At 41.3% G+C, this 1,071,958-nt stretch overlaps 1 protein-coding gene, 1 long non-coding RNA gene and 1 other non-coding gene across 29 annotated transcripts; 2 read left to right on the top strand and 1 right to left on the bottom strand.

The window, feature by feature from the left end:
- Positions 1 to 135,244: 135,244 nt before the first annotated feature.
- KCNMA1 (potassium calcium-activated channel subfamily M alpha 1) lies at positions 135,245 to 986,712 on the top strand. 26 transcript variants are annotated; one of them, XM_073353195.2, is made up of 33 exons: positions 135,245 to 135,657; positions 367,694 to 367,858; positions 582,847 to 582,908; positions 701,465 to 701,558; positions 704,008 to 704,119; positions 745,882 to 745,957; positions 757,325 to 757,400; positions 761,534 to 761,704; positions 763,351 to 763,442; positions 791,669 to 791,779; positions 796,325 to 796,430; positions 797,690 to 797,772; positions 798,870 to 798,939; positions 801,026 to 801,181; positions 813,854 to 813,963; positions 825,209 to 825,277; positions 837,429 to 837,440; positions 845,901 to 845,987; positions 852,737 to 852,813; positions 863,137 to 863,310; positions 891,572 to 891,665; positions 911,545 to 911,668; positions 917,110 to 917,334; positions 920,510 to 920,702; positions 955,333 to 955,446; positions 956,123 to 956,206; positions 958,587 to 958,717; positions 969,270 to 969,464; positions 972,841 to 972,959; positions 974,981 to 975,205; positions 976,562 to 976,642; positions 977,064 to 977,092; positions 985,295 to 986,712. In XM_073353195.2, exons 1-33 carry the CDS (start codon positions 135,337 to 135,339, stop codon positions 985,444 to 985,446), a joined length of 3,990 nt encoding a protein of 1,329 aa, XP_073209296.1. In that variant the 5' UTR covers positions 135,245 to 135,336; the 3' UTR covers positions 985,447 to 986,712. The 26 variants fall into 26 exon arrangements, with proteins under 26 accessions (XP_073209296.1, XP_073209295.1, XP_073209307.1 ...); XM_073353194.2 differs by having other exon boundaries at positions 985,292 to 986,712; XM_073353206.1 differs by having other exon boundaries at positions 976,567 to 976,642; positions 985,295 to 985,382.
- LOC144930742 (uncharacterized) lies at positions 882,460 to 886,949 on the top strand. Its single transcript, XR_013636068.1, has 3 exons — positions 882,460 to 882,532; positions 883,142 to 883,192; positions 886,861 to 886,949. It is a non-coding gene; the product is annotated as an uncharacterized LOC144930742 (long non-coding RNA).
- A 16,363-nt stretch (positions 986,713 to 1,003,075) lies between the features above and the next one.
- On the bottom strand, positions 1,003,076 to 1,066,864 carry LOC140914699 (uncharacterized). 2 transcript variants are annotated; one of them, XR_012159955.2, is made up of 7 exons: positions 1,066,655 to 1,066,864; positions 1,045,429 to 1,045,613; positions 1,028,310 to 1,028,460; positions 1,028,088 to 1,028,212; positions 1,017,136 to 1,017,230; positions 1,010,402 to 1,010,495; positions 1,003,076 to 1,004,648 (listed from the first exon to the last, which is right to left on the bottom strand). It is a non-coding gene; the product is annotated as an uncharacterized LOC140914699 (transcript). The 2 variants fall into 2 exon arrangements; XR_012159954.2 differs by lacking the exon at positions 1,010,402 to 1,010,495.
- Between the last annotated feature and the right edge of the window lie 5,094 nt (positions 1,066,865 to 1,071,958).

The raw sequence follows: 1,071,958 nt of genomic DNA, 5'->3' as shown, positions 1-1,071,958 counted from the left end.
AAGAAAATTATGTGTAGTCTAATTCTCCTTAAACAACATCAAGTTTTTCCTAGAAAGGTTATGGATAATTAATTTGCACCATTACAAGTACCATATGCAAGTCTGGGTTGTGTGGACATGAAATTTCTAGGATGCAAATATGCTCTGCCTATACCAGAGTCAGACCTCTATATCTGTCATTTGCCATTGGGTGCAGTTCCTGCAGATGCTAGTGTTACTAGGTAAATGTTTGCAGAACACAGTTTTCTTGTATTAACTGTATACCCAAGTAATTTTACAGTGTATGGTATTTTCTTCTCTTGTTGATGTGATGCATATAGATCCAGCTGTCATAGGTTGTATCGTCTTCTGAGTAAAGACACTTGGACAAGACTTTACCACTAAACATCTGTTCTGCTGGAGTCCCCCCTAGAAAAGTGATGCCAAACAAGCATCAAGAGGCAGAAGGTCCCGACAGAAAGACATTAATTACCTTGCACCCTGGACAGTTTATATTTCTGTACGTGAGGCTCCCAGCTCCTTGCATGCTGGACAGCTATTAGCCATTGGTCCTGTAGAGCTCCTAGGCAAAGTTAATAGTGCTACAAACCAGATTATGTTTCCACACCCATTTCTGCTGACATTTCCTCTATTTTGGAAGAGAGGGAGTCCACCTTGATCAGACCCCTTCTAGTTGCTCCCTAACCAGTTTCCTCTGGAAAGTTGCAAAGTCACATGGAGTCAGTAGCAGAGCTAGGAAAAGAACCAGAATCCGGTGCTTTAATCATCATTCTGTACACACAGATTGGTTTGGGATGTACTGTATTTCATGCTCTTCCTTTCATAATCTTTATTCTCTGGGAATGACCAGTGCATGTTTTACCCTTGATAGGTCTGGGTTTCTTTTGTGGCTTAAAATAATTTCTTTACTTTTGTACTGGGGATGGCAACAAGTGGTACACGCCATTTTTCAAAGCTACTTACAGAAAACAAGGTTGCATTTTTCTTAAAGGGAAATTTATTTTGTTTGAAACATTTTCTAACTTAAAAGCAGCACCTACAATAACTATACCAAAAGTTTGGAGATGAGAAGTATTCCGGTTTTTCCCCTGTTTGTTTTCATGGTGAAGTTGGCAGCTGTTGGAGTTGAGTCAGTTTCTCAGTTCCCCCTTTCACACACAAAACGGTTGAGAAGGAGAACTTTTAAGTGTGATTGTAAAACCACAGAATTTGGTGGGAATCTGGGACAGGAGCAGCACCTGTGAAACTACGTTAAAAACATTGCCCCAAATTGACTAGATTTTAAACTGTCCCTTTCCTAATCCACTATCAATCCATTCACAAAACACTTGCTCCCTTGTACACTGTCCACATTGGCCTCAATTATGTGGCAAGTTCTCAGTGGAATCAAAATTTACTGTCCAGAGTGTCTGCCAGCCCTGCCACCTCAGACGAAGACCTCTTTTTGGTGTCTGGTGAGTGTGGCAGGTATTGTGGTACCATTAAAAGCAACTAAATATCAAGGCCCAAAAATTGAGACACCCCTCAGAATGCAACAGATATATTTCTAATTTTTTTTGTAATGATTCACAAACAAAACTGGACTTTGAATGTAAAAGGTCTTTGAAAACCCATGTTTAAATATGATAAATCTTGACACAAAAGGGTCATCCATGTTTCCATAACTCCCCCTCAAATAGGTTAAGGAGGTATGATCTATACATACTGAATGACACTGAAATATAAAAATGGAAAATTGTTAATGGTAAGGGTAAAAACTTTGATAGCTATGTTTTATATATATTTATATACCCACATTATAGATAGTGAATGAGTTTAAATGAGGTAAGTTGTTAGGTCCAGGCCTTGCTGGCATAAGTGCGATTTCCCAATTCTTTTACATAGAATTATGATTAGTTTAAAATGATGTTATTGCTGACAGATCAAAGGTAACATGTTGTGCTAGAAGTTAAAGTAAAAACACAACAGCAAGAAGCCCTTTACTGGGAAAAGCCAGGGCCAGAGTGGCACAAAATGACATGACATAGAAACGTCAAACAAAAAATGCAGAAGCTGGGTAAAGTGAATCTTGCACATGTGTAATATACGGCTTACATAAAAAATAAATGGGTAATGTGCTAAAAGCTGAGTGGGCAAAGTTTAAGTAATACAAAATGTGGAAATGTATAAAAATTCAAGTGAACAGGGCCCTGGAGAAATGCTGAATAGAAACTGCAGGATGGGGCTGAAGGACCGGACCAGACCAGACGAGGCAACAACAATCATGGAAGGTGGAAGAACTTTCTGGAATGTGGTAATTTGGGCCCCCTATCAATTCAGTCTTGTCTTGCTATTGTCTGGCATACTTATGGGTTCCGACACTATGTGACAATTCTGACTGAAGGCAAAAATTGATTAAGGCTATATTGCATGGACTTCACTCAATTTCTCACTTTTAACCCCCAACAGCATGCAGTTTGATGTCTATCTCCACAATCCCTCTCAGTAGATGTAGCCAGCTATGCCAACAATTGCCCAAACCAGTCTTGGAGCAAACTTTGCTCGTAGCAGAAGTGAAGTCCCAAACTCCTGTGTATCTAGTCTCTCATGGTGCAAGTACAAGCTTGCAACCTTCCCATAAGAATTACATTTGAGGCTCCATGACAAGTTATAAAATCTACAAACACTATTCAAATCTCAAGGATCATCAACTGACACGTGGCCCTAACGTAGTGGAGATGCCCATGATTGGAAGGTGGGAGTACAGGTTATAATGTCATACAATTAAGGAGGCTGCTGTCAAAATTTAAGTACTTAGCAAGACAGACTTGTTTGTGACAGCTAGTAAAGATCCTCCACCCATAGGCAGAAGTTTAACAATGAAGGGAGTGTCGTTGGTATCTTTCTGCAAATTTCTTCTAGTTTGTGTTAAGAGGTTTGAGGGCGTTTTTTGAATAGCCCACATTTTATTTATGTTCTAAAGGGAATCCCAACCTTCATTCTACATTAAAATTATTTTGTTTAGAAAATGTTTGGGGATCCTTTAGGTGTTATATCAAGATACTGGTGTTGACAGCCAAGTTTTTAATCCTTTAAATGGAGCTGTTTTTCCTGCTGTATTCAAGGAAATTGTGATTATTTCATCAGGCAACTAAATGACTGAATCTGTAGACTATACTCATGTGGATATAAAATAGTTTCTGCTAATACAAGCTAGACACAGAATTATGTGAATCCAGAAAGCGAAGTGGATGGGGGAAATTTTACCGCTTTACTTGAATGAAGTTTGGAGTAACCAAAACAGGTGACTCCCTACGTAACTGAATGAGAATCATTGTCCATTGTGTAATCAGTTAATCACTGGGTCTGATCATACAAACCCTCATAGTAAGTAGGTAGCCCTTACGCAGGTGAGGATCCCACTATTCCATATTATTTAATTTACAAAAGAAATCACCTGCCATTGCCAATTCTGCCCTGAGGCTTCTCCGCTCTAGCAGCTGCTTGTGGGAACTAATCTAGTTTGTGCGGTGCTGAAAACTGCTGGCATGAGCACCCAGCCACATGATAGATCCCAGAATCATTAACATCATCAATGGCAGGACAAAAGATATTTATTTTACTGGGCCTGCTTTCCTGGGTACAGGTTTGTCACTAGTATTTCTATTACGAGACCATTCACTTAACGTAACTGTACATGAAAAATGTACAATGATCTGGGTGAAACATTCACACCATTTTCAGTATTGAAAACCTTTACTGTGGAAATTGGTTGCATTTCAAAAATAAGATGTGCTAGTGTCTTCCAATTTTTTGGTCTGGAAATTAGGGTGAGTGAAAACCTTGATTTTTTTTTTCCAGTGGAAAAAAATGGACCATTTAAGTTTAAACTACATTTTCCAAAATTTAAAAATGCAAAATTTCAGATAAATCAATTCACACAAAACCCATGGTATTTTACAAGTTTTTTGCCGAAATATAATGAGGGACATCTCTGGGCTGTGAAATAGAATGGAGAACAGTGGCAATTCTTTAGAAATTTTGCACAGTATTATCATCAATCACTTTATATAGTATTTTGTGCCTTAATCTAATGCTGATAAAAATGTAATGAGAAGTGAAATTAACCCATAAATGTTCATGTTCAGAGGGATGCTGTCAATCTGCACCATCTTGAAAAATCTCACTCCTGAGCATTAAAAGGCGCCTACGGAGGATTTTGTAAATTGATTGAACTTGTGCTCCTTTTTGCTTAGACACAAACTAGAAATACGTTAGAGCTGGGGGCACTTTCTCTGCTGGAAAAGAAATATCAAGTATGGCCTTCCCTGTTTCTCCACCCTCCTGCCCCAAAAGAGCTTCTGGATGTTCAGAACGTGTATTGTGAGCTCTTGCACTTTATTGAAGGGACAGGAATGATGATTCTTCTTTGAGTAAAAAGAAAAGGAGGACTTGTGGCACCTTAGAGACTAACCAATTTATTTGAGCATAAACTTTCGTGAGCTACACCTCACTTCATCGGATGCACTTTGAGTAGTGTCCCTATGGGTGCTGCACTGTAGGTGTTCCGTTGAGCCCATGCATGTGCCCTCCCCCCCTCTTTGTCTGCCTCGAGGCTATTTAGCACTGCAGGGGCGAACCCCCCTCACTTCCTTCTCTACTGCCTTTGGCCTCAGACAGAACCAGCAGTTGTTCTTTCCTTATCTGTCATTAGCATAAGTAGTGTTTATTTTGTTACCTTTGTTCTCCTTAAAGTACTCTGTAGTAAAAGACTCCACTCCGAAATCCCAGCCTCCAGTGGTGGGTACTGCTTGAGAGTCACCTACGGTGGAGCACCCACAGGGACACTACTCAAAGAAGAGGAAGTTACTCACCTTGTGCAGTAAAGATGGTTCTTAGAGATGTGTCCCCCTATGGGTGCTCCACAACCCACCCTCCTCCCTTCCACTTCAGAGTTCTCTGTAGGGCTCTGTGGTAAAGGAGGAAGTGAGGGGGGCGGGGGTTGCTGGTGCAGTAATAAATAGCCTCGAGGCAGACCACAAGGGAGGGAGGGCACATGCGCGGGCTCAACAGGACAGTGCTACCAAAAATCTCTGATTAGAGGTGCAGGGGCACACATACACCTACAGCGCAGCACCCATAGGGACACACATCTCAAAGAACCATAGTTACTGCATGTCATAAATATAAAGGGAAGGGTAACCACCTTTCTGTATACAGAACTATAAAATCCCTCCTGGCTGGAGGCAAAACCCTTTCACCTGTAAAGGGTTAAGAAGCTAGGATAAGCTCGCTGGCACCTGATCAAAATGACCAATGAGGAGACCAGTTACTTTCAAAGCTGGGGCGGGGGGAAACAAAGGGTCTGTCTGTGTGATGCCTTTGCCTGGACCAGGTCAGGAATGCTCTTCAGAACTTCTGTTAAGTTAGTAAGTAATCTAGCTAGAAATGCGTTAGATTTCCTTTTGTTTAAATGGCTGGTAAATAAGCTGTGCTGAATGGAATGTATATTCCTGTTTGTGTCCTTTTGTAACTTAAGGTTTTGCCTAGAGGGATTCTCTATGTTTTGAATCTGATTACCCTGTAAGATATTTACCATCCTGATTTTACAGAGGTGATTCTTTTACTTTTTCTTTAATTAGAATTCTTTTTAAGATCCTGATTGCTTTTTCATTGTTCTTAAGATCCAAGGGTTTGGGTCTGTGTTCACCTATGCAAACTGGTGAGGATTTTTATCAAGCCTTCCCCAGGAAAGGGGGTGTACACCAAGGGGGGGATATTTTTTGTGGGGGAAGATGACTCCAAGTGGGCTCTTTCCCTGTTCTTTGTTTAACACACTTGGTGGTGGCAGCATATAGGGTTCAAGGACAAGGCAAAGTTTGTACCTTGAGGAAGTTTTTAACCTAAGCTGGTAAGAATAAGCTTAGGGGGTCTTTCATGCAGGTCCCCACATCTGTACCTTAGAGTTCAGAGTGGGGCAGGAACCTTGACACTGCACAAGGTAACTTCCTCATATTTAACAATGAATTCCCTTCTCAAAAATGTTCTTCACTGAAGTCAAATAGGCATTGAACAAAATAAATAAAATGAAATTACCTGACTAAAAATTCCTTCTCTCAGTTGCTCAACTTTCACTTTGCATGGTCCAGTTTGCTACTTAAGGCATCTGTTGTGGCCAGACAAAACTTGAATTTCTAATGTTTCAAAGAAAACCCCCACAACAGCTTCATGTCACTGACTGTGCTCTTCAGTAAAAGTGGCCACTTTTGCAGCACATCTGCTTATTGCCTTTGCTTCAGGATTTATAACTGAATTATTTTTAACTTGCAAGGGTCTCCTCTGGTCAATTAAAAATCCTTCATCAGCTTCTTATTTACCCTCTTTCTAAATAGAAATGTATGCTCCTCTTAAGTAAAACCAGTTTAGTACCAAGGTTGAATTGCTCAGTTGACGTTGAAAAGACAGTCAGGATTTTATGTGGATATGCCATTCTCATTTTCAGTTGGACAAAAGTAGTTTTGAAATGTTTGTTTTTTCTGATTTTACTTTCCATCACCATTTAAACCAAGACACCTTGATTTTTCTAATGCCAGCACCACACATATGGAACACAGAATCCAACACTAAAGTAAATCAATCATGTACTGGTCTTGGGGGGGGCGGGAAGGATACTATCAAGGAATTAAGTTTGATATGAACAACATTCACAGGAAAGCTCCACAACCCCTGTCACACACAACTAGGTACTTTAGAACATTATTTCAAGAGATTATGCTATGGTTTTAAGATAGAAGTTGTAGGTTCATGTCCGAGTCAGTCTTTGTATTTCAGTGCTATGGTCTGAGGTAGCTGGGTCTTGGTTACCACCATATTGGTAGCTAATATGTTTGTGATCCAAGAAGGACTAAGTATACCCACTTAGGAAATTACATTTATGGGTCCTGTTTCCAGGAAGGCGATGGGAGTTGCAAGTTCTCAGCACTTCTTAAGGTCAGTCCTATAGTTAAAAACGTGCATCACTCAAGTTTGGTGTCTTCCACTCTATTTGTCTTTACAGCTTCTCAAGAAGTCACTACAGAACTTTTCTTGCATCTGAATCATGCAGAGAACGCTCATATTTTATACTGACACCTACTGTGACAAAGAATTTGTCTTTAATAGCTGCAATTATGGGTGAGCTGGTAAGATGTGCTATGACTGAGATGCAGTTCAATTATTTATAATTCATTTCTCAGGAGTTGTACGTTTCATTTTGTAGCACTTGCTGATAAGTGATTGTCCTGCGGCTAGAAAGTAATTGCAGTGGAGCTGGTCTAGAATCTGTTTTTCTCGCCCCCCCGCCCCCTTTTGTGGTAGTGTAGTGAGGCGGAGTGGTGCCCCACCATCCTGCAGAGGGAAGAACCTCCCCAGATACCAAAGTGGGCAGAGTCAGTGGATCCTGCACCTGCCCACCAGAGGTCAAGGCACAGGACAGGAAGCATAAGAGCCCAACCCCAGAGCTCACTTGGGTGGCAGCCACCAGAGAGGCCAGACACCTGTGGCCTGGCTCCGGCTTGGGAGACCCTGGCAATCTGCAGCCAACCCGAGAACTGGCCGGACCAGCCAATGCCTAATGCTGACCGGTGCATGGAGGAGATGCCAAGCCTACCCCTCGCCAGCTACCCGGAGGAACCTGGAACCCTCTAAGAAACCATCCTGACCCAGGTACCCTAGGAGGGGGAGTCCGGAAGTAGCCCGGGGGCAGCCGACCCTAGTCTGGCTGCAACACTGCCAGAGCCAATGTCAGTGTGTTGCGGCCAGGATCCCCACTCACACAGCAGCGGGTCTTCTGCCGCTGCCAGGGCCCCAGGCTGGGACGCAGTGGAGTGGGCGGGCCTGCGTCCCCCCTGCCACCCACCTCGCAGGTGGCAGTCTCCCCCTCTCCCTGGTCACTCAAAGCCAGGAGTCTGGGGTTTGCCGTTGAACTATTTGCTCAGTCCCGGCCTGAGGGCCTGAGCTTCTGTTTGCTGCCCCACCCTGACACAGGGCTCGGGCTTATATTGAACTATTAGCTCAGTCCCTGTCTGAGGGCCTGAACCCGTGACTATTTGTTTGCTGCCCGCCCTGACCCAGGGCCTGGGCTTATATTGTACTGTTTGTGGGGCCCTGTCTGAAGGTCTGGGCCATAGACTGGGTATTCCCCAACCAAGCTGAGAGGGTGTAGCGAGGCAGTGTTGTGCCCCACCACCCCGCAGAGGGACGAGCCCCAGCGAGTCCTCCTACAGGTAGCATTTCTGCTCCGGGGCTAGAAGATTCTACCCAATGGCTTTGACCCCTCCCCAGTGCTGACACAGCATACTGGATACCAACAACCCTTACCAGATATTGACACAACTGGGGATGACCTGGATACATCCCCTGCACTGGCACCTGGGAGCAGGGATGACATAGGAGCCACACTGGCAAATCTGTAGCTCCCACTTTACCCTAGTTGCTTAAGCTCAATTCAAGGTTGCTTTGCATCAGAGAGAGAGAGAGAGAGAGAGAGAGAGAAACTGCTCTAATGTATTGGAGGATCTGGTCAACCTAACAGCAGTTCTCCAACTGTGGGTTGGGACCGCAAAGGGGGTTAGGACCCCATGTGCCGTCACCAGGGCCAGCATTAGACTTGCTCAGATCCAGGGTTGTGGGGCTCTGGCTCTGTCCCCCCACCTCCCAAGGTCATGTAACTTTTGTCAGAAGAGGGTAGGGTGGCCAAATTCCTAATCAGACAAAACTGAACACCCTAGCCCCGCCTCTTTCACAAGGCCCCTTCCATGAGGGTCCCCCTTCCCCCCCCCCACATACAATACATTCCTGCTTCCTCGGTGGCTCGCTCACTCACTTTCACTGGGCTGGGGCAGGGGTGCAGAGGGGGTGAGGGCTCCAGGGTGGAGCAAGAAATGGGTTCAAGGTGTGGGAGGGGGCTCCAAGCTGGGACAGGGAGTTAGGGTGTGAGCTCCAGTTGAGGGTGCAGGCTCTGGGGTGGGGGTGAGAGGTCTGGCATGCAGGAGGGGGTTCCAGGCTGCGGGGTGGGGCCAAGGGATTTGGAGTCCAGGAGTGGGCAGCAGGGTGAGGCAGGGGGTTGGGGTACAGGATGGGGATGAGGGCTCCTGATGGAGATAGGGCCAGGATGAGGGGTTCAGGGTGTGGGAGGGAGCTCTGGGCTGAAGCAGGAGGTTGGCATACAGGGAGGGATGACTGCTCCAGCTGCGGGTGCAGGCTCTGGGGTGTGATGGGATGAGGAGTTTGTGTGCAGGAGGCGGCTCTGGGTTTGGGGGGCACTGGGGCATGGGGTTGAGGCTTGAGGTTGGGGCACGGGCTTACCTTGGCAGCAGGGCTAAGGCAGACTAGTCCCTGCCTGTCCTAGCTACATGCTGCACCCCAGAAGCAGACAGCAGCAGGTCCAGCTCCTAGGCGGAGGTGGCGTGGGGGTAGGAGGCTCTGCGCACTGCTCTAACCCACAGGCAACCCTCCAGCTCCCATTGGCTGCGGTTCTTTCCCTCCCCCCCCCACCTAGGGGCCGGACCTGCTGGCCACTTCCGGGGTGCAGCGCGGAGCCAGAACAGGTAGGGACAAGTCTACCTTAGCACCACCAACCAGACTTTTAATGGCCCAGTCAGCAGTGCTGACCAGAGCTGCCAGGGTCCCTTTTCGACTGAGCGTTCCAGTTGAAAACCAGACACCTGGCAGCCCTAGAAGGAAGGGGGTCGTGGTGCAATGAAGTTTGAGAACCTAGCAGATTCTTACCAGTCTTCAGGTGCTCCAGCTGGAAGCTTAAAGCAAATTAAGACTCAGTGCCATTGATTCCAAAGCAATTCTAGGATGCAAAGATTTCTGTGGGAACAATTATTGCTGCTGTTTCCGTTACAATCACTACACTACTGGTATGTAGCTCATTGCTTTGCAAGTGCTTTAAGAACCTTTGCTTTGCATGTGAAAACTGTTCTATTTTAATGTATAAACTGTACTATGGGTCTATTGCAGACCTTCCCTCACTCTGATCCCTCTACTCAGCTACCATAGCACTGGTTTCTTCTGTCACATCACAGACACGTCACTATTAGCTTAAGAGCCTTCTTCAAAACAGCCTCTACACTTTAGACTAGCCTTCCTGGATCACGCCAACTCATTGATCTCTGCCTAGTTGTGCGTCTGTACTGGAAGAGATTTTCTTCCTTGCTTATGCAGTCTCATCTCCCCCTCTGCTGTTATTTAACACTAAAGTATTTTGGTCCTGTAGTAAAGATGTTATGCAAACCCAAGGAATATTGTTGATTTTGAAGCCTGAGGGAACCAATATAAATTAATGGTCCAGACATATACCATTGTGGAAGCTATTGTGTGAAATCCATTTTGTTCCATAAAATGGTCCATGTCGAACTGATTTTGATTTTCTATACTTGATATAACATTCACTCAGTCATTTTAGCGACTGATCCGTCTGAACAGCCAGCAGCCTAACAGTTAACTTTGTAAAGTGGACTCGTTTAAAGTGATGCCTTACTGAGTTTGCAGCACTAGCAAAAGAACCCAGCTGATAAACACAACTTAAGAAAATACACCTACCTGCCTCTGAAGGAACATGTGACCTATGCTGACTTTATATAGGCTGCCATGTTTGCATTTAATTTTGTTTTCTGCCTACACTACTCAGCTTACACAGCACCAGTATAGCCATGACTGACTCATTACTGTGACTGAAATTCAGAACTGGCATTTGCCCTGCACTGGAAATATAAGAGCTAGTTAGATTTTTAACCTTGTTTGTCCTGTTTAACCTGTGAACAATGGCTAAACCAGGAGTGTAACAAATCAGTTTGTGCAAGTACAGATGTGGACTGCTGAAGTCATCACAGCTAACCAACTCCCTCAATTCTTGTTTATTTCCCACACTGGTCTGGCATTATGTGCTTTGTATTCACTCTACCCGCTTCTGCATAGCTGGACAGTCTTGAAAACTCGAACAGTCTATGACTTACAGTACTCAAAAGGAAACAGAGTTTAAGCTGTTGATGAAACCTGTCATAAAAATAAAGGGAAGGGTAAACCCCTTTGAAATCCCTCCTGGCCAGGGGAAAGCTCCTCTCACCTGTAAAGGGTTAAGAAGCTAAAGGTAACCTCACTGGCACCTGACCAAAATGACCAATGAGGAGACAAGATACTTTCAAAAGCTGGGAGGAGGGAGAGAAACAAAGGGTCTATGTGTCTGTCTATATGCTGGTTTCTGCCAGGGATAGACCAGGAATGAAGTCTTAGAACTTTTAGTAAGTAATCTAGCTAGGTATGTGTTAGATTATGATTTCTTTAAATGGCTGAGAAAAGAATTGTGCTGAATAGAAAAACTATTTCTGTTTGTGTATCTTTTTTGTAACTTAAGGTTTTGCCTAGAGGGGTTCTCTATGTTTTTGAATCTAATTACCCTGTAAGATATCTACCATCCTGATTTTACAGGGGGGATTTCTTTATTTCTATTTACTTCTATTTTTATGAAAAGTCTTCTTGTAAGAAAACTGAATGCTTTTTCATTGTTCTCAGATCCAAGGGTTTGGGTCTGTGGTCACCTATGCAAATTGGTGAGGCTTTTTATCCAACATTTCCCAGGAAAGGGGGGGTGCAAGTGTTGGGAGGATTGTTCATTGTTCTTAAGATCCAAGGGTCTGGGTCTGTAGTCACCTAGGCAAATTGGTGAGGCTTTTTACCAAACCTTGTCCAGGAAGCGGGGTGCAAGGTTTTGGGAAGTATTTTGGGGGGAAAGACGCGTCCAAACAGCTCTTCCCCAGTAACCAGTATTAGTTTGGTGGTGGTAGCGGCCAATCCAAGGACAACGAGTGGAATATTTTGTACCTTGGGGAAGTTTTGACCTAAGCTGGTAAAGATAAGCTTAGGAGGTTTTTCATGCAGGTCCCCACATCTGTACCCTAGAGTTCAGAGTGGGGGAGGAACCTTGACAAAACCATATCTTAATTGTCAAGAGAGTAGAAATTTCCCATAGTTTATAAGTATTATTTACCCTTGCAGCTGAGTAGGGGAGATGGGAGTGCTGATTTCAGGACATAGAGCACCCCTTCAACTTTTGTTTTATAGTAAGGGAAGTGAAACATAATGTGACAAGAGTACAAAACAATTGCTTTCTCCTAATACTGGAGAAGGAAATCTATTAGAATAGTGAAGTTTCTGTTTACAAAGTATTTACTAGCCCTGCTATAGCCTAATCTTGTGTTTTAAAGATTGAGAGACTGTTTGTTATACTTTCTTTGAAGTCTTAAAGGAGTCCTTTTGTACTGGAGCCAACTTTCAAGTACACCAGAATTAAACTAAACCTGTCATGTAGAGCTCTGTGTAAGCTCGAAAACTCTTATCAACAGAAGTTGGTCCAATAAAATATATTACCTCACCTACTTGTCTCTATGTATTTAATGGTTTTTTGTTCCCCTTCTCCCACTTGTCAAAAACTTAATGTTTAAACAAAAGTTTGTTCCACCATAGTTCATCTGTTCCTCCTGCTTCATGTCATGAATTTGTAGTGTCACATTTATGCTACACTATAAGATCCTTCCACTGAGTCACAGAAGATAGAGATGGACGAGACCTGTTAGATCATAGTCTATCCAATGTGGGATTTCCCCTAGACTATATATTTTTGGGCTTCACCCAGTCTTATTGTAATTGACTCTAGAGATGGGGGTTCCCTGGGAGACTCTTCTACAACACTGCAGACCCCAGTCTTGCATACATAGTACTATGCAGAATACTTACTGGAATTCTCATCTACACACATAGCAAGGGGGAGAAAAGGGACGTGATAGTCAAACTAACCTCCTGATTCTATCAGTGTTCTCTGGTTTTGCAATTACCCTGGTGTTGGAGAGCTCCTCCTCAAGGGTCCAGTTTAAACAACTTAATAAGCAAAACTGTGGTGCTTCATTGCTCAGGGATCCTGCTCTTGGAGAATTTTTAGACACCACTCTTGTGCTCACATAAAGATATAAGGACCAAGAGATAACGAAGGACCAAATTTGATCCCCTCAGGTGAGCACATACAACTCCACTGGAACCATGCATGAATCCAGGGGCAGAATTTGGCTCTGAGTCTCTGGGCCTGATATTCTCCATCATTTATTTTACCCTGGTGTAACGCCACTGAGTTCAGTGGAGCTACTCCAGAGTGAAACTGGTATAACAAAGAAGAGAATCGGGGACCTAACCTTATTCTTCAGACTCTTATGTTGAGGTTTTTCTATGCCAATATTGGAAAGTTACTACTGGAAAGCCTGATCAAGCCACAACGTTCCCTACAAAACATGTCACAGGTTCCTTTAAGGGTGACTGAAGCTCAGCTGACGGTTAAGATACCAAATATCTCCTTCCCTCCCCTTTCCAGCTGAATTTTTGGGAAACAAATTCCTAGCATCTCTGTGGTGTCTTAAAACTGCTGCACTGATCAACAGTGTGAAATCTAAGTGGCTGAAATCTAGACATTCATTTAACCACTGCTAAAAATACCACAGTGGTGGCAACCTTGACTGACTGACATCTTTAACAGATCGCAGTCTTATTTGCTTCTTTTCCCCACAGCGTCTGATCATTCCTTTTGATAAAGGGAGGCAGTGGGAGAGAGACCACACAAATCAGATTGTATTTACTAGTGGCTGGATTTCTGTGTGGGACTATCCTATCTACCCTTCCCTCATTTATCTCCTTTTTTTCGTTCTAATCAGATTCTTCACCATAAATGTTAGAATGTTTCTCAAAAGGGACTAATAGAATTTGTCAAAAATTTTCATTAAAAAGACTCTGAACAAAAAAAAGTCCCTTTTTTCTTAATAGAATTTTTTTTCCAAATTTCAGTTTAACAGAAAGCAAAATTCACTGGAAAAAAATTGGTTTTCATTTTTTCCTCATGGCAAAACTGAAAACTTTTTTGGGGAAAAATGAAAATTTTTTCATCTTTCAATTTTGTGTGTGCGTGCCTGCATGCAGAAAGTGTTTTCCACCCAGGTCTAGTAACCATATTGAGTATCTCAACCTTAAAGGGGTTGGATATTTTGAGGGCAGGTGCTCAGCACTTTCTGAAAAACCCAGGTGTTGCAAGTCAGGTACTCAAATTTTTACAACCACTCGTTTGGCTTTGGTCTCAAGTGCAGACAAAGCTACATGAAAGCAGAGCTAGGGAAAAAATCATTCTGTTGCTGGGGGAGATAAATTTTGATCTTCAGCTTAATGTTAATATAGAAATAAAGGAAGCTGTTTCTGTGCATCAGGATGATATGGGAAACAGATGGGTATCACCCAAAGATTTATTAAGCTACCTTTTAAAATTTGACACTCTTGCCTCCATGCAAATTGATACATCAAATATTTAGTTCTGACATTGCTGTCTATTTCACACAGTTTACGAGGCTTCTCTTACCATCATTTTATGCTGTCTATGCCACTGGCTGTTTTTTCTTGTAGGATTAAGAGCAAAGACTTAAATTGTCATCCTCAAGGTCATAGGTCTGATAGAAAATAGTTCATTTGCTTTTGTAGCACATAAAGTACATAAATAAATGAGAGGCGATCCAGACACAGTCAAACTCAGACCTACTAAGGGAAAAAAGGGGTTAATTTTCTGTGTCAACATCTTTAAGATATAATATACCAGCAAACAAATCTTGGGAACTCTCAACCTCAGTAGAACTTGGGAACTCACAACTCTCACGCTCACAGAACCAATCAGCAAAACTACTGAAACCTCAGATATGTTCATTGCTGTCTATAAAAGCACAGTGCATTTGGGCTGTGGTGATGGTAAATCTAAAGGCCATAAGCATGTATAGAAACTTGAAGCTATCATTTTCTAGCACAGCAAGTCAATACCATACCAGTTATGAGCTTGTTCTGTAACAATGATCCTAAATTGACTAAGAAATAGGTTAAGACAAGCTAAACCTTATATGGCAATGAGCCTTTAGTTGAGACAGACAATAACTATCCAGCCTTTAAAGTATGCAGGAAGCATGAGGGATCACTGAGCTGACTGGCCTGGTGTCAAATTATACTCATAAAAGGTATGACTTTGAAAGGAAAACCTTTGTGGCAGACTCCTCTGACTGACTCAATAGGCACAGGCAACAGAGATTTATAGTCACGTCTCCATGAATACACATGCAGAAGAATTGGCACGGAGGCCCATTCAGCCACAGTAGGGAGTGGACCTGTCCTTTTGTTTAGCCAAATAAATATTTTCAGACATATTTAACTAGTTGTAATTTACGGTTCAACGTATGGTTACCGTACAAAGAACCAGATGATTGGTCTTCATGAGAGTGTTTTTCTCAGAAAATAACTTTGCCATCCTGAGTTTGCCCTCTTTGATTATTAGACCACATTTCCTCCCACGTACAGAGAAGGGACAGGCATACAAGATGTCTTTGGTTCTAAAGCCACCTCTACCACTGACTCAATGCAAAACTGTTCAACCTGCCTAAATATGGATTCTAATGTTAGGTCAAAACCAAAGTGCTCAGCATTTCCTGAAAAATCAGGCCATTTACAGAGGTGATTAAGTATGGATTTTAGACACCCACATTTGATAACTTGGGTTTCACTTCCCAATCCTGGATTCATTGAAGTCAATGGGAGTGTTGCCACTTGTGATAGGAGCAAGATTGGAGCCTTAACCTTTCTCTGGGTACATTACTAGCTACCTGCATAAGACCTTTAGTTAGGCCTGATTTAATGGGTGCATACAGGGGCAGCAGGAATAATAGGCCAGGGGAGGCTCAGCCACTGCCCATGGGTGTATAGCATGTTGAGACGGAAGCTACTTTTATAATAACAGTACTTTGTGGTTAGAACTCTAAAATCCCACTCTAGTCTGATAACAAACAGGCTTTTGCTCTAAGTTTTTAGACTGGATCCTGCTTTAACCTACAATCTATTTTCAACCTGAGACACTCACTTATAAGCATTCCTCCCCACACCCCAAAGTCAAAGTGTACTGCAAACATTATCTTGAAGTTGTATTGAAATGGTCTTTGGGAAAAGTAAACTTCTAATAATCATGAATGTTAAAGTACCAATATTCAGTTATATTGACTTTGTCTGAGAGCTATAAATATTAAAGGTCCAATATTCTGTGATATTGACTTGGTTTTTCTAAGAGTTATAAATAATGTGGCAGAGCTCTGACCTTGTCCCCGTGAGTCCCACGCTTCCAGGCGGTTTATGCTAGCTTCAGAGGCTCACTGCAACCCTCCACATAGCCCTTCTCTCTCTACGGCCAGGGATACAGGCTACTGAGCCTTTTTCACCATAAGCTAGCAAGGAGGTTGGTGAGAGAATTCCCACAGTCTCTGTTGCTCCTACAGCCTTATACCAAAAGGTGTTTAGCCTCCTGTCCTGACAGGGACCTGTTTTCCCCTCCCAGGAGGTATTTCTGTAGTGGCGGGTTGGGGAGGCAACCCAGGCCTGCACTCTACTCTGGGTTCTGGCCCAGGGACCCTAATGGTAGTAGCTGTTGGCAGCCAATCTTTCACTGCCAGAGTTGCTACATTTCCCTGGCCTACTTCCCCACCACTCTCCTGCTTCGCCCTTACCTTAGGGCTCCCTTACTAATGACTTGAGGGTGTCTTCATTAACCAGCCATGTTTCCTCTCCTCTGACTCCCTGGCTTTCATCTCCTTGACTGGAGTGAGCCCTTTTATTCACTTAATGACCTCACCTGACTCTTTGCAGGTTAATTGGAGTTGGTGTTCTTATTAGCCTGGAGCAGCCCCTGCTTTGGTTAGTCAGGGAACAGAAAACTGTTAATCCAGTGGCCAGTACAAGTTGCCTTCTGCTCCTCTGCTGAACCCAACTGGCTGGAGGGAGGAGAGAGACTGCTATTGGGCCTTGGGCTCTTGCTGCTGCTGCTCCCCTGGCTGGACCAGACACCACCCACCCCCCTTCTCTGCTACCTGATTGCTGGCTAGCTGCTGGACCCCCCCACCCTTGGGTGCTGCTACTACTCCAACTGCCGCCCCTTGGGGGAGGGCCTGCTTCCCAGAGGAAGGGAATGAGGGACCCCAGCTCTAGCCATTGCTACTGCTGTGGACACCATCACCACCACCACCTGTGAAGGGTCTTTTCTGCCTGCCTAGCCACCAGACTGCCATCTGGAGCTGCTGCTGCCCTTGCTGCCCAGGAGCTGCTGGACCCTAGAGGAGGAAGACGAAGAGGACTTGCTGCTATTGGGGAAGCGTGCAGAGATTCTACAGACCACAGTGGAGGGGGCCATGAAGAACTGAGTAACTTTCGAACTGTGCTCTTGTGGGGGGGTTTTGACTGTGTTTGTGGGGACACAGGGGGTGTGGTGTGGAGCTGCCCCCCCCCGATCCATCTGTGTCGCTCCCCCCCCCCCACCACCACTGGCTGTTTACCACCTGCCTCAGCTCCTGCCTCTGGACTCAGCTGCTTGCTTGGCTTGCCACGCCCTGTTTCCACCATTTGGGCCAGAAGCAGCAGCAAGCGCACATGGGCGCATGTGCCCTCCCCCCACCCTCGGACTTCCCACCCCACAGCTTTGCCCCTTGCTACCTGCCCATTTTCCCCTTGCAGCCTTTTGCCCTCTCCTTTGCCCTAGCCCCCTAACTAGCTTCGGTTTGTTTGCCTGCCGTGCCCCTTTCCCTGTGCAGCCTTGGTTTGTTTGGCCCGCCCCAGCCTCTGAAGCTAGCCCCTTGGTTTCCCTGTCCTAACTCCAGCCTGCTTATCCCCTCTCTGTGTGCCCATGGCCCCTCCCATGTGCTTGTGCCATTCCCCATTTTAGTTTGAACCCCCTTCATTGAATCCCCCCCAATGCTGTTGTATCTCCCCCCCCCCTCCCCTAGTGCAGCTAGAGGAGCCGGAATCTCACCCTGTGTCGGTGATTGACCCCTAGCCCCTGATTTGCCCCCCCCACTGTCCAGCCCACCCCTTTTGGCGCCCTCCTCCCCTGCCTGCAGCCTAGCGGGGAGGAGCGGTCGACCTGCTTCCCCTTTCCCCTCCTCTCTTTGGTGTTTTTTTCCCCTTCTGTCCAGGCTCATGATGGTGGAGGACAAGGCTGGTGGAACCCTCCGGCAGTCCCTGCCGCCCCTGCTGCCCCATTGCCCCCCTGAGCCTCTACCTCCGCTGTCGCAGCCGAACCACCTGCTACTGCCCCTGCTGGGGCACCGGCAGCGGTGGACACTGGGGTGACGTCTGCTGCTGCCACATCCCTTCCCCCCGCTGACTCCGGGGAAGCCCCCGCAGCTGGCAGAAAGGGCCAGGGTAAAAAGAAGGGGAAGGGCCATGCAAAAAAGATAAAGCCCTCCATGGCAGGGGCTGCCCCCACCGCGGCGTCCTTCCCTGCTGTTCCCCCCCCACCAGCTGCGCAGGTGCCCCTCCCCCAGCCCCCAAGGCGTATGCCTAGGTGGCGGCAGCCCCCTCCCCCGCCGCTACATCATCTCGCCTGCCCACCACCTCCCCAACCATCTGCAGTGGCTGGGCCCCCTTCCTGCCCTCGACCAGGAAGCACAGTGTCCATTGCCTCCTGGTACCCGCCTTGCCCCACGTAGAGAGCTACGTGCGGGCATGGCAAGGGTGGTGGGGCCCATGGCCATTGTAGTGGCCTCCAAAATGTACGGAAAGGTCGTCGTCTTTTTAGCATCAGAGGCCGCTGCCCAGGAGGCGGTGGAGAAGGGCAGTGCGGGGGGGGCGGTGTTCATCCCCCTAGAGCTGCTAGAGGACTTGGGCGTCCATCTGGTCTTGACCTCCATCCCTCCCTTCCTTCCCAATGCCGCCCTATTACCCACTCTCTCTACCCTGGGGAAACCCATCTCCATGGTCAGTCCTCTCCTGTTGGTCTGCAAAGACCCCTCCCTCCATCACGTCCTCTCGTTCCGCCGGGAGGTGCAGCTTCAACTGCCGCCGCTGGCATGTGACAGAGAGGCGCTCGAGGGGTCATTCCTGGTCCCATACCAGGGGGCCCATTACGGGTGCATTACTGTACGGGGGAGGCCTGGTGCTACCTCTGCCGGGCAATGGGGCACGGCCGGAGGGGCTGCCGCCTGGCCCGGCAAGGAGGGCATCCGGGACCCCCGAGTCCCGGCAGGGCACCGGCCCCGTCCTCACTGGCTTGCCTGGCTGCCCAGAGCCCAAAGCCACCCCTCCTCCTTCCCAGCCCACCACTGCTCCCCCTTGGGCCGAAGGGGCACCTCCCGCTCTATGCCCAGATGAGCGGGAGAGCCCCGCCTCTGCTGCATACAATCTGGCAGGGCCTGTGGAGGAGGGTGCAGCAGGGACGTTGCTGGGCATAGAAGAGGGCCTGCCCCAGGGGGAATCTTCCCTTCCTTATGTTGCCCCACCATTACCTCCCCGAGTCCCTAAGCCATCGTCCCTGACCCCTGACCTGATCTCTGTTAACCAGCCCCCAGATGATGCCATGGAAGGCTGGGCCCTAGTACCGGGGAAGCGGGGCAAGTGGGAGGCTTGAGCCCCACTCCTTCCATCAGATGTGGAGGCCCCCCGGAAGACCAGGAAGGGAGGCACCGATGCCAAGCCTTCTGCCTTGCCCACAGGTGCGTTCCATCCACCGGTGCCGACTGGGGAAGACGTGGCAGCACCAGAGGGTCATATTGCCCTCCACAGGAGTCCCTCCTTTCTGAGGCCCCCGATGGAGCCCCTCCTGCCCCGGTACCATCCGAAGCCCCTGTGAGCCCTGAGGCGACTGTCATATCAGGTGCCAGCGGGAAGAACCCTGGGGTGGTGGAAGGTGATCTCCCCTCCATATATGAGGAGATTGAGGCCCTGGGTCTGACCCTGGTCACCCAGGGGGAGGACGACCCTTTACCAGCGGGCCTCGATCTGGGTGACCTCACTCTGGCCCCCTTTTCCCCATGCTCCCTCCCCCTAACCATTGCCTCTGCTCCCGCCTTCGAGGAGCCCCTGGACTTTTTTCCATCAACCTGGCTGCAGAAGGCACCCCGCTGACGGCCGCCGAGCCTGTTGAGGCAACGGCCAGTGCCACATGACCGGGACCCGAGCCACCAGGGGCCCCCCTCGTTGGTGTAGAGCAATTGACTTCCTTCCTGGGTGGGGGCCCTATAGAAAACAGTCCACCTCCTGATGCTGTGGCTGCCAAACCCACCATAGAGCCTGCGCCCAGCATCGCTGAGAGCCTCCTCCCTGCCCCCTCAACCCTTGAGCCTGACCGGAAAGTGCCACCACCCCCAGTTGCTTGACTTCTGGAGCCCAGAATTTCACCTCTGCCCCTGCCGCTGACCCCGTCCCTGCCCCTGCTGCCAACTCTGTCCCTATCCCCTCCACCTCCCGTGATGTTATTGCTGCCCCTGGAGCTGTCTCCTTCCCCTTTCCAGCAGATGACCCCCAGGGAGCGGCCTTTGTGTTTCCCTGTCCTGACCCCCTAAGGGCTGTTATCTTCCCTCCGCCGCCCCCTATTGACCCAGCGTTTGAGGTGGGCCGTGTGGCGCCAGCCCATAGGGCGCCACGTTGGGGGTCCACTTCTTGTCTGTCCGTCTCAGTGGGCCACGGGGCTGTGTCAGGGACCCCACCAGAGGATGGTCAGGAGTCAGTAATCCCACCCCCGCCCGTGCGCTGCGAGAGGAGCTGCGGGAGTTTCTTGAAGACATCCACGGCTCCTGCAACAAGGGACAGCTTGCTCTCCAGCAATGTGGGGGACTTTCATCAGATCCTCCGGGCTGCAAGGGCCCTTAAGGAGGAGGATAAAAGGACTGGGAAGCAGGCCGCCGCAGCCTACCAGCGGGTCTGTGGCTTCCTTGACTCGTTACTCACCTATGGGGTAGGTCACGGTTTGCTGTGAGGCCCAACGGGGGCTGCGAGCGTCCCTGCTGGTGAGGATTCCCCCCCAGCCCTCCTCATGGCACCACTCATCATCGCAATGTTGAACACCCGGGGCTGTAGGATGGGTCTCTGCAGGTCCCACGTGCTCTCCTTCCTTCGGGTGGGGGTGTACTCTGTGGTTTTCCTGCAGGAGACCTATACGGATCCAGCTGTGGAAGACACTTGGCAGCTGAAATGGGGGGACAGGCTCTACTTTAGCTATCTCACAGTTCGTACGGCTGGAGTGGTGACCCTGTTCTCCCCCGACCTACGGCCCGAGGTGCTGGGGATCACCGAGGCTGTGCCGGGCCGTCTGCTGCACCTCCGGGTCTGTATGGAGGTGCTCGTGGTCAATCCTGTTAACATCTATGCCCCAAAATCGGGCCCAGAGTGGCTACGATTCTATCTTCAGGCGTCCGCCTTCCTCGGCACCTTGGATCCTCACGAGTGCCTGGTCCTGGGCAGGGACTTTAACACCACCCTCGAGAAGCAGGACTGCTTAGGGACTGAGCAGTGCCTGGCCACCGTGGACGTCCTCCGGGAGACAGTCGAACACAACTTTCTGGTGGACATCTGGCACGACCACCACCCGGACAACATTTCGACGTTCACCTTTGGCCGGGTGGAGGCCCATCAGTTGCGCCACTCCCGGTTGGACCGCATTTATTTATCACGTTTCCACCTTTCACGTATCGGAGGGTCCACTCCTCCAGCATCCAGCCAGCCCTGTTCTCTGATCATCATCTAGCCACAGTGATGGCCTCTCTCTACGTGGAGAGGCTGGGGCTGGCCTACTGGCATTTCAACAACAGCTTGTTGGAGGATGTGGGCTTCGTGGCACCCATCCGGGAGTTCTGGCTGGCCTGGTGAGGGCAGCGGCATGCCTTTCCCTCAGCACGGCAGTGGTGGGACCTGGGGAAGGTGCAAGCTTGGCTCTTCTGCCGTGACTATACCCGGGGCGCCAGCCGACGGAGGGATGTGGTGGTAGAGCAATTGGAATGGGAGGTCTTAGAGCTGGAGAGGCGTCTGGCCACCAGCCCCGAGGATCCATCCCTCTGCGGAATGTGCTGGGAGAAGTGGGAGGAGCTCTGGACCCTCAAAGATCATCGGGCCCAGGTTGCCTTTGTTCAATCCCGCATCTGTCTCCTTCGGGAGATGAATCACGGCTCCCACTTCTTCTATGCCTGGAGAAAAGGAGGGGGGCCAAGAAGCATGTCACCTGCCTTCTAGCAGAGGATGGCACCCCCCTCACGGATCCAGTGGAGATGTGCCAGAGGGCCAGGGACTTCTACGCAAGTCTTTTCTTCCCGGATCCGACCAATCCTAAGGCTTGCAGAGCGCTCTGGAAGGCGCTCCCTTCGGTCAGTGTGGGCGACCAAGACCGGCTAGAGCTGCCTCTCCCTCTGGCCAAGTTCTCGGAAGCCCTCCACCACATGCCCGCCAATAAATCTCCGGGCATGGACGGGCTGACCGTGGAGTTCTACCGCATTCTGGGATGTCCTCGGCCCAGAACTAGTCACCATCTGGGCCGAGTCTTTGCAGAGTGGGGTCCTCCCTCTTTCATGCAGGCGAGCCGTGCTTGCCTTATTGCTGAAGAAAGGGGACCTCTGCGATTTATGAAATTGGCGTCCCATCTCGCTCCTCAGCATGGACTACAAAGTCGTAGCAAAAGTCATCTCGCTGTGGCTCGGGTCTGTGCTGGTGGACGTGGTCCACTCAGACCAGACCTACACCGTCCCAGGCCGCACCATCCTTGACAACCTGTATCTGGTCCGGGACCTCTTGGAACTTGGGTGTAGGGATGGTCTGTCGTTCACCCTCCTGTCCTTGGATCAGGAGAAGACATTCGACAGGGTGGACCACAGGTAATTCCTGAGCACTCTGCAAGCGTTTGGCTTCGGACCCCAGTTTGTGGGTTCTCTCCGGGTGCTGTATGCCTCCGAAGAGTGTCTGGTCAGGCTCAACTGGACCCTGACCGAACCAGTCGGCTTCAGGCGAGGAGTATGGCGGGGGTGTCCCCTCTTGAGCCAGCTGTATGCTCTGGCGATCGAGCCCTTCCTCTGTCTCCTCCACAGGGGGTTGACGGGTTTGGTGCTGTGGGAGCCGGAGCTGCAGCTGGTCCTGTCGGCGTACGCTGATGACATGCTCCTCATGGTCCAGGACCCGGGCGACTTGGCATGGGTGGAGGCTTGCCGGGCCATCTATTCAGCAGCCTCCTCCGCCCAGGTCAACTGGGTCAAGAGCTCTGGCCTGGTGGCCGGGGATGGCTGGCAAGTGACCTCCCTTCCACCCATGCTTCAGGCCATCCGGTGGAGCGTGGGTCCGCTGCTCTATCTCAGCATTTACCTTTCTGCCACACATCCCTCTCCGCCGGAGAACTGGCACAGTTTAGAGGGCAGGGTGATAGAGCAGCTCCAAAAATGGACAGGACTACTCCGGTGTCTCTCCCTTCGGGGGAGAGCGCTGGAGCTTAATCAACTAGTCCTGTCCATGCTCTGGTACTGGCTCAACACCCTGGTCCCGGCCCCGGGTTTTCTGGCCAACCTCTGGACATCAATTCTGGAGTTCTTTTGGTCGAGGACTGCAGTGGGTCCCTGCAGGGGTTCTCCATCTACCTCTGGAGGAGGTAGGGAAGGGCCTGAAGTGTCTGCACACTCAGGTCCATGTCTTCCGCCTCCAGGGCCCTGCAGAGGCTCCTTTATGGTGCAGGTAGTCCGGCGTGGAGCACTCTGGTGCACGCCTTCCTGCGCTGCTTCCGAGGGCTCCGATACGACCGGCGGCTCCGATACAACCGGCAGCTCCTTTATCTCCATCTGAGAGGTCTTCCGCGAAACCTCTCCGGGCTGCCAGTCTTCTACCAGGACATCCTCCGGACCTGGAAACTGCTTTCAATGAGCAGGTCCACGGCAGCCACCGAGGGGGCAGATCTCCTCGCGGAGCCCCTGCTACACAACCCCCAGCTCCACGTGCAGGTGGCGGAGTTCCCCTCGGTGCGCCAGAGGTTGGTCCTGGCAGAAGTCACCAGAGTCGGAGACCTCCTGGACTACGACTGGGGAGACTGGCTGGATCCCCTGCCCCTTGCTCAGCACATGGGGCTCTCCAGACCTCATGCTCCCTGGTGCGTACTTCAGGAGGTGACGGCCGCTTTGCCGCCCGCTGCTCGGATTTACCTCGACCGGGTCCTACATGAGGGTGCACCCTGCCCACCCCCCACCCCAGGCCTGCCAGACCTTTTCATCGGGCCCCTGCCCCGTGGATCCAACCGACCCACCAGCCCCTTCACCATGAACCAGCTGCACGAGCTGCAGCTGGTCTGCTTCCAGACCATGCCAAGGAAATGTCTATACACGGTCGTGCTCCACACCCTTCACATCCTCACCCTCGCGTCCTGCCCCAATACGAAAGGGCGGGACCTCCTGCCACCTCTGGAGGGTGAGGAGCCCCGGTGGGCCAGCCTATACTCCACCTTGGTCCCGAGGCCCACCAGGGATATCAGTTGGCTGCTCCTTCATGGAGCATGGGCACATACTTGGCGTGGTTCACCCCTATCCCAGACACCTGCCCCTTTTGTGGTGTAAGGGAAACCCTGGCACACATATACTTGGAGTGTGCCAGGCTGCAGCCCCTATCCGGCTCCTCACAAATATTTTGTTGTGCTTTTGGTTACACTTTTCCCCTCAACTTTTTATTCATGCACTCCCTATCCGCAGCCCCACAAAGTCATGGGACCTCCTGGTCAACCTCCTCCTGGCCCTGGCTAAAATGGCCATCTATAAAACCAGGGTGAGGAGGTTGGCCGATGAAGTCTCCTGTGACTGTGGGGCTTATTTCCAGTCCTCTGTCCATTCATGCATCCGGGCAGAGTTCCTCTGGGCAGCGTCCACTGACTCCCTTGACACCTTTGAAGAGCAGTGGACACTGTCCGGGGTTCTCTGCTCAGTGTCCCTGTCTGGTTCCCTTCGTTTGACCCTTTGACCAAACTCCTGTCCCTGTTATTTCATTAGTTGTCCCCCGTAATCATTTGGTGTCCAGGTCCTGGGGATCCCCCTCTTAAGCTGGGGGGGATCCTTTAGCAGTGGGCACTTCCCGGATCCCAATAGGGCTACTCTGCTGTACCCAATTGTCTATCACAATATACATGTACCAATAATCAGAAATACTGACTTCAATTTTAATAAGTTCCTGTCACTGGAGCAAACTACAAACTGGCATCTTCCTTTTGTTTAAGTACCATGAACTTGACCCTTTTGTTCACTATGTCTACATCTGAATGGTGTTGAATTATTCTGTCAGGTATCGCTGCTGTATACACACTGTGCATATGTACCTAAATACATATGGTTAAAAGTTGTTATCCTCAGAGGTTTATTCTTTTGTGATCTATGTTCAGAGCCTCTACCTTGCAGTTATATCATTGATCAGTTGTATCACAGTAGCCCCATTGTGCCAGATGCTGTGGTGTGTTTGGCCTGTCCCCAGCTCTGGCCTCTGCCTAGGAGTTGGTCAAGCACTCCAATCCCTCTCTCTCTGGGTATGTTGGTGGGAATGGAACTGCTGCCCCAGGCCTTTGCTGGCTTAGATGTGCTTAGATTGCCAGTTTCTTGGGAGGAGTGGGGCTATGGCTCTGCTTCCTCTTTATCTCTCAGTGCCCCCGGGGGGGAGGTGGGGAGCACGAGTAACTTGTGCGCTCAGGGCTGCTGGAGGGTGTCCTTCCTGTGCTCTTCCCCCAGACTCAGGACTACTACAATGAGTAGTCCTTGTACATGGTCGTCTCCTTGATCCTTTGCCATTGCACACCAACACTCGGGCCAGGGACATAGAATCATAGAATTGTAGGACTGGAAAAGATCTCGAGAGGTTTTCTGCTCCAGTCCCCTACGTCATGGCTTCTACTGTAAAGCTTATTTACTTTGATTAACAGCTCTTCGGGGCAGGGACAGTTTTTTTGTTGTGTGTTTGTATGGTGCCTGGCACAGTGGGGGTCTGGTTCATGACTGGGGCTCCTACATGTTAGTGCAATACAAAAAATAAAAACATACAAGTGACACCTCTGAGGCCTGGGACTCTGTGCTAGCAGATCAGATCGCAAGATCAAGGCCTGACCATGCCTTCTCGGCTCGTTTCATGGCAGGAGGAATGCCCCCTAAACATTTAGTATCAGACAGAAATGTTTTTAGAATGAAAAATTATTAAAATTGACAAATGTGCCTTAAGTTTACACCTTTTCTAAGTATAATAATAATTCCTAGTGTATTCCACAGAGCACGGCATAAAAAGCCAGAGTTTCTTGGTGCTGCTGATTTCAGTGGTTCACTGGCAGCAAATGACTTTGCTCCGGAAAATGCCATCTGAGCATCTCACCCTCTTGTAATTAGCTGTTCTTTAGTTTACACCCCAAATCACTGTGTCTGTTGCCTCTGGACTCTTGTTAAGTGCATCCAGCTTCAAGAGCAACTTCTGCCAGTATCCATGGGCAGGGTCAGATTTACACCTTATGCGCTCTCCGTCACAGCATCTTCAGTGCTCCCCCTGCATACAGCTGACCTTTGTGTTTTCTGTAAAAAAATGAAACTAAAAGGCGGGCTGACTCGGACACTCACCTTACTTCAGCCCCACATGCTGGGTGGCCACCAACCTGCGCCAAGAGCCCAGACACTCATAGGGGAGCTGTATGTATTAACTTTTTAACTTTAAACCCACTTTTAGCTTTTAGGCGCCCCTAGAATGCTGGTTCCCCTACACACGTGCCTACTGTGTCTAATTGGAGATCTGTCCCTATCCCTGAGGATTCTCCTGCAGATTCAGGTCAGTGTACACTCCTACCTTTGTCGTGGTTTAACAGCAAGTAGATCGTCTAGCTTAGAGGAAAGAGCAGCAAAACAAACCGAGGAAAAACCTGGCGGTACATCTCCAGTTGTTTTAATATGTGGAGCTATTTATATGATCAGCTCACAATTCCCATGCTGCTTGAAGCAAGCATGGTTTCTGAGCCAGCCTGAAGATTGCAGTGGTCTGCTGCATAACATTAGAAATTACCATGGACTCCAGTTAGATCTGGAAATTACAACCAGAGAACTCAGCCTTCCTGCAATGAGATGTAGAGATGGGCATGAAAAATCAAGATACAAAGATTGTTTCCTTCTACTCTGCTTTTTCCTGGAGGAGTGCTAACATGGTTAATTAAAGTTCCTGAAGGCCTGAGGGCTGGGCTGCATTAGTACCAGCAATACTAGTCATTTATAATCCTTTATGCTTATGTACCACCATTTCACTCAAGAAGGTTTCGAATCATCACAGGAGTGAAATTCTGGAACAGCCTTCCAAGGGAAGCAGTGGGGGCAAAAGACATATCTGGCTTCAAGATTAAACTCGATATGGATCTTTAATCTTATGGAGGAGAAAGTATGAGGGGATAACATGATTTTGGCAATTAATTGATCTTTAACTATTCATGGTAAATAGGCCCAATGGCCTGTGATGGGATGTTAGATGGGGTGGGATCTGAGTTACCCAGGAAAGAATTCTCTGTAGTATCTGGCTTGTGAATCTTGCCTGCATGCTCAGGGTTCAGCTGATCGCCATATTTGGGGTCAGGAAGGAATTTTCCTCCGGGGCAGATTGGAAGAGGCCCTGGGGGGGTTTCGCCTTCCTCTGCAGCATGGGGCACGGGTCACTTGCTGGAGGATTCTCTGCACCTTGAAGTCTTTAAACCATGATTTGAGGACTTCAATAGCTCAGACATCGGTGAGAGGTTTATTGCAGGAGTGGGTGGGTGAGATTCAGTGGCCTGCATTGTGCAGGAGGTCAGACTAGATGATCATAATGGTACCTTCTGACCTTAATATCTATGAAAGTTCTACCTAAAGCCTCACGTCTATCCCTGTTTCCCAGTGGGGGAAACTGAGGCACAACAATTGATTTTTCAAAAATAGCTGAGCAGCCACAGATTCCCTGACCTTCCATTGGAACTGTAGGTGTTCAGCACCTTTGTGAAAGCAGGCAACATGGGATTTGCCTCAGGTCACAAAATAGTTGACTTGTTAGGAAGGGAGTCCTAATTCCTAGTTCCCTGCTCTAGCTAATAGACCTAAAACAGCCACAAATGAAGGTTTTGGTCCTGCAACCGTCTCTACACCTGAAGACCCCTGCAATCACAATAGGTGGCCAAAGTTTCTAATGAAGGGATGCCAGCAAAGTAGATTTTCCCCATCGCTGTTTTTGTTTCACTCCAGCTAGTCTGTTTTTCTTTAAATTTCTGGAAATTGTTTGATGTAAACCTGTTTGATTTTTTGGCAATGAAAAAAGCAGTCCAACTGGGCCACTCAACTGCCATCACAGACCCTGCCAAGCTTTTACAGCCTGTACCTACCCACAAACACAGCTGCATAGTGAACTGAACAGTGTAATACAATGCAGAAGTGCCAGCCACTGGTTCAAAAAATAGACATCAGCTCCAGGAAAACATGGTTGCAAAGCTTAATGAAAATATCATGCTAAACTGTGTGTGCACGCCAACATTCTACAATAGTCCCAGCCTCACATAATAAAACATGTAAGCGAACAACAGGGGTATCTGCAGAATGGGAAAAGGAAGACAAGACCAGAAAAGTATAGCAACCAGAAACACAAAGCGCACTCAGCACTGAGTTGGATGCCCTGCTGTGATGATAGTCTGAAGTTAACAGAAACCTTTTCCTCTGCATCACCAGACACACCTATGAGCCGTACAGACGCTGCTCTTTTTGTTTTACTGGCTTTGTTCTACTGATGAGAACTTGCAAGCCTCACTGCACGTTTAGCTGGAGAAATCATCTGTTCAATACACACTTTATCCAAGCAAGGATGTTTTCTGACAAAGGGATCCCTCTCCAGTGTCTTCCCTATATGCATCCCACATCTTCAAAGGCTCCTGAGCAGGTGATGGGGTTACATAGAGTATCAGCTGTCCATCAATAAGCAAGGAAGGTGAATACTCCTCCCAGTCCTATCCCAACACCTGTACAACAACAAAGAATAAAAGATATGTGTGTGCTGGAGATGGGCCTGAGCTGCAGAGCTGGGATCCAAACCTTCAAAAGTGTTTGGAGCCAGGGTTTTTGTTCAGGCCCATCTGTAACATATTCGTGTACAATAAACAAAACTTGAAAGATTTACCAGGCAGCTACTAGCTAGATACTGATCTGACAGAGGGAGAATCCCACTAGTTAGGACCAAATCATTGGGTAGAAACCTAGAGCCACCTGTGGATCCTGCTCAATGGCTCTGTCCTTCATATTGGCTTCTGACGAAAAGGCCCTGACTGATCTGTAGCCCCGCTTCTCACAATTGTTTCTTGCAGCTAGAAGAATTCTCTTTTCCCCCACTCTTCCCTCCCTTGCCCCCACTACTATAATCCTCCTCCTGGGTGATACAAAAGACCTGTCTGCTCACTAATCCACTAGAGTCCTCTTCTCCATTGGATGCTCGGAGTTTAACTAACAGAGGGAAGCTGACATGAGCCTCACTGGTTTTATTCCTGCCGCCAAGGTTTTCAATAATTTAAAGCGAAACCTGAGAAAACTGTGCTTTATTTCCATGTTGCGGCAGCTTTGCACATTTGAGCAGTAGCAGAAGCACTGGAACAGTCTGTCTACAGACTCGGGTACACACCACTGCATTGATTCCCATGTGGTTCATATTCAGAAAAGATTAACTCCATGGCCATATGAGCTAAAACCTTAGCTAAAACTCTTATAAGTGAGAGCTTAGATTTTTCAGATACAAACAACCCTTTCATTTCTAAAGAGATATCTTTGCATAGCAGATTTCATCCTAACAGCCATTAAAACCCAAATAGAAATCACTTCATCTACTACTGAAATGTAGCAAAGCAACAATGTCCATTTATATGTATACTGAGAAAAAGAAGAGATATATTAGGACAAAAATTACAAAGGATATAAACCTTCATGTTTCAGAGCAAGATGGGGTGAAGGAGCCCAGAAAAACTTTTCCCTTACGGCAAGGCTATTTGATAACTACCCATTCTGGAATTCTTGTGCCTTCATCTGAAACTGGCGCCTGCTGAAGATGGCCTTGCTGAATCACTACTGTTATCCAACAGGGAAAGTAATTCCTGTGTTCCTTCACAAACAACTTGGTACAGGAAGTAGTAAAAAATATTGTATCAGTTGGAAGTGGCATTTAGGTAGGCAACTTAGAAGGAGGCCAGGATGCATGTAGTATTTCTCAGTGGGCACCATGGCAGAGTCTCATGAAGGGTTGGAAGAACTAACTCCTTGCTGTACTTGATGGATTCTCTTCATTCACAGATCTGATGCTGAAGTGATGAACTGGAAGCATTTCCCCAACAACTAACAACAGGCCATACTGAACTTGCATTTCAACTTACAACTCGAGGGCGGGGGCGAAGAGAAGAGGGTGTTTTTTAGCAAGAAAACCACCACCAAAGGAAGTAAGATTAAGTGGAAGGGGGCTGTTTTATTTTACACACTCCAAAACCCTCTTTTTGGTTGAAGTCTCCAGCAGGCCCACTCTGACCTGCTTCCTCCCCCTACAGTTGCCTTCAGCAGCTCCATCATGGCCCAGGAGGGGAAAACTGCATCTTGATTGCATTCCCTACACTGCTGGGGGAGGCGACAAGGGAAAGGGCTGCCCAATTCTTCGTCCTCCCACCTTTCCTATGAACTACATGCGCCTTGGTGGATTAGTATGCTCCCCAAAGGGTCATCTACCTGTCCCTGTAATGGGTTCACCCACAGCTGCCTGCTCAGTGAGCACAACAGCACCTCCTAACGTCCAGCTGGAGAAACTGCAGGCTGCTGAGCCCAAATTGCTAAAGGGCAGGCAGCCTTTAAAAATGGCCTAAATCTCCTTGTATATATAATATGGTGAGTGTTAGTAATCCCCTCTTTAGGTCAGGACAAAGCCACTGCCATTGTCATCTTCCGTATATGGGTGTCAGTGACACCTGGACAAAAGCTCAGTGTATTCCAAGGTCAAATGATTTAAATACGTAATCACAGCTGCTTATGCTTACCTATCAATTATTAAAGGTTTAGGTGCTGCATTCCTTGTGCAGATGCTTGCTTTTAATTAAAGGAGATGTGTGTGTGACGAGGACCCAGTGGAAATGGCTCCTGATTTTCATCTTTAACTCAATTTCTTAATGCCTTCCCTTTACACATGAACAGCAGCTCATTAATTTCCCACCCAAATGGGATGTGTGCATTTCCTGAATGTGCTGAACAATGCTCTTCTGCATTTGTACTTAATTAATGTCATTAGAGACTGGCCATGCCAGAGCGCAATGTTAGGCAGCCATCCCTGGCTTATCTTGTTTGCGTGTCTCTATTCAGGCTTTGGTACATATTTTTTCCCCCTTCTAACTTAGTTTTCTTAATGCCTGCCTCTCTCATATTTTAATAAATCTATGCAGCTTAACTCGCCTCATAGCAGGGAATGTGATGCTTGTAAGACTGATTTTCTCTGCCTAAAATAGTCCCCATTTTCATCGACAACCTGCTGTTGAATTCTCGAGCTTCGAAGAACAGCATCTGCACGCTCTCTGCCTGTGTTTTGTCACTGTCCATATTATTTTTTATTTGCTGTGGCATGTGTTTACTGTAGCAGCAACATCATTTCTTGACACAACGTTTTTTATGAGGTTCGTCAACGAGGCATTTGTGAGAAGAGTCTCATTGCATCTCTCTCGGTTTGCATTAATGTGCTGTCTTTCGGCAGCCTCCTTGTAAGATGTGTAAAATGAGACTCCCAGTTGAGAGCAGCTCAGAATAGCTCCTGCTGGCTTGGTCAGAGAGAAACTCACTGGGAAAGCAGATGCCTTTTTATTTTAATTTCATAAGCTTAAAAAAAAAGACTTGTGACGTATATGAAAAAGAACACCTGCAGCCACACTAGCTTCGGCGAAAGAGGACAACGGCTATGCATCCTTCTGCTTTGGGGCATACACTCACTCAAATGTTCTTTCCCATAACTATGCAATTGGCCAGGTGCATTCAGGGAAGGGGTTTTTCACCTTCTTCTGAAGCATTCGGCGAGGCTCACTGCCACAGAGCAGGATACAAGACTGCATGGACCAATGGAGTAGAAGAGAGTTGTTCCTTATCTATGCCTATTGGATGTACGGGGAGCACCCAGTTACCATGGTGCTGGCAGCCACAGAAATGAAGAAGGATGTTCTGATCTGGTGGTTAAGGCCCTGGACTGGGACTCAGGCAATCTGAGCCTTGTTGCTCTATCTCTCTCTGACTTCCAGCGTGACATTGGCTGTTACCTGGCCCAAGATTTTTAAAGGGGCTTAGGTGCTGCTGCGCTCTGTGTTACACCTAACTGATTTAGGAGCCAAAGTCTCATTGTCAAAAGGGATTTCAATAATGTGTTTAGTGAGAATTTTCAAACACTTACGCAATTACTTAACTTTCTCTCTGTGTGTCTACTCAATATTTTGCCTATAGAGAGAAATAGAATAATAGAATCATAGGACTGGAAGGGACCTCAAGAGGTCATCTAGTCCAGTCCCCTGCACTCAAGGCAGGACTAAGTATTATCTAGACAATCCCTGACAGTTGTTTGTCTAACCTGCTCTTAAAAATCCCCAATGATGGAGATGCCACAACCCCCCTAGGCAATTTATTCCAGGGCTTAACCACCCTGCCAGTTAGCAAGTTTTTCCTAATGTCCAACCTAAACCTCCCTTGCAGCAATTTAAGACCACTGCTTCTTGTCCTATCCTCAGAGGTTAAGAAAAACAACTTTTCCCCCTCCTCCTTGTAACAACCTTTTACATACTTGAAAACTATTATCATGTCCCCTCTCAGTCTTCTCTTTTCCAGACTAAACAAATCCAATTTTTTTCAATCTTCCCTCATAGGTCATGTTTTCCAGACCTTTAATCATTTTTGTCACTCTTCTCTGGACTCTCTCCAAATTGTCCAGATCCTGAAATGTGGTGCCCAGAACTGGACACAATACTCCAGATAAGGCCTAATCAGCGTGGAGTAGAGTGAAAGAATTACTTCTTGTGTCTTGCTTACAACACTTCTGCTAATACATCCCAGAATGATGTTCGCTCTTTTTTGCAACAGCATTACACTGTTGACTCATATTTAGCTTGTGGTCTACTATGACCCCCAGAACCCTTTCTGCAGTACTCCTTCCTAGGCAGTCATTTCCCATTTTGTATTTCATTGATTGTAGGGAAAGCATGTGCCATTTCAATCTCCTCCAATAAAGAAATAGAATTTTTCCAGGAGGCACAAAAAAGTTAGTCAGCTGTTAAGGAAAAGGATTACCCAAAGGCTAATATACCCCATCTTGGACATGACATGTTAATCTGACAAACTAAACAGGGTTTGACCAGAGTAGTACTTGGCAGGGGAGGTCTCCTCTAAAGAAAACTGCAGAGAGTAGAGTGGAGGGTTTCAGTAGATAGCACTTCTTCCCAATCATTACTGAACTAATCCACAATCATGGCATTAGTTACAAGTCCTGGGTGCTGGAGGTTCCTCCTTTAAGAGGACTACCTGCATTGATTACAGAGTCTTAGCAGATCTGTAAGAATTATATCGTACCCTGGCTAAATTCTAACTGTGATTACTACAGTCTGCCTAAATTCCCCGTATACTGAGAGACTCTTCGTTTCCTTTCCTAAACTGACCACTGTGCGTTTTCAAGCAATTTCCATATTTCACCCCAAATGTGGTTGTATCGCAGTGTTGAGTGAAGCAATACCTATCTTTACAGCTCATAAAGCACAGTGCAAGGCACTACATGTTGTATGTGTAGGACATTGTATAATAAATACTTAGCCTGTTCAAAACACTTGTGATTTTTAACTTGCCACGTAATAAGAGAACAGTGATTTGTAAAGACAAGCACTAGTGGATAACTTGCTGTAAAAATGCAGATCATTTTTCACAATAATTTAGGACGCTTTTTCTTGGAGTGTCAGAGAAATGCTAGTCTGAGGAGGTTATGGGCTTTTAGGATCAAAGAAAGGGTTGTGAATATGCTGAGTATTTGATGTAGGCTTCCTACATGCTGTAAAAGTTGGTCATTGGGGCAGCAGAATAATGTTATTAGCGCTATAGCAGCTATATGGGTGAAGAGAGCCATAGGACTTCCTTTGGAGCAAGTTTATTTTACTTGCTAGGTAGTATACCAAGATGGACAGTTCAATATCAAGTAAACTGCTGTTTGCTGTAAATTCATTTATTCTGCTCACACCTACTACTTCCTGGGTTAGGTTATTCAAGAATCTACTGACCATCTCCAAGAAAAATTCTCTAATCTCGAGCCTATACCTGACGCTTCTTAAATTCAAATCCTGTCCACAGATTTCCCTCCCCTCCCTTTCTAGGCACTTAGATAACATGGCAATAAGCATACTAGAAAAACCCTGATAATTTCTAGAGTCTGAATAAGATTGTCTATGGGTTCTTGTAAGGGTTTTTCAAGTATTTGTAAATGATGAGAGACCAAGACTTTGATCCAGTACCATAAAGTCCATGTGCTTATGTGACTCTTATCCAAATCGCGTTAGTCTTGAGAAGCAGAAATGGGTCCAAGACACAAAATTCCGATTTGGATTTTGAACTTCCCAGAAGCTGGGAGAGTTTGGATTCAAGATTTTGGTCTGATCTCCTCTCTAATAAGAAAAAATGATTTTGTGTACTACCTGCCTCTGGTTTACTAGAAATATTGCAACAACAGCCTTATTTGTAGTTGTTTAGCATTTCCACTCTCAGACCAGGCTAGAACCAGGCAGTGCATTGGGAAACAAACAATAACAAATTTTTTGGGCAGAGAAGCAAGAGGGAAGGTCAGGAGAAAAGTAAACAAATATTTTGAAATCATAGACTGCAAGGCCAGACTGTCATCATCTAGTCTGACTTTCTGTATAACACAGACCATAGATCTCCCCCAAAATAATTTCTTTTGAATTGATATCTTTCGGAAAAACATCCCATCTTGATTTTTAAATGGCCAGTGATGAGGTTAGCTGACTGAATGGCTGACTGAATGACCCTGGATTATTTAATCCAATGGTTAATTACCCTCACTATTAAAAATTTACATCTTATTTCCATCTAACTTTGTCTAGCTTCAGCTTCCAACCATTTGATCTTGTAAAACCTTTGTCTCCTAGATGGAAGAGCCCATTATTAAATATTTTTATTTCCCATGTAGGTACTTATAGACTATGATCAAGTCACCCAATAACCTTCTCTTTGTTAAGATAAATAGATTGAGCTTCTGGAGGCTATCGCTATAAGGTATGTTTTCTAATTCTGTAATCATTCTCATGACTCTTTTCTGAACCCTCTCCAACTTAACATCCTTCGTGAACTGTGGACACCAGAACTGGACACAGTATTCTAGCAGCAGTCACACCAGTGCCAAATACAGAGGTAAAATAACTTCTCTACTCCTATTTGAAATTCCTCTGTTTATACATCTACAGATTACATTAGCCCCTGTGGCCACAACATCAGATTGGGAACTAGTGTTCAGCTGATTATCTACCACAGCCCTCAAATCTTCTCAGAGTCACTGCTTCCCGGGATAGAGTCCCTGACACAGGGTGCACCAGGGTCAGAGGCTCACTGCTGGAGGCCTCGTGGTCTCACCACGCCCAGCCCAAGGAAAGAAAAGTACAGATGAGTTCTTCAGGCTGCCTAAAGCAGCTGTGAGAACAGCCAATCAAAGGCTCATATAAAAGGAGCTGCTGGACAGAACAGAGCAGTTGTTAGCTGGAGCCAGGGGAGCAAGGACAGTGCTCCTGGCTGGCTGCTGTGCTGGACAGAGCAATTGCTGGCAGGAACTGGGGGAGCAAGGAAGGAGCTCCTGCCTGGCTGCTGGAACTCAAAAAAGACTTTAGCCCTGGGGCAGCGGTGAAGGTACTGGGGCCATGGGGAAGTGGGCCAGAGAACAATAGCAGCAGAACACAGTGAAAAGGGAAGCAGCAAGCAGCTGCTATTTATAAGGTCCCTGGGTTGGGATCCGGAGTAGTGGGCAGGCCCGAGTTTCCCCCCCCATTAGCCACTAGGTAAGTGTCTTAAGCCCTGAGATTGGAGTAGTCCAGGAAAGGGGCTGAAGATGTGCAAGAGGGTCAGCCTTTGTGGGACTTTGATCTCCCCTGGAAGGGGAGAGACTAAAAGGAACTAGTGATTCAGCTGGAAAGCTGCGGTCAGGAAGGCTCGCTACAGAGCAAGAGTCTCCAGGGAGGAGGCCCTGGGGGCACTGCTCCAAACCAGAGCAGGGACTGTTTGAGAGAGAGAGCCCAGAAAGGCCTGAGAGACTGTTAGAAAGTTAGCCCAGGAGGGGCTATAACCCAGATACTGTGATAGGCCCTGTTGGACTGATTAAGGACTGAGCCCGCGGAGAGCTACAGGAAGAGATCAACTAAGGCTACTGTGATAGGCCTTGTTGGACTTGTATCCCGGAAGAGGTCTATTTTGTTTTGTTCACATATGAACTGTGTCTGACTTGGCTGGGGGGCGGAGTCACCAAGGATCCACCAGACGAGGGCGGTAGCTTGTGGAAAGCACCATGGGCAGCGCAAACTTGAAAAAAGAGAGCAGGCACATGCATACCCGATAAAGGGCACTCGTGGGTGCATGGATTTGGGGATACTTGGTACTGGAAGAGCTGGGGTCACCCTGCAAGGAGTAACTAGGTTGGTGGAAGCCAGGGTGAGATGTCACATTATTTTTGAGGGCTGGCTACTGGTGTCAGAGCTCTGAGCCACAGCAGCATAGCATTAGGCCCCCAGGTTACAGGGCAGGCAATGACAAAACCCCTAACTGGTCTGGGTGATTCTTGAAACGTCACTAGTCTCTCTGTGCCTCCATTCCTCATATGTGAAATGGGGACATTAGTAATTACCTACCTCACAGGAGAGTTGTGAGGCTCTGAATGCTGCAGACTACAACCATAATGAAGGCTATGATTTAGTCATGGGTATTTTTAGTAAAAGTCATGGACAGATCACGGGAAATAACCAAAAAGTTGCTGGCTTAGGGGTGGGGTGGGGGGCACTTCCGGGGATGCTTCTGCTCTCGGGGAGGGTTTCCGGGGGACACTGCTGATCCTGAGGGGGCACTCCAGGCCGCACTGCTGCTGGGGTGGGAGGGTAGCCCCGGGCCCCCCTACCACTGCTTCTGGGGAGGGAGTGCCCCCACCAGCACTACTGCTCTGGGTGGGGGACAGCAGCCCAGGGCCTCACTGCTGCTCCCAGATTGCTGCCCCAGGGCAGCACCCGGGACCAGCTGCCTGGGGCCGCCTGAGCAGCGGCCAGTGTGACTGATCCTGGGGCCATCCCGGCTGCTTGGGTGGCCCTGGGGTCAGCTGCACCATCTGCTGCAGAAGTCTCGGAAAGTCATGGAATCCATGACTTCCGGGACCTCCATGAAAGACTTGCAGCCTTAACCATAATATGTATTTATGAGTTAGCTGAAAAGATGTGCTAACATTATTGCAGCATAATCCATCACCTTTTGCTACTCTTTCAACAACTGGAGAGCCATAATATTTCTTCAACAAACTCAGGATCTTTACTTGTGCTTTTTTTCCCTTAAAGTGTCACTCTTTGATTACAGCATTGTAGCTGTGTTGGTGCCAGGATCTGAGAGAGACAAGGTAGGTGAATACTTTTCTCAGACATGAGGAAGAAGAGTTTTGTAGAGCTTGAAAGTTTGTCTGTTTGAGCCACAAAAGTTGGTCCAGTAAAAGCTCCTTTCCTCACCCACTCTTTGATTAGTCTATTGAATTATTATTCTATTGAGTGCAAATGGAAGCCTGAGCTGAAATTTATTTTGGTGTAGGCAAGAGGGCTGAATATACAAGGGAGTAAAGCCAGAGCTCAGGCAGTAAGGAAGGGGGCTTGGTGAGTCTGACATTTTCAGATGTATAGCTTTTTCCCAGCTCTTAGGCATGCCAGCATGGTCCTCTACTGCGGGGAAGGAAGCAAGACTAGAAGAGGGGATGCTGTTCCCAGCCACATCACAAGTATGTTTGTGTTTTTCCTCCTCTTTTGCACTGTGTGGATCCTTTTCAGGGTAGGTCAGCCCAGCTTGAGTATTTTATGGAGCTTTCACCATCACCATTTTATGGAGCCATCACCCCAGGAGATGGAATCTTTTGCCAGCTACCAACATTTAAAGCCATATTTTGAAGGAAACACTCCAAATAAGCCCAGGGCAGAGGAGTTGCTAAGCCCTTCTGCAAACTCATTTTAGGTTATTGTTAGTGATCAGATTCCTGTAGTCCAGCCCATATTTGAAGAGCCCCTTGCTCCATGGCTACTCCACTGACTGGAATGGGACTACCCATGGAGTATGGTCCTATTCTGTCACAATGAGGGTACCAGAATCTGTGTGTAGCACTTGACAGGGTCTCAGAACTGATGAAGCTGTCAACCTCTCTTTAAGGTCTGCTCTCCCACCAGTGGAAAACTTCATCAAAGGCCTTAAGGTTGCTAGGAGTCACACAATAGGTAGTGGTGTATTGTCATGATGATACAAGTTGGAAAAACACCTACAAAACACATCAGCATTACAGCAGATACTGAAACTAGGAATGGGAGAACCCCAAGACTTGGAGGAGCAGCCTAAACCTTAGATGTGCATCCAAAAACAGAGAGGCTCCCTTCTAGTACATAGAGGGGGCAGTAGGACTTCAGATTGATACCAGACAATTATTAGTCAGAGGCCAATTCATAGTAAAGCAGGATCCAGGGGCAGCACCTAGCTAGGTATCTTCCCAATAGGTCTATAGCCAGTCAAGCTCAAGTGCAGAGGCCCTGTGACTATGTGAGGCAGATGCTACAGTTTTTGAAAATCCAGAGGCAAGTTCCTGCATTTTAGAAGATTTTTCAAACATTACAAAACAAAAGAGTGCCAGAAAAACCGAAGGGCAGAGCTGCTACTTAACTGGAAATTTGTGTTAGGATAAACTAAATATGGGAAGTGTGGTTGGGTTGGAACACCAAAAGCCACAAGTCTCGTCTCAGACATTTTCCATCAGATGCATATAGAAACTATACAGATAATCAAAAAGCAAAATCACCACCATAAAACAACAACAAAACCCAGCATAGAAACACAGCAGTGTATTCCTTTCCCTGTATTTAGGAACCCTTTTGCTCTACTTCTCATTCACAGGCAGATCTGCCACCTCTACCCCCATACCCCACACTACCACCACTTTCATCCTAATGCTCCCTGTCTTCTGCCCTCTCAGTGATAGTTACAATCCCATGAAGACTAAGTGCATTGTTTAAATGTTATGGCACCCCCTTTATGAGACAATACAATTAGCTTACTGTCTATCATCACTTTCTTTACTCAGTGTTTCTCCTCCCATCACTACCTCTCTTCCTCCCGATCAACTCTACTTTTCTATCTTTCCCTTCCATCCAACCCTGTTGCTCCTATTCTTTCCTATGTTCATTGCCCCCTTTTCTTCCTTCTACTCACCCAGTACTCTCTCTTTTTCTCTCTATCCTAGGACCCCTCTTTCCTTCTTAGGCCTCCTCTTTCCCCATCCTTTCCTTCCACAGATCTGTCTCTCTTCTGCCTGGCTTTATCCAGAAGGTGGTTCTTCCTACACGGATCTGTTGGTAGTGTAATGTCACATTTAAGCACTGTGGATGGAACTGATCCCTGTTCTGGTGCAGGGATAAAGACCTCTTGAGCCTGATTCTGGAGGTGCTCTAATCCACACCTGGCTGCAGCATTGCAGCAGCCCTGGAATGTACAAATTCAGTAAACAGTGAGCTCACTCTTGACCTTCCATTCACACCAGCTGCTTGATGAGGGACCCAGCTGCCATGCCCAGCTGCCTAATGCCTCCCTCTTCCCTCATGTGCAGCACCCCCATGGAACTTTGGACTCATTCTGTGATGGCGTTTCAGAAGCTGTGGCAGAGCTGCCTGCACTGCATTGTGCTTTATGATTCAGACTAATTCCCTCATCTGCTTATGGAACATTAAACATCATCATGATATTGAAAACGAAGGCATTGCAAATTTGAAGGGGGAATCTGCTTAACTAAAAATAGCACTAAAACAAGTCCTGGCCCTCTGTGCTCAAGGGCTGGCTGGACAGCTTTCTACTGTCTTCAGAATCAGGCATAGAAACAGAAGGGAATGCTGTCCAGTGGTTAGGGCCAAGAGGAATCCGACTCGCCTGAGTATGTTCCCAGCTCTGCTGCTCCTTTGCTATGTGACCTTGGTCCAGTCACTTGGCTTGTCTGAGTCCCAGGTTATCCATCTGTAACATGGGTATAACATTGCTTACACACCTCGCAAGGTGCTGTGGGAAGGAATGAATTTACCTTTGTAAAGCACTTTAAGGTCTTGGCTGACAGTGCTACCCCTGAACAAAGGATTATTAACATAGTATTCAACTCTGTATTTGGAAAAGGGAAACTGAGTTTTCTCAACATCTTAGTGAGAAATAAAGTTCAAATAATTCCCTGTGAAGAATATTTCTGTGCCACGGAATGAAAGGTTAAGGCAGAGAGCTCTAATGCAGTGAGCACCAATAACAACTCACCCTCATTCCGAGTCCCCACCTTCCACATAGCCCTGCTAATGCTCATTTTATAATACTGATACATTCTTTATGGCCCTTGCAAAAAGCGACCCATGTGAGGATGTTTCATCTACTCACCAACATGAGGAACCACCAGTGAGGGTTCTGGTCTCATGTCTACTACCAGACTGGGTGACACTGGGCCATTCGCAGCCAGGTTTCCAAAGCAGTTGTTGATTTTGGATGTCTTCATTTCTCAGTGTACATAATCAATTTGAAAATTTTGGCCTACCAATCGCACATTGCCTTGGCTTCCTTATCTGTAGAAATTAAGATATAAATGCTGCTCAGAAGTGTTTTAAGGGTTAATTAATGTGTAATTAATAGATGCCTGGACAAAAGAGTGACAAGAGAGAAGCGCAAAGTATAGTTATTTATTATTCCATACTCTCTGGCACAATGTCTCTAAAGATACAGGTGAGATGCTCTGTACCTCGGAGGAATACCCTGCACCCCCATCCTTATGATTGTGTGGTATCTAATGCAAATTTTATCATGTTGGGTGTCTGCGGAAGGCTCATGATGCACTGAGCATTGTTGTTATAGTGATGTTATAGTAAAGTTATAGGTTGTAATTTCATGTACATAGTTATGAGGCTGAGAATGTGTCCTCATGGCTTAAAGCAAGCCCAGGCAAAAACTCTCCAAGAGCATAGGGGAAGTTTACACCTCATCAGGACATGTATGGGACAAACCCAGCCCAGCCTCACAGGAACAAAGGACACTGGCCTAGGCAACAACAAAGGATCTGTTGGACTCTCGAGTGAGTCACCCCACTTCCGTTGGTCAGATTGGGACTGCGATGAGGTAATGCTCACCTGATTCTGAAGGGGTGGGCAAAGCCAAGAGGGAAGAAAGAACATGATAAAAGGGAGAGATGTTTGCTATCCTCTTCCTCGCTCTTCCACCTCTATCTACAGACATCACAACCAAGCAACTGAATCACTGATCAAGGGGAGAGTCTGGCTGAAGGGCAACCAGCCAGCCTGTGTTGAGAAGCATCTAAGTTTGTAAGGGCATTGAAAGTGTTAAGATCAGCTTAGAATGCATTTTGCTTTTATTTAATTTGACCAAATCTGACTTGTTAATCTTTGACTTATAATCACTTAAAATCTATCTTTCATAGTTAATAAATTTGTTTGTTTAGTCTACCTGAAGCAGTGTGTTTGGTTTGAAGCATTTCAGGGACTCCCTTGGGATAACAAGCCTGGTACATATCAATTTCTTTGTTAAATTGATGAACTCATACAAGCTTGCAGCATCCAGCGGGCGTAACGGGACACTGCAAGACAGAAGTTCCTAGGATTGTGTCTGGGACCAGAGATATTGGCTAGTGTCATTCGGTTGCAAGTAGCTGGGAGCAGTTTACATGCCATAGACTGTGCGTGAACAGCCAGGAGTGGGGGTTCTCCCATCAGAGCAGGGTAAGGCTGGCTCTCAGAGTCAAGGATTGACGTGACCTAGCAGATCACTGGTCCAGATAACACAAGGGGAACGTCACAACAGGTGTGTGGTAAGTGTGGGAACTGCATTGAGTGTTAGTGTTGCCATAGGTTCCAGCCCTGCAAGCCGTTACATGTGAGGAGACCTTGTCTACATTGGGGTTTTGCCCCAAATATAGCCATCGCAATCAGGAGCCAGTTTAGCAGTTCGTGCAAATCCTTGGCATACGTAGGCAAAGCTGCTGTTTGCACTCATAGAATTTACCCTTGCTTGAAACCAGGATTAACTGCACAGATGCAAATCATGGCTGACAGCAATTTACCTTATCCACACTAGGGGTTTGCACTGGTACAGATATATCAGACATTGTACTACAGTGGCTGAAAATAAGACAAATCCCCACTGCAAATAAATCCTTTGGTGGCTATACCTCAGCAGAATAGGTCAAAACAAGTCTCAAAACAATATTTCAGAAATAACTGAATGTGTTTCAAAGCCTCCTTTTTATAGAAACTAAGCATGTATCATGATTGGTGGAACTAGAGTCAATGGTCCCAGGTTCCTTGGAGGGACTGTTACTGATGGGAACCAGTGAAACAGGAAACATGGGGATTTAGGCTGGAAGCAACCCAGCTACATGGACAGAGCAGTCCATAGTTCTTAATAAAATTCCACTTGTTTAACTTAACCTGCGTTCAGCTTCATGCTTTTGTGAATGAAACATGGTGGCAGCATCTGAGCGGTGAGTTCTCTGCAAGTACAGCAGCTAGCATCATGAGACATGGAACTTGGTCTTGAAGCCCTGGATTTTGCAGACACAAACCTAGCCCAGTGATGGACCCGGTGGAAGGAGGAGTTTGAGCTGTACTGTGACAAAGTTCCTCCTCTGCCTTGGTGGGTCTTATGCTTTTTTGGCGGATTTGCTTACCTCAGAGGATCATGGCAGCCCTCAGTTTGGCTGCTTCTGCTAGAGGCTCAAACCTGCCATTCAGTCAGCTAACCTCATCACTGGCCAGCATGGGGGAAATGGCAGACAATCTCCACAGTGTCTGTTGTTCCACCTAGTGGGTCGGGGACAGGCCAGATCCCTTTCCAAATTAGACCTTCCCTTCTGGTGTTGCTCTCAAACCAGGTCAACTCCTCCTGTATCCAGTCAGGAGATGAGGGGAACCCAGGCCCACCCTCTACGCTGGGTTCCAGCCCAGGGCCTTGTGGATAGCAGCTGTCTGTCTCCTGTATCAACTGCATGACAGCTACAGCTACAACTCCCTGGGCTACTTCCCCATGGCCTTCCCCCCGCAGCACCTTCTTTCCCCTCACCACAGGATCTTCCTCCTGAAGCCTGATCATGCTTGTATTCCTCAGTCCTCCAGCAGCACACCTTCTCACTCCCTGCTCCTTGCACACTCCCCACTAACTGATGGGAGGTCGTTTTTAAACCAGGTGTCCTGATTAGTCTGCCTGCCATAATTGATTCTAGTATGTTCTTAATTGGCTCCAGGTGTCTTAATTAGCTTGCCTGTCTTAATTGGTTCTAGCAGGTTCCTGATTGCTCTAGCGCAGCCCCTGCTCTGGTCACTCAGGGAACAGAAAACTATTCATCCAGTGGCCAGTATATTTGCCATCTACCAGACTCCTGTACCTCACTGGTCTGGGTCTGTCACAATACACAGACCTGACCATGCAGACAGATGACAACAGCAGGAAAGTAAAACTTTTACTTTACCTTTTTGGGGAACCAGGCAAAGAGATCTGCACAATGCTGATGCTCACCACTGCCTCAAGCCTCACAGGAGCCCCACGGACCTATTGCTCCCCAACACACAACAAATCTGTGGTGTGTCACAGGTTTTCCACTAGAGATCATAGATCCTTATGTTACTGCCTTATGGATTCTGGCTGCTATTTTGGGGACTCAGACTTCCAAATTCGGGACAAGAGAGTCTATGGCACTTGGGATCACCACCTGCTCTGAGAAGACACTCTCACATTAGGCGGAGAGAAAGGAAGAAAGCCCTAAGGGGCACAACGCTGCCATAAGTATATGTAGTGGGACACCAGCAAAGAAGAGCAGTTGCCCAGGGTTCCATTCCCATAGTGAGATTCATTTACTGTGGGAGGCAGCATGAATGGGTAAAGGAGAAGTGGTCCACACTAGGAAAGGCTTGCAAGGAATGTGGCAAGTTAACCCATTTTAGCAGTGTATGAAGGAGCAGTGGAAGGTCCCAGAAAGATTCGGTCAGATTTGAACAAGAGGGGGATGGCACATCAGACAGTGGTGATGACATCTTGACTCTTTCCTTGAGTCCTGGAGCATATCAGGTTCCGGCTGTCTGCACAAGAAGACAACAACGGACAATAGCAACCTCTGTACATTCAAAATGAGGGTTAGTAGGGAATGCTAATAGGAAAATGCCCTGTGTGATTTCAGCTGGATAGTGGGGCTGGGTGGACAGGACTGGAACATACCCATTACAAAAAGCGAGTGCAGTCTAGTCATTTACAATGAGATCATAATGCAGCCTGTATGAAAATGTGACCTCATAGCAACTAACCTGAAAAATAAGAGATGGCACCAACTGAAGTTTGTGCTGATGGATGGTAAGCCCCACAGACCCTTCTTGGGGAATACAGCCATACAAGCCATGGAGCTGATTAGAGTGCAGAATCACAATTTTACAGCTGCAGTGTAAGAAGAAAAAGGGGAGTCCCATGGACAATGGGACACAGTTTTAAAAAGCCTATGGGGATATTTTCAAAGGCAAGCTGCGATTGAAAGTAGGCTCCACAGTGGAACCTGTGTGCTAACCATGAAGGAAAATTCCAGTGGCACTATGTAACCCAGTAAGCAAGGAACTCACAAGTCTTCACCTGTAGGTGACAGTACAGCCTGGGTAAGCAGCGTGGTGGTGGTTAAGAAGCCATCAGGCGAATTACACATCTGCATAGACCCCAAGCCACTGAAAAGAAACCACTCTCCACTGCCCACAATTGATGACATCTTGCCAGAACTTTCCAAAGCCAGAATCATTACAGTTTGTAATGTGAGGAATGGCTTTTGGTGCACAAATCTGGGTAAACAGTTCCATATGCTGTGACAACCTTTGCAACACCATTTGGTCCCTACAGATGGCTGCGCTTGCCAATGGGCATAAGCCCAGCCCCTAAGGTGTTCCAGAGAAGTCTCAACCAAATGCAGGAAGGGGTGCCTGGGGTGAAAAAAATTGGAGATGATATCCTCGTTGTTCACTTTACCTACAATGTACAGCAACTCAGTGAGACCATGACAGACAATTACAATCTTTTCTACAGTGATGCAGAGACAAGAACATAAAACTCAATTTACAAAAAATGTGAGTGAAACAGCATGAGCTCAGCTCACAAAGCACGATGTTGAGTGGAACTGGACAGGTCCCCAACAGCAAGCATTTGATGCGCTGAAACAAATGACAGCTGATGCCCTTGTCCTGAAGTGCTATGAGCCACTAGCACTCCAGTGTGATGGACTGGAGGAAGAATTGAGTGTAGCTCTTTTGTAGCAGCAACTGGTCACTTATGCCAGCAGAGCCCTGTCAGAGACCAAACAGTGTATGTCTAAAGAGAAAAGGAGCTTCTGGTTGCAGCATTTGGAGTGGAGCAATTCTATCAGTATGCATCTGGCCACCCAATAATAGTGTCAAGAGACATTATATACACAGCAGTGTATTTTCGTCCCTTCTCTTTTATCTGTCCACATTTAGAGCTGGAATGGCCTTGTGTAAATGATTGGTTTTCTTTTTGCAATTGTCATTTGCAATGCACTTGCCGTTGCATTTTTATTGCTATAAAATTAAAATAGCTAAGAGGCCATGCTTCATTTTTTATTCCCTTTTGCTACTTGTTCTGTTATAGGTATTTCTAAGACATCTATCAATGCTGGCAAAGCCATAAAATAGAGAGAGAAAGAAAGGGGGAGGCAGACTACAGAAGAAAAATGTTTCCAAACTCAAGGAAATTAGGTTTTTTCCTAGCAGCTGACTAATACAACTCTCTCTCTAATTCACCCCTGATAATGAATCTGGGACTACATATGTACACTATACCACAGCTGTGAGCTGAATTGCACACAGGAAGCAGTGGGGATACAATCCATGATATTCTGCTTCAGAAAAACTGAGTTCTCTACCACTTGAGTTAAAGGAGAATCGCCATTAGCTAAACTAGTTTTAGGGGATATAACCTTTTTGCAGGCCAGCAACTAGAAAGGGAGACGGTACCATCTCTGTGTGTGTGTGCACATGCACACACACATACATGCAGCTCTGACTCCATCTACCAGAGGTTCACATACACAACATGAACTAGAACAGCATGAAAGACATGCACCTGGCCAATCTCAAACTCATTCAGGCAGAGTCCTGGGTAAAAAAAGCCAGTCCACAGTTCAAACACACTGAAGTTATGGTAGCATGGGCTGAGTTCGCTTGCATGCTTGGGGAGCCACTTAACTTCCTTTGCCATAGCTACGCCCCCATGTCATGTGCCCCGAACAGCCGTTACCTCCCAACTTCAGCAAGACCAAGGGTGGGGGAGTTGGATGAGGCAGACTTTCTAGTTTCTGAAGAAAAGCCAGATTGGTCATTTAAAGTGAGAGTGGTGGAGGGAGAGGAGATATGGAGGTGTTCCCCTTGGATATCCAAATTCATATTAGTAATCTCCAAGTGAACCAGCAGTTCGTCTGCCTTCAACCTCATTTCCAAACTGAATCCTGCAGATGTTTGCACATCTCTAACCACTACCCCATCCTTTGTACACATATAAGTACTGATGAGAATTACACATGCATATAATGGGAAAATAATCCCTAACATGCTTCATTACTATACATAAAATCTATAGTCATCAATGTACTAAAATAATTGCTTGCTGCCTGATGTCAGCAGCCATGTCATTTTGATGATGACGTCAACGCTTTATCCTATTACAACATCAAAATCTTTGTATACTGTATGCAGTCATTAAAAGGCTTGCATTGGTAAAGCTGTGAACATCTTACCTAATGACAATAGCTTTTCTTAAGCGCCTCAGGCTTGTTGAGATTACTTATTCTAGCTGTCTGGGCACAGTGAGCACATACCTTATTAACGAGGTTGAATAAGAATAATGAATCTTTGTGATGTTCATGTTTTACAGCGTCGCTGAGTGTTTTTCCCCTTTTGGTTAATGTTACCTCTTGACATTTAGATAATGGCATCATTACAAGGGATGGCCCATGTGCAGCGATGCTGTACAATGAAAAAGGACCACACAGGTTTAGCCTTTCATCATTTCCCAGTTATCTCTAAAAAGGATCAGCTCACAGGCCTCTGTGTTGGCCCAGACAATAAAAGAAGCTGAGGTGCAGGCACATGTAGGGTTTTGATGTTTAACACTGGAATCTTAGAATGGGGAAAATGGATTGCTTGGTTTGACAAGAGGGGCTTGACATAACTGGTGTCTTGGCGGGACACTAAAAACTAAAGAGTTCTGGTGGTTCTTGGGTACCAGGGTTATATGAAAGGACAGGTTAAATCACAGATAGTGTGTTCATATGGAGAAGGGAAAGAGGCAGGACAGAGTTTCATAGATTCATAGATACTAAGGTCAGAAGGGACCATTATGATCATCTAGTCTGACCTCCTGCACAACGCAGGCCACAGAATCTCACCCACCCACTCCTGCGGAAAACCTCTTACCTATGTCTGAGCTATTGAAGTCCTCAAATCGTGATTTAAAGACTTCAAGGAGCAGAGAATCCTCCAGCAAGTGACCCATGCCCCATGCTACAGAGGAAGGCGAAAAACCCCCAGGGCCTCTTCCAATCTGCCCCGGAGGAAAATTCCTTCCTGACCCCAAATATGGCGATCAGCTAAACCCTGAGCATATGGGCAAAATTCACCAGTCAGATACTACAGAGAATTCTTTCCTGGGTAACTCAGATCCCACCCCATCTAACATCCCATCACAGGCCATTAGGCCTATTTACCATTGTAGGGAGCCAAGGTGGCTTCCCTCCGAACCAGAGGGTAAAGAGCCACCCTCTCAGCCTGAGTGGGTGGGGCCAGACCAAGTTTACGCCAATCCCCGGAAGGGGAGGGGTGGGACAGGAAGTAGAAAGGGCGGGGCCCTTTGCCCAGTGAGGAGAGCACCAGGGAGGGAGACAGACACAGGCTGCTGGCTGCTCCCTCGCGATCCTGCTGCCAACCCAGGGCAGGCCCTGGGCCTGACCGGGAGGAAGGCCGGTGGCAACTGGGACTGCAAGCCGCGGAGTACCCGGAGAACCTGGAGGGGCCCGGCTGCAGCCCGGGCCAGCGTGAGTCCGACACAGAGGGGGAGCTGGAGCTGCCAGCAGTGGAATACCCGGACGAGCTGGAGGAACCGGAGAGACCCGCTTGAGAGACCGGGTAGGAAGTAGCCCAGGGGCAGAACTGCACTGGGGGGGTGGGGTGTTTGGTCAGTGGGTGTGGATGGCCCCCCGCTGACCGAGCGGCGGGACCTTCGGCTCCCGCCACTGTCAGGGCCCTGGGCTGGAACGCAGTGGAGTTGGGTGGGCCTGCGTTCCCCTACCCCGGCGCTCCCCTGCCTGAGGGGCGCGCTGCAGACTCCGGCCAGCACACCTTTTCCCGCTAATCCCCCCATGCCCGAAAGGTGTGACTAAGGCCCGCTGGTGGGACCATAGCTCTCCAATCGCCCCCTAGGGGCTCGGAGGACCGATTGAAACCTGTCACAACCATGAATATTTAAAGATCAATTAATTACCAAAATCATCTCCTCCATAAACTTATCAAGTTTAATCTTAAAGCCAGATAGATCTTTTGCCCCCACTGCTTCCCTTGGAAGGCTATTCCAAAACTTCACTCCTCTGATGGTTAGAAACCTTCATCTAATTTCAAGTCTAAACTTCCCAATGACCAGTTTATATCCATTTGTTCTTGTGTCCACATTGGTACTGAGCTTAAATAATTCCTCTCCCTCTCCAGTATTTATCCCTCTGATATATTTATAGAGAGCAATCATATTTCCCCTCAACCTTCTTTTTGTTAGGCTAAACAAGCCAAGCTCCTTCAGTCTCCTTTCATAAGACAAGTTTTCCATTCCTCGGATCATCCTAGTAGCCCTTCTCTGTACCTGTTCCAGTTTGAATTCATCCTTCTTAAACATGGGAGACCAGAACTGCACACAGTATTCCAGGTGAGGTCTCACCAGTGCCTTGTATAATGGTACTAAAACCTCCTTATCTCTACTTGAAATACCTCTCCTGATGCGTCCCAAGACCGCATTAGCTTTTTTCATGGCCATATCACATTGGTGGCGCATAGTCATCCTATGATCAACCAATACACCAAGGTCTTTCTCCTCCTCTGTTACTTCTAATTGATGCGTCCCTAGCTTATAACTAAAAAGAAAAGGAGTACTTGTGGCACCTTAGAGACTAACCAATTTATTTGAGCATAAGCTTTCGTGAGCTACAGCTCACTTCATCGGAGTTATTTGTGATATTTGTATTACTTTTTTGTGTTACTACTACAGACTATTTAGCAGTCCTGTAAATTTGTTTAATTGGCGGAGTGGAAAGACTTTGCCACTGAGTTTTGTGCCCCCTGTAACACTTCCATTCTGACCTGTGTTGTCTTGGAGTAGCAAAGCATAGCTGATGCCACAACACTCTGGCCTGTTGAGACTAACCAATTTATTTGAGCATAAGCTTTCGTGAGCTACAGCTCACTTCATCGGAGTGAGCTGTAGCTCACGAAAGCTTATGCTCAAATAAATTGGTTAGTCTCTAAGGTGCCACAAGTACTCCTTTTCTTTTTGCGAATACAGACTAACACGCTGTTACTCTGAAACCTAGCTTATAACTAAAATTCTTGTTGTTAATCCCTAAGTGCATCACCTTATACTTCTCACTATTAAATTTCATCCTATTACTATTACTCCATTTTACAAGGTCATCCAGATCCTCCCGTATGATATCCTGGTCCTTCTCTAAATTGGCAATACCTCCCAGCTTTGTATCATCCGCATACTTTATTAGCACACTCCCACTTTTTGTGCCGAGGTCAGTAATAAAAAGATTAAATAAGATTGGTCCCAAAACTGATCCTTGAGGAACTCCACTGTTTGTGTTTATAAATAAGGAAGGAAGCCATGGATACTACTAACAATTATTCCAGGGAAAAGATAAACAAAGGATGGGTTTTATTTGGTCATGGCCCTAGGTTTTACTAGGCAATAAGTGAAGTAAGATATGCAGGGCCTCAAGCTGAAATTTATGACCTACATAGCACATATGGGGGTGGAAGAATTCCACAAGTGGTTCTGTCAGGGATATTTATATCTCTAGGGCATGCAAAGAGGCTTTAGCAATTGGGAGACAGCAATAAAGGTGTTTTTCCATTGTGGGGAGGGCAGGAGAAAAAGGGGGATCAGAAAGGATTCATCAACTAGAAGGGGGAGAGGAGACGAGGAAGGGTTTTGGCAGTTGGGAAGGGAGTTTCCACTCCCACACTAGATCTTTCAGTGTGTGTGTGTGTGTGTGTGTGTGTGTGTGTGTGTGTGTGTGGATGGTAGCAGGGTTGTGATAGGCCTTTGGGTCTGAGAACACTTAACTCCATCTGTTACACTCCCAGGCCAGAGTGTTGTGGAATCAGCTATGCTTTGCTACTCCAGGACAACACAGGTCAGAATGGAAGTGTTACAGGGGGCACAAAACTCAGTGGCAAAGTCTTTCCACTCCGCCAATTAAACAAATTTACAGGACTGCTAAATAGTCTGTAGTAGTAACACAAAAAAGTAATACAAATATCACAAATAATCCATACATGTCTTTGGCACTATCCAGCTGCGGTGACTATAACTAGTTTAAAAACTACTCATTCTTAAGACATTGCATTTGTGTGCAGTAGCTTTTTGCTGAGGCAAAAAAACCTATCATTTTACAAATGCCTGGTGTGGTCTTATCATTTCTATGGTTGGTACTTAAACTATCACAACTCTAAATATAATCATCACAACAATGAAATATTAACAAAACGAGGACTGCAATACCTGCAAAGCAAAAGAAAGCCCAGCAGAGTATGGAAATGTTGCACAAAGCTCATCCCTTTGTTGTCAGACATCACCGGTGTGGTGCTCTGCTCTATCCAATGCTGATAACAGTCAACAGCGTAAGTGTGTTCTCCCGGTGTACTGTCTCAGCTCTGCACAGATAGCTGACACAGCAGATCTCGAGCGAACCGCCCAATGACCACAGACTCCGATAAGGTACGAAGGCACCCAGCCAGGTTTATTGCCAGATGAAACACAGTCTCTTGCTCCCCAGATCAGATGTCTACACTTCTGCTAGTACATATGTGCTCCCTGACAATGGACTGGCTCAGTTAGTGGCAGGATTTACCACTGTCCCCTAGGCCAGACCAAGACAACTCCTCAGGGGTAAATTCTTATACACAGGTACAAACAAGTTACACATCACTCCTGAAGTATTGAGGTGCAACCCCTCTGCCCCATATCTTGTACATGTTGGTTCAAACAAAACAACTCAATCCATCATATTACCTTTCTGCCGTCTTTAGGATGGGTCAGCCTGTTCCTTGTTATCTGTGTGGAATGTGCAAGCATCGGAGTGTTCTGGTACCTTTTAGGTATGTGTATTTTTGCAACATCAGACAGCTTCTGTAAGCAGGGCCTGCCTCTGGCTCACAGTTTAACTTTGCTTTATGTTAACAAAGTATTGACCACTACTTTAGTTCAGGCCTTTGGCCTCATACCAGGCCTCTGATACAAGGGTTTATGTTTCAGGGCCTCATCTTACCACATTCCCCCACTTTTTGTCTTTTTATGGGGTGGATGTTTACCCATCGCCCCGGAAAAGCATAATGAATGGACTAAAGATAACCCAGTGGGCTAAACACTGTTCTGTGGTTCCCTTATTTTACCATCCATACACTGCCCACCTGTCTTTAGTCTGCACATTCCTTCGTACGACTGATTAGATTTTATTATCCAATTATTTTTAGTTCCTTATGGTGAGACTGGGAATGGTAGGCCTGGGACCATGACTGAGGAATATAGTAGTATAATTGAGCCTTAAAGGCACTCCCAAATAATTAATTTATATGAATAATATGGATATGGCATATATATTTGTAGCGTATATGGGCATATATGTATAGTATGTAAGCGACACTACAAATGAGGCCTTTATATATAAATGTCTTGTAATTAGTTACTACACAGTACTGCCCATTTATGTTATAGGTTACAGTCACCTCTGGTAAGCTTTGCTGGGCAGGAAACAGGACCTGCTAGCTTCTCTGTTCCATGGATTGCATTGCTCTGTGATACACCAGTAGTTGGCATAGATCCAGTTGTTTTTTATGGATGCTGTCTTTCAGATAACCCACTGAATGGACACTAACCAATTTATCAAGTATTGCTGTGTTAGGATTTAGTATTGGTATCCAGACACTGATCAAGATTGTTTTGAATAACATGTGCCTCAGTTAGGTTGCAGTGTCACTCACACAAATTATGACTGGTACTAACAGGCAATTTGTTTACCCAATTTGTAGTTACAATGTAGCTTTTTTTTTTCTTACCACTTTGTTTTTTCCTTGCCTTCATGTTGTTTGCTGCCATTCATTTGTTAATTTTTACCTGTGTGGTGGTTAAACAGATTAGCAGTGTTATGTACATTGTAAATGATGTACAGCAATAACACAACAATATAGCACTAATAGAGGTGGTTTTACATAATAGCCAAGTTTAACTTACCAAACAGTGGTTTTTGGCTGATTGCCAACTTAATTGTCCATCTATGGTAGACTGAAGTGTATTTGACCAGTCTCTTATTTATAAAGCACTTTGTTTTTCTTTTCTTGTTGCTTGGGGGTTCCTTCACTGTATAATGGTATCTTCTAGTGTCTTTGTGGTGTGATACCTTCTGGTGTCTTTGGTCTGTGGAATGCAACCTTAAACAGCTTAAGTTAGTTAACATCATAAAGTTTTTGTTTGTTTTTACATTTCTCTTGTTTTTAGTAACCCAAATTTAATACACAGATTAATTTAGTGTGTTTACAATGTAATAGGGACCAAGTCTTTTATAACACAAGCTATACTTTTACAATTGTTGTGTAGACATTCATTTTCACTTGAGGTGCATTACTAATATTTTATACTAAATGTATAACGGCTACTATAGATGCTCACAATCTTCCATGAGAGGGTGTATTGCTTTCCCTTGCTGAACACTTTGTTTTAGAAACGAGTTAGTAACATAATTTTAACAAGCTTTTTAGAGTTAATTTGCTTGTGATACCAATTTCACTTTTGTTTAGAAGCACAAACATTAGCAACCACTTCTTTCCTTTAACATAACTTAAAAGAGAATAAAAATTTAAATTCATTTTGGTTTAAACACAGGATGAAGCAAATAATTTTAAGATATTAAAGTTTTCTGACACTTGGTTGTGTTTGGGAGACAAAGGTGGAAGCGTGCTGAAAAGGTGGAAACCTGTTGAAATTGTTTGGTTAGCTTTATGCATAAATTGTTGTTTAAACATTTTTGCTATGACATTTTTATCACTATATTTAAAAGTGCAAATAAGTTTATAAAAACCCAAACAAGAAATTAATATTTTGTTAATATTACCTTAACGTTAACGTTGAGGTTTTCCATTACATTTTTCTTTCTTTGAATAAAAAATAAAAATAAAAATGAAAAACAAAACTGTGATTAATACAAGGAAATTCTTTTTGTTTGCAATTGCATTATTTGTTGAGGCAGAGATATATGTACATATATTTATAACTGAGACCTTTTTGAACTTTTAAAAAAATGGTTGTAATATGATGGTTATACCCCAACCATAATCTTAAAATAGCGTGGTACCACTTATATAATTGATATAACTGAATTCAAGGGCTTAGTAGGATTTTAAAAGATATTTAGGCATATGTGGCTAATGAAAACATATGCAGTTACATTGGATAGGATAATTTTGTTTTAATAAGGGATATAAACCTTCATGCTCCATGCCATAAACCCTGGTATGTTATGGGCAAGAAAGAAACTCTCTTCTGGGTCCATAACTGTCCACTGGTGGGACTTTGTGCACCTTCATCTAAAGCAGCTAGTACTGTACTAGCCCTTGTCAGAGATTAAATACTTGACAAGAAGGACTGCCAGTCTGATACTGAATGGAAATTCCTATACCACCTCTGGCAGACCTATATAATCTCCATAGTACATTTGAGGGTGAGAGATTTGGCAGCTGGTCCTGTCAGGGCTGCTTTAAGCAGTAATATCTTTTTCAAATTTTCTTACTCCACGCATTTATTGCAAATATTTGCAACATGTGTTATTTTGCTTAACTGTGGTGATTGGATCAGCATGCAAGCATATCTAGTAAGGATGTGCCTTAGTGTCTGTCTACACATAATTTTGCTCATAAGTAACAAAAGATCTGGATTAAACCCAAGGTAGTTCCATGCAAGTCTATGTGTAACCATTGTTATTTTGGAATAAAGGTAGTAATGTTGAGTTAGCTTGTTATTGGCCTTAGCTAAAGATAACGTTACTACTTTTATTCCAAAGTAAGAGTAGTGTCACATCAGTTTCAGATTACACCATCATTATTTTGGTGTAAATCTGTGTATAGGTTAGCCCTTAGAAAGGAGAGAAAACACAACTGAAACCAAAGTGTGTTTATAATGCAGATGCAATCTAGTATAGCTTGCTAGCTGCGTGCATCAGAGGGGGAATCAAGCACTTTAAGAGTCTGGACACTTGCTAACAGCTGTTGATGTAGCAATGGAAAATACTATGGGTTCCAGAGATTACAGGGCTATAATTCAGCCTGCAATGAAAGTAAGCAGAAACGCTCACTAAAAGAGGCCAGATCCTGTTGCCATTGAAGTCAATGGGGATTTTGCCATTAACTATAACAGGAATAACCTTGGGCCTCTAATGCTTTTTGTGATCATTATTGTCTCAACAGTATTTTTTTTTTAAAGTTATATGCTCATAACAGCATATATACTGGCGAGAGTGTCAATATATTTCTTCATCCTGTTAGCATATTATCTAGTGAGTGAGAAATTTCTAATAGCATGTCTTAATTATACTGAGGATATATAAAAATGTTAATTATATTAAATAATATTTTTGTTTTGCAAATCAGTAGAAGCACCTTCTATTCAAAGATGTCGGTGCTTTACAAACTCCCATTAACATGTCCCACTGCTCCTTTGTGTATCGTATGTAAAACTGAGTCTTGTTAAGAGGCAAAAGTTTATTCAGAATGTGCTTAACCTTGCATCCATCAAGGTCCATGGCAAAACTCTCATTTGACTTCACTGCGCAGGATGAGACCCTATAGCTGAAGCATAACCAACAGCAGTAGTTAAGGTTTTCTGAGTTTTTCAAGGTATTTGAAGTCACCTGTAACTTTCTGAAACTTTGTGAAAATGATATTTCTTTAAGTTCAAACCAGTCCAGATGTTTTTGAATATAATAAAATATAATATAATATATATAGTATAGTAATATAATATACTAATATAGTATATAATACTATCATATATAATATAGTAAATATAAAATTTTGAGTTATAAAATCATTGCTGTGGCATTTTTTTGAACATCTCTGCAGACAAAACTGCTGGAGTTGGTCAGTTTTAATTTATCAGGAAACTAGCCCACACCTTTAAGAAGTACCTTTAAGAAGTACCTTTTCTGGGGAAAACAGGGTTGGATTTGGCTCAGTTTGGAGACTTTGAAAGTCAATTCCACACAAGTGTGCAGCAATTTTTTAAACAAAGATAGCCCTGTGTTTAGAAGGCAGGTAGGCTGGTGCATGCTGATTAACATGGCTGTGTATTATACAAGCACATCTCGTTAGATGGCTCCATCACAACCCTAATTCATTCAGTATGTTCTCTTGAGGTACACATTTCAGGAGGCTGTGCTTCGTGCATAATTACACCAGTTCAGAATGTGTTCAATGAGACTTCTCACATGCTTGAAATTAGGCACTTGCATATATACGTTGCGTAAACTGGGCCAATATGCAGGACTCACTTTCACAGCTCCTGTCAAACTGATCTTAATACCTTTTTTAATTCTAACAAGTGGAATCTGAATCACTAAAACAAATACTCAGGCATTAAGTTATTGTTCTGCTGGGGATTGGGTGAAACCTAATTGAGGCTGGTGGGTGTAGCAGCCGCCCTTCATTAAGGATAAATGAAAAAAAAACAATTTAATTCTAAGTTTATGGAAGAGACAGCTGAAACAATAGAAGCCACCACTCAAAACACAGAGAGAGGGGTTTTTACTGGGGTCTGAATGCAAATACAGGGGGCTAGGTATTGGGTGAGGGAGATATGTGTGAGTGACAGAAAGGAGGAGTGAGAAAGAGAGAAACTACAGAAGCACACAAAGAAGGCAGCAAGGAAGCCCCAGAGAAGCACTTATAGCATGACTGTGGGAAAAAAGTGAACAGGGAGCATGTTTGGACAGAGTGCTGGCTGGAAAGAGGCTTGGAACTGTGAGCAAAAAAACTGTCTCCTGCTGTTTGATTCATATTATGTTCAGAGAAACAGGACTATATGTAAATAAACAGGATTGCACCAAAGAAATACCTGGCTTCATTATTCATTATTCCTTCTCATGGAAACAACCTACAAGACTGGCTAACCATTTGGGTCAAAGGATGTAATGCTATTTGAGGCTACGTGTACACGAACAGCTAGGGGTGGAATTCCCCTGCTCATGTACACCTACTCGTGCTATCTCTCATCAAAACAGCCTGAGCATAAATAGCAGTGTAGTCGTGGTACCACTGAGAGCGGTAGAGGAGGCCTGGCTGAGCCATTCCGAGTATGTACCCACAGGTTTCAGATGGGTTTGTACTTGGTATGGCTCAGCCATGTCTCTGCTGATGCTATCCATGCTACCATGGCTACACTGCTGTTTATACCCCTGCTACCTCGGAGAGCAGCAGACTACACCCCTAGTTTGTAGAAGCCATAGGCTGGGGTGACAGCACTACCTATTAGTAAAGTTGCCTGGCACTTCCTATTATAAGATTCTGTTTTCAGTTGCTTATAGCTGATCAGGCTGAAATTTCTCAGGCTCAGTGTCTGCTGCAGGACTACCTTTGTCCATGTTGAAAAATTCTAGTGCCCCATCTGAGAAGCTCAAACATCCCCAGGATTTGGAGCAAGGTCTTGAAATTTGGCAGGGAGTTATAAGGGTTCAAGAGTTTTCATCAGCCCTCCAGTATGGATCCATGAAAAGTTTTTCACCATTGAGGACTGGGATTTGGCTCCACAAAACTACCGACACGTTGGTCCTTTCCTCATCACCCAGTAAATTAACCTGGTCACATTCCACCTCCAGCTTCTCTTCCCGTGAAGTGAGTACACCCTGTGTTCCATGTCTCCCTACTGAAAAAACACACCCCCAGCTCTGCGCTGGGATGAACGCAGGTCCCTTCTCCTCTAGTCATTGTGCAAGGTCAGGCAGCATACCTCGTGAATCAAATCCTCGATTCCAAGATCCTCGGAGGGAAGCTCCGATATCTTGTAGATTTGGAAGGTTATGGTTCAGAGGAGCCCTCATGGGAGCCAGCATGCAACATCTACGCCCCCGACTTGCTCTGTGAGTGTCACCAGTCCCATACCAACAAGTCTGGTCCACGGATGCCTGGGAGGCGCCTTGGAGAGCTAGGGGTGGAATTCCCCTGCTCATGTACACCTAGCGTGCTATCTCTCATCAGGACAGCCTGAGTATAAATAGCAGGTGGGTGGGGAGGTAATGTGAAGCAAATCCACAGCCAAACCAGGGCTGCTCGTTCTGCTACCAAAACAGGGGACCTCCGCTACCTTCAGAATTGGCACCCTGTCTTGCACCTCAGCATGGACTATCCGGCCATAGCAAAGGCCATCTCACTACAGCTGGGGTCCATGCTGGCGGATGTGGTCCATCTCAACCAGACCTATACGATCCTGGGCCATACCATCTTTGGGGGAAAAAAGCAGATGCTCCTTTATGGTGCAGTAGTTCAGCATGGAGTGATTTGGCACACAACCTTCTTCTGCTGCCTCCAAGAGCTCCAATACAACCAGCAACTCTTTTACCTCTATTCAAGGGGTGTTCAGTGAGACCTCTCCTAACTGCACGTCTTCTACCAGGACCTCCGCCAGACCTGGAAGCTGGTCTTGGTAACCAGTTCCATGTCTGGGGGAAGATCTCCTCACAGAGCCCCTGCTACACAACCCATAGCTCGGTGTGCAGGTGGTAGAGGCCCTCTCTGTGCACTGGAGGTTGGTCCTGGCAGGTTCCATAAAGATTGGAGACCTCCAGGACTAAGACTGGATGGACTGGATGAATCCCATGGTGCTTGGCCAGCGTATGGGACTCTCCACCCCGTTGTGTCCTCTAGCATATACTCCAGGGGATGAGGGCAGCCTTGCAGCCCATCTCTTGGGCCTTCCTTAAACAGGTCCTGTTGGAGGTGCTCCCCACTCACCCCGGCCCTCTGGACCTCACCATCAGGCCCCTACCCCACAAGCCCCTCTAGCCATCCGCTTCACAAAACCTGAGCTGGCTGTGCAACCTGCAGCAGTCCATTTCCGAACCACACCTAGGAAATAACAGCTGTACATGCTTGTGCTCCATACCCTTCATTTCCTCACCCCTGTGTCCTGCCACAGCTCCAAGTGGTGGGACCTCTGACCACCTGTGGAGAGTGAGGAGCTCCGGTGGGACAGTCTATATTCCACCTTGGTCCCCGGCCCACTGGGGATATTAGTTGGAGGCTCCTTCATGGCTTCCTGTTGAAGGTTACTTCCCTCCCGAACACTTGTCCCTTCTGTGGTGTGAGGGGGACCTTGGCACAGTTTTTGTGTGTATAATTTTTTTAATAAACTGTGCCTTTAACTCTCAAACTTCACAGCATATTGTGGATAGGATCCCATCAAAAAAAGATAGAACCATTCATTCCAACATTTGAATGGACTCGGAGGCCCAATCTTGCAAATTACTCTTTTCCAGGAAGGTTCATTGGCTCCTGTATGGAGTCCCATTAATCAGTGGGGCTCCAAAGGAGGAGAGCAATTTTCAGGACTGGGGTCTTAATTACTTACTATATGTGGGAAATTCAAGTAGAATGAAGCACGAAAGCCCCACTGCCTTTTTAACCAAAAGACATTATACAAAGAAATCCATGCACTGAATTTATGCGAAGCTGTATTCAATCATGTTTGAGTACCAAACTGTACCTGTCTAAAATGAATGTCACAGGTGTGACCCAGAAGGAAAACATCTGGACTGGAGCTCACTATTGTTCATTCAATAGGTTGCTACACCTCACTGGCAATGGTGTTTAGGTCTTTACTTCTGCTCTTGGAATTGCACCTTACAGCCAATTATTGCTAGCCCAGATGCCAGAAAAACCGTCAGATTTTTATACCACAATGTTAAAGTCCAAGTGGAAAGAAGTCTCCCTGCACCATGTTTTATGGTTTAAAGCTTTCATCTGGAAAGGAGACCAAGAAATGACTACAGAAATTGAGCAATGCTTTAAAATGTGCATATGCTATGGAATCATATAAAGTGAGATCTGTGGCGCTCAAAGACCAGAGACAAGATTCCTACAGGGCGGTGCCACAAAAGGAGGAACCAAGAAAATACCTAGAGAGCTGTTTATGCAATTGGAGCATGGCATCTTAACGTCACATGTTCATTCTAGTGGACTGGCAGATTATAATTGATCAAACCACAGTGCATCAAGTAGTTGTCCATTATTAAAAACCATTATTCTACCCATGACTGTAATGATATTAACACTAATTCATATGATGAAAGGAGTACTCTCAAGGTGATTTTCAGATTATGCTGTTAAGGGCAGAAAGGACCACCGGAGCATCTAGTCTAATTTCCTGTATATCACAGGCCACCAAACACCCATACACCAAACCCAGCCACCAATTTGTTACAGCCCACAGAAGACTAGACTATTATGTATCATAGGGAAGAAAAGAGGAGGGACTGACGTGCACCAATCGCAGGTAATTAAGTGAGATATATCCAGATAATCCTGGCAAGTGACCCACACCTCATGCTGCAGAGAAAGGTGAAAAACCCTCAAGGTCACTGTCAAACTGACTTTGGGGAAAGTCCTTCCCGACCCCACATATGGCAATCGATTATGAATGTTTATATCTGTGTTACACTGTGCTATATGAAAGGTAATCAAAAGATAGGAAAATTATAAACTGATCATTAGAAAGGCTCCACAGACAGCCAGAGAAGGAATGGTTTCATAACCATTTCTTTAAAACAGCTGTTTCTTCTTCTTCTATGTCCTCAGTTGATGCTTATTTTGTATCCTTCATATGAAACAAGATCTGGTGTCAGATCCCTGCAGCTGTCTTAAAGCTCTACAAGACATACACATTCTCTATCTCTCACACCAGCTAAGCATTAAGAAAATGGTTCTGCAATAAAGAAAGTTATGGCTACCAGATTTTCTTTATAAACAGAAATTCCTCCAAGTGGAGCACTGGCTTTCATTAGCAAAGCAAAGGACACAGACACAAGTATTTCTGTCCTGTCGAAACAGCATAGGGCAAAGCAGCACTAGACAGCAGCTCTTTGTTTCCCATGTTCACCCTTCCTGTATCTGCCTGAACCAGAGGTTTAGTACTTCTCAGCCACAGCAAGGATTAAGGCTAAAAATACAGCAAAGTTTTCAGCAGCAAGGCTCAAAGGGAAAGAAAAGGGACTAAAGCAGATGAGGAAGACTTTCATTTTTAAATGTCTTCTGTGCTTATTATCCTGCTATATTTCAGATCTCAAGATCACTCAACCTTCACACAGACATGATCTATCTCTGAGGGTGACATTGCAAATGCTAGTCTTTAGGTGGGATCTTTTGAAAACACATTACTCTAGGTCATAGGTATAGTTTGACTTCTATATTGGGTAGATGGAGGGGTGGCTCCAGTGGGGCTGTGTGTTTGTGTATGTGGGGCGGGGGGGAAGGGGGGGCAAATTCTATGCCTGCCCACAGGGGTGCCATTTCAGATGGGGGTGGGGGAGCCCACAACTTTAACCATGATTCCAGGGGCTACTTAGGCAATTGAAAACTCTAATGTTTTTGCAAATAATAATTGAGACATAGCTGACAGGAGCATTGTATCTAATTCCTATATCAAGAAAGAAAATAAATATTAGACCCACTCAGCTTTAATACTAATGTGTTCTGACATCTTGTGGCAAGTCACTTAAGGGGTGCTGGTTAGGTTTAACATTATAATGTATATTTTTAGATACTCTTATTAAAGTTGGAAGGGACCATCATGATCATCTAGTCTGACCTGCAGAGTGCAGACCACAGAATCTCACCCACTCACTCCTGTATTAGACTCCAACCTCTGGCTGAGTTACTGAAGCCCTCAAATCACCATTTAAAGACTTCAAGTTCCAGAGAATTCACCATTTACACTAGTTTAAACTTGCAAGTGACCCCATGACCCATATTGTAGGAGAAGTCAAAAAGCCCCCAGGGTCTTTGCCAATCTTACCCAGGGGACAATGCCTTCCTGACCCCAGATATGATGATCAGTTAGACTCTGAGCATGTGGGCAAGACCCACCAGTCAGATACCTGGGAAAGAATTCTCTGTAGTAACTCAGAGCCTTCCCACTCTAGTGTCCCATCTCCAGCCATTGGGGAGTTCTGCTACAGGCAGTCGCTGATGGATGACATGCCATTGTAGGTAGTCCTGTCATACCATCCCCTCCGTAAACTTATGAAGCTCAGTCTTGAAGCCAGTTAGGTTTTGGCCCCAACAGCTCCCCTAGGAAGGCTCTTCCAGAACTTCACTCCTCTGATGGTTAGAAAACTTTGACTAATTTCAACTAAACTCGTTGATGGCCAATTTATATGTATTTGTTCTGGGGTCCACATTGATGCTTAACTTAAATAACTCTTCTCCCTCCCTGGTATTTATCCCTTGGCTGTATTTATACAGAGCAATCATATATCCCCTCAAACAAGCCAAGCTCTTTGAGTCTCTTCTCAAAAGATAGGTTTCAGAGTAGAAGCCGTGTTAGTCTGTATTCGCAAAAAGAAAAGGAGTACTTGTGGCACCTTAGAGAATAACCAATTTATTTGAGCATAAGCTTTCGTGAGCTACAGCTCACGTCATCGGATGCATAGAGTGGAAAATGCAGTGAGGATGTTTTATACACACAGACCATGAAAAAATGGGTGTTTATCACTTCAAAAGGTTTTCTTTCCCCCCACCCGACTCTCCTGCTGGTAATAGCTTATCTAAAGTGATCACTCTCCTTACAATGTGTATGATAATCAAGGTGGGCCATTTCCAGCACAAATCCAGGGTTTAACAAGAACGCCTGAGGAACACTGGGGGGGGGGCAGGGAGGGGTAGGAAAATACAAGGGGAAATAGGTTACCTTGCATAATGACTTAGCCACTCCCAGTCTCTATTCAAGTCTAAGTTAATTGTATCCAATTTGCAAATGAATTCCAATTCAGCAGTCTCTCGCTGGAGTCTGGTTTTGAAGTTTTTCTGTTGTAATATCGCAACTTTCATGTCTGTAATCACGTGACCAGAGAGATTAAAGTGTTCTCCGACTGGTTTATGAATGCTATAATTCTTGACATCTGATTTGTGTCCATTTATTCTTTTACGTAGAGACTGTCCAGGTTGACCACTGTACATGGCAGAGGGGCATTGCTTGCACATGATGGCATATATCACATTGGTAGATGTGCAGGTGAACGAGCCTCTGATAGTGTGGCTGATGTTATTAGGCCCTGTGATGGTGTCCCCTGAATAGATATGTGGGCACAGTTGGCAACGGGCTTTGTTGCAAGGATAGGTTCCTGGGTTAGTGGTTCTGTTGTGTGGTATGCGATTGCTGGTGAGTATTTGCTTCAGGTTGGGGGGCTGTCTGTAGGCAAGGACTGGCCTGTCTCCCAAGATTTATGAGAGTGATGGGTCGTCCTTCAGGATAGGTTGTAGATCCTTGATAATGCGTTGGAGAGGTTTTAGTTGGGGCTGAAGGTGACGGCTAGTGGTGTTCTGTTATTTTCTTTGTTAGGCCTGTCTTGTAGTAGGTGACTTCTGGGTACTCTTCTGGCTCCGTCAATCTGTTTCTTCACTTCAGCAGGTGGGTATTGTAGTTGTAAGAATGCTTGATAGAGATCTTGTAGGTGTTTGTCTCTGTCTGAGGGGTTGGAGCAAATGCGGTTGTACCGTAGAGCTTGGCTGTACACAATGGACTGTGTGGCGTGGTCTGGGTGAAAGCTGGAGGCATGTAGGTAGGAATAGCGGTCAGTAGGTTTCCGCTATAGGGTGGTGTTTATGTGACCATTGCTTATTAGCACCGTAGTGTCCAGGAAGTGGATCTCTTGTGTAGACTGGTCCAGGCTGAGGTTGATGGTGGGATGGAAATTGTTGAAATCATGGTGGAATTCCTCAAGGGCTTCTTTGCCATGGGTCCAGATGATGAAGATGTCATCAATATAGCGCAAGTAGAGAAGGGGCATTAGTGGATGAGAGCTGAGGAAGCGTTGTTCTAAGTCAGCCATAAAAATGTTGGCATACTATGGGGCCATGCGGGTACCCATAGCAATGCCGCTATTTGAAGGTGTACATTGTCCCCAAATGTGAAATAGTTATGGGTGAGGACAAAGTCACAAAGTTCAGCCACCAGGTTTACTGTGACATTATCGGGGACAGTGTTCCTGACAGCTTGTAGTCCATCTTTGTGTGGAATGTTGGTGCAGAGGGCGTCTACATCCATAGTGGCCAGCATGGTATTTTCAGGAAGATCACCGATGGAGTGTAGTTTCCTTAGGAAGTCAGTGGTGTCTCAAAGATAGCTGGGAGTGCTGGTAGCGTAAGGCCTTAGGAGGGAGTCTGCATAGCCAGACAATCCTGCTGTCAGGGTGCCAATGCCTGAGATGATGGGGCGCCCAGGATTTCCAGGTTTATGGATCCATCCACAGCCTCAGAAACAACTCTGACATCATAATCAAAAAGGCTGACAAAGGAGGTGCTGTTGTCATCATGAATAGGTCGGAATATGAACAAGAGGCTACTCGGCAGCTCTCCAACACCACTTTCTACAAGCCATTACCCTCTGATCCCACTGAGGGTTACCAAAAGAAACTACAGAATTTGCTCAAGAAACTCCCTGAAAAAGCACAAGATCAAATCCGCACAGACGCACCCCTGGAACCCCGACCTGGGGTATTCTATCTACTACCCAAGATCCATAAACCTGGAATTCCACCATGATTTCAACAATTTCCATCCCACCATCAACCTCAGCCTGGACCAGTCCACACAAGAGATCCACTTCCTAGACACTACGGTGCTAAATAAGTGATGGTCACATAAACACCAACCCATACTGGAAACCTACTGACCGCTATTCCTACCTACATGCCTCCAGCTTTCGCCCAGACCATGCCACACAGTCCATTGTGTACAGCCAAGCTCTACAATACAACCGCATTTGCTCCAACCCCTCAGACAGAGACAAACACCTACAAGATCTCTATCAAGCATTCTTACAACTACAATACCCACCTGCTGAATTGAAGAAACAGATTGATGGAGCCAGAAGAGTACCCAGAAGTCACCTACTACAGGACAGGCCTAAAAAGAAAATAACAGAACGCCACTAGCCGTCACCTTCAGCCCGCAACTAAAACCTCTCCAACGCATTATCAAGGATCTACAACCTATCCTGAAGGACGACCCATCACTCTCACAGATCTTGGGAGACAGGCCAGTCCTTGCCTACAGACAGCCCCCCAACCTGAAGCAAATACTCACCAGCAACTACATACCACACAACAGAGCCACTAACCCAGGAACCTATCCTTGCAACAAAGCCCGTTGCCAACTGTGCCCACATATCTATTCAGGGGACACCATCACAGGGCCTAATAACATCAGCCACACTATCAGAGGCTCGTTCACCTGCACATCTACCAATGTGATATATGCCATCATGTGCAAGCAATGCCCCTCTGCCATGTACAGTGGTCAACCTGGACAGTCTCTACGTAAAAGAATAAATGGACACAAATCAGATGTCAAGAATTATAGCATTCATAAACCAGTCGGAGAACACTTTAATCTCTCTGGTCATGCGATTACAGACATGAAAGTTGCGATATTACAACAGACAAACTTCAAAACCAGACTCCAGCGAGAGACTGCTGAATTGAAATTCATTTGCAAATTGGATACAATTAACTTAGACTTGAATAGAGACTGGGAGTGGCTAAGTCATTATGCAAGGTAACCTATTTCCCCTTGTATTTTCCTACCCCTCCCTGCCCCCCCCCCCCAGTGTTCCTCAGGCGTTCTTGTTAAACCCTGGATTTGTGCTGGAAATGGCCCACCTTGATTATCATACACATTGTAAGGAGAGTGATCACTTTAGATAAGCTATTACCAGCAGGAGAGTGGGGTGGGGGGAGAGAAAACCTTTTGAAGTGATAAACACCCATTTTTTCATGGTCTGTGTGTATAAAACATCCTCACTGCATTTTCCACTTTATGCATCTGATGAAGTGAGCTGTAGCTCATGAAAGCTTATGCTCAAATAAATTGGTTAGTCTCTAAGGTGCCACAAGTACTCCTTTTCTCAAAAGATAGTTTTTCCATTCCTCATATCATCCTATTAGCCCTTCTCTGCACCTGTTCCAGTTTGAATTAATCTTTCTGAAACATTGGCGATCAGAATTGCACACAATACTCCAGATGACATCTCACCAGTGCCTTGTATAATGGCAATAACACTTCCCCATCTCTGTTAGAAATGCCTTGCCTGATGCTTCCTAGGATCACATCAACCTTTTTCACAGGCGCTTCACATTGATGGCTCGTACTGATCCTGTGATCAACCAATATACCCAGCTCTTTCTCCTCCACTGTCACTTCCAATTGGTAAGTCACCAGCATATAGCAAAAATTCATGCTGTTAATCCCAATGCATGACCTTGCACTTTGCACTATTAAATATCATCCTACTTCTATTACTCCAGTTTACAAGGACATCCAGATCTTCTTGTATGGTATTCTGGTTTTCCTCTGCATTGGCAATACTAACTTCGTCATCTGCAAATTTTATTAGCACATGCCCACTTTTTGTGCCAAGGTCAGCAACAAAAATGTTAAATAAGATTGGTCCCAAGACTGATCCCTGAAGATCTCCACTAGTAACCTCCCTCTAGCCTAAGAGTTCACCTTTCAGCATGACCTGTTGTAGTCTTCCCTTTAACCAGTTCCTTATCCACCTTTCAGTTCTCATATTAATCCCCATCTTCTCAAATTTAGCTAATAATTTCTCATGTGGAACTGTATCAAATGCCTTCCTGACATCCAGGTAGATTACATCTACTGCATTTCCTTTGTTTAAAAAATCATTTATCTCAAAGAAAGATATTAGTAACTTTGTTACCATCTCTTGAATACAACAATTATAGAAAAATCTACAATTACTTTCTATCGTTTAGGCTACTTTTACTTTTTGCAGTTAACCAAGCCTGGAACAGATCATTTAACTTTAGGAAACATCCCAGCAGCCCTTGCTTATCTCAATCACCTGTTAATCACTCTGTTTATAGACAAAATTCAGACTCCCTGCTTCAGGAGTGCAAACTGGGAATAGCAGGTCTCCTGTATCCTCTTCAGAACTCATTGCACTCTCAGGCTGCCTGCCTGAAGCTTGGGGGAGGGGTGCAATGCCCTCCTCTCCACCCCCAACCCCAAATTCCGTCTATACTCTAGGTTATGGCAAATATTCAGCATCATTCTACTCCCACCACAAACAAAACACAGCTCTTCTTCAAGCTCATCTCAAATGTTGTCTTTCACAGTGGAATAGACTAAACAGGACCTAACACTCAACTGTACTCAAGAAGACCTATAAAATCCATGTAATCCTAGAATCATAGAATCCTAGGACTGGAAGAGACCTCAAGAGGTCATCTGGTCCAGTCCCCTGCACTCATGGCAGGACTAAGTATTATCTAGACTATCCCTGACAAGTGTTTGTCTAACCTGCTCTTAAAAATCTCCAGTAATGGAGATTCCACAACTTCCCTAGGCAATTTATTCCCGTGCTTAACTATCTTGACAGGAAGCTTTCCTGGTGTCCAACCTGAACATCCCTTGCTGCAATTTAAGCCCATTGCTTCTTGTCCTATCCTCAGAGGTTAATGAGAAAAATTTATTCTCCTTATTATCTCCTAGGAGTTTGCAAATTGATTGCTTAATTATTTGCTCCATTATCTTTCCAAGTGCTAAAGTTAAACTGACTGGTCTGTAGTTCTCAGCCTTGTTCTTATTCCCCTTTTTATAGATTTGCACTATATTTCCCCTTTTCAAGTCCTTTGGAATATTTCCCTCAAATTCCATGACTTTTTGAAGATAATCGCTAGTGGCTCAGCCCCCTCAGTCAGTTCCCTCAGTATTCTAGGATGGATGTATTTCAGCAGGCCCTATCATAGAATCATAGAAATGTAGGTCTGATAGGGACTTCAAGAGGTCACCTATTGCAGTACTTAACAATTCTTATAGTTAGAAAGTTTTTCCTAATAGCTAACCTAAAGCTCCCTTTCTGCAGCTTAAACCCATGACTTTTTGTTCTACCTTCAGTGGACATATAGAACAATTGATCATCATCCTCTTTGTAACAGCCCTTAACATATTTGAAGACTGTTACCAAGTCCCCACTCAGTCTTCTTTTCTCTAGACTAAACATACCCAGGTTTTTTAACCTTTCCTCACAGGTCAGGTTTTCTGTATCTTTTATCATTTTTGCAGCTTTTCTCTGGACTCTCTTCAGTTTGTCCGCATCCTTCTTAAAGAGTGCGGCCCAAAACTAAATACAGCATTCCAGATGAGGTCTCAACAGTGCCTAGGAGAGCCAAACAATTAGTTCCCATGTCTTACATAAGATACACCTGTTAATCCATCTCAGACTATTAGCCTTTTATGCAACTGTAGGTAGCCTCTACGAGATGGGCCTCTGACCTTAATTGGGAGTGTTCCATTTTGGAAGATGCTGAGTTCTGCAGTGCAGCCTTGGAGATTACAACTCCCATGATGCCTTGGGGAAGAGAGAGACTTCCACTTCCAGGGATGCAGAGAGAACATGTGGTGGGATCTTTCTTCCAGGGAAGCGGAGATCCTGGTCAGGGGACAGTGGAGGCTGCTTTGTGGAGCTATGTCCAAGCCAGGAGCTGCTGCTAAACTGCTGGGGCTCTGACCAAGCACGGAGCATCAGAGGTGGTTGGTGGCTTCATTAGAACCAGGCAGACACTGATGCTGTGCCCAGAACTGACTGAGATTGGCCTGCAGTGAAGGTAACGTGAGTAAGCACTACCTTTGTTGTTTGGAAAAGTGCTTGCAAGGAAAGGGGGATAGCGAAGAGACTGTAAGAGCTTGCCTGAATCTGAGAAGAGGCGAAGTGGTCTTATTGTCTAATTAGAATCCAGCGTTACTGACCTCTGGTTAAAACAACTCCAATCTTGAGAGGGGTTGTACAGCTTGGAATGATCCCCAGTTAGAATTGCTCTGCCCCTTGTTGCCTTGGCTGAACTGTTTTACAGGACCAACAGCGTGCTGTCCCCAGCTTCAAGATCGTCAATCGCGCCCACACAAGCACGTGCCTAGAACTCTGAAATTCAGTGGCGTGCACACTCAGGGGAGGGGTAACTGGTGACAGTGTAAATGCAAGTTGGCTAAGTTCCATTTACTTCTGTAGACTGCATTTATTAACTAAAATGTCACAAACACTTAAATAAATCAGTTAATCTTAATCTGTTATATCATGTTTTTTTAAATTGTTAAGTAAAGGTGCATTAACTCTAACTGTAAACTGGTTGTATATTGTTTATAATTGGTATTTTGAGTTAGACCTATTGCATAGATTAGCTGAGGTTTATTCCTGGAGGCTCTCGAGGCACCCAGCAAGTGTGTACTGGGCCCAGCCAGGTGCAGGCACCACCAAGATTAATTTCCTTTACAAGTAAAAGGACTGCAGCAGAAGAGTGGATAGAGGATTCCCCTCTATCCAGCATCACCACTGGGATACTCAGAATCTCCTTTACTGTTGACATCAGGGGCCCAGGCACACAGCTGAGTGTTTGCTCCTGAGTAATACAAGGAGGAAAGTGGGGGGTTACACAACTGCATCACGTTGTTGGTTCATGCTCAATTTGTGATCCACTATAACCTCCAAATTCTTTTCTGCAGTATTGTTGCCGAGCCACTTATTCTCCATTTTGTAGTTGTGCCTTTGATTTTTCCTTCCATGTAGTACTTTGCACTTATCTTTATTGAATTTCATATTATTGATTTCAGACCAATTCTCCAATTTATCAAGGTCCTTTTGAATTCTAATCCTATCCTCCAAAGTGCTTGCAAGCTCTCCCAGCACAATATCATCTGCAAATTTTATAAGCATATTTTCCACTCCGTTATCCAAGTCATTAATGAAAATATTGAACCGTAATGGACCTGGGACAGATCCCCATGGGACCCCACTAGATATGTCCTCCCAGTTTGACAGTGAGCCATAGATAACTACTCTTTGAGTACAATTTTTCAGCTAGTTGTGCACCTACATTATAGTAATTTTCACCTAAACCACATTTCTGTAGTTTGCTTATGAGAATATCATGTGGGACTGCTTCAAGAGCATTACTAAAATTATTAAAAGATAAATCATGTCTACTTCTTCCCCCCCATCCACAAGGTCAGTAACCCTGTCAGAGAAGGAAATTGTGTTGATTTGGCGTGATTTTGTTCTTGGCAAATCCATGTCGGCTATTTCTTATTACCCTATTATCCTTTAGGTGCTTAATATGCATCCTTTCTGACGTCAAATAAGGTTTTCCCACATGCACAAACTTCAACAGAAGGTTGGATGAACTATTGAGACTAGGAAGAACACTTGCTTCAGTCATAGTTCTATGCAATTCAGTAAGACTTTAGTGGCCTGACAAGCAATCCAAATGTTGCCAAAGTGAAAAAATCCCACAGGTATTTGTCAGAGGTGGGTATGATCCACCCTGGATGGGGTACACACCATGTTTAAGGTTTGATTACTTATGTCCAATTGTCATTATTGTACATTCTTGATCTTGTAGCACACATTCCTATACACATAACATACAGAAATATTTAGGAAAAGATAGAAGACTTTTAGAGAGAGGAAGGATGGTCCAGTAGTTAGGGTGCTAGCTAGGAATGTAGGAGATGAGGGATCAATTCCCTGCTCTGTCACAGACATCCTGTCTGACCTTGGGCAAGTCATTTAGTCCCAGTCAGAGATATTAGATGTCTAATGTCTATTGATTTTAATAGAAGTGAAGCACCTAAATACCTTCCGTGGCTCAGTTCCCCATCTGTAAAATGGGAATAGCACTTCCCTACCTCATGGGTGGGTTGTGAGGATAAATACATTAAAGATTGTGAGGTGCTCAAATATTTTGTTAAGGGAGACCATATAAGAACCTAAAATGAACAGATAACTCAAGAAAGATGGAAGTTAACAAGTTTAGCTGAAGCACATATTGTTAACAGAACAGCAGATAATAGTTAGACTTGCCCTTCTGGATGACCCTTCAGGACTTCAGGCTTCTGGAGAAAAACTGTTTTATTAGAAGAACTCTTCCTTGAACTACTCAAGCTTTCGAACCGTCTCTTTTCTCCATGTTCCCTTACACTTTGACTTTGGTCTGCTGAAGTGTTTATCCTAGGAAAGGTTCTTTCTTTATACTGCACTGCAGTACTGTGTGATATATAGCAGAAATGAAAACTTAATACACTTCCTCCCATTGGTGTTGTAGTCCCTACCAGATCTGATGTGAAGCCAAAAGCTAGTTTTTAAAGATCCCAGATGCGTATTGTATGGCTGCTTTAATGGCACAGTGTTGCTTTATCTTAGCTCTACAGGGGAAAAGCAGGGGGAGAATTAAAATAGATTTGAGGGAGATACTGACTTTCACCTTAAGAAAACAAGTCAAGCATTATAAAAGTGCAGGAGGTTTTGGTTCTTTAGCTGAGCGGTTCTGCAAGTTCAATGAAACATCTTTATAAGACAACAGCAATGGAATATAGAGTACTCTATATGCCCCATTGTTTCTGAAGTGTCAGTTAATGGGGCCAAAACAAAAGGCATGAATGTATTAATGCAAGTTTTCCAAAAAATGCTGAGACATAATCACACTTAGAGAGACATTCAGCTCCTAAGTTAAAATTCCCCTTTTGGTTATTTCCAGCTCCCCAAAAGTTCAGTTTGTTTTCTTAAATGTAAATACAGTAAAAGCCGTGTTATCTGGCACTTTATCAACCAGAAAGCTCTATTAACCAGCATTTCTGATATCTCCCAGTACAAATCTTCAATCTAGTAACCAGGATTAGTATACTGCCTGGGAGGTTATGCAATTGCACATTCTGCACTCTACTTTTATGCAAAAGAGGCAGAAGACAAGTAAGCAAGCTGATCTCAGGGATTTATTCAAAAAGGGGGCTTCCAGGGTGTGTCATAGGGTCATTACAGATTCAGCCCAATCTTCTACACTTTCTACATCTACAATGATAATTGATGTTGATAATGATGACCCTGATGCACTGCAAGATCCTGAAGTGCCTTCTGAATCATCAAAGAAAGATTAAATTATGTTCAGTAAAGTTTTAGTGTTAAGTGTATTTTTAGTGATCTGGGTGTCCGCCATGCTCTGCCCATAGTGATATGTAGTATCGTAAGATAATCTACTGTACAGAAAACTTTACCTGTATACACCTAAGTGCTTCAAGAAACCAGCCACTCTGGAGTGCAGTAGTACTACTGGATTGGTATGTACTTGTGTACTATTTTATACTTCATTCATTTTATTGTATTCTAATTCTTTGAAAATTGTTATTCCATTGGTAAGTATAATTCTTGGTTAACCAGAATTTTTGACTGACTGACGCTCGCTGTTCCCCCAACATGCCAGATAACAAAGCTTTTGCTGTATGTAAGGCTATTAACAGCTTGGAAATATGTTGCAAGGTCACGTTTGCAAACTGTTGCAAGCTGGTGGGTCTGCCTTTGTCGCCTCATATCGGTACTTTCTCTTCAGGCTCTAGCTGAAATCAGGAATAATACTTTGCCACTCACATGTAAGGATTTTGAAGTATGCGTTTGAATTTCACAATATACCTCCTAGGTAGGTAAGGAGTATCAGATCCATTTTACAGGTGAGGGAATGGAGGCAAAAGAAAGTTAAGTGACTTCCACACATTTGCATGGCATGGTTCCGGCTCTTGGTTCTTACCACCAAACCGTACTTCTAGCCATGAGAGGTGGCTGGAAATAGAAAGATAAAAAGTCACCGGAACTTAGTTGAGTCTCAATACAGACTCAAATTGGGCAAAAGTTCAGGTCAATTCTAAACCTGTTCTTCTACCTTTAGGGCCAGATTCTGCCATCTTTACTCATATTATCTTATTCAGTATATAAGTTGGGGTGACAGAATCTGGTCCTTAAGTATTAGAAGAAATCCCAAATTCAGGGATACATTTTGGCTTGTCCTGTGCTGCGGCACTAGGGCCGGGTAGTGGAAGAGGGACCTTAGAGCACATAGATGCAGGACTTTAGGAAGCTCGGCAGGATACCAGCGCTAGTACACCCAAGCACAAGTAGAGTCAGCTGGTACACCTGGAGCTACTCCACAGCTCCCAAGGAGGAGTACCAGCCGCAATGGGGGAGTGAATCTTTTCCTATTAGCTGCTGGCAGCAGATATTGGGGAGGGAGCGTGGACGTCACACCTTTCATTAGGGGGTGTAAAAAGTGCTGTGTAGGACACTCCCCCAGTGCTTCCTGAGACTTTGCACCTGTGTCTGCCCTGTACAAATAGAATGCACTTCTGCTTTGTTACTGGTGCCAAGACAACTCCAATACATGCTCACTCTTAGAATTTCCCATTATCAGCATATGTCATAACCATAAGGGTAGCCTAAAATTCCTCCTTACCTGTAAGGGGTTAAGAAGCTCAAATAACCTGGTTGGCACCTGACCAAAGGAACCAGTGGGGACAAAAGATACTTTCAAATCGGGGGGGAGGAGAGGCTTTGTTTTGGGTTCTTTGTTTCCATGTTCGTTCGCTCTTGGGACTAAGAGGGACTGGACATCAATCCATGTCCTCCAGACCATTCTGAACCAGTCTCTCATATTACAGAAATTGTACATACAACCAGGCAAGGCATATTAGTTTATCTTTGTTTTCTCAACTTGTGACTTTTCCTTTTGCCGGAGGGAGGTTTATCCCTGTTTTGTTGTAACTTTGAAACTAAGGCTAGAGGGGGTTCCTCTGTGTTTTGTTCATCTTTTGTTACCCTGTAAAGTTATCTTCCAGCCTGATTTTACAGAGGGGATTTTTACCTTTTCTTTTTTTTTTTAAATAAAATTCTTCTTTTAAGAACTGATTGCTTTTTTTTTTAGTGTCCAAACATCCAGGGATTTGGGTCTGTGTTCACTTTGTAACCAATTGGTTAGGATATTATTCTCAAGCCTCCCCAGGAAAGGGGGTGTAAGGGCTTGGGGGGATATTTTTGGGGAACAGGAACTCCAAGTGGCCCTTTCCGTGATTCTCTGTCTAAATCACTTGGTGGTGGCAGCATACTGTTCAAGGCTAGACCATTGAGCAGCTGGGAGCACAAAAGGTGGAATTTGTGCCTTGGGAAAGTTTTTAACCTAAGTTGGTAAAAATAAGCTTAAGGGGTCTTGCATGCGGGTCCCCACATCTGTACCCCAGAGTTCAGAGTGGGGAAGGAACCCTGACAGCATAAAAGGATTTCCCAGATATAGTGTTCAAGCTGAATTGCTTGCAAAATGAAATATAAAGAGAATTCCCTTGCTGTTTTCCATACGTTATCAATGTAGTTGATATGGGGAAATTATTCCCCAATTACCACCACTGTAGTTCCGTAATAACCATCGCTGTCATGATGCTCATTGCCCTTTGGCTAATATACAAGGAAGAAAATTATGTGTATTTTCTCTGGTGTTTATTGAGTGAAAAAAGTGACAGGGTCTATTTTTGTATGCATACTTTCCATTACAAGAAATGTATATCCTCTAGGTTGCTCAGAAATCCATTATCTCTCTAACTGATTCCTTGGGAGTGACTTCTCTTCATCCAGCACAGTAATATGTTAGCTACCATCTTTGAAAAGTCTTTTAAATGAGCCAGACAAATTAATCAGATTTTGTTATTTTTGTGTTTTGTGTTTACATCATTCTTTCTTGGCACTGCACTTAGGTCACCTCTATGCAGGCAACTGTTACTGACACTGGTTCAAGACCAAAGATGTTAGCAAAGTGATACTCAAACTGAGGTTTGTGATCCACAAGTGGCTCTTCAATATGTCTCCTGTGGCTCTTTGTAGTACATGATATTAAAACACTGTGTGATTTAATTATTAACCAATCAGGATGCTTTTACTATATTATTAACCAATTGTAGTTGATAAAATTATATATATTATCTCACAGCAAAATGACTGACCCAGGGGTGTGTGTGTCTGTGTGTGTAATATATAAATAGTAAATGAAACAATTAATTCATGCTATGTGGCTCTTTCGGGTAATGTTGATCGCTAATTTGACTCCTGAACCCCTGAGGTCTGAGTATCACTGTGTTAGCAACTTTGGGAGCCCTAGTGTAGACAGGCCCCGACTGCTACTGCTACTTTAACCAATGCATCAATTAGCCCTACCCTGGGGGTCCTCTGATTCATTAACTTCTATTTGTTAATGGGTTTTTATGTTTAAAAGATTATTTTTCAATCAAGAAGCAGAAATCCTAGCAAGTGACTGAGTTGACTAATCACACACCATCAACAGTGAATAGCAAATAATCATACCATCCTAATTGTCATTTGCACTGAGCTTCCTGTGTACCACTCTGTAAAGGAGGCTGGAAAGTGGGCATAAACTAGAGGTGGTCAGGAAAAAATATCTTTGAAATTTTCCACTGAATATTGAGTTTTTGGTGAAAAATAAAAAACTGAAATATTTCAGCTGAAAACTGAACTACTTCTATACTGAAATGCCAAAGTGATGCCTCTATGCTTCCATTCTCCTCTATAATCCAGGCTCCTTGCTTAGACTACATCTTCTATGATGCACTGTTACCAGGGATTCTTTCAAGCCGAAGCTCTTGGTAACTTTACTTTGTGCGAGGTGGTGTCAGGAAATAAATCAATAGAGACACGGCTGTCCAACCGATAAGATGGCTAGCCCAAACAAGACAAAAAAAGAGTGCTCTCACTTAAAGCTATACTTTACTTAGTCTCAAACACTTACATGCATCTGCAACAGGTTAGTAACCCCAACCCCTTCCCCCAGATTCATATTTACCCACGGTCTTGAGGCATCTCAAGTGGATAACTGCATGTGTCCAGTGACCAGCCAGCCATCTGAAGGAGAACTTGAGAGGTGTCCAAGCATTCAAGCGTCTACCGAGCTCATATTTATTCCTCTTTTTATATCCAACTTGTTGGTTTTATATCCAACTTATATTACATAGCTTGTTCATTAACAAAACTGCTGAGGAGAAGCTAAGTTAAGGGTGGAGATTTCCAGCCTATCAGTTAGGCAGGGGAACTTTCCATCAATTAATCAGCTGTATAGCAATAGTATACTTTCCATCTTGCAAAACCTCATGCTTTGGAAAAACAACTCAACTCAAGAGGGCAGAGGGTCATGTTTACTCCCTGAGGTCACGCACTGCACCCTCCCCTCGTGGTCTGGTACTTGTGCTAAGGTTTCCGAAAAGCCTCCTTTTAGCTGTGTTCAGCAGTAAGCATGACAATGGGTATTCCAGCTGCTGGCAATGGTTTAAACATGTTACTGGGCTCTGGGCTATCAAAAATCTGCTCCTACAGCACCACAATCTTCCTCTCTTGGTGAAAGCAGGCTGTGCATCGTGGCAGTTGCATGGCCATGGTGTATCATGGGAGATGTAGTCTAGCAGGGATCCTGGTCCATTGAAGGGAACAAGACCATGTGGCACCTTAACTAGAACTCCTGTGAGGCACTAAGGCAGCATTGAAGAATCATAATATTTCAGTTTTCGGGTGTTCGTTTTTTTTGATGAAAAATCAAAATTTCCTGCAGAAAACAGACATTTCCGCCCCACTCAAAAAATTTGTTGAAATGAAACCCAATTTTCTGTCAAAAACAGTTTTGATGGAAAACTTTCAATCCGCCCTAGTGGAAGCCTGTTTACTCAGCCAGAACAGTGTAAAAGGGCCTTCGTGTAAATAAGAATAAGGCCAAAAATGAACATAGGCTAAAATTTGTTTACAAAAACTTTTTGGTGAATGGTAAATATAATAAATGCATTTGTGGCTGTAACTGGGTGGTCTGCCCCTTTAAGGCCAAGGAGGTCTGGGACTAGCCACCTCTGTTCACTTATCAGCTAGGAAGGGACCAAGTGATAATAAAAGCCAGCAAGTGGCTCAGTTGAAGAGAGCTGTAAGAAGGAAATTGGCCCCCCCTAAAGCTGACCTTGAGTGCGGGGGAGAAAGGTACAAGGGAAAAGGCTTCTGGCTCCCTGTGGCCTGTTTGGGACAGGGAAATAGCTTTGTTTTGGTCTACATTTGTGAGCCTTGTTATGTCTGAAGAATGAGACTGTACCCTGAAGGAAGTACCAGAACAAACTTTGGGTGTGATGTCCTTCCTGGCTGGGGAGTCAGGGGATCTGCCTACAGTGGAAAGCAGGATTGGTCTAAGACTGACTCGCAAACACATAAGAAGCCTATGCCTATATTGTCAATACTTTATTTGCAACAAATATTTCTCCCAGTGATTGCAGGGAGTCAAGGGTGGGAAAAAGAGATAAAGAAGCAGGTGGGAGCACAATGTGTCTTTCTACCCAAACCGCTCACCCTTCTTTGGCGATTGAGGTGTTGCAATGACAATTCACACCCTCTTCTTTGTGCCTCTGTAATTTTTACAAAGGCACAAATGGACACCAACATAATTGTCTAGTTTTCCAAATACATTCCCCTCTCAGTAATTTCAGAGGGATAGAAGGATGAAGGGCCATACAGTACAATGGCCAATTGAAGATTCTGCTTTCATATGAGCACAGCTTACACTGAAGTTCTCCTCTCATAGAAAAACCTACAGACATATTTGTGTAAAGTAACCAGCATTTAAGAAAGTTAATAAGAGGATCTTGGCAATAGATCCTGCAAGAATATGTTGTTATCTGTGGAGTTCCATCAGCCTATTTATGTTTCCTTCCAAGAAGAAATTCTTCAAAATTAACATATAGTATTTATAACTCATGCTCAGAGGTGCTATGTCACATGCTCTATAAAGCTCTTCATTTATATCTGATGTGAAATGTTTAAACTTCCATTAGGCTACAAAATGATCCCTTAACTGTGGTGATAAAGCATCACTCACACCCACACAAACTGTATTCAATAAATATGTAAGGGGAGTGTTCTTTTTTGCCAGTGAGTGGGGTGGCTGTAATAAATCTGTGTGTGACCAAAGCTAGACTAAATAGAGTTCTGAGAAGCCACAAGATTTTGCCCCCTCTTTGAACAGTCCCAAGATCTTCCTGGCAAGAAGACATTGATAAGATTTCCTAGATAACCTGTCAAACAGCACTTCCAGTTGCTACCAGCCACCAGGAGCAGATGCTGAACATCAAACTCCAACTGTGTGTGCTAGCTCAGAGAACTATTTGTAGGCAAAAAGAATATTTTTTATTTAAAGCAATTTTTCTCCGAGCTGAGTCCTTTAATTCCTACCGAATAGCTTTCTGGAAAAAGTAAAAGCCAGAGGCTATAGAATTGGCACTGCATGCTGATCTGTATTATTGTGGCTGATGCCTAAAACTAAAGATTAATATAATTACCACTTGTGGATATTATTAACATTTTTCTGTAGTGGTTAGTGTAAATAAAAAGAATTTGAAATCCACCTTTCCTCCTTCCCTCACACACCCTTTACTGACTTTCTCCTTCTTCTGCGTGACAAACAGGAGCTAGTGTAGGGTGACCAGACAGCAAGTATGAAAAATCGGGACAGGGGGTAGGGGGTAATAGGAGCCTATATAAGAGAGAGACCCAAAAATCGGGACTGTCCCTATAAAATTGGGACATCTGGTCACCCTATGCTGGGAAACTGTTAAATTAGAGTTCTGGTGTTTGGGTTTCCATTATTGCATATCACAATCAAATTTGTACATGGAGAGGTACAGGATTGCTTGTTGCACTTCTACTCATTTGTTAACTGGATGACAATTGGTTTAATGGGAAACTAAACATAAGCTTCAGAATTAACCTAAATGACAAAGCCTTTGCTGGATTTCCTGTTCCTGGTATTCTTGAATGCTGCGTGTTAAATGCATGCAAGTGATGCATGCAAGCCTTTTTCCTCCTGTGATAGAGGACTTCCCATGATATTAGCAGGCCCATCCTGCTGCATTTGAAAGGTATTGTAGTGATATATGTGGGACAAATCATGTTGTATTCAGGGAAACAGTCAATGCAGGCTGGAATCCATGGATATCAGCCAGAATCCATGGATATCAGCAGGACTCTCGTGGTATTTATAGTTCTTGTAAAAGCCTCAGCTCTGTACTTCTAGTGATCTTCATTGTAGACTCTTTGTTAGGCAAACAAAAGTGAGGTTTTGGGGAGACAATAAATACCTTGAAATGTGTGGAGGACCTGGGCTCTGGAAGATGTCCTGATGAATTGGTCTTGTCAATTAAGCTTGTCCTAATTAAGGGGGTTCATACTATGATCACTGTTATCAAAGCCTATAATATGTTGTTTTAATTTTACCTGCCAAGAAGGACACATGTTTGAACAGATCCCAACCATTCAGAAAATATCCTTTGTTTATCCTACTTGACCGTTAGTGGCTACTGAAAAGAATTCTCCCAGTTCAATGTAAAATGGTAAATGGTCTTGGTCAGCTCTCCAACCAGCAATTCTGCAATAACTCATTGGCATACACTGGCCTCAGCTGTTAAAAGTTACAAATAACAACTGTGAACTACAATAACCATCATAAAGCATTATGATAGACTTACAGATTGGCACAACGTTTGATTTACTCTGGCCTACCGGCAGACTACAATTCAGGAGTTCTGTATTTCTGTGCAGTACAAGGTAAGGTTCTCAGTTCATTTCTCAGAGAAGTTGTGGGGTTGTGAATTACAACAGCGACTCTTTATCTTGAAACTCCAGGCAAATGAATTAATCCTCAAAGCAGCTGTATTCCAGGGGAGTGGAAGAAAGGAGCATTATCATCGCCTGGTAGCATCACAAGTGGCTGGATGAGTTACCATAAAAATAGGTCATCTCTACTGGGAAAGCCAGAGGAAACCAATAAAAAGGAAAGGGATAAGAAAGTGAGAAATAAGAGCATGCAACTTGGAATGACACATGCCTTTAAGTATGGTAATAGCACTATGATGGGTAATGACATTGTCCTTATCAGATTTGCCCTATTACAAAGCAAGAGAGGATTTTTCTCAACAAACTCAGCCAGAGATTTGAGGACTAAGCTGTGTTCTTCCTGTCTCTTACAGAATAAAGATCTTGCTTGTGAGCTAGCTGACAGTTTGCTGAAGATGTGAGGCAGGCCAGAATCCAGTCTGCACTTGCCCTGCTGCATTGACTTTGAGGTGCTGACAGTAGTAAAACTTCCACTGGCTTCAGAGGTAAATTGCTAGAGTAAAGACCGAGTAAGGCTCTTAGGGTTTAGCCCTATCAGAGGACTCCATTCAACATTGGGCCTGATTCTCCAGCCTATGACACCACTTTTAGAAGCCTCTGGAATTACGAAGAAGACATTTAAGTCAATGCAGTTACACTGGTGTAAACAGAACAGTGAATGAGGCTCATGATGTATAACTAAATGAGATGCTTTGCTAAGTTTTCTTTGAAATGATAGCAGCTCTTTCAGATGTGCTTTGGTAGGACTTGATTGTGCAAGGTGCTGAGTGCCCAGACACCCAGTCAAATGAATGTGAGGGCGCTCACCTGCAGGATCTGCCACTGCATGAAACTTCCAGTTCTCTTCTCCCCTCCTGCAGGGGGCAGCACTGGAACTATGGAGTATTAGGTAATCTGTAGAGCTGCCCAAGTTAGCCATAGATAGTGCACTATGACACCTTTTATTGATCCTACAAATCCCAGGATTTGCTTCATATTGCACTCTGCTACATGTTCCTGAGTGCCATCTACTGGCACCTTTCTAGTAACTAACTAACTACGTATATACAGTGCACATGGAGGGCTACGTCAAACACTGAACTCACATCAGTGGATCATCTCCACAGCCTGAAGAGAAGGATTCCTTAACCTCCCCTTTGTCAACCTGTAGAGGTACCGAGTGGGCTACGCAGGCTGAATGCTGAATCTCTAGATATGGTGTTTAGTGTAAAGAGGCCCTGAGAGTGGTACTAAGTTAATTTTACTTCCTTTCTCTCTGACTTTTCTAACACATTTAATTCTTTTCAATGGGGAGAACGTCTTATTTACCCAGAAACACATCCCTTCTGGTGCCAGTTGTTTCCTAAATACACAACAGAGAGCAGGTCCATGAAAGTCCCTATTTGTAACTTCACTCTGTCTCAGTCAGAACTGGCTTTGTGGAGGGTTTTCTACTAGATATGCAGTAACAAAGATCTGCGTACTCCAACAGATTAGCAAAATGTGATGAATAAATGTTCTTCAACTGACATTGAAAACTCTAACCTGCTTAACCAACCCCAAAAAGACTGCCAGAGAGACAGAGTGCTATAGAGAGGGACAATATGGTCTTGTAGTGAAAGCAGGGTGGCTGAGACAGGACTCCTGGGTTCTATTTCCAGTTCTACCACTGACTTGTTGCATGACCTGATATTTCTGTGCCTTTAAGAATAATAATTGCCTATTTCATAGCTGTGCTTTATGGCTTAATTAATGTTTTTAAAGTGTTTAGAGAGATTTTAAGGGTGATATAAGTCTCTGCTTCCTAGTTTCTACCTATTGCAACATTTTTGTACAAGCAGTTTTCATTCTGCTGCATTTTCTTGCACACAATGTCAGAAAGAATTAAGTAAAATGAAAAATATCACCCAGAGCAGAGAAAAAACCCACGTATCCTATATAGATCAGTGGTTTATGGATTCATAGTACTACAGGGAGTGCTAGATTTTACATGTGGATCTTAAAGCAAAGCAAACGTCACATATAGCCAGACAGCGCCGTATTGACGATACATCTGTGGAGACTCAAGAGCTCTATTTATTACAGTAAGGACATAGAATAAATTATGGTGAAGAAAGTTAGTTGTGGATGGTAGAATATTTAAAGCTTGAGTGTTCAACCAAATCCTCCCCCTTTTGGCCCCACTGCACCTCAGGAGCGGGAAATCAGCAGTCAGAAATGAAACAATGACAGAAATCTACCAGTGAGGACATTCTGCACATTGCAAGGATGTAGGCTCCTCACAGGTATTTTGTTGTCTTCTAGAAAAATCTAGGTCTTCTTGGACAAAAGGTTCTAGTCTGGCAAATATGGTCCTTGCAATGTACAGCTGGAGTCAGACTGAAACAATAGCACTCAGGGTGAAATGCTCATTGAGCTAGACCAAGTCCCCAAGGCTAGAGAAATGGGAACCAAAAGTTTTCTCCATTGAGCCTCTCTCCTACTTTTCACCTGTGCAGAAGGTCTGAGTGGAGACTGAAAGCCTTGTTACAAGGGCAAGGTTACATCCACATCTGAGGGGAGTGAAGAGGCAGAACAATAGTAGCAGCTGCCCACTTTATCTCTTCTCCGCTTAGGTGGGGGAAGGTGTAGCCGAAACAATTGTTACAAAGATTATGTACTGGGCTGCCACATGCGCTTGTCACAGATAAGTTCTTCAGGCAGCTACTTACAATTAACAGAGAAGATGGAATTTAGTGAAACACACAGAGAAAAACTTTATTTAGTACAGACAACTATAAATGAAATCATAGGAAAGGATCAATATACCTAAATATAAGAATAAGATAAACACGGTAAGGTGGTTTCCTACATTGTGCATACTTACAACATATGGAGACTATTGGAAAGAAAGATGGAAGAGAAAGTAAGAGGTCCTAATTCAGTTTACACCATTTTGGGGACCCAATGAATCTGAAGCAATGGGAACTGAGTGTGGTATTTTATACCCTATATTAGTAGTATGGATATATACTATCTTGACCCTTTATCCTGATTATAATAAGGTCAATTCCTGCTCCTATCCATATGTTGCTGTTGGGGTGTCCATAATGAAGCATTAATATTCATGATTTATATCAATTATTTCTTAATTATTCTTATACAAAAATGTGATCTAACTGCTTAGACACTTCATAGCAATCTAATTGCTAAAGCCTCCCAAAACTCCCTTCTTTTGATGTTCTGTGGTGTACTGGACCCATTTGTGGTTATTTGTTTGTATCTCAGAATGAGAGTGCAATATATCTGACCTGAGGTTATGTCCTTAGGCCTATGCTATTCAGCTAAATCCCAGCTTTAGCATAACTACTCCCACAGGGCCTCATACTGATATAACAGGCCTTTAATCAAAGTAAGCCTGATAACCCAGTTACTTGTTCTCATACTTGCTGTTACAGCTCTCATAACTTCAACATGCTCAGCAAAGGAATTATATATTCCCTAAACCTATAAACCTTCCGACATCAGATAAAGGGTCAACAAAGAAGAATGGGAATATGAACAAAAGCTGGTGAGAGACTGTAGACCTGATTTTCAGAGTGGCTGAGCATTCCTGTCTCTCACTGACTCCACTTGTAGTTATAGGTGCCTGGTTCTGTTGAAAAATCAGGCCTTGTGCATCTGTGTAGGACAAAGAGGCTGAAGCTCTGAGGTGGCAGGTTAGACCCTATGGTCAGACCAGGCAAAGAGATGTTGGCCATCAACAAACTTAATGCTGCCCCATCATTTGCCTGAAGTGCAATTTACAGCAAATTCCATAGTACATGTCTCACAGAGATCCATGTGTATGGGATAGCAACACACTAGGTGAGTAAAGAGAACACAACTGGCTCTGGCTCTGCCCCTCTTCTTTCTCAGCATGTCTCCCATGTCCCTCCTTATTCTGAGATGGAAAAGAGTGCAGAGCTCTCAGTGTGGCTGCAAAGGAAGCACAGCATGCAACTGGCAGAAGTAAGCTCCGTGCAATCCTCTCTCTATAGGCTACCCACTATGAGATACAACAGAGGATACCAGCAGTACTGAGAACTATTTATGCAGCATTCCAATACTAATTAAATATATTTTCGTTACACATAGCTAGAACCTAACCAGCAGTGACATCTCACTTTAGGGAGCTAATAACTTCTAATTGCCGTGTGCCACTTTTCACAGTTAAAATGACCAGTCTGTTTAATAAATCCAGCAAAAAAACAAACAAGTATTATTAGCTCTTTCCCCACCCCCCCCGATGAGCTAGATATTCTGAGAATTGCTTACTCTCCTTGTTTCATGAGCAATAAGTGATGCGACACACATGGAAGATCTTAATAGAGTATACAGGCAGGCCAATGTGATCAGCTGAGAGGTCTGTGTCTGATACCAGCCTCACATCCATTTTGCATCTCTGTGCTTCGGTGTCACACCAAACTAGGCCCTTCCTGGAAACTGTCTTGCTTTCCCCTAGTCTACTCATCTTCACCACCTACTCCTGTATGCTGGGTCAGGTTTCTATAGCCTCTTCAGCTCTCCCTGTATTTCCTTTACTCAGTACTGAAAAAATAAAATTAATACAAATGTGATGCACCTGGGTGCTGTTCTCCAGCCCCCCACCACCCCAGCCTTCTTAGAGAGTAAACCACCACAGGCATCCCCTTTTCTTAATAAGCCAGTGTTCCCTGGAGCAGGAATTTAGTCTGAAGTGGGACCTGGATTACAAGGTACAGTTTTTCTCCTCCCCCAGCTTAATATTCCCTCTTTAAATTACCACACAGAGTCTCCTTCAGCCTCATTGTATCTGAAATGCAAACTTGACTATGTTTGTCAGCTTCTCTTGAACAGCTGAGTCCCCTTTTCTCAGCCTGCGGGAAGAGTAAGGATTTGCAGGTAGTTGAGGGACTAACTTTGTGAAAAACAATAGGAAGCCATAGAGGGAAGGATGTTGGCTGGCTAGCCAGAGAAAAGTAACAGAAAGCAAAGCTTGAATAGTGAATTGTTTAGAAGCCAGGGTGCCCCTTGCTCCCGGTTTGTCTGGCCAGGCTTTTAGGGGAGGGCTGTAAGAGACTCTCACCCAACGCATACTAGTGTAAACCCCATAAACACAAACAGGGGAAAGGAAAGAAGGAATCCCACTTACCTCTATAGGGTTGTTTAATTGAGGAAAGCCAAAGAAATCTGGGTGTGGCTTAACTCCAAGGCACCAGTGACCCAGAGAGTGAATCTCTCCCTGTTTTGGTTTGCAGTTTGGCTGGGATGGAGAAAGAAATAAGGAATCTCTTGATTTGATCCTCCTCCCAACTTCCTTGTCCCTTATAATGTTGCATCTTAATGTATAGTAAGAGGAGGGACAAGGAGAATAGAAATAAAAAATCTAAAAATAAGTTGGATAGTCCCTGCAGGGTTTGGTCAAAGTTCCCCACAGATTGTTATATATTTTGTTATATTCAGAGATAACCAAACAATGTGATCACTGCTTGAATTCCAGCCTTACAGTTAGGCATTATTAATCTCTTTTACCTTCATGTAGAATAATTATTTTTAAAAATGTAAATCTTGTAAATTATTTCTCTCAATAAGTGAATGAAATGAAATGAAACAAACCTAAGGAGGACCTTAAACTAATGACTCAGGCTTTAAGGCCAGAAGGAGACCTCAACTAGTTTGACCTTCTGCACATCACAGGCCACAGAACCTCACCACCCACTTCTGAAATAGGCCCACAACCTCTGGCAGAGTTACTGAAGTCCTCAAATCTTGATTTAAAGATTTCAAGTTATTGAGAATCTGCCCTTTACGTTAGTTCACACCAGCAAGTGACCTGGGTCCTATGCTGCAGAGGAAAGCAAAAACCCCCTAAGGATCTCTGCTAGTCTGACTGGGGCGGGGGGGAATTCCTCCCTAAATATGGTGATCAGTTAGACCCTGGACAAGACCCACCCGCCAGACATCTGGGAAAAAATTCTCTGTAGTAACTCACAGCCCTGCCCCATAGTGTCCCAGCTCCGATCATAGGAAATATTTGCTAACAGCTATCATGGATATATAGCTCTCTATTAAGAATACAAAACTATTGGGGGTTTTCAATATTTTCCCCAAATACTACACAAATTTATGAATGGCTACGGCTTGTTGTTAGTATCAAAGCAGAGCCTACATGCCTAAACATAGACTGGTGCTTCATTGTGCTGTAGTACAAACACATAGGAAGGGTCTGTCCTTGCACTGAAGGGCTTACAGTCTAAATGGACAAAACAGATAAACATGAGAGGTACAGAGAGCGATAAGGTGGAGGTCCCACACCTAGTCAGAGGCAAGGCCAGGAATAGAACCTGGCTCTCTTGAATCCTATTATGATGCCATATCCTCTAAACTGCACTGTCTCTGTGGGCAGCCGCCATATAGCATGTGTCACTACATGTAACCCCTCTTCCTGCTACACATATTAAATTTCTCTGATCAGGATAGCAGAGTGAAATAATTTGATCTTTCTTAAAATTTTCCTTACAAATTTTATGTGCCTTCAAATCATTCCATTGTGTCCTTGCAGCTCAGTTTCCAAATTTATGACCCACGAATGACTAGTGATCTCTGGGTCACTGGTTGCTATTCCATGGATAGCTGGATGGTCACATGATACAGTACTTGCTCTTCTCTTTGTTTTCAAATGCAATAAAAGACGCTTGTAATGCAGAAATAACTTTCTGGTGTGCATTTTATGTAACCAATTGCCGTAGTTGTTACAGGGATGTTCCATGGTTGTGCATAGCAGGGGAGGTAGTCTGTGCAATTGTGAGTAGGGTTTATTGGAAAATGTCTATTTTCCTTGCAGTGTGAAACTTTAGAAATTTTTTGAGGAACATTTTGGTTTTTCAATGAAAACAAAAACTGGATTTATTTTTTGATTTAATGTAGTTTTTTTTTCTTCTGCTTCTTTCCGTTTGTCTTTTACCCCAGGTTTGCTACTCAAAAAGAAGGAGAAGGACGAGAGAGAGAGAAAAATGGCCATGAGTCTCTCTTGGTGTGGTCCACCCTGTGAGAGACCTACTTTAGCTAGCTTCTTTGTAAAAAGCCATTGTGATTAGGAGTTTCTGTAAAATTAACACTTTTCTACAATGACATAAAACAGCAGACTCTCCAGTAAACTTGATTTAATTATTTTGACATCATGCTTCCAGATTCAGCACATTTTTAAATATCTATTTTGTTTCAAAGGGTGAAGTACAACCTTTCCTTTGTTTTTGTTCTGTTGTTAATGGTGTTCCCATTGTTTGGAGTTTTTCCTAATAGAAACGAAACCTTTCAGTTAATAATAGATCACTCAGTGATTTGAGGCTTGTGAATCCCTTTAAACAGTCTTTCCTCATTCTTATATAAATATATGTAACTTTTATATATATATATATATATATATATATATATATATATATATATATATATATATATATAACTTCATTCTTAACAGTATGGTCTAGCAGGTGTTCCGAGGCTGAGATTTTGTTTTTTAAGATTGTCTGTGAACAGCGTCTGGAGAATCTGAATGATTTCAGCTTGCTCAACTGAAAGGAAAGCTAAGGGTGGTGATGCATCTTGGCATCCTTTGAAGGCTGTGTGTGCATTATGAGAGACATCTCTTCTTTAACATTGATAGGATGTGGCAGGAGATCTATTAAGGTTATCTCTAGCAGTGCAGCTGTACTGAATGAAAGAGTCTAATGAGGCCAAGTCCTCCATGTGATGGGGACCTAGGAATCAAATATCCAGTCTCCCACCCAAACACCCCCTGACATTTCACATAAAACTTGAGTCAGATTTAGAATCGTAGTGGAGGAAATATTAAATTTTAGAAGGGTGGAGAGTGTGCTATATGCCCTTGTAAAGATTAAAGGACACTTTCCTAACAGTGAGGACTATTTAAGAGTCTCCCCTAAGAAAAATGCTGGAATCCATATGCTTTAGGTCATTTAAAACTAGATTGGACAAAGCACTCAAAAGCATACTATAGAGAACAAAAAGAAAAGGAGTATTTGTGGCACCTTAGAGACTAACAAAGTTATTTGAGCATAACCTTTTGTGAGCTACAGCTCACTTCATCGGATGCATTCACTGGAAAATACAGTGGGGAGACATATATATATATATATATATATATACATAGAGAGAGAACATGAAACAATGGGTGTTACCATACACACTGTAACAAGAGTGATCAGGTAAGATGAGCTATTACCAGCAGGAGAGCTGGAAGGAAAAAACCTTTTGTAGTGATAATCAAGGTGGGCCATTTCCAGCTGTTGACAAGACCGTATGAGGAACAGTGGGGCGGCTGGGGGGAATAAACATGGGGAAATAGTTTTACTTTGTGTAATGACACATCCATTCCCAGTCTTTATTCAAGTCTAAGTTAATTGTATCCAGTTTGCAAATTAATTCCAGTTTAGCAGTCTCTCGTTGGAGTCTGTTTTTGAAGGTTTTTTTGTTGAAGAATTGCCACTTTTAGGTCTGTAATCGAATGACCAAAGAGATTGAAGTGTTCTCCGACTGGTTTTTGAATGTTATAATTCTTGACATCTGATTTGTGTCCATTTATTCCTTTATGTAGAGACTGTTTGGTTTGGCCAATGTACATGGCAGAGGGGCATTGCTGGCACATGATGGCATATATCACATTGGTAGATGTGCAGGTGAACAAGCCTCTGATAGTGTGGCTGATGTGATTAGGCCCTATGAGAGTGTCCCCTGAATAGATATGTGGACACAGTTGGCAACAGGCTTTGTTGCAAGGATAGGTTCCTGGGTTAGTATTTTTGTTGTGTGGTGTGTGGTTGCTGGTGAGTATTTGCTTCAGGTTGGGGGACTGTCTGTAAGCAAGGACTGGCCTGTCTCCCAAGATCTGTGAGAGTGATGAGTCGTCCTTCAGGATAGGTTGTAGATCCTTGATGATGCGTTGGAGAGGTTTTAATTGGGGGCTGAAGGTGATGGCTAGTGGCGTTCTGTTATTATCTCTGTTGGGCCTGTCCTCTAGTAGGTAACTTCTGCGTACTCTTCTGGCTCCGTCAATCTGTTTCTTCACTTCTGCAGGTGGGTATTGTAGTTGTAAGAATGCTTGATAGAGATCTTGTAGGTGTTTGCCTCTGAGGGGTTGGAGCAAATGCGGTTGTATTGTAAAGCTTGGCTGTAGACAATGGATCCTGTGGTGTGGTCTGGATGAAAGCTGGAGGCATGTAGGTAGGCATAGCGGCCAGTAGGTTTCTGGTATAGGGTGGTGTTTATGTGACCATCGCTTATTACATCCGCTTCCTGGACGCTACGGTGCTCTTGGGTGGACTGGTCCAGGCTGAGGTTGATGGTGGGATGGAAATTGTTGAAATCATGGTGGAATTCCTCAAGAGCTTCTTTTCCATGGGTCCAGATGATGAAGATGTCATCAATGTAGCGTAAGTGGAGTAGGGGCATTAGGGGATGAGAGCTGAGGAAGCGTTGTTCTAAGTCAGCCATAAAAATGTTGGCGTACTGTGGGGCCATGTGGGTACCCATAGCAGTGCCGCTGATTTGAAGGTATACATTGTCCCCAAATGTGAAATAGTTATGGGTAAGGACAAAGTCACAAAGGTCAGCCACCAGGTTTGCCGTGACATTATCGGGGATACTGTTCCTAATGGCTTGTAGTCCATCTTTCTGTGGAATGTTGGTGTAGAGGGCTTCTACATCCATAGTGGCCAGGATGGTGTTTTCTGGAAGATCATCGATGGATTGTAGTTTCCTCAGGAAGTCAGTGGTGTCTTGAAGATAGCTGGGAGTGCTGGTAGCGTAGGGCCTGAGGAGGGAGTCTACATAGCCAGACAATCCTGCTGTCAGGGTGCCAATGCCTGAGATGTTGGGGCGTCCAGGATTTCCAGGTTTATGGATCTTGGGTAGCAGATAGAATACTCCTGGTCGGGATTCTAGGGGTGTGTCCGTGCAGATTTGTTGTTGTGCTTTTTCAAGGAGTTTCTTGAGCAGATGGTGTAGTTTCTTTTGGTAACCCTCTAATCCCACTGAGGGTTAATGGCTAATAGAAAGTGGTGTTGGAGAGCTGCCTAGCAGCCTCTTGTTCATATTCTGACCTATTCATGATGATGACAGCAGCTCCTTTGTCAGCCTTCTTGATTGTGATGTCAGAGTCGTTTCTGAGGCTGTGGATGGCATTGTGTTCTGCACGGCTGAGGTTATGGGGCAAGTGATGCTGCTTTTCCACAATTTCAGCCCATGCACATCGGTGGAAGCACTTTATGTAGAAATCCAGTCTGTTGTTTCGACCTTCAGGAGGAGTCCACCCAGAATCCTTCTTTCTGTAATCTTGGTAGAGAACAAAACTCTGGTGGTGGTGGGTTGAACAAGGTGACCTAACAGGTCTTTTTGAACTTTAATTTTTATGACATAAGCCCTGGAAAGAGAAATTGTTTAAGCTTTAGGGAAGCTGCGCAGTCTCAGAGAGGAAAAAGGTTGTAATTTCCAATCACAGATGATCCACTGATTCTGTGTGTGACCATTAGGAAGTTTTTTGACCTTTTGGCGCTTTAGTCAACCGAAAAGGATAATAGGATAGAAAGCAGAACCATCATGGAAGAATGGATGGTTCATCAGAGCTGAATTTTCCTAGGTTAAATATACTGGTTTTTTTAAAAAAAAAAAAAAAAAAAAAAAAGAGAGAATCCAGACCAGGTAAGTCTGCACACATTTCTGATGGAAACTTTCCAAAGCTACTTTCCTATGCTGTCACCTTGACATGAGTTGTATGTTTCATAGCTTTCTCAGGAAAGTGTAATGCTGGAAGTCTGTGTATATTCTTCGCAATGTTCTCTGTTAAGAAGAACCCATCTCTAATTCCTCTGGAAAGGGAGTGTCAATGAGCGGTCTTCATTCTTTGTTCGTACAGCAGATGGTTCATCTGATAAGCCTGGCATGGATGGCTCAGGGGCTTTGGTAATGGGGGGATGGCACCTGCCACTTCTAAGTCATTAGTTCAAATCTGCTCCACACATTATCATATGAGGTTACTCCTTTTGATTTATTTGTTAACCTTTGAAGGCTGTTTTGTTTGTGCCTTGCGAAATGACATGGTGGTCTTAGTTCATTTCCCAGTGGACAAGTATCTACATCACAATAATTATCAGCACTAATTGGCATCTTTGTTGCCAGTCTCAGAAGCAAGGCCAAGGTTGGAATGGGCTGGTAAACTGAACCACTCTCTTATATGTACAAGTTGTTGTTCCAGAGAGTGGACATCTTGAAATAAGAAAGCTTGTCTATCTGTGCAGTATCTCTCCAGTAGTTAAAGAAGAGATCTCAGCCTTGGCATAGATCAAATAAGTCAGCATGCATGGTGTTTATAATTCACTTTTAAAAATAAACTTGGTTGGAAATTCCATTGTGGATATTATGAGCTAGTACAATTTTTAGCTTGCTAAGGAAAACCAAAATATATTTTTTTAAAAAGTTCACCCCTATAATGCTAATAGATCAGAAGTAATATTAACAATAGCTGCATCCATGGACTGTCTCTAAACTAAACTAGTGAATTTTGGTATATGTGAAATCATCTCTTTTTGTCTCCTCTGTCTCTGGGATCTTTATTAAGTAGAGTGTGACTATCATGCAAGCGGCACAGTACTCTACCAATGAAAAATTCCAGCCCCTGACAACTAAGAGCTGATTATAAAATGGGGGTGTATGTGGTTGTACCAAAATCTTCAAACCTTTCCTGTAAAAGTTATGCAATTTGCTATGCCAAACTGAAGAAGTTCCAACATTATTGGTTCTCATCTATAGTGTGTTCCATAATTTACTGTAATATTCTGTGACCTATGGTGGGAATGCATAGTTTCTGCAAGTGAATGTGAGTGCCTCTGAATTATTAAAATTTGTAAAGTAGCAAACTAGAAATTTCTTTTAAAAAGCAAAATCACTTAAATCGAGAAATCAGAATTGAACTTGGCTCTAGTACATGAAAAGCCAGAGGTTTTAATTCACTCAGCCATCTAACTGTCAGTACCCAAGCTTTCTTATTAAACATGACAGTCATGAACACAGTCATCTCTAATAGATTACAGCTTTATGACTTGCAGCCAGATGCTCACATAAGCACTCAAGAAAAAAGTTTTACAAAGTGCGTTTTTTGATGAGTGAAGTGACACCTTTCTGTTTCCCATCTAGTCACATATTCCATCTTTTTAGGTCTAGTCATATTTTCCTCACTTTTGCTGTCTCAAAACAACTTTTCCTGACAGTCTGTCCTGCAAGTTAAAAAACAATTTGTCTGCCTCCGAGATCATTTCCAGGAATCTATTGCAAAACGAATGGAGGCAAGAGGAGGATTAATTCATACATTTTCTTAAAGAACCTAGGAAATGCTTTTATGCTTATGTTAGGGCTCTGCACTTCTAGTCACTGATTTAAAAAACCCTTTCAGTTTGTATTATAAACTGTCAGTACAAGCAGATACAACCACATTTTGTTTAACAATTTCACAGTGGTGTGCCTTGTCATTAGCTTGAGACTTGTTTTGTTTTGCAGTTCCTATAGTTTATGTTGTGCAACTGAAGACTTGATTAAACTTGGTACAAATTTTTTTCTGAAACTATCATGTTTTGAAGGTGATGCAATCGATATCTGGAAAGAAGTCATGTGGCTTAAATGCAGTACTTGCCTTGCTTAGTAAAGAAATTTGCTCTCTCCTCTTGGTTAGAGGGATGCAGGAAGAAGTAAACAGATTACAAAAGGAGAAAGCTAGAGAAACTTCATCAAAGACCACGTAGCCAGAGGCTAGATCTTACACTGGGAACTTGAGGTAATTCTGGCCAGGCTAAGCCAGAATGGAGCTACTATACAGTTCTATAAAACTTAAATGCTAGAGCTAGATAATCTTCCAAGTGCAGCAGTTGAGGAAAGAATAAATGATTAGGGTATATAAGAAGGCCTGATGCTTCCACTCACAGCCTTGCGAAGGTATATGTCCAGAGAACAAGTGGGGAGCAATGTATCAAAAGTTTCTGTGCTATCCTGGGGTCCTGTTAGTGAACATCAATGCTAATGTTGTGTGTTAACAGCCAATCTATCACACATGTGACACACTAGCACTAATAGTTTAGAAGCTTGAGCCCTAAAACTAGACAGTCTGAACTTTAGTTGTAAGCCAAGTATCATTCATAAAATGTTTGTTCTGTCTTGAGTGTGGAATGAGGCTGACTGATGAATTAGCGTAACACCTTTTTCCCAAAGCTATATGGTGTTAGGCTAGCATGTCTTCAAAGCCAGCAGAGGAATAGGACAGGATTTCCATTCTTATTAAAGAATCAGCATGAGACAAATGAAACCATGAGATACTTACAAGGAGCTGAAAATCGATAGGACAGGATCAGAAAATTATCGGCTAAAGTGGAGAAAAAATGATTTCATCTCTAAATAATTCCCAGTTGGTACAATGGGACTGGGTGCACAAAGCAGGAATCCTCAGGGATTCTGTTCTAGTCTGGGTGTTTTTACCCCTTATACTCTGCTCATTATTGTGCCTGATGGGTATTTCATTTGGTAGAAACTGTTTTTGCTCTGATGCATGGTTGCACAAAGACAATTAAAACTTTTAAGCATGCACAGTATTTTTTAGGGACTCTTCAACCCAAAACTAAATCAGGGTTAAAAGGTTGCAGGGAGGACAGCTTGCCACAGACATTTTTAAAGAGATACAAATGAATGAAGTCAAATTCTGACACCTCCCCACAACAGGGGAACACTGGGAACTGGAGCCCCTGTTCAACTGGCACTCTTTCCCCCTCACTGCAGCCCATCCACAGACAATGCTACCAGGGTTCATAGAATAGAATATCAGGGTTGGAAGGGACCTCAGGAGGTCATCTAGTCCAACCCCCTGCTCAAAGCAGGACCAGTCCCCAATTTTTGCCCCAGATCCCTAAATGGCCCCCTCAAGGATTGAACTCGCAATCCTGGGTTTAGCAGGCCAATGCTCAAACCACTGAGCTATCCCTCCCCTATCCTCAGTCCATAGTGGTGCCAAATCATAAATAGAAAGGCAGCCTGCAGTGTCCTGGTAAGGCTTTTTAGTGATTAGAGCAGACTGAAAGGGGGGGAGCTTTTGTCATACCAGCCATGAAGGCAGGGAAGGTGTCCTGCAGTGCTGCTTTTATAAGCAGGGAGTGTCTCTTTTACTCTCTATGGCAGATGCCTCAAAAGATAGATTTTTAGTGCAGGACTTTTGGTCTCTACCTCTACCCCTCTCTAAACCCTCAGAGATGGAAATCCAAGAGGACTCCCTGTAGAGGAGCCTCTGCAGAAATGGGTAGGTGTAAAAGAGCATTCTGCAGAGGGGTGACTCTCCTCTTTCTCACCCTGCCATCAGCCTGCCCTCTGCTGTTGAATGAGGAGATGAGAAAGGGGCCTTGCTTGTTAGAGAGAGACGGAACCCAAAGAGTGCTGCTTGGAGCAAGGCCTAGTCAACTTGGACAGGATTAGTGATGTTATCATGGGGATCTCCAATATTCATGTGAAGGGACTGAAACTACCAAAATTAAAAAAAAAAAAAATCCTCATGGTTGTTCAGAAAAAGCCAAACATTTATAATGATTTTGGTGAGAACATTCTCATTTTTCCACTCTTCTCTACAAGAAGAGGTGACATTCTTCATTTGGCAGTTCCCAACACAAAAGACCAAAACCTTACAAATACTACATGGTAATTGGAACAAGTGTTCTTGCTGGGGTCCTGCACTGGATCCACTGCCAGATGTCTCTTGGCACCAGGGGAGGAGGAGTTAGGACTTCTCCCTAAGTGAAGAATTTACTCCGGGGCCCAAAGCCTGGTCTGCGTATTCCCTCTAATTGAAAATGTTATTACATTCAAGAGGCAAGGGCACAGATAAATGAAGACGTAGGCCAAGATATTTAAAAGTTATTAGTGATTTTGGGTGCCTCCATTTTTGAGCACCCAACCTGACACTTTTACAACCCCTAATCCTCTTCAAATCATCTCAGTTGACCTCCAAAGACAGCAGGATTTTGATGTTTTAAAGTAGAAATTCTGTAATAATTTGATACAGCCTCTCAACACAATCCTAGAACTAAATGGGGCAACAAAACTTCACCATGTAAAAAATGTTACTGACTACGTCTTGCATTTAGGGTACCAGGCCTGGCAACTACGTCTCCTTCACTTATTATGTATTATGGGCCAAATAAAGATCCACTTGGAGATCCACTGAAACTCTGTTGCCACTATGTTGCCATGTAAGAGCTCTTTGGCATTTCTAAAACAGCAATTCCAAGTATCAGAGTCAAGGCTTGTCTCAGTTTGTCTTCCAGGTCAGTCATCTGGTGTTACAGCTGTCTCTTAAGTATCATAGAATAGAATCTGGAGATGAATCTTCACTATGGGAATTCTCCCCCAAAGTGTTCTGAGGCACTTAGCAGCTCATATGTTCTGAGCAATGCATACCAGGAATGTCACACTTGTAAGAAGCCAAAGAAGTCTTGACGTATGAAGTTGACTTGTTCCTGTAGCTGATGAAGAATAAATTGTCAATATTCCATATATCTAATAATCAGTAAAATATGCTAATGTAACTTATAGGGAGGCACAAAGTCTATTAGGCTAGAGTATGGAAGTGGGAATTGGTATTCCTAGGTATTTATCTTGGCTGTGATGGTGACTCACTCTGTGACTTGGGGCAAGTCACTTACCCTACATCAGTTTTTTCTCCAACCATAAGTGGGGAATAATAACATTTACCATACCTAATTATTGCCACGTTGTGAGGCATAATAAGTTAAGGCCTAATTTTTCAGAGGTGCTAAGTGTTCAGAGCTCCTATTCCATCCTCTCCCTTCTATTGAGTAGCTTCCTTTGCCCCTGCCCCGCCATCCCTACCCCCCCAGGAGCCTCCGATATAGCAACTTTTCTCTGTCATCTTCCTGGGAAGTTTGCTCCATCTTCAGTGAGAATCTTTTGGTCTGTCAGCTGTTCTGACTTCAACCGGAGTTTTGCCTGAAGGACGTGCAAGATCAGTCCCTAAATATGTGACTATTTTGTTTGGGTGAAAAAATTAGCAAATTGTAAAAGAACAAATTGGGTGAGCGAAATGACTGCTTAGCTCTTCTTCAATGACCATACCCAAAGTTCCAGAACTATGTTCTCCTTAAAGTATCCCAATCCAATAATTGTGGGGATGCTTCTTGTGCCTAGAAAACCATTAAAATTCATGGAATGTTAATAATCACAACTGAATTTTTAAGATCCCCAAAGCTGACATGCCTGGGTGCTATATATTTGAAATACAGTAATAATACAATTAAACATAATAAAACTGTATAAAAATCCAATAAAGGCAAAAAAAAGCATCAGCATAAAAATGTTTTCTGAAAAAATATGATCATCCCAATATAGTTCTGTAATCATCATGTGATACAACTTTCAAAATGCAGCAGTCCAATCAAAAGTTTTATTCAGGGAAAGCTTATTGTGAAACTAGTTAGAAAGTGAGATGGATGTTTTCACTATTATCATACAGGCTGAAAATCACCTCTGAGCAGAGGACGTCTAGGCAGCACACAAGACCAATTAAAACTCTGTTTTGGGGGCTTAAGTAGGACATAAGCCCTGTACTGGATCTGCACAGGTGTGAATTTGGGTAACCAGATAGCAAGTGTGAAAAATCGGGATGGGGGTAAGGGTGGCAATAGGGTCCTATATGAGAGACCGCCCTGAAATCTGGACCATGCAGATAGTATCAGATGTCTGGTCATCCTAGGTGAATTTCACTTGCATTGTATGAAAACCCAAACACTCTTATTTCAATGATGCCAACTGCCAGTTATTTATCTGGTGCACGTGTGGACAAATTCTGCGCCCTTCTCTGTGGGAGTGGTGAGCCCTCTCACCATTTAGCGCAAGCAGGCTTTAGGGAGCTTTAGTGGTGCTAACTGCATGGGCGGTGAGTAGCATAGGCAGGGGAAGGCTGTGCCTCCCCAAACAGCCTGGCATGGCCCCACCCATGCTCTGCCCCCAGGCCCCCTCCTTCCTGCTTCCAGTTCCCTTCCCACTCTTCTGTGGCTGAAAGCCTGGGGCCGGCAGGCTGGGGCCGCTGTGCAAAAGGCTTGGGGCTGGGTGGTGCTGGGGCCATGCTGCACCACCTAACTGCCCGGTGCTCGGACCACACTGCCGGTGGGGTCTTGGGCGGGTGGGGGCTAGTCTCCCCCAATGGGGCATTCACCCACTGCCCGTGGTGCTAAGCATGGCTCAGGAAGGGCTCTCTGAGTATTGCAAGGTGGGAGAGTCTGCAAAAGGGGAGACTCAGAGTGCATGAGCTGACATTGCCATTATTACGAAGGTCCTGCAGTCCTCCCTTCATCCACTTGCAGAGGGTTGTTAGGACTGCAGATGCTGCTCCAATCGTTAGGAGCAAAGAATGGCTGCAGAGTAACTCCATGGAATTTGACCAGTCTTCAACCCCCTTACTTGGCCGGGTGCTAGTGCGAGGATTTTGGCCTATCTACTCAGGCTAATTAACTTGGAACTTAATTAGGGCTAATCATCCTGTGAAGCAAGGGAGAGCAAAATAAATATGACATGTACATTTTACCATTTACAGTACAAGACATTTCTCTTGTTTTGGTGACGTCTATGCTATGGTGACTACACCAGCTTACCTATGTCACCATAGCTATGCCAGCATAACCCCATAGCTGCAGCCGACACAGACAGAAGGGGTTTTTCTTTCAGTGACCAAATAATGGTAGCTACATAGCTGCGTCTCTAATGGGAAGTAGGTCAGCAGAGTGACCTTGGTATGGGGTGTGGTTTTTTTTTTTTTCACTTATCTTTTAAGTGTAGACCAAGCCTTGGATTGAATTGTGCAGTTGATCTTATCCAAATGACTGCCACTAGTGCATGTGAATGTTTCTAAAGCCAATCAGTGCCTGAACAGCACAACTTTGAATGGTTATATTGTTACCAAGGATCATTCTTGGGCTCTCTTCCATCTCAGTCAGAAATTTTTCCATCCTTATTAATTAAATGACAACCTTCTCTAGCCAGCAATTGAATTATCCTCCAATAGCTGCTTAAATGGATTAAAATTAACTATTTTTAAATTGCTTCCCTTAGGATTTTGATAATGTAAAATGGAGGATCAGATTAATCAATGATTGTTAGGAAGGGGAAGGATCTACTTTCAATGATGTAACTTTAATTTTAAATGTAACTTTAATCTTAAAATGGATCCAATGAACATTAAAAAATAAATTGTGTGCTGAGCAGCATGAAAAACGGAGTGCCTGACACATGCGCTATAGAATGTATGACCTTAACTATGGCCAAGTTGGATTTGGCTTGGTTACAGGATATGAAAAGAAATGTAACTTGCTTTCAATAACTCTATCCTTGAAAGCTAAGCATTACAACTATGTTTGAAAGATGTCTTTATTACTAACAAGTAATGGGTGACCAAGGCCCAATAAAATAAAGATTGCCCATCCCTTCACTCCAATCTTGAGTAACACCATTTTTTGGCATCTGAAAAGGCAGGATTCACATTTTCCTCCCATATTTTTCGTGCACGTCTGCACTTGCTAGTTTTTTGGATAGAACCAGAAGTAGAAAACCTTTTGCAATACCAAAGAGGGGGTATTTGTGGATAGTTCTAATCTGGATGGAACACAGACTTCTCAAAAGTTTGCAGGAAAGTTTTTGCTCGTGACAATTTTCTAATGACTTCTAGACTAAGTAGGTTTAAATATATTCAGACAAGCATTGAAATGTATCCAGACCTACATGGGAGGAAGGCCTGTCAAAACTTGGGCAAGTCACTTAATTTCTGTGTAGCTCAGGCCTGATCTACACTACAGTTAGGTCAACATAAGCTGCCTTGTATCAACCTGGTTGTGCATGTGTCTGCACTTAAATTTTGTCTCCCACTGATGTAAGTGCCCTCTCCACCCACCCACCCACTTCCTGGAACCCAATAGGATCACTCTCCTGTAGCCATCTGGCCTGACCCTGTCACAGTGGATGCTGTGGACATATAGAGACCAGTGTCAGAAAAGAGACTACTCCAACTACTGCAGCAATGCAGTAACACCACCTTCCTGAGTGGCATTGAGCTACGGTTGATGTACTAAGGTCAACGCAGCACGAGAGTAGACACTGCGTTATTTATGTCAAACCTAACAGTCCGTCAGCAGCTGTCCCACAACGCCTGACACTGACTGCTCTGGTCACAATTGTGAACTCCACCACCCAGAGGTCACAGAGACTGGAAGGACCTCTCCCTTTTAAAGCCCCTCACATTTTTGAAATGTGTTTAGCTGATTGTCCAGCTTGGCGAGCACACCCAGTGGCTCCCCATTGTTATGTGCAACTTCCCAGCTGACCATGTGGGCTACGTGCTCCAGATGTGGTCTGGCTTGGAGTAGATGGGAGATATTGGATCTCCTGGGCCTGTGGAGAGAAGAAGCTGTGCCACCATAGCTACAGACCAGACGCAGAAACACGGACATCTACAAGCAGATAGGGCATGACAGGGATCAGCAGAAGTGGTTCACGAAAGCAAAGGAACTGCATCAGGCATGTCAGAATGCCAGGGAGGCCAACAGTCAACCTGGTGCCGAGCTGCATGCCGTACTTGGCGGAGATCCATCACCACCCCACACACCACCATGGATGCTTCTGAGAAGCCCAAGTCAATGGCCCCTGGCCTGAATAGTGAGGAGATGGAGGAGGAGGATGGAGAACATGTGACCAAGGGGTCTAGCTATGCTCTGAGCCAGGATCTGTCTGAGACTCCACCACAGTCCAGTCGATCCTGGCTGTTGAGCACGGGCAAGTCCAGTGCAGGGGAAGGAATCTCAGGTATGTGTGTCAATGTCTTTTCCCATTACAATGATATACTGATGGCACCCTCTAACTTAACAGGTCATAGCTGTTCACTTTTCATTAATTTACTCATGCTAAAAGAGGTAGCAGTACAACAAAGAGAAGTAGTATTATCTGCTTTCCTCTCCCCTGTAGACTTAGGCAGAGGGAGCCATGCAGAGCAGTTTGTTTATGTATACAGGGATGTCTCTTGAATCCTCCTGAGAGATTTGGATGAAACTTACATGGAGGTACTCTGCATCCTGCTCTGAAGGCTTCTAGGGATGGCTGCCTTATTTCTTCCTCAGCAGTAGGACATTTTCCCCATGCTAGTCAGCAGTACACAGGCAAACAGCATACGGGCCCAGGTAGCTTTGGGATGCCAGAAACACCTATGCTCTCTGTGCTAGTGTTACCTTCAGGAATGAGAGATCCACTAACATCACCACCACCTGTGCAAAATGGTGCCAGTATTCAGTGCCAGGCCCTATACTCAGTTTCATGCAACTGAGCAATTCCCTCCTAATTTCCCTTACCCCTGGAAGCCCATACTCACCATGGCCGGTGCTGTGAGTGGCACTGTGCACAAGCACTCCAAAGCGGAAGTGTCAGTAAGCATGTCTTGTTGAAAACTTTAGGCAAGCAAAGGAACAGAGTTCCGAATCTTAACTTTCACTTTCCATTGTGGCTGTGTTGACAAGGGTACCTCTGTGTATTTTATCTGTAACTGATACCATTGTGGCCTTGAGGGTCTCCCCCTCACACCTATGGAATGCCTGAGCCAGAGTTGAAGAAAGAAGAGGACTCAGAATGATATGTTCAATGAGATCCTGCAAGCTGGTGCTTCTGCATCAGACCATGAGCACAGGGCCTAGAGAGTGAATGTTTCAGACAGCCTAGAGAAGAAAGAGTGGACAGAAGAAAGGCCGAGGAGCCCCAGCAGGAAAAGAAGAGGGAGATGCATCAGGACATAATGGGTTTCTCTGACAGCAAACACAGATTCTGCAGACTCTTGTGGACCTACAGATTCAAAAATCAAGGGGCTTGCTTCCCTTTGCAGTCCCTGGAGAACTCATTACAACACCTCCCTATATGCCCCATCAACATTCCATGTGATATCAGGGGCCACATCCCTAACCCGTGCCACTCCACCCCAGAGGACAGTAAAGATAACCACAGCTTCATGTACACTGACCTGGGAAAGTCATGTTTGCTGTAGGTGTAGGTAAAATGGACATGAATGTTCTTTCCTCTTAAGTTCTGTTATGTTAATCTATTAAGTTTGTAATGTATTTGCTTTTAAATTGCACAGACTTTTCTTTGCACTGTTTTTTTCTGAATAAAATTCTATTTGGAAAATAATTAATCTTTATTAATATTTCAGAGTGCCTAGCAGATCTGAAAGTACCCGCTAACTAGTTACTATACAATGCGACACAGCTAATAGGATCAGAGACAGTGTAATAATCCTAAATGCACTGCAAAATTAATAGGTGCATTTACAGTGTTTATATTCAAAAATATACACCAAGCAACACACAATCGGTACCAGGGCCAAATAGAGCCCAGTACACCACAGTGCATTACTGTGGCTCACCATTAAAGTGCTTTTTCAAAGCCCACCCTGAACTGTATAGCTCCACATTGAGGTCTTCTAATAACCCTTGTATCTGGCTGGTCAAACTCAGCAGACAGCCCCTCCATCCTGGTGGCAACTTTTGTTTCACAGATATTAGGCAGGACACAGCAGGCAGCTGTAATCATTGGGATGTTTTTTCACTGAGATCCAATCTTGTGGGTAAACAACATCAGTGTCTCTTTAGTCTACCAAAAGTACATTTAACTGTCATTCTGCTCCTGCTGAACTGGTAGTTGAATCTTTCCTAGCTGCTGTTGAGGTGGTCGCTGTACAGCTTCATGAGCCAAGGAAACAAGGGGTAGGCTGGGTACTCCGGGATCACTTTTGGCATTTCAGCGTGGCTAATGGTAATCCACTGGTCTGGGGGAAAATGTCCCTGCTTGTAGCATTATGAACAGTCGTGTGGTCTTAAAGATGGGCGCATCATGCACCTTCCCTGACCAACCCACATTGATGTTGGTGAAGCATCCCAGATGATCCCCTGATTCTTGCATAACTATAGAAAAGTAACTCTTTCTGTTGGTGTGGTCTGGTGCCAAAATAGGGATATGTATGCTGCCTGTTGCTCTACAGCTGTTTAGGAGCCCTATTGCTGCTGAGAGTCACAGTCCTGCATAACAAGAGACAATTAATAGACCTTCACACTTGCATGACAACCACCCCCTGCAGTGGATTTTTTCCAACTCTAAAATGATTTCCCACTGACTGATAGCAGACCGGCATCACAAGTTTTCACAGTGCAACACCACTCGTTTCTCCACTGTCAGTGCAGCTCTCAGTTTCCTGTCCCTGTGTTAGAGGGCTGGGGTGAGTTTGGCAAATAAATCCTCACACATCTGAAAATTCTGAGGCCACTGCTCATCATCCCAGTATTGCATTACGATGTAATCTCACCAGTCAGTGCTTGTTTGTCAGTCCCAAAAGAAGTGCTCTGTCATCTGCAGCTGCTCCTTGAACACCACCAACAACTTTGAATTAGTTCTCTCTATGTCCTGCAGTAATCTGTCCGCCAAGAAATCATTGTTCCCCACCGATTTGGTTCAATACTTGTCCTCGCAATGCTTATGACAATAGTGCAGAGCTGGGCAGGCTCCATGCTTCTGTCAGAGATGGCAGATAGAGAGGAGGACTGTGCAGGTTTGTGGGATTTTTAAAAAAAGGCGCAAAAATTATGCGATGTAGATGACCTTATGGGATGGAGACAGTTGCATGCTGGGAAGTTGACCCCTTGCTCCCCGTCACCTGTGCACAACTGGTTTATGTCCTACCATGCAATGACAACGCTTTCCAAAAGACAGCACTCTGGATGGTGGCAAGTCGCATGGGGTGCGGCACAGATACCTACCCATAGTGCACTGCACTGCATTGATGCAAGCATTTCTGGTAAGTACACATGGTGCAGACGCAAGGAGTCAAATGTTCACATGAACAAGTGTGGTACTAATGGCAGTGGCTTTACATCTGCATGACCTGCATTGGCCAAAATTTGTACAATAGACATGGCCTTATTCTCCCACCTGTGAAATGGGTACGAGGATAATACTGCCTTACTTCACCAACATATTATGAGGCTAAAGTCATTGGACCTTAGTTCTCTAATACCCTGCACTTTGTGTCTCAGCACACCCTACCAAGTGAATGTACAATACTACCAAATCAGGATGATAGTAATTTATTTTTTTTTACAAGGCAATGGAGAATCAAGCCATTAATCTTTATGGAAAAACTCAGATATTAATTTTGAGCTCCATAGAGGATACTACAGATAAATAAAATCCTAACTACTGGATGTTTTTCAATTTAATCAGATTATCTGTCATTTATTTATAAAAAGAATAATTGCACTTTGAATACACAAGGACCTCCTAGCAAGAAATGGAGATACAATGTATAACTCTTTGGCATGGTGGCTGTTTCTTATTACATGACTGTATAGCACCCAGTACAGTGAGTCCCAGATCCTGATTAAGACCTCTGGGTGCCACCAGAATACAATTAAGCAGTGATGTGGCTGGAAGGAATGCAAGCCAAGGGGAAAGGAACACAAGCCAAAATAGGCAAATCTGGTTAAAGAATATTTAGATAAATTAGGTGTTCAAGTTGGCAGGGCCTGGTGAAATTCATTCTAAGGCCCCTAAGGAATTAGCTGAAGTAATCTTGGAATGGTTAGCAATTTTCTTCAAGAACGCATGGAGGACAGGTGAGGTCCAAGAGAACTGGAGAAAGAAAAACATAGTATCTATATTTAAAAAGAGGACCCAAGCAATTATAGACCAGTCCACTTTGAAGCTTGGAAAGAGGATAATAGGGTTAAGTGGAATAGCCAGAATGGATTTGTCAAGAATAAATCATGCCAAGTCAACCTAATTTGCTTCTTTGGCAAGGTAGTGCCTTTGTGGATGGGTGGGAGCATTACACTTAATGTGTCTTGATTTAGTAAGGCTTTTGACAAAGTTCCATATGACAGTCTCATTAGTAAACTAGGGAAATGCAGTCTAGATTAAATTACTATAAAATGGGTGCACAACAGGTTTAAAGACCATATTCAACCAGTAGTCATCAATGGTTCACTGTCAGCCTGGGAGGGTATATCTAGTGGGATCCCACAGAGGTCAGTCCTGGATCCAGTACTAGTCAATAATTTCATTAATGACTTGGATAATGAGTGGAGAATTTGCTTACTAAATTTATAGATTACATCAAAATAGAAAGAGTTGCAAGCACTTTGAAGGACAGGATTAGAATTCAAAATGACTGACAAATTGAAGAATTTGTCTGAAATCAACAAAATGAAATTCAGTAAAGACAAGTGCAAAGTACTACACTAGGAAGGAAAAAATCAGATGCACATCTACAAAATTGGAGACCACCTGGCTAGATGGTCATACTTCTGAAGAGGATCTGGGGGCTATAGTGGATCACAAAATGAATGAGTCAACAATTGATGCAGTTGTGAAAAAGGCTAATGTCATTCTGGAGTGTATTAACAGGAGTGTTATATGTAAGACATGGGAAGTAATTGTCCCACTCTACTTGGCACTGCTGAGGTCTTAGCTGGAGTATTATGTTCAGTTTTGGGCACCACACTTTAAGATGTGGACATGCTGGAGAGAGTCCTGAGGAGAGCAACAAAGATGATAAAATGTTTAGAAAACCTGACATACGAGGAAAAGTTAAAAACATATTGAGTGTTGAGAAAAGAAGAGTGAAGGTGGACCTGATAAATCTTCAAATATGTTAAGGGCTGCTATAAACAGGATGATTGTCAATTGTTCTCCATGCCCTTTGAAGCTAGGCCAAGAAGTAATGTGCTTAATCTGCAGCAAGGGAGATTAGGTTAGATGTTAGGAAAAGCTTTCAAACTATACGGGTCTGGAATAGGTGTCCAAAGGAGGTTGTGGACATAGGTGGTGAATGAATCTTCCATTTGGGGAGGTTTAAACGTGAGTGCCGGAAGCTCCCTAAAAATGGTGGTGGTGGGGGGCTACCAGTGCCAGAACTGTGGCCCCACTCCGACTTCACCTCTTCCCTGATGCCTCGCCCTAGCTCCACCTCTTCCTGCCCCTGCTCCCTCCTCCAAGCCCCCACCTGCTCCTCTCTGCCTCTTCCCCTGAGGTCCCTGCCCACCCACCTCTTGCTTGCTCACTCCTCTCTGTTGCTTCCCCTGAGGCCTCTGGAGAGGAGCAAGCAGTGGGTGCAGGAGGCCTCAAGGGAAGAGGTGGAGCAAGGACAGGGCCTCAGGGTGGAGTATGGGTGGGGCTACAGTCTGGGCGCCGGTGGCCCCCTACTTTTAGGGAGCTTTGCTTCTGGCACTCCAAAGGCAGCGTGTCTCCAAAGGGCGGTGACGCGCACCATATCTGTAACATTTGCCCTCCTGCTTGACCAGCCTTTTTTGGGGAGGCTTAACTTCCCCCAGCCTCTTGTACACCCTGCCTATGGTTGTGGAATCTCCGTCACTGGAGGTTTTTAAGAACTGGTTGGACAAAACCCTGTCAGGGATGCATCTGATGCAGTGAGCTGTAGCTCACAAAAGCTTATGCTCAGATGAATTTGTTAGTCTCTAAGGTGCCACAAGTACTCCTTTTCTTTTTGGGGATGATCTAGTTTATTTGGTCTTGCTTCAGCTCAGGGGGCTGGACTAGAGGACTTCTCAAGGTCCTTTTCAATCCTACATTTCTATGATTCTATGTACTACCAATGAATTTTTTAATAAAGAAGCTAACAAAAAATCCCCATCCCCAGATGGTGATTAAACCCCATACACCAGGGGTTCATAGACTTTAAGGTCAAAAGGGACCATCATAATCATCTAATCTGACTTCCTGCACATTGCAGGCCATAGAACCTAATCTACCCACTCCTGTAATAGACCCCTAACCTCTGGCTGAGTTACTGAAGTCCCCAAATCATGGTTTAAAGACTTAAAGTTACAGAGAATTCACCAGTTACACTAGTTTAAACCTGCAAGTGACCCATGCTCCATACTGCAAAGGAAGGCAAACCTACCCCCTCCCCTCCAGAGTCTCAGCAAGGATAATGAAAGATTAAGTAAAGCTTTTTTGAAAACTTTCCTGTTTTAAAGAAAAAAAACAACTTACCACCGTGACCAAGTAGGCAGGCAGCAACCCCATCTGACATGCAAGCTTAAATATATATTGAGTTTACTTGCTGGAAAGATTTAAAAATTTTATTCCTGAAAGCTATACTCAGAGTGTAGCACAGCATTCTTCTTAAGCAATTCTACCTGGAGGTAGATGGGATGAAGGCCAGGGATCCACGCGGGCCCTGGAAGAAAACAAAAATTAAGATCTCCTGTACTTCTTTGTGAATCTGCTCCTCTCCAAACTAAACTAAAATTCCACTTTTATAAGCCTGAGGGATGGTTTAGCAGGATCCAGAGAGAATTTGAGCTCTATTTAGAGAAAGAAATCACCCCAGCTTTTCCTTCAATTTGTTACAAGGGGCTCCCATGAGCTTACTCTGTCCTATCATCGTAAATAGGATAGAAGATATTTAGCAGTCATCTCTTTCAAATAGCCCGGACCCTTCCCAGATGGTTATTCAACAGCAGGCTTTTCAATTCACACTGCTGTCGTGCTGCAAATGATTTACCACACACTTCTTAACCCAGAACTGACATGTTCATATTTCATTGTTTGCGATAAAATATCTGATGCATTTGGAAATTTCTAAATGGTTGAAGGCTGTGTAATGTATACTTGTTTACATGGCATTATAATAATGCATATTTTTATTAAACAAAAAATGCTATTTTAGTTGGAGCAAGCAGCTACAGCATGTGTTGACCTGGAACTAACTGAAAGTTACCTATGTGAATGTATCTTCCTGAGAAGTACTACATGTACGTTTAAATAAGCGTAGTATATTTAAATGATAATAGCTTGGACAACTTGCAAAATAAATAAACCAAATTATTTCTTCTGTGCAGTTTCATATGCACATAACTGGAAAAAACTAGTCCTCCATATAGTGGATTCTAACATTATTAGTTCAGAAACAAAAAGAACTGAGTTGGATAAGACAGCAGGCAAGAAATGGTAAAGGAAATAATCGGTGTGCCTAATACATTTGGAGGAATTGCTCGAGAACATGTTGTCCTTATATACAGATTGCCCCTGTAATGCTGCCAGTGTCAGCAAGACTTTGGGTGCATCTGTCATGCAAGTGACTGAAGATGAGTTAAGCTTTTTTGGAAAGTTCTTGAAACTTTTTTGCTCTTGTGAATTTATTTCCTTTGTTTAACACATCAGATCGTATGGTGATGAGCATCCCAATTCAGGCCCAAAAACAAATGTGGCAGGAAGTTAGTTTTTATTGCTGATTAGTAAAAAAGTGTGGCTCTTCTATCTTCAGATCTGCTAGTATCTTATTGGAAAATAGGATTTCTATGCAAAGTCAGACTTGTCTGAAAAATATCAATATGATTTTTAATAGCATCTTGAAAGGAATAGAGGAAATAGAATGAAAGGGAGAATGAGTATCTGGAGACAGTGAAGTCTTTACTTTAAGATGGATTAAAGGAGATAATGTAGCTATGACTTCTGCTTAGACTATTATGAAGATAACAGGAGACAAAATAGGAAAAGTAATCATTACTATAGGGAGGTTCATTGTCCAGAACTGAGAGATTAGAGGAAAAGACAGTGTTTCTGGGAGTGAGTTGCTAAATTGTTCAGGTCATAGATGAACAGCTGGAAAGCGGAATTCCATTATTTGATAACATTTTCTGAAATTGTTTCTGAATTAGTTGTGTGTGTTTCATGGCTAGTGTACTAGGGCTTATACTACTTGACAAGGTGTTGGAAGCTTTTGGGCTTATTTCTTATGCAGTCACACAAATAGGTAAGTTACATTTCTCCCTTTTTACTCTTGCTCGCTAACCCTGCTATCCTTCTATTGTTTCCTACACCCATGGCTCCTTGTGAAACACTTGCATGTATATTTCCAGATTTTAATCTCAACTACGTTTCTCACACAAAGCCTTAAATGTTCCTGAAATGAATAAAGAAATGGAAGGATTCTTCTCATTAACCTAACACAAGTGAAGACTACAGATGGTATTACATGTAAATTGCAAATACCCAGCAGAACAGAAATATAGTACCAAGAGAATTTTGGATTAGAAAACTGGACAGAAAATAAAATGTGATTCATATTGGAAAAATATGAGCTAATGTATCTATAGGGAGGAGAATAATCCAAATAACAAAATTAATGGGAGAGGGAAGCAATAATTCTGAATAAGAATTCGAAGTAGTAATAAATGTCAAATGGGATATGAGCTTGCAATATGATGTAAATCAAACACCACTACAGCGCAATACACAAAGGTGTCACATCACAGAGCAAGGAGGTTATAACCCCTTCTCTGCATGGCTTTTGGTGGTGTGGCACCTGAAATAGCATGCTTAGTTGTTGGCACCTCACCACCACAAAGACAAACTGCAGGGAATTCCGAACAGCTACAAAAATGAATGGGGAACTAGAGGAAGAGGTGCTTTATAATTATGTAGAACTTCTCTAAAACCACTATGGGGGGAATGTGGTAAGTCTGCAAATACTTAAAAGATGTAAACTGCAAGGGAGGGAGAGGAATTGAGATTAGTACCTGGGAATATAGCTAGGAGTAATATGAAGAAATTAAGGGTCTGATCTAAAGCCCACTGAAGTCAATGAGAGTCTTTCCTTTGACCTCAGTGGGTTTTGGACCAGGTCAAGTGAGAGGAAAATTTTAAGATGAATTTCAGGAAAGTCTTGCTGGCTATGACATCCTTTGGACTGTGACAGTCTGTTAAAGGAAGAGGTGGAAGCCTATCACTTGGGACATTTACAACCATCCTTGACATAATATTATAAAATATACAGCAGGGAACAACAATTCTGCAGGCAGGGAGATGGACTTGGTGACCTAATGGGTTTTTTTCCAATCCAACCTCTGTGATTTAATTAAAAGAAGATAAATAATCTTTCAGTGCAGTCCTATTTCTTAAACAGACATGCAGCTGCAGAAAAACACCTGGCCTCTTTTTAAGAGAAACTTAGAGCTGGGAAGAGCAACGTGGAAAGTTTTTTGTGATCAATGATATGTCATGAACAGTGTGCCTGGAGTACTAAGTGCTTGTATTCCAAAAGGGAATGGAGGAAAGCAGAGTGGTAAATGGGGGGGAGGGAGAGGGAAAAACCCACTGCAAACCCCCCTTTCCCCCCGCAACTGTAAATATTTCCAAAAAGGAAACTCTGAAACATGTTCTTTTAGAAAGATGGGAGTGTGCAATTCTAATCAGAAGTAAGTGTTGGGTGTGGTTATCCATAAACTTGGCTCCACATGTAACATTCTCTAATTCAGAAGGACTGGAGAGGGAGACTGACTGCTTCTGACCAGCAGACTCCATAGCTTTGGAAGGGTGCAAATAACAGAATCGTAAGTTACATGAACCACACAACCTCCAAGCCAAGTTGGTTCACTTCCAACCTCTGCAAACCTATTGTCCAATAGCAGCCTGGGGTGGGGGTGAAGGAGGGGAGAGAGGAGGAGCCCCTTTATGAACTAAACCATGAAATTTTTACATAGCCCACCTTGCCACAGATTGTGTCATTCAGTAAAACTACTGATATGCTGAATCAGCAGAGGTAGAGAAGAAACCGAATCTAAACATGGAATTAGGAGAATTTCTAACTAATAACTTGGGCTAGCCTCTGAGTCACCATCTCAAGAAGATGGCATATGCCCTTGGTTAGCCCTCTCAGTGACAAGGAACCCTCATATCTGGAACTTTCACCTCAAAAAAGGGAACTTTATTCAAATAGATGTCAGTTATTGAGATTGCTCAGTGCTATATTATCATAGGGTGGCATGTTAGGTCTGGCATTTGGTAAACCGGGACCGCATTCGTCAGTCAATTGACCATCCAGAATAGTCAAACAGGCTATGACTTGGCATTGTTTAAGATAGAGGAGGAAGAGGTTCTCCTTTTTTACAACTGAAGATCAGATCCAGTAGGTGTCGAAATGACTTTGTGGATCCAGAGATAATCTTCACGGACTTATCCCAGCATACTGTACAAACTTTTTCCTCTTTCATTTCTTCCCTGCTTCATCTGGACACATAGCACCTGTATCTCTGTGCCTTACTGACTCTCCAACTGTTTTCATAATTTGTGTACAAAGTATATCTTTCTCCTCTGCTCATGGGCCTTAAAGCCTAAAACAGAGGGGAGGAAGGCATTAGGAATGATGCTTTAATTTATTCAGCATACAAAGCCTTTATACAAAGCCTTTCAGCCACTGCCTGTTGCATTTCTTCTCAGGCCAGTTCCCTTCCCTCTAGGGAAGTTTTCCCACTATTTTTGATGGCCCTCTCTCTGGTTCCAGTAAGCAGCCAGATCTTGTTCCACTTGCTTTTGCTGGTGATGCATCTTTAGCTCCACTGATGCCCATCTAGATTCTCTGCTGGTGAATATCATCCAGCTGCAGGGCCAGTACAGATCACTGTGTCAGTTTTTTAAAAAGAGATCTGAGTGTGTGTCTGGTTCTAGCTGGTCTTCCTCTGACTGACCTGTTCACGACATACTAGGCAATATGCTTCCCTCTCAAAATGTTCCCACACTAGAGAAAATCTTCCCCACAGATTAGCCATTATGTAATTTCCCCCCCCCCCTTCACCTTACTCTTCTATAAATCCAAATTTAAAAGATGGCTACAAATTGTTGTAACTTTGCATGCCAGAAATGGACTTTTTAATTTTTCCAAATTGCAAAATGGAGGCTGGTGAGTCAGATATGCAAAGATGATGTGAAAATATACTAAACTTAATTAAAGAAACTTCTGTGTCTGCTGTCTGAGAAACATTTTGCCATGTCATTTGTATGAAAGACACTAAACCAAATAAATTTACTTAAAGCTGCATTGTATTTTTTTAAGAACTAAATTTTCCTCTTTCATCTAATCTCCATTGCATTTTCTGTGCTACGTTCTGTACACAGAGCATCCATAGCTCTCAGTGGGAATTCCACACACTGGATAAGGGTGGGAGATGACAATAAAGAACAGTCCTAAAGATAAGAAACTCATTGCAAAGTGGGGAGGAGAAGTTTGGAGTGTGCATAAAGATTCTCTTTTGTCCATCAAACCCAGTCGCAAGGTGGAACCTTTATCATGACGAATTTCCTCTGCATGAGAGTTTGTGTATATTGCTTAGGCTATTTTTAGCATATTGTGCATCTGTTCAGTGAATAGCCAATACAAGTTTATCATGCTAATAATAATTTCTGAAGGATTAGCCCACTTATGTAAAACTGTCATTTGGTACAGAATATTTGTTCTTCGCTGGTGGTCTGCAACAGCAATTTAATTAGTTCTGTATTTACTTGGTCCAAGTTAAACAGCATCTCAGTTTTATCTGTGTTGTATATGTTGACTACTTATAGCCTAATAGTGTCTACCTGCTTGTCCAGGAAAAGTTAAGATTTAGAATGTGCCCATGTCTGTCCTTAAAATACCTATATATTCAGGGCCAAATTGAGATGTTTTACAAGTGGGTGCAATTCCACTGCCTTAATGTTGCCATAGCTCTTTCAGTTAGAAAGTCTACATACTACACAACATTACATGATCAGCAAAGTCATAGTTGTCTAAACTTGAGTGTGAAAATCATTTGAGATAATTTCCTCTTGTAAATCTGTTTTCAGGTGAAACCATCCAAAAAAGGCAGCAGATTAACTATCTTTCCAAGTAATTTTTCTTCTCTAAAATTCAGTTAACTCTTTTTCTCCAGACTCTTTCTTTGCAGTGTACCCTTTCATGTTTGCATCCCAATTGGTATTCACACCCACAGTCTGACTGCAAAAGCTGTATATTCTCCTGGGAAATTTTTCTCCTATTTGTTTTACGTGTTCTGATCCAGCACTGAAAATTTCACTCTTTGATGCCCATTAAAGTCACCCTCTCACCCCAGTTCTGAATCTGTGCTTTATGATCCTGTAGGTATAAGGTATTAAAGTCTCAAACCTCAGCAATGTTCCATGAATTCCCAACTCAATCTTAACACGTACAATTTTAAATCGTGTTCATGTCACATCAGCAAATATCTCTAGGGTGATATTTATAACAGCCCCAGCCAAATTGAAGGTATCTTGTGCTCCAACAATATGTATGGTACTGTATGCAATTTAGGACTGACACTACAGCATCCCTGGAAAAGTCAAGGATTAGCTGATCTTTCCTACAGTGAATTGGGTTTCAGAGCGAGAACACTGCAATTCTGAAGGGCAGCTCCACTTTTGTAATATGTAGAAAAGTTACATCAACAAGTCAGCAACTTCTACATAAAAAGTCATGCAGTTATTCACTTATTGTAAGTCCCTGTTTGTCAACTACATTTTATTATCAAAATGAAAATCTTCAAGAGTTATTCCCCCCCCCCAAGGATTGAGCCCCTTTGCTATTTGTAGCTCATTATAATGCAATTCAATCTCTCACTGAATGTCACTTTGCTCATGGTTTCAGTGTAACAGAATATAGTGGCTCCCATCATTTCTTAATCTTGTACTGGTATTCAGGCCATTCTGAGAAGGTGACCTAGTATCATTCATCCAGGCATTCAGCTAATATGGTAGCAAAGAACTTTAAAGAGTACCTGCTTTAGGCTGCTTGATGGGAGAAGAACTTCAGCTTTGTAGAAATATGCATCCAGCAAAGGGATTTGTATCTGAGACTTAAACTGGAATGATATGTATATAATAATAAATACTTTGCGCTTCCATAGTGCCTTTCATCTGAGGCTCTTGAAGTGCTTTATAGACGTTAACCCACACAACATCCTTTAGGGAGAACTAAACAAGATGCACATGGTAGTCATGTGATTTGCCCAAGGTTACCAAGCAAAGTTTGTAGCAGACTCCTAGCTCTAGGACCTGCTCTAGTCAGTAGACCACAGTCCCAACCACTCAGAAAATAGAAACAAGGAAAAAACAAGTTTTCAGTCGTTTGTTATGATGGACTGAAAATGAGGCAATAGTTAAGAAAAAAATTACTAGCTGTCTGAGGTACTTGTGATTTCAAATGTGTAAAGTTGAAACTGACTTTAATTTTCTATGACTACTGTAACAAGAGTTAAATGAGATTGAACTTGAATGAATAACAAGCTCTAAATTGAGAAATGGTGTGATGATGTTTTCCAGAGTTCAATTAGCCAGCCATCTCTTACTTTTTTTTTTTTTCCTGACAGTTACATTGCCTGGCTTAGAAGCGATTCAAGCCAATAATAAACCACTGTCTAATTTTAAAAAATTCATACACATTATACAAAAGATGACAGGCAATTTGAGGACAATAATGTGTATGTTAGGGCATCAGGGCATCTGAGTTTAGTATGAAGATAAATTTTGTATTCAAGCCATTGGAGCTGGACTAAATCTTCTGGATAAAATTTAACCTGCGACTGCACTGTTCTTCTCTCTTATAACTTTTGGTGTTGAGTACCCATGAATATTTCAAACACACCTATGTGGAGAAATTAATCTCTCACTGAACCTATTATCTTGTTAAGCATCTGTTTCCTGTAATTTGATACATTTTGGCTTGGTAAGGTAAAGCCTCTTTATAATTGCCCTCTCTTCCTTTTTAGAAGCACTCCAATGCAATGGCTCCTAATGAATAGTTTTATGGAGGGATTGGTTTGTTTGTTCAGATGAATTCTATACTCTATAGCTTAAGTCAATGAGCTGCACTGTTATGGTGAAGTAGGCTATAAGGTAACAAGCTAGAAGGATTTAACATGATGAGGGATTGGGAATCCTTCATTTTGCCTAGAGTGGGATGATAAAGGAAGGATTTTCTGTGCTGCTGAAGGGTATGTCTGAGCTTGGGATCAGAGAACATAGAAGTGATCAAGTTGGAGTGAGCCCTGCAGTGCAGGACTGATGAGACTATTCACGTAACAATTTTCTCTATCTGGCCTTAAAAGTTAAGAAGGAAATGAAATAAAAGTTTCAGATCAAATTTTATTTCACAAGAAATTCTGGGTTTGGACTTTCTCATCTAAGCTTCTTGGAATACTGAGAAAGTAAAAATTTGTGTCTCAAGATTGCAAATGGCAACTTTGAGGTTTTGGCAAAGGGGAAGAATGCTATTCCAAATTGTTAGAAGAAGGGAAGATGAGCCCCTGGGTGCAGAGTTATTTTTAGGCAATGTTCAGCAGCACTCATCCTAGCATATGGATAGAAAAGACAGCCAGAAACCCCTTTTCTTTAGTACATGCTCCCAACAGGTGCCACCTTGTGTTGGCATGGTAAACAAGTGGGCTAGCAAGACATAACCAAGAGGGAGGCTAGATAACTCAGGAGAGCGCTTATAGGGCAAACTCAATCTAGAACAGTAGTATTCAAAAGGCCCAAGGACTTACATTTGACGCTTTCCATTACAGAACGTCCCAAAGAGAGTTATAGGATACATATTGTGGCACTGAAATGCTACTACCTCTGGACAGGAAGCTTGCAACCAAATGGGGAAATTTTGGCCTAGCTAACCACTACTCTTGTGAAAAGTGCTATGGTATTTTTAATGTCAATGTAGATTACAACCCCATATACTAAATGGCATGAAACCCCTTCATCTGCAGCAGAAGAATGAAAAGCTGAGTAAACCCTATGTTTCCAGGGGGACAAAGGGCCTAATTCTCCTCGCTCACCTGCAGAAGTTTTACACTAGAATGATTCCAGTGGCCTCTATGCAGTTACTCAAACTTACACCAGAAACAGAATCATGTGCAAGGTTTTTCAAATCTGAATTCTACACATCGTGGCTTCTTAGTGGTCCATATGAAATGAGGTGGTTGCACTCTATACCTACTGGTGAGGTGTCCACATCTCTCTCTCTCAGGCACACGCACAGCCAACAGAGTTGACACTAACTGGCAACCGTTTTGGGTCATGGGTCTGAACACCCCTCTAACTCCTAGAAGTGGCCACTCCACATAGCCAAGGTAGTGTGGCAGCATAAGGAAAAATACACAGATGCTTTCCCTGCAGTACCTGTCCTGTGGACAAAGAGTGGACTAGCCTCAAGGGCTCCTAATCAAGCCTGACTTTTTTCCCAGAACAAAAGTTCACTTAACAAAATACTCTACAAGAGACTCTAAGGGTGGGGGGACAAGTGCAATTTCTTGAGAACTGGCCACTTGGTACTGGCCCAAGCAAGAACAATTTTCCTAGTCTTTTTCATTTCCTAACACATTTTGGATTAATAAGAGACTGGGGAAAGTTAGCACAAGAGACGAGCAATGCAACTGAGTCTTTGCAACTACCTTCCCTAGCAAAGATCTAGATATTGCTATTTAACTTACTGTGGTCCCAAGGGATACCAGAGGTAATGAAAAGCTTTGGCTCAGAATAAAATAGTATATTCTTGCTGTATGAATATATGCAGAAGTCTCCCACAGACTCTATATTGGAATCCAGCACTGAGGAATCTGAAAAACGGAGCAGGACTCTGGAGGGGGCAATAACAGAAAATGATGGTCAAAGCTGGATGAATATATGATGAGGGACAGAAGCTATCAAATAAACAGGTCTTCAGATTAATTTTAGGACCCAGCTGCATTCAAACTGAAAGCTTGAATACATTTTACACACAAAATTCCCAACTCAGAGTGATGACATGATAGTGGCTTTATATTATGGTGGCAGTCACCAGGTGGTGCTGTTCAAGTCCTTCAGGTTCTTTTTTCTTGGCATGTGAGTGCTGCTCAGTCTTTGAAGCAGTGCTTGAAGTATTAGTTTTGTTAAGATACATTTTCTTTTGGGGGAGCTGTGGCAAGAAGCAAGGGAGTTTGCTTTCTGCCTTAATCTTTCTAACTAGAGTCTGTGTTGCTCCCTGAGAACTGGGTATTGCAGTTTGGGCTAAGATTCCTAAAACAAGGGACTGCCTGCAGGCTGTTTTTTGACTATCTGTGTTAAAGGATCAGTGTAGATAGTGTACATTTAAAAAGTTGCACTAAAAAAACCCCACATTCCATATTACTGATTTCTTTTTTCTTCCAAAGGGAGGCTGAGTTGCCAGACCCCAACATCTGTTACTGCTTGGCAGATGAGTAACAATGTTCTCACAAGGCATCCTGGCCACTGCTACCTCTCCAACTCTGCCTGCTTACCATAGCCTATGTCATCACTCTGATGATAACTCTCTAACCCTAGTACTGCGTGATGTTGCAATACATAAATCAAATGTATTGAATGGATGGGCCATGTCATGCAGGGTTTAGAAGCATCCGACCTGGCTGACACTGATTTGCATAAAGGGGCACTGGACTGTTGAAGGAATAAACAAATTCCTAAGTAGATAACATTGTGTTGATCTTAATATTACATGGTCCTTGATAGGAGTTTATTGGTCCATATTTGTGATGTAGCATGCATTTAGTAAATATTAAACATGGTAGGGAGTTATTAATGGAACCAAAAGCCAGAATCACGTACCTTGAGCCAAATTCTAATCTGTTCCCTCTGTGTGAATCTGGGTTAATTTAGTTGATTCCTAAAGCTACTCCAGAATTACTTCAGGATAGCTGAAATAGGTGTCTGGCCTGATATTTCTATATGTTAAATCTAGCCATGACTTCAGGTATATCTATGTGGGGATAAAAAAAAACCCTGTGTCTGGCCCAGGTCAGCTGACTCGGGCTTTCGGGACTTGGGGTCTGGAGCTGTGTAGCAGTTCATGTTAGGGCTGAAGCCTGAGCTCTGGAACTCTGCAGGAGTCTACACAGTGATTTTTTTACCCCCACCCTGCAGCCCAAAGCCTGTGAGCCTGAGGCAACTGACCTGGGCCAGCAGTGACTCTGCTGCAAGGCTTTTTATTGCCATGTAGATATACCCTTAAAGACTTACTATTGTTTGAACACTGATTGCGTTTTAAATGTAGATTTATAAATCTTTCCCCAATTCTGCATTTCACTTATCCTCCCAGTCATGAACACACAAACTTGTAGAGTTTCTGCTGTGGAGAACATGTAGAGATGCAGCAACATTTCTGGTTTAAACACTTTTTACTACCAAAAGGCAGTATTCTGACCTACTGCATATATGAAAATTTGGTGTGGGGGGGAAATCTCATGATGTAAAGCTCAGAGATAACCTGTAACAGTAAAATAGAAGAGATATAACTTAATCATGTAAATGTAAATTAATGATGCAACAATTAAAAATATTGTAATACTAAATTTGCTCACTACCATGTGTGTTTAGAATTTCTCTACACTGAAGGAAGATAAACAGTAGTTAATGCCATCTGTATAACAACATAGTTTCTTGCTAAACCAGGAAGCACTGGGGAAATCTGGCATGTGAGATAAGGTAGCAAAAATACCAGATGTTGACGGAGACTTTGAATGAGACTTGAATGATATGATGAGAAGGTGGTAGGTTTGGGATGAGTATCTCCTGTTTTTCATGAAACTTAATATTTCCTTGCCCCAAAACCAAAGTAGAATTACTATTTTTGGAGGAAATTTGCTTACTAGATAGAGCATAGGACTGGGACTCGAGACCTGAGTTCTATTCTGGATTATGCCACTGGACTTCCGGGTGACCTTGGGAAAGTCATGGCCTTTCCTTGTGCCTCAGTTTCCCTTTGACATTGACTGATGAAAAGCTCTATATAAGAGCTAGTATTATAATTATTACTATCATTTTCATACTACCTACAGGATGTCTGTATTAACTTCATTTCATCAGAACATGCAGGAATGATGTCAAGTAATCACTGTCCCTATCATTCTTCCAAAAATCTACCTATTAAAAAAGTACGTCATGATACCAATATGCCACTGGCTAGCAAACTATGATAAAGATACTTATGAAAAATATATCTGCAATCTTTTAATTTTCTTTTTGAATAAAGAACATATAGTTCCAAATAGTAAAGGGTATCCTAAATGATATCAACTGTGGAACTGATTGTTGCCTCTCGGTACTCACTGGCACATAAAGTGTTATGTTGGATCATATTGGATCATAAAGAAGTTCTGTATTAAAATCACAAATGAGTTTGATTCCCCATAGTTTAAATTCCAGGGTATTCCTATTTAAGAGGTCTCTTGGTTTTTGGTCTCTTGTTTTTACGGTTTCTCTCCCTCTCTGTGTGAAACTTGCAAGCTGCTAATTGTGTCAGTACATCCTAAGACAGAATCTGTTCTCAAAGCAATACTTTGTAACAACTACTCACACAGAGACTCCCCACCCTTTTGTTGTATTTATCTCGCTTTGTTAACAATTGTGATTAAAATAGAGAAAGAGGACATGTGTGGATAATAAATGGATGATCAGGGAGGTACCAGCCTAAGAATCCAGTGTCCATCGGCCGAAGAAGGCTTCAAGTAGAAACAACCAGAGGACCCCCGGAGGGCAGACTGGAATCCACCCAACAGCCTCAAGGATGGGAGAACCGAAGAACAACACAGAGCCATCAGGAATATGCCATCTGCTGATTGATTCAGCAACAGCATGATGAAGCAATTCCCATAGACTGGCATAGGAATAAATTCCTATAAAAATGGACTCTAGAAACTGAACTTTGCAGTCTGATTCTGCAAACCCACTTCCAGGAGCGTCAGATGTGCATCAGACAAGGCCCTGCTTCCTCCTCATGTCCAGGCCACCTGGCCAGTGGCTTGGAACGAGCAACTCTAAGGTTGGTAACTATGATAACAACCTTGTGTGTGTGTGTATGAATGAATGTGTGAATACATATGAAATTGAATGGAATGTTATAGCTATAACTAACTGCTTACTATGATTCTTTCTGTATTCACAATAAATGTGGCATTTTGCCTTATTCCCTTTAATAAGATCCTGCTGGTTTTTATTTTATTGGTATAACAAAAGCACGGTGAAAATAAAAAGGTAGTTTGACTACTTGCAAGTCCCATGCTTGGTTTAAGTACAAGTAAAGTAAGCACCCAGTGAAAGCTGCAAATCCTGTGTCTATTCTGCAACTCATGAAGAACTCAGTTGTGGAAGTCCCTAAGCACTCTTCTCCCAGTCCAACAAAGCACTTAACTTTAAACATGTATAGTGCCATTGAAGTCAATGGGTTTACTCATGTGCTTAAAACTAAGCACATGCTTAAGTGCTCTGCTGGATCAGGCCACGAATGCACAGCACCTTGCAGGATTAAGAGCTAACTGGGCCTGAATCTTTTTTGGGAGCACAGTTAGATTTTCCCAGATGTCTATTCAAGCAGTGGGACAAAGGAACTTCTTGTCTCCCTTCTGACAGCGTGGAGCTGAAATGTATTTTTAAGCCACGGAGCAGTAGCTAGATGCAAAAGTTAAAATAGTCCCTCCCTTTATTTAACAAATTTTTAAAAAGTGCACTTGTATCTTTTGTTCCAAGGCTCCCAATTAGTCTTTGCCTGCTCATGTGGTCCAGAGAAGTAATCCAAAATCTTGCCCTTTCTGAAGATATGTTAAGACTAGTCTTCAAAATGAGCTCCAAGATATCTAGGTAGTAATGTATCCCAGGGAGAAAAAAATTATAGGCATCATAGTAAACTGCAAATAAATGGACTTGAAAGCAGATGGTTTCCCCTTTATATTCTGAGTATGTCTGATTGATTATAAAAGCTAAGCAGATTTACACCTGGTGGGTGGGAGAATAGCTGGCATTCCAGGTTTGTTACAATGGATGTTTTTAGTATATGTGTTTGTATGTGTGTGTATATATATATTTTTTTTCACAAGTTGTCATCCTTTTTTTTAAAAGATGTTTTTATAAAAAGCATATATGTAATGGAAGCATTCATATGGGAGACAGAGCTTTGATTCCTACTGCTGTTACTGGGGTTCTCAACTTAATCAGTTAAATTTGTAAATATTCAGTGTACACAACAGACTTTAGGACCCTATAGAATCCTTAGCCTGGCAGCTGACTTCAGAAATGCCTGGCAGTGTCCACTGCAGTGGATTCTGACAGCAGACCCTCTGTGTAATCGACATGCAGTAAAATTGACTGCTGGATTTGAAATGGGATTGACTAACAAACAGGTGTTTCTAAACATGTTGTTTTTGATGAAACTGCTTTTTCCTCCTACAATAAGTTACATTTTAGAAGAGCTGAAAGCCAAAGACAGGCATGCTGAACTGATGGTTTCCTAGAAGAAGGAGTTAGAGGTTATGACTCGACATGGTCTTAGAGTTTCTAGTGCACTGGTTTAAAAAAAAATTAAAAATTCCTGCAACATTTGAACAGATAGGACAATGTAATAATTCTACTCAGCCGTTCATTAACTTGGAACAAGTGATTTATTTTTAGGATCAGTGAGTTAAAAGAACATCAGTATTTTTCTTTATCATCACCATAAGGGTGCGTGAGTGAAGATTTTTGTACCCATTATTATTTGCATTATACTAGTGTCCAGATGCCCCAGTCAGGATTGGGGCCCCGTTGTGCTAGACGACTATACAAAAGACATGTGAAGACAGTTCCCTCCCCAATGTTTGCAAGATGGTTGCACACAGCTGTTTCAAAAAATTTTGTTTTACTCTTTCATGTTCTTTCATGGGCATGTCCACTCAGATATGAAGGAAGGATTAAAGCAGTGGTACATGACCCTGAAGATATCAAGGGTTCCTTCCTAAGGGTATGTCTGCACTATGAAATTAGGTCGATTTTATAGAAGTTGATTTTTAGAAATCGATTTTATACAGTCATTTGTGTATGTCCCCACTAAGCGCATTAAGTCGGTGGAGTGTGTCCTCAATACCATGGCTAGCATCGCCTTACAGAGCGGTGCACTGTGGGTAGCTATCCCCCAGTCTCCACTGCTCATTGGAATTCTGGGTTGAGCTCCCAGTGTCTGATGGGGCAAAAATGTTGTTGAGGGTGGTTTTGGGTACATGTCGACAGTTGCCCTTCCCTCTCTCCATGAAAGCAACGGCAGACAATCATTTTGTGCCTTTTTTCCTGGGTTACCTGTGCAGACGCCATACCACGGCAAGCATGGAGCCCGCTCAGCTCACTGCTGCTGTTGTGAGCATTGTAAACACCTTGCACGTTATCCTGGAGTATGTGCAGAACCGGGCTACGAGACGCCAGCACAAGGATGATTGTGATGAGGACATGGACACAGACGTTCCTGAAAGCACAGGCTGCGCCAATTGGGACATCATGGCGGCAGTGGGGCTGGTTGATACACTGGAACGCCAGTACTGGGCCCGGCAAACGTGCAGTCCCACCAGTCTGTGCTTAGTGTTGCAGGTATGGGATGATTCACAGTGGCAGCGAAACTTTGGCATGCATAAGGCCACTTTTCTTGAACTTTGTGAGTTGCTTTCCCCCACCCTGAAGCGCAGGAATACCAAGATGAGAGCTGCCCTGACAGTTGAGAAACGAGTGGCGATAGCCGCGTGGAAGCTTGCAACGCCTAACTGCTACCCGTCAGTCAGGAATCAATTTGGAGTGGGCAAGTCTACTCCTGGGACTGCTGTGATCCAAGTAGCCAATGCAATCACTGACATTCTGCTATCAAGGGTAGTGACTCTAGGAAATGTGCAGGTCACATTGGATGGCTTTGCTGCAATGGGGTTCCCTTACTGTGGGAACCCTCCTCTGTGTGGTGGGGTGATAGATGGAACACGATAGAGCTCGTTTGGGATTCTGTGCTGCTGAGCTCGCCACGCTGACCAAACAGGAAATTAAATTCAAAATTTTCCTGTGTACCTGGCTAGTGCATTGGAGTTCAAAGCGCTGTCCACAGCGGTCACATTGGAGCACTCTGGGATAACTCCCAGAGGCCAATACCGTCAAATTGCGTCTGCAGTACCCCAAATTCAACCCAGCAAGGTCGATTTTTAGTGCTACTCCCCTTGCCGGGAGGAGTACAGAAGTCAATTTTAAGAGTCCTTTAGGTCGACGAAACGGGGTTGGTTGTGTAGGCGCATTCATTTTAAAATCGACCTAACACTGCTAAATTCAACCTAACACCATAGTGTAGACCAGGGCATAGAGTAGAGTTTCAAAGTAACACAGGCTGAAGTCCTGACGCTGTTGTGTGCAGGTGATACTGTCATCCCATCTTGGTACAGCAGCACAATAAAAGCACCACAAAACAATGCTAGAACATCATACTATGATGATCCGGTGGCTCTTTACAAATGGGATGACATTCTCTCTCTCTCTCTCTCTTTCTCAGTCACTCCTGGGAGAGATGGGTCTGTTTCTCCTCCCTTCCCAGCAGCTGGGTGGGAAGGGTATCCCTTCTAAGTATGAAGGGACAGAATTTCAAAGGTATTTAGATAGGCACCTACTGGGATTTTCAGTACCTGCTTAGGTACTCTTGAATATCCCAGCAAGCATCCCAGCAAGCACCTTTGAAAATATGACCTTCAGGGCCTGCTTCAAAGCCCACTGGAGTTAGTAGAAAAACTGTCACTGCTGGGCTTTGGATCAAGCGACTATACTGTCCTCATTGCTGTAGTTTCTATATTCCTCACTCTCACTGTCTCTTACTGGCTGCAGACAGGAATAATAGCAGTTCCAATCTAATCATATGCAGGTCTTCAGAGGCATAGACAGAGCAAGAAACAAAACAGATCAATGCATGCCATGTGAGTTGCATCAAGGGTCTTGCTGAGCTTCGCACAGCTTTGCAGCCATATGCTGAGCTGCCTGAAGCAATCTATTATTTATTTATTTTATTTAATTTGTATTTCAGTAGCAACTAGAGACCAGATATTGTACAAGCATACCAAAGAAATGCTCCCTGCCCCAAAGGGGTTGCAATCCAAGTAAAAGACTATAGACAACAAACAGATGGGGGTTGGGAGCACAAGGAAACAATGAGACAATGCTAGTCACCATGATGAGCAGTGGTCACGCATGCCAGTTGCCTAATTTATTGATGAGTTTGAAGGTTTTTCTTTTGTTTTTGTGTATAGTCTTTCTGGTTTGTTAAGCTGTGTTGTTTCCTTGTTTAATTGCTTGTGTATTTGGCTTTCTCCCTGTGTTTTTCAATAGTGGCTGTTTTTATTTCTATCTTTGGTGTAATTGTTTACTTGTCTGACTTAAGAAATCATGGGGGCACCCCTAAGAGAGTTTGGGGCCTGTATACCAGTACTTTAGGGCCCTAACCTTCAGTATGCGATTCTTGCTCATATGCACAAGGTTGAACAGATTACCCCGTGTCTCCAAAAAGGGTAATCTTCCCCCAGGGAAAACTAACAGAGGCCTGAGGATTTTTCACCTTCTTTTGAAGCACTTACTAGTGGTCATCTGGTTGGTTTGCCCCATATGCTCTGCTTCCTGGAATGCAAGAATGGAAAATTGATGGACCCCAGCTCTTCCTGTTTTTATTCCCGTATTCTTTCCAGACATAGTGATCTTTCTTTTCCATACCACAGAAGCAGAAAGTCACAGAACTGAGTTGCATGGTAAGAGAGATCTAGCAGAATACCTGTCAGGCCCACAGAAGCCCTTCTACTTTCTTTGTCTGACAGTGGGCTTCCCAGGTCCATGCTGGAATGGAGACTTGCATTCACACTAATGGAAGGACTCTCTTCAGACCTGTGGTAGTTGCTGGACTTCCCAGAATCAGACATGCTTTTCTTAGGTGTGCAGCTTCATATTACTATTTTTTATTAAGTGCACAATATAAGACACCAGTCTGTACAAGGTGGCTAACTTAATGTTGCTGCTAAACCTTAATTTCGGCTGCTCTTGACATTTTCAGATTTTAATTGAATCCTCAATGCTACATCAATGCAGGGTTGTAGTTAGCAAATACTATATACATTTTCCACTGGGTGAGGGCTGATAGTTGTCTCTCACAGGTGAGAATTGGGACTCCTGAGTAATTCCACTGAATTGAACACAGCTAAACTGGTATTTTGTAAGAGGAACTCCAGGGTCTACTTATATCATTGTTAAAGGACACGTACAGTGTGTGATCAATACATGTAAGAAGACCCAATTGAAAAGGAAGGATGTAAGCAGAAGGCCGAGGGAGATACTCCACAGATGCAGACATGAATTTTTATTTAGTCTATATGGGTATTTTCTGGATTGACATGTACAGAGCCAGTTTTTTGTTAGATTGAGCTTGTAGGTTACAGCATCTTTGAAGATAGTTACCATGTGTGGTAGGAAACCTACTCAAACCATTCTGCTGAGATACACTGCTGTCCGGCTAACAAGATCCAGCCAGGGGGAGAACCAACACTTTCTGACAGATTCCAATACTAAAGTGTTGATGATATTCTTGCTTGTAAAGTGGGGATAATACTCACTTATTGTGTTTCACAGGGGTGTGATGAGGCTGAATTCTTTAATATTTGTCAACTCCTTTGATGGCTTTATAGGGAAGGCATTATAGAATTACAGTGTATTACCAGGCTAAATATTTATTTCATTCTCTGAACAGGGATTGGAGAAGTACACAATACAGTGGACTAACTCTTTAGATGATGTCAACTGGTATAGTGCCTCTGCAGTCTATAGAAGGAACTAATACTGGAGATAATTGTTCACTGGTTAAATACACTTTCTTCTTTCTCTCTCTCAAACTAGCTCTGCATACGGAAAAATATACCCCAATCACATAACTAATATTTTACACTTTCAAAGCTCTGAAATCCTCAGCTGGTGTGAAGTAGTGCAGCTCATCAAAGTCAGTGTTACACTGATTTACACCAGCTGAAGATCTGGCCTGTTTAAGAAAGCAAACATTTGACATGTTTAAGAGTTCTATCTGAGAATTATTGGAAGTTAGTTTTTCTGCTTCTGTAGCTGTCTACACTAAGCTTTTTCTTTCTTTCTTTGGAAAAATTTCTCACTGTTATTAACATCCGTGCAGTTCTCTTTGAATCGGGCGTAGGCTTTAAAATGTGGAATCAAGGTTCTGGCACTGGACCTTGTATTGCAATAAAAATCTCACTGAAGTTGATAGAGATTTTGCCTGCATAAAGATTAAAAGGTTGAGTGCTTTTTTGTGCATATCACAAGAACAAAACAGAAAGGTAGGAAGGCCAAAAAAAAATTTGAAGAACAGACAAAGACTCAAAAAGTAATAGCAACATTTTTTTTTAAGTCCATCAGAAGCAGGAAGCCTGCTAAACAACCAGTGGGGCCACTGGACAATCGAGATGCTAAAGGAGCACTCAAGGATGATAAGGCCATTGTGGAGAAACTAAATGAACTATTTGCATCGGTCTTCACAGTTGAGAATGTGAGGGAGATTGCCAAATCTGAGCCATTCTTTTTAGGTGACAAATCTGAGGAACTGTCCCAGATTGAGGTGTCATTAGAGGAGGTTTTGGAACAAATTGATAAACTAAATGGTAATAAGTCACCAGGACCAGATGGTATTCACCCAAGAGTTCTGAAGGAACTCAAATGTGAAATTGCAGAACTACTAACTGTACTCTGTAACCTATCATTTAAATCAGCTTTTGTACCAAATGACTGGAGGATAGCTAAGGTGATGCCAATTTTTAAAAAGGGCTCCAGAGGTGATCCTGGCAATTAGGGGCTGGTAAATCTGACTTCAGTACTGGGCAAACTTGTTGAAACTTGAGTAAAGAACAAAATTGTCAGACAAATAGATTAACATAATTTGTTGGGGAAGAGTCAACATGGTTTTTGTAAAGGGAAATCATGCCTCACCAATCTACTAGAATTATTTGAGAGGGTCAACAAGCATGTGGATAAGGGGAATCCAGTGGATGTAATGTACTTAGACTTTCAGAAAGCCTTTGACAAGGTCCCTTACCAAAGGCTCTTAAGCAAAGTAAGCTGTCATGGGATAAGAGGGAAGGTCCTCTCATGGATTGATAACTAGTTAAAAGATATAAAAAAAGGGTAGGTATAAATGGTCAGTTTTCAGAATGGGGAGACGTAAATAGTGGTGTCCCCGAAGGGTCTGTGCTGGGCTCAGTCCTATTCAACATATTCATAAATGATCTGGAAAAAGGGGTAAACAGTGAGGTGGCAAAATTTGCAGATGATACAAAACTACTCAAGATAGTTAAGTCCCTGGCAGACTGTGAAGAGCTACAAAATGACCTCTCAAAACTGAGCAACAAAATGCCAGATGAAATTCCATGTTAATAAATGCAAAGTAATGCACATTGGAAAACATATTTCCAACTATACATCTAAAATTATGGGGTCTAAATCAACTGTTACCACTCAAGATAGATCTTGGAGTCATTGTGGATAGTTCTCTGAAAACATTCATTCAATGTGCAGCAGCAGTCAAAAAAGCGAACAGAATACTGGGAATCATTAAGAAAGGGATAGATAAGACTGAAAATATGATATTGCCTCTATATAAATCCATGGTATGCCCACATCTTGAATACTGCATGCAGATGTAGATGCCCCATCTCAAAAAAGATATATTGGAATTGGAAAAGGTTCAGAAAAGGGCAACAAAAATGATTAGGGGTATGGAATGGCTGTCATATGAGGAGAGATTAACAAGACTGGGACTTTTCACCTCAGAAAGGAGACGACTAAGGAGGAATATGATAGAGGTCTATAAAATCATGACTGGTGGAGAGAAAGTAAATAAGGAACTGTTATATACTCCTCCTCATAACACAAGAACCAGGTGTCACCAAATGAAATGAATAGGCAGCAGGTTTAAAACAAACAAAAGGAAGTATTTTTTCCACACAATGCACAGTTAACCTGTGGAACTCCTTGCCAGAGGATGTTCTGAAGGCCAAGACTACAACAGGGTTCAAAAAAGAACTAGATAAATTCATGGAGGATGGGTCCATCAAGTGCTATTAGCCAAGATGGGCAGGAATGGTGTCCCTAGCCTCTATTTGCCAGAAGCTGGTAATGTGTGACAGGGGATGGATCGCTTGATGATTACCTGTTCTGTTCATTCCCTCTAGGTCACCTGGCATTGGCCACTGTTGGAAGACAGGATACTAGGCTAGATGGACCTTTGGTCTGACCCAGTATGGCTGTCCTTAAGGTAGCCATCATAGTAAAGGCAAAAAAATAACATTTAAAAATGGCCTCATTTACTAATGCAAGAAAGGGATGAGATTAATATAAAGTTAGCTTAATCACATGGGTGTGCATTTAGAACATGATCTATATCTTTTGAAGTCAAAGGCAAAGTTCACACTGACTGCAATAATAGCAGGTTAGACCTTAACCAGTGATATAGGCCTTTAACCAGTCAATATCATCAATATTCGTATAATTCCTTTCTTTAGTCTTTTGATTTTTGATCAGTTTTGTGTCACACACACAATATAAACCTTCAGCTTGTCCCACAATGACAGCAGAAATTCAAAGTGGGGAATTGGTCACAAATTACTCACTCACATGCGTGAAACCATGACTCGAGGTAAGAAAAGTGTATGCTGTAAGAAATCACACTGATGGTAACCCAACCCTTGCTGCTGCATCTGGACTCTGCATACCTAATGGTTGCATCACTGACATGTTTTATGTTGGAAAAATATTTATTTATAGAGTACCTGAGGTGCTTGGTCACTATTGCTATTGTACCCTTACTCTCATTTTAAATATAACCTTTTGGAAACTTCCATGAAGCAAACAGTTGTGGCATTTGTGGTTTCATAGGATGTCCTAAGAGCCCTTTGGCTTAAAGCACTCTCTTCATCTTCCCTGTGTGTGGTAAAATGAGACTGGTTCTACTCCCCCGCACTCCTGACTTCAAGTAGGCCAAAAGAGAGGCTGGCTGAAAAACAACAATTTCATTTTGTGAAAAATGTTACTGTTCTGACATTTGTTTTGGTCCAATGCATAACGAAAATGAGACCTTTCTAAATGTCGAGAGAGAGAGAGAGAGAGACTGCCCCACCCACCCTAGAACAGCCTGGTGGTCAGGATACTCATGTGGGATATCAGAAATCCACATTCAAGTCCCTGCTCTTCCTGATTTGGAGTGGGGTCTTGGCTCTCACTCTCCAGCATCCCAGGTGAGTGCCTGAACCATGGGGCTTTAGAGTCAGTCTCTCTCTAGCCCAGTGAATACTTTTAAAACAAAGTGGAACCTTACCCTTCCCTTGTCCTTTTTTGGCAGGAATCCCTGGGAATTAGCCAGTTTCCAAAGTGTTAAGGTGTGTAGTATTTTCTGTAATATAAACTTCTTTGTATTTACTGTGTTGTTTATTTTGTGTTAAATTATAATTACAGAACATTTTTCTACACTATTCACAATGTCCAGGTATTTTCCTATATGAAGATATAATGCTTTGCAGCTATATAGTACTTATGATATTGAGCATTTTGTGAACACTATTAATTAAGGCTCCCAGCATGTATGAGAGACAAGGAAGTATTATTCCAGTTTTACAGATTGGGAAACTGAAGCAGAGGGCCCCAGATCTATAAAAGGGACTAGACATTATGACACTGAGCAGCATGGCACCTAGACAATCACAGAAACAACGTTGCAATCCACGAAGCCTGAGTCAGGCACTTAGGCTTCCTGTACAATGAATGGGGAGAGATAGGTACCTTCGAATACGATCCACAAAGCCAACATGCTTGGTGGGGAGTTGCTTAAGCCAATGCCTAATGGAAGATGCCAACAAGAGGGCTGTGAACTAATCCCTGCCCTTCTCCTGAAGTTTGGTGATTATCTGTGCTATTGATTTATGAAGCTGGAGAAGAAAGGTGTTTGGCCACCTAAGTCGCATGCAGGACCCAATCCAGAGGCTGCTCACTGCTTCAGGCCCTGCACAAAAGTTCACACAAAATACCTGGGGGGCGGGGAGGAAGAAGGACCTCCCTCATTACCTTTAGCCCAGTGGTGGGAGCCCCTTGATTCAAGTCCCCCTCTGTCTGATGAGGAGAAGGGATTTTGAACAGGGATGTGATGGGGTGTCTACCCTGTCCTGGAAGGAGCAATGGAGGTGAGTCCTCCAAGCAGGTTGTGCTTCAGGCAACCTCTTTGGACTATCAGGGACGAGTTCCAGGGAGCAACCAATCCAGGCCCGGCAGGCTCTGCTAAAAAGGAGCTGCAGGGTACATATAAGAACGACCATTCTGGGTCAGACCAAAGGTCCATCTAGCCCAGTATCCTGTCTTCAATGGCAATGCCAGGTGCCCCAGAGGGAATGAACAGAATAGGTAATCATCAAGAGATCCATCCTGTGTTGCCCATTCCCAGCTTCTGGTAAATAGAGGCTAGGGACACAATCCCTGCCCGTCCTGGCTAATAGCCTTTGATGGACCTATCCTCCATGAATTTATCTAGTTTTTTTGAACCCTGTTATAGCCTTGGCCTTCAGAACATCCTATGGCAAGGAGTTCCACAGGTTAACTGTGCATTGTGTGAAAAAAATACTTCCTTTTGTTTGTTTTTAAACCTGCTGCCTATTAATTTCATTTTAATTCTCTAGTTATGAGAGGGAGACAGTATCTGGGACAGTTCCTCAGATTTGTCACCTAAAAAGAATGGCTCAGATTTGAGAATCTCCCTCACATCCTTAGCTGTGAAGACTGATGCAAGGAATTCATTTAGTTTCTTCACAATGGCCTTATCATCCTTGAGTGCTCCTTTAGCATCTCGATTGTTCAGTGGCCCCAATGGTTGTTTAGCAGGCTTCCTGATTCTGATGTACTTAAAAAAAACTGGGTAGAGTAGGATCAATTGCTGCTGGGAACCCAGGGAGTAAAGACTGTGCCCCTGCAGGGCTGAAAGAACTGTAAGCATCTTGGACATAGCAGGGGCTGACTCCAGGGACTGAGCAGCTAAGTGCCTTGAGGTGAGGATGAAGAAGGTGCTGGAGCCATGGGGAAATGGCCCAGGGATATAGAGCAGCATTGACAGAGGTTACAGAGGAGCAGCAGGAGGCTGCTATTTACAGGGTGTCTAGGTTGGGGTTCAGAATAGGGGTGGGCCTGGGTTCCCCCCACTTGCCACTGGGGAATTGGGGCTGGATTGTTGGACAGAGATTGCCCCTCCCCTCCCCAGGAGGGGGAAACGCAAATGACCTAGCCAGAGTACTCAGTTGGAAATAGGATGCTGTGGTTCTGGGAGCTGAAAGAGGAGCTTTGGTGGGAGTAGAGACAGAGTGCAAGTGTGCAGACCACAGACATGGGTGTTAGCCTTGAGCTAATCCCCAGCATGATTAGGAGGAGGTGCCATTCTGGTGGTGAGGACTGCACCCTGTGACAGGGGACTTGCTACCTCTCAGTGCCCTAACCACTAGGCTCTAGAGTCAGAAACGCTTCCCCAGGCCCAATCAATATTTAACTATTCAAGTATTTATTTACAGTGGAACAACTTTAATAGGAAAGACTGAGGGATACACATGTCAGAATATGCCATTGCCTAGTGGTTAGGGCACTCGCTTGAGAGGTGGCAGATCCCTGTTAAAATCCCTTCTTACCAGGCAAAGGGGAAACTTGAAGCAGGGTCTCTCCCATCCTGAGTTCCTAACTACTGGGCTAAAGGCTGTAAAGGAGGTCCATCCCCAGCCCCAGCTCTTTTGTGTGAACTCACCTGTGGAGCCTGATCTGCTGGGTGGGCTCCTGAGCACACCTACCAGATTGGGACCCACACATGACTTGGGTGCCTGAGCACCTATCTTTCCTAGTCTGTGAATAGCTCTGGAATTTAGGCAGGAGACAGCAAACAGATGCCTAGAGGGAGTCTGCAGTAGGCGTGTTCAGTGGCAGAAACATAGGCTCCTAGGGGACTTTTACTGCAAACATTTAGGCATCTAGTGAATTTAGAAGCCTACAGGATTAGGCAGCAGCCACGTGGGAGTTACATGGACCACAGTGGCTCCTAAAACCAGTATTTAGGTGCTTAAATACCTTTGTGGATCCCACCCAGGGAGACTAAATGACTTGCCTGATGTCATAATGTGGTATAGATGGGAATAGAAACTAGGGGCAGATCCACACTGAACATTTACAATGGTGTGGCTGTGAGAGAGCTCTCCCATCGGCTTAATAATTCCACCTCCGTGAGAGGTGCGAGCTATGCACTGACATAGAGCTGTCTACATGAGGGGTGGGGCATAAGGTTGGTATAACTACATCGCTTAGTGGTGTGGATTTTTCATAACCATGACCGATGTAGTTATATCAAAGTAAGGATGCAATGTAGACCAAGCCTAGGAGTCCTAGCCCCAGCTCCCATACTTCAATCTCTGATTAGGTAAAATTTGGTTCATATTTGGGTGGATAACAAATGTAAAGGGTCACACTTGCTTTCCCATTTACCTATTTCCTTGTTTTTTCCTAAACCTCTCTATATACAGTAAAAATTAAACTGTAGAGAGCAAAATATGACATTTAAAATTACCTTTCCTCTAGGTGTAAAGATTGTCTTCGGCAGGCCGTTGCCTCAATTTTATTATTTTATTTTATTTTAAATAACACCAGGCTTATTTAATCTCTGGCATAACTTCATGGACACCGATGGGAGTTATGCCAGGCATGAATTTGGTCTTTTTGGTATAGGGAGTTCCGCTTGTTCACTCCAGCTCAGTATTTGAGTCTGGGGGTGAGTGAGAAATCCACAGTCACATTCCAAATTCTTGTATCTATCATCTCTATTGTATATTTTTCCCCTTCTTTCTTTTGTTCCCACCATTGCAATGTGAAAAAGCTTCTTTCCTATAAACATAAGACAAGAATGTTGTAATATATACCTATGCATGGCTACAGTCCTTCAGCTGTTTCTGGCTCTTGCTTGTGTTGATATTTGTTTTTCTAATTAGTTTAATAATTAATGATATATGAAGAAATATTTAAAAGCAATATTTCTACTAAAATAGGCTGGTTTGGTTTCCTCCACTCTTTCTCCTGATCCTATATACTTAAAGCCTAAGAAGAAGAATTGTCCTGTTTGCTGGGAACATCTCTAATTTGGATTTTGGCAGGTTAAAAAAAAAAACAAAACTCTAGCTTTTGAGGAATACTTTAAATACTTTCCATCTGAGATACTGTACACAGAATATCCACAAGAGGGAACTGTTTTACATAAAGAAGACTTGTTTTCTGGCTGCTACATTATTGCTTTCCAAAACCAGACCATCTTGATTTATATCACCCTGTCAGGATCATGTCCCAGATCTTATTACTTGGTAGCCGCAGACAGAGTAAAAAAAATACAGTATTCATTAGAGATGTTTACGTAACTGCTAGTGTTTTTAAACAAGTTTTTCAGGTCATCTTTGTTGAAATACTAAGTAAAGGAACTTATATATGGGTTTATGTTTACTCAGAATAGATGACTCCAGAAAATGTAGCCTTAAATACCTTGTTTGCTTTGAATACAACTTCAAGTGCAGTTGTTAACACAGTCAATTAAGCTTGCAGCTTCTGTACACTTTTTTTTTTCTAAACGGATTATATATTTTTAAATGTTTCAAAAGAAGTGGCTTTTCTTGATCTAAAACTGGACAGTCTGAATAATTCATTACAAATTTTATTTCTATGCATTCACAGATCCGTGAACTAACTGTAAAATTATCTGATTTATTTGTGGTTTGCAATACTCATAAGTTTCTTCATACCTAGTTCTTGTTCACAGATCACTTATGGAGAATTCAAAGCAAATATTCAAAATTAGCCATTTACTCTGTTAACTGATTACCTAAATCAAATCATTTGAAGTCAGCTGATTTACACAGAGGGTGAAGTTTAGCATGTGCATAAGTCTTTGCAGTATTGTGACCATATGTAACTAAACAGCAGGAAGGATTTCAACCTGGATATCAAGTATGAAATTACAACTTACAGTTCCCTATGCACTGTTCTGTTAGTTATGTTATATGAATATTTGACTAGCAGAAGCCTAAAATTAACTTTTCACAAGTATTCACAATGAACTGCGTCCTAGAATATTCATACAAAGAAGTTCAAAGGGAGTGTGAATAGCCTAAGGAAATTAATGTTTAAAAACCAACTTTAATTAGGGTTTAGTGCCTGTTAAGATCTATCCTGATCCCACTCTTTTAAAAAGAGGATTCTTTGTAGGTGTGGGAACTGCTGTTTAGAAAGACCAGGCCAGTCTGCACAGCACATTCCAGTGTTCAGGGACCTTCATTGGTAATCCTCTGACCCGTTTCCAAAGGTGTTGGTGACCTACAGTTTCCACTTACACTTCTGAAAAATCAAGTATGGAGGAGTAGCTGTGCACTGGTACGCAACCATCTCTGCTCTACTCCATAGGTAGTTGCTTTTTCCTGATGTGTATAGGGATTCCTATGTATGTATAACCCCTGTTAAAGGGAGCTCTCTTCTTCATCTCTAACCCAGATGCCTCTGCCAATTGAGTTATTATCACGGTTCTAGTCCTAGTTCAAGGGTGGGATTATCTAATAATTACATCATTGCAGCACCAGCTGTCCCCTCTGTGGTTTTTTAAACATCTGTGAGCAGTCAATAACTGGTAAGAAAGGGGGAAAGCCACTGTCACCACCATAATCTGGGGCTGTGTGTATCAGGGGAGAGCGCGTCACAACCTGACCCACTTTCCAGCCAGAAGAACGCCCCCTCTTCGTCCTTGTCACAGTAATCCTTGCTAATCCTCTAGTTCCCAGGTGTTAAATATCTGTCCATTAGCCAGTTTCCTAAGGGGCCAGGTGAGTAGTACTTCCTAACGACCTCTGAATTTATCGTGACGACCCCTCCTACATACAGAAGAAAGTTATCAGACTACCAGTGAGAAGAAGCCACCTCTCTGGTTGAATATGGGAGATGTACAGGAGCAAACTACAATAATACTTACCCCTCTGGGCCAAATTGCACTATGTATTTTAGTGGTCAGGTAGTGTGTTTTTCAAAAGCAACCCTGTAGAAAAGCTTAATGCAGTCTTCAAATGTGGTTATTTCGATTTTTAAAAAGTCTCCATGATAGATGCAGAAACGGACACCATTACGGTCAGAGGTTAAGTAATGATTATTTTATAATGGTGGCTCTATACACGACCAATAAACAGATCTGCTGGGGAAATGTCATGCATGCACAGACTTCGGTGTTTTAGCCTTGGAGAAATGACAGCAAAATCTGCCTAGCACGTTGTGTAGACAACAGGGTGAGCGGAGCATGTGTCGAAGGGGGATTAAAACCATTTTTTAAACCTTGAATTTCTTTGCAATGGGCAGACGAAAAGCGTCAGGGTCAGAGCAGATTTTGTTGTTTCTTTTCTATGAGTGGCGCTAGATTACATTCATGGAGGCACCTGGGCAATGCAGCCATTTACAATGTTTGTAACGCATGGGAAAGACCTCTCTCTCCCTCTCCCCAGTTTCCCCATGTTCAATTCACTGGGTTTTTTTTTCCAGCGAGCTTTGGAAACAGCAACTCCTCCTCATATCTTCTGGCACCTGCTGCTGCAACTCAACCAGCCCCTGGCGTTTGGAAGATCTGTTTCTCTCCCTTCTCTGCCCCTCCTCCTCACACATAACCCCTTCCGCCCCCCCCCCCCAAACACCTCTTAGCTCCGGATTAAGATTCTGATTAGATTAAACAGGGCAGAAATCCTCGCTTCTACTCCCGCGCCCCCTAGCAGGATTAACGCCCCTACTCTCCCTCTTAGTCTTGCTGCGCCTGGTTAATTGCCCTGGCCTCGCTGCTTCCAGGGAGGGAGATGGAGGAATAAACAGGAGGAATGGCAGCTGAGCAAGCTAACAGCAGCTCCGCTGCCCAGTCCCATCTCTCTCTCGGTGTGTGTCTCTCTCTGCCCCCCATTTCGCATTCCAGTCACTACGATCTGCTGTACAGAGAGAGGATGGAAAACATCTGTATTGGAAATATATCGCATTAGCCGAATGGGGGGCGGGCGGGGGGAGCAAGACACAGAGACATGACAGGCACCGTGCGTTAGCCGGTACGTCACGGCAGTCACCAAACCAGCCAAGAGCACATTGGCTTTTAAGCGTGGGGGGGATTTTGTTTGCACCCTCCCCATGCTCCCCCTCCCTCCTTCTCTCCATCCGTCCATCCCCATCTTGGCTCAGGCGATCCGCGCCCCGGAGCTGGGGAGCGGGCAGCAATGGTCTCGGCTCGGCGAGCAGGACTTGTTGGGCGGGCAGGGCTCGGGCTGAGCGTGGCCCCGCCTCGCTGCTACCTGTAAATTGTGTCTCTCTCGCGCCTCATCCAGCCCAGTCGGCGGCTTCACCAAGGCGGGGGCGCCCGGGCCAAGCTGGAGAGCGGAGCGCGCGGGAGAAGGAAGCTCGGAGGGTGGAAAGCGCCGAGCCGCAGCCGCACCGCGACCACGGGGAAGCGGCAGCCGCAGCTCTCCTGAGCTCAGCATCCTCTGCTCCAGCCGCCGCCGAGTCCCGGGCGGGGGAAAGCCCCCCGGGGTCCCCTTCATGCGCTCGTCACCCCGCGGAGCCCGGGCCACACGCGTCGCAGCGGCTGCCGCCGACAGGTAGAAGAGGAGCCGAGAGGGAGGCGCAGACAAACCCGGCCGGGGCAGCGGGGGGCTGGTGCGTGGCCGCGTGCCGGGCGGAGCAGCAGCCGCCGCCTCAGCCCTGGAGGAGGACCCTGAAGGATGGGAGAGGAGGAGGCGGCAGCAGCAGCACGAGCGCAGATGGGCAAGTGGAGGATGAATTAGGATCCCCAGGAGGCTGCTGCCAGGAGAGAGTGGGGAGAGGCGCGGAAGGGGCTGGACTTGGAGGAGGAGGGTGTGTGCGGGGGAGGGGGTTGATTATTAATAATAAACAAGTTCAAGACTGCTACCGATAAACCACCGCCGCGGAGAGCCGAGGCAGAAGCTGGAAGAGACCCACTGGGGGAGGGGGAGTGCGGCTCTGGGTACCTTGGAGAAGGCGCGGGTGGCTCGCAGGCATTAGCCTGGTGGACGTGGGGGTTGCGATTTGGGGGGTGGGGTGGGGGCTGTGTATCTGGGAGGAAGAGGAGGCAGGGGGGCCGGGCATCTCCTCTCCACAGCAGCAGGAGGAGGGGGACATTTGGCATCGGCCCGGGGGCCCAGGGACTGCGCGGCATGGCTGGTGAGGGGTGTTTGGGGGGGCGCTGGCGGCGGGGGGAGCTCTCCGGAGCTCCCGCGCGCCCCGCTCGTTGTTAGCCATGGCAAATGGCAGCGGCGTCGCCAGCAGCAGCGGCAGCAGCGCCTCGGGAGGCAGCGGCGGCGTTAGAATGAGTAACAGCATCAGCGCCGGCAATCTCAACACGGACTCGTCCTCGTCCCCGGTCAGCGTGCCCAAGATGGATGCGCTCATCATCCCGGTGACCATGGAGGTGCCCTGCGATAGCCGCGGCCAGCGCATGTGGTGGGCTTTCCTCGCCTCGTCCATGGTCACGTTCTTTGGCGGGCTCTTTATCATCCTGCTCTGGAGGACCCTCAAGTACCTGTGGACCGTCTGCTGTCACTGCGGGGTCAAAAACAAGGTGAGCCCCCCTCCCCCTGGCGGTGGGGGGAGGGTGCCCCGTCTGTGGGGGCGATTTCAGGGGGTCTCCAAGGCGCTGGGGAGCTGGGAGCGAAGGCGAGGGTTGCTTGGTGTTTATTGTAGGGTTGCGCCCTGAAGCGTTGATCGAATGGCGGTGTTGTTGTAGGGTCGCCTTTTAGACTCCGTGAGAGGAGCAGCGGCTGAGTATTGTAGGGTGGCTCTGTTCCGTGTCACGTTAGGAAATGTTTCCACAGAGACGGCTCCATCTTCAGCGGCTGGTGACAGGAGAATTCCCCCCTGCTGTCTGCCGGCCAGGTCAATGCTGCCTTTTGACATAGCGGGACAGTTCCGCGGAGGTGGCCCCTAAGATGACTCTCCCCTCGACTAGAGAGACCTCTCAGGGGGAACGATAGTTTGGTGGTGCTGGTTGTTCTTTGCTGAATTAAGTTGTTTTCTTCCATGGCACCAAGAAGGAAAAACTTGGTAGAATTCATTTCTCTTGAGGCTAGGTCCATAGCACCAAGTGCCTCTCTTGGGCTTCTCTTTGGTGTGATAAATGTAGATGTATTTTGTGAATTTGTAAGTAACTGCACTGGATCAGATTTTCTTCTATAATTTCGCCAGGATGTAGCACTTAAAGGTGCATTGGAGTCCTGCCACCATTTACACCTTACCAAATGGGAAGTAGTGCAGTGAACACTTCAGCTTCTCTGAGGTCGTCTTCAAAACCCAAACTAGGATCCTGGCTAAACACAGATTATCCTGATCCCCCCCCCCTTTTTTTTTTATTTGAGAGAAATGGGACAGAAAGTGTTAAGGCTTTGAATTTGCTAAAGTGGATTTTGACAGGCAATTTAAGACCCCAAAATAGACTGGCAGCTGGAGTTTCTCCCCTTCCCTTTTCACATTTTTTGGATTACACATGGAATAATATCTGCTTTAGTTATTCCTGGCACACACATACTCACAAGAACACACACACCTTTTAATATATGGTTGCTAACTTGCTTTGACTAGTGTGCTGCCTGCCCTCCCACCCCCCATATGATCTGGCACAACCTGGCTGCACAAGAGGGTTTTTTGTCTTTTACTGGAAATTGGAAAAAATCATAAAGTAAGGTAATCATGTAACATCTTGGGAAATGTGATACAGTTCATTAATATCTTTCTTGGGGTGTTCAGGTAGTTTATGGTAAAGTTGCATAAAGAAGAATCTCTTAATTTCAGTTGGAAATAATTTGGGTTTATAATAATTGTGCTATCAGTGGAAAATGTGGCAATTAAATAGATGGGGTAAAATAAAACTTTTAACTCAGGTCTCACAGAAAAAATACCAGACAGCGGAGATACTTTTATTAAACAAGAAATCTACAAGGTAACTGAAATGTGAGCTTGTGGAAGAAGAGATTTGCCAGATGTGCTCATAGAGCTTAGTTGTATTTTATGACAATAAACATGTGTTTTGGAAAATACCGGTTCCTATGAAAGGAAAAACCAAATTCCCAAGAGAGGGGTATCTAGTTAGATTTGTCTGGAGTTTCCCCTCTATATTTTTAGTCTCCTTCTCTGCTTGTGGTGATGAGCCACAGAAGGCACAAAGGATACAGAAAATCCTAAGAGGTGATTGACTTCTTCACCCATGAGATTCAAAAGCTAGAGCAAGCCACCTTCTAGCAAATTGTTTATTATAGTGCATTCATAAATGTCCTTGAACCGACAATCTGTTTTTTGGAGATGGTCAGTTAAAGCAGCTCATGTATCTCTTAAGGAAAGTTAGGAAAGGCACATCTAAATTGTCTTCTAAACATCCATTTCAAACAGGCCAAATATGTTTATTGAGTTAAATAATTGTCTGTTACCACTGGTCTGAACCTTTTATGTTTGAGTTGTCTCAGGGCTTACTTACTTACTTGTGCAGGACAAATCCTCATCCAGTAGCAAGCCAGGAGCTTACACATCTTGGAGCTAAAATAGCCAGCTCTATGACGATCTGTCTGTGGAAGAGGTTAGGGAGGACAGTAGAGGACTCTGCAGGCAGGGGGAGATGTGCACCTTTTTTAGGATGCACCTATTAAATTTGTGCAGGTTTTCTAGTATTTGGTAAAGAATAATTAGCAGGGCCTCAGTCCTGCATTACTGGCACATTCAGTAGTCCTACTGATTTCATTGAGAGTTCTGAGTGCACAAAGAGTGTGTGATTGTACCGCAAATGCTAGAAAAGGAACCTGCAATAGATACCAACTGAAATGACAAATGAAACCCCCTTAAACTTCTGCACAAGCCATATGCCCCATGGCCACTTGGCAAAGGCTGTTGCAACAGACGTGTGCTTATGCACACATTCACATGTATATTATGTCCTCTACTTTGAACCCCTAGCAGAGGTACTGTTTGGCATGAGAAGCAACTGTGCTGAGACCTTTCCTTCCTAGTATGTCCTCTTTCTTTCTCCTCTGGTGCGGCAGAGTTAAAATATCCTACTCCTTGCATCTACAGAAGGAGTGGTCACAGTGTTCTAATAAATCTTTTTCATCTCTGACTTCTATGACTTATACCAAATAATTTGTTCATGTATTAAAAGTCACAGGGAGCAGAATTACTTTGTCAGCAGCTGATCAGTACATTAAGTTCATGCAGATTCCAGGAATTCCATCACCTGTTATTCCAATAGCAGCAAATGAGTTACCGTATGCTTTTCCTTAGAACCCCAGCTTAAAGCCGTGTACTTAATATTCCTGCAGGACTCTGTCAGATTCACTTTGTGGATCTAGCTCTTTTTAGCAGATGCATTGTATGGAGCTACAGTTCTTTTTCTTGCTTTTTAATTTTTAACTGCATTGTGGTTATACTTGTTTTTGGACTTTAAAAAAATATTGAATGCATTGTATTTAACCCTTTAGGTGATACAAAATGTGTTGCGGCTACATTTTACTTTTCTTAGGGATGGTACAACAAGAGAGAAGGGAATGATAATATCCAGTAGAATGCTTTTCAAAATTCAAAACTGTTGCATAGTAATATGAAATTAATACTCTTAATTTTTGCTAATAACTCGTGAAGTTACAATTTATTTTGGACTGTAACTTATTTTGAAAAATGGCAAAATTTATTTATTTCTTACTTTTTTTTCCAGTCTGCCAGAGAGCATGATGTAAATTCTGATCTGTGTTAATCAGTACTTCAGACAATCTTAAAGTCACTTGCAATTTCTGGCCACTATTTTTGTTTGTTTGTTCTGTATCTAACAAGTTACACATTTTTAATTTTAATTTTGCAACAATGCCTTTAGTCTTGTTTTTAGAGAGTTGTAAAATGCTGTTTGTTTCTCAGTGTCTTGTGTTTAGCGCTCCATCTTAAGTAGTAAGTAGCTGTTTTCTTATTAAGAATTAGGATTGGTTCTTGAGTATGGTTTGCTTTTTCTCTGTCTTCTTTGGCAAACCTGTTCAGTTCCTAAATTAGTATTTAAAATGGGAGAACATGAGATAGGAATAAGGTGGATTGGACTCTGGTCATTTTACTTGCTATTATGTATGGCAATACAATAAAAAGATTCTAATAAGAATTACATTTGTATTGTGTAGTTTACATAATTACATTTGGTGGGATTAAAAAAATAAGGGATATAATCCCTTGTGCTTCATGGCATAAAGTGATCACTACCCATCTGAGGTTAGGATGGAACCACCTCCTCCATGGACATAAGTGTCCATTACAGGTTTTCTTGGAACTTCTTTTGAAGCATCTGGTACTGGTCACTTGATAGATACTGGATTAGATGAACCTGCTACTGGCAATGCCTGTGTTCCTGAATGACACTACTCTACCTTCAGAGTGTTTGGTTATATACTAGTTAACTTACAAACAAGCTAATCAGACAGACTGGCTGGCCCTTGCACAGGTTTGCAATGGAAAGAGAGGACATGTAGAATGTCTTTCCCACAGGGATTGCATGGGTATGCAAGACAGTGAGTGGGCCCAATGGGAGTCCTTTTGTGGAGGTGGCCAGGCGCAGAGTGCCCTCTAGAAGGCTCCTTTTTCTGTGCTCCCTGGATCCCCAGAGGGCATTATTGCCTTAGTTATTATGTCTTCCAGAGCTCCTTCTGGTATGGCCCATCTTTGTGACAGCCGAGTCCTTAGCATTGATAGCTGTTTCTCTAAAAACAGATGTTTTGGGGAATTTGCTCCACCCACATATGACTACTATAAATAGCAAATCGCTGGGGCATCGATTGAAATTATTAACTAACCACTAACTATAAAACACCCCTTTGCAATTAACTTAGGCCACTTATTTCAGTAGATTTTTTAAAAATCACATAGTGTTAGTTTGAAAAAAATTCTGTCAACTGTTTTTGATGGGCAAACTGGATTTTCAGTGAAACTAACATTTTCATGAAGTATCTGTTTTCCTTAAAAATGTTAGAATGTTCATCCACAAACCAAACCTTAAACTGGAAAAAGTTTTCCAATGAAAAGTCAAAAATTTCTCTGGAAGGGGAAGCCCCATTTTTGGATCAGCTCTATGTAACATATAGACAGACATTTTAGCTTTTTAGGTAGTGACGTCTGAATCTGTAGACACCCCTCTAGAAAACCCAAATATCCAGATATATCAGTTGTATACCTTTCTGTCAGATATGCACATATCTGTAAGGTGGGAGCGTCCTTGGTTCAAAGCTGCCTATACAAAGCTTGTCTTGCCTCTCTTTTTAATATGCACTAAACAGAAGCAAATGAACAGAAGAGGATTGGATGGCTCATCAGATTAATAGTGAACTACAGAGCATTTTGCTTTTAGGTCAGAGGTCAAACCTGGCCAAAGTTGGTAGTGACTGAGACATTACCATCTTCTGGTTGACTGTATGAAACTACCTGGTGAGTCTGAGTTCTGTTTCTAGTGGGCAAGTTTCCAGTTGTGATGTGAAGATGTCATCAAAGAGGTCAAGGAGGGAAAGGGACTTGAAGGTAGAACTACCTTCAATCCTTTAGCAGTTCATTCCAGAATAGCAATTAGGCACCTGCATTGAGATGCTTACTGTTGCCCAGGCCATACATCTGCTGTGGAGAAAAATGTGCTTTCAGTCTCCATAGCTCCTAATTCATTACCAAATTCATTTCAATTTTAAAAATGTAAATGATAAAAATAGACACAAATCCAAAATATAAAAGATATGGATAGTGCTTTAAAAGGCAAACAAAAAGCCCTTTAGCGGGCCTTGAGTTAATCACTATTCTGACCGAGCACCATCCACCGGCTTTTGCAACAAATATGTTTGACAAAGAAAAAAATAAAAAGCAAAATCTAAAGTGACGTGCTCTAATATAACACTGGATTACCCCATCACATCACATACATGTAAGTGTTACTATGGAAACCATTAGACATCACACTTTTTCCCAGTGTAGCACAATTGAAGCAACAACTGTGATAAGGAGCTTTGTGCTGTTTAATATTGATCCACATACCCAAGGTTGATGCCTGTGGGATTCCTGCATGCAGTATATAACCCTAAATGTAGATTCCCCGTGAAAATTTAGAGATTTCACTAGGTCTAAACATAACCTCTCTCTAACAGTTGCATGTTGGTCTGCAATAGAGAAGGTGTGTGAGGCACTACTGTTAGTCCTCTTTAAGGACCTTTTAAATCAATCTAGCTTGTAACCTAAATTTTCTGAACAGGAAAGTCCTCTGTGGAATCCTACACTGAAAAACATAGACACTCTTGTAGCCTTTCAGTACAATCACAGGAAAGTGGATTATGAGTTTCTCTCATCAAAGCTCCTTATTTCAGAATATGGAGCACGGGGTGACCAACTTGCTAACTGTGGAACAACAGTCAACATTTAATGTCCTGATCCTGATCCTTGTGTCCCAAATGACTTCAGCGAGGTTCTGTGTGAGTTTAGAGTAACAGCCATGTTAGTCTGTATTCGCAAAAAGAAAAGGAGTACTTGTGGCACCTTAGAGACAAACCAATTTATTTGAGCATAAGCTTTCGTGAGCTACAGCTCACTTCATCGGATGCATACTGTGGAAAGTATAGAGGATCTTTTTGTACACACAAAGCATGAAAAAATACCTACTCCCACCCCACTCTCCTGCTGGTAATAGCTTATCTAAAGTGATCACTCTCCTTACAATGTGTATGATAATCAAGGTCGGCCATTTCCAGCACAAATCCAGGGTATAACAAGAACATCTGAGGAGGGGTAGAGGGGGTAGGAAAAAAACAAGGGGAAATAGGTTACTTTGCATAATGTCTTAGCCACTCCCAGTCTCTATTCAAGCCTAAGTTAATTGTATCCAATTTGCAAATGAATTCCAATTCAACAGTCTCTCGCTGGAGTCTGGTTTTGAAGTTTTTTTGTTGTAATATTGCAACTTTCATGTCTGTGATCGCGTGACCAGAAAGATTGAAGTGTTCTCCGACTGGTTTTTGAATGTTATAATTCTTGACATCTGATTTGTGTCCATTTATTCTTTTACGTATAGACTGTCCAGTTTGACCAATGTACATGGCAGAGCGGCATTGCTGGCACATGATGGCATATATCACATTGGAGGATGTGCAGGTGAACGAGCCTCTGATAGGGTGGCTGATGTTATTAGGCCCTGTGATGGTGTCCCCTGAATAGATATGTGGGCACAGTTGGCAACGGGCTTTGTTGCAAGGATAGGTTCTTGGGTTAGTGGTTCTGTTGTGTGGTATGTGGTTGCTGGTGAGCATTTGCTTCAGGTTGGGGGGCTGTCTGTAGGCAAGGACTGGCCTGTCTCCCAAGATTTGTGAGAGTGTTGGGTCATCCTTCAGGATAGGTTGTAGATCCTTAATAATGCGTTGGAGGGGTTTTAGTGGGGGGCTGAAGGTGACGGCTAGTGGCGTTCTGTTATTTTCTTTGTTAGGCCTGTCCTCTAGTAGGTGACTTCTGGGTACTCTTCTGGCTCTATCAATCTGTTTCTTCACTTCCGCAGGTGGGTATTGTAGTTGTAAGAATGCTTGATAGAGATCTTGTAGGTGTTTATCTCTGTCTGAGGGGTTGGAGCAAATGCGGTTGTATCACAGAGCTTGGCTGTAGACAATGGACTGTGTGGTGTGGTCTGGGTGAAAGCTGGAGGCATGTAGGTAGGAATAGCGGTCAGTAGGATTCCGGTATAGGGTGGTGGTTATGTGACCATCGTTTATTAGCACTGTAGTGTCCAGGAAGTGGATCTCTTGTGTGGACTGGTCCAGGCTGAAGTTGATGGTGGGATGGAAATTGTTGAAATCATGGTGGAATTCCTGAAGGGCTTCTTTTCCATGGGTCCAGATGATGAAGATGTCATCAATATAGCGCAAGTAGAGTAGGGGCGTTAGGGGATGAGAGCTGAGGAAGCGTTGTTCTAAGTCAGCCATAAAAATGTTGGCATACTGTGTTGCCATGCGTGTACCCATAGCAGTGCCGCTGAGTTGAAGGTATACATTGTCCCCAAATGTAAAATAGTTATGGGTAAGGACAAAGTCACGAAGTTCAGCTACCAGGTTAGCCGTGACATTATCGGGGATAGTATTCTTGATGGCTTGTAGTCCATCTTTGTGTGAAACGTTGGTGTAGAGGGCTTCTACATCCATAGTGGCCAGTATGGTGTTATCAGGAAGATCACCGATGGATTGCAGTTTCCGCAGGAAGTCAGTGGTGTCTCGAAGGTAGCTGGGAGTGCTGGTAGCATAGGGCCTGAGGAGGGAGTCTACATAGCCAGACAATCCTGCTGCCAGGGTGCCAATGCCTGAGATGATGGGGCGCCCAGGACTTCCAGGTTTATGGATCTTGGGTAGTAGACAGAATATCCCAGGTCGGGGTTCCAGGGGTGTGTCTGTGCGGATTTGATCTTGTGCTTTTTCAGGGAGTTTCTTGAGCAAATGCTGTAGTTTCTTTTGGTAACCCTCAGTGTGATCAGAGGGTAATGGTTTGTAGAAAGTGGTGTTGGAGAGCTGCCAAGCAGCCTCTTGTTCATATTCCGACCTATTCATGATGACAACAGCACCTTCTTTGTCAGCCTTTTTGATTACGATATCAGAGTTGTTTCTGAGGCTGTGGATGGTATTGTGTTCTGCACATCTGAGGTTGTGGGGCAAGTGATGCTGCTTTTCCACAATTTCAGCCCGTGCACGTCAGCGGAAGCACTTTGTGTAGAAGTCCAGTCTGCTGTCTCGACCTTCAGGAGGAGTCCACCTAGAATCCTTCTTTTTGTAGTGTTGGTAGGGAGGTCTCTGTGGATTAGTATGTTGTTCAGAGGTGTGTTGGAAATATTCCTTGAGTTGGAGATGTCGAAAATAGGATTCTAGGTCACCACAGAACTGTATCATGTTCGTGGGGGTGGAGAGGCCCCGAGATAGGACAGCTGCTTCTGCTGGGCTAAGAGTATAGTTGGATATGTTAACAATATTGCGGGGTGGGTTGAGGGAACCATTGCTGTGGCCCCTTGTGGCATGTAGTAGTTTAGAAAGTTTAGTGTCCTTTTTCTTTTGTAGAGAAGCAAAGTGTGTGTTGTAAATGGCTTGTCTAGTTTTAGTAAAGTCCAGCTATTACCAACAGGAGAGTGGGGTGTGGGGGGGGGAGAAAATCTGGATTTGTGCTAGAAATGGCCCAACTTGATTATCATACACATTGTAAGGAGAGTGATCACTTTAGATAAGCTATTACCAGCAGGAGAGTGGGGTGGGGGGAGAGAAACCTTTTGTAGTGGTAAACACCCATTTTTTCATGCTTTGTGTGTATAAAAAGATCTTCTATACTTTCCACAGTATGCATCCGATGAAGTGAGCTGTAGCTCACGAAAGCTTATGCTCAATAAATTGGTTAGTCTCTCAGGTGCCACAAGTACTCCTTTTCTTTTTGTGTGAGTTTAAGGGTTTGCCTGATCAGGCAGTAAACCAGCAATGATTACATATGCTAGCGTCCGAGGTTGTAGGATGGAAGTCCTAGAACCTACCTAGATCCAGGAATATGACAATATAGAGTATTCCAGCAGGACACTAAGGGCAAGAAGGAGAGGATCCTTTGAGCGTTGATGAAAAGTTGTCTGTCTGGAATTGTATGAAGATCCTGGAATTTCATGAAGCTGAATATTCAGGTTTTCAGATTCCCAATTGAAATTTGTCCAGGGAAAACTTAAAAAGCTGCACTCTGAACATGCATTTGGTGGAGTTTCTAGTCAGAGGAAATATAGTGTGTGTGTGTGTGTGTATTCTCCTGCATATTTGAATTCAGGAACTGAAAGGAAGGTGGGGACAAGAGATAATGTGTTGCAAGTAGAAGGGCATTTACAGAATTGATTGTTTCTCTTTTGAGTTCATACTCTGCTGAAGTATTTGAGATCAATTCTTCACTGCCTCATACCTTTTGTTCTCATTTACTCCAGTGCAATCTGGGTGCAAAACTCTACCGGATCAGAACAGTAACATTTTACACCTATTACGCCTGTCATTTGCACAGGGATAAATGATGACAAAAGGTGTAGGGCACTGGAGAATTGGGCCCTGTATGCTTGTGTGTTTGGGGGGTGGGGGGGGGGGAGGGGAGGGGCTAAACACAGAACCAGCCCAGCTGGTTTTGAGCAAAATGAAGACTGGAGGTACAGCAGAAGCATCAGTTAGTGCTTGTGTTTCTGAAGGGGGAGATTGGATTTGGGTGAATTTAAAAAAAAAATTAAATTTGTCAAATTATTCATGCATATATTAGTCAAATAATTATCCCAGCTCTATACCTGGGTGAATAAATTATATGCACACACATGGAATAATGTATTAATTCACCTTATTTGACCAACTCTAATGGAGTTGTATTGCTATGGAAGGGCCCATTTTGAAGTCTAGATATTAATAGTCCCAGATTATATGCCAGTTTCAGATCAATGAAAGGAACACTTTATTCCCATAGATAGCATATGTGATCCTGTTTGAATGAATGCAATGCTGTAGGGTTCAGTTTGGTTTGGCCATGTTGCTTTTTGATGATCTGTGATATGTATTTGTCAGTTTGGTCACTCCAGAAACTGAGAGCCTTAACCAAAACCTGTTGAATTTTATGGAAACAGTTCCACTGACTTCAGTGGGCTTTGGTCCGGACCCTGGATAAGTATTATGGACTTTAAAACATTTTAAAAGATCTTATCTGTTAACATTTTTGATGATTAAAACTGAATTTTTAAAAAATCGAATCCAGTTTTTATCATTCATGCCATTAATGTACTTTTTGTATTTTACTTATCTTGGACATATGCTAGCTTAGCCCTTTACTGTTATGTTTGGGTTTCTAAAGGAAAAAAGTTAAAAACTTGTGTGTGTGTATGTGGGGGGTGGGTCACATTAAGATTTTTAACTATTTCTTGGCCCCTTTGAAATGAAAATCTAGGTGCTGAAACTGTATTGACAGTACATCTACCATGGTCCATATCCTGCACAGTGATCATCATCGGTAAGCATCTGCGCTTTTGCGGAGCCACACTGAATTCAACGGAGCCATGCATGGACAAAGGTCTCCACTCACATGGATCAGTTTGCAGTACTAGGGCTTATGTTTGCAGCTAGGTCCCAAGCCTGCAAATCCTTGAGCATGCACCTCACTTTACTACTGTAAGCAGTTCTGTTGATTTAACTGGGACTTCTCCCACTAAGTAAGTTAAACTTATGTAAAAGTATTTGCAGGATTGGGGCCTTAGTTTGGTGCATTTGAAATACAGCATTTCACGTATCCTTGCCGATATTTTAATAAACATGGGTACTAGTTGTACATGTCACTTCTCTGTTCCTCAGTTTCTCCATCTGTAAAAACTAGTAATAATAAAACTTTTTTTTTTTTTTGTAAAATGCTTTGAGATTTATGGCTGAAAAGCATTATATAAAAGCTAGTATTGCATTTATTGTGCATAAAGTGGAATCCTTCTTCAGGCTTTTATGTCCTTTAATTGTGTGTATGTAATGGCATAAAATAAATTATACTCTGTCAAGTATACAGTATTCATGGAAAAACTGGAATTTATATGCAGAACTGAATATAAGATACATGGGCAAACAATATGACCTCACTATTAATATATAATGGGATAAACAAATACCCATTAATACCAGGTCATAATGCCACTGAGGAGCTATGGTAAAATTATAAACCAGAAGAATGGAGCTTGAATGGCTTGTCACTAAAACCATCAGATAAAATTCCACCATGTTACACATTTATTGTTTGGTTTATTAATGTACAGAGAAGTAAGTTTAGAATATATATATATTTCTCCTGGCCAAAAAAATGATGGCTAAATATTTGTCTTACCTTTTTCTGTGCACTTTGCCTTTCTACACACTATCTACTATGCATGAAATACTTTAATACTTAGATAACTCTTTGATAGCCGTTTTGTTAAACTCAAAGGGAGACACATTCAAAGGTTGCTATTGATGAGTTAAGAGCATCAGTGATGCTGTAGTTAATTTCCATTCTCTATATAAGGAAATATTATTGTGGTTCAGATACTCTGTAGTAACTATTTGTAAATGGTGGCCATTGTATTTCAAATAAAATGGTTCAAAGTATAGTGCTTTTCCTAAACATCTTAAGATTTTTTTTTATGAAGAGCGATGCTGATAAATTTATTTATTTTTGTGAATTTGCACAAGTATTTCATTGGGCATAAATGATTGAACTGTTTTACCAGTGGCTGGAGAGTTGTCTTATTTGGACTATGTGGGCCATGGGTTAAGATTTTGTCACAGTTATTTTTAGTAAAAGTCCCAGACAGGTTGCGGGCAATAAACAAAATTCATGGAAGCCTGTGACCTGTCTGTGACTTACTAAAAATAAGGAAGGGGGCTGGGTGGGGGTGGGGAGCGGAGAAACTAACAGCTCCAGCCCCTATCACCTGTAGGCGGCGGCTGAGAGGTGAGGTGCCCCCTGCCGCCATGGCACAGGGCTGAAGCTGAATGAGAAAATGTCACAGAAGTCTCTGAAAGTCGCAGAATCTGTGACTTTCATGACCTCTGTGACAAAATCTTATCCTTAGCCATGAGTGATACAAGTCTCTTGTCAGTTGTTCTCAATTGAGTCCATTGTCCACAAGTGATTGAAGTCACTTGAATTACAAAGCCTATTTGCTAATCATAAATATATGCTTCTACTGGGTTGTGGGGTTACAGTTTGTGGGTTATGATCCTGCAAACCTTTCTCATGTATATAATATCATTTAAATCATCTAGACTACTTATTCACAGTCCGTCTCCCCCATTACATAAGTGTCTGGCTCTTAGATTATATGTGATACAGACACTCACCTCCACTCCTTTTGACTAAGTGATGATTTCCTGCATTTCCTTAATTTTTGTATAAGTGAATATTTCTAACATTCTGTTAGATTATGCAATTGCACTAAACTGTTTTTATTATGTGGCACGGCCTTTAATTTTAGATTCTGGTTTCCCTGTATTCCATGTATACTTATATTTGTTAGTGTGCCAATTTGTATCAACAACAGAAACAACAGACTGCTATTAACCTTAGGTTATTTTCACATAATTTGAGGTTCCTTGCTATAATAGATATTTGTTTTTGTTTTGTTTGTTTTTTTTCATTTATAGGACTATAGTCCACACTTATTCTTTAATATTTTTGAGAGAGGTGTGAATTATATGTCCAAGTAGTGAAGTATTCCGGTAGGAATAGTCTGTCTTAAAAAAAAAAAAAAAAAAGACATTCCTAGCTTTGGTGCCTGTTATATTGACTAGATTTTGGGATCTGAAGGAGTCATTGGCTGATCCTAACTCCTGTTGATTCCAAGTGAAGTATGCCAGTGATGAAGTTAGTCCAATGGGCCTAAAATATGCAAAATACTTCAAATGAATGAAATCCTAACAGTTAAATTGTCTGAAAATTTTGTGTAGTGTGCCAGATTCTTAAACATTCCTCTGGGAAAAGTTACTTCATCTGTTAAGTTATAATAAGGCAAAATCCTCTTCCCCTTAATTGTGCAAGTAATGGCATTGGTTTTGTATAAGTAAAGGGAACAGGATGTTTACCCTATGTCTTACCCTCCTGAAAGATCACAAAGAACTTTACAAACTGTCTGCACAGAAATCACTTAGGATCAGATTTTTAAAGGTATTTAGGTTCCTAAAGAACCAGGTAGGTGTTAATTTGGATTTTCAAAAGCCCCATCTATATCTTTAGGTGCCTAAATACCTTTAAAAATCTGACCCTTAGTGCATTGCATGAAGAAGAATGGAACACTTAATTCCCCTGATATTTAAATTAGTAGTTGTAACAGTATTATACTTTGCACTAATATTATAGCACTCTTACATTAATTCTGCTAAAGTATGCATGATTTCTATGGGAAATTGTGCATCATGTACCACATGTGCTATTTTTGTTGACACATGGCACTTAGGCCACGACTTTCAAAAATAGATGCTTGAAGTTAGGCTCTTCAATTCATATTTAGGCACCTAAATAAGTGGTCTGATTTTTCAAAAGTGATGAGCACTCAGCAGCTTCATTTGACTTCAGTGGGAGGTGCTGGGTACTCAGCATTCTGAAAATTTGGTTGCTTATTGAGATACCTGAATATGAATCTAAGACCTGAAGTTTAGGCACCTTCTTTGAAAATGTTGATCTTGCAGTATTCTCTGAATTTCACTGATTTATGCATAAATTCAACATCCTCCCCCTGTCGTGCACACCTCTCTCTCTCTCTCTCTCTCTCTCTCTCTCAGGAGAGCTATGTGCTATTAGCTTATGTACAATTTTACAAATGCTTCAAGGCAATAAGCTCTGGTACATTAGCCTGCAGTATTTATACATGTCTAGCCCTAAATTTCTTCCAGCCTAAGAGGCTGAGGTATGGCTCCCACACAAACAAGGGTTTTGTTTAAAGCCGTTTGCTTTTCAAATAAGTTTAATAGTGTGTTACGTGAGGAACAATGCATTTGTTTGGTATTTTTTGGTACTTTCCATTTTCTTGAATGTGTGGGGATTATTCCAAACAGAATATGACATGGATGGCTACACTTATTCCCTATAGGGGCTGTAGGGGATTATTCATGCACAGGTGCTTTGTGCGTGTGGGTGTATACAGTCTTTCAGTGTTTCCTTTAAAGAAAAGCAATGGCTTAAATATAGAAGACCTACATTCAACTCCTATGCCATAAATAGAGAGGTTTTGTACAAAACTAGAATACATCTCTGGAACTGAATGTATAAAATGCCTGCAGAAATAAAGACACTTCACCATTAATATACGATAGGAAAAGAGACCTGTGTAATACCAGGTTATAAAAACATTGAGAAGTTCTGGTAACATTGTAAACTTCAAAAGTGGAACTTGCGTGGCTTGTTGCTAAAACCACAAGATCAAATTTCATGGGATTGCACGTTTATTATGTTCTTATGGATAAAGGAAAGTAAAATGTTTTATTTTTAAATGGCTAACATTAATTTTTGAAACAGGTCAAGGGTACTGCAAAAAAGTGGCAGACTCTAGTACATTGGGTATAGGAATGCAGGACTCTTGTTCAGTCACCACAGCTTACTTGTTAAAACCCTTCATTAAGATTCAGGGTGATTATTGCTTAATCATGCTAACGGATGGATCACATTATCTCCAGCCAGGACATATAGGGGTGGGAGTGTCCTTTCTGTCTAATGGGAATTAGTGCAGAGGGGTGGCCTATATCGGGCTGATTTTGAGTTAGTAATAAATCCAAACTCCAGGAAGTGTTTGTTAGCTCACATACCCTGAATTAGAATGCTGTGTTGAGGAGGGGTTAGGGACTCAGCCTATTCACAAGCACTAATAATATTTCTGATACTAGTAATGGATTGCCAACCCTCCAGGATTGTCCTGGAGTCTCCAGGAATTAAATGTTATTTTAAATTAAAGATTATGTCATGAGAGGAAATCTCCAGGAATATGTCCAACCAAAACTGGCAACCGTACAGTGTGACAGGGTGTCATGCATGGAGTGCTTCCAGGACTGGGGAGAAATTTCTGCCCATTGAGTGCCTATAGCAAGGGTGGGCAAACTATGGCCCCATGGGTCGGATCCGGCCCCTCGGGGCTTTGGATCCGGCCTGCAGGATTGTCAACCCCATGGTGCCATGGGCTCCACGCCGCTCCAGGATCATGTCCCTGTGGCCCTTGGGGATGGGGGGCAGAGGGCTCCACACTGCACTTGCCTGTGGGAACCTCCCATGAAGCTCCCATTGGCCAGGAACGGGGAACCGCGGCCACTGGGAGCTTTGGGGGAGGTACCCACAGGTGAGGGCAGCATGCGGAGTTCTCTGCCCCCTCTCCCCCAGGGGCTGCAGGGTCGTGGTGCCAGCTGCTTTCCGGTGCGGGGCCGGGGCAGGCAGGGAGCCTGCCCTGGTGTTCGCCACTGCCACCCCAGAGCTATTCCAGGTAAGTGGCGCCGGGCCAGAGCCTGAATCCCTCCTGCACTCTGCACCTCTCCTCCACCCCAACTCCCGGCTGCACCACACACCCTAACCCCCTGCTCTGAGCCCCCTGCTGCCCCCTATGCCGCATAACACGCAATCTATAGCCTATATTTATTAACATGTTCCTGTCCTGTCTAATAAGATATTTTGCACAGTGCTTGTCTAACCCAGAGATCTGGGATCCACTTTTCATGAGACATTCTCACTAGCAGAGAATCAACCCCATAACTGGTAACATCTTGGGCCCTTTCTCCCTCTGTTCCAGGGTCCCAGACATTTTGTCTCCTTTCAAAACCAGGGCATTTCATTAACTTCAGCTCAGCCCTGGAGGTCCTTTGGTTGGAATAGTTTCTTGGGATTCTCTTGTCTTTGTGAATGATTAGACCTGTGCCTGGTCCAGACTGTGAAAACAAGGCTGGGCCGGGTTGAAAGATGTTGAATGTTCTCACTCTTGATTGCGGTAGCCGAGACTCCCTCCACTCATCTCTGACAGTTTCAGAACATAATATTCTACATTTTACATATTACTTAAAATATTTCCTATACAAACAGCTTGTAATAACTAAGATGATCATCTAGTTCCTAGCAGAGAACAGACATGACCCCCTTCAGGGAAGTATCGTGAGGATGGTTGGACACAGGTATAATATACCTGTCTGGATACCTCTGTGTTACGCATATCCAAGTCCACCCAGCAAAGTCGAAATTTGAATGCAGATTCTCTCGCTCAGAGGCCACTGTAATATCAGCTAGACCCCTCTCTATCTGGATGGCAGGTTATTATCTTCATTTTACAAAGAACTACAAAGTGTTAAAATTCACCAGAATGTACATCCAAGCTCCCCTCATTCTCCACCCTGGTGGACTCCTTTCTTTTTACAAAAAACAAATCATCTGAGTGTTTTATATCTTAAAAAATTTATATCTCTAACCCTCCTCAAAATTCTCAGGAGAGCCCTAAGCACATGGGACAGGAGGTGGTTACAATGGAGTAAAAGATTCTGGACACCCAAAAATGCAAATCTAGGCAGAAGCCACGGGAAGTTCAGAGGGTGTAAGTAATGCAGAACTAAGCTGCTAGTGGAGTAACATCACCACCTGTTTGATACCAGCAAGTGCAATGTTGTACTGAAATTAGATACTGCTAATAAACCAAAAAGGCCTATAAAAATGACTAAACCATTAAAATTCCTATTTTTGGCATAAATTCAGGCTTTGGTTGCTGTAGGTTATGAGATTTAATCTATTTACTTACAAGGAGTCATGAGCTCCTCAATAGTTCTGAGTCATCTTTTATTTCATAAGAAGAGATTCTGTGTCACAAAGCCATGCATGTTGTACAGTATTTGCTGTCTATATATGTAAACATTCTTAGGATGTGCTTGGATGAGCACTGCTCTACTGCTGTAATAAAAAGACTATTCATATTGAAGAGAGTTCTTGAGCTGTCTTATATATACAGAGTATCTGCATAAATAGGTCATAACACCATGTAAAAGTATCTAACTTTTTCCCTCAATTGGTAAAGGTATTTTTTTTTCTTATAGAAAGTAAACTCTTTTTTTTCTTTTTCTATTTGTCAGATCTCTCAAAGGAGAGAGTTGATTCCTGTGTTGTGAAAAAGGTTTGATATAACGGTGTATAATATTCATTTCTTAAAGCACATGGACGTTTCCAAAAAAATAATGCTACTTCTAGAACTTGAGGATTTCCAGTTAAACATATGCTTGTTGATTATATTACTTTTAGTTCCTTCGAACAACACATGCTGTTCCCAGATATTACTTGTGAATGTAGTATTCTGTTCTTAAGAGGAAAATATCTCAGTGTCAAGGTTCCCTCTTTGTAACCAAGAAAGGAAATATTCAGGGTGCCTGTCAATGTTCTATTTCTTTGAAAGCCTGGGAGACCAGGCTAGAGATAACAATTAATAATACATGAATTGTATCTAAAATGTACCCATTTGACTTTTGAGCTGATGCTAACAATGATGGGGGAGGAGAACAGGTGAAATGATCTGAGCCAAAATAAACATGAAATACATTGTACACCCGTAATGTCATTGTGTGATATATGGCAGATGATAAACAACCTAGCTCAAAAATCAGTCTGCTTTTGTTCAGAGCAGAATTTATAAAGGCAAATGGACTTCATGTAATATTATGGTTTAACACTTGGCATTATTATTATAGTTTATTTTAAGAAAACTTGGGGAACTGTATCTTGTTTGTAGAATGGATTAAATACATTTAGTGTATTAATGATGCATTGGAAATAACAAAGTATCTTAGATAGTTCATAGCAAGTGTCCATCTGCATAGAATTTGAAAACTTGTTATTCAAGCGCAATCCTTTTGTAGTTTTGAATTGCCCATTTAGATTATTGTAAAAACATTTTCTATTGTTCTTAGGCTTTGTAAAAATAAATAAAAATCCTTTTTCATAATTTCTCTGGGCAAGATTATGGTGTTCTTAAAGAAACAGGCATCCCCAATCCCCAGTGCTTCAAAATTTGCGTTACAAACACTGCGAGGGAAAGAGATTGCTTTTGTCCCTATTGGGAGGGGTGCAAAAATTAAACAGCATACATACTGGAAAGTTGTAAAAAATGGTTATTTGTACCTACATAAAAGAATGGGGGTATTTCCAATACATTCTTTCTAATTTTGATGGTGTCCCGTAATATTTATTCTAGTTTTATTTTTTACAGATCAAAGTGTGGTTCATATATCGTTGCCTATAATATTCAGCATCTGCTAATACCAGGTTTCTTAGATACAAGCCAGCGGGTGATGTTGCTTCCTCATAGTTAGAGTGGGTGACTGGGAGTCAGAGATTTTTTCAAAGATGTTGCGGTAATTGAGCCACACCAGTTCCTGGTAAAATTAACAGGATTAAATTAATAGTGATTAAATCCCCTGATTACCTTGGGAAATGCTGACCCTGGTTTTTACTTCCAACTCTGCCAGTGACCTGTTGCTAAGTCACTTACCTTTTTATTTCAGAGTAGCAGCCGTGTTAGTCTGTATCCGCAAAAAGAAAAGGAGGACTTGTGGTTAGAGACTAACAAATTGTTTTGAGCATAAACTTTCGTGAGCTACAGCTCATTTCATCGGTTGCATCACAAAAAGCTTATGCTCAAATTAATTTGTTAGTCTCTAAGGTGCCACAAGTCCTCCTTTTCTTTTTACCTTTTTGTGTGTCTTTATTTCTCTCTGCCTCATTTTGCCTATCTATAAAATTAGGACAAAAAGAAAAGGAGGACTTGTGGCACCTTAGAGACTAACCAATTTATTTGAGCATAAGCTTTCATGAGCTACAGCTCACTTCATCGGTGCATCACGAAAGCTCATGCTCAAATAAATTGGTTAGTCTCTAAGGTGCCACAAGTACTCCTTTTCTTTTTGCGAATACAGACTAACACGGCTGTTACTCTGAAACCATTCTTAACTCGGGTTAGCTTGGGTTAAAATGTCCATGAAGACACAGCAACTCTGCTTCTAACTCTGATTATTGGCTCGAGTTAAATTTTTATTAATCGATAATGTTGATAAAAATTTATTAATCGATAATGTTGATTATGGTGGAGTCTAAGGAGCAGCCAATAATGGAGTCCCAGCATGCTAGGCACTGCACAAAGACAAAGTAGTAGGTGGTCCCTGCCCCAAGGAGCTTGCAATCTAAATGGACAGACAGACCCAGGGTGCGGGAAGGCGTAGAAAACACAAGCAGAGTGAACAATGTGACTGCAGCAAATGTCACATTAGTTCCATGAAGGTTTTTTTTTCCTTTTTCTTTCTTTCTTTTTGGAGTGGGTTTAGTTCAAAGGGGATGAGCTAATGGGAAAGAAAAGTGAAGGGAGACGGGAGAGCGGGACAGAGCAGAGGAGAAGGGGGTGAAAAGGGCAGCTGTGCAGTGAAGGTGAGGTAAAGAGACTGTGGAGGGGTGGGAGCAAACAGCCAATTAGCACAGGGCAGAGAAAGTCCACTCAAAATTGTAGAAAGTTCCCTGAATCTCCAGATAAGAGGTCTCTGCTTTGGCTGCTTCTGCTCCTACTCTCTGGAGCAGTGGTTATCAACCTGTTTACCATTGTGGGATGCATATGCAATTCTCTATGTGTTATGTGGGCTGCATTCACACAATATATATACTACTTGTATGGCTCTGAGGATGTCATATGGGCCACAGCTGTATGCTGATTGGGCTGCAAGCAGGACATGGGTTGAGAACCACTGCTCTGGAGTCTGGCTAGCTCCTCACTGCAGTTTTCTCCCATAGGTTGTGGGAAGGTAAAGCCTAAGGTTGTACTTGAGCTGCTCAACATAGTTGCTGTGTCTTCACTGCTGTTTTAACCAGAGTTAGTTAACCTGAGTTAAGAACATGCTTTTTTTTTTTTCCTTCTTCTTCAGTGTGAACGTACCCTAAGTGACTGCAAAAGCTGAGCTCTGTATTCAGTATGTTGCCTTGGTTTTAATTAACAATCTTTCCATTTTCATAACTTTTAATTCTTTGTCAGGAATTTTCTGTGGCTTATTCGCTGAAGTGGCTGTTCTAGCATATGCATATGTAAGAAATCAGATCATAAGGAACTTAATTTTATTTGTCCAAATAACTTTATGGTTGTCCTAGGAGCTGGACTGTATTTTTATTTTTTGTATTCTGTTTGAAAGACAAAAGTAGTTTCTGTAACACTGCATATTAAATATGAAGGGCAACATGTTAATTGTTTTAGACATTTAAAATGTACCATAACTGCAGAAAAATGTATACTAGAACATTTTAGAACAGAAGCTTTGCAGTAACACCCTTTCTGACTAAGTTGGTTAAATTGGGGCTAATTGAATTGCTATAATACTTTTGACACACTGATAGAATCTGTGGAAAAGAATGAATAAAGAGCTAATGTTTGCTTTTAAAAATATGATTATTGGTGGAAATTGCTATTAGAAATTAACAGCGTAAAAGATATAGTACTTTTCAATTAAAAAAGCAGTGTAACTGAGGTTTGTTTAAAACTGTTCCTTGTGAGCTTGGTTAGAACAAGAAATACTGTATTTTACAAAATTTTACTACAGGTCCCTGATAACACGTGATGAATACAGATCATGAAATGGTAACTTGTCAGCTACCCTGGGTTCAGATGTCACTGTATGGAGTGTGCTTGGATTATGTCATTAGCCAGGAGGCTTTGCAAGCAACCAGGGGCTTTTTTTGCTTTCTAAATAAGAGGGCAATTGTTGTCTTTTATAGTTCTGAGCATGGGGTCAATTTGTGAGGGTGTTTTATTTCTATTAAATACTTTAGTCCGTATTCTGTCATCCATGTGTGGACAACCTCCATTTATGTCAGCCGGAATTATGTGTGAGGAATGTGTATGTACTCATAATTATGCAACTACGAAGAATAGGGAAGGATAGGGAAAAGATAATTTGATGCCAAGGGTCACCAAAAAAGCCCTCAAAATAATATAAAACAACTTCAGCTTCAAAGCAAATACCAATAACTGTAATTACCTTGTAGAAGCCTCCGAGGGGACCGTATTTTATTGGCACCATATGACAATGAGATTGAATGCTTCAGGTCAAAAGGGCAGATGCTCTGGGACACTGTGACAGGGAGATAAATTAATACAGTGAAAACTTCTTCTAGCAAATTCGGATACAGCAAAACTGTTCAGAGTGAAGTAGAATGAAAGTTCCTGTATGCCTCTTTGTGTATGATGTCTTATTTAGATTGCAAGTTCTTTGGGGCAGGGACTGTGTTTTAACATGTCTACTCAGAGTAACATTTTCAAAAGTGCCCAGATGATTTAAGGCTTGTGGTGAACTGGAGTGTAAATATGCCCTGCCATAGCCTGCCACTCATTAAATGTCCCTGTGGATCCCATTGACGTGCATTGAAAGTTCCATAGTGTGCTCTGATCTATTCCTGTTTTGAAATGGGACTAGCTCAAAACGCACAATGGAACTTTCAGCGTGGGCCACAGGATTCACATGGACACTTAGAGTGTGCAGGCTATTGCAGGGTAGATTTATACCACATCTTGCTGTAAACTAAGTGTTCGTGTAGACATAGCCTTGGGCTCCTACATCATTTAGCTTTTGAAAATGTTAACCACAATATCTAGAGAAATCTTGACTGGGGCCTCTTAGCCCTACCAAACAAACAGGACACGCACACCTACTCACCCACCCACCCATCATCGAGATTAATTTAGATATGTTAATATTATTTCATGCCTTTTTTCCCTTGTACTTTCCTCTAAATTATGGTACTATAAAGATCTGATACAGTGTATAAAGGATGCCTTATAAAAATAAATGGTATTGTATTGCTTCTGTATACCCCTCACTAACTGTTTTATTTTTCCTGTCTTAATGGCAAAACAATTCATTCTTTTTCTTAGTCTGATTCATTTTCCAATAAGATACTGATGTCATCCTAGACCTAAAAGCTCTGCAGTTTGTGCAGCCAAGCAGCAATTAGGTTACACATCCATTTCCCCTCATTTTTTCCCTCTTTCTTTTCACTAAGAAGAGCCATTCTTTGGCTTAATGAAAAGACTTGTTCTAGTGGTCCCGTTGTTGTGTGCCTTTTCACTAGGTTATGTTGAACTACCTACACACAAGCCAGAGTCGGTGCATTACAGCAATAATCCACTACAATGTGGCACTTAGGATCAGTTCCTAGATGTCTGAAAGACTCTCTGGGATTCAGCTAACAATGTTGGATTACCTCTCTCCTATCAAAATATTAAAAGGCAAAGGAATTTGCCTCCGTAAAAATGCCTCCGTAAACAAATGCCTAATATTTGTTCCAGTTTTAGTTGGAATTCTAGTGCTTTGAGAGACTAGAACCAAACAAAGGCAAAGCAGCTCAGGGTCAAATAAACATAGCAATGTTAGGAATAGTATGACAGTCTGTGCCTAGTGTAACAAACTGTATGATATACAGAAGACTGTAACATCCTATCTCTCCCTGCTCTCAGACTGAAATTAATTCCTGTGCAGAAGTCTTCAGTGAACCTTAAGTGGTGCACGGGGTCTCAGTGCATCTAAACCTATACATGTATTGCCTGCCTGTTGATGAACTGTACCAAGGCTAAATTTGGCAGTATGGTCCACTTCTGCCAGGTTCTGAGGTCCAATTCTGAGGTCCAATTCTGCCAGGTCCCTCAGCACTTCACAAGGTCTCACCCTTAGTGATTTAACTATACCCTCTGTTATGGTTGTTGGTAGAAATGGCCCAATACTCCAGACTTGGGATCCAGATTAGGAACCAAATTTCGGTTCAGCTCTAATTATTAGTGAGTGTGACTGATCACTGGCCAGAAATATGCCAGTACTCCAGCTCCAAAACCATCCATTGTCAGTGTTGTGTGATACAATGAGCTACCAGCATTTGAAAATCAGGTTTTTAGTTCATTAAGTGTTATGCGTCTCTTGGTAACAGCTGTGTAAGCTGGGGGAGAGGTAAGGAGTTTAATAACAAAGGAAGGCCTGGGACATTATGATTTCCCAAGTATACTGTTTCCATAGATAAGATTATACTTACAGGAAAGTGAATCTCAATTTTGCCACTGAAATTCATACTTAAAAGAAGAAAAAAATCCTAGCCTAGGCACTGAATTATGCCTTGCAGGGACTCGTATATTCTGTAGCACTAGAAATATTGTAACTCAGTGTTTTATTTTTTAGCAGCATAAGGTGCCCTGAGGGCAACAGGGGCATTATATGTTTTTGAATCTTATTTTTTGCTCAGGTTTTCAAATTGAACCCTGTTTGTTTTTATTTTTCCTTATTTGCCTCTAAAGTCATAGAAATGAGAAAATATTTCCCATATATACCAAGGCAAGGCAGCCTGAAAGGTAAGCTCATTTTGTAAAACTTTTTATTTTAGTTTGTACAGATTCCCCTCAACAGGTCTTTAAATTAAGAAGCCATAGAATTGTCACTTTCAAATTTCCCCTCTATGCTGATAATCAAAGGAAAATAATTTCCCCTGGATTTATGAATTTATTAATAATAGGCTACAGTACTTTTTAAATAGTGACTTTTATCCCAGTGGATCCCAGAGCACTCTTCAAATTGAATAATATATATAAACTGAATAATATATATAAACCTATATATAATAGTGAGAATATGATGTAGCAACCGCCAAAAAAGCCAATGGATTACACTGGAAAAGGGAGTTAATAGAAGAGCTGAGCGATAACAGAATTCAGAGAAAAGTAAGTGTGTGTGTGTGTGAAAGAGAAAGAAATTACTTGAATAACATTGAAGCACATCCACCATTGAGGTAGAATGCAGCATCTAATTAGCAGCACATGGAAACAGGTAGACAGGTCAGGTCACCAAAGTTAAAATCCTTACTCATATAATTAAATATAAATTGCACACATACACAGGCTCTCAGATCTTTGATAAACAAGAGATCAGAACCTCAGTTTTACATCTCCATGGAAGGATTTCCCTTGTAGCAGCACAGTGGTCCCTAGCATCACTGTGGGGGATTGATTTTAGTACTGAATCACCAACACCACTTCCTTCAACACTTGTGTGTTTGGAGATGCATCATCCTTGCACACTCTAGAACCAATGTTGCCTAGCTTTTCAGATGCCAATCTGAGATCAGATTACTGCATTCATCTGCTAGCAAATAATACTTTAACATTTAGCTGTGTATGCCCTAAATCCTGTGTATAATTACCCAAGCTAGGCCAGCATGACTTAATAACTGTTCAGAGCAAGAGCACAAGAGTTTCCCACCTGTCGTTCCCCATCATACCTATACTATCCTCTCCAGTACATACAATAAATGAACATTCCTATATACACAGACGTGGATAAGACTTAAAGGCCAGAGACCATGTGGCTAAACCAATGAGTGAAGACAAGGAATATGTAGAAAGCTCCTGACAAAGGAAGCTGGTAGGTGAGGCAGGAACATGACTGGGTTTAGGAGCAGAAAATACTGTCATGTTTACTACTTGGTTGGTGGAGAGACTTAGCAAATGGTGGAAGTGAGATAATTGTTTTTTGAAGGCAAAAGCAAGATTACTTTGTCTCTTAGCTTCCTGGCTGGAGGCTTTATAGGAAAGTGGTAATGCTAGCAGACTGTTGAGAGTGAGGCTGGAATAATAATAATAATAAAAAAATTGCATTTGTGATGGGAATGGGAAGAGCCTCCAAAATTTCACAGTGATGACTGTTTGCTATGCCACTCCTGCATATATCTGGTATCCTGCCTCTCTTCTGCACATCCCATAGGTTTTCCCCATTTAACTCACATTGTTGCTTCCTTTGTCTCCATCTCACACAAACATCTTCATCTTTTCTCATGCTATCCCTATGCCTGCAATATGTTCCCTGTGTCTGATGTAACTTCACAAGAGGAGAGGGACCATAGAAAATCTACCTATGGATAACAGCAAATGCATTGGCATATGCTTTCAAAGTAGAGCAATGACAGGCATCCAGGCAAAGGAAGTGGATGACAGAAGATGAAGGGGTAGATGCATCAGATGTGTAGGTTGTAAGTAATGCATGGAGTAATATCCTACTTTATCCCCATTATGTAGTAACACAAAGTACTGAATGGGCATCACAGAAAACTGCACAAAAATGTTGCGAGGTTTATTTGAACCTGGGAATATTAGGAATAGTATGACAGCCAGTGACCCACAAACTGTATGATATACAGAAGACTGCAACATCCTTTCTGCTTTCTGCAACTAGAAAAGGGCAAATCAAAATTTCAAAGAACAGTGAGAAAAGAATAGCTGCTTTTGAAACCTCATGTGATGGAAATTTTTCCTTGAAGCATTTTGTCCTAAAAGACTAGGAGCAGAGAAGGGGAAAAAACAGCTGGGCCCATATCATACAGTATGATTAACTGTGGCACAGAGGGAGGGGGATACTGGTTGACTGCTGGTAGCTAGTTGCTAAAGAACAGAATGTTTATTGATTTGCTTATTCAAAGTACCCCTTTCATCCAGTGTAAATAGGAAAAGATTGGATCACTATTACTACCAGCATATGGGCCAAATTCTAATTCAGTGGGAGACTTGCATATCTATCCAACAACAGAATTTATCTTGCTGGCATTTGAAAACTCTTTAACCCCTTAAATAAATGTACTGGCAATCTATTAAGGTATCTTGAAGACTAGTGGACTGCAGAAATAGCCTGTGAAAGTGCTTACCTTGATCTTTTTAAATAAAAGTTGAGATTCTCCCATAATCATATAACTTTGGGACCTGAAGAAAACACCAAAGATCATCAGAGTGGATGAAATTGTGAGGAAAGGAGGGGTTTTCGGTTGATGTGCTTGTTTGTTTTAAATCACTGGCTTTCTTAACCAAAAGGCTTGAATTAAACAAATGAACTCTTTTTGTTTCTGAACTTTGGGAAGAGAAGTTTAAGAGTGTAGTGAATTGCATTAGCTGAAGCACAGGAGGAGCCTGTAGAATGCCAGAGCGTAGAGATGTTTCTGGTTGTAGGTCTTTCACTTCTTGCATAGCTTTATTCAAGGTAAGGGAAACAAATAATCTTTATAGCCCACTAGTTGGTATGGTTGTAATCCCACTTTCCTACTTAAATGAAAAAAATATGATTCTCTCAGTGTCTTTTTCTACTGTTAGCCCATAAATGTTTGTGATTAAATTCTCAAATGAAATATCTCTCTTAAGCAGGGCTATCCTAAGAACATAAGAACTCCCTCACAAAACTCCCGTTAGCCGCTCCTGGTTGCTAGCTCCTCTGGTCTCTTAGGACCGGGCTTTTTAAAGCCCTGGTCTTCCTGAGTAGTCCCATCCCTGGTTAAGGGTTGATGAGTGCTAAAAGGTTTAAGGATCAAAGCCTCGTTAAGAAGCTCTCAGCCTTGCCTAGCAGGCTGTTAGGCTCAGAACACGGTCTCCCAAACAAACAGATCACACGGTATATTTCAGTCAAGCAGCAGTTACACCACACACACTGCAGACAACAAACTTACCCCAAAGGTCACATAATCGCTCCTCCTTCACCTGGAGAATTCCCTCGCAAAACTCCCCTGTGAGCTGCTCCTGTCCCACCCAGCCCCTGCACACAGTGCTTGCTGGCACTGACGCAGCCTGCTGAAATCCCTGCTGGACCAGCAGGGTTTGTGGTGCGCAGAGCAGTGCTGCAGCTAGGGAATGGCCGGGCTTCCTCCCTGCCTCAGAGCCACCCCGTTCCCCCGTCCCCAGCCAGCTCACGGGACAAGCTGGGGATGTAGCTGGGGTTTGCTTGCACTGTGATGCTGAGGGCTAAGGATGGGGGTCTGCATTCAGCTGGATGTTAACACGGCTGGTAGTTTACACCTCACCAGAGAAGGGGGGAAATGCTTGTCAAGATTACTAATCCCCAGAAGGCTGAGCAGCAGCAAAGTGACTGGGGCTATTCCCAGCGTGTGATCTTTGCCCACAGTCATGAACCATAGCTTGTCTGTTCTGCTGGGTGATTCAAATAATTTGCCCACTCTTTAGGTAACTGCCACAGAGATTGGCTAGATGATTTAATGTCCTTTCTATCTCAAACTTCTGGGATTCTGTGGTGCAGGTGTAGCATTCAGGAATTAAAATACTAAATAAAATCCCCAATCCTGCAAACACGTGCCCACCTAAGTATTTGCAGGAGCAGGGCCTAAGAGATTAAAAATAAATGATATATTTTAAATGAAACCATCGTGCTATGGATAAATCTTTGCTAAATAAAATGACCATTATACCACCCTCCCTCCTACCCCCAATCCCACTGCAGGGGACTGGTCCATGGTAGTTCTTGGGCTAGGAGGCGGGGACAATTCAAACACTGGAGCTCTAGATGATATGAGGTGTGTGAACCAGTTTGACCCCTTAAGAAAGAAATTTCCCTTCTCTCTGAATCTACCTACTGTGTCACTGGACATAAGACCCAGTTCATTTAGAGCTTTGAACAAGAAAACTAAAACTTTATGATCTTGGAGCTGTAAGTTCTTGGTATCTTTGGACATCAGGTGGTTCAACTCATGTTATTTTACCAGCGGGTGGCTGGTAAACAGAATCCCTATGCCCACCTTCAGCAACAACACATTTCAGCACGGTAACAACCAACTGTGTGATTGAGACCAAAAGCTATACAAATGTGAGCACTCTTAGCATACATAGCTCCAAGTGACAATCTGTTATCATGTGAAGAAAGGGTAGTCATGTGAAAACGCATGGCTCCATCATGTTCTTTCACATAGTACAGCATGTGACCATACAAAGAGAAAGTTAATGGCTGTAGCTTTTAGCAGTGGTATTTGATGATATAATAACGTATTAGATGTAAGAATAAAGATGCAACTGTCATATGTTGCCTGTATTGCACTCAATTTAAAATATACAGAAATTAGTTGCAACACCTATACAGTATACAAAAACTAATTTACACCATGTCACTTACTGAGTTATGGATTTGCCCCTTTGTTTATGCAGAGCAAGAATGTTCTTTTGTGTGATTTGCATAAATATGGGTATAACTGGATCACAGTGTTGTGACCTTGCTACATCAGAGTGGATGACTTGCAGCTTTACTACCCCGAAAGCAGCACTTTCCAGTGGAGGCTAGTGAGAAAGCAGGAAGACAATACAACATGTACAGCTGTGTTTGTTGCCAATATACAGCCAAGAGTAAAGCTCACTCTGCAATGTAACTGCTTCTACTAAGGAGCTTTGATTGGGATCTTCCAAATTTTCACATAAAAACTTGGTTTAAAAAGAAAATTTACAAAAAAGTCTCGCTTGGGGATTAGAGGAGAGACAAGTTGTAATGCAGGTGTAATGTAGCAGGAATGATGGTTCTTTCTAAGTTCCTATCAAAGGGAAGGCAAATACAGTATTATGCTATCAGCAATAGTGACAAATGGTAGAAGGAAGGGGAAAAGGTTTGAGCCAAATGTTGTTTGCATGTGCAAAGCTCTAACTGACTTAAAGAAAGAGGGGGCCCCTTGTTTTCAGCTATTATTTTATTTTAAAAGCAACCTAATATGGCATTGCATGACATAGTGAATGGTTGTGATCGACACTTAAGTCTCTGTCAAGAAGAATTTGCAGTCTAAACCTGCAAAGGGCATCCCTAGTCAGAATTATGCCTTGTAGTCCTCCCCCCATATTCTGTGCAGTAGCAGCAAATCTTTCTGATTTTGAGATAACTTCTTAGTATTAATTTAAATTCCATCAGTTCAACTGTTATGAGAATAGCAAGGGGCATCTTATGCTAAGGGGCAAGAGGGGCAGTTTCCCCCTCCCTCAACTTTCTCATAGCTGTACATGTTCCATGATGTCTTCCACTTTTAGCCCACTTTGTGTCTCCCACCAGACTTTGCAGGTTATAATATAATCACATATATTGTTCTATACACTGACACAACTTTGCCTTCTCTCCCCCCTACCCCCACACACATTTTTCTGAAATGACATCCCTTAGAATAGAATTCAATCTCAACAGAGAGGGGAAGTTTCATCAAAGGAGTAGAATAAATAACACAGCGGGAAAAAGCCAATCCCTTTGGGCTCCAAAGGTGGTCTGTCTGTGGTTAATTCAAGGAGGATGATTAATTAGCTTGTGGCAAACAGAAGTCCCAACTCAAGTTCCAGATGTCTCGTCTCACTGATCTCTCCAGATGTCTCGTGTCACTGATCTCAGTGTCTTTGTTTCAAGAATACAAATGGGATCAGATTCAGTTATACACCAGATTGGTCTAGTTAAATACATGTGTACTTAGAATAACGTATAGAATATGTACATCTACATAATATATGTAATAGTGTTGCCCCATCCCCTGCAACTGAATTATGACCTTTATCTTCTTGGTTTGAGGGAGATTTCATATGATTATACTCTGTTTGTAATGTTATAAACAGGGGATCTCAGCAAGGGCAGGCTGCTGTTTTATCAGGGACCAGCTCAAAGAGACCTGGAGGAGTGGAGAAAAGCTCAACCTTCTATCAGAGGGCCAGAATCTGCTCTCCTGACTCATGTTGAGTAGCACTTTACTCTGTAACTAGTTTCAGTGGGGCCTCCCAAGGAATAAGGGAGTAGAATCAGGCCCATAGTGTGTACGGGGTTGGATATCTCTCCACTTTTGAGAAGGAAGGAGGGAAGCGGAATCTGGCCAGTCCTCTCCCCCTTCTCTCTCCTGTGTTTTAACATGAGTACAGAGGGCTGGGTGCTCATGAGAAAGAAGCCAGGAAGCCATACACAGCTGTACTCAGAGCAAAAGAGCTTTGGGTTAAGTGTCTGGATCGTGTGTGTGTGTTCAAAGCCAATATATAATTATGGTTTCCTCAGAAATGAATCTGCTGTAGGCTGGTGAGCTCACTCAGACCACAGTGTACAGTGACTAATATTCATCATTGCAGGAAATTTCCACATCTTCAGAATCAATCTCTTAGCAATAAGTAATGCTGTCAGGAGAAACTTATTGTTGGATGCTACATTTTAACTTGGCCACATTCCAGCTTGGGTAATAACATTCTGCCTGTCATACCTGCATTGAAGTTGGCATTATAAACTTGCTATCCTAAACTATTAGGGTTGCAGTGCATTGTTATGTTTCTGTTGCATGCACCCCACAGGTGGCTGCACTTCAGCTTGCCAGAATGGTTCCTACAGTTATGGCTGTCCAGTCTGTTGATAAAACACTTTGGAATTCATTTGGATAAAAGTTGTTGCATAAATGGAAGCTCATTGTCCACTTTAATGATTTCACCTGGCCTGGCACGAATAATAGTGAAAATCGCACAGATTAATTCCTGCTTCTTAATATGCCTGGGCCTACACTATTAAAATCTGTTAGCCAATGACCTAAACTCAGCAAAGAGATTGTTTAAGGAACTGGAGAACACTTAAGAACATCTATCACATGTTCCAATAAATCTATTCACTTCTTACACTTAACCAATAAGCCTTTCATAGGTAATTTTGGCTATCAGTGATATTTATGCTCAAACAAAGACATTCTCTTTCAGTCCTCTTGTTCCTTTGTACTTGATCCTGCAATGAAATCATAATGCTGATGCTAAGGAAGAATGGTCTTGTTTTTCAAGCACAAGGCTGGGATTCAGAGTGTCTTGTTCCTTTTTCAAACATCCTGCCTTTGGATGTCTTTCTAAAAGATGTGCTGTAGTTCAGCTACAAGTTATTGGGCATAATGCAGTAATGATTGGCCTATCTCTGGCCTGTGCTATGCAGGTGGTCAGACCACATGATCAAAATGGTCCCTCTGGCCTTAAAATCTATTAATCTAAAGTACCCATTAGTATAGCATCTATATTTGGTGATCTTGGAGCTGTCCAGGCTAGAAGAGATACTGCTCATATCTCCAATTCCTTCTGTTTTAGGAGAAAATCCAAACAAAAGTCATGCAACTACTCAAACAATTACTATGCTTCACTGCTCAATTTCTCTGTCTGGGTCCCCTCAGTTTCCCTTTCTGTGTTTTTATGCTGTTGTGTAACTAGATTAAAAACACTTTAGAGCAGATACCTGGCCTTCTTAATGGTTTTTAAAGTGCATAACTCACTGTGGATGTATCCAAATATTCTCTTTTTACCTTGGCAGGCCTGGCTGCATGGGATGCCTTCTCTCTGGCCCTCCAGGAAGGGGACAAACTTAACCTTATGCAATCAGGGCTTTAAAATATATATTTTTTATACTGAAGGACATCAATTTCTGGTATTTTATTGGTATAGTTTTATTTATGTTTATGTTTAAACAAATTTTTGATTTGTTTAATTGGTGTCTTTATGTAAAGTGCCAAGAATTCCATGGCAGATAGGGGCTTAGTAAATAAAATGTATTATTAGGGTTATTTTTGTGGCTGCTCTTTAGGATGTCATAAACACAGGCTTTCATAAACATAAAGGGAAGGGTAAACACCTTTAAATCCCTCCTGGCCAGAGGAAAAACCCTTTCACCTGTAAAGGGTTAAGAAGCTAAGATAACCTTGCTGGCACCTGACCAAAATGACCAATGAGGAGACAAGATACTTTCAAAGCTGGAGGGTGGGGGGAACAAAGGGTTCTCTCTCTCTCTCTCTGTGATGCTTTTGCCGGGACTAGAGTAGGAATGCAGATCAGAACTCCTATAAAAAGTCAGTAAGCAATCTAGTTAGATATGTGTTAGATTCTGTTTTGTTTAAATGGCTGATAAAATAAGTTGTGCTGAATGGAATGTATATTCCTGTTTTTGTATCTTTTTGTAACTTAAGGTTTTGCCTAGAGGGATTCTCTATGTTTTGAATCTGATTACCCTATAAGGTATTTACCATCCTGATTTTACAGAAGTGATTCTTTTACTTTTTCTTTAATTAAAATTCTTCTTTTAAGAACCTGATTGCTTTTCATTGTTCTTAAGATCCAAGGGTTTGGGTCTGTGCTCACCTATACAAATTGGTGAGGATTTTTATCAAGCCTTCCCCAGGAAAGGGAGTGTAGTGCTTGGGGGGATTTTTTTGGGGGGGCAGACGTTTCCAAGTGGGCACTTCCCCTATTATTATTGTTAGAAACTTTGGTGGTGGCAGCATTTAACCTAAGCTGGTAAGAATAAGCTTAGGGGGTCTTTCATGCAGGTCCCCACATCTGTACCCTAGAGTTCAGAGTGGGGAAGGAACCTTGACACAGGCCTATGACTTTGTCTTCATGAGAAGAGCCAGGAAGAACTTTCTGTGCTTGGATTCCAACACACATTCTGTACCTTCAGTAGCTGGCCATGGGAGCAGAGAGGACTGTGTGGAAAGCTCATTGCCTTTTTAGTATAACAACATCTCTTGTTTTTCATGACTATTCCTAGGTGAAAAATCTCACCTGTCAACAAAATGTTTGAGACTTACAAATGTATCTCTGCTGTTAGAAACAAGATATATTTTTAGCTATTTAAGGATTAGATGAGTGTTTAACTTGTCTAATGAGTTTTGCTTTTTAAATGTGAAATGTTTGGATGGAAATGCAAACTTTCAGGCTCTGCTTCACAAGTTGTGTTGGCTGTTTACATGAGCCATCGGTTCATAGCCTAAAAAAAACATTCTTCCTTAGCATTTGATGTTAATGATTTGTACATGTTTGGAAAGTCACTCTAGCACTGGGAGAGTGCTCATACATTGAATCTTTTCTGAGTTTACTTGAAAAATAGAAGTTATTTCAGAAAGATCAAACACCCCTGTTTTCCTTTCTATTGAGTCACTATGAAAATATTTATAAGCACTCATACTTTTCAGAATTAATGTGCTACGTAGGGGTGATTTGTCTCTAACCTTGTTGAAACTGGGGCATCCAGGCTATGCAGCCCTGTCTACAATGTATCCTACTCAAACTCCATGTAAGGGTTTGTCCTTGCAGATAAATGTTTGCTATATTGTGTGATTTACTTGAGTAAACGACAAAGGCCCCCCAGGGAAGATCTTTAGATGCATTCAAAATATACTAGGAGAAATGTAATGGATGACCCAGTTTAAGAATTGTTGTATATTCCATCAGAGAGAAACATTTTACATTGCAGCAGATACATATGACTGCAGAGACCTAGTCTACAGGAAAGGTGCATTAAACCATTTATGTTGCCCTGTGGGGCTGAAATTGCACACCGCTTTTCAGGATTGAGCATACTTAATCAGTCCAGTGTAATAATCAATATTGAACAATCAGCTTTGGTACTCTGGATGTCTTGATGGTCACATATTTTATTAAGTAATGTCAGAGGCAAACAAAACTATAAAATACAGCAAACAAGCAAGAGCAGTTTAAACAGTTATACAAATAAAACATAACCCTAATGGCATGCAGAAAAGTGTAGAACTAAATTTACAGTAGACCTAAAACTAAAATGGGATTGGACTTCAGGGAGCCTTCTAATATACTTTAAAAAAACCTTATTCCTGCAACATACAAAAGGGTCTTCACAGTCGTAGAACTCCTGACATTTGGGGGGGAGGGGGTACTAAAACGAAGCCAGCAGGAATAATTTTGACAAATAAATGGAAGTCTTCTCCCTTCCCCAAAGTGGGAACAGCTGATTCCAGGAGGTCTTGACCATCTTTTTAATAGGAAAATTGCAATGAAATTTTCTAATCACTTGGTCTAAGGTAAAATGTGGCTAAATCATTACTACTATATCTGTATAAACATCTGAATATGATATAGTTAAGCAGGAATCAGCCATGTTGTCAGCTAGATGTCTATCAAGAATCCAGGAATATAAGAGCTGCAGGCACAGACGCTGGGAACAGCAGGGTTTTTTGTTTGTTTGTTTTTGACAGACTTTCTCCACTTCTGCCTACTCCCCCACTTGAAATTTTGGTTTGTGTGTACATCTGTGTAGCACTTACACTCCTTCCGAGAGCCAGAACTCTGTGGGGAGTGTGTATCAGATCATCTCTGAAGACTCCTGGGGTGAAATTCTGGGCCTGTTGAAGTCAATCTCAAAACTCCCATAGACTTCACGCTTGCTGTTCTTTTGTTCTGATTCTCCGCTGCCTTGTACCTTATATAGTTATTTACATGGGTAAAGTACTATCAAATCCAAGATTTCCACCTACTGATATATTGGTGGTACCATTTCACATCCACTGTGAGGAGGTGTAAGTGACTACACACGGTACTAGCTATTTCCTGTTGGAATTACTAGGGGAATGGTAACCTCTAGATTTTACACAACGGCCTAGTGAATCAGTGGGAATTTTAAAATGCTGCTCTGAAATTGCCTTGTTTAGCGTATGTAATTATGATGAAGTAAATTTCTCTCTGTAGTCATCTGAAAAGGCAAGATTTAAAAAAAAATCACTGCAGGTTGCATTTTAAAATGATTACATTAGTATAATATGTTCCCCTTTCATAACCTTTGCTTAAAAAGATTTGGGGAATCGCTAGTTTATTTCTCTCTCTCTCCTTTTCTTTGAACTGGTCTGCAGTCCTTGCAAAATCCTTTCCATTCTCCTCGCCCATCGATGGAAATGCAGGATTTCATTCACTTCAGTGATGCACTAGACATGCTATTGGCACTCCCAGAACTCAAAATAAATGCTGTTATTACAGAGCCAGTTTGTGCATCTGGTGCTATAAGTAGCATTGCCAGCTCTTGCAATTTTATTTCAAGACTCACAAATTTTGGTGTGTTCCTTAATGCTGCTGGAGGCAAGTGATTAAGTAAAAAATATCTGTTGTACACTTTTCAAAGAAGGAAATAATGTCTGGAAGGAACTGTGAAGATGACAAACTGGAGAAGGATATGAATGGGACATTCAATGCCAGCAGCTTGGGAAGAGCGGTGGGAGAGAGAGGGAGAAAGGAGTATGGATTGGGGAGGAAGCATTGGGGAGCCATGCAGGGATTTTAAAAGTGGGATGAAGAAGTATGCACTTGTTGTGGAAAGTAAGAGGTAACACACAGGCGGAGGAATCTGAAGGAGGGTGTGAAGTAGTCAGAATGGTGGGAGAGGTAAATGGTTTTAGCATTTTATATAGATGACATGGGTAAGGGAGACTTGAAATGAGGAGGGTGCAGCAGTTGATCCAAAAGAGCTGTCATGGCCCCTGGATTTTAGGGTAAATATTGGTGAGATTTCAGAGGAAGAAGTGATGAGGTGGCTAGAGTTTGGATAAAGGGGAGGGGGAGAGACAGGAATTGAACTTATGGAAGGGATGATGACTCTGTGAACAAGGATGGGAAAGGGAGAGAGGAGAGAGTTTGGCTGCAAAGGTATAAAGGCCAGTTTTAGCCTTGCAGAGTTTACAAAGACAGTGGGACATCTGGGTGCATATACCAGAGAGGCAGCTAAGGATGTAGGGAGGAGAGGTCAGAGCTAGAGGATAGATTAGGCAGTTGTCACAAAAGGAGAGATGGCAGTTAAAGCTGTGTCAGTAAAGGAGTGGGTGTCATAGCCATAGGAAAGTGTGTAAAGAAAGAAGAGGAGGGGACAGCGGGATAGGAGAGGCAGCATCCCATGCTAAAAAGACAAGGGAAAGGAGCCAGATCAAGAGGGAGGAGATGGGACAGAACTACTGTCTGGGTCTCTTCCGACAAAGAACTAAAATCCTTTGGCTCTATTGATATTTGGGCCCTTGTTTTGGTTTTTATACACCAGAGAGAGAAATATTGGTGCTTGCCTGCAGCATTATTTGCTTATTTGTATAATTTTTAAATGCCAGTTGTGGTTTACATTCTTTTCACCTGATGCTGTTAGCTGCTTTTGTGCATGGAACTTCCATAAACTTCAGTGGGAGCGCTGTATGTAGAGTTGCTATGAATTTGATTCCTGAGGTCACAAATACCGTGCAGTGTAGACTGTGCTATGTCACATGTAGGGCATGATATTGCTTCTGCTGAAGGAGAGTCTCCTGTTGAGCAGAATCAGGCCCATAACGTTAGAACTTGGTCACTCAATAGAATTGTGCAATAAAATAAACCGGTCAAAAATTGTAAGCCCTAAATTCAGGAACATTACAACAACACTATGAGCACTTGCCTATAAATCCAGGAGAGCAGAGCTGGTATGTGCAAAGATAAAATGCAGGATGTGTTGGTTTTTGCCTTTGTGCTTCACACAATAGCTATTTCATGTCTTGACCTAGTTACTATGAGTAGCAGATTAAAAAGATATTAATGACCCAATACATGAGTATCTTGACAGTAACTAAATGAAGCCCTATTTAAACTATTCATTGGGTTCACCAAAGGATACAAAATCTGTATCTTGCTTTAAAAGAATGTCTGAATAAATGAATTTTGTTCATTGAAAAAAAAAATTGAAACTGGTGGTCAGAAAACAAATAGTTCTAGCCGTTGCTTTATTTCCATATCCACAGAAAACAGGCACATCAGAATAGAGCAGAGCTTTAGTTTATATACAATAGATTATTATTAGGACTACTCAGCTACTTTTGAATTTTAACAAATGAGAATACCATTAATTCAGAGATTTAATGTCATTAATGTTGTAACAATAATAATAAGGAAGCATATCTTTTAACATTTCAGCTGGGATTACATCAGGTCTAGCAGGCTAAATAAGGTTGTGGACAGTCAATACTTGGATGGGAGACCTCCAAAGGAAGAGCAGCATTGGTAAATCTGTAGGTTGCATTGTCCCCCCGGAGTCCGTACAAAGCCAGGCCAGCGCCAGAATCTATTTGCTTGTAGGGGGAAGTGTGCTTTTAGAGGTGCCATCATTAACATCCGAAATGGAATGGAGGTTCTGATCACTAGTGACCATTTAAAAATCATATGGCACGTCTTCACATGGCAAGTGGTGTGAGCTTCAGTGTTCCAAATTGGGGACTTATGATCTGCTTCAGCTTATCTAATCTGCTCCCTACCTCCCCATCTGCTTTTTTAGTTTCTGTTGGGTACACTATTTTTCTTAGCTTCCTGTTCTAAACTTTTTATAGTGTGTTGTGCCATATACTGAATCACATACTTTAAGTTCATGGTTAAGGCCCATTGAAATCAAAGGGACTTAAACATGTGTTTAAGAATTTTACTGAATCAGGGCCTTAGACACATGTTGTGACACACCCCAGTGGCTTACGTTTCCATGGTGGAAGAAATGATTCCTGTGTACTCTGTATGTAATTTGTAAAGTGCTGTGGGACTAAAAGAGCCATATTACGTTAATTGATTATGATTAAATCTGCATCTCTGTGTCAGTAGGAAGCTGTGGCTAGCTTTCATAATTACACTTTGATTTAAACCTTTTAACCATTCAAAATATTTTCAGGCTTTCTATTGGGAAGACCCTTTTAGACCTGCCTGCTTCCCCACACATACTGAGTGTCCCATCCTCAAAGGTCACACCACATGAGAAATCTGTGTAGGAGGGAGGGCTGTGTCAAACTTCTATTGAACCCCCAGAAACTCTTCTTTACATGCCAGGCGGTGTGGGTCATTTAAGAAGGATTAAAGATGCTCCATGTTCACTTTACAGTCGATCCAAGGAGCTCAAAACACAAGGCCTGAACTAAAGGCCATCCTTATGGGTCCTCTGAGTAAGACTATTTTAATAACAGAAATCCCTGTGAAAATGTTGCACACTTCATATGCTCAGCTTTTCATCCTAACTATAACAAACCCCATTCTGTCTCAACCAAATATTGTTTTTTCCTGCTCATCAGACAACCAATCCCTGACAGTAAGATTCTGTTATTTAGGCTCATATGCATTTTTTTCTAATCAAGTTACAGGCTGGTGAAGTGGGATATTTTAGTTTAACTCATAATGGAAAAAGTTGTTATATATTCAGTTGACAACGTGCTGAAGTTAAAATGAATGGGCACAGACTGGTGAATCACCAAGTACTCCACCAAAAGGCTGTGACTACATAAAAGGGTGTGTGCTGGTGAGTTACCAATTACTCCACCAAAAAACTGTTGTGCTGTTTAACTTCTGTGGAATAATGTGAACTGAATATTGATGGCCAGAGATGTAGCTGTTGTAAATTGATTGAAGTCAATAGATTTACAGGAACTTAGAATCTGGTCCAGTGTTTTTAGCTGTGGTTAAACTGCTCTGTCTAGCTACAGTGAAATATTCTTGCAACTTCAGGTTACTCTTCAGTTCCTAACACTGTTGTGTAGTGTTCCAGTGCAGTTCAAATAATGGCCACATTCCATTATGAAACCATTCCACCCCAGCGTTACTGCATTACAGGGGTGGGTGAAATGATAATATAGTTGAACATTTGTAAAGTAATTTGGGATCCTTTGGTGTGAAAAGTGCTATAGGAAATGTAAGATACTTTTTTGTTCTCCTTTACTTTTAGGCAGCAGCCAATTTTTTGGTTTCACCCAACCTAAGAAAAATTGCTATAGGAATACAGACTAGCATTTTAACAAAGGCTTCTCTTAAACGTGATGAATCCGAATGATGTATTTACTGGAACTATAAAGTAGTATGTTTAGAGACAATGGCAATCCTAGACCCTGCAGAAACCACCTTCACAACCAGGGGTGGTGAGTTATATGGACCTGTGGTGCCAGGGACTCTCCCCCGGCCCTGCCTGCTGCCCCACGTGCCTCCCCTGGAGTGTCCCCCAGCCCCACCTGCCGCCTCCGCACACCTCCCTTGAGCATCTCTGCCTGCCTTGAGCAGTGGGCGGCTGCCCCCTGCAGCTCCGCACTGCACTCCCTTGCCGGCCACTGCCAGCTACAAGGAAGCAGCACCGAGGGCAGGCTGAGGCGGCTGCTCTGCCTGTGGAGGGAGGAGGGGAGGAGGTGCATGGCAGGCCCCCACCGCTCCAGCAAGTGACTCTGTGGGGGGAGGGGCTTATTCTGGCTGGACCCCCTGAGCAGCAGCCTGGAGGGGGGGCTTGGGTGAGTGTGGTGTGTTGGGGGGGGTCGGGCCCTCCCCTGGAGCTCACTGCTGCTGGCGGGGAGAGGGCTGGGTGGAGTCCTCCTCTCTGGCCCCCAGCCCCGGGGCAGCCTGCCTGCTGTACCCCAAACTCCTAATTCCTGGTCCAGTCCCATGCCCTACAGCCCTCCTGCACTCCAACCCTCTGTCCCAGCCCAGAGCCCACACCCAGCACACAAACTCCCTCCCAGAGCCTGCACCCCTCCTGAAACCAAAGTCTCTCCCGGAGCCAGTAGCCCAACCCCCTCCTGCACCGAGCACCTCAAGCCCCCTCTTGGACCCCCTCCTGCATCCCAACCCTGTACCAGCCCAGAGCCTGCACCTAGCACAAAAATCCCTCCCAGAGCCCGCACCCCTCCTGCACCCAAACTCCCTCCTGCACCCAGCACCCCAAGCCCCCTCTCACATTCCCCCCTGCACTCCAACCCTGTCCCAGCCCAGAGCCTGCACCCAAACTCCATTCCAGAGCCTTCATCCTTCCCGCACCCAAACTTCCTCCCAGAGCCTGCACCCCAAATTCCCTCCCAGAGCCTTAAGCAGGTGTGTGTGGGGGGGGGACTTGGACCCCTTCTGGGCACCACCAAAATTATCCGAACTGTCACCCCTGTTCACAACTGGTACTAACTAGCTACATTTTTGATAGTCTCAGCAGACAGTCCAGGGCTTGAATGGGAATTAACTCTTTCTTCATCTTGAGAAGATGGTCTCTCCAGGTCCAGGGGGTGTTATGTTCTTGGCATGCAAACAGAATTTAGATAAAAACATAAAGTACTGTTGCTGAAAGTTTGCAGTATAACACTACTTTATTTCTTAAACTTCAGAATGATAACCCAAAACCAGAGATAGACAAAGCAGGCTGCTCCCTAAGGCAGAGAAAGGCAGAACTCAGCCCACCATTTTCTAGGCCGGATACTTCCAGACTGATCAAATGCTTCCCAATAGAGGTCCCTAGGCTGTAGACAGGACAAGGAAAGCCCCATAAAATTTAAAATGAGGACAATCTTAACAGCTTTCAGTACACCATAGGGTAAGGTACATTGATAGCTAAGTGGAGGGGAAGTTTATAATATCGCTGGCTTTGCCAAACCTGTTCTGTGGGTAGTGGGGAGACATCAGCAGCTTGTCAGTCTGGCACATTTTGCCACTAATTCTAATTATACCTAACAAAATAAAAATGGATTTTTTTATAAATTGCAACCATTGTGATGATACATGCTATAAACTGCAATTTAAATTTAGTAGCTAAAGTAGCTGTTATAAGCAGTGTTTCAAAGCAATTCACTTAATTACCTGTCAGCACAGACTGTACAGCCAGAATTAGATAGTAAAATAAAAAAAAGCTCTGCTATACAAATAATCAAAATCCTTCCCATCATTTCAGAAAACTGTGATATTTAACACTGTCTTTAAGCCTATACATTTACCCTCTGTCCTATGGTACATGTTGAAAACTTTGCAGAGCGGTTACTGAAGGCCTATGGAGGGATTAGGGGAGAGACTGACTTATTGGAGGCCAGGGGTGATGTGTACAAAGAGGCCAAATTTAGTGGGGATGCATAAGAGAGATTTGCTTAGACTCCACTAAGTGTCTAAGCTTCACCATTTTAGACTGTCTTATCAAGAAGAATAATATTAAAGTATGGGGGTGGCCTACTTTAACTTTTGCCAACTGTATCATCATAAGTTGCACAATGTTTGGTATTTTTCTTAAAGCTACCACTCCAGTGAATACGTTAGAAACTTAGTTTTTTAAGTTAAGTTACTTGCTCTCATGGTTATGGAGAAAAGCTTGAAAACATAAAATGCAAAGGCTCAAACCCTCGATAGCATACTTTTTATTATTGTGAAATCTTGTGATTTTTTTAAGCCAATCTTTCATAATTATTTTAGTCCTGACTAATGATTTTTGAATGTTTGGGGTTGGTAGGTTGGCCATAATGCTGTCTCCTGTTTGTCGCTTTCTTTGCTATACTGCTCTCTGCTGGCTTCAGGATGGGTGTTACACCAGTTTATACTCTGTCCGGGAATTGTCATAGAGTTAACAGAAAAGCAATTCTGGGTGTAAATCTGAGAGCCAAATGCACCAGGAGTCTACTGGGATGTGCTGAAATGAAGAGTCCGTCTGTCCCCACTCCAGCTCTCGTGTTGACTAATAAGAGTCTGGTTTTTGGTTGCAGTCTTACTTCATCCCCCATCCCTCTTGCCCTGGCAAGCAGCAGAAGGCGCATTCATGCAGGAGGGATGTAGGTACTTAATTTCATTCCCAAATCTGCATCCTTCTTCATGAGCCTCCCTCTCTTTGAGTCTCACTGTCCTCAAAGGAACAGAAGAAGGGATCCTGCTAACTGGTCCATGGCTAGCAGAGAAGAGCTCAATGGGAAGGGCTAAGACAGCACCTGATAGTGGGAGATTTCCCAGGCCCCAGCAGTAGGGCAGACTGAGGGAGTCAAAGAGTGGAGAATTCCACCTGCCAACCCAGTAGTTGATGCATGCCCCACAGAGAACCTAATGAGAGAAGTTGTGGTGGGAAGGACATGTGGAGACTCACTGAACCTTCCTTCTGGCTCTATTGAGAGAAGCGGCCAAGAGGAAGAGAAACCGGGAAGGTGGTGAGGTAGTTAGCAACTCTCAATCTCCCCTTCCCCACCACCAGACTCAACAAACTCCTGTTTTACAACAGATGCTGAATTCTGGTACTGATTTCCCCCCACCTCCATTTCAACCACAGCTTTGATTCCTTTAGACTCAGTGGGGCAAACGAAAAGTTGATATGTAAGGTGTGATTTACACTGTAGGAAGTGTGTGTATGGAAGGCTAGAAGGAATCTAACTTGGTGTGACCTACATGGTGAAGTGGATTAGAAGAAGGTGCAAGTTACACTAAATTAGACTCCCTCTTGACTCACTTAAACAACTTTTGAATCTGGGCCAATGTGTTCATTGTCAACCTTAGATGCATCAGTATCCTATGCAAAGATGAGTTTCGTGCTCCTCACACAACTCCCACAAACCCCGTATTTGTTTGCCCCTTCTTTCCACCCCACATAACAGCTTCCTAACTGTGTTTCCTCCTAGTCATGTACGGTGGACATCTTTAGTTCCCATATATATATTGCAGAAATCTTTGCACTGGCTTCAATAGTGCCATACAACACACAGGATTTTTGAGTACATCTGAGAGACACAAAGACATTCGCTGCACACAAATGAGCAGGGGATGGCAACACCTCTGCGATGGGCAGAAATTGGATGTCTGGACAGGAGTGGCCTCTTAATGAGTGGCCACAATGACAATGTACCCCTCTCCCTCAGGGGAGCATTCCTGTAGCATGTTAAATAGACAAAACGAGTTAGCTACCTTTAAAACCGAAAGACTGTCCTCTGATACCATAATAACAAAAACAAATTGCTGGGTTTTTCTCTATGGGGGGAAATAGTCTTGGACATATGAAACTTTAAGTATGTCCATTAACCAATGTTAAATTCTAGTGGCCCTCCTCTGGGGCTCTGTCTGCCATCCATATCCATAGAGAGAAATTCATGAGGAAAAGTGATATTACAATAAATTACAAATGTATCTCATGATGAGAAAATTAAATTGTCCCCGCAAAACAAAACAAAAAACTTCCAAACATGAAATATGAAATGAAGGATGAAATATGTTTATTTTTAGCCTAAGTGCTATACAGGAAGGCAAAATTCAGCACAATAACTTTCCTAATTTGGAAAAGCTGTTCGATGAATAAGAAAAAGTGGGCTAGGTCTGGCTTGTGTGTGTTATTTCTAGAGCCAGAATGACCCTGTAACTGGACGGGTAATGAGCTCCGTGTCAGGTAGGAGGGAGCATCTTACTTTGCTCTCAAAGACTGGTGTCCTGGCATGAGAATTCCCACGACACAGGGTCAATAGGGACGAGTAAAGGGGAGAAGGAATGCTATAGGGTTTCCTTTGTGAGTCCACATTCTTCCTCCCCCCCCCCCCCGCAATCCCATTGTTTTAGTGGAGGGCAAGAGGTGTTGATAAGTGGTTTGTGTTACATTCAAAGAATTCTGACAATCAGGCTAATCCCAGGGGACTGTGTGTGGTAGATTACCATAGCCTACCTCACAGCATGAAAGGCTTTCAGCTGCTGCTGTTTTTAAATGAGAGCTGTCATGAGTGTTTATGTACAAGGCTATGAGAGATACAGCTGTGGGAAAGGAAGAAGATATACACTGAAGGGGTGCTGTATCTTGGCAAAAAAAATGTGGCGCACATGCTACCCCTTCCTCTCTCTCTAGCATAAATGAAGCCTATATCTTGATGATATAGTTGTGTTTCTCTCACATGCACGCTCACTTACCACCACCAAACAAGGCTCTGTGCAGATATATTTATCATTTAGATGAAAGCCTCCTTCAGCCTGGGAGAAACCTGTTTCTGTTCCTACAAATTAGTGCTCCCAGCTCCTACAGCACCTGTGGTCTTGTGTAAACTGATTCTAGTTTCAGACATGAAGCTAAAAAGAATTAGCAGAGAGCTTCTGGATCTTGTCACGTCTGGCAAGTGGATTACGATTTAGGACGCATTGACCTTTCCCTTCTGTCTTGATGTCCACGTGTATCAAAAGGAGGGGGTGGAGAAATGGCAGAATGATGAATATATTTCCTTAAGGTGATTCTTCAAGTACTGAGCTTTTGAACAAGCTGTTCTTAATGCTTGAGTAGTGACCCTTAAATAATTGCTTTTAGATAAAGACTGAGATGCTTAGTTTATTAAAATAATAATAATGTGTGTGGGTATCTCTTTTTAAAAAAACAAAAGGGTTCTCATTAGCATTTTTTCTTTCCTCTGGTTCTCTTCTGCCTCTCCCAACCCCAGTAGAGGATTTTGCTTTTCTTCTGCACTAAACATATATAGGATAGAGATGTAAGTTGTCATAAAATCTTTTTTGGCACAAAAGCCTCTCTTTTGTTTCTTGTCCCACTTTCCAGTAAACACATGTAAATATTAACCAAACCTTTTAAAAAATACTGGAAAAGCCTTTTCCAGTCAGTAGCACAGTAAATCTCCAGCACTTCATTTCATAATAAAGCATAAGTTACTAATGCCATAGGAAATACTTTTGTCTTGATACAGCCTTCTCTCACAGTGGTTTCTGAGGGCCTTAATGGTGTGTATGTTTGGGGGTGGGGGTGGGAAATGTCTTCTTAATAAAATTTCTATTGGAGAGGCAAATAACGGGAATGAAAGGGGTAAGAGTCATCTGTGTAAAACTCCATTGGGGGGCTTTCTGTGGAGCCTTAATCTTGTTCTGAAAAATATCTGCACAAGTAATTTGCAGCAATTTGGGGTTGCAGCATCAAGATTATTGGGCCTGATCCTGTGCCCATTGAAATCAATAGCGACGCTTCCATTGAATTCAGTGGTGCAGTGTCTGTCCCATAATGAGCAGTTGCAGAGTTCAAAGAAAAACTGCAGTTGCAGAAATTGAAGCATATTCCTAAAATACACATCCTAGAGATCAAATGAATGCCTGTTTTAAAGATGCTAATAGAAAGAGGGTAATAGAATCATAGAATATCAGGATTGGAAGGGACCTCAGGAGGTCATCTAGTCCAACCCCCTGCTCAAAGCAGGGCCAATCCCCAATTTTTGCCCCAGATCCCTAAATGGCCCCCTCAAGGATTGAACTCACAACCCTGGGTTTAGCAGGCCAATGCTCAAACCACTGAGCTATCCCATGTGCTTTCAGCAACCTTTGCCACATGATCATGCTTTGATTCCACATTGAAAAGTTCTGTGCAAATTTGAGTTGCTGTGTTGAATCCTCAAAGGAATTCTGCTGTTTCCTTTCCCTTTGTGGTTCTTGACATAGGTGCCAAATTGACAGATCAGGAGACCAGAAGCCCAAAACCACTGAGACAGCCAATTATTGCCTGTTGTGCTGGTCATGTGTACACTGTCCATGTGGGGGGACCACAGCGAAACTATTAATTCATTTCACATAGCCATGAGGCAGCAGATAACGTTCATCATTCACTCGGACTAGATTTGAACTGATGATTTAGTGATTAAAAGTGCTTTATCTTATTCCCTGATATATGAATCCTTGTAACTCTGGATTTTTTTGTAAAATATGAATGATGGGGGAAACCAGGTGGCTTCTTTGAATTTTAAAACAAAGCAAACAAATTGGTTTAAAAGCTCAAACTTAAATATCGACAAAAAAATTCAGACCTTGCTGAAATTCAGACCATACTAAGTTGGTATGACATTGTTTTCCAGTGCCTAAGCTCCATCAGGGTTGGATTTTTTTTTCTTTTCCACCCAGCTGTGTTCAGTTTTCCTGCTTTTAACCCTGGTATTTTAATTTAGCTTCACTCGAAGTGTAACTGTACTAATTATATCTCTGCTATCCTAGTTTAGGATTATATGAATAGGATGTTTGGCACTGGTGCAATTGCCATCTCCATTCTGTTCCACTCCACTAATTTGGCGCTTGAGGCTGCAGTGCAAGTTGGGGAGCAGAAGCTTTTTTATTAACCCTAATTATTTTTGGATTCCTACCTAGCAGTGGGAATTGGATGTACCCAGATTTTATTGGAGGTTCTAGGGCTAATGTTGTGCATTGGAACAGGAGTTAAGACCTTTCATTGTGGTCTGTTCTCCTCTACACAGGCATTAGGGGACATTCTCCTCTCCCTAAAGGAGTTTTTGGTTGCAGGATCTCTTCTCCTCTTGGTGTTGCAGAGCACAGGGTCACTTCTCTCTCTGGTGAGAGCACAGGTGTGGGGAGGAGTCTGTTAGCCCTTAGATGCCCTTGTACAACGGTGTTTGACATGAGTTGAAGTTTGTATATGCACCAAAGGGGAGAACTGCCCTCTGTCTCTCTGTTATGCTGTTGCATTGCTCAGAGTGCTGGTTGGCCTTGTGTTTAAAGCACTGGAGTGAAACTCAGAGATTTGGGCTTTGCTACAAGACTTCTTGTGTGATTTTAGGAAAATCAATCTCTCTGTGCCTCAGTTCCTATTTCTAAAATGGGCACAATAGTACTTTACAAGGGTGTTAAGAGACTAAATTGTTAAAGTTCATGAGGTGCTGAGATACCATGATGACAGGGGGTGGGGTGGGCGATGCTAGTATATAGTTTGAGTTGCTCTGTGGCTTGTATTTATGAGTTTAGGAGGAAGTTAAAAGATAACACCATTGCAGTGGTGGCGGTCACAGGGAATCTAGCCTGTTTCTCCCTCCACTGTGGCAACAAAGATTGCTTGCAGAAATACTTACTCTAAATAACCCTCCAGCATGTGATTTCTCATCAACTTAATAATAAACATTAGCATGGACTATACAGAATGAACGATCAGTGGCTTTACTTAAAAAAAACACCTAAACTCAAATCCTGTTGTCAATTATTTCACTGCTAGACCTATATCTTTGATGTGGGATTTGCCTTCATTAAGAGGGATTTGGGGAACAGCAGAATGGATCAGGTTCACTCAAAGAATGCACATTTGCTGATCATATGTTGTGTGTTCTGAGCATTAAAAAGTTAATCTGGCTGGCTAGCTGGGTTACATGCACTTGCTCCATATCTGTTGCAGTGTAAATTATGTGCTGCAGGTCCTATCCCTACTGTCATGAAGGAAAGTGAGCAAGTTACTGGCAGCCTAATAGACTAAAGTGAAAGACAGCCAGCCAAACACAAAAGTTACACCCAGGTTGCTTGTGAGCTGTGCCCTGCATGAGGAAAAGGTAGTATGTACATCCAAAATGGAGTCATGATCAGGATGCGTGTGATCCTCTCCAAAATCAGCATATAAATTTAAGTAAGAAGCAAGCAACTTAAAGCTGCTCTAGGCAATTATAAATTGATCCTTTTCCCCTCCTCACTTGTGACTGGGACCATTCTGAGGCTGTGGTAGGAGGGCACTGCTTCTGGAATGAGGAAACACTGCATATTTGGAAAATAGATCAGTGTCAAGTTGTGAGTGGATGGGACAGGTTTAGCGCACTTATAGCGTAAGCCGACATTGCTGTAGAGCCATCGATGATGGGCATGTATGCAGTTGGATTTGGTCCAGCTCTGTCACATCCAAATTGATCAGGAGAGGAGGATTGCTAATGGACTGTCATGCCCATCCAACACATTTCATTGTGTTATGAGAGTTAAAACCTCCATCACAATAATTGGTGTTTGCTATAAGAGCACTTTCTTGGAATAACTACCTGCCAGTCAGAGACCTCATTGGTAGCCATTCTCTTCCTTGCTTAGAATCAATTCAGAATGTTAACCGGGGTTATCAATCCACAATACAATGTGTGGGAGGAAAAAGGGATACACAGGTATTGGCCAGGTATTCCATAATGATAAAATTATGGAAATTTAGATATCAGAGAACGCACGGGGAATGGTAATATACCGGGGTGGGCTTATTTTCAACTAGCGCATTATATAACAAAATCAGAGGTATCTGAAGGAATTAGGTGAATCCGTATTGTCTAAAAATCCACCCAGCTTTCATCCAGCTGAAGCCCTGACATAGTAACATCACCTGCGCCACCTACAGCTGGCAATGGGTGAAACTTCCCACCACAAGAATACTTTTTATTCAGTCCTATTCCCTCGTCGTCTTTTTCAAGCCCCACCCATCTCCAACCCAGCCAGCAGGGGATGGGTAGCCAGCTATAATGTCAAATAGCATGTGGAAGCCTAAGTTTCAGGAGACTTTTAATGAGTCTAGAAGCACTAATTATGGCAAAGGCCATCTCAGAGATTATGCCATTATGTATGGTATTATGCATCGTTACTGGTAGAGCTAGGAGATAAGATTACCTTTATGGAAAATGGGAAAAAGGATCTAGAAACAGATATCACTTTGTCAATGGGAAATATCGGGAGGAAGGCCAAAACTATTTTATTTTTGTAATCCATTAAGGAAAATTACTATAACCTGCTTTTATCAATGGTAACTCTCTCCATTTGAGATCAGGATATTATATTAAAATGAAGTAATAAAAGCTGGAGAGGATGTGGAGGAATAAGGACTTTTCTGCATATATAGTGGGAATGCCCTAAGATGATGATTTGGAGGAAAATAACAACTAGAATTTTCAAGATAACTACAGGGAGGTTGTCTACAGAACCCATACTGGTTCTGCTAGATTGGAGTCCAAAGGAGATACCTCCCTTTTAGAAAAGGATGGGTCCCCCAACGTTAGTGCCATGATGGAATACATTTTTCAATGGGGAAAAAATGGCACACAACCTTAAATCAGAATCAGTTAGACCTATAATGTATGGTTACCATTTTAGAACTTTGAACATAACAAATACACAGATAATGGTATGGTGATTGACCAAACACAAATGGGCCTTTTAAAGGTAACAGATACATCTAAACAGCTGATGCTTTTCCATACTGAGAGTGTTGAGAGAGCACTCTGTCTTTTTTAAATGATTAGAAAAATCCTATTGACTCAGAGCAAATAAAACCTAGGCTGGATAAGTGAAATGTGATTGTTTATTGGCTGTTGGCTATGGACCAGCAATGGCATGGTGGTTCTGACCCAAGGCTGAGAATTGAAACCATGCAAATTGTTTGTTTCTTTGTAAATGGTTCTGAATAGCAAAAGAAATGGTGGTTCTCTCCCCTACCTGACTCCAGTGTCGAGCAGCTGCACCCCATACTGAACTCTGGGAAGTGTTTCTAGCTAATGCATATAGGTATTAAAAATACATATTATGACAACTCTATTTTCTTGTCATGCACTAAATCAAACTCTAGATCCTGGTTTTCCTTGGACAGGTCACCTAAAAATAGAATGATACCAGGCTGGCAAAAGACCATCATTTGTACAAAGATTTGAAGGAATAAAAACGCATTATCAGATACTTAGATAAGTGCTTAAACAATAGTGACAGCACTACATATCTGCCTTAACTTTTTATGTAGCACCTGTCTGTGTGCTATCTGTGCTGTGCAAAATTAAAAATAACAGCAACAAAAAGTTGCTTATCAGCCTTAGTTCCTCAGAGGTAGAGGAACATGACACTACGTGTATGTTGACTTCTTTTGGGTATCTTTCATTACAAATCACGATACCTGAACATATGCAAGGAGAGTCAATAGTGAATGTGCATTTGAGCCTGGTGATGGTCAACGTTCCATCCTAGTTTTTCAAGAAATAGCCTCCTCCTCCTCACCAACCCAAAAACCCAACAATCAAAAATATTTAATCACAACGGTGTACTTCAGAGAGTGTTCTTGCCAGTTTCAGCACCCTGCTGACTCTCAGTAAAGGAGCTGGCAGGGAGAGCAGAGCAAACAGCTCAGTGTATGTGCACATATCAAATCAAAGGTAGAATTATTAGTCACCTGGAATGAAGAGCTGGTTTTCCAACATTGTGCCAGCCCTTGTTTTGGCCAGACTGATAGATTTTATGTTTTTGGGGATGCAATATTGTGGAGGGCTGTTCATAATTGCTGGGTCCAAGGGGTGGCTGCATTACAATGGTAGGTGAAATGATTCCTTTGTGAGAGTGTCTCTCTCTAATCTGCCTATGGTATTAAATGTATAGGGTTATGTGTAAAGGTGGGTTAGGATCCTTTAGGATGAAAGGTACTTATAAATGTAAAGTCGTAGCCCTTTAAAACTGTTCCTATCCTGCAGGGAGGGAGTTTCTTCTTTTACTGGTTTTCAGTACTGTATAATGGCACTCACCCTGCAGACAAGAAATCCTCTGCAGAGAGGTGGAATTATTATTTATTTATTTATTTATTTATTATTATTATTATTATTATTATTATTTTTAAAGGCCAGCACTACAGAAAATTACATTGTGGCTTTAAATAGAAGTCATAGGTAGAGACACAAGGAAAGAATCACAGAAGATTAGGGTTGGAAGAGACTTCAGGAGGTCATCTAGTCCAACCCCCAGTGTTGTAGAGAGTGTTCTTTGGGGTTGCAGGGTCCACTATTGGGTACCAAATCCACAGCTTGAAAGTAATTTTGTTTTCCTTGTGGATTTTGTCCTTTTCTATCTGCTCTCCCCCCCCCCCTTGTGTTGTGAACTGAAATGAGCAACTGTGACCGCTTATTTACTCTGTAGGGTCTCATCGTGCCACAGCATTTTTTTTTCATACAGCAACATCTTTTGCTGTCAGTCAGCATAGCTCTGGAAATTCAGTAGGGCATTTTAAGGAAATAATCAGTTGCTTGCCAGCAGGGGGGTGAAGGGAGGGGGACACTCAACTTTGTGTTTCTGCAGGTGCTATGGAAATAGTGGTTATTCAGAAATATAAGCCTGTAATAACTCAAAGACTGATTGACTTCTTATGGTCTCAGCCACTGCGTAGGCATTTTGGACAGGGTGAGGAAACAGCATTTTTGCTTTTGGAAAGCTACCTGAGAGGAGTCAGTCCCAGCTCACTTCCTGCTGCTAGGATCCTTCTCCTCTCTCCCAAGCCTGCTTTCCTACTGTGCTCTTCCTTTCTCTGCTGCTGGTGCCTCTTGTGACTTTTCCCTCAGACCTGGGACCATCAGGGAGGAGGCAAGTCACTTTGGATACCAGTGCAGGGAAGAACATGCCTGGAGGCAGCAGTGAAGGAGATGAAAGGCAGGGCTGGTGGTGGAGGTGAGCAGTGTGAGGGTATCATCCTATTGGGTAAGGGATGTTCTGCCATTTGGAGAGGAAGGGTCTTAGTTTGGGGGAGTAGGAAGAAAAAGTAGAGTGGGAAGAGACCAGGAGCAGGGAGGGAAGCAGATAACACTGGGTGGCTTATTAGCATTGGTTTAAAAAAAAGTCAGTTGAAACATTTTCCTCTCAAAATATTTTTGTGGAAATGTTCATTTTCACTGGCATTTTGCAGGTTTTCGTTGAAACCAAAAAGAAAACCTCAGATGTAAATGTTTGGGGGTTTGTCAAGAATACTTCACGTTTTCTATTCAAACTTGAAAAATGTGGATGAAAACAGTTTTGTTTTAATGGAAGCTTTTCCAAGGGGCAGGGAAGGAGAGTAGTTTCCCAACCAGCTCTATTATTTAGTGCTTTAAGACATTCCTCATAGCACAACTCTTTAGGTCACGCCATGCCGCAAAACAGAAATCTCAATGTCTTTTAAAACATTTTTCATATAACTAGCTGCTGTTTTTTTGGAAAGCTTTTGTTGTAATTAAGCAGTCAAAAGATACTACGGGGTCTTTGAAATGCCACCTCCCACAGCCTAGATAGAAAAGGGAAGGTTTTAATCTACTTCTAAACGTTGCCATTTCACTACAACCTCTGTAGAGACATAGAGATGTTTTCCTTTACTCTTCTAACCCAGCTGGGAAAATGCCCTCCCATTACTCATTTAATTAAATTGTTCCTATAAATTAATCAGGATTAATTGTGTTTATATGTGCCAATAATTCCTCAAGGGACCATTAAATGCTGAATGGTTAAAATATATTTATTTAGAAATCAATGGCAGAGATTACAAGTTACCCACCAAGATGGATGTTGATGGCTGCAATACAGCACTTTCGGTCAGATTAATTGCAAATAGTTACAATAAACCAGTGTTGTATTACTAATCTTGTTTACAGTGATTAAAGAATAGCATCCATGTTAGAGGGTTGACAATCTAGCTCAGGCTATTATAAATCTTAGCACTCTGATTCTGAAGATCTCACGAAGTGCGTAAGTATCACATTCCTGCTTTGTAGGGGAGGAAGCTGAAGTTGTTTTATCCAAGATCACACCAGCAAATCAATGTCAGTTGGGATTAAAACACAAATCTTCTAACTCTTGGCTGCAGGCCTTGTCCACTAGACCAAGGCTTGGTCTACGCTACCAACTTCTGTTGGTATAACTACATCGCTCAGGAGTGTGGAAAATCATGCTGACCTAACCCCCATTGTAGACATTGTACACACCCCCATTGTAGACAGCATTCTGTTGATGGGAGGGCTTCTCCTGTCAACATAGCTACCTCCTCTCAGGCAAGTGGAGTACCTAGGCCGAGGGGAGAAGCTCTCTTATTGGCATAGGTAGCATCTTCACTAAGTGCTACAGTGACATAGCTGCAGTGCTGCAGCACTGTAAGTGTAAATCAGCCCCAAGTTGGCTCTGCTGTGCAAGAGCCCTGATTTGTTTTCCTGTTTGTACTTTGGCTTGTTTTGGGTCTTAAGGTAATGTAAGGTAAAAATAAGCGTGTAAGCAGTCACTTATTTTTGCCTTTACCAATTTTCCCTTTAATAACTTGAGGTGCATACCAAATTGATGTGTGGTGGTGGGAGGAGAGGTACAGGGAAGAATAACCCCCTGCTGAGGGGATCCTGGGGAGATTTTAATGATTCATAGATTCCAAGGCCAGAAGGGACCATTCTCATCATCTGGTCTGACCTCCTGTATAACATAGGCCATAGAATTTACCAAAAATATTTCCTAGAGCAGAGCTTTTAGAAAAACATCCAACCTTAATTTAAAAAATTGTCAGTGATAGAGAATTCACTGCAAGCCTTGGAAAATTGTTCCAATGGTTTACTCTAACCACTAAAAATGTATGCCTTATTTCCAGTCTGAATTTGTCTAGCTTCAACTTCCAGCCATTGGCTTATATTATACCTTTCCCTGATAGATTGAAGAGGCCATTATTAAATGTTTGTTCCCCATGTAGGTACTTATAGATTGTAATCAAGTCACCCCTTAACCATCTCTTTGTTAAGATAAATAGATTGAGCTCTTTGAGTCTACCACTATAAGGCATAGCTTCTAACCCTTTTAATCATTCTCATGCCTCTTCTCTGAACCCTCTCCAATTTATCAACATCTTTCTTGAATTGTGGACACCAGAACTAGACACAGTATTCCAGCAGAGGTTACATGAGTGCCAAATGTAGAGACAAAATAACCTCTTTATGGCTACTCGAGATCCCCCTGTTTATGCATCCAAGGATCGCATTAGCTTTTTTGTCCAGAGTTTCACATTGGAAGTTCATGTTCAGCTGATTATCCACCATGACCCCAAATCTTTTTCAGAGTCAGTCTTTGAGCATGTAAGCCTTGGCCACTGGAAACAGAAGTGGGCAAATTTAGTAAGTACTTTGGGTATCTCGTTTAATACCCAGCCTCACCCTAATTTGCATTACTGCTCCATCGTCTGATGATGTCATGAGGTTATGAGTTCTACAGAGTTTACTAGACCCATTCATCCTTTCCCCTCTGCTGATTGGCTTCTTGCTCCAATCTCCACCCATCTCCTTCACACAGACTCTTCACTTTGTGCTCACTCCATCGTCCCTTCCATTCCTCTTTACATCCTTTCCCTCAATGTCCCTCTTCCTTCCTTTGTTCTTTCCTTTAGCTAATCCTGTAGTCCTATAATTCACTCTGCCATTCAGTAAATGAAGTAAAATAAACTAAAACCCACCCAGCATTATTTTTAAAATGATGGAACTGACATGATGTCGCCACTATTCATTCTGCTTGTATTTTATATCCCTTTCTCTAGCCCTATGCCTGTTTCATCTTTTTAGGTTCTGATCTTGTGTCTAGTGAATAAAGCGGAGATCTGGGAGTTGGAATCATGGGTTCTTTTCTTGGCATAACCCTAGACTTCCTGTGTGACCTTGGACAAGATCCTTCTGTCCTTCTGCTTAACCATTTTGAAATGTGAATGTAGTTAATATTGATCTTGCTCACTTGAGTATTGTGAGGTCAGAGGTGAAAGTAAGCCGGTCCGGTCCAGAACGGCTCGCCAGCAAGAGCCAGTACGCCCTGCCGGACTGGACCGGCTTCCCCAGGCTGGCGCTTTAAAGGGCCCCAGGCTTCATGCAGTGGCCGGAGCCCTGGCCCTTTAAAACGCCACCCGAGCCCCACTGCTGGAGCCCCTGGGGTAGCGGTGGCAGGGCTCCAGCTGCGCTTTAAAGGGCCCTGGGCTCCAGCTGCTGCGGGGAGTCCCAGGCCTTTAAAGTGCCCCCCCCCCCCCGAGCCCCACTGCCAGAGTCCCGGGGTAGCAGCAGCAGGGCTCCGGCCGCACTTTAAAGAGCCCAGGGCTCCGGCTGCTGCGGGGAGCCCCGGGCCCTTTAAAGCACCCCCCGAACCCCGCTGCTGGAGCCCCTGGGGCAGCAGGGCTCCGGCCGTGCTTTAAAGGGCCCGGGGCTCCAGCTGCTGCGGGGAGCTCCGAGCCCTTTAAAGCACCCCTGGGGCTCCCCACAGTGGCCAGAGACCCCGGGCCCTTTAAAGCTCTCCCTGAGCCCCGCTGCTGGAGCCCTGAGGTAGTGGCAGCAGGGCTTCGGAGCTGATTTAAAGGGCCAGGGGCTCTGGCCGCTGTGGGGAGCCCTGCGCCCTTTAAAGCACCCTGCCCCCAAACCCCCGGGGCTCCCCACAGCGGCCAGAGCCCCCGGGCCCTTTAAAGAGCCACCCGAGCCCCGCTGCCGGAGACTCGGGGTAGCAGCGGCAGGGCTCTGGTGGTGATTTAAAGGGCCCAGAGCTCCGTTGCGGTAGTGGCGGCCAGAGTCCGGGGCCCTTTAAATTTCCCCTGAGCCCTGGGATTCCCAGCTGCCTGTGCAGCTGGTAGCTCGGGGGGTGATTTAAATGCCTCAGGACTCCCAGCCGCAGCCGGAGCCCTGGGGCCTTTAAAGCTTGATTTAAAGGGCCCAGGTATTTAAATGCCCCACCTCTTCTGGTTGAGGCCACGCCCCCTGCTCAGGACTCCAGAGTACCTGTAAGTCCTTTAAGTTACTTTCACCTCTGTGTGAGGTTAAAATATATAAAGTATTCCGGGAAAATCAGACACAAGCCTACTATTATTTGGCATCGGGAAGGAATTTTCCTGCTCCTTGAAGTCTCTGCTCCTTGAAGTCTTTAAACCACGATTTGAGGACTTCAGTAGCTCAGACATAGGTGAGAGGTTTTTTGCAGGAGTGGTGGGTGAAATTCTGTGGCCTGCATTGTGCAGGAGGTCAGACTAGATGATCATAATGGTCCCTTCTGACCTAAATATCTATGAATCTATTAAAATAACGTTTTTAGGTAGGTTTAAACCCAAAATTCAGGCTTCATCCACAAAAATAAACATTCAAAAATCTAGTATTAATAAAAATATTTTTGCAACATTAAAAAAAACTGACAAAAACACCTATTGGCTTGGGTCTCACCCTGCAAACGTTTTTTGTTGGGCATATTGCTTAGTGTGTCTGGAATAATTCCAAGGACAGTCAATAGGACTAAATGTTATGCTCATTAGTGTTTGTAGGATTACGATCCTACTGCATGATCCAAAGCCCACTGAAATCAAAGGGAGTCTTTCCATTGACTTAAATGGGTTTTAGATCAGATGGATAGTTTGGATTTAAAGGTCTTCTTGCATTGTTTGCAAGCAGACATTATACTGCTGTATGAGAACTAGAAAATGCAACTGCTTACAAACAGAAGAGAAATGAGTGGTCTATTTTTATTGTTCGGGCTGAATGGTACACAAACCAAGCAAATGGTGACGAGAATTTTAAAAATCTAGTTACCTTAGATTATTAGAACTAAGTAATGAGCTATGAGGGTTTTTTTAAACTACAAGATTTTTAATCTGACTGCCATTTTAAGTACAAACTGTTATTTTAATTACTGTGTTTTATATATTAAAAATTAGAAAAGTTCAGAAAGTAATTAATATAAGAAAATGCTTCAAAGTCAGTGATGATGGTAGTATTTTAATTTACTACTTACCTTTGTCTATTCCCATCTCCCAAATCTTATCTGGAGGACAAAAATCCTATATTTAAGAATATAGTATTTTTTATTACTTATGACATTTCAAACATAAGCTTGATCAGAACAGAAATTGAAAATTAACATGGGGAGTCTGATTCTGATTTTGCTTACACGGGTTTGACACTGATCTAATTCCTTTGACTTCAGTGAGGATACTCCTGATTTTATACCAGTACAAGTGATCTCGGAATTAGGTCCATTTTACTGGAAATTTCTGCATATGTGTCTTTTTCCTTTGCTTATTTGTACTACTAACACACATAGATAAAAATAAAAAAGGATTGGCCCAAGTTAGCCAGACTTCTAAAAACAGCAGAATACATGACTATTGCCACTTCATTAGGCATTAAAACATGAATTAGAGCCGAGCTGTGCCCTCAGATGCACACACGTGGCTCACACTGAAATTGGTGGGAGGCACATGAATATATCTGAGGCCAGAATTTGGCTTTCTGCCCAAGTTTTTAGTAGATCAGTGTGTAGTAGGGTCTGGGAGCTAGAAGATCCATTCTTTATTTACAGTAGATAAATACAAGGAGAGAGTAATGTTTCATTCATGTATTGTCACATAAAACCTTTGGATAGATGAAAATATACAGAACATACAGATTACTGAGCAGTCTTAAAAAATAGAGATATTAAAAGAAAGCTGTGCCGATTTTATAAAGGATTTGAGGATCTTTTTAAGATGTTTTAAAACAGCATGAAAGCAGGATGGCAAGTTGTTTGCACAGTTAGACACTGGACTCCCACTCTATCAATGTCATAAATAGTCACTTTCCTCCAGCAAGATAGATGCTGCCAACACTAGGCTGCTCTAGAAATGCCAATTGTAACCAGAAACTTTATTTTCAAGTTAGATTTCACAGCTTCCTCGTGGTGAGAAGTGCGTCTCACCATGTGAACTTTTCAGATTGCTGGGCGGAGCAGAATGGCTGGCGTTTAACTGTTAGGTGAAATTGACTTAACTGATTTTTGAACAAGAGAGACCTATTCATATCAAATGGTTTAAGAATGCTGGAGTATGTTTTCCAGTCACTGCACATCTGTAACTCCCCTTAATGCGAAGTGGAGCTAGGTTCCCACCTCTAGGGGAGAATATAAACCTCTCTGTGTGGTTCATACATCACCTGGTCAGACACTAAAGATTTTCTTTTTCATCCCGTATATTGAAAAGAGGAGTTTCATTTTTTGTTTTTTTTTCCCAGTGCAGTGGATTTCATCATCCTTTCTCAAGCAACAAGGGAGTGTCACAAACAGAGAGCTGGAATTAAGTTGGGGGGTGAGGGAGGGGAAGAGGAAGGGGGGAAGAAGCACTATTTGCTGTTTTAGCATAGGATTCTCTCAATAACTATTTGTGAAGTCAGATGGTGATCAGTAAATCAAGCCACCAAATCCCTTACTGTTGTGTTGGATTGCCTCCTATTCTTTCTTGGTACAGTTTCTATTTGGATGGGGCCTGTCCTGCATCCTGCCAGGCAGACTTGCAAGGCACTAAAATTGCCTTGAATGACCTCTAGGAGGTGATGGATGCAACATTGCAGCCTGCAACAGCATGACCATGTTAAGATCCAGTGTGGTGGCACTTTGGCCGGTGTGATGGCTGCATCATTACATTTCATGCTGCTGCAGCTGCTGTTGTATTACAACACAATGATGCAGTGTCAGGAAGTGATACCATGCTAAATTAGTTGTACAAGACAGACTTGTATAGGCCACCTACTCCCAGGACTGTGTCTCTGTGGTTGAGTGAAGAGGAACACTGTGCAAGGATGTTAGTCTCATTACGGGCTTCAACAAGAAACAGATTTCATCCTGAATGGCATGAGTCTTCAGAGTTCTTAACTTCAGGAATTTTCCCACACATCTTAGTGCTGGATACAGCAATGCCCTAAAAATTAAAAATAGAAATAACATCTTAAAGACTGTCTGTTCTGTTCATTCCCTCTGGGGCACCTGGCACTGGCCACTGTCGGAAGACAGGATACCGGGCTAGATGGACCTTTGGTCTGACCCAGTAGGGCCATTCTTATGTCTGTCTGTCTGGCAGCAGCATGCATGATTTGTGTGCATGTCAGGGATGGTCTAGATAATACTTAGTCCTACCTTGAGTGCATGGGATAGATCACCTCTTGAGGTCCCTTCCAGTTCTATGATTCTATGTTTGGTGACAACTATTTTAATTCCAGGAGAATAAACCAGATAATAAGAACTATGACTTGGTCTTTCCCCATTATTTAAACATGTCCCTTCCCATTTATTTTTATTATTTCATTGCTCCCAGTATGATTTAATAATTAAATTTAGGTTTGATAGAATATCTGTCTGTGGAGCTGGTGACCTACTAGTCAGCTTCTCTGTAGCAGAACGTTGGCAGACTCTGCTGTTTGACCTCTGGGGAGGTGCCCTCCAACATCCCTGCTTTGACAGGATCCAGAAAATCCCTTTAAATAGTAGTCCCCTTCCATATTATTCTGTCAGCAAGGTGTCTTGGGAATCAAACCACCTGCGGTCATGTTAATTCCCTCACCCCAACTATCCTTTAATTCAACCACAAATAAATAGCGAAGGGGTATTTATCTTAGGTCTCTCATTGGTGGTTTCATCAGCTCTGGCTCAGCATGCTGAACAGAAGTTGCATGCCTGCTAAATGGCGGGGGTGGATTTATTTATTTATTATTTTATTTTGCATTAGAAACTTCATCCGTTCAAGGATTTAATACAGCACACTTTCCTTGTAGGGTTATTTTTAAAAAGTATAGAGCTGCAGAATGTAATTCTGTTCTTAGGAATTTAACCTGTCATTGGATGGGTAGTAAATATGTTTGCATCCTTATAATCAGGAATGTAAAAGTCTGTTCCTTGATAGGATTTACCATTCCTATAATCGCTGATTACTGTTGGACTCCCTACCCCAGAACTCATCTTCAAATGTAGGACTATTGACTGTAATCACATTTTACTGTTCCAGGGTCTCTGTTGCCTGGTACAGAATTCTTGACTGAGGTCATGCTCATGGAGCTGAGATGAACGTATGGATTGGAACAATATCCAAGTTCTTACATATTTATGACTTTAAAGTTCAATCATGATCCTGCTAAAGTAAATGAGAATTTTGCCAGTGATTTCGACTGGACCAGATTTAGTCCTTAATATGATTGTGCAAAAGGGCAACACCAGGAATAAATTCTTCTTAACATTCCTTCTTGATGTGTTAGCAACCTTTGTAGAAAAGTGGGAAACAACAACCTGGAAAGTATGTGAGCCTGTACGTGTGTATGTAAACAGCATATAAAATCTTGTATTATTTATTAATAAGCTTTGAAATGCTAATGTATTTTGTTTATAGTTAGCCAAGAATCAGCATGGGCTTTGCAACCATACCACACTCCTTTTACATTCAGCTCTCACTGGGGTGGAATACAATAGTATGTCAACAGTGTGTATCAACACTATACTGAAGTTTGTGGTGGGGAAGTGGTGAAGAATATCATCTTCAATTGAAGCTTCAGTGGGAATGTAGCCAGGTGGAATCGAACTATCCATATTGAAATTTGGCCAGGCTAGTTGCGAGGACGTTGTCATGTTAATATTTTTTTTTAAATGTTATTTTGTGGAACTAATGACATCTTAGATTTTTAAAACTGAAATTATTTTAAAAATCTGATTTCTTTTCCCTATATGTGTTGTCTATTTTTTTATTTCTTCTATCCCATTTCACTTTCAGGGTCTTATGCAGTAGCATACCACTTCAGCATTCCTTAGCAGAGGAAGAGGTTTTTTTTAATGCAAAAGTTTTCCTTGGAATTTTTTTTTAAAGGCATGGAAATATTTCTGTTGTTGTTAGGTTTTGTATATATTTGTTCTTATACAGAGCCTGCAGTTTGGGCACAAACTGAGCAGGAAGCATTTCTTGGAGATTTCTGCTCTCATAAAAAATGTTATGGAAACTTTAATAACCAAACCGTCTGATCTACATCTTTGCTGATTGAGGTGCAGATAGCAATGCTCCCTTCATGCTTGCAAGGGGAGGAGTGCCACCTACTGAATCTGTAACAATCTCAATGTCTCTGATGCAAGTACCAATCCAACCTAAACCACTTCTCCTAAGAACAAGATGATATAACTGCAGGTCGTGTTTTGTCTTCCTCGAAAGTATCAGGTTTTGGACTGTGGCTGGCAGCAAGATCTAGAACAGGAATTCTAAAGAAAGATACATGGTGAATTGCATGTAACTAGAAGCAACCAATTACCAAAATTAAAAGTTGGATATTGAAAACTATGCTGAAATTATTGTTGAGTGTCTGGAAGATTAGATTATCAGGCAGATGATTAATAAGGACAAGGGTCAGAATTTTATACCTCCATCTGGCACTTGACAGGGTAACACACAAACGGATTTTCTCCCCCACTCACCGCCACATAGGCTACATTTTATTATATCTGTACTAACAAAATATGGTTAAATTTTTAAACCAGATGTTGCCGTTCCTAATCATTTGATTTATTCATGTTCACATCTCTATCAACTTTAAATTTAGACCCCACCTCTTACATGTTGACTTCACTTATTTCTAAAGCAAAAAACAAAACAACCAGAATTCCGCAATTTCCAATGGGAATGTTTTGCATCTGAAGTTAATTTGTGAGAATTTAAACCACCAGCATAAAATGTAACTGTTCCTGATATCATGTTCATTGTATTACAGGAGTAACCAAATAGTTTACATTCAGAGATGGCATTGAATGTGTTAGTCTTACAGTGACTTCAGTTTATGAATGTACGGCATTTCTGTTCAAACAAACTGAGCCTTGTAAAATTGTAGCCTTGTAGCGGCTTTTCCACTTTCTGTCCCATTGATATTTTTACCTCCAACCAGAAAGATCCATCATCTATGATAATTAGGGAGAATTCAGTCTCCCCCTAGTCGATGCACTGTGTTATAGGCAGATCCCTAGAGTATCATTCAAAAGAGTATGTACTTTGTCATTTTCATGGTTATTTGGTCACTGTCTGTGGCTTATGACCCTTTTAATTTGTCTAAGCTCAATAAAATATATCTATTAAAGCATCCTGTCTCCTGCTAGCTGCAGAATAGTTTCCTTTGAGTAGTCTGCATGCTGAGCAGTTGATAAATGAAGTGGTTTAATACCATGGAGCATTGTCCACAACTACATTTATGTCCTCAGGGTTGGTTTAAACCGAGGTATACTGTTTGCTTTAAATTTACTATGGATATGTTTATAAAGTACAGCTGGAGAGGAATTATGCAAAAGTTTGCACGACCATATGATTTTTCAGTCTGCTCAGAGAACATGGTTCATAGCAGAAGCCCTTACTTCTGGAGGTTATGTAATAAGATATGTTAATTAGTAGTGATTCCATTTCCATTGCAGTATGATGGGATTCACCAAGGAAGTAAAGTCCAAAGTTGGTAATGTGTCTTCAGGATCCCAGGCTGAAAATTCAGACAGTTCTGTCACTTGTCCATATACACACATACATTGGTTTGGGATTCAGCAAGTCTAAAATCTCCCTGGATCATGGACCAGCAGTCTAAAAGGAAAGCTATTTACTGGAGTGAATTTGCTGTTATTGATTAATGAATGCCCCACATTTTGTAAGCTGTGTGCACATATGTTCATGTCTTCTGTCTTCAGTTCATGTTGAAAGATGGATGGATGGTATTCGTTTACTAATTGAGGCTTTTTTCCTGCTTCTTTTTATGTTTTAAGATTCTATTAAATGCTTAAGCAAGGCAATGTCCTGACAGCACAGGTGATTGAAGGAGACTGTCCACCAAACAAGTACATCAGTGGCAAATCGAATTTCCCCATGTGACTCTGTCAATTTGCCTCAACCTTTGTCCATGGAGATCACTTCTGTCAGCATGACAGGAGAGTGAAGTCTCCATGCTCATTCAGCCTCTTTTCTGAGGCCATCAGTTAGTTAGCTCTAACATTAAGGTAGACACCAGCTCACTGGCAACTAGACTATCAGGTCACTTCACATAGGTTAGCGAGATGGTAACAAACTTTGTTCCTTGCCGTTGGAGGCCAAATACCTCTCAGTCGTCCCACATTTTGAGGGATGTCCCCTGTTTTATTCCCAAAGTTATTTCCATTCCACACAAATTGGGCTTGATGCTATAAGGAGGTAGTTTTTGTATTTCATGCATGTGTATATTAGATGTGCACCTAGGATATATTTCAGAGTAACAGCCGTGTTAGTCTGTATTCGCAAAAAGAAAAGGAGTACTTGTGGCACCTTAGAGACTAACCAATTTATTTGAGCATAACCTTTCAAGCATAAGCTTATTAAGCATAAGCTTTCGTGAGCTACAGCTCACTTCATCCAATGCTTTTTCATCACGAAAGCTTATGCTCAAATAAATTGGTTAGTCTCAAAGGTGCCACAAGTACTCCTTCACCTAGGATATAGAGTGTTCAAAATGGGTTTTATATGCTCCTGACAAAGCTATTCCCAGTATCGTGCATCCACCCAATCTTCCCTGCTTGTAATGGAAATATTGCTTTCAGAAAATAAAAATTACTGTGGATGAAATTACAGTACTAGAAACTTCATTTCAGGTATATAATTCCTGGACATAGAAGACCACACTTTCAGAAATATGCCTGCATTTTTGCAATCAGTGCACACTAAAGACTTATGCATACAACCCCTGAATTTTGTGTGCATAAATGTATGCACAAGCTCGTGTTAGTGCTTGTACAGTACACTCTTGTATTCATACTTTAAGACCTGGCCTACCATCTACAGGAGTTGTTACTTGCATCTGATGAAGTGAGCTGTAGCTCAAGAAACAAAAGGAGGACTTGTGGCACCTTAGAGACTAACCAATTTATTTGAGCATGAGCTTTCGTGAGCTACAGCTCACTTCATCGGATGCATACTGTGGAAACTGCAGAAGACATTATATACACAGAGACCATGAAACAATACCTCCTCCCACTCAAGAAAGCTGATGCTCAAATAAATTTGTTAGTCTCTAAGGTGCCACAAGTACTCCTGTTCTTTTTACTTCAGGTAGTGACTGTAAGAAACAAGGTAGTGTCCCTGACAGTTAATTGCAAAATTACCAGCCTGCTAATGGGTTGGTGATGATACCTCCTGTTTAAAAGACTCTGACAACATGCTAGAGCAATGAAAAAACTTTCTGAAATAGAAATTCCACAGATGGGCTAGGTCTGTAAGTATGTAATGTACAGTATGTGTAATGCACCATTTCTTTCATCTGAAGGAATCTTTTAGCCAAAGAAGGATTTCCTTAGATAGGAGTTATATACCTACTCATTCACTTCAGCATGATGCCCTCACAGGTTTAATCATAGGACATATTTTGGGCTTGTGTCCAGTTACATTTATACAAAATTCCGGGAAGAGAATAAAAATCCATAATTGTCCAAAATATCTACTCTAAAGAACAGGATTTTCATCCTTTAGGAAAAAAATTAGAAAGCTGAATTTATAAGAATTAAAGATCTTACCTACCTGACATTGTGTGTTGATGATTAGTATAGAATTTCCTGCACAGTTGGATGATTTTGTTTGAGCAGGAAAAGAAGTAAAGGAAAGAAACATTCTTTTTCTCCAAAAAAAAAAAAAAAAAAAAAAAAAAGCCAAGTGGAGGATATTCCTATTTAACAGTGGATAAACCAATAATGTCACGCTAAATCTCCAAATTTAAGTAGCTATGCAATGCACCTTCAAACCTGAAGTTCATCCAGAATTGCTGTGTGTGTTTATTTCCACTAGAAGGCCAACCAACAGCATTCTGTCTTAGCCCAAATCTTCCAGGTCGTGTTTCGATTCTGGATCTGCCACGTGTGGTGATCCTTGTAATGCGGTGGATGAAATGCCAGTAATTACTAAAAGAACAGGAGTACTTTGTGGCACTTTAGAGACTAACAAATTTATTAGAGCATAAGCTTTCATGGGCTACAGCCCACTTCATCGGATGCATAGAATGGAACATATAGTAAGAAGATAGATAGATAGATAGTGGTAAGCCCAGGACAAACAGCTACAAAAGGGGGGTAGTAATTAGTTCCAGGGGTTTAAAAGACCCATCCCTATGCACTGAGGAGAGAGAACCAGGGGGCAAAAAGGTTCAGCTGGAAAAGGGGTTGTTAGGGAACCAATTAGGTTCAGCTGACTCCAACTACTTGGGACCTTTTTAAATCCTCCCCGGGTGGTAGGAGGGGGAGAGTGAGGGAGTGAGAGGAGCAGGGAAGTTGCCAGTAGGCTGTTTGCAGCAAGACACCATGCCTTTCCAGTAGGGAGGCTGCACTCGCTCCCCAGAGGGGAAGGAAAATAAGCATAAGGGACTGACTGAGGAGAGGAGTAGCAGGACCCTGTGCCACCTATAAGGATTCGCCTTGCCCCAAACCTGAGTCTCCAAGGCTAAAAAGGACTGAGCCTACTGAGGTGAACAAGGTATTGCCACACGAGATATATACACATACAGGTAAGTTGGAAGTTGCCATACAAACTGTGAGAGGCTAATTAGTTAAGATGAGCTATTATCAGCAGGAGAAAAAAACTTTTGTAGTGATAATCAAGATGGCCCATTTAGACAGTTGACAAGAAGGTGTGAGGATACTTAACATGGGGAAATAGATTCCATATGTGTAATCACCCAGCCACTTCCAGTGTCTATTCAAACCCAAGTTAATGGTATCTAGTTTGCATATTAATTCAAGCTCAGCAGTTTCTCATTAGAGTCTGTTTTTGAAGCTTTTTGGTGGCAAAATTGCCACCCTTAAATCTTTTACTGAGTGGCCAGGAAGGTTGAAGTGTTCTCGTACCAGTTTTTGAATGTTATGATTCCTGATGTCAGATTTGTGTCCATTTGTTCTTTTGCGTAGAGACTGTCCGGTTTGGCCAATGTACATGGCAGAGGGGCATTGCTGGCACATGATGGCCTATATCACGTTGGTAGATGTGCAGGTGAACGAGCCCCTGATGGCGTGGCAAATGCGATTAGGTCCTATGATGGTGTAACTTGAATAAATACGTGGACAGAGTTGGCATCGGGCTTTGTTGCAAGGATTGTTGTTTGCTTCTCTACAAAGGAAAAAGGATATTAAACTATCTAAACTGCTACATGCCACAAGGGGCCACAACAGTAGTTCCCTTAACCCACCCAACAATATTGTTGATCTTTCCGGCTATACTCTTAGCCTGGCAGAAGAGTCTGTACTATATCAGGGCCTCTCCTTTTGTCCCTCCAGGCCCACGAACATGATACAGTTCTGTGGTGACCTAGAATCCTACTTTCAATGTCTCCGACTCAAAGAATATTTCCAACACACCTCTGAACAACATACTAACCCACAGAATCCTTCCTACCAACACTACAAAAAGAAGGATTCTGCGTGGACTCCTCCTGACGGTCGAAACAACAGACTGGACTTCTACATAGATTGCTTCCATCGACGAGCACGGGCTGAAATTGTGGAAAAGCAGCATCACTTGCCCCATAACCTCAGCTGTGCTGCACACAACGCCATCAACAGCCTCAGGAACAACTCTGACATCATAATCAAAAAGGCTAACAAAGGAGGTGCTGTTGTCATCATGAATAAGTTGGAATATGAACAAGAGGCTACTAGGCAGCTCTCTAACTCCACATTCTACAGGCCATTATCCTCTGATCCCACGGAGGATTACCAAAAGAAACTACACCATTTGCTCAAGAAATTCCTTGAAAAAGCACAGAAACAGATCTCTTCAGTCACATGCCTAGAATACCCTGACCAGGGGTATTCTATCTGCTTCCCAAGATCCATAAACCTGGAAATCCTGGACGCCCCATCATCTCAGGCATTGGCACCCTGACAGCAGGATTGTCTGGCTATGTGGACTCCCTCCTCAGGCCCTACGCTACCAGCACTCCCAGCTTATCTTTGAGACACCACTGACTTCCTGATGAAACTACAGTCCATCGGAGATCTTCCAGAAAACACCATCCTGGCCACTATGGATGTAGAAGCCATTTATACCAACATTCCACACAAAGATGGACTACAAGCTATCAGGAACAGTATCCCCGATAATGTCACGGCAAACCTGGTGGCTGACCTTTGTGACTTTGTCCTCACCCACAACTATTTCACATTTGGGGACAATGTATACCTTTAAATCAGCGGTACTGCTATGGGTACCCGCATGGCCCCACAGTATGCCAACATTTTTATGGCTCACTTAGAACAACGCTTCCTCAGCTCTCATCCCCTAATGCCCCTACTCTACTTGCACTACATTGATGACATCTTCATCATCTGGACCCATGAGGAATTCCACCATGATTTCAACAATTTCCATCCCACCATCAACCTCAGCCTGGACCAGTCCACACAAGAGATCCACTGACCACTGTACTTACCTACATGCTTCCAGCTTCCATCCAGGACACACCACAAGATCCATTGTCTACAGCCAAGCTCTAGGTTACAACCGCATTTGCTCCAATCCCTCAGACAGAGACAAACACCTACAAGATTTCTATCAAGCATTCTTAAAACTACAGTACCCACCTGCTGAAGTGAAAAAACAGATTGACAGAGCCAGAAGAATACCCAGAAGTCACCTACTACAGGACAGGCCCAACAAAGAAAATAACAGAACACAACTAGCTGTCACCTTCAGCCCCCAACTAAAACCTCTTCAGCGCATCATCAAAGATTTACAACCTATCCTGAAAAATGATCCCTCACGCTCACAGATCTTGGGATTCAGACCAGTCCTCGCTTACAGACAGCCCCCCAACCTGAAGCAAATACTCTCCAGCAACCACACACCACACAACAAAAACACTAACCCAGAAACCTATCCTTGCAACAAAGCCCCATGACATATCTATTCAGGGGACATATCTATTCAGGGGACAGCATCATAGGACCTAATCACATTTGCCATGCCATCAGGGGCTCATTCACCTGCACATCTACCAATGTGATATACGCCATCATGTGCCAGCAATGCCCCTCTGCCATGTACATTGGCCAAACCGGACAGTCTCTACACAATCGCATTTGCCAGCCAAAAAGCTTCAAAAACAGACTCCAATGAGAAACTGCTGAGCTTGAATTAATATGCAAACTAGATACCATTAACTTGGGTTTGAATAGACACTGGAGTTGCTGGGTCATTACACAAATGGAATCTATTTCCCTAAGTTAAGTTTCAGAGTAGCAGCCGTGTTAGTCTGTAGTTGCAAAAAGAAAAGGAGTATTTGTGGCACCTTAGAGACTAACAAATTTATTTGAGCATAAGCTTTCGTGAGCTACAGCTCGCTTCATCAGATGCATTCATCCACTGAATGCGTTCGATGAAGTGAGCTGTAGCTCATGAAAGCTTATGCTCAAATAAATTTGTTAGTCTCTAAGGTGGCACAAATACGCCTTTTATTCAACTATGATAATTTTGAAGAATATAAGGTGGTTTATTTAGCTTCCAGGAGTAGTTTAAAGGAGTGGTTGTGTAATGTGACTTTGTGGTTACAGAAGTGGTTCAGAAATGTGGAAAGCGGGGGAAAAAAAGCTTGTACTGGCTTAATGCAGTTTGTCCCTCCAGGTCAGGGCTAAGGCATGTTGTTGCCTTAGCTTGTGCTGCTAGTATCTGTGCTGTACCTGTGAGGTGATTGGTCTCCAAGGCACCTTCCCCTATCTTCTGCAGCACAGTGCTCTACAGACCCCAGGAAAAAGCACAGCCCCTGCTATGAAGAACTCACAGTTTAATGAGACTGAGATGCAGTTGTAGGACAACAGTTCAGAACAGGGGTGGATATGAAGAAATCAACACTAAAGATACTAGTGTCAAAGTGAATCTGAAAAAGTGGGTTTTAATGAAGGCTGTGGGGAGTGTTTAAATGCTTGTTGGCCAAGAAGTGTGATATTGTTTCAAGCACATGGGTGAGCAGAAATGAATTTATTCCTAACTTGTGAATGAACCTTTGTTATCTCTTTTGACCTGTCTCTCATCATTCCGATATATTAATGTACCCAGGTATATAATATATAGTTTCTATATGTGTTTAATGCTGATAGTCAGCAATTTAAATGTTTTTTGAGATTTTTGTAAGGTTAAAGAATTTGAGAAGCTGTGGGTCACTGTCAATGAGACTGTAGTATTGAAGACTTCTCTCTCCAACTCTCTGCAAATTCATCCATGAAGTTTGTTTAGTTTCATTTATCTTTGGAAAAGCCCCCTCCTGTACTTCTCCCTGTTCTACAATTGCATCTCTTTCCTTTCCAAACACAATTATCTTGAGTTATTTATATTAACTTAAAAACATCCCCCTGGGCGGTGGGGAGGGGGAGAGAAACAGACTAAGTACAAGTAACTAGGATTTTAGTTTTTGCAATGGTTGTTTCCCATGTGTGTGTAAGGTCTCTGGAATATGATCTGCGGAGATAAGATATGCTTAATGTATCACTGGCTCTTTGTTACACTGTCAGCCATAACACAGGAACTGACTTTTTGGCCTTGGAAGCTTAGTTGAATAATAATTAACTTTTTTCATACTGCCATATGGTTACCTTTTTGATGTATCTCAGATGGGGGGAGAAATCACTAGTGGCTCTATGCCATTCTAATAAAGGTGGAACAGGAGGAATGGTTGAAATCCACTTAAATGACATAGGTGAGGCATGTACAGATCATAGGAAGGATAGACTAAAAGATAAAATTGCTAATTTGTTTTTTAAAGTTACCGAAGAGCTTTTGGCCGTAGTTTCTCTTCAGAGGTTCTGGAAATGCATCAACGAGATAAAATGTCAACTAGGAATATCTCTAAATCTGCCCTATTTAGATGTCCCTACCCTTAGGAGTCAGTTATTTGTGAATAAGAGGAACTGCTTAGTGGTACGTGTTCAGAACAGGGCATGGGAGATGAATAGACTTCAGTCCTGTGAATAAATGCCAGGATTTGTTAGTGTACCTTCCCTCACACGTGCGATAGGGAATGTTTTGTTAACTATTTCACTGATGCCTCTATAAAACAAGGTTACTTTCTGTATAAGGTACCGCTAACTTACACCCAAAGAGAACAATGATTTCAGAATGTGACAACTCAAAACTAAATGAGACTGTGTTTTAAGGGAATCCTGGCTTGTAAACCCAAGTGAGACACTGTGTGACCTCAGGCAAAGTTATTTGACCTCAATGGGCCTTAGTCGAGCCAGCTGGAAAATTAAAAGTGGGGAGGAATTGTGAACTAGGAATTGTAAACTAGGAAATAGGTCACCTATTGTTAGGGCCATTTGGGATCTGTCTTGTATTAGTGTCTATTTTTCATAGACTTTCTTGTTTCAATAAGTCATTTATGGAGGAAAAATTTTGCAAGGGCTTTTTTTCCACACTGCATTTCCACCATCCAAAAAGTGGAGTAGAGCTGTGAATATGTAGCTTCAAAATCAAAAACATACATACTGTGGAAAGGCTAGGTCTTTTGCAGTTTTGGCCACATGAAGAGTCATTTTAAAGGGCCCTTGGGAAATGCAACAAATGAATAGAAATACTGCAGTAGCTTGTAGGTTATGGTATGGTCTATTGGATGGCATGGCAGATATCCAAGATGTTTCATTTTATTATCCTCTCAGTCTTCACTGATTGGTTCACATCATCTTGGGCATGTGATAATAACCAGATACGCTCTCTGCCCACAGTGTGGGCTGAACTACTATGAGCAGAAGAAATGGAAGCAGAGTTGTTTTTTCCTCTGAGTTATTGGTGGGAGTGTGTGTGAAAATCCCTTCTTGGCCTTTTTAGTTTCAGACATCTTGCAAAGTATGATAGAAACATTTGCAGAATTATGTCAGATCCATGACAATAAACTAAAAAGTTCTATTTGTTTCTTTAAAAAACCCAAAAGCTAATCACAAAATATCTGAAGCCCTGAGATCTTTTGCAAATGAGGAGACAGCAGAACTGGAGCCCAGCTCATAATTTCGTGGAGTTTGTGATTGATTAGGTTGCAGTGGTTCTGCATTCTATCATGCAGTTCACATTACTTTGCAGTTGAGTTTGACCATCTAAGATGTATGCCTTATGGTGCTCTCAATAGGGTGGAAATGAGACTTGCTCATCTTCTGGTTGGTTTGTAATTATGTACTGTTTGAAGTCCTCCAAAAGACTATAAGAATATAAGCGCTCCTATGACTCTTGGAAAATTATCTCAGAGAGTTGATTGGAGCAGAAGGTTTTGTATGTGCTCCATTCCTCACACCCACATGTACAGTTTTATGGTTCACTGATGGTGTCAGTTATTCATCTTGCCACTACTTCAACTGGGTGCAAAGCCAGGAATTTCTCTTCCTATATGCAATAGGTATGGCTGTATAGTTTGGCTGTTTATTTAATGAATGGCTTACAGGGCAGAAAGGGGAAAACAACTATCCATTTTGCTTAGATCAACCATCTGAGAATGGAGCCTTTGATGTTCAAGTTCTCTAGCACATACTATGAAGACATTAGTGTTTGAATATTCGACATGGGTATGTGTCTATCTTGCCCAGATTAATTATTGAAGAATAAGGAAGACATTTTAATTGCTCTACTGTTTGTACTTTCTGGGTTATTCTACCCTTTGGTACATGGATGTGTACTGCCATTTAAACCATCTTTTAGAACCGCTGCTGTGCAAAATAGTTCACTTCAGGGATTTTTTTTTGAATATACTCATCAATACAGCCTTACACATCTTTTAAAGTTCAAGGGTATCATAGCAGACTGCAAAGAATTAAGTCTCATGATTCCCCTGTCAGGTAGGGGTTAGGGTTAGCGTCTCTCAACTCCCTGCTAGGGTAGGGGTTATAACTATACCCATTTACAGATTGACAAACTGAGGCACTAGAATGTAAGTGATCTGTGCAGTTCACGTAAAGATTCTATAGCAAAATTAGAAAAAAACCCAGAGAGTTGTGGCTCACAGTCTTATTCTTCTGGTCATTAGGCCATATTTCAGAGGGCAGGTTTGAATACTCACTTTTCAGATTGCCTCTGAGCTAGACATGTGTTCTCTCAAGAGCTTTATATTGAGTTTTCCTCTGAGGCTATTTTCATGGTCCCTGTGCCATAGAATATGTTTGAAGAAAATAAATTAAAAATGGCATTAGGCATTTCCTAATTTTCCTGATGTAATCATTTCCTAATGATGTAATGTTGTACATCATCATTAAGACAAGGATTGTGCCTAGAACACTGGGTTTTTGATAGTGATCTTAGTGAGAAAGCAAGAGGTAGAAATTGCACAATAGAAAGACAATGTATCCAACATCAACATGTTTTTATAACGATTTTATCTTTAGAAGCAAACTTTATTGCTTTCTGAAGATAAACTCTCAAAGCATTTTGCTAAGACCTGCATTTCATCAGACCCTGCCATAAAGTCCATGGACCCACCAACCCTATTTCTTGAATCCTATTAGCAGCCGGATGGTGGTGATTCCTACCCTGGGGCAAGAATCATACTGAAGTTGTCTCTGATGTTACCTAAGAAGTTATTCAAAGGGCTAGAAATGTGTATAACCCTATTCTACCTAGGTTTTGTTGTAGAGTGAAGGCTGTAAGCATGCATGTAGCTTCCCGTGGTGGAGTTCCTTTCTAAAAGGGCCAGATTAGCTAAACCTGTCATAATGCACGTGTTCAGCCAATGGGCCGTCTTCTGAGTCACAGAAGCAGACAAAAACTGGAACCTCGTGGAAGGGTGACTTTTGCTGGAAAGGGGACCGCAGGCCAGAGGAAGTTTAACATCAGACTGAGTTTGATTTTTTTTCTGGTAACTTTTGGTTTGGGGTTATTATTTTGTTTTGGTTGCTGCTGCTTCATGAGGAAAACAATTTTTTTCTCAGCCTGACTGGTCTGGAATGTCCTTGTTATAAACTAACCTAGCTGCTCCCATCTTCGTGACAGTTCCCCTTTGAAGTGTAGCTGGAGTAACTAGCTTTGTTCCATCTGTGAAGACAGTATGACCTGCTCCCAGGATCCCAAGATTGTACTGTAACTAACCAAAACGAAGCATTTGTAAGGTTTTTTTTTTTTTTTTTTTTGTGTTAATTCTCATGAGCATTTGACTGGGAGGCCTCCAAGGATCTGAGGTATTGCAAGACTTAGTGTTAGTTACTCGGTGGAAAGCATTTTTCCTTCTGTGACAGTACTAAACCTACTCTCTACTATTGTACTTGAGGGCACTATATCAACAGAGATGCAGACTTTAAGGTGAGATGCAAAACTGAAATCTTGACCACTTGCAGTCATTAAAGATCCCATGATGCTTTCCCCAAGAGTGAAGGCATTGAGGGATCCTGGATCTATTCAAGAGAGTACCCTTTCTCTCAAGACGCAGTGTATCATCTTTTGGGGAACCAAATTTGTCCTATAAACATGCTGAAAATGAAGAATAAACTTAGCAACTGAAGCCATCTGCAGGTATAATATGGAAAGGAAAAGTTATAGCTAACTGTAATCAATAACTGTTTGCGTTCCTGGGGTGGAGGTGTGGGGGTAAGGAAGAGGCCAAAGACCTGAAGGTTTTTTAGAATGTTTGTGTGAGCTTTATTTTTTCATTTTCTTTTAGTGCAGTTGCTGATCAGAAATGGATGCAGAGGCCCTGTCCTTGTAGGGAGATCAAAGTCCTCCTGTCTAAACCAGATGTTTGCAAGTTAGTGTTAGACTCTACAATCCGGGTCACTGACCCAGACTCATTCTTTCATTTTTCTTGTTTACAGAAGATTTTTAATGAAACAACTTTGTCAGAAAATGGATGGTGAATAAAAGGGATAGGTGTGACATACAGGGATTGCAGTTCTTTTGAGCACTTTTACTAGTGGAGAGACCCTTACTTTAACAGTCTCCTCTCCAGCACCAGAAAGTTTATTGCATTACTGGAAGACTTAGTTTCACTCCTGGGGACTCATTTCAGTTCAGCATCTGAGGAGGCACAAGGTTACTTACTTATGGATTGGAGTAGGTTTGAAACTGCCACCCCTATCGTATAAATAAGGATTATGAGCCAATTTCTCTCACCCTTAATCACATTGAATGGTAATTTACCCAAGTAGCCTCACTGGGATGGATGACTGCATTCAATGAGACTACTTGGGTACTATTCAGTGTGAGTAAGGAAGGCAGAATCTGGCCCTATATGTACAAGAAACATCTGTATCCAATTCATACCAGCTAGAAGATGGTAGAAATGAAGCACCTGGGTTAGTATTTTGTGGAATATGCTGAACGTGTGCTGGGAAGAAATGAAACATTGAGTGGGCTGCACGCAAAATAGAAATGCAAACAGCCGAGCTGTCGTATGTTAAATGATTATGGTTCCAGTTGTAAGGGATTTTTCCCCAGGCCTCTAAGTGTATTCTGTTTCCTAATCTAGTGTCTGTCTACTGCCAGGGGGAAGTGCTTTCTTTGTGGTAAATAGTACTTGGTTTGACTTCACATTTTTTTCAGAGAAATTCTGTACTCGGAAGAGTCTCCTTCCCAGATCTCTAAGAGAGACAACTGTGAAAATAAACCCATTAGTGTGGGGAATTTCAGAAGTGTTGCAGGAGGAACTGCTGGTGAATAATTCAATGGTAGTACCTCAGTGGACATAAGATGCATTTTATGTACATTATTCTTCAGGAGTTCAATTAACTACACTGTGAAGGCATAGTGTGGTGGATACCAGGTGACATGATTTTGGAAGTGTCACCAACTCCTGTCATTATTTAAAACCTGCAGGTGTGGTCCTGCATACTGTCCAGCCTTCGTAATCTATATTTCATAGTAACTCAGTGTCAAGCATGGTGAATATTACCAAAAATCAGTACTGAAAATAATCTTTTTTTACTGTAAAATCTTCCAGTTTTGTCCTAGAATCAGGACTCTTTTTCCTTATTAAATAATGTGAGCAAGTGGGTGGGGAGGAGGGGAAGTAGGAGACCCTGATTGAAATTAAAGGACAGCACATTTAAAATCAATAAAAAGAAATGCTTCTTTACACAACGTGTATTGGAGTTGTGGAATTCATTGTGATAGTAGGTCATCAAGGCAAACCGTAAAAGGACTACGGTTTGAATAGCTGGTAACAGCATTTATAGCTACGGTATGATATGGGTATTTATAACTCAAGCTACAGGAGGTGTGGATTTTGCCTGCAGGTGTCCAAAAAGAAGTTTTTCTTTTATGTTCAGCATTATGTAGTTGTACTGAGGTATGATGCAGTTGTACTGAGGCATGATGTGGTACTTCCTTATTATTTTTATTTCAGTAGTGCCTAGAGACCCCAATCAGGGTTCCACAATTTTAGGTGCTGTACAAACATATAGAAAGAGGCAATCCCCACCACTAAGAGCTTATAAAATAATTAAGAATGGAATGCAAAAGATGGATGTAATATGGGGGAGAGGGGAAGACCATGGTAACAGCACTCTCACCTTTCTTTGGATCATTGAGTAATTGGCCACGAATGGGGCCAGGATGGCAACTCCAATGTTCTCCCTTGGAGAAGGGTCCACCTGCATTCACTGGGGCTGTGTCTTGACCTATCATTTGTCTCCTTTTCACTTGTTTCCTCAATAAGTGGCCCAACTGCACCTGAACGGTCTTGTCACGAGAAGTGCAGATTTTTGTTTTTTGAGGCCTCCATGCATGCTGCCATGCATCAAATGTCAGCTTTAAAATACCCTGACATTAATGGAAGGTAGAGCAATTGTTAAACATAACATTGCTTCAGTTTACACTCCTTTCTTATTGTAGCTGCCCCTGCTGTAGATTTCCTTGGCCAATCTCTAATGGCATTCCCACTGGCACAAGAGAGTTTAGACTTGGTTCAAAGCTATTGTAATTTAACCTACTGCAGACTAATGACATTACTGCATTTTCCTTAGTGTTCAGGGGCGGCATGTTTGTATAATTTTTGGTGGTGCCCAGAAAGGGTCCAAGTCCTGCCCCCCAAACCCCGCACCCCCCCCCCGCCTTGTAAGCCGGTATATATTTTTTAAAATAATGTAAAAATGGACTGGAAACAGTAAGTGTTTAATAGTTTCCCTATATTGCACAATGTGTGTGCATGCTCTGGCTGTGAGTGAGGGCTTTGGGGTGGGGCCAGGGATGAAGAGTCTGGGGTGCAGGCAGGCTGCCCCAGGGCTGGGGCCAGAGAGGAGGACTCCCCACCGCCCTCTGCCCGCCGGCAGCAGTGAACTGCAGGGGAGGGTCCCCCCTCTCCCCTCCAGCAGCACACTCACCCCGCACCCCTGTCACTGCACGTGCTCCTAGGACCCCTCTCGGGTTCAGGAAGCCCCTTTGCCTCACCTGTGGTGGGTGCCAGGGCAGGCTGCCATCATGTGTGTGCCTCCTCCCTGTGCCGCAGCCTCAGCCTGCTGCCAGTGCCACTTTCTCTTGTAGCCAGCAGCGTCAGTGGCTGGTGAGGGAGTGCAGTGCGGAGCAGCAGGGCAGCCACCTGCTGCTCAGGGCGCAGGCAGGTATTCTCCGGGGGAGACGTGCAGGGGCAGCAGGCGGGGACGGGGAATGCTCCGGGGAGGCGTGCAGGGTGGCAGATGGGGATGGGGGAGAGACATGGCCCAAACATTGGTGGAGCTGGGCCCCAGGGCCCTAAATATTGCTGGAGCACGGGCCCCACGGGCCCATATAGCTCGCTGCCCCTGTTAGTGTTCACTATGCTGGAAGTCTGGAAAGTGCTAGCACTCTAGAGGTTAAATGCAGAAAACATAATGTACTCGATTCATTAAAACTTAGAGTCCCATGTTTGTTTTTGTTTTGATGCCCTATTGTGGCTGGCTAATAGCGTTTCAGCACTCTCAACAGGATGGCTCTGGCTTATGCTAATATTTTATTAGAATTTAGAGTACTCAATCTGACTTCTGGACAGCTGAGACTGCCATCCCTAGAATTGGAAGATTCTATTTCTGAAGGAGAATGGAGCAACATTTAGTGATTATTTCATATTTTCTTTTCAAATGGTTGTCCTGTAGGGAAGGCTGTTTTATTTTTGATGGAAGAACTGTTTAAGATCTCAACTCAGTAACAGAATGGGTGCTGACAAAGATGTAAATGGTGGGATTTTCAAAATCACTTTGCATTTGTCTTTCTTGCATCTCATTGAAGTCCATGGTTAAAATTCCATTGATTTCAACAGAAGCGAGGCCACTTAGGTCAATACCAAGTACCTTCGAAATTCCTACTGTATACTTAAAGTGTGCAACCAAGTATTTACAAATCACTTCCCTCCTTTATTTACTTGCACAGTTCCAAGCTCAGAATCCTTAGTTATTGTTGCAAAGTTAGACTATGTCACAAACTTACTGTAGATCAGAAAACTGCAAAGTACTTTTAGGAGGCAAAATATTTAAAAAAAACTAAAATTGAAGGCATTCTAATAACCTGTTCAGGATCCGACATCTGTCTGTCTTCATGGGAGGTAAGCCCTGACAGCAGCTCTCTGGAGGCTAATAGTACAGTTCCTTATATATTATGTTTTGTGTATGTAATTAAAGACCTTACAAAATTGTTAGGGTTCCCAGTCTCCCTCACTTCTATATATTGTGTTTAAATATACATATTATGGAGGCATCTATATTGGCTCCATGATTAATGATGCATCAGATTCCATCTTTGAAATTATTTAAAAAATTTGAAGGAATGAATTCTAGCAGCTGTATTTGCATGATGGCAATACAAATGCTCACATATTATATCAATCTTGCAGAATGGTCCTGAAAATTTGCTAGCCCATGTACAAAATCCACGTGTCTACTCTTCATGTCATCATGATGATTGATGAAAAAAATGATAATTATTCATCTGTAAAGAAAAAATACTTCCACCTAGGTAAATGGTAAGGTTGAATTCCACACACTGAACATACAACATTTGTTACCTAGGCCTTATACAGCTGATTTCTTACTTCTTCCCAATAAGGCATAATATGTGCATTGTTGGCACCATTTTGGGGTTCAGTGCGGTAGCCAATTGAAAATTTTTGGAAAGGACCTTGTCGTATAATGAAAGGTAGTGAGAAAGAAGAGATAAGGGAAGGGTGTAGTGTTAACAGTGACAAGAACCATTAAGAGAAGAGCCCACAGAATGGTGAGATACTTGTTCAGTCTGTATCAGGTTGGGTCCCTCAGTATATCTGAATGTTGCTGACTAGAGTTCCCATCTGGATTGATAACTTGTTATGTGTATGCCTTAAGACTCGGTGGATAAGAAGGTGCTACAAAACAGGAGGACTGGCCTTGATCGATGCAAATCAGGAGAATTTTGTAGTTAAAACATGAGTAGATGTTGGAATTCTTTAATGAGGAGGTGTGGCCCACAGAAAGACGAGGTTCCAGAATAAGAAGCTCCATGCTGATTAAACCAGAGGCTGTGGTGAAGTTAAGTGAGTGGCCCTAAGTTGCATAAGATCTGTGGTAGAGCTGGGAATTAAACCTACACACGTAGAACTCTCATTATGCCTTAACCAGAAGTAAATTTTTCTTCCTGGACTTTGCATTTCCTATCATCCCAAAGAGGAGACAAGGAAAACAGAAGTGAGAGTTTTTAAATTGCCAACTTGTTTTTGCTGTCCCATTGTATTTGTGGAACACTACAGAACCACTGTTTACACTCTACCAAACCTATATGTTCATCTCAGAATTTACTGCAAGAGCCTGATTTGAATGAGGGGACTTTAAGCAGTGGACTGCTCCCTCATTGGAGTTATTTCAGTAAAATGATTACCTGACCACTCCCCCATTCTCATCTTCACAAATGAAATTTATAAAGACAGCATCACAATGCAACCGTTATTGTCTATTTAAAAGTTTTCCCTAAGAGTTTTAAGTCTTTATTTTAGCAGTCCAAAACACAACAACAACAACAACAAAACAACCCCAAACATACTGATTTCTTATGTTCAAGAGTGTGTGTGCATATGCTATATATACCTACCTGCTTCTTACTGTGCTGTCTATATTCTGATCTTGATTGTTTAGAAGCCAACTTGCAAGGGGCACAGAGGGGGCATCTAGAGGTTACAGGAATCTCCTGAGTCTGGTAGGTATATTCTAGCTCACCAAAGAACGTCAGGCAATGTCTCAAATAAAAGCCGGTGTCACACTGATCAGATCAATGTAATTGTGAAATGTGTGTACGGATGTTGTGTAAGGAATTATGTATTGTGACAAACCAGGGTACAATCCAGACTAATGAGCAGCTCTGTCACCCCTGGGTTCCTTTCAATGCTTTGCGGAAGTAATTACCACCCAGGCCACTCACAAACAGTCTTCCAGCATGCAAGCAAAACCCTGAGTGTCTGTGTGTAACTGTAGCCTGCTAGCCACATTTGGGTTATACTCAGCTCTCATCAGCTTTGTTTATACTTCAGGGTGACCCCCAACACACCCCCAGTCATAGATTTCCCCCAGAAGTGTATGTCCTGTAGTTCCCAGGCCTCTCCTGAACAATACAAGTTATATCAAGTCTGTTATTTCTTTAAAAGAATACTATGCACACCACTTATTACCCCAAATGGAGTTTCCCAGACACTTAAATTAAAACACACTGGGTTAGATAAAACAATAAACAAGTTTATTAACTACGAAGAGATATAGTTTAAATGAGCTCAAGTAATGAGACATAAAAGTCAGAAATGGTTACAAGAAAAATAAAGATAAGATGTTTACTAATATCTAACTTAACAAACTATATCAGATTCAAACAAAGTTTCTCATCACATATTTTCGGCAGTCTTACCGGCCAAACCCTATCGGTCAGGAACCCTTCTCCTACAGTTCAAAGTAGGCTTTCTTTGTTGCTTCAGGTGCAGTGAATGCAATGGGCAGGGAGAGAAAGAGGGGTCTCCTTGGGTGTTAGTTCCTCCTTTTTATAGTGTGAGTCCCTCTGTTGAAGAACATTTCCAACTGGGCACCGGGAGACAAAAAGTCTATATGGAAGGATGTTCCCTGCCTCTTTTTTCTCTCATGTGTTTGAGCTTTCTTTGTTTTTCTCCATGCTTGATGACTGTTAACTGCTTAAATGAAAATCATGCAGAACACACATTCCTTTGTTTAGGACAGACATCTTTGTCAACTTCTGTTTGGGCAGGGCTGTGGGGTTGGGAACATGTGTTAATAACACCATATAGGGGTATCTTATAACTTCACATGCAATTTTGCCACACATATTTTACCAAAACAATAATGACCAGCAAATGATGAGTTTTCTAACGATACCTCACAAGGCAAACTTTGTACAAAAATTATTACAATTGTGTGTAGGGTGTGAATACAGAGGTATATTTTTGTCACGCGTATATACAGTGAAAATATGTTCTTAAAGTCTGTGTCGAGGTAGTGGTCACCAGCAAAGATGAAAAAACAGGTTTTCCGTAAGACAAATATGTTTATCCATCTATCTGTTTATTGTAATTTGAATTCACATATTCTTGTTCACAATGAGTCTTCTATCACTAGTCTGAATTGAATGCAAATGAAGGATAATGAGAACTTCAGAAAGAAACTAACAAAAAGAAAAGAACACTGTGTAGGGAGGAGCTGGGGGAGGGAGGAGAACCTTATCTTGAGGTGTACTTCACAGATTTGCTCCACTGTATTTGGGGGGCAAAGACAATACCCTAACATCCCTCATCTAGGACATAAATGTACAGCTAGTTTGCTTCATTAAAATGGGTTCTCAACCAGGATTGACTGAAAATGATGGAGAGAACTTTGGGTGAGATAAACTTCTTCAGACAGGAGCTTAAACTGTTAGTTTAGTTTCTAAAAAGCATGTTACGAATTTTGTTTTATATGTAACCATTTGTTTCCGGTATTCTTAGTTGCTATCACTTGAATCTCTATTCTTTTAAAATAAACTTATTCGTGTTTTCACTATAAGTAGATCTAAGTGCTGTGGTATTAAGCAAAGTGGTGATCCTGAGTTGAATGTTATAAGCTGGTGTTGCTGTTCCTTTTGGAACAGCAGACCTGGTAATGCTGTGAGTGTTTGCTGCATAAGAGGCTAGACCAGGGGTGGGCAAACTATGCCCTGTGGGCTGGATCCAGCCCACCAGCCATTTTAATCTGGCCCTCGAGCTCCCACTGGGGAGTGGGGTCTGGGGCTTGCCCCTCTCCAGAGCTCCAGCCAGGGAACAGGGTCGGGGGCCGCTCCGCACAACTCCCGGAAGCAGCGGCATGTCCTGCTTCCAGCTCCTATGTGTAGGGGCAGCCAGGGGGCTCTGCTCCAAATGCTGTCACCGCCCCAAGCGCCATCCCCACAGCTCCCATTGGCTGGGAACCATGGCCAATGGGAGCAGCAGGGGCAGCGACTGAGGACTGGGCAGCGTACAGCAGAGCCGCCTGGCCGTGCCTCCATGTAGGAGCCAGAGAGGGGACATGCCGCTGCTTTCAGCAGCCGCTTGAGGTAAGTGCTGCCCGCAGCTTGCACCCCTGAGCCACACCCCAACCCCCTGCCCCAGCCCTGATCCCCCTCCCGCCCTCCGAACCCCTTGGTTGCAGCCCAGAGCACATTCCTACACCCCAAACCCCTCAGCCCCAGCCCCACCCCAGAGCCCGCACCCCCAGGCGGAGCCCTCACCCCCCCCCCTGCACCCCATTCCCTCTACCCCAGTCCGGAGCCTCCGCCCGCACCCTGAATTCCTCATTTCTGGCCCCACCCCAGAGCCCACACCACCAGCCAGAGGCCTCACCCCCTACCACACTCCAACACCAATTTTGTGAGCATACAATCTCTATACTTAAATGTGGCCGTTGGGCTGAAAAGTTTACCCACCCCTGGGCTAGACACTGCAGGTAATGCTCCAAGTATTCTGTGTTTGTTGCGTGCACATCACTACCTGTACAGAGAGAGTGAGGCCCTGTGGAGGCCTGGAAGGCAGTGCTTGTGCTCCCAGATATTGATCGTTTCAGGGAGCTCATCCACGGCAGGTACAGACAAGACTGGTTCATGCCAAGGACAGGTAGGGGTAAGGTGCTTCACAACCCTGGGTATCCCTGGGGTGAGTCACACCTACATATCTGTTTAGTCATAATGTGTCAATCTTAGGGTACCTATCCTGATTACTTTAAACAATTTATGTATCACTTAGAGCAGAATAGGCCTGAATTTGAATTTTGTGTTAAGTCCTACAGCAGCAGATTTAGCACTGAAATGTAGATTTGTCCTGTATTTAATGCTTAGTGCTTCACTGTTACTCATGGATTCATTATTCATACATTTTAAGGACTAAAGGGACCATTTTGATCACCTAATCTACCCTCTGTATAATATACATTATAGAATGTCACTCAATAATTCTTCCACTAACCCCAGTAACCTGTAGTTTTGTGATTTCTGAGATGCTTATTAATTTTACTTATTGAAGGGTTAGCAAATCCAGAAAAAGTTAATGAATTTTACCAGAAAATGTATGGGTTTGCTATTTGTTGTTCACTTTTCATTATTTGTTGTTCTTTTTTAAAAGTTTCAGATAGACAATAAAGAAGTACAAACAACATCATGTGACATAAATGACTAATCACACATCACAAATAAAGAACAGGAAGTAGCCAAAATGCAGTTGTGAACATCCTTCATGCTGACTTACTTTTGTTCCCGTAAGCTGTTTGGTGAATACTTACAAATAACTAATATGTTAATAGAAATTGGGATTGGTTTGTGAACAGTTAATGAATAGGAAAGTATAGGATACCTTCCTGTTGCTAACAGAATTATATGGAGGTCAATGAGGTTGCACAGGTGTAACTAAAACCTTAACTTGGCCCAGTATGTATGTACATACATATGTATATATAGCTCTGTATGTGTGCGTAGTGTTCCTCAGGATGACAGAACAGGATTGACTTTGACACCTACATAGGTTAATACTGTCCCTTTAAGCCCTGCATTTTCTTTATGTAGTTCGTTCATGGCACAGTGCATTACCCTCGTAGCCTTCCTTTCTTCCAGGAGTGCCCTGAAACCATAGGGGTGTTTTATAGTGAGTGCAGATAAAATAAATGCTATGCATCTTCTGATGTGTCATGAAATACACTCATGCTAGTCTGTGAAAATTGATATTTATGATTCAGAGTGGTATTGTTCCAGATTTAATGGGATACTAAACTTAACTGAATGTTCCAGATGGAGGATGGTGTAAAGTAAAATAAAGCCAGTCTTGATCGTTTGGGGCTGGTTAGAGCAGCATGTCAATCTTGAGTAAGAGGCGGAAGGTGGGAGATACTTATCAACCATTTCAGTGGGGGGGGAGTTAAGGGGGAAGCAGGAGTGGAGACAGGTAGGAATTAAAATAGCCTCTCCAAAGAGTTGGGGGTTGTGGTTTAAATAATATATTCTAGTAGCACAGTAACATTTTACTATAATCCCTAATATTTAGGCCTTTATATGGTGGCTGTAAACATTTACTGGGACTTGAATCACATCTCCTTAAGTCCATTCTTAGCTCTGCCATTGATTTTCTATGTGAGCCTCTCTGATCTGTGCATGCCTCATTTTTTCCATCTGTAAAAAGGAGATAATGCTTGCCTGCCTTCAGTCTTTGGATCAAAGATGTAATAGAACAATGTGTTACACAAGCTTAATTTGCATTAAAGTAAAGGAAATTTTAAAGAAATATCCCCTGTAGAATAATTCTTGCATAATTGTCCGTTATGAGGGATTTACAGATATAACAAACACAGCTGAGCCACTCACAGTAGCCACAATATAATTAAGTTCAGCATCCTCAGGAGAAGAATCATATAATAAACTTAGCACTGTGACACTAACATTTAGAAAGGAGAATTTCAGAAAAAGGAAGACACTTGTTTTAAAAAGGCCCTAACTCCAGACGGAAGGAAGGAAGGAAGAAGACGTGCATACCCTTAAACAAAGCAAACAAAGGAAGCAGGAATGCAAAATAAAAACCCAGTGTGGTTACATGACCAGGTCAAGAGTTTGTTAAAGTCAACTAGTTTTTGTTCAGAAAATGGAAATCCAGCTCTCGTGAAGCCACAATAAAATATTTGTTGTTCTTCGAGTGATGATCCCTATCTGGATTCCAGACGTGGGTGCGCATGCACACCATGTGCCAGAGCTGGAACTGTTCAGTTGTGTCCATGGACCTGCACGTGCATCATGCGTCGGACACGTGGTGTGTCCGAGGTTTTAAGAGACTGTGCAGGTTGACACCATTGCTGTTCCCTCTTACTGCTGCATGGCCAGAGTCGGAACCCCTGTTCCTTGAGCCTCTTAGCTTGCTAAGAGACCTCTTGTCCGTTCCTTCTGTAAATATTTTTTCTAGTTATATATGGTAGTCTGCCAGTTTTTGGTCAGTTAGGGCTCCCCTGTTGGACTTTTTTTCCCTTTGCAGGGCACTCCTCCATTCTGGGGACTACTCCCTGAAAAGCTGGCTTCAAAAGCTGTGCTTTGTGCCTGTGCTTCTTCTCTGTAAGCAACAAGCACCAACGCTGTCTCTATTGTCTTGGCGAAGCCCACGTACCTGGCCCCAGACCCACCCCCAATTGTGACCCCAGCCCCTTTACCCTGTCCATGTTCCGCCCTCCCAGAGCATGGCCCCGCACCTGACCCAGGCTCTGGGGGGCAGGGGGGCATGGACAGGGAGAAGCAGGGTGCACAACCTCAAAAGTTTGGGGACCACTGTTTTAGTAGCACAGGCAAGTAGCACTGTAACATTTTCACTACACTCCCTAATATTTAGGCCTTTATATGGTGGCTGTAAGCACTTGCTGGGACTTAGGAAAGTTTTAAGGTTTAGAGGACTGTGAATCATGTCTTCTTGAGTCCGTTCTCAGCTCTGCCATTGATTTTCTGTGTGAACCACTCTGATCTGTTTGTGCCTCACTTTCTCCATCTGTAAAATGGAAATAATGCTTGCCTGACTTCAGTCTTTGGATCAAAGATGTAATAGAACAATGTGTTACACAGCACCAATGCTGTCTCTATAGTCTTAGTAAAGCCCATGTCGTTGCCCGCTGCTCCATCTGCCGCTCGTTCCTGCCTTGAACTTGGGAAACTAGGGAACTTCGCTTCTGCAGACCCCTGATAGAGAAGTCTATGTGCCCACATGTGCAATTGGATCCAGCATGGAAGGATTTGCTGGAGTGACGCCCCATCACCGACGGTGAATGCCTTCCAAACCCTTCCTGTACAGCATCAGAGGAATTGATGCAACACGGGCATGGGCATGGGCATAAGGGAGGCTCGCTGATGGGAAACCACCTCTACACACAGCATTGCTTTCCCAAGCTGCTCTAGGTCGCTCTGACAATGTGCTTATCCTGCTTTCCCTTCCCCTTCCCTCCAAGGACCATAGTCCGTACCAGGACATACTCGAATGCATAGGTGTGGCTCTCAGTCTGCCAGTGGAAGATGTTAAGGACCCACAGAACCAGTTCCTGGACATCTTGTAGCTTCTGGGACTTCCCGCATTTCCCTCCCTATCCACAAAGCCACCTTGCAACCAGCTCAAGCAGTCTGGCACACCCAAGCTTCCTGTGTCCCTACCCTGAAGTGGGTGGAACACCGCTACTTCATGCATCTAACAGTATGGACTACCCATTTACTCCCCTGCTTCCCAACTCATTTGTGGTTCGTGCAGCGACTGAGTGCGCCTGACACCTCAATGTCACCCATCCTGATTGGGTGGCGAAGAAGTTTGATTTGCTGGGGCGCAAGGTCTGTTCCTCTGTGGGCCTCCAGCTCCACACTGCCAAGTACCAGGCCATCCTGGCCAAGTATGGCTTCCTATCTTACTCCACTTCGGCAGAGTTCCAGGCCTTTCTCCTGACAGAGAAACAGCAGGATTTTCAGGCCACACCTTTTTCACTCGCTATGCCATTGCCCCTGCAGCACTGGTGGATGCGTCATACAGACTGTGACTTCTTGAGAGCCCTTTCACCTGTCTCCATGCTGAGCACTGTTCACTACTTTCCCATGTCTAGAATCCATATAGGGAGCATTATTTGAAGAAGAAGAGGTTACTTACTGTAACTGGATGTTTTTGAGATATGTGGTCCCTATTTGGATTCAAGTACCCTCTCTCCATCCCCTCTGTTGCGGGCTCCATTGCTTGCTGGTAAGAGGGACCTGGGATGGTGGTCGACCCATGTAGCCTCTTAAAGCCTCGGACGTACCATGTTGCCGACGCATGACGCATGTGCGGGTCAATGGACACTACTATGAACAGTTCCAGTTCCAGTGCATGGCACGCGTGCGTACCCACATCTGAATCCAATTAGGGACCACACATCTTGAAGAACCTCCAATTACAGTAAGTAACCTCCTCTTTCAAAACTTTCTGCAAGGAAACTGAAGTTTTTAATTGGATTGAGATTTTCCTGTGAAAAATTTTATTTTCAAAAAGTTGTGTTTTTCTGTGGGAAAACTTTCCATTTGAAAAATTTTGACCAGCTCTGCATATCTATTACATTACCTAGTAACAATAATGGAACAGCCCCTTACTCTCTACTACAGAGTTAATGTTGAACTGGAGCTTTATTGTAACTGTAGTATGAAAGAGAACCTACTTCTTGAAATCCAATATATAAATATGTTAATGTAAACTCTAAAGTACACAGATACACCCCCCCGCCCCCGTTTTCTAGGTACAGCTCCCTCACAGTGACAATTTTGAAAGGACTATCTTTGAACAAATTTCAGTTAAATAATCAACTAATTATTTTGAGAACTGCTGTCACTATTGATAATTTTAAAAATATTATGTTTATATTGAAATGCTTTATCTGTCTGCATTTTCAGTATTAAAAAAAAATAATCCCTATGAACTGCACAGGCAGCTACTGAAGTGGATGGGAGTAATAGCAACAGCACCAAGAGGTCTTTGGTGGATATTTCTTGACTCTTTTATCCTTCTTTTGAGCGTTAAGATCCAGAAACCTGCTACTAAATATATCTATATCTATATCTTAGGTGCTGGGAACTGAATGGAACACTGAGAAATAGTTTGGTTTAATGTATCTATTTTAGCCATTTAATTAATTGAAGCCTCACTGAGACTTAACACGCTCTTTTGGGAAATTGCAGGGTTAGCATAAGGAAGTAAACATTATGCCACTTTGTCCCCCCCTCCAGAAATTCCTGTGTGGGAACTCAACATCTTAAAATAAGTCTTGGGAGGTAAATACAAATTTTAAAAATTGGTGATGGTAGATGTGTGACAGAGAATAGAAATGGCTAGAATTTGGTCTAGAAAACTGAATTTGTAGCATCCAGCACAGTAAGGTCCACAAATAATCTTGAATTTATTTCCTGGAAGTATTTTTTTCCAGCCTCCCTAAAAAATAAGATACAGCTATGCTATCTAGCACAAACAAATCTTAAATACTGGCTGTCAAAGCGGCTTTAAATTTTCTTCTGCCTTTTTAATATTCAGTATATTTTAGTTTTTGCTTGTACTTAGGTGGCAGCAGTTGATTCTCTTTTAGAGGCTAGATGAACACTGTATCTGATTGTTCTACATTATAGGCATGTGATTGAAAGCATAATTCTCATCCGTGTGTGTGTTATGTGTTATATTATGTATGGTGTATATTTATCTGTATATACCCTAATGGAAAAAATCTGTACAAAGATAACTTTTCTCTAAGTTTTTAAGCCAGCCTAGAAGATTTAAAATTTTTTAATAGCTGAGCAACAAAATTATATAGGAAGAGTCTTGGTGGGGGGGGAAGAAAGAGAGGATTTCATTCATTTATATTATATAGGCTTCTAGAATAATTTCTACAAAACACTATTCAGTTTCCACAAGATCCTATAGGTCTCACCTGTCACCTTTTCACAAATGGGTTTTGTGTGTGTGTGTGTGTGTATGTAAAATATCTATTATATATAATTTTCTTTTCATCTACATGCACCCACATGGAACATATTCCAGGCTGAGTCTAAGCTGCACGTGGTACAAGAGTAGTCTGCATACCAAAAAGGCTTTAAATTGAGGGGGCTCTGTAGAAAATAAAATAAAATAAAATGGAGCCCCAGGCTGCATTATCCTTTCTGTGGATTCGCTGCCAGTTACATGGGGGGAGGATAAGACATGTATGACAGCCCCCAGCTCTGATCCTTACACTACCACAAAGTCAACATGTCACAAAGGGTTTTCATGGGGTCTCGTGATGGGGGGAGGTCCTGGGGAGTGGGTGTGATAGACTTCCCGCACAGACAGGAGAAAATCCTGCCAAGTGTTAGATATGCCCTGTAGGTACTCCTCCCGAATAGCAGCTTTGCTTCTCCCTGGCAGCCTCTCCTCCACTCTTGTTTTCCCCTACAACCAGTGGAGAATTGGGGGAAGAGAAGAAGATTGGAGTATTAGCTGGTGTAGTGACTCCCAGAGAGGCAGGTCAGAGCTGGAAAACTGTTAGGGTGGGGGCAGGAAATGGAGGGGATGGAAACTGAGGAGAAGGGAATTGGTAACAAACTGTTAGGGCCCTACCAAATTCAAGGCAGTGAAAAACATGTCACGGACCGTGAAATCTGGTCTCCCCCGTGAAATCTGCATAGTATAGGGTAAAAGTACACAAAAGACCAGATTTCACGCGGGAGAGCAGCATTTCTCAAACTGAGGGTCCCAACCATAGGTGCTGGAGCACCCACATCCACGGAGAAAAATTGGTGGGTGCTCTGCACCCACCGGCTTCTTCCCGCACTGCCCCCCTGCCCCAGCTCACCTCCGCCTCCTCCCCGAGCGCACCACATCCCCGCTTCTCCCTTAGCTCCCAGCACTTGGTGCCACCAAACTGCTGTTTCATGGTGGCAAGCGCTGGGAGGGAGGGGGGAGGAGGGGGAACGCAGCATGCTTCGGGAAGAGGCGGGGCCGGGGCGGGGATTTGAGGAAGGAGTCCAATGGGACAGGGAGGGGCGGAGTTGGGGCGGGGACTTTGGGGAAGGGGTTGGAATGGGGGCAGGGCAGGGGTGGAGTCGCGGTGGAGCTGGGGGCAGGCACCCACCAATGCCAGGAAAAGTTGGTGCCTATGGTCCCAACCCAAAAGGTGTCTGCGGGGTGGGGGGTTGCAGTCTTGCCACCTTTACTTCTGCACTGCCTTCAGAGCTGGGCGGCTGGAGAGCGGCGGCTGCTAGCCGAGATCTCAGCTCTGAGGGCAGCAGCACAGAAGTAAGAGTGGCAATACTGTGACACCTTCCCACCATACACACATGCAATAGCCTTCTGACACTCCTGCCCCCGCAACCCCCTTTTGGGTCAGGACTCCTACAGTTACAACACTATTACATTTTAGATTTAAATAGTTGAAATCAATGAAATTTACAATTTTTAAAATCCCATGACCATGAAATTGACCAAAATGGACCATAAATTTGGTAGCCTGTGCAAATTGGGGAGAAAAGCATTTTTGGATAGAGCATGACAAGGTGTGAGAGGGGAATGGTGCGGATTGGAGGGGAACCTTGAGAAAGGGAAAGAAGCAACATAACAATTCGGCCCTTCCCACCAGGAGGCATTCTGCCTTGCCCCTCAGCTCTGAATGAGTCAGAGCAGTGTCACTCCAGGAGATCCTCACAACTTGGCAGTGCACATGAAGTTAATGGAAACAATCGGTGCACAGGTGAAGACTATTTTTGTGAAGTATAATCATTTTGACCTGATGGTGTCCCTTTAAATTGTCTCATGCTCCCTCAGCACTGCACATCAGTTTGCAGAACTTTTTGTTCTTCTGAAGATGCCTCCTACTTTGGAGAGATTGCAATAAATAGAAAGCTATTTATAGTAGAGCTGTAGCAGACTCTCTGTATGTTACTTCAGACAAACTACAGAATTAGTGGGAAAGTAGGGGGGGGGGGAGGTTACCTTTGCAGATAATATATTGCAGTCAGTTCCCACGAGTATGAAAAAACTTTGCAAAGGTCCTTACTTTATGCCATATGGCTCATTGTAGGACTCAGTCCTTGAGGATTACTCAGATCAGTAAGGATCGCTGGATCAAGCTCATAATTTCTGGCTTCCTTTCTGTAGCTTTGTCTTGGTGATCACTACTGAATTATTAGCAATAAGTTAATTATAAGGAATAAGGGCTATTATTTTCAATAGGTCTTTTAAATTTGGTGCAGTAAGTGCCATCTCTATTTGTTGTTTGTCATCTTTTGTGCGTGATGACCACTTTTATTATGGACAACTACCAAAGGTCTATATTTACAGGAAACTAGAAAACTAGTCCAATTATAGTTACCAGCTCCATTTGTTATTTTTAAAGGACCACTTTTTCTTATAAATGAGAAATGCCATTTATTTTGACTCACTCCGCAGTGAATTCATGGGAGAATGGGTCTCTTAGTATGCTAAGCATCTATTATTTATGAAAATTTTTAGTTGGTGGTGAGAAAATCCTAATTTGGATTTGTACCGTGTCTGAACAGCTTTAGTTTACATTGATTTTTTTCCCCCCGAAGACAAAAGGTTATCATTGCAGATGTTGTTGGTGAGACATGATTTACGTGAACAGTATTACAATGGTGCCCTGCAAAATATAAAGGGTTTGGCAAATGCATCCAGTACTCTCTAGTATAAAAACTTGCCTCCCTTTTGCAAAACTAACTCTTGCATCTTTAACCTATCCTACTATTTGAATTCTCTGAGTCTTCTTTTTTTCTTGTTCTATTACCATTTGTTTTGGCTTCAAAGCAACAGTAACACAAAGGTATGCAATTTAGTAAGTAGTTAGGCAGTTAACCTTCAATATATGCTATGCAGATAACAATGTTAGCAGGAAGTAATACACAGGTATTAACAGTCCATTATTTCACTGGTAGTTGGAAGTCAAGCTGGGACTTGGTGAAATAAACCAATTTCTAACCAAGCAGTATGCAGACGTGAAGGCTTAAAATACAAAATATACACAATAATATTGATTTCTTAAGAATGGATTCAATAAAGAATAAGCGATAACTGAGGGCAAAAGAGTAAACATTGAAGTTCATAGGTCAGGGGAACATACACTAGGATGAAATTCAGCTGTGTGAACCGGAGGTATATGGGGGGAATGCGAGGATGGGAGAGAACAGAGCAGCTCTGCACATCTGTGTGGTGTGGAGAGGGTAGAGGTGTTAATGTAAATCCAGTGCCCCCCTTCCCCACCTCCCTATCCTCTGCTGTAACAGCAGGCTCAGAGTTGTAGGGAGCTGCTCAATAACCCCATAGGTTTAGGGTGGATTTGATTTTTTCATCCCCTCCATGCTCCTCCATTACAGAGCCTAGCTACTTGGGCTCTGTGTGGGCAGAGTGGATTTAACTACCAAAAAAGGATCAGCAACCACCAACCATAATCATTATAGCAGTAGGAAAAAAGTCTTTATCACAGACCCATTATTTGTTATGCACTGCAGCTTGCTATGGAAAACTGTATACTATTGCCTGCTGTCTTTCCCAGCACGAAGATCCGTCAAAATGCATGGGAGTTTTGTTGGTCGATAGATAGCAGGATACGGTCCTTTCCTAAGGTCACCCTCAGATCCATAAAAGTGTCCCTCATTGATTTCAGAGGGAGCACCACATGTAAAAAAAGCTGGCCTCTTGCCAGCCTCTCTGTTACAATAATTTTCCTGAATTATGCAGTTCTTTGTCAGTGCTCCCTTCTCAAAGGTTTGTTGTTAATTATTGTCACCAGTAATTATCCTGCAAAGGATTACTCACTGGAGTACTCCTTATTCACCTAAGCAATCTCATTTAATTTAATGGGACTAGAAACACAGGAACTGGAATACTGGTTCAGACCAGTTGTCCATCTAGTCCAGAATCCTGTCACCAACAGTGACTATTAGCAGCTTTGCAGAAGAATTGCAAGAAATCCTGCAGTGCAGTCATGGGGAACATGGCTCCTAGGAAAACTTCTTCTTAACCCCCAATAGCTATAAATTGGCTAAGCCCTGAAATATGAGGACTTTTAATTTTCCCCAAATCTTTTATTTTTAACATTTATTGTTCTAACTCTGGAAATTCTTGTCATCTATATAAAGGTCTAAACTCTTCATTTTATCTTGTGGCAAAGAGTTCCACAGGCTAATTGTGCATTGTGTGAAGAACAAGGACTGTTTGTGTTCATAAGGATAATTCACATTAGTGGGTTTTTAGGATCATGCCTGTAATTAATTATTATTTCTGTTTTAGTTATATTAAATTTAGATTAAAGTACTCTTATATTTTGTTTCCTTTAGGATCTAACCTAATCTTAAACCCCTCTAGGGATGGAGCCTTATCTCTTTCCCTTTAGGCAGATTATTCCATTGCTAAATTGCCTTTGCTATTAAAATTTTATATCTAATGTCTATCCCAAATATTTCCCTTAATTTTTTTAAAGTAACCAGCTATTGTACCTTCTTTTACAGTTCCCAGCCATTGTAATCTTTCCCTTCTCCTGTATATTGTTACCTCTCAAATATTTGTAGGCATGTTTATCAGATCTCCCTCATCTAACTTAAATTAGAAACACAATATCAGAGATACCCAGTTTTCTCGACTGTTTCTTGAGTAAGCTTCTTATTTCCACTTGGAATAGCTGTAAAAGCTGTAAAAAAAGATTCCTGGCAAGCTGGTTTATCATGTACTATTTCTTCCTAGGTTTCAGAGTAACAGCCATGTTAGTCTGTATTCGCAAAAAGAAAAGGAGTACTTGTGGCACCTTAGAGACTAACCAATTTATTTGAGCATAAGCTTTGTGAGCTACAGCTCACTTCATGCTGTAGCTCACGAAAGCTTATGCTCAAATAAATTGGTTAGTCTCTAAGGTGCCACAAGTACTTCTTTTCTTATTTCTTCCTAGTTTTTTTAAGAGCAAAATTCTTTAAGATCCACACAGCAGACCTCTACGCAGGTATTTTACAGTTCTTGTGTGTGAAGTGGAACACTGGGCTACATAGCTTCCATGTTGCTCAGAGACAAGAATTTTGTTCAGAATCTTTCTTTATTCAGGTTTATAGATGTTATTATTCCTTTCAATAGTAGCTCAAACACCGAACCCCATACAAAGCAATGCTTATACATTTAACAATTACACTAGGTACTCATAAGTAAAGTTGACCAGAGTGGTCACTCCACAGTGGTGTTTTGTGGCAACTTACATACTTTCAAAATTTTGTTTTTGTTCCACACTGGAACAAAACCAAAACTGTGTGTGCCTTGCCATCTACTGGGGGTTAGGGCACTGGCTTAGAATGTGGAAGATGCAGGTTGAAGTTCCTGCCTCTGCCTGATTCAGAACAGAGTTTTTCTTCGCAGATCACTCAGAATCAAGCAAAAGCAGGGACTTGAACTTGTGGGCCTTCTACATCTCAAATCAGTACCCTAATCAGTAGTTTATAGAGTGGGAAGGAGACTAGTGCTTTCTCCCCCTCTTCCTTTCTGACAAAAGTGAATGTGCCACATCTCACAAAACATTTTGATTTCCACTGAAATTCACTTAGCAGTGGATTCTTTGGCTTCTCCCCTGCATGTTATCTTGCATGGAGAAGGGAATGCGTAGAGAAGATATGTACCTCACAGGCAACCCTTCCATGCACCTCCAGTAGCCCTCTTCTGATGGCAAGGGTGGTTTTGCTGGCCTTATAGGAGAGTTTGGATTTTGCATCAGTGCAGCGATTCCTAATGAATGCATTTCTGGATCTCTAGACTTTGGAGAGAAAAGTAATTCTCATCAGTAATAGATGCTCAACATTCTGATAGATACAGACCTTGTCTGAAAGCTAGTTACAAGTTTATTATTTAATAAAACACTCACATCTATGGTTAAACAGAGAAAACCACTACAAACAATGTAATTAAAATGTATTAAGTTATACAAGAGCTGTCTAAATGGAGAACATTTTTTAATAGCTGGCTTTTTTGTTGTTAATCATCTAAAAATAACTTAGCACTTTTTCTGTTATTGAGAATAGGTGTTAGTTATGAGCTCTGTGTGAGATTTACAGACAGTGGCCCTGGATAGTAGTGTAATAAATATATCTCCATCTTGTTTGTTATGCCACCACGCTACAGACCTCTTGTTATCAAGTTGCTGCCTCCTTTTCCTTTTCTTGTTGTACCTCCTTTTCTCCCTTTCAGGACAAACTGCTAAATGGATATGCAGTGTGATATACTGTAAACACATCTGTTTTACCTTGTGCAATTAGATCATGGATAAAGGGATTTGAAAGGGGGAGCAAAGGGGAACCTGAGGTCATTGTTTGGCTCATTTGTAACTTTTAGGGTTCTTGACACACAAGCTGTGACATGCATGGTGGTCTGAACTAACATGTGTTGCTCTAATTATGGTGCTTTCCTAGTGGGACCCACAACATAGAATCTTCACTTGTTGTTTCATGTCTTAAGTTAGTGTTCCAAGTTTAACATCAAGGTCATTTTGTGTCTGGTGCTTTTGAAATGCTGTGTAACAAACTTACTGAAGAAAAACCACAAGAGAGCACCAAATAAGTAAATACCTTTTGTCCCATGTGGGTTTTACTAGCAGATTATGATTTACAGCTTGCCTTTGGGAACCCAAGAAAGGTCATGATGGAATCCAGTCGGGAGACTGAATGAAGCAGTAAGAGACTTTTGAGCTGAGGTCTATGAACGTAATGAGCAAGAGTTTCCTTTCCTGTTTGGAGTGAAAAGAACAGGAGTACTTGTGGCACCTTAGAGACTAACAAATTTATTTGAGCATAAGCTTTCGTGGGCTACAACCCACTTCATCGGATGCATGCAGTGGAAAAAACAGTAGGATGATTTTGTATACACAGAGAACATGAAACAATGGGTCTTACCATACACACTATAACGAGAGTGATCGGTTAAGGTGAGCTATTACCAGCAGGAGAGGGGGAAAAAAACACCTTTTGTAGTGATAATCAAGATGGGCCATTTCCAGCAGTTGACAAGAATGTGTGAGGAACAGTAAGGGGGAAAAATAAACCTGGGGAAATAGTTTTACTTTGTGTAATGACTCATCCACTCCCAGTCTTTATTCAAGCCCAATTTAATGGTGTCCAGTTTGCAAATTAATTCCAGTTCTGCAGTCTCTCGTTGTAGTCTGTTTTTGAAGTCTTTTTGTTGTAATATTGTGACTTTTAGGTCTGTAATCGAGTGACCAGAGAGATTGAAGTGTTCTCCGACTGGTTTATGAATGTTATAGTTCTTGACATCTGATTTGTGTCCATTTATTCTTTTACTTAGAGACTGTCCGGTTTGGCCAACGTACATGGCAGAGGGGCATTGCTGGCACATGATGGCATATATCACATTGGTAGATGTGCAGGTGAACGAGCCTCTGATAATGTGGCTGATGTGGTTAGGCCCTATGATGGTGTCCCCTGAATAGATATGTGGACATAGTTGCAATGGGCTTTGTTGCAAGGATAGGTTCTTGGGTTAGTATTTTTGTGGTGTGGTGTGTGGTTGCTGGTGAGTATTTGCTTCAGGTTGGGGGGCTGTCTATCAGCTTGGCCTGTCTCCCAAGATCTGTGAGAGTGATGGGTCATCCTTCAGGATAGGTTGTAGATCCTTGATGATGCGCTGGAGAGGTTTTAGTTGGGGGCTGAAGGTGACGGCTAGTGGTGTTCTGTTACTTTCTTTGTTGGGCCTGTCCTGTAGTAGGTGACTTCTGGGTACTCTTCTGGCTCCGTCAATCTGTGTCTTCACTTCAGCAGGTGGGTATTGTAGTTGTAAGAATGCTTGATAGAGATCTTGTAGGTGTTTGTCTCTGTCTGAGGGGTTGGAGCAAATGCGGTTGTAACCTAGAGCTTGGCTGTAGACAATAGAATGTGTGGTATGGTCTGGATGAAAGCTGGAGGCATGTAGGTAAGTATAGCGGTGAGTAGGTTTCTGGTATAGGGTGGTGTTTATGTGATCATTGCTTATTAGCACTGTAGTGTCCAGGAAGTGGATCTCTTGTGTGGACTGGTCCAGGCTGAGGGTGATGGTGGGATGGAAATTGTTGAAATCATGGTGGAATTCCTCAAGGGCTTCTTTTCCATGGGCCCAGATGATGAAGATGTCATCAATGTAGTGCAAGTAGAGTCGGGGCATTAGGGGACGAGAGCTGTGGAAGCGTTGTTCTAAGTCAGCCATAAAAATGTTGGCATACTGTGGGACCATGCAGGTACCCATGCAGTGCTGCTGATTTGAAGGTGTACATTGTTCCCAAATGTGAAATGGACACAAATCAGATGTCAAGAATTATAACATTCAAAAACCAGTCGGAGAATACTTCAATCTCTCTGGTCACTCAATTACAGACCTAAAAGTCACAATATTACAACAAAAAAACTTCAAAAACCAAGAGACTGCTGAATTGGAATTAATTTCAAACTGGACACCATTAAATTAGGCTTGAATAAAGGCTGGGAGTGGATGTGTCATTACACAAAGTAAAATTATTTCCCCATGTTTATTTTCCCCCCCCACTGTTCCTCACACATTCTTGTCAACTGCTGGAAATGGCCCATCTTGATTATCACTACAAAAGGTGTTTTTTTCCCTCTCTCCTGCTGGTAATAGCTCACCTTAACCGATCACTCTTGTTAATGGTAAGACGCATTGTTTCATGTCCTCTGTGTATATAAAATCATTCTACTGTATTTTCCACTGCATGCATCCGATGAAGTGGGCTTATGCTCAAATAAATTTGTTAGTCTCTAAGGTGCCACAAGTACTCCTGTTCTTTTTGCGGATACAGACTAACATGGCTGCTACTCTGAAACCTGTTTAGAGTGAGTAATTTTGAATTTTTGTGTCTGCAGTGTTGTCTAATCCATTATATTTAAGGGCAAAATACCCTAGAAACATTAAAAAAAACTGGAATATAATATAAAAATGATTCTAGAGTCTGTTCCTGTTCTCTTTGAAATTAACAGGAGCAAGGTCAAGCCCCTACTCTACATCAAATTGCATAGAAGAAAATGTCACTTTTTGAAAAGCGTATTAAATGTAATAAAAAGGGAAAAATAATGAAAATGAAACTGTCTCGACAGTTTCCAGGCATTGGGCAGTTCTGCAACTAGCAAAATTTCCACTGAAATCAATGAGACTTTGACTCACAGCTGGAGATGTGGGGAATGCAGCTTTCAGGCAGAAAACTTTCAAAGCCTTTCTGACATAGTTTCTATTTTTAAAATGTCTAATTTATAATAAATTCAAACCATGAAAATTAACCAACATTTTTTTTTCTAAAAGAGAATAGCGGTCACTTTGTGACTTAGTCTTCTGGTCCAGATTTTCAAAGTGCCTAGTGATTTTTGGATGACTCCATTTTTAGGTGACCAGTTTTGATATAAATTAAGGCAACTAGATTTTCAGAGGGCAGGTGTTCAGTACTTTTAATTAGACATCTTTGAGGTGTCTGAAATCAGGCAGCCAAGATCATAGCCAGTTAAAAATCTTGGTTCCTGCCTTTTTCATGCATTCAGTTACAGAACTGCATTTCCTGCATCTCCAACCACATCAGTAGACTGAATTTGAACTGTAAGAAATATAATAAAATGGCAGCTTTCACTACAAACCGACAACGCTTACATTTATGGTGAGACTGGAAGAGTGACATATACTTTATTTAATTAAAAAAATATAAGGTAAATAAGAACTGGGTTATGTCTGGACATAAACACTCCCTTGCTCACTTTGCTACCTAATAATGCAACACTGAGCTAGCTAGTGTACGAAAACCAGAAAGCAAAATTGTCTGATTCGTCTGTTTCAGTAATACAAGTTGAGTGAAATGCACAATAGCAAACCTAGCATAAATAGTGAAAAGTAAATTGCATTTTGAGATTTAAATGGAGAGCTCGAACAATGGAAGATGTTCTCAGTGATGCAGTTGTACACCACAGGTATTCAGCCCAAAGTTGCCAACTCTCACTGTGGTGTTGTGAATCTCACAATATCTGCTAGTGCTTCTTTTCCTTAAAGCCTCAGCTTCTGTAGTGATGGGATCACATGAAAATCTTTCTTTCTGTCTTTTGTAAATTTCTAGCTCTCATGGTTGTGAAGACGAGCTTGAGCACATGAACCCTAAATACTAAAAAAACCGAAGTTAAATAAATGGAACTCAAACTGTTATTAATATTAAAATCTCATGACTTTGAAGCCAATCTTTTGATTTTTGTGGGGGTTGACTCATGGTTTTTGAATGCTAGGGGCTGGCACTAATGTCTGCCTGTGGTCCACTGAGAGCCAGCTAATCACAGGGTCTTTCCTCTTTATTACCAGCTGCTACATTGCATTAAAAGGCACATTAATTGAATTAAAAAGCTAAAACACATTAGATACCTCCCAAACACTACTTTTCCATGAAGGCAACTGATGCAGTTGCCATAGGGAGGTTCTGCAGTCATGATTTTGAGTGGACAATCTCTGTTAATATGTAGTATGTGCTTTGGAAAATATGAGAACCCTCAGTATACATCTCTTCTAATCCTGCATAGAGACACCAATAACAAGTCCCATAGGAACACATACAGTAACTCCTCACTTAACATTGTAGTTATGTTCCTGAAAAATGCGACTTTAAGTGAAACGATGTTAGGCAAATCCAATTTCTCCGTAAGAATGAATGTAAATGGGGGGGGGGGAGGTTACGTTCCAGGGAAATTTTTTTTTGCCATACAGTACAGTACTATAGTTGAGAGGTGCCCCTGCCTTACCCCACACAGGCACAGCCCACTGGCACTGGAGACAATGAGGCAGGCAAGGAGGCTGAAGATGCTGTAAGCTAGGAGAAGCACATTGCACAGCAGCAGTGGCGGGGGCCTCGGCCCACCCACTCCACCCCTTTCCCCAAGCCCCCACACTTAACCTGCCTCTTCTTCCCCCCCTTTACTCTGCACGCCATGTCCTAGTTCCTCTCCCCTCTTTCCCCTCCCTCCTGCCCGCGGCAATCAGCTGGCTTGTGACGTTCAGGGGGCAGGAGGGTGGGGGGAGGAGCGAGGACTCGGTGTGCAGCCTCCCCCTTCCTTCCCTGCCTCCTGCCTGCAGCAATCAGCTGATTTGCAGTGTTTGGGAGGAAGGGGGAGCCTGTGCGCCGAGTCTTCGCTCCTCCCCCCTCCCTCCTGAATGCCGCAAGCCAGCTGATTGCTGCGGGCAGGCTAGGGGGAGGAGGAGGAAGGCGCTGATCTGCGGGATCTGCTGGTGAGCGGGAGATGCTCTGTGTGTGAGGGGGCGTAGGGGAGCTGATAAGGGGGCTGCCAGCTGTGCACAAAGCAGGCAGCCAAACGGTGTTATAGTGAAGCATTGCACAACTTTAAATGGAGCATGTTCTGTAATTGAGCAGGGACGCAAGATCAAGACAATGTTAAGCGAGAGAACGTTAAGTGGGGAGTTACTGTACTGTCTGAGATCTTATCTGAATTTTGCTACAGAAGCCCTACTTACCATCACTTGTCCATGAGCCTTATTGTAGTCACTGGATGTGTTCATGTTATTTTATTACCTTATTGACAATCCAGATTACATTGTTCAAAATAAGCAACACATTCAAGGAATCAGTATGGTAGTAGGTTTTGAAGGTCCAGCTTGTCAAATCCCTGGCTGGGATCATTTAGTTGGGGTTGGTCTTGCTTTGAGCAGTGGGTTGGACGAGATGACCTCCTGAGATCTTTTCCAACCCTGATCTTTGTGTGATAGTTTCTTACAGGAACATTTGTGTACAAAATAATGCTAAATGAAAATATCTTGTAATTTAGTGAAGCCTAAATACCATCTATTCAAATTATAAGAGAATGCAGAGTAAAAAAAAAAAAATCCAGTCTGCTCTAGACCGTATTTAAAAAAATGCTTGAGGTTCTTCACAGTAATGTAAATATAAGAAAATTGACATACATTTTTTTAACTGCTTTATAAATGATGATTTCTATCTTTACATATTCAATTTTTAGTCAGGATGTGTTGCCAGATTTTTAACCTCCTAATTCTGAACATCAATAACTATTGGAACACAGAAGAGGTGCAAATTGATAGCAGTGGTCATGGTTAGTTGCAGGTGAGTAGATGTAATAAATATTGTCAGTGTTGTGTAACTATTGTAAATCTTAAGGAATCCTTTTCCATTTGTTTCTAGTGGCAATAAGACAATAGTCAGAGTACTGACTCTCAAACTGCTGGTAGAAGAACTTCTTCCCACTTCATTCTCAGAAATGCAGAAAATTTCACTTAGGCCTGGTCTACACTGGGTGCGGGGGTGGGGGGGGGGGGAGAATTGATCTAAGTTATGCAACTTCAGCTCTGTGAATAACGTAACTGAAGTTGACATACTTAGATCTACTCACTGCGGTGTCTTCACTTTGGTGAGTTGACTGCTGCCGCTCTCCCGTTGACTCTGCCTGTGCCTCTCACGGTAGTGGAGTACAGGAGTCGACGGGAGAGTGCTTGGGGGTCGATTTATCGTGTCTAGACTAGACTAGACGCAATAAATCGAGCCCCGCTGGATCGATCGCTGCCCGCCGATCAGGTCAATAGTATAGACATACCCTTACTAATGGCACGTCTACATGACGGGTGCTAGTAGCATCCTGCAGTGCTACAAGTGTGCTGCTGTAGGCGCCGACATTAACAGAAGGGATTTTTTCCCAGCTGTGTCCATGCCAGGGGTTAGGTCGGCTTATCTATGACGCTCAGGGGTGTAAATTTTTCATACCGTTGAGTGGTGTAGCTAGATCAGTCTAAATTTTAAATGTAGACCAGGGCTTAGTGATTTTTGGGGTAGAGGTGGGGAGAGGGAGTTTGCAGTCTGCCATTTATGTGGGTTGCTGAAGTAACCTCCAGTCATGCTTTTCTCTCTCCAGACTTAACCTCAGCAGATAAGCAGAGGATGAAGGTTTGGGGTAAATGGGATTAGGAGTCAATGTACTATGCAACTATATTTTGTAAAGATGAAGTGCATACACTTTGTTATCATGCCTTCTTTCCAGGCTGTGAGGCAACCCATTCAAATAATCTTCCTTACATAATCATTTTCATAGCTCAAGGACAGCCACAGTTCAGAACAATCTAATTTCTTCCTTATGCTCTGTATTACATATGATGCTCACTAACTGAGGCCCAGATTTTGGAGTCTTGACTCAGGCAAAGATAACTTTGGCCCAATGTACATAGTTCAGTGAGCTGATGATAGTTGTTGGTGCTGAAGAACAAAGCAGTAAAACACTGCTACAGATACCAAAGTTTATCAGCAGGCTGATGCAACCCAAGTAGTAGCTGAAGATGAACTGGCCCTGTATGAAGGATGGAAAGGAGTCTTTTCAAGCAAACATATTATTAGTTTTCCTTCATGGGAAGTTATGTGCTATTTTTCTGTGCCAAATCACAAATCTAGTGACCTTGCTAAGAACGACTTTAGATCTAAACATACTTTGATTTTCACAAGCAATCGCTTTCTTGGATTTGTATCTGCACTTTGATAATTCTGGATGAGGAACATAGTTACTGTGCTTTGGAAAAGACAGACAACTCAAGAAAATAACAGGCGGGACGACAGTGGTTTAGCTAAACCTGACTTTTTTGCAAGAGCACTGAACAGCTGGCAGCACCTACTAATTTTGTTTGTATTTTGTCAATGAAAACACCTGCATGTGACTATATTTGCTAGTCTTATCCCCTTGTTCCAGGCCACACTTGCACTTGCCAGCACTTAGTTAGATAAAGCCCTTTGTTCTTTGCATATGTCATGTTTTGTGCCGTCTGAAATATTGTGGTAACCTAATTCCTTCTGCTGATCAATACCGTATATCAGGGTTATTCACACTGATCTGGGTTAAGAGACCTAAGATGTTTAGCTGAGTAGGGTAATAGTTTTCAACAAGATTGGAAAGAAATGGAACCTTTTTTTTTTTTAGTTTTCTCTAAGTGCCACATTGAGAGAGAATTATTTTCAGTGGATTCCTTTGGAAACCTACTGTAGATCAAGAAAAGGGAACTTAAATGTGGGTAGTGGAATTATGCAATGTTACATTTAACAGAGTCAGCAAACAGACAAAAATGTTAAAAATGAATGGTGCTATTCCAGCATGATGTAAAATGCTTCTTAAACTTCAATACCTACAATATTTTATAACCTTTAAGCTATAATTGACACATGGATAATTAATTTGCAGTTACCTCTGGCCTGACTTCCAGCACTGGACAGAGTTCCCCATTCATTAGCAAGAACTTTTGTCTGTCTCTGACCAGTCTCTGAACTCCCTCTCTAAGACACAATCCCATATAATATTCATATTTCCCACATTTTCCACACCTATTGTGAGCACATTTCCCTTAGTCAGCTGACTTTCTTCTTATCTGTTAACTCCATAGTCTCCACCATCAGCTGTGCCTTCTGTTCCACACTTGACAATTCCTTATTCTCATGCTTGCACATAACTCCAGGGAAAGCCTAGGGACTGTACAGACTTCCATGCTCCAAAAGGTACCCTTGCTGAAATAGTTACATGATGGAAAACCTGGTGTATGGACTTGGGCTACATTGTGCTCTTTATCCATGCACAAAATTCCCCTTCATATCCATGGGAATTAGCTTGTAGCTCAAGGGGATAAATGACTCTGAATCTGGAGGATTTAAGGAACTTACTGCAATGTCAGGCCATGCATCTGGGGGAGGGGAGAGAGTTTATGGGGAGAGGAGGCAAAAGACTTTTCAGAAAAAAAAGTCAGGCATATACAGATAACCTAATGTCTGTGGCAAAATGGAGTTGAGTTGCTGAAGCAGTGGAGCTCCAGGAGGTGGGTAGTCTGCAGCTAATTGATTTTCCTGCCTGCAGAATGACTAAAGATAGGAATGGATAGAACTCCATTGGCACCATCTGTGATTCACAGCCATTTCAGAGCATGCTTGTTACAAACGTGGGAGTATACTCAAGTTGGCAATTTTGCATGTAAAAGTGGCTGTGATTTGAGGGCTAATGCAATAAATGTGAGTCAGTTCAGCTACATAACAACAAATGGCATACAGTTGCTGGTTTTATCAGAAAAGAGGCCAGAATTACTCTCTTCATTCTCTAATGACTACAGTTTACCAGATTATGCATTTTGTATGTTACTAGTCCAATTGAGACTAGAATAAATTAATTGTAAATACATCTTGTTGTCTCCATAAAGTCTTAGATATTCTAGGATGTTGTTAAGGGATTTTTATCTTAAAACATCCCTCTAGATTTAGCCTGATTCCTGTTGTCCATTTTGCTGGTCTTCAATTCCTGCATTTTTCAATCCTTAGTTTGGAGCAGTGCTCTTGGAATGGTGTAGCACTTCTGGCCCCAAAACTCTGCCAGGGCTGCTATGAGGCTGTAATAGTGCTGACGAGATCAGTTCCGTTAGAGATGCATTGTGGCACGTCCAAATTTCAGTAATTCCCAAAACATCGAATCAGAATATGCCTGGATTTTATTCTCACTAAATCCTACTCAAATATGATGAATAAACTTATCTTTCTGCAGGAAAGATACTAGAGTACTGAACCTTCAAGTTGACAAGAGGGTCATGAGCGTTCAAAACAAGAAGGGATGTAAAGTTCAATTAACTGGTTTGTGTTTATCGTGGATTTAGTGCAGGTGCAATATCCCAGATGGACAGCCCTAGAGAAGAGAGGACTTCTGTGCACACAGAAAAGAAGTAGCGCCAATGCAAAATTCCCAAGATGGTTCCGTCAGTGTTCTTCAGCCATATTCTCAAGCCCTGCTCTTGGTGTGTGAGGGCAATTCATTCTCTGTGCTTAGTCAGCGCTTGGCCTTTCTGCCAAAAAAGGTACCAGTTGTGATGGCGGGTAATTCTGAGTTGTGGTCATGAGTTCATTGTCCACTGTCTTAGTCTGATTAGCCAACAATCCGTACACTTCACTTTGGCCATTGAACAGTAATCAGCTGGTCACTTTGAAATCATGTGGTGCTAGATTTAAACAATGTAATGTTTTTCTGTACAAGATCTTATTAAAATCATTTTATTCTAGCTTTCTAATAAATGGATCATTATCTGCCGAGTAATATATTTAGAAATACTATTTCCATGTTTAGACTTTTCTCAGTTGTGTTTATGTTTTAAACTAAATGTAGAAGCACTGAGTCTATGATCCTCCACTAAAGATTTTTTTGGTCCTTCTGCATTTTGGATATTTAGGAGCAATTTTCCTGTTACCCAAGACAGAATATTCAAGTACTGACCAAAGAGTGGTGAAACTGCACAACCCATGGTTAAACCAGATTATTCTGAATAAACTAAGTGTCTGGCAGCAGCTATGGGTGTTAACTGCAGTGTAGGGGCTACTTAACCTACATAATAATCCAGAGTTATTCCTGTCACAGCTAGCCAGACAGTCATATTTTTCAATAAAACTACTGTAGTTCAGAGAAGTCCTGAAATATACAGAAGAAATGCAGGTGGAAAAATGTATCTATTTTTCACATAGAGGAAAATAAAATAAGACACAAAAAGTAATTAAGATAGTGGAGAAAAAATGTGGAAGGTGGTAGATGCTGCAGTTATTTCATATGTATTATAGTCAGGTAGAGATAAGTTAGTGACTCTATCTTCAGGTTGGGTTCAGTTTTTTATTTAAAGGAAAGACTGTGTTATATGAAGGATACAGCATATCTCCCCCAAATTTATAGCACATAATTTTGGGGTAAAGGTTGAGTTTTCTGAGAATTTTCAAATAAATAAATAACTTTTTGAGTTAAGAATGAATTTTAAAATGGTAGCGTTAAGACATTTTCAGTGTCTTATCCTTTTCTGTGACCTTGTTGCTAACACATGGCTTGTTTGCTATCACTCACACTTTCCCTATAGTTAAAACTCATGGTCCACAATCTTCAAATGTATATTTCAAGAAATGAGCTATTAACTATTATTTTGCTGTCTTTCCCATGACATTCACAATTTTCCTTTACTCAAAGTGGCTGCCAGTGGGACTGAAGCTACTCAGTGGGTTTAAAGCCAGTCATGACCTCAGTAATGCTATATTTACATTTTTTCATATTTATAATAACTGCCATTTCCCATAATTTACAATGTGATTGAAACTACCCATGACTCCATTACCACCTTCCTTCTTTGTTCTACAGTTAAGGGAAGACACTACACGTAACACATTTATCTCCTTAACAGTAATAAACACAAGTCCTAATTATAACCTCATGCTTCACCCCATAAACAATCCTAAATAATCACTGATGTTCCTGAGATTGTAATTAAGGTTTTGCATTATACTGTGAGGGACATTAAATTGTTAAGGGGCAGAGTCCATTACTGTAAAAATGTGCTATGTAGGCATTAGGTTCTGGTTTAGAGGTGTCCCATAGGTTGGCCTTTACATGAAACAGTTTCTCTAAAAAACATTAAAACAACCTTAACTTTTTTTTTTAAAAAGAAAGGTGTTTTTTGTGAAATAGTGTAGGGGCTAGTTTTACCCTGGCCAGTACTTCTGCTACTCTGTGTTGCAGTGATGACTGACCTTAACATTTTTGGATAATCATCCAAAATTCAAGTTTTTATGCAAGCCTCTCAGGTCTGCAAAACGGGTTTGAAAATCTTACTCCAAATCGTGATTACCATGCTTACATGAGAAGTCCAAGTGGGAACAGATTTTCTACCAATATTTTTAGTACTTCCTGCTTCCATGTAGACAACACATACCACTGGAGCAGATGTTTAATTTCAGAACTTCTCCTTCTAGATGAAACCAGGTGACGCAGAAGTATGGAAAAATGAAGGGAAAATAATTCATATCACTTGCTAAATGAGTTAAAACCAACCCCTTTATTATATAGATGAAGATTTAGCTGCAGCATTTATCTTGTTATAGGTTGGGCCTTCCCCCATGATATTGATTCTTATCCTTTTTCCCTCTTTTGTATGGTCCAAATATTGTGAGAAGATTCAGGTCAATTCTTATTTTTATCCAGTCCAATTCTGAACTGGTTTACTCATCCCTCATCAATTTATTCTGAAAGGAACAGTGTTCCTCCCCCATCTCTGCCCAAGTAGACGCGTGAGTACACAATTATATTGGTCTACTGGGTAGCAGAAATGTGCTATAAAGCATAAGGGTCTTTAATCTGGAGCAAAAATGAAAAAAAAGATTTGATAAAGTTAGAAATCCATTTAAAATGCCATTAATTTGCTTTAGTGGCTTGCTCAGTTTAATGACAGTGCCATCATTAAACCTGGGAACATTTAATGGGGAGGGGAGCAAGACCACTTCAAGGATGTTGATAATTGGGGGTGGGGGGAGGAAGAGAAAAAGATCTAGTAAGGGATACAATGTTATCTCAGTGGTTAGTTTTGTAATTCAGTATTGCAGTGACAGAGCTTTTGGGCCTGCTGCCTCTTGAGCAGGGACAATGTAAGCTTCTTGGCAAAATTTAAAGAACAAATTTGGTCCTAAAGTTAGTCTCATAAGCTCCTATTCAGGCACTTAAATATGTTGCCTGATTTTCAAAAGGGGTGGTCACCCTGCATTTCCCTTTAGGTCTGTAGGAATTTTCCAGGATTGCAGGATAGGTCTTGAAGTAACTATTGCTGTAATAAAACCAAGGGTCTCAGTACAGGCTGACATACCAAAGAAGGAACAAGGAGAGGGACTGTGCTTATGGGCCTCCCGCGACCCCACTCCCAGACACTTGAAGTACCCCAGTTCACTGGGGGAATGTGCAGACTTGTTCCCCAGGTGCACCCTGGCTTCTTCTGCTGCCTAGCATGGAGCTCGTGGTTCTGCTTCCTTCCCGCCATTTAGCATGCTTCGGACTCCTGTTGTCTGTGGCCTTGTGTGTGGTGCGGAAGGTAGGGGAAGCTCTTTTAGATAGACACAGCAAGGACCAGTGGAGCAATCTGTCTTTAAGACTGAAGGCACAAGTAACCTACCTTGAAATTAGTTTGACTACATTAATTTCCCTCTGTTTGGATAACACTGTGGTGATTAAGGATGGTTCCCTTCTCTCACCTCTTTCCCCACCCCCATTTTTTATTATACATTGGTGATAAAACTGGCACATTCTGTAAATAGTGAATTATAAGCCAGTCTTGAATATTAAAGATTTTGAAAATGAAAGAGTTTTGACATACTAATTACTTCTTCACAACTGGTCGTGGAACAGCCACTGGGGTAAAGTACATTTAGACCACAGCTCCTTCTGGTGTCTGGCTTCTTTGAGGATGCTGTCAATTCAGGCTTTCAGGAGTGAATGGCTTCAGTGAGCAGTTTAGGCTTTTATTGATGACATTATCATTTTCTATGCATAAGTGGGAAGTTTTAAGTGGGATCATTGTTAGATTTCCTCGCTGGCTCATGACCGGTTGTTGCTAAGAGATATTCACACGTATTAGCTGTGTGAAGGAGTTTATCTCTGCTTCTATGTGGATTTTGATAGCAGAATCCAGCAGAGATAAATATGTGAATGTTTGAGCAGTGCAGAGTGGGGAATGACATGGTACCAGAAAATCCTGCACAGTTCTTTTCTGTCAGTACCTGATTTCTGTCAATACAATGCAATATAAATGTATACTGTACATGAGGCTGTTCTCTTGTATGTGTTTCTTTTCTCCATCCAAACAAGTCTTTTCAAACAGTGGCATCAAAAGGGTCAGGGGGATGGCACATAATATAGAAGCCTTATGTCATCCTGAACTTGTGAGGAACTGAAATCCCAGAAGTCCAGGTGAAATTCCTGGCACTGAGGGTCTTCAGCACAGGTTTGGATCAGGACCTCCATGTTTAGCGTAGTGCCAAGGACTGTAAAAATGTAAACTGTATGGGTTTTGAGAGAAAGGGTCCAGAAGTTGGGTTTGACTAAGCACCCAAAAGTCTGAAATCTGCCACAGACAGCTCCTATCTTAATTCTGATTGGGCCAGAATTTCCACAAAAACAATTTTCCTGCTGGTATTTTGACATTTCTCCTTCTGCTTCCGGCCAGAACCAGGAACTGCAAAGACATGCAAAAATAAAAAGCAAGTTATCCAAACTCTTTTATTGAACCTCAAGAAATGTTTTAGTTCAAGATTTGGAAGAAGGTTCAGGTTAGTTCTTGCTTTATGTGGACCTTGTTCATCCATCCTGATCCAACTCCCATTGACTTCAGTGGGAGTTGGATCAGGCCCTTAATTAATAGGTACCATGCTGGGATCGGACTACATCCATCAGTGGAAGATAAAGAGTGCTGGAAGAAAAAACCCCATAAAATAGAGAACTGATACAAGTTCATGGTAATACTTGAATTGGGAGGTGGATCATACCCACTTCTCTCTCTTGCCAGTTGAAAACAAGTTGAGAAGAAAGTTGAAGCCACCATAATATTTTTAAGGGCATTTCTGGACCATGATTATCTTATCTCGAAGAGGGGTGATTGTATTTAGCTCTTTAGAGCTAATTATAAAATTGTTTGTTTGGACTGGAATGAGTTCCCTGCAGAACATGTCTTTGTAGCAAAAAAGCTAATTAGAGTGAACAGTTGTTTCATTTCCCTTATGACTATTGGGGCACGTAAATGCTGGTGTCAGAAGAATTTAAAGAGAGATGGTCAAGGTTTGTGGGTCCCAAATTAAACCTACCATTACCCTTCCCTCACCCACTGCTTGTGTTTGCTAAGTCTTTGTAATCCGTTTATGTGCTTCTTTTCTTCCTTCATTATAAATGCTTCAGTGCTGTTGTTTATCAGTATAAATAAATTCAATTCCACTAGCCTAATTCTCTGTAACAAACTAGTGTCTTTTTGTGTTTGTTTGAGATAGAGGAAATAACATTTCAGTGAGGAAACTGGTTTCAGTTTCAAGCTTGTAAGAACTTATGAACAGTACCAATATTTTTTTAATTATGAAAAATTACCTTGACAGTGTGTCCTTAATTATTCTCAGGATGTAAGACAGATAATGAACACTTCACTACTGGCACAAAAATAACTTTACATTTCTTTGGGTGACTTTGAAATATTCTGGAAGTACTTTGGTACTTCTGGAAATTGGCCAGTCGTGCTTTGACTACCGATACAAGCAATAGGGGTCACTGATGCCATAGCCAATGAGTGACCCACAATCATTTCAGAGGTAATGGGAAAAACAAGATGAATTATGGACCAAATGATTGATGTTGTTAGGCTAGAATAGAGCTTTAGGCTCTTTTAATGGACAGTCAGTGCTTTAAAAAGGGAAGGGTAATTAGTTCTACAGGACTAAATTAAGATAAAATCTCCAAGCTGAATTAGTTAAATTGTTTTTTTCCTAGTGAGAATTTACTTGTAAAGAGAACCATCCTTTCAGGCTGCTGAAAGGATGGCAGGCTGAGGGATCTTGCTGCTCTCCTGTATATTGTTGATTAATGGAAACTTTCCAATGGAGATACTAAACTCCATGACCCTGGTTCAGGAAAGTACTTAAGCGCATGCTTTTAGCCCCATTGACCTCAATAAGACTTAACACATGCTTAAGTGATATCCTGAATAAGGCTGGTTTCCTGTATCTGGGCATTAAATTGTACAACATAGTATTGCTTCCTGTTAATCTGAAGGACTAGGTTGTTTGGCCCTTGATGTTTGTTGTCTCAGACAAACATGAATATAATAGTGTAATAATTAATATATGAATCTCCTCAGACAGTGTGGCTGAACAGAAGAGCTTGACATTGTTCCCTAAAGATCCATAGGAGAAGTCAGTTTAAGAGTAGAGTGCCCTCCGCTGAAGAAGGGGAAGAGTGGGGGAGATTTTTAAAGGCGCAAATGGTGGTTAGGGGCCCAACAACCATCTGAGTCTTTTAAAATTTCTCCTTACGTTACTACTAGAAAAATCCTGACATCTGCACCTTGGTATATGTAGTAGATGTTGAGGGGAAATTGCCCTGAATATCTCTGTCAGGGTGGGCTGAACTCCAGAAGTGCCATGATGTCCAATTCAAACTCGTCTGTAGTGTCTTACATCACTGGAAAGTTAATATCACTAATAGAGATTGTCAAACAATTCCAAATTTTTAAATTTTTCAAGTGGGGGGCGGGGGAAAGGAAAATTTTTCATGAAAATGTTCACAGTCCTCCCTCCCCCAGTTTTATTAGCTTCTCTTAGTTGGCTTTATTCAACACGCTCTGCCTGTCGTTCATAAGGAACAAAATTGAGGCTGTCACAATGTGGTTTTGTTGCTGCATGGTCAGTGCCTAGCATTGGCTCCTGTTTGAGAGATGCCTGAGGCTTTACATATTTTCATTGTCTAGAAAATGAGTTCCACGAGACAGGTTTTTTCTTCATCTTAAGTTGCAAGTGACACATTTCTTTCTTTAGCTTCCTGCAAGAATTAGTATTGTTCAGCATTCTAGCCAAGGTTTATGAACAGAATTTGATGTCTGAGTAAAGAAAAAGCAAGGGCTGCTAATAATGCATTCTAAGTTGTTCAAGAGATCAAGTCAATTGGATGGGAAAATGTTCACTCTGAGATGCATCTAATTCATAAGAATATAATGCTTGCACATTTTAGCTTCTATCTCTGTCTGTACTCAGTATGGTATCTGCATAGCCTGCAGGACTAATTTAAAAAAAATATTTTAGTAAATGTAAGAAACATCTGATTTAAGGTTGAATGTTCAACCTTAGCTGTTGCATTTCCAAAGGTTTGAGTGCTTGACTAGGCACCCTTAACATAATTTTTGTATTTTATTGTCTATATCAGAAGGAATAAATAAAGTTCCCAGTTGTGTAATTAGAAAGTACTCACTGGTCAAAACCAGCCTGTGCCTGTCCCCATCAACAGTAATCATACATACATACTATACTTAACGGGAATCAGTTAGGCCAAAGTGTGTCTCATTGGTATTGCAGGCCTAATTTGTATCTTTATACCAGGGCTCACATATCTTATAAGTGCACAGTTTAAGAAATACTTAAGGCAGATATGTACCTCCCAATGCCTTTCCCACCCACCACCGTCAGCCCTTCTGCCTTCCTGCTGTGCTCTCAAATTGTGTTTTTTCTTGTTTTTGTTTTGTCGTCCGTCCCGTCCCCCCACCATTTAAACAAATCTAAAGCATTAAAAGCTGGTTAAGGCTTAGGATAGGTTTAAGCTGTTTTAGCTGCTTCAATGCTGTAGCTAATTTTTTGTACTCCCTGCCACTGCAAAAAACAAAGAACACAATTTTTGGGGTGGACCCCAAGGTTAGCTGGCTAGTGGATGGGAAGCTTAAAGAATGGTCAAACAAAACCAAGTTGCTGATGCTGCTTAAACATATCCTTTCTAAGAAGTGTGTGCATCTATCTTTAACTGTACATTTTCCAGTCTAATGAAAAATATACTGAGTTGCATCCTATTGGCTAAAAATTGTTTTCTTTAATCAATTTTAAGTATGTGATTTAGCCATATCAAAGTGGTATTCCATCTTTTCAACTTTTTTAAAAAATATAATAATTGTAATAGTTTAAAGGAACTAGTAAATGCATACATTGAAAAAATATTCTGTGTTTGCTTAGTATATAATTTGTAAATTCTTCTCCATTTTAAAAGCCAAATAGTTCCCCTGCTCTCCTTCAAATTTCTGAGGGCTGTGTCGACTGGGAGATTGGGGGTAATAATCACAGATGTTTTTGCATGCCGTCCGGGTAATGAAGAACCAGACTTGGAACAGGTGAAGAGAGGGAAGGGGTCAAGATTGTACTAAAATGACAATCACTTGGTACTCTGTCTTGCAGCAAAAACATGAGGCTGTTGTTTTGGCATGTCCCCTATGTGAGGGCCACGATTGTCAGAGTATTCTAGTCTTTAAATTCGAAGCTGTTCTTTACAAGGATCTCTTAAGTTTCCCATGTCAAATCATTATAATGGAATATGACTTCTCTAGAAAATGAACAGATTCTGTGTAAAGCTTCAGAGAGCCCATTGCATTAATGGTGCTAAGCTGTTGCACAGCAGTTAAGCAGAAAAGGGCAGGAGCCAGTAGTGGCTTGGTGAGCTGTAGGGATGATATTTAGATTCTGTTCTACTCAAGAGACAAATCCACTTGAATAAGGTCATAACAGCAATTAACCTTAGGTTCCTGGATCAGATGGAGGACAGAGTCCGTGTACGTGAGGGGTGGAGAAGGATGTGGGGGACAAGGAACTTGTTGCTTAATTTCCCTCCAAGAAATATCAGGATGAAAGGAAGGGACAAGGAGTAAGAAGGCAGAGCTGGCATTTATTTTCAGATCACATGACTGGTATCCTTAAGAAAATGCTGTTTCCTCATTGCACTGTTTTCACCAGTGAACAAATTAAAGAATACTTAGCACTTATCCATTTATATCTTCAGAGCCTCCCATAAATATTGAGCCTGAGTCTGCTCCCAATGAATATTTTGTCACTGGAGTTCAATGGGAGCAGATTGGACTTGTTAACTACTACTAACACTTCTGTGAGGTAGGTGTGATTAATGTAACTATTACATTCTGAGACGTTTGTATTCTGTGTTCTGCACTTTTTAATATTAAGCCTATGCAGAGACGGCAGCCATTTTCTTCAGAGCTAATGTACCCTTATACTGAGGTCATACATGTGCATGTACACCCCTCACTTCCCCCACAGACTTTATTCTTTCATCAGAAATTAAAGTGAGTTTTTGCAAAAAACAAAACAGTAGGCAAATAAGCTGTATTAAACTTTAGTTTACAGTTGGGAAACTGAGGGGCAGAGATTTGCTCAAGGGGAGATAGCGAATTGGTGACTGAGACTGGATTAGAATTCAGGAATTTTTGACTTGTAGTCTCATGCTCATTCCTCCAGCCCACACTGCTTCTCAGATGAAGAGGTACTGCAGAGAAACAAAATATGAATGAGGGGGGGAAACCAGATGTGTCATACTTTTATATAAAGTAGCCATGCAACCTCTGACTCTGTTCTCTTAACCTAGACTGGATCAGTTTCTAAGGTGGAGATGTCATTCCAACAGACCTTTTCTACCTGTGACTAATATTCTAGTTTATAGTTGTTACAATTCTAGATTTTTTTTAAAGCCTCAGAATAAATTGCTTACGGGATTTTGGACTTAATTATCATCAGAGAGAACACAAAGAATGATCTGGTGCTGCAGGAAATGGGACAGTTAATTCTGTAGGTGATACTATTTTCTTTGAGTGAAAATCAACCCCCCTGTATTATATTGTACTCTAGGAGGCACACTGGCCACTTATAATTAAAAATCTCTGGGCATTAAACCCCAGTGTTATGCCTGGGAAATGACATAAGATGTTCTTCACTGTGTACAGTTATAGAGTGCTGCTGTGCTTTGGATAAAGGCTGCCACCTTCCAGCGTTGGAAATGTGTGCACTTCAGTGATGGATAAAATTATTTCTTGGTGGTACTATATACAGTACAGCTTGAAATGTTTGAATGATGTGAGATCCTTGGCTGAATGGTGCTATATAAATATTGCAGTTTTATTGTTTGTTTTTGTAAACAGTCATGTTTGCTTAATCAATTATCTCCATGCATACATAACAGGAGTTCCTGCCTGTGAATCTCTGATAGTTGGAATCACCTCTTCATTGGCATGTTTCTGTTTCTATTAGGTTGTCTCAAAGTTAGAGGGATTCTGCAGAATGTCAGAAATATTCTTTGTGCAAAATCAAAAATGTGCTGATTTGCTACAGTTGAACACCTCCAGTTTGTATTTTTATCATAAACAAATGAAAGACAATGAGACAAGATAAGTGCTTCAGAATATTAATTAAGACCGCTTATAATGTAATGCCTATAAGAATCAGGGACATATAGCAACATGTGTGAATGCTGAAATGTAGTCACTGAACTCTTAGTAAATTACTTTAAATTCTAATTATTACTAGCTCTTGTAGTTTAGTAGCCAATGAGAACTAAAGGTTCAAATAAGTCAACAATATTCATGTTGGTTGCGAAGCCTCCATAAGGGTTTCCATGGCTCCAATCCCATTTAGACTCATTGTAATTTGAAATCCATATGTTTTTGGGTTCTCCCAATAACAAAGTCATACTCAAAGGTTTGGCAGCCTCTCCCTTTTGCTACAGTGGAACATGAAACTACCTCCTACCTCTCCATCCTTTGGATGATGACTGGAGGGCTGATCTTAGACACAAGCAAAACAAATGACCACTTCAGTACCTGCTCTGTTCAGAATCCCTTCATTTTATGGTCCCATGAAATCTCTTCTTCCAGCAATGGTAACAGAGGGGAAGAAAATAACTCCCTTCCAGATTGCTTTCCTATAACAGCAGGACTGGAGGAGGAGGAGCAGCAACTCAGGCCTGATCCTTATCTCTAAAGACATAGGGCCCTCAGAGTGTAAAGCCAGCTTTCTGTGGCCTGCACTATGGCCACCAGTGATTCTGCTGAGCATGCTTAGAGGGAGTAACATGACATCCAGGCAAGAGAGCTTCCTGAGACAGACTAATGACCCCTCCTCTTCTCCCCATAAAGAATTTAATGTGCAAGTGCAGTCAGAGAAGATCTGTGTAAAAATAAGTGACTCTGTGGTGTTTAGGGGCGCCAGTTCTGGTTGGTCAAATTCCTGGAGGTTTCATCACATTACATAATTTTTAATTAAAGATTAATCTTTAATTCCTGGAAACACCAGAACAATCTTGGAGGGTTGGCTTAGTATTCCCCATGCTGCCTCACTGACTTCCTGGTCAAATTTGAAGCCCCACACCAGCTCTGCAAACTCCATCCACATTCTAGAAGTCAGATAAGATTCTTCTTGCCTATTACACACCATTACTACTAATAAAGACACTACAGTTAGGAATCAGCTGGCAATATGCTTGGAACACGAGGCAAAATAGAATCCAGGTTGCTCTCCTATTGCAGTGTTGACACTCTAGAGCTAACAAAAATAAAACAGAAAAGATTGCTTTTTATCTATCAAATAAATAGAACTGGCTTGTAGAAACACAGGGAACTGATGTTGCTAGTTTTCCTTTGGCTCAATCTTTTTTTTTTTTTTCCCTGACCATAATCTCACTTTAAGGAGAATTATAGTTTATGTCTGCCTGAATGCTTCTAAATTAGTATTTACAGACTTATTTTCATGTTAATAGCAGACCATTGTATCTCTTAATATATCTCAAACCATGTAGGGTTTGGACCACTTGGTCTACCCTATGTATTCTCTGCTACAGCTATGCCTACATATCAGAATAGAGCCATAAGCAGAACAAACTGGCATGAGGTCAGTATTCTGCCTTTGTGATACTGGTGATAGCACCACCTGCCAGGCTTCTGAGCACTAAAGGCTAATCTTTACCTGGTTGCTGCCGATCATGGCAAGAACTGCGGACATGAATACAACTGGATTCCCTGTTCAGTGGTTTAACTTGTCTCCTACAGGCCTTTTCTAACTTGCTATTGTCTGCAGGCAGCATTCCCCTGTTATGTGTACTCTGGTGACCCAAGGAATACAGATGGATTTCTTAGACTGTATACTTGCAGATGCCAATCTTGGTGACATCTAAAAGAGCCAATATAATCTACCTGAAAAAATGACCAATGGACTGTGTTTTCCTCACAGTACAGCTATCCTTTCATTCCCACCCAAGAGTGATACTAATGAGTTGTGCCTTTACAGAGAAGGGACCACACACTGAACAGATGGAATGTATACCATTGTGCAAACATTGTGCAAACTTTCCAGATTATGTTGGGCTATCCTCTCGCACTGAGGTTACCTCTCCAGGGCAGGGAACTCCAATCATTAGGAAAAGGCAGGTGTTGTTAGTAATGGGAGATTCAATCATTAGAAACATAGATAGCTGGGTTTGTGATGACCGGGAGAACCATATGGTGACTTGCCTGCCTGGTGCAAAGTTTGCGGCTCTCTCGAGGCATCTAGATAGACTTATGTGTAGTGCTGCGGGGGAGCCAGTGGTTGTGGTACATGTTGGTAGCAATGACGTAGGGAAGGGTAGGAGAGACGTCCTGGAGGCCAAATTTAGGCTGCCAGGAAAGAGACTGAAATCCAGGACCTCTATGGTGGCATTCTCAGAAATGCTTTCAGTTCCACATGCAGGGCCAGGTAGGCAGGCAGAGCTTCAGAGTCTCAATGCTTGGATGAAACGATGGATAGAGAGGAGGGGTTTAGATTTATTAGGAACTTTTGGGATAGGGGGAGCCTATACAGGAAGGATGGGCTCCACCTCAACCAAAGTGGATCTAGACTGCTGGCACTTAACATTAAAAAGGCTGCAGAGCAGTTTTTAAACTAAGAGATGGGGAAATCCGATTGCTGCAGAGGCACACGTGGATCGGACAGAGACTTCTGTTAGAGGAGAGTCTATTGATGGAGATTCGCTAGGTTTTAGTCGGGCGGAGAGGATGGAAGAGGATAAAGTATGGGCCAGATCAGATGAGAAACATTCACATAAAGAAGCTGACACATCAGAAAAGGGCAGACAAATAAACAGTGATAAGTTTTTAAAGTGCTTGTACACAAATGCTAGAAGTCTAAATAATAAGATGGGTGAACTAGAGTTGCCTCGTGTTAAAGGAGGATATTGATATAATAGGAATCACAGAAACCTGGTGGAGTGAGGAAAATCAATGGGACACAATCATTCTGGGGTACAAAATATATCGGAAGGACAGAACAGGTCATGCGGGGGTGGGGGGGAGTGGTATTATATGTGAAAGAAAATGTAGAATCAAATGAAATAAAAATCTTAAGTGAATCCACATGTTCCACTGAATCTCCATGGCTAGTAATTCCATGCTCTAATAAGAATATAACAGTAGGGATCTATTATCGACCACCTGACCAGGACAGTGATAGTGATGATGAAATGCTAAGGGAGATTAGAGAGGCTATCAAAATAAAGAACTCAATAATAGTGGGGGATTTCAATTATCCCCATATTAACTGGGTACATGTCACCTCAGGACGAAATGCAGAGACAAAATGTCTTGATACTTTAAATGACTGCTTCTTGGAGCAGCTGGTACAGGAACCCACAAGGGGAGAGGCAACTCTCAGTCTAGTCCTGAGTGGAGCGCAGAATCTGGTCCAAGAGGTAACTATAACAGGACCTCTTTGAAATAGTGACCATAATATAATAACATTTAACATTCCTGTGGTGGGAAGAATATCTCAACAGCCTAACACTGTGGCATTTAATTTCAGAAAGGGGAACTATGCAAAAATGAAGAGGTTAATTAAGCAGAAATTAAAAGGTACAGTGACTAGAGTGAAATCCCTGCAAGCTGCATGGACACTTTTCAAAGAGACCATAATAGAGGCTCAACTTAAATGTATACCCCAAATTAAAAAACACAGTAAAAGAACTAAAAAAGAGCCACTGTGGCTTGGCTTAACCATGTAAAAGAAGCAGTGAGAGATAAAAAGGCATCTTTTAAAAAGTGGAAGTCAAATCCTAGCGAGGTAAATAGAAAGGAGCATAAACACTGCCAAATTAAATGTAAAAATGTAATAAGAAAATCCAAAAAGGAGTTTGAAGAACAGCTAGCCAAAAACTCAAAAGGTAATAATAAAATGATTTTTAAGTACATCAGAAGCAGGAAGCCTGCTAAACAACCAGTGGGGCCCCTAGACGATCGAGATCCAAAAGGAGCACTTAAAGACGAGAAAGTCATTGCAGAGAAACTAAATGAATTCTTTGCTTCAGTCTTCACGGCTGAGGATGTTAGGGAGATTCCCAAACCTGAGCCGTCTTTTGTAGGTGACAAATCTGAGGAATTGTCACAGATTGAAGTGTCATTAGAGGAGGTTTTGGAATTAATTGAGAAACTTAACAGTAACAAGTCACCAGGACCAGATGGCATTCACCCAAGAGTTCTGAAAGAACTCAAATGTGAAATGGCGGAACTATTAACTGTGGTTTGTAACCTGTTCTTTAAATCAGCTACTGTACCCAATGACTGGAAGATAGCTAATGTAATGCCAATATTTAAGAAGGGCTCTAGAGGTGATCCTGGCAATTACAGACTGGTAAGTCTAATGTCAGTAGCGGGCACATTAGTTGAAACAATAGTAAAGAATAAAATTGTCAGACACCGAGAAGAACATAAATTGTTGCTCAAAAGTCAACATGGTTTCTGTAAAGGGAGATCATGTCTTACTAATCTATTAGAGTTCTTTGAGAGGGTCAACAAACATGTGGACAAGGGGGATCCAGTGGACAGAGTGTACGTAGATTTCCAGAAAGCCTTTGACAAGGTCCCTCACCAAAGGCTCTTACATAAATTAAGTTGTCATGGGATAAGAAGGAAGATCCTTTCATGGATTGAGAACTGGTTAAAAGACAGGGAATAAAGGGTAGGGATAAATGGTAAATTTTTAGAATGGAGAGGGGCAACTAGTGGTGTTCCCCAAGCGTCAGTCCTAGGACCAATCCTATTCAACTTATTCATAAATGATCTGGAGAAAGGGGTAAACAGTGAGGTGGCAAACTTTGCAGATGATACTAAACTGCTGAAGATAGTTAAGACCAAAGCAGACTGTGAAGAACTTCAAAAAGATCTCAAAAAACTAAGCGATTGGGCAACAAAATGACAAATGAAATTTAATGTGGATAAATATAAAGTAATGCACATTGGAAAAAATAACCCCAACTATACATACAATATGATCAGGGCTGGCTCCAGGCACCAGCATTCCAAGCAGGTGCTTGGGATGGCAATCTGCAAGGGGCGCTAGTCCGTGTGCCGTTAGAGTGTTTCCGCGGCAGCGGCAATTCTGCGGCAGCCTCTCTCTTCAGCCGCCCGTGGCGGCAAATCAGTGGCAGCTTCTATCTTGAGCCGCTTGTGGTGGCGGCAATTCGGCGCGCAGCTTGGGGCGGCAAAAATGGTAGAGCTGGCCCTGAATATGATGGAGACTAATTTAGCTACAACTAATCAGGAGAAAGATCTTGGAGTCATCATGAATAGTTCTCTGAAGACATCCACGCAGTGTGCCGTGACAGTCAAAAAAGCAAACCGGATGTTAGGAATCATTAAAAAAGGGATCGAGAATAAGATGGAGAATATCTTATTGCCCTTATATAAATCTATGGTATGCCCGCATCTTGAATACTGCATACAGCTGTGGTCCCCTCGTATCAAAAAAGATATACTGGCATTAGAAAAGGTTCAGAAAAGGGCAACTAAAATGATTAGGGGTTTGGAACGGGTCCCATATGAGGAGAGATTAAAGAGGCTAGGACTTTTCAGCTTGGAAAAAAGGAGACGGGGGGGGGGTATGATAGAGGTCTATAAAATCATGAGTGTTGTGGAGAAAATGAATAAGAAAAAGTTACTTACTTGTTCCCATAATATCAGAACTAGGGGCCACCAAATGAAATGAATGGGTAGCAGGTTTAAAACAAATAAAAGGAAGTTCTTCTTCACTCAGAACACAGTCAACCTGTGGAACTCCTTGCCTGAGGAGGTTGTGAAGGCTAGGACTATAATAGGGTTTAAAAAAGAACTGGATAAATTCATGGAGGTTAAGTCCATTAATGGCTATTAGCCAGGATGGGTAAGGAATGGTGTCCCTAGCCTCTGTTTGTCAGAGAGTGGAGATGGATGGCAGGAGAGAGATCACTTGATCATTACCTGTTAGGTTCACTCCCTCTGGGGCACCTGGCATTGGCTACTGTCAGTAGACAGGACACTTGGCTGGATGGACCTTTGGTCTGATCCAGTATGGCTATTCTTATGTCTGTTTAACCTGATTATTCTTTAGCACTAAGGGTGAGAATCCAAACATTGTCTGAGTGGGCACTGTGTCCTCCAAACAGGTGAGCATGATACTAGACAATTAGTCATCAGTCCAGTCCTGGCACACACAATTACTTCTCTTTTAAACACTTTGGTATAGTAGCAGGAACTTGGCTGTTGTTGAAAGTGGTCTTGAGGTGGTGGTGGTTGTTGTGTTTTGTTTTTTTTTTCATTTTATCTGAGAGATGGGCCACGCAGCGGTAATTTGTTGCACATACCACCATTTTAGAAGTCAATTTCTCTGGCACATTTGGGAATCTGGTGAGCTGGGCACCTCATAAACACAGCTTGGTACTGTATTCTGGAGGTTTTGAAAGGGAGCTCCTGGCTGAAGCACTGATTTTTAATGCTTTCGTGTGATGACAACCCATTTATCAGATTCCTAAGAGACAGTTCTGCTACAAACATTTTTTTCTCCCATTTCACTTTCTTATTTTCTGTAGCAATTGGTCTGTACCTGGCAGCTTGGTTAGGGCACTGCTTTAAATGGGGACACTCCACCTGGTGGTCCTCCTATGCATGCCAATGACACTTGCAGCAAAAGCAGTTACAGATTTCTATCTGTGAGATACACTTCTACACTGGCTTCTTTATTCCATGGCTCAGTTTCAACCAAGATCCTGCTCCTGTTGGTGCATTTTCAGCATTGTTTACCATGTTGCTTTTTGCTGTTAAGGTGCTGAGAATACTAGGTCTTCTAGCAAGGAAAGCAATAGTGGTCTTACGAAATCACCATTCATTTGAATGAAGATTATCAACGTACCCCCTCCAGAGCCTGATTTCATTGTAACATTACATGAAAAAAATCCTGGAGAGAATTGATTGTACTTCAGCCACTTTTTTTATCTCACAGACCTCTCTCATATGCAGGGCATTAAAAATAACCTGGTGGCTAACAACAGCCTCCAAATAATGGTCAGGAAAGTATTAAGAAAAGATGAAATGGTAACTAAAATTAGATTTCTGGAGTTACTTGTTTATTGCTGATTTCCTTTACCCTCTGGAATGTTTTCTGCTTTATGTTTAGTAATCCATGTACATCGAAGTGTATTAGGTCTATTTTATCCAACTGTAATACAGTATTTATCAGGCTGGGCCTATATTTTTCATAGTGTTATATCTAGCTATCTGCAAAGAGATACTGTAGCTCTGCATTATGTTTATCATGTTGTAAAGTACTTTGGCCAAATTTTTCAAGCATTCCATATATTTTGGATACAGCCTTCAGCACATATCTTGTGGTAATTTGTGAGTGAGTGTCTTATTTCATGATTGTGTTTGCGTGGTAAGCATTTTAAGCTTTTGGTATGATCCAGTTTTATTCAGTGCCGATGCAAAATTGTCCCCAAATAAAATGGAAATCTGGATTGAAAATGGAGCAAACAGACTTTAAATGCTGTTTATTTAATATATTATTTTCCTATAAAGTGTATTTTTGTGTGAAAATATTAACATGAAAACCAAGATATATAAATTATTGGGAAAGTCATTTTATTTGTTGACAGGTACAATATTGACTGGAAAAAATATTTTTTTTTAAAGAAAATGTTATTTACCAAATTACTTAGTGAAATTAGCTTGAAAAATTGCTCTGAAAAAAAGCTAAGCACTATAACATCAGAAAATATTCTTCTATCCAAGAGACAAGACATACCGTACAAGTACTGTGAACACAAGAGAAATAGAGGAGTCTGTGGGAGGAAACACAGTGTTGACTTAAACTCTTATTGTTTCCCACGGTAGTGAAAAATAACCAAGCTTAAAGACATCTTGCAGTAATCACAGAACATACTCAAATGCTATCCAGCCCTTGGATGGAATCAAGATACCCCAGAAGGGAAATGGAGATGCCTTATTTTCCAGTTTCTCCCTCTCACACAGTCTCAGAGGCACCGTAGCAAAGTACATTTGAGGAATTTATTCACCCTGTGTTTTCTATTTACGAAGACCATTCACAGTCGTGGACTAGTGGTGTACAAAAGGCCAATTTACGACAGCTGCCTCTGAAATGGATGTATAGGCACAGAGTTAACTTTGGTAATAACAGAAGATAAGAGATGATACTGTTGTACGTGGTTCTGCATTTCTGTTTCTATATGAGCTAAGACACATTTTCAATAGTACATTTGTTTTCAGACAGCCTCTGATTCTCTAGGTGCACCTGCTGTTCACCTTTCTGATGGCAAAGGAAGTTTCCTGAGCATGGCCATGAGGTTTCTATCTGCAAAAGGAAAGGACAAAGAGAAAATGAGTCTAGTACACCAAAACAAGTACATTGCAAAAACATGTTTGCTCTATGGTGCAAATGACTTCTTGTTTCTGCCTCAAGATCCTTGTCCAGAAAAAGACTGACCTGATCTTAGGACTGTGTAGTAACTGAGTGAAAACCATAACTTTCAATTAATCATGGGACATAAAGAATGAAACTCAGTTAGCAATTTAAATATAATAGTATTTAATAACATGTAGTACAGATGACTTGTTGGTATGTGTAAATCTCAGGATGCTTTATAAAAGTGGGTCAGCATTATTATACCCAGTACATAGAAAGGGTAACTGAAGTCTGGAGAGATTAACTCATGGCTTGTCCAAGGTTATACAGCAAATCAGCTTCATAATCAGAATTAGAAATTAAGTCACCTGCCTATTATGTCATCTCTCTCTCTCTCCCCTAGAGAGACCATTCTGTCTTCATTTTCTCCTTGTCACTATCTGAACTTTATTAATTGTCTGAAAATTAGTGAGAGCTGAACCTCATTAACAAGGTGATGTGCACATATATTTCATGTCTGGGGCATATCATTTAAATCGACATAATGTAGATGTTTCATAGCTTTTTAGGGAAGGGGGGGAGAGGGAGGAGGAAGAATGATAATGATTAGAAAGAAATTTTCAGCAACTTTCTTCCTAGACTTTTCGTGGCTTGATGTTTCAGCGGTGCTGAACACTGAAGTCAGCTGGAACAGAGGGTGCTCAGATCTCTGAAAATGAGGTCATGGTTGTATTAAAGGCAAAAACTTATTGAACTCTGATGCCTTTCAGTTCCACTTGCTACCCTCTGATTTTCCTCATGAGTCACATGGCACCGTTATGCAGACCTGGCATTTAGCTGGCATTTTTGCATTTTGTTCTCAGAGAAGCATAAACTAACATTGTAAAGGGGGTAGAGGTAGAAATGGAGCCTGAATACTTCCTCTGTCAGCAATTGAAAATTGAAATGGACTCCTGGGCCAGGTAGTGGCTGACTATTGTTAGCACCATAACCTCTGCTGACAGTTCCCTTTGACTGTCTTATCTGTTGTGAGGCATTCAGACACCACATCTTTTGTTAGGAAGAAATCTAGAAATGGAATTGTCAACCCTTTTGAGTGATAATGTGATTAGTCTCCACCCATGTAACTCTTCTACTCTGCTTCCTGTCAGACAGCCCAACCATTCGGATTGATTAACAAGACATATGTAGGCAGTTGTTATTGATTGATGGTATCCATTACTTGATAAGTGCAAGCCGGCCCAGTCTACCAAGCTATGTCCATGTAGTACTTATGTTTAGAAAATTAAACATAATGTCATCAAATACCACTTATGCCTGTTGGGTTGCTTTCTGCTTGGTAACATGATGAAATAAATGGTTGCTGGTAGATAGCTTTCTAAAGGACATACTGCTTCCTCTCTAATTTGAAGGCACTTACAACAAGAGCTATTCCTGGTGAAAGGTACCTGACTGTTAGCACTGGAGGTTCATGTCTCCTGTTTAGCCACAACATTTTTATAGCACAGGCAATGGCAGCCACAAGCTGCACCCATAGTACTTTGCCAATGTGTCTCAAGCTATCACTGTAGAGACCTTTTCTGGGAGTGCAAGGTTCATTCAGATTCTGCGCCCATTCAGTACTTCAGCTGAGACTTACCGTAGAAACGTTGAATGTGTTTTTGTTTTTTTTCCCCTGTGGTGAGGACATATCTGCTAGGAAGCAGACTGGGTTTATCAAATATGTTAATAAGCCACCAATGAGCTGACCAATGGTAGCGACTCTAGATGAATACTGATCTGAGCTGGATTGAAACTAGCAACTGAGAGTTGAAAATCTCCATTGCCCAATACCAATTTCCTAAATTATCCAACTTTTCAACATGTCCTTCATCATGCCCTTCACATTGTAACCGTTGTGGAAGATAGCAGGGAATTCTATTCTAAAATTTAAAAAACATTCGAGTATGGAAGTTACTATATCCCCCTTCATTATAACACCAACTATTCTCTAAAGTCCTAGTTTTTAAAATGATATTCAAATCACATATGGCCTCTGTGTTATTTCAGTCTCTAACTTTACAAATCACCTAGCAGATAATATTAGAAGATATATTAGTTAACCTACTTTTCTGTTAACCAGATTGGCTTTTTTTTCTCCCATTTTTAACTGGCTGAGTTTTGAAATATGAAGTGGTACAAGGCTCATAAACTATCTTTCCAACCAAATGTTTCTTTTAATCACAGTTTCCATGAGCAAACTCAACAACCTACATGTAACCATTGCTTCCTGTTTGTAATGGACTGTATTCCATCTGCTTCAAGTCTGGGTTATAGGGAATTTAAATTTTATGAAGTTTCACCCTATGATAAAATCTCCCAGGTCTGGATTTCTTTCATGTTAGCTCAGGGAGTGCAACCATTCTGTTTGCTTTAGCTGCATCATCCCTGGCCCTAAACATGCTATTGATAAATACTGAATAATTAAATGGAATTATTCAATATTCCTGGATCTATTTTGACACTATCAAAGAGCCAGGGGAAAATGGGGATGCAGGTGCAGGGGGAAAGAAAGAAACCCTGTGTAAATATACTACATACCAACACTAGAATTGCCTGAGTGTCTCCTTAAAGTTGCTAAGCTAATAGTGCTCTTGATTTTAAGTTGGAGAGTGCATGTGTATCGCTGTCGGCGGGCAGGATCAAACCTGGGACCTCTGGAGCTTAGTGCGTGAGCCTCTACCACATGAGCTAAAAGCCAACTGGCTGTTAGCTAAGGCTGTAGATCAGACTCATTTTATCTCTCTCTCTAAGTGGTCTCCGTGCCACTAGATGCGACAGAACACCACGCTCAGAAGGTGTGTGGGTTACACATAAATGGAGATAAGATAACTCATCTCTGGCTTGAAAATCATCTTTGTAAAAGTATTAAATGATGCAGCTATAACAGTTACAATGCCTGTAAGTCATGACCTGATTTAAATAGCTTTAATCCCAAACAGGAGTTATAGCATTTTAGCTTAACAAATGAAAACTATGGATATTTTATCTGTGACGACTCCCAGCAAAATGGTCACATAGATACTTAATGTCATCACCTAAGTCTTTTTCTCCCATTGGAGTACTATAAAATACCTGGGCGTGTATGGCACAGCAGTGTCTTTACATTCGAGTGCTTCGTGGAGATTCTACAAAAAGCCAGGCATTTTACGTTCTATGACTTCTTACTATTGAGATTCTCAAGGTCTTAGCAGCCTCACCAATTATCACTCTTCAGGGCAATAATGTGCATCTCACAGGATGGAAATATGCCATCCCCTCACTCCACATCATGTAGCTGGAGTCAGTCACAAGTCAGCCTAATTGGGTATATACATAATTGTAGTTAAATGAATCTTAAAAAATAATGGGAAATATTTTGTTAATCTAAATTAATAATTTAAAGGAACTGCTGTCAAGATAAAGATGATAAATCATTATAAAGTCCTTACCTGTGTAGCTGGAGGACGTGGTTTAAGGGCTTGATATATTTCTGGAACTACAAGATGTTGTGGTGGTTGTTTATTTCTATTACTTAAGCATCTGAAAGCCCCAAACACGGAGTGGGGCCTCCATTATGCTAAGTGCTATACAAACAGAACAAAAAGATGGTCCCTGCCCCAAAGACCTTATAATCTAAGTATAAGACAAGAGGCAACAGATGGATATGGACAGATGGGGAGTATAAGGAAACAATGAGACACCATTGACTAAAAAGCTAAGACAGACACAGGGTGGGGGGAATCATAGAACTATAGGGTTAGGAGGGACCACAAGGGTTATCTAGTCTAACCCCCTGCCAAGATGCTGGATTTGTTGGGTTTAAACCACCCAAGACCGTGAAGGAGCTTCCATAAAAAGGCTAATGATATGTTAGGAATTACTAGGAAAGGGATAGAAAATAAGACAGAAAATATCATAATGCTATTATATAAATCCATGGAGCTCTCCCAAACCTTGAAACTGTGTCCAATTCTGGTTGTGATAGGCTCCCCTCCGCGGTGTCACCTGGAACTGGGGTAATACTGAGCCCTCTGACCCACCAGTCCGGGCTCCCTCTCACCCTGTACTGCTATGACAAGCTGCAAAGCCCTCCAGCCTGCATTTTCACCACCAGCATACATATAGGCAGTGGTGAGCTGGAGCCAGTTCGCTAGAACTGGTTGTTAAATTTAGAAGCCCTTTTAGAACTGGTTGTTCCGCAAGGGACAACCAGTTCTAAAAGGGCTTCTAAATTTAACCGGCCCAAAGTGGCGCCTTAGGTGCCGACTCCATGGGTGCTCCAGCCCTGGAGCACCCAAGGGGAAAATTTGGTGGGTGCAGAGCACCCACCGGTAGCTCCCCACCCCACCCCTGACCCCAGCTCACCTCACCTCCGCTCCGCCTCCTCCCCTGAACGCGCCGTCCCACTCTGCTTCTCCGCCCCACCCAGGCTTCCCGCGAAACAGCTGTTCACGCGGGAAGCCAGGGCAGGCTGAGAAGCAAGCGGCAGCTTCCTGCTCAGGCCCAGGGAGGCAGAGTGGAGGTGAGCTTGGGCGGGGGGGGGAGGCACAAGGAGGGCCGCCCGCGCCGCAGCAGGTAACCCGGGGGGAGGGGGGCGCAGGGGAACCGCTCCCCGCCCCAGCTCACCTCCACCACCCTTGGCCTGAGTGGGAAGCCGCAGCCTGCTTCTCAGCCCTCCCAGGCTTCCTACTGAACAGCTGATTTGTGGGAAGCGGGGGGGGGGTTCGGAGAAGCAGAGCGGGGCGGTGCATTCAGGGGCAGAGGTGGAGAGGAGGTGAGCTGGGGCTGGGTGCAGTGTGGGGAGCTGCTGCTGGTGGATGCTCTGCACCCACCAAATTTTCCCCGTGGGTGCTCCAGCCTCAGAGCACCCAGGGAGTCGGCGCCTAAGACACCACTTTTGATGTGATCAGTGAGGGGAGAGGCCGCTCCCCCTGCTCCCCCCAGCTACGCTCCCCCACCCGTAGGAGCCAGAGGGACCTGCCGGATGCTTCCTGGGAGCTGCCCTAGGTAAGCACTGCCAGGACTCCCCACCTCGCAGGTGCCTCTGGCTCTTAGGGGTAGGGTGGGCACCCACTACGGTGGCCCACGAGACCCTCCTGCCCGGTTCTGGGGGCAGTCAGGGGACAGGGGAGGAGGGTGGATGAGCAAAGGTCCTGGGGGGGGGTGTCAAGGAACGTGGGGGGGTTGGATGGGGCAGGAATCCCGGGGGGGCGGGGATGGGCAACGACCCCCTCGTGGCGTGAGGAGGGAACCCGTCAAGATTTTGGCAGCTCATCACTGCATATAGGTGGGGACACACCCAGATGCAGTTACATGCAGGCCCTCTGACCAGCCCCTGCATGGGAAGGCTACTCCCAGCTCCTCAGGCACGCATACCCTCTGGAGTATAAACCCAGAATTAGACCATCCACAAAACCGTACAGTTTAAGCTCATAAAATCTGCCCCCTCCCTCAATGTGGAGAGGAATATGCAACTACCTTTTGCCCCTGAGTTACGATTCCCACACACTTCACTGCAACTCACTGATTTAGATAAAGCAAAAACAAGTTTGTTAATTACAAGAGAGAGATTTTAAGTGATTATAAGTGATAGCAAACAGATCAAAGCAGATTATCTAGCAAATAAACAAAAATGCAAACGAAGCTTAATATACTCAATAGATTGGATAAGAATAGCAGATTCTCACCCTATGAGAGGACATAAGCAGACTGCAGATTCTTAAAGGGAAGGCTGCACTTCCTTTACAGGTTGGAATTCCCAGGTGTTTCATTCACAGGCTAAAAATCACTTTAGCCTGGATCCAGCACTTCCTTCAGTTCAATCTTTGTTCCTCAGGTGTTTCCAAGAGTCTAGAGACATGTGGTCACATCACATGTCCTTACAGAGCCATAGCAGCCATTACTTGGAAGCTGTCTGTAGCGTTCTCAGGAAGCCTCCCCAGGTGGGAGATAAGCTTCTCCTAAGGTCTATTGTTTTTTTTCCTAATGGCCCATTGCCCTGAATAGGCCTTTCCCCACCCACTATCTAGACTGAAAGCATCTTGTCTAGTGGGTGTTACCCAGATGTAACTACATTTGAAATACAGATACATAATTAATATTCATAACTTCAGATACACAAGGCCATCCCTAGGGAGATGCGGGACCCGGGGCGGAAGTGACGGATTCGTCTTCCGGCTCTGCAGATACAAAAATGATACATGCATACAAATAGGATAATCATATTAAGCAAGTCAAAACTTTTCCAATGACACCTCACATGACTTATCTTGCATAAAATACATTATAATTATGTCATAATCATATTATTTAATATTACTGCAAAGAATATGGGGTGCAGTGTCACACCGGATATAGTGGAACTGGAGGAAGTTCAAAGAAGGGCACCCAAGATGATCAAGAGTATGGAATGGCTTCTGTATGAGGAGACACTATAAGATTATGGTTGCTCATCTTAGAAAAGAGAAGACTAAGGGGGATATGACAGAGATCTATAAATCAGGAATGGTGTGGAAAAAGTGAATAGAAGAGTGTTGCTTACCCTTTTAAGCAATACAAAAACCAGGTATAACTTAATGAAATGAATAAGCAGTAGGTTTAATACAAACAAGAGGAAGAACGTTTTCACTCAATGAATAACTAACCTGTGGAACTCATTGCCATGGGATGTTGTGATCGCCAAGGTATAAGGTTCAAATGTGATCACCAAGGTTCAAAAAAGAACTGGATGATTTCCTGGAAGATAGGTCATTAGTCAGGGATGCTACACTGTGCTTTGGGTGCCACGAATGGAAGATGGGGAGATCACTTAATATTTGCCCTGTTCTGTACACTCCCCCTAAAACTCTGGTCTGGGTCACTGTCAGAGAAAGTATGCTGGGGAAGATGGACCATGGTCTGTGACCCAGTATGGCAGCTCCATTGTTCTTATGTTCTTTAACACTATCCCTCGTTTCTTTTCCCTTTACCTGGAGAGAGTCTAGGAAGGAACTTTAGAAGGAACTCATTAGAAGGAACTCTCCCCCTACCCTCGCTCGACAGTCTCTTAGATGAAATCATAGATGGTAAAATATATCCTTTTTGGGGAAAAGAGAAGAAGTTAGTTGATATGGTCTGGAACTGTGGTTATTGCTGTTGTTAAGGTCTAGTCCTGTTTCCTAAAAGGCAGAACAAGGCAAACATAGGGGAGAGCCAGTAACAGGAAAGATAGAAAATGTAGTTTCCGTCTCTGGTATTGACTCTCACTTATAACCTCATTGCTGGAAAAACGCAGGCACAGGTCATAGTCTTATCAGCCACTTTGAGACCTGTCAAACTTGTACCAGCATTGGGATGTTTAGGACATTGTGTTTTGTTGCCTCTCTGGTCACAGGCTCACAGCAGTGTTGCAAAATATACAGTCTTGGCCAGCTAAGCCATTCTTATTAGACAGAAGGCAAAAAGGAGGCCTGGTCTACACTGGGGGCAAGGCAGGGGGAAAAATTATCTAAGATATGCAACTTCAGCTACGAGAATAGCATAGCTGAAATCGACGTATCTTAGATCGACTTAGAATCACTTACTTCGTGTCCTCGCGGTGTGAGATCGATGGCCGCTGCTCCCCCGTCAACTCCGCTTCTGCCTCTCGCCCGGTGGAGTTCCGGAGTCAACAGCAGAGTGATCAGGGATCGATTTATCGCGTCTACACTCGACGTGATAAATCGATCCTTGATAGATCGATCACTACCTGCTGATCTGGCGGGTAGTGTAGACATGGCCGGAGAGAGATAAGAAAGAAAAGAAATAAGGTTGGGGAAGGAGAAGGACACACCGGGGGGAAGGTGTGCATGAGACAAAGTGGTATTCAGGATTTAGCCACTGCCAATAGAATTCTGGGTTCTTTTCTCTGGCCCAGTCTGGTCAGGGTATCTCTCAGGATCAGGATAATGAAGGCCTGGAGACAGTAGGGGTCAGCCATGGTGTTGAAACTCACTCCATTAGCCAGTTTTTCTCCCAACATCTCTTTCTTTAAGAACCCCAAAAAACAGTATTGGGTGGAATAACCCAACCCCTCGTTGTTTTGTCTAGCAGTTAGGCCTAATTTCTGGCACACCAGTTTTGGTTAATTGATTTCTGGTCTGACACTGGTCTTGTTTACCAAGCATGATCTTAACACAGTCCTTGAGTTATATCAGTTGGCCTTTTAGTTTGGACTAATACAGTCTTGTTTTGCTTTTGCACCTTTTCCCTTCAACATTTGTTGTTATAGGTTATTGTGACATTTTATGAACTCTCATAATCTCTTCCCATAATTGAGCTCACAGTTAGGATAGATTTGTAGGCCCAGTTATTACAGCAGTCTACACTAGGTGCCAGTTAATGTTTAAAACCAGTTCCCATTGTGGAAAAAACTGATGATCTGACCTTCAGTATACACTCACTTTTGGGTAGTTTATTGCAGCCTTACCTAGTGCTGCTGAACCAGTTTTAAAACCAGGTAGTGAGTTTTCTCAGTGTAGACATGCCTCTTGAGGATCCCCTCAGCTTTGTGAGCTTGTGCTGTAAGGCCTATCTGCCTGCTTGGGCTGGAAGGGAAGGGGCAGGGAAGAGGGAGGGGAGTTTTACTAGGAGCAGATTAGATCTTAGTTTTTATTTTGTCGTTTATTTGTATAACTATTGCACAACCCCAACTGAGATCCGGGCCCCATTGTGCTAGGCTCTGTACAAACATATTGAGGAGCGGTCCTTGCCTCTTGTATTTTTATTGTATGTAAAAGGCACCTTTTTTTGTATACATTGGTAGAAAATTCAATAAATAAATGGAGACCATGATTGCATTGTCTTCTTGAAGCATACTGATTACAGTGTCCTCCTCTTGGAGAGGTACTGGAGAAGAAACTCCCCTTTCCCCACCCACCCCAAAAGACTCTACCCTCTCATCAGCAAGAAAAGCACCAAAACAGGAAGCTGAAATGAATTCATAATTAATTGTTGCAAAACGGTGTGGGTTTTAAAGTTGGATAAGCAAAATTTGAATTGTCCCCTCGAAGGGCTTGTTTAATTAGATACCCAATTGGTAGTGTGGATGTTTGACTTATTACTGCCTGGAGAGGACTGAATGATGAATGGAAATCACTTTTAATGTAAATTAGCTTGTAATCTCACTAAATCAGGTTTTAACCAATACAGATGGTGCTTAACTGACTCTATGGATGGCACATGTTCATTTTCATTATAACAAGTCTCATGAGAGTGGTTCAGTAACCTGGGAAAGTTGCTGTAGGCAGGACATTTTTCACACCTTGCTTTCTAATGCCTCTAATCTGCAATAGCAATTATTCATCATGAGGAGCCTAATGACTCTTTTGTGTGTTAAAGTCATGAGATAAAAGATTGATTATGAGATTGGTCAGTGACACATATATAGCATTGATAAATACACATACTGACATGGGGTTAGTGTATTCTCTTTTCACTCTCTTGACTTTGAAAAAATAAACAAACTTTCATCAGAATTAGGCCTTGTATTCATGAAAAAAATTGTGTTCTTACTCAAATTAACAAACACAGGGTAAAATTCTAGTGATGACCAGGTAGTTCGTAGTTTTCACCTGAGTTAGCAGGTCAAACTAAACCCCAGAATGCCCCATTGTCTTTAACTTGACCTGCTAACTCAGGTAAAAACTACAAAGTGCCTTGTCTTCACTAGGATTTCACCTCATGTTCGTTGTCTTGAGTTAGTGGTCTCCAGTTAAGAACACACCCCTTTTCCTAGTGAAGATGCATCTTTAAAGAGAGGCCCAACTCACATCTTTCAGATACAGATCTGAGCTTCCTCAAAGTTTGGAAGTGTTTTGATGTAGGGTTTTGGTGTGGCTCATTATGAGCTCTGAAGTTCATATCGGGGTCTGAATACCCCGAAAATTCGAGGAAGTTCAGATTCATGGATTGGCTTCTTGTCTGTGCCTGGTCACAAGTGAAAATAAGATGGTATCTCAGTGTAGATCAAATCACTGCAGTTTGCTTCATGACTGGGAGTTTCTGCTCAAACTGCAGATCCTACATGAAGGGCGGAGGGGAAACTTGCACATAGAGCTGGTTGGAAATTTTCCAGTGAAACAGAGTTTCATCTGACAATGAAAATGCCAGTTCATCACACCTGAATTGTTTCATGAAAAAAGTCTGGGTTTGATGAATTTTCATTCGCAGAATCTGGTTCCCTGCCAGCTTGCCTGGCAGGCTGCAGGTAACCTCAGATTTCAGGGTCTGCAGCTCTAGGACATCCCTGCTTCATGGACTGCCTGGGGGCTAGAGACCCAGAACTTCCAGGGCTGCTGTGCAGCTAGGAGCCTGGAAGCTCTTGAAGTCCACCTGAAGCCATGGATCTAGTAGGCAAGAAAGCAGACTTAACAGCAGACTTGTTTAACTTAATGCACACTTTCTACAAACATGCACATCACATGTCATTTGAAAGTGTATTATGGCTACTTCAGGATAACATATGCTGTGGAGTGGTCAAGTGGTGCCATTACCACAGAAACAGGGACAAACAATAACACCATCAACATATTAAAATGACCACTTTGAAATATTTGCATTTGTTTGTTAGTTTAATGACTGGGTGTATTATTTCAACACATGAAGTTGGATTTCTTTGTGACCTCAAAACATCACAACAACAATCTAATAATAAATTTGTACAAGAATAATTTAAATGTAATAGCACTGGTGAGATTCCTAATCAACATCATCATTATCATTTTGATCTGTCGAGATTGCTTGGGTTACCGCAGTCTTTATTGCCTTGGTATGTACTCAGTTCAGTGCAGGGAAGATTGTTCTGACTAGAGGTACAGTTGATTGTGCAGTGACCCTTACTGGTACAGGCACAGATAAGGTCTTGTAGAAGGTTAAATGGTCTTGGGTCCTTGAAGAATACAGCAAATGATTTATCATCCCCATTTTTCCATTTATGTTGCAATGGTAATCTAATATCCAGTTTACCAAAGACATCCAAATCTTTGTTTGCCAAGATGCTCTTTTGACATATTCTTCAAAACTGTCCTCACATGATGGGAGTTTGGCCAATGACTTGTCCTTTTTGATGGCTAGATTGAGGCACAAACAATTAAGGTCTCTGTCTCCTTTTCTTTCTCTCTCTGGTCATACAGCACTGCTACCAACTTCCTTACTGCAGAAATTGTGGCTTGTCCCAATTTGGCAAGATCTCTGAAGCAGTAAACAACTTCTTTTAAACAACATTAAACACAGATTTTTTTCTCAATATCGAATAGGGATGACAGCAAGAACTTTGTTATAGAAGTGAGCGCATCTCAAATTGCATGCATAGGTATGAAGTGATGGTTGTCAGTTATGCTGTGCCTATTTCAATCCACAAATTATCTATGTGTTCCAGTTTTTGAAAGTAGTGAACAGCAAGGACCAAAACATCTGTATCAGCAAATGTCACTGGAAATTATAGACAACTATTATAATCACTTGTGTGTGACTTTGACAATGAAGATTATGTCATGTGAAAATATGACCCTTTTGGAGAATTGCCACGTGTATACGGGTCTAGGCTTCTGGTACTGCAGCAGGAAGCCTGGAAGACTCTTCGGCCAGCTGGCTCCCCAGGCTGCCCAACTTTTGGGGCAGCTCTCTCCTGAAATTGAAGGAGTCAGCAGCCCAGGCATCCAGCTGGCCTGGCAGTTTGGGAGCCTTGACACAGATCATGTCAGTTCACTGAGCTGCTGCCGGAGATCCTGGGGACATATTTTGTTTTGAAAACATCATGTTTCCCTGCTTCCAAAATGAAATTTTTTTTAATGCTCCCTCTAAAGTGGGAACTTTAAAAATGTCAGAATTTCACATGAACCTGAAATGCTGAGTTTTTGGTATCTGCCTGCACTTTTCTTGGCTCAAGCCAGTGCTCTGCCTTTGATCTTTTCTTAAAAAATGAATTCAAAATTTGCTCAGTTTATTTCCTTTAAAAGTGCATCAAAGCTGTTAATATATTTATACCTCACTTACTCTTGTTTAGTGTTTAACATAAATGCTAGATATAGCTACATTGGATTGTACAGATAATTTTTTTCTACAGACGGTGCTGGAGGCCTCATTCATTTGTCTCATTTTGGAGTCTACTTAATAACTTCTTTATTAGTGTTATGGAAAGATAACAGTATAGATGGAGTCCTTTATTTAGGAAAACAAAAGGAGCAGGCACTCAGGTAGCATGTGCCACAGATCAGCAATTCTTACGATCACTAAGTATCACTAGATCCAAGGAGAAAATTCAGGTTTATGGTCTAGACTTATCCCTTGGATTCCCCTGGGTTGCAGGTCCCCAGTGGCAGACAGTCTATGAAGCACAATTTCAGGTAAATGTAAGCTTTATAGAAGCTGCATTTAAAGTGAGATCAAAACTGGAAATGGTTTGTATTTACCTGCTGAGACCTTGGTATCCAACAGCAGAGCTGTGTGAATAACTGAGTTATCAGTTCAGTGGCCAAACCGGCAGGAGTGGGACTTGGAGGGGATAGGGTTTGTTTCAGCTCAACCAAAATAAAAAAGTTTTGAATTTTCTGGTGAGTCAAAAAAGACAAATTTTGTTTTGTTTTGAGTTTAACTTTGTAAAATAAAATTCAAGTAAAAATCAGAACACAAGGTCATTTTGAAATGAAAAATTGACATGTTTTGAAAAATCTCAACAATTTTGAAAACCAAGAATCAAAAAAAACCAGAAAACATAAGACTTTGTTACTTTGCTCTGCAGGTTTGTGAAATAGGATTTTGTTCTTTACCCTCAGAATTTAGAGAGTTACCACTTCTCATGAGACACACCAATAAAAGTTGCAAGGTGGCCCCACTGTTCAGGGCATGGGCTCACCTTGTTATCATGATGCACTGAAGGTATGTAGCTTAGCTATCACACTCCATGCCAAATTTCTGTATTCTATAAATGAAAAAAATACGGATACCACATAGGTATTAAATTCTAGACATATCATTTAATTGGGATGCCCTTAATTAGGATTGCTGAATTATTGCACTGACTCTTAAGAAACCAGTGAATGCTTAATTATTGGGACAGTTTTAATATGAGTGGGGTTTAGCTAGTGCCAAGGGGTTAAGTGGAGCTTAACCAGATGTTAAATATTGTATGAATAATAGATGTGTGACAGTTACAGAGCTAGCTGCACCTTAGTCTCCTTTTCATTCTCTCTGTGTGTACGCCCCAGGTGTTAGGCCTCATGCCTTAACTTACCTTGAGGTGGAATTTGCAACCCTCCTACTCCTAAACCAGCGTCTGGTCTTCAGTATGCTGTGTATCAACCATATTTGCCCTGGAGATCCAACTGAGTTCAGGCACCTGTGGTTCTGTCCTTTGGGAATCTGTGACCACTAGTATGCAGTGGTTAGACAGCCTTCTTAAAAATAAAGTATTGTTTATGTAGCAGAAGGAAGGATCAATGCTTCTGGAGAGAAAAGGGATTTTAAAACAACAAATAGCCTAAACACTTCAATCTCACCTAGAAGCTCCCTGTGCCCTCATGATAATCTATGCAGTACTAATTTAGTCAAACACCACCAGCTGTTCCCTGTGTCTCCTCTGGTTCACCTGAATAACTACTGCCTCTCTCTGAGAGAATGTCCCTTTTCATCCTGCCAGAGTTCTTTTGTCCTTCCCTGTTTATGGGGCTTTTTCTATCCTGGTCCAAGCACGTTTAAGTTTGCTGGAGAGGAGGCAAAACTAGCAAAACTAATGGTTCTAGCATTGTCCCTTAACTGTTTGCTGAAAGGTGGCTGTTGTAAGCCATTCTTTTCCTTCTGGCTGTTTTTCCAGACTCCTGTTGTGTTAAACCAATAGTCATATAGAAAAACTCCTAGTAATCAGGCCAACCTGCAGTATTCATAAAATATGACAGTCCAAATCTCTCACAATGTGAAATTTTGAACCCTGGCTTTTCATAGAGAAGCTAGCAGATAAAGACAAAGACAAAGTTGAATGCATTTATTCTTGCATTTGATTTAGTACAGTATCTTATTTCATGTATACTTTTTTTCTTCAAATTGTTTAAAGGTACCCTGACTTAAGTAGGACGGCTGCTTAATTGGGCTAATAGGCCATCCACCACGGTGTCTCAATTAAGAAACTGTGTCAAGCTTGTAACATAATGGAACAGGTCTATAATGAACTTGGGATATGAGCAAATTCTCTTTATATTAGAGGTGGCTGTGAACCAGGAAATCTGATCCAAGCACTCCAAACTTTCGAAAAGTTTTGATCCATATCTGTGCATCATGACTGAGGCGTATTTCTTGTCTACAGTGAAGGAGTCATACACCTCAGTTCTTCAGTTTCAAATACAGTAATTGTGGAAAAATATGTGACCATGCCATGGGCAAAATTTTCAACTTGAAATCCTCAGTTGTGCATGTAGAATTGTATGTGCCTGTACTTTGCAGATACAAACATCTGTGCAAGTGCACAGAAGGTGTTAGAATCTGCACCTGCAAAATGGATTAGGCACCACTATGTTTTGCAGGCATGAATTCTGTCATGTGCATGTGAATTATTAAAGGCATGCCTAAGTTTGTGGGCACAAATATATGTATGTAAAAGGATGTGCTTGCACAAATGGGGGCTGGATAGGGGGCTGGCTGAAACCATATCCTTATAAAAGACTTCTGTAACTGTTACCTATATGTATTGAATTTTGCTGCTGGCACTGAAAGACACAGAGTAGCAGTATGTTGTATCAAATGGCTCCTGCAGAGGTACATTTTATTCATATAGCACACAGCATGTCATAGTTTTACTGTATTTTTTTAAAATATGAGATGTTATAGTGATGTAGAAATACATCTCTAGTGTAGTCTAGTCAGCATCCTGGGTTGGATTCATCCCTGCGGTAATTATCTCCCTTGAAGTGGGAGAGTTTGGTCAATTCTCTTTTCTGTTTGTAGTCTTTAGAATCATAGGATCCATTGATCCTGGTCCTGAACCTTCACTGGGGATCAGAGCAAAAGAGGGAAACAGACACCTAGCGCGATGAGGATACTGTGAGATACCTGCAGTTTAAATAGGAATTTACCATTAACAGCCCCAAGCCTATGATGAGAGACAGGCTGTCATTTTTCTATCTCTTAGTTGCTGAAATGGGCCCACAAGTTTATGAAGTGAAAAATTGAGTCCAGCTAAAGCCCCTCAGTAACTTAATGACTAATTGAGTCAGAATGAAAAAAGATTGAGTTAACTTGCCTACTAGCCACCCAGCAACGAATGTGTATTACAACTAAAAGAGCGATGAATAAAAAGAAAAGAATTGCGGCGGGGAGAGAGTGGTTTAAAAGACATTTTTGATGCATCATTATCAGTGCATCCAATTAAAAAGAAATTAAAGTGTAAATCTCTGCTGACTGCCTGAATTAAAAAAAGGTTCCTCTTTTGGCCTCTCTAAGCACTTGAGCAAATTAATTAGATATGTGCTGAAAGGGGTACCAGTGAAGTTCACCCATCTGAGAACATCAGACACCTACCTCTTCCTGCTGCCAGATGAATCTATTCTGGGACTGAAATGAATGCCACTTTCAGAGACCAGAAATAAGGCTAAGTCAGGAATTGCTTTAATTTTGGTAATTACATTCATTTCATCATTAGGTTTTAATTTGCACTGATAACATGGTGGATTGCCATATTTGTAGTGGACATAAGGGCTCTACATGTGTGGTTAGTGGAGGCATGGGTGTATGTCTGGGGGAACAGGTAAGAGAATATAACACCTGTAACTGCAATAAGTTGAAATAGAGTAAAAACTTGAGAGGGACATATTCCCCGCTGCCCTTAGTGATTCCACATATGTTATGCAGGAGACCTGGAGTCAGGACTCCTATATACTGATCTTGGCTCTGCCACTGACCTAGGGCAAGTCGGTTAACTGCTCTGTCCATCTGTTTTTTTGGGCAGGTCTACACTATGGGGTTAAGTGGACCAAAGTTACACAACTCCAGCTACATGAATAATGTAGCTAGAGTCGATGTAGTTTAGGTCAACTTATTGCAGTGTTTACACTGCGCTGGGTTGATGGGAGAAACTCTCCAGTTGACTTACCTTATGCTTCTCATTCTGGTGGAGTACCAGAGTTGATGGGAGAGTAATCTGTGGTCGATTTAGTGGGTCTTCACTAGACCCACTAAATCGACCCCTGGTTGATCGATCGCTGCACTATCAATCCATGGTAAGTGTAGACATACCTTAAGTCCACATAATGGGAACAAAAATGCTTCATGAGGTATTATGAAGCTTAACTAATGCTTGTAAAGCAGTTTGAGATGCTTGTCAAAAAGGTGTTACAGAATTTTTGTGTAGGCAGCCATTGTAAGTCCTAGAAAAGCAGCCCTCCTTATTGGACATTTGGGAGTATGTATATATAGTTGCTTGGTTTGCTGCTTTATTCTCATGCTGCTTACTACTCTCAGGTACTCAGCATTTGGAAGTAGCTGAATTTTCCTCTTATTATTTGGGGTTGACCTTTGATTCCAGCTGATAGTGTAGAAATGGGGAAGACACAGGAAGAGCTATTGCAGTTCATTATATTATAAAAAATTAAACCCCGGGTTATCAAATATTTAATTCATTCTGATGAATGGACTGTATAAAATCTATAATGAATTCTTTGCTTTGATTAAATAAAATTGAGGGACTTAAGTATTCATTCCAACACTCTGAAATAAATTGGTTTTGGATTGTCATAATAACCTCAGTGCACACAGTGGTTTTGGCCTAAGTCCACTGGCAGTGAACGTTTTGTGCGTATGCTTTAGACCAGAATTATCTGAATTAGAGCTGAACTGCTGACCCATTCATGGAGGTCATTATTGCTACCATAGTCTTGACTTTATTATTTACTATGGAATAATGTAGTCTACAAGAAATACAGAAAACACTAAACTCTGTTTGCAAAAAATGATATACAATTTATTCACATTATAGTGTTGGAGAATACACTGTTATTTTAATTCCTATTCTAACAAGCAGAGTGGGAAATAAAGGCCCCAATTATGTAGCCATTGGTGAGGATGTGCTTCCTCATGTGGATAGTTCCACTGAGTTAAACGGGACTACTTGCATCACTGTGTCCTCACCAGTAGTTATATGGGATGCATAATGCAGCCCATAAGGGTTAACATTTCTATGTTTAGATAAAGCTTAATGCTGATGAATTACAAACATGCATTGAAAAGATAATAGACCAGGTAATGAAATCAAACAGTTAAACATAGACATTTCAAGGGGATTGTTGTTCTGATATGGTGCCATCAGTCCATTTCCTAGTGCACGAGTTTCCATGTCACAAAACCACCACCACACCCAGCCCTCTTGCTGGCAGTCTCAGCAGAAAGGCTAAGGACTAAACTGGAATGAAATTGAAATATCTTGTCACTGTACCATGTGTTTTCCCCCTACATTAAAACATATTGGAGAGCTGGCAACAGGAAAGCCTGCATGTATCTCCCGGATTATGGGGTAACTTCTGAGGATAACTATAATACTATGACCCGATAGTGCAACACTGAACTCAGTGGGACTTTTGCTATTGATGTACAGGGGAGCAGGATGGAGATCTTGATGTCTCTCTGGCATATTTCACCAGCACTGAAATTCACTGGCATAGGAAAGTGAGAAAACAATCCTAAAAGAGTTCAAGACAGAGTAACATAAAAATAGCCTTCAAAGGAGACCACAAAGGGGCCCTAAGATGATGACCTTTTAAGGGCAGCTAACATAGGCCATTAAAGTGGCAAGTGTATGAACCCAACACTACTTATAACTTTGCCCATTGCCTGATCACAGCATTCTATTATCCTCATGTGAATTTGATCCCCACCGGAGGAACTTAGCTGTTAATTGCAATTGTGCGTTCTTTTCTTTCTTGCAGACTTTTACAAAAGAAAAAAGGGAAAAGAAATGTGGTGTAAGGCTTTATGAGACCATTTCCAATCCCCCCTATTTTGTCGTGTTAATAATGGTCACTAAGGAGTTTTGCAGCCATCCATAGTGTCTGGATGAAAGAAAAAAATCAAAAATTGTTCTTGCTAGACACACACACACACACACCCCTGATGAGATTAAATTATTTTTTGGCTTAGTGAGTTGGCCTCCCTAGGCAGAGACTAACTATTAAATCTCTATTTACTGAACACTGCAGTGTAAATCAATTGATGCTAACTATTTTAGTATCTTGAGTTATCCTTTTTAGCTCTATTATCCGTGCAAGTTTATTCTGTTGTCCAAAGTAGTAAATGATTTTCCCCAGATTGCTTTAGGAAACTGACATGCGGAAGTAATCTCAGTGTTAATATGCTACTGTGCTTGGGGGACAAAAAGGACTTAATCAATAACACATACTCCCGGTTCTCATCAGCGAAGTCTTTCATTTGATGGACTGTGTGACAGAGGGGAAGGCTCCAGGCAAGGACACTCTGACAGCAGAAGCGCTTAAGGCGGGATGTCAGGAAATTTGGAAAGCTCTCACACAAAGGTTCAACCACTACCTGGAAATCCAGAAGATACCATCCAGTTGGAAAGAGTCCAATTCCATCTTGCTGCATAAGAAAGGCGATCGAGAAAATCTAAAGGACTATGGCCCGATCTGCCTGCTTTTGCATATCTATAAGTTGTTTACTAAAAATATAACAAATAGACTGTCACAAAACCTGGATAAACAGCAACCTAGGGAGCAGGCTGGCTTTCGAAGGAATTACAGCATAATAGACCACATCTTCACTCTAAACCAACTACTAGAGAGTGTTCAAGGAAATAAAAGTTCCCTTTGTGCATTGCCTTCGTGGACTACGATAAGGCGTTCAACAGTGTAGAGACTAACGCCATTCTTGAAGCTCTTTCAGAGCAGGGCATCAGCATGAAATATGTCATATTACTAAAGGAAGCAAACTCTGGCTGCAGCATGGACATATTGCTGTTCAATACTCCCCTCCGAATCCCCATTGAGAAAGGTGTGAAACAAGGAGATAAAGTTTTACCAAAAATGACAGTTTGTCTTGAATTGGTTTTTCGACTAGCAGACTTGAAAGGCAGGATTAATATTAACGGTGAGTGGCTAAACCATCTCAGGTTCGCAGATGATATAGTGCCGATAGCCAAAAATACAGCCCAGCTTGAGAGAATGCTTAAGAACTGAACGCAAAAAGTAGTCAAGTCAGATTAAAAAATGAACTCATCTCATGTATTTCATTTTTGACCAGATGTTCTTCCAAGAACCCAAATAACTCTTGCGGGAGAGCAGATCCAAGAGGTTGATAAATATGTTTATTTGGGCCAGGAAGTCAACATGCACCACGATCAGAAAGGTGAACTGTCCCACAGTAAAAAAGCTGGATGGTGTGCATTCAATGACATCAAGAACATCCTCCAAGGAAAGATCAGCAAAACAACTTGTGCAAATCTTAACTCGACTGTGCTTCCAGTGATGTTATATGGCAGCGAAACATGGTCGCTGACAAAGATTGAAGAACAGCAATTGTCTGTCACGCAGAGGGTGATGGAACAAACATTTCTGGGCATTTTGCTCCATGATCACATCCCTAATGAAATAATTAGGCAGCAGTCTGGAGTGCGAGACGTTGTTGTTAAAAGCAGGCTCAGCAAAATGCAGTGGGTGGGACATGTGGCCCGACTCAGCGACAACAGGTGGACTGCAGTTATATCCGAGTGGTATCTGCGAGAACAGAAATGGCCACGCGGTCGGCCTCCAAAGAGGCCAAAAATGATTTCCTAGCCAGGAGATATGGACAAGCATGGCGAAGGATGGCCAGAGCGAGAGAAGATTGGAAGAAGCGTTGTGATCGGCTCAGTCTCAACTGATGGAGGACCACCAGTCTACAGTCTACATGCAAAGAGGAAATGCCAACTCCTGGGAAGTGGCATTGCTGGGGAATGACATGGGTCATATAGATGAATCAAAGAGCCTGGCGTTATTCCGAGGCAAAGGTCTGAACAGTATTATGGAGGAGACAGGAATGGGAAGTCTAATGAGTAAAATGTTCACTGTATGAAAAATGTTGCTGACAACAGCTGAGTTGAAAAATACCAGTTGAGTTGTTTTGGTTTTGAATTTACAATATGTATTACTTTTGTGTCTGCCCTTTTGACATGATATATATTAATAGCCCTTAAATGTATCAAGGGCTTCTAGTGTTTAGAATATAGAATAGCAGGCTCCCAGCAGTCCCTGTGAGGAGGTGTGCTTGACACAGAACAGCTTTTCTTTTGAATTCAGATTGAATTCAATTCTTGAATTCAAATTGAATTCTTTTGAATTCAAAACATTGGTTATAGGTGCTGTGACCTTTCTGGGGAAAGCCAAGACCATACGTCTTTTAAGACTAACATAACAAGAAGTCTCCATGGCTGTGAAATCCAAACATTTTACATAAGAGGAAGAGTTGTATATAGAAAGAGCAAGATCAAAACACAAAGTAGCTGACACAATATTCTGCTCTTTTAGTGATTTTACAGCCTGATCTTGAGATGATCACTGCCTGACCTTGACATCACACCCCCACCCCAACCCCAGCACTTTCCTTCAGAAGGGAGATAAGGTGATTTTTCTGCTTTGGTCCAAGTCCCTCTCCACAACCTTCCCTCTCCTCCCAGTGATCATTCTTCATTTTAGCTCCTTGCCTTTTAAGGACCCCATAATGGGGTTTCTACCCTTCTTTTTCTCTCAGGTAGTTCCAGCCTGACTAGTTTGTTGAAATTGTACAGGTGTCTAGGTTTCTCAGTCAAATGTGCTCAGGAGCACCTTACTATGAAAGAGCATGCACAGGTTAACACAAGTTGGCTGGCCTGAAGGATGGAGGCCTACACAGCCTGATAATAAAAACTACTTAAAGGTGACCTGCAAAGAGAGAGAAAAATGGAGTTTGCACCCCCCCACACTTTTTTTTTGATGCTATATTTTATAAGGTCTGGAAGTCCATGTTTTTTCTTTTCTGTTTTTATTTCTAATTTTTGTGATCTTTGAATTCGTGAATATCCCTTGGTTTGGTACAGGATGTAGAGTTTTTGAGGTCTATGGCTTTTACTTGAATGCTGAGGATATTGAATCTCTAACAAGACATATTTTCTTCCAAATGTTCCTCAAACATTTGAATTAAATGGGTGGGTTGGTTTTAATTTACTTCCTGAGTATTTCTGATGTTATCCTAACAGTTGTCTGGACAGATGTTAGGTTGGTTTCATGATTAGTCTGACTCCAAGAGCAATGTAACTTGACAATAAATATAGAGTTTTGAAAAAGTTAGCATCAGTTTTTATGGTGGAGAAATATCGGCCAACTTCCCTGTTAGCATGTACATTGTAATAGTTCCTATTTGCTAAAATTGATCTGTATGTGAAAGTGATATGGTTTCAGTAGCTACTAGTGGGAACTTTCCTTCCACCATTAAAAAGAAATAAGCACGTCTCTATTCACCCATCTTAAAAATAGGACATGTCGGTGAAAACTCAGGGCATAAATACTAGGACTCAGTGGTACAGCTAGCTAATTCAGTAGTTTCATGAAGATATGTTTTGTAACATGCACACAAGCAGAAGGAATACTGGACAGCGCAAGACAATATAATTTTGGGTTTATACTCCAGAGGGTGTGTGCAGCTGAGTGCTGGGTTATTCCCTAGCTGAAAGCCTTCCCATGCAGCACTGGTTTCAGTATTGGTGTCATTCTGCAGCTGGGTGTGTCCCTACCTCTGTGTATGTGTGTGCGCACGCACACGCACAGCAGGACAGGGTGAGGGAGCCAAGACTGGTGGAATGGGCAGGATCAGTGGAACCCCAGTGCATCACATGGCACCCCAGAAGGGGGGGTCCAACCCATCGCAGTATTAAGTTAATTTTTTAAGAGGGTTGGTTTAGCTTGTGTCTCATCTCTGATTCTGGCCCCACTAATGTTTCCAGCAAAAGTTCTTGTGGTGCGGGAATCTTTTTCCCCCTGCTCTGCCTGATCTATTCTAATTTATTTTAAATAGAGATAATTTACCTTGTTAAAGGATACATTCAAAAGTGAAGGTGACCCAGTTCTGGCGAAGGAAAATCTGAAAGTACCTGCAGGCTTTTAGGAGGGAAAAATCTCATCACTCTATGTAATGGCAGATAGCTAAGTACCAAAGATAGGCGGAAATTATTAATAGAATTTAACAGAGATTTGAGGTGAATTGGAAGCAGGAACTTACCATATGTTGGTTCTTTTCGTAATCTGTGACTTGATAATGTGAAAGAAAACCTGACCAAAGCCCCTTGTGTACTGTATCACCAGACTTTCATCTGGAAATCTCTTTAGAGGAATGCTGGAGCATTTAAAGTAAGATGTTAGCCTCCCCATAGATAGACTTGGGGATATAGCTTTATCTCTCAGGGATTTTTTTCTTTTAATTTAAGCCATTGATAAGAATTATCTGTATTTCTGCAAAGTGGCACTTTCCTGTCCTCCCTTCTTCTCTACCTGGCAGGCAGCTAAAGATAAGATTGGTGAGGAAGATAAAATTCTAACTGAAGGTCAATCAGTAGGATTGCTAGGACTGCCATAAATGAGATTTGAGAAAGGAGTGCCATGTTTTGAGGAGTTTGCTCTGTGTTTTCTGGAACTGGTCACAAGCTAAGCTTTTATCTTTAGAAAGCACTATGTTTCTAATTAACCTGTCACCAATGGAAGTGTGCTAAACAATTCATTTATTTGGCTAGTTTACCCTCTCTGCAAATTTGAATGTATTTGTCTTAAACAAGAGCCAGAAAAGATGTGTATTGGTGAAATTTCCAAGGCCAGATCCTTGCCAGCAGGTGACAACCACTGATCCAGCAGTATATTTTATCGTATTACAACTTACTCTAGAGTATTTTAGGTTAATATTAAAGAGCAAGAAAAAATGTCCTATATCAAAATGTAATGTAGTAAATTGCTTTCTTACTTTAGTACTGGCAGCTGCGGCTATATGGTTGCTATGTATTTTTAAAAAATTCTGCCGTTCTTCATTCAAGGTGTGTTTGAGATAACTGATGAGTTTGAGTAGAGATTTGTTATTACTACTAATGCATGGTTTTAACAAAGTACTTGAGGTCCTGGCTAATCTGGTACTGAGGTGACCCAGTAACTAGATAGGTTTCAGAGTAGCAGCCGTGTTAGTCTGTATTTGCAAAAAGAAAAAGGAGTACTTGTGACACCTTAGAGACTAACCAATTTATTTGAGCATAAGCTTTCGTGAGCTACAGCTCACTTCATCGCTGTAGCTCACAAAAACTTATGCTCAAATAAATTTTAGTTATAGTTAGTCTCTAAGGTGCCACAAGTACTCCTTTTCTTTCTAGTAACTAGATAGTTTCATGAAGTCCCTTTAAAGCAAACGGTGGAACTGCAAATCCAGTGCATTGTTCCAGAAAGCAATGACCAGCTGTATGGTATGTGATCATAAGCAAGAACGGCAATTTAGACAGCAGTAATGTGCATTCTCAGTAATTGGGGACCCTTCCAAAAAAAGTGTAGGGATTTCCAGTTGCTGTCAAAATATAACCACTGTCTGTAGAATATTTTGGTGGGCATATTTCTGCTTTCACCTTCAGTCCCCAACTAAAACCTCTCCAGCACATCAAGGATCTACAACCTATCTTGAAGGACTATCTCTCACTCACAGATTTTGGGAGATGGGCCAGTCCTTGCTTACAGACAGTCCCCCAACCTGAAGCAAATACTCACCAGCAACCACACAACAAAAACACTAACCCAGGAACCTATCCTTGCAACAAAGCCCGTTGCCAACTTGGTCCACATATCTATTCAGAGGACATCATAGGACCTAGTCACATCAGCCACACTATCAGAGGCTCGTTCACCTGCACATCTACCAATGTGATATATGGCATCATGTGCCAGCAATGCCCCTCTGCCATGTACATTGGCCAAACCGGACAGTCTCTATGTAAAAGAATAAATGGACACAAATCAGACGTCTAGATTTATAACATTCAAAAATTTTAACAGAACAGATGTACAGAGTACAACTCAGGCAGATGTAGTGCAAGTTGTTCAGCATTGATCTAGCTGCATACCATCCCTGAGATGGAGGAACAACCTCTCTGGGCTGTAGGGGCATTCAGCCTCTGCCAGTTCAATCATCTGTCTCTCTGTTGAGACAATAAGGAGAGTTCCAATTTGTGCTGACGTAGCTGCGAAGTTACAAGCTAACTGACTGATTGCAAAGCAGTTGTCCACTGGAACTCCCTGAACATGACCCTCATGTGGGACACACGAGCTGTGGATGAACTAAGGAGCTGGAGATGAGTAGCTGGTTACTAGCATGATTCAGGGTACTAGTCTGTGTGGTGTTCTGGGGAATGAAGCAGTATCCCCTTCCCATCCACATGCAAGAAGTATAGGAGCCTTGCAAGAGAGCCTGTTCTCATGAGACTTCTGGCCCAAGTCTGAAGACCCAAGCACTTAATGAAAGATTTGGATGTGTCTTCCCCTTGGGTGCTTATCCCAACCTCTGAGCCTCTTGATATTTACCCCAGCTTGCAATTTGATTTACCTGGTAGATTAAAACATTTAAAGTGTTGGATCTGATACTTTAAATCTCACCAATCGTGTGCAAAAATGTCACCTATGACCTTCTAATAGGATTAGACTGTTTCCAGTTTCAGTTCTTTCCTGGGTAAGGATTACACTGGCTGCCATTTCAGAATGTCAGTTTCCAACATTTTAAATACGTTTAATTAGGAGGAAGGTTCTGAGACACCTGTAAAAGGGAAAGGGCTTTGATCATGTCTCCCTTAAAATATTTATGTGAAAGGAAAACCTTTTTTTAAGAGAGATTGTGAATCACAGAAACCAAGATCTCAGTGGGTTGCCAATTATACCTCTCTTGAACTGCTTTCCTGTTTGCCATTTGGCCTTGTTTATGACAAGATAGACACACATGCTGCTTGGTGAATAAGCAGTGTTATTTTATTTATTGTGCAGCATACATAATTTGTTTTACATTAGAGTTATTGGGAGCAAGATAACCAGCAAATGAAATAGAATACTGTTTTGTGAATACACTGCTGAACTTGGAATACACAGCCACTAATACTGACAGCAATTTAGACTTGTAGCATGTTGAGAGACTCTATAGTCCTGTGTAAATAACTGTGCTTAGAACTTCTGTAAGGCATTTCACCTGAGCATTGTACATATTTATCTACAGTGCTTTACAGGGGTGTTTGTGAGGCAGTCAGCTGTACAAATTGTCCAAAGATACACTTTTCTGTGGTGTAGTCAAGAATAAATTCAGAAACAAATTCAAAAACACTGTAGTATTTACTCTAATCACTGAGCCAATATGACACTTTCAAGAGCTGAATTAAAGTGTGTCATTTTCAATATAAAGGGTTTCCACCATCCCTTTATTCTGTATCAACACTTTGACCGACCAAAAGTGTTTAGTTAGCAGATAATTTTTTTTCTGGCCAATAAAAATGCATCGCTATCCATCTTTTATATCACTGGATTTACCAGTCTGGATGTTTGCAGACTCCTGCATTTCTCTGAGAGATTTAACGTTGATATTGTATAATGAGTGTTTTTTGGGAGTGCCACTGTGTCTCTCTTAGGTAGTTCATGAACTACTTAGCTGCATATGAAGAAAGGGGGAACCTCCAAGGAAAAAATATACTGGGGATTGCAATCTAGCTTGCTGGATTTGGCTCACCCAAGCCAAATTTCTTGTCATGTTTAGAAAGTCTCTTTGCTGTCCATCATATCTGTCAATTCAGGGTAAGTGCCTTGAGAGCAATTTGGTGAAGGCATAGGGAAAAGCAAGTGAGAAATTTGCTAATACATGATTACCTATATCACCTTTTATAAATTGCTATCCAAAGAAACCCTTCAGATGCCAAATAAAATCATACATCCCTAGAGAGTTGGATGGGGTGATCTAATAGGTCTTTTCCATCTCTGTAATCCTGGAAAAAAAAAAAGCAGGAATATCCCTTGCTCTACATTGCTGTCTGTCTGATCAGGTTTTAAACACCCCAAGAAGTTGGGTTTCCAAATTTTCCTAAGGAGACTGATCCATCACAGCCGATCTCACTGTCAGGAAGTCTGTCTTGATAGCCTACCAATTTTTTCCCCCACTTTCTTAGATTCACCCGATTACTTCTATTTATACCCCCATATGCCACATTAATTTACATCATCTGTCTCTTAGCGTTTACACACTTCAGCGACTGGTAGATTATCCTGCCTCCTTAGTCATCAGCAAAGCTGCACATATTTTGCTGCTTTAATCTTGCCTTAAGCAAATCCCTTCAACCCACTGATCATTTTTATTGTTCTTCTCTGAACTACCTCCATTTTTAATGTAGGGCAGGTGTTTGGCACTTCCTGAAAATCAGGACTTTAAGTGTCTCAGGGCGAGCATTCAAAAAAAAAATGGAGGAACTCAGAATTTCTAGTCACTTTTGAAAATCATGGTCAAAATTCTTGTTATGAAATAAACAAAGCTTACCTCTAAATCCTGAAAACTCTGAGAGTGACCTTCACTAGAAAAAAGGTGTATTCTTACTTTGTGTTAGCGATCATGGTAACTAACACAAGGTAAAACCTTAATGAAGACTGGGCATTTTGTTGTTTTCTAATGCATTAGCAGATTGAGCCTAGGGTTTACCTTGACCTGTGAAATCATATTAAAACTACAACTGCCTTGTCTGCACTAAGCTTTTATCTCATGTTAGTTACCACATGGTAGCTGACATGAGATAAGAACACACCTTTTTTCCTAGTGAAGTCTGGGCCTGGAGGTATCTGATTAACAACCAGGCCTGGAAAACTGTGTTTCAATATTTCAGGTTTTTTTGTGCTTTTTCAGGAGGAGGAAGGTCTGCAGTTTCATCTTCCTTCTCGTGGAGGTTGCCAGATCAGAACAGCAAGTGTTCTCTGCTGACTTCCTTGCAGAGGATTAAGCTCAGTACCTGCTGTATTGATGCTTGCAAGGAGAACTACTGCCAAAAGAAAATGTGTACTAAACTCAGTGGAACTCTGATGAAGTGCACCTTGAGTGCCTTCTTGCCGAAGGAAAAGGTTGTCAGCATATTAACTCATTGTGAAGAATTTTTCAGAAACCAATTTCACTAAGTATTGCAAGACCTACTTAACATGATTAGACTGTAATAAATGAATGCGGCTTTCATTTTGTAATCCATGAATGGTTGGTAACTTACAAATGGTATGTGAAATTATTTAATGGTTTTCCATTAAATATAGCATTTGTTTTATCACCGATTAAAGAAGCAGTAAATACTTTAAACATTGCTTGTGAAATAAGAATGTATAATGCCCTATGGGTCCGGTTCTTTTCAATATCTTAATCAGTGATTTAGATAATGGCAAAGAGAGTACATTTATAAAGTTTGTGGACGATACCAAGCTGGGAGGGGTTGCAAGTGCTTTGGAGGACAGGATTAAAATTCAAAATGATCTGGACGAACTGGAGAAATGGTCTAAAGTAAATAGGATGAAATTCAATAAGGACAAATGCAAAGTACTCCACTTAGGAAGGAAGAATCAGTTGCACACATTCAAAATGAGAAATGACTGCCTAGGAGGGAGTACTACAGAAGGGGATATGTGGGTTATAATAATGAGTTAACAGTGTAACACTGTTGACAAAAAAGCGAATATCATTCTGGGATGTATTAGCAGGAGTGTTGTAAGCAAGATACGAGAAGTAATTCTTCCACTCCACTCCGTGCTGATTAGGCCTCAACTGGAGTATTGTGTTCAATTCTGGGCACCACATTTCAGGAAGGCTGTGGACAAATTGGAGAAAGTCCAGAGAAGAGCAACAAAAATGATTAAAGGTCTAGAAAACATGACCTATGAGGGAAGATTGAAAAAATTGGGTTTGTTTAGTCTGGAAAAGAGAAGCAGGGGTGTGTGTGTGTGGGGGGAAACGAGACATGATAACAGTTTTCAAGTATGTAAAAGGTTGCTACAAGCAGGAGGGAGAAAATTTGTTTTTCTTAACCTCTGAGGATAGGACAAGGAGCAGTGGGCTTAAATTGCAGCATGAGAGACTTAGGCTGGGCATTAGGAAAAACTTCCTAACTGTTAGGGTGGTTAAGTACTGGAATAAATTGCCTAGGGAGGCTGTGGAATCTTGATCATTGGAGATTTTTAGGAGCAGGTAAGACAAACACCTGTCAGGGACAGTCTAGAGGATACTTAGTCCTGCCATGAGTGCAGAAGACTGGACTAGATGACCTCTCAAGGTCCCTTCCAGTCTTATGATTCTGTTTTCAAAAGGAATAGTATTTTTGAATCTGACTGAAGAATAAACACACACCTCTGAAGTGCTTTATAAAGTAAGTTGGACTCAGTTTCTCTGTCTATACTGGTGTTGTAATACCTTAAATTCATCCCATTAATTTCTTCAAAAACTTTCCTTTTCTAGACTTGTGCTGTTACCCGGCATTCTTTCTTATGGCCAAGAAAAGAAACTGTGATGGATGATGCCATCCAGTAATTACTTGAGCCTTTACTTTTATCAAATATAAGGCCAAATCCTGCAGTTTGTACTTGGGGACTGATTCTATAATACCTGCTTGCTTCGACTAGTACATTGTGTGCATATTGCTATTCAAATTGTGTTATACTCAATCTTTATTTCAAACTTTTGGTGAGCGTTTTGACTATCTAAAGACTTCAGAATTTGACTCCTTTGCTGCAGTATTTAATTCCACAAACATAGGAACCAAGGACCTGAATGGCTTGGCCCTGGGAGAGAGAAGGACTTTTGCAGTAACAGAGTTCCCCTGGGGATTGCAGTGAGCGGCCAAAGGGGCGGAGGAGTCTGCAGCTCGACCCTGGCAAAGAAGTGGTGACCTCGAGAAGGGCTGGCACACTAGGGGTTCTCCCTGGAAACTACGGGGAGCTGAGAGCACACAGGCCTGCGAGTCCACAGCAACTTGGGAACAGCAGAGTGATGGCCTATCACCATCTCCTTAAAAAGGACATTGTAACCGTGTGCAAAAAGAGAGGGTTGAGCATTGGAAAGTTCACCAAAGCACAGTTAATCGTGCAGCTGAAGGAGGATGACCGGTCTGAGGAACAGATTCCTGCCCAAATGGGGCTATAGCAGGATCTGGGAGCGGCTGGAGTGGTAGCCAGGCATCCCCAAGACTCCTGTCCCCGACCAGACAGGGGTCTTCATGATTGGGTTCCCCATCCGGGGATTGGAGATGGACGGGATTGGGGCCGAGTCCGAGAGAGCAAGAGGACAGAGAGACAGCAAGAGCCCGAGAAAGAGCTGCAGAAGCAGCAGCAGCATGAACTGGCGATGGTGGAGCGGAGAGGCATAGGGGACCTCCCAGAGGTGAGTGGGGATAGACCCCAGGGTGCCAGTTCCGCAGGGAACCTCAATACTAAATTGCTGCCCCTGGTTAAGGAGCGGGGGGATGTGGATGCCCACCTCACTGCCTTTGAGCAGGCTGGTGATCTGAACCAGGGGGACCCTGCGGAAAAGCCCTGGTGTCTAGCTCCCTTGCTGGGTCCCAAGGCCATAGACTCAGTCAGCCAGATGGGTGGGGAGGTGAACAGGCTCCCACTCCTGACCCCAACCTATATGTCTGCGTGGAGTTTCCTGGGATCAAGCCCCTCGGACCTCCAGTAAAGCTTCAGCTAAAGTCTCCCATTTAATTGTAACACACCATGATTATGTTTTTCTAGCTACTTTTATGCAGTTTTTGTGAGAACTCTAACAACTAAGATTTTTATGTCCCGTCCCCCCCATTCACAAACCTATATTGATCCTGTATATGTTTTTGGTTCTGTAGGGTTTAAATTGACTCATTCTTAAACCAATCATGTAGAGTCTGAAATATCAAACTCCACAGTCCTAATTTATTTTCTGAAGTAATGTTTCCTTGGGCTGAAGCCACTAAAGAATAAAAGCTGAATGGAGAGAGAAAAATGGAATTACATGAATGGAATTACATGACCTGACCTAGTTTTTATAGACTGCAGAGAGCTGAGTGGCTGGGGTAATTGTATTAAAAAGAAATCTCATTCTGATGTGTAGCTTATATTTAATTATTTAGTTTAAATATCTCAAAAAATCATTTAACAACCAGTCTTGTGTTTAGTTTATTTGTTTACTTATGGCCTCTTTAAATGTAGAGGTGATTCCTTTTAATATCCCAGATATACTCCCATGTGTGCTTCAATATAGACCTGGTGTTAAGAGACTATCCCCTTCCTGTGGTCTTTATTTTACTTCTGCATTATGGCCAGAACTGCAAAGCAATTACATTCCCTGAAACCATTGTTAATTTTTTAGTAACCCATCATATTTAAATGAAATAGGAGAGAATGAAATCATCATTTGATTGCTTGGTTGCATTGGAATGGAAAGAATCCCAGTGGGGGAATGAGAGAGAGAGAAAGAGAAAAAAAAATCAATGTATGTGTTATGCTATTATGTCTTATTGATATTGTGAGTTTTTTTTAAAAGAAAGAATGACTGGGATAAGTACAGCCGAGGCCAAAGAGGTTTGTAGGCCTGTCAGAACCAATTTTACCTGCTTGACCTCTTAAAACACGGGAAGTTGTTGCTGCTATCTTGTAGTATTTATATTTTATTTTTATACCTTCTGTAAGTATCCTCATCCTTTCCCCACTGAAACTGGTGCTTCTAGACATTTTATAAAAACCAAAGCTGGAGGAGTTGGAAATTATGGCAAGGTTTTGGTGAATAATTAGGCATTTGGGGGACAGTTCATCTTTGACTGATGGCGGTTGATGCAGAGAGAGAATTGTATTTAAGATGATAATACTTTGCAGTTATATTAATATTCAGAGTGTTGATGGTGCTGCTCATCTGAGGATTTCAAAGTAATTTATGCAAATTAACATGTAACCAGTCTGTGTCAGAGCCAGGAACAGAACCTAGAAGCCTTGACTAATTGTTAGACACATTGCTTCTTTGTGACAAAAGGTGTTTTAGCCATTACACACTTAAACATTCAGTCCAGCTGTCTAAAGGCTTGCTTAGGAAATATAGGGGATCTGCTGTCCAAAGAGAATGCAGGAGTAGTACCTTCTGTTCCACCATCCCAAAGCTCTGTTTGATAAGCAGAATAGAAAGCCAAACAGAGAGAGCCAAACAGCATGGCCTAGTGAATAGGGCAAAGGATTGTGAGTCAAGAGACCTGGATTATGCTCCCAGCTCTGCCACTGATTTACTGTGTGACCTTGGGTAAGTCACTTAAGGTGTATCTACATTGCATGCTTCTTTCGGTGGTGTGTCAAGTACATACATACATAGCCCCCTTATCATAGCTTAAATAACAGTGTAGCAGGTGAGGCATGGCTTAGGTGAGTAAATGCATGCCTAGAATATGTGGGTATGTATGCATGCAGGTACATACCCTAGATACTCTCTGCTAGCCCAAGCCATGCCTCCCCATCTAAACTGCTGTTTCAGCAGTGTTGTGTTCTGCTGCTCCCCCACTGCAGGAAAAGAATGCCTCAGTGGGGAAAGGCTCTGGCAGAGTGAAGGCAGTGGGGAAACTCCCCTTTGCTGGAGCCCTTTCCCATTGCAGGGAAAGACTCTGGCAGACTGGAAAGGCTCCACCAGTTCCCTGGCTTTTCCCTGCTTTCTCTGACATGTGTAGTTACACATCACAGTGTGGATGCAGCAGGTTTTTCACTGCAGCATGTAGCTATGATCACACCACTGGCAGCGGTGTGTGGGGTATAGTGTAGATGTAGCCTTTGTGTAGTAATTGCTGTGCTCTCCCTCAGAGGTGATGGCATATCAGGATTGGGAGAAGTGGTCCCTTACTTATCTCAGGGATGTGGTGAGGAATAAGTTATATTTGTAAGAGCTTTGAGCTCCTCTAATGAAAGCACAGTACAAGGCTACTTTTGTGACAAAAAGAAAAGGAGTACTTGTGGCACCTTAGAGACTAACCAATTTATTAGAGCATAAGCTTTCGTGAGCTACAGCTCACTTCCTCAGATGCATATCGTGGAAACTGCAGCAGGCTTTATATATACACAGAGAATATGAAACAATACCTCCTCCCACCCCACTGTCCTGCTGGTAATAGCTTATCTAAAGTGATCATCAGGTGGGCCATTTCCAGCACAAATCCAGGTTTTCTCACCCTCCACCCCCCCACACAAATTCACTCTCCTGCTGGTGATAGCCCATCCAAAGTGACAACTCTTTACACAATGTGCATGACAATCAAGTTGGGCTATTTCCTGCACAAATCCAGGTTTTCTCACATCCCCCCCACCCCCATACACACACAAACTCACTCTCCTGCTGGTAATAGCTCATCCAAACTAGTTTTAATAAAATCCAGCCACGAGGAAGCTTGTGTGGAAGGTTGGTTTTTTATGAGAGTATCCATTTTTGAGAGCTCATTGTATAAATGTAAGATTTGATAGATAACAATATGCCAGTACAACATTTAAGATGTATTTCCCCCTTTTCTCCACCATTATTTGCTCTTTAGCACTATTAGCAGATGCAGATCCCTGGCTGGTATTTCTAAAGGATTGTGTTCAGACATTCTAAAAAAAAGGTTTCAGAGTAGCAGCCGTGTTAGTCTATATCTGCAAAAGGAAAAGGAGGACTTTGTGGCACAAATAAATTTGTTAGTCTCTAAGGTGTCACAAAGTCATCCTTTTTTTTTTTTTTTTTGAGCCTAGTATCCTCCAGGGCACTTAGTATGCTAGAGGCTAAGCTTGCATTAATTTTTTGCTGGGAGTGTAATTATCTTTTACTTTGTCAAATTAACAAATGTGGTCCCTCAAAGTAAGACACTCCATGTTAACAATGATAATCCACTGTACCATAGCACTTCCTAATAAACCTAAGGGATTTCTTCCCCTCAGACACAAATTCCATTGCAGTATGTGAATTGCTCCTGGCAGTGACAGCCCACATTAAAGACACTGAAGTGAACACTAGTTTCTCCTCTGACTTGTGTTGGTTTTGTTCCAGTGTAAATCCAATGGCTTTCAGTGGAGTTACTCCAGATTTGCACAAAAAGGAAATCTGCAAAAGGGTGGAAACATGGTCAAACTGATAACAGCACAACCATGTAGGGAAAAAGTCAGAAAAGCTAAGGCACAAAATGAGTTACATCTGCAAGGGATATAAAAGGCAAGAAGAGGAGGTTCTTTAAAGACATAAAGAGGAAGAGAAAGATGAAGGAAAGTGTAGGTCCTCTACTTAACCAGGAAGGTGTGCTAATAACTGATGACATCAAGAAAGCTGAGGTGCTGAATGCCTGTTTTGCTTCAGACCTCACGAAAAAGGTTAATGATGACCAGATACTCAACCATGGGGAAGGAATGCAGGCCAAAATAGGGAAAGAACAGGTTAATTAATATTTAGATAAGTGAAATGTATTCAAGTCATCAGGGCCTGATGAAATTCATCCTAGGGTACTTAAGGATCTAGCTGAAGCAATCTCAGAACCATTAGCAATTGTCCTTGAGAACTCCTGGAAGACTGGAGAGGTTGCAGAATACTGGAGAAGGGCAAACATAGTACCTATCTGTAAAAGGGGAACAAAGAGGATCCTGAGAATTATAGACCAGTCAGTCTAACTCCAATACCTGGAAAGATACTGTAAAAATTAACAACCAACCAATTTAAAAGCATCTAGAGAATAATAGGGTGATAAGGAATAGTCAGCATGGATTTGTCAAGGACAAATCATTCCAAACCAACTTAATTTCCTTCTTTGATAGGATTACTGACCTAGTGGATGCGGTGGAAGCAGTAGACGTGATATATCTTGCTTTTAGTAAGGCTTCTGCTACAGTTCTGCTTGACATTCTCATAAACTAGGGAAATGTGGTATAGATGAAATTACTATAAAGTGGGTGCAGAACTGATTTGAAGACCACACTCAGAGTAGTTATCAATGGTTTTCTGTCAAATTGGGAGGGCGTATCTAGTGGGCTCCCACAGGGTCAGTCTTGGGTCTGACTATTCAATATTTCCATTAATAACTTGGATAATGGAGAAGAGAGCATGCAAGTTTTACAAGCAGATGACACCAAGCTGGGAGTGGTTACAAGCACTTTGGAGGACAGGTTTAAAATTCAAAATGACCTTGACAAATTGGAGAATTGTTCTGAGTTCAACATGATGAAATTCAAAAAAGGCAAGTGCAAAGTACTTCACTTAGCAAAGAAAAATCAAATGCACCACTACAAAATTGGGAATAACTATCTAGGTGAGAGTGCTGATGAAAAGGATCTGCAGGTTATAGTGGACCACAAACTGAATATGAATCAGTGTGATGCAGATTCAAAAAAAAAAAAACAACCCCAAACAACCCCCCCCCCCGACTAATCTAATTCTGGGTTGCATTCACAGGAGTGTTGTACTTAAGACATAGGAGGTAACTGTCTTGCTGTACAAGGCACTGGTGAGGCCTCAGCTGGAGTACTGTGTCCAGTTCTGGGCACCATGATTTAGGAAAGGTGTGGTCACACTGGAGAGAGTCCAGAGAGAGCAACAATGATAAAAGGTTTAGAAAACCTGACCTATGATGAAAAGTTAACCAAAAAAAACTAGGCATGTTTAGTCTTGAGAGAAGAGGCGCCGGGAGGGCTGATAACAGCCTTCCAATATGTTAAGGGCTGTTATAAAGAGGACAGCGATCAATTGTTCTCCATGTCCACAGAAGGTAGGTCAAGAAGTAATGGGCTTAATCTGCAGCAAGGGAGATTTAGATTAGATATTAGAAAATACTTTCTAACTATAAGGGTAGTTAAGCACTGGAATAGGCTTCCAAAGGAAGTTGTGGAGTCCCCATCATTGGAAGCTTTTAATATCTAGTTGGACAAAGACCTGTCAAGCATACTCTAGGTTTACTTGGTCCTGATACAGCACAAGGGGCTGAACCTGATGACTTCTCTAAGTCCCTTCCAGTCCTACATTTCTATGAGTGTAGGCAAGTGCATAAGATGAAAAGGAGGAAAAGGCAAAAAGATTTGAATTTTTTTTTAAAAAAGTACTTTTCTATGCATCCTCTGCAAATCTCAGATTCAGCCCTGACTGAAGCTTTCTTTAGGATAAAACAAAGTTTCCTTGACACTTCTAAGGAAGAAATGTGCAGCCAGAGTATGTGGGAGAGATATGAGTGCCAACTGTCCCATGTTGGCTGGGCCTGGGACTGTCTCACATTTTAAATTCCATCATGTGAGCCTGCTTCTTGACTGCCTTGCATCACAAACAGTAATTTTACACCTGTGCAAAATGGATGAAAACGCTACCAAATCAGAGCACTTTGTTCACTGCCACTGGTGGTCTCATTTTACACCCAATTTGCATGCTGTACACAAAATGCAAGGTAGAAAAGAAGCAGGATTATTAACAATCCTGGGCAGCTGGCTGAGTTTAAATATAACTAAATAAATAAAGCTGGCTTATTGCCATTAGAGTGAGGAAAGGCTTTGATGAGAACCTGTTGAGGTCACTGAGAAAATGACCTCAGCAATGTTGCAATCCATCCTACTATTTGGAGTTTGTTTTAACAGTTAAAATGATGGCAGTGATATCTGGAAAATTGCTGATCACAAAGGTAATTTTTTTAACATCAAGAATCAGTCACAGAAGTGACAAGTAAGATGCAACAAGAAATAAACATGGTTCATTCTTCCATCTTCCTGTAGCTCCTTGTCCTCCACTATTCTCTAGTGAATACTTTTGTTTAAAGAATGCTCTGGGCTTTCCAAGAATCACCCATTAGCTATCACTGTTTTTTAAATATTAAAAGTTGCAAGTATAAAAATCTACCTTGAGTATGTAAATGGAGGTATATTTATAGTATCACTTTAAATCCAGCTTGGATTTGGAACAGACTATGTCTCCATATGTGCCATTTTAATGGCTTTGTCAGAATTTCAAATAAAAGGGCATTCTCAAACATTCAGAGCTTCATGATTCAGGTCTGATAAACTATAACTATACCAGGACTTGTTTAGGCTGATCATTTCTTGCTTCTATGTTATTTTTGAAAGCTACAACCTACGGCTCTAATTTGCTTCGTTTTGCTTTATATCTTTTTAAATAATTCAAAAACTAAATGGCACTACATGGATCTCTCATTCAGATTATGCAATTCATTCTCTAGAATTCAGTTTTGCCAACTGTTACTATTTTATCACAAGTCTTGCAATATTTTCTTGTGATTGCAGGGGACTCAGCTTTAATTTTAAACAAAAGTAAGTTTCTAGCTTTCATGATTGTGGAGCTTGAAAATATGAACACTCAAAGCTCAGCAACAAGAAGGCAAATAAAACAAAACCCTCAAATGTATTGTTTTAAAAATCTCATGATTTTGAAGTCCATCATGGTTTTTTGGGCCTGACTCAATACAAGGTTTAGCTGTAGAATCTCTCTGCTCCTTAGTTTCTTTATCTATACAATGAGACTGTCATAAACATACAGCTAAGGGTAACATAAAATCCCTCGTTTGCCAGTAAAGGGTTAAGAAGCTCAGATAGCCTGATTGGTACCTGACCAAAAGGACCAATAAGGGGAGAGGATACTTTCAAATCTGTGGGGGATGGTTTTTGCTGTGTGCTTTTGTTCTCTCCCGAGACAAAGACACCAAGCAAGTAATCCAGCTCCTACTGAGTAATACATCAAAAATTATAAAAATAGTAAGTAATAGCAAGGAAATTACGTTAGAGTATCTTTTGTTTTAGTTTGTGAATTTTCCCTATGCTAAGAGGAAGGTTTATTCCTGTTTTTTTTTATAAAGTTTTAAAACTTTAAAGTTTTGCCTAGAGGGGAATCCTCTGTGTTTTAAATCTTATTACCCTGTAAAATTATCTTCCATCCTGATTTTACAGAGGTGTTTCTTTTACTTTTCTTTTTTCTTTATAATAAAAGTTCTGTTTTTAAGAATCTAATTGGGGTTTTTAGTATCCTCACCTTGTTTACTCTCAAGCTCACCTTATTTACTCACCTTGTTTACTCTCAAGCCTCCCCAGGAAAGGGGGTGAATGGGCTTGGGGGGATATTTTGGGGAAACAGGAACTCCAAGTGGTCCTTTTCTTAAATCTTTGTCTAACTCATTTGGTGGTGACAGCGATACCGTTCCAAGGACAAGGAAGAATTTGTGCTTTGGGGAAGTTTTTAACCTAAGGTGGTAAAGATAAGCTTAGGGAGTCTTCATGTGGGTCCCCACATCTGTACCCTAAAGTTCAGAGTGGGGAGGGAACCCTGACAGAGACTAATAATACTAAAACTCCCAAAGGAGTTGTCAGGCTGAATTTGTGAATGTTTGTAAAGATGTGTGAGATCCTGAGATGGAAAATAGAAGTACAATGTACTGTAGAAGTACAATATATTGTTAGACCATCACCAAGCTGCCCCAAGCTCCTTTAATATGCATGGCCAACTCTTTCAAGAGCTTATCCCTACCTTGGCAACTTGCAGGGATTTTAGTTACATCCTTCTTGCAAAAATTTATCCAGTCTAGTCTCTTGTAGGCACAAGTAGGTTTCAACATCAGGCAAGCAGGTCTTAATATTCCCACCTGTTTTTTTTTAAATTCAACTCACATTCATTTATAGCTATTTTAAATGAAATTTCAGTGTCTGTTAATATGACTTTTCCTAGCCTCTTATAGATTCCCAGGGTAAATAATTCACATTCCTGTCTTAGTGAACTTCATGTCTGCCATGCAATACAGCAACATGTAATGCTTACTGTTCCTTGTCAACACAATCTCTTTTATGTCCTAGACTATAATACAGTAGCCCACAGAGGCCTCAACAAAGATCTGAGTCCAGTTATGGTAGGCACTATACAGACACTTAGTAAAAGACAAGTTCTTTCCCCACAGAGCTTACAATCTAAATAGACAAGAACTACAAAGTGTGGGAAGGAAAATAGGGACACAGAGATTAAGTGAATTGTCTAAGGTCACACAGCAAGTCAGTTGCAAAACAAGGAATAGAACCTACGTATCCTGAGTTCCACCCTAATTCCCTCTCCACAAAACCACACTGCTTCTCTACCTGCTATTTCAACTTCCATGGGAATCTTTTTTGGACTTGTACTTCTCCTTGCACTTTTCAATATAATCATTTTTCAAATATCTTAAGGCAGAATAAATGCAAAAATCCTTAAAAATAACATCACATTAAATTTGAGATTGTAATTACAAACATTCAGTATTAAGGTTCTTACAGTAACTTTACCCATAACTCTAACTCTCGTATATGTTCATTACAATGGGGTATTTAATGACACAATCATACAACATCCAGAAATGTGACATAGCGTTCAGTGGACAATACAATTTCTAACTAAAAAGAAACATTAAAATGGGATTACATTTGTAAAAATATAATGTGTAAGTTGGTCCTTTGGCACCCCTTAGAGCAGCCCTGGAGTCATGATGCGGCCCATGCCACTGGTAACCCTGGAAAGAGGAATAGCTATGATGTGAAGTGGCATGGGACCTTTGGGGTTAATTCCCCTAGTCCTATCTGCACTTGTGATAATCAAGTGAGCTTATCTAGTTTCAGCTGTAGAGCAGGGGTGAAAGTAACTTAAAGGACTTAACAGTAAACTGGATTCCTGGGCAGAAGGGCGGGGCCTCAACCGGAAGAGGCAGGCCCTTTAAATCGAGATTTAAAGGGCCCGGGGCGCTGGCTGCAGTAGTGGTGACTGGGAGCCCCGGGCCCTTTAAATCACTGCCAGAGCCCCGAGGCTCCCAGCCGACGCTGCTACCCCGGGGCTCTGGCAGTGGGGCTCTACCGGCAATTTAAAGGGCCTGGGGCTCTGGCTGCTTCTGGGAGCCCCAAGCCCCTTTCAATCACTGCCCTGGGGAAGCTGCCCCCTGCCGGTATGGTCGGCTGTGTACCAGTTCTTGCCAGTACACTGTACCGGACTATACCGGCTTGCTTTCACCTCTGGCTCAGAGCCTTAAGAAGTGGCTATGCTCCTTCCAAGGGATAGCCAGTTTGTGTTTTAACTCAAAGCCAGAGTGGGAGAGTGGGGAGCATGAGAGAGTGCGCTGCTGCTTTTTATTTTTGTTGGGTGCTTCTTCCAGCTTTGTTTAGCTTCAATGACAGAAATGTGAATAGAGATGTTGCTGGTTTGGTTGTAGCTGAATTAAAAAAACAACCTCCAAAGTGGGGTTTCTGCCAGCCATATAGAACTCCTGTGGGACTTAACTTCAGCTGTGTTCCCCCTGGCTTTTTTATGTTATTATTTAAGGCAGCTCCTCTGAAGAGAATGTCTGTTTTGTCCAGAAATACACAAAGTTTGCTTGTTAGCTCAAAGTGAAAGCTAAACTTAAACTGCAGAAACAAGAAACCAAATACAGAAATTCACAATGAAGGCTTCCCAAACACTGCTCTGTCCCTAACCAGCCCTTCATCCTACATATCTTGCATGGCAGATGGCATCAACAAAATGTCTCCCATTTTGAAAACCTGTAGGTTTGGACATCTGAAATTGACTTGGTTTGCATAGGTTTTGCATATCATAGCCTATATATTGTGATAAAGCTCCAAACCTGTATTGGTGGGTCCTGCGCTTCCAGGCAGATTCAGTGGCCTCAGAAGCTCGCTAAGGCCCTCAACATGACCTCCCTTTCCCAGTATGGCAGCAAAGGTAACAGCTTATTAAGCTACTTTCATCACAGGCCAGTATGGGAGGTGGAATACACACAGTCTCTGTTGCTCCTTAGAGCTCAGTGGGCACAGTTTGCTTCCCCTCTCAAGGGGATCTCTGTAGAGCATGGGGGGAAAGGGGGAACCCGGGCCCGCCCTCTACTCTGGGATCCAGCCTAGGGACCCTAATGGTAGCAGCTGTTGGCGGCTTTTCCTTCACCACTGGTGCTACTTTGATTCCCTAGGCCACTTCCCTGTGGTCCCCTTTTCTAAGCTTCACCCTTACCTCAGGATTCCTCTACTCTAGCTCCTTGCACCTGGGCTGCTTTTGAGAGAACTGGAAAGGAGAGCTTTTAAGCAGTATGAATCATAGAATATCAGGGTTGGAAGGGACCTCAGCAGGTCATCTAGTCCAACCCCCTGCTCAAAGCAGGACCAATCCCCAATTTTTGCCCTCATTCCCTAAATGGCCCCCTCAAGGATTGAACTCACAATCCTGGGTTTAGCAGGCCAATACTCAAACCACTGAGCTATCCCTCCCCCAGGGAGGGATGAGTGGGGCCTTAATTAGTTCCAGCTGTCTCCATTAGCCTAACAGCCTTAACTGACCCTTTGTCAGTTAATTGAGGTCAGGTGCCAGCATTAGCCTAACCACCTTAACTGGGTAAATTGGTGTCAGGTGTCTTGATTGGCCTGGCGTTGCCTTTGTTTTGCTATCCAGGGAACAGGGACCTGCTCATTCTGAGGCTGATATACCAGCCTTCTACTGCTCTCTTAGATCCTACTGGTCTGTGTCCATCACAATATATAAGTGTGATCCATAACAAAGAGGACCCTACCAGTCTGTATTTCCCTTAAAAGGTTCACGGCCTCTAATACGGGAGCTACGCACCTATAAAGTCTCAGTATCTTAACAGTGGCAGCCCTATCTGTTTTCAAAGAGGTGTCCAAATGATTGTTCTGAATATGACTCTTAGGCCAGGTCTATACTACAGAGTTAGATCAACATAAGGCAGTTTATGTCTTCGACCTACCTCTGTAAGTGTCTACACTACAGCATTGCTCCTGCCGATGTAAGTTCCCCACTGCACTGAACTAATAACTCCACCTCCACGAGAGGTGTAGTGCTTAGCTTGATGTAATTAGGTTGGTGCAGTGTCTGTGTAGACACTGCATTACATACATTGCCTGTCAGCACTGTGCTGCCTGGTGCTCAGAGCCTGGACTTTCAGCTCTGTGCGGAGCTCCCAGCTGGGAGCCCAGGTACCCTGTACTGCCCACAGAGAGCTGACAGCCCGGGCTCTCATCACTGGGCAGTTGGGCTCCCAGTTAGGAGCTCCATACAGAGCTGACAGCCCCAACTCCCAGCCCTGCAGAGCTAACAGCTCGGGCTGTCAACCCCCCAGCACTGCCCCACTTAAGTTGGTGCAAGTATAGTTTTTCAGCTACTTGTGCACCCACTTTATAGTTATTTCATCAAGACCACATTTGTTTGGTTTGTTTATGAAAATGTCATGGGAGACTGACTGTGTCAAAAGATTTATTAAAATCAAGATCTATCATATCTGCTACTTTCTCCCTATCCACTAGGACATTAACACTGTCAAAGAAGAAAATTAGGTTGGTTTGACAGGATTTGTTCTTGGCAAATCCATATTAGCTATTACTTACCGCCCTTTATGTGTTTACAAATTGGTTGTTTAATAATTTGTTCCAGTATCTTTCCAGCTATTGAAGTTAGGCTGACTGTCCACCACTGCCCAAGTCTTCTTTGTTCCCCTTTTTAAATTTAGGACCCATGTTTGTTCTCTTCCAGGGTGAAACTCAATTGAAAGTGTTAAACATGCCATACAGTAACTGCACCCTGAGAGTCATGAAGGGTATTGTGTGGGCTAAAATTCTTTTGTCTAGCAGTTGAAGCTCCAGTGTTCCTTGATATTGTGGAACAGCTGCATAACAGGAGGAAAGTTCGCCTTTCCAGATCTTATGGTCTCCATGAGCAACCTTGGACTACGGGTTTCCCCGGTGTAAAATTCAGGGACTGGGGACAGAAAGAAGAGACTGGAAAGAGAGTGAAGCCAAGATAGCTGATTCTGGGTCAGGTCAGAACAGGGGCAGATTTAAGGGACAGAGCATGGACAGCAAACATTCACCATGGGACCAACTGAGCATGCCACCTTAGGCATTTTTAAATATAAAAAGTTAAAAATAAAACAAAAATCACAGGCCTACACAAAAGTGAAATCTCACCCAAATTGTGATGGCTTGCATATGTCCAGTGGCTGGAAGGTTGCACCACAGGAACACTTTTCCTCAGCAAATTGTTCTGTGGTGCTGTCCAGCTTCAGCCTCGCTATTGCATCTTTCTCAGTTGCAAGCAGAGAAAGATCACTCAGCTATGTCTGTGATAGTGTTGAAAGCATGTCGTTTTTGACACGTCTTAATTTGTTCATGGTGTGATCAGCACTAGCCACTCCAATTAGAGAGAGAAAAAGTTGACACAGTATTTCTATTTTTGATAAAACATCATCAAAAGAACTTGGCGTTCTGAAACTCAAATAGCTCTAGACTCCAAGTGACTAAATGAATACCACTGTGTTCTTTGTAAAATAATACAACTCAAAAGACATAATCTTGTGAGCCAAGTCTAAAGAAAATTATTAGTATTTTCCCATGAGTTTAAGAACTTTCTTCTTTAGTTCTTTTAAAGTTATATTTTGAAGTTGCCTGGGATGGAGGAAAACAAATAGAGTAGCTACCTCTTGAAATCTCTCATACTGTGATTTTAGTTCCCCAATCATATTGTCTAAAAAGACCATGAAATATTTCCTTTGATGGTTATCCTTTCCGTCTAACACAGAATCATACCTAAATTCATCATCCATGAGATGCAAATGTCCCACTGTGGCTTGGATAGTTTGCATTTTCTAAAACTTATTGCTTCCTATCTGTTCTGAGATTATTTTACAATTTCGTCATACTTTTCTTCATATCTGAATTTGCTGACCTCATTTACTGTGCTCTCAAATGTCTGGCGGACTTGGAACCGGTCAATTTTCTTTGACTGAAGGATTCCAGAGGCTGCAGCCATGATAACTAAGGTCCTATGCTACCATAACTGATTGAGTTAGAACATCCAAGCCATCCAAGAGAGGTTGCTTTTTGCTAGACATGCGTCCTCACTATTCCTTATTTGAGTGACAGTTTCATCTTCTAAGCATTTAATTATACTCTGAAAGTTTCCTATCATTGCCACAATAGCTTTCATTCGACCTGCCCATTTAGTCTTACAGATTGCCTTTAGGTGTAAAGGTCTCCTTCATTCTTCAAAAGCCTGATCAATTTCATCTGCTGCATCAATCCTGTCAACTTTTTCAGGGGCCTGAAATGCATCATCAAGTTTCCTTTCCCTTTACAAAACTATACTTCCTCAAGCAAGAGTTTCAAGATAAAGATCATTTTTAGATTTAATCATTAGCTTTTTCCATTGACAGAGTTTGTGAAAAATGTATATACTTCCTGCAAAGATGCAAAGAAGACCTTCATGACTGGATTGTACTTCCCTTCAACAGCATGCACCAAAGCTAGGTTAATTTGATGTGCTGTACGATGGATGTATGGTTCATACACTTTGTCTCCTTTGCCTGAAAGATATTCTCTCATTTTTACTTGCAATCTCCCACGAGCTCCAGCCATAGAATCATAGGACTGGAAGAGACCTCAAGAGATCTTCTAGTCCAGTCGCCTGCACTCATGGCAGGACTAAGTATTACCTAGATGATCCCTGATAGGTGTTTGTCTAACCTGCTCTTAAAAATCTCCAATGATGGAGATTCCACAACGTCCCAAGGCAATTTATTCCAGTGCTGAACTACCCTGACAGTTAGGAAGCTTTTCCTAATATCCAACCTAAACCGCCCCTGCTGCAACATAAGCCCATTGCTTCTTGTCCTATCCTCAGAGGTTAATGAGAACACATTTTCTCCCTCCTTCTTGTAACAACCTTTTATGTACTTGAAAACTGTTATGTCTCCCCTCAGTCTTCTCGATTAAACAAACCCATTTTTTTCAATCTTTCCTCAGGTCTTCTAGGCCTTTAATAAATTTTGTTGCTCTTCTCTGCATAATCACTGCAGAGTAGAGTGGAAGAATTACTTCTAGTGTCTTGGTTAGACCACTCCTGCTAATACATCACAGAATGTTGTTTTTTGTGTTTTTGTGCGCAACAGTGTGATACTGTTGACTCATATTTAGCTTGTGAGGCACTATGACCCCCAGATTCCTTTCTAGGGATCCCTTTACTCCTTTCTAGACAGTCATTTCCCATTTTGTCTGTGTGTGCAACTGATTGTTCCCTTCCTAAGTGGAGTACATTGCATTTTTCCTTATTTAATTTCATCATATTTACTTCAGACCATTTCTCCAGTTTGTCCAGATCATTTTGAATTTTAATCTTATCCTCCAAAGCACTTGCAACCCCTCCCAGGTTTGGTATCCTCTGCAAACTTTATAAGTTCATAAGGGGTGAGCAAACTTTTTGGCTCAAGGGCTACACTGGGGTGCAAAACTATATGGAGGGCCCAGTAGGGAAGGCTGTGCCTCCCCAAACACCTTGGCCCCCACTCCCTATCTGACTCCTCCCACTTCCCACCCCCTGACTGCCCCCCCCAGAATCCCCTCCTTGTCCCCTGACCGCCTCCTCCTGAGACCCCCGCCCCTAACCGCCTCCCCAGGACCCCACCCCCTATCTAACCTGGACTTTAGGGTTCCATTGACTTGAGAGAAAGGGAAACAAACCATACAGGAGCTCCATGCCTCATTTTTATATAGTCCAGTAATTTAATAGCTATATTGAGCATAGTTTGACTATAAGCCTGTTGAGAACTTTTTGGCTAGGTTCACAACACTGTAAATATCACATTAAACTATCATTAGCATCAGTAAAGCCCTAGGCTATATTAATAGCATCTGTAATTATAACCCTTTAAGCGTGGTTTGCCGTCAGACAGTTGAGATTTATAATACAGTGATACAGGGTACCTTTTATGCTTGATGTCAATAAGGGTGTCTTAAACTTGGACTTCCCCACTCAGCACCCTCCTACCTCCAAAAAACAAAACAAAACGAACCAACCAGCCACCCCAACAGCAAAACACCCAACACCGTCAACATATCTTTAACATTTGGCAATTTTAGCTGTGCAAACTATAGACCATTGCCTGAAACAGCTACAGAAGACTCTGAAAGTAAGGAATGTAACTTGACAAGAGTTAACTCTGTCTGTTCATAGAACTTCATGGTCTGTAGCAGTGAGGTTTGTACTAAAAGATATTTAACAGCTTCCTTTCTCAGCCCCTGTGTCCACTCACTCAGAACTTTCTGGAAACTTGCATCTTTCAAGATGAAATTGTCTGTGCTTGGCCTCTTCCCAAAGATGGTTTTATGTATTTAATTTATTTTTGAAAAGTTCAGCTATTGAACTTTGAGGGGAAAGAGAGAGTATGGGGCCAGGGAGAATTTTAAAAATGTTTGTAATGAAATAGCAATTTGGCAATGAAATAGCCCTCACTGCCAGGCAGTGCTCAGATTAGTTCCATAGGAAACTGGATTTGGCTTACCTACATTTATGGTATGATAAATCTGCATATTGTGTGAGCACAGGAAATATTTTATGCTATTATTAAGTATGCACCTGAAGAGTTTAAGTGTACATGAATCTTCTTAACTGTTGGCAGATTTTAACCCAGATCTTCATACTAAAAACCTGTTTATGCTGCAAACTTTAACCATTATAGCTCCTCTTCTCCCTGGCATCTTCCTGGAACACCCCAGCTTGCCTGGTTTCTTCTTGAATCCACTTGTCTACCACTCTTCATCTTTTAATGACCTTCTTAATTGCACAGAAAAAGAGCTTCCTCCTGTGAGCCTAATTTTCCATTAGGAAAAGAGGGAAAATTTGAAACCATGATATATAGCCATACCAAAAAAAAAAAACCAGTACATAAAACAAAACAATAAGATTGTTCACTTAAGCCCTCTGGAGCGAGGAAATAGAGACCAAAGTTGCACGTGTAACTTTAGCTCTTTCCCTTATTGTATTTTCACATAAGTCTCAAACAATACAATTTAACATGATATTAACCCCCATTTCCAGAATTTTAAATATACTTGTGAAGCATCTTGTGCAATAGTTGCTCCATTCTGAGCATGTCAGACAGTCCTTCAAAGTCCTGTTCTTGAAAATACAGAGTAAACAGTGACAACATACTGCAGATTAAGTGTAACAAAATAGTGAAAATAAGATGGTTCCTAGCTAAGTTATCATCATAGATAATCATCTCCTCTTTTGCACTGGGGCTCAGGAACACTGTACTGCTAAATGAAAATACTTAGTACATAGCTGCTGATTGAGGGCTGGATCCAACACTCAATGAGGTATCAGGGAAAGGGCTTCCACCACCTTTGTAAAGAGACTATTTCACAATCTAGAAAACCATTTGGAAAGGTTTCCTGATATGCAAATTGGTCTTCTCAGTTTTTGGTATAGAAAGGGGTTCGCCTGAATTAGGACCATCAGAATTTGGCCTGTTAAATTTATTTTTGCTCAGATTCATCCCATTTATTCCTGCTCTTATTTTCTCATCTCCCCCCATCCCAACCCTCCAGTTTGGTTTATTCTAATCATGGGATCCAGTAATACTTAGCTAGCCTTGATAGTCAGACAATTTATGTGCCCTCCACTTTCTGCTTTAAATTGGTGGTGTTGGGCATGCTGCTTTGGTATCAGTTTCTCCAAATTATTCAGACAGCAGCCACAGCTGTAATGTTTTCCGGGGTCCTCTCAGGAGTCCAGCACAGCCGTATCTTTATCACAGACAATCTTTAGTGCCAACTCCAAATGAATTGGAATAGCAGCACTTCCTGTTTCCAGTGGGATTCAGAATCTCAGTTTGAATTTATAATCTATGATATGCACTTGCAGTAGCTTTTTTCTGCAGGATTTGTTTATCCCACTGAAGAGAAGAGGGTTGCAATTCTCTTGAAGTTCCATTGGATGTATACTGCAACGTGTCAATCAGGGATTATTTGCAAAAAACAAAAAGACCCCCACCAAATAAACCAAGTATCCCAAAGCCAGTAACAAATATGTAGTGGAATAGTTCGTGCAATGAAAAGGATTAAGCCAGTAAATAAATACATTTTATGGTATATGCAGGGAACAAATGTAAGATTGTTTTGAGCATGATAAGAGGAAGAGCTAAAACAGGTGATGGTTTTAGACCACTTGAAACAGAAATAAGAATTTTGGGGGGTAGAATATCTTGCAAACGAGGTGGAATACATAATTAGCCTACTTGTATAGCGTACCATAGCTTCAGCTGTTGCTATAAAGAAGCAGTATTAGAGCGTGAAATTAGCAGTTAAACACATATGCCATAGCCAAAAGCTAAACAATTAGTTACATGGATCCACAGAGTTTATCTACTGATTCTGTTGCATTTTCAGCTCAAAACTTGTTTTTTTCACTTAATGAATAATAAAGGCAGTAAATAGAATCCATTTGCTGCAAAGTCAAAGTAGTATTTTTTTACCCTACAGCAGCAATAAAGCCCTGTAATTTTCAGTGGATTTTACTATGCTTTTGCATCTGTAGTGAGAGGTAAATACTAGAGAGAGAACATGCAGTGTTTTTGTTTGAGACATAAATACCTTAACTTCTGTTGAAATGAACAGAAATTTTACTTGCATAGAGACTGCAGGGTCAAGTCTCATTTCCAACATGAGCCTCTTAGTTTGTATATGCTTTACAGATGGACACTGATCACAAAATTTGAATCTGGAATTTGAGTCCAGAGTTCAGCATTGACACTTGTTCTATTTTAAACACATTGGAGAAAGAGAGAAAGATCCTAAATTGTTAAATTCTGAGCTCAGTTTAAATACTGCAGTCCTTTCTTGTGCAAAACTTCCATTGGATTCTAGAAAGTATTAAAATTTCTGTCAGTGGAAGCAACCCTTTTTCCTTTCCTAGCTTCTCTGCTGCACCTCCTCCCCCCAAACTTAAACAGTAGAATGAAAAGTAAAGAAAAAGCCGTGAAATCTGACGGAAGTGTTTATTTTGGACTGAAAAGAACTTCTGTTTGTTTTGAGTCATCACACATGTTATACAGAACCACTCACCAAAAATATATAAAATAATTGACTGCCTGTGATAGACAGATTTCCTGACGAGTCACTGTACTGTTCATAGTTTTTGCAAATTTTAAATAATGGGTAGGGAAATACAGTGTGCAAAGGTGTTGCACACAAAATATTTCAGCAAATATCCATTTACATTTTTAAATGAGTCCTCCTCAGCCATGTTTGCACTTCCTTTTGTTCTTGCTTTTCATGATTATTCACACAGCTGAGTTCTACTAGCACAGTTATATAGAGAAAGAAAATACTTGTGGAATAATTTCCATGAGCATCTGCAGCAGAAATTTGGTCCTAAGACTTGCAGTTACTGTCAGGGCACAGAAACAATCTAGTAATCACAGGTTCCTCACTATATGTATTGATCTCATCACAACAACATCCATATGACGATCAAGTCTAGCAATACATTTAGTCCTCGTAAGAGCCAAGTAAAGCTGGTTGGAAATTTTTCATCAACATTTGTGCAAGGAAAAAAAGGGGGAGGGGGGTGAATTTAGATGAAAATGTTCATGAGAAATGTTTCATGTTCTCCAACCAACTGTGAGGCCAAGAGCCCTCCACTAACACTATCTACTACTTCCGTTTGTTTACAGTACTCATGGAGCAGCTTGCTCTTAGTTAAGAGAGCTGACGCTGACCATCAAGGTCACATCTATTTTATTTTCTACAGCGCACCAGAAAAGTGGACTGCCTGCTACACTCTGCATCATGCCATGTTTTGTGTAATCTACACAAGATTATAGAATCATAGAAATATAGGGCTCGAAGGGACTTCAAGAGATCTAGTCCATCTCCTCCCCACCCCCTGCACCCCAACTTTCCCGTACACAGAGGCAGGATCAAGTTTACCTAGGTCATCCCTGTCAGGTGTTTGTCTAATCTGTTCTTAAACCTCCAAGGATGGGGATTCCACAGTCTCCCTTGTCAACCAATTCCAGTATTTAACCATCCTTATAGTTAGAAAGTTTTTCCCAATATCTAACTTAAATGTAGCTAGACATAGTCACCTCCACTAAAACAGATAAACAAACCTGCTCCTTTGTCAAATGGATTGCCATGCAAGAGAGAGTATGCTATAGCCATGTTGGTCTCAGGATATTAGGGAGACAAGGTGATGTCTTTTAGTGGAACAACCTCTCTTGGTGGGAGAGACAAGCTTTTGATTTTACACAACCCTGAGTGATGTAGCTATGCTGACCTAATCTCACTGTAGACAGAGCTATGTTAATGGAAGAATTCTTCTGTCAATCTAGCTACGGACTCTCAGGGAGGTGGATTAACTACAGTAATGGGAGAACCCCTCCCATCGCTGTTGTGAGGATCTCCACTGAAGCAGTACAGCGATGCAGCTCCAACAGTGCAGCTGTACTGCTGTAGCATTTTAAGTGTAGACAGCCCCTCTCATTTTATCTTTCATTTTCCCTTCTCTTTTTTACTCTACTGGTAAGTTAGCTAAGGTATGGCATGTGTTCATTGAGAGTCATTCAGCCAGATGATAATGCAAAATAACTTTGCCCTCGTCTCATTTCATGTTTAAATTAAAAGGTCCTGAAACTTATTTTACAACTAGTAACAGATGCCTTATGAGCAATGAGTCAGAGAGCTTTCTAGTTCTCCCCTCTGACATGGTGAAGCAGCAGCAATGGCTGGTATTCAGTGGCCTTTCTCAACCTTGAGATATTAGCATGATGATAAAGGCAGATGGTGAGAAGCCTGTTGATACAACTGTTTAGTGACTGAATTTCCTCTACTCCAAGAAGTTATTTCCTAAGGGCATATGAGAAGCTATATTGCTAGGTGTAAATTGTTCTTAACTTGCTCTCAACCCTCAGTTCAGATTTCAAGGCTGTGCATGTTTTTCTTCTGAACTCTATCATCAAAACTGCAGTCTGACCACTATGTTCCATGGGATGAGGAATGTATATTTAGGAACTTTGATTTCAGAAAAGAATCCTGTAAGATTTTAAGTTCATATCAACTTGGGTGTGGGGATAGTGAATGGGGAGGTGGTCTAAATGTTTCCGAAGTAGGAGTTATACTACCACATATTCTATTAAGAGATCTGTAGTATAATTGAATTATGGTAATACCAAGAGGCCCCAGCTGAGATCAGAACCCTCCTGTCTTGGCAGTGTGCAAATATAGTGAAAGACAGCTCCTTCCCTGAAGAGCTTACAATCTAAATAGACAAGTCAAACAAAGGGGAGGGAGGAGAAGCAGAAGTGCAGAGTGGTGAATTGACTTGCCAAGGTCACACAGCAGGTCAGTGATTGCAATCAAATCTGAATTGCTACAGTTCCTCTGCTTAGAAATGATCCGAGTTTTAGTTCTCTCAAACAAATTGATTACTGAAAAGATGCTTGGCCTTGCCTATCTATGCACAGTGTGTTGTAGGTCAGATTCTGGGATGGTCTAAATCAGTGCAGTTCTGAGGCCTGCCCAATATTAAAGAAAGCCCTGTGTTTGTAGTTTGAATTCACTTAGTACATGTCAGAGCATTTAGTCTTGGATTTTCCTACGATGAGCCTATAAGAGAGTGGTTGCTTAAAGAAATTGTCCTAGGGAAAAAGTAAGGGTATCCTTCTGGGTACCTGGCCTGCATGACTTGCTTCATGGCTTGAGTCCAGTTCATTTATCCATATTTATAAAAGAAAAAACCCTCTACCACATCTGGTTCTAATTGGCATCCTTGTTGGCAATTTCAGCAGAGAAGCTGGACAAAATTTGCCCTAAGAATAGGCAGAATTGATAAATACATGCACATAGTCTCCTGAAAGTGGTTTAAAATAGTTATAGACTGGATTCTGCCACCTTTCCTGAATAGTACTTTATTCTGAAGGCAGTCCTGATAGATCCCTATGATTTCAATGGGGTTACTTGCATAGTAAGATGCTGTGATGGGTTGGACCCCCGTTCTGGAATGCCACCTGATGTACTGGGATTTCACTGAGCCTCCCCTACTCAATCAGCCTGGGTTCCCTCTCCCTGCTTTGCTGAATTAGGCTCTCCAGCCTCTTGCAGCACACACATACACAGGTGGGGCCACACCCTGCTGCAGACACAGACTGAAGTCAGCTCCGTGTAAGAGGACTCTCCCCAGCACTCATGTGCACACCCCTTTCAGAGAGATAAACCGAAAAATATTGTCTTGAGCTGTATAGAAAAATCTGCACCGTGCAAGCTCATAAAAATCTACCCTCTTCCTCAATGTGAAGAGATGTGCACAGTTCTTGCCCCCCAGTTAGAAATTGCATAAACTGAGTATTATAAACAAGAAATAAGTTTATTTACTACCAACAGTGGATTTTAATTGAATAGAAGAGATGACAGAATAAAGCAGATTGCGAATTTGGTTTCATTTGATTAGTAAACTAAGCTAATTTCACTAAAGAAATTGGTTACAAATAGCATTTCTCACCCTAAATATTGTTGCAGGCAGATTACAGAAAGTCTTCAAAGGCAGCTACATTGGTCTCCCTCTTGAGACCTCAGGTATTACTCACAAGCTAGATGCCCTTCCAGCTTGGGTTCAACCTTTCTCCCCTTAGTTCAGTTTTTGCTTCCAATTTTGTTTTCCAGTGTCTCTTTGGGTGGGGAGGTGGAGGAGAACCATGCTGATGTCACTCCCCTGTCTTATATCGCTCTTGTGCAGTGGTGGGCAAGCGGCCTCTCAGGGTAATCCACTGGTGGGCCGTGAGACAGTGTTTACATTGACCTTCTGCAGGCATGGCCGCCCACAGCTCCCAGTGGCTGCAGTTTGCGGTTCCTGGCCTATGGGAGCTGTGGGAAGGGGCGTGGGCCGCAGGGACATGCTGGCTGCCACTTCCCGCAGCTCCCATGGGCCGGAAACAGTGAACTGCGGCCACTGGGAGCTGTGGGCAACCGTTCCTGCAGACAGTCAGTGTAAATACTGTCTTGCAGCCCACCAGTGGATTACCCTGATGGGCTTCAGGTTGCCCACCACTGCGCTTGTGTAAGTCAGAAACCCTGTGTCTTCTAGTGGAAAATCATTGGCCTTCCAAAAGGGGATGAGGGGTATCTAGTCCAGGGGACTCAGACCCATGTGTCTGCATGGCTGTGGCAGCCATTGCTCATAAGCGGTCTGCAGGGTCCACAGGAAAACTAAGCTCTTTCACAGTCCATTTTCTCTGCTAATGGTCCATTACCCCTGTCTGGCTTTTCCATTGTTGTACCTGAAGTGCTGGTTGGGGGTGACACTTGAAGTAACAAAGTTGAAATACAGATATATAGTTAATATTCCTAACTTCAGATACAGAAATGATACAGGCATACAAATGGGATAATCACATTCAGTAAATCATAACCTTTCCAATGATATCTCGCATAAGCCATCTTGCATAAAGTATATCTCAGTTATGTCAGTCATATCATAAACATCTTTTCATAAAGACAATGGAGTGAAACATCACAGGTGCTACTTAGCATAAGTAAGGGTGACAATTCATCCCTGTGTTAATAAAATAATGATAAGAAAAGTTCTGTATAATAAGGGTCCTCTGAACACAAGACTGAGAACTAGGAAATCCTGAGCTGTAATCTCATTTCCAAGACTAACTCCCTCTGTGACCTGAAGCAAGCCATTTAACTTCTCTGGGCCTCAGTTTCCCCATCTGTAAATGGAGTGTTGTGGTGATAAATTAATGTTTGCAATTAATGCATGTTGAAGGGACAAAGTCCTGTCACGCTGTCTCGAATGGCTCACTATTGTGAGAGACTATCTCACGGCAGACTGTCAGAAAACAAGGGCAGACATCCCAACCTGGTGGTATGTTCTATAATTAGATTTCACCAAGCCAGTAACAAATGTGAACTCCTGGATCAGTATATCAGTTTTACCATGAAGTCAGAGTCAGTCCTGTTAGCCTCTCCAATCTATCTTGCCACCCAGACAAACCAAACTTTGTGATAAACAGTCACTTGAAGCTAAAATCACACCACATCAGGTTTCTCCCAGTCCCAAAAGACCAGTCACTTACCCCAGATCAATTGATACTCCAGATCTTATACTTAAGACAACACTGGCAGCCAATTCTATAGTAAAGAAACTATAGGTTTATTAGCTAAGAAAAAAGAATGAGTTATTGAGAAGTTAAAGCAGATAAAATATATGCACTGGTGAGTTACAGCCTATAATTCCAAATGGTAGCAGTGATATAATAAACTGACAGTTTCCCAAAAGTCTCTCAGGGCTACCCAGAATAACTACCCAGAGCAACTTCTCGGGTCTCCAATTTCTAGTTCAGTTATTCTGCAGTGTTAGGGTATGTCTACACTACGGAATAAGGTTGAATTTATAGAAGTCGTTTTTTAGAAATCGGTTTTATATATTCGAGTGTGTGTGTCCCCACAGAAAATGCTCTAAGTGCATTAAGTGCATTAACTCGGCGGAGCGCTTCCACAGTACCGAGGCTAGAGTCGACTTCCGGAGCGTTGCACTGTGGGTAGCTATCCCACAGTTCCCGCAGTCTCCGCTGCCCATTGGAATTCTGGGTTGAGATCCCAATGACTGATGGGGCTAAAACATTGTTGCGGGTGGTTCTGGGTACATATCATCAGGCCCCCGTTCCCTCCCTCCCTCCGTGAAAGCAAGGGCAGACAATCATTTCGCGCCTTTTTTCCTGAGTTACCTGTGCAGACGCCATACCACTGCAAGCATGGAGCCCGCTCAGGTAACCGTCACCCTATGTCTCCTGGGTGCTGGCAGACGCGGTACGGCATTGCTACACAGTAGCAGCAACCCCTTGCCTTGTGGCAGCAGACGGTACAGTACGACTGGTAGCCGTCATCGTCATGTCCGAGGTGCTCCTGGTCGCCTCTGTGAGGTCGATCAGGAGCGCCTGGGCAGACATGGGCGCAGGGACTAAATTTGGAGTGACTTGACCAGGTCATTCTCTTTAGTCCTGCAGTCAGTCCTATTGAACCGTCTTATGGTGAGCGGGCAGGCGATACGGACTGCTAGCAGTCGTACTGTACCATCTTCTGCCAGGCAGGCAAGAGATGAGGATTGCTAGTAGTCGTATTGTACCATCTTCTGCCAGGCAGGCAAGAGATGAGGATGGCTAGCAGTCGTACTGTACCATCTTCTGCCGAGCAGCCATGAGATGTGGATGGCATGCAGTCCTTCTGAACCGTCTGCTGCCAGCCAAAGATGTAAAAGATAGATGGAGTGGGTCAAAACAAGAAATAGACCAGATTTGTTTTGTACTCATTTGCCTCCTCCCCTGTCTAGGGGACTCATTCCTCTAGGTCACACTGCAGTCACTCACAGAGAAGGTGCAGCGAGGTAAATCTTGCCATGTATCAATCAGAGGCCAGGCTAACCTCCTTGTTCCAATAAGAACGATAACTTAGGTGCACCATTTCTTATTGGAACCCTCCGTGAAGTCCTGCCTGAAATACTCCTTGATGTACAGCCACCCCCTTTGTTGATTTTAGCTCCCTGAAGCCAACCCTGTAAGCCGTGTCGTCAGTCGCCCCTCCCTCCGTCAGAGCAACGGCAGACAATCGTTCCGCGCCTTTTTTCTGTGCGGACGCCATACCAAGGCAAGCATGGAGGCCGCTCAGCTCACTTTGGCAATTAGGAGCACATTAAACACCACATGCATTATCCAGCAGTATATGCAGCACCAGAACCTGGCAAAGCGATACCGGGCGAGGAGGCGACGTCAGCGCAGTCACGTGAGTGATCAGAACATGGACACAGATTTCTCTGAAAGCATGGGCCCTGCCAATGCATGCATCATGGTGCTAATGGGGCAGGTTCATGCTGTGGAACGCCGATTCTGGGCTCGGGAAACAAGCACAGACTGGTGGGACCGCATAGTGTTGCAGGTCTGGGACGATTCCCAGTGGCTGCGAAACTTTTGCATGCGTAAGGGCACTTTCATGGAACTTTGTGACTTGCTTTCCCCTGCCCTGAGGCGCATGAATACCAAGACGAGAGCAGCCCTCACAGTTGAGAAGCGAGTGGCGATAGCTCTGTGGAAGCTTGCAACGCCAGACAGCTACCGGTCAGTTGGGAATCAATTTGGAGTGGGCAAATCTACTGTGGGGGCTGCTGTGATGCAAGTAGCCCACGCAATCAAAGATCTGCTGATATCAAGGGTAGTGACCCTGGGAAATGTGCAGGTCATAGTGGATGGCTTTGCTGCAATGGGATTCCCTAACTGTGGTGGGGCTATAGACGGAACCCATATCCCTATCTTGGCACCGGAGCACCAAGCCGCCGAGTACATAAACCGCAAGGGGTACTTTTCGATAGTGCTGCAAGCTCTGGTGGATCACAAGGGACGTTTCACCAACATCAACGTGGGATGGCCGGGAAAGGTGCATGATGCTCGCATCTTCAGGAACTCTGGTCTGTTTCAAAAGCTGCAGGAAGGGACTTTATTCCCAGACCAGAAAATAACTGTTGGGGATGTTGAAATGCCTATATGTATCCTTGGGGACCCAGCCTACCCCTTAATGCCATGGCTCATGAAGCCGTACACAGGCAGCCTGGACAGTAGTCAGGAGCTGTTCAACTACAGGCTGAGCAAGTGCAGAATGGTGGTAGAATGTGCATTTGGACGTTTACAGGCGCGCTGGCGCAGTTTACTGACTCGCTTAGACCTCAGCGAAACCAATATTCCCACTGTTATTACTGCTTGCTGTGTGCTCCACAATATCTGTGAGAGTAAGGGGGAGACGTTTATGGCGGGGTGGGAGGTTGAGGCAAATCGCCTGGCTGCTGGTTACGCGCAGCCAGACACCAGGGCGGTTAGAAGAGCACAGGAGGGCGCGGTACGCATCAGAGAAGCTTTGAAAACCAGTTTCATGACTGGCCAGGCTACGGTGTGAAAGTTCTGTTTGTTTCTCCTTGATGAAACCCCCCGCCCCTTGGTTCACTCTACTTCCCTGTAAGCTAACCACCCGCCCCTCCTCCCTTCAATCACCGCTTGCAGAGGCAATAAAGTCATTGTTGCTTCACATTCATGCATTCTTTATTCATTCATCACACAAATAGGGGGATGACTACCAAGGTAGCCCAGGAGGGGTGGTGGAGGAGGGAAGGAAAATGCCACACAGCACTTTAAGCACAGCACTTTAAAAGTTTACAACTTTAAAATTTATTGAATGACAGCCTTCTTTTTTTTGGGCAATCCTCTGTGGTGGAGTGGCTGGTTGGCCGGAGGCCCCCCCACCGCGTTCTTGGGCGTCTGGGTGTGGAGGCTATGGAACTTGGGGAGGAGGGCGGTTGGTTACAGAGGGGCAGCAGTGGCAGTCTGTGCTCCAGCTGCCTTTGCTGCAGCTCAACCATACACTGGAGCATACTGGTTTGGTCCTGCAGCAGCCTCAGCATTGAATCCTGCCTCCTCTCATCACACTGCCACCACATTTGAGCTTCAGCCCTGTCTTCAGCCCGCCACTTACTCTCTTCAGCCCGCCACCTCTCCTCCCGGTCATTTTGTGCTTTCCTGCACTCTGACATTATTTGCCTCCACACATTTGTCTGTGCTCTGTCAGTGTGGGAGGACAGCATGAGCTCGGAGAACATTTCATCGCGAGTGCGTTTTTTTTTCTTTCTAAGCTTCACTAGCCTCTGGGAAGGAGAAGATCCTGTGATCATTGAAACACATGCAGCTGGTGGAGAAAAAAAAAGGGACAGCGGTATTTAAAAAGACACATTTTATAAAACAGTGGCTACACTCTTTCAGGGTAAACCTTGCTGTTAACATTACATACATAGCACATGTGCTTTCGTTACAAGGTCGCATTTTGCCTCCTCCCACCGCGTGACTACCCCCTCAACCTTCCCCTCTCCCTGTCGCTAACAGCGGGGAACATTTCTGTTTAGCCACAGGCAAACAGCCCAGCAGGAATGGGCTCCTCTGAGTGTCCCCTGAAGAAAAGCACTCTATTTCAACCAGGTGACCATGAATTATATCTCACTCTCCTGAGGATAACACAGAGAGATAAAGAACGGATGTTGTTTGAATGCCAGCAAACATACACTGCAATGCTTTGTTCTACAATGATTCCCGAGTACGTGTTACTGGCCTGGAGTGGTAAAGTGTCCTACCATGAAGGACGCAATAAGGCTGCCCTCCCCAGAAACCTTTTGCAAAGGCTTTAGGACTACATCTAGGAGAACCGCAAATGCCAGGGCAAAGTAATCCTTTCACATGGTTGCTTTTAAACCATGTATAGTATTTTAAAAGGTACACTCACCAGAGGTCCCTTCTCCACCTGCTGGGTCCAGGAGGCAGCCTTGGGTGGGTTCGGGGGGTACTGGCTCTAGGTCTAGGGTGAGAAACAGTTCCTGGCTGTCGGGAAAACCGGTTTCTCCGCTTGCTTGCTGTGAGCTATCTACAACCTCCTCCTCATCATCATCTTCTTCGTCCCCAAAACCTGCTTCCGTATTGCCTCCATCTCCATTGAAGGAGTCAAACAACACGGCTGGGGTAGTGGTGGCTGAACCCCCTAAAATGGCATGCAGCTCATCATTGTTTGGGGCTCTGACCCAGAGCGGCTGTTCGCCTCTCTGGTTTTCTGGTAGGCTTGCCTCAGCTCCTTCAGTTTCACGCAGCACTGCTTCGGGTCCCTCTTATGGCCTCTGTCCTTCATGCCCTGGGAGATTTTCACAAAGGTTTTGGCATTTCGAAAACTGGAACGGAGTTCTGATAGCACGGATTCCTCTCCCCAAACAGCGATCAGATCCCGTACCTCCCGTTCGGTCCATGCTGGAGCTCTTTTGCGATTCTGGGACTCCATCATGGTCACCTGTGCTGATGAGCTCTGCATGGTCACCTGCAGCTTGCCACGCTGGCCAAACAGGAAATGAGATTCAAAAGTTCGGTTCTTTTCCTGTCTACCTGGCCAGTGCATCTGAGTTGAGAGTGCTGTCCAGAGCGGTCATAATGGAGCACTCTGGGATAGCTCCCGGAGGCCAATACCATCGAATTCTGTCCACAGTACCCCAAATTCGAGCCGGCAACGTCGATTTAAGCGCTAATCCACTTGTCAGGGGTGGAGTAAGGAAATCGATTTTAAGAGCCCTTTAAGTCGAAATAAAGGGCTTCATTGTGTGGACGGGTGCAGGTTTACATCGATTTAACGCTGCTAAATTCGACCTAAAGTCCTAGTGTAGACCCGGGCTAAGTGTACCATCAGTAACACAAATAAGTAACATGTATGTTTACACATACATTCTAATCTTATGGGGGTGATCCTGCCAACTTCTACTCATACAAGTTGTCTTTACTCACACAAATATTCCCATCAAAGTCACTAGGACCAATCGTGTGAGTAAAGACTATTCACATGAGAGTAAGTCTGTAGATCAAACCAATGGCAAAATCTTTTATAGTCACATAGTAACTTTCCTCAATGCTGAAGTTCAGTATAACCTGAAGTGAGATTTGCACATAGCAATTTACTGAAACAATTTGGGACTTTCACTCCAATTTACTGTAAATGGAGTTTTTATATAAAGGAGAAAAGAGGGATATATAATTGAGGGACAGGAATTTATCTTCCTAACAAACACCTTATGAGGCTACTACTCCATTACAGATGGGAAACTGAGGCACAGAGAGGCTAAGGTCCAGATTTTTTAAAGCATTTGGGTGCTCCTATGCTCAGCATTACAACTCCTAACTGATTTAGGAGTCTAAAACTTTTCAAAAAACAGAATTAGGGGCCTAAAGCCCATTGACTTTGAAACAGATTTTGGCTCCTAGGTGCCTAAATCCCTTTTGAAAATGAGATTAAACACCTAAATCAATTAGGCATTGCACTGCTGAGCACTGAAATGACTCAATATCTTTAAATCTGGGTCTAGGTGACTTCTCCAAGAACACAAAAGAAATCTGTGGCAGACCGGGGAATTGAACCCTGGTCCCGAGTGCGCTAATGACTAGACTGCCCTTCCTCTCCTTAGTACAATATAAGCAGGTTCTATTGCACAAGGTATTTATCTTGTGTTCCCACTGACTTCAGTGAGAGTTTGATCAAGCTCTTTGACAGTGTCCTTGTAAAATGACTTCACCGGATTGTGTGTTTGGTCGAGTGTGTATAAAATATATTGGTTTAATAGAAGTCCTGATCCTCTGACAATATACTCTTCTAATTGGTTTCCACTGTGCTATAAAGTGGAGGTTTTTCAGGGCTGTAAATTTAGCCCATGCCCTCATGTTTCCCCACCCCCTTTAAAAGAGAAAAGTTAATTCTAATAATAATGAAGTTAGTTGCTATCCAAGCTTTTTTAGTCTTTTTGTCAGAAGTGGTCTCATCAGAAGAAACCCCGCAGCAAAGTCTCTGCTTATTTAACTGATCACCGATTATTTGATTAATTCCTTCTCCCTACCACCACCAGCCTGATCCTTAAATATAATAAAAATGAAGGCAGACAGGCAGGACAGGAGTCCAGCCAGCAAATTTGTGTAGATCCCTGTTGATTATTCCAAACAGGAGGTTAGCTTTATCTGGCATCCTGCCTATATGTACTTCAGACATTTAGAATTACAAACTGAACTCAGAAACAGTGGGATTAGCCTGCAGGGAGACAGGTAACTAATCGGTTCTTGCCAATTCTTCTCTTTCTCATCTGAGTGCACCTTCTTCCACATGAACAACATCCCTCAGGAGAACAAACTGGAATCTCCAGAGTTATGGAAAATATGTTTCACCTCTTGGAATCTCTGATACAAAGCACTGAAAGGAATGGAAAAAACAAACTCAGCAGAGCGCCTAACTGGCTAAGGTAGAAGAAGGGCTCCCCTTTTGGTTCACCTGTAAGAACTGCTTTCTAGGCTGGTTCAAGCAAATCTGGGGCCGCCCTATGCAAAGTGGCCCAGGTCTGCAAAGCCCAAGACTATGTGTAACTTTCCATCTACTTCCTCCCAAATAACTATGCCATTGGTTGAGAGGGAGATGTGTTCACAGGGAAGTAGATGGAGAGAGTATAAATAATGCATCCAGAACACGTGTACATGTGTGTTCAGGAAGGGTGTTGGAGAATACCAGCTGCTTGTTTTCTATTAAAAAAGAAATATGGAGATCTGAGTTCTACCATGGTCCTGGAGGGGCCGTGGTCAGAAGGGGAGACTTCCTGATTTCCCATGGGGCTCAACTTATCACCCAAGAGCTGTGTCAATACAAAGTGGCTCACATTTCATATCACTAAGTACTAGTGCATGAACAGTGAACATCACAACAGCATAACCCAGATGGGCCCTGACAGCTGCATGTTTGGCAACATAATCTGAACCAGCCCTGACTGTTGTACACTTTCCGATCATAAGGGCCTGCTTTTTGCCTCAGCTGCACTAATATGCAGGAATCAAACACAGCAAGTCCAGCAACCAAATAGGGGATTCCTCCCACTGATTAAGCATAATATAGTGTGTGGTCATCAGGTAACAAATAGAACAATTTGTGTATACACCTAAACAACATAGAAGCAATCATTATTTCAACAACTCTAAGGCCAATGTTTAACTGTGGGAAACCTGGAAACCTACTTTGCCACCTTTAAAGCATACCTCCAGAATTTACAATTAACCAACACTTGGCAGTTGTTTAACAACTACTAAGTTTACCTTAACAAACGAAAGATCTGTGTAGATTTTTGCAAACAGTCCTTTGAGATCTATTCAAATAATATTTAACAATAAGCCTTTTGTCAGGTACATGTTCCTCACAATCAATGGTAGACATCATTGCTCATCATGGTAGCCCTAGTCACAACCCCTCCTCTTTCTCAAAAGAATTAGTAAATCATATCATGGATGAAAGTCACAAGAACTAAAATTTAGGGCTGTCGATTAATCGCAATTAACACACCTGATTAACTCAAAAAAAATTAACCGTGATTATTTACAGTTTTAATCATACTGTTAAACAGAATACCAAATGAAATTTATTACATATTTTTGGACATTTTCCCTACATTTTCAAATGTATTGATTTCAATTACAACACAGTATACAAAATGTGCAGTGCTCACTTTATATTGTTATTTTTATTACAAATATTTGCACTATAAAAATGGCAAACCAAAGAAATAGTATTTTTCAATTTACCTCATATAAGTACTATAGTGCAATCCCTTTACAAATGTATTTTTTTTTTGGTTACATAATGCATACAAAAACAAAACAATGTAAAACTTTAGAGCCTACAAGTCCACTCAGTCCTAATTCTTGATCAGACCATTGCTCAGAAAATAACTTTGTTTATATTTGCAGGAGATAATGCTGCCCACTTCTTGTTTACAAGATCACCTGAAAGTAAGAACAGGTATTGCATGACACTGTTGTAGTTGGCCTCACAAGATATTTATGTGCCAGATGCACTGAAGACTCATATGTCCCTTCACGCTTCAACCACCATTCCAAAGGACATGTGTCCATGCGGATAACAGGCTCTGCTCAATAACCATCCAAAGCAGTGCGGACCAACACATGTTCATTTTCATCATCTGAGTCAGATGCCATCCAGCAGAAAGGTTGATTTTCTTTTTTGGTAGTTCAGGTTCTACAGTCTGCATTGGAACGTCGCTCTTTTAAGACTTCTGAAAGCATGCTCTATACCTCGTCCCTCTCAGATTTTGGAAGGCACTTCAGATTCTTAAACCTTGGTTCGAGTGCTGTAGCTATCTTTAGAAATCTCACATTGGTACCTTCTTTGCATTTTGTTAAAATCTGCAGTGAAAGTGTTCTTAAAAGGAACAACATGTGCTGGGTCATCTGAGGCTGCTTTAACATGACATATATGGCAGAATGCAGATAAAACAGAGTAGGAGACATACAATTCTCCCCCAAGGAGTTCAGCCACAAATTTAATTAATGAATAACTTCTTTTAACGAACATCATCAGCATGGAAGCATGTCCTCTGGAATGGTGGCTGAAGTATGAAGGGGCATACAAATTTTTAGCATATCTGACACGAAAATACCTTGCAATGCTGGCTAAAAAAGTGCCATGCGAACACCTGTTCTCACTTTCAGGTGATGTAAATAAGCTGCCCCCATTATCTCCTGTAAATGTAAACAAACGTGTTTGTCTTAGCAACTGGCTGAACAAGAAGGACTGAGTGAACTTGTAGGCGCTAAAGTTTTACATTGTTTTATTTTTGAATGCAGTTATTTTTTGTACATAATTCTACATTTTTAAGTTCAAATTTCAGGATAAAGAGATTCCACTACAGTACTTGGATTAGGTGAATTTAAAAATACCATTACTTTTGTTTTTTTTACAGTACAAATATTTTAAATAAAAAATAAAGATAGAGTACTGCACTCTTAATATTCTGTGTTGTAACTGAAATCAATATTTTTGAAAATGTAGAAAATATCCAAAACTATTTAAATAAATTATATTCTAGTATTGTCGAACAGTGCAATTAATCACGTTTAATCACTTTTTTTATCTCACGATTAATCACAATTAATTTTAATACTAAAATTATATTCCAAAACTTCCCTGTAAAGAACAGAGATACAAAATAATGTCAGTTGGGGGTTAGATCAGTCTTTATTTATTCTCACATTCAAAGTACAGACTATTTTTTCCAGTGCCTAGATGAAACCAAGAAAAAAAAAATGTAGCCCTGTTAAACAAAACTACATTTGCTGAAGTCTGGTTCCTTGTAAACCCTACAGGTTAGAGGTTCAAAGCTTAGATTTCCTGTTGAAAATTAGGATGAATATTTTTATATTTGTAATGTTTGCACTCTATTAAAAATATGTTATAAGCTAGGATAGCTGGTAAATACACCATTGTTAGAACTCCTTTGATCTGCAAAGGGATGGAATAATCATTCTTGAAAAGTGCCTGCAGAACCTTTTCAGTGCATCTTTAAATGGTGGGGTGAGTGCATTCCTAGGCATTATCGTGCAAAATGGCTCAAGAGACCCCAAGCTTTGGGGAACCCTGCCACATCTTAATGACACAACCCATTAGGGATTCTGCTGTAACTGAAATTTACCGTAGCTTTCTCAAAATACATTTAATGAAATAAGACACGTAGTGGTAGAGAGTACTACTCAGTTACCTGACTTTGCTTGTTTTGGAGTGCTTTGGACTTTACATTAATTAGATATACCTGGAAAGAGTGTTTAGATCATACATAAAAGCATAGAATGAAGATCCTTGTGATAGGGATAAAATTACATTGCCTGAAATTGTTTAAAACTGGTTTAAATGGATGATGATGATAACTGATTCTACAGAGTTTTGAAGCACACCTCTAACAGAAATATAGTTACCTATTAATAAATTCCCTAGAATTTTTTTAAAAAAATAGAACTCTCAATTAAAAAGCATCCAGTTTTTAGAATAATTTCCATAGAAATAAATTCATATCATCCCTATTAAATTCTGCAAAATAACTCATAAAGTGCAGACTAGACCTGATAGTTCCATGTTTAAACAAAGTTAGCACAAATCTGTCTCTAACCAGGCTTAACGCTGGTTCAGGTAACTTGTTTTTTAGATCAAATGGATTAGGAGATAGAAGAAGATTTTTTGAAAGCAGAAAATTATGTACCACCAATCCTCAACAAACTAATTCCTCAAATTCTCTTCTTTCCTCATACATTGAATACTTCAGAATGTGAAACTTCACCTATCCAGTTCTTCTAGAGAATGTTTGGATTTAATGATAAAAATACTCAACATATGACAAAAAATTCTTCACACAGAGGGAACTTAAGAAATCCTTCTTGGATTCCATGAATACCAATATGCAACATACAGAACCTAGAACATGCCCTGTCACCAATGCAAGCATCCAGAAATTAAATCTTGTACATCCTGTCACTCATCAGAAAACTTATGTAGTGTTATCTTGATTACATTCTCCCACTCATTAAGCAAGTCAAATATCAACATATTGGAACCAAACGACACATCTATAAATATCAGAATAAAACAGTTATGTAGTTTCCCAAATTCTGCCCAGCATTTGCCTAAGCGATAAAGCAAGGTGCTAGTTTGCAGAATGTCAAATCCTCCCCCGCTAAGGACTGACTACTTATTTTGAGTTTGCCAGCAGCCACTGTTCTTAAAGTGCTTCAGCTGCTTCCTCTGCATGTATAGCCCCCCGGGAGAACACCGTGAACAGCAGCTTAATGTAATTGTTTCATTTGCCATAAATGACCAGCTAAATCTGAATTGCTACAATAGGAGAAAATCTGAACATAGTTATGCCCCCACTTAAAATGAAAACACATCCATGTGAACAGCTCCTACAATACAGGAATCCACATGTAGTCCCAGGGTTAAGCCAACACAAGCACGCACAAAAAAGCCTGCTGAGTGGACTTGAGCAAACAATTAATTTGCAGTTCAGACAGCAAACCAAATAATCTCGGGAAATATCCAGATTGGTTAAAAAAAAATGTTTGGAGTTTGTCTGTAAATTGAAAGGTTTCAGAGTAACAGCCGTGTTAGTCTGTATTCGCAAAAAGAAAAGGAGTACTTGTGGCACCTTAGAGACTAACCAATTTATTTGAGCATAAGCTTTCGTGAGCTACAGCTCACTTCATCGGATGCATACTGTGGTAAGTGTAGAAGATCTTTTTATACACAAAAAGCATGAAAAAATACCACCCCCCACCCCACTCTCCTGCTGGTAATAGCTTATCTAAAGTGATCACTCTCCTCACAATGTGTATGATAATCAAGGTGGGCCATTTCCAGCACAAATCCAGGGTTTAACAAGAATGTCTGGGGGCAGGGGGGGTAGGAAAAAACAAGAGGAAATAGGTTACCTTGCATAATGACTTAGCCACTCCCAGTCTCTATTCAAGCCTAAGTTAATTGTATCCAATTTGCAAATGAATTCCAATTCAACAGTCTCTCACTGGAGTCTGGTTTTGATGTTTTTTTGTTGTAATATCGCAACTTTCATGTCTGTAATCACGTGACCAGAGAGATTAAAGTGTTCTCCAACTGGTTTATGAATGTTATAATTCTTGACATCTGATTTGTGTCCATTTATTCTTTTACGTAGAGACTGTCCAAGTTGACCAATGTACATGGCAGAGGGGCATTGCTGGCACATGATGGCATATATCACATTAGTGGAGGTGCAGGTGAACGAGACTCTGATAGCGTGGCTGATGTTATTAGGCCCTGTGATGGTGTCCCCTGAATAGATATGTGGGCACCGTTGGCAACGGGCTTTGTTGCAAGGATAGGTTCTTGGGTTAGTGGTTCTGTTGTGTGGTATGTGGTTGCTGGTGAGTATTCGCTTCAGGTTGGGGGGCTGTCTGTAGGCAAGGACTGGCCTGTCTCCCAAGATTTGTGAGAGTGTTGGGTCATCCTTCAGGATAGGTTGTAGATCCTTAATAATGTATTGGAGGGATTTTAGTTGGGGGCTGAAGGTGACGGCTAGTGGCGTTCTGTTATTTTCTTTGTTAGGCCTGTCCTGTAGTTGGTGATTTCTGGGAACTCTTCTGGCTCTATCAGTCTGTTTCTTCACTTCTGCAGGTGGGTACTGTAGTTGTAAGAATGCTTGATAGAGATCTTGTAGGTGTTTGTCTCTGTCTGAGGGGTTGGAGCAAATGTGGTTGTATCGCAGAGCTTGGCTGTAGACGATGGATCGTGTGGTGTGGTCAGGGTGAAAGCTGGAGGCATGTAGGTAGGAATAGCGGTCAGTAGGTTTCCGGTATAGGGTGGTGTTTATGTGACCATCGTTTATTAGCATTGTAGTGTCCAGGAAGTGGATCTCTTGTGTGGACTGGACCAGGCTGAGGTTGATGGTGGGATGGGAATTGTTGAAATCATGGTGGAATTCCTCAAGGGCTTCTTTTCCATGGGTCCAGATGATGAAGATGTCATCAATATAGCGCAAGTAGAGTAGGGACGTTAGGGGACGAGAGCTGAGGAAGCGTTGTTCTAAGTCAGCCATAAAAATGTTGGCATACTGTGGGGCCATGCGGGTACCCATAGCAGTGCCGCTGATTTGAAGGTATACATTGTCCCCAAATGTAAAATAGTTATCAAAACCAGACTCCAGCGAGAGACCGTTGAATTCGAATTCATTTGCAGATTGGATACAATTAACTTAGGCTTGAATAGAGACTGGGAGTGGTTAAGTCATTTTGCAAGGTAACCTATTTCCCCTTGTTTTTTCCTCCCCCCGATGTTCTTGTTAAACCCTGGATTTGTGCTGGAAATGGCCCACCTTGATTATCATACACATTGTGAGGAGAGTGATCACTTTAGATAAGCTATTACCAGCAGGAGAGTGGGGTGGGGGGGAGGTATTTTTTCATGCTTTGTGTGTATAAAACGATCTTCTACACTTTCCACAGCATGCATCCGATGAAGTGAGCTGTAGCTCACAAAAGCTTATGCTCAAATAAATTGGTTAGTCTCTAAGGTGCCACAAGTACTCCTTTTCTTTTTGTAAATTGAAAGACTCCATTTCAGGCCAGCAGAGAGAGAGACATTTTACAAGTCTTTAGCCCAGTGGTTAGGACACATGACTGGCATAGGGGAGGGAGACCCAGGTTTGAATCCCCACTCTGGAGCAGAAACTTGAACCAAGATCTCTCCCCTCCTAGACACCCCCTCCTCCCCCCAAGTTATAAGCTATTCTAGCATGGGTTGCTCTCAGTCTCTCCTGTTGAAGCTGTTTCACTTTTGGCAAGTGAATATTTAAACAGAAAGAGAGAGAGAGAGAGAGAGACTGAAAATGACTCATCTTTTCTCTGCCTGATTCAGAAGAGGGATTTGAGTCTACAGCTCCTACCCCCCAGGTGAATTCCTTAATCACCAAACTGTAGAGACATTCTTACTACCTCTTCTTGGTCCAACAATTACTGTAGTTATACAGCATGGAACAGCTTCAACAGGAGATGCAACCCACCCCACCATAGCCTGGTAGGCAGGGTGCTCACCTGGGAGGCTATAACAGGGTGGACACCCACTCGGGCCCAGAGGGGTTTAAGATAGCCCTGGGAGAGGGCTGGGGCAGGGGAAGAGCTGGGCTGATTGGCAGAGCAGCCGCAGCTGGGGGCCATGCCCCAAACAGACCCAGTGGGCCTTATAAAAGCCAGGGAAGCCAGAAGCAGAAGAGACATTCTCTCTTGCTTCTGAGAGGGAGGTACCTGGCTGTAGGGACCCAAGTAGAGTACCCAGATTGGAGCAGAGCTGGGGAGCTCCAGCCAGGAAAGCCCCAGGCTGTGGCCTAACATTAGGCCTAACCGGTACTGGGGTTGCAGGGGACAGCCCAAGGTTAGACAGAGGTAGCAGGTCCAAACCCAACCTTGCCTGTGATGAGTGGCTCATACTGCAGTCTGCCCCAAGGCACAGGGGCTCGCTGGTGACTGGCAGGAGCCTACGACTGAGGTGAGGTAGAGATAGTGGGTGGGGGGTTCCCCTGGGAGAGGGAGACCCAGAACTGTGGGGTATTGCCAGTGGGCAGTACCCAGTGAAACATTTTACACTCTCCCATGGGAGAGCTGTGTCTTCCCTTCTAGCCTGTACCCACACCTTGCATTTTCAATTAACATGACCACTCTCAGAGAATTGAAGCCAGAAATCTTTTGTGCATCCACAGGGCATAACTCAAACACATTTTCAAAAACCTATGTATTTCTGAAATATTATTTTAGTTGGAGAACTTGAAAGCTGTATTTCACACACATCCAATCCTAGAGGGATGCACCTAGTTTTTGAAGTAGGGGGAAGGATTTATTTTGGTATTACATACATAGTTGTTGGATCATTAATACACCATGTATTTGTTTTCTGACATTTAAAATGACATCAAAATAATTTTCCTTGGAAATTATTACAAGGTCCACTTGCTTTTTTTCTTGAGTGAATATGGGGTCACATGGTCAACTATAAAGGCACAACTCTTGAAATGTGGCCTGGAAATGAAAAGCCAGCAATCGTGATTCAGAAGAATAAATAATCTAAAGCAGTGCTCTCTAAAAAGGGAAAGAGAATGATAAACTGGCTTGTTAATATCATTACATCTGCTGGCTCATAACCACTTGATGATTCTGCGTTATGAAATGTTGCCCCCCTTTGTGTTTATAATAATCATGCATTGCTCTGTATAATCAAGAGCTCTACATACACTGAAAAGGACTTTTTTAAGCCTCAATGAAGCTAGTGCAGATGAGAAATTTCATACATATGTGCAGTTATATTATTTTAAAGATTGTAAATCTTTAAGCACACAAACTTATTTTTATTAGTAAAATAAACTTGAACATAAGGTGCAGATCTACTGAATTAGAAGGTATCATTTTTACTAACTCAGTTTTCTGGCCATTTTCATCCTACAAAGACATACCAAGGCAATGCTCAATACATTCACAATATTTCCTTATTTCCCTGTTGGAAAAGTGGTTTGACCTTGAAAACTTGCAACATCTCTCAAACTGTAATCTTTTCTCTATTCCCTAAAGATCTGTTTTACTTCTAAGTATATAGAGGTTAAAGTAGATGTTTTTGGCAGTAGCTTTAGATTTTTTTATGCAGACAATTGATACAAAGTTCTCAATAGGAAAAGTTAGGATAATATGGATTTTCTTGTATTTGCTCCCCTAAATGCCATGCCCGTCATGGTCACATTGATATGGGTAACTCAGTCATGTGCTGCCAGTCAGAGTGTGCACTTAAGGTTTCATCCTGCACCACTGTAATCAATGGGAGTTTTGTCATTGACTTCAATGGGTACAGGTTTGATCCCTTTTAGGCACTGGAGTCAATTTGTTTGCTTTCTCTTTACCATAACCAAGGAAGGAGGCAGCATCACTTGGAAAACAAAAATTCACTGCAAATATTTACACTCAAACTCAGAAAAATATACTGAGTATATTGATATTAGACAATGGGGATAAGCAGGCAGGAAGACTGGATTTGGGGATCTTGATCGTTTCTTTTTTTGCTATTTTAAAACCAAAACAAATGAACAATTTTAAAATGTTCCTTGTGTTTTTCTGAGACCAACAGGTAAATTATATGTGAAAGGGATGGTTTTGCAGTATCCAGCAGGGATGGTGAATTCCATCAGAGGCAGACAAATTATCCCAGCTCTAGGTTATGCTGAGTGGTTCTACTTTAAAAAGGGTTCCTGTAAGCCGCATTACTGAAACAGCCGTAATACCTTCCAAGGAAGCCAAAAACAAGGCAGGATTGCAAACACATCACTGCAGTTCTCACAGTTTTATCACAGACTTCCTTGTGGTATAGTCAAATATTTGTTCTCGAGCGTATGCCAAGTGCAGACAGCCATGTATGCAGCAGTTGGCACGTGAAGAACTATTTCAGTAAACAAGTTTCATTTTGAAAAGCTACAGCCTATGAAATGCTTTGGGAGGGATTTTTAAAGTGCTCATAATTGAACCTAATGCCGTTCCCATTCAAGCCAATGGGAGTTTTATGCTTGATTTCAGTGGGAGCAGAGTTCTCCCAGAGTTCCTCAAATGCTGAACTGAAAAATCCCACCTTTTTATATTTAAATTGCAACCTAAACTCTTTCTTAAAGGATGTTGAAATTCTAGTCGCAGCCAAAACCATTCCTCTGATAGCAATCAAGTTTATCATTTGTTCATTTAAAAAAAATCCAAAACGTGCCGAGCATGATTGTATTTCAACATGTTGCTGTCTAACTGATGGCAATACAGCTGCAAATGTTTCAAAGCATATTTACTTCAGAAATATCTCAACCTCCTCCAGATACAGAATTCTCAGAAATTGTGTCAAAGAGGACATTGGTTAAAGGTTATAGTAAGAACCCCCATTTCAAATACTATAAGCTCAAATAACTATCACATTTGGGGTCTGAAAGCTTCCTACAACAATATGATACCGTGTGGGCATGTAACCTGACAGTAAACACACAGATACATTTATGAACAAAGAGGTCACTTTGTGTGTGTGTTTATATATTAAAAAAAAAAAGCATGTGTGTTAACAAATACTCCTTTTTTTTCGGTTACAAAGATTTAGTAAAATTAGTAAACGGCAGCAAAACTTGAAAGGCAGAGAAATAAATTCATTAGGCCAAATTATCAAGCACTTCCTTAGTTTTAACTCCCGTCCTCACTCAAGGAAACTCCTATCAAAATGGGAATTTTGCTTGAGTAAAGATCACAAGATTCAAGCCCATAGTTATCCAATTTTATTGATGTAAGATGTTTAGCAAACTAAAATTGGGCAAAAGCTAAGCTAATATAAGTTCTGACATAACTGAATACAAATACATATGTATAAAAGGGCAGATGGGAAGCAATTTCCTATTGTGTCTGAATATTCCCTTGTGGAACTGGTTTATGTAGTTAAAAATATTGATCTGAAAGCCTTAAATATTTCTGTATTACTGAAATAGCTACTGCATCTCTAGAGGCTGTATACAAAGACAAATTGAAATTTCTGTGCTCTCGTGTGGAAAAATTAATGCCTTTGTTCATCGTTGCATGTTATTATAAAATACAAGCTTTAAAAATTACCTTAAATTCCCTGATTTTTAGATTTTTGAATTAATAAGCATCTCACCAATTAACTTTGCCCTAAACTTTATCATAATGTTTGTAAAAAGAACAGGAGTACTTGAGAGTGGTCACTTTGGATGAGCTATTGCCAGCAGGAGAGTGAGTTTGTGTGTGTATGGGGGTGGAGGGGTGAGAAAACCTGGATTTGTGCTGGAAATGGCCCACCTTGATTATCATGCACATTGTAGGGAGAGTGGTCACTTTGGATGAGCTATTACCAGCAGGAGAGTGAGTTTGTGTGTGTATGGGGGTGGGAGGGGTGAGAAAACCTGTATTTGTGCTGGAAATGGCCCACCTTGATTATCATGCACATTGTAGGGAGAGTGGTCGCTTTGGATGAGCTATTACCAGCAGGAGAGTGAGTTTGTGTGTGTGGTTTTTGGAGGGGGGTGGGGGGGGTGAGAAAACCTGTATTTGTGCTGGAAATGGCCCGCCTTGATTATCATACACATTTTAAAGAGAGTGGTCACTTTGGATGGGCTATTACCAGCAGGAGAGTGAGTTGGGGGGGGGAGGGCGGAGGGTGAGAAAACCTGGATTTGTGCTGGAAATGGCCCAACTTGATGATCACTTTAGATAAGCTATTACCAGCAGGAGAGTGGGGTGGGAGGAGGTATTGTTTCATGGTCTCTGTGTATATAATGTCTTCTGCAGTTTCCACAGTATGCATCCGATGAAGTGAGCTGTAGCTCACGAAAGCTCATGCTCAAATAAATTGGTTAGTCTCTAAGGTGCCAAAAGTACTCCTTTTCTTTTTGTGGCACCTTAGAGACTAACCAATTTATTTGAGTATAAGCTTTCGTGAGCTACAGCTCACTTCATCGGATGCATTCAGTGGAAAATACAGTGGGGAGATTTATATACATAAAGAACATGAAACAATGGGTGTTACCATACACACTGTAACAAGAGTGATCAGGTAAGGTGAGCTATTACCAGCAGGAGAGTGGGGGGAGGGGGAAACCTTTTGTAGTTTGTGATACTGACAGATCAGCTCAGGCCAGAGCCATAGGCAAATTTAGTTGTGGGTGAATATCAAAGAATTGTTAAGTATATTAGCATGTATTCAAACTAATTCACTCATATGCTAATAGAGATCTAAAGAGATACTAATGTTATGTTCACTTATCTGTAACTGGTTGTCTGCTATTACATTACAATTACATTGCATATACCCCTGTAATTACATTTACATTATGGGTACCTCGGTAATTAAGTAACACTAGAGTAAAGTGTGTGCGAATATGAGAATGTATTCAGGTGTTCAATTCATGAAAACTAGTGAAATACTTTGTTTGCTATTACAAGCATTTGCATTTGTATATAACCCTCTAACTAAATTACTCATTAAAGAAATCTTGTGAAATGCTAATGAAGGACTTAGGGACTGTAACAGGAAATGATAATTGCAAAGTAAGTGACCATTGTTTGAGCAAAAACACTTATTGGATTGGTGTCTGGAGAAGAAGCTATAAGTACTGATTCAAAGGAAGATCCCCCTCTTCCCCCCATCCCCCGGACTGTTTGGATTCTAAGCCCTGGTCTACACTAGGACGTTAGGTCGAATTTAGCAGCGTTAAATCGATGTAAACCTGCACCCGTCCACACAATGAAGCCCTTTATTTCGACTTAAAGGGCTCTTAAAATCGATTTACTTACTCCACCCCTGACAAGTGGATTAGCGCTTAAATCGACGTTGCCGGCTCGAATTTGGGGTACTGTGGACAGAATTCGATGGTATTGGCCTCCGGGAGCTATCCCAGAGTGCTCCATTATGACCGCTCTGGACAGCACTCTCAACTCAGATGCACTGGCCAGGTAGACAGGAAAAGAACCGAACTTTTGAATCTCATTTCCTGTTTGGCCAGCGTGGCAAGCTGCAGGTGACCATGCAGAGCTCATCAGCACAGGTGACCATGATGGAGTCCCAGAATCGCAAAAGAGCTCCAGCATGGACTGAACGGGAGGTACGGGATCTGATCGCTGTTTGGGGAGAGGAATCCGTGCTATCAGAACTCCGTTCCAGTTTTCGAAATGCCAAAACCTTTGTGAAAATCTCCCAGGGCATGAAGGACAGAGGCCATAAGAGGGACCCGAAGCAGTGCTGCGTGAAACTGAAGGAGCTGAGGCAAGCCTACCAGAAAACCAGAGAGGCGAACAGCCGCTCTGGGTCAGAGCCCCAAACAATGATGAGCTGCATGCCATTTTAGGGGGTTCAGCCACCACTACCCCAGCCGTGTTGTTTGACTCCTTCAATGGAGATGGAGGCAATATGGAAGCAGGTTTTGGGGACGAAGAAGATGATGATGAGGAGGAGGTTGTAGATAGCTCACAGCAAGCAAGCGGAGAAACCGGTTTTCCCGACAGCCAGGAACTGTTTCTCACCCTAGACCTAGAGCCAGTACCCCCCGAACCCACCCAAGGCTGCCTCCTGGACCCAGCAGGTGGAGAAGGGACCTCTGGTGAGTGTACCTTTTAAAATACTATACATGGTTTAAAAGCAACCATGTGAAAGGATTACTTTGCCCTGGCATTTGCGGTTCTCCTAGATGTAGTCCTAAAGCCTTTGCAAAAGGTTTCTGGGGAGGGCAGCCTTATTGCGTCCTTCATGGTAGGACACTTTACCACTCCAGGCCAGTAACACGTACTCGGGAATCATTGTAGAACAAAGCATTGCAGTGTATGTTTGCTGGCATTCAAACAACATCCGTTCTTTATCTCTCTGTGTTATCCTCAGGAGAGTGAGATATAATTCATGGTCACCTGGTTGAAATAGAGTGCTTTTCTTCAGGGGACACTCAGAGGAGCCCATTCCTGCTGGGCTGTTTGCCTGTGGCTAAACAGAAATGTTCCCCGCTGTTAGCGACAGGGAGAGGGGAAGGTTGAGGGGGTAGTCACGCGGTGGGAGGAGGCAAAATGCGACCTTGTAACGAAAGCACATGTGCTATGTATGTAATGTTAACAGCAAGGTTTACCCTGAAAGAGTGTAGCCACTGTTTTATAAAATGTGTCTTTTTAAATACCGCTGTCCCTTTTTTTTTCTCCACCAGCTGCATGTGTTTCAATGATCACAGGATCTTCTCCTTCCCAGAGGCTAGTGAAGCTTAGAAAGAAAAAAAAACGCACTCGCGATGAAATGTTCTCCGAGCTCATGCTGTCCTCCCACACTGACAGAGCACAGACAAATGTGTGGAGGCAAATAATGTCAGAGTGCAGGAAAGCACAAAATGACCGGGAGGAGAGGTGGCGGGCTGAAGAGAGTAAGTGGCGGGCTGAAGACAGGGCTGAAGCTCAAATGTGGTGGCAGTGTGATGAGAGGAGGCAGGATTCAATGCTGAGGCTGCTGCAGGACCAAACCAGTATGCTCCAGTGTATGGTTGAGCTGCAGCAAAGGCAGCTGGAGCACAGACTGCCACTGCTGCCCCTCTGTAACCAACCGCCCTCCTCCCCAAGTTCCATAGCCTCCACACCCAGACGCCCAAGAACGCGGTGGGGGGGCCTCCGGCCAACCAGCCACTCCACCACAGAGGATTGCCCAAAAAAAAGAAGGCTGTCATTCAATAAATTTTAAAGTTGTAAACTTTTAAAGTGCTGTGCTTAAAGTGCTGTGTGGCATTTTCCTTCCCTCCTCCACCACCCCTCCTGGGCTACCTTGGTAGTCATCCCCCTATTTGTGTGATGAATGAATAAAGAATGCATGAATGTGAAGCAACAATGACTTTATTGCCTCTGCAAGCGGTGATTGAAGGGAGGAGGGGCGGGTGGTTAGCTTACAGGGAAGTAGAGTGAACCAAGGGGCGGGGGGTTTCATCAAGGAGAAACAAACAGAACTTTCACACCGTAGCCTGGCCAGTCATGAAACTGGTTTTCAAAGCTTCTCTGATGCGTACCGCGCCCTCCTGTGCTCTTCTAACCGCCCTGGTGTCTGGCTGCGCGTAACCAGCAGCCAGGCGATTTGCCTCAACCTCCCACCCCGCCATAAACGTCTCCCCCTTACTCTCACAGATATTGTGGAGCACACAGCAAGCAGTAATAACAGTGGGAATATTGGTTTCGCTGAGGTCTAAGCGAGTCAGTAAACTGCGCCAGCGCGCCTGTAAACGTCCAAATGCACATTCTACCACCATTCTGCACTTGCTCAGCCTGTAGTTGAACAGCTCCTGACTACTGTCCAGGCTGCCTGTGTACGGCTTCATGAGCCATGGCATTAAGGGGTAGGCTGGGTCCCCAAGGATACATATAGGCATTTCAACATCCCCAACAGTTATTTTCTGGTCTGGGAATAAAGTCCCTTCCTGCAGCTTTTGAAACAGACCAGAGTTCCTGAAGATGCGAGCATCATGCACCTTTCCCGGCCATCCCACGTTGATGTTGGTGAAACGTCCCTTGTGATCCACCAGAGCTTGCAGCACTATCGAAAAGTACCCCTTGCGGTTTATGTACTCGGCGGCTTGGTGCTCCGGTGCCAAGATAGGGATATGGGTTCCGTCTATAGCCCCACCACAGTTAGGGAATCCCATTGCAGCAAAGCCATCCACTATGACCTGCACATTTCCCAGGGTCACTACCCTTGATATCAGCAGATCTTTGATTGCGTGGGCTACTTGCATCACAGCAGCCCCCACAGTAGATTTGCCCACTCCAAATTGATTCCCAACTGACCGGTAGCTGTCTGGCGTTGCAAGCTTCCACAGAGCTATCGCCACTCGCTTCTCAACTGTGAGGGCTGCTCTCGTCTTGGTATTCATGCGCCTCAGGGCAGGGGAAAGCAAGTCACAAAGTTCCATGAAAGTGCCCTTACGCATGCAAAAGTTTCGCAGCCACTGGGAATCGTCCCAGACCTGCAACACTATGCGGTCCCACCAGTCTGTGCTTGTTTCCCGAGCCCAGAATCGGCGTTCCACAGCATGAACCTGCCCCATTAGCACCATGATGCATGCATTGGCAGGGCCCATGCTTTCAGAGAAATCTGTGTCCATGTTCTGATCACTCACGTGACTGCGCTGACGTCGCCTCCTCGCCCGGTATCGCTTTGCCAGGTTCTGGTGCTGCATATACTGCTGGATAATGCATGTGGTGTTTAATGTGCTCCTAATTGCCAAAGTGAGCTGAGCGGCCTCCATGCTTGCCTTGGTATGGCGTCCGCACAGAAAAAAGGCGCGGAACGATTGTCTGCCGTTGCTCTGACGGAGGGAGGGGCGACTGACGACACGGCTTACAGGGTTGGCTTCAGGGAGCTAAAATCAACAAAGGGGGTGGCTGTACATCAAGGAGTATTTCAGGCAGGACTTCACGGAGGGTTCCAATAAGAAATGGTGCACCTAAGTTATCGTTCTTATTGGAACAAGGAGGTTAGCCTGGCCTCTGATTGATACATGGCAAGATTTACCTCGCTGCACCTTCTCTGTGAGTGACTGCAGTGTGACCTAGAGGAATGAGTCCCCTAGACAGGGGAGGAGGCAAATGAGTACAAAACAAATCTGGTCTATTTCTTGTTTTGACCCACTCCATCTATCTTTTACATCTTTGGCTGGCAGCAGACGGTTCAGAAGGACTGCATGCCATCCACATCTCATGGCTGCTCGGCAGAAGATGGTACAGTACGACTGCTAGCCATCCTCATCTCTTGCCTGCCTGGCAGAAGATGGTACAATACGACTACTAGCAATCCTCATCTCTTGCCTGCCTGGCAGAAGATGGTACAGTACGACTGCTAGCAGTCCGTATCGCCTGCCCGCTCACCATAAGACGGTTCAATAGGACTGACTGCAGGACTAAAGAGAATGACCTGGTCAAGTCACTCCAAATTTAGTCCCTGCGCCCATGTCTGCCCAGGCGCTCCTGATCGACCTCACAGAGGCGACCAGGAGCACCTCGGACATGACGATGACGGCTACCAGTCGTACTGTACCGTCTGCTGCCACAAGGCAAGGGGTTGCTGCTACTGTGTAGCAATGCCGTACCGCGTCTGCCAGCACCCAGGAGACATAGGGTGACGGTTACCTGAGCGGGCTCCATGCTTGCAGTGGTATGGCGTCTGCACAGGTAACTCAGGAAAAAAGGCGCGAAATGATTGTCTGCCCTTGCTTTCACGGAGGGAGGGAGGGAACGGGGGCCTGATGATATGTACCCAGAACCACCCGCAACAATGTTTTAGCCCCATCAGTCATTGGGATCTCAACCCAGAATTCCAATGGGCAGCGGAGACTGCGGGAACTGTGGGATAGCTACCCACAGTGCAACGCTCCGGAAGTCGACTCTAGCCTCGGTACTGTGGAAGCGCTCCGCCGAGTTAATGCACTTAATGCACTTAGAGCATTTTCTGTGGGGACACACACACTCGAATATATAAAACCGATTTCTAAAAAACGACTTCTATAAATTCGACCTTATTCCGTAGTGTAGACATACCCTTAGGATTCTGATCCTGCAAGACATTTCACGTGAGCTGAATCCCACTGATTCAGTGGTCCCTCCTGTTCAAGCATAGAAATCTGCCTATACAGAGCCGTTTGTAGGCCTGGGGTCTACAGTAGTGAAACTGAAATCATTTTTTTAAAGCCTGTTTTCTTCTTTCCATAAGTTATGTTTTTATGATTTGCATGTTGCTCACTATGTATAAGAAAATAACATAGTCAGTTTCATTATCTGTTCATAATCAGTTTCCCTACGCAGTTTTTCTGCATTAGCACCATTCTGTTTGGGTTTCCAGCATGTCACGTAAATGTTTGCACTTAAGAATGAAAATGTATTTTTATCAGAATTTTGTGACTATGTATGTGTATAAAAGTAAATTTAAGACCCAGACTAGTTCTTACTGTCCTTTTAAATATATGCCTTGTACAAAAACTATTCTACTAAAAACACTAGCTTTTTACAGAGAGGAGGGTGCCTTATGTGTTTTTCTCTAATTATATTTTGCATATATATGGCCACTTATGAAAATAAATTCTTGCCAACAGTTTAGTACCATCCTCCCATTCCATGTACTAAAAATAATCTAAAGTTACACGAGGAAATTATTTCTATAGCTTTATTTTGATTTTGATTTTGATTTTCCTGTGCCTCTGTTTGTATAAAAACTGAATAAATTCTATGAGCAGACAGAAAATAGAACAACACAGGATAAAATGAACTGTGGCAATAGGGCAAAGAAATTTGTCCCTACTTCTGTTACATGAATATATTTTCTGTATCCCAAACGCATTGATCCCATTCTTGTTGCTCATGAAACCAGAGGATTCTACTAAAAGATGAGACCTGTTTACCTTCTCAGATTTATGCAAAATATTGTATTACATATCAAAACAGTTTCAGCTTATTGGAAATGCTTTAAAACTCTCAACTTCTTGGCAGCTGCATTTGAATGTGGGTATCCTGAAAACACCACTTGTGTAGGCACTCTGAAATGAGGGCTGTTATTTCTCTATATGAAAGGAGCAAACAGATCCATGAGGACGCAGTATGTGATTCTTCCTGTCGTCAGTAATGAAAGCAAAGGTGGTTCCTGAATTTTGCACACAGAGGGTCTGATCCAAAGCCTGCTAAACCCAATGGAAAGGAGCCCATTGACCATCAATAGGCTGTGCATGGAACCCAAGGAGTATGCTTAGAGTTGAAGGTGCTATATACAAAAAACAAAAGGTTTAATAGCTACATTCACCATGATGGGGACTTCTGTGCTCTGATGTAATTTTCAGCACAAGTTCCTATGCATGCTTACACATTATGTACATTGCAAATCAATCGCAGTTTTCTGATGTTGCATGTTTGTTAATGGGAGCACTGATTTCTAGGTTGATGTGTGAGCATGTGGGAGGCAAAAAGTGGGATATTCCAGGGTCTCAGAACCTTGCTATATAAATTCAGCTTTTTGCTACTTTCCCAATGTTAAATATGATACTATAGTTCTCTGTGCACATTATATGAGGAAGGATCTAAAGCGAGGTGTGTTTTCAGTTTCTTTTTTAGCCTAATTTTCTCATTCTTTCTCGGTCAGATTTACACTAACACAATCTTAAAAATTAGTCATTTTTGACACTCCACTCCCCTTTAAGGGTTCATGGTTGAAGTAACAAACTGACAAACACCTGGGCCTGTCGATGTCTTTGGCAGCTCTTCTGCCATGTGTATCCTGCAGCCCCAGTAACTGGCTCACGGAAGGTTATGTAACCTACTCTACAACCGATCACTGTGTACTGAAAATCTCTTTAGAGTCCAAGGCCAGTACTAACATTGCTGGCTCTTCAATTCATTCTGGCTCCGACAGAAAGATATATCTGAATTTTTGTTTTTTTCTTCCCCCCCCCCCCGCCCCGGATTCTAAATAATTGACTGTAGTTTTCTATATTTCTTATTTCTCAGTCTATCTGCATGTCTTGGGATGTACAATATAACTGAACCCTTTTCTGGATGTCCTGATGTGATTACCAAGAACTGAGTTAATGAAAAATGATGGATCAGCTCAAACTTGCCTTTATAAGAAACAATACTGAAATGTCCTACAATAATTACCCTGAAACACCTGAAAACTATTGTAAGCAACAGTGTCTCTTGATTCATTATTTTAGTATTTTTGTAAAGTCATTTACTTTCAGCTGTGATGAGAATGAGAATTGGACATTAAGGTTTCCAATACAGACTTTTAAAGCTTTGGTTTTATGGGCCTTGGATAGAATGGCATGCCTATCCCTGGATTGCAGTGTTTCCTCAGAGCTAATGCATGCAAATAGCCTAAGATACCTAATTTCTGATATGAGCAGCCACATGTGGAAGTGTGCATCCTAATTTTGACCATTCTGATTCATATTTATACTTTGTATACTTCTTAGTTTTTAATTAGCTTTATTCAAAGAAAAACATACATATCAAAATAATGCTAAATATTGAGCATAAGGCTGATAGCTAATAAGTATGTCATAATGCCTGATTTATTTTATACACAGTACCATATACAGCTGCAATAATTGTGATGGCTACCAATAACACTTTCTAACAGATGCCACGGATATGTTCTGGTACAAAAGAAAGTGCAAGTGGGGAAAAAATGCAGTTAATCATTGTCATATATGAGTCAGCGTTCTGGTCACAGTTCAGTATCATTGGTTTTCTCTTCTTTTTGTCCTTGCATAGAGAGAATAAAACAGAGAGGGAGGTATGAAGATTTTTATGGTAGGTCGATATTTTGGTAACACAAGTGCTAATATAGTGCATATTTATCCATTTTATAATTGTGTATCAGTAGGTCATGTTACAAGACAAGATACATTGAGAAGACAGAGATTTAAACTGTGGTTTTAGTCTGAAAAATGACTTAAAGCAAAAAAAAAAAAAAAGCATTGTGATGTTCCATGTTTGTTTCTCACTGATTCCACATCAGATTTGCTCAGTTCTAAGTAAAGATTCTTTCCTACCTGTCAGCCTTAGAAACATATCTTGGGAACTTAGTCATGCATCGCCCACAAAAATTCTACAATTGAAACAGTCTGTTGGCACACTACCTAGGTTAGAATCCATTCTCTTTCAGAGTTGAATTGGTATGGAGTGCTAACTGAAATACAAAGGAGTAAAAACTTAATTCAGGTCCTGCTTCTGCAAATACTTGTCCTAGGAAGCACTTCTGATTCTCAGAAGGTGGGAGTGGACGACAGGTAATTGTCTATTCTGTTCATTCCCTCTGAAGTACCAGGCATCTGCCACTGTTGGCAGACAGGACACTGGGCTAGATGGACCATTGGTTTGACCCTTCTTAATCTCTTTGATTGAAATACAGTGGATATGAAACTTCTACCAAATTTTACCAAATTTAAATAGGTTAATTTTCCATGTCTTTACACTTACCATGACCAAAAAGAGAGACACATAGAGGAAGGACTGTCACAATTTTAAGCATAACACTGCTAATAACAGCCAGTAACATTTTCAGTGAAGCAAGATAATAGCATTAGTAATAGTTCACTAATTAGCTATTCATAGAGATGTTTTCTTATGTAAAACTGTATGCACAGATGAACTTTTCTAGATTATAATTCACTAGCAACCCTCTATTTTTATCTTCTAAAGGCAGCAATCATTCCCGTACCACCTTATCACCAGAATTGGCTTTTGCACATTGGATCTTTACTTATTGGTATTTATTTAATGATCTACAACTGTTTGAGACCCAAAGATTAATTTCTACCTGTTGTGCGAATTAACAATACACCCAGACATGCTCTAGGAATTTATTTGGGGAAGTTCTATAGCTTTCGTTATATGGGAGGTCAGACTAGATGATCATAAGTGTTCCTTCCGTCCTTAGAATCTATGAATTTGTACAGTAACATGCACAGACTGCCTGTCTTTCATTGTTGTAATGTAGTTGGAAAGTGGAAGGGGAGCACACATCAAAGCAGTCAAGTTGGATGGGGAGTCATGGGGATGGGGAGGGAAGAGGATGCTAATTCCCCAAGCTAGGGAGAAGAAGAGTATTTTTCTTCTGTTTTAGCAGAGGAGAGGAGAGTTGCATTCCTCCCCCATCTCTTTCTTGCTTTGACCCCTCTTGATATCTGTGTTGTACATCTTTATCTCTTAAGGAACATCCATGATGCATTAGCCGTACTGGAAAAATATACAGTAAAATAAAGCTATTCATCCTTTCCCACTCATAAACAGAAGATAATATGCAGGCAGAGAACAATGCTGTTGCTGGGAAATACAGAGCTAGTCATGAAATGTTGTTAGTGAACATGTTGTAATAATTCTAACCTACACTTAGCAGCAAAAACATCATGCAGATCAAAGCTGAAAATTCTTAACATGGTTTGTCTAATAGTCTCATTCAGAAGAAATATTGATGGGGGACTAAGAATGGGGGGGGGAAGACTGCATTAAAATTGTGGTAGAATGAGCAGGCTACTATGGATCAGAAAGTAACCTTGCATGTATTATAATTCCTGCTGTCATCCCAAAATGCATTAGAAATTGACTGCTATCCAAAATATATACAGGGTTCATTTAATCACCACTGAAACTGCAGCCATTTCTGGGATGAAACGCAACCCCACATACCCTGACCTCTTTTTAAGGCCGCGTTCAGCAAAGTACTGAAGCACAAGCCTAACTTGAGTGCATGTGTAGGCCCACTGACTTGAGGTTTAACACAGCAAACAAAATTACATATACATTGCTTCTAAAGTTATATCTACACTACCATTTCTGATGGTAAAACTTATGTCCCTCAGAGCTGTGAACTCTCTCTCCTCCCTCCTCCCCTCCCCCCCCCCCAATGATGTAAGTTACACAGACATAAGCATCTATGTGGACAGTGCTATGTTGGAGGGAGAGCTTCTCCCACTGACATAGTTACTGCTGCTCATTGCAGATGGTTTAATTATGTCAACAGGAGAGCTCACTCCTATCGGCATAGAGCAACTACTCAAGAAATCTCACCAATGGCTGTGCTGCTGTAAACTCTCTAGTGTAGACATGGCCTAAATCAGTGAGTGAACACTTCCCTTTTCCTATTGCAATGGCTGAGTGAATATTGGTAGGCAAAATTTCAGAGTTGGAATTGGACCAGAGCACTAGAGCTAACACCCATACACTTGCAAAATCATGGGATCTTTAATAATTACAGAGAGTCAGGATTGATTTTTGTTTCATCTGAAAGACAGAACTCTGCTCAACAGGATTTACACACCATGGTGATGATTGTCTTAGAAATCCTAAGGTAAACAGCCGGTGTCTCTGAATGCCAAATTGCGACCTTGGCTCTGAAGGAGGACTGCTGGATGACCAGTACCAGTACTTGCAGCATCTAGGTATTCATGGGTCTTTCTCATCCCATAATAACCTGACACTTGTTAGCTCAGGAGACCTGGTAGGATTGCAAAACAAGGCATTAGGACTTCAAAAACCTACCCGCAGTATAAGTAAACTATTGCGTAAAGAAAAGGTATATTAAATGAACATTAAAGTTACAAAGCCAAGCACTTAGAAGCTTGGAAGTGCCAAAATTAAAGTTGCCTGTGCCCTTATTCCTGGAAATGACTGATTTTCTGTTTGTTGAAATGTTCCAAATCTAATTCAGCTCAGACAGAGACCTGCTATGGAAAACTGTGGCTCAAACGATTTAAGGGGCAAAGTTATCAGCAAGTGAAAGCACATCTTACAATGGAAAGTAGCAGGCAACCTTAACTATAGGTATCACTACTAGCACTGCTTATAATTGACTATGAACAGAACCAGCTCCACTCTTTCTCAGGGTAGATAATGGACTCCTTCATGAAGGATCTTGCAGCTGTCGCTCCTGTCCTGCAAAGGCGGGCTTCCTTGATTAAGAATAGCACAAAGATCAGCCAATGCTATTTGACTGGTTGTATACAGAACCAGGGCTTCCAACCCAAGTAATAGAAACTGGAAAAATAAACATTTACCCAAGCTTCTGTGAATCAGAACCACCTAGTTTTGCACAATTCTAATTATGGACCGAAACCTGCAAGTCACCCATGCACATGGATCTGAATGGGAATTCTGTAGATGGAAGGCTTGCCAGGCAGGCCAACTATTTCCACTCAAGTCACATGCCATTCTTGGATGTCTTCATAATGCTAAATATAAAGTAATCAAAGTCCTCATGATGTGAGAGGAGGGCTCTCCACCAAGAGTGAGAAATTTCCTCATACTTATTGGGGCCTTTTAAGAGGTCAGTTGCAATCTAAATTCGCAGCATGCAAAAAAGGGATATTGGCTTTTCCAAATTAATTCTCTGTGGGCCCAAACATAGCTAATGAGTAAAAAGTAATTTTGCCTAAGTTTGAACATCTAATTAGATCATGTCCTTAAGGAATCCTTTGAGGGCCAAGGCAGGTCACTGTCTAATAAGACTGTTCTTTTTCTTTTAAATGTTTTTTTAAAAATACTTATTAAAAGTGCTAGATTAACATCCCTGGAGGATGAAGTCCTCAGTTTGTTTCTAGAAGAGGTACTGCATAGACAGTGGCAGTGCTGTCTTTCCTGCTTTGCACTGCGAATTCAGTAGGTTCCAAGACTAACCTAGGAAGCCAGCTTCTTGGGAAAAGAAGACTGACCAGTCTTTGTCCATTCAGCCTCTCTGCTGAAACAGCCCATGGTGACAGTGGGTATAAAGTATAGACAGATGTACAGAGGGAACTGACGTGAAGCAGCTAACTCACTAGTTTTCCATATGCCACTGAGCACCTGTGGGATAGTTAAAACCGTTAGCTACTACTATTGGCTGAGCCAGACTGGAATCAGTAAGATTATTTTGAGCAGTGACAAAAAGTCACATTTGACTGAAAGTGCTTTTTAAAAATTCATAATCAACATTTTTAAATGAATGGCAGTTTTTACTTAATCTCCGACAGAAGCCCCAATTCTGGATAACTCTAAATTTTGGGAGGGTTCAGATTTGAATCCAAACTCTGTGGTCAAGTGTTTATGATGATTTCTGAAGAGCAAACACATTTCAGTAACTAGCTTGCCAAACCCTGTTTTCACAAGGACTCTCTATTTCCAGTCTGAGCACCCTAGCCATTATAAACTAGTATGTCCTAGTGCCACCAATCAGAAATATGTCTTATTTCTTATTGAGGGCAAATGGTAACATTTTTGTGTGTGTAAATACATTTAAATTCCTCTCATGTTCTGTTTCAGTAGTTCCAGACTGTACTTCTCTTGTCCCAGCTATAACAGGTCTTACAGCTGAATACATTTGATACGAAACTTATTATTATTATTATTATTTTATTATTAGGGTACACCCAGGCATGTTGGTGAGCTCAAAGCCTAATTTCCAGGATTTGATGGATTATCTAGGGGGGTCTTACTTGTTTCAGAACAATTCTTTCTCTGTGGCTGCATAAACTGAGTAAAACTTCTTTTTTCTGGCTGTCTTGTATTTTGCAAAGGGAATCTAATAATGTAAAAAACTTGGTAGCAAAGCAGAAAGTTTTCAGAAGATTTTTAGCAGAGAAGGAAAAACTTTTATTCAAATACTCAAGAACTACTTTTTTTTTCTTTCTTTCACTCTTGATATTGTATATCATTGTATAACAAGATAACTAACAAATCTTACACAGCAGTCGATTAGGGGTAATTAGGTGTAAATCTTGTCTCCTCACACTTCCCCATCACAGATGTTGTGCAGAGGGCCTTGCTTGTGGTGGAACCAGTGTGGCTCTGTGGAGTGGGGTAAGATGTGTTTATCAGAATACTTGAAAGCAAACCATATATAGGTTGAATGTCCTCCATGTTCTGTGGAACCCAGCTCTGCAGAGAGTGTTTCCTCAGTGGTGAAGAGGGCTGTTTGGAGGCAAGGTAAGTGGAGCTAGTGGATTTGCAATGACCTGCCTCTATGCTGTTCATCCCGCCCTCAGACCACAGCACAGGAGCTACTGCAAACTCAAGGCTACCCAAGTGGTCATAGAGTGACTCCAGTGTCTCTCCATGACCTTGGAGAATGGTTATTGCCTTTCTTCTGCAATAACCCTCCTGAGTTCAGTCTATTTATTCAGATTCTCCATGTGGGCAGGGTTTGCCTCTTATGGAGATAATTTCTTTTCTCCAGTCTGAAGCTTCCAGTTTGGCTTGGCAGAATTTGAGTTTTACCCTTTTATAATTTTGAGGCATAGTATTGATGTTTAGTTAAAGCATTTTTTCTATTTGCATAGATTTAAATGTTCACAATTGTAGAAAATTATGGGGAGGGGGATCAGGCAATAATTATTTGATGGCAGTAGACTTTGAGATTCAAAGTGTTAAAGCTTTTATAACCATTAAAACACAACCTGACAACGTCATACGTCAAAATGTACAGAGGAAATATTCCTAAATCAAACTCTAATCAATTCCCAAGCATCATTTTTCTTACTCTGCCTAGCTGTAAATTTTGATTATTATCAATGGAAATATTCTTGTTGGTTTGAGTGTGTATGGTGAAATCAACCGTTTACCAACATTTACAATAAAAATCTGATCCTTCCAAGCCTAAGTATGAGCAAGAATTAGCCCACCTCAAGAATTAAGTTTTTTGAAAGGTTTGCAGAAGCCGACCATGTACATTTTTCTACTTCCTAAACCAATAGTGAGCTACCCCCAACCCAATCTCCCCGCTTCCTTAGTTGCCCTACCCATGACCACTTCCTCACTAAAAACTTACCTTTCGTGTCCCCTCCTTAAACCTCCCCTAGGGTCCCTGTGTGATCTGTGTGCAAAAAATGTAAAAGGGTCTCTTCCAGTTCCAGTAGTTATTCATTTTTTATTTTGGCATTGGTGGTGATTCTCCATCCTGTGGAATGGAAATTAATATTGTGAAAGGAATTCCATGGCAGCTAGTGCATTTGGAAGGACATATTTATTTTCCATGGTGTGTTTGGGGGGGATGGAGTGAGCCAGGAGGCCATGAATGCATGCTAAGGAAGGGGAAATAAATGTGTACGCAGAGAAGTAAGGAAGTTGTGGGGCTAATGACACTTGACCCATGTCTTGGGTGCCCCTGCATGGTGTCTATTTTCACCCTTGAGAAATTTGCAAATTAATTGAATGTCACAATGCAAATTGTGTAGGGGTGTGGCATAATTATTAATTCAAGATGCGATGGGTGATTTAAATTTCATGTTTAGATATTACCATTAATTGTGTCAATTAAGAGTGGTTTTGGAGTATATTCAAAATACATAGTAAACTGAGAAATAACAGATGTTGATGAGACACAACATAGGCAAGCAAAATACTTAAGATAATTCATAGAGCCATATGGCAGTCTGTATCACCCTGTCCTGGAGGAAACACATCCTTATACTTATTAGGCCAGATCATTAACTGAGGCAAATCAATATAGTTCTATTGTCTACTTCATTGACTTTGGTCCTTTTCTGTGAACAACAACCCTTTGTTGTGCTAAATGACTGGGGGTGTTACATTGTATTTCCTAGTAATCAGGAGCTGTGCTGATGTCTCTAAGGGCATGTCTACGTTGCATGTTTACGCTGCAATTAGACATGCATGGCTGGCCTGTGCCAGCTGATTTGGGCTCCTGGGGCTCAGGCTGAAGCCTGAATCCAGAACGCACTGCAATGAAACAGCCCCATAGCCTGAGGCCCAAGAGCCCAAGTCAGTGACATGGGCCAGCCACGGGTTTTTATTTGTATTGTGGACATACCCAAAGACCACTTTCCTTAGAACTTCTGGAAGCCATCTGATCACAGTACTACTTTATCCAACCTTAAGGAAAGCAATGCTATTCCACTACGCCACCTGTTTGTTACTGACTCTTCTTCCAACATCTCCTTGTATCAATGACATCGCTGTGCTTGAGCAATGAGCAAGGTTTATGAGGAAGGGAGCCATTCAGAATTCTCCAGAGATGTGTCCAGGTTTTATAGGTGCCACGGGGTTATTTAGAGTTATTGAAGGCAATGTTGTATGCATGTCTGAGTTTATCTGGACAGTTGTTTGGGCACAAATAATAATGAAAGCATGAACAAACTCCTTTTTTGAAAATGATGGCTTTGTCACACCATGGATATTGATATAGCAATAAAGTTTTATTGGTTGCAGTTCTAATTGTCTGTGGGAAGCCTGCAGGGATCTTTATCACAACACAGTCCAGCTCTACTGCCTGGTGGATAAATAATGGGATTGATGACTCATGTTTCCAGAATAGTGGTTCTAAAACTCAAAGAAAATAGCCTGTGCCCAATACAGCTGTGTGCTGTGATCCCCTTAGCTTCCACAGACCAAGCAGGATAGGAGTTGCTATCCTGTCCTCTTGGATGAGAGTGCTTTGCAGAAGGTGCTGCAGCAGGCACTGTCAGTGATTCAGGAGGAATACTTTCTTTCTGAGACATTACAGAACTAGTACCCCATTATGGAGTTAAGGGTCACGTGTTGCCATTCAGAAGAGATGTATAGCTGAGGTCCCTTCCACTTGGGATTTTTAATGGGACTCACATGGCATTCTGTTTAGAACAGGGATGTTTTAATCCAGGTGGTTCAATGGGATGTAATGTTCTGTACGTTTCCCCCACATGTGTGTGCACATACACAGATTTTTCTTTCCTGTCCTAGGTGGCTACGTAGTGTTGCTCAGGCTAACCACAAGGTGGCTGTATTTCAGATGTTGATTAAAGTGATCTCTGAGCATAGTTCATATATCAGACATTTTTTAAATTTGTAAAGCATTTTAGAATTCTTCACAACGGAAGTGGCTGTATGAATGTATGATTAGACATTACTACCAAGGGTTAAAAATGGTTTCTTTTGAGCAACCTTGTTACATATCTGCATGGGACTTTGTTGCAAGTTGCAGCTGATTGTGTGTGTAAAAAAAAAACCCTTACTCTATATTCTAAAGATTCCCTTTATTTTGCAATTCTCTGCTGTTTTGCTCTAGCCACCACTACTGTTCCTTAACTACAGTCTGAGTCTGGCTTCCAAGGGAGCTGACATTCATATAATTGATCTGACTATGTGGATGAAAACATTTTTGTGCAGGAATTCTAGCAGAACCTGTTGATTTCAATGAGTGCAGAGCACAGCGGAAAATCATACATTTTTTAAACTGTGTCCTTTCTAGTGACTGAGCATCTTACTAAATATCATGATTGTAGGTCTGACTTATTAAGCTGTTTTCCTGAAGGTAGTTTTTGGAGTACACCAAGGTGGTGGTGTTATCATCAGGGTTTAGGTTTTCTGATGTCTCTCTAAATATTAGGAGAAACTGACTCCTGCCAGGGTCCTAGTAAGCTCTGAATGAAAAGTAGAAAGATGTATACATCCTCACTAAAACTTTCCCTTTGGATCATTATTGGTTTGTTCTGTGTACAGGCCTGGGAGCCAGAAACTTCAGACTTCTAATCATAGCTCTGACATTTACTCTCTGCATAACCTAGGGTGAGTCACGTAACCTCTCTATTTCAGCTTTTCCATCTGTGAAAAATGAGAATGATGATACTGCTCAGACATATTGTGAGGATTGATTAGTTCTGTCTATCTCGGCCCTTATATGGTCACAGTGTTTGTAGTATCTGAAATCCTAATGAATGTTCTGGTAGTTCTTTTGAAGATGAATGCTAAGTATTATTTTTAATGAAAAAACTATGGTACCTGAATTAACCATTAGGCTGTGCCACAAATTAAGAAGGAGAAACTCTTCCCAGCTAATGATCCAGGTCTGTCTTTAACTGTTGGAGTACAGTTTCTAACATAGTGACATAAATTGCCCCTATGACACATACAACAAGGTGAATGCTTATGGAAAGAATGCACATGATATACAAAAAGTCATTTCCTGGATCTCAGAATGAAGTCTTTATTCATGGGGACATAGTTTAGACACGCATATCTACAACTGCTCCCTTACACCTAAAGATTGCAGAAGAAATAGGGGAGGAGAATCCAAAGAAAGCTCAAACTGACAAGTTCAAATCTGAATCCTAACACGCTACCTTCAGAAACTCATTCTCTCCCACCCCCTCCCCCTTGTCCCTATAAGGTGTGTGTCAGTAAAGTGTGGTGTACCTCATCCCCTACACTCAGATTGTAACACTGAAGCTCAGGAATTTCCCAATGCCCCCACACTTCCAAATTATCAACCAAGGCAATAAAACATTCATATGTCACTAGGCATTTTCAGGTTACTATGTCAAGCAGCTTCTGTCATTCCAACAGCCCAGTTCTAGTAGCTTTGCCAGTCCCACTGAGAGTTCAGGTCCTGCTTAAATGGGACTTCTTTTTGTTGGTTTTGTTCTGGCAATCAGTACCTGTGTGTAACTTTTTGTTACCTAGGCATGTATCCTCCAACAGAGGTCTGGTGTGACTGGCTGTTGGGCCAGGACGTTGTTCCTGCTGTCAGACTTCCTTTCAATTTCTGGGCTCCTGCCCTGTGATAGTATTGGCTCTTAAGAGAGACGAGAAATAACAGAAACATCCGTTATCACCGTAGGAGGGTGGCTGGCTGGCTGCGTTTCAGCCACTAGGATGTGTTGCTGCTGTTGATAGTCGCTTTATCACTCAGTGTCTCCACAATCAATGAGAATCACTGCAGAAGCTCAGGAAGACAGTGGGAGCAGTGAAACAAACTTGGAAACAACAAATGACCAAATACAATATTTTATTATATTAAAAAAAAAACCCAAGCAACTGGAAATTTATGCAGAAGAATGGAGAAGCCTTCCCATCTCTTCAGTAAATGTCTTGGAGTGGGAATCTTTCCTCCCTCTCCATTATGAATATCATTTCCCTTTTGCCTTTAGGCTTTTTCCGTTGAGCTGGTCAGAGGCTCATCCTGCACTAAGAATCTTAAAACTGTCAGAGCTGACAGAGCAGGGCAAGCTAGGCTTTCCAAAGGACTCCATTAGCGAGAAGGCTAGGAGATTAGTCCACAGGAAAAAACCATGAGCACTTTTGGTTTCCCTCTGCAAGGTAGCTGAACAGCATAGGATTTCTATAATAGTGCACTTGTAGCCAAAGTGCTATCACTCTTGTTCAGCTTAGTGGCATTAAATGGCTTTTAAATTCTGATCTGCATAACTGAATGTTTCTTCTTCCAGGCTGTGGTCTGTGGACCATTGATGGTATTCACAGTGCTGGCTCTGGCTTTTTTCCTTTGTCCTGTCTGCTGTCTCAAACTAAATAATGGCTAAGGAAACTCTACATACTTTTCTATTTAAACATTTGATGTAGCTGCTGCAGGAATGTGCATTAGGCCCATTCCTCATGGGAAATATGTCCAGAGGCACCTCTGCAGCCAGAGTGGAGGGCTGTGATGGGGTGCTGATAGGCATGAGATTGATCTCCCAGTTATACCCTCCCCTTTCTCTCCGTTCTTCAAGTAAATCTGCTTCCAAGACATTGGTGAGGGAGGGGGAGAAAACTGCTAGGCAGTGTGGCCGCAAAGGGGTCCCTTGAGTCTACAGAACAAGGAGTAGGAGAAGGGGGCACCTGGAGAGGGGAACCCATACAGGATTTTTCTTGGGTGTTGGGAGCACTGAGGCTTTATAGTCTCAGTTGCTCCAGGCAACAGACACAGGGCATCCTTTTCCTCCCCTGAGAATAGGGAGCACTTGAGAGTTGAGGTGGTCTAGAGGTGTTCCTTTACCTCATCTTTAGACTGTGTCCTATCCAGATACAGACTTCGTAGAGGAGTACTGAAGAGAGGTGACAACACCTGGTTCTGGTCAGCTTCCACTGGCAGGCTGCTGTGTGGGAGAAGTGCTGAGGTGCTCTTAACACCAGCCCTGGGATGGGTATTTGGAAGGAGCCAAACACTCAGGACACCATCTCCACTTTCTTCTACCAAGAGGCTGGGAGTTTTTGTTGGTGGAGCCTTCCCTGATTCCTGAGCTTTCTTCTCCTCCCAGTTTGATAATATATTAGGTGGAGGGATCCTCCCTGTCTTGATGAGGCACTAACTGTGTGTCATTGTGAATTGGTGCATGAATGTGACATTAGCAAAAAGGTTTTAGCAGCCAGTCAGAACTTGGCTTTGGACAGTCAGAGTCCCTATCCAGAACCCTAATGGTATTTGGTATCAATTTCTAGCCTTTTTGTTTCCCAATATTGGGACTAAATTCTGTTGCTTGTGCAAGACAGAATACTGCCCATATTAGACCTTGGGACTGAGTAAAGGGAATGTTACTCAGTTGTGGGGTTTTTTTTGTTTTTGTTTTTTTAAGAAAACAGCTCTTTGAAGAATCTCAGATGTTTGGAATGTTAGACATAGTTCTGGTTGAGATGGATTAGTGTCAGAGGACAGGTGAGGTCATCAAAGGGTGCATAAATTTGTCTCCTGGCTCTGCCATTTTAGTTGACTCTCAGATTTACCATCACAAAATATGGCATGTGGCTTGTTTATATATTGTCTGGGTTGTTAACCCTGAAGACTAAATTTATCCATGGAATAAGTTCAACACAGCTAGTGTTTGTGCCTGACTGCCCACCGACCTGGAGAAGCTACTTGTAGAGGTGAAAGGCTGTTCATCATTCATATACACTGAATTTAACTACTCTGCTGAGACTGTCAATAAAAATACCAAGTGTATCTGGACACCACTAGACACTGGATTGGAAACCACCAACCTCATTTCATGCATCCAAGACAGGTACCTTTTGATAATAACTGACAGTTACTACCATCCTAGAAATTTAAATCTCAAAAAAGAATTGGTAACCAGCAACATTCAGTGTGTCTGGCAATCAAGTGAGACATCCTCAGTGCAAAAGAAGGAGTTTTAAGTGATAAATCTGTGATAAACCTGCTGTTCTGTGACTGAAGGTCCTAAAACTCCAGTCTTGTTCTTTTCATTTCGCATGTAAATCGCTCTGAGAGAAGACGCTCCAACACTATAAATACCTGCAAATGTTCAAGTAAATATAAACTCTATTGCTACTGTCAGTCCGTTATGCTTTTCATTACTTCCAAGTTGTGTTTTTATGTGAGCTACATTTGCTTTAGACATTGGCTTCTTTCTCAGATTATTGAGCATCTCCTCATATGCCTTGCTCAAACTATGAGTACACTCTTCATAATTTACTTGTGAACTAGATTCATACGTCTGTCTATGTGAAGCTAAAAAAATATACCTTTCTTACCCTCTCTGAGAAAGGGGCTTAAATTTGGACCAAAGGGAGGGAGCAGTGACTGAAAACATTAGTTATTCAGCTGTCCTACATTAATGAGCATTTATAATATATCCAGATGAGGAAGTAATCCTTATTATTAGGGAATGCATTTTAGAAGTTAAATTTAAACTAAGGGAGAATAATAATTTTTTGAAGACTAAAGCCACTGAAATAAAAAAAACATGTGGCACATGGGAGGATTACAGAAATTGCAGGACAATGGAAATTTATTGGGCTGTATTTTTTTAATTTTGAAGAATTAGTCCTTTTGTTGATTTTCTTGTAGGCACTACTTTTTCTCCTCATAATCTAAAACACTGGTTCTCAATCAGGGGTACATGTACCCTGGGGATAAGCAGAGGTCTTCCAGGGGATACATCAACTCATCTACATTTGCCTAGTTTTACAACAGGTTACATAAAAAGTAGGGCTGTCAAGTTATTAAAAAATTAATCGCTATTAATCGTGCTCTTAATAATAATACCATTTATTTAAATATTTTTGGATATTTTCTACTTTTTCAAATATATTGATTTCAATTACTACACAATGCAAAGTGTATGTACAGTGCTCACTTTATATTTTTGATTACAAATATTTGCACTATAAACAAATATTTTTCAATTCACCTCATACAAGTACTGTAGTGCAATTTCTTTATCATGAAAGTTGAAATTAAAACTGTAGAATTATGTACAAAAAAACCTGCATTCAAAAATAAAACGTTAGAGCCTACAAATCCACTCAATCCTACTTCAGCCAATTGCCCAGACAAACAAGTTTGGTTACAATTTGCAGGAGATAATTGTGACAGGTTCAGTCAGAGACCCCTTTGGGACTGTCACCTGATGTGCTGCGACTACCTCTGAGCCCATTTTCTCTGCCAGTTTGGGCCTCCAGAACCCTGCCTTGTTGATCCCTGCTGCAACACAGACCCAGGGTCTGAACCACGCTCCTAAAGCTGTAGACTTAACTTGAAAATGGCTTAGCAAGTGCTCCTGTCTCTAGCACCCAGAGACCCAGCTCCCAATGGGATCCAAACCCCATGTAAATCCGTTTTACTCTGTATAATGCTTACACAGGGTAAACTCATAAGTTTTCCACCCTCTATAACATTGATAGATATCCACAGCTGTTCACTCCCTCAGGTATTAATTACTTACTCTTGGTTAATAAAATCACTTTTGTTTATTTATTAAGTATAAAAAGTAGGATTTAAGTGGTTTCAAGTAATAACAGACAGAACAAAGTAAGTTAGCAAGCAAAATAAAACAAAACACGCAAGTCTAAGCCTAACACATTAAGAAACTGATTACAGGTGAAATCTCACCCTCAGAGATGTTCCAATAAGCTTCTTTCACAGACTAGACTTCTTCCTAGTCTGGGCCCAATCCTTTTCAGACCAACATTGTAGTTTATGGCCTGGGTCCCGCAATCACTCACACCCCTGTAGTTACTGTCCTTTATTTCTGTTTCTTTCAGGCATCTCTTTGGGGTGGAGGGGCCATCTCTTGAGCCAGCTGAAGACAAAATGGAGAGGCTTCCAGGGGCTCTTGTATTCTCTCTTGTGGGCAGAAACTCCTTTGTTCTTCTGTGCAAAATCACAGGAACAAGATGGAGTTTGTAGCCACCTGGGCAAGTCACATGTCCATGAATGATTCAGCTTTTTGCAGGCCAACAGCATTGTTTGTTAGTTTGAACGTTCCCAGAAAGTTCAGATGTGGATTGGCGTCTCCCAAAGTCCATTGTTGAGTGTAGGGATATCTGAAACAGTCCAGAATGAAATAATAATTGTCCTAAACTCAATCACACATCCATTTTCAGATTCAAAAACCTTAATTACCTTTTTAAAAAAAATGCATGTTTGCACTTCCTGGTTTGAGAATCAACACAAGAATGGTTAACAATATTGGCATTTAATTGAACATTATGAATAAATCATTATAGTAATGAGACTACTCAGCTATTGTACATCACTTATTCAGTGGGAAATGTACTGTACCTAGAGTAGGTCACCTAAGAGTCACATAGGAAATATTTGGGTTCAATTGAAAACTTTTCTCCTCTTAACTAATTCCATCTTCACAATCATCAGCACAGTACCGCAAGGTAATCATGATCTTATGATTGTGATGACATCATTGTTTCCATATCAATAGGATATGAATGATTTCATAGCTGCATGATTAAATGTCTGGATTTATCAAAAGATTTCTTACTATAGGCCCTTAGGGTAGATATTTAGTTTAATATAATATAAATTAATTATTAAAAATGGAAACAACATTACAACTAATACTGGATTGAACATTTTTGACAAGTATCCCTGTGTTTCTTCTTGCCAGTTCCCTCCCCTTCCTTCCCCTCCCAAACCCCACACTTCCTTTCCTGGTGAAGATAAAGATTTTCAAGCTTGGAACCAATATTAAAGTCTTTAAGTTCTGTGGTGAGAAATGAGTGCCCTTAAAAAAAATTAATTACTTATTTGCTCACTCAAACAGCTTTTCAAATATTTCTGTTTTTCACACTGGAACTTAATTTCCCAGGTCAACATAGAATCACACATGGATTTATCTGATTTGAAGGTTTGTCTTTAATTCATGATTTCCTTTATTTTTAAATTTTAAACACATAAAAAGATTATGCATTAACCTTGGTTGGAAAATGGAGAATGTGCTTTAAATGACATCATTTTCTTGACTACTTTGGCAGCAGCTGGAGTATCTCCAAAATTGTAATAATTATTGATGACTCCATTTAAAGCTAAGATAAATTAAAGGGACACTATCAAATAGTTTAGGTCCAAAATTTAGATTTGTATGTCTCTTTAAAAAATATTAAAAATACACTTCTAAAATAAAATTCCCACCTTGCCTTCCTCTTCTGTGTTTTCATTAATCTGTGGATATTTCAATACAGATGTCAGTGAAAATGAGAGGCATAGCAAAGAAGGGAAGTTCACTCATATATGTTGCTGCCCTGCCAGATACCCAAATATAGGAACATTGTGCTACTACTGAACGACAAACTGAAAGTGACTAGGCCCATTCTCCCCTATGCCCAAAAAGTCTACGTAAGAGAGAGGAAAAACCTACAAATTCCATCTCCTTGAGTTTCCTAGGAGTTCGTCCTTGGAGGGAGGCTCTTCATCCAGAGGGATGTTGTTTCTCTTGTGGAAGAATCAAGGGTGTTCAGTTCTCAGAATCTGCAGATCTTGGAGGAGCCAGTGGGGGCACAAAACCCTCCTACCTGTGCTTTTGCTCCAGTTCTGTGGTGCCCTTTCCCCCACTCTTCTCTGGCTACCAGGCAGTGCAGCTATTTTGGAACTTCCAGAGAACCACTGGACATAACTGCTCCTGGTTCCCCTTTCCTTTAAAGGCTCAAAGGCTCCATAATGCAAGGGAGCTAGTGAAAGCTAATACAGTTGGAGGGTATACTAAATAGTGCTCTTCTGTACTATAGGTTTTTGGGTGTGTGGCAGAACAATCTGTAGGAAACCAGCTGCCAGCACTTCTACTCATTCTTCCTCTGTGCTCTCTTCTAACTTGACAAGCTGGAACCCAATGTAGCCCTTCTGGAGTGACTTCTGTGGGGTTGAGGAAAAGGGGAGGGGGGGAGCACATTGTGCAGGGTGGAATCTCCACTTTCAGTGGGTGTAGGCTTCCCTCTATGGATGGGAATGAGAGACAGGAACAGGAGGCTTGAAGTGAACTGACCAGTCTGAGTTTGCTGTGCAGGCAAAATGAAGTGCAGAATGTTAAAATAATTAGTGGCAGTGATAGAGATGTTGAGCGTTTTTTCGGCTTTAATAATCTAAGGATCCCATTCAGGAAAGTGTTCCTACAAGGAATATCAGCAAATGCTTATAAGTGCATGCATAAAGTCAGACACACGCTTAAGTGCTTCCCTGAATGGGGCCCTGCAATATTAGAGTTACACAGCAAAGGACATTGTTGTTTGAAACATGATTTTTTATGTTTTAGTGTCCCTAACTTACCCCTGTACATTAGCATTAAATTATTATTGTTGACCAGCATTTTAGTGGAGGATTCCTGGCAAAGAGCAGAGTCCTGCAGGCTGCATTCTTGTTCCTGCATGTAACATCTAATCCCATTACTCCAATATTTTATTATGGTAACCACAGCATATTGATCAAAGGTAAAGGGCTTTATTCCCTCAAAGTCAAGGAATATCTAAGTTGTTTTTCTGTGTCTATCTAAGTTATTTATTCACTCTTTCACAGGGGTGAAAAACACCCAAGTACTGACTGAATAAATAGTGGGGTAGGTTTTGGGAGTCAGGCATGATTCCATGTTAACAAAATGTGTTCAGCATATTATTTTAAGAAACTACCCGTAATCCTCTATGGAATTCCTAACCATTTAAAATAAACGTTAGTGGATGGCTAATTCACTTTTTTTTATGAATTTGGAAATTTGACACTGTTAATACTTCACTACAAATTGCAATAATAAGAATTCATTGTGCAGAGTTATTGTTTTAAGAATAACTTCATTTTGGACTGTGGGTTATATTAATGGCTTATGCTCAAATAAATTGGTTAGTCTCTAAGGTGCCACAAGTACTCCTTTTCTTTTTATTAATGGCTTTGAACATGATAAAATTCATAAAAGGAATAGCCATATCAAACATGTATTTGAGCTGTATCTTGGGCAACTCGCTTCACCTCTTTGTGCCTTGGTTTCCCATCCCACCCTTTGTCTGCTGAGATTGTAAGTTCTTTGGGGCAAGTCCGTGGCAGAGCTGGGAACAGAATGCATGTCCCAGTCTCAAGCCCTATTCACAGAACCACACTGTATCTCACTCTTCCACTTCCCTTGTTTCATAGAGTCAGCTACATTTCTTTCTTGAGCACATTCAATATTTTTTAAAAAAAAAAGCCTCAGGAAATTTGGTGCTTATTGCAAGGTTTCTGCGTGACAGCTCTGAGAGGTTAAGTCCTCTGCTTTCTGCTTTTTTTTTTTAATTTACTGTTAGTATTTCAGTTATTTTAAAAATAAGTCTCTCCCAAACCATAGGTGGAGATGCACGTGGCAACAAATACGGCGTAGTGCAGGCAGCAGCAATGAATGTTTCATTGATGCTGCACTGCCAGCATGACTCACCCTGAGTTAGAGGGAGTACCTCTGCAGATAAGGGAATAGTCTGGCAACCTCTCTGCTGAAACTGCCAGAAAGATTAGTACTAAGTGCCAATTGTCATGCAGGTTTTTGATATTGAAACCAGAGTTTTTGTTAGGAATTAAACTGAGACCACCAGGTAAGCTTGGTTATCTACCTAGTGGTGAAAGAACATTCATTTTCTCTTCATTGCCAAGCGGGGTGGGAAGTGATTTCCCTCTCCTGTGACAATTTTTAATATTTTAGACATTTCCCCCTTCTGTATCAGTACATATCTGAGATTTTTTATTTATTTATTTATTTTGGCCAAAAAGTAGGGAGAAAAGAGATTAATTTAGTCAAAGCAGTGACTTTAACCTGGGTCTCCAACATCACAGAGGAGGGCCCTGACCACCAGACTATGCGGTATTCTGGGGTAGTGTGATGTCTCTGGCTTTGATCTGAAATTCCATCCTGGAACTGAGACATTTTCCCAACAAAAGTTTTTTTGTCTGAAGTGGTAAGTTTCCATGAAAAATTTCAGTTAGAAATCAGTACTTTGACAAAAGTTTAATTGAAGAATTTCCAGCCAACTCTACTTCCCTGAAACTCCTCTTGTATATGTTATACACTCTCTTTATATAAAAAAATTATCCTTCAAATTCTTAGTGTGTTAAGAAGGCTTTTTATAAAGAGTCATATTATATTAGAGGTAATAAGGTGAGGTTATTAAAGACAGAGATTAGCAGTAAGGGGAACTTTCTTTGACACACTGTGTAATCTTAGGCAGGTTACTTTAGATCTGTCTCTGTTTCTCCTACTTTAAAGGGGGTTAATAGTCCCCCCCGCTTTGTAAAGCACTTTGGATAAAAGTGACTGGAATATTGTCTTGATCATTATGTCAACTCCAAGTGTTAAGCATTACTAGGGTAAGTGCAACAATAAAAATATTTCTGACAATTATTTACCTTTATCATAATTTACCTTTATTAAAAGTTCCCCCATACATTCCCCCATATTTGTGATCTAGTATGATCTAGTATCCTCGTCCTGTGTGATATCACTTTAAGGACATTTACCTCTTTGGAAGGGTTGTTTTGCAGTGCAATATTTGAATCATAGAGCAGGTTCTCAAACACTAAACCACTGTCCTATGTAATAATTGTCTTATCTATTTAATGAACCTATTGCCACAGTGCATAGAGACCAAAGAATAATGATAGCATCCCCTTTGATTTAAATTCTGTGTCCCCATTAATCAAATGAAATGCCTGTTTTGCCCTTTTTGCTGCCACTTTATAATTGAATGGGAGCTTTGGGGAATCTCTTAATGTGCTAATGGTTCAGTCAGGAATGCTCGGACTAGTAAGGGAGAAGGATCCACAGATTTCTGTTTTTGGGCCAGAAACCAGACTCAAGATGTGTGAAATGTCTTCAGAGTAACAGCCGTGTTAGTCTGTATTCGCAAAAAGAAAAGGAGTACTTGTGGCACCTTAGAGACTAACCAATTTATTTGAGCATGAGCTTTCGTGAGCTACAGCTCACTTCATCGGATGCATACCGTGGAAACTGCAGCAGACTGTATATATACACAGAGAATATGAAACAATACCTCCTCCCACCCCACTGTCCTGCTGGTAATAGCTTATCTAAAGTGATCATCAGGTGGGCCATTTCCAGCACAAATCCAGGTTTTCTCACCCTCCACCCCCCACACAAATTCACTCTCCTGCTGGTGATAGCCCATCCAAAGTGACAACTCTTTACACAATGTGCATGATAATCAAGTCAGGCTATTTCCTGCACAAATCCAGGTTTTCTCACATCCCCCCCACCCCCATACACAAACTCACTCTCCTGCTGGTAATAGCTCATCCAAACTGACCACTCTCCAAGTTTAAATCCAAGTTAAACCAGAACATCTGGGGGTGGGGGTTGGAAAAAAAAGGGGGAAACAGGCTACCTTGCATAATGACTTAGCCACTCCCAGTCTCTATTTAAGCCTAAATTAATAGTATCCAATTTGCAAATGAATTCCAATTCAGCAGTTTCTTGCTGGAGTCTGGATTTGAAGTTTTTTTGTTTTAAGATAGCGACCTTCATGTCTGTGATTGCGTGACCAGAGAGATTGAAGTGTTCTCCGACTGGTTTATGAATGTTATAATTCTTGACATCTGATTCGTGTCCATTTATTCTTTTACGTAGAGACTGTCCAGTTTGACCAATGTACATGGCAGAGGGGCATTGCTGGCACATGATGGCATATATCACATTGGTGGATGTGCAGGTGAACGAGCCTCTGATAGTGTGGCTGATGTTATTAGGCCCCGTGATGGTGTCCCCTGAATAGATATGTGGGCACAATTGGCAACGGGCTTTGTTGCAAGGATAAGTTCCTGGGTTAGTGGTTCTGTTGTGTGGTATGTGGTTGTTGGTGAGTATTTGCTTCAGGTTGCGGGGCTGTCTGTAGGCAAGGACTGGCCTGTCTCCCAAGACTTGTGAGAGTGTTGGGTCATCCTTTAGGATAGGTTGTAGATCCTTAATAATGCGTTGGAGGGGTTTTAGTTGGGGGCTGAAGGTGACGGCTAGTGGCGTTCTGTTATTTTCTTTGTTAGGCCTGTCCTGTAGTAGGTAACTTCTGGGAACTCTTCTGGCTCTATCAATCTGTTTCTTTACTTCTGCAGGTGGGTATTGTAGTTGTAAGAAAGCTTGACAGAGATCTTGTAGGTGTTTGTCTCTGTCTGAGGGGTAAGCCTTCAGATCAGCGGCACTGCTATGGGTACCCGCATGGCCCCACAGTATGCCAACATTTTTATGGCTGATTTAGAACAACGCTTCCTCAGCTCTCGTCCCCTAAAGCCCCTACTCTACTTGCGCTATATTGATGACATCTTCATCATCTGGACCCATGGAAAAGAAGCCCTTGAGGAATTCCACCATGATTTCAACAATTTCCATCCCACCACCAACCTCAGCCTGGTCCAGTCCACACAAGAGATCCACTTCCTGGACACTACAGTGCTAATAAACAATGGTCACATAAACACCACCCTATACCGGAAACCTACTGACCGCTATTCCTACCTGCATGCCTCCAGCTTTCACCCTGACCACACCACATGATCCATCGTCTACAGCCAAGCTCTGCGATACAACCGCATTTGCTCCAACCCCTCAGACAGAGACAAACACCTACAAGATCTCTGTCAAGCTTTCTTACAACTACAGTACCCACCTGCAGAAGTAAAGAAACAGATTGATAGAGCCAGAAGAGTTCCCAGAAGTTACCTACTACAGGAGAGGCCTAACAAAGAAAATAACAGTCGGAGAACACTTCAATCTCTCTGGTCACGCAATCACAGACATGAAGGTCGCTATCTTAAAACAAAAAAACTTCAAATCCAGACTCCAGCGAGAAACTGCTGAATTGGAATTCATTTGCAAATTGGATTCTATTAATTTAGGCTTAAGTAGAGACTGGGAGTGGCTAAGTCATTATGCAAGGTAGCCTGTTTCCTCTTGTTTTTTCCTACCCCCCCCCCCCGATGTTCTGGTTTAACTTGGATTTAAACTTGGAGAGTGGTCAGTTTGGATGAGCTATTACCAGCAGGAGAGTGAGTTTGTGTATGGGGGTGTATGGGGGTGGGGGGGATGTGAGAAAACCTGGATTTGTGCAGGAAATAGCCCGACTTGATTATCATGCACATTGTGTAAAGAGTTGTCACTTTGGATGGGCTATCACCAGCAGGAGAGTGAATTTGTGTGGGGGGGTGGAGGGTGAGAAAACCTGGATTTGTGCTGGAAATGGCCCACCTGATGATCACTTTAGATAAGCTATTACCAGCAGGACAGTGGGGTGGGAAGAGGTATTTTTTCATATTCTCTGTGTATATATAAAGTCTGCTGCAGTTTCCACGGTATGCATCCGATGAAGTGAGCTGTAGCTCACGAAAGCTCATGCTCAAATAAATTGGTTAGTCTCTAAGGTGCCACAAGTACTCCTTTTCTTTTTGAAATGTCTTCGTAACCTCCACCCTACCCTGCCCATGCAATCCTAGCTTATGCTGGGTTTTGCCACAAACCACAACCTAACTCTAGGTTTGTTGAATGGTTCATTAATTGTTTCTCTCTTTTTAAGCAGACCTGGGCCAATTGATGATTTTATGTGGAAACCACACACAACAGAGTTAACCTGTGTGAATGGAAGGAAAATAATGTTGTTCATGCAGAAACCTGTGAACTGGCATAGCCAAGTTTTGCAGAGCTGTTTTCATAGAATGTTAACAATTAAAATGAGCACACATGTCTCAGGAAGATTCTCGTATCAGTAGCCTTACATACTCAAAGTAACACTCATCACAGAAAAGAATATGGTCATTGTATGATCCCTGCTGCAGGATGACATATATGGGAATGTGTTAGTTTGAACCAGACAGCAATGAGAAACCCCTCTCTGTTTTGTTATGCACTTTTTTTTTTTTTTTTTGGTGCCTAGTTGCCATTGCATAATTTGTGTCTGGAAGCATCATATTCACTTCCTATCCTACATTCTCATTCTTGACGTTTTTTGTTAGTCTCAAGGAGAAGAGAGATTAGACAATCCTGCAGTGTTCTTTTCTCCTCTCCACTATTTCTCTAACTTGGTCAGGCCCTATTTATCCTCAATTTTTAATTCCCCATTAACTTTCTTAGGAAAAATATGCTTTTTCCTTTCACCATTTGCTACAATGCTTGGAAATCCTTTTTGCTCATTACTTTACTTTTCTGTTCCTATAATTGTTTTACTAGGTTTAGCTATTTTGTGTAGTCTCTCTAATCCTCCTTTTCAGCAGATCACTTACACTGTGTCACACTTTATCACTATCCTTCACTTTTATCCTCAAATCTTCAAATCTTTCCTGAAAGCTTACTTCACGTGCCTCGTTTTTTATTGCTGATCAACTGTGACTGGCATTCTCCCATCCTAAAATTACCTAAACAGTATGCTTTAAATTACCATGAACGCTTCAACAGTTTCAAAATAATAATGTACCTTCTTTAGTTTTATCTTAATTCTAGTGCCTTCTTTCCTTATTTAAATCTTATTAAGGATAACAGGAGGTCAATGAAGGGAATCCCTCCAAATTCAGACTTCAGTTCTGCTATGAACTGGCAATATGATGCAAAAGAAATCTGAGAATAAACATGCAAATTAACATTCTACGTTGCTTCAGAATTCCCCTATTTTTACCCAGTCCAGTGGAGAAGCCAAGGAATTAACTACTGCCTGGAGCTGTCAGATGGCCAAAATCACCAACACAGCAAGCAGGACATTTTGTGAGGAGTTCATTCTGGAACTATCTATTTTCATGGTTTGTCACAGAGTACTAGAAAAGCCATAGTAAACAGTCCAGTCCAACACTTTTGGGACTCTTACTACAGTGGTAATAAACATTACACCCATGGCAGTGGTAACTCTAAATCATAGTTGAGGCAGGTAGGATAGGGTAGCTCATGCTGCCCTGTCCACAATTTAACGGTTTTGTGGGTATATAAGACTTCAGTCTCCACATCTGTCAATCCAGCCCTTTTCACCAGCATAAAATCCACTTGAAGGTGGGGTAATGGGGAAGAAAACATTTTTTCTTAATTTGTTTTCATGTAATGCTTTTTAAAAATATTTTTAGTGTATTTTTAAAGTCACTGGATTGATAACATCTATCCAAGGCAATCATCCTGACTTGATGGGAGAAAATCCCCCAATTTTTAGTGAGATATTTACCATTTTCCCAGTCCATCCCACCAAAAAGTTTCCCCATTCCTTTATATTTCACTGGCATTTAAAGAATAAGCCACATTTTTTTTCTCCTCAGATGTCCTTATTTATATTAGATTTCAAATGTTGTCTGCTATGCAGCATAGGAAATTGAAGCTATCTATCCAGCGAATATGTAGAGCATAGTGGTGGTATTAATTTTACTTTCTGTCAGCTATGTCACAGTCACTTATTATTCTATTATCCATGCTCTCTGAAGGGGTACATAATAAATTGGGTGTGTCTGGTTTGGCCCTGGTAGTTTGTGGTCTGTGGGGCCATATGCATAAAATCGTAGATTCCAAGGCCAGAAGGGACCATTATAATCATCTGTATAACACAGGCCATAGCACTTCCCCAAAATAATTCCTAGAGCAGATCTTTTAGAATCTGGGTTCAATTCCAACCTTTGGGAGTTGAAGTGCCCTCAAAAAGGAGGTGATAGGCAGAAGTCTGGGGCTTCATTAATGAATCTGTGTCATACTTTCATAACCAGTTACATCTGTTTCAGGGCAACATAATGGTTTCAGACTGGAGCTGGGCCCATGTATGCTAGAAACATTATCAAACTCAAAGATTTTATATTTGTCCCTCAAAATGGATTAAACTTGTTCAGTGTTTTTTTTTTAAACCCAAAACTGACAGAGGAACTCAGAGCATGAACTAACATAAGCCAGAATTGTTTATATGGTGAGCACTTTGGACCACAACTATGTTTATTATATGGACATACAGCACCTAGCACAATGGAACCCCATGCCTTGATCTGGGTTTGTAGGTGCTATCTTAACATAAATAATAAAAATAACTTCATCTGTGAAAAGATTTACTTGAAATGCTGCGAGCCAAAAGCACAGAATTCCACACAGTGCTGGTCAAAACACCAGGCCCTTTGTGTTATGATACAGATGCTGTACTCTGTGATGTCCATGCTCTGCTTCTTAACCAAGGTGGGAAGGAACAAGGATCTTCTAACATTCACAAATGACCCCTCTATTAAGATTTTTTGGGCTGTGTTCTTAGGCTGTGTTCTCCTCAGACCTTTGGCTGCTATAGACCTATGCCTCTGATATTGTCAGATAATCAGTTTACCTAGAGGCCATGAATGCCCACAGACCCATTCTGCCATAGGGTGGTTATTGGGATCCTCTTTTTCTCTTAACCAATCTTCACTTGCCTCTCAGGTCAACTTCTTAAATTTGTTTGCCTGCTTCTGCCACAGTCAAATCTCATGGCATGAAAGGGTGGTTGGAGGCACATATAATATGGTGGGGATTTTAGGGACATATTAGAGAAGCAAAAATCTGCGACAGTAAGTGGGTATGTGTAAGCTAAGGGAGGGAGCTAGTCGTAGGAGCAGAGAGAGTGGATTGTGCCCTGCACATCTTACTCTGTGTAAACGTAGGGACATTGTTACCTAAAGCTATCCCTTGGCTACAGGCATGGGCTTGATGCTGAGAATGTTAAATTAAGGACTCGGAGGGATCATCAGAATTCTAGCTGGATATAGAAGGAAACAAAGTAGTTAACTCCTAGCTGTATAGCTGAATTGCTCTTGAAATATTAAGACTGAAATCTATTTGGGGCTCAGGTTTTTTTAAGTTATCAAATTTGCAACAACACATTACATAGCTTGTGAATATTTTATAGAGGAAAAGCGTTTGTCTCTCGTCAGCCATGTTTTCCATGAGTCATCCTGTTTCTTTCTTCACTGGAAGGAATGTTTTTCTGTGCATCAATAATTAATGCTTTCAAACTAACTAAACCATAGGTACAGTATGATAGCTGATGTCAATGTAACTCAATAGTGACAGGACAAATTGAAAGAAGTGTGTGGATAGCCCAGTTTGTAGGGCAGCAGGAATACTTCTTAGAAGGCATTTAGTTACTTCAGCCTTTGCTTTCTTTTATCTTTAAGCTAAGGTTGACTCTCTTTTCAAAGTGTTTTGTAAATACCTTCACTGTTGTTTTCCCCCACTGCATCTTCTGCACTGATGCTGGCCATTAACATTTCCAGTCAAATCCATGTGCCTGATAAACTCCGCAGCAGAACAGGTGGTTTGTTTGTTTTTTAACCTGGGTGTACTGGTACCTGGCACATTCAGCAGCACAACAGGTGTTTCACCTGGATTTATCTGATAGAGAACATCTGCTATGCTGATGAATATCTTGCATGTACCTGGCACGTTTGGTAGCATGGCAGGTATTCCCGGTACTTTTGGCAGGTACTTTGTGTCTTGACATAGTTGGTACATTCACTAGCCGTTAAACAATTGTGTCATTTGAAACTAAGAGCTCTGTTCACAGCAATACTATTTAACTGGACCTGTCAATTTGTTGATGGAGTCAACCTTGGACCTCAGAAAGGAACTGCTCAAAAACTCCCAACCCAATATGTTAGCCTTCTGCTCCATTGTAAGAAGAGACAACATAATAAATGCAAGATACTGGCTCATCATTCTGTTTGGGACAGCATCTGATCGTGTTTTCAAGATAAGTCATTGCCTTGTAAGCAATGAAAGGGGGTAAAGAGAACTGCAGATACATCATCCCAGTTTAACAGAATGCAGGGGATGAAGAGACTGCTCTTCTGAAAGATTTTTAAATGAAATAGAAACACAGATGCATAATGAAAAACCCTTCAGAACGTAGAGTTCTCCCTTGGCTGTTAATAGAGACTAGACAAGCCACTTGCTTCGGATTCCAGTACAGTCCTGCCCTAACCTGACAAAAGGATTTGAATGAGCATGTTAAACATGTTAAAAGAGAATAGCGAATGTAAGTTGAAAATAAAAATAGACTGAGTCTGTGTTGCTGTTACATAAGAGAAATGTTGAACACATCTGGATGTGTAACATAGCTGTAGTGGTAGCTGGAGTTAAATTTTGCAAAAGTTTCCTTTCTAAGCTTCTATTTTAGTCACTCATGATTTTCTGGAACTTAGACCTTTCAGACTGAATTTTTCTAGGGCTTCAGTTTGCCAGAGGCTGACTTTTTAAGGTAACTTTAAAATTAGATGTAGTTGATTTTTTGCTTCAACAAAATGAGTTGTTCACTGTTTTTGTTGACTGCAGAGTACTGTATTTTGGGGTGATTACAAATCAAGTGTCTAAAATGCAGTTTGATTTTGTTTATCATGGAGAGAAGAATAGATATAATGGTTAATAAAATTTGCAAACTTCCTTGGTTTTACCTTTTCTTGCCTGATGGACCATCAGGCATGTGTGGGTTTTTTGTTGTTCTGAATTTTAAAAAAAAACAAAACATAAGAACTATCATACTGGGTCAGACCAATGTCCATGTAGCCCAGTATCCTGTCTTCCAACAGTGGCCAATGCCAGGTGCTTCAGAGGGAATGAACATAACTGGTAAACATCAAGTGATCCATCCCCTATCACCCATTCCTAGATTCTGGCATTTGCAGGTGTTTAACTTCTTCTGCTGTAAGTAATTTGGCAGAACCTGTCCGGTCATTCTTGCATAGGGTGCTAGACGGGGAGTCCGGACAGAACATGGTTCCATTCTGGTTCTGACAATGACTTGTCACATGATGTTGGGCTAGCCATTTCACCTCTGTCTCAGTTTGTCATCTGGAAAGTGGAGATAAATGTACTTGCTTTCCTTTGTAAAGCATGTTGTCATTAATTTAGCACTTCTATAGTGGTAGCACCTAAAAGCTGGAACCAGGTTGGGCTTCATTGTGCTAGGTACTGTAGAAACATATAATAAATGACAGTCCCTACCCCAAAGAGCTTACAGTTTGAAAGACGAGGTAGAACAGGTGGAGAAGACAACAAGCATGCTGGGTGGGATAAGGGAAACTGGGTAACATAAATAAAATAGGCTGTGTGCAGTGCTTAACCAATCAGTAGTGGTGATCACAACTTGCCAGCTGCCTAGCCATTGATTGGGTTGTAGTTTACTGTATGCTCTACAGAAGGGGAAATTAATTTAATGGGAATCAAGTTTTTGACGTTTACCAAAGAAAAATGCCAAATGAGAACTAAATATCAGTATGCATCTATTACTATTCTTAGGTCCGATACTACTTACCCCACCTGCAGTATACCAGTACGTCCCCTACTATCCTTAGCTAATGATGACCCAGTGGTGCTGCTGCCCTTCAGCTTTGCACCTGTAGAGTTAATAGATATATCAACTGCTGTTTCAGTATGCTGCTTCACAATATGAATAACTTTATTAAATCAGAGCTGTTCTCTTTTTTTTCAACCCAAGCAAAGGCACTAGCTCTTAATGAGCACTTGGTCCATGTCAAATTTAATCTTTCAAACACCAATCATTTATCTTTCAAATACCCTGACCAAAAATAGCATGGTTAGATTTCTTTTTAATCTTTGAATTGGAAAATGTAGATAGTTTCCACTCTCAATACTCAAAAAATCTGAATGGATTTTTTTGGACAAAACCTTTTCTCTTTTGGGCAGGAACAAAACCTGTGAAATTTCAGCCCAATAGTGGGACGTATCTGAAAGTTATGCGCTGTGACGATAGGGATAGAACATGGAATTCGGAATCGGACGTCCTTGATTCCATCCTCACTGCACTTACTTGAGTAGGTAAAATGAAATGCATGGTTGCACAGGAGCAATTTGTCTACCTCATAGACAGGTTGTTCCTATTAATTAATGTTTGCAAAATGCTCTGTATCCCTCAGATGAAAGGTGATATATGCAAGTGCAAAACTATAAACAGTTCAGTTACTGTGAACAAACAGACTTGCAGGTCGTCATAGAAACTCTAGGTAAAACCTGCCTTCTGTTCCCATTTTTCCTTTCTAAGCAGACATATTGTACAGAGTTAGAGACATTTTAACATAGCATTGCTTCTTTTTAAAGGCAGCAAAGGTAAATGACATTTCCATCTCTACCTAGAGCTGAGGATTTGTTTAATGAAGTCTTAAATCTCCGGTGCAATGCCCTCTTTTTTTTTTTTTTTCTCCAGGTGGCCATTACTTTCAATCAGACCTCATGTTGTACAGCATACATTAACAAGGCCATTCACATACCTCACTGTGGATATCTGCTGGGTGTTCCAAGGTGCTCCAAGGGTGAAAGTAAATTCTTCCAATTAAACAGAAGCACATGCAGTGTGTGTTAGTTTGTGGGAAAATATTATTCCTAGTTTACATAGATTATCTGTCTGCCTCTGTAGAACACACAACATTTAAGTTTATATGAGATTAATTCCTTAACATTATGCAGTTTTCCTAACTGGGTATGTATATTCATGCTGTGTGACTTTATATGTATTTTAATTATTTTAGTGAAAAATAGGCTTATAACCTTCTTGGCAAGTACTGTAACTATTTTTTCTAAATATCTGTGGGATGGATTTGAGTCTGTGTTGCTATTACATAAGAGATGTCGAACACATCTGGATGTGTAATGCAGCTGTAGTGGTAGCTGGAGTTAAATTTTGCAAGAGTTGCCTTTCTAAGCTTCTATTTTAGTCACTCATAATTTTCTGGAACTTAGACCTTTCAGACTGAAATTTTCTAGGGCTTCAGTTTGGATTATAGGCCACTGAGCGACTTTAGACATGCGGTATTCCCCAGTACAGTAATAGCCATGGTGTCTGTAGAAGCTGGACTCTAGATTGTACCAGACCAGGGGACTGGCCTTTGGGACTCTTCACTTACCTGGCAAGGCAGTAGTGTTCCTATTTGCATGTTTCTCATTATATTCTTATTATATACCTGTTACAACCCATACCAGCACAGTATATTTTCAATCGATTATATTTTCAATCCGTACCAGCACAGTAACAAGAGCTGGTGGACAGGAGGAAATTGTATAACGTGGGTGACACAGCAAAAATCCATCATGAAGACATCACTGTGTGGAATTGTACTGTAGATTTTTCTCTCACATTTTCTTGAGGGATCTCCAGACTTTGCAAGACTAGTGATTATGCTGGCAGTTTGCCAGGAGCCTGCGGGACTGCACCTACTTTTAATATAAATGCATCACAGACTAAATGCACACAACCATAATATTTGTACTTGTATTTAGCGGAAGTGAGATTGCATATTGTTTCAGCATATTGTCAATAAAACCTTGCCTTTGCTTATCTTTCTCCTCTTAAAGGGAAGGAAGTAAATAGTGAGCTACACTTTAGGGCTCCATATGTCACACCTAGTCCTTAAACAGACCATAAGCTCAAGTAAGAGGAACTTTTTCCTAGCTAAAGCACAGGAGACCTGGGTATTTTTGTTCCCAGTTTTGCTACAGGCTCATTGTATGACCTTGGGCAAGTGACTTAGGCCCACGCTTTCCAAAATATTTTGAGTATTCAACGTGAAGCACCTGGGACCCTGATTCTGAGATTTGCTAAGAACCTCACAGTTTACATTGATTCAGCTGGAGTTGAGTGGCTTCTACCTCTGAAAATCAGATATGAGATGTATGAAGTTAAAATTAAAAATCACAGAGATCCCCACATAACAATAATGTGTTTAACCATTTTTATGGTAGGACACTACTCTGTCTTGCAGACGAAAGGAAAAGCCTTCTGGGTTGGCTAATGCACAGCATATTATTTCTGTACCAGTGCCCTGTGTGTACCAATAGAAACTACATCACCCATTCAGAAAAACATCTACAGACATTTTTCTTTCTTTTCCTGTTTTATAATACAAACGTTAACCTTGGCACAGGGCATTTCCTGAGGATTGACTGACCTATCTTGGTGATATCTTGGGTCATCTGTTCCACCTAGTCAGCCTTTAATCCTCAGGGAATGTCTTGTGCCTCAATAGTAATTTATTGCTTGAAACAATGAGCTCATTTCTGTGGGTTGTTTTATGCATTTGGAATTCAGTAATTTTTTTTCAGTGCTGATTGCAATGTCTGATTCATCATATCCATATTGATGAGTGAATGAGGTCCAAGTACTCAAAGGAAAGGAAGGTGACTTTTTTTTATCTTTCCTACAGATGTTTACAAAAATAGCAAGAAAGCAATGAGTACTGTTTTAACCACAATTGATTGATCTTTAGTTAATAACACTATAATTATTTGTCCAGTTACAAGAGACATCCCATAGCACTACTTAGGGCATGGGCAAAACTAAGGGAGCAATCTCCTTGGCTAACTGAGATCCAGAGCTGTGAGAGTCTGAGAGAACAATTGATCAGCTCCACACTACATTGTTAGAATTTCTCTAATACTTTTTGTTCACAAATTCGGTATGATTGTTGTATAAGTGCAATAATGTTCAGTCTCCAGGAAGTGCCTTTGGTTTTATACCTTACTACATGATCAAGGTCTTGCGGTTATCTTACAATTGTATATCTGTTCAGGTGTGGTTTCCTACTCATAACACCCTCATCAATGTCACATATGATCGATATGTTGGGATATTCCAAAAGGAACTGATAGCAGTTGATTTCAAGCATTGCTTGCTAGGCTAGTGTGTCCTATAGGCTTGATCTTGAAAGGTACTGAGCCCTCCTGGTAGGTGCTGAGTGCCTTCAACCCTCTTTGATATCAGTGGGAGTTGAGAGTGCTTAACAGTTTGCAGAATTGAGTTATGCTGTCTCTCCTAAGCATAGCTTGTGCAGCACAGTTCGTTGAATTATCAGGTAGTCATTAGTATTATGTTGGTCTGTCGTCACCCAAGACACACTCATGACCTATTATGATCTGTTGTATATCATATATATTTTTTAAAATAATGCAGTGTAATCCAGGCTGGTTTTGTCTTTCTCTTCCTTGATTCCTCTGTGGACTCCATGACTAGCATGTAGAAGCCAGTTGTAAGAATACAGCATCCTTGCTGCAGCATTTGCCCATGATGGATATGGATTCCAATGAATGTGACTCATCGGTCAGCTTACTTAGTGCTGCGGAGACTCCTTTTTAATGTCTATCTCTTGGCTCTATAATGGCCAGCAATTTACAGATAGAGGAGTTCCTCTGACGTATCAAATAACTCCACTGAAACAATGGCTCACTGACAGCACAGCGGCTCACTGAAGATTCTCAACTGCGTAATTTGTTTCCTTCTCTTGCGATAATGATTGTCTTATTACATTGGACTCCCCATTGTAGACTTACTTAGAAAACTAATTTGAGAGATTGCAAATGAAAATTTTACATAAATTATGCTCACATTTATTAAACATCTATATAAATTAAAAACCTCAGTGTATGCTCTGCATGTGTATGTTTATAATAAATAAATGAATAAGATGGCTGCATAATTACAAAAGTCATAGTTGCCAGTTACTCTGCACACAGTACTAGGGATGGAACTCTGATTCTTTGGTGTCAAAAATGCCTTTAAGACTTGAAGTAAAGGAGAAGCTCTATGAGGTAGTAACTAGTAGTTAGGCTTTTTATAGGGCTGCCACTAGAGAGGGACAGAATCACGACCATCTAACAAGGTAGTGGACAGAGAGCATGCTGTACTAGTTCTGTTCTAGGAACAGGCTTTTGAAGTGTGACTGTTGCCATGATAAACATTCTAAATCTTCTTTTTACTTTACAGGAGGCCCAGAAGATTAATGCTGGTGGGGAAACCCAGGCTGATGGGACCTGTAAACCTACAGATGAGAAAGAGGAGACTGTCGCAGCAGAAGTGGGCTGGATGACTTCTGTGAAAGACTGGGCAGGAGTGATGATATCTGCCCAGACTCTAACTGGCAGAGTCCTTGTGAGTTTTACCCAGTTTGCTCAAATCTTCTTTAAAAAGAGTAATTGTTAATGAGCTCTTCATCTTATTGTCTCAGGAGGGCTTGGTTTTGCTAATCAGCTCTATGCCACACCACTAATTCTCTCCCTTCACAATTTCTCTTGGAAATGAAAAAGGCAGACCTGCTCCCATTGCTGAGACAGTGAGTTATGAAAGTCCTTTTTTGTTGTAGATAGGGACTGATTTTTCTATCTACACCAATATTTTTGCAGGCATAATTTTGCACGCCTCCCCAGGCAATACATGGTTCCCATACTGTGGCAGACCTGGTGAATTTCCTACTAGTTCATTATTAGTGTAAAACTGTGAGCTTATTGACTAGTGAGCACAACGTTACACTTCAAAAGTGGAGGCCAGATTGAAAATCGGGCTCAATGAGAATGGGTTTTTTTAGCTGTTAGTAGGAATGGTAGAATAGTATTTGAATGAGATGTGCAATGTGGATTATCTTGGTTCCCACAAAGCTGTGATGATATATTTTTTTTTTATCTAATCAGAAAATCCAGATAAACAAATGGGGCTGTACATCAGAAATTGAAAAGACATAATTTTGTGGTCAAAAAGTGTACTAGAAAACCAGAAAGTTTTCACTCAGTTAAATCCAGTTAGGTAATTTTGCAGTCCTGTTAACTACTGCTGCATTTCTACTGGCCTGATCTGAAACCCGTTGAGGTCAAGGGAAAATCTTCTCTGTGCTTCAGATTAGGCCCGATGTCAATGGTTTTGTGCTTAATACAGAGAATGGTCATATAGCGTGGGTTGAATTCTGTGTGCCAATCCCAGGGAAACTAAGTGGGCCATCTGTGGTAATATGGATTTAACTGAAAGCAGATTTTTGTCTTTGATTTTTAATTTTGGGAAAAGAGTTTTTATTGCTCATAGGAAGCTTAAGAAAAGATGTTGCTGCTCTTGGGCTGATATTTTCCTTATTGTCTAAGCATCTTCTCTGTGAAATTTATTAGAATTCCTTAACACATGGGGCTTTTCAGGCTTTTAGGCTGACTCACAATGCAATGTTAAGGTGATACAGACTCTATTATTCATATTGTTCTGTATTGCTTTCCACAATAATTTATTTAGATTGTTTTTCTTAATAAAATTCTATTGCTGTCTTACTTTAAGTCCTAGCCCTAGACTATTGACAAATGTCTCTCCTCTTGTTCATGCTATCGATATCTGTGGTATGTTTTGCACTCATTCAACAGAGATCTGATCTGCAGGTGGATCTAAAAAGAAAATTTTATTTGGACTCTCCTCCCCACTTATTTTCTGCTTTCTGGCTTATTAACCTGTGCAGCCCATTTTACCTGACTACCTATTGGGATATTGCTTTTAGATTTAGGGCTTGTCTCCATTTAAAATGCTACAGAGGTGCAGCTGTGCTACTGTAGTGCTTCAGTGTAGACACTGCCTAATCCGATGGGAGAGGGTTTTCCATTGGCGTAGATAATCCACCTCCTCAAGAGATAGTAGCTAGGCTGGTAGAAGAGTTCTTCTGTCCGTCTAGTGGTGTCTACACAGGGACTTAGGTCATCTTAACAACGCTGCTTAGGTGGATTTTTCACACCCATGACCAATGTAGTTAAATAGACTTAATTTTCTAATGTGGACCAGGCCTTAGTTCTGACCTTCTCTGTGTGAGCCTGACATACCAGTCATCTTATGAAGAGTGGTGTACTGGTTTCCACATGATTTCTTGACATCTCCAGCATTAAAAGTGGAAAATCTTAATGATCTGACTCTTTCCTGTAAATGTGCTGATTTCTCATGTGCCGATGTATTCCTTTGCATGTGCTGATTTATTTATCAAGGATGAAATTCACCCCAGGATAGGAATCTTACATAAGCACTTATTCCCCACTTAAACCTTTAAGGGAGTTGTAGGAATTTATGCCTGTTCTCTGAGCTGGGGTGAATTTCACCACAAATTCAAAGTTAAGGGTAAAATCTGAACCATAAAAAATGGAGCAGTTTATCTTACTAGAGTTGCTTCCAGGCATTAAGAGAGCTTTTAAAGTTGTTGTTGTTTTTTTTTTTTTCCAGTTACACTAGTTAATCATTTCATTATTTTTTGTGTTTAAAATACACCATTTCTCCTGAAAGCAATTAGTTTATTCCCAATGTTTTATCTAGAGACAATGGACCTACTTCTGACCCTTGGTAAAATTCACTGTTTCCTTGAGTATTTCAGTTAGGCAGCATATTTGCTAGAATATTTGTGGAAATTGAACACTGCTGAATCTAGATTCGTATTTTTATCTGATTGACTATTTGTTGGAAAATATTTTGAGAGATTCACCCATGAATTCCTAATGAATTAACATAGCCCACTCCGGAAAGCTATTATGTTTTTATCCAAGTACAATGTAGAAATTTCTAAAGGTAATGGCTTTACAGTGTTATTGAGGATCACAATACGGCCAGATAGAGCTGTGGCTGAAGAAATTAAAGTACCTTTTCATACTGTAGGCCAGAGTTTAACTCAAAATCAATCTTTCACATTCACTATTAAATAACCTTTAGGAACTGGTCCCCTGAATGCTGACTTGAGAGAAAAGTTGTAATTGATTTTTAGTGCAGCAGGATTGCACGAAAGCTGTTATGTAACTGCTGTCTGGATTTATTTGCTAAGTGAAGGAGACAAGTTAGCAAAGTGTGGTGTAAACATCAGTTTAAAGTGGAACCTCATTAATGTTTTCTTCTCATCAAAAAAATCTCGCTTAATCATTCTTATCTGGGCAGTCATTTCCTTGGAAGTGACTTGCAGTGGGGTGACAAATTCTGTCTGTGAAACCTAAATTGAATGTTTGCAGGACCAATTTCTACTGAAGCTTCGTGTCAGCTCTAGTCAAGCTTTCAGTTCATCTTTGCAAACCTCATGAAGTGTTTTTCCTAACTTAACAAATTCTTGCACAAGTGCTTAGAGTGGGTGAGTGTGATAGCATACATTTACACTTACTGCAGCTGAGCTATATTTGCCCCTCAATCAGCTTAAACACTGTGCTTTTAGAATGTGCCATGGGTCTACTAAGATGACTACCTATATTTCAAGGAAATAAAGAGTATAGGTATGAAAAGTACAGGGCAAAGCTTATTTTTAAGGGACACCATCCCACAATGATATAAGATCCTACACTTTTGTAACAGTGTATGATCTTTTGCTCAATTATTTACAGAATTGTTGCTTTAAACCAAACATTTAAATTCTTAGATGCCTCTTATGGCATATTGGTCATGGGTCAATAGGCAGAAAATAAGGTTCCCTAAAAATACAGGGCAGAGGGCCTTCCTCAATCTCAGTTCTAGACCTGATCAGGAATTTTTAATGAAATATTTTTTTATCAGAAAATGCTGATTCCTCAAAATATAAGCTGTTGGTTGGGTTTGATAAATTTCTCATTTTGAGGAAAATAAAGAAAAAAAGCTTTTGAAATTGTTGAAATATCCTGTTTTGAGCTTTTGAAAATTTAAAGTTCTATTTTTCAAATTGTTTAAAAAGACAAGCTAATAATTGTAAAACAAACCAAAAAAAAAAAAAGAGATCAAAAATGAAATTAAGTTTTGATTGACCTGAAGTGATTTTTTTTCAGATTGTTGGTTTGTGAAAATTTTCAAGATTTTGACTATTTGTTCTGATTCAGGATGGGAAAACATTTTGAAATCTTGAAGACGTTTCCAACATGGGAAACCTCATTTCCTACCCAGCTCTATGCAGCTTATCTGGAAGAAACTTATATAACCTCTTCTTCTTCTAGCTGCCTGGTTTGCTGCATTTTCCATCAAATTTATCTTCTGTGCATCTTTCTATGTTTTCTTGTGGCCTTGAATGAGAAGATGCAAGTACTCAGCACTACGTAAAATAGAATGTCACCTTTGTTCAAGAGCATAAGCTAAGATACTGCTGTACGAAGCCTGCCATGATCAACAAAAAATGGAAATGTGAATAATTTGATTACCTCAGAAGTTTATCTTGTTCACTGTCACCTTGCTACTGCTGTTTGTATTATTTATTTTTGGTGTCCTCCTTAAAGAGGAGATAGACTTAGATTGTGAAATGTACCAAAACATGTTGGAAAAAATCTTGGATGATCATTAGGGGTGTGATTTTAATTAAAGGTGAATTAATGTGGCTTTGAAAAATAAATAAATTAAACATGTAAAGCTGCTGTAAGACTTAGAGGTGGAGTCTAAGAAACACACCCTGACTAGCTGGAGTACTGGGTGTCTGGTGTCACCCTTTTACCATTTTGTCTCATAAAATGTTACATAAAATGTTATAAAACCAAGGGGTTTATAGAAATAAAACAGACATGTAAAACGAATGGTGCCAAAACATACAGGTATAAATGAGAATGATATCCAAGAAAATTATGTCCCCATTGTAGAATTCTCTTGGGTTGTTTAAAAATTATAGACAAAGAAAATCCATTCCCATTAAATTTAATAGAACTTTTCTTTAAGGCGTACTTGTGGCACCTTAGAGACTAACCAATTTATTTGAGCATAAGCTTTCGTGAGCTACAGCTCAAATAAATTGGTTAGACTCTAAGGTGCCACAAGTACTCCTTTTCTTTTTGCAAATACAGACTAACACGGCTGTTACTCTGGAACTTTTCTTTAAGGGTACTTTTCTTCCCTGCATATAGTAACTTCAATTGTGTTTCATCTTAAAAATAGAATTAACTGTGACTTACACAAACCTGCTGTTGTCCCATGTTTGTTTATTGTCAATTAAATTATTTACATGAAAGATGCTGTTTCAGGAAACCAAGGTTATTTGTGGAAAAGCATGCAGGTTGTCACACTTCCACTTCAGCTGGTCCTTCTTATTTAAGCTCCAGTAGTATCCTTTGAACTGGTTCTCAGATTACTTCCTAGGAAATGCTGAAGGAGTGGTGTGGCAAGTGTTTTATGTGGTGCTCCTGGAAAGTAGCCAAGCAAATCTGTTTTGGCAGAAATGGGAATTAGGGTATTCCACTTGTTACTGCTTGTACCTTTTCCTGATCTAGTTTTCCTACATAATCCGTATGTCTACATTAACATTCAAGAACAGCCTTATACTTCAAAGTGAAATTCTGTTATGGGGATCCCTTGGAGCAGTTTTTATTTTGATTTGATTGTTAAAGCGGAAATTCCCATCTTGCAACTTGAGAAGCAAGAATTAGGCATGTAGTCATCAAATTATTAAATCATTTGGTCACCATTATTTTTATTGCTGTCATTTTACCATCCTCACTGTAATTTCTGTGCTTAGTGGAGGATTATACAATGTTGTGGTGAAAATACCAGAGTATGTGGAAGCCTGGCTTATAGTAGCCTTCCCACCATTACAGCTGCAACATGGTGGGACATTTTAGGGGAAAATAAACCAAGAAAGATAAACATGCAGGACTACATTTAATACGCCCAGGCTTTTAGTTTGTGAGTACAATTTTCAAAAGCAGCTAAATCTGGTTTAAAAATGTGCCTTAGGCACTTGAGAATTTAAGGGATTTTCTAATGGGGGGTTGGGGGTTAATCTGCAGTGAGTTGACACATTTAACTAACAGTACACAATCCACACTAATAGCGTGCTATAGGAGAGCTGTGCCCTCTTTCAGTTTACTTTATTGGATATGCATGGTGGGGGCTTGTTGTGCATTAAGCATATGTATTCTTGGAGGGCATCCCAGGGTCCTTTGCTTTGTTGCTGAGCAGTGTGCATTCTGCCGTTATTGCAGCTTAGTCTAAAATGGAGTTCTGCAATGGGACAAGACTCCTATTAAAAAGGAATAAAATGTTAAAATAACAGAGGAAAGCACAGTGTTACTACACCATACTGATATGCGGTAGTAATGGTGCAGAGTGTTTTTAGCAGAGAAACATCTAAAAGTCGGCCCAAACCTACATCTGTTGAACCAAACTGAAGTTCTGAGTGAAGCTTGAGAACAGCCTTCCAAGGGGAGTAGTGGAGGCAAAAAACCTAATTTGTTTTAAAACTGAGTCTAATAAGTTTATGGAGGGGTTAGTATGATTGCCTACAATGGCATATGTCCTGTCAGCGACTGCTACTTTCAGATTTCTCAAATGACTGGAGATAGGACGCTAGATGGGAAGGGCTCGGAGTTACTACAGATAATTCTTTTTCAGCTTTCAGACTGGTGCGTCTTGCCCACATGCTCAGGATCTAACTGAGTGCCATATTTGGGGTCAGGAAGGAATTGTCCCCCACTTCAGATTGGCAGAGACTTGGGGGGGGGGAAGGGTCACCTTCCTCTTCAGCAGGGGGCACAGTTTGAATTAGAGTAAATGGTGGATTCTCTGTAATTTCAAGTCTTTAAATCAAGACTTGAGGACTTCAGTAGCTCAGCTAGAGGTTATAGAACTATTGCAGGAGTGGGTGTGTGAGGTTCTGTGCAGGAGGTGAGACTAGATGATCATGATGATACTAAACTGGGAGGAGTGGTAGATATGCTGGAGGGGAGGGATAGGATACAGAAGAACCTAGACCAATTGGAGGATTGGGCCAAAAGAAATCTGATGAGGTTCAATAAGGATAAGTGCAGGGTCCTGCACTTAGGACGGAAGAACCCAATGCACAGCTACAGACTAGGGACCGAATGGCTAGGCAGCAGTTCTGCGGAAAAGGGCCTAGGGGTGACAGTGGACGAGAAGCTGGATATGAGTCAGCAGTGTGCCCTTGTTGCCAAGAAGGCCAATGGCATTTTGGGATGTATAAGTAGGGGCATAGCGAGCAGATCGAGGGACGTGATCGTTCCCCTCTATTCGACATTGGTGAGGCCTCATCTGGAGTACTGTGTCCAGTTTTGGGCCCCACACTTCAAGAAGGATGTGGATAAATTGGAGAGAGTCCAGCAAAGGGCAACAAAAATGATTAGGGGACTGGAACACATGAGTTATGAGGAGAGGCTGAGGGAGCTGGGATTGTTTAGCCTGCAGAAGAGAAGAATGAGGGGGGATTTGATAGCTGCTTTCAACTACCTGAAAGGGGGTTCCAAAGAGGATGGCTCTAGACTGTTCTCAATGGTAGCAGATGACAGAACGAGGAGTAATGGTCTCAAGTTGCAGTGGGGGAGGTTTAGATTGGATATTAGGAAAAACTTTTTCACTAAGAGGGTGGTGAAACACTGGAATGCGTTACCTAGGGAGGTGGTAGAATCTCCTTCCTTAGAGGTTTTTAAGGTCAGGCTTGACAAAGCCCTGGCTGGGATGATCTAACTGGGAATTGGTCCTGCTTCGAGCAGGGGGTTGGACTAGATGACCTTCTGGGGTCCCTTCCAACCCTGATATTCTATGATTCTATGATGGTCCCTGCTGGTCTTTAAGTCTATGAATTCATTGTTTTGGTTATGAATCTGCACACTCAGGCACAACTAATTTAGGGGACACAGCCAAGGAGAAGGTATCTTAGATTCTGCTGGAACCTTCTACCCAGGCCTAATATTTTCTTGTTTTTCTCTGCCACTTTTTGTGTCACGTGACGATGTGACACCAAATGTGTTCATGTAGACATCACTAACGGTGTGTCTTTTTTTCTGTCATCTATCTATATGTTGTCATACACAGCAGTATATTTCTGAGCACCTTCCAGGACTCTCATCAGGCTCTGCGAATTCACCCATCCATTTGTATCACACCTCAAACTTACAGCATTAATAGCTCAGCATTCTTTTAATCTCTTACTTGTCCTTCAGTTTTCAAAGGAACCCCTCCAGGTACCACTTCACAGCTCTTATCTATACCAATTTTCATTTGCCTGGAGATGTTGAAATTACAGTTTGGGAGATGGAAGCTAGATACTTATTGTTTGCAGCTAGAAGGGTTAGAAAGCACACAGATCTGTCTATTCACCTCCCTACCCCGCACCCCTACATAAAGAAGGAAGCAGGTGTTCTCACTTGCTTTCCCATGGCCACTTGTCCTCCCCCCCCCTTAACTAGGATATCCACAGTTTTTATGGAAACCGAGAAAAGCCTCTATAGTTCTTTCAGTACTGTGTGTTTTGAGAAAGTACACCCAGTCTGCTGAACAGCTTTGTCAGCGTCAGCTGATACATGACTTCCTGGCTGGCTCCACTACAGTGGTTATTGCTCACTCAGGAGATACAATGGCACAGCAAATATTTCACTTGTTTTCTTCTGTTTTAACAAACATCCTGTAAATGTATAGCAGTGACATATGCTTTATTTTCCTTTCTGGTGTTGTCACACAGGGCTTTTATACGCTGCGTTGGCCTCAAGGAAATAACATCAATGGGAAACATGTATAAAGGTGGGAGTTACACCAGGCCCTTCCAGTTTTACTCCCTTCCTGTTTCACACCCTTCCTAAGGTCATGTGTGCTCAATGGCACTCGCAGGCCGCATTTGGGAAGGTTTATGTGCCCCGTGCCCTTTTTCTACCCCAAAACCCCTGGGGTTCAAACTGGGATCGGGTCTTCTCCCAGCGCTCCAGTCTGGAGGGCTGCAATTTGGGCTCTTGGTTAAGAGCCCCCATCTTGACCGTGGCCAGCTCTGGGCTTGGGCAGCCGCTCCCCACCTTACACCTTCCAGCTTTTACCATCAGTCCTGCCTCCTTGAGGCAGGCCAGCACCCTCTTCACCTAGGACACGTGTTCTTCCCAGGTCTGGCTAAAGACACAGATGTCCTTAATGTACGCCAGGGTCAAGTTCTCCATCCCCAACTCAGCTTGTCTAGAATCTCACCAAGCCTAGACTTGGGGTTGACATCAGACACGGTGATGGCTTTAAGCTTCCGATAGTCCCCACAGAACCAGATCGACCCGTCTTTCTTGGGGACCGGCCCCATGGGTGAGGCCCATGGGCTGTTGAACGGCTGGATCACCTCTAAAGCCAGCATGTCCTTGATCTCTCTCTGTCTCTCTCTCTTTCTCTCTCCAGGTTCTGGGCTGTTTTCCCAGTGACTCTGAATGGGGGACACCTGATGGGAGGATTGGCTCCCATCTCAGGTGAGAGATCCACCAGGGGGTCTTCCCCATTCTCCCGACTGTCCCTTACCAGGTCCAGGGGTCTCCTCACTCTCCTCCCACACAGCAACTCAAAAGGGAAGAACCCTGTGGATTCCTGGGGCACTTCCCCGTACCACAGGTGGGGCAGGTACTTGTCCCAGTCCTGCAGATGCTAATTCATAAAAGTCCTCAGCATCATCCTCAGGGTCCCATTAAAATCTCTCCACCAGCCCATTGGACTGAGAGTGATATGCAGAGGCCCAGATGGGCTGGACCCCACATTTCTCCCACAAGCCCCAGAGCAGGGCTGACATGACATTGGTCACTGGGGAGAGTTTGGGCCAGGAAGGCTCACAGCAGGGTAAAATGAAGGCTATTAAATTTACCATGTTAAAAGAAGGTAAATAACAGTGGGCGGGGGGGAAACAAGTCTTGGAAGAAATCTGGCTGATGGTGGTGATCAATTCATTGATAAATTCATATAATTATAGGTTTAGTGAGGTTGTTTTGCTATATATGGCTGCTAATTGCCAGCTTGATTTAAATCCTTAAAAACAGGAAGTAGAGTATAATGGCTTCCTCTCCCTTTAAAGGGTGGTTCTGTCTCTCAACATGCATTTTAACTGATAGGGAACTATTATCTGTCAATGATTTACTAGGATTGTGTAATGGTCTTTTTAATCTTATTGTCCTCAGCTATCAATAGTTGTGTGGCATTTTCATGCAGGCTCTAATAATAATGGCCTGTGGTTTTTTATTATGATTGTTTTTATGGTACTTTGAAATAGAAATAAAATAAAATATAGAATAGAAAAATAAAATAGAAATATAAAAATAGAAAGCACTACATTAGTGATGTAATAACCAATGTTTTTGAATTTTGGATATGTATAATAACAGCTTTTCTTTGTCTTAATACCACATGTCTGTGTAATACCAAGGAGGCTACTTTTCCACTAGCTATTTTCTCAGACTGTTGACTTTTCTTTGAAAACTTGTGTTGAGGATTTGTTCAGAATGAGTGCTACAGGACAGCTAGATTTCACACAACTGGTTCCATTTGTTTGGGAATTGAATGCAATTGAATTTGATCTGCACCTTCCCCTTTACTTGCCCTACTTAATCTCTCAGGAGTTGGAACATCAAATCTGTGAAGAAAGTAGGTTACAGTTTCTTTTTTATTGAGTTTTTGAAGAAAATCCACCAAGAGAACTGTGGTTAGAGATGGATATAGAAATCCGCTGCGCTCCTTCTCACCTCTGCATTGTTCCATGAAGATGCTCCCCTGTATCATATTTATATGTGTTATATGTTGAAAGGAGCATGACACTGTAACAAGGACATAAGTGGCCATGATGGGGCTTAATCCTGTCACCTGTAAGACAAGGGGTTAAGAGCCCATTAGTGTACCTGTGACTGTTTGTTTGGTTTTTTTCCTCCTGGCCTGGTGGGGGGTAGAGTTAAGTAAGGATCATAACATATCTGGGCCTTCTAAGGAAGTTGAAGCAACTCAATATAAGAACATAAAAATGGCCCTACTGGGTCGGACCAAATGTCCATCTAGCCCAGTATCCTGTCTTCGGACAATGGACAGTGCCAGGTACCCCAAAGGGAATGAACAGAACAGGTACTCATCAAGTGATCCGTCCTCTGTCGCGCATTCCCAGCTTCTGGCAAACTGGCTAGGGACACCATTCCTGCCCATCCTGGCTAATAGCCATTGATGAACCTATCCTCCATGAATGTATCTAGTTCTTTTTTGAACCCTGTTATGGTCTTGGCCTTCACAACATCCTTTGGCAAGGAGTTCTACAGGTTGACTGTGCATTGTGTGAAGAAATACTTCCTTTTATTTGTTTTAAATCTGCTGCCTATTAATTTCATTTGGTGACCCCTAGTTCTTGTGTTAGTAAACAACACTTCCTTATCTACTTTCTGTACACCAGTCAGATTTTATACACCTCAATCATATCTCCCCTTAGCCATCTCTTTTCCAAGCTGAAAAGTCCCAATCTTATTAATCTCTCCTCATATGGAAGCTGTTCCATACCCCTAATCATTTTTGTTGCCCTTTTCTTAACCTTTTCAAATTCCAGTATATCTTTTTTGAGATGGGGTGGCCACATCTGCACACAGTGTTCAAGATATGGGCGTACCATGGATTTACACAGAGGCAATCTGATATTTTCTGTCCTGTTATCTATCCCTTTCTTAATTATTCCCAGCATTGTTTGCTTTTTGACTGCCACTGCACATTGAGTGGCTGTTTTCAGAGAACTATCCACAATGACTCCAAGATCTTTCTTGAGTGGTAGCAGCTCATTTAGACACCATTTTATATGTATAGTTGGGATTATGCTTTCCCATGTGCATTATTTTGCATTTATCAACATTAAATTTCATTTGCCATTTTGTTGCCCAATCACCCAGTTTTGAGAGATCATTTTGTAGTTCTTTGTAGTCTGCCTGGGTCTTAACTATCTGTTAGATGGGGTGGGATCTGAGTTACTACAGAGAATTCTTTCTTGGGTATCTGGCTGGTGAATCTTACCCATATGCTCAGGGTTTAGCTGATTGCCATATTTGGGGTTGGGAAGGAATTTTCCTCCAGGGCAGATTGGAAGAGGCCCTGGAGGTTTTTCGCCTTCCTCTGTAGCATAGGGCACGGGTCACTTGCTGGAGGATTCTCTGCTCATTGAAGTCTTTAAAACACAATTTGAGGACTTCAATAGCTCAGACATAGGTGGGAGGTTTTTCGCAGGAGTGGGTGGGTGAGATTCTGTGGCCTGCATTGTGCAGGAGATCAGACTAGATCATAATGGTCCCGTCTGACCTTAATATCTGTGAATCTTTAGTAATTTTGTATTATCTGCAAATTTTGCCAGCTCACTGTTTACCCCTTTTTCCAGATCATTCATGAATATGTTGAATAGGACTGGTCCCAGAACAGACCTCTGGGAGACACCTCTATTTACCTCTCTCCATTCTGAAAACTGACCATTTATATCTACACTTGTTTCCTATCTTTTAACCAGTTACCAATCCATTAGAGCACCTTCCCTCTTATCCTGTGGCAGCTTACTTTGCATAAGAGCTTTGGTGAGAGACCTTGTCAAAAGCTTTCTGAAAATCTAAGTATGCTATATCCACTGGGTCCACATGCTTGTTGATCCCCTCAAAGAATTCTAGTAGGTTGGTGAGGCATGATTTCCCTTTATTAAAACCATGTTGACTTTTCCTCAACAAACTATGTTCATCTATACATCTGAGAATATTGTTCTTTATTATAGTTTCAACCAGTTTGCCCACTACTGAAGTCAGGCTTACGGGCCTGTAATTGCTGGGATCACCTCTGGAGCCCTTTTTAAAAATTGATGTCACATTACCTATCCTCCAATCATCTGGAACAGAAGCTGATTTAAATGATAGGTTACAGACTATAGTTAGTAGTTCTGCAGTTTCTCATTTGAGTTCTTTCAGAACTCTTGGGTGAATACCATCTGGTCCTGGTGACTTATTGCTGTTTAATTTATCCAATTTGTTCCAAAACCTCCTCTAATGATACCTCAATCTGGGACAGTTCCTCAGATTTGTCACCTAAAAACTCAGGTTTGGGAATCTCCCTCACATCCTCAACTGTGAAGGCTGATGCAGAGAATTCATTTAGTTTCTCTGCAATAGCCTTATCATCCTTGAGTGCTCCTTTAGCACCTCAATTGTCCAGTGGCCCCACTGGCTGTTTAGCAGGCTTCCTGCTTCTGATGTACTTAAAAATTTTTTTGCTATTACTTTTTGAGTCTTTGGCTAACGGTTCCTCAAATTCTTTTTTGGCCTTCCTAATTGTATTTTTACACTTCGTTTACCAGTGTTTATGCTCCTTTCTGTTTTCCTCACTGGGATTTAACTTCCACTTTTTAAAGGATGCCTTTTTGGTCTTTCACTGCTTCTTTTATTTTGTTCAGCCATGGTGGTTCTTTTTTTGGTTCTCTTACTATGCTTTTTAATTTGGGGTATACATTTAAGTTGAACCTTTATTATGGTGTCTTTAAAAAGTTTCCATGTGGCTTGCAGAGATTTCGCTTTTGGCACTGTACCCTTTATTTTCTGTATAACTAACCTCCTCATTTTTGTGTAGTTCCCCTTGCTGAAATTAAATGCTACAGTGTTGGGCCGCTGTGGTGTTTTTCCTGCCACAGGGATATTAAATTTAATTATATTATGGTCACTATTACCAAGCAGTTCAGCTATATTCACCTCTTGGACCAGATCCTGTGCTCCACTTAAGACTAAATCAAGAATTGCCTCTCCTCTGGTGGGTACCAGGACCAGCTGCTCCAAGAAGCAGTCATTTAAGGTGTCAAGAAACTTTATCTCTGCATCCCATCCTGAGGTGACCTGTACCCAGACAATATGGGGATAATTGAAATCCCCCATGATTATTACTGAGTTTTTTATTTTAATAGCCTCTCTAATCTCCCTGAGCATTTCAGTCACTATCACCATCCTGGTCAGGTGGTCGGTAATATATCCCTACTGCTATATTCTTATTATGAGAGCATGGAATTTCTATCCATAGAGATTCTGTGGTACAGTTTGATTCATTTACGATTTTTACTTCATTTGATTCTGTGCTTTCTTTCACATATAGTGAGTGCCACTCCCCCACCAGCCCGACCTGTTCTGTCCTTCCGATATATTTTGTACACTGGTATTACTGTAGCCCAGTGATTATCCTCATTCCACCAAGTTTCTGTGATGCCTATTATATCAATATCCTCATTTAATATGAGGCACTCTAGTTCACCTATTTTATTATTTAGACTTCTAGCATTGGTATATAAGCACTTTTAGAACTTGTCTCCTTTTAGCTGTCTACCATTACATGATGTAATTATTGGGATTCTTTTTTATTTGACTGTTTCTGATCAGACCCTGACTGTATTTTATCATTTTCCATCCTCTCGTCCTCACTAGGACATAGATATTCTCTATTAATAGATCCTCCCCTGAGGGATGTCTGAACCATATGCTCCCCTGCACCTGTCAGCTTCCCCCCAGCCCTTAATTTAAAAACTGTTCTATGACCTTTTTAATATGAAGTGCCAGCAACCTGGTTCCATTTTTGGTTTAGGTGGAGAGGGAGATTATATATGTTTGTTTATTAAAAAGGAGACAGGAGTTTCCTGTGGAGAGAAGCCCACAGAAAGCAGGTTGGCCTGAGAGGTGGAAGAGCAGTTAGTTCAGCAGAGAAGGTAGAAGCCAAAGACCTGAGAACCAAAGGGAGGGCATGCTAAGCACAGGGGGCTTAGCATGGCCTGGGGAAACAGCAGGATGTCAGAAGAAGCAGAGCTAGCTGCTTAATACAGGGCCCCTGGAAACCTAGAGTTGAGAGTGGGCCTGCGTTTCCCTACCAGCCTGTGAGAAAGAGGAAGCGGCATACACACACAATGGAAACAATACTGAACCGAGGGTGGGGCTGAAGACTGACCCCAAAGGACAGGCTGAGGAACAGCCCAAGGGGATGGGAGTGAAGGCTTTCTTGAAAGTTCACAAAATTTCCCAACACAAGTTGGACCTTTTTGTTCCACCAAAAAGGGGACTGAACTTCATGTGTTTTGGCCAGAGGGCTGAGCCAAGGGAGAACTGTAGGGAGGCAAATGGCCTGCAGGAGGCAATGTAGACAGAGGCCCCTTGCAACTTTGCAGCTTGACACATGGGGATGTTGCAGGTAGTGAGTACACTGCCTTACAGTGGCATTTCAAAATGCAAAAGCTACAATTCATTCTTTGGGGAAATACTTAGTCTGCCTCTGAATGGTTGTTAAAGTACTGTCTTGGGACTGATTGTTTGTTACTCATAGTCTTGATTACTTATTTTAAATGGTCCTCTGCATTCTTTATACAGGAAACAATCACTATTTCTGCTTTTTTACTCTCTTATTTAGAGCCACTGAGTAAACTTATCGACCTGATTGGTCTTGCCCCAATCTACAGTAGGGCTAAATTTGGTCCCACATTTGTAGCTATAGATAAATCATTAAATCAACCTGTGAATCCATGTGCATGCACATTCTGTTATATGCCCCACACTCTTCGAATCTAATCTATTGATTTCAATGCTGTTGGTATTCAAACAGATAATTTAAAAGAAACAGATACGTTATCGCTGTTGAATAAAGAATCCCCACGCATCTCCAATCTCTCTCATGCTTTCTCTCTCTGTGAAAATGCAAGATGGGAAGAACTGTAGAAAGGTGCCAGTAGCTCAAAGGCTAACAGCAGGAGGCTATTACCTCTGCCATTACCTCTGTTAAGGAGCTGATCTTGCAAGATATGGAGCATCTCAACTCTCACTGAATTCCATGTGAATTGAGAGTACAGAGGGTAGTTAATTTTCTCTAGTGTGGTGAAGATTTGTCATGACTCCCCTCTCCCCACAACAGAAAACTTAGCTCTGATAATAGTTAAAAACCATTAATTCCTGTTAAAGAAGGGTCTGTAACCATATGTATGTGTTCAAATATGTCAGCGCTTTCTTTGATATTAAATTTGCATACCAGTGTATAAAAGTTTCAGTCCCAGCAAAGCAATCTATTGGTATGTTTTTTGCATGTCTGTATATAGTTATATTAGAATATAGCTATTTTACTCTATGTAGCACCACAGTTGGGTGTGAAAAGATCTACCTGAGTTATTTATTCATATTTCTGTTAGAAAAAAACAAAAATCAAACAATAACAGCAACAGCTTTGAAATGTTCTTCTATTAGCATTTCTGGGTGTGCCATTTTCCAAATGGCATTCACCACTGCACTGCTAATTGGATTGGGCGGGGGGAGGGGGTTTCCTTTCCAAATGAGTACTTACTTGGCTACTGGGTAATATACATTGTATTAAGGTAAGGCTCATAAAAATGGTAATAAACACAATGGGAAGACTCTGGAGCCATAGTAAAGGCAAGTGCTATTCATGATTTCCATCTCTTCCCTCACTCCATTTCTCCAGCCTGTTATCCTCACCGTGCAAGGCCTGAGGCAACCTTGGTATCCTAATCAATGGCTGCTGTACAACCTATTCCCCTCACAGGTAGAAGAACAGTAGTACCTTATTACCTTGTACTAATCCATTGCAGCACCTATAACTGGATGAATTTAGTACTATGCTGAAAAATCCAGATATTTCAGCTGAGATTTCTAAAAGATATTTGAAAAAGTTAGGTGCGTAAGTTCCATTGACTTCAGTGGGAGTTGAGTGCCTAACTCTCCTAGGCTTTAGAAAATCTAAGCATTCAGCTTTTCTAGCTTCTGAGGCCCACTAATAGGCTATATACATGCTGTAATGAACTGTAGCTGAATTTACACTACTCTTGCTGAAGCAAGCAAGCTGCCTTCTGTGTAGATCCATGTATCTTCCTAAAATAATATGTTGTATTTGTCTGTCAACATATCATAAGCAGGAGATTTATTAAAAATAATATCAAGTAAAAGCACCCAGGAGAGAAATGAGTGTAGATGAAGCAGTGTCATACAAAATACATTTTGTAGCTTTCTGAGTAAGCTCAGTGCCCTGAGAACTCATGGAGAGTTTGGCAAAAAAAAAAAATGCAAAGTTTAAAAAAAAATCAGTGAAGTATTAAAAATATTGTGTATAATTATAGTGAATTTTCGTGTGAACATTTTAGCGTGGCTGTATATAGTAGGTATTTTTGGTTTCTTCAGATTGTTTTGATTTCTTATTTTGAGTCTCTTGCTGGGCCATTGCTGAATTTTTAAGCTCATGATCTGGAGTTAATAAAAAAGTCCAGAATAAAGTATAGTTATGCAGTACCTATAGTGAAATACAGCAACCTAGAAATTAAGTGGGGCCATTTCCTAGTCCCATTGAAGTCATTGGACTTTGGTCATTGACTTGAATTAAAGCAGTATGTGGCCCTACAGTACAAAAACTTCTCTTCAATTTTGCAGTGGACTTCAAGGGTTGGCACTTATGTCATTTTTTGTCCTGTTGTTGTCAAGGTTGTCCATGTTCCTGCAAGCCTGGCATGCAGGATAGGAGGAGAATTTTCAGGAACAAAGCAACATCATAAGAACCCCAAAGATGGACAAGAAAGTGTCGCAAGTATGGCACTCTAAATCAGTGGCTAATCTCTCATAAATTTTGGCCCTCCTTTCTTGCTCTCTATGGGGAAATATCCCAGCGTAGGCAGCCTGTCAGAACCTTATATCAGCTAGTTATAAAATGAGCACACAGTCTTTCCCCAATGCATTTGTAACCCACTTGTCAGTGTGCCTTATCCATCTGTACCTGATCCACAAAGGATAGGAGTCTATCACAGCTCTCTGCTAGAGACTCTGTGAGCGGGGGTGGGGGAGGAAGAGTTAACTCAGGTTGTAGAGTCTCATGCTTTTTTAGCTCTTGGGGTTCCCAGTTCAATTGTTGATGATGTCTTCGGAGCCAAGATGGTAGCTGTTGCCCATTGTCTTGGCCAGGGGTGGCCAACCTGTGGCTCCAGAGCCAGATGCGGCTCTTCAGAAGTTAATATGCAGCTCCTTGTATAGGCACCGACTCTGGGGCTGGAGCTACAGGTGCCAACTTTCCAATGTGCCGGGGGAGGGGGGTGCTCACTGCTCAATCTGGCTCTGCTACAGGCCCTACCCCCAAATCCACCCCTTCCCACCCCCTCCCATGAGCCTGTCATGCCCTTGTTCCTCCACCTCCCTGAGCCTCCTGCATGCCAGGAAACGGCTGATCAGGAGGTGGGGGGAGGGAGCTGGAGGCACTGATCGGCGGGACTGCTGGTGGGTGGGAGGTACTAAGGGAGGGGCGGAGGGGGGAGCTGATGAGGGCTGCTGGTGTATTACTGTGGCTCTTTGGCAATGTACACTGGTAAATTCTGGCTCCTTCTCAGGTTCAGTTCGGCCACCCATGGTCTAGGCCTTTTGGGTTTCTGCTGAGTTTAACATAATCTGCAAAATGCTTTGCCTCTTGCGTATTTTAAGAATTTATGGAATTTATCACGTGTATTGGGGCTCTCCACATAACCTAACTCTTTTTTTTTAAAAAAACAAACCAAATCAGATCACTACCAGACTTACTGGATGGCACATCAGCTCTGTATAGTCAATGTACTTTTCATGTGCCAAATGAAAATATATTTAACTGAACAGCAGGGTACTTCATGAATAAACTTGTAATACAAAGTTGAGGGCCAGAACTTTGAGATTGGCCATTGGATGGCTGGTACAGTACAGAGGAGTTCCCTTATGCAAAGGGAATTTTCAGTTGACCAGGTCAGCCTGCTTTAAGTCTGCTGTGCACCATTGGAGTGACAAAGTGCAGAGCTAACTTGGCTAGGGATCTGGTACAGAATGTTGGTGCAATAGTGCTTCACAGTCTACTTCACAGTCTTATCCTTTACAGTTACGGTGACCAGATGGCAAATGTGAAAAATTGGAACAGGGGGTGGGGGGTATTGGTGCCTATATAAGAAAAAGCCCCAAATATCAGGAGTATCCCTATAAAATCGGGACATCTGGTCACCCTAGTTACAGTAAATATTTGCACTCTTTAGAGTATAGCAGTCAAGTGACAATTATCACACAAACTTCATGGGGGGACACTATACATTCTAGAAAGCATATTTTGAAAAATCCAAATATATAATGTAGTTGCTTGGCTAGGCTGATTTGAACAGATAAAGCTCTGTGGGACAAAAATAAATAAATTCCCTCTTAATTTAAGGATCTTTTGAAATGGGCTCACAGTAATATAGTTTGCGGAAGACGTTGAATCTTAGTCACTTTGCCACGGGTTGGATATAGTTTTAGGTATTTTTACATAACTTAAAAGCCCATTTATATGAAAGATAATTTTGTGAACATTAATCAAATACTTTAAGCCACTTGAAGAGTGTTGCCTGCTCTTGTGGTCTGGAAGAAAGCTGAATTTATGATGCATTCTTCTTTGGTAATTATTTCTGCAAAAGCTGAAAAGGAACCAGCCTCTGTTTCAATAAAGACAGGTTTCAGAGTAACAGCCGTGTTAGTCTGTATTCGCAAAAAGAAAAGGAGTACTTGTGGCACCTTAGAGACTAACCAATTTATTTGAGCATGAGCTTTCGTGAGCTACAGCTCACTTCATCGGATGCATACCGTGGAAACACTAACCAATTTATTTGAGCATGAGCTTTCGTGAGCTACAGCTCACTTCATCGGATAAACAACGGAAACATAAATTTTAAAATGATAAACATACCCATAATATAAAGCACAGTGCCATTACTTTTAGGGGAAAAAGTCATAAGTATTATAAAATGTAACTGTATAGGTCACACTTCCCCCCCCCCCCACAAGTCTTAATCTATTCTCTTTTTTGCAGATGTACATAAGCTCCATTAATGTCAATGGAAGTTATGCATGCCATCAGGGTTCCTTCCCCACTCTGAACTCTGGGGTACAGATGTGGGGACCCACATGAAAGACCCCGTAATCTTATTTCTACCAGTTTATGTTAAAAACTTCCCCAAGGCACAAATTCTTCCTTGTACTTGGACGGTATTGCTGCCACCACCAAGTGAGCTAGACAAAGATTCAGGAAAAGGACCACTTGGAGTTCGTGCTTCCCCAATAAGCCTCTTCATCTCCTTTCCTGGGGAGGCTTGAGAATAATATATCAACCAAATAGGTAAACAAGGTGAGCACAGACCAGACCCTTGGGTTTTTAGGACACTAAAAACCCATCACGTTTTAAAAAGCAGAACTTTATTATAAAGAAAACAAAAGTAAAAGAAGCATCTCTGTAAAATCAGGATGGAAGGTAATTTTACAGGGTAATAAGATTTAAAACACAGAGGATTCCCCTCTAGGCAAAACTTCAAAGTTACAAAAAACAGGAATAAACCTTCCTCTTAGCATAGGGAAAATTCACAAGCTAAAACAATAGATAATCTAATGCACTCCTTGCTTTACTTAAAATTTTTGTAATCTTAGATGCTTATTTGAGGAGAGGTTTTTCCTGCCTGGTTCCTCTCTTTGTCCCAAGAGAGCACACACAAACAAAACCTCTTCCCACAGATTTGAAAGGATCTTCTTTCCTTATTGGTCCTTTTGGTCAGGTGCCAACCAGGTTATTTGAGCTTCTTAATCCCTTACAGATAAAGGAGGGATTTTATGCTACCCTTAGCTGTATGGTTATGACACATGTATACAAAGACATGAAACTATATATTTGTCTTTGGCAAGTAAATACATCCAGATTGCATGGCGAACATCAGATTCCACTGCAAGGGTTCATCCTATGTAAGTCTATAGGCACTCTAAAGTGTGGCAACATACATGCTGGGAAGAGAGTGATACAGAAGAAGGTATAAAGCCAACTTAGATTTCTTTTTCGTTGACTTAAGATCACCTTTGAATTTGGCCCAATAACTTGAATTTATCCTAAGTGTCAGAAGCACTTTCTAAGATTTATATAATGTACATCAAGATGAAAGTGATATCCTAGGCTTTAAAATATTGATGACAAACAATAAAAACAAAAAACAAATTGCCTGACTTTGTCAGAGAAAAGGTTTCTTTAATGATTTTTTTAATGATCCACCCCAAGAACACCAGACTGTTCATTCCAGTTTTGAAGCAGCTGGCAGAGCTGCAGCTGACATGGGCATATAATAGTGTTTTGGGGAAAGGGGGATTCCAGGACAAACTTGAAGTGAATTGTGAAGTAGAGGCTTACAGATCACCTCCCTCTGCTAAGCATGATTTGAGCCAGAGCTTTCATGTGTCCAAAAATTCAATTTAAATTTGAATTGGGGGGGAAAAAAACTGACCTTGATATGAAAATAAGGTCTTGGTTTGAAATAAAAGATATTGATTTCTATGATAATAGAAATGAATGATGTCTGGTTTAAAGTCTTTCATACTCAAGAACTTTCATACAGAACTTTACAAATATTAATTTGTCATTGATTCCAATCAGTGGCACACCCTCATCTTTGGATGGTAGAATCTTTTTTACTGTCTAGGTGTTGGTCATAACACCAAGGTTTTTCTTATCTGTTTAAGAAAGTCAGTGGAATCTGTAACTTCCTTCTAGACAGGCAGAAGAACCACAAATTCTCATTTCAGTCATAGCGTTTCCAGTCCTGAAGCTCCCCTCTAGTTCTACACTGCAATATCCATGTTAATTATGAAATCAAGTACTGGTGTTGGATTTGAGTCCATGACACTGTGTCCTAGAGGCACTGGGGGCTAACAGAGCCCAGTTGAACAAAAAAAAAAAAAAACACCCCAAAGCCCTGATGACTGCTTTTGGGAACTGTAGCATGTAGAATTAGGAAGGTTTTTGTGTTTGTTTTATAAAGATGATGTGCTGGACTTTAGGCAAAAGTGCCCAGGAATTATATGCTTCAGATCGAGATTGCTGACATTTTGGAAGTTATTCTACCAAAACATAAAAGGGCATATCTCACAGTGTCTGCAACCCAAATCACTTTGATCTCTGATCTTGACAGGTTTGTCAAGGCTAAAGCAGGTTTGGGCTGGGCAGTACTTGGATGGGTGTCTTCCAGGGTAAATCCTAAGAATCCAACACAAGTTTTATTGCTATGTTCCTTGAGGAAAAAGGCACTCTTCCCTCTGAGTTGGTACCAAACCATTGTCCTAGACTAGGTGCTCTTTATGGATGAGACGTGTAACTGAGGTGTTACTGGACCATCTATTGTCATTAGAATTCCTATGACACTTTAACAGGGGTAATAATTAGAGCTGTGTGTATAATTGATTTTTCAGTTCACTAGCAATTCTGGAAAGAAAATTGTTTTAAGTCAATTTGAAAACAAATTATTGTATATGTTGTTGAATCAAAAAGTCCAAAGAAATTTCATTTCCGGTTAAATGAAACATTTCATTCAGTCCAAAAGCTTTTTGTTTTGATTTAGAGCATTTTTAAAGTTTTGTTTTTCTAATAACTTTTCACTTTGAAATGTCCTTCAATTTTATTTCGAATTGGAATTTTATTTATTTATTTATTTGGAAAATGGCAAAACAAAACATTGACTTTTGAGGAATTTTTTTTTTACACTAACAATTCTGTGAAACCAACATGATTTTATAGATGTAAATGTTGCTGAATCTGCATTTTGTGCAAAAGAAAAGTTTCAAACAAATTTTGTTCAGCTCTAGTAGTAGTAGTAGTAATAATAATAATAATAGTAATTATTCATATTAAGCAATTTGTCTTTCTATAGCTTCTTCCCCCCAATGATCTCAAAGCATTATGCAGACATTGATGCATTAAACTTCACAATACCCTTCTGAAGTAGGAAACTATTTGTATTTTAGGGATGAGGAAACTAAGGAGTTGAATGATATTCTCGATGCACACAAGAGCTAAGTGGTATTTTCAAGGTCACCCAGCAAGTCTGTGACCAAGCCAGGAATAAAACCCCCAAAAGCTACCACATTCCACTAGCTACGTTTCTGTAGTTAAGATGTCAGTGTAGCTTGCTGCGTATATATAAAGAGAGTGAAATCAATCTCATTTATTCAATACTATATCTATGTATCAGAACCTGTGTTTAATATGCTTTTTGGATAGTTTGTGAGGGAAAGTAGTGTGTGTGCATTTTAAATGTTGTTATAATACTGTCTCTTTGTAGAAAACACCCTAAACAACAAGTAATTACACAGTAAGGACTGAGACTAATTCCTGAGTTAGGGCTTTTGTATTTGTAATGCTAACATGCAGAGCTGTTTAGAATGTGTAAAGCATTTTAGTGGGTTATGGTGTAACTCCCCTCTGTGCTGATCTGCGGTATTCCTAGTCTTTTTTTAAAAAAATAATAATCTGTGGAAGTCCTTGGTGGTACTAAGGATTGCACAATGCTGACTCTGACAGGTATATCCTAGATTGGTTTAATCTCCCAGGACAATAGTCTGGGCTATTTCCTAGGTTTCCATAGGGACAGGGACAATGCCTTCTCCACTGGAGTTCATCATCTGCCTGAATGATAATGGCACAGAGTACTGAGGAACTGAGTAAGTCAAGATTGTTTCTATGGTAACTGGAGCTAGCCTAAATTCAGCCTATGCATTTTCCTTTTTCATATTTTATTTCTGACCAACCCAGGTAGCATTTGCAGGGATTCCTTTTTGGATTGAAGACTGTGCTTACGCTTAGAGTACTGAGGGAGAGGAAGTTGCTTCAGCTTAAATAAATGTGTGTTTTAGTATTTTATTATTCTACACTTTGCAATGTCACTTTAGCTGTCACAATCAAATTGCCATTAGACCTGTAGGTGGACACCTGTTCAAATGTAATGAAGCTGGGTATATCTCACACCTTCCCAAGACTATAATTTTAAAAGTTTCAGACTGAATTTAATTCCTTTAAAAAAGGAGCAATAAAAATCCCCGAATCACAATATGACAGTGTCATCATGAAACCGTGTTGCGACATGATGCTGTTCAACTGCATCTAAGTGATGGTATAATGAAAGATTATTTGCCTTTTACTCTCTATGAATTCCATGCTCAAATTTCTTTCAAGATTGGGTTATGTCCTGCTGAAACTCTGAATCTCTGAGTTAAGGAGCACATAATCAGCGAAAAATGTCTTTGGATGAGCATGCAGAAGATTTACATGCCAAAATTGAACAAGAAAAAAGTGAACCATTCCAGGCCAAAGTACACCTCAATTAGCAGCATTTATAACATGTTCCATAATAAAATGGTAGTAGTAACCACCTTGAGACTTGGAGGGTAGCAGAGATGAAAGCATGAGTGTAATCCTTAAAACTGTTTCTTGCTTTTATTTTACATGTTGGGGGGGGGGGGGAGGCAGAGGGAGACAGAAAACTGTGTTTGTGTGTGTGTGTGGAATTCATCCCAATGTTATAAACCTTTCCCTGTTCCTTCTCAGCTACCAATGCAACATCTTACTACTTCTATGGCACATGGCTTTCTGGAGAGCAGAGTGCAAAACAACTCTATTCCAAATAGAAAAGGAGGACTTGTGGCACCTTAGAGACTAACCAATTTATTTGAGCATAAGCTTTTGTGAGCTACAGCTCACTTCATCAGATGCATAAACTGGAAAATACAGTGAGGAGATTTATATACACACAGACCATGCAAAAATGGATGTTTACCATACACATTGTAAGGAGAGTGATCACTTAAGATGAGCTATTACCAGCAGAGTGAGGTGGGGGGAGAGAAAACCTTTTGAAGTGATAATCAAGGTGGGCCATTTCCAGCACATTTCCAGGATTTCCATTATGCTCAAATAAATTGGTTAGTCTCTAAGGTGCCACAAGTACTCCTTTTCTTTTTGCGAATACAGACTAACACGGCTGCTACTCTGAAACCTGTCTATTCCAAATACTGACTTAAAGTTTTACCTTTTGGGTGAAATGGCAAACTCTCCAACCCAAACTAATTTGATTCCTGGATTGACTCTCAGAGGACATTGAGAGGCTCATGAGCAGTCTTCCCTGGAGACTAGCTCCATACCACCAATCTGGTGGAGAATGGGTGATTTAGGCAGTGGTTGGGGAGAAATCTGTTGCGGTTCCATCAGTGGGAATGGTGGTAGAAATGCTTACGCTGGATTTATACCAATATGTCACCTAATTCTGCTAGATGATACTGGTAGAAACTGGCAAAACTACTAGTGGAGTTTCACCAGTGGTGATTTTCACCATAAATGCTAGTATAGATACAGTCTTAGTCTCTCTCTTTCTCTCTCTTTCTCTCTCTCTCTCTCTTTCCCCGGGGCTGGCTGTATCACTTCTCTGATACATTTTGAGCTCTCAGGCACTGGAACACAATTTTTCAAGACTTGCATAAGTATAGCAGGTCTAACCACCTATGGTATTTCTACACTGCAATTAAATACCTGTGTCTGGCCCATGTCAGCTGATTCGCGCGTGGGTATGTGCCTTCCCTGGCACTGCAGCTGACTCGCTGCCAAACTGGGCCGTGGTGACCCCACCCTTCCCCGAGACCCCCACCGCCTCCTCCATTCCACCCTCAAAGCTCAGCCTGGCACTGGGAGTGGGGGCATTAGGTCCCAGCGAGGCAGGCTGGGGTGGGCCGGCTGGGACTCCTCCAGTTGGGGGGGCCCTCCTTCAGGGCTTTACCTTTTATGGGGGGAAGGCTCCAGCATGGGGGACCGGAAGGGTCTGGGCCAGCAGGCTAGCCTCCCCAAAGTGTGGGTTCACCTGCTGCCCATGCTCGTAGGGCTTGGGCTAAGGGGCTGTTAATTTCTGGGTGGACATTCAGGCTTAAGCTACAGCCCAAGCTCTAGGACAAGTGGTGAGCGTCCCAGATCTCAGGCTCTAGCCCAAGTCTGAATGTCTGCGCTGCAATTAAACAGTCCCTTAGCCAAAGCCCCAGGAGCCCGAGTCACCTCACATAGGCCAACAGCAGGTTTTTATTTGCAGTGTCAATATGCCCTTAAATAGTGCACTCTAAATACCTAATATGGATGGATAGATTCAGGTCTTCCATCTGATAGACAACTGAGCCAGGGATTTAGATCGAGAATCTACAAACTTAATCTGCAAATTTCAAAAGCAAAAAGAAGTGGTTCTACTCACTGACAGTGGCCTGAATTCTATATGGATAAAGATTTATGAGAAAGGGAAATAAAGAAACCGAGATTTCCCCATAGTACAGAGTATTGCCTTTTAATCTAAAACACCAGTGAGTGTAGGGATTACAGCATCTGATTATCTAGGGTCAGGTACTGTCCCAAGATAACTGTAGAATACGGACAATTCATTTTAAAGTGAAGTTTCACTGTGGCTGGGTTGATAAATGCAGTATGTGTACACTTGAATTAATCACCTGTAAGGAGATCTTTTTAAAGACAAGTGCCTCAGGAGGATGCTCCTGGTAAGCAGTGGAAAATATAAATAAGTAGGAAAGCTTTTGCTTGGTGTTTCCTAAGCATTGGGAATATGTTTTTTAATCTAACTCAGGTATGAGTTTCACAAAAGCACAATTTAATGTGTGATCAATGGCAGTCTTTGCTATTCAGTTCCCTTCTTTCTTCCTTGGAGCCAATAGTCTCTTTTGTCAGGGGATTCACTGAATGAAATGTGTGGGTTTTGACTGTGCCTCTGTGTATGAGGACGGCTGAAAGGTGTCCATTTCTTTTTAAAGTAGGAAAATCTGAGATATAACAGTGGTGATGGCTTCCACTGAATTGTTATGTGCTGCTGAACTCATGAATTCACCATGCATCACTCTCTTCCCAAGCTGAGCACTGGATCAGTAGCTATGGTGATGTGTATTTTAAATGCTACCTGGATTAGATGAGAGAGAGACTGAAGTTTTTGTTTGTAGAGTGATAGCACAGCAGTGTGACAATAGTTAAAAGGGTGTGCAGAGCTCATGGGGGGGGAAAAACATTTGTCCTTTAGTCACAGTGAAGAGGGTACGTAAACAGGACAGCAAACACTTGTGGGTGTCAAGTATCAGGGGGTAGCTGTGTTAGTCTGTATCCACAAAAACAATAAGGAGTCCAGTGGCACTTTAAAGACTAACAAATTTATTTGGGCATAAGCTTTCGCAAACCCACAGAGAAGTGGGTTTTTTACCCACGAAAGCTTATACCCAAATCTGTTAGTCTTTAAGGTGCCACTGGTCTCCTTGTTGTAGTTGTGGGTGTGGGATCTAATGATGGCAATGCATTAGTCCCACAGGCGCACAGAAAGATGTAACATGGAAGTAAAAAGTCTGGGGATGTGTCCTCATCACCTTATCTTCCCCCCCCCCCTTCCTCCCCCCACCCCTCAAAAAAAGTTTAGGTTTGTTCTGAGGCTTAGCCAAAAGTTTGAGTCATTTCTTACTTTATCAAAACCATTGTGACTGTCCCAAAGACACATACTCTGTGTTTAGGATGGTCAGAGGTATTTGAATAGAGTAAGGCCTGCCTCAGACTTTTCCTTAAAACAAACTGGTTCTGCTTTTATTTTCTTTCTGAGAAAGTTTGGTCAAATGTGTGGTCTTGTTTTGGGCTTTTGTTTTGTTTTGTTTTTTGAGGGAGGCTGTTTTAGGGAAGTGGAGAGGCAGGACAGTTTCCAAGTACTTCTGCAATTTCTGTTTTTGGCATGGTGCAGAAGTGGAAAAATCACCATCACAATAGCACATATTCTTATCAGGCTGGCCCTTGCATGGAAAGGAACCTCCTTCTGGGAATCCCTGAGGCAGCGGCTGGATGCAGTTGCAGTCCTGTGCTAGCCTGAGTGCAAAGTCAAGACACACGTAAGCCTGTGATATTTCCAGCCCAGACAAAATCAGAAAGTACTGGAAATCCTGAAAGAATGAGAGTTTGATCTTATACCATTTGTATGCCAAGGAGGTTTGAAGAAACATCTAGATACTTTGAAGTCTAGCCAAATGGAACTTCCAAACTTTGTAAGATTAATTCATACAGGGTCTGGTCCCATTAAATGCAGACTGCTCTCAACTACTAGTGAAATCAGTGGGATTGGAGGACACTAGCATCTTGCAGGCTGTGCTCAGCACTTTGCAGGATAGGGCTCAGAATGCCTCAGTGAAATTCCATTTCTATGTAAGTTGTGTGTACTCCTGCTCCATGGTTTCATCTGAAGTACTTGTACTTCTACAAACACAATAGGAAGAATGATGATTTAATGTGTTCTGCTAAAGCAACATTGTCTCAAAATTTTTACTACTTTTAGAAACTGTACTTATATTTTCATGTGGTTTAAATTGTTCTGTATTTCTTCTCTTCTACATCCTAGAAGCCCTGTGTTAAAGTAAAAATAGGTTGTAATGATGCCAGCTCAGTATGGTAAACATGAGAAATGATAAAAGCTTTAGAAGTACCATAGCTCCTGAAACCTGGATTTGACTTAGCTCAGAGATTGTGGCCTAGACCTACAAGGACAGATTCTTTTCTTGGCTGAGGTTTAATCTGTCCTGTCTGCACTAGTATTAAATAGTGAGGAGGTAGGAGTGATCCTTTCAAGACTCTAATTGCGTGAATAAAAATAAATTAATGATGATCTCAAAACTTGGTGTGGGTTCAATTAATGGTTCACAAATTTTTCCAGTAAAGCTGCAGTCTGTTTTGAACAAACCAGAGCCAATTTGTGCATTCATGTCAAAGCTGTGTAAATCCATGAGCTGAAACCCAAGGAAAGGCATGGTCAAAGCCCTGCAAATTGAAACAGTTCCGTTATCTGACAGCTGTAAGAAACATACTCTATAGATCCCATTAAAATCTTGACGTTTACTTCTCCATGTTATTTACTTCACCCAGTGTACTTGGGGCATTCTATAATTAGAATGATGATTACCACACATACCATGGTGAATTTAAAACTGAGTGCTGGCAACCATGGTTATGCACATATGTAAAAATTCCTCTTTATGGACAAATGAAGACCATGGGGAGTCTTTTTTCTAATTGCTATTTAGAATGTACAGTAAGATAACAAAACTGACTAAGTAAAACTCCATTGTTGTGGGTATGTGGGCGTGGGGGGAGAGGGGGATGGAGAGGAGGAATGTTTGCTGTTTTAGAAGTTGTCTCAGGTCACTGAGAATTATTATGTATAGTATGTCACTAAACAAACGGCAAATACAAGTTGGAAAAATCTCCCCACTACTACATTGCTAAAATTCAGGTAATTATAATGCCCACAAACCCATAAATTTTCCTTTCTAGTGACTTTTTTGCAAAGATAATTTACATTTTACCTGCAGGCCACTGGCAATAATCTCACAGAACAAAAGGTATGGACACAACTGTTGTATCCTGTGTACAAATAAACATGTTTGCAAAGCTCACCAGTGGAGAAAGATGGCTTCCCCTCAAGGCATCTGCAGTACTCTCAAGCACAGGGCTTCTCCATGGTGCAGTTAGTAATACTATTCGTTTAATCTTTGCCTCCCTGCCTTTAGTATATTGTACATGCATTCAAAAACAAAACACTAATGCGATAATGAACACACTTAAAAGTAGTTCTGTTTGCGTCTGGGAAGCAAGCGTCTGTAATATCTGTTACTTATTGCTTTGTGTTGTGTGGTAAGTTGAATTGGCCAATCAGCTCTTCTCTTTAAGAAATCTGCAGCACTGTAAGGAGCAAAAGATTATCAGTTTGGGCCTATGCAAATAGGTGCTCTTTTGACTGTCAGTGGCTAGTGATGTGGACTGTTGGTGACCGAACCATGACAGTGGAAAACTTTCTAATGATAGTCTTACTAGCTGCTATATGTCAGCTCCAGCCATACACAGGATGCTCCATTCCACGTCTGTCTTTCTATGTTGATTTCCTCCTTCTTAAATATTCATTAGTGATGCTTCAAAACCGGCATAATAGCCTTTGCCTTCCCTATTTTGAATTACATACAGTTTTATTTATTTGTATATCTGATGCTGTAAATATAAAACATAGAATCTGAGATAAACTCTGTTCAGTTCTATGGTATAAAGGTTGGATTCTTACTCCAGCGAAAGATTTTTGGCTGTCTGAACAATTGATTTTTTTTATAATGATTTATAACCAGGCATCATATGTCTCCTTTATTAATATCTATCGTGATGGGAATTAGTGACCTAGAAATGCCACTTCTTACAAAGTACCATAAAAATCATATGATATTCCCCATTGGATTGTAAGATAAAACATCCCTTTGATTGGATGTCAATAATAATTGTTACATAAGTATTTAAATTTACTGTTTCTATTTAAATATTAATTTTAAAACCTTTTACACTGTTTAAAATGGACAATATGAATGGTAAGGTTGTAAATAAACAAATCTACTCTCTGCAGACATGGAGGCAAGTCAGACTTAGAAGAGCATTTTTAAAAGGTGGTATTAACTCTGTCTTGTTTCCATTTAGTAAAATGTTACGGGCCATTTAATTTGAAATAGCTGAATAGTACCTGATACAACTGTGCATGATAGTTTGCTTTCATACTATGAAAGAAGCAAGGCAGATGTTACATATGACCAAACAGTAGGTTCTCACAGGTCAAGCTTTTGTTCCTCTGATCTCTTCACTGTTCTTTGTTTGTTTGTTACCTCTCATCTGTAAGTAATTAGCTCAAGATGAGGGTGTAGCCAGTTTCTTCATGGTCCTGTTGATATGCCCCTCAAAAACTTACCTGTGTGCAGTATCCAGTTCTGTGTGTTGTGATTTGGACCAGTGGTGAAGGCTGGTAATCTCTTGGAGTGGGTTTTGTCTAGGTCAGTGGTTCCCAAACTTTAACAGCCTGTGAAACCCTTTCACTAAATTGTGAAATCTTGTGAAATCCCTCCTAAAAATGAATATTTCCAGGGATTTAAGTTTTAAATTTCCTCCGCACTCTGTGAGACTCCTGCTGCTGGACCCCATTGACCATCCCGGTCAACTGAACTCCACTGAGCTTGGGCTGTAGGTACCACTGACCGCCAGGGCTCGGGCTGTAAGCCCCAACTGTCCGGCCCCACTCTCCCTGGGGCTCGGGCTGTCTGCCCTGCAACCAGGTCCCACCTGCTGCCTCCAATGCCCTGGGTCCTCTGGCCGCTGTGAGTGAAATTTTTCTGGCAAACCCCATGTAACGTTCTGCAAACCCCAGGGGTTTGCAAACCGCAGTTTGGGAACCACTGGTCTAGGGAGGGTTTCTTTATTACTTGTGGTGTTCCACTTTTAGTCTCACTCTAAAGTTTTGTGCAGACCACTGAGAAATATGGCTGGCACTACGTACCTTATCTTGGGTTATCTGGTTTGGATATGTTTCCAGAGAGCCCAAGATGGGGGGTACTGGTGGTGTTGTGTTCTTTATGCCCTGAAAGGAAATCATTATCCACCAGTTTATAAACCTCGAACACAATAAAATGAAACACCACAGGATTCTGTCACTGTGGTGAAGTGCACTAAATGGAACCCTAAAGCAGACAGAAAAATTTTACTTTTGAAAAATATGCAGGAGGAAATAAAATATCACATGAAATGTGACCTAGAAGCTGAAGTCTCATATGACTCTGCCAGATGTTTTTGGAGAGAAATAAATCCACTTTAAGATTATCTCCCTGTAGGGCGAGAGCTGGCGGCTACAGTATTCCCTCAGTTAAAAGGAAGGACAGAGCTCCCAGAAGCATTATGCCTGAGACAGCATCTCCAGGGGAGCATGGCTGTTTGCTACATTCCTTGAAGAAAAAATGCACCATATTTCTCCTCATGACAGGCCAGCACCACTGTTTGGTGCAGAGAAGGGATGGGTCTTTGCTCCCCCCGCCATCCCCTTTGGGGTTTCTAGTATTGTGAGTAGCATTGGAGACCCAGGTCCTTGCACTTTAAGCAACATCATAATTCATGGAATCACAGCCAGCTTTTAGCAGGAGGCATTTAACCAAGAGAACTACAGACACACACAAAGGCTTCCACCCAGCCTGAGATCCAGCTTTGTTTCTTGTTTATCTGGGGCTACATTGTCAGGAACTTGATACAACATACAAAAACGCTTAAGGGCTGAATAATATATGGCCAATATACAAACAATTACATGCAGAGGCATAAGGTGGGGAGGCTTCTTTTGTCTCCATCCATTCCCCCCTTCTGCATCCATACAAAACCAGGTACAATTTTCTGTTGCACATTTTCCCTTTGCCACTGAAATTAACTTTTCTGTGTATGCATCTGTATATGGGAATGGGAGGGAGGGAAATCCTTCCTTCTGAAACAAGGGCTCCAAAGAGTTTCTCCTTGACTTAGATCTTCCAGTCAAGGAAAGGTTTGTTTCCCTTTGCTCATGATCAGCATTACCAAGGAAGAACACCTGCTCCTGCTTTGTAGAAGTGCAACTGGTCATCTCTTGGATGATATGGGAGTGTCTGTGGTCAATGTGAGAGCAATCTGGAGAGCAAATATTCAGCCTAATGAGTAAGTGCATAGTTAGGAGGCCACAGGAAACACCCTATTCTATTAGAACATCTAATACTATTTGCATGTCAGCTGTTGCACGAACCGTCTTGAATAAAACTGCTGAGAACTGGCATTTGGAAAGGTGAGGAGGTGATGTAAACTGAAACTGCAAGCCAAGGGATGGAAAACAGGCATAGCTGTCTCAAACCTTAGGGGTTTTTCATAACAAGTTATGTGCAACACCCCATTACGCTGGACCCAGGACTAACCTTGGAGCTTGCTGCTTACCAACCTCAGCAGCTCTGCTTGGCTGCAGCAGTTCTACCTGGCAGCTTAAATGAGCTTCTGTGCTGCAGCTGCTTCAGCAGAGAGGATCCAAGTCTCCATCACAGTGTGTTGATTCTGCTGCAGTGCAGACAAGTTTGCCATTTACTGCTGAAAGAAAGACATGCCTTTAACCTGCAGGTTTATCTCCACCCTGTTGCTGGGAGAATAAGATATCTGTCATGGTGAAAGAGTCAAAATGTCAGCTGGTAGCATATAAGACTCAGGAATACACTGCCTAAGGAAAGAGCAGTTAGCTGAGAGCAGTGACTGGTATTCCCCCTACTGAATGGTGCTTCAAATTTGAGGCTTATCCTTTTTGCAGTGAGGGTTTGGAAGTATCTTTGCTCATCTTACAGTGATAACACCTAGTTGCCCTTCAAGCAAAAGAACAGACTCTACAGGCAACTGGGATAGCAAAGGGACAACATTGGTAGGCAGGGCATATGGGAGGATAGTGCCTTGAGACCTGCCTTCACCTGGGTTTCCCCTTTAAATTGCGGGTTTTCAGATCGTTCTGCAGGTCTACAATGATAACCCACCAGTGTAGGGGGAAACTTGCCATTCCCCATCTCCTTGGCACAAGACCAGTTGCACGTTGCAAGCAGTGCTCTCCAACAGATGTTTGAGGTTGGGCATGGGAGAAGGAAAAGGGAAACGCCAATACCGCTTTCACAAAAGAGGAGTGGGAAAGAAGGAGTGGAAGTTATCCAGAAGTTCAGAGTGGCTCTGCTCCCTCCTGCCTTTTCCCCTCTCATGAATAATGCATCAACTCCTCTCTGCTCTCCCCCAGCCCATCTTCTTCTCCCTGCAACACAGGCTTCTGGGAAGGAGAGTCAAGAGGCCCATGGTAAAGTTGCCAGGAGGCCACAGGTCTGGGAAGAAAGAGAAGAGTGGGTCGTGAAGAAGACTCTCCGGAGCTGCAGGGGCACCAGCTGGGAGGGGGCCCACCAAATTAATTGAGATTGGGCTGGCAGGATACAGAAGGAATGAATTGGTACTGGTGTGCTTGTGAGAAGCTGGAAGCCGCAGCACTGTTAGGGAACACTTTAATATAAATTTTCTAAATTTATATAAATTTAAAATCTACCATTTGTTTTATTGTCCCAGGAGTGAGCCTGGCTGCTATGCTCTCTCTCTGCATCCTCTCTCCTTCTCTGTCCCCTCAAAAGCCATTTCAGGCACAGCTTGACCCCTGGTATTTAAAAGCATGCTGCTATATGAGGAACACTAAATAAGCAGAACTGTTTTTCACAGATGGAGTATGCTTCACTGAGTGTAAACTGGAGTGAAACTAAAGACATGCACCTTTATCGGGGGGGTCCCTTCTCTCCTTCTGCATATGTGACTCATGTTGCCATAAAAGGGAACTTATCTGTCATGTCAAAGCCTTGCAAAAATGACTTCTTCAGAGGTAAGTCAACTTGAGTAGCCAGCCATTGGATTGCCCTCATACTAAATGTGATACTGTAGTGAACCAGACCACAAGCCAGATAGGAGCACAGTGGTTTACCTAGCTATTCATGGCTTATATTTGTTTGCTATTATCTATGGAAAAAAATGATTCTCTAGGGTCTGCCAGTTCATTTAAGACAGTCTTCTGAATTCTGGAGAGCGTGTCGTCATGCTTTCCCTCCTTCCCCATTTCAAACAGGAATGTTTGAAATATAAGGAAGTTGGAAGTATCTACATGTCTTTGCTAGCCACATGATACAATTTATATCTTTCATCCTTTTTGTTTTTTTAAAGGAAAAAATGCTCGTGTCATTACTGTTCTTTTGAGTCTAGCCAAGTGAAATCCTGTCAAGTAAAACCTTACTAACAGAATTCTGAACTGTATGAATCTGTTAAGCTTTTCCGGGGGAATGTATTCTGCTCTTTTAACAACAGCCTCACAGATGCTGGGCGAGTAAAGTTCTATTAATTGAAAAGATTGCTAACGTGGATGAAAGAAAGAAAGAAACATGTTGGGGGAGATTTAAATGTGCTTGCCACTTTCCAATTACCTTTACCTTAGAGTTGGACTTCAGGAGAAAAAGAGAATTGGGGGTAGCTGGGGGCTGGGAGAGGAAGCTCCTATTTACAGCTTCAAACTACCCGTTTTGATTACAGTTCAGCAACAAGCAGAGCCATCAGGTCAGTAGGGCTATATTTGTTATGGATGTCATTAGCATAGCAGAACATGTCTGAGTATTGCCATTTGTAATCTGTGCTGCAGTTTTAGCAACCACATGTAAACAGAACCTAGAATGGTTAGGTCATAAATATAAAGGGAAGGTTGACCACCTTTAAATCCCTCCTGGCCAGAGGAAAAACCCTTTCACCTGTAAAGGGTTAAGAAGCTAAGATAACCTCACTGGCACCTGACCAAAATGACCAATGAGGAGACAAGATACTTTCAAAGCTGGGTGTGCGGGGGCGGGGGGATGATGGGACAAAGGGTCCTCTCTCTGTCTGTGTGATGCTTTTGCCGGGACCAGAGCAAGAATGCAGGTCAGAACTCCTGTAAAGGGTTAATAAGCAATCTAGTTAGATATGCGTTAGATTCTGTTTTGTTTAAATGGCTGATAAAATAAGTTGTGCTGAATGGAATGTATATTCCTGTTTGTGTCTTTTTGTAACTTAAGGTTTTGCCTAGAGGGATTCTCTATGCTTTGAATCTGATTACCCTGTAAGGTATTTACAATCCTGATTTTTACAGAGGTGATTCTTTTTTACTTTTTTTCTTTAATTAAATTTTTTTGTTTAAGAACCTGATTGCTTTTTCATTGTTCTTAAGATCCAAGGGTTTGGATCTGTGTTCACCTATGCAAATTGGTGATGATCTTTATCAAGCCTTCCCCAGGAAAGGGGGTGTAATGCTTGGAGGGATATTTGGGGAAGGGGACATTTCCAAGTGGGCACTTCCCCTGTTATTTTTGTTACACTTTGGTGGTGGCAGCTTTTAACCTAAGCTGGTAAGAATAAGCTTAGGGGGTCTTTCATGCAGGTCCCCACATCTGTACCCTAGAGTTCAGAGTGGGGAAGGAACCTTGACATGGTGGCAGAGCGGTGGGATCATTTTGAACCAGAAGCAGATTTTAAAAGGATATATTGTTCCCTTTGGGCTGCTTGCAAACAGGTTTTAAGATGAAAGCAGTTAGTTTTTTGTCTCTGCCTGGGGGCCAGAGCAGAGACAAAAGGGAGCTTGCTTTTGTGAGCTGAAGTTTCTCTACCTAAAGGCAGGGTAGTTAACCTCCTGCAGGGAAATTCACAAGTTCTTCACAGACCTGAAGAGGTGGGGTTTCTTTAGTTAAGAGCAACTAGAGGGTTTTTCTGTCTATTTGCCTGGAGACAAAGGTGTTAGTTTTGTTTCTAGCTCACGAAAGCTTATGCTCTAATAAATTTGTTAGTCTCTAAGGTGCCACAAGTACTCCTTTTCTTTTTGCGAATACAGACTAACACGGCTGTTACTCTGAAACGAGTTTTGTTTTGTTTTTTAAAGGATTTTTCTGTAGGCTGACAATCACTATCAGAGAACCTAGGTATCCGGTTACAGCACAACCTATTTTTTTGGCAAGCTAAGTTTTTTTGTTTTTTGTTTTTATTTCTAACTCTCGGTTGTAAAGTTAGTTAAAAACAGAGAGGCAAACGTGACAGAGCCCAAGGCAGAAAAAAACAGAGGCTGCCCATGGGAGAGCTATGGAGGCAAGGGAAAAAGAAATGGAGGAGAAGGAAAAAGAGGAAGCATGAACTGGAGATGGAGAAGGCAAAGGCTGAGCGGAATCTACTGGATAACCCTAACCATCCTTCCCCAACAATCCACAAATGGGAGCGACTATGTCCACAGTATGATGATTCCAGTAATATTGCTGAATATTTTCTCACCTTTTGAGAGACTGTGCACTCTCCATAAAATTCCTGAAACACACAAGATGACCACACTGGTCGCAAAATTGACTGGAAGAGCTCTGGACATATTCAATAAGAAGCCTATTGATGAGGCTTCTGACTATAATAAGTTCAACGATTTGATTTTAAAGCAATTTCAAATTAAATCTGAAGCGTACAGAGTAAAATTTCGAACCCTTAATAGAGGGCCTGGACTAAATAATGTGGCTTATCTAAACCAGATGAAGGATCTGTTAGATAAATGGGCCAAGGAAGGGGTGTCACTAGCTTTGACGGAATGTGTGGTTTGATAGCTCAGGAGCAAGTCCTGAATATGTCCAAGGAGGAAATAAAACAGTGCTTATGGGATAAGGAAATGGACCCAGCAGAAAGTCTTGTTTCTTATGCTGATCGATACGAGCAGTTCCAGACCTCCAGAGAGGCGGGGCAAGCCAGAACAAAACGGGTGGAGGGAGGAGAGAGGAACAACCTTGGTCGCAGTTAGAGCGGATATCAGAAGGGACACCCTCAGACCACATCCTATTACCGAGGGCAGCCCAAGGCCCCAACTACACACCAAGGAATACTCCAGACAACTTATCGTCCTGCCACACCATTCTCCAGCAACCCACCTCGCCCCAGTGACCTGTCAGCTGGACGATATTTTAAATGTAATGAGCCGGGGCATGTAAAAGCCAACTGCCCCAAGAACCCCAACAGATTACAGTTCATTGCACCGGAATCACACCAGAGGTCTTCAGGCCCAGATACCTCCCAGATACCCTTGGAGCGGGGGGAAACTGTGAGTGTGGGCGGGAAGAAGGTCACTGCATGGAGGGACACCGGAGTACAACTGTCGGCTATCCTTGCTTCCTTAGTGGACCCCAGTTTAATCAACCCAGAGATCCAAGTGACAATTCAACCCTTCAAGTCCAACTCTTTTAATTTTCCTGCAGCCAAGTTGCCTGTCCAGTACAAGGGCTGGTCAGGAATGTGGACTTTTGCAGTCTATGATGATTATCCCATCCCCGTGCTGTTGGGGGAAGACTTGGCCAATCATGTGAAGCTAGCCAAGAGGGTGGGAATGGTCACTCACAGCCAGGCTAAGCAAGCTGTCACACCTAGCTCTATTCCAGAAACTTCTACCAGGAACCAGTCAGAGGTGATGGAACCGGACCCCAAGCCAACATCAGCAACAGCAGTAATGGATCCAGTCCCAGAGACCCAGACAGAGCCAGCCTCAGGACCAGCAGAACAACCAGCACCAGACCCATTGCCAGCACTGAATCCATTACTTACAACCCCAACACCAGAGAGCCCCACTGAACCTGAACCAGCAGCAGCTGATAACCCTACACAAGAGGCTCAGTCGGAGCCTGGACCCCAACATAGTGCACCAGCGGAGAGCGGTTCAAAGTCAACAGAAACAGCCCCATCCCCTACATCGCTTCCAGAGGGACCAAGCCTAGGTCCACAATCCCAATGAGGAACTGATGTCTTCAGAATCAAGGGAACAGTTCCAGACCAAACAAGAAGCAGATGAAAGCCTCCAGAGAGCTTGGATGGCAGCATGGAGCAACCCACCACCTCTCAGCTCTTCTAATCTATCCAGGTTTGTTGTAGAAAGGACTTTTTTATACAAGGAAACTTTCTGGTGGACACCAGGAAGACTGTCATCCTCAGAGACAGTTGGTAGTTCCAACTAAGTACTGTTTTTGTGTGGACTACCATAAGTTAAATGCTGTAACTCGCCCAGACAACTATCCAATGCCACGCACAGGTGAACTATTGGAGAAACTGGGACGGGCCCAGTTCATCTCTACCTTGGACTTAACCCCAAGGGGTATTGGGAGGTACCACTAGATGAATCCGCCAAGGAAAGGTGAGCCTTCATCACACATGTCGGGCTGTATGAATTTAATGTATTCCCTTTCGGGTTGCGGAATGCACCCGCAACCTTCCAAAGACTTGTAGATGGTCTCCTAGTGGGATTGGGAGAATATGCAGTCGCCTACCTTGACAATATGGCCGTATTTTTGGATTCCTGCACAGAACACCTGGAACGTCGACAAAAAGTCTTCGAGCGCATAAGGGAGGCAGGACCAACTGTTAAGGCTAAGAAGTGTCAAATAGGCCTAAACAGAGTGACTTACCTTGGACACCAGGTGGATCAAGGAACTATCAACCCCCTACAGGCCAAAGTGGATGCTATCCAAAAGTGGCCTGTCCCAAAGTCAAAGAAGCAGGTCCAATCCTTCTTAGGTTTGGCCGGATATTACAGGCGATTTGTACCGCAATACAGCCAAATCGCCGCCCCACTGACAGACCTAACTAAGAAGAAACAGCCCAATGCCGTTCAGTGGACCGAAGAGTGTCAGAAGGCCTTTAACAAGCTTAAAGAGACACTCATGTCTGACCCTGTGCTAAGGACCCCAGACTTTGACAAGCTGTTCCTAGTAACCACAGATCTGGGCATCCGGAGCATGGTGTGGGAGCAGTTTTAATGCAGGAAGGACCGGATCAAGAATTCCAATCTGTAGTGTTTCTTCGCAAGAAGCTGTCAGAGAGGAAAAGCAACAGGTCAGTCAGTGAAAAAGAATGTTATGTCATTGTTTATGCTCTGGACAAGCTCTGGAAAAGCTATGCCCATACGTTTTGGGGGCAGCGTTTCCACCTGCAAACAGACCATGCTGCGCTACAGTGGCTTCATACCACCACGGGAAATAACAAACTTATTTTGTGGAGTTTAGCTCTCCAGGATTTTGATTTCGACATCTAACACATCTCAGGAGCTTCTAACAAAGTGGCTGATGCACTCTCCCTTGAAAGTTTCCCAGAATCAACTGGTTACAGTAGTCCTTGAGATGTGGAAAATATTGTTAGTCTTTATATACTCGGTAGTATATTTAGAGGTACATGTGTCTTATTAACTCAGTTTTCTCCTAGAGCTCCAGGAAGAAATCACAGCCAGCGTTTCACCCTGTCTGTGATTTGGGGGGCATGTCATAAATATAAAGGGAAGGCTAACCACCTTTAAATTCCTCCTGGCCAGAGGAAAAACCCTTTCACCTGTAAAGGGTTAAGAAGCTAAGATAACCTCGCTGGCACCTGACCAAAATGACCAATGAGGAGACAAGATACTTTCAAAGCTGGAGGGGGGGAGAAACAAAGGGTCCTCTCTCTGTCCGTGTGATGCTTTTGCCAGGACCAGAGCAGGAATGCAGGTCAGAACTCCTGTAAAAAATCAGTAAGCAATCTAGTTAGATATGTGTTTAGATTTTGTTTTGTTTAAATGGCTGATAAAATAAGTTGTGCTGAATAGAATGTATATTCCTTTTTTTGTGTCTTTTTGTTACTTAAGGTTTTGCCTAGCGGGATTCTCTGTTTTGAATCTGATTACTCTGTAAGGTTTTTAGCATCCTGATTTTACAGAGGTGATTCTTTTACTTTTTCATTAATTAAAATTCTTTTAAGAACCTGATTGCTTTTTCATTGTTCTTAAGATCCAAAGGTTTGGGTCTGTGTTCACCTATGCAAATTGGTGATGATTTTTACCAAGCCTTCCCCAGGAAAGGGGGTGTAATGCTTGAGGGGATTATTTTGGGGGAGGGGGGGGAGACGTTTCCAAGTGGGCACTTCCCCTGTTATTTTTGTTAGACACTTTGGTGGTGGCAGCTTTCAACCTAAGCTGGTAAGAATAAGCTTAGGGGGTCTTTCATGCAGGTCCCCACATCTGTACCCTAGAGTTCAGCGTGGGGAAGGAACTTTGAAAGGTTAGTTCTGCTGCTCTAACCAAACTGTCTCCTATAAGTGATGTAGACAACTGAATTTTCAGTTTTTTCTTTTTAAACCAGTTTAATTTAAAAACTTAATCTAAAACAATGATTTGGAGTGCTTGAAAACAAGGAATAGGTACAGTAGGATGAATTCAGCACTAATTTTCTTAATACAATCATTTTGCTTATTTATTTCAAAAGTGCAGATTCAAATCTTTTATGATTCCATTATAGCTGTTGGGAATTTTATCACTGCTTCTCAGAGCCTGGACCTATATTCATTAATGCCATTTAGTTGCTTTATGTCAGAAGCTTGATTTCAAGGCCGGTTCAGCTGTACTTTTGAAAAACATGAAAGCCCCTTGAAGTAACAAACAGATTGTTTAGAGACAAATTGTACTTGCCAGGCTGATTCTTTCTTAAGCTGGAGAACTGTTTGAAAGTGGGATCTAGTGAGATTTCTGGAATACGAAACGGGGTTGTTGATTAATGCACTAACTTGACACCCCATGTGGAGCGTGTTCAAATCCTGCTAAAGGCCCCATGTGACTATGTTGTGAAATCAATCATTTTCATATTATAAAATCATCATGCAAATCAGCAAAAGACATTCTCTCTTTAAGACTGGCCCAGAAGTGGAAAAGTAAAAGGTTTGCACATTTACAGAGAGATGTTTGAGAATCTTGCTGAGCCCTTGTATGTATTCTAGTTGATGCTATCAATCCATCACAACGTATTTGGAGTGGGGAGGAAGCAAGATACATTTTATTGTGAGGCTATGCAAACTCTTTACTTCCTAAACTAACCTCTAGATAATCATTGAATTGTTGAGCAGTTCTCTATGGTTTATTGTTCATATTGACTTTTTTCTTTCGTTCACAGCACTGAACAATTGTTTTAGGTCTGTTGTAATAATGGGGTAGAAGACTGGCTCTTCCTTGAAGTATCAGATAGTGGTCACTTCTCAAGACAGGATACCAAACTGGATGGTCTAATCTTCTATGATCGTTCATGAATCCCTAGCTTTTTTTCCCTCACTATGCTACAACAAATTATTGTATTATGAAATTTTAATTTTATTCCATAAGGAGGCAGTGTGGTACAGTTGTAATGCCACAGGACTGGGAGTCGGAAATGATTTCTCACCCCTGCTACTGACTGTGGTGACCTGAGCAAGTCATTTAACTGTTGTCCCTCATTTCCCATATCTATAAAATAGGAATAAAAGAAATTTCCCTGATCTGTAAAACACTTTGAGATCTCTGAATGAAAAGTGCTATGTGTAATGGGTTCCCCCGGGGTGCCACCGGGACCTGGGGTACCACTGAGCCTTTGACCCACCAGCCTGGGCTCCCTCTCACACTGTACAGCTGTGATAAGTTGCAAAGCCCTCCAGACAACTCCCTATGCACTCACCCCCTCTGGATTATTAATCCAAAATTATACTATCTTCGCTGTACAGTGAACTGTACAGTGTAAGCTCATAAAGTTCGCCCTCTCCCTCAATGTGGAGAGGTATAGGTAACAACCTTTGTCCCTGAGTTATGATTCCCAGACACTTCATTTTAACTTAATGGTTTAGATAAAGCAAAAATGAGTTTAACTACAAAAGATGTATTAAGTGATAGCAAACAGGTCAAAGCAGATTACCTAGCAAATAAACAAAAAATGCAAACTAAACTTAATATATTAAATTGTCACCGTAAGAGATGATACAAGCAGGCTGCAGATTCTTAAGGGGCAAGCTTTACTTGCTTTGCAGCTTGGAATCTCCAAGTGTTTCATCCACTGGCTAAAAATCCCTTTAGCCTGGGTCCAGCACTTTCTCCAGTTCAATCTTTGGTCCTCGGGTGTTTCCAGGAGTCGTCTTATGTGGGAAGTGAAGAACCCCAGGTGATGTCACTCCCTGCCTTATATAGCTTTTGCATATGGTGGGAACCCTTTGTTCCAAAGCTTCGTTTCCCAGACGAGTCTGGAAAAATACTGACATCCCAAGATGGAATCCAGAGACATGTAGTCTGATCACATGTCGTTGTAGAGTCATAGCAGCCATTACTTAGAAGCTATCTGTAGTGTTCTCAGCAAGGCTCCCCAGGTGGGAGATAAGCTTCTCCTGAGGCCTATTGTTCTTTCTAATGGCTCATTGCCCTGAATAGGCCCTTCCCAACCAGCTATCTAGACTGAAAGCATCTTGTCTAGTGGGCGTTACCCAGGTGTAACTACATTTGAAATACAGATACATAGTCAATATTCATAACTTCAGATACAAAAATTATACATGCATACAACAATAACTGTATTCAGCAAATCATAACCTTTTCAATGACATCTCACATGACCCATCTTTCATAAAAGACATCCTATTTATATCGTAATCATATAATAATACCATTATGAATAATATGGGGAGCAGTGTCACACTATGTAAGTACTAAACAATAATACTACTAAAAGAAATCTCTCCACTATCTCATCAGAAATAATTTTTTTTTGGATCATAAAGGATTTGTCATACTCTCAGATTATTACTCAATTCCAATTAGAACTGTAAAATATGTCTAAAACGTTAGAATTATTTAATTTCCAGAACTAAGAATTGCAGAATGCTTGTTTCTATGTTCAAAAAATTCTACCTCTACCTCATTTCAAGCTCCTCTTCCTACTGTTTTTGTTGTGCACTTCTGCTTTTCATCTTCTGTCTGGGGCCAATACACACAGACAGATAAACAATCTGAATTTTTCCTTGCCATTCAATCCATTAGACTAATTTTGTACTCCCTTTTTGGAAAAAGCCTTGGGCATCAACACTAGTTGCTCATGGTGTCTTCATAACTGATGACTTGATATGATAGACCTATTTTTTAATGATGCAGTTCTTTTTCATATCCAAAAACACTTCTGTTCTATTTCCACAAGTGAATAACTCTGAGTGTAAGACTTTCTTTTCTTTCACTCATTTGTCTTGGGGTTTTCTTACAAATCAACTAGCTGAGAGTTACTCACATGAATAGTCCCATTTATAGTAGAATTACTTGAATTAGAATTGTAGATCTGGACCCCGATGTGTAGAAAAAGTGTAAACTTTATAAATTTAGATACTTCATGTGATGAAGATAACAAAACTGACTTGAAATATTGACACCTCATTGGGAAATGATCCAACTTTTTAAATCTTTTGCTAACTTTATAGGCCCAGAATGGGTGACCTAGCCTGAGAAAACAAATCTCCAGTACAACAGAGTTCTTAGAAGCAGTATTTTTCTCAAATCAGAGCTGAATTAAATTTTGGAACTCTCTCAAACTTGGATTTATTATATTGACATTTGATAGTGCAGCAGTAGATTATTCTATTACATTAGAAACCCATCTTTTGAGGGAGGTTAATATCTCATTCATGTCGGACCACATAAGGCATAAACTTGATAAATTGAGATGTCATTTGAAAAACTTTTATAGGTATTTTATGAAAACCTTATTTTTAAGTTCAGTAGCTGTTGATGCATCGAATGTGACAATTTGAGTGTCAGGGTTCAACATCAATAGCACAAGTTAGAAAATTCAAAGTTAAAAGCTTTGTAGCTGCCTCATGCAATTGGTGCTGAAGAGAGGCAGAAACACCCCCCCCCCCCCAGAATTGCCCAACTTTCCAGGTACATAGGATGTTCCATTCTGATTTCAGTGGAATTCTGTCATTCCCAAGGAACACCACCGTTTTCCAGACTAGCACAGAAACTACAGAATAACCGTCCGCAAAGCAGCTAGGTATTGCTCAAGCCCATATGCGGAGTGTTGAATCCAGATCTAGGGGATTTTGGACCCAATCCTGTAAACCAGTGGTTCTTAGCCTCTTCCATAAAATAAACCCCTGTTACAGCAGGAAAAAAAAGTGCTGCCCGGCCCAGCCATAATAAAAGGGAAGGCGGTTGAGAACCTGTGCTGTAACTGCTTCCAAGTGTGTTCTTGACTCAGTGGACTCTTCACTATAAAGCACTATGCTTGAAAGTGTTTGTTTGTAGCATGAAGAACGAGATGTACTTGTGGCACCGTAGAGACAAACACATTTATTTGAGCGTAAGCTTTCATGGGCTAAAGCCCACTTCATCAGATGCATGCAGTGGAAAATACAGTAGGAAGATATATACAAAACACAAAAAAATGGGGGTTGCCATACCAACTCTAGTCTGCCACTGACTTGAAGGTATACACTGTCCCCAAATGTGAAATAGTTATGGGTGAGGACAAAGTCACAAAGGTCAGCCACCACGTTTGCTGTGACATTATCGCGGATACTGTTCCTGATGGCTTGTAGTCCATCTTTGTGTGGAATGTTGGTGTAGAGGGCTTCTACAACCATAGTGGCCAGGATGGTGTTTTCTGGAAGATCACCAATGGATTGTAGTTTTCTCAGGAAATCAGTGGTGTCTCGAAGATAGCTGGGAGTGCTGGTAGCGTAGGTCCTGAGGAGAGAGTCCACATAGCCAGACAATCCTGCTGTAAGGTTGCCAATGCCTGAGATGATGGGGCGTCCAGGATTCCCAGGTTTATGGATCTTGGGTAGCAGATAGAATACCCCAAGTCGGAGTTCTAGGGGTGTATCTGTGCAGATTTGTTCTTGGCATTGTGTTCTGCACAGCTGAGGTTATGGTGCCACCTGGTGGCTGAACTTTATGACTTTGTTCCCACAGTATGCCAACATTTTTATGGCTGACTTAGCACAACGCTTCCTCAGCTCTCGTCTCCTAACGCCCCTACTCTACTTGCGCTACACTGATGACATCTTCATCTGGACCCATGGAAAAGAAGCCCTTGAGGAATTCCACCATGATTTTGACAATCTCCATCCCACCATCAACTTCAGCCTAGACCAGTCCACACAAGAGATCCACTTCCTGGACACTACAGTGCTAATAAGCGATGGTCACATGAACACCACCCTATACCAGAAACTTACTGACTGCTATGCTTACCTACATGCCTTTCATCCAGACCACGCCACACGATCCATTGTCTGCAGCCAAGCTCTACGATACAACCGCATTTGCTCCAACCCCTCAGACAGAGACAAACACCTACAAGATCTCTATCAAGCATTCTTCCAAATACAATATCCACCTGCTGAAGTGAAGAAACAGACTGACAGAGCCAGAAGGGTACCCAGAAGTCACCTACTACAGGACAGGCCCAACAAAGAAAATAACAGAACGCCACTAGCCATCACCTTCAGCTCCCAAATAAAACCTCTCCAGCGCATCATCAAGAATCTACAACCTCTCCTGAAGGACGATCCCTCACCCTCAGAGACCATGGGAGAAAGGCCAGTCCTTGCTTACAGACAGCCCCCCAACCTGAAGCAAATACTCACCAGCAACCGTACAACAAAAACACTAACCCAGGAACCTATCCTTGCAACAAAGCCCATTGCCAACTCTGCCCACATATCTATTCAAGGGACACCATCATAGGACCTAATCACACAGCCACACCATCAGAAGCTCGTTCACCTGCACATCTACCAATGTAATATATGCCATCATGTGCCAGCAATGCCCCTCTGCCATGTACATTGGCCAAACCGGACAGTCCCTACGCAAAAGAATAAATGGACACAAATCAGATGTCAAGAATTAACACATTCAAAAACCAGTCTGAGAACACTTCAACCTTCCTGGACACTCAATTATAGACCTAAAAGTGGCAATTCTTCAACAAAAAACTTCAAAAACAGACTCCAGTGAGTAACTGCAGAACTGGAATTAATTTGCAAACTGGACACCATTAAATTAGGCTTGAATAAAGACTGGGAGTGGATGAGTCATTACACAAACTAAAAACTATTTCCCCATGTTAATTTTCCTCCTACTGTTACTCACACCTTCTTGTCAACTGTTTGAAATGGGCCACCCTGATTATCACTACAAAAGGGTTTTTTTTCTTCTTCTGCTAATAGCCCACCTTAATCGATTAGTCTTGTTAGTTGGTATGGCAACCCCCATTTTTTCATGTTCTCTCTCTGTGTGGCCCAACTTGATTATCATGCACATTGTGTAAAGAGTTGTCACTTTGGATGGGCTATCACCAGCAGGAGAGTGAATTTGTGTGGGGGGGGTGGAGGGTGAGAAAACCTGGATTTGTGCTGGAAATGGCCCAACCTGATGATCACTTTAGATAAGCTATTACCAGCAGGACAGTGGGGTGGGAGGAGGTATTGTTTCATATTCTCTGTGTATATATAAAGTCTGCTGCAGTTTCCACGGTATGCATCCGATGAAGTGAGCTGTAGCTCACGAAAGCTCATGCTCAAATAAATTGGTTAGTCTCTAAGGTGCCACAAGTACTCCTTTTCTTTGTGTGTGTGTGTGTGTGTGTATATATCTTCCTACTGTATTTTCCATTGCATGCATCTGATGAAATGGGCTTGAGCCCACAAAAGCTTATGCTCAAATAAATGTATTAGTCTCTAAGGTGACACAAGTACTCCTAGTTCTTTTTGCCGATACAAACTAACGTGGCTACCACTCTGAAACCTTTGTTGCATGAGTGACTGAGGAAGATAGGCTGAGTCAAAGACAGTGTAGCAGCCTGAATTTAATTGTAAGGGAGAGACTTCCACATCCACTAGCCATATAAAGCCCACTGAAGTCAACAGTCATGACATGCTCAAAGAATTGTACTAGATTGTAGAGAGACTACTTTCCTTTCCAGAAGCTGTTCCAGTATGTGTTTCTCATATTATGTTGATCTGGGTGTCTTATACTATAATCTTGAAGTAAGGCTTGCTGATTTGTAACACCTAGACTAACATGTAACGCCTTCAATAAAGTTAGATACACAGTCTCATACTGTCCAGTTCTCCAGTATGCTCTGTTTTTAATAAGATGTCATATTTTTAAAATTCCTGCAGTCCTCCTGACTCTTTGCTCTTGAAAGTGTTATTTTCCCCACCATCTCCTCCTCTTTTAATTGATCAGATCATAATTTTAAATGGAAAATTACAAATGGATCTATATGCACAAAAGTATCTCCCCATACAACAGAAATAAAACCATCCCCCTTCCATCCATTCCTACTCCAATCTTGTCTTTTTGTGGGGAAGGGGGACCTCGTTTGTGACTTTTTTTGAACATCTGGAGTTAACACTGAATCCCTGACATTATTACCACAGTCATTAATGCAGAAAATGTGTATTAAAAATATGTACAGCTTAAGTTGTAAGACACCATTAGGAGTATTTTGGGATTTATTTTAGTTTTGTGCTTCATTACTTTTCCAGCACAACTAAGCTTTAGTAGTCGGTGATTAAGACAGACTTCCTCAACAGCAAAGTTAGAGAGCAGGCTTAGAACTCACAATCCAGTCAGAGTGGTTTGTGGCAATCCTGAATTCATTCCCTTGGACAGGAGGACTAATGCTGCATGATTCACCCACCCACTTACTCCTCCTGTATTTCTGTATTTAGACTGTCACAGGAAGGAGAATAGGAAGTGGCACAGAGATAAATCAACAGCCATTGATCCGTACTGAACGAATGACACCTTCTCCCCATAGAATGTGTCCTAGTGCGGTTTGTATTTGACTACGAGGCAACAGAGCAATCTTAACTTCTTCACTGTTGGTCCTATATGCCAGCAACTGTGGAGCCACATTCTATCCACGTTGACATCACAATGGAAAACTTGAATCAAGCATGGTACAAACATCAGAGCTGGAGGTCCATATGCATTTTCCTCCTCATTTTGCTCATGTGTCTCTGACATACACTAGCAAAGCTTGTAAAGTTACTTACTTCCTGCCTTCAAGACATGCACCCAACTTCTGTTTCTCTCACTTGAGAGTTTTATATGCATAGTGGGGATGGGGCAAGACAGAGGGGGCAGTTAGACTCCTATTAGATGGTTGTGTAATTATCCAACCCTTTTTAATTGGTCTTTGCAGGTCCTTTCCCTGCAGTTCTGTAATGGACAGACATTCCTTGGGATAAAATGCAGCAATCTATTTTACTTATTCACACCTTCAGATTGTTGTGCTGCATTTGCTCTCATTCAGTTCTGATGTGATAGAATGCCCTTCATATGCCAATATAAGTAATGTCCTCCTTTTATACATTCAATGAAACGATAGCCAAGCAGCACACTAGTGGCCAACTGGCCCTCTTTATGGTCTCTCAAATTTAAATTCATTTCCACTCCACTGATTTTAAAAATGTGGATAATCTGGTTTAACATCTCCAGGCATAAATGTTTCCCTATTTTTGTGGGGGTTAGAAACTAATTTTGCCACTGGAACTTTTTAAAGCTGTTCTTGGCAGGTATAAGATTGTCCCTATTAAAGAAAATGTTTATTTTCCTGCAATAATATGAGTGAGGGCTATAAATACAATACAAGACACACACTTAAAAAAAAATCTCATTTGAGAAACCCAGATTATATGTTAACATATAATTAATAGTTCCACTTTTTTGAGGTATCTTGTAATAGGAGCAGAGCACTTTTTCCGTCCATCCATGTTCCTTTGCTTTTCTTTGAGCCTCCCTCACAAAGGTTTCTAAGCTGCCTTCTCAATGGAAGACAAACTTTCTTTTGCCTTCAGGTTCCACTTTGCACCCAAAGAAGATTTTGAAAATATAAAATACACATTATGCTGACCCAAATACAAATTTAACCCCCCCTTTGAAAAAAACCACAACTTTTGATGCTTCTTCATATAATAACTAACATGGCTTGTGCGGTTTTGTGTAAAGTAGTTAACAACGTAAAGAACTCAACAACAACAAAAAGGCAATATGCCTTCTTTTTTGCTTCTTTATAGTGTATATAGAGGGCCTGGGAAGCTTTTAGATCGTTCAGTTTCTACCTTGGAAATAGCAGCAATGTCAAATCTAGTCTTCCATGTTTTTGCTAGATTTCCCCAAGGGTCTTGATAGATTAGTGTAAAAACATCTTTTTTTTCCCTCTGTGGAAAATTTAGCTAACACATTTTAACTAATGTGTTTTAAAATCCTATGTTTTGTCTTTACTGTTTTTAAAAAAAGTGTTACATTGAGATGGCTAATGCAAGGGAGGTATCTTAATCTCTGTGTAAAAAAATTTAGTGGAGACTAGGCACATATAGTCTAACTTTGAGGAAGCTAGTTGAGGTCAACCCTTAAACCCCCCTGAGCTGGGGTTTACCTCCACTAGCTATTGACGCTGGCAAACCAGATGCCAGCTCTTGCCAAGACTGCGCACGTTAGCCAAGAACTATCAAACTCATAGCTGGAGACAAGACAATTTCACATGTATTTTAAGTGAACATACAGGTTAGGTGAACCCCATTTATCCAATCCAACTGGGACCGGAACCAGATGGGAAAATCAAAAATATGGATAATCTGGAGAATTGGAAAGTGCCAGGCTGCAGCGCCATCTAGCAGCCACAGGAGAGATTGCCCGCTTCTGGACTTGGGTGTGCTAGTTGTTCTGGAGAGCCGGTTAATGGAGGGTCAGATAAATGGGGTTCTACTGTATTAGTTTTATAAGAATGTATTTAGTGGGTAAACTCTATGAAATGAATGTAAATTGATGCATGCATTAATCTCATATGTAAGGCAGGATTATGTGGTATAGCGAAATATTTACATTTTGCTTTTCAAACTTTGAAAATTTTTGCTCTGAACTTGTGGGCACAGGAATCAATCCCCACCCATCCAGAAGGACTATCAAAATAAGATGGGCCATTAAGGAATACCATAACACAAAGGATTGGTTAATTGCCCTGTTGCACCTTGGAAGTATTATGTGCAAGGAAGCTTGTCTGTGAACTTGGAAGCTGAATGAAGGAAATAAAAACCATCACAGGAAAAATTTTCGATCTCTCTACTGTTTTGAATTCTAACAAGGACAAAGGCTCTAAAATGAGGCAGATATTTCCAGGGGTTACCCCTGGCTCCGTCCTGAAAGGCATTTTGAATTGACAGATCACTACAACACTGTCACTCTTTATATAACACATTTATGTGTATGTATGTTTGCTTGCTTTAAACTGTAAATAATTCTCTTATTTTTTCCTATTTAGTTTCCTAGTAAGATAGCTATTACAGGACTGGCTACAGGCATTGTGTTTGTTGTAAGATCTAGGGGTACCAATTGATCTGGGATAAGTGATTGGTCTCTTGGGACTGGAAGCAACCTGAATAGTTTGTGATTTTTGGTGTAAGTGACCATTTATCAGTAAGTTCTGTTTGTCCGTGTGGCAAGATAGACTAGAGGGTCTAAGGGGACTGTCTGACTCCATGGTAAGACTGCTATAGTGATCCAGGAGTTCACATTTCCTACCAAATTGGTGTGTTTTATAATTAGATTTTGCCACCATTTTGGGGTGTCTGCCCTGTTTTAGACAGCCTGCCCTCAAGCAGGTACTCATAGTCATGAGCCACTCCAGACAACATGACAATTTACCTCAACTAGCTATATCATAGTAAACTACAGAGCCTTGTCTTTGCTAGGGCTATGAATCACTGTGTAAAAAGTGAAGACATAGATGGAGTATAGTGTATTTCAACATGCCTGTAGAATTCACCCCAGGCAGCTAACATGTTAAAATGTAATTTGCCCGATTTACCCTAGAGTTAAATATGTTCATTAAAATATACTGTTCATCCTAGTCTAGGCAGGCCCAGGTGTTTTGGAGATATGTACTGTGAGTTCTGACATCTTAACTAAAGAGGAGAAGGTGTTTGACTGTTTAAGAAAGGGTTCCTCTGTTGAAAATGTTAATCAAATTGAAATTAAATAGGCTGAATAACAATCCCTTCTCTCAGTTGCTCAACTTTCACTCTCTTAAATCTTGCAATGTCATTATTTCATTAGTTCTCCACTTATTATAGTCTTCCAGCCCTCATAGAATCTAGATTTCCAGTGTAAAAAAAGTAACCGGAAAGTTTAAAAACAAAAAAATATTCTTTGATGTTTATATATTCCTATCATAAAGAAGCCAAAAAAGGTAATGAACCTTTATTTTCTGTTTTGTAGGTCACTATTAAAGATTTTAAATATCCTTCAATTTAGAAGATTTTTTTCCTTGTCGTATAAATGCCGTCTGACTTGCTCCAAGTTTGCCTTTCAAGGCTGTGTCTTAAAGTTCGTGCTATAAATTGCGATCTCTAGAGGAAAAAATGTCATCCCTATGAGATCTCTTCTGTGAGTGACAAATCTCATCAACAGGATCTGAATAGTTGAGCATCATTTTCTCTCTGTATTCATCTATTTATTTTGTCTTCATGGATTTGGTAGAGAAAACCACATGAGAAACTGTCTCTTTCTTGATGACAAAAGAGGATACAAAATAGATTTTAGGAAGTGTCGAAAAGGCTATCACAAGAGGTGTGACTCTAACCATTGAAAATAAATTATGCCATAGGATTAATTTAGGCCTTGTCTAAATAAGGAAATTGACCAGTATAGCTATTGCAGAATAGCTGTTCCAGAAAAGCTCCCTATGTGGACAAACTATTTTGGAATGAGTCACTTTTTTCCTGGAACAGTGTTTACATGCAGAACTATTGCAGAATAGCTATTCTGGTCAATTTCCCCAAGTAGACAGGGTCTTAGAACAGCGGTTAGCAAAAAAGCTGCATGTCAATCTGGCAATTAAATACCCCCAAATTGTTGGGTAAGGCTACATATTTATATTAGCCTATTGGCCCTCATCAGGACATCTTAAAAACATTCAAATTGACAGACTTTTTCTGTTCTAACATTAACTGAATAGAGGACCAATGGAGTAGCTAGAATATTTCTCGCAAGAGATATATAGATTGTAAATGATAGTTATAGTTAGCAGGATTCAAAATTTACTGGAAGTTTTATGAGGTTGAGAAAGCTTGTCAAGTTCTCTGAGAGACAAGTAATATGTAAATGATAAGGACATTTATAGTTTTTTCCCCAAGGTTAACACAGTCCAGGGAGGGAGCTGAGGAACACAAGCAAAGGAAAGCCATGTAAGGCTAAGAATAAGCAAGTGGGATCAGTTGCTTTTACTCTGACTTCTTACTCGCTTGTAAACTAATTTATTTCCACACATCTGCGACTGAAGTCACAGTGGTGTTTAGGGAATCTGATTAAAACACTCCACCAGAGCGGGAAACCAACATGACTGTTCTGTGAATAAACCTAATGCACTTCATGCCATCCTGAATTTGTTAAACTATCATCACCAAAATCCAACATCATCTTGGTGTTTTCATAAAAATTCAATTAATTATGTTCCTATTCATATTTAAGGTCATTCCTAAAGAAGGAAAATGCTTTCCCTTGTTGTTATTGATGTGCAGGATTGCTGCTCAGATATTTCCAGGTCTGTTCAGATTTTAATAATGCAATCACATATTGTGTGATATTAATGGTAGTGTAATGAATTGAGGTGGGATCTGGGGTGGATTTCTGCCCAATATGGATGTGTTCTGATGCTGCAAAGCAGCATGGTGGTGATGTGTCAAGTAAGTGTCATTTATATTGTGACATCTTGATACTACATTGTGCATTGCTGCCCTGTTTTGTGCAGCTCACTGTGTAACATTTAATGTGAATTTTATGGGCTGATTTGCATATATGCAAATTATGTGCAGATAATCATAAACTTCTGTTGAAATCCTTTTGTGGTGAAAACTGAGGTCTTGAGAGCCCTGCTGAGTTAAGCCTGTTTATCTACAGGGCAGTAGCAGAGCTACTTTCCTGCATTGCTTTTTACCTTCCACAGAGCAAAATTCCACATTGCCTTCCCACATTGCCTCACACTTGATGTTGGAGGGCAAATTTCTCTAGGAGTAAAAGTAATAATTCAAACTGAGTTACTGAACTATCAGCGACTGAGAATCTGCTTGTGACTATTTGTGACTATCTTCTTTTGCACTGATAGTCTATTTCAGTTGTGTCATGCACAAACCTAGCTAGACTGACAGACAGCTCATCTCTACATCAGCTGTGAGGGATTCCCTTCCCTTTCCCTATACTGTATTATGAACTCCGAGTTGGGTTTCTCTTATGTTGTCCGCTGCTTAATAAAGGCAACGGGCATAGTTTCAGGGTAAGCACAACAAAAGATATGCTCTTTAACCTAAACAATGAGAACTTATAGGGAAGGTTCTGATTCTCTTCTCTTTACCCCTCATCTAAGTGCCGGCTAGGTGGGCCTACATCATGCTACTTTGCAGTGTAAACATGACTTTAAGCATGTTCCTCTGAAATTTGCTAAAGCCACAGACATGTCAAATTAAATTATGTTGTACCCAGGTTAACTGCCATGGTTGTAATTCTAATGTAGGTCAGACATTACAGATAAGATGCCACCATTTAAGGAGGTGGAATTAATTAGAGCCTCCTCCATTCAGAAGAAAAAATTCCTAATTATTTACGAGTAGGGAAAAATAAAGGTGAACATTTATGTTCCCTAAGGCTATGGTGTACAATATCCATACATGAACTGCTTCTGAGCTTGAGTATTTAGTCAAAGATTGCTGTGCTAAATTTTGTGAATGCTCATGTTAGCCTTAACTTGGCTTTCTTATTTGGATGGAGTTTGCACTTCTTCCCTATTTACAGTTGCTCCCTAAATACTCTGTTTTTAGACAGATAACATTATGATGTATTTGCCTGATGATAGCTGTAGGAATATGAATGGGTCAACATGACCTGTTTAAAATGCCACTGAAAATAAAGGCAACTTCCAAGCAAATGGGAAGTCAGGGAGTCTGAAATGGAAAAAAGTAGGTTTGCAACATTCCTTACGTTTTTAGGTCCAGCTATTCTATATACTTCTAACTTAGGATGTTTCATCCATTGCTGTCATCAAAACTCCATCTGTTTACAAGATGCCAGTTTACAAGATGCCAGTTTGTTTTTACAGGCCCACACAATATATACAAAATCTTTGGGGTTTGTTTGTTTTTTATATTTTTTACCTAAAACCCATTGATCATGGTTACATGACCAAAGTTAGGCAAAATTATTGCTGTGGAAGTGGATAAAGGGAATTTGGATGCAGGCCTCTGAAATGAGCAGGAGTCAGGCTAACTCTAGCTTTAATGATGCGAGATTTGTAGAAGCGGGGACAGTGCGAAGCGAGTGGAAAAGAACTGTGAAAGAGGCTGTTGTGACCTTGTATGAGAAGAATAGAATGTAGACTATAAGAGAAATTGGTGAGGAAAATAAGATATCATGAAGGAATATGTATAAACAATATGCAGCTGTTGCTTATTATTCTCTGTAATAAAGGTTTAAAAGCTTGCTCTAATTGTTTATCTTTAGAGAGACCTGCCTAGGTGCAGGAAACCCTGTGTCCTAGTGCACACTCTCCCTCTGTGCAATTGCTTGAGATAATAAAGTGTATCTGACGTGCTGCACCCAACCTGAGAGTGAGAACTGTGTTTTTCTCCGACATTGCCTTCAGGTTGGACAGTAGAAAATACAATAGAGGACCTCCAGAATAATGACTGACATCTGATGCAAACACCTGGCAGAATCCAGCACTTGCACTCATAAAAAACCCTGTCCTGGACAACTAATGGCTGTCTTCAAACACACTGGACTTAAAATATTAATAAGTGCTATGGTAATACAAATAATATGTAATAATAAATTACACACTGGTTGCTTGAAAAAAGCAACAGCAGTTTTAAAGAGATGAAAAAAAGCCTTCAAGTGAAAAAAAAAAATTCTTTAGTTGATCATATTTCCCTGAGCCTCTGTTATGGGGCAATATGCCACAACTAATTTCCCCCCTTAGGCAATATTTTATTGCTGTTGTCTTTAGATCCAAGACTTTATTGTGCCTGAAAATATACTCGTAATTGTATTTTGTACAGTAGTAATCCTCACTATGTGTTGCAGTTGCAACAATGGTATTTATTGCACCACCAGCACTGTTTCTAGTTGGAATTTCTGGACTAAGTTCTCCACCTTAGGCAAATTGACTTCAGTGTGTTTGACAGGTTGTAACCGAGAGTAGAATTTGGCTCACTGCTTTGTATAGTTAATTACTTCAAACATTATTTTGCAATTGTTGGGCCAGATCCTGCCCTCAATGTGTAGATCAGGTGATTCCATTGAAGGCAGTGCAGTTATTTAAATTTACACTGGTTTTAATAAGAAGGAATTTGGCCTGTTGTTAATTTGGAAAACTTTCTTCCTCTTAGAGGGCCAAAAAATAGACTTGTCTTCTCACCAGCAGTTAAACAGCGAATGCCTGCACATTCATATTATTAAGCTAAAGATAAAGATGGGCTGTTTCTAAAACAAATAAATAAGATTACTGAGCTCTGGATACATAACAAAAATGCTTGTATGCTATAGTCCTATAAGGAATTCCCTGCATTGAAGGCCAAATTCCATTGAATAACTTTGAGTTTCATGTCAAACAGGCCCTTCCTCGCTCCAAGACTGGGGTGTTTTAAGAATTCCAGACCATATGTGTGGATGACATTTTTCTCCTGTTTCACTAACAGTTCCATCTCAGTAATGGTCCCATTTTCAACAACAAATTAGGTGATGAGAGTTGCCTCTTATGTATTTTAGGACAGTATATGTCTCATAGAATCATAGCAATGTAGGGCTGGAAGGAACCTTGAGAAGTCATCAAGTCCATCCCCCTGTGCTGGGGGAGATAGGAAATTAGGCAGTAAACCAAGACCATCCCTAACAGATGTTTGTCCAGTCTGTTCTTAAAAACCTCCAATGATGGGTACTCCACAACCTCCTTTGGAAGCCTATTCCAAAACTACCCTTATGGTTAGAAAGTTTTACCTAATATCTAACCTAAATCTCCCTTGCTGCAGATTAAGCCCATTCCTACTTGTCCTACATTCATTGGACATGGAGAACAATTTATTACAGTCCTCTTTATAACCTGCCCTTAACATATTTGAAGACTTTCTTCAGGTCCCCCTTCAGTTTTCTTTTCTCAAGTCTAAACATGCCCCTTTTTTTTTAAACCATTCCTCACAGATCAGGTTTTCTAAACTTCTTATAATTTTTGTTGCTCTCCCCTGGACTCTCTCCAATTTATCTACATCTTTCCTGAAGTGTGGTGCTCAGAATTGGACAAATTACTCCAGCTGAGGCCTCATTAAGGCAAAGGAGACAATTAACTCCTGTGTCTTACATACAGCTCTCCTAGAATACTAGTCTTTTAAAGCACTGTATCACATTGTTGACTCGTATTCAGTATGTAGTCCATTATGACCCCCCGATCCCTTTCAGGAGTACTACCACATAGCCAATTATTCCTCATTTTGAAATTGTGCATTTTACTATTCCTCTCGAAGTCTAGTACTTTGTACTTGTCTTCATTGAATTTCATCTTGTTGATTTCAAACTAATTCTCTAATTTGTCAAGGTCATCTTGAATTTTAATCCTGTCCTCCAAACTGCTTGCAGTCCCTCCCATCTTGGTGTCATCTATAAATTTATTATATTGCTTGTGCTATTATTTTGTACTCCTTAGTTGTTTGTCCATGTTTCCACTTTTTATAGGATTCCCCTTTTGATTTTCAGGCCATTAAAGAACTCCTCATGGGGCCATATTGGCCTCTTATTATTCTTATAATTCAAACTAATTGAATGGAACTTACTGTGTGTGCTGCAATCACAAGACAGAAAAGAGATGCTGGACGTCACAGTAGGAAATTTAAAGCAAATCCCCCAATTCTTTTTTTAGGTACGTTACTTCAGACACATCAGAGGACAGACCTTGTACCGCTCACTCCCCAGTTTTAATTATAAACTATGTTGGAAGCCATTTTAGTTTGTATCAAAATCCCTGAGGGAGGCATAGAATTGACTCTTTTCCAGGTTTCAGTAAGAATTCAGTGTAAGCCAATAAATAACAGTCAGAGAAGATTGTTTTGCATGACCTTAAAACACAGTTTTCCTGCTGTCTTTGGCTCCACTGTTGTATTAAAATCGTGTCTACATATATACTATATAGACACCAACATTGAAACTAGTAGATCAGTGTGAAAGATATTCTCAGAGACTCCAGGGTTCATGATAACTTCAGTAACAGTTACATTATAAAAAAAAAATAGAAGTGAACCCTGGTTTGGGGCCCAGTCTGTCTTCCATTGACTTCATGAGAGCAGGATTGAGTCCTAAAATTCAAAACCTGTAAAATATGTCGGCAGACTTAAAAGCTTAAATGTTAAGGGACAGTGCAGTGACTACTCCTGAAAGAGTGCTTACTCACCACAACCCCCCTAACTTTTATCTATAGCAAGGCATAGCTGGCTGGTGACTAGAGCACATCACTGAGTCTGTTGACCTGGTTTCTTTCCTCCACTCAAGCTCTGACTTCATGTGAGACCTTAGCAATTTCCTTCCATGCTTCCATCCCCTCAACTGTAATATGGAGGCTATGATACCTGCTCATTTCTGTAAAACACTCTCATGTTTGAGTTAAATATGCTATGTAAGTGTTAAGTATGAACAATAAAATATTGAACAACATATGGCTAAACATCCATTGGTGCATAGAGATTTATTTAGTTTTCTATGTAATGGGGTGCTCACATACAAAAATTTGCTGGCAAAATTGTAAGCATCATCACATTTTAAAACAAGGAGTTCCTCCTTAATTTAATCCAGGAGATCAAGGCAGTTTTGTTTTTCTGCTGGAGCTGTTGAAAACACCTAAAATCTGCCCAAGAACAGGTTTTTGGGTAGTTGTGATTATTCAAACTTACACTTAATGTATATGTCGCACAGTATATTTAAAACTGATAAGGGAAAATTTGAAGGGATAACATTCTTTTAGTTATTTTTCTGCTGTTTCACACATTTCCTTGTATCTCCACATTGAGTACTTCCTTGTAGTGGATAAATAGTAAATAGGTATGTTTTTTACTCTTGAAATTTGAAAGACAAGAGAGATTGTTATGTTTTTAGCCCTGTGACAAAACTAGCCCTGTCTTAGAAGTGCTGGAAAACTGGGATTTTTTAAATGCAATAACTTTGTCTCACGGCTAAACTCAGGACTTTAAGATGTGCCAGTTTAAACTGATTGATATTACCTGTTTTCCCAGTAATCCTCGTTGTTTGACACAACCATATAGAGGCATTTATACTACTCTCTAATAGTACAAAGCCAACTGCAGACTCTAATGGAAATTTAAACTTTGTTATTTCTTTCTTTTCTTCTTCCAAAGCATTCTTTTTAATGGTTTCAGTGGCAGGAGGTTTGAGAGTTGTTTAATGAAACATATTTTTTAGTATGATCATAACTGCAGTGAAGTCCCATAGTGCTCCACTATAAAGAGAAATCAACTAGAAATGCAAAGGCTTCTCTGAACTGAAAGCATACTTCATTAGTGGAAGCTGGCAAAACTGAACAAACTATGTTTTCACTGTTCATGGTCTTTGCTGGGTCATGTTCCACCAAATTTAACTAAGTTGGATTGCAGTCCTAGGGGGAAAAAATTATGGGAGGAAACATCTTTTATACCAATGGGGAAAAAATCCTTTACTAGCAATAGATTTGGTATTCTATTAATTAGAACAGTAAATTGGAAATGATTCCTTTGGAGATGAATTTTGGAATTGTAACATAAAAGGTCTATCAATCCACTGTTAATATTATGAAACCTCTTGACAGCATAATGATTTCAATTAACTGTGGATTGGAGATTCCAAAGTTATCATACTGTAAAATACCATCCAGCAGAGAGGGAGTAGCATAACTTAACTTTCTGAAAGGCGTATATGAACAGTATCACTTCTACTTTATGTACATCAGTCACAATCTTGAAAAAATAACTTCTAGGTGGAATCAACAGCAGTTATGTCCTTTCAAGTCCACATGCATTTACAATGTTCAATGTAACTAGTTCTTTGTGGAGGCCCATACAGTATTGAGCCATCAGCTGAGACAAAGCTTCATCACTGAACATCCAAGACCCTAGTACACAAAGTGTAGTGTGTTATGTAAGGCTAGATTTGCTCACTTTAAAGCACAGAAACAAGCTTGGATGGGAAAGTGAATTGTGTTCTCAGTAAAGTGGACAATGGCTTCTCTGTTTCAGAATTCAAGGTGGCTTTGTGCTACATAGTTACAGTTATCCCTCTAAGAACATGAGACTGGCCAAACGCTGAGTCTGAACTCCACATTCTCTTTAAATCATAAGTGAGAAAGATTGGATTTAAATCTCCAGATCCAAACCTACCCCTGCATTTTTGCGGCCGGGGAAGATTTGAAACTGGAGAGAACTTATTACTGGGTTTTGGTGTGGATGTGGCCCAACTCTCATTAAAAACAGCAAGATTTTAGCATGGTTTAAATTAATCTTGTCTATACTAATGCTTAAGTCGATGTAACTTACATCGCTCAGGGGTGTGAAAAAGCCACGCCTTTAGGTGACACAAGTAACATCGATCTAAGTGCTGTCCACACCAGCGCTAAATCGGCAGGAGATGCTCTCTCCCCAACCTAGCTTCCGCCTCTCATTGAAATGGAGTAATTATGCCAATGGGAGAGCACTCTCCTGTTGGCATAGTGAGTCTTCACCAGATGCGCTACAACAGTGCAGCTAGCCCTTAAACTTCATTTGCACTCACACCTGAATCCTCAACAAATCTAATCCAGATTAATATCAGAAAATTGTCTCCTTGCTCCATCTTTTCTGAAAATTGGGAAAAGGGGCAGTAGCACTACCTTTGTGTGCTCCTGAGTTCATTGAGTTAGTAGCAGCATGGTTAATTAAATTACTTCTTTAGTTCCAACTTTGGGCCCAGTAGTTCCCAGAATATCTGAGAAAGTTTTGCTCCAAATTCAGTGGCAACATATAGGTTTGATTTTTCTTTGGAGAAGGGTAAACTCTTTAAAATTTAATAATAATTAATAATAAAAATTCAAAATAATTTCTGTCTTTTCCCTGAAAGATGGAGATGGCTATTTAAGTATCATAGAATCATAGGGTTAGAAGGGACCACAAGGGTCATCTAGTCAATCCCCCTGCCAAGATACAGGATTTGATGTGTGTAAACCATCCAAGACAGATGGCTATCCAGTCTCCTTTTGAAAACCTCCATGAAGGTGCTTCCATGACTTCCGGAGGCACAGGAGAGTGGCTCATATATTTTTTTGGTTTTATACAAGGCAGAAAGGTCAGGCCAAAAAAAAATCTCTTTGGTTTGTTTAGCTGCCTAGTAAAACCTTTTTTACATAGCTCTAGTTTTGTATGTGCTCTGAATGGAATAGCTTATTTGGTGTAATAGCCTATTTCTGATGGGAAATGAATTCCTTTCTGGATTTATTGATCCATGTAGCCATGTTGAAGTCTGATGGTATTGTTAGGGAAAAAGGGTTCCCCTCCCGTCTAGGGTTAGGAGGGTAGCCTTCCCTGGACTTCTGTATTAGCCAAACAAAACACAGAGTCTTGGCTCTTTGATAAAGTGAGGCACTTTATTGCTAGCGAATACGACAGCTGAAGGGCTCACCAATTCCTTTTCAGAGGAAAATGGTGAAGCCCCGAACAAAGAACAGGGATGAGCTTTTATAGCTTGGTTCAACATACATTGTGATATCTCTTCCAGTTCGAACCGGTTAACCCAGTCTGTTTGAAGTTCTGGGGTAGGTAAGAGCATGGAGGCTTATCTGTATAAGGAATTCTCTCCCCAAAAGCAGGGAGTGCAGGTTACACACAGTTCGTATTCTTTCTATCCATAAACAAAGTAGAAAGGACAGATAAGCATAGAAAAAAGACAGCAGCGTAGCTTTACATGATTATAGGGTCGCTTTCTGGGTTTTTTTCCTATCAGTTCCCCCCTTTGAGCCTGAAGATAATTATCTTACATGGCTCATTATTCATTGTTTAACATGTTCATGTGTTTCTCATCTTGGTTAACACCACCCTTCTTTACATATAGTATCTTTGCTGGGCTCATGGTTTTGGTACATACCCGGTGGAAGAGAGCACAACAACTGGACGCACAGCAAAACAGCAGACCCACAATCATAAGGAATCCCACTCCATACACAAACAAGGTTTTTAGCCATCCAAAGTTAGGCAACCAGCTGGTGAGCCAGCCCCACAAGTCAAAGCCCACACTGGGAGAAATAGAGGCCTGCTTATGAAAGAAGGCTGACACGTTTGCAATTATGTTAGTATCTGTGACTATGCGTCCGCTTTGATTTACATAAAGGCAGCATGTGGCATTGAGAAATGTGCACACCCCTCCCTGTGCACTTAAAAGCTGATCCAGGGCCAACCTGTTTTGCATACTGTAGCGAGCTAGTGAGCTTATTTCTTCTTGCAAAGCTTGGATTGCATCTCGAGTGGCGTTAGTAAATATTTCCATTTCGGCTGACATATTTTTTAGCGCGTATTCAAGTTGGCCCACCCCCACCCACGGAAACAGAATACGGAAGGCGCGCATACCTGTACTGCCTTCCTCGACAATAGGATTATAACTGGTATCTCGACGGGTTCGTCGGGTTGTGTCTCTGATTTCTATTAAGTCTCTACGATGCATCCCTCCTGGCCAGGCAAAGGCCACCGTGCATCTTCCCAACCACCTTGGGGGCAAGGTCTTTCCTGCCCAAGTGCCACATACCCACCATAAGTGATGATCTCCTAATACTATGCTATAGTTGCCTTTATTGCCCCCTGAGTTCTGAGATACTTCCTGCAATCGTCCCACCAGGGATGCAGCATCATCAGGATTGGGTCCTATTCCCCCCCATTTCCATAATGTAAGGCCGGCAAATTGAGTCGCATTTTCTCTGAGAATGTACCCCACATAGCCTCCAGCACGGGCATAGTTGGCTACCTCAGTACCATTGGGATACAGCAAAAGAGTAGTACTTGCATTGTTTCCCAAAATTAGAATTTTCTCACAGTGGGTTTTCGGGTATTTTCCCAGAGTAGTTTTGCCTCGGGTGCGTAGCGACCTCTTTTCTATGCACAAGGGGGCCTTAACGAGCAAGTCTGGGCGATGGTTCGGGATCCAGGTCCTAAAATCTATGGGTCCCCTTCCCCTTTTTCCCTTTTGGCCGTACCACGCCAAACCATTTTGCCAAGAATTGAGGAGCGCTGGAACCGGCAAAATGGGGAACCCTTGCAGTGAATGGGAAGAGAAGTGGGAACACACCCAACAGTCACTAACATTCCATGCGTTGGTTAAATTTTGGGCTAATTGTAGAAACGTATTTTTATCCCAACCCCCCAGGGCAGAGGTCCAGGTTAACGCCCATAGCCATACATACATTATAAACACTACCAGCTACTAACAACTCTAAAAAAAAATAATATTAATACAATATTTGTAACAGTATACTAATACTCCAGAGTTCTGTAACTGCTTCTGATTCCGCTGATTGACCGGTACCCAGTTCATGTAGAAGCGGCGGTCGTGATGGGAGTCGTTGGGGATGTTGGAGCAGGAACCTTTTTACAGTGGCTGCAGTGCACCCATCTATCGATGCCCTCGACCTTCACTGCAGTTGGAGTAGTCAGAAGGACTTGGGCCGGGGCCGACCACCTTGGTTCCAGGCAATGCTTCCTTCGATGGATTTTAACACAGACAAAGTCTCCTGGAAAAAGAGAGTGCGCACAAGTATCAAGCGGTAAAGGTTGGGCATCTTTTACTCTGGCCCATGCATCACTCAAGGCATCTTGCAACATGCGACAATAACCCGCCAACTTATCTTGCCCAGCCATTAATGAAGTTTTTGCTGGGGCAAACCCGTCTACACTGGTTAGAGGAATCGGCAAGGGTCGGCCAAATAGAATTTCGAACGGTGTCAACGAATGCTTCCTATGGGGTGTATTACGAAGATTGGTTAACACTATGGGTAACACTTCAGGCCACTTTAATCCAGTCTGCTCGCATAGCTTTGCCAATTGGGTTTTTATCAGCCCATTCACCCTTTCTACTTTTCCTGAACTTTGTGGATGATAGGGGGTATGCAAGGCTTGTTTTATGCCGAGGGCCTTTGCTAAGTGTTGAATAATTTGGGAAGTGAAATGGGGGCCTTGGTCACTTTCCAAACGAGTCATTATCCCGAAGCGGGGCACTATCTCCTTGAGGAGACACTTCGCTACGGATACTGCATCTGCCCTTCGAGTGGGGAAAGCCTCAACCCACCCTGAAAAAAGATCAACCAGGACAAGCAAGTGTTTTAGTCCTGTCACTGGTGGTAAGTCCATGAAGTCCATCTGGACCACAGCAAATGGGTACTCAGGCAGTTTGCAATGTCCCATAGCTTGTGGTTTGACTGCTCCTTGGTGATTGTACCGTTGACACAATTCACACTGTGCAGTGACGGTCTTCGCAGCTGCATGGACCCCCGGAGCAAAAAACAACTTCTCCATTTGAGCCACTAATCCCCCCTTTCCCAGGTGCGAGGCCAGGTGGAGTGCCTGGGAAACCTGAGGGAGGAGTTGTCTTGGGAGAACCGGACGACCGTCCGGGCTGACGTAGAGGTTGTCCTCATTTAGGTGGCATCCAATGGATTTCCAACGGCGAACTTCGGCCGGGGGCGTCGTCTGCTGGGCAGAGAGCAAAACGGCTGGCGTCACTGGTTGCAGTAGCAGGGGTGCCAAAAAAGGAAAAGGGGCTGGAGCCCCACAGAGGGCAGCATGACGGGCCGCCGAATCGGCTGCAGCATTTCCCTTGGAAACCTCGTCCGAGGCGCGGGAGTGGCCCTTACAGTGTGTAACCGAAACAGCTGCAGGAAGTTGAATAGCCTCTAACAAGGCAGAAATCAAGGCAACATGGGAGATCTGAGAGCCGCTGGAGGTAAGGAACCCACGATGCTTCCAAAGTTGTCCAGTAGAGTGGCATACCGAAAAGGCATATTTGGAGTCAGTATAGATGGCCACAGTTTTGTTTTCAGCTAATTGACAGGCCCTAACAAGCGCCACAAGTTCTGCTGCTTGCGCTGACTTTTGTGTAGGTAAGGCATGCGCTTCAAGCGTTGCCATCAGGGTAACAATTGCATAGCCAACTCGCAAGGCCCCAAACTCGTCCCGACAGGCGGAACCATCACAAAATAATTGGAGGTCAGGATTCTGCAATGGAATATCAGAGAGGTCAGGACGAGGCGTGGAGATCAAATCCACCACGTGGAGGCAATTATGGGGTTCCCCATCCTCAGGCAGAGGCAAAAGGGTTGCAGGATTCAGGACTTCGCAGCGGCATAGGGTAACAGCCTGATTGGCGAGCAAGGCCAATTCGTACCTGGTCAGTCTGGCTGCTGTGAGGTGCTGCGTGGATCCACGATTAAGAAGTGCTGCAACGGCATGAGGCACTTGAACTAGAAGAGGGTGGCCCAAGGTAAGCCCCGAAGCTTTCTCGACCAACACGGCGGCAGCCGCAACAGCGCGGAGACAGGGCGGAAGACCCTGAGCCACTGGGTCAAGAAGGACCGAAAAATAAGCCACCGGTCGCTGGCCAGGCCCAAAGGGCTGAGTTAGCACACCAGACGCCGTGCCAGATTGTTCATGGCAAAATAAGGTGAAAGGCTTTGCGTAATCCGGTCTGCCCAGGGCTGGTGCAGAAGTTAATGCTTGTTTGAGGGCGGTAAGGGCGTTATTGTGTAGAGTCGTCCATGGTAAGGGTTCGGGAACGGAATCCAGCAGCAAATCGGTGAGGGGGTGCACTAACTCCGCATAAGCCGGAATCCAGGCTCTACAATAGCCACTTGCTCCCAGTAACTGGCGGAGTTGCTTTTTAGTGGTAGGCCTTGGCATACTCAGAACGCTTTCAATACTGTCCTGAGTAAGTGCAGTAGAACCATATGAAATACGATGCCCCAAATATTCCACCTCGGGTTGGGCAAACTGTAGCTTGGAGAGTGCCACCTTGTGACCTTTTTCGGCCAATGCAAAAAGAAGGATTCGAGTGTCCTGTACACAGGCAGCCTTGGCTGTAGAGCACAATAACAGATCATCAACGTATTGAATCAAAGAAGAACCCATAGTCAACGAAATAGAGTCCAGATCTCGCTTTAAATACTGGCTGAAGATGGTAGGGCTCTCCCTGTAGCCCTGAGGGAGGCGGGTCCATACGTATTGACATCCGTCAAAGGTAAAGGCAAATAGGAACTGTGAGTCTGGGTGCACAGGGATGCTGAAAAATGCTGAAGACAGATCAATCACAGTAAAATAAGTAGCCCCTGGGGGAATAGCAGTTAAAATAGTTGCTGGATTGGGAACAACCGGAGCTCTCGGGATCACAATAGCATTAATCAGTCGGAGGTCATGCACGAAACGGTAAACCGGTTTGCCATCGGGGCCAGGCTTGGGTTTCTTAACAGGAAGAATAGGTGTATTGCAAGGGCTGGTAGCCTCCTTAATGATTCCTTGAGTTAAAAGCTGTTGTAGGACTGGCCGAATGCCCTCTATGGCCTCTTTAGGCAATGGATATTGCATTTTTCGGGGCAGAGGGACATCTGTACGGTAATTGATATACACCGGTTCTGCTGACTTTAAAAGTCCAGTTTCAGTGGACGCCGAGGCCCACAATGCTTCAGGAATATCAGATAACTCAGCAGGGACAAAGGGGGCGGTGGGTGTAGTGGCTAACAATGCCATTACCGTAGCTTCAGGGACCGAAGTAGGGACTGAGAGATATAGCCCCTCCGGGCTGCAAGTTATAGTTGCTCGTAGTTTACATAACAGATCTCTACCTAATAAATTTGCAGGACAGGAAGTTGCAATTAAAAAGCTATGATCCTCTGATAACGGGCCAAGCTGGACCGTTTGCTCCGCAGTTAGAGGAAGGGCGCACACGGTGCCACCAACGCCTATAGCTTTTACGGTTGCAGAAGTGGTAGGAAGGGTGGGGTCCTGTAGAGTACTTCTATCTGCCCCGGTGTCGATTAACATTGAATAAGTTTTTCCTCCCACCACAACTGGAAGCTCCGGGTGGTTTGCATCCAACTGCACTGTCCAAGAAGCGGAGGGGGTTCCTGGCGAGGGGGACGAAGCATTGTGGGTGGCTAGCTTTCAATCAGTACTTCCTTTTTCTCCCCCCCTTTCCTGTACCCTCTGGTAGGCTTGCATAAGAGGGTCAGCTGGCTGGAGGGGGTAATTTGGGCACTGGGCAGCCCAGTGTCCTTTTTGTCGGCACCGCCGGCACTCATCTGGCCCTGCCCTCCCGGGCCGTGGCTGGAAGCTCTGACCTTGTGATCCCCATCCCTGGGTAGAGCTGCCTCCTCTTCCGCCTCGTCCCCGAAAGCCTCCCCTCCTGCGGCTTGCATCCCGTCCCCGAGAGCCGTCTTGGAAACCTTGCAACTGCAGATTAAGGAGCTTTTCGGACCTCCTAGTGTCTAATTCCTTCCTATTCCTCCAGGCATGGGCTGCTAACCCCACCACCTCCTCCAGCGTTTTGTTTTCATAAGCTGGTTGACTACACACATACTTCCGAGCGAATGGTAATAAATTTTTTACATACTGGCCGATCACTTGTGTTTTCGCTACAGGGGAGGTTGGATCTAAGCCGCCGTGGTTTTTCAAAACCTTACAAAGGCGGTGGAAGAATTCCCCTGGGTGCTCATCGTGCTTTTGAACACATGCATCTACTTTTCCCCAATCATACACAGGCTTAGACATATCCTCTAATGCTTCTAAGATTCGCTTTCTCATTTTATCCCACTCTTGAACGGTCTCTGGAACATCCCAATCCATTTCAGGTTTCTCTTGCGGATAAGCCGCCCTGCCTTGCACCGTCTCTCTAGCTTTCTTATACACCGTTTCCTTCTCACCCTCGCTTAGCACTTGATTTAAAATCATTTCCACATCGTCATAATTACAATTATACATTGTGAAAATACCCTTTAACTTTTTAATAAATTCTTCCGGACACTGTCGAAATGAGGGAAAAGTAGATGACCAATTCATTAGATCCGTGCTGGTAAAAGGGACATACACCATCTGTGTCCCGCCCCTACCGCTCGGCAGTTGTCGCATAGGCATTTGGACTGCACTAGCTATTGCAGCTCCAAGAACTTTTGCCTTAGGGGTGCCTAGAGAACCATGAGACCGGGTCTTTGCAGGGGTTGCATCACTGGGGTGTCGCGGATCAGGACGTGTCAACCCCCTGGTAGAGGTGCCAGCCTCCGGATCGCCCCCCCGCTCTGCGTTAATTGTGGGGGTATCGGTAGCTAGTGGGAGAGTGGGACCGCTCCTTTCCCCGGTTGGGGGAATGGGTGCATCAGGGTCAGGCTGCGGTACCCCACCCCATAGCCAGCTACATTCTTCCAATGGTATAGGATCCCCCGCTTCTTTCAATGGGAGTTGGGGATAAATAGACTTTGACGTTTTTAGCTTCTGGTCAGCATGACTAGATTCTGGATTGTATGGTGGGGGCCGCATGGCTTTAAGTTTTTCTACCTCAGCACGTAAACTAGTAGTTACACTGGCACTTTTGCGCCGTTCGGCCTCCCTTATCCATACATCAGAATACTTAAGTTGCCGCGGTTGTAAATCATACAATACTTTTCGTAATTGAACAATGTTATGTAACTCAAATGTTCCTTCCCCCGGCCAGCGATTTCCTGGTTCCGGGTCGTCTTGCGTCATTCCCACCCAGGGACCTTGACACAAAAATATAAACTTATACAAAGCTTTGTTGCCATCCGATTGTAAGGCCTTGATATCCCTATCATAATGTTTTAACATATAGCCCAGAGGCGTAGAAGGATCAACAGTTCTACTGGACCCCCCCCCATCTTTTCCCAAAGACGGGACCCCCGGCTGTTGTCTAGACAATCACAAAGGAAAAATTCAGAACTCACCAAGTTCCCACCGGCCGGTGTTCACCAATAGGTCCGGACCCTAGTGCCTTCGGGATGCCTTATTTCGCCGAAGCGGCGGGTGGAAGCGAGACGGGAAGCCTTCAGTGTTAAAGCAACCCGGGTGCCGGCAAGAAGGATTCAGAGTCCCGACCGTCCACCGGTCCGGAGAAGAGGCGATCCCGGACGAGCCCCCAAATTGTTAGGGAAAAAGGGTTCCCCTCCCGTCTAGGGTTAGGAGGGTAGCCTTCCCTGGACTTCTGTATTAGCCAAACAAAACACAGAGTCTTGGCTCTTTGATAAAGTGAGGCACTTTATTGCTAGCGAATACGACAGCTGAAGGGCTCACCAATTCCTTTTCAGAGGAAAATGGTGAAGCCCCGAACAAAGAACAGGGATGAGCTTTTATAGCTTGGTTCAACATACATTGTGATATCTCTTCCAGTTCGAACCGGTTAACCCAGTCTGTTTGAAGTTCTGGGGTAGGTAAGAGCATGGAGGCTTATCTGTATAAGGAATTCTCTCCCCAAAAGCAGGGAGTGCAGGTTACACACAGTTCGCATTCTTTCTATCCATAAACAAAGTAGAAAGGACAGATAAGCATAGGAAAAAGACAGCAGCGTAGCTTTACATGATTATAGGGTCGCTTTCTGGGTTTTTTTCCTATCAGTATGAGATTGTAGCAAATGGCGGATGTGGGTTCCAATTCTAATATTGAAGTAGAAAGCTTCATATGCAGGCTGGCGGCGGGGGGGACGACAAAATGTTAATTACATTAAGTCAACAGATTTAAACAAACATTTCATTAGTTTCTGAAATAGATGTAAGAAAGTGTTGTGTATTATTTGTATTACAGTATCCCTTAGAAGTTCCAACCTTAATTGGGATCCTGGTGTGCTAGGCATTGTGTATGTACATTGTTAGAAAGTCCCTGTCCCAAAGAGTTTTGAGAATCTAAATAGAAAAGAGGTGAAAGTGTAGTTCAGAGAGGTGAAGTGACTTGCTCAAGGTCACACAGCAAGTCAGTGCCAGGGCTGGAAATAAAACTCAGGCTTCCTGGTTCCCAGTCCAGTGCCTTATTCACTAGGCCAGGTTAAATTCTATGTATCTTTCTAGGTTCTTATGCCGTGCCCATCACATGGTATCTGAGCACCCAAAGACTCTGCCATTGACTCTAGTAGTAAGAGTCAGTTGATGTGAAAACTGCTCCAGGGAGCTGTGCTCTCAGTATGTAGGCCCTCACCATTTGGAAGAACTCTGTGCTCTCAGTGCTGGTGATTTCTGGTCTTTGAAGATAAAGTAGAGCAGTCCTGAAGGCATTCAGTTGGGTCATTGTAACAGGGTCGCATTCACCTCTTGCAAGCGCCCTCTGGCTGAGTGTGCGTGCCTGCACACTCTCTGTTTGTGGTGGGTCTTCAGTGACTCAGCCCTCTGGCCAAGTCATACTCAGTCTGTCTGTGAGATAAAAGCAAAGCAAACTCCTTTTGGGGTACAAGTCCAACAGGGGCCTCTCTCAGTGATGTCTCTGTTTGTCCCTGCTCCGGACTAGAGCAGTGCCCCAGAGCTCCTTGCCTGGAGGCAATGTCTTCACCCTCTCAGGGCCTTTCTAGTCCCAGCTCTTTAGCTGGACCACTACAGTTCAGGGTGCCTCAAAGTCTAGGCCACTTTCCCAGTAGCTGGGGGAAGGGGGAAACCTGTGCCCACCTTCTACTCTAGGACCCAGCCCAGGGACCCTGTAGATAGCAGCCATTCACAATGTCCCTTTAAATAAACTGTGTTGCTACTCTAATTCCCTGGGCCATTTTGCGGTTGCTCCGGAACATTCTTCAACCTTATCTCAGGGCCTTGTCCTGGTGGATTCCCAGCAGCTAACTCAGAGTATCATATATTCTCTTCCATCTTGAGCAAGGAACTTGAACTCTTCTTATACTGACCTGCTGGGCCCTGATTGGCTGCTTCCCACACAGCTGCTCTAGGCAGCTTGATGGACCTCTCTACTGCCCTTATCTGGGGTGGGGTGTGGCAGGGTCACAAGGCTCCCAGCAGGGTGCCTGAGGGCCTAGTCCACCCTATCACAGTCACGTTTCCCAAACTTTTGAAAATTGAGCCCCCACTTCAGGAAAATGAAACCAGTGAAGCCCTCTTCAACCTTGCCATGTTAGCAGAACAGCACAGGGAAAAATTGCAATGCCACTGTTCTTGCCCCCTCTGGCTGCACCCCACATGGCACTGATTCCTGAGCTGGTGAAAGCTTGGCAGGAGCAAGAGGCTGGCCACACTATTGTAACATTCTTTTTTCCTAGCCGAATTAAGAAGAGGTAAGGTGAGATATATGACAGTATGTGGTTATTTTTTGTTCTTGGTGGAACAAATCAATATGCAGACTTATTGAACTGAAATTTAAGTACTTATAACAGTTTTTTCTGCTGTGAAATGTAACCTTGAACTAGGACTGTGCATCTCTGAGTCCTCTTTCTAAAATAAATAAATAAATAAGTAAATAAAATAAAAATGCTGTAGAAAATAAGAGGTGTTGAAGCAATTAGATAGGAATATACTTCACAGGTGTCTCTTCTGCATCATCTTTCACTATGCTTTAAGAATTTCATTAGTTTCCATTCTCATCCAATGCTTGTTTACACAACAGCATGAAGTGAAATTATCTCTCTATGTAAATAATGTAACTATTTGAGGATTTTACATACTTGTCATTGTGACCTTTGGGAGGAGAAATTCCAAGGTCATCTTTAAAGCTCCTCAAAGCTATCATCTCAGAATTAAATATTTTAGTGGTGCCTCCTAAAAAACCAAGTACATGACAGGCAGGAGTTTTATATGGTGAATTTAGGTCCAGTGGTATGTTGATGCAAGTATGTGGAAGGGAGAATGAGGGATATATTATATTGTCTGTGCTTTGCAGAATGCTCTTTGCTGTCTCACTGGCTTTCATTATGCAGAAGTAGTTCTTTCTTTGACTTCTGTGGCTTTTCACTCAGCTAACTTTAATCCTAAATTAATCTGCATTGTAAAAGTGAAGAGAGAGCTGTCCCACATGTTCTATCAGGTATATATGGATATAATCAACTTGTGGAATTTGAATTCCAATTTGGAGCTGGAACTCTTCTTGCCCAGAGTACCAGAGGGGGACAGGATTTTGGATTAGATTTTCGAGTTTGATTTTACTGTAGAGAAAGGCCAAAGATACAATGTTCATGTATAGAACAGGATCACAACTATCAATCCCCCAACACTGAATATCTTGTGTTATGGTGTGGACCCATCTGTAGTACAGGTTGTACAGCCTTTTGAGGTGGAGGACAGTTGCATGCATAGTGTGGCTGACTATACAAGACACAAGTGCTTTTCCTATCACTTTGGATTTTCAGTCTTCATTACTGTTTCCACCTGGAGCCATGGTTTCTGGTTACAATGGGTTATTCAGCATACATGCTTCATTACAGAGGTATCAGCATTTGTGTGTCTCCTACTCCCCCAAGGAGGTGGTTACTAGGGAACTGTTACTAAATGAGATCAGGGTGACCGGGCCAGCTGCCACCCAAGCACACCCTCATGGCCAGGGGCACACCTCTCCTGTGCCCTGCCACTGTTTTCCCCTTCACGAGAGCTCCTTCAACAAACTCCACAGTCTCTTTCAGTCACAGCCCTTCTTACAGTTTGAGATTTTTATTAAATTAACAAAGTTCTCAAACAAGCACAAAAATAGTCTTCCACCCAGGCTTAAACTGGGCACAGCCCTCCGAGGGGGTGTCCCTTCCTCAGGAACCACTGTAGAAGACCCTTTTCCCCTGCAGCTTTACTCTATAATTCTCTCACTGCAGGAACCCCCTCCCTGCAGCTTCCTGCTGCCTTTTATCCTGGGATCACAGGATTCAACCCAGGTTTGACTTGCCCTGTAATCAGGGCTGGCTTAGCCCCAGGTGCTCCAGCCCATGAGCAAGCCATCCTGTTACTTCAGACTGAATCTAAAGCAGCAAACATCTTTGTAGTATTTCTAGATTCCAGGATAAATTAAGAATTTTATAGCCATTTGGATGCTTTCAATTATATCTTACGTAATGATTGGATTTTCTCATATATGCCTCCATCACCTCAATACTTTTCATGAACAAATTAAAACAACAACAAAAAAGGGTCCATTCTGAAATATGTGAAGTATGAATATTAACATTCTGAATATATTGATTTTTAAATTCTCCCACCCAATGTATTCCTATAATGATACAGAGCTCCCAGGTACCTCAAATATAACACTGGGTTATGGATACACACCTGAGCCTTTAACAATGAAGTGACATTCAGCTTGCATATCATATCCAAAGTGACGGTAGGAAGAAAAAAAATCATAATAAAGGGAAATGTATTTTGACAAAATTGTAGTTGAGATTAAAGCAGGGCATTGGGCATCAAGACCTAGAAGTTGCATTTCTTATGGTCTCACAGACATTCTACCCTCCTTACCGGGTCTCAGAGCTTGAGCTCCAGCCTGAGTGGGAACATCTACACTGCTATTTTTAGCCCTGGAGCACAAGCTTGAGTCTGTTGATCTGGGCTCTGAGACTCGCTGCTGTGGGTTTGGGTTTTTTTTGGCAGTGTAGATGTACCCTGTGCCCTTCAGCAACTCACTTAACTTTTTTGTCCCTCTGTTTACTTAACTGTGAAAGAATGATTTGAGACATAATGCATTAAATTGCTTTGAGAAAAGAACTATTTAAGTGATATTCATCACATATTAATATCCATTGTGCAAATTATTGTGTTTCATTTCAACATTCACGCATGAGACTTGTTTTTTTTCTGCAGCTTTTGTACGTCTGTTCTCTACACTTCTATCCATGCAGTTTGTAAAGGGTTAACAGGTCCTGCCTCTCACCGGGCTGTGAGGGTTGAAACATAAAAGGAAGGGAAGTTGGGACAAAGGAGAAGCTAACGTGAAGGGTGATTCCTCTCCCCTCCTCGCTGGTTAAAGCAGGAAAAAGACTATAAGAATAACCACCCAGTGTTTCAGTCGATTTGCTTATTTTTTTGTGGAAAAATAAGGGCCTTAAAAACTAATGCTCAAATCTGTTTTCGTTCCCTGGCTGGTGATGCTGCCCAACAAATTACTGTAATGTTTATGTATTATCCTTGTTCTCTAAATAACTCTGAATTTGAAAGTGGAATCCCTTCACTGCTTTTCTAACGTCTTTAGATATAGAACATTTGACATCTTAGTTTATACAGAATTGTTTTTTCATCTGTAATATTTGAGGGGACAATGGGGTGTTTCATGAAAAATATGGATGACAGTGTCTTAATTATTCCCCTGGAAGAAATCTGTGCCTTCTTGGAATCAGTTTCATGATAAATGATCTGCTTAGTAAATTTCTTCAATTAGTGTCTTTCCGCTTACCACTGAGAGAGCCTTTGTAGTGAATTCATTGTTAAAAGAAAATAAATTTGTTACTCTCTAAGGTGCCACAAGTATTCCTTTTCTTTTTATGGATACAGACTAACACGGCTGCTACTCTGAAACCGTTCATTGTTAAACTGGAGAGCTAAATGGTTTTGTTTAACAGTTTGTATTGTAGCAGAACACCGTTGTTTGGATGTATAATGCTTCATTTGTATCTTGATATGGCTTTAACCTCATGCAAGCTTCCAGCTTCTTGGTGTTTGCCACAGAGGGACTATGCTGTGCAAATTTAATTCTGCCAAGGAATTGTTAAACTTCCCTTCTGTGCATAAAAAAAACCCATTATTCTATAGGTATAGTTTTTACTTTTGAGAGCCTGTTATATCAATCTTATAGGAATACAGAGAATGTACAAAATTTAGTGGTGCACAAATTAATCAGAGAACCACACAAGTGAGACATGGGGGGTGGGGAATTCAGGTAATTTAGTTTATTCATCTGCCAGTGCTGATTTGTTCCCTACAATCTAGTGTTTTGTCTAGTCCAGTTTCAAATGACCCGTAAGATAGGACTTCCACCGCTTCCCCTGGGAAGTGATTCCATAGTTTTTAGAGAACTTTGTGGAGCACAGATCCTCTTGGCTAACTAAGAAATACTTTAATTATTTTAAGCCTCTTATTGTTATTTTTATTGTATTAATTTCGTAGGAGCACACAAATGAAGCATTTGTAATATGTGATATGCTGAACAGGTAGCAACACCTTTAGTTAAAGTTGCCTGATATTTTCCATTGCAACCATTTGATTATAACTTCATCAAACTTTAACTCTTTAGGGCTGAAATTTTCTGTGCTGGATGTCTGCCTGATTCACTATATATCTTCCAACTTTGGCAAAAAATGAGGCATGGATCCTACAAACAACAACCTTCTTCACTGCACAACCCTGATTCATCCCTGGAGCACCACCCATCCTATGAGCTGAATGAGGCAGGGAAAAATAGTATGTGATCATGTCCTATGCACAAGAGGGGCTCATTAAGGTTGCATAAGCAATCGTAATTCTGAAATTTCTTAACTTCTGAGTCCTTAACATTCTTTTACAATCTTAACATTCTTTTAATGTAGTTTTCTGGCTGTGATATAAATATTTATAGTACATTGTAGCTTTTTGGAAGGTGTAGGAAGAGCCAGGTTGATTTGTCACCTGAAGAAATCTTTAATAAGGTGTCTATTTTAAATAAGAAACAGCAGTCAGAAACGTCAAAGAAACTTGTCATTCTTGTCTTCATCCTGCATCAGTCTGCTGAGATCTCTTGAAGAAACCTGGCAAGCTCATTTAGAATTACCTGAAGAAACAGTGGGAACTCTTGTAATTTTAGGATAGAGTGAGGTCATGAAGTTCTTCAATATCCATCCTTTCACTTGCATCGATAACTGTACCTCACAATAGTTCTTTCCTCAAATATATTGGTGATGTGAGTATGTTTAGGCTTCCACCCATTGAGTCAGACTTCCATTGGTACATGCCCCACTAGCAGAAAATCTCCAACACCTGAAAAATTTTCATTTAAAAAAAACACCCCCACCTTTAGGTCATTTACAAAATGCAGTGAATTCATTCAACAAAGATAACATTCTAAAAATAATCAAATTAATTTACAGGCAAGTGTAACAGATGCCATACATCCTTCAGCACTAAGGCACAATACAGCATCCAATTAATTACTGTAGTTAGACTCTATACTAAGCCTAGGCAGAAGGGAGGGGAGATCCTTCCCTGCATACAGGCCATCAGACTGACCACACCCCTTCTCAGTGCCAGAACTGCCAATCCTGGAGACATGTACCCACAGCTGGGACCAACAAAGAAAATAAACCCAGCTATAAAATTGCAGAGAATAGAAAGGGAAAAGGAAGCAGAAATGTCTGGGATAGCCGAAGCTAAACAGCCCCATGCCAGGCTGCTTCTAAGAAATTGACAGAGACACAAAAGGAGACTGCAAGCCCTGGAGTTCAATGACTGATTGACTCAATTTAAGTTAAGTGGTTATAGACTGGTCTAATTGTAGATGAATTGAAGGAATCCAGTGAGGAGAAAGCTGGAACCCTCAGCGAGACTGCACCAAGAGCAGGTGACAGGATCTAATTCAGCATGTGCTTAATTTCAAGCATTTGAGACCATCCCTGTTCGGCAAAACACTTAAGCACACACTTAAGTCCAACCAAAGTAAAGGTAAAGTTAAGCATATGCTTAAATGCTTTATTAATGAGAGGGATGGACTTCACACTTAAGTTTAAGGATGAACGTCTGCCTAAGTGCTGTGCTTTGAACTAGGGTCATAATGTGTGTCATTTTTATGGGGCTTGGAGAAGACAGATTTCTCCTTGTTTTTCATGACATTTTGTAACCCCTGTGTATCTGCAGGATTGTGCTGTTGTCGCAGTGTTCGAATTAGCAAAATGTCCATTGAAATTAATGGAACCAAAGAGTATCTGCATAGTAAATCCTTTGCAATAGACAAGGAATTAATGGATGTGGCTAGTTCATTTGGCAGTATTAAATGGTTACTTCTTTACAATACATGCATTTAAGTGTGTTTCAGTAAACAGCAGTTACAGATAACTTAACTAGCAGCACAGTGATAAGAACTTGCATGGAAGCACCAGGTTATGTATATTAGTGCTGGAAAAGACTTTCTGAGTCATCTAGTCCTACCTCCTACATCAGCGCAACGCTGTCCTCTACACTAATCTATTTAATCTTCTCTCAAGTGTCTCCAGTGACAGTGCCTCGGTGACCCCCCTTGGCAGTTTTTTCCAGTATCTAATTGACCTTACTGTTAGAAATCTAATTTAAGTCTTCCACATTTTTAGTTTCAGGCTGTTCTTACTTGTTGTTTGCCCATTAAATGATTCATCACCCCTTCTTTACGTTATAGATCATAATCATATTCAGCCCTGCATCACCTTTTCTCCAAGCTGCATGCCTTAAGTTCCCAAATGCTTTTCCTGTAATAGGACATGTCTTTGAAGTCTTTCATCATTTCTGTTGCCTATTTGTTTTTATTCTCTAATGTATTTTTTTTGTTAATTACTGTTGCAGCAGGGAGCCTCTGAATTGTAATATGATGTGTGAAACTGCGTGCCTTAAAATCATATTGTGTGAACCCAAAATGCCCATTTTTATGCTAGAGAAGGACGCTCATGAAGGATTTTTCAGCCACTGGAGATAGGGCAGGCTGTAGAAATGATGTCCCTTATGTCCTGGAAGGATGGGGGCAAGAAGGAGGTGGAAAATGTTTTGCTCACATGAACAAAACATGTCTGAAAATGGAGTCACATTGCTAGGGTTACACATTGCTACAAGAATCATAGAAATGTAGGGCTGGAAGGGACCTCTGTAGGTCATCTAGTCCAGTCTCCTGCACTCAAGGCAGGACTAAGTAATAACTAGACCATTCCTGAAAGGTGTTTGTCTAACCTTTTCTTAAAAATCTCCAGTGATGGAGATTCCACAACCTCCCTAGCCAATTTGTCCAGTTCTTAACCACCCTGACAGTTAGGAATATTTTCCTAATGTCCAGGCAAAACCTCCATTGTTGCAATTTAAACCCATTGCTGCTTGTCCTATCCCCCCTGGTTAACAAGAACAATTTCTCACCCTCCTTCTTGTAACAACCTTTTATGTACTTCAAAACTGCTATGCCCCTCCCTCAGTTTTCTCTTCTCCAGACTAAAGAAACTCAATTTTTAAAATCTTTCCTCAGAAGTGATGTTTTCTAAACCTTTAATCATTTTTATTGCTCTCCTCTGGACTTTCTCCAATTTGTCCACATCTTTCCTGAAATTTGGCACCAGAGCTGGACACAATACTCCAGTTGAGGCCTTTTCAGCATGGAGTAAAGTAGAAGAATTACTTCTCATGTCTTAGCCCACGAAAGCTTATGCCCAAATAAATTTGTTAGTCTCTAAGGTGCCACAAGTACTCCTTGTTGTTTTTGCTGATACAGTACTCCTTGTTGTTTTTGCTAACATGGCTACCACTCTGAAACGCTCCTGCTGGTGCATCCCAGAACAATGTTTGGTTTTTTTGCTAGAGTGTTACACTGTTGATGCTTATTTAGCTTGTGATCCTCTATAACCCCCAGATCCATTTCCACATTACTCCTTCCTAGGCAGTCATTTCCCATTTCGTATGCAATTAATTGTTCCTTCCTAAATGGAGTACTTTGCATTTGTCCTTATTGAATTTCATCCTGTGTTTTTCAGACCACTTTCTCTAGTTCTCTGGTTGCAGAATAGGCTACATGCCCTGCTCAAAACCCCTGCAGATCTCAAAGGATCTGCTGGAGGCACTGGGCAAACTGCACAGTGGAAAATGGATTTATGAAGGTTTGGGGCTTGCTAGAAGAACATAAATGGGTGCAATTCTGTTCTGCTTGCACGCAAGTTGACTCTGTCAGAGCTAGGGTGTCTTGGAATCCTTAGTTTGCAGCTGCCCCTGAAATCCTCTAAGGGGGTTTCTCCTGTAAAACTAATTCAACTTCAGATATTGTGGGGAAAGGTAATTTTCAACATGCTTCACCCTCCACTCATTTGGCCCTTCATGAGGTCTGGTCTGGGTGGGAAAGATGTTGCTAATGCTCTCCGAGGAATCCTCTGCGGGAGAACGGAAGCCTGCCTGAAGAGAACCCTTCCCATTACTCTTATTGGGACTAAATTGAGGCTGTAAACAGTCTGTGATAGTCTTTTTTTATGCATCTGGGCTACTTTTTGAATGCCACATTCACACCATTCCTATTCTGTAAGCCGTTATGAATAACATGAAAATCTTTGATGAAATCAATACAAACACTTTTTTATTGTACATTAAGAGGAATATGCTTCCTGGGCATGAGGACATTGATAACAAATTTGGCATTTAGTTAGCTAATTTAATCATAATATAGAGTCTCTTTTCAAAATGATCCACGTTTACAAGGATACTTCTTTATTTTGCTGTGAAAATGCTCTCTTCTCTGTGCATTATGTCTATATGCTCAGTTCCCTGATGCCTGTTCACTGATGGCTCTCAGAGAGAACTCCCATTAAACAATCCTGTGATCACTCCAGAGCAGAAAACAGCTGAAGTGTTTCTCTCTAGCTGAAAGAACTAACCAAAGACCATGTAATCGAGCTGCTTTGGACTATGTCTCTGAGCCAAGCAAACTTGGAAGTTCTTGGTCCGGTTTGGTTTTGATTGTGACATCCCACTCCTCAGTTAATTCTGAAAAGTGCCTCTGAGTGGAGTTCCATATTTTTACTAAAGGTATAAACCAGGGTTGTACAGGTATCCTCAGTGCTGGAAGTCACTAACCGCAGTGCCATCTGAATAGAACATTTTAAAATAAATATAGTATTTCTTCTTTCACTTTTGAAGACTGCTCAATTGATAATATAAAAAGGGGAAAACCTCGTTTTTCATCTTGTCTTATTATGCACAGTGCTGCTTTTCCTGGCTGCCTCCTCTTCATCTTCTAGAAACACAGAACTGTTGTAAGACCGTGAACATAAAAACAAGATGATGATGATAAAAATGCACTATTTGGAGTCTTTGAAGTCTTGGTGTGTCTGTTTACCTTACTACAGATTTGGTTCAGTTAATACAACAGAATTGGAAACTTAAAATAATTCAGAGTTCCCAGGGGACTTGATTATAATATTAAAAATAAAAAGTAGGAGTTTGTTCTTCTGTAGAAAGCTGTGAGGCAAACGGCTGCAATCTCTGTTGGGAGTAAGTTTCATAGAAGAGCCTTTTAACAAGCAAAACTCTATAAGGTCACTCTTAGTGGGATGAAAGAGGGACACAGAGGGTTGGTTTTCAGATAAGAACTGAGAATATGGTTTATTTGAAGAGGTTTTTAAGTTGTTATAATTGCTGTGGTTGCTTAAATTCACATCATGGTCTAAATGGAATGTATTACTGAAGAATGCTCTAATACTAAGGTAAGCAATAAAACAAAGTAATGAGGCAATTGGTAACGCTCAGATGGTAACATTTCCTACATGTAGGTCATCTGTACTGTATTTAGAGAAAGCAGTTTTTTAATACGAAGGCATCAGTCTATGGAGAGTTGAAAACCTGCTCTTGCTCCCACTTAAATAAATATAAATCAGGATTGACCCCACTGATGTCAATGGAGCTACACTAGTATGAAACCAGGCTGATATCAGAATCTGTCTGTAAATATAAAGAATCAAAAACACATTGGTGGAGGCAGGTTGGATGTATAACACTAGAAGTATCTAATCTAACCTACGTGGCTGTATTTTTGATACAGGATTTGAACCAGGAGGTGAAGCTGTAAACAGACCTGGCAATGAGATTTGGAGGATGTGATGATTCCACTTTTGCTGATTCACATTTCCCTTTTTTTGCTTTAAGCCTTTTCCAAAGAAAGTAAATCAACAGGTTGAATTATAGTAGTCCTGACATATGAGGATGTGGTGCAGAAGCAGACTCCCTACAGTGGTATAATTTGAACACCAGGTGCTCAGTAGGTGACATGGTCAGCTCTCATCATGGACAGATGTGCAGAATTGCTCATAGAGTACCCTTATCAGCCAGTTTTGAGAGGAAAAAATTGCCAGAAATGTTGAAAGTTTCTCTTCACTTTGTAACCTGTTTGGAGTACTAGCACTAACGAGAATGAAGGTGTGAAGGATAACAATGCCATCCACAGTCTAGTGAAAAACCTACAACACAAGAATTCTTAGTCCTGACCTCATGTGCCCATATAATCTAGGAAGAGGATACTGGATTCTAATACACCTTGCAAATCCATACAAGAGATGAGACCACCCCTCCTGGCAGGACAAAGGGAGAGAAACTGTGCAAAGGGATTGCATCCTCCACAATGGTCACCGATAGTTTTAGAGAAACACGGCACTTTTTTCTTTACATCTCCTGCAGAAAGTGGAAGTACTATTTTAAACTGGCCAAAATAAAGGAGCATCCTAATCTTAATAAGCATGTTTGAGTGTGGTGTATTAACTAAAACCTGCACAGTTTCAGATAGACAGAAAACCGTAGGTCTGTGCTGGTGTATCTGAAAAGACTGCACTCCGGATAAGGAAGTGTGTGAGTGCAGTGGCCTCAGGATGCAGCTTTCTAGCCTTTCCATGGTCCTTGGAAAACATCACACCCTGTCCCACTCTGGCAGCTGGTGAATCGGGAAATGAATCAGACAGGGCAGCACTTCTCCCTGTGCTTTCAACACAGGAAGAAGTTTTATTGCTTTTTCGCAGGTCAGTGTTTGTTGCTTTTTTGCAGCCTGACTTTTTCAGGGAGCCTCAAAAAATGACCACTATGAGCTTTCTCAACTTTTCTAATGAAAGTTTGACTTGAGCATGATATACTTGCATGATAAATGCTCCTGTCTGTTAAACTGATACTGGAATACAAAATTCCCCACTGCTTCTTACATTTACAGGGTTTAATCCTAACACTTGAAATAGATTTTTGTAAGGCAAGTAAAAGATACTGTATTAATTTGTGGTAAATGTCGATTCCCCATCCCCTGTTAGAGAGATAAGAATAGATACAATGTGATGAATACAAAAGGTTTTTTGGATCCATTTAAGCTCTTAAACATCTTTCAGGGGTGCAACTGATATTTAAGAGTAACTAGATATATGCACAGTAAAAATACTTAAATTCTTTGCATCTATTTTCATCTCTGCACCTGTATAACGAGGGAAAGGGCATTGGCTGGGCATTATCAAAGACTGGAAGAGTGGTGATAGAAAAAGTGTATTTGTGGAATAATGGTATCTCCCAAGAAAGCAAATATTTTAACACCAACTATATTTTTGTAACCTGAAAATGAAGTACACACATTTAAACTGTATTATTGCCTAATTGCCTATTGAGTGTGATGCAATCCTTCCAGGGTTCAACATTGGAATTCCACTCCACTTCAGATGGATCAGAAAATCTCTGTAGAATTTTTGTTGAACACTTTGTGTAAGTCTGCAGAGGTTTTTTTGACAGGATGCTTTATGGACACAGAATCCCTTGGTCCCATAACATTGCCCCGAAGCAGTGACTCATGAGATGAGATGTTAGGTAATTCATGTTAACAGGCAGAATGGAGAGTAAGAGAACCAAGGTAGGAACAGCTGAAAGTATTAGACTTTTCAGTTTGTTCTTCTACTTGTGCTTTCTAGACCTTTATAACTGTTCAGGATGTAATTTATAAGAGGTATGTTACTGATACACATTAAGGCCCCAAGCCTGCAAAAGCATATGCACCTGCTTAACTTTATGCTATTGGACTACTCACATGTATAAAGTTAAGCACATGTTTAACCTTTTGGGATTGAGATCTAAATTTAAAGATAGTGATGACTGGAGAACGCCTACAGAACTAACCTTGTTAAAGAAAACTAATTTAAGTCTGTGTAAAGGAATCATTCCTTCTGCTTTAGAAGGGAATTTTTAAGCTGCTTAGTACTGTTTCCAGTAGCTCTGCTTCCCAATCTGGGAAAAGTTTATTGTCCCATAGTCGCTCCCAATCCAAGGTATATTAACATTCAGGCAATCAACACCATCCAATAAACTCATGAAAGTTTTCCCAAGTTAGCAGTTATGAGATACTGATGGAGTGGTATACCTGGGGTGGGTAGCTGGGTGAGTGAGGTGCTTGGGAGAGGGGGGCTTATATTGGAAAATGCTAGGGCAGCTAGATTCATGATGGGAAGGACATCTCAGGCACTGGGTAGCACCCATAGAAATTGTATCACTTCCTTATTGTATGTGTTATGTGCCCAGCTTTTGTTTCTCTTTGCCATTTTCCATAGATTAACAATAGATTTTTCTTTAAATATATAAAAATTGAGAGGTTAACTAATCCCCCCACCCCTTTTTAGGACCCTATTTTGCAAGGTGCTGAATTTAGTTTGTCAGTTATTTACTATTGTACATAGAACCATCAACTTTTTTTTGCTACCTATGCTTTTGCTCTGGGTTTTGTTTCCAGGACATTACTGGTAACTGGGGGGACAGATCCACTAGCTAGGGAAGGTGAAATCATGCACCAAATAATTGCACAGTTCCAGTTTCTTTGCCCAGGGCTTTTCTTTATTAACATACCAACAAAGATTCAAAGCAACACCAAGGTAACCCAAAACAGTCTCGCTTGTCCTTGGGGTCTTGTCTTCAGGGCTTTCTAGTCTGCCCCACCTCAGGCATTTCTGCAACCAGCTTCTGATCCCTACAAGTGTCTTTCTCAGGCCAGAAGGCCTGACTGGAGCAAAGAGCCCTCTTCCGTGTCCTTCCCTTATTCTGAGTTTCTCCTGTGTGCTCCCCTGACTAAGACGCAGCAAGCCTTATATATGATTTCCTGTTGGGCAAGTAACTAGGAGCAGCAAGTATCTTACCATTGCAGCTCCCAGTTTTAAAAGGCCCATGGCCATAATAAGAGCATTGGAATGCACATGTGCGCCCCAAGGCCCTGATACAATGACATTCACCCCTTCGTGAGCACCTGCAGAAAACAGCTGGAACTATTTTAGAGAAATGAACAATTAAAATGCTACTTACGTTGTTGTTTTTAAAAAGGGGTTTTATCTTTGTAAATTTTTCTGGATTTTTATACTATACCCATCACCATGAAATGGTATGAGAGTCCTCCTTAGGCTAACATTGATCTACCTTTGATAATGGTGTCTATTAGCATATCTTTTGGGTTCTGATCAAATTTTTCCACTGAATGTGGAAAAATACCTTTCATATGAAAGGGAGTATGACCGGACTCTTCACAAGCACCTTGTATTCCTTATTAGTTATAGCTAGTGCTGCGTCCTTGGCTGCAGATCTCTAGGATCTTTGCAAATTACCCATAAAACTCTCTTTTCTAATCAATGACCGGCTTGGAGTAGGAATTAGGAAAAGCGTTTTTAGATACATGAAAGTGTTCAAAAATAATTAAATACAATGAAAAGCAAGAATAGGCTTTGTTATAGATGGGAACTTTAATGGGCTAGAATTTGTGTGCTCTTTTTTGTGGGACTTTTTCTTCAGAAAATTTTATACCATAACCATCTAATCAAAAAGCTCTTTGTGACCAATATCAAATATTTGTAGAGGCTTTTCCCTCAATATAAATCCATGCAGAACTATGTATTATTTTTAAAGCCACTTATTGCAAGAGAATAGATTTCAGAAACAATTTGATTCTCCATTTATTATTATTTTGTGGGAAAGGGGGAACTGAGTTTAAAGGCATGCCAACAGTGTGATGCCCTTCAGTAGAAACTAAGGCCCTTATCTTGCAAGATTCTGAGTGCTTTCATGCCTGTTGACTTCAGCCTGGGGTTGTAAGCACTCATCACCTTGCGTAATTGGGTACTAGGTTGGCAGCAAACCATACTGATGCCTTCTGGCACATTAGGGGATATGAACCTTGCTTGTGCTCTGTCAGTCCCTCTGGTCCTCACTGAAGCGTACAAAGGAGGCAGTCCTGTTTCATATATACATAGAGTTGTCTTTTGTAAGAATTGTGTATGATTAGGAGAAGTAAATCTAAGTCTTGGTGTCAGTTTTCCCAGAAAATAAATACAACACTGCTTTAAGCTTTGCGTATAACTACATAGATCTGACCCTTTTAGAGATTTAGAAGCCAAAGGAACTATAGATAATTTTTAACTCTTTCTCTCTTTATGTTGAAGACAGGCTGTGAGATTAAGGGGATTGTGGCTGTTTGCAGGTCCCTCCCCAGCCCATCCTCAGGAACAAGACGTTTCATGTCAAGCAATGCTTTGTGGTGAAGTGGCTGAAAAGAGCTGAAGCACTGTACTCTGGAGCTAGGCCTTAAATTCTTTTTTTCCAACAACAGAATTTAGTCCAGGTAGGGTAAAGCACCAAAGAACACATGAGAATCCTCGGGGCAGGAGGAAAGACCCTGGTTCTTATCTGATCTCAAGTTTTGCTGTTTACCATCATCAATGTTAGCATTACATTGCTGGAGAAAATAAAGGGAGCTGATAGGCTGACCCTGGATTCAGAGGCACCGACTTTCTGGTTTCCCTAGGCATGCTTTACCTCCGTTCTGCCCCCACCTCGCCTCTTCTTGCCACTTTCCATCCCCTCCCCCAAGCATGCCCTGCCCCTGTTCCTCTCCCTGTTCACCAGTGGGAAGGAGGCACTGGGGGGTGAAGGGGAGGAGCTGATTGGCAGAGCCCACTGGCAGGCAGGAGGTGCTGGGGGTGGAGGGGAGGAACTGATTGGCAGGGTTGCAACTATTTTCTTCCCATGGTGCTCCAGCCCTGGAGCCCTCACAGAATCAGTACCTATGCTTGGATTCCTCCTGTCTTGCTTAAACCAGGAGCACCTGAAACTACCTAGAAGTGGGGAGGCCACTGACACCCAAACCACTTTTAAAAGTGATGGGGCCATGGCTCCTGGCCCTCCCGTGTGTTCTGGTGCCCCTGGCTTAGACCTTAATGCTCTAATTGGAACTCATTAGGATGTCCCTTTGGTAATTTGGGAGGACCAAAAAAAAATTAAAATAGCTGAGCAGTTATCAATGTAGATAATCAGCTATTCCCTTTCCAATCACATTCTTTTAATGGGAAGGTTTTATTTCTGATTTTGGTTTTCTGACATATGCTGTTTGGAGCCTGTCTGACAAGGTATGAACAGACCATGTCCAGAGACTGGCGATGAATGAGTTAAATCCTCTCCCTGAGTAGAAGGACCACTGTGTAAGAGTTTTCAGGTTAGTAGGGCTGGACCAGTGTGTGCTCATGCCCCACAAGCAATGCTCTGTGGTGAACTGGGGAGTACACACAAAGGGTTTGTGCTGTAGTGAGTTGGTTTCTGTGCTTCACACTGAGAGTCAGGGAGGAAGGAGCTCTGGGGAATGGGCTGGCGCTAAGAGGATGATGGGGGTGACTTGCTTTTTCCTCTCTGGAAGTTGGCTGACGTGAGCCACACTTTCAAACTTTAATTTGGACTTGACTAAGCTCTGTTTTTAGTCTCATAAGCATATTAATTTTTTTATAAATCCTCAGCTCCTGGAGTCATGTGATTACATGACTCTCAGCTTTCCACTTAGAAAGTAAGTTTCTCACCCTTGAGATTGTGAAGAATAGCTTGAAAGCATGAACCCAAGAGGCTCCAATACCAGAAGGCAAATAAAAAGAATCCCAAATATATTAGTTTTAAAATATTGACAGTTTTAAGCCAATGTAATCATTTTGGGGACCTTGCTAATTATTTTTGTGTTTGGTGTTGTATTAGTGATTTATGGGTGTTTGACATATAAATATGCAAGCTGTACTTTTATGCACTGCCCTGTTATACAGTAGAGCCCAGCACAAAAGGTTTTAAACTCCATTTCTGGGTATAGCATCCTTCTCTGCTTTGAGCAGCTTGTCAGAGCATGTGATTAAATAAAGATAAATATTTTTCAATGTGGATATCTGTATTATTATGAGGGCCCACTCCTTATGATGGATTAACTCAATTGCCTACCAGTTTGCTAAGCACTGAAATAATCTGTTAAACTTTCTCAAATTAAAAGTAGTCTGTCAATAATTACTCTTCCAGCAGCTCTCATTATATTTCCAGTGACTTTTTTTTCCTTTGCTGGCAGGACTACAATAAAAAGGAAATAGAACCACAAAAATACTCTCACTTAAAATATTAAGGGGCGTGCAAGCCCTTCGGTTCATAAATGAAGTTGCAAGCCAGCACTCTGCTGTTTGGTTGCAGGGGTGGGAGCCAGGGGGTATTTGCAGGGTGGGACATTCAAGTTCAGTGATGCCCTACAGCTGCTTCTCATACCCTATTACTTTAGATGTCATCAGGGGCTCCTGGGGCTGATAGAGAGGAGTGGTTGTCAGAAGATTCCAGGTTTCCCCACTATTGGAACGCTGTCTGCATGTCTGTCTGTTTCTCTCTTGCTGACGTCTTTTTCTCCGTCACTTTTTTTTCCTTGTTACTTTCTGGCAAATGGGAAAGATCACAATTGCATGCTGGCCACGTGCCTGAATTATCATTAATCCATTTCTTCAGCTGACTGGTGGTAAAAGATGTTCTCCCAGTCTAGTAGTTTCATTTTCCAGGTAATCCCTGTGGATGACCCTGCATGCTGATTGCAGGGGGTACGTGCACATGAACACACAAATTGAGACAGGCCAAGGAAAACAATAAGCTACTGAGCCTTATTTTTGAAAGAGTAGAAGCCTGATTGAGAAATGCTGATTGTAATCAACTTTCAGATGTAAAGGAAATAGTTGAAATAGGACATTAAGGAAAAGTTTATCTGTGTATGCTTAGGTAATTGGAATGCTTCTGTTTCTGCGACATATAAACACAACTGGTTTTGCATGAGTGAGCTTTAAATTGCTCAGAATGGCACAAACCAAACTGTGCTTTCATTGTGAAGTCCCTTACTGCAGAAAGTGTCCATTACCACCATCATTTCAAGGCTTTGTTGGCTCATATTAAGGATTGCTGTGGTTTCATGTCATATTTAATTCATTTTGATAAGTTAAAGCTGTAGCATTCTTTAGGTCCCTCATAGTCTTCCAATTGCTTTTTCTGTGCTAGAAAAGTATCTAACTTAATTGGCTGAAGTGGTGGTGCCTCTTAATGCCTGAGGAACTCCAGGCTTCTATTTTGAAGTATTTTGTAATGATTCAGTGAGATCCATCACACTTTTTAGATACAGCATTAAAGTATGACACACAGGGAAGCCAGAAGCCATGCTGATCTTTCATTAACAGCGCTCCACTATTTTAAAACAGACTGAGTTTTCTATCATTGCATATTAGTAGCAATGCCGTTTTTCAAGCATCACATTATTAGTCCTCTGGTAGTGATACTGACCCTGATGAACTAACCAAAGTGCTTATGAGATTGCTACACATCCTTTAACAGGACAGTTGAAAGTAGACACACGCAAGTTTTATTCCTTGTGCAATGTGTGCATTTTCACCTGTAAGTTATGTGACTTTGCAGTACAAGTCATATGCTTTTGCTTGTATTTTTAAAAGTTACAAAATCATTAACATTATTATTGTGTGTGGTTCCAACAGTATGCTAAACACTTTACAACAAGGGGTATTCAGGTCCATTGCCACGGCACGGTATATGTTCAGGCAGGCAGTGAAAGCAGCTGAACCCAGGATGAGATTCTCCCTATTAAAAAAAAAAAAAAAAAGGGCTAGGTGATCCTGGTACTGCTGCTCTCCCTAGGGGATTTAGCTGATAGAAGATTTTAAATTTTTATGAACACTGCTATGGAGGAGTCTTGCTAGGAGGTGATGCCCATTTTGGGCCTATGCTGGACAGCTCTAGGCACGCTGCTGGAGCAAGATTTGTGGGCACCTTGCACCACCACAGCCCACTCCCTCCATATGTTCATTCTGGTGGGCATTCTTCCACAGCTCTCTCCAGTGGTAGAAGTTAGTGTGGACCTTAGAAGACCAAGGCACTTGCACTGAAGAACTAACAATCCTAAATAGACCAGGGACAGATGGATGCAACAAAAAAGTGAAGTGAAGGTGAGACATGAAATTTAACACCCATTTTGTTAATTCAGCAGTTTTGTGCACATTTATTCACAATGAGCTGTACTCAAGTCACATACACCATTTTACTTACACCTGTGGAATGAACAAACCTCACATGAAAAATATGATCTCCACTGAGAGCAGTGAAGACCATGTGAACATCTGAAATGCACATGATCCCTGATGAGGATACGTAGAGTGCATCTACCTGGATACCTTGGTAAGTGAGAGCCTATGACAAAGGGGTGGGCTCCACCATAAGCAAACTGAAGCCAAGCAACTTTATGCCCTGACCTTGAATTCCATGTTCACCTATCAAAACCTCCTCTCAAAAGAGACATACCAGAAATAAGGGTCTGAAGATGGGAAACAAAAATGATTAGAGGCATGAGAAGACATCCTCAGTAGTATGAAATATTATCTGTTATGCTTCAGGACATTGTATACCACCTTGCACCATGGGGCCCTGGTTTGTGAGTAGGTCCTTTAGGCACTACGATAATGCAAATAATAAATTGACTGCTAACTGCCTAAAGTCAGGAAGAAACTTCTCCTAAGGGGAAGTTATTCCACAATTGTTCATTACAGGAATTCTCAGAACTTTCTCCAAACCATCTGGTACTGGCTATTTTTGGAGACAAGATAAAAGGACTAGATGGACCCCTGATATGATCCAGTTATGGGGATACCTATTTTCCTATCTGAAAGAGCTGTGGCTCTACTGGTCAGATAAATGAAAGAAACGTGCATTTGAATTAAATGAAGCATATGTAAAATTACAGAAGTGCTGTAAGAAAAATGGCCATGAAGACTTAACTATGATAGATTCTTATTGTAAATTTATGTGAACAAAAAATCAGCATGAGTAGGAAGACCACCATTTTGGGTAGAAGGTCATTGTCCTATTAATAGGGAATGAATTGGTTTTTCAAATGAATGGGTCTTATTTTCAAGTTGATGAGAGGTGAGGGTACCAGGGGAAGGAACTGAGGTTGAAAGGAAATTTAATCGCAGTATCAAGAACCTTTGTCACTGAAAACACAGTGAATAGATTAATTCATTTGCAAGCTGTAATGAATCCCTATTGAAAAATAATTACCTTGAAACTTAACTCTTAAACTGAAAACATATTTGAATCTAAGAATCAATCTTCCTTTTTTGTTACCATTCCAAAACAGATTCCTTTTTGGATTTTAGTACAGTAAGATGGAAGTTTGTCTTACCATTGTTCTCCAAAGTTCTCATATTTTTGACATACATAGAGTACAAGGATAATTTTCAAGATATTTAAACATCCTTGTGTGGAAACCTACCTAGGAAATTCTAGTGGGAGATTTTAGTGAAGTCAAGAGGGATGATTGACCAGAATTTTGCACTCTCTCTATATGTAAGTAAAATAGTGAATTAGGTGAGGGAGAAGCACAAAGGTTAGTTTCCCAAATGATTTGTAATGAAGTGTAAGAAACAGCACACATGTTAACCAACAACTCCATTGAATGAATTGAAGTCACAGAGTGATATGCCATAGTTTCTCATAATATATATGTGGTGTACCACATACATAACTTGAATGTTGTCTTTTTGGTCACTACTGTAAAAGGTATATAAGTATGGGTAACAAGCTCTGAGCTTTTTCTCTTGTGCCCTAGGCCTAGAAATGTTCTTGTTGGCCTTGCAAATATTATCTAAATCCAAGAAATGGCTCCGAATGAAATCCCCAAATCCAAACAGCCCTAAACTAGATCCAAAATTTGTTACTTAGTTCTATAATAGGCTGCATCAGAACCTACTTCTGAGCACCCTTAGCTTTGGTGAAGTTTGAATCTAGATTGTGATGGGAAATGTGGTGTTCCATCTCATTTATGTATACAGGTCAATAGACCCACAATTACACCTAGCAGTGACCTGTGATGTTAAACCATTGTCATGCCTCATGATCTGAGGTTCATCTTTAAAAACAAACCAAACATTTTATTTTTAAGTGAATTTAGTGCTTGCTGTCAGGTGCTGGGTTAATAACCTTGGAGATTTAAACCCTTCATTTATGCAGAGAACAAGTACACCCTGAGTGGATAGTGGGAGTGCAAACTTCTGACATTGTTCCATTAATTTGCCTCTTCCATCAATTGGAGGGACTATCTCCAGGGGTGAGAAAGTAGTAGTTCCCCTTGCCCATATAATTGACAGTTTCTCTGCTTGAGATTGCTAGCAAGAGTATCAGTTAGGGCCAGCATCCATATTTCTCTTGTGCAATAAGAGATCAGCCAGGATCATCAACTTATTTCACATTAGCCACCAACCAGGCATAGGTGCTAAAATTTTCCAGAAATTGCCAGTGTGTGGTGTCACGTGTTCAACCCACTTGGCTGTTAGTAGTGGTTCTGCATGGTAATATACTAATGAATTTTGTAAGTGATTTTTTTAAACCTATGAGATAAGGGGGTCCGGTGGGAATCTATCACTAAAACTCCAGTTAGGCTAAGCATTGAGGTGAGATGAATATATGGAAGGAAAAGAGCCAATGAGCGGATAACTCCAGGCTTAATGTGTTTCTCAGTAAATGGCACAGGAATGCTGAATCTGTGGAATTGTCCAACTCGGTGTAACCATTTCAACTGCTAGCTGATCATCCTCCACAGAACTTACTTTACATCTCATTAAATCTGTGAATGAGATGTGAAATTAATTCCTCTGTGCTCTCAGAATGTGAGTGAGGACTGGGTAGATTAACTTCCATTTAAAGTGAGGGAGGGGAGTTATAGGTAATGGAGCAGCTCGACTCTGAGAACCTTCAATTACGGCCCTCAAAAGATCTCTCTGAAAAACATATCCCATACTGAGAGAGAGACAAGAGAAAGGGAGAGGGGGATACTAAAGTGAAGGCAGGAAAAATTATGGTGGGAGGCATGCATGAAGTGTTTGGGGTGGAGGAGAATTCATAAAAGGAGGGAAGGCAGAGACTGGTCATGAGAAAAATATGTAGAGGGATAAACTTAATTGGCAGGGAAAGGACTGTTGCATGAATAGATTTACTTTTTAAAAGAATTCTTTAAATACAAGATTTAACTTTGGTAACTGAAGAGGTACATTATGCACTTGGATAAGACAATAAAATGTGCCTCTTACCTGGAATTTCTTATTTCCTGGCTCACAGGCTTGATCTGAAAGGTTAACTCAGCCTTCCTCTTAGAATGAGTCTGGCACCCCTGTTCTAACTTTCTTGTGGAATGCAAGGAAAGAGCTGCTGTTGTCAAGGTCTCAAGGAAATAACCTACTCACTTGGAAAAACAAACACTGACCATAATTTATTCTGATGAGTTCAGTTCATTCTTGACAAGAGGTCTCACAAAGGGCCTGGTACATCACCTTACTGTGAACTTCTACAGCTGCAGCTCATTTCAGGTCTAGTGGAAAACTGAGCAAGGCCTTGTAAAGGGATTGAAATAACCCTGTGTGACCACTTTAGATGTCTTGTCAAGATATTATACTGCAGGATTCGTCACTTGACAATATTATGTAAGTTAAAATATATGACCTTACCATCCAAAATGGGAAGGGGATCAGAGAGCCAACAGTTTTCAAATGTTTTCAGGCAGAAAACCAGAAACCACACTGTAGGCAGGTTTTTCTAAATAGAATAGTCTCCAAACATTTCCATTAGACATCAGCAGGTCTTTAAGAAATGAACCTTTATCATGTTGCTGTTCTAAGGCTGATGCCACTCAAGATGCTATGTATTTCACTAGGTCCACTAACAAACCCGCGGGATATTAGACAACTCCAACCTGCATTTTTGCATCCTTGATATGTTGAATTTATGTTGGCATTTTAGTGCTAAAAATATTACCACTTTCTTGGGCAATGACTGGAGAGTGAGGAGAGAAGAGCCTTTCATACCCAGTGCCTAAATAAATTACAGCAGTGGTATTCTCATGGGAAGAAGGGGCTGAGGTAATTTTGCTATTTAAATGTGAACTTGCCTCTTGCAGCTACCTACTCAAAGCTAGCAGTGAATAGTTGTAACTAGACTTTCAATCTATAACACCTACATCCAATGTACTTCTCCTCTGTGTCTCATCAGGGATTGAAAAATGTGGTAGGTCTGAAAACAGTTCAGGGGGGAGAGGGGCTTGTTAAATGAAAAGAAAGACCTGTGGACCATGTAGTGCTTGAATTTGTCAAGGTAACCCTACTTCTCTCCTTTCCATCCTACTTCCTTTTGTATGTTTCGCTTTGGTTATACATGGGTAAACTCCACTCAAGGAGCTGTTAGAAAATATCTGTAGATGCTTGTGGTTAAACAAGGATGAAATCACCTAATCAGAGAAAAATTTCCTTTAACTCTGAGCAGAAAGAAAAGTAGAGCAAGAAGCTGCTTATTTTCTTGTTTTGAAAATGTCATTTTGATCAAGAGACCACATCCACAGAGACAACTAAAATAGAATTAAATGAAAACATCCAATAACACTGGCCTTGTGATTTGATTATTCCCAAAAATTGGGAAATTGCAGGCTTGAAGCAAAGTTGAAGGCAATTAACCTGAACTTTTGGGTGTTTTCAAATGACACATCCCTCTGGAAGGTTTCTTCTGCTTGTAGAGCACTTCTAACCTGTGGGGAGGGAAGATATCACAGCAGTATAGTTCTGGTGACAAAGTGCCACAGGACTAACTCGCTGGCACTCATTGCGGAATCAAATCAGTGTGGTTATGGATTTGTTAGGAGATGGTGAGTGACTTTTTGGAAGTTGCCCTGGTGGAAGTATCTTGTGGCATGTATGCAGCAGTGCCTGATAAGTCATATACAATATAAGGGAGGCTGAATCTCACTAGTAAGACTCATTCATATACTGCAGCTGATTTAGGTTACAGAGGTATCATATTTTCACAGATGTACTTTATTTTTTATTTGAAGAAAACTATCAGCAGGGCCGGCCCACAACATTTTGGCACCTGAGGCAGGGAGCTCAAATGATGCCCCCAGGCCTCCTCGCTTGGGCCAAAACTTTGAAAGGTCTCAGTTCTACCTTCTTCCTGTTCTACACCTCTCATGGTACTGCTCTGCTACCTACCCCAATAAAGGAGAACTAACAACTTACAATGCCTTGTGCAAAAAATTTAAGTAACACATTTGCTGTTCAGGAGTTTGAAAGTTAACTTTTCTTGTCTGCATAGTAGACACTGGCATTTTTATCTGTTTGAATAATCAAAGTGGTGCTTTCCGTGCCTTCTTGGTTGCAAAGAGCTGAACTGCTTCCTGCTGAAGGTCCACAGTCTGGACCAGCTCATGCTCTACTGAGATCGTTGCAAGGCTGATCAGCCTCTCCTGTGTCATTGTGGAGCATAGATGTGTTTTTATTAACTTCAGCTTGGAGAAGCTGCGTTCTCTACTGGCAACTGTTACAGGAAGTGTTAGAAGTATGCGCAGAGCAACAAAAGCATTTGGAAAGAGGGTGGTCATCTTATTTGTGCACATATATTCCAGAACAGCCTTTGGAGTTGATTCTGCTGAAATGTATCTTGAAAGGGCTTTCAGTTCATCACCTAAATTACTTGCATCAATATCACACATGTCATCATGTGTCACTGTCTCTGGTGCCCTGCATTGCTGTTGTAAGTCTTCTTCAGGTATAGTGAGGAGTTTTGGAATATCATACAACATCCCAAATATACTCCTGTGTTTCTTGAGCTGCTTGAAACATTCTTCAGCTGACTGTATTGCACAATCTAGCACCTGGTTAAAGAATTCAACTTTGAATTGTTGTTTGGGGTTTCTTATGGGATTATCCCGGGCCTCGTAATCAAAATGTCGTGTTCTTTTGTGACTCTTGTATTCTTGAATGGGTGGGAAAATAGCTTCAGTGTGAAGTTCCTCTGCCAACTTCTGTGCACTCCTCAGAACGTTTTTGAAATCCCTCATCTGACCGGTAAGACTGTAGGTATGACTTTGCTTTGTCCAGTTGTCCATTGCTCCAGATATATCCAGGTCAACACCTTGGAGTCTCTTGCTTACAACATTTATTTCAAACAATATGTCATGCCACAACACTAAGCCACACAGAAATTTGAAGTTATGTATGTTTTTGGTGATTCCATTTCCCTCTGCCACTGTTCTCCCACGAACAGTTCCTGTCATAGCATTCTCCTCCATAATGGCAACTATGGCATCATCTATCTTCCCAATTTGGTGTTTGATAGGCTTTATCGCCTCCACCTGACTTTCCCATCATGTGGTTTCAGTGTCAGAGAGGATGTTCCTAGATGTTGCCTCAAAATTTGCCATTGATGAGTTGATGCAGAGAAAATTACAAAGATGCTTTGAATTACATTAAAAAATTCAGCAGCCTCACTAGAAGCTGATGCTACATCACTGACCACCAAGTTCAACGAATGAGAACTGCATGGGACACAAAAAGCTTGAGGGTTTAACTCTTGGATCTGTGTCTGCACTCCTCTGTTCTTTCCTTTCATGTTGGCACCATTATCTTAGCCCCGACATCCCATGTCAGCTAGCGCAATTCCCGTATCTTCCAGCTTTTTAAGAAGCACATTTGTCATACCAGCTCCTATAGTATCATCAATGTCAATAAAGTCTAGAAAATGCTCTCTGACAGTCACCATTGCAGGGACATTTTCACTGGGTTCTGTTGTTACGAAACGCACCATTAAAGTCATTTGTTTCGTGTGGTTGATGTCAAATGTGCAGTCCAGAATATGAGAGTAATATCTTGCTGACTTCAGATCTGCCACAATCTTCTTTGACTTTTGTTGCTGGTAACTGTGTGATCTCATTTTGAACGGTTTTTCCAAGGTAGTGGTTTGTGTACGTTTCTGGGTGGTGACTCTTAGATGCTCCTGGAGTACAGCATCAAACTCAGCCATCAGCTCCACAATTTTAAGGAAGCTTCCATTGTTTGGCACGTACAGCTGATCTGAAGTGCCATGCAGTGTTAGGTTTTGGGTACCAAGCATTCTCACAATGGCCATGAGCCTTTTCAGAACATTTTGCCAGTAAAGAGACTCTGTGCAATCTTCTCTTGATGCTGATAGTCTATGGTGGCCTTTAACCCTAGTCTCATCTCAAGCTCTTTTCACCTATGGAATGCTCTCTGGTGATTTGCTGCCTTCTCATGGCATGCCAGATTTCTAGCCAGATTTTTCCAGTCCTTTGTTCCTGTAGAACCCAATGTGGCTGGAACATTAGACTGGAAGAGTTTGCAACAAGAACTGTATGCCGTAATCCGGGTTTTTGAGTACATAAGCCATGGCATCTCCACTTTGTCACATTGGGGATTTCACGCGAGTAATGTGTTGGATGGAAACTTCTATTTTCATTGTTTTTGGGGAACATGAAGCTTTTCACTTACTGTGGCTCACGCAGTACAAGGAAGTCCCTCAGGCTACTGCTCAAGTGGGTCCACAATCCTGGATCATCTAGACTTAAGGAACTGAACTCAGCAGCAGCTGTTTCTTGCGCATCCACCACACTCTTCTCTGATATACACTTTTCTTCAGGAACGTGTATGGTTACATCCATTTGAGATGGAGATATGGATGCTGCAGTAGCTGCCAGGTCACCTGCACTCTGACTAACGGGAAGATCAGGCATCTCCTCACCACTCATATCCTCACTGGGGCCGAAAGGCTTACCGTGAACATTTGTGTCTATGTATCTCAGGAGAGCTCCTTCCTGCTTAGATAGAAAAGCTTCCTTTGCTTACTTTCTTTCTTTTTCTGAATGCTGCCCCAGTGGGGCATTTTCTTCTTTCACTCATGACTGCTGTTCTGTGCCAGCTATAGTGGCTCTCAACACTCAATTCAAGGAGACAAATAAGCAGGCTGGTATCAGGGCCTGAGTGAGGAAAGATATCGGCATCTTAAGCGCCTAACTGGCTCCTACTACTTCAGTTGACTGCCTGTTCTCCTCAAGTGCATTCAGGGAAGCAGCAGAAAACAGGAAGCTCCCTGAGAAGCTGGTGTTAATCAGTCCAGGCTCCTGGGGGTGCTAGAGAGGTACATAAGAGGCTCCTCCTCCTCCTCTCTCCCTGCAGCCCCTGATGCTTTCTGTTATTCCCTCTTACCTTTTCTCCTGCCTGCCTGTTATGACTCTTGTGCCCTCCTTCCACCATCACAGCACTCCACCTTCTCTGTGCATCTCAATCAGGGAGAATATATATGCACCAGTGGCTACCCCACAGATGCAATTTTCTACACTCTGGGTCCTAGTGGTGCCCCCCTGCCCCCCCCAGTCTGGCACCTGAAGCGGCTGCCTCAGTTCGCCTCATGGTAAGGCTAGCTCTGACCATCAGATTTGAGAGGAAACACATGACCTGCATAAAGCAGATTAAAAAAAGGTCTAAAATTACTTCAGAAATGTTTCTGCTTGTACTTGGATATCTCTGTGCTCACCTGACCTCCAAAGCCTGTTGCTGGTACACATTTGAGGTGTTTGGCCTTAGGCATAGTTGAAAACTCATGAGCCACATTACATTTTATATTTCTGAATTATAACTGGAAAGGATAAGGGTATTCATTTGGTAGAGCTGCCAAAAATTACCTCCAAATCTGGTTCTGTATTTTTGTGAACAAATAAGTTGTAATCAAGGAAGAAGAAAATACCTGGAGAGAATCACAGGAAGGTTTTAAAATGTTTGTTTATTTTGTATAAGCAAATAAGCATAACTTATTTGCATATTTGACTGTTTATTCCATTTTTATTCTTGCTATAGTATAGCAAGTATAGCATTATATGCTATCTATGTGTATATGTACTATATATATATTCTCTGTACATATATAGCATATAATGCTATACTTGTAATAGTAGAAACTCACTACTGATTCAGATTAAAACACCCTAAAAAGATTTCTAAACGTGCATATATGCGCATGATGCCAGAAGGCTGTACAAGGGTAAATTTAATGTCCTCCCATCCACCTCTCACACCCAAATTAGGATGAATAGGAAGAGGAAAATCGTATGTAAAATAAGCCTTTAGATTTTCAATCAATGGATTTCTATGCTCAAGTCCCATTGACTTTAATGGAAATATGTTCCCATGGCAGCTTTGAAAATCTCAGCGTTAAAGATTAAACTTAAACAAAACAACCCCCCACATCCTTCCCCTCCAAAAACCCCACCACCCTGCTTTTAATCTCTCCTCTAAACCTCACCTCTGCTGGAAGCTATCTGTAAATTATTTCATGATGAGCGGGCAGAGAGGGTGCCTGCTACACCAAATTAAATAATTTCACACTGCTCTTTGTCTCCACCCTGTTTCTTTCTGACTTCCTATTGTCAGAAATTTAGATTTTAATGTATATTGTATTTTATATATGTACAGTGCCCAGCAAAAAAGGGTCCGAATTCCTGATTGAGGTATCTAGGTGCTACCGTATTACAGACAACAATAAACCTTGAACTACTATATCTGTCGCCCAGCATGTCCTGGTATCTGGTGATACATACACATAAAGAGAGCAAGGGAGAGAGACCAGTTACTTCTCAGACTTGCCAAAGAAAATGTAAACTGCAGTTTAAAACCTAACACAATTTAATTCTATTTGATTATCAAAAGTACTAGAAACGGTTCTAAGGCCCAGTGTTTCTGTATTTGAAATGGACAATCTTTGGGGAAATTAGTGAATGTTTTAATGTAACTCTGATATACAAGTGTTTGCGCGCACTCCATCTCCAAACATTCAAAAATCATGACTTGCCCCCTGCCCCAATCACTACATTGACTTCAGAAAATTAAGGTTTTTTTGTTTTGTTATTTAATAATAAAAATAGTGCGTTTTCTGCTTTTCTTTTTGGTCCCTGAGCCTTGTGGTACACTTCCTGAACATGTTCAAGGTCTTCTCCACAACCATGAGCGCTAGAAACATAATTTAAAAACCTCAAACAGGTTCTCATGGAATCTCTTGATTCCAGCAACTGGGGCCTTAAGAAATACCAGCTATTGTGATAGCTGTGCTAAACATTGTGAAAACTGGCAACACTGATATGATATGTCAGCTTTGTAGAATTACGCTTTTTTTCTTTTAAATACAGTACCAGAAGAGAAGCCATGGCATTTGAGAATGTGTTTTTGTAGAATTTATTGGTTCAGTAAGTGTTCAGTATACTATAGTAGTGGCTGCTGCAATTGAAGGTTTAAAGGGCATTGCATTCTAATCCCCGCTTTTAGATGCTTAAATTGTGTGGTGGCTATTTTTTAATTTAACTCGAGAATGAAAATGTTCATGCTTTGATGTCAAATGGGTGAAAACACATTTTGCTCTAATATAGTTGTATAGATCTTTTCCGATTATGTTGTTGGGGAAATTAAACAGCCCTTTTCCACAAAGTTGAGTGACCTTATAAATACAGTGTAAAGTTATTCAGGTAGTGGCAATCTACCTGTTAATCAGCTGGGATTATATCTTCCTGGTGTAAAACTAGAATCTCAGGGCAGTCCTGGCATGCTATGTTGATGTCAGCTGGCATTTTATTGTTTCCTAAAACTTATAACTGGAGGGCTGATAGCAGCATTCACATTTCCATAAAAGATGATATTTTGTGGAAAGTGAAGCAGGAATGTGGATATAACGTTATTTTCAAATATTGAAGTACATAATCTAAAATGTGAGTGTCAAATCTGTGAGTGTGTGGTGTGTGTGTGTGTGGAGAGAGAGAGAGTCGGTGTGTATATTAAGGCTGTCAAGCGATAAAAAAATTAATTGTGATTAATTGTGTGATTAATCTAGCTGTTAAACAACAATAGAATACCATTTATTATTTTTGGATGTTTATTACATTTCAAATATATTAATTTCAATTACAACACAATTCAAAGTGAACAGTGCTCTCTATTTTTTTATTAGAAATATTTGCACTATAAAAAACAAATTGTATTTTTCAATTCACTTCATACAACTACTGTAGTGCAATCTCTTTATCATGAAAGTTGAACTTACAAATGTAGAATTATGTACAAAAAAACTGCACTCAAAAATAAAGTAAAGTAATCTAATACTTTAGAGCAGGGGTGAGCAACCTGAGCCTGAGAAGGAGCCAGAATTTACCAATGTACATTGCCAAAGAGCCACAGTAATACATCAGCAGCCCCCTCATCAGGTCCCACCACCCAAATTCCAGAGCCTCCCACCCACCGGCAGCCCCCCTAATCAGCCCCTCCTCCCTTCCCACACCTCCCAATCAGCTGTTTCATGAAATGCAGGAGGCTCTTGGGTGAAGGGGAGAGGAGCGAGGGCACTGCAGGCTCAGGGGATGGGGCAGGAAGGGCCTGTGGCAGAGCTAGGGGTTGAGCAGTGAGCACCCCATGGCACACAGGAAAGTTGGCGCCTGTAGCTCCACCCCTGGAGTCGGTGCCTATACAAGGAGCCACATATTTAACTTCTCAAGAACCACATGTGGCTCCGGATCCACAGGTTGGCCACCCCTGCTTTAGAACTTACAAGTCCACTCAGTCCTACTTCTTGGTCAGCCAATCAATCAGACAAACAAGGTTGGTAACAATTTGCAAGAGATAATGCTTCCTGCTTCTTGTTTACAGTGTCATATGAAAGCGAGAACAGGCATTTGCATGACACGGTTGTAGCTAGCATTGCAAGATATTTACATGCCAGATGCGCTAAAGATTCATATGTCCCTGTGTGCTTCAACCACCATTTCAGAGGACATGCTTCCATGCTGATGATGCTTGTTAAAAAAAATAATGCATCAATTAAATTTGTGACTATACTCCTTGGGGGGAGAACTGTATGTCTCCTGCTCTGTTTTACCCACATTTTGCCATGTATTTCATGTTATAGCAGTCTCGGAATATGACCCAGAACATGTTCGTTTTCAGAACACTTTCACAGCAGATTTGACAAAATGCATAGAAGGTACTGATGTGAGATTTCTAAAAAATAGCTACAGCACTCAACCCAAGGTTTAAGAATCTGAGGTGCCTTCCAAAATCTGAGAGGGATGAGGTGTGGAACATGCTTTCAGAAGTCTTAAAAGAGCAACACTCTGATGCAGAAACTACAGAACCCAAACCACCAAAAAAGTAAATCAACTTTCTGCTGGTGGCATCTGACTCAGATGATGAAAATGAACATGCGTCAGTCCACACTGCTTTGGATCTTTATCAAGCAGAACCCATCATCAGCATGTCCTCTTGAATGGTGGTTGAAGCATGAAAGGATGTATGAATCTTTAGTGCATCTGGCAGGTAAATATCTTGCAATGCCAGCTACAAAAGTTCCATGTGAAAGCCTGTTCTCACTTTCAGGTGACATTGTAAACAAGAAGCAGACAGCAGTATCTCCCGTCAATGTAAACAAACTTGTTTGTCTTAGCGATTGGCAGAATAAGAAGTAGGACTGAGTAGACTTGTAGGCTCTAAAATTTCACATTGTTTTGGTTTTGAGTGCAGTTATGTAACCAAAAAAAATCTGCATTTGTAGTTACACTTTCACATTAAAAAGATTGCACTTCACTACTTGTATGAGGTGAATTGAAAAATACTATTGCTTTTGTTTATCATTTTTACAATGCATATATTTGTAATAAAAATAATATAAAGTGAGCACTGTGCATTCTGGATTCTTTGTTGACATTGAAATCAACATTGAAAATGTAGAAAAACATCCAAAAATATTTAATAAATTTCAACTGGTATTCTATTGTTTATAAGTGTGATTAATCGCGATTAATCTTTTTAATCATGATTAATTTTTTGAGTTAATTGCGTGAGTTAACTGTGATGAATTGACAGCCCTTGTGTGTGGGGAGAGAGAGAGATTGAGATTTGCAAGAAGCACAACACTCAGTAGTGAGATTCTCTGGGTATCAACAAGTTGTGAAGAGAAACAGGCTGCCTTGAGGTGAAGACCTCAACTTCTTTTGTGATAAAGATAATAATAGAGCAAATTTTGTTCACCTTGATTGAGTGGGTATACTTGAGCTTTTGCTTAGGAATGATCAGTCTAAACATGGTCAGACTGTCCTACCAATGTGCATTGTCCACTGCACATTTAGATTCATTAAAAGGAAAACCCAAAGCCTAAATTTTCAAAAATAATGAGATTTTAGGTTTCAGAGTGGTAGCTGTATTAGTTTGTATCAGCAAAAACAATGAGGAATCCTTGTGGCACCTTAGAGACTCTCAAATTTATTTGGGCATAAGCTTTAGTGGGCTAAAACTATCATCAGATGCATGGAGTGAAAAATACAGTAAGGGGTAGAGGTGTGTGTGTGTGTGTGTGTGTGTGTACACACACATACATATTATATATATATATATATATATATATAAAAACAGCACATGAAAAGATGGGAGTTGCCTTACCAAGTCGGGAGTCAGTGGTAACAAGGCCAATTCAATTAATTCACCTTAATTGATGCAGCCCCCCAAAATTAGACTATTTTCAGATTTTGTCCCAGACTCCTCCCTAATTTGAATCTCTACCCTGGAAACCTAACATGATTATTTTAAGGCTTCTATTGTCCATCTTGATCAAAGGATACCCTTGAGTGGCATCAAATGATTAAGTTATTAAGAAGCAAACAGAATTTATGAAGCCTGTCCAATAAGAGAGTTTACATATATTTTTAGGAGGATCACTTCTTTTCTTGCCCACTCATTAATCTCTCCCCCACCACCCCACCCCATACATTTCTGGCAGCAGAGCTATAAAGAAGGGAAATTATAGTTGCAATTGCTCTGAAGTCTGTGTAATCTGTCAAATGCCTTAAAATTGGTTGAGCTTAAAAATGACAGCTCTCTGAAATTTAGTAGAATTCCACGTTATTAAAATAGCATTCTAAATTTTAATCTTGTGCGTAGACTTCTTAATAGCTTCAACTTTCTCTGCAAATTGTGGGTAGTGCTCACAGAGATTCAATTTAAATACTGTCAAGCAAGACTGATTTCCAGTATTGCATGCAAGCTATTTTTCCCCAATAAGTAGAGAGTTAATTTTTTCAATACTTCAAATTTTAACAGGATTTTATAGGAAGCTAGATAGGAATTTCACTCCCTGCTGCTGTTTGTCCAGTTTCTTTTCTTCCATTTGTACAGAGGGCATTTAGTTTTTAGTACAACAATATAGCCCAGAAATTAATTTACTTTGTTTGGATATCTTTCATTCCTTTAGATGTAAGCTGCCATTCAGACTCTCTTCTAAACCATGCTGAGAAAAGATAATTCAGACATCACGATCATAAAAATGAGTTGTCTAATCATATCTCTGGTAAATGCCTAAAATGCTGTGTGGCATTTTGTTGTTACTCATAGTAATCAAAGTTAACTGACTTAGTGTTGCAATAGGCTTAAGAAAAAGCAGATTTTTTTTTTAATTTGAGTTAAAGCATACAGTTGTGTTTTGTGGAACTGGATGGCTCAGGCAGTTGGTAATGTGTGTTTTTCACCTCTAGGTCACCAGTTCACTGGCAGTCATTACGTATCTGATGGCTGTTTGGGTCCCTGTGAAATGAATTGGTAGCTTCAATTCAGTTTCCAAAGCACAGGTGTCCACATTAAGCAAATTACCATTACAATTTGTGTTACTTGGCAATCTTAGTCCTGAGGCTGGTGTTTGAAGGTGCATGAAGACTTGTCCCTGCATTCACCCATTGGCTCTATGCAGCTCGAGACTGAGGCATTTTACAGGATGCTTGCACATCTTGCATTTTCTGTCATGAGAGGCCTTCAGCACCTTCCTAAGCACTACATTCAGTTTTAAGGAGTCTCATGGTGAAACCCATTTTGGGTCTGAGGTAAGACAGAAATCCTAGCTTCTCTGTGATTGATTGTTGAATCACTGAGCTCTCCTAAAGGGAATAGACACTGGCTGCACACTACACATGTATGTGGGCCCAACACAGCCCACTGTTGTAGGGCCCCACCCCAGAGCAAGCCCCATGTATGCAGAAATGACTTACCAACCAATGTGCCCTTGTGGCTGGGTGTGGGGTTACTGGACCTTTCCCTGGCTTGCCTCCTTTTAGTCACTTCCATCTGGGTCTTTCGTGGCCTGGCCCTCTGGCCGTATCTCTTAAAAGTTCAATCCCCTTCTGTGGTATCTAGGTCCAGCTATGACTCCTCCAGCCCCAAGCTGGCTTTTCCCAGGTGCCTCTTCAGATTCCTTGTGCTTGTCTCCCCATTAGGTCAGTAGCATACCCCATCACACCCCCGATAAGTGGCATGGTCTGATACAAAGGGGTCTTTTTAAACTCTGACACCACCTAGTTCGGATCCTCCAGTGCTGACAGTGGCTGGAATAAAGACCAAGACAAGTGCAAAAGATACTGCACTCTTGTGATTGAAATATCTGATGGCACAGCTAAAAAGCTATGTGACAGAGTGTTACCAGCATGATCAACAACAGTGCTGCAGCCTGGAGAAAGCTTTGCCCAGCTGAGGGCAATTATACACATTCTGATGCAGGATTGTGAGCACCTGTGTAACAATCACTGGGTTAACAATGCAGTGGGGAGAAAATAGGAAGCAAAGTCAGCTCAGGAGGGCACTCAGAGTGAGCTTGGGTAGGGGAGCAAGGACTGTGGGGAAGCTTATCCTTGCTATAAGCCTGTGTTGCCTATTACTGTGATGTAAAAGGGAAACAGCCTGGTGTGTGTTTGTGACTGCAAGATCCTCTGAACTGGCCAGGTAATGAGCTTCACCAGATAGCATCAGAGATGCCCTGTGACAAGCTACAAGAGACATGATTATTTGCATACAGGTATAATTCTGCCCTCATACGTTTCATGTGATTTAAAAGGAAAATATGATGATGTTCTAGCCAATGCTGAGATATCATGGAGATAGATACAATAATCAAAATTATAAATATTGTTGACTATGCAGTTGGGATCCTTTTTTGAAATTGTATTGTGATGCTTAAACAGAACGTTTTTCTTTTTGTTACTATTTGAGAGAGCTATGCAGTACCCTAATAGAGCACATATATTATGCCACTGGAATGGTATATATTGTAAATATTTCACTATTGTGTGTGTAAGAGCAAAAAGGAAATAGGTTGAATGACTTTTCAATTGTTCCTTTGGTTTTTCATTGAAAGTTTCTGAACAGCTATACACCTGGATATAAAACTGGGGGGAGGCAGTGAGAATTACTAGCAAAACAATTTGTTGCAAAACTTTTTCCAATTTTTTTGTTTGAAATTTCAATCATTCAAAATTATCCTTTCATCTCTAATGTGTAATGTTAAGTGTGGGTAGGCTTTTAAAGTATTTACTCTAGTGTAGGTAAAAAGGATGTTGGGGTTACAATGGAATTCATCTACCTTTATCTGACCCCAAATGTACTGTGCTCTGAAATTTAGTGTGCCTCATGGGGCTGTGGGGTTCTATTAGTGATCCAAATTTGGGGGCATTTGACCTAGGGATTCTTGAGATACAGCCACCCCCTCAAAAAAGGATTTCTTAAAGCTGAGAGATGTTTGGCAACCTTTTTTGTGTTCAGCTCATAGATAGAGATAAAACCAGGGTTCAGCTCATCACAGCAGGCCTTCAGTGCTTGAGGGTTACCCCAACAGAGGGTATGGACTGCCCAGAAGTGCATGAGCTCTGCTCCCTGCCCTTGTGTATGTTCCAGGATCTGGGAGCCTCTGCCCTTCTGTCGGGGTGTGATCCCCATCTCACATCAGGTTCTGGGGGAGCTTGCTTTTCTGGTGTAGTCAGAGCCCCACTCCCTACCTTCCTGTTGGTGGGGATATGGGGCTCTCTTGCGTGCCCCCCACACAAGTGATATCCCTGCCCTGTCATGATCTGGGACCTCATCCCATCTGCAACATGATGACTCTCTCCATCCCTCATATCAGCCAGGTTCTGGGGATTGTCTACTCTTCCTTGGTGGGATGGGATCTGAGCCCCTTTTGCTACCCACCTCTGTTTGCATGTGCTGGGATCTGGGAAGCCCTGCCTCTCTGGGTGGGGAGTTTAAAAGATCTAGAACAGGCATGTTGGGACCATGCACCAAGATTAAGAACACATTGCTGAGGCTTTGTGTACACTACACAGCTTTTAGTGACATGGCCGTGTCAACATAGCCGTGTTGCTAAAAGTCGGGCAGTGTAGCCGCTGTTTGTTGTCACTTTTGCCAACGAAATACTTCCACCCCCAATGAGCGGCATTCGCGTTGTTGACAGGAGAGCTGACATTTGCTATGGAAAAACTTTTTTCTTTTGGGGCGGGGTGGTGGGGGTTAGGACCTCTGAATGACAAAACTTTTGTCACTCAATTGCCAGCGTAGACATAGCCTACGACTGGAGTGAGAAGCTGAGAATGGGTAGGCTTGACACACCTCAAAATGTCTTCAGCTTTGTCTACATTCACAAGTGAAAGACAAAACTTTTGTCCTTCAGAGATGTTAAAAGAACACCCTCCCCCACCACCAAAAGACAAAACTTTTGTTGATGATGAGAGCTGGTGTGAACAGCACTTTATCAGCTGGAGCACTTTTTTGCCGACAATGCTAATGCCACTTGTTGGGGGTGGAAGTTTTTTGTCAGCAGGAGAGCTTGGACATGAGTATAGGACGGATTTCCTGTGCATCATAGTGGCTGCTGCACCTTTTCCTTTTTTCTTATTGGTATGTTTGTTAGGTACTTGTTGTTCCCTCAGCTTTGCTAAGATTCATATGTCTGACAGTTTAAAGGGACACTGCTGAGGATAACAAGCTGATACATGGAGATATAGGATCTTTTTTTGTTATACCTGTCTGCAAAGAATATGGGAATCTTCAAATTTTTCATAACAAACATTCTGTCTTACTAAATTTAGTGCAAAGAAGGGCACCAGAAATCCAGAATCCTGGAATGAACCTGTACTCAGAAACTATCTGCACACAACAGAGGAAGCAAATTCTGTAATGAAATAAAAGGAATAATTATATTTTGCACCTATACAGCAAATGTAAGTGACCTGCAAGGTCACACAGCCAGGCAGTGATATAACCAGGAATAGGATCTAGGAGTCCTAGTCCTTGTTCTATTCACCAGATTCTTCATACCTTTTTTAAAGTTAATATTTCCTCTCGTTTTAAGATGACATTAAAATTTTAAACTCTCCCACAACAGAAATTAGATGTAGGCCAGAAATAGAAACCCTGGCTGCCTGATTCCTGTGCTGGTGTTCTAACCACTTGACAACATTGCCTCCCTGTGTATGCCAATGTACTTTTCTGTATGGTAAGGGAGTTCAGTTTCAAATGTTCAGGTAGGTTATAATGACAATTGTGTTTAGAAATCAACTACATTTATGAAACAGGCTCCTCCATTGCCAGTTGTCAAACTCTTCTTACAATTACCAGTTGACAAATACAGTGCACAGGACAGAACATCTCTATTAGTGTATCACTGAGATTAATTGTTAATCTGGATACAGTCACTTGCCATTCTTGAAAACTGGTCTGCTTGTGCTTTGTAAGTGACATGATGGCCAAATAGGCTTTGTTGTCTTAAACCATTGCAAGCCTAACTGCTCTGGGACCCCATCTGTTGTGAGGCCCTTTCATTCATTGCTTCTAATCCTTAGTGCTTTGCACTACTTCTTTTTTTTTTTTTTTTTTTTTTTTTGCTATAAACCACTCCATCTGAGCTCTACCAGAGTCTGGGGCCACTGTGATTTGATTTTGCATCTGCCAGAACCCAAATCAACTTTCGATTTTGGGGCAAAGAACTTGAAGTCAAAGGGATTGAGACCTTGAGCAGTAAATTTTCTCTGCCACTATGTACAGTTTAATAAGCATCTACAGCACAGATTATTTTATTGAAGCAACATCTATTGCAAATACACTTCTCAGAGAATGGATGATGGCCCCATTGTGCAGACAACTAAGTTCTTAAAAATAGAAGATATTTATGTTTCCCCAAGGATCAGTGTTTTATTGACTTAAGTTCTTGCAATATACAATTGCATATTGTTTGCTTGATATGAATATTATGGGGGTAAAAGGTTTGTTTTCATTCCCAACTTTAGGTGCGTTATGCTACTTTAGCTAACTGTTGTCTCCAGTGTGACTGAGTGGCTGGGGAAGACCACACTGACAATGCCACACTCAGAGCAGATTGCAAGATATAGGGACAATACCCAAAAGTGGTGACTTTATAATTAGATTAATCAAACCACTAACAAAAGAGCTTCTGCAGTACCACACAGTTAACCAGAAGCCAAACACACTCCCCTTTAGGCACTCCAGCCCTTGGGTCGTATCCAGGCAACCCAGTTGAATAGAGTGAGTGGTTATTGAGAACCCATTTCACCATATTCTTTCCTGAAGGATCAGACACATACTGCCAGGTCAGTATAAATCTTAGATCTTACCCAAATATCATGCTGTCAACCAATCCTTAGTAAACTAATTAAAGGTTTATTAATAAAAGAAGAGTTATAAATGATTAATAGATCATATACATACCTAGTTGGCAGCCGGTGTCAAGTGGAGTGCCCCAGGGGTTGGTCCTGGGGCCGGTTTTGTTCAATATCTTCATAAATGATCTGGAGGATGGTGTGGATTGCACTCTCAGCAAATTTGCGGATGATACTAAACTGGGAGGAGTGGTAGATACGCTGGAGGGCAGGGATAGGATACAGAGGGACCTAGACAAATTGGAGGATTGGGCCAAAAGAAATCTGATGCGGTTCAATAAGGATAAGTGCAGGGTCCTGCACTTAGGACGGAAGAACCCAATGCACAGCTACAGACTAGGGACCGAATGGCTAGGCAGCAGTTCTGCGGAAAAGGACCTAGGGGTGACAGTGGACGAGAAGCTGGATATGAGCCAGCAGTGTGCCCTTGTTGCCAAGAAGGCCAATGGCATTTTGGGATGTATAAGTAGGGGCATAGCGAGCAGATCGAGGGACGTGATCGTCCCCCTCTATTCGACATTGGTGAGGCCTCATCTGGAGTACTGTGTCCAGTTTTGGGCCCCACACTACAAGAATGATACGGATAAATTGGAGAGAGCCCAGCGAAGGGCAACAAAAATGATTAGGGGTCTGGAACACATGAGTTATGAGGAGAGGCTGAGGGAACCGGGATTGTTTAGTCTGCAGAAGAGAAGAATGAGGGGGGATTTGATAGCTGCTTTCAACTACCTGAGAGGTAGTTCCAGAGAGGATGGTTCTAGACTATTCTCAGTGGTGGAAGAGGACAGAACGAGGAGTAATGGTCTCAAGTTGCAGTGGGAGAGGTTTAGGTTGGATATTAGGAAAAACTTTTTCACTAGGAGGGTGGTGAAACACTGGAATGCGTTGCCTAGGGAGGTGGTGGAATCTCCTTCCTTAGAAGTTTTTAAGGTCAGGCTTGACAAAGCCCTGGCTGGGATGATTTAATTGGGTATGGGTCCTGCTTTTGAGCAGGGGGTTGGACTAGATGACCTCCTGAGGTCCCTTCCAACCCTGATATTCTATGATTCTATGAAATGATTGCAAAATCAGGTTTGTAGCAGTGAGGGAATAGACTGCTGGTTGTAAAGTCTCTCTGGTAACTTCCATAAAATTGAAAGGTCCAGGCCATAGTGCAAGATGCACTATGTATGTGGAAAGTTACTGGGCCAAGATGGAGTCCAGGATCACATGAGCATATCTTATGCCGTTGCCTGTTTTGCTGAATGACAGAGGGTGGCCATTGACTCCTTGCTGTCTAAGGCATCCTCAGGAAGAGTTATCTGGACAGGAGTAGTTTCTTTAATTGTGAGAGTGGAGTGTCCTTTATTCTATAGGCCATCCACACATAGCTGTCTAGCCCTAAGGTAAATTCTATCTGGGGGGTGTCACCTAGGAATATAACCAGGTTTTAAGATACAAGTACACAGCCAGTATTCATAACCTCAGATACAAAGATAATACATGCATATGAACAGGATAATTCTACTTAGAAACATCATAACTTTTCCATTGGCACCTTCCATGACATGCTTTCTACAAGATTTGCTACAATTGTATAACTGTGGTAGCAATAATGATACAACTGGTCATCTTTAATCATACAGCATCACACTCAGTTTTCCTCATAGGCTTGATTCACCCCATGTAAACATTTGTACCCCATTGCATCCATGGTGTATTGGAAACTGTGTTGCAATGTGAAATGATAGCTAAGACTACGTTTTAGTCATGGGTATTTTTAGTAAAAGTCATGGACAGGTCACGGACAGTAAACTAAAATTCATAGCTCGTGGCCTGTCCATGTCTTTTACTATATACCCCTAACTAAAACTTGGGCGGGGGACCCCAGGTGTGTGGGGTGAGGGGAGAGCGGAGGCGGCTGTCCGGGGGCTCCATAGGAGCTGGGGGAGGTGGCCTGGGACCCTGCTGGTGCTGAGGTGGGCAGCAGCACATGGCCTGGAACCCGCACTGGTGCTTGGGGGCAGGGAAGTGGGCAGCAGTGGGCAGCCCAAGATCCCCGCTGGGGGGAGGGGCAGGCAGGCCATAGCACGTGGCCTGGGGCCGGGACCCCTACTGGTGGTTGGGGGTCGCGGGTTGGGGGTCACAGTCTCCCTATTTGGCTCCGCGTGTCCCTGCAACTCCTAGGCAGCGGAGAGGCCAGGAGGCGCCACGCACTGCTCCCACCACAAACACAGGCTGTGAAGCTCCCATTGGCCAGGAACCACAACCAATGGGAGCTGCAGGGATAGGGCCTGTGAGTGCAGGCAGCATGCAGAGCCCTGTGGCTCCTCCACAGCCTAGGAGCCACAGAGCCGTGCCAGGGGGAGCCAGGGAGCTCCCCTACTCTGAGGTCAGAGTCCATCCCCAACCCTCTGCCCCTAGCCCTGAGCCCCCTCCCACACACCCAAACTACTGCTGCTGCAGAAGTCACAGAGGACCCAGAAAGTCACAGAATCCATGACTTCCATGACAGACTCACAGCCTTAGTGATAGCTTGTCATTTTAAATGGTTTCCAGGTCCTGCTTGTGGGCTAGGTGGGTCTGACAGAAGCCACATGATCTGGGTCCTCTGTGTGCAGTCGGCAAAGAACCAGCCTTGAGCAAGTTGGGTTGAGTTGTGGCTCTCTGCCTTAGGTAGCAGCCTGCTCTGTCTCTCTTCTGTGTTAGGGTTCTAGAATCTAAGAAATACAGTAGTGTTATACTGGACTTCCAGAAAGGGGGAAAAACCCTATAAAATACTCGTGTGTGTGTGCGCTGTTAACATAACCAGCACCCAAGTAGGGATTCACCACTAGAGGGTGTGGAGGAGGGGTAGGCAGCAATTTTGCTATCACACTTAGTAGGAGATGCAGCTTTGAATTCTAACTGGGGTTCCATATGAGTCCCATGGATAGAGGCTCGCTGGGGCATGCACTTCTAGCAGATTTTCTCTTGCTGGGGCAACCACACTCTAGCACCTCGTCTTTATTTTCCCCACTGAGTCTCTGTCTCACCAGCCATATTACTTTCTCAGCTCTGTCACTATGTGCTGCTATTCTTAATTCATTTTCTCTTTGGTCACCACTGTGTTTGTTTCAGTTTGCTGCTCATTCTAACATAGCTGATTTCAAGCTCTCCAGGAATACCAGTTGACCCCAATGGTAACTTCTGTCTATTGACTAATATAAACATCTAGTTTTGTCTTTCCATGTGCTGTGGCGTCCACTCTTATCTTCTCCTTGCTTAGCCAGAATGGTGTGTCATAAGTCTGCTTCTCTGAGTTTCACTCATGGAGGCAGACTTTGTGGGTGTCCTGAAAGACGTTTACTTAGCAAAAAAGTGAATATCTTCAGTGGATTGCAACAAGTTGCTGTGCAGTGAAAACTCTTGTTGCCTCCTGTTTTTTTTGTTTTTTGTCAGTGATGTTTTGATTCAAAACTCTGTTGGTTTGTGGTTAGATAAATGCATATCTTGAAGGCAAAGCATTGGCACCTCTATATAATTTAATATTCTTATGATTCAATGAATGTATTGGTATTGCAGCTGACCCTGAAGCCCCAGTATGCTAAGCCCTGTACAAACATATAGTGAGAGACAGTACTTGCCCCCAACAAGTTTACTGTCTAAATAGAGGAGACAGAGTGGGAGAGGAGACAGAAGGCAAAAGTGCTTTGCCAGACGACGTCAGATCAATGGCAGAATTGGGAATAGAAGGCTGGTCTGACTCCTAGTCCAGTGCCTTAGCCCTCTGACCACACGGTGCTCTGTATTATTGCTTGCCTTTCTCAACGTTCCAGTGTTCAGGGAAAGGTGAAAGGAGAAGTCTTCTGCAATGTTCCAGTCTCTGTTATCACTACAGGAAAATTCATAATGAATCAGTTTTGGTCTGTTGAGCCATCTGACTTCACTGGGCAAGTCAATGCTCTGTTTGGAGAAAATGCATATCTTTTCTCAAAGAGGAGCATAGTCCATTTCATCGCTTTGTTTAATCTCTAATGGGTCTCTGATTTGGCTAATTTCAGAAATATATATTTTATCATCTGGTGGCTTCATGGTAACGTATGTATAAGGCTACGTTTTTTTTCACGGAGGTTGCGGGAGTCACAGAATCTGTGACTTCCAGTGACCTCTGTGAATTCAGCCCTGTCACCTGGGAGCTCCAGGGTCTGCCTGCTGCAGACCACACAGCTCCCCATGGCCACGGGTCTCAGCCCCTCTTGGCCCCCCTCCCTCCCTCGAGAATTCGCAGCCGCCGCGTGTGGCGGGGCCTCAGCTCTGGGCCACTGCAGGCAGCAGGTGCCCTGCAGCTGTTAGCTGGGGAGATCCTGGAGCTCCAAGCCTTCACAGGTGATGGGGGTGGGGGGGGCCACAGAGCTTGGAATGGCCCCTGGAGCTGCCCAACCAATGCAGGCAGTGTGGGAACCCAACAGCTGGGCTCCCCATTTTATCAGGGATATTTTTAGTAAAAGTCACAGACAGGTCACAGGCAATGAAGAAAAATTCACAGAAGCCTGTGACCTGTCTGTGACTTTTACTAAAAATATCCCTGTCAAAATCGTAGGTTTATTATGTAATGACCCACTCAGTCTAAACTTCCTAGTGAGGTCACAACTCTCCCAGCTAACCTTGTTACCCATGAAAAAATCCCAGGTGATTCCCAGAGAATGAAGTACTGTCTAATGCAATAGAGGTGGGCCATAAGAGACTTTCCTTTCAATGGGAATATCACTAATGGGTGGTGATGACTCTTGCTTGTAAGGATAGGCTGGATTAACTTCCTTGTAATTGCATGTTAACCAGGAGTGTTACAGTGAGGGATACAAATGCTCTCCTCTGTGTGTCACTCCTCTCATTACCTGGGGTTAGAACTCTTTGGCTTTAAAATGAAGGGGCATATTTGAAGAGAGGGTAGAGCCAGAAAGCAGCTGCTGTTCGCATTATACTTCCTGGGCCAACCACAGATATCCGAGACAGAATCTCTTCTTCAGGGTAGTGTTCATTGATCACTTCTTCAGCAGAGAGGAAAGGTGGTCCAGTGGTTTGGGGTGCTAGTGGGATATGGAGGACTCCAGTTCAGGTCTCTACTTTGCCACAGACTCTGTGTGACCTCAGCAAAGGACACTAGTCTCTGTGCCTCCGTTCCCCATCTGTAAAATGATAATTGCACTGCCCTACCTCACAGGGGTGTTTTGTGAGGATAAATATGTTTAAGATTGTGAGCAACTCAGATACCATGGTAGTAGGGGCCAGATAAGTACCTAAGGGATCTAGGTAGGTAGAGACTGCTGCTTAGACCAACTGTAGAGGGAGGCAGTCAATGGTAATATGGACTTTAGGAGCCAGACTTTCAGGGAGAAGGGGAGGTTGGGTAGCTGAACGGTGAGGAGTATGTTGCATGGATGATGTGACCTCCAAGTCCCCTCCAATCTGCTTCTCTCAAGAGCCACAACCCATACCCCATCTGTCAAATTCCTGACCCAATTTAAACTCCAGATTTCTCTGCTGATTTTTTTTTTTAAATCCCTCTTTACCCATTGGCCCATGTTTAGGAAGCAGTCCACAAATACATGCATATTTCTAATGCTAAGATTATTATCCTCTGTTTTTTATATCATTCTAGACTTGTTTATCTCTCCATCATTACTTCCTCCTTCTGAAGGCTGCGAAGGTTACCTGTGTTATGATTACCTTGCCATAAAAGTATCCTAACACTAAATTAACTCATTCATTTTAAGATCTACTTCGTGTCTAGTCTGTGGTGTCAGATTTTACGTTCTGGTGCTTCTCTCTAGTATATTACTCTATTGAAGCATGTAGACTTGTGTGCTTTAAAAGAAGAAAAAGACCAGAACTTGGCATTCTATCATTTGTTAGTTTCATATTAATAACACCACCTCTGTAATACTGCTAATGTATCTGCTACACCAAATATGCAGGCACTTATTTATCTACAGCTGAGGGAAAGGAAGATTGGTGCCACTTTAAAGATGTATAGAGTTGTAATTACTTGATGTATATTGGTTAGTTACTCATGTGGAGTAGGAATGCTGCAGAGGGTTAGCAGTCTTAATTGATGAGACTGCTTAGAGTTAGAATCTAATCAGCATTTTTATGTTGAGGTTAGTTTTACATAGTACTTACGGCATTTACTGATTAATGGACATTGGGCCCAATTTTGTAATTCTTACCCATAGCCTATGTTACCACAGGTTATTGAGCATGATGCAAGAAAAACTGGATGAAATTCCATGACTCCATGAAATTCCATGCAGCAGGTCAGTCTAGATGATCATAATAGTTTTTTGGCCTTAAAATCTATGAACATATGAAAAAGTAGTCTCTTTGACACTACAAGCTCCCATAAAGGTTGCAGGATAAGGTCTAATACTACTGTTTTGAACCCCCCTTTCCAAGCACCAATTTCACTCAGTGTCAGGAAAGCAATTAATTGTAAGCTAAATGAGGTGAATGAGAAGACCCTCTCATATTCTCTGTGTATATATAAAGTCTGCTGCAGTTTCCACGATATGCATCTGATGAAGTGAGCTGTAGCTCACGAAAGCTTATGCTCTAATAAATTGGTTAGTCTCTAAGGTGCCACAAGTACTCCTTTTCTTTTTGAGAAGACCCTGGTTTGTCCAAAATGTTAGCCCCATGGAGCTATACAGATTAACACTGCTGAGGATCTAGCCCATTGTCCCTGTCCTATGGAGCTTATGTGTAGTGCACTGTTAGATAAGAACAGTGTTTCTCAGAGGAATGAATTATACACAGTACCTATTGTGGAATGATAGTAGACACACAATGATGGTTGGATCTCTTTGCTTTGGAACACCAGTTTTGTATACAGCCAGCAGTATTTGAATCCATGTCATCTATTGGAATTGTATTAATTGGACGAAGCTTTTTGGCAAATATGCCTGGAATGTCCTCTACTCTTTTTCAAATAATGTTGTGCTACCATAATATACTAATGGATATCTGCAGGCGCTACTGGGTGCGTGGCAAAAGTTCATTAAGTCAGCACTTACGGTGCCCATAATGATCATGGAACCAAGTCCAAGACTGAAAACTGATAACCACCTCTAGGTCTAAGTGGTAAAAAAAAAAAATACCACCTTGCTGACTCACAAAATGCAGTTTTAAGTAGTTCTACTCATTTTCCTAAGCCTATCCTGTTGCAATGATAGCACCACCAAATGTCAAAGTATTTGTAAATCTTTATTATAATGCTACAGACTCTTCTGTACTGCTGAGAACTAGTTCTAAGGGTAAAGGATTAACCATCCCCCTTGCACATGACAGAGGATTTTGGCTGCATAAGGCTAATTAATAATGTATTGCTCTGTAAGCAACATTCATAAATGTTAATACTGTCAAATGTCATGGGATATTTCCTTTACTTGGGAAGGAGGGAGGAACATGCTTACTAGATTTTTTTTGCCTGTGCAATATTCAGAAATAACTCCAAGCTCACCTTGGTATGTACAGAATAGCTAAAAGGGCTTGATGTATTAAACAAATCAAAACACTAATCCTGACAATGTTACATATGCAGGCAAAAAGAGCAGGGTGTTTCTTCTTTTATTATTTTTACAATTTTGTTTCATTAGATGCTACAATGATGGGCACTACAGAAAACCCTAAGGGAAGTAGGCATGTTCCAGAATATAGATCAGGATCTGAACTGTTTCAATATCTGTCAAGCAGGTGGAGAAGAAATCTATCCAATACTACTGTATTTCACTTTCCACTCTTCTATTAGATGTGTGACTGTCATGCTGTGTGGAGTGGCTCATGACTGAGTGCCTACCTCAGGGCAAACTGTCAGAAAACACCTCGAACAGGTGGTATGTTCTATAACTAGATTTCACCAAGCCAATAAAAGTGAACTCCTGGATCGCTGTACCATTCTTATCATGGAATCACAGACCATCCCCTTGGTCATTCCAATCTATCTGGCCACCCAAACAAATGACTTTGTGATAAAAGGTCACTTAAACCCCAAATCATACCACATAAGGCTTTTCCCGGTCCCAAGAGACCAGTCACTTACCCCAGATCAATTGCTACTCTAGATCTTACACCAAAGACAATGCTGGCAGCCAATTCTGTAGTAAACTAAGTAAAGATTTATTAGCTTTAAAAAAGAATCAGAATTATTGAGAGGTTAAAGCAGGTAAAATATATGTGCAGGTGAATCACAGTTTGTAATTCCAAATGGTGACAGGCAGTGATGTAATAAACTGCCTGTTTCCCAAAAGCCTTTTCAAGATACCCAGATTGTCTCTGGAGATCACCGCTTTATATCTGGTGCACTTCCCTGTAAAAGTCCAAACAGTTCAGAGTTAAAGTATCTTTCCATGAATTCAATTCATAGCTTCTTCTCACAGAAACCAAGCTGACAGCATCATTGCCCACATGCACTTTTCCTTTGAGGATGAGTGAGGAATGCACTTAGTCTTTTGACCTCTGACCATCATACATCATAGCCACTTGCTTTGAAATTAGCATTTCTGTTAGTCTTTCATTAGCTAAAAGACTTTAACAGCAATGCTACATGATACTAAACTGCTCAAGATAGTTAAGACTAAAGCAGACTGTGAAGAATTTCAAAAAGATCTCACAAAACTAAGTGATTGGGCAACAAAATGGCAAATGAAATTTCATGTGGATAAATGTAAAGTAATGCACATTGGAAAAAATAACCCCAACTATACATATAATATGATGGGGGGCTAATTTAGCTACAACTAATCAGGAGAAAGATCTTGGAGTCATTGTGGATAGTTCTCTGAAGACATCCGCGCAGTGTGCAGCAGCAGTCAAAAAAGCAAACGGGATGTTAGGAATCCTTAAAGGGATAGAGAATAAGATGGAGAATAGCTTGTTGCCCTTATATAAATTCATGGTATGCCCACATCTTCAATACTGCATACAGATGTGGTCCCTTCATATCAAAAGATATACTGGCATTTGAAAAGGGCAACTAAAATTATTAAGGGTTTGGAACGGTCCCGTATGAGGAGAGATTAAAGAGGCTAGGACTTTTCAGCTCGGAAAAGAGGAAACTAAGGGGGATATGATAGAGGTATATAAAATCATGAATGGTGTGGAGAAAGTGAATAAGGAACAGTTGTTTATTTGTTCCCATAATATGAGAACTAGGGGCCACTAAATGAAATTAATGGGCAGCAGGTTTAAAACAAATAAAAGGAAGTTCTTCACTCAGTGCACAGTCAACCTGTGGAACTCCTTGCCTGAGGAGGTTGTGAAGGCTAGGACTATAATAGGGTTTAAAAGAGAACTGGATAAATTCATGGAGGTTAAGTCCATTAATGGCTATTAGCCAGGATGGGCAAGAAATGGTGTCCCTAACCTCTGTTTGTCAGAGGGTGGAGATGGATGACAGGAGAGAGATCACTAGATCATTACCTGTTAGGTTCACTCCCTCAGGGGCACCTGGCATTGGCCACTGTTGGTAGACAGGGTACTGGGCTGGATGGACCTTTGGTCTGACCCAGTATGGCCATTCTTACGTTCTCGCATTTCACAATATTTCTTTGTGTATACCACGATAACTAAGGGTAGGTCTACATTGCCCACATTACAGCACAGCCACAGCTGCGCTGTGACACAGGCAGTGTAGACATGCTTTATCGCCGGGGGAGAGCTCTCCCAGCGATAAAAAAAATAACCATCCCAAATGAGGGGTGGTAACTTTATTGCCGGCACCCATGCCTCCGTCAATAAAGTGCTGTCTATGCTGAAAAGCACCAGTACTAAAACTTTTGTCACTCAGGGGTAGGTTGTTTTTTTTCCTCACACCCTTTAGTTGTTCAAGTTTTAGTGCTGAAAGTGGCAGTGTAGACACAGCCTGAATAGGAAACTTTTATATTGTTGGGTTATTTCGGCTGTGTCTGTTCATGAACAGATAAGCAAAAACAATACAAGTAACCTTCCACTAGTTTTCATGAAGTTTAAACACCTGAATACACTCTTACATTTACATTCATTTTGATCTATACTAATATACAAGCGGCAAAGAGTCCTGTGGCACCTTATAGACTAACAGACATATTGGAGCATGAGCTTCTGTGGGTGCATACATGCATCCGACGAAGTGGGTATTCACCCACGAAAGCTTATGCTCCAATACGTCTGTTAGTCTATAAGGTGCTACAGGACTCTTTGCCACTTTTACAGATCCAGACTAACACGGCTACCTCTCTGATACTTGACTAATATACAAGTGAAACTAAACAGTTTAATTTAACTAAAACTGTGAAACCCTGTGCTTTCAATGCACTGTTCATTGGAATGGACTTACATATATTCACTCCCACCTTACCCCGGGCTCACTGAGTTCTGCTTTCAATTTCAAATGGCATATATTAGAATAACTGGAAGCAAGACCAGCTGAATTATTTTATTTTGTTTGATCTTTCATCTTGTCCTTCTTCAAACTCTTTGGTATCCACACAACTTTGTAAGAGTGATCCTCTGAGCCACTGCTCTGGTTCTCAAAAGATTTAATTCTTTGGAACACCAAGAAAGCTCTCTTCAGATCACAGTTTGAGAACATCTGATCTAAATAATCTATCTAAATACCTTTAGCTATTGTAGGTGTTCATTCCTCTTTGATCCTCAAAGTATCTCAGCCCTCTTTTCAGTTTTCAATCAAAATCATGGCTGTGGATTTCAACATTTAAAAAATCAGTGATGAAAATCCCATAATAAATTTAAACATGTTAAATTATTTTGCCTTTGTTGTATTTTTGTGCAGGGGGTTTGGGAGTTTGTGCAAATACGATCTGGATATTCACTTCTTCCTAAATTCAGAAAGTTGATCATATTTTTCTTTTTTTATTTTTAATGTTATGTATTTAAACTTGCTTCCAAAGTTGCATTGGCAGGCAGTCATTACAATCAAATGTCTGTTCTGCAAGCAGTGCTGAAAAAAAACCAAGATAATATAGCACAGTGCTCAACATCTTAAAACTCTGTTACAGCCCCCGTAAAACAGTTAAGTGAATTCACTAGACTGAAAGGTATTAGCCCACTTCCTACACATGTGCTGTGGTTTCACTTTAAACCAAAGTGTGGTTTAATAGCAGTCTTATTGCTTATTTGATGCTTCACTTGGTTTGGAATTGAATATGACTTAGTGGCTTCTAAATGCTAATCACCCTAACAGACTTGAGCATCACTCTCTGGAAGATGACAGAACTGGTTTTAGAGCATTTTTTTGTTGGAAACGCATCATATTCTTTTAATAAAATTATCCTTTTACATCTAGAGATACATTTTAAACTTTTTACTGTTTATCAGAAAACTCCTGACAATAAGTAGTAGATAGCAAAAGAATATATTAACATAATGTTTTCTAAAGAATTATTAGCTTGTGTTGCCATTTGACTGTATTGTCATTTAATTATATAGTATTTGTATACTCACTAACAGTCTAATTACTGGAAAAACCTCATGGACTTCCATCTTCCTAATCATAATAAAAATTCCATTTATATAACATCTTTCCCCTATCCCTTAGTCCACTGCTGACATGCAGCCACCTCTGGCAGCTGTTTAACTCCACACAACAACACTACAGAGCTGTCCAGGACAGGAAGAGAAGAATGCAATTACTCAAACTGGATTTTGTTAGGACATCACTGTTAACACCCCAACTTACATGGAAAAAATTCCATTAGATCCTTTGTGACCACAAGCAATCAGGATCATAGTTTTAATGTCCTATTCAATAGCTTCTACAACACAATAGTGCCTCCTTATGCCATGCTATGGGGTTGATTCAGTACAGGCTCACAGGTAAGAGTGCTACCTACTGAATCACTACCACAATATTAGATTTATTGCATCTTCTGATTTGCATCAGCAGCATTTATCAGGTTTTAATTGTATACGGCTGCATGCCTTGAAACATTTTATAGGCAATCAGCAATATGTTCTAGGAATATACAATTTACAAGTTACTGCTATGGCAGAACTCCAGACTTGCTCTAATGACCAATTCTTGGTACTTCAGAAGAAGGGGTGGGGAGAACTCAAAGACCAGAAATAAACACACACAACCCTATAATACATCTAATCCTGCCTTTTCTAGTGTCACAACAGAGAAAGGTAGTTTTGCTTTTTCTGTAATATATTTCAGAATAGGGAAACACAAGTTGCTCTCTTAATATAATAATGCACAAGATTGTTAACCTCAGTTTTAGGATTAGAATTTCTTTGTTCTTTGTATATCTGTTAAACAGATTGGGATGCTCGCATGAAATCCTAGTTCATGAGAGGCTGCAGTTTCCATTGATTGATAGGAACTGTGAACAATAGGATTCAAATATTTTTATGCAGAAAGGTTTCTTTTTAATAATGGGCAAACCTCAAAAGGTTCTAAAGTTCCATATGGATAAGTGTTCAAATGTGCGTATGCTTATGACAACCTCTTGGGTCTGCAAAATTGGGCTGAAAATCTTACAAAAACAGGCTTCAAGGAGATTTACTGTAACTCCTGTTTCTAATTAAACTGGAAAAATTTGTAAGAACAAACTTTTTCTGCTTCATTTCTGCATTTAGGCCCAGTCCTGCAAGTTGTTCTGTATGAGCAGACCCCTGCGCTTGCATGGAGCCCCAGTGACTTCATGTGGGCACAGAGGTTTGCCCTGCATGGATCTAGTTACAGAATCAGAGCCAGAGTCATAGCCTGAAATTGAGAGGTCTGCAAAATTTGAAAATGGGATGTGAAAGCAGCATCAATTGTTTTTTTTTTTTTTTTTCTTCCTTTCAGTTTCAATTTCTGGATTGGATCTTATCTCACTGAATCTGTTAATCTATTCCTAATTTTTGTTTTGTTCTCCCTTTCCCGTTAAGGATATTCAGGAGTAATATTAGAAAAAAAATGGGGGTGGGGGTTAGACCTGACCTCCCTTTGTATAGGTTCAATTTGCACCTGCATTTTTTGCTCTCATAAAAAGAATTGCAGGTGCCACTCAGGGTACTTGTACATCTAACAACCTGATTTGCAGCTGCAATCAACTGCAGATGAAAAAAGGAAAAGTGTAAATTTTGTAGGGACACATTACCTCCAGAAAGAAGGCTGCCCACTCGAAATCATGGCTGTTCACAACAATTGTCAGATAAATCAAATATAGGGGTGAACAGGTTGAACAGTATGTCTGTAAAAGCTTGCATCACTGTGCATTGAAGGAATAATTGCTCTAAGTAGAAGAACTGTGGTAATACTGATATCAGTGAGCATGGTACATTTCTTCTTCAAACTCATTGATAAATTTTCACATATTAATTGTTGTCAGTAGGAGATTGACTCCATGCTGCACAATCAGGACAGTTGAGGGACATTCCCGATTCTCTAACAGAGGCAACCGAAAAGATCAGCTGTGGGGGAAAAAAACAAATCTCTGAGTTGTCTTGTTTTCCACAGAGATGAGGAGAGAAAGATTGGTTTATGACACAAATGGCTGCAGCGTATGACTTTTAAAACTAATTTTTGTGAGATTGTCAGTCAGATCTCTGCTGTTCTCTTCGTGTTGGTACCTGCCAAAAGATAAATCTTGTAGATGAATGTCATAGTTGTTTTTTGGCTAGCAACTATTCTTACCATGGATGGGATGTTCCTGATTTGCATACTTTGTTCTGAAATTTACACTCTGACAGTTAAAAACAATAAAATGCTTATGAATGGAAATGTTTGTCTTTTAGCCGTCTAATGTCTTTGCAAAGATTTATGGTTTGTTTATTTTATTTAATAACACTTGGAAGCTCAATGGTGTGTTTCCTCAGAATATCAAGGCAAATTTACAAGCATTACTTAAGCCTCACAAACACCCCATTGAATATGTAATCACATATTCATTTAAAAGATGGATAAACTAAGGCACAGAGAGGTTAAATGACATGCCAAAGGTCTCATAATCACTCGCATAGGCAAAGACAGAACCCAGGAGTTCTGATTTACAGTGGGGATTGCAACCATTAGTCCTTAGCACCAGGAACTACCAGACATTTTAGCCGCTTTTCAATTTTGGGGTCAGAGTCTGCTCTCAGTAAGCTATTGTAAATCAACAAAAAGAAAAGGAGTACTTGTGGCACCTTAGAGACTAACCAATTTATTTGAGCATGAGCTTTCGTGAGCTACAGCTCACTTCATCGGATGCATGCCGTGGAAACTGCAGCAGACTTTATTTATACACAGAGAATATGAAAAAATACAATTTTAACGTTTTCAGCTTACTTCAGAGTCGCCGGTAAAGTATCAGCACCATCAGGAATGTCAGGATGGACACTACCCACATAATTTGGAAGAATAGCACCCAGATCCATCCCCAGGGGATCTCGTCACCTGAGATAGCATTGCCCATTGATTTAACCTCCACTGCCAGATTCTGTGCCTCAGAGTACTTAACACCGGCCATATCTATGGTCTCCCCTATCTGAGTGTACCTCAGACGGCCTTCCCCAGTGTGTCTCTGGGCCTCGGCCACCAACTCCTCGATCTTCGCCTGCAGGGCCTGTAGACCCTCCTCTAGATATTTGCTGCCATAGTGCCATTCCGGATCCCATGTTAGGTTACCCGTCATTGGCGGAGTACGGTGGAGCCCTGTCCCGTCAACAGTCAGGGTTGCCCTTCAGGGGATTGTCATGCACACAGATGGATGTGTCAAGGGGCAGGGCTTTCCATTTAACTCGATGGAGTGGTTCTGGGCAGTCACACATCAGTAGGTACCATTCATCTGGACCAGCTCCCTGTGCACCTGTTTCTCAGTGACAGGCACCTCGAACCTTGCATAATGACTTAGCCACTCCCAGTCTCTATTTAAGCCTAAATTAATAGTATCCAATTTGCAAATGAATTCCAATTCAGCAGTTTCTCGCTGGAGTCTGGATTTGAAGTTTTTTTGTTTTAAGATAGCGACCTTCATGTCTGTGATTGCGTGACCAGAGAGATTGAAGTGTTCTCCGACTGGTTTATGAATGTTATAATTCTTGACATCTGATTTGTGTCCATTTATTCTTTTACGTAGAGACTGTCCAGTTTGACCAATGTACATGGCAGAGGGGCATTGCTGGCACATGATGGCATAGATCACATTGGTGGATGTGCAGGTGAACGAGCCTCTGATAGTGTGGCTGATGTTATTAGGCCCTGTGATGGTGTCCCCTGAATAGATATGTGGGCACAATTGGCAACGGGCTTTGTTGCAAGGATAAGTTCCTGGGTTAGTGGTTCTGTTGTGTGGTATGTGGTTGTTGGTGAGTATTTGCTTCAGGTTGCGGGGCTGTCTGTAGGCAAGGACTGGCCTGTCTCCCAAGACTTGTGAGAGTGTTGGGTCATCCTTTAGGATAGGTTGTAGATCCTTAATAATGCGTTGGAGGGGTTTTAGTTGGGGGCTGAAGGTGACGGCTAGTGGCGTTCTGTTATTTTCTTTGTTAGGCCTGTCCTGTAGTAGGTAACTTCTGGGAACTCTTCTGGCTCTATCAATCTGTTTCTTTACTTCTGCAGGTGGGTATTGTAGTTGTAAGAAAGCTTGACAGAGATCTTGTAGGTGTTTGTCTCTGTCTGAGGGGTTGGAGCAAATGCGGTTGTATCGCAGAGCTTGGCTGTAGACGATGGATCGTGTGGTGTGGTCAGGGTGAAAGCTGGAGGCATGCAGGTAGGAATAGCGGTCAGTAGGTTTACGGTATAGGGGACACCATCACAGGGCCTAATAACATCAGCCACACTATCAGAGGCTCGTTCACCTGCACATCCACCAATGTGATCTATGCCATCATGTGCCAGCAATGCCCCTCTGCCATGTACATTGGTCAAACTGGACAGTCTCTACGTAAAAGAATAAATGGACACAAATCAGATGTCAAGAATTATAACATTCATAAACCAGTCGGAGAACACTTCAATCTCTCTGGTCACGCAATCACAGACATGAAGGTCGCTATCTTAAAACAAAAAAACTTCAAATCCAGACTCCAGCGAGAAACTGCTGAATTGGAATTCATTTGCAAATTGGATACTATTAATTTAGGCTTAAATAGAGACTGGGAGTGGCTAAGTCATTATGCAAGGTTCGAGGTGCCTGTCACTGAGAAACAGGTGCACAGGGAGCTGGTCCAGATGAATGGTACCTACTGATGTGTGACTGCCCAGAACCACTCCATCGAGTTAAATGGAAAGCCCTGCCCCTTGACACATCCATCTGTGTGCATGACAATCCCCTGAAGGGCAACCCTGACTGTTGACGGGACAGGGCTCCACCGTACTCCGCCAATGACGGGTAACCTAACATGGGATCCGGAATGGCACTATGGCAGCAAATATCTAGAGGAGGGTCTACAGGCCCTGCAGGCGAAGATCGAGGAGTTGGTGGCCGAGGCCCAGAGACACACTGGGGAAGGCCGTCTGAGGTACACTCAGATAGGGGAGACCATAGATATGGCCGGTGTTAAGTACTCTGAGGCACAGAATCTGGCAGTGGAGGTTAAATCAATGGGCAATGCTATCTCAGGTGACGAGATCCCCTGGGGATGGATCTGGGTGCTATTCTTCCAAATTATGTGGGTAGTGTCCATCCTGACATTCCTGATGGTGCTGATACTTTACCGGCGACTCTGAAGTAAGCTGAAAACGTTAAAATTGTATTTTTTCATATTCTCTGTGTATAAATAAAGTCTGCTGCAGTTTCCACGGCATGCATCCGATGAAGTGAGCTGTAGCTCACGAAAGCTCATGCTCAAATAAATTGGTTAGTCTCTAAGGTGCCACAAGTACTCCTTTTCTTTTTGCGAATACAGACTAACACGGCTGTTCCTCTGAAACCTGTAAATCAACAGTAACTCTATTGACTTCACAGTGAAGTGATGAACACTAGTGTACAACTAACAGACAATGGCTCAATATCACCTTTACTGGACATAAACTTGGCATGGCATGGACTGTCTTGTTGCACCTGAAATATGAATAAACAAATGAGATGATGAGCCCTCATGGAAGCTAAGCAACTTGCTGATTAAATTTGGATTACCAGATTTGTTAATTTAAGATTGTAGAAGTGGTGTGGTCCAGTGGATAGTACTCTGGAATATGACTTTGCCCCAAACCTGCTTAATGACCTTGGGTCACCCACTTCGACTGTCTGTGTCCCTGTCTTCCCTCCCATCGTTTGTTTATCTGAGCTGTTTTGATCGACAGCTGCTTAGGGCAGGGAACAAGGGGCAGTATTTTGCTCCCTGTTTGTACAATAGCGCAATGGGTTCCTGATCTCAGCTGGGACCTTTAGATGCTGTTGTAATACAAACAATAAATAATAGCCTTATTGAATAATTACTATTATCTCAGTCTGGTCTCGGAACAGGACAGGTCCTATCTTAGACTTACTGAGAGGGGGGTTCATGCTATTTTGCCATTGTGTTTCGCTCCCCTATGTATCAGTGCTTTTTATTCTTCTTGTGTTTTCTGCTGTAATAAGTAATCCTTGCAAAGTAATTAATAACAAACCGTGTGGGGTTTGTTCACAAAGGCAGTAATCTGTGTTTGATGTCCATGGGAAAACCAAAGAGTTGCCTTGTGTGTTCATGAGTGTATCTCCTCATGGAGGAGAATGACTCTGAAAGCTAGCTCCTGGAAGGTCAAAGGGAGTATGACATCTTCTATACTTAGGAGCCACAGCTTAAACAGCTCTGCTCGTAAGGGGGCAGCAAGGGACCTGTAGGTACCCTGCTCCTAAAACAGGATTAAAAGCAGCCCTGGAGAGGGCTGTGGTGGGATGGCTGATTGGGGAAGCAGCCGGGCCACACCCCAATCAGGCCCCCATCTGGCCTGTATAAAAAGGCTGTGAGCCAGAGGCCCAAAGAGTCTCTCTCCAGGCTGGGAGAGAGCAGGGCCTGGCTGCCTGCCTGAAAGAGCACTGAGGGTGGTGCAGTGCTGGGAAAGGAGCAGGCTGAGTGGGGGCGCTCCAGGCTGGCAACTCCCTAGGCTGTAAGGCCTGGTCCAGGGCCCATAGAGGTACTAGGAGGCAAAGGAAGTCAACAGGTCCAAACCCCCTTGCCTATGATGAGTGACCTTTATACTGCAGTCTGCCCCAGGGAGCGGGGGCTTGGTGATGACTGGCAGTAGCCCAGACTGAGGCAAGTTGGGGATAGTGGGTTGGGGATTCCACAGAAAGGGGGGAGATCCAGAGGCAAAGTATGAGGGGTATTGCCAGGGGGCAGAACCCCAGAGAAGGGGGCACCGGTTTCTGTGAGGGACACGGGGGCCAGAGCTGTGCGGATCACCAGCCTGCAGAGGGCTCTCCAGGCTGGAAAAGAGCTAATTCCCAATCACCAGCAGGAAGCGCCTCGGGTGAGTTGCCGCTCCTTTACAGGACCATAAAGTGATCAATGCTACTCATTGTGTTAGGCCTGGACAGTCCAAGTGCTCACCTTGCTGCAAAGACTATGGTTATGCCTAGCTTTTGAATAGGAGCACAAGGGGAAGGAAGGGTAGGAAATGCCTCATCACTTCTCCTTTGTGCAGGACCTGGATGCAGTATAGCCCTCGTGATTTTGCCTTGCTTTGCAGTCACTGGTGTAACTCCCTCAGATTTGATACACACACACACACGCAATTACACTGTTTATTTCCTTTTTATATCTGAGCCTGATTTTCTTTTCAGTTCTATGACACTTGTGTGATCTGTTGGGTTTACTTTACAAAGAGAGTTGGGTTATAGGTTTGTGTTATATTTTTGGAGAAGAGTTTTATACAAATACCCATACAAGTATCTATTCTTTATATATTGTACCTAATCTAAAAAGGTTATTCACACCCATGGTAACATGCCATGATTAACAATTATAATGTCCATCACATTTGGACTCCACCAAGTCTTCTAAACAAGATTTGTTGGGTCTGTATTGGAATTTGAATGGTACCCATCATCTGTACACAGGATTGGAAAGAATGCTAGTAAATAAGATTGGGACTAGTTTGCTTGCCAGCAGATTTGACATGCAAAGTGTGTGAGAAAATCCATCCTGTCACTCTGTTGTTCGGCAGTTTGATTATTCAGTTTCTTTACTGCAAAGAAAAAAGTCAGTGGGAAGGTTCAGGAAGTTTATAGTGTCCTTTTGAGTAAGAGAAGCCTCTTTCAAGTGCACCTGACTGAATCTGACTGTACTGGCAATATAGTGATTTACTGAGCTCCAGCTAACCAAAACTTGCAGTCAAGCAAAGGTCAGTTTTGTCCTGCAGGACTGTACTGATGAAACTTGTACTTATGTGGAATCCCAAACACTACAGATGCAAAGTCTCCTCAATGCTGAGACATGGAACTTTGAAGCTCAATATGATAGGGGTGTTGATGGGAGACAGAGATGGTTTAACGAGACTTAACTGTATATCTTATGTGGGGGAAATTACTGTTGACCTGACCCCTTCCCATTCTGCGGCACAATCCATGCACTATATGCAACACATGCAAGAGCTGTAACACAAGAGGCCTACAGGCCTGTATCCTGTAAGACTTGGCCTAGCTAAAAGCATTTACATATGCTGGGCTGTGGCACTTGACCCAGATAAGGGACTAGGCCAATCTCTAACTAGAAAAGAACCAAAGGGCCTCCGGAAAAGTCCCTAGTCAAAATGCTGCCACAGCAAACCTCAGATCTTGATAATAATAAGGTGTGTCAGCACAGTGCTAATTATGAAACTGTCTTTCCATAATCTCCTTATAAGGCTTTATTAATAATGCTTGAGTGGTGAAAAATAACTAATAAGGAAATCTATCATTTGGCTTGGATTTGGACCTATATAAGACTGGTATTATAGGGGCAGGGCAGAGAGACCAGGGTGGCACCTGCGTGTGACCATCTCTGGCTCCCTCTCCCTGCATGCTTGTATTCAATAAAGGCCTCAGACTGTTTGTTTGAACCAAACGGATGGCATGACGCATTTTCCACAACAATTATAACTGGTTGGGGGGGAAATGTGCAAGAAATTTGAAGTTGTTTCCATTTCACAGGGTCCGTGATGGGCCCATTTTTCCTTTTATTCCCCCCCCAAAAAAATTATTCACCATTTTAATAAATGGTTTTTATCAAAAATGTATTGAACATGTCAATACCTATTTTAGATGGAAAGTGTAGTGGGGGAAAAGTATAATTTTGGAAAAAGTGGTAGTTTTGCATGAAATATTTTGTTTTTGGAAAATCATTTTTTACTAAAAAATTGTCATTCAAAAATATTCTGCTCTAGCCTCGATCCACTGATTTAATAGCAGAAAAAATATTTTATACACAAATCTGAGCTGAGAAGCCTTTGTTAAGCCATGTATTTTCTGGAATAAGTGAGAAGATTTAATTACCCAAACAAATGTTTGTCATTCACTATCATTTCAGTAAAATGGGAATTGCCCTGTATGTGCTGTAAGACATTTCCATATCATTACTTTAAAAAGTCTAACGTAAGAATTCATATGTGAGAGTGACGTGACTGTGGAATTAGAGAGACAAGATGGGTGAGGTGCAATGTTTCCTCTAATTTTTGACAGGCCGTGTGCGCAAAAAAAAATCTTCTGTGCAAATTTTTGTGCGTGCAGTGTTTAGGATCTGTGTGCGCGTGCACAGCTTAAAGGGAACAGCGCCTGAGGTGATATTTTTTTATTGAACCAACTTCTGTTGGTGAAAGAGAATCTTTCGAGCTTGTACAGAGCTCTTCTTCAGGTCTGGGAAAGATAACCAGAAGGCCCCAGCTCAACACAAGGTGAAACAGATTGTTTAGCATAAGTAGTTAATATATACTGTAAGAGACCATTCCAAGTGAAGTGGCCAGTTAACACCTCTGCCTGCCCTCCAATGACCCCCCCCCCCCAAAAAAAAGGTAGTGGGTTACAGATTATTGTATTAAACTATAAATCCGGACTTAATATTAAGTCCATAATTTTTAGATTCTAGCAAAATTATTAATTTAAGCTGTGAGGCTCATCTCTTGAAGGTGTTGTGTGGGTTTCCTTTGGGGATGAGTACTGAGAGGTCAGATATAGTGTGATCATTTTGTGAAAAGTGCTTTCCCATGGGTGATACAGTGTTTTTGTTTTCTACAATTTTTCAGTGTGAGTTCATTCAAGAGTGTAATGATTGTCTCATTTCACTCACATAGTTGTTACTGGGGCATTTATTACACCACATGTTATGATATGCATGTGTAGGACCCATGGATCCTGAAAGGTGTGCTGTGGGGGTATTTATCTGAAAATAAAGGTGTACTTACAGGTTTTGCACATGTTGTTATGGCATGACTTGGTGCAGCTTTGAGTTGATGTGTCCTGGTCTGTTGGTGGCTTGGCTCTGATGAGGAATTTGGTGAGATGGAGGGTTGTCTGACAGCCAGAAGAGGGGTTCAAGAAAGATTTCTTTCAGAATGTGGTCCCCATCAAGTATGGGTGTATTGTTTAATGGTACCCTATATAGGTACCAGTTTGATCTCTCTGGGTGTTTGGATAGTCTCTTCCATAAGATCTACTTCTCTTATGGAGAGTCCTTGTTTGGTGAAGGTGGTTTTAAGTGTATTAAGGTGTGTATCCCAGATTTTTCTCATCAGAGCATATTCTGTGGTGTCTCTGTTCCTGGCTATAGATAACAGATTTCTTGGTGTGTTTGGGATGGTTACTGGATCTGTGAAGATAAATGTGGTGGTGTTGGTAGGTTTCTATTGCTGAAGTTGATTGTGGTGCTCAGGATGTTGAGCACGCCCAATACCAGCATCTAGAGAGAGTTGGAAGGATGGTTGGTGGTTGAATTTGTGGTGGAAATCTATGAGGGTGTTTAGACTGTCTGTCTAGAACATGAAAGAGCATCTTATGTCTGTCATTGGTTTCATGGTGCATTTGTCCAGAAATTCTTCCTCAAGGTTGCTCATGAAGAGGTTGGCATATTTGGGGAGCCATTCTAGTACCCATGGCTGTTCCCAGGGTTTGGACAAAGTGTTTGTCATTGAATGTAAAATTGTTATGGGTGAGGATGAAATGGATGAATTTTGCAATGTGTTTGTGGTGGATAACAGAGTTTGCTCCATAAAGACATTGGTTTTATGGTTTATTTCAACAATCTTTAACCCACTAACCTCTTTTGTTTTTTGTTCTATGGCTGCAGAGATGTTAACTAGTCACTTTATCTCAAATGGTCTCTGATAATATGTGTTATGCTAAACAATTTGTTCCACCTTGTATTTAGCTGTGACATGGACTATCTTTCCTAGATCTGAAGAAGAGCTTTGTGTAAGCCTGAAATCTTGTCTCTCTCACCAATAAAAGTTGGTCCTATTAAAATATATTACCTCACCCACCTTGTTTTTCTAATATCCTGGAACCAACATGGCTATAACACCACTGTGAGCCGTGTAGTGTAACCGGTTCTTGAGTGGGGCAGAGTAACTATCCAATTAAGGTGAGCTATTATCCTGCTGATAATAACTCATCTTAATTGATCACTCTCATTATAGTGTGAATGGCAACACCCATTTTTTCATGGTGTGTGTGTGTGCGTGTGTGTGCGTGTGTATATATATATAATATATATATATAAATATCTTCCTACTGTATTTTCCACTGCATGCATCCGATGAAGTGGGTTTTAGCCCACGAAAGCTTATGCTCAGACAAATTTGTTAGTCTTTAAGGTGCCACAAGTCTCCTTGTTCTTTTTGCTGATACAGACTAATATGGCTACAACTCTGAAACCTGTATCCATAGGGGTTATTTGCAAATGTCTCCAAGATTGTTAGCACCTTGATTTTGATTTATAGCTTCATAAAGTTAGATAGAAGAGACCTACTGAGTCCATCCCCATGATTATGAAAGGAAATTATCTGCACTATATTCTGCAGTGCTTTATTCAACATAGTTATAAACTCCAATGAGGAGGTTTCCAACATTTCCTTTGCAAGACTTCTGTAGTGTACTAGAGCTCACTGGTCGGGATACATTCCTCAGAGTTAATTGACCTTATTTTCTCTTTACTCAATTTTATCCCATTATTACTGTAAGGGTTCTAATTCCCTGGACTATCTACCTAAGAAAACGAGGAATTGCTTATGCTTAAACCCTGTAGGTGTTGATTATCCTATCTCCCAGTGTAGACAGCAGTGAGATATTTTGGCATTGCACTGAGTTTGGTGGATGGCTGATAACATGACTGAATTAGTAGCCATCTTATAATTTAAACTCTCTTCTCCCAGGGTTTTAGGACAGTGGCTTTTTAATACAGGGTAAATATGTGTTAAAAAAGTTTCTGCAGGGGTCATTTTCCTTGGATTTTAATGGGAGTATTTATTGCAAAGCTAGGATATTTCTTCAGAATTGTTAAAATCTTTTCCTTCCACCCAGTTGTTTATATCATCTTGGGATTTTGGAAATAGAGATCTTTTTATTGATCTTTTTACCACCAACTTTAACATTAGCCCTTGAAGTAGCTATTTTATTTCTTTCTTTTTCCATTGCCACATTTGGATTTGTAAAGATTCACTCTCACAAATGAGCCAGGTCCTTTCATCACTTTTTATTTGTGTCAAAAAAAAGAGTTAATCTGTTGGGAAATGAAAGGCTGCATAAAAAGAAAACACATTTCAACTTTGCATTTATTGAATTTTATATGAGAAGTGCTTTAAATGTTTAATGTTTCAAATTACGTTTGGCATCACCTTTCCCTTGGCTTTAGGCAGATGAACTTTGCCAGTGTGTTTAACTGGCTCTGTAATTAGAGCAAGGATGTCAAACTTATTTTTTTTCCCCTCAAAGTTGAACTTTAATTTGGGTGGGGTTGATATAACAAGTGATGGTCATCTAACTTCCATAGTGTGCCATTAGCAAGGCATTTAGAAAGCTTAGAAAACTACCCAAGCAACATCTAGTGGGCTTGTATTTGTATCCTGTTTCTTGTTCTGCTCAGAGAATGATACCACAGCTTTTATAGTAGGAAAAAGGGAAGCTGTGTAGGATCTGCTAAATTATAAAGCATGTGGTTGTGGCCAGATACATTACTTTGTAAAACTGATACTTCCAGAGTTCAGTATTTAGACTACTACATGCTGAAGTTTTTCCTAATTGCTTGAGTTTCAATCTGTGAAGCTCACTGTCAAATTCCAAGCTGTACTCCTCATTGACTTAACCTAGAGCATCTTTATTTTCTTCAGTACACTAAATAGATCATGTGACTTTTCTAGTAAGTGAGAAAGTATGGACATTAAGACATTATTTATACATTTTTTTTCAACTTTCCTAGCCATGTTTTAGTAAAAAATCCTATTTAGACAGCACCATCATACTCTTCTGTTGATTTTATAGTACAGTTTTGTCTGGAAATATACTTTGGCGTAAACATACATTGTCTGGAAGTATTGATTTTATTTAAATGTGAATGTCAGGCTTAAAAGAACTATTTCTTAAAACTGAAAGAGTAACCATACCATCCATTACAAGTTTTTATAGGTCTTCCAAATGAATACCTCCAGCTGAATTTAGCTGCAGGATGAAAATGTCTTTATTTATCAATTTGATTGTTGTGCACCAGTTTGTCATCAAAATTCATTATGATGAATCTAATTATTTTCATCCTGGTGCAACTACTGCAAAGGAATGCAACATTATGATGGCACCTGTCCATCTACCAGGCAATTTACTGTTAAGTCAGATGTCGATTGAATAGAGATGTCCTGAGCTCTTTCTGTAATGAGTAGGCAAATATTTACAAAGTACGCTGGTTAAGATTTCTGTATTATTTGTGTGAGAGAGAGGGAGATCATTTTTATTATTGTTATGGTTATTAATAATCACAAAATGTCCTAGGCTTTCATCTGCTAAATTAGAGCAGAGTGACTAATGAAAAATTATTAGTAAATAATATATTTGAAAAAGATCATGAATTCCAAATTATTTCAGTATCAACCAGCCGTATTGAAAGTGGTTTACAAACTCGTAAGTAAGCCGTACAACAGCTGTCTACAATAGTTGCCCAATCCTATGAATTGCTGAGCACCCTTAACTCTCATTAATGGGTCATTAAGTGTGCAGGATTGGGTCCTACACAATTAATAATATCCCCATTTCAGAGATGGATAAATTGTGAGAAGATAAGGCCTTAATTTTATAACATCTGCAAATGCTGGGTGCCTACGTTTTTTGGGCTTCCCATTCCTAATACCCAAGGCCTGATTTTCAGAGGTGCCAAGTGCCCAGAACTCCCAGTTAACAAGCCTGAAATTTTCTTCTGTGATAGCTAATGGAAACAGTATAAAATACTGTCTTGCTAGATGTTAGTGCAGAAAAGCACTGGCATTTGCATAGCACATTTACAAACTTTTTAAAGTGCAAAAAATAAGCTAATTAAATGTACAAGCAATGTCTAATCCATCTGCTAGCTGTTTGGTTGGGTTACATTTACAGAGTATCTGGGCATTTTAATTTTAATATGATGCTACCCCTTTTATTTATCTAAAAATGAACAAGACAGTAAAGGTAGGTCTACAAATATTAGAGTAGAGAAGCAGGACTGCCTATAAAGGTGGCTGTTCTCTTCCTCCATCCTGAAATTCTAACTGAGGGAAAACTCTGTTCGACTGAGTAACTTGCTATGGATCAGGCCCCTAGCGCATAGACATCTCAAAGCGCTCAACAAATATTAATGAAGCCGCACAACACCCCTTTTTATAGATAGGGCAGCGGAGGCATGGAGAGACTAAGACTGTGTGTCTATATGGGCAGTGCTGTAGCTGTGCTGCTGTACCGACACAGCTGCATCACGGCAGCACATCTGGTGAAGACGCTGTATGCTGACGGGAGAGAGCTCTCCCATCGGCATAAAAAAAGCACCCCACTGACATAGCGCTGTGCGCACTAACGCTTATGTCAGGGTAACTTACGCACCTCAGAGAGGTGGGATATTCACACCCCTGAACGACATAAGTTTTGCTGACGTAGACAGTAGTGTAGATGTAGCCTTAGTGACTTGTCTAAGCTGAAATAGCTCGTAAGTGGAAGATTGTGGAATGGAACCCAAGAATCCCTACTAACTAGACTACATTTCTCCATGCTAGATGAGTGTTAAGCACAGGTCCTTGATAGGGAGTGAAGCAAAGTGATTTAGAATTTGTGGGTACTTCTGAAAGCATGGTTCTAATAGCACTAATCCTAGCCATGTAGGCAATAGCCATGTCAATTCACCACAGTGTTAACATGTTCTGGCAGTGTAAGTATGTGACTACATCCCAGTGGGGCTGGTCATGTAGTGCATTGAGGGGAAGGGAGCACAAGTATATGGAGAAATGTCCACTAGTGATCATTTGGTCTGAAGATGCTGATCTGACCGGGAAATGCTAAATGTTGAATTGATTCCAAGGCGTTTTAATCTCTTTGAGTTAGTGGAAGGGGTTGGACATTTCATTCAAATGAATGACAACATACCGAGAAGGAGCTGCAATCCAAACAGGCACATGGAGCCTCACAGTAGGAACAACACAGACAAAAGTTTACTGTTGAAGAAGTGAAGGAGGTTGACAGGGCTGCTGTTACAGGAAATTCCTGGCTTCTTGGTTTGACAGCCATATCCCTAGGCTCCCACTGAGACAGCAAAAATTCCCGATATAGTTGAGCCCTGTCAATTCAAATACAGCATCAGAATGTTTTGTGTCCTCCTGCAGCATCCAGACATAGCAGCTGACATCATGCATTTGGTTATGTAGGTCTGATGTTCAGTGCATCGTGGTACAGGGCCTTAATGAGACACTTGGTATTCAAAGCTCATGAATAAATCTGGGGCTCTTTTTTTTTCTTGCTCTTTGTGTGCGCAAAGCCAAAAAGACAGAGCTTGAGCATCTGATTATAACCAATGGCAGAGGAAATCTTTACAGATATTTGTCTCTGTCAATAAGCCTATGTGTTTACAAATACCTTAAACTTTGTGTGTATAGTACATATAAAGAGCTGATGATGGGGAAACAACAGTCAGCCATTTTTACTAGGTTCCAACTTTTTTTATTTGTAAGTGAATTTAACACTGGTGAAGAGTGTGTGATTAGTAGCTAAGATGACTGAAAACCCCAACCCAGGTATAATACTGAAACTGGCAGTACGTATTTCCCCATGATGTCATGCCACTGTGCTTCCACCCAGATCTAGCTAAGTTTTCAGGGCACTCAAGGTCCTTGGCACCTAGAATGCACCTTGTGGTATTGATACTTCTTCTCTCTTAGGAATTATAGGTGACCAAAAAGCCTTCAGATAACCGGTTCTCAGAGGTGAATTTGAACTTCAAATCTGGGATCCTAGTTGGAACTTTTCCAAAGTTTTGTGTGTTGGATCTGGGGTTTTCTCTAGCCACTACCAATCTGGGATGCATTTGAATCAATGGCCTATAGGTGAAAGACTTGCATCCAGTTCCCAATTTCACTAAGTTATACCTCGCACCTAATTTTAATTGTCTCTAAAGTGCAAATCCCTGCTCCCTCCTATACCTTGAGAGTCAGGGGAAGAGTGTTTTTAAAACAAAAAAGTAGGGATGAGCTTGAGGTGCTAGATTTGGCTCTGGATGTAAACTTCTTCCAGGTTCAGGGTAGTTAACTCTGGAAGTTTGGTTCAGGGCCTTCTCTGAAAATAGAACAAGAGAAATAGTATAAAGGAAGTGTGCAAGAAACTGTATCTTTGTGACCAGCTCTTTTGCCATGTGATCCCTTTATTGATAAAAAGTGGATATGAGTACAGTAAAACCCCTATTTCGTGAACTAATTGGGGATCTAGAAGTTCAGAAAATCAAAACATTTCTGGAATTGAGTGTCTCAGTGACAATAGATATGGGGCACAAGTTGCACTATGGTGCACTACGTCACTTTCTTCTTGTCCTTCCAATCACTGCAAACCAATTTCCAATTCACTGAAGGCATTAGAATGTGACTTGTTCTTCATTAACCTCACTTTTGTTATGTGATTTATTTTTTCCCCATTTGGAAAAAAATGGTTTGAAAAACTGCTTGTTCATAAGATTGGTGTCCATAAAATTGAGGTTCTACTGAACTTGTTCCTAGTGCAGCCTGTGAAAACGAGCAGGTGTTTGTTGCTGAAACTTCTGCAGTGCAAATATAGACTAGGAATATGACATCTTCCTAACTTGTTGGTGATCCTTCCAGGCTTTTCTAATTGAACCATTGAATATATCCGCATCTAAAACCACACTGCAATAAACGTTTCCCAAAAAATAACAGTAACCAAGCCTGAATGTGATAAGAAATTCAAACCTGTACAGTCTTAGTCTTCTAAATTGACTTATTTAGAAGGGCCAGTGGCTTTACTGACTCAATTTTACCTTAGTGCCAATTTCAAATTCCAGTTTTTGCTGGAGATAAAGCAGAATTTTTCAAATGACCTAACTGCAGTAGTTCCAGGTTTTCCCCCACACTTTGACATTTTATTTGACTTTGAATCCATCTGCTGTGTTCTATCAGTATGTTGTTTACACTCAAGTTGTTGACAATGCAGACACCTCTTAATATGATGGGAAACATAAAAGTATTCAATAAACTATAAACCTTGATGGTAGGCAGATGACTATAACAAGTCATATAATAAATTAAACTGCTTAGTATCAAGATGCAGGAACGTGGAGAAAATAAACTTTAGTGATCAGATACATTCTATGCAGTAGTATCAAATTAGAATTTAAAGAGAGATCAGGCACCCATTAATGCAAGTAACTTGAATTATCCATGGACAGCTTTTAAAGCCTCCACTAATTCATTATCTGCACATCAGAGTATGCAATGCACTTAATCATATGAAATGCTTGAACAATCACTGTCCCGATAATGTCCCTTTTTGTTGCAATATGCTGAATGTAGGAAATTTTCCTCCATTGTTTCACTATCACATTGTTAAACATTGAAATTAGGTGTTAGGAGTTCATGGAACTTTGCAGAATAAAGACAAACCCAGCTTCTTGAGTACTCTTAGCATTTGCCCAGAATTCTTTAAAGTGCAAAGCACTGTCCAAGACCATGTTAATTTTATGTGGGAGACTGATTTTTGTTTTCCTCCAAAGCAAACAAGATATATTGGGACTGAAGTTTAGAAATCAGAGAATGCTCCAGAGGTAAGTCTCCGGTCAGAGGGAATTCTGCACATTCTGATCCAGGGAGATTCATGCCAGTAGAGTAGGATTGTTACTATGAATAATTTCTTGGGTTCAGAGCTGTTTATCCTGGATTTATGCTGATTACATATGGGCAGAGCAGGTGGTTGCCTGAGGCACCAAAGTGTTTATTGGACTATTTATCATGCCAGTGATATTTGGATGGGATAGAAAGGGGTATTTCAGTTTGCCATGAGCAATAAAAATACTTGAGCTGGCAATGGTGGTGTTGTCACTAGTGGGAAGAGAGTCTGTTAATAAGTTGTAGATAAAACCAAGAGAAAATCCTATTTAAAATCTTTTCACATTATAAATCTAATCAAGGAACCTTTCCTCCCCCCACCCCCCAAACAGTATAAATATAAGTGAAGTGCTTCAGTCATCTCTTATCCAAGTATAAGATTAACATCACCACATCCTCAGCCACTCTTCAGATAGTACTACTGCTATCTGCCAGAATGATTTCATCAGTTACTTTTTAAGAATTCCATGTGGCAAACTGATCCCTCTTCCTTCCTTTTTTCTCCATAGACTTTGCTCAGAGGCATAATCCTAGGTGTAGATAATCTAATTAAAACAGTTTCTCTTCATGCTGACTTCTTTGAAGCAGACTTGTAGCACAGAGGAGTAGCTCTCCTGCTGAAAATTTGAGACATTTTCAGGTATTTCCCCCTAAATATATTGCCATTAAATACTCATTTGTTGTTTTTGGAAAGACATTAAAAGGTAATACAAAAAGGCTTTTTCTGTTAAATAAAATAGATTGTTATATAATTGAATTTTATCGAAGACCTGAATAAATTAAAGTTTATACATACCTTTGAAGTAGTTCTTTAAAATCTCTTTGTTTGCAGAATCACAGTTTTGGGATCACACACTCCAAAGAGTGATATGGTGATCAAAGGAATGGCAAAAAGAAAAGGAGTACTTGTGGCACCTTAGAGACTAACAAATTTATTTGAGCATAAGCTTTCATGAGCTCAAATAAATTTGTTAGTCTCTAAGGTGCCACAAGTACTCCTTTTCTTTTTGCGAATACAGACTAACACGGCTGCTACTCTGAAAGGAATGGCAGACTATGTACAAACATTACTAAAAAATATGAATTGGCCCTTATTCAAGACTAGTTTTGAATTGAAAGTTTCTCTGTTCCAACTCTACAAGTCCATCCAAAAGCCTGCGTGCTGGATTAAAAAAAGGATGAGAGGATTTTTCTTTTTTAAACAGGAAGCTGAGGAATACAGCTTTTCTTAAACACTCCCCATTGTCCCTGTACTCCGATCCACACCTATCTTCCCTACCTTGCTCAGTTCTGTTCTTGCATAATGTGTTATACATAGATGCATTGGAAATAACTTTGAGAAAGTAACAGTAACTGGACTCATCTGTCAGACATTGCTGATGATTCCTGGTCTGAGGCAGAGAACATGTCTCATTCAAGTTACTCTCTCATCAGCATTGTCATGCTTAGCACATCCATTCTGGTTGCACACACAGTTGTGATTTGAAGATTTTCCACCCCCCCTCTAGTAACCATGAGGGCCTTATAATCCCTAATTGAACTTAATTGAGAGGAAGTTCAGGGCTTGGCCTTACTTTCAATTCTTTTTGCTGCATTGAATGAATACACATTTAGAAAAGTGTGACTGTTATTAGAATCTGCAAAACACTGTTTAGATACATCTTTAAAGTGCATTGTAAGTTTGGATATGTGTACATTGGCAGAGTTACTTCGCCAGCAGTTACATCGCCACTCAGAGAGCGCTAAAGGGAAACAGCTGTTGTGTGTTCACGCTGTCAGCTGCCTGTACAATAGCATGTTCACACTTGCGGCACTTGCATCGGTATTCGGAGAGGTGCACTCTGGGCAGCTATCCCAAAGAACATAGTTTCCTCTTCTGCTGCTAAGAGTTGTGGGAAGGTGGAGGGGCTCGTGGGGCATCCTGGGTTCTGTCCCAATGCGCCCTGATGCATTGACGCCATCTTTCAACGTTTCATGTAATGTGTGCTCTGCCTCTTCGGTCTGCAGGAATGGATCCCACACTGTTGACCAATATGCTGCTCAATTTCACTAACAAGTCACGAGTGGCAGTGGAGTTATTCCTTAAACTACAAAGGCAAGAGGAGTTCGACATTGATCTCACCACACATAGTAGCTATGACACGACATTGCTTGTTGCATTCATGGAGGTACTGACCGCAGTGGAACGCCGCTTTTGGGTTTGGGGAAACAAGCACTGAATGGTAGGATCACATCATCCTGCAAGTCTGGGATGACAAGCAGTGGCTGCAGAACTTTTGGATGAGGAAAGCCACATTCATGGGACTGTGTGATGAGCTCGCCCCAGCCCTGCAGCACAAGGACATGAGAATGAGAGCTGCCCTGCCGTTGGAGAAGCACGTGGCAATTGCACTGTGCAAACTGGCTACTCCAGACTGCTACCGATCGGTCGCTAACCAGTTCGGAGTGGGAAAGGCTATCATTGGACTTGTGTTGACAGAAGTGTTCAAGGCCATTAATTGCATCTTGTTCCAAAAGACCGTGACTCTGGGCAATGTGTGTAACATTGTGGATGGCTTTGCACAAATGGGCTTCTCTAACTGTGGAGGTGCGATAGATGGTATGCGCATTCCAATTCTGGCTCCAGACCACCTAGCCACCAAGCACATTAATTGGAAGGGGTATTTCTCCAGGCGCTTCTGCATCACCGTGGGCATTTTCACAGACATTAACGAAGGTTGGTCTGGAAAGGTGCATGACACTCATCTTTCAGAACACTGGCTTGTTCAGGAAGCTGCAAGCAGGGACTTTCTTCCTGGACCAGAAGATCACCATAGGGGAAGTTGAAATGCCAATTGTGATTCTGGGAGACCCTGCCTACCCCTTAATGCCATGGGTTATGAAGCCATACATGGGGAACCTTGACAGCAGCAAGAGGTGTTTGCAACACAGAGACTACTGATTCAGTGATTTTAAAACACAGCCACTGTTCACATACCTGTCACTAACTGACTGACCTCAGGCAAGCACACATGAGCAACAAGACCCCCCCAAATGGTGAGTAACAGTAGGGGCAGGAGAAATCAGTGTTCCAGGGCTGTACTATACACTGGGGACATGGCTCTTGGGGAGAGCCAGCACTGTAGCGTGGGCCTTATAATCATTACTGTCCCCACATTTTCCACAGGCTGTGTTCATTATGGAAGATCTCACTGCTGAGGGTGAGCAGGGAATCAAGGGAGGGTCTTCTCCAAGTCTGCAGCTTCTGCCCTAGCCCTTGTGCGGCTTGCCTGCAGGCAGCAATGCCCCCACCCCCGAGAGATGGCAGAGTGGCCGGGAAAATTCCCTTAATGGGGCAAAGAAAGAAAGCAGCTCTGCCAAACAAACTGTGGCAGTGGATTGCCCATGAGAGTTTCCTGGATATCTCTGAGGCAGATTCCCATGAAGTGGGGGAGTCAGTCAACACTCTCCCACCCCTCAGACTAGGCATGCACTGGTATGCGCATCTGTCAGGGTTCCTTCCCCACTCCTTGGCATACCTCACAAGATCGGACATAGGCAGAAACATCCTTGCCTATTCCCTCCCAGTGAAATGACCTTCCCAAATGGTCTTTGGTCCTGTTCACCCCAGCATGGCCCCTAGGATGATCATGGGCTAAGCTCAAGAGCTTTCCCCAGTACTTAGTTGGAACTACCAACTGTCTCTGAGGATGCCAGTTTTCCCGGTGCCCACCAGAAAGTTTCCTTGTATAAAACTCCTCTTTCTACAACAAAGTGGGATTGATTAGAAGAGTTGAGAGGCCGTGGGTTGCTCTGTACCTCCATTCAAGCTCTCTGGAGGCTTTCATCTGCTTCCTGTTTGGCTTGGAACGGTTCTCTTGATGCTGGAGACATCAGTTCCTCACTGGTTGTGGACCTGGGCTTGGTCCCTCTGGAAGCAATGCAGGTGATAGGGCTGTTTCCATTGATGGTGAACCGCTCTCTGCTGGTGCACTATAGGGTATTTCAGGCTCTGGCTGAGCCTCTTCTGTAGGGTCATCTGCTGCTGCTGCCAGTGGAGGCTCGGTGGTGCCCTCTGGTGTTGGAGCTGTAGATGGGGTTGCAAGCACTGGACTCAGTGCTGGCAGCGGTTCTGGTGCTGGTTGCTTCGCCAGTTTCGGATCAGGGACTGGCTTTGGCTGGGTCTCTGGGACTGGATCCACTACGGTAGTTGCAGTTGTTGGCAGGGGATCCGTTTCCTCCATCTGGGTCTCTGGTAACACAGACAGGGCCCTGGTGGAAGGCTCAGGAACAGGGATAGGTGTGGAACTAACATTCTGGACTTTGTAACCAACCTACAAAACACCTTCCGAACCTCTTTAGTCCTTGATAAAGAAAACCTAAAAGATGCTCAAAAAGAGCAAAAAGCCTGGTATGATAAACATGCCAGAGAGCATTCCTTCAAAGTAGGGGACCAGGTCATGGTCTTAAAGGCGCTCCAGGCCCATAAAATGGAAGCATCGTAGGAAGGGCCATTCACGGTCCAGGAGCGCCTGGGAGCTGTTAATTATCTCATAGCATTCCCCACCTCCAACCGAAAGCCTAAGGTGTACCATATTAATTCTCTAAAGCCCTTTTATTCCAGAGAATTAAAGGTTTGTCAGTTTACAGCCCAGGGAGGAGACGACGTTCAGTGGCCCGAAGGTGTCTACTACGAAGGGAAATGTGGTGGTGGTGGTGTGGAAGAGGTGAACATCTCCATGACCCTTGGGCGTATGCAGCGACGGCAGATCCAGGAGCTGTGCACTAGCTATGCACCAACGTTCTCAGCCACCCCAGGACTGACTGAACGGGCATACCACTCCATTGACACAGTGTTTCTCAGCAAAAAACTGTCTGAGAGGGAAAGCAGAACCTCTCCATGACCCTTGGGTGTATGCAGTGACAGCAGATCAAGGAGCTGTGCATTAGCTACGTGCCAATGTTCTCAGCCACCCCAGGACTGACTGAATAGGCATACCACTCCATTGACACAAGTAATGCTCACCCAATTAGAGCCCAACCTTACCGGGTGCCTCCTCAAGCTAAAACTGCTATAGAACGGGAGATCCAGGATATGCTACAGATGGGTGTAATCTGCCCCTCCTGCAGTGCATGGGCATCTCCAGTGGTTCTAGTTCCCAAGCCAGATGGGGAGATATGTTTTTGCGTGGACTACCATAAGCTAAATGCTGTAACTCACCCAGACAACTATCCAATGCCACGCACAGGTGAACTACTGGAGAAACTGGGACAGGCCCAGTTCATCTCTACCTTGGACTTAACCAAGGGGTACTGGCAGGTACCGCTAGATGAATCCACCAAGGAAAGGTCAGCCTTCATCACCCATGTTGGGCTGCATGAATTTAATATGCTCCCTTTCGTGCTGCGGAATACACCCGCCACCTTCCAAAAACTTGTAGATGGTCTTCTAGCAGGATTGGGAGAATATGCAGTCGCCTACCTTGACGATGTGGCCATATTTTCGGATTCCTGGGCAGAACACCTGGAACATCTCCAAAAAGTCTTCGAGTGCATAAGGGAGGCAGGACCAACTGTTAAGGCTAAGAAGTGTCAAATAGGCCTAAACAGAGTGACTTACCTTGGACATCAGGTGGGTCAAGGAACTATGAACCCCCTACAGGCCAAAGTGGATGCTATCCAAAAGTGGCCTGTTCCAGAGTCAAAGAAACAAGTCCAATCCTTCTTAGACTTGGCCGGATATTACAGGCGATTTGTACCATAATACAGCTAAATCGCCACCCTGCTGACAGACCTAACCAAAAAGAAACAGCCAAATGTAGTTCAGTGGACGGAAGAGCATCAGAAGGCCTTTAACCAGCTTAAAATGACACTTATGTCTGACCCTGTACTAAGGGCCCCAGACTTTGACAAGCCGTTCCTAGTAACCACAGATGCGTCCGAGCGTAGTGTTGGAGCAGTCTTAATGCAGGAAGGACCGAATCAAGAGTTCTGTCCTGTTGTGTTTCTCGGCAAAAAGCTGTCTGAGAGGGAAAGCTGTCTGAGAGGGAAAGCCATTGGTCAATCAGTGAAAAGGAATGTTACGCCATTGTCTATGCTCTGGAAAAGCTACACCCATATGTTTGGGGACGGCATTTCCACCTGCAAACCAACCATGCTGCGCTACAGTGGCTTCATACCACCAAGGGAAATAACAAAAAGCTTATTCGGTGGAGTTTAGCTCTCCAAGATTTTGATTTTGACATACAACACATTTCAGGAGCTTCTAACAAAGTGGCTGATGCACTCTCCCGTGAAAGTTTCCCAGAATCAACTGGTCCAAATTGTCCTTAAGATCTGGGAAATATTGTTAGTCTTTATACAGTTAGTAGTATATTTAGAAATGCATGTGTCTTATTTACTCTTTTATCCTAGAGCTCCAGGAAGAAATCACAGCCAGTGTTTCACCCTATCTGTGATTTTTGGGGGGCATGTCATAAATATAAAGGGAAGGGTAACCACCTTTCTGTATACAGTGCTATAAAATTCCTCCTGGCCAGAGGCTACATCCTGTTACCTGTAAAGGGTTAAGAAGCTCCGCTAACCTGGCTGGTACCTGACCCAAAGGACCAATAAGGGAAAAAGATACTTTCAAATCTGGGGGGGAAGGCTTTTGTTTGTGCTCTTTGTTTGTGTGTGTTCTCTCTTGGGACTGAGAGAGGCCAGACAGAAATCCATCCTCTCCAACCCATCCTAATCCAAGTCTCCAATATTGCAACCAGTATAGGTAAGCCAGGCAAGGCGGATTAGTTTCTTTTGTTTTACGTGAATTTTCCCTGTGTTAAGAGGGAGGTTTATTCCTGTTTTCTGTAACTTTAAGGTTTTGCTCAGAGGGGGATCCCCTGTGTTTTGAAACTGAATACCCTGTAAAGTATTTTCCATCCTGATTTTACAGAGGTGATTCTCTTACATTTTCTTTAATTAAAATTCTTCTTTTAAGAATCTGATTTTTCTTTGTTCTTAAGATCCAAGGGTTTGGGTCTGTTCACCTGTACAAATTGGTGAGGATTATTATCCAGGCTTCCCCAGGAAAGGGGGTGTAGGGCTTGGGGGGGATATTTTGGGGAATGACATCTCCAATTGGTCTCTTTCCCTGTTCTTTGTTTAAAACGCTTGGTGCTAGCAGCATACTGTTCAAGACCAAGGCAAAGTTTTGCACCTTGGGGAAGTTTTTAACCTAAGCTGGTAAGAATAAGCTTAGGGGGTCTTTCATGAGGGTCCCCACCTCTGCACCCTAGAGTTCAGAGTGGGGAAGGAACCCTGACAGCATCATACAGATAGAAGTCTGCTTTCTGCAACTCTCTTGCCCCCAACAACTTGCTTCCCAAAATCAGAGCCACTTACCAGGGGCCTCCTCTCCTGGTTGCACTTTGCCAAGCTCCGACCACTGTGACTGGCTAGTCTCCTTCGGCATAGAGAAGGGCTCCTGGCTGCATGCATCTCTGACCTTTGAGTCATCCTCTACCTCTGGGTCCCCCTCCCCCCTCCACATCCTTGTCAAAGATTTCTTCCTCCTGGCTCGGTCCACTCTCGACTGGCATGCAAGCCACTGAAGTGGCCTGTGGAGTTGGTGTTGCCACTGAGTATCACGTCCAGCTCTTTGTAGGACTGGCAGGTTGTGAGGGCAGCACTGGAGTGGTAGTTAGCCTCCTGCGCTTTATGGTAGGCATTCCGCAGCCGCTTCACTTTAATCCTGCACTGCAGTGTTTCCCGGTCATGGCCCCTTTCTGTCATGGATTGTGAAATCTGTCCAAAGGATCATAATTTCAATGGCTGGAGTGCAGCAGGGACTGGACAGCCTCCTCTCCCCAAATGCTGATAAAGTCCAGCAGCACTTCATTGCTCCAAATGGGGGATCGCCTGGTGCATAGAGCAGGCATACCACCTGGAAAGAAGTGCTGAGACAACTGCATGCATCACTGAGCAAATAGGAAGGGAACTTTCAAAATTCCCAAAGAATTTAAGGGGTGGGGCTCATGGTTAGTCACCTGAGGGCAGGGCAGTAGAGTTCAAACTGATGACCAGAGAGGTGAGAACAGGCATTGTGGGACACATCTTGAAGGCCAATCGCAGCGCTGTAATCAACTGGGGTGTCTACACTGGCACCACAGCGCTGTAGCCCCGGCGCAGAAAGCTCTACGCCTCTCGTTGGGGTGGTTTTTTTACAATGCTGCAACTGTTCAGTTTCTGCGCACTAAGTGGCTTGGCAGCGTGTACACCTCGGGAGTTACACTGCAGAAAGCTGCTTTACTGTGCAAAAACTTGTCCGTGTAGACAAGGCCTTTGTTGAGTTCCCCTGCAGTGTTGGAAATGTAAATATTGCAGCACTGTGCTAATGCATGAGAACCTGGAAGATGCTATTGACTAGAAACGGAAACAGTCTAGTTTCATTGTCTTTACTGAATAAAGTGCAAGGCAGAGTCTAAATAATAAAGTAAATTTAGAGTTTTTTTACATTTTTGCTGTTGTTAATTGGTGCTCTTAATAACATTAGTAACATAATTTTTAACCTGAATGTTGCTCTTGAGTGCTCATCTTTCCCCCCTCTTTCCTAGAATAGGATCCCTTCCAAGAACACTTAAAACACTTAGGTCTTAGGCCAGTTCAACATTTTCAGGCACATAGATGACCCCTCAGCCCTCTGAATAACAGATTGTTTAGTGGTTTAATTTACTGCTGACACATGGCAGTGTCCCCATGTGGCTTCTGCATGTCGTCCTGAACCACAGGAGATCTGCTCGGTCTTTAAAAGGACCCTCTCTCTTCCTTAATGAGTTGAATGTAGAGTATAATGACCACATGCCTACTCAAAAGAAATATCACTGCTGTGCTTTTGTTACCTCTAATTTGTATAGAGGTTGAGGACCTGTTCCGGTTCTGGGTCTGATCCTGCTTCCATTTACATGGCCAGCTTTGTGAAGTGCTGAGTGCCTCATGGACACTGAGTGCTTTCAGCTCCCTTTGCCGCAAGGGAGAGTAGAATCAAACCCTAAACAGGGATAGTGATAGGAGACTTGTTAAAGAGAAATAAGGGCTTTTGTATCCTCCTTTATAACCTTTCTCTCCTGTTTTTCCCAATGATACCTCCCATTCTGCAGTACAGCTAACCAGAAAGAAGGGATGACAGGATAGATCACTCAATAATTGCCCTGTTCTGTTCATGCCACCTGAAGCATCTGGCATTGGTCACGGTTGGAAGACAGGATACTGGGCTAGATGGACAATTAGTCTGACCCAGTATGGCTGCTCTTTTGTTTCTTAGAGTGAATTGTCTGTCTTCTAAGCCTCCTTCAATGACTATTTAATGAACCCAATCAGCTGTGGAAGGGAAAATGAGAGTATGTTGGCAGCAGTACATTTCCAGGAGGCCAGACTTATTAGTTCTGTAATGACTGCAGCTCCTCCTGGACCTGGTGTCTCTGCATGGCTATATTTCTTTTGCTATGCTAGCTCATGCACCAGAATAACTTATTGAGATGTTTTCTTTCCTGATTGCGTTGGGAGTCTTGAAGGGAACAGTGATGAGCTTACACAGAGCCTGAAGTGGTGAGCACTCCATAGGTTTCCCCCACCCCATTTTAATTGCTTATGATTTATTGAAATCTCCAGGATCACGGAGTTGCTTTCTCATAGTTTAAACTGTTTTAGATGTTCCCATTACTGTGGTTTTAAAAACATCTTCTAATTCCTAGTGTGTTTTCAGTGTGGATTGCCCTTTTCTTCCGGAATTAAACATTTAATAGCAGATAAAATATTTCTAGTAGGAATACATCTTAAAGATACATTTTTCCCCAGAGAGTCAATTACTGTACAGTTGGATTCAGTGTTTTCATATTCTCCAAAGGAGAGATGATACTTTGTTGTCAGTATAGCAACTTTTCTGGGAAGGAAGGGAGGAAACAAACTCACTCAAATTAATAGGCAAAAATAACAAGGGTAAAAAAAAAAGTGCTGTGAAAGAAGGAAACTTCTTCAGTCCATCAAAGGAAAGTAAATAAATGAAGAGGCACAAGAATGGACCATGTTGCCATATTAAAATGTTTACTTAAAAATGGAAGTATACATAATTTTCTTTTAACATGAATGAAACGGATACAAAATTGTATCCAGTATTGTTGTATCTCAAAGGATAATGGTGCTGACAGACATCTGCCAGGATGGACCAGGTGTTAGTAGGACTGGACATGTCGCCCTTTTGCAAACTGGCTGATTGTAGACTTGAAGATCTTAACTGAGTTCAAAACTGTTAATTTCCAAATAACAAATTGCAAGCGAAGCATCAGTGGTGCTCTAATTAGAGCTAGTTGACTGATTGCCCTGTGCTAAATCAAGGTGTGCATCAGCTTCCTATGCACTGAAAACAAACAAACAAAATGGATTTCATCTGTAATGCCAGAACACTCCCTCCTTGAGCACAGGGTTTCATTGATAGGACTATATCATAGTTAGTTCTTCTGTTCATGAAGGGCTCTCTGAGCCTCAATAACTAGGACAGAGCCAAGTGGAGTGGGGGAAGAACAAACAAGCAGGGAGGCAACAGAGTTAAGGGCTTCTGTCACTTCAGGCTGGTAGACATTAGTGGAAAGACTTCCACTGAGTTCAGTGGGCTTTGAATCTCGCCTTTAATTCCCAAATGTATCCAGTATATGAGACAATCCACGTGTTTGAGTAATCAGGGGAGATACATAGAGGGAAGAAGTACTCTCTGCTGTGTTTCTGATTTTCATCTTTCACTGCATTTCAAAAACATAAACTTAGGGCTACTCTACAATAGAAGTAACAGAAGCTCTCCTACTGACACAGCACTTTTCACACTGGTGATTAGGTTGGTGTAACCCCCGTTGCTCAGGGGGGGTGGCTTATTTGTACCCCAGAGCAACGTAAGTTGTACTGAAGTAAATGGTAGTGTAGACCTGACCTAAGTCTTTACAGGTGCTCTGAGAAGCATAGAGTCTAAGGAGATAAGATAAACACAAGACAAAGCATGGGAAATGGGCTCAGGGAAGGAACAGTGAGGAGACTGGAATGAAGTATTCCTAGTATTTTAAGGGAGCTGTTCCAGCAGGAGAGAACAGGCTTGCTGGAAGCATAGAATATAGCATAAGAAGAAGACACAAAGATAAGAACAGCCATACTAGGTCAGACCAAAGGTCCATCTAGCCCAGTGTCCTGTCTTCCAACAGTGGGCAATGCCAGGTGCCCCAGAATAAATGAACAGAACAAGTAATCAAGTGATCCATCCCCTGTCACACATTACCAGCTTCTTTGAAACAAAGGCTAGGGACACCATCCCTGCCCATCCTGGCTAATAGCCACTGATGGACCTATCCTCTATGAATTTATCTAGTTCTTTTTTGAACCCTGTTATAGTCTTGGCCTTCACAACATCCTGTAGCAAGGAGTTCCACAGGTTGACTGTGCATTTTATGAAAAATACTTCCTTTTGTTTGTTTTCAAACCTGCTGCCTATTAATTTAATTTGATGCCTAGTTTTTGTGTTATGAGAAAAATAAGGAAGTGTTATTTACTCTAATTTCTCCACACCAGTCATGATTTTATAGGCCTCTATCATGTCCCCCCTTAGTTGTCTCTTTTCCAAGGTGAAAATTCCCAGTCTTATAAATCTGTCCTCTTATGGAAGCCATTCCATATCCCTAATTATTCTTTTCTGATTCCAATATATCTTTTTTTTTTTTTGAGATGGGACGACCACATCCATATGTAGTATTCAAGAAGTGGGTGTAACATGGATTTGTAAAAGACATTATGATATTTTCTGTCTTCTTATCTATCCCTTTCTTAAAGATTCCCAACTTTCAGTTTGCTTTTTTTGATTGCTGCTGCACATTGAGTGGATGTTTTCAGAGAATTATCCACAATGACTCCAAGATCTTTCTTGAGTGATAACAGCTAATTTAGACCCCATCATTTTATATGTATAGTTGGAATTATGTTTTCCAATATGTATTACTTTGCATTTATCAACACTGAATTTCATCTATCATTTTGTTGCTCAGTCACCCAGTTTTGAGAGATCCTTTAGTAGCTCTTTGCAGTCTGCCTGGGACTTAACTATCTTGAGTAGTTTTGTATCATCTGCAAATCTTGCCACCTCACTGTTTATCCCTTTTCCCATATCATTTATGAATGTTGAATAGGACCTATCCCAGTACAGACCCCTGGGGGACACCACTATTTACCTCTCTCCATTCTGAAAACTGACCATTTTATTCCTACCCTTTGTTTCCTATGTTTTAACTCATTACCAATCCATTAGAGGACCTTCCCTCTTATCCTATGACAGCTTACTTTCCTTAAGAGCCTTTGGTGAGGCTGTGATGGGTTCAGTCACAGAGACCCCCTTGGGATTGTTACCTGACATGCTGGAATTACCCCGAACACATTTTCCACTGACAGCTTGGGACTCCAGAACCCTGCCTTGTTGAGCTAGAGACGCTAGCCTGTTGCAACACAGACCCAGGTCTGGTCCATGCCCCCAAAGCTGCAGACTTTAACCAAAAACTGCTCAGCAAGTCGCCTATCTCTAGCACCCAGACACCCGGTTCCCAATGGGATCCAAACCCCAAATAAATCCATTTTTAGTCTGTATAAAGCTTATACAGGGTAAAATCATAAATTGTCCACCCTCTGATACACTGATAGAGAGAGAGATGCACAGCTGTTTGCTTCCCCAGGTATTAATCACTTACTGTGGGTTTACTGATAAACAAAAGTGATTTTATTGAGTATAAAAAGTAGTATTTAAGTGGTTTCAAGTAATAACAGAAAAAGACAGAACGAAGTAAATTACCAAGCAAAATAAAACAAAACACGGAAGCCTAAGCCTAATACATTAAGAAACTGAATACAGGTAAATCTCACCCTCAGATGTTCCAATAAGCTTCTTTTACAGACTAGACTCTCTTTCCTAGTCTGGGCCCAATCCTTTTCCCAGTACAGTTCTTGTTGGTTCCAGCTCGGGTAGTAACTCAGGGATTCCTCATGACTGGCAGCCCCCTTTGTTCTATTCCACCCCCTTTTATATCTTTGGAACAAGGCAGGAATCCTTTGTCTTTCTGGGTTCCCACCGCTCCTTTTAAATGGAAAAGCACCAGGTTTAAGATGGATACCAGTATCATGTGACATGTTCACATGTCCTGTGAGACTTCATTATGTCACTGTCTGGCACCCAGATATACAGGAAGGCTTACAAGTAAACAGAGACATTTAGAACCAATTGTCCTAGAGCCATCGAGATTTCAAGCCACCATTAATGGCCCACACTTTGCATAATTACAGTAGGACCTCAGAGTAATAATTCATATTTCTAGTTTTAGATACAAGAATGATACATTCATACAAATAGGATGAACACACTCCGATTATAAGCTTTGTAATGATACCTTACAAAAGAGCTTTTGCATAAAGCATGTTTTAGTTACATTATATTCACACTCATAAGCATAATTCCATAAACCTATGGAGTGCAATGTCACAGAGGGACCTTGTCCAAGGCTTTCTGAAAATCTAAGTTAGGGTGACCAGATGTTCCCATTTTTATAGGGACAGTCCCAATATTTGGGGCTTTGTTTATATAGGTGCCTATAACCCCCCTCCTCCCCCCCCCCATCCCAATTTTTCATACTTGCTGTCTGGTCACCCTAATCTAAGTACACTATATCCACTGGATCCCCCTTGTCCACAATTTTTTGACCCCCTCAAAGAATTCTAGTAGATTGGTGAGCATTAGAGAAAAAAGGTTTTGATTCTGGGCCTAATGAACTCTCTGGCAAAACTCTCATTGACTTCAATAGTGCAGAATCAGGTATGGGGAGAAGCAAACCATAAATTTCCAAGGAGTTTCACCAGATCAGCTTCCCTTCTTTTGCTTTTCCTTTGCTTTTTTTGGTGTATTGGAAAGAAAGAGAGATTAAAATGAGAACAATAGCTGTGATGGAGAATGTAAAACCTCTGTAAATGTATATGTCACCAGTATTGATGGAAAAAGTTAGAAAAACAAGCAAAATGCAGTTAGAGGAATACATTTGCTGCACTGCCATCTCTGAAGACTGAGAGGCTCTATTAATAACAAAATGTATTTTAGATGAAGAATAAATAAACTTGTTCAATGAATAAATTAGTTCTGCATGATTCTATGTTGGTGTTATGTACATGAAGCTGCTTGCTAATGGAGACCAGTTAAATGATTGAATTAACTATAACTGAGTGTGCTGCATTTTTAATAAATCTAGGTGTAGGCAAGTGTGTCCTGTGCCTTATATATAATGCATGGATTTTCAGTTTAATGCAACAGAGAGACCTTTTGGAATAAAGTAGGTCCAGAGACATCCTGTGTGTAAATACTCCTAGTGTACACCGTTTAGAGGTGGCCTGTGGAGCTTTTTAAAAAGAAACAGACATATTCTGTTTATGAATTTATTTGTGAATGGGGTCCAATGGGATTGCACAGATTTGTGTGTCAGGGCAGCGTGTGGCCAACAAATGCAAAAGTCTCTAAGATACCAAATCACCGGTTGGTATGTACAAAGACACCCAGTGATCAGTCCTCCATGAGTATGTCTGGACTAGAGTTTAACTCTGGTAAATTGCTTGCCAATTAACTCAAGTTAACTAACATTGTACATGCTGATCAAGGCACATCATAAGTATTTGTCCCAAAGCACATGTTGATGATGTACCGTAGTGGTATGTTCAGAATAGGATAAGAGGTATTTGCGGGGTTCTTAAACACAAACACAGAAAAGAAAAAAAAATGAACACCACTAAACGTATATTGGCTACCACACTTAAACTAACAAGTTTTAAAAGTGGTTTCCAGTAATAACAGAAAAAGACAGAACAAAACAAGTTACCAAGCAAAATAAAACAAAACACGGAAGTCTAAGTGTGTATACAAGCCAAGCTGTATTTTAAATAGGATTCATCTCAACCATCTAACACATATTAAAATACAACTTGCCCTATATTCACCAGAGTTTTAAAATATGTTGGATAACAAGTTTAAAACAAATTCCTTTTATACTACCTCAGCCTAGAGTAAAGCACAAACGGTTTGTGGAATGTGTAGATGAGCATTTTCAATAATGTTTGCTAACTTGAGTCGATTACCACCCAATTAACTTGTGTTAAATAAGACCACAATTTTCTAATTTGAAGCAATGCCTACACAGGACCACTCAGGAAAGCAAAGGCAAATCAACCAAAGTAATTATGTCAATGTGCATAAATTGAAGCGCGTTAAATACCCATGTGGATGCTCTCATTCAGGAGTATAACATGCTTTAACTTGTACGTATTGATATCACGCCTTTTGTTGATTTGCGTCAACTTTTTTGGGTGTCCCCATCTCAATAAGCTGCAGGTATACCCCGTGTGGCCACCTTCTGCTCCCCACATGTGAACGTTTCCTGCCCACTGGGATCCCCATAATCTCAGAGGGTTGGAAGCAATTTACACAAAACCTCTCCAATCTGGGTTATTTTCTGAAAATTCCACAGGGTCTTCTACTCCCTTCTCCCACAGATGCTTTAACACTTCTGTATGTGTGGGGAAGAAATGCCCTTTTATATATGAAACAGTGGATGTGACAGCCTGCATTTAGTGTCGTGTTTGAGATGCAAGACCTGAAAGTTGAAAGCAGAGGAGGCTGCTTGCATCTGAAAGGAGGAAAGCAAAATTGACATGTAAAGACACATTTCAAGCTCATTTACAGCAGCAGGTATAGATCATACTGTGTTGGAGTCAAAATAGGGTAGCCAATGCTTGCCCTTAGTTCACTGAGTGCAGCTGTATGCAAAATATTATCTGGAGCTTCTTCTGCTGGAACACACATTGATGGGGCTGAGTGTGCTATTTTTAAAAAAATTGGTAGGCTGGTAGACCAAGATGAGCAAGGCACGGCTCCCTTCTGTCCTGAAACGACAGCGTCGCCAATGTAAGGACACGTTACACGTCAAGCAACTTCCTAGGTCGCTATCCATTTAATGGTGTGTTTTTTAAGAAAAGAAAATGGACCCGTATAGTAATACTGTTTTCTATAGACCATGCCCATCTGCTTTTCAGGGTTCCTATAGGCATTACCTCTCCATCACAAGATAATATCTAGTCAATTGCTGGTCTCCTTTACACCAGCCTAAACCCAGAGTAACTCCAGGAAGGAAGGAAACAAATAAGCAGATGTGAATGCCAGATCACATAAATAAGAGTGGAATTTTTAAATTTAGTGGAAGGTGTTAAACAATGAACATAAATGGACAGAAGAAAAAAATCTAAGTGGCTAATTATCCATAGTAATAGTTTTCCCAGATGAAATTCTTTTTTTTTTTTTTTTTTTAAATTTCATCTGTTGATTTACAATGTAGGCTATTCACACAGGTTTTTAAGCTCTCTAATACACTTGTCGACCTCTTTCCTCTTGGTCTATTCTTTGCATTCCATTAGTTCTGGACAGTAAAGTTGAGCAGCTGATTTTCACTTGGGTACTAGACATTTTTACTTACCTTTTCTCCTGCACTAACACAATGCTTTTGTGATTGGTTTCTCAACAGTGTAAGAGAATTATATAAATCCGATTTATGTTCAGATGGGCACTGTCTGCATACAATGAGATAATTGCACGGGTGTATTTCCTTGTTGTTTTTGCTATATAAAAGCAAAACATAACACCACTAGGTTGATACATGTCTTTAAAGTACACTGGGAAAATAGATTTTAAAAAATATTATGAAATTTCAAAAACATTATTTAAAGGGCATTTCTTCCCAATATATATTTTTACACACACGTACATTTGTGTGTGTGTGTAATTTTAAGTGATATATTTTCAATTCCTGTTAGTTTTTGTAGAATTTAAGATTACATAGCCTACTTTTTGACACTATCTGGACTGCTTGTCAATACAATACAATTACAATAACATTAAATATCCTGTCTTAAAGAAATTGGGATTTGACTGTATTGCACTGTTTTAAAGCTCAAGATGTTCTACAGCAGTTTGCAAAGTGTAGAGTAAGGTGCTGGTTGTGCAAGGGCTGCATAGACAAATAGGCAGATGTTGTTGGCCTGATTCTGTGGAGATCAGACTCTCGCCAGTCTTCCTGTAGTGGGAATGGCTCCTGTGGAGAGGGCAAGGGGGTTGGTGGCACCAGGGATAGTACATCCCCCTCCCTCCAGCCTCTCAAAGCTCAATTAAAAATAAACCTGGTACTATATTACCTACCTCTTGACCCTTCATGTTGGGGATCTCCATTTAATGGGATCTCCATGGTGGGGAGGGCACAATAGCTCAGAGCCAGAATGGAAATGTGATCTCTGCACAGATGACTCTGGTCTCGTGTAGATCCCTGGGGATCCTATGCAGTTTATTCTGCAGGTCCTGAAGAAGTGACCCCTTCTTATGGATTTTACCTTCTTGTAGGTCTGGCTCCCTACAAGGTGCTGAACCACCCACACCTTCTACTGTGGTCAGTGAGGCTGTGTGTGCTGAAGAATCATTCACCCACAGATTTGGATAGTGGCACTCTAATTACTGTTAGAAGTCGTTACAGCAGGGAGATTTTCAAAGCTGTCTAAGGGATTTGATGTCCAATTCCTGTTAACTTTAATGAAAATTAAAGTGCTCCCAGGGCATCCCTTCTCATTTTGAAAAATGTCATGGGGTTTTCATTTTCGCCTGTAAAGTCACTGGCAATGGACAGTACAATCTCTGGTTTAGGCTGGAATTTTCAAAGGAACCAATTGATATTCAGTGGGAGCTGGGTGTCTAACTCCCTTAGGCTTTGTTGACATCTGTCTCATGGCTGATTGATTGTTTAATGACAATTTTTTTTTCAAATGGGGGGAAAAAAACCTTGATACTTTAAGACTGGGTGTTTTTTCTTGAGACTGGGCATTTTTAAAAAAGATATGCTCTAGTTCAAATGGGAATTAATTAAACAAAGTTATATGGCCTGAGTTATGCAGGAGGCCAGACTAGATGATCACAGTGAATTTGTGTTCACTTTTTCAGCTCAAACACTATGGAGTAATATGTATTTTTAAAAGAAAGAAAAAGAGAGAGGGAAGTGGATTTCCAAATATTTATGGTGATTTTTTTGTGAGTCTGTGAAAACTCTCTAATATCCTGTCCCCATCCATTAGAGTAGTAGTTGACTGATGGCACACACTTTATGGAGATTACCCTCCTAGTGTGAAAGCACAGACATTATTTCCAGGTCAGTGGTGCTTTTCTGGATGAGCTGCTGGTTTTCTTTGCCACTGACTTAACAGTCTAGCTGTGAAATATTTCACTACTATCTCCAATACGTTTACAGTTTATGTGTGGCAAAGCTGGGCCATGTTCCTCCCCTTTGATTTTTCCCACAGAAATCTGGTCTTTGGTTTAGTTTTGGGAGGATGAGCTAAATGGAAAGGAGAACAAAGGGGACAGGGCAGGGGAGAAGAGGATATGAGGGAGTGGTGTACAGTAAAGTGAAACTGAGGGCATGGGAGGATTGGAGCGAAGAGCCAATCAATACAGGGCAGGGAAAGATCAGTCAAGACTGTAGAAAGTTCTCCAAATGTCCAAAGTTACCTGCTTTGTCTGCTTCTGCAGCTGCTCCTATTAGATGGCGTGCACTATCCACTTGTTTTCCATGGAAAATTATATTTCCCAGGGGCTAAAATATTAAAGCCCTGTCTCCAAAGGGAGAAGTAATGGAACGCCTACCAGAGACATTTAAAATCAGATTGAACAATATTTTATATCAGTGATCTGTGGTGCCCATATCAGGTGGTGGGTGTGCAAGTAGTGACCAAGAGTGGAGGCAGCAAGGAACATGTTCAAAAAACCCAATACTCTGTCCCATGGCACTAAATAGGAGTAGCCCCATCAAAGTCTTTGTATTCCTTGCTCTGCATCTCCTCCTTCAGTTGCCGGCAGCCTTTCAGTTGGGCGAAGTGTAAGAGGTACTACCTCCTGCAGTACATCAACCACACAAAATAGTGGTGACACAATAGGTCATTAGCTCCTAATGATGTTTTACTATAGCGAACAATTCTGCACTGACAGATGGATGCATTGAATGAACCAATAGGCAGAGCCCTGATAAATCCATATAATTTGTTACAAAATCGGTCACTGATCATGGAATTTTGCAGCAGAATCTAAAATTTATTTTGCTTACTGTTGACTTGCTCTGGATTTACACTGGTGTAACTGAGAGCAGAATTGCTCTTCTTTCCCCCAGAGCAAATTCTCTGCTCCCTGTATACATCAACGAATAGAACATTGTACATACTGAGTGTATATTTTTTAGTTTTAGGTCCTAAGGTGCTGTAGGATGGATATGATTACTGGATAGTGTACAGTGTTTTTTAATACCTGGCCTATTGCTAATGGTCTTTAAACTCATCAGAAATTGGAGGTTCACCAAAAGGGTTTGCTTCCTTTAGGAAACAACTCTTGGCATTTCACGCAAAGATAATGTTCAGTCCAGCTGCATTTCTAATGGAATGACAATAAAAAGTGTCTTATTAGAATTTGTGTTACCATATGGTTAATATGTATGATGATGATTTATTTATTTTATCGTTAACATCTTGAAACCCCAGCCATTGATTGGGACCCTGTTGTGGTAGGTGCTGTACCAACACAGAACAAAATGACAGTCTTTGCTCCAAGGAGCTATTGAGTGGTCACTTAAAATTTCAATAAGAAGGGACTAAGAGTTTTAGGTGTAAGGTATTTTGATATAAATAATTGAGACACACAATATCAGTTACCTATTTAAGAATCTGGGTGGATATTTTAACTAGCTTTTATGTAGACATCTACCTGATTCAAAAGGTCCCAGAGCAGCATATGAGTTATGTCAGTAATAATGATAATCTTCCAAAGATTGATTTATAAAATTATTGCTTTGACAACTCTGTTTGGCTGTGAAAAAATAACTAGAATTAGCTATATTTGTAGGACAGAATTGAAGTGTAATACTCCCCTGTGCTGAATCTGGATTTGAAATACACAAGCAAGTTTTTGTGTGTGTGTGTGTTATAATTTCCTCAAAATTCCTCAGAAACAAGTTGTGAAAGAGTGTCAGGTGCCAGGAACCTGCACAGAAGTGAGCTATTCTGCTGGTTTACTCTCACAGCCATGACAGGTGGGTCCTATTAACTGAAGTGTAGGAGAAAAAAGAATGTACATGTCTCTTTGAAATAGGGATTTAGGGACAGTGACAACAAGGAGAAATAGGGGCCTTAGAAAAGAAAAACAAGAGGAGGAGGATGCTTAGGCTGAGGTTTATGATTTTGTTGTTTAAGGCCAAGAGCTTCTTCAAAAGTTAAGCTCATACATCCATATTTAGAAACCTAGGGTGGAATGTTCAAGGGAGACTGAGAGTTAGATGAAGTTAAGCACCTTCAAAAATCATAAAGTCCCAATTAAGTGGAATGAAGTTCAAAAGTGCTGAGCTCCCACTAACTTCAGTGAGAGGTTGCTGGGTGCTCAGTGCTCTTGAAAATCAGCCTTCTTATTTAGGAGCCTGGATCGGAACTTCGGTGCCTAACTCAAGCCTCCAATTTTTGAAAATCTTAACCCAAATTAATAATAATGCTGAACTCTGTGAAAGGTACATTTTGACCAAGGGAACTGGGGTGTTAGTATTAGGGTCAAAATACGATCTGTTTATGTAGATTATTTAAATCCTTTTCAGAACACACAATCTTAGCCAGCAACTCAGTTGCTAAGAAATGCTTAAAATAATCTCTGGTAAAAGTTAAGAGATACTACAGTTTAAATAATCTGCTTTATCACCGCTGGTGACATGCTGGCCTTTCCTGAAGAAGCAGTTTGAAGATCTGGAATTGCTTATTAGTCCAATAACACTATCAATTTAAATTATTCTCACTTGAATAGCAATGGCCTTTAATGCATATTACAGCATGCTTACAAGAAATTATACTCTCTATCATTTACTCTAACTGGAATTCACTCTTCTGTGATTTTACATCCAACCTGAACATTTTCTGGAATATTTAGTGCCCAATTATGCAATCCTTTCTCGGGCAAAAACCCACACTGACTTCAGAAGGAGTTGGGACGTAAGATTAGGCCATTTGTTATTTTGCACTGTGAATTGTTGTTTTGCGGGGATGTTAACTTTACAAAGTGATCACAGTTCATTTCTGTGCGATTGACAAACTGACAGAAGGGAAACAGGCTGAGCAAAATAATTTAGCCCAAGATTTTCAAGAGTGACCAGGGATTTTGGGTGCTTCAATTTTTGAATGCTCAACTTGATTGAAAAATATCAAGCACCCACAACTTCCGTTGATGATAATGGGAGCTGCTGCAGACACTCAGCACCTCTGAAAATCAGATTCTAGGAGTCAAAAGACAGGTATCCAAGAGTAGAGATTTCACAAGTAACATTAATTGCCATTGGTCCATGCCATCCTAATAGTGCTGAGTGCGTGCTACTTTGTGTCCAATTTCATTCCATTGGGAGGATGAATCCAGATATTGCCAGCAAACCATGTTTTCCATATCAAAATTGGCTCTGGATTTCCAGCAGCAGTACAGTAGAACCTCTGAGTTACGAACACCTCGGGAATGTTCATAACTCTGAAATGTTTATAACTCTGAACAAACGTTATGGTTGTTCTTTCAAAAGTCTACAACTGAACAGTGACTTAATACAGCTTTGAAACTTTACTGTGTAGAAGAAAAATGCTGCTTTCCCTTTTATTTTTTTAGTAGTTTGTTTAGTTTGTAGTACTACACTGTATTTGCCCTTTTGCCCTTTCTTGTCTCTGCTGCTGCCTGACTGTGTACTTCTGGTTCCAATTGAGGTGAGTGGTTGACCGGTTAGTTCGTAACTCTGAGGTTCTATTGTATTTTAGTGTAGCTCAAAGGACAGTCTTGGTTTTAATCTCTCTTAAACCACTTAACCTTGCCTTTGATTTTAAAACACTGTGACAGGGTTGGGCCAGATGGCTACAGGAGAGTAATAGAAGGCAGATATATTAGCCCCAGGCTAAGCAGGTCCCTTTTCCCTGGGTAAGGTAACACGGAAGGTTCCAGAACAATCAGGAACCTTCTGGAGACCATTAAGACAGACAGGCTGATTAGAACACCTGCAGCCAATCAAGAAGCTGCTAGAATCAATTAAGGCAGGCTAATCAGGGCACCTGGGTTTTAAAAAAGAGCTCACTTCAGTTTGTGGTGTGTGAGGAGCTGGGAGCAAGAGGCACTAGGAGCTGAGAATGAGAATGTGGACTGTTGGAGGACTGAGGTGTACAAGCATTATCAGACACCAGGAGGAAGGTCCTATGGTGAGGATAAAGAAGATGTTGGGAGGAGGCCATGGGGAAGTAGCCCAGGGAGTTGTAGCTGTCGCACAGCTGTTCCAGGTGGCACTCTAGACAGCTGCATTACCCAGGGCCCTGGGCTGGAATCCAGAGTAGAGGATGGGTCCAGGTTCCCCCCAAATCCTCCCAACTCCTGGTCAGACACAGGAGGAGTTGCCCTGGACTGTGGGTTCAGAAAAACGGCCAACCTGAGGGCTGCTGTGAAGCTCCAAGGCGAGCAAATCCACCAATAAGCGCAAGACCCACCAAGGTAGAGGAGGAACTTTGTCACAACACTAACAGGTGAATAGTTTGATGGATTTACAGACTTTAGATGAGTGTCATCAGATTATTTCACAGGACAGATACAGTGTAGGCTGCCCTGGAAAAGTGGGTTTCTCCCCCGCCCTCCCCCATTTATTTCTTTTCCCTGACTGCTACATTAGCCATTAGACATTACCATTACACTTTATTCTCCCCATTAAGCAGGTTGGCAATTGGGGCTTCACATCTATTTCTTGTCTATTGCCGTGTCACATAGTTGACAAATCACCTCATGAATGATGGAGCAGAAGTGCCATTTCATTAAATGGGTTGTAACAAGCCTAGATTCAGTGGGAGGATGGGGAATCTGAGGAATGGTTGTAAAAACAAAATAAAAGCAGCATTTCATAATAGACCTAGTTTTTCAGAAAAAATTCTGGGCTCAGAGTCCCACAATACAGTTGTTGCTGTCTTGCAATTAGCCCAAACACCACTCACATAATGACATCACAACACGCAATCCATTGAGATAAAAATGGTAGGATATGAGCCAAATTTTACCACTTTAACCATGTTTGCTATTTGGGAAGATAGTTGAATGAACTAGGTGTCATCACAAGTAATTCTGCTTATAGTCTAAATATCAAGATTTTCAAAAATTGTTTTCCCTGTAAGAGCATTTGGTACATGTGAACTCTCATACAGCTATCATTTTATCCACTGATTGACCTCACTGTAAACAGAATTGCACTTTGCAATGCACAGAAACAATTCAGAACTTTTATCTTGCACTCCACAGTACTGCTTTGTAGTTTGCCTCTATGCAAATTCACTATTCTGTAATTGGGTTCACCTCTATTTTACTTAAAACGTTTTATGCAATCTCTTAAACAGAAGAATTTGGAATACCACAGGTTGGTTAATCTGAATGCAAATTGAATAATTATGTGATTTCTTCCATAAGGCAAAGTATATCCTGCAAGTGCCAAAACTTGATATTCATGCCATGTGGGATCGTGAGAGAAAACAGATAACACAATACAGCTGTAATGCAGAATTCAGTGTTTTGAGTTATAATGTTCTAAGATACCTGGTTGGAAGGTGAAGCATGAACCAGCATAGCTAGTTCTATGTAACTGGGCAGAGCACAGCCAGTATGTCATCAGGCAAGGAAGACATTAACAATAAGAAAATCTTTCAGAATAAGATTTTATGCACACATGAACCAAGTCTGGTTTCCAGAGGTGTTGAGCACCCAGCACTTCTGGAATTCGGGTCCAAAGCAAATACAGTTTTTCTTTGAGTGATCTCTACACATTCACCACTCATGAGCTGGGTTGATGGTGGTGCACCACCTGCACATCCAATGAAAGGGGAATGTACAGAGAACATCTAAAAAGAACTCCAGTTACAGGAGAGTAACAGTCATTTCCCTGCATGATTGTTTTGCCAAATTGGAACTGTTTCCCAACAGAGAGATTTAAAAAACTCCAGTGATTTTGTTCAGCATTCTCCTCCTGTGAATGTGGAAGAACAAATGGCCTAACAGAACATTGTTTCTGAGCAAAGTTTTGCATTGCTCTGACATCTGGAACCACAAATACTGGAGAATAGGGTGGTTACTGACTAGTAAAATCTTGATAACCAGAAGGATATAGGGAGGAAAATGACCTTCAGTCTGTAAACAGCGCCACAGAATATTATGGTAAGTGTCCTATTGAACTGGATTTTGTGTCTTCCAAAACTAGTGATGGGCCCTGTAGAGTATGATGTTTGTATTAGTTACTGTTTTCTATGTACTGCATCTTTAAATAAAGGGAAGACCCTCTCCCAGCTGCCATTTTGTATTCATAAGCTGCCTGCTCCAAGGTAAACATGTATACTATGTGCTCTTCCTTGAAGCCCATTCTGTTGCTCTTTCTTAGTTTTGGTGGCTATTCTGGCTAAAGCAAATGATTGCCCTTTTTATAGATAACATATGGGTAACCTCATCCACAAATATGAATTCAGATATCACCTCTATTGTAATGACTCTCAGATCTACCTCTACTCAAGATTTTTCTCCTTCTGTCCAAACTAAAATCTTGGCCTGTCTTTCTGATGTCTATCACTCGGCTTAAGCTCAATATGGCTAAAATATAACTCCTAGCTTTCCCCGGCAAGCTCTCCGCACTATCTTCTTTCTTGATCAATGTGGACATCACCAATCCTGCCTGTCGTTCAGCCCCATAACCTGGGCATCATCTTTGACACAACCTAAATGTGAGGATCTAGAGAGTGGTCTATGTTTAAATCTTGTCACTTCTTTGTGCCTAATCTCTCCAAGATATCCCTTTCCTATATATCCACACAGCTAAAACTTTCATCCAGATCCTCCTCATTTCCTGTCTTGAGTATTGCAACAGCTTTTTCTCTGACCTGGACAAAAGTTATCTTTTTCCCACTCATACCTATTCAGAATGCTGCTGCAACGATGACACCCTTCTCTTTTCATTCCTCTACTTGCTCCTCTTTCTCTATGGCTATGTCTGTACTATGAGCAAGGGGTGTACACCTACTTGCTCTAGCTCTCATCGAGCTAGTGCAAGTTAGAGCCCTGCACAGGATTAGTATAGAGCACTGGAGCAGGAGTGGGATCATGTGGGTCCTACAGGACCTGCTACCATAATAGTAGGAGCAGATGGGAGTGGATATTGCAGGGTGGGATTGAGATCCTGTGGGTCACACAGGACCTGCTGTCATAATAGCATGAGTGGGTATTGCAGGGTGGGATTAAAAATAGTCCCACAAAGGGCTCTAGTGCAAATGTAAATATCTATGCAGTTGCAGTAGCACTGATAGCAGTAGAGGAGGTACATCTGAGCCATGCCTGGTACAAACTTGCCTGAAACTGGTGCTACCATGGCTACTCCGCTATTTATGCTCGCTCCATATTTATGCTTATAAGAGCTAGCAAAAGTATGTGTACTCAAGCAGGGGCTCACAGCCTTAGGGTATGTTTACGCTATGCGATACCTCATCCAACACAAGCTACTTGTTTTCACTTTCAGTGTCCTTCATGGCCTATCCCTACTTATCATCTCTCATTCACTATAGAGAGGTCGGCTCTTGCCTCTTGGCCCATGACGACAGCCTCCATTCCCCATTTGTTGCATTTTCAAACTAGCATCTTTGTGCTTTCTCCTGGGCTTTCCTGCATGGCTTGGGAGGAGCTCCCTGTAAATACCTGCAAACCTCACTGTCTACTTTCAAATCCCTCGTTAAAACTCTCCTTTGCTGTGATGCTTACAAAAAACTTGACAATGGTTAGAATGCTGGTGTACTGAGACCACTGCCTTTCATGCTGGCAGTATTGTCTCATTTGTTCCTTGTACCTCCCCATCTCTCTGTCTGCATCTGTTTCTTGTCTTTTATTAAGCTGTAAGCTCTGTGGGACAAGAGCCATCCTTTTGTTCTGTGTTGGTACAGCTTCTAGCAAAATGGTCCCTGACTAGTGCTTCCAGGTGCTACAGTAATTACAAATAATAAAATAAGGCAAAATCCCTGGATCAAACACCTTTGAACTTTGAAGAAATGTGGATACACGTGTAAACTTTGTGACTGAGGCTCATCTCTTTTAAAAATAGTGACATTCCCCATATTAAAAATCTTCATCCTAGATCTCTTGTTTTAATGCAATCAGATTCTAAAAGTAGGCATTGCTCTGTATTCTCTTTCTTTTCCCCCAGGACAATTACCATAATTGAAGCTTTTTACTTAATGAATATGTTCCAAAGCAGCCATCATTCTGAGATTGATGATATAAGGCTTCTCTGATTCTTCACCAGTCTGGCTGGGATAGTATGAGTTTGGGGAAAAGTACGGTGAGGAGCAGGATGAATGTGAGGCATTCAGCTTTACAGTTTTAAAACCCTTATGTTTTTGTTCTTCAGCCAGAAAGCAGAAGGGTCTGAGCATCACTTATAGTTTAGTGGTTGAAACAACACCCGCACTGGGCTTTTTATGAAAGATTGTACAATGTACAAAGGAGATGTTTTGGTCTTCCACCTGAAATGAAGACACAATTTCACCTTTTTATTATCCATGATGCAATACTTTAAAAAAATGTAATGACACACACAAGTTATTTTGCTAACGATATTTTAAATTCAGCCATTCCATAGGAAGTTCCCCTGTAAAGAAAAGATACATGATGATATATCCAAGACCAAATGAAAGCAAAATGACTCATCAATCAAAGTCTAGTGGGGTTGTGGCCTTTTAACAGCAGATATGTGCCCATGTATGTATTAAAATAAAGAAGAGAGTACCTCCTAACAGTGAGGTCTATTAGACAGTGGAGTAATTTCCTAAGCAACATGGTAGGTGCTTTTTGCTGTAGTCATTTAGTACTAGACAGGACAAAACACTGAAGAATATTCTGTAGAGAATAATCACGAACAGCAGAGTGATTGACCAGATGACCCACTAGACTTGTCCACATCTGATTCCTGTGATTCTTAAATTGACTCTTCAGGCTCTCAGCTATTTGATAGAGCCTTCCATCTGGAGCTGTCTATCACAGTGGTCTCCAAAGTGTGGTGCGCGCACCCCAGGAGGTGTGCCAGAGGATCCCAGGGGGTGCGCAGCAGGAGGAGTGCCACCAGACGGCATTCCGCCATTTTTTTTTCTTCGGCAGCAGCTCTGCACGCTGTCCCTCCTTCTTTCTTCTGCGGCAGGTCTTCCCGTCTTCTATCTTCAGCGGCATGCCTGCGGCAGGTCTTCCCCTCTCCTTTCTTCGGCAGCACTGTGGGGGTGCGCGATCAAAAAACTTTGGAGACCACTGGTCTATCACCCCTACTGGCAGGGGAAGTAATGACTTGTTGATATATTTTGAGACTTTTTCTTAATTGGGTTTATATTCCTGCTGGGCCCAAGTAAATACATTAAACTATGCTGGCACACTGCTTCTTTGCTCAATTTACAGTTGATCTAAAAAGTAACAAGTTATAATTTCTTGAAACTTTATTGGATAATGTAGCAAGGGAAAATGAATGTAAATGATTTATCATTAGCAGGAAGCAGGCAGCAGTACTGAAGGGAATGTGGGTGTATTTGAATGTGACCAGAGTTATTGTTTGTGAAAGAGATTTGATGCTTCATTAGAGGGGGAAAAAAAACTGTACCAAAAATTCTTAATAACATTCTTATTAAAAGGAGCAAACCATTTAAATGCAAGATTAGCAAATGAATTTAGAGTTTGATAGACGAATACTGGGTAGCTAGATACCTGATTCTATATTTAAGACACCACTATAATTTTTATGAAATTCAAAATCTGTTCTAGGTGGGAGGCTGGGAGTAAAGGTATTTGAATAACACTGAAAGAAAATAAGCATGGGATATATGCTGTAATTTACCAGAAGAGATGTGTTAACCTGATTGAGATCTTCAACAGGCGTTTCTAGAACAGGGGATGCCTTAGGGATGGAGAAGAGGGAATGTTCAAATATTATGGCTATGGGGCCCATAGAAGTATTATATAGCCATACCTAGTCTATACTATTTCCATTCCCTACACTGATGGCAAGTGTTTGAGCAGAACCTCTGGCTTGGGGCAAGGTGTTCATGTTGTTTCCTTAAATCTACAGCTGAAAGTATGGATCTAATCACAGGAGACTTAGAAGAGCCAGAAGGAAGTGTGTGACCACCCTTTTCTAGAAGACAATTAAATATATTTCCTCTGGACCTTTGAAAAATAGTCCTTTTGCCTTCCTCCCATGCCTTTGCATCCTAGGAAGTCAAAAGACTGTGATGGGGTTGATTAGGCCCAAAGGCCCCCTGCTGGAGGCCTCAGGGTTCTGCCACATACATCCCAGGAAAGGAGCAGTGGAGAGGTCCTCCAAATGGCCTAGAGTGGCTGCGAGGAAGCAACCAATCAGAGGGGCTACTGGAATGACCAGTCAGGGGCCAGGAGGGCCCTATAAAAGGAGAACAGAGCAGTCGTTAGTTGCTGCTTGGAGCTGGAGAAGAAAGGACTGCGTGCCTAGCTGATAGAGCAGCAGGACCAAAGACAGTTTGCTGGCAGGGCCGGGGGAGCGAGAGGCTCCTGGCTGGCTTCTAGGCTGAGCCAAAGACAGTTTACTGGCAGAGACCAGGGGAGCAATGATGTAGCTCCTGGCTGGCTGCTGGGACTGAGTAGAGATTGAGCCTGGGGAGGGCCACAGGAAGATAGTGTCTCCAGGGAGGAAGCCCTGGGTATATGACCCAATACCAGGGCCAGGACTACTTACTGAAAGAACACAGACACACCCAACCAGAGGGGGGGCCTTGTGAGAGATGGATGCCGACCCCGTTAGAAGCACTTAATAAAATAAGCCAAATAACACTCCTGTGTTCTCATACCTGAGGTGCAGATGATTAAGCTGAGGCAAAGAGAAGTGAAGTGACTTGTCTGAGGTCCCACCACCATGTGTGTGTTGCAGAGACAGGAAGGGAACCCAGGAGATCTGACTCCCAAATCCTCAGCTGTAAACATCAGATACACACACCACAAAGATGGGAGCATAACTTGACAGTTCACTGTATGTGAAATTCTCTTGTATAGAGATGGCAGGAGGTTAGAGTCAGCACCTCAGGACATACCCAAGAACACTTATCAAGAAAGTAAACACCAACCTAGATTCATGGTACTCTCTCACATTTATATAAGCACCCTTCATCTCTGAGTGCCCTGAAGTGCTTTACAAACTATTCATATAAATTGCTTTAGCCATTGTTTATATGCAGCCATAGCTCAATATAGCAGCTGTTTGACAGTGAACCGCAGTGCTGCACAACAACAGAGGCAGACAGCACACCCCCTTGAAATAAGAGGGGGAATTTAAGTGGATAATTTTGGGGGACTTCTAGTAGTTGGACAGTTGGTTACTTTACCTCTGGGTCATCCTTTATTTGTTCAGGTATTGAAACAGTCACTTCTGATCTGGGAAATGGAATGCTATTTAGAGGTACTGTAAATTGTGAGCGCCAAATCCCCATTGATGTCAATGGGGAGTTTTGCTGTTGTCTTCACTGTTTCCAGGATTTCACAATGAGCCAGGATCTCCCATGTGTTGTAGTGCACTCACTCATGCTAGCCACACCAACTGGTTTCCTACATTTTTGTTGAAACTGAAGTGGGGAACTCCCACTGAGATGTTCCATGGCTGTGTATTTTACTATTTTCTCTTCATTTTCAAAGGTAGTATAGAAACAATCACATTATTTCCCTAAATGCCATACTAAAGAGAGCATTTTTGACTTTCCTAACATAACCCAGAGATTATAATACTTAATCCTGCCTTGAGTGCAGGGGACTGGACTAGATGACCTCTCAAGGCCCCTTCCAGTTCTATGATTCTATGAATATGGTCCTTCACAATTTATTTTGTAATTAACACGTTAGTAATGAAGAAACAGAAGTCATAGCAAAGGAGATTCTGTTCCTGAATAATAATATATAACCTTTTGTTTTTGTCAGCTAACCTGGAAAATGTATTACTATATTGCAGCCTTCACACTTTTTGCTTTCAGTTTTAGAAAAGAAATACATCCGACTACGCTGATGTGTACTTGCAATATATTGAGAGTGTTCTTCTTGCTTGGATTATATCTTTACTGTAGGGTCCCTGGAGTTTTGAGTGGAAGATGAACCTGCTGCAGCAGTTTTTGCAATTTAATGGTTAGAATTGGCTGGTGATTTATCAAAATGTTATAATACTTTACTTTTCATTATAGGAAATCCCTAAAGCTTTGGAGTCCTAGGCCCAGCTAAGCACTGTGAAACCAAGCACAAAGTAACTTAAGTCAATGGAGATGCAACTGATTACACCAGCAATGAGTTTGGCACATAGATTCCCATTTACTCTGGTAATTTACTAGAAGCGTGGAACTTCAATGAAGGCTTTTACAAGCAGCAAAGGCATTTTGAATGCAACAGAGGTCTCGAAGCAGTTTGAAGTGATCTTCTTAGTGTAACATACCTCAGGTGGCACATGACCCGGATTCATCACCAAATTTGGTCCACTGTTTGAATCATTAGTTTGCCCGGGCCGGGTACTGAAGGGGAGTGTAACGTGAACGCTGATCCATGCCCTCAGGATCATAAAGAGTTATGAATGAGCAGCAAGTATTTTTTTTAAAAATGTACCAAATTGTTGACCTTCCTGAAAAGTCTTGTATGATCTGATTATGCTTTATGTATGCTGGGAGGCCTAACTAGACCTCGTTCCACAGCAGCAACCCCCCACAATTCCGTAGCAACATTAATTTGTTCTGTTGCCATGTAATACCATGATTCATTCATCCATGATTATTTTAATGGATGGACTTTTCATTATACTCTCCAGGGACCCCAGCTCCACTCTTTCTGCCCAACTCCCATAATGAGGACCCAGCAACCCAGCTCAGAAGCAAATTCCCCCAAGTGTGTAAAAGAAGTGGGGGAGCTTGTAGCTAGCTTCAGCAGCTCATTCTGCCTGAGCTGCTGCACTGTTCTCCAGGAAACTAAGTTGGTAGGCCTATATATCTGGCTCAATGACCCCCTGCAGCCAGGCTGCAAGGAGCAATGCAGGAAGCATGTATGGTAATACAATTAATTCTTCCTTTTTGGGAAGAATGATGGGAACTAGAGGGTGGACATGGAGACAGAAAAAAATTTCAGGCATCTGGCTACAGCACAGTGGGGAATTCTGTGGCATCTTGGAAAAATGCCAAATACCATTGCCAGAGATTGGCAGAATCCATTCTGCCCTGATTGAGAGCTCAGAACTGTTGCATCAGGTAGCCTGCATCCTTGGGCATGTGACCCTGCATCAGTTTTCACTTGGTTCCCAAGGTTATCCGCAATGATAAGAGCTAAAAACATACCTTAAAAAAAATCTAAGCTCAGGTTCTGGAACACAATTCTGCAGCAAGAGATAGTTCCAGGGAGTCAAGGAATGCAAAGTGCCTTGATTGTAGAGGATGAAATTGCAAGGGATTCCAATCTAATGGTGCCATTAGGGCAAACTTGGACTCTAAGTTAAACCCAGAAATGTTAATTTAGTCTCCTCTGGAACAGCTCTAGCAATGATCCAACAAGCTTCCTCTTCCAAAGTATTTCATTGTCTAAAATTGATCTCATTATGATAATATGGGGCCAGATCATAGAGCTACTCTGATTTACAATGGCTAAGGATCTGCACCATTGTTTGCTGATGTTTAACCTAAAACTATGGTATAGACACAAATACCTGTTAGAACTGCAGCTGTGTGCTGATGGAGCCCTATGACCATCATGAAAATTCAAGGTTGATATGCAGTGTGAGGTAGTGGGTTTTTTTTGTTTTTTTGTTTGTAGTGCTGGGTAACCAGGGAAATTATTGCCTGGCTAAAGCTTAAATAACTTCCCAACCAGAAAATATATTGTAGTATCATTTATTTACCTTGGTCTAAATCTTCAAATACTTTATGTAGTTTGTCTACATTTTTACCACCAGAAAAAAAAAAGAGTTGTGATTTGAGAAGAGAGGTTGATACTAAACCCAACACTCTATTGGGACTTATAAGTGTCTATTTCCATGGAACATTGGTGATATTTAAAATGATTCAACTGACATATGGGTGAATGGCATGCGATTTTATTTTTCCTCCTCCATTAACTGGGGTTAATTTGGAAGCAAAAAAAAAAGGGGGGGGGTAAATAACTACCTTGCACTTAAATCCTTCCTCTCTCCTCCCTGGAGTAAACCATAGTAGCCACTCCCCTCACTGTAAATAAAAAAAGCAGCAGTTGGTAAATAAACATAAAACCCTCAAAATGTGTAGATCCGGAGGTTGTTTTCCTCTGTGTGGGCTTTATTAAGCATTCCTTACTGAAGCAAAAGTACCATTGGCATGAGTAGGTCTAAGTAAGGAGTGTTGAATAGGATCAGTGAGTGCAATTAAGTTGCACCATCAGTCGCAGGAATTACATGTGCAGTAAAAAAAAGAATATACCCCTAAATGTATCTGTCTAGCTTGCCATGTGCTGGATTAGAGCAGTGCAAATATTGAAGCTACTTAAAGTTGGCTTCCATTAAATATGCTACTTACTGAATGAGCTCAAAAATGCTGAGCAGCATGTTTTGTAGAGAACTTGTTGAGACCGTTGCTGTTTACTTTGTACAGATACCTTTCCTAAGTGTATGTGGCATTTGTATTAGATGGAGGTTGTAGCTTAGAATGAAACGTGATTACTCGTCTAATTCTCCACAGGTAATGCTTTTAACTGTAGTTCTTTAAGTGGCTTGCCTACTCTCATGATATTTAGGTCAAGCTTTAGAGTTGCCACTAAGACATTGGGACTTCCAGTTGAAAAAGCTATTCACAACTGAAGTGAGAGATCATTAATGATAGCAGTAAATTTGATTTTAAAGGAACACCATCAAGATCAGCATTATCATACACTTCAATAATATAAGTCATCACTGTCTGTCTTTTTAAAGATGAAAGACATTATAAAATAAATAAGTTTTTACTTCTTGTAATTCATCTGTAGGACAGTGGAAGTAGGCTGTTCATTTTCCACCTTCTTTCTCTTCAATTTTAGTTGTTTCTTATGTTTTAAACATTATACTTTTGTGTTCAGGTTTCAAGCAAATGTGGTAAAGTGTAATTACATTTTTTTTATTGAAATGAAAAAAACCACAATTATGTCTTATCATACCAAGGTTTGAAAATGCTCAGTCTCCTGTTGCTTAAATTTTTGTTTAAAAATGACTAACTCCTTTTAAAAATTTTGCATTTAACTGATGACTAACCTGTGTGAACCAATTGAATGTATCATTTGTTTTGATTTTTCTGGCCACTTTGGGAGGGAAGCTGATAGTTTGATAGTTTTCACCTTTGTGTACCTCATAGAAGAGAGAGAGAGAGACCTACTGAAATCTGGAATGAGATCCTTCAGCATTAAATTGATGCCCAATTTAGTTATGATCTCTGAACTCTTTGTAATACTTAAATCAAAATTCACCAGAAACACTCTGTTGTAACTTATACAAAATATTTGTGCTTGTGTAATTTCTCCATAGCTGTCATTCATGTAATGTTTGAGGTTTGGGGGGGGGGAGCCTTTCTTCAGTAAATTTATCCTTTGAAGATTTAGGTGGTAATGGGCTTTGTAATTTTGATGCCAGAATCCGTTCATTTTTAAAATCCACCAATAGATTCATACTTTGTGTTGAGCGCTTTAAGATGGTAGAGTGAGAGACCCTATGTTAAGTGTGTGATGATATTATAATCTCTTCTCCCTTTGTCCAAGACCTCTCCAATGGTTGGGACTGCTTTGGAGTTTATTAAATGAGTCATACACCTTGTCTAATGGTTGCAAATTAAGACCATCCTATTTTGGCCTCTATTTTTCTAAATATTCTTCTTCAAGGATTAAAAATAAATAGAACTATCAACCAGAAAGTATTGCAATATCAATGAAATTTAAATGACTTTTTGTGAAATTCAGTACCGGTTCAGTGGGGGTTTATGTTGAGCATCCCTCTTGGCATTTTGCATTTGTCACTTAATTTTACAGCGAATAGAAAATTAACACTTTGTAAAAAGTGGGAAATATTATTGCTGCACTTCCTCTGGTACGCAGTATGATCATACTAATCATGATATTTTTGTAGACACTTAGACTATATGGGAATTCCAACAGCACTTAATATTACTTTACACTATAATAGGCTATATACCGAGTTAATTAGTCACATGAAAAATCTAACTCGTTTTGTGATTCTTTAGCAGCAGAAGTGTTTACATGATGTTTGGTTTTGTTTTAATATGTTAGGGATAAGTTAATTTATTTTGCCTAGTTTTGAATCCACTCAAATGTTATGGGTTCAGAAGTCTGCCTCAAACATTAATATCTTAGAATTCTATTTGGGAGGTGCTGGAATGGGGATTTGAGGTAGAGAGAAAAGTTCTGTGAAAAATATAGTAGAGAGCAGGCAGAACAGAAAACAAATACAAGACTGTGACCAAAAGAACAGAGAAGGGAAGAGAGATTCCAATTAAAAATGAATACGGTGTATACACTATATATTGTCTAGACCAGGGGTGGGCAAACTTTTTAGCCCGAGGGCCACATCAGGGTGGGGAAATTGCTTTCAGGGCCATGAATGCAGGGCTGGGGAAGGGGGTTGGGGTGCAGGAGGGAATGTGGTGTGTGGGATGGGGTGCCGTGTGCAGGAAGGGGCTCAGGGCAAGAGGTTGGGCCAGAGGAGGGGTGTGGTGTGTATGAGGGGGCTCAGGGCAGGGAGTTGCAAGAGGGGTTCGGGCTCCAGCCCGGTGCTACTTACCTGGAGCGGCTCCAGGGTGGCAGCGGCACGCACTGGAGCCATGCCATTCCGGGAAGCGGCAGGCACCACATCCCTGTGGCCCCTGGGGGAGGGGGGCAGAGAGCTCTGCACGCTGCCCTTGCCTGTGGGTACCTTTCCCGAACCTCCCACTGGCTGCAGTTCCCAATTCCCGGCCCCAGCCACTGGGAGCTTCGGGGGAGGTACCCACAGGCAACGACAGCATGCAGAGCTCTTTGCCATCACCCCCCCCCCCGCCCAATCAGGAGCCACAGGAATGTGGTGCCCACCACTTCCTGGAATGGCACGGGGCCCGCAGCCCAACAGGGGTGGCAATCCCACGGTCCAGATCCAAAGCCCTGAAGGGCCGGGTGCGGCCCGTGGGCTGTAGTTTGCCCACCCCTGGTCTAGACATTAGAGGGAACCAGTTGTACTAATTACATTACAAGGATTCTTTCCCTTCCACAAGCTTTCCATAAGATAGAAAAATATAGTTTTAATTGAATCACCCAGAACAAAACTGCAAAAAACACGGTTGTTAGTTACAAGGGGGGGAAAAGACTTGTGCACATAGAAAACAGTTTGAGATTAGATCTAGGTATTCAGTGTGGATTTAAAATTTTTGCTTAAAATAAAAGTAAATTTCTGGATAAGAGAAGGGATTTTTGTTTTATTTTTTGAGGGAGGGCTGTTTACATTTATTTTTCTAACGTGTTTGTGAATGGGGATAGATTAGAGCTCTGGGAGCTGAGCAAAGAACATAGAAAGTATAACACTGCCAGCTTCTCCACACAGCTGCTGCCAGAATATAGGAGAGACTACCTCTAATAGTGAAAGGTTACTTCAACCTCCATACTCCTACAGAACTTGGCTTCTCTGCCAAGTATGCTAGCAATGGGAGAAGGAATTTAGTGCCAGTTATGGTGTAAATTGTGATGATGGACATGAGTCCATTAGGAAATGCATTTGCACATCAACCACCAAACAGCCTTTGAATGGTAATGGCTTTTGTTCACCAGTGACCTTAGTTAGATTCAGACTTGTCACCTGCAAGTTAACGACTACAAATTTCATCACTAATTCCATTAGCTGTCCAGTCTCCCAGTAAAGAACAATGCAATCAGATTCAGAAATATACCCTTCCTTGTGCCATGCAATATATGTGCATTACAACACTTGAAACATTTTTAGTCAAAGTACTTTATAAACGTTAATAAAGTCTCACAACAACCCTGTGAGAGACAGTGGGAGGAAGGGGCTCAGGGCAAGGGGTTGGACCAGAGGAGGGGTGTGGTGTGTATGAGGGGACTGTAAGTAGTAATTTTCTATTTTACAGATGGGGTTGTGTGTGTGTGTGGGGGGGGAGAGACAGATTAAAGACCACCCGAGTAAATCAGCAATGGCATAGTCAGGTCTAGAATCCAAATCTCCAATTTTCCAGTCCACAATTCATTAGATTACAGTTAATCCAAATGTGCCCAGCTCCCCCAAAATGCAATAAAAGTATGTGAAAGCAAAGCTCTTAAATTAGAGGTTAGTCAAACTAGTCCAGGGACCTTGTGAATATTTATCCGTTATATGTGCCAGATTCTTGTAGCCATGTTTCTCATGTTACTCCTGGAAGCAGAGAGAAAGTTTCACTTCTTGGAATAAGACAGCAGTGCTGGAGGCAAGTGTTTGGCCCTGTGATTAGAACTGGGACTTTTGCAGACAAATTGCCATTAGATTGCCTGGGCGTACTTAAATATGTGAGCAGTAGCTTATATGCCAGAAGCTCCTATTTTCTAGCTGGCACATGCCCAATTTAAGTCTTTGGAACCTGGGGCATATATATTTTTCTAAAGCTTAATATTATTGTATCTCTCGCTATCATATATATTTTATTATTAAATATTTGTCCACATCTTTCTGGAAATGTCGCCCAGAACTGGACATAATACTCCAGTTGAGGCCTAATCAGTGTGGAGTAGAGCAGAAGAATTACTTCTTGTCTTGCTTACAATACTCCTGCTAAAACATCCCAGAATGATGTTTACTTTTTTTGAAACAGCGTTACACTGTTGACTCATATTTAGCTTGTGATCCACTATGACCCCCAGATCCCTTTCTGCAGTACTCCTTCCTAGACAGTCACTTCCCATTTTGTATGTGTGCAACTGATTGTTCCTTCCTAAGTGGAGTACTTAGCATTTGTCCTTATTGAATTTCATCCTGTTTACTTCAGACCATTTCTCCAGTTTGTCCAGATCATTCTGAATTTTAATCCTATCCTCGAAAGCACTTGCAATCCCTCACAGCTTGGTATCGTCCGGAAACTTTATAAGTATTCTCCCTATGCCATTATCTCAATCACTGATGACGATATTGAACAGAACTGGACCCAGAACAGATCCCTGCAGGACCCCACTTGTTATGCCCTTCCACCATGACTGTGAACCACTGATAACTACTCTCTGGAAATGATTTTCCAACCAGTTATGCACCCACCTTATAGTAGCTCCATCTAGGTTGAATTTCCCTAGTTTGTTTATGAGAAGGTCATGCGAGACCGTATCAAAAGCTTTACTAAAGTCAAGCTATACCACATCTACCCCTCCCCCCATCCCCATCCACAAAGCTTTCTTTGGCAGGGTAACAAGCCATCAGGTTGGTTTGACACGATTTGTTCTTGACAAATCCATGCTGACTGTTATTTATCACCTTATTATCTTCTAGGTGTTTGCAAATTGCTTAATTATTTGCTTCATTATCTTTCTGGGTATCCCTGGGTTGTCCTTATTTCCCTTTTTATATATGGGCACTATATTTGCCCTATTCCAGTCTTGTGGGATGTCTCCCATCTTTCATGACTTTTCAAAGATAATTGCTAATGGCTCAGATATCTTCTCAGTCAGCTCCTTGAGTATTCTAGGATGCATTTCATCAGGCCCTGGTGATTTGAAGACATCTAACTTGTCTAAGTAATTTTTGACGTGTTCTTTCGCTATTTTAGACTCTGATCCTACCTCATTTTTACTGGCATTCACTATGTTAGAGGTCCAATTGCCACCAACCTAAAGATGCTAATTTTCTGAGAGAACATAAAACAGGTAGGCACACATGGACATATGTATCCCTGACCATCTTGGCTAATAGCCAGTGATAAATTACATAATGAGTGTGTCTTCCATGAATTTATCTAATTCTTTTTTGAAACCAATTATATTTTTGGCCTTCACAACATCTGGCAATGAGTTCCACAGGTTGACAGTGTTTTTGTGTGAAGTAGTTCCTGATGTTTTGTTTTAAATTTGCTACATTGGGTGATCCATGGTTCATGTGTTATGTAAAGGGATAAAGAATACTTTTTCTCCAGACCATTCATGATTCTATAAACCTCTATCCTATCTCCCCTTAGTTATCTCTTTTTTAGGATGAACAGTCCTGTCTATTCAATCTCTTCTCATAAGGAAGCTATTTCACACTCCTCATCTTTTTGTTGCCCTTCTTTGGTCAAGGTGTGGGTGTATCATGCATTTATATAATGGCATTATGATATTTTATGTCTTACTATCTATTCCTTTCTGAATGGTTCCTAACATTTTGCTAGCATTTTGACTGCAGCCGCACATTAAGCAGACGTTTTCAGAGAACTATCCACAGTGACTTCAAGATCTATTTCATGAGTGGTAACATGAAATAATTTAGATTTCTAATTTAGACCCCATCATTGTGTACGTATAGTTGGGATTATGTATTCCAATGTGCATTACTATTTATTTAGCAAGACTGAATTACATTGGTCATTTTCTTGCCCAATCACCCAGTTTTGTGAGATCCCTTTGTAACTCTTTGCAGTCTGCTTTGGACGTAACTATCCTAAGTAATTTTGTATTGTCGGCAAACTTTCCCATCTCACTGTTTACCCACTTTTCCTGATAATTTATAAATATGTTGAACAGCATTGGTCCCAATACAGATCCTTAGGGGACCCCACTATTTACGTCTCTCCATCATGTAAACTGACTATTTATTCCAGCTTTTGTTTCCTATCTTTTAACCAGTTACTGATCCACGAGAGGACCTTCCCTCTTATCCCATGACTGCTTACTTTGCTTAAGAGCCTTTGGTGAGGAACTTTGTCAAAGACTTTCTGAAAGCCCAAGTATACTAGGTACACTAGATCACCCTTGTCCACATGCTTGTTGATCCACTCAGAGAATTCTAATAGATTGAAGGATGATTTTCCCTTTAAAAAAGCACTATTGACTCTTCCCCAACAAATTGTGTTCATCTATATATCTGCCAATTGTATTCTTTACTATAGTTTCTACCAATTTGCCTGGCAATGAATTTAGGCGTACTGGCCTGTGATTGCCAGGATCGTATCTGGAATCTTTTAAATTTTTTTGTCACATTTAGCTATCCTTCAGTCATCTGGTACAGAGGCTGATTTAAGTGATAGGTTACATATCACAATTAGAAGTTCTGCAATTTCATATTTCAGTTCCTTCCTAACTCTTGAGTGAATACAATCTGGTCTTGGTGACTTATTATGGTTTAATGTATCAATTTGTTCCAAAACCTTCTCTGCTGGGACAGTTCCTCACATTTTGTCACCTAAAAAGAATGGCTCAGATGTGGGAATCCCTCTCACATTCTCTGCAGTGAAAATTGAGGCAAAGAATTCATTTAGCTTCTTTGCAAAGGCCTTGTCTTCCTTGAGTGGTTGTTTAGCCCCTTGATCATCTGGTTTGGCCAGCTTCCTGCTTCTGATGTACTTAAAAAATTAACAGATTTGTTTTTTCGTCTTTTGCTAGTTGGTCTTTGAATTCTTTTTTGGCCTGCCTGATTATACTTTTGCACTTGACTTGCAAGAGTCTATGTTGCTTTCTATTTTCCTTCATAGGATTTGACTTCCAATTTTTAAAAGATCTCTCTTTCTCTCTAACTGTCTCTTTTGCTTTGTTGTTTAGACATGGTATCTTTTTTTGGTGCCCTTACTGTTTTTTGTATTTGTGGTCCACATTTACTTTGTGCCTCTATTATGGTGTTTTAATAAAGGTTTCCATGGCGCTTGCAGCCATTTCATTCTTGTGATCGTGCCTTTTTAATTTCATATAATTTATAATTACATTATAGTCACTATTACCAAGCGGTTCTGCTATATTCACCTTTTGGACCAGATCCTATGCTCCACTAAGCAAGAATTGCCCCTCTCCTTGAGGGCTCCAGGACTAGCTTCTCCACAAAGCAGTCATTGATGGTGTCTAAAAATTTTATCTCTGCATCCCATTCTGTAGTGACATGTTCCCAATAAATATGGGGATAGTTGAAATCCCCCATTATTATTATTACTGGGATTCTGTTTTTGTAGCCTTTCTGATCTCCCTGAGTGAGTGTTTCCCAACCACCGTTACCATCCTGATCATTTGGTCGGTAGTATATTCCTACTGCTATAGTCTTATTATTCAAGCATGGAATTTCAAAAGGATTGTGAAGTGACGAGAAGCAATTCTGATTCGTCCTGTTTGAAAGTGCAACAATATTACTGTATGAAAGAATTCCTTATTGAGTGCACATGCTTATCAATATATTAAATTTTCAGAGTTTTTAAAAGATATTTTGTTTTACAGAAAATTACATTTAAAAACTAATAAAATAAGCTCTCCTCCCTCGTTAGTAAACAGTAACATATTACTGTCTATTATTACTGCTGCATCTGGCCACACACACACACACACACACACACGTCACTGGAATGTTCATCTGGTTGGTGGAACATTTGAAGGTACAGACAATACCGTTGTTTTCATCAGTCAAATATGCAAATTGAGGTACAAGGAATCTCAATGAGGTCTAGACATCCTCTGTGATAGTAGATGAAGCCAGAAGTCAGTCCAGCTTTTGTTTGTCTGCAACCATTATAATGAAATTGTGTTATTTTGTGCCACAGTGAAACATAATATTCACCCAGTTAAATTATAAGGGAGTTCCAATGTATAACAGCATGAAATAGCAGCTCATTGAGTAGGGTTACCAGATAGCCACTGTGGGAAAAAATGGGATGGGGGGTGGGGTGTAATAGGCACCTATATAAGAAAAAGTCCCCAAAAATGGGACAGTCCCTTTAAAAACAGGACATCTGGTCACCCTATTACTGAGCCATATTCTATTGACCCAATCCTGTCATTTTAAAGACGTTTAAAACTTTCCATTGAAGCCAATGTATTATTTCACATTATTTGTCAGTGGAGACTTTGTTTGCACGGACTGCAGGATCGGGCCTTAAGTCTGCTGCTTCTGGTGCCAGTATCTATGTATTTTTTTTCTTCCAAGTCTAGTGACATTGTTGCCATGTATCAGGAGCCAGTTGAGATCAAAGCCATCCAGAGAGGGATATCTGTTCGTTTAAACTGGCAGGGAATGACTGACTGACATCTGGCTATCATTTTTTTTCTGCTGTTAAACAGGTTTACTCACTGGTTTTATGGTAAATGCTTGTCAGACCTGCTATACGGGACATACCTTTGTGGGATATGCCAGAATAGTAGTTGACCATGCCAGACGTTATTAGGAATATGCCTCTCCATGTGTTTTCTGCAAACCTAGAGTCCTGTACAAATTAATACAGTTATCCATGAGAGGGATAGAGCATATACAATAAACTGCTTGGTTAAAAATAATAGTTTTGTCTCAGAAGTGTAAATTCAGCATGGTCTGAAATGCCTTGTGAAACCAGTATTTGTCTTCAAAGGCCTTTGGATCAGGCCTTCATTACAACCGTTAACTTTAAGAATGGGATATTTTTGACAATTTTGGGGGTGGTGGGGTGGGGTGGAATTTTGGGGGTGAGTATTAACATCTGTATTAAATCAAAGCAGAACTCCTGAAATGATAGTGTACAATGTACAATTCAGATCACCCACACGCTCCCATCCCTTTGTTCTTCATTCATGACTCCACTGTTTTTAGTTCATATGCTTGCTTGGGCTGTCGGTTCTGTAACTAGTTCAGCTGTCCCCCCTCTCTGCTGAGTAGGTATGAGCTAGATGTGTTACCTCTTGTCAGCGAATGACAAGGAAGCACTGCCTCTGAAAGAAGAAAAGGAGTCCTTGTGGCACCTTAGAGACTAACCAATTTATTTGAGCATAAGCTTTCGTGAGCTACAGCTCACTTCATCGGATTGGTTAGTCTCTAAGGTGCCACAAGTAACTACTTTTCTTTTTGCGAATACAGACTAACACGGCTGCTACTCTGAAACCTGCCTCTGAAAGGTCATTTTGACATAGTTGGTGAGGGATGGACCAGTGGCTAGGAACTGGCAGCTGGAATTTGTGACTTTTAGAATCATCTAAAACTCTTAGAGGGAAAGGGGTTTTATGTGTATGAGCACGAGTTGGTGTAGAATGTAGGCCTGGAGAAAGAGAATGAAAGAAAAGACGACCAAATGGTGACAGAAAAGGGGTCAATGGAAGAGGAAATGAATGACATGCTCCCCTCCCTCTTCCTAGTTTATGAGGGCAAAATTTAAGCCCCTGAGTGTTAACCATATCTGTTGTTAAATGCTGGAGAGGGCCATTATGTGCAAAATATATCAAAGGATGGCATTTTCCAGCTTAGAGCAAAAATCTGTACAACTCCTTGCTTCTAAGGTTTAGTGAGGGACCATATGAGGAAGTTCGTGTGTTGCATAACTTTAGATGCCAGTTGTGAGGCACTTTATCATGTAGACAATGTATTTGAGTAACAGATGAAATTTTCTCAGATAATTCCTCTAGATAAAAAGGTGGCAGATCAGTCAGTGAATTTGTCAGACAGCTGAACAACACACACACGGCCTGGATGCAATTTCATTCACATAATGGAAAGTGATCATTTCACTGCATTATGCAATAATTGCCTTGCTATACTGTGGTACCATATCTGAGTTCAGGACAAGGAGCACAATTTGCTAATGTGCTCCCTGGTTTGTTACCTGTTAGTGACAATGTTTGGAGGGTTTTTTATTCCCCATCCCCAACAGTGTCTTCCAAGTGTTTTCTTTTGGAACAAAGAAGTAAACCTTTTAAAAAGGTGATTCTTAATAAGCCCCTTTGCGAAATGGGGCAAAAGTTTTAGCAAAGGCTTTTTGAATGCAGGCATTTAAAATTTGCCTTTGCTGTGAGGGTTAATTAATCAGATGTACAAAGTACTTTGAGATGGCTAGGTGAGAGCTAAAGGGCATTTTTATCATCCTCAGCGTTTTGGCTGGCTTTACTCTCTTTGATTTGAAAGCAGACATTTCTTTTTAGATACTCTTTTATATAGTATCCATGGAGCATGTGTAATGGCCTAGAAAGAGCCAGTATTACCAATATTGCACATTTAATCCCATTTTGTAAAATGACGAATGCTCACTGAATACTGCTTTCAGTGATTGACTGGAATTCTTCCCCTCTTCAGAAATCCCACATGGTTCCTTTTCCCCCACCATATATGGTGCTACATGAAACAAACTTTATTTTAAAAAAGCCTAACCCCAATCACACAAGCCTCACAATTGGCCAAGTAATATGATTTTTACCACTTTTTAATAAAAGAGACAACTATTTATCTAGTGCATCATGCTGAAACTGTTGCTGTCTTCTTTTTAATTTACTACGTAGCAAATGGAGTTGAGTTAAGCAGCCTGCCTTTTGATGTGTAATGCATTGCACTATTTTTTGGCAGTTTTGCTGCCATTTGCATCAATAAAATAGAGTCCCATATAATTTGCTAGCCTCAGCACACTGCCAGTGCTTATGTTTTATTTGGCAATAAATTAATACAGTTCATTGCCAAAAAATAGATAAATGAATAGATGTGACAGCTATGAATAAGGGAGATGACTGTTTCTTATAAACATGTTTTACATGATATTCCAATAGTTACTGGCTGGTCTTTATCATCTAACTTCATGTCAAATCAAGTGCCTTTAGGCCAAGGTCATAGTTCACTTAGAGAATCACTTCCAGTGCTTCTGGCACTGAAGGTTCTCAGCACCCAAACACTACAATCTAATGTGCTTTGTTAGTACCTAGCTTCAGTCCTCTGCACTGATGAGCCCGTTTTTTAACCTGAGCATGTAACATCAGAGAGCCTGAATCCCTGTACCAGTCCAGCCCCTGTGCACCACTCCAGTGATGTAAAGGAACCAGAAGTGGATTTGTCCAGGTGGGAATTCCCTTGTTATAAGAGAAATCCCCAGCTGGTGCAGAATTCCAAACAATGGCTTTCACCACCCCTTCATGCAGTCTGAGTATAGGATATGGCTGCGGGAAGGGAGCAGGACCAGAGCTCTTGCGGCGATGGGCAGCTCAGTGTAAGTAAGACCCATAAGACCTGTAACTTATGCCAGGGCCCAAACCTACCAACAGTTAGAGCAAGAATCTGGGGTCTGTAAAGGGTATAAGGGCCATTTTCTCTCCCACCTCAGGTCTTGCTTGGTCAGACTCGAGAACCAGGTTCAATATTTCTAGGGAGTTTTTTCCCATATAGAGAAGCTTGTTATACCAATAAAATAAAAACCAGCAGGATCTTATTAAAGAGGAAAAGGCAAAATACCAAATTTATTGTGAATACAGAAAGAATCATAGTAAGCAGTTAGTTATAGCAATAACATTCCATTCAATCTCATATTGGTTCACACATTCATTCATACAAACGTGCACACAGGTTGCTATCATAGTTACCAGCCTTAGAGTTGCTCATGCCAAGGTGCTGGCCAGGTGACCTGGACATGAGGAGGGAGCAGGGCCTTGTCAGATGCTAATCTGATGCTCCTGGAAGTTGGTTTGCAGAATGAGACCCCAAAGTTCTCACTTTCTAGAGTCCATTTTTATAGGAATTTCTTCCTCTGCCAGTCTATGGGAATTGCTTCATTATGCTGTTGCTGAATCAATCAGCAGATGGTACATTCCTGATGGCTCCCTGCTGCTAGATGTTATCTTGATCTTTGGTTCTCCCATTCTTGAGGCTGTTGGGTGGATTCCTGTCTGCCCGCTGGGGGTCCTCTGGTTATTTCCACTTGATGCCTTCTTCAGCTGATGGACACTGGATTCTTAGGCTGGAACCTCCCTGATCATTCAGTTATTATCCACACCAAGCATCCATCCACATACATCCTCTATCTCTATTTTAATCACAATTGTTAATACAACAAAAGGGCGGGGAGTCTCTGGGTGCTGTTTCTTTTGTTACAGAGTATTGCTTTGAGTGTCTCTCTGTGAATTGCTTTGAGAACAGACTCTGTCTTAGAATGTACTAACGCAATTAGCATATTGCAAGTTTCACACATAGAGGGAGAGAAACAGTACCAAAAACCAAGAGACCTCTTAATTCGTAATACCCTGGAATTTAAACTATGGGGAATCAAACTCATTTGTGATTTTAATACAGAACTTCTTTAATATGGTCCAACAAGCTCACTCTGTACTCCCAATATTGTAGGGAATGCATGCTTCTCTTGACTGTTCATTCTTCTTGGAGCCTAGACTCTAATTGTGGAGTGTTCTTTCACGTAACTAGTATCAAACTTGACATGCACCAGCAGTGAGAAACATCTATTCGAGAAGGTAGGATTTTCTATGGTGGATCAGACTTTAACATCTGAAAAAACCAAGTTCCACATCGAAACATTGCAGATTAATTTGGCTTGATCTGAAGTTTTGTAACAGAAGAAACTGTACAGAGTTGAATTCTCCTCTTTCATTCTCAGCTGTAACTTTCTATTGACTTCAGTGGGAGCTATGCCTGTGCATCTAGAAGTAGAATAGGTCTGATTATCATTGAGGCACCGCAACGTTTTTAATCCAGTATAAAGCAAATTAATTTTGCCAGTTTAGAAAATTACCACAGGAACATAAGACAACTCATGCTTTTGTACCTGTAGTAAAAAGACAGGGGACTGCAGCATAAGGCCCAATGTAGCTTAATTGGCACAAAATTGTTCTAATCAACTGTGTGAGGCCGGGAAGCAGGCATCCCCAATTAAGGTCAGGCAGGTGCTCCATTCTAGGCCAAAAATGCAAATTATTTGAATTAAGCTGAAATCGTGCACATGCTCACAATGTATAGTCCTCAGATGACTCCCTGTCTACAGCTACCTCTTAATTAAATATTCAACCAGACCAGCCTGCTGGTGCTGAGCTTACCTGGCAAAGAGGTACCTGCTTGCTCCCCATAGGCCTCAGGAAGAGATCTTATAAAAGTCAGCTTCATAGTAGCTTTCAACACGTGCCAAGTGAAAAAGGCGCCTTGCTAAATGGTGATAAATGGTAAGCTGCAGATGCAGTACTGAATGAAACATAGAAATAAAAATTATGAATCTATTCTTTTCAGATTTGACATGTATTGAATCTTCCCTGCTTGTCGTCATCTATCCTGTCAAGGGTAGAACAATTTTTTTTTAATTGCTGTCTGACCAATTTATCTTGGAAATTTTTTTTTTAAAATCCATACCCTTTTTTGTGTGTGTGGTAATCTACTTGTTTCATTGTTTTTCTTTAACCTTTAATGAAAGCATGGTATTGTCAGTTGTACAGAGTACATAATATGAAGAAATGTGCATTGGGAGAACGACGTGTTTTAGATTTTGTTTCCTGAAAAGGTCAACAGTACGGTAGACTTTACAGCTTTCATAATTCTCTTGTCCCTCATTATATATAGCTATCCTTGGTTGAAGATTTACAAAAACTACTTCTATTTGCCAAGAATTTACTTTATTGGAAAGACTCATTTTGGCTAGAAATACATTTACGATGACAAGTGTCACTTTAAATTTAGTGTACTGTATACCTGGTAATAAATGTTAACTATGACTCGAGGCTTTTTGAGACTCTTCCATACAATTAAAATAAAATCATCTGAATGATATCACATTTTGAATGCTAAGATACTTTTAAATCTTCATTCTTCAGTTAAAATAATTGCATGGAGCGCAGTAGGAGCTCAAACACCGCAGTGTTAAAGTAAGTTATGGTGTCTTGGACCATCATTATAGATGACTGTAATACTTCTATATAAGCAATATTGCCAGCCCCAAATGTTCAAAAGTCATACGTCAGGCCCTAAAAAAATCATGAGATTGGCTTAAAACTAAAGAAATTTGAAATAAATAAATTTTGGGTTCTTTTTATTTGCCTTGATGCTTTTGAGCTTTAGCATTCATGCTGATCATATGTTCCAGCTTTTCTCCATAACCACACGGACTTGAAAGTTACTTTAAAAAAATGAAAACTTGGATTCTCACATGCATCCAGAATCTGGGGGGTTATTTCTAACCCCCCCCCCCCAATTATTGGAAGAGTTTGCAACACTGTAACAGAGTAATACAAATTGCAAGGGAGACAGAAAACTCCAATCTGGATGCCCTTTCCACTTCTCTAAAATAAAAGTTGAGTAATCTATTTATTTAAACTGAACATTATTTATTATGCTGCTATTGGCAAAAACAAATATCCAACTCCTAGATAATTATGAAGAAAGAAGCTGTTTTTGCAAACTCACCAAATGGCTTGATGAGAAATTAGCTCAGGTACCACTAATCTGCACTTAATCCTCTCTCAAGCAGAGATGTAAAAGTACTAACTCCAAGATATGTATTCATGGATAATTGACTATCTCAAAAATAATAGCATGTGACTGTTCATCTGATTTTTAAAAGAGCTAGAAATGCCTCTTCAGGAGACAGTAGACATTGACATGAAGAAGTCACTTTCCCAAGCTAAGATCATTTGACATTATATAATCTAAAATAGTCTTTGAACCTTGATTACATAGAACCTCTGTGTTTTTTAGCAGACCTTCACAAATACAGGATTTTAATAAAATAATAAAGGAAAAAACAGATGAACATTTAATCAATCAAATCCTCTCCTTTTTAGATGGCTACTGAAGTAGTTTATGCACAAATTTCATAATGAAATTTTAAAGTGGAATTGGAATTAAAATATTTACATAATATAAAATAAATTTAAAGGTGTCTCTTTATTCCCTGAATTTCTAAATGTAAGCATTCCTTGGAAACTCAAACAGCAGTGTTGTCCTAATGCAAGAAAACCCAGGAGTAAATAGTGATAGAAAACATGTACCAGTACTATAAAAACAATCTAGTTTTACCATATAGTGTTAGTGAACTGCAAAAATTTCAGCAAACTGTATAAAAGCTGAAACATAAACTAGATATTTAATTTTTTTTTCAGTTTTAGCAATCAAAGATGTTTAACATTTTAGGAATATTTTTAAAAAATTGGTCTACATTTTCAAAGGTAATGAGTGAATTTGGGGCTTTCATTTTGGGGTATCCAAGTTCAAATACCCTACAGGGTGTCTTGTTAACCTCAAGCGTGTGTTTGAGAGAGCAGGAGCTCAGGACTTTTTTGAGGGGCATATTGTCCGCAAATGTGAAATAGTTGTCCTCACCCACAACTAGTCACAAAAGTCAGCCACAAGGTTTGCCGTGACTTTATCGGGGATACTGCTCCTGATAGCTTGTAGTCCATCTTTTTGTGGAATGTTGGTGTAGAGGGCTTCTACATCCATAGTGATATGTGCCAGCAATGCCCCTCAGCCATGTACATTGGCCAAACCGGACAGTCTCTACGCAAAAGAATAAGTGGACACAAATCTGACATCAGGAATCCTAACAATGAAAAACCAGTAGGAGAACACTTCAACCTCTCTGGTCACTCAGTAACTGACTTAAAGGTGGCAATTTTGCAACAGAAAAGCTTCAAAAACAGACTCCAATGAGAAACTGCTGAGCTTGAATTAATATGCAAACTAGATACCATTAACTTGGGTTTGAATAGAGATTAGGAGTGGCTAGGTCATTACACATATTGAATCTATTTTGCCATGTTAAGTATTGTCACACCTTCTTGTCAACTGTCTAAATGGGCCATCTTGATTATCACTACAAAAGTTTTTTTTCTCCTGCTGATAATAGCTCATCTTAATTAATAAGCCTCTTACAGTTGGTATGGCTACTCCCACCTTTTCATGTTCTCTCTCTGTGTGTGTTTGTGTATGTGTGTATATATATAATCTTCTTACTATATGTTCTATGCATCCGATGAAATGAGCTGTAGCTCACAAAAGCTTATGCTCAAATAAATTTGTTAGTCTCTAAGGTGCCACAAGTACTCCTGTTCTTTTTGCAGATACAGACTAACACGGCTGCTATTCTGAAACTTATTTTACAGGGTCCTTCTCTTTCCTTTCTGAAGAACGTGTGTTGTGTTCTTCTAGAATGTATTAGTCTGACTGTATTCCAAACTACCCAATGCTCTTAGCAAGCTGAGTGATTTGACCTTCATTTTACCTTCATTTTTGCTTTGCTCGAATTGCATTTCCCTGGATACAGCGGAAAGGGGAAAGAAAAAAAAAAAAGCTCAATACCTTTTGTTTTTTCATATATTAACCAACAATCACATTGTTCTTCCCTATATGTCAGCTTTGGGTAAGGAGTAGTTCTCGCATCTAATTTTGAGAGCAGCAGCACCTCTAAAACTGTTAAATTTTTTTGGCTTAAAATGTATTATGGCTAATGACAACACACAAATGAAGAACCTTGGACTGGATCAACCCCTCCCATGGTATAACCTACAATGGTACTCTGAGCAGGAGAGAAAATTTCTGTGAGGCTCCCTGGAGGAGTTCTTCCAGCATTCCACCAGGGCAATTGGTTTACCTCTCTGTGGAACAGGCTGCATTGTCCGATCTTAAACCTTGAAATGAAGTAGGCCAGGCCTTCCTTGTGGCCCTTATGCCTCCACAATGCTCTGGCCCCGGCACTCTGTGGAGGGGTAATAATGTGCATCCCCCTGGTCCTGTCCCTTCCTGGCTTACCCACTCCTGACCCCAGCCTGCCTCATCCCCACAACACAGGACCCACAGAGCCCCCTCCATGTGGTCTGGGAAACAGTGACTGGCCACCTTCTGCATCAGGATGGGAGATGCCACAATGCCTGGGGATATGAGGGTCCTCTTGCCCAGCCATGCATTTCAGCCCTGTCCTGAATAATGCTTAATGTAAAGGTAAAAAAGCTTCATTCAGTTTTATCTTTAAAACTAACCATGTGAAGAGTAGAGAGGTGGCTTCTTTTATTATCTTAGGGGCTAGGGCAATTAAGTCAGGAGTCATTTTGGCTGCAGTGCAAATATTCTAATGATACGGTAACACCCAGTATGGCTTACAGAATCAGGTGCTCATTCACCGGGGTCCCAACTTTGCAAACTTACTCATGTTTGTGAGCACTTCCCAATAGTTGTCTGAAGCCGGCCTCCTTCAGAACTGTGTTTCAGATTTTTACATTTAAACTTTAATCTCATTGGAAGTAGCAAATTTATATATAATCTATCCTGCCTCTTTTTTTTTTTTTTTTGGCATCAGTATGTGAATGTGTGTGGTTTACTTAGATGTTTACGTGAGTATATGCTCTTCTATTATTGGCCTGATTCATTCTCTGATGAATGAATCAGAGTCCACTGTTTAAGGACATCAGTTTCCACCCCTATCCCTGTAGTTGTTTATTATTATGTACCAAACACAGAATTGTGACATCAATTGTCACTAAGTGAATCAATGTAGCTGGAGTAGGCTAATTTAGAAGAAATGTGCTGACATAGTTATGATTTTAACCAGCAAAGATGAAAGAGAAACTTCTTTAGAAATAAATTAATTAAATTTTAAATCTTTAAATTTTGCTTCAATATAATAGTAGCTTTTTAACATATATCGTCTTTTGGTGGTAACTGGATGTCTAGGTTATGACCTTAAACATCTTTGTTTTTTAGTACATAGTCCAATGTTACTGTTCATGACTTAATCAGACAAATCAGTGTTTGAAGGTCATGTTTGTAAAGCTTATTTTCTTAGGTAAGTTCCTGGCATCGTACTGTCCTTCAGTTACTTAGCAAAAAATTGATAGTTTTAACTGATGGTTGAAGGCAAACCTCTTTCATATTGGGCCACTCTTTGAAGGCTGCAATGTGGCTTTTTTGATGATTAGGAATGAATCTAAATAAACTTAACCTTACAAGTGTATCTGATGCAGCAATGCACTGAAAGTGCTTCCCTGCAGTTTATTTTTCTGACTTTCTTTCCTGTAAATGTCTCTGCCTCTCACATTCAGCACTGTTTGGTTTATTTTGTTAATAAATTATCAAAATTACCAAAAACAGCAGTGGTTTTATGCATTTTAAAATAAGAATATATATGAAAACAAAGTAATTCCTTCCCTTGAATAATTGTAAGGGTTGCGCTGAAAAAGCCAGCACTGGCCAATATATTCCACACAGTTACTATTACGTCCAGTTCTAAATTGTAGTAGTTTAGATTCAGCTGTGTGGTAGGTCTTGGCAAATGCTGATTTGTAATGGCAAACATCAGGTCTGTGTGGTTTGCTTTTTTTTTGGTTTGAATCCAATAGCCTGACCATGAACCATTGCAATTACATGATTTTTCTAATGCTATTTCCTGGATAGCCTTGGAGCCAGATCTGGTTGTTTTTTTTTGTTTTTTTTTTTAAAAGTTCTTTCCAATGGTCGCTACACAGGAGTGCAGCTGAAGGAGTGGTGTGCATGGGTAAGGGCTGCTTGTGCAAGTGTTGCAGGGTGAAGTTCTTGATTACCTCCCCATCTTGATAATTTGCTCTTTCCTTAGGTAAGACAAGGTAATCTAAAGAATTCAGGATCTTACGTGAGGACATATACTGCACTACTTCCACACACGAGAGGTATGCGGTCCTGTGTGTCATAAACACACATGATGCTGTTTGCTAGAATAACTGCTGTAGGTTACAACTGAGGGGTTGATATGATACAAGGAGACTTTCAGAGGCTCAGTGCTGGCATTGTAATTGAGAACAGGCAGCTATCATCCTGAGCACAAGGCGTTTCTATTTAATTGCACATTGTACCTGGTAGGTAGATCATGCCGTGGAGCTGTTGGTTTTTTGCATCTGAGTGGTTTTGCACTGTTGAGCTAGTTCACCTTTTCAGTTTTTGGTTGCACATTTTGAAATTGCTAAAAAAGGCCTTTTGGGTATGTCTCTAAATTGAATCATACTGGACTCATTGCTAGTTGTGGGCTACAGCCATCCTGAAGGTGTGAGGGGGGGAAATAAAAGGGATAACTGTAGAAAGAATAGCTTATAGATACAGTTTTCAACATATATTTTTCTGGAGTCATAGTTTAATGGTAGAAGGGACCACCGGATCATCTAGTCTGACCCCCTGTATATCACAAGTCACCAACACCACCCATCCAGCAACCACACACCAAACTCACTATGAACCCTGGACCCAGTCCTGCTTCCAGTGGAAGTCTATGGGAGTTTCACCATTGACTTCACTGATAACAGCAATGGCATTTTTGTGATTGCTTTTAATGGGAGCACATCTAGAGCCCCGACTACTTTTTGTAATCAGAAGAAAGGACTTTTATACACATGTCAAAGTTTATATATATATTTATATGCACACCATCCACTCAGCATTTAGCAGTAGAAAATTACACATTTTGATCTGAAAGTAGTGCTTTTTTTTTAGGCTAATTAAATTAAAAACTGTTTTGGCAAAGATACATGCACTTCAATTGGTCACACTGCCAGGCATTCTCCCAACAAACCTAATTAACTTCAAACTGTGGAGCACCATTAACAGATGGGACGTTTTTCTTTGGGATTTTTCACTAATTAGTATTTTAAAAATTAGGAATCGAACAGCAGATTTTATCTTACTTGCCAATAAATCTGCATTTTTTTTCCTTAATGGTTTTTGTGTCAGTGGAAAAGTTAGGAAAAAAGAAACCATTTATGTAAAGAAAGGAAAATATAATTGAAATGCTAGTAAAGATTAGAGGCTGTGATGGGTTGGGTCACAGAGACCCCCTTGGGACTGTCACCTGAAGTGCTGAGATTACCTCTGAGCCTGTTTTCTCTGCCAGTGTGGGACTCCAGAACCCTGTCTTGTTGAGTCAGACACGCTAATCTGCTGCAACGCAGACCCGGGGTCTGAACCATGCTGCCAAACCTGCAGACTTAACTGAAAATGGCTTAGCAAGTTTTCCTGTCTCCAGCACCCAGACACCCAACTCCCAGTGGGGTCCAAACCACAAATAAATCCATTTTATTTTGTATAAAGCTTATACAGGGTAAACTCATAAATTGTTCACCCTCTATAACACTGATAGGGAGAGCTGCACAGCTATTTGCTCCCCCAGGTATTAATTGCTTACTCTGGGTTAATTAATAAGCAAAAATGATGTTAAATATAAAAGTAGGATTTCAGTGGTTCCAAGTAATAGACCGAACAAAATAAGTTAGCAAGCAAAATAAAACAAAACACTGAAGTCTAAGCCTAATACAGTAGAAGACTGAATACAGGTAGATCTCACCCTCAGAGATGTTCCAATAAGCTTCTTTCATGGACTAGACTCCTTTCTAGTCTGGGCCCAATCCTTTTCAGTCCAATGTTGTAGGTTATGCCCTGGGTCTAGCAATCACTCACCCCTGTAGTTACTTTCCTTTGTTCCAGTTTCTCTCAGGCATCTCCTTGGGGTGGAAAGACCATCTCTTGAGCCAGCTGAAGACAAAATGGGGGGCTTCCAAGGCCTTTTATATTCTCTCTCTCTTGTGGACGGAAACTCCTTTGTTCTCCTATGCAAAATCACAGCAACAAGATGGAGTTTGTAGCCACCTGAGCAAGTCACATGTCAATGAATGATTCAGCTTTTTGCAGGCCGATGCTATCATTTACATGTTAGTTTGAATGTTCCCAGGAAAGCTCAGATGTGGATTGGCATCTCCCAAAGTCCATTGTCAGTTAAGTATTTCTTGATTGGTCACTTACTGAGAACAGTCCTTTCTCAAGAAGCTGACCAAATGCTTCACTGAGGCTACTTAGAATCAAACGCATTGAGATACAAGTACATAGCCAATATTCATAACTTCAAATACAAAAATGATACACACATACAGACAGCATAATCATAACCAGCAAATTACAACCTTTCTATAGACACATTACTTGACCTCCTTTGTACAAGATTTGGTGCAACTATAGGACTTTGGTTGCAACAATGATCTATCCAGTCACAGTTCATGTCAATAACATCAGAGAGGCTTTTAAGGGACAGAACTTTTCAGAGATTTTCTTCTTTTTTTTGTTTTTTTTTTTTTTTATCCTTCTCAAATAATGGTCATTGTTTAAGCCATTTTTTGGTTTTGTTTGATACACATCTTGGTTATAATTTTCATACAAAATCATAATTAAACAGATGGGATTTTCTAGGTTTGATACCTATTCTAACACTGCCCTAATCCTGTACCTTCAGTATGCAAACTTCTTATTGAATTCAAGACAAATTCCTCAAGCTGTGCAGAAGGTCTGCTGAAGAGCTCATGTGCAACTCTACAATAACAAACCTGGGGTGAGGTCTCATATACCTATACTGGTGGGGGAGGAAAGGGAAGGAGGGAGTGTGAGTGTGAGATTTGACTTGCCAGGTGTCTTGTGAGCTAGGTTGTATTAAGAGAACACCAGTCCTAGCCTTGGTGACTTATTATGTTATATAGAAATTACAACATATTAGCTAAGTGAGCACATTCACTCACAGTGATCTAGGGTCTTGTTCTGCAAAGTGCATAGCCCCATCTCTGATGTTGTGAGTCCCAAACACTGTCTGTTATATATTTCTTAGTTCTACACCAGAGTGGTAGATGTCTATCTGTGGGAACTGAGAATGCTCAGTATTTTCTTTAATGTTTTTACTTTTTAAATTTCTGTCTTCCTGTTAAAAGAAAAGGAGTACTTGTGGCACCTTAGAGACTAACCAATTTATTTGAACATAAGCTTTTGTGAGCTACAGCTCACTTCATCCGATGAAGTGAGCTGTAGCTCACGAAAGCTTATGCTCAAATAAATTGGTTAGTCTCTAAGGTGCCACAAGTCCTCCTTTTCTTTTTGTGAATACAGACTAACACGGCTGCTACTCTGAAACCTGTCTTCGTGTTATTACTTCATATGCTGTTGAACTCTGATAGCTCACAAACTCTTTTGTTTATACATTTCTTATTTATCTTGGGAATAAAAAGAGAAATACATAAATACAGACTCATACCACAAATAGGCATTTGTTCAACACAGTTGTACTGTGTTTGTGCAGAGCTGCTTATAGAGTACAAATCATTATAGCACCAGTAATAGCACAAATAATGTAAAATCCAATTACACTTGTTTGTTTATTTATTAACACAGTAGAGCCCAGAGATCCCAGCTGACACTGGGGCTCCATTGTGCTAGGTTCTGTACAGACACATAGTGAGAGACCGTTGCTGTGGCTGCCCCAAAGAGTTTATAGTCCAACTAGAGAAGAAAGACAAAGGATGGGATGGAAAACAGAAACCTGGAGAAATGAAGTGCCTCATCTAAACTCGCACAGCAGGTGAACAGGAGAACTTTGGAAATAGAACCTATGTCTCATGCCTCCATTGCCTTATCCAATTATTATTGCCTTATCCATGCTATTACTATCCTCGCTCAATTGCATGTGAGTGTTAATTTTAAAAGGGATTGTTAACTTTCAGGGCAGCTTGACTTAGTATCTCTTGTTTTATTTGATAGATACAACTCTCTCTTAATGTTCAGATACATTTTAACTCTAAAAAGAACAGGATTACTTGTGACACCTTAGAGACTAACACATTTATTTGAGCATAAGCTTTCGTGAGCTACAGCTGATGCTCAAATAAATTGGTTAGTCTCTAAGGTGCCACAAGTACTCCTGTTCTTTTTGCAGATACAGACTAACACGGCTGCTACTCTGAAACCTGTCATTTTAACTGTAGTATCTCTGTCCAGATAGATACTCTGTCATCTTGGCCATTGAATCTCTCTGGAACAGCAAAAGACCAAATGTGTAGCCCATAAAGTCTTAAAAGGCAAGCCAAAGCTGCCCTTGCTCTGTAACTGCAGGGAGATGAACACACTGATTAACTGTAGGTTTTTGTTGCTAATTCATATAAACAAACAATTTCTAGTCATCAAGGAACATGAAAGACAGGAACAGATGATATGGTTGAGCACATTTATTTTTGAGAAAGTTGTTATCTTGCATGCGAACTTGGCATGACCTGCAGATTCCTGAGAAGTTGGCAACACGGCCTTTGAGGTCGAGAGAGTGCTTTTGGCTACTCGCTTTACTGTTTTTTGCAGAACTGACTCAGATCTAAGGCCAGAGGGTCAATAAGGGCTGAACCTGACTTCACAGAGAGTTGAGGGTACTCTGGACTTCACTACAGATGCTTAGCATCTGGTCCTGGCATGCAAGAAAGGGAAGGAATTGTGCATCCAAAAGGGCAGGATTTCTGCATGGTGCTCAATAGAGTACCTGGTTAACACACCAGTCAGCAGGCATGTCCCTAAAGAGGCATGCTAGCTAATGTCTATGCTGTAGCCAGCAGTGGGTACTAGCTGTGGAGTTTGTACTTTTCTCATGCTCCCAGGATCAACTATGCCCTGGTCTACACTAGGACTTTAGGTCAAATTTAGCAGTGTTAAACGATGTAAACCTGCAGCCATCCACACGATGAAGCCCTTTATTTCGCCTTAAAGGGCTCTTAAAATCGATTTCCTTACTCCACCCCTGACAAGTGGATTAGCGCTTAAATAGACGTTGCCGGCTCGAATTTGGGGTACTGTGGACACAATTCGACGGTACTGGCCTCCGGGAGCTATCCCAGAGTGCTCCATTGTGACCGCTCTGGACAGCACTCTCAACACAGATGCACTGGCTAGGTAGACAGGAAAAGAACCATGAACTTTTGAATCTCATTTCCTGTTTGGCCAGTGTGGCAAGCTGCAGGTGACCATGGCTCATCAGCAGAGGTGACCATGATTGAGTCCCAGAATCGCAAAAGAGCTCCAGCATGGACCGAACGGGAGGTACGGGATCTGATCGCTGTTTGGGGAGAGGAATCCGTGCTATCAGAACTCCGTTCCAGTTTTCGAAATGCCAAAAACTTTGTCAAAATCTCCCAGGGCATGAAGGACAGAGGCCATAACACGGACCCGAAGTAGTGCTGCGTGAAACTTAAGGAGCTGAGGCAAGCCTACCAGAAAACCAGAGAGGCAAACGGCGGCTCCAGGTCAGAGCCCCAAACATGCCGCTTCTATGATGAGCTGCATGCCATTTTAGGGGGTTCAGCCACCACTACCCCAGCTGTGTTGTTTGACTCCTTCAATGGAGATGGAGGCAACACGGAACCGGTTTAGGGCACGAAGAAGATGATAATGATGATAGCTCACAGCAAGCAAGCGGAGAAACCAGTTTTCCCAACAGCCAGGAACTGTTTCTCACCCTGGACCTGGAGCCAGTACCCCCTGAACTCACCCAAGGCTGCTTCCTGGACCCGGCAGGTGGAGAAGGGACCTCCGGTGAGTGTACCTTTTAAAATACTGTACATGGTTTAAAAGCAAGCATGTGAAAGGATTACTTTGCCCTGGCATTCGCGGCTCTGCTGGATGTACTCCCAAAGCCTTTGCAAAAGGTTTCTGGGGAGGGCAGCCTTATTGCGTCCTTCATGGTAGGACACTTTACCACTCCAGGCCAGTAACGAATACTCGGGAATCATTGTACAACAAAGCATTGCAGTGTATGTTTGCTGGCATTCAAACAACATCCGTTCTTTATCTCTCTGTGTTATCCTCAGGAGAGTGAGATATAATTCATGGTCACCTGGTTGAAATAGAGTGCTTTTCTTCAGGGGACACTCAGAGGAGCCCGTTCCTGCTGGGCTGTTTGCCTGTGGCTAAACAGAAATGTTCCCCACTGTTAGCCACAGGGAGGGTTGAGGGGGTAGCCATGCGGTGGGGGGAGGCAAAATGCGACCTTGTAACGAAAGCACATGTGCTATGTATGTAATGTTAACAGCAAGGTTTACCCTGAAAGAGTGTAGCCACTGTTTTATAAAATGTGTCTTTTTTAAATACTGCTGTCCCTTTTTTTTCTCCACCAGCTGCATGTGTTTCAGTGATCACAGGATCTTCTCCTTCCCAGAGGCTAGTGAAGATTAGAAAGAAAAAAAACCGCACTCGAGATGAAATGTTCTCCGAGCTCATGCTGTCCTCCCGCACTGACAGAGCACAGACGAATGCGTGGAGGCAAATAATGTCAGAGTGCAGGAAAGCACAAAATGACCGGGAGGAGAGGTGGCGGGCTGAAGAGAGGGCTGAAGCTCAAATGTGGTGGCAGCATGATGAGAGGAGGCAGGATTCAATGCTGAGGCTGCTGGAGGACCAAACCAGTATGCTCCAGTGTATGGTTGAGCTGCAGCAAAGGCAGCTGGAGCACAGACTGCCACTACAGCCCCGTGTAACCAACCGTCCTCCTCCCCAAGTCCATAGCCTCCACACCCAGACGCCCAAGAACGCGGTGGGGGGTCCACCGGCCAACCAGCCACTCTGCACAGAGGATTGCCCAAAAAAAAGAAGGCTGTCATTCAATAAATTTTAAAGTTGTAAACTTTTAAAGTGCTGTGCTTAAAGTGCTGTGTGGCATTTTCCTTCCCTCCTCCACCACCCCTCCTGGGCTACCTTGGTAGTCATCCCCTATTTGTGTGATGAATGAATAAAGAATGCATGAATGTGAAGCAACAATGACTTCATTGCCTGTGCAAGCGGTGATCGAAGGGAGGAGGGGAGGTTGGTTAGCTTACAGGGAAGTAGAGTCAACCAAGGGACGGGGGGTTTCATCAAGGAGAAACAAACAGAACTTTCACACCGTAGCCTGGCCAGTCATGAAAGTGGTTTTCAAAGCTTCTCTGATGCGTACCGCACCCTCCTGTGCTCTTCTAACCGCCCTTGTGTCTGGCTGCGTGTAACCAGCAGCCAGGCGATTTGCCTCAACCTCCCACCCCGCCATAAACGTCTCCCCTTACTCTCTCAGATATTGTGGAGCACACAGCAAGCAGTAATAACAGTGGGAATATTGGTTTCGCTGAGGTCTAAGCGAGTCAGTAAACTGCGCCAGCATGCCTTTAAACGTCCAAATGCACATTCTACCACCATTCTGCACTTACTCAGCCTGTAGTTGAACAGCTCCTGACTACTGTCCAGGCTGCCTGTGTACGGCTTCATGAGCCATGGCATTAAGGGGTAGGCTGGGTCCCCAAGGATACATATAGGCATTTCAACATCCCCAACAGTTATTTTCTGGTCTGGGAATAAAGTCCCTTCCTGCAGCTTTTGAAACAGACCAGAGTTCCTGAAGATGCGAGCGTCATGTACCCTTCCTGGCTATCCCACGTTGATGTTGGTGAAACGTCCCTTGTGATCCACCAGAGCTTGCAGCGCTATTGAAAAGTACCCCTTGCGGTTTATGTACTCGGCGGCTTGGTGCTCCGGTACCAAGATAGGGATATGGTTCCGTCTATGGCCCCACCACAGTTAGGGAATCCCATTGCAGCAAAGCCATCCACTATGACCTGCACATTTCCCAGGGTCACTACCCTTGATATCAGCAGATCTTTGATTGCGTGGGCTACTTGCATCACAGCAGCCCCCACAGTAGATTTGCCCGCTCCAAATTGATTCCCAACTGACCAGTAGCTGTCTGGCGTTGCAAGCTTCCACAGGGCTATCGCCACTCGCTTCTCAACTGTGAGGGCTGCTCTCATCTTGGTATTCTTGCGCTTCAGGGCAGGGGAAAGCAAGTCACAAAGTTCCATGAAAGTGCCCTTATGCATGCGAAAGTTTCGCAGCCACTGGGAATCGTCCCAGACCCACAACACTATGCGGTCCCACCAGTCTGTGCTTGTTTCCCGAGCCTGGAATCGGCGTTCCACAGCATGAACCTGCCCCATTAGCACCATGATGCTTGCATTGGCAGGGCCCATGCTTTCAGAGAAATCTGTGTCCATGTTCTGATCACTCACGTGACCGCGCTGACGTCGCCTCCTCGCCCGGTATCGTTTCGCCAGGTTCTGGTGCTGCATATACTGCTGGATAATGTGTGTGATGTTTAATGTGCTCCTAATTGCCAAAGTGAGCTGAGCGGCCTCCATGCTTGCCTTGGTATGGCGTCCGCACAGGAAAAAGGCGCAGAACGATTGTCTGCCGTTGCTCTGACGGAGGGAGGGGCGACTGACGACATGGCTTACAGGGTTGGCTTCAGGGAGCTAAAATCAACAAAGGGGGTGGCTTTACATCAAGGAGTATTTCAGGCAGGACTTCACGGAGGGTTCCAATAAGAAATGGTGCACCTAAGTTATTGTTCTTATTAGAACAAGGAGGTTAGCCTGGCCTCTGATACATGGCTAGATTTACCTCGCTGCACCTTCCCTGTGAGTGACTGCAGTGTGACCTAGAGGAATGAGTCCCCTAGACAGGGGAGGAGGCAAATGAGTACAAAACAAATCTGGTCTCTTTCTTGTTTTGATCCACTCCATCTATCTTTTACATCTTTGGTTGGCAGCAGACGGTGCAGAAGGACTGCATGCCATCCACATCTCGTGGCTGCTCGGCAGAAGATGGTGCAATAGGACTGCTAGCAATCCGTATCGCCTGCCTGCTCACCATAAGAAGGTTCAATAGGACTGACTGCAGGACTAAAGAGAATGACCTGGTCAAGTCACTCCAAATTTAGTCCCTGCGCCCATGTCTGCCCAGGCGCTCGTGGCCGACGTGGCCAGGAGCACCTCGGACATGACGATGACGGCTACCAGTCGTACTGTACCGTCTGCTGCCAGAAGGCAACGGGTTGCTGCTACTGTATAGCAATGTAGTACCGCGTCTACCAGCACCCAGGAGACATAGGGTGACGGTTACCTGAGCGGGCTCCATGCTTGCCGTGGTATGGCGTCTGCACAGGTAACTCAGGAAAAAAGGCGCGAAACGATTGTCTGCCCTTGCTTTCACGGAGGGAGGGAGGGAATGGGGGCCTGACGATATGTACCCAGAACCACCCGCGACAATGTTTTAGCCTCATCAGGCACTGGGATCTCAACCCAGAATTCCAATGGGCAACGGAGACTGTGGGAACTGTGGGATAGCTACCCACAGTGCAACGCTCTGGAAGTCGGCTCTAGCCTCGGTACTGTGGAAGCACTCCGCCGAGTTAATGCACTTAATGCACTTAGAGCATTTTCTGTGGGGACACACACACTCGAATATATAAAACCGATTTCTAAAAAAACGACTTCTGTAAATTGGAGCTTATTCCGTAGTGTAGACATACCCTATGTGTAGTACTGTGTGTCTCTCAAAGCCTACTATAAGGTATGTTTCCAGGCCTCACGGTTTCTGTGGCAGAGAAAGCATGGGATGCAGCATCTCTGCTCCCCATATTGGTCATTAAATGGAAAATGACAAGATATTCTTCAGTTTCTTAAAATCCTCATTTATCAGCTTGCTATTTTTTTATCATTAATTTCTTGGAAGCTGGAGATAGAAACCTGTTTTATTAGCAGGTTTAGGTTTCCTGCCCCGCCCCCCCTCGCATATTCAGTTTGTTAGTGCTGGCAGCACTACTAACTTTTTTCCTTAAAGATAAGCTAACATGTAAAGCAGTTGTTCTGAAAGCTATAAACACATATTGAACCCCGAATAACTGACTCTGCAAGCTGAAAGGAGACAAAAGGCTCTCTTTAGATCTTCTCAGGTGTTGATTAACCAGCAGGAGGGAAAGAAAGAGAGCATTATTCACAATGTCCCTTGCTTTCATCCTCTTCTCAGCTCTTTCCTTTGTCTGTCTTAGTGCACTGGCCAGGAGGGATCACAGGAGGGAAAGGGTATATGGAGCTGTCTTTAACGCCAAAGAAAAGACTGTAGATAAACTGCACACAGGCCATGACATTTCCTACCTCTTTGTCTTGCTGATGGATTTGGGAAATGAGCTCTGACCCACTTTGTTACTGGGAATGTGGTTTAATTTTAAAAACAGTGAATCTTATCACAGGTTCCTTTTTGTTTGCCAAAAAATTGTATTTTACTTTATCAGTTTTAACACATCAGACCGACGTGTATCTTGTCGGCATGCATCATTACGCTTTGCATAATTTAACATGATACAGCGGATGCAGCTCAGTGTAGTATGTCACAGTGTGATGTGTCCTTGGGACAATTAATAAGCTTCCTTTAAACAAAACAAAACAAAAAAAAGGGGTAGGGGGGCGAAACAAACCAGCAGTAAAATGAGTGGAAGCAACTTCAATTTTCAGTGTGTCTATATTTCTGTATAGCAAATAGCTCTTCTTCAACCATATCTTCCTGTGGACTTACCAAGTGGGTTCACACCCATGATAATGAATAAGGGTAAGATTTTGTCATGGTTATTTTTAATAAAAGTAATGGACAGGTCATGGAAAATAAACAAAAGTTCACAGGAGCCATGACCTATCCTTGATTTTTTATTAAAATTAATGGGGACAAGGGAGGTTGGAGGGGAAGGAATGACAGCTGGAGCCCCATGGGGTGGACTGAGACCGTGACCCCCACTGCCAGGGGTCGGGGAGATTGACAGACCCAGCCTGTCCTCTACAGGGAGTGCAGGGCAGAGCCATGGCTCCAGCCCCTGCTGCAGCTATGGGACGGGGTGGGGGAGCGGGGAAGCACGGACCCGGCTCTGGCCCCAGCCCCACTGCTGACTGCTGAAGTCAAAGAGGTTCAGTAAAGTCATGGAATCCATGACCTCTCTGACTAAATTGTATCCTTAATAATGGGTACTTTCCAGCTACCTATGGCTTTGCTTTTCTGGAGTTCTTTGTGGAAACTTCCCACTGTTACAATACCCCCAGCACAGCTCCAAACATGATAGCAGCAATGAGCGCACCAGCGTACACCATCAGTATTTTCACCACCATGTTGTTTAGACTTACTCAGAGTTCCCATTCTTGTTACCACTGCTGTAGCTGTACCAGATGCAAAGATAGATAATTTAAAAATCTGTAAGTTAAAGCAAGGATGTCCACCAAGTAATTCATATAGTCCTAAAATACATCCCACGACCACCCTCTCGTTCAAGTCAAATGGTATTAAATGCAGGTTTTCATTGCTAACAAATTCAGGAAACCAGCAATTTCTATTTACCTATCAAGGGAATACAACTACCATCCATTATTTTTGTTGAAGTTGGAACATAAGAATGACCATATGGGTCAGACCAATGGTCCATCTAGCTCAGTGTCCTGTTTTGTGACAGTGTCCAATGCCAGTTACTTTCATTCCCTTTGAAGCAACAGGGAAATTATCAACTAATCCATCCCTTGTTGTCTAGTCCCAGTTTCTGGCAGTCAGATCCTTAGGGACACACAGATCATGGGACCCTCATCATCTTGGCTAATAGCCATCAATGGACCTATCTTTTATGAATTTTTCTAATTCTTTTTTGAACCCAGTTATACTTTTGGCCTTCCTAACATTCTCTGGCAATGAGTTCCATAAGTTGATTATGCATTGTATGAAGAAATATTTCATTATCCTTGTTTTTGCTGTATATTTATTGAATTGTGTGACCCTGGGTTCTTGAAGGGGTAAATAGCACTTCCTCATTCACTTTCTCCATACCATTCATAATTTTATAGACCTCTATCATATCCTCCCTTAGTCATCTCTTTTGCAAGCTCCACGGTCCCGGTCTTTTTAATCTTTCCTCATACAGAAGCTGTTCCATACCTCTTAAAAATTTGTTGCCCTTCTTTGTACCTTTTCCAGTTCTAATATATCTTTTTTGAGATGGGTCAACCAGAACGTCACAGAGCATTTGAGGTGTGGGCGTACTATGGATTTATATAGTGGCATTAGGATATTTTCTGTCTTCTAATCTATCTGTTTCCTCATGGTTCCTAACATTCTGTTAGCTTTTCGACTGCTGCTGCACATTGAGCAGATGTTTTCAGAGAATTGTCCACGATGACGCCAAGATCTTTCTTGAATGGTAACAACTAATTTAGACACCAACGCTTTGGAAAAATATAACCCTACTATATATAGGCTATGTGCATTACTTTGCACATTGACATTTTCAATAGTGATATTTAAAATAATGGAAATTTATTTTCAAATTAGTTGGAAGCGTCAGGCTGCTGGCAAGTTCCTAATGCTGCCATTGGTGTCACTAAATTAGTGGACGCTGGACTTAATGTGAGATGTAGATTTACTATAGTAAGAAATAATTTGTGTTCTTCTTAAGTAATTCAAAATACAAAGGCTAATAAAGACAGCTTTATCTTTAAGTATTGAAAAAGAAAACTGCAGCGTTTTATTAGCAACTAAGTGTATTCATAAGGAAATTAAAGTTGTGACATTTAAAAAATATTAATAATGGACAGTCTAATATATTCCAACCAATGCAATAGGGCTTATGGTTTAGCACTGACAATGAAGACTGACACTGTAACCTTACAATAAGCAGAGTTTCAGACACAGATGTCTAAAATAATATTTCAAAGCAAGTCCACACCAGTTCAGGAATGTATCATACAGGGAATTTTTCCAGTCTTCCTAATTCCATAAAAGAATTTTTTAGATTTCCTTTCTTTTTCTATTTTCCCCAACTTTAACAGTATTAAGAACCCATTACTCTCAGATAATTTGCTTACACCTTCCTAAACTGAATGATTAAAGGAATGAATGTCTCCCGCAATATTGCTATCCTCCTCAATAGGAATTATATACACCCATCTCAGAACAGAATAAACTGTCTCAGATGCAGTAAGAATGGAGTGTGAGATATCTAATTTAAACTAGTAACTTTAGCTGGATCTGCCACTGGGATAGAGGAAAATGGGCCACATTATATCCAGTACCTGCAAGGATCAGGCAAATGGGTGGAAAAGGACAGAAGCAGGTTCTCCTTTCCCTTTGCGTCTGATGTGGGGGCTGAGCTTAATTGAAGTCTTGTCTTCATCCCCAATAGAGTTAACCATCCCAAAGGCTGTGTGGAGAAGGTTGGTTCATGGGCCCCAAAGATACCTTCAAAACTGGTGGTGCAGTGGGTCTGTTCCCTGGGAATTCTTAGGGTGGGATTAAAAAAAACACACAGGGATTAAAAAAACCCACGGCTGCTCTGTCTCAGCTGACTGAGTTTTGTGGAGCTCTGGCTCTGGGGTTGAAAAATTGCTGTGTAGATAGGCTGGAGCCCAAGCTCTGGGACACTGTATGGGTGGAGGGTCCTTGAGCGTCCTAGAGCTTGGGCCCTAGCCTGAGCCTGAATGTCTACACAATAATTTTTAGCCCCATGAGCCAGCATCAGCTGACCCATGCCAGCTGTGGCTGGGCAGCACAGCTCTAATCCCTTGGAGTCAACACTTGCCTGCTGAAATTCCTTCTCGTCACAATTTCGACGCCCAAGGGGAGAACAACTTGTTTTAATTACAATCAAACATTTGGGAGACCTGTTGTTTTCTTCAAAGGTAGCAAATTCAACAAAAATAGTTTGTTTATACATTATATCTCTCTTTAAAAGTTCATTCAAAAATGTCATGATGTAATATTATGTCATGTTGAAAAGGAAAGACTTAATCTGATTTATTGTCATGCTCCCACAAGTTTTTAGAAAACTTGACTGAGTTTCTAGGAACTACCAAGAAAGAAGAAGAAACCAGGAGAGAAACTGGGGACAAGGAGACAGAACACGACTTTTCACACCTTTGACTTAGGGCATGCCTACACTATAAAATTAAATCAACCTAACTCATATTGGCATACAGCCACTGCAGTAATCACATCACACGTGTGTTTACACTTCACTCTGTGTCTGCAGTGCACGTCCTTACCGGGAATGCTTGCACCGATTGAACTGTCAGTGTGGGACATTGTGGTATGGCTTCTGAAAGCCAGCAACAGTCTATGTAAGAAATGTAGCATCTACACTGACACTGTATTGACCTAACTACATTGACACTGACTCTACACCCTTCGTGGTATAAGTCTGTGTAGCAGGTGAGTTACATTGGCGGGAGTGAAATTTCAGCGTAGACACACAGTTAGGTCAAGATAAGTTGCCTGGTGTCAGCTTAGGTCTGTAGTGTAGACCATGGCCTAGACTTTCTTAAAATGTCTTTAGCCACCACTTCGATGCATAAACCTCTGGAGTAGTTCATAACAAGTGCTTAACAGCATTACCACCAGTGAAAAACAGTGAACTCTGGGGATATGCACATAAGCATATTGTAATCAAACTAGGATCTGGCCAGGACAAGAAATGCCATGGACTGACAGGGAATCTGTAATGACTTCAGGTTTTATACCTCATCCCAAAGCACTCATTTCTGATATTTCTATTCATGGGAAATATAATGCTTTACTCCACAAGATGTTCCATTGATTTCAAAGGGTGTCAGAATCTTGCCCAAAGAGAACACGTTCAGTAGCAGAACTCTCACTTAGAGGCATATAAATTGCTATGCTGGAACAGGTTAGTGGTCTTTCTTTTCCAGTATGCTGTTTCTGACCATGACCAATATCAGCTGCTTCACAGGAATGTTCAATAAACCAATCAGAAGATTGTTATTGAACTACCTGCCCATGAGGAATTTTCTCTTACCTCCCATTAGTGAGAGGTTGACATATGCCTTGAAGCATGTTACTTCTGAAACTTTGTTCTTTTTAAAAATCTTTATTATTATAACCCTTGATATTTTTACTATCCATATAAATGTCCATTCCTTTTTTGATTCCTGCTAAGTTCTTAGTCTCTCATATTTTGTGGTGGTGAGCTTCACAAGCTAATTGTATATTGTATGAAAAAGAATTTTTTTTATCATTTTAAAATTTGCTACTTTCATTTTCATTGACTGTCCCATGATGCTTGTATTATGAGAGGGTGAATAAGAAGTTCCTGATATACTTTCTCAATGCCAGTGATTCTTTTTTTCTCTTTTAATGTCCCCACTTATTCATCTACTCACTTTTGTAACCAGTCCCAATCTTTTCAGTCTCTGTCCATATATGCATTGCCCAATGTGTGTCTAATCTTGCCAAGGCATTGCTTCAGTACTGACTTAGGATAACCAGTGCTACCTACTGGGTTATCAGAACCATTTCATGCAGGCTCCTGGTTTTCCATGGAGGTCTCTTACCCTTATGCTCACTGGGCTTGCTCCTGAGACAAGTCATGGTCATACCCTGAAGTATTATGGCATCATTTAAACAGTGTTTTCTAAATATTCACACTTCTCCCTTTTCTGTTGCTTCATTACATCCTTTATGAAAATCTTGATTGATGCAAAGCCCTTATTACTGTCTTAACTGTGCATGTGGATACATAAACTGTCATCTCAAGAAACACAACCTAGCCAAAGCTCCTCCAAAATTGCTTAATGTTAGAAGAAAACGGATTTGTCTATAGTTCATTCACACATTAATTTTCTATTCTTTCTGCCTCAAAATATCTTTGTGCCATTTTATTGAACTCCGGGTGGTTTTATTTTAAGGAGGAATTGGAGATTGTGCAGCAGCTATTTATTTTTTTCTTCCATCAAGTTGGTGTTTATTTTTTATTCAGAAATAAGTGCTTAGTCAATGTAGCTGCTGCTGAATAATTCCACCTCCCCCATGCTTAAACAAACAGTAAGTTACTACAAGTAACAGATTCCTTCCGGATAAAAATAGCAACTATAATAAATATGTAGAAGTAGCAATATGGTGCCAAATGCATTGGAATAATAAACAGATCCAGAAAGTTTTTTGTTCCAGGTCTACTTAACAAGCACGGCAAAGCTTCCCTTGCACATCTGCTCTTTCCCACCCTTGCTTCTGGTGGCTGTGAATTCAAGAGGACCCACTCAAACTGTAGCCTTTCACCATCCCTACTAAGAAAGCAAAAGTATCCAAAAAGTAGACCTGAGACAGAATGAAGACCTTGCCAGGGACACAGAATCTAAACCTGGATCCAAACTCCACAACTGGCTCACCAGTTTATAATCAGCTCAACTAAAATCCTGGATTCAAACATCCATGAATTTAGGGATGCTTGAAATGTGGATCCAGATCCAAATTTTGTAACTTGGGCCCATTTTTACTGAACTGATTAATCTGATTTAGGGGATTTTTTGGCAGGGTCAGTTATAAGCTCAACTCTATTGAGCATCTGCCAGGCAATCTTGGCAAGTTAGAGCCCAGACTCATTTCCTGTTCTGTTAAGAGGAGGAAAAGCTCTGCCAGCAGGAGCAGAGGGGAGCACAAGTCTGATTCCTCTCTCCCTTCAACCCTTTCTGGGGTCTTGAGGCAGTGTGAATTCTAAGGCTAGCATTGTGTCTCAGTACAATGGGAGTGGGCAAAAAAGGCCTCATCTGAGTGTTTTGTTTATTTTAGGATGATAACAGGAAAAAGGCTTACAGATTTGGGATTATTAACCATGTTATTATGGTGAAGTTTAAAGTTTTAGAGTTGTCAGGATTTGGTTTAATAGAAAATGTGAATTTTATTGGAAGATTCATAGATTCATAGATATTTAGGTCAGAAGGGACCATTATGATCATCTAGTCTGACCTCCTGCACAATGCAGGCCACAGAATTTCACCCACCACTCCTAAAAAAGACCTCACACCTATATCTGTGCTATTGAAGTCCTCAAATTGTAGTTTGAAGACCTCAAGGAGCAGAGAATCCTCCAGCAAGTGACCCGTGCCCCATGCTACAGAGGAAGGCGAAAAACCTCCAGGGCCTTCCAATCTGCCCTGGAGGAAAATTCCTTCCCGACCCCAAATATGGTGATCAGCTAAACCCTGAGCATATGGGCAAGATTCATCAGCCAGATACTACAGAAAATTCTTTCCCGGGTAACTTGGATCTTACCCCATCTAAAAACCCATCACAGGCCATTGGGCCTATTTACCATGAATATTTAATTACCAAAACCATGTTATCCCATCATACCATCTCCTCCATAAACTTATCGAGTTTAATCTTAAAGCAAGATAGATCTTTTGCCCCCACTACTTCCCTTGGAAGGCTATTCCAAAACTTCACTCCTCTGATGGTTAGAAACCTTCGTCTAATTTCTAATCTAAATTTCCTAGTGGCCAGTTTATATCCATTTGTTCTTGTGTCCACATTGGTACTGAGCTTAACTAATTCCTCTCCCTCTCTGGTATTTATCCCTCTGATATATTTATAGAGAGCAATCATATCTCCCCTCAACCTTCTTTTAGTTAGGCTAAACAAGCCAAGCTCCCTGAGTCTCCTTTCATAAGACAAGTTTTCCATTCCTCGGATCATCCTAGTAGCCCTTCTCTGTACCTGTTCCAGTTTGAATTCATCCTTCTTAAACATGGGAGACCAGAACTGCACACAGTATTCCAGGTGAGGTCTCACCAGTGCCTTATATAACGGTACTAAAACCTCATTATCCCTACTGGAAATACCTCTCCTGATGCATCCCAAGACGACATTAGCTTTTTTCACAGCCATATCACATTGGCAGCTCATAGTCATCCTATGATCAACCAATACTCCAAGGTCCTTTTCCTCCTCCGTTACTTCTAGTTGATGCGTCCCTAGCTTATAACTAAAATTCTTGTTATTAATCCCTAAATGCATGACCTTACACTTCTCACTATTAAATTTCATCCTATTCCTATTACTCCAGTTTACAAGGTCATCCAGATCCTCCTGTAGGGTATCCTTGTCCTTCTCTAAATTAGCAATACCTCCCAGCTTTGTATCATCTGCAAACTTTATTAGCACACTCCCACTTTTTGTGCCCAGGTCAGTAATAAAAAGATTAAATAAGATTGGTCCCAAAACTGATCCTTGAGGAACTCCACTGGTAATCTCCCTCCAACTTGACAGTTCACCTTTCAGTAGGACCCGTTGTAGTCTCCCCTTTAACCAATTCCCTATCCACCTTTCAATTTTCCTATTGATGCCCATCTTATCCAATTTAACTAATAATTCCCCATGTGGCACAGTATCAAACGCCTTACTAAAATCTAAGTAAATTAGATCCACTGCGTTTCCTTTATCTAAAAAATCTGTTACTCTCTCAAAGAAGGAGATCAGGTTGGTTTGGCACGATCTACCTTTTGTAAAACCATGTTGTATTTTGTCCCATTTACCATTGACTTCAATGTCCTTAACTACCTAGATGGGTAGTTTAGATGGGTGTCTAAATCCCCTAGACAGCTTTGTAGATCTCAACCACCATTCTGTAGAACATAGTTCAAGTACTGTAATGAGTCTTTGCAAAGACTATGCATAAACAAAATACAGCCACATCCCTGTGCTGTAATACCATTTGTTCCAAAGTATACTGTTGGTTAGTAGTCACTGCGGGATATTATGCCACAAAACATGATGTTTTTTATAGGACATACAGAACTCAAGTCCAGATCCACTTGTAGTCCTTAGAGATACCATACATACTTGGAAGATTTTAGAGGAATTAGTCATGGAGATCTGGACAGATTTCTATTTGAGCATTTATATAGATTCCGAAGCCAGAAGGGACCGTTGTGATCATCTAATCCGACGTCCTGCATAGCATAGTTCATAGAACTGCTCTCAAAATAATTCCTAGAGCAGATCTTTTAGAAAACATTCAATCTTGCTTTAAAAATGGTCCGTGATGGAGACTCCACCATGACACTATCAGCCCCAAATTCCACCACCAGTATCAGTTGCATAATTCTTCTTTAAAATTATTGGGTAATGTTGATATAAAGTGACCTCAGTTTTTTCACCCAAGATATGGCTGCCTTTTAGTACTGGGTTGAGATCTTGTGGTCTTATAACAGTGGCTGAGTGATTCCCATGGATTCAGGCTTTAAAGTTATTATTTGTTATAACAAGAAACATGTCATTCTTTAGATACTATATTCAGTCCCCACTTTGTTTTATAGGCTGCAGGACTGAATTTTCAATGGTGGTTCACATAGGAATAACATGAATTTCCCCCAGTGGTTGAGACAAACTTTTTCTTGAAGTTTGTGTAGTTTTGGTTCACTTTGTGTGTCCTGTGTTTACTTTAAAATAATTGGTTAGTGCCTGTGCACTTAATGGTATTATTGATGACTCATAGATGAAGAGACAAAACGCTGGATCTGAATCCTTAAACCAGTGCGAGACAAAAAAATAATTGACGAGATCCAAATTTCATGGTCAAAGTGTAGTTCAGACTCCAGAGAAAATAATAAAAAATAACTGTAAATACATAAAAAAAAAAAAGATTTTGGGGTCAATTCAAAAGCGTCTGGTGGTCCAGATTTGGCCCATGGTCTTCCTATTGACCAGCTCTGCCCTAAATTTTGGAGAGGTTCACCTATATGGATCCAAGCTTTGCACCTATTCCCAATCCCTCCAACACAAAACACTGTACATTTTTTTTAATTGACTTTGGGAAATAAGGGACTATCTCTAACCAAATGTCAAGCTGACTTCTAAGTAACAGTCAAAGACTTTATTTGGTATACAAGTTCCTTATAAAAACCCTCAGATTCCAGACTTTAACCCCTTGGCACAGACTTATTAGCTTCCTTTACTTTCACAATAGGGGCCTGCTCTTTTTTCCATCGAAATCAACAGCAAAGTTCTGAGCTCAGGAGGAGCATTGAGCCCTAGTTTTCTGCACTGCATAAGGGTTAAATAGTAATACCTCTAGTATTATTGTAGCATTAAGGGTCTGATCCAGCACTCATTGAAGTCTACGACAAAGCCCCAAGACTTCAGTGGTGCAAGATGAGGCCCTGTGTCTGTGTGTTCCCAAAGTATGAAAGATTTTGTCAACAAAAAATATTGAGACGAGTTATCTCTGAAAAGTGAAACAAATCTCCAAAGAAGGTTGGGTTGATCAACCATTTGGATTTCTCAGATATGTACCCAAATAACTTTTACCCAACTCTATTTGTGACATAGCATCAGGAAATTAAAAGTTATTTAGTCTCACTGGACAAATACAAAATGATACCAGTCCTAGTCACTGTTCCTGTGGATTGTGGCCCTGCAAAGCTTCAGTGTATCCTACATAATGACAATTACACTGCTTCAGAAAGTGCCATTATGTTGCTGAGTGATGGCTAAAAGAACAGGGGTTTCCAGTCCTTTCTTTTGTTATCTCCTCCTAGAACTGACACATTGCACATTGTTCTCTGTATTGCCTATAGTAAGGCTGTCAGGTTCTTTTCTAATACTATAGCTTCAGAGATATCTTATAATAAATGTTAAGCTTTTTTTATTGTATAGACTGTGAAGTCTGGCTCTTTTAGCAAAAATGTATTTTGCTAAAAGGAAGGAAAAAGCCCTCTCCATTGGAATCCAAATGAAAAATAACCCCAGAACCTTCCAGAGTTGGTTGGATTTAATTTGCAAAGCTATTTAAGAAGTCATCTGAGAAAGAACAACCAAAAACAAAACAAAAGCCAGGTTGTCATGGCTACATCATGGGCAGCCGCACCTAATGGTGAGAGCCAGAGTCCACAATCACAAAACTGGAGTCATGAGTCAGCTGGGTTTGGATACTGGAGATCAGAAGCAGGAGATCAACTTGATTCTAGAATCAGTCAGGCCAGATCAGGAGACCAGGGAGTTAAAGGCAGAAGACAGCCTGGAGGTTAGGAACAACATGTGAGATGCCAGGAGTCAAGCTGGGCTGCGATTCCAGTAAGTTAAATTGGGAGGGGAACAGGAGCCCAGTTATTCAGACAGCTTCTTGTTCTTGCTGCTGGCTTAAGTAGGGGCAATGGGCCAATCAGCTGCTCTAGGACTCCACCAATAGGATCTCAAGGGTGGAGCCTAAACTGGGGCTGGCTTCATGGGTCCTAGGTAAGGTGGTGGTAGCGGGCTGCCAGGTCGATGGTTGGAGTGAGGCTGCACCTGTGAACTCTGCAGACCTGGGTTTGAGATCCATGAGTTGTGACCTAGTCTTTCAGCATTTTGAGATGAACAAAGGTTTTGGAGTTTGTGGAATAATAATGAACTCTGTAGCTGGAGTAAACATTGAAGAGTTACAGTGAATTGTTTCTTAAGGGGTGCAAAAAGTTAATTGTGGATTTGAGTAATAGATTGCAGAGTGATAGCCCTCCAGAGCAAATTCCGCTGTTTATGAAGCAAATACAGTGTGGTCATTAGCAGTGCAAGCTTCTCCACATCACCATATCCACCAGCCTGATCCCTGTACTAGAGGAACCATTCAGTACTTGACCTCTCAACTAAAATGGCCAACAATAGTGGAAAGTGTGGTATTTATTTGGGTGTGTACATCTAGCCACTCAGAACCGGATTGATTAAGACTATTAGTTCACTTCACATATGCCATTGTTCAGATGAAGTGTTGAGTTTTGTTCACTACTGACCTAGGTTGTATTTTAATTGGCAATCTAGAAGTCAAAGGCTGCATGTCCTATTACCAGTGCCCTGAACGGTTCAGCCCTGCGTCATCAGCTCCTTGATTTTTTTTTTTAAATGACATTGTTTCTTAAACAGTGTCTGCCAGAAGCATTAAAGGAGACTTTGTTTAGATTCTATAGCCCAGCAACTAAGTTAGTTACAAGAGAGATGATTTGCCATCTGTTTCCAATTCTTAGTGCAGCACACAGGACTTGTCTTGTTTCTCCCAGAGAGAAGTTCTTGGATATGAAGAAAGTTGTCCATTATTACTGAGTCAGTTTATGCTTTCCATTTCCAAGTCATCCAATAGATAGAATTGTTCAGAGTGCCAATAAACAGTTAGACAGCCAGGGCAAGGGATATAATCAATCTTGCTCACAATAAAAGGCCATTGCTGTGTTTATAGAGCCATTCTACAAAAAAAGACAGTGCAAGAATTGCAGTCAAAAGGGAACTAACTCATATTTTTGTATTGCCGTGATGGTGTACTGTGTGGATGTCGCAAAACTGTACCGTGCAGTAGAGTACTGATTATCTGAATAACTTGGGAAACATCTAATGTGCGATAATTTGGGAGCTAATAGTATCCCACTGCTGCTACAACGCTTTTGGACTATAAGGTGGATAGAAAGTTGGCTAGATTGTCAGGCTGAACGGGTAGTGATCAATGGCTCCATGTCTAGTTGGCAGCCGGTATCAAGTGGAGTGCCCCAAGGGTCGGTCCTTGGGCTGGTTTTGTTCAATATCTCTTCATAAATGATCTGGAGGATGGTGTGGATTGCACTCTCAGCAAGTTTGCAGATGACACTAAACTGGGAGGAGAGGTAGATACGCTGGAGGGTAGGGATAGGATACAGAGGGCCCTAAACAAATTAGAGGATTGGGCCAAAAGAAATCTGATGAGGTTCAACAAGGATAAGTGCAGGGTCCTGCACTTAGGACGGAAGAATCCAGTGCACCGCTACAGACTAGGGACCGCATGGCTAGGCAGCAGTTCTGCGGAAAAGGACCTAGGGGTGACAGTGGACGAGAAGCTGGATATGAGTCAACAGTGTGCCCTTGTTGCCAAGAAGGCCAGTGGCATTTTGGGATGTATATGTAGGGGCATTGCAAGCAGATCGAGGGACATGATCGTTCCCCTCTATTCGACATTGGTGAGGCCTCATCTGGAGTGCCGTGTCCAGTTTTGGGCCCCACGCTACAAGAAGGATGTGGATAAATTGGAGAGAGTCCAGCGGAGGGCAACAAAAATGATTAGGGGTCTGGAACACATGACTTATGAGGAGAGGCTGAGGGAACTGGAATTGTTTAGTCTGCAGAAGAGAAGAATGAGGGGGGATTTGATAGCTGCTTTCAACTATCTGAAAGGGGGTTCCAAAGAGGATGGCTCTAGACTGTTCTCAGTGGTAGCAGATGACAGAACGAGGAGTAATGGTCTCAAGTTGCAGTGGGGGAGGTTTAGGTTGGATATTAGGAAAAACTTTTTCGCTAGGAGGGTGGTGAAACACTGGAATGTGTTACCTAGGGAGGTGGTGGAATCTCCTTCCTTAGAAGTTTTTAAGGTCAGGCTTGACAAAGCCCTGGCTGGGATGATTTAGTTGGGGATTGGTCCTGCTTTGAGCAGGGGGTTGGACTAGATGACCTCCTGAGGTCCCTTCCAACCCTGATATTCTATGAATTCTGCAGACTAAACAAACCCAGTTCCCTCAGCCTCTCCTCGTAGGTCGTGTGCCCTAGCCCCCTGATCATTTTTGTTGCCCTCAACTGGACTCTTTCCAATTTGTTCACATCCTTTGGGGGGGGTGCAAAACTGGATGCAATACTCCAGATGTGGCCTCACCACTGCTGAATAGAGGGAATAATCACTTCACTCAAGCTGCTGGCAATGCTCCTGCTAATGCAGCCCAATATGCCATTAGCCTTCTTGGCAACAAGGGCACACGATTGACTCATATCCAGCTTCTCATCCACTGTAATCCCCAGGTCCTTTTCTGCAGAACTGTTGCTTAGGCAGTCAGTCCCCAGCCTGTGGCAGTGCATGGGATTCTTCCGTCCTAAGTGCAGGACTCGGCACTTGTCCTTGTTGAACCTCATCAGATTTCTTTTGGCCCAATCCTCCAATTTGTCTAGGTCACTCTGGACCCTATTGCTACCCTCCAGCGTATCTACCTCTCCTCCCAGTTTAGTGTCACCTGCGAATTTACTGAGGGTGCTAACTATCCCATCATCCAGATCATTAATAAAGATGTTGAACAAAACCGGCCCCATGACCGACCCCCTGGGGCCCTCCACTTGATACCGGCTGCCAACTAGACATCCAGCTGTTGATCCCTTTTAATTAAGTGCACATTAATTAAGTAGGAGGAATATGTTCTCTTATAGTCCATTCATCCAATCCATACTTTTTTAACTTGCTGGCAAGAATACTGTGGGAGACCGTATCAAAAGCTTCGCTAAAGTCAAGATATAATATGTCCACTGCTTTCCCCATATCCACAGACCCAGTTATCTCATCATAGAAGGCAATCAGGTTGGTCAGGCATGACTTGCCCTTGGTGAATCCATGTTTACTATTCCTGATCATCTTCCTCTCCTCCCAGTGCTTCAGAATGGTTTCCTTGAGAACTTGCTCCATGATTTTTCCAGGGACTGAGGTGAGGCTGACCGGTCTGTAGTTCCCCGGGTTCTCCTCCTTCCCCTTTTTTTGAAGATGGGCACTATATTTTCCTTTTTCCAATCATCCGGGACCTCCCCCGATCACCATGAGTTTTCAAAGATAATGGCCAATGGCTCTGCAATCACATCAGCCAATTCCCTCAGCACCCTCGGATGCATTAGATCTGGACCCATGGACTTGTACATGTCCAGCTTTTCTAAATAGTCCTTAACCTGTTCTTTCACCACTGAGGGCTGCTCACCACCTCCCCATACTGTGTTGCCCAGGACAGTAGTGTGGGAGCTGACGTTGTCTGTGAAGACCAAAGCAAAAAAAAGCATTGAATACTTCATCTTTTTCCACATCATCTGTGTCTAGGTTGCTTCCCCCATTCATTAAGGATCCCACACTTTCCATGACATTTTCTTGTTGCTAACATACCTGTAGAAACCCTTCCTGTTACCGTTCACCTCCCTTGCTAGCTGCAACTCCAGTTACCACCTAAATAACATATGCACAAACCCCTTAAGACCCCAAAAATCCAATCCTGTTCTTAAAAAAGATAGAAAATACATCTGGAACTTAGGCTTTTGCTAGATTTAAAACACCCACTTACAAAATTTAAACGTCAAGAATAACCTTCTTGAGGTCCAGCTTAAAGGTTACAAGCAAAACAAAAGCATTTGGGGTTAGCATCGAGGAGTCCACAAGCTTTACAAAATAAAAGAAATAAACCTAATCGCATCTTTCTAGACATTTCTGATCTATTTACATATCTTGGTTTCAGATAAGTAGGTTTGAGGTATGAATTGATGCTTTTTCATGTCTGGTTTTAAAGCTGCTTACAGCATTGCTGCTCTGTGTCTCCTCTTTCCGGAGAACAACACCACACAGACAAAGGAAATCTTTTAAAAATTCTAGCCCTCTCATTGGCTCTTTTGGTCAGATGTCCACTCCTTTCCTTTTACCTGTGGGCTTGTTAACCCTTTACAGGTAAAGCAAGTAGAGAACTGCTACTAAGAGGAATTTTATACTTAACTGACTGTCTGGGTGTCCATAAAAGGGAGCTATTCCTCCCCCTCCCCCCCCCACTTCATTTTCACAGAGGGACTCAAACTTCTGTGTTAGCCTGAATAACATATCCTACCGTGTCACTAAGGACTTGATCCTGCACCCGCTGAAGTTAATCGCTTCAGTAGATCTTAAGGGTGCAAGAAATTGGAGCAAGGAATCACTATTTTATTCCCCACAGGGCAAGGCAAGCTACAAATAATATTTTCTTTGCTCAGTCAATAAAGAAAATAGAAAATGTTTGAGTCAGTAGCTATGATTTGGATTAGTAATTATCTAAATCAAAATAATTTGCCAAGTAAAGTGGAAGGTTTCATTTCAAATTTACTGAGTGTATTGTTAATTCTTTAAAAACAAAATACTTTTTGCATTGGTTTATCATGTCTTGTTAAAAAGGATTTGTCAAAATAGCATGAAAATTCACGTATCCTTTTCAGTATGCATTTCTGTGGCCTGGTGCTTTCCTTAAAATTTATCCCCTGTACATCTACCTGCTCAAACATTATTGGATTTTTGTCAATGTAGCATGTGAACTTTCTAAGTTTGGCAAGCTTCCAGGCACGGTAGAGGAATTAATATTTAAACTATCCTAATTTTTAAAAATATATATTGTGTGTGTTTAACTATGGAGAATACATGACAGCACAAAGTGACGGGTAGAATAAAGGTTTTATTGGTGTATATTAGAGATAGTTGCATTAGTAGCAAAGCCATGAATGATTACCCAAATCACCCTAATAAAACATTTTATATCACATCACCCATATTCTGTATTCATTATACCATATAATTTACAGGAAAAAAGTTTTAAAAATCTTTCAGAAACCTGTTTTTATTTATCTTGTTTGTATCCCTTTGCCTATAAAGCTAGGGTCCTTGGTACAATCAGTTCAAAGGTGTCGGGCTCAAGGAGAGAATGATTTATCTTTTGAAAAATTATCTTTTGAAAAATCTGAAATAAATACAAAAGATCTGATATTTCACAACCTACTAAGCTGAAATTAAAGACCTTTAAAGTTTTAAAAAGTGGGTTCCGAGATTCTTTTCAATGGTCAAATGTACCCATTTCTAGCCTTCATAGTTTGCAAGGTATTGGATTTTAACATTGGGCTAGTGAGAGGTTTGAGTGTTGCCTGCCCGTTTCCTATAATATTAGATGAAATGGCATAGCTATGTGAAAAGAAGGAACTTATCTGCTGGAATGTTGAAAAGAGAAATCAATTATTTGAAGCTGCCTGAAGGTTTGGCATGTAAGAAACAATTCTGGTAGAGATGAGAGTATTAGTGAGTAGTGGACTGGTAAGATGATCAAAGGTGCATGGTAAAATCAAATGATCACATAGCTCTACAATTTATCACATGGATTTCACTATCACACATGTAATATTAATGTATATGCAATCTAATCTGTCTTCTCTATTGGTTACCTACAAGGTATGAGACATTTTTGCTGGAAAGCTGAAGGATAGCTCTGATAAAGCTACAATATGACTTGAATACCGTTCAAGTGGGGGAAGCCTGTCATTTAAAATTAATCAATCCACTTTGGCAAAAGTTAGGATACAGGAGCCATTTCCCTGGGATGGAAGTCAGCCTTTCTCTCCCTCTGCCCCCCAGTGAAATATATTGTTTGAAAATGTGAGCAGGGGTTAATTTTTAAAACAAATGACAGCCAAAGATAAACTGAATGATGTTTTACATATTATTTTCTTTCTCAAGTGTGAAACAATCAATGTTTCGGTCATACACTGTTGAGTGATTGTATTTTTCTTTTTGTTTTTTGCAGGTTGTCTTAGTCTTTGCTCTTAGTATTGGTGCTCTTGTAATATACTTCATAGATTCGTCAAAGTGAGTATTCTAATACATTTCCATTCCCCTCTTTTGCAAAAGCAAGTATGTGCTTTAAATTGCTTCATTCATCTACTTAAATTCAACATTTTTATACTCATCTCCTGAATGCAAAGAACTTTATAATAGTGCATAGTCTTCCAGGCTAGTTTTAGGGATGAGGGAAAGATCTTTTGTAAACTATACTGGTCTTGGTTACATTTGGTGCTAGAGAAGGAAAGGATAGAAAATAACATTTCTCTTAGTTTAGAGTATGCATACTTCAGGGAAAAAAAATTCTTCCAGTTAATTGAGACTTTAATTATCCTTCAAGGACAAAAGTAGAATAGAGGATGTAGGGAAGGGAGTTGGACTTGAGAAGTCATAGGCTTACAGGACAAATAATGTGTGTATTTAATGAGAATTCCAGGAATTCCTTTGAAAACTCATCAAAAGACTCTATGTAGTACATACCATAATTATATCTAGCATTGTTACCGATTCAGATTACCAAATTCTGAGTCTGATGGATTTGTCCCAGGCCATGCAAACTGAATTTGTAGGATATGAGTAACATTTCAAAATTTTTTGGGGGATGAACAAAATGTGGTCAAGTAGTGATGTTTCAACTGGGAGAGGTCAAGGTTTCATCATGACCCTGCATCATCATGACATATCAATGTAAACTTAACAGTCATGATGTCTTGACACAGGTTAACGTAACCTAACTTTATATCCTTCCCTTTGATACATGTCAGCAGTTCTTTGTGTAGCAAGGACAACATACGTGTGGGGCTGGTGCAAGATTACCTAGATCAATGGCCTTGCATGAGCCACAACCCTGGTAAGAAGGCAATTGCAAGGGAGTTAATAGAATGTTATTCAGTGGAACATCCATTAGGGAGCGTATTCCACTAGGGCATCAGTGGTATTTTAAGGCACTAAAACTATGTCAACAGTTTACCACCTATCTTTGGGCTTGTTTTTCCTGCAACAGTTAGCACACTTGAGTTACTCCACTTGAATTAGCTTAGCAAAAGTGAGAGCAACCACACTGCAGAATAACGCTTCAGCTACACAGAGTGATTTGATGAGCAGCACAGCGTGATTGGATTATTAGTTGTTGTTGTTGTTGTTTGTTGGATTATTAGTTGTTGTAATTCAAGATGCAGCATCCTTAGTGCATTATTAACTGGAACATCAGCAACCCTTGAGCTTGAGACATCATTCGCCCTCCACATCCCCGTTCCTCACAGGCCAGCTAACTCATGTTTAAAGTACCACTTGACTTGAATGAGGGATTTTTGTGTGTAGACAGGAGTTGGGTGAAGGATAACACTCAAGTTATACCTGGAGCTAACAGTGTGGTGAAGGCAAGCCCTTGAATGTTTGACAATTCAACTAGAGTTTTTATGAGCTTCTCAACCTCGCTAAATTCTCCTTATTGTGTCACCCTGTAAGCTGTGGCTCGTCTGAAAGTAAAAGTGAAGTATCCTTGTATATACAAACTTTACTGAAAAGCCCTGGCAATACTTATATGCACCATATAATGCTTCATTGAAATGGTCAAATTAAACAAGAATGACATGGGTAGATGAAACTGTTACTCCTGTTTTTTAATTTCAGCCCAATTAAATTCTGACTGCAATGGCTGTGCCCCTCCTGGAGCCCCTCGTCTGTTGTGAAGAAGTACAATACTATAGTATTTCTTGAGTCTTGTCTGCTGAGTTAATTCTAGGCAATGGGCCTCTATAAGTCTGTCTGTTTGGTTTTTTTTTCCCTCCAGCAGAGAGAAACTCTGACTTAATGGGGAGATTTGTAGGCGTGTTTATTTAGGCTACCTAATCTGTGTAGTATTAGTTTTATTGCCATTTCTCACCTACTGAGGATAGCAGAGCAGTTGAGCTGCAGGTTGTCTCATCAATTAACTCAGCTAATATTAAACTCAGAATTGCAGTTTTCAGCTAACTCAAACCAACAGGCTTTCTATTACTGCATTATTTAAAGGGGGTTTCTTCTTTCTCTTCCTGAGGAAAGTAACCCCTACTAGCTGAATTCAGATCTAGGAACTCCACAGTCAGCATCCTGCAGTGAAAAGGTCTGAATTAACTTGTTGCATTAAGAAGTTGATATGGTGTCCATTACAGCAATGTGGCACCACAGGGCGTGAAATATCAGTCTATTAAGACACCTAAATGCAGATCTCCAGTACTGTGTGTAGTGAAAGTAATTCAGAGTTTACATTGTGAAAACTCTACTTCTGTTCAAATAGTGAAAAGCACCAGTAACACACTAGAAATGTGCATTTGAATCAATGGTTGATATAAAAACTCTAGGGGGACTGTAAAAAAGGCAACCCAAATGGGGATACTCTGTTAACTTGCACAAGGCTAATCTTCATTTTGTGTTTGTTACACTTCTGCTCCTGTGAATAATGATCAGACGAGTCAATCAGCAGCTAAATGAGGTTGCAAACTTTTAATAAAATATGGTGTTAAACTCATTGTGCCTTTCCATTGCCTTGAACCATTTGCCCCAGCCAAAAACTTATTCAGATTTGTTAGCACATTTCATCTGCTTCACACTGACTTTGCACTGGTAGAAATGGTACAGGGCAGCAGAAAATCAGATACATCTCCTGGTTTCCAAATGACTCAGAAACTACTGCACTTTTTTTTTTTTTAACTAACTCTAAACATCTGTAGGCCTGTTACAGAAACTCAAGGTCATATTGGAGTAAATGCTATAACCAAATGTTACAAAAGGCTGGCTAAATTTGACCATTGATATCGTAACATGAGGGAAAGTAAACCTCATGCTTCAGGGTGTCAACTGTGGGAGGGTATGATGCTTCCCAAGGATACCCCAGGCTGTGAGGCATCTCACTATCACTTGTCCTTAGTGTGAGAAAGCCTTGTCTGTGTCTGCCATGGGTGAGCTGCCCACCTCCACCACCCCTGGCAACACAAGCACTCCCCTTCGAGGCCACGTAGGCCCTGCTGTCACTCTGAAGATTAGCAATTGGCATGCTCCAACCCTGGATCCTCACTTTTTCTACAATCAGCAATGTATAAGTACGTGGACTGTCATGCCTTGTGTGAGTCACTTCACCTGTTTGTGTTGCATTTTTTCCCATCTGCAGTACAGGCATGACTGTCTCCAAAGAGTGTCCAGCCCCTAGTCTGCTGACTAGCACAGTACTCTCAGATTTTCTGCATCTGAAAAAACACTACACCCCAGCTTACCAGTTCCTCCTCCGATCACTGCTCCACACAGCACTTACATAAGTTTATGGTGAAATTGAGCATTTTTATTGAACATAGCACAAATATTTAAATCATAGCAAGTAAATGCATTGAAAACAATGGTTATGTACAAAATTAAATCATCACATGCATTCTAGACCCTAGGCTTAATTAACAAGATACTCTCATGTTTTGTCGAGTATTGCTCATCCACATTCTTGCAGCGCTTTACAGCTAGAGTCCTGTGTGGACACAACATTTGGATCCACATCCATCCATGATCTGCAAACATGCTCCATGGATATAAAGTGGCTATCCATAGATTTGCAGGACTCTGTTTACAGCCAGGCTGGCTGTAACCCTCTTTTCATGAGACATGCATGCTGTCATAGGTGAAACATCCAGTATGTTGCTTTGCACTCCAAGATATCCCAGCACTATCCTTTGTCTTCATTAGTAAACAAGACATCCCTTGCTGTTTGTTTATTACTGTGAATTTCTTCTCTTATAGATTTTGCAATTTCTCAGTATGTGAACAGACACACCTAGCTCTCTGTCTGGCCACTTTTGAATTGTATGCTTCGCTATGCATGCCTGTTTACCTACTCCCTGAAAGGAACGTTTCTTAGGTATGTCACCTCCTGGTGGCCTTCCTTAACTCCAAGACCTTAAGAATGTAATTTTCAATATAGATATATAATTCCTTAAATATTATCCATATATTTTGCAATGGGTATGACAACCAGTGGACTACTGGCTCTCGGAAGAGACTTCATATGTCACCCTTCTGTGAACCGTTATGCAGATATCCAACCCAGGGGATCCCTGTAAATCCCTATGTATCCCTGTTCCCTCTTCCAGTTGGCACCAAGGGGTCCTGGCCTACACCAGGTGATACTGAATGGTTTAAAACAATACACATTGGCTGGGTGTTTTATAGGATGGTGGAAATGTCCACTGTCAGACTCATTTTGATTTATTTAATTTTAAGAGCACCTGTTGCCCTAGCAGCAAAGTGCTTTTTAAAAGATTTAAATACATCTCTCATAAGACTCCAGACAGTAAGCACCATTAAAGAACCATTGCTACAAAAATATTTGTTATAAAACCAATAAAAACACAAATCAACTAAAAGAATAGTAAACCAAGCATATCTTTCCTGCATCATGTCCTGGAGCTGTGATTGACGCAGGTTCTGGTAAATTTTGAGGAGCAGGAAATTCTAGAGGAAAGAACCTTCAGCTCAGGAAGTAATTTCTGGATTTTGTCAGCAAGTGTCTCCTAACTCACCTTGAAGTGATGGATGGTCAGAAAAGGGACTTTCAAAATGACACCTTCTCACTCAGCTGACCTGCTTCTGGGCATATTAAGAAAGCAAATATGATTCTGTTCTGACAAAATATAAGCTTTTTTTTCTATATTTTTTATATTTGTTAGAACTTCATATCCCACATTGCACTGGGAGAGTGAGCTTGATTATATTCTGACTCCAGCATTACCGATCAGTTATAGACCCTTAAACTTCAGTCAGGGGGAGACAAAGGGATGGAGTAATATTGTAAGAGCCTCAAGGAGTTCTTGAGATCTCCTGTCCAGCCTACTAGGACTATGACTTGCTTCTGCTCTTTGGTCAGGAGAAGTACTGGATCCAACAGGCTGCAAGTCATTTTGGTGAAAAGCAGTCACACCTTAGATGCGCAATCCCTGTGCTTTCCTTTGCTAACAAATACCACAAGTTCTACAGGTTGAGTCAAGGGTCAGTGAGCTTTCATCCAGACCACTGTTTCTGTCAGACACAGGATGAGAAACAAGACTATGGAATCTGGCTTCTCTGAGCTGGAGGTGAAGAACTAACTATTATCAGTATGTCAATGACATGGTGGCCTAGAAAAGTTTCTTTGTCTCTATTAGTTAGTGGTTTCACAAACACTGTGAACTGATGTGTTAATGACAGAATGTTGTGATACAGGAGGGCCAGGAAGCAGTGGTAGAGTGCAAGAGGGGAAATATATAAGGCCAAGGCTAATTAAGGCGTGGTTCCCTGTAGACTAGGGAGGGTGGCTACAGATTAATTGGGGCACCTACAGTCAATTAAGGCCCTGTCAGGAAACTAATAAAACCCTATGCTTCAGGCAGTCAGGGGAAAGGAGGAAGGAGAGAGGATTGGAGCTTGGAGGTGTGCTATGAGAGTTGAAAGATCAGAGAACTGAAGTAAGGGAGACCCTGCCCCAGCAGGGGAGGGAGATGCCCTCCCTCAGCGTCTAAGGACTGAAGATACCCCACCCAAGGGGGAAGAGGGTAAGAACCTGCAGGGGTTGAGAGGGGCTGGGGTTCAGAGTGAGGAGCAAACCCAGACCCCTCCCCCGCTTCCCTCCTCTATCACCTTTCTGGGCCACTAGTAGTGACCTTGGCGGCCCAAGAGCAGGGGCAAAGGGTGCCATCTTAGGCCCCCTGCCAAGAAAAGCACAGGACCCACCATACTAGCATCAGTCATCTTGTCACACACTACATGTGAGGTGAGGTCTTAAGAACCAAGAGCAGTTGCCCAGTATGACCCTCTTGGACCTTTTTGAGGGGAAGAAGGGAGGGCCAGTCCAATCAGTCTTGCCAGATTTTTTGTCCTGGTCAGTTAAGAGTACTCATAGCTCTAAGAAAACTGGCATGAACACTTTAGCCATTGCCCACTCTGTCACAATCATGCTTTTTGGAAAACGTGCGATTGGGAAAGGAGATTTTCTGCAGAATGAGTGATGCTACTGTCTAGAAGGGAGGCAACTGTAACTGCACCATGCAATTGTGATCAGTCAGGTGTTTGTGCCCAGAGCTGAGTCATTGATTCCCTTTCCTGAGCGGATAGCAGCTGCTCCATTCACTCTATATAAAAAAGGCTCTGTACAAAAAGAATCACAAGACACTTCATTCTTGCTTGAAGTGGCTGGAACATTATTCTGTACTCTACTCAGTGCTTCCTCTTCCCACCTGCTTATTGTCCCACAAAACCAGAGTGTGTGTAGGACCATATTCTTCTTTGCAATAAATGTGTGTAACTCCTATTGATGCCAGTGATGCATACTTTTAACTAAGGGCAGAATTTGGTCCATACACTGAGAAAACAGTAAATAGGAAAATGGCTTGACTGGGATCCTTACTAATCAAATTTAGTCTCATCCAAAAGCTCTCATGTCAGATGATCATGGTTCCACACACCCCTCTCCCCCAGTTTGCTGAATTGCATAGGTAAGACTCTGTTAATCTGGACATCAGAACTTTTAAACACTCTAAACTCAATTTAAATGTGTAAATCCTTTATCTTTGAAGTAACGTGTTCCTAAAGGACGTGCTAAAAATGTAACCAGCACAGTTATTTTAATCTTCTGGTATAATCCTAAAAATGCAAAATTTTTACTTAGAAAAATTAGCTGAGTTTCACGTCCTTTTGACGTTGTATTTTTAAATTGTGTAAAACCAGAGCTTTAAATTACAAAGGAAAAGGGGTCAAATACAATCTGCTTTAGTATAAAATAACTTAATGTGTTCTAATGCTGGTTCTTTTCCCATTCATTTCCCTTTAAAATTGTTTATGCTTAGTTCTTCAAGGTAAGATATTTAATGAAATAATTGTTTACTGTTAGGTGAACGTAGGTTCTCTTCCTATGTCCCTTAGCTGGTTCTGTAGAGTCTGCTGAACAGACTCTAATAGAATAGAGAGCACTCATGCCAAACATTTGGCAGTTTTTGTGTTTAGTCCATGCTTTTTGTATGTAGTTCCCTCTCCCTGCTAGCCTGTATTTGTCTTTCAAATAGTACTAGTATGTTGTTAGTTAAGCCGTCTTCTCAACATTTTTGCATGCAACATAGCATATTCTGTGTTTTGTTGGTCCCAAAATTAATGGTGAGTTTCTTATTTAATTTCTTATTTTCCCTTTCCACCTTCACCTACCCAACCCTTACTATTTACAGTGAGTGCACTACCAACAGTGTACAGTAGATGTTACAGTAGATGTATGAAACACTACCCAGTATAACAAACAAGCTTCCACAAAGGTGGAAATAGCATCTTAGAGCCAGAGTCAGCCAGAGTTGCAAACAAGAAAAGTACTTGCTGAAGACTGCGCAGTCCTCCATGGATTTTGTAACTTGTGGGCTCCTGTCAAGTCTGAATCCGCACTCTGTCACTCTGAGTGCAGGAAGTAGGGGCCTGCAAATTAATACTTGCCACTCCAGGCTTGTATTAAACTCTCAAGGTTACCGCTTCTCTCTGACCTTGGCTTGGTAAACTCTGCCACCACCCAAATGCAAAAACAAAAAGCAAAAACCCACACCCTTTAAACCCAGAAGGAATTCCTGAAAGTTAAGTGGGAATTCCTCACTGTGGGGTACCCTCAAGCCCTTTCACGTCCCCTCCAGGGAAGAGCTGAGAAAGAAAACAAAGGAAATTAGCTGTGGCTATCAGCTAATCAACCTACATGCACAAACCTTTTAGGACACCAAAAATCCAGACCTGTTCTTAAAACAGGTAAATTTTATTAAAAACAAAAAGGAAAAAATACATCTGGAACGTAGGCTTTTTGCTAGATCTTAAAAGGAACCATTACAAAAATTAAGCCCCCAAAACAGCTTTCTTGGGGCTTAAAGGTTACAAGCAACAAAAGCATCTGGGGTTAGCACAGAGGTGATCCACAAGCCAAAATAAGAAATAAACCTGATCATGTCTAGCTAAACATTCTGATCTACTTACACATTTGAAGTTCAGATAAGTAGTTCTAGGCAAGATCTGATGATATGTGATCATACCTGGCTTAAGCTTTACACAGCATTTCTGCTGCCTTCTGTTCCACTTTTCCTTGGAGACCAATAGATAAAGGTATGCAGAGTGTCTTACTGACCTAGATCAACCCTTGTCCCAAGGAGCTTACATTCTAAAGGCCTGTTCCTGCAGCCATTTTCTCATGAGAGCAACCTCTTTAATGGAGTCCCTTTGCTACAAGATCAAGTCCCCAGTTAGACTTTCAAAGTATGATCAATGACAGGACAGAAATAGGAGAGAGGATGTGACAGACGAATCATTTAATTCGCTTTGTATGTTCTGCCACACATTGCGGTGGTTTATTTTGATGCTGTTTTTTAAATTGAAAGACAATATTGCAAGTCTTGCTAAATGGCTATATTTTCACATTATCATGCACTTCCTTAATTAGAATCATATATAAAAGTGTCATTTGGCAATGAGGGCAAAACAGCTGGATCTAAGAATAGCAGTGACATCATGAATGGTGAAATTTATATACATGTACATATAAGGAGGGCCGGCCCACAACACTTTGGCATCTGAAAAGTGTAGCTCAAATGACGCCCCCATACCCCCTCGCTTGGGCCAAAACTTTGAAAGGTCTCAATTCTGCCTTCTTCCTGTTCTACTCCTCTCATGGTACTGCTCTGCTACCTACCCCAAAAAAGGAGATCTAACAACTTAAAATGCCTTGTTCAAAAATTTTAAGTAACACTTAACTTTCAAATGCCTGAAGAAGCAAATGTAGCTTTTCTTGTCTGCATAGTAAACAATGGCATTTTATCTGTTTGAATAATCAAAGTGGTGCTTTTCGTGCTGCCTTGGTTGCAAAGATTTGAACTGCTTCCTGCTGAAAGTCCACAGTCTGGGCCAGCTTATGCTCTACTGAGATGGTTGCAAGGCCGAGCAGCCTCTCCTGTGTCATTGTGGAGCGTAGATGTGTTTTTATTAACTTCAGCTTGGAGAAGCTGCGTTCTCCACTGGCAACTGTTACAGGAAGTGTTAGAAGTATGCGCAGAGCAACAAAAGCATTTGGAAAGAAAGTGGTCATCTTATGTGTACATATATATTCCAGAACAGCCTTTGGAGTTGATCCTGCTGAAATGTATCTTGAAAGGGCTTTCAGGTCATCACCTAAATCACTCGCATCAATATCGCACATGTCATCATGTGTCAACACTGTCTGTAGTGCCTTGCATTGCTGGTGTAGGTCTTCTTCAGGAATAGTGATGAGTTTAGGAATATCATACAACATTCCAAATATACTGCTGTGTTCCTTGAGCTGCATGAAGCGTTCTTCAACTGACTGTTTTGCACAGTCTAGCACCTGGTTAAAGAATTCAACTTTGAATTGTTGTTTGGGGTTTCTTATGGGATTATCCCATGCCTCTTAATCAAAATGTCGTGTTCTTTGGTGACTCTTGTATTCTTGAATGGGTGGGAAAATAGCTTCAGTGTGACGTTCCTCTGCCAACTTCTGTGAATTCCTCAGAACATTTTTGAAATCCCTCATCTGACCGGTAAGACTGTAGGTATGACTTTGCTTTCTCCAGTTGTTCCATTGCTCCAGATATATCCAGGTCAACACCTTGGAGTCTCTTGCTTACAACATTTATTTCAAACAGTATGTCATGCCACAACACAAAGCCACACAGAAATTTGAAGTTATGTAGGTTTTTGGTGATTCCATTTCCCCCTGCCACTCTTCTCCCATGAACAGCTCCTGTCATAGCATTATCCTCCATAATGGCAACTATGGCATCTTCTATCTTCTCAATTTGGTGTTTGATAGGCTTTATCGCCTCCACTTGACTTTCCCATCAGTTGTGGCACTCAGTGGTTTCAGTGTCAGAGAGGATGTTCCCAGATGTTGCTTCAAAATTTGCCATCGATGAGTTCATGCAGAGAAAATTACAAAGATGCTTTGAATTACATTAAAAAATTCAGAGTAGCAGCCGTGTTAGTCTGTATTTGCAAAAAAGAGTGCATTCATCGGATGCATTCGATGAAGTGAGCTGTAGCTCACGAAAGCTTATGCTCAAATAAATTTGTTAGTCTCTAAGGTGCCACAAGTACTCCTTTTCTTTTTATTAAAAAATTCAGCAGCCTCACTAGAAGCTGATGCTGCATCACTGACCACCAAATTCAATGAATGAGAACTGCATGGGACAAAAGAAGTTTGAGGGTTTAACTCTCAGATCCTTGTCTGCACTCCTCTGTTCTTTCCTCTCATGTTGGCACCATGATCATAGCCCTGACCTCTCATGTCAGCTATCGAATTCCCGTGTTGTCCAGCTTTTTAAGAAGCATATTTGTCATACCAGCTCCTGTAGTATCATCAAGGTCAATAAATTCTAGAAAATGTTCTGACAGTCACCATTGCAGTGATATTTCACTGGGTTCTGTTGTTACAAAATGCATCATTAAAGTCATTTGTTCCGTATGGCTGATGTCAGGTGTGCAGTCCAGAATAACAGAGTAATATCTTGCTGACTTCAGATCTGCCACAATCTTCTGTTTGATTTTTGTTGCCAGTGACTGTATGATCTCATTTTGAATTGTTTTTCCAAGGTAGTGGTGTGTGTACATTTCTTGGGTGGTGACTCTTCTTAGATGCTCCTGGAGTATAGCATCAAACTCAGCCATCAGCTCCACAATTTTAAGGTAGCTTCCATTGTTCGGCACGTACAGCTGATCTGAAGTGCCATGCAGTGCTAGGTTTTGGGTAGCAAGCATTCTCACAATGGCCATGAGCCTTTTCAGAACATTTTGCCAGTAAAGAGACTCTGGTGCAATCTTCTCTTGATGCTGATCATCTATGGTGGCCTTTAACCCTAGTCTCATCTCAAGCTCTTTTCACCTATGGAATGCTGTCTGGTGATTTGCTGCCTTCTCATGGCATGCCAGATTTCTAGCCAGATTTTTCCAGTCCTTTGTTCCTGTAGAACCCAATGTGGCTGAAACATTAGACTGGAAGAGTTTCCAACAAAAACAGTATGCAGCATTCTGGGTTTTTGAGTACATAAGCCAGGGCCTCTCCACTTTGTCACCATTGGGGATTTCACGCGAGTAATGTGTTGGATGGAAACTTCTATTTTCATTGTCTTTGGGAAACATGAAGTTTTTCACTTACTGTGGCCCATGCAGTACAAGTTTTAGCCATTGTAAATACCACCTTTGTTGGTGCTGATCACCTACAACTGCTACTAAAGTCAATGGGAGTTGAGGTGCTGGTGCTCAGCACCTGTCAGGGTTTGATGCTGTATTAATTATGAATGCACGTTTTGAATCATATGAGAATTCAATTTAAAACACTTTTTGTAACTTGCTGGGTTCATTATTCTTGGAGTTCTGTATTTTCTGGGACATGGTTACTGCAGATAATGGTAAAGAATCACAAAAGTTGCATTCTTCTTACACAGATCAAGGAATTTGATTAGAAAAAATAAACCAGCATTAATCCTCAAGCTACTTTCTTATCCTGTGCTTCACTGCAGAGCTGCCTAGAAACTTCCCCAGCCACCTCTTGTCCGGCTTCTCTGTAACACATTTAAGTGAAAACTGTACACATCTATCTAGCTGTTGCTGGGATAAGTTCAGTCTGAGGAACACACTAGTTCTTCATCTTTGGAATTCACTGTCTTGAGGTCCATTAGAGCCTGAGTCTGGTGGCTTCATGACAGTTGTTTGGCTTTTTGTTTATTTAAAGTAAAGCAAACCTTTGTTTCTTGTTTAGTAGTAATAAGAACTGGAAACCAAGCTTCCATGGGTACTAAGAGCTTTTTTAGAATGTACTTTGTGAAAGAGCAAGTGAGAGTGAAGGACTGAAAGGGAGCTGCCATGCTAGAGACTTGAAGCCTGGAGCAGGCCTGCTAAATGAGCCAACCAGAGGCACCTGACAAGAGGAGGGAACCATTAGAAGCTGATTGCTTATAAAAGGGCCGGGGGGGGGGGGGGGGGAGAAGGGGACTAACCTTGAGAAGCTGCAAAGGAGTAGGCTTTGGGAGGGCAGCAGCAAGCTAATAAGAGAGGTTCTGTGAAGGAACCCTTTTTGCTCATCCAGTCTGAGGTAAGAGCCATATCCTCAGACAGATTTTTGGGACTCTGAGTGATTGGGGTATTTTCCTGTTTAAGAGTAGCAGCTGTGTTAGTCTGTATTCGCAAAAAGAAAAGGAGTACTTGTGGCACCTTAGAGACTAACCAATTTATTTGAGCATGAACTTTCGTGAGCTACAGTTCGCTTCATCGGATCCGATGAAGTGAGCTGTAGCTCACGAAAGCTTATGCTCAAATAAATTTGTTTGTCTCTAAGGTGCCACAAGTACTCCTTTTCTTTTTCCTGTTTAAGTTTGTTGTGGGGACCCCCCTCCCATGAACGAGTCCAAATATCAATGAGACAAACTTATATTAAAGTTTCTTGGACTCTTATTAAAGAAAACTGCCTCACCAGATCCTCCGTGAGGGGGAGTAGTGAAACTAAAAAAAGAAACAGGTCACCCCTCCTTTGCTCTCCTACACACTGCAATGTGCAATTTTAAACACCAAAGAAGAATCTGGCTTCTTGTTGAATTCTGAGGATTCACATGGTTATTTGTTGTTAGGCACTAAATTAGAATCCAATGAGACTAGCCAAGAGATTCCACTCAAGGAATATCCTGTGTGACTGTCCCAGAAGAGAAGTATCATTAATGAGGCCAGCTCATTCTTTTGGAATAATTCATTAGCAAATGCTTTTAATCTGTGTCATTGCAGGCAATGTCCATGGACTCATTTATTCCCCTGGCTACTGTGGATGTAAAGAGATCTTTTGCATCTTATGTGACTTGCTGTAGTAACTGCTACATATTAAGACAGTTGTTATGCCAGAGAATTTACAGTCTAAATAGACAAGATACACAAAGGGCAGGAGAGAGGACTTTTATCCCCATTTTAGAGATGGAAAATGAGCCATGGATTTTAACTGAATTGCCCAGGAATTAAGTGGCAGCGCCAAGAAATGAAACCAGATTTTCTGACTCTGAGTCTAGTGTTTGTAACCACAAGAACTTTCTGCCTTTATACATCACCTTTCTTCACAGCCCAAAACCTGTTGGTGAACCTTGCCCAATTTACAGCTTTGATAAACAGAAAAACAAAATAAAACACCACACTATATGAAAGTTTGATCCTAAATCAGGTGAAACTTGGCAGTTTCATCTGAATTTTGCTTTGAGTTTTTTTTTTTTTTTTTCAAATCCAAAACTCAAACCCAATATCAGACAATGTGAATCCCCATGAAAGTATTATAAAATTATGCACTGAAACACTATAGCTTTACAGTAGTTGCAATGCAGTGTTATGAACACAGGAGCATAGAATACCCTAATATTTTTTTTATTATTTTTATATTTTTATTATTAGCAAGCTTCACACAATTCTACTTTGGATTCATTTTGTTATTTTTTTAGGAAGATGAATATTCTGGTGCATTTTATATAATGGTTTTGGGCTAATTCTTCCATTCTGTGCGGCAGTTTCTTTTCCACTCTGGTGCCCATCCTTGTATCTACCTGTCACCATTTTGTCTGCCCATAGCCATCTACTATGTCTGGATTCCCTTCTGTGGATGGGATGATATTTACCTGTAGGCAGATAGCCCACACAAATACTATACCAATTAAATCCTATTTTGAGGATTTAAGTGGGATTTAAGTGGTGCATAGGCATTGTGCTTCCCAGTCACCCCTATGAAGAGTACCTTTATCTGTAATAAAATTATTCTTTGCCTGATTGCAGTTTTGGACCTACACCAAGTGCGCTCTGGCCCATTTTTTTTTTTTCGTTTTGAGACCTGGTTGAATATTATGCTATATTTTTTCATAGTTGCAAGATTAGATATAGCAAGGATGTATTAAAATGCTGACATCTGGCCCTCTAATGTGTTTCAACAAATTATGTTATAGTTGCTCAAAATAGCTGTGACAGTGGCTGTCATTAAAACTTTTGTAAGATTTTCCTTGCTAAGTAGATACAAACATCTTGGTATTCCCTATGCTGAGATTGTGATTATATAGGAAATATCTCAGTAATATTAATTGCAAAGATAAGAACAGCCATAGTGGGTCAGACCAAAGGTCCATCTAGCCCAGTATCCTGTCTTCTGACAGTGGGCAATGCCAGGTGCCCCAGAGGGAATGAACAGAACAGATAATCAAGTGATCTATTCCCTGTCGCCCCTTCCCAGCTTCTGACAAAGAGAGGCTAGGGACACCATCCCTATTCATCCTGGCTAATAGCCATTGATGGTCCTATCCTCGATGAATATATCTAGTTCTTTTTTGATATATTATATACTGAACATGTGCATCAAAGAAATGTTTGCACCACGCTCCATGCTTGAAGGAGACTCCATCTCCTTCATATTCCTCCTTAATTCACATCCTACTCCTAGAAGTACAACGTTGATAGTCTTCCCTCTGAAACTGCCCCAACTTTCACACTTGTACTTGAATCCAGTTACATTGTGTCTGTCGATATGAGACACTTCCCTCCCAGTTCCAAGGTAGTTACAATCCCTTCACATGTTTGTAGAACACTATTTATACCTATCACACTACAAAAATTAATAATAATTTATTTATATGAAAACCATTCCATGCAAATGGTACAGGCTGAATCACTCCACCCATCCTGTCCAGATTCGCCACAGTCCCCTGAATTCAGTCTCCTTGTATTATTACCTTTGTCAATTCTAGTAGCTCGGTTAGTGCTGCAATGCCTTTTGTCTGTGACACTCTTGCCACAAATAATTGCACCTTTGAGTTGATGAATGTTGTCCATTGCTGAGCAAATTCAGTTGGATTGCTCACCATAAAGTTAATTCCTAGCATAAGCCTACAATCTCACTAACTGTACAGTAGTTCATTTGAGATACAGTAAGTGTAATTTGTCATATTCAGTGTATAGAAACTTTTAGGTTGTATGTAAATGAATCCTTGCTGATTCAGTACTTTCAAATTACTTTAAAAAAACTTTACATTCATTTTACGTTGATCCCCATAAACGTGACACACTGTTCCCACCCCAATCCTTGGACAATGACTAAGTGTATAACTTTAAAGGACTGAATCATCTTTTATATTGATTCTGCACCAAATAAGGATTTTGCAATCCTTTATCAGGCCAGATGAAGCCAATTTGATTTTCCCTGTATTTGTATTAGTTACTGCAGTGCACCCACTTGCTTGTTTAGACAAGAAGTAATGTTCTGAAAAAGGTGCCTGGTCACTCCATAGCTATAATTGTTAATTTTCTGCAGTGCGGCAAGTTTTGAACACACTGTCCATAACCAAGGCTCAGTGGTAACTACTACTGTTATAATTCAGGTCCACTGTTCATGCCAGAAGAGTACATGGTGCAATATGCAGCCTTTGCAGGTAATTAAATGCCAAAGAGAAGCAGAGCCATTTGTTAAGCATAAAAGATGTTTATTGTGAGTGAACTTCAATATCATGAAATTGTTTCTACTATATGGTAAAAGGCAAGAGAATCAACAATCCACAGCATAGAAAAAATGGAATGCAAAACTCCTTCTCTTCAATTTTTAGTGCAGTAGCAGCTAGGAGTTTGTCATAGACCAGGACCCAACTGTGCTAGGCGCTGTACAAACACAAAATAAAAAAGATATTCATGAAGTTTTGGACGTTTTTGGAAGCAGTCACTCTTCAGAGTTTCCATTTGATATGAATTGTGTGTATGGTGAAATCAACGTTTACAGACACTTATAGACAAAAATCTAATCCTTCAAAGTCTACAAATAGCTGCACACCAGACTGATGTTGAATAGTCCACATAGAATTTAGAATTATGCATGTTGGGTGTTTGTCCCCTATGTTTTCGTAGTTTACAAACTGACCCTTTGCACAATTCCTGACAACGTTCATTCCCACCTTATCTGTTTTGTAGTATTGTTGGGCAATCATGATAAATATAAGGACATATGATTAACAATTATCCTGATAACTGTAATTATTATAAGAAATAATAATTGTTGACTAAGGTCTGGTCTACACTGTGGGGGTAAGTCGGCTTAAGTTATGCAACTCCAGCTATGTGAATAACGTAGCTGGAGTTGATGTAGCTTTGGTTAACTTAATGCCATGTCTACACCACACTGGGTCAATGGGAGAAACTCTCCCATCGACTTACCTTACACTTCTCAGAGTAACAGCCGTGTTAGTCTGTATTCGCAAAAAGAAAAGGAGTACTTGTGGCACCTTAGAGACTAACCAATTTATTTGAGCATGAGCTTTCGTGAGCTACAGCTCACTTCATCGGATGCATACCGTGGAAACTGCAGCAGACTTTATATACACACAGAGATCATGAAGCAATACCTCCTCCCACCCCACTGTCCTGCTGGTAATAGCTTATCTAAAGTGATCATCAAGTTGGGCCATTTCCAGCACAAATCCAGGTTTTCTCACCCTCCACCCCCCCCACACACAAACTCACTCTCCTGCAGGTGGAGGGTGAGAAAACCTGGATTTGTGCTGGAAATGGCCCAACTTGATGATCACTTTAGATAAACTATTACCAGCAGGACAGTGGGGTGGGAGGAGGTATTGCTTCATGATCTCTGTGTGTATATAAAGTCTGCTGCAGTTTCCACGGTATGCATCCGATGAAGTGAGCTGTAGCTCACGAAAGCTCATGCTCAAATAAATTGGTTAGTCTTTAAGGTGCCACAAGTACTCCTTTTCTTCTTACACTTCTCATTTCAGTGGAGTACTGGAGAGTACTCTAAATACGCTAAATCAACCCTGGTGTATCAATCACCACAGCGTCAATCCCCGATAAGAGTAGACATACCCTAAGACTTGCTACCACTTTTGAAGAAGAGTAACAGCAATTCAAAAGCCTCTGCCAATGAGGAAAATAAACAAATATTTTGTAAGTTAGTTGGTTAAATAAGGATCTAAGTCCATATTTAGGCAGCAAATAAATGACTTGATTTTTTTTCAGAGATTTCTGAGCATTTACAACTCTCATTTGATGCAACAACTTAGCTCAGAACTTAGAGTTCAAGAAAAGATATGGATGCTTAGCACTGCTGAAATGTGGGCCACTTATTGGGGTGCCAACACATGCACTTAGATATTTTATTTAAACAGCCTAGTATGGAAATGTTGGATTTATGAAACGGCAGTTCACCTGACAAAAATAATGATCTTTAAATCCCATCGTCCAAATCACTTGCATTGTATCTTTCTAGCACCAAGGTGGGCATTATTGGTGGTGCTTCACTAGAAAGAGCAGAATGACCCAATTCTGGAAAGAAAAGTTATTTTTAAAATATAATTAATATATACCTTTAAAAAAAGAGAAGAAAATAATATACAATTGACCATTAACACAGGTAAATTGTGGCTGCCAGGTGCAAAAAGAAGAGCTAGGAGTATGGTGGCTTTATTTTCTAAAATGTTAGAATCCACCAATTACTTGCAAATAAGACTAAAGTCTGTGAAAGGTGATCTCAAGATGGATCTGTGCAAGTCCACATTTTCACCCTTTTTTACAAGATTATGATACATTTTGTATAAAGTATGCCTTGTGAGGTATCACTTAAAAACTCATAATTTGCTGGAGATGCTCCTCAAAGGGAAAAGAGAACCATAAGGAAGGGGGACAAATGCCCCCCCAAATATTCCTCCCTTTCTCTCTGCCCACGGCATCCACAATGCCTGAAGGACAAGGAAAGGAGGAGCGGTCCTGGATGAAAGCCATCCAACCAGTAAGACTGCAAAATCATGTGGTGAGAGAAATCTTAGCTTTGAATTCATTTAGCTTGTTAAGTTAGATGTTAGTTGCATTTTTACTTTTTATTTCTTTGTAGCCAATTCTGACTTTTATGCCTCATTACTTGTAATCACTTAAAATCTTTCTGTAGTTAATAAACTTGTTTTATTGTTTTATCAAAACCAGTGTGTTTAGATTGAAGTGTTTGGGAACCTCCATTTGAGATAACAGGATTTGTGCATATCATTTTCTATTAATAAAATGAAGGACTTTTCATAAACTTGTATTGTCCAGAAGGAGAGAGCTGGGCAGTACGAGATACACATTTCTGGGGAAAAGTCTGGGACTGGGAATTTGCTGTTGTTGCTCTGCAATTTAATTCAGGAGTGGCTGGCTATAGCACTCATATAATTAATCTTTGACTAATTTACATGCTAGAGGCTATGTGTGAACAGACCAGGAGTGGTTGCTGTCACAGTGAAGCAGTGTAAAAGGCACCCCAGGTTGGAGAATTGAGAGGACACAGCTGCTCAACAGTCCAGATTGTACCTTGGGCAATGTCACAGGACCTTTCAAAGAAGAAATAATCTTAAACAAGAGGAAAAACACGTTACGAACTTGTGGTTATACATCTTTGAGAAATGTGCACGACTGGTTTCTGTTTGCTTTGCAATGTTTCATGAATGGACTGTATTTCATCAGGTGACACCACGTCAGTTGTTGTGATGCAGCAAGATGCAAACTAAGCAATTATAGTAACTATAATTTATAATTTGAAGTTTAATTTTTCTCTCTCTCTCTCTCTCTCTCTCTCTCACACACACACATACACACACACACAGTTTGTAAATATACCATTTGAGTTACTGGAGTTTTATATTGGAAATAACAAAAGGCTAAGGGTTTCATCTTCAACTGTAATTTGAATATCATGCCTGATTTCTTTAAGGGATAGGTGGTGCATGGATATTGCTATTGGGATGTGACTCTTTTTGTCTCTAGTTCTTTCTTACATATTATTCCCAGGTTAGTAGAGAATGACCAAAAATCCAGTTGTGATATGGACAAGAGTCAACATCACAAACACAATAGCACCAACTGCCATGCTCTTGGAAGTCTCAGCAGGAAAGCCAAGAAACGAATGAGCATGGGTAATGAACTTCCCTTTCACCCAAAGAGTGGTACCTCTCAGATCAGGGTGGAGGCATGTTGGCAGGATGAGGCTTTCATTGTTGCTTGCCCACATTTTACCTTTTCTATAGATAAATGGAAGAATCCAGTTTCTAGTGTTCTCAGTTTTGACATCTTGAACCCAATTTACATACAAATATTTTCTCTTTCAAATTACTTTGGTTAGCAAGGCTTATATTAAAATGTCTCTGGTGCGTGATTTCTTTTGGGGAGGAGGACTATTAAAAGCGGAGGTGCTAAGGGACAACAGGAAATCTCCATCATGTCATGAAGGGGTCAAAAACTTTCTTGAACACTCAGTATGAGTGACAAGAATATAGTGACCTTTAACTGTTAGTTCCAGAATTTCAAGAGAAAGCATAATGCTGTACTGAGCCATAGACTGGTTCAGGATCTTCTATGTTTGCATATTTGTACAGTGTCTTTCTGGGATCCAGTGATATATGTGAGTGGGATGTATTTATTCTTTTGATTAATGTTTAAACTCAGCTACTTCTAGTGCTTCAGTGATGTGGATTATTAATGTTTAATGTTGGCTCTCCTTAAACTGAGGGTCAAGTTGAGGTGACTGTCCTTTATAAAGAATAGCCTCTCTAAAAGGGGGATGGTTAGTTCTTCCTATGTACAGGTGAAAGGATAAGAGCTATAGTATTGTCAGTGATAAAGAATTTCTCTGTCCTGATCTGGCCTTCCCCTTCTGAGAATCTGCTTGGATGTGACAGATGCTCACTCGGCCTAATTTTCCTGTGGGTTCTGTCTCTGGCCGGTATTATTTAGTATGATTGTTTCTTTTAAACTGACTATTTTCAGAAAACATTAAGTGTTTGATCGGGCACCCTTTAAGTATCATAGGCAGACTTTAAAAAAAAACGAAATGTTTCTCTAAAAATGTATGGATGTTTGTGTGCACTGCCGATGTTTGTCGGCTCTTCCCTTTATGGGGGCATCCAAACCATGCCACGGGTGTTTGGATTAGGCTTCAATGCACTGTATATTGGCAGCACATAACTACAACTAAATCGAAGTGACACCAAATCCAGTCTGTTGTTTCGACCTTCAGGAGTCCACCCAGAATCCTTCTTTTTGTAGTGTTGGTAGGAAGGTCTCTCTGGATTAGTATGTTGTTCAGAGGTGTGTTGGAAATATTCCTTGAGTCGGAGACGTCGAAAACAGGATTTTAGGAACTGTATCATGTTCGTGGAGGTGGAGGGGCAGAAGAAGAGGCCCCGAGATAGGACAGATTCTTCTCCTGGGCTAAGAGTATAGTTGGATAGATTTACAATATTGCTGGGTGGGTTAAGGGAACCACTGTTGTGGCCCCTTGTGGCATGTAGTAGTTTAGATAGTTTAGTGTCCTTTTTCTTTTGTAGAGAAACAAAGTGTGCGTTGTAAATGGCTTGTCTAGTTTTTGTAAAGTCCAGCCATGAGGAAGTTTGTGTGGAAGGTTGGTTTTTTATGAGAGTATCCAGTTTTGAGAGCTCATTCTTAATCTTTCCCTGTTTGCTCTGGAGGATGTTGATCAGGTGGTTCCGCAGGTTCTTTGAGAGCGTGTGGCACAAGCTGTCAGCATAGTCTGTGTGGTATGTAGATTGTAATGGATTTTTTTTTTACCTTCAGTCCTTTTGGTATGATGTCCATCTGTTTGCATTTGGAGAGGAAGATGATATCTGTCTGTATCTGTATGAGTTTTTTCCTGAAGTTGATAGATTTCCACTCCATACGGCTAAATGCAGTGCCTTGCATAATGACAGGTTTCAGAGTAGCAGCCGTGTTAGTCTGTATTTGCGAAAAGAAAAGGAGTACTTGTGGCACCTTAGAGACTAACCAATTTATTTGAGCATAAGCTTTCGTGAGCTACAGCTCACTTCATCGGATGCATTCAGTGGAAAATACAGTGGGGAGATTTATATACACAGAGAACATGAAACAATGCATCCGATGAAGTGAGCTGTAGCTTATGCTCAAATAAATTTGTTAGTCTCTAAGGTGCCACAAGTACTCCTTTTCTTTTTGCGAATACAGACTAACGCGGCTGCTACTCTGAAATCTGCAAAGACTGAATTCCTTGTTCTTTTCCCATGTGGTCAGATTAGTTATGTACAGTGAATTAGCAACATTCCTCCTTACCACTGGATGGTTTCAGAGTAACAGCCTTGTTAGTCTGTATTTGCAAAAAGAAAAGGAGTACTTGTGGCACCTTAGAGACTAACCAATTTATTTGAGCATAAGCTTTCATGAGCTACAGCTCACTTCATCGGAGAAGATTATAAATCTGTCTAATGTAAACAGTGAGACAATTCAGATCAGTTTTTAAAAGATCGGGTACCACTTGCAAAGAAACATTATACAACAAAGCAGTTATCAACACATGAGGACTAGTAGGGATCACCACCCTTCTGTGTGGTCTAGCACAGGCAATCACAGACTCATTATCGGCTTTTGAAACATGAATAGAGATGTGACCTTTCTCTCTCCCTTGCCCCCTTCTTCTTTCCCTTCCTCCTGTCAGCTTGACAAATTGCAGCTTTTGGGAGACCCCAGTAGTTGATGAGTCATTTGTGGTTAAAAATAGAATTCCTTGCAGCAAGGACACCCATTCCACTTTTGACGCATATGTCACTACTGACAGAGTCATGGGGCCAAGTGTGCCATGTTAATTAAGTAAGTGGAAAAAACTCTTTCTCTAGAGAATGCCAGAATTGGAATTGGGGCAACTCTGAAAGAAATAGCTTGGCATCTAACCATCTATGTAAACATCAGTGACTGCATTTAAGGCAATACATAAAAATATGGATTGGCTTTTAAATAAAGTATTAGCCTGACTGGTCATTTTATATGAAAATGAATGTATTCATCTAGGTGTATATTGACTTATAAATTTAGTTGTAATATTCATTTTTAAATTCACACATTTATAAATCTCTGTGTGTACCTTTTATAAAGCTGACTTACTTTCAAAACTCACTGTGTGGTGAAAAGGCTCAGTGAATGGGTCCTTTGTGGCTTTGGTCTGTGTGTGGAACAATTATTTGTGATTGCACAAATGTGACACAAGAACTGTGTCCGGAATAAAACAACATCTCTAGCTGCTGGCCTATCATAGTTACTTGGTTGGGCACTCTGGGTTTGCAGTGACAGAGAATGAAGGTGGTGGCCGTGTAAAGATGGTATACTAAGGCCTCCCAAGAGTGGTGTCAACAATTGGTTTATATCACATTTGAAAGTTATTGCATATATTTATTTAAATGGTCATTTTTTTTTGTTATGGAAGGAGTATTGCACCTACTGGTTAGAGAAGAGAACTCAGCGGTTGGACTTAATGTTTCTGTTTCTGAGCCACTCAGTGACTTTGGGCTAGTCAGTGAGCCTCACTGCACCTCAACTTACCTATCTGTAAACTGGACATAGCAATATTGCTTCACAAAGAGCACCATGAAGCCTCATTAATTAAAGTCTGCAAAGTGCACAGATAAAAGGCTACAAAGTATTATTATTTGATTTTTTTTAAAGTTGTAAGGCACTTGAAATGTGTGGAGGAATGGAATAAAAACGAAGAACAAGAATAATACAGAGCAGTGTTCAAACATTCAGCTGCATTCAGAACAAGATTCAAGCATCAGAAGAGATCCTTACTAAGAAATAGAATAGATATGTGACTACTAGAAATGTGACCACTAAATGTGGGTTAAAAAAATAAAAGGCACCACCTTGCTTAATGCTTCTGTTCTTTTGATGTCTTCATGTTAGACCTGTTTACTGTAATAACCCAAAACAATTTTTACCCCAGTTAGCTCTGCAGACCCAGTCCAGCTCTAGGAGAAAGAGAGAGCCAGATTCTATTCTGGGCTTTCCATCATCAATAACATCTGCTATAGAATTGTTATATTACTGTTGACAGGAATTGGGTTCAGAATATGAGGGTCAAGCATTTGTGTTGTACTGTTTGAGACATAAGAATGGAGTGAAAGCATAGCATTTTTACAGAATTACTCCTGGTGCCTGTACTTTTAGAAGCATTCACAAATAAACATTTGGTACTGTGCAGTGTGGTTTATTTGTGACACCCATTAAAAGATTAATTTGTAAAACCCAGAAGCTTGCCAAAACTGCAAGAAACAGTGTGATACTCTTAGGGTTTATCGGACAATGAGAGTCTGATCTGCTGATGATAATGATCCTCAGTGGTATTTCACTAGTTGATTATCTTGTTGTTTGTTACCCTTCTGGTCCTGTAAAAAAGACAGAATTCTCTTTCTACCTCATGTAATTCATTTCAGTCCTTACTAATCTTTCCTTAGGCTTTGTCTACACTGGCAAGTGAAAGACAACTTTTGTCATTCAGAAGTGTTAACACACTCCCCCCAAGACACAAGTTTTGTCAACGACAAGCACTGGTGTGAACAGTGCTTTGTTGGCAGCAGTGCTCTCCCGCTGACCATGCTAACGCCACTGGTTGGGGGTGGATGTTTTTTGTGGGCACGAGTGCCGACAAACAGCACAGCCGTGTCACTAAAAGCTGCGTAGTGTAGACATAGCCTTAATCTCCATTAAAATGACCATTTGTCAAGAGATCACACAGTTTGAGTGAGTGTGTGTGTGTGGGGGGGGTGATAGTGATGTGTGTATATATAGAAGTGCCTGGTATTTTCCCTTAAAATAAAATGAGACAATTTAAAGGAATAAAGATCCCATTATTATAATCAAACTCAAAGAATTAGTCATGAATAGTGACATTAGTCAAAACACTTTTGGTTGATATATATTAAAAAAAATCTTTGAAAAGATAGAATTGAAGTCAACAATTATTAGAATTATCTAAGGCAAATACAGGAAATTAACTCTGTGGCATAAAGGCAGTATGTCAAGGTTCCTCCCCCACTCTGAACTCTAGGGTACAGATGTGGGGACCTGCATGAAAAACCTCCTAAGCTTATCTTTACCAGCTTAGGTCAAAACTTCCCCAAGGTACAAAATATTCCACCCTTTGTCCTTGGATTGGCCGCTACCACCACCAAACTAATACTGGTTACTGGGGAAGAGCTGTTTGGATGCATCTTTCCCCCCAAAATACTTCCCAAAACCTTGCACCCCACTTCCTGGACAAGGTTTGGTAAAAAGCCTCACCAATTTGCCTAGGTGACTACAGACCCAGACCCTTGGTTCTTAAGAACGATGAACAATCCTCCCAACACTTGCACCCCCCGTTTCCTGGGAAATGTTGGCTAAAAAGCCTCACCAATTTGCATAGGTGACCACAGACCCAAACCCTTGGATCTGAGAACAATGAAAAAGTATTCAGTTTTCTTACAAGAAGACTTTTTATAAAAATAGAAGTAAATAGAAATAAAGAAATCCCCCCTGTAAAATCAGGATGGTAGATACCTTACAGGGTAATTAGATTCAAAACATAGAGAACCCCTCTAGGCAAAACCTTAAGTTACAAAAAAGATACACAGACAGAAATAGTTATTCTATTCAGCACAATTCTTTTCTCAGCCATTTAAAGAAATCATAATCTAACACATACCTAGCTAGATTACTTACTAAAAGTTCTAAGACTCCATTCCTGCTCTATCCCCGGCAGAAACCAGCATAAGTCAGACACACAGACCCTTTGTTTCTCTCCCTCCTCCCAGCTTTTGAAAGTATCTTGTCTCCTCATTGGTCATTTTGGTCAGGTGCCAGCGAGGTTACCTTTAGCTTCTTAACCCTTTACAGGTGAGAGGAGCTTTCCCCTGGCCAGGAGGGATTTCAAAGGGATTTCCCCTTCCCTTTATATTTATATTTATATAACACTCCCCCCCCCAAATCTCAGCTAGGGTGAAACACTGGCTGGGATTTCTTCCTGGAGCTCTAGGAAAAACAGAGTTAATAAGACACATGCATCTCTAAATATACTACCAAGTACATAAAGACTAACAATATTTTCCACATCTCAAGGACGATTTTAACCAGTTGATTCTGGGAAACTTTCACGGGAGAGTGCATCAGCCACTTTGTTAGAAGCTCCTGAGATGTGTTGAATGTCGAAATCAAAATCTTGGAGAGCTAAACTCCACCGAAGAAGTTTTTTGTTAGTTTCCTTGATGGTGTGAAGCCACTTCAGTGCAGCATGGTCGGTTTGCAGGTGGAAACGCCGTCCCCAAACATAGCGTAGCTTTTCCAGAGCGTAGACAATGGCGTAACATTCTTTTTCAGTGACTGACCAGTTGCTTTCCCTCTCAGACAGTTTTTTGCTGAGAAACACTGTGTCAATGGAGTGGTATGCCCGTTCAGTCAGTCCTGGGGTGGCTGAGAACGTTGGTGCATAGCTCCTGGATCTGCTGTCGCTGCATATGCCCAAGGGTCATGGAGAGGTTCACCTCTTCCACACCACTACCACATTTCCCTTCGTAGTAGACACCTTCGGGCCACTGAACGTCGTCTCCTCCCTGGGCTGTAAACTGACAAACCTTTAATTCTCTGGAATAAAAGGGCTTTAGAGAATTAATATGGTACACCTTAGGCTTTCGGTTGGAGGTGGGGAATGCTATGAGATAATTAACAGCTCCCAGGCGCTCCTGGACCGTGAATGGCCCTTCCCACGATGCTTCCATTTTATGGGCCTGGAGCGCCTTTAAGACCATGACCTGGTCCCCTACTTTGAAGGAATGCTCTCTGGCATGTTTATCATACCAGGCTTTTTGCTCTTTTTGAGCATCCTGTAAGTTTTCTTTAGCAAGGGCAAAAGAGGTTCAGAGGGTGTTTTGTAGGTTGGTTACAAAGTCCAGAATGTTAGTTCCTGGAGAAGGTGTAAATCCCTCCCGTTGCTGCTTCACCAACTGCAATGGCCCCTTAACCTCATGGCCATATACAAGTTCAAATGGGGAAAACCCTAAACTGGGATGTGGTACAGCTCTGTAGGCAAAGAGCAACTGCTGCAACACTAGGTCCCAATCATTGGAGTGCTCATTTACGAATTTACGTATCATGGCCCCCAAAGTTCCATTAAACTTCTCCACCATGCCATTTGTTTGATGGTGGTAAGGAGTGGCAACCAAATGATTTACCCCATGAGCTTCCCAAAGGTTTTCCATAGTTCCTGCCAGGAAATTAGTCCCTGCATCTGTGAGGATGTCGGAGGGCCAACCTACCCTGGCAAAAATGTCTGCTAGTGCCTGGCACACACTTTTAGTCCTGGTGTTGCTTAGAGCTACTGCTTCCGGACATCAGGTGGCAAAATCCATGAAAGTCAGTATGTACTGCTTTCCTCTGGCTGTCTTTTTCGGAAAAGGACCCAGAATATCCACAGCTACTCGCTGAAATGGAACTTCAATGATGGGGAGTGGCTGGAGAGGGGCTTTGACCTGGTCTTGGTGTTTTCCCACTCTTTGGCACACCTCACAAGACTGGACATAGGTAGAAACATCCTTGCCCATTCCCTCCCAGTGGAATGACCCCCCCAAACGGTCTTTGGTCCTGTTCACCCCAGCATGGCCACTAGGGTGAACATGGGCTAAGCTCAAGAGCTTGGCCTGGTATTTAGTTGGAACTACCAACTGTCTCTGAGGATGCCCGTCTTCCTGGTGTCCCCCCAGAAAGAGTTTCCTTGTAAAAAAGTCCTCTTTCTACAACAAACCTGGATCGATTAGAAGAGCTGAAAGGCGGTGGGTTGCTCCGTGCCGCCGTCCAAGCTCTCTGGAGGCTTTCATCTGCTTCTTGTTTGGTCTGGAACTGTTCCCTTGATTCTGAAGACATCAGTTCCTCATGGGATTGTGGACCTAGGCTTGGTCCCTCTGGAAGCGATATAGGGGATGGAGCTGTTTCTGTTGACTGTGAACCGCTCTCCGCTGGTGCACTATATTGGGATTCAGGCTCCGGCTGAGCCTCTTGTGTAGGGTTATCGGCTGCTGCCAGTTCAGGTTCGGTGGGGCCCTCTGGTGTTGAGATTGCAAGTACTGGATTCAGTGCTGACACGGGGTCTGGTGTTGGTTGTTCGGCTGGTTCCGGTTCTGGGACTGGTTCCGTCTGGGTCTCTGGGACTGGATCCACTACTGCTGTTGCAGACATTGGCCTGGGGTCCGGGTCCATCACCTCTAACCGGGTCATGATAGAAGTTTCCGGAATAGAGCTAGGCCTCACGGCTTGTTTAGCCTGGCTGTGGGTGACCGTTCCCACCCTCTTGGCCTGCTTCACATGATTGGCCAAGTCTTCCCCCAACAGCATGGGGATGGAATAATCATCCTAGACTGCAAAAGTCCACATTCCTGACCAGCCCTTGTACTGGACAGGCAACTTGGCTGTAGGCAAATTGAAAGAGTTGGACTTGAAGGGTTGAATCGTCACTTGGATCTCTGGGTTCATTAAATTGGGGTCCACTAAGGAAGCATGGATAGCTGACACTTGTGCTCCGGTGTCCCTCCACGCGGTGACCTTCTTCCCGCCCACACTCACAGTTTCCCTCCGCTCCAAGGGTTTCTGGGAGGTATCTGGGCCTGTGGACCTCTGGTGTGATTCTGGTGCAATGAACTGTAATCTGTTGGGGTTCTTGGGGCAGTTGGCCTTTACATGCCCCAGCTCATTACATTTAAAACATCGTCCAGCTGACGGGTCACTGGGGCGAGGAGGGTTGCTGGAGAACGGGGTGGTGGGACGATAAGGGGTCTGGAAGGTTCTTTGGGAGATAGGTGGGGCTTTGGGCTGCCCCCGGTAATAGGGTGGGGTCTGGGGTTGTCCCTTCTGGTCTCCGCTCTAACTGCGACCAGTTTTCTTCTTCTCTGCCACCTCCACCCATCTGGCTCCAATCTCTCCTGCCTCGATTACAGTTTTGGGCTTCCCATCTAGGATGTATCTTTCTATTTCCTCAGGAACACCCTCTAAGAATTTTCCATTTGCATTAGGAAGGGCACATCTACTGGAGATTCAACACTTGCTCCTGATATCCAGGCATCCCAATGTTTCACAATGTGGTAGGCATGTCGGGTAAATGACACGTCTGGTTTCCACCTTAGGGCTCTGAACCTCCGACGAGAATGCTCGGGTGTTATCCCCATTCTGACTCTCGCCCTGGATTTAAACAGTTCATACTCGTTCATGTGTTCTCTAGGCTTTTCAGCTGCCACCTCAGCTAAGGGTCCACTGAGCTGTGGCCTCAGCTCTACCATGTATTGGTCGGTAGAGATGCTGTACCCAAGGCAGGCCCTTTCGAAGTTTTCTAAGAAGGCCTCAGTATCATCACCTGCCTTGTAGGTGGGGAACTTTCTGGGATGGGAAGTGGTACCTGGAGAAGGATTGGTAGGGTTTGTTGGTGTATTCTGCTGAGCCTTTATCTTCTCCACCTCCTCCATATGCTTCCTCTCTTTTTCCTTCTCCTCCTCCACATGCTTCCTTGCCTCCATTTCCCTCTTGTGGGCAGCCTCCTGTACCTCCTTCTCCAGCCGCATGAGTTCTATCTGTCTTTCATGTTCCCTTTGTTTTTCCTTAGCCTGAAATTTGGCTAATTCCAGCTGTAGTCTAGCCGCGGATTTTGTCATTCTAACCTCTCTGTTTTTAACTAACTTTACACCCGAGGTTTAGAAATAAACAAACAAAACTTGGCTGTAAAATTTTGCTGTGCTGGAATAGAATACCTATTCTCTGATAGTGATTGTCAGCCTACAGAAAAAGACAATTCCCTTGTCTCTGCTCTGGGCCCAAATCAAAGCAAAAAACCTCCAACTACTTGGAAACCTGCTTACCCAGCCCAAAGAAAAAGCAAATGGGTAGATACACAGACAGAAATAGTTATTCTATTCAGCACAATTCTTTTCTCAGCCATTTAAAGAAATCATAATCTGACACATACCGAGCTAGATTACTTACTAAAAGTTCTAAGACTCCATTCCTGCTCTATCCCCGGCAGAAACCAGCATAAGACAGACACACAGACCCTTTGTTTCTCTCCCTCCTCCCAGCTTTTGAAAGTATCTCGTCTCCTCATTGGTCATTTTGGTCAGGTGCCAGCGAGGTTACCTTTAGTTTCTTAACCCTTTACAGGTGAGAGGAGCTTTCCCCTGGCCAGGAGGAATTTCAAAGGGGTTTACCCTTCCCTTTATATTTATGACACAGTATAAGGCATACAATTTCTTTTCGGCAAGCAAAGTAACTAAATGCATAAATACCATAAGGGATTGGTTCTCAAAGTGTGGCCCATGGAGCACTTGCTGGTGATTCTTCTTATTTCTATTGGTTAACTCACATTAAACATATAAATAATTGCCACAGTCGCCACAGGGACATTATGGATTCATGAACAGGAGAGGAAGCTGGTGGTTTTAATCACGAATAAGAGGGGAGGTGCTCCATTAGAATCTCTCTACTGAGATGTGGCCCCTACTTTGAGAATACCTCCTCTAAAGCAAACATTTTCTAATGAAGCTATTAATACACCAAACAATATCAATTGTGTGAAATGTTCAAAGGCAATTTTGTTTCTACATTAGGCCCATTTTCTCTAAAGAATATAAAAGTATTTCATTCAGCAACCCTTTGCTTGTAAAAGTCCTGTGATACTTTTCAGGTTAGCTTGGCTTTTCTCCTTTGGGTTCAGTTTTGGAGTTAGATAATCTGTGATATGCATCATTGGTACAAAATCTCACCATTTTAGAATTTAGATTTAGAAATAACTTCCATACAAAAACTCTCAATAAACTCCTACCAAGAATTCATATAACTTTCTCGCTTTGATAACTTATCAAAGTACATGATGAATATAGAATCCCAGAGTTTACTGATAATAAAATTGTGCCATATTACACTTTTATATTGCATTTCTTACTGATACCACAGTATCACTTGGTGTGTATCTTGGATAAAGGTTGTGTGGTAATTGTTGTCAACCGTTAACTTTTTTTTAATATATACCATTTTAGCTTGGGTGTTTAGGTGCCCAAACTACATTGATTGTAATAGCTTTTAAGGACAGAAGGGCCCATTATGATCATGTAGTCTGACTTCTGCATGATAATTACTTGGTGAGGTCCTATGTTAGCTACTATATCAAGTCCATAACTTCTATTTTAGAAAAACATCCAGTCTTGATTTAAAGACTTCAACTGATGGAGAATCTGTCATGTCCCTAGGTAAATCCCCTAAATTGTTCCAGTGGATAATTGCCCTCACTTAAAATTTACACCTTATTTCTAGTCTGAATATGTCTAGCTTCAACTTCTGGCCATTGGATCTTACTCTTCCCTTTTTCTGCTATGTAAAAGAACCTTCTACCATGAGAAATTGCTTCCCCCGTAGGTACTTATAGATTGTGATCCGGTGACCTCTTAACCTTTTCTCAGATAAATTAGATTTGACCAAGCTTTTTAAGCCTTTTTAGGATATATGGTATGTTTTTCAGACCTCAGATAATTCTTTTAGCTTTTTTCTGAACCCCTTCCAATTTTTCAACAACCATTTTGAAGTATGAATACAAGAACTGGACACAATGGTCTCTCTCATATTGTGTATTTCACTGAGACATATGCATCTAACTCACTTTAGACTCCTTTGAAAATCCCAGCTTCAGTCATTTTTCTAACTACTCTCTGAAAGTAGCACACCAGTGCGAAAGATAATGTAATGTGATAGGCAGAATTCAAGGATAGGTGTTCACAGACTTTAATAAGACAATCAATGAATGAAACTGTATAGATTTCAGATATTTATGTTTCTCATTCGCCTTTATGGTTTTGCTGCTGTGCCTTTAATTTATATCTGTCTGTGAAGGACTCCCAGGAGAACTATAGTGAGGAAGAAATAAGCGAACAAAATGGTAGCACGAAATGATCTTTAGATGTTCAATTAGAAAGTAAGGGATCATTCTTTTCAAGTATAGATTTTCTTCTGTTTAGTATGTTAATTAGAATGTTTCTAAAACAGTGTATTTGACTTGACTCAGTTGGTCATAGACTTGCAATAGAAGCAGCAAGTTACTAATACCATACTGATTAAAAAATTACTCTAAGTTTTGATGTTATTTAAAAGCAGATTTTGTTGTTGAAGTAAACTAGTCCCACAGTACAAAGGACAATACCTGAATCCTTTGGGTTAATAGTCTACCAGCTAGTATCCCTTGGAATATATTTTAGCGTTCATACTAGTGATGGTCATACCTCTGAACCGTTTAATAGTTACCTGATGCTTGTTGTTAATTAACCAGAATAATTTGGTTAATAAATTGTGGTTTTCTGTAGTGTCTATTACAATAGTGTCTAAAACCTAACTGCATATGTGCACATTAAATATATAATGTTTTGAATACTGGCTGGATGTATGTATATGCATATAATCATAGCTAGTCAATACAACCAGTTTGTCGTTTCAAACTAATGGTCTAATGCTACTTAATACAAAAGCTATATTACTGTGTATTCTGTAAATAAATAATTTTTTACTTAACTCCCATAAGGTGCATATCTTTTCCTACTAGTCATCACTGAAGGGAACGTGGTATGGAGTCTAATGAATATAAACAGTATTGTTTAGAATATAAAAGCCTGTTTAAACACTGTGTTGCTAAGTTGCAGGATGTATTTTCCAGGACATAAATGGAAGCAAGACTATATCCCACTTAAACTGCTAAATTCCTTATTAAGAAAAAAAGATTTTGTCTGGCTACTGCCAACCTGATATTTTGGACTCAAGCAGAGACATACAGGACAAACTTTTAAGATGAGGTTTTAGGTTCATTTTATACAGTAGTGCTATTTTAAAGTAGGTATTGTTGTATGGGGATGGATCATGAATTTCTTGGTTTATTTTTATTGTCTGTAAGTCAGGGGGAGTTTTGCCAGAACAAGAACTAAATGAATGAAAACTGAGCAATGTCTTCAAAAGTTACCCCCAAATTATTCTCACTTAGAAAGAAATTTTATGTTACAGTTGGTGATAGGTGAACCTCAAAAGATTTGGAGGTTGAATGTGCCGATAAGATGTTTATCTGAATTTCTTAAGTCCCTGCAAAAAGGAGGAAGCATGGGTCCTGCTGGCTAAGGCAGATTTGGAGAAGCTGAGGTCTATTCCCTCTTCCTCTGATGACTTGCTGTGTGCCCCTTGGCAGTTAACTTTGCCTCAGTTTCCCGATCTACTAATGCAGGGATTCTCAAACTTCATTGCACCATGACCACCTCCTGAGAACAAAAATTAATATACAACCCCAGGAAGGGGGACTGAAGCCTGAGCCCACCAGAGCCCTGCTGCCCCAGGCAGAAGGTGGGGCGCAAAGTCCAAGCCCAAGGGCTTCAGCCCCAGGTTGGGGGCCTATAAACTGAGTCCTCCTGCCCAGGGCTGAAGCCAAAACTCGAGCCCCACTCCCCATGGCTGAAGTCTTTGGGCTTCAGCCCTTTGGGGTGTGTGGCTCAGGCTTCGACTTCAGCCTCAGGAAGCAGAGATTGGGGGGGTCACAACCCACTTGGAGGTCCCAACCCACAGTTTGAGAACTGCTGTACTAATGTATAATAATAGTTGGCTTTGTCACATAGTGCTTTGAAACTTAATTCATTTAGGTTTGTAAACTGAGATCTTTGGGTGGCGGTCACTAGAAAAGTGCAACGTTTCAGTGACTGTGATTTGAGTGGTTCTGTCCACCCAGTAGTCAGAGTAGGAGTTGATAGTCAGGAATCAGAGCCAGAGTCAAAGGCCAAGCACCAGAGCCAAATGGTTAGAGCAGAAGTCAGGAACTGGAGATCAAAAGTTATTTGGAGTGAGGCAAGGCTGGTACAGCGCAGGGTCCAAGGCAAGAGCAGGACTGGAAACAAGCATGCATAGGATCCATTACATCCACGGACAAATGCTTTGAGCAGCAGCTGAATAGCTGCTGGTGTTAGGCTTAAGGGCCAGTCTGTTTACTCTTCCAACCCATCAGGCAGCATACTACAGGCCAACTGAGCTTGTTAGGTTGCTTAGAAACTGGCTCCGCTGAAGGCCCTGCCACCAGGTACAGGAGCCTTCCCTCAACTCACCCAGAGTAGAGGGTTAAGTGGATCAAGTACTCATTTTGTCTGTGGGCAGTTATAGGTGGTGAGTTGGAGCGGTGGTGAGTTGGAGCAGTTTGGGTAAAAGTAAGATGTGAAAGATGGGGTGGGTCCTCAAGGACTCTGTTAGTTGTAATCTGAAAGCCACTAGGTTCACCTGTTCTATAATCCTGAAGGGACTGAGGAACTGATAGTCTAGTTTGGAAGATAGGCAGCTCAATTTATGGTTCTGGGCAGAGAACCACACCTTATTCCCTACAGCCAGAGTGGGAACAGCTTGATAGTCTTCCTCCACATGGTGTTCATAGGCTTCTTTGACAGACTGCAAGTGTTCCTTGAGCTCTCAGTGCACCTGGTGAAGGTGGGAGGCTAAGTCTGTGGTGGTAAGTACTGGGGAACTCACGGGTAAGTCTGGGTGGAAGTAGGGGTGAACACCATAGTTTGCAAAGAATGCACTATGTTGGGTCAAGGTGTGGGTTGCATTACTGTAAGCAAATTTGGCGTAGCACAGTAGGGGAAACCAGTCATCCTGGTGGTAACTCAAAAATGAAAGTGAAAATGCTGCTCCAAGATTTGATTGACAGTCGGTTAGGCCATTAATCAGCAGGGAATAGGCAGTGAGGTGAGGCGCTCAATGCTAGGGAGGCTGAGAAATTCCTTCCAGAATCAGAAGATGAACTGGGGTCTCAGGTCTAATACAATGCCTGTTGGCAACCTGTGGTAGCGGGAGACTTTTTCAGGAAGAGCTGAGCTTTCTTCCATGCTATAGCAACAGTATGGCATGGGATGAAGTGCGCCATCTTTGTCAGGAGGTTGACAAAAACCAAGATTACTGAGTGTCCCTGGAAGTGTGGTAGTTTTACAATGAAGTCCATCAACACAGTAGACCAAGACTGTGGAGGTGTGGGCTGAGACTGGAGGAGACTTAAGGGTTTTGATCATGGGTTCTTGTTATGGGCGCAGAGGCCATGGGATCTTATATAATCCTTCAGGTAAGCTTGTAGGCCTGTCCACTAGAAGCGCCTTGAGACCAGATTCCAGGTGTTGAATTGACCAAAATGGCTCATAAGTGGCAAATTGTGGCAAAGTTTCAATATCTGAAACCTAGGCTTCCTCATTACAGCATTGCAATAAAGGAGGCTTTTCTGTAGCTGGAATTTGGGCTCGGGTACCTGCATCGTTCAGGGTCTGGAAGATCCGTGTTGTGAACTGGTCATCAGAGAGCAGATGGAGGATGTCAGATTGCTGTCAATAATCCTTTTGACAAAGTTGGATGCCTTGAGCATGGTGGAAAAGGGCTTATCACCAGGTTAGAGAGATTAATCTTTGTGGGATAGGGCATCAGGCTTCGTGTTTCTCGTTCCTGAGTGATACGTCATAACAAAGTCAAAGTGAGTGAATAAGAGGGACCAGCGGATCTGGTATTGGCTAAGGTGTCTAACAGTCCATAGATACTCCAGATTCTTGTGGTCCATCAGGAATTGGACTGCAAATCAGGCTTCTTCTAGGACGTGGAGCCACTCCTCAAAAGCGGCCTTGATAAACAAATATTTTTTCCCCATCAGTTAGTTTCAGAGATTAAAGAGCATAGGGGCAGAGTAAATTGCATGGTCTCGCATGTTGAGATAATACTGCACATATGGCAAAGTTTAAGTGGGATGTGAGTGAATTCTGATGGATGCTGAGCTTAATTCCCCTTTTCAGTTGCTCAAAGCCAACTGAGCCTCCAAAGACCTAGCAAACTGGGCCCCATTTTTGGAGGTGTGCTGTTATGGATGCAACCAAGCTAAAAAAAATCCTTTAATAAATTGCCTGTAGAAATTCTTAAACCCCATGAATTGCTGCACCCCATGTGTGTACTAGGGTGCAGTCCTGTCGGATATTGTTGCTACCTTATGAGTCCATGGTGAGTCCTTCAGGTAGTGTAATATATCCCAAGTCCTTATCAAACTCGCACTTCTGGAGCATTGTTTAGAAGTGGTTTTGGTGGAGTGTCTCCAAGCCCTGGTCTACACTAGGACTTTAGGTTAAATTTAGCAGCTTTAAATCGATGTAAACCTGCACCTGTCCACATGATGAAGCCCTTTATTTCGACTTAAAGGGCTCTTAAAATCGATTTCCTTACTCCACCCCTGACAAGCGGATTAGAGCTTAAATCGGCCTTGTCAGGTCAAATTTGGGGTACTGTGGACACAATTCGACAGTATTGGCCTCCGGGAGCTATCCCAGAGTGCTCCATTGTGACTGCTCTGGACAGCACTCTCAACTCAGATGCACGATTGTTTGCCGTTGCTCTGACGCAGGGAGGGGTGACTGACGACATGGCTTACAGGGTTGGCTTACAGGGAGTTAAAATCAACAAAGGGGGTGGCCAGGAGCACCTCGGACATGACGATGATGGCTACCAGGCCTATTGCACCGTCTGTTGCCACAAGGCAATGGGTTGCTGCTGCTGTGTAGCAATGCAGTACCACGTCTGCCAGCACCCAGGAGACATACGGTGACAATGAGCTGAGCGGGCTCCATGCTTGCTGTGGTATGGTGTCTGCACAGGTAACTCAGGAAAAAAGGCGCGAAACGATTGTCTGCCCTTGCTTTCACGGAGGGAGGGAGAGAGGGAGGGAACGGGGGTCTGACGATATGTACCCAGAACCACCCGCGACAATGTTTTAGCCCCATCAGGCATTGGAATCTCAACCCAGAATTCCAATGGGCAGCGGAGACTGCGGGAACTGTGGGATAGCTATCCACAGTGCAACGCTCCGGAAGTCGACTCTAGCCTCGGTACTGTGGAAGCACTCTGCCGAGTTAATGCACTTAATGCACTTAGAGCATTTTCTGTGGGGACACACACACTCGAATATATAAAACCGATTTCTAAAAAACTGACTTCTATAAATTTGACCTTATTCCGTAGTGTAGACATACCCTTAGATATACAGCACTAAAAGGGCCTGAATAACAGCAGTGGAAGAGAGCACTGAGAAAATGGGAGGTAAGGGAAAAGGAGAAAATTGACTTGCCCAAGGTTGTATAACAAATCAGTGACAGTGCTGGAAAGTAGAACCCAGGAGTCATTGACTGCTCTACCCAAAAGACAAAGTAGAATAATAAGAAAAGGTAAAATAATTCCCTCCAAAATGGAGCTAGAGAGAGAGCATTTTATAGTTTATTTCCTCCCCCTTGGAATTTCCTTGAAACTACAGAGATTACCAGTAGGAGTAAGTAGTTCTCTATGCAACTCTCATTAAAGTGCAGTTATAATCTGAAAACTTGAGGTAAAGTTGACGCTGTGGGGTTCCGTATTAGAACTGCTCAGTTTAGCAGTCAGAAGATGTGCTGAGGTGTTGTAGTCAGTGATGAGCTTCCAAACTCTTAACAATGGGTTCCCGCCTCACCCCACGAGGGGGCCGTTGCCCACCCCCATCCCCCGGGACTCCTGCCCCATCTACCCGCCTCCCCTGTCCCCTGACTGCCCCCAGAACCAGGCAGGAGGGTCTCGTGGGTCACCGTAATGGGTGCCCACCCCACCCCTAAGAGCCAGAGGCTCCTGCCAGGGGGCGAGGTAGGGAGTCCTGGTGGTGCTTACCTGGGGCAGCTCCCAGGAAGCATCCGGCAGGTCCCTCTGGCTCCTAGGGGCGGGGAAGCGAAGCTAGGGGGGGAGCAGGGGGAGCTCCCCCACTGATCACATCAAAAGTGGTGCCTTAGGTGCCGACTCCCTGGGTGCTTCAGGGCTGGAGCACCCATGGGGAAAATTTGGTGGGTGCGTAGCTCCCCGTGCCCGGCCTCAGCTCACCTCCGCTCCGCCTCCTCCCCTGAACGCACCACCCGCTCTGCTTCTCCGCGTCTCCTCCACCCCTCCACCCCTGGCTTCTCGTGAATCAGCTGTTCGGCGGGAAGCCGGTGAGGGCAGAGAAGCAGGCCACGCCTTTCCATTCAGGCCAAGGGTGGTGGAGGTAAGCTGGGATGGGGAGCGGTTCCCCTGCAGCGCCCCCCCCGGGTTACCTGCTGCAGTGCAGGCGGCCCTCCTCGCCCACCCCCTCCCCCCCCCGGCCCCAGCTCACCTCTGCCTCCCTGGGCCTGAGCGGGAAGCCGCCATTTGCTTCTCAGCCTGCCTCGGTTTCCCGCGCGAACAGCTGATTTATGGGAAGCCGGGGGAGGGATGGAGGGGAGGCGGAGAAGCAGAGCAGGGCGGCGAGTTCAGGAGAGGAGGTGGAGGCGGAGCGGAGGTGAGCTGGGGCTGGGGCAGGGAGCTGCCGGTGGGTGCTTTGCACCCACTAAATTTTCCCCCTGGGTACTCCAGGGCTGGAGCACCCATGGAGTCGGCGCCTAAGGTGCCACTTTTGGCCAGTTAAATTGAGAAGCCCTTTTAGAACTGGTTGTCCCTCGCGGAACAACCGGTTCTAAAAGGGCTTCTAAATTTAACAACCAGTTCTAGTGAGGGGGGGGAGGGATAGCTCGGTGGTTTGAGCATTGGCCTGCTAAACCCAGGGTTGTGAGTTCAATCCTTGAGGGGGCCATTTAGGGATTTGGGGCAAAAATTGGGGATTGGTCCTGCTTTGAGCAGGGGTTGGACTAGATGACCTCCTGAAGTCCCTTCCAACCTTGATATTCTATGATTCTATGAACCAGTGCGAACCGGCTCCAGCTCACCACTGGTTGTAGTCCATAAATTAAAGGAGACTCAGGAAGAAAGCACATGGAGCAGGCATCTTAAGAGCTGCCGTTTTTATGTAGATACCTTTCTGACAGTAACTGCTAATTAATATGATCTTTATTTTCCAGTATTGCATTTGTCATCAGCCAAGTTATTAGTATCTCTGGGTAGATTCAATCATGGTGTAACTCCATTAAAATCAATAGATGAATATAAACCAGGGATGAATTTGGCTTTGATTTTTTTTTTCTTTTCAGTTTACGGTAGTTCAGAAAAGGAGTTGTGCTCAGCTTTTTAATGACTTTGAAGAAAATAAAATGTCCCTTTTTTACTTTCTGGCTTGTTATAGTCCCTCAATTTCTTGAATCAGTGAGTTGGGGAACATCTGCACAGGGAAAGGCAGAGAATGCAGGTCCTCGTCGTCCTCCTCCATGGGCTCTTCTTTTCATCATCTGTCTTGGAGCCAGAAGAGTGTGACCTCTTAATTGGCACAGGATAGCAAGGGCAATGGCTAAGCATGCTAAGGGTTAGTGGTATTTCAGAACAAGCAGGGATCTTAAGAGACAGTGGGCTTGATTCTCCTCTCACACCAGTGTAAATCCAGAGTAAGTTCACTGAAGTCCAGGGAATTGCTCAGTGTAAAACCAGAATAAGTGAGTGGTGAACTGGACACTAAGGGTTGCCATTTTTAGCGCTGCTGGTCAGATTGAGAAATCACTTGTGTGGTCAATGAGTTAAATAAGAACAGGGACAATACTAAGTGAGGATGAAGAGCTTTCATACCCCTTGTGCTGCATGGAGCAATGCTGGCAAGGTGGCTCCAGAGAGGCTATTTATACTTACACCTTCACTATGGTTATCCCTGGTTGTTAGTGTGATGAAAAACAAGTGCAGTGTAATTAAACTTTTATGAGTTAAATGGAACCATAGGATTAAAGGGTACATATGAAGAGAAACAACTTCACAAAAAGCAGCACTGAAACCATGTGGCATCTGGACTCATGCATGGTCTCAACATGAAATAAAAAAAATCCTTCACTTGAAATTAGAAGCAGCTTTACTGGAAAGGTTCATACCCTTTGGGAAATTTTTCTGCAAAAACCTGGGCTAAGTTATGAGTTTGAAGCAAAAGTTTAAAGCCTACCCGGATTTTCCATGATTAGTGAGTTCTCTCAGCTGTGTCTTTTGTGGCCCTGTTTCTGTACTGCTGTTGAACAGTGTTTCAGAGCAGCTAAATACAATACAACTGGTTACTGTGATTTTTATATATGCACAAGATGGGGCATCTGGGTAATATTTCTGGCTCTGTCACAGACTTTTTATGTAGTATTGGGCAAGTCACTTACGGCCTGATTTTGACAGGAACTGAGTACCTGGAGCTCCCATTTACTTTTTATTTGGAGATGCAGGTGCTCAACAGTTCTGGAACACTTGCTCTTTTGTCTCTCTAATTTTTCCCTCCGGTAAAATGAAGATAAGATCATCCAAGTCCTGTAAAGTGGAATTGGGAGGTAGCATCAAAGGATGAGACTTGGAACAGGGTTTCAGGATGCTTACGTTATATTCCCAATCCCGTTGCCACCTTGCTGAGTGACCTTACAGTTGAACAAATCACTTAACTTCTGTGCCTCAGTTTCCTTTACCGTAGAACTGTTGTGAGGGTCAGTGCATTATTGTACTTTGAGGAAAGGTGCAGTATGGTAGATGCGCACAAAATGTCATTGTAATTATGAACATCTATCAGTGTAGGTATAGAAATAATTTTTTAAATTATCAAATTTAGAAATGGGAACACAAGCAAAGCAAGCAATATTGCATGGTATACCTAGATCCAAATCAGTGAGAGAAGAGTACATATCCTTCCCATGACTCATGGAGCAAGGAACAGAGGTCGGGGCTTCCCAAAGAGTCTAAGGGAGTTGGGTGCCAATTGTGATTAAAAATATATAAGGAAGTTTAAGATCTATGCAAACACTCTGCCTGGCTGATATTCTTGACTCTACATGGTCAGTTACAGTAAGTCTGCTATTGCCCTCCAGAGGAATGACAGGCATGCAGGGGGGATTATTTTGAGATTCCTTAGGGTCCTGCCAAAAGACTGTCTGCCTCCTGCCAAGCAAAAACTACAATTTAGATAACACCACTGTAATGCAGGAGCCTGCACAGCTCTTGGGAAGTGTGGAAGACTTGTTGTGCTTTGCAAGACCCTGCATTGTCTACGTAATGCTTGCACCCCACATACACAAGTAATATGGCTGCATTTTGGATCCCCTCCATAAAAGGAAGACTCAAGGCATAACTTCTAGAATTTCCCCCCTCCCGCCCCCAACTGGTTTTTTAAAATTATTCTCATTACACTTTAATCTTGATTATCCAAAACATCTTGGCCTCTGTTCTAGAAAACATGGAAAAGTCCCTTTATTATTCCTACTATTCTTATGCTGTAGATTAACTGTAGTCTTAAACTTCCGGTGCTTGTCAATTTCTGGCAAGCTTCACCTAGGACTGAATTCACTCAATCAAAACCAAAACTCAGTAACAGGCGAACTACGGCAGAGTGACTTTCTGTGCAGATTTACAATTTGTATGGCTGAGGTACATCACTGATTAGAGTGAGACACAGAATCTCTTCAGGAATTTATGTATCTCAAACATGTCCATCAACTATAATTAACTCCCAACTGTATTTACATGTAGCATCGCTATAGAAGCTTTTCTTGCCTTATTTACAGATATACTGGTTAATATAAACAATAATATTATTGAAAACTGTTCTTCTAACAGACTGCTGAAGAATGCTAATGTCAGAACAGACTAGCTTGTCAATCTACGCATATGAAAATTAGAGTTATTTACAGCTATTCTCTTGGGGCACTGTATCTGTGATAATAAAAGAATTCTTAGTGGGAAATTAAGGAAGTAATCAGTTTGCTAATTGAAGTTACCCAGGTCACATTAAACAGAGGCAAATTAAACTGTCTTCTTGCAAAGCAAGAAGCAACATCTGTTACACAAAGTCAAGGGCAACTCTGCCGCATTGGATCTTCTTTTGCAGAGATGTGGAACTTTATTTCCCTGTGGTTTCAACCTGGAAGACAATGCAGCTATTAAACATTTGCTGTGTTTTAGAAAGTCAGAAGTAGTAAATAGGTGAAAACAAACAAACCCAAATATGCTTTTTACAGTGCTCTCTGTGTGTGGGCGTGTGTATAAATCTATTGCAAAATATTATCTGTGTACATGTATGTCTAAGAGACTGCATAGATTTTAAATAATGGGGAGATATAACAGAGATGTATAGGTGTGGTAAGATAAGATTGTTTGTTCTTCTTGGAACTCTCAGCAAGTAAACCAAGCAATAAACTGTCACTGAGACTGAACAGGATAATCGCCCCAAATAGACAGAAAATTGGCTTGATTCACTCTCCCTGTCTCAGGTGCAAATTTCGGTCCTCTGGCCCTGGCAGGGGCAAGTGCAACTCCGAGTGGGGGTGGATGATGTTTACAGATCTGCCTTTCCTCAGAGGGTCTGCTGGGACAGTGCGAGGATCTGCTGGGAGAGTGCATTTTAACTTGTAGCAGAAGAACCCCCCTGGCATTGGCTGACAATGCTGAGCACCCCTGGTTAGCCTCCCTGTCTGGCCAGTGCTGTGTCCATTGTGGCTGCACGCTGGCTAGAGCCAGGTTTCCTGGCAGAGCAGACGTGTGCACCTCGTGTCACTATAAGCTCTGCTGGATGTAACCCAGGGTTGAACAGAGCCGAGTGACGGCACTTTGTCACAATGCCAAGCTGGGAGGGGTTGCAAGTGCTGTGGAATATAAGATTATAATTCAAAAGGATCTGGACAGACTGCAGAAATGGTCTGAAGTAAATAGGATGAAGTACTCCACTTAGGAAGGAACAATCAGTTGCACACATACAAAATGGGAAAGGACTGCCTAGGAAGGAGCACCACGGAAAGGGATCTGGGGGTCATAGTGGACCATAAGCGAAATGAGTCAACAGGGTAACACTGTTGCAAAAAAAGCGAACATCATTCTGGGGTGCATGAGCAGGAGTGTTGTGAACAAAACGCGAGAAGTAATTCTTCCGCTCTACTCTGCGCTGATTAGGCCTCAACTGGAGTACTGTGTCCTGTTCTGGGCACCACATTTCAGGAAAGATGTGGAGAAATTGGAGAAAGTCCAGAGAAGAGGAACAAAAATGATTAAAGGTCTAGAAAACGTGACCTATGAGGGAAGAATGAAAAAAATTGGGTTTGTTTAGTCTGCAAAAGAGAAGACTGAGAGGGAACATAACAATTTTCAAGTACATAAAAAGTTGTTACAAGGAGGAGGGAGAATAATTGTTGTTCTTAACCTCTGAGGATAGGACAAGAAGCAATGGGCTTAACTTGCAGCAAGGGAAGTTTAGGTTGGACATTAGGAAAAACTTCTAACTGTTAGGGTGGTTAAGCACTGGAATAAATTGCGTAAGGAGGTTGTGGAATCTCCATCACTGGAGATTTTTTAAGAGAAGGTCAGACAAACACCTGTCAGGGATGGTCTAGATAGTACTTAGTCGTGCCATGAGTGCAGGAAGAAGAACCCCACTGGCTAGAACAGAACTGGACTAGATGACCTCTCGAGGTTCCTTCCAGTTCTATGATTCTATGATCTAAAGTTAGACATCTCAGATTCTGTTGGAGATAGAAGCAGATGCAGGATCCCATAGGGAAACTGGGAATCTTTGTTTTTGCCAGTGTGTTAAATCTCTCATTTCTAGCCCTGTAGGTTGGGAAATATTGGACTTTAAAGTCATGGGGAATGGCAGGAAAATTTTATTTTGTGTGACTGCCCCTGGATGCTGTGCCGAGTAGCAGGGGCTCTGATGGGGATTCTGGACTGCTGAGAGCTGCATCCTGTGGGTCAGTGGAGATAGAGGTGGTTAGGGACTATTTAGAAAAGCTGGACGTGCACAAGTCCATGGGGCCGGACGAGTTGCATCCGAGAGTGTTGAAGGAATTGGCGGCTGTGATTGCAGAGCCATTGGCCATTAACTTTGAAAACTCGTGGCGAACCGGGGAAGTCCCGGATGACTGGAAAAAGGCTAATGTAGTGCCAATCTTTAAAAAAGGGAAGAAGGAGGATCCTGGGAACTACAGGCCAGTCAGCCTCACCTCAGTCCCTGGAAAAATCATGGAGCAGGTCCTCAAAGAATCAATCCTGAAGCACTTGCATGAGAGGAAAGTGATCAGGAACAGCCAGCATGGATTCACCAAGGGAAGGTCATGCCTGACTAATCTAATCGCCTTTTATGATGAGATTACTGGTTCTGTGGATGAAGGGAAAGCAGTGGATGTATTGTTTCTTGACTTTAGCAAAGCTTTTGACACGGTCTCCCACAGTATTCTTGTCAGCAAGTTAAGGAAGTATGGGCTGGATGAATGCACTATAAGGTGGGTAGAAAGCTGGCTAGATTGTTGGGCTCAATGGGTAGTGATCAATGGCTCCATGTCTAGTTGGCAGCCGGTATCAAGTGGAGTGCCCCAAGGGTCGGTCCTGGGGCCGGTTTTATTCAATATCTTCATAAATGATCTGGAGGATGGTGTGGATTGCACTCTCAGCAAATTTGCGGATGATACTAAACTAGGAGGAGTGGTAGATATGGTGGAGGGCAGGGATAGGATACAGAAGGACCTAGACAAATTGGAGGATTGGGCCAAAAGAAATCTGATGAGGTTCAATAAGGATAAGTGCAGGGTCCTGCACTTAGGACGGAAGAACCCAATGCACAGCTACAGACTAGGGACCGAATGGCTAGGCAGCAGTTCTGCGGAAAAGGACCTAGCGGTGACAGTGGACGAGAAGCTGGATATGAGTCAGCAGTGTGCCCTTGTTGCCAAGAAGGCCAATGGCATTTTGGGATGTATAAGTAGGGGCATAGCGAGCAGATCGAGGGACGTGATCGTTCCCCTCTATTCGACATTGGTGAGGCCTCATCTGGAGTACTGTGTCCAGTTTTGGGCCCCACACTTCAAGAAGGATGTGGATAAATTGGAGAGAGTCCAGCGAAGGGCAACAAAAATGATTAGGGGACTGGAACACATGAGTTATGAGGAGAGGCTGAGGGAGCTGGGATTGTTTAGCCTGCAGAAGAGAAGAATGAGGGGGGATTTGATAGCTGCTTTCAACTACCTGAAAGGGGGTTCCAAAGAGGATGGCTCTAGACTGTTCTCAATGGTAGCAGATGACAGAACGAGGAGTAATGATCTCAAGTTGCAGTGGGGGAGGTTTAGATTGGATATTAGGAAAAACTTTTTCACTATGAGGGTGGTGAAACACTGGAATGCGTTACCTAGGGAGGTGGTAGAATCTCCTTCCTTAGAGGTTTTTAAGGTCAGGCTTGACAAAGCCCTGGCTGGGATGATTTAACTGGGAATTGGTCCTGCTTTGAGCAGGGGGTTGGACTAGATGACCTTCTGGGGTCCCTTCCAACCCTGATATTCTATGATTCTATGATACTCCCATTTTATGGAAACTGAGCCGTTAAGTGACTTGCACAACCAAATGTTATGTTTGGTCTCTACTGATTCCCAGAGCAGCTCAAAATCATGGGGGCACAAGATGGATGAAAGCCATTTTAACTCTGCTTCCCTCTGAATTGTACTTTCTGTGCTGCATTTCCTGGGGGCACAGCACAGAACTCCACCCATGGTATTTCTAGGTCACTGAATCATGCCATTGTGGGCCTTGAGAAGGTGCAGTGTATTCCAGGAAACTCCATATTGAAAGAAGGAAAGAATCTTTCCCTGGCAGGTTGATGGAAAAAAATAAAATTAAGGCAGCTGCATAAGGCTGCTCAAGGCATTTGAAGTGTGAGAATGCATCGCAGGGAGGTGCATTAATCACAAAAGGTGAATGATAAAGTTAATGGGTCAAATCCTCAGTTGGCATAAATGAAGCGGTGCTGATTGACACCAGCTGAACACCTAGCCCATGTATCGATACCCTCGTTCAGCAGTTTGTCATATGGATACCACCCTTCACTCCTGCCATACTGTACTGGGCTGTACAACTGTTAGTCCAATTACCTTCTTATTCATAAGTGATTGTACAAAAAAGTGAGTCACACAGGTCTTCCCAAAACAATGACAAGTACAAGCTCTGTAACAGACCACGTCATCACACAGCGGACCAGATTTATCACTGATCTAATTACACAGAGCTCAGTGGTGTCATCCCATGGAAGAGTTTGGAACATTTTGTTCATGCTGCTTATTTGTCTTATTTTGTTTGCTTTGTGTGACTTTTCCTTTTTTTAGTGTCCTGTTTTTTTTCTTTCAGTTACTATGGAAACAGTGTACTGGGTGACTCTGTCATAGCAATAGACACAGAGTAGTTAATTATACAATGATTTGTGAGATGATTATGGCAGCGTACATAAGGGGGTGGGAGATGTGTGCATGAAAGCAGGGTGGGCATTGACAGTTGGCATCTGAAGCTGAAGGTTTCCCAAGTGTGTTGTTATGACTCCTGTTTCATTCGCTTGTAACTTTACAAAACGTTCACTTTTTGTGCTGAAACATTTGCCACCACCCTTGATTGAGACCACTAGATCCCAGGTGCCCAAAGGATGTGGGAGGAAGATGCTCCTTAGAAGATCCTAGGCATCCTATAATGTTTGAAAAATGTGATTAGACCAGTTCAAAGCACTTCAGTTGTCTAGTGCTCACCTAACAAGATACTTGTCTGCATTTAATTAGATATACAGTGGAATTCTGTATAGCATGAAGTAAAATTTTTCATGTAACAATTTCACTCTAATATACAGATAAGTCTGTATCCAAACTTCCCCCAGACTTGTGGCTTGGCCCATTTTTTTTTCTTTTTTAAGCACAGTTTGCTTAAATAGGAATTGCAATTTGGAAAAATCTGGGACTTTTATTATACTTTGGGTTTAAAAAAAATGAATAAGCTTTTTATATCACACTTCCCCCAGGTGTGTTCCACTTCTTATGGTATGTACCGTCAGAAGTATCATCATATAGTGAGATTGTTTAATTTGTACTGGTTCTTGGTTCAGATGGTATTCAGATATTTCAAGCTGTCAAAAATGTACATTCCCAGAGTATGAAGCAGTTTTAGGCTGAGATTTTCAAAAGGGCCTTAGGAAATTGGGTGCCTAAGTCTCTTAGGCCCTGGCTACATGACAAAGTTTTCCTAATGTACGTTGCCCTGGCATACATCTTCCACAGTTAGTATATCGCTTATATGCATCTTGGTGCTGGGCATAGTCATCAGGAGTGCTTATGTCAATGCACAGTGCAGTGCACCCTGGGTAGGTATCCTAGTGTGCAACCCGCCACCATTCAGTGCATTGTCTTTTGGGATGTTTCAGCAATGCATGGTGGGGCAGAAACAAGTCCTGCAAGACAGGAATCAAAGGGTCAACTTCCATCATGCAAATTTATCCATCCCATAATATTAGATCCCATAATTTTTACACTTATTTTCAGTATCCCACGAACCCATGTGGGACTAGTCACTGTCTGCCATCTCTAACAGAAGCATAGAGCCTGCACAGCTCTGCACTATGGTCATGAGCATATGTCAAGGCTGACTCCCCACTCTGGCACTTTGAGTGCAGAAGGTGGGGGCCCGCAAGGACTCTAAAAATTAATACTGGCCACTCCAGGCTGGTATTAAACTCCCAAGATTACAGCTTTTCTCTGACCTTGGAAGGGTAGATGCTGCCACCACCCAAGTGAAACCTTTCCCCCTTTTGAGAACCCAGGAAGGAGCACTTGGGAATGCCTTCCTGTGGGGTACCTTCAAGCCCTCTCACCCCCACTCCAGGGAAGAGCTGAGAAAGAAAACAAAGGAAATGGAGGAGCTGCAAATGGTAGAGAGTCTCTTCTGGACCTGAGAAATGAGCAGGTTTGGGATGACAAGCAGAACTTTCAGATGCGCACGACCATGTTCCTGGATCTGTGTGCTGAGCTTGCCCCAGCCCTCCAGTGCAGAGATGGCAAACTGAGAGCTGCACAGTCAGTGGAGAAGTGAGTGGCAATTGCACTGTAGAAACTAGCAATACCAGATTGCTGCCGATCAGGGGAAGTCATTTTATAGTGAGGAAAATCCACTGTGGGGGCTGTTGTCATATAAGTGCAGGGCCATTAATTGCCTCCTGCTATGCAGGACTGTTTCTCTCGGAAATGTGCAGGATAAAATGGATGCCTTGCAGCTATGGGGTTCTGGAACTGAGGTGGAGCAATATATGCCATGTATAGCCCTATTTTGTCCCTAGAGCACCTTGTCACAGAGTACATCAACAGAAAGGGCTACTTTTCCATGGTTATGCAAGCACTGGTGGATCACTGGGGATGCTTCACTGACATCAAAGTTGGCTGGTCAGGGAAGGTGCATGATGCTCACATCCCTAAGAACACAGAACTGTTCACAAAGGTACAAGCAGAGACCTCCTTATCCAAACAGTGGCTTACCATTGGTAATGTTGAAATGCCAGTAGTGATCCTGGGAGACCCAGCCTCCCCCTTACTCCCCTGGCTCATGAAGCCATACACCAGCCACTACAACAGCACCAAGGAAAGATTGAACTACAGACTTAGCAGATGCAGAATGACCCTTGAATGCGCTTTTGGTAGATTAAAAGAGTGCTGGTAGATTTATTCACCAGATTGAATCTCAGTGCGAAAAATATCCCAATGGTTATAGCTGCCTGCTGTGTCCTGCATAATATTTGAGAAGCAAAGGGGAAACAGCTGCTGCATGAATGGATGGTGGAAGTGGAGCGGCTTTCTGAGTTTCAGCAGCCAGACACAAGGGTTAACAGACTAGCTCAACAAGGAGCTTTAGGGAGGCTTTGAAAGAGCACTTTAATAGCAAGCCAGACTAATGTGCTGTTGTGGAATGTGCTATGCCTGGTGCTGCAGTTTGTGGACCTCTTAGGAATTGTGTGGTGCTTGCTGCACAACTGCATTTATCCCTGAAAGTGAAGCTAATAATATTGGGGTGCTTGCTGTACATTTATGGTGACTACACTATTTGGCACTGATCCTATGGACTGTGAGTCTACAAGACCACCATTTTCACTGCCAGCAGGCATTATACACCATGAGCTGTAAACTAATCAAGATGAATGACTTGCAGAACAAAAATTTAATTTTGTAATTTTTTTTCAATTACAAAAACAGCTCCAAACAAAATATCCAACCTTAAAAGTAAATACATTCTAACTTAAAAAAAATTGGGAACCTTAATACATAAACAAGAGGAAGGAACACTGATGTCCATTGTGACTACACATACATGCACTGACCTATGAGAGCCACAGCTGATGTGAAGCTGTGGCAGTCCATGCTTTCCCCTAGTGTGGAGTGGTAGGGGTATGCATGTGAGCCCTGAGGTGATGTGGGATGCTGGGATGGGGGAATGTTGAGGGAGGTGCTATGAGGCACTTCTCCACCAACTGCAATGGCAGTTGAGCTGGGAGTCCACAAGAGTCTCCAGCACCTGTGTTTGCTGGCGGAGGAGCTCCATTATGTCTTGGTGCGTCTCCCTCTCCTTTTTATGTCCCTTTCTCCTGTTCGCCCTTTCCTTCTCCGTACAGTCTGCAGTATTCACCCTCCAGCCCTCTGTTCAAGGTCTGATGCAGCACTGGCTTGCAGAATCTTGCAGAACATGTCCTCCTACATCCCCTTTTTTCTTCACCTTTTCTGGGTTAGTCATTCCACTGGTGTACTTCTCAAGGACACAATGGCTGCAGCTACAGAAAGAACACACAATTACCATTGTCAGTATAGTAGGAATGGAAAGTGAAACTTTAGATTCAGAACTCCCCTTTTCTCATGCTCTCCTGAAGTGCTAAACAAGACATGCTCACTGGCACTTTTTTTCTTTTGAATTTTTGTTCTCAGCACCACTCAGCATCGGCCATGGTGAGTATGAGCCGCCAGGGATGCGGGAAACCAGGAGGAAATTGCTCGGTTGCATGAAACTATGAGTATAGGACACTGGATCTGACTACCAGTACCATTTTCCACAGGTGATATCTGACTCCTGAGGGTAACGAAGAGAGAGAGAGCACAGTTGTTGCTGGCATCCCAAAGCTGCCTGGGCCCGTATGTCACTAGCCTGTTAATTTTGGCACGCACCATTGCCATAATCGCCACATGGCATTGGAAAGTGTGGGACTGCAGTGTAACTCCATGAAAGTTTCACTGGGATCTTTCCGCAGGATTCAGGGACATCCTTGTTTACATAAACAAACTGTTCCACGTTGTCCCCTCTGATTAACTCGAGAGGGGAATGAAAAGCAGATAGCAACTCTACCTTTCTTTGTTGGACCTGCTACCTCTTGTACTACAAGTAAATGAAGGAAAATTCAATATCTGTGTCCTTAAAAATTGGGGCACCATCACTGTAATGGAAAATTTATTTACACACTTACCCGACTTTCCTTCCTCTGCTTCAAGCTCACCTATGCTTGACTGCAGGGACTGGCTGGATTGTGGTGGAATCAAAAACAGGTCTTGGCTTGTGGCACAACTCAACCTCCACAGTTACTTGTCCCCCATCCTCTTCTTCCTCATCCACCTCCTCCTCCTCTTCGCTGTTCACCACAGTGGCCTGTGACTAGGACTCCTTGGAGGTATCTGTGGTGGTGTGCAGAGTGGTGGGGTCTCCACCAAGTATGGTGTGTAGCTTTTTGTAAAAGTGGCCGGTCTGAGGCTTGGCATCGGTCAATTGTTGGTCTTCCTGGACTTCTGGTACACCTGCTGCAGCTCTTTGGCTTTCACGCAGCACTGCTACTGATTCCTGTTGTACCTCTTCTCCTGCATCCCCCAAGCAACCTGCTTGTAGATGTTGATGTTGCTCTGTCTGGTTCGGAGCTGTGCCTGCATAGCCTTTTCTCCCCATAGGCCCAAGGGATCCAACATCACCTGTCTACTCTAGGCAGAAGTGCATCTGGAGCATGTAGCTAGCATGGGTGGCTGTGCAGTCGTGCTGCATCAACCTCCATACATCAACCGTGACTCAGTGCGGCTTGGGAAGCTGGTGTTACTGTGGCCATGTCTACACTTACCGGGGATCAATGCTGTTGTGATCGATGCAGAGGGGGTCGATTTAGCGGGTCTGACCTGCTAAATTGACCACAGAGCGCTCTCTGGTCGACCCTGGTACTCCACCGGAACAAGAGGAGTAAGGTAAGTCAATGGGAGAGCGTCTCCCATTGACCCAGCAAGGTGTAGACAACACAGTAAATCGACCTAAGCTACGTCAACTCCAGCTACATTATTCACATAGCTGGCGAAGCATAACTTAGGTCAACTTAAGTTGGGGTTCAGGTTGTGGGAGGGGGATCTGGGCTGGGGCAAAGGTTGGGGTACAGGGGAGGTGAGGGCTATGGGCTGAGGATGCGAGTTCTGGGGTGGGGCCGGGGATGAAGGTTTTGGGGTACAGGAGGGGGCTCCATGCTGGAGGGGGTCGGGGCTTGGGTTTGGGGTGTAAGCTTACCTCGGGCGGCTCCCAGTCCACGGCACAGTGTGGGGGCTAAGGCAGGCTGCCTGTCCTGGCTGGCACCATGCTACGCATGGTCCAAAAGCAGCCAGCAGGTCCGAGTCCTAGGCGGGGGGGCCAGGAAGCTCCACGCGCTGCTCTCACCCACAGTCACGGCCACCTCAGCTGGCCAATGGGATTGTGGAGCTGGTGCTCGGGACTGGGGCAGCACGCGGAGCTCTGTGGCCTACCCCACCTAGGACCCGGACCTGCTGGCTTCTTCCAGGGTGTGCGCAGCATGGTGCCAGCCAGGACAAGTAGAGACTAGCCTGCCTTAGCGCTGCAGCACTGCCGACTGGACCTTTAGTGGCCCGGAGGAGGTTCCAGGGTACCTTTTCGTCTGGGTGTTCTGGTCAAAAAAACAATTTCAGGCCTCAGACTTTAAAAATCCCAGCCTTACTATCTCTTGCATCTCTGAAATATCAAGAGGGTTGCTTCCCAGTTAAAAAAAAGATGCTCAAATGTTTTTCTGGGTCAAATACATACAATTAGTGAAAGGTTATAGCACTGACTGTATCTGCAGTCCTTCTCTGTTTTAAACACAAGTGGCATAGGTGTTAATTAGTCATGCAGTTTAATTTTATGGGGGTGCTACTGTATTTACATTAAGTATGGTTAGATATCATTACTTAAAGAATAAGTGTTGTGGAGGCATTCACTGCTAGCAGTAGGAAAGGAGTCTAGATAGCTGGGATAATTTTTTCTGCTACTGCTCCTGTCACAAACAGAAGACACTTGGGTGATTTTTTTCTTCTTCTTCTTCTGCAGAGCTTGAGTTCTTTCCAAAAGCAAGTAACCTGTTTTGGCTGCTAAACTGAGTAAATCGACTTAATTGACTACATTGGGTATTTCTTTTAAAAAAATGAAGGAGACCGGGAGGTGTGACAGAGAGAGAGAGAGATCCTTCCCAGTAAACAGTATTCATATTGGTATCTGGGTGAACTGCTGTACCAGCTTCCTCCTCTTTTGGCAAAGGGAAAAAAATATACCTTGCCAAGCTTGGTGAGTAGTCAAAGCTCCCATATGCCAACCAAACCCAACTCTGCTGCAAACATCATTTTGGGGGTGGGGGTGGGGAGGCTGAGTCATAAAGCTGTGATTCAGTTGTAGCTTTTAAAATTGCTGTATGGGGTGGATATAGTTTTTAGTAGGTTGTTTATTAGATATGTACTGTAGTTCTTAAGGTTGAAACAATAATCAGCTTGCTAGGATAACCTGCAAGCACTATGATATTGATATAGAACTTTTTTGTATCTATCTATTCTCTTCACACACAGCTCTCCATTAATACTCATTGCAGTTTTGTACCTACAGTGAAGGGAGAATGTACTCCTAAAAGAGCATGAGTGGGAACTAATTTGTCTGGGAGCAAGGAGACAAAATATAAAGAGCATAGAATGGAAATTTGATCTTCTTTAAATATGTGCCACTCTTTGTCATTTTCTAGGATTCAGAAATTTACAGTAACTAAAAAATCAGATTCCAATCATGGGGCTGTGAGCTGGGTTAAATCTTGTTTGTGTTGAGTTCATTGAAACTGATGAGTGTGAATGCACCACCCTTCATTTAAGATAGTTGTAAGAACAGTTAAGGAGTCCCACCTAAAGCAAAGTAGATTGCCCAGAAATTAGCCCCTTGTATGGAAGGGTTCCCCTGGGTATTGTTTTGTTGTGTGTGCCTGTGGGCATGGAAAAGACTAGCTTGGGGGGATGGATAGAGGGAGACAAGAAATAGAGAAAGAGAGCAAGAGATCCAAGGATCAGCCAGTTGTAAGCATGGTGTGGCCCTGGGACAAGCCTAGAGGGAGGTTTGGTGTTGGAGTGGGCCAGGCTGAGAGAAACTTGGACCCATAAGCAATCCAAAATCCTTTGGATTTTGGTTCCCCTTGCATTCACAGAAGCAGTTCATTGTACATTTCTTGTAAACAAACAAAATTGCATCAAAGAAAATAGTAGACTTATCAATTTCTACCCCCAACTGGAACAACCAACAAGGCACTGAACTTTATTAGCCATTTGTGTCGAAAACAGGGAAAAGGTGCACAATGCACAGGTGCGAGGTTTTTTCAAAGGGGTACATGCATCAGCTACATGTCTAATAGCCTGCTTGTATGCACAAATGTGGTAACTGTTGATGCAAATAGGTACAGGTCAAAATTAGTAGTTCCTTATTTAAACATATGGCCTTGTGATCAGATATTTCACCTGCTTAATGAGTACAAATCCTTAGTATGTATAATGAGTACAAAATACTGACTTTAGATGAAACAGGGCTGCCCTTTGAGGTTTGCTTGTAATAAAATGCTTGCCATCTATATCTTCCCTTGCTTTCTGCCAACCCCCCATCCTGTTCATACAATGAAAGCCTCCTTTCCCACAGTACTATGACCTCTAGAAGGTACTTTCTCAATGAAATGCAATTTTCACATGCAAAAAAAATAATAATTTCCCTAGGGTCAGATGTTGATAACTTTGCTCCAGTTTAGTGCTTTATTCCAGGATTAGTCCTATTGAAATCTGTTGGTCTATCTATGGAATAAGGTGCTCACATTGAGTAGTCAGGGTAAGTATGTAATTACTTGTTGATTCTGCTATCTGAATAAGACTATGGACAATTGATTTATATTTATTAAATTGTCATTTTAAAAAAGAGTTCTGAGCGTTAAAGCTTTTGCTTGTCAGGACCTCAGTTCAGAATTGTATATTTCTAATCCCTGTCACAGAAAAGATCCCCTTTTCCTTTCACGCTTAGTGCCATTGTCAGCAGCTGTAGGAAAGCACACACAGCTGTGAGCTTTTTAAAGACTTAGCAGTCCTGTGAAGGATGAAATAATTTCTGATTACAGTATTGTCAAATGTGTTTGTCATTTTTAATACTAAAGCACATATGAAGGTAGAAGAAACATGGAGTAAAATGTCTAGCCCTGCTGAAGTTTTGCTATTGTTATCAGTGGAGCCCAGATTTTAACCATGACTAGTGGTTAGACCAAGAGCCTGGGAGTTGGAATTCCTGGTTTCTATTCTTGGCTCTGCCACTGACTCATTCTGTGACCTTGAGTGAGTCACTAAAGCTATCTGTGCCTCAATTTGCCCATTTATAATTGGATTGGTAATGCAATAGGTATTGTCTCTCATAAGGATGTTATGACAATGAATTCGTAAAGACAGATAAAAGAGGGTATATAAGTGCAAAGAAATATTGTGTCTGTTTTTATTTTACCATATTCTGTGAATGTTTTGGGATCATGAACTTTTTTGCAGTTTTTTAAATTTTAAAGCTATAGTTAAATTCTTAAATCAATAGTTACAGTAGAGTACCTATTTTTTAAAAAAAATATGCTTTCTCTTTATAAGGTAAATTTGGGTTTAAATTTTTGGTCCATTTTCTTTTATTGGTTGTTCCCCCTCTCCCTCCCCCCCCGCCGCAAAAAACCCCACAAAAAACTATTATTCTGTACAGTGCCAGGGTAGTTTTGATTTATTTACCTTCACAGTCTGAAGAGTGATACAGAAAGTTGCCTAACACAGGATGAAAAGAGATGTAGAGTGACCATTTGAAATAAACCTTGTCTGTTTCTTGCTTTTCATAATCCAAGTAAGCACACTACAAATTTCTAGTTTATCACATTAAAAGCATAGGGAAGCACTAGCAAAACAAGTCTTTGTATAGCATCTAGCACAATGGGATCCTGATCCATGACTAGGACTCCTTGGTACTATGGTAATATAAATAAAAATGAGAACTTTGCACTTTCCTTAATACTGCTTTAATTATTCCTTCAGATGATGGGACATAATGGTTAGTGACAACTGTAGCAACCAATGATCTTTTGTCCATATGTCAGCCTAAATGAGAGTTAATAGTTCCACCTTGTTAAAAATAAATGAAATTCATTAAAATATGCTTTATTATTCTTTTCCACATAACGCACCAAATCCTGCACTGCCCTGGCATGTTTGTGAAAGATGAATGACCCCCAGTGGTCATGTTGTAGATTACCTGCTGTCAGTTGTCGCTTTTTCTTTTCCCCTGTTAAAGAGTCAGAAATGGAATTATTTCAGACAGACTAACTTTGATAAATGATTTTGACTGAAAAAAATTGCTTTCAGTCTGAAATCTCAGCAAATCTGTCCTGACAAGTATTTTTCACTTGCTAAGGTTTTCTGATCACTGTCACACATATTGAAGGCAGTGAAAAATCTGAAAATATCACATAACCAGAATTGTTCACATTAGGATTCACCTGGATGAAGACAAGAGATGCAATCAGTTTTGTTCTAGTATTTCATAGACGTGCTTCTTTTTGCAAAATGTGAAGGGAGACTAACCGACTAACAAGAGACCCTAAGTGCAAAGTGGAATGGCATCAGAAGAATCTTTATAATAATAAGTAAATGACCTTGACATCTGCCCCTCACAATGGAATGTATATATATATTTTTATTACAAAATATTATTCCCTTAGCTAGATAGAGAGATTCACACACACATAAAAAAGCAAACAGCCCAAAAGCTCCAGGGAAATACTGTCTCAGATAATTTTCAGGAAAGACTTTATGGGTCTGATCTCATTCAAGTCAATGAGAATTCAGAACATTCAGCACTTTGCAGGAGCAGGCTCTCTATATTGCATAGATCTTTGCTTTAGTAGCCACCTTGTTTTGTATGCAATAAGTTCATGTAACGTTTCTGTAATATACATATCAGCACTGTTTTATATACAATTATAATATACCCCATATATTATCAATGTCTGAAGTACATAGTGCAATGCACAAATATGTTGCTTCTACTAAACAAATGCATTGCTTTAAAACAAGTGGCAAGAAAATAAAGATCTACAGTATACATCTATAGTACAGTCCAGGCTGTATCTCTCTGTCACTATGTGTATGTTTTGCCTGGGATCTTCGAAAGATCCTGAGTAAGTTAGACATCCAACTCCCATTGACTTGCAATAGGATTAGGGTGCCCAACTCCCATATATTCCTTTGAAAATCCCAGCCATAAACATATGAATGTGATGTCACTCCGAATCCACCTGTCTTGCAAGGGCAACACACAGTTAGAAATCTAAATGGCATCAGATGCAGCCAGACACAAAAAAGAGAATTCATGTTGTGGCCCGTTAAATTTTAGGTGCAACTCTCTCTGTTTATGTATATATAGATGGGAATAGAGCTATGTAAATGCGTGTAGATGTATATTGTTTTATGTTTGTATCTTTAAAAACTCTAGTCTTAATTTTCAGAAAGTGGAAACTCATATCCGAAACTGTTGTCAATGAAAGAAAAAAAGAAAAATTAAAATTCTTTATGCTGGTGCCTTGCCTTGCTTTTTCAGATAATAATGAGCCATGTGCATTGAATTTCAATTCACTTTGATACTGGAAGCAACAATAAGGAAGACTTGCAGGTAGAAATATAATTTTAAGCAGCAGATCAGGTTCTTTAACAATCCCAGGCTCAGCTTCAGATAAAAAATGGAAGTGTCATTCATTGCTGCATTTTGCACACTGGCCTTAGGCTGCTCACTCCCGCTCATGCCAGCTGCCAAGGTCTTTTCCAGCCCACACCTAGGTTTGATGTCAGTTTCCCCATTAAAAGCTGATAGAATGGAAAGTACTGTAATGCAGACCCATACCTGACACAGTGAGGCTCTGCGGCCTATTCCCACAATACACAGGGAGACTCTGCTTCGCTCCCATGTTGGCTACAGGGGATGCTCTGCAATAGATCCAGTCAGACACATGGGAGACTGAGAGATCCCCATCAAATCTAGGGAACTCCCTGATGCAGTCTTTGTCATCTGCAGGGGAAACTAATGTAGAGCCTCACTGGAGACAGAGGGAAGTTCCCCTGTAAATCCCTTGGAGTATGGAGGAAGGCACCAGGGGGAAGGGATGAAGATTGAGCTGCTCCAGATTACACATTAGATGCAACAGGGTTAAAATGAGCTCTACTACACTCCATCAGAGCTATAAAAGCAGACATAGATATCCATCAGACACAGGGAAAGCTAATGTAGGACCCAAAAAGAGACTTCAACCTATTGTCAATTCAGTATCAGATTTAGAAGAATAAAGTTGGGGATTATAGAATACAGACTCCTAACAGAGAAAAGGCTCCAGTAGACAAGGTGTGTGTCAGTGTAAGGTGTGCTTATGATATCAGTTCCACAGTTAATGGAAACTAAGATGGGCTGTAATGTAGAGTTGCAGAATCAGTTAATTGCCAGTACTTTAATAAGGGGTTCCCACACACACAAAAAACCCACCACCACCACCTAGCCTGCGAACCACTCCTGGGCACCAGGAATGGACGTACTCAAAGAGGGGAGAGTTGTCATTTTGTTTTCATTATTACAACTGTGGAGGGAAGGCAGCATTCTTTAGGGCAGCGTTTCCCAAACTTTTTTGGCCCTGGAATGCTTTTTAGCCTATTACAGAACACTTATAATATTATTTTGTAGTCACTTGGTTTTCAGATAAAAAATTGCGTTATTTATGCTCAACTATATTTTATAAAACAAAGCAAAAAACAAATGTAAAATAACTTGAACTAACAATTTCTAATGGAAAGCACGTACAAAGTAGAAAAAAATAAAGTGCAAGAGTCAAAATTAAAAACAGTGTTCCACTTTAAAAAAAACCCTGTTTTTATATATGCACAAACAGCAAACGAATTAGATTTTTACTAGGAAAATCTGTTTTTATAAACAGAAATACAAATGTGGGTTTAATGGGATTGGTGTTTCTGCGTTTTTCTATTACAAATTCACTTAATATTAGGAATAATGCCAGAAAAAGAGTTTTATGTTAGATTATACTCATTCAAAAAGAGTTGTAAACTATGCTTCAAATATGCCAAATTTAAAATTAAAAATATTTAAAGACCTTTTTTTTCATTATGATTCTTTCACGGAACACCTATTCACATTGTGCGGAACACCAGTGTTCCGCGGAACACAGTTTGGGAAACACTGATTTAGGGACTAAACCTGTAAAGTGAAATTCACTGGAAACTTTGTTTCCGAAAAATATCGCCACTCTTTGTCACCCTTATTGGCAGTTTCAGCAGAGATCCCTCCAGTTCAGATCTCATGCACATTGGTGGGGAGCAGTGTGAGAAAGCTTATGCTGACTTTGCTTGTGCTGTACTTATTCTGTGGGTTAATCCAGTAGAGGATTTAATTTCTCAGCCTAAGAACACAATACCCCTCACAAACACTAAATTCATTAAAAAATGTGTAATGCTTCCCAGAGGTACCCAGGGCTTTGAGGCACCTCCCTACAGCCTGCTCTTAGAGTGAGAAAGTCTCGTCCATGCTGCTCTGGATCAGCTCCCTAACTCCACTAGCCTCTGGCAACACAAGCACTGCCCGCCTGGCCTCACTCTCTGTGTGCAGGTTAGCAATAGGCACACACCAACCCCTGACTTCTCTGAGGGTCCCTCTGGAGTACCCAGCTCTTGTGCCACTGAATACCCAGGGCACTCTCAGATTTGCTACTTCCAAAGCAATCATACACACCAGCTTAAGAGTCAACTCAGCCCCTATACTTAACACACAGCACTTGGATATAGTGAAAACCAAAGTAAGTTTATTATCACAGAACAGAGATTCAAGTGATTTGAAAATAAGTGTATTGGAAACAAATGGTTACATATAAAACAAAATCAGAACACAGTCTAGATCTTAACCTTAACTCAAAAGACATTCCTCTTCCTTATACAAGATCGCTTACCCCAAACCTTTTTCCAAGATTGGGGAATGCCAGAGTGGGGCTCTGCACCCTCAGCTACACCAGACCAGACCTTTGATGTTCACCTGAAAACATAGTCCCTCTCCGCTCCCTGCTGTTTACCTCTTCCTGTTGGTTTTTTTTGTTTTGTTTTTTGAAGTCTCTGCAAGCTCTTCATTAGCATTTGACTCACTATGCTAATAACTTCTCCTGTAAGACAAAATGGTCCACCAGGGAGATAAGGGACTCCCATTTTCCTTCTGGAGAAATTTGTCTCAAAGGCACGCTACCTTGAGTGATCTGCCGTTAACTACAAGGCCTAGAGAACCTAATTTTCAGCATATATACTTAAGTCCACACATTTTCTATAACATCTTGCAGTGGCTGTGATGATCAGTGTGACACACACTTTCTTTAGAGACCTTATATGACATGCTTTTGGTGAACCTAGGGGACACCTGTGTCCCTTGCACCCATGATGTCTGCCACTTGGCATCCAGAGGTCCCTGGGTCACACAATGCAAGTAAGAAAGAGAGAAAACACACTAACCCAAGCACACTAATACTAACAGGAGCCTCAGCTTCCAGAGAGATTAGTATATGAGAGTTACCTCCATGGAAAATCAGGCGCCCTACCTTTAACAGAGGATACTCCCAGAGTGGTAGTGAATGAGGACATAAAATGGTGTTATTGACTCTCCCAGTTCTGCTACCCACTTAAGCACGTACATTTGTGAATCAGGGCCTATATTAGCATTGTTTCAGAGTAACAGCCGTGTTAGTCTGTATTTGCAAAAAGAAAAGGAGTACTTGTGGCACCTTAGAGACTAACCAATTTATTTGAGCATGAGCTTTCGTGAGCTACAGCTCACTTCATCGGATGCATACCGTGGAAACTGCAGCAGACTTTATATACACACAGAGATCATGAAACAATACCTCCTCCCACCCCACTGTCCTGCTGGTAATAGCTTATCTAAAGTGATCATCAAGTTGGGCCATTTCCAGTACAAATCCAGGTTTTCTCACCCTCCACCCCCCCACACACAAACTCACTCTCCTGCTGGTAATAGCCCATCCAAAGTGACAACTCTCTACACAGTGTGCATGATAATCAAGGTGGGCCATTTCCTGCACAAATCCAGGTTCTCTCACCCCCTCACCCCCCTCCAAAAACCACACACACAAACTCACTATCCTGCTGGTAATAGCTCATCCAAAGTGACCACTCTCCCTACAATGTGCATGATAATCAAGGTGGGCCATTTCCAGCACAAATCCAGGTTTTCTCACACCCCCCACCCCATACACACACAAACTCACTCTCCTGCTGGTAATAGCTCATCCAAAGTGACCACTCTCCCTACAATGTGCATGGTAATCAAGGTGGGCCATGTCCAGCACAAATCCAGGCTTTCTCACCCCCCCCCCCTTTTTCCCGGGGACACACACACAAACTCACTCTCCTGCTGGCAATAGCTCATCCAAACTCACCACTCTCCAAGTTTAAATCCAAGTTTAACCAGAACGTCGGGGGGGGACGGGACAAGGGGAAATAGGCTACCTTGCATAATGACTTAACCACTCCCAGTCTCTATTTAAGCCTAAATTAATAGTATCCAATTTGCAAATGAATTCCAATTCAGCAGTTTCTCGCTGGAGTCTGGATTTGAAGTTTTTTTGTTTTAAGATAGCGACCTTCATGTCTGTGATTGCGTGACCAGAGAGATTGAAGTGTTCTCCAACTGGTTTATGAATGTTATAATTCTTGACATCTGATTTGTGTCCATTTATTCTTTTACGTAAAGACTGTCCAGTTTGACCAATGTAAATGGCAGAGGGGCATTGCTGGCACATGATGGCATATATCACATTGGTGGATGTGCAGGTGAACGAGCCTCTGATAGTGTGGCTGATGTTATTAGGCCCTGTGATGGTGTCCCCTGAATAGATATGTGGGCACAGTTGGCAACGGGCTTTGTTGCAAGGATAAGTTCCTGGGTTAGTGGTTCTGTTGTGTGGTATGTGGTTGTTGATGAGTATTTGCTTCAGGTTGCGGGGCTGTCTGTAGGCAAGGACTGGCCTGTCTCCCAAGATTTGTGAGAGTGTTGGGTCATCCTTTAGGATAGGTTGTAGATCCTTAATAATGCGTTGGAGGGGTTTTAGTTGGGGGCTGAAGGTGACGGCTAGTGGCGTTCTGTTATTTTCTTTGTTAGGTCTGTCCTGTAGTAGGTAACTTCTGGGAACTCTTCTGGCTCTATCAATTTGTTTCTTCACTTCCGCAGGTGGGTATTGTAGTTGTAAGAAAACTTGACAGAGATCTTGTAGGTGTTTGTCTCTGTCTGAGGGGTTGGAGCAAATGCGGTTGTATCGCAGAGCTTGGCTGTAGACGATGGATCGTGTGGTGTGGTCAGGGTGAAAGCTGGAAGCATGTAGGTAGGAATAGCGGTCAGTAGGTTTCTGGTTTAGGGTGGTGTTTATGTGACCATTCTTTATTAGCACTGTAGTGTCCAGGAAGTGGATCTCTTGTGTGGATTGGACCAGGCTGAGGTTGATGGTGGGATGGAAGTTGTTGAAATTGTGGTGGAATTCCTCAAGGGCTTCTTTTCCGTGGGTCCAGATGATGAAGATGTCATCAATATAGCGCAAGTAGAGTAGGGACTTTAGGGGATGAGAGCTGAGGAAGCGTTGTTCTAAATCAGCCATAAAAATGTCGGCATACTGTGGGGCCATGCGGGTACCCATAGCAGTACCGCTGATCTGCAGGTATACATTGTCCCCAAATGTAAAATAGTTATGGGTAAGGACAAAGTCACAAAGTTCAGCCACCAAGTTAGCCGTGACATTATCGGGGATAGTGTTCTTGACGGCTTGTAGTACATCTTTGTGTGGAATGTTGGTGTAGAGGGCTTCTACATCCTTACCTGTCCCTTTCCTAGTGTGTGCATTTGAAAGAATGTGCTGTTGGAATGCTGACCAGAGCCCAAATCTATCTCACATCATTCTTGCATTTTCATTAGACACTGGGGAAGATGTGGATCGATTTGAAGATTGTCTAGCTTTGTGCAGTTTTTCCTTGACCACATTGAGAAGCCCTTTATAACCGGTAATCCCCTGGAGTCACCTTTTGCTCCATTTTTCATAGCTTTCAGGAGAGTAGTTATGTCGTACACTATTTAGGAGTTTGGTGTCTTGTTTAATTTGCAGTGTCGTCCATTACCTACATAGCTAACTGCTGATCCTCACAGATGACTTGTGTGCAAATAAAATCTAAAAATAATCAAGTCTTTTAATCAAGTCACTTTGTATTATTATCTTTGATGTTAACTTCCTATTTAACTTTATAATGAATTTACAGTACTGTAAAATTGTGCAGAAGTGGGTTATGTTAGAGCACCAGAAGACAAACCGTTCACTCTCGCAGTATTAGTGCATGTATTTAAGCTTTCATGGGCACTTTTTTTGGCACTTTCCTTCCACTACGTAGAGCTGCCACCTTTAAGAGGTGCCACCTTTAAGACTCCTTTGGTACCAATTTGTGCATCACAATCTGGTGTTGTGATGCAAGCCCTAACAATTATTTGCACAGATGGAGTCAAGCTGCACATTTCATCTCTGGATTTCTATCCAAGCTCTCCCAGAATTTGGTGGATATTCAAATCCAGAGTTTTGGTGTGGACCCACCTCTAGTTATTTTAGCAATCTAGCCAGACTTACAGAGCATAAAACCAGAGAAACTGAGATGGGTGTCAGGGGGAAAGGATCATGTTGTGAGGTTACTGAAAGAAAAGGAGACTGATTTGCACTTATTATAAGTCAAAGGTATTCAAACCCCAAGGGATCTCATGCACTTCTCAGGGACATTGTATTCCATGTTTAAATAGGATTGTAGTTTTGTCTTTCAAGTGGTACATGAGATGACTCAGAGACTTACAAAATTCAGAGATTTCTTCCTTCAATATATATCTTGCAAAGGCGGAATATTAGCCACAGTCTCTGAAGAATAGCTGTTATAATCTGTGTTGCTGAATGTTTTAGTTAATTGGTCTTATTGTTTTTGAAAGGCTCTGGGACATTTACACAAAGATGGTTGAGAAAGCAGAAGAATTTGATTGTTAGCTCAGTAGTTTGTAGTCTGCATAATAATGAGGTCAGACCTTTTTAGAAACAGGCTGTAGGAATGAATTAACTAAGAAGTTGTACAGACAGTGGGGAGAGTCATTAAAAAGGAGGATTTTGGTCCATTCTTACATGAGATTGATAGTGCTTAGCCTTCGATTTCCTTTGAGGCTGTACATCAAAAAAATAAAAATAAAAATTGAAGTTTTCTTTTCAATTGTCAGGCTGATATAAGAATTTGAGTATTTTTTGCTATTGCCTGTCCTGAAACCTTCAAATTACTCTACTGCATGCACATTTCAATAAACCTGACCTGGTTCTGATGTAAAGCAGCTCCTCTCTCTTTTTTTGCAGTAGGCCTTGTCGTGTTCAACAAAGCATGCCAAGAAATGTATGCTGCTGCTTTTCTTTTTTTAAATAGTAAAAGAATAACTATTAAGAGGTGAAGAAAAAAGTATTCTAGAAGGTCATTATTTTACTATTTGGTTTACAGCCTTCTAGCTATATAGGTAGCTGCTGGTTAAAAGCAGGAAAGACTGCAAGACTGCACAAAGGCAGCACTGTAAATGTAAATGTCAAATAATTGTGCTGAAAGTTTCTGAGGTTGAATACAATAAATGCATGAGGCACTTCCAGATATTAGTCATACGTCTATTAACTGGTTCACACATATATTTACGCTCAGTGGGCCAAATTCCCATCTCTATTATACCAGCATAACTCTGTGGATTTTAATTTTTGTAAACAAATATATTAAGTAGTTGACTGATCAGAACTTTGTAACATGCACGTTTGAGTCTGTTAAGAATCAAGTTCTGCAGCACTCACTAGTTTTAATAAACTTGGTGATGGCCAAACTGCAAAATTTTTGCTTTGCATCAAATAAGCACACACCAGTTCAGACATTTAAACAAATGGCTTGCAATGTAGGTAGAGATTTTGTGGGATCAGGCATCTCTGTGAGACTTCCAATGGTTCCTGCTCTCAAATAGCCCAGAAATAATGTCTCAATCTGTTTAGGCACTTCTTGCAAAGCTGTATAGCAAATAACAGAAGCAAAAATTAACCAAACTCTTTGAACTCCAAAAGGGGTTGAAGCTAAAATGAGTAGAACAAACAAAACAATCGTAATAATGATATTTGCCCATTACTAAATGGATATGGTAGAATTATCAATGATAAGGCAGAAGTATTCAATAAATATTTCTATTCTGTACTTCGGGGGTAAAACACTATTTCCATTTAAAAAGTATCTCAGGAGGATGTTAAATAGCAGCTACTAAACTTAGATACTTTTAAATAAACATGGATAACTTGCATCCAAGAGTTTTAAATGAGTTGGCTGGTTTAATGAGGAGGTTGCTTGGCCATTAATGCTGATTTTCAATAAGTCTTAGAACACCAGGAAAATTCCAAGAGACTGGAAAATAGCTAACATTGTGCCAATCTTTAAAAATGGTAAATGGATGTTGGGTAACTATAGGCCTGTCAGTCATAGAATCATAGAATATCAGGGTTGGAAGGGACCTGAGGAGGTCATCTAGTCCAATCCCCTGCTCAAAGCAGGACCAATCCCCAAATAATCATCCCAGACAGGGCTTTGTCAAGCCTGACCTTAAAAACTTCTAAGGAAGGAGATTCCACCACCTCCCTAGGTAACACATTCCAGTGTTTCACCACCCTCCTAGTGAAAAAGTTTTTCCTAATATCCAACCTAAACCTCCCCCACTGCCACTTGAGACCATTACGCCTTGTTCTGTCATCTGCTCCCACTGAGAACAGTCTAGAGCCATCCTCTTTGGAACCCCCTTTCAGGTAGTTGAAAGCAGCTATCAAATCCCCCCTCATTTTTCTCTTCTGCAGACTAAACAATCCCAGTTCCCTCAGCCTCTCCTCATAAGTCATGTGTTCCTGTCCCCTAATCATTTGTGTTGCCCTCTGTCGGACATTTTCCGGAAAATTTTTCCACATCCTTGTAGTGTGGGGCCCAAAACTGGACACAGTACTCCAGATGAGGTCTCACCAATGTCGAATAGAGGGGAACGATCACGTCCCTCGATCTGCTGGCAATGCCCCTACTTATACATCCCAAAATGCCATTTGGCCTTCTTGGCAACAAGGGCACACTGTTGACTCATATCCAGCTTCTCGTCCACTGTAGTCCCTAGGTCCTTTTCTGCAGAACTGCTGCTGAGCCATTCGGTCCCTAGTCTGTAGCGGTGCATGGGATTCTTCTATCCTAAGTGCAGGACTCTACACTTGTCCTTGTTGAACCTCATCAGATTTCTTTTGGCCCAATCCTCTAATTTGTCTAGGGCCCTCTGTATCCTATCCCTACCCTTCAGCATATCTACCTCTCCTCCCAATTTAGTGTCATCTGCAAACTTGCTGAGAGTGCAATCCACACCATCCTCCAGATCATTTATGAAGATATTGAACAAAACCAGCCCAAGGACCGACCCTTGGGGCACTCCACTTGATACTTGCCCAAGGGGTGGTGTAATTGTGAAACTTGGGGGTACACAAGACAAATTGGACTCCTGAAAAGGGTACAATGGTCTGAAAAGATTGAGAACCACTGGGCTAGATGATCACAGTGGTCCCATCTATCCTTGAAATTTATGAATCTATTGGTGAGGGTTAGGATCTGTTTTTTATCCGTCCCTTCCTAATCTGAGCAAAATAAAGGAATATCTGAGAACCAAGCATATGTTCTATTTAGGTGCATTTTACAGAGCGTTTTATAAGAGACTTCAAAGTGAGGAGGTGAACTATAGTTGGTTTATAATGGACAGATTCATAAAGAGGGAGCATGGTATTATGAATCTGATCACCATGTAAAGCCATTACACAAGATAAGACTCCTTTTTTTTTTTCCTCCCCCCAAGTGTTCTGTTGTTTGAATCAGTTCTTTCTGGTTCTTTTCCATGTTAAACGTAGAGATGAGCCAGATCCAAGTCTCCTTCTTAGAGCCCACAAATGCCCTGGAACTTTCAGGATGTTCAAAATTGGAATTGGCATCCAAATTTTCCAAAAGGTCTCGGTTTTTTACAGTACTCCAAGCCAAAACACTTGGGGTGGGACACGGGTGGCCTTGAAATACAGATTCAGATGCTTTATTTTGAGCTCATATCTACTAGCAGGTATCTTTATCTCATAGGTGATAGAGATGACACCAAGATCATTGGCATTCTTTTTGTTTTCATTGAGGGCCTTATTGCAATTATGTTCACTTTCTAATCCCAGATAGTGCTTTTGGGGATAATGCAGGGTACAGGAAATTGCAATGAGTTTTAACCCAACACAAATACTCAGTGTCTTATATGAGTATTATACCTGTGAATTTAATGAATGAATTAATATAATATGTAGGCACTTTCTATTTTACATACATCCCATTTAGGTTCCCTACAGAGTAACTTCTGTTTGTAAGTGTAACCCTTGGATTTATGTCCAAGTGTTCCCAGTAATGCAGAATCTAACTTCATCATTGCCCTGTTCTTTTTAAGATACGATTTATATTTAAGCTGCAGTGACAGTTCTGCAGAATTTCATCACTCCAAAAAGTGGTTTTGAAATATTTTCCCTTTTGTATGGTAATACAGGTTTGTAGCGCTACAAAGATGTAAAACAATCATTTTACATGTGAAGTACCTAAGAATGCTCAAGCAGATTATTGTGCTTTAAAAATCACCCAAAATAGAACACCCCCGCCCCAAAAAAAACACCCCAACACTTTTAATGGATTGGTAAAGCTACAGCATAAATAACCTAAGACCTGCCGCTGCTTCTCAGCTTGTCTCAGTCCTTATTCACTTAGTTGTTTGGCACAAAGCCAAAGCTTTTGGAGTAGAGGCTCTCTCATCCACCATAATTCTCATATGTTAGCTTGTGCTGGCTCATAGTTTTGAGCTGCCCATTCTTCTAAACTTCTTTCATTTCTCTTTCACTGTCATGATTTCCTTCAGTAAAACAATATAGGTGGAGCTACCATAACATGCACCACAGTGCTGCTCTGTGGCTGATCTTATGCCTGTAGCCTTGTCACCTTGTGCTCTAATCACATCAGATTTTATAAACTAAGTCATGATGGGCCTGGCCAGCACTTAGATGGGAGACTGCTAAGGAAAATCCAAGATGCTGCAGGAAATGGTGGTGATGATTCAGTAGGTTCTATTATTGACTCCAAGTCCGTACACTATTGATAGTGTTGTCCTTTGGATATGCTCACACTTTGAATTCCTCCTGCAGTTTTAGTGCTTGTCTACCTGGCACGGTAAAGGGATGTGATTTGTAGAGCATTCTAATATGCTGCGCTCTAAACTGCCCTGTGCAGACTTGCTGATGTGAACAAACAGTTCCCCTTAGCGTCTACAAGCCACACACCTCTAATGTGCTTTACAGCACCATGTAGCCAAGCTCTTAACCAAATAACTTATTTTTCATCTCTTGTCCTTCACTGTCATACAGTGTTACTATGTGTTGTTAAAGAACGTTTCTACCCAGCAAGCTGTATGCTTTAGTGATAGGCAAACTGATTTGAACATGGAGTTTGTAAAGCAACTTGGGATGCGTAAGATAATTCTGGTCATTGCAAAAGTAACCTACCTCCAGTGATGGCCAGCACTTGAAAATAAGAATTCTTAAATTTACCTCTTATTGTAAGTGTTCTTTATGATCTGCATACCATTGTTTATTGCCTACTAAGCTATTGTTCCAGCTCATTCTTCTCTATCTTGCTCTGAAAGCAAGTGACAGCATTAGTTATAGATTGTGAGTGCAATGAGATTGGCAGATGAGCACTTGCATTTATTGATCTTACAGAAGAGGCTCAAAGGAGGCATCATTGGAATAGTAAGCTTCCTTTGAGTAAACTGAAATATCACATTAGACATATAAATGTATACTGATTGCAAAATGCATTTCAACTTTATTTTGACAGCAATCAGGGGAAACCAGTACGCTTCTGAATAGCCTAAGCATTTCCTTTGCATTGTATAGAAATAAACCCATGTATAGGATTTATGAAGCCTACTGTCTGAAGTACCTCTTCCATAAAATGGATGACAGCAATAATTAGCCTGAATTTGAAAAATTGTAGAGCCTGATTCACAGGCCCACTCTTGCACTTGGTTACCACTTCAGTGGTGCATATAAATCGGTCATATTGGGTCATAACAACCCAGTTTAAGAGGATTTTCCAAGTTGTGCAGAGCTTCCAGAATGGCTCTACTCTGCTCCTGGGCTACAACTGAGGGAGAATGGCCAGAGTGGTACTGTGCTATTCCACAGCTAATATCCAGCTATTCTTAGCTGCCAGATAGTTCACTGAGGCCATTGCAGCTGACCATAGTTTAAAGCATCCCTGAAAGCATGATCTTGAGGCCAATGGGAACTGCTGAGTGGCAGCACTTCTGAAAAATCCTGGTCACTTACACAGATGCCTGGCTTTGGGTACTCAATTTGAAAGTTTTGGAATCAGTTCTGAGAGTAGGTGTATATGTATGTTTGTGTATAATATAATATGAAGTGTGCGTGCACACGTGCATATTTTTAGCAAGGCATGGGGGGGCATGGTGACAATTGAGGATGGGTAGAAAGAAAACACCAATATTTCGTGTTATAAAAGCTGAGTGAATATTTTTTTCTCTGAAGTCAGACCCTAACTTTGTTAGGATGCATGCTAAAATTATCATCCCTATGGAAATTACATATATGCTGCTACGCCTTGAATATTAGGCAGGTTTTATACAGACTTTGACAGAGTGTGCTTCTCAGAATGGTATTGTGCTGCTCACAATTTGAGAGCCATTGCATTATGGGGATTGTCTTCTATCATGTGCGCTCGCTCTCTCTCTGAGATATCTGCAGTCATATTTTAAATTTTAATCATACAAAATATTTAAATAACTTTTAGTCACCTGTGAAAAATGCCATGATGAATTTAATACCTGCACATCTACCAATGTGATATATGTCATCATGTGCCAGCAATGCCCCTCTGCCATGTACATTGGCTAAACTGGACAGTCTCTCCGTAAAAGAATAAATGGACACAAATCAGACGTCAAGAATGATAACATTCAAATTTCAGTCAGAGAACACTTCAATCTCTTTGGTCACTCGATTACAGACCTAAAAGTGGCAATTCTTCAACAAAAAAAGTTCAAAAACAGACTCCAACTAGAGACTGCTGAATTGGAATTAATTTGCAAACTGGATACAATTAACTTAGGCTTGAATAGAGACTGGGAGTGGAAGGATCATTACACAAAGTAAAACTATTTCCCCATGTTTATTTCCCCCCCCCCCAACCCGTTCCTCAGACGTTCTTGTCAACTGCTGGAAATGGCCCACCTTGATTATCGCTACAAAATGCCCCCCCCCCCCGCTCTCCTGCTGGTAATAGCTCACCTTGCCTGATCACTCTCGTTGCAGTGTGTATGGTAACACCCATTGTTTCATGTTCTCTGTGTATATAAATCTCTCCACTGTATTTTTCACTGAATGCATCCGATGAAGTGAGCTGTAGCCCATGAAAGCTTATGCTCAAATAAATTTGTTAATCTCTAAGGTGCCACAATTACTCCTTTTCTTTTTACGGATACAGACTAACACAGCTGCTATGCTGAAACCTGTTAATACCTTCAGTTCATTACACATCCTAGGACGCCCAGGCAGCACTACCCATGAGTAATGCTGACTTGAAGCACTATCTCTAGGGCTGAGATGATCGCTCTGTCTCCATGAACCCTTCAGTCTGACTTCTTTGCTGAGGCTGCCAACAAGAGGTATTTTTCTGATGTTTTGGGGGTCCTTTTAAAATGTGAGCAACACCAGCTAAGAACTAAACGGAGATTCCACAATTAATTTCACATAGATCACCAAGCCCCCTTTATATAGTAACAATGTTTGGTTAAATACAGATCTGCGCTATATTTTGATCAATGCATATTCTTCCATTGTTTCTCTGTAGCTGCAGCTCTCCTCCACATCTGAGATATGGTGATATACTGGGATGCTATCATTCTCTTACCCTAGGGCCTTACACTTTGTACCATTAGAAGTTAATCACTACCTGGGAATCAGTGGAGCTATGCTGATTGACACATCTAAGGATCTGACCCAACATTTCCAATAAACTCTATTTTCTTGGTTCAATGCTTTTAGCAATGCTGGTGGTAAAATGAATCCTCTGAACCATATATTTATACCAGGAATCATTGTTTAAGGTGGAAATCATTCCCATCTGTCCTATTATTTGTATGTAATGCTGTCCCATTATTTATATTTAATATGACATACACATGTATGGCATGATACAAGCAATATTAATAGTATTATCAGCAATAATAAAAAATAGCATGGGTTAATCATGCCACAATTAGAATTTAGTTCTATGAGTATTTGGCAAAAAGCTTCTTTGTAGACTGAGTGATCCATTTGAACTTACTCATTTTACATTATTTCTGATGAATCAAAGCTAAACTATTTGGCAAACAGTTAATGAAAATGTCTTTCAGCCTTTTGGTTGTTCATGTTGGTTATTTCCTATATTTTGTCATGATATGTGATTAGTGAGATGGTATTGTCTGCTCTGTAATTGGATGACTGAAACATTTTAAAGAGAATAACAAGTATACTTGTTCCTGCATCTTGAAGATGGGTATTGGTACAAAGAACAGCTATTCTCAGACTTATTTTGACCAGGTTTAGAACAGATACCCAGCTGAGCTGCCAAGGACTGTGGGACACTAAGGATAGATGGCGAGGGAGCGGGGAGATTTCATTTAGTTTAAAGAACAAACAAATAAAATAAGCCAAAGTTGCAGTACCTTATATTTGAAAAATGAGAGTTGAACTTGTGTGAATTGCGAAAGCTGAATGCCCAAAGTACTAATCTGGGAAAGAAGGGTTTTCCCTATTTAAAATATGTCAATTAAGGTTCCGGGTGGAAGTCAGTTTTGACAGCATTTATTGGGGAAGACAGATTAAGAAAGCAATCTCAGATAGCACTTTTCAGTTTTTACTTACAAGTAAATGCAGTGATTTGTATTCCAGCAAATCCCAGAAGTACTGCTATAGCTGAGATTTTGTTAATACTTCCATTATAAAAATTCCTATGTGTGTAGGTTTGTATCTCAGCCATTAAACTTTGGCCCTGGGCTACATCTTAGTATAAAAGGTCATAGCCTGGAGGCAAATTTCATTCTTTCTTTCCTTCCCAGAAATAATTTTAAAAGTAAATTTTTCCAATATCTTACAGTGGCAAAAAAGTACTTCTGAATTTTTGGACAATGTATACACTCCAATAGTTGACCAAAACTTTGTTCCTAAAACCCAATTTTGTAAGTAGTCAGGGCCCAGTTCTTCTGTCAGTTATAGCCCATTGAGTTTGTTGGATTTACACCAGGGTTAATGAGTGGAGAATTTAACTCTTAGGCTATAATAATTTAGGCTTTTGGTATTCAAAAATGTATTTGAAATTGCCAGTGTTTTTAACTTACAGGGAGCCTGTCAAGATGAAAATTATATATTTAAAGAAGTGTACTTACTTTGGCTACTGTTACTATGGGTCTACATTTTCAAAAGTGATTAGTGATTTAGGTGCCTCAGTCTTTCATGCCCTGTCTGATGGGGCTTGATTTTCAGAAAGCTTCCAGTACACTTTGAAAATCAGGCCCTTTCAAGGTGTCTCAAGTTGGGCACCCAATAAACTAAATGAGGCCAGCAGCTTAAATCAGTGGGAAATGGTGGGAGCTAAGTAAAACATTAGAAATTATATAGTATGGAACAGTCCTGAACTGGCAACAGAGAGTGAACTGAATTCTCCACCTGTCTTTTATTATTAATAATAATATGGTAATAATGCCTAGCTCTGATATAGCACATTTCATCCATAGATCTCAAAGCACTTTACAATGGAGGGCGGTTTCCTTATCCCCATTTTACTGATGGAGAAACTGAAGCACAAAGTGGGCTATCCAGTAGGCCTCACTTCCCTCTCCATTTTCCATCTGTAATTTTTTTTTATTCGGTCATAACTTTGTTTAAGTTGTGTGTTTCACATACATAGTGAACTAGACTGATCAGTTTAATTTTGTATATAGTGAATTTCTGGTCCATGTAGTGTTAGCAGAGAGACCCAAGACTCACAAATGCTATTGCAAAGAGCTAGAGAATGACCTCTTACTCAATAGTCCTGACATTTATGAAGTTCCTCCTACAACATATCCTAGAGCTCTCTGGTAATTGGAGGACCAAGAACTCTACAACTTCAACTCAGCTGCACAGTCCATTTCACTTTCAGGGATTCATGGAATAGCATAGTGCTCTTGTATTTGCCTATAACAAGTCTCAGGGAATATTTAAATGAAAATAATTACAAAGCTGTTTTCACTAGAACAACAAGCAGTTTTCTGTTAAGTTTTGCATATTTCACCCCCCATCTTTGCCTTCCCAACCCCTCTTTTAAACAAGAATTTAAGGGTACATTTACACAGCAAAGAAAAACCCATTGCCAGCCTGTGCCAGCTGACTCAGGCTCATGGGCTCCAGTGATCCTCGTGGGACCCTCCCACCTTGCAGGGTTCTAGAGCCTGAGCTCCAGCCCACACCCGAAAGTCTACACAACATGGAACAGCCCCGCAGCCTGAGTCAGCTGTCATGGGTCAGCCTCAGGAATCTAGTTGCTGTGTAGACATACCCTAAGTTTTAGGACAAGTGCAAAGCTACTTGACAGTGTCCTTGTAAAATATTGGCTACTGGCCAGACACCCTCGATTTTTTTTTTTTGTCTCTCAAATATTCATAATTATTTTTACACATTACACATCAAAATGGTATCATTATATGTCATAATGTAATTTTAGGCAATTATTGTCATGCTTTCTAACTGTTTAATAACTCAGACTTTTACCAATTATATAATTAGATTTAATGCAGTTACATTAATTGCACAAATAAATGGTAGTCTGCTACAAATGGCTTGAAAAACCAAGACTTTACTTATACTATAAAAGCTGGAGTTTGCAAAGCAAACTCAGGAAATCACAGACCTATCCTGCTGGCCTCCATGTTGTTACCACAACTTTTCCTATAGCGTCTGGAAGGTATTAAACAGTTTTGTTTGTGCGTGTATTACAGTAGCAACTCGAGGCCCATTATCCTAAGTGCTGTACAAACACACAGTAAAAAAACAGGCTCTGCCCTGAACAGGACAAGACAGACAAAGGGTAAGAGCAAGGAAGTTGTCATTTTGTATTTGGAGAACTGAGGCACAAAGAGAGTGATTTACCCAGGGTTATAAAGGAAGACTTTCCCATCGTCAGTATTCTTTTAGTATAGTTTAGTGCTGATAGTGAAATGTGTTGCAATTCTGCTTGTTTAACTTGGTTTATAATATAGTTACATTCTTGTTAAATATGTTAGTTGGTCAGATTGCTGCTTCATGATTAAAAATGTGATTACAAATGGGAGTGTGCATGTCAGAGAGAGATTATTTAGTGTTGTGAAAGATCCTTGATTGTTAGCCCTGAAAACAGTCTTCTTTATAAGGAGATGGTACTGCACAGCTACGAAAGTGCCAGGTCATTTGCCTCTAATCTGATCTGGGGGACCAGTGTCTATTGTAGATGAAAGCTCACTCTCGATGTCCATCCAACCCTTGTTGCTGTGCGAGGGCTACCAACAACAACAAAGATGGGGGTGTCAGTTGTGATGGCAGATTCTGTGCTGTAATTATTGTTTGTATTATGTAGCATCTATAAACGTCAGTTAAAGATCAGGACTGTACCATGTTAAGTGCTGTTCAGAAAAACAAAAACGAGGGCTGTCCCTGCCCTCACAGACCCCAGATGTCAAATAGAATGTGACAAGTGGGCAAAACAGACAAACGAGGCTGGGTGAGGGTCTGAAGTAACAAGATGAAAAGAAAACAAAGCAGAGAAATGAGTCTCTGCTCTCCCTTTACCTAAGTGAGGTGGGCACTTTGTCCCCTGAGAAATCGACTGCGACCTCCAAGACTATTTCATGTAGGAGAATGTGCCATGTCTTCTGAAAATGTGGGCTCTGACTTAGTGTGTAATGATTTGTTGTGTTACTTCTGGGGTTGCCAGCTCTCAGAAAAATATTTGGGACTGTCACAACTTTCTGTCATTTTTGGCAGCTGTCTCTTGAACAGCTGCTGTCAGCTCAGGAGTTTCTGGCTGATTTCCTTGTGGGGCTGCTGTTGCCGCTACAGCTGGTGACTGGGCTGCAGTCCCACCTACTGCCAAGACTAGCTGTTTGGTTGTTTTACAGCCTCACATTCATCTTCCTTCACTGGGTTCAGAATGGGGAAGCAGAGGGGATTTGGCCACAGGGAGCCCTAGGGAGGAGCATCAGCAGAAGCAAGAGCCACCCTTGAGGAGCCCCAGGCAGCCCAACCTATCTCCTCTGGCACTGAAGTTAAGTTTGGTGTTTTACAGAGTAAGTGGGCAATGGGAGAAGGGGTGGCTCCCTGCTTACCTAGTTATCCTCTTCTCCTACAGCTGCTAGGCAGAGGGGGAGAATGACAGGGGAACAGGCCAGCAAGGTTGTGCAATGGCAGGGCAGGTAGACAGCAAAGAAACAGGTAAAGGAGCTGGAGATCATGGTAGTAGGAGAGTTCTGGAGTGTCCCCATGAGCCAAGAGTACATGTAAATAGGTTTACAAACAAGGATGGGTGCGCTGGTTGAGAAATCCGAAGGAAGACTAAAAAGATCAGTTGTCCTAGATGCATAGATCCCAAGGCCAGAAGGGACCCGTTGTAATCATCTAGTCTGACCTGTAAAGACAGGCCATGAAACTTCCCCAAAATAATTCTGAGAGCAGATCTTTTGAAAAACGTCCAATCTTGATTTAAAAATGGTCAGTGATGGAGAATACACCATGATCCTTAGTAGATTGTTCCAATGGCTAATTACCCTTGCTGTTAAAAATTTATGCCTCATCATCTGATGAGGTAGGGGATGGGTTATCTCCTAACCCATCAGGGTATTAGAACAACAGTGCATCAAAACCATCCTGCCCAGAACAACTTTTTAGCTGTCTGATTCTTGTCTCTTTAGCTTCTTGTTAATCTCCTAGATAGCTTACAAGTAGAAGTCGCAGGCAATTTGAATCTAAAGATATTGTGACAATTAAGTACAGCTATTGCCATGCAACAGATGCATTCCAGGAGATCCTATTTTGGCAACAGGCTTAGAATCCCGTAGATGCAAGTGTGATTGAGGGTGGGGAGGTCAGGGTACACACTTGCAGAGACAGCACAGTTATACTATCAGTTAGCTGTGGTGTGCCTTTGTCTAACTAATTATTAGTACAGCACCAGCCTTCACTGTAAGTTTTAAGAGATGTCAATAGTGGCTATTGATGAATGAGAGGGAGAAAATATGATGTGGGTTTAACAAATGGAGAGCAGAAGTGTGAAAACTAGGTGTGATTAGAGTCAGCAGTACACACTCTGCTCTCATGGATTTTGATAGGGTTGTTCAAGTGTAACAAAGGGCAGAATTGAGCTCTATATATTTAAATTATTCACTAAATAGGACTGCTGTTGTAGAGGCATCAGGTAGGAATTGCAAGAGCCTGTTGTTGGAGAGATTTATTATCTGGTTTTGGGAAGCAAAGTCTGTTTATCTCAGTATTAAACCCATAATACATGGAGATCCAGCTCATAAATACACATATGCAATGAGAAACCCAGGAATTTCTTCCCAAGTTGCTCATATATCATATGAGCAGGACAATTTACAGAGCTATGACTAATAAGCATGCCATTCTGGAACTTGGCACCGTAGGCTGGACTTTCTCTGACAAGAGCAAGCATTGTCACGGCTGCTTTAGTGCCTAATTAAAACAATCGTCTGGAAATATTTTGGGAGAGGAGTAGGGTAGTGGGGATGGAAACATGAACACATTTGGCAGCAGACTGGTCAGAAGTCTTCCCCTGCAAAATATATAATTATATTGTAAATGTGCTTAAATGGCATCTATGGTACCATTTAAAGAAAATTACAAACTGTACTTGGCTTGACACCGCCAAACTGCTAAACTATAGACCTTCCCTGTAGCCATTGTGGAACCATTGAGGTTCCAAATGAAGATTGCTTAAAGTGTAAATATATTGGTTATGGTGTTTGACACATTTGAGACCTGGGAAGAGTAAGGAATTCAGATGACACTGAAGCGTGCCAGACATACATGGACTTTTGGGACAAGAAGTGTTAAGTGGGTTTCCTGGGGAATCCCTGGGGAGTGGTTAATGCAAGTTATACAATCCCAGTTATGCAAAAACCTAGCCTTTTGGCTCCTCTTTTGCCATGAAGAGAGGATCACTGACTGGTGATTTACCTGTTAGCAGAGAGTGTAGATCAAAGGCCTCAGCTGTGTAAAGAAACAGCTGAACTGTCCACTGAGAGTCTGGTTCCTGCTCTAAAAACAGGCATGATCTTGTAACCAAGAAGCTAATCCAGTTGAGGGGTGTGAAGGATTGAAACCTACCAGAGTCCTATGTTGGAGGTGGGGGTGATCTCTGGAAAGCTTTTAGCATGCATTTAGGTTCTTTCATTGCTTTTGTGTATGTTATCTCTGTAATGTGTTTACCCTAAGAATAAATGCAGTTTGCTTTGAGAAGGCAATTCAATAACTCTTATACGTTATTGGAGCCCCTGGAAGAAGAGTTAACCATAGATGCTGGTCCCCTGTCAGACCTGCTGGAAAATCGCGGTGAACTGCAGAGGGTCTGCACCTAAACCTCAGTCTGAAGGGAGGGAGATGCAGGCCTCTGCCCCAGGAGAAGTAATGGTTTGGGAATGAAAACCTTAAGTGGATGTCCGGAAGATCATATGGGGGAGAGAGGTCCAAGGTACAATTAACCCTGAAACTGTGGCAGTGTTTGGTTACAGTGTGTGTCAAAGGAAGATATTCTGGTTATACACCAGAGGATTTTTTCAGTTTATTTGGCTGGGCTTTAAAGGTGCTTTAAGATCTCAGTGAACCTCCAGATCTGTAATAGTACAGCAAGCCAAATAGATATCTTTTCTTTAACAAGAGTGTTCTGAATTGATCTTCCTTTATTATTTATTTGTCTAGAAAAATTCTCCCAGAACCAGCCAAAATAGGCTGAGGTCTAAATTATTAAAGCAATCATTTCCATTTGTGTCTTGGTATCTTTCAGAGGTGGTTGTTCTTGACTGATGCACAGGAGGTTTATGCACATGATTCCTATTGATATTCACAAGAGTTACTTGCATAAATCTCTTACTAAGTGGAAGACTAATAGAACCCTAGGGCCTCCTCCTACCTCATTGAAGTCAATGGGAATTTTGCCATTGACCTCAGTGGGAACAGGATCAAGCCTTCAGTGAGGTTGAATGCTGACAGTTAGCATAGAAGGACAAATAAAATTCCTTATGAAAAACGTTGTATTGCTTAACATCACCTCATCAAATTGGCAGAAAGTCAATTTTCTTTAGCTTTGTGTCAAATGCACTTCTCTGATGTGCATGAGAAAATAGGGGGAGATTTTCAGAGGCACGTAGGCAGTCCCCTTTGTGCCTTTGGAAATCTCCCAAAGTCACTAAAGCCAACCATTGAAATGTGCAGGGTCCCACTGACATGCTCTGGTAGAATGCCTAGACACAAGTTGGGTTTAAGAGTAATTTAGCTGCTCGGGTTAATCCTGTCTCCTCAGTATTTGTTTTTACAAATCATTGTTGATTACTACGTTTTCTAATGAAACACACTGTCTCATTTTAGATAAACAGACTGGGTCCATTAACTCCCAAATCTATCCCCAAAAGCTGATGACAACAGAACGTTTGCATGGAATACTGCTACCTTGTGGTGCAGCAATGAATAAGATCCTGAAAATGTTTCTGCAAATTACAGTTTTTCACCACAGATAAGGGATGGCTAGTGTGTGAGGGAGTTGAATTTGAACTCCAGCAGAGGTTTGTCATGTCCCAGGTTGGGTACAAAGGTGGCATTGTGACGGGATCCCCAGGATTCAGCCTGGGACCGCTGTGCCCTCTGAACTCTTTCCAGCCTGGGCTGTTTGAAGTTGGAATGGAAATCTAGGAACCAGCTTCCTTTTAGTACTTCCTTTATTTCCCGCTCCAGGTCAGAGTGGTGGTATTTGAACATTCTTTGCTTCTAGTCTTGGTTGGAACCCAGAAGTGTATGAAAATGAAAATCAATAGCAGGGAAAAGATAAGCAAACTTTTTTGAGCCCCACAAAAGATTTGGTTTGTCTGAAGATTTAGATTTTTTTTTTCATATAACCCGAGAAGCTTCACCTATGTCTGACAAGAACTGGGAAGATTATATTTTTGTTTTGTATAGGAAAACTACTAAGGCATGCTCATCTATTTATTATAATGTTGTCCTCTTCAAAGCAACGCAGAGACTCCAAACTAATCCTTACAGCGTTGCAGTGAGGCAGGTAAGCCTGATGTTATTTTCCCCCCATTTTACAGATGGGGAAACTAAAGTTAATAACTTGATCAAAGTCACATATAGAGGCAAGGTGGGTGAGGTAATATCTTTTATTGGACCAACTTCTGTTGATGAGAGAGATAAGCGTTTGAGCTACCCAAAATTCATCCTGGAACCAACATGCCTACAACAACACTTTGTACATCAAGATCGCATAGTGAGGCAGAGATTAAAATTCAGTTTTGTTTCTCATCCTCATGCTTGTTTCCCTAGACTAGGCCAAACGTCTATTCCACCATATCTTTTCCAGTATTTTTATACTTTTAATTAAATAACATATATTTTGTCGGGACTCCAAAAATATTGGGGAAACATAGAAGAAATAGATCTTTTTGATTGACTAGATTATTGCTACAATAATTCAGCATAATTTATCATTTAACTGGTATTTTACCTAAATAGCAAGAGAACAGATGTCAAATGTTCAAGGACAATTTTTATGTCCTTAATATGAATTTGAATAGATTCTTTCCCATCCATTAAGAACTGCTTTGTCAGCCTTCAGCAATTTGTCAAACTAAAAGGTGAAGCAAGCTGAAAACCAGAAGTGGTTGTACAAGCAGTCAAGACAGGCTCTGATAATTCTGTAGCCATGCCATTTTGGGTTTTGATTTTCTTAGTTCCCACAAGCCAAGAAAACTTAGACCTGTTCAGAAATAAGAAATAAACCAACAGGTGCTACAAGTAGTGGTGTGGAAGATCGAATAGATGGCACTCTTTACATATGAGACAGAATAGAAGAAGTGCATGTTGTCAGGCCCTCTGATGACAGTGTTCTATCTTTTAGATGAGATGTAAAATGAAGGTCCTGATTTCTTGGTATTTAGAGATTCCATGACACTTTTTGGCAAGAACGTATATAGTGTTAACATGTGACGCCAGCCAAATTCCAGGTTGAGGAAAAAATAGTTCATTCACCTAAATTATCCTCTTGCTTTTCTTGTACAAGGTGTCCTTTACTACTTTAACATAAAATTGTTGTGCATTGTTTCTGGTTGGTTATGAATTTTAGGTTATTTCCTTCTTAAATGAGAGAAAAAAGTAGATAAAAATCTTCCGCCACTCTGCAGAATGCACATGAAGTCCTCCAGTGGCCACCGGACCATTGGCTGACTTGAAAAGTAATGTCTTGAAAATGTTTCCCTCTCTCCCTACCTCATGGTTTCCCTCTTGTTGCATAGTGTCCCTCCCCCATCTCCATCTTGCTCTGGTGAACTCAGTGCTCCATGCACTGTACTGCCTCCTAGTAGGATACCAAGGAAGTTCAAGGTCTCACTGTTAATCTTCAAGGACCTCAGTAGAACTGACCAAAATCCCTCCGAATATGCCTCTTTTTTAGTGTCAACAACCTTCCCTGGCAGTTCTATTCCTCAAGGAATGACGTAGCTCTAAATTTCACGGATGTAAGATTGTCAGAGCTGGACTCTTTCAGCAACAGGGCCAAGCCGTTGGAACATCTTACTGGAGAAAATGAGTATTACTACAGATCTGCAATGTGCAAAGCTCACTTCTTAAGTTTAGTGTTCACTCAGAACAGCTAAGCAAAGGGAAGGAAGACACAGAAGTGGGGGCAAGAATGAATAAAGGGGAAAGAAATAAATTAAAATCAGAAACAAACTCCCTTAAGTAAAGAGGAGATTTAGACAATGAGACCATTGACCAATTGTAACTTGGGTTACTGTCTCTTTGGAGCCACTTACAGGCCATAGCGATGGGCTCCACTGTAAGAACTTAGCCAGTTACATGAATATGCCTTTCAGCTCTGCATTCTGCTGATATGGGCACAGATCTATAGGCAGTGATGTAACTCTGGTAAAGCTGGGAGCAGCTGAGAAACAGCAGGCAGAAAGCACTAACAGACTGCCTGCCACACAATCCTTGTATGTTGGCTAGGCCAGCAGTTTCACAAGATAACTTTTCAATACCCAGGACTGTTCTGGCTCAACCAGGGCTACTGGCAGTTATGCTGCTGGCTTCCCTTCCCTGCCATTACCCACCACTAACCAGAGTTACCCATGCAGGGGGAAAGGGAGACAGGATCACATGGTGCCTCTGTGCTATCTTGGGACCAGGATACAGAGTGGGTGGAAGGTTGTTTGAGAGAACATGGAGAGAAGACAGGCTGCCTAAAAGGAGCCACCAGGGAAACAGCCTTGACTCCAGATGACTCTAGGATCAGGGGTATTTATGCTATGGAATCAGTTGCCCAAAGTGAAGCCCTGTTGCCCACGAATTATTCCTTTGTCAACAGAAAACCAACATAGGCCACAACATTAAAGATATAAATTATAATGGGGAGAAGGGGGAATTATTAGTCTTCCATGGTTTGCTATTATTGCTTCTAACACACACAGAAAATACATCAGGCTTTCAAATGTTTCTTGTTGCAGCACAGAGATGATTAACAACAACCTGCATATATATTTGAGAGTTCATATCATATGGGTATTATTTGCCTGTAAGCTTAGATTCAACTCCAAACTGAAAACACTGCAGCTAAGCCCATGGAATTGAGGACTAAAATAGAATGTGCTCTATTCTGCCATTAAAGTGCTAGTCAGACTCCCACAGAGAACTTTCTTACACTTCCAAAAGGAAAAGAAAATGCCAGCTGCATGTAGCAGCTGAAGTACTGTATGCAATTTTTCATTTATACTTTGGTGTAGAAAAGAATAGTTGATGAGAAATTTAGATAATGAGGAATGGAAAAAGATAAGGACCTTTGCTTGGGTCAAACAATATACTTACAGTTATATCATTTCTAACATGAAAGGAAGAACTGAAAGGAACAGTTTGAATCTAATTTGTGCCCCAGGGATTGGAGTGGGTCTGCCAGGCAAGCTGCTTGTCTGTACAAGGGTTTTATTGTATGCAGTTTTCTGTCAAATGTGAAGCTGTCGTGACATAGGGCACAATTATATTTGATAATTGAATGTCTGACTTTTCACTCTTTGTACCTTTTAAAAAAAACAAAACAAAAACTGCAGTCCTACTCTTGCTTATATAGGTGTCTGGAAGTTTTTTGACTTGAAATGTATGTTTGAGAATCTTCAGCAACATTTTGTAAAATTTTCAGCCTCTAGAGTTGTATCAATAATCTGTACTCCATATCAAGAACATGCCATGATGCATGCACTCATATAACACCTTTTATATTAGAGTCTTAAAGTGATTTGTAGACCTAAATGGCCTGAGCTTCACAGCACTTTCTGGGTATTATCCCCATTTTGTGGAAGGGTAAACTGGTGAACAGAGAGGGTAAAATCATGCAGGGTAGCCAAAGGATACATTGGCTCATTTAGTCCTGCCTGTTTTCTTTTAGTTTGGCTCAAAGATTGTCTTCAGTTTGTAGTTCAGATTAATTCAGTATAAAATTTTTAAATGTATACATCAATTTTATCGTTTATTATTTCTTTAAATTTATGTATAGACTCTGTTTGTAACAGGCTGTAGGTGCTTTCAGAAGTATTTTTAAATATACATAAATCATTTGTTAAAATATACAAACTGCCTATACAAACCAACACAGACCAAGAAATATACTCATCAATAAAAACTGCAATCACCCATTGCATGTCCCTAATCCACCCCCAGTGTAAAACAAATTAGCTCTGCCTTGTAGCATGTCCTCAAGGCTGACATATCCAGGATCCCTCAAGTTGAGGGGAGGAATAAATTTCAGATCCCCCACAGAAGAACATAGGCCAGCAGCCCCCTTTCAGCTTGCACAGTAATATATAGCAAGAGAGAGAGTCCCTGAGGTAACCAGCTCCCAAACCCATTTATGGCTTGTAGCTCCTCTGAAATGTCTTCAACTGCTCCTGAAAACCAATTGGAATCCAGTGCAGCTTACAGAGCACCTATGTTATGTTCCCTTTGGGTATATCTACACTACCCACCGGATCGGCAGGCAGCAGTCGATCCAGTGGGGTCGATTTATCGCGTCTAGTCTAGACATGATAACTTGACCCCCGAACGCTCTCCCGTCGACTCCTGTACTCCACCATCGTGAGAGGCGCAGGAGTCGTCGACAGGGGAGCGGCAGCAGTCGACTCACCGCAGTGAAGACACCACGATAAGTCGAGCTAAGTATGTCGACTTCAGCTACGTTAGTCACATAGCTGAAGATGCGTAACTTAGATCGATTCAACCCCCCCGCCCAGTGTAGACCAGGCCTTTGTGTGTAACACCATTTAAAGAATATTGTCAACTTGAAACCTAGTCAATTTTAAAGACTTGACTAGAAAAATGAGTTAAAGGTAATTTTAAGGACTACCAACTTTTTAGTGGTTTTCAGATTTCATACTTGTATTTTTCAAATTGGTTTTCTCTCATTTGTTGCTGCATGAAAAGCCCATATCAGCTGTGGACTGACTACATGGAAACCATGTAACTGAAAATGCACAAAAGGACACATTTCTACAGGTATTTAGGTGCAATAAGATTCAGTTAAGCACCTAGTGGGATTTCCATAAGCAGCTAGGCATTTGTGTCTTCACAAATCTGGCCCAAAGTGCAAAAACTAACTAGACTGAAGAAATAGAGAGGCATATTGCCTATAATTTCTTTCAGTTAGTCATTTTCAGTGTCATTTGCAACAACAGTTGGTAAAATATTTTCAGGCAGAAGGGTGGTTTTTACATTGTCATTGGCCATCTAAGTAAATGTGAAGCTGTGTTCTGTGCCAACTTTGTGGTGTATATAGCTATGAAGTTATTTTCTGTGTACTGTGCCTTTAATGTAAGAAGTCTGCCTCTGTCACCTCGGGGGCAGTGATGAAAGGTTTAAATATGAAAGTCATTATATATTGAGAGACACTCTAGTTTTTTTTTTCCCCATGGAAATACTATATTTGTTTTTTTCTTTTTACTTAATCTAGGATAAAAGTAATGGAGACTGAGAAATACATATCTATGGAAAACATAGTTTTGATTCTGAATTGTTATAAGATGTACCCACACCCCTTTTATAACATAATCCGCTTGTCTAATCTTTAGGGGACAAAGGCATAGTTAATTATAGCAAAGTCTTTATCCAAAAGGTCCATCCTATCGCAGATGAAAAGAGTGCTGATACTTTACAGATGCAGTTATTGAAGAGATTGTATGAATTGTGCTCATATTTGAATATCTGTTATCCTATAACTATTCATTTCCATGGTAGTAAATACTTAGGATATTTTAGCTGTAACATTCCTTGGTATGCATATGTAGCCATAGATCTGTTATGAAAATCATCAAAATGCTTTTCAGCAATTGGAGGATGGTGATGGACATTTTCACTATGCTTTTCTTTCTTGACTAGCTCGATGTTAAAGATTTTTGTGTGTCAATATGAAAGACAAAGATGTGCCTACGTTAGAACCAGAACACCTTACATTTCAGAAATGTAGATGACCTCTAACTTTGATATGCTAATATGAAAATAGGAGTTGTTCAGTGTTGTATTTTATTGTCTGGTTGAAGTTCAGCAATGTCACAATTAATAGAGAGGATGTGTCTCAAGTCTTGTTTCTCAAGGCCACAATTCACTCCCACAATGAGTGTGTGCACAAAATCAATGCTGTGGGTGACGTTGCAAGAATTTATAATCTTCAGTATGTTACTACCATTGTGTGTGATAAATATAGCTAATCTTAAGGCCTCAGGGAGTATGCAGGCTTCCAGAAGAGGCTGAATGAATCACAGAATGTTGTTTCTAGTAGTATGCATTATATTTAAACAAGCAGCTAGCTGTAAGGAAGGTAAGCTCTGTATTGACCTATGGGGGCAGGGGGGCAGCTTTATTATTCGTACTGGGACAGGACAAAGAACTACTATACTGATGGATTGATGAGTCAGTGGTTAATGAGGCTTGAGGTTGATTTGCTGTAGTGTTTGGATTTTTAATTCTTCCATTAGCTCTTTGAAATCACTCTCGTTTTGTGGGATGTGATGGGGAGATATCTGAGAAGCTACATAAGTAGTAATAGAATAACAATACCACAGATACTTAGCACTACATGAACCAGATGTGTGGAGTTAGCGGATAGACATATAAGAATGCACCTTCCTTCCTTTTGGTGTCATTTGCCGCAAGATTAATTAAATGAACATGCAAAAAGTTTCCTACTGCTGTCCTGGTTCTTCATTTGCGCTGATACCCAAAGATGTTTTGCCTACTCTGAGGACCCTGATAAAATGAAGCAGAACATTGGATATAAACCCCAGAAGCCTTTACAGGAAGGTTTAAAGAAAAAATGCTAGGATAAGTTATAATGCATTAGACAGCTAAATGGATATTTCCTAGCAAGAAATTTCAAACTTGGGTGTCTAAAGTTAATCACCTAAATTCATATTTAGTAGTAAGTGGCCTGATTTTCAGAGGTGCTGAACACTCACAACTCCCATTGAATTCACTGGGAATTGTGAGTACTGAGCACTTCTGAAAACCAAGCCACTATCGATTTAGGTGCCTAATGTTTGATGCCCAAGATTGAAAATTTTAGCCTTAGTTGAACTAGTCAAAAGGTATCCTATTTAAATTGTGCTTTTCTTGTTTGGCTTTTTTTTTTTTTGGTTTGGTTTCTTTTTATGAAAACATGGGAAAAAATTCATAAAGCTTTTCTTGATTTCCCCCATCCCTTCAGCTTTTCATCCAGCTCTAGATTCCAGGGCCAGCCATGTGACACCTTTGAGAATCATCGTGTGGCAGAGTTATCATGAAAATAGATCCACTCCCTCAATTTTTTGCAAAGCAGTTGTACACGTAGATCAGAGCAGATGCAGGATTTTGCCGTGGGGAGGGGAAGGTGGGTGGGCTAGTATAAAATAAAACTGTACAAATGAATGCTATGCACATCAGCTGTGTCTTAGTTAAAGACAGTGACTTGCATAATATCTAATGCTTTGCACAAGAAGTAATCTTCAAGATCCCTGGTTGTTTTGTAAAGCAATCAGTTGTATTTACTATCCGTTTTAGATTCTTAGATGGACTCTTGATGAACATACATCGTAGATACTCCATTCTAATAGTCCTAAGTTGTTGTAATACACTGACAGTTTCTCTGGTAAGCAAGAGAAGAAAAGGAGTGTTTTCCCAATAGCTATAGTCACAGGAAAAATTGTAAATAGTTTGATCAATATATGAATATTGGGTCCCCAGCTGGAGCCTGTTTTCTGCTACTGCAGCCTGCTCCTCCTGGGATCCCTAAAGTCTGCTCCTTCTTCGTTCTATAACCAACCCTGCCTTACTCACCACTACTTTTTGTGTTTAGACAACCCTCTGGAGGTTCAAGGTGTTCTCAACATTCAAGGAATGCGCTGTATGAAATTCCAAGACAAGTCTAAAAATCACAGGAAGTTTAGTAAATCAAGGGTTTAATATAAATTTTGTGTCATTGCAGGGGATAAGCTGTAGCTTACATTTCTCATCTGCTTGTTTTTTTGTTCTTCTTTCACCCTTTGGCAGGGCAATGTGTCAGAGATCGAGCCTCTGGGGTCAGATGTATCTCTTGTCCTCCTTTCCTCTCTGGTGTGTCCCTCGGTTATGCCTTTCATACTGTTTTGATCTCTTTTCTGCCATCTCCCCGGCCAGGGTGTTTGAACAGATGTGCTCTCTGAGGAGGATATGAAATATATGTTACATGTTTCTCAAATCCATTCCAGGCTGTATTTGTTGCTTTGGCTAAACGGTGGTGTGGTTCTGTCATGAAATAAATTGGTCCCAGTTCTAAAATGAAATATCTGTTGTTGTCTGTCTCCAGAAATCTCTTGTGTGGAACCATTCTGTATTTTGTATCTCATAGAATCAAATATTGTTAGCTTTTGGCACAGTAAAAGCAGTTACTGTTACAAGCATGGCTTGTTTTAACTTTCCCAGTAAATTTCTCAGTGGTAACCAGTTAAAGGATATGAAAGAGAAGAGATCAAAAATAGTATCCTAGGGTAGAAGTTCTGTTGGCTTTAGTAATGCAGATGCCTAGATTGTGTGATGATGGAGACCATATAAATACCTTTGTGTTTAGGTAGACTTGAATCCACTATTCATTGTGTTTTAAATGTAAAAGAATAAGAAATTAGTAAGGAAGCTTTGAGGCAAAACAAAAAAAGAAACGGAGTTCTGAAGGACTGTATTATTAAGGTGGAAGTTGTTTCTCCATTAAACTTGTCTGATCTAATGGCACATTAATTTAAACTGCTGAACAGTATTTTCTGAATAATTCATGAAAGAGACAGAGAGAGGAAAAGGCCCATATTTTGAACTGAATCTAAAGTTTTCTTATCTGATAAATTTGCAGTCAAGGCTTTCCCTGACTAGCCACTTATAGGAGAAACCAGTTTTAAAAAGTCCATGATTTCCAGGGCAAATAGTGCAGTGGCTGCTATAGAAAATCTATTTTGAGTTAATAGCAGGAAACCTTACCAGCATCTTGAGGTCCTTCTCTGAAGCTGACAAGGAGAAAAGCTAAGTATCTTAGCATGAATCTGGTCAGTTCATTACGGCACAAAGCCTCAGTATTCTGTGCATTGCTGAGGTCTGTGAGGGTCAAAGAGAGAAGGAATTTTCATTCACCCCAGGGATGCAGAGTGGCAGCAGAACTATCTCACAACCATGACTGCAGTCTCAGCTCTGCAGTAGCCTCTTCAACTCTGGGGTAAGGGGAAAAAGGCAGTGAATCCATGGAATGAAGGATCCACCAGCTCTGCCCATTCCTGGTCTCCCTTTGTACTGACACATTCTCTTTATGATGGCATAATAGGAGACCCTGCAGAGCTGTGCTCCACTGTGTGCAGTGTGGAGGCCCCTTCCATTGGTTCCTTCAACACCACCTCAGCCCAAGTTGTGCAATTGCAAAATTTTAGCGGCACCTTGCCTGTCCTCCTTGCCTGTAGAGGGTAGGGTAGGGTAGGATTTGCCTCTAAATTTAGGTATGTAATCTTTTTAAGGTTAAATCTTGCCAACTTTATTCTCAGACGTATTTTATCATTGTTTTTGCACTAAATTTACGGTTGCTAGTCTTCCAGGATTGTCCAGGAGCCTCCATGAATTAAACATTAATCTTTAATTAAAGATTGTCATGTGATGAAACCTCCAGGAATATGTCCAACGAAAATTGGCAACCCTAATTAAACTCCAATGCTCACAGATCTCAAAACAAATTCCATGCATGGAAAGGAGCGAGGATGTGATTTCAAGGGGAGTGTTGTCCGAGTGAACATTGAGTAAAGACTGCAGGGTTAAGGTAATAGTTTAGAAGAACTGGATTTTTTTGTGTGTGGCTAAGAATGAATTGTCTATCAAACCTCACGTATAGTCCCAGTGTCATACCTACTTGACACAAATTCTTTCACAATTTTTGGCCCTTGATTTTCACCATATCCTTCCTTTGTCGTCATTTAGATGGGTAAGCCTAAGTAGCTATTTTAACATTCCTCATAAATTGAATTTCCTCCTGCTTGTCAACATTGCTCTGTTACTGAGGTGCTCAGAATTGAATTGTGCTCAGTATTCTCACCCATGATTGATCTGTGACTTGATGTCCTTGCATATGCAGCCAGATGTGACATTGGCTTACTTTCTTTCCTTTATTTTTTTCTTCTGCTGCTGAACTGTACTGCAAGTTCATATCCAATGTACAGTTAACTATTTTTTTTAATAAATTGTCAGTTCTTTTAAGTTTTTTGGCCAGCTATATGAGCTAGGGGCAAATTCTGTCCTGAATTACATTCTTTGCAACACACTAGCTTCCATAGAGTTAAATAGGGTATAAGTCAAGTAAAACTTAGATCTTAATGATTTGGAGTCACAACTCCTTTTTGTTTTAAACTGCATTCAATATTGTTTTGTAAAAGCTTTTCAGTTTACTATTAAACAATTAAAATCATATGATGTATTTTAATGTGGTACATTCTAATTAAAAGGCAACATCAGTAGAATATAATAGTTATAAGATAATGGTCTTCTCCTGCTTACATAAATATCAAACTGAAGCCAAGATATTTACTTTTCAAAGCAAGAAATCCTGTGACAGCAATTTATTACAAAGACTTTATTTCTATTATACCAAATGGTATAATGGACATTTGATAATTTTGGCTGATGAATGTTTTTACGTTAGAGTAAAGGTTGCTCGATGTACCATTAGTACAAATCTCCATTTTAATTGTCAGGCTTCTGTGCTTCAGCCAATCAGCAAAGAGGTTATTCATAATCTACAATTTTCTGCAAGTATCATTTTTGAGTAAGCAGGTTTCTGCTTTCATGAGAATTATTGAACAATTGCAGTCTGTAAGAAAGGTTTCAGAGTAGCAGCCGTGTTAGTCTGTATCCGTCTCTCTTGTCAACTGCTGGAAATGGCCCACCTTGATTATCACTACAAAAGGTTTCATACACACACACACACACCCACTCTCCTGCTGGTAATAGCTCACCTTACCTGATCACTCTCCTTACAGTGTGTATGGTAACACCCATTGTTTCATGTTCTCTGTGTATATAAATCTCCCCACTGTATTTTCCACTGAATGCATCTGATGAAGTGAGCTGTAGCTCACAAAAGCTTATGCTCAAATAAATTTGTTAGTCTCTAAGGTGCCACAAGTCCTTCTTTTCTTTTTAGTCTGTAAGAAAGTTTCTCCATCTATTTTATCTAATGATCTATGCATTTTATTATTGGAGATGTGAATTTTATCAGATTACTTATTGAAATTCTGCTGCTATGTGCAATACTTTAGATAAAAAGTATTTATCAAGCTTACAGCTGTAAATTCTTAATTCTGTTAAGCAAAATGAGCTGTGATAATCAGTCTCTGTTCCTTTTAAGATTAACAAAATGATTTACCTTGTTGTGTCCATAGCAGGACTGTGAACTTTAATGAATTCTTTTAATGAATTCTCGATGATTTTGTTGTGGAGGGGCAGTCTGTCTTAAACAGCATTTCTGACTAGGAACAAGGAGCTGTGTTTGTTGAATGTCAGTATATTGTGTATAGAAAAATGTATTGAATGGAAACATTAATACACATTTCCTAGCTGTGAGCCCTATTAAATTGTGAAATAGTCTTTAAAGGCTGTGGTGGGAGTCTTAACGCTTGAGATATTTAATTATAAGTGATAGGGTAAAAAAATTTTTAAAGCACTCAAGTCACATTTCAAAAGAGACTTAGGCTCCTATGTGCCGACATCACTTTTGAATATGGGACTTCGGCTCCTATATCAATTAGATACTTTCAAAAAATTTACCCTAATTTTAGCAATTTTATCTGCAGCATGAAAGAGACAGAGTCATGTTGGGTGCAATTTTTTTTTAGATTATAGAAGCAGAGACTGTTTGAAAGTTGTTTACATGCCAGAAAGTTAAGAGGATGTTTGTTTTTCTGCTTTGCCAATAAGCCAGATAGCAACCTGCAATTGGTCACATATTACAGGGGATGGTTTCTTAGGCTCTGTTCCCAAAAATACCTGGCACATTCTTAACTACACATGAGTAATACCATTGAAATCAATGAGGCTGTGCATGTGCATAAGTGTTTGCATGATTGGGGCCAAAATTTGGACTATCTGTATGTTGGATGGTGTAATGGGGCAGGACTCACCACCGTGGCACATCCTGCTGGCCATCCTGGAATTAACTCTGGTTTCGCCAGAGCACCCTTGTCCAGTGCTGTCTCGCCCATCATCACTCTCGCCTCCACCTCTAGAACCCACATTGCTCCCCGGACTGTGATGTCCTCTTCTGGACACAGCCCCCCAGCTGTGCCCCACTCAGTTCTCTTCCCCCCCTTACAGGGGACCCAACAGTCCAGCCAGTTGCCTCAGTGGCAAACTGCAGCCTCTGGTCTAGCCACTCAACTCAGTGGCAAACTGCAGTCCATGCACTGGCCATGCCCCTTGGTGGCAAATGGGGGGACACAGGAGGGAGGGGGAAACTGGGCCTGCCCACTACTGCGGGACCTGGCCCTAACACCTTCTCCGCCCTTGTATCAGGGCCTCAGTCTCGCAGTCATCAGGATGGAGCTCCCTCTTGCTTCCCTGACCCTGCCCAACACTGCTCTTTCCGTGGTACTGTCTCTCTCAACCCTCCTACAGGGCAGCCAGTCCACCCCCTCCCATGGCCTCCAGGGAGAGACTGCCTCTGTTCTGCTCAGCAGCCCTTCTTATATGGGCCAGGCTGGCCCTGATTGGCTGCTCCCCTAAGCCTTCTCCCTATTGGCTGGCTCAATAAACCATCTTCTAATTGGCTGGGTTCTGCACAACCTCCCCAAGGCCACTTTAACCATTCCTCTGCCTGTGTGGGGCAGCCACCCCACCACAGATGGGTTACACAGAGCTGTATGGCATTTAGAGAAAACTTAGATACTTGCATACACTTGAAGCTGATGTTATAGTTCTGTCAGTGTCATTCACTTTGGAGCTAGTAGTAGTTCTTGGAGTGATTGCACACCTCCATTCCACTGGAGATGAGCGTGCACCGCGCACACGGTTGTTGGAGATTTTTTCCCCTCATTGTGGCTTTATTGTCCTTGGTGACTGCATGCAGGTTTAAAGGATGGAGCCTCCCCCGTCCTCTCCTCAGTTCCTTCTTACCACCCATGGTGGTGGTTGGCACAATTGCAGCCTTGCTACTGTAAGTTCTTCCCACATGGCTTATAAAATATACTCATTTTTACTTAGCGTAGACTCATAGTTAGAGTTTTAGATCGTCTGTATTTAAGGTAGTGGCTAGTTAATTATCTGTTTCAATTTTAAGGTCTTAGACCGACTGGTCCAGGTTTTGGTACTTGTACTAGTGTTGGAACTATGCCTCGATCTCTGGGGTTTAAATAATGTGGCTCTTCCACCAAACCAATGCCGGTGACTGACCCTCACCCGAGCTGCCTTACGTGCTTGGGGGCGTCCTATGTGAGTGATAAATAGCACACTTGTAAAGGATTTAAGTCTTGTTCAGAAAAGAACAGGCTTAACTTTACTCTTATGACAGGTTTCAGAGTATTTCCCCTTGTGTTTTCCTCCCCCCCCCCTTCCTCAGACGTTCTTGTTAAACCCTGGATTTGTGCTGGAAATGGCCCACCTTGATTATCATACACATTGTAAGGAGAGTGATCACTTTAGATAAGCTATTACCAGCAGGAGAGTGGGGTGGGGGGAGAGAAAACCTTTTGAAGTGATAAACACCCATTTTTTCATGGTCTGTGTGTATAAAACATCCTCACTGCATTTTCCACTTTATGCATCCGATGAAGTACTCAATGCTTTTTTTGCCTCTGTTTTCACTAACAAGGTCAGCTCCCAGACTGCTGCGCTGGGCATCACAAAATGCGGAAGAGATGGCCAGCCCTCTGTGGAGATAGAGGCGGTTAGGGACTATTTAGAAAAGCTGGACGTGCACAAGTCCATGGGGCCGGACGAGTTGCATCCGAGAGTGCTGAAGGAATTGGCGGCTGTGATTGCAGAGCCACTGGCCATTATCTTTGAAAACTCGTGGCGAACCGGGGAAGTCCCGGATGACTGGAAAAAGGCTAATGTAGTGCCAATCTTTAAAAAAGGGAAGAAGGAAGATCCTGGGAACTACAGGCCAGTCAGCCTCACCTCAGTCCCTGGAAAAATCATGGAGCAGGTCCTCAAAGAATCAATCCTGAAGCACTTGCATGAGAGGAAAGTGATCAGGAACAGCCAGCATGGATTCACCAAGGGAAGGTCATGCCTGACTAATCTAATCGCCTTTTATGATGAGATTACTGGTTCTGTGGATGAAGGGAAAGCAGTGGATGTATTGTTTCTTGACTTTAGCAAAGCTTTTGACACGGTCTCCCATAGTATTCTTGTCAGCAAGTTAAGGAAGTATGGGCTGGATGAATGCACTATAAGGTGGGTAGAAAGCTGGCTAGATTGTCGGGCTCAACGGGTAGTGATCAATGGCTTCATGTCTAGTTGGCAGCCGGTATCAAGTGGAGTGCCCCAAGGGTCGGTCCTGGGGCCGGTTTTATTCAATATCTTCATAAATGATCTGGAGGATGGTGTGGATTGCACTCTCAGCAAATTTGCGGATGATACTAAACTGGGAGGAGTGGTAGATACGCTGGAGGGGAGGGATAGGATACAGAAGGACCTAGACCAATTGGAAGATTGGGCCAAAAGGAATCTGATGAGGTTCAATAAGGATAAGTGCAGGGTCCTGCACTTAGGACGGAAGAACCCAATGCACAGCTACAGACTAGGGACCGAATGGCGAGGCAGCAGTTCTGCGGAAAAGGACCTAGGGGTGACAGTGGACGAGAAGCTGGATATGAGTCAGCAGTGTGCCCTTGTTGCCAAGAAGGCCAATGGCATTTTGGGATGTATAAGTAGGGGCATAGCGAGCAGATCGAGGGACGTGATCGTTCCCCTCTATTCGACATTGGTGAGGCCTCATCTAGAGTCCTGTGTCCAGTTTTGGGCCCCACACTTCAAGAAGGATGTGGATAAATTGGAGAGAGTCCAGCGAAGGGCAACAAAAATGATTAGGGGACTGGAACACATGAGTTATGAGGAGAGGCTGAGGGAGCTGGGATTGTTTAGCCTGCAGAAGAGAAGAATGAGGGGGGATTTGATAGCTGCTTTCAACTACCTGAAAGGGGGTTCCAAAGAGGATGACTCTAGACTGTTCTCAATGGTAGCAGATGACAGAACGAGGAGTAATGGTCTCAAGTTGCAGTGGGGGAGGTTTAGATTGGATATTAGGAAAAACTTTTTCACTAAGAGGGTGGTGAAACACTGGAATGCGTTACCTAGGGAGGTGGTAGAATCTCCTTCCTTAGAGGTTTTTAAGGTCAGGCTTGACAAAGCCCTGGCTGGGATGATTTAACTGGGAATTGGTCCTGCTTTGAGCAGGGGGTTGGACTAGATGACCTTCTGGGGTCCCTTCCAATCCTGATATTCTATGATTCTATGATTCTAAGTGAGCTGTAGCTCACAAAAGCTTATGCTCAAATAAATTGGTTAGTCTCTAAGGTGCCACAAGTACTCCTTTTCTTTTTACTCTTATGGAGGCAGTGCTCTGTCCTTCCTCTGAGCTGTCCAGTTCGGAGCAGGCACTGGGTATGTCAGCTCCCTCATTATTGGAAGACTCAGATTCTTAGTCCTCTTCAGAGTTGGAGGTTGTGTCCTATGTGTCCCAGCCTAGGCAGGATGTGAATACTCTGTCAGGGACTTAAACCACATGGTTACTACGTCAGCAGTGACCAGAAGACAAGGGGCAGTGGTTTGTTTGGTCAAGGGTGAGTCCCAGGACCCTGTCAATGGTCTTTCTGAACCTTATGGGGTTTTCCCCCCAGCTTCCAGGTTATCCCCTCATCTACCCCAATTTGTCTTCTTGGGTGCATGTTGGGAGCATCGGCGCCGAAGACAACATCTTCCTGTGTTCAGTGCCTAGCAGGTGGAAGCCATCCCAGCTGTTCCTCCAGCAGAGGAGATAGAGCAAACTCCACTTCAGCTTCCCTGTACTGTTGCTTCCTCATCACCAGATGAGGTGGGTAGAGGCAATGAGCTACTCTTCTCCACCAGATGTTTATATAGCTCACCAGGGATTTGTGTAGCCACAGTCTTGGATATCCAAGTGGAGGAGGCCTGAGAGAAATCCCACAAGCTGGTGGATATGTTGGCTTCTGGGAGACCCACCCGGGTGGCTCCCCTGATCAGTGAGGCTGTTGTGGAGCTGTTCCAGGCATTGTGGCAGACCTAGTCTTCCCTACCCCCACAGCAGAAAGGGCAGAGAGCAGATACCATGTTCCCTCTAAGGAATTTGAACACCTATCCACACATCCTCCACTAGGCTTCTTAATAGTTGCTGCAGCTAATGAGCGGGAGAGGCAGGGACATCATTTTGACACCAAAAGGAAAGATTTCAAAGAATCCGGACTTTTTGGCTGTAAACTTTATTCTACAGGAGGCTGCAGTTTAGGATTGCAAATCAGCAGGCTCTCCTCAATCGATATAACTTCACCTTGTGTGATAACATTTTGAAGTTCAGGGACAGGTTACCTAATAACTGTGGAAAGGAATTCATTTTGATGGTGGAAGAGGGTAATCTGGTGGCCAGAACAGCTCTTTAGGCCTGCTTGGATGCAGCTGACAAGCAGCTCGGATCATGGTATCTGCCATAACCATGACAAGGTGTTCATGGCTGCAGTTATCCCATCTCTCTCCAGAGGTACAGCAGACCATCTAAGACCTACCATTTGAAGGTCCTTCACTTTTTTAGACAAGACAGAAGATAGGCTTCATAGCTTAAAGGGATTCTAGAGCGATGCTGACGTCGCTTGGAATTTATATGCTGGTGACAAAAAGGAAGCAGTTCCCGCTGGAGCTGACCTACAGATATCTGGGATTTATGCCTTAGTTCCAACACCTGTTGAGAAAAAAGGGACAGAAATTATAGGACGTGACCACCACCACCACAGAGTGCTATCTGCTCTTACCCCTCTTTTTGCCAATCATTTATCTCACTTCCTATGTATTTGGAACTGCCTGACCTTAGATCTGTGGGTCTTAAGCATGGTGAATTTGGGATACACCTTCCAGTTTCTTTCTGTTCCCCTTTCTGCCCCCCTTCCCCGTCCCTTTTCAAGGACACACTCACAAGACTGTCCTTCTGCAGGAGGTCCAGTTGCTCTTCAAGCAGTGGCCATAGAGGAAGTTCTTCTGTTTCTCAGTGGGAAGGGGTTTTATTCCTGCTGCTACTTTATTCCGAAAGTGAAATGTGGTCTCAGGCATATCCTAGATCTAAAAGAGTTAAACAAATTCCAGAAGAAAATAAAATTCTGCTTTGAAAATAAATTAAAATAAAATAAACTTGAAAATAAAATTCTCCCATTATTCTTTCCTTGGAGCAAGAGGACTAGTATACTGCCCTTTACTTAAAAGGTGCTTATTTCCATGTGGCAATCCACCTGAACCACAGGAAGTTTCTCAGGTTCATGGTAAATGGGATTCACAATCAATTTACAGTGCTTCCATTTGGACTTAGTCGCTCCTCACATTTTCATGAAGTAGCAGTGTTCCTTCAAAAGTCAGAGGTCCAAATGTTCCTTTACCTGGATGACTGGCTGGTGAGAGGCAGGTCTCAGGTACTGTCCAGTGTAGCCATTATCCAGTCTACTTTTGCCATGCTGGAGCTCCTGATCAATGTGGATAATCAATCCTGAAACCAGTACAGGAGAATAGAATTTATTGGAATGGTCCTGGGCTCTACAAAAAACAAAGCTTTTCTACCACAATCAAGTTTCGAAACACTGCGGGGCTTAGTTCTGGAACTAAAAGCACATCTGGTCACCACAGTATGCAGCTGCCTCAGACTCCTAGAACACATGGTGGTGTGTACCTACGTAGTGCCGCACACCTGACTGCACCTCAAAGAGCTTCAAGGATGGCTAGCTTCTTGTGTATTCCCTGAGCCATCATTGTCTAGATACGGCAGTTTGACTACCAATGCTAATCCTGTCCTCTCTGGACTGGTTGACAGACCCTCTGAAAGTTCGTAGGGGGGGCCTCTTTTTCCCACAACTAGCTCTCACTTTAGTCACAGATATGTTGGCCTTTGGTTAGGGAAAGAAATTAGGGGAACTGCAGACTCGGGGTCTTTGGTCTTCTCAAGATTTGAAAGCTCATATAAACATAAGGGAATTGTGAGCTGTTTGTCCAATTTGTTCACCCTTCCTTCCATGTATCAAGGGGGGAAAAGAACTGCTAGTGTTAACAGACAACACAGCAACTATGTTTTGTATGAATAGACAGGGAAGAACTTGAGTCACTTGATTGTGCTGGGGAGTGATTCTCCTTTGGGAGTTCAACATAGCCAGCTCTGTTCACCTCAGATCTGTTTACCTTCCAGGGGTGCAGAATATATTGGCAGATCAGTTGAGCAGCTCCTTTACTGATCACTACCAGTGGCTGTGACCTGGGTGCCTAGGGCAGCCCTCACTGGAAATGCCAAGGTCAGGGTAGGCTGCAAAAGGGAGGGCAGACACTCCCAAAACTGGTGGTTAACACTAAAGTTAAACTCTTCAACTAGTCACAAACTGTGCTCCTGATCCCACACATTGGTTATCAAGAGCAAAAAAGGAAATCACACAGCCCCCTTTATTGCATCCCAGTTCTCTGGCTCCCAATCAGCACCTAGGTGCAGGTAGGTGAGGAGTTATTTTAAAACTCTGCTCACTAGACAAAATGTTCTTCTGACCCCAAAAGGCCAGCCACATTGCCAGGTCAGTATTAGGTTGGATCTTACCCAAAATACCACACTGCTAGCCAATTCTTTAGCATCTAAAACTAAAGATTTATTACAAAGAAAAAAGAAAACAGAAGAGACTTGTTAAATGGTAAAGCAATCACATACATACAAAGACTTCAAAGTTCATAGATTAGGTTCTTAGTAGTATTAGTGAGTTTGCTGGCTCAAAAGTCTCCCTGGAACACATCCACAGCTTGGATGGGTCATTCTGTCCTTTGTTCAGATCTTCAGTTTGTAGCAAAGTTCCTCCAGACTGGTAAGAAGCAGGATTGAAGACAAAATGGAGAAGATGCACATTTCCTTTATAGTCCTTTTGCCATGTGTCTGGTACTTCCTTTGTTCCAAACACAAGATTCACAGCATGGAAATGCTTTAGAGTTCTGTGTCCATAGGCATACCACATGCCTTGCTGATTTGACTCATCAGGTGTAGTTCCTGGTCTTTCAATGGGGTTCATTGTACAGCTGATGTCCCTTGATGGGCCATCCAGTAGGCTTAATGCTGATGCCGGTCTGTCTGTGGGGGTCACCCAGAAATACAGCACAAGTTTGAAAATATAGATATACCCTACATATCTATAACTCATAACACAAAGGTAATACAAACATATAAATAAGATTATCATACTTTGCAAATCATAACATTTTCACTGGTACCTTTCATGGCATATCTGGTCAGATTCCTTGCAATTTTACAATATTGGTATCACTAATATTATAATGGGCTCCCATATTCCATACAGGATCACCATACACCCTTTATACTTGTACACAGTGGCATGCAGCAGCAGAGGTCACTCCAGCCTCCCTGACGGGCACCACTGAGGGGAAAACATCTCTGACAATCATGCATTGGGCGTGCACTGAGCTACAGCAGAATGGGCATGTGCAACATATCTCAGAGAGCAACAGTTATGTTCTTATATTGTGCATTAAGGAGATTACCTTCTCAACAGTGTGAAGAAGCTGCACCCCAGATATAGGGCAGCACCCCCCCCCCCAATGAATTAAGGAAAACTATATAGTGTTAATTTAATTTAAATGTACAATATCCAAAATTATGATAATTTTCATTTAGTGGGGTCTTGTTTAGACTATATTAAATCTAAATGGCTCCTGGCTGCACCAGAACCAAAAAGCTTTTGATCCCAATGCTTTTTCTGTCATTTGAGTTTGGGAGGGGATTAATGAGTCTTTCATTTTCCTCCCAAGGAATGTAGTACAGCTCACCTAGAGTGAGGCTGGCAAACAGCAACCAGCTGAAAGCTGCACAGCCATCTGTTACTAGGAATAAGATTTACTGCTCCCTTTCATTGTGGGACCTGGGTTCAAGACATCCAGTGATCCTACCTTAAATCTGTGCTTGTCTTGTTTAGACCAATTAAATATGCCATGTATATTTGTATAGAGTATGGGAAAAATCATACTGAACTGTTTTTAAGGTACTTTGTAGGTATCAGATGATACTTTGGGTCCTATTTTTGTCAAGTAAAAGAAGCATAGAAAAGAAGAGAGCATTTTGGCTAGATTAAGACAGAAAAACTTCAAGTGAGAATAGCTTAGTTAAGGGCAAAATCCACAAGATGCAGAAAAAGATGCCCCAATCCCTCCCCCAACTCTCTGCAGGAAACCCACAATAATTACTCCTTTAGGGAGACGGTTTAGTAGTTACATGGAGGTGTAGGGGCATGAGTTCTCAGCTACAAGAAACCCTGATGATCTGTGGATATTGACATCAAACCCTGTGGATTCAGTGGCATCCATGCTGTGTATCTTCCCGTCCAGATTTCTCCCAGCAGCCAACCCATTTTATCAATTTGAGGTGTATAGTACAACCCCTGGCCCCACTGGCGTGCTCCTACTCTGAGGGAAGAAGGAGGCATGGAGAGGCATTCAAACTAGAGTGTTCTTCCAAATATGTGAGTTCCTTCATGGAGCATATTATGGAGAGCTGCACCCATGCTTCCACTTGAAAATGTTCCCCAGTATCCAACAAATCTTCAGTCATTCTTTGATCATGTGGAAGGTTTCCACAAGTTTGGGGAAATATAGTACCCTAGATACTACTCCCCTCTATTTATATTCTTGCTCCTTTGCTCTCTCCTGCCCTTTTTTGCCCTTCATGCGGCCCAAAAAGTTACACAAGCCATAGTACTTTAGGGTATAGCTGACATTAAGATGTAGAATCCATGTTGTCCTCTTGGACCCTGTTTGATTTCCTGGTAGTAGTCATTAATAGCCAATGATGTTATTGTGCTCGTGCTGATAGACTATTATTGGGGACCGTGCTGAAGTTATAAACTGTAATATCAGAGCATTCAGAGGTGCTGGCACTTGAAGCTCCTGTTGACATCAGATGGCTTTTGTAACTACTCAGCACCTCTGGAAATCTGGCCCTGACATTTTCTTACTCAGACTGCCAGGATAGGAAATCCAGGCAAGTTGCCTGGATTACAAAACTCTTGCGACATTTCTATAATGTCTAGATGAAAACAGTAATTGTTAACTGTGCCTGATTTTTACCATGGATGTAATTTTTGTGAATAAAATCCATTTTCTTAGCTGGATCAACATTTGTCAAGTAGAAAAGGAAAGAGATATGAGAGATCTATTTTCAGACCTGTAAGACAGTATCACCTGGAATGCAAAATGTTACATATATAATATGTATATATAGTTTACATCATTTGTATAGTGTATATTATGTATGTTGTAATTTATATTATGGATATATAGAATGAACCTCAACTATATGGCTGACATTCCTTATAAGTTCACAAGTTTTATCGCCCCTCAGCTGTTTGCCTTGCACAACTTAAAAGGGCTGCTAGTTTTGGTAGCAGAGCTTATAAATTTATTTAATCAACAGGTGCCCACGTAATTAGCTGTGTGTGCATGTGCAGTGCCTATATGTGTAAGTGTGCATCTGTATGCCTAAGAAAATGTTCTTCTCGCTCCCAGTCCATAATTTTGAACAGCTATATCTTTGTTAAATTAAAACCAATATTTTCCAAACCAAAAAAAAGATACTAGTGATAGTTACAGACTCTGTGTCAAGTTTCAGGTTTGAACTTTTAAGATGGAAACGTCATTCACATTTTCCTTGTCTAAATGTAATATGGTTAGAGTTTTTAATCACCCTTGCCAACCTCAGAAGTTGCTGACTGGGAGTTTGTTCAAACCTTTTGAAAGAATTCAGCAGTTTGTAGAAGTCAGAGGTTAAATTCTGCTCTCAGTTAAACTAGTTTCAGTTGTCTTTAGAATTTGGCCACAAGTATGGAAAAGAGAAGTCCAAACCAAATACTTGAGAAAGTTCTGAGGATGTGAAATTAGAGACTTCAAAGACAATTGTTTTGCAACATGAACTAGAATGAGTTCTACCAGGTACTGTAAATGTATGAGATGTTAGGTTTGTGTATCAGTGAAACTGTTTTTGATGTTCTCTCAAATGCTCATTTATGCTATTAGGTAATATGTTTGGGAATTACAGTGATCACACCTACTGTGGTCACCTAAATTTTAAGGAAGTAAAGGACAGTTGCTTGAAAACTAATTGACAACTAATAAAAATTATGGGACAAAGCTTATTTGTAATAAAGCAGCATCACACAATATTTCATTCTTGGTACAAAATCGTACATTTTTGTAACACAGTATGATCCTTTGCATGAGTATTACTTGAAACAAACTGTATCTGATCAAATGAATTGTAATGGCAGCTAGTTGCATTTGGGCTGTGAGATATTGGGTGCCAAATATTGGCTGTCCCTTAAAAAATAGGATAGGTGCCACCCTATTTTCCAGGATGTAGTTTTATATTCATAACAGCCATGAAGGTGAATAAAACTAAAGGCTATTCAGAGTTAGTGCTGTTTATGCAATGTAGTATCTTGTTCAGAGAAAATGATGTGGCTTACCATTTAAGGAGCAGAATGATTGCTGAATAAACTCTTCACACCTAATAGTTTCCTTACATTATCAATATTCATGCAATGCAATACATTATGCATTTAGTTCAGTGGAAGTTGTGTGATTTAAATCCTGTGTGCCTCTTTGAAAATTCACTGCTGCTATATGTTTGTGTATTTACTAGCTCCAATTATTCCCCAATTACTGAATCTTGTAGGCATTTTGAAATTACAGTGTATATCATTATTAATCTGTGCCTTGTTTTTTCTGAATTTTCAAAACATCTTGAAATTAAGTTTTGGTTTGAAAGCTCTAATAACGTTACTTTTTTAAACAACATACCAAAATGCATAGAAAAACATAGATTGGATTTCAAGCTCATTAATCTTTCTCCTTCAGAGAGCTTCCTTTTCTAGTGTGTAAAGCTGGTGCTATGTACAGTATTTTTGTTTATAGTAGTATAAACATTTTCAGCCTGTGTCTTCATTGCTGAAATAACCCACCTCTTTCATATCAACTCTTACCTAGGAGCCGCACTGCAGACTCATTGATGTAGGTTTTTTCTGCATGGCAGCCAAGGCTAAATTGTGATTTCATTGCATGATGCAACTTCACCTTTTTGGTTGTCTATGGGATTAATTATATTTTATTCTTGTACTGCCTGTGCATGTCAACGTGCTTATCCTAATGGCCTATACACTGAATGCAGTCTAAGCATTAAATGCATGAACCAGAATTTTAAAAAAAGGAACTTTGAACAAATATAAAGTATGGTGATCAGTATCTGGAGTTACTCTTTTTTACAGAACTAAATTAGTCACAATATATATCAGGTCTGTCAATTTAAAATGTCTGGCATCATATGGTAGCTAACCGAATGGATAAGTGCTAACAGAGGGGTTGGGACGGCAGGAGAGAGTGAGAAAAACATACTACCTACTTGCTATTATTCTTAGATGAGGGCTGAGTGAATGCTAAAAGCATTCAAAAGTCAGGTAAGCCTCCCATTGATCACAAAGCCTCTTCACAGTAGGCTATGCTGGCAATAGTTAGGATTAAAACACCAATTCTTATCAAATATAAAGCTTTGGGAAGAAACTGAAAGTACTATCATCTACTGTGTTTAACCTGCAAAATAATTTAAAATTAATTCTGGTAACAAATACCACCAAAAGTATTAACTGAGATTTGACATGAAGAATCACAGTCCTGTTCTAAACTCCTTTTGCAAACTGTTTGGACCGTCTAAAATAGCACTTCATTAATATTTGTTCTTAGATGTGTTGACAGAAAGCTTTAATATAAAGTGGCAAGAGATGTGTGATTAGTACTAATTCTAAAGGTTGGGTGTCGATGGAATAATGACATATCACCACTGGGAAACTTACTACCAAAATATACGGTATTTTGAGCATCTTCTCTAAACTCAGTTTGGTGGTATTATTGATTAGCAGATGTAATCACGCGAATCTTGTGATCAGTATGTGTCCAAATGTTATGCACTATATGTTTTCCTTTCAGGATTGATTAAATATTCTCTAGCAATCTGTGATGAATGGAGCCTATGCATTGCCCACTCCCCCACCTATAGACCCACACTTTGCATTAGTATTCATTTTAATGGTATTTTAAGCATGAAAAATTGTAGATAAATGGAATTGTAAACGTGAAAAAATACTTTAAAAATTGCTTTTAAAGAATCCAGTGAATACAGACAAATATATTCAGAATGGAACAGAAATAATGGACATTGCTTAAAGAACATCATTTTACAACAGCTGTAGTATGACGTCCAGTAATGTCTTGCAGCTCCGAGGATTCTCTACTATTTTTCGCCTTTATTTTTTTACATACTCAGGATCCCATATAATACCAGTTACCCTTCTGCTGAAGAGAGACAGAGGATCTTGCCAGTGCTGTTTCTGAATTCACCAGAAGTGTCTTTGTAGAGTAAAGGAGGTACTTCCTTCCAGTGTGGAAGCGGTGTGAGCAGGGTTCCGTTTCTGACTCTGACACTGTGTGTGTGGTATTGAGCAAGGCACTTAACCTTGCTATTCATCAGTTTTCCCCATCAACTTGGATAAAAATACTTCCCTCCCTCAGTTATAAGGCTTAACAAATGTTTGTAAAGCATTTTGATATATTGTCAGATAAAAGCTGTAAATATTTTATTCTATCAATATAATTCCTCATATTGTCTCCCACCTTCGGCATGAAGTGGTTCTGCATCCTCCCAATTCTGCAAATGATGGAGCTCAAGTCTCACCCTTGGAGCCCTTTTGTGATAGCTTGTTACATTACTGCAAGCTGCCAGCCCTTAACCCCATTTTGAAAAGGGAGATAAAGTGACTGGTTAAAAGCAAATGTGGTAGGGTTAATCTACTTCAGGGTTCTCAAACTGGGGATTTTGACCCCTCAGGGGGTCACGAGATTATTATTATATGGGGGGTCATGAGCTGTCAGCCTCCACCCCCAAACCCAGTGTTGCCTCCAGCATTTATAATAGTGTTAAATACAAAAAAAGTGTTTTTAATTTATAAGGGGGGGGGTTGCACTCATAGGTTTGCTGTGTGAAAGGGGTCATCAATACAAAAGTTTGAGAAACATTGATCTACTTTTGCAAACCAGGCTTTGGCTTTAACAGATCACCAGGCATTAGTATTTGTCATTCGGATTTAAAACAACTTTCTTGTCAGAAAAGTTGAAGTAGGACTATTAAGTTATATGCTTCTAAAATTACTTCTCTATTTTATTTCTGTTTGCCATGTTGTATTTTCAGGAGCTCATAGTATTCAATAGCTATAGACAACAAAAATGTAACTTCCCTTACATTGTTATTCATTACATTTAAACAAATAGGACAGTCTCTCAGGCAAGGTAAATGTGACTTCTGTGAATGTTTGACAGGACTGGCATTTTGTTACTGTATCTTGTCATAACAGACGAGTGTCACATTCTAATAGGATGTAATCTGGTCCCCAATTGGAGCAGTTCTGATGTCAAGACTTCCAGGAAGAAAGGTTTACTACTGTGCTTGAAATATGCATAGGGAAAGAGGGTCACATAAGATGAGTACAGGGATTTAGTGTGGGGGAAATGGGGGATGCTAAAAGTGACAAAGACTAACTGGACTCAAAGGGAAGAGCCAGGGAAACAGGAGTCAGTAAAGATGAGACAATCACAAATGTTTATATGATCTGGGGGTAAATGCTGCCTGGATTTCCTAGCCCAGATTCAGTGTAGAAAGTTTATGCTATGCTGCGATGCCCAGGAGATTGCCAGAGTGCCCGATGATGACCCTTGAGAGTAGGGAGGATGTTGCATCAGGATAAGTAGTCAGGGAACTTATCTCTGTACGTGTGTCAGTGAAGCAGATGAGAATAAACCAGCAGGGCTCCCCAGGGCGATTTATAAAAAACACTAGCCTGGTACTAGCTAGGGCTTGTAGTAGCTGAATCACACAGACAGCGTTCCCAAAAATTTCTAGGAAGAGCTAGGACACTAGTTTAAAGAAGGGACCACCAGATCATCTAGTCTGACCTCCAGCATAGCACAGGCCACCAACACCACCCAGCACACACACAAAGTCCAATCACAAAAATTAAACCAAAGTTTTACAGCCCATTGGAGCCTAAACAATTATGTGTCACAGGAAGAAAATAGGAGGAACTGGGCTGTACCAACGCCCAAAGCTCCTGCAGTGGCAGGGAATTAATTAAATGGGATATACCCCATAAACGATCTGGAGGATGGTGTGGATTGCACTCTCAGCAAATTTGCGGATGATACTAAACTGGGAGGAGTGGTAGATATGCTGGAGGGTAGGGATAGGATACAGAAGGACCTAGACAAATTGGAGGATTGGGCCAAAAGAAATCTGATGAGGTTCAATAAGGATAAGTGCAGGGTCCTGCACTTAGGACGGAAGAACCCAATGCACAGCTACAGACTAGGGACCGAATGGCTAGGCAGCAGTTCTGCGGAAAAGGACCTAGGGGTGACAGTGGACGAGAAGCTGGATATGAGCCAGCAGTGTGCCCTTGTTGCCAAGAAGGCCAATGGCATTTTGGGATGTATAAGTAGGGGCATAGCAAGCAGATCGAGGGACGTGATAGTCCCCCTCTATTCGACATTGATGAGGCCTCATCTGGAGTACTGTGTCCAGTTTTGGGCCCCACATTACAGAATGATGTGGATAAATTGGAGAGAGTCCAGCGAAGGGCAACAAAAATGATTATGGGTCTGGAACACATGAGTTATGAGGAGAGGCTGAGGGAGCTGGGATTGTTTAGTCTGCAGAAGAGAAGAAAGAGGTGGGAATTTGATAGCTGCTTTCAACTACCCGAGAGGTAGTTCCAGAGAGGATGGTTCTAGACTATTCTCAGTGGTGGAAGAGGACAGGACAAGGAGTAATGGTCTCAAGTTGCAGTGGGGGAGGTTTAGGTTGGATATTAGGAAAAACTTTTTCACTAGGAGGGTGGTGAAACACTGGAATGCGTTGCCTAGGGAGGTGGTGGAATCTCCTTCCTTAGAAGTTTTTAAGGTCAGGCTTGACAAAGCCCTGGCTGGGATGATTTAATTGGGTATGGGTCCTGCTTTTGAGCAGGGGGTTGGACTAGATGACCTCCTGAGGTCCCTTCCAACCCTGATATTCTATGATTCTATGATACCTGGATAATACCAACAAGTGATGCACATGCTGCAGAGGTGAAAACCCCCAAGGTCATTGCCAATCTTACCAGCAGGAATTCCTTCCTAACCCCGCATATGCTGCTCAGTTAGACACTGGGCATGCTGACCAAGAACCAGCCACCCAAGCACCTGAGAGAGAGAATGTTTGATGCCCCCTGAGAACACTGGCCTACCCTGTCCAATGTCCCATCTCTGAAGCTTTAGAGGAAGAAGACAAAAAATCCCAGAATACATTGTGGGGGGGAGAGGAAGCCATTCTTTATCCCTGCAGGTGACCAGCTGAAGCCCTGAAGCATGAGCTTTGGAATCGTAAGATCAGTAGGGGCCTCCAGGGCTGCTGAGCCCTCCTGCGCACCATCAAAGCAACCCCATCATACAATCTCACTCCTAAATTTGTCCAGCTCTCTCATAAGATTAAGTTGTTTGTCCCCACAACTCGTATTTGGAAACTGTTCCAGAATCTCACTCCTCAGATGATTAAGAATAAAACACTGGGTGCTGGAAGACCCGTGACATTGGTGAGCACAGAGCAACATGGTTTCCTACAAGGAATGAGAGTGATAGGACCATGATTGTTGAAGATTGTTTGTGTGTAGTGTGCTTTATAGTTTCATACAGAGTCATTTCCTAGTTTAAAGTATGAGACTGCATCATCTCAGGAGTGACTACTTATTCACTATTGGAGTTGTTTTCAGAAGGTATAATTAATGCAATATGAATAGTTTGGGTTTCTGTAGATAGTAAAAAGCCTGGAGCTATGACACCAGGACACCACAGCTGGGGTTAATGCAAGGCTGTCTTTATTTTCTGCTTACACAGATTCTTACCACCTTACAATATTTCCCCAGTTGACATCCTGAGTAGTGGCTGTAAATGTTAACCATATAGCAAAAGAAAATGGCAGGATGTCTGGTCTGGTGGTGTAACTACCCATTCCTACCACTCAGTTAGTCATTTAGCTTTCATAGCTCACTTGCATTTTCTTCTGCACTCGACAGAATTACTTTACTTTAGGCTCTGATTTATTACTACTTTGTACAAATTAGTTACATTAAGCAGATGTCTCCCTTATGACCTGTGACACAATATTATCTAATAGGATAATTCAGAAAAGACATACAACAGAATGAGGTGGAAATCTTTAACTTTCCCACTCTGTCATTTTCCTGTGTGATAGATCTAAGTTAGGTTGTAAGCACCATAGGGCAGAAACCTGGATTTTTATTTGTTATATAAACAATTATATGTTGATGGGCAACAATTTGATCATTGGCAAACTTCTTTCAAAGAAAACCATATGGTAAGAGACAGCAAGATGGACAGCTTGTAGATGTTATGGAAGTGTTCCCATTCCAGAAATGTAAGGTATTTTGAGGAAAATTGACAGTACAGTGGATTGTCTACTTAGGGTGAGGCAGGGCAGTTACTTATCCATATGTCAAGGCAAGGCAAAGAGGGAAAGAGGTCTTGAAGCAGCTTAGGGAAGTGGAAACAGAATCCATGGTGGAGAAAAGTCAAAGACGGAGCATTGGATGACCAAAAGGAAAAGGCAATATTCAATAATAAGGGTATAAAAGAGAATATTCTTTTGGTAAATCTATGAATAATTGTCAGTTCATTAGATGGTACATGAACATTCGCCACTGCCTGTTAACTATGGTTTGTTTTTACATGTGCAAATTAATGATTCTCACAATGAAAAATGAAAGTTAGATTTCTGCAGATCAGCTAAAATTTCCACATTTTGGATGTTCTGACTTTTCTAAGATGTGGTAAAAAGTCCAGTGCCAGGCTAGGGTGGGAGGGATAGCTCAGTGGTTTGAGCATTGGTCTGCTAAATCCAGGGTTGTGAGTTCAATCCTTGAGGGGGCCATTTAGGGATGTGGGGCAAAAATTGGGGATTGGTCCTGCTTTGAGCAGGGGGTTGGACTAGATGACCTCCTGAGGTTCCTTCCAACCCTGATATTCTATGATACAGAACATTTATAGGATGAAAGACAAATCATTGTAAGACAGAGAGAGAATGTACTTATCCTTGCAGTGCAAGCCATTGAGATCTATATCCTTTCTAAGGTAATTCTATTTGAAGGGCTTTGTTGAGAATCTGACTGCCTCATTTCTGAGCGTGAGAAATATACTGTTTAACCTTGCCAAGGATTTTCTGCTTGCTGTCATAATGCAGTTTCATGTCTTTTTGTGGTGGCCTGTAGGCTGCGGACAAGTGGCATTAAATTATTATTTTAAAATAATCTGAGTGATGGCAATACAATTTTAGAAGAATGATGCTACGATAACCCTCAGAGATATGGCATTTTTACGGCATAATTCTCTCCTGTAAAATCATTGCCATGTGAAATTACTCTTTAATTTCATATTACTGCAATTAGTACTATATAGTCTCTTCTTTCTGTGTGACAAACACTGAATATTAATCCACACTAGTTATAATTATTTTGGCACCTTACATTAAATTTGCTATTCTTCAAAGTGATGTCCCTATTTATTAATTTAAGCAATTGTTATTTTGCATTTTTTTAAATTGCCAGGTATTTGCAAATGTAGTACTGAGTCCAGAAGAGATGTTGCATGTTTATCAGAATTGTATACATTGAATAATTCTGTGTGCTTGGAGGGAGACACATAATTTGGTGGTTTGGGATTTTGTTTGCAGCAGCATTGTAGCTTTTGTTTGGCTTTTCAGAAGGATGGTGTTACGGGAAGTTTATCCCCTCCTAAGAATACTTACAACTCAAGGAAAACTTGTATTAGGGGAGGACGAGGGCTTGACTCCCTCATATTGGGGAAAAGTTTCCAATAAAAAAAGATGTATCAAGTGGGGTCACAGAGTATCATGGACATAGTAAGCCAAATGCATGCATGAGTTTTACACTGGTGTAACTCATCCGACTTCAGTTGTTGTTCCTGACTTACACCATTTTTAGTGACAGAACAATCAGTGTGTAGCTGTGTAAATTACACTATCACATCACTGCTGAGTTTAGCCAAATTGCACTGGTTTAGCTAGGCAAAGTTAGCAGCTAGCACCTGACTGTTAGGTCACTAAAAATGGTATAAATCAGGAATAACCCAGTTAAAGTCCTAGTAGTTACACCCAGTGAGGCTGGAACAGTTTTTGGTATGGGGGTGCTGAAAGCCATTGAACTGAACTGTAAACCCTGTATATGATGGAAACTACTTCAAGCCAGGGGGTGCTGCTCTTCTTATCCTGGTCTGCACCCCTCACCGCCCCCTAGAGGCTAGAGCTGGGGCCAGGAGCAGGACCATGGCTCCGGGAGGTGGGGACATGTGCAGGGGTAAGTTGGCAGAGGCTGGGGCCACAGGTAGAGGCAGGTGTGGAGCCCCCAGCGTGGGGACAGTTGCTAGGACGCTGGGACAGCTGCCGGGATGCCGGGACAGCAGCCTGGACCCTGCATGTGGGACCGGCGGCCAGGAGCCTGGGATTGGCAGCTGGGACCCTGGGCTGGCAGCAGAGCCCCCGGGTGTGGGGCCAGCAGTCGGGCAGGCCCTCGGGCAGCAGTGAGGCCAGCGACTGGGACCTGGGACCAGAGGCCGGAACGCCAGGCGCAAAACCTGGGGGTGCTGTAGCACCCACTGCACCCCTACTTCCCATGTCTATGGTTACACCAATGTAAAACTTGTGCATGTGAGAGGAGAATCAGGCACCTAGTATAAGATAGTTAGAAAATAGGTATAAGTGACTATGTACTGTATTGTATGTTACACGGAAAACACACCAACTTAATTTGGCTGTGTGGATTTTGGTGCAACTTAAAGTTTGGGAGCCTGTTTTTTCACACTGGAGCCACTTCATCCCCCTTGATGTGTAATCTGCATTAATGTCACCCACTTCCAGAATGATGAATCGGTCTGAGTTACACCACTTTGCCACTTGTATCTGTTTTCTGACACCCAACATGCAGCTTGCATGACATTGTCACCACGGAATTTGGCCAAGAGAATCCCGTGGCTTGGAACTAGTGGAGTGCAATGGGGTTCTTCTTGTTTTACATGTGGGAGAGGGCTACAGTAACAGGAATAACCTTTCAAAGACCATAAGCACAGGAATGACTATTAACATACCCACCCTGCGGGATAAGAGCAACTCTTATCAAAATACTAACCATGGTGAATATATATATATGGTAGAGGACCTGAATAATGCCCCCACACTCACAAGCCCTGTAATAGATCTGCACTTTTGTGGGAGAGAGAGAATTGTGGGGAGAGCAACTGGACAGGTGCAGGGAGTCTCTACATCCCTTGCCCCACCATGCCCTTTGCCAGCCTCATAAATGTCAGCTTTGGTTTGGGTGGGGTGTGCTTCTGAATCTATGCTTGTGTAGATTTAGTAGCTCAAAACAGGATGTGCAGCGCAGCTGTCTTTTGAATAGGTTCCCAATTTCCATCCTCCCCAGTACAACTGAATTCTCTTCTCAGTTCCCCGGGCTGTGTGCATTTCACCGTTGTGTGTGAAAACTTGGGAATCGTTCATCTAAAATGTGTCCCATCACCATTAATGTATTTGGAGATTGTGGTAGGATATTAGTCACAGGGTGCTGCTAGTATGCGTTCTTGTTTATCCACAGTGTTACCTAAAGGATCCCATCATTATTTCGTTACAGCATTTGATATTCATTAGTATTCCTGGGTGTTCCACGTTGCACACACACAGAACAAGATGTGGCCCCTGCCTCAGCAAGATGACAATTGAATAGATAGTGGCCCCTGGTAGGGAACGCTGATTGCTGCATTGTATCTGCCCTCTCCAAAAAAGGGAGAAAGGAAAAGAGTCTGTCTGCAGCCTCTTCTCCTCTACTGCACCCACATTGGAGTCATAATTTTCCCATTCATGTTTTGATTTATTTTCCAATTCGACTCTCATTTACTCAACTCAGCTGAAGTAAATTTATAATGGGCAGAATTTAACCACTAAAACCTAAAAACTGATGGTTTTGTTAGTCTGTTTGCTGATAAAAATGCAGCTTTGTTATAGATACTCAAGTCCAAAGATAAATGAATTCTATACATACTGGTTTAGCATAAAAGTGGCCTCTTTGAGTGATATGGGTGAAAGAACATGAAACAAAGATGTGTGGTTTTGGCCTTGATTTCATGAAGACCAGTTCATTTATGCCATAGGAGATACACTCAGTAATATGGATTTATTTATTAACGATCATATTTTGTTTTTTTCCTAATAGCATTATTGTTTTCTGTACCTTTATTTGTTATAGTAAGGTGAAAACACAATGTTTGTTTTACCTAGAAGAAATTGCCACAAGTCAATCAAGCTTTCCCAGTTCCCTGAGAACTTGGTAACATATTGTAATAGTTCTTCATGGGGAATAGCATCTGCAGAGATGAGTCGAGATGCATTTTTTAATCAGGTTAGACCTAGAAGGTTATTTTTCTAGTGCCAGTTTGTACTGTGCCAGACCATAAATGGTAGAAGGGGATGTTATGTTAGGAAAGGGAAATAAAGACAAGATCTTGCTTTGTTTTCTTGGGGAGCGGGGGAGAGAGGAGCTGTCTCAAGAAGCTTGCAATTTACATGAAGTCAATTGTACATGTATCAAAAACACACTGGAGACCCAGAAGATATTTGTTGTTGGTTTTGTTTTTTAATTGGGTGAGTAAAGGCATCACATGATGGTGTAATGCTGAAGTGTGGATTAGTGTCCTGGCATTAATGGATTTTCAAGAGGAATTTGAATCACGCGAGGGAGGAATGAGATTCCAGCTGTGGGGAAGTAGGCTGGGGAAGATGTTGGTATGGGGCAGTACTGTGTAGTCTTTAAGGTGGGGAGGAGAAACTTAAACTTTATTTCATTAGGCAATGAGGAGCCAGTGGAGAGTTTTGAAGAGGAGAGTGAGAAGGTCCAAGAGGTGGGCATGAAATTTGATTTCAGCTGAAACACTCTGAAAGAACTGGAGTGGAGAGAGATGGGAAATATCTTCCTCCAAAGAGGAGGAAGCTGCATAACCCAGGTGGGAGAGAGACATTGAGGGCATGGCCAGTGTCTTAGCTGTGGCGACAAAAATATGTTGTGTAAAAAAAGAAACAACAGGGTTTGGCAATAGCAAGAAACAGAATGGGGAGAATTCAAACATGTAGTCTAGGGATTCGAGCCTGTGGGAAATGAGAATGTTAGTGTCAGCATCCGTAGCAAGGGATGAAGGAAGGATAAGGAGCGTGGGTGTTTCCACGGTAAACATCTGATGAAGTGAGCTGTAGCTCACGAAAGCTCATGCTCAAATAAATTGGTTAGTCTCTAAGGTGCCACAAGTACTCCTTTTCTTTTTGCAAAGCACCCATAGAATTCAGTGGGACCATAATTGGGGCCTCTTCTACTAACTGGGTTAAACTATAGCTCCCTGCATTGAATCATATTTTAGAAAATACTGTAACCATAGAAATAAACACATCCCTTTACCAGAGTCCTAAATGTGCTTCTGTTCAACCCAGGGCCAGATTCTGCTGTCTTCTAGAACAGCGTGGAGAATGGAGTTCTTCCATTATCTTTAGTGGACTTACTCCAGATTTACACCGGAATGAATGAGATCAGAATCTGACCCTGATTTTGTAAATTAAAAACAGCAGTAATTGGGTCTTAGGATAAAAGATTGTGTCACAGCAAGAGTGTGTGTCATTTATGCTTAATCTCAGAGGATGAACAAGAGGAAGATAATACTTGTAAATGTAGAGCCCTGAGCTTTTTATCATGTGAACATTTTGTTCAATGGATCCCAGTCCTAGGGGCTGCTACGTTGCTCTTAGATACGAGTATGTATCATTTGTGCTATGGTGGGTCCTCTCTTTCCTCTGTTTAAAATATTGTTCTGATCCAAATGGCAAGTGTTCCTTTTGACAGAAAACAGCCCCTTCCTACATATCCTTTGTAGTGGTACCTAAAAGCACCATCAATGAGGAGACTTCCCAGTTATTTGGCCATATAATGTTGGTCCATCAGAGAAATAATTAAAAGCCTTGGGGCGCTGGAGAAATTATTGAGTCAGGCTTTAAAGTGAGGCCTTCCAAACTTAGCCACTTAACTAACTGGCTTGCATTTAGAACAGATCAATTAATCAATTAATCAATTAATATGTGTTGCAGGAAAGCAATGTTTGCTTTTCAATTAAGGAAATTTGCTTGGTCCAGAAAACATGGTTAATAAATGAAAGGCACTTGAATTAAAGAAAAAAGAAAAGAAAAAGAAAATCTGTCATGTCCCTTATGGCTGTCCAACACTTTAGATTCTTACTGGGAGTCTCATTCTGATTTATTTTAATTATGATATTTACTTCACCAGGATGTAAAATTTGCTTGCTAAGAGTCCATTTTTATAACTGCACAGCGGGTTCTTGTCTTTCATTATTTGCTTGTCTTTGCTAAGTAGTTATTCTTGGTGTACCTGACCAGGGTATGTGATGCTATCCAGGGTAAGAGTAAGCAAAGACACACTTCTTCAGATGAACTTCTGCCCTCATAAATGATAATTCTCGTCTTTGGCAAGCTTCATGTTAATATTGTGTCACTGAAACATAGTAAAAACAAACAAACAAAAAATGAACCCAAACCTTTAAACCAATCACCTTAACCTTAACTCAGTCTCCCTCAAAATGTATAAATGGATTTAAGGGGACATTGCCAGGTCAGACTTCCTCCAAATGTATGTGGTGCTTAAAGTCTTGCAGAATCATGCCTATGTTTTGTAATGGGAATTGGGGGAGTTCAGCACCTCTGTGAAATGGTCCTCATAATACCAATATAATCTTTTTAATGTAAATTTCATAAGCAAATAAATATTTCTTGCAGCCCTGTGCTAGTGTTTTCCTTCCAAGCCAAACCTGTCATGTGGATTCTAGGTAGGTTTTAGTTACAATATGCAATGCCTTTCCTCCATCTTTCCCCCTATTGCAGCAAGCTCCAGTAGCTATATTTAACATCCTAAGACACAGAATTTGAAATACTGTACTACATTACAATAATGATCAATGGTCACATTACAATAACTGGGATCAGTTTGTATCCTATACTTAGAATAGTAAATAACTATATCAGTGGGCAGAGGTAATAGAATCATAGAACTGGAAGGGACCTCGAGAGGCCATCTAGTCCAGTCCCCGGCACTCATTCCAGGACTAAGCATTATCTAGACCAACCCTGACCAGTGTTTGTGGAGTCACCATCACTGGAGATTTTTAAGACAATCTCCTTAGCAATTTATTCCAGTGCTCAACCACCCTGACAGTTAGAAGTTTTTCCAAGTGTCCAACCTAAATCGCCCTGCAATTTAAGCCCATTGCTTGTTGTTCTATCTTCAGAGGTTAAGGAGAACAATTTTTCTCTTTCCTCCTTCTAGCAACCTTTTATGTACTTGAAAATTGTTATGTCCCCTCTCAGTTTTCTCCAGAGTAAATAACCCTATTTTTTTCAATCTTCCCTCATAGATCATGTTTTCTAGACCTTTAATCATTTTTGTTGCTCTTCTCTAGATTTTCTCCAATTTCTTCACATCTTTCCTGGAATGTGGCACCCAGAACTAGACACAATACTCCCGTTGAGGCCTAATCAGCATGGAGTAGAGCGGAAGAATTACTTCTTGTTTCTAGCTTACAACACTCCTGCTGATACATCCCAGAATGATGTTTCCTTTTTTTGCAACAGTGTTACACTGTTCACTCAGTTATATTTATTAGTTAAGTATGCCTTGAAAGCTAAAAAACTTTAGTACTTTTATTTTATTTGTATTTTTTCTAAAGTTCACTATTTCTTTCTGTATTCTTTGAACTTATACAAAAATAAAAACGGGCACCTATCTAGGTGCCTATGCCACAAATTACAACAATAAAAATAAAATGTAACTAGCAGTTTCACCTGACAGCTGGTGGAATTAATCCCTCTAAAAAGACCCAAAAAACTCCCCTGGCCCCAGACACAGATATAACAGAGATTTAGTAATGAGATATAGAACACCAGTTTCAATTTGGCCTGGGTTGAGGTGATCAACTGCTACTGTCATTCGTTAGGTATCTACCTCACAATAACTCCCCCCAAAAAGTCAGCATGATTGGCTGGCTCCGCAAAGAGATAAGGATTGAATGGGCCAATTGAGACTGAATTTTCCTCTTCCCACTATATATGGTCTTCCTAGGTCATGGCTAAGCAACAGTGCTGTAGCATCATGATGGAGCATGCTCTGATCATGCCCATATTTTACCCATCCTGTGGATAAACACATGGGCTCCACGGCTTTCAATCAAGCACTGAAATACTGTGAAAACGGATATTCTTGTGGTATTTTCAACCTGGCTTGAACCAGACAATACTATACATTTCACATGAAAACCTGTTCTCATGAGGCTTCTTCTTTATACACAGCTTGCAGGCCCCCTTCCTACCCAAAAAGCCTTTAACATTAGAATGTTTTACCCCTTCCCCTCCATCCCAAAAGGGAAATGAGTGATCTAAGAACAGGCACAGAGTAATAGTCTCTTGTCAGGGCTCCCCAAATCAGAGGAAAGTGAATATGAGAAGTAAAATTAAGGAAATCCCTGATTCTTGTTGTGGAAGTAAGTAAAAGAAAACCCAGATTTAGTCTTTTATTCTTCCATTTAACCAAGGTATGCCACATTCCACCCCGAACTTTGTGATAAGCATTGCATTGCCAGGGATTTGGGGGGCTCCTGGGAACCCCTTGTTAAAATTCTGCCATCAGTTGAAGTTAGGTTCAGGGTAGTGGTTTGGTCTCTGGTGTAGATGCCTTATTTGTGGGACTTGTAAACATATATCTGCAGGCATAACATCAATACCTTGGTAGAACAAAAAAATGTTGGTCAGATTGAACCAAATAGGAAGGGGTTGGGGGTGTGTGTGTGTGTGTGAGAGAGAGAGAGAGAGAGAGAGAGAGAGAGACTCCAAGCCTGTCAAACCAGATATTTGCCACTTCAAGTTATTCAAGGTGGACACTGCTACTTCTCCACATACTCAGCCTAGCACTTATTTCTGGTAACACAGTTCAAACAATTCCAGCAATGTGCAATTTAATATGAACATTCACTTTTTTGGATAGATCCACCAGTCTTACAATTCTCTTGTCTGTAGCATGTGCATTTTTTGTACACTAGTTTTTACAGGCAAATGGGATGGGAAGCAATTGGGGCCTATCAGAGGCTGCCTGGCCCTTTCAGAGGAGTTGTGCCCTGCCTTGCTATGTAGCAATCATCTCCCAGCTGATGCAGATCAGGGGATCTACTTACAACCAGTGGTCCCAGTTGTGAATGGGTCAGGGAGGACTACATAGTATGGGAAAAGAGCTCAGTGAAGGCGGAGACCCAGGGAAGAAGAACAAGGTAAGTGTCGTCTTGAGAAGGGCCTGCTGAAGGCAGGATATGGAGAACCACAGGGAACAGGTCAAGCTCCTGTGGGAGGCTGTGGGGTAGGGTCTGTTAGGAATAGGGAGGTTCCTGAGAGAAGCTGCCAGAGCCCCTGGGGAGGAGAGGGGAAGCAATGGGAAAACCTGCTAGGAGGAAAGGCCTTCAGGGAGTAAGCCCTGGGAGGCAGTGCTTTGCCAAAGGAGCAAAATACAACTCTCCAATGCCTGGGAGTCAGGAACTGCAAAGCAGGGATTTTCAGTGTAGCACAAGAGGAGCAGAAGGATATTCTGTTTGGATGTTGGTGTGGATTCTTCTGTTACTGCAGAAGGGGACGGAGCTGGAATGAGGTGGCCTGGCCACAGGGCTGGCCTATGGAAGATGTAATCAAAGACAGGCCATTATAGGGCCAAAGGAGTTGTTAATAGGAGTCACTAGAGAAGAAGACCCTGCAATGCCATGCTCTGACACCAGTGGGTGCTACGGCAGTGAGTGCAACTGCTTACAGAGCCCCTTGGTAAATTGTCAGGAGCATGTCCGTGTGTAATATGAAACAGGTGCTGTGTGTGTCTGTTCTGAAGAGGCAATGAGCCATAGCTGCTTCTGCTGTTGCTGGCTTCTTGGAACCATCTTCAGATCAGCATAATAGAGCCAGGCTTTTGGGGAGCAGATAAATGTTGCAATTAGAATGACAAAATTAGTTCAGATTTGATGGGGTTAGATGTTCTGCCATTGAGCCTGAATCTCAAGTCTGAATCTCAGTATTAGAGTTATATAACTCCATCCACTGCAGTGGAGTTTCTCTTGATTTACACCTGTGTCAGTGAGTAGAAAATTAAGTATGCCATCGTTCAATTCCACTAAATTAAAATATTCTGTATGTTTTTTATATTCCTAAAAATAACTCCAGTGTAAAAGAAATAATTCTAACATGATCTCATGCCTCCTGGAAATATGAATCCTGCCCAGGTACAGAGGGGAGAATGGAGCCTTTAGTATGAGCTGACCAAATTGTTTTGTTTCTAAACAAAATGCAACAGTAACTCTGGGACTACATTTTCCACTTGGAGTACAGGGAGATAAGCACAGCTCCCATATTGTTACTGGGAGTTTCAAGTCTGATACTTTCTTCATATTACACTGAAAAGATGCCCCTTAATGTTTTATTGGCTGAAGAGAAACGGAAAGAGTGCTTATCCCTGGTTCCTTTAAGATCTCCATGCATAGCTGTTGGACATGTTCTCCTAGGCTGACCCTTTGCAGGATGTCATGGTGAATTCTTTTGTACAGTTTTTTTCTTTTTCATGGACTATATACTGTTTGTAGACTTGAGGGAGAAAAAAGGAACCTGTGGTAACATTGTATTTTCTATAGCACGGGGGAGGAAAATGGTTACAGTTAGGAGTGGTATCATCAGCAACATAGCAAAGTGTCATGGCCCAAAGGTAAGGCACCATGGATGACAAAGACTGAACCCTACATCATTCATTCGGGAAAGTCAAATTACTGTGGAATTCATATTTTTGGAGTAAATAGCTTTCTTTCCTTTCCATGATCCTGCATTTCTGATACAAATGATTTTCAACAATAAAAGTGAAAGGACACCACATTTGTGTACAATGGAAGTAATTTTGGGACTAAAAATGAAGGACTTGAAATAAGGGACACTTGAGAGGTATGAGTAATAGTGGTGGTATTTATATTTTGATAACACCCAGAGTTCTGAATTTTGCTAAGTGCTGCAGAAACACGAGAAGCCATGGTTAGCATTAGCTAACCTGTACAAATCTTATGGATTTCTGGAAAGGACAGTGGTACAGAGATGCAGGCATTAACTGCAACCCTGGCTGACTTCTTCCAACAGCAAGCACTCTGAACACTACGTGGCAGGGGAGGGGAAGACAATAGGCCTGATTATTTTTGTCTGGTGTTACACCTGTGTAATTCCATTGATTTCAGTGGAGTTACTGCTGATTTTGCAATGGTGTAACTGAGAGCTAGAGGTCCTCAGACCCTGTGTTGGTGCAGCATAATTTGTCCTGTTTCTATTGTACTTCCTTTGGGTTTTGTTGCTATGGTACATAGTGACTCAAATATATATCCTGCCTTGTTATAACAAGATCCTTTACTCTCAAAAATGCCCTCACACAAGGTGCACTTACTGGTTCTTTGCTTACATCCTCCCCTTCTTTGTAACTAAATCTGTATGAGTAGAGTGTCAGATGCAAATTTCAATACCATAAATTAATTTTTGGCTGTTTTTTTCTTTCTCCCTGCTTTTGTAAATCAGTTTTTTCAGCTATAATATAGGTAGTATGTTTCATAATGTTCACATCTTAGCAAAACAGTCTTTCTTTATAAACATTTTGAATACAGTTTCCTACAGCACTGAGGTTTCTTAAAACACTAGGCTACTGTATGTCAGGGAGACTTTTGCCATATTTTTATGCATCTAAAGTCAAGAGAGGGCATGCCATACTTAACTTGTTTGACCTGTAGTGTATACAAGAAATGGAGAGAACTTGACTGCATGCTAAAATGACCTGGTAGCCTAGCTAATTTCTTTTATGCCTTAAATTAGGTTACTGACATTCATAATGCCTAGAACCTTGCTTGTTGAGCAATTCAGCATCATATTTGCAGAGGTACAACTATACTAACTGGTATTACACTCAGTGATTTATTTGCACTGGGGAAGCCAAGAAAATTCTGCATCTCTATCTTAAAAGTGTGTTTTCCAAGGTTCTAAATGATCGAGAACTTTCCAGCTAGGAAGTATATTTTCCCCTTCCTCTTTATATAACTATGATGATTAAATGATCATTTGCTATACATATTGGGACATGCTGTTTACCTTGGTCTGCAACTTGAAGACCTTTCTGTGGCTTCCCTAATCTGATCTAGGAATTTCAAAAATAAATCACTTAATTATATACATAGAAAAGATCTCCTTCCTTACCTCTCTGAGCCTGTAGATCTAAGTATGTCATAAAGTACCAGTTTGTATAGAGTATGCTTTGGAGTTGGACCTACCTTACTCTTAATATAATATGCTAGAATGTGCAATGTCTGCTTGCACACACAAAGGTAATTAATTAACCTGCATGCAAAAATTAACCCTTAGAGTACTGCTTCAAATTCCACAATTTTGTTGTTGTTTAATTTTACTAGTGGGCTATACTGCTTTCCTACTCAGGTCATAGTACTGTACATAAAGTATGTAACTAGCCATGTTAAAAAAAATCTTTATGAAAACAAGGAATCCTATCAACACAAACTCCCCCAGGTTGCTAATGGGTGATGTATTCATAAGCAACTAGAGTTTTTAAGGTTTTGACATTAATTTGAAATGTTTAATGTTTCAGTGTAATTGTGTGCCTGTTAGATTTAGTTCCTAAACTACTGTAGTTGTTAAATAAAAAGAAGTCAGTTCTTTAAGGGTTAATGTGGAGTTAGGGGATCCCAAGGTATTCTCCTGCTTGTCTTTCCTTAAGATGTCTGCATGTTTCTTTTCAGGTAGTTACCTGAACATGTGAGCACTGGGAATGAATGAGTGACTAACTGAATGAATTAAATGTTCTTTTTGGAAATGCCTGCTTGTACTTTACAGGGGGATGGGAAAACAAAATGGTAGCTCCTACATTCAGGCCTTTCTCAAAACAAAGCAGGGGGGAAAAGAAAAAAAAATAGTTTTTGACATTTTCCACACACTCTGATGCCACTAGTTTATTCAATTTCTTTTTCTTTCAAATAGCCCAATAGAATCCTGCCAGAATTTCTACAAAGATTTCACGTTACAGATAGACATGGCTTTCAACGTATTCTTCCTACTCTACTTCGGCTTGCGTGTAAGTACCTCGAATTATGTTGAGTGGTTCAGGGTAGGGAATGCAATGATTGTACTTGGAGATTATTTGACAGCTGCCTAACTCTTCATTGACAATTGATGCAAGAAATTAACGTGGTTTCTGAGACCTGTAAGTAAAGATTTTGGTTGAGGGCTGAGAGCCTCTAAGTAACAGCGGTGAGGAGACTGGGTAAGGGGATTGCAATTGACAATGTAGACTACTGCCAATTCACTATCATCTGATACTGCACAGTGGCCAGTGTGGAATTTGATCTCAGTCTAGTTCCCAATGCACTGATGTCTACATCACCAAAACTGCCCAACAACTGGCATTAAACACCCATCCTTCTTGGCAATCTCAGGCTGAGTGATTGAACTACCCTTGTGGTCCTCAGTGTGTTTGCTCCAGTTTAAGTTTCAGGTTGGTGAGGTAGCATGGGGAAGTTCACTGCTGCATCCTGTTTCTGCAAGGCTGTCAATCTAGCACCTGTCCGAAGTGCTAGGTTCTTAGAGAACATTTGATTTTGAAAATGTATCATTGGTCGCTTTCTTAAAACCCGGTCTCTTTAATGGGAATCAAGTTGGGCATCCAAAAATCAAAGTACCTAAAATCACTAGTCATTTACAAAAAATATTTGGGCCAATTGTACCCATAATGTATGCTGGGGTTTTTGGCTAAATTCAGGGGAATGGGCTTTGCACTAGAAATTAACATTACTTGTTGCTAGCTGTGAGAGCAGAAGCAGTGGAAGTTTTCCAGGACTGCATGGCTACTAATGCTGATGGGAGAACCTGAAAAGATTTGAAGGTCTGCAAAATTGGGCTGGAAATCTTTTAAACATGCTGTGATGAGCTTTCCTCTGTATCCTGTTTGTGGTTCACACAGTGTTTTTTTTTATTTTGGCATGTCTGCTTTTGTTTCTTCTCAGAACCTGGAAGTGCAGCAGTGTTTGAGAATAAAAAGTTAAGAAAAAGTTTACCAATGTTTTAGGAACCAGTAAAAAATTTGGTTTGTGATTTGAACAAAAGGTCTGGGTTGGTTGTTATTTTATCTGTTCAGTTTGACCTGGGCTAGATACAGTCATTAGCCCTTTGATAAATAGATTAGAAAATATTGCAAATACTGAAATGATCTATACTTCCCACATTCTGCATCACAAATACATAATGGAATGTATGCCAAATACTAAGATATGATTATTTAAGGTTTTTAAAGGTGACCACTATACCATCAAGATATTCTGACTCCTTGTCAGAATAGATTCAATACACAGTACCTGTAAATTGCCAGCAACTACAAATTCAGAGGCGTCCTAATCTCTTCTTAGGTCTGTGACACATTTTGCACACAGAGAATCATTTATGCATGTATTACCCATGCTGATTTACGCTGAATATGGAATAAGTTTTTACTCAACTTGAGTAAGGTGGCAGAACTGGCTTACTAGTGAATTTGCTAGATATATAAAAATTATTTCCTACTTGAAGTTCTTTCAGTATAGTCTGACAGACTAAAGTGCTTTTGTGAAGACTTACTGGCAAGTTAAGTTATTTGAAGAAACATTATTTAATGGTACCCTTCTCCATCTCTTCCCTCTGAAATAATGAAATGCAACTCACAATCGTATAAATATTCCTATATCTACAGCTCTAGAAGATGAGTCCAAACACATGCATGCATCCTATGTAAATTCTTAGTCAGCCGGCATCCAAGTTTGCTGCAACAGAGAAATAATGAAGACAAAACACAAATTTAAATGAATTACCAGATAGTCAGGCAATAAGGCATGATAGAGCTATGGTTTTCAAGAGCTAATCATGGCTTTGGGAGGCACAAAATATTGCCAAGTACCTCACTGACGGCATGCAAACACTTGAAGCATGATAAGGATTATCCCAGGAGTTTATCCTGCTGCATTTATGGAATTTGTTTGAGAGCTATTAATTATTTAAATGAATTACCTTCACCATACTTTCACAGCATTTCTATTCAATACCATTATAGTAAAACCAGGGTATTTTGCAAACAGCAAACTCCATTTGAATGAAGTCTCATTTACAGTTTGACTTAACGCCCCCGCCCCACTGCCCCTGTGACTTTTTATAAAAAAAAGATTACCTGAAATAATCTTGCTAAATGCTAAAAGAATGATTTGTTGAATCTGTCTCCTCGCAACCAGTCTGAGAACTCAATGCATAAATGTTCTTCATTTCCCTACTTGATATATGGCCTCCCTTTGTTAATTTAGTTTTGCCAGGTAATGTTGTCAGGTAATAGTTTTATCCTCCAGATAAAACCACGGTCTAGTTGTGATTGATCTGAGGACACTAAATGTTGCTCCACTAACTCCTAAAGTAAAACTGGAACTTAATCTTTAGAAAGGAGAATATTGCACACAGATCGATCCACATGCTTATAAATTGATTCTTTCTCCCTTTTCTTTTTCTAGTTCATTGCAGCCAATGACAAGCTGTGGTTTTGGCTGGAAGTTAACTCGGTAGTAGATTTCTTCACAGTCCCTCCAGTGTTTGTGTCAGTGTATTTAAACAGAAGTTGGCTTGGTAAGTAAATGGCTTTTTCATTTTAATCGCTGATATCAAAACACACACACCAGGCCCAGTTTGACAGAGCAGTTCTTCGTCCTGCACCCCAAGTAAGTGAAGGAATGTAACAGATGTTGTCTTTGCAAGCTGTCCATTTCAGCAGACAGGTGGGTTATATTGCATGGGACATTTACCAGGCCCATTTTGCTCTTTATACATAAGTTCAATTCCCTAAGAGAGGTTGTGAGAGATACCGTGTGACATTTGCATGGCAGTGAACACCAGCTTGAAAGGAGAAGCGTCTGAGATTAGGCTGCTTTTTTAAAAGGTAAGTTTGATTTAATTGTCACTGCTCACAACCTGGGCAGACAATCCAAAGCATTCATTTATAGACCTTCATTGCCATAAATAATCATTGACCTATACAATAATGAAATCAAAAACAGTTAAAACTTGAACTAATCTGGCCCAACTCACTTGAACAATGGGAAAGATTCTGATGTTGTTGGTCTCATCTTTTGCTTAGGAAAGACGGTTAAGGGTGTGGAGAGAACAATAAGGTGTTGAGTAAAAATAGAGGGCACAAAATGAAGCTGAGCAGTCAGGGTTAAAAAGAAATATAGAGAAAGAATGGGGGAAAAAGCAGAGATGGCAAGAGAAATATTAATGGAATTAATGTGTGCCAGCCTACTATTTGGAAGCTCTTCCATCCTTAATACAAAACACAGGCTTCCCCTTTAGTTCAAATCCTGAAGTACTTTTTCAGGCAAAGCTCCCAGTGAAATTAATGCAGTGATGGTTACCATTATTTTTAACAAAGGGACCCCCCCACACAAATAATTCCCACTTTGCTCTGTGATAAACCACATGCATCAGGAGTGCATGTGTTTATAGAGAAGCTGAGTGACATGTACCCCATTGTTTTGGGTCATGGACGAGAACAAGATGGTTGTTTGATGGTTGTTGTCCACCAGTTGTTCGCCGTCTGCATCTGGCTCTGAGTAACCCCAGTGAGTGTGGTGGCTGTTGAATTCATCCACATACACAGCTGGGTGAGTGAGAGTGGGTAAGACTGGCTCTTCCCAGTTCGCACTTGGTGGTTATTTGCAACCTGGAAGTCAGCAACCTGAATGGCGTCACAGTAGTTGGTCAATGACAGTGGGGCAGCATCAGAGATGTCTGAGAGAATATATGTTGCTCGAATGTATTTAGCATGTGCAGTGTGACAGAGCCGATCAAATTAATTGATGACCTCTTTTTATATATATATTTGGGGTCTCTTGTAAATAGACAATGTCAACGCTGTGACGATGAGTGATTTAGCTGATTATATTGTGCTTGGATGCCAATGTTTAGTTGGAGAACTCTTAAAGCTGGATCAATGACTAGAAAGCCTGGGGATGGCACCACATTCAGGGTGATGGCTGGAAAATGATCAGAATTCAGTGAATCCATAGAATTTGGTCTGCTAGGTTGTATCATTAGCTTCCCAAGGGTTAGCCAGGTACTGACGGGGAATGCAACATGAATGATGAGCCAATGCCCCCCACTACAAAGGGATGATTGTTTTCACTATATGTTCTTGGGGGCAAGGAGAGCTTGATTTACTTGGGGTGGTACCACAATCTAAATAATAAATAGTAATATTAGAGAACTCATGCACTTTCTACAGTTTTTAGAAACTAGTTTTGCTAAAGCAGACATCATTTTATAGGAAAAGTAAGTTAAATACTGTATGAGACTCCTTCCCATTAGGTAGGGAGAATCGTCCCTGATCCAGGCAAAAGCATTTGCCCCCTGATTGTTTTTTGCAGTCTCACTTTTGCCTGTTGCCTGGCTACATCTTTTTGAAGGCTCTCCTTCCCTGTTCAGTGACCGAACTTGTCTGTGAAGTCAGCCTAAGGTTTGTGTATAATGTTCAATACTCTAATCCTTCACTAGGTCTTCTTGTGTCTTTTTTTTTATTTTAGAGCAGAAGGGTCCTTAATGAAAGAATTCACTCTGATTCATCAAAGTTTCCTGCCAGATCTATCATTTACAACCATAACCTCAGCTCCTTAAATGTTGTTCCTAGATGCTGTGTTAAACAAATAATGTGCAAATCCAGCAATATGTGTTAATGATGAATTTTTGTTACCTTCCATCCTTTAGATCGGGGTGGGCAAACTTTTTGGCCAGAGGGCCACACTGGGGTTGCAAAACTCTATGGAGGGCCAGGTAGGGAAGGCTGTGCCTCCCCAAACAGCCTGGCCCCCGCCCCCTATCCGCCCCCTCACACTTTCTGCCCCCTGACTGCCCCCCTCAGAACCTTGACCCATCCAACCCCCCCTGCTCCTTGTCCCCTAACCGACCTCTCCCGCCCCCACAACCAACCCCTGGGATCCCACCCCCTATCCAACCCCCCTGCTCCCAGTCCCCTGACTGCCCTGACCCCATTCACCTGTCCGCCCCCGACAGGCCCCCCAGGACCCTACACCTATCCAACCACCCTTGTTACCCATCCCCTGACCGCCCCCTCCCCCCCGCAAACCTTTACCCCATCCAACCACTCCCTGTCCCCTGAGACCCCATGCCCCTTATCCAACCCCCCCGGCACCGGTCCCCTTACCATTCCACTCATAGCAGCATGTCTGGCAGCTGTGCTGCCCAGCTGGAGCTAGACACGCTGCCACTCCACTTGGCAGGAGCACGCAACCCTGCCGCCCAGAGCACTGCCCGCGTGGGGGCATGGCTGCAGGGGAGGGGCTGGGGGCTAGCCTCCCCAGCCAGGAGCTCAAGGGCCGGGCAGAACAGTCCCGCTGGCCGAATGTGGCCCACGGGCCGTAGTTTGCCCACTTTTGCTTTAGATAGTTGGTTCTGCCTAAGGAACCCAATTATGGTACAAACATTTTTTTTTTCCTTTTGCCACAACAAAGCACTATTCCAATAGCCCTTTGCAACTCCCTGGCAGTGTAAAGGGACTATGATGCTGACATAAGCAGGCAGTGGAAGGATTCCCCCAGCACAGGAGAATTCCCAAGCCCTAGGTATAAAGGGTAGGATGTGGTAGAAGGGGAAGTATCCAGAATGCACTGTACACCAGTGTTTCCTGAACTGATCCCTGGCTTCCTTCAGGTTTGAATGCATAAAGGAAGGCTTCAAGCCACCTTTGCCCTTCTTCATTTTACTCCAGCTGTACTGAGTGGACCTCTGGCACAGCAAAGGATATTAGTTACCAGGTTAACAGATAAACTCAATGACCCACTAGGGAATATCTCTATTATTTAAAAGTTAATCCAGGTTATACAAATGGAATGACGTTCAGCATTTTATCACACCCTGATGTTCATCCCAACAATCCAAACGTGTTTTTTCCTCAGAGTGATGTTTCCATGGGCTGTAGGATTTTCAGATACAGATTAACAGGATTCCCTTATGTATAGGAGGTATACGGAAGGGCACATTAATGTGGTCTGTTTCATTATTAATACATCAGGTATTTCCAGTTGATTGCACTGCACTTTCGTGTCATTCAGCTGAGGTGAGTTCACCTAAGGTAAAGATACTGCTGGGATCAGATATGACTTCCTGCAAATTTATGGTGCCATCTCCTTAATATCACTAGAACTGAATAACGTAGCTGAATAACGTAGCTGAAGTTGATGTACTTAGATCGATTTACCGTGGTGTCTTTACCGCAGTGAGTCGATTGCTGCCGCTCCCCCATCGACTCTGCCTGCGCCTCTCGCAGCACTGGGGTATAGGAGTCAACAGGAGAGCGCTTGGAGGTCGATTTATCGCATCTAGACTAGATGCAATAAATCGATCCCTGCTGGATCAGTCACTGCCCGCCAATATGGTGGGTAGTGAAGATATACCCTAAGTCTCTGTGAATGAGGCAAAGGGAAATAGACAGATGGACAGTATAATCCAATTAAAACAAAACAATAGAAACCAAACCCCTCTTAACTCAGGATTAAACTCTGTCTCCAGAGAAGTAAACATTCATAGCAAGAACTGAAATATAGCCCCTTACATCATGCATTGCCACAGTCATCAAGATTAAAAAAAAGGACTCACATGATCTTAACGATCCATAGCTTATTGTTCAGTTATAGTGGGAAGCCAGTTAGTTTCTTTCCTCCCCTCCAGTGGTCTAGAAATGCCACATTAATGGAGAAGCAGCATCAATAAAGGCTTTACTTTTTTAAAAACAATCTCTGGAAAACATTTCTAAAATAGTTTTACTATGGATGTGGCATCGTCTATGGAAAATACTTGCTGGTGTGGGTTAGTGCACAAAATATTTATCAGCCCTCATTTGGAATGAACTGCATGACTCATGCATTTGTCATTTGTGAGCACTGGTATCCCAAACGTATATCGATAAAACCTTTATCCTCACCACATCATCATGGATTCCTTCTCACTCTCTTCACCTCTAGTTCTCTTTCTGTCTGTCTTTCGTGCTAGTTTATTTGCATTTCATTTCCTGATTGTTATTTTTGAAAGGAAAGTTGGAGTAAGGTGAAACACAGTGAAGAAAAAAGTTTTATCATATCTGGAGCCAATCAGTTTGAACAGTGTATAGGTTGGGTTTACTTTGTCAGTCAGTGGAGTTGTACCAGTTTTTTCTAGGGGTTGATTTAACGATAATAAGATCACAAATATTCCTGTGTTTTCTTTAGGGAGGTTCACTTCTAGTTTTCATCTTAGAAAAGGAGACTCCCTTGCCATTTCTTCCATCCACAGTTTTAGAAGCAGTCATACCCGTGCTAGCACCTTCATGTGAACTGAGGTCATGCTTCATAAAATCCTCAATATTTCTAGCATAACACTATACCAAAAAAATGATGATGGTAATAAAAGGGAAATTCTCCAGTCTAAGCAAACACTTCTGTGGAGAGGAGAGTCTTCCCAAGGAAACAATGCCAACAAAAAGAACAGTTTGGGGTTTAAAAAAATCATTTTACAGATTATTTCAACCAAATGACTACAGTGCATTGTAATGTGTGTAGACTGTATTTCCAGTTGTAGTGAAGCTAGGTTGAGAATGAAATTGTTCTGTGAAAACAGTGACATCAGTCTTAGAGGGCTGATTCTTCTTTAATAATTTACTCTCATTTTGTAACACACAAGAGTTGTGCTTTATCCAACACAGCTAAATTTTCAACCCTGAAATCCTCATTGCTTTGGGTGGGCTTACAATATGCTGAATTAAATAGCATTGTAAAAAAATGAATACATTCCAGTAATATGTTGAGCAGTGGTTTACAAAAATACCACACAGTATTTAATACTTCTACTTCATCCTCTGTGATAGGAAAACCACGTTAAATGTCTGAAATTGCCTTTCAATCATAAAGCTATAGATGTTAGGAAAAAAGGAAGGTATTGATTCTAGTTGGAGCTTTGTGTCAGAGTTAATTGCTCAGACAGGATAGTATTGATGGAGGTGGAGTAAGCAGATAAAAAGGAATCTAGCACCAGCTGTGGCAGTATCCGTGTTTGAAGAACAGCCACAGTGAGACACCATTAGGACTGCCATCATTTTAAATAAAGCCTAAGCATTTTATTGCTTTGATTTCTTCTCTGGTATTCTAGAATCATAGAAGTTAGAGATGGGAAGAGCCATTAAATCATCCACTCCTTTTGCCTCCCAGTGTGGGAGTGTTTTCTATAATGTCCCTTCTGGTAGTAAAAGTTCCAAGTGGTGAAGACTATTTCTTATATATATTCTATTATAATTCTAATATATTCTACTATTTTTCTTCATAGTCAACCTAAATTTCCCTTTCCCTAACTTTTAATTAAATTATTCCAAGCTATGTACAGTACCCCTTTGGCCCAGCCATTGAATTGTCTTTCCTCCTTTGGTGTTTAGACACCCTTCAGACATTCACAGATTGTTGTTATTGTCCCCCTTAGCAGTAGTTTGTCTTAGTTTTTTAAATCTTTTTTAATAAATCTAATCAATCACTTGCTGCTGTTGACTGAATTCACCCAGAATTCAATACAGCCAATTTTTCTGCTGTTGTAAATTAAAACTCCACTGAAGAAAATGTCTCAAGTGGAGCATTGTCAGTTGTTTGCAGGTATACCAGAGCTGTATGGAGGGACTGTAACTTCCTTACTTCAAGAAGGGATACATTTGCCTGTGTAGCTCAAAATTGCATTTTTGCTGCCATATTGAATGGGAAAATCTGTATCTGGAACTTGGCGAACAATTTTCAATGAACAATTTAAGTAGCAGATTTACCCCTTTTCTGTTCATAAATTATCCACGAACAGACTTCAGTTGTTACTAATTTGTCCATTAGTTGCAGTTATGGAATATGTTTCATGCAAACAAATTTCAGCCTGTGGCTCGCTCACAGATTATTGGCTGTGAACTATTCCTTTGAGTATTTGCAATTTGTGCCACTTAAGTGGTCACAAAAGTCATGTGGTTTTGCCTTTGATCCTTGACTGCATCACTGAACCAAATATAAACAGTAGGAGGCTTTGGATAAATCACTTCTGACTGTTTGTGTGATCACAAAAGTGAGATGATTTGTAAAACTTCTTTCTGTCAAAAAAAAAATCGCTTCTGTGACTATGGCAGAAAGAGATCAAGAGTGCATGCAAAGCAAGCATTAACAGGAAGATGTAAGATAAAGGGCGAAACTGTGAGCAGACTTTGCTCAGTGGAGGCATGCAAGAAGCCTCTTTTTCACCTGTGCCAGGGCTGACCACAATAATAGTTCCTGCAAGCAGTTCCTCCAGTGAACAAGTTGCCATATCCCTGGACCAGCTCACAGAGCATCCGGGGTAGTAGCTTGCATTAGAAAACTCCAGGGGAGATTATGCTGACGGGAGGGGACTACATACTTCCTACATAAGACTGTATGTAATTTGCACCATTTATCCTAAAATGACTATGTATCAGGTGATCTGCAACAGGTGTGAGCACACTATGGTAAAGATAGTGACTTGGTGACTTGTAAATAAAATAACTTCTTGAAGAATGGCTTTTCAGACCATTGATGCAGTAGGTTTGAAGGAGAGGTTACATTGTATGTACACAGCCACCTTTGAAAAATGAAGTAACTGTTGTTTTGTTTTCCCTGAATACCAAAAGTTATTTTACATTAGGGACTTGTTTGCCTGCAACATTTCAATTAAAATAAATAAAACAAACATGAACTTGTTTTTGAGTTAGCAACGGGGAGAAAAAAAGCAGTAAGAATAATTGTTCTGGGTGGGTTTTTGTGTGTGTGCGTTTTTTTGTTTTTTTTTTTTTTGGAGAGGGGAGTGGTTTAGTTTTTGTGTAAACCATAGTACTATCATCTGTGGTGTTGTTGTTTTTTTAATTAACTAAATTTCTAAATGAAATGCTGTTTTGAAACAATAGTTTTGAAAATATCAAAACAAAATTTTTAGACTTTTTCTAAAATAATAATAATAATAATAATAATAATTTTTTTCCACAAAACATTCACTGAATTAAACCCAAATTCACAAATTGTTTCAGTTGTCATGAAACTGCATTTTTGACAAACTATTAGTCAAAAAAATTTCACTCACCTCGATGCATGTTTGTTTCTGTGTAAATTTTGCAAAGCAACAAGAGCCCATCCATGTTTTATATTTCTTTCCTGAGCACATTTTTATAAATCTCAGAAAATATTCTTTTAGATGGGATTGTGACAGCACCTAAAATATTAGTGGCCAAATAAAATCGCAAGGATAATACGTGAAGAACTGTGAGCTCCAAAATGTTTATTTTTGATCTGATGGCCTAATAATCAGTTTCCTCCAGCTCCTGTTTCTGTAGCCTTACAAAAACTCACTTTCTTTTCATCATAAATTTGCTCTCATTTTTTAGTGCTTTTGTTGGTTAAGTATTGTGCATTTCTGCCATCTAGTGACCAAGAGGAGGATTGAAAACACTTCTGAAAACCACTGGTTTATGTTTTCTAAATAGATTCTACAACATTTGTAACAAGTAACTCTAGAGAGCAGTTGTAATGTATCCAGTTTATTTGTTTATATTTTTAAAAGCATACTGCCAAGATATTTGGAGTCTCAAATTTAATTTCCTTAAGGGAAGTCCCATGTATTAGCCTTGGAGGACCATACATCATATCTATGTACTGTACCTTTCTCTCTTATATAGGCACAGCTGTTTGTGTACCTCAGACAGTTTCAAATAGCTACTGAAACTTTTATTTAAAGTCTTTCTGAATGCCCTCCATATGCTGCAACTTGGAAATAATATGGCATTGAAAGGAGTCTAATATCTCCATATTATATTGCAGACCATATTTTTCAGCTTTCCTCATATTTTTTTAATAGAAAAAGATAATTATGTTCCTTTAGGAAATATTTGAATGTGACTAGACAAACATAGCTCCAAACTAGAAATACAGATGCTTTCAGTTCTCTACCACTTTAGCTTGTCTTAAAAGAACAAATGCTCTACTTAAAAATATGCTAGTGCCCAAATTCTTACATGTGCAATAAGAAAAAAAATCTAACAAGGCTTTAACTGAATTTCTAAAATTGAAATTGCAATTATAGATCTAAATATGCAAATCATATTAAAATACTATATTGTGATTGTCAGAAAGTGATTGGAAAGAGGAGACTTGAGGAAATGAAGCGGGCAGTATGTATTGCAAAGTAGTTCAACAGCATCTTTCATGTTTGTTTCTTTTTATGTCTTGTATATCTTTACATTCTGTGTGGTTTTAAGATGGAAGATATTTTGACATAATTAAAGTTTGAACTGATTTTTGGCATCTAACATAAAATTAAGTGAAACAGGTGTTTGAATACAATAATTGTCCAGATTTGAGCTGGAAGTGAAGCATCAATAATTAACTCTACTTTTGTGCCAAAATCTGTTATGCAATAAAGGAGCAGGCATATGAAATGCAACCGAAGGATTTAAATCATGAAGTTGCTCTTTATTAGCCTTGTAAGTATTGTTGTTTTCCCCATGTCTCCAGGGAAATAAGTTAGCATATTATTATGAATCTGTAAGCCCAAAAGACAAGTGTTACTATATGTCATAATGCTTTTAAGGAACACTTTAAAATTCTTCACAAAAGCAGAATAATAAGACCAAAACATTTTCTGCCTGTAAATACTGGTGCATATTATTGTTGTCTTGTAATGTCTTTCTCCTCCTCATTCTCAAGTCTCTGTCTCTTGGGTGCATATTCTAGTGGTTACAGAAGGAGACTGGAAGAAGGGACTCCTAGGTTCTGTTTTCCTAGAACTAAAATTGAATCCCTTTGGGAATTTTTGCAAGTAATTTAATTGCTTACTCCTCGGTTTCTGCATTTGTAGAATAATGCTATACGATTGGCAGGACCAGATTCTGTTCCTTCACTCACATTGAATAGTACCTTACTCAGGAGTATTTCCAATGAAATCAAAAGGACTTCTCTAGTACCGCTTGAAATAAGTAACAGTAAAAGCAGATATTAAAGGCCAGATTCTTAATCAACTGGTTCCTGATCCTCAGATGAAAAGTGTTTTGTGCCTTCTGTCTCTTCTCAAGTGTCTCTCTGTCTCTCTCATTGCAGTCTCACATCTACAAAGCACTTACACAGTACAATGCAGCTGGCTAATACAGATACACAGGTTGATAAGGATCTTGGGTCAAACCCTGGAAAATAGAGCACAGCCAAAGTAAATTGGCTTTGACCAAGAAAAATGCACTGGAATATCACAGGACTAGGAAGCTGAATCTACAAGTAGTATGTCCACTTATCGGGAGTCTGCTAGTGTCTCTATACAGGATTTTGGTTCTTATTAGCCCTTCTGTGTGCAAAAACACAGGTGTCACACTACTGCTACACAACCTGACCAATATTTAGTCATACACAGACTTGTATGAAGAGCTGCCACATATTGCTGAACTGTAGATACAAGGGAATGTGGAGTCTATTTATGCAATTGCTCTGCTACTTTGTCTGCCAGTGCAGTAGCAACATAAGTCTCTTGCAGCGTTTTGCCTTTATGTACTTACTCGAGTGTGTTCCAGGTAGAGCTATATTTGCAGGCTTTAAAACTCATTGCAGAGAAGTTTTTAATTATTATTACAATATTAATGGCAAAACATTAATATTACCGTGAAAGCTAGTTTGCTTTAGCTCTTAAGAGCATCAAACTTTTGGTACACACAAAACATACTTGCTTAGATTTTTCCATCTGGCTTGGGAGTGTTTTGGATGCAAAATTTTGCCACAATAATCTTTACTCAAACTTGTAAAATGAGTGTATTTAGCTACAAGAATGATGGCTTTATCCTGGCTCTTGCCATAACGTCTGAGCATGGGAATGATTTATTTCAGAATAGTTACAAGGAAAGAAGTCTAGAGAATTCAGAATTCATTAAAATACCTGCAAATATTTATGACTCACATCATATTTAATCCCAATTTGCCAAAACATGGAATTCCTCCCAAACCTTCAGGATACAGCGTAATTGTTTGCCAAAAAGAAAAAAAATGGAAGCATTGATTTTTGCCAGTAACAGCAAATTCAAAAAGCCTAGCTTGCTATATATTTATATTGCTTCACTTCTGCACCATGGACATCTGGGCTTTTTTCAGTTTAGAGTGAGGGAAACAACAAATATGTGTGCTGCAGACACTATTATGAGTGGTTTGGGGGGCTAGAATCCTGGTTCTAGAACTCCTACAGCTACTGGGAGAGCAGGTATAGTAGCTTAAGTGACCCACTACTGATATTAGCAGGTCCATTCTCCACTCTGTGGATCAGCTACACAAGAGCATAATCATTCATTCATACACCCAAAGCCAGTACACTACATGGGACAAAGACACTAAGGAAGCATTTATAAAAGGGGAACTATGGATGGAACGATCTAAGGGAGGGAAGGGGTGAAGACAATAATTACGTGGTTCTGCTGCCTGAGTTTGTAGCATCCAGCTCCTTGTGAGTGTGAGAAGGACTAGGAACAGTGCCAAGTTGATGTTGAGACTGAGGAAGTTGTCATTGTTTTAATTATAAGCTGATGTTTACAATGATGCAGCACTGTCTGTTTTTTAACCTTGAAGGCACAATAATAATGACCAGTTTTAACCAAAAAACATATGTCTTTAGGCCTTAAAAATCTGACAGCTTATGCTTCAATAATTTTTACACGTGGAAATGACTTTCAGCTGCCATTTGAACTCATCAGCCTTAGCTCTTTACATACTTTGCAGTGTGTAACTTCACAGCATAGAGATCCTCCTCCTCACTTCTAAGCCCTGGAACAAATGCTTGCTGACGTAAGTGGATCTCTCATTAATTCAGCAGCAGTTACCTATGGAATTCTCAAGAGTGCTTTGTGTTGTAGGGTTTGGTTTATGTGGCATTAGAAGGGATGCAGAATGCAGCTGAGTCATTTAAAAATATTTTTTGTAATTTTCTGAGAACGAATTAATCATAAAGCAATCCCTGGTGAGACTTAAAAGGCTATAAAAACATGCACAGAGAGCTTGGCATTGCCTAGAGAGGAGCTTTAGTAGATCCCGGTATTCCTGAGAGGAGGCTTAGTAAGATTGCACCTAGAGGAGATTGCTGAGTAAACCTCAGAGGGATCTGAGCTTGTATTTAACTAAGCTCTGATGCTTATAGCAACCCAGTTACTCCTTTCTCTCAGTGTGACCTTTTGGCACTTCCTCATTTCAGCCCTTTCTAGACACAAGCTTCCAAATGCAACAGGCTCTTGCTGCCCTATGCCCAGAACAAATTCCTGTACTCCTTCTCTCCCTTCTCACGTGCGCACACCTGGCAATCTACCAGCACTCATATGACACTCTCTTCCTAGTGAGTAGGTTCCACAATCACTCCTTTTCTTCATCCTGGCTCTGTGACCCCACCTGACAGGCTCCTTCCAGCTCTCCCTATCTCTGCAATAAAGAGATTATTTCCTAGCATCCCAGAGCCCTCCTTCCCATACCCCTAAACAGGATCCCTACAATCCTCTCTGCCTTACTTCGGTCACCACTTCCCCTTGAAACCCAACATCAGGCTTTCAGGTTTACATGAAACTCTTGCTCACTGCCCTATACATACACACCCATAAGCATTGATTCTTCCTCTTAAATGGTTAATAAAGTTTCTTTTGCCATGAATTGTGGTAGCCTTTCTACTGGAGATTGACAAGTACATTTAAATTTTGCATACTCTAGAGTTTCCTCAGTGAGCATTAGAGTCTCAAAGGGCATGTTGTGGTAATTGGACCTTCAAATTTACCCAAATTCTGAGCTCAACTGTAAAAAGTACATGAAGGTTCATAACCTATAATAACAGATGTTGATGGCAAAAGGCAGTGATGCGCTGCCAAAATCTTAACAACGGGTTCCCTCCTCACCCCACGAGGGAGTCATTGCCCGCCCCCGCCCCATCCGCCCCCCCTCCCCTGTCCCCTGACTGCCCCCAGAACAGAGCAGGAGGGTCTCGTGGGCCACCGTAGTGGGTGCCCACCCCACCCCTAAGAGCCAGAGGCACCTGCTGGGGGGCGAGGTGGGGAGTCCCAGCGGTGCTTACCTGGGGCAGCTCCCAGGAAGCATCCAGCAGGTCCCTCTGGCTCCTAGGGGCGGGGGAGCGTAGCTGTGGGGGGGGGGAACAGGGGGAGCAGTCGCTCCCCCACTGATCACATCAAAAGTGGTGCCTTAGGCGCTGACTCCCTTGGTGCTCCGGGGCTGGAGCACCAATGGGAAAATTTGGTGGGTGCAGAGCACCCACCAGCAGCTCCGCGCCCAGCCCCAGCTCACCTCCGTTCCGCCTCCGCCTCCTCCCCTGAACGCACCGCCCAGCTCTGCTTCTCCGCACCCCCCCTCCCTTGCTTCCCGCAAATCAGCTGTTTGGCGGGAAGCCAGGGACGACTGAGAAGCAGGCCGCGGCTTCCCACTCAGGCCGAGGGTGGCGGAGCTGAGCTGGGGCAGGAAGCAGTTCCCCTGTGCGCGCTCTTCCCCCCCCCCCCCCGGGGTTACCTGCTGCAGCACAGGCGGCCCAGCTCACACCCCCCGCCGCCCAAGCTCACCTCCGCCCTGCCTCCCTGGGCCTGAGCGGGAAGCCGCTGCTCGCTTCTCAGCCTGCCCCGGCTTCCCATCGAACAGCTGATTCACAGGAAGCCTGGGGTGGGGGGCGGAGAAGCAGAGTGGGGCAGTGCGTTCAGGGGAGGAGTTGGAGCGGAGGTGAGGTGAGCTGGGGCCATGGGTGGGGCAGAGAGCTGCCGGTAGGTGCTCTGCACCCACCACATTTTCCCCTTGGGTGCTCCATGGTTGGAGCACCCGTGGAGTCGGCACCTAAGGCGCCACTTTTGGCCGGTTAAATTTAGAAGCCCTTTTAGAACCGGTTGTCCCTCATGGAACAACCGGTTCTAAAAGGGCTTCTAAATTTAACAACTGGTTCTAGCGAACCGGCTCCAGCTCACCACTAGCAAAAGGTATAAAAGGGAGACACTGAATTAGTCCAAACTAAAAGGTCTACTGATGTGACTCAAGGACTATGTTAAAATCATTCTCAGTCAGCAAGAAAAGTGTGGAACCAGAAAGTAGGAGGAAAGATAGGAAGTATGCCAAGAGACCACCCTGGCTTGATAAGGAGATCTTCAATGATCTGAAACTCAGAAAAGAGTCCTAGAAAAAGTGGAAACTAGGTCAAATTAGAGAGGATGCATATAAACAAATAACACAAGTATGTAGGGACATAAGACCAAGGACAGGGTAGGCCCCTTACTCCATGAGGGGGGAAAAACTAACAGAAAATGTGGAAATGGCAGAGGTGCTTAATGACTTCTTTGTTTCAGTTTTCACCAAGAAGGTTGGTAGTGATTGGACATCTAACATAGTGAATGCCAGTGTAAATGGGTAGGATAAGAGACTAAAATAGGGAAAGAACAAATTAAAAATGACTTAGACAAGTTACAGAGGGGTACCCATGTTAGTCTGTATCAGTAAAAACAATGAGGAATCCTTGTGGCACCCTAGAGACTAACAAATGTATTTGGGCATAAGCTTTTGTGGGATATACCCACTTCATCAGATGCATGGAGTGGAAAATACAGTAAGCAGGTATAAATATACAGCACATGAAAAAAAGAAACAGATTGACAGAGCCAGAAGGGTACCCAGAAGTCACCTATTACAGGACAGGCCCAACAAAAAAAGTAACAGAATGCCACTAGCCATCACCTACAGCCTCCAACTAAAACCTTTCTAGCACATCATCAAGGGTATACAACCTATCCTGAAAGACGATCCCTCACTCTCACAGACCTTGGGAGACAGGCCAGTCCTTGCTTAAAGATAGCCCCCCAATCTGAAGCAAATACTCATCAGCAACCACACACCACACAACAGAAACACTAACCCAGGAACCAACCCCTGCAACAAACCCTGTTGCCAACTCTGTCCACATATCTACTCAAGGGACACCATCACAGGACTCAACCACATCAGCCACACCATCAAGGGCTCGTTCACCTGCACATCTACCAATCTGATATATTCTACTGTGTGCCAGCAGTGCCCGTTTGCCATGTACATTGGACAAACCAGACAGTCTCTACGCAAAAGAATAAATGGACACAAATCAGACATCAAGAACTGTAACATTCAAAAACCAGTAGGAGAGCACTTGAATCTCCCTGGACGCTCAATAACAGACTTAAAAGTGGCCATTCTTCAGCAAAAAAAAACCTTCAAGAACAGACTTCAACAAGAAACTGCAGAACTGGAATTAATTTGCAAACTTGACACCATCAAATTAGGCCTGAATTAAGATTGGAAGTGGCTGGGTCACTACAAAAAATAATTTTTCCTTTGTTGGTATTCACCCCTTCTTATCAACTGTTGGGAATGGGCCACTTCCACCCTAATTGAATTGGCCTCATTAGCACTGCCCCCACACTTGGTAAGGCAACTCCCATGTTTTCATGTGCTATTTATTTACACAGGGACTCCTCGTTGTTTAGACAAGTTAGATGTCTTCAAGTCACCAGGGCCTGATGGCCTGCATCCTAGAATACTCGAGGAGCTGACTGAGTAGATATCTGAGCCATTAGCGATTTATCTCTGAAAAGTCATGGAAGACGGGAGAGATTCTAGAAGACTGGAAAAGGGAAAATATAGTGCCAATCTATAAAAAGGGAAATAAGGACAACCCAGGGAATTATAGATCAGTCAGCTTAACTTCTGTACTCAGAAAGATAATGGAGCAAATAATTAAGCAATCAGTTTGCAAACATCTAGAAGATAATAAGGTGATAAGTAACAGTCAGCATAGATTTGTCAAGAGCAAATCATGTCAGACCAACCTCTTCTACTGGAAAATTGTTTTAACGGGCATGTGTCTAAATCTGGAATAGTTTAGCAGTTCGACTGCATCCATGTGCCTTTTTATTTGCTATTCATGACCAGCTGTGAAGTTTGTAGTGTTTAGTTTTTGGTTTTTCATGTGACTATGGAGAGTGGATGTACTTCATGACAACCCCCATTTTCACATGGGCACATATGTGTGAACAAGAATATTTGCTATTCTTTCTTCTTCTTTGTGCATCATTCATCACTTTCTTGCTTAAACATTTTCTGTCAGCCATTGAGCGTAAACAAAGCAATGTGACTTTGGTGACTAAACATGCACCACAAATAGCTCACAACAACCCAGAGGTTGAAAATTGTTTGCCTAATGTATTCAGTGCATACTTAGGAATTACATTCATAGAAATCATATTTGATTCACGAAGAGAAAAGGGGCTACCTTTACATAATACATTCAAAATGAATAATTCAGCCAGCTCTCCTCCTGATGAAGGCATTACTAGACTTTCAGTCCTTATATGAGGGTGTTCCTTGCACACTGTTCTAAGTGTACTATTCTTGAGGGGTTTGGGAAGTGGTATATGGGAATGGCACAACTCTCTGTGTCTGCTGGAACCGTTGGAGTTAGTGGTTTCAGTTGAGTTAAGTCTTTAAACTGTCTTAGAGAAGGGCCCAGTATACAGTTCTGTTCTACCCTCATTGGATCTTGAAGATTTCACCAAATTGTTTGGTGCTCTGTGTACAGAGAGGGTTTTTTCACATAGAAGAGGGGATTCATTATTATTTCTGTGAACCATTTATATCACTGGCCTTGGGAGATTATTAATAGAAATAAATATGAGACAAGATTAGAGAGTATTAAGTGAATTTTATTTTTTTAAATGTTATGTAATGATATAAGCCATTAAAGTGAAGGCAATAGATACATATTGTTATGAAACAGATGAACATATGAATCCTTTTGGTGAGTCTTTAATAAAAAGCTTCTTTTTCAATTTTTTCTTAAAGTATAGCTCAAACATATGGCTTTGGCAGAAGTCCAAAAGCAAAACACAACTACGAGTCCACAGCTTCGGTGCCTCAGGATATTTTGGGGTGCCATCAAGAGCATGAATTGCCTGGTAATAGGAGTGGGGCAGAATATATATTTCTGTAGAAGTTCTGACCATATTTTATTTGAAAATAAATAAGAAATAAAGTAGACAAGTCAGCATTTAACAGCAAGTGTAAAAGGTTACGTAGGGGCTTCTGGCAACATCAGAATTCACTGGCGCTTTGCTCAAATGGTTTATGATGGCACCAGAAATCTTTTGATGGAATTATAGCCCTGTAATTCAGTTGTGTTACATTTATTCTGCAGAACCGTATAATTTTATGTATCAAGCCAATCAGTTTAAAAAAGCAATTTTTTTTAAAGCAGAAGGGCTGTAAAAGTGTATGGCTTTTTGAAAATCTCATCCCTGGTAATATATTCAGAAAGAGGCCCAGCTGGGTGAAGGCCTGGCCAAAAGAAGATGAATGTGGGGAGAGATTCTAGTTTGGATTACTCGATAGAATTGTTGCCTGTGACTCAAGGGGAATATCGGTTTGAGATTGTCACTCACATGACCAGTCCGAACTGAAAACAGGATAATTTACTAATACATTTAGTTAGCTCCAGTGTTTAGCTATCCACTTGCTGGCCAACAATCCCATCAGGGTTGGGTGAACAAGGACGATTTCTCTTATTTCTGTCAACTCAGATGTCGGTCTGAGCAAAAACTTGACCCTTCCTATGCAGCTGTGAAGCATGCCAGAAGCAGCAAGAATGGTACAATGCTTTAGTGGGGATGAGATACAGGATTTCTGGAGCCTATCAGGCTGTAACCCCTTGCCTGTAGGTTTGGAGGTGGTGCAGAGGTGGGATTGGAAAGGAATTGTGGTGCTGGTTAGTACTATGTAGATCTGCTGGTCATTGCCTTCTATGAAACAAGGGCACAGCTGTCGTGAGGCTTATTGCAATAGTGATTATACAGCAACTCTGATGCTGCTCCATTTCTGGGGAATGCCTTCCTGCTCTTTCCTGTGAATCAAGCCTGGCTTGGGGTAGGACTTGGGCCTTCTGCACTAATGAATTCTTTAAAATGTCTGGGCCCAATAAAATACCCTTTGTTTCTAGCTTGTGTTTTCCAGCACTTCCCCCACCATTTTTGTTCATGATCTATGATAATTGTTTGAAATAATGGTGTCTCCTTCATCCTCTCAATCTTGCAGCGAGGACATATCGCTGAGTTTGTAACATCTCACGTCTTGCTGTCAAGAACAGCCTGTGACGCCACAGACTTAGAATGATGATCTGCCCTTTAGAGAAGCAAAGTGCCTAGTGGAGAGGTCTCATTCCAACTAAAGTCTCTCAAAACTGAACAGGGAATCCAGGCAGTTACCAACAAAGTCACTCTTGAATAAACATGATTTATTCACTTTTGCCCCAGTATGGCAATTGCTTCTAAAAAGTGATGATCACATAACAGCAAATACCAATGTATCACCTTCTGGGATGCAATCCAGACTAGTGAGGGGCTGAGTCACCACCAGCCCTGCAACCTTGGGTGTCTCACGATGCCTAGCTGATGTAGGTTCCAACCTGGACTGCTCACAAACAGTCAAAGAGGATGCAGATCACTCCCTGAGTGTCTGTGTATAGCTGCAGCCTGTCAGCAATACACCAGTCAACACTCTGGCTTCCACCAGCTTTGGTGACCACTTGCAGGGTGACCCCAACATACTCCCAGACCTGGACTTTTCCCACCAAGTGTGGTCTGCACTGTCCAGCCCTCTCCTGGACAGTTCAGATATTATAGGTCCATTGCCCCTGTACTGGGTCAATATGCAACAGTTCGCTACATTAATGAGAGTTACCAAACAATTCAGTTTAACCACAACACTGGATTAGTTTTGATTAAAGTTTATTTAACTACAAAGAGATTTTAAGTGAGTACAAGTGCAAAATATTAAAGTCAGAAATGGTTACAAGAGAAATAAAGATAAAAACCTTTCTAGTAGCTAAAATTAACAAACTAGACTTGGTTCAAGGTAAAATCCTTACCTCGTGTTCCCATCAATATTGCTGACCAAATTCTCAAGTCAGGATCTGCCCCAAAATCCAAAGCACGGTTTCCTTTGTTTTTTTAGGTGAAAGAGATAAAGATTGACTGAGATTTTTGCCCCTCACTTTTAGAGTCCAGTCCACCTTTGAAGTGGATTCTTCTGAGGATTACTCCTCAAAGCAAAGTTTATTCAATCAGTAAAGATGGCAATATGGAGTCTAGGGGTGAAGGTGTTGCCATATGCTTTCTTCTACGCTGTGTATGCTGAAATGCAGATTTGCCTTGTCTCCCTCTGACTGTCTCAAGGACCTTGTTTACTACTTATATGCAAATTGAGGTAAATGCACATTCCTTTGTTTAAGATACACCTGCTTAACCTCTCCTGCCTGATAAGGGCTACATTTCATCATGATGATATCGACCAGTGAGTTACTAGTTTTCAAATGATAAGTCACAAGACATATTTTGTACAAAAATTATTACAATAATGTATAGGGAGTGAATACAGGAGTGCATTCAGTCACACAACTTTACTGTGACTTACAGATGCAAAGCCCCTCTCAGGATCAGACCCTGAGACTGTGTATTCTCCTTCTGGGAAACCCTCTTTCTCCACCAAATAATGATTTATTCATAGCTCTTTCAGCTGACTCAAGAAATAGTTTTTGTTTTCTCCTTATATGATCTGCCACTTGTTTCACCTTGAGTTCTCTGAGTTGCCTAGGACTTAAAGTACTCTTCTTTTAAAATATCCAGATTCAGTCTCATTATGCAGGGTTGATACTCCTGACTGAAAGCTGGCCTCTGGGCATGCAGCATTCATTAATCCTGGCATCACCTTCAGTTCAGCGTCTGGTTTAATACTGTCTGAAGTTTCAAATAATAAAACAAAAACACATTGGAGAAACAATGTATGTCAAATCCACAAATGAGAGGACAGTTCTCTGCTTCACCAAGGCTTCCTTGAAGTTATTGGCTTTTTGGAAACAGTTTGTACTGCACCTGACTGGTTGCCAGGAAGCCACTACCATTAAAGCTAATAATGCTTAGAGGGCAGTGTTTGCTTTCTCTTTACATCTCCATGCTCTTGGATCTTCCCACTGCCTTCCTGTCTTTGCAAGCCTCTTCTGTGAAGGGAGCTTTTTAATATGGAGCTCTGTTAAATCAGCTGCAGTGAAGTTTCAGAATTCATTCTTTTCAGTCATGTGTTTGATGCTTTCTTTTGATCAAGTCAGTGCAGTTTCTTAGCAGATTCTAAGTAAAAATACATTAATTAAGTGAATGCTTTCCATTCTGTAAGTCTCTTTGACCTGCTGGTTATGCAGGGGTGAAAATAAAAAGTTTTGGCATTCATGGTGAGTTCAGATTCAAACTCTCCAAACCTGTCTTGTCTGCACAATTGGACAGGAAATTGCTCACAAATAGGCTTCCTAATGAAATCTCTCTAGCTTCCACTACATGTCAGGCTAGAAATATTGCAAGGGCAGCCTCCTTAACTATCTCAGCTGCTCCATCTATTGCCAGCCAGAATGTAGAAGTCACTAGGGGCTGGTCAAAATGGATTGACACTGCTAATAATAAGTTAACTAAACATTTCAAGAATGCTTGTTTCTAAATGAGCAAAAATTTCAGCGGGCTTGGTTTTTATTTTTCTAATCCACTTTGCCTTCTCTGGCAGCTGGTCTTTCATATTGTGTTGCTCTCAGCTGTCTTAGAGTGTCTTTGTAAACCAATTAAGAGAAGCAAATCGCAAATGGAAATATTTGCGTACAGGTTTGACATTCCAAACAGTAGAGGGCAGTTTGTGCAATGTTTGCCTCCAAAAGGCAACGGTACTGTTGGTAGTAATATTTCAGCACTACTCTATCAGTCTGTCTTACGCCATGTCCTGGGTTTCTGTATTCATGAAGGTGGTACTTCCAAAAATTATGATCTGCATACTCAAGAATATAGGGATGCCCCTCACAAACAAATAGTGTGGGGAGCAATTCATTTGCTGTGCTATAGTTTGAATCCAGGAGATACTGAAATCTTCCAGCAGTTACATCTGACATCTGGATTGACCTCCCAATTATGTTGTTGCTTGGCATACTTAGCATCATGGAGGCAGATTATCTCATTGTCTTCCTAATTGCTGGTGGTGTTTTTCTGATCTGCTCCTGGAGACTGCCTAGAACGTTTCCCATCAAAGCCTTGTGTGCATACGTACACATATGTGTATGTGTGCTCCAATTCAGATATGTTCCAGTTCCTCTTCTTTTGATGTGCTGCTGATAGCCCCTGTCATGTCTCCCACCTATCATCACTGCAGGCCAACACAAAATCATGGTGGTGTGACATTGTGTCATGTGCTTGAAGGTGCAACGGCATCTTGTGCTGCTGAGCGACACATACACTTTTGCCACAACGCAGTGGGAAAGGCCTTTTTATCGCTACAAGTTAGTCATAATTCCAGGTGACTGAACCAGGCATTTACACTGAGTACTGCGGTCAGAGTGAATATTATTTTCATTTTAGATCAGTTTTACCTAATTCTGAGGCTGGGATGCTTTTATATAATATCTTCTCTGGGATAAGTCAGGTTTTTCAGTGACATTCAGGGATTTAATGTTTCTGCTGCATTATTATGAGAAATAATCACAATATATTTGAATGGATTTTCATGTTTCCTCCTTATGCAACCTTCATGTTAATTCTTCCTCTTTCTGAATCTAGTCTTTGTAACCCTTTCATGGTGAGGTTCCAGCTCCCATAGCAGCTGTTTCAATTCTGAATTCTCTTGGTATGTTTGGAAATGAAATGGAGTTGCTGTAGGTAAATAATGTTAGCAAGAAGTTTTATGCTAATGATGACCCTTAAAAAGCTTTGGATTGGAAAGGTTACATTGGCTTGGAATGGTATATTGACAGTCACATTTCAGTGATGAAGAGTAACAAATGAGGATCATTTAGTTGAATCACCATGCGTAAGAAAATAAAAAGTCAAAAGTGGATAATTTGTGAATGGAATGACACTGTTCCAGTTCTTATTTCTTCTTTGCTGTTATCACTGAGTTCAAATTCTGCTGCATGGTCTCTCCTTCCTTCCTACCCTATGGAAGCCCCACTCCAAGTATGCTGCAGGGCATGGGCTCCTCAAAAGTGAAGAGAGTTAAGAGGATGAAAGGGAGTCAGCCAGGCTCTTCTGGATTCTCTCCCACTTATCTCGGCTTTTGGAAACCCCTTTACTTGGAATGGTAGTGGAGAGGACATGGAAAATGGCAGAGTTGTGCTGCCAGGGGCTGGCAGGCAAGACAAAAGGAAAGGACATCTTCCCTTTTGCAGATACACACAAATTAGGGGTGGAGCATCTGTGGATAGACATATACTGTCTTAAGGACCTAGCTAGTGATCCATCTGGGTGGCAGTTGATATGCAAAGAGGCTATGTCCCTTGGGATTTGTGATGATGATGATGATGATGATGTGAGTTAAAGGCAACTAATAATGGGAAACACCTTTTCTCTTAAGACACTGGTTCAAATCCGGCCAAGTAATGAGTGGAGGTCATTGCCATCAATTAAGTGTTTGGTGGTTTAACTGAAATAAACTGATAGTCTAGTCTAGTATCTAATAGCTATATATGTCCACATCACAAAACCCACAACATCTTTGTGGAAGTCTCAGCAAGAGGTGGATGGTTCCTCCAAAACAGGGCAGAGACATGGAACCTTGCACTGATGCTCCCTATGCTGGAATTATTCTAAATTGGGGGGGGGCAGTGTTAAGTGCTGGATTGGCTCCCTCCAAATCATAAATCCTTTAATGATAAATTTAAGTATGTAACAAAATCCAGGCAAAGGGGGAGATTTGTGTGTGTTTGCTGGCTTGTAGAAGACTAGGAAGAGCTTATGATTACATGGTGCCCAGGTTCACTTTTTACAAACATTTGTGTCACAGTATGCAGTGAAAACAGTATGTTTTATTGCCTTCTTTGGAGAGTATGGCCTGGATCTGTCCTTGATCTGACACTTGGCATGAGATATTCTGTCTCATGTGACACTAAGATTTTATACCATGAAACATGGATCATTCCGTGTGGTGAATGAATGTGCATCCCTTCTTGGTGACAAATCATTTCTAAAGTGTTTGGCACATGTTTGTTCAGAATACTATAAATTCTTATTGCTCTTGCTAGATATCTCATGTGCCATCTTACAGCAGATCAGTTTTTATCACCCACGCTATACAAATCTATATCAACCATCTTGAATATCTCTTTGAAACAGCTACTTATAGGCATTTCAGAACTGAACTGAAGTTCTTGGCCAGCATATATAACCTTTTACAAACTGAAAACAATGGAATTATTTTGACTCCTTTTCGCTTCTTATTTTATAGCATATCCATCTCTCTCTTGGCACTTGTGATCCATGCCCTGTGAGTCACAAGAGCAAAGAAAACGCCACTGTGGATCTTCTTTAAAACAGCACCCTGCAGCATGAGTCAGGCTTTGAGTCTGGTCTTTGTCCTTCTTTTGCCTTTGTCCTTGTCATTCTGTCCTGCCCCATGGTTACAACCTTTCTGAATAGTATAGTCCTGTATTAGGGTAATTTGTTCCTGGTGAATGCCAAGGAAAATTACAAAACATGCTGACTTGTGACTTCTCTGTGAAGTTAAATTACATCATAATGCGTTGTAATGAGTACATTTTAAAAAAACAAAACCTCCTCACCCCCACCTCTCTACAAGGTTAGCTTACTGAAATGTAACGTCTACTTTCAAGTGCCAGCTTGATCATAGTAGGATCATTAAGAAACTGTGCATCTTAAGTTTATTGCTCTGGAAGAAAAGCATTTAATGGGATTTTGTTTAGTCAGGACTACAGCATCAAAAGAGGACCACAAAACTGTAAAATAAACCAAATTACAAGGAATCACCCACTCAATCAATACATCCCCTTTTCCTCCACTATGTTCCTCTTTCAATGGGGTGCATATCTCAACTTTTTTTCTTTGTCAAGCTTTCTCTCTCCTCATCTGAAAGATGGCACTTGCTTTTACCTAATGGGGTTAGAGTGCTTTAATTCTGACTCCAGGGAAGTGTGCTACTTACAAAACTTCCATCCAAACAGTGACCTGCTCTAAGTCTGCCTCTAAGATAGGGTACAATCATAGCTTGTAGCACAGCTGTAACCAGCTGTATGTTTAGGGATACTTCACAAAGTAGCAGAAGGCTCTGTTTACATGTTAAGTACCTAATTTGCATGGTGAGGTTTCCTGGGTGCGATCTAACATAAGACTTTTTGCCTGAGGTTGTGAGATAATAAATAAATACACAACTCTGTTCATTTCTTAAGGAACTCAGTTTGTATTGTCCATGTTAGCTTCGCCTTTTTCACTGTGTAATGGGATGGCTGTCTTTTTGTAAGGACTTGACAAGATTCTCACTATAGAGAGAGGTTTGCAACATAAGCCTCACAAAGAAAGGGCCCAAGAAAAAATACACATGGGGCTGGAGAATATGTTTTTTGAATATTCAGTACTTTTTTTTCTGTGCGTAATATTTTACGGTGTTTGGATGAGGATCAATAACAATAAGAGGGATAAATACGAGCTATGCTGCATATTCAGTAACACCACCCTGAGATGGTATAAGTAATATTGCAATCTGTTAAAAATGTTAAAGGGGAAAGAGCACCATAGATAGTACTTTGTGCTGCCTTAGTACAAAATCAGTCAATAAAATCTATTCTGTCAAACTGTAAAGAAATCGTGCCAATGTGATTCTCCCTGCATAGCAGTGTTCTTGCTGGATTTAGTTGTTTTCCAAGTGTGGGCTAAATCATGCATTTAAGCACTGCCCTGAGCCAGAAATCAGGCCATAAGCTGCCTGCCCCAGGGGGAGCGGAATCAGTCACTTCACCAAGGCACAATTCCCTCCCTGCTTCCCCCTTGCTCTAGGAGGGATAATGTTGGTTTATACGAGATTCTGGCCAGCGTGTTGGATGGCAGTGCCAAATTTCCACCCAGGCCTTGCCCCTCCTCCTGTCTTTTCCCCAAGAGGGGATAGGAAGTGCACCACAGTCACTTATTGCTGCAGACCCAGAGCCAAGTTTAGGCCTTTCTGCTGAGAAAGCTCTCTTTTTCTCTTCCACAAACTTGGCCGTTTATGGCTCCACACTTCCAGAGGAACATAGCTTTGAAGGGAAGTCATCCTTGCAAAAAGAGAGGTGCTCTCTGAGGCATCTTGACCTATTTCCATGTAGGGCCTTGAAGGTTAGGGTTTGACCTTGATTTTGACAAGATATCCTATTTGAAGCTATTGCAGTGAGTGGGACACTTGGGTGATATGCTGTCAGTAGATGCTGTTGTTGAGGAGAGAGGCTGATGCATTCTGGGCTAACTGAAGAGTTTTTAATGTTGGTATGTTCATGCTTAGACACAGTGAGTTGCAATAATTCAACCTGGAGATCACAAAAGCCTGGATTGATGTCGTCAGGTGTATGTTAGGTAGGACGGGAGGCAGTCTTCTGAATAGTCATAGGTTGGAGGAAAGCATTCTTTGTGGTCATCTCTATCTGTGTATCCAGCAGCATCAAGAATGGCAGGAGCCCAAGGCTCTGCACCAGTTCAGCAGTCTGTGAGTGCTTTCTCCTTCAGTGGTGCTTGGGATAACAGTGACTTCTAGAGTTTCAATGTCTTTCTTTTCATCTTCCTGAGAGCATTGCTGCTATGTGCTGAGTTTAGCTTCAGACAGCTGCCTTTTGGTCAAGTGCTTATCTCAGCCAAATAATGAGAGAGCTTAAAAATGATGCTGTTTGCATTAGAGGTAAAGAAGCTGTTTAGATTCTGGAGCACAAACAGTCAGGACCTCTATTTTACATCTAATTTGAAAGGCAGGGCACCCATCAACACAGTGGCTGCTAAAACCATGCTGGAGAGTTGGTCAGTACTCAGTAGAGGCTCAGAGGGAAGAGCAACACCAACAGAATCACTGGCACCACTTCCAGCAGCACTTTGGGTAGCCTTTGGTGGTCTCCCATCCAAGGACTGACTAGGTGTTATGCTGCTTAATTCTGAGAATTTGGGAAGATCGGCATCTAGGTCTGTGTGCATGTCCAGATACTGATCGATATACCATGTTTCACCACCAGGCCATCCCTTCGCTCTTTTGGGCTCTGGCTTGTGACATATTTGATTTTTTTCTTTCCAAACATGACGATATACTGTTACGTATAGGTCAGACTATCTGAACAGGGGACAATGATAACCAGCAGCTACAGGTGTTAAAACAAACGGTGTCTGAACTTTACTGCAGTACAAGTAGAAATAATGCAAGCCCTATAAAACTTGTTAGATGGTGTGCTCCCACTTCTGAGAGCGGAGTCAGCTGCAGCAAGGCCAGGCATGTAGATACCATGGTGATGAGCAAAATAATGGACCCTGAATGCCCTAGAGTAGAATAGAAGGAAAGTCCAATTAGACTTAACTCTGCCCCTTCCAGCAGCCGAGATAAACCACATTATAAAATATGCTTCTATGACAGAGGGATACCTACATAGTGACAGATAGAAATTGTTAGAAATAAACATTATCGAAGCTGATGCCCTTCTTGTTGAAGTTTTTTGTTGTTGTTTTTACTCTAATATATTGTTCATGCTGCTCACAAATTCATATCCCTGAGATCAAGGATTATTGTTTAAGTGTTATCTACCTTCCTCTGAGGAGATAATATACTGTAAGGCTTTTCAAGACTGTATACAGTGCAGAATGTATAAATAAAAGCTAGTAATTTGATTTACCATCTATAGTGCTGGGTGTTGCAATGTGTTGGTTCATTGCTTTGTTGTTTGAAAGTTATTTTGTTTTATATATTTAAATACATTTTTCTCCGATGTCTTTCATGTTTCAGAATAGTGGCAGTCTGTAGGATTTAGGAAGATTTGGCATGATTAGTAAGACTTTCACTTTTATGCTTTTTCTCTGCCTGGAGGATATTTTATAAATATCTTTGTAGTACTAAGACAAAAATTGTATGATCATGTCTTAACTTGCATATTCTTTCCTCCATGCCTGTAACAGTATTTAGCACTTAGATGGTACTTTACATCTTCAAAGTATTATACAAACATTAAATAATCCTCATGACAAAGCTGTCACTTGGAGAAATAAGTATTAGCTCCATCTTACGGATGGGAAACCAAGAGAGAGAATATGGTCTTGTCTTCACTTCATAACTGTCTCACAATAGAACTGTAATAGGTCACTGTAAAGAAGGACAAGTCAATGTTCAATGATGTGTCAGCTACTCGTGATTAAACCGTGCTAGTGTTCAGGTTCACTATGACTATCTGACAGGATGCTGAACACATCTTGTCCTTGTTCTAACACTGTAAAATTCTGTTATGAAGACAAGGCCTAAGTGATTTGCTCATGATCACACAGCAAGTCGGTTTAAGAGTGGAGATTGGAATTCAGGAACCTCTTGACTCTGAGCCTAGTATGCCATCTCCTAGACCAACCTACCTCTCTGCATTGACAAAATTCATACTGACAGTCAATTCAATGCTAAGGCATTTTTCTTCCCAGTAACCTGTAACATCATATTGTGGGATTGGCCCATTGCTGAATCAGAGGGAACGGGGTCCTCTGCTGAATCCCCAGCATACACACAATGTTTTTAAAGTGCTGATCCCAAAGGGAAGTAATAAGATTTGTTCCATGACATCTTCTTAAGCCAACCCTCATTTACTTCACTGGTTTCAAATAGATGATCATCCTGTGAGGTAAACAATATTGTTCCTCAGTGCACTTTTTAGTATTGCTTTAACTAAAGCAGTTTTAAATGAGTTGTTCAATTTAACCTGGGGGATATCAGCTTCAGTGCCCAGTATTCGGAAGAGTCTTTGAAGGCAGTGAAGAAGATAACAGCAATTTTCTACCTTCACACTAAACAGTAACCTGCCTTACATAAGACTGAAAAGCAAAGCACTACTAATTGTCCCTATGGAAAATAGGGATCCCATCGCAAAGAGACTGAAAGTAGTACAGATAACTTCTCCTGACACGTTCAACTGGCACTGAATGTTGGAATCCAACACCATATGTCACCATCCTGCCAACACAGTAGTTCAAATTCAAGATATTACCATGTGGAGCAGGCCTTTTGGGGGGAGTGGGGGGGGGGGATTATTTCCTATTTTCATGACTTAATTCATGTTTTCGGCTTTTGCTCTACAAGTAAGATTTAGCAGACGGGGGAGGGAGGGGGGAAGAGATGAGTACAGATCTGAGTATAATCAGTCCCTCCAGCTTGTACCATAAAACTGAGGAAATTAAAGGGACACTGTCAAATTATGAAGGGCCAAATGGTAGATTCTGTAATTTAAATAAGAAACTTGTTTGTTGCTATTACTTAAGTACAGACTGTGCTCAGAGCTTTGTATGGCTCGGAAGACACATGGGCTCTACCTCCAAAATGTTATGATCTAAACGCAATATAAAGTCCAATAATAATAGGTTTATGTTTCATACCAGACTAATTTTGTTCCCCAAGTTGATTGAAATGCAAACAGAAAATAAAAAATGGTATAAATGGTGTAAATGGTATAAAGTTCTTGCATTTTGACTTATGCTAGGTGCAATCAGTAACACTGTTAAAGATTGCCTTTTGTAAAATCCTTCCAGTTCTGAATGGGATTGTTCCAATTGCCCACATATCTGAATATATTTAAAGGGCCCAGTCTGTTCCCATTGATGTCAATGGAGCTTTGCCATTGTCTCCAGTGGGAACATGACTTAGCCATGTACAGTAGCATTGTGTAGAGGTTAGACCGTCTGGGAATCAGAACTATTGGTTTTCCCACTGGCTCACTGTGTAACCTTGTGCAGGTCTCTTAATATCTCGGTGCTCCATTTTCCCTGTTTATAAAATTGGGACAGTGGTTCTTTACCAACATGTTTCTGATGTGCTTCAAGATCTTCAGATTGGAAATGCTATATACTGCATTGTAAATGCATAGTATTGGGTATTATTATGCATATATCAGTCCTTATGGCATACAAGCATATAGTTCTTTATAGCACATAGGTATTTATGGCATCTTTTGCATGCAAAGAATTTGAAATACAACTATGCACATTCTTCTGGACAAAGACGAAGTATTTCTATATGTCACCATGAAAAGGGAGTTTAAGAAAGCGCACTTTCTGATATCAGTGGTTTGTGAAAGTCACATCAGCTTGAAGGAATTTATGGAAAATTGTTGGATTCCACAAGGAAGTAAGATCACAAATTAGTAATATTTTAAAGAGCATTTTTTAAGCTAAGCCATTAGGTGGGAACCAAGTTGAACAAAAACCCCTTTTGTGACTATCCACAACAAGTCTGCCTGAGAGAGCTAATGCTGCCAGTTTCCAGTACTCTTGCTTTACAGCTAAAGACAATTTTTTTATTCAGTACTATAGTTGTCATTAACTCAGGATTAGTTGAAGGTCGGGGTTTTTTTCCATTTCATTGGAACAAAATCCTATAAGAGTTGGCTGATTTATGTGACCCTTGGCTTCAGTATACAAGCTTTAACCAGAAGACGAGACATGTACTTCAGTCAAAGGAACAATTGGAATAACAATCGATGCATCTCAGGCATGTGGTACAAATGTCTCCGTTCTTCTACCAGGGTAAACTGTTCTTTCCCACTGGGAAGCAGCAGCCTTGTGGATTTCAGTGTGAGGGGTTTCTCCATTTATTCTTCCTTGGTGTGTCTGAAAGAAGCTTATGTGGTAATATCCAGATAGAAGATGGCTTTTAAGCTCTGATACATCACAAATCGGATGAGCTTCTGCACTGCCTGCCTGCCTGCCTGCCACTCTGATTTGGCTTTGCACTTGATGATGTTTCCTGTTTATTTTTAGGGGGTGTGTGAATTTGAGTGGGGTAGGGATTCATTCTGTTCGTTTCATGTGAGCAAAGATGCATCTCAGTGACATGTTGAGTTGCTTTTTGATGACAACGTGCAAAGGAGAATCTTGCATTGTCTTCTGACCAACAAAACTGATCTGCTTCTAGAGAGAAGTGGTATTAAAGAAAGAACTTTTCTCATCAGTCTCTCCCATTTGGTACTGAATTAGAAAAAGGAAGGGTAAAGATATACTTATCTTTGCTATTAGGGCATGCAGTGAATGGAGAGTGGAATACAGTTTTGACTACGCTCAGCCTTTACTGACTCTGAAGCTCCTTAGTCATGATACCCAGCAAGATATTAGTCTACCACAACCCCACGGGGGGCACTCAGACTGAGACTTTCAGAACAACCAGGCGGCGTAAAAAATCTCTAGGAGAACTGTTCCAAAATGGATACCGGGTCAAAGGTGGACATAGTGTCCCTGAAAAGGATGAACACCACACTTTTCGGCACTCCTTGGTGTCTTGCTATAGGGTCGGCACCTACTGGGGTAAGGTCTAGCTTTCTGCTTGAAAACTCTAGTCTGGATGATTTTTCTGTGATCCTGCACATGGTGCTAATATAATCCTTCCCTAAGGAGAAGCTTTTTATAATAATTTTTCAACTTCAAGTAGTGAATTTGCAAGGCTACAGATTTTAGTTAGCTTCCAGCAGAAATACCCTTCTTAAAGGCCCATTATGCAATATGCATTTCTGCATGAGATGTAAAATGCTGCCTGTAAAGGGGTTAAGTGTTCATCTGAAAATGACTTTTAATGCACTCCAAAACTGTTTAGAGACAGGATGTAATATTCTGCAATAAGGGAGTTATTTGGCAATTATTCTGGTTATTATTAAAATTGCCCTTATTGTTTTAATGGGCATGAGTGTAGGGAAAGAAGACTTCAGATGTGTGCATCAGAGAGCTTTAATAAAGAATTTTGTGTTGCACTGTCTGAAAAACACTGATGTACAACCTTTGCAGATTTAGGACTATCTAATGCTCTTGATTCAATATTTCCGCTGTGGGTCGTAAGCAGTAGATTTTCCATGTATAGGCAAAATATTTTGGGTCTGTCTTTTTATTGCTTTTGTTGTTGTTAGTTCCATCTTTGCTCCCATGGAAGAGCAGACCCTGGGTGTACCTACCCCCACTCTATTGTTCCTTTTTCTCCATATCACAGTTCTTTGTTCTCTTTTTGACCCCCAACCTCCAGGGAGGATCCTGTGTGATTCTGCAGAGCCAGGTGGGAGATTCAGGATTTGGGGAACCTATCTAGAGGCTTTGCATCCTGGAAAAGCTCAATACCCAGAGGGAGGCTAGTCTCTGAGGTTCACGGTCATTGTGTTATATAATATTCAGACCAGATTATATCTGGTTCTCCAGAGAGGAGTTCTTGAGTTTTGAGTGTTGAATAAAATATCTATATCTAGTATTGGTCATATACTGGATAGAATTAGTTATTGGTTAATATATTTGATGATTAATTAATTTCATTGAAAATATTATTCAGCTTATTCTAGAGCTGGTCAAATATTGGAAAAAATATGTAATTCTTTTGATGAATAAGAGCATACCTGGATATTTAGTATTTGACCAGTGTCAGAAATAAAATGGCAAACCTTGTGAGAACACTAATAACCATATAGTTAAAAAACCACAAACATGAAAACTTCTGGAGGAAGCTTAGATTATACTGAAGGCACAACTCAGTTGTGAAACTCCTCAAAGTGTGAGAAGCAGGAAATGGAAGTGTTATGCCACGGTCTTGATGCTGTGGACTGAAGTAAATAGTGTGTCCCAATATATTTGGAAAACGATAATGCAAACTACAAAAAAAAAATACATGCATGAGAAAGGGAAAATGCAATACCTTGATAGAAAAATTATTTCATGACTGAGCTTGCAGTCTACATACAAACAAAATCTCATTGAAATAAATGGGTACCTGCAGAACATGGGAACGTCAGGGGGAGTTCGGCACCCCGCTCCCAATTGTGGCTTTTTCAAATCCCCTGACTAGTTTTTTATGCCAATGAATAGTTTATCTGTGGGGATTTCCCTGTGTTCTCCTTCGCAAATTACATTGATGCTGAAGAGGAGTTCCCTTTGTTGGGATTTGTAACCTTTGAGTAATCCTGATTGATATTGCTTACTAATCCTCTTGAAATCATTAATTTTGTAGAGCAGATTGCATCAGTGCTTGAATGACATGCAGAGAACGTTACATATACTGCATCTTTTAGAAATGTAATGGAGACTAAGACTTAAATTTATGCTGTTTGTTTTGCAAGAAAACTTTCTGGGGCAAATGTCTTTTTCTTTGCTAGTGAAACCACTTTGTATAACAGCCATGCATTTTCTATTTTAAAGTATCTGCCTTCCAGCTCTCAAGCCTAGATGCAGAGATCAAGGGGGTGTTGAGTACTCACATCTCACAGGAAGGGGCCCTTATGAGGTCTGGTATATCATCCACTGAAATCAATTGACAGACTCCCATTGGCTTCAATGGACTTTGAAGCAGTCCCTTTGTGATGCAGCAATTCGGTTTCCAAGCACACTGGACATATCACTGACGAAAACTTGAGTGCCTGGGACTTCACTGAAATGAATGGCTTATTTGGGACCAAAGCTCAGCCTCTAAGCAAATAGGTGAAGTGTGTATCTCCTATCAGAAAAAAGAGAATTCTCCCATGTCAGTTCTGGAGATTGAAAACTTTACTTATGGCCAGTTTTTTTTATTAAAGGCCTGTAATTTTGTGCAAATCTAACAATTGGATGTCTGCCTTCCATCCCTTACACCTGCTATTGGTGGCTTCTGTACAATTAGAGACTGTTTCAGGTTCCTTTGGAAATTTGGCCTCCAATGATTACTTTCCAAATGTGTATTTTAGTAATCAGTTTGAGAGATTAGTGGCCTGAATATTAAGGTGACTAGTGATTTTGTTGCTTCAGTTTTTGGGTTCCCAACTTCAGATAATTGGAAGGGCCCTGATTTTCAGAGAGGGGGAGAAAAGCACCTGCCCTCTAAAAATCAGGCTCCTTTTAAGGTTTCCTGAATTAGGGAATCAAAATCAATGGGCACTTTTGAAAATGTAGGCCAGGATAGCTGCATCTCTTATTACTTAGAATATTTAATTTATAATTGATTTTTATTCACTTCATTGTATTAAAAGCAGTCTAACTCCTGAACAACCTTTATAAAAACATGTAACATGCAAATATCTAATTTATCCAAACTAAAATATAGTCTTTCCCTCAATCCCATTAACCTACAACACACACTGTGTAAATACATACCCATCCAGTAAAAATAATAGAATGTAGCACTCACATAGTGCTTTAATCCTTCAAAGCTCTCTGCAAACAGCTGGTTAATCCTCACAACCACTCAGTTAGGTAGGCAAGTATCACTGCAGTCTACAGTAAGAAGGTATTCATGTGATTACTAGGTGCCCCAAGTGAGGAATTAGTACAGCTGAATCCAGATATTATTGGACTTGATGCAGGAACTACTGAAAGTCTGGCTTGATTATCACAATGGTTCCTTCTTCCCTAAAAACATATGAATCTGTGAACTTTGTCCTGGACATACCTCCAACTGGGAGAAGCCTGCAAAAACACCACAGTAGTCCACTTTACAGTTGGTGTCCCTGGTAGCCTAATCCTGCAGCCATTGCCTGTTTTAGAACTTTCAGTGAAGTATACAGTAGCTGCAGGACTGAAAGGCTCTTGGGTAAAACACTACCCAGGGGGTACAAATCCCTCATCCAAGAGAAGGATTTTTATTATTATATGTCTTTTGTGTCTTGAAGTGTGGTTCTCTTTGTAAAGTGGCATTGTGGAGTTCCATGTTTATTGCAGATCAGTGATTTCTGTGCTCAATTTACAACTCAAACAATGTTTATTTCTGGCCTTAGCCCTGCACGTTCATCCTGAGATCTGCAAGTCAGCTGGGTTCTTTCCATCTAGCACATCATCACCGTCATTCTATTGTAAAAGTTCTGACGGCCAAAATATGCCCCGAGTTGATGTATGTACAACCCCTCTTGTGATCAGTAATTTGGTGCACGTGGAATTGCTTGGAGTATAGGGCTTGTCTGTATTAGAAATTGCACTGATTGATCATTATCCATTGATCGAATTAAACCTATGCAAATGTACACATACTTAAACTGGTTTAACCCTTGTTTAAATCAAGTTAGCTTATGTCAGTAAATTATCAATTTAAACAAAGCAGTTGAAGTGAGGATTATACCAGTTTAAATGTGTCAGTATTAGGAGCTTGCACAGTTTTAACTAGATGGATTTAAATTCAGTTTAGTTGAGCAATGCAGTTTTTCTAATGTAAAGAATCCTCTTAATGGTACACTAGAAGGAATAGAATCCAGTTCATACAATCTCTTGTGTTGGATCTGCAGGGTTGGGTGTTGTGAAAATCCTAAAGACTTAGTTTAATCAATAAAGTAAGCAGAGATCACTATGATTACACATAGAGAACAGATTTGTTGAGTAAGAAAATGCCAGTTTAACAGAGTCACTTTCTGGAGTAGATCTAGACCATCAGACCATAGGCTTTATGCATTGTGTCCTCTAGATAAGAGAGGTATTTTCAGATTTTTTTTTTAAAAAAGGGTAGGGAAAGATTAATCACAAATTATATTGCAGTAGATACCCTGTGTTTCTGCTCAAGTCAGCTCACATGTAGAAGACTCCAGCATAAAATTCAGCACTTGAATGAGGGAGAATGAATTGAAAGAAAAGCATTTGGACTACTCTTCTGGGTGATTTGAATCATTAGCTTCACCAGGCAGGATCAGGATCCAAATTAAATATCTGACACACAGAATCAATCTGAAATCAGAATGGCGTTTACTAAAATAAATAGTGATTTGACCTAAACAGAATATATAGAGATTATTCATCATACAAACAAGGCAATTTAGCAGTTATTCCATATTATGAAGTAATAAAATAACGCATCACTACACAGACAGAATAATTTCCCAGATAGTTTTTGTTAGGTAGGGCTACAAAAATTCCTGTTGTTATATGCAGAGCTGATACGGTTGTGGGGTAGCAAACTAGATTCCTTTCTGCTTGTTACATCTTTAGAAGTATTGTTAGCAATAAGTCCCTATTACAGAATCTTCATTACTGTTGATGTACAAGTCATAAAGAACACGGCTTGAATTTCAGATCCTTGGTGCATTTGTAGGGCTGACAGAGAAATCCTCTTTTTAACTATCGACTGAGAGAATTTGACATGGGATCAGCAAGACACAATAAATAGGAAGCATCATGTTACTGGTTTAATGCAGTTACTTTTCAGAGCTGAGTGGCACTTCATGGAGTTTTTGTATGCACCTGTTGCTGTGACTTAAATTAGACTTGTCATCAAATTAAAGCAAATGTAAGCAGAACAGGTTGTGCTGGGCCTGGACTGATCATAAGCTGATTTTTTTATTAAGGCACTGAGTAATTCAGCTCATTTTGTTTCTGACAACAGTCTCGGTACTATGGAATACTGATCAATGTGAGTAAAGGATTACTGTGTCCTCTCTCAAATGAGCATCTTTGATTGTGAGCACGCTTTTGGCATGTCATTAATACAGCACCAGTATGAAGTGGTCTATGGTCTCTCCCTTGAGGGCATACTCAGTTCATCATCTCCTTGCTAAACACAAGATGATGGTGACAATCATCTACTCAGGGCAAACTCATTTAATCTGAGTCTGCCTCTTAAAGTTCATTTCCAGCAGCTGCTGTTTGAAGTCTATTTGAAGAAAGGATTGAAACCTCTGAATTACTTCAGTCTTTCCAGATGCATGTAATTTAATGCACAGGCTAGAGCAGTTAATGCTCAAATGCTTTACATCCCCAAACACATTTACACACATACACCCCTTTCAACAGTAGTCATTTAAGAATGGGATTTCCCCTTTTTCTTTAGTCTCAGTTCAACTAGTTAATTCTACTATCAAGGGGTGCAATTCACTCTAATGCAGAGGAGCCAGGGATGGTCCTCCAGTCCATTTCAGCCCCATGATGAGTTATTTGCACACCCTCTGCATGTTGGCATTGGGCACTGGGATCCAGTGTAACCACCCCCACTGCAGGGAGTCGTTTTGAGTGCTGGGGTATGCAAGATCCGTCTGTGTTTGGTTCTGCACGCTCTGAGGCAAGTGCTGTCGGTGTTCTCAGCACTAGGTCCTTCAGACTGTACGCTTTGGTACATCCCCATAAACACTCAGAGTCTGATGAATGACAAATGGTTGTTTTATTAAAAGCTACCAGAAATAAATGTTGCTGTTACCGTAGACTTCAAGGTACAAACACAAGATGCACCAACAGTTCCTAACTCAGCATCTCATGGGAGTGGGCAGGTGGGGCTCCCCGAGCCTACTGTCAGGATTGCTGACTCCAGGCCACCCCTCTCCCAGAGGCAATCATTCATGGGCCTGAAGATGTCCCTGCCAGAGTTCAGTCCTTTTGTCCATCTTCTTCAGACTGGTCTGCACAGCCCTTCTTGTTTACAGGCCATTCCTGAGTACTCATCTGTTGTGACTGCTGCTGGCCCTTTTACCAGAAAAAGGCTGCTTCCCAGCCCAGCTGTCAGCCCTTCAGTCCCAGCTCCCAAACTGTCCAGTCTTCTCACCATAGTCAGCTGCCAGGATGCTGCCTCCAGCCTTCTGCTCCTGCTCCCTCCTGAACCAGGGCCTACTGACTCTGGCAGTCCTTCCTTTTCCTATTCTGGAAGGATTATAGAGCATTCAACTGGTTGGATGTTCACTGAAGAATTAATGAAGTGTCCAGAGGTGAGCCAACAGGTTCATTAGAAATGATTCCATGGATCTAGCAGCCCTAACACTCAATGCAAGTGAAGCAGATGAACACAGCAAGTGAAGCAGATTTCAGTCACTCTTCTAGCACATAGGCTATAGTTGTGACCATTGGTGTGGGGACTGTGATACATTTGGGGTCAAAATCCACAAGTCACTAATAAGAGGTTCTTTTACTCAGGTGTCTACTTGAATGTTTGGTGCAGGATATAAGATTGGTGAATCATAAAATTCTGGGATTGGAAGGGACCTAGAGAGGTCATCTACTCCAGTCCCCTGTACTCATGTGTAGTGTTTAGATGCTGCTTGTAATTATTAGAACTGGGAGTATTGGCTATTGAGAGTCTGAAAGGACAGGAAACAGGAAGGAAGGGGGAGGAGTTGAGGAGGTTGAGTGAGAGCTACCAAGGGTGCAGCAGCAGCTTGGTAAAGAGGTTTCCACTTTAAAACTAAAGTCCTGTTGAAGTTTGTTAGTACCTTGCCTGGTTGCTACAACATTCTGGTGATGAGGATGGATCTTCTGCCTCTGAACCCACCTGTACCCTTTCTGCAAAGCCCAAGTGAACCTCCAATTGTTTTTACTGCCTGGATCCATATGTTTGAGATTTATCTGCTTGCAATCAGTGCTACAGAGATTTCTGAAGTAAGAAAGCATGCTCTGCTAATCCACTGCCTTGGAGCAGAAGGGCAGCATATATTTTACAGTTTTCCCCTTGCAGATGATAAATATGAGACTGCACTCACTGCACCAAAGAACTTTTTTGTGCCAAAAGTGAATGTAGTAGCTAATCGCTACAGATTTTGCCAGTGTGAGCAGAAACCAGGGGAGACTATAATGCAGTGTATTGCTTTCTGAGGAGTTTGATTGTAACTTGTGACTTTGGGAATATGGCAGATGAGATGATTAGAGACCAGCTGTCAAGGTTCCTCCCCCACTCTGAACTCTAGGGTACAGATGTGGGGACCTGCATGAAAACCTCCTAAGTTTACTTTTACCAGCTTAGGTTAAAACTTCCCCAAGGTAGAAATTAATTTTATCCTTTGTCCTTGGAATATCCACTGCCACCACCAAACTCTAACTGGGTTTACTGGGAAACGTAGTTTGGACACGTCTTTCCCCCCAAAATCCTCCCAACCCTTGCACCGCACTTACTGGGAAAGGTTTGGTAAAAATCCTCACCAATTTGCATAGGTGACCACAGACCCAAACCCTTGGATCTGAGAACAATGAAAAAGCATTCAGTTTTCTTACAAGAAGACTTTTAATAGAAATAGAAGTAAATAGAAGTAAAGGAATCACCCCTGTAAAATCAGGATGGTAGATACCTTACATGTAGAATAGAGAATCTCTCTAGGCAAAACCTTAAGTTACAAAAAAGACACACAGACAGAAATAGTCATTCTATTCAGCACAATTCTTTTCTCAGCCATTTAAAGAAATCATAATCTAACACATACCTAGCTAGATTACTTACTAAAAGTTCTAAGACTCCATTCCTGGGCTATCCCCAGCAAAAGCAGTGTACCGACAGACACAGACCCTTTGTTTCTCTCCCTCCTCCCAGCTTTTGAAAGTATCTTGTCTCCTCATTGGTCATTTTGGTCAGGTGCCAGCGAGGTTACCTTTAGCTTCTTAACCCTTTACAGGTGAGAAGATTTTTCCCCTGGCCAGGAGGGATTTTAAAGGGGTTTACCCTTCCCTTTATATTTATGACACTAGCTCATTGAGAAAACAACCATGCTTCGTGTAAGAGAACGCTTACTTCTAGAACCACAACTTACACTAGAAAAAGCAATAACCATTGCTACTCAGATTGAGTCAGCTACAGCTGAAGCCAAAATAATGAACATGGATACAGGAGGCACAGTCCAGGCTGTGACTCCTTTGCAGAAAAGTTCACTTTTTGCTGCAGACAAACAATTACAAGAGGAAAACTAATAAAAAAACCCACCAAATCAGCAAATTCAAAATACAGTAAAAGCATGCTTTTGCTGTAGATCTCCACAACACCTTGCAAGCTACACAGGATGTCTGGCAAAAGTAGCTCAGTGCAATCATTACAAAAAGATTGGGCATTTTGTTAAAGTATGTTGCAGCAGCCAGTTCACTCAGCAGGTGCATGCAGTTACAATATCAGATGTTACTGTGTTGAGCATGGACAAAACCACTACTGCACATATTCCAGAACAAATAAAGTGCACTGTAAACATTTCCGCCATACCCTTGGGCAAATTGCACTCTATTCAGCTAATCCTAGAATATCAGGGTTGGAAGGGACCTCAGGAGGTCATCTAGTCCAACCTCCTGCTCAAAGGAGGACCAATCCCCAATTTTTGCCCCAGATCCCTAAATGGCCCACTCAAGGATTGAACTCACAACCCTGGGTTTAGCAGGCCAATGCTCAAACCACTGAGCTATCCCTCCGTCTTTGATTAGTAACTGGAGAAGTGCTGTAAGTGGGAGCGACAATAAGGTTTCCACTGTCCTGTCATCCTGATGTCCCAACTAAGGACTGGCCATACAACTCTTCTATACACCTTTCCCTTATACCCACACATGTTTGAGACCATATCTAATTAAATCTTAGTCTCCTTTCCATGTTTGGTATTCCGGGAGACCAATGTTGGGATTCCGGCTTGTATGGCCAGTTTATGTCAATGCATTTCACAATGTTTTTGACATGTAAACATGGGTTTGTTCCATGGATATATATTCCAAAAGCCCATACAACTCTGTCATTTTAAATTTAGTCTGTTATGTAGCCTTTGATTGATTGATTAAATTAATTTAGATTAATTAATTTAGAGTGCAGGAGGTTTGTTTACTTAAGTGGTTATGCAAATGTATTCTAGAAGATGAGATTGGTGAATCACACACAGACATAAGGACTTTATTTAGTACTTAAATACATGCAAGTAAAACAGAAATGCAATATAAGTTTAGGGAAACGATCATTATCCATACTCAGAAGCATCAGAGAAGGGAAAGATGTTAGGAAAAGTAAGTGGGAATGATGTTCCAGGTTTCCACCATCCTGTCATCCTAGTGTCCCAACCAGAGGCTGGTCTGACTGTATTTTTGTATCCCTTTTCCTTACTTCCCCCACACATTCAAGACCATATTTGTTTTAGGTCTCAGCCTCCTGCCCATGTTTGTCATTCCAGGGAACCATAATTAAAGTTCTGTTTTCTAGCATAAGATTCTTGCATCACAGATTTCCCAATATTTCCAACACATTAATACATTTAACAAAAATCCATTATTTCGAGCGTAAAATCCCCTTCTGTGGTTTTCTTGTTTATCACAAAATCTTATAACCTTTGGACAAGCACTGTAGGCTAAGAACAACAGTATCTAGGTCTCATACTTTCGTAAAGCCTATAACCGTAATTTTACATTTTTTTCCCTACTTGCATTACAGCCTTAATTATTTTTATTATCAACATCTGGAAGCATTTTCACTTTCCCTAATATTTGGATTATAGTTTGATTTTAAGCTTAAGCCTTCCAAGATATGTCTGGGGTCACAAGTCAATAGTTCCTTTGTTGTTGATTTGTTTATCACAAGATACATATTGTTAAATCTTATAATTCTAGGTCAAGCACTTATGTGAAAAATTTAGGCCTTCTGCTAACTTGCTAGCCTCTATTAGGCCTCAGATTTATTGCAAAGTCTATTTCCACTATTTATACATTTTGTTTTTTTACTTCTTATGTTAGAGCTTTAATATTAGCAATTTTAAGCATGTTAGGTTTTCCTAACATATACATTTTAGTTTAAACATCAGCGTAAACCTTCCAAGATCAGGAATCAAGGATCAACAGGGGTGTTTCACTATAGGCCCATGGTCTGGCTCCATTTTGGAGGATGTATTTATCCTCCCTAAATTGTTCTCATTAAGTGTGCTTCATGTAGGGGAATTTTATCTAAGGAAAATGATGATGTCCCAACTCAGTTTGAATGGTGAATCCCAAACTTTCAGCAGATGTGCAGGGTTTCAGAAGACGGCAATTTTTTATATAATTCAAAAATATTTTTGAATATTTATAACGTGTTTTTTCTCCTAAAATATCAGCAATTAATTTTTGTAAAAATCAAAATAAACAAACAGTTTAATTGGGAGCACTACTAGTAATACAGGTAGAAAGCTTTGGGTTCCATTCAGAAAGGCACTGAAAAGACTGGGTTTTCCCGTGCTTGTCCTTAATACCTGTACCTATTAATTCCAGAAATAATTAGCTGGAAATGTCGTCAGAGCAGGTTGCTTTAAAATTCCCTCCGTGCTTCCAGTCAGGGTAGTAATATATGTAGGATAGTCTGCCTTTTTATTATGATGGCACTTCCTGTCCTGGCTTCCGTTTGGAAGTGTAGCGATGCATGAAAAATAAACGTTGGCTGAGGAACCTAAACAGGTATTTCAGGACCTTTCTGAAAAGTTTGTTTTAGGGTTTTAGATTCAGGTCCACAGATGAGGAAATATCAGATGCCATGATGATAGTGTTATTTTTACCACATTATTAGCTGATACTAAATTTAAAATGTCAGTAAGGAAGATGCATAAGTTGACATTGCCCTAGGCCCAACCCTAGTGGTCAAACTTCCATATTAAGCAATTTTTATGTAACTCTTGCCCTACTGTGCAGTAAAAAAAAAAAAAAAAATCCTCAAAAGCCTTCCATTTAACTTTATAAGCTGTATATATAAAATACACAATGTACCTTTACTCATATGCCAAAGATCTTCAGCAAAATTGTTTACTACCAGCTTAAGACTCTCAGTAATTTAAGCCCTTAATCTTTTATGGTATTTTCTCTTGCACTCTCTCACTCTCTGTCTGGTTCTGCAGCTGTCTGAGAACTAAATTGCTGTTCAAGCAACCTGATTTCAACAACTCAATGCTATCTCTTTATAAATATTGTTACTTTTCTAAGAACCAAAGTTCAGTTATTTACTGTAATTGTAACCTGCTTGAAGGCAAATGCAGTAGTTTTACCTTTTTTTAAGCCACAGTAACTACATAACCCTGGCTGAAGTTTTAGAGTTTGGGGTGGGGATATGGAGCATTATAACCTAATAAAAGATTTTACGTCATTAAGAATTACCAATTTAATCAGGCCTACTAATGTCTAGGTTTTTGTTTTGTTTTTTTCCCCCAAAAATCAGGTTATCAGATCTCTTGCCCATAATCTCTTAGTTTTTTGCAAAGCACTGGGGGAGTTGTGAGCTTTCAGCAGTTGTATATCTATATTTGCAATAGTAAGTCATTCTAGAAGAGAGGAATATGGGCACTAAGACTACCAACTAACCACTAAGTAAGGTTTTTTCTCCTTAGCTCTACTTAGCTCTGAGGTAATCATAGCTGTTTAAATTTCCCACACTGTAACTTAGTACTTGAAGTATGCATTTCTGGTAGGGTATAGTAACAGATCTAAATTCAACTGAAAAAAGCTGGTCAAGATCTTGGGACTATTAAATATGGAAGAACACTTCAGAGGTATTTGACATTCAGTATGCTACATACCATTGATTTCATTGATTGTTACCATCGTAAGTCTGATGTTATAACAGTATGGGTCACTGTGCACTGGAGTTATGTCTGATTCTCTTTTTATGCAGGTTTAAGATTTTTAAGAGCCCTTAGACTGATACAGTTTTCAGAAATTTTGCAGTTTCTGAATATCCTAAAAACAAGGTAAGACTTTAATGCATACTTAACTTGTCTGTAGTCTGTCTTCTCCAGTTTATAGTCATAGTCACAGGTAATTTCTCCTTTCATAATGCCATTGGAATGAATGGAAGTTATGGTTTGAAGTTATGGTTTGAATAGCACAGACTGAAACTCAATTTTTTTATGTATGTGTACACATGCACATCTTTATATATAAATAAAATACCTTTTTGATTTTCTTTCTGTGATGTAATTTTCATTAAAGATACTAGACTCTAAGGCATGTTCATGAGTCAAGTCATGTTTGAGCCTCATCCACGCAGCTATCCATCTTTTAGTAAATGTGATTATTAGTTTAACTGGTGACTAGTTTCATTGGTGAACCTGCTGCATTGGTGAACTAAGTGCCTCCTAATATATGGTCTTATTTCTCATACAAATATAGGCATCTCTTGTTTTCTAAATTTCCATTGCATCCTGTATTTCTAATGAATGGTTTATCAATTTCAATGTCTCTTTTATATCATCTGTTGATATTTCACTTGATACATTTTTATACCTGTAATATACAAGGGACTGAGCAATTATAAATGTAAAGGCAGATCTACACATTGATTAAATAATCCACCCTTTCACATTCTGAATCCCTACTTTATTGCCTCATTAAATTAGAAATAACTTGCCCATCAAAACACCCAACAGGGAGATGGCAGTTTAGAGATGATCATTATGGTTCTTCATCATTATGAAAATCTTTGATTTCAAAAACATTTTTTACATTGATTTTTCCACTCTGGATATCTCATTCAGTTCATTGTCATAAATGTTCCTTTAGAAGGATGTTTAAAATACTTCAATTAACTAAAACATTGTTCTTATTTTAACTGCTTTTGTGTGGCTGAACATACTTGGTAAGGTAGGCAGAATGCACATTAGCTGCTACTATGCCCATTAGTTAATCACCTTGAAGCACCATGTGCCATGTTTCACAGCAGCAAAGGGATTAACTTTTTAACATGCATTAAAATACACCAGCTAAAGTATTGGTCTAATGTTCTAGTAATTATTTTTAAATGCTAGAAGTTCAGTTCCACATTAAAATCCCCCTTCTCTTTCCCTATTCATTCATCATCCTATATTTGAGGGTGTGTCACTCAGTTGAAGTTTATTACCCTTAATGAGCAATGAACCCATGTAAATCACCATACTGTTGGTGAGTAAATAGAACCTTCATGTGTACACACGTTCATGACAACCAGCATGCTCTGCAGCCCTTTAAACCTTAAAACTGTTCTCATTAGTCAGCCTTTCATATTGAAAGAGATCCTAAATGACCTAAAGAGATCTGCCTGGAACTGTGTGAGAGTATAGCAAATGTAGTTTTTCTTAAAATAATGAAACTAGTTTAATAAACATACAGAGAAACTACAGTCCTGTAGCCTTAAAATGCCACTGGTCCCGCAGGGAGAAAGTGTAATTGTTACAGAAACTCAGTGCTTCAAAATCTCCTTGCAAAACACAAAGGGTCTTATCCAAAGCCCACTGAAGTCAGTAGAAAGACTCGCACTGACTTCAGTAGGCTTTGGATAAAGGTTCAAATCCCCTTCAGGAGTGGTGGAATTTTAAGGCTCCAGAACAGTAAGTGAAGGGGAGATGCATTAATTAAATGTGTTCCATTTAAAGCTGGCTTAGGACTTGACCCCTTTGTTCATAATAACATTTGTCTGGTGCCAAACTTTACTCCCAAATTAGGTGCTCATCATCTTTGTAATTATTTACATGAATATGCAGACATTCGTAAATCTCCTGATTACTATAAAGCCCTTCAAATCCAGCTTACTTATGTGGCTGCCTTTGTTTTACTCAGTTGATTAACCCAAACTGGTTTATCACTAAACAATTCATTTAATTTAAAAATCATCAAAGGCCTCAAAATAAATTGTTTCATGTGTCCTGCCTTATTCTTGAGCATACAGTAATCAGGCACATCTGATATCTCATAAATATCTGATAAACCCAAAGACAATTTAATAGTATAAAATACTACTGGTGTCCAAAAAGTATCATTTTATAAAATTTGTGGGCCAAACTGGAATAAATGGGTATTATTTTATTGACTTCAATGCAGTTGCCTTCAGTTATACTAGACCTGAAATTAGACCTGGAAGCTTTAGTGGTGGTGGTGATGGTGGATAGAATGTGCAAAATTAACCCCAAAACCTAAAAACAAAAGAAGAAAGAGGGAGGAAAATGTATTTGATAAGCATTATGAATAATAATGGAACAAAATTTACTCACCATGCACTTAAGTATAACTTGTAACCAGACACATCTAGCATAAAAGCCCATTGTGATAGGCCACACATCTGTTGTCATAATAGCAGAAAAAAAAATTGTGTGGAATTCTAGCCAGCACCAACAAATGCTATTTCCATCAGCGATGCTCATAGGTGCTATATATCAAAATTATTATGTAAATAAAATCAAATGTGGAAAAAGAAAGATTTTCATAATATTTTTTCGTCTTTCAGATGAGATGTAAAACCAAGGTGCTGACCACTTGTGGTTACTAATATCCTTTAGCACTTTTTCAAGAGTTAGAACAGTTAACTCACTGAATTCCTGTTTTGATTAAATACATTCTGCCTACATAAGTTTTAATAGAAGTTTGTTATATACAGAGGTGTTCCTCACTTTCTGCCCTAAGCTGTGATTTAGAACTGTATGCTGTAAAACAGCTGCTGCATTCTGTCATGCAGATGACTTCACTTCAGCCACAGGTGAAGTGTTTCCTGGATAGAGAGCTGTAAAATATTGTAGGATCCTATATTATGCTTCTGTAGACATTTTAAAGTATTGTTGTTCATCTCTGAATATGAAGGCCAAATATTGTTGAAGCCAGTGAGAAATGCATGCACACGTAGCAGCTGATTTGCAAAATAAGCCAAATATCAAAAGTCTCAGGATAGAGCCTGAAATGTTCAGCTGCAATAATAAATACAATTTATCATTATCAACACTGAAATAATTGTATTTTAAACATTAACTTTTTGGATTATTTAAACAATTCTGAATGTATTATTTCATATTCCTCTCTTAAAAGTGATCCATGCTTGTGTGAAGAATGCTGTAAACAAATAACATAAGGGGCCATTTTAGTATGTTGTGTGTTGAGTAGCAACATCTATTGACAAATATGGTGTAATACTGATGGGTTATGCAGCACATCCCTTCTTCTCTATCTCATGTGCAAAGACAGTGCCTGTAATATTTGGTCTTGCTGGGGAGGAAGAGAATTCTCCTCCCTTGGACAATATGATTGACTTTAACCCCTAAATTAAAATTACTGCCTGCAAGGTTTTATTTTCTAAATACAAAGTCAGAGAGAGACGCTGAGTGAATGTAGCAATTGAAGGACTAGGATTAAAGGAACAAATCTCATTCATACCGTCAGCAGAAGGGCCATTCATAATACTGTGATCCACAGAGAGCACTTTACAAATGGAAAGGGAGTATATTAAACAGGTAGTTGCTGGGTGTTGTGTAAGTATACGAACATTTAAAAAATGCCTAACTGTTCTTTAGCAGACCCTCTATGGATGCAGAAAGAGTTTACAGCCGACTAGTGTAAACTGAACCTCTAGGAGGCTAACCATGTCCCATATTAATTTAAAGTTTATGTATTTACCTATGAAATGTAATATATCTTTTTCAGAATTGTTAATTTTTTTCTCCCATGTTTTAGAAGATTGAATATAGTTAGGTTTTTCCCTTCACCTTTTTATACAAGGTTGCAATAGAACTACAGGGCTTTAGGCAAGCCTCACAATAAGGGATTTTGCACAGATGTTGGAAAGAGCTTAAAGAGCAGGAAAATGTTTGTGACTAATCTTTCATCTATATTTAGTCTCTGACAGAAAGACAAGGGTATTTCATAAAGGACAGACAAGGTACAATTATGAATAAACATGCAAAAAAATAAAATAGACCTAAAGAAGAATCAAAGCAATTCTTCAATACCAGTTGTTGTTGTTGTTTGTTGTTTTATTTATTTATTTTATTTATTTGTATAAAGATAGCACCTGGAGGCAGGTTGACATATTATTGCATTATTGAGAAGCTTTCCCTCTCCCTAAAATTCATGGATAAGCAATATTCAGACTTTGATAATGAAGCACTGCATCCTTATGAAAGATGCCTTTTGGTTAAATTTAAGGACACAGAGATTTGAATCCTATGTTATGATCAAACATAACCACCGATAGGATAGGATGTGATATGATATAATGTGATATGATATAATATAATATATTAACCATCTACCTACTCCAGTTGGACAACTCATGTACTTAAAGTTATCCGCATGCTGGATTGGGGTGTCAATCTATTTCAGAGTATGTATTGCTCAAAGACGTTCAGACAGCTGAATATGAAGGTACTTGGCAAACTGAGTGACAAGCATTTGACCGATCAGTAAATCACATTGTTGAATACATTATCTTCTACCAGTGTGGAAGTTACTCTTAAAATAAAAAACACTAACAGTACTTTCACCCTCTTTTCTTTAAAAAGAGTTTTGAATTTAATTATAAAACAAAAAACAGATGTATAAAATATATTTACAAATAAGTGTAAAAACCAAACCTTACACCAGAGGTTCTCAACCTGTTTACCATTGTGAGCTGCATATGTTCTATGTGTTATGCAGGCCACATCCACACAATATATATACTACTAGGGTGACCAGATGTCCCGATTTTATAGGGACAGTCCCGATATTTGGGGCTTTGTCTTATATAGGTGCCTATTACCCCCCACTCCCTGTCCTGATTTTTCACACTTGCTGTCTGGTCACCCTGTATACTAACTGTAGGGCCCTGAGGATGGCACATGGGCCAAAGCCAGTGGTGAGCTGGAGCCGGTTCACTGGAACCGGTTGTTAAATTTAGAAGCCCTTTTAGAACCGGTTGTCCCACAAAGGTCTCATGGGCCTCATCCCACGAGGGACAACCAGTTCTAAAAGGGCTTATAAAATTAACAACCGGCCAAAAGTGGCACCTTAGGCACCACGTCTATGGGTGCTCCGGGGCTGGAGCGCCCACCGGCAGCTCCTCACCCAGCCCCAGCTCACCTCACCTCCGCTCCGCCTCTGCTTCCTCCCCTGAACTCATGACTCCTTTCCTCCACCCCTGCCCCCCCACCCCGGCTTCCCACGAATCAGGAAGGGGGGCCCTCAGGGGGAGCGCGAGGAGGGCCGCCTATGCCGCAGCAGGTAACCTGGGGGGGTGCACTCAGGGGAACTGCTCCTCGCCCCAGCTCACCTCTGCCTCCCTGGGCCTGAGCGCGAAGCCGCTGCTTGCTTCTCAGCCCTCCCCGGCTTCCCACGTGAACAGCTGATTCGCGGGAAACCAGAGGGGAGCCGGGCGGCACGTTCAGGGGAGGAGGTTCCGCAGGTGGTGTCGGAGAGAAGGCTTTGGATTCTTTGACCATGGGATGTTGTTCCATGAAGGAGGAGTGCTGGGCAGAGATGGGCTCCACCTAACGAAGAGAGGGAAGAGCATGTTTGCGAGCAGGCTGGCTAACCTAGTGAGGAGGGCTTTAAACTAGGTTTACCGGGGGAAGGAGACCAAAGCCCTGAGGTAAGTGGGCAAGCAGGATACCGGGAGGAAGCACAGGCCGGAATGTCTGTGAGGGGAGGGCTCCTACCTCATACTGAGAATGAGGGGCGATCACCAGGTTATCTCAAGTGCCTATATACAAATGCACAAAGCCTTGGAAACAAGCAGGGAGAACTGGAGGTCCTGGTGAAGGCAAGGAATTATGACATGATTGGAATAACAGAGACTTGGTGGGATAACTCACATGACTGGAGTACTGTCATGGATGGTTATAAACTGTTCAGGAAGGACAGGCAGGGCAGAAAAGGTGGGGGAGTAGCACTGTATGTAAGGGAGCAGTATGACTGCTCAGAGCTCCGGTATGAAACTGCAGAAAAATCTGAGTGTCTCTGGATTAAGTTTAGAAGTGTGAGCAACAAGAGTGATGTCGTGGTGGGAGTCTGCTATAGACCACCGGACCAGGGGGATGAGGTGGATGAGGCTTTCTTCCGATAGCTCGCAGAAGCTACTAGATCGCACGACCTGGTTCTCATGGGCGACTTTAATCATCCTGATATCTGCTGGGAGAGCACTACAGCGGTGCACAGACAATCCAGGAAGTTTTTGGAAAATGTAGGGGACAATTTCCTGGTGCAAGTGCTAGAAGAGCCAACTAGGGGGAGAGCTTTTCTTGACCTGCTGCTCACAATCCAGGAAGAATTAGTAGGGGAAGCAAAAGGGGATGGGAATCTGGGAGGCAATGACCATGAGTTGGTCGAGTTCAGGATCCTAACACAGGGAAGAAAGGTAAGCAGCAGAATATGGACCCTGGACTTCAGGAAAGCAGACTTCGACTCCCTCAGGGAACTGATGGGTGGGATCCCCTGGGGGAATAACATGAGGGGGAAAGGAGTCCAGGAGAGCTGGCTGTATTTCAAAGAATCCCTATTGAGGTTACAGGGACAAACCATCCCGATGTGTTGAAAGAATAGTAAATATGGCAGGCGACCAGCTTGGCTTAACAGTGAAATCCTTGAGGATCTTAAACATAAAAAAGAAGCTTACAAGTGGAAAATTGGACAAATGACCAGGGAAGAGTATAAAAATGTTGCTCGGGCATGTAGGAATGAAATCAGGAGGGCCAGATCGCACCTGGAGCTGCAGCTAGCAAGAGATGTTAAGAGTAACAAGAAGGGTTTCTTCAGGTATGTTGTGCAACAAGAAGAAAGCCAAGGAAAGTGTGGGCCCCTTACTGAATGAGGGAGGCAACCTAGTGACAGAGGATGTGGAAAAAGCTAATGTACTCAATGCTTTTTTTGCCTCTGTCTTCACGAACAAGGTCAGCTCCCAGACTGCTGCGCTGGGCAACACAGCATGGGAAGTAGGTGGCTAGCCCCTGTGGAGAAAGAAGTGGTTAGGGACTATTTAGAAAAGCTGGACGTGCACAAGTCTATGGGGCCGGATGCATTGCATCCGAGAGTGCTAAAGAAGCTGGCGGCTGTGATTGCAGAGCCATTGGCCATTATCTTTGAAAACTCATGGCGATCGGGGGAAGTCCCGGACGACTGGAAAAAGGTTAATGTGGTGCCCATCTTTAAAAAAGGGAAGGAGGAGGATCCTGGGAACTACAGGTCAGTCAGCCTCACCTCAGTCCCCGGAAAAATCATGGAGCAGGTCCTCAAGGAATCAATCCTGAAGCACTTACACGAGAGGAAAGTGATCAGAAACAGCATGGATTCACCAAGGGAAGGTCATGCCTGACTAATCTAATTGCCTTCTATGATGAGGTTACTGGTTCTGTGGATGAAGGGAAAGCAGTGGATGTATTGTTTCTTGACTTTAGCAAAGCTTTTGACACCATCTCCCACAGTATTCTTGTCAGCAAGTTAAAGAATTATGGGCTGGATGAATGCACTATAAGGTGGGTAGAAAGTTGGCTAGATTGTCGGGCTCAACGAGTAGTGATCAATGGCTCCATATCTAGATGGCAGCCGGTATCAAGTGGAGTGCCCCAAGGGTCGGTCCTGGGGGCGGTTTTGTTCAATATCTTCATAAATGATCTGGAGGATGGTGTGGATTGCACTCTCAGCAAATCTGCGGATGATACTAAACTAGGAGGAGTGGTAGATACGGTGGCAGGTAGGGATAGGTTGCAGAGAGACCTAGACAGATTGGAGGATTGGGCCAAAAGAAATCTGATGAGGTTCATCAAGGATAAGTGCAGGGTCCTGCACTTAGGACGGAAGAATCCAATGCACCGCTACAGACTAGGGACCAAATGGCTAGGCAGCAGTTCTGCAGAAAAGGATCTAGGGGTGACAGTGGACGAGAAGCTGGATATGAGTCAACAGTGTGCCCTTGTTGCCAAGAAGGCCAATGGCATTTTGGGATGTATAAGTAGGGGCATAGCCAGCAGATCGAGGGACGTGATCGTTCCCCTCTATTCGACATTGGTGAGGCCTCATCTGGAGTACTGTGTCCAGTTTTGGGCCCCACACTACAAGAAGGATGTGGAAAAATTGGAGAGAGTCCAGCGAAGGGCAACAAAAATGATTAGGGGTCTGGAACACATGACTTATGAGGAGAGGCTGAGGGAACTGGGATTGTTTAGTCTGCAGAAGAGAAGAATGAGGGGGGATTTGATAGCTGCTTTCAACTACCTGAGAGGTGGTTCCAAAGAGGATGGTTCTAGACTATTCTCAGTGGTATCAGATGACAGGACAAGGAGTAATGGTCTCAAGTTGCAGTGGGGGAGGTTTAGGTTGGATATTAGGAAAAGCATTTTCACTAGGAGGGTGGTGAAACACTGGAATGCGTTACCTAGGGAGGTGGTAGAATCTCCTTCCTTAGACGTTTTTAAGGTCAGGCTTCACAAAGCCCTGGCTGGGATGATTTAATTGGGGATTGGTCCTGCTTATAGCAGGGGGTTGGACTAGATGACCTCCTGAGGTCCCTTCCAACCCTGATATTCTATGATTCTATGATAGGTGGAGTGGAGGTGAGCTGGGGCTGGGCGAGGAGCTGCTGCTGGGTGCTCTGCACCCACCAAATTTTCCCCGTGGGGGCTCCAGCCCCAGAGCACCCGGGGAGTTGGTGCCTAAGGCGCCACTTTCGATGTGATCGGTGGGGGGAGCGGCTGCTCCCCCGCCTAGCTATGCTACCTTGCCCCTAGGAGTCAGAGGACCTGCCGGATGCTTCCTGGGAGCGACCCCAGGTAAGCATCGCCGGGACTCCCCACCTCGCCCCCCGGCAGGTCCCTCTGGCTCTTAGGGGTGAGGCACGGTGAGCACCCAGTACAGTGGCCCATGAGACCCTCCTGCACAGTTCTGGGGGCAGTCAGGGGACAGGGGAGGGGTGTTGCTGGGGCAGGGGTTCCAGGGGGGCATCAAGGAACGTGGGGGGTTGGATAGGGCAGGAGTCCCGGGGGACAGGGGCGGGCCACGACCCCCTCGTGGGGTGAGGAGGGAACCGGTTGTCAAGATTTTGGCAGCTCATCACTGGCCAAAGCTGAATTCCCATTTGAACTAAAGAATATCTTTTAGAAGAAAACATCCAATCTTCATGGGGCAAAGTAGCTTGACTCCAGTGGGGCTGCAGAGGTTCATCTGTACAGAGTAATTTTGAAAATGGGGCCTTATGTATGAACTGTAAATGTAAATGTAAACATTATTTAATTTGGAAGCCGAATCTTTACCACATCTGGCCACTTTAGCACATTGCCGCATCCACAACTCCTTTTTCCCCTAATGCAGCTGTACCTTCAATAGCTACAGTTTAGCCACAAATTATATATGATTGGACAATTAAAAAACACCATGTTATTCTCCTTGTCTACCTTCTATCCCTCAAGACCCAGTATAGCTACAGACTTGGGTTCTGATCCTATAAACACTCAGAGACTTGCAAATACACATCCGGAGGGGACTGAAGGGTCAGGCCATGATGTATCAGTCTGTAAAAGCTTTAGGAAAAAATAGTTCCTACACAAGAACATCTTCCAACTTAGATTACTGCAGCCACTAATAAAGTTTTCCAAAACACTCCAAGAGTATGTAAAATTAAAGCATTAAAATTAGGCTTCCTTATTAGCTGGGGGGATTGTTATTAGCTGAAAATGAGATTGAATTACAGCACCATGGACTCCTAAATCTCTAGTTTATCTATGGATTCATAACATTTTTGTGTGTTTATAAAAAGGAAAAGTATCTTATCTGATACTTTGTGTAAAGTTTTAGCTTGATGTTCGCGGAACTATTAATATCAAGAATAGAGGTGGTCAAATCATTTATAATATAATAAATAATATTCATTGCTATTTAACCCTTTCTCCTATTTGCATATTGTTCTCTAACTGATCCTATCTAGTAATGTATTTGATACTTGCAAACATTAGTCAAATAATTGTAAGAAAGTTTTTGCCATGCGTTCACATCAGCTAGTCCTTATTCAGAACATGCAATCCATCATCCGAGTCACGTGGTATTGTTATACTCTCTGTCTGGATTATTTAAACTTTTTAAATAGGAAAATAATCAACAATGCATTTTCTGGTACGAATTTTGGGACAAACCATGCACAAAAATAGGTGGAACTTCCAGGATTAACAAATATGTTCGCACATACCTACTGACCATTTGAATGCTCAAGAATAATGAATAAAATAATCTCACAAAAGATAGCAAATTGACCTTCTTGCTTTTATTTCTTCATACAAGGAAGTGTTTTCACCATCAATGTGTTGCAAAATCATAGCTTATATGGGGAAAACTGACAGAAGCACCAGAACACTGCAAATTTCATCATCCTCTTGCAGAAGGAGAATTCCTCCCCTCTTCCCACAAAGGGGGTGGGACGGTCACATGGAGACCTAACATCCTTACATTATCCTAATTCCCATGACAGCATAGCTCCAAATTTACGAGTGAGAATATGGCAACTGCAGATTAATGCAATAATCTGTTCATTGATTATTTTCCATACGTGCAGAATAAAACCTCAATCCTGCAACAATTTACATAGGTGTTTAACTTTATACGCAATGAGCTATTCCACTGAACTCAGTAAATGCATTTTTCATGAATGGGGCTGCTCACAGTATATAAGGTCTCAGCAGGGATGGAGCTAAAAGCAAAAAGCATACTAAAGAAACACACCAGGCAGAAAAAATGAAACCAATTGGAAAAAAAGCAGAGATGTACAAATAAATGTTACAAGTTTAAAAGGTCTGTTTCCAAGCTGATGTAAATTGATGTAGCTCCCCTGACTTCGTTAGATCTACACTAATTTGCACCAGCTGAAAATACGGCCCAAAGTATTTACACTGAAATAATTGCTATTCAGAATCCAGGTAGAAATAAGCAGAGGAAAAAAGGGGGAAAGAGGAATAAAGAAAAGAAAATAGGAATGTGGAAATAGGGAAAGAATGGATGTTTTAGGCCTGTGGTGTCTCCTATTTGATCATGATCAAATCTCCTAGAACTTTTCTAAAATATCATTCATTCCATTTAATAGCTTCACAAAAGCTGCATGTAAAGCTGTATAAAATCGGTGAAAGCAGATATTGCAAGCTATGTAATAAAATTTTTTGCATATAGTTTTTTCAGTATTTGTTAAATTCCCAGACAGTGCCTGCTCCTGTTCCCACTAAAATCAATATGAGGAACTTCAGGTCTAACGTATATACACAGCAAACTCTTTCTGTGTACAGATACTCATTAAAAAGTGTGTTTATATAACTTGTGTTCCTGTTACAACTTACCTGTAAAATATAATATATATTTGTTTGTTTGTGCAGTAATTCCATCAAACTGGTGAATCTGTGCTCTATATTCATCAGCACATGGCTGACAGCAGCTGGGTTCATACATTTGGTAAGTTAACTTGAAAATACTTCATCAGGTTTATTTCATGGATTACCTCCTCTGAGCTACTTTATTACCTGAAATTACCTTGCTTGGGATAATCCCTTGACACTGTTACAGAGTACAGTAAAGAAAGGCATCACAGCTGGCTGACTTTCCAGCCTTGTACCCAAAACTAATTCTGAACAGTAAGTAATATTCACTTCACTAACCTCCGTGTTTAGGTTCAGAAATAGTTACATAAGTCTGGGACTTGGATTTTAATAGAACTCTTTTAATAATCACATCCTACCACTAGGTGGCAATATTGCCTTAATAATTACCAAGAGTACTTGTCAGAAAAGGCTGGTACAGCATAAATGGTAATGCATCCGATGAAGTGAGCTGCAGCTTACGAAAGCTTATGCTCTAATAAATTTGTTAGTCTCCAAGGTGCCACAAGTCCTCCTTTTCTTTTTTACGGATACAGACTAACACGGCTGCTACTCTGAAACCTGTCATAAATGGTAATGACATCCTGGAAAACACATGGCTTCGCCAAAAAAGCAGTTTTGTATTTTCAGAAGAATTAATCTGATTTACTAACATTTTAGAGTAGGGTTCTTAGAGATTAGTTCTCTGCCTTATTCAGTTTTTTTTCAAAAAATCATATCACTTTCAGCCCCTGACAAAAATATTATCTACGTTTGATGGTTTACGCTCTTATTCAGTATTGATTAGCTGTATGTTTTAAACACTTCTATAACTAAAAAGATCTCAGTTATAAAATAATGGCATTAATATGCATTTTAAAAGTTAAAAAAGCAATAACAGTTTTGAAATGAATTGTTTACTGTCAATTATATTTTGTAAATACAATTTAATATGACTTTAGATGTACATTGTGTAGCAGATAATTTTGCCCAGCTCAGGGTCAGTAAGATATCAGGTTGTTAGCAGCAGCAATCTATGCAACAACAGATTTTGGGCCAGATTCTGATTTCAGTTACATCGGTGTAAGTCTGGAGTAACTTCATTGACTTCAATTGAATTATTCTGAATTTACATTAGTGTACATGTGGTTAAAATTAGACCCATGATCTTTTAATTATGGAAGGTAGTCGTTTGTCCAAATGTCTGTTTTCCACTCTAAGAAAATATTCATATCTTACCTACCATTTCAAAATTTGAATGCCCTATAATGTCCTTATTTCTGTGGATGACTACGTTTCTGACACCTATATCACACAGGAAAATGATAAAAGACAAAAACATCCTGGCACCTGCGGGTGAACCACCTTTCAAAAAGTGATTGCTCTGTATCTGACCTATCAGACCTCATCCTCAAAGGAAATCTGCACAACGCTTTCAAAAGATGAGCTGGGAGCTTAAATTCATTACTCTGCTAGACACCAAAAATCATGGACTGAACAGAGACACTGGATTTATAGCTTATTATAACAATCTGTAAGCCACTAGCCCCTTCTTTTGTCTTTTGACTGCAGAGGCGTTAACAGGCTATTCTACCTTGAATAGTCCCTTACAATATGTGATAAGTACTTATGCTAAAGAATCTGTTCCACCTTCCATTTAGCTGTGATGTGGGCGTTCCTTTCCGAGACTTTAAAAAGAGCTCTTGGTGGCTTGAATGCTTGTTTCTCTCGCCATAGGCGCTGACTCCATGGATGCTTCGGGGCTGGAGCATCCATGGAACAAAAAATTGTGGGTGCTCAGCTCCCACCAGCTACAGCTGTTCAGCAATGCCCTCAATCAGCTAATCTGGGGCATCCCTGATCAGCTGATCGGCAGTGCCACCAAACAGATGATCGGCAGCTGAGGGAGGGCCTTGGGTTAGGATGGAGATTAGCGAGCAGTGGGAGGGTGGGGACCTCCGGGAAGGGGTGGAGTGGGAAGAGGCGGGACGAGGGCTGGGACTCAGGGCTAGTGGTGGGAAGAAATGAAGGGAGGGCGGAACCTTGGGGGAAGGGGCAAAGTGGGGGTGGGTCCTTAGGGTGAAGTAGTGATAGAGCACCTCCGGGGAAAAATAAAAGTCAACACCTATGTGTCTCACCAACAGAAGTTGGTCCAATGAAATATATTATCTCACCCACCTTGTCTCTCTCATATCACAAATCCTCCTCTGTGACTTTTGTGATACAAGCGTCATCATCAGCCTGCATTTAGTGGCTCAAAAGACCAGACTCAGGGTAGGTCTACACTACCGCCTAAGTCAATCTAACTTATGTTGCTCAGGGGTATGAAAAAAACACCCTGAGGGACGCAAGTTACAGCGACCCAAGCACTGTCCACACCGGTGCTATGCCGGCGGGAGATGTTATGTTGGCCGGAGATGGACAAAACATGTGATAATTGTGCCATGCATTGTTGTTAATTATTTATTAATAGTTCAGGTATTATTTTTCTAGGTTTGAGGAGAAGCAGGTTTTTAAAAGTTTAATAAGTTGTTAAAAAAGTTTAATTTTAAAAGTTCAATAAGTTTTACAAGTTTAATAAGTTGTTGATTTTCTGTTTCAGTGTTTCTCACACTTTCTTTTCATGCTTTTCAGTACAGGTGGTCTAATTCTACTGCAGGGTTTCTCAAATGTGTAATATCATAATGTGGACCACATCTTATGAGCTGTAGCTCACGAAAGCTCATGCTCAAATAAATTGGTTAGTCTCTAAGGTGCCACAAGTACTCCTTTTCTTTTTGCGAATACAGACTAACACGGCTGTTACTCTGAAACCTGATCTTATGGAAAGATTATCATATGGATAGTTTCCTTCCCAATCATAATCGCGTATCATCCCTGTGGTAACTGCAATAGCTGGCTACATGGGAAAATAAAATTTGGAAATTACTTACTGTATTTTAGCTGCTTTTTAATAAAATTTCTGAACTGGAAAATAAGAGGGGGAGCCAGACCCTTGGAACCAGCCAGTTCTCCTAGGACTACCAGCAAGTGATCCACAGATCACAGTTTGGGAACCTCTGCTCTATAGTAATTTTAAACACAGATCTCTGTTACCTTGTTTGGAATTTGAAACCATTTTATTTACTGTTAGGAAACAAGATAAAGTCACTCTGGTTTGCTTCCCATTCTCGTAGCCTGAGGTGCTCAGGAAGCTTGGGAGGAATGGTTAAAAATGGCAAGCTTTTTTTTTTTTTAATTGGTTTGTTTATTTCCATATTCAGAAGTTTAAGAGACAACTTTTCAATTCTGTGCCTTTTAAATTGTGCCCAAATATTTTCAAGTGCTTCTATTTGTTGGCATGTACTTATGCATGAATTGAATAACGGAGACTATCACTTGAGCATGCACAGAATTCTCCCAGAGTTTTGATTGCATACATCAATGCACTTACTAGCATTGCAGGTTCACTTCAAGGATCCTTTAGAAAATTTGCTCCTTGATGAATTTCAGACTGGAACCAGTCTTTGTAGTCAACCTAAGTTGTTATTGGTCATGGTCAGAGAAAGAATGCCAAACTAGATAGACCTCGTGTCTGATCTAGCATGGCAATTCTAGCCTTCTTATAGATGCATGAAAACAGGGGGTTATAAAAGAACTCTAGCTTACAAGATCTCAACCAATTCATTGGTCAGGCCATAACTCTTGATATGTGTAGCAGTTCTTTCTGCTGGGTATAGTGAGATCTGCTCAACTGTTTAGTCATCTATAATTATCTTTCCTTCTGATGGTTGGGCATAAATCATGCTACTGCCGATAGCTAGTAAAAACTTGAGTTTTGATTGTAGAAGCTTGTGATTGGGGAACTAAAAGCTATGAGTTTTTGTAACCAGAGATCTGTTTCTCATGATGTATACATGTGGTTAACTAACAACCATTACTATGTACATGACATCATTGGCCATGCGTTATTTTAGAAGGAAAAGGAAGGTGAGATTATCTGGATTCCATTATAAACTAGATACTTTAGTAACGACTGGTGACAGCGTTTTCCACAAGTAACATAAGCAAGAGGACCCTGTATGGTAGCAATGGAATTGTACAACTGTAATTAAGGCAGAATTTGGCCCTTGATTAGTAAAATGTTTCCAGCATTATATGCATGCCAATTAGACAAAAGTAAATAATTACAACTAGTATTAATCTGTTACTGCCCTATTAAATCATTCTATTTGTCCTTTTATGTTGTAGGTGGAGAACTCAGGGGATCCATGGGAAAATTTCCAAAATAACCAACCACTTACATATTGGGAATGTGTTTATTTACTAATGGTTACAATGTCCACTGTTGGCTATGGAGATGTTTATGCAAAAACAACCCTTGGTCGCCTTTTCATGGTCTTCTTCATCCTCGGGGGATTGGTAAAATGTCTTTATTGCTACTACTACTTTAATACCAGCTCTTTTATATCCCCTAAAGTTTATTAAGCAGCAACCTGAACTGTAGTGTCTGATTTAGTAAGTTAAAGACGTAAGAATTTTAAACAATTCAGCCACATACCTTTTTCTTTTTATAAGACAAGTATTTTGTTAAGTGAGATCATCATATTTTTGAAGATTGTCATTAATCTACAGTAAGAATAACTCTAATATATTTACGATAATAGTGCATGTAAATACATGAAATGCCTTAGCAATTCTATTTACAGTCCATTACTTTTCAGTGACACTAACTGTTGTGCATTGTTTGATGATGGTCATTGATATTTTGAAGGAAGTTTGCGGTTTCAAGAGCCCTCCCCCACCCTCTGTGTTCCTTCCCAGAATTCCAACAAACACTGTGGCTTAGTACTGCCTTAAAGAGCAGCATGCCTGATACAGACATTAGCAAACCCTGTTCTCTTTAATTTCAAACATGCAACCATGTCATAATGTTCACTCACAGTAGACTACGTTTAGTATAAACACAACAAATTTCCTTTAACTCCATTTAACAAATCGTATCGCTCCTTTTCCTGTTCAAATAAGTATGTACACAGCACTAAAATTACTAATTGTTCTATGTCAAATTACCCTTTTTTATCATTGCTAGTACCACTACAGCAACTGCTGCATTTTGTCTTTTAAAAGAGCAGTTTATGTTAAGATTTATGCTCTGTAAGGTAAGTGTGAATTAAAATTCAGTCACAATATATGTATTGTACGTTTACGTGCACATGTGTATTGTTGTTATACACATATATTTATTGTACATACGCATACGTCTCTCTGTAGGAGGTTTTTGTATAACAGATACATTATCAATGCAAAATGTATAATATATATGCACTTACATACAAAAGACGCACATATTTGCATATGGATAAAGAGACCAAGTTGACTGGCAGCAGCTCTTAGAAGTATCCAGCCACAAGCAAGATGTTTGTTGGACAAAACATGGCAGATCATTTTTTTTCTCCTCACTACCTTTTTCTGTCACATGTTCTTTCAAACCTTTTGAAAACAAAACTTTTGAAAAAGGTTGGTTTTGTTTTGTTTTTTTGAGGGGGAGTTGACACCATTTTGATTCTTGAGAGCAGGCAAACGCCTGGCACCATATTGTTTTTGTCTTCTTTTGAATCTTCATTGAAAAAGTCCGCCTATCTCTCCGCCTGCGCCCCCCCCCAAAAGTAACAATCGTAATATCCACTTTTGTTTTTTGCAGCATGAATAGTCTTCCCTCCTCCCCCCCCCACCCCGCTTCAGGAAGAATTAGACACAGCCAGTATTTTACAATTCGATGCCAATTTGACTTTATTTTGTTCTTCTTTTGTTTTGTGTGCTTTTTTCCCTCTTTTGACCATTACTTTAGTTTATCAAGTATACATCTTCAAGACCAACTTTTACATTGAACCCTCTTATTTTGTTTTATAATTTGCTTTTTTTTTCATTTTAAAAATACTTTTATAGGTCTAATTCTTTTGCATTTTCAGATTTTAAAAGATATATATCTTCTGAAAATATTCATCATCCCCCTTTCTTTGGCCTCTCTTTTTAGTCTTTTCTTCTGTCTCCTATCTTCTTCTTAGGCCATGTTTGCCAGCTACGTCCCTGAAATCATAGAGTTAATAGGAAACCGCAAGAAATATGGTGGTTCCTATAGTGCGGTTAGTGGAAGAAAGTAAGTATTCCAAGAGGCTCTGCTGCCTCTGCTGCAGTAGAACACTCTCTGCATGCCATTTTCTTTTTTTGTTTTTTTGTTTCATGCATGTAGGCAATGTTTGCTCGCTACGTGCCAGAAATTGCTGCTCTCATCCTTAATCGGAAGAAATACGGCGGGACTTTTAACTCAACCCGAGGCAGAAAGTAAGTCAAAGAAGACCAGGTGTGGTGGTGACACGCTAAAGAACCCCTGGGTGTGGTGACATCTGACTCATGGACATACACTAATATGCTTGTGCTCTGTGACATCAAATGTCACCACCAGAGAGTTGTCACACTATGTTATTAGAGACGTGGGCCATGCTAAGGTACAAGTCGCAATATTTTGCCCCTTTTTCTAGAGAATATCTGGATACCACTAGAACTAAATTGATACATTCTGGAAGGAACCCTGCTATTGCTTCTGCAGTTAGCTTGTGGAACAAGGTCACATCACACTTTTCTAAGCACCAACCAGCTAGACATCACTTGATTGTCTCTTGAGCAAGTAATTATACTGGTCATCATTTGAAATTACTCTGTCCATGAGAAAATTGGGTATGGCAGAATATGACATGGGCGCTTTATGTTGTCCGGGTTATTTCATTATGATGGCCACACTGGAGGATGATATTGCTACTTTTCATTCATCAAATCCTAAGAGATGCTAACTACATGCAACTTCAGTTGACTTAATTTGGCGTTTGCAGGTGCTCGGCACTTCTCAAGATTTGGAACAGTCTTTTTAAAACCATTATATGCCCTAGCCTGAAAAGCATGCATCCGATGAAGTGAGCTGTAGCTCACGAAAGCTTATGCTCAAATAAATTTGTTAGTCTCTAAGGTGCCACAAGTACTCCTTTTCTTTTTGCACATAAGAATAATTCTTTTTGGCTGGTAGCAACACTTATGCTTAAATAGGCCACATAAACCTTCAAAAATTAACTGCTTTACATTTCCATTGATTGCCTGTTTTTCATCTTGACCATGTTACAACCAAGTCTATCTGAAAGCCATGATAGATCTGTTGAGAAATAGCCTCAAATAAGGTCTATATACTCAGAGAATAATATTCTCTTTTCTGTTCCACTCTACGAGTATTTCCATCTTCTCTTGAGTTCAGCTCATCCTTCTGCCATTCCAGTGCAGAAATGGAGAAAACTGGCCTCAAGACTTTTCACATACACTTTTCCACAAAACATAGTAGAGGACACTCTGAATAATCCTTTTTAGTGGAATCTAATTGTTTGTCCCTCCCCTCATCTTTGAGAATTAAGCATTTCAATTTAGTCCCTTTGAAACCATCACTTTACACACGATGTTCATGTGACATGAATATGGTAAAATCAAGTTATTTCTCTTCCTTGTTGAGTTGAGAGACTCTAAAGACCTGTAACCATTTACTAGCTAATTCCTGAGCACTGGTTTACACCATGTGATCCACAAGTAAAAGCTTTTCCTTCACTGATTTGTTACATCATTGAGCATTACAATGTGTCCCAGTTAAGCAGAGGATCCTTAATCACTCTTTTTTCCTTGGTTTTTTTTTTTAAAAAAAAGATACTCTCAAATGCCTAAAATACATAATTACTACCAGTACCAGAATCTGCTAGTACAGTTCACCCAGACCGGTTGGGTCTATAATCCTCAAGATTAACAAAAGCATCTTCATTGGCATTTGCCTTCTCTGACCATCAAAGAGAGAGGGAGATCACTAGTTTCTCCAAAATGTTTAGTTTTAATATCTGTCTACTCAGTTTCCTACATGTAGTCTTAAGTCTAGAAGCTTTTCAAACATAAAGCCACAGAATTAGCTGGTATAACTCTTATTGGAGTTTCATCAGCAGAGAATATGACCCAGTAAATACAGTTATAAAAATACAGTTTCAATCCCCCTAGTCTAGTCTTTTTTGTCACTGGTACCCAGCATTGCTCTGTTGTCTCTAAACTTGGACCTGATCTTCAGTCAAACTCCAACACCGTGAAGGCCTCAACTCCCAGATCACAGGCTTCCCGCTAGCTTTGGGCCTTGCTTCATCTTATTTTATCACAGCTTTTTCTTTTTGCTTTATTTATATGTGCTCTGTTTGTTTTTAGCTCTTTCTCTGTTGGTCTCTGCTGTCCATATTGCTTGTCAATTGTACTCACTCTGTCATCGGCACACAGACTATTCAATTTACTTTACGCATTGTTTCCTGGTTCAAAAGCTAATTACTAAGTACTTTAAAGAAGTCCTTTGCTCACGTGGATCTATCATCAGAGAATATAAGCTTGGGAACTGCTCAGTAAAAAGCCATTAGCACCCCTTGTTTGATGTTGCTTTTGCTGTCAGTAGAACAAGATTGATGAAATGTTATGCTTGGCCAAAATTTGAGTTTTCATTTGGAATTCAGTGTTGAGAGAATGGGCTGTCAGAACCAATATGTTTTCCTTCACTTGGGATATGGGCATATGGAAGTAATTAGCAATGTAAGGTCTTCAGTTGAGCAGGCAAGCATAGATTCTGGCAGAAAACATAATGAGAAACTACAGTTGTTCTATTTCTAATGTCAAAAAGTTTCCAGATAAAATTAAAAGTGTCTACAAAATGAAAGCAGCTAAACTTTGTTGAAAGATGTTGTTCAGACTCTTAAAATAGCATGTGTGTTTGATTTTCTCTCTGAGAGAAACACATAAAATGTGTGTGGTGTGTGTGTGTGTGTGCACAGATGTACACAAATCACAAATATTGTATATATAAAATAAGATGTCTATCCAAATTACAGTATTACACATAGTAGGATGTTAAAAAAAAGATTTCTCAGTTCTTGTGTCAAAAACAATAGAAAATTGCATTATCCAATTTCAAGCCCAAGGATGTATTTTGGGAGAAGTATGCTGTAAACTTATACCTATTGAAGTAGCTGGAACCTATGCATATAAAATATTCCCAATACCTTCAGTCATTCAAGAAAAAAACATTAATTTTGACCATGTTTACACAGTGCCTTTCAACCAAAAAGATCCCAAAACATTTTACAAACTATAGGAATCATTTTGCTTATTACAGAAACACATTCACCCTGGGGTGAGATGCGTAGATAGCTTGGGAATAGAAGGAGCTCTATGTCGCAAAATGTCCTGTGAGTTTTTTTAATTACATCAAATGTGTAGGACCTCAACTTTGCAACCTGTTCCAATAATGAGATCTCTAAGAGTACAGTCGATAGAATACCATGCAAGAGAATTTGTTCAACACTGACTTTGAGCAAAGTGTCATTTACGGATAACCAACACTGTTTATTTAATATTTCATTTGTCACAATATAGCACACTGAGGTATCCCATATAAATATTGACCTTGTTCACCTCATGATACCTGATACAGTTGCAACCCACTGTACTATGGCTGCAGCACACAAACGAGTAAAAAAAATCCTCAATCCATAATTATCTTTGAGTTTACAATTCTTCTCTATGGAGAATGACAGCCATGTTTAATAACTGGAATGGAATGACCATAGATCATTTAATGAGAATGCTGTAATCTGCATATTGTGGGAAGAGGACAATTTAAGCTAAAAATAAAAAATAAAGTTCATTCAGTGGGACAATCATAAAGGGAAACATATCTACTTTTCTAATGTTACTAATGGGAGTAATGATAAAAATATTATTATTCACTATATTTTTCTACTTTCATTGTGAGTATATAAGGAACCTGTTTGTTCTGTCCCATAAACTATAGCAAGCACCTATTCTCCCTCCTTTCCATTAATTTCTAGTGACTAGATTTTGTATGCTAAACTGTTTTGCCCTTTTTTGCAAATATTTTTTAAAAGATCATTTAAGGTGGATAGATGCAAAGAAAGTACTATATATGACATTGTCTGTGACTTGTGGCATTCCCATTGATGTCTGTGGGAGTTTGGTTCTCAAATTGAGAACTTTGGTTCTAATTTCTGTATTGCACTATCAGTCTGTAAAGTAAAGAATGGTCTAGTGGTTAGGAATCTGAATGCCTTGGTCCTGTTTTTAGCTCTGCCACAGATTCCTTATTTGACTTTAGGTAATATTGTAATTTCTCTGTGACTCAGATGACCTATTATTATAATTAATAGACTAATACTTTCCTCAGAGGGATGTTGTGAGGATTAATTGATTCATGTTTATGCTTTCTGCAGATGAAAGGTGCTTTCTAAGTGTGAAGCAGAGAGAAGTTTAAAGTCATATTATAGTCTGCTATGTGCAGTATTATACACAGTTTATTTCACTATAGACAACACAAGTACTGTACAAGAGCTGTGTTTTATGTATTTAAGCAATTTCATAGGTGGATTTTAAATATAAAGTATATTTAGCAGACAATGTGGTATTGTACTGCTGAATACTGTATTATGTTACCAATGGCAGTGGTAACATATGATCCATTATAATATCTGGACATCAGGCACTTAGTGATATATTGCATGCTGCAAAGGATGAGGGTGTGGAAGTAATTGTTAACTAAATTAGTAGCATGCTAGGATCATGAAGAACAGGCATAGTAGTTTGCAATGATTAATACTGGACAAAAACAGATGGAGAGAAAAAAGTTAGATATAACATGAAGTGAGGAGGGAGAAAAAGCAATGTGATCTGGGAAGTGCAATATAATAGAGGATCTGTAGATCAGGGAACAAAACAAGAAAGATTATAAATGCAAGAAAGCAGGCAGTCATTTTTTACCATGGGTATCACCAGTTACCAGGTGATGATTTATATCTTGAATATTGTGATGTCATTATTTCCCCTCGGTGATTGCGCTCTTCTGAGGAGTTCTGAAATTACCCTATGTATAGTCCTTCTCATTTTAAAACTTTCAGCTCAACAGAAACTACAAGGGGCTTCTTTTGGAGCCTGTCAGCAAGCACTCCTGGATTAGCCTACAGGGGACATTTTAGAGCACAGCATAGCTGACCATATATGGATGAACAGGACACCACCAAGTCCAATGTCTGCTGGCTGGTAGGGAAATAGACCAGGGACTCTAGATCAGTGTTTCTCAACCTTTCCAGACTACTGTACCCCTTTCAGGAGTCCGATTTGTCTTGCATACCCCAAGATTCAACTCACTTAAAAGCTACTTGCTTACAAAACCAGACATAAAAATACAAAAGTGTCACAGCACACTGTTACTGAAAAATTGCTTACTTTTACATTTTTACTGTATAATTATAAAATAAATTGGACTATAAATATTGTTCTTACATTTCAATGTATAGTATATAGAACAGTATAAACAAGTCACTTTATGAAATTTTAGTTTGTACTGAGTTCGCTATTGCTTTTTATGTAGCCTGTTGTAAAATGAGCCAAATATCTAGATGAGTTGATGGTACCCTCTTGGAGGACCTCTGTGTACCCCCAGGAGTATGCATGCCCCTGGTTGAGAACCACTGCTCTAGAGTGCAGCCACTAGACTTCAAAGTCAGTCCATTCGTGCCAACCTCTGAAAGACTGGGAGAGTCTCTTTGACAACTTAGTGTTTGGATGCTCTTCTGAACTTTTCCAACCAACTTTTTTATTATGAAATTCGGGCTGGTGTTCTCATGAGATCAGTTTTTCTCATTAGATTTTCAGTGATTCTTGGTTTTGTCTACACAAAATTCTGCAAATGTATTCTTCCTTGTGTTATTTTGGAACTTCCCTTTCTAGTCCAAGCCAAAGTACAAATTATAGAGGTATCTGAATCTTAAAAAAAAAGCCCAAAAGCCAGATTAATGTTTCTGAAATTGTTAGTGCCAAGTTCAGTTTGAGTTTTGGATGAAGATCGAAATCAGTTCTTAATTGCTCCTTCCTAAATTAACATGTTATTTTACATTTATGATGTTCTCATAGGACGGCCCTTTCTTAATTGTTTTCTGTATGCATGCACATGCTTTGCAGCTCACATGATCAGGATTGATTCAAACACTGAAGAATAGTCTCCCAAAGAACGTTAGTGGGCAATTTAAAATGGGACTGGACAAAATACTAGAAAAAATACTGTAAGGAATAATCCTGCAGTGGAGAGAGAGAGATTTTTTTTTCATCTCTGATTTCTATTTTATTATTAGTCTATAGTTCTTAGGGCCAAATGCTGCTTGCCTTACTCATACTAACTCCTATTGACTGCTATGGTTGTTTATGAAAAAGGTGAGCTAAATGTGACTCTATATAAATACATATTATACATAAATCCCTTGATAGTAAAGATTAATGAAAGATACTATTTTAAATTTTCAAATCAGAAACATTTTAATCATCTTGAGATATTGTTCTAGTTAAGACGTGCTTAAGATGTTTATTTTAATCAAACCGCAGTGCTGTATAAGCTATTAAAATCTCTTGTTTCTCCTCTCTTATGATCTGCTATGCTTCTCAGAGATTTCTTCAGATTTCTTACATTTATAAGCTATATATTAGCAAATCATCAACATATCATCAAGAGGGATCATCTGTTAGTGATTCCTTCCAGAAGGAAACGTGGGACTCAATAACTGAACTTCACAGAGATTTAAAAAAGAACTGTGGACAGACAGATACAGTAAACAGACAGACAAACAGATAATTTAAGTTGACAGGCCATCTTGGACTCATTAGACATACTGGTTTGATTAGGAATTAGAATGACTTTTTTTTAACTTAGCTGAATACCTTGGCAAACATACCTTTGATTTTTTTTTTTAGCTTTAATAATAAGTGGCATAGCTCCAAAGAAAGTGACATTAGATTATTATATTAAATAATTTGATACAATATGTACGATTATTTTCCACTAGGATGTAAATGGTAATAAGAGAATGTGACATGGGTTGTTCTATGGACTTAGGGGTGTGTATCATTTTCTGCTAAGTATTCTTCTAAGCCCCCAATTTCAAATGAAGACCCACTTAGAATTACAGAAAATGTGATGTGTGAAATAGTTCTTGTGTCCTCGTACTGCTTCCTGCCACATCTATTCACATGTGATTGCCCAACCGTTGTACTCTGCCAGAAGAGCATTCCCATTCAAGCAGCTGGTATGGAAAGAGATGTTTCATATTTTGAGGCTCTGTGTTGAGTCACAGGTATTGGGGACAGTGATGTAACCCCACTTGTTAAATAGATTAACAGATAGAACAAATAGGTCAGAGGACAGAGTCTTTCTTCAACTTTTCTTGTCTCCATTTTTTTCTGCATGCTCGTTTAAAATCTATTCATTGTTATGAAAGCAAAAATGGAAATGTAGGCAGAGATATGTAACAATGTTTATGAGCCTCCCTAAAATCTTGTAGTCTGGGTCTCATAACTCATGCCCACTTCTTAGCACAATAAATTTACATTTCTAGGTACAAATCTAAAAATGCCATCTTTTCCCTTCCCGTCCCTATTTTTTAAAAGTCTTTACTGTTCTGTTTTAGCACAAAAGTGGAAGCTGTTACTGTCCAAATTCTTGCCCAAGAAAATGAGTCTGATCAGTGAGGTATTCAAATTGCAGTGACTTCCCATGTTCCACAGAATATACAGGCTGTGATTTACTAAGCAAACATTCCACATGGAGTAACGTGAGATGGCAGAAGTGCTGAAAAAAATCAGTGAGCTTTGGTAAATTATGACCTTTTATTTCCACATAAGCTCTTTTGTGGAAAATTAGTCATGAAATTTTGGGGGTGATTTCACTTGCGAGAAATGCATTGTTTTCAATCATACATAAAATGCTTTAAGTCTTAAAGCCTTGATAACTTAATGCCATGCAAACTGCACAAAAGTTGTCTTTTGACAGATGGAGCATTTTAAAAAAAGGTTTAAAACAATTAAGTGAAAGAGCACCTTAAATGATGGAAGTGGGCTGGGAGCCTTTTATGTTCCATACTGAACAATATATATACTGAATATACAAGAGCAAATAATTTCAGTTGATTGCAAAAGTAATAGCAGGGTATATTCTGCATGGTAGCTCAAAAAAATGTTGGGATTTGGAAGGATTAGAGCAGTAGATGGAAGTCTGGTTGATTCTGAAATGCTGATGCTAGAGTTGTGGTTTACTCGTTTGATGTCTTGTAAACCTTCTAGCATGCTCTCCTTTTGCATGTCACAGCACTCCACAGTTTTTACTAGTTTTGCTAATCCTTTAATTTATTCGTTGTTATTATGCACGTGTGTTTTGTGTTTCAGTATATGATGTGAAAGCAAGAATATTCTAGTAGTAGACAATATTAGTGTGGTACCTAAGTAAGAAAGCAAGTATTCATCCCCTGCTTTGAGATGAGGTAGAATCTGCTTAACTAACTCAGACCCTGGTGGAAACAGAGGCATGTCAGTTATACACATTTTTCATTATCAGAGTTTCAGAGGTATACATCATGCTGGGGGATATTAATTTATGCTTCATGACTTGTTTTAAATATAAGCCATGTACAAATCTTCAAGTTATTAAAAAAAGGTAGAATTAACTCATGGGAGCCAAAATTGAACAAGGAAGCTGTCTGAAGTGAATAAGAGGACTCACAGTGGATCATTCATGCTAGCATACTATTGTGAGTAGGCTTGCAAACAGCATCAGATATGCTGTTTAAACAGACTAAACGTATCATTTATCCAAGGTTACAGTCACTGAAATGTATTCCTCTGCATCTGTTCCCTGGCAATAATCCCAGTTAGGTGGGCATAATAACAGCGATTTCTCCTGCATTGTAGAAATGTTCCAGGTGGTGCTAGAGTGCATTGTTACATTTTTAGAAAGTTCTCTGAGGGGGAAAAAATACCATGTCCCACTTCTGCCAATCTTTATTCAGAGTACTCTGGGAAAGAAAGAGGATTTCCTGTTTACACATAGGACATGTTTGATGTATTCCAGTAAAATCCCTCAATCAGACAGATCACTGTACTTCTCGTAGGATACAGCTGATCCAGTGTACATGGACTCTCACAGCTAGAAATTAAGCCTAATTAAAGCCCTATACTGCCTATTCAGCATATACTATCTATTAATCAAATTTAAGATACCCTTTAAAAGAGCTAGAAGCAGCTGAAGACGCACTTATACTACATCTTTTACTAGCACAGCTATGTGTCAGGCAGGGATGGGTTGTGGGCAGCCTGTGGGCATAAAGTGAACTGCTCAATACTGGGGCCAGAGGTCAAAGATCAGTCCAGTGGGCAGGCTAGGTCAAAACTGTAAAGTCAGAGTCCATTACCAAATAGAGAGCATGAGGCAAGAATCAGGGTTGGGTAAGGCCATGGTCTTTCTTTGGGGTCAGCAGTGGTCTGAAGCCAAAGACAGTAAACCAGGATCAGTGCTGGGGTCCAAGCCTAGATCGAGAGCCAGAACTCTAGAATCAAGGCAAGTTGCAGCGAGGACTGGTGAGAGCAGGTCTAAGGCAGAAGCACACTGGAGGACTGTGTTGCTCAGACAACTCCCAGAAATGGCTTTCTGGTTTATACAGGAAGTGCCAGCCAATCAGGAAATCTCAAAGAGCTGTTGCAAGGCAGGATTTCCTGCAGGGCTTAGCTTCTCAGTACCTAATGGTGGCAGCTTTGCGGGCCCCTGGTGGTAACAAAGAAGCAGCACCTGCCTCAAACCCCACCGACCCCACTGCTAGGTCTGTCGTTCTTACACTATGTCAGTAAAAAAAAAATCATATCGCTAACCGATATTATTATTAGACAACCATGCCTAGTAGGCTGGTTGGACCTTAAAACGACAGTGATAAACAATTAGGGCCAGCACATTTTAACAAGTCTTTTAAGCATATTTATAAGAAATAAGTACATAAAATTAATCCCTGATGAATGTCAACATTTCTGTCTGGGATGTGTGGTATGATGTAGCTGAATATACTTCTCGTAAGGGCAACAGGAGATGAAATAATCAGTACTGTCCAGGAGGTGCTGAGCTCCTAGCAAGATTGGTCCCTTGCAGCCTGATCCTGCTGTCACTGAAATCAGTGACAAAACATGTTGACTTCAATGTGAGCAGGATTGAGGCCTTGATAGGTACATTAATATGCTATAATGGTCTAGCTAAGGAGATATTCACAAGTCTCAAGTAGCATATCAAGTATCATATATATGACCATATATTTCTCTTATGCATCAACATTTTGCAGTTCACTTTTCAAATATATTTTTATGCCAGAAGAATAAAGGAATGTCTAACATATTGGCAAAATAGATATCAGTGGAAGTTCCCAGTTTCTAAATGTATTCAGGAGTGGAAAATGGTAAATGCACAGAAATAACGCATAAAATAATGCTTATCACAGTCTAAAAAAGAATGGAAGTCCTGCATTTCTGCATAGATAGTATAGCAATATGGACTAAGAAAACCCACCTACCTATTCAAGTACTGCTTTTATAATGAGGAAAAGGAAGAGTTTGAGATTACTCTTTCTTGGTTCTTAATTCTGCATTGATTTATTGGCCACAGAAATAAGTAAAATCCTGTATCAGAGGTAATATTTAATGTTGGTACCTGATATTTATGATCTTGCTTTTTATTTTATTTTAATCTGGCACATGACCCATTGCTTGATAATAATACACTGAATGTACTGTCTTATAGCACTTTTCACTTTCAGAGTGCTTCACAAATATTAATTAATTCCCAAATCACGCCAGTTGCTTTTCTAAGAACAAGAGATGATCTTAAAAATCTGTACCAGTTTGAAAGATCATATAGTTTCAGCAGGATTCATGATTACAGAGACAACAAACAGCACTGGAAAGAGGAAAAGCTTCCAAGATGTTTGCCCACATATAATTAGTATATATGTATGACTGATGGAAGAACTCTGACACCAAAAGTTAAGATTTACATTTCCAAATCTAGACTCTTCATTTCGGCACCTAAGTAAAAGTGGGCAGATGTTCAAAGATGCTGCTCACTTGCAGCTCCCAGTGATTTCAGTGGAGTCTATGGGTGCTTAGTACCTCTGAAAATCAGGTCACTTATATTTAGGTGCCTAAATATGAATTTAGGACCTGAACTCTAAGCACCAGAGTTCAATTTTTTTGCCCAAGTAACTAGTCCGGGCAAATGGTGAGTTATTGAAAATCCCACTAGATACTTCTCTGCCTCTGTAGATGCCTAAATACCTTTAAAAATGTAACTGAGTCACTTTTGAAAATGAGCTCCGAAGAAACTTCACTTTTGTACATTTTACTCTTTATTCATTAGAGCATATTGTCTTTCTATGCACAGTGTTAGTGAAAAGGTTAGAGGGGCTCTGATGATGTTCACAAGTGTATGAATCCTTAGTGTTAATTCATGTTTTGAGTTGAAGCATTATACATAGTACAACTTTCCTGGAGTTAGTTTCAGAAACATTGAATTTCCTCAATTTTCTCCCTAATTAATTAGGGCCTTCAAAAAAATTTGGTTTTACTGGAAAAACGTCAATAGCTCAATTCCTAAATACTCCATAGACGCACTGCACACATGCTTCCCCTCCTCCCACATTACTTCAGTGAGAAAAGAAGGGAGGAAATCTGTAGCCTCACATCCATGTTTAACAGATAAAGGGGCAGAATATCACTTGAAATACTCACTTGAAAGCCTTTGTGGCACATGAGCAATTGCCCAATAGTACAATCTGGAATATCTCTGACAAAATAATCCACTCAAACACAGTTCTATATATCCCTTCCAGTTTCTTGTGGAGATATCAACTTGTCCACAGGAACATCATTGTCAATGATATTAAATACTGTTGACTGACATAGAAGAATCAGCATGAACACCTGCCCTTTGTGAAACCACAGGTGGAAATTAATGACCATCTTATTCTCCAAGCCATAACCAGATTTGAAATAAGACCAACCGACACAGGTGTGCTTCCAACGGGGGTCCACAGGGATCGGTTCTTGGCCTCACAGTATTTAACACATTTTTTTTTAATGACCTGGATAAAATATAAAATCATCACTGATAAAGTTTACAGATGACAGAAATTCAGGGAGTGCTAAATAATGAAGACAACAGGTCAATGATAAAGAGCTATCTCTGTTGCTTGGTAAACTGGGAGTAAGCAAACTATATGTATTGTTATATGGCTAACTGTATACATCCAGTAACAAAGAATACACGTCACAATGGGAGACACTTTCCTGGGAGGCAGTGACTCTGAAAAAGATTTAGGGATCGTGGTGGAGAATCACTAAACATGATCTCCCAGTTCAATGCTGCGGCCAACTGGTCTAACGCAATTCTAGCATGATGGACCTCTATCTATTTTGTTTAACAAAGAGAATGTGAAGGGGTGACTTGATGACAATCTATGATTTCTCTGTGGGGAACAAGTATTATAATGGGCTCTTCAATCTAGCAGAGAAAGGTATAACACAAACCAATGGCTGGAAATTGAAGCTAGACAAATTTTTAATAAGTGAGAGTAATTAAGCATTTGAAAAACTTAGCAAGCGTCATGGTAAATTCTTTGTCACTGACCATTTTAAATCAAGATTGGATGTTTTTCTAAAAGATCTGCTCTAGGAATTATTTTGGGAAGTTCTATGGCCTGTGTTGTACAGGAGGTCAGACTACATGATCATAATGGCCCCTTCCGGCCTTGGAATCTGTGAACCATGAAAGGGCTCAGAAAAATCTAAGAACTCCAGACAGTGCCACAGCAGCTCCAATACAACCTTCTCAGCAGCTGTTTCTAAATGGAAGATTAGAGGGTGATGAGACTGTTAGCGTCATTGGACAGTTAACTGGGTACAGGCCTATAAATTACTCATTTGAGGGAAGCTGATCTATTGCGTTCCTGAAAGGGGACATTGGACAGTCTCTCCAATAAGGGACCCAATATCCCTTCATTACAATGACTGTTGTTGTAAGTCACAAGCTGAAGCTTACACAGTCTAGAACCACAGAGAGCAAGACATGCTGAAATTCAAGTGCAGATGATGTTACCTTAGTACCTCCCCCCACCAAATAAATATCTGCTGCCAAGGATATAGCCAATCCAGTCAGCATCCAATCAATTTTGTGTACTACTAAGTAGACTGAAGACTACTTGTTGTGGGAAATACTCACCTCTGCTTCCAAGTAAAGACAGCCCAAGTTCACCAAACTCTCTGCCATTTCAAAAAATAAAAAAAATAAGGTTGGCTAGATTTTATTATGATACACTATTTACCATTACATAAGATTTTATGACTGGTCTGGCATGAAATGCTGTAGATTCTGTCAGTGATCAAGCACAGGGGAGATGTGATGCTAGGACTTCAATGCTTGTAAAGAGGGAACATTCCTGCTGAAGGAATAACACTTGCAGAGTTCTTCAGGCTGACCATGTAAAGCCTACTATTACCTGGTAGGCTGAAGGCCATTTTAACAATGGGCATGAATGCAGGCATCCAAGTGACTATATCTGAAGCATAGGTGATAAAAGCTAAGCACACATGAAAAAGCTGTCCCCCTTGATCCTCTGTACATTTATGGTAAAACTTTAGATTTAGGCAGATATACGTAGTGAGCGTTCTTCAGTCTTGAGAGACATATATCATTACTAAAGACCATCTGAACAGGATTAATTTTAAAATGAGACGCACTTTCCATAACCACATGAATAGAGATATTTCAACCTGCCTAATAAGGGTATACTTACAGGTCAGGAGACTGGGCAGTGCTACAGAGAGGTTTTATAATGAAAATCTATTTCATAACAAATAGCTGAAGGAGAACAGAGGCAGGTAAAAATAGTAGCTGTAATTCCACATGCTTGCAATAAAAATCAGTTAAGCAGGAACTTAAAAGCATCAGTGCATAATATTTTTAAGAAATACTATTCAAGCTTTGACTGTCACAAGATATGATACAGTATACCAGCAGCATCTCTGCCAAAAATGAATTAGTGAGTGGTTCAGCAATAGCTAAGTTGTTATAATGTCTGATAAAGGTATATTTCCTGGTTAGCTCTTATTGCTTTGCCATGTAATGTGGAACCCTGATCTGAAAGTCCTGATGCAGACAAAAATAGAGATTTTTGCCTGTGTCAGGACTATAGTTTTAGGTTCAAAGTAGTGTCACACAAACTGCATTTTGTGGTATATTCTTGTGTTTTTCCATTATCCCTTTCTGAGGATAGGAGTTCTTGGGCCTGATCTTGGCATCAGACATTTAGCAGCATATTACACATTACAAAGGTTTAGGAGATGCAAGTCATTTTTGAAATTAAAATACCATGCTCTGATTTGGTAGCATTTTACATCCTCATTTCACAGGTGTCAATGGCTACATCAGATGCAAGACAGTGGAGAGTCATGTCATTTGTTTCTTGTATCCTCTGCAGTATTAAAAATAAATAAAAGGACAAGCTCTGCTCTCTTAATCTATGTACGTGGTTCTCCTTTGTCCAATAATAATCAAAATTATCAGGCTGAGAGAGAATGCAATGGTGGCTTTTCACAACCTATTGCCCTGCTCTCCTACCTCAGAGAGCGGGGTATAATCAAATTAAGGACATGCTTAAGTGAATAGGGATGGACTTAAGTACATGCATAAAGGCTTTGCTGAATCAGAACCTGTAAAGTCTTGAGTGATATTACATAAGTCATAAAAAGCAAAAGTGCATCACATTGTAGTTTACTCTAGTTTATTTAGGGAGCATGTTCAGCTAATCTGGTATATAAAAAAAACCTAGTATATCCAGTCTCTGATGAGAATCATAGATAGTTTTTACTGGAACAGAGTGATCCTGATATGTTTGAATAGGGAAAGTATAAACATTTGGTACTATGAAACTCCCTTCACCTTACAATGATAGAATACAGGTAGGCTCATCAAGTACCCACCCCACTGTGTTTCATTTCCAACTATATCGTCCTGCTACTATTGTGGTCAGTAGACAAAGGCATGACTAGAAGACCTAAGCAGGAAGTTAGAAAAGAGATTAAAACATATGTATTTGATATAAATATTATAGTTTTAAAGAGACATCTAGATCAATATCTGCCATATTTCATTAACTTGAGAAAGTGAACACAATATATTCAGAGAATATCGAATGGAATTTTCAGTTCATTCTCTCTGATTTATTATGACAGAATAGGTAGGGTGATTTTTCCCCCCGTCCAAGTGCTTTATATTTCTGCCAATAAAAATGGATATAACTTCTCCACAAATAAACAGCTGAGACATTTGTATTTCATATTGGCTTCTCCGGAGGAGGCACAAGTAAAGAGAAAGGAGATCTGTTTTGCAGAATCTTCTTCTGGATGGAGCCGTTTTCATTTACAGTGCAGTTTACATGGATTAACTGTGTGTTCTTAATTATCTTACTTCAGGAATCTGGATGTTTTAGTTATTCTTTTTCTTTGCTTTAACCCACTGTACATTTGGTGGTAATGGTATTGGTTTAAGGACCTTTTATCAGAATTTTAACTTATGTTGTAAGGAACTAGTGCCTCTCTAAAAGATAATATAAGCAAGTGAACAAATATACACAAGTGAACAAATTCCATCCCTGATCACGCAAAGGGATTCACCCATGAAGAGCCCTATAGTTCTGTAATGTATACTATCTTTATAATGCTAATAGTAATTTTGAGATTAGAAATTCTGAGGAAATGAGAGGTGGTGAATTGGGCTATGTCCTTGTGAAAACAATGGACTCCCAGAGGCACAGAGAATCTGTGTAAAGAGTCTATAGCTCTAGCTGCTTGGCTCCTTCAGCCTCCAAGTAAGCCTTTGCTCTTTCCGCTGCTTCCGCCCCCAGAAGACTACCAAAACTGCTTCATCCAAGTTTGAACTCCCACAGGCAGAACCTGTAAGAAGTGCTCTAAAATAATTAGGTCCATGGCTTTCCCCAGAGAGTTTGTCTCCAGAGTCCGCCACCGATCAGCCAGGTCCTGCAACCTCTGGGCTACCACACAGGGTTGTGGTCCCCATAGAAATGGCTCATTGTGGAACTTACACCAGTATGCTTCTGGTGAAAGTCCTAATCTAACATGGCTGCTTTCAATTTGGGGTACAAGTTTGACTGTGGGCCACTCAGAGCTCTATAACCAGCTTGAGCCTCCTCAGTGAGAAATGGTGTTATGCCGACTGTGCGAGTGGAATCTTCCCAGTCTGCCACACAGGCGGCCCACTCAAAGATTCAGAGAAAGGCCTCAGCATTGTTCTCAGGCCCAACTTTCCCAACACCAGGACGGGCCTGCCCTGTCCTAGTACTGGAAATTTCTCGAGTTGCTGTAAAAACTGCTCTGGTTGTTGATGTTGAGACTCCTGATACTGCTGCTGGGTGGCAAACTATACCTCAGACTGCTTTTGTTGACTTTTCTAAAGTTGCAGGAGGAGCGTCTGAGACTTGCTGCCTTCTGCGAATAAGCGGACAATGTCCTCCTTCTCTATTTACTGTTACTCTTTCAGTTTCCATTTCCCTCCTAGGTGGGCAGAGATCACAAATCCTGCCAAGTACACCAGTTGCAGAGGAGCTGCCTCCTGCTGAGTGCCCTTTTGTGGCCAGGAGTCGGTTTGCAGGCACCCTTCCCCAGTTATCGGCCTCTTGTGGGGCCCATAAGAACTCCATGCAGTCTCTCTTGTGGCTAACAGTGCCTCCACCTGGGGCTGGTTTAATAACAGGAGTGGTTCAAACAATCCTCAGAGTCCCAAAATAAAGCCCATGACCATAGCACAAATTTTCATCCTTAGCCCTGGTTCTTCTGTCACGCACAGACTTCTTCTGTCCCAGTCTGCTCCACCCAAAGCCACCAGTCCCAGCCCTCTAGGCCTGACTTCCTTCTCCTGTCAGCTCCATCCTGCAGCTTCCTGCTGCCTCCATATAAGGAGGCCCCTCATGCAACCCAGGATTGGCTAGCCTCAGCCTTCCAGTCCTTAGGGGGTGAGCCACCTTGTTACAGATACTTTTGCAGGACAAGTACCTCACATGCTATGAAATTGCATTGATTTATTAGAACGGTTTCATCATTGGTGTAATTCCACTGAAGACACTGATATTACAGAAATAGGATGACTTTAGTCTTCATGAACAATTAATAATACAGATATCTGAAATACTCAACCCACCTTTGTTTCTTTTTCAAAAATGTAAAGAATCAAATTAATTAGTTAAATTAATATTATGAGAAATGATATCAAAGCTTTAATTCAACTTTTAATTCAGGTTAAAAATCATGGCCCAAATTCTGGGATGCATCCAAGTCATTGCAAGGAAAGTTGTAATCTGACTGTAATATTTCTTTACTTGTGTTACTAATTGTTTTGTTTTTAAAATCTAAATTACTTTGACCCATTTATGGTGGTGTTTTACATTTCCGTGTTACTCAAAGAAATGTCATTGCTCCATTTATATAGCCAGGTTCAGTGTCTTGTTCTAATGCACTAGCCACTGCTCTCCTTTTATAATCGGATTCACTCAGACACACATGGTATCCCTGGGAAGTCAATTAAACTCTGCATGAGTGCTAGCATCTACCTGTGTAGATGAAATTGCAGGATCAGGACCTATAACCTAGTGCTGTAGTGCTTGAGTTTTCCGCACTGCAAGGTGAATTTTTAAATTGGAAAAAGAACCTGTCAATTGAAACTTGAAAGTATAATACAACAAAGTAATTTTGATTAATACTGTGTTAGATTTTGGCACTTTTTAAAAACCAAAACCTATATTTCAGACTAAATTTCTTGGTAATGCCTCTTAAAGTATACTCCCATCAAAGCAAGTCTGTTAGCCCAGATTCTGAATTACTACAACGTTATTTTACTATCAATCAATTCTAACTGAATTCAAAACACTTTCAATATGTTGGCTTTTTTAAAATGTTTACTGTATGGAAAAAAAATGGGTGTTGCAGGGAAAGGGAATGATTATAGGCACAGAAAGGGGAAGCTATAAATCTTCAAATCAGATACAGGACAGATTGGAACAATATGGGTTTTTCCAATGTTTCTAAGATAATGTACCTAATAACTCTCCTTGGGCAAGAAGGCAATCTGTTTTCAATCAATCTCTCTCCTATGCAAAAATATCACTTATGTTAAAGGGAGAATTTTATTTATTTATTTATTCTGAACCCAGAAGATTCCCTATCTCAATTACTCTGATTTGTATCTGACAACTAGTACAATATAAGAAAAAGCAAAGATGCAGAGGACAGATAATGAACTTGTGTGTATAAGGAATACATATTTCCAATGCATTCTGCCACTTTCATATGATCCCAGTCCTTCTGCTAACGTACAAGAAATCTATGTTCCTGTTTCTCCACTGTCTTGAGCCTTATGTAGTACTATCCACTAAGGTAAAGTGGGTGTAAAATGCTACTGAATCAGAATTATGACACTTTATGCATGACTAAATGACTGACCAAACTGCAAAGCAATTGAGAATCTAACCTGAGTTTCTGCTGTAGTAGTCCACCTCCATATTGCAATCAAGTTAGCTGATGGCTTTACAGTCAGTATTTGGTCTTCACTTTGCTCTTATAAAATGTGGAAGCTATTTAAAAACATAAAAAAGTTATTGTTGTCTGAGTTAAAGTATGTCTTCAGTCCCACCTTGCATCCAGGATGGAAATGTCTTTTTTGTGCAAGAAATCAATATTGTTCTATGGACTTGCCCCTGGAAGTCTTTGCAGAGCAAGTGGAATCTGAAGTCTTAAGAACTGTAAAAAGCAATAATAAAATGCCGTTACCTAAACAAAGAAATTTTCCTGTTGCCATAAATATTATACCAATTAAACAAGATAAAAAATGCAACTTCTAAATAGGGATGGCAAATAAGTCCCACTTACTATGATTCTTAGGATCAAAATTGCTTATTTTTTGCTATTATTTTTCATTTTCTTGTGCCTTTGCAATTCCGGGTGCTTTTGGGGAACAGATGCAGGAAGAGTGCCTGAATACCCCAAGAAAACTACTACTTCCAAAGCTGTTACTTCAATTTGGCAGACTCAGGAGGTTCAGAATTTACATTTAATGTTCTCTTAAGCATAAAGAATGAGTGTATTCGAACACAACCTCTGAAACTTTTGAGGTTTGCTCATCACTAATTTGTAAGTTTTTAACTAATGAACTAGGTTCATCCAGATATTACGTGGTGATTTGTGAGGCATAATTCATCTATGACTCTTGCAAAGCTAATTTATGCAACCTCAAAAGTGGCTAGGAAATGGGTCTGGCTAAGGCAACCATGGATTGCTATTTAAACCTGTCCTTCACTGGCAGAACCCCCCAAGGAAGATCAGCAGTACAAACACCACATGGCAAATTTTGGAACAAAACCTTTGTGACAAACTGTAGTGGGATTTACAAAACTGAGCATAGACAGAATGGAGAGGTGCATCTTCCCCATTTACAGGTATCCAGGCTGATCACATCCCCAGCATTGCTGCCAGAACTGCCAATCATGGGATCTTGCAAACATAGATGGGACCAATAAGAAAATCAAGCCCAACTATTAAGGAAGGAGAACAGAGAGAGATAGGGAGGCAGAACGGCCTGGGAGAGGGGCGGGGCTACAGTCCCATTCCATGCTGCCTCTAAATAATCTGACAGAGATTGCAAACCCTGAATTTAGGGGCTTATAGACTCATTTTAGGTTAAGCTGATAGAAACCAGTTAGATAAACTGGGAGGGAGATATGATTGTTCTCTATGTATGCATTAGAGCAGCGGTTCTCAGCTCAGGGTCCCTGTTCCCCTGGTTGTCTGCGAGTCCTTTCATGGGGCCCATGGAGCCCTGCAGCTGAAACCCAGTGCCCCGAGTCCCAGCACTGAAGACAGGAGCAGCACAGGGCTGAAGCCGGCTGACCCCTTGCAACGCCTCGAAGCCGGGAGCAGCGCAGGGCTGAAGCTGGCCTACCCACCCCCCCTCTCCCCCCGAAGCCGGGAGTGGCTGGCGGTTGAAGCCGGCCGACCCCTGCCCAAAGCCAGGAATAGCAAGGGGCTGAAGTTGGGAGCCCCAGCACCCCACCCCTGCTGAAGCTGGGAGCCCCCCTCCGCCTGTACACAGCCTCCAGCTACCCCCTGCTTGCACCCTAAGCTACTCCCCTGCCTGTACACAGCCCCTAGCTACCCCCTCCCTGCACCGTGAGCAATTTTCAAACTTTTTAAACTAAGTCCCCCCTTTGAGTTATATTTTTGTTTGCATCCCTCCACAGTCTAGACAGGTTGGGTGACCTCCTGAGTGAGTCGGAGTGGAGGTGCACTGTGCCCCGCCAGCCCTTGCCCACCCAAAATGGAAGTAAAACTATGCCTACGCCCAAGGGTCATCCTCCCCCTCAGCCCTGAGCTCCCTCCACCTCTGCTGGGCTCTGGCATTTTTATGGCGTGTTGAGGGGGGCCTCAGCAAGAAAAAGGTTGAGAACCCCTGCATTAGAGGGCTAAATACGAGGGAGGGAGAGGAGTTATTTAAGTGCCCATGTGGACACAAGAACAAATGGATATAAACTAGACATCAACAAGTTTAGGCTTGAAATTAGACAAGGGTATCTAACCATCAGAAGAGTGACATTCTGGAACAGCCTCCAAAGAGGAGCAATGGGGGCAAAAAACCCAGACTGAGCGTGATACGTTTGTGTGATGAGACTGCCTATAATGGCATGGAGCCAGTCTGCGACTGCTAGCAGCAAATATCTCCAATGATTGGTGAGGAATACTAGATGGGGAGGGCTCTGAGTTACTACAGAGAATTCTTTCCCAGGTATCTGGCTGGTGGGTCTTGCCCACATGCTCAGGGTCTAACTGATTCCCATATTTGGGGCCAGGAAGGAATTTTCCCCTGGGTCAGATTGGCAGAGACCCTGGGAGGTTTTCACCTTCCTCTGCAGCATGGGGCACAGGTCTCTTGCAGGTTTAAACTAGTGTAAATAGTGAATTCTCTGTAACTTTAAGTCTTTAAACCATGATTTTAGGACTTCAGTGAGAGATTAGGGGTCTATGACAGAAGTAGATGGGTGAGGTTCTGTGGCCTGCAATGTTCACGAGGTCAGACTAGGTGATCATGATGGTCCCTTCTGGCCTTAAAGTCTATGAGTCTGACTGCCCCAAGAGAATTGACAACATGGTACCAGAAGTGGAGTTGACTTTAACTGTAAAAAAGAGAAGCCCTCCGCCGCAACAAACTACACATTTTTTTTTCTGGTATATATGTAAGAGAATTATGGAGGCGAATCAGCTTCTACAATGACTGGTTGATTTAGAAGCATAGGAACAACATAGGCAGCAACAACTGTTTAAACAGATGGCATTGAACCAACAACTGTTGTTACAGCAAATGGTGTACCTGATGCTGGCTACTACTCCTGATGGTGTTGTTACTACAGGGAATGCATGTTCTGTACTTCAGGGGACTGTGACATTTCCCCAGATGATGACCTGGAATCATTCTTGGTAATTTTTAAAAGGTTTTCACAGTCTCTCATGGCCCTCAGCCCAGTGGGCAATCCGGCTTGCTCCACTCCTCATTGCGGAAGCCCAGGCAACATACTGGGGACTTGGCACCGCGGCCTAAGACTATGAACAGGTGAAGTCCATACTGGACTGTGAAGAAACCTACTGTCAGCAGTTCCATCATGAGCAGTATCACACCCTACCTCCTCAAAAACATGGCCACGGATGATCGCCCAAAGGCTAAAGGACTTCTGCTGGTGTTGGTTAAAGCCAGAGTCTCAAATGGAATCCTAGATAGCAGAACTCTTAGTTATGGAGCAGTTTGTACAGATTCCTCCACTGGCGGAGGAAGATTGTGTTTGCAGTCAGCGACCAGTAACCCTAGCAGATGCCTCCCATAGGCCCTCTTGTAGAGGACTACATGGCTGCTCGCACCATCCAGTGGCCCTCTGCTGCAGAAGTACCCACACTGAAGAAAGAAACTGAGTAACCAAAGGTGGGGGTGGCCCATATTGGGTAAACCCAAGGAAATCCAAAAAGCTGGCTGGTTGTTGGGCAGCCTTGGTAACCGGCACTCCTCTCGGGGTCCATGGGTAAGTTTCCCCTGAGACAGCAGGGTCTATGACTTTAAATGCCCTTCCCAGCCCCCTGCCCCACACCAATACAGGAACAAGGGCCAAGAGAAATTCAGAAAGAGGACAAAGTCACTAGAAAGACAAGGGACAGACTTGGTAGTTTTTTACTCCTGTGGAGAACAGGCACATAGGTTTTGTAACTGCCACTAGATGAAGTGTAATTTTGGGCATGTCTGGACAGGAGACAATAGGGCCCAGAAAAAAGCCCCATGGAAACTCACAATATCAGAGGTGAATGGCCAAGAAACATTGGCCCTTGTAGACTTGGGGTGTGACCATACATTTGTATGGGAGTGGAAACTGGGAACAGTAGGGAAGCTGGCAAAGGGGGAAATCCCCATTAAATGCACCCATGGAGATATTCTTGGGTATCCTAGCATGACAGTAAAATTGACTGTTGATGGGAACAAAGGTGAGATGAAGGTATGTGTGTCTCTGGATCTCCTACCCAGTGATATTAGACCAAGACTGGACATATTTCCCTGAACTATTACAGAAGCTTCCCTTAGCATAGGAGCCTGAGGATGACATTCCAAAAGAAATGTTAGGGGTCCTGTTCCATTTAAGGACTCTGACCTACTTTCCTCCCAGCCTAGAAGGAAAAAGTTCTGAAGAGAGAAGTGGATAGAAAGGAAAGAGCAGAGAGAGGTGGCCCCCCTCCACAGACATAATGGAGTGGTCTCCACAGACATAATGGAGACCACAAACTATAGTGGATCCAGGCAATGCAGAAGATTCCAAGGCAGGGCCTTCCATGGCCCTAAATGAGACACCCCCTCAGCAACTGGACTCAGAGAAGCTAACAGACTTCTCAGATTTCCATGTGGAGCAAAAACACCACTAAGACTTTGAAATGGGCCTTCAAACAAGTAGCAGTGATAGATGATGAAGAGGTGGACCCCCCTGAAGGCTGAATAGTACCCTTATTTTGCTATTAAGATAAACTTGTTCTATTGCATAGACCAGGACAGGCAGACACAAGAGATACAGATGCAGTTACTAGTGCCCCAGTATATCATTGCAAGATCCTGCATTTTGCACACCCAATTCCATGTTCAGGACATCTTGGGAAAAATAAGACACTGTCTAGGATCCTAGCCTGATGCTTTTGGCCAGAGGTCCTTAAACAAGCCAAGAATTTCTGTGCATCATGTCCCAAATGCCAATTAATGGCCCCCAAGAGAGTTCCATGGGCTTCATTAATATCCTTTCTCTGGGCAGAGACCCACTTTGAATTAATAGGAATCAACTTTATAGGCCCCCTAGAAAAGAGTGCCTCCAGACATGACATGATAACAAGTACATTCTGTACATGACCTGATACTCGAAAGCCATATCACTGTCTTTGTGTGGGTAGGGAGTCCCAAAGACATCCTGACAGACCAGGGAACAAATTTCATGATGAGATATGTCTGTGGCCTGCTGAAAATCAAAGTATTATGCACATCAGTATGCCATCCACAGATGAATGGTCTAGTGGAAAGATTTAATGATATGCTAAAGAGAATGCTCAAGAAATTCATTACCCCAGACCCTCAACGCTGAAACCAAGTACTTCCAGCCCTACTCTTCACCAAAATATGTTGGGGAAGAATAAACATGGCTTTTGTAAAGGGAAATCATGCCTCACCAATCTATTAGAATTCGTTGAGGGTGTCAACAAATGTGAGGACAATGGTGATCTAATGGATGTAGTGTACTTGCACTTTCAGAAAACCTTTGGCAAGGTCTGTCACCAAAGGCTGTTAAACTAAATAAGGAATCCAGGGGTAAGAGGGAAGGTCCTCTCATGGATCAGTAATGGGTTAAAAGCTAGGAAACAAAGGATCTGAATAAATAGTCAGTTTTTACAGTGGAGAGAGGTAAATAGTGAGATTCCCCCAAGGTTCTGTGCTGGAGCCAATGTTGTTCAATGTATTCATAAATGATCTGAAAAAAAGGGGTAAACAGTGAAGAGACTGGGCAGCAAAATGACAGATGAAATTCAGTGTTGATAAGGGCAAAGTATTGTACATTGAAAAACATAATCCCAACTATACACACAAAATGATGGGGTCTAAATTAAACTCTTACCACTCAATAAAGAGATATTGGAGTCACCATGGATAGTTCTCTGAAAACATCTGCTCAATGTGCAGTGGCAGTCAGAAAAGCTAACCAAATGTTAGGAAACATTAGGAAAGGGATAGTTAATATGACAGAAAATATCATAATATCTCTATATAAATCTATGGTATGCCCATGCCTTGAATATTCTGTGCAGTCTTGATCACCCCATCTCAAAAAAGATATATTAGAATTGGAAAAAGTACAGAGAAGGGTAACAAAAATGATTAGGCATATGGAACTGCTACCATAAGAGGAGAGATTAAAAAGTCTGGGACTGTTCAGTTTACAAAAGAAATGACCAAGGGGGGATATGATAGAGGTCTGTAAAATCATGACTAGGAAGTGAATAAGGAAGTGCTATTTACACCTTCACATAAGACATGAACCACAGTCACCAATGAAATTAATAGTCAGCAGGTTTTAAACAAAAGGAAGTACTTCTTCACAGAACACAACTTGTGGAACTCATTGCCAGGGAATGCTGGTAAGGTCAAAAGTATAAAAGCGTTCAAAAAAAGAATCAGATAAGTTCATGGAGGATAGATTCATCAATGACTATTAGCCAAAATGGTCAGGAATGCAACCCCTTACTCGGGTGTCCCTAAATCTCTGACTGCCAGAAGTTAGAGCTGGATTACATGGGCTGGATAACTCAATATTTTCCCTCTTCTGTTCATTCCCTCTGAAGCATTAGGCACCAGCCATGGTCAGAAGACAGGATATTGGGCAAGATGGAACATTGGTCTGACCCAATATGGCCATTCTTATTTTCTTAAGAAGCTCACAGAGAGAAAAAGGAAGACTGCAAGCCTTGGAATTTAAGGGCAGGTTGACTCATTTTGGGTTAAGTTGATGGACTGGGCTAATTTGAGATGAATAGAAGGGGAGCAGTTAGGAGAAAGCTGGGGTCTCTAGAGAGAACTGTTCCAAGAGCAGTTGACACAAGCCTTTCTGCTTTCAGAGCAGCCTTTTACTGAGACCCTTCTTTGCTGCTCTGTATAAAAGCCAGAGATGGTGAGAAGAGTTAGCAAAAAGTCTGTGCAATCGCGAAAAGTTTTGCTTACAAGTAACTTATTGACTTCATGCTACTGTGACCATGTTTTGTGTCCCTCAAAGGAAATATTGACTACTGTGAATGCTAGCACTTAACTCTGTGTTCAGTCATTCTTGTTGTTTGCCTCAACCAAGATCATTGATTACCTAAGTCTGACTACTCCCCCAAGAAATAACATGGAGATATCTGTTCTGCTGTGCTTACGTTCACAAAGAGAGAGCCTACAGGATGAAACAGCCATGGGGACCTAGCCCTTAAAGTCATATTTGTACTCTCCATTCATTTACATTGAGTAATGAGTTTGCTACACTTTATGAGCTGATGCAATATCTGATTTTAGTGTTCTGTTACATGAGAGAGACACAGACTCTTCTCTGAGCTGATTAGGTCTTAACTGGAGTATTGTGCCCAGTTCTGGGTGCCACATTTCAGGAAAGATGTGGACAAACTGGAGAAAGTCTTGAGAACAGCAACACAAATGATTAAAGGTCCAGAACACATGACCTACGAGGGAAGATTGGAAAAAAAAAACGAGTTTGATTAGTCTGGAAAAGAGAAGACTGAGAGGGGACATAATAGTTTCCAAGTACATAAAAGGTTTTTAGAAGGAGGAGGGAGAAAAAATGTTCTTAACCGCTGAGAATAGGACAAGAAGCAATGAGCTTAAATTGGACATTAGGAAACATTTCCTAATTGTCATGGTGGTTAAGCACTGGAATAAATTGCCTAGGGAAGTTGTGGAATCTCCATCACTGGAGATTTTTAAGAGCAGGTTAGACAAACACCTGTCAGGGATGGTCTAGATGATACTTAGTCCTGCCATGAGTGCAGGGGACTGGACTAGATGACCTCTCAAGGTCCCTTCCAGTCCTATGATTCTATGATCATTGCAGTCAGCTGAACCCTCAGCTGCACCCAGCGAACACTGGGCACAGCTGAAGGATGCTCCAGCCAAGAAGTAGTTTGCAGCTCCCCAAACTAGTGACAATTTCTACACCAGCCCTGGCTCCAGCACAGAGGCTGCTATGAACTGCCAGATTGTGAAGGCCCTACAGGGCAGCTCTCAAGTCTCTTTTTGCCTGAAAAATGGGTCAGATATTTGGTTTATTGTATTTGTTACTTATTGCATGCTGATGCAGTGCTTGGTAACCTATGTAATAGGGGAGGAAGTTTTTGTTTCCTGCTTTGAGGAGTTCACCATCTGTGGGTCCAGGTCTTCATGCAATTCTACCAAACATATAGCTTATGATGTCGTTGAAGCTATAGCAGTCACTCATGGTAGCAAGCACTGCACTTGGCAAATACGTATTTGTAGGACCAGGTCCTAATTAGACATAGTATAGCCTAAATATAATTTTATATAGACCATTACAAATTGAAGGAAAAAAACAGTCTGTGATTTTTGTTGTTTGTTTTTACAAATACATTAGCACAAGACTTTAGATCTGAATTTAGGAAGACAATTATCTCAAACACTTCTTATATGGCCTTTCAGTGACAACCCACCAAGCCATGAGCACATGGAGTATTAGAAAATAAAGCGGTAATAGTAAAGCAGTCCCCTATAGTGTGCTGGATTAGTATAATACTTCATTGTGCTTTGCTTTCCTAGTCACTACCAGCACCACTGCGAACGTAGTAGTACATGATGGTGATATTATTAACTGCATCATGCATATTACTGATTTATTTTTTGTTCTGCATCATTATCCTTTCACCAGTGAGTTCATTGCATTATTTTCATATACTTAGTCAAGCACCAAATTATGAAGCAAGTACAGGCTCCCATAATAGTCCCTTATGGTACATTACATAAGCGATTATTGCTGCTACCTATTATTTGTTGCTTCCAGCCAATGAGGTTTCTACATTAATGGAATGCGCACAGAACAATTATGAAATAGGTAAGACTTGGGCAGTTTAAATTTTGCCCTTGAAATTATTTTGCTTCATTTTGGCCACCTGCTGGCAGCTCAGATGTCAGCCAACAAATAAATTGTGCCTTTGTTGCAATCAGCATATAGGCTCAATCAGCTGTAATGAGGTCAGATTACTGAATGACTCTCTGCTACCTTAATAATTAAATTGAATCCACACTTCTACTGCCCTCTCTTTCCCTGACAGCTGTAAGAAATGTGGCAAGCAACAGCAGTAGCAATGGAAGTACTGTAAATACCAGCACCTCTCATGAACTCATCTGACTAATGAAAGCCATGCTTTTGTCTGTGTTGTGGTAGAAACACTGAGCCACTGTAGAGCATGCTGGAGCACAAGTACTTGGACAACACTTTATAATAAGTGGCTTAACAATCCATTAAGCAAGGAAGCAAAGAAAGGACAGAACTGTAGACATTTCACTCAGCGTGTAAGAAATCAATCTATAGAAGTGGACACTGTTTCTGTGTTGTATATTTGGGTTCTCCCCTTTGACACTGCTGGAAATTGCATGGAGCATAAGTGTGATAGCACTCTGTACAGATTCTGGTTCTGTGAGGGTGTTCCATTGCATTGCAGAATTAAAAAATGTCCACTTATTGTAAAGTGCTCCCACTGTAGGACTTACAGTAGAAAATGCAAGATTTCTCTTTTTATTGCTTATGGCCCATAATATGTCAAGCTTCTCACTGGCTTCACTGATATAACTGGGAAAATAAGTAGAATCGTTTCAGGGAGATTTGTTGTCTCATTACATGATAAACTCTATGTTTCTGAACAAAAAATTTAATAGTAAATCTTAGAAGAGGAGGTGGAAGGAGAAATATGACTCTGAGAGGGACTGGATAATACAGCATATAAGTGTATACATAAATAATAATATTTATTGTTAAATGTTTAAAACCACTTGGCCAAATGGTTTTGCTTGTAATAGTCTTTTGCAGCATCAGGTGAGATCCCATATATAGTTTCAATGTCAAAGTACCTTCTAATATTGATGGTTTCCTTTGATGACTTCAGGGAGTGGGATCGGGAAGAATGCTTCCTTTTTCAGCCAACAGTTTATTTTACCCTTTTTGTTTGCATGCTTGTTTGTTAGTTTTCCCTGCAAAAGTAACTGTACATTTTCTGTCACAGGCACATAGTTGTCTGTGGTCACATAACACTTGAAAGTGTGTCCAACTTCCTGAAGGACTTCCTGCACAAGGACAGGGATGATGTGAACGTGGAAATCGTCTTTCTGCATAAGTGAGTAATCTTTCCAACCAAAACCTTTCTTGCTAATCAAAAAGGTCTGAAAATGTCCTAAAGTCTCCTTGGAGTCAGTATTGGTTTGAGGGTAGAGCAGGGGACAATGAGACTGTTAGGGTCAAACTTATTCAGTGAAGTTAGACCAGAGATGTCTTTAACCTGTGTGGTGAAATCCTGATCCCTTTGAAATCAATGGCCAAATTCCTGTTGACTTTAATAGGACTAGGATTTGACCCAGGATGTCAATTTGTGACTCTTCCACTAGCTTTTTATAAGTCTAAGGTTGGGATTTAAGGAGTCTTACTCCTATTGAATTTCAGTGGGATTTAGGTGCCTGACTCCCATAAACTCTTTTTGATATTACCAGCCAAAATCTCTTTGAGCCTTGCTTTTCACATGTGTGAAATGTTAAAATACTTACCTAACATACAGCACAAACCAAACATGTATATAGGTGTGAACTACTATCTCTCCCGTTTATCATGATGACACAAAGGCCAAGATTGCATTATGAAGTCATACATTGCTGTTACAGTTTAAAAAGCCTTATTTCATTTTCCAGTGAAGCTTTTTTAAGTGTGTAGTGTCAATCCATGAATACTTCCCAGTCTTGCTGTCAGTTGCTATTCTTCATTGGTTGCACGTTATCTGGTAGTTCCCTGCAAAATATTTTGTTAAATTACTGAGGCCTAAAAATCAGTTTCTAAATATTTGTATCCATTATTAATCTTAATCAGTGTCTTTCCTAGGGGAAGCTCAATATCTTTCTATAAGAAAGTCTCAAGAACATCCAGGCAGTTGCACAGAAATTTTTCATTTCTTTTCTGGGCCCAAATTCTGCCATCAGGTGCATGGAAGATCTCACATTGACTTCATTTAGAGCCGTACGCATCAAAGGGGGATATCTGGCCCTAACTGATTTTAGCTAAGCCACAACAAAGACTGAATTGGTCTGGTATACAGTTGGTACATTGTTCAATAGGTGTTTGTGTTGTTCTGCATCCAACAGCAAGTGGAAACAAATCATCACGGAAGAAAAAAGGAACAGATTGACCCAGCCTAGTTAGTTAAAACTTGACACTTAAAAAAAAAATGCTTCCTACCATTCTCAAAATAATGCCTCTGCAAAAGAGGAGGCCTGACCAAGGATATTTTATACATGTCATTAATAAATTAAGGAAGCAAATGCTGTACAAAGAATGAGAAGCCTTGATCTAATAGGCTGTACAAGAGAGAAATACCACTACATGCATCCGACGAAGTGGGTATTCACCCATGAAAGCTTATGCTCCAATACAGGTGTTAGTCTATAAGGTGCCACAGGACTCTTTGCTGCTTTTAAGAGAGAAATAGTTTAAATAAATTTCAAATTAATTAAATAATTAGTGAATGATAATTAATGAAGAATAATGAATTAAATACATATATCTGAATTTTTGAAGAAATAAATACCATGATAGATCAGATCATCTGTGGTTATCCTGATTTGAACAGCATATTTGCCAACATTGCGAAACTAATGGAATGTTGAGAATGAAATCTTGTTTTCCTATTTCAGAGTAACAGCCGTGTTAGTCTGTATTCGCAAAAAGAAAAGGAGTTCTTGTGGCACCTTAGAGACTAACCAATTTATTTGAGCATAAGCTATTTCCTATCGGTTACCACAATTGTTCCCACCTACTAGCATACTTAATAGTACCGGTACTTGAAGCCACTGGACTTCAGACTCATGCTTCTTATAGTAAAGAAACACTCAACTGTATGTCACTAGTTTTATAGATAAGTATATTTTAAAGAGTGCATGACACTCAGAAATAAGAAATAATATTCAACACATATTAATAACTACTGCAGAAGTTTTCTTTGGCCCTGGATAGTTCTAAATTTAGTTTATGGAGATTATATCATGCAATCTATGATGCAGATTGAGAACTCATGTTAGGAATGCCCATTCATAGGTATCTATTTCCATCTTCAACTTTTATGCCTCATCTGTCTAACAGTTGCAAGCTAAATTGCAGAAAAGCTGTGTTTTCTGATTCTAACCATATATTTTAAATATATGCTGAAACTTACTTAAAGATGTGCATAACTGGCTGCTTTTCCAAACACAAACATCACAAAAGAGATTCTGCTGCATTTAATCTTCTCTTCGGGAGATTACGAACCTGTAGAAGATGAGTACATCTTATGTAAATTAACAGAAATATCCCATTCCGATGACTTTGTTAAAAGATAGTTGGATTGTAAAATTTTGAAAAATGACTGGTATCATCCTGTAACAAGAAGTGCTCCATGGTACACTGCTGCTGCTTTTAGCTGCTCATAGAGTCTGAACAGTTTGGAGAAGTCCAGGATGCACTCTGAATTGTAAAAATGAATGAGATGATGAGCACTGAATGATACAATCCACGTAGATCTATGAAATTGGTTCAGTCACCCCCAGGTATTGGGGCTGTCTGGTTTTACTCTATTAAACTGTGACTGCTAGCAAAACAGCAGTACTACAAAAACAAGATGCTGTTGCACAGGCATAGTGATGCTGCAGACAGATAGAAATAGCAATTGCTTTAAATTATTTAAAACTATATGTTATCTGGTAATATTAGTGATCATGTTTAGGTCAGGTATTTCCTGTCAGTTAACGACTGACTGGGCCACAACTTCTCCAGCCAGTCATTAGTTGCTTGGAATGCCCTTCCCGTCAGCAATTTTGCTTAAAGGTAGTTGCTGTTTGTCACTAGCATCCCGTTACACACAATTCAACATCAAATTGGCATGTCTTAGGGAGAGTCTGTTAGAAATAGCTATTTGCTTGAGAGAAATATGGTGTTAACTGTCTTTTCCTATCAAGAGCAGCATGCATTTCTAAGTGCCATGAGCTGTTTTTGAATGAGTGATATTAATACACTTAACAGCAAGCAATCCACTTTCCTTCTTGTCAAACAAAATGATTAAAAGGTTAAGAATTATTTGTGATGATTGGATAACGGAAGTTGAAAATGCATAGAGTTGCTACCTGGCTGATTTTATAAGATTGCCATTAAATTGGAATAATGGATACAGTTGATATCCCCTGGTAACTGCTCGTATTTTATTAGGATAGGAGGGAAGTTTCCCTCTACATGACCACATGGAACTTAATTTCCAAAGGTTCCGGCACAAAAAAAGGTGTGACAAACTTGCACCCACAATTGCATATGCACTTTAAACAATAGTTTATAGAACTCTGATAACTGCCCGTACGCAGGATGGGTGACTAAGCAGTTACTACTCATTTGCATGTGCATTTGCAGTAAAGGCACACACAACTGCAAGTAAACATTTTTTTTATTTAATTGACGCTGTTTACCTGGCAAGTAAATGCTTTCTTTGTTACTAAGAGAGCTAGATAGGTATGTGCCATATTTTTATTATGAATTACTTTTCATTTGACTACTTGCTTATGTGAAAATGACCACTGGTCAAAAATGACATGACAAAATTATAACGAATGCACTTAGTAACAGTTAATACAATCTAGAGGTATTATCAGGTCCTCTTGGTGGCTGTTAACCTACTGTATGAATTATACAGTCTGACTGTATGACTGGAATTGCATCAAAGTGCAGGTAGATAACTGTGTGGTGTGGTCTGAGTGAGCAGCCCATACACTAGGCAGATTTTCCTTTCACTCAACAAAGCCGAGGAGTTTCTAGGGCTCAGTGTTGTTCTTGTATGTATGAATTGATATTGCTAAGAGCACATCTTTGATGGATAAATTTGTTCCTATTTTCTAGGTTTGTTTGTGTTTCTTAATTAACCTGGGAGCTGTAGAGTTGATAAATAATGCTAGCTGCCAATGTGAACCTTTTCTGTGCTGTTGTGTATGATTCCTAGATCTCAGCTGTGCCAAGCAGTATGGATACTGCATCTATCTCAATGAGACAGAATAGTTACACATCAAATATAATAGTTACACGCACCTCACTGTGTTTGAATTGATGAGAGCTACTGTCATGGTTCCATGACTAGCTGCACCTCTGTCCCCTTTTCTGGTCTCTCTCAGTGCACTCCCTTCAGACGTTAGGCCACATGTCTTCCTCTGTTCTGGGTGGAGTTCTCTGAGTCTTCCTCTCTTACCCTACATGCCAACTGTGATTACTCAACAGGCTCGACCGGGGTAGGCATCTGCAAGTCTTTCCTTTGGGAGCTTCTGACGAGTGGCTAATGCAGGCCACTGGACAGCTTTCTCAGACCAAAGTATTGTTTACTCTTAAAAGCAGGAGCAAAGCACAAGATAAGAGAAAACAGCTAACCCTGTAACCGTCACAGCTGCTACATTCAGGGAAGCTGGTCTTACCTCCATTTGGTAGGCCACATTCACATGTAAGTGGGGACATATGTAGTGAAAGGAATGGAGCTGTGCTAACAGTAGGTGAGGCCCACTGTTTTCACCCCACAAGAAGAGTATCAATGGAATTTCAAACAGTTTAAAAATTAATACAAGAACAGGACAGATATGTTGTGCAAACTTCTTGTTTGTTTTTTCTCCCAATGCAGTATCTCCCCTAACCTTGAGCTGGAAGCTCTTTTTAAACGACACTTCACTCAGGTGGAATTTTATCAGGGTTCAGTTCTCAATCCGCATGACCTGGCGAGAGTAAAGGTAATGATTCTGTTGATTCTTTATTTCTACTAGTTGTCGTCTCTTAAATAAGCAGATTCTACCTCCAATCCAACATCCACTGAAGTTAATGGGAGTCTTTTAGTTGACTTTAATAGGAGAGGTCCTATGGTTGTTAATATTAATGTTTAACATTTTAAAACTTGATGTTATAAACACTATTGGCATGTTTGCATAGGGGCAATTAGAAAACATTTTTTCACCCTTTTTCTATTGTCTGGTGTCCTGAAAAAGTAAATACAATTTGAGATATTTGCTAACTATAATAAAATGGCTGTATTGGTTCAAGTATTCTATGCTAAATTATTTTATCCTCTTAAAGCAAACCCTGAAGTTCAGAAGAGTAAAAGATACCAAACTTATATACAGCATTACCCCATTTCATGTCTTTCTAATGGGACGTGAACAAGCTTCTTAAATCGTAAAGATCTTTGCCTAATGTTAAGCTGTTCTAGTGAGCAGAAATTAGGATTTTTGCCTGTGCTGGCTACAAAAGCTGTTTGGTCCATTTTTATACAACATATGCTGAGCTGAGCTCCAATCAGCAGCATAAAATGATGTCCTTGTAATGGCTATACAATTCAGTCTGGTTATCTTCTCTCTTCCATTCCCTGCTTTACTGTGTGGTATTTGCCCAAATGTACTGAAAAAAAGGTAATTTTGTTATATTTTAAATCTGCTACTTTATGCTAACCAGACCAGAGGTTGATGATTGTAAGTTTTGCCACTAGATTAACTTTGCCCCTAAAATCAGTGATCTTCTGTTATTTTTATGATGTTATTGCCCAAGGACCCAAACAGCTCTGACCCCGTTGTAATAGTCACTGTACAAACAACAGAAAGACAGTCTCTGTCCCTATGGGTTTAGGAGCCTGACCTGCAACATGGAATTTTAAAACTTTGGCATGTAACCTGTTGGTACTTCGTTTTCGGTATCTCTGAAGGAACATTAGTAACTGGTAGTAGTAATAACTAAAGTCCTTACCTACCATGAGCACTATAATGTTTGGAAAGTGTTTTGAAAAGTTACAGTGATCAGTTCCATGTAAGTATTGGCACTGATATCATAAGGAGTCAAATCTACAGCTTACCCTAAGCTTTATACTCAGCAAAAACTATAAACTGTTGTTCTTGCTCCTGGAGGAAGAAGCTGATTTCTTAGAAGCCGGTGGCTGTGAGAAGAAGTTGGAAACAAAGATTTATATTTATGTTTGCTTTTTTTTTTTCCCCCGGTGTCTCAGATAGAGTCAGCAGATGCATGCCTAATCCTTGCCAATAAATACTGCGCTGACCCAGATGCTGAAGATGCCTCCAATATTATGAGGTAACCCGAAGAGGTTTTAAATATGGTTGTCATTCTCATTTCTGACCAGCAAATTGCTGGTGTCTAGGTGGACCATACCCACATCGGTTACAGTTGAAAACTTCTCACTAATTGCTTCCAGAGAGAGGGAGTTAAATTGGGGGAGTGCACGGGATGGCCTCGATAGTGTGGAGAAGTCCAGTGTGCCTAGAGTGTGGGATGCCTGTGGAAGGAGCAGGGTTTAATTATGCTCATTTCATTTTCCATAACCACATTTGGGATGTGATGGGAAAAACCCTGGTTTGATTTTAATTGCAATACATAGAATAAAGAGTATTCCAGATGCAGATTAGTGTGTTCTTAAACGGATTCAGTATATTTTAATATAATAAAATGCAGAAGTGTTATTGGGAATAGAATTATCTTCTGTGTTCTCACAATAAATGAGTTTGATTCAATAAAACTGGATTAATTAAACACTTCAGTGGGTAATGGGAAATTAATAGTGGGAGGGGAGCATCACACTCTTCTCTTTGCTCTTCAAATCTCCTCCCTACAAAAAGAGATTCAAACAACTTTATTGGACAAATTTATTCTCTGATCTTGGGAATAAGTCAGCAATGTAAGTTTTCCCCATATGCCTGCAATGCAACTTCTGGCAGCACGCTACTGTAATAAGCTGTTGCTCTCAGAAGGTATGTGTACTCTGAACACTAAACCTGGGCTCTGTCTCAGGTTGGAGCCCAACTCCCCCTTTCATCCACACACAAATCAGTCTGACTTGGGTCAGCAAACATTGAGGACTCAGGTTCTTAGAACCCTGATGGGAGGGTTGGATTAGAGCCCAAGTCCAGCTGTGGTATGGGTCCAAGCCCTGTCATTTTGCAATGTGGACGCTGGTCAAGCCGTAGGCCTGTGTCAGAAGGTCTATCTAGTGCCGTGTGTAGTGTAGTGTTAGCATGGCTGTGAGACCCAGGTCCAGAAATTGTAAACCCAGGTTTACAGTGCAGTGTGGATGTTCAAGCAAAGGCTCAGAAACACCAGGTCCACAAGCTAGGACTATAGGAAGAATGGTAGAATGTCGAAGATGTTAATTTTTTCTTTCTTTTCTTTTTAAGAGTAATTTCTATAAAGAATTACCATCCGAAGATAAGAATTATCACTCAGATGCTGCAGTATCATAACAAGGTAATGAGAAGACCAAGGGATCTCGCTCTTCAGAGCTACCACAGTATCCCACATCCACTTATTTTAGCTGCCTAAATGGAAAGCATTTTCCTTTCTCAGTAGGAACATGTGAATACAAGTTGTCATGGAATCCACTAAAGAGTTAATTCTGTTGTATTTACATATGCCAGGGACCTTATCAAAACCCTAGGATGTTTGTTACCCTGGGGTGCTGAGCTTCCACAGCTCCCATTGATTTCAGTTGGGCTTGTAAGCACACATCTCCTGTGAAATAAGGCCCAGCTTGATTCACTAAACCATGTATGATGCTGGTATTACCTATACAGATAGGAGAGTGTTTGGGATTACTATAGAACAGTGGTTTTCAACCTGCAGTCTGTGGAACCCTGGAGTCTGCAGACTATTCCTAAGATTTCCAAAGGGGTCCGCACCTTCATTTCACTTTGAATGGTCTCGTGAAACATACGTTAACTTCTATGCTAAACAATCTGTTCTGTTGTACTTAGCTGTTACACTCTGATTAAGTTTCCCAGACCTGAAGAAGAGCTCTGTGTGGCTCAAAATCTTGTCTCTCTCACCAACAGAAGTTAGTACAGTAAAAGATATTACATCACCTACCTTGCCTTTTTATAACTGTAGCTAAAGAAGTTTAGGCCTGCTCAGGATCCACCTGGTTTTACACAGTGTGATTTCTATTGCCTGAGTTAACTGCACATACATGAGTGGAGGGCAGCTAACATACAGAATTTGGTCGTCCTCCTTTTGTGGAACAGAATCATGCTATTTCTGTATTTTAAACGCCCTCAACAGGAAGCATGTTGTATTAAAAACATGTTTTCTCTTTATATTTCTAATGAAAATGAATGAGGAAATGAAGAAAAAATGATGAATGGTGATAATCCGATTATCAGGAGGAGGAAAGCATGAAGGACTCAGTGTTTGTGTTCATGTGCAGCATATGTGTGTCTGTGATAGAAGGATGAAAGTGACCACTAGAGTTTTGCATTTCACAAAAACCTCTAGAATGTTCTGTAAAATTTTTAATTTGGCAAAACATATTTTTCTAATGCTTTTTCCCAAGGAAAAATTGATATGAAAACAATTATATATGGAAGTACCCATTATAACATACTATACTGAATAGTATTAAAAACAATATACATAACTTGTTGAGCAGAGTCAACACTGGATGATTGTTTTTATCCACTATTTCACTGTGCACTAGTCCCATAATCAAAAGCCGGAGAAAAGAGACTCCTTACACCAGGCTCTGTGCTTATTTGATTCTGGGGGTGGGAGAAACCAAAAAAGTACAGGTTATATCATATTGTTTGAGGGCTGGGCTCGTGGACATGTGATTGGGGTACTGTATTTCCACATTAGATAAGATTAAAAACCTGTGTTTGATTTCTGGGGTCTATGTGTGTTTCTTATTTGTCAGGGAGTAACTGAGGTTGCTGTAAGAGGGAGTATACACGGACCTAGGTGCAATGAAAACTTCATAGCACTATGTAACAACTTCAGCTCTGTTGATGGGCCTTACAAAGCCTCCCATCCAGTTTTCCATGGTTGACAGAAGGTCACCATAATATGAGATCTTGAGGGATGCTGGGAGATTTGAACTGAAAGGTGTAAAAGTGGAGAAGTTCCTGATACAAAAACTCTACCGGAAATATTTTGGTTTGAAGGAATATTGATTTAAACCCCCTAGTCCAGTGATGCTCAGACTGAGGCTTGGAAGCTGCAAGTGGCTCTTTAATGTGTCTCTCATGGCTTTTTGCAGCACATTGATATTAAAACACTTTGTGCTTTTACTATGTTATTAACCAATTGTAGAATACTTGGTCAGTCATTTTCCTGTGAGAATAATGTTTATAAACAATTAATTCACATTACTGTAACTCTTTTTGGTAATGTTGATCGCTGAGGTATGAGTATCACTGCCCTAATCATATTTTTACCTTCTACAGGAAAAGGAAGTCCAGCATTAAAGGAAAAGATTAGTTGTCACTTGCTTGGATATTTCCTGTGTTAGCAGAATGCAGGGAAAATATTTGGAGTCCTTTACCTTTGTTTCTTCCTTCAGGCCCATCTGCTAAATATCCCAAGCTGGAATTGGAAAGAAGGGGATGACGCAATCTGTCTTGCTGAACTCAAGCTGGGTTTCATAGCCCAGAGCTGCCTGGCACCGGGCCTCTCGACAATGCTAGCCAACCTCTTCTCTATGAGGTCATTCATAAAGGTAACGTCTTGTCTCATTAGAGTGTGTTAGCCTGGGATTCAATTTGGCATGGGGTTGAGTAGAGAGCACAGCTTAAATTCAAAACAGATAGGGACACATTAACCAGTTTGGTAAAACACACACATACATATACACACACAAATTCTGTTATAAATTGGGCAGTGGGCCAGGTTCTTAAAAAATTGTGTTTTTATTTTTATTTGGCACATCTATGGCCATTAAATGATTGTTCAAAGCACAATCCATTTCAATTCTTTTTTTTAGATAAACCACATGTTTATCAAGAAAGCCTCTGCTGTTAAAATAAAAATATGATTTATATACATCTCATATGGCAACAAAGCGCCTAGAGAAAAAGAATGATCATTTTGCTCTTTTACATCAAGTGGCTAGTGGACCTCTCACTGTGAGAATAAATGTGGACCATGTGTTTGTACTTAAGCCCAAACCTCCTACAACATAATTCCTTTATTTATTTCTCCTCAGTCAAAGAGACCCTTAGGGCTTTATTTGCAAAAACTTGTAGTGCTGTTATTCCCACCCTTTTGGGGCAACAGTACCATCTCACTAGACTAAGACCTCACCTGAGTTAGGCCACGTCTACATTACCACGTTTGTCGGTAAAACTTTTGTCGGTCAGCGATGTGCAAAAACACACTCCTTCATGACATAAATTCACTGACAAAAGCGCCGGTGTGGACAGCACTATGTCGGTGGGAGACACTCTCCTGCTGACGTAGCTACTGCTGCTCATTGGGGGTGGTTTAATTATGCCGGCGGGAGAGCTCTCTCCCATCGGCATAGAGTGGCTAACTTGGAGACCTTACAGCGGCATGGCTGCAGTGGTACAGCTGTGCCACTGTAAGGTCTGTAGTGTAGACATAGCCTTAGTCAGTGTTCCTTTCCTCTTATTCTGTTTTCGGGCATTCTTGCTAGATGTAGAGGTTGGCCAGTTTCCAGTCCTGTGCTTGTGATCAGGGGCCAGGACAAGATGGAATGTGAGGTGGGCCATGGCTCCTGAAGTTCATCATGAAAGTGGGCAGGGGTTTCCTAGAGTACTAGGTGGGGAAGCTAGGAGGACTGCCAGTTTGGGTGCACATTCCAGTGGTTGGGAGCCTTTGGTGCAGTGCCGTCTGATATTTATTCTCTTGGCATGAGGTAGAAGCAGGGGTTTCTGAGGCTGCTGTGAGAAACTTCTAGGTGAGAAACCTAGAAAGTCATCACAGATCCTCAGGGGCTGCAGACTCTAGTGCAAGAAGCCATCTTAGGTAAGTATATGTGGTCAGAAGAATTCAGCTTTTCAATATGGCAGTCAAATTATATGAAAGCAAACGTGGGCTCCTCACTTTAACATGTGCAATTAGACCCTTTGCTTCTTTTATCAAACCATTAACTTTAACTCCTCTGTCTTCACAAGCTCAGCTTTGCTGAACTCTCTCTAGTTCATTGACATGCTGCATCTCTGAAGTTAACCACTCTCCTCCTTTTATCCCAAAAAGAAAGTGTAGCAAACATGAAGCAGGTGCTTGTCTCTTCCTTTAATTACATTCTTTAGGGCTGCTGTTCACTTGAGGGTCACTGTGTTGTCCCTTGCTCTGCTGCTAATATTTGTAACCAGAATCTGGCACACTCAAGGGTGTTGAGCTTCTCTGCACCCACATTGGCGTATACCAGCTTTCTTGTGGCACCTTTTTAGGGACAGGCCCTTCTGTGCCTTTGCTTTTGACCCCTTGTATAGGCCATCACCTCTGTTCAGTTTCTGCATTCCTCAGGGCCAGAAGTGAGTCAGCCTCTCTCAGGAAGGACATGTGTGTATCCTCAGTAACCACTACCCCAATGCAGGTTACTTTAAATTTAAACAGATTTCACTGAGAAAATTGGGGACAGCATCAACAAGTAAAAATCATGGCTTGGGAGGAAACTGTACCACCTAGATCTTGTAGATCTTTCGATTAAGCAAGATTAAAAATTGTGCATCTTGATTTTAATTTGTCCCTCTTGCCATCGGCGTGTGTCTCTTTCAAGGCTCAGTGGGACACCAGCAACCTGTTCTGCCAGTCTCTTGTTCCTCTTTAAGCCACCCATTCTGTATTTCCTCCATTTCATAATGTATTTCCTCCATTCATTCACTCCTTTTCAGCAGTGTAATGAGATGGGACTGACTGATCAACACTGGGTTATCCTTTATGATTTCTACTACAACCTACAGGCCCATTCTGCAAGGCTCTGAGGACTTTCACTGAGGGTTTACAGCATTCTGAACTTCCATTGAAGTCAGATGGAGTCTTGCTGATTCTGAACAGGTGTTTCTAGTTGTATAGTATAATCATGGGAAGATTGCCTAATTTGGTTTATACCAAGGCAACAATGTTGCTAGTTCTTGTTGTATCTGGCACTTAGATACTATTGTGCTGTGCATAGTGCAATGCGTGGATAGATCATAATTTCTGTTGTTCAGTTTCTGGGAGGCCAACAGGCAAAGAGAACATGTCTGTGCTCTTATGAGCAGGCTATTCAGATACTGCATCAGCAGTGTTTTAGGATTAAAACAAAAATATATAGTTTTATCAATGTTTTGAGAGAAAACAGTTAATATTGGTTAACATCAATTTCTGCTATCACTACTCAGGAACGATGGATTATTCATGCGGGTAACTGGGTGTAGATATTATCAGGGAGTTCAGATTTCTGAGTTTGTTAATATCTGGAACAAAACAAACACATGAGAATTGATGCATATTAACTAAAACCAAAATCCTCACTCTATCAATGCCAAGACGACGTTGACTGTTTTTAATTGAAATAACATTCTCCCCCAACACACACAAAAATTTGTTTGATCTCAGTAACCATTAATTGATGGAAATTGTGAACCAATACAACACTCAGAGCCTTTGCAACTGCAAGTGGACTATGTTGATATGGATTGTCAGGAAGGGCTGTATAGGAAAGGGAGAAATACGTTCATAAACTGCTAACTGGGAGTCCCTTTCCTTCCATTGCAAAGTAGCACTCTTTCTAGAACATTTAAGAACTGTCAGACCTTTACAAATTCTTTAGGCAAACATCAGTCGTGGTGTTTTGTACACATCTTAGAACATTGCCAAAAAATCTTACTGAAACTTCTGTATTAAAAAAAAAGTTGGAGGTGTGTTCCCCCTTCTTCCTAACCTGATTAGAAAGTTATTTAATGTGTTGTATATGTTTGGTCAGTCAAAGACAAATGAACTTCATCGGTGGTGATCCCACACACATTTCACTTGTTATACCTTAATCTTCAGCCAAATGATTTGTGTAAACTGTCTGCCCAACATTAAAGGCAAAATAAATTTATAAACCTCAAAATGTTATATTTAAATCTAATATTTTCCTTTTGGTTTTATAGCTGTAGTCTCATATGGAATCTTTTAGTTTGCTCTTGGCACTAAATTAAACCAAGGGAAAATCAGTTCAAAAATGTTGCATAACATGCAGTTGTAACAGAAATAGTTCTGTAAATACTTAAAAGGAAGAAGGAAAAATTGTGCAATAAAAAGATTTAAGAGAAAACAAATCAAAACCATACAGAAAGGTATATTTTAATAGGTCCATTATTTTTATTATGTTGAATATTCTCTGAGTTATATAAAAAAATGAAATGATATGCCTGTTCATTGCATACATGATCTCAGCACTAGATTGAAATATTGCTCTATACAGCAATTAGAGCAATTACTGTTTATGGTTTGGATTAACAAACATTTGTTTACCATTGTAAAAATATTTTTTAAAGTAAGTAAATAAAGCATGGGATTATGGAGGGCCAAATTTTGCCCTTGGATACAAGCGTGCAACCCCACTGAGGTCACATGATTCTTTTTTTTTTTTTTTTACAGAGTAGAGTTTGGCTGCAGATTTCAATAGGAGTCTGTAAATTATGAACCATCTTTGTAGCTCCCTGATGCTTGAGTCACTGGGCATCATTTTGGTCATGAGGAACAATTTAGAACAGCCTCATGGCTCTGCTAAGTTATATTGACAGCAAGAGCTTCCTAGAGGCTCCTTTGACAGCTAGCATTGGTGATGCCCAGCCATGCCTCCCAGCCTAGTCAGGTTTATGCCACCCAGGCACTCACCTGCTTCAGAGGAAACCCCAAGCTGGCTTTCAGGTTACTGTTTGACCCCAGAGCAGCACAAAGCAGTCTTGGTGTGGAGGTGGGGGTCTGGCCCTAAAACTTCATTTATCACCAGGAGATCATCAATCAACACCACCAGTGCAGCCTCAATTACTATACCGAGGCATAAACCCAAACTGAGTGGGACTAGGGAGATGATGCTGGAGTATTTTCACCAGAAATTTCTTGGGAAAAATTGAGACAGGTTAACAGACGCTTTCTTTATTTATTTATTTATTTATTTATTTATTTTAGAAAAAATTGCACATAGTAAAAACATTCCCTGTTGTTTTTACTAGACATCTAGTTTGTAAACAGAGGTTCCACCTTTTGGGTACTTATTCGGCTCATAGGAGGTTCATGCACCTCAGCAGTATCCCACACATTTGGTCATTTATATTGAACAACTACATTATGCCAAAGGGACCAAACTTGCTGATTCTAATGGCTCAAAAATATAAATATTTACAAGTTATTTTGAAGCTACAATAATCTGAATCAATCGTATTTATTTTCCATGTTTAATATAGTTAAAATGTTTAGCATCTTGGTATATCATTTTTTCCCCTTGTGAAATAGGGTTGTCTGTTAATATGTGTTCATGGCAAATGTATGACAAAGCATGAGAGACAATTTTTCCTCTTCAAAATGGTTGAATTGATTCTCAACAGTGTTAGTGAGGTTTGTTCTTTTCTGCATCATGGTGGCCTGGACATTACAGCTTGCCCTGTAGCTATAAAAGAATTTCAGATTGTTGCTTCCTTAATCTTTATGAGAGGCTTATTTTTTGATTAAATACAAAATATAACACAATATCCCAAATCAAACCAACTCCATCCTCAGTCTCTTCCCTGCTGTTGGTTCCTATTCCTTGACAGCACTGAAGATATTAGATAGGATCATTAAGTTCAGGTATAGTTGATCTCTTTGATGTAACTATTTATTTCATTATGTCGAGAAGTAAGTGCTATGAACAAGATAGATCGGTTGAAACTGCAGAGCTGCTGATAATTACACTCCACAATGTGGGGCTAGGTGGCTTTTTTAACAATATTAATGGTCATACTTGTGATACTTGCATCCTTTTTTCATCCCACTGTCACTATTTATCACTGGTAAGTGACAGCACTATGTAAATATGTTTGATGATATCAAGATTGTATCTATATATGGATAGAGAAGAAGGTAGCAACATTGCCATTTATTTTAAAAAATGATTCAGAGGAAAATTAAATTTCTTCTCTTGGGGCATACTATGTCACTTTCCAGCTATTCTTCAGATGGGCAATTGAATCGATGGATAAGGTGTATTACTATTATCCAGGAGACCAGTGCAGTAAAGTAATAGAGAAGAGGAAAGATGGGTTTGTAGTTAAGGCACTTAATTAGAACTCAGGAGATCTGGGTTCAAATCTCGGTTATGCAACCGTCTTCCTCTGTGACTGTAGGAAAGTCACATAATCTCTTCTCTTCTCAGTTCCCCATCTGTAAAATGATGGTATTTCCTTTTTATCGCCTTTTACTTATTTTTTTCTATTTAGATTGTAATCTCTTTGAGGCAGAGACTGCTTCTTACTGTATGTAGGTACAAAGCACAGCACAGTGGGGCACCAATCTCAGTTGGGGCATGTAGGCACTACCATAATGCAAATAATAAAGAAGAAAATGTGTATCACTGAATCTGAAGTTTGGTCACTATTTGGGGAGAGTTATAGATGATTCCTTGTTGGTTCAAATTAGTTAACGACTTTTATCAGAAATGGTTAATTGTGTGCATCCTCTTTTTGTGTCTCTAGGATCTTATATTACATACATCTTTGTAGTATCTGTCTGAAATGTCTTATACTTGCTTAGCTGCAGTGATAAAAATGACAGGGTGACCTCTGAATGCCTTTTCTTGGGCTCATTTGGGGCAGGCTCTTTCAAGCCATGATACTCATTCTGCATAGGAACAGGGCAATGCAGTGCATTCTGTCATCATCCCTAGATATGACAGTGCATAAATGAGTAAAGGAGGAAGTACACATTCAAAAAGGGAAAAGGTATGATGAAACCCCTCCTTGACACCCTTATGTAACTATTAATGTTGCTTGTAATACCATCGTTAGCCCTGGTTAGAAATGGAAAGATTGAGCATTTGTAGCTTCAGCACAACAAAAACACATCAGTTGGGAAGGATACTTTTTCTTTTGGATGTAAATTACTCTTTTACATAAATTGCTTTGTCACAAGTACCAGTAGAATATCTTTAAAAGGTAATAAGCCAGGCTTCTCCTAATTTATCCATCTCATGAGGTCTCCTTCAGGTTGCATCTGTGGCTAAGCTAATGAATCATCCTTGTTGGTTGCACCATGTTGGCCTTACTTACATGACTAGGTGCCCAATAAACACTGGACATGCTATGGAAGGGTATAACATGTCATCACTGTGGGGTAAAAGAGATTCTCTGTTGCTAGACATTGTGGAAGTGTACAACTCTCATTGATTTCCGGGGAGCATTTGCACCCGCAGATCTGTGAGGCTGGGCCTTTAACTGTGCCTAGAGGACTCAAGTCAGGATAACCTTTATCATGTGACTAGCCAAATCAATCTGCAGCATTCAAAGGGATAAACAGTTTTTTGTGTGTGTGACTGGAAAGGAAGAAATTAGACTATTCAAGCTTTTGTCCATTGAATGTGCCGAGTTTTTTCTCGTTTTGTATCTCAGAGCAGCTAGCAACTTGTTGGGGGAAAAGGTCCTGTTTAATTCTTAGGCTATCAGATTCTTCAGTAATGAGTAAATATGCTGGTGTGGTCTCTTGAGTCTCTCTAACAAAAAAGTAAAACATAAAATTAAAAAACAGCTTTATTTCCAGTGCAGATTCCCCACCCAGCTTCCTAACTAATCTTTCTTTCTGAACACTTAAGAAAGGCCAAATTAGCTCATCTGAAAATGCATGCAAGAACAAACTACATCTGTTTGGCTCAATCTAAAACCAGGCAGTTAATGACAATTGGAACTAATTCTATCAATTAGCAAATGTCCCCTAAATCAAATACCTGCTTTTTTCCCCTTGGGCAACACAGTTAAGAGGGGGTGACATGAATGGGGTTCTATTTAGAAATTACTCTAAAAATACGTAGAGCTTGATTACACAATCAGCATAAAGCTCTTGTTGTGGAAGAGTGGGAAGCTGCCTCACTCCTGGAGAAACAGCAGGATAGATTTTGCCTTGGGGTACAATCTCTTCTGAGCTGCTCAAGTGTGCACTGGGGATGTACATTCAGCACTGGCTTTTAGGGCAGTGAAGATAAATAGTCTTACCTGAGGACTGGTCAAAGAGGGGATTGGGGCCATAATAAATATTCCCCTCCATTCTTTCCTAGCTCAATGTTGGGTCATTTGTTTCCTGAGGGTGGCAAAAAGCAAACAGGTCCTACTCACAAGGACTGCTATTGTTACAGGACCCCACTGTGCAATGTGCTGTACAAACACAACAGAAAGCCAGTCCCTGCCCCAAAGGGCTTGCAATCTAAGTAGAAGACAATACACAACACATTGAGACAGATGGGAGAATACATGGAAACACTGAGATACTGTTGGTCCATGCAGTGGGCAGTGGTACCAGTGGCCTAACCATTGTGAAGATTTTTATAAGCATCATGACAAAGGAGAAATTTAAGGAGTTTTTGCAGGATCTTGACTGACTTTGCTGATGTGGACATTCTTTTATTATCATTCATATGAATTAGTGGACGTATAAAGTTATTAATATGTCTACATACAGATGCACAATTCTGAAATGACAGATACCCAATCCTGGGGAGTGTTCAAAATCAAAGCCCAGATCTAGAATTTGCAAATGATCCCAGTATTTTAACAGGCTAAACTAAAACCCTGGATTGAAATACTCCTACACTTTGGATTATTTGAAATCCTGTTCTAAATTCTGGATAGTTTGAAATTAATTTCTGAATTTTTTGTCTATAGCCTGCCTCTAGCTATATATTTTCTTCACTTTCTCTTGGTACAGAATGGGTCAGATCCTCAACTGGGCAAATGTGCAGAGCTTCACTGAAGTCAATGGTGCTATACCAGTTTAAACCAACTGAGGATCTGGCACAATATGTTACTCTGATTTCAGAACTTCTTTCATTCTTATATGCAGACAGATTGAAAACAAAGAGTCAGAAGTGTTCATTCTGTAACAAGAAAAGTACAGGTGTGGAGGGGGTGTTTTTGTGTTTATGATGATTATTAAATAGGCAAGGTAAAAACAACTAGATATTAAAATAGGGAAGATAAATGAGAATCAACCAGAGATAAAGTGTGTCCAGTATCCATCTTGGGTTTATAAACATGCCCGTGGGATCTCCTTATAATGATTGTCACTTGTATTTGAGTATGACTGTGCCTGGAAATCAGTTTCCACATGTAGGGTTCAGGAAATGTGCTGAGGCAAGTTGGTGTCTACGTTCCTTCCTGCTGTCGGCCAAACTGGGACAATGGTATTCTACTGCACATTCTGCTTCCTTCGTAGCAGAGTGCCAGGCTCACCTGCATGGGCTGTATCCTCTCAGATAATTAAGTTGAGCCCGGCAGACTGTATGTGCCGCTTGATGCAATCCTTGTAGTGGAGTTTGAGATGGCCAACCTTCTTATTGCTTTTTTCAAAGAACTCTCTTAGGCAGTCTACTGTTATTCATATGTGTGACATGGCTGACCCAAGTAATTTGCCTCCACACTTAGCTTAGCTTAGCATGGCTGCCAGCCGTAGTAGCTCACAATGAAGTACTATGGAAGGGATCTATATGTGTAACATATAAGTCCTAATTGTACCTCATTTGGCCATTGAACTATCTAGCCTTTCCAGAATTGTTTTTTAATGTACCTACCACCTTTTTGTATGGCTAAAAGGTTATTTTTGTGTATTTCAGTGTTTGGTACTGGAATAAGACTAAGGACCACAGGGCTATAACTATTTTCTAAATGTTTTGGCCACTGAAACCAGGTACAAGAGAAATTTGAATGTTCTGAAGCTTTACACATTGATTTGGATCAATTAGCCAATGTGTCAATGGACAGTATTTTAACTTTTGTTGTGTAAATATAATACATTTTAAAACTTTTGTTGAATTCATTTCAGTTGCTAACAAATTTGGACCTTTGAAAATATATTTATGTAATCTTAAATATACGTGTACATAAAGCCATTAGGTAGGTAGGTTTGAAAATTTGGATCAATAATTAGCAGACACTTTACTGATTATACTTTTGTTTTAGAAGCAGTGTTTAGCATAGAATAATGTGGCATATAGTTAATGTAAGATCAATATAATGGTATTCATGAAAGTAACATTTAGGATTAATATCCAGGAAAAATACTGAATTGCAAGTGTTAAACTGAGAAAAGTTGTGGAAAGCCCATTTCTTGGAACATTACAAACTTGACTGGAAAAAAATGTTTGCAGTATATGGGGATGGACTCGATGACCTTAAGCTTTTCTACCTCCAACTTGTTTGACTTTTTGACTTTACAATGAGAGACTTAATTAAAGCCCTGCATTTTGTTCAAGAAGCTCTTGCTTTAATGCTCTTCTAAAACAGCTGTAGTTTGACATGACAGGCAGAGATATATTGTTGCCTTGGGATGCTTTTCTTCTTTTGATTGATCACTGAATGGCTGAAAAATTAATTTTGGCATCTTTCCCTGAATCACTTGATGTGCATTAATTTAGTTGCTTGAATTCATATTATGATAAGGAATATATATTCAAGACAGAAATGTATGCCACAGCTTAAAAATACCAAAACTCTTAAATATACTGTAGTGCTTTTTACATTAAAGATATACAATCCTCTACCACCTCCTGGTGTAAAGCTTTACACATGGTCTCAAAACAGTTGGCTTGATTCTAGTCAAGCCATTTGATATGGTGGACCAGTATTTCAATCACATCTTTTACAGCAGTGATAAGTTGTTTATCTTGTTGGGTATCTTATTGAAACTAGCTCAAATATAGCTGGTTGAAGTGGTATAAATGCCTTTTATGTCCACCAGCCATGCCACCTCCAGCAGAAGTGGGAGAAAAGAGAAGGCATGGCAGAGCCAAGTTCCACAAACCTGAATCCTCTGTTGGCTAAGGGAGCTTATTCTAGCAGTGCCAGCAACGAAGATTAGAGTAGAACCCCTCCTATTATAATTTACACTGGGGCTGGGCATCCCTGAATCTGGAAGCCACAACCAGCTCTCTGCAACTGCCCTCTCAGTTGTGCATGAGCAGCTTAGTGTAGCGAAGAATCAGGTTATTGTTCTTTGCAGACATGCGTAATGAACCCCCCCCCCAAATAACATTTTATGAACCAGTACTAAGATTTTGAAAGCTATCTAAGGGATTTAGATATCCCAGTCCTACTAAAATCAATCAGAACTTGCCATCCAAATTCCCTAGGTGGCATTGAAAATCTCAGCCAAAGAGCTTCACAAAAGTGCCTTCTGCTTCATCTTATATCAAAGCTTTTCTGTACCCATTGGCCGTTAATCTGAAAATCTCTCTGTTCTCATAGTCTCTGCTGTGTGATGCATATCAGAATAGGGATGCTTATAAGAATGGAGTTAGGTGTTCATATTTGCTTATTAATGTTTCATTGCAACATGACCAGAATTTTCTTGCAGCACAGGCTCAGTTTAAAAGAAGAATTTCCAGATCTATAAATATGTATGTTGGATCAGCAGTTTTAAATCCACCCTTTCTCAAAAGGCATGATACTGCTACTTTCTGTTTCATTGTGTATTGAACAATTGCATATCCTCTGGTTAGTGACCGTAACTTGCAGTGATGTAAAAAAAAAATGTTTCGTATATCATTTCCCCTACTCTGGTGTAGCTGGCAAGTTCTTTTGGTTACTCTTGTGTCACAGTTTATTAATCTCACCCCCAAGGAGCATATGTTCTCTCTGTTCATCATTATTACTGTTTTGATGCTGTCATATGTATTTGCAATTATGAAAGGCTCTGTTTCTGATAACACAATTCACTAATATTCAAAGGACTAATTATATGAAGGGATGTCCTATTGTAACTGAAACTTTTAACTATTTTAATGAAAAGTGATACACGAACTATGCAAATAGACATTTTGGTAGTGCCTATGATCTACATACACAGATATGAGGAGGTGGCATACCAGGTGCAAAAAAAAGACTGAAGTTATCTGATTCACTTCTCTGGTCTATATGGACTTGAATTTTAGAGGCTCTGAGTGCCTGCAACTCCCACTGAAGGCATGCAATTTTGGCCAAAGGCTGCAGGACCATTTTTGGGTAACCATATCTATAGCTTCTTTTCTCAGTTTCTGTGGGCAAATCTCAGTTTGAAGGACAGGCCATTTTCAACAAACTTTATATATGCGATCAGACTGTGGGTTCTGCTACTGATATTTCATCAGGGATAGAGAGTTTGAAGGGAAGCTCTACCACCACCAGAGAATACCTTTGTATTTGGACCCCAAAATCCTAAAAATATTCCTGAAGGCATACCCTTCTAAGAGCTCCTTATGAGACCCTGCTGTTGGGCACAGCCCATAGCACCTCTCCTTATCTTTATTATTGAACTGTCCAAGTGTAAAAGTGTTTGTAATGTTGTTGTGTGATCCCAGAATATTAAAGAGACAAGGTGGGTGATATCTTTTATTGGAACAACTTTCATTGGTTAAAGAGAGACGTTTTCAAGCTACACAGGGTTCTTCTTCAGGTCTGGGACAGGGAACCGGAATGTCACAGCTAAATACAAGGTGGAATAGATTGTTTATGCTAAATCTGTTCCACCTTGTATTTAGCTGAGACACTGAGTACCTTTCCCAGACTGAAAGAAGAGCTCTGTGTAGCTCAAATGCTTGTCTCTCTCACTAACAGAAATTGGTCCAATAAAAGACATTACCTCATCCACTCTTGTCTCTCAAGAGTAAAAGATCTTTTGTGCAGTATCAAAGTTTCTCTCACACTGCAGTACCAAAACAATGGAGACACTTTTAAAAATTCTATTGATCTAGTTGTTCAGACAGTTCATGATGCAGCAGCAAGATGGGGTTTGGGGAAAGAAAAACATTAGAAATGATGGTGATGATTGATAAATATTGGCCAAGTGCTAAAAAGTTGTGAAAACAAGTGACTCTTTACACAAGCATGGTCAAATGATAAAATTATTCCACATATTCACAGAATTTTCACAAAACAAAATCAGGAACTTTTTTGACTAGCTCTTTCCACAACTTTAATTCAGCCACTATTACAATATACCTGCACAAAATCCCAAAGAAATCCAAGTAGAGCAGTACTTAATTTTACTTTGCATTGTTTATTGGTGTTCAGTGGAACTCTGCTAACCAAGTATTATTAATTGTCAAAAAAACAAACAAAAACAAACTGGGCTACCAAATTCAACTAACTAAAAATTGATTCATGTTAAATCCACTGGTTATATTTTTGCAGAAAGCATTTTTTATTCACGATGCTACATCTGTGTTTCTTTTTCTTAGATTGAGGAGGATACGTGGCAGAAATACTATCTAGAAGGAGTCTCAAATGAAATGTATACAGAATATCTATCTAGTGCCTTTGTCGGTCTGTCTTTCCCTGCAGTTTGTGAGTAAGTAGATATATATTAATTGTCATAAATTCCTTGCCTGCTCTCAAGTGAAATCAAAGGTTTCCACAGGAGACATTTCCACTCTGTTACAATCCCAATAGCATTGCCTCATCAGAAGGGATCCAGTAAAATAAACATTAAAGCAATCACTGTATGGAAGTACTCCAAACATTTTAATGTCTTTTTCCAGAAGAGACTTAGAACTAAGTGAACATAAATGAAAGACTAAATGCCAAGTGTGTTCAAAAAAATGAATCCGCAATCTGTTTAAATGGAATTATTTATTCATAACTGGTGTCTGATTGTTTCTTCTAATAGTTCCCATTCTTTGGATGGTTCTTGTCAGCGTCACCCTCTTGATTCTTGCCCAATCTCAAGAAAAGTATTCATTAATCTGAGCAGCTGCAAAGGAGTTGTATATACCATAGGGAGATAGTCATTTAACACATCATAGAACTGCCTGAAAAGTGCTTTGAACAAACATAACTTCTGCCAGCAAAAATAGATCCTTCTGACAAGGAGAGGGGAACATGTGGGGCATGGACTGAATATCCATGCATAGTCCATAGGATACTGTTATGCCTTACTCCTACTGGGGACTGAGTAAGCTTTTATCTATCCAGGAAGTGCTCTTTCAGAAAGAAGTGAAAGTGCACTAGGCCAAAATGATAGAAATATCCACTCCAAACACTTTCAGAATAGTGTAGGCCCATCAGGTTTCTATTATTGATTATTATTATTATTATTTTATTTTCTATTCGAGTCACACCAAGAGGTCCCACTGTGTTAGGCACTGTACAAACACACAGTCCTTGCCCTGAAGAGTTTACAGTCTAACTAGACAAGACAGACAGGGTGGGAGGGGAGATAGAGTCACAGAGAAGTGAAGTGACTTGGCCCAAGGTTACATAACAGATCAGCATCAACAGATCCTTTGGGTATCTGAGTCCCAGTCCAGTCTGGCCTTATCCAGTAGACTATGATGACTCTCAGACCTAAATCTCATGATGACTCCATTCTTGAGTTGAGACCAGGAGAGAGTGGGAATGGGAGGGGCCAGGTTTCCGAGGAGTTGCTTGCTCTTCTCCTCTGTAAGTTAGAGTGACATTCTTTTTACATCCTTGCTTCTTTTCACATGGTGTAATATCACCATAGTTTACAATATAACCTCTGAGTGAGAGAAGAACATGATAAACAAGTGATGGAGTTTTGGTCATAAATAATTTCTGAGTTATGTAGATTTAAACTGATCCAGACCATAAGTCAATGGGGATTTGTGTAAGGAAGGGGTTCACGATCCAGCCCTTCACTTCCAGGGCTTGTGACTGGCTTATTAATAGGTAGTGTTTGTTTACCCTGAAAATTGTATCAGAAAATGTCTTCCCCTATGTCAAATGCATTAAACAAAAAATCACAAAAGATACCATTCTACATGGTATTGAGCGAAGCCTAATGTGCACTGTCCACATGAATCAAGTTACAGGAACAAAATCCCCAAGCAAAATCCTTTGTCAAACCCAGTCGAGTTTCCATATGGTTCCTAGAAAAAGGTAACAGAGAATGTATTCAGCATAGAGCTATCATTCATTCAAAACACTGATATAGCTGAGGTAGAATAATCAATAAAGAAAGGCTATTTAATGAGATTTAGGAACATCCCAAAACATTGGCGCTCTCCTCAGGCATTTGATTATCTAGAGGCTTAATTATCTGTGTTTTCTAGTTTAAATTAAAGAAAAAGATATAACTCAAATGTACCAGCAGTATAATGATAACACTATTCAATTCAGGTTAATTAAAGCATAGTGGTAATTAGAGTGTAGTGTTGTATATCACTGTGCTTGGCACATAAGTATTTTCATTACAGTAAAAAGTGTCTACTCAATTTCAGATGACACCTAGGACACTAAAATGTGCTTAAAACTGGTTTGTGAAAAGGAAAAAGAATTGGTGGACAATTCTATCTGCAAAATATAGAGACATTTAGAGCAATTTTTCTCATCATGCAGGGATCTTAAAGAGCATGCAGCCAATGACATTTTAAAACACTGAAGCTGGATGTAATGTGCTGTCCTTGTGGGCTCTTGGTATTCATTACTAGCCTGGTGGATTTTCAGCAAACCAGAAACATGAGTGCTTGGTCGGTGGTGTGACAGGGGGCTATCAGCAGCACCCTGATCACTGACATTGCTACAGCCTGGAGAAGCCTGCAGGCCCAGTTGAGGGCAATTCCACACTTTCTGGTGGGGATTGTGAGCACCTGGGTAACAATCACAGGGCTAATAACATAATGGGGGAGACTATAAGGAGAGGAAACAGAAAGCAAGGGGCAGCTCCAGAGGAGCTCAGAGAGTGAGCCTGGGCTGGGGAGTGAGGGCTGTAGGGAAGCCTGTCTTTGCTCTAAACCTGTTGCATGGTATTGTTATGTCAGAGAGAAATAAATGCACACCCTGGTGAAAGACAAACAGCCAAGTGTGCCTTTGCGACTGAAAAACCATCCAACCTGGTTAGGCGGTGAGGTTCACCAGGTAGCAACAGAGGTGCCCAGTGACAAAAGGGCTGCCACTCAGTTCAGACAACTGGACGCAAAAGGGTGCAGAATTAGTAGTAGTTTCAAAGGAGATAGGACATTAAACATTTTAGAAGCATTGCCAGTTTTTTTCACTACTGTAGATGGACCCTCCAAGTCAGAAGGGGAGGGTATTCATAACTCATTGTAGTGGCTTTACCTGTTAAAAGATGGTGGCCAGATGCTACTGCATAAGTTTTGTTCAATCTAGAGACAACGCAAGACTTGAACAAACAGAGATTCTTAGCTGTAGGATTCTCCAACAGTTTGCTCTTCAGTAGATTTCTTAATGCATCTTCTCTTCTTGTTTGCCATGAGGGTCCTGTGAGTTCTCACTTCTCTCACAAGATTGGAGGCTATACATAGACACTTCCATTAAAAAGTCAGCATTTTCCAGTACTTGCTGCACCAGAGTATGTGACATTTGGTGGTATGTCCGTATATTTAGGGTCTTAATTATCTTAACTGCAGTGTCTCAGATATTGTGGAGTAAGAAACACTGACCAAATGCTGTGCTGTTAATGGCAGCCCTGCACATACCGTACAAACAGCTCCCATGTCCCTGACCTGTTGCTTATTCAACCTTAGTTTGATAGTGCCTGTTCCTGTATCACCAGCACAGTCACTATGGGTATGTCTTCACTGAAGCTGGGACTGTGCCTCCCATCTGGAATAGACAGACTCTTGCTAGCTCAGTTCAAGCTCAGACCCACCCAAATCCTTTGATCTGAGCTTGGAAGACTATCCTGAGCCCCGGTCTGTGCTACAACATCCACATGGCTATTTTTAATGTGCTGTCTCAAGCCAAGGTAGCGTGAGTCTGTCTACCCGGGCTGAGAGGCATGCTCTCAGCTTGCAGTGTAGACATACCCTAAGTGCCTAACTCTTCCCAGTAGGTGGAGTCATAGAGCTGTGCCTTCTCCCAGCAGCTGTACCCTGAGCCAAAATACTCCACTCCTACTTGCTTTAATTGGCGCTAGAAAGAATTGTGCAACAACAGCCCCATAAATCAATTTGAGAATATGTAGAGGTCTTGGAAGACAGATATTCAATACATGGAACTCCCCCTTTTTGAATATATTACATCTGTTTGTGAAGCCTATTCCTTTACCTAAATATGAATGAGAGGGGGACTAGGTTCCCCCACATTTCCCTTCATTTTTAGCCCCAAACATACCAACCACATTTGCAGGGAAATGGTTAGCTAAGATTGTAAATTCTTTGGGACAGGGACTGTCATTTATTATTTGTTGCTCCTTTTTAACCACAGTGCCTATTCAAAATTTTGGTTCCCAGGTGTGTTCCAGTAGGAAGTAGAAATTGGTGACAGCCAAGTATTTTTTTTAATATGATTTTGTTTATTTACAAGGAATCTGTGAAGTCCTGTGTCTCTGAACACAGAAGGAATCAAAAAGCCAGAAACTGCTTTTTCTTACAGCACCAAGAGAACAGTTTTCAGCTTGCACACTGTGATGGGGTGCGACTCACTACTGTGACACCCCCTGCTGGATGTCCTGGGGATCCGCTCTGCTAGCTGGTGCACCCTCTTCTGGTGGTGTCTTACCACTGTCACTTTTGCTCCAGGGACCCATGTCACTCCCAGGACCGCGGCATCCTCTTCATGACACAGCCCTCTGGCTGTGCTGCACTCTGTGCTCCCCACTTCTGGGGGACAGTATCACAGTCCCTTGGTCCAGCCACTTCCTCAGTGGTGAGTGGAGGCCGGGGGGCATTCCAGACCGGCCTACTACTCCGGGTCCTGGCCCAGGGACCCGTAGATGGCCACTGCTTGTAGTGCCTCCTCCAAATCCTAAGTAGATTTCACTGGTTACTTCCCCATGGCCCCAGCATCCTCTTTGCCCTTGCCTCAGAGCTTCAGCCTGCCAGGAGTTGCCTTTGGCTCCCCAGATATCTGTCTGCAGCACTGCTCTGTCCAGGGTGCTCACTGTCTTCAGCCTGCAAGGCAGCCAGTTTATCTCCCTCCTCAAGCTCCAGGGAGTGACTGAAGCTGCTCTGCTCTGCAGCCCTTCTTATGTGGGCCAGCCCATCCCTGATTGGCTGCTTCTCCCAGCCCCTCTCTGATTGGTCACAGCCTCGCAAGGGCTCGATTAACTCCTTAGAGCCCAGTGTGGGGCAGGCGCCCCATCACACACCCCAACCCAAAACCTTTCTCCAGGGTCAGCCACTGTCCATTCAGCTACTCCTTAAGGCTGTCTCTCTCCCTCAGTCTGTTTGTGTCTGACCTCAGGCCAGTTCTACACTACACGCTTACTTCGGTATTACTGCTCAGGAATTTGAAAAATCCACACCCCAAGTGATGTAGTTATACCAACCTTAATCCTCCCCCAGTGTAGTGAGCGCTATGTCATGGGAGAGCTTCTCCTGCCAACCTAGCTACCACCTCTGGCAGAGGTGGAGTTATTAAGCTGGCAGCAGAGTTCTCTCCCGTCGGCTTAAGGCGTCTTCACCAGAAGCGTTTCAGTAGCACAGCTGCATCAGCACAGCCAATGCAAGTTTGTAGTATAGACCTGTCCTCACTTTCTGTGTCATCTTCTCCCTGCCCATCCATACCAACCCAAAACAATACACAGCAAAAGCTCCTGCATGGGTTCACACACACCTTTTGTTTTAGGTGTGGGTTTATGTTTACAGTTATGCTAATTGGAGGGTGAGTTCACACCTACCAATCTCAATGGGGTTTTAACTCAACCCATAGCAAGGTTTCACCCAGTCATAACCATATGTTTCTATAATGCTTAGCACAATGGAGCTCAGCCTGGTTGTGGCCTACAGCAATTACTGCAATATATAAACATTATTAATAAAATTAATACAATAAATTTTATAGATAATAATATACTACACTGTCATTGCCTGCCAGTGGTTAAAGCTGTGTGAAACTCAGTGATTTCACATCACAAAGGTGCATGCAAATATTTTTCTGAAATTTCAATTTTCATGGATTTGCACCCTGCCTCCCCTTTTAATTTCCTTATGAGCTTGAAAGAACTCAACCATCTCCACCCCACATAAAAAGAGAAACTCATTCAAAGCTACCAAATTTTAACTGATTTTGTGGGTGTGAAACCACATAAAATTGCACAAAATTGATGGAAGGGTGTGTTGGGTTTTTTTCTGTCTCATGCACCAGCAAATCTGTCAGCTAAATTTGGACTGCAGAACCATCATTGTTGCAGATGGTGCAAAAAGGCCAAATGAATACAGTTTGATTTTCATTGCAGAGCTGGTGGATAGAAAAAATAATCTTTTGACTTGTAAACTGAAATAATATTTGATCTGGAAATTATGGAGAGAAAATGAATATGAAACCCTACGATGTCATTTTTTTAGATTCCCTTTTCTGACTAATAGCACTGACAGATAAGACACCAAATATGCTTACTGTTAAGGCATCATTCTTATCACCCACCAAATGACAGCCTTTTCTCAGATTCATGACTGCTGGCAGCAAATGTCTCAACTCACCTACTCGTGCCCTTGCCAACCACCACTGATTTAATTGAAACTGTTAAAATATATATTTATGATGACTTGTGGAACCCCCTTGAATATGGCCATAGATTTGGGTTGTCTTGAAAATGTGATTCTCCACCCTTATTTGTGTAGCGTTAATGAAAGTGGACTCAGATTTACATCTGGGTGTGCAAGGTCACTTCCACAGCCACCCACTTTTCTCATCACCATGGAACAATCCCACATTTACCTTTAATATCTTTAAATGGCGACCCTTTCTGGCCATGAACCCTTTCCACTCTCCATGATTTAAAGAGGCTAGTTATTGGCTCATTGGGGCCACATTCTGTGGATCACTTACCACCACTATTGTAAAATGGTTTTATATGGGGATGGAATTTGATCCAAACCTCCCTGATGCCAACGAAAAGACTTTCATTGATTTTTATTGGGTTCTGGATCAGGCCCACAGAATGTGGGCCTCCTGCTCTATCATTGAAACTAACAGCTGAACGACTGTTTCTCCTGCCAGATGCTAACTATGTGAAGAACAGGACCTGATAGGTGCTCTGTGATCCCCAGAGTGCAAGCTGATCCCTGGTTACAAATCAGTCCCACGGGAACCCATCAGTGCTTCCCTTGTAAACATGCCTTCTCAGTCACTGCACACCATCCTGCTGATAGCTGTTTCCTGCTCCCACTGCATGATTAGAACTAGGTTATGTTGTATATGTCCCTGAGCCAGAAGACCCTTTTAAGAGTCGGGGACAGTGGCCTCTTCCAGGTGGTCCCTACAGTGAGCCTGCAGGGATGAAGCTACTTAGCATTATCATGAGTTTTAGCAATAATGCCCTGAAAGGAATGAGAATTTATGTATTATCTCCCAAGACATCAGGGAAAGTATTAACTGAAGGGCTAAATTACGTTAAAAATGTTGCTGTGCGAAACCATTCGACTTTGTTTGTAGTAAAATATTTTGACCAATTTCAGATAATTTATCTCCAAATCATCTATTGGATTCACGCTGTGGAAATTAAAAGTTGCATACTTCTATGCTTTGGCTGTGAACATTAACAACATTTTCCATGCACTGACTCTGTCAATGGGTATTTTTTTTCAATCAGCCGTTCATCACTTGCAAAATATAAAAGCTAATTGTGTTTCATTTTATTGGTCAGAAGGGATTAGGACAGAAGACGTGCCTTGAAAATATGGCATCTCTGTGTCTCTCACAGCTGAGACTGTAGTTAAAATTCTAATTTGACATGGAACTGTTAATGCCCCATTAACTAAGGTCTGTATAATAGATTATATTGAACTCCCCAGTAGACTGATTCACCTCTCATTTACCTTGGTGTAACTCCAGTGGCACTGCTACTGATTTACACTGGTGTAAAATGCATGGGAATCAGGTCTTAGGACTTCTGTATGACTACCGGTCAATACGGATAGGCTTAAATATTTCTTGATCCACCTCATGGTATGTCCTTTGTTTGGATTTTTTTGTTTTCCCCTCACCTCTTGTCAGGATACATGGAAATTTCTGTTTTGCCTCTTATAATTCTCAGTTTAACCACTTTTCCCATTTAGACTTCAGTAATGTATGTTTGTGAACAAATTTGTGACAATGTGATGATTGATTATTAAAAATTATTGAGGTAATGGAATTCCTCTCTTGTCCCCCTTACCTCTTATCCCCCTCCACCCCACCCAAAAAAAGGTTAGCGGCAAAACAACAGTGGAGCTGCTCCATGGCCATTATTGTAACCTCAATGATGCAGTAGTGTTTGTGTCCCTGCACTGCCTTGGCATTGTGGATTTTGACAAGTGGCTCCACATAGTCATTCATTGGCCATGCCCCTGCCTCACTCCACCTGCAAAATTTCCCTTCTCATTGCCATAGATGAGAAACTGAGTTCCCCTGTCGCAGGGCCTCTTCATTTCCTGCTCTCTTGCAGCAGAACTTAGGGAGGTTCTGCTGTTTATGACCCTTCCCACTCACAAGTGGAAGGGAGGGCATATAATTTGGCTTGATATTAATAAAAATGATATAGTTAATTATATACTGCACAGTATCTCTCACATATTGAAACATAGAAATCTAGAAATCTACCACCCTCTGCATTTACTGGAAATATATGGGATGTGCTCACATAGATCTGTTTTCACAGTGCTGGGAACTCTGGTGTGAGCCAATAAATTACCTAAGCAAGTACTTACCTTTAAGCATATGATTAGTTCCATGAAGTCAATGGATCTACTTACATGCTTGAAGTACCTGCTTAAGTACCTTGCTGGATCTAGCTAGAATGCGCTACACCGTACAGGTTTGAGCCCCTAATCGGAATGTCTGATCTCAGTCCATTGCTTCAGAGGAGGAAGGCAGAAAAGTCCCATATTCCCTGTCAGTATAAAGTAGTGGGCTGCTGACCCTGCATTTAATAAGCTGTTCGTGGTATTTTTTTCATGGATTGTATGCAATGTGGTAATTTCCACTCCACTATACGAGCCTTGCTGAACTCACAATATTTTCAGACAATGTCTTTATCCAGCAGGAAAGAAGCATTTGAAATTTCTGTTTATCAGACTCTTAAAGGACACAAAGTATTTGGAAATGCCTGTGTTAAGTGATAAAAGGGAAAGCAGCAGTGATTAGACCTACTTTAACATCCAGAATTATCCACACGGAGTACAATCAATTTCAAACAACAAAAAATAATATATATACAAAATAATTCCAGCATTTCTAAATGCTTTATTTAATTTAAGAGACTACAGTCAATCTGTTTATCAATTGGAATTTTATTCATGTGTTATTAATATTAGACAAGAAAATAAAATCTCAATGCACATATTTTTGATAACTGCAACAGGATTTTTGGAAAAAAAGGTAAATGGGAGATGCTCTCATTTTTTCTGAGGGTAGGATCTGGTTCTTAGTCAAAAGTAGTTTGTAGAAAATGTAAATGGCCAGAGCTGGCTTTGAGAAAAACGATATACCAAAAGAAAAACCCTTTCCCACCCAATAGCTTGTTATATAAAATACCTTTTATATGTTAATGCTCTGTGTATATTAATAGCTCACAAAGATTACATCTTTGTGCTCCACTGCTCAGATACCGTGGTGGTAGGTGCCTTAGAAATAGGAGATATCTGTACATACACTCATACCCGTATATATCCCAATACTTTAATATACAAAGAGTACAGCAGGTTTCCATGTCTAATTTATGCCAATTACTAGCCTTACCAGTCAAAAGGGCTGATTTAGTGGCAAGAACAATTTATTTCCCTCTGGGTAGGTAGAAACAGTTGGACTCAGCTTCTTAAGAGCCTTTGTTCATGAACATCTGTGTTCAAACTCCTGTAGTTAACAGATGATGCTCACAGTAAAGAAAGGAGATTAAGGCTTCCTGTAATGTCATTGTCAAATTTTGTGGACCTCTATGTAATCGTTATTGGGAGGGAAAGTGATCTAACTTCTTGTTACAGTACTTTATGCTACTCTAAGATCTTTGTGTGACAAATGGCATTTTTCTGTTTCTGACATTATTTTGCAGCCAGCAACATACTTTATGTTAGTCTTATCAGTTTCCAGAAGTGGTCAGGCAGTAAGATTTGCCTGGGCAGTTGTTGAATTGCACAAGCAAGTACATGTAACAAAATATTTATTGTTACAGCTTAAAAACACTTTTAGCCATGCAAGTTAATTTGAATATTCAGTACTGTAAATGTGAATTGTATACTGATGCTACTACACTATGCCACTTTCCAGCTGACAGGGAGCTAATTGTAGCTCTCTCAGACTCAACTATCTAGCCCCTGTATAAGTTAAAGCTTGTGGGCTGGGGTGAGGTCCGATCACAGTTTTAATTTACACCAGTGGAGAATTGGGCACAGCTTTGCTCTTGAATGGCTTCTCCGGCATGCTCTCCGACCTCAACACACACGTTCCCTTCACTTACAATGGGAGAAGTGGGATGTTCCAGCATAGGAAGCTGCAGAGCCACCTCTACCAGCTTTGTGCTGGTCAGAAATTCTCTCTATATAAGGGGAACTCACAACTGCAATTTTCTTTCTGCTTGTGGTTCACTTTATGCAGCTTAAGCAGTACGGACAGGAAACCCTGGCTCTGTAATGTAGTGTCTAGAAGCCTCCCCTCATGTTGCATCTTTCTGCTTGGAGGTTTGATTTGTGGGAATCTAAAGAACTCTGTTCTTTTACGATTATGTACTTAGCACCTTGTCCACTTAGTTTACTTCGTATACTGTCCATGTTTTCGACATTTACTGTACAAGAATAGTGTACTAGGTACATTCATTGTACACAGTCCTAAGTACATAATTGTAAAAGGGTAAAGTTCTTTAAACTGTATAAACCCATAAAAGAAACACTCCAAGAAAAATATGTGAATCTCATTCCACAAGTTAATAGCATAAGGACGCATGTAACTTAGTATTCATTTAAATTTGAGAGATGAAAATGAGATACTTCCTAGCTAAGAATTTTAGTTGGTTTTCCATATGTTTTATTTTATAATTCTGATACTGCATTTAGGAAGATAGTTGATTGGGTGTTGGACTAGGTGGGGACACACTGGTGTAAAGGTGGTGCTTCCTGGAATGTATTAATAAATAACGGCTTTTCACAATTATAGTGGTGTTTGTTAAAAAGTCAGTATTTGCCTTTCCACACATTTCCCTCTACATTTAAAATAGGAGATACTTTTGCTAACTGAGGTAATAATTGGCAAATATTGACTTTAGTATATCCGTCTGTGTTTAGGGTTTTAATACTGGAAAGTACATTATCTAATGAATGTGCAGTACTGGCAACAGGAGTCCTATAGCTAAATTCCAACACAGATTTTAAAACTTGGCCCTAGATATCCACAATACAAAACAAGCACATGTTTGGTTTTGAGTATTGTGCCCTTTACTAGTTAATTAAAAGTGATGCTGGTGCTGTCAACTTGCTAGAGTGATATATGAATGAGGGTGACTATTGTTAACCTTCACAATGGAAAGGTCTTGATAAGTGCTATATCTATAGCCAGTTGAGAAATTTTGTACGTTTTTAGCAAAAAGTCTCATGAAAGTCTTTTCGTCACAAAGTGTAGAATTTTGAAATGTTGGACCAATACTAGATATAGGATGATAATCATGAAGAAGTACTGAATCTTGACTTCTTTTCTTCCTGCAGACTGGTGTTTGCAAAGCTAAAGCTCTTAATGATAGCCATAGAATACAAGTCAGAAAAACGGGAAAGCAGGTACGTTAATGACTACAAAATTTAACAGCTTTTCAGTATGCACCATGGACAATTGGGTCTTTTCATTTTTTTTTTCTGAATGAACATAGCTCTTTTTATGCACATGAAAGCATTTCAAAGCATAATTAACGTGGCATCACTTTACACCAGTTCACATAATACTGGCAGGCTCTGCCTCTCTCCCTCTCTTCACCTGAATTAACGTTATATCAAATACTTTGTTGGAAGAAAGGCTGGTAGTTTTATTTACAACTTACTTCAATAAGTGTCACTTGGTATCAGTGAAACAAATGGCTTCCACCTTTTTTTTGCCCTGGCTGACCGCACAAGGGAGCCAATCTGCTCTAATCAGAAAAGCAGCTTATTTTACTGGACCGTCAGGAATAAAAGATTGCAACAATGTCATGATAATATGCGCTGTATTATGTACTGCATGCATTTCTCTGCATCACAGTTTTAAATGAATGAGATGAGAAAGCTACTCTTAGAATAAACATGGAAGGTTTGGACAGTATACATACAATCGACAGCTATAGATATGTATCATATTTGTGTGTGAGAGTGTATAAATAATATGATTGAGCTGGGAAGGATTTGTTTTAGTTAGAAAATCCAAATATGCTAATTTTACCCTCCATCCAAAAATTGAAGGAAAAAATCTGTATAGCCAATAACAAAAATTTACAGACAGAAAAAGAGTTGTTTTGTTTTGTGTATGAGAGCTAAAAAGAGTCCCAGCTTAATGTGCATTGGTGTCAAAATTCTTTCTAATTTATCAATACCTCCATCTGTGCATTCACACCACATTCATTGTTACTTGAGATGGTGGTAAAACCTCCTGGTCTGTTACCAGTGTGCTCTAAAAGGGCATGATTCAAAGTAATTGTGGACTTACAAACTGTATTAATTATTTCTGAAATATGTTATCAACATACTGTAGACAAATCCATTACAACATTCTGTAGTAAAACTGTTAACATACGTAGAAGTCTGTCATCATGTCTTTTTGGTAACTGATCACCGAAACCTAAGATGGAGGTGATGTTGAGTTTATACAGCTTTAGACCATGTCTACGCTACCACTTCTGTCGGCAAAACGTATGTTGCGCAAGGGTGTGAAAAAACACACCCTTGTGCGACATACGTTTCGCCAGCATAGGTGGTAGTGTGCACAGCATTATGATGGCAGGAGAGCTTCTCCCACCAACATAGTTACCACCGTTTGTTGCGGGTGGTTTAATTATGTCAACGGGCAAGCTCTCTCCTATCGGCGTAGAGCGACTACACAAAAGATCTTACAGTGGCACAGCTGCATCGGTACAGTGTAGATATAGCCTTAATCTTCACCTGAACAACCAGTTCACTTCTTAAACCATGTATCACAACTTTGGACATGTTTTTATATTTTTTAATTATTTGTTTAAAGAATGTTTAATCATCCCTAAATATCCATTTTTCTTATTAAAAAGAATCTATTAAAAAAGTCATGGGGCATCCAAGACAGTCTGAATGTTTCCACTTGTTATGTGGATAGTTGAAATATAGCTCCCATTGAATGTTTGATTTTACAGTCCTCTGACAAGTAATATGTGAAATGGTGTATGTGATGCTGGATTTTCTTTTTGTCTAATACCACTGCAGATTAAGGGGACCCTTCTTTTAAGTCAGAATTTTGAAATGTTTTCAACTCCTATTGGCTTATCTTAAAATAGATACCTTCCAATGAATAGCCTCATTCTGCATTAGCAGGTGTAAAGCGAACAGTTTATTGTTTTTATGTTTGATCAGTTTCATCCATTACTAGAAAGGACAATACAATAGAAACATTATTGGTAACTATTTACATGAAGTTCTTGGTTTATACTGCTTCTCAATAAGAATTCATACCCAAATCTTTGCTGTCATTGCTTCCATTCTCATTCTGTGACATAAGTGTTGATATTGTAGTTTTTCTTCAATAATTTTGGAGAGCATCCATCTCCCATGTAGGTCAATGGGAGCCTTTCCACCAACTTCAATGGGAGTTGGAATGGTCCTTATTCACAAGATGGTATAGAAAAGTCAAATAAAGTAACACAGCATGAAAGAGCATCCACTTATATATATATATATATATATATATATATATATATATATATTCATTACCTAATGTCACAAAAGTTCATAGTAAAGAAATATGGTAGAAAGTGAGGACAATAGAATTTGTAGGAAAAAATAAAATACTAATGAAGATGAGTGAACAGTTTTGAGACTGTGAGAGCACAGTATTTGTTGTAAACGTCCAACAGTAGAGAAATCCACTAGTTGGAGGGCCAGCTTTTGCTCTGCTAAAGTAGTGCCAAAATAGTGCTGTTGGTCTGATGAACTGTTTTAAGAATAATTACCTTGTGAACCACCATAACTAGAATATTTTCATTTCATTAGAAAGCTTGGAATAACCACTTCCCAATGACAAGTAACCTTAATTTATAGTTCTGCTTGTTCATGTGATCCTGGACCTCAGTGTCACATATTTCTGATGCCGTCCTGCATTTCTACCATATACTTTGGCCCCAGTTAACCAGAGTATTTAAGAATGTGCTTAAAAATACCAGTAAATAATGAATGTAATAAATTAAATGAAAGCTATGCTTTAAAACCAGGTGAAGTCCTATTGACTTTAATGGGATCTCAAAGTTAGCATGTGTTTAAGAGCATTGCTGAAGTGGAACATATTAGTCTAACCAGAAATGTAATCGTAGAAACCATTCATTTCTTACTTTTTAGAGTTTCTTGAGAATATTGGCTCCTAGAGTCATGCCCAAACTGAAGCAGAGAGATGAGAAAGCAAGACAGTGATCAGAATAACTGGATTTTAAGCATGGGGAGTCAGTATTGCATTCATTATTCACCAGTATTTTTTGTTGCTATTGATTGTGGTGAAAATATCAGACCTTTTCCTCCAATTCTAATGTCTTCAGCATTTAACTGGTCCTTAATTGGTAGTTTCTCTTCAGTGTGAATAGGGAAGCTGCCTATACCATGGAACCTGAAGCCAGCTTCTCACAGTTCTTGGGCAAGGGGTCCACAGTGGAGGTGTACAAATTAACTTTCCTCCTTGTTTTGTGAAACTTTTAAGAAGTTCTCCATAGTTCACATTCAATGGCAACAAAAATGTTCAGAGAAAAAAATCTTTAACTAGATGCCCTTGCTTCGACAACCAGTATAGCATGATGTTCCTGAGTCTGGAAACATTTTGAAGCTCCAGTACCAATTTTTTCAGGGCCAGTGAAAGGTTACTTCTTTGAGTAGTGTCCCTGTGGGTGCTCCACTTCAGGTGTGCATGTACCCCTGAAATTTTATCAGAAATTTTTGGTAGCAGCGCCTGTTCAGCCCATGCATACATCCTACACACACTTGTGCCCCATACCGAGGCTATATAAGGCTTCGCAGGCAAACCACACTCTGTTTCTTTTGAAGCTCCTTCAGCCAGAGGCAGAATTTAGTGTGCACCTGTTTCCTGTTTTATTAGTATTCTTAGCATTAATAGTTCTTAGTAGTAGTAGGTTTAGTATCTTATAGATGTTGGAACGCTTGTTCCCATTTGTTTTTCTCTTTTCTTTAAAAAAATATATATATACATATTTTTGTTTGTTTGTTTTTCCCCTCTATTGAGGGGCCCTAAAATTTTTTCTTGTGTCTGGGGTGCTGGTCTCCCTGGGGTTTAAAAGGTGCCTCTCTTGTCAAGAAGTAATCCCCATCAGTGACGGGTACTCCCAGTGCATTTATTGTTTGAGAGATGCTCATATTCCCAGCACGTACAAGATCTACACTTCTTTTAAGGAAAGGTCACAAAAAACAGGGAAATAAAGTATAGGCTCTTAATAATGGAGCTAACTTTAAGACTGGCTTCTGACCAGATACAGAAAACCCACCTGTACAAGCTGTTAGTGCCCTGTCGACATTGAGATTACAGTCACTGAGAGCTTCCAAGGTGAAGATGGCATCAAAACCCTGGTCTCTGACAAGCTCTATGAGCGAGGTACCAACAACTGCGCTGGTGGTACCAAGAGTTTCCCACTCTAACATGAAGGAGGGGATAAGAGGAGAACAACAGCAAGTTCCTCCTTGAAGAAGATTCAGTCACTGGAGGCCCTGAGATGGCTGCTTGTGAGGCTCTGAGCACTTCAGGTACCATGAAGCACTTCAACTAAGTCCCATACTACTACTACTACTACTACTACTTTACTGCGGTAAAGGCCACAGCACCAAAGACTACTATTACCAAGAAAGTGGCGTCAGTGGAATGCACCATCCCCTTGGTACTCACATCAATGCCTTGGACAATGGCATCTAGAATGTCATCAGTGCCTATATCAAGTTCTGTTGTGCTCCTGGTATCACAGACATTCTGGTACCTGAATGAGCCTGAGTCTCCACTCCTTGTGACTTCTGGACACCTCTCCGTACTGAGGTCTGCTGAGTCACTGACTGTTCATGTTTCTGTGAGACCTACATCTTTCCTAACTTCTACTATCCATGAAGAGGGGTTGCCACCTCTCATACAATATGTGGAGGAGCATTCTGACTCAGACTCTGAACTTTCAGTTCAGGGTTCTCCACTTTATTTCAGAAGACATTATTCCCTGATGCAGATGCAACAAAGCAGGATATCAGACCCCTGCCTACAAATATTTGGGATCACCATTGTTGGATACCTTCCCCCACCATGGCTTTGGGTTCCCTCACTGGCCTTCCTGAGTAGCAGACTGTCTAAAGTGGTTCACGACCATAAGTGCCAACCCATGGAGAGACTGTCAGAAACAGGGCAGATACCCCAAACTGTTCGTATGTTCTATAATTCAATATTCCCAACCCAGTAACAAATGTGAACTGAAGCGCTATAATAGTCCTATCATAGAATCACAAACAGACTGAAATGCCCAGGAGGACTATCTTGCAACTGAGGCAAGCTAGACTTTGTAATAGTTGGTTGCTATATACCAAAGATCACTAAAGATTCAGGTGGCTTCCATTCCCGAGAGAACAGTCACTTACCTCAAATCAATTTGTACCTCAGATCTGACATCAGACAATGCTTGTAGCCAATCCTATAGTAAACTAACTAACGATTTATTAATTAGGAAAAAGAAATACAGGTTAAAGCAGACAAACAAATATACACGAATGAGTTACAGTCTGTGGTTCGAAAAGCTTACAGAATTGTAGCAATCTGTCAGCACTGAATGTCTTTTAGGGCTAACCCAGGTTCACTCTGGGGGTCTCTGCTTCTGTTTCATAGCTCCAGCCCTGTCAAAGTTCAAAAAGCAAAAGAGATGAAAAATTTTCTTGTTCACTATCTTTATGTCCTCCTTCCAGAATCAAAGCTGATGGGATGAGCCTTTTTCCATGTAGACCTCTACATGGGTGTGAAGGGGCAATTAACAAAGTCTTTGTATCGTGATGTCCCACAATGGCCCATTTTGTTTTGATGGCCTTTTTAATCAGCAGGAGACAATCTCATCTGACAGATCGATGGTTTTAGGGCAACCATTTTTTACAGTTATAAAGCAAAAACTTAAATCATGTGTTAAAGATATAAATGAGATTAATGCATGCAGCAATTTACAAGCATTTCATAAAATCTAAACACTAAACATATTGTTATAAGTTCAGTATCTATACTGACACACAGGCGAAAAGAGTGGTTTACAGCAATGAATTTCAGTCCTTGACAAGAGCTGGCACCTGGTTTGCCAGTGTCACACTGGGATCCTCGGGCAATGTACCACCAGCGATTTCAAGGGACCATGATTCCCAGGAACACAGAATCCCTTGTTCCTGGATACTACCCATCCATCCTCTCCACTCTGAGCCAAAGGAGACCTTGAAGGAGCAAGAGGCAAGGACAGAGAAGGAGTTCCCCCCGGCCCCTTAAAATATTTCTTTGTCATCACCTGATGAGGCAGTAATGCCACAACTTCATTAGCCAAAAGACTTCAGGCAATTCCAGGACCTGATGAAAACAGGTTGCTGACACCCTGCAAATTCCCCTGGAAGAAGTCCAGGGTTCCCAGCACAGGCTTTTGGACATATAGCACAGTTCTACCACAGCACAGGCATCACTGCCAATTAATGAAGCCCTTTTTGAGCCAGCCAAAACTCCAGCAATGCCCCCCACCCATGCAAGTGGGCTGATTAAAAAAAAATACTACTTTCTGACCAGGGATTCTGAGTTTTTATTTTCTTGCCCAGTACCAAATTCTCTGGTAGTGGACACAGTCAATGAAAGGGGCAGACAACATACCACTTGTTATGATAGGGCCAGAAATGTCTAGACCTTTTTGGTTGTAAAAGCTACTTATCAGCAACCTCACAGTTCAGGCTACTGAACCACCAGGTGCTGAGGTCAAAATATGACCTACCTGGCCATTTGCCACAGGAACACTGAGAACAGTTTGAGCAGCATGATAAAGGATGTGTCCGCTCTTTGCAAAAATATCACTGCAGGCTTCACTCGATACAATGGACCCTACAGCTGGATCTATTTTCACAGCAGTAGTGATAAGACAAGCTTCCTGGTTTCAGTTGTCTAGATTCCTGTGGGAAGTACAATCTATAGTGGAAGGTTTACCTTTCAATGGCCACAAGCTCTTTGCAGACTCCACAGATGACTCGCTTCATACCTAAAGGACTTTAGGGCCACACTTTAGGTCTTTGGGGATATACACACCTGAAAATAAGAGAAAATTTAGCAGATCTCAGTCAGCACAGAGACCTCACACTGTTCGATTTTTTCCACCTTCCATAGGCCACCATAACCACTAGCTAAGAGATTGATATTTTCAAAGACGCAGCCTACAACTACATTGACTGTTTAATCCCAACCATCAACATCATCCATATGCCAATTTTGGTGGTTTGGTCAAGAGTCTAAGCCACCCACTGACCAGAATTTCTCAGGTGCTCTGCCTCTCTCTACTCTATTGACTATGAGAGGCTATAACGATGGACAAATGGGTATTGGAGGCCATTACATTGGGTTATACTATCCAATTTACCTTAATCCCGCCTCCCACCCCCCTTCCCTGTCCCTCTTCATGGACCCCTCTTACGATCAATTACTGACACAGGAGATCTCATTGCTCCTAAGTCTAGGAGACATAGAACCAGTTCCACTTCAACACAGGATAAAAGGTTTCATTCAATGTATTTTCTGATACCTAAGAAAAACAGGGATTGGAGGCTGATACTAGATCTCAGACCATTGAACAAGCATGTCAGACATCTGAAATTCAGAACGGTGTGTCCCTAGTAGCTATAATTCCCTCCCTGGAATTTGGGGACTGATTTGTGACCCTCAACTTCAAAGACTCTTATTTCCACATAACGATTAATCCCACTCAAAAAAGATTTCTTCATTTCACAGTCACAATTATTACAAGTATTGGGCCCTACCCTTTGGCCTGTCTTCCACCCCAAAGGGTGTTCTCAAAGATCACGGTGGTCATAGCTGCCTACCTCCATCATCTAGGAATAAGTCTTTCCCTACCTCAAGAACTGGCTCCTCAAGGGACAATGATATCAGGAGGCTTGGTTGACAGTTCAAACAACTTTACTATTCCAAAGTCTAGGCCTGCAGATAAATCTTGAGACATCGATTTTGACCTTACACAGCAAATTCTCTTTATAGGATAATTTTTAGATTTGATAATGGGCAGAATTTATCTCCCTCTCGACAGGTTCCTTGCTCTAAAGGACCTTATCTAAAGAGTGCAGCTGAGCCCTCAAGTTTCAGCAAGGCCATATCTGCAACTGCTGGGACACATTGCAGCTTGCATTTTTATGACACAGGTTGCATCCTTGATGTCTCCTGGAGAGGCATAGAACACTTTATGTACCCAACAAACACAGTCTGAACAAACAAATATCTGTATCCAGCTGGCTCCTTCAGTCAGACACCTGGTGGCAGAATCCTTCTAAGGTTTGTGCAGGAATCCTGTTCAACCAGAATCCTCCTATCATTGTGTTAACATCAGATGCTTCCTTCTTGGGATGGGGAGCACATTTAGGTCCTTACATAGACCAATGGAAATGGTCATGACAGGAACAATGCTTACTCATCAATATATTGGAGTTAAAAGTGGTCAGAACTGCTTGCCTTCACTTTCTTCCCCTACTCAAAAACAAGTCCATGAAGATCATGACAGACAATGTAGCTTTCATGTATTATATCAGTCATCAGCGGGGTGTGCGCTCCCCCGACACTGAACTGAAGCGATAAAGCTGGAACTGGTGCATAGCCAATCAGATAATCATCTCGGCTTCGTACCTTCCGGAAACACAAAACAACATGGCAAAGGACCTTAGCAGACATTTCTCCCTAAATTGCAAATGGGAGTTGGATTCTTGAGTCTTCAAAAAAAATTCCTAGCTTGAGAATGTCCACAGGTTGACCTTTTTGTCATGGCAGCCAACACACAGTACAGGAAATTCTGTTGCAGAGGGGGACTTGATCCCCAATCTCTAGGAGACATTCTCCTTATTACATGGACAAAAAGCCTTTTTTATGCATATCCTCCAACTCCATTGCCATTAAAGGTCCTCATCAAGATCAAGTAGGACCAAGCCAAGATCATTTTGATTGTGCAAACTTGGCAAAGACAAGTTTGGTTTCTTACTTCATTAAACTCACCTCTTGCCCTGCATGGTGGCTCCCAATCAAACCTCGACTATTGTCTCAGGATGCAGGTCAGACGCTTCATCCCAATCTGAACATTCTGCAACTACAAACATGGTTCCTCAGTGGTTTTCCACTAGAGGCCACCTGTTCATCGGAAGTACAAAATGTACTTTTAAATAGCAGAAAGGGGTTTACCAGACTCACTTATCTTCAGAAATGGAGAAGATATAATCTTTGGTGCATCTGGTGCCATCTTTCACCTATCTAGTCATCTTGTTCCACAATCTTGAATTACCTGTTGGAATTGAAAATTTGAGGCCTTTCTGTGGTTCCATCCAAATTCATTTAGTGGCAATAACAGCTTTCCATGTGCCAGTAGTCGGTTTCTTAATATTTGGTCAGCTGAGCAGAGCAAGATTCCTGAAAGTCTTTGAGTCTTTTTCTGCAGATTACAGCCCCGACACTGCTTTGGGATCTCAACCTGGTTCTTAACCATCTCATGAAACAGCCCTTTGAGCCACTGGCTATGTGCTCACTATTACATCTGTCTATGGAGATGGCCTTTTTGGTGGCCATCACTTCTGCTTGAAGGTTTGCAGAGATGGGGGCTTTAATTGCAGGCCCTCCGTTTACTGTGTTCTCCAGGGGGAAGCTATCATTAGGACTCCATCCAAAGTTTTACCTAAGGTTTCTGCTGAGTTTCACATTAACCAAACTAGTCACCTTTTGTTTTGTTTTGTTTTTTCTCGAAGCCACATTGGCCTACCCAGGAGTCTATCTTCCATACATTAGATGTTAAGAGGGCATTAGCCTTTTACTTCAACAGAACTACGCCATTCAAGAAGACCCATAGACTCTTTGTTTCTATTGCAGATGGGTCAAGGGGGAGCCTCTGTTTCCACTCATTGACTTTCTATATGGATTTCTATATGCATTATTGCCTCTTATTGTTTTGCTGAGGTTCTGCCTCCCCTACAAGAGACTGTGTGCTCTACTAGATCATAGTCTATGTTGGCAGCCCACTCAAAGACATTCCAGTTGCTGAAATCTGCAAGGCTGCAATGTGGTCATTGATGCATATGTTTTCTGTCCATTGTGTCTTGGTTCACACTGCAAGATCAGATGCTGCAGTAGGTCACGCAATTCCTTCTTCACCGATGGACTCTGTTCCAAAACTCCCACCTCCTTAAGGGGTTACTCCTAGGGCAGGGGTGGCCAACCTGAGCCTGAGAAGGAGTCAGAATTTACCAATGTACATTGTCAAAGTGCCACAGTAATACGTCAGCAGCCCCCCATCAGCTCCCACCCCCTTCCCCGCTTCCAGCACTTCTCACCCACTGGCAGCCCCGCTGATTTTAGTGCCTCCCCCTCCCTCCCACTCCCTCCCCGCACCTCCCAATCAGTTGTTTCATTGCGTGCAGGAGGCTCTGGGAGGGAGGGGAAAGGAGCGAGGGCACGGCAGGCTCAGGGGAAGGGGTGGAGTGGGGGCAGGGCCTGTAGCAGAGCCAGGGTTGAGCAGTGGGCACCTCCTGGCACATTGGAAAGTTGGCGCCTATAGCTCCAGCCCTGGAGTCGATGCCTACACAAGGAGACGCATATTAACTTCTGAAGAGCCGGATGTGGCTCCGGAGCCATAGGTTGGCCACCCCTGTGCTAGGGAGTCACCTGCAGTGGAGCACTCACAGGCATGCTACTTGAAGGAGAAGAAGAATTTACACAGCTTGTGTAGTAACACGAGTTCTTTGCGATTTGTGTCCCTGTGGCTGCTCCACTACCCACCCTCCTTCCCCTCTGCTTCGGAGCTACCTCTGTGGGACTTTGCGGTAGAGAAGGAAATGAGGGCAGTTCACTCAGGCGGCCTTATATAGCCTCGTTACGGGGTACAAGGATGTGCGGGGCTCATATGCAGGCCAAACGGGTACTGCTACCAAAAATCTCTGTTTAAAGGTGCACGGGCGCATGCACACCTGAAGTGGAGCACACACAGGGAGCCATGTCAAAGAATTACTCACTCTGTGCAGTGACTGGAAGCTCTCTTTGTGTACTAGTCTGGCACAACAAACCAGATGACAACATTTTTTGTCCCTGATTTCCATTATTATTTTTAATAATACATGTTATTTATCTGCTTTTATAAGCAAATTATACACCTGTTCCTATGGTGGCACAGAAAAACTCCCTTTGAAGTCAGTGATAGTTTTCCTGTGCAAGAACCATAGGATGAGACATACTACTGTACGCAGTTTTAAGAGACACATAGTGAAATCCTGGCCCCACTGTAATCAACAGCAAAGCTCCCATTGACTTCAGTACAGCCACAATTTCAGCCATAGTGTAAACATCCATTTCCCTAAGCAATCATTTGCTGTGTACATATTTCATGATCCTTTTTTACCTTTGTTTCTTATTTTTTCACACTGAAATTTAAAGATGTATTTTATTTCATGAAGAATATGATTAAATTCTCTTTTTTAAATGAAGATCTTTAAAAAGGCTTTTCTTAAAAAAAAAAAAAAAAAGAAACCCAATAGTTTATGCAAATCCAACTATAAATAATATAGCCATATACACATGGTGAATATAAAATATAATTTATGAAACAAAATGGTGAAACTATATAGACCATATTTTATGCTTCTTACAAATTCTTCATAATAAATCTAATGCATAATTATATTTTACCTTATGGAATTTGAAAAGTCACATAAAAACTGAACCTAACTGTAATATATTAAGAGATTGCTCAATTTAAAAATTTGATCCTGATTTGAAATCCGCTACCATAGATCCGTGCACCTGTGCAGAATCTTACTTAAGTAAATGGAATTCCCTAGAGGTGCACTCTAGCTGATTCCACTGTCAGATCAAAATCTGAGTTAGCTGCTAGTGTATTTGAAATAACGTATTCTACTCTTGGGCTAATAATCCTGGATATGTTTGGTGTTAACATGCTTGAGAAACACTTCTTTAGATTTACTGTTGTTTCTATGATGTAGCCCCAAAGTTTATTTCTGAAATACTATTTCTTAAACCAGTTGCAGAAAGGCATCATCTCATGTGTTAAAAAAAAAATGAGTCCAAAGGGGCATGTAGAGAATCTGTCTGAGATCACGACAGAAAAAAAAGTTATTGAATATTCACAAACCACATCAGTGCAAATTGCAAAGACACACACAGAATCCCCATCCTAATCTCTCAATGCCATTTGGAGTTTTCCATTCCCCCCCCCCTTTTTTTTTCTTCCTGCAAGAGTAAGCAAGAATGAAGGCCTAACCAACATTCTTCCCTCATGCACCCTATGTTTTACTCCTCTGTTAAATATTCTCTTTGTCTCTCCATTTATTTGTCCTCATTCTCAGCAGAAAAACCTTTTTTTAATGTTATGGTCATTGAAGAATTTTCAATAAAGGGTTTTTTTGCTTTTGTTTTCTTGTCAGTTGATTTCTTATCGAAGTGTTTGATTTGCAATTTTTTTCTTGTCGTTTGCAGAAGCCGAAAGCGGTATGCCCTCTTCGTTACCTTTCCTTCCAACCTCAACCCTACCTTCACTCCTTCTAACTTCAGGACTAATTCCTTGCCAAGAACTCAGGAAGATAACACCTTTGTCTATCTTTCTCTCTATATATGTATATATATATATATATATATATATATATATATATAGTCATGTGTCTATGTGTGTGTGTATATATATATATACATATTTATATATGAGCCCCCAATTTCAAAGAGGAGAGAAATAGAATCATTTTGTTTCTTTATTGGTTCTTGTGACTCATGCACTAACTTCTTTGCAGGAATTATAAAATTAAATATAAGCATTAGACTTTTATTTTGTCGTGGAACCATTGATGTATCCAATTATTACATTTGGAAATCAAACTCGGTCTGCTGTTCACCGTCCTTTTTTTCTCTTTTTGTTAATTTATTTTGTATTGTGACATGTCCTCTGTGTCTACCAGTCTGTGTGCTGCCATTTTATCTCCATATTTACAACCTTATTAATAGCCTCTCTTCCCACAGAGTCTTTCTGTAAAATACAAGTTTTTACAATACAATACTTTGTGCTCTTGTAGTTTTGCCTCCCGTTAACAATGACCAAATGCCTGATTTTTTTGCATTGCTGATCCAGATTAATTCTAATACAGTACTCATTAAAGTTACCGTACTGTTCCAGTGAAGTACCTAGAGGTAGTTTATGCTGTATGTTCCTATTCATTTTATTACACGAGCTTTTATTGAAACAACTCAAATGAAAGAGTTTGCTTTGTTTGTTTTTTCTTTGTGTTGGCATGTTTTGCATATTCCTTTAATAACCACGTTACAGGCCTCATCTCTAGCCTACATTCCATTTTGTTGTTTTTGGTTTGAATGAAATAAACAGGGCGGGTCCTACCACATCCCTATTTTTTAACAACTTATCATAGTCTGACTCTTTGTGGTGTGCTTTGGAGACTTCTCATTGTCAAGACATATTTCAGTTTCCTACTTAATCACATACTCCAGCCTTAATTTCCACATTTGTTCTGTTGTGTGTATTCTGTGTGTTGTGCTTATTTTCTTTATAGTCAAACACTACTGGGCTTTTTGAGTCGATGTGTGAAAAGAGAGGTGGCTTCCTGTCAGTTTGGCATATTGATATGATCCAACTGCAGAGAAGTTACTGCAACACAGCATCTTCAAGGATCTGCAGTTGTTGCACCTCTACTTGGTTTCTTGATTTTGAGTGTATTTACCTTGTGGTGAAGGCATGCTGATTCTGGCATGTTGAGCAGTGTGAAAAAGTGTGGTACGAAGTGCAGCTGCTTGCTCCCAGAATAAAATGCATTATGCTGCGGAATTCATTTATTTCCATTGTATTCCTAGTTGATTCACATCTTAAACCAAAAACACTAATTGAACTATTTTACAGTGTATTAATTTCAGTGCAATTATTGAACTAGTTCGTGCTAGCACATCCCTGGTAAAGTACCTTATGCACGCATGGCACACTTAGTAGTCATTAAGAACTTCATTCCTGGGAGCAACACTTTGTGATTCTGTTTGCTTGTAGTAGCTAAGCTTTCATATACTGTAGCATGTAATGTTGCAATGTGTCTTTTGCCTTGTATCCTTTTTAGTGTCATAATAGAATTTTCTATGTATAGCTATATGGAATTTGTACTCATGTCAGTCATAGAGCCCAGAAGAAAGAAGCAATGCCTATGAGTTACAAGCGGTGTGCAGCTGGTATTCACACAGATCCCACACGCTGGTTTGTGCACCTACCCTCACACGTGCTTTCAAAATATATTCTGAAAAGCCATAATGGTTCAAATTAAATCTATAATTTATAGTTGTTTTCATGACATGGCACAATTAAGGAGGCCATTGCACTAATATTGTGCATTTCATCTGGGCACAGCATGAACCAGTATAAAATGGTAGCTGTGTTTATATGTGTGATAGCTATAGTCAATAACATCCCATTATCTCGTTTCAGTTAATATGAGTATTATAATATGACTATTATAATATGTGACTGATTAATATATTAGAGTTACTATTTTAGTTGCATGGGGAATGGTACAGTACATCTACCCCAAGGTTTAAACCAGAGTTGTCATGGCCTTTTGTCATTGATTTAGTTCAAAGTTTGCCATTTTTGCTTCATTGAGTTAAAAAATGGACCCGTATTTTTAGACTGGGATCAATGGCAGTTAGGAGTGTATCTGAAAAATATGAAGAGGAATATCGCTGGGTCAGAACAGGTCCCTTGGCATGGATCTCCACAAGTGTTGTGTTATTTATTTATGTGTACATATTACATGTTACACTGTGAGGTTAGATATTAGCAATTAGGGATTAAATTTTCAGAAGTGCCTAAGTCACTTAGAAGAATAAATCCCATTTTCCAAAGCTTCTAAGTTACTTAGTGCTTTTGCAAATTTATCCTAATGAAAGTAAAACATAAAGTGCTAATAACACTGTAGAATGAGACATAGTTTGGCTCATGCTGTGGGAGTTTCCCAACAAAGCTCTACCAATACACCTCCATCCTGACCTACATCATCCCTTTGTCTTCCAGTCTTGGGGCTCCACACAAGGTTCCTGTAAAGGTGCCTTGCCTTGATCTGCTGTCCTCTCTGCTATTTCCATCCTGGTTTCCATCTTCCAATGCATCTTAAACTAATTCCTGTCCTGTGTCATCCCTGGTAATGGAGTTTGAGGTCTTTCCTGAACAAATCTGACAGTCACACCAGACTTGGAGGTAGCTTTGTGATATGGAACCATTGCCCAGTGTAGGGACTCAAACTTGTGTTCATTTGTGATCTGAGCAGAGGCTTCACTTGGGCAAAAGGCCAACAAATGAATGCACTATGACACGTTCTTTTTCATAAATTCATTTTCAATAACTATGTGCAAACTAATATATAGAACTCAATAGAAATGCAGACAACAAATCTTATGGTTCACTTTTTCTATGAGTGAGACTGAAGATAGCTGGACAGTATGGGAAGATAGAAAAAGTTTTCTCTTCCTTCTCAAATGTGTGAAAGAGGGTTTTTCAATATATATTCTAATAGCATAACAAAAAATTATCTCATAGTAAGCTTTCTACCAAGTCAAGTAATTGAAAGAAACTATTCTCACCAAAAAGTGGCTGGTCACTTTTTCACAATGATAATTTGTAAACTGAAATTCAGGCCATCCCATGCCTGGCGTAGACATCAGACAATGTGACAGTAGTAAAGATGAGCACCCGAAGAAAGTCTCACAGGTATTTATAAAAGCAGTACTAGATTTTGATACCTGTAGAGAAGGCATTTATACAAGAAACAATATCATGCACACATACTGTATTTAATATTTTATGCAAATCACTGTATTGATACACTGTGTAACCAGTCCTATCCACATAAAGTGAGAGGTAATATATGCATGGCTTATGGTCTGTTACTGTGACTGTGAGCTATTAGGATATTTTCTGGTGAGTTTCTACTTAGATACCGGCAGTGGATGGTTTGTACATTTAAAACACCAAAACAGAAACTATGTGGTTCTCAATATAACACCCCAGAAGCTACTCTCGGATATCTCCTTCTCATGTAGGTACTTGTAGACCACAACCAAGTCATGTCTTAACCTTCTCTTGGAAAAACTAAATAGACTGAACAGTACACAGTATTCCAGTAATATTCTCATTACCCTATCCATTTCCCCCCTTGATAGTCTCCTGCTTGTACATCCAAGGATTGTTCTAGCCCTCTTAACTACTGCATCACACTGGGAGTTCCTGTCCACTTGTTACCTGCCATGACTCTAAATCCTTTAGAGAGTCACTGCATTCAAGGATATGCTTCCTCATCTTGTAAATGTGACCTACATTCTCTGTTGCTAGATTTATGACCTTGCATTTGGCTGTATTAAAATGCAGGTTATTCAAATTAGCCCACTTTACCAAGTGACCCAGATTATACTAGAGTAAAAGTTTTCAAACTATGGTCTGTGGGCTACAGAGAAATTGCTTGTGGTCCATGGAGAATTGACTGGTCACATGATACTGCCTCCTTCTCCCTATTTTCGACTGCTAAATTGCATTAAACCGCAGCTAAAAATATATTAAATATTTTTCTAATATTTGTTTTCTATGTAAAGATCCAACAACAGCTGCCACATGACCCACACATTTATGAATGGTAGGGCAGGTTGTTCATGAGAGAATCTTTGTATTGAGATGTGGTCCATGTTGTGAAAAAAATTGAGATTCCCTATGCCAGAGGAATATACTCCTGAAAGTGAGGTCTGCCAAAGAAGCTACATATCAGAAGTGTTCTAGCTAGTTGCTTCTTCATTAGAGCCGAAGCTAACCTAACCTGGAAATATAATAAAATAGGGAAATTCGATTCTCTCTTTAAAAGTTCAAAATTATATAACGTTCCTTGTCTGATTTAATAGGTTGGTATTAGATTAAAAAATGATCAAATGACTTTGCGATATCAGTGTATATTTGGAAAAATCAGGAGATGTTCATTTTTCCTAGCATTGTTCCAGTGCATGGCATATAATGCATTTCATAGTTTGTTCCATTCACTGCTATTCACTCTGTGTAAAAGACTAGGGATACCGAAGGGAGATGTTGAGACTAGATGAAGTTCTGGTAGAAGTCTTCCTCTTCTACAGCCCCAAGATTACTATACCACACATCTTCTCCTCTGTTGAGACACACAGTAATTCAAAAAGTTGGTATTATCATGGGCTTGTTATTCAGATACATGTCACTGTGATGATGATGAAGTTATTGTGAAGTTCCCAGTTCTTTTTTTCCCAAGTCTCTCAAAAATCTTTTACTCCTTACCTACTTGAATCAATCCTTAGCATCACTAGCCTGAGCTATGTTTTGATAGCTTTTTGAAGATAGCAGTCCCATCAGAAATACCTTCTTTTAGTTGCTTTTATAAGTCATGCAAACTGGGTAGAACTTGCTTGTGAGTAGCTGATGCTTGTATTGCCTGTACGTCAGAGTGTGAGAATAAAATCAAATCTGCATGAGCCTCTGCTGTTATTTATTGTTAATAACACTGATAAGACAGATTTCTTCTTATTCCCATCACATACACAGTCACAAATCCTTATTTTGTGGTTATGACCCAGTGCAGTACAAGATCTTCTGTCAGATATGAAATCAATTTGTGTGAGTTAGTATTACACATATATATTAAAGGTGAAACTGGCCACCTAAAGTAAGTTTGCCTGGAACTTCCCGTTAGAAGACCCTGTTTGCAGGTGCTTGTCACCTTGATAAATTTTTACTGTTTGGGAGAAAATTTTCTATACTGGGTGTCTGCCTCAGGCTCATCAATTTCCAAGAATGAGATTAAGGAAAAAATACGTTCTTTTGCTCATTAAAAACATTTTTACAGCCATTTCATCTAGCATCGCCATGCTTTGGAACAAGGGCTTGATATTTGTTATAGGGTTTACTGATGTGTCAGGGGTATACCTTTCACTCTTTCTTTGAAAAAACACACAGATTTATTAACATTTGAAAAATCCATTTGCACATGGTCAGTAGAAATTTGTTACCATTTGGCAGCTGAATTCTGAGATTATTCCATCTGAGCATGCTCCATCCCAGGACTGTCAGGGCTATGTAGGACTTTCTCTGAATTGCTTCTTTTAGCTTCTGTGGCTTCTTTGACACTGGATACCAGTATTGAGAGCAGACAAAATGTCACTCTTGTGTTCTTATTGTCCCCACTTCCCCTCTCCCACTGCTGGCATCCTGGCAGTATGGAGGAGTAAGCAACCTGACTCAAATGCAGAGGGCCCAAGAACTTGATGTTGCAGGGAGGAGAGTCGTTTAGGATAAGGAACCTCGGGTGGGAAGGCTGGGAGTGGGGAAGAACGAGTGGGGCTGGCTGGGCAAGCAGACTGTGACTGAGATGAAGAGTGTGGGAGTTGGAGACTGGGACCGGCTAGGATGAGGAATTAAGGGCAAAACTAAGACGAGCTGTGAGGAAGAGATAGGACAGGGACAGGCTTGAGAGGGTGGGCAGAATGGGTCAGGTTTGGGTGGGACAGGAGAAGAAAGGTCTGTGACCACAAGGGAACACTCCCCTCCAGAATCTGGAATAGAACCCATGATTCCTGAGTCTCCATATTTTTTGTGTTAGCAAATATCTGTGAAACCCAGCCATTGGCAAAGTGTGTGTCTCATCCACCTCTAGTGGATGACAACTTATGTTTGCTGTCAGTTTCTCTGTTAGCTTGAGTAGCAGAGGTCTGTGCAGTAGTTCTAAAGGTTCCAGCCTTGCAGGTGTCAATATGATTCCATGTGATGGAATTTCTGATTTTTTCAGTTTGCCTTTTTAAAACCTAGAAAATTGTATTAACCCCTCGGACCTCCCAAGTTAAAAAAAACATTGAAGTTGCTAAGTCAAGCTCTCAGCAATGAGGAAATGTCAGATTTAAGGTTGCTTGTGCATCTTTAATTCAGTCCCCTTGTGCATATGTATTATGATACAGTCTTTAATTACCTACTTTTTTCAGGACCTCTTGCCTCTTTCATTGCAGAGGATGGACTGTATTTTAGCAACAAATTGGGGTTGTGTAGTGATGGAGGCTATTGTCTGTAGGATCCGAGCCTTGTTTGTTGCAGAAGTAGGAGCTGTGTCGTTAATGAGGCAAAGGCGACTTTGTACATATAAAGTGCTATAAAATGCTAAGTATTCTGAAAAACCAGGCTGTTTAGGAAGTACTCAGATACTGTAGTGCTGAAAAACCCATGAGCCAATGAATAACTCTGTATATAGAGCAGGGTTTCCTGCACAGGGCCACAGGTCGAGCAATAAGGATAAAACAAACTATTGAATAGCTTTTTGTTCACTGAGCATCATCCATCCTATGCAGCGAATGAGGGAGGGGTCCTGAGCTACAAATAATATATGATCGTGACAATGAGGACAATGTATCATAAAACATATTCCCAAGGGGCTGAATTAAGGTTGCACAGGCAGCCTTAAATCTGACATTACCTAACTTCTAAATGCTGATTTTGCAAGCTTAATATTCTTGTCACATAGGACTTTTAACGTGTAGAGATATATGTGTGTGTGTGTATAAGTATATGTGCAGATGCACCCGCACAAGTACATACACATTCAGTATATAAAGTACAGTATATGAAAATGTTCTGCATTTGACGAAAACATTCTATACTTACCAGCATTATCCAACTCAACAATTTATCAGTAACTAAGAGTATCTAAACATTTGATCCTATATTTTTCCCCAAATAATAAGGCTACAAATCTTTAGCATTGCATGTACTTGCAATGTTAGCACCTGATGTCCATTCATATATACATCTTCTCTCTTGCTACTTTGGCATCTTTCCTAAAAGTCAGTGTCTGATAAGCCTGAAAACATCATAGTTTCTTTTAGTCCTTGTGTACTGTAAGGCATATGTACTCTTATTACTCTTTAACTTACAAAGATTAAACTTGACCGAAAAACAAAAAAAAAGTGAAACATTTGACAAGCTTTAGTAAGTGTTTTGTCAAGTTAAGAGCTTAGTTATATTACACTTCAAAGTAAAACAAGATGAAGAATAATTATATCTACCTGGTACCTTATAATATTGCCTGAACCAAAAATACTCTGGTGCTAAATCTTTGACAATACAGCAGATATGTTACACATAAGCAGAGATCAACACACACCATGTTAACTTACAATTTCCTCCATCAAACTGACTTGCAGTCACTCTGTTAGGGTGGCTCGATTATTTTATTACCAGGGGCTGCATAGCAATGTTTTTTTAAAAATGTTATATTAATTTTATGTTTTCCTTAGTAATAATGACTGGTTGTCTTGTACCATTCCCTTTGAGTGTATGTGTGTATTTATTATATTATGTATAATAATATAATATATACAGATAGGGGTCCCATTATTTCTCATTTCAAAAGAAATTGGCACAAAGATGTTTAAAATGGTTTAATTTGACAAATGACTCTTTGTACTGGTATCAAGTGGTGGTTTCCTTGGAGGATCTCTTCCCTTTTCACCATATCATGAACTTTTCCATCAGCCTGAATAATAGCGTAAGAAAGCTAAACTGCTCCGCTTCACATATGGTTTTTCTGAGATGCTTTTTTTGCTTTGTTTTGGTAAAAGATGCTAATTATTTGATGGCTAGAACAGTAGTGACTTAAGAGCTGAAATGGTGATATGATTTTAAGGGAAGATACATGGTAGTTACAAATTTAAGTTCTGTAATGATACCCATTGTTGATGTTTAAGCGGTGATCTGATTGGAAATGTCAAAGAAGAAAATGACTTTAAATTTCCTTATAGCCTTTCCTGACTAGTGGGTCCCCTAGAATAAAACAAAAATAGAGCATTTTGGAGCACTTAATTAAAAGTGATATAAACTCATAGCTTTGTCTTTTTGTTTGTTTGTGTTTTATTGAGCAGTATATTAATCAATCCTGGAAACCATGTCAAGATTCAAGAAGGTACTTTAGGATTCTTCATTGCAAGTGATGCCAAAGAAGTGAAAAGGTAATTTGTTTATTGCATCTCTTTAATTAAAAAATGCAGCCTCTTCCTTGTTTTATTCTTTACATTTAGAGCTTCGCCCCAACTCCCATAGAAGTGAGCAAAAGGATTCACATTTCTTCAGTGGGGGTTGAATTGGACCAAATTCTGCCTTCAGTATGTACATGCCTCTCTTTTTGGACTCTTTCCCATGGCGAAAAAACTTTAACTGAAATAAAATGACATAATAATTTTGCAGAACCTATGAAAAAGAACCAAAGAGAGAAAAGTTAAGTTAGCAGGGTTTTTAACCTCAAAAAGCCCACTTTGGCTATGGGCCAGTTTATCTACTGTTGTAATGTAATTGACCCTAATGGAGTTAGTTGAGCAGATAATGGGGTCCCTAGTTTTGGCCTAAGATTTAGGTGTTCAGAGAAATTCTTTTATATAGGGTCAGTTTCATCAACCGCAACAAATATTTGTTGTGGGCAAACTCAGCAGTGTTCATTCAGCATTACATTGATGGTATGACATCCCCTTGTTACTATTCTTGATGAGAACTATATACTATGTAGGCACATAATAATGAATCAAACTAAAACAGACCAGTACTTCCCATCCAATGTGGGCTACTTTACCTGTTTAGCAGACTAAGAACTTGGCTGTATCAGTGAGATTAGGGTTTGGATTAATTCAAGCTACAGTTATACAAGAAAACTTTGGTCTCATGCCTAGCAGCCCACCAAGGGGTGTCATTATTAGACCCCAGTGCACACCCAGTGTCTCGTGATTATGAAGTCTTTAGAAAGATAAAGCGATGTCAGAAAATAATTTCTAAGATAAAGAAATAACTTTTAAAAACATTTGGAAGATAAATACATTTTTAAAAAGCTAAAAAAGTAATTTGTTGCCTGGTCATCCCTCCCAAACGTGTGTTACTCCAAAATGAAAAAGAAGACACTCCAATGTGCAAGAAATAGAGTTGGCTGCAATTATTATTTTTTAAATCATGTTGAACTTGAGATCAAGAATCAGATTGTTATCTCAGAACTAGCCACCTTCTCCCTCCATAACCATTCCATCTTTTAGGCCATAAAGACTTTCTTCCAAGGTGCAGCTGTGCCCATCCAAACAGTAGGAAGCTGTCTCCCAGAACCATCATCCCCTCTTCAGCCATATTGTGTTAGTCAATCCACAAGGGCAGGTCCCATATCTGTAAACAGTACAGAGGTCTAACCACCTCCTCCTCCTCCTGCTTTTACCACAGATTCCTGGGTTCTTGCAGATATACCTGCTCTGATTCTGGCTCATAGATATCAGGCCAGTGAACACCTGTTAAACTCCAGGGCCCCTTCCATCCAGCTGCAACATGTCAGAATTATTATAAACATTCCAACCTCCAGCTGCCTGCAAACAAAAACCCAGTTCTGCCAAATGATACGTGTGGGTTCCATCAATGTCAAATGGCACAGAAGTGATGCACTGAGAGAGGTGAAAATCATCCCTTAACTAAGCCTACTCTGCCAAAGAAGGAACATTTTTTTCCAACTCCAAAGCTAGCAGTCTCTGCGAGCCAGGGAATACCACATACCCCCAGCAAATTTGCTCCTTCCCAAATTAACATTCCCCAACAGCCAAGCCAACCACAGAGGGAGAAGGGGCAGCTCCTCTGGTCTCCCTCCCCTTGTAGCTGGCCTCTAATGGAATGTCTCCTAATTTGCACAGGTGCCAGTGAGAGTAGAATTAGGCCCTTTGTGTCTCCTTCCTGATCTGTAAAATGGACAGAATAATACTGAGGTATCTCAAAGGGATGACATGCAGATTGTTCAGTGCTATACTAGTGCTGCATATCCCAAGAGCTAAATTATTGATTTAAGCCCCAGCCCTGCAAGATGCATGACTCCAGCAGATGCTCACAGTTTCCTCATCTCCCTTACACCAATTTTAGACTGAGGTAAGCATGTCGACGTCAGTCTTGTTACTCCTCAAAAGGGCACTACGTGCATTCTTGCCGGTGTAACGTGGTGGCCTGCCCTTGGGCTGGAGAGCCTGGGGCTAAGCCATGCCTGATCACACCTGAGGGGAATCAAGCAGTCCCAGGCTAAAAGATAGCAGGAAGCTGCAGTAGGAGGGGGCTGAGAGAATAACTGAGCCTGACATTAAGCAGAAGAAAGCTGTCCAGACAGTGGTCCTGGGAAACACCATGCCCAAGAAGCAGGGCGGAGTCTGACAGACAGACCCTTTGGGAGCAAGGGGCTGTGCCAAGCTGAAACTGGGATAAAGACAAGTATGAGTTGTTCTGTTTTTCAAAGACTTAGCATTATTTTGGCCTGCTGGGTGAGCGATGGACTGGGGCTGCGGCCTGTGTGCACTTAGAAGTCTAAATAAGTGAGACCCCTTTTGGGTATTGTTTGAACTTTTTGAACTGGAAGAGTTCTTAAAGGGTCCTGAAGAGGTGGAAACACAGGCAGGGTGCTGCTGAGCAATCTCTGGCCCAAAGAGAGAGACAGGAGGTAGCTGCTCTTGCTACAGCTGGGCCCTGCTGTTTCTCATCTCCAGCACCACCTTTGTGAAAGCTATTACTGTGGGCAGGAGCTCCAGCAGCCTCTGAGCCCAGCAGGAAGTTCTTGTTTTCTCTCTTGTCTCTTTCCCTTTCCATGTGCACAAGGCTATTCACATGGTAGCACCAAGACACTAACCTGTGTATTTACAAAGTGTTGTAGCCATGCAGTTCCCCAGGGAAATTAATGGAGACCGCACCAAGAGAAACCTGGCATGGTATTTTTGAAATGACAGAAGTTGAATAGTGAAGATATATTTAGAGTAAATTTACTCAGCGCTTTTAAATCAATTTCCATCCATGACAACAGCAAGTTGAAGCAGAAGCTCTGACTTGCCTTTTCCAGAAGTGTTAGGCTAGAAGTATGCATGGTTGCTGCCTCTCTTCACATATTCCCTAGCCATTCTGTACAAAGCAGATCTTGATCAGATGTGCTTCAGCTAATGCAGCCATTTATGAATATTGTCAATTTCACCTTTGTAACTTGATGAATCAGAGTCAGAAAAAATTTTCCAAAATTGAGAGAAACTTAATCCCCCTCTGTGAATTATATGCCTTTGTTTTCAAACAAGTGGTGGATGGTTTAATGGGATCTGAATGGCAATAAAAAAGATTCTAGGAGAGTAAAAAACAGGATTTTTACCTAAGTGCAATAAAACACAAGTAAACATATGTGTTATACTTGTCGCTCAAATTAAATGTTTTTGTTTATGTTTTACGTGCTTTTAGAGATGCTGGCAAGTCTTTTAGGTTAGATCTATACCATATTGCAATGCATATTTAACACTGTTTATGCACCATAATTTGTAGTAGAGTAATTTTGTATATTGCTAAAACTATGATTTTTTATGTTTTTTTTAACAATAGGTACATATTACACACCTTATGTTAAGGGTTTACTGAAGAGAATAGCTGTATATAAAATGTTGAGTGCTAATAATGTGTCATAGATACAATATGAGTGATGTCTCTATCATTCTTTATCCACTTACATTTTATTATGCAGTATGGAAATCCATTTGTTTTTTAATTCTTTTATCAATATGGTAATTTCATTTTTAAAAGTGTCTGCGTCACCTATTCTTGGTCTTGCACCTAGGGTATGCTTGCACTGCAATCTGCAGTGTGACTGGAGCATGTGTAGACATACCTAAGATAGCTTTCCTCATGCTAGCACAGCTAAAAATAGCAGTATAGGGGCCACGGGCTTCAGGGTCCCTGGCATGCTTATACAGCCCCGGCTAAGGCTCATACCTCTGTATCTACATTGCTGTTTTTAGCCATCCAGTGTGGGTATGTCTATGGAAACATCAATCACACCTCGTATTGCAATGTAGACAGACCCAGAGAGTATCATGCGTAGCAAATACTAAGGCCCTCATTCTGCATTGGGATCTGGCAGTGTGGCTCCCACACCTGTGCAGTGTTTGTCTAAACTTGTAGGGATTTGGGGAAGGGTCTGTGATAAAAGATCCTGCTTCAGAAGTTGGATCTAGAGCTGCACTAAGTGTCTGAAGGGGGAACTGCAAAAACTGGAGAGGAAATTTTGGCCAACAGAAAGAGGAGGAAAATCCAACAGTTAGGAGAGGGGTGACTCCCTGGAGTCCACATGGTCCATAGAAGAGTAGAGACTGCCACTCCTGAGTCCCAGTCCTATCTCTGACAGTGACTGGCTTGAATAGATTATTTAGCTAGTCCACATAGCGGGTTTACAACTCAAGTCTCCTGATGGATAGTGCCATACTGACCTGCTTCCTGGCAGGTTACTTAAACTCCCTGGACCAAATTCAGATATTTGAATTAAATTAGTTTCAATTGTTTTGTGTAGATTAAATTCACAATTGTTTGAATTAGACCCTCTTATACTAGCTTGAATCCATGTACCTTCCCATTAAACTAATTACACCAGCTGTATAGATAGAAAAAGGAGTCTACAGACATGTCTGCACTACAAGTTAAGTGGGGAGCCAGGAGCCCAGACTGCAGCCTGGCTTGGAGCGGGGAGCCCGGGCAGTAGCCTGTCTCAGAGCCGGAAGTGGGAACACTAACTCTGTAGTGTAGACCAGGCCTACATGGATATCAAGCAGCAAGAAGAGAGGGGACTACTTGTAGCTCTGATATAACTGCAAAATATTTTTGTGATTAAAATTTAAAAGCCCACTGAACTTTTACTCATTACTCAAAATGAACAAAACAGTTTCATTTCTCTTTCACTGTATTTTTATCTCAGCTTCGTCTGTGCTTGGGGTTCCAATCTAAAGCATTTAAATGTTCTCAACAGACTGTTAGCAGGAAGTAGCAGATGTGGCTTTCTGACAAGGCTTCCTGCCTAGTTTTGTAGACACAAGAGGTTTGGATGGTCTACAGAGAAGTATCGAGATATTGAGGCTGATATCTGAACCACATCTTTAGATACTGTCAGGTTCCCCATTCCTAATTAAAAACACCAGCCATAGGTCAAACTTGGAAAATATCCATTGACTCCACGTAGCCTGGCAGTTAAATCACAAGCCTGAGAGCTTGGACACATGTGACAAACTGGCTCTTTGACCTTGGGCAAGTCTCTTGATTTCTCTAGCTCCAGTTCCCCCTTTTGTACAGAGGGGATCGTAACACCCTCCTTAGGTAATGTTCTGTGACGGAGTACAGGAAAACACCCAGAAATAACTCTGCAGGCCTTGTCACCCCTGCACATAGTACTAGTCACTTCCTCTTTACTTGTGCTTCTGGGATCTGGAAGATGGATTATGTTTTTTCCTTACACCAGGAAAGTACCATGCTCCCTGTGCCCTCTCCCTTTCTGTAACATTCCTGCACTGTGTGAAACATTCATAAACCCTTGATATTTTTGTCTAAATGAATTAATAGCCCTTTCATTTACACTGGAACCAAGAATATATTCGTCCATGTCCCTGTGTATTTGTTGCTTATTTTTCTTTCCAGTACCCAAGGACTGTAGGTTCTTCTGTTCCCATGGCCTCTTCTATTTCTGGAACCTACAAGCCACCTCAAGTGCAGGAGCAGTATTACCTGCAAGACCTATGGTGTGGCCTCAAGTCACCCCTCATTTCCATCAGCCTGAATTTGTAGAGAGGAGTCTGGGTCAGAGGAGGCAGGCGATGCGGGAAATTTGGCAGATGCTGAAGTGCAGGATGGCCCAGTTGTCATGCCAGCAAAAATAGGTGTATATTATAGCAGCCCAGACTGGCTCAGTTAGAGGCTAGCTGTGTGATCTTCATGAAATAGACATGTGTCACAGCAATCGTGTGTGACATACTGACTTGACAGGCTTGTGAAATCTCCTGTGGGCAGTTTGATGTATGTTTGTTAAAACATAATTTTATGTTAATGATATGTAAAGTTTTATTGCACACTTACCCTTCGTCACTTACCCTACATTCTGCACACTTCACCTATCAGTCAGCTCTTTGCTACGCAGTAACAGGCCATGTATAAAAGCCTAAATAGACAGAGAGTTAGGTAGGTCATCTTGTGAATTACGTATTTTTGTTTGCTTAGGGATTTTTGCTGAGGGTTTATAATGCAGTCAAAACTAGTGTGGTCCTTCTCTAATTGAACCCTGATGGCAAATGAAAAGAAGTCTGAATCAAGAGGACAGTAGTCCCCATGTTTATTCACTGCTTTTTAAGAACCTGATTTTCAGACACTGGCTTCCATTTTTACAGGTGCAAATAATAGCATGTATGATATTATTGACCACAATTTAGGTCACAATGACATTGACATTGCTGATTGCACTCACCAGTATGGAGGTCCGGTGGAGGGTAGACTGCAAATTTGGCCTTAAAAACTTAGCTGTCCTTCTCAGAAATCATGTGGCTCTGAATTTGTGACTTTCATGTCAAGAACAGTGAACTCATTTCATATGTGCCTTGACGATGAGACTTATTCTTCCAAAGATGAAAGGCAGATGATCTGATCCACTGTGTCATATTTATCAACCCGTCTCCTAATTATTTTTCAAATGAAAGTTTATTAAAAGAAACACTAACTTGAATCATAGTCCTGTGTTTGAAATTAATGGTCTTGCAGCAAACATTTCCTCCTTTAAATGTCTAAACCTTTCCAAAGATTAAAGGAAATTAGTGCTGGCATGTTTCATTAATTTGGCAATGTAGCAGGAGGAAATGTGGGACTAATTTCATTTGTGTGGATTAAGAAATGTGTCAGTTTTTCCGTTCTGTCTCTCCAGGGCATTTTTTTACTGCAAGGCCTGTCATGATGACATCACGGATCCCAAAAGGATAAAAAAATGTGGCTGCAAACGGCGTAAGTAATATTTCTTCTCCCTCCCTTTTCCTCCCCCCTCCCCCTCAGGACCTGCTCAGCCTTAAGGAATCTCTTTAAATGTATTTATGTGTTTTACACAGTGGTGCAGAAAGGGTAGGAAATAAATACATGGCAATGCAGTTAAATGTCATTTGTAATTCTGATGTGAATATTTTTAAAATTAAATTTCACACCACTCACTCACACCTGCAGCTTCATTAAAATGCCTGTTTGTGTCCAAAGTTAACAAAGTTCAGATAATTAAATCAAGATGAATCTGTGCCCACGGCATTTATTTGTGGGCAGTGGGAGGTTCTGAATCTGAGTAGATAAACAAACTTATTCACATGGGGCCAAATTCTGCCCTGACTTACGCCCTGTAAAAACCCATTACTTGCAATGGGCTTCCGTGAGGCGTAAGGGCAGAATTTGGGCCTTGTATAATATAATGTAACAAGTAAAGTAAGCTAAGAAACAATACTGAGTGATGTAATAATGCTGAAATAAAATATTATGATGAGACCCATAGGCTCCATCCTGCTGTCATTCTGCAGAGGAAGTCCCAAAGTCGATGACAGTTCTGTGATCAGAAGAAATGCAGGACTGGTTCCTTTAAATAGGACAAAATTCTGCTTTCAGAGGTGTTCAGCAGACTTCAGTGTTTATCACCTGCTTTACCCAGATTAATAGAACTGTGGTTGATGTCAGCAGGAGATATGTGAGTGCAGGGAGAGCAGAACATTGGAGTGGAGACCTGGTTTTGTTTTTGTTTTTTCTTTATATTTATGCAGGAATATATCTGGCTCTTTAATTTTGGTGGACTTTATACAGTCAGGTTACCCAAACCAAATGCCCACACAGTGGATTTGACCAATTAAATATTTGCAGTATAGATTTCAAATGTAGGCATAGGGATTCCTTCTCTTAATGGATATTTGAATATCATGTGTACACTTTACATGGTTTAGATATTCTGCCATTAAAAAGCACATGACCCTGTTTAGAGTCACAAGAAAGGTGGGTTGGACTGTCTCAGCAGAGTCTGCCCGTGCTTCTGCTCCTGCTACTTTTATGATTCCCAAAACACTGTGGCCTACTGATTGCTGTTGTCTCACTACAGTCTTGGCATTTGGAAGAAAGGGCTAGACTTGGACCTTCACACACACCAGAAAAAGGGTACTCTACTTGAACCATACCAGAAGATGAAATTCTTTGTAGAGAAAAACAGTACTATTAGAGTCCTTAAGGACAGCCTTCCTCTTCTCTCCCAAAAAAAGACACGATCAAGGAGAACAAGGTTTCGACATTGTTTCCTTAAGGTAGCGTAATAGAGACAGAGGAGCTGAGACTTTAGTGGAGAATGATAGCCACAATAGCCACAGTGAATGCAAAATTCATGGAAATCAAAGATACCTGATGTGGAAGGAACGCATGCATTTGCCTAACATATTGAAAAAAATTGTTCAAGAACAGCTTATCCATGTGAGAGTGTGACCCTGGAACTGCTGCCAAGGTCAGTGATTCTGCTGAGTAAGTTCTGGTCAGGCAAGTGAAAACTACCTGTGGCTTCCTGTAACTCACAAAGCTAATTTTTTTCCAAGATTTCCCAAAATACTAGGGAAGGGGAAATATGTAACCAACACAGTGGGGGCTGTTGTTGCCTCCCTGCCCTTTATGTATTTTTATTTTCCCCTACCCCACTTTTTGTACCTGTAATACCATGCTGTGCTGATGTATGCAGACTTCTATCAAATTCTCTAAGAGAGTTGGTGTCATTTGGATTCGAGACCTACATAGTTGTGCTACATTTAACTCAAATATATTGTAACATATGAACAAGCAACTACAATATAAAGGGCAGAAGCATGAAACGGAATAAAATGTTCAATTTTGGGAAGCCGGGGAAAAGAAAAATTCTTGGAAAGAGACCAGCCAACACAGTATAAAACAGCAGTAAGGCCGTGTCAGGGCTAGGATGACAGCCTCTGCATGAAGCACTAGGAAATGCTCCAAACGACATGGTCACACACATCAGTCTAATGCATTAAAGGGTGTTGGACAGATGTGGAATGAAATGATGGAGTTAGTGAGGTTGAAGAAGGAGCCTGTCAGAGCCACCATACTGAGCACTGAACACCAAGGGGATAATCTTCCGAGTCAGGTGGAGGGAAAAAAGGCAATGATGGCAAAGTCTAATATGTACTCAGAATATTTTCTTGGTTTGGTTTCTCTCTCTCTGTCTCTCTCTCACACATACACACACTTTTCAGAACAGCTGATAACAGCCGCATGTTCATAACTATTAACAATAATTCAATAGCTTTGTTTTTAAAGTCCTGTCAATCAGTGAATGATATAAATCAAGATTTTTAAAGGTAACGTGATTTTTGGTCAGTCGATTTTTGGATGCTCATCTCTGAGACACCTTAAAAGGGTCTGATTTTTAGAGGGCAGATGCTCAATAGTGTCTGCAAATCAGGTCCCTTTAAGGTGTCACAACTTTGGCCCTCAAAATCACTAGTCACTTTTGAATATCTTAGCCATCATCTCCACATATATGGTGCCTGAATTGTTTGTCTTAAAAACACAATCTAGCTAAAACAAAGCAGAAATTACAACAAAACATTTCCTTCTAAATTGTGGGGCTTGGCTGTCAACTTAATTTACAATGATATTATGAACAGTTCAGATATTTTTTTTTAATTAATGAGCAACATAATCAAAATTAGAGACAGTGGGGTGCAGATGACATCTAAGATGAAATGAAGGGATGAAGATAAAACTATCCGCATGTACAGGTGAATGAAATGTGAAAGAATATCATCTTTACATGGAAATCTTAATTATTATGGCATTAATTACATGCAGCTTCCTGGGACAGTTGAAAGCCATGTTCTTTAATAATGCATCTGAGGTTTCATGTCCCTTTAGATATTGTCTGAATATTAACTGTGGTATTGTCAGGGTCTATAAGTGAGCCTGACCTACATAGCCATTTGTCCAAACCTCTTAGGCCTAGTATTAATAATTCAAGTAAGAACTATGCATCTCCACGAGGCTAGGGATAATTAAAGTAACTATGCTTTCTTTTCACAGTTTTCAGCCATCCGTCCTTCTCCCTCCTCTCCTTACTGCCTGAATAATCTGTAAATATTCATATTACATTGTCCAGAGAGAAATATAGAAATTCTATTCACAAACCATTGATAATTTTGTGGTATATTTAGCTTATGTTTTCAATTTCTTTCTTATTTAATTTCATTATATCTTTTCAGCAAAGGGCCAAATGTATATACATATATATTAAATGCAGCCACGCTGGGATGGAATCTCTGAGCTGGATGATTCACGCTTTCTGTTTCTTTCATTCTGTATAACAACACTTGTCTAATTCTCTATACATTTTTTCCAGCCACTTTCTTGCTGCAGAGGGTGGGGGTTGAACCCCGGAGGGACAGATCGTGTGTACGTTGATGTTTTTAAAGGAATGTGTTGTAACCTGTGAAAATTGACAAATTTTTGATTTATTTTTCCTCTTGCTGCCTTGGAACACGCTCCCTACTATATTTTAACTGCACACTGATAGTGATCTATTGTGAGTAAAAACGGGTTCCCTGTAGCCCAGAGTACAGTCCAGCCTGTCTTTCTCTAGCAGAGAGTTTTTTTGTTTTGTTTTGTTTAGTAGTTTGGTTCTTTTCTTTAATATTTATGTTGCATGTAGCAGTGACGTCATACTCCCACCTTTCTCATCCTTTACACCCACACGGATCAGGGCGACGTTGAAGAAAATACAGCAGTTTCCTCCACCTCCCTCTTTCCTCCCCATTTTCTCCCCAATCTTATTTTTTATCTCCAATGGAAAATGAAGCCTTTACAATGGCATTTCCTTTAAATGACTTTGGACTTCTCATTACTTTTTAGGGACGCCAGTTAGGCTGGAGTAATTACCACTATAGCACTGTTTGCCTGGTTAAGTGGAATTCATTGTCGGGCTTGTATTCAAGGTCTTGGGCTTGTATCCTCTGCAGCTCAGCTTCATTTCATGACAGAAAAGGCATACAGCAATTCCCCACTGTCCCTTCCCTCCATCCCCAGCACCAAAAAAAAAATAAGCCAGGCAATGAATTAATTGTGTGATCAACTTCTGATGCATAAACCTAAACCTATTCTTAACTGGAGACAAGTGACTCCACAGTGGTAATTATTTTCCCCAGTCTATGAAATTTCCGTTGCTGTAAAATTAATGATACATGTGTATGGCCCAATTATGCATAACTCTGAGGCTTATTACAGACCCAGTATGAACTTTATAGACCACTCTGTCTGAATCTGAGCCGCAGCATTGTTAATTCTACAGTATCTATGGAGGCCCTCAGTCATCAACCATTTCTTAGTGCACACATGGTCCTGGTAGTTAAAATAAATACAGCATTTGGGAAGTGGAGAATAGTTTACATTTGCACTGATTTGTTGTACAGGCACTCCAAAGAAAATACATTGGGGAGGGGTGGGGTGCTGCTACCATACTTACAGGACTATTCAGAGCGTCTCAGTATGACTAAACTGTTCCCCAACAGCTTCAGGGACCAGGATTAGATAGATCAAGGGTATAATGAGCCAAAGTGGTACCACTGGGAGCCCACTAACCACTCACTTTAGCCATGGCTACTCCAAACCTGTGAGGTTACCATGTTTGGGTTTTTTTTACCATTTCCCCATATGTTACTGTTGTTAATTTGTTTTATGGTAACAAAAGCTTCTGGCCTTCTTGTGCTAGGTGCTGTACAGTCACATAGGAACACAAGGACCTAAAGCATCCAGGAAAGGCAGTACTTCTGGGAATAACATCACAGTGTTAGCCAATCAGCATATCCAAATGCTGCATTGCCATTTATTGTTGGGAGGTACATTGAGGGAATGGGAATCTACCACTCCACATAAGGTGCTGAACACCACAGTTGAAAGCATTAACTAGCTCAGGAGCCAAGTTCACCAACCTGCCTATTTGAGACCATTAGTGATGGCAGAATTGACCACTTGCATATTAACTATTTACAGTTCAGCCAGATAAAAGCTGTGTTCTTGGACATAGATTTATAAGTGATTTTTACATGCACACCGCTTCAGTAATTAAGACCCAGAAATTTAGTACTCTGAATGAGAATTTTATTGTTGACATGAGTAACTCTAGGACCTAACCCAGCATCCTCAGGGTCTTGCCCTGATGTCAGCTAAAGGCAGTGATCCGATAGGCCTGCATGGTTCCCCAGTCTCTGTTTTGGTTTTAATTTCAGTTCCTATCCTCAGTAAATCAGCATTTGAAAACAAATGTCCAGTTCCTACTGCAATAATCTTTGGTCCCATAGAGATCAATTAGCAGTATCAGGACTATTAAGACAAAAATAAATAGGTTTAAAAGTGAGATTATAATCAGAAGAGTGAGACTATAAAAATGACAAAATGGGGGATTTGTTTATTATTTCTCAATTATTTTCATTTCAAATTTGTCCTTATTTTACAAGATGAGACTATTTTTCTTTCTTTTCACCTTGCAAATGCCATATAGGATCTAGGATTCAATCTGTGTTCTTTCTGTAGTGTACATCATCACCACTAATAAAGATTCTGCAGTCAGAACTTAGGTGACTGTTTAGCTAATGATGCAAAAGACACAATACGATTCTTCATTTTTGCAATTGCAAATTATTTTGATTGCCATCAAACTACTAATATTACTGCCCACAATTCATACTGGGCATAATTATTCGCAGACACAAAATTGTTCTGAGAAAAAGAGGGCTAGGTTGAGTCCGGGTTGGAAGACCAAAGCCACAGAGAACAGAGATATTGAAGAATCCATTTTTACATAGCCAGTTTTCTGAGTATAATTCATCTCAAGCTGAAAGAGAAGATTTAAACAAGAATATATTTTTTTAAAATAAATACGCAGCTTTGTCTTAGTTCTTCTAGTAGTTTCAGCCCCCTTAGAAATGAATGGAGGAAGAACACATTGGCTGAGTGTCCCCCAAAATATAATGTAGGAAGGGTCGTGAAGACGTATGAAAATAAAAATGAATTGGTCTATAAACAGTCATTAATTAAAAACATGCAAGTCTTTTCTAAAGTTACTGATATACAGTAGAATGTGCAGATTGTCCACTCACTTCACCTGCTGCTCCTGCGGTTTTGGCTGAAGAACAAGAACACCCTGTGAATTTCAGGAAACAGCTAACAAATTGCCTATGACTGACATCACTTAAAGTTAGAAATTTGCAAAACTTGCAAAATAGCTTGCAGGCTGCATTTGGTGATCTTGAAATTACCCTGGAACACAGTGAAATAATGGAGAGCTAGCCTTGCCTGTTGTGTTAAGAGAAAATCAATTGTCACCAGTTTGACATGCTGCTGTATTTTTAAGAAAACTGAAATTGTGCTGTGGGAAGCCCTTTCAATTTTTTAGACTGATGATGTTAACCAACGTCGCCAAAAGGCAATCAAATCAATATGGTCTTCCTTTAATGCTGCTAGTTGCTTTATAACATAATTTCTTTGTAAAGTTCCCCTTTGTTGTCATTTTACTTGCTGTGGATCATGAGAACTTGATGACTTGAAATGACATCATATCCATTTCAATTCTTAATGGTAGTTGGGCACTTTTTTACTCACTGCCAATCAAGTGACCTCCAGTCCAGATTCTATTCTATTTCAGTAGCTGTTGTTTGATAGAGATCCACTAGATGTCCTCATAGATCTATTTTTTGTTACCATTTTGGTCCATGAGTAAAGCTGCTGTTAGTGACGGGTGGAGCAATGAGATCAGGAAGACTGTATGGTAACATAAAACATACAAACAAAAAAAAGCAATCAGCAGAGAAGAAGGGGTGCTTTGTCCTGCTTGCTCTAGACAAGGAACTGTTATTTGACAACTTATTTAAAGAACAATCGGCAATTTCCCTTGCTTTCTTTTGTGCCTGAAAATATTCCCCATTACTCTTTGTGAATTTTAAATGACACCTCACTCAGACAATCTTAGGTACTTTCTTCTAGACATTTTGACAGAGCTTGGGGGACTTTGTGATCAGAAAATGAGGTGTTGCCAGAGTGCTAAACACTCAGCTTTCTCCTCCAAAGTAAAAATGAAGAATGTCGGTCTGTTTTAAAAACTGCAGCAAAAACATTTGTGCCAATTTTAAAATTATAAAACAAATGAAAACTGAGATTTGAAGTCTAAAATGTTGATGTTTTGGAAACATTTTTTTCCAAATAGCTTAAAAATCTTGCCTCAGTGTGCTGCTCTGATCAAATAGTTTGTGCCAGTGGAACAGCAGCATTTTGATGAATTAAAACCAAATTTCACTGGCTCAATTTCAGATACATAGGAAAGTCCTTTGTTTGTTTTTTGTTTTATTTTGGGGGCGGGGGGTGGTTATACCAAGAAGAGAGAGCTGCCATTCCCTTCTATCCATTTGTTTTTCAAGAACCTAAAATAGAAAATTAAGTTGTTTTATGTTCTGTTTTTATTTTCACCAGAACTGCAAATAACAGTTCCATTCTGCATCCTGATAATTTCTACAAGGGTATGGTAGAGAATGATTGGATTTTTATGCAGCTGCTACAGGTATCATATGAATTTAGCATCCATACAAAAGGCTGTACAAAAAGAGCCCCTTATCCCCTGCTGATTACCATTTTTTATTAATATTTATGGAGGTTTAACAGGAAACAGTATGTGTGTGGCTGAACCATCTTTAATCATTTCTGTCTTGTCTTTGATCTTCTCACTAATCATCCTTACTAATATTCCATGTTTTAATTTAAATTTATTTCAATATTGTATTTGGTATGAATGTAAAATGACTGTGTAACAGGAATGAAGAATTACAGCATGTTTTCTTTACAAAATGTATTGCTTTAATATGTGATTGCTTATATACTGGTTTAAACCCTTATAGCAAGTCTTTTTTGTTACATTTATTGCCAGGTTAAAGCCTGTTTCTTGCATGTTAACAATGTGAAATATCAAAAAATTATGCATGGTCTCCAGAACAACCAATAATAATAGTTAAAAACAGTCCCTGAAAGGTGTGGGTTTTAAGATGTACCTGATAAACTTTCCCTTATTGAATAGAAGGATTTAAATTGTCCATATCGTTGGTTTAAGTCTGATTAAAATGGTTCCAAAAGTTTTCCTTCCCATCTTTCCCTGCCCTTAACAATGATTTTTTTTATTTTAATAAATGTCATAGTTTATTATTTTCTGTTGACAAAATATGGCTATAAGTAATTGAAAACCAGGGACTGTTACTAACCAACAACATAGTATTACAGAATTGTCAGATACTGTGTTTTGCTACAGCATTTGATTAGAAAAAATCCTTCAAAACAGCTGTATTTTAAACCCAAAACGAGTCTTCCTTTTTTCCTCACCTAGTATTAGTGTGTTTCTGACAAGTACCCTTTATCTTTTTTCTATGGAACTCCACATGTTGTTAGAGTGAAAAACAAAATAATAAAATAAAAAGTGGTGTAACAGAAACATCTAATCAGATTATGAACAAATGTCTCCCCTCCTTTGTCCCCAACTTTTAGTTTTAAAGGTACATGCTGGGGAGAATTAGGAGAGGGAAATATGGATGAACCAAATGCTGTTTTGAATTTTCTGTATTGTCTAAATTTGTATGGATCAAAAGCTGCAGTGGAACCCTTTATACTAAAAGCCAAGCTCTGAGGAATGATGTACCATGCACTGAACGGGCCTGATGCTGCATGATGACTTTCTGAACAGCTGCAAGATAACTTGACTAAGATGCTAAAAGAACATGTAACTAGAAATACAATTAACGTTTTAGAGGAATGGAGTCACTGCTGAAGAGATCACTCATTCATCTCCCTCAATGCCTGTTTTCCACAATCATAACGTTACCCTTGCTTGACAAATGTACTGTATGGCAAGTCACAAAGGTCTTAGAACAGGACTTGACCCATTTGAGAGAGATAAATCCCTCTTTCCTGGTGACTGTAGCATTCAAAAATGACAAAACTGAGGGGAAATAATTTAAATAACACCACCATTGTCACATAAAAAAGACTTCCTAATGGGAGGTACAGGCCAAAGAAACTATACCTTTTTGACTACTTTTATATTTGAAGGTTTTGCTTTTGGCTGTCAATGTTCTGTTTAAGTGGCAGTATTACTAAGCTAGTTCATGCTAAGGCATTACCAACAATGACTGTTCAATGCAACATCTGAAACTATTTTCAAATGGCATTTATTTTCATCTTCAGATCCAAAGTGTGAATAAGGTAAAATTGGGCATTGATACTTTTGAGTAATTTTTAAATTAAACATGTTACGTTTATAGCAAATACATCACAAAGATAGTATCACTCTTTTGGGTCCGTTGCCCTGCTTAAAAGATACAAATGGATTTTGCTGCTGCTAGCACATCTTTTTGAGTTGGTTTCTAAGTAAGCATTTATTTATTTGCTTTCTGGCTTGATATCTGAAGACAGTTGTGATGTTCAATCACAGTTCTACTTGGAGCAGAAAATATGCCGATGATTGGTTCAGCATGTTCCAATGGACCAATGTTCTGTGTGCTTTTGGTGATGCCTTATTTGTGAATTGACTTTAATGTCAAGCACATTTGCCAGTATTAGCTGAATCTTTCATGTGGACAAATTTTGATATTCTGTCGAGAGTCAATTTCAGTTCCTGAAAGCATAATGTAAAGTCACTAAATCTTTCAGGAAGTTTTGTGAAGACATCTTGTAACTCTCCAACAACATGTAATTTAACGCAATGAAGAAACTTCTCAGGCACTGTTTAATACTGAGAAATTATTAGCACTTTTGAGAGCCTCTCTGTCTGTTTTTTAAAAATAACTTTGATGTTTGCCACAAGCAATGTAGGTCCAAATTATATGATTGATTAACATCTTTAAATTTTTCTCTCTCTTTTTGGCCCAGCAGTGTTAATTGTGCCAGAGGAAAAAAATGTTCTTAGGATTTTCTGTTTTTACTTTTGTTCTTTTTTTAATCCAAAAATCTGATTGTAATTAGCAATTCTTCCTTATGTCTATGGTCACCCTATAAGACTTAGGGAGAATATAAAGAGTAATTGATCTTTTCCCTACTTTTGATGTGCAGCCAAACTGTTATCAATAATCACGTTGCATTTTTTTCCTGGGTCAAGACTGTTAAACATAAACTAAGGCCTGTACTAAATCCCTTAAGTTACCTTCCAGCTGCCTTGTTATATATATATAACCTTGCCATTAACCTGCTGCTCTTCCTCTCCTCCCATCCAACATATGGTTATAGCCAAGATGTCCATCTACAAGAGAATGAAACTGGCATGTTGTTTTGATTGCGGACGCTCTGAGCGTGACTGCTCTTGCATGTCAGGCAGTGTACATAGTAACATGGACACCCTTGAGAGAGCCTTCCCACTTTCTTCTGTCTCTGTTAATGATTGCTCCACCAGTTTACGTGCCTGTAAGTTTTAACACCAACACGTGCTGTTCCATGTCTGTGGTGTCTGTGGTACCATCCCTGTCTTGTGTCGTACATTGTAGTTCTGTGAGTTTTACGGGGCTGATGCTTTTTTCAGAATTAGTTTTAATATAGCTCTATATTTATGTATGATGGGGTTTGGGGTTTTTTAATAGCAACATTTAATTTATTCATTAATTTGCTTAATGTGCTTCTTAAATAGTGCGTCTTTGCGGCAGCATGTGGGACCTTAATTGTGCAGCTTGGTGATGTTTTTGTTTTTATTTCATGCATACAGTATAAACTGTCATTAATTAAACAGTAAAGTAAATGCCTTATTAATGGTTCGGGGGTGGGGGGGGAGAGTCTGTCTAAATCTATGACTACAAACTGGTAAAAAAAACCAAACTATTAATTCAGAGGGCAGTTATGATAGCAGTGTGGTTGAATGGCATACAGTAGGCAGTGGAAGCCTCCTACAGAGGATACAATTTGTAGCTGAAGTTGGGGTGGTTGTTGTTTTTCTTTTTTCCATTAGCCTTGCTCTTTGTAACCCTTCATTTGCTGTAAGGAAGGAAGTCCTCATTCAAGTCGGACACCCCAGAAGGCTTAGTAGAGTTGAATGTACCCAGTGTAGAGCTATTTCATCATCAGCTGCTCTTTAATGTGTCTACCCTGATGCAAGCTCCTGTGATGTAGTCCATCGCAAAGTACCCCTGAAAAGAGGAGGAGCGTGTCACTGTTTAAAAATGTACCTCTAGCAGGTGACAGTGATTAGCACCTGTCATGAACAAACCAAAAATGCTCTTCTGAAGACACAGAGCAGAGAAGGAGGAGCAATGCAAGTGACTGTTAACTACATTATTGGGAGCCCAAGCATACCTGTTCCTTCAGTGATTGTCAGCGGTTGAGGAAGATTATTAATGACAATAACTGCCACCCTGTTCAAGTATCCATAATAGGCAAAACTATGTCTCAGGCAGGGATTGTTTTCCTTCTCCCTGTCAAAATGGATGGGCAAAATCAGAGTGATCTGGTAGGAAAGATATAGTTTTGATTAGGAAGAGCAATCACCTGATATGTATGGCATGGCACACAGGAACTCCACCAAGTGCTGAGTACAATGGGATTAGTGGATGTTGCATCCAGTAGCTTTTTGATACAACATAAATACAGTGTTTAGTCACACCTGTGGAATGCCTTGGATCCAGCTATTTTGGTCTGTGATCCATTGATCCAGAGACACAGATTCCTGGCACAGAAACATAAAAGCCTTGTCATTTGAAGCTTTATCTAGTGGGGTTTCTTGGTGATGCAAACCCTCTCTGTGTACCAGTGAGGTACACTCTGAGGCTATGTCTATACTGCACACCGCTGGCAGCCATATGTCGGCTACATGCCACAGTGAAACAGAGGCTGTGTCCACACTGCAGTGTGTGGCTAGACATGTCAGTGAAAGGCTCTGGCAGGGGAGAGGCAGCAGAGAAAGGCTCTCTCCACTGCTGGAGTCTTTCCCTGCAATGGGGAAAGACTTGGGCAATAGGGAGGCAGCGGGACACTACACTGCTCAAATAGCAGTATAGACTGGGGAGGTGCTGCTTGGGCATGTAGAAAGCTGTGTAGACTGTATACCCTAAGGCTTTAGGCGTGTCTTTACCCAACTCGCCCAAGCAGTGTCTCACCATCTATATTGCTATTTATACCCATGCTGGGGGATGTGACCTGTATGTACTATACATACTGCCATAAGGCGTATGCAGCATAGCTGTTGTCTTTCTTTTCCAGTTAGTCATCTCTAATGCATCATGTCCAATGGGTGACAATTTCCACTAGTAACTCCTTTGCTCTATATTAAGAGGTTGCACCCTTTATTGAGCCCTGTGTCACTATGGTGTACAGTAAAACTAACTTCCCTGTGCTTAGAACAGTGAATGAGAATCTTCCAGTACTGAGAGTTACTGCAGACACATTTACTTATATAATCTCCTAGTCTCTGCAACACAGCCCACAATATTTTTTACATTAATGCAGTCTCATGAAAAGAGATTATGTGGTTGAGTCCTGGTACTGCTGTTAACAGCAAACAGACAGCACTAAATGAATATGTCCCCTACAAATGGGTGACATTTCTACCATTAGTATCATCTGGCAAGCAAAGAGAAACCCTAATTTGAAGAGTTAGTGTAGCTTTTCACTTCACTTAAGGCTGTAGAGGGGAAAAACCCTGGTTTTGATTTCATTGCCTATTCAACCAAAAACATCCTGTGTATGAAATCATTGCCCTCAGTAACACTTTTGGAAACATGTTAGACCCATGTTGCATTCTGAATCTAAGGGATATTGACAGCTCTAGGGATTTTTAGCATCCTCTGTTTCATCGGCCTTTCCCCCTGCCCCGTCGTCACTCCGTCAAATCAAGAGATCTCATTCTTCCCCATGTGAGACCACTCACCTTTGACCATTAATAATAAGTAAGAAAAATCAATATCAATTCAGGCCCTTAACAAACCAGCATAGGCCTATATATATATATATACACACACACACTCTCTCACACACACTAAATTCCACTGGCAGGGCTTCAATAGAAATCACCATGTTTTCTTTGCTTTGCAGAGGGGTCGGATGATGCCCATCTTGACAGAGCTAGTTAACTCAAAGAATGGTGGTGAGAGTCGGCTTTTCATTAAATATGAGCAGATGTGAAATTTAGAGTGTTTGACAATTAGAAATGGCAGCAGCAGGGCCCTGGAATCAAAGTGAGGTCAGATTGGTAGATCAGATTACCTCTCTTACATTCTTTAGTTGTTCAGAAAATCATTTTGAATTAGTGTCAGTGGAGCCATGATGAGTTTTGCCCTTTGTCTTTTATGCTAGAACTGTATTGTTTCCCAAGACACTCATTAAAGGTCATTATACTATTACAGGGCTTGCTTTGGTCATGGTTTCCCCAGTTGAGCTGGTGTGCTTCTAAGATTGCTTAATGTGTTTTTCATTTTTATTTTTATTTTATTTTATTTGTATTTTATTATAAAAGCAGGCTTTCCATTTTCAAGGTAAATAGAATCAGAGACCATTGTCTGTCGTGTCTTCAAACAGTGAATAACGATTATAAGAATTAACGGTGTTTATAGGGATCTGGTGCTAAGTAGAAGCTTATGGCTGTATCAAGTTACATATTCATTGATGTACATGGGATTTTTGTGTGCTAATTGTATGCCCTTGTAGAGGAAGTGGAGTTTACAGTATATGTTGCACTGTAAGTGAAAGAGATTATTTCTCTGTTTATTTACTAGATTGAATTTTACTGAACTTTCAGTTTATGAAAATCACATTTTCACATACACCGACATCTCTTTTGGCATTGGTGGCAACCGTCCAAAAGAAAAGAGGTGTTTTTTGCAAATGTAGGGCGATATAAGGTGAGCAGCAGTTTTTTGTTTTTGTGTTTTAACTGCATTTTGTAGGTAGACACAATACACAGCAATTCAGTGTTGCTTCCAAGTCTTGCTTTGGAGATGCACCAACACTGAGGTGAAGAGTGGTACCTGGAAACCTGGGCTAATTCAAAAGGAAGAAACCACTTCTTTGATGGAACAAGACCACATGAGACCTGTGCTTAACAGACTGTGGCAACTGCATGGTGATGTTCACAGAATTAGTTAATATGTAGAAAGTCCTAAATGGAAGAGGCACAGGTTAACTTAAGAACCACCTCACTACCTCCAAATCACAGTATGACTGATATTCCTCAGAAATTGATGGTCCAAGAGTAAAGGTTTACTGCTCTGCTCTAATCTATGTAGATTACTTTACCATGCCCATCTTCATGGTATCTAGGCTTGCAGGTGCTCAAGGAAGGGCATTCATGGAAGTGGGTCGATATCTGTGTAATTCCCTTCCTCAGGAAATACACTTCAGCATGCACCTGGCTATGTTTAGAAATATTTATGTGATGGCGGCAATCTTGGCCACCATCATGGATTGGGGATCTACAGAGAAAAGCATGGGTCTCGGCATCTTGAACTAAAGAGCCAGGCTCTGTAACTGGGGTTGTAACAGATTAACATCTTCTGTGGATCAGGCACAAAGAGGAACACTTATTGACCAGAGGGTTATAGTTAGAAGATGCATGTCTTTGTCTAGGTTTACCAAACTGATTAAACTTTGAAATCCTGGGTTCCTAACTGACTGGTTAGATTAAAAGCTGCGGGCATAGTTTTTAGATTAAAAGCTGCGGGCATAGAGGAGGCATAGTTTTTTGTTTCTCTTATTTGGAATGTTAATGATTCAGTGACTTCTAAATGAGTGCACATATCATTGCATGGGAGCAGCTGCTGTCTGCTTTCCATGTTAAAAGGTGGGACTTGATGCCTAAAATCCACAGTTCCTTGTCTGCTGCCATTTCACCCATAAAACAGCTTAAGGACAGAAATACCTGCTCTCGTGGAGGGCTAGGAGCCATGCTGGCCTGTGCTTGCTGTGACATGGAGCGTGCTACAGAGGTAGCATGGTTATTTCATTCTATATTGGCAATGGATTCCCTTGCTAGATACTAATGTACACCCCCTCTGTAGCATGGAAAAACTATGGTTTGAGGAGTTAGTGCTGCTCAAGGTAGCCGTAACTTGTGTTATTGTTACCCCATAGACACCTTTCCCCTCCACATGGCCCAGTGACCCCCTCTTTGCTCATGCTGTCTCCTCTCTGTGTTGCACAAAAAGCAGACTGTATGCCATCAGTGTATTGGGAAAGGAGAGGTTGAGGGGGAAAATCGATGGGATCTGTTGAGGGAGGAAAGATGGATTTGGTTTAGATCCCCCAGGATATGCTTGTTAGGTGTTAAGTAAGTGATTATGATAAGATGGGTATGTTTTTCTAACTCAGTTTTATGAAATGACCCAACCTCTCTGTAGTGTTGGAGAATGTTAGTGTTAGCCTGTTCTATCCTGACATTCCTTTAATGAGACTAATATAAAAGGACAATTAAAATGAGGGCATAGTGACACAATAAAAAGCTTATTAATTCAAACCCAGAGAGAAGACAAATCATGCAGTGTTTGTCATGAACATCCAGCATTTGTGAAGTAACCCAGTGAACCACTCTGTGGGGAGGAAATTGACTTACATAAAGCTATTTCCAAAAAAAATTATTCCTTCCTCCAGTGGGACAAATTTTTCCTTCAGTTACTATTGAAATTGACAGATCTATCTATTTTGGATCTATTCTTGTGTAACTGAGGGCCAAAATGTGTGTGATGTTTCTCCTAGATAAATCTACAGGATTGTATACATCTTCTTCAAAAATCCTAGAAATAATTTTAAAACATACTTATGTATGTTATAATAAGCATTCAATTTTACCAAGGAAATAATCAATATTAAATAACATAGATATGCTAGAAAGTCCAGCACAATAAAAATCAAGGCACCATACAGAACAGCATCTTAAATGTAATCTTTAGTGCTACTGGATAATAAAACCAATTTATTTTCATTAGCTCTATGCACAGACTAAGCTACTGTCAACAAAGCTGATGTCACCTAAATGCCCTTTTAAGTATTACAAAACAAGACAATGGAAAGAAATGACACACAGGGAAAATAATTATGTAGGTCCCAGGGCTGTTCTGTTCTATGTAGGTTCTTATACTATGCTCCTCACTGTGGCATCTGAGTTGGTAGGTGCTGGAGGCAGGGCATTCTTGATAGTAGTCCCAGGCCCCTGGAGTTCTCTCAAACCACAGAACCAGTTTCCATGAGATGTATTTTTCAGACAAAGAAGACCCCCATAATTACTCCTTGGTTTTATGCTTAAGCTTATTTGTTGTTGTTGTTGTTTTGGGGGTTGGGGGGGAGTGATTTGTATATTTTTGTATGCTGTCATGCAGTACTGCCTGCAGCTTCCCTGATTGATAGAGTTTTAACCATCATTCCAGAGCTGAATGTTGGAACAATGATTTCTCTGAACCAGTTCTCAGCCGAGTTGTCTGCACCTCTGTCAGATGCTAGACATTTGCACTTACTGCTGATGAGTAATCCTCTCACCACTGCCTCAGTATATTTCCTCCCTCACTAACTTCCTAATATATAGCTAGAGGTACATACAGACATTGAAATGTTTTCTTTCTGGTCACTGGTCCAGTGCTTGGAATGGTATACTGTTCCTGAAAGTGTATCTAACTCTGCAATGATGACGAGGCTTTGAACTTTAGAATCATATCTATCAGTCTGCCATCTTCTGTACCTCTTCATTCACAAGATTTTAGTGGCACTGAAAACAAAAGCTGAAGCTAAAATCTTGAAACTACATAGTCTGAAACGTTTTGGAGATATGAGATGTTCAATACAAAAGTCATACCAGAATTAAAGTAGGAAGTAAAAGCAGGATGGTGCTCAGAATGAAGTGATTATGTAGGGCCTGCTTTCTCAAGGTTAGGAATGTTTAGGCAGAGCAGTGTGAATGCTTTCAGACAAAACCAGTGGTTGTAAAGAATTATTTAGTATCAGTGATCAGAAGGGAAAATAATTCCAGCCCTGTATACTCTATATTGTGTGGATTTGTTTATAAGAGAGAGTGAGTGCAAAAGGGACAAGACACTGCTGCTCTGAAGTTTTTGTTCCTCTTTTAAGAGCAAATAGTTTCTGTCCATATGTGTGCATGTTTGAAAGAGGGATGTGAAAGAGTGCATGTGAGCGAGTCTGTTGATGCACATGTACAAGAAGTTCAGCATTTGTGTGGCCTAGAGTGTTCATTTCTAGCTCATGGGCTAGCTGACCTTAAAATTATCATTGATCCCTCAGTCTAGCAGTGTTTTTTCATCCCTGGACCAATCTTGGATATATACTGTATGAACTAAACCTTGGACCAGTGTGATCTTTGGTCCTTGCACACTATGTGCAGTGTGTGTGTGTGTGTGTGTGCACGCAGTGCATATGTTCAGATAAATAAGAATTAGAAGTTTAAAATCATATGGCGTGCTGTCTCTCAAGTTTAGCAACAGAGTTTAGCTCTCTCACCACACTTTGCTCTCATCCATCTCTGTGTAAAGGATATTATCCAACAGTTTAAATATTACTTGTTACTTTAGACTAATTACAATAGAAAAAAGTAAGATGAAACAATATTTTTCAAATATCTGACTTCCAGTGCACAGTCAGTCTTGGATTCTCATAAAGATGGAAAATGAATGCTTTTTATAGGTACATATTTAAATTTAAACCTGTGCAATGCTAAATGATTTGGCTTTCCGTTCATTTGGGGATAATATGAGGATATAGATTAATAGTGATTTATAGAAATGCAGGAGCAGAAAAAAACAACAACCCAGCTGTTCCTTGTCAACCAGTAGAATGGTAAAAGCAAGACAACCTGACTAGTTGTTCTACATGACCAGAATATATGAATAATGAAGCAGATGCCTTTTCAAATGAGTTTTGTGGTGAAGTGTTTACCAGTGGGCTGGTGTGAGGGTGCTCTGCCTGACTCGTGATGTCTGTGCAGCAAAAAAATACATACAGTAGCTTCAACACAAGACTCAGGCACTGCTAAGTTTAGCAGCAAATCTTTTTTTGAAGACTTGAGAGGGGGAAAAAGAGACCAAGAAGTCTTTTTAAATTCCTTTAGGCCTTTCCATTGGGTAGTGTTTCTTCCCAGGGTCACAGAGAAGTGACTAGTGAGGGGCTTGCCTTGATGGGGACAAGCTAGGAAAGATGCTGTCTGCATCCTGTGGAGTGAGTTTAGCAGAGGACCTTATGCAAGGTGACATGGAAATTATGTTTGCATTTTTATTTCCTGAGTGTGGCTGGTTGTCATGAAACTCACCCTGACAGTTTCTTACCACCAGGCAGCAGATTCTTCCTGTTACCTCCTTGGTGTAGGACAGATGCTAGCCAGTTAGCTCTCCGTCTCTCCTGCTTCTGAGCTATCTCAAGCGACAGATGCCAGGGCCAGCTTGGTTTCCACTTGAGCATTTCTGTCATAGCCCTGCCTTGAGCCCAAAATCTGACCTTTACTATATGAAATAAAGTACTTATGAACAAGCAGAGGCTTGATCCAGAGCAGGCTTAGAGCAAATGTCAAGTCAGTCTTCTGCCTCCTTGTTCCACCTGCATTAGGAACCTAGCTTAGACCCTAGACTAGAGCGTTGAATGCCTTAGGCTTTATGGGTCTAAAGAGACATAACTTATTAACAAAGAGTTATTAAATTTTTATCAGTTTTACAACACAATGTAAATGTCTCATCTGAATCCACACTGTATTCATTATCATTTAAAACGTTAATTAAGTCAAAGTTGCATTTAATTTAGTTCTAAATGTGCCTTTGGGAGGAAGCTTTTAGAAACAGCTGCAGGATTGAGAAGCACATCAATGCTGGGAAGTTCTTAGTTCCACTTTCAGGATAGGCGCCCAATTTGATTACCATTTTGTGTCTGAAACTAATTTGTTGTGATGTGATTGGGCATGGTCTTACGTTAATATTGGACCAAAATCAGTGGAAAACTATTCCATAAAACCTTGCGCTGGTCACAGAGACACTTTATAGTCTGTTCTTGCCCTCCTTTCAAATTGTCTTCAAATCCAATTGAACATTTAATCTATAATGACTGCATTCCTAATATATTATAATACTTTGCCACATGATGCAGCTGTCATTGGTTGAGTATTTTCCTACTCTTAGGAAAGATTTAAATAATGTATTTGCATAGATTCAGAATGTTTTCAATCAAATATATAGGAAAACACATCTCTTGGCCCTGAGTCTTCCAAATTGTGCTTGAAGTACAATGCATTGTGGTCAAAATCCAGTACAGAATGGAATATGGTGCAGTATAACAAACTATAAGGAAAGCCATCTAAATCAGAATAATAAACAAACATGCATGTATTTGCTAATGTATTTAGTATTGATAATGCAAAATGCCTCTTTGTATCATACTGACTGTGTCAAACGCATATCAACACTGGAATTAAAAGTATAGATCTCTGAAGAAAATAGTTAAAAAATCATCTGTAGTTTTTAGTCCCTTTTGAACTCTAATTGAAATACAGAACATCTTTCCTGTGAAAGAACTCCCACCAGAAATCTTAGAAAACCTTATAGCTTTTCTGAGCTTTGTCATGCAATTTCCTTTGTTTGTTCTTGTCCAGAAGATTTTGTTTGCATTAAATGTATCACCATTTGCATTGCAATGTGCGTGGCATTATCTTTATTCTCTAAACTCCAGTGGTGATGTGTGTTGTCTAACATAGTTGGTACAATATGGAGAGGCATTTTGCATTACGGTAGCTATGCTACTAGAGAAAACAATGGCAACTAGAAGCGAAAGTTATCTCCTGTTAATGTACCACGAGATCATTGGTCTTGCACTGTTTTTAGCAAACCATTTACAGAACAGATTAGCATTTGTCATTTATTTCTGCTCTCAGTTCTTTTTATAATTAGCCTCTTCCTTAAATAGTATGTATTTGAGGAGACATCTTCCTCAGACTTTTGATAACGATAGTAGCTGTGACGTGAATCACAACTTAGAAATCAAGTAAAATATTAGCTTAGCTGGTAAATCCTTATGGGCTACTAAAACTAAGATTCTTCTATCAAAGAATAAATGCACTGCTACATTAAAAGGGATGGTTCCCTCCTATCTGTAAGTAACATTCAGATTCACTCCCACAAACCTATACCTTACTGGTAAATTTATTTCTCCCCTAATTGTTTTTATTGACACTGGTGTAATACCATGGGAACGATTCCTGATGTTCTCATGTGTGAGTGAGACAGAGTTCATGCTCCTTCGATGTGCATTGGTGAGGATATTGGTGGAAGGGGTAAAAAGTGTCAATTGCTCTCGTTTGGCATACAAAGAATAAACCGACATGCTCAGAGGGCAGAACGGTGGGGTGAGATGCACATCAGTGCAGAGCAGGCTGTACTTTGTTGGCTTCCACATCCAGTTAGTATTTTGAAATGTGTGAAATAATTCCCAGAATCTTCAAAGGGCCTTGTAATAACTGTGGAGTTTACACAAGCTAGTGGAATTGGTGTTGTATCCATTCTTCCATCAATTTTTCTTAGTAAAAACTATCCAACCAAAATCTCTGAACAAAAGAAGGTATATCCCTGCCCTGAAAAGCTTACAATTAAGGAACTGACTATTAACAATGTTTTACAGGAACTTATGTACTGTGTACACATTTACTTTAATATCTGCTAGCAAAATACCTTCTGTATTATAAAATCCAAAGATTGCCTCTTTGGTATCAAATGCTATCTTTGTCTGGCCCTGCTCTCAATGTCTTCTCGCTTTGACTGTGAACAAAGAGCGAATCAACAAGTTTTCCACTATTTGGGAAAGAGCAGACTTGAGCTAAATCCACATTTTATTTGATTTTATATTTTTGGGTGCAGGATGTTTTTGAGTATTCCACACAGAATTGTTTATCCTATTATGTGATTTCAAATGATTTGTTATTTAAACTGACTAGTTACTGTTGCACTGAAACATGAATTTTTGCTTGATTTTTTTATGCAAAAGCCAGCTCTGCGCAAATGTGAACCTATTTTTGCTTTTTAAAAGGTCTGATTTTGCTCAAAAACTGGCCCTTGAAAAAGCAAAAATAGGTTCACATTTGTGCAGAGCTGGCTTTTGCATAAAAAAATCAAGCAAGAAAAAGTTTCTTTGAAAATATGTAATCTTTAAATTTTAGGCATTTAATTACAAATACTTTGCACAACTCTAGTCAGTAGTACTTCTAGCTCTGGTAACAGGGTATGCCTTATTGTTTCCTTCATTCAATTGTAAGTAGTATCTCTCTCTGGAGATAGGATGAGGAACAAACCACATGTGACTTATTAGTCACTTTGCTAAATGCCCCCACTGAAAGGTTGCTCAGATACAAAGGTGATAAGTGCAATATAAGAACGTACATAGAATAGAATAGTCTAATCACATCTACTCTGCAATATCCTTCCTGGCAATTCACCATTGCCCTGCACTTTGTGTGGCAAACCACTTACACTGCTTTGAACTGGTGTAAATGACGACAAAACTTGGAGGGCAAAGGTGAATCAAGCCCAAGGTCTAAAAGGGATTTGCTCGGTCGTCTTATATGATTCCATATTTCTTTACCTGCTATCACTGTGACATTCTATATGATGAAATACTGTTATTCTTATGACTAACTGGCACTGGCCTCTTCAGCATGTTTTTCATGTGTTTATCAGTCCGGTGCATCCATGATTTACTGTTCCTGATCCAAAATACACCTGCAATCCTTAGTACTCCCTTAGCTGGGCTAAACAAAAATGTGTTGCTTTCCTTAAAAAGGAAATATCATTTTAATTCTTGCATAAGAGCTCCCTCCCCGACCCCATGGTCTTTACTGCAGTTTCTTCTTTGGTACTCAATTCTTTTTACTCCTTGAGTGCTTCCAGTTATCACCAGCCCATACTGCCCTCTTCTTCTCCCCCTGTGTTTTAGCTTTCCTGTCCAGCAGAACCATCACTGAAGAGATGAAGCATACCTATTTCTATCCTGGATAGCATGGTGACAAATTGTCACCTTTGCTATGGTTGCGGATCCCTGCCTGTGGTGTAGATAATCAGCATATCGAGTCATTCTCTCATTATAGTGGTATTATACCTTCAGATTTGTCTTGCTAGGTGGTACTATCATGACTTTTCCGGTTGTAATCCCAAACACATTCTCTTCCAATGGCGTGAAGATTAAATGTTCAGTCTTTGGATTCTGGATTTCTAGTGTTTCCATCTCTAGGACCAGATCAAGATCTGAAGCTTATTTTGATTGATGGCTTGATTCCTTTTGATACTGCAGTTCACTCATCCACGGTTGTAGTGAGCACTCTCCTCCTCCCAAATAGGTCAGCAGCTGGTTTTGAGTCAATACATCTCTAGTCATAGGCATTTCTTGAGGAAATGCATAAGCAGAAGCTTTAGGCTTACGCAGCCTGCTCCAAGGTCCCACATATCCCTTACAGAATATTGATATCCTTAAGGTTCTGCCCACAAGGAATTATAAAGCCTATACGTCTACAAAGTAGTTTTTATCCATCTTTGGCACATGATTCTTTGGTCTTCCCTCTTCCACCTCATCTAACAGGAGCAAATAAATACCTCAGAGCTAGAACGCCAAGCAACTTGCTCTTGGAAGATGTCTTCCTTGACAGCTGTCAGTGTCCCTTGAGAGTTGGATTTCTGGATGCTTTTGGAATCTCACTCTCAAAAAATCAGGCAGCAACACTCTAAATCTATTGGCATCCTATGGTGTTTGCATTTGCTATAGTTTACTTTTAGGGAGAAAACCTACCCACAAATCTCATTAAAGCTAGCATAGTCCCTGTCTTTGTGTTGGAAACAGCTACTGCTTCTCCCTCTTGACTCTGTTGGCCTCCTGATCCCACTGAAACCAGTAGGAAAATTCCCATTCACTTCAGTGGGAGCAAGATCAGGACCTATGTAATGGCCAAAGATCTTATCGGGTTTCCTCATAGACTTCTGTTGTGTTGTTTTGGTCAGTCGTCTTTTCCCCATCTTGTGCTGCCTGCTCTGAAAATGAGTGTTTCTAATTTTGAATACTCAGATACCTAACTCTCAGTGCTTACAGACCATATGGGCCTTTTCTAGAAGCTGTAATACTGAGAACTGAAGTGTTCTCTTAGGCTCTGTCTAGACAGTCTGAGCTGCTAATTCAGTTCCATGGCAATCCTGAGCCCTGCCACAGTTCCACCCCCCACCCCCACTCCAAGCCCTTTTCCTCTTCCGTTCTTTCAGTGTCTTGTTTTCAGCTTGGCCATACTACCACCTTGTCTCCTTCACTTCCTGATGCTCTTGGCCAAACTCTCACCCCAACCTGATGAACGAAAACAAACTCTGTTCCATGTAACACACATCTTTAATGAACTTTCCTTCCTGAATCTGCTCCTTTTGAAGAGATGTGACTTGGCCAGATAGTCCCACTCATGCCCATGGCCAGTGTCAAATAAGCAGGTTTGAGTTCCTTGCACAACTGCAATAACAAAAGAAAAATAATAATCCATTCTAATATTGTAATATTGTATTGTTTTTTGCTGTTTGCCATATAGAGATATGATCTCCATATTATAAAATTATAGTTAGCTTCCCATTAGATATATGTGAAATGACATCTATTTCCTTCATGTACCAACACTAAGTAGTCTGGTCTACCCTCTGAAGGTACTAGAGTGTTACCGGTGTAATATTTTTGTTAGAGATCTAATCAGTGGGAATGTATAACAGTAATTTGTTATTTCACAGAGGCATCTTGATTCTATTTTGTTTTTGTACGAAAAATATGATCCCTGCTACATCCATCCATCCTTTAGAGTACTTTTTCTGTTAGAGATCAAATCACCGTTGTAAGTAATGTTGTCATTCGTTATCACCACTAGATTTCTTAGCTTACACTTTATTTTCCACTTTTAAGAAATTGTGAGCCTTTGCTCCCCCGCAACAATCAATTGTAGCCGAACTACTGTATGTTTTGGCAGATGTTTTAGCATTAATTCTTTGTGCAGTTGCTTTTGCAGCTATAATCGGAGTTAGCTAGCACATATCCATTTCTTATTATTATTGTGTTACTTTGCCTCCTCTCTTTTGCCATCGTTTACCTAAAAATGACATACAGAACTTCTCTAATACTCCATATCAGTGAATTATGTTCCAGCTCTACTTTGTTGATTGCCATTTTTTACTATGATTTTATAGATTTAATCTTAGTTATGTGTTTCTTGGGTGTTCATTATATTAGTAAATTTACTAAATGACGCTTCTATTTTAAGTGTGTTTGTTTAGAAGACAACATAATTTCATAATGCTGAGATCTGTAAAATATATCACTGGAATCACTAATAAAGAGAGTGCTCTTTCTTAGGGGTATATTTTACTGATTTCTTCATGTCGTCAACTGTATTTAACTTTATTTCTATAAGCAATCAAGTCAACATATATAATAGGCTATTGATGCAACATGATCATTCCTTTTGATTTATTTGGATGTTTACTCAATGACTTATGGTGTTTTACATATTAGAATTGGTCTGTCAACAATTAACATTCACTGCTTATGAAAGCCATACTTCAGGTAATGGAGTATCATTAAACTGCAACCAATGTGCTAGAAATCTGTCTTCTGATAATAAAATTTCTATGTATAACAGCGGCTGAGAAGTACCGCTATATATTTATGCATAGATCCCAGGATAGCTGGGGAGTAAAACCACAGAGGGGCTTGAAACTCAGTACAACCAGCAGATGGGGCTGCTAGCTTACAAATAAAACAGCAACTGAGAAGGACCCAAGATCCTGTAAGTTTTTTTTTTAAAAATTGTTTGAGAAAAACAATTTCTAATATTTAAGATGCTACTTGGCAATTGTATAAAAGTATGCACCAGTTAAATATATATTCAATATATGTATATGTACATAAAACAACAAGCCTATATGTATTATATAAACATGTGTACAGAAGCTTACACTTGGCTAATATATGTTTATGAAAAACACATATTATCCACACATGATTAAGAAAAAAATTATTAAGTCCTACATCCCAAAAGAGTGTTGCAGCTCAGCCTGAGAGAGCCCTGGGGTCATTGAGTTTGATCTTGCCCTATTCCACTCAAAGGGAGTTTTTCCATTGACTTGAATAAGAACAGGATCCTAATGAGAAAGTCAGAGTGAAGTGTCAGGAAGCGTTCCTTAGCTCTTGTTGCTGATATGAACCATAGCGTGGGAGTCTCTGTAAGATGTATACATTTATCTGCCCTTTAGTATGGCAACAAGGAGCTGCAGAAGGGGAAGGAAAAATTTGGGGTGGGAAACAAGCTAAAGGCAAAATCAGAGAATCAGAAAGGGGCACTGGGAAACATTGAGGCAAGAACCTAGGCAGGGTTCTCTAAATAGAGATGTTTGAAAACAGACTAGACAAAGCCCGAGAAATAGAGAAATTTTCATAAGTGCCTAAGGGACATAGGAGCACAAACCCATAATTCCCTTAAGTTCTCTTGAAACTTCCCATATTGAATGGTCTTGTACTGGCAAGAAGATGGTAAGATGGTTTAATAGGACTTATCCATTAAATTTGTTAAGGAAAACCCCCTCAGCACAAACATGTTAAAGCATGCTTTAAATGAGGACTGAAATAATTGGAGTAAAGAAAAGGTTATTTCCTCAGTTTATAAATTCCAGAAGATATTGATTGGAATTTTACTGGAAATGTATATTTTAAAAAATAGATAAAAATTGGCACTTGGCACCGGAAAACAAAGTAATGACTCTAATTAGGTTTCTCTAGGGTGAAATCTATACTTCCCATTGCTCTTAGAAAGGAAACAATTTCATCCAGCGTCTAGATTAGATTTATAGGACTCTGCTATGAAGAAGTAAGATGTGAATATTGCAGAATCCCTTGCCTATGCACTACATAACCTTCTTTCCTGTCAAATGTGCTATACACAATAAACACAAGATTTCTCAATCCAGAGGAGGAAAGCAACCACCAAGGGCCCTGTTCTCATTTTTAGTATAGTACTCAGCATACAAGTACATTATATTTTTCCCACTGAACTTTAATGCAGCTGTAAGCATGCACACAGTTAACTACACCACAGGCTCTGTTGTGGGTGTGGCTTAGGAGACTCATTTTAAATATAGGCTACTCTTTGTTTGGTTTTTGACCATGTACGAACTGCACTGTTCTTAACGGTGATTGATCACTCTGCAGTGTATTCAGCCACACAGGGGCAACCTCCATTAGTGTGTAATTCACAAAAACAACAGGACAGATTCCTAGTACAGTTTGACAAAATGACATAATTGTAGTCTATTCTTTCTACTGCTGCTACTTCTTCCTCCATGTTCTCTGTAACTGGTGTCAAAACCCTCTCTCAGGCAGCAGGTCAAAGACTGCTATGCTTTGGCTTACAACATATTAAGACAAGGACAATCTATACCAATTCATCGAGCCCAGAACTATGGGTGTGGAAAAGCTTAACGCTACAATTTGCACTGTGACACTACTCTTAAGAAGGGACCCAAAAAAGACATGGCTTTTGGCTTAATATGTTTCACCTTAAAGGAACTGTCGGAGGACCACTCAAAAAGGAATGGCAATTTCCTTTCTAGATACTGTATGTTTATTCAAGAAGAAAAGCACAGAAGTAAAAAATCATATTTATATTGTTTTATATTAAGAAGAAACCTCTGTTTATCCAGTACATCAAAGAAATTGACCAGTATCAACTTATCCTTATCACACATTCTTTTCAAGTGCATTTCATCTCAAGGTACTTCACAAAGAGGGGTATTAATATGACTATATATAGGGAAATTGAGGTACAGAGAAATTACTTACTTCCGTGGGAGATGTGAGTGCTCAGCACAACTGAACATCAGGGCATATGGGACCTGATCAAGTTCTCATAATAAATCAGTGTTATAGTTGCCACTAAAACCCCAGATCTCTCAACTTCCGATCACCAACTTGTAACCATTAGACCATCAAACATCCCATATCGAAAGGGTAACCCATGATGCTGTCCAGGTCAGGCTGTGAGCGATCCACTTGCAGATTTCTCTCTCTCACTTTTGCTCCTTCCTATCATTTAAGGTACCAGGATAAGACGACCCTATACAACACCAGTGTGTAAAATCTACTTGAGCGGATACTTACTCCCAACATATCTGATTGGAGAATTTGTGTTTCTGCATTATCTAGCTGCAGTGCCTTCTGTGCTTCTCTTCATTGTACTAGTCCTCTCAAAGGAGGTAGACCTGGAACAGAATAACTGTGGGCGTTGAGGGAGTTCTATTCTAAATCTTGGAACTTTGGCCCTTGTCTAATCCTTCTTTCCCCATCCCTATCTTAAAAGTCTTGGAATAAAAGCTCCTTTTTCAGACCCCAGTGATACTTCATATAGCCGGGATGTGTGGAGAGGTCAAGTGGACTGTTAAATCGAAAGAGGAAAATATCGTCTGGTGGGGTTTTTTTTAACTTTTCATTCAGCAGTTTGCCAGTAACTGTTTAATGGCTTGAATAAAAAGAGCGAATAGTAAATTGAGACAGCAATGTGGAATGGGGATCTGAAAAACAGAGCTAAATGAATGGGAGAGGACTAAAATCTGAACCACAAATATGTACAAGGTTCAGGAGAACCATAAATAAACCTGACTATAAATTAAAATTTGATTATGGATTTCACAAATTAGCTCTTACTTTTCACTGTGTGGGAGCACAGTGATGTACAACATGGCGCTCCTGTATGCAGTAACCGTGTCAGAACATACCATTTGCCATACCAGGCCCAGCAAATCTGGTGTCCTTCCTCTGGCATTGTCCTATATCCGAAGTCTATATAGGCACCTAAGTAGTTGTGCAATGCTGTGCATGTAGGTAAAGCTTTCTTCCTGTCCCGTTTCATCAGCTCGCTCCTTGAAGCATGAAATATGAACAGCTTAATGCTCCAGATCTAAAGCCCACTAAGGTCAATAAAAAAATTTTCTGTGATTTACATGGGCTTTAATATGAACAGCCTTAACCTAGTTCCTCACTTTGCTTTGCTGACATTATGGTCATAGAGAGTAGGAGTGATAACAACAGGTATCTGTGGGAAAGCACTGATAACATGCTGCCCTTGGATTAAACTGGAAAAGCAAGGAAAAATCAAAGTTCTACAGTTCCCTCAGAGGGTTACTGTACCCCTAAAGAAATATCTTAAAGGCTGTATGCAGTGTAAAATCTCAGCCTGGCCTTCTTTTTAGCAAAAGACTAAGGTTAAACCAAGTGTCTTTGCAGCATATCCTTCATTGTGCCAAAGTATGTACCTGCCTTACCCTAAAAGCCCATATATTTTAACTTTATCTTGGTTTAATAGAAGATCAGAGCCGCCATCTATAATACAGAACAGGATTCCACCGACCAGCATTTCGCACCTTGTGTTACCTGCTTATATAGAGCATTCAAGAAAAAAAAAAGAAAAACAAAAGAAGAAAGAAATCTAGCTCTCGTAAAATCACTTTAATGCTGTGAGAATTAGAAGAGGCAAGACCACTGTAGTGTTAATACAAAATTTAAACAACAGATGCCTGCTTAAAAAAAAAAATTGGAGTGATTCATTCGGAGGTCAATCAATTTTATATACTTTTAGTCAAAAGATAAAAGCCTCCAAAAAACCCCCGAATGACTGGCTCCTTGGGTCTTGTTGTTTCATAGAGAATACCTTATACAAAGGTTCAAAGTGCATTCAGTATTTCCAGCCATTTGTAAAACATAGAGAACCCTTATGTGCCTGACATTCTTGGATCTTTATGTTTTCTTATCTTCTTGCACATGGCACAAACTGAAACTGACTGCCACTGAGCCTCACCTGCTTTTATATTGGCAGCAATATGCGTGATATCAGTTTCCTTTTACACAAACAAACAAAAAATTAAATGCATCTCCTTGAATTTTGAAGGCACGTAGGCAACAAGTCTGCAATCCTTTCCTTTCATTCAGAATTACCATTTCAGACACCAAACAAATACTGCTCTGCAGTTTTCTGAAATTAATATTCTTGTATCTAGTCAGGCACCATTGCCTTGTAGTCTAGTCAATGATTTCATTGCATATGCTACTGAAAAAAATCAAGCCATAATTATAAATTCATAAAATAAATAATTCATTGGTATAAAATGATTTTTAAAGGGATTTAATAAGATTTATTTTCCAGACAAATAACACAAATGTTCTGATTAAACCATGTTTCAGTGTATGTTAAACTCCAACCCAAACTGATTGGGTACATTTTCTTTTTTGAAACTACCTTTGATAAGAAATACATTACAAACTCATCAGTTTAGCTTACTGTTAACAAAGAGACAGCAGCCGTCTGGATTATTCTAGATCCGCCGTGAAACTGCCACACTACGTATGCTCAAACTAAAGCTGTGCAAGTTTGACAAGGGGCAGATGAATCCAGGAGTTATTGTGCAGGGGTTTAAGTCTATGCGGCAGCTGACGGTTGAAATAATCATCTATACATTGCTCTGAGCTAGCTGGGGAAAGGTTGAAGCTGTATATTTTCAACATATCTAGTCTAATGGTTAATCTGTTGTCTTGTACAGGGGGTGCTGGGTGGAATCACAGCAATAGCTGACAGTTTGGAGAAATTGCAGTGGGTACCGTCGGTTGCCTGATTCACAAAGTGGTAGGTAGAAATATAAACAGGCTTGCAATTGAAAGAGGGAAGTCTTGTTCACTGTCACTCAGACCAAAAGAATTTTGGTACGCAGAAGCTCAATCAAAATATTGATTATTTGCATTCAGCAATAGGGAGTTCCATGTCATTGTATTCTACCACCCCAGGAGTTTGAGGTACATAAAGCAGGTACATCAAGCATGCCAGATTACAGAAGAACAGTGATTGCTGTGATTGGTGATAAACGGAGAAGTTGCTTAACAGAAAGAGAAAAGGAAAGTTGAAGGGGGGAAAAATCAACTAGTTATTCAAACCAAGGATTGGTAGACTGCTAAAAACTCCTTGTACTTCAAGTGCTGATGTGGTTTCTCTGTTGAGTGATGTAGTATCACCCTTTTCAGAGATTAAGAGGATGTAGTATGCGTTAGAATGAAACCAAAAATGAGGTATCTGCAAGGTATCTGATAGCTGTGAGAGAAAATGCTATGTTAGATTCTGATGAAGCAATGGTATTGAAAGCCTAACAATTCCAATTGATCGTTTTATTTTATTTTTTTGGTATTGTTCTGGTTTGTCGTCGTCCTCTTCTTTTAAACGCATCTTTATCTCCCCTTCCAGGCAAATCACACTGAAGCCAGATCCAGCCATTTCTCTGAAAGAACTGTACTGGTATTCTGCCTTGTTACATTTAAATTAAAGCTAAGAATAAAACAGAAAGTGCCATGGGCATGGAATTAAGCACATGGGTTGTTTTTTTTTAAAATGTTCAGTATTTGCTGGTTATTGTTCAAATTAATTTGGTTATAACAAATATAATGTATAGAAATAGAACAAGTAAATCTGCAGATATGATTTGATAATATAGTCTTTAGGCAAAACCTTGTATTTTCTTCCCAGGGTGCAGCTTGGCTGAGACCTTTTGTGGGGCTGCATGTTACTATCTTGAAAATAAACCTCTGTATAAATCAGTTTTGATCCCTTGACATTTGATAGGCATTATTACCATTTAAGATAATGCTAATAGGATTTCTGGCCAAGAGACATACAGTGGTTTTCATTAAATAGACATTTGCCTACAGTTACCACACAGAGGTATTAGAGATGCTAGTTTCTTATGCTTAGATTAGGAAATATCACACTATCTAATCCTGAGTGTGGTAAAGGTTGACTGACTTGTGGTGACCACTCTGTATATCCCAGTTTTATCTTCCCATTTTCTCTCATCCACTGCCCCTTTGACTGCAACCCTCAATAATCCATTGATCTTCTCTACAAAAGACTGATTTATGGATCCATGGCAAAGGCCCTGTGCTCTAATAATTAACAATACAGATGCGGTGGTCATTATCAGAGATGGAGATTTGACTTTTAGCACTAAAATCACAGGGCTCTACAATTTGAGCTAATTTGGCTGTGAGTGCAAGGGAGTTGTTCTTTAATTCAAATGGTAGAGTCATTGGGGCTAACCACAAAATAAAGACTGGATCGCATATACACTACACTGGATGATGTTAGCTTGAAAATTATGCAATGTTTCAGAGAAGAAAATGCCCCAACACAAATAGGTTGGGTGCCAAGCCTGCTGAAGTGCAGAAGGTCTGTAATGACATATTTAGCTCTATATCATTAACAGTGATATTTTCCCCATATGTGTGTCACATCAAAATCAGTATCACATCCATGCAATAGGTCAAACACCCTAGCCAGATAAAAAATGAAGCATGTAAATAAGCTTTTATTGTACAGTAGGGCACATTTTAAAACATATGTGCTTAATTCATGCACATAGAAGTATTTTATGTGCATACGGAGGTACTTACATGTGCAAACTATGGAATTGCACATGTAAAACTTAATTATGTGTGCAGCTGTAATTAGCCATGAGGCTCAAATATATACTTTGTGCACAAAATTGCTTCTTTATGCTTGTACATGTATTTCAATATGTAAATTAGGTACCCCATTTTTTGAAAATTTGGCCCCATTTTGCCATGCTATCTAGACTAAAATACCAAATCTGAATATCTCCCAGATGGACTTCTGGTCTGGTAATTTATGTGTTTCTAGAAGAATTAAATTAAAAATGGGAACTCTTTCACATCACCCTAATTACTAAGTTTGTAATATTTATTTTGATGGTATAGTGGGTAATCACGGTATATGAGGTAGAGCTAGAAGTCATAAAGTGAATTTGAGCCAAGGAAAATCTAGGCTGAATATCAGGAGATAAATCCCTAATGATAAGATCTATGTGGGCATTTATACTACCCAGTAACATGGTATCTGAGCACCCAAGGCCTACTATGCCCTGCAATTGTCTCCCAAAAAAACCTGGGCTGGTCCTCACATGAGTTGATTGGAAGGGTTTGAGAAGCCTATTGGTAGATTTTTCCCTCTCTCCTTTTTACTTCAAGTATTTTGATCCAAAATGGTGGCTTTTTATGGATTATTTTCACCATTATTGACTGTGGACAAACGTTGAAATGAGATTGTTGTGTTTCAGAAATTGTTCAAATAAGCGCATGGCTCACTGGACCTGTGTAGAGAAGTAGGCTATGCGGATAGTTTTTATTATATGAAAATTTGTCACTGGAGAAATTCCAGAATTAGAAGCATAAGGTTTGACAAACAGCACAATCTGTCCAATGCAAGGCTGATGATTCCCTGAGAATTTATTCATTCAGTGTGGTACACAACATTTCGTGATTTTAGTTAATCGAGGTCATGCATTGTCTTCCAGTAATTTAGGATCACTTTGAAATCTAATCTATTAGTACTTTACCATATTTTATTAGTAGTAGCAAACAGTAGAAAAACACTGCAAGTTAGATTCTGATCCAGCTTTCATTGATATAAATATTTTCATCCATATCAAAGGGAGTTGGATCAAGCCGTTAATGTAGAGATCCTTCTCTGACTAATAGGTACTTCATTCAATTCACTGTGGTTGAACCTTGATAATCAGTGCATACTCAGTCTGTCATAGGTCATATATGATAAGCTTTTTTGAATCAAGACAGAGTCCTTATTTCTTGGAAACAATTGGCAGGTATCTGAGTGCCTCATATTTATCCCATTTCCAGTTGATGGTAAACTGAGCAAAGAGGTCAAAAACATGTTGGCCTCTGAAACCGCCTTTGAGCTGCTGCCTATTCACTTTAACTGGAGAATGTTGTAAACCGGTAGAAATAGGTGGAAATAGTGCTGCAAGATGAGCCCATATATTCCTCCCTCCAGACCTCCTTCACCTATGACAATGTAACAATGCAACATAGACCTTTACCAGCTCAAGGGTATACTCACCTACTTTTCTATGATGTATGCAGTGTTCTTGTAGCAGTGTTGATCCCAGGATATTAGAGAGACAAGGTGAGTGAGGTCATATCTTTTATTGGACCAACTTCTGTTGGGGAGAGAGAGATGTTTTCGAGCTTACACAGAACTCTTCTTCAGGAAGCTCTGTGCAAGCTTGAAAGCTTGTCTCTCTCCAACAGAAGCTGGTCCAATATAAGATATTACCTCACCCCCATCTTGTGTCTCTACTTTTGTATCAGACTGAATCCAGCAATACGAGATCATAGCTGCATAATTTTATTGCAAGACTGAAGCATGTTTTACCCTGTCCTTCACAGAAGGTTACATTCATTAAAGATTTTATTTAATGTGTTGGTTTTTGTTAAGTTACCTTCTGCTCCTTAGAAGAGGAAAGATTAAGCCTGACAATTTCAAACTGAAACCACATTCGGGCACTTAAATTGGTTGGTCTTGTTTTTAGAGATGCTGTACATTGACCTTTGTGAAATTTGCTACTGCTGAGCTCCTTTGAAAATCAGGCCGCTTTTATTTAGGTGCCTAAATATGGATTTAAGTCCATAACTATAGGCACACAAGTTTGAAAATGTTGAGCTTGCCTCTTTTCTGATTCCTTCTATACTTTAATAGCAACAGAGTACTGTACCTTCCCTGACACTTTCAGCAGGTTCAAGGGAATAAACATCATCTACAAGCTAATAAATCTTGAGATCTTTATCAACTTTTGGGAAATAGGTTTGGCTTCAAACACACTTACTCTAGGGTAGGATTACTGCTTAAAGATGATAATATTATGGAATAATCCTTTTATAAGGGTTGATTTTTTTAAACATATATATAGAGAGAGAGACATTTTTTAAAAATGTTAATAAGGCTGCAGATATAAACCTATACTTCAGCTACAGAAACTGATAGTTTAAGCTTTAAAGCTATAATTCCACATAATATTAAAATAGATTTATCCTGTGGTTTGAATCCTTTTTTAGTACACAAAACATTAATTTACATTTTTTCTTATCATTTAGAAGTAAAGAATGAAGCTAGATCAAGTTATCCAAAATGTTCATTTCAGTTCAAGAATGCAACTACTAATGCACTCGTTGGTGCCAAGCCCACTGAAGGAATCCCGGAACCTGTTCCACTTGTTAATAACCGTAAAGGGAGCCTCTTTCTACCCAACAGTCCCTCGCTGCTGCACCTTAACTTGTTGAGATCTGTTGAGCATGGAAAATCTACCTACTGTAGATTGCAAAGGACACTCAGTTTGCCTGTAAAATACTGCTATCACCCTCAAAATGCTGGGTTGAACCAAGATCTCCGTAGGTAGCCCCTTAGCTGGATGCATAAGGCAGTACAGATTGGTTTGTGCATGGTTTTACAGTTTGAGTGTTTTCAATGTGAAAATGACATTACTAATGCTCTGTTAAGTGCTTACAGATGTGGGTTTCGTGAGATGTGGTGATTAATAACTTAAACAAGATAGTTAGTAACTAATGGTTCTGGGTGGTTGATGTTTTATCTTTCTTATGTTTTATTTGCTTTGAAACACTTACATTCTAGGCAATGAGTTTACTAGGTGTTCCATTTCATGTAGTATTTGGTAGCTGAAAGGTTGTTAGATAATCCAGCTCATTTTGGGGGTCCACAAAAGGGAAGCACCCATAAACTATATTGTTAGTAACCTTGCAGAGGCAATGAAAGAGACAGATGTATTTAAAAAAATAGTAACAAAATAATAAAAGAAATGTTATGAACTTGTCCAATGTTTCTGGAAGACATTTTCTTTATTTGGCTTAAAAACTAAATGAGGATAAAAGTCAAGTAATATGTTGTTACAGATGTTCGCCTCTGCATTAAGGCTGTTAAAATTACCAGCACATCTTAAATCAATTCATGGAACATTGTCTGGGGGTTATGTCATTGAAATAATGAATCCTTTTTACTCAAGAATAAGCAAACATGTTAAAACATCAGCGTAACTCCAAATTAAACTCCAGCATAAACCAGAGTATCTGAAGCCTCATTAGACTTGCCTGACATTTTTCTAGCTCTGAGTCTTTCTGAACTGTAAAACTGTTAGATTCTGTGCCTATTAGACAAGCAAGCACTGGGTTGTTACAACAGTACATTAAGTGTTATACTTAGGGATGTGCAAAAACAAGTTTTTGAATTTTATGAGAACTCAAAGGCTGGATTGAGTTCACATTCTATAAAATTCCATGTTGAATTCCTGAACTTGTCTGTACTTTCATGAAAGCTGGTAAAGAAGGTCTGCATAACATAGTATGACTGTATTGTAATACAACTCCCATAGCATTAAATGAATTGAAAATATTAAAAATAGGGGCATATTCTCATTAACGGAAGCAGTAGGTCAAATGTACAACATTAGTGTTCAGTTGTCGTATATCACAGCCAGTTACTCAAATACAGTTGTCTTTCATGAAAGTGAGTAAATTTAAGATTCCCTTTCATTTAAATTTTTAATCCTCTCATGCAGAAAAAGGAACCATGAAATGAAAATATTTTATAGCTTAACTACAAGTTTTGCTAGATCTACTTTCTTTAAATATACAGGAAATTAATAGAATATATTAAAGATAATAATTAAATATGGTTTATATCCTACTTATGACTAAGAACCCACCTGTGAGTTAGCATTATAACACTTTTGGGAACCAAGCCATAGGTAATGATCTCCATTACATACCATTTGTATATTTCAGCTTCAGACAATTCTCCCCTCTTCCCCCTCCTCCCCCCGCAATCCCTACCCACACACATACACATTTAGGGAATAAAACTGCATTTCCAAACTGCAGATACACTATAAACTCTTTGCATACAAATTTCATTTAAAAACAAAATCCTGATTCATCCTGTGACATGTTTAAAATAGGTGATCTTTCATTGCAACAGTGAAAATAAATGGCTCCTTTGCTTGAGCAAGGCACGGCTTTAGTACAGAAATGAGGTGTCTCTGAGGGCTTTGCTAATAGGTATTAACTTATGAGCCATGTTACCCTAGAACATTGCAGGTAAACACAGACAGTAATACGGCATAAAGATGATGGGCACTTAATGAAGAAAAGAGCTTGTTTATTGTAACACTAAAAGACACTGTACGCTTTGTCAGGAAATCCAGCTGTGGAGACCATCATTCTGGAAAGTGGTACTAATAAGGCCTAGTTTCACAATTGGCCAGTATGATAGTAACGTCTGGTAAGATTGGAAAAAGCAGATGCTAGACCATGTAAGATGAAAGATCTTCATTGGACTTACCTTTTACATTTGAATCAGCAAGCATAACTCATTTTAACCAACTGAAGGGTTGGAAAAAATTTTTTATAGCATTTTGCACTAATAGAAATATTTCTGTATATGATATCATTACAGCTGGTCTGTATCAAAATAAGACTTTACAAATGCTCCTACTGGGTACAGAGCTTCCTTATTACTAGTGAAAGAGGTACAAAAATGCATTCCACTTGTACTATGTTACTGAATTTCTTATAAACGTTTTCTAGCCCCATGGGGGCAGATTAATTTAGATGAACTTTGAGCTTTTATTTACTGGCAAAGAAAAACATATCATTTGTAGGTGATTTCTGCAAGCAACATTGTGCATGGTTATTTCCTTTAATCTCTTAAGTGGTGTGTCCATATGATTTGGACTGACTATTTATATCCAATAAAGAACAAGAGAGTCCTGTGTATGCATTAAAAGCAAATTATTGCCTGTGTAGAATAGCTTGTGAATAACTGTTTTTGACAGACAAGTTTAAAACAAGATTACACCATTTTCCAGAGAATGACTTGCCAGAGATTGTTATGGAACGAATAAAGAACCACACTTTATTATAAGTAGAGCTGGGCAGATACCGCTAAAAAAAATTTCGGACAGTTTACAAACAGCCAAATATTGAAGTGATTAAGGTTTATTGAAACCAACTCTCCCAGAAAGTGGGTTTTAAATGTGCACATTTGAGTATTCGTTGAGGAAATATTTATACTCTCAGCCAATCAAAGAACAGTAATGGCGCTATGTGATTTAGCTAACGAATCACAAGTAGGCAGCACAGCCAGAAATGTGCATGTCAAATATATAACAAATTTCACGATTATGCTATGGATTTCTAAAACAAAAAATGAAATAGTTAAATATTGAGGAAATTTCATATTCTTTATGGATGGTCTCTAAGCAGAAAAGAAGACTGCATTAGTCCAATAAATTATTTGTTGTAAGTTGATCATTGCTCAGTTCTAATTACATCTCCTTTTACATCACTGTTTTGAGGCTTTAAAAAAAAAATCCAGGATTTGTTAGGCAAAGCCAGGTCCTTTAAGAAAACAGCAATGTTGCCTTTCCAGTGTCCAGTTCTGTAATCTTGATGAAGGCAAAATGAAGTTCCATAACATACTCTGGAAAACAGACAGACATGACAAGCTAGAATGTGGACTGTAAGAAAATAGTATCAGAAGAGGATTGTAGCAGGAGGATATTGCTTAATTCATTCTCAGATAAATCTAGAGCAGGTGACATATGTCCAGGTCTGCTTTTTCTTCCTATATAGTTCATTGCAAATAGATTTTTTTTCCAGCTGATGCTTGTGCACTGCTAATGTGTATTAAGCTCCTTTAATGTAGCTGCTACTACTAATCTCTTTCTTTTTATCTTTAAGGTAACAGCTACGTAGGCCTCAGTTACATTGTCTTCTAGCGTGTTTTTCAATTAACTATAGGATGGAAATGAGACTATTTTTCATTCTTAATATTACAGCATTAATCTGAACTTGAGAAACCACCATTCACAGATGATTCCCTTTGATAGCAAACATAATACTTGTGTGCTAATTATCAAGTACACTAGTTGTCCTTTAAACAGTAATGATGAAGGTTAATATTAAAACATAACTTATTAGAAAACTGTGCTTCTTTAAAGCAAATAGTATTATGTTATAGGTAATCCAGTGATGTACACTTTATAGTAATCTTAAGTTATTTTACATTTGGAAAATGATCTTTCATTTAAAATGAACTCTATCCTCATTAAAAGATCCTGTGCTGTAACACATCCTCTGTTATACAGGTACTATCCCCCCACTTCCATTCAACCATACTCTGCTCATTCCTGTTATAACAGCTCCCCTTTGTGAGAAAGGTGGAGTGATGAGGTCTGAGTTGTGCTGGAGATCTGTGCACAATTGCAGGCAATGTTCACAATCCTGACTAACTGAAACATTAAACATCAAGGCATTGAATATTTTACCTCTCTTCATGAAGATTCTGTTGTCTGGCATGTGAGAAGCAAGAACCAATTTGTATCTGGTTCATTAGCAAAAGCAGGCTGGCAGCTATTATGTTGGTATTTCAAATAGCACTTTATCTTTCTGTGTATTTAGCAGAACACTAACTCTACTCTTCAGTAGCACAGATTAATTGAAAATAACTCAGAGAATAACATAAATGCTGTTCCCCGAACCAGTATGAAACCAATTTGAACTTCTGTGTTCAAAACCCTGGTTTTCTTCCCTTCTCCAGCTCCTCCTCCTCCTCCAAACCAATCTCTTTGACTAACCCATTTGATTTTTTTTTTTTTTACTGTTGGGCCTAAAAAGTTAGTAATGAAGTATCAGTGCGTGAATGGACATTGAGTGTGTGTTCTTTGCTATGTCATTTGTATTTCATATAGCGCTCAGAGTGGTCCTTAATCTCATGAGTTGCCTCTATTTCTAGTTGAAGATGAACATCCGTCGACACTGTCACCCAAAAAAAAGCAGCGAAATGGAGGCATGAGAAATTCACCCAACTCCTCGCCCAAACTGATGAGGTAAGACTGTAAGAAACTCATATCTTTATCTTCTTTCGTTCCTCTACACCTCCCCCTCCTCAAAAAAGGGGGAGGGGGGTTGAAGAAAAAGATTGTTAGATGGTTTCTGAAAGGCTGAAGTATTTATTCTGTCAGCTTGTCAGCAGTTAATGATAGAGCTGAAAAAAATTCTGTCATGAAAAACAGTTTGAAAAGCTGTTTGAAAAATACATAGGCTTTAAAGTCTTAGCTGTCACCCTGTCCTGTCCATGTGTAGTTCTTAAACAGCAGTGGCACTAATGATAGCACTAACCAATCAGAGGAACTCATGTGGTTAGTTTGCCTCAGGCAATTCTCTTTTTGTTGGAATCCCTCTGAGTACTGTTTTCTGTACTTAAGGCCATATGTGAGATGTATCATCACAATCAAAAATGAACCTGAATATTACCTTCCTTTTATCCTGTCGATTGAAATCAAATTTCTGTTAATTGATTTTGACTGATTAAAAAAAGTCTAATAATCTATGTACTTACCAAAGCAAAGTTCAAAACTAATGCAATTTTACTCAGGCTAAAAGCAATATCAATTATGAAATACAAGGATTTTTTTTAAGAATAGTACCTACTCTGAAAGTGGATGATAAAAATAGCTTCTGATTGTTAATGAAATTTTCCCACTGTTGTTGGATATATAGTATTTTACAATAAGGAAACCCTTAGATATTTGAGTCATTTCTTTCCATAGGACAATTTCCCTTTAAGCAGAGGTTTTCTGTAATTGGAATTGCAATTGGGACATTGTACTACATTGAAGCAATATAGCACTTTCATTCTACTTCTTTCTCTGCCTTACCCTTCTCCTGTTGTAGTCAGTGGGCGCAGGATCAGGCATGCTAAATGCAGTTGTATTACATCTGAGTTCTCTACAAGCAGCTTGTTCTATTCTGTTTTTGTGTATATATAATAAGAAAGGGGCCAGGCTGGAACTCCTGCTCATGTTTGGATCCAGATCTGAACATCACAGCTCAGACCCATCTCTTGTGTATGTGGCTGTATACATGTAGAGAGACAGGCATGCATGCATGCTTTTGTGTATATATGTAACATACATACATCACTTAGCACCTTTCTCTGCTTCCTGGCAGCAGCCATGTTCCTCTAACGGTTATGGATATAGCCAGATGATTTCCCCCTCTCTACTTCAATCAGTGCAGTGGGAATTTCCTTAGCCAATTCAATAAGCATCTTTTTCTGTTTATCGTTCCTGCAATCTAGGGCATATTCAAGGGCATAACTTCTTTAAGTCGTCTTCATTTGTGTTTAGACTGCAGGACCAAAAGTGAGATTGATTCACTGAAGAAAATGCACCCAGCTGTGTCTTTTTTTTCCCCCCATTGACCATCTATTTCTGTTAAATGTATCGTTAAAAGTTCTCTGCCTTCCTGGTAGCTCAGCCTTGCCTGTGTGACACTGATTTACATGCTTGTTTACAGTTTCTGAGGAAGAATAAAATGAGCATACTGCCAAGCTTCTCATTTTTATGACGCCAGTTGTCATGCTAGCATCATTTTCAATTTACTCACCTTTGGGTAATCTTCTTATCAGGCACTAATAGTTTTATCTGTTTAAAGTTTGAAAAATGTGGGAGCTTCCCCCTTCAACCCCTAAATTCGGGGAAGTAAAACATTTTTTTTTTTAAAAAAGAGAGCTGAAACATTTGTAGCTGAGTGCACTGTCCCTGTTTGCTATGTAAAGTATGCCTCATTTCTTTGATCTTGAGTAATAATAATTCTGGGGAGCTATACTGTTTTCATATGCTTCAAAGCTGTGTCAAAGTTTTGCTGCTTAAGGGTACTTCTTTATTCTACTGGCTCTTGGGTACTGAGATGACAGGTCCTCTGTACTAGGTGCAGGCTTTTTCAAGTCATAGCCTTCAGCAAAACATCAAATTACCAAATACAGGGTAACATACTTCTACACAAATGCCTTTCCTGTAGATATATTATACCATATATATTAAATACTTTAGTGTTACACCGTGCATTTTATGTGCAATAGAAAGTGATGGTTTGAGGTAGCCTTAGGGGTACTTTTTTTCCACAAGCAGAAAAAGCTAGTGTATACCGTATCAAGTATGGTTTTTACAGGACTTTCTGCCCGAAGGCCTTTGTAAATAAGTAATGATCAACAGATTGGCTGTGGGTTTTTGAAAAGCATGCCTGTGTCAGTTTGCATGATGGGGGGAAATTTTCAAAGTGGAGCCTGCTTTCATTGCCTGCTGAAGAGGGACTGAGGGAGAGTAGTCATCCCAAGCTCGAGCTGTCTGCTCAGTAGCACATCAGAATTGCTAAACGTGGGTCGAGCAATGAGTGGAGAACTTACCAAGCCTCTGAATCCAGACTTTGTTTTCTTTCTCCTCTGTCTTGCTGCTGAATTTACTTACCCACCCTATGCCCCCACCCTCACCCCTTTCCCATACCCCATATCCTCTCTGCCTTATATGTCAGGAACATAGTGGCAGACTGAATTGTAGCTCAGAGCTCTTAAACCCGAGAAAATGGAATAAATATCTATTTTCCGTGCAAGCTGTGCAGTGGTCAGATCCTCCTCTATGCACAGCAAGTTAGGCTCCATTGCCTATTTTTTTTACTACTTTAGTGACTGAAATTGAAATTTCTTGACCACCCCCCACAGAAGCCCTTGGTTAATATCAGTTAGAAGTATACAGTGTTTCCTCCTAGGTAAAAGCACTGAGATGTCCAAAGCTGATACTTTTAAAATATTTTTCTCCTACGTTTGAATGAAAAGTACTGTGACAGGGCAGATAGGACCCACACTAGCAAAAAGGGGGTTGAAGAGAGCCTGTGGGCCCCTGCCTGGCTAACCCTGCAGCCAGTGTCACTCATGGAGAAGTGAGTTAAAGGGAGGAGACCCAGCCCAGGACTGACCAGGAGGGAGAGCAGAGTTGTGCTACTTCCTCAGTGAGGGAAGCCTGGTTCCAGCCAAGAGCTTAAGATGGCTTGCTACCTAGATGAGCCATTTTGTGAATAGGACAAGTAGGCCCAGGAAGATGGACAAGAAGGGACTAGCCACATGTAGACAACCCTGGAGCAGAAGAGCATGCTCCGACCGCTGAATCCCCAGCCAACCCAGATTTTTAATTCTCTCTTTCCTTTTGGTTTTGGACCCTTAACACCCTGGACAGTGTAGGACTCCAGTGTACCTTGACCAGACTGTGGCTGTGGTCCTATGAGTGGTTACATCCAACTGTCAGGGACCCACAGCAGGAAAGTCATGTCCTTAAGTCCACAAGCGGGAGGGTGGAGGCACTTAGATCACCCAGTTACATTGCATAAGCCAGGTCTTTTTCAGTTAACAGACTAGACCGTAAGATTCAGTCCTGCTGTACTGGGGATGAATGGTTGGAAGGAGTGAGCATATGGAGTGGGAAGAGCATGCACAAAATTCCATCAGAGAATTTAATCATAGCTCTATAGAGTCACTTCCTGCTCAGCCTTACAGGTAACATAGAATTCTACAGCAATACTGCATTTCTACTGTACAGAGGGCAAACCAGTGGAAGCTCATGCAAGGAAGAGGTCGCTGTGCTTCCCTGTGTGCTGTGGGCAAAACACCCATGACAACTCTTTCCACTGGAACGCAAAGGATAAGGAGGGATGTGTTGTGAGCATGGCCAGCAGGTGCATGAGCAGAGAACTTTGGACAGGTCAACTAATTCTTAATTTGAAGTGAACCTAAGCTCAAATATTTTTGAGATTCACCCAGCACTATACAAATCCATATTACCTAATATGATGCAGAACACAAAGACTCTAAAACTCTATTTTTACAGTGCAAGAGGCAAATTAAATTACTAGCTGAAGTAAATAGTTGTGAAATTTGCAAATGACCTGTAGACGCTAGAAATGATTTATATACCGAGATTCAAGAAACTGAATATTAGGCCAGTATTATGCTCGTGCACATCCAGTGAAAGTCAGTGGAGTCACACTGATATAAAACTGGAGGTATGTGGTGGTGAATCAGGGACAGAATAGCTGTATTATAACACTGGGCATATATACTAGGTAAACATTTAGAGAATACAATGAAAAATACATATTGAGCCAGATTCTAAGCTGCTGTAAATTGGCATAGCCCTCTTGATCTCAGTGGAGCTACACCAGTTTAAAACAAAACAAAAACACCACAAGAACAAACTCTAAAAGGGAAGAGAGCAGGCTTCTTATAGAGACTTACCCTAGACATGGTAAAACCTCCTGTGAGGCTGCCTCACAAAATGAAAAGGAAGAATGAGGGGGAGGAAAAGGAAAGGAAGGAAACAATACATAGCAGAATAACAGTCACATAAGGCATATCAGGTTTTCCTTTTCATGAGACATTTGCAGAAAGGAAATGTGGAAACATTTGGTTCCCCCAGATCATTAAGAGACATAAATTCACTTGCTCATCATCTCAGGGTCTCTTTTTTTTGTTGCATGTCACTGATGAATGACATGTTAAATGTGACTAACCCAGTGTATGTGGTAGCCAAGCTGGTCAAAAAGTAGCCCCCCTGGATTCAAGGGTGATCAGTAAACATTTTGAAAAGTCCTGGACCCAAACCAACAAGCCACTTAAACTGTTGACAGGGTCCAAGTCCTCACTTAATGATTTGGTAACTGCTGCTGCATGAGTGGAATGCACTGAGTAGCAAAAAATGTCAACCCAGCTGAGTCAAGCTATTAATGTAAGAACAAATGGCATGTGACAGGGCCCAAGGGGCCTGAAAAGCAAACAAATAGTTTGTCCCTGTCCACTCTGAACTGACATAGGCCTCTAGACAAGTAGCATACTCAGCAAAGGGTCATTATCCTTAATGTCCCTGATCACATAAGAATCAGAGGCAATAGGAAGCTGAGTTTTCAGTTGGTTGCCAAGGAGAATTTCATAAGCCTTGAGGATTTTTCTTGATCCAAGATCCAGAAAAATACCCAGCCAAACAGCAAACTTGTTCAGAGACTGTCAAGGTCCAGCAAAGTGACATGGAAAAAGTCAACTTTTCTGCTGGACTTCCAGAAACCCAGTGGGCTTGTTTATCTAATACAAATAAATAGGAAAACATCTACAGTCTCTTTTAATGATAAAACATATGTTAATCTAGGCATAGTATGGGCAGCGGCTGTACAACATCCCCATCGCCGCTCCCCGCCCTCTGCCCCCCGGCCCACCCGGCTATGGGGACACAGCAAGCCAGGGATGTGATTCCCCTGCTTACATGCACATACCTGTATGTGTGCCAGCTCTCATCGGGCTGGTGCACAGACACATAGCAGTGTAGCCACAGTAACACGGGTCGTGGCGGCGGCAACACGGCTTAGCTGGGTGAGTATGGTCTCCAGAGGGCGAAGCTGAGCCTCCAGTGCTACGTATATGTGCGCTCACTCGATGAGAGCCAGAACGAGTATGTGTGCGCGAGCAGGGGCATTGCACCCACCGCTCGCTGTGTAGACGTAACCTCTCACGCGCGCACACACTGTTCTACCAGGGCTAGTCAGGGTTGACCCGCATTATCCCTGCCATTCCAGCTGAGATGCTTAGTTATTCATGTCTGTACCAAATAAAGCGGTAGTGGGGTTTTATGGAGAAACCTGTCAATTAAGAACTAGGAAAATGAGGTTACTCGTCTTTACCTCGTGACTTAAGTCAGATATGAATACCAGGTCTGCAGAGGTGAAAGCTTACTGTGTTAACCAGAGTAATGGCTTACATTTGTATAGTACCTTTCATCTTTAAGAATCCCAAAGCACTTTGTAAACTTTGCAACTACTCTAGTGTATGTACAAGAATCACTTGACACTGCACTAATATGCAAGCCATCTCTGAGGTGCTACTCAGCAGTTGTTTAATAGCATCAACTCCATGCAACCATTTAGGAATCCATTATATTAAGAGGTAGCAACAGTAGTAGTGTAGGTTTTAGGCTGGCCATTGACATTAAAACCTCCATGTTGTCTAGACCTGCTCTTAGCAAAGTTAAATGACAGTGGTTTAAATGGTTGGGAACAGTCTATTCTAGACCTCCAACTTTTGCTACAATTGGGGAACCTGCATTCGTGATGTTTACAAACCATGGGAATAATAAAGTGTCAGATTTTACCCAGAGTTTTCTGAAACCTTGCACAAATTTATCTGAGTTTAGAGAAGGGCTTTCAGGAAGAATTAGGAGAGTCTGCCCGCAGAGAAAACAAGCAACTTCTTCTATAATGACAGGTTTCAGAGTAGCAGCCGTGTTAGTCTGTATTCGCAAAAAGAAAAGGAGTACTAGTGGCACCTTAGAGACTAACCAATTTATTTGAGCATAAGCTTTCGTGAGCTACAGCTCACTTCATCGGATGCATTCAGTGGAAAATACAGTGAGGAGATTTATATACACACAGAACATGAAAAAATGGGTGTTATCATACACACTGTAAGGAGAGTGATCACTTAAGATGAGCTATTACCAGCAGGAGAGCAGGGGGGAGAAAACCTTTTGTAGTGATAATCAAGGTGGGCCATTTCCAGCAGTTAACAGGAACGTCCGAGGAGCAGTGGGGGGTGGGGGAAATAAACATGGGGAAATAGTTTTACTTTGTGTAATGACACATCCACTCCCAGTCTCTATTCAAGCCTAAGTTAATTGTATCCAGTTTGCAAATTAATTCCAATTCAGCAGTCTCTCATTGGAGTCTGTTTTTGAAGTCTTTTTGTTGTAATATTGCGACCTTTAGGTCTGAAATCGAGTGACCAGAGAGATTGAAGTGTTCTCCGACTGATTTATGAATGTTATAATTCTTGACATCTGATTCCTGTCCATTTATTCTTTTACGTAGAGACTGTCCAGTTTGACCAATATACATGGCGGAGGGGCATTGTTGGCACATGATGGCATATATCACCATGGTAGTAAAATAACCGTGCCTAATAGGGTACAGAATGTGAGTGAGGCCAAACAGCAAAAATTAAGTTGTTTGTACACTAATGCAAGGAGCCTAGGTAACAAAATGGAGGAACTAGAGTTACTGGTGCAGGAAGTGAAACCAGATATTATAGGTATAACAGAGACCTGGTGGAATAGTAGTCATGACTGGGCTACAGGTATTGAAGGGTATGTGCTGTTTAGGAAAGACCGAAATAAAGGTAAAGGTGGTGGAGTAGCACTGTATATCAATGATGAGATAGAATGTAAAGAAATAAGAAGCGATGAAATGGATATGACTGAGTCTGTCTGGGCAATAATTAAATTGGGGAAGAAAACTATTGGAGCCTCCCCTAGGATAGTGCTTGGGGTGTGTTATAGACCACCGGGATCTAATTTGGATATGGATAGAGCCCTTTTTAATGTTTTTAATAAAGTAAATACTAATGGAAACTGTGTGATCATGGGAGACTTTAACTTCCCAGATATAGACTGGAGGATGAGTGCTAGTAATAATAATAGGGCTCAGATTTTCCTAGATGCGATAGCTGATGGATTCCTTCAACAAGTAGTTGCTGAACCGACTAGAGGGGATGCCATTTTAGATCTGGTCTTGGCGAGTAATGAGGATCTCATAGAGGAAATGGTTGTAGGGGATAATCTTGGCTCAAGTGATCATGAGCTAATTCAGTTCAAACTGAATGGAAGGATTAACAAAAATAAATCTGCAACTAGGGTTTTTGATTTCAAAAGGGCTGACTTTCAAAAATTAAGGAAATTAGTTAGGGAAGTGGATTGGACTGAAGAATTTATGGGTTTAAAGGTAGAGGGGGCCTGGGATTATTTTAAATTAAAGCTGCAGAAGCTATCGGAAGCCTGCATCCCAAGAAAGGGGAAAAAATTCATAGGCAGGAGTTGTAGACCAAGCTGGATGAGCAAGCATCTTAGAGAGGTAATTAAGAAAAAGCAGAAAGCATATAGGGAGTGGAAGAAGGGAGGGATCAGTAAGGAAAGCTACCTTATTGAGGTCAGAATATGTAGGGATAAAGTGAGACAGGCTAAAAGTCAAGTAGAGTTGGACCTTGCAAAGGGAATTAAAACCAATAGTAAAAGGTTCTATAGTCATATAAATAGGAAAAAAACAAAGAAAGAAGAAGTGGGACCGCTAAAAACTGAGGATGGAGTGGAGGTCAAGGATAATCTAGGCATGGCCCAATATCTAAACAAATACTTTGCCTCAGTCTTTAATAAGACTAAAGAGGATCTTAGGGATAATGGTAGCATGATAAATGGGAATGAGGATATGGAGGTAGACATCACCATATCTGAGGTAGAAGCGAAACTCAAACAGCTTAATGGGGCTAAATCGGGGGGCCCAGATAATCTTCATCCAAGAATATTAAAAGAATTGGCACAAGAAATTGCAAGCCCATTAGCAAGAATTTTTAATGAATCTGTAAATTCAGGGGTTGTACCATATGATTGGAGAATTGCTAACATAGTTCCTATTTTTAAGAAAGGGAAAAAAAGTGATCCAAGTAATTATAGGCCTGTTAGTTTGACATCTGTAGTATGCAAGGTCTTGGAAAAAATTTTGAAGGAGAAGGTAGTTAAGGACATTGAAGTCAATGGTAAATGGGACAAAATACAACATGGTTTTACAAAAGGTAGATCGTGCCAAACCAACCTGATTTCCTTCTTTGAGAGAGTAACAGATTTTTTAGATAAAGGAAACGCAGTGGATCTAATTTATTTAGATTTTAGTAAGGCGTTTGATACTGTGCCACATGGGGAATTATTAGTTAAATTGGATAAGATGGGCATCAATAGGAAAATTGAAAGGTGGATAGGGAATTGGTTAAAGGGGAGACTACAACGGGTCCTACTGAAAGGTGAACTGTCAAGTTGGAGGGAGGTTACCAGTGGAGTTCCTCAAGGATCAGTTTTGGGACCAATCTTATTTAATCTTTTTATTACTGACCTGGGCACAAAAAGTGGGAGTGTGCTAATAAAGTTTGCAGATGATACAAAGCTGGGAGGTATTGCTAATTTAGAGAAGGACAGGGATACCCTACAGGAGGATCTGGATGACCTTGTAAACTGGAGTAATAGGAATAGGATGAAATTTAATAGTGAGAAGTGTAAGGTCATGCATTTAGGGATTAATAACAAGAATTTTAGTTATAAGCTAGGGACGCATCAACTAGAAGTAACGGAGGAGGAAAAGGACCTTGGAGTATTGGTTGATCATAGGTTGACTATGAGCTGCCAATGTGATATGGCTGTGAAAAAAGCTAATGTCGTCTTGGGATGCATCAGGAGAGGTATTTCCAGTAGGGATAAGGAGGTTTTAGTACCGTTATATAAGGCACTGGTGAGACCTCACCTGGAATACTGTGTGCAGTTCTGGTCTCCCATGTTTAAGAAGGATGAATTCAAACTGGAACAGGTACAGAGAAGGGCTACTAGGATGATCCGAGGAATGGAAAACTTGTCTTATGAAAGGAGACTCAGGGAGCTTGGCTTGTTTAGCCTAACTAAAAGAAGGTTGAGGGGAGATATGATTGCTCTCTATAAATATATCAGAGGGATAAATACCAGAGAGGGAGAGGAATTATTTAAACTCAATACCAATGTGGACACAAGAACAAATGGATATAAACTGGCCACTAGGAAATTTAGATTAGAAATTAGACGAAGGTTTCTAACCATCAGAGGAGTGAAGTTTTGGAATAGCCTTCCGAGGGAAGTAGTGGGGGCAAAAGATCTATCTTGCTTTAAGATTAAACTCGATAAGTTTATGGAGGAGATGGTATGATGGGATAACATGGTTTTGGTAATTAAATATTCATGGTAAATAGGCCCAATGGCCTGTGATGGGTTTTTAGATGGGGTAAGATCCAAGTTACCCGGGAAAGAATTTTCTGTAGTATCTGGCTGATGAATCTTGCCCATATGCTCAGGGTTTAGCTGATCGCCATATTTGGGGTCGGGAAGGAATTTTCCTCCAGGGCAGATTGGAAGGCCCTGGAGGTTTTTCGCCTTCCTCTGTAGCATGGGGCACGGGTCACTTGCTGGAGGATTCTCTGCTCCTTGAGGTCTTCAAACTACAATTTGAGGACTTCAATAGCACAGATATAGGTGTGAGGTCTTTTTTAGGAGTGGTGGGTGAAATTCTGTGGCCTGCATTGTGCAGGAGGTCGGACTAGATGATCATAATGGTCCCTTCTGACCTAAATATCTATGAATCTATGAATCTATGAATCACATTGGTAGATGTGCAGGTGAACGAGCCTCTGATAGTGAGGCTGATGTGATTAGGCCCTATGATGGTGTCCCCTGAATAGATATGTGGACACAGTTGGCAACGGGCTTTGTTGCAAGGATAGGTTCCTGGGTTAGTGGTTCTGTTGTGTGGTGTGTGGTTGCTGGTGAGTATTTGCTTCAGGTTGGGGGCTATCTGTAGGCAAGGACTGGCCTGTCTCCCAAGCTTTGTGAGAGCGATGGGTCGTCCTTCAAGATAGGTTGTAGATCCTTGATGATGCGTTGGAGAGGATTTAGTTGGGGGCTGAAGGTGATGGCTAGTGGCGTTCTGTTGTTATCTTTGTTGGGCCTGTCTCGTAATAGGTGACATCTGGGTACTCTTCTGGCTCTATCAATTTGTTTCTTCATGTCAGCAGGTGGGTACTGTAGTTGTAAGAATGCTTGATAGAGATCTTGTAGGTGTTTGTCTCTGTCTGAGGGGCTGGAGCAAATGCGGTTGTATTGTAGAGCTTGGCTGTAGACGATGGATCGTGTGGTGTGGTCAGGGTGAAAGCTGGAGGCATGTAGGTAGGAATAGCAGTCAGTAGGTTTCCAGTATAGGGTGGTGTTTATGTTACCATCATTTATTAGCACCGTAGTGTCCAGGAAGTGGATCTCTTGTGTGGACTGGTCCAGGCTGAGGTTGATGTTGGGATGGAAATTGTTGAAATCATGGTGGAAGTCCTCAAGGGCTTCTTTTCCATGGATCCAGATGATGAAGATGTCATCAATGTAGCGCAAGTAGAGTAGGGGCATTAGGGGACAAGAGCTGAGGAAGCGTTGTTCTAAGTCAGTCATAAAAATGTTGGCATACTGTGGGGCCATGCAGGTACCCATAGCAGTGCCGCTGATTTGAAGGTATACATTGTCCCCAAATGTGAAATAGTTATGGGTGAGGACAAAGTCACAAAGTTCAGCCACCAGGTTTGCCATGACATTATCAGGGATACTGTTCCTGACGGCTTGTGTCCATCTTTTTGTGGAATGTTGGTGTAGAGGGCTTCTACATCCATAATGGCCAATTTCCCCCCTCCTCACCCTCCACTGCTCCTCGGACGTTCCTGTTAACTGCTGGAAATGGCCCACCTTGATTATTCCCGCCCCCACCCCGCCTGCTCTCCTGCTGGTAATAGCTCCTCTTAAGGGATCACTCTCCTTACAGTGTGTATGATAACACCCATTGTTTCATGTTCTCTGTGTATATAAATCTCCTCACTGTATTTTCCACTGAATGCATCCGATGAAGTGAGCTGTAGCTCACAAAAGCTTATGCTCAAATAAATTGTTAGTCTCTAAGGTGCCACTAGTATTCCTTTTCTTTCTTCTATAATCTAACCCTGAATACATTAAGGTCAAGGCAAAAGATGTTGGAAGGAAAAGGGTAAAATCTTTAAACCAGGTGAGCAGAAGAGAATATTTCCTCTCACTAATGACTTAGAGAAAAATAAGTCTCTAAAAGTTGTGACTTTTACCTTAAGGTGTAAAACGTATAATTTATTTAGGTGGAAAAGACTACCTCATCGTCGTCTTTTTCTTAGCTGCTGGTTTATTTTCCATAGGTTGCTTTTGTCAGGTAATTTCCCACATCCCCAATTCCCCCCCCCCGCCCTCAAATTCTTAAATCCTAGGCATGCAGCTTGATAGAATCTAAATGAGAAATGCTAAAAACTAACTACACACTTTCTGGCCCCCACACTCTCTTCTTTGATTTGCTTATATGCAAGAATGAGAACAAGTGACCATTTCAGAACTCTTCTGTGTGGGAATTTGAGGAGTATACTTTGAGCAGCTCTTGACATACCCAAGGTGTTCCAATTGGAAAATATGTTTACTCAGCAGATTCCTAAAAGAAGATAATCTACGTTTACACCAGGTTCCTTAGTAGTCATGATAAATTAACCCTTTGGAAAGGCTTCTTAAAGTAGAATATTGTGACATTAGGCAACAAAGATGCTATCAATATTTTAAATGGAGATGGAGGAAATTCTTACTAGCTCCCAGAAGTAAACCTCAGCCAGAACATATATTACATGATCAACTACTTGTCCAAAGGCGATAACAAGACATTGGCTACCACTGGCTGTATTAGTTAAGTTCTGGCCATAGTAGTTTCAGGAGGATAGTGCAAGAAGAGTGGGACTTTAGACTCCATTAGCAATGATTTTGAGTATGACAAGAAAGAGATTCATTGAAAATATAGGTTTTCTTTCTGTTACTGTGCCATTTTTTCCCTATAAAGCTTCTTTCATCTGTGCAGTAAATCTGTAGAAATTTCATTGCTGATTAGCTGACCTTTTCTTTCACAAGTTAAAGAGTGTCATTAGTGTAACACACACATTGGCAACAAATTCTCATTACAACTTAATGCCATCCACACAGACTGCAGAGGGTCATAGGGAATGGCTAATGGTAGCCGACAAATGTTGGGTGTATTAGTCACAAAACATTTGCTGAATTCCACCAGAGCGGCGTGACAACCTTCACAGCTAGTCCCAGCGAGCTGCAGAAGTCAGTGGAGTTTGCCTGTGACAAGCCGTCACTCTATCTTGGTAGAGCTTTATAGCACCAGTCAAAGCAGTCAGGGAAGATTGAAGTGACAGAGGCCCACTGAGTAAATAGTGAAACATGCAGCACATCATGAAATATTCAACCTGGGTGTAAAAGCTCTAAATTCTTTTTCAATTATTAGCACCTGCACTGGCTGCATACATCTAACACTAACAGCATGTTAATTGCCACCATTTGTAAGGGTGGTTGTAAAAGATATTTGAAAGGCAAGAGACATTTTGCAGTGCATCTTTAGTTGGCATCTTATCCTTCGCAAACCCTTCCCTTCTCCCTTTAAAAGAAAAAAAGGACATTCATGTATGAAGACTGAAAACCACTGGCAAAGGGCACAAAGTGATTTCCAAACCTTTCAGTCTCTAGGGGGGACTGCCATTCATGTCATCTTACCAAAATACAGGGTACCCAGGGAAAGGTGTATTTCCAGACTTAAGCATGCCTACTGAGGCTAAAAGGTCTACTGCTGTTTGGGGAGTTTTGCCATTGATTCAGTATGGGTAGGATTGTTCTCTAGGTGAGAACAAAAAGGAGGCAAAGATTTACACAGCACAGCTTCACTCTCAAGCGCTGTGATGGCCACCATAGGGTGTATATTGCCCTTATTCCCTCTGCTTGGCTGCTGTGGGAGATCCAGCATGGATCCATGGGAGTATATAGCCCTGCTATAAAGAAGCATATGACAGATAGCAAGAGGTTTGACATGAAGGTGAGGAAATCCAAGGAAATACTAATGTTAATTAAAGAGACAGCAATTTTCAGCCTTCTTTTTCTTTTTTAAAATTATTTTTATTCCATTTCCACATTTGTTCCAACGTTGAAAACACCAACTGAATATGTTTGGAGTGGTTATAAATGTCTACAACGATAACAGTGCTCTTTAAAATATAATGCTGGCTCCCTCGCAGCAGGTTTGCTGGAAAAGGGATTTGTGGTTTTGCTTTAGGCTGTTGTCTTCAAGGCAGGCTTTTTTGGTTTGCTGCTGTAGCATGGCATTTAGTGTCATTCCCAAGTTTAATTGATGATAAGTTGCATTATATGCTCCGCAAAACCTTGAAAAGACTGTGTTTATTCTTCATTTTAAGTCATGCACACATAATTTTTGCCATAAGAACTAGAGAAGCTATTTATAAACTGGAGAATATAGATGTGAGAAACTTGACTTGGTTGCTTTTCTAACACGTGTACTGTAGGTGCCTGTATTCTCATTGCAGGACTGATCAAATCTCTTTGGTCATTGCTGGCATTAAAAGGCCAAATTCTTTGGACATCCAATTTAAAACAGACCCTTTTAAATTGATAGATGATTTTCTCCCCCAGGTAATGGGAATTTGTTAGTGCCTTTGTAACCTGCTGACTTCACAGACTTGGACAGCGCAATGGCCACAGCACTCATGCAAGGTTCTCCACACTAATCCTATTTTGTGACTCCAAGCTTACCTTGACACAGTCATGTTTAAGGGTGACAGGATGGAAGTCTCCAAGAACACTCAATGTTTGACCTAGTAGCTAAGAACAACGATTGCACTGTTTTTGTAATGTGGATTGTAATGGGAATTGGGTATTCAAACGCCGCAAGTAGTATTGAAAATCTCAGCTTCTGTGAGTCTGTCTGTAAAATGTCTTAATTAATTAATATTTGTAAAGCAGGATGAGATCCCCAGCTTAAAGGAGCTGTATACATCCAAAGAAATAGTAGTAGTATTTTATTAATACACTATTTCATAAAGTTGTCATGGTCCAAAGAAAAATTAGTCCATATATCTAAATAGTTGGAACCCTATTCTATCCTTAAATGCATGTGATCATGTACAAGGGCAGAGTTCGACCTGAGTTCTAAACAATTCTTGAACTACTATATACATCTTCAGAGAATGCTTTATTTAGGACAAAGAGACAAATTATAAGAGACAAGAAAATGGCAGTACACACAGTTCGATACAGATTTCCAAATAGTAGGTATATCGGAAGCCATTGTTGTTAGAGTTTACCAAGGTAACTTTTACTTTCTGCCAATTTCTGTTCTCTGATGATCACATACAAGTCCCATGAGAGTTGTACAATGGTATTGGCTGGCATATGTTAGCCATTTGTTAATAAATGGTAATATTAGACTTTAAGACAATTACTCTCCATTTATTATATCCTGTCATTATTTTTCCTATTGGGCCTCTCATTATCACAGCTTGAAAAGGTTAAATTAGAGAAACAAAGTACTGAGCACGGTGTAAATAAGTGCATTTGTAGTTACAGAATTATAAACTGACCAAAAGCTTCATTAACACAGAGTTAAGGTTGACCAGAATTGCCTTATACCTCTCAGAATATTGAATGTACTTGTACTTAAACCAGTGAAAACCAGAAAACAGCAAGTTAAGATGCACACCAGCCCCACCCCACAACCCTAACTCTGCCCCATGGAGCTGGCAAGATCTACAGGAGATATACTGTAAGTATGTTTCAGCCAGGACAGCCCTAAAATAAAGCAGACATGAGGAATGGCTGAGTAAATGGGCCATTTTATATGACAGGTTGTGGGCCACAGAATCATATTCATTCATTTGTCTGCATGAGTTCCAATTGCCCTTCACTGTGTTAGGGGTAGCAGTATTGACCTGGTGAAAGGATTACTAGGAGCTGGTCACCACAGTTCACATCACCAGATGAGGAGAGGTACAGGTGCACCCAGAAGTCATGGACCCCTTGTGGCTGGGCTGAATTATGAGAGTTGTGCACATGAAGGAGCATGACGGTCTGTTCTTGACGTGGGGATTTGTAGCAGTCTGATAGCAATCATGATAGTGCACTGGAGATCAGAGGAAGTGCAGCTGATGTTCCTGAGAGAATCCTTAGGACAAAGGCCATAAAGTGGTAATATCTAGCAGCTCTGGATTGATTTGTACATAGTAGGTGAAGTGGTTGAATACAGGCCAGGTATAGCCAGGTGAAGTATGCCCTAAATGCAATTTTTGCCATAGAACACAGTGTGACGGGTTCTCCTATTGTAATCACATGCTGTGTCCCTGCACTATCCCATATCATCTGGAAGGATAGAATGCTACAGTGTTTGTCACAGGTGGGCTGGGATATCATTCAAAGAGAGGAGAGTTAAGGTTGCGGGATGATGCTGGTATATACTTTAACTCTATATATCCTGGTTTTAAGAGGTCTGAGAATAGGTGCATTTGATGTTCTGGAAGCAGGAACTGGTGGTCAACTTCAGCTCTGCAGTAACCAAGTTTTTGGGTTACGAATTTCCCTTGTTTTTTGAGGAGGTGGTTGTAGTCAAGGGGCACCTATGGAGGGGCACGTGGAGGCTTCCTGGGAACACCTCACTGACACTCAACTACTAGCTTTTCCTTTCTCCTAACTCCTCCAGGCCCTCAGTATGGGAGGGAGGCTCCTTACTCCATTTCAGGGGCTAGGGTAGGGGAAGGAGCTCTGCACAACCTTCCACATCATGAGAGATTTGCAAAGGAATTAAGTGGTTCATTTGTCTCCATGGGTTGTTCTCAAATGAATCAGAACACCCTGTGAAGATTAATTCAACCTGACACAATCAGTCTGCGAGTTGTGAACTGACCCATTCATCTCAATGGGTGTTCTTTCCCCTGTTGTGGATTACTAGTTTTCAAGACAATTTCACTATGCACATGGCTTTTAGAGCAATTTGAATATTAGAAGCAGCTCCTTGTTTAGGGAGAGGGCTGTATCTGGTTACAAGGAAGGGGTCCTTCACCACGGCTAGGGCCCCCTAAGTGCTACAGTAATACGAACAATAAATAATGGTGTAATACCCAATCAGAGAGCAAAAACAAAACCACATGCCTTAATTGCCCAGTTAGACACCACAAATAGCAAAAGACCTATTCTAAGTCAACAGCCTATTTGCTGAATTATATATTTACATAAGGTTTTAATCAAACAATTATCAATAACAGATAAATCCATTAAAATCCAAGTCTGTTCGCACATAATTCACAAACAGAAAAAAGGGCTACATTCCTCAATTAAATTATTTACCATGAGTAATTCATTAAGCTCTAGTCGTAAGTTTCTATCACCAACTCACATGGATGCTCTTGTATGAGGCAAGGCCCTAGCTCAGCAAAGCACTTAAGTAAGCACTGAACTGAGAGCACCTGCTTAAGTGGTTTACTGAATCAAGGCTGAAAACAGTTAAACCACAGAACAAACTTTTATCATGCAGTCACCTGATTTTATTAAAGGATTCCTCCTGACTTCGGGCATTGCTGCGAATGAGGCAGGGACAGACCTACAAATGTTGAATAAAAGCTGAAGAGGGCTATCTCGCCCCAGACCTGAAAGCAAACAAGAAAAATTAATTGGAAAATAAAATGGAGTAATTTTTAGCAACCATTTTACTCTTGTTTCTTAGTGAGTATGAAGGGAAATTTATACATCACATCATTAATGTACCTAATTATTTGAAAGAAACCATATTAAGTGGGGGCTAGAAGGAGATTGGATTAGTGACTTCTGCTTTCAGGTCAGTGATGTGCTAGAAAGGGCTCATGGGGAATCACTTGTTAAAATTCCACAATGAATGTGAAGAAAGGCTTTGGAGATTTCCTAACCGATGATAACATCTTTCCCACTATGGACACTGTTAAACCCTCTGCAATAGAGATGACTTATCATTGGAATTCATAAAAATACCTCTGAAGACCCAATCCTTTGCCTTTGCAAAGGACCCAGTGGAACCAAATGTCAGGTATTAAAAAATTCTTTGCCAAGCAGGGTGCTCCCTGGGTTGGTATTCACCCCACTCACCCTCTTACCAATTGCACAAGTGCTGGGGCTTTCAATATATTTAGTATTTCCATCTACAAAATCTCAGGATTGTTGTGCTCCTCTTGGACAAAATGCAGATTACAAAGCCTGGAATGAGGTGCAAGATGGCTGGGGACAAAGCACCATCAATTGAAGGGCTCTAGCTGTGGTACAAATTTCCAGAAGAGATTAGATGAATCCACAGTCTGACCACCTTTAGGAAATTCTGCACAACATTCCTACTTGATACAGCTTTTATGCCATAATAAGAATGGCACTCTCAGCATCAACCACCCTTTTCTAATCCCACATTCCTCCTCTCTCCCCTATCCCAAGAGTGAGACCCTACCCGAAGCAGAGCTTTCTATAACCTGAAAGGGAGCAGAGCCAGTATCCATAAAGATCAGTAGGGACATCCCTGCTGCCAATTTGATTAACATGGAAAGCACTCCTCAGATATTACGGTGCTGAGTACAAAACCATACACGTGATTAATAATTTTTCAGGAGAGGTTCACTAACTACACGTGTATTTGTCACATGTTAAACTACTTCCCTCCTTGGGAGAGAGCATGGAAGTACTTTGTTTTAAATGGGGTAACCAAATGAATAGATTCTTCAGTCCCGCTCACACACTCTGTGGGTTTGTGCCTGTGAAGTGAATAGGAATATTGCAATGGACTTCAGAGGGAGCATGATCAGGCACTGTAAGCATTATGTGTTATCCCTGTTATGTTGGACGGATAGCTGCCAAAGTGGGCAAGTTTTATAGAAGCCATCTTCAGGCACCTATTTGTGAGCATGTTTAGCATAGTATCACATTATGCTGATTGTGCAATTCAGGGAGAGTTAACCTGTGCATATGCAGAGGCAGAATTTTGCCAGTATAGACTATTCTAGAGGCAGAGCCTTACTGTATTCTGTTGGTTCAAAGAAATTAAAAACTGGGTTAAATTTTCAAATATGGTCTCCTATGTAGAAGCTGCCAAATAATAATAATGTGTGTGTATCCGTGTCCTGCACAAAACACGCAGTCATGTGCATGGAACAATATTTCTGAGCACATTTAGCTCATTTCCTTGGCATGTCAGTGCAGGCTTTGTGTGTACAACAAATATGCAAGCCCCACCTTTTTTTTTCCCGAAGGGCACAGCTTGGACAACTACATTTGAATATCATGCCTTTGAGTAGGTGTCTTTTTTCACATTACAAATTTATTCCTCTGTGAAATGAAAACTCATTCCTGGAGCTTCATGACAGAAAGTTCTGTGCAAAATTGTGTGGAACGTGGGGGCTTTGTCAGACAAAACTCTGTCCCCTGTTTGGTTTTATGTTCAGTTCCCCCTGCATCTTGTAGTGGCTATTCTGATTCTAATGATGCCATATCATGCTATGACTAAGACTTCTTTTATTTAGCATCTTGTTGTGTCTTTGCTAGCTCACTTACCCTCGTCCCTCAATAATTGTTTTTCAGCTAATAAATTAATGAAGTGTGTGTTTGTGTATATTTGAGTATGCAAGTGCATACACAATTATATTTGTCGGAGGGCAGTTAATTAAAATGTCTCTTATTTGTGTCTCCTTTGAGAAGCCCTGGGTTTTAAAATCCTGCTGCAGAAACACTTAGAAGGTTACCACAGATACAGTTGTCACAGAAAATGGACACTGTTGTTTAGTATTAAAATCATGTATTCCAGATGTGGGCATTTGTTAGTCAGTCTACTCTAAAATGACATACTGCTGAATCTTTAAAGGGCTTCAGTTTGGGAAAGCAAAATATGATTGGGCAAATTGCTAAAATATTTAAAGTGCAGCCTGTTAAAGCTTTTACTGTGAAGAGCATCACGTCAGAAGTTGTATGTGGTAAAAGCAAGTAATTGGCTTTCCATACTTCTGCCAGTCAGTCAGCATGGGGCTCTATTCCGATCCCTTCTATTTCATTGCAGATGCTAATAGCAACTCTTTTGATATTATTTTTTGGAGGGATGGGAATGGGAAGAAAGAATATTTATGGACATGAATGTGACAGACCTTTTTAAAATCAACTGAAAAGCTTACTGAAAATCTTCCAGGTCCCAACCCAACATTTAAAAACTTTTTTTCTTATATTATTAGCTTTTTTTCCCTAAGGCAGGTGTGTTGAAAACATCTGTTTAAATGTAAATAAATTTCATTTTTGACTTTTATCCCTGTTTGGATATAGCTCTTGGGATATTTTCCCATCCATAATTCATAACGTTTTCCATTTACATTATCTGTGACTTGTTTTTTTTTTCCCCCAGGCATGACCCCTTGTTAATTCCCGGCAATGAGCAGATTGACAACATGGATGCCAGTGTGAAAAAATATGACTCCACGGGGATGTTTCATTGGTGTCCAGGAAAGGACATTGAAAAGGTCATTTTGGTGGGTGCTTTAAAAGAATGTCCAACAAAGTTCTATCCAAAGAGAGCCCATTTAGACAATAGGAATGTCAGATGTTTAATGGGTTACCATAGTTATCTATATCGTTTTAAAAACCATTGTACTGAAATCAGAAATGCAATATGGATGGATTTTGAGCCAACATTCTGGCAAACGCTGGTGGGTATACAAGCCTATAACACTTCACTGAAAATTGGCCCCAAATCCTGAGACTACATTTTCATATGGGTTAATGGGACTACTCAGAAGCTTAAAATTATACATGTACTTCAGATCTTTGTAGGATCAGAGCTATGGTGAACATTCACCATGTACCATTCATCTCTTTGAAACAAGGTGCTAATGCGTTATTCCTTATTAGTCAATGAGAATTTTGCCCTATTTAAATTTATTGCTTGGTTCTCAACATGTTAAAGCACTCAAACAAGCTTGAGTAAATGGTACTGCTATTCTATGCCTCTACCGTAGTGATTTGGGTCTAGTGTGTATTCATTTCATTTGTTAAAGTGGGAGGGCCATCAAACTGACTCAAGTAATTAAAAATAATTAGAAGGCCTATCACAATCTGTTACATTCAGTGAAAGTTTGTGCTGTCTGTGTTCATGTACTCATACCTAAGAGTAACAAGTAACTCACTCCAGATCTCAAACACAAAACTGATGATCTATGAAATGAGCTCCCTGGTGGATCTTCACTTTGTCGCAGTTTATAAAGCTTTTCTTGAGATCTCTGTCTTCGTTTTCCCTATGCTATTGCATGGTGTAACCAATAATGGTGACAGCCCTGGTTTATTCTAACGATCGGGGCGTAAAAGGTTGTTTCCCGTGCTCCTCCGGGGCTATAATAACCGTGACATTGTTTGGAACTGCAATCTTGGCATTTAAACAATCAATAAACTAGTCAATTCCAGTGACTAAATTGTTAGCCAGAGTTTGGTCTGAACATTTAAAATTAATATTCATTCCAGGGTGTTCAGTAGGCCATGAGGAGGCAACCTTACTGTCCATTACTTCATAACAGAGAGGGATCACTATACATTGCTTTATAACAGAGGGAGACAGAGATCAGCTGTAATATTTTAAATATTTTTTAACAGGTCAGTCAGGAATGACCTTAACATGTTCTTCTACTGTGAAAAGTGTTTCTATAAAATGGCATTGTGGGGTTTCCTCATTTATTATCTCTTCTCGACGCCATATCAATTTTTCTCCGCTTGCAAGTAAATAGATGTGGGGTTTTTTCCTCTTAACTGTCTGCTTGGTAAACTCAACCTAGGATCTACAAGTTTGGCTGAGTTATTTCTTGTTCCTTGCATCATCACCAGTGGTAAAGATCCTGCGAGCAAAAGGCTGCCCTCACTTACACCTGCCACAAATTATGTCTATACGCACATCAGTGCAATCTTACTGCATGAGTGCAAGTGAGGGCATAATCTGAAGAAGATGGGGTTGTTTTGAGTGTCCTATAATTGGAAGTTGTTTAAACAATTGTGCAGATGATGCCTGAACCAGAAAAGAACTCACTTCTCTGCCCCAGAGCTGTGTTGGCTATGCAGGGCTGACAGCAGTATAAGGCAGTGTGTCCCTCAAGAAAGCAGACAGGACTTTGAATCTACATAGGGATTAGGTTTGTCAAGTGGAAAGGTGCCATTTTTACATACTTACCTTTCAGACAAGAACCATGGTTTGGGTTCAGTCTTGTAAGGGCCTGATTCGGCAAAGCACTTAAGCACATGCATGGGACTACTCATGTTCTTCAAGTTAAGTGCATGCTTAAATGTTTTGCAGTATCAAAGCCAAGGTGCTCAGCATCTTGCAGGATCGAATCCTTCAATATTTTTAATGTGAAAGCTTCATTCTGCTCTCAGTTACATGAAAATTAATGGAGTTGCAGCAGTGTAACTGAAAGCAGAAAATGGGTTTTTTTTAAACTGACGAGAAACCTTTTGGCCAAAACTGCTCCATAGGGAGTTCCTCTGCAGCATATTCGACATTTGCATTCCATGTAGTCTGTGAAAAGAATAAACAGCAGAGAGCCACAGCTTAGTGAAAACCTTTACTCTGTAGGTTAACAAAAATAAAAAATTACTATGTGCTGGCTTCAATAAATGTGCTACTTTGAACATAAGAACAACCATACTGAGTCAGATTCATGGTCTATCTAGTCCATCCTATCTTCCGACAGTGGACAGTATCGGAGGCTTCAGAGGGAAAAAACAGAACACACCAGAACAGTTTGAGTGATCCATCCCCTGTTGTCCAGTCCCAGCTTCTGACAGTCAGAGGTTTAAGGACACCCAGAGCATGGGGTTGCATCCCTGACCATCTTGGCTAATAACCATTGACTGGCCAATACTCCATTAAATGTTTTTATTCATCGATTCTTCACCCTGTTCTCTGTTTTATTCATCGATTCTTCAAAACCCGTAGCTAAGTTTTGTTGAATATCCACCTCACTGGCATCATAATTTTGATGCACATAGGATGATTTCCATTAGTGGAATGCAACAGCACCAAGACTGGATCCAGATGTAAAAGTCATCATCAACTAATGACTTTACTTAATGTTCATCTCAGTGTGTGAGCTGCCTTCAAAACTGACTGGGATTACAGCACAAATTTAACCACTGTCATTGAGATAAGCAGATAATTCTGAACACCATTTAGATGTACTTCTTTGGATTCTTCCTTTCATCCCCTCAGCTGCTCTTGTCAACGAAAAGTCACCATTAGTCAAGTTCTTGCATCATGACTATTTCTCACTTCCAGAAGAACCCTCTGGGGCTTTTGGTATCCGGTAATTTAGGTAAATCTGGTATCCAGTTTTGGTAAACTAAAACAGCACAGAGGTTTCTCCAATTTACACTACGGATGGTGCTGGTGGCAGCTTGTCCAAGGACATAGGCGAGGTCTTTGAGTCCTCCCCTGAGCTGCACCAAGCACGGCTCAGTCACAGTCTCAGATCCTGGACTACAGTCTTAAAACATTTACACACACACAAAAAATCTATAAATCTACAAGAACAGCTCAAAACATTTGTGGCCTGAGTCTCATTTACACGAAGGCTCCTTACATTGCTGGGTAAAAGGATGTGTAAAAGGCTGAAAATTCCATTAGCTCAGACCCACCAACACTGCTATGAAATGGCAGTGAGCTGGAAAAGCATTCTGGGTTCTGACATTCTCATTTTGCTACAGAAGCTTTAGAACCAGTCCTGGCAGTCCAAGAAAAACACTCCGGACCAGAGAATATTTTACTTATGCCAGCTATAAGCTTTGGAAGCAAACCGAAAACTCTGGGTGTGGACATATAGAATCCTTTTCTATATGCTTTTGTAGCCAGAGTTGTTGGAAGTGTTTCCCCACATCTAGGGGCATCTGATCCTGCTCTCACACCAGTGTCCGTCAGGAGTTACTACATTAAAGTCAGTGGAGTCAGAGTGATGTAAGTATAACCAATGAGAGAGGAGACTCAGACCTTTAGCCTCCAGACCTTATTGTGTTTGAGTTCCAGAGTAACAGCCGTGTTAGTCTGTATTCACAAAAAGAAAAGGAGTACTTGTGGCACCTTAGAGACTAACCAATTTATTTGAGCATAAGCTTTCGTGAGCTACAGCTCACTTCATCGGATGCATACTGTGGAAACTGCAGAAGACATTATATACACAGAGACCATGAAACAATACCTCCTCCCACCCTACTCTCCTGCTGGTAATAGCTTATCTAAAGTGATCACTCTCCTTACAATGTATATGATAATCAAGTTGGGCCATTTCCAGCACAAATCCAGGTTTTCTCTTCCCCCCCACCCCAACTCACTCTCCTGCTGGTAATAGCCCATCCAAAGTGACCACTCTCTTTACAATGTGTATGATAATCAAGGTGGGCCATTTCCAGCACAAATCCAGGTTTTCTCACCCCCCCACCTTTTTTCCAAAAACCACACACACAAACTCACTCTCCTGCTGGTAATAGCTTATCCAAAGTGACCACTCTCCTTACAATGTGTATGAAAATCATGCACATTGTAGGGAGAGTGGTCACTTTGGATGAACTATTACCAGCAGGAGAGTGAGTTGGTGTGTGTGGTTTTCGGGAAAAAATGGGGGGGTGAGAAAACCTGGATTTGTGCTGGAAATGGCCTACCTTGATTATCATGCACATTGTAAGGAGAGTGGTCACTTTGGATGGGCTATTACCAGCAGGAGAGTGAGTTTGTGTGGGGGGGGTGCGGAGGGTGAGAAAACCTGTCTTCTGCAGTTTCCACAGTATGCAGCCGATGAAGTGAGCTGTAGCTCACGAAAGCTTATGCTCAAATAAATTGGTTAGTCTCTAAAGTGCCACAAGTACTCCTTTTCTTTTTGTGTTTGAGTTGTGGTTTGTTTCCCACACTCCCTCCATTTATACCCTCATTCTACAGTTGGGGACACATTATCCCGAGCATCGTCACTTTATTCTTTTTCAGGTAGACCACTTTTTGCTTCTTAACTAGTTGTATTTTACAATTCACAACTATTCTTTTTACTCCTCGTACTGGAACATAAAGCTTTGCTGTGCTAAAGCAGTGCAGATTTGAATACCAAAGTTAAGCCATCTGTATCCCGAACAAGTCCCTTTGCACCAAAATGAGAGTGGCAGAAAGATACATTCTTCCATGCTTCTCATTAGGTTAGAACCTCCCTCATCTCCCCCTCCCCCGTCTGCCTTTTCTCTTAGTTTTTAATCACTAGTTCACCATACAGTGTAGTGCCCTGAACTCTTTGAAATAAATCCATCATCAAATGCATGATGGGGGAAATTCAGCCCTCAGTTAAATCCAGAGTAAATCCTGAGTGACTCCAAGTAGTAGAGTGTTACAGGTTTATTCCAACGTATTTGCCCAGAATTTGGTCATATATGTCTGCATTATACTGTCTGGGCTTGTCTACCCTTAAAATGCTACAGCAGCATAGCTGTAGTGTAAGCACTGTCTATGCCAATTGGAGAGGTTCTCTCGTTGGCGTAGGTAATCCACTTCTGTGAGCGGCAGTAGCTAGGTTGATGGAAGAATTCTTCCATTGACCTAGTGCTTTTTACATGGGGACTTAGGTAAGCTTAACTATGCCGCTCAGGGCTGTGGCATAGTTTACATTGGCATAGTACATCTTTGACCGATGTAGTTAAACCAACCTAATTTTCAAGTGTAGACCAGACCTCTGCCTCTGAACTGCAAGCTTCTGGTGGCAAGGACCATGTCTCCCTCTGTCTATACAGCACTGACCACACTCCACGCTAAATAAATAATAAATATAATATTGAATTACTAATGTCATCCTGCTTCACTGTACATGAATGAAAGTACTTTTTTTTTTTGCTTTCGAATTCAGTTTATGATTTATGCTTCTTTTTGCTTTATCTCCCCCTTCCCTTATTGTTTTTCTTCCAGACCCGGAGTGAAGCAGCGATGACAGTTTTAAGTGGTCATGTGGTCGTTTGCATATTTGGGGATGCTAAGTCTGCATTGATTGGAGTAAGAAATCTAGTGATGCCATTACGAGCCAGCAACTTTCACTACCATGAACTCAAGCACATTGTGTTTGTGGGTTCACTTGAATATCTGAAAAGGGAATGGGAGACGCTGCATAACTTCCCCAAGGTTTCAATCTTGCCTGTAAGTCCAAAGCCAAAATATTCATACTTTTTTTTTTTTTTTTTACTGAAAGTCACCAACTGGACAGATTCATATTGACTTTAATCATAGGCTTTTACTTTTGTCTGTTTATAGGCCTCAGGACTTAGCCCTTCCCCTTTACTATATCTATGAAAACTGAGCCCTGAGAGACCTTATTAGAAGAAATTTGCAGCAGTGTTCAGTCCCTTGTCAAGGATTAATTTCAGCTGCTATCAAATGTATTAGCTGCGTTATCTATTGAACATTCACTCTAGTGCCCTGCGTGTAGCCTGTTCTGATGTTGTGATTTTTCTGACAGAATGACAGTACTTACTTATGACATTATTTATGCCTGAAAAACCTTTGAAAACAATTTTTATTATTTGTATGTCTATCTATAACTGTAAAAGCTTGATACATGCTGGCCTGCTAGCTCTCTTGTATATAAGAGAATGATCATAGCATTTTCATTAAGAGCCCTTCCTTTTAAAAGGGTTCACAGTTTGGTTGTAAGCATTTACTAAACACAGTGGGTGAAATCCTGGTCCCTTTAATAATAATAATAGCAAAACAGCCATTGACTTCAGTGGTGTCAAGATTTCATCCTCTGAGTCCAAAATTCAAAGGGTCTGATTCTCCACTCTCTCATATCATCATTCACACTTGTGCAGTGAGTGCAGAATGCTACCTCCAGTGTAAGTGAATGATTGATTCCAGTTTGGTATGGCTTTATACCCATGGGTGTAATTTACTTCACAAAGTACAAGTAGTGGAGGCTCAGGCCCTTGGTCAGATAGCAGAAGTGATGCTCTGTGCTTTACAAAAGTTCAGTAAAGCAAGCTTGGCTGTTCTATTGTTTCAGCTTTTGGAATTCTTTAATCCTTACTTACCAGAATAGAAAAGTAGAATAGAAGTTTAGCATTTCTTAGCATTTTTTTTTAACTAACAAAAATGCAAAGCCCAGAAGCTCAGAGAGACCAGTGATAAATTTAGCCTAATGTGTGCAGGGATGACAGCATTTATTGAATGGAAGGGCAGCTTTGTCCAATATATGCTGCAGTTCGTGGTTACTCCAAAGCTAAGATTTGTTGTTAATCTTTGTTTCTGTTCTGCAATTGCTGTACAGTGACATGGCATAGTTCTGTATTTAGTGCCTCACAAATGGCTTCAAGATCAAATTTTTCCCGTGAAAGATTTTTTTGCCAGCCCTGCAAATTCAGCCTGACATCTGAAAGTCAAGCCTCTTACCAGTAATAAAGATTCAGCAATCAGAACTTAGATGATAATATTCTTGATGATGTGTGAGAGAGCAGAATCCAGCTGTTGCTACAGACCTATCCAATGTGAAATGTTATTTTTGTTAATAAAATAAGGAGATATTGTAAGGTTTTGGTCCTTAGATCAAAAGGCTCAAATTTGACTCCCTTGCACATATGCTTTATGATTCAGTTTTCAATTACGTGATTACACACTACTTTTTTTCTATGGGTCCACTGCCTCATTTAGTATGAAGGATGGACACACCTTGGGCAGAATTAACGTTGCAGGAAAACTTTAAATCTGGCATTTCCTAACTTTTGAGTGCCTGACTTTGCAACCTAAATAATGTTCTTTCAATGTATGTGCGGGAGGGGAAGTATGTGGTATGAATAAAGGGCTGCAGCATTAGGCCCATGTTCTTGTGTGAAAGCTCAAATAGTTGGCTTTGTGCCTGAAACTAGTATAGACACAAATATTGAATTGGTTTTACTTTACAAGCTACCTGGAGTTGTGCACTGGGCTGTGCCTTGGGCTCTGCAAACTAGGGCACCATGCTTTCCACCAGGCTTAAAATTCAGTCATCTTGGTTCTCTTAGAAGACGCTGTAGCTATAATCTGCAGCAGGTTGCTGCTGATCAGCCTGCCTTGGAGAACCACCTCCCTTTGGGGGATGTTGGTGAGGGATTTGGGAGGAGATTTTCAAGGGCACAAACAGGAGTTGGGTTCCTAAGTCCTATTGATTTTGAATGGAGTTGGGGCTCCTAACTGCCCTTTGTTCCATTCAAAATCTTCTTTTTGAAAATGCTTCATTCTCAGCAGCTATCATTCTTCCTGATTGTTCGCCGTGAATGAACATGAGGTGAGGGGTTGGGGTCTTGTCACTCAGTGTTTAAGGAAGTTGGGGCTGGGCTCTGGATACCCAGGGACACAACTCAGACAAAGGGAATATTTAGTGTCTCCATCAGCATTAGGGTCTGTGAGTACGGGTCTGTGGAAGCTGACTGACTGAGCTGTCTCCGGCACACATATAAACCCACTATTTATTGCACAGGGTTCTGAGTACTGCCCCTGGTACCTAAACATAATATATTTTGCCTTAAATAGTCCATATCTTAAGTTTCAGAGTAAATATTGTCTTGTGTATAATATGTAGCAGGTTAAGTGTTGTATCTTGGTTGCCTTAGTTATGAAAAAAAAAAAAAACCCACTAACTACCACAACATTTCATTTTAAATACTGCATTCTCTGAAGGTAATTGTAGCTCCAGGAAATATTATATGAATTGTGCCCATTTACTTAACATCCTGTTTCTGTTTCAAAGGGTTTAATCACATAAGTTTAAATATCAGTGTGTTTTGTTGGTAGAGGCACCAAAAACATATACTGGAAAGGATTAACCTTTCTTGTGTATTGCTCCAGGTAGTAAGCATTTTAGAAAAATAGCTTCATCTTGATTGCAGTTAGAATGTGTAGGACACACAAGGCTTTCCTGTTTAAATTGTTATTTTTTTGCCCAAGACCTGTATGACCTGGTATTAGATAAACAGACATTTAGAACACACCCCTTGTTATGTTCAGAAAGCCAGAGGTTGCCACATGACAGTGACTTAAATCAAGACAATTTCAAGTCACAGATGAGATGCAGAATGCTGGCATTATTCCTATTTCTTGTTTGTTAGTAATAGCTTGACTGAGTATTGAGACTGAACCTAAAATGCTGCCATCAGCACCAACTACCCTTTAGATTAGCACACATCTCCTATTCCCTGGCACATAGTTAGACCAGCTTAATGTCAGAGCATAAAAAAGATACTTGTTAAATAATTTCCCAAAGCTCCTTCTCAATCTTTAATTTGTTTTTCTTTTTCCCCCCTCTCTCTCCTCCACCCTCTTTTTTTTTTTCACGATGCCGAAGGGTACGCCATTAAGTCGGGCTGATTTAAGGGCTGTCAACATCAACCTCTGCGACATGTGCGTTATCCTGTCAGCCAATCAGAATAATATTGATGATGCTTCGCTGCAGGACAAGGAATGCATCTTGGCGTCACTCAACATCAAATCTATGCAGTTTGATGACAGCATTGGGGTCTTGCAGGCTAATTCCCAAGGTAAGGACTGCCCTATAATACTTCTCTGCCATGCCTACAGGGGACAGGACCTGGCAGGAAGAATATCCCTCACTCAGTAATTCAAAGAACCTTACATCAGCTTGCTTGACAGTTAAACCTGCTGATTGGTATGATGGCTTTTAAAGGGACAGTCACATAGTTTCCCTGCTGTATCACAAAGGAAATCTGGAGCAGTGGGGAATGAATGAACCAAGATTTTAATTTTTAAATGTGTTGCTCTTTCCTTTTTTTCCCCTTTAATCGTTGATTGCTAAATCCACATGATTCTGTGTGTTCTAGTTACACCAAATAAAGTTGCATTTTTACACATGACATAGCCAGAGATGGCTTATCTTCACGCTGGATGCAAAGTGGCATGACGGTAAATGCTGGCCCACAGGTTTTTCGCTGTGTACGCCAGACGGCAGCCAAAAAATAGCCAAATGCCACGCAACAAAAAAGAAAAGGAAAAGAAAGATCATTTAAACAGAGGTTTCTTTACATTTTCTGTGCTTTCTTGCTCAAAAAGCCCCCCAGAATTAACTCAGAACTGATTTCTGCCCTTGGATTGGCAAGCACAGCTCCTATAAAGGCATGGAACAAATCCTACAGTCTTCACTGAAGTCTACAGGCCTGATTCATAAGTACCCCCAGGTCATTTTACACCAACTATGCTTGTAAGCAGCCCTAAGACACCCTATCTAATACCATCAGTGTAGATCCAGCCATCTTTAGTCCCTGCAGAAGTGCAGGCAAGAGTGGCCTCCGGTAAGCCTTTTAAAACGATGCAGTGTGTTATCCCTCCAGAACTAGCCCGACTGTACTGGCTGGGGCAGAAGGGTGGTGCTACGGCCCATGCTCTCCTTCCCTCCTGTAAGCATCAACCTTGTGCAGTACTTACCCTCGAGGTACACGAGAACTGAGATTAAGACTCGTTCGTGCATAGAGAGCGTGGCTGGAAGGAAGGCCTCTTGTGACCTTTCCTTGCTGCTCTGTACAGTTTAGCACAAAATCCGTACTTGGGTTGAACTGTCACTGAAGTTAATGCAGTTAAGCCTGAGCAAGGAATGCAGGATTAGGCCCTGTAGGAGTTCCCCTCAAGGGCCAAATGACAGAATGAAAACCTAAAGCGCATTGGTAAATGGATAGATTTAGAATCATAATCTCAAATGGTGGGATTGTGAATGCTGGCACAAGAACCACTTGCTCACCTCAAATATGATCAGCAGCAGTGGAGGGAGGAGTTCTGAATCAGATCCAAACCTTTGTAACTCCTTGTACATGGGCTAGCAAATATACCTTGTGTGAAAATGTAATTAGACTGTAGATCTCATTGCCACAGGATATCACAGAGGCCAAGAATTTAGCAAGATTCAGAGGGATTAGATATTTATATGGGTGACAAGCAGGGAGATAAAATTTCATGCTCCAGAGTTTATGCCAATCTCTAATTATTAGTCATTAGGATAAGACCTCCCTAGTGGGGCTGCCTGCTGTGGGGTTTTTTACACCTTCATCTGAAACATCTGCTGCTGGCAGGGATATTGGACTAGCAAAACCATGGGTGTGATCTGGTATGGCAGTTCCTTCCAGAAGGTGTGCAAATGGTAATGGAGGGGACCAGTGTTTGTTTTGATTTATTTGTTTGTTTGTTAATGGTCATAGAGCAGATAGTTTTCGCCCCAGTGATCTGGTCTCCTTCCGTAGGCTGGTGCAGAAGGGAACATTTTGGTTATAACAGATGGCCCTCCCCAACAATGTGCTGACCAGGAGCAAGCAGGGGAAATTTCTTCCCAGCCTTGTGCATGAGACTGGGGGTTCACAATCTGGGACTGAAAGGTGTGTGCCAGTTTAGAGCTATGATAAGCTTTCATTGAGTCTACCCTTTAATGTTCCCTGGATCACATAGCTCCTGAGTGGCAGGATCCAAAGGAACACAAAGTATCTGATCAGTCTGGTTCAGTCACAGACTCATAATGTCACATGACACCAAGACGGGAAAAGGATATCCAGAGGGAGAATCTGGGCAAGAGGGGCGAGATAAACTAGGAAAAACAATGTTCACCAAAGGCAAATCAACTGAGGATAGCTGCAGAGGAGAAATCAAACAGCCACAGCTTTCTCAAATTTCCATCACTGCAAGCACAACCAACTTCCAATCAGTTAATAACATCACAGTAACTCACTGCCACTCACAGTGCCAGCTTTCCAGAAATAATCCATGCCACCCAGTGAAAACAGTAGAAAAGTGGCATACCAGTAACATGGAATAAAGGACTATGCCCTGCCAAGAATTCCTTGCAGGCAGTAGAAGACTACAAAGGTCCAAGGACCCCAAACATCACTGTTACCCAGCCTTTATCATTCTACAGCCCTTTAAACTTGTCCATGAATCTGTCATTACCAACATCTGAGCATGACGCTGCCATTGTAGCATTACTTTTCAGGATCTGGGGCTGTCGGCGAAGGCTTGCTTTCCTATCCCACTAAATGTTTGGGTTTTTTTTCATTTGTGGCTCATAGAGATTATTTGGACATGTGGAAGCTCCATTTTTAAAATCAGGCCTCCTCTCTGTTTGCACCCTCAATCTAAATACTTGTGTTTCATGCATGTCAACTTAGCTCTATGTTGGTGTGCTTATTGTGCTTATGTGTATATTATTACATAAGCTAAGCAAGCTCATATCCTTATCCTTCTCTAATCATGCTTGGGTTTGTTTTATTTTTATTTTAAATTCTATCTCCCTCCCTGCTGTAAGAGATCCCCTCCGTTTTGGCTAGCCCTATTTAGGATGGCTAAAGAGCAAAAGCCTCCCCCTTGTGCCCCAGCACTGAGGTTAGCAACAATCCCAGTACTTGTATTCTTTGCATGGAAAAACTCTGCCAATGCAGAGAGGAATTTTCCCTCCCAGCAGCATACAGGGACTGCAAAAGCCCCAAATAAGGGGATACAAAGTTGGCTTTTGCAGAAGAGAATTTCAGCCGCAGTGCCATGACCACGAGTCAAAAATGGTTGAGTGGGGTCACAGTCTAACCCTCATTGGCACCATTTGGTGGAGGAGGAGTGGATTGTGCTACCTTTTATAAAAGGCTTGGGGGAGTCCCCAGTGCCCCTGGACACATTCTTCAGGCAAAGATCAATGTGCATTTTAAACATGTGGAGGGTTATACAACCTTTTCATGGAAGCAGACATTTCCATGTCTGCTGACTGCAGAATTTGGCCAATGGCTTATTCCACTGGCAACAATCTTTTAGGAAGGGTGGAAGGGGGTATTTTAAAAGCAAACTACTGGGTTGGAAAACAGTTACCGTCTCAGTGGGTTGCACCATTTACGTATCTACAACTTCTGAATTGGTTACATTGCTTTCAACACAGGAGGTTTTCTTGAAAGATCTTGAATACTATGGCTAGCTTGTCAGACACAATTAGATCAATAGGTGGCATAAACTTTGCAGGCAATTGTATCCAATGTGACATTTTGTCTATGAGATGCAGTTTTAATGTAGAGTAGGCACAACTATGGTGACAATTATATGAAGCAGGTGATCTAGCTTCTGCTGGTCAGCAAATAGCATAACAGAACCACTTTGCGGCTCCTTGTTGGCAACAAAGTGCCTTTATTTACAGTGAGTTGTCACTAGCTTTGCTTAAACATTTGTGTATTATTTATCACACTCATTTATCCAGGAAAACATTTCAATTCACATCAGCCTGTACAGTCTCTCACCATTGCCAAACTGGGCTTTTCTAGTTCTGAATATATGGTGTTTGAATTCCTACCCAAATAAAGATGGCCTTTGATACGGTATTGAAGAGGGAAGAGAAAGCTGCATATGGATTAGGCTTCCCAATTTTTGACCAGGGAATTTACTTCTTAGTTTTTTCAATGCTCTTTAAATAGCATCTGGGGGGTTGTCATGTAATCAGTACAATTCTGTGGTTAATGGTAAATGCAATCTCACATGCAAAGATGATGTATAATTTATGCTTGTCCCATCTAAAAAGAAAACAATGTAGCAATAATTTCATTGATAGGTTTTTCTATGAGCAAGGAATGCCACCCGTTTGTTCATGTGAGGTTTTCCCACCACCTCTGACCCCTATCTCTCCCCCTTCACACACGACCTTTTCTTTTTAAGTATTTGGCCTCCCGGAGATTTATTGGAGCAAATATGTTCTGTCTAGGGTGAAGGAGCTTTTGTGACCTAGAAAGAGAACTGAATGTGGTATGCATGTATCTATCATGTCTTCAGTACATTATTTAAGACATATTTGAATGCAAATACTGCTCAAGTTTAGTGTGGTGTGAATGCTGAGGTACCCACTACCATTTTTCTGACAGCAGGTGTCACTAGAATAAATGTTCATGAGTGGACTTCTGATTTTTTCTTTAGTTGACAAAGCTTACAGTTAAATGTTCCCAGGCTTTGAATGTAACCAGGAAGTCTTTAAACAGCGGGACTAAAAAAATCAGCTTAAAAAGGGGGCAGAGGATATTTAATAATTGTTTGTGCATGTAACATGTATAAATAAATGTAAACACACACTCTGTAATCTAAATATTATATATGTGATGGTCCTTGGTCCTAAAATTCAGTTCTGGACTCAGGCACAAACTTCCCAAAGTTTCTGGGTATATTGGATCCAGAGTTTATATTTGGGCTTAACTTTTGTAGCACCATCGATAAGTAAGGTTGCCCAACTCTTCTCATTACAAAGACCCTGTTCTGAGCTGCTTATAAATTTGACAAACTTTAATCATTTGGGCAGAAATTACCAGTGCCAGGTGTCTGCCTGAGGCTGAACTGCTTTGGAAAGTTTCAGCGAAAACTATTTAACTGCTTCTGAGAACAAGGTGAGGGAAAACATATGCTGATGACATTTTCTCTGAGCTCTAGCACCTTCATGCTTTGAAGCAAGAATATAAAAATTGGTAGGGCATGGATGTGTGCTGATCTTGTGAAAATCTGCCCAAATTTGGCCAGGTTATAAGCCTTTTAGAACTGGCAGTTTACACATGCTCAATAGAGACTTCTTAGAGTTTAGCAGCTAAAATATCCAAAGATTCCATCCTGACTGAGCATGCTGCAACCCTTCACAGTTCCTACATGTGCTACGCTCACTGAAGATTCCATCCTCACGGCCAGACTGCACATGTGCTATCCCCACAGAGTGACTGAGCATGCTCAATTCCCTTCACCTCTCCTATGTGTGACAGCATTGCATATGCACCATACCCACACAATGACTGAGTACCCTTCAAATCAAGTACCCTCTTGGCCAAGCCAGGCTTCTCCTATAATCACTGCTTCTGGTTGCTTGGGACAGGGGTGCTGGGAGCCTGTTTCTCCTGTGGTCTCAATTTCTGGGTGCACCCCCACAAAGAGGCCTATGAAACAGGTGTTGCAGAGCCAGCTACGATAGCCCTGTGCCAGCCAGGGATTCCCCCACAGTGAGACAGCTCCTGAACTAGCTACTATTTAAGCCAACATTACAGTCACCCTTCAATGCTCTTTAAAATGCTGAGGTGCATTCAACTAAACCAAAGGCAGACCACATAAGACCTGTCTTTTTATAAATGGGGCTTCAGCTACAAAGGGATTATATGTTTGATATACATCCAGAAGTGAAAGTAAGCCGGTATGCCCCGGTACGGTGTACCGGTAAGAGCCGGTGCGCCGTACCCGGACCGGCTTTCCCAGAGGGCAATTTAAAGCCCTGGGGTAGCGGCGGCAAGGATTTAAAGGGCCCCAGAGCTCCAGCCGCTGCTACCCCCCCAGGGCCCTTTAAATCCCGGCCTGAGCCCTGCTACCCGAGGCCTGGGGTAGCGGCGGCGGGGCTCTGACAGGGATTTAAAGGGACCCGGAGCTCCAGCCGCCGCTACCACCCCGGCCCTTTAAATCGCCACCGGAGCCCTGCTGCCGAAGCCCTGGGCCCTTTAAATCCCCGATGGAGCCCGACCACCGTCACCCCAGGGCTCGGGCAGCAGGGCTCAGGTGGGGATTTAAAGGGCTCAGGGCTCCAGTAGCTGCTACCACAGCGGAGCCCCGGGCCCTTTAAAGCTCTGCCAGAGCCCAGAGCCCCGGGGTAGCGGTGGCAGCCGGGAGTCCCCAGGGCTCCTCAGTGTTTTAAAGGGCCTGTGGCTCCGCTGTGGCAGCGGCAGCTGGAGCCCTGGGCCCTTTAAATTGCTCCCGAGCCCTGGGGCTCCCAGTCGCCTCTGCAGCTGGTAGCTCGGGGGTGATTTAAAAGACCCCGGGCTCCCAGCTGCCACTACCACAGCTGGAGCCCTGGCTCTTTAAATCAAGATTTAAAAGGCCCGGGGATTTAAGGCCTCTTCCGATTGAGGCCATGCCCCCTGCTCAGGATTCCAGCATACCGGTAAGTCCTCTAACTTACTTTCACCCCTGTATACATCTTATCTGAAGCCTCATGTATCCAATAAAGCTCTATGTGACCTGTTTGGTTTAGCTAAATGGCATTCTAATGTATGCTACAATTTGCATTGCAAAGGTTCAAGTGATTCCTATGGATACTTGCACACGTATTTAGTGTCATTTTTCCATAGCAGCTTATCTAAGAATGTGGTGGTTCTCCATCACTTAAAGTCTTCAAGCTAGATCTTTGTTTTTTGGGGGGAGAAAGAGGGGTTATAAATAGATGGTTTCAGTAGAGGCCATGAAGGCCTGCTCAGGTAATTGAAGATTCCATTCTTCCCCTGATTCAGTGCTTAATTTGTGTCAGGGCTTGACAGACCGGAGCCCCAGCACCTCTAGGCTTGGCAATTCATAGCCCTGGCACCTCTAGGCTTGCTGCATCAGTTATGAATGTAAAAAAATTGTTTGAACCATGGCATCTAATTGATTGAGCTCCGGCACCTCTTTCATTAGAAATGAAGCACTGCTCTGATTTGCCTGACTGGTCCTTGTCTGCCTCCTTAAAGAGTCTGACCACATGCCATTGGGCTTCCCCTGTGGTTTGAGTTCCTAGTGTGCTTATTTCAGTGTTCTTTTGCCCAGTTCTCACTGCTATAGATGCTGGGGCAATGTAGCCCACTTGTGTATATTGGTTTTTATTGCAGGACTACCCTCAAAAACCAAAGATGTTTGTGAGCTTCCTAGGACTTCCTCTTAAACAGAGGCAGACTGAAATTCATCATTCCCACAAAGGGTTTGGTCCATCTCAGAGATGGTCTTTTGAACTCTGATGGGGGGAAGAAGAGGGTAAGATAATGGAGGAGGTTCCGGGGGCATCATCTCCTCGCTCGCTTCTTCCTCCTCTCCTCTGTGTAACAGCTGTGAAAGTGCAATTGACTGCTGCTGTATATTGGCCCATCACTTTGATATTTAGGGCTCTAGCCAATTTTGGGCTGCTGCATACTTATCCTCCTACTTATCTTCCTGTGACATTGAGTGCTCTAAATCTGGCTTTACCAGATTGCATGCTCCTTCTGAGCAACTGAAAGATTGTCCTTTGCTTTTCCTTGTACCCAGTGCAGCATTTTAAATTACCATTTCCTCAGTGAGGCAAGTAAGTGATCTCCAAGCCCTGTTTGTAGATTTGTCTCCTAGGTTATTTCACAAAGCTAATATTGTGCTACACCCAGATCCTAAATCCCGAATGTGCTATTGGATTTACAGCTAATCCAGTCTACATCATTGCCAGTTTTCCTCTAAGCCTCACATTATGCCAGAGGAGGCTACACTGCATTGTATGACTGTCAAAGATGCCCTCCCCTACTATTTGAATATCCTTTTAAGAAATCACCATGGCTGTTTCTGGCTCTTTAGGAAAAGCCCAAGGGAAAAGTGATCTCTGGTTATCCACATGCTAATCCAAATGGCCCAGAAATGTTCCAGATGGCCCAAAATCTAAATGCAAACCTGTTATAAATGAGCCCAAATGCCAAGGCCAGGAGGGCTTAAAGTATATCCCACTAGAGGAGCAGCTGCCTCTATGGCTTCCTTTCAAAATGTCTCAATTGCTAAAATGAATAAAACTATGAGTTCAATCCACACGTTTAGAAAGCATTATTCTCTCAGCACACAAACTCATCCTATGCCTGATTTGGGGCAGCAGTGGCCATCATTATCTGACTAACTCCTCCTGTTGGCTGCTTGCTAGTCTCCATAAATGGAGCTATGCAGAGGTACTTCCATGATGGAGAAAGAAGTTCCTCATATATACTGCTTTCGAAGATCCCTGCTGACTCTCTCTCCATCCTCCTTTATTCACAGTGTCTTTAATTTATAGATAAATATTTTGTAGAAAAGACCATGAAAAATTTGATGCATGATGAATGTGCATGCACCCCAAATAATCATACTGCTTCCAAACCTCCAGGGTGCAAGTGTGGATCTGCATTGGCAATGTATTGCAATAACTTCAGTAACTCTTGTTTCTCCTCCCTCTGTTCCCCACTCTTCCCCCCTCCCCCCAGGAATATTTATCAAGTGCTCCCACACAGCATTTCACTTTCACAATATTTTCCTTTTGAAATTTCACATGTTGGGAATTTCACTTGTTGTTTTACCCACCAGACAAACCAAGCTCAACACAAAATATTTGTCTTCGGTTGTAACTAAAACTGTTATTTTGCTTCCTTCCCAAAAACCAGGAAGACAATTATACTTAACTGTTTAGAGATTTATAAATGCCTCTGGGTAGTAATTTTAGATACTTGGCCCAATGATTTTCTTTTATTGGTTAATGATTTAGGTCTTATTTTGACTCCTATATAATAGGAGCAGCACATTTCATCAAAACCGCTTTCTAAACAATAAAGAAAAGCCATCTTATGGCTCCAAGCAGGTCTAAAGTACTGAAGGGAAGGCTGTACAATAGCATTTCTTCCATGGATATTACAAGACAGATAACTGTAGCAGTGCAGATGTATTTCAGCATAGCAATCATTGCAGCTGTTTTCTGAATGACTTCAACTTATGAGAATTTTCCCTAGTAACAGTATTTCACCACATGAGAGATCTTTGTAAGACCATTTATAATCCTGGTAATGGATCTTCAAACAAAAAAAAAATCAAGGGAAAAAAAATAAAGTAAAGAGGAGGGAACTCCTGAGTAATATGTTTCTCATTCATCATGGAAAGGGTCTTGGGGGGAAAATCATATGAAATCAAGTAAATATATTCAAAAAGTTTGCACACGCTTTACAATGTAGCAGATTACACAGGTTAAAATAACTTTGAATCGGAAAAGCTTACGGTTTTGATCTAGTTCTTTTTGAAGTTAGTGCTGTTTTCACCATCAATTTCCATGGAAGCAGGAACAGGATCTGATTGAGAGGACAGAAATACACCTTGGAGTTGTTTGTTAGTCACTGAGTTAGGTTTCATTAGATTTGTTTCACAATGAGAAGATACAGTAGTTGTAAAATGACTGCACCCTTCTGGAGCCCAATCTTGCACCCTGTATGCAGGAAAAGTCCCATTAAAACGAACATCAGGTTTAAGTTATATCCCATTGGTAATTAGTGTTTTCTTTTTTCTACTACACATCAATGATTGTTGATCTTTTTTCATCCCAGAATTGTTAAATGAAAATCATCTACACTATTACCAGGATAAGTATTAGAAGTGAGAAAATATCTTTACTTATCCCTTCAATGTTGTCTAAAAATACTTGGTCAGTAAAGGTTCTCTCTCAGTTCCAAGCATTGCAATGGTGAATATGTAACACTTGCATGCAATGTTGAATTGCAATATGTTGGATATGTTTCTAACAAGTTCAAAAAAAGAAGTGGTTGGGAATTAATTGTATCATCAATATTTATAGAAGATGCTTTTTGCTGCATGTTGAATATTACTACTTTCTTGTATTGTGTCTTAGTTTAATGTTGTGAAGTACAGAATAGTCAAACACATAAGACAAACACAAGACATTCTTCAGAATCCATAACATTGATAATCAGCATATCAGGTTTGCCATGAGAACTTTGTATATAACAACCAAATTCCATTCCCCACACAAAGCAAGGGGGACCTGCGCAACTAATCGGGGAATGGAATTTCCCTCTTAACCAATAGCCAGTGTATACAGCAGCAGAATTTTATCTATAATAGAAGCTGCAGCCCTCTATGGACCTTGCTTGTTCACGTATCCACCAGCCATATCCACTCACCAGCATGCCCCAAAGACAGACATACCCACCTTATGGTGCTCTGCAGAGAGCAACTATGAAGCAGAGCAAGTGCTTCAGGGCATGCAGGAATGTGGATTAACTCTAGATAGCCTCTCTGTGGCTTCCACATACAATCAAAGGTGAAAGGTTAAAAAAAAAAACGCTGAGAACATGACATCTGATCAGCCCTGAGAATCTATTTTTAAATACCTGGGTTTCAGTGTTAATAAAGCAATTTATTACTCAATTGCAAAAATGAGAAAAAGGCATCTCTGGCCAGTTTTCAAAATAATTCTGTAATTTTTGCCAGGGATTGCTGGATACAGCTGGTTCTTATAATGTCTGTTGAGTAGAATCTGCAGTCATAAACATGATGAAGTTAGTGTGAAAGTTCATGATATAAAAAGATCAATGATGTTTATTTTGCAGAAGTACCGTAAACCACTGGCTACAAATCTGATCCATCCTAAACCTAGAATTGACCTTTACTTTGGGGTGAGGGAAATGGTTACTCGTAGAAGGGCTTGCGATTTCCTACTGGGCAAAGTTATTTTAATTTCTAAGACTTTAGATATCTATCATCCTTTCCTATGTCTAATAACAATAGAAATGTGGATAAGGGGTGTGCATAAATGAATGTCTCTTTTGGATGGCACATATACTAATACATCTAAAATGTAACAGCGGAATATTCAAAAGTGCTCATCTCTAGCCCAACTATGTTCCCATTCAAGCCAACGGGAGTTGTACCATTGACTTCAGTGGGAGAAGAGGTAGGCCAAAGCTGAACACTTCTGAATCTCACATTAAAATGTCAACTATTTATTATGTATTCAGATTTATACCACATTATAGAAAAGTGCACTTATCCCAGGTAGATGGAATATTAAAAACAAATGAATAAAGTAGCCAAACACAAATTCTTGGGATCAATTTTCAAAAGGGCCTAAGTGAGTTAGGAACCTCAGTCCCATTTTCAAAAGTGACTTAAGCACTTAAGAGCTTGGTCTCATTGAAAGTCATAATGCTCAAGTCTCTTGAAAAATGGGAATTAGGCTCCTAAATCACTCAGATCATTTGGAAAATTATATCCATAACCAAAACCAGAATGCCCCTATAGCCTTACTAGCAAAAATGCTAGGATCACACATGAACGATGCTAGGAGCTTTAATTCGAGGATCACGCCTAGTTAAGAACACTCTTGGATTGCATCTTTCATGGGTGATCCTGGAACTTTTACTGTCATGGATGTCTTCCCTTTTCCTTAAGGTATCCCAAAACACTCCGATAGGGATCTCCTGCTGAGTTTACTGATTAATCCCGCACTGGCCAGCTGAACTTGGGCAGAGGTTGTGTTTTTTTCAGTAGTCAATTTGCAGTTCTTTTTTGCAATAAACATATCAAAAGTCGTGAGCTGGGCATCCTCAGTGAAATAAAATGTTAGGGATGCTCAAAATTTCTCAGCACCTGCCCCACTTCAGCACTTTGCTCACATATAATACTATTCAGGTTCCAGGTCTTCTAAATAGCAATAAAATAACAGAGCATTAACTGCCTACAAGACAAATGTAAAAATAAGCCCAGACAGTTTTGGCATCATCCTTATTCTAGATGTTGGGTTGGTTGGCTATTATAATTTTATTTATTTATAGTAGAGACTACAGCTGGGATCAGGGCCTCATTGTGCTAGGCACTGTACACACGTACACACACATAGTACAGCCCTGAAGCATTTACAGTCTAAGGCCCCAGTCCTACCAAGACTTAAGTGTGTAAGTACATTGACTTCAGTGGAACTAGTCAAATGTGTGCAAGTCTTTGCAAGATTTGGGGCCTAAACAGATAAGACAGACAAAGGGTGGAAGGAGGCAATACATTCAGCCGGGCTAACTTCTTGCTTTATACCCATTATAGCCATTTTCTTTTTTCAAACAGAATGTCCTGGTCCTCCAGCCTTTACAAGAAACCCCAGGGAGGAGGGAAGTTTCCACCCAGGACCCTTATCCTTTCTTTGTACTTTCCCCGCAGCTTGCACGCTAGTATACTGGGTAGATTCTCTGGTGCCTGAACTCAGGTACCCTGAGCACTTTCATGCCTTCTGTAAATATCTCCTTGGAGAGCGAGGGGAAAAAAAAACATAGGTCAGGAAGTTTTCGGTCCTGCTGCTGTGTTGGGAGAAGGAGGGAGGGATATGTTATATTGACCCCCTTTCATTGCCTGTATTTGAGGGATGCAGCTAAATCCTGGCCCAAATGCCTTCTAAGTTTCACAGCCACTACATCTCTCCCCCTAGCTTCAGACTCCTCCTCCTGGGTCTATAGGAAGATAAAACTGGACAAAGGAAGGAAACAACATGGTACATCAGATGCGATTTCACACTTAAACTATAAATGCGACTAATAGTCCCAGGACCATTATAAATCCACTGTGCCTCATTTACAATTATTATTTTTTGTTCAAAGTCTCCAAAGCAAGCCCATATTATGCAGCGATAGGTGTGTCTGCGTGCTTGCGCAGGCGCATTACTGATGCTGAGAAATAAAAAAGTGAAAATAAAAACCTCTCTTTTTATGAGCATTAATTATACACCAGGCAAGGAAGCAATTGCCTCTATGTTATGAAATATTAAATCAAAACGCTTCCTGCTCCCAGATGTCCTAGAGATAAATACAGCAGTATTTTGAAGCCCCACTTGGAGCTGTTTTGCCTGCAAATTTATAGTTTTGTGTCCATTTTCAGAAAACCCTGTTTTATGTGAAGTATAGCACTCTTGGTAGTTTTTAAGGAGCGAACTCCTCTGGAGTTGCCTATGTAGGCAACAACTCTTATGTAGATTGCACACAAGGGATCTGAAGTTGTAAGTCTCCTTTAAGATGACAAATGGGTTGAAAGTGTTATTGTCTTTGATTGCATGCTTTACATCATCTGTATGTAGGAATAAGAGGGCTATACTTTATCTTTAGCCATTTTATAAATATTTAAGTCCTTATAGTTGCCTAAAGATATTAAAGCATATTTTAGAGTAGCTGGAATATAAATATTATATATAGCACAAGATACCAAAGTAGTTTAATGAATTCATAATTTTCTGTTCACTTTTATTGGAATGTGTTTTATGTTCTAAAAGTTCCATTTAAAGAATAAGATACCATTCTGCTCCTGGACAACATATGAACTAACAGTAATTCTCATTGTGGCTGCTTTAAATGAAGATTATGAGGCTTCAATTAGCAGGAAGAAAGGGAGTATTGGCATTAGGGTGTATTTGCTTTCCCCATATTTCAACAAAAAATAAATATATTTTTTGAATAAACAATTTTGTAGTTTAAATTTTAAATAGTTTCAAAACTGGAAGTTTTGTATTAGGTAGTTTTTTTGCACTGTCCCTATATTTGTAAAAGCTGCTTATGTCAGGGGAAGAGACATATTTAGCTCCAATTATGTAGGAGCATTTCTGTTTAAACTGGCAATTAACTTTCCAAAATAGTCCTGTATCACCAATCTTTTTGGTGACATTAAAACCCTTTAAAGGTAGTATTGTTCAGCTCTATAAATACAAAGGTATGCTCTGGGCATACCTGTGAATATTTTCAATTTCCAGTGAAATATAAAGAGTTTCCTTTAATATTTCACAAAGTTTCTCTAGTTCCCAGTGGGAGTCCTTGCTGGGTAATGCTTGCTAATTGCCAACAACAAAACTAGACATACAAAGCTGGTAAATTACCTGACCCCTTACATTTTAATGAGACAACAAGGATTTCATGAAGTGATGTTGTTTCAGTGGTTAATGGTGTCAGCAATGTTGTAATTGTAGGTTGAGACACATTAGCTGAACAACCACATGTAGGAAGGGTTTCTCTTGACAGGCCCTTTGGAGAATAGAATGTTATTATCATTAAGCCTATGTCATTTGCATGCTGCTAATCACTTACTTTATTATCCTGTGTATCCATTGTCTTTCTTTAATTGCTCTTTAAATTTAAATTAAAAATAGTTCCAATGCCCACGATAGTAGTGATAACATCTTGATTATGAAGATAACTTCAAGAAAATGAAACATATAGATAATATATTACAAGATTACGAGATAGTTATGTGCAGTACCTCATGAGCCTCATAAGCATAATTTTGGTATCTTCCCTTACTTTGGCACATATTGTTTGTTTAATAAATGGTTATTTATATCCATTGGAGCAATTGTTTTAGGAAAGTACAGTGTCACTGTTATACTTGTCTTTAGTTTGGAAGGCTTAAGAGAGACTAACTTGGTTAGTGCAACATCAAGAACAGTCTATCCAATCCATTAAATATCCATAGGCGATCAAAATACTTTAATCCAGGCATCTGTCCTTTTAATTCTTTGGTCTGTTATCCAGTGCTGGGAGTGAATCATAATACCTGCTATTTGGCTGTAGAACTGCCATTGAGCCTTAATAAGTTCAGTGCAAACCCTTTGAAAGAGGTGAAATTTTTGTCCAAAGGCCTTATTTGAATTAACCAAGTTTCCAATGATCCAATGTCACTCGGAACCAGAGACAAGGTTTGGCTTGCAAGAACCAGAATTTGAACTAATGGCAATATTGGAAAAAGCCATGTGATTTGACCATACTGATTTGTACAGCAAAATATGGTTTGAATCTAAATTTCACTGGGGAGCAGCTACCTCAAAATGTACAGCTAATGTTCATTTTAAAAAACCCCAATCTTTGAGGAACAAATCACAGATGCAAAAAAAACAAAACAAAAAACAAAAACAAAGAAAGAAAGAAAGAAAGAAAGAGCCACTGCAGATTTGTGTATGCAGACTGAACTCAAACCAAAGATCAACCTGCATTTGCAAATCAACTTCTTTTGTGCTTTGAATCAAGCATTTTCCAGAGCTCAGTATTCTTACAAACCAAAACTGAAATAAATTCCTACACCTTTATAAAACAGCTTCTTTAAAGCAGTAGGAGGATGGAGTGTGCTGTTGAGTCGTATTTCTGGGTATCTGATTATTCTTATTTGACTTGATCTGGTATTATTGCCATTAATGGAAATTTTGCTTTTGAATTCAGTGGGTCCAGAATTTGTCTAATTGTTTTTATATGTAATTTATACAGTGCCATAGGTATACCTGAACCTTTACAGGCATACTACCTGGCTCTGAAAAGCTTACACTTTGATTTAGACCTTACACAAGTACAAAGTAGAGATGGATTGTTTCATTTAGGCATTCTGCTTGTTGATTCTAGGTTTGGCTGTTTTGATTTGTTGTTTTTAATTTTTTATGTAACATTAAATAATTCAGTGTTTTCTGGTATCAGCAGGGGAGCATGACTGGAGGTTAGTGATGAAAGGCAAGACAGTAGACATGTGTTTGACAGACAAAATTTACCAGCATGTATTTTCTTTACATTTTATTTTTGGTGAGCCCCTACCCACAAACAGTAGCAGAGAGCATCAACTACAGCATGCCCTTCTTACATGGGTTGATGCGCCCATAGGGGTTGACTGACTCCATTATGTTTGAGCAGCAGTGTGTGCTAATAGGGCTTGGAAGAATTACAGGGCTCACAGAGAAAATGTGTTGAAGTAAAAATACCACTAGATGATCAACACACCTAAAAGAAAATAAGCAACTTCAAGAGAGACAATCAGATATACAGAAATGAAAGGTTTCAGAGTAACAGCCGTGTTAGTCTGTATTCGCAAAAAGAAAAGGAGTACTTGTGGCACCTTAGAGACTAACCAATTTATTTGAGCATAAGCTTTCATGAGCTACAGCTCACTTCATCGGATGCATACTGTGGAAAGTGTAGAAGATCTTTTATACACACAAAGCATGAAAAAATATACCTCCCCCCACCCCACTCTCCTGCTGGCCATAGCTTATCTAAAGTGATCACTCTCCTTACCATGTGTATGATAATCAAGGTGGGCCATTTCCAGCACAAATCCAGGTTTTCTCACACACACCCCCCCACACACACACACAAACCCACTCTCCTGCTGGTAATAGTTTATCTAAAGTGACCACTCTCCTTACAATGTGTATGTGTATGTGTGGGGAGGGGGGTGAGAAAACCTGGATTTGTGCTGGAAATGGCCCACCTTGATTATCATACACATGGTAAGGAGAGTGGTCACTTTAGATAAGCTATTGCCAGCAGGAGAGTGGGGTGGGGGGGTATATTTTTTCATGCTTCGTGTGTATAAAAGATCTTCTACACTTTCCACAGTATACATCCGATGAAGTGAGCTGTAGCTCACGAAAGCTTATGCTCAAATAAATTGGTTAGTCTCTAAGGTGCCACAAGTACTCCTTTTCTTTTTACATAAATGAAAGAAAGACAAAATCCACTGGTATTTTGGCTAGGAAGTCTTTCTCAAGCATTTGAGATGGGAATGGAGGTTTTCTTTAATTAATTAATTTTTTTGCATCCAACAGCTTAGGCAGATAAGCCATCAAGGAATAAACTTTCAAAAGAGAGGTGCAGTCTGAGTACAATATTGGGAGTCAGGAACTCCTTGGTTGTATTACCAACTCTTACCATGACTTTCTCTGTGGCCTAGAGCAAATCACAAACTGCAGGCAAAGGTAGCCAGGAAACTTTAAAAAGAAAAAGTCATGGGGGAAAAAATTGATCGAAATCTGTCAATTTGATCAATGTAATTAGGGTTTCATCAGATATTCTTTGTAACAAATATTGTATGCATTCAGAAAATGATTGTAAAATGACCCTATACTAGAACCATCTGAAATTTTGAATCATAAGCTAAGTATTAAAAAAAACTATCCACATTGGAAGAGGCCAGAGATTTTTGAAGTGCTCCTGTTCCTGTTTCCTACTAAAAAGAGGTCCTTCTGTAAAGAGTAACTTTGGCCTGGTCAGAAGTAACTCTGACTATGTCAAAATCGTTGTTGAATTGATATATCTAATTTTTCCTCATTTTGAAATCAATTCTTAACAGGGCCTTTAAACTAAAGCTGCTTTAAACTTTAAACTGCTCTGCTTCTTAGAGGAAGAATTCAATCGGACATTTCTGTGATATGTGACTATAATTTACCAAATTGCCTATTTTGAAATGTGTGTAGGGAAGTAGATAAACCTCAGATACTCCATTAAAACGCTATTTTGTTTCCCTGTTTACACCCTCATTGCACAGACATGCGTACACACACACACTCTCTTTAAATTCCACAAAACTCTCATCAGCTTCAACACTTGTTCAGATTTTGTGGTAAAATTGTACCTAAAGATTCCAGAATTATGACATTATTTGTAATTATACCATGGCTAAAAATTGAGCTTTAACAGTCCTAAAGACAGTTCTGAAGTTTTCATTTTTCAGTATTTTTGTAGCAGAAAATGAGAAAGACTGAGAGAGAGAGAGAGCGCCTTACTGGATCCCCCTTACTTATTTCTTCTGACCAGAACTGAAACTTGTTTGATTAAAGACTAATTTTAAAAGTTATGCATTTTTAAATTTGTAACAGCACTATCGAATGTAGGCATAGTAGGCTCTAGTGAGCTTCGTATAGGACCAAGTTCTGCTGGAAACCTAAAATTTAATTAAAGAAAAACATGTCTCTAGCCATTTTCTTTGTGCAAATAGATCTCACAATGTAACTTGATTGTAAGGTGACATGCGAATAAGGAAGAAGAGAATTGCCACCCAAAGGATCACGTGGGGGATGTGTAGAATAAACCTCCTGAGGTTCACTGGGGGTTCTCTCCCACAGACCTGAGAGTGGCGGCAGGAGGGGAAGGGAAGGGGTGCCTTTCTCAACTTCTCCTCCAAGCCCAGTTCTCACCTAGTCCCTTGTCCGTGCAGAGCTCCTGAAACCTCAAGTTTTTGTGTGAAATGGAATTCTTATTTTCTGGCCAGCCCTACTCCTGACGTCCTGTTATGAGCCACAAGAGGATAACTTCCCTCTGACAAACCACAGGAAGTTTGTCTGGTGGAAAAGGCAAGGAAGCACCAGTGCTTCTCTTGTGATTGTTTCACACTCTAACTGTTCCTGAGTGCTCCCCCTCTCTACCTGGATGCCGCTGAATACAACAGCTTGCCTGCCCCCAACCAAGACACTTGCTCTCTCCCCATTACTCAATAGGGCTGCTGCCCTCCCTGTCCCATTGCCTGTCCCACCAATGACCTGGGTAAACCACAGGTGGTTCTTTTGGGGAAAACAAGGAGAAATGCTAGTGCATACCCCTCAGCCTTTTGCTCCTGCAACCCAAACTGGCTCCTGGGTGCGTCCCTCTGCTCTTGACGGCCCCCTATGAAATCTTTGGGTCTCTGGTGGGGGAAGTAATAATGGGAGCAAGTTTATGAAGAAGGGATGTGGAGATATGAGGACTTCCAGGGGAACAGGCCTCTATCTGAGAGTTGTGAGAGGATAGGCACTCCGAAGCTACCATTGGTGCAGCAGGAGAAGGAAAAGGGGAAGGTCTAACATTTGCCAAACTTCTCCACCCAAGACACCACTTGTGCTTCATCACAAGGGACTTTCACTGGAGTCTACCACAGAAAGTTCATCTGCTTTGGAAGTCAAGGAAGCACTGCTTCTCTCCACCTTCTGTGCAGCACTGAGCTGCTTCTCAACCCCCCATTCCTCTCCCCCACACATTTACCCTATCAGCTCCTACATACCCCCTCCCAATATCCTGGGGCTAGCATGGGAACCCAAGCTTAAAGATCTATAAGGACAAGGGGGTTGGAGGTCTCCTACAAACCAAATGATTGGAGAGATTGTAGAATACCTGACAAGTCTCTCAGCATTAAGCAGGGGGTTGATAAAGATGTGCATTTGCAAGCCTTTCCTCCCACACATGTCAGAAGGGAGGAGAAGGCTCCATGTCCATCCCTTGCCAAGCTTCCTTCACTCCCTAGTCCCAAGGGAATGCCAACACCAAAGAATTCCATTAAGGAGCAGTTAAAGTTGCACGCAGAGATAATTAATTTGAGTGCTTAACATTTGAGTTTAAAACAGCAGCCTCGCCAGGGAAAGCAAGTTAAAATTGCACTTTTCAAACAAGGCTCCCAAAATACCCTTTTCTCTACCCCCAGAGTGAAGCAGTTCAAAAATCAGAAATTCTCACTCCCTTATCTGGCCAAGACCAAATTTGATGTGATCAGTGAACGCAAAACCCAGAATGCCTTAATTCTTATCATAGAGTGTTTGTGCCATTTTATGGCCTTCTTCACACCCAGGGATTGGGTTAGAATAGCTATGGCGCTGAGGGGGTATGAATTTTTCACACCTCTGAGCGCTGTAGCTATGTCAGCCTAATTTTTAAGCATAGACCAGGCCTAAGTTTCACAAGACACAGAGTTCGTACGTCTCCAAACCGCATGTGCCCAGATCACAGAATTGCTGCACTTAAGGAAAGGAACAAATGTTAATGTGGTGACTAAGCAACACGTTTGGTATTGGAGCTATGAACACCATGTATGAAACAAATGTTTTAATCTATCTTGTGGTGCACATTTCCCAATACTCTATGGAGGAACCATAAAGGTTTATGTATCTCTGAAGGTAGAGTTTAAAGCGGTTTGGCTGGCTTCTTTGAGCAGTACAGCCTTAACGCTGAATTCCCCAGCTTTCTAATATGTAAGGACTCTTTTCTTGTTTTGTTTTGTTTTTTTTAAACTCCCCAATTCTTGAAAGGTAATATGCCCTCAAAGCATTGATATGTGCCTGCAGCCTTTGCATGTAGGATGGATGATTAGCTAGTTACGGGTTAAGTAGCTTAAATTTGGGATTTACTTTTTTTTTTCAGCTATGTTTGAGTTATGCCACTAACATGCTGTACAAGTGTTGGATTTTGTTTTATATTTTCACCCTCCAAAAATTCAAAAATGGCTGGAGGAGTTTTCTCAAACTTAAAGATTGAGAGAGAGAGAGAGAGAGAGAGAGAGAGAGAAATTTGTGAGCTGTGATTGAAGGATGGTTGGTTTTGCTTGTTTGTTTAAGTGAAAAATGTAAAAAAATAGTTACAATGAAATCTTAGTGTAATCTTAATTATAACTTTCTATATAGATACATACACACAACTATGTATAATTATCTAATTTGACACTCTGGGCACATGTACTCATCTTACATAATTAAAATAGCTATTTACAGCTGTGTATCTTATACACACCAACACACTTATATGTGTGTATAATTATTTGTATAGAGGCAACAATAAGCATGGTGTGAAGACAAAGAGTGAAATCCTAACCCCCTAACTGCCCTGGTCCAGTCAACTCTGAAACTCCAGGGTGGGAATGCAAATGGTTAGAGCTATAATCAAGATGCTGGAGCAATCTTATTTCTTCAGGCATCAGATAATAATTCTACAGTTGCCCTAGCAAAAATCCAATTCCATTCAGCCAGACTAACTTCATGATGCCTTTTACATTCCTGGGCTACTAGTTACAGTTACCTTTACAAGTAATTAGGCTTTGAAATGAAAGAATAAATTATAGAAAAACAGAAAAATCTGCAGGAAAACAATGTCTACATTTATTTTTATGGCCTCCGTCATCCATCCAACCTAGAATTCCAGAACTAATGTGGGTTTTATGGCAGCCATCCTTGACATTTGATTTCTGGTGGTAACTTACATATTAGTACAGTATGACCTAGACTAAGCATGAGCCAAAATCCCAGTGCAGAGCTTTGGTTTCTAATTTTACACTGCGCCGTCTTTCTCAAACAGGCCACTCCAAATCCAAGCAGTCCTGAAATTTCTTCTAACATGTAAAAATCCACATTTGGATCTGAATTTTGCAGATCCATCCCACCTCTAAATTTTATCCTTATAGTTGTATCAAATAATGGGAATATGGACAATGAAATTCAGAAACATTAGAAATCCCTACTTTAAAAGACAGATGTCTCACCTGCATTTGTCATTACTGTAAGTAAAACAAGCAAGCTAACACACATTTAGCTATCCATTTTCCTCTCCAGTTAACACATTAGGTGCTATAAATAATAATAGATGAATATGTGTAGTTTAAAGCTTTACAGAGATTATGCTGGTGTACATTTTTAAACTCTATTTAGATGCATAAGTGATAGCCTATACTTTTACAATAAATTCAAAAATTGCTTGTTGGGAAAGTGTTTTCAATATGATGTTATTGTACTTGATACCTTGGCAAATATTTTATTCCTGTCAGTTAATTTTCACTACATTAAGACTATACTATGGCTTTTTTTGTTATTATCATTTACCAGTTTGGTTTCTACTACATTGGTTATTGACCACCCTACACTTTTAAGTGGGGGGGGAGGGGGCGAATTCTGGTGATGGGGTTCCACGTAAAGCTTTGGAGCCCATTTGTTTTGGCCAATATAAAAGGGGGACAGTAAAAGATGTCTGGGAACCTGACTGGGTTTAGGGAGGAGGCAGCCAAGCTAATTGCTGACGCCTCCTTGTGGTGGATGTCCAGTGCAGGTATTTCATAGGAAAGGTATATAGTGACTGAATAAATGGCTTGGAAAAGGACTTTAAAAGGCTTTAAAAAGGACTTAAAGGAACAAACAGGGTGTGGTTGGGGACTCCTATGATTGGTACAGCAGGGAGCCAACCCCCCATTCTTATAGCCCACGTTAACCCTTCTACAAGGGGGTGGATGGTAAGGTGCCAGCAATCAATTTGCTGGAGAGACCTGGATGGAAAAAGAGGGGGAGCTGGTAAAAGCCCCCTGGATAATTACGGAATAAACATGGGGTTACCTGCACTGTACACTTTTATCTGCTGGGTAGTCCCAGATATCTGATAATAAAGATGTGGCCTAATTAAACCCATGGCAAATGTCTCCTGTCCTTCTTTTGGTATAGCCAGACAATGGATCCCAAATAAGCGAAACAACTGGGGATCTGATGCAGAGATGTTTTTGCATGCACTTTTTAAATGTAAAAAGTCATTTGAACTGCATGACAGATGCTAAGAAACCCAACCCATAAGGATATTAGGAAATTCTTTATAATGTAAAGGTAGGTATCATTTCAGTCACTCTATTGTTTTAAGGAGCTACATGAATTTCTGTGATTAATATTCAATGAAGTTGGGAAACATTAGCATAATGGGAACCAAAATAGTGTGAATTTTGCAATATGAGGTCTCCTGTTACTTTATTAGTAGACATTATATTACAGGCTTAAGTGTCATGTTTTTCTCTTTGTCTTGGTATAACTGAGCAAATTTTGCATTCATTTACACTGGTGCAACTCCATTGATATGTGTAATGGAAACCAGAATTTGGCCCAGTATATAGCACCTGTCATTTACTCCATGTGTGATCAAGCATAAAGTTGAAAGTTTTAACTGCTGAATTAGATTTAATTATAAAGTTATGGTTATACTCAGAAAAGTTACTTTGCAAAAGTGATATGTTCTTAGCAGACATATTGGTTCCCAATGTATCTTCAAGCCATGTCATCTCAATATATTGACAGAAATGAGTTTTGACAACTGTTAGCACTTGCAGAGATAATACATATATGGATGAGTGAGCTTGAACAATTTTACTAGAGCAGTTCATTGTCGTCACTGCACCAAATAATTGATGATGAACCATCATCTACAAAGTACAATACAAGAAATTACACTTGCTCAATAATAGCTATTATTCTTCATCACAGTAGATCCATCACAAGACCACATATATCCGTATTCCAAATAATATGTCTACGTAAAAGGCATGCCTTTGATTGGAAGCAAATGTCACAAATGTCCTAGGAGAGAATTTATGTAGTGCATTTTTTTTCAATCCACTTATAAAACAGAGCTGAAAATTTGTTGTCATGACCACGGTTATGCTCTGTACCTTGAAATTTCCAATTTAACATTGAGATGTCAGGAATTTATTATAAAACAAACAAGTTCCAACAGTAGTCTAGGTAAACTAGTGTGTTATCATAGGGCAAACATCACTGAGATATGGGTATAGCCTGGGTATGAAATGATAGACTCTCCTGGCTTTCACCCTGACATCAGTCCCACAACTGCAGCATCTCAATAGTGGGAGGAGTAAATCTCAGCTAAATCTGTCTGCTATCAGAAGCATAGGGCCAGAATTCCAGTTGGGGCCTTTGGGGGCTATCATAATATAAATAATTACGAACATAGTAATAATTCTTGCTGCCTTTAATACTGAATTCACTTCTGATTTTACATCATCAGCAAAATTGTAGCTATGCTGTGGTTGTAGGACACAGAAAGAACAGTGCTTAATTTTCAGATTTAGTGTGGAGTTTGCAACACGAGCTGTTAGAAACATTGGGCCCGATTCTTGGATGCTTTGAGCCTCTGAATGAGGGAAACAGATGTTAAAGCCAGCAAATAATGCCATCTGTGAATACTATTCTATGGTGTGGCTGCTCCTTGGAGAGAGCACCCTTCTTACTCCCTGATTCTAGGGCCAGTGTAGATTAGATCACCCTTAAGGCTACTCTAGTGTATGCCCGTCTTCCCACAGAGGGCATAATTGTATAATCTTCATAGTCACGTTTTAGACTATAAGCTTTAAAAATAAAAACGGCATTGTGTGCTACTTGTATGTTGCAGTCAGTAATAATCAACAGTTACTGTAGCTAACATCAATTTTAATATTTGGTATTGAGACTGGAGTTTTCCAGAACCGTGGAATATGATCCAATGTACAGAGATAATATATTGGGCTGAACAATACAGGACAAGGTTAGAGCAAATATGAGGTTTAGCCAGAAGTGTGCACTTCTGCAGTAGAGGATGGGCATAATTTCTTTTCATGGAGATCACTTCTTGTCTGTATACTGTTATATTATCTTTGACAGAGAAAGCTTTTATACATGGAGGTTATAAAAATAATTCGGAAGTGCAAATATCTTTGCCTTTGGAATGCACCTTGTGTCAGATATTGCGAAAATATTTCCTGACTCTCCAACAAGGTCTCATTACATTCATTCCAAATTGTGTAAGTTGGGTGCTCTTCCATGACCAAATTAAAGTTTTCACAAGAGCACTCATTTTCCATGTGGTGGTGCCTCCTGCAATGGTTCCTCAGGGAGTTCAAGGCTATGAGTCAACTTGTTACCCCCTGCCTTAGCGAGACAGAGAGACGTGCTGGAGCTAATCTCTGATCCCCAGTGCCCCTGTCTGTTAGCTCCTGAAAACCTCTACTAGCCTTCACTCTGCTTTGCAGGTTAACTTCAGATGCTGTCCAATCCCCAAACCTTCTTGAAAAGGGTTCCCCTGCAGTACACAGCCCCTGTGTGGACACGCACAGAAATTGCCAGATCCGCTGCCTCCACAGAGACAGAATACACTGTCATACAACCTATTAGATCAGCTGAGGATTCACACTTTAATAAACGTATTCTTGGTTTTACCATAAGTTCTTCCAAGTGCAATACATTAAACAGAACAGAGATTTAAGTGATAATAAGCAAAGATAGTAGAAACAGAAAGTGGTTACAAATAAAAACAAAACTATAACATGCTTTCTAGTGACCACAACTTAACAGACTACAATCCCTATCTAATGCAGTTTCTCAACTAAAGTCACCAACCCACACGGCTGGGTATCCTCCATTCATGTTTACAAAAGGCGCTGCTGATCTCTTTGTTCTATCAGTGATGGATAACCACAATGTCTTCCGCACACCCCCTTCTTATAGTCCAGTAACTCTTCAAAAAGTGTTCTTGTTGTTTGTTCCCCAGAGTGCTGGAGCCAAGTCCCCTTTTCTCATCCTCTTATGAATTTTATTTTATTGTTGATTTCAGATGCAAATGTAATTTCCATTGTCTTTGGCCTATCCTGCTCCATTTACATTTGAGACCTAAGCAGACAGGCAAATCAACATTCCTTTGGCTGGGGCAAACTTGTTTACCAGCCCTACCTGGTTTCATGGTTTGGGCATATTTTTAGTATGTGCCTACAACTTTTTAATTGTTACCCGTATAGACATCTCATGGTGATTAGGATGACTGTATAAGGTATCATATGAAAATTCACAGCCATGTTCTTTACCGCTGATAAAAACCATGACAGCATTGTTAAGTGTAGTGAGTTTCTTAGGCCTAGTAGGAGTTGCTGTTCTGATTCCAGTGGGCAATGCGGAGCTCTTAGAGTCAAACCTCCATTCTTGAGCAAGAAGTTTTAAGTTTAAAGAGGATGACAAATAAATTCCCCTGTCCTTTCTCGTTCCTGTCTGCAGTACATCCACCTGATTTATCATAGGCTACGTGAAAATATTCCGTGATAGCATTATGTTAAAGTATTGGGATTGTATCATTGACATAGCTCAGAAAGCCTTAGCATTAGTTTTTAAGTGAATAATATAATGCTAAATGCCCTAGTCAGCACAGATGTTCTGAAGCCTTTGTGTTATGTAAGCCAGTATCTGAGTGGAAAAGGCCATGGGATGTATTTCTCTAAACTATGACAGCAGGTCTGTAGGAATTCTGGCTTTGTGCAAAATCTTGGTGTTAGTCCAACCGAAAAGCTAAAAGTGATGGGGATACACTGAAAGCTAAAGTGATGGGGATAAATACTGCATCATTGTGCCTTTCTTCACAACTGCTCCCACAAAAAAGCTAATCCTTTTTGTATAATCATTTAGCTTTAGGGAACAATATTTGGGTGTTTCAAGCTGGGCCTTTTATCTCATTGTCCAAAAATTCTTGACTGGCACTTGACTATGCACTTCCATGATATCTGGACTACCAAAACTGGTCACAGTGTTTGGCTGAGACATAGGTACAAAGCAAAGAACAATTTAAACGATGGGCCAATCTCTAACAGAACAGAAATATTGGTGCTATCCATTGTTTGGTCGGCAACGTTTGCTAGCAGTTGAGTTTTATAATACTGCTGCAGGTTGGAGAAAAGTTTTGGACCCCTGTATACAGATTATAGTAAGTGTGCCTGGAAGCCTATGGAGAATAGCTGGTGTACGTATTAGAAGTTATCTTGCTCTGAATCCAAACTGTCCCAAACTCTGAGCAGGCTTGGATCTGGGATTTTGGTTCCGACCCATCAAATATGGCACATAATAGGGTTTTACTCTAGGATTCCAGCTCAGGTCTGCCTCTAGTAATTTACAAGTCTGCTATTTCACCCATGCAGACCAGGAAGTCAACCATAAATAAGCCCAAATTGATGGAAAAACAATATTGCTGGCATAAAGTGACAGATGTTGATGTTCACAAAATGTCTGTTTAAGCACTTTGCAAGAATCCATTTCCCAATTACATACACCTGAACTTTTTGCAGAAGTTACGAAGTAATTGTACTCAGAGACGTGGAGTTTTCTTAGTTTCATCTGCTAAGGAAATTGTCAGAATACATGTTGCAAAAAATGACTGCTGTGGTTATTACTGTTGCTGCTCAGGGGAGCTATTCAGATTCCTCATTTATCAGAGCTTAATAGATTAAAAGTCCAAATTTGAGTCTCATGGTATAAACCCAATCAAATGCTAATCTGCATAATTTTCCCATAAGCAGCTATGGGAAATTTGTATAATTTATGTTTCAGCAGTTGCCAATCATGAGTGAAACAGCATTGTTACATATATTTATCAAAATATTTTTATTGATCTTTGCTTGCTATCACATCTGGCTTTGCTCCTCTTTTTCACTAAGGAGACACTTACTTTCTCTGGTACATAATGTAATGTACGATGTTTCCCGAACATATATTTATAGGTCATTTTAAACTGGAAGCTTTCTATTTTACAACTTCTTATTGAATACCTGTCTCTGCAAACCTGCTGATATGGCTTAATTTATTTACTAGTTTAACATAGCACACTGGTTTCCAACACCAAGGCTAACTGTGACAGGATCACTCATGTGAGTAAAGCAGGGCGGATTTGGTCCATAAGCAATATAGCTTCAAATCTCTGCACTTAAAGAAATGCTTCTAACTTTAAACCCAGTCAAAAGTTAAATAACAGTGTTACAGCCCACATGCAATGGACCCCAATCTCTAGAAACCCAATATATGTTAAAAGGGGAGTAAGAGGAACAACTACAGATCGAACATTAAGGTTGAGAATTTAAATAGGAAAAAAGTTAGGGATTCCGATTTCCCACAGAAATGTTAAATCAACAGCCACATGGCATATATAGCATTCTGAATTACTGCATTTGCTACTGGTCCAAGGAAAGCTTGAATGGCCGGGGTAGTGGCTCTCCTTGTTTCCAGCTACTTCTCCAGCTCTTGGGGTTCTTCATGGCAAAAAAGAACCTGGATATGTGTAAAAACAGCTGGTTCCAATCCAGCTGTTGCTGGCACATGGGTGGTGAGGAAATAGGAGCTGTCCACTCAGAATGCATCCACCAGAGAGAAGACCCCAACAAGAGAGAGAAAAGGCCAGGAGGAGAAAGGGGGCACAGTGTTAAAGAAGCAGGTACAGGGGAGTAGAAAGGGGAACAGAACAGACTGGAAAGGAATTAAATGAAAAGACAGCAGTGCAATTAACTTTCTTAAAAAGTGTAAAATCCATAGTGCATTTAAGACTGTGCAACTACGTAAATACTATGCTTTTTCCATGAAGGCAACAGCTGTAGTTTGCAGAGGGATATTACCTCATTGTGAATTGGAAGCGGATCATGGGATTGCAAATGGGAGAGGGAAAATAGCCAGAAGCCAGTCTTACGATTAAGATGTGATCCAGACTGTGCTATAATTTGGAAATGCCCTGGTCTTTCATCATTCTTGTGGTTACTTGCACCAGCAATCTTACAATCTTCCAACTCTGCATTATGAAAATACTTTGCATTTCTGTGGTGCCTTACGTTAGAGGTACTCAGTGCACTTTACAAATAACTTCGCCTCACAAAATGAGTCTCCTATTCTGTCTGCAGATCTCCATAAGAGATTTGCTGTACTTGTAAAAGACATGGTAGGGAGGCAGCTATGTGACGGAGGTTTACTAACAATCTAATCATCATGCCTCTCCTTATGACTTCATGGGTTCCTGCCGTTTTGCTCTTCATGCAATGCAGGGAATGTTTAAAACAACTGTATTTCCAGGTTTTATTATGCAAAAGTAATAAAACCGGGAAATACAGTTGTTTTGCTTATTACCTTAGACATTAGACACTGAATAAGATGACTCCCGAAGTACATTTTGTATGCCAATCCACATCAAGTAAGAATGCTGTATTGTGTACTTGGAGTTATCAAGTACAAAAAAAAAAACATTCTAGGGCAAAGAAATTCAGTGACCTAGACAAAACTGTGATCAGATCCTTTCAAAAATTGGAAACTGTAGCACTGAAAAATCTGGATGAGAAAGTCAACAAGTGAACTTTCACTTGGTTTCCTTTTTACCAAAAGGAATTGTAATTTCAGTAAAATTGTGCTTGCCGCCACAGAGTGTGGAAAGTTCATCTGGGGGAACATTGGTCGTGTTTGCCATTTCCAGGAATAATAATCCCATCCTAGCAGACATCAGAGGACTGCATCTCATTTTAGTTAAATTAGTGTGTGGGGAAGGGAGCAGTAGAGAGCAGACAGAGAGCTCCAAAACGGAGCTCTGCAAATCTAAACCCTTCCTGTGGTTTTACATTTTGTGTAAACTTGTGGTAAACGTGTCCTGCTCTATGGCTCCAAGTGGATATTATGGGTGGTTTTGCATGGTTTTGAGCCAAAAATCAGACAAAACTTGGACAGTTTCAGATGGGTTTTGCTCTGCATTTTTGTGTTTGAATCTGAAACTCAAAGTGAAACTCATGAAGGACAATGTTATGTAAATGTAAACTGAGAAAAGACTTCCTAGGAGCCTATGAACTTAACAGCCAGATGTGACGCTGTTCTGTCCCATAGTAAAAACCTAACGTAAAACTTCTGTGTTTGTAGTTTCTACCACTTCAAGTAGAGATGGCCTGACCCATAACCCTGGACTGAGTGACTTCCAGATTTCAGAGGTGTTGAAATCCCAGCCCAGATCCTGATCTTTGTTTTATAGCTGAACCCTGACTAAATACGAAGCTACACCAAAACTGTTTAGATTAGAACTCGAGATTTCCCAGCGCTGTGCTCAAACCAAAACTCTGTCTCCGGCCCCAGGGGACTCTGCAGCTAGAATTGTTTCTAAATTGAATGGTTGTAACATATTCCCATGAATGTCAGCAGCTCTTTAGCTGCATGACTGCTGCTGAACTTTTCAGCTATGCCCAAATGGCTATAGTTTGGAGAATAAGAGGTAAAGTCTATCATTCCATTGAATTCAATGGAATATTACTGTGCAATGTCAGCAAACAGTGGCAAAAGGTGAGGTCCCTTTGTAAGACAATTCTGTCTGTTTGTCTCTGGTTAATGGCTCTCGCTCTATTTTCTCACATAACCTGCATGGTATCTTGTCCATCCACTGCTTAGAAGCTCACCACTTGCATGCTGATTATCAATATTCAAAATATGATTGTTGTTTCTTGCTTCTCAAATAGTTCTCAGTAGTTATAACTTTTTTTTAATTACGTTTCTGCAGTCTTTAATCTGACTATTACCTCATAAATCCCAAGCACCTTTCCTAGAGTATTATTTTTTATAGAGCACCATAGGTATGCCTGGCATTTTAATGACAAGCAAGAGTATAGCCTTTAGCCCTAGCAATCTGGTTAAATTTCAGTTTGGAAAACTGAATCCTGCTTACCTGCAGTTGCAGGTAAATAAATATTCATCTTTTCATCTTCTCTTAAAAACCATGTTCCGTTACTGTGTGCTGTTAAACACTTGCTGCATTCCACCCTAGAGTACCTCAGTTCTGGATTAAATGATTACTTGCCTAGAGAGTTAGTAAAATCAATTTGTAGGGCACTAGGTGATCCTTCTGAATGGAAAGCATGTTATAAATTAAAAGGGGCAAATTGTGCCTCTGGACATGCGCTCACCCCAATGAAGTCAGTGGAAGCCTTGCAGTGTACATCCGAGGGCCAAATTTGTTACTGAATTCAAATTCTGGCAAACCTTCTGCAAGCAGTTCTATAAATCCAACATGTTTATTGCCCCACGGGGAAGGACCCTCCTCTAAGTCGCTCACTGGCCAATCTGTCTCCAGGAATATGTAGTAATGGATTGTGGGAAGACTGAGGAGTAGCTAGAATACAGCCACTGGATCATCTATTGTTGATTCAGTGGCCCCAAGCCCTGCATAAACTAGGCAGGCTATGATGATTGCTACTGCTGGTTCATAGTTAGGTGTAGAAGCTGCCATGAACTAGTTGCAAAATAGCACCCTACCTCCTAGTTGTGGGGAGAGATTTTATCTTTCTCCATCTGCCATTACGTTATCTCACACAGATTTCATGTACTCATGGGCAATGTGAATTTCACCCTATCCTGCAATTGTAGCTCAGGTCCCTGATGTTGTTTGTAGAACAAGTATGGCACTGCAGTTAGGAAAATCACTATAACCACCTGCCCTGGTTTACTGGGTTTATGAATGTTAATGGAACACGATTTGGAGAACTGAAGGAGAAAATGCAATATGAAAAGGAAAGTGAAAAAGGGCTCTGAGGAAAGCATGAAGGCTCTGTGCAAAGAAATTGAATCTTTTCACAGCCAAAAATGGATCTTGTTTCTGGTTCTGTAATGAAATAGTTTTCCTAATACTGTGTGACCTGAATTTCTCCCTGCTTTCTGGGTGCTATTCCTTGATGTACAACCTGTATTTTCTCAAGTCAGCATTTGATGATGGATGTCAAAATACAGGCCATGTATTATGCATATAGCATTACCGATTTAAGGTGTTTACTTGTCAAATTGGAGAAATTCAAAAATGTCACATTCACTGAATCTGCACAGCTGTCACTTGTAGTTTTCCATGCCTTTAAATGAAAGTTCTGATAAAACAGTTTAGTTTTCCTTCGCCTTTTTTTGGTGGAAGACAATAAACAGCATCTAAAATTTATGCTGTGGGTGGGGAGGCAGGCTGCAAACAGGTTGGAATAAGGTTGGAATAAGGACTTTGTGGGTGGTGGATAGACAGATACAGACCCCAGATCCCTACATTTTCTGATTTTTCTTTTGCTAAAAATATTCCAGATTTTTAGTTGTTTAAATAGCCAATTCAAATTAAGCACTGTCAGGGAAATGAAGTTGTGGACATTTCTCACATCTTCCAAAACCATAGAGGAAAAAATATTACAGCTCAGGATTATTTTTCATTTGTGGAGAAAACAAAATCCCTTTAACATGTGTCCCGCATTTCATACAGAATGCACTGTGTGTGCAATGTGCAATCACAGAGCTCCTGACAGTCTGTGCCTAACAGAAATGCCACCTTTACGTCAATCTCCTAACACCATCCTAAGACGACAAATATTTGAGGGATTAGAGAGAGGTGGCTACAAATAGCCTTCTAGGGAAGAGTGGAGGGAGTCATGCATTTAGAGGCATGTTACACTGAGTCTTTACATTTTCCTCTGAGCTGGCAGGACGCTACCGACTAGTTCTACAATCTGAAGGGCCTGATTCATTGAAAAATGTGTAGTGGACACCGTGTCGGACTGGGAAGAAAAGCCTCTAGGGAAAGGAGAAAAGAGAGGCCTCTGATGATGGTCTGGACAGTGGTGTCTCATGCTAACACTGTCCACCACCAATGCCTCAAGGGCTTGTGGGGAGAAGGTTAGCCTTTTCTACCCTCAAATCAGTGTGAAGTTGGAAGGCTTGGTGCCAGTCACGCTGAGCTGTGATTCTCCAGTGGCCCCAGCTGCATTGGTGCACATACAGAGCTCTCTCAGTGTCTGTTGCCACTTGTGTTTTGAAGAGCTGGTGTGTTGCATCATGCCCCCTACTGCATAACATGGAAGTATACAAAACACTAACAGAGGAGTCAACAACAGAAGGCAGCTCAATTCTAGCGTCCACGTCTCCAGAAGTACCACTCCTGCCCCTTGCAAAGTGCAGAGCCAGGACTCTCAATCCATAATTAATCTGCCTGCTCTTTTGAGTCTTGGGAGGGCTCCTGGAAAAATTCTGGGTAGGCCAGTGTGAGTCAGAGCATGGCATAGATCTGTGATGCAACAGGGAGTGGGTGAGGTAGCATGTTAATAAAAGTTCTTGAATGGCTGTCACTCATTCGTGGGATTTGGCCATGATAGAGACTATCATACAGAAATCAACTGGGCATGCAATCTGCTTTTTTCCATGCTGGCACAGTAGAACTGATTTCAATACAGTGAGTAAGGAATACATTGAGTGAAACTAAACACTCTGACATACCCAGCACTTCCACCTGCCTTGAAGAAATCTGTTTGTTATCTGAATCACCATTGTTGACTGGAATTGTATTGCTGTGCTTAAATTCCCCCGTGGGAATTTGTGCCTTTCAAATCTGTGGAAGGCATTGAGACAACTTGTCCTCCCCTCCCCATCACCATTCAGAGCCCCTCTCCACAGTTTTCCTTCCCTTTTACATAGCCCATCCTCACAGGCCTTGTGCTGCTGGGAGCTTTCTTCCAGATGGCAGGGTACAGTTCATGCTGGAGTATCCTAGAGGATCGCAAGAGTTAGAGGTGGAGAAGGCCCACCATAACAAATTCATCTCCCTGCAGGGGTAGGATGATCTCTCAGCAATATTTGTTGCATCAGAGTGTGTGTCAAATTGACACCACACTTGATCTTAGACATAAGGCCAGAGTAGCTTCAGAACAAAACAGAGTTCTATCCCCCTTCCCAGAAAGGCGAACCCAGTAATTCCTACAGCTCTCCCAAGCCCTGCTAACTCAGAAGCACAGAGCTGAACTGGAGACCCATTCCATGTGCTCCCATGTGCCAAACTGGTGTTAGACAATTGAGGGGCCAAAATTAGTGCACTTAATATTTTAAAATATTTAAAGCTAGTTTGATAGTGGTGATTATTACTATCAAGAAAGGGGCAAAAATCCAGGTAAGGGACTGACATCGCATTTTGAAGTGATATACATTTATGTAAGGATTCTCTGATGTCTTATTAATTCTGCCAAAATTGAGGACAGGGGCAGAGGGAAATACAGTATCAACTCATTTTGGAGTCAGTAGCAGATGAACGTATGAATGACTTCAGCTGAGTGGACCAATTTGCATGCTGTGAGAAGGCAATGGAGTTACAGCAGGAATGAGTTTGACTCTTAGTGATTGGGAGGGGTGGGGGTTGGTGGCATTTGGATGAATCAAGTCTAGTCCAGGTGAGTAATGACAGAAGGTCAAAAATCTGTTTGTGGATCTGAGACATAAAGTCAGAGTCTGGGCAGAATTTGCCCAAAGTCTAATGGCTGTTCAAAATTTATAATGCAAAATTCGTTTGGCCTCATGGCTAGACAAATAGTTGCTTAAAAAATACTGCCATCGCAAGGGGGAAATGGAGTCCTTGAGCCTAACTCTTGCACTGCAACAACGGTGATATTAAATACATGTTTCCATTCTTCCTACTTTTTTTGAAGCAGGGAGACTTAAGTATATATCGTAACAGTGAATTTCCAGGCCAACTTTTTGTTAGAGTTTTTTGGTTTACTTAAATCATTGACAGATTCAGCACTTACATCGTAACTCCAGCTTAGCAAAATAACATGCCTGGGTATTACCTTTTTATGTTTATGAATTGTTCAGTGGCAGGTGTTCCTGCAGAGCTTGCAGGGACTCAGGTGGAACATGCAAGTTGCATAAGGAGGCTCTTGCTCCACCCCAGACCATCCCTTCACCTCCCATGTAGCTCTTCCCCACTGTCTCTCTATGCCATCCTCTCTCCCAGTGTGTGCACCTCTCTCCTGTTTATCTCCAGATGTCCTTCCCCTCTCCCCCACCCACCTGCCATATGTCAGTCTCTCTCCCCGGTTCCTCATTCCTTTCAGATTAGTGCTTCCTGCTCTTTCTGACTCATGGAAGCCATGAGGATTCTGCAAGATCAGAATGGAAATTAAGAATTCTGTGGGCTTCATAATGCTTTTGGAAACATCTTAAAGTAACTAAATCCTTCAGAGGTCTTTGCAGCTCCACCCTAAATCTTCTGAATCAGACCCATCAGCTCCTGAAAGCTGCAAACATGGTGGTTTAACAAGCCTTAGAATGCGGTGAGAGGCTTAAGTAAGGATGCTTATTACTAGTGTTCTTTGAAATACTGATCACAAGAAAAAACCCCTCAAATATTAATGGCTTTGGATTTTGTTTCCAGTTTTTTTTTAACAATGATCACATTTTGCACTGAAAGTTTTAGCATGTTTTGATGTAAAAACTGCTGTTTCACAAGTTTAGCAGAAGTGCGTTGTCTTTAATTGTTGCCAGCTGTCTTATACCATAAACTGCCTGTAATATCGATAGGCTTGAGGGGCTGTATTTCAGCAATACTGAATGTTAAGTAAAACAGCTTATTGTTCAGAGAGCTACAGGTAGAAATCTGCTATAAACTATCACAGGAGATACGTGCAATGTTAACATCTCGCGGCATCATTTGCATCAGTCTGAAATGACTTGTTACATTCTTTTCTGTTTGCCTTGCAACTTAAAGTTCAACCTGTAACTGTCTGACATTCCTTCCTTAGGGTTTACACCACCAGGAATGGATAGGTCATCTCCAGACAACAGTCCAGTCCATGGTCTGTTACGTCAACCCTCAATCACAACAGGAGCCAACATACCTATTATAACAGAGCTAGGTAAGGAAAACAAAAACACGCCTTTCATGTCCATTCCCATATATTTTTCCATCTCCTTTTACAGGCGTCAGGAGAGTTACCTATTTCATAGCCAATGACACCATGTTCACACTTCAGTTAACTGTTTTGATTTACTCTTGCTGAGGAAACATTAGGGGAAACTATTTCTACTTGGATTAAACAACTAAATTAGTTCTTCCCTATGTGTTTTCACCTTGTGTGTTCGTAAACGCACACTACATTAGGCAAGAGGTTGTTCTTAGTGTATTGTACCAAGTAGGCAGGGTTCTTTGGGACAATCTCTTTTTAAAAAAAAAATGTTATGTAAGATGCCAGCAGACTTCCCTTCTGCATTTGAAAGGCTACTTGGTTAACCCTTCATGCTCCAAAACTTGTTTAATATTGCATAGTCACTGCATAGTGACATGACACTTGTCACCCTTGAGAATGGAGCAACTGGTTACCTGGGTATGATTTCCACTCTAGCTATAGATATTCGTCTTGTCAAGTTGTTGTGATGTGAAGTGCAGAAGCTTTCATGGCAAATACAAACTTGTTTTGTGGTCCTTTGTCCTTTTTATTTTTCAGGTTTTTTTTTTAGAGCCTTACCTGTCTTACTCCCTTATTTTATTCTCTTTCTGTACTTTCTTTCCCCCCTAAATACTTTACTTATTAGCTAAGCCTGGCAAACTTCTGCCTTTGGTTTCAATCAGTCAGGAAAAAAACAGTGGAACCCACATACTAATGATAACTGAACTGGGTAAGAAGTGCCTTTTTCCTTCACATCACTGTCTTCTTTTTTGTTGTTGGTGGTGTTGTTTCTACCATCATCAGCTTTTTCTTTATTTATCTGGCTGTATCAGAGGGGCTACCCTCATGGCACTGCTTTGAATGTGTTTTATTTGTGGTTCTAGTAGAAATTGACTGTCTTGTTCTGGCCTTTCTTAATGATTTCTTTTTCACGCAGCATCAGTAAACCTTTGATCACACTCGTCTGACCTGCGGCTGTTTCCATAGCATCTTCTCACCAATTCATTTTCTTTGGCCTGGGTGCCTCTCTCTCTCTCTCTCTCTCTTTATTTCAGTCTATTGTCAATTTGACTGACATGTCTTAGCTCTCACAGGAAGTAAAAAAAGAAATAAAACATTTTGAAGAAGAAACCCGGGTATCATACCTTCCCTTAAGCAGTTTGTTTGTTTTGTTTTTTGTGGGTAGACCTTTTCTCGGGCTCTGAAGCTAAGGGGCTTAGCTTCTATGCTGCACTCTCTCAATAAAATGAGATTTCACAAGGGGCTCCGAGCAGTGTTTGATTAGCATTTCCTGTGGTGCAGTGCTGTGCTCTTAAACCTACCCCCATCTAGCCAGGAGATCTTTCATAAAAATCATAGTAGGCTAATTTGCATCAGGAAGATAAAGATATAGTCAGGCTTAAACTGCACTTGTAGAATTCACAGAAGATTTGGTGTAAGTTGGAAACTGACACTCCGTACTGTTAGAAAGTCTGTGTCAAAGTCAGGTATTAGTCTTACAAGTCTGCCAGATAGAAGTGGAAAAAGAGTACTGCTGTTCATAGTTCCTCTCCTCAGCTAGCAAATTAAACAAAGGCACAGTCTTTTCAAAAAGTATATTTTGAAACGGTACAACAGGCTGTCAGTGGTATTTTGCTTAGGAGCCCAAGAATAAATTGACAGACACTGGGCAAGATATAGTGTAGATGGAGCTATTTACCAGATGACATTCATCTGCATCATATAATGTAACCAGTGACTGTATATAGCTCTGAGAGATGTTACTTTTTAGTTGCTATGGCAAGGGATGTATGTTCTCTTGCCAACTCTGCTACTGACTCCGTTTGACCTTGGTTATGTCACAACCAATTGGTGTCTTAATTTACCCATCTGTAAAATGGGGATAACAATGCTTATCTTCTTCACAGGGCTGTTATATTTTAGGCATTGTTCATACTTGCAGAGCTCTTTGAGGACCTTGCATGACAGTGCAATACTATACTAGTGGAAGATAGCTGTTGAATAATGGGTAGTTTGATCAAATAAAAGTAACTGTCTCAAGACGATAGTTCAGAATGGCAGGCCTATTTCTAGATAGAGAGTGATCCAGTTGAAGTCAATGGTACTAGGATTTGGCTTTTTAGGAACATTCTTGTCTACTAAAAAAAAATACAGGGAATTTCCAATAACAACGAGACAAGAAAAGTATTCAAGATCCACACTATCAGATGCTGCAAAACTGATAATGTCTCAGACCTGAATGGGAATTGAAATTAATTTGTCATTTATTTTTTAATAATTTCAAAAGCATCTTTGGTGACACAAGTGATCAGTCTGCACTTTTATGACTGAGGAGTCCTACTGTGGAAAAGACATGACTTCATCAAATATCATCTGCTTAATAAGATTTCTATCAAGCTGTGTGTAGTGGCATGGGTCAGGAGTGGGGAGATGAACTCTGGCAACTCGATGAGAATCTAAATGTCAAATGTTTCTTTTCTGAAAAGCAACCTGATGTGGATACTTCCTCACATTGAATGGAATAGAATTCATGGCTCGGGTGGTGAGGCTGTGGCTGAAACCATTTGAAACCACACTGTAGTATAGTATAGAATTGCAGTGTATTGCTTTTTTATGACAAGCTTGAGGCAAGCTGAATGGGGAGCTTCTCTCTTTGGAGCTGCAATTGCATTACCACAGTTCCATCAGAAAAGAAGCACAGTAGCAGATGTCTTTGGGTTGAACCAATGTTTTCGTGGACAAGGTTTATGTCACAAAGTGGATCTGACATTAAGAGTTCACTGCATATCCGCACAACCCGACTCATTGTATCTTGCCTGTACGGAGGGAAAATGTATGTCAGCACCATGGCAAGTGAGCAGGTGCTGCCAAGAAAGTCGTTTTTATGGCACAGGGATATTCACCTTTCATACAAGCAAAATAAGGATTAACAGATTTTCTTAAGTGCATATTTTCACATCCACTTTGATTTCATTTTAAGTAATGTCAAAGACACGAGTCTGTGTTTCCAGACACATGCCATTGCTTTTTCTTTCGGATTGTGTCATATGTAAGGTCACATGCTGCAGGCTCAGAAGCATATTATGATATTTTTATATTATTATTTTCAGTAAACGATTCAAACGTTCAGTTTTTGGACCAAGATGATGACGACGACCCAGACACAGAATTGTATCTTACACAGCCATTTGCATGTGGAACTGCATTCGCCGTCAGTGTATTGGACTCCCTCATGAGCGCTGTAAGCAAATCAAAACTTTCTCCCCCTTCCCCATCAGACAGACCATAGGAGGCTGATGCTGTGTAGCAGCTCCATTGCCACCATGCAGCCGGACGGACAAGATACCTTCCCCTACCTAGACCTTCATACGCTATGATTACTTTGGATGTGGACTGAGCCCCAGTTCCCCTCAAAGGTATTTAAGCACATAACTCCTATTGTCCGTTGCAGTTATGCACTGAAAGACCTTTGAGGAGCTGGATCTGAGACTCTGTAACAACTAATCTCTCAGATCTTAGGGTATGTATATTGGCCTGAGACTTCAAAAGCAACTGGTGATTTTGGATGCACACTATTTTCAGAAACAGTTGAAAGTCTGATGGCTTGCAGCAGGGTGTCTCAAATTGGCCTTCCAAAAATGGAAGCACTCAAAATCACTAGTCACCATTGGAAATTTAGGGTATTATCTCTAAAATATGAAAATTGTCTTCTTGCAGAACATAACTACCTTGACAGTTCAGTATTTTACACGTTTTACAGCTTCTAATTATTTTTTGTACTCCATCAATAAAGTGATAGTTCATAGTGACGGGTAACAAACAAAAGCTTTAGATTAGATCAGGTCAGCGGACAAAAGCTTGAATGCTTCTGCAAAGCTTAATTCAACCAGTTGACCCTCGTGGGTCTGCAAAAGTGGGCTAGAAATCAATGGAAATGGGATTTCTTGAAAGAGTGGCTACGTCACAGTTCTGGGTCTGAATTTGCATGAGCGTGCTGTCAGGTTATTCTGATATTCCTGCTTGTATCTGGGACCAAGAATGCAAAAATATAAAAAAATTGACGTGGGTGTTTCAAAGTTTGAAATTGGTTAAAAACCAAACAGGATTGTATAAGGTTTATTTTGAGTTTCAGTGGAGTTCAAAGTAAGCAGCTATTTTGCCTAAACCAGTTTTTGGCCATCCGTAGCAAATAAATAGTCTTCCTCTTTTATTTTAAAATCAGACAGAGAATACTCTCTCAATACAGACAGGGTATCAGTCTCTACTTTAACCTAGAGCGGGTCCATTTTTAACTGGTTTAGGCACTCGCTTAAAGAACTTCCATTTAAAAAACTTTGTACACTTTATGTGCCAGCAGATTAATGTTGGAGCAGCTTTTTGCAAATGGACCAAATGGAAAGCAAGCAGTCTAAGGGTTTTTTATAGAAACACTGGGAAACTAACACTAGCAATTACCAGATTGATACTTTTCAATGGAACTAGACCTCTCGGGGTAGATGACTAAGATGCAAGAGGGATGTAATTAATGGAGGAGAATATGAAATGTTGTTTATGATAAGCTCCATTAAGCAGGCCTGTTATACTATACCTCTGATTTTAAAGTGTTCAAATGAGTATCCCTTTGGAGACCATGTTTACTCCTGATTATCCTAACTACAGCTGTTTCAGAAGACTCTTTTGTTGCAGTATCAGCTGTTATAATATGATTACTTCGTAAATTATGTTTTTTAATAATGTCTTTCGTGATCCTGATCAGGGTCTGTTGAAAAAAGTTAGTTTCCAGCTTTGATTTAAAAATAGAATTTAAATAAATCAAACTCATTAAAGGCCTCCTGGTTTACATGTGCTAAAGACAGTTTGTCCATGTGAAAGGCAGTTGTGCATATAAACTGATATTTGCCTGTGCGACCAATATGCTGTTTGTGCACATAAAATCTGTTTTGTGGGTAAAAATGACTGTGCATGCCTAAAGCTGTAGATGCAAACTTAGGGGCTGGTTGAGAGTCCTTTGTAAAGTTGAACCTAAACTTTCAGAATATCCTATTGAATTTAGTTTCATGATCAGTTGGCTTAAGCCCCAAATAATACGGGAGGTGGGCAAAGCAATATTTTTTTTTATAAGAGCCAACTCTAACCTTCACCTAAAAGTGAAACCAAACTTTTGATGGTTCAAAAAAGTTCAGTTAACCTTTTTTTTTTTTTTAACTTAAGTGGGCTATAGCCCACAAAAGCTTATGCTCTAATAAATTAGTTAGTCTCTAAGGTGCCACAGGTCCTCCTGTTCTTCTTACTACACTTCTGTCCATTCCAGCCGCAGCTTGAGATAGATGTCATGAGGTAATCTATTTTCATGGTATTTCATTCCAATAAGGAGCATGAAGTAACAGTAATCTTATGAGATACCTTGTTCTTGTGAGTCAGTCATCAGCCAAATTTTGAAGACTTGACACATTGAGAAAGTCCACATAAGTATCCAACCAAACTCTAACTCTAAATTTTCACGAATAAAAGTTGTATGGGTAAAAGGTTTAGCATTTCCATGTAATACCTTGGAGCTCTTAAATATGAAGGTCCCAAACGGGAATTTTGAAAGCTGTTCACCTTACCAGACTAAGAAGATTCCTGAATGAAACTGAGTTTTAGTATTAGGAGGACACTGAGGAACTCTAATGATAAATTGATTTATCAAAAGCAGCTAATGAAAATATGATTGAGAGCTTTCTAGACAATGGAAGCCAAAATATCAACCTTCCAAGTCAACATTTAAACATCAGGTCCATTTAGATTTCACTGATTTCTTTTCTTCTGTAGCTCCCTTCCCAAAATTTCCATTTAATCAGGTGTCTAAGCATCCCCATCCAAAGACTGTCTCATAATTCAACCCCTGCTGTTTGTTGCTTCACTTATTGAAAGGCTAATCCTTTTATTTATTACAGGCATTCCCAGAGTAACAGATAGCAATGTTGCAGACACCACACCATCGCTTTATTGTGCAACCACTAGAAAGATAAATTAGAAGAGAGAATAATTGTGTTTATGCTTAGATAACTCACAATGGAGAATTACAATTTAGAAACATTTCCTTTGAGCACAGTCAGTTTATTCTTCACAAAGTAAATGTGATTATTTTCCCCTCTAAATATCTAGCTACCGATGACATATCTGTTCATGAACTCTTTCTTCTGCAAAAATTCTTTGTCAAACTTCATTCATTCTTAAGTGGTTAAGATGGGGCACCACCATCTGAAGTCAGGGAAATGACTGTGATGCCAGAAATAGAGAATTCTGACTTAAGGGAAAGAAACAGAAGAAATACTAATCAGAGTGAATCCCTATCAGAATGATTTGCCAGTCTTCATTTGCTATACCAATGCTGTCTCCTCTTCCTACTGCTTTGCTGATGTGGGCAGGGTCACTCTCTCCTCCACTCCTGGAAGAGTTTCTGCTGTCTAAGCTATAGGGTGCAAAAGGAACTCTCCCTGCTCGTCTAGCTCTCAGATGGGTGAGATGTCCATCCTTCCTTTTCTCCTGTGCCTCTATTGGGAAGAGGAGGTGCTCCACATTTTTTTCTCTACCCAAAAACAGGCATCCTGTCATTTCCCACACATTTCCCACATTTTCCCACACACTTTCCCACTACCTGATCCACTGGCTTTGTAGTATCCACTTTGCCTGACAGTTTGCTTTTTGTGACCCAACCTCTACTTCTACTGCCTGAATTCAAGCATTGATCCCAAAATATTTTACAGGACTGTGGGACCAGCCTGAGTCATACTTTCACTACACTAGCTCCACAGCAATTCTCTAAGTCATTTGTCACGTGCCAGCGCACTTTGAGGCTTGAGTAGGGTCTTCAAGATGACATCAACTATATTGATTTCATTACTAAATTGACTGCAACTAAGTCGATGGGGAAAACCCATCAAGCTAGTAGGACTGTAATTGGTGTTTGTTGTATTGCATGGTTGGGCAAAAGCTATATTAGCAGGGGAAAGGCTGGGATTAGCAGAGGAATAGTAAAGGGGGGGTTGCAGGAGGTACATATTGTTTTCTCCCACTGTGCCCTCTGCTGTGAAGTTTTTCATTGTGAAAGGGGGAAGTAGTGCACCTTCTTTTTAGTTGCTTTTTAGAATTAAATTTTACCCCTTGATCTCTACAGAATGTAATTAAATTCTTAGTAATGCAAACCCACTGCACTGGACGCAACACACGTATGTGAACTGCTCACATTCTCCTCTCACTTACTCAGTGGAAGTCCGGCATATGATGATAATGCCAGTGTAAAACAGGGATAAAGTAAGAGAATAATAAGGCCCATCCATCTGTGTTTCTTTCTTATCTTTAGCAACGATGGAACTATGCACAAGACAACTTCATTTACAGATTAAACCTTCCTCTGCAGGTTTCTTAGCATCTTCAGGAAACACTGGGCATGCAGACAAGAATGGTTTAGTTACTGATAATGAGGAAGTACTTTTTACTTTACTGAACATTTCACCTGGTACAGATTTTAAGTATGACAAAAGCTATTCTTAAACAGGGCTGCCTAACCTTTGCTATGTCTCTGGAATAGACATAGGCCTCTGCTAGAGTTTTTCATTATATTTTGTTCTAAGTATTTGATTTGCCTTACACATCTACAACCAAATGCAAATGCATGGAAAGCTATATACATATACTGCTCTTCTTGTAGTGGGGCTGCCCCTGTTAACCAAATCATGTTCTCACAATACACTTGTTTACAGCAAAATGTAAGTTGGTTAGAAAGCCCAGGTTACAAATAACCTTCTCTCAGACACAGTGCATTTGTGGATGAGGTATACGTGCTAAGATTTTCAAAAATCATGAGACTTAAGATATCTTGAAGGAGTCTGAAAATCAGGCTCCATTTAGTGCCACCCTCTCAAAATCAGGCCAACTCTAAGCTGTGCTAAGTTGAGCGCCCAAAATCACTAGTGACTTTTGAAAGTCTTGGCCATTGTCTGTAGCTATAGAAGGCAAAATAAAGTGCAGGATGCAAAAATGCCACTTGTCCCAATAAGCATCTTTTATCGCTGTGAAGTGGTTCCCAGACACCTTGATTCTGTCTGGCATTCATTTTGGTAATGATGCTACAAAAAATACTCCCATACAGAGCTTCAGCATTATTTCTATACATACCACTGGTAGCAGGATTGGTGTAGCTTCAGGGAATGTCATCAGTACAAAAGCATCTATTCAGAGCCAGATCATGAGACTTAACTTTGAATTTCCTGGCATCTATTGGTCTCTGTTAGAACCTTACTTTTTAAAAAAAATGTATTCTATTATCGTCCCCTTTTCCCTTATACAAACAGAAATTTCACATGGGGACGGGGAGGGGTGAAGAGTTAAAGGCAACTTTGCAGTAGAACCCCCAAGGTCCTTTACAATCTCATTTATTCAGAAAAGGAAATGTTTTAACTTATGAGATGGACATTTTGAAACATAAGACTTTTCTATTTTTGTATCCTGCTGTTCAGAAGGATTAGCAGGTAATAAAACATCCCCTTTACCCAGAGGATTCACAATATCCCTTAATAGTCTGGGAGGTATTTTTAAAATGTAATACAATATAAAAGATTGTTCTTTCACCTTTGCTTTGGACCTCTCCCCAGGCCTGTTCAGGATTTGGTTAATGAGTTTAGCTCTGTAATTCCCCATATCTGGATATGTATTCACTTGAAACAAATGCATCCTGTAAGGAAAAACAAGCAAGTTAAAATATCTGCCTGAAATGGAGGCGAAATAACTATTGTATTTTTTCCTTTAAAGTAGCAAACATAAAAAAATGGCAGCTATGACATGGAAAATGACAATTTTAGAGTAGCTATAAACGAAAGGCAAAATGTCATTAAAATTAAAGCAATGTTATTAAAAGATGTGTTAATTTTCAGTTAAATTTTCTGTAAAAGACCAATTAGTTTAAAAGGCTTGACAGCATTAACTGTGAAACATAAGCTTTGGTAATGATGCTTTCCAGTTTGTTCAACCATTTTTAAAGCAGTCTCAGAACACTTACACTCAAAACCAGCTGCAACAGAATTCAGTCACATGGGCTAGGTGGCACTGCTAGCTCAGATATCCAGTTGCCTGTCAATTACCCTACGGTGTGGCGTCTATAATGCAGTCCCATTACTCAGCACTGTAGCCAATGCATGTATAATACTGGTATAATAATGTTATCACGACATCCAATGCGGGGTACAGGTAGTAACAGCAGCAGAGAAGTGTTTTTCAGTGATGATTATACAATTAACAAAAGGAATTTGCATTTGTTACTGAAAAGTAGCTTGTTAGTTTTAATGCTACAGCACTCATTCAACACATTGTTCCCGCACAAGTACTGGCATATCCAGGCCTTGTATCCACCTGCAGAGTGAGCACATCACTCTCACGTTATGTGTATTATTATTTCAAAGGAAATGGAAATCAGCCGGGTCAGATTTTTTTTTTTAACCTTTTAGAGCCTGATCCTATGAGGTGCAGCAGGCGCCCCATCTCCATAGTGGAAAGATTTGAAGGAGGGCCTGAGTCTCATGGGAGTTGAGAGCATGCAGGCTTAGGCAGTGTTAACAATCTCTAACCATCCAGAAGGCATGCTAGACTCCTGTTCACCTAGGATGTTTTCTGCTTGCAGGACAGGCGTCCATTCTCAAAATTAGAATATTTTTATTCAGCGACGGCAGCACGAACAAAAACTGCACTCATCTATCAAATTAAATGATAATATCCACATCAGTCATGGTGTGAAACCCAAAGTAAACTATTGTTCCAAGATAAATGTTGTCTGCTTTCCAAATAAATGTCTTTAGCTTTGCCTTGACATTTGTCTAGCAGTGGGAGACCATTCTCCTGTGACAGCGGGCCGAATTCCCCTCTGAACTGGATCAATTTTACATCACTGTAAATCCATTGAGTCCCATTGGCTTGCTCCTGGGATCAGAATAAGGCCTATTATCTCTTACTTGGAAACATTTGTGACAGGTGCAAGACTTAATGTATTCTTTTGCCATTGCTTCACAGTTTAACATGAGTTCTTTAGTGAAGTGAGTGTTGTATTCTCAGCCTAATGTTATCAGTTCCTCCTCCCCCACAGTCTTCCTGTCTCAAAATTAAATATGCCCAGTTAATCCTTTCCTCAAAAGTCCAGCTTTCTAGCCCTTGTATCTTTCCTGTAGCTATCCTCTGGACGCTCTCCAATTTGCCTCCCCCCTTTCTTAAAGTGTGGTGTCTAGAACTGGACACAATACTGGACACCAGTGCCAAGTAGAGTGGAACTAATACCTCCCGTGTCTTACGTGTGACTCTCCTAGAACTATATTACTCTTTTTGGGAGTTGCATCACATTGTTGGATCATAGTCGATTTGTGATCCACTATAACCCCCCAGATCCTTTTCAGCAGTACTACCACAGGCAATTATTCCCCATTTTGTAGTTGTGCATTTGATTTTTCCTTCCTAAGTTTAGGACTCGTCTGACCGTCATCTTGTTGATTTCAGACAAAGTCTCCAATTTGTCAAGGTCATTTTTGACTTCTAATCCTGTCCTCCAAATTGCTTGCAACTCCTTCCAGCTTGGTGTCATCTGCAGATTTTATCAGTATAATGACCACTTTATTATCCAAGTAATTCATGAAAATATTGACTAGTACCACATCCAGGACAGACCCCCCCACACACTCGATACAACTTCCCCACCTCCCAATTTGACAGCAAACCCTTGATAACTACTCTTGGTCTTTGAACCAGTTCTGCACCCACCTTATAGAAATTTAATCTAGACCGCATTTGCGAGTGTTATGTTGGATCGTGGCAAAGGCCTTAATAAAATCAAGAGCTATCATGTCAACTGCTTCCCTGCCTTCACTAGCCCAGTAACCCTGTCAAAGAAAATTGATTGGTTTGGCATGTTTTGTTCTTAACAAAGTCATGCTGGCTATGCCTTATAACCCTATTATCCTCTAGGTGCTTACAAACTGATTGTGCTCCAATATCTTTCCAGGTATCAGAGTTAGGCTGACTGGTCTATAATTCCACCAGTCCCTTTTTTAAAAGATAGATTGCTAATGGTTCCGAGATTACCTCAGCTAGTTTTATAAGTACCCTAGGGTGAATTTAATCAGGGTTTGCCAATTTAAATGTTCTTTAACCTGCTCTTTCCCTATTTTGGATTGTGAGTCTTCCTCCTTGCTGTTAAGGTCACCATTACACTTTATAGTAATGATTGAAGCAAAATAAGCATTAAACATCTCAGTCTTTAGTTGTTAGTGCTCCTTAAGTAGTGGACCTACACTTTTCTTGGTCTTTGTATTGCTTTTTATGTCCCTTGGTAGATGTAATTCATTTTAGCCTTTCTGATTTTGTCCCTACATGCTTGTGCTATTCTTTTGTAACCAGCCTTAGCAAATTGTCCATATTTACACTTTTTGTAGGATTCCTTTTTAGATCATGATAGAGATCCTGATGGAGATATGTTGGTCTCTTCCTTCGCACCTGGAGCATTTGCCATTAATAAAAACTGCCCGCTCTCCTCAATTCCTTTTTCTCTTACATTTTCTTCCCTTGGGACCTTAGCTAGCAGTTAGTCCGAAGGCCGTTGTCCTTATGCTGTTGCTCTAATGCCATCATTTTCTGGTCACTTTCACCCAAACTGTCTTCAACTTTGCAACCAGCTTCTTCCTACTCAGAGTCAAGTCTAAAGTGGCTGCCCACTTGGTTACTTCTGAAGCAAGAAGTTGTCCCCAGCACATTCCAAAAACTTACTGGCATCTTACTTTTCCAACAGATGTCTGGGTAGTTAAAGTCCTCCATTACTACCCGGTCTCATGTGTTGGAAATTTCTGTTGTTTGTTCTAGAAATGCCTCATCCACCTCCTGTGCTATCGTAGGCCCTTGTCGAGCTTGTTTTCCCCCACACACTTTGGTCTGCCTCTCACCTCCTTCTGGACATCAGAACAAGTGAATGCATCCTTGATGTATAATGCAGCACCTCTTCCCTTACTTTCCTTCCTGAACAAGCTGTACCCTCTAATTATCCCACCAATTCTGTCATAATGTATCAAATACTATCACTGTAATCCTATCATTCAGGATTTCCCACCCAATATTCTCCTTTGCTTCTGATTACTCGTAATCATACCCCCTTGGAAGTGATCATAAAATGTACTTTTCCTCCTTCATTGCTTCCAATTTTTAAACATTTAATTACATGCCCCACTTCCCCTTAGATTATCATATTTAGGGGCAATTCTGATCAATCAGGTAAATACATGCATACAGTAGGCATAACACAGTAATAACTGTCTAGGAGTATATAAACGGACAATTCTGGTTATTTTGTTCCACTAAATACACTGTATTTATCTAGACTGGATTTTTTTTTTTTTTTTTTTTTGTAATTTAGACATGTCTGTGTATAAAACAGCAGAGGCCTGAAGTCATGAAAATGAAGTTTTCATAGCAATCACAACTCACTATTGAGATGAAAAAAATGTCATGGTGGTCACATCTGAACAATAAAACTGAGATTATGAGAGTCCAATGCTGAAGGTAATGAGGTTAAAGCATTGGTCTAGAAGCTAGCTCTACTCTCTGACCTGCTGTGTGATCTAAGACAAGTCACTTCACCTCTATATGTTTCTGTTTCCCCGTCAGTGAAATGTAAATAGTGATGCTTCCCTGTCTTTGTAGTGAGCACTGAGATCTGTGGATGAAAAGTACAATTTGAGGACTAAGTATTAATAGTCATCTGGTCTAACTTCCGCAGTAGGCAATAAGGCAAGTCCTTTGCCCCCAAGAGATTTATATGAATCTTTTTCTCCTTATCTGCTTCATGATGCGCAAGTCTTCTAAAAACACTACATATCAGTAGGATTGGAAGTAATAGGGGCTGATTTTTGGTGGTGGTCGTTTTTTGAGTATTATGTTTTTAAACAGTGCATATTGTCAGCACACATTGTATAGTGTAGATATTTAACTGAGTATCTTTGAACTAAACCAGTATACTTTTAAATGAACTTGAAAGTCATTCATCTGGCATTAAATTAATATTTAAAATGTCCATTGTTTGCCTGACAGACAATGCTACAGATGCTGGCAAAATGTCAGTGTGGAGTAAATCTTCCCTAATAAACCACACTTACCCTATACCCTAGAGTTTTTTAAAAGGACCACCAGGATCCCAAACTCATCATACATTTATCTGGAATGAACTCAAAATGTTTAATTGATACATGCTTATGTCTGAACACTGTCAAGTCTCGTAATAAGATGTTTAGTGCAATATATCGGTTAGACTGCGAGAGTCCAGCCACAGTAATAAGTAATGACATTTGCAGCACAAAGGCAGCTCCCCAACGAATTGGTGACAAGTATAAAAAGGCAGTCTAGCCCGTGTAAGCTTTAAATGTGGTCTGAATTTTACAATTACATGTCCTAAAGCCTGTTATTAGACATGAAGGCAATGAGAAAGAAAGGAGTCATTGCATCACTACTAACACCAATTATAGGAAACATAAATCATTCAAATTTTTGTTCTTTAATAAAAATCAGCCTGAATTGGTGTTTAAAAGGCAGGATCTAGTGTAGGAGCCTAATGGGATAGAAGAAAATAGAGTAATTGGAGGCTGCTGTCTTTTCATTTTCTATGTAAAATTATTTGAAGAGACAGCCAAGAACTTTAAACAGCAGAAACCCAGAAAAGTTGTAATTTGGATGTCTTCAGTTGTGACTTTAATGGTGTTTGCTTAAAGAGCTTTCTTTTATCTCTGCAGACATACTTCAATGACAATATCCTCACACTGATACGGACGTTGGTAACAGGAGGAGCCACACCAGAGCTGGAAGCGCTGATTGCTGAGGAGAATGCACTGAGAGGAGGCTACAGCACGCCCCAGACACTTGCAAACAGAGACAGGTGTCGAGTTGCTCAGTTGGCTTTGTATGATGGGCCATTTGCAGACCTAGGGGTAAGATCATGAAAGAAAAGTAATATCAAGACAGCCGTTCCGTAACTGTTTCATCATCTGCTGAATTTTTAAAAAAACGTTTCCATAACAATGAACATGGTGTTCCTCTTTTTTAATTTCTCCCCTGAAAGCCATGGAGTCCACTTGAAATTTTGGGCAGATCTGGTGATACGTTGCTGCTCTCAATACCAAACTGCCCCTACCCTGATTAAGAAGCGGCTCTATAGGCTATGCAGGCTGAAACCAGAAACAACAATATACAAGAAATAATTTCTGTAAGGAGTTCCTCAGGTCCCTTCAGTTGCTGGATCCTCCATATCCACTCTGCTAATTTTTTTCAGAAAGACACTAACATTGCTTCATAGAGCTAGTCCCATTAAAAAAAACAAACCTGTAGTTCTTCACAGTGTCCAAAGGGATGGGTGAGACCGTTTGGATAAAATCAGGGCTGACCCCAAACCCTATTTCTAAAGATGAGCTCAACCTGAAACTTTGTGGTGATTTGATAGGCTTTTTTTAATTTGTGTGCCCCTGAACTTCCCGGTTTTGCTAAGATCATAAACATCAGCTTGAATATTCAGCAAGGAAGATTGTATTTTGTTGTTTCCAACCTATCTGAAATCCATACGTGCTAAAAATCATGTGAGAAACTCTTTTTCTGATTTTCCCATCCCAGTACCCAAAATGTAAAAAGCATCTAGACATATAGAGACATTTATTTGAACCAAACCAAATTGCAATACCTTGTAAATCTTGCTCATGCTTTTCCAAAGCATCCATTTCACCATTCATGGTGTTATAGGGTTGACCTTCATTGTAAATTAATCAAATTTTCTGTGATTTTCATGGAACACAGAACTCTCTTCTCCATGAACAGAACTGGTAAATGCAATCTTAAATCAATGGACAGGCTACAAAATTACACACACACAGCCAATCACCCATCTTTTACTGCAGAAGTCAGAGGAGGATGAAAAAAAGATTTTTAAACTCAAATCATCTCGATAGGATTAACAGATCCTTAATTTGAATGCTCAGATTAACAGTTAGGCAAGTAAAACAGCATTTGCCTGCCAAAGTGTTGATACTTGGGTAGTTAATTTCAGCCTACCTTGAATACCCATAAAATAACAATTAAAGTTATGTCTGCAATTTCCCTTATACAAATTCTGGAGTTGCTGCCATAAAAATGGCTGTTGTGTTCCACCTCTGAGCTGACTACATTTCACTGTTGAGTGAATAAGCCCCACTAGTATGTGGGTCATAGTCATACTGTTGCATTGGCCAACTGTCTGAAACTTTCATTCAGTTGGTCAAAGTAATAATTCTTCTTGAACATTTAATAAAATAACTAGAGCTACTAGGCAAAGGAAAGATGTGATCAAAGTCCAGAGAAGAGCAACAAAAAAGACTTAAGGTCTAGAAAACATGACCTATAAAGGAAGATTGAAAACATTAGGTTCTTTTAGTCTGGAGAAAAGAAGACTGGGGGGGACGGGACATGATAACAGTTTTTAAGTACATAAAAGGGTGTTACAATCAGGAGGCAGAAAATTTGTTCTCTTTAACCTGTGAGGCTATGACATGAAGTAAATGCAGCAAGGGCAGTTTATGTTGGACATTAGGAAAAACTTTCTGTCAGGGTAGTTAAGCACGGGGAAAAATTGCCTAGGGAGGTTGTGGAATCTCTTTCATTGGAGATTTTTTTAAGAGCAGGTTAGACTAACACCTGTCAGGGATGTTCTAGATAATACTTATTCCTGCTTTAAATGCAGGGAACTGGACTAGAAGACCTCTTGAGGTCTCTTCCACTCCTATGATTTAATGATCAAATGTTTGAAAGTGGGGATCAAGCCTTCAACCAAATGCTGCAACATTCAGCTAAGTTGGCCATTAAATTAAGTAACCTAAACGTATTTTATTTTCAAATACTAGAGAACATCTTTCAATCAGTAACTACAAATATTGTTGCAGCTCCAGCTCTACATTAAGTTAACATCCCCAGGAAGGTTACATTAGATAATATTAAGATTACTTTTTAGAAAGGATATAAACACTTACATTTCAGGGCATAAAACAGACACTAATTGATGGATTAGGAACTTTTGCTATTGTCAAGTTATTCTATCACTATCCACCATTCACCTCCCTTGGAAGTGCTCAAGATCGGCTATTGGACAAGACAGACCACTGGTCTGACGCAGTATGTCAATTGATACGTTGTTGTTCTATTCTGAGAGTTCCAAGACACTGGGATCCATGGCTATTTGACAAAACTGAATGAATTTGACATCATAACTGTACTGTAATTTTACTAAATACACATCCCATGCAAGAGTTATAATATGAATATTTTAGCGGTAGTCAATAGTGTGTCATGTGATGCAACAGAATTCTGGATTGTCTAAGTCACTGTACACTATTATAAACAGAGTCTTTATTCACAGGAGTTCTGTTCCAAGCTCTGCCACTGTCTTCAACAATCAGTGAACTTATCTGCAGAATGGGTATACTAATTACTTAAACTCACCCTACCTGTATTAGAAGTGCAATTAGAATTCTAATGCAAGATACCAGGACAACACCGAGTTAGGTCTTTGGAGGCTCTGTTGTTTATCCTGCCTCCATATAACTGCCCTTAACTAGCACCCTTCACTCATAGCTCTCAAAGTGTAGACAAGCAAACTGCAAAGAATTAATACCAATTCTCAATATGGTACTGAGCTTGAACTTCAGCTGGAGTGCATCAGTGGAGCTAAGCCAATTTACAGTATCTGAAATCTGCCCCATCCATGTCTAAGAGCCAATGAATTATATCGACCCAAATGAAGCTTAATTGTTAACTCATGATAATCCAATGGATTACTTAAAGGGCAACTATTTTATTAGAGTCAATTAATTCAGTATTTCAAAGCAGAACTTGTGGGAAAATTTCCCCCTTCATCTCCATCATCTACAAATTATGCTTTTTGCAAGGTTCTAAAGCAGCACCACTTTGCTCTCCATACTGATTTTCTTTCACAACATGCATACTCCCAAAATTGGAGCAAAAAACACCACACATTCTTAATAATTATTTTGTTGAGACCATGTTTCTCTCAAATGATAGAACATCTATTTTCTGTCCCCAAACCTTATTCTTCTAGTTAAAATCAGAGTCACTCACTGATCGCAAGTTCCCATCAAATAAAATCACTGGGCAATAATATCCTATACATACACAGTTTTGCAATTCAACATTTAGATTAGGGATTTTCTTGACTAATTGTTTCTCATCTGTGACAGGTAAACAACAGATTGTGATTCTGTGCCAAAGTGTGAAACAGACTGAAAATACTCCCCCCCCCCCACACACACGCTTTGTTTTGTCTCCTAGGATGGTGGTTGTTATGGAGATCTGTTTTGTAAAGCACTGAAAACATACAATATGCTTTGTTTTGGAATTTACCGATTGAGAGATGCACATCTAAGCACACCTAGCCAATGCACTAAACGGTATGTCTAGACTTTTACTTCTCTTGCTGATTATGCTTCATTCTTCCTGCTGTGGACAATCCAGATGCCTTGTACAGGGCACAAATAATGTTTAAACAATTTTCTCCATTCCCCAACCACTTTCTATATCACTGTGACATGAATACCTCTTCCAATTCTTTGGTGAGCCTTAGTGGAACTCTAACCAATTCAAGCCATACCACAGAATATTGTTTTATTTGTCTTTTTTAAGTTGACAAAAATGAAGTGGCAATGTAGCCATGGTGGTTACACAGACAAGGTGGGTGAGGAATATCTTTTATTGGCCCAACTTCTGTTGGTGAAAGATACATGCTTTTGAACTCTTCTAATGACGTGGCAATTTAAATGCTCAGACAGCACCATATCTTTAATTGTATCCTTACTTAGTCTCATTTATGATAACCCAACATATTCTACTCACAATTGCGGGAGGTGGGGGAGGACTTTACTGTTTGCTACATTTAATCAGCAGTAAATTAGTGTCATTAATATAGTCCTGACGATGTTCTAACCTGCTTTATTACATAAATTTAACCTCTTCTGTACTTAGATAGTGGCCACAGTTTTCTCTGTGATGGGGCTCAGACTGTGAGAAGCACTGTTCTCGGAGCAATATCATATTGCATAACTGACATCCTCAGTAAAACTTTCCCATCGGTTTCCTATTTCGGATAGTTGCATTTTCTCATCATTTCCTTCAGTTAATGGATCAAGACTTGGGGATCTATATGGTTTTCGTTGCACAGAAGCCATCTTAATGCAATATTCTGATTGCACAAAGACAACATTTCCATGGGTTTCAGTGGGAGCAGGATCTGGGCCAATGTATGCATCAAAGAGGACCATATTCACTTTGGCCATCAGTTTGCTAAGCTTCTATGAGTAGAGGGTTTTACTTTACTAAACAATAACCACATCATACAAACCCCACTGTAACTGGCCCTAATCTGCACATTCACAAATGCTGCAGAAAGACTCACCACTGAATGGGTAAGGCAAACAAGCAACCCTATCACCCTCTGAGGTGGTTCCTCCTACTTTAGACTTGGGACATCTTGGATAGAGCAGGGCAGTGAAACTTTGATTGTCACTTTACTGATTGCTAGCTCTTCTGTGGATAAGCAAAATACTTCAGTCTCCAAGACTGCCAAGCCAGATCTTTCAAAAGCACTAAATTCACTTGGAGAAAAAAAAATTGGTAGGGCCAAATTGTGGCATTCTTGATCAGTTTTTAATGATTTAAGCAAAAAATTCCCATTTACTTACATAAAATGCTTACTGAATAGTTGTGGACTGAGTAAGGCGTCAGTCTACAATTATCAGTCACGTAAAAGAAAAAAAACATAATTCTGCTCTTGGATACAGCTTGGGGCCTGCCTTGTGAAGTCAGTGAGCACCATGTGCATGCAGAATTTCACTGAGAGAGTTTGTAAGCTACCCTTGCCTTGCACAGAGTTGTTTGACGTTGTGAAGCTTCAGGTTAATTGGCAGTTTTTGTTTGCATCTGCAAATGTAGGTGTTGATTTTCTTGCATTTATAAATACACCTAAAGATCATGGAGACAATGTTTAGCCTTACTGCAGTGTTTATTAATTTATTTTTCTATACACATTCATTGCAAAAGAACATTTTTTTTTTCCTCTAGTGCTCCTTGACAGTACTTAAATAGACCACCATGGACCACACATGTAATGCCCTCACTTCAGCAATTATTTAAATGTTTTTGCTAGTGCATTACTGCTGGTTCTTGAGGACGTTAACTCCCCCACCAATGTATCAGCAAGGTGGTAGAATGAGTTCCAAAGGTGAGAATATTTGGTTCAGAAGCCGCCACTGATTGTGGCAGCCTGACACGGGTGGTCTGTGAGTAGATTGCCAGGTTGTTATACAAACTAAATATGTATTACAACTAAGGAGGTAGAAGTGCAAAATTTCAGATAAATGTTTCTAGAGGAGATTTTAATGCAAATCTAAAGCCACTTTCTTTTTTGCTTTTCTAGCTATGTTATCACAAACCCACCCTATGAGTTTGAGCTTGTGCCCACAGACTTGATCTTCTGTTTGATGCAATTTGACCACAATGCTGGCCAGTCCCGGGCCAGTCTCTCTCATTCCTCCCATTCTTCGTACTCCTCCAGCAAAAAGAGCTCATCGGTTCACTCTATCCCATCGACAGCAAACCGACAGAACCGCACCAAGACTCGGGACTCCCGGGAAAAACAGAAGTATGTGCAAGAAGATAGACTTTGATATGTGTACCCACCCCTACCGTGTGTGAAACTTGCATCTGCCACCCTTTCCCCCCAGTTGGCGTTTCCCTGTTTTCCTATGGAGTTCTTCTCCCTCCTTTTTTGTACTCATATTTTACATATCTATGACAGTGTGCATGTGATTATCATTTTTATTTCACCACCATAAAACCCTTAAGCACAACAGCAACAAAGCAGACGGACCAAAAGTTATTTATGATGCTAAGGGGGGAAAAAACCTAAACCCATAGGCATGCCAAAAACATAAATAACTCACCGTAGCACCTACTCTACATATCAGAAGATAGAATGTGTTTAGCATGAACACTTGATGTCAGAGTTACACAAAGTTAGTTATTTAATGCAGAAGTGTTGCTGTATTGGGGTTTTTGTTAAAACACACACAAGAAGTTAGTACCTTTATTTGAAGCTTGGAAGGCTTACCCACTGAAAAAACCAAACTACTGATTGTTTCGCTGAAATAGCATAAGGCTTTCACCCTTTGTAGAGATTATTAAGCACCTGCTCTATACCAAAGTAACAGCATCAGAGACTTGTATAAGGACGTTATACTGTCCTTTTAGAGAGAACATCTCCTCCCTTTAACGCTGAAATTTTCTGGGCAAGGAGTTGTAAAACTCTAAGTTTAAAAAAAAGTGTCTAATAGCATGTTAAATTATTATTCTTTCTATTTATACTGCCATATGAGTAGCTACATTTTCGTTCACTTTTGACATTTGGGATGAAAAGCCATATGTTTCTTGGATGTAAGTCATTAAAAACTGCTTTCCCAGTACTTTTACATCTTTGAAAGGTAACTAATTCACCTTATGTACAGAGAAGAGAAAGTATTTTTCAGTATCATCCCCTAAGCATCAGTCTTCAGGGGACTTTACCTCCTGATGGTAGTTTAACTTTGTCAAGTTTGGTATAGACCCTTCATTAAATGTCCTAATTAATAGGAAGAAATCCTGGACTGTGTTCTGGTTTGTGAAGGGTGCATGCCAGCAATGCCCCACACATTAACCTATATGTATTCCCAAACCCAGTAGTGGCTACTCATGGACTAGAGTGGAGCAGAAGGAAAGATGCTGTGTGCTAGGTTGCTCCTAACCACAATATTGGAGGAGTACTATAATATTTGCAGTGCAGCCGCTGTACTTGCCAGAATTTGGATTGCTTACCAGTTATTCAGTTAGCTAAGCTAAAGTTGTGGCAGAAAATTAAGATAGAAAGCCACAAAAATGTATTTTTCAAACCTGTTTTAAATGCTCTGGGGAAAAGGATGCCATGAAATCATATCACCTACTTCATTTGTGCCTGGCTGCCCAGCACAGAAGGTGTATCTCTAGGAAACATATGCAAGAGGAGGAGTCGCATGGTAGCTGCCAAACAGCAAGAGGTGTTTTTATGGTTAGTGCTGTTTTTTCCCCTCTCTTCTCCCCAAGCATGGTAATTTTGGAGCTTTGCTTGCTGTGTGAATCAACAATGAAGTCAAGCACTTTTACTGACAAAACCTGGTATGGTACAACTGGGGCTACCCACAGTGCAGCATTAAGAATAATGATTGGAATGAGAAATGTATGTGTGTGTGTGTGTGTAATCAAATGCAGCTGCAAGTCTGATCAGGCGAAGGTATTTCAAATTATGTTTGTCCCTCATCCCAAAAATCCTTGTATATGAAGACAAATTCAGGTATTCTTTGAAAACAGTTATGAAGGTTTGCCCTAAGAACACTCATAACTACAAGGCTGTGCCAGTTAAAGTGCTCAACAGGAAATTTGACAGTTTAAAAGCATTGTAAAACTTACATAGCTTACTTCTCTTTCTAAAGTGCAACAAGGATGAATAGAATGGGCCAAGGTATGACAATTAATGGTTCTGCATGACCTAGCAACTGCTGTGGGTTTCCTTCTATAACCTTGTCCTTGTGAAAACTTGTGGAATTAAAAAAAAAATGAGAAACTTTATTCAGTTATTGGTTTATTTTTTTAATTCTTTTGCTTTTTTTCCCCTAAATCAAAAGTAAAACTGGCTGCTGCTGCTGTTGCTCAACCCTATTTTATTTTTATCCTCTCACCTGCTTGCCTTTTAATTGCACGTGTCCACTACTAAACATCTAACCACCTGCAGAGTAAAAATGTTTACCTATTGCAGACATCATTTTAACTTGCCAAATCCTCATTTCCATTCCACTTTTCTCCCACACCCTTTAACCAAGTTCATGAACATTTTATTTGTTAGCAGCTTTCACATGCTTTTCTGTTACCATTTCATCTCTTTGACTAGGGAGTTAATATGGAATCGGTTGTCACAGACTTCTATGCATGCACAATTATGCAAGTACTGTTTTTCAAATATGATCATTTCTGTCTTAGACAGAAAGCGATAGACAATTAGAGAACCAATTTGTCCACTTTGGGAACAGAGCAGAAAATGAAACACTAAATATGAGATCCTCCATGGCCTTACTAAGGACTAATTCTCCATGGGAATTTTGCCTCAGGCAGAAGGAGTGAAAAAGGACTTGAGGACTGGGCCAAATACATTTTTATTGCTGTCAATATACAGCATGTTGAATCATATATAGGAAACTATGAGGATTTTTTTTTACAGTGGTCTACAGAGACTATTGTCCTTTGTATATGACAAATACTGGAGTGTTTAAACCAGATTGGGGCTCTCTAGCCTCAAAAATATTTTATAACATTTTCAATGACACTATGGAAATTTTCTATCACCCCAGAGATCTAGAGCTACCCAAAGTCAAGAATTGCTGTCACCCTCGATTTCTAACTGCTACTCCTGGTAAACGCATTGTTTTCTTTTACAAATATAAGGACCACATTAACTATTGGTGTAAGACGGCATAACTCCATTGATTTAAGCTGAGTTATGGCAACATTAAATGAATTTGTCCCAGAATATATACATAAAAATGTTTGGTTTAAAGTACTCTGCTCCACCCCAAAGGTGAAAAATTGTATAAAAGGTAGAAGATTGCAATGTTGTGTGTCTTGTATTTGAAACTCTGGTTAAAGAATACTCCTGTAAAGGAAAAGCCAGAGGGAGTTGTATTCCTACAGGAACAATTACGTGAAACTCTCAGGTTTCTATGGTAACAGGCCTTTCCATGGTTCAGATATTGAGCTTGTTTAGGTGCTTTCTGTAAATTTCGTAGTATTTGCTGTACTCTCTCTTTCCCCCATAGCAAGTTAGGCACATAAGCCCACCAAATATGAAAGTGCCCCATCCATTATACCCAGGGGTGAAAGTAAGGCGGTACGGGCCAGTACGGCGTACCGGTAAAAAGTGGCCGCCTGTACCAGCCCGTACCACTGACTTTAAAGCACTGCCGGGGTTGCTACCGGCAGGGCCGCCGCCAGGGGATGGGGTGGGGTGGGGGGCACAAAAGGGGCAGTGACGTTAAAGTGCTGCCGCGGCAAAAAGACCTACTTAAAGTGCTGCCTGCCCCTTTTGCCACGCCCCCACCCTCCCCCGGCTGCCAACAGTGGGGCGGGGGGGCAAAAGGAGCAGCTATCCTGGGCCCTTTACGTCACCGCTGGTGGCACGGGTGGGCTGGCTGGGGGACACTGCCCCCCCAGCCCAGCCCCTTCCGGGAGCGGGGGTAAAGCTGCCCCTTCCCCAGTACCGGTAAGAGAGAAATTTTACTTTCACCCCTGATTATACCACTACCTTGCAAAAACTGAGATTTCCTTCCTATTCTGCATTGCCAACTGGAGTCCGAATAACTTGTATCATGCTATAAAAAAGTAATTATTAGGTACCAATGTGCATCCATTAGGCTGACAGACAAAGGGCCAAGATCCTGACACTGGCTGAGCAGGCCTCCACTGCCCCTGAAGTCAGCAGGCCCAACCTTCCCTGCCCTGTAAAGGCAAAGCTGCCATTAACACCAGAGGGAATTAAACACATCTGCTCCCCAACACATCATTTTTTTACAAATGTGTGTGTGTGCAAGTTTGTATCATCTATTCAACCATTAGCGGAGTCCTTCAAACCTTGTAGTATATTTGCAAGGAGAGCTGTATTAGAACCAGTCAAAAAAATTCACAACTAATGAGAGCAGTTTCACCAAGCTGCAAATTGATTATCATAAAATACTCCCCTGCCAAACTAACAATACTGGGTGGGTGGGGAAACTTCTAGTATTTCCTAGTTAGGAAGCAACTGCATGCAAGATTGTCTAACACCACAATATAATTTTAAGTAGGCTGCCTATATTGTTACCTTTTTGTTATGCTCTTAGCTGTTTTTTTTCTGTATCAGCCGCGAAAATATTTTGCTTTAACACATTAGCTCCAAACCACAGCTTGCAACAAGAGTATGCTCTGAATTACCCCCTATGGCTGTACAGTATCTTCCTTGCCTCACCTCTGGGGATGGAGTCTTCTGAAGGCATACTCATGGATTTAGGGTTTAGCACTTTCACAACTAAAAGTGAACACGCCAACATAACCACAATCATCATTGCCAGTCCCTCACACCATATGCTAACTAAATATGGGTGAACCCTGAATGGGTCCATTCATGTAACACACTTGAATCACATTTTTCAGGGTCAATTTGAAGCAGATGGCATCAACCCCAGGCTCATTTGGGGGAATCCACTGATCTCAAGCCTCCTAAGAAACCTAATGCCCAGACACCACTCCCCCGCCCCACTTCCCTTCCACCTACCTTTGTAGTCTTCCAGAGGGTCTGCTTCCCCTAGCCCCTGGCCCGGGGGTGGTGGTGGTCTCCAGGAAGTATCACTTTTCCATGGCAGGTGATGTTTTTTAAAGGGCCTGTAGCAAAGGAAGCAGGAAGTGCCCCCAAGTTAGAACATTGGACATGCCCTTGCAGCGCCACAATAATAAGAATTCTGAGGTATTCCATGTTTGCCAGCTACTGTGCTGGGGATTCTGGGACATCTACCTCCCTGGCCCAGCTGCCAGAGCAGTAGCGTGTTCCCCACTATACTACAAGGGGTGGGGGGGGAGTGAGACACACCTATCTGAAGCGTATTTGGATTTGGCTTGGCCGGGGGGGTAGCCGCTTAAGCAGCCACCAAGCTGTAGAACCTGCTGTGAGCTAAGGGGCTATTCTGCACTCCCTGGAGACTGAAAAGTGGGTCAGCAGGCATTGTTAAGGAACATAAAGGGGTAAGACCACTCTACCCTTGACAGCGTCAACACTCAAATATCAGCGTCTGCAGTGTATTTTATTGGAGGTGGCATCAGGGGCTGTTTCTAACTAGCTCCCCAGTTGACGCCCCCTCTCCCCCCCGCCTTCAAGCTACTGATGTAGTGAGATTGCACACGCTCCTCTCCCCACACACAACATATTCTGTAAGACTGGCTATGGGCCAGGATGCTCAGCTGCTGTGTGCTACAGCATTTTCTTTTATATGACTCCCAGAAACATTAGGGAAAACTTTTATCATTGAAAATTCCTTTTACACAGGTACATACATCTTGCAGGTGAGTGTGGTGTTCAGTGTCTTTAATAAAACCCATGTCCCAGCCAAAGGACACTCAGGAACAACAATAAAAGTTAGTCTCTGGGTGAATGGTGTGAGGCAACAGACCTAATCTGAACACCAATCCGTAACCAAAATCAAAAAGTGGTTTTGGTTTGCGAAAGTAATTGTATTATTTTTCTTCAAAATTAAAAAGGCCATAGTTGCTCATGTTTCTATAGCAAGCTGATCACTAGTTAGGGGCAAGAAGAAATCCGCCCCAAACTATTATGTGTATTAGGGAACTTTAGGCCTCCCTGCGAAACGCTCACTACTATAGGCCATTGGACTTGGTTTTGTATGGCAACTGTTATTAAATCTGAGGTGCTTAGATAAAGGGCCATATACACAGATGTCTAGCTAGATTTAAGACTCAGCACACACCTGAAGAACATCCCCATGTGGAACTGTGAGACAGGGAAGAATAATTGACTTGCCCAAGGTTACACAAGAAGTCTATGGTGAGAACTGAACTCAGATCCCCCAGGTCCTGTACTTTAACCACTAACCTAGCCTTCCTCCCCACTTTTGTTAGCCTTACACTATTATAAATGTTCTTCAGGCCAATGCCAGAGGCACGAATGGAAAAATACCATGAGAAAGCCTGGTCTTATGAAATTGCCAGCCCACCTGAGCAGAGCCAAAGGGTTCTGATAGCTTTGGATGAGACCTGTAGGTGCTTTATCTGAACCAAATGTGAGGGCTGTCACCAGTTCTATGCTACAGCTAAAAGTAAAGCTACCTTCAGTCTTTTGTCACAATAAAATGGTCTCCCTTAAAGAGGCAGCATTTGCTCTGAGTAGCCATGCAGTGGGTATTAGTCTCAGACCCCACTGTGCAGCAACTGTGGGAAATGTTTAATGGAAGCCAATGTGTTTTATGTAGCTAGATTTCATTATTAATAAAAGAAATTTGTATTTTAAGCACTAGACTCCAGAAATAGCTGTTTCGATAGAGCAAGGTCCTTGGGAACATGAAAATAGCCCTTTTGCCTTCACTGGGATTACTCACAGACTTAGAGCTATAACCTTGCTGAACTGAGGGTTTGCAACACATTTCTGACTCCTAATTTTCTTATTGCCCTTTTCTGCATATTACATAGACCCTTTCTAAGTGGCTGTTTCCTTTACGGGTGCTGGTAGCCCTTTAAAAAAAAACCCTAGCATTTCATAGCAGAGGTAAATCCTTTCTGTGCCATGCCACAAGACAGTGCTGTTTTGGCCTGAGTTCATAGAGCATACAGGGTTCTTTAAACAGGACCTACAAAATCATTCCCCTGCCGCCCCAAGGCTCTCACTTAGACAAATGTGACACATGGACAAATGTTCAAGTGCCAAGAAGTGCCACATCATTAGTGGAGAACTCAATATATGAAGACTTCTGAAAGGAGAGGATATTATGGATGGATTTAAGGAAAGGCAAGGTGTGTCATTTACGGAGAGCAGGAGGCTGTTCCAAGCACAAAGTGATTGTGAAGCCAAAACTGAGAGAAATCAAAGAAAAAATATAACGACTGAGAGAGGGTGTAGGATGAGATGAGAGCAGAATAGTACAGAGGCCTGAAGATAAGTCTGAGCAGAGCTTGAACCAGTTCTGAAGGAGAGAGAAAGTGGCTTTCAAGGCAGTCCGGCCATAATTTGGTCAGAGAAGGAAGATGATCTGAGCAGCAAAGACATAAAAGGTAAGGAGCTGATGAGTCCCAGGACCTGAAACGAGAGGACCATGCAAGGGTCAGAGTTTCAGCATTAAGGAGTGATGGAATTAAAAAGCAAAAAAAAGGAACGTACAAGTAGTTTTCTATATTTTATATACAGAATGAATGCAAAAGGGAATTGACAGTGTCTGTACTTTTAAAGGTCAGCATGAATTGTACCGTGAAGACTAATATATTAGCAATTACCTAGTGTAGCTGTTGCAAATTTCAGGGAAAGCTGGGTAGATGGAAAAGCTTTTCATCTGCTGCTGGAAGGAGAGGGGACACAGTTCATCCTCGTCCTTCGCACCACCACCATTTCCTCCTTCTGACACCAGGCGATTGAAATAACTTTCACCAAGTTCTCTTTGTAAACAAAGTGTGTGAGCGGTATGCAAAAAAGTCAGATAAAAGTACACAGTGCTTAACTTGCCTCAAAATCATTTAAAACACAAACCATTTGAAAACTGTTAGTTTGAAATTGTTTGTGAGATCTTGCAAGGCTTTTAAAACATGATAACCATCACACTTTACACCTCTCTGAAAGGTTAGTTTAATCGTAGATCACACAAAATTGGTTTCCACAAATGCATAATGGTTCATGTGTCACACTTGAACTAAATGGTTTTTTAAATGGAGCTGAAATTATTTTGATGTGTACACATTCCCAGATTTTTTCCCCTACACCCTTTCGTAAACCAGCCCACATCAGGCTTTTCCTTAAAGTCTCATTAATAATTCAAATGTTCTGATGACTTTAAAAGATCTATGGAATTGAAGCTTTTTTTAAAAAAAAATACTGCTTGACAAAAAGATAAATGAATGTAGAAAGCAGCAGTAGGAGTCTGGCAAGCTGTAGATCATTTCAGAACAGATTGTAACTTTATCATTCTGTCAGGAAGAATAATTTAAAGCACTTAATCAGTTAGCTTCACTGTGCAGGATGTAACATTAGGAATTCCTATCGTTCAATCTGTTCAAATCAAAGGGAGCTTAATTATAATAGGTAAGGGGGGGGGGACTGAACATTGTTCAGACTCAGACAACTTTACTGGGGAAGGGAATAAGCACCCTGACCTGCAATGAGTATGACTTTTTAAAAGGATCTAAGATGACAGGAGAAAACAATGTATTAGCCTTGACTTGCCTTCAATGGCAAGGCATTAATAACTGCTCTTATAATCGCTTAAGGTTTTAATTAAAAGCTCTAAAAGAATACACAAGCATCGAATCCACTAGTAAAAAATTTCAGACATGGATGGATGTCTACTGATAGGTACCCAAAAGCTGTAACCATTGCGTGCTCGGCACTTCTGAAAGTCTGCCCACCTATTTAGGCACCTAAAGTTAGGCATCCATGTTTGAAAATGTTGTCCTTATTTCCTGCTGTTCCATCTGAATAGCATCATCTCTGCTTCCTCTCCTGAACTCTTTAGTGTTCCTGTGCTTTTTTTTTTTTTTTTTAAAACAGCCACCACATTCCAGTCCAGGCTGCATTTCCATGATGAGCAAAGTGTTAGTTTGTATAATACACTCTGGCAGTGAAGTCTGGGAGAATCCCCTTTGGGAGGAAAGGGCCACATAAATGTAAGCCCACCATCAACATAAGAAACAAGAATACATAAACACCACCCACATATGCTGTAATTAAATTCCATCCCTAGGGCCAATCCCCTCATTTATTTCAGGGGAAAACAAAAGAGTGGGGAAAGGAGAGGTATCACACAAAAATGCTTCCCTGTAATTAAGAAGTGACTTTAGCAGCTCTGCTCTATAAACAATTTAAGGAAAAAGTCTAGTTATATTTAGGATTTTCTCATACAGGACTTTTAACAAGTTTTATTCACAGCTGAGCAGTGCAAGGGGTGCATCTACCACAGCGGAGACATCAAAGTCTTATGCAAGTAAACAGCAAACTGCACTTTTTTGGTCTCTCAATATTCCCCCACTCCCTCAAATTTCAACTCTAAAATTGTTACTATATTCATGCAAATGGATACTGAACACAGAGAAAGGAAAAGCCTCCCCATTTCTCTTCCCATTCTTTGCCTGTTGGTCCCCCCGCTTCATCTCCCATGCTTCCATTCACCATTCATTCATTCCATTTAGACTAATGTAATATTGGGGCTGGCACCTGGCCCAGTCATCTGAACCATCTGTATCTGTATACAATGGGATAGTTCAGCAGCACTCAAGCAGCCAGGTTGACAATATCAAAACATTGGCCATGACATCCAGGAACATACCCAGTCCCCACTTTGAACCTCTTTGTATTCTAGTGCCAAACCCCGAGGAAGGATCTGAAATATTTCCCACATCACTAACATGGTTTTTCAGATTCATCCAGAAATTACTGAATTTCTAGTAAGGGCTGGAAGCAGAAGTGCGAGAAATCATGGGCTTGTATGTGCCAGTTGTGCAGACCCATGAGGTTCAAATGGTTCAGAGAAATCTGAATTTTCAGGTACGTCCGTGAACCAAACAAACCTCCCAAACATTAGGAGAGTATCCCAGCACTAACCACATTATGCTCCCAGCTTCTAATTTCATCCTTTTTATTTCTGATAATAGCTTAGCATACTTTAAAAATCTCGTACATTCAAACAACCCAGCAAGCTGCCAGTTTTCTTTAACCCTTTACTACCAACCCTGTAAACATCATCTTCTCCTTTTATAATATGTGTTCTCAGGTGTATTAATCTACCACACTCTGCTGCTAGCAATTATTCAATGTTACCCTCTATTGATTGCCTTTCGTCTATGAACTTTACTGACTGCTTTTTGCACTGCACTAATTAAACTTCTCATTTTCCCTCCTTGTTCTGTCTCTATCCATTTTGCTCTTTAGCAGAAAAGAAATGGTTTACAGATGAGCCGGATAATGCATATCCCAGAAACATTCAAATCAAGCCCATGAGCACTCACATGGCCAATCAGATCAATCAGTATAAATCTACAAGCAGCTTGATACCACCAATCAGAGAAGTTGAAGATGAATGTTGACTCACAGGAGGCCAGAACTATTTTTTTAAAAGCCTGACAAACTTCATGAATGGTGATGTGACATTTATTCCTCTTACATGCCGACCCACTCGTGGAAAAGTTATGAAGGGCGAGTGTTATGGAAAACTAAAGTAGACAGATCTTTGTTTGTCTGCCTTTAATATTGCTTCCATGTATTTTGGAAACTATTTCATTTATAAATGAACATAATCAAAAATAGTCATGTATAGCCTCTAGCATTTTAAATTATTTTTATTTATTAGAAAGAAAATATATTTTTCTTTTTTTCATCGTCAGGTTTTTTTCCCCCCCTTAAAACAGCTGCATATGTGGCCAGACTCCTAAAAAATTTTTTTTTTAAATCTGCTCTTGCTATCTCTCATCTTTGAGGAGAAAGATGGTCACAATTATGAGGAAATGTAACCAAGGGAGATAAATAATATATTAAAAAATACAAGATCCAACTTGTATTTTAATAAATCAAAAAAAGAACAGTTCACCAACATGTTTCTTTACTGGAGACTATGTATTTTGTTCAGCATTGACACCAGCTCTTAATAAACTGAAACATATTTATTTTCAAAGCTGAAAGTCATATTTTTGTAGAATTAACATTCTTTCTGAACTATTCATCGTTTTATTATCATATACAGCGAAGACCTTCCTAACGATCATCTTAAGTACCGGTAAATTTAAGGTCAAAAACAACCAAAACCATGCATTGGTAACTTTCTATGACAATAGGGTAGTGAACATTAGTGTAAAACAAAGGGCATGCAGATAAGAATCTCATAGTGGCACTTTCTTATAGGTTGCAAAATGTGCAATTCTGCTTTGCTTCATGTTGCATATTATCAATCAGCATTTGCCGACTCATGGAGTTCAACCTTGGAAAATCCTCTTCTTTTGCCAGGTTTCTGAGTATTTTAATGCAGGGTGTCTAAACAGTACATCAGATCATGATATTCTAAACTCACTCATCTACTATATTAAACTGAGTTCTTGTTTAAAACGACTGGAGTTGGGCCTGAACCAAACTTTATCTGAGCCAAACACTCCTTGAAATGTGGCAAAGTTTGGGTCCATAGCACACTTTTGCTGATGGCCCATGTTTCAGCAACAGATAGAATCAAATGCCCAGCTCTGAGCACACCTGCACGATAGGTGAGTTCAGATCAGGGTACAAACTCTGCAGCTCAGGCTCATGTCTACAGTGTCTCAACTTGTTGTTGCCAGTTCATTTCTATAAAAATCTTTTCAATATTATTGTTTGCTTATTTCTTTAAGTTGCTGGGACTCCACTCATAAAGGTACAGTGATAACCAAAACAAAACAATAGCAATGAATGTATTTAATATGATAACTTACAAAAAGCCGTTGAAAAGCTGCCTACAGTGAAATCAATTGTATCAGCAGTTTCACAAAGTGGCCAACAAGCTTTATAGCCATCAGACAAAATTGTGATGTTTCATATCTGTGCTGCAGTATGTATTCACCCAGGCATTTGATGTTCTAAGCGATTTAGCAACTCTCTCAATTTCAAATTAACATTTGATACAACTGGATGAAAGAATGAGCTACTGAAGATAAAAAAGGCCCCACAGGAAAAGAAAGGTAGGGTCCCATTGCGCAAGTTAATTTTAGGCTTTGTACTTTTGCAGAGTTGTAAAAAACCAAGATAAAACATACTGTGGCACTATTATCATTAGAGAAATATCAGTGAGTCAGACACATACAGAGCAGATGAATTTACTGTGGAAAAAACCGTCCACTATATAATCCAACATTTAAGCTAAACTATCTCAGCTTCAATGTTTGTTCACTGGCTGCAGTACAAATGTAACCATAATGCCACCTAAACAGGCTTTATTCTGGAGTGACTTTTTGGACTGTGACTACTTTGTTGTTACATTTTGTAGATTAGTAATTTTAAAAAAAAATTAACAAGAATTGTGAATATAATGTATGTAAAATTGGATTGTTTAAAAATATTTATAATCACTATCCTATGAAGAAACAAAATAACTTGAGCAGTTTTTATTAATATTTAACCCATTTTGCAATACCCAAAATAAAGGAAGAATCTGGTGGTTTTGATTTGTTACCACTTTAGCTAATGGCAGGCTATAATTTGCATTCTGGTTTTGCATTGGGTCACTTTAAACCTTTCCTTTAAAGTCAGTACTCCTTTTTCATTCATGAACTGCAATAATTTTATTACCAGAGTAAAAAGTTGGCCTCAATCCCAATAAAATTGTTGAAATTTGTGTCAATCTTAGCCAAATACATTTGATTTTTATAGGTCACTTGTTTTATGGCAGGCATAGGAAATTATTTCTGTAACATTCAACTTAAGAGTACTTAAAATTATTGTGCACAGTGCCATTTCTTAGCATCCTTCCTTTCAATAAAAACTTTATCATATACATGAGAATAAAAAAAAAAACCCACCAACATTGCCAAAGCCTGTATGTCTGTGTCTGCTGTTGAACTAATACCCAGTGTGGCTGCCACTATAATGAAGTCTTGGCCAACACAAGACTCAGATCTATTAATACAGCTAATGGCCATAGCATCCATGTATACAAACAGATCTGGGGGGCTGTAAATAATTAACAACAAACATTTCCTACTCTTTCCTTTGATTACTAAAGAGTTTTTGAGGCAAAGGTCTGGATTTGGTGAGTTTTTGACAGACGTAGAACACCTGGGTCACAGGTGAACTATCATACATATATAGTATACTGTATTCAGTAGAACCATGTATAGTTAATTATATGGAGGACAGGAAAGTTCCAGTTTTTAGATCTTTTGCAATTCAAAACAATGGTCAAATGGAGGCAATGTGTGTGCATCTGAAAGCTCTGTCCTCTATACCCATCCTGGGTCTGTCCTGTCATTTATTCAGTACAGTAATTAGAGTTGGGACAGGTCTATTAAATCTATCCCTCTGCCATGACAAGCTGTAGTCCCCCTGATATAGGACGTATCAAATACTAAACTGATAATTCATTGGTCAAAAGGCCATGAAGCTGCAATACAATCTGTGTACCTGTGCATGCGTACATGTGTGTGTCAGTCATCAGGGCCTCTCAAGCAAAGTGACTACTGGAATGTCACAGGGCCTAATTCTCATTTGAGATAGACACGCCCAACTCGTGCTTTCTTGAAGGGGAGCCCAGTGCACCTGGCTAAGGGCAGAGAGAGAGATCGGAATCACTGAAGGTGTTGTTTACCCAGCTGCAGAGGGCGAGCAAAAAAGCTCTCAGAACTACTTAAGCCCTGCACCAGGGGAGCAGCTGCATCTCTACATTAGCAGGGACATCAGGAGAAGGCCACATGATCTGCAGTAATGAGGACCCAGAGCAAACCTACCAAGCCACACAAGTTGCATGGAGGAGCTGATGTCTCTATTCCAGCACTGAGGCTGGAGAAGCAGCTGCAGGTGGGTAGGCGGACTGCACCAGCCCACGTTGAAGGTGAGGGTGAATTTTGCCTTATCCCAACTGACAGTATAGTCAGCCAAATAAAGCCCTATGACTCAGGCTTTATGCATGTGACACCAGGTGACAAGAATTTTTCACCCTTAAGGAAACAGATGACTGGATAAATGAGGCATGCTGGTTTATAAGGGAGACACCTTTTCCTCTCCACACACATCTTGGTAATGTGCAATGATGCGGAAGGAAGTACAGAAAAATATATTTTAAATGAAGTTTTGATAAAATATTACATTTCTAAAAAATTGCCAGATGACAACTTGGGTCCTTTAAGCATCTGAAGTATATAGAGAAAAAACAAATGAAACAAGCAAACTCTATTTGTGAAATAGCCCTTAGGAATTTTGCAATAATCGGATGCATAAATTACTGCACAACAAGAGCAATAACTTACAAATAGTAATTATGCATGTTTTCACTGCCTGTTTGCATACTATACAATCCATAGCTATGTTAGCTATGGCCCCATTATAGATATCCCAGTCTCAAAGTTACTGTACAAAGCCATACCTCCTTAACTGGAATCACATTGAGAACGGCTTCAAGAAGCCAACGAGTTTTGAAATAAACTTGTATTCAATGTTCTAGCAAGTATTACTGCACATTCCCCTACCCTGATATAAGTTAATGTCCCTGCTTTGTTTTTATTTTTTTTAAATTATGTTCTGAAAGCAAAACAAATAAAGGGAAGGGAGGGTGAGTGCAAAGGCTTTTAGAGTGTCTTTGCATGGCTCACATAGCTTTCAGTGGTTTGGGCAGGAAACTCTTATCAATGTCACTGAGAGCTGTATGGGAAAATCTAGGGAAGAGTGTGTTTCTTATGGTTCACAGTTTGCTAGCTCTCTTCCACAGCACCAGTCTGTAAAATTTTGATGCTGCTTTTAAATCAAGTACTAAGATAGGAGCCCAACTGGTACATAAAAATCCTGATAACTAAGGCCCTGATACAGCAAAGCATTTAAATGAGTAGATAGTTCCACTGTATTAGCCACATTCAAGTAAATGAGACTATGCACTTGCTTAAAGTTAAGCACATGCTTCGAGTCCTTTGCTGGATCTGGGCGAAACTGAAGACATCTTCAACCAGGTTTTTTATAGGGCCTGTTATAATTTATTTTGTGTGTTTTCAGATCTTCAACAGAAAAAAATGTTTTTACTTTAAATATGACCCACTGCAAGTCATGGGTACGAACACAATGTTCACAAAGGTATAACATAAATAAAATACTAGCATAATTCAGGTGTGTTCAGTATGAGTGAAATTCTCCACTGTGCAGAGTTGTCAACACAAGGCCCATGGTACAGCTTACGTTTTGAGATGTTAAGTGCCTTGTGTTTCTCCAGGGGGGAGAAGTTCATCCTAAATCATAGAATCATAGACTATCAGGGTTGGAAGGGACCCCTGAAGGTCATCTAGTCCAACCCCCTGCTCAAAGCAGGACCAATTCCCAGTTAAATCATCCCAGCCAGGGCTTTGTCAAGCCTGACCTTAAAAACCTCTAAGGAAGGAGATTCTACCACCTCCCTAGGTAACGCATTCCAGTGTTTCACCACCCTCTTAGTGAAAAAGTTTTTCCTAATATCCAATCTAAACCTCCCCCACTGCAACTTGAGACCATTACTCCTCGTTCTGTCATCTGCTACCATTGAGAACAGTCTAGAGCCATCCTCTTTGGAACCCCCTTTCAGGTAGTTGAAAGCAGCTATCAAATCCCCCCTCATTCTTCTCTTCTGCAGGCTAAACAATCCCAGCTCCCTCAGCCTCTCCTCATAAGTAAGGTACCTAAATGAGACAGGATATTATACTAAAATCCAGAAATTAGCAAGTTTGTACCTTTGCAGATATGTCATATGGTTATATGCTTTAAAAACCTTTGGCCACAGAGATTTGAGACCAATCTCAATCTTTGCTTTCACAAGAAGTAACATTTACACCTACTTTTATTTTGTACAGTGGGATAGTTTTTTTCATCTCTTATTTTCCTTCAATGTGTGTTTACTATCCCAGTTTTTAGGTCTTTTTCTGTTCAACATATGTAAGCTTCTTTTCCAGGTTCTCTGATATTTAGCAGGCATATTCATTTGCAGTTTTTTCTAATTAACAGCATTATGCATACTCACACATCTTGCACAGAAATCTAGCGATATGGCACATAAAACCAAATAAAAACTAGCTATTGAATAATCTATAAACTGCAGTAGTCTATATATCCAAATAAACTCTAGTGGATTATATACCAAAAGGATAAGGACCTATCCACCTAACCTATTTTTGAACTACTAAAAAATATGTTTAGAGTCAGCCTTAGCAAAAAATTAGAATAAACCTCTTTTATTACTTTGTTCCTCATTACAGGAGTATGATAAATATCCATACAATACTGCCCCATTCATATGTCTAATCCAGAACCCGTTGAAGTTGACAGAAGACTCCCATTGATTCAATGAACTTCAGAGGAGGCCTGCATGAACAAAAGAATGTAGGCACTCAGGGGCACAAGAATAAATGGAGAAATTTCTGCAATTTTTATTGAATTTATTTATTTATTATTTGAGATTGAAAAGTGGGTATGGGAAGTTTTCTGGTAACCAGAAGATGAGTTTAGGGAATCTCACCAACATGCCAGCTGAAAAGAATCCTGTCCTACATTTTTTTTAAGCAGCACTTAAAAATCGCCCCCTCCCCCCGATATTGTTTGAGATACATATGTCCAGCAACTGCAACATCTAAAATATCTGCCTCAAAAATAGTGGAATTAAAATTCTAAATTCTTGTGAAATTCAAAGTTGGCCTCTTTTCTACCCGTACCCCACAGAAAACACATACAGTACATATATATAATGTATGAAAGCATTTGTCATTATAACCATTCCTTGAAAACAATTCCTTTAAACTACCTATGGTGTTAAAGCTTACAGTTCAGAAAGAAAAAGGAGCATGACTTCATCATTTTTCTTTTTACCAAGGATCGGTGAGAGAGAAAAAATGCTGGTGCTCAGAAATGATCTACCTGACTTTGTCATATGTAATATCCAGTGATAAATATATTGTCTTGTAAAAAGGGTTTGTACATAACTTGTACATGGTTTCATTTTGTATTTTTCTCAGATTAAAATTTATGTATTTGTGTTCTAAAACAAGGAGTGAGCGCTGCGTTTTTGTCATAGGAATGGATATCTCACAAAGTATTATGCAACATTATATATCAAACCTACCAATAACAGTGCAACCTGACAGGTAATAATACTATTTTGTATTTACATAGCAGCTTTAACCTTGGAATCACAAAAGGCACTACCAAACTAGGAACTAACCAAACTACCTTCTCATACCAGTCGTCCAACTAGCATGGCACCCTGTGTCCACTAGTGGTCAGTAGCAGATACTTTGGAGGAAGATGTGAAAACCCTATGGACAAATTCACAAAACCATGCCTATGAGATAAATTTCCTTCCAATCCCAGTATATATGAGAGATTTATATCCTGGAGTAATTTAGCTAAACTAACCATAGAAGACACTCTCTTCTCTCATTTTTAATAGTTCTGATAGTTAAGTGAATGCTAGGTTTGCACACATGGTGATGAATTTGAAGGATGTCAAATCTCTCCTTGCACCAGTGGTTAAAATTCACAGATACACTGTAGAGTGTGCTTATCTCTTTGTATAGCTATCAGAAGAGGAATCAAAATTTGGCCCCAATCCTGAAAGCACCTACATAGGTGCTTAACTTAAAAAAGGTAAATAGCCCCTTTGAAGTCAACAGAACTACTCATAGGCTTCAAGATAAGCACAGTTTCCAGGATGGGGCTCTGGAATTTTAAAAATAGCTTAATGACTATATAAGAAGTTACACCTTGGATGGACATCATACCAGTCCCAGATGCGTAATTAAGAACAATCCAGTATTATCTTGTTTGATATTGAAATGCAGTCAATTCACTAAAGAAAAAGACTCACACAGCTCAGCATGAAAGAAATTCACCTCAGTGACAAAGACCTGCAAAAGCTCATCTGCACTGAACATTTACCGCAGGGTTTAAATGGTTTGAAGGACCTGGTATGGGACCTCAGCATTGTGTTGAATTTCACCCTATATTGATAAGTGATTACAGTAAAGAATAGATGGATGGTCTGGAGGGACTAAGCAACAAAATGGTTCAGTGCACTAGCTTCTAGAGCCACATTCAAATCAAGATGGCCTCTCATTTTAGCTCCTAATGGATGTTGGTCCATGTCACAAAAGCTCAACATTATTTGGCAAGATTGGCAGCCTGTATCCAGAACTGGAATAGCATGAATGCGGAAGGGAAGAACTGAAGTCTATGAGCAAAGCTGTGCGGAGAAATTTACAGAATTTATCTACCTGCCTATTGCCAAAGACTCCAGCCAATGACAACGAATCCATCACTTTCAAGGTATCAGATTCCACCCACCAAGCTTTTCCTTTTAGTAAGCATTTGTCTTGCACAGGAATAGTAGTACATGGATCATAGGAAGGATGTTGAGAGAACCAGCTTAAAATAGGATGTTCAGCTAATAACAATAGTTAAAAAGTCTATAGAAATGATGGGAGGAAGAAAGAAAAGCATTTACTTTTGAAGGTCAAAATCCAAACTGATGGGGCACACATCTACTCTCAGTTACACATGTAAATGGCAAATCTGGAGTAATTCCACACACAACCTGGATGCTGCAACTAATCAACTGAGAGTGAGGAGTCTGAGTGGAAGCAACTAAGAACAAATTCCCCAAGGATTTTTTTTTTTAAATGTCAAATGAAATTTCTGGGATTTTAGATGATTTCAGGTATTCTGAAACAAAAATAAAGTGTAAAGAAAGAAACAAATTCATTATATTTATTTTGAATTCTGGATTAGAATAATCTACCAGTGACAAATTGTGTTCAGTTAAAATATTGAACTAACATCACACACCAAAACCTGTGCCAAAAGCTGGTACACATTTCCTATCAGATACATACAAAATGGGAAATGACTGCCTAGGAAGGAGTTCTGCGGAAAGGGATTTGGGGGTCATAGTGGATCACAAATTAAATATGAGTCAACAGTATAACACTGTTGCAAAAAAAGCAAACATCATTCTGGAATGTATTAGCAGGAGTATTGTAAGCAAGACACGAGAAGTAATTCTTTCACTCTACTCCATGCTGATTAGGCCTCAACTGGAGTATTGTCTCCAGTTCTGGGCTTCACATTTCAGAAAAGATATGGACAAATGGAAGAAAGTCCAGAGAAGAGCAACAAAAATTATTAAAATTCTAGAAAACATGACCTGTGCGGGAAGATTGAAAAAATTGGGTTTGTTTAGTCTGGAGAAGAGAAGACTGAGAGGGGACATGATAACAGTTTTTAAGTACATAAAAGGTTGGTACCAGGAGGAGGGAGAAAAATTGTTCTTCTTAACCTCTGAGGATAGGACAAGAAGCAATGGGCTTAAATTGCAGCAAGGGAAGTTTTGGTTGAACATTAGGAAAAACTTCCTAACTATCAGAGTGGTTAAGCACTGGAATAAATTGCTGAGGGAGGTTGTGGAATCTCCATCATTGTGGATTTTTGTGGACAGGTTGGACAAACACCTGTCAGGGATGGTCTAGATAATACTTAGTCCTTCGTTGAGTGCAGAGGACTGGACAAGATGACCTCTCGAGGTCCCTTCCAGTTCTATGATTCTATGAACACATTTACATATAATATTCAAATAAGAAACACACAAACATCAAAAGGCAAGCTATGTCTTCTTACACATGAAGAATATAAGGTTCACCAGCCCACCTCCTGTCTACAACCATCTCTCCAAAGCCCCATTGCTTCTATACAGTTACGTTTCCTAGGACAGGTTCTAGGATTTGAGGAGCTCATCTTCAAGGAGTGAGTTTGAGGCCCTGACAAAGCATTAACATTATAATGATATAACACACAAAAAGCCTGCAAATATATATAATAAAATTACAGCAAGTTGGCATAATCAGCAATGCAAAAATACGTAGCCCTCCTGACACACACACACAGTTTTTCTAATCAATTAAATTTCCTAACTAAAGCCTGATCCTGCAAACACTTAAATACATGGGTATCGTTAGTCACATAGTTAAGCATATGCAAGATCAAGGCTTTTGGACAAGTTATTCCCTGTTAAGCACTGTCAACCCCACCTTTCAAAAACCATGACGCAGGCCTCAAAAATCAGGAGCTTTAAAAAAAACACTATTTTGGCGGGGGGGCTCTGCTTGCTAAGCTTTTAGGGTACATTTGGATTAAATGTTCAGGCTTTTCTCCACAACCGGGGGAGCTAGAAACTTGCTATTTTTTTAATGAAAACTGAGATTCTCATATATTCACTTGTCTCCAGGGGCTAGAGTTTTAAGAAAAACCTCACATATCATGAGAACTGGCAACACGGCCTAGTCTCCATCCTTAAACAGGTGGCCCCATCACAAAGCTCTAAGGACATGAAACAGAAATGTGATACTTACTCCACTCTGTTATAAAAGTGCCACTCATTCTCCACTCCTACATAAGGCTCAAGCCAACAAAAAATTGTGCATCCAAGTAAGTTAAATTCAATGGGACTACTCACATGCACATGTCTTGGCAGGTTTGAGAGCTAAAATTGCTAGGACTCACATTTTGTAGAATGCTTCAAATAGCTGTACTAACTAATCAATGGTGCTTAAGGCATTATTGAATCTAACACACCTATTCACACAAAAGGAAAGGAAAGAAAGAAAGCATCCAACTTGAAATAAAAATAAAGATAGATACATACCAGTGGGCTAGTTTGTTTTTAGCTCCTTGCACTATAGCCCCAAGGTTAGCCCAGCTTTAAATCACTGCAAATAGGAAAAGACCCTGGCTCATGAACTACTATGAAAAGCCACCTAGTGTCTTGTGTTTGAGAACTCCCCCCTCTCCTGCCTAATCTCTGCCCTGCAACAAAGCGTCCGTGTACCTCGGAACATGAAGACTCTCCAGCAGATGGCCCTTTCAGGAATGTGTTTCCAGACTGCAAGATCAGGTGTCAGGTCTTGTGGATAGGAACAGGACATATAGCAGATGCTAAACATTTGTTCCCGTTGGTTGAATTTCTTCTTGTCCTTATGCTCCAGGCCAATGCATTTAATCTTGATTTATACCAGTGTAAATGACAACAGAATTTGGTCCTTTGTTTCTAGGGTGATAAAAGAACTGGTAAGCCAAGGACCTGGATCACTATTCCTCCACCACAAAGATGCTGGATTAGGACTATTATTCTGTGTTGATGTTTTCAGAAACCTGAAACAGTAGTCATACTAGCCATCACTAACAGATGGCTTTGCATGAGCTAGGGCAGAATGTGTGGACAAGCTACAAAGCCCACAGAGGGGATACTGAGTCAGACTCTGGGCCTCCCCAACCCACCCCCACAGCTACTTTGTGCAGGAACAGAAAGCAGCTAGAAAGCAATTGGACTGGGCCACTCAAGGATCCCCTGGCAAACGGGAATCTTCAAGTGGCATAGGACTGTGGAATAACTCTCATCCCACTTTCCCTTCCAGGGTACTAGAGTAGGGCGAATGTGTGGGACAAAGTCGATGTGGCTAAGGCATTTTTTAAGGGTGATCGCCAGCTAACAGAATGGCACTTAGAGGCCATTGGCAGCCCGAACCACCATAGAAATCCTAAGGATGGTCTAGTTTCTATCAGATGTCAAATGGCCCCAGAGTGGGCGCACATAAAGGTGGCTTAATGGCACCTGCTCCTCCCTCTCCCCTGTACTGTGCTGAGCCCAGGGGCTGTGACATCTACGTTTGGTGGCCTACATGCAGAGTCTAGTAAAATACGAAGAGGCTATTGCACCTCTTTCTTTAAATAAGCAACTTCTGTTAGTACAGTCAGTTTCCTATGCAGAAAAATGAACAACAGAAAGAGCGGAGACTGGTACTATACAGAGGATGCTCAAACATTCCAGTCCAAAACAAAGCCTCCATTTAACTTTCAATTTTGCCAGTCTCATACTAAGCAAAGAGAGAAGTTTATAAGTGTCACTGAAAGCACAGCTACGGGAAATATGGCTTCGGGTTCCACACCTGTACCTGTGATTGATTATGTTAATCACAGGTACAAAACTCCCACCAGTTGCAAAATAAGCAGAACCTGGCCTGAAACTGTTTACGCCTAATCAGCAATTGGCTTAACAGAACTGACAGACAGCTTACACCCTTATGGCCTGTGTGTCACACTGTAATTACTCAATGACTTGCCATTTCCAATATTTGCTGACCAAATACAAATTTTGCTATTGAATTTAATTGTAGACCATATAGTCTATGGCAGGTAGACAGATTAGATGGCAAAACTTGCTCCATGGACAGGCAAGACATAAAGAAGTAAGTATTTTAAGAGGGCTGATACTGACAGGTAGAATAAGTAAATTAAGACCCTAATCTGCAACACACATGAGAAGTTCCACTTATGTTAATTGACTACTCATGAGTGTAACATTAAGCACAGGCCTAAATCTTTGAAGGATGAGGGCGTTAGGTTGTTGGTTATAACATCATAAGCACAAAGTACCATAAATGTGCTAAGTATTTTTCCTTTTAGTGATTTTTTTTAAAATGGATTTGTATTGAATTTCCTTATGCCAAAAGTGAAAGTAAAGCATTTAAAAAGTCAACGTTCAATGTATAGTATGGTGTATTTTGCCCAACAAAGTTGATTAGAAGCAACAAAATAGATTGTGCCCTCTATATGGAGATGGGCATGAAACGGGACTGTGATGCAGTTATGGATTCTGAAGACAAAAACAGACCTGCCCAAAGTTCAGGTCCAGGGGTTTGAGTCAAGCCGTTATAGAGAAAAGGGTCTAGCTGCAAAATTCGGATCCACACCTGCATTTTGAATCTCACATCCCTTCCCATCCCAAACTTCAGGGATGCTCAAGCCTATTTCTAATTTGATGATAAGAAATAAGTGAAATCAAACAGCATGTTAACAGATTCCATAAGCTATTCATGAATATGGTGCATTGCAATAGTCTCATCTTTAATTGTCACAAATCCATGAGGCTTAACAGTAATGGTAAAAGAGCCTTTCAGTTAGTTAATGGCTGCAGTTTAAATATAAACTACTGTACACCAATGTATTGCATGCAATAATTACAACATTATATTTCCAGTGTGTGTAAGAATTGTGATTCATAACTACCCCCTATATTCCACTCTCGTGGGGAATGGATCAGTGTTCACATCACACTCCCCATCAGCGTCCGGGCCAGGGAAGCTAATGATCCAACCATTGGACCAAATTCAGTGATGAACCCTGGGCACATGCCACCTGAGGCATGTTGTACATACACTAAGAAGAACTCTACTCTCAAGGGCTAGAGATCATACTTTCCACAGGATCCATACAATGCTTGTCCTAATGTAAGGGGACTGTTGCCCCCTTAATAACATTCAGTGGGGGTGTTTTGGTTGGCTAGCTCCCAGTACTAAAAAGGGGGATGGGTCGATGGGGAATCAGGACCCTGAGACGGACAGTCCCCAGGAACAATGGGGAGAGGCCAATGCTCCAGGTCACCCTGAATGACAGGGCGGGCAGGCTAATCAGGGAGTCAGGCCAGGGAGGTCTCGACCTCCGTGTGAGCTGGATTTGCCTGGGTCAGACACAGTGGGGCCGAGCTAAGGGGAAAGCAGGGGCCCAAGCTAAGCTGGGGAGCAGAGCTGTGCCAGATCCAGAGGGACCAGAAAAGCAGCCCAGAGAGAGCAGACCCTGTCCTGGGAGCAGAGCTGCAGCTCCAAAACCAGAGGCACAACCCAGAGAGAGCAGACTTGCCCTGGGAGCAGAGCTGCAGCAACCAGAGGGGCCAGAGAAGCAGCCCAGGGAGCTGGAGGCAGAGCAGCAGTGCAGAGACAGAGTGGTGGGGCTGGAGCAGTCTGGAGCTGGGGAGACTGAGGGGGACCCTGGGCAGCAGGCCCAGTACAGGGAGACGCCTCAGCCAAGAGGCTCTGCAGGCCAGACTTGGGTCGGGGGGCGACACTGGGAAGACGGGTCCTACCACTGAGAGCGTGTGCCCACCACCAGAGCAAGTGTCCATCCCTGCAGCACAGCCAGGGCCTGAGAAGGCAGCCTGGGACTTACAAGGAACAGACTGTGAACTGCCCGGACATTCCAGATACACTGTTTGTATGATGGTCCCAACCACAGAGCGGGTTGATGTGTTTCCTTTAACCTTTCCCATTTTTCCTTATTCTTTTTAAAATTAATTGTTGATTAAATAACTTGCATTTGCTTTAACTTGTATGTAATGGTCAGTGGGTCAGAGAAGTGCCCAGTGCAGAGAGAGTACCCCGGAGGGGGGGGGCACCCTAGCCCCTGTCCTAGGTGACCACAGCAGGGTTGGGGGTCGAGCCCCCCAGGAATCCTGGGGTCCAGCCTTGTCGGGATTACGAGGACTCGGCCAGACAGGAGAGTGGAAGGGGAGTCCTCAAGGGCAGGGATGTTGGGGACACTGGGGCATGGCCACTAGGTAACTCAAGGGGATGGAAGACCACGAGTGTCGATGAAGCCCCCTCGCACTAGGCCCAGGTGTCCTTGCCCCCCCCCACCTGGAGGCACTCGCAGCAGCTCTGCGTACTAAGCCCAAGTGTCCTTGGCCCCCCCACCGGCCTGGAGGCACACACAGCCATTATGCTGAGGATCTGCAACAATATGTTGCAGAGTCAGACTGCCTGAAACTAAACAAGGCCAAACAGGGCAGATATGGAAGAAAAATGCTGAATAAAGTAGCTTTATGTATAGTTTAACAAATGATTAAAAAAAACAAGGGAACTAGCTGGTAACTGGATTGGCTGGCTATATGGATACTTAGGGCAGCTTGCTATTGGATAAGTATGCTAAAGAAAGGATGTATAAAAGCCTGTGTAACTTCCTGCTTTGTGTGCAGGATCTGAAATTCTATTCTCCCTGTACCTTTTTGAAGCTTCAAATAAACCTTTCTGCTTCTCCACCCCGTTGTGATTATTGGGTGAAGCACAACGGGTAGCGAACCAACCCCTGCTGTTGTTTTGCCTCTCGGCACTGAGTGCCGGCAACAGGGAGGCCACTGGGTAAAGGAAGTGAAGCGAGGACTCAGAGCCTTTTGCTAGCCCACTTCACCAGGGTAGTGCAGAAGCCAGGAAAGTTCCCCACGATATTCTCCTGCTTACACTAAAAATACCATCTGCCCCATTCCTTCCAGGAAGTGATAAACTCGTGTCAAAGAATTGTTCATATGCAGCTTATTGCTAGTATGACAATTCAGGGAGTGGACTCATGTATTTACCATGCTGCAGTCTTGAAGACAGAAACCTACATCGCCCTTGCATGGCCTTGCAGCAGTGGTGAGCAACCTGTGGCCCACGAGCCGCAGACGGCCTGTGCAAATGTAAACAAACTGTCTGGCCACCCGCCAGCGGATTATCCTGACAGGCCGCGTGCAGCCTGCCAGCCGTAGGTTGCCCACCACTGCCTTGCAGGCTCTGGCTTTATCAATATCTAAACTGTGTCAGTTACATACTGTAGTTGTCCCATATGTTGATCACTTCGCACAAGCAGCCTACATCAGATCACAGGTCTAACAGACTTTTTTTTTTCTATTTTAATATTCATAGTCAAGGGGCTGAAATGGTGCAAATTTAGGCTTGGCAAAATTGGATTTTTTAATCATTTCAACAAATATTTGTTTATTTTAAGCTTGTTTCTATTTGTAATTTTTTAAAATTTTCACAGATGTGCAAAATTATGTATTTTAAGCAAGTCTTTTGGCTTATCAATTTAAATTTTTACAGTTGTGGGACCTTATGGGGGAGGGTGGCTCAAATGCTAAATATTTAGTGACACTAGATGTTGAGCTTCAAAGAGTTAAAGCATTATAATTATTAAAACATAGATTGTCATCATCACATGTCAAAATATACCAAGTAAATATCCTTAAATCAAACACTTGTTCTTACTTTGCCTAGCTGTAAACTTTGATTATCAATGGAAATTTTCTTTGTGTGGGTATGCTGAACTTGATGTCTACCAACATTTATTGATAAAAAATCCTTCCAAATCTAGGTATATTACTGAGGGGGCCTGTAGAGTACATGAACTTTCAATACCAACTTTTCACCTTGGTGTGAATTTTGGATGTGCAGAGAACGGCACTGTTGGGATACATATTTGTGTGCGTGTGTGTGTGTCTCTCTCTCTCTCTATATATATATATATCTATATGCTAGATGGTGTGAATGATAATGGGCTACTGAATCTTTCACTTCTAGGTAATTAAGTTGGAATCCAGCCCAAGCCAGCAATGACCAAGAGTCATTACAATCAGATAGCTGTTTTGTGACCTGTCTGAAATGAGCTTTAATCTATAAATCAACACATAATCAGCAGAAAGGTCAATGGCTAAATGGACAGGACATCTGCATTATCCCCACCCCAATTAGTATTTATTATGTATTACAACAGTGCCTAGATGCCCCAACCACAATGGGGACCCCACTGTGCTAGTCATTATACAAACTCAAACAGTATGAGCCTGTCTCTGCTTGAAAGCGCTGGATGTAAACAAAGTGTGGGAGGGGAAAGAGAGAGGTGAAGTGCCTTGCTGAGTGAGAAGGGCGTTACTGAGGGTCTGACTCTTCTTTGGGGAGAATGAAAGTGCTGAGCGATAGGGATGGTGATCCTCTCTCTCCCAGACACAAAAAGTGGAGATGCGAGTGTGTGTTTATAGAATATCTTTGTGAATAAGTCTATAGTAAAGCAGGCAGACAGTCCTCAACCATCCTGAAGTATCTGCACCACTTTGCCTGAAAAGCCATACACAGAATAGCACCACAAATAGAGCACGAATGTGACACGCTCCCTGCTACTCATTAGGAAAGGGGTGGTGACAGAGTCTTGCAGGGACTAAATATGCTGCCTCTACTGCTTTTATGTCAGTAAACTGGTCAGAGAACAGTCAAGTGGGACATAAACCAAACACAACCCCTACTGAAATGAAAAGGATGGTTTCATTGTGACATTCTGCAGCTGCTGTATAATGAAACTTCAGTCTGAGATGTCATCTCTCATGTTAGGATCTATCCAAGTCTTCATGAGATGCTCTTTTAATGTTACCTGTATTTCTTTATTAATTGGGTTGTACTAGATGAGGTGTGTGCAATTACCGTATCCTCTAGAAGGATCCCTGGAATGCTTTGGAGTCTATTTGCTTTTCAGAGAAGCAGTCTGTCTCCGATATACCAGGTGATGTGAACCCAAAATGATGACGTGTTTCAAGTACCTGGCCTGAAGGAATTTTAAAGGCTGCACCTTTTTGTGTGTGTGTGTGTGTGTGTGTGTGTGTGTATATACTGTATCTAATTTCCATGCATGTTATTTCATGATCAATAGGCAGGGAGAGGAGTGACAATTCCTTTTCATTCGCAATCGTTTTTAAGGACTGGTGATATATGTGCCTCATGAGGCAGACAGTTTTCAAGATGTTTGTTTGAAAAGCAGGTCCTACAGCTTCATTGTGCTCACAGCAGAGAATTAAATCTTTTACCACAGGTGCAAGTGGATGCCAACACACTGGGACTTCAGCGTGCTGTTAAAAGCAGCATGGTTCTTCCAAGTATATGAGAGAAACACAAATATATATATATATAAATTTTTCCTCAGTGTTTCAGGAGCAATCTTCTGAGAATTTAGGAACCCCGGGCTGCTCTTTATAACCTCGCATGTGGCTCTAATGAGGGCAACAGGTCTGGATGGAGGCTCCTAACATACTTGTTTTCTCCCAAGCAAATCCATCAACTCAGAAATTGTTACCATGCTGCTGGCCACGTGTAAGTCTGTGCTGGGGAGTACTGAAGAAATGAACAGCAGTCAGTAGGTTCCTTCCCTATTCTTTACAGTAATTAGGAAAGAGATGAGGGAAGGGAAGGGAGACAGATTATACAAAACAATCATAGCACAAGGCATCCTAACATTGTGTTGCTAGGTGGTTGTTTTGTTTCTCTATCATGTTGCATCAATATGTGATTTGAAATAATATGACACGACACAATATCACTTTTTTTATTTTGTGGCTCTGGATTATATTCAGAGATAAAGTGGCTTCCCCAGGTTGACCAAAGGGAAAAAAGGAGGTAAACATTTTTTCATCCTGTTTTTCAACCACCATGCACCAATGCATCAGAAGGCAAGGGGAGGTGGTTGTCTATATATCTAAGTATATTATTTGCCCTTAATTTATTAAGGCTTGCAACACATCTTAGAAGTACTCCATTACCTCCATGTTACTGATAACTGAGGCACCAGTTATAATGTCTTGTGGAAGGGTAAGCCGAGGCATACCCACTGGTACAAGTTTAATATGATTTTATTGGGAGAATGAAGGCAGTGAGCAGCCTGTGCACTTCTAAACCTCTGCACTCCACTCCCAGATGGTTGTAATTCAAGTTACAATATCTAGAGGTCCTTAACAAGGCACACTATTACACACAGGAAGCTTAAGTGACTTGACCAAGGGTAAATAGGATGTCAATAACAGAGCCAGGAATAGAACCAAGAAGTGTGATCTCTCAATCTTGTACTCTAACCATTAGGAACATTGGTTCAATAAAGAGAAAATCCATAAGAGAAACAATCAGTAATAATACAGCAATAAACAATCAGAGTCTACAAATAAAGAAATAAATAATAATTTGTTACACCCTAGTAAGAACGAATGTACACCAGTCTGATACAAATGACTAACCTCATAATAGTGTTTGTAGTGGTTGGATATGATGCTCTGAGTTCAGCTCACAGAAACATTTCATTTAAGACTGAGTGAGACACGCCAATAAGTAAGGATTCATTTCCTTTAAGTGCACTTCATTATCCATTCTCAGGGCCCATCATGGATGGAGAACCATCCATTTTGTCTGATGCTATCTTTTTTTTAAAGCCAAAACAAAGATCACAAAAATACTCTGTGCCTAGTGTGTCATCAGTTCAGGTTTGTCTCAGTTGGGGTAACACATAGAGTGCTCTGCACGAGGCCACTGAATCGCTGACAAAGATGCACACTGGGGCAATATCAGTCATGTCAGCTGATTCATCAACAGCCAGTGTATGGCAGCTCACGTTTCACTTCACTGACAAGCTTGTCTGCCACTACTGATGCCAATAACTCAGTCCTTCAAACAGTCAACATGCATGACAAAGGAATCCTTTTAAATTCACTGAGTACTTCAGCATTCATCTCTCCCTCTAACATTGGATCAATTGCTGCAAGGATACATTCCTTCATCATTTCAGAGTCTACAGATGCTTTCTTGTGCTTGGCGTCTATCCAAGGGATGCATGGGGAGGCTCCTATGGCACTCTGTCAAGTAATGAAACTCCTCACAACCCTCTGATTCAATCTGCTGTAGTTGGACTCCCTTGAAACGATTTTATCCATGTGCAGTGGAAGGCCTGGAGGGTGTTTGGCAGTGAAAATCAGCAGGGTTGGCTTCATAACACTGCTTTACATTTCCAGTTTCAATGAAAAGCAACTACTGTACCCGCAAAGAAATCCACCATGACTGGGTTGCAGCAGACCTCTGAATGAAAGAGCATTGTCTCTCCTTTCTTGCTTGTAGTCCCTATTCAAGTCATTATCATCTTCCACTCATTGATTTGCTCTCCCAAGCTGCTAGTAAAAAATATTCTTATCAGAAACAAAAAAATCTACATTCATTATAAATTACTTTTGTTCATCTGATTTCATTACAAGTTTCCAAGATCTGTACAAAGTTTTCTCAGACAGTCTTTCAAAAAGAATTCCATAGAAAGGAGCACTTGTATGAAGCATCTTGCTCTCTAGTCACTACTCTAACACAAAACAATACTAACAAACAGCAAAAGATTTTTGATGTTGTGGATAGCAACCATCACATAAAAGCACTTGCTTGTAAATAGGATGGACTCAACTGGCTAGTTTATATGTGCACCATAGGCCTCCACTGGATTAGATCACAATGGAGAGTCTCCCAGATCTCAAGTAATACGATGCTGGATTTTTGGAACAGAAGATTCCAAATTCTCTCCCCATTGCTGCTATGAAGTTGCGAGTGATCTTGGCGTGCTGTACAGTGACAGCTGAGAATTACTGCATGATGTGTGTTACAAGAAGAAACACACAATCATACAAGACAGACATATCTGAAGAACCATAATGGTGACATTTAGCCAAAATGTTTGGTTACAGTTTGTTTTTCCTATGAATTCAATGCTGCTGGAAGATGCTAAGTTGACAAAGTTCTCAGGACAAGAAATGATACTCAACAAGCGTCTTTACACTGACCCACCATCATGCCTAAACAGTGACCTAAATCTTTGGCCTTTTTGCCATGTCTGCCAATAAGGTGAGGATTATAGTGTTTTGGATGCATGCCCCATAAGGAACTTGATTGAAACCACCAATTTCATTTCATTTCAATAAAGAATTGGGCTTGCTTTCAGATTTGAGTGAAGATTCACTTCTCTCATACAAATCAGATTGTGCTTACTAAATTCATTGATTAAAGAGGGAAAACTTTACAGGCAACAATAAGAACTCAAATACCTATGAGACAAAGTCATTGAATATTACGGTGAAGTTACTGTCACTTTAAAGTTCCAGCTACAATACTCGGCCACTTGGGATGAGAGTAATAGTGTTTCGGAGAGCACAGAAAGAGAAGGCAGGGTGTCTTGGTGTGCTCCTTCGGAGGGTCGCTGCTGCCCTCTCTGGGACCCCCTTGGTTTGCTCCTGGAAATGGCAGTTCTTTGACTATGATCTTTGAGTCTGCAAGCATGCCTCAATCTCTCAGCTGTGCTCAGGGAGGCAGCTTGGGCAGGGGGTGTTACCTCTCTGCTGTTCCAAGCCTTTCTGCCTCCCACTCCTTCTCTGCACTCCTTCCTTTATAGTATGCCTTGTCTCCTCTATTGGGTGCAACTGTGAGTGCCTGCCTTCATGATTGGCAGACAGAAGAGTCTCCCCTCCCCCTCCTGCCTAAGCTCAGTATGGGGTTTGTAGACCCCATTACACAGGGTTACCAGTCAGAAGAGACCCGTTTCCCTTTGTAGGCACATCTGTGCACTGTCCCAAAATGCTAAGAACGTGAGAGTCACATTCGTTGTGTACTGAACGCCACTTGGATTTCCTTTACACAATGCTTAGCTTTTAGCAAACAAAGATTGCCATTCAGATAAAAACAGCAGCCTTACCAGCTTCCAAAACGTTCTCCCTGCTATGGCTTCCGCAGATAAAAACCAGATTCTGATATATAAAGCACAGTTCAGGCTGAAATTGATTTCAAACATTCTTCTTTCAATGACTCCAGACACTTCTGTGCACGTATAGGGCCTGGTCTTGTGCCAGGGACTTTCATAGATTCCCAGGTCTGAAGGGACCATTATGATCATCTACTTTGACCTCCTGTATAACATAGGCCATAGAACTTTCCCAAAATAATTCCTAGAGCAGATCTTTTAGAAAAACATCCATCTGTATTTTAAAATGGTCAGGGATGAAGAATCCACCATGGCCCTTGGTAAATTGTTCCAGTGGTAAATTGTCCTCACTGTTAAAAATGTATATAATATATCCATTCTTAATTTTTCTAGCCTCAACTTCCAGCCACTGGACTGTGTTATGCCTTTCTCTGCTAGTTTGAAGAGCCCATTATTAAATATTTGTTCCCTATGTAGACACTTACAGACTAAACAAGTCACCCTTAACCTTTTCTTTGTTAGGACAAACATATTGAGTTTGTTGAGTCTATTATAATAAGGCATGTTTTCTTGTCCTTTAATCATTCTCATGGCTCTTCTCTGAACCCTCTCCAATTTATCAACATTATTCTTGAATTGTAAGCTGTGAAACGGACATAGTATTCCAGCAGCAGTCACACCAGTGCCAAATATAGAGGTAAAATAACCTCTCTGCTCCTACTTGAGATTCCCGTTTATGCATCCAAGGATCACATTAGCTCTTCTGGCCAAATTGTCACACTGGGAGCTCAAGTTCAGCTGGTTATCCATCATGACCATTGCTTCCTAGGATAGAGTCTCCCCACCCACATACACACACCAATACTGTAATTATGGCCTACATTATTTGTTCCTAGATGTATACATTTACATGTAGCCATATCAAGTCATATATTGTTTGCCCATCCCCAGTTTACCAAGCTATCCACATGGCTCTGAATCAGTGATCTGTCCTCTTCATTATTTACCATATCCCTTATTTTTGTGTCATCTGCAAAATTATCAATAATACTTTTGTTTTCTTCCAGGTCATTGATAAAAATGTTAGATAGTATAGGGCCAATAACTGATCCCTGTGGGACCCTGACTGGAAACAAACCCGCTCAATGACAATTCTCCATTTACATTTTGAGACCTGCCAATTAGCCAGTTTTTAATCCATGTAATGTATGCCAGTTAATTGTATATTATTCTAGGGTTTTTTAAAATCAAAATGTCATGCGGTACCAAGTCAAACACCTTATCAAAGTCTAAGTATATTATGTCAACACTATTACCTTTATGAACAAAACTTGTAATCTCATCCAAAAAAAAGTATCAAGTTCGTTTGACAGGATCTACTTTCCATAAAACCATGTTGATTTGCACTAATTATATTACCCTCCCTTAATCCTTTATGAATTGTGCCCAGCATCAGCTGCTACGTTGTCTTGCCAGGGATCAATGTCTTGCTGACAAGTCTATAATTACCTGGGTCATCCAGTTTACCCTTTTTAAAAATTGGCACATTAGCATTCTTCCAGTCTTCCAGAACTTCCCTAGTGCTCTAAGAGTTATTGAAAATTTACATTAACTGTCCAGTGAGCTCCTCAGCATGCTCTTTTAAAACTCTTGTGTGCAATTTATCTGGACCTGCTGATTTTAAAATGTCTAATGTTAGCAGTCACTGGTTAATATCCTTAAACTTGTGCAATAGAAAGTTATTATCATCACAATATAATGAGACTATATCATCTGTTTTCCCCCACATATAAGTATTCATTGAATTCTTCTGCCTTTTCTCCGTTATTACTGATAATCTTACCATTTCCATGTGGTAATGGACCATACCACTGTAAGAATTCTTTTTGTTCCCAATATATTTTAAAAACTCCTTCTTAGTTTCCTTAACTCCGCTGGCCATAGATTGCTCTTTGTGTCCCTTTGCTTCCCCTATCAATTTTCTACAATTCCTAGCTTCTGATTTATATTCAGTAATATCAACTTCTCAGTTCTTCCATTTGTTTTATTTATTTATTATAACTGCCTTCATTTCCCCTCTACACCAGGTCAGTTTTTTAACCAGAATGCCTTTATCCCTCAGTTGTGGGACTGTGGCTTTTGGGGGCATCTAATAAGGTGTACTTAAATGATTCCCAGTGATCATTCATATTTTTCTGATTAAATTCTTCCTCACAGCTTATTTGTCTCATAATTGTTTTCAGCCTTGTGAAATTGGCCCTATTAAAGCATCAAGTAGTATATATATATATAACTGGTAGCATCAAGTAGTATATATATATATATATATATATATAACTGGTCTGGATTTCATTCTGATTGCACAGTATAAATATGATCAAGTCATAATCACTTGTCACTAAAGTTACCACTGATTTTTAGTTCTGTGATCAATCCCTCTCATTCTGTTAGGACAAGGTTTAATAAAGTATTTCTCCAGGTTGGCTGAAACACTTTCTGAGTTAGGAAATTGTCATCTGTAATGTTTAGTAATTCCAAGGATGTTTTAGTACTGGCAACATGAAACCTCAAGCATATGCCACTTGAATGAAAGTCCCCAATGATCATGCAAGTTTTTCTCATACACATTATATATAGGTGTGGAAGGAGGTGGTCATCCTGTTCTCTAGTGTAATTTGGTGGTCTGTAGAAGACACCAACTAAAACCCCATCCCGTGCTTTATTTGTTAGAACAGTGACCCATAAGGATTCAAGGTCATTTTCTTCTGAGTTATCAGTGACTTGGAAAAAGTCATTTTCAACATAGAGTGCTACTCCCCCTCCCTTTTGCCTATTTAAACTTGCTAAATAGGTTATAACCATTGATTTTAACATTGTAATTGTGTGAATCATCCCACTTGGTTTCAGTTATATCAACCAGATGGAATTTATGCTCATAAATGACAAATTCTAACCCCTTTTGTATGTTACCCAGGCTCCTAGCATTGGTGTACAGGCAAGTCAATAATTTCTTCTCTTCGTGGCCTTTAGTTCCTTTATTAAATTTTGTTCTCAACAAAATTTGATTTTGTGCTGAGTGCTCAAATCTTCCCTCTTTTTACCATGCCCTTTTGCTATTAGTTTAACCTCCTCCTGACTACTCTAGCCAGCTCATCCCTGAAGAGAGCGGCCGTACTTCTGCTGAGGTAGAGGCCATCCAAACTAAACAGCCCCTTCTCCCCACAGAAGGTGGAATGTTCCAAAAAATCCTGTAACCTCCACCACTTAGCCAGCCAGCAATTCACTTCCAGAATGTTCAGCATTCTGTCTTCTGTCACTTGTGGGACAGAGAAGATCACTTGGACTTTCTTCTTCAGCATGCTTCCAAATTCCTTGAAATCATCTACTCCTTGTGAGATATCCCATGATGCAGTATCATTTGTGCTGATATAAACAATCACAAATGGATCCTTGCCCATTGACTTCAGATGCCTAACCACGTTAGTAGTGTAGGATTTTGTCCTTGGGCTCTAGTTAAGCCCATGTGCACACATCCCAGAATTCATTAATCCTGTAGTTAGTGGATTAATTTTGTAAAACACATCCCTAACAATGTTAGTGGTCAAATTGAAGTGTGTACAGCATTTCTATATGCATACACATCGTAAACCACAAAGCACACATTCAACTTTTCCCTACTCAGGATCTTTCAATTAAAGTATTTTAAAGAGCCAGAATTTAAATGGTGGGGGGGGAGGCGATAGGAGTGCTGAGTGCAAGTAACACCAATCAAAACAAACAAGGTCAACACAAAGGAGAGGATAATCACAAAACTGCAAACTGTTTGGGGGTATTTTATCTGCCACACCCTGAGTTTAGGGTTCTGTGTTTCTTCTGCATGAACTGATAACACCACTCTTAAAACTTGGTAGGGGGATGCCTTCCTTATACTGTACCTTGTTAAGTAATTACGGAAAGGACAAGTAAGTAAAGAAGGAATGAGAGATGGGTCCAAATCACACCAATATGGGGATTTAGGCTCTGATCCCACAAGTGGCTTTACATGGGATGGCTCCTACACTTATATGCAGAACCACTGAAGTCAATGAGGTTCCATTCATGCACAGGGATAGTCAGGGGCCTTAGTCTGTGCTTACTTCTAAGAGGAATATAGTCAAAACCATTGTGTTTTAAAATGCATTTTCTTACCAGTTTTAAGTGTATCATATTCATGATTTGGGCTAGTCAGCAATTGATACCTGAAAAGATAGGTTTCCATTCTCCTTTAGGGAAAACCCACCTCCTAAGACCAACAAAGAAATAAATATTGTTAAAAGCAGTCCAAGAATGGCAGGGGCGGAGCAGCATAACATAAAAGGTACTACTAAAAAAAGACGAGAGATGTGCAATGGCCAAACACCAAAAATCAAAAGAGCCATTTCAGTTCTACACATATAGAGGTTCAACTCAATGATCCCAGTGGTCCCTTCTCACCTTGGAATCTATGAAATCTATGAAAGAGAAATCAACCTAAATAATGCCTAGAAAGACCAACACAAAACAGCCCAAGATTGGTACAGAACACTGTGGCCAAAACTAATGAGCTTTTGTGAGACTCTCAAATCGACAGATCTACCACGTGCTACAGTGAACGGAGGTTTCTTTTCATAGCAAGGTGGATGACTTTTTATCAGATGTGTCACTTGGTGAAATAATTGCCAGCAATAATGGTGTGATAGCAGCATACTCAGAGCACAATTTATCCATGTCTGTTCTATCTTTCAACTTCAAAGCTTCTACTGCCTCATTGATCATATCAAAATGACAACCCTGTTGTTAATGACAGTGGTCTAATGCAACACAGAGAAGTCAAATCACTCCTCCAGATAGGCAAAAAGCTTTTATACAGAAGCTAACATGTGCATGGGTCCTGACATTCATATTCAGATGTTATCTGAGGGGAGGAGGGTGAGTTTGACATTTAGATTTATTCATATTCGTAAAAAGTCTGAGTTTAGAAAGCACAAAATCCATGAGAATTACATGGAAAGGAGATAATTGAGCAGTATGTAAAGCTTTAATTAACGTAAGGCTAACTTCTGGATGTATGAAACATCAATTTCCTTTGGCTACATCAAGGTTTAGCCTATGTTACAAGGCCACACATGTGAGTCATCTAATAAAAACACAAGCCATTGTGATTATAAAAAGCAGAATAAAAATAAAATGGGTCTCCCCCCACCAACTGTCCACCCATTTTGGGTGTGTCTGGCAATAGTAACTATCCATGCTGCTCCTCTGGCTATGCTGGTTTGGGTTAGTCACCTCAGGAGGTCAGCCCGTTATAAAATATAATCCTAAAAAACAGAATTGTCTGTTTGTACTCAAATCTTGACTTTGAACTACTCTCATGTGAGAAAATAGCTAGTGAGATAGAATGTAGTTCCATAAATTGGGTTCAATTGAGAAATGCTGTTAAAACAGGATTAAAATACTTGTATTTCTCACCTTCATGACTGAATTTAGTATCCAAGGGTTATCACAACAACCCTTCAGAGGACAATTAATGTATAGTAACATTTACTAACTTTTGCAAAGGGTTTTACCATTTTTACAAATCTGACCCTGACTCACAAGCCTTTTTATTTGATTCCTTCCAGCTGAAAACAGAGTTGGTTAAAAAAATGCCAACTATTTTTCATAGGAAATTGGTTTTTATTGTCTAGTTTGAAATATTCACATATGTATTTTGGTATGTAGACAAAATAAAAAGTGAAAAAAAATCCATTTTTGAAAGAAAAAGAAATTGTTGCAGAGATTGCAATTGTGTTGGGTGTCACAATGTGTGAATGGAAAGACATGTGAAGGGCTGATGGTGTGGAGGAGAATTTTGGCCTATCTGCTGGTTTCCTTGATTTTTAGTGACTGTAGTGACAGGAAATGGATTTACTTTAACTTCAAAGTTAATAAAAGTTTTCTGTGTGTACGTGTATAATAAGGCCCTGCTCCTGTTCCTATTAAACTTAATATATTGTAGGTACTTATATGGTCCCCACTCCAATAGTATCTGAGCACATCCTGAAATTCAATGTCTTTATCTACACAAAAAGAAAAGGAGTACTTGTGGCACCTTAGAGACTAAGCAATTTATTTGAGCATAAGCTTTCGTGAGCTGAAAGCTTATGCTCAAATAAATTGCTTAGTCTCTAAGGTGCCACAAGTACTCCTTTTCTTTTTGCAAATACAGACTAACACGGCTGCTACTCTGAAACCTGTCTTTATCTACTCAACATCCCTGTGAGTAGGGAACTGCCATGATCTCGATTTCACAGGTGGGGCACTGAAGCAGAGAGAAATTGAAGGATTTGCCTATGGTCACACAGGGAGTCTATGGCAGAGCAAGAACTGAATCCAGGTCTTCCAAGTTCCTTGTTAACACTCGAACCACTGGATCATTCTCCTTCTCTAATTTGAACTATGTTAATAAGAATGTTTGCACTCATGTCAGTTGGACAAGGAGTGGGACCAATATGTACATGAAAAATAAAATTTTAGTCCCTCATGCTCTGACAAATGCTGCCTTTCACAGGACAGCTTTTCAGCCACAAGCTTGGTATATGAAAATCAGCAGGGGCAGTTCATTTTACAGATTTAAGATGCTTCATTTTCCCTTGACTGTCCCCAGTCCTGTCTATGCAGGATTTTATTTTAAATTGGGACATGCCCTTTGAAATTACAGTATTGCTTCTGGAGAAATTCTAGAGAAAAAGGAGACTGTACCTGCTCAATGTGCTGTTCACACTGGTGCTTCTGTTGGTGTAACTTATGTCGCCCACAGGGTGTTTGTTTCACACCCGTGAGCAACATAAAGTTATGCCGACAAAAGTGCTAGTGTAGACAGGGCCATAGAGAGATTTGGAATAAGGGCAGAACCCTTTACAGTTCTTATCACCAAGCTATTTACCTAACCTAGCAAGCTGTTTCTAGCAAGTCTGGCTTGTTGTGCCGCCTTCTAATGAAGGCTGGAGTCTTTAGACACATTAAATCTTTGTAAACAGAATTAGAGGTGAAGTTTTGTCTTGAATCCTGTTTACTCCCACTAATGACTCTTGACAAACCCAGGACATTACAAGGGCTCACTATGTCGTTCACTGTAGCTTGATCTCTTTTTTATTTCTGCCTTCTCTCTCCTCATTCCTCAGCCACCTTTATCTCCTGCTTTTAGTTATCCATATGTCCAGCACAGAGGAGAGAAGGGCAAGCTTCCTCACACATTAACTCAGAAATGTTCCTCGGTTCAGAATAGATAGAATCAACTTTAAAGGTTCTGTTTCCTGAGCCATTCAATCCTTGTCCTGTGACTGTCAGCGCCAATCAGAGTGCTTTGGTTCTGACACATGTCCACTAGGCACTGGATTGAAACTACCATATATAATAAGGTCACAGGCCATTAAACAGCCACAAATTTCAGTGACTACTGATATGGGCTAAATGAAAACCAACGAACTATACACAAAATTCCGTAGCTCTTAGGACCAGTCTCCTCAGGAACCGAGCCTTCTGTCGCTTTCCTATCAGCCTGCCAAAGCTTAAGTGTTACAACACAGGCCAAAGATCCAAACGAAAGTTCACAAGGAAAACAAAAGCGCAGGAAACTTAAAATGATGAGGAAGCAATACACTTCTGATTGCTACTCCTTGTCCATAAATTCACAAAGCTATTTCAATGCACGCATCCACAGACACACTTCTCTCCTCCCCACATGCATACCAACCTAATAGCCAAAATGGCAGCAAGCAGTAAATTCAGCCCTCTTGGGCCTGTAAGATATTGCTTACATTTGAGGGATGAGGGAAAATGAGTATTTGAAATGCATAAAACAGGAAAAGCAGTCGCGGTCTATATGAGTTTGGAGGCGTAAGAATGAATGGGTTGGATACCTTTTGTTTGTTTTTTTCAGGGCCAACACTCTTCTCCCTTCCATGTCCCTCTTGTTTTGGGTGTGCCTTTGAGTTTTACATGGTGGCAAGGAAAATAGCAGATAAAGGGGATATTTAAAGGGTTCTTGCACCTTTGAGCTTAAAAGGAATGTAATGTTTACTGAGGATGAGTAAATAAAGAAGTTGTCTATACAATTAACAAGAGGAATAGTATATAATCTACTGTTTATTACTAATCAGGTACCTTGTATTGGTGCTTCTGATTTACGAAAGTTGGCTTCATTTATGAAGCACCTCAAACCCTGAGCACAGGGAAGCTGCTATTGACCCTGGTGCCCTTCCAGCTGTCTTTTTTCCTACACGGAAATGTGGCTAGAAGCTGAGAGGTTTATAGCTCTGCTGGGGTGGAGCTGGTTAGAAGTGTAGGCCTGTAGCCTTTTGGAAATGTAGTTTGAGGACCGAGCAGCTATTTTGTTGGAATCATTTTTGTCTGATTAAATTAAAGAACGTTGTAAGCAAGCAACAAGAATGTAGACTGAGCAATGACATTTATCACACACCTTAGTTCCATGATTATTATTTTTAAATCAGTAATGATTTATAGTCATCTAGTTTGCTGACACTTGCCTTGGGACATGATGAAGGAGGAAAGGCCCTTTGGAAGAAATGAGGATTGGGCAGATTTAAAGTAGGAGAGGGACATGGAAGGGTGGGTCAGAGTGGGCGTTCCTTAGGCTGCCTAAAAGGAGGCGTGGAGGTGAGACAGAATGTTAGTGGCACAATCATACAATATTAATACGGGGCTTGTGCTCTATCTTTCCAGAGATATTCACATTTGGTAGCTTGATTCTGTAATGGACTTTTTCATTCCTTTATCTTTTCAACTAGATGTTTTTACATCACCCTCATTCGGTCCTACAGCAACACAGTCCAATCCCTTTCTGTACCCACTACTCCCACCTTCTCTTTCTCAGCAAGTAGATGCTACCCATATTGTTGGGGTGTGGCATGGGGTTTTTTTTTGTTCTTAATTTTAATTTTTAATTAATAATTCTGGTTGATAAATTTTTCCCATGTGACTTTTCGTCTGGGCTCATTTTGCACCATTTATCTTCCCCACAAGAGAAATCTCACTTTCGTTATCCTACATTCCAGCTGGGACCACCTCTTTCTACCCACAGATTCTTCTCTGATGGTGATGGTTATCAACTGTGCTAGGAGTAGAGCAGCAATCTCCGAAGTCACATCACGAGTTCTGCATAGTCAGTAACCGTATCAGTAAGAAATATTCTGGGTAACAATTTTCCTAAAATGCCCGGCAGTCTAAATGCACAAAGATTGCCTTCGGTTTTTACCTGCATTATCCTGCCTGCCATTCTCTTCCACACAATACCTGAAACTCCACAGTTTCATGCCTATTTCATTAGTGATAAGTAATGTAGCAGGCAGGTAGCCCTGTAGGGAAGAGATCTATAATGAGCGTGCACTGAAGCCAGAGTTACAAGCCTGTGCTAGTTTGGAAGCAGTACAACCCAGCTTGCACTGGTGTCACACCAAACTAGATCCCTCTTGAAACCTCTTTCACCAGTCCCACTCATCATATTGCTGTGCCCATTTCATGTCTAAGGACTAAATAAACCCCTCTGACTTCATCTTGCTACTCAATGGAGGTGTAGCTAACCAACCTTGAACACTCCACCTCAGAGAAGGTGAACACTCCCCCTGTTCTCCCAACATACTATTTTTATCACCACTGTGCTACAGCTGATCATCATTGGCCTAGGGAGCAAAGGGACATCCTGGTCATTCCTGAAACCAAGGGCTGCACTCAAAGAAACAACAAGTGGAGACTTCTAATTTTTTTCACGTGGAATTTTTTTAAAGTAAAGTGCACTTAACTTTGAGAGGGGATTGGAGCCTACAAGGCTATCAGGTATCTATTTTTCCAGACGACAGATACAGCACACACAAAAATCAATGGAAGCTTCCCAAAAATGCCCTACCAATGTGAGTCACCCATGACCTCTTGTAAGGTTGAAAGGATATGTCATTCTCTGTTCCTATTTAGGTCTCAGAATATCTAATGAAACTGCTAACTAGAGCATCAGTGGTGACTGGGAGCCTCTTGTAATCTCATGATATATGTCCACTACAAACTGGACTGTGATGACCAGCTTATTTCATATCAGCCATCATGAAATTATCAGGCACTAATAATTTTCTGCCACTTCTACCCCAGGCTACATTGTAAGCAGTGAGCTACAGAGAAAAGTCTTTGCATCCTAATACCAACCCCTTGAACTATCTAGCTGCCCCTACCATAAATTGGAATTCCTGTTTGCCAGGTATATATTTTCTGCATTTTTAAGAGATAGCTTTTGCAGTTTTAATATAGAAAAGCAGCACAGAGGCATACAATGGCAAAATGCAATACTAATGAATTGCAGGTTTTGTATAAACTCAGTACTTATCAGACACTAGAACAGGCTCTCAAAATTTAAAGAAGAGAAATAATCAACAGGACTGCCATTTTTTCATTAACATTCGAAATGCTGTAGCTGAACTTGTATAATAATTGTGAAATCTCTCTTCTTAGCACTGCAAAGAGACATCATAACAAATCAGAACAAAAAATGCAAAACTAGTGCAGTTGAGAAGGACTTGATCTAAAACCTAATGACATCAATGAAAGTTGTTCTATTGATTTCAGTGGGCTTTCAATCAGGCCCCAACTGCACAATTTAAACAGACTGTCCAGAGTTTCTCTCTGTAATCATCCGATTGAAAGCTAGCTGCTCATATTTCCTCTTATGTTTTGCATAGAGCCCATATTTTAAAGACAAACGAAAACAACTGACCCATTATCCCCTTGAGTCTAACTCCAGATCCTCTGCAGGTCAATGAAACTCATATATATGCCAGGCCACAAAGCAGGTATGTTTTACACCAGGTTGTATCCCTGCAGTGCACACACACACACGTTTTAAAATCTGACAGTCTTACCTGTGTCTGGGCAAGCATTAGATGCTGACTTCCATACACAATGATTGGCTATCAGTGCCTGCTGCAAAGGAGTTCTCTGTTATCTTCTCCAGGCCCTGTAACAAAGTTATTTTTGCATTAAAATGTTACTTAAAAACATTAAAATGAAGACACAAGAGACCATTAGTTTCATTTTCTAGTAATCTGAATAGAAATGTTTTTCTCCTTCTGACATCTTTTCCTTACAACTCTGCCCAAAGTCTTCTAAAGGCCTTAACTAAAGAGCAGTCTAGACATTCCAAAGACATTACAATACCATGATGAATCTGCCCTGCAGTTCTTCAGAACCTTTTTGCCATACAAACCTTTGGGAGCTTATCATTGAAGCCACATTAGTCTTGATTTAAGGTCTTTTGACACATTATTACAGCACTCTGCCATCACTTCACACCTGCCATCCTGTCAATCGGGGGGGGGGGGGAGAAACGGGACACCAATTTTGATGTCAATCAACAAATCCTCAGGGAGGTGTAACCTGTTAGAATGGATTACCCTTTGCCCATTGCGATTTGCAGGCTTTGAATTTAAAGGACATATGCCAGAAATAATTAAAGACTAATCTTTATTGTACTCACATATAAATGAAGGCATTTAGCACCAGCACATTTATATTGTCTGGAAAAATAATACGGAAGAGTAGCTGATTCTTGTAGTACTACTGTTCCCATTTCTATTAATCAAATGTGTTGGCTGGAGGTTAAGATCCGTTGCCCTCACAGTGCAAATAGTTAGAGTACTAGGTATGACTATAACACCTGTATTAAATGTCCTGCCAAAAGTACAAATGATACCAGCGTGGTATACTGCCTAATCTGCAAAATCCTTAGCATTCATTGCTTCTGGGGAGAGAGACAATGTTTTTAATAGAAACAATGAAATGAACCTACTATTGAAAAAAAAAAGCAACAACCACCAAACAATATACAGAACTTGGGTTCTACCCTTATGCATTTTACTGGTTTGGGGGGGTGGGGAGTCTGTAACTTTGATCTTACCCAAGCACTGCACTGAATCACCTTATCTTACTCAGTAACTACTCGGTTTTGCCTTATTCATGGCATTCATCTGAATAACATCAACCTCGAACTCTGAATTCGGGACCTAAATCCTGAGCTGTGTGAGATTTTTTCTTTCCATACTAGGTTTTCAGAAAAATGCAGAAGGAAAGAAGCACTAACACAGCTTACTTGTACTTGTTCACAACTCATCTCTGGGAAGCAACATCTTGTCCTTAGACTGACCTTAGAGTTTACACGCTAAAGGGAATAGCTACAAAATGAGACTAGCTCTGAAGTAAATAACACAGCGGGCGGGGGCTATATAGCCCAGACAGAACTAGAATAAAACAAATTAATTATACTGTAAATTTTTTAAGCTATTGCACTTTATTACTTTACATCTACAGCTTGTTTGGACTAGAAATGGGATAATATTGGACTACCTTTTACTTGCAGATGCAAGAACATTAGGTACCACTGTTGTGGTATCTAATCTGAAAAAGTGAGGGTGCATTGTTCAATGCCTGGATTTATTTACTCCATATATGACTCGCATTAGCATTCAGCATCACTCCCACAGAATGAGAGACACTCCTCCCTCCAAAGAAAGCATGACCCCTTGCTGCCTCTCTCCCCCAACCACCCAGGATATGTGAAACCTACAGAGATGTGTTAGGAAGAAGGAAGCAATTTCTCTTAAACTGTGACGTAAATCTTTAGAGAGTAATACATCATACTCCTGGAGAAGCAAATACAATGTGGCAGGAGAAAGTGATTGTTTCAAGATCACTCTGGTGATTAGGAGCCGCACACTGTCACCCAGAGGAGATAAGTCCACCCATGGATTGAAGGCATTATAAAGGTCCTAGCTAGCCAGGATAAATCTGGGGATGAGTTTAGGAATTACCTTAACTGGTTACACTGAAAGAGTGATTCACTATTAACTGCCCTTATTTCTTTTTAGGCAAGTTAGTTCATAACAAATGACCAACATCTGCACCTGGAAAGCTGTTCCCATGTCCTGAGGGCTTACTGGGGACCAGGGGTGGGATTCTTTGTTAGGTTCAGGTTCACATTTTACACAAAGATAAGAGTGAAACTGCATTAAGCCATGTGTTTTTCCTCCCTTCTCTGGTGCCATCTATCTCTCTAGATACTCTGATTCCTCCCTTCCATTATCCACAGCATCTCAGCACATCCAGCGGATACTTGTTTTACCCTCATTTCTGCTTCTTTCTATCTCTGTCTCTCTCTCTGGAAGTGACTGAGATGTGATTCTTCCGTGCATACCTGTTGGACCTTTCGCCTCTCAGATCCAGCCAGCTGCACCTGGTGTAAGCATATTGAACATGGGTAAGTGGGCAGACCCAGATTTTAAACCATGGTTAAAATGAAAAACAGTGCCCCAATTTCCATCCAAAATACAAAAACTTTTCTGAGAAGCATTCCCCAGCTCTCCCTAGAGGGGCATGTCACATTTGCATAAGCACTTTCAGTTATCACCAGCGTTCCCTGCTTGGGGAAAAGCCCCAATCTAAATGGTTGTAGCTAACAACTGGAATTTACCAGCTGATTCTGCTTTCACTTACACAGAGATAAGCCAGGAGTAGCCCCATTACAGTAACACTGGTGTAAATGAGATCTGAATCAGGCTTTTGGTTTGAAGCTGAACAGAGCAAAATCTTGTCATCCTAGAAGATTGTCCAATATGGTGTGACATTTAATCAACTGTTTGACTATGGGTTCACCTCCAGTGTCCGTAGCAAAGTGAACATGATTCCCCTCACCTTGCTTCAAATCACACATCACTTTTCAGTGCAGTCTTATAGAGCTCGGTTATAGCCTTTTTTCTGAGAAGAACACAGTAACAGAGGTCAGCTCCAGTCATGAATTTTATGAAAGGTTTGCTGGGAAACCACATTAAATGGCAACATCAGTCCATACATCAGCTGTGCAGTGGTCTTATTCCAAGACTGTGCAGCTGAGTGATTTGCAAGGTCCTTGCATTTCATGGCCATCATTTTCAAACAATGTCACTTGCCTTTGTATCAGACACTTGAACTGCTTCAGAGGACACCCGGCTTTCCCTGTGATAAAATATCAGCCCAAAATGTTTTCTCTGGAGATGGGCCAGAAACCACCCCCCTCAAAAAGATCCAAACAATCTATATCGTTGGAAAAGATTGGATCTGAACTTGACAGCTCCAGCCTGTCTCTAGTTTCTGTTCATGGAGTTACTCCAAAGCACAGGGAGGTTTGGAGGGTAATACAGAAAAGAAACTTCAGTCGCTATTCCAGGATTCAGAAATATAACAAATTTGTGCCAATTCCTTATACTTATCACTGGAATCAGCCTCTTCTATGACCAGGCCAATCTAGCAAATATCTAATTGCTCCCTTGCACCAGACAAGTACGTATTTTGCACAAATGATTAAAAGTACCTTGCTATTTGTATTATTATTTATTATACCTTGCATTTTGCTATTCATATTTATTATTCCTATTCTGATAGCACCCAGATTGGGGATCATTGTGTGAGCCTCCACATACATAACAGAAAAATAATCCCTGCCTGAAAGAATTTACAATCTCTATATATGACAAGATAACAGGAAGTGATTAAGACAAACAAATGGGGAAGGCAGTAGGTAAACAGTGAAACAATCCTGATTGGCTTACTAAGCAGAAGTGTCAGCAAACTCTGCATCCAGCCATTACTGTAATCACTGTGGTCACAATCCTGCAACCAAGAGCCAGGGCCATCCCTAGGGGTGTGTGGGGCCCGGGACATAGGTGCTGAGTTTCTAATCTGCTGGGAGGTGCTCCCCACCAGCTTTGCCCAGACCCCACCCTCACTTCACCCCTTCCCCCAAAACCCCACCCCATCCCTGCTCCACCCCTATCCCCTCCCCTGAGTGCGGTGCACCCTCGCTGCTCTCTCCCTTCCTTCCCCCCCGTCCCCAGCACCTCCTGATGCTGTAAAACATCTGATCCATGGCAGGCAGTAGGCGCTGAGAGGGATGGGGAGGCGCTGATCAGCGGGGCCCACCGGTAGGCAGGAGGTGGGGGGGGAGGGAAAGGGTCGGGGTGTGGGGGATCCTCCTCACCGTCCCCTGCCCGCTTGCCTCTCTCTGTCCTCCACCTCACAATTTTACCGATGCGCAGGGGCCCCCAAAGGAGGAGAGCGCCCTAATTCGCCATACCCAAGGTACGGCTCTGCTGAGAGCACATGGCCAGACTCGTGTGCTTGTGCAATGCCTTGATGGCTTCAACAGGCCACCACTCCAACTCAGCAGTCCTCCTGTGAGCAGTTAATGGCAGACTGAAGTCCTTTAGTTATCTTAGTTGGGGCAGGCAAGTACACTGTGCTGAGAAATGTTCCTGTTGCATTTTTAAGGCAGAATCAGCAGGAGGTGGTGCTTCTTGTCTCTGAATACTTATTTTAGGGATACATTTTGGTCTGTGCTCATCATGATGTCATTGGTTGCTATGGGCATGGAATGGCAATGGACCCTATCCTGGCAATATTATATAACATTTCCATGGAATAAGCATCAAGGTGCAAAGCAGGTCAGGGTTCTCCTGTGCTAATTCTGTACAAATGTAGGATTTGTCTGGATTGTGAGAAAAATATAGATCAGCGGTTCTCAAACTGTGGGTCGCGACCCCGTTTTAATGGGTCGCCAGGGCTGGCGTTAGACTCCAGCCCTGGGGGGCAGGTTACAGGCCCCCCGCGCCTGGGAATGAAGCCCTTGGGCTTCAGTTTCAGCTCCCCTGTCTGGGGTGGTGACTCAGGCTTTGTTCCCCGCCCCCGCTGGGCGGTGGGGCTTGAGTGGGCATAGGCTTCATTCCCCCCTCCTGGAGTTGTGTAGTAATTTTTTTTGTCAGAGTGGAGTCACAGTGCAATTAAGTTTGAGAACCCTTGGTATAGATGATCCCATGAAAATCCTACATCTTGCACTAGTGTGCTGGCATGGTCATCTGAGGGAAATTAATTCCTGTCACCACTGTTACACAAATAAAAAATAAACACAACACTTCATGCGAGGGCAACCAGATGAAATGGACAAAATGTCGGGACACATGTGGGAAGCAAAAAAAAAAGGTGTGGGCGGGGCTGGAGCGGAGTTGCTGAACCAAAAAAAAAAAAAAGCCACAATATCAGGACAAATGGCATCCTGACCATACATTGGTCGGGACGTAGGACAAAGAATTTTATCGGGACATCTGGTCACCCTACCTCATGCTTCCGGGTTCAATTTGGTCTCTAACTAGTAGGGATTAGGGTGAGAAATTCAAGGGGGCATGGATCAGCCTACATCATCCTACTGTGGGGTTTCTTGCATCTTCCTCTGAAGCATCTGGCACTTGTCACTGCCAGAGACAGGATACTGGACTAGATGGACCACTAGCATGATCCAGTATGGCAATTCATGTGTTCCTAAATCTGAGTTTTTGGGGGATTATCACCCAGGTTGGATATATGTTTTCCCATTGCTATTTTTAATCCCTAATGATCATTCCCAGTACATATTTTGCGGCTTCAATAGACTAATAGAATTAGTATATTTGAAGGGATCTTGCACCTTTCTAAAACCTGTCATTGTGGCTAGTAGCACCTGCTGAGATCCTGTCATTTAGTTTCATCAAGTGGTTGTCTATTGGCCCCATCATTTAGCATACCTAATCTCCCCAGGATCATTTTCAAGTACAAATTAGGACTAGGGACCTAGAATTTGCTGATGAGATGCACACAACAGAACACTGCTGATCAAATGACCCTCAGTGGGACTTAATGTGGCAATGTAAAACATTTCTCAGCAAAGTTACACAGATTCCCTTGCTAACGTTGCCAACTCTTGCAATTTGATCATAAACCTAGTGATATTCTCTGTTTTTCATAAAGCTCCAGCTCCCAGAGTCAGGGTGATTACATAAGGATTAAAAAGAATAAGTAAGTTTCTAGTCCACGGAGTTGTGCAGAGGAACACTGGAAGATGGGCAGTCCAAAGGCTTACAAACCAGAAGCAAATAAAAATAACCCCAAAATTATTGTTTTTAAATGTAATGATTTTTAAGCCAATCAAGATTTTGACTGATGATCTGTGAATACCTTGGGTTAGGAATCCTGCCTTCCCCATACCATACTCTGTATTATTAACTACAGTTATTGAAATGATAACATGAGAATGTATCTGCCTATAAGGCTGTGTGATACAGTGTATGTTTTTTATAAGAAGTTACTCTGGAAGTTGTAGAGGTTAATTGCTTGTCCGGTCCCCCTCTCACCGCCCACCCAAGTGATCACCAAGAGTGGCAGAGTGTCCTGTGGCACCTTGTAGACTAACAGACGTATTGGAGCATAAGCTTTCGTGGGTGAATACCCACTTCATCGGATGCATGTAGTGGAAATTTCCAGAGGCAGGTATAAATATGCAAGCAAGAATCACGCTAGGGATAATGAGATTAGTTCAATCAGGGAGGATGAGGCCCTCTTCTAGCAGTTGAGGTGTGAACACCAAGGGAGGAGAAACTGCTTTTGTAGCTGGCGAGCCATTCACAGTCTTTGTTTAATCCTGAGCTGATGGTGTCAAATTTGCAAATAAACTGAAGCTCAGCAGCTTCTCTTTGAAGTCTGGTTCTGAAGTTTTTTTGCTGCAGGATGGCTACCTTTAAATCTGCTAGTGTATGTCCAGGGAGGTTGAAGTGTTCTCCTACAGGTTTTTGTATATTGCCATTCCTAATATCTGATTTGTGTCCATTTATCCTTTTATGTAGGGACTGTCCAATTTGGCTGATGTACATAGTGGAGGGGCATTGCTGGCACATGATGATGTATATTACATTGGTGGATGAGCAGGTGAATGAACCAGTGATGGTGTGGCTGATCTGGTTAGGTCCTGTGATGGTGTCGCTGGTGTAGATATGTGGGCAGAGTTGGCATCGAGGTTTGTTGCATGGATTGGTTCCTGAGTTAGAGTTACTATGGTGCGGTGTGTAGTTGCTGGTGAGAACATGCTTCAGGTTGGTGGGTTGTCTGTGGGTGAGGACTGGCCTGCCTCCCAAGGCCTGTGAAAGTGAGGGATCATTGTCCAGGATGGGTTGTAGATCACTGGTGATGCACTGAGGAGGTTTTAGCTGAGAACTGTATGTGATGGCCAGTGGAGTTCTGTTGGTTTCTTTCTTGGGCTTGTCTTTCAGCAGAAGGCTTCTGGGTACATGTCTGGCTCTGTTGATCTGTTTTCTTATTTCCTTGTGTGGGTATCGTAGTTTTGAGAATGCTTGGTGAAGATCTTGTAGGTGTTGGTCTCTGTCTGAGGGGTTGGAGCAAATGCGTTTGTACCTCAGCGCTTGGCTCTAGACAATGGATCGTGTGGTGTGTGCGGGATGGAAGCTGGAGGCATAAAGGTAGACACAGTGGTTGGGGGGTTTTCCGTATAGTATGGTGTTAATGTGACCGTCACTTATTGGCACCGTGGTGTCTAGGAAGTGGACCTCCCATGCAGATTGGTCCAGGCTGAGGTTGATGGAGGGGTGGAACCTATTGAAATCGTGGTGGAATTCTTCCAGGGTTTCCTTCCCATGGGTCCAGATGATGAAGATGTCATCAATGTAGCATATGTAGAGAAGAGGTGTGAGTAGACGAGAGCTGAGGAAACGTTGTTCCAGATCAGCCATAAAAAATGTTGGCATATTGTGGGGCCATGCAGGTGCCCATAGCGGCGGTACTGGTCTGGAGGTATATATATTGTCACCAAACTTGAAATAATTGTGCGTGAGGATAAAGTCACAGAGCATAGCAACCAGTTGTGCTGTGGCATCATCAGGGATACTGTTCCTGACAGCTTGTAGTCCATCTGTGTGTGGGATGTTTGTGTAGAGAGACTCTACACCCATGGTGGCTGGGATGGTGTTTTCTGGAAGACCTCCAATGCATTGTAGTTTTCTCAGGAAATCAGTGGTGTCACGGAGATAGCTGTGAGTGCTGGCGGTGTAAGATCTGAGTAGAGAGTCCACATATCCGGACAGTCCTTCAGTGAGAGTGCCAATGCCCAAGATGATGGGGCGTCGAGGATTTCCGGGTTTGTGGATCTTGGGTAGTAGATAGAATAACCCTGGTTGGGGCTCTAAAGGTATGTTGATTTGTTCCTGTGTTAGTGTAGGGAGTGTCCTGAGTAGATGGTGCAGTTTCTTAGTGTATTCCTCAGTGGAATCTGAAGAAAGTGGCCTGTAGAATTTGGTATTGGAAAGTTGTCTGGCAGCCTCCTTTTGGTAGTCAGACCTGTTCATGATGACAACAGCACCTCCTTTATCAGCCTCTTTTATTATAATGTCAGGGTTGTTTTTGAGGCGGTGGATGACATTGCGTTCTGCATGACTTAGGTTACGAGGCAAGTGATGTTGTTTTTCCACAATTTCTGCCTGTGCACGTCGGCGGAAGCATCCTATGTATAGGTCCAGACTGTCATTTCAACCCTCAGGAGGAGTCCATGTGGAGTTGTTCTTCTTGTGCTGTTGGTGGGAGGGTATGTGTGTATAACGAATAGAGGTTAGTCCCAGGGTTGAGGATAGGTAGGTAAAACAACACTTAACGGACAATTTATAGTGTTAGGGCCCAATCCTGACTTCAGTATGAGATGCACATGCACAGGGCTTGCAGTGCTTGGCTCTAAGAGTTTCCTAGGAAGGGATCAGTGAAGTTTTCTGAAGTTGTTCTGAGTTAACAATAAGAAAGATCTCATTGAAAGGCTGAAATCAGAGAGAATTAAAGCTGTGATGCTCTAAGAATGATCAAACTTTAGGTTTGTTTTTATGAAATCAAAACTATCTGCCAATCTTGCAAGCCTAGAAAAGCTTTATTTGTAGTTAATGGAGAAATTAACAGGGAGAAAATATCAAGGCATCACACAGGGCAGCACCCTATGCCCCTTTAGTTCCTTGTCAACTGCCTGAGACTCCCTAGCTTATCATTGTGGCCTTAAGAGAAGTTCCATCAGCATGGAGAGACCCTGCAGGCAATTTTTATGTATTGTCTTAACATATAGCAATTTTAATGAATAACTGGTCATGCTAAAAATAGTAGTGTGGCCATGGCAGCATGGACAGTGGCTTGGGCTAGCTGCCTGAGTATGACCCAGGATATTGGGCAGAATTGTATATGGGTGACTAGACTGGCCACACTACTGTTTTTAGGTGCTAGCTTGAGTAGAACTAGCTTGCTTATCTCAACCCAAGCTGGGATTTACACCTCCCAGCTGCTGTATGGAAAAAGGCTATGCCTACACTGCCCTGCCATTTGGACCTCAGAGGTGGGAATAGCAGAGCGCACAAAAGGGTTACGCTGTGACTCCCCTGTATGGATGCTGCGGGTATGAGCTAAAAGGTTCTTCTTTGCACTAACCTAGGCCTGTTTGGAGAGGACTACGCTAACCCAAAGTATGAACCTTTTAGCCCACCTCCACATGGGGAAGTTACAGCACAGCACTTTAGCATGCACTGCCATTACACCCCCGTAGTCTGAACTCTGGGGCATTGTGGATAAGCCCACAGACTTAGACTGCATCAACTTTCCCTGGTTTCCTGCAGCGTTGATAGAGGAACACTGAACATCTCTCCCAGCCTTTACAGATCCCATTCACAGATCCCCAGGCCCACAGGGCTCTATCACGTGTCCAAGGGGTAGGGAGCACAATGCTGCAAGTATAATACCAGTGTACCATCTGCCTCCAGGGTTTGGAATGAGTTTTAGTTTTCCTATTTGAAGGAATGGGAAGAGGAAGTTTCCCTGTGCACTCTCACTGGTAACCAAGGCAGCTGTGCATTACCTTTCCAGCTTCCTTCATTTTTGTATATTTGCGTTTGCAGATTTTCCAGTAATTACTTCAGGTGCCTCTAAAAATAATCTACTACTCCCCATGGCACCATTTTAATAGAGTCATGGGTTTTGTTGTTGTTAAGCTTTGGTCTACCTCACCAACTTAGCAGACAAACTTCAGGCATTTTAGGCTTTTCACCAGGAGCAATGAGTTTGCGAACTGCTGCATGCCAGAGTTGCCATCTCTGGAGAGTGGAGTGCATATTTAGAATGCAAAATCCTATTTCCTATGAACACAGAATGGGAAGACTGGTGGACCTCAATCCTTCCTATGCCCATCTTGTGACAGGATAGAAACTGCTTGTGTAGAATATGAGTCTCTTATCCTAATCAAAGAGACTCCTACTCATTTCAGCAGAGGAAGATAAAAAATACCCAAGGTCCAACAGACATGATGTGGGATAATATTCCAGTTGAGTAAACTGTGTACTTAGTTTAATCATGAGCAAGAATCACAAAAGACATCTAACCCCATGTATACTTTAAGAAATCTTGTGTATCCAGGAATTCTTATTGTCAATGAATCCTACTTGGATTGAACTTTCAATACCTCCTGGGATCAAAAAATATCAAGACAAGATGGGATTTGCTATTTCATAAGACCTTTAGGACTTCTGATGTCCCTAATGGTCTACAAAAGTTGATGATCAAGCCTGATTGAAGTATTTGAAACAAAAGTAGGTATTTGAGTGGGATAACTTGAGTAAATTTCAGTGCAATAAAGGGTCTCTCACAGTTGTAACTTGGTATCTAGCCCAGAAAAGTACTAAAGCTCAAAAGCTGTTATTTTCTGATGATGCCTATTGGGTGTCCTAGTTGTAATGAGTTGTTGGTCTCAATCTAGCTCTTCGTGCACAAGTGTCCACATTACATAATCATCACCAGAGTTAGGGCAGTCTACACTACGGGGCTCAGTCTACCTAAGTTACACAACTCCAGCTATGTGAATAATGTAGCAGGAGTCAACATACCTTAGGTCAACCTTTTGCAGTGTGTACACCATGCTGGGTCGACGGGAGAAACTTTCCCGTTGACTTACCTTATGCTTCTCATTCTGGTGGAGTACCAGAGTCAACGGGGAGAGCGATCAGCAGTCAATTTAGCAGGTTTTCACTAGACCCACTAAATCGAGTCCCGGTGGATCGATCGCCACGTGTCAATCCCCTGGTAAGTGGAGACAAGCCCTTAGCATTAGTTGGTGTGCTTGCTGTTAGTCAGCACAGAGCAGGAAAAGGCTGAATAAATATGGAGATTTCATTACCTTCTTGCATCTATAGGTGAGGCCTCCAAGTCATGGACAGGGCACCTTGATAGGGGAGTTTGAGGAAAATTGCTCCACTGGTACCTGTGCTGTAGCTTTGCTGTGGATACAGAGAAAATTTGTATCCAGGACTGGTGCCCTTTGCAAGCGTCTGAAAAAGAAAATGTGTCTTGTGTAAATGTAAGTAGTGGAAAAAAGTTAAGACTCTATTATCTCTTTCATGATATGTATGGCTTGAAACTTAAGGAAGAGAGAGAGTGAGTGTTCCTTGTAACACCATTGGGCATTCTGTGCTCAGCCCTCCCTCCTGAAATAAAATACAACACTGAGTTGTTCACATTGGTTGTTTGATGTATGCTTCTGCTCTCCCTCATCATTCTAGTATGATTCAACAAACATTAGAGAGAAATTTTTCTGTTTAAATTCTTTACTGCAACAGAAGTAAATATCTTATTTTTATAAAATACATTTCTTAAAGATAAAATACAATTCTACAACACTCTTTCAGATAGATTTTCTATAAGTCAGATAGCCTTGTTCAAATAATGGACTCTGAACATAATCCATCTTGAGCCTTCACAAAGTACAGAACTTGCTCTTATTAAGGTACTCTGTTATGAAGCTCAGTGACTGATACAATGAACAGTTTTTCAGCTGTGCAGTGGTTGCTACTATATGTCTTCTGGTTGAATGAAAAGGCAATTAAGAAGGGAACTACTGAACAAGAGACCAAAATGAAATTATACTACTTTAAAGAGAGAGCATCATTGCAATGGCACTTACACTGTCACTTGATTACAATAAAATAACAAAGTAAAATTAAATGGGACACTGCCTAGGCTGATGGAATCAACCTTTACACTAAGAAGTCCCCTATTTTTATAGCATTTCGTTTGATCTTGCAACATTTATTCACCAAGAAAAAACAAAACCAAACCAACCCCAACAAAAAAAAAACAACTCCTCCATATCCCAAACGCATTACAGTTGCATAAGGGATTAAAAACAAGCTTCTCATCTGGATGACCTGCTCTGGTCTAGAGCTGGGGAAAGTTTTCCAAATTTACATTTCAAATGTTGAAGAAAAAAATGGACAAAAATGTTTTCCATTTTGCTAGCTCTACTCATAATAAACCCCGAAAACCATCTGTGTTCATGTGCACTTCAGAGTCATGCCATGCTGTCCTTTCTGAACAACCAGCCCCCAGGTACAAGTTAGTGGAGAATCAGAGACACATATGGGAAGGTAAAATGAAGACAAAAATAGAGAAAATAAAAACCAAAATGTGACATACCATTCATAATATCTGGGTTTTGTCGCTATGTGTTCATTTCAACTATGTATTGTAACCAGCAGGTCTCCTGAGTCATAGAAAGCTGAGTTTTTCTATAGTTTTTCACAAAGGTGTAGTGAAATAATGCCTAAATGTTGCTCTTGGAGGCCTTGATTCAGCAAGGTACTTAAGCATGGGAGTTGAGTTCAATGGAACTACTCACATGCTGAAGTGTTGATGACTGAATCAAAATCCCAGATCCAAGCACCTGTGAATTTTAAGCTTATCTTCAGCTTGGTTTCTGCCACTTTTAGTCACATTGATTCATTTCTTGGGAAGTCCTATTGGAAGTCCAACTCAAAAGGGGTGGCAGAACTGGAGCCTCTTATTTTAGTCTTCAATTATAGTGAAGTACTGCTCTGAAATTAGGGTGGATTGTCCAATTCCTTCTTTGCCACTTGTCTTAGCATTGTTATTGTCGTGAACCCCCAGTTAGCTTTTCCTTTTCAAAATGGGGGACAGAAAATGATAATTAAGCACAGCCAGGCACAGTGCTTACTACCATGCACAATGCCACTGGGCATTTAATGCTTTATGGCCCAAGTTCTGCCTCCCTTACTCAGGCTGAATAATACTTTAATCCACAAAAATTCCCACTCATCTAAAAAGAATTCTTTGTCAAGTAAATTATTCAATGACAGTAAAAGTGGCAGAACTGCATCCTTTAAAGGCTTATCAACTCCCCCCACCCCTTTTGCTTTAAAAAGCACACCCTTCAATAGAGTCTGCAGTTCTTCATCAGATATCTGTTGATGAAAGTTTCACCATACAGATCCTTAACATGAATTCTTATGGAGCATATTAAAGGCTAATTCATTTATGTCCTTACATAAGCATTTGGGGCCAAATCCTCAGTTGACCTTAGGGCCGGTTTTGTTCAATATCTTCATAAATGATCTGGAGGATGGTGTGGATTGCACTCTCAGCAAATTTGCGGATGATACTAAACTGGGAGGAGTGGTAGATACGCTGGAGGGCAGGGATAGGATACAGAGGGACCTAGACAAATTGGAGGATTGGGCCAAAAGAAATCTGATGAGGTTCAATAAGGATAAGTGCAGGGTCCTGCACTTAGGACGGAAGAACCCAATGCACAGCTACAGACTAGGGACCGAATGGCCAGGCTGAAGTTCTGCGGAAAAGGACCTAGGGGTGACAGTGGACGAGAAGCTGGATATGAGCCAGCAGTGTGCCCTTGTTGCCAAGAAGGCCAATGGCATTTTGGGATGTATAAGTAGGGGCATAGCGAGCCGATCGAGGGATGTGATCGTCCCCCTCTATTCGACATTGGTGAGGCCTCATCTGGAGTACTGTGTCCAGTTTTGGGCCCCACACTACAAGAACGATGTGGATAAATTGGAGAGAGTCCAGCGAAGGGCAACAAAAATGATTAGGGGTCTGGAACACATGACTTATGAGGAGAGGCTGAGGGAACTGGGATTGTTTAGTCTGCAGAAGAGAAGAATGAGAGGGGATTTGATAGCTGCTTTCAACTACCCGAGAGGTAGTTCCAGAGAGGATGGTTCTAGACTATTCTCAGTGGTGGAAGAGGACAGGACAAGGAGTAATGGTCTCAAGTTGCAGTGGGGAAGGTTTAGGTTGGATATTAGGAAAAACTTTTTCACTAGGAGGGTGGTGAAACACTGGAATGCATTGCCTAGGGAGGTGGTGGAATCTCCTTCCTTAGAAGTTTTTAAGGTCAGGCTTGACAAAGCCCTGGCTGGGATGATTTAATTGGGTATGGGTCCTGCTTTTGAGCAGGGGGTTGGACTAGATGACCTCCTGAGGTCCCTTCCAACCCTGATATTCTATGATTCTATGACCTGACTCAACATAGCTACATTGAAACCAATGGAGATATGGCCATTAACATCATCAGAGGCTGTTCTACATTTCACAGCTTATCATAACAGATCACACCTTATTTTTTCTATATTGTTTAAAAGTTATTTTTACTACACAAATAAAAGAAATCTTTATGCAGTAAATGTACCTTTTTATTTCTGAAAGTGGTAGTGAGGGAAAGGGGAGCTGGCATTTTATTTACTTTTATTAACAAAAGGATACATTTAAAATTAGTTTTCTAATTATGTAAGGACATAACACACTGATGTAATGGTTGTTAAAGCTCAGAAATTAAATGGCAAAAGCCAAAACACAACCCAGAGTTTTTAGAGCAATCCTAGAGCTTGGAGAATTCATAAACCAAGTAAACCTTCTGACATAACTATAAAATGTGGTATAAACCCTAGGAAAAAATAGCCATCTTGAAAGGGTAACAGCACTTTTATGAGAATTTCAACTGCACCATGGCAACATCAACCCGTCAAAGCAAATGAAGGGCAGTAAAAGTAAAATTAAAAATGATGAAGGGGACACCAGCTTGCTAACAGCTTTCCAAGCTGTAAAGCTTTCAAATGTTATCTCTTCATTGGTTTGTTCAATCACACATGCCGGCAACCAAGCTTTATCATATTATGTATCTTTCCCATCACTGCAGGCTGCCAGGTTTTGATGGACCTGTGCTTAAAAGAAAATATCCTTTCCCCTTTCCTGCTCCCCCTCCTTCTCTTTAATCCCTTCCCTATTCTTATTGGCTCTTCTATAATGGTGCCAATAGTGTCACCTACCGGCAACAACAAATACAGCAACAAGGACTGAAATTTGCTCAAGAGGCTATTCGCCAGCCTGCCTCTTTCTCCCCAATATGTTCACAAATACTCAAGGATCTATCCTTTTTTGTTTTTCCCCACAACCCGGAAACAGCGGTGGCTGCTATGACATTCTCATAGCCGAGACTACAGGAGCCAAGGAATTCTTTGTTAGTCCCTCCCTGTCTGTACCCTATTAATTGCAGAATGAAATGGCAACCTGTTTTGTAACTATGCTATGCAATTCTATGAAGCATTTTGGGATACAGTTGGTATGAAAGAATTTGCAAATTAAAAGCCTAATCACACAGCTGTTCTATATATGAAACCCCTACTGACTTCAATGGAAATTTCATGCAGGATCAGCCCCTAAATTTTTATTTGATTGTATTATACATGACGGCCTGTATGTTAAGGAGCAGCAAAACTCAGGCTGTTCTTCTGGACCTTTGCTATTGTCATTTCTTTCTTCTTCTCCCCTGCCCTCCCCCCCAATTAGCTACACCATGATTCTTTCACCTCATTTTTGAGTATCTTTATAACCCAAATGGCATTAAATCAGATCCTAACATTAAGCATGTTTTGTTGTTGTGTTGAAGAGATCAAATGCACCAAAACAGAGGCATTGGAGGAAAGAGTTAGTAAATACAAAGCTATTAATGGAAACCTTATTTAATTAAAGCCATATTTTGAAGGACCTTTAATGGAAGGTTTTAGCTTTCAAACAACCAGACTTATTGAAATGTAGATTCTTCTAAAATGTACCTGTGAAAGCGCCCTCTCTTGGGGAAGAAAATCTTTGGTGTCTTTTACACTTCTCGTCTCATTGTAGAAGCTGTACATTACGCATTTGTGGGCGGGGGGGGGGGGCTTCTGAGAATTTTGTTACAAAAAATGCACTATATGTGATTTGATCTGTTTATTACAATAGCTCTTTTTTGTTTTTACCATTCTTCCAAGCAAACAATATGACTGATCTGCATTACTATACCGCCTCCAGGCTAACCCATAAACCATAATATAAATGGAATTAAATAGCACTGTATATCTAGCACAGTTGCATCAAACCCAAAGTTGTGGGAGAGGGGTTTTTCAGGTGCCAGAGAAAGACACATTGGGAAGCTGGAGGAATGTATAGTCTGATTGAGCATAGCCCTGTAGAGAGGATAACACCTTGAAGAGTTATGGCTGTAGTTCTGCCTCTCGGGGATGCCTCTAAACCTGAGTTTTGCTATAACAGGTTTTGCTTAGCTAAGGCAAGGAAGATGCTTTTCAAGGCAAACCAACAAAAGACGTGTGATTTAGACTTGAAATAGCCTAAATGAGACTCCCCACTTGCAGTAGGAGAGTGTGCCTCCCGCACTGTTCCACTCACTACCTTAAACATTCTCTTTTGCTTACCCTCAGTTGTAGTGACACACAGTTGGGGCCTGCCCCAAAGACCACTGAAGTCATTGCTTTCTAAGACCCATTGAAGTTGATTGCTTTCAATGGGTTTTTCAATCAGGCACGTAAGGAAGTCTGGTCACTGAAGAGGAGAAAGTAAGAGACACATTCAAAATATCAACTTGCCAGGTTGAGGCTACCCTTCTTAGTTGTAAAGGATGTTTTAAATAAGGGTATCTAAGGACCTGGACCTTTTTAATTGTTGCAACTGGTATTAAAGCAAAAGGAAACACACCTGGTAGAATCTACTCCAAGTCTGTTTTGCTATTGACTTCAAATAAGAGTCAAGCTGGCCCATTCTATATAAAATGTCCAAGGGGTCACTGACATTCATATTTTGACATCATGTTCAATACGTCCTGAGGAAGCAATCAGCATATAATTAATTTGGGAGGCGCACTTTATATTCTCATGGTAGGGAGAAATGTACTATGTTTATTTGATATCCGCAGCAAATCTCAGCTCAGCCATTGTCCTTTCTCTGTTATCTATCCAAAATGAAACCATCATGCTTCTAAAATTATGTTATGCATCCTATTTTAATGTGATATCCAATAATATTTTGTGCATTTATCATCAGTCTGTCAACAAGGAGAGGTATTTTACTTATTCTTCCACAATATATTTTGATGATGCAGTGAGACGAATAATCAAGGTGAGCTAAATAAAAATGTATTAATATCAATTTACTCTTTCATTAAAGTGCATTTGGAAGGGGACAGAGCTAGGACCCCCGGTTCCATTTCTGGCTCTATGACTGAATCACTGTGTTACTTTGGGCATGCCACATAACTTCTTTGTGCCTGTCTCTCCATCTGTAAAATAGCCTTTGTAAAGTACTTTGAAATTCTCAGATAAAAGGTGCTGTGTCTATGCAAAGTATTTTGTATTATTATTAACACACATACCCTTGATGTATTATCTAGTGTTCAATTTACGATTTTAAAGTGAGATCCTGGAAAATATCCTTTGACCCAGCATTGAGCTCAATGTACTATAATACACACCCTATGATAAATGCGAGTCAGTTTTTCAGCCAAGCCACAGTTTCAGGGACTGCCTTCATCAGGATTTACAATTATCGCCATTTCCCACTTCATGTATTGGTTTTCCCATCTGTAAAATGGGACTAATGAGACTTTAAAGCACTTTGATGTCTGTGGAGCAAAAACTCAGAATAAATAGGACACATGCTGTGGCAGTACAAACTTCCCCATTCTGCCCTCCTAATATGCCTCAACCTTGACCTAGAGAGGGATCACTATGAGGGGAAGAGAAGAGGACAGTTCATTTTCCATGCCTGTTATGTTCTTGGACTAGTAAATGTGAGACTGCTAGTGCCAGTTGTGGTGATAGCTTCTGCTATCTGTGGACACTTCTCCACCAGATAAGAGCTGTTGGTCAGTACCAACATGGGCTGGATTCAGGGTTGCAACCTATAAGCAAAAGGTTCCAAGTCCCATTACCAACAACTTCATCCTTATGCCCATGGCAATGAGCTATTACTTATCCCTAACAGGGTTTCATAGACTGATTATGACTGATACCTTAGCAGCCTTTAATACCACACTGCAGACCACACACATTTACTATAATGTCTAAAGACTTGAATGTTACTGTCAGCATCTTCGCTTTCTCAGCGATCTCAGTTTACTACTTTAGGAAACTACACAGCTGTTCCTACCACCAATCTATGAGGTGGTCCTCAGGGCTTCATTTTTGTACCAGTTCCTTTCAGCTTCTCTGTTTTACTGCTCTGAGCCATCATTATAGAATATGGTCGGGGCTCTCACTGTGTCACAGATAATAACTGGGTCTATTTGTCCTTTATGTCAGTTTCTGGCAAGGCAGCCTCCATGCTGTCTAGATGCATAAGTGAAACTCAGACTTGGATGTCCAGAAACTGGCTTTGTTTTAATCTAGCTAAAGACTGAATTGCTGTTGCTAGACATTAGGTGAAATATTAAGTTATGTTTAAGGAAGTATTAACTGATGGTTATGTTAGACATTTTAGGATTATTTTGAACCCTTTATATTTCCTAACCAAGCATATTACTGGCCTCAACAGCTCAAAATTTCTCATATCAGAAATGGGACCAAGTGACATTCACTTTCCATGCTGATGAGGAAATCCTTATTTATGCATTAATTTTTAGCAACAGAACTACTGTAAATTACCTGTATGCTGTTCCCCCTAACTCCACAGCTGTATACATTTGCTTTCCAGGAAGAACAGAAAACAGCAGATCGAATTCTTTCAATAATCAATTTTTTCTCACATTACAATGGGTGCAGCATTGGCACCTGTTAAATTATGTACATTTAAATTTTAGTATCATAACAAAACCAGTCTTACTTAATGATTAAGGTCAGCTGCCAGACTACTGCACTGGGCAGCACAGCATGGGGAGGAGGTGACCAGCCCTCTGTGGAGAAAGAAGTGGTTCGGGACTATTTAGAAAAGCTGGATGAGCACAAGTCCATGGGGCCGGATGCGCTGCATCCGAGAGTGCTAAAGGAGTTGGCGGATGTGATTGCAGAGCCATTGGCCATTATCTTTGAAAACTCATGGCAATCCGGGGAAGTCCCGGACGACTGGAAAAAGGCTAATGTAGTGCCCATCTTTAAAAAAGGGAAGAAGGAGGATCCTGGGAACTACAGGCCAGTCAGCCTCACCTCAGTCCCTGGAAAATCATGGAGCAAGTCCTCAAGGAATCAATTCTGAAGCACTTAGAGGAGAGGAAAGTGATCAGGAACAGTCAGCATGGATTCACCAAGGGCAAGTCATGCCTGACTAATCTAATTGCCGTTTATTAAGAGATAACTGGCTCTGTGGATGAGGGGAAAGTGGTGGACATGTTGTTCCTTGACTTTAGCAAAGCTTTTGACACAGTCTCCCACAGTATTCTTGTCAGCAAGTTAAAGAAGTATGGGCCGGATGAATGGACTATAAGGTGGATAGAAAGTTGGCAAGATTGTCGGGCTCAATGGGTAGTGATCAGTGGCTCCATGTCTAGTTGGCAGCAGGTATCAAGTGGAGTGCCCCAAGGGTCGGTCCTCGGGCCGGTTTTGTTCAATATCTTCATAAATGATCTGGAGGATGGTGTGGATTGCACCCTCAGCAAGGTTGCAGAGGACACTAAACTGGAAGGAGAGGTAGATACACTGGAGGGTAGGGATAGGATACAGAGGGCCCTGGACAAATTAGAGGATTGGGCCAAAAGAAATCTGATGAGGTTCAACAAGGACAAGTGCAGAGTCCTGCACTTAGGACGGAAGAATCCCATGCACCGCTACAGACTAGGGACCAAATGGCTCAGCAGCAGTTCTGCAGAAAAGGACCGAGGGGTTACAGTGGATGAGAAGCTGGATACGAGTCAGCAGTGTGCCCTTGTTGCAAGAAGGCCAATGGCATTTTGGGATGTATATGTAGGGCATTGCCAGCAGATCGAGGGATGTGATAGTTCCCCTCTATTCGACATTGGTGAGGCCTCATCTGGAGTACTGTGTCCAGTTTTGGGCCCCACACTACAAGAAGGATGTGGAAAAATTGGAAAGAGTCCAGCGGAGGGCAACAAAAATGATTAGGGGTCTGAAACACATGACTTATGAGGAGAGGCTGAGGGAACTGGGATTGTTTAGTCTGCAGAAGAGAAGAATGAGAGGGGATTTGATAGCTGCTTTCAACTACCTGAAAGGGGGTTCCAAAGAGGATGGACCTAGACTGTTCACAGTGGTAGCTGATGACAGAACTAGGAGTAATGATCTCAAGTTGCAGTGGTGGAGGTTTAGGTTGGATATTAGGAAAAACTTTTTCACTAGGAGGGTGGTGAAACACTGGAATGCGTTACCTAGGGAGGTGGTGGAATCTCCTTCCTTAGATATTTTTAAGGTCAGGCTTGACAAAGCCCTGGCTGGGATGATTTAGTTGGGGATTGGTCCTGCTTTGAGCAGGGGGTTGGACTATATGACCTCCTCAGGTCCCTTCCAACCCTGATATTCTATGATTAAGGAGTTGGTCAAAAACTCTGATTACTATCCTTATTAATATGTTGCTTGAACTCTCCCATGGGATTTCAGAAGAGCTTTTTTTCTAAATGTAAACACAAATGCTTGGTGGAAAAGCTCAATAATCATGTTTTACATATTCAGGAGTGGTGGCAAGAAAGTAAAATCGAAGTGTCATATTATACACATAAGAGATTTGTTTTTTTTAAGAAAAATTTGACTTTGCTATTAACAATCCTCCCTGCTTTATTTCTCACTCTCCAAAACACAGATATACCCAACTTCCTGTTAAGTATTCTAGGTAATGCAGTCAGGGCCAGCTCCAGGCACCAGCTTTCCAAGCAGGTGCTTGGGGCGGCATTCAGAATGGGGTGGCAGTCCGTGTCCCACGGCAGCAACTCCGCCACTGTTCCGGGGATGGCGGCAATTCAGTGGTGACTGCTTGGGGTGGCAAAATTGGTAGACCCGCCCCTGAATGCAGTTCAATATTTTCTTGTATTAAGAATCATTAAAATTACAATTACCATTGGTGGGTATTTATAACACAGTCTGGGACATTGCAATAAGTAATAAAATAGTTTTTAAAGACAGGCATCTCTTTATTTGGAGGTGTGAGATGCATAGATATTAAAATTTGCCTTAAAATATGTTTTAACAGCTTCTGTCTATCTCTGCCCATTAACTGTCTGGAACAATCACCCTTATCATATTCCAAACCTTAGCTTCCTCTAGGATTTAAAGGTAATGCAAGTCAATAGGCCCAACCCAAGGTGAGACATCTTGTTTGGAAAGCATTAATTTAAACGAAAGCAAAAATACACAATTCCAAGGAATTTTCCAACTGTTAGTTTCTCAAACCAAAGACTCAGATGATTTACTCATGGAAGAGATTTCCATCTTTTTAAGTCTAGCTAAGAACCTCCCCTGCCAGGGTATCAGACAAGAATAACTGCCCCCTTTCCTTTGCAGAGTGCCCTGTTGTCACCTATATGTCAATTAAGAATTAGAGGAGAGGACAAACAAAATGCAGATTTAAACCAGTCTGGAATAACTTGATGGTGACCCAAGAACCTAAAAGATCCACAAGTCAAACTTCATGATATTTGAAGAAGCCTATATCTGTGTGTGTGTGACATACCAGGGTACAATCCAGACTAATGAGTAGCTGTGTCACCCCTGCCATGTAACCTGGGGTGCCTTTTACACAGGCTTACTACTGTTGTCTCCAACGAGGACTGGTCACAAACAACCTCCAGCATGTAAGTCACTCCCAACTCTGTGTGTGTGTGTGTGTGTGTACGCGCGCACGCTACAGCCAGCCATCCAACCACACCTTGGCTCTTATCAACTTTAAAAATTACCACAGGGTGACCCCAGCACACTCCCAGTCCCAGATTTTCCCCCAGATATGTGTACTGTACTGGCCTGCCCTCTCCTGGATAGTTAACATATCCTGAGTCTGTTATTACTTTAAGGGAATAATATGCACACAGCTTGTTACCTCAAATGGAGTTACCCAGACACTTCACTGGATTAGATAAAACATTAAAATAAATATAACAACTACAAAGAAATAGATTTAAGTGAGTACAAATAATGAGGCATCAAAATCAGAAGTGGTTACAAGAAAATTAAAGATAACATGCTTACTGGTGCCTAACTTAAACAGTATTAGATTCAAAGCAAATTTCTCTCACCACATGCTTTCAGCAATATTACTGACCAAACTCTTTAGCTCAGGTCCCCTCCCTCAGAGTCCAATGGCTGCTTCCTTTGTCACTTCAGATGCAATGAATGCAATGGGCAGGGGGAGTGCGGGAGAGAGAGGTGTTTCTTGGGTCATCTGCCCCTTTTTTAAATAGTCCTGTCCCCGCTTTGAGAAGCATTCCCAGCTGGGAGCAAGGTGACAGCAGTCTGAGTGGAAGGAAACTCCACAGTTTCTTTGCTAAGATACAGATTTTGGCCCTGCCCCCTTTCCTGCCAAAGAACGGGCACTTAGCAGGTAAGGCTCCATCAGCCTTGTTTACACCTGGCTGAGGCATCAGCTTGCCCTTTGTCTCCAAGGAACTCGCCAGACTTATTTGGAAAGCATATTTTTAGTCATGATTTCAGTTTATGTTTATAACTTCACACATAATGCTCCTAGTGCATTTTGCCATGATATTATAGATCAGCAAATTATGAGTTTTCAAAATGATACCTCACAAGACATGCCTTGACAAATACTATTACAACAGTGTGTAGGGTGTGAACACAGGGGTATATTCTGTCAGAATATATAAAATCTTACACCTTAACTGAGAAATTGTACATTTGTTTGCCTGGTGAATCAGATATAAATTTCTTTATGTGAATGATCTGTCTTCTTCCTCTAATGTTATGTCTCATCACCTTGATCAATCGGTCCATCAGCCCTCACAGAGAGAGCGTCAATCACAACACATCATTCATATTGTTCTAGCCAGTCCTTCAGCTACACACTGGCCAGGCTGTCAATAGCACCGGACACCCAATCGGCGTAGCACACCACAGCCCAGAACCCATAAGCCATAAAAGATGTGAAGTGAACAGTATTCAATATGAGCAAAGAATGTATGGATATATATCTACTGGATATAGATGACTATAAGGGATTTTGTTTGTTTACTTTGTAAATTATTCTTGCATTCTAGAAGTGATAAAGAATTTATAGGGCACTAGAAGGAAATAAGGAATGTTAAAAAATATTATCACCTAACCAAGGTATAGCTTTGGAATATTAAGAGAAATTGCTTAAGAAGGGGAATCCAACAGATAATCAGGGCTAATAATGAAATACAGTCCATGAAATGAATCAAATCCTCTGACAAAAAGAAACATTGAAGAAATTTATTCTATACTAACATCATCTGCTGAATATTTACAAAAGCAGCAGAGAAACAGAGAAGGCATAAAGCTGAGACACATTTGGCCAATAGGAATTAGTGGGTTTCTGAGCTCACTGGAGGCATAACACTGTACATAACACTGAGATTACTATGTGGGAACCCAGAGTTTTCTAAGCCCCCTCTGGATAGCGTCTTCCCTTGTTCCGGTCACAGGAATAAGAGTTTTCTTAGAATTGACCGGACACCCAGCCCAGCCATGTGACAAAGACACTCTCCACATTCTGGGGTTAACAGGAAAAGAAGTGGTGACATTTCAGTTCAAAGATTGTGTTTCTTCTTCTATTCTTTAATATAAATAACTGATGATTACCTTGCTAAGTTGACACTCTCCAGTGAGACCTCAGGTAACCATATTTTAGATTTTAACTAATGCTATATGCATGCCTTTCTTTAGAAGTCCAAACAAATTGGCCTAAGAGAGATTGGAATCATAACTTGAAGCAACTGCTTTTGATATGCTAAACTCGTCCCTTCTGGACCAATCCATTTCAATAGCAGGGACCACACTCTTAACAGTGCCTTTAAGTCAAGTACATCCTTACTCCTTGGAGAAATACTAAACAGTTGATAAATGTGTTAGGTCCCAAAGAACTGATTATCATAAGTAAATGTAACATGAAATCTTAATACTCTGAAATGCTTCTTGGTGTAACTGCTGAGCTTCAACCATAGTATTTGACAACTGCTCGAAAGACTGTATTGGTGTGTCAAGTACATACCTAGAACATTGATTTTTTCTGCACTTGAGTGGTAAACTGCTGACTGTATAGTGATGTGGTTCTGGGTGAATTAATAAATTGTTGATTGGATAAGAATAACCACATGTGCTGATCTAAGAAATACTATTAAAGTTAAAAGTTGACCTGAAAAAAAAAACCCACTAGCATTAATTTAGAAAGCTAATACAGTACTCCCTGGACTCAATTTGATGAGCGTTATAGCCAGGAATGGAATCTAGTAGAATAACCCCTTTTTATTGTTAAATCTAGTTCATTAGATTTCAGCTTTAAAATCTAACTGGTGACTTGGCAAATTCACAAATTTGACCCCCTTTCATACTTACAGAGGACAAGAATTGGGATTTAGAATTGTAAAGTTGTCTCAAATTTTAAGTATGCTAACTCCATCCCGCTTGAAGAATATATGATTAGCATTCATATATATTCTTATTTCCATTCCTGTTTATGGTATGACTCTATATACAAGTTACATATATTTATGCTTTGTATTTTCTAATGGTAAAATTTGATTAGAATAGAATATCAGGGTTGGAAGGGACCTCAGGAGGTCATCTAGTCCAACCCCCTGCTCAAAAGCAGGACCCATACCCAATTAAATCATCCCAGCCAGGGCTTTGTCAAGCCTGACCTTAAAAACTTCTAAGGAAGGAGATTCCACCACCTCCCTAGGTAACGCATTCCAGTGTTTCACCACCCTCCTAGTGAAAAAGTTTTTCCTAATATCCAACCTAAACCTCCCCCACTGCAACTTGAGACCATTACTCCTTGTCCTGTCCTCTTCCACCACTGAGAATAGTCTAGAACCATCCTCTCTGGAACTACCTCTCAGGTAGTTGAAAGCAGCTATCAAATCCCCCCTCATTCTTCTCTTCTGCAGACTAAACAATCCCAGTTCCCTCAGCCTCTCCTCATAACTCATGTGTTCCAGACCCCTAATCATTTTTGTTGCCCTTAGCTGGACTCTCTACAATTTATCCACATCCTTCTTGTAGTGTGGGGCCCAAAACTGGACAGTACTCCAGATGAGGCCTCACCAATGTCGAATAGAGGGGGACGATCACATCCCTCGATCGGCTCGCTATGCCCCTACTTATACATCCCAAAATGCCATTGGCCTTCTTGGCAACAAGGGCACACTGCTGGCTCATATCAAGCTTCTCGTCCACTGTCACCCCTAGGTCCTTTTCCGCAGAACTGCTGCCTAGCCATTTGGTCCCTAGTCTGTAGCTGTGCATTGGGTTCTTCCGTCCTAAGTGCAGGACCCTGCACTTATCCTTATTGAACCTCATTAGATTTCTTTTGGCCCAATCCTCCAATTTGCCTAGGTCCCTCTGTATCCTATCCCTGCCCTCCAGCGTATCTACCACTCCTCCCAGTTTAGTATCATCCGCAAATTTGCTGAGAGTGCAATCCACACCATCCTCCAGATCATTTATGAAGATATTGAACAAAACCGGCCCCAGGACCGACCCCTGGGGCACTCCACTTGACACCGGCTGCCAACTAGACATGGAGCCATTGATCACTACCCGTTGAGCCCGACAATCTAGCCAACTTTCTACCCACCTTATAGTGCATTCATCCAGCCCATACTTCCCTAACTTGCTGACAAGTTAATATTTTAAATATTAAACCAAAAAATCTGGCTCCTACATACTAATTTTCATTGCCTAAAGGGGTCATTTTTAAACTGGTATTTGGGACTCACTTGTGAATCTCAGGGAACCAATAGCAGACCTGTTTTTTCTCCTGTGCACATATGTTAGTGACAAATGCTGGAAAGTGGAGTTAGTAGTGACATTTTCTATACTTCAGATGTCTGCCATGAGTGAAACTAACTAACACAATCCTAGAGATGGACATATGCACTCATATAGCATCTCATTTAAATTAATGTGTTTCCACACAGGAGCAAGGGTCCACACCACAGGATCCTGATAGAGGGTAGGAGATTAGTTAGCTTCATTCCCAACACTGACATGGGGTATTCCTCACTGTAAGTACAGGCAATATTGCTGGAACCAATAATATTTCTAAAACCACAATTAATATTTTAAGTGTGGCCACTCTACTCCTTAAATCAGATTTCACTCCACTGTTCTAGTGATCAATGGCCCAATTCCATGCCATACCAGAGTAAATCTGCAGTAACAGAAGACAGAAATCTGTTCCAGATCATTTGTGTCAGACCCCCAAAGCTTAGGAAATGAGATCTCAGGGATGAAGTTTCCTCTCATAGTGCTTTTAGGAATAAGGTTCAAAGATTTCCTTTCAATCAATCCCACTGAGCTTGATTTCATTTTCTTATGTTTTTATTGTATAGCACCTTGAGATGTTCATCTGATAAAGTGCCCTATAAATGGGAATTTTTATTGCTATTGTCATTGCACTTCTTGGGTCCTAAACTATATGTTATTGTCACATCAGTGTTTTAGACTGGCTGGTTTCTTGTTGTTGAGGTAAGATTGATCAGTTCTGTTATTCTTCTCAGTGAGAACAATATATTTTGTAATTATTATAGAAATCTTTTGCAGAGCTCTACATTTGGACTGTGTGCCTAAGCACAGAGTTATGCCTCTTCACACACAAGTCTGTGTTTCAGACTGGGGAAAATTATATCCTAGAGATAAATAGTAACAGAATGCAACTTCACTCAAGGCCAACTTTTTTTTTAATTCAATAAGCAGCCCACAATGAAAATTCCACCTGGTCTACAAAATTACTAAATGTATTTTTCTTAGACAAGCAGATCAAAAGTGTTTGATGAGATGCGCAATCAACACAAACTATCACCAGGCACAATCAAAATGGATTTCGACTTAAATGATAAATAAGGAGCTCGACAGAAGTGTTTTAAAAATCTTTATACACTAAGTGGGATGGGTTTTAGATTTTTTTTAACGCCCTTTATCCCCACATTTCCTGTACTTTATTCATCATGGTATCACTTGGTTAACTCTTTAAGCTGTTTCTTGAAAAAACAAGGGGCGAAACTGATTATTGGTATCTCTCAATGAGTCCAAATTTGACTTTGTTACACCAGCACAACTCCATGATAGCTGTGGAAAACATGGACAAATTTGGCCCACTGTGAGCCACATTCAGTTAAATTCAACCTGAAAGAGGTGGGTAAATGTCATGGCAGTTTATGGGTCAAATTTAATAGGGATGTAAATAGTGTGGTAAAATACATGTCAAGTGCATACTGCTCAGAGAAGTAGTGTGAGGGACAAAGTAGTTTAACTTATCCAGCCATTTATGCCAGTGCTGAGTCTCACCTCATGGCAAAGAGTTGTATTTTAGTTATACTAAGATAAATCCACAGTATTTCCATCTAAATCAAACCAGTAACTCAAGATTTATACCAAGATAACAGAGTAGAATCCCAGATAGAATTGCCTGGGGATTTTCTGACAAAAACAGATTTTCATCAGAAAATGTCCATTAGTCAAAACCAAAATGTTTTGTGGACACATATCGGTTTTGATGAAATTCCAACAAAAACCAAGCAGATTTCAGCCAGAAACCTGCCTGTTTTCCTATCAGCTTATCTAGTGGGCTCCCGGTGACCCCAGAGCTCCCAGGGTCTGCAGCTCTATGGCAGCTCCCCAAACATGTGGGCTGAGACTGAGGATGGAAGGGCTTCCAGGGTTTGGGAGTCTAGAGCAGGCCCGCCATGCAGAGTATCCCCATGGTCACAGACCTCATGGTTTCCAGGTTCAGTGGAGGATGGGAGCCTCAGAGCTTGGGTTCAGGCTCAATTTCATTTTGAAATTTTCTGGAGGGGAAAAAGTGTGTCAAATATTTCAAAATGTACTTTTTTTCAGTGGGAAAGTGTACTTTTTTCAGTGGGAAATTAAAAAAAAATAAAAATTGATTTTTCATTCAGAAATGAAACAGGATTTTTTTCAGCATTTCCAATGGAAATTCTAATGTTTGATGAGATCAAATTCCAAATGATCTCTGCCCAGTTGACAGACAGATACACTTTCATTACTTTTTTATTCTTGTACCTCTACTGGCTCTGAAATGCCATGGTGGATGGAGCAGATTCCTTTCTGGTTCATGCACAGTGGATAGTATTTCGAAATCAGTTCTAAATTCAGACTGGGCTTGATTCTCAGTTGTTAGCCTCTCTTGATATTGACATCAGTGGAGCTGATTCTGAGGTCCCAGGTTCCAGGTTGAGCTTGTGGTGCTGGTCAATTGAAAAAAAAATCTTTTTTTTACTTGCAAACTGAGCACATTTGATATTAAAGTCATCTGGAGACAAATACAAAGCCTTCCTTTCAGAGCTGCTTTCCAGAGCATTGCCGTATGCTCCTCCTAGAGTGAGTAGGTGAGTTATAGCAGAAGGAATTCCAAGAACTGACCTGCAGAACAAATACAGGTTAAAAAAAGCATTTGACTTTTCATCACAGTTCTAGCATTTATTTCCTGCTGGAAGATGGAGCAGCACCAAGAGGAACACACATTTACTAAGAACGGCCATAGTGGGTCAGACCAAAGGTCCGTCTAGCTCAGTATCCTGCCTTCCAACGGTGACCAATGCCAGATTCTTCAGAGGGAATGAACAGAACAGGCAATCATCAAGTGATCCATCCCATCGCCCATTCCCAGCTTCCGGCAAACAGAGGCTAGAGACACCATCCCTGTCTACTAAATTTCCAACTAAATTTAATAGGAAACTTGGGATTTCCAGACCCTGCTTCAGGCCCCAGATATGTACAAAGAGCAAATAGGGTACGATTTCACTTTTCAGCCATCAATGCTGCATAATGGAAGTATAACCAATCTTAATTCCTTTCTCTGCACCTGTGATGGGATTCTTTGTCCTTCAGAGGCACTTATTTTGTTTAGTGGGGACTCTTGTTCTGCTCATTACATACACTCCTGCATGTCTCAGAATGGCAATTACGTCCAACTGGAAAACAAGCAGGTTTGTTTTCTTCATCAGAGCATTTTTTGTCAGGGATCTCGAGCATGGGATAAGCACCTGATCTTAGAAACCTCTCCCACGATGACACTTACACCACACAAGGTGTCCACAAAATTATGTATAACTCCAGTGAAGCCCAGTACTAATTATTTCACAATGGGTCTTCAGTATGCAAATATTTCAATGACTGCAGAACTTTTTACATTGTATCAGACCATTCAGCCATCATGCACATTATCCTGCTCATGCTAGTGACTTGATTCTTCAAAGAAAGGAATGAAAACCTGTAATACTTCAACAATGCAATGCTTTACATGCTAGGGAAAGGAAAGGTGGATGGCTCTGCGCTGAATTGTCTTATTTCACACTGAAGTACATTGAACCACCACCACCAATAAGGGAACCATGAGGGTCGGAATACAATTTCCAAGAGATATGGCAAATTAATTTTCAAAAGTAGCTAATATGACCTGGATGCCTTCAGATTTCAGCACTCTCCTTTAAGAAGCTAAATATCTATTTAAAAAATCCAACATGCAAGAGTTGTAACTTCCAATATATTCCACGCAATTCAATATAAGTATCAATTTATAATAGGCATTACATTTGTTGTTTGACATCTCAGCATACGGTAATACTGAAACTCAGTAATCTGAACCTAACCATGTTTCTACTTTTCCCTCATCTTCATCCTCCAACCTAGATATTATAGAAATTGTTGGCATTAACAAAACCCATATTAATATACTGCTGTTGTGCCCGATGGACACTAGATCCAATATATAAAAGTGTAACATGCTTGCTAACTAGCAAGAAGAAACTAGTAAAAATTACAGAAACATAACTGGAGGGTAGAAAGTGTTCAACAGCAGAGAATAAATAGGACCAGAGAAGAAAGTCCTTATTAACAGAGAATGCTAACTTGAGAAAGATACAAATGCCTTGTCCATTTAAGTACATGTTTTACTCACACTTTAGTTTGTAGATTACAAATAATATTATAAATAACCATGCAACAGTCACTGACTGCCCTATAGAGCATGTGGTAGCCAGTCTTGTATGCACACTATAATCCCATTAACATTTCCTTCTCTTCTAAGATTATCATTAGTATAGCAGTGCTGGACAACCCTTTTCTGGTCCATTAATTTAGCAGCATTTTCAATTGCTTGCACTGTCCCTTTCTATGGCATTACTAATGGATAGGCTTGGCACAATTTGTTTTATTTTTTTATAATTTCAACTGGTAATATCAATGGTTATTGTAAAGCTTTATTTCCCCAATGTTTCTTTATTTAAATTTTCACAGTTGTGGAAAATTTTGGAGGGGTTAGACAACCATTATTTAATGATAGCAAAGTCAAAAGTTAGTTTTCTAACCATTAAAACACAAATTGTCAATATCACATGTCAAAAGATACAAAGTAAATATCCTTAAATCTAATTCAAGTAAGTCCTCAAGCAGCATTTTTCTTACTTTACTTATTTGTAAATTTCTATCATCAGTGGAAATATGTTTTCATCGGTTTGTGTGGAGTCAGAGAAATCGATGTTTACTGACATTTACCAATAAAAATCGAATCCTGCCATGACTACCTATGGCTAGACCACCTTAGCTGTTCTCAAACTTTGGTAAATAAACTGGTTTAAAGTACAGTCTCAGAATCAATTAGGGTTACACTGATTAAAATTAGGAAGGTGTGAACCAAGTCATTTTGAATTTTAGATGTGGTACTCTAAAGTTTTAAACAACCACTGGCTTAGCTTTTTTCTGAAACCCCCTCTCATTTTTGCATTGACTTCCTAATTCTCTATCTGGTGTTGACCTCTTGGGGACAAGGCCCACTCTATAGTCTGCTAACAACTCTGGCATCTGATCCAGTATCTGTGGAGATCTGCTCTAATTGTGCCATGGTCTTTGGAGAGGGAGCTGGGTCTTTTGATGAGTGACAGCAAGGAGCAGCACAGATACATCCTGCTGGTGGGCTCATGGGGATCAGGACAGAAAGCACAGGGATCAGTCCCTTGGAAAAATAGCTGGAAGCTAGTTTTCTTTCCAAGGGGCTAAGAGGGAGCAGGAGACAACACAAAGCGTAGTGGTGTTAGTTACCCTCTGGAGTGATATGCCACAGGTTCAGCCAATAACTCATACCGCTCAATTTCTACCATGTAATCATTCCCAGCTCCAAACTGGCCATTAAAAATACATCTTGAAAAGCTGACTCCGTGGTTTTGCTGGCTGACACTCTGATAGTGCAAAATGAATAAAATAAAAAAAACTGAAACCAACGCTGACAAAAATCAACTGGTGTGGAAAGTTTCATACAAGCTCTGCACATACATGGATATGCTATAGACTCAAAAAGAGGCAAATGCCAGTGCTTCAAATTTTGCACTGACTACTTCACACAGTGCTAAATATAGCGGGCCTTATCCAAAACCCTTCATAATCAACCAGCGCCTTTAAACTGACATCAATGGGAGTTGGAGCAGGTCCAGTCTCACCTAGATATAAAATTGGTTTCCATACTATTTGATGGGGTTTTACTGAACTTTTATTTTGACAATATTTCCATTTGCAGAACTATTATGTTATTTATGAATTTGAGATTAATGACTAAGCAATTACTCTGAAAAAACACACAGTGCTGAGAGTGCAATCACTCGGCAACATGTAATTACAGCACATAATTTTGCACATAGGGTTTTTCACTGCACCTTGCAAACTAAAGCGCTGCCATTTTTTTTCACGCTGAATAAGACTCCAGAGCTTCCAAACAATGCACTCAACTTCAAAACATGATTCTCACAGCTTTTGTGTTGACATAAGTGAAATGTCCAGACAGGCCAATAAAAAAGCCGAATATACCTTTTCCATTCTCTTTTATTTAGGATAGTTTGAAATGTCTTAAAGGAAGAGTTTGGAGACCAAACCATATATCTGTATGCTTCCCCTGGGGCAGCTTCTCCAACCACTGCCAGTTGGAAGATCCACTATGTGCACAGTCAAAATTTAGCAATTCATCATGTCAAAGAATAAGGAGAACTTCTCTGACTCCAGGGATCGATCTTAACACCCCAGGGGCACAAGGGCAGAACATAAAGTCTCTGAGTTACGGTTAATGCTGCCTTCTAGTAATAAAAGCCATCTATTCCACCCACTGTTGTTAGAATTCCCACCCTACTGGTTTTTCCTCTCACAAAAACAAAACAAAACAAAAAACTCAAGAAAAGCAAAAACCTCATTTTCATGGTGTCTGAAAATCATCCTGAAGTTATTGAGAGGAAACAAAACAAAACAAAAGAACCTACAAACAAAGAAAAAATATTTACCAGTTATGGTTAAAAAATAACTTCTCAATAATTTTTGAATAAATGTTTGTTGCACTCCTAATTTGCAGAGTGCTTGAGATAGACAGTTTAAATTGATGGCTTGTTAGTGAGGGCTGGCCCCTTTGTGAGATGTTTTCAGAATGATTGATTTACAATAAAGTGGCTCCTGGTGGGTGCACGCAGGTGGAACTGATTCAGATCGATTCCACAGAAGCTGACTAATCAGCTGTTTAAACTGGCAGAGTGCTCAATGACAGAAACAGTGCAGCTATCATTTTCTAACTAAGATTACAAATTAACTTGTTCTGTTTATCCTGTATGCCATCAATATGGATGCAGGCAGCTGAAGGAGGTGGGATTCCAGACTGATGGGATAAAGCCTTCCCTGCAAATGTGTTTTGCAACACTGACAATAAGGGCACAGGGGGAAATGTTGTTATATATTTATGAAACTGCTGTAAAACAGAACACTAAAATGAGCACTTGTTTAGTTAATTAATGTGAGCCCTTCAGTTAATTTGTGCAGAGGGGAAGTGGTGCTCTTTAACTATAGGGATGAAAAGGCTAAATAAATACCAAAGGCCAAAAGTACCCCACTTTCCTCTTCCCACTGCCCACCCGGCTTCTCGGAAAATTATATACACCACCACTGGACTAGCATCTTTGGAAACTGATACCTCCTGGAGTGATTAATTGCCATTTCATATCCGCAACCATTTATCTGAAAGTGCCACTTTTATAATGACATGAAAACCCTATGGGGACCACAATAGGTGTGGGTATTGAAAGGTATCAGTAGCAAAATAGACTCTCTTCCTCCTGGGTTAAAAGTGCTTTTACCAAAACTAGTCTGCCAACCTCCAATTCAGAATGCCCTCTTCATAAAACATTTGTAGCATATGAAAAATAAAACACTTCTAATCAGGATTTTTTCTCCCCCACACAATATTGTCATTGAATGTAAAGTGCTGATGAAATGTTCCACGTGCACATTACTGGAAACTGAGGTTTCTCAATTTATTCACAGCAGAGGGTTTGGCAATGGAAACTTTGCCAAACTACCTAACAAATGTGCCTCATGGAGTCTCCTCTAATTGGGAGAAAGTAAAGTGGAGTTCAGCCTCTATGATTCATTCAGTCGTTAAATTCTCTGCTGAATTTGAAAACTATTCCAATCAGTGCCAATTTTGATGGCATCTTTTGTGATGTAAAAACAGGTCCACTAGCCTGAGACCAACCCATTTCACATTCTGTAGCGTAGATTACCAGGAAACTACCTGATACCTCTCAATATCTACCAATCTGATTCAGATTAAAATCAATGATCCAGAAGTGACAGACTCCTCTCCTGATGCCAGTATCTCGAGATACCCAGTTCCCTAATTTATTTCCACAATATCTGTAATTAATATTGGACAAAGGAAAGCAGTTGTGCATCTTAAAAAAAAACAACACTAGGGTGTGCATCAATCCTACAGACATTGAGAAGAGCATTGGCCTCAGTGATAATTAGTTACATGCATCAAAGGAAAGAGAGAGCCCAATGCATCATCAGGTGAAATATCCAGTGGCCAAAATTTAAACTGCTATTTCAATGGTAAGGTGTGACACGCATAATACGCTGTCTTTCTACCATCTGTTTTCCTGATATATAACCATTACAGCTAAAATAATTAGCAAACATTGACTTCAAATTTAGTGACCTAAGAGGTACATATATTCACTGATGCAATGCCAAAGCCAGTATTTACTGAAAGTGAACGCAAAACCTGATTGTCATTGACACCAGAAGATAATATATTCTACGCTTTGTTACGTATATGTTAAATGTCTTCATCAAACTAGGTGAAAAATCTCTTCATTATGGCATGATCTTCTGGAGTGTAGGGGGTTTGTTGTAATGGCAAGGGCCAGCCAGATGCAGTTTGATCCTTGCAGGAGCTGAGAACGACAGCACAAAGGGGGAATGGAACCCAGCCAAGGTGCTCCTTTCTCCAATGCCTCCTCACACCTTTGCAGCTTCAGGACCCTGTTGATGTCATCACACTCCTGCTATAGCTATTTATGGAATCAATGAATTGATAAAGCCAAAATGGAATCATCTAGCCTGATCTCCTGTGTAACAGAGGCCACTGGACTTCCCGGAATTAATTCCTGTTTGAACTACAGCACAGCTTTTAGAAAAAAACATCCCAACTTGATCAAAAAAATTCCAGAGATATCACAGCCCTGGGTAACTTGCTCCAATTGTCAATAGCATTCAGTGTTAAAAATGTGTGTCCTGTTTCTAGTCTAAATCTGTCCAGCTTCAGCCTCCAGCCATTGGATCTTGTGGTACCTTTGTCTGCTAGATGGAAGAGACTATCATCATCAAATTTCTGTTCCCCATGTCCGTACTTAGAGACTGTGATCAAGTCACTCCTTAGCCTTCTCTTTGTTAAACCAAAGAAATTGAGATCCTTGAGCCTATCACACTCAGGCATGTTTTCCAATCCTTAATTTAGTCAAGTGACTCTTTTCGGGACCATCTTCAACATCCTTCTTGAATTGTGGACATCAGACCTGGGACACAGTATTCTGGCAATGGTCACACCAGTGCCAAATACAGAGGTAATATAATCTCTCAACTTCTATTTACGAATCCTCTATTTACATACCCAAGGACTGCATTAGCCCCAGCATCACACAGAAAGCTCACATTTTAATGATTATCCACCATGATCCCTAAATCTTTTTCAGAGTCACTCCTTCACAGGACAGAGTCCCCCATCCTGTAAACATGGCCTGATTCTTTGTTCCTAGAGGTATAAGTGTCCATTTGGCTGTATTAAAATGCATACTGTTTGCTTGCACCCAGCTTATCAAGTGATCCAGATTCCTCTGTATCAGTGACCTGTCATCCATTACTCTTAAATATTTTCACAAACATGAACTTTCTTCCTGGCCTCTGGAAGTTACCCAGTGTTCCACAATTTACTGAAAATCAACACAGATGATTCAGAGATCTCCTCGGCCAGCTCTTTTAAAAATCCTGGATGCCAGTTAGAAAATCTCTATATTTTTATTATGGATACATTAATTGTGAGTGAATTTGGCTGCCATAATAAAATGGGCCTATCAGCACTGACTTTAGCCTAAGATCATGCAAGGGAGGTGCTTTTTCACACAGCCCTCCAATGGACATTAATGTTGCATCTGTCTTGAAAGGAGATTGTCAGATATGCTGAAGTGCGCCAAGTCATGTGGCAATTTGGTGCAAAACAAAAATTTTTCTCTCAACAACAAGGGTGCCAGCTGAGCCCCCATCCAGATCCATTCTCCTACTCCTGGATTAAGTTATATTAAAATATAGCGTCCCTAGTCACCTTTGCAGGTAGTTCTTGCCCACTCACAAGCACTCAGGAATCCTTTCCTTGGGAGGAAAACAAACGAAAGAAACACAATAACCATAACCATGCACCATCACACACAGTTTATAACCAACAAAATGAGCAAATCCCAATCTGTGTAGCAGGAGTATGGACGGCATCAGAGTTTCAAGTATCCGACTTGTTGAAGAGCAGAACTCAGTCAAAAAGCAGTACCGCCACCAACCAACAACTCCACTCACAGGTCCAATCAAACTGGGTGGTATGGCTTTCCTCCTCCAGTCTACTGCACTCAGAAGATGTCTGAGCCATGAGATTCTGTTTCAATGTGAAGCTACCTAATCCAGTTCTTTGTCACCAGCTCTGCCACTATTGGTCTGGTCAGGCCTTGTGAAGTCAGCTCTGAGCCACCACTGCTATCTGGCAGGGCACTGGGAAGTCAGCTCTGCACCACTGGTCTGGTTGGGTCTTCCTGAGAAGCAGTGCTGCCAATTCAGCTTGGTCTAGTCCCACACAATCGGTCCAGAAACAGTTCTGGATCTGCAGGCATGGGACACCTTGGATAGAGTCCTTTCTCCATGGATTAAGCTTCCAGTCACTGAGACAGAGCCCTCCACCCTGTTTTTTTGTTTAACCAAAATCCTATTCCAAAACCAGGGTCCACTATCTATCTGTAAGTGCAGGGTTACCCACTTATTCCATTCAGGGTACACAGTTCCTGAGTACAGCTGGAGTCTGTTAACACTTATATAAGCAAAGCAAAAACAAATTCCAACTAAAGCAACAAAACAAAACAAAAAACAAAACATTCTTCATACCTATGTATGTGGAACTATGAATAAGCAACACCGATTCACATAAATGAGGCTGGCCAGAACTGGCTTTTCCCCTACAGATGGAGCAGAGATCCACTAAGTGTTCTAGCTCTGGGGCTTACAAAAAACAATAATGAGACCCGAAACAGTGCATATCTGCACTGCATCTAGATCCACCAGCACTTTCTTTGTTTCACATTCATGAACTTCAGATACAAAGGTATTAAAAAAGTAACATTTGGCCCATAGAAGTGGAGGTCCTCTTAGTGGGAGGCCATGTCTTTTGTTACTTTTAAAAATTAAACGCATGGTAATTTAAAAACATAACTACAGATTAAATATGTGGGTACTTGGATCTACACACTTGCAAGTTACACAGCAATTGTTTTCTTCGTTGCACAACGTAACTGCTATGAAAACCACAAGATTAATTACTCTATAGTTACCTTCTATTTACTAAGCAAAATGAACTGAACGTGGCTAGTGTATGAGAACAAAACTAATTACACACAAATAATGACCTGCAATACAGGATCCCTGAGAAACTAGCAGAATCATCCTCAGTAAAAGTCTCTTCCCTAACTGGCCTCTGAGCTGGCCAACCTTAGCAGTCGTTCTCTACATTTGGTTAACTTCTCATGTCTCCTCCTCCATTTCCTCTCATCTCTGCCGTGGAAACCATTAATGTTATTCAGCAGAAGTTTCCCTGCCCACTCACAATCACTCAGGAGTCCGGGGGAATATGGAAGCACAACTACCGTTTTTCGTGGGAGGTAAGCCAAACAAAAGAAACATAATAACCATAACCATATGCTCTCTCACACAATTTACATACACCAAAATGAGCAAAATCCAAATCTTGCACCCCCCTTTCCCTTCCTATCCCAAATAGAATCAACAGAATAGTAGGAGTGGAGAGGACTTTGAGAGGTCATCTAGTCCAGTCACCCGCACTCATGGCAGGATTAAATATTATCTAGATGTAAGCGGTGGAATAGTCCCACTATTGTGAGGAACTTTTCTGGCTTCTGCACTACCCCGGTGAAGTGGGCTAGCGAAAGGATCTGAGTCCTCGCTCCCACTTCCTTCCAGTGGCCTCCCTGCCCTTGAGGACTCCCCTTCCACTCTCCTGTCTGGCAGAGTCCTCGTAACCCCAACAAGGCAGGGCCCACGATTCCTGGGGGGCTCGACCCCCAATCCTGCTGTGGTCACCTAGGACAGGGGCTAGGGTGTCCCCACTCCGGGGTACTCTCTCTGCACTGGGCACTTCTCTGACCCACTGACCATTACATACAAGTTAAAGGAAATGCAAGTTATTTAATCAACAATGGGAAAGGTTAAAGGAAACACAGCAACCCGCTCTGTGGCAGGGAACATCACAAACAGTGTCTCTGGAATGTCAGGGCAGTTCACAGTCTGTTCCTTGCAAGTCCCAGGCCTTCTTCTCAGGCCCTGACTGTGCTGTAGGGATGCTGTGGGTTGGACACTTGCTCTGGTGGTGGCCACAAGCTCTCAGGCTCTAAGTGGTAGGACCCTTCTTCCCAGTGTCGCCCCCATCCTGTCGGGGTTACGAACCAAGCCTGGCCTGCCGAGCCTCTTGGCTGAGGCGTCTCCCTGTGCTGGTCCCGCTGCCCAGGGTCCCCCTCGCTCTCCCCAGCTGCTCACCGCACCCAGCTCCGGACTGCTCCAGCCCCAGCTGCACCACTCTGTCTCTGCACTGCTGCTGCTGCTCTGCCTCCAGCTCCCTGGGCTGCTTCTTTGGCCCCTTTGGCTCTGGTTGCTGCAGCTCTGCTCCCAGGACAGGTGTGCTCTGCAGGCTGCTTCTGTGACTCTGCTCCCAGCACTGACCTGCTTCATGGGCTGCTTTTCTGGCCCCTCTGGCTCTGGTTGCTGCAGCTCTGCTCCCAGGGCAAGTCTGCTCTCTCTGGGCTGTGCCTCTGGCTTTGGGGCTGCAGCTCTGCTCCCAGGACAGGGTCTGCTCTCTCTGGGCTGCTTTTCTGGTCCCTCTGGATCTGGCACAGCTCTGCTCCCCAGCTTAGCTTGGGCCCCTGCTTTCCCCTTAGCTCGGCCCCACTCTGTCTGACTCAGGCAATTCCAGCTCACACGGAGGACGGGACCTCCCTGGCCTCCTGATTCGCCTGCCCGCCCTGTCATTCAGGCTAACCTGGAACACTGGCCTCTCCCCATTGTTCCTGGGGACTATCAGTCTCCGGGTCCTGGTTTCCCATAGACCCTTCCCCTTTTAGTACTGGGAGCTAGCCAACCAAAACACCCCTCACTGAATGTTAGTAAGGGGGCAACAGTCCCCTTATATAGGCAATCCCTGACAGGTGTTTGTCTAACCTGCTCTTAAAAATCTCCAATAATGGAGGCAATTTATTCCAGTGCTTAACTATCCTCACAGTTAGGAAGTTTTTCCCAATGTCCAACCTATACCGCCCTTGTTGCAATTTAAACCCATTGCTTCTTGTCCTAACCTCAGTGGTTAAGGAGAATAATTTTTCTCCCTCTTCCTTGTAACAACCTTTCCTGTATTTGAAAACTGTCATCATGTCCCCTCTCAGTCTTCTCTTCTCCAGACTAAACAAACCCAATTTTTTCAATCTTCCCTCACAGGTCATGTTTTCTAGACCTTAAACCATTTTTGTTGCTCTCCTTGAACTTTCTCCAATTTGTCCTCATTTTCCATGAAATGTGGCACCCAGAACTGGATATAATACTCAAGTTGAGGTCTAATCAGTGCAGAGTACAGTGGAAGAATTACTTCTCATGTCTTGCTTACAACACTCCTGCTAATACATCCCAGAATGATATTTGCTTTTTTTGCAACAGCATTACACTTTGGGTTCATATTTAGCTTGTGATCGGCTATGACCCTCCAATGCCTTTCCTCAGTACTCCTTCTTAAGCAGTCATTGCCCATTTTGTATGAGTGTTCCTTCCTAAGTGGAATACTTTGAATTTGTCCTTATTGAATTCCATCCTGTTTACTTCAGACCATTTCTCCAGATCATTATGAATTTTAATCCTATACTCCAAAGCACTTGCAACCCCTCCCAGCTGGGTATCGTCCACAAAACTTTATAAGCATAATCTATGCCATCATCTAAATCAGGGGTGGGCAAACTACAGCCCACGGGCCGGATCTGACTCCTCAGGGCTTTGGATCCAGCCTGCGGGATTTCCCTTCATGGTGTCGCAGGCCCCGCGCCACCCTCAGAAGTGGCTGGCACCACGTCCCTGTGGCCCAGGTGCAGGGTGGGCGTGGGAAGAGGGCTCTGTGCATTGCCCTTACCTCCAGGTACTGCCCCCCAGCCCCGCACCTCCCATTGGCCGGGAATGGGGAACCACGGCCAATAGGAGCTTTGGGGGAGGTACCTGGAGGCGTGGCAAGGGCAGCATGCGGAGCCCTGTGCCTCCTGCTCCCCCAGGGGCCATGCAGGGATGTGGTGCCGTCCGCTTCTGAGAGCAGCATAGCGTGGGGCCAGGGTAGGCATGCAGGGCCTTCCCCTGGCCCAGTGCGCACTGCTGCCACCCTGGAGCCACTTTAGGTAAGCCAGACTGGACCCCGAACCCCTCCTGCACCCCATCCCCCAACTCCCTGCCCTAAGCCCCATGCCTGCACCTTGCACCCCTCCTGCATTCCAACCCCCTGCCCTGAGCCTCCTTTCGCACCTGCACCCCTCCTGCACCCAACCCCTGCCCTGAGCCACCTCCTGCACTGCGCACCCCAACCCCTTCCCTGAGCCCCCTCATACACCCCGCACCCCTCCTCTGCTCCAATCCCTTGCCCTGAGCCCGTTCCTGCACACCGCACCCCCCCCCCTCCACACACACACACCCTGCACTCCCTCCCCCACCCTAACCCCCTGCCCCGGCCCCTGCATACAATTTCCCCACCCAGACGTGGGCCTCCCTCAGCCCAAAAAGTTTGCCCACCCTTGATCTAAATCATTGATGAAGATATTGAACAGAAGCAGGCACAGAGTTTGACTGTCCTTCCAGCTTGACTGTGAATCATGGATAACTACTCTCAGGGAACGGTTTTCTAATCAGTTATGCACATCTTGACTCCCATCTCTGCCAAACTACAAATGCAGTTCTAAATGCCAGAAATTTGTACACATTGCACCTGTCTGCCCAGTGATCTATTTGTAAAACTCCCCCAGGATAGGGTGTGTGCGCACACAAAGGACTCCTAACATCTGCTGCTGACCAAGGAGAATGGAATGTCTTAATATATTTAGCAAATCATAATGCAAGCCACGCAAATCATAATTCAGGCCACTGAAAAACTATGTAGAGGGGTAAAACGCATTCCCTGGCTGTAAAGTTATTGAATATTTAGAACCAGGAAACATATTTTAGAGCTGACTCTTTTTTTGGCGGGGTGTGGGGGGTCCCTTGATGTCTCTCAAATCTATAAGTAAGCCTCCTGTAGCTGTAGAAGTGAACTAGTGGTCACATTTGTAATTAACTGAGGCCTTGCCTTTGTGGGCTCAGTACCCTTTGTTATAAAAGGGAAGGGGGCTGCTGTCAGATCATTCCCTGTAAGGGAGGCCCCCTTCTTTTGAGATGATCTGCTCCAACTAAGGCTTGTAATAATCTAAATTTCTTGACCTTTATTGCAAAGACTGGGGATAAGCCCATCCATATGAGCAGGGACAAGTGGAGAGCAAAGGCAGTTGACAGTGGGATTTCTGTCTGGTTTGAAAGTGAGATGTGGAGTTCTAAAACTGGATTGCGCACATGTCTAGTGATCAAATGTGAGTAACAAGATAAAAATAAGCAGGGCTCCTGCTTTGGTCAAGTCTTGCTTTAATCTTCTGTTCCTTAAATGCATGTCAAAGGCATTATTTGAGATCCTTTAAGAACAAATTCTAGATAAATATGTGGAACGGCTTAAAAATTGAGATACTAAAGACAAAGAGCAAGTGTATGATGTTACAACTTTGGTGGGACCTTTACTAATCTATTGTACGGATCAGTCAGGAAAATAAGGCCAAGGAAATTCAGCAGCTTAAACCTGTAAGTCATGTCTCTATGCAGAGGCAGTCAAAACAGAAAGAAACTGATTAATCTGATGGAGATCAGTGATAGATTAAGGGAAGAAAATGCTAGTCAGGTAAAACAAATATGGGAAGTGATCAAAAAATTTATTTTTGAATCACCAGAGTTTGAGCACTCAAAAGATAATAATGGACTGATATATTTCTCGGATATATTTACTTAATAACAGAAAGTTAATAAAAAAGTTTCTGGGACTTTTTTCCCCCAGAAGAAAGAGATAAATTAGAGATTATCCTTAAAGCAACAGAAAGACAACTGGATATCAAAGATATTTCTTTAGAAGTAGAGTATAAACTGTTAAGCAGTCAATCATGAGTGGCAGCCATGTTAGTCTGTATTCGCAAAAAGAAATGGAGTACTTGTGGCACCTTGGAGACTAACAAATTTATTTGAGCATAAACTTTTGTGAGCTACAGCTCACACTGAATGCATCCGATGAAGTGAGCTGTAGCTCACAAAAGCTTATGCTCAAATAAATTTGCTAGTCTCTAAGGTGCCACAAGTACTCCTGTTCTTTTAATCATGAGTGGGTTTTCAATGGGGCTTTTAATCTCAAAATGGAATGTGTACAGCTTAATTGCCTCTGGGCAAGAAATGAAGGAATTTATTTTTTCACTTAAAAAAGAGACTTGATGTCATATGTATTCAAGAAACGCTGGTGAAACCAAACCTTTCATTTAATATTTCTAACTGTGCTGTATGTACAAATGACAGAAGTGAGGGAAGAGTAAGAAGTTATAGAATTTTTATCAAAGATTCTTGCTTCAGGGAGCCATCTTTAGATCTAGATCTAGACAGGAAAGCAATAGGGGTTTCTTCCCAGGTGGGGAAGATCATAATTAATATAATTCAAGGAAGAAAATTAATTGTGATAGATTAGAATATTTTACACCAAAAGCAAGTTTCCCATTGATTCTGGTACAGGGATTCTAACAGCTGTAATATATTAAAGATAGGTAAATATAATAATGATGACAGTGAAAGCACTCTGGTGTAAAACGTTATTAACACTTAAATGTGGTAGTTTTCAACAATGATGGATGAATTAAATTTAAGACATTTTCAAGGAAAGTTTCATGTATTGAGTTAATTGCGTTTTATACACAGAAGATAAATGTGATTGGGCTCGGATCATTTCACTATCCTTAAAATTGGTCCATTGGATTCGTTCCCAATAAGAGGCCCCAAAAGTAGAAAATTTAGGAAAAGGGAATGGAATTTTTTCTAGGATTTACAAGTTGTACTATTTCTGAACAGTGGTAAATATTTAACATTTGTATTACACCTACAGGATTCAGCCAGGTCAAGAATCTATTGTTCTGGGCAGTGCACAAACTTATGGTGAATGACAGTTCTTGGACAAAAGATATTACAATCTAAAGGGTCTTGTATTTTTTACATTGAAGTTTCCGAATTTTTTAGCTGGCAAACGCTATTTTGTAGTATAACAAAAGTATAAGTAAAAGCCAAAGTAGTTCCTTTATGATTACTATTTTGTCACTTACCCCAAGAAACATACCCATCTCACCACCAGACACTGTACATGGTTTACATACCTGTGACCTAAGAACCCCTCAGTGCCAACTGCCAAAGGGTTCACTGCTCTGTAACAGAAACTCGTACCAGGCCTGACAACCTCATTACAGCTAACACCCTGCTTTCATAGTATTTCTCCATAAGGGGTTGTGTGAGATGTCTAACAGAAGCTTACATCATACTGATCCTCCTGATTGTTGTGTGATGTATATATAGTAATATTTATGTTTATGTATGTACTGAAAATATGTTTAGATTTGTGTCCCAGGCAGGGTTGACAAGCAGCTTTTGCCAAACAAAAGGATGTGGAATCACGTATCTGCCCAGGTTTCTGATGTAAATCATGAATTGTAAAGCCAAACACAAATAACCCCATTTATATTTGAAGTCAACAGGAAAAACAGGTGTGTGTGTGTGGGGGGGGGGATGATGCGAAACAAAGAGGAATATGGGAGAAACCTTGGAGCCAGCAGCAAAAATGAAACCACAGGACAAAAACAATTGGGATATAAAAGGAAAGCACAAGGACCCCTCTTTTATCCTACACTTGAGGGGGTAACTGGGCAGTGCGGTTACGCCAGTGAAAACAGGATCTCAACCAACCAACCAGTTGGCGGTTAGAATTAAATTTTAGTCTAGTATAAGTGTGCAGCATTCTGTTGTTATTACCCTTTCTCAGTCTCTTAAAATCTTTGTTAATACACATAATTGTTTTCACTGTAAATAGATTACAGTGCTGTGTAGTTATGTTGTAGCTGATATTTAGTTGAACAAACAAACTGGTGTGTGTATACTATTCCCTTGGGAGTAGCGAACCTGGTAATTACTGTGAATGTCCAGTGACTGGTCTGGACACTACCGGGGACACCTCTGAGGTGTTTGAGGACTGGGCAGTATTTACCTGTAAGGCAAAGTAGGAGCTGACAGAGCCCAGAGGAAAGTGCTTAAGTGGATAAAAGGCTCGGCGGCAGGCCCGCCAATGGAGGGTGGGGCAGTGGGGCAAAGGGGGCATTTACCCAGGGGCCTGGATAATTTAAATCACCCGGGTGGGCGGCAGGGCTCCTAGGCACATGCGGAGTTGTACCAACGGTGGCAAAGGCAGCTGGGCAGGCACGTAGAAGCCCTGGCCGTGCCGGAAGAGCACGCCCAGCAGCTCACTGGGCACCAACCAGCGTAGGCACAGCACCACCCAAATGTCAGGTGGACCGCATCCGGGCAGGCGCAGCTTGTGCGTACATGAACTAACTACCACACGTGGTCCAGTTCCGCACCCATGTGCTGATACCACCCTGGGCCAGAAGCAGCGTGGGTCCCGCCCTGCACGAATCAAACCTCAGGCATCCCTTTCTAGGGGGCCCTGTTCTGCCCTGGAGCCTGAAATTGCTGTTGGCTAGCCTGGTGGGCATTGTCAGAGAGTTGACAGGCAGCTTCCACACCAAAGACTCCCTCTCACTGGAGGTAGGAGGATAGCCCAGTGACCCACATTCCTGGACACCCTGAGAAAGTGTCACAACACCTGACTGCAATCTACTTATAATACTGGTTGAAGATGATGCAGGAGAAAGAAAGATTATTTAGCCTACAGTAACTGTGGTTTTTCAAGATGTCATCATCAGTACAGAGCCCAGCACAGGAGTGCATGTGCCTCATGAGCATGAGTTCTGATTTCCTTTGGATAGCCATGTCCATCCAGGCTGTGAATATGCCCTATGCCTCCTTGTGCTCCTATGCCCAAAATATGGAGAGGCTCCAACCCTCCCTCAGTTCCCTCGCAGTTTGAGGTCCCTGCACTACCCTGTCTCTTTGGAATGTTATATAGGGAGGTTCAGCCAGGAACCCCTGAAGCTCGCTCACTCTTCCGGCTGAAGAGCAGCCACTAAGATGACTTTTTTTTCCACGGTGAGGGGGTGCTAGCAGCATTCTGAAAGAGACTCTAAAGGAGGCTCCCTGAGTCTCTCTAGGACTATATTGAGGTCCCAAGTAGGAGTGGGTTTTCTGACTAGTGGGAAAGTATATAGTAGCCTGTAATGGGTGACACGCACCTCTTGTGAGTGCCTTCTGTTGGCTGGGTGTGATGCTACAGGAACTGCTGCTGTTCCCTGGGCCCTTTTTCCTATCTGATCTCTTTCTCTTCACCTTTATGTCAGGGCTGGAGTTTTCAGATCCTCTTTCTCCTTGCTGAATGCAAATGCCACCAGCACCCATCTTCTGGTTCTCTCTTGAGCTCCTGTGACCTTACAGGTCCTTCCTTGCTCCTCTGACCCCAGTCAAGAACTGACCTGCTCAGGACCAGTAGCTACTTTTATCTGAACCTGCTGGGCTCTGATTGGATGATTCTGTGCATCCTTTCTAGGCAGGCCTGGAGGACCCACCTTTGTCACTCCTTCCTTAAGCAGATTCTAATAGGATCTCACGGCCTCCAGCAGGGGTCTCGAAGGGCCCCACCACATAATCCTTTAAGAAACTTAGATACAGTGGGGTGAGAGAAAACAGAACATGGAGTCCACAGGTGTGTGGCAATGTGAAATCAGTATCAGATGGACTAACAAAATTCAGTAAGAGACCTGCTTGAGATACATTAGATAGTCAAGTAGCTTTGGTAGCAAGGCCTGGGCTGGATCTAAGCCCTTTTGGGCTGCCCACATAGAGAACCTCTTCCACTTGGAAGAATGTGTCCTTCTGGTAGATATTTTTTTCTTTTGCATCAGGATACCTAGACCTGCCAGGAGCCATCTGGGTCTGTGGTGCTCAGCCACTCAACAGCCACGGCATCATATGCAGTGATTTCAGATCTGGATGGAGTGCCTGTGATGTGAAGAGATCAGGTCTATGCAGTCTGGGAGCTGGACTGGAGGCTGAATGGACATCTGGAGCAGGTCTGTCAGCCAGTACTGCCTCAGCCAGTATGGAGCCACCAGAACAAACATGGGCTTTGACTTTTGAATTTGGAATTACCCTGGTGGGAAGGTTCCTCTGTAGGAGGAAGGTATCTGCTGGTGACCCTGGACTCAGGCCCCCTCTTCAGAATATGGTCAATGACTGCCTGCCCAGGAGGTCTGCTGTATTGTTGTTAACTCCTGTCACTTCATTCTGGTGGTACTGTCTCCAGAAGTCAATGTCCTTCAGGCAGAGGAAGGGGAGAGAGCACTTGTAGGTAGTGCATGGTTGTCATATTGTCTGTGAAAATTAGCAAACTCCAAAAATCACTTCTCTTTTATTCTTCAAAATGTAGAATATCATTTCACCTGTTTTGAGGGGGTTCCGCTGACAACTCTTTAGATAGTTATAATATTCTAAGATTTTGGCCTGGAAATAAAGCAATGTTTAAATGTTCAAACTGGATGAAACTGAAGTAGAGTGGACTATTAATATATGAGGACTGAGAATTGAAAGATGGTAAGGGAATCTGAGATTTCTAGAGAAACTGATTATTTCAGTTATCAGAAGGATGGGGATGTAGGATATCAGATAAGTTTCATTTCAAGACCAGAAATCCACAGGGAGAGATACTTAGGCTTACATTTAATGAAATGATTAACAACTTGCTAGAAATTATTGATCAGGAGTTGAAGTCTCGTACACCAATAAGACAAAGATGCTGAGAGATGGGCATAGTATTTCATTTTTAAATTATACGGTAATTTTGATAAACTGGTTAATACACAGGGTTTTAAAACAGAAGCCAGTAATTTTCCCCCTTACTGAAAGTAATGTAAAATCATGTGAAAAAGGAAGGTTTACAAATCATTTCATGTTCTGGGTATGTGGGTGTATATGACAGATTGACATATAGTGCAATAGCTATACCAGTGCATTGCAAGAGCAGATAAAACAAGCTAAAGGGATGCTGTCAAATTGCATTTGTTAAAATTGATTTATTTCTGTTAACTATAAATGGTAAGTCCTTTTAAAAAAATCATTTAAAAATTAAGTTTTTTCCTCCTTCCTCTCTTCATATTTATAAACCCCTATTCACCGAGAAAAAAAGTTATTAACCATACAAGGGAACATCAAAAGCGAATGCATCCATGATTTTCACATTATCATTGTTCCTTGAAAATTTTTGAGCAGTACAGTTAGTTTCATTTGGATTGAAGAAGCAAAGGCACTGCTACATATAAGTGTCAGGTAATAACTAGCAAAATATTTTGAAGGATTTGTAATGAAATTAATCACAAAATAATGGGAGCGGATTGATTTACAGCTGTCAGTGGAGTAAAGTGCGAATATTTTTAGAAGTAACTCAGGCTGAAGTGTGAGCATGAAGTCACTTCTAACTATACACAGAGTGCTAGCACTGATTAGCTTAAATCACTTCCAACCATATACTAAGTTGTTCAAAAGTAGCAGGCATATACTGCTTCATTAATAATTAAACCAGACAGGTGTAATTAAAATTTTGATACTATTTAGGACATCATAATCCTGCAATTTCAAAGCACTTTTCATCTTCCACAAACACATGTCCTTCAAAGAAGGAGAAAAATATGATCCATTAAGGCAACCAAACAAACTTAACTTTACCCTATAGTGATGCCATGAGGGAGAAAATGATGAAAAAATAATTAAAAAAAACCTAATTCATCTGGTACTATAGAATACATTAATTATAATTTTATTCCATAGTGTCACTAATGGACAGAGTTATGCTTATATGAGTGCCTTACCCGTGCATTTCTTTAACATGTTTGCATTTTTATTTTAGTTTAGCTCTGAATTTTCTGGGTTTATGATGCTTGTTTTGAGGACAATTCCAGTAATCTTATGTTTTGTTTTGAACTTGGCTTGATGTATTGCTCTGAATAGGAATATGCTTGTTTTTCACAATATATGAATGGAAAACTCAAAATATCTTGTTTGCATGGGATAATGTTAATGACCTGAAGATATGAGGTACCAGCCTATTTTATTTCTAAATTTAGGGACAGATTCACTGGTACAGTCTGGTTGGTTCCCACCATTTTGGAGCAGCACAAAACAGCCAGAGCACATGGACCAGTTAAGAGAGATTTATAGCTCCTTTACACCACCGGAGCAGCACAAACATCAATGGCATGCTAATGAATCTGGTTTCCAATATGCTAGTATCCAGCCATGGAATTTTTAACAGGAGTGACAGTTAGCAGCCAAGTAATCTACCAGTGAGAACTCGGGACATATGTATCTAGTCACTTTTACACACTTACTGGTCTTGTCTATTAGTATATTATAACGCAGACACTATATTCCATGTAGAGTTGGTTGGAAAATGATTTTTCCCACCACCACAGACACGCACACAAATCACAAAGTTTCCTAAGGGTACATAAAATGAAATATTTAGTTTTGGGTAAAATCAACCTGAATCAAAATATTTCCGTTTGTACAGCCAAATCAAAACATTTTGTTTCAGATAAGTCTGAGATTAAACTATGTCTACCCGTGCTGCTATGGTACATCATGGGAGTTGTCATTCAAGTGCCTCCTGTTCTCTCTCTCCTGTGTGGGCCAGGCTGTCTGGATGGATGCAGCATGGATTCATCTCATGCTGATCAATTCAAATACATCATAGGAGTCACATAGCTGGGTGCATCATGGGAGATGAAGTCCAGTCAGGGATCCCAGTCCATAAAGGTAAAGAGGCATGAAGCACTCAAACCACAATTCCTATGAGGCATCACTGAGGCTCAGGAAGATGCAGTTTAATGTAAGAATGAGCGGATCGAAATCATTTTAATTTGGGAATGTCAAAACGAAATGTTTCAATATTTCAGAAAACAGAAAACTTGATTTTTCAACAAACTAAATATTTTCAAGGAAAATAGGCATTTCCCTCACACAGATAATATAGTAAAAAAACTCAATTTTCCACTGACATTTTAAAAAAAATTTCAAACAGCTTTAGTGATGTGAGTGCTAAACTTGCCTACGTAATACAGCTAACTTTTAATTTCCTTGCTTTTATGTCAAGACATCTAACAGCACATAACTCTTACTTCTCCACTCGGAGACATACACCTCTTCACTAGAAACACCATTTCACAACACACAGAAGACATCACAACCTGACCTCTGCCCCAGTAGGGATCCCAGCCTTTCAGTGTCTCCTCCCTCCAACTCTTCACCACCATGAACAAATCAGACTCCCCCCTACTATCCATTCTGCACTCATCAAGGAAAAGAAAAAAATCACACTCACTCATGCTTGGGGAAGACCAGGTGCTGCTGAGCTGGCTGAACAGTTTCCGGAAGAACAGCATCTCCAACACAGTATCTGTTGCTTTGCTGAAGATGCTGGCTTGACGAAGGCTGAATAAGCTCAACAGTTTCAAATGGGTGCTGGCTTTCAATCTACCAGCAGCTGCATCTTCATAGAGGACCCTGGTCATCATAAAATCTCCTTCTCTGGTCAGTTAACTGTGATGTGTAAGGATTAAGTTATAATAAACACTACTGTTTTTTTTCTTTTTGCTAATTAACAAAATAATTACATAACTCCAGAGAGTTCAAACTGCCAGTAATCTACAAATTTGTGATGTACTACAATCTGTAGTTTTTAAGCTAGAGAAAAATCATGAATGAGAACTGTTTGGGGGCCAATTTTTAATGTCAGAATCTAAATTAAACTATTTTCTTGAAAGTCCTCAGAAAAGTTAAACTTTACTTATCGATTATGTGCTGAATATGTGGGTAGATACATTATGTTTTACATATGAAACAAAAACTTCCTCTTCAAATGCAAAATAGAACACAGCCTTAACGATCATATCACAGCAGTTCACCATAACTGTAATAATAATAATTAGGTACAATAATGAATAATAATATAGCTTAATTGCAACTGAATTTTAAGTGTCGTTTACATATAAGATTTTAATGAGTTTAAGTATAAGGAAAGCTTGAAGAGTCTTATGTTAATCCATTTTGAAAATCATTCAGGACAAAAGAGATCCAATAAAGATTAAATTTCTCTGAAGGATCCACTTTTAAATTATTACCTCTCTCTGATTAACAGATTTACTTATACATTCTCAGAAAATTCATTCACAAAGAGTATGTGTAGTAGTTTTGACAACAATACTGCTTATTCTTAATATATAAAAAAAATTGCATTTCTGGTTTAAGTAGAAGTCTTAACCTTAACTATGGAATTGAGACCAATACCTCCATAATTCATTATATTTTCCCAAGCCTTAAAAAAAAAATTCAAGTTTAGATGCATATTTTCCCATTTATGTTTGGATAGGACTACCTCATACATATTTTCCTTATTGTTTGGTATATAACTCTCAAGCTTTGAGAGTAATCGTTCCTCGAAGTTGAGCCTCATTTCCAATAAAATACATTTTCATTCTTAGTATGAGTTTGAATTGCACAAGAATCTTAAGCGACTGTTAAAATGATTCAGGGTTGCATTTAATGTTTACTCCAGAAGCTCTTTGACAAACATTTTAATTTTATTTCTCTCCTGTAAACCCATAAAACAGCATGATCTAAAAATTCCTTACAAATATATTAATAAAAATGTAAATATGCATGTTACTTATAGAGTTTTCAGTTAATTACATAGCAATATTGTCTTTTATACACCTTAATTAGATTAATTATTGATTAGTACACTTTCCATTGATATTTCATTAACACGCCATAACTATCTCATTATATCTGGATGAAGTTTTAAATTAATTAAAGTTTGTCTGGAAGTGAAAAGTTATGGAAACAAATGCAGCAGATCACTTTAAATATAAATTTTGCAACAGTAAGCATGTTAATTACAGCAGAGAAGAAAAATTAGACTGTACCTATTTTGAGAGTTTAATGCAATTAAATATAACAAAGACACTGCACAATATTTTCCATAAGATTTCAATTTTAATATTAATAGCAGTAGGTTAATCTATCGTGGTATGCTCAGAGAGATTATGAAATATTATAGCTCTTTATGAAGATTATGTTCTTTATTTCAGACAGTATCTTTTATATTTTAAACAGCATCATAGATTTCTAAGTATGTGATTACAACTGTTTATGTTCATGCTGATGAGCTACGAGCTGTTTCAATAGGATGATGCTGTAATTTTCACATGATCTGGCAAATAATTCACAGTACTTTTTATGTTGTCATTAACTGTCACATTTCTTGAGTTAAATATGAGTGCTGTCACTTGAAAGTCAGAAAGCTTCTCCTAAATTTCTCAATTTCATTAGCAATTGATTCAAATCATTTCCAGAAAATAGTCTGAATTGACACATGAATTGTAGTGGTCCCACAGCTTGGTGTTTAATTAATCAAGCTATCAGGTTCACAATAAACTATTTATCAATCTTATAATGAAGCAGGAAATCTTAAGAAGTCCTCGTTTTTTAAACTAAGTTGAGGAAAAAGTTAAAAAGTAGACAGGATGGTGGTGAAGGGGGTGGAACCAAATTGCTCCCAATCAGCAAAATTGCAGCATCAGTAGCAATAATCTTTATGCAGACTTGAAGCAATGATAGAACCTTTTGACCAAATGGACTGTGAAATGTACTGTCAGCATAAAATACAAGTACAAATTTCTTTAAATGACAAAAAATCATGTCAGTTTGTAGGGTGGAAGGCGCATACAGTGCAATGGGTGCAGCTTATTCACTAAAATGTGTGCTGACTATATCTCCTTCATATTGTCACGTTTGATTCAAGAGTTAAAAACCCCCACAAACGTCCTTCTGTTGTCCTTCCTGGAAAAGATATTTGGAAAAATGTCGTTATGTTTAAGTACATGAATATCATAAACACAAGGTAAAATACATTCAGAGTAGTTTAGTTATTTGTTAGCACCCATTTTCTTGCAGAAAAGAATTTAAAATAATTTCTGAGTCTTCAAACATTAAACATTCAGATTTTTGTTTGCTTTAATGAAGAAATCACTAAAGAATTTCCACATTTGAATTCTATCAGCTCCTTTTTTTCTTGGAAGAATCAGAGAATGACACACTAGAGACTATCAATCTTCCTTGTTTCTTAGATACTGTATTTTTAAATGGGTGGAGATTCCTCCCTTCAAAAGCTGAACTTCAAAATAATGTCTTAACAAAGAGATTGCTCCTGACAAGGTGTTTTAAGAGTCTGTCTGATTGATATGGCCCCTTTTCTATCTCCCCAAAATTAGGCAAGAATATATGGCTATAATTTCAGGGCCATGGGGCAAGATTTTGATCCCAATTACACTGGTTTTAGAACCGTCTCCATGAGTTTTTTTTCTGATTTACACAGGGGTAAGTGAAAGCAAAATCATGCCTCAGAAGTGTAATCTGATAGCGACATGTCAACTGCTACTAAACAGAAAATAAGCTCTAGTTAAAAGCCCGGAATAGGTCTACTTCTCCATTTTCTGAGTCAGATCATTGCTGTAGAATAACACTTATCCTGCTGTCCCATTTAGTGTTGCCTGTTTCAGAATTTCCAGATCAAGTTTCTAAAGTCATCTGCAAGATTAACCTTGACTAAACACAAAAGCCAGCAAGCAAGTGATAAGATGGTGATTCTCTCAGTATTTTGTAAGAATAAACAACATATGATATTAATGAATTGTGTGTCTTGAAATGCCATTTTAAGTCCTTTTAAACACTAAGATTTATTCTGAGTGTTAGTCTTATGACTTAATATAAAAACCAGTGTTCAAATAATTTAGACTACCATATCCATCCAATGCATGTTTAAACCATATTAATTTTAGGCTCAATCAGTTTTTTTTTTTTTCTTAATGCTGAAAGTTGCCCACCAGCTATAAATTTAACCTCCCATTAGTGACGAAATAAAAAATAATATAGAAGTCCCAACCCACTAAATATCCACTTGTGCAATTTATAATTATGTTACACTCAGAAGCAAGTCATAGCTCTAACCTAGGAACTACTATTTCTATGGATTGAAACAAGGGCAGCTGTGTATCACAGTGAAGTAGCTATACGGCCCTTGTTTTCATAAGAGAACAGTTCAACATAGAATTTTTTTTCTTTATTTCATGGTAAAGCTGGAAACAACAGATGGCAGCTACCCAATCCTGCAAATGCTTACACTTGGGAGTAGATTTATTCACAAATTATAAGGACTACTCACATACTTAAAGTTAAGCATGTGTCAGTCAACAGGAGTAGTACTATTTTGTGTGTAGATATCACCAACCCAACAAGTTCATGAGTTCTCTCATTTTTAAGTTTCCCAGCAAATACTAGAAAGTTATATTCAGTTGCAATTAATTATTCTGGCAAGCAATTCTCAGCAAGTACTAGGTCCCCTATTCAAAAAGTCTAATAGAATTAATAACCGTAGGTCCCTGACTAACGTTTTTTTATATATAATTAATATGGTCAATGGTCTGCATCAGACAGATATTTATCATCTTCAGAATCGAACAGCCACAATCTTACCTCAACATTATTGATATGTCAGATCATGCACCAAACTATTTATTTACTGGGATGAACATACAAAATGCACATCCAGGTTGGCAGTTTATTAACAGTAGTATAAATATTTACATTACAATAGCACCCAAAAGCCTAAGGCCCCCTTTGTGCTGGGTACCATGGAAACACAGAAAAGAGATAATCTCTGCCCTAAGGGCTCACAGTGTGTAAAAGACATGAGCAGATGAAGTGTAGGAGATGTGGATACAACAAATATGCAAACAAGTATTTTAAGTACATTGCTAACTCAGGATAAAATACATTTTAGAAGCAGCATAGGAAGCATTGTTTTTTTGCAATATGACTATCTGGACTGAAACCACCAGTTTTCACACAGGCCACCAAAGGGCTGTCAGATAGTAATTATTTTCTGTCAATAACCTCCAAGCCAAATTCAAACTGGTGACCTACAGGGGAAATACTCTATATCCCATTACATATACTCTGATCCCTTAACGCCCAAGCAAAATTTGTTCCTGTATATGACTATGAATCAACAGGGCATTCCCGGTATGGCAACAGGATTGGATGCACCAGAACCAAAATTAGAAACATCAGAATATATATTTTCTATCCACAATAAAAATAAATGTATGTAAAACAAAACAAGAACTTCAAACTCTCAGAGCAATTAAAGTATCAATACTATCGGTCTTTTTGAAATTATAATTATTTGTATTGCAGTAGTGTCTAGTGGCACAATTGTGTTGGACCCTGAATGAAAACAAAGCAAGAGATAGTCCTTATCTCAAAGAGCTTGTAGTCTATGGCTCGTCTATTCAAAAGGAGGATCTTAAGGAATTTAGGCACACAAATCCCATTGACTTTCAATGGGTCCTGGGTGCCTAACTCCTTAGGCTCCACTGAAAATGCCCACCTAAGTAGAGAGACAAAGGGTGGGAAGGGATATAGATTCAGAGAAGTGAAATGACTTGCCCAAGGTCAGTGAAACTGCAAATAATAGAACTCAGGTCTTTTGAGTCCCAGTTCATTCCCCTATCTGCTGTGGTGGGGTTTTTAAATGTCAAAAGGATTTAGGATCATAAATCCCTTT

The sequence above is a fragment of the Lepidochelys kempii genome, chromosome 7 (genome assembly GCF_965140285.1).
Source record: "Lepidochelys kempii isolate rLepKem1 chromosome 7, rLepKem1.hap1, whole genome shotgun sequence".
NCBI classification, from domain to species: Eukaryota; Metazoa; Chordata; order Testudines; family Cheloniidae; genus Lepidochelys; species Lepidochelys kempii.
The sequence above is the reverse complement of the archived record's forward strand: the minus strand, read 5'-3'. Positions and strand labels throughout refer to the sequence as shown.

Bases quoted from the DNA above. Each gene is read 5' to 3' on its own strand.
- KCNMA1 (XM_073353194.2), top strand. From the start codon at position 135,337: ATGGCAAATGGCAGCGGCGTCGCCAGCAGCAGCGGCAGCAGCGCCTCG. The intron at 582,909-701,464 runs GTGAGTATTCTA...TCTTTCAAATAG, and splicing joins TACTTCATAGATTCGTCAAA to CCCAATAGAATCCTGCCAGA. The intron at 745,958-757,324 runs GTAAGACTTTAA...TTGTTTGTGCAG, and splicing joins CTGAATATCCTAAAAACAAG to TAATTCCATCAAACTGGTGA.